At 49.5% G+C, this 1,052,890-nt stretch overlaps 54 protein-coding genes, 3 long non-coding RNA genes and 1 other non-coding gene across 120 annotated transcripts; 27 read left to right on the top strand and 31 right to left on the bottom strand.

The window, feature by feature from the left end:
- The first annotated feature begins 61,368 nt into the window (after positions 1–61,368).
- On the top strand, positions 61,369–190,125 carry TGFA (transforming growth factor alpha). 2 transcript variants are annotated; one of them, XM_030035941.1, is made up of 7 exons: positions 61,369–61,535; positions 74,252–74,406; positions 186,441–186,494; positions 188,519–188,642; positions 188,854–189,003; positions 189,127–189,236; positions 189,323–190,125. In XM_030035941.1, exons 1-7 carry the CDS (start codon positions 61,462–61,464, stop codon positions 189,328–189,330), a joined length of 675 nt encoding a protein of 224 aa, XP_029891801.1. In that variant the 5' UTR covers positions 61,369–61,461; the 3' UTR covers positions 189,331–190,125. The 2 variants fall into 2 exon arrangements, with proteins under 2 accessions (XP_029891801.1, XP_029891802.1); XM_030035942.2 differs by lacking the exons at positions 61,369–61,535; positions 74,252–74,406; positions 189,323–190,125 and adding an exon at positions 182,713–182,883 and having other exon boundaries at positions 189,127–189,314.
- A 2,333-nt stretch (positions 190,126–192,458) lies between these two features.
- Positions 192,459–196,150, top strand: FAM136A (family with sequence similarity 136 member A). 3 transcript variants are annotated; one of them, XM_041128350.1, is made up of 6 exons: positions 192,459–192,580; positions 193,360–193,500; positions 193,640–193,897; positions 194,996–195,092; positions 195,327–195,624; positions 195,952–196,150. In XM_041128350.1, exons 1-3 carry the CDS (start codon positions 192,494–192,496, stop codon positions 193,826–193,828), a joined length of 417 nt encoding a protein of 138 aa, XP_040984284.1. In that variant the 5' UTR covers positions 192,459–192,493; the 3' UTR covers positions 193,829–193,897; positions 194,996–195,092; positions 195,327–195,624; positions 195,952–196,150. The 3 variants fall into 3 exon arrangements, with proteins under 3 accessions (XP_040984284.1, XP_029890738.1, XP_029890737.1); XM_030034878.2 differs by having other exon boundaries at positions 195,500–195,624; XM_030034877.1 differs by lacking the exon at positions 195,952–196,150 and having other exon boundaries at positions 194,996–195,018; positions 195,500–195,613.
- SNRPG (small nuclear ribonucleoprotein polypeptide G) lies at positions 194,606–196,150 on the top strand. Its single transcript, XM_030034879.2, has 4 exons — positions 194,606–194,756; positions 194,996–195,018; positions 195,500–195,624; positions 195,952–196,150. The coding sequence occupies exons 1-4, from the start codon at positions 194,725–194,727 to the stop codon at positions 196,000–196,002; spliced, it is 231 nt and encodes a 76-aa protein (XP_029890739.1). The 5' UTR covers positions 194,606–194,724; the 3' UTR covers positions 196,003–196,150.
- Positions 196,151–197,130: 980 nt separating this feature from the next.
- PCYOX1 (prenylcysteine oxidase 1) lies at positions 197,131–201,166 on the bottom strand. Of its 2 annotated transcripts, XM_030034868.2 has the most exons (6): positions 201,023–201,166; positions 200,735–200,941; positions 200,057–200,231; positions 199,400–199,611; positions 198,949–199,101; positions 197,131–198,604 (listed from the first exon to the last, which is right to left on the bottom strand). In XM_030034868.2, exons 1-6 carry the CDS (start codon positions 201,111–201,113, stop codon positions 197,946–197,948), a joined length of 1,497 nt encoding a protein of 498 aa, XP_029890728.1. In that variant the 5' UTR covers positions 201,114–201,166; the 3' UTR covers positions 197,131–197,945. The 2 variants fall into 2 exon arrangements, with proteins under 2 accessions (XP_029890728.1, XP_029890729.1); XM_030034869.2 differs by lacking the exon at positions 200,735–200,941 and having other exon boundaries at positions 201,023–201,164.
- Positions 201,167–201,236: 70 nt separating this feature from the next.
- TRNAG-CCC lies at positions 201,237–201,307 on the top strand. Its single transcript has one exon. It is a non-coding gene; the product is annotated as a tRNA-Gly (tRNA).
- A 291-nt stretch (positions 201,308–201,598) lies between these two features.
- TIA1 (TIA1 cytotoxic granule associated RNA binding protein) lies at positions 201,599–216,960 on the top strand. Of its 6 annotated transcripts, XM_030034870.2 has the most exons (13): positions 201,606–201,810; positions 206,521–206,617; positions 207,076–207,174; positions 207,702–207,756; positions 207,929–207,961; positions 209,174–209,261; positions 212,844–212,919; positions 213,352–213,460; positions 213,963–214,058; positions 214,156–214,240; positions 214,867–214,990; positions 215,452–215,591; positions 215,841–216,960. In XM_030034870.2, the coding sequence occupies exons 1-13, from the start codon at positions 201,785–201,787 to the stop codon at positions 215,962–215,964; spliced, it is 1,152 nt and encodes a 383-aa protein (XP_029890730.1). In that variant the 5' UTR covers positions 201,606–201,784; the 3' UTR covers positions 215,965–216,960. The 6 variants fall into 6 exon arrangements, with proteins under 6 accessions (XP_029890736.1, XP_029890730.1, XP_029890731.1 ...); XM_030034871.2 differs by lacking the exon at positions 207,929–207,961 and having other exon boundaries at positions 201,607–201,810; XM_030034873.1 differs by lacking the exon at positions 201,606–201,810 and having other exon boundaries at positions 207,076–207,169.
- A 584-nt stretch (positions 216,961–217,544) lies between these two features.
- Positions 217,545–227,813, top strand: C13H2orf42 (chromosome 13 C2orf42 homolog). 4 transcript variants are annotated; one of them, XM_030035965.1, is made up of 9 exons: positions 217,545–217,645; positions 219,209–220,049; positions 220,788–220,898; positions 221,268–221,372; positions 222,893–222,997; positions 225,107–225,214; positions 226,126–226,226; positions 226,310–226,472; positions 227,492–227,813. In XM_030035965.1, the coding sequence occupies exons 2-9, from the start codon at positions 219,221–219,223 to the stop codon at positions 227,698–227,700; spliced, it is 1,731 nt and encodes a 576-aa protein (XP_029891825.1). In that variant the 5' UTR covers positions 217,545–217,645; positions 219,209–219,220; the 3' UTR covers positions 227,701–227,813. The 4 variants fall into 4 exon arrangements, with proteins under 4 accessions (XP_029891825.1, XP_029891827.1, XP_029891826.1 ...); XM_030035967.2 differs by lacking the exon at positions 217,545–217,645 and adding an exon at positions 217,757–217,943; XM_030035966.1 differs by lacking the exon at positions 217,545–217,645 and adding an exon at positions 218,103–218,358.
- Positions 227,814–232,834: 5,021 nt separating this feature from the next.
- Positions 232,835–234,895, top strand: LOC115349860 (28S ribosomal protein S24, mitochondrial-like). The gene is made up of 4 exons (XM_030034638.2): positions 232,835–232,878; positions 233,782–233,850; positions 233,924–234,035; positions 234,562–234,895. Exons 1-4 carry the CDS (start codon positions 232,846–232,848, stop codon positions 234,843–234,845), a joined length of 498 nt encoding a protein of 165 aa, XP_029890498.1. The 5' UTR covers positions 232,835–232,845; the 3' UTR covers positions 234,846–234,895.
- A 500-nt stretch (positions 234,896–235,395) lies between these two features.
- On the bottom strand, positions 235,396–245,684 carry LOC115349854 (NPC1-like intracellular cholesterol transporter 1). The gene is given in 20 exon segments (XM_030034628.2): positions 235,396–235,690; positions 235,791–235,953; positions 236,059–236,172; positions 236,422–236,653; positions 236,968–237,118; positions 237,206–237,261; positions 237,433–237,553; positions 238,416–238,543; positions 238,620–238,810; positions 239,339–239,428; positions 239,672–239,809; positions 240,447–240,574; positions 240,797–240,911; positions 241,309–241,491; positions 241,607–241,735; positions 241,812–241,984; positions 242,077–242,177; positions 242,961–243,743; positions 243,745–244,505; positions 244,756–245,684. Coding segments are annotated over 20 exon segments (3,969 nt in total). The 5' UTR covers positions 244,810–245,684; the 3' UTR covers positions 235,396–235,532.
- A 275-nt stretch (positions 245,685–245,959) lies between these two features.
- On the bottom strand, positions 245,960–251,411 carry DDX56 (DEAD-box helicase 56). Its single transcript, XM_030034633.2, has 14 exons — positions 251,207–251,411; positions 250,708–250,869; positions 250,077–250,237; positions 249,795–249,965; positions 249,104–249,194; positions 248,606–248,850; positions 248,041–248,163; positions 247,375–247,491; positions 247,182–247,276; positions 246,979–247,052; positions 246,791–246,880; positions 246,557–246,662; positions 246,281–246,378; positions 245,960–246,185 (listed from the first exon to the last, which is right to left on the bottom strand). The coding sequence occupies exons 1-14, from the start codon at positions 251,264–251,266 to the stop codon at positions 246,105–246,107; spliced, it is 1,674 nt and encodes a 557-aa protein (XP_029890493.1). The 5' UTR covers positions 251,267–251,411; the 3' UTR covers positions 245,960–246,104.
- A 116-nt stretch (positions 251,412–251,527) lies between these two features.
- TMED4 (transmembrane p24 trafficking protein 4) lies at positions 251,528–253,592 on the bottom strand (the record flags this gene model as incomplete). The annotated part of the gene is made up of 5 exons (XM_030034636.2): positions 251,528–251,866; positions 251,947–252,093; positions 252,235–252,360; positions 253,052–253,152; positions 253,391–253,592. Coding segments are annotated over 5 exons (726 nt in total), but the record flags the coding sequence as incomplete, so codon positions are not given.
- A 46-nt stretch (positions 253,593–253,638) lies between these two features.
- LOC115349857 (interleukin-36 receptor antagonist protein-like) lies at positions 253,639–255,703 on the top strand. Of its 2 annotated transcripts, XM_030034634.2 has the most exons (5): positions 253,639–254,107; positions 254,331–254,391; positions 254,512–254,600; positions 254,690–254,814; positions 255,285–255,703. In XM_030034634.2, the coding sequence occupies exons 1-5, from the start codon at positions 253,639–253,641 to the stop codon at positions 255,492–255,494; spliced, it is 954 nt and encodes a 317-aa protein (XP_029890494.1). In that variant the 3' UTR covers positions 255,495–255,703. The 2 variants fall into 2 exon arrangements, with proteins under 2 accessions (XP_029890494.1, XP_029890495.1); XM_030034635.2 differs by having other exon boundaries at positions 253,669–254,391.
- A 689-nt stretch (positions 255,704–256,392) lies between these two features.
- LOC115349859 lies at positions 256,393–258,858 on the top strand. Its single transcript, XM_030034637.2, has 5 exons — positions 256,393–256,565; positions 256,681–256,835; positions 257,364–257,519; positions 257,601–257,725; positions 258,667–258,858. Exons 1-5 carry the CDS (start codon positions 256,393–256,395, stop codon positions 258,679–258,681), a joined length of 624 nt encoding a protein of 207 aa, XP_029890497.1. The 3' UTR covers positions 258,682–258,858.
- Positions 258,859–259,472: 614 nt separating this feature from the next.
- On the top strand, positions 259,473–270,404 carry LOC115349855 (PH and SEC7 domain-containing protein 4-like). The gene is made up of 14 exons (XM_030034630.2): positions 259,473–259,744; positions 261,721–262,222; positions 262,317–263,765; positions 265,863–266,006; positions 266,104–266,184; positions 267,020–267,132; positions 267,367–267,425; positions 267,536–267,625; positions 267,735–267,778; positions 267,853–268,022; positions 268,469–268,739; positions 268,829–268,973; positions 269,056–269,199; positions 269,851–270,404. Exons 1-14 carry the CDS (start codon positions 259,483–259,485, stop codon positions 270,103–270,105), a joined length of 3,729 nt encoding a protein of 1,242 aa, XP_029890490.2. The 5' UTR covers positions 259,473–259,482; the 3' UTR covers positions 270,106–270,404.
- Positions 270,405–271,377: 973 nt separating this feature from the next.
- STARD7 (StAR related lipid transfer domain containing 7) lies at positions 271,378–284,075 on the bottom strand. The gene is made up of 10 exons (XM_030034459.2): positions 284,072–284,075; positions 283,365–283,499; positions 280,872–281,430; positions 276,144–276,349; positions 275,809–275,858; positions 275,245–275,355; positions 275,069–275,151; positions 274,875–274,974; positions 274,262–274,346; positions 271,378–272,658 (listed from the first exon to the last, which is right to left on the bottom strand). Exons 1-10 carry the CDS (start codon positions 284,073–284,075, stop codon positions 272,471–272,473), a joined length of 1,521 nt encoding a protein of 506 aa, XP_029890319.1. The 3' UTR covers positions 271,378–272,470.
- Positions 282,537–287,468, bottom strand: TMEM127 (transmembrane protein 127). The gene is made up of 3 exons (XM_030034960.1): positions 287,150–287,468; positions 285,551–285,715; positions 282,537–284,776 (listed from the first exon to the last, which is right to left on the bottom strand). The coding sequence occupies exons 1-3, from the start codon at positions 287,391–287,393 to the stop codon at positions 284,469–284,471; spliced, it is 717 nt and encodes a 238-aa protein (XP_029890820.1). The 5' UTR covers positions 287,394–287,468; the 3' UTR covers positions 282,537–284,468.
- A 49-nt stretch (positions 287,469–287,517) lies between these two features.
- CIAO1 (cytosolic iron-sulfur assembly component 1) lies at positions 287,518–289,968 on the top strand. The gene is made up of 7 exons (XM_030034959.2): positions 287,518–287,705; positions 288,139–288,287; positions 288,374–288,485; positions 288,651–288,739; positions 288,929–289,130; positions 289,252–289,339; positions 289,431–289,968. Exons 1-7 carry the CDS (start codon positions 287,567–287,569, stop codon positions 289,669–289,671), a joined length of 1,020 nt encoding a protein of 339 aa, XP_029890819.1. The 5' UTR covers positions 287,518–287,566; the 3' UTR covers positions 289,672–289,968.
- Positions 289,969–290,320: 352 nt separating this feature from the next.
- On the bottom strand, positions 290,321–313,297 carry SNRNP200 (small nuclear ribonucleoprotein U5 subunit 200). The gene is made up of 45 exons (XM_030034958.2): positions 313,142–313,297; positions 312,338–312,501; positions 311,739–311,910; positions 311,267–311,459; positions 309,730–309,785; positions 309,016–309,114; positions 308,557–308,709; positions 307,977–308,076; positions 307,651–307,787; positions 306,678–306,761; positions 306,275–306,448; positions 304,663–304,800; positions 304,364–304,519; positions 303,829–303,999; positions 303,370–303,563; positions 302,642–302,765; positions 302,102–302,251; positions 301,806–301,916; positions 301,103–301,234; positions 300,536–300,724; positions 299,802–299,999; positions 299,146–299,298; positions 298,939–299,019; positions 298,538–298,621; positions 297,673–297,779; positions 297,323–297,441; positions 296,900–297,054; positions 296,548–296,737; positions 296,156–296,329; positions 295,375–295,535; positions 294,871–295,098; positions 294,341–294,532; positions 294,081–294,259; positions 293,736–293,887; positions 293,325–293,433; positions 293,018–293,126; positions 292,635–292,824; positions 292,328–292,492; positions 291,960–292,081; positions 291,682–291,825; positions 291,413–291,589; positions 291,165–291,325; positions 290,988–291,069; positions 290,802–290,894; positions 290,321–290,684 (listed from the first exon to the last, which is right to left on the bottom strand). Exons 1-45 carry the CDS (start codon positions 313,184–313,186, stop codon positions 290,541–290,543), a joined length of 6,411 nt encoding a protein of 2,136 aa, XP_029890818.1. The 5' UTR covers positions 313,187–313,297; the 3' UTR covers positions 290,321–290,540.
- Positions 313,298–313,691: 394 nt separating this feature from the next.
- On the top strand, positions 313,692–317,961 carry FAM178B (family with sequence similarity 178 member B). The gene is made up of 16 exons (XM_041128246.1): positions 313,692–313,954; positions 314,529–314,569; positions 314,832–314,914; positions 315,034–315,095; positions 315,194–315,304; positions 315,392–315,541; positions 315,644–315,749; positions 315,824–315,893; positions 315,976–316,096; positions 316,174–316,264; positions 316,469–316,645; positions 316,739–316,836; positions 317,211–317,301; positions 317,397–317,498; positions 317,584–317,661; positions 317,758–317,961. The coding sequence occupies exons 1-16, from the start codon at positions 313,692–313,694 to the stop codon at positions 317,896–317,898; spliced, it is 1,785 nt and encodes a 594-aa protein (XP_040984180.1). The 3' UTR covers positions 317,899–317,961.
- A 280-nt stretch (positions 317,962–318,241) lies between these two features.
- On the top strand, positions 318,242–326,079 carry SEMA4C (semaphorin 4C). Of its 2 annotated transcripts, XM_030035126.2 has the most exons (15): positions 318,242–318,268; positions 320,286–320,426; positions 321,975–322,123; positions 322,212–322,274; positions 322,387–322,485; positions 323,068–323,164; positions 323,251–323,367; positions 323,465–323,616; positions 323,717–323,892; positions 323,973–324,117; positions 324,199–324,421; positions 324,513–324,628; positions 324,724–324,881; positions 324,964–325,034; positions 325,141–326,079. In XM_030035126.2, the coding sequence occupies exons 2-15, from the start codon at positions 320,315–320,317 to the stop codon at positions 325,965–325,967; spliced, it is 2,505 nt and encodes an 834-aa protein (XP_029890986.1). In that variant the 5' UTR covers positions 318,242–318,268; positions 320,286–320,314; the 3' UTR covers positions 325,968–326,079. The 2 variants fall into 2 exon arrangements, with proteins under 2 accessions (XP_029890986.1, XP_029890984.1); XM_030035124.2 differs by lacking the exon at positions 318,242–318,268 and having other exon boundaries at positions 318,604–320,426.
- Positions 326,080–326,989: 910 nt separating this feature from the next.
- On the top strand, positions 326,990–328,614 carry ANKRD39 (ankyrin repeat domain 39). Its single transcript, XM_030035131.2, is given in 5 exon segments — positions 326,990–327,686; positions 327,883–327,986; positions 328,088–328,291; positions 328,373–328,393; positions 328,395–328,614. Coding segments are annotated over 5 exon segments (546 nt in total). The 5' UTR covers positions 326,990–327,586; the 3' UTR covers positions 328,512–328,614.
- Positions 328,615–328,753: 139 nt separating this feature from the next.
- LOC115350042 lies at positions 328,754–330,925 on the bottom strand. Of its 3 annotated transcripts, XM_030035130.2 has the most exons (6): positions 330,426–330,924; positions 330,160–330,301; positions 329,599–329,932; positions 329,294–329,430; positions 329,063–329,158; positions 328,754–328,946 (listed from the first exon to the last, which is right to left on the bottom strand). In XM_030035130.2, exons 3-6 carry the CDS (start codon positions 329,884–329,886, stop codon positions 328,937–328,939), a joined length of 531 nt encoding a protein of 176 aa, XP_029890990.1. In that variant the 5' UTR covers positions 329,887–329,932; positions 330,160–330,301; positions 330,426–330,924; the 3' UTR covers positions 328,754–328,936. The 3 variants fall into 3 exon arrangements, with proteins under 3 accessions (XP_029890990.1, XP_029890989.1, XP_040984109.1); XM_030035129.2 differs by having other exon boundaries at positions 329,294–329,932; XM_041128175.1 differs by having other exon boundaries at positions 329,294–329,932; positions 330,160–330,925.
- A 314-nt stretch (positions 330,926–331,239) lies between these two features.
- Positions 331,240–341,186, bottom strand: CNNM4 (cyclin and CBS domain divalent metal cation transport mediator 4). Its single transcript, XM_030035127.1, has 7 exons — positions 339,718–341,186; positions 336,034–336,177; positions 335,813–335,950; positions 335,094–335,263; positions 334,840–334,939; positions 333,117–333,298; positions 331,240–333,014 (listed from the first exon to the last, which is right to left on the bottom strand). The coding sequence occupies exons 1-7, from the start codon at positions 341,168–341,170 to the stop codon at positions 332,805–332,807; spliced, it is 2,397 nt and encodes a 798-aa protein (XP_029890987.1). The 5' UTR covers positions 341,171–341,186; the 3' UTR covers positions 331,240–332,804.
- Positions 341,187–341,758: 572 nt separating this feature from the next.
- LMAN2L (lectin, mannose binding 2 like) lies at positions 341,759–350,867 on the top strand. Of its 2 annotated transcripts, XM_030035650.1 has the most exons (9): positions 341,759–341,963; positions 342,048–342,166; positions 343,805–343,922; positions 344,502–344,584; positions 346,220–346,252; positions 346,617–346,778; positions 346,851–346,965; positions 348,260–348,379; positions 349,039–350,867. In XM_030035650.1, the coding sequence occupies exons 1-9, from the start codon at positions 341,774–341,776 to the stop codon at positions 349,179–349,181; spliced, it is 1,083 nt and encodes a 360-aa protein (XP_029891510.1). In that variant the 5' UTR covers positions 341,759–341,773; the 3' UTR covers positions 349,182–350,867. The 2 variants fall into 2 exon arrangements, with proteins under 2 accessions (XP_029891510.1, XP_029891511.1); XM_030035651.1 differs by lacking the exon at positions 346,220–346,252.
- An 11-nt stretch (positions 350,868–350,878) lies between these two features.
- FER1L5 (fer-1 like family member 5) lies at positions 350,879–366,713 on the bottom strand. Its single transcript, XM_030034460.2, is given in 54 exon segments — positions 350,879–351,211; positions 351,301–351,448; positions 351,559–351,668; positions 351,760–351,962; positions 352,089–352,188; positions 352,282–352,423; positions 352,528–352,623; positions 352,710–352,798; positions 353,526–353,665; positions 353,747–353,895; positions 354,657–354,827; positions 355,269–355,360; positions 355,446–355,568; positions 355,570–355,602; positions 355,679–355,810; positions 356,326–356,442; positions 356,513–356,554; positions 356,656–356,681; positions 356,993–357,170; positions 357,260–357,409; positions 358,007–358,105; positions 358,182–358,340; positions 358,411–358,592; positions 358,669–358,746; positions 358,827–358,941; positions 359,247–359,423; positions 360,087–360,259; positions 360,346–360,448; positions 360,542–360,656; positions 360,747–360,910; positions 361,047–361,160; positions 361,716–361,868; positions 361,983–362,169; positions 362,977–363,068; positions 363,171–363,295; positions 363,384–363,561; positions 363,669–363,782; positions 363,876–363,964; positions 364,051–364,127; positions 364,233–364,276; positions 364,402–364,452; positions 364,454–364,471; positions 364,549–364,646; positions 364,733–364,844; positions 364,939–365,054; positions 365,138–365,168; positions 365,243–365,293; positions 365,377–365,439; positions 365,517–365,645; positions 365,724–365,876; positions 365,960–366,068; positions 366,154–366,245; positions 366,335–366,390; positions 366,629–366,713. Coding segments are annotated over 54 exon segments (6,033 nt in total). The 3' UTR covers positions 350,879–351,121.
- A 1,186-nt stretch (positions 366,714–367,899) lies between these two features.
- On the top strand, positions 367,900–394,335 carry KANSL3 (KAT8 regulatory NSL complex subunit 3). Of its 8 annotated transcripts, none has more exons than XM_030034962.2 (22): positions 367,900–368,183; positions 369,453–369,623; positions 370,402–370,492; positions 370,806–370,991; positions 371,153–371,284; positions 371,607–371,723; positions 372,317–372,418; positions 372,564–372,635; positions 374,035–374,109; positions 375,025–375,182; positions 376,106–376,169; positions 376,701–376,901; positions 377,156–377,312; positions 378,677–378,754; positions 382,003–382,194; positions 383,913–383,997; positions 384,894–385,048; positions 385,528–385,640; positions 386,268–386,487; positions 386,724–386,857; positions 391,186–391,348; positions 393,557–394,335. In XM_030034962.2, the coding sequence occupies exons 1-22, from the start codon at positions 367,945–367,947 to the stop codon at positions 394,156–394,158; spliced, it is 3,507 nt and encodes a 1,168-aa protein (XP_029890822.1). In that variant the 5' UTR covers positions 367,900–367,944; the 3' UTR covers positions 394,159–394,335. The 8 variants fall into 8 exon arrangements, with proteins under 8 accessions (XP_029890822.1, XP_029890823.1, XP_029890825.1 ...); XM_030034963.2 differs by having other exon boundaries at positions 393,578–394,335; XM_030034965.2 differs by lacking the exon at positions 382,003–382,194.
- A 2,403-nt stretch (positions 394,336–396,738) lies between these two features.
- ARID5A (AT-rich interaction domain 5A) lies at positions 396,739–403,054 on the bottom strand. Its single transcript, XM_030034970.1, is given in 8 exon segments — positions 396,739–398,370; positions 398,372–398,695; positions 398,973–399,120; positions 399,239–399,336; positions 399,442–399,494; positions 399,589–399,754; positions 400,530–400,624; positions 402,787–403,054. Coding segments are annotated over 7 exon segments (1,818 nt in total). The 5' UTR covers positions 400,590–400,624; positions 402,787–403,054; the 3' UTR covers positions 396,739–397,401.
- Positions 403,055–404,509: 1,455 nt separating this feature from the next.
- On the top strand, positions 404,510–413,939 carry LOC115349983 (serine/threonine-protein kinase 10-like). The gene is made up of 18 exons (XM_030034961.2): positions 404,510–405,843; positions 406,749–406,913; positions 407,045–407,093; positions 407,316–407,465; positions 407,576–407,648; positions 408,038–408,232; positions 408,558–408,639; positions 408,725–408,835; positions 408,931–410,796; positions 410,917–411,047; positions 411,631–411,754; positions 411,928–412,107; positions 412,212–412,341; positions 412,455–412,579; positions 412,665–412,850; positions 412,973–413,098; positions 413,202–413,315; positions 413,453–413,939. The coding sequence occupies exons 1-18, from the start codon at positions 405,697–405,699 to the stop codon at positions 413,558–413,560; spliced, it is 4,062 nt and encodes a 1,353-aa protein (XP_029890821.1). The 5' UTR covers positions 404,510–405,696; the 3' UTR covers positions 413,561–413,939.
- A 676-nt stretch (positions 413,940–414,615) lies between these two features.
- On the bottom strand, positions 414,616–424,175 carry NCAPH (non-SMC condensin I complex subunit H). 4 transcript variants are annotated; one of them, XM_030036008.1, is made up of 17 exons: positions 423,941–424,175; positions 423,739–423,832; positions 423,313–423,405; positions 422,130–422,268; positions 421,479–421,597; positions 420,953–421,142; positions 420,276–420,367; positions 419,914–420,119; positions 419,290–419,438; positions 418,639–418,742; positions 418,067–418,189; positions 417,637–417,744; positions 416,784–416,951; positions 416,343–416,459; positions 416,028–416,113; positions 415,631–415,706; positions 414,616–415,166 (listed from the first exon to the last, which is right to left on the bottom strand). In XM_030036008.1, the coding sequence occupies exons 1-17, from the start codon at positions 424,138–424,140 to the stop codon at positions 415,107–415,109; spliced, it is 2,124 nt and encodes a 707-aa protein (XP_029891868.1). In that variant the 5' UTR covers positions 424,141–424,175; the 3' UTR covers positions 414,616–415,106. The 4 variants fall into 4 exon arrangements, with proteins under 4 accessions (XP_029891868.1, XP_029891867.1, XP_029891866.1 ...); XM_030036007.2 differs by having other exon boundaries at positions 418,639–418,745; positions 421,479–421,594; positions 423,941–424,174; XM_030036006.1 differs by having other exon boundaries at positions 418,639–418,745; positions 423,941–424,174.
- Positions 424,176–424,348: 173 nt separating this feature from the next.
- Positions 424,349–521,820, top strand: LOC115350464 (tetraspanin-15-like). Of its 4 annotated transcripts, none has more exons than XM_030036134.2 (9): positions 424,349–424,586; positions 432,015–432,231; positions 484,466–484,651; positions 498,548–498,622; positions 501,264–501,359; positions 505,951–506,064; positions 510,919–510,972; positions 511,542–511,658; positions 521,298–521,820. In XM_030036134.2, the coding sequence occupies exons 2-9, from the start codon at positions 432,163–432,165 to the stop codon at positions 521,535–521,537; spliced, it is 951 nt and encodes a 316-aa protein (XP_029891994.1). In that variant the 5' UTR covers positions 424,349–424,586; positions 432,015–432,162; the 3' UTR covers positions 521,538–521,820. The 4 variants fall into 4 exon arrangements, with proteins under 4 accessions (XP_029891994.1, XP_029891996.1, XP_029891993.1 ...); XM_030036133.2 differs by lacking the exons at positions 424,349–424,586; positions 432,015–432,231 and adding an exon at positions 476,904–477,277 and having other exon boundaries at positions 521,298–521,541; positions 521,628–521,820; XM_030036136.2 differs by lacking the exons at positions 424,349–424,586; positions 432,015–432,231; positions 521,298–521,820 and adding exons at positions 476,902–477,277; positions 517,200–517,478.
- Positions 432,526–453,766, bottom strand: TACR1 (tachykinin receptor 1). Its single transcript, XM_030036128.2, has 5 exons — positions 452,207–453,766; positions 442,164–442,358; positions 438,055–438,205; positions 437,602–437,798; positions 432,526–437,202 (listed from the first exon to the last, which is right to left on the bottom strand). Exons 1-5 carry the CDS (start codon positions 452,605–452,607, stop codon positions 436,911–436,913), a joined length of 1,236 nt encoding a protein of 411 aa, XP_029891988.1. The 5' UTR covers positions 452,608–453,766; the 3' UTR covers positions 432,526–436,910.
- A 1,999-nt stretch (positions 521,821–523,819) lies between the features above and the next one.
- On the top strand, positions 523,820–552,479 carry SLC4A5 (solute carrier family 4 member 5). Of its 8 annotated transcripts, none has more exons than XM_030036125.2 (27): positions 523,820–524,881; positions 526,740–526,833; positions 527,038–527,229; positions 531,681–531,810; positions 534,334–534,494; positions 534,732–534,887; positions 536,477–536,572; positions 536,920–536,975; positions 538,919–539,076; positions 539,172–539,259; positions 539,436–539,590; positions 539,959–540,102; positions 540,264–540,438; positions 540,784–540,917; positions 541,033–541,304; positions 543,927–543,988; positions 544,427–544,627; positions 545,005–545,118; positions 545,773–545,934; positions 546,827–547,005; positions 547,110–547,182; positions 547,355–547,423; positions 547,681–547,854; positions 548,005–548,166; positions 548,685–548,766; positions 549,490–549,557; positions 550,091–550,202. In XM_030036125.2, exons 2-26 carry the CDS (start codon positions 526,761–526,763, stop codon positions 549,522–549,524), a joined length of 3,303 nt encoding a protein of 1,100 aa, XP_029891985.1. In that variant the 5' UTR covers positions 523,820–524,881; positions 526,740–526,760; the 3' UTR covers positions 549,525–549,557; positions 550,091–550,202. The 8 variants fall into 8 exon arrangements, with proteins under 8 accessions (XP_029891985.1, XP_029891981.1, XP_029891982.1 ...); XM_030036119.2 differs by lacking the exons at positions 545,005–545,118; positions 548,685–548,766 and adding exons at positions 525,290–525,409; positions 545,337–545,450 and having other exon boundaries at positions 523,823–524,881; positions 550,091–552,479; XM_030036121.2 differs by lacking the exon at positions 548,685–548,766 and having other exon boundaries at positions 523,821–524,881; positions 550,091–552,479.
- Positions 552,480–553,141: 662 nt separating this feature from the next.
- MTHFD2 (methylenetetrahydrofolate dehydrogenase (NADP+ dependent) 2, methenyltetrahydrofolate cyclohydrolase) lies at positions 553,142–561,616 on the bottom strand. Its single transcript, XM_030036132.2, has 8 exons — positions 561,472–561,616; positions 558,765–558,949; positions 557,737–557,859; positions 557,099–557,251; positions 556,904–557,011; positions 556,430–556,522; positions 554,839–554,964; positions 553,142–554,050 (listed from the first exon to the last, which is right to left on the bottom strand). The coding sequence occupies exons 1-8, from the start codon at positions 561,555–561,557 to the stop codon at positions 553,911–553,913; spliced, it is 1,014 nt and encodes a 337-aa protein (XP_029891992.1). The 5' UTR covers positions 561,558–561,616; the 3' UTR covers positions 553,142–553,910.
- On the top strand, positions 555,465–557,007 carry LOC121233783. The gene is made up of 2 exons (XR_005933893.1): positions 555,465–555,956; positions 556,622–557,007. It is a non-coding gene; the product is annotated as an uncharacterized LOC121233783 (long non-coding RNA).
- A 587-nt stretch (positions 561,617–562,203) lies between the features above and the next one.
- Positions 562,204–566,397, bottom strand: LOC115350467. The gene is made up of 3 exons (XR_003926449.1): positions 565,254–566,397; positions 562,845–562,959; positions 562,204–562,735 (listed from the first exon to the last, which is right to left on the bottom strand). It is a non-coding gene; the product is annotated as an uncharacterized LOC115350467 (long non-coding RNA).
- MOB1A (MOB kinase activator 1A) lies at positions 562,949–571,029 on the top strand. 2 transcript variants are annotated; one of them, XM_030036138.2, is made up of 6 exons: positions 562,949–562,974; positions 566,395–566,561; positions 567,576–567,669; positions 569,244–569,377; positions 569,499–569,662; positions 570,299–571,029. In XM_030036138.2, exons 1-6 carry the CDS (start codon positions 562,964–562,966, stop codon positions 570,374–570,376), a joined length of 648 nt encoding a protein of 215 aa, XP_029891998.1. In that variant the 5' UTR covers positions 562,949–562,963; the 3' UTR covers positions 570,377–571,029. The 2 variants fall into 2 exon arrangements, with proteins under 2 accessions (XP_029891998.1, XP_029891997.1); XM_030036137.1 differs by lacking the exon at positions 562,949–562,974 and adding an exon at positions 563,995–564,115.
- A 114-nt stretch (positions 571,030–571,143) lies between these two features.
- Positions 571,144–573,484, bottom strand: BOLA3 (bolA family member 3). Its single transcript, XM_030036139.2, has 4 exons — positions 573,390–573,484; positions 572,597–572,720; positions 572,297–572,385; positions 571,144–571,249 (listed from the first exon to the last, which is right to left on the bottom strand). Exons 1-4 carry the CDS (start codon positions 573,423–573,425, stop codon positions 571,184–571,186), a joined length of 315 nt encoding a protein of 104 aa, XP_029891999.1. The 5' UTR covers positions 573,426–573,484; the 3' UTR covers positions 571,144–571,183.
- A 597-nt stretch (positions 573,485–574,081) lies between these two features.
- On the bottom strand, positions 574,082–578,293 carry LOC121233755. Of its 5 annotated transcripts, none has more exons than XM_041128439.1 (7): positions 577,511–578,293; positions 577,183–577,474; positions 577,105–577,130; positions 576,949–577,052; positions 576,678–576,896; positions 576,247–576,339; positions 574,082–576,143 (listed from the first exon to the last, which is right to left on the bottom strand). In XM_041128439.1, exons 2-7 carry the CDS (start codon positions 577,425–577,427, stop codon positions 575,988–575,990), a joined length of 843 nt encoding a protein of 280 aa, XP_040984373.1. In that variant the 5' UTR covers positions 577,428–577,474; positions 577,511–578,293; the 3' UTR covers positions 574,082–575,987. The 5 variants fall into 5 exon arrangements, with proteins under 5 accessions (XP_040984373.1, XP_040984376.1, XP_040984375.1 ...); XM_041128442.1 differs by having other exon boundaries at positions 577,183–577,271; positions 577,389–578,293; XM_041128441.1 differs by having other exon boundaries at positions 577,183–577,310; positions 577,389–578,293.
- LOC121233754 (branchpoint-bridging protein-like) lies at positions 574,082–596,487 on the bottom strand. 3 transcript variants are annotated; one of them, XM_041128438.1, is made up of 4 exons: positions 596,482–596,487; positions 583,549–583,555; positions 575,771–575,960; positions 574,082–575,718 (listed from the first exon to the last, which is right to left on the bottom strand). In XM_041128438.1, exons 3-4 carry the CDS (start codon positions 575,944–575,946, stop codon positions 574,935–574,937), a joined length of 960 nt encoding a protein of 319 aa, XP_040984372.1. In that variant the 5' UTR covers positions 575,947–575,960; positions 583,549–583,555; positions 596,482–596,487; the 3' UTR covers positions 574,082–574,934. The 3 variants fall into 3 exon arrangements, with proteins under 3 accessions (XP_040984372.1, XP_040984371.1, XP_040984370.1); XM_041128437.1 differs by having other exon boundaries at positions 574,082–575,960; XM_041128436.1 differs by lacking the exons at positions 583,549–583,555; positions 596,482–596,487 and having other exon boundaries at positions 575,771–575,972.
- TET3 (tet methylcytosine dioxygenase 3) lies at positions 578,293–603,408 on the bottom strand. Its single transcript, XM_030035940.2, is given in 11 exon segments — positions 578,293–582,648; positions 583,015–583,351; positions 583,751–583,888; positions 584,009–584,098; positions 584,591–584,741; positions 584,873–585,081; positions 585,531–585,624; positions 587,042–587,132; positions 589,427–591,134; positions 591,136–591,651; positions 603,304–603,408. Coding segments are annotated over 10 exon segments (5,025 nt in total). The 5' UTR covers positions 591,607–591,651; positions 603,304–603,408; the 3' UTR covers positions 578,293–580,912.
- A 5,690-nt stretch (positions 603,409–609,098) lies between these two features.
- DGUOK (deoxyguanosine kinase) lies at positions 609,099–612,029 on the bottom strand. Of its 2 annotated transcripts, XM_030036091.1 has the most exons (7): positions 611,958–612,029; positions 611,499–611,611; positions 611,212–611,393; positions 610,594–610,741; positions 610,090–610,205; positions 609,866–609,965; positions 609,099–609,649 (listed from the first exon to the last, which is right to left on the bottom strand). In XM_030036091.1, exons 1-7 carry the CDS (start codon positions 612,004–612,006, stop codon positions 609,587–609,589), a joined length of 771 nt encoding a protein of 256 aa, XP_029891951.1. In that variant the 5' UTR covers positions 612,007–612,029; the 3' UTR covers positions 609,099–609,586. The 2 variants fall into 2 exon arrangements, with proteins under 2 accessions (XP_029891951.1, XP_029891952.1); XM_030036092.1 differs by lacking the exon at positions 611,499–611,611 and having other exon boundaries at positions 611,958–612,022.
- Positions 612,030–612,765: 736 nt separating this feature from the next.
- ACTG2 (actin gamma 2, smooth muscle) lies at positions 612,766–619,153 on the bottom strand. The gene is made up of 8 exons (XM_041128309.1): positions 615,143–619,153; positions 614,910–615,038; positions 614,714–614,824; positions 614,103–614,187; positions 613,843–614,004; positions 613,558–613,749; positions 613,148–613,329; positions 612,766–613,034 (listed from the first exon to the last, which is right to left on the bottom strand). Exons 1-8 carry the CDS (start codon positions 615,266–615,268, stop codon positions 612,891–612,893), a joined length of 1,131 nt encoding a protein of 376 aa, XP_040984243.1. The 5' UTR covers positions 615,269–619,153; the 3' UTR covers positions 612,766–612,890.
- A 212-nt stretch (positions 619,154–619,365) lies between these two features.
- LOC115349950 (STAM binding protein) lies at positions 619,366–634,397 on the bottom strand. Of its 3 annotated transcripts, none has more exons than XR_003926283.1 (10): positions 633,780–633,913; positions 631,604–631,844; positions 626,846–626,921; positions 626,086–626,181; positions 625,009–625,384; positions 624,175–624,299; positions 623,071–623,208; positions 621,765–621,948; positions 621,220–621,319; positions 619,366–620,772 (listed from the first exon to the last, which is right to left on the bottom strand). XR_003926283.1 is itself a non-coding variant. In XM_041128308.1 (10 exons), the coding sequence occupies exons 2-10, from the start codon at positions 631,816–631,818 to the stop codon at positions 620,716–620,718; spliced, it is 1,296 nt and encodes a 431-aa protein (XP_040984242.1). In that variant the 5' UTR covers positions 631,819–631,844; positions 634,290–634,397; the 3' UTR covers positions 619,366–620,715. The 3 variants fall into 3 exon arrangements, 2 of the variants coding, with proteins under 2 accessions (XP_040984242.1, XP_040984241.1); XM_041128308.1 differs by lacking the exon at positions 633,780–633,913 and adding an exon at positions 634,290–634,397 and having other exon boundaries at positions 621,765–621,877; XM_041128307.1 differs by having other exon boundaries at positions 621,765–621,877; positions 631,604–631,842; positions 633,780–633,904.
- On the bottom strand, positions 634,308–640,330 carry DUSP11 (dual specificity phosphatase 11). 3 transcript variants are annotated; one of them, XM_030034858.2, is made up of 10 exons: positions 640,214–640,330; positions 639,783–639,858; positions 638,146–638,277; positions 637,813–637,936; positions 637,207–637,267; positions 636,826–636,872; positions 636,266–636,341; positions 635,843–635,971; positions 635,378–635,422; positions 634,308–634,976 (listed from the first exon to the last, which is right to left on the bottom strand). In XM_030034858.2, exons 1-10 carry the CDS (start codon positions 640,246–640,248, stop codon positions 634,712–634,714), a joined length of 990 nt encoding a protein of 329 aa, XP_029890718.1. In that variant the 5' UTR covers positions 640,249–640,330; the 3' UTR covers positions 634,308–634,711. The 3 variants fall into 3 exon arrangements, with proteins under 3 accessions (XP_029890718.1, XP_029890719.1, XP_040984244.1); XM_030034859.2 differs by lacking the exon at positions 635,378–635,422; XM_041128310.1 differs by lacking the exons at positions 635,378–635,422; positions 635,843–635,971.
- A 2,050-nt stretch (positions 640,331–642,380) lies between these two features.
- Positions 642,381–649,070, top strand: PROM2 (prominin 2). Its single transcript, XM_030035359.1, has 23 exons — positions 642,381–642,621; positions 642,851–642,900; positions 643,016–643,218; positions 643,337–643,457; positions 643,656–643,719; positions 643,805–643,894; positions 644,001–644,200; positions 644,275–644,349; positions 644,436–644,499; positions 644,616–644,775; positions 644,903–645,055; positions 645,417–645,540; positions 646,076–646,167; positions 646,253–646,337; positions 646,462–646,608; positions 646,727–646,798; positions 646,873–646,965; positions 647,077–647,130; positions 647,541–647,621; positions 647,836–647,904; positions 648,060–648,149; positions 648,358–648,464; positions 648,578–649,070. The coding sequence occupies exons 1-23, from the start codon at positions 642,405–642,407 to the stop codon at positions 648,639–648,641; spliced, it is 2,475 nt and encodes an 824-aa protein (XP_029891219.1). The 5' UTR covers positions 642,381–642,404; the 3' UTR covers positions 648,642–649,070.
- Positions 649,071–649,928: 858 nt separating this feature from the next.
- LOC115350195 lies at positions 649,929–656,366 on the bottom strand. Its single transcript, XR_003926343.1, has 3 exons — positions 655,324–656,366; positions 653,894–654,078; positions 649,929–653,437 (listed from the first exon to the last, which is right to left on the bottom strand). It is a non-coding gene; the product is annotated as an uncharacterized LOC115350195 (long non-coding RNA).
- Positions 656,367–659,492: 3,126 nt separating this feature from the next.
- Positions 659,493–664,875, top strand: LOC115350194 (prion protein). The gene is made up of 2 exons (XM_030035559.1): positions 659,493–659,634; positions 662,656–664,875. The coding sequence occupies exon 2, from the start codon at positions 662,658–662,660 to the stop codon at positions 663,432–663,434; it is 777 nt and encodes a 258-aa protein (XP_029891419.1). The 5' UTR covers positions 659,493–659,634; positions 662,656–662,657; the 3' UTR covers positions 663,435–664,875.
- A 6,758-nt stretch (positions 664,876–671,633) lies between these two features.
- On the bottom strand, positions 671,634–684,175 carry RASSF2 (Ras association domain family member 2). Of its 5 annotated transcripts, none has more exons than XM_030035730.2 (12): positions 683,989–684,175; positions 682,469–682,674; positions 679,212–679,294; positions 677,978–678,053; positions 677,662–677,813; positions 676,414–676,502; positions 674,647–674,798; positions 674,446–674,547; positions 674,212–674,263; positions 673,985–674,106; positions 673,147–673,244; positions 671,634–672,926 (listed from the first exon to the last, which is right to left on the bottom strand). In XM_030035730.2, the coding sequence occupies exons 3-12, from the start codon at positions 679,268–679,270 to the stop codon at positions 672,857–672,859; spliced, it is 972 nt and encodes a 323-aa protein (XP_029891590.1). In that variant the 5' UTR covers positions 679,271–679,294; positions 682,469–682,674; positions 683,989–684,175; the 3' UTR covers positions 671,634–672,856. The 5 variants fall into 5 exon arrangements, with proteins under 5 accessions (XP_029891590.1, XP_029891589.1, XP_029891591.1 ...); XM_030035729.2 differs by lacking the exon at positions 683,989–684,175 and adding an exon at positions 683,213–683,301; XM_030035731.2 differs by lacking the exon at positions 683,989–684,175 and adding an exon at positions 683,213–683,301 and having other exon boundaries at positions 679,212–679,299.
- Positions 684,176–687,001: 2,826 nt separating this feature from the next.
- On the bottom strand, positions 687,002–744,918 carry SLC23A2 (solute carrier family 23 member 2). Of its 7 annotated transcripts, none has more exons than XM_030035459.2 (17): positions 744,806–744,917; positions 729,670–729,773; positions 719,859–720,138; positions 719,098–719,196; positions 713,534–713,650; positions 712,147–712,304; positions 707,491–707,579; positions 705,916–705,986; positions 704,581–704,762; positions 701,504–701,624; positions 700,637–700,793; positions 698,348–698,495; positions 697,659–697,764; positions 694,482–694,611; positions 694,204–694,341; positions 692,971–693,066; positions 687,002–692,419 (listed from the first exon to the last, which is right to left on the bottom strand). In XM_030035459.2, exons 3-17 carry the CDS (start codon positions 719,988–719,990, stop codon positions 692,187–692,189), a joined length of 1,977 nt encoding a protein of 658 aa, XP_029891319.1. In that variant the 5' UTR covers positions 719,991–720,138; positions 729,670–729,773; positions 744,806–744,917; the 3' UTR covers positions 687,002–692,186. The 7 variants fall into 7 exon arrangements, 6 of the variants coding, with proteins under 6 accessions (XP_029891319.1, XP_029891321.1, XP_040984439.1 ...); XR_005933861.1 differs by lacking the exon at positions 687,002–692,419 and adding an exon at positions 693,921–694,016 and having other exon boundaries at positions 692,979–693,066; positions 744,806–744,918; XM_030035461.2 differs by lacking the exon at positions 729,670–729,773 and having other exon boundaries at positions 744,806–744,914.
- A 13,257-nt stretch (positions 744,919–758,175) lies between these two features.
- Positions 758,176–763,791, bottom strand: TMEM230 (transmembrane protein 230). Of its 3 annotated transcripts, XM_030035469.2 has the most exons (5): positions 763,354–763,791; positions 762,673–762,747; positions 760,984–761,111; positions 760,382–760,504; positions 758,176–759,453 (listed from the first exon to the last, which is right to left on the bottom strand). In XM_030035469.2, the coding sequence occupies exons 3-5, from the start codon at positions 761,080–761,082 to the stop codon at positions 759,313–759,315; spliced, it is 363 nt and encodes a 120-aa protein (XP_029891329.1). In that variant the 5' UTR covers positions 761,083–761,111; positions 762,673–762,747; positions 763,354–763,791; the 3' UTR covers positions 758,176–759,312. The 3 variants fall into 3 exon arrangements, with proteins under 3 accessions (XP_029891329.1, XP_029891328.1, XP_029891330.1); XM_030035468.2 differs by lacking the exon at positions 762,673–762,747 and having other exon boundaries at positions 763,354–763,775; XM_030035470.2 differs by lacking the exons at positions 762,673–762,747; positions 763,354–763,791 and adding an exon at positions 762,470–762,492.
- Positions 763,792–765,957: 2,166 nt separating this feature from the next.
- Positions 765,958–768,845, bottom strand: PCNA (proliferating cell nuclear antigen). Its single transcript, XM_030035467.2, has 6 exons — positions 768,550–768,845; positions 767,924–768,021; positions 767,438–767,505; positions 767,060–767,254; positions 766,623–766,746; positions 765,958–766,495 (listed from the first exon to the last, which is right to left on the bottom strand). Exons 1-6 carry the CDS (start codon positions 768,768–768,770, stop codon positions 766,413–766,415), a joined length of 789 nt encoding a protein of 262 aa, XP_029891327.1. The 5' UTR covers positions 768,771–768,845; the 3' UTR covers positions 765,958–766,412.
- A 466-nt stretch (positions 768,846–769,311) lies between these two features.
- On the top strand, positions 769,312–795,513 carry CDS2 (CDP-diacylglycerol synthase 2). Of its 2 annotated transcripts, none has more exons than XM_030035465.1 (13): positions 769,312–769,722; positions 782,687–782,835; positions 783,841–783,937; positions 784,349–784,446; positions 785,184–785,323; positions 785,744–785,802; positions 786,566–786,648; positions 787,516–787,603; positions 787,938–788,006; positions 788,669–788,821; positions 789,123–789,242; positions 789,866–789,969; positions 790,665–795,513. In XM_030035465.1, the coding sequence occupies exons 1-13, from the start codon at positions 769,660–769,662 to the stop codon at positions 790,792–790,794; spliced, it is 1,353 nt and encodes a 450-aa protein (XP_029891325.1). In that variant the 5' UTR covers positions 769,312–769,659; the 3' UTR covers positions 790,795–795,513. The 2 variants fall into 2 exon arrangements, with proteins under 2 accessions (XP_029891325.1, XP_029891326.1); XM_030035466.2 differs by having other exon boundaries at positions 769,583–769,722; positions 782,693–782,835.
- Positions 795,514–798,441: 2,928 nt separating this feature from the next.
- ARHGAP25 (Rho GTPase activating protein 25) lies at positions 798,442–818,958 on the top strand. The gene is made up of 11 exons (XM_030035890.2): positions 798,442–798,879; positions 804,242–804,435; positions 806,650–806,737; positions 807,160–807,279; positions 809,932–810,139; positions 812,614–812,746; positions 813,746–813,819; positions 814,398–814,519; positions 815,268–815,467; positions 815,978–816,561; positions 817,154–818,958. Exons 1-11 carry the CDS (start codon positions 798,819–798,821, stop codon positions 817,362–817,364), a joined length of 1,995 nt encoding a protein of 664 aa, XP_029891750.1. The 5' UTR covers positions 798,442–798,818; the 3' UTR covers positions 817,365–818,958.
- Positions 818,959–831,070: 12,112 nt separating this feature from the next.
- Positions 831,071–837,658, bottom strand: BMP10 (bone morphogenetic protein 10). The gene is made up of 2 exons (XM_030035892.2): positions 837,285–837,658; positions 831,071–833,600 (listed from the first exon to the last, which is right to left on the bottom strand). Exons 1-2 carry the CDS (start codon positions 837,616–837,618, stop codon positions 832,657–832,659), a joined length of 1,278 nt encoding a protein of 425 aa, XP_029891752.1. The 5' UTR covers positions 837,619–837,658; the 3' UTR covers positions 831,071–832,656.
- A 16,069-nt stretch (positions 837,659–853,727) lies between these two features.
- Positions 853,728–857,485, bottom strand: GKN2 (gastrokine 2). Its single transcript, XM_030035874.1, has 6 exons — positions 857,433–857,485; positions 856,817–856,870; positions 856,141–856,272; positions 855,513–855,623; positions 854,548–854,701; positions 853,728–853,968 (listed from the first exon to the last, which is right to left on the bottom strand). The coding sequence occupies exons 1-6, from the start codon at positions 857,442–857,444 to the stop codon at positions 853,889–853,891; spliced, it is 543 nt and encodes a 180-aa protein (XP_029891734.1). The 5' UTR covers positions 857,445–857,485; the 3' UTR covers positions 853,728–853,888.
- An 8,526-nt stretch (positions 857,486–866,011) lies between these two features.
- GKN1 (gastrokine 1) lies at positions 866,012–873,154 on the top strand. Its single transcript, XM_030034461.1, has 6 exons — positions 866,012–866,074; positions 868,734–868,791; positions 869,185–869,306; positions 869,513–869,623; positions 871,626–871,764; positions 872,963–873,154. The coding sequence occupies exons 1-6, from the start codon at positions 866,012–866,014 to the stop codon at positions 873,055–873,057; spliced, it is 588 nt and encodes a 195-aa protein (XP_029890321.1). The 3' UTR covers positions 873,058–873,154.
- A 7,250-nt stretch (positions 873,155–880,404) lies between these two features.
- On the top strand, positions 880,405–993,717 carry ANTXR1 (ANTXR cell adhesion molecule 1). The gene is made up of 19 exons (XM_030035873.1): positions 880,405–880,905; positions 891,346–891,417; positions 892,132–892,203; positions 895,280–895,361; positions 896,575–896,608; positions 898,549–898,628; positions 900,390–900,458; positions 902,540–902,620; positions 909,830–909,890; positions 913,493–913,591; positions 924,243–924,312; positions 924,604–924,682; positions 942,026–942,125; positions 948,324–948,328; positions 952,452–952,484; positions 960,699–960,794; positions 961,303–961,470; positions 968,807–968,887; positions 989,346–993,717. The coding sequence occupies exons 1-19, from the start codon at positions 880,754–880,756 to the stop codon at positions 989,616–989,618; spliced, it is 1,707 nt and encodes a 568-aa protein (XP_029891733.1). The 5' UTR covers positions 880,405–880,753; the 3' UTR covers positions 989,619–993,717.
- An 18,899-nt stretch (positions 993,718–1,012,616) lies between these two features.
- On the bottom strand, positions 1,012,617–1,049,939 carry GFPT1 (glutamine--fructose-6-phosphate transaminase 1). The gene is given in 20 exon segments (XM_030036087.1): positions 1,012,617–1,016,938; positions 1,017,576–1,017,737; positions 1,018,058–1,018,207; positions 1,018,209–1,018,226; positions 1,018,947–1,019,074; positions 1,019,369–1,019,483; positions 1,021,416–1,021,573; positions 1,023,547–1,023,667; positions 1,024,824–1,024,921; positions 1,025,223–1,025,318; positions 1,025,911–1,026,074; positions 1,027,349–1,027,454; positions 1,031,249–1,031,328; positions 1,032,103–1,032,164; positions 1,033,126–1,033,260; positions 1,036,217–1,036,275; positions 1,037,087–1,037,212; positions 1,038,597–1,038,704; positions 1,039,117–1,039,224; positions 1,049,877–1,049,939. Coding segments are annotated over 20 exon segments (2,046 nt in total). The 5' UTR covers positions 1,049,884–1,049,939; the 3' UTR covers positions 1,012,617–1,016,893.
- Between the last annotated feature and the right edge of the window lie 2,951 nt (positions 1,049,940–1,052,890).

Raw genomic sequence — 1,052,890 nt, forward strand, 5'->3', positions numbered from 1 at the left:
AACAAACAAGAACAGCCAGGGAAATTGATTTCAATGCCGCACACACTTCCTAGGAACAGATGTTCTTCTGGGAGGAAAAGCCATGGAGAGAAAGTAATGATTAACTTGTTTGTAACTGTTCAGGAGGTTAGCCTGCTATATTGAACACAATCCCCAATCGTCCGAGTTATTTATATTTGTGTTCTGAAAATTATTTTGATTGTAATTTTGAACCCTTATTTCAAACAAACGTCTCGATACGTTGGCATTGTAGAAATTTGGTGAGAAACGGCCCTTGGCACAGGAACTGTATAATCAAAGTAGACAAAAGATAAGAAAGAATCACAGAAATATCATGTATGTTTTACAGAGAGGGGAGATCCAGAATATGGAATTAAATGTCTTGGAGGTGAAATCGGAAGTTGCTGGCAGATCGTGGTTGTAAACCAACAGGGGTGAAGGAAAGTTGAGCCCAAAGAGGTGAATTCCATTCCAAGAGCACGGATTGTAAATGTGAATACATGGTAGTGTGGTTTGCAGCTCTCTGCATGACAACAGTGTTGAAGAGCAGAATTAGGGGTGACAGTACTAAAGAAAAAAAAGGAAAGTAAATATTTTGACACAAAAAGGAAGATAGCAGGAAATTACTGCTTTCAAAGCCTCTGTTTTTACTAACAATTGATTTTGACTACGGGAAATGGGCAACCCTGTACAGGATGAAGTTTGCTCTGAATGAGGAAACCATTTGGAGTCTCTTTGTGTTCATCTCATTAATTCTCTTTCTGCCTGTTAACTTCTAAGCAACACTTTCTAGAGAGGGTGGAAGAGTCAGCAGAGGGGAAAAAAAGTAAAATTCAATAGACTCTGAAAGCCTGCGGGAAAAGAAATTAATTGTGTAGCAGCAAGAGGGATGTTTGAAGGCTTTTCTTCTAGCAGGTAGCAGCCAGCAGAGTTCTGGGCTGAAAGCCTCATCTGGCTTTTAATCCAGGAAATTAATGGCAAAACTCTTTGGCTTGAGATGAGAGAATGGAGTTCTGTAAGGGAAAATGCTCGAGATGGATTGCATGATCAAACAGACCGAATAAACTGTGCAGCTACTTCTTTCCTCCAAGATTCTTCTGGGTTATAAACCATGCTTTAAAGACCTTCCAGGTACGAATCCCTGGGATGTGTTAGGTAAACAAAAAAACCCAAAGACAGCAAGTGCTCTATGCTCTTCTTGAGTTAACTAGAATGGGATGCTCCTAGTTTACTCTCCTGGCAGATGGAGGTATGTGGCCCCGCATAACGGCGTGTTTTCCTGTTGTATTGCTCTTGGTCTGACTGTGGTTTGGGCTTAAAGGCTGTCTTGGCGGATAAGCTGTTGTAGTAGGAGCAGGTCAGTCGGTTGGAATAGTTGGTGCTGAAGCTCCTTTGGTGCATTGTACGTGACCCAGAGGAAGGTCACCTGAGATAGCATCTAGTCTGGTCTCTTGGGCCAAGCTCTTCACAACCAACAGGATTTGAGGTTTGCAGAGAGTGAAAAGAGTTTGGTACTTGCTGGAAGGTGTCTGGGCACTGCTTGTGAGCTAGCTTGGAAGGTCACAGCCCCATTAAGTGCTTCAAAGTCTTTGGAACAGAGTTTCTGGAGCTCAACTGGAAGAAAGATATTGTGCTCATGCCAACACCACTCTGTGGACTGAACCAACACGCTGTAAATGAAAACAATTCAGAATCGCTTCAAATCCATTCTGCTGCTCCAAACCAAACTGCTGGTGTTGATACAAGCAAAAGTGTTCTACAACTTAAGGAAAGCAAAGCTTGATTTGTTTGTCTGTTGGGGAGAGAGAAAGCTGTGGCATGCCCAGCCCATCCAGACTCGGAGGTGGAATCACGCCAGGGTTACGTGAATGGTTGTATTTCCCCTCTCGGGAGGCTACAATCTGAGCACCAGGACTTGACGGTGTGTCTGCCACATATTGAGGCTCAAGGCAGAGCCAGGTGGACATCAGTGCTGCGGTTTTCTGTCTGGTGTCAGGAAATGAGTAGGAGCAGCTTTCTATTTTAGAGAGGGGATTTTCAGGCTAACAGCCTCCCGGGCTATAAAGTACTAAAGTAATACTAATGATAGGAGTTGTGCAAGTACCTAGATAAACTCAGCTGTAGTTGGGCAGTGAATGAAAATTCCGTTTTTGATGTGGGTTGTGACACTTCAAAGACAGTGATAAGGAACAAGCACTTGAAAATGAGGTATGTGTTTATCTACAGCAGCTGCCTAACTAGGGGAATGGGAAAATTAAATTTGTCCCTTAATTATCTTTTGTACAAACAGGCAGTGTCCCTCCAGCCAGGCGGCTTCTAAAAAGCCTATAATTATTGCATATAATAACTAGAACATTAATCTTAGCTGTTGCTTGTACAAAAAAATTATAAATTACTGCACCAAATCCTATTACTGCACATATTAAAAGTTACTAGACGTTTATTTGAACCTTGTTTCTTTTCTTGTAACTTTGTGTTAATTTTCTCCATATTTCAAAACTCCAGCAATCGCTATAATAGAGGTTTGATGGCTTAAAAAATTCATTGTTCTGAGATTGGACTAATATGAAAAAAGAAAAGGTCTTGAAGCCAGCGAGGATTGTGAATATTACTCAGATTTGGCCAGCTCCAGGACTGTTCCTTCTTGCGCATAGGGTGTTTCCTAATAGTTGTTTGGTCTCGCTGCTATTAGCTGAATACTTGTAGTAGTGCATCTGAGCCCATAAACCATCCTATTCTTCCCTTTCAATAGAGCTCAATCCTGCAGGAGTACTGACTGCTCTCTGGGGAAGCATTTAAACCGGAGGGTAAATGCTCTTTAGAGCTTTGCTGGAGCTATACTGGAGCACTGAATGCTTGTGGGACTGGGAAGGAGAGAGAATTATGCTCATAGTTATTATTTGGTCTTACATATATGGATGTAATTTTCAAGGCTTTTATTCAAATACTGCTGGATCAAGGCTTAAATGAGCATTTATCACTTTTATTATTCTCAGATCCCGAGGTGCTTGTGAAGGCTTGAACTTTTTGAGATTCTTATGTGCAAGAGGACTCAGTTATTTCTTGAGGACCTTACAAGACCATCGTATGCATGCTCATAAATTGAAGCAGGCGTAGAGACAGGTCAGGTAGTAGTTGAACCAAAAATAGTATACATTGCACCCGTTTTCAGATCTTTGCCCAGAAACCAAGATACCTTTTTTCCTTTTGCTATTGTGCTGAAAACCAGGAGAAAAGTTTGGGTATCCAGTCACTTAAGTCATTAAGAATTTAAAATGTAAGATGATGTTCTTTTTTAGACTGTGCTGGTACAGAAATGGATATTTTTGAAAATTTTCTCTAAGGTATTTATAGTATTCTCTCTGTTCTCCGTAAATATAATCTTCTACTACCTTTTTTCCTGTCTAGTTCTCAATTTTTGAAGGCCTCTTTGGGCGGGTTTTTGATACTTCTTTTTTTTTTTTTTTTTTTTAAATCTAAGCTCAGGTTTTACCTGTTCTGATGTCTCTAATATGTCACACTCAATATAATGAGCCACCCATCTCCTGCACTCATGGTGGGACATGGATGGGAAACGCTTTAAAATGCTGCGGGACATTGATGGACAAGCAGATGCGCAAGGCACTTGAATGAAAGAAAAGTGAAAACAAAATAATTGTCTGTGATCAGTTCATGTGGAGTATAAGTTGCGACAGCTGTGCAGCAGCATCTTTTAAAATGGATTACCTTTGAATGTGTACAGAGTGAATGCAGCCCTGTATGTATGTATATCCAAGTGCTATTTACTGGGGTGGTATAGAACCAGAATATCGAATCATCTAACATCACTGCGAAGGGAACGGGAAGTGGTGGTATTGTCAGTTTTGCCCATACGCGTTTTCCCTCAGTCTCAAGGCTTTATGTTGCTTTGTACCATGGTCTCTGAGCATCTCCTGTGCATAAGCAATCACAGTAGCTAAATGACCTCTGCAGAGCTTCTGGTGCATTTCTGGTTTGGGGTGGGAACTCCGTGTTGGTTGGCGTTCTGGCTAAGTGCCATTCGCGTGATGGCACTTCTGCGAAGAGCGGCGGGTGACTTCTCGGTGAAGTTCAGGTCTCTGTGTCTGGGATCAGTCGTCTGTAGTACAAGTAATGCCACCGTTCCTTGCGTTTGCAATATATGTTTGTTTGGGGAACATGGATTCTCTCAAACGTTTTTATGCCTTGTTATGGAGGAAGGAGCCAAGACATGAAGCACTCAAGTAGCTGACTTGGGATCACGCGGCAGAGCTTGGGGACACAACTGTGGAGCCCTGACTCTTCTGGGACAGGGAATTCGTATCCCATAACAAGCATGCTCTTCTATATTCTTACTCCCACTTGCATTAGCTGCTGGTTGTTTTTGCAGCAGCTTTTTATAGCATTCGATCCAGTTTTGCCAATAGGGAGAGCATCAAGAGGGAATGTGTGCGTGTCTAAACGCATTGCCAGGCATGGAAATGTCTGCCTGTGCAGCAGACTCGGGGACAGGCTGCTGACAGGTTGCCTTGTCTGCTTCTTTGGCTTCAGGGAACCTTTTTCTCCCTGAAACCATGTTGCGAGAGTAAATGATTCAGAAATCTTTCAGAGCCAGTGGAAAGCCTGATTTTAAAACAGCAAGTGATGTTATTCCAGATGTCCCTATTTAGAACTCAGCAATAGCATCTTTCTATTCTGTGCAGCAACTTTTGTGTCCACACTGGTTTTCCTTTTAAAAAGAATGAGAATGGTTCAATTTAGAGATTTTTCCCTGGATTGTCAATCGTTAATTTATCACTGTATCAGTGCATAAGGAATTTCTGTCAGAACTGAATCCTGCTAACCATGTCACATCTTCTAAGATGTTATGACTAATTCTTTTCTTAAAATGGAGTCATTCAGGCTGCTTCAAAGGCACCATATATTTTCCTATATTTAATAATAATCATCTGCTTAAGGCAAACATTTTTTGCCACTCAAATTGGTTTTAAAGAAAATGTACTCTGTTCCACCCAACCCCAGATTCTGATCTTGCACAGCTGTACAGTTGATGGAACTGCTTATTTCGGTGTACTTAGCCCAGATCATCTGAAATAACAGCTGTCTGGCTAGTTATTCTGTAGTGCACAGCTCAGTGTGATTGCAGGCAGGATTCCCAAGTCCTGAAGACCTACAGAAATCATTAATGAAATAGTCACTGAACCAGTTAATGGGTATAACTGGAAGGGCAGTCATTTTGACAGGACAAGGGGGTATTTAATGTCCCTGAAAAACAGATACCCAGAGCTCTCTTAAGAAGGTGTTTTGTATTTAATTTTCTACATACTTTATTTTGTTGCATCACACTTTTCTGTGCTGTTGATGCAACCCAGAGAGATCAAGAGTCAAATTCATTCCTCTTTATTTGCATTATTTTCTAAAAAAGGATGACAATACTCCAGGGTATCTTAGACCCATGGCAGAGTTGCATCTTTTGTTTCCCCAGAGCAATATTCATCCATTAGAACAAAAAGCCACCATGCTGACTTGGTAGCATTTAGCACTCTTTTTGCTTTAACAGGAATTACTCCATAAAGTGCAGCAAAGAATGAGGGTCATAAGTTTAAACTTTATTCAGAGCTGTAACTCTTTTCCTGCAATCCTATATAACTTTACTGGTTAAAGATTAGTCCCTTCTCTGGATGTGGGAGCTGTATGCATCTGCACACTTCTCATTTCATTTTGCAGCCACTCTCCAGAATGCCGTGTCTCACAAAAAAATGTCCCTTTAACACACACCCCCACCCAGAATATCCAGGCTAGGATAAATTCCTTTCATCTCATGTATGCATTTCTGAGCAGCAGTAGGGGACAGGGAACTCTTGAGTTTATTAGCTTCAGGGCAGCAAGAGCTAAATGACTCAGGCTGACTAGGATCTCATTCATGTTTTATGGACTTGGTTTTGCCAGGCCACAGAGGGTGGAAGGTCGCAGTGTCCCATGAGATGCTGGCGGGGGCGGGGGGGGGCTTGTTCTCTTTTACTGTTGTAGCATCCTTTGGAAGGATAGGGTCTCACCCTTCCACATAAGCTCTCTTTTCCTTAACTGGTATGAACGGTGTGTTTCTCTCAAATTCAGTGATTCAATGGGGGGAAAAATCCCAACAATTATTTGTCACTGGATGAAGATCTGCACCTATTGCAATGGAAGCATGTCTAATACTGATCATGATTTATTCCTGGATAGCGTTTTGCCCATAGCTTCCTGCCTCCGAGTGTTTGGAGGGGGTGGATGGGAAGCTAGGAATAGTTCTGCCATCTAAGCAGAGACAGCAGTCTTATTCAGACCAAACTTAATCCTCTCTGAGTCAGACATAACTGTATTGACTTCAATGTGGTTGATATTTTTTTTTTTTTTTGCTGCCTCACACCTAGCATAGTTATTTAAGCCTGTGCAAAGTTAGTGCTAAGTGAATGTAAAATGCTGCCAAATCACAGTAATAGCTTTTCATCCACTTAGATGTTACTTTTCACACGCCTTACTATGCGTGGCTCTAAGTAGTGGAAAATTGGGCCCATTAGGGTTAGTAGGATATATTTCAAACTCTGGAAAGTTTAAAAAATTTTCAGTCGTAAGCACTTCAGTGAGGCTGAGGGCGTAGTCTGCATCCGGTTGTATATAGGGATACTTTTGGCTGCAGAAAAGGCAAGCTGAGCTTTATTTTCAGATGTGATATATACTTGCCTTTGAAATCATTCAGCAACTAAGTTGGGCTGGGTTTGAAACATACCTTTTGTGGGCATGTTGATCGGAAATAGGCCTATAACTCATCTGCCATCTTTAAAAATGCCATTTAATATTGAGGAGCATTCATTTTGCTCTTTGTGGAACTATCCTAGTCTCTGTACCTCTTATTCTTAAAGGTCATGTTATTGCACTCTTTTTTTTTTTTTTTTTTCCTCCTGTGTCGAGAATGGATTTTGAAAGTGGAGAGGAAAATGAATCTGGTTGTTAGCACCTTGTAAATATAGCAGGCCAGGCCTATAACTAGGTTGGAAGGGCACAGCTCGGTTGAAATGGGCAGAGTTCAGGTCAGCTAGAGATCCATGAACGATACACAGAATTGGATGAATAAAGGATCGTCGTTATTAGACAAACCTCTCTTGGTAGGAACGGGGGACTCCTTTTGAATTATTGTAGTAATATTTGCATTTCTGCAAAGCCTCAGGTACTGTCTTCTATGGAACTGGGAAATGCATTCAGATGGATTTAGAAAGGATTGTGGTATAAACCAAAGGCTGGCTGGAATACATTAAGTAACATCTTATCTAACCTCTTTAGCAATGATTTGGAAGAGAAATAGCTGTTTCTGAGCGGTCTGAATGTACAACCTTAATGCAAGACGCTGCACTGAGGATTTTGTTGTCACCTTGGATCTAACTTGTGGCCGGATTGAAGCAAAAGATCTATAGATAATTCTTACCCTGCAGCCAAACAAAGGAACTGTTTATTTTGTTAATGGCGGCAATTACACAGGGTAAGTATCATTTATAACTGCACCAGCGCTTGGGCCAATGGATCAATGTACCTACAACTAGGTAGACACGGTAGATTGGAAGCGGTTTCCTGAATTTTTAGGTACCAGCTGAAAAGACATGGCTTGTGTTTCATCTTGAGGTGGTATCATCCAGTCCTGTAGTTTTCCTCTGTTTTACTCCTCTCTGAAACTTTTAGAGGATGATGTATTTCACCGGTATTTCTCAGGTTTAGCAGCAAAATTTGAAGGAAATTATGAAAAGCTTTTGATGAAGTAGGGCAGGGCAATATGGATGTCAATCTTCAAAGAAATGAAAATGTTAATATTTAGAGGACTGGAAAAACTTTCTTCTTGCTCACCAATTAGTGTTTATAGTTACATTTTGTCAAAAACAGCCCCCACCCCAGGGAGGGAAGGGGGCATGCAGTCCCTACAATTACATCCCCAAATGCAGTTCCCACTCTGATCCCCCTTACCAAGAGTTCCTGTTGATTTCAGGTGTCATCAAGTGGCCACTGATTTTAAAATAATAATAATAATAATAATAATCTGTACTTAAGGCTTCTCCTGATCTTACTGATTTTCGTGGACTTTTTTGTCTTAATCCCAGCTTTCTTGTCCTGATTTGTTTCTGAGCTGACTGGTTGCAGTTCATCATAAATAGTCTTTCTGCTCCATAAACTCAATAGCCTGTCTACATTATCTTCCTGGAGCCCCAGTACCTTGTTAAAGACATTAATGTCTTTTAGAAGGCCTTCCAGTGGTTCCGTATGGAAACCACAAAGCAGTTGTTACCGTCTGACTGACTTAACTGCATCTGTCCTGCATTGATCTGCGATGTCTGTATGCTGTCAGGGATATTATTTAGTTTTGCTACCCTCCTGGCCACTGGAGCATGTGAGTGCATTAGGCAATGTGATTAACCTTTGTTACCCGTGGCCTCTTCCTCCTCGGTTGCTCTCCCCAGAGGCTGCGTACGGTGCGTTGGAGTTGTGTGTGTTGTTTAATTAAGTTATATGGGGACGGCTGACGTGGCAGTTTCTACCTTTGGTTGCCTAATAAAACCATCTGGTGAATATTTTCTCAATTAGTTAAAGTGAGGTCAGAATTAGTCTCTCCCTTTAATGTTATTTCAATCCTAACATTAGTACTATTTAGGTACAGGGGCATCTTTTTAGTGTCTTTTAAGTGGTATTTGCTTCAGCCTTTTAATTATCTGATGAAATTGCGGTGTCATCTCCAAGGCCAAATATTACATCATAAAGGTTCCTGCATAATATATCCAAATGCCTTCTTCAATGAGACCGAATCTGTCCTCATCTTAACTTCATTGACTTTGGTATAATTGTGCTCTTATTCCTGGTTTACGCTAGTGTGAATGAGGTCCCTGTTCTCCTCCGTCAGCTTCTCTGTCGCTTTGGTAATGAGTGATGCTGATGGTACCTGGGGGTTGGCAAAGAGTGTCGTTCTAACTCCTTAATAGTATGCTGGATGTCCTACATCTTTTTGCCCTGTTCTGTCAACCGAGGGGCTTTAATGGACCTTACGTTGTTGCAGCATAGTCCCCGAGGTGCTCTCAGATCTCTTCTGTACTCTGCCCTCGGACATTCCCTGCCTATTTCTGACTTATTGCTTCTTCACTGGTGCAGTGGCTAGAGTAGATGCAAAACTCTCTCACGCGCTTCAGGCTGGAGAGCAGGGGTCTTGCTCGATCCCCAGTCCTTTGGCATCTCCTCTCTCCGCTCTCCTACTTGTGGAAAAGGAATCAGTCCATTGCGGGAGCACGTTGCTGGCTGTTGCAACAATTAATCTGAGGCTTTTGATCTGAACCTTCCTGCCTTTTATCCCTTGAGCCATGTAGAAATAGGTTGAGGCAAAGCATTTTTCTTAGCTGGATCTGGCAGAACTGTGACACCTGGAAGAAAAAAATTAGTTATGCACATGGCATGGTTCCAGGAAAAGGGGACAGGACGATTAAAGGTTTGTACCCTTTGGGAGATTAGCTCCTCATTTTATTTAATATCAGCTTGTTCTACACTGCACAATGGCACACAGATTAATAGTTATAACAGGTATGTAGATACAGTTAATATCCTCTTGGTTTGTTAATCCGCTTAATACTTGAAGTAAATAAGAAAGTGGCTTGGAGTATACTGTGCTCTTAAGGTGGAACTGGGACCAGGGCAATTGTTATTACAAAGGAAGGGAGGAATATTTGAAACACGGGGATTTTTCATCCATTCTTTTTGCAGGAGCAGCCGTAAGGTGCTCTGGAGCGTTCAAAACCAAATATGTCTCTTCCAGGGTTGAATCAGAAGAGCGGGATCTCTGAAAAGCAGCGAAGGAAGCACCATTGCTGCGAGTGGTTTGGGTTTGGGGGTTTTTTTTGGATGGCGGTGTCATGTCTTTTGCAGCAAGCTTAGCTCTGGCTCCAGAATAGAGCCAAGCAGCCTCCTGGTAGCAGGTGCGAGTGATAAGTGAGCAGCACTGAACTACGCGTGATAAATGCCAACACCTTTCCGTGGTCTGCCCTTACACCCTTGTAGTCTGTAACGTGCAGCTGCATGTTGGTGTTTACAGATGACAATGAAGATAACTGATGCTATTTCTCTCTCTAGCTGGATGGCACATTTTTTCTCCTAAAGGTATCAGCTAATAAACAGACTCATAATTTTGTTGAGACTGCTGTTGCTGCAGAACCTGATAAACAAGGACGTGTTCCGATATTGGATTCTGTCGCTGTCATTTTTGGATATGTTTCCAATTCTATTATTGCCCTTAGGCTGGTCACTTGGACCAATAATATTCTTAGAGTCTTCAGCGTCTGCTTTTTGGATTCTCTTCCTAGCTAAGGGAGTGGAGGGAAATGTTGGGATACTGTTAGCTTCACGAAGTTTTCATAAGTTTCCAGTTAAAGTGGCTTGAGCATTTTCACAGTGTTATGAAACATTTTCTGATACTTCCTGGCTTTTAGTTAACCAAAATATGTTTAAGACCACCCAAATAAAGTCTGATTAGCTTGTCGTTAACATTTTATTTCAATTGTTAATTTCTAAATTCACCCTCAGAATTCTAAGTTAAAATATCTTAATTTTTTTTTTTTAAGGAAAATCAATGTTCCATTCCAGCTCTTGACAGGATCTGAAGCTGGCATAATTCAGCAACCTAAAGAACTGGACCTTGGGTAAAGAAATGTACTCCTAGCACTTATTTTGTATGCTAATTAATAACTATCTGCCAAGAATGTTACATTTAAGCAAACAGAAGAAGGGATGTGTTTTTATGCACCTTCATCCAGATGCACAAGTGTCTACTGAAAAATTAGCAGTACTTTGAGATGGGAGGATCATATATTTGGTTTTACATTGATGCTCGGGGTATTACATCTATTGACAATGTACCACTTGGAAAAAATTACTGTTGAGAGTTAGTCACTTTTATTTACTAGTGAGAAATTCCAACAGCATTCTACCTGTGGTTTGCAGGTAGTTTAGCATTAAGCATTGCATGGGAGTGCTTTACAGAAGAGTAAGGACACAGGCAGAGCAGCCTCTCAGCTATACATCATGCAATCATTCTTTTGAGCTTAGCAATTCCATCTAGCCACCGGGAGATCAGTGGCGTTTCCCAAAGCATGATTTAATGCCTTTCAAGCCCCTCCAAACAACAGGCAAGTTTTATGCTGTTAGATTTAAGCCAACATAACCAAATACCAAATTTTGCTTTTTTTATCCACTTTCAGCGATGTTGAATGCAGCTGACTCCTACTTATTCCACTGCTGAGATTACATTGTCTTCAGCCGAGTTATTTCAGATTTACACCACTGAGACAGGAGATCATAGCCAATGAATCTATATAAGACTACACTGTGGAGTAAAAATATGTGGTTAAGATAGTGGCTTGGGAAGCCTGGATTTAATTCTCTGTACTGCCATGCATTTCCTGTATGACTAGCTGTACAAAACTTCCACAGATTCCCCACATCTCATTTTAGGCACTAAAATTGCCCTATGGTGCATCTATGGCTGGCAGTGACAGGCAGTTCCTGAGACTGATTCATTGCACTGGAATTGAACGATCGTCTGGGGATGCCTATCTGGTTTCTCTCTACGAGTTTTCCAGACAGAATGTGGGACAACTGCATTTCTAACGAGGATGCCTCAGCTATGTGCCTGTGCTTAGGCTGGCTGAGTTTTACATTGGTCTCTGTTCTTGAGTTGGCTCTCTTGAAAAATGGCATAATAGCTATTCTTTATCTTACCGCAGGCACTTGTGAAGAAGTCTATTACGATTTTTAATTTTGCAGTGCACTTTCGGATTTACTTGTTTAAAAGAAAATAAAGTGACCAGAGAACTCATGAAATAGTTGGAATGTTAAAAATTTGCAGCCAAAACTGATGTTTAACAAGTACGTTACGACTGTTACATGAGGACTTCATCTTTTATATAGCACCTTGTTTTGAGGGATAATGTAGTGGTATCATCTGATTAGAGGTTGCATTCCCATTTTTCTTCTCCTGAAATGTGCTGCTCCATTTTCTCTAATAAAGGTGTTCTCCACTTAGACTACCCTAGCTTTCACATCGGCTGAAATGGTTTCCCCATCCCAAGGGAAAGAATGTAATTAAGCGTTTTGGTTATGTTAGGCTTCATATCAGGGCTGTGCTTTTGCAGGAAAATAATAAACAGATTAGTAACATTGCCAAGAAGAGACTTAGAGTTCTATCATCTCTGATTAAGCTTTTCAGAATCAGCCAGGCAACAATGGAGAGAGGTTAAAGCTGTAGAAAAGCACGGTGGAAAAAAATGACACAGTTAGTTTGGTTCAGCTTATTTGCTCGCAAAGCCATTGTTAAAGGCAGTGTTGCAGAAGAGGCTAAGGACAGGGGGTTAGGCCTTCTGGGGGTATATTCCTTGCTTTGTTACTGGGTTATGTAAACACTCTGCGAAATTTATTTCCCTCTTCTTCTGTCACCTATCTGAAAGTTTGAGGCGTACGGATAATCTTCTTAGTTGTTCTTTTTATAGCATCTCCTGTAAGAATCTCAGATGTCCTCTCTAGGCGATACTGTAATACTAATACATCTAGTAGAGCTTCCTGAATCCTACAGAGCAGTCTCAAGACTGTTACTCATTCTTGCTGACTTTGCTCCAGTTGTGCTTGAGGCCCTTCAGCATTCACATTAGGTCCGCTTCATCCCAAAGCAGAGATTGAGCGCTCAGTGTTACTTTAAGAAGAACTACGGCTGCAGTGAGGTTCGTTTCCTCTCTTGCACAAAACCGCTGTAAAACAAAGCAAAGCAGATTCCTTCTCGTGGGTTTGTGTTATTCTGCTTCAGCTAGTCTTCCTGTGAATGTTCTTCCCAACAGAGCAGGCTGTTACCTCCAGGCAGGATTACTGCAATGTGCTCCCCTCCAGGCTCTCTTTGAAGAAGACTTGGATGCTTTGGCTGGTGCCATGTGTGTTTTCCTGGCCACCTCCGAATTTCCCCCTTTTTGTTGGACTGAGGTGTGTCCTTGCTTCGTGTCACTGGGAAAGACTGTCTGGTACGCCGGTACCGGTTTTGTTGAGACTTCTTCCCTTCTATTCCAGGGACAGGAGCGGGTCGAGAGAATATTAGCCTGACAACTGCCCTGCCTGTCTCGTTGCCAAATAGCAGCAGAGTTCATGTCACCTATATGAGTACAGGACTTGCCAAATGATCTCGGGGAAGAAGTTGGGCCCATATGTGGGATGGTTTAGGTCTGTACAGACATCTTATATGGCTTGTCATCAGGTTTTACTAGCCTCTTCTATAAGATAAATTGCATTAAGTGCCGAATTCTTCCACTCCTGCTTAGGGAGATGCAACTTATCTGCAGGTCTTGTTTTGACTAGTTTGCCTAGTAGCAAATTTCATTCCAGTTCCCAGCATTTAAGCAAATCCAACAATGGTTTCTTTGATACTAATATTGCTGGAGGAAAAAGAAAAAAAAAAGAAGCCCTTAAAGAAATACTCTGGTCTCTTTCTCCCCTAGTTCCCTGCCCTCTCATCTCAAGGAATTTCTTGATTGTTCTTTCCAACACAGTTATAAACTTAGCTTAAAGGGAAGGGGAAAAGAGCTTTCTTTTTGCCTTTTTTTTTTTTTTTTTTTTCCTCTGCTCCCCTGAGTGCTTCTGTTTCGGTCGTTCAGCCTGATCTGTGTTGAGCAGGGCTTCTTGGATGCTGACCACAAAGAAGGGAAAGAAACGCTTTGAGTTGAAGTTACTCGCTAACTTTTTTTCCGTTGCCTCAGAAAATTTCTTAATGGTGGGGGAACGTCAGGAGTTCAAGGATGCATACATGCAGCTTTGACTGTTTCTCTAGGCTTTGAAATCTTGTTTGAAATCACACAGACTTATCCACGCAGACCTCCCAGTAATTCTAAACCATTTACTTCCAAAGGTGACCCCCCTCAGGGAAGACAGTAGCACCAAGCGTGTACTGCAGGGTAGCCGTAACAGACCTTTAAGTCTTTCCTCACTAACTTCAGGACATAGGAAGCAGCATTAGAGGTCAGCGGGCTCTGTTGTTTTCCGCAAATAGAGAAGCCGGTTTGTCACTCCACCGTGTTTGTGTATGGGGCTCCTCAGGCAGTGGATGTGGTAATCGTAGACGAAACCTATTCCTTCACCAAGTGTACTTTGGTGTGGACCTAGTATTGCATGGGGAATGGTGTGGCAGGGAAGAATCAAGTTAATCATATCGGTTTCTCAAGAAAATATACATTGTTGTCATCTTCCCCGCCCCCCCCCATCTCCGTTTCTTTTTTCAGGTCTCCTCACTTCCGCAATACTTTCACCTTGCCTTCCTCGTTCTCTTCTTTTTCCATTTTACAAAGCAACAGGGATAATGCAGCCAGGATCAAAATGTCAGACACAGTGCTTTGACTGGATTTAAAACCAAACAAAAAGAAATTTTTGAAATCTCGGTCCTCTCAAAAGATACAGATTAGGTGTCAGTGCCTTAAAGAGTATAAACTAATAAACCTGTATGGACTATATCAGTTTACTCCAGCTGAGAATCTAACCCTGAATTTGTGTATTCCCAGCCTTTAGAATTCATGACATCCTAACAGATTCAAGGTTTGATATTCTAGGGTGGAGTACAGGCAGAACTGAACGTTGGGTCAGTGCAATGCTCTAACCTGGTTTTTGGGGGGTTTTTTTATGTGATCCGTGCTTTAATGGAAGGAAGAAATGTGTGCATCTGTGAATAACAAAATAGCTTTGGAACATTTGAGATCACCTCAGCAGAGAATAACTTATAGGAAGACTAGATGAGATAATATACCAAACATACACTGCTGCTCCTATGACTATGTAATTGAAGATACATAGTCCATTTTTATGCGTGTGTACAGTTTGTCTTCTGTACAAGTTTATAAGCCAGACAGTAAGTAAATGCAAGACTTGTCTCCATATTTTCCAGCAGCCTGGGCCTATAAAGATGATTATTGTCAACTCCCCTCCTCCTACCTCAGATTTTACATCTGGCACAGCCCAGGCCAGATATCTGAAAAAGTTGACTTTTTCTCTGGCTTCTTGACAGATTCTGAGGTAAGGAGTGAGAAATTAGCAATGACTCAATGCTGCATTGTGCCCATTGTTATGTGTTTAGAATTTTAAGTCATGAGCTCGTAGAAAGTTTCAGATTAGGCCTCTGCAGATCAGTTAATCTAGCTTCCTCCTCAAACCAGAGCTCATCTGAAAGCTAGGTCGGCTTGTCAAAGGCCTCCTCTGGTTGTTTTGAAAATCTCGAAGGAGGCAGATGCAGTAACTTTGATGCAGAACCTGTTCTAGAGCTTACCATCTCTAAATGGTAAAGAAGTCTTTATGATTCAGGCTGCGTTACCCACATGCCCTGTGCGGGGTTGGATATATACACCTGGTTTCACAAGATCGTGCCCTGAGTAACAGCAATAAAATCCGTGGTTTTGCTATTTGCTTTTGGTTTGCACTGGTGTTGCTGAGATGGCAATCTGTCCTGACTATTACAGAGGATCAGATGATTGAAAACATTCTTTTCGTTCCTGTCTCTTCTTTATTTGCTTGCTAACATTGCCATTTGGCTTCTGTCTTGCTCAGGAATATTCTGGCATAAACCCCCTGTTTTTGTTGCTGGATTGGGGTCAGAAGGTGGTCTGAAGGAATGATTAACTGCAAAGGTGCAGAAGCAGATAAACCCTCATAAAAACCACTTGTAAGAATGAAGCCAAGAATATATATTTAGAAATCCATTTAGGTCTCACCATCTTGCTTAAAATGGAATTGGATAATAATACCTGGCTGGGCAATACAGTTAATGAAAAGCACCAAATGTAAAAGTTACCAAATGTAAAAGTTGAATCTTCTGTGTGAGCTTTGCTTTTCTAGTAAGCTTTTAAAACCCTATTCTCATTTTAAGCAATCTACTGATACATTTAACAAATGTCAAGATGAAATGCTTCAGCAGAGATCAAAAAGACCGAGGGTTTTATTGTACTACTCTTGCAGCACTGGTAGCCTGTATTGAACTTTCATGCTAAGGATCAATAGCTTTATTTGATCAAATATGGTGAACTATCAAAGACATCGGGCTCTACCTAAAGGACACTTCAGATTGAGCTGTCTCCCATGAGAGCACTGGGACTCTTGAATTAGTGCTTTGATATTTTCTCATGTTCCTGCTTATTTTGAAATTATTTTTTAATTTTCTTTTTTTTTTTTTAGACACTTGTATTATTGTATATTCATGAGTATTCTACATGCCTCGCCGTGGCGTGTGGAGATCAAAGCCGCTGCTCGCGATCGCAAGGCCAGTGCTGGTCCTAGGAAAGCGTTTGGGTTTATCTCAATGGCATATTTTAAGCTAATCTCTCGAAACCAAAACTCTGTGGCGTTAGAAGACTTACAATCACAAGAAGGGATGCAGAGGGGCTGGGAAGTTCAAACGGACCCATCCGTTGGGGGTGAGGAGGATGGCAGCCCAGGCTGGGCTCTTTGTGCCGATGGCTGCGGAGGAGGAGGAGGAGGAAAACAATGCTTCCCCTGAAGCTGTGAGCCAAATAATTTGCCCCGCAAACTCCTTTGCCTTCCCCTCCCTCCCACCTCTGCAGTAAATGGTTAAGAGCTCTCAGCTGGTGAACTTAGAATAAACATTTGGTTTTGTCAGCAGAGCTGCTGAAAGAGGAAAGCGGTGGGAGCGGGCTGGAGGTGGCTGGGGGAGAGGAGGAGAACGAGGACTGGAAGGATGCAGGGAAGGAGAACTAAAAAATACCGCAATTAAGCTTTTGACCATGTTTTAGACCAACTTGGCTAAAGCAGGATTTCAGTCTGAACAAAAGGAATGGCAAAAGCTGGAGGAAGCTGACTGGGGGTGGGGGGCTGTGGTGGCAGGTACTGGTAGGTGGAGAAGGGGCTTCCGAAAACCCCACGGAGCCATCTGTTTTCCTTTGACACCGTGCCCTAAATCACGTACCTTAAGACCTGCTTCTTGGGGCAAAAAAAGTGCTTTAACTTTTCTGCTAAGCCAGCTGGCATGCTAATAGTCTTGGGGGTCCAAGAGGCTGAAGATTTGAGGAAATACTTCAAAAGTGCATTAAGTTACACTGTGGTGAATGCAGTTTTATTTCACTCATTGCAGCAGAGCTAGTTCATTTTTGTACCAAACAGAAATTGGCAACCAAATCAATGGCCTGCTAGCCAGACCTTACCTAATGTGAAAATGTCTTGAATTTGAAGTAGATGCAATATAATGCGAGAAATGCAGCTGTTCTTGTGTTAATTGTGGAGCAGTGGTTTTGTCCAGCATTCCCCAAACACCGTCCCTCTACAGACATCATGAAGTGACTACCGTTCCGAATACCATTTTTAAGCCATTCCTGCAATACCGTGAATGAGATGTTAATGCAGATTTACAAACATGTGCAGAGCTAAATACTTCTGAGCTGTGGGTTCCAGCTGGGCTGGGCTCTTAGATCTGAGGAAGCCTGGGGAGCAGAGGTTAACCTCTTCGTCTGAGCCACAGACCAGCCTCTTCCTTCTCGTTAGGTGATTCATAGAAAGGACAAGGCAGAAGCCTGATGCAGGGAAGCATCTTGATTTTTTTTTTTCTTTTGTTTGTGAATGCTGATGATCCCAGTTATGATTTCTGGCTTGCTGCTTTCTTCACGCAGTTTTGTACTGAAACACAGAATGGGGGAATGCAACTGTGCTAACATTTCTTAATTTGGATAAGGATCAGTCTGCAGATCTGTGAATGTCTTTTCAGTGTTGCCCTTACCAGAAAGCAGCAAGATGAAAAGTTTTGTGCTTGCTTCTAGTGGAGGAAAAAAAATGCTGCCAAGTCTGTTGCCGAGGAACTGGCTGTTTAAATTAAAGGATAACTTAACCCTCCTGTTTCTGCCTCCCACTTTTACAACACAGCTGAGTGTGAAAGTTGGGAGGTTGGTCTGCAGTTCTAATGCCCCGGTCGTAAGGCTGTGCTGACCGCTTAAGGGGCCGATATGCTGGCAAATGCTGGCTACAGTCTCTTCGCTTTGTTCCCGTATCAATAAGACCTCACTTTATTGGGCAAGGTACTCGTCGTGTTGCATGAAGTGCGGGAAAGGGTATGAGAACGCTGCTAGATCCCTGAGACAAAGTCATCTCCTTCAAGGTGATGAGGGTATTGATTTCGGAGGACACTGCGTGAGGAGGGTGCTGTTTGTTACTGTATCATACTTGTAGGCCTACAAGTTGGAAGGAAAAAAGGCTCTAAATAACTGGATTCCTGGTTAGGGTGGAGAGAGAGCATAAGAAATGGATAGAGAAGTGCTTCCTGGTTATAGCTCAATGAAGCACTAGATTGCAAAAGTGAGTCTCTTATACACATCTGAATAAACTCCATATTTATGAACAGATACAGAAAATTGTAGAAAATCCTGTGAAGGGAGATGATTTCACAGGAAAAAAAAAAAAAAGCTGTTTAGTACTGGAACCCAGGGCTGCTATTCTCTCTTATGCTAGTTCTTTGGAATTAGGATGTGTGCGAACAGTAATCTTAAACTGTACAAAAAGTGAGTTTCATACGGATAATTCTTCCCTGCTGACAGTCTGTGAAGATGTACTCAGTGCAATAGAAATCCATGCTGGTTTAGCTCTATCAGTCAATATTTCCCAATGATAACTTTTTCTCCAATGTTTTCTGCTCTTCAGTGTTGATAGTTTTATCATGACAAAGTCCTGGGTGAAGTGATCCAGCGTGTTTCCATACAACCAGCTCTGGTTTTGTCGACCAAAAGGCTAAGAGGAATAGTGTAGTTAGAGCGCTTGATATGAGGGTCTGAAACTTGACCTCTGCCACACACTCCCTTGTAATTCTGGGCAAGTTATTCAGTCTTTCAACCACTTTTCTGCAAAATAGGGCCATGTCTCTCTCTGCCTGTCTTGGTTCGTTTGAGTGTATGCTATTCTGAATGGAGCTTATACCTGCTTTGTGCATGTGTATGATCTTGCACAACAGGATCTGGCTTTTGGGGGATGCTGCTGTGACTGCGGTAATGACTGGGCGTTGGAAGTGGCCTTTCTGTTGACTTGGTAGTATGTGTGTCTTTAGTCTCGAACACTGAATCCTCAGGTGGTTGAAAATATATTGAGTAAGACAGAAAAGCAAAGGATTGTTCTATGCCAGCTGCCTTGGGAACAGAAATAGTTATTTCCTTAAGCAGACTTACTAATTGTGTGAGGTTATTAAAGTGACTGAATAATGGCTGCTTGCTTTCTCCAGCCTCGATAAATTCTGGTCGGTACCTGCTGATGATCAGTTTTAGTGCTTTGCTTCACTTTTAGATGCAGCGTAATCTGTATACCTGCATTTGCAGACGCAAGTTGGTCTTATCTGATTATATCCACTGGAAGGGCAAACAATTCAGTAGGTTATTGTTTAAATCCACACTAAAATTAGAGACTGTTTAAGAGCATTCTCATTTTGTATTGAGAGACAACAGGAAACATGGTAACATGGAACGGAAAATAGCATAATAGAGCGCACAAAATGAAATTCACTGTCTTAAGTGTCATCGCATGGTCTAGGTACCATTTAAAGCCTCAAAATGGGATCTAAATTGCTTATAGGAGCTAGTCTTGTATCTCTTTATAGGGATAAATTTCATCTTACAGCAATGCCCTTACTGATTGAAATAAATTGCTTTGGGGAGTTGATGTGCCTGGAAGCAAACGTACTGGTTGGGGGATAAATAATATTACAGAAGATGTCTCTCCTGGTGTATATAGTTTCATTCATACACTCACAACTAGTACAGTAAAAATGTTCCTAGTTTGCATATTTAAGCACAGAAGTGCTGAGCAGTCAGAGCTGTGCTTGAAAGTGATGGAAAACCCTGATCCAAACATGTATTACTGTCTGTATCACATTCTAGGGCGCTGGAAATGAAACACCTGAAGTTAGTGGTCTCCCTTGACCATAAAGGCCCTCTTTCTCTCAGTTTGCTGTTTGTCATCTGGACATTATGTCTTTTATCTCTTAGAGGTGCTGTGAAAAATAAATTGTTTCTGAAAAACTCAAAAATAGAGTGCTGAGAGCGATAAAAAACCCAGTGAGGAGCTTAATTGTATCTTCAGGGAAGGTTTAGAGTAATATGCTGTAAATAAGGTATAGGACCTCTCACTGAACAATAAAGGACATGACAAAGTATCAAATAGATGTTGGTTAAGTGAGGAGAACCTGCTTTGTACATCACGGACCCTACGTCTGGTGAGGGTAAGGAAGAGAAGAAAGAAGGATATGATCATGAAGGATGGAACCGATCTGCGTTAGAGCAATGCAGCTATCTTCAGGATGTACTGGGCAACAGCAAAGCTAATATTTCCCAGTTTTCAGTTCTTTGTCTCCAAAATTGACTTTTTGGGAGCGTACTCCGTCACAACAACTGTAGGCTGCATGGCCAACGCAAAGGACTTGACTGCATCTGTTCCTTGGGCAAAGGTCTCCTTGAGTTTTTTGCTACAAAAGTTGTGAATCTTGCCCCTTCCAAACCATTAGGTGTAAAGGGGATCCATGGGTTGGCAGCAGCAGCAGGTCGTTATCCAGTAAGTCGAGCAGGCACTAGAGGGAGATACGGTACTCTTAGGGCTTGAAACTCAAAGCATGGGGTCCACGTGGACTGTGAGAACCTGCGCACTACTGCTTGCCATTAGCTGCTAAAGCCGCTCGGTGTACTTTGTTGTGTACAGTAAGAATGTAATCCAGCAAGAAATAAAGAGATAATGACGTAGACTACACTGTGTGGATAACTGGTTGTCGTGTGTTGCAAATGGAGGACGATGGCATTTCTTTGAGGAGTGTTGTGAAGAGGAGAAATAATGCTGGAAGGTCCAAATGTTGCATCCGTTTTAGAACAACTGTATTAAGGCATTTTCTCACAAAAGGCTTTCTGCTCTACAGCTGAATGTAGCGAAGTTATGCTCAAAGATAATAAATAGATTTTGACTAGTGAAGACTCTTTACTGCCTTTCCTGATTGATGTTATCGTCCCCATGTAAATAAGTGGGAATGTTTTAGTGGACTGCCAGTTGCAGTAACATTCTGAATTTCTTCTTTGGTCTCTGTTTTTCAGGAGCTGTGCAGCAAGATCATCAAAGCACTTTTAATGTTTGTGGCTTCTCAATTACCAGGAAGACACAGTGCTGCTAACTTGGGGAAATTATTAGAGGTTGCTTCACACTATGATACAGACTTTTCTTACACAAGCATAATTACCTCTATCTTGATAAGAAATGAGAAGATCACAGTTAAGAATTTCTGCCCACTTCTGTGTTCTCACTCGCTTTTGACCAAGCCTATGAAAAGGATCTGTCTTCCTGACTGATTTCGCCCTGTCACATCTTCATGCTCCTGACCAGTTCTGTTAAGCGATGGAAAATATAAGCCCTCAGTAGCCACGGAGATGTGTTTCAGTGTTGCCTGTTGTGGTACCTGCTCTGTTCCTAGTCAGTACTGTGACAAGCAGCTTGTAGAAGCAGCAGCCAGACAGATGCATGAAGGCCAGCTTGCAGATTTCCCTTCCCAGCAGATAAACCTGTTTGTTAGTTGGAAGATGTCTTTTCCCTATTTGTGAGGGGAAATGGCCACTATTGCACCAAACAGAAGGACAGACTGGAGCCCACAAGCATTATTTTCTTTAAATAGGACTAGAGTCAGTCTTCTGACACTGGGGCAGTCCAGGTGCCTCTGAAAATCTCCTTATTGTGCTCAGAGGGTGTTGAAGGCGGCAGGAGCATCGTTGCCTCAGCTGGAATGGAACCTTCGGAGCTGCTGCAGAGATACCATGAGGTTGCAACTAGCAAGAAGCCTTGCTGGCTATAATTAGCATTGCCTCCTCCATCAGACATCCAGCAGTTGCTCTGTAACGTCCTGTCCGTGTCCTGAATGGTTCTGGGCCAGCTGAACTTACAAGAAGCACAACTCATGCAGTAAGTGTATGGCTTTACATATGTTTGTGATTTTTTTTTTGTTGTTTTTTCATATGTGAAATGATGCCAGCGTGGATGTGTTGCTTTAAAGAGAGGAAAAAAAATACATAGTTAATGTTTAATGAATGAATGTCTGTACGTACTTTGAAGATTTAAAGTGTGATGGAAGTGCTCAGTGTTAATGTTTAGAGCCCCATACATCTTGATGTCAAGAAAGTCCTGTAATGATCTCAGTGCTGCCTATTTAACTCCCAATGTTTGCTTTCACTTAGCACATTTAAAGAGGCATTTAATGTGGACTGTTTAGCTTGTGTATGGAAACACCGTTCTCCTGTCCAATGCTTACTAAGATAAAATAGTAATATTTGGTGAAAAATGGAAGGTTTTAGCTGCTTGTCTGATCTTGTCCAGTCTCCATCATAACTGAATTACAGAATCACGGAATTGTTGAGATTGGAAGGGACCTCTCGAGATCACCTAGCTCAACCCCCCTGCTCAAGCAGGGTCAGCTAGAGCAGTTTGCCTAGGAATGTGTCCAGTCAATATGTCCGGGGATGGAGATTTCACAACCACTCTGGGCAACCTATTCCAATGTTCAACCACCCTCGCAGTAAAAAAGTGTTTTCTTATGCCGAGATGGATTTAATCATCATGTTTTGAGAGTGCAGAAGAGACCCTGGGCTCTGTGTTGAGAGGTGAGACCACAAACAGCTGAACTGTGCACTTGCAGTAGCTTAGACGAGAGTGACCTCTGCCTTTGGGAAAATTATTTTACCAGTTAATTCAGGGTAGATTTGATCTTCCGTCTTTAGCCACATCTCTCAAGTAGTGAGGACGTGGTGTGGACACTTAATTCTGTATAGATACTGCAGCTGGATGTGGGATTTCTCCCACAGAAGGTTTTCAGATACTTGTGCAGGGCCTGAAAACATAAAATGATAATGGATCGTCACCGTAGTAATGTTGTCCTGGTAAGAATGACAATGTGAGATGGAGGACAAAGTAAAGTTAAACTGTTTTATAGCTGTGATAAACTACTGGTCTGGCAGAGTAAAATTTAGTTGAATAACATAGGCATTTACTGTGACTTTGTGGTAGTGTTATGACTCTGGTAGTTTTGCTCTGTTTTTCTACTGTCCCGTGCATTTTCCTAAATTCAAATATACTTACGGTTTTGGAGACAACTGGACTGAACAAACTGGTCCCTTGAAGTGTCCCAGTCATTGCTGGTAGTCTTGATGTGTGTGACCCATTCTTTCTGCAAGTTGAAGACTCGCTGTTGGAAGGTTTGCTGATGGATTTTCAGTTATTTGGGTTCCTCGATCAAACCTTCAGAGAGGGGGGACAGCGATAGTAGCTGCTAATGGCGAGAGCATACAAACCTGAAGAGAATTAGATCATGTATTGGGGATGGAAGGTGTGCTAATGCAAAAATAAATACCAAAGCTGGGGTGTATAATCACAGATTGTGTGCACACATGTATGTTGTTGGTTGGTTGTCTTTTAAGGGAGTGTAAATCACAACTTTCTATGCCTTTATAGGTACTTTGTTGGTTTGAGAACACAAAAAAGTCATTTTCAAAATTTCATCTAGCTCCTACTTAAGAAGAATTTAATATCCTAAAGCCTGCTTGCTTGCTTTAGTCCCTGAAACTGTGGTGGCTCTACTGGTAATATTTTTCCCCCACTCAACAGGGCGGGAGGGCTGATTTCAGGATGTTTAATAAAAAGAAAATGGCATTTCAGTCTTTGATAATGTAACACTGCATAGAGTTATCACTTATCTGTTAACTGAAAACAACCTGGTATAAAACACACAGAATATAGAAACTGCAAATGGAAAATTCTTCTTGCTTCAACCGACTTCCTTTTGTTGCATCAGCAAGAGAAGTGTTTATATAGAAGATATAGCTCTTGCGGTGAGTGACAGATTACCATCTTTGCCCATGCATGTGACTCTTAATATATCTACAGATATATTCCATTGAGTATGTGGGTGTCAAAATAAAGCAAAATAATACGTAGTTCTTCCAAGCAGCTCTGCTTTCAGAAAGCTTATTGGTGTTGTCAGTTGTTACATGATGAGATGCACAAACTGCGTAGTGTGTATCCACTCTTCTTGGAACTAAAAGGGAACTGATATTCAATACTCAATGTGAGTTACAGTCGTGATTGTCAGATCAAAGTAACATACTGTCAGTTCTAATTTGCTGCTATTTTCCTGAAATTTTAAAGGGCTGAATCCTTCAACATTCCTATTCAGGTGTCAGGCTTGCATCATGATGAATTCAGCCTGTTACCTTTTGACATCCTGATAAATGTAGCCCAAGAATATGCATTATTAAATGTTATGGAACATACCTAATATATACCAGTAAAACTGGCAAATGGATATGATCATAACACCTAAAACTACTGAGCTGATTCTGCTCTTTGTTTGGCATCATTTTTGTGTTTCTGTCAGAATACAAGATAAATAAAAAGCCAAGCTTGAGGTTGACAGTCTCAGTTACTTTTAATTAGGTTTAAATCCTGCATGATCGAAGCCAGTAGTTGAAAATTGTCTTCATGCCTGTGGTAGACGGTCATGAATTTGATTACTGGAAGACAATCTTACTAAATACAAGCTAGGTTGCTGGTTGCTGTGAATTAGTAGGTCTCAACTGAAGTAAATGGAGTTGGCATATAGTCACTGGAGGTGATTCTTCTATTTTGAGTATTTGTGTGTGTTTATCTTTTTGCATGCATTGGTCCAAGCAGGTTAGCAATTTGGAAGCTGACAGCTGAAGAGTGCGTGTGTGGAAGTTCCAAAAACATGAAAAGCGTATTAGCTAAGAAATTGGGATAGCATTAATTTTGCCATTCTTGCATGTATTTAATATTAAAAATGAAATGCAAATAATTTAAACTTTTGAAAGTGAGTTCAAAACATCAGTGCGATGATAGAACTTTTTTATTTTTCTGGTCTCCACTATCAAGTCCTTATCCTGCCCATCTTTCCCAAAAAGTAACTTCTGCAATTCCCCTTTTAATGTGTGACCTCAACTAGCACAGAAATTGTCTATCAGTTGCCCACCTTGGGTCTCTTCTTGATCTCTGATGGGGAATTTCTCAGACCTAGGATGCTGCTTTCAACGAGATCCCATTAGCCTTTGGCAGTGGTCGGTATCTACTCATACGTAACAGCACCAGTTCTTGGGTTTGCTTCTCAGAACTGCAAAGCATCATATGCTGGCCCCACCAAAATCAATGGAAGTTCAGTGCTTGTTCGCCTACTTTTGCGTGTAAGTCCTGAAGTGTCGAAGGCTGTGGGAAATGTTTGTGGTTACAGTGGTTATGGCAGTTTGAGGTGTCCCAACCTCCTGAGGCTTGCGAAGACCCTGCAGCGGAATCAACAGCAGGAGTTGAGCGAGGGCGTGTTGTCTGCCTCAGGACATGGTTAGGCAACTTAAATAGATTTTTTTTTTTTTTTTTTTTTTTTTTCTTTTACCAATGGGTTAAAGTTAACTGGCTTCTCACTAAATTGTGTAAGTAGCACTTTGAGGACACTGCTGCTGTCACGGTGTGCAATGGTAATAAGCAGCAGGGGACAATAACAGCTTAAGCTGCTCCAGGAGTATTTTCAAGATGATCTCAAGGAACAACCTTGATGTAGGCACCGAAGTGCCATTGTATAGCTTCTGAAGTGGCCTGAATTAATATGGGCATGTATTTGTCTGCTTACGTTCCGTCCAATTTATTTCTTTGCAAGTTGCAAAACTACAGAACAAATGTTTCAGATTGAATACTAAGATCTGAAAAGAATAACAACATAAGCAGAAGGCACTGACTGATGCCAGTAAATTCTTCGTAGCTGTAACTTATTCATAAACATGAGCAGATAAGTATTCAAGGGGAAGAAAGGACTAATTTTTAAGTGATTGAGGCAAAATTTTTTCACACAAAATATCTTAAACAGCGCTCCTAGGCAAATCTAGTGATAAAGGTAAAGTGTTGTTCGAGAGAAGGAGTTGACACAAATTTAATGGAAATAGAGAGATCCCAAACACACAGCCAACATTTTTGTTATTTAAACAGAAAGGCATTTAGGCTGATCTGTCCATCATTTCCTAGGGTTAATAAAGGTAAGTCTCAGTGGCTCACAGACCTTCCTTCAGCTCTCAGCTAGATTTGTGTTTGTGTATAGGACAAGAATACAGCTCCAGAAACCAGCTTCAAGGGTCGCTCCCCCCACCTCCCACCTCAACGCGTCAAGAGGAGTAAGGCAAAAAAAGGCATGAGAAAGCAGAAAGGACGTCGGTGGCAGAAAACAGTAGTGGTTGTGGGCATTGATTTGAGATTATAACTAATGGGATCCATCCAAGTGTGAGGCCTGATGCTGCTTTAGGGTAGAATCACCGCAAATCAGTTAGCACGGTGATATTAGGTTAACTTCAGCCTGTTAAACTTGTATCAGAAGGATCCGGGTTTTTTACCTCCTGTTCTGAAGAGGATGTTGGAAGGCAGGATGTGCAGTAGTACATCGAGGAACCCAATCTCTGTTTGGGGAGCGCACAGAGGCACATATTTACCGTTAAAGCCCTTTTAACGTGGTGATTTGTGTGCCGTGAGGTCTGAGGCAGAGCAAATACAGGTCAGCGTCTTTGACGAAGAAGGGTTCTGCTTTGGGAAGCAGCCACTGCATCAAAGACCTCACCTCTAGAACGAGGTGGTTCCCATTTTTATGGAAGGGCAATATGGATTCACAGCGAGTGACTCGTCCAAGGTTTTGTCTGCTGTCTTTGGAAGAGCTGTGAGTTAGGAAAACTGGTTTCAAGTCCCACTCCAGTGTGTGAAACGAGAATGTTCTTCCTCGCTCCTAATCAGATAGCAATTACAAGAGTGGAGCAGGAAAAGGCAAACTGGAACAGCGTGCCAAACCTATGCATAGATTTGTTAGCAATTTCCTTTCTTATTTAACTGCATAAATAATCAAATGTGAATATTGGAAAAGCTGAGATATTTCCCTTGGGATCTAGACCTGCCTCGCATGTTTAAAATATTTATATATTTGAGCTGTCAATTTTTCTAACTCTATCAAGGCTGAAACAACATCTGCAGATGAAAGATGGTACTTGAAAAGGAAAAGAAAGCAGTGTGTTAGGCCCATTTAATTTAAATGTGCTGTATTAAATCTAAAGCACTGTCTCCACTGTGTCCATGCAGTTTGGCTCCTTATTAGTATTACTAAGAAAGAAAAGATATTTTAAAGCAGACATGGTTTGAGATTAAGGTAATTTAAGTTAGCACAGTGGTTTAGAATACCAAGGCACTTTTGTACTGATCTCATTGTACTCTAAGGCGAGGAAGGAGGCTGGATATGTGACAGCAGTGCTTTGAAATGATAGCTTAGCCAGTACGATTCCCGTATCTCCTGAGAATACGGGAAGAGGTGTTACCTGGTGGTGCAGGGAGGAAAGAACAATGAAGGGCAACACAGAATTTGCCCTGAGACTGTAATGTAAGTAGGTCAGCTAAGCACAGTCCTGCTCCTGATGTTTGTTCTGTGTGTTTTGATGGAGCGCTGCTGAGCTATACAAGTAGTGAACCTGGTTCTTGTCCGCACAAAAAGCCGACGAACTGCTGCGAGCCATCAAACCTGTCAGGTGCATACACACGTTGCAAAACAGCTTTGAAAAACTCTTCAGGGAAGAGAATCTTTTATTTATTGGTGCGGACCCAGCAGATAACAGGGTAAGATGCAATTGTGGGAAAGATTTTGAAGTCACCTCCTTTTGGTACAAACCAGCACCACTGTATTAACCCTGATAACAGAGGGTCCTTGTTAAAGGACCCTGGCCTTTGTTAAAGGCTAGGATAAAAAAAAAACAAAACAAACTGAGATTGCCTTCAGTTTTATTTCTTTAGGAGGTTTTTCTTTGTTTTTATGTTTGTGTACGACCTTTCATTATGGGGTACTGGCCTGTGATTGGAATTTCTATGTGACAGTTTAATAAAAGCAACAAGAGCTCATTTTGTGATTTAATAAAATCTCAGAGCCTTGGTATTATGAAGATGACAGTACAGAATAATCCATTGAGCTACTTATGATTGGGAGAGCCTTTCTGCTCTAGTTATACCAACCTTACCAGGATTTTATGGTGACTCCTGTACTTAATGTTTTCCTTAGGCAGAAGAAAGGGAGCCTAAACATGTGAATGTAACTGAATCTTTTAGATCTTTATGTATTCGATTACTGAGGGGAAAAAAAGTAGATTTGGGTAATGCAATGGTCCCACCCAGGAATCTTTGCTACTCCTACAGATGCTTGCTTGCTTGCTTTGTTTGTTTTGTTTCCTTTTCCATTTAAAACTTTTTCTGAACAGACTAATGAAAAGTTGCACGACAGCTGAGTAAGGATCTTGCTCACGTTTAGCTGGGCCTTGCTGTAGAAGCAATGTCACAGGAAAAACTGTATTTGCAGTAGCATTTCTATTTGGATTCTAAAATGGATGCTGAAAGAGCAGGAGCATTTGTTCTCCCCGTATTTGCAATCCCTGTAGAAAACCTCAGGGAGCTCAACAAGCTCTTTTTCTCTGCTGCTTGTCTTGTCTGTAGTCTGACTTGTACCAAGGGAAAGAGACTATGTAGAAGATTAATGTAATCAATGAAGCTTCCAGAGATAAATATTAGCAACACCACCATTCTTGATTAGTTATTATTTCTTCGGGTGCAAATATATCCAGCATTAGACAGTGCTCTTTCAATAATTGCCTATTACAGAGGTGTTTTAAGTTAATGAATAACTAGTTTGGGGTTAGTTTTCAGAAGGGTTTGGTTTTCTTTCTCTACTAGCATCTGAGTGCTGCCCATTAAATGCATCTACAGAGCACTTAATGACAAGAAAATTGTTTGATGGAACCATCCCGTGTAATGAGATAGTTGAGCAATTTATTCCGTACAATATGTTAGCACCAAAAATTAGAACTTTGGGCAGGCTTGTGGGCAGGTGTGAAAACCTGTCGAGTCTCCCTGTAGACAAAATCTATTTACCATGGAAAATTTTCCTTAAGGATATGTTTTTGTGACTGTGTGAAATGAAAGCAAAATGATGTACATTCAGAAAAGGTCATTTAAGTATAAGTTATTCAAGAAGATAAATTAAAATTTACCCTTACCCTGCCTGACATGAGCTAAAAACTGGAATTTGAGGTCTAGTAGGTTATTTTCATTTGGAGAAGAAATTGGTTTTGAGGTCAGATATCCTTCGGATTCAGTCCTTATTTGTTAGAGTATATACCTGAACTCCTGTTTCCCTCAGTACAGCAGGAATCAAGCAGCAGGAGATGGTTTCTTTGTTCCCTTCTCAAGCCCTTCTTTAGCCAGCAGTGTACCTCCAAACAGCCTCTCCTCCTCTTCTCCGCGGAAGGCAGCCTCTCCGAGTGATGCTGCCAGAGCTTTTCTAGGGCGATGGTTTTTCTTCCTGGTAGCCTAAAATGAATTCCATTGCTCACATACGCCTGATATTCCGTTTGGGATTGCGTTCCCTGTTGGTTTAACTGCCTAGAACAAAAGATGGGGCTTGGTCTTATCTCGTCTGAAGGGAAGACAGCCCTGAAACCTTCCCGGTCAGTGGAGTGTTTTCTCCGCTCCAGCCCAATAAAGGTGTATGCACTCCCATTCAGACAAAGAGAATATGGCAACTCTGTACATTGCTGCCATGCCCCTTGTGCTCAAGTCATAATGCTTAACTCAGATTTATTTTTTATTAATTTGTCTTTTCAATTCTTACCCTTTTTTCCCCTTCTCAGGTCATCTTTCTCACCTGGTCAGTCATGAAAAGCAGAAACTAAAAATTAAGTCTCTGCCTCAAATTTGTTCTGTATTCACATGAATCCAGCAGCTGGAGAATAAAGGCAGCAAGTCCCGCAGAACTTGCGGGCGCTGGCAGCACTGATTGCAGCTGCCTTTGTTCATTGCCTTTAAGCGTGGTACAGTCAAAGTGGTGGGAGGACAAGGTAAAACCAAACACAGGACTTTTCCAGGAATTAATAGGTACACTGGACTGCCTTGAAAGATGCCTAGCCACTATCCTTGAGAGAAGCTGTTAAAGAAATGTCCGTTGATACCTTGTTAATCCAACATGATGCAGAGCAAAAGCAAGTGTGCCTATTTCATAGAAAAGGCGGACTGAGAGACCGCCGAAGGCGTGCGGTTTTGAAGGACATGACACTTCAAGTTTCTTTATGCTTGTTGGACAAAAGAGGGCATAATTAGACTTCAGGCAGGCTCCTGTCCTAAAGAAATCAAGAGGGAGTTTCTTTATATGTCAGGTTAGCGACAGTGTCTCCTATAGCTATAAACCTACGCAAGTGTTTCCAAGACCTGGTTGGCAGATGAGCTTGCTGCGAGCTTTGTGTATCCACAGCTAGAGGCCTGCCGCTTGAATGGTACATCCATTTGCTGTTACTATTCCATTGTCATGTGTTTTTTGTCTATTATCGCTGCAGCCATGTTTTGAAATAAGTACTCCCCTCCCACGGATCTGTTGGTTCACTGTGTGCATTTGGAGATTGCTCGGGCTGCATATCAATGGGATTTAGGATGAAACAAGAGAAGTCCTGGGATTTTGGTAAGCCAATCCCATCATCTGTCTTTTGTGAGCTTGGAAAGTTGTCAGTCAGCACAGAAAAAAATATTGGCAAGCCCGGCTGTTCCCTTGCTGCTGAATGGGTTTCTGGAAGGACAACTGAAGTCATGCAATGAATCCTTAAACAAGTCAATAAAGGCAAACGCAGCGGAAAATGTTGCCATCAAGGGGACGCTCCTCCTAGATTTTTGTAGGACCAGCTTCATTTTGTGGGCTACTGTTTTGGGGACCATCCAGCTACAAAGGACAAGGCAGCAAAGGATGTCAAAACTCACGTCCTAGGAATCTGGGCAGCATTTTCACCAGGTTAATACCCTCAGCGCTCCTTGAAGACAGCGCAGAGAAGCATGTGGCTACCATCTTACGATCTCTGGCAGTTAAATAACCTGCGTAAATAAAGTTTAGCGAGGAAGAATTAATTTTAAGGTCAATTGTTACATACAAGTCCTCTGGTGAGGGAAAGACAGGTATTGCTATCAGAAGTTGGGCAGCATGCACTTCTGGATCTGAATGGCTGAAGGTTTTGAGCTGCTGTTGAGGCCATTAGTATGGTTTCTGTGTCTGGGGTATGAAAAATAGACTCATAACCAGCATTTGTAAGAACTACTGGTGAACTGTTCTGTTATAAGGTAGCGTGTCTAAATAGCAAGACAGCAGTAACATTGGTAATGCTACATGGGATCAGCGTGAACCTGTAGCAAGAGAAAGAAAAATGGTGCTTTCTGTTATGTGCTATGTTAATAAACTGTCTTCCAGAGAGGTCTGGGATATATCCTTCTTGATAAGAGCCCAGGACCTCACAAAAGCATGGCTGAGAGCTTGAAGCATAGCTGAGAATCTGCAGGAGCTTTACTGTGTTAAGTCGTTCTGCTCCTCCGTAAAACCACTTTCAAACGGTTTAATGTATTGAGAAACGGCACAATTTGTAAAATAGTCTGTTGAACTAATTGAAGTTAACTCACCACAAATTCTAGCTGCAGACAGGTCTTAGAAGGCAGATGTAATGCAGAGCTTTGTTCCTAACCTGACATAATGGCCACAGTGCTAATGATTTCATGGGTCTGTGTCCACAGGAGACTTGTTTGGAGAAGAACACTTGATCACTTCTACAATATGAACAAAATGTGTGTAGAAGAGGGGTTTCTTTTTTTTTTTTTGTCTGCTACTTTTGGGGATTATTTTTTCTTTGACGGGGAATTTTTAGACAGAAAGAAAGAAATCAATACTGACCAGAAAAATAAAATACCAAGGAGTGTGACTTGCAGCTGAATGAACAAATCTGACGCTGACAAAAAGTGCTGCTGTTCAGAAGTCACATAAATGTGAGGAAGATACGGCCACTCATTTAAAGACAGAAATCTCTTGTTGCTGGATACTAAGGAAAGCAAGCTGGAAAGCTCAGAGTGCACACAGAAGAGCGAGTGCAGCAGTGGGAATTTTTGAGCTCATTTTTTACTTCTTCACTGTTGGACTTTGTAGAAGCTGGTTTGGAGCATTCAAAGGCTTCTTCTGTAATCGTTTCTGCTGATTTTGAGATGGTTCATGCGAACCAGAATCTGGGCCAGCGCATTCCAGCAACGTCAGTATTGTCACTTTAATAAAGTAGCATTTCAAGCCTTTGCTGAAGTCAAAGCCCTACGCTAAATGAGGTGTTGCCAGCTCTTATCATTATATTGTCTTTTTCAGTCTCATCTGCTAAGATAAGCAGCCTTACACAAGGATTCCTGGTTTGACATATACTGTACTCTTTCCTGCAGTGTCTAGACCTGAGAGGGAGAAAAAGCCTGAAAAGCTTAAATGTTAGAAGGCAAATTTAAGAAAAAAAAAAAAAAAAAAAAAGTGTTTTGATGTTGGCTTGTGTTTTAAATTTATCCCTTGTTCAAGCTTTTCTAAGAGTTAGGGCTGGTAATAGCATAGGAGGCTAACCTTTCCTGGAAGGTCTTGCAAATGTGCAGGACGTAGAAATGAGGGAGCTGAACTGTCCTGGGTTAGAGTCTGGACTCTCCCTCCCCACTGCATCAGTGTTAAAATTTTTCAGGTTGTGGAGATCTGTGTGGGTCACAGGTTCATCAAAGTTCTTCCCTTCTCAGTCACATGCATTTCTGTCTACTACGTTTCAAACCTTGCTATATGTTTGGCCTGCCAGCTTGCAGTGATGATAGTGGGAGTGCAGGGAGCAAATCTTCCCTCCACCTCTTGTCGTGATAAGTTTTCTCTTCCTACAAGTCTGACTGTATAGCAAACATTTAGGGAGCGGTATGTGAACAGTGGCATTATTGCTTGGGCAATTGCCATGCATTTTTTATGTTAAAAAGTTTGACTTGCATCTTAAAGACAAGGGTAAAAGAGATTAGGTAATATATGTTAGATTAGGTAATGTATGTAACTTTGCTAATGTCAAAGAGGACCCGTGGAAGGGATGAAGTATGTCCGTAGAGGCACTACATCAAATATGTGTTAAAATACATTTTACAGGATCTTTGTCTTCAGTTTCCACAGTGGATTATTATAATTTTTTTCTTTCTGCTGAAGTATAATACGGGCCAAAACCCTAGCTGATGTTAAATGGTGTGGCTCCAGTAAATGCAGTGGAGCAACTGACCTCCTTGACTTGATTATTTTGGAGAATAAAGCAGTGATATTAATTGAAAAATAAGAAAAGGAGAGCGAGAGGAAGGAAAGGACTTTTTTTGCAATCTTTGAAGTAGGTTCAGTTGCAGCAGTGACAATTCAGTCCACTTGAACCAGTTCCTCTAAACTGCTTCTGTCCTGCTTACAGGATGGTATGGTATATGCTGATATTTTCCAGCGTGTTATCCTTTGCTTTTTGTTGAAAACATTCATATTGTTGTGTAGAATGTGAAATTTATCTCTGTGCAGCTGGACCAGGTTAAATTCTAGTCTAAATCCTTAAGTGCTACCTTGACTGATCACGTGGTATTTAAGTTATGTCAGCGTAAAGTAGTATCCACATTAAAAAAAAAAAAAAAAAAAAGTAGCTTTGCACCATGCCCCATTGTTTGAGGCATTGATTTCAGCAGTAACTAGTTCTACGGAGTGCCCATCTGAGACGCCTCTAAATGGGTGGGGTGTCTTCAACAACATGTTGATGCAAAAATTGGGCTCACGTAAAATATCGCGTTATGTATCAGAATTGCTAGTTCTGTCTGTCTTGTTGACCTCGGCTAGATGTTTATATTTGGTATCTGGCAAATGTTTTGGCCCAGTCAGCTTGAAATGTTTCAGTGATTCTCATTTGGAAATTTCCGCTATTGACTCCTTCCCTGAAAATTATGTCTTGTAAGAGGAACCAAAAAAATCCTACTCTCATACTATTCTTGATTTCATTATTATAATAGTTTTCTTCCAGTAAGATATTTGGCATGGAAAATTATTAACTTTTCAACTCCAAGATTTCTGAGAAATTTGAATCCCAGCCTTGTGTACTTTCTTATTTACCATGGATCACGGAGATGATTGATGAATTGCAAACACTGAATAGTTTATGTGCTTCGGGACTCATTAAAACTTGGGACCAATGTCCTGTTTTTATTTACCTTGTCTCCAAAATCGGCACTGCTTTCAATAAAATCTTGTGACAGGATTGCCAGCAACACTGAGCATTCTATCATCCCAAATGAATAGAAATTGCAATTGTTTTGTTATTTTCTATCTATCAAAAACTAGGTCCATGTCCTAAATGGAAGTTCATACTTGACGTACCTTTCTTTTTCTGTCCTCCTTCTCTGATGTTGTGCCTGTCGCATGTTAACTTTGCCAAGATATACTGAGTAGTTACAGCAGTTTGCAATCAGTCCACATTTTTCAAAGTCTTGTCAGACTTTTAGCTCATCAGTATTCATGTAGGTGTAATCGCACCTGCAAAATTTGAATTACCATGTTGATAAGTCTGTGACAGAAATGGACTGTGACTGAATCTGGTACAAAATTGATAAGCCCTTGCGGGGAAGAATTGAATAAAAGGGAGACACCTGCTAATACCTTCTCCATCATATCTCAGAAGCTGTGGCAGTCCGGTGAAGTTCCCACTGGCAGGAAAAGGGGAAACATAACCCCCGTTTTTAAAAAGGGAAAAAAGGAAGACCTGGGGAACTACAGGCCAGTCAGTCTCACCTCTGTGCCCGGCAAGATCATGGAGCAGATCCTCCTGGAAACTATGCTAAGGCACATGGGAACTAAGGTGGTGACTGGTGACAGCCAACATGGCTTCAGTAAGGGCAAATCATGCCTGACAAATCTGGTGGCCTTCTACGATGGGGTTACAGTGTTGGTGGACAAGGGAAGAGCAACAGATGTCATCTACCTGGGCTTGTGCAAAGCGTTTGACACTGTCCCACGCAACATCCTTGTCTCTAAACTGGAGAGACATGCATTTGATGGATGGACCACTTGGTGGTTAGGGAATTGGCTGGATGGTCACGCTCAAAGAGTTACAGTCAACGGCTCGATGTCCAGCCCAAACCAGTCTATGATTCTACGGTAGTACACACTTGTTTTGAGCTGGGCAGATAGAAAACATGTCTCCTTGACATCCTCATTCCTGAGTTATCATTCAGAGACCATTTACATCAAGAAGTGGAACCTCTGGGTGTCTTGTTACGGACTAAAGTGTTGAGCCACCACCCTGATGAGGTTTGGCCTCTGCCAAGAGATTTTTTGGAACTACTTAGGGGCTTCTGAGTGCAGGCAAGGACATCACTGGTTATGTGTGAAGATAGCTTGGATTTCCCCTTAGGAAACACTGCTAGATTTTCCTGCTTAAACTCCTGGTTTAAATAAATGAAGAGTCTCAGCAACCCTAAGAAACATGCAACCTCACTGATAAACTAAGTATAGGATTTTTTTCATGAGTTCATTAAAACCTATGCAAATACAGAGCCTTTCTGTTACTTCAAATGCGTACTAGTAAGTCTTACAGTTATAACTGCATCAGTTAAAAAAAAACCCTTCTGACCTAGGGGAGTTGTTTAAGGGCATAAAACATATGTAGCTCAGACCTAAACTGTTAGCTATTTGCAACAGGGATTATTTTTTCATTGTTGTGAGTGTTTAAAACTAAAAAAAATGAAAGATCAGTACAAATTATAGAAAAAGTTGTAATTTTTAATGCACTGATGTCTTCCAGCTCACAATGACGGGTGCAAATAGTGTTTTCCTGTTGCATCTCATATATAATGAACTGTGCACAAAGAACCCCCAGGTTTACTTATTGTTGCTAATTATATACTTTCTGTTTAATGAAAGGGTCCTGTCTCCTGTCAGAGGGTTTAATGAAATGTTAATTTTTGCTACTAATCAACTTGAAACATAATAGCAGCAGCTCACTAACAAATCAGTAAACTTTGTGTTTGCCCTGTGCTGTTTTGGAAGATTTCCAGGTTCTTTCTAGTACAATTCATCTCTCTTGCAGGCTACAGGAAAGTAGCAGCTCAGCAGAACACATATAAATCCATCACATTTCGAACAGTGTGTAACCAATTAAATACTTACCCTAGTTTCATTTTAGCCTTAGAAATGCATTTTATCATTGCAGGTTTTCTTTTAACCAGCCCTGCAAAGGTTACGATGTACTCTTGAATTCTCTCCTGATAAATAAAGATGACGAAACGCTCTGTCAAATGTAATAACTCACCTACCTAAATCCTGCTTCTCACAAGTCACACCATCTTTCTGAACAAAGCTTCATACTTGTGGGCCCCAAAATCTTCTGAGGTCTTTGAAAATATTAATGCAAAGTCTGTGTATTTCAGCAAGCTGCAATACCTTTTTAAGCCTGTATAAAAAACCCTTATGATGTACTGAACAAAAAATGTTTGCTTAAAACTAGAGTGGCGGTGTTCATGCATTTCGGTCTAATTCAGGCACGTTGCCTTCGAGATAATGCTTGTTTTCAGGATCCATTGAAACCACTTGAGTCGAGTCAGTGTTATTTGGGGAGGGAAGGGTGGGGGGAAGGAAAAGGACTGTTAGGTTCCTTTGGTTTCTTCTCCACAGCTTTGGATGTTACATTTTTTCAGATTGCTGAAGTAGCTTAGACGTGTTTTCTTGACTAAACATTTTGTAAGAATATCTAATTGAGGGTTTTCTGCATGTGTGTGTACCCAACTTGGAGCATCAGCCCATCGGTTTTTTTATCTTTCACAAGCTGTGTGGTTCAGGGTTTTCTAAAGATCTTGTATTCAGATGCTCACGGCTGTAGATACTGTGTGGAGCTCAAACTGTTTTAGCACCTCCATAGCCCCCCTATTGTATGTGCAAGAAGAGGCAGGCTTCAATTATACGTCGGTTTTACACCAAGAAAATGCAAAGTAACCCTATATCAGATTAATGCTTCTTTCTCAGCAGAGCTGCGTGTTGCTTTCTGCACCGTAGGCAAGAGTTCCCTGCTCCAAGGAACTTGTAGACCGACAGAGGTGTGACATAGTAGTTCACCAATGACAAATATGCAATAGCAAGCAGCTAGGCTGAGAATTATATGGTACCGGGCAAAAATTCTAGCATCATGTGATGTACATCATGTGAAATAATTGTTGATTATGGGAGAAAGCCAGATGTGTGTTGGAAGTACAGATAGACCAAAAGCCTGGAAATATTGATGATGTATGGCTTAATTATCTCGGATATCACTAAATAGCAGTCTCTTGCCATTGCTCTATCAGCCAATTACTCTTTGTTCCAACAGTGTGTTCCTTTTTAACATGTTTTTCATTGATCATACTTACTGCTTTTTAAAATCTGAATGGCTAAATGGAATTTTAACCAGGCAAACCTGGGTTGCCCTCTACTGACTGAAATTTCAACCAATCTCTGATGAAAAACTAAAATAAAAAGGTCAGCTTCTTGCTTGTGCAGCTCTTCAAAATGTAGTGAACGCACAAGGTGGTCAGATTTTCAAGCTTATCTTTCTGAACAATGCACGCATTTTGGTAATGTTGAGTTGCAAACTCTTTGCAGTGTTTTACTCGGTACCTTTTTTTCTGGAGTCAGAATCTCACCTGCTCTGGTTTAGTGGTTTTTTTCTTGTTTGAGTGAATGCTAAGATTTGTGTCCTTCTGGCAGCTGAGAGAAGCTTGAAAAATACAGTCCCCAATATCCCGAGAGCTCAGAGTGATTGCACTTAGGGACTTCTTCATAGCTGAAGTCTTTGGTGAGTATGTTTTCCAGGGGCTTTAAAAATTTGTCCATGCAGTCTCAAGGAGTCTTTTGTTTTGAAGGACTTTGAAGCTTGTAGGTGAGAGCTGAATTTGACCGAGTCCTACATTTGAAGCATGGTGGAATTTAAGACTTTATTTAAAGCTGTGGCATAGTCTCCTTTCCCTTTCCCCCCACTTCAAGTTTTTGAATCTAGTATTTCTATTTGTTTTGAAAGCAATTATTGCTTTTCATATTATTTTTTTTCCCTGGACCTTTAATAAGTCATTACACAGAAACAGGAAGCCCAGACGTACAGGTGAGATTTATTGAATCCAGTCTTTTGTGTGTGTGTTATCTGTGCCAACCAAGCATGCAGAGATAAAATAAAATCAGGAAGGTGACAATTGAAGCTATTGAGTAGCTGAAGTAGGTGAATTTAAGGCAAAGAGTAAGGAAGCAGGACTGAAAACTCAGGTTTTAAAATGGCAGAGTCTTGAAAGGAAAATTGAAGCCCTAGAGATAATGATTGATTGACCTGACATTATTTAACAAAGAGTACCAAAAACTGTAAGAAGTTGCAAAATTGAATTGATGACCTGGAAAATAAGCTCAGATTACGAAACATCACGATGATGAGGTTGCTGTAAGCCTGAAGATGAGTGGAGCTGAGGTGATTCTTGGTTTTTCCACCTGTCCTTTTTTCTGCTAGTGCATTATGAAAGAGTCTCAAGGTTGGATAATTCTGAACTCTCTGATGTGTGAACCTGCCTTCTATCTCTGTAGGAGGACGCGGGGTGATAAAGGAACATCACCATGAGTGCTGCTGGTGGCATGTGTGATTGAAAACAAAAATGGCTTTGTTTTGGTTTTTGTTTCCTAATTAGCATGTAAATACAAGACTATTGTCTATGGGGAAAATATGATTGTGCTATAGAAACCAGGCCTGTCCTTCAGTGTTAGGAAATTATGTTTATTCAGGCAAAACTGAAAAATAAATGCCAGACATCTGCTCCACAGTGTATTTCCTGGCTGTTTTTTTGCAAGGCTGGTGTCTTAGCTGGCATCACGTTTGGCCCAGTCTTCAGCTACTGTTCTAACACTTGTTTGGAAAGAGGGACTAGGAAACAAACACAGTTTTGAGACATCTTTGTGCTTCCCATAGTTCAAGGCCATAGCATTTTTTATGAACTCAGGCCTGAGAAGCCAACGGATGCACATACCATCCTTTGTAATAGTTTTCTCAACATGTCCTTGGTTTGCTCCTCACATCACCTTGAAAGTGGGAATGGTAACAAGAGGCAAGTGCTTACATTAGCTGTAGAGGTAACAGTCTCTGCAAAAAAGAAATTATTGGGGCCTATTTTTCTGTCATTTTAAGGCTGAGTGTTAGAGGGACATCTTGGTGTAAATGAAAAACAACCTCATTATCTGTTATCATCTCATCCTTTTCATACTATGTCCCCATCTAATTTTCCCTGGGTTCAAGTAATTGGACAAACAAGAATTTGCCCTCTCGATGTGAGCTTTGAGCTTTTGTCTTGTCCTCTTTTCTCTCTCTGGCTGCTTCAGTCATTTCATTTTAAAGTTTGGAGTGCAGTCGAGTGTTTGCAGGGGAAAATTGAAGCTTGACTCCTCAGTTCTTTATCATTTCTTCTGGGTCTCGCATTGATTCACTGAATGTCTTTGGGCATGTCACGGAGCCTGTTTTCCGTAATGCTCCTGTGACCATAAAAACTAGACCAGTCTTTCTGCCCCAGAAAGCAATTTAGAATGTAATTAACACTTGAGAGCCACACTGCTTCAGTGAAATTAACAGTAAGGTCTGTTAATTTCGGTAAGTAAGCGTCCTACATTTGCTACAGATTAAAACACAAATTTGATATTTAAAAAAAAAAAAAAAAAAAAAAAAGAAAGAAAGAAAAGAAAAGAAGGAATCCAGAGTTAAATTGATGACTAAACAGCCTTCCATATTCCTTGGGTCTCTTTTATAGTTAGCATTAAATGCAAATTGGTGGAGCCTCAGAAATAGAAATAGGTAATGAGAAATCGGATATATTTTCATCCCTCTCACCTAAAAATACCTGTGTGTAGGGAGGGTTTTCTGTGGAATGATTAAATGTGTTCATCAAGGTAATAATAGTTAAGGAAAGACAGGGAAAACAGCACTGGAATGAAACGGGTGTCTGCGTATTTGTGTGGCTTCTGTGTGAAAGCAGTATTTATTACTGGTTTTTTCCTTTTAAGTTTATTTGATTTTTAGAACTCCTTTAAAAAAATCACAACTGGATGCTTTCCGCTGATGTGCTGCTTTTGTTCAGAAGCTCTCTAGTTCCTGCTAGATAGATTTCACAGTGCCTAGTTTGCTTCTATGAAAGTTTTTTAGCTTTTTGGAAATCACACCCGCACCCACCTCCATACCCCCAAGGGAAGATGGATAGTGTGTGGTGTTCCAGAAGGGCTGTGCTATCACATAGTGACCAAGAGTGTGTCTTCAGCGCTAAGCTTTTAAAACATTTCGATTACAAACTTACACTAGTAATGGATTTGCTAAAATCAGTCCTCAAAACTTCCCACTGTGATATCTATGGTCACATTTTCAGATCGCTCGATGCTCGTTTGGTTGAGTTTCATTTTTGGTTTTAATTTGGCCATTTTAATGCCTAGCGGGGAATTGAGTTTTTTAATTACACATTATTCAAAATGTACAAGACATGCTATTACTAATTGTCTCATTTCTCCTGAATAACTTGCTTATCTTGTTCTGACCCAGTTCCGTTGTTGCTATATGACGCCAGGGTTGAAGCATTGGGAGAAGAAACTTTGCTGCCTTTCCCCTTTGGCACTTACGGCCATATCTGCACAGTATTTTCTCATTGGCCATAAATCAGGATGTGAACTTCCTATAAAGATTACTTTAAAAACAATCTGAAATATGACATATTTATGGGATCATGACCATATTACTCTGATATGAGAAGGAGTTAGTTTCCTTCATTTTTTTTCTTAGTAAATGAGAGTGGGTTCTCCTTTCAGTAAAGTATGCTCCATGATGTATGGAATAAAGCAGGCCAATAATTTAGTTAAGATGATTTATATGAGCCATACATATAACTATTTTTCCTCTTTGTCTTATGGTGTCGTGCCAGGAAGGCTGTAAACAAATCATTGACCTTTCTATGAGTGTGTAACCATTGACCTGAGGGCTCCTCTGTTTGATTGATCCTGTATTTCCTGGCAGTATGGAGGATGCCTTGAGAGGAGGGTGAGTGCTTTTGTGCTCCTACTGTCTCTGTGTATGTAGGGGCTGTTTACATTTTGTTCGTCCTCTTGGAGCCCTCTTCACTGTGTGTGAGACCTGCCTGTCCTTTTCGAGTGAATTGCTTGAGCTTTAATAAGGGCAAGTCAACTTCCAATTCAGAAAGAAAAGGTTTATTGCCTAAAAGAGGTGGTTACTGTCTCATTAATAATACTTTTTGTTTCATACGTGGCCTTGAAGCACTTTACAAAGTAATATGAATATCATAATTGCCAGATTACGTAAAGTGACTCGTCTACGGTGACCCAGCATATCAAATCATGGAACAAACCCGCCGTTCTGCCTCCAGAATCAGGGACTTAGTCATTCTCGCAGGCTGTCATCCACATCCAGTAGTGCAGCGAGTGGCCTGGACTGGAGCCGGTCGGTGACGTCAGCACGTAAAAGCAAAATGAAAATGTGTTTCGAGAGTGACCCTAAAATGAAAAGGTGGAGTGGTAACAAATACTGAGCCTCTGTTTTCAGAGGGACTTCAAGCACAGCCTAAACTTAATGGGAATTTCAAGTGCTCAGGAGTCATGAAAGTAACCCTGCTGTGCCTCAGAGATCCCATAAACATATTTGAGCACAAAATTGGAAAAGAATATTGGGAGGGGGTGCTTTTCTTCCTCTTTCTACACGCTTACTATCTCCTTAATTAAATCACCCGCAAGCAGAGCAGATTCACTCAGCCAAGGAGAGTAAAACAGACTATAGCTGGGAAGAGGTGTCTGCATTTGCCTCATTTTCTCTTAGAGTATGATCCTTTACGCTGCTCAGGCCTTGAAATTGGGCCACGTACCACTGCAGAGTCACGAACATAGTCCTGACTGTGGTGAAGAATCAAGGACTTCTAATCTTTTCCTTTTTTTTATGCTTACCCTGCTGCTAAGAAAGGGCAGTGAGAGAGCCACAGAGACCTAAGAATCTTCTGACAACTTATGTGTATATCACTTTTGTGGAGTCCATGCAGTCTATCCGCATCGTGTCCACAGCAAAGACGCTGTCACGTGTCTCTGTGTAACAGCACTGTGGCTATTTTGAAGGAATGAAACTTCTTCTGTGATGGTCACAAAAAATTGCTGGTTATATGAGAGGCTACAGAGAGAGACCAAGCAGTTCTAGAAGTGAAGAACAAATGCCAAGTGTGTTTTCTGCACCGAGAATGTTGTCACAGACAACCCTCTTTTCCTTAATTGGTAGCCTGTGATAAATTGATCCCCTCCATGATGCAAGTTCTTTTTGTCTCTGCTTGAATTTTTATGTATCATTCTTTCCTTCAACTCCATGTATTTCCTTTAGTGCCGTGACGTCAGTGCATATGTTACTTGCCTAATCCTGGTGCTGATATGCAAGGTCTAGATCGCACCGGGCATACGTTTAGCTAGGATTAATTAGCAAACCTCTGTTGAATGATAAAGCCATTGGTATAGTCCACCATCTTAAATTGGATACTACTACCTACCCCTGTGATAATCTGCCCCATCTCGTCTGCAAAATTGTTTGTATGTATTTACTTTTATTCTCCAAGTCAAAGCCTGTCTTACATGTGTTTCAAATGCTGGGAGAGTTGTAGACATTACCAGCTCATTTCAAAAACTTCATTGTAGCTTTGCACATAATTACTTGCACATAATTTAATACCTATACATTTTTTCCATAATTAAAGCGTGTAACATGAGTTATCTACTTTCACCAATTATTTATCTCTTTTATTCATAGCCATGCACAAAAGTCTTCCTCCTAGTCTAATTTCTCCTTCAGTCTTAAGGTTAACTGCAATTACGGATTAGTTTCCAACCCACCATATCAGGAAATTAATTATAAGACATATATCCTCATCCTAATAGACACTGACCACTCCAAGTTTATGGAATAAATTATTTTCTCCTGCTTTCTTTATTGTAAGTGATCTCTGTTTAGGAGTCAGGGTGAGGGGTGTGGAGGGCGAAGACACTGGTAAACACCCAAATCTTACTTCTCTGAATTGGGCAAAAGGCTGCAAGCTCCAAGGCTGATTCGGGAGCAATTTTGTGGTATTTGGCTGCCCAGCCATTGCCTCTCAGAACCCAAAGGGATGCAGGAAGCTTGTAGGAACCACCTCAGACTTTCCGTACCTCTGAAAATGGTTAACTTCTGAGTGATTAGTCAATTTTACTGGACAGGATTGACAGCAAGATTGCATGAGTCCCTCTCTATTAATAGACCAGTTTAAACAAATTAACTATTAAAGATGCTGATTGAGTATCCCATTGGCAGGAAAGGCTGGGCAGTGTGGGAGTTAAGGTAAGAAAAAGAGGGGAGGGCAGAATGCGTTCGTGAATGTTCTGCTGAGTCACGTCACTGTTTCAGGATACGCTGTTCGGTGACTACCCTTGCTGCTGGCTGCCTGTGTGAGCATCTGCAATTAAATTATGGTTTTTTAAGAATGTGGGACTTAAATATGTAGAGTCACTAAGAGTCTGTGAGTGTGTCCTACAGTGCTTCTGAAAATCTTTCTTGCAACATCCTCTAGATCCAGAAAATCAAAGTGCCCAGAATTTCAAAGGCATGTGTGATTCTATGCTATTTTGAAAATCTCGCCTCTTGCAGCATAATGATTCTTCACGCAGTGGTGAAGGCTAAATGTGTGAAAATCTGTCCTTAAAACTGCAAGCTAACTTTTTATTTACCTTTTCATTACAATGCTTCCTGGTTGGTTTTTTTTTTTTTCCTCGGAGACTGTTTTTGTTGTTTGTCTTGCATCAAGAAGCATGCATCGGAAAGAGCAATAAGGGCAAATGCAGTGTTGAAATCAGAAAAGGCCAAGGTACTGAAGAAGTTTCTGCATTGAAATCAGTGGAAGTAAATGTAGTCCTGTCAAGATAATTAGTATGATGAGTAAAAGTGACCTTTATAGTAGGGAACATAATTGCATTGTCATGGCCCATTATTTGACCTTCTATAAACCATCCTTCAATACTGCTAATGAGTACTTCTGTGTATGCATGTTGACAGCCAGGATGCTGTTGGGAAATAACTGGCACCTAGAAACCAAGCAAAATATTAAGTACACAGTATGCTTATTATTTATAAAAGATCCCTATTAATATAGTTCCTGCATGGTGTAGTAATTGGTGAGAGCTTTACGGAACTTGTTCCCCCGTCTCACTTAAAGAGCCCAAGGTTTCTTCTTTCTAACATCCTAAAGCCAGTTATTTTAGTATGTGCCACTGAGATCTAAAAAAAAAAAAAAAAAAAAAACCAAAACAAAAACAAAACCAAACAAACAAAAAAACCAAAACAAAAACCCCCAAACCCTTAGCCTACAAGTTTTTCAAATTAAAAGGAAATCAGTGAGACTTAGCCGCACACTGCTGCCTGAAGGATTGGCATTGTGATCTTATTTTTTCTAGCTTGCAAGTTAATGGTTTGTTCATGGACTTTGAGTAATGTTGTAATTTACCTCAAGACATGAATTTTGATGCCATCTTTTTCAAATTCATGAAAGAAGCCTCTTGTCTGAATTTTTTCTTCTGCAGCTTCTTATTCAGAGATACTCTGTTATTCAGACCAGGAGGAATAATTTTGATAATCAGCTTCTGCACCCCATGAAACAGGGGCTAGAAAACTTCCCTCCCAAACATTGGCCTCACACATACTTTATGTCTCCAAGAGCTCTCAAATATATTTTAGAAAGAAATAAAGCCTTGGTTTAGGACTCCAAGTGACAGAGAATTTGCCATCTTCTTAACTACACTATGTGAGTAGTTGATTGCTTTCAGAAACCATGTCTCTCTTGGCTAAATTTATGTAGCACAGTCTTCCAGACATTGGCTTTTGTTTTACTTAATTTGGGGGTCTCAGCTATTGTGGTAGATCTCTCATCAGAGATTCTACAACCTCAGAAGCAGCAGCTATTTCAGTGCCTTCTCAACTGGAGGAACTTTTCTTGTTCTCTAACTTGCGTATATTTTGGTATAAAATAAGCTCTATCTATGGGTCTGGAAAACATCTTTTGGGGGGCATAATTTTTTAATATTTACATAAGTACATGAAAATATTTATATTCATAGGCTTTGTATATATATTTGAAGGCCGTTTTGCTGCATCCCTTTGAACACAGCTGTGTTCAGCTTTTCCGTATGAATCATTTTCAGTACTTTCGATGATTCTTGTGGCCTATTCTGAATCTAATCAGTTGTCCCCTAACTTTTTCCAGCTGGTGCCAAAAGATTAATATGCTGCTCCCAAGTCTTACGAAAGCTGAGCAGATGCCTTCCTTTAAATAAGTCCTTATAAATGATGATGAGGTCACCAATTAGACTCTTCTTGAATAAAGAGATTTTGCTTCTCGGCCCTCCATAGGAAAATGGTTACATGATCAAGTTCTGAGCTTTCCATAGGCACAGCTGGCGGTGACTGCACTGATGTCAAAAATCATTCCTGATTCCAAATTTGGTGTCAAAAATGTGAAATTAGAAACAACCTTCTCCGTCTCCCATTTTAGGCACAACCATGTTAGGTGGCTTACATTTCATTATGAACTAAGAAGCAAAATAATACTGTCAGTGTAAGCACTTTCCAAATATTGTATTTGTCCTGTAAAGCATTAAAATTTAATGGCTGTTAGATCTATCTTGCCAGTGCAGTTATGGCTGTTGTATGTACCAGCCTTCTGTTCTAAAAACCTGCTAAATCCAATTATTGTCAGCAGTTGTCTTCTGTCTTGACTGTGTACCACAAGCACCGCTGTTTCTGTGTGGTCACTTGAAGGGCCAGGGAAGAGGAAGTCAGAGGAGTAATTAGAATACGTTGAACAGAGGTTGTTGAAATTCCTACCCATCTGTTGTGAGGTTGTCTTGGTTTTATTCAGGCAGTTTTCATAACTCTGACTCTTCTGGTTTACTTAATGTGTTTCAAAATTAGTTGATGACCATGCTGTTTCTGAAAAGGTCTGCGTAGCCTTTGTGGGTACGGTTGAAGCCACTGCTTACTCTCATTATAGAGGTTTACAAGACAAAAAATTTTGTGTAAGATGCACAACAGAAATTCAGGAGATACAACTTTGGTCCCTGACTCTGCTGCAAGGTCAATGGCTATATTGCCGAATTCATTTGTGCTTTATATAATCCCTGGAAGATCCAGATAAATGGTCCTCTCACCTACCGCTTGCCCCTCTTGTCTAGGATCAGTCGTAGACTGCAGTTGGCTTAGGTCTTTTCACATACAGAAAATCTGAACATCTTGATGCTGTTTCTAGTTATCCAACTCTTGATGACTGTAGGTAATCTTTTGAGATATGGCTAGTGGTAAGTGTGTAGATAAATCTGTCACTTTTGCTTTGAATTAATTTCCAACCGTTAACTGATTTTGTGTCTGTTGAGAGAGCCTCTTTTTTATTTTCCAGCATGCTCTTAGAGCAACCATTCCACCCCGTCATTGTTCTGATAAACATTTTAAGCATTTTAATTATGAAGTGTTTTCTTCCATATCCTCTTTTTTCTTCCCCTTAAGCAGTGAGAGTGTGTTTGATTTCATAACTTCGAGTTTTCCAGTATATTATATGGCTTTAGAGAACTTTGCATTTTTCCTAGCGACCACCATTGGGAAGAATTTTTTGTGCTCAGTACTTCAGCATTTACAGAACTTAAGCTGTGGTGTACATCACATAGGGGATACGAAAAATGCAAGTTATCCAAGTCTTTACACATGTTTTATAGCTGCTAAGATGGAGGAGTTGGAAGGGGGTATGTGAGATTGAGATCATCAATAGAAACTGAGCACATGCCTAATCTATTGCTTTTGGGTGCAGTGAGACCTTTAAGACATTTTGCACGTACAGAGCTTACGAAGCATGACTGAAGAGTACCTTCTGGAGTTTTCATCATCCTATATATCTGAAGCCATTCGATGATTCTGGTGTGGTGCTAAGCATTTTTGCAGAGCACAGAAGGCTGTTTCCACCAAGGAGGCAGATCCAGGAGGCTGGAGTAACTTTCCTTCAGGTCAGTGAGACTCGGGAGTCTTAAAATGGTCATAGATCTTGGGTTAGGTCATTTGCACAGGGGAGGAGTAAGGTAGTGCTCAATATTGACAATTTATTTCCTGTATTACATCTGTTTCTTGCATTGCAAACTCTTTATTGACTCCTTTTTACAGACTTTGCATACCAGACTAATTATGCCCTTCTTGTTGGCTGCATGCCCAAAGGAAAAGAAACTCTCTGCTTCTGCAGTGTCTACCAGTGCTCAGTCCTAAATGGAATGTCTGGATAGGACCGCAATATGAATGTTTACAGCTAATACTAACCGAAAAGTTGCGGTTTTCTAGTCCTACTCATTCATAGCAAGTCTGTTCCATCTGAAAAAGACAATAATATGGGTGTTGAAAACCCGTCTCTGTTCTTTTTATCAAGTGGCCTGGAAAAGTCATTAATTTTTTAGTGGTACCTGGGATTGTGTGGGTGGTGTACTGGGAATTTCAGTTTTCTCGCCTTGCATTGAAAGTGAAAGCTGGCATTTAAAATGTATTCTAACAGATTCAACAGTTTTCCCTGTGCAATCAAAGATATTAATTATTGAGCCTATTTTCAGAAAAGTGGTTTTTAATGGCAATTTATAGGGATGGTAAATGATTTTGATTTCATATCTGTAGAGGATGCCAAAAGATAGGTTGCTTAAGGCTTGAATATTCAGTGTAATGAGGCCCTGGGGGATAAATAGCAACAGCCTGAGCACCCCAGCTATGAATTGGAAAACATGCAGGACATGCCTGTCGAGAACAAGGCCAATTCTGATTTATTTGCTGTGTTGTGGCTACTCTGCTGACAGAGCAGTAGCAATATTCTGCATTGATCATAGGGAAGTTACTGAGAAACAGTCAGGAAAACTCACTCCTCGCACTCAGTGAACTCTAGCTGTCTTCCTAGCATTCGGACTTCTGTCAATCGCAGTATTGATGCTATTTTACTAACAAAGTTCTTGTAAAATGTGCTGCAGCTCTGACAGAGTGGAAGGGACTAGATCCTCTGTCATCACCAAAGTATTTAAAGTATATCCGGCATTTACAGTGACGTTTCCATACTGAGGATACAAACTAACATGAATGCACAATTGCTTATTTTTTATCTGTAGGTTGTTTGTTTGGTTTTTTTTTTTTATTTGTGTTAGGCAACTATTACTTTACAAGGCAAAGAATTAGAACAGGAAAAGCAATGTACATGCCTTTGCTGTAAGGTGCAAGCCAGCCAGTGTGTCTAGAGGAGAATACCATGGGCCAACAGCAACATTTGAACTGGTGCCCTTGGACAAAAAGACTCTCCTGTTCAGAAGGAGACTGCTCAGTCTGGAGACTGAACTGAAAAGACCCGTCCTGTATTACAGGAGAAAAATGTTATAGAAGAGGTGTAAGCCATATGGTTTCTCTGAACCACTGACATTAGCAGCTTGCAACTAGATAAATATTTTTAAATTGCCTAGCGAAAGAAACCTGAGATCTTCCCACAGTTAGCATTAATCTTGAGGGAAGAGAGGATGGATTCTTGCACCGGTTACTAGCTTGGGTATTGCTGAAAATCATATACCCTTAGACTGAAAGTTGTTTTGAAACAAGGAGTCTCTCTTGTTTCTAGACCTCTTAGCCCAGCAGGCCTCATAGGAGACTCTATTAATGCAATAATAATGCTAGTAATTCCTCATTTAGTTTGATATCTTTCTAGCGACGTAAAATTCCTACTGTGCTTTTTTTTCTTTTTACGTCTATATGCCTTTTCTTTCTGGATTAAAAATTTCCCAGATTTCTTGGCTCTACTCATGAGCCTGTATTGCTTAAGTGACTTGTGAATCAAGTGAGAATACAACCCAGTGCAGTCTGAGTGGTTCACCAAGTCAGCTAAAGGAAACAAAATGCTAAACCCAAGAAGGAGAAAAAAAAAAAAAAAAAAAAAAAAAAAAATCTAAAATGTCAAGTAGGACACGTCATGAGAAACTCACTCCTCCAAAGAGGGGGAGATAATGTTGAGGCAAAACTGAAAACTAGTCTAGGTAGAATGAGAAGTCTCTCTGATTCCAGTTATGTGCATATCATTAGCAGGTAGCAAACTTGAATTTGAATGTTATGATTTCTAGTAATTCCTATCCTCTTTCCAGTCGCAGTGATAGCAAGAGAGATTACTGCTGAGACTATGCAGAATCAGTCCACTGTCATTGGATAAACTGTGAATTAGCAGCTCTGGGATTAGCTGCTGTGTATGGATCAAAAAAACCCCAAACAAACCTTGGAGGTCTCTAGGCTGCATTCCATTATTAAAATGATTTAGGAGCCAGGATGACACCGAAAGTCAAGGAAATGTACATTTGTTGACACAAAAAAAAAAAAGGCACAAAGGCGACACATATCCCTAGCAAACTTTGCTTTTGAGGTCTGCGAGGAAAAACATTTTACGTCAGCATTTGGCGCTCTCCTTTGCACCACTGGCTTTTACACCTTTGGTGTTTCGGTAGGCACTGCAAATTCATTACTTTCTGTTGTTACCGGTGAGATGCTCCTGGTACTGCCACTTCAAAGGCATTTGAGGATTGTATGATAACTTTGGGAACTGAATTTATGGCATCTTGATCATATATAGAGAAGCCAGTATTTTGTAGAACAAAATTCCCCTGCTAACAAAATATTTGTTTGATTGGTTTTTTTACAGAGCAGCACATTTTTGAAAATCATCTTTTTCTACTGGCAGCTGTGGGTTTTGTGTTTCTCTCTTACTCCAGATAAAATGTGCAACACTAATAGTAACAGGTTTTCCTTTGTCATCAGCCTTCCATGATTGAAAGCAAAACAGGCTTTTATTCCTCAGGGATATCACTGTTTCTGAAGATCAGGTTGAGAGAAAAGGGGTGGAAATACCCCTTGCAACAAAAGTATTAAGGAGTTCAGTTTATTAAGTTAATCAAAATACTGCTAAAGGAAACCTGATCACAGTCTATCCCCACAGGGAGAAGTTAGGTGATTATGAAGGGTTTCTTATTCTGAGAGATAATGAAATAACAATTTTTGATAGCTGGAAGTTGTCTAGGAATAAAATCCCATCTCATGCTAGAAATCAGGTACAAACTCTTACAAGCGAGTATTTGGAGAAATTACTACAGTTGTGGTTTATCCATCACTTGAAAGATGCAACAAAACCCCATGCCTAGACTGTAGTCAATTTGTTTCATATTTGGCAAACAACTTCATGTAATGACCGGAGCAGAAGGACCCAAGAGATCCACGTGCTGTTGCTGTCTCTGTCACTAACCTGCTAAGTGACCTTCTGCCTTCACTCCTCTGCCTCAGTTTCCCCATTTTAAATTGACAGGAGAGGTACTTGCCTCCATTTGTAAGAGCGTTGTGTTCTGTTGATGTAAACCACTACGTGCAAGACTGTTGTTGTTATCATATCTAGGATCATTGACTTGTGTGCTTGCTTTCAAGCTGTGTTTTTGACAGTTTAACAGTGAGGTTCTGCTACCACATTTCCTCCTGGACTTATCAGGGATGCCTCATTAACATGAGTCTTGAACTCTCACCGCTGCTGAGTTTCACTACGTACATTGCCACCATGACCCACTTTCCTTTCTTAGATAAAAGCTGCCCACAAAGCATCATCGTTTTCATTCTCCTCTCCACTCCCACATATTCTCCTTCCAAAACACTTTATTCCTCTCGATAAATTCTTGTGTGTGATTGTTGCCATAAGTTACTGATCTGCTTAAAAAAATCTAAAAAGCCTTCGATTGAAATTTCAGAAGAATGAAAGTCGTAATGAGAAAAAAGAAACGATAAAGCAAAAGTTAATGGATGCAGACACACAGCCACAGGTCTCTCTGCAGGTTCTGGAACATTAACTAATGCAGAGATAAAGAGGCATGCTGTCGCTGTTTTCTTTTTTAAAGCTGCTGTTCGACTTAGTTTCACTTGGGAACCAGCCATGAACGGAAACCCAGACTGCCAGTCACTGAGAGGCAGACGGCATTTTTGAAATCCAGGAGCTCTATGTGGCTGAAGAACTTGCTTGAACTTTAGTGCCTGTCTCCTTTCCTAGCACGTTCATCTTTCAAACGCCGTGGTGAGAGGAGAGGGGAATGGAAGTGCAGTCCCCCACCTTCTCCTCCCCTTTCAGCGGGGCACAAAGAGCGCTTGTATGGCCCGACGCAAAATGGTATTACCGATCTCAGCAAACTGCTTTGTCTACACAGAGATACTAGCTTGAGTCCCAGAAGCAGCATCATTATGGTACTTTGCCTGGGATAATTATCTTCTTAACATGGGTAATTAGGCTGGTTGCCACGCTATGCTGACTCAGCTATGCCGTGCTTGCCTGTGGATCACGCTCGGCTCAGAGCTAACGTGAGCATCCGTGCTGCGCAGATACATGACAGGGTAAAGCCCAGCTCCGCGGAGGCTTTTGAGGGCTTGTATCAGAGCAGGCTGCTGAACTGGGTCAGCATTAGGAAATTCCATCTGGAGGACTCTTGCCGTGGAGGCAGCTTGTACAAGGATGTTGTCCTGTTGAGGTTGTCCCCAAGATCAGGATAATCTGGACTGACCTTATGGGTACTGAATTATTTTTCGTGTTTATAACATTAATTGCAGGTGGTCAGCTTTGTGGCTAAGGCGACGGACTCTGAACATCTGGGTCCATTTCTGATGCCTACCACGGATTTTGTAGCCTTGATAAATGTACCAGAATCTCTTTATCTCAGTCTCTCTTTCACTGATTCTGGAGAGAAATAGCTCTTCTCTTCCTTAGCTGTCTGCCTTGTTTGTATTTTTTTATTTTTTTTTTAATATGCTGTTGGAGACTGGGATTTTCCTGGTATCAGTTCATTGTATTTTTCTGAGAACGGTCCAGAGTCTGCAAAACTTTGCAGTTAGGGTTTTACTTGGCTTCGTGTCAAAAACCATACACTGATTTTACATGAAAAGATTCTAGTTAGGCAGGAGGTGATAAAGCAAATTGGAGTCTGGCAAGGATTCTGGGGCTGTTAAATGCCATCAGATCTCTTAATGATCACAAGTGCTCAGACGGCTAGTTTTGCACCCCATCCAAAACGAAATGGCAGTAGGGGTTGTCTGTGCAGATTGGAAGACATCTGGTACAGACTATTGGGATGTATTTTCTCAAGAGTCAATGAAAATCTTACTGCTACCTAAATGCACAAACACACACATTTCAGTCCCAACCCTTCTGTACATGCGGATGTCTCTAACTCTTTCTAAAGTAGTTCCTTCAAGCTTTGCAGTTCGCAGCCCGTGTCCAGTTAACTATTAAGCTGTGTTGGGGAGACAGCTGAGTAGCTGGTACTTCTGTATCTATTAACCTTTTTCCTTTCAAGGCTGAAAGTCCCCTTTCCTTACTGGTTTAGAACTTGTTCACGGTAAGAAACGCTTGTGCTCTGCAGAGGTGACCCAGTTCTACAGCTGCCATTAATAAGAACTCAGAGTTACCAGCTTTTGGCTGCACATGTTGGACGATGACAAGGAATTTATCGCAGCTAGAGGAAGTAGGCAGCTGGCACAATCAGCTGGTAAGGGAACATTTTCTGAGTGGTTCATTTAGATTTCACCTCTACACCTCACACTCAGGTTGGATTCTCAGCTGGTCTAAGTGAATTCAGGTTTGCTCATCTAAGGGGACCATTCAGGTTTGGTAAGCATCCAGCCCCCCATTACCGTCTCTCCACTGAAATGAGATCAGCATTCCAGCTAGATTCTTGTATCCGTTTCATCCTGATGTTTTTCCGTGCCTTACAGTAGGAAGAGCTCTGTTGGACTTCACAAAGTATCACCAAAGGGAAAGAATAACACAGTGAAATGAATCGGGACTCTCGATCCACTGGGATTGAGCAAGTGCAGCTTGCTCATGAGCTCAGCTCGCATCTCATGAACTAGCAGCTAAAGAAAACTGCCCTTCCTACTTGCAGTGTCTATCCACAAATAGCTGATCTCGTGAGATTTGAAGTGGCACCCTTTAATAAACCTGCTATTAGAAAGTCACCTCTTTGATAGCTCAATTAGTCAATGGGTTTATTTGTGTGGCACACGCAGGAAAGTGTGAATTTAAGTTGACCTGGTTTATCTCGACCAAAGTCAAATTACATTGAACTTCTGTGTTGACGCCCTAATTCATAATTAAGCAGTCTTAATTTGCTTCTGTAGTTGTTTTGACTTTCAAATGTTTTCGTACTGGTTGTAATTGCAATAATTCCTGAGCTTGCACAGAGACGCACACCCATACCCTTTAGCCTCAAAGTTCAGCTCCATCGGAGGTGAGGACCTGGAGAGAGCGCAGGGGCAGCCTGAACTGAGATTTACAGACTGCAGATAACTGCACGTACAGAAAGAGACTTGGTTTGGTCTTCAGGTTTGCTTGGGTGCAGTCAGTGCTACAATAAAGCAGGATCTTATTTTTATGGAGCAAATTCCCAGACTTTATGGAGAGTTTAAGCAAGCTTTTTCCCTCTTCTGCCTGCCTAAATCTTGCGAATAGGAGGAAACTGGAGGGATGGGGGGGCTCCCCCTTCATACCATTTCTGCCATTGATGCTGGAGTAATATTAACCACAAACTGCCAACTTGATTCTCCTCCGCTTTCACAAGGTTGTGCACCGGTTTTACACAAGTACATAAAACCTCTACCTGAGGTGAAAAGCGAGGAGAAATCAGATGCACAGCAGACCTCTGAAAGCTTGCTGTTCCTTAATCCTCTAACCTAATTTGCTGCTGCTTTTCATATAACCTCTGCATTGGCAGCCATGTGAGAGACACTGCGTACCAAAGGAAAAAAATCTCAGTTGTGAGTGTAAGGCTTTTCTAGATTTTCTGCTTTTGAAAACTCAATAGAAAAGCAAAGGGCTAAGAAGATTTCTTTATTGTAGGAGAGACTTTCCAACAGAATGACAAATAGGTCTCACTTCTCCCATTCTCTGCTACAAATCAGAAACAACTCCCCCAGAGCTAATGATGTACTAGCAGTATACCAGTATGAAAGGGGGATTTTGGCACTGGTTTTTAATTCATGCAAATGTTTTAGACTCTGGCAGGTTTTAACCCTCTCAGTTCAACTGTATTTGAGGTATGTCGTGGCACATTTGTGTGTGAAACCTGTACGCCTGAGAACTTGCTGGGATCACGGACCTGCCTTTTAAATACTAAGGACAAAATCTTGAACTGCTGTTAAACGGTGTCAGTCCTTTGATTTGGATGGGTGCTGATTTACACCAGATTCATCTCTGAGCTGGCAGTGAGAAATTATGGGCTCCGATTCTCATTTTCTGAAATAGCACCTTTATATTCCTTTGGCAAAATAGAGAGGTCTTTGCCTCTCATTTGTCTCCAGTTTGAGACAGCTGTAAAGTAACTTAGAAGAAATGAGATTCGGAAAGAGCCAGACACTTGCTTCCTCCTAATATAAAGTACCAACTTCTGCTTATTAATTTCATATTTGATTGTGGGGAGTGGCTGCCGATGCCATTTCCTGCCCAATTTTGTTAAATTGATTCATGACTAAATATTTGTTTAGATTGTGCCCCCCAAAGTCCAAACCTGGGAACACCCATGGGTGTTACCAAAGTCTCCAAAATCTGGGTTCCTCTTTATAGCCATCCCTCCTCAAACAGCTCCCTTCCCAGGTCTCATCCTAAAGAGAGGGGAGAGAGAAGATTCAGTCTGTTGTTGGCATTGGTTGGTGGCATCTGATTTAAAAGAAAGAACAAGAAACTAGTGGGTTTTTATGATGCTAGAAGCCACTATGAGCTGTTTGATTTCCTTAGTCAATAGATTAGACATAGGATACGTGGTGGTTTCTACCCCCTTTGAAAGACACCCAGTGTTAATGTTTTGTAACCTTCATCCTGTAACTCCAGATGTTCTCTATTCTGACTCATTTTTCTGAAATTAGTTGAGCTCTTGTTTTTCATGATACCTGAATATGATGTTGAAAGAAACTATTTTTGTCCTAATACTTTATTAAGGGGATGTATAGGAATTTTCATTCCATTTTCTCTAGGGTTTATTTCATCATACTTTTCCTCTGTTACTAGGTATTTTCCTCCTTTCTAAGATAAACAGTAGTGATCTTTCAATATCTGTAGCATTGGCATTAAAAAAAAAAGACTTTAAATCATCCTATAAAGTGTAATAGAAAATGTTGGCTGTGCTATATAATTCTGCTGGAGAGCTTCTAAAACCCTATGGAAAGGTTATCATTTTCTATAACAAATACAGACTTTTAATGCACTTCCTACAAAATCCTATTGGGCTTCATTCCTATTAAATTCTATAGGACTGAAGATGCCCCTAAGGATTATTCTGATAACAGCAAGAGACCATTTTGTTGGGTAATGTATCTTTAGCTGGGCTGTTTTCAAGCTTGCTTTTTTGCAATTATCTGGTAAAACTTTATCACCCGACTTTAATTTCTCAGCTGTCTTTCCCATTCTGAAAAATGCTGATGAGATCTCTCTTTCTGAATTTCAGATTATAAGGCTGTCAGAAGTGTAAATATTTCATAGGTGATGATTTGGCTTTCCAATAAATTAGCACATCTTGAAGTCCCCTAGAACCTTTTGGGCCAGGTTGATAAAATGTTGTCGGTTATTGTACCAGCGCGTTGCTTCTGCATTTGCTGCTCTGCCTTTCTGCTGCGGAAACATGCATGGCATCTAACGGCAATTTGCTCGATTTTGTGTCTCTGTGTGGCGGCCTGAAGGATCCCTTTCATGAGGGGTTTTCGTAGGCGGTGAAGGAAATTCTGTGTGTTGACACTTGCTATTTCTCCCTGCTGCTTCTCTGCTGCCGTGCAAGTGCTGGTTAGTCCCTTCTCTTTTGGTAGCAAAGGGCTTGGTGTACCCTTCTTCTCCAGCCCCAAAGTGCCCCAAGCTGTGGAAACGGGGGCAAGACCCATTTCAACTACTTTAGATCTATCCCAAACGCTCTGACTCGTTCCTTTAGCAGTATCACCTTCTTCCCCCATAAAGGGCGCTAAGGTTCGTTGCCCGAATCCACTGAGTTTCACCTGAATTAGATGCCTGAAGTATCCATGATGCGAAACCCTTCTCCAGCGATCACAGCTCGGAGGGAGTGGCAGTTCTGCCTAGGCTCACGCTGCACGACATCTTTTCAAATGAACCGAACATCAGGACATAATGGGCCTCGCTGGCAGTCCTCTGCGTGCCATATGTTGAGTGCAGCTGGTATGTGGCACCATCGCTGAAGCAGGTAATTTACTGCAGGAAGAAGAAACAGGCTGCATGTGCCAATTTATCAAGGTTAAAAACAGCGGCAATGAAGACACCATGGAAAGGGATGATGTAGAAAGATCTGGACGATTTCTTCTGAGAGGGAATAACTCTATAGCCATTCCCTCCATCGTTCTGTGGGGCCCTGATTTATTCCCCCAAGGAAGAAGGTGAGGACTGCACTAGACAAGCCTAGAGGATTCCAGTACATTTACTGGAGATGGGAACTCCTTCTGATGCTCCAGCATTGCTAGGTTTTTTTTCACAGGGACCTGTGCATAAAAGAGATGAGATATATCTCTATGTGTGAACTTGAAAGGGAGAAGGCAGATTTGGATCATAGTCTTACCTTGGGAAACAAAAGTGTGATGCACTGATAAGATGCAGCACTGCAAGGCTGGGAAGACTTGTGTTCCTTCTGTAATTCATGATGTTAACGTTTCCTTTATTTACTCAGTTGATTTAGCTTGTAGGTTAATTCAAGTGGGGACTGTCTCTTTCTGTGTGGGTGTGCTTGGCCTGGGGGGGATGGCCTTTCCTGCAATGTCTATGCTCCATTGAAAGGCAGATTTATTACAATTGCATGAAAAACATCCAGTTTCGTGAGGGTGCTCCTTATTGTCTTTCTGATTTCCACAGCAGTGAATCCTGCTTTGTATCCTCATGTCGCCTTGTTGAAGTAGAAAATCAGCAGTTGACCTGGATGTAAAATGTAAGAAACAGCAATATATTCCCTGAATGATCATGTCTAGCGGCTTCCAAAAGGTGTCTAGCACATGCTTACCTTTTATTCCCTGGGTAGGCTGAAATATGTCTGAACACCTCACATTGTTATTAAGGCACCAGCAATAACATTGAGCAACATGACATAATTAGAATAAATCTGAGTGGAGTGTGTTAGGAGAGAAGAATCATCATTTCTCAGAAACATCATTAAAAAAATCTTATTTCATGCAATATTCTCATCCAAAGTACCATGCTAGCTCATTTTGGCACGTTGGAAATGAATCATTGGCTCTGATTGTCTAGTCTAGGAATTCCCATATATCAACATCCTTCTAAGAAACTGCAAGAAATACAAGAAAGCAAAATTAACTTTCAGACACCCTTATTCAATCCTCTGTACCTAACTTAGATGAGATTAGGGATTTTTGTTTCCCTGGCCAGACCCTAGGATTTTTTCCTATTATTAAAGATAACCAAACAACAGCCTAACACAGTATATGTCAGGATCTTTCATAAAGCCTGATTTTATCTCGCAAGATAATCTTACTTCTTCATTAGGAGCTATATGGCTATTTTGGGCTGATGCCCAAAGGATGAACATTCACCACTGAAAAGAACAAACCTGCATGGTCTGAAACAGAAAATTTCTTAGTGGCTTATCTACATTGGTGGCAACAAAATTTTTTTTCAGACTCTCTTTCATCCCCCCCCACCCCCCCCCCCCCCCCTTTAAGTCTAAAGCCCAGAGCCCATGAGCTAATATCCTGAATTGATGTAAAATTGATTCCATAACCTTTAGGAAAAAGAAAAAAAAGACTTTCACAAAGATAAGAGGAAGCAACTTAACAAAAACAGATAGGCAATACCATGCCTTCCCTCCCCAAATATAGCTACTGGATTCCGTGGGTTCAATTTAATATGATTAACTTAATCTAGGAGAATGTGCATCATTTGACAACTAAGATGCAAGGCCCTGTAGTGGCTCTTCTAATCTTAAAACAAAGATGGAGCTCAAAGTTCAGGCTTCCAGCAGAGATTAGCTAGCAGAAGCATCAGGACAGAGCCCACAGCGAGTTATTTAATTCCCCTGCACACTCATCACCTTTATCCAAATGGTTTGAGCTTACTTCTAAAACAGCCATTTTGTTCCTTCCTTCAAGACAGTTTGGGTTCTTTTATTCCCCTTTTCTCCCCCACTAACTAAATCATATTGGACATTTCACGCTGAACACACTGATAGTCTCTAAAATATCAAATGCTTTATCCCTGGGAGCCCCCTAGGAGTTGCTTTTTTTAATGGATTAACTATGACAGGGACTGCACTCCCACAGTTTTTAAAATATACAATAAGTATATTACATACTTTTAAAGCTATAAATAAGATTTATACACAACCCATGGGGATTTTCCATTAAAACTTCATAAATCACATTGTACATTATCCTTTTTAATCCTCAGCCTTGCAGTGTTAGTCACCAGAAAATATATTTAACCCTGTATAAAAATCATGATAAGCACGTATAAAGAATGTTAATGAGAGCTTTTATGTGCTCTGTATTTTCTTACCCTAATGCATTTTTTTTCCTGGCAATTATTTGTAATAGTAGCAGTTATCTCTTGGCCCCGCTTTATTAACTGAAAACCCAGGTGCTCTGCCTAGAATAGGTCCAGTACAGACCAGCAGAAAAAGCTTTCCCTGCGTTGTCCTCTCTTTAGCTAGAGGGGTCCCTATTGTTTGGTGGTAGGAGAAGGTGACTTTCAGATTCCACATCTCATTCACTCTGACCCTACTGATTAAGCTCTTACTTCCTAGTGAATGGCATCAGAAGAGGAGCGCTGATCTAACTGCATCGTATAGAACTCCCTTCAGCTATTTGGCCTGCTTAATACATCACGGGATTCGGAATAGCAGAGACTGCCGTTGTCTCTGCCCCCTCGGCACTGGTGTTCCACAAGGGCTATTTAATTTATTTTTATGCCTTCTTAGTATTTTGGGAACAGAACAAAAATGAGGCTCTGTGTGGTAGGATCTTGGCACTTGAACCACCGAAGTGAGAAGCTCTGTTATCTCCATGTGCTCCTCTTCTTGGTTCCAGAGAAAGGAAGGTGTTCGAGCGTATGGAAGGGTGCTCCTAGCCCTAAAGCTTTCATTACGTTGCAGATTCTCCAAAGTTGTGTTGCCGATACCGAGAAAGCGTGTCTGTGTAAGAATCAAATCATACTTGGGATTTTCAGTTTATATAGGTGATTGTCAGCTTAAAGCTTTAAAGGGCTTAGTTAGATGAGGATTTATTAAGATGCGCTGTTAGTACATGGGGGGGTTAACTCACATATGTGGTTTTTCCTCTGTTGACTAGAAGCTGAATGAGATGTATTTATTCCCATCATAGATATGCATAATTTTAAAATCGAGGCAATTTTGCTAAGATAAAACTGGAATTGCCTGTGCCCTGGTGTCAGTTTCCTCAGACAAACTGAAAGCACTGGATCCTAATGAGGTGCTCCAAGAGGTCTGCTGGTATCTCTGCGATCAGGGAGACATCCAGTGAACCTGGTTTTTCTCTTTTCAACAGCTGAGCAGATGCATCTTGCCCTTACCGACCTAAAACGGTCAGAACAGAATGATCAGGCTTCCGCTCTGGACTGTGGATACCCTGCGGAGGGAACTGCTTGTCCTTATTTAAAAGGTCTTCACAGCTTGGTCCTGCTTGCGCTGTCACCTCTTATGCTCTGCCCAGTCATTCACCCACGCCCTTCCCAACCCACGTGCCGGCCTTTCTCAGCAGCCCAATTTCTCCATAAATGCTTTTGTCCTCTCTGCAAAGACCCCTTGCAGCGATCCAAAAACCCACGCCACCTTCTTCCTTCTGCTCTCTCCTGACAGCGCTGTGATGGTGCCTGGTTCAGCGTTCTCACGTCTGCAGTCCGCAGGTGGGTGAGGAAGACTTTGGCCCCACAGCGGTGAGCGTAGCTTGCGTAGGGCTGCCCGAGCTGGCTTTGAACTACCCAACCGGGATACCGATAGCCGCCCGTGCGCAGCAGCAGACCTCACACAGGAGACGAGGTCGTTATCCGAGCTCTTAGCTCCTCGTTGCCTACCACACTGGCTTTGAACAAGTCTGGGTGAGGTGCCGGTACGCTCTAGATGCAGCATAGCTGTGCTTGCTCAGCCAGAGGATGAGTAGCGGAATTAGAGCCCTTTGGGTTTCGCTGCTTAGCATCGGTGTGGTATTGCAATCCCTGACTCTCCTCACAAAACCCTAAAGCTTGGCCAGAATTGTGACATCTTTTTCTTCACACAGTCTATGGCTATTTTCCATGATGACAGGGTCAACAATTCTTCTACAGGTGGAACCGGGGGCTTCTGGGCCTTTTTCTGGGTTGACCTTTTCATGCATCAGTAAAGGGGATGAAGCTGTAGTGAGAATCTAAGTGCAAGTGATGACGAAGCAGCTGGCCGGCTCTGCCTGCTTGAAACACTGAAAATAATTGTTGTTACCTTGTTCTTCTCACCCCAACTGTCTGTTGATTGGTTTTAGCCCTTATCTCCTCTTTTCATGCATTTAGGCTGTAAGCTCTTTAAAACCAGGACCATCTCTTCCCACATGGAAGGGTGGAAGGGAAGGATGCGTGCAAAGTAGACACGATAACGCAGTCGTAGTCTTCCAGTGAAACCTGATCACCTGCGATGTGATATACAAGCAAATGTGTTGCTTCAGCGTGTTTAATGATGTTCGGGAGGATGCTATACAGAAAATAATGACAATGTTCTTGAACACCAGGATGCTTTTAAAACACTGGAACATGCAGTGCAGCTGCCTCCCCACCAGGAGCCACTGGCAATCTGACTTAATTAACAGATCCCTTCACGTTTTACAGCAGGGATGTTGTTTTGTAGAAAAGCAGCATCCTTAGTGCTAGGGAGAGTGGTGCCTCAGCACCACAGAGACAAGCAGCAATCTGGATTTTGCTTCGGAGGCTTTTAGAAACAAGCAGCTCTGATTAGCTTATTGCCGGCCCAGCCAAAATAATAATTCATCAGGCTTGGAAAGCTCTGTTAAGGAGGAAGACAGGAGGAGCTTCTCGTTTCACAGGTGTGCTGGAGGACGGGCAGTTATTTCATAACAGAGAATGGCAGCCTAGACGCCACGGTGATGGGTGGGGTAGATCCTGCCCTGATTTAGATGGCAAGGGTGGACTTACATGATTATCCTCAGCTGAGTGGCAGCTCCTGTTTTGACTGGTTCTGTCAGGAAAGCGTGCTCTATCTGATCATGTAAATGAGTTTTTTCTCACCAAATGCAAACAAGATCGAGATTATAGCAATAAAGTTCATTAAGAACTAAAGAGCAGAACCATGCTAGAGGGACTGTGCCAATACCTGTCCAAGACAACCCACAGTCTAAAGATGAGATGCAGTCTAGAGATGAAAGAAGCAGCAGAGTTGTGGAGCAATGGGGTTTTTTACTTGAAAGAGAGAAACTAAGGTAAGAATAGACCTGTTTGTGCCTGTGTTCAGGAAGGGACTCTTATGTACTGCTCTGCAGTGCTTGTTTAATCAATGTGACAGTAGTGTGGGAATGGGTAGCCAAAATTACAGCATGAGAAGTTCCTATGGGGGACTTGTTGAGTGTCTGGTTGCGCTCCCATCATAGGTGAGGGCTGGGATTCCAGTGCGATGGGGAAGACGGCAGAGAAAATGAAAAGGTGACACTGGAAGATGTTGAGCTACAGCACAGTACCTATTAACCCAGAAGACATCTATTTTTATTGAAGGAAAAAAATGACATATCTTCCTTAGCTTTACAGAGCTGTATGTCAATTCTTGCTCAAAGGTGAGAAGGTTGCCCAGAAGAATCATTGGCAGCTGGTAGCATAATGGGAAGGTAGCCAGTTGATATCACGCTGGGTGAACCACTTGAGAAGCCCTGGCATTTGTGCAATGGCATCTGCTTATGCAGCCCATCAAAAGGTACCAGATGCTGTCTGTGCAGTAATAGCTTCTCTGGTTTGGCATTTGTGTCCTACAATTTACAGCTCTGCCTCACAAATGTTGGGAGGGGACAATCCCACGCTGATGAGAAGAAACTCAGCTCAGCTAGGTGATCTCGGTGTGAAAGTGTTATGTCTTGATCCCAGGTAAACTCTCTCCCCATCTACGGAGCACCCGGAGATCTCTAGAGTTTCCTGACATCGCTTTCACGTCTTCAGGATTCTCATGACCTCAGCACGTTGGACCATTTAAGTTTGGGGGGAATTATCTTTTTTTTCGTAGATCTTGCACATAGGGAAGTGGACTGATTTACTGGACAGCTTGTGTGAACTCAGCCCTTGTCATCTACGTTTGCCTCCATCATCTTAAGTTTTAGTGGCAAATTTGAAGAGATAGTCTAATGCTAATTAAAGAGGGACAAACGTGGCAAGGCTGCGTAATGGTAGCCGACTTGAGGTTTTGGTTGCCTTTGTGAAGGGGGAGTCACTGATTTGCCCTCTCTTCTCTTTCCCACGGTCCAAGAGTAAATATACCTGAAAAATATAGACATGCATAAGATGAAAAAAAACCCAGATATATGTCAAGATGTTTCATTAACCAAGATCAGTATCTTTCACTCATTTTAAAGATCAGGAGGACAGGGGTATATCCATTGGGATAAAATAGGTTGTTCATCATGGATTTCTTTTTTGGTTTACCCTATGAAAAAGGGCATTTGCCATACATAAAATGTGTGGGTATTGTCTCTGCTTAAAAAGTGTAGGGCAAAACCATTTGGGTTTGTACACTGACATTCCAAAGGTTGGAAAATTCAGGAGTGAGTGTAATATTTGAGTGTACTGGTCAGATATTTGTGACTTACAGTGCAAGAGTAATATTTTCCCTTTGGGATCTGATGCAGGAAACTAATATGGCTAATGAAGGACTTAGAGGGCTAATAAGCCCTAAATCAGGCTTCCCAGCCTTTTAATTATGCTGCATAATTATTGGAGATTTGCCATCAGCTTTTTAATCTGGTTGATTAATAGGTATCTTAGCCAATCCACATAGCAACCTATTTACACTTCACTGATGATTGACTATCAGTTGAAAAATTACAGAGGCATTGGCTAAGCAGAAAAAAATATCAGTCGCTTGTTTGTATGAAGCACATTTATCATATGTGTCAAACCTCAGCAGAGGTTAAGTTTGGTTTCTTGCTTTTAAGAGGTCAGGAGTTGGTCTGTTTGTCAGCTCAAGCTCCTCGAAGAGAATCTAAGACATCCTAAGTCCCTACAGAAGGGGCAAGGTGTTAGAGAAAGAGGCAGTAGTTGTCCCGGGCAAGGGAAATAGAGCTACTGCTACCATTTACAAATGCAAGCCAAAGGCAGATGAACCCTGCTTGGGATGGGATGAGAGGAAGAGGGACAGGGCTGCCTTGCTACGTGACTGCGGCTGCACCACAGAATGTATTTGGTGGTGCTAAGGGAGGGACTCCTGGTCCTTTATCTTCTCTGTCTTCTCCCCACCTTTAAATTTCTGTCCGCTACTGACCCGTTGGAGACCCTACATTTCAGCCTTTTGCAGGACTGGCGTTTAACTGGCTTTTAGGCAAGTCATTTAGAGAGTGTGTGGGCTTGTCCATACTGCCAGGGTGGGTGAACTGGCTTTCTGTAAATGAGCCTCTGGAGAGCATCGTGCTGCTCTGGGTAGACGTCTCGAGTGTCCTCGTGGATCCCTCTGCTGCTCTTAGCCCACAGCATACGCACGACTTAAAAATGAACTGGAAATTATTTTTGCATGCTTTCCAATGACCATTTTTTCCTATTTTTTTAAATAAATGTATATGCAGTTTGGAAGAATTCAGAGCAGGTGTTGAATAAACCTGCTTTTTTATGATTCTGAGTGGTACAAGGAGGGAATGCTTTTGTTTTTATATGAGAGTTCAGATGTGTTATTAGATGCAAAGCCCATTTAAAATCCGTACCTTGCCAGCAGTAGAACTCACTACTGCTTGTGCCTGATCCCTAGCTAATAGATGCTTTGATACTGCTGCTGAACTCATTTGAGCTAGGCTGCTCCGAGTGCATCTGACCCACCTTTTTTAATGGTACTGCCTGATTTCTTATTTGTATATATATTGAATTCTACTTTGAAATCACATGTGTTTTAAATTGTTGTGTAAGCTGTTTAGGGATTGCGAGAGACTAGCACATTGTGATCAAAGAGATTAGGATTTTAATACCTTCTCCACCTGTATCCCTCTTTGAACAAAGTGTGCCAAGGTAATTACATCTTGGAAAATATTTTTGTGCTGAATAATTCACTTGAAGTGGAGCATATTCACTGTGCAATTTTCTGAGCTCTCTGCACTGCTTGGATCTTGGTGGGGCTGGAGTAACGCGTTTGGCCTTTGCATAGGGATGTAATTCAGCCTTACTACTGCTAGGAGCAGCTACGTTTCATGAGCACATTTCAGTTTTCTCTAGTGGATTAGTTATTTCCATCTTTCTTGTTCACTCTAGGAGCTGGAAGTCTGTGACACAAGCTCTGTCATTCATTCTGTGATAAGCCTGGTAAACCACTCAGCATTATTTTTGACTACTGATCATGCAAGCTGTTCTGGAGCAAAAACTTCAGTGTGGATATGTTTTAAAACATTGCCGCTATGCATATTCACATATGCCATTTTAAAATTCCCCTCCCCGAGACATTTTTGGCAGTGAAAAGCCAACCACCGAAATGTTTGTAGGAAGCAAACACAAGATGTGGGCATGCAGGCAGGACTGAAATGTATCTAGTTAACCATGGCGATGAGAAAGTACGAACAGTTCCTTTTGCATTTTCTCCTTAGAGCTGGCCATCTCTAGGCTCTCCCACTTGCTTCCGAGCTTTTATGTCATGTTTTCAGCTATGGCTGAACACCAGAAGTGTTTACTCTCCCAGAACAAGGCTTATGAACTGGTAATTCCCTATTTATGTAACATCCTGTATACACAGACTTAAACAGTTGTTGATCTTTATCAACAATAAGACCAAGAGCTTCACACAGAACATGGTCATTTTAACTACTTGTTCGGGATGTTTTCAGGGGTTGTTTGTATCTCATCATCTGCCATTTGCTGGGGTGCAGATCCTCCAATAATTGTGTGTTTGGTTAATGCCCTGTAGTTCAGCTCTGTGATGCTGGTAGAGCTGAGCCCTTAGTGAAGTGATGGACAGAGTAGCGGCAGTGTTGCCCTGATCTGCAGAGCTAACTACCAAGCAAGGCTTTTATTTTCTTTTTCAAGAGTGGTTTAGATTTGTGGTCCTGGTTCCTGCCTCTATCCCTAGTTTCAACAGCTCTTTGGATAACACAGGTGAGACTTGAGACTCCCTATTCAAATGGAACCAAAATTCCAAATAAATATAATTGGCCTCCATAATGAAAATGCCTGTCAAATGTCAGCCAGAAGTGATTTTTTTTTTTTTTTAATGTCTATATTATAAACCTTGGATATAAAAGGTTGTAGCAGAAGTGCTGACAGGCTCTTAACTGTAGTGGCACAAGAACAACAGTATAATATAGTGTGACAGAGAAATAGATTTTTCCATGTACAGGATGTGTATGTTGGTAGAATAGGTTGGACCAAAATTACCACACAAAATTGATTAGATCATCATGTAATGAGAATCATAATTTTAGCAGTGGCTTTTTGACATGATCTTGACAACATAATTAACCTGGGAGATGTTGAGGCAATGAAAATAGAAAAGAAACCTGTGTAATTATTGGCAATAAAATATAAAAAATGTTGCAGAATAATAAAAAGCTTAATCTTTTGCCTTCCTAGCATATTATCGTAATTGCACCTTTTAGACCATTGCCCCAAATCCCATTGCTGTCCTAAATTTGAAACCTTTTTTGAAGAATCATATTCTGTATATTGCTTTGCATGTTCAGAATTGCAGGCAGGCTAATCGGTGGATTTTTACCACGCCTAGTTAAATTACACAGCTGTTTGGAGAATTAAGTAATGTGTATTATTAAGGAAAAGGTGAAATTAGGTAAGCAATGCTCAGTGAAGAGGAAATTATATTACTCATAACTGATGGTCTTAATGGAAATGTGTCCGTAAAGTTGCAGTATGACTTGAATTACCACTTTCAGCAGCTGAAATATGTAGCTTTTAATTACTCTGATTTAAGTCAGATAATGGATTCACGTATATTATATTCTTATTATTGTTATTTATCTCTGCTCAACATTGTAATTTTATAGAGTATCTTCATAAACCTGCCTTCTGACTGAATAAATACCTATTAATGCTCTCTAAACATACTATGCATAGGGCATTTGTTGTACAGAAAGTTGAGCAAATAACTGCCCCAAATGTTTGTTTTCACCTTCCTTCCCTCCATGTGTGCATCTCCTCCTCTGGGACAGTTTTTAGCACTGAAGGGACTCCGAGGGCTGGGAGATACACCACTTCCACTTCTCTGATAGCCCTGCAATCTCTTCAGTCACTGACACCGATATCAAGAAGGGAATTTGCAATGTACTCCATCAGTTTTGCTCAGTTCTGGTGGAAAAGAATACAGAAGATACGGATCAGTAGGACAGGATTGTTGTGTGGTCCATGCAAACTTCTGGATTTGGATTCAGAGAGGTTTGGCATCAGGTTTTCAAAGGCTTTCCCAAGGTGCCTGACTTCTTCAGCGTTTTCAGCTCTCAGATGCTGAGTAAACTATAAGACCTCTGTTAAAGACAGCGTTGAGAGCTACCACATCTTATCCATGGATAAGCCCCATCTCTTTAGTCTGTAGAAAGGATGAATCGAATTTCAATCCTACAAATGCCTCCCTTTTTAGGGGACAGACCACGTTGTGCCGTGCTGACTCATCCTTAAAATCACAGCCCTCGTACTATTTAGGAATTTAACTGCGGATGTGAAGCTGTGCTTCCCTGTGACACCCCTGAAGTAAGGACAACGAAACCTCCTCCTTAGCTTAGCAGATCAAGGGAAAGCCTTTAACAGCGGGGAGGAGCTTGAATAATATGAGGCCGGATGGGTAAGGTAGATTCGTGATGGATCTACTTCTGATCTGTTCCAGTATATGACACAGATTAAAGAGGATCTTCCTCTCTTTCCTATCCCACCCCAGATACCTGGTGTTCTTGGTGGCCTTTGGGGAAGGAGGGAGGAAAATCTAATGCAGTTCTGCCTGTGATTTGATAAGAGTATAATTCTTAAGCTGTAAGAACAACCAGCTGTCAGCAGACCTCACTGTACATGAAGTTGTAATGCAAGCTTAATCAGCTTGAAAAGTGCTGCTAGCACAATATATGCCACCTCTTCAGCCTATAAATAATTGCGAATGACTAGGCTAGCTATTTTTTAATCACGAGCACAGGGTGAAGTTAACCCCTGCATGTTGAAGCCAGCATAAGGGTGAACTGCAAAATACGGTTTCCTAGGTTGTTTTTGCTCTGGTCCTTTGCCCAACATCAAGATGCTCTAAATACCCTTTTCACACCTCTCTCTGCCTTTTGTCTGGTGATCTCAAAGCACCGCGCAGTAGGAATCAATTAAGCCTTAGAACATCCCCAGGAGGTGGACAAGGGACATCAGTTCAGCTGCTGCTGAGTGGAAAAATCACAACTGCCCAGAACAAGTCTGTAGGCAGCGGTTAGAAGGGATGCTAACCCTGTCCGGGGACCAGGGATACTGCCTCAGGAGCGGTTTTGCTAACGAACTACTCTGTGCATTTGGTCTCGGCTGCAGCAATCGGGCAGGAGGATGCAGGGGCAAGTATGAATGGAGGTGTGAGTATGTGGATTTGTGGTGTTGAATTGGTGGAGGCCGTGATGCGAAGCAGGGATAAGCCCCTGGCTCTCTGTCAGGGCAATGCCAGCCAATGTCCCCTGTCCAGTAGCATCAAGAGTGTAATACACTTCAAGCTGAAAATAACTAAGTGGGTGGGGAAACCTGTGATTAGTGGTAATGACTGACTAAAATATTGTGTATATCTACTTTATGCATTTTTTAACCATCTCATTGCTTCCCACTCTCTACTACCTGCAAAAGGTGACGGTTTAGATTGAGAACATTTGGTGGAAAAGGCTGCCGTATGGCCAGACCTTTTTAGAGCCTCTCACACAATAGGACCCGACTTCTTACTACCATTGGGCTTATTTAATAAAAATGAGTGGGTGATGAGGCATTGTGTGATGCCATTAGCAGATGATGTGCTTTGTATATGAAAAATCAGGAATTGTTGGCTCTTAAAGAAATGGAATTGGGAAAAGAAAATGAAGCTGTTGTGAAACGTGCTCCTCTGTATGTCCTTCCATCTTCCTGTGAAGGATTTGGCCTTCCTCCTTTTCTTCCAGTGTTCATGCTATGAGTCCAGAAGGAAAAGCAGGTCTTTTCCTTTCAATTTTAAGGAAAGCAATGCCCCCGTGGTTCCATTAAATCTCTAGTCTCGTTCTAGCCCAGCGGGGAGAGGTAAGCTTGGTGAGGAGAGAGGACAAGAGAAGCAATCCCGCACCCTCACCAAAGAGATGGGATGAAGATCCAATTACTTGTTTTGCAAGTTTTGCCTGGTTTTGCAATCTTTTGACTCCAGTCTCTCGTGCTGGGATCCAGCCTCTCTGCCTTTGACAGCAGCAGCAGGAGAAAGAGGCACCTGGGGAGCTGGAAATAGAGCTTAAAGCTGAATATTATATGTGTTAGCAGGAATGATAAGGTGAGGGGGTGGAAGGAAGGCATCACAGAGCCTCTCATTATATGTTGACATGGTACCTGATCTTACCATCAAAAATGTGGTTAGGGAGAGAAGGTTTTAACATAAATATGTGAGATATATACACATATATGCATTTACACATGTGTATGAATATGTGCCTATCTTTTGGGTGGGTGAGCTGCATATATCATTATTAGGGGGAGCGATCTATAAATATGTTTTGTAGTCTGTCTGCATACATTTTGCAATCCGTAAATCAGATTTTCAGTGATGTGCAATACAGCTGAATATTTGAGATAAATGCAACTTTCAAGCAATGATTTCTAAATCAAAACGAAGCATTTAAAATTCAGTGGCAGCTTTTATAAATCAGTGACCCAAGATGTAAAACCCCAAGCACTGGGATGTGTGTATTTTTAATTTCACCTTGTAAATCACAGTGGTAGGAAGCGAGAGAGAGGGAGAAAGATTGCGTTTCTTAAATGTTTATTTGTGGACGTGCCCTGTGCAGAGAAACACAAGGAGAAAGGCCGCATCGTTCCTTCAGCTAAGCTTGGATTTAACTTGAAAAACTTTGCAACAAAGCTGTGATCCCTAAGCCTGCTGAACTTGCTTTATTTTTACTTTTTCTGTTCTGTTTCCAGCTTGCAAATACAGTTTGGTAGTGGTTCAACAAACCAGTGGTTTTGTGTTTGAAGAGGGAAGTGTTCACGAGATCCCAGGTCTGCTTTAGTTCAATGCAGCCACCTGTGGAGTCAAATGCAGCTTCAGCTCTGGACTTCTCCAATTAAGGCCGTGAAGACACAGCTTTCCCTGGAGTGTAGGAGCTCATGGGGCACGGGGAGCTGTTTTGTGAAAAAAGCAATCATTCATCCTTGTGTTTGGGCTTAGCACAACGTTTTAGACGTACGCCTAGAGTGCCTGTGTGCCACAGGAGGTCTTAAGACCAAAAAATGTGGAGTTTCTCTCTCATCCCAAAGATAAATGGCCCAGCTGGCATCATGCATGGGTTTTTCTGTGGCAAAACTTCATTGATTCCGCCAGTGTAAGTGGAAGCAGGATTAGGTACTTTTCAAACACACTCCAGCTTCTGCAAACAGTATTACAAATTAATGTTTAGCAGTTTAAACAGATGAGATGCACAAACGAAAGACAAATCAGTGTCACTATTAGTTAATTGCGCAAATAGATGCCATGATCAGCGTTGGAAAAACCGGGCCAAAATTCTTCTTGTGTAACCAATATTTAGTCATAGAATATGGAAACTCAAGCGTAAACTGAATCATAGCAAGACTTTGTTATAAAATAGTTACTATATATTTCTGAATAGCAGTCTAACTAGATGTATACTGAGATTGGCAGCTGCCTTCCTTGCATATGCTGGGGAAAATTCAAAAGGTTTGGAGGTTCATTTCAGATATTCAAGTTTGTCCTTGGCTTATTTGAAGTGTGAGAATTTTTTAGGTGTATAAAACTGAGCTGTAAATTTAACAGAAGACAGATTTTGTCAGAAGATGCTGCAGTTTCCACCTCTTCCCTCATTTGGAACTAATTGGCGCAAAGAAATGACCAAAGATGAAAAGAAGAAACTTTACACAAACACAAAGATAACATTCAAAGTCCGTTTCAGTTTTGGTTTGCCTTCTGAGCCTGGGAATGGATTCATTTAGCTTGGCCTCAATACTGAGCAACTCCACAGCATGTCACACTAGGGGAGCTAATAATTCCTTTTTGTCCTAAATTCTATTAGTTTAGCATGAGCCAGAGTCCAGCTGACTTTGGGCAGGGGCTTTTGTCTTGAAATATGTTAGGCTCAATTATCCTTGAATAACAGAGATGGGACATTACCAGCCTGTTACCTCACATTGGCCTCTAACTTTGTGTGGTGTCTTTATTTTAGCATGTCTGTCTCCACAGAGAAGTAGCCGGCAGACTTTCTTGGTTCAGGTTGCCTCCTGGAAATACGCAGATTTCCAGAACATTAGCAAAATTGTGAAAGCAAATGCTCTTTTATGCACGGGGGTCTTTAGAAGAGCTTCAGAGTGTCTGCTTATTAGGTGGGATATCTGAGAAGATAGGGCAATGGAGTCCTTGAGAGCCCTGTAGCTGGTGGCTAGGAGAGCGTACGTTTTGCTTCATGTGCGGTTTCTCGTACCGCTGTCCCAACGTGCCATGCTAAGACAGGGCTGGATGGACCCTTTGGACTCTTTGACCCGATATAGCCGTTGTAATGGTTCACTAAAGCGCTAAATTTAAAGTAACTGGGGCTGCCCTGAAGGAGGGTAGTAATGTTACCACTTGAACGTTGTCTATCCTAATTTTGCGCAAATCCACCCTGTGATGCGGGATATCCAGATGGTGTCTTTTACACCTCCTCTTCACCAGCTTGGGTGTATCTTAGCACATTCTCCCTTGTCGTCCTCTCTGGCTTTGACAAGACTCAAACCCTGTTTTTTCTGTGTTTAGGTCTTGCCAGTGAAGATGGGCGAGATGTGCTTTGAAAGGCCAGAAGATGGCAATTAGTGCTATTTCAAATTAATGACCATGGTGATTAAGTGGCGCAAAGGAGGCAACAGGAGAGGGGAAAATACCTGCTTCATAAATAATGAGGTTGGGTTTTAACCATCTCTGGTTAAAATACTTTTTTTAAATGTTGTCAAGAGGCAGATAAAGGTCAAGGTGGAATACAAAGGGACTTACTTATTGTGTTTCTGGTAGTTGGTAGTAGTCCGTATGCATTAGCGGCTACTAAAGGATACTGGAAAATTGGGAAATGAAATTTCTTGCTGGTTATGGGTCCTGGCATTACTGTGAAGACCGCTGAAGTTTAGGTTATGAAATCCTCATGGTTGTGTTTCCTGGTTTGTTTGCCATTAGCAATGAGCTCTGTTACTACTATTAGAGCTGTGATACCCTGGGAACAAGCACTGACCAAACCCTGTGTTGGAGGCAGTACTGATGAACTGGTGATGGGTAACTACTTGCATCTCTTGCACTAGTGAGAATATAGCATCTAGAAAGATTGTGTGCTCGCTTTCAAGTCATGAGAGGGTATCTGTGGAAGAAACGGAGATTCAATTTCTGTTTCCTAAGTTTTCTCAAGTTCTTTCTTTTACCCAAGACCATTTTGTCATCTTAAACATTCCTGCTGAGACCTTCTAGCCTCCCTTGTTTCAGGGTAGATTCAAATGAGGCTGAATTAGAGAAGGAAGAACTGGAAACCCCGGTCAACTCAAGCTCGTGAAGAGGAAGATATTCAACAAATATCAATCTCTCCGCCCAGGCTTATGTAACAAGGAGAGCTGCTAGCTGGCTCTGAAGAGCACAAAATAGTGCATTTTGTAATACATATGCTAGAGGAGGAGGTGTATATAAGAAGTTTGTGCAGCTAACTGGTGTTTGTGAGGCCAGAGGAATGTCCTGCAGGCAGATACCCGAACGGGGTAGATAAAATTGACAGAAGTCAGAGCCAGAGATTTTCAATTCCCTTACTGCATTCACATTAGTGCCGACTGACATAGACCTGAGGAAGACAAAATGCAAGCAATTCCAGAAGGCAGGGATCCTGTGTGTACCAGGTCCCCACGGCTCTGCAGGTGTTACGCAGCACGCTGGCTCCGTAGGCTGCTGTCTGCAGCAGGATGCGCAGACTGCTCCGCGGTGCCTGCAGATGCTCAAATAAATTTGGAAGGTGCTGCCTGGCCGGTCATTTCTCATGGGCTGTTTCTTGCCTCCGTGTGCGGCCTTTGGCCCCTGCTGAGTTCCCCGCAGGTGCAGATACGGCCAGTTGTTACTAAAATCTAGTAGGAATGTGTCAACCCTGTTAGCCAAAGCTGAAAAGCATCCAACAGCATTATCGGTTCTGAATACTCACTTATCTGGAATCGGGTGTGCTAAAACAGAAGGGAGCCAGGGGAGAGAAATGTCGATTTTGTCCTGGGTTTTGAGACTTGAAGGTAAACTTAAATTATGTTTTCAGCCTTTTCTCTGAAGACTTAGATGTTATCATTTATCTAAAAAGAAAAAGGAGGAGTGGGATCCTCAATAATGCTTTCTTAGGCACCAAAGCATGGCCATATTGAATCGGCAAGGCAGCTACTGAATTTTAGGAGATCTCGGGAGGCAATCAAGAATAGCATGGTGGCCTTTGCCCCCGGATAGTTCAGTACCTCTTCAGAATGTCTGCAACCAGGGCTGAAATTCTACAGCAACTGAGAAAGTTTCTCTCAGGGGTCCGTTTCTGATCCGTTTCCTTGTCCTTTGTCCTTTTCTAAAACCGCACCATTGAAGTTGCCTCTCTCCAACAAAGAAACGTCATACTAAGAAGAAAGGTTTGCAAAAAACAGTTAATCAAACTGAGGGTCAACTGTGAGGGTCACGCGCCCTTCCAGCAGGTAGGAGGGAGAGCCCTGCTGTAAGCACAGCTCCGCGAGCTTACAGCAGCAAACGCAGCGCTGTGTGCAACCGAAGCAGCCGAAAGTCACAGCGCGTTGCACGACGGTTCGTGGAGAAGGGCACGCAGAAGGGGACCGGGAACTCCGCCGAGGACAGCACCCGTGTGCTCAGCAACGGCGGTGACACCGGCGCAGTCTGGAGCAGCTATTCCTTGTCATCAGAGACCTCGGTGCAGAATGAGCTGCTGTGGGAGGACACAGCTGTGCAGGTCTTGGGCTGCGGGGAATGCCTGGTGTCCCGCGCTGAGGCTGGGATGGGGCAGGGATGATCTCCGTGCCCGCAGGAGCTGTGCGGTGGTGGAGGGTCTGTTTTGCCATGTAAAGGAGGTGCAGGAGGAAGTCGGCAGGCTGTGCTGTATCTGAGATGATGGGAAAGAGAGTGATGGGATCTTTGAGACCTTGCACTTCGAGACTTGCCCAAAGCCCCAGCTGTACTGAAGGAAGTGCAGGCAGAATCCATGCTTAGCCAGCTGGGAAACGGAGATTCCCGTCATGATGACAACTGGAAGTTTGTGACTTCTGGCAACAGAAACTTTGGGGTTTTTTACTGTGTGGGTGGTCAAATTCTGGAAGAGGTTGCCCAGAGAGCTTTCGTGGAGTCTCCATCCTTGGAGATATTCAAAGCCCAACCGGACAAGATCGTGAGCACCCTGCTGTAGCTGGCCCTGCTTCGAGCAAGGGGTTGGACTCAGACGATCTCCAATGGGGCCCTTCCAACCTCAACCGCTCTGTGTGATTCCCTGCGTGAAATTGTGAAGTTGGCCACCCTGTTACTGCAGGGTTCGGTGTTCTCAGCCAGTTAAAGATGGCTCACAACTCTTTTATGTATTATATTTAGGGGATTAGATTATCAGAGTCAGGTTGCCCCGCACCACTAAAAGAGTACAGGCATTGAGGGGAAGGGAAATGCTTTTTATCAGCTTAATTTCTCTAATAAATTTCCTGTGATTTTTTTTCTGGCTGCTAGGGCGGGGGCTTAGTTTGAAATAGAGGTTGGCTTTGAATTGTAAGTAATGCTAGTCTTTTGTGGATTTTGGTTTTTATACAGATTACAAAGAAGGAAGAAAGAAAGAAATGCATCTGGGCTTATATCCAATTGGATTACTGTCAACCACAGCCAGCTGAGAAGGGAACAGACAGATGTATTGATGGTCACTGAAATGAGATGGAACAAAAGACGACAACCTGAGCAGGGAAGAAAAGGTACTCTTTTAAAATGGTTGTGTTTTGATGGTACATTATTCTGGTCTTTCAGAGCTTCCTGCATACCCCTGTATGCCAAGTAATCCTCCCTCCTTTTTTTTTTTTTTTCCTTTTTGCCTCAAGTACTTTCATTATTAATATTTTTTTAATCAAAATTCAACCTGTACTCCTTTCTTCTCAGCTGTCCTTTGTCACAAGCAAAGTGGCACATTTTTAGACCTGTGTAACGCGCAAAAGCCTGCTGCTCTCCCCCTTTTTATGATCTACAAGAGGCAAAGCCTTCGAACCTAGGGTTTTTTGGTTACGTTGAAGAAAAGGCCTCTCAGTTACTTCCATTTGTCTGTTGCATTACATTCTCTGTATGTACTTTGTCTTCTGCATATTTTTTCTGCCATTGTGTGATCTGAGCTCATGCACTAGAGTGAAAACGTAGTTTTTCTTCTCCACAGTGTGCTCAATGACTCACCCACCACACAAAATTTTGACTGTTAGCTGAGATAACAGAGATAGATCCAGCTGGCAATGTGGTGCCTGGGGCACTTCATACAGCCCAAGCCTACCTGTATGACGTTTGGTTAAATCATTTCGGTCCAGAGCATCACAAGTATTTTGGTACCCAATTTCTATCATGATGGCAGGAACCAGTTGGCTAAACATCTTTAGGATCTGTCAGAAGTGCTTCCTTGTTTTGCTGGAAAGATCTTCCAAAATAGCATGCTTTCTGGAATGAGATACAGTCTTGATTCTTCCATCTATGCGTTCATATTTTTCTCTGTCTATCCGTGAAACAATAACCCATCCCAGTGCAACACCACCACGTCTCCAAAACACACAAACTCCAACTACATAGGTATAGGCTTAATTTTAGCTATAGCCTGATGTCCCTTTGATTCGAGTGGATCATGAGCACATATCAAAGTACTTCAGTCAATAAGGGTCTACGCAGAAATTTGTCTGCTGTGGTTTTAACTGTTGGCTGGTTATTAGTCTTTGCCTTGATTTACCTAATTTTGTGTAATGGAGAAATCGATGCCTTCCTTTCTGATTAAAGCTCCGTATTTTATTTATGGAAGTCTCTCGACTGAAAGGTGCTGTACAGAAGTGTAAACTATTATTATTATTTCTCTAAAGCATGTTGTCCATAACTCACAGCAAATACAGTTTATGAAACATGTTAGCTATGCAGTTTTCATTTTTCATCCTTATTTATTAATGCCTTTTCAGAGCACTTTAGATAAGTATTTGGAAACCTAGTTATAGGAAAGTCGTATTTTGCACATTTCACTTTTACTGGGAAGAACATTGTTTTCTGATTTTAATCATAAAAATGAAATGCTCCTAATAGAGCGGAGAAACCCAATTTCCTCAAGAAGCATTTGCAGGCTGATCTGGCTCAGATATTCCTGCGATCACAGGAGAGTAATATCTTGGGCATGAGAAAATGTTCTGCAGTATACCTGAAACAAATATAGCTGTACTGGACAATTATGCGTTTAGCATCATTGACTTTCAACTAGATGGCTAAGATACTCTTTACTGTCCATTGTCAATTATTAACCTTCACAGCTACAGTGCTTTTTAATTCTGGGTGCAGGGCATGCATCAGATGGAGCACAGCGAAAGAAGGCAGCTGAAAAACATGCCATGTAGAGCACTGTAGCACGCACAAGATGCCGTGACGGTTCTGCTGCGTTGATTCAGTATTGGCAACTTCTCCCTGCCTCCTCTTCCTCCTCCTGATTATTCCCCACGTGAGCGGTCCAGTGACTCAGAGGGGACAAACTGTGGAAGTGCTTTTGAGAGCCAGAGCTTAGCGAGGAACGCAGCCTGTAGCACTGTGACGGAGTCCTACCATTTCAGTCCTTTGCTAGGACCGCTGCTAAATATAAAACAAACACTGCTGGGTGCAGTGGAGTTATCAGTCTGGATTTACAATACAGCAGATCTGCTGAGGCCAGAATTTATTCTCCATCACTTTGGAACAATCAGCTGGTGGAGACAAGTAGTGCTCATAATGAAGAATACTGATTTCTCATTTTTCCCTGGATTGAATTCCTTTGTTCTGCTTAGCGTTTGTCATTCCTGGCCTCATATCACGATGTTTGTGCCAGACCCTCGGTTGGCATCGTCCCATACAAGTCAGTGTAGCTACGCCGATTTACACCAGCAGTCGTCTGGGCCCTTTGTATGTAAAAACATCCTGTGCATGGAAGGGATGTTGTTTAAGGAAGGGTTAGGCACAAGAGCATCAGCTTCTTGTGTGTTTCTTACGGGTTTAGAGTGAAATTCAATGATGCCATTCATTACCTTTCTTTGACCTATTCTCTGACCATTGTGTTTATACCTGTAATAAACTTGCCGCTGCATTAACTCAAAGTTAACCTTGTTTTACTAGATATTGCTGTGTGAGCCATAAATAGATACAAGGTATGGAGAAAGTACAAGAGCCCCTGCAGTGTTAAGCAGCAGGTGGTTCAGTTTATGGATTGTAGGCAACTGAGATTTTTTTCCTTTCTCTGCCCCCACCCCTTCTTCACAAATCTGAGCTAACATCACTTGATTTTTCAATATATATGCAAACAAATCACAGCAAGTGATTTCATGGTCAGTGCTAACAGAGTTCATTTGGAGTTGCACAGCAGCACATTTTGAGAGCAGGGGGATCAAACATAAAATTATATTGGCAACTTGTAGCCATAACTGCTAAAGGATTAGGAAGCTTGCGTGAGGGCTGAAAGTTGCATTATGGGATCAGAAGCAAACAGAAAGCACTTCAGGCAATGCTTGCAAAAATGTGTAAGTAATTTCAGGAGCCTTTGACTTTCAATTAGAGCTACGGAAGGTTGTCCACCTGTGATTTTTTTTCTGGCAAGGAATACAAGTTTGCAGGCACTGAGATACCTCTTGAATTCGTCTCAGCTTGACTGAATTTTTCTGGTTTGGTTGTTTTGAGGTGGATGTTTTATCTGGATAACTGCCTAATTTCTTGGGAAAACTTTCCACCTGTGTCCTTTTCAGTTGCCTAGAGTCATTCTTTTTTCTGTTTTCTCTTGTCCTGGGAAAGTCCAGTTCCTCCATATACACTGTGAGCACTTCTCTATTGAGGTTTATTACTAATAAATTTGCTGTGGTTTTGGATGCCTCAGGGTTCTCTTGGTGGACTTTATGATATTAAGCCCAGGAAGTCATGTCTCTTCCCAAATGTCTAGCTTTGAAAGCAGTAGCATTTTGTAAGTTGCCAGTGTTGTGGGGTTTTTATTCCTTTCCAGAAGTCTCACTGCAGGATACTGGGCAGGGTCCATCTGGCTCCAGTTTGGGACTTTTTTTTCCTATTTTTAGGTTCTACTTTTGGATCTGTCACCGATGTTTTCATACTTAGGTCATAAGCTCTTTAAGATGGGAATTGGCTACTGCTACCAGTTTGTTTGTATGCTACCTGCCATGAGGATTTCTTATTGATCAATCTTAGCACATTCTTCCAACAAAATTATTATTACCAATTATGATGATTAGATCTGTATGTGCCTGGGTATCTTTCATGAAAAAATGGATTATTTCAATCTATCATAAAGAACTCTGAGATTAAAATAAAACAGTGATTTGTCACTGCAGGCTATTAGTATTTCCATCTATATTGGCGTACATCTTTTGCAATATTCACGGAAATTGCATTCAATCTCTCTCCCATGCAAGTGTAAGTGCTAATGAAGCAAGCATATGTTCAAATATGGGATGGTATCTTGTTGGAGTACTACACTGAGAAGATGAAATTTGACTAAAAGTAGCACACAGCGTAGTCATTTTGTATGTGTTTAGGACAGTAAATATCCTCTGTTTTTAAAGGAGCAAAAGCCCAAAGAAAAGGAAGATGCACATCATCAATATGTGCTGGAGCGTGGTTTTGATGCTTGTTTTGGTTCCATCACGTGCTCTTCCCTCCTGCCTTTTGTAGCCTTACTTTACTTGTAAAATAGCCATTTTGTGTGACTTCAGTTATTGAATTCCGTATTGATGCTCCTTTTTCATACTGATATTTTTCCCTCAAGCCTTCCCAATCACACTTTGATTGCAGTTTGTGTTTGCATCATATGCGAGCTCCGGTCATATGCTTTCCCAGTGGTTTTTGGTTTTCTGTCTGAAATAATAGAAGAAGCAATGGTTCATTTTTTTAAATCCTTGCAGGGTGTTTGTCTTATTGGGTATGATTAAAAGAAAGCAGCATAATTGACTTGCTGAAGTAAACACTTGAATCTGCTAACGCCCTAGCTCTTTATAGACAACTCAAGTTACGTATGGAGGTCACAGCGAGTCGTCTTAAATTAAATCTGAATACTTAGGGTGCAACTTCAGCACTATATAAAATTAGGAGATTGATTTAAACCAGCTAATAGTTCCTTACCCTGAGGGCTGTGACTTTCTGGCACTTGCTGTCACAGGAGGTTGCAGAGGCAAAGAGTACTGGAGGTTCAAATGGGGATTACACAAATTCATAGACAGCGGGCACATAAATGAGTGCTAGAAGAGCTGTTTGATACAACAGTTCTGGATGCTCTGCAAATGTGAGGGGAACAGACCAATGAAGAGGCTTGATTTGGATGTTCTGCCTAAATAGCTTCTCTTATTGCCACTCAGAGGCAGAACCGGTCACTTCTACTGGACCAGGAATCAGAGCCTGTAGAGTGTTTTGTAAGCTTTTCTGTCTAGGTTATATCTCAGTATAAATAATTTGGTCAATCTCTACAAATGTGTTTTTAAAAAAGTGCGTGCATGAAAATGTTACAGAAAAATTGTCCTAGAAGCAAATAATCACTTGAATAAAATTGTATTGTTTTATTTGGGAGGGGGTGATTTGATTCTAAAGTGAAAATAATGAACCCATATCTCCCCAAAACAGCCATTTAAGGTATATGTTATGATACCTATTATGGTCTGTAAAGTCATTAAAATTATGACTTTCAGATTGTAAAAATTCTCATTGTAGTATATAGCATTAGACAGTAAAGACGACTGCGTAAGGCAGAATGCACACCACACAGGGAAGATGGGTTCCAGGAAAACAACAGAAGCGGGGCAGCACTGGGACCCTTAAAAAAGGCAGATGTTTAAAATGGCAGTCCCAGGGCGAAGAGAACGGACTAATGATCCTGTAATATTCCAGCCTAGGAATTATGGAAAATGCTGGGTTCGTTTCTCTTATCAGCTTGAAAAGACCCGAACTCCCAAATTCTGTGTCTGGGGCAGAACCAGGGTGAGGGAGCAGGAGGAACTGGGAGTAGTTTGTGTCGTGACCAGGACATCCTGCTCGGGAGGGACAATCCGTGGTTCCAGCACGTTCTTCAAATTATTTCTGCTTTCTGTCTCTTGACAGCTTACACAAAAGGCTGAGTCATGCTTCCTCTTGCAGCTTCTTTTCCCCTGACGGGATATAAAAAAAACCCAAACACATCACCATAAACTATTGGTGTGAACTGGTATGGCAATTCTTACGTATCCAACGCTGAGTAACGCATATTTTCTAGCTGAACGTCACAGAGTGCTAATGCATGTGAGATGGGGAATGCTAATTTGATATAATGATGACTTTTTAAAGATCTCATAGATATTGTTTAATACACAAGTTGGCCTTTGTTTGTGCCTTTGCCAGTGTTCAAAATAATAAAATGGGATAAGTTCTAGGTGTTTTACAGAAGGAATTATTTACTATACCATGGTGGCATGCATTAAATGTTAACAGACAATATCTTGCAAGATTTACTGTAGGAATCTCGCTGCTTCTCCATTTTGAGGTATTGAGTAAAAATGAGAATTATTGCTAGATATGATGAACAGCAACAGTATCTTGTGATAAGTTTAGCCATAACTCAACATTTACTGCAGGTCACCACTGCAATGATAATGCAAAGGAAATTAATCTCTGGCCCTGGTTAAATGAATGCAAGCATGAAAAGACTAGCACAAAGGTGCCTAGCACTCACATGAGGATCAGCCGTTAATAAACGTATTTTAAAAGAAATTCTACAGTCAATAATTGCTGCACGCATCATCTTTAGCTCAGATATGAGCAGAAGGTGCAGAACTTAACTCTTGCCTAAGACCTCAATAGTCTAATCCAAAAAAATTCACATGATCATGGAGAGGGTGGAGAAGACTCCACAGTCACATGAAGTCTTGGCTCTGCATGAAGTAAAGCCATGGAAATCTGCAGTAAATCCCTGCACCAAGAAATTGTCAACTTGGACAATGAGGTCAATGTGGCGGAAGAAGGGGTTATTACACTCATTAAGAGATGGGGAATTGCTCTTAGGCACTTGGTTTAGCAAGTTATTCTCCTGCTCCGAAGGGCATGTGTGTTTTTCCCGAATGTAAAGGAATCACAGGGGGCCTGGGTGGTTATTTGGCTGGCTGTGTCAGGCTTTTAAGGTTGAGTGGTATGAGCTGTCTGTTAAGTGATATGTCTGAGTTCCTAAGAAAATATGCCGGGTCCGGGTTCTGAGTCCAATTCTTGTGACTAACCGTCCAATAACTTCAGACCGTCCTCCTCCTCTGATGTGGTACCTTCGGACAGAATCAAGGAGATTCACTTACCTAAACGGGTATGACCAAGGCTTATCTAACACTTGTGAGATTCGTTTGCCACTCTAGTTTGGAAAACTTTGCTGCAACATCCTGGCCCTGTTTCAGGTTTTGCAGCACAGCCCGCTGAGCTGAAGTTGCTCTCATTCGGTGTTCCACCACGAGGCCAAATTCCTTTTCTGTCTATTCATGCCCACAGATAAGACGCAATTTAATGCTAGCCTCCTCTATATTCTCTGTCCATTTTTGTTTTTCATTCTTCTGTGTTTGTAATGTTTCTGAATGAGCAGAAAAATCAACCAGGGCATCATTTCATCTTTTTCTTTTTTTCTGAAATGGAAATTAGCATGCTTCTCCATAGTTTGCAGGCAGGCATTCCACCACTTGAAATTTGTTTTGAAAGAAATAGTTCTGGGGATCATGTCTAATAAGGTTCAAAAACATGCCTGACTTCTGCAAGCCAGCAAACCATGATACTGTGATTGGCATATAATCAGTTATCAACTATGCGGTTTTTATCAGCAAAGTGTGCATGAGGTGGTTCCTTAGGTGGAGATGTACTTGTTCAACTGAGACAGATTTTATGGACCATGAAAAATTTAAGTTAGATTTTTCAGGAGAGGGTGAAGGGGAGAAAGAGAAAGCAACCATCAGTAATTCTTTTCATAGTCTTTTTGTATAGCACTAAATACCAACTGTGAAATACCAAAAAGAGAACTTGGCCATATAATGAACTGTTGTTTGTGGAGAAGAATTTTTTTCCTGGCCCTTCATTGAAGCTCAGAAGTTGTTTAATTTCAGGCTTTGTCAGTGAGTAAATTCAGGACTGGGAGTAAATCTGTCTCTTTTGGCCTCATTGCTTCATCTAGACAACGCAAATCATGACGGGTTTGGGGGTGTTATGGGTATATAATTAAATGGCATGTTGTGTGGGGCAAGGACTGCCTCTTATTTCACAGATGACTCAGTTTAGAAAGCCAGTGGTAAGGGGGGGTCCTGATCCTGCTTGGAATGGGTAAACTTTGTGGAGGAGAAGTCTTTTAAGTGTGGATCTGAAGCACAGCTTTTTTTGAAGGCAGAGGATATGTTTAATACGTTAGAGAATCACCATCATACTTTTTTTTCCCCCTGGTAAATATCATAAATGGAAATAGTTAATCAAGACAAAAGAAATCTCAGATATCTGAGGAATTATCAAGTTTTCCCTATTCCCAATATTCTCTCTGAAACCTAGCTTATTTAAAGTCTTTGATAAATTTAGCAAGGAAGAACTGTGCCTAAAATGATGTTCTTTTTTTCCTTTACATCAAGAAGCACAAATATAACTGTAGCTGCTTATAGGCGATCAAATATAGTAATAATTAGCGTTTAAGTGCTAATTTACATTTATAGGCAGTCATTATGTAGGTCTGTTCCTGAAAGTGGGGAAGAAGTGTGGGAGGGAGTACAGCTGACGAAAGTCTAAGTAGCCTGATTGATTTCACAGGAGTTGCACAAGTTTACACTACCTGAAATGTGCCCCACAGAAGTAAGTGCTTATATTTTCAGAAATACCTGCCAGAGGGGTAAGGGCCAGATTTTGGTGAGTGCTGCGCACCGTGTAGCTGCCGCTGGGAGATGCTCTCAGCAGAGGCATGATTCCAAGTGCTGGTGCCAGGCTTTTGACCTTACTGGAGTTAAGAAATATTTGGAAACTTTTGTGATTCAGCCTAGAAGAAATTAAAATCATGATTCATCCGATGTAGCGTATTTCCTCTGAAGTTCAGGGTCCTTATTGATTGCTTCAAACAGGCGGTCCGGGCTGCTGAGCTGTTTTCAGAATGCAATTCTGCCTCTGGTTCCTCCCTACACCAACCTTTGGGGCTGGCCAGGTGCTAGGTGGTCAGCCCATGTTTCCATTTAAATGAAACGCTGTGAACTCACTCATTTGAGGTTTCTCTTCCTCAAGTAACTCTATTGTTTTACTTTACCTGTTCCGCTGGGTTTTCAGTGAATTGACTGACCGAGACCGGTGGGGGTCTGAGCTCTACCCTTGGCTCTGTCACACAGCTCACTGCAACTTCACCTGAGCCTCTCCATCCCCCTTTGAGTCCTATCAAGTGAGGAGAATCCTTTTTCACACTCTTTAGCTGTCTTATTTATTTAGCTTTTTGGAATAGGGACCATCTCTGAGTTTGTGCACTACCCCAGCTGAGATTTCGAACTCCAGTAATGCACTGACTGACAGGAAAAGCAGCCTGGAGTTTCCAAGTACTCAAAATGAAGCTATAAAAGCCATAAGATCCTGTCCCGTGGAAAACGACAGCACGGTGGGTGACCGAGACCATTGCTGTAATACAGTCTCTCGGCACTCGAGCAATTGGGGTGAGCGGCGTGAACGAGAACGGCGATGGCTTGTCTGACCAAGAGCAGAGAGCAAGTGGGGTCAGCACCAAAGCGAGACCGGTGGGGCTGATATTCCGGTGTTACAGCCAGCACAGCTTTCCTTGTAAAGGGCAAGCTGAGGTCAGCAGGGTTAGACTGCACTTTGAACAAATTGCCAGCCAGTAAAAGACTCTGAGATGGAAAGCTAGATTTCAGGCATGTTAGTACAGACAGACACTCATGTTCTCTTTAATGGGCTTCTCTAGACTACCCATCTCGTAAAGATCACCCGCGAAACATCTTCTTTAGCTTATTACTTTATTTTCTGCCAGTGGTACTCATTTTTTCTGGCACCGTGTCTTTCCTGAGAGTTATTATCTGAATTACTGTATGTTGCAGCTCTAAACCCAGCGCCTGTCTGGATGCTCTCACAGTAAAAGGGACCCAGTCCCACAAACCGGACCTCTGTCCTGCCGCTTCGCCGCAGGAGGGTTCACACCGCCGCAGATTGCTGTGGCCTCAAAAGTAATTAGCTGAGGACAGAGACGACTCAGCACATAATGAAGGAAAAATAGGAGTCGGGATGATTTTGCGGCTGCTAATGCAGGAAGCTCTCCTGACTGAGAGGAGATGTGTGTATCGGTGAGCTCAGCGGAGACCAAGCTCATCTCAGCTGTTGCAAAGGTACTCCCAGAGGGAGAAGTTCTAAAAAGTTTCTTAGTTTATTCCCTTTATATTTGTTTTCTGCATGCATGTTAAAAAGCAAAGGTGTTTGGGGGACCATCCGAAATTTGAGACACTCTTCGAGGCTTTTTTGCAGATTTCTTCTGTGATGTTGGGCAAGCCATGTAGTTCTTTTCTTACAAGCCCTAAAAGAGGGATGAAAATATTCCCCTTTTCACAGGAGGATTTGGGTCCTGTGGCTGTGATGACCAGAGGAGTGTCTTAAATTCTTATTTGTTTATTAGGAGCAACCCAGTTTAATTGCAACAAGTAGAGCTAACTGATGCAGATTTGTTACAGACAGCTGCAACGATACCATGTCCTTCCATTCCCCCCTCCATTTGAGGGGGACTATATGTAATGAATGCACAAGAAAATGAGAGGCAGTCTTGCACCAAAAACCAGAGGAACTGTTAATATATTTGAAACAAAATGGGTGGCCTCAATTAACAGATATGTAAAGGCTGCCTCAGAAATGCTTTACAGCATTGTATGAATACTTTAAGAGCTCTTCAGAGCATAGTCAGTGTGACAGGGCTTTCTGGAGATCTTTTCTTCGCAGACATTTGTCATGAACCTCGGAATAATGCATGATGCACTTGAAGAACAAAGGGAGTTATCCACTGAGTTTCAAAGGAGAGATTTTTACAATTACAGCTGCTCGTAGGGCAGTCTATAGGCAGATTACAGTGCCTGAGCGAACGGCTGATTGACTGTTCTCTCACAGGTTTCTTGTTCAAGAACCTGTTGAGAATAGAAGAGTTGTATATACATCTATGCTGAAACTCCAACAAGAAGTGAGATGAGCTAAGGTCCCCCCTTTTTTTTTCTGTGCACACTCTCCCAGTTTACAAAACTGCTTGCTTTTACTGTCTCGTCCTTGAATGAAAATTTCAGCAGCCTTGGGCAAGGAGGAGTAGCAGGGTATAAATATTACAAAGGGATCCTTTGAGCTCTTGTACATATTGTGATGCCCTGATGAAACAAGACTTGAGGATTCGTCCGGGAGACTCTTAAACGTGCAGCCTCACATTTTTTAAATTAAGTTTGTACAGTAGGGGTTAATGCATGCTTAGGCAGACGTTGCAGGCAATGTTACAGCAGAAGCAGAGACATAAATGGGGACTAATAACACCTTTGTAATATTTTAAAAGGAAATTGAGAGACTCGTGGTTCAATTATTTAAAAGCTTTTGTCCCGTGTTTATAGGTGGCTTGTGCCCATATGCAGATAGGTACTGGTAGTTCTTACAAGCCTGGAAACCCATTTTCCACTGATTTCACCATCTGCAGTCATGCAGGTGAACCTGTACTGAACATGAAATGGCTCCCAGCTGGATACCTGGTGCGCTCTGCCATTCATTTCAGCGCAGTTCGTCTGTACCCAAGCTGCGCAGGGCAACCGCAATCCAGCAGGAAAGCGAGAGCAGTATAGAAAGCTCGTGCCCTGAAACGTCGGTCTAGAGCCTCGGCTAGCAGGACTTGGCAGAGCCACCGTTGACTGTAGTCATCGTCCTTTGAAGCCTTGTTGAAATCACTGCAGCTAATACCAACCGGCGCAATCAAATATTTGGCCAGTCAAAGCAAACCTGTTTGCTTCGCAGTGAGCCAGCACACAGGCTGTGTCTGGAAAGCACTTGCACCATTTTCTGTAGTTTTGGAAGAGGGAATGGCATAAGTACTTAAAGGGGAAATCTATGACAGCTGAGGATCTTGGGAAAGGTACACTCAAGAGATTTTTTAATTTGTTTTGTTCTGCTAAGGGAAAATATTGAACTGATTTTTCTTGCAGATTCTTTTTTTAAATCATGTTTGTTTGTTTTCCATGTTCAACTGGCTACCAAAGAAGTTCTATTTCTCTTCCAAACTAGCAATAACCCTAGATATTATCCCTCTGACTTTCCCCATTTTACACCAATACAAACCATGTCATTATCTAAATACCTCTCCTCTCCCTTTTCCTATCTGTTCTGTTTGTATCTATACTTTGTTAAAGATTTTTTTTTTTCACGCTAATGGCTTTGCAGAGTCCTCTGGAGGTCAGCCTTCCGAGCTGTGCTCAGGAAGAGCAGTGGCTCTCCTTGCACTTGAGAAAAATTACCTCTGTAAAAGCCATTCATCTGGGAACAAAAAGTGGCAAATCTGGGAAACCATCTAGTCTCTTCTGTAGTGTTTTCCTTAGAGCACGGAGGGCATTTTAATTTGCTTGACACCGTTATCTTTGCACTGTGTGTCATGTCGTTTTAACTTAAATAAGGGGGGGGGGGGAAAGATAAAATGATCCAGAAATTCTAGTTCCGAACCTGGGGAGAGGCAGAAGGAGAGGAGATATTTCCAGAGGAATCTGTCGTCGAGGCGACTTGGAGGCAAGGCTTGCTCAGAGAGGGGATGCCCAGGTTCTCTCGCCCCCCCATCAGCATCCCGCTCTCTGGACTGTGTTAGCTCTTCAGTATTTGCAAGCTACGGCTCAGTCCGCCCGGTACTGGACCAGCGATGGGAATCACAGTCTCATTTTTCTAACAACCTTGCCTGTGTCTGCATAAAACTTAACAATGTGAAATAAACCAAACCAAGGCCCTTGATAGCCCCGGGAAGGCCATTTATTAACATCACACTATGTGTGCAATCCATGTATAGCATACACACTGTATGTAATTAAAAGTCTTAGAGCTGTAGCACTCCATGATTAATGCCTTAGGTAGGCACTTCGGCTCCTAATACTAATAGGAAGTGACTTGCTCTAAACCGCGAGTGGTGCTCGGGTACCTCAGGAGTAATAAAGGTTGCTCTAGGCATATTGCATGATTCCTTGACTCATTAATTACAGCTGCCCAAAGTGGAAAGTTTATAATTAAACATATAGTTTACTCTTCTACTTTTGGATGAAGTAAATTAAGGTAATTAGATTTCTTTTCGATTAAGCATATGGAGCCATTAACAAAGTGCACAGGTGCGTGGAACAAGGAGGTTACTGTGCAAGGGATTTTGTCTTGAGCTCATCTGAGATCCACCGTGGAATGATGCCATGTTTATAATCAAACTCATTCAGTTTAATTACCTTTATAGGCGGTTTTAGACTCTTAAAAAGGAGAGGTATAGAGTGAATAGGCAGCTTCACTTGTTTGGCAGGAACTTCCATCGGGATGAAGCCAGCCCCATTTCCTTTACTGATAAACTGAGTTGCAGGCAGGAGATTTTGAACTGAAAATATCAGAACACGCAATTAAAAAAAAAAAAAAAAAAAAAAAAAATCAGGTGTTCTGATGCAGGCATGTGTTTAGTTAAAAGAACAATGTTCATTAGTAGTATATGTTAAGCATATTTTATGTTACCTGTTCATAGCCACTACCATGATACCAGAATGTTCAGAATCTCTGCATATGGTAAGAAAGTATTAGCTCAGATTTGCAAGGAAACTGAGTCGCAATGAAACTGAGGCTCAAGGGCCCAAGTCACATCTAGCTCACACACTAAATTTTAGCAAGGAATTGATCCTGAATCCGAGGCTCGTGCCCTTAACTTCAGGCGTCTCTTTTTACCTGCTGAGATGAGCATTTGTTGATTTGAATAAAACAAGAATAGAGGGACTAACTGGAAATCCTGTGAATTGCAACCCCTCCTTTTCATTGTAGGTTTTCTGATTGCTTTGTAAGAGTGAATCTGCAGCAAACAAGACAGCATTACTGACAGCTTGGCTTGGTGGGTTTGTTTTGGAATTGATGTTATAAAATGAACACGCGCTTTGCGTTATTTTCCATTATCAGCATCGAGTCCCCCTTTCTTTCACGTGCGTTTAATTCAGCACAGACTTATACAGAGATATACATATGTTTATGCTTTTGTACACACGCACGCGTATGTATCTGAATACAAGCAAGTTCCCTCTGTGTGGAATTGTGTGGTTCAGCCTTCTGTGAATTGTCCTGAGTCGCAGAACGAAAGCACGGAGAACTATTTGCACAGGGTCACACAGCCAGTTGGTGAAAGACAGAAATAAATGACGGGGCCCTTGGTAGCTCGTATCTCGTTGTGAGTCTGGTCCGCTGTTCCATTGCCAAGAGCTTTTATTTGTGTATTGTCTGGAACTTCGAGGGCTGTAGCTCCAGTGTTTCTGATCTGGGTGCAATTGAGTCAATACAAGTCAGACTCATTAATCCTGGCCTGCGGCAAGTCTTCATGGCCGAGAACAGTACAAAATGTCTCCTAATGACTCAGGTAGGGATAGTATGGAAATGAAGGAGTCTGAGTACTTAGACTTCATGAACGTGTGCGGTGGTTTGTTTAGTGTCATCCCCTCCCATCGGTTTTTGTTCCCTGTTGTAGGCAGATATGAGGTGTGTATTGATTACCCAGAGAGCACGAATGGCATTCGTTTCTTTGCAGAATTAAACTTGACATAATACATAATAATGACTTTGCCAGGCTCTGCCTTTAATGAGCTCTTCCAGGCCCAATTTGCAACTCTGTGAGGGTCTTTTCTGCAGCTTATTTTTATGAAAACCAAAGATAAAGCACAGTAGGCAGGACTATTCGAGTGGTGCTTTAGTGCCTGCAGTGCTCCACACCCATCTCTGGAAGACACCCCAAGCGTAGGCAAGGGAAGCTGGTGCAGTCGTCTCCCACGGCTGTCAGGATTTAACTCTGCCCGTGCAAGCGATGGCTTCTCCCGTGCCGTCACAGCGCGCTGAGGTGCCTACGTTGGTGGCTGCCTCTCCGCCACTGGAAGGGTGACAGATTTCCCCCCCGTCTCTGTCAGCCCTTCGTTCCTCCGGTGCTCCCTGGCTTTGGCTAACACAAGCAGTCATCATCTACATTGTGAGAGCACGAAATGTGGAGAGAGCACATTTTGCTCTTCCTCCCCCTGCATCCACAACCGCCCTAAGCACCTTCTGGTAATTGGCTGTCTGGTACAGGAGGCCAGAGCCGAAAACATCGCAGTTAGGGAAGGCATTTGTCCTCGTGATAGTGCCAGCATCGCCCTACTGTTGCTATATAAAGGAGCAGGCACCGACATGGTCCGGAGTATCCATCAAAAGCTTTGTTCCAATACCTGTCCTCGCGGAGTGGAAATCAAAGGCACTCTCTTTATCTGAAGGTCTCTAAAAGGGATCTGAAACATCGATTTCTGTTTTCAAGTGAAGCAGGAGTGTCACTTTGGCTTTGTGCATGAACCTTATCTCAGTTTCCTCATTGAGCAGAAAAAAATAGCTCCCTATATTTTATTTTATTTCCTTGAGGCAAGGAAGGAGAGCAGTTTTGCTGCAGTTGGCTTGTCTCGGAGCATTGGAGCTAGGCAAGGAGTCCCTTATGTTGTTTTGCCCAATCTCGCTAGCACGGAGGCTTTTTTCATTTCATATCTGGGCACACACACTCCGCTGTCAGCCTCATCGTCCTGTCCCCCTGTCCTCTGCTCCTCTTTGCTGCACCAGCTCCCACCTCCCTCCATTACCTGTGAGCACGGGCATTTCGCTAATATCGGGGATTCTCTTGAACCAAGAGCTGGCATCAGTGTTTATTCTTTAACATCAGTACCTGGGCTGGGAATTGTGAATTTTGAACTACTCTCAACTTTCTCACCTCTAGGTCAGGCTATTTCATTGAAAACACTCAGAAACTGGCTATAGGTGCTAAAATAAGACCTGGTTCAACAAACACTGAATCTGCAAAAGGAGTCCCATTGCTTTCAATAAGATTTCTTTGCATGGCGTAAACAACATTGCTTCTCCGTGAGTTTCTATTTTGCTTCCCGATGCGATTCAAGACACTGTCTTTAATCTGTGAAGTCCTGTGTGCTGACAGTCTTGTAGATTTATTTATATTCTTCTGCTCAGTCCTGACTATGGTAAATCTCAGAATAATGTCTGTTGGAATCGGCTTTCAATCTGAGAGGTGTAATTAGCTTAGTTGATCTTGGTTCGTGTTGAAAGGTGCCAAGAAGGAAATGTGAAGATTTTCATAGCGGTGTATTAGCGCAGGCAAGTTAGGCAGTGACAAATACCTTATGAACTTGTTAAATATTTAAATGTGTCACACGCAGAAGGAGAATCGAAAGGAGCAGCGGGGGCCATTCAAGCCTTGTGCCTGTGGGAAGAAAGAAGCAGTTTTCAGATCACGTGCGGGAAGAGAACGGAGAAATCCCCTGGAACTGCCCGGTGCTCTGAGCAGCCGAAGCGCAGACCTTTGCTGCCTGCAAAGGCAAGGTCCCAATTTGCTGTGAAACCCACAGCAAACCTTTCGGCAAATATGTGACTGTCAGACGAGCTACGTGATCACGCTTCATCCTGTTACAGCAGAGAGATTATTAAACGGGTGTTTTTTAGCCTGGTTTTGAAGAGAAGCATTGTACAGCTGTCTGCTGTGTCAAGCTGCCACGTGAACTGCGGCTTTTGAAGGCGTCTGCACAAGAGCTGCCATCCACCCTGCAAAAAATGGAGGGGCATTGGGTTTTCATAACCGTGGCCTGTGCGGGGAAGCGACGGTCAAACGGTCCATTACTGCGTAGTCTGTAACGCTTTGGGTTTTCCTCCTGCAGCCTCTCTAACACGAGGTAGTTGTGCAGAACGAGGGAGCACGCGGCTGATGGCTGCATGTCAGTGGCACAGTGTGTTACAAAATTTAGGTACCAAACAAAAGCAAGGCTGCTTGCTTAGCCTAAGAAAAGAGGGACCGTAGTTGGCTATTTGCGTTAGTAATTCCTATCAGACTCTGTGTCTGCTAAAGCACCAAGTAGCTTCTTTATTTAAAGGACATCTGGAAGTGAAGCTGAAGTAGGACAGGATGAAAAATTTCTAAAATATGAATGGAAGGTCATCACATCAAGAGCTAAATGTCACATTTGTTGCTCAACTTAGTAGTATTACATCTGGAAAAATGTAGCCCTTCAGCTCTGCCACTGAAAATAAGCTGAAGTTAAACAGAAGTCATTGAGTGCAAACATACAGATTGGAATTAAATTTCCTTCTAACTCCTGGGTAATAGAGTTCTGTCAGAGCCAGGAGTCAATTAAGTGGATAAATACGCACATAGTTCACGAACACTTAGCATTTCAGTGGTATTTTGCTGAAGTAAGCACTTAATGTGATTATTGTGTTTCAGCCTGATTTAAGATGACAAGTTTTGCATTTCCTAAATATTAATTAGCTCTGGATTTCTATTTACTTAAACTCTGAGGCAGCAAGTGGGTAGTTGTGTGATTTACCTCTACCTCCTGGCACTTATCTCATCTGGGACATTTGAAACGCAATTCTAAACAATTAGCCTTCATGCTTGTCAGCATAAAGAATGAAGAATAGAGCTTGTTTTGTTTATTTGGGGGAATGATCATCCTACAAACTGCATCTACGAACAAGTGCAGGGATCTGCTTGTTTGGAGCTCGCTGCAGGATGAGGCTTTTTGATACCTAATCAGGGAAAAGCAATAGATTTTTAAATGGATTTTTCATTTGTTTGGTTCCCCTCTCCCAGGACTAGGCTGTTTCCTTAGGGCTGTCTTGTAGGGACAATACCAAAGGCACACAGTGCTGCGTCGCTGGTCTTGTGCTACTGGTGTAAAGCACTCAGGTGTCTGCCCAGCAGTAAATACCTTAGCTAAGTATGTTACCTGGAAGGCTTTTGAATAATATTGTAGGAATGGGAATGAGAGAGATGGATCTGCAGCAGTCCACTGCTTCTGGGCTGAGAGAGCACTGCCTTGCACGGCTGGCTTGCAGAAGAAATCAGTTTCCACAAGAGGAGGGTCCTCACTACAGAGAGAGGACATGTTCCACATCAGACCCCTTCAGAGCACCTTGGGGTTGTCTGAATTCCTTTGACATCTCTGAAATCTTCACCCTGTGGTATCTAAGAACTTACGGGCCGACTGTGAAAACGTGTCATTCAACTCACCGGTGGCACAGAGGAAAGATGGGTATTTAAAACTTCAAATGGGCTGAGATTAAAAGACTCTGAGCACCCAAAGCTCCTTTTGAATGTAATGGGAATTTGCGTGCTCAGCAGCAAAAATAGAGATATTTTTATAGAGCAGCACCGACTGGAGCATTGCGAATCTCCCCCCAGGACTCCTGCTCCATTTCTCCTGTCCAATTATGGCCCTTGTTGCACTCTCTTGGCTATCACTCTGTATGTAATGAGGTGATAGTTGAAGTATTTCAGCTGTAATGGACAAATGGCCACTAATTTGCCTTGAAACTTGCCTTTCCCTTTTAAATATTTCCTCTCTTGTAGACATTGAGATGCTGAAATACTTGTATTTCTGTGGAAGAAGTTGTTTGTAATCATAGCAAAAGTATGTCACCAAGTGGTCATCTGTCTTGCCGCAGTGCATTAAAAGCTTTGGATCATCTTCTGTTTTGGAGACTTATTTTTAGATCTGTACTTTTTGAATGTGTTATTGGCCACTAGTCAGAGAACAGCGGGGTTAATATAGTGCTTGGTGGAGCTCGCCCATCTGTTCCAGTTTCCATCCAACCATGGAGTTTTACGAGAGCTCTCTAGGAGGGGTTTGAGTTATCCAATTTGTAGTATTCTCTAATATAATCAGCTTGGTAGCACTTGAAGAGCTCACTGTGCCAAACAGGAGGGTATAAAATTTGCTAAGAGACAAAGGAGCTTGGAAATCTGAGATGTTTTTTACATTTTCAGGAATTATGTTTATTTCAATTCCTATTGAAATTAGAGACTGGAACAGATGGAGTGATTGTACAGTAAGATGAGATTAGCCGAGGCTTTGACACTCTATCTAATGAGGAATTAGAAGGCAGACACTACTGATTGGGTTTTTCTTTGGGGTCTATTTGTGTTTTATTTGCCCTGTTATTTACGTCAACGGTAACACGTCCATAAACAGTCTGACCCAGTCCCATGGACAAGATAGATCATCAAGACTTGTTGAATTGTATATATGCCATCTCCTGAAATTAACAGGCGAAGTGCACCGTCTATTTATGGAGCCGTGTAAGCGTTAGTAGAAAGCAGATATTTTACATCCATAGGATTTTGGAAGATGCGTTGGAGTGGGGGTTTGAAGTCAAGAATGAAAGGATGCCACAAGCTTTTTGGCTAAGCTTTTCCTTCGTCTGCAATCTAAGTTACCTTAACTGACATATGCATCAGGATACTCCTTTCTTCAGGGTTGTCTTTCTAACGGCGGGCTTGATCCGGCAGCGTTGTCGCTTATACAAATGTTTGCACTGATTAGATATGGACACAGATTTTGCATGTGGATGCAGCTGCAGCGAGAGGACGTGTGAACTGCTCTCACGGATGTTATACGTATTCTGTGGGCAGCGAGTTTCTGGTTTAGTTTATGATGTCAGTCTTTTCTTGGTTTCCATCACCATTAAGTCATAGAATTAAAGGAAATACAGTAATTGAGATCATTCCATGCTAATACATATGGGCAGCCATTTGGAAATTGAGATGTTATTACAGAAACATAATTAAATCATTGTTAGCCACTTGTCCCCCCCTTCCCCCCCCCAGTTATGAGATAACCATTAAGTGTGGTGACTTTTCTCCAAGCAGCCACCATGAAATCAGCACAAATTTTCCATCAAAAATGGACAACTGTGAAGATTAAACCAGAGAGCGCTGGAGGCATTAGGTCTGTGCTACCTAATTAAGTGCATTTTTCTTGTGGAGTGGGAGGGCTTTTTTTCCCCACTGTTAACTAGCACTGGGCCTGGACCTTAGACATCCTATGGAGAAAAAAAAAAACAGAAGGACTTTCTCTTCTCAATAAAGTTGTAGGCAGTTGCAGCCATTGAGGTATGGGCCTTTTCCTTCAAGAGGAGCAAAGCTGGTTTTGAAAAGTTTATGCATGCTTCCTTCCTAACACGTGCCTGTCAGAGGTCAGCTAACAAGAACCAGAGAGGTATAATAATTAGCTGGAAAGGGATACAATCACAGGTATAAATAAGAGAGAGAGAGATGAGGTCAGAAAGCTTCTGAGAAATGGCATCAAAGCCTTACGTGATTTCCTCTTCAGGCTTTCTGTAATTCCTGTCATGTGGGTATTCTTTGAAACAGAAGGCCCAGAGCAAACAACCCTCGTTCAAACTGTCTCAAGTGTTGCTGAGGTTTGAGGTAATTGTATTTGGTATGATTAATTATTGCCGAGGCTCCTTAGGCAAGGGCGATGAAGAACTGCTGCTTTGCAGAGCGCAGGGAGCGGGGCAGCCACCCGAGGGAGCAGAGGCTGTAAAGTTCTCGCACCCTGGCACGGCATTTGTAGCCCAGTGCTTTGTCCCAAGAGGGTTCCAGTGAGTGAACCCTTAACTAGCTCCAGGGCTTGAAGGTGCCTTAGCAAAATGTGCGGTTATGCTTCTCTGTGTATCTCTGCAGAAATTACCATCAAAGCCCTGAGCAAATGCCTGCTAACTAAGAGACATTTAAATACAAGTTCCATCTTGGGTAATTCTGAGGTTCCTATTTTCTGGTCTTAAAATTAAGAAAGTGCTTTTTAGTCAGTGGTATAAATGGGAATCACATCAACCCGAGGTTGTAGAAAGTGAATTTCCCAAGTTGCAGCTAGCTCATGCACTGCTGCCTCCTTGGCTTCCTTCCTCACTGCAGTGCCTTTTGGCTAAGTCCAGTCCTGGGTCTGGACTGCGTATTCCAAAGCCCCCTCTCAGAGCCGAAGGTTTCACAGTTGCAACATGGAAAACATTGAAGTTGCTTTACCTAAGAAGGTGTGGTACAACAGGAATCCTACTGCAATTAATGAATATACTGGTGGGACTGAATGAGTGAGACACATCGCAAAAGACTTAAAATGCACCTGAGCAGGTAGGGCTGTTATGGCAGCTTAGCAGTCTCCCCTGCCACCTCTAAAATCAGATTTTGTTTTATTTTGTGCACCTGCATTATATCATTTTCATTGTTTGCTTGCTTTTCTGCGATGTCTGTTGCTCCTCTGCAGGTTTTGTTAGGAACTATCAGTCCCTGACAGCTCTCCCCCAGGAACAGCTGATGCAGAGGAGAGATGGGTTGCGTTCCCTTCTTTGCATTCCTTTCTCTGTACCAAGCTTGTTTGCTGCTGGATGACTAACGTGACCAGACATCCAGTAACAGAGTGCTCTGTGTCCTGCCAAACGTTGCTGAAGAACTAGGATGTGCTGGTTTGCCCCTCTTTCCCCCTGTCCCCTTTCTCCCTTCCTCGCTGAGCAGTTTTCTACCTGGTAGAGGCTGATGGGCAAGGCTCTCAAAATTGCTCATTGGAGGGAAGAACCATCCTGGCATAATTGAAGGGAATGGAAAAGGATGGGTTTGTGTTTCTTTTCCTTCTAATTTACTGACAACTGTGGCAGCTAGGGCTGGTAGTTGAATCGCCTCTCTGAGACTCCATGTTTAAGTTATATTTTTATTATTTTCCATTCATGCTGTCCAAGACAAGGGAGGAGACTTTCAAAGTTTTACAAATGGAGTAAGACACCCAGGAGCCCTTGATTTTCAGTGGGAAATGAGCATTTCAATGGTCCTTTGTGCCTTTGAAAACCTTCTCTGCTAAGATTAGCTTCATGGTGGAAGAAGCCCTAGTGTGGTTTAGTCCCTGTTACCTTAATTTGAAGAAGAAAATCCTTCTAAAGGTAACTTGATCATGGTTTATCACTGTCCACGTAGGGAGGATGTTTCTGATCATAGCAGACTATTTAATCTGTCTGACAAAAGCATAGCAAAACCCAAGAGTGGGAACCTGAAAGCAGCCAAGTTCAGGCTAGACATGAAATTTATATTTTAAACAGTCTGAGTTGTTAACCCTGGAAATAACTTGACAGATTCTCTATCACTAAGCTATATTGATACCGTCTGATGCAAATTGCACAGGGATACCGGGTCTGGCCTCTGTGCTGCAAACAGCATTGCACTAATTATTCCAAACTGATGCTGGAGTGTGGTAGCTACTGGGCTTCTGGGACAGAAGCTGGATCTTCCACACAGATATGTGCTGTGCTTTTGGACATATCAGCTTCTTCAGAGCTAATTAAGCTGTGTCCGAGACACCACTTTATTGCTCTGTACAGCCCGGTTAAAGTTGAGGTCAAGAGCTGTAGATCAAAAAAGAAGTTGCAGGCGTGACTTGAGCGGTTCTTGCTGCGGTTCTGTGCTGGCTGTTATAAACCCTAGAAAAGGGGGTATTATGACCAGATGGGGTTTTTTACATTTTTATGTGCCTCTTGAAAACCCGTGCTCTTTTTTGATGCCCTAAAAAGCAGCTAAACTTTGTTGAAATCCCTCCCATGCTGAAGTCTCCAAGTAGCAGTTCAAATCCAACCGTGCTTGTTACTCTCTGCGCATTTAGAGTGTAGTGTCATCCTAATTTCTTCCCTCTGCCTGCGGCCTTTCTCCAGGGATATCTGTTCTGAAAAGTCACATTGTTTTGCTATGTATGATACTCAAAGCTTGTAACCACCGTGGCCGAATCAGTAGCACTGCGTTATTTCAAGGACGACAAGGAGCTGAAGGTAGCATCTTGACTTATTAAGACTCTTTGCTGGAATTTCACTGACATCCTTGTTCTTCAGTAGGAACTTATCACTGTGCAACTCAAGATTTTAACTGAATTCAGTTAAAGCAATAATAGTGACTGGCTCAGCCTGTCCCAGCATTGCCACTGAGGTTTTATTTATTTATTTTTATTTTCACAGCTACCAAAGCCTTAAATGCTGCTTATCTGATATTACTTCAGTGGGGAAGATCAAAGGGTCTTTTGAAAGAGAAACTAAAGTCAGGTACCCACAAGGAAACTCTTGCTAGTCACCTACTCAATGCCAGCCTCAGCAGAAAGCTGGGAACCTGGTAAGCAGAGTTCAAACAAAAGACATACAGAGCTTGATTCTGGCCTTGCTTCTAGCAGCAAATCAGAGTAGTCTTCCACACAGACTTCACCCAGATGGCAAAAGCTGCCATTAAAGTTCATGAAGCTACTCCGGAGTGTGCCATTTGAGTGCAGGCGGAGTTACCTGTTGGAGGTTTTGTAGATTCGGCTCCGCCAAGAACCTCAGAGAGGACAGCTACCGTATCAATCCCATGGTACACCGGGGAGAACCTGTTCTGCTAAAGCTGCTTATTCACTTCTATGCAAGGTGGAGAGTCGCAGTAGGGTTGCTCTCCTCTCTGCCTTCTGTCTCCCATACCCCTACTCATTATTCTATCCTCTTTCTTTTATTCCCATCAGTTCAAGGACAGGTGTGGCAGGGTTGAGCCCTTCTGCTCGCTGGAGGCAACAAAGTCATCCTCTCCTTCTGCAGCAGTTGGGGTGCTTTACTCAGCCACCTGAGGTTTCCCACTCCCTTTCAGTAATGCTGGCATCCCTGATGCTTCCAGAGTGGTGCCACCTCGGTACAGATGCTGCCAAAGATGCAGCTGAGAGGTGCTAGAGAGGTGGGAATAGGTGGAAGGGGTGATAATGAAAAAAAGAGGGGGCAAGGGACATTACAATCCTGAAAGTGAGCTCCTGACCTGTTCTGTGGAGTCATGAAAACAGAGTCCCTCACCGGCTGCACGTTCAGGAGCCTGAACGGAGGGGGTTGACTGTTGAAAACGCCAAGTGGTCATATCAAAACTGGATCTAGCTACTCCCTCTATCACCATTTATCACTGTAATGTTGGCAAGAGATCGTGGACGGTCTCTTAATTTCTAAGATCACAGTTCACACTAGCAGTTGGCTCCTGACCGCTGACATCCCTAAGGCCATTATCATTCTCCTTGAGTCCTTGAATGAAGTACTTGAGGATGCAGTTTGTTTTAACCACGTGAATACTCCTATTGAAATGACTGAGAACCATGTGCTCCATGTTAAGGGTCGTAAGCCAGAGCTCCTGCAGTTGTTTTTTTTTTCTTAATATTTCTTATTTTTCTCAAATATTCACCAAATTAAAAAAATTCTATTTCTTAAAGTGCAATGCTATAGGACACCCCTGAAAAGAAATAATGCTTGGCCCTTTTTCTGGTTTTCTTCAAGTATTATTTGCTTTAGATGTTTTTGTCGCTCTGGTTTTTTGGTGTAGCCGTATAAAATTGTCCGTGTCTATTAATACATTTTGCATGGCTGGCCTCAGGCCAGCAAATGTACAGGAACAAGGTTCTGGTCCCTCCCAGGTTCACTTCTTTAAATTTGCAAGGAGGAACAAATCCTCCAAGGAATAGTGCAGAATCAACACAAGGTCCTTGGGTGCAACAGATTGCCTTGGGCTGTTTACTGTAGCAAATATATTTGTACAAGCACATTCTGGCAGTTGGCTCTCTATGGACACTGGAGCAGCAAAAGGGGAAGAAGCCATTTACAAGTCCTCAAATATACACTGCTCAAGCACCTGGGTTTATTTTGAAAGACAAAGATGCACGATAGGTCATTGAGCTGCTGCAACTAAATAGAAGGCATTTTTTCCATTGATCAAGGCTACGTTTCAAATCTCCACCATCAAGACTGCCCACAGGCACCAGCTAGACAGGACAGTCCGGTCAGAAGCTGGATGTCGGTAGCCCTAATGCTTTGTGAATATTTGGAGGATCAGGGCCACCGTTTTGCTGTTTGTTGGGTTGCGTCAAAAAGGATGCAGAAAGAATTTCCTAAGGAGCGAGAAGCCCTGTGATCCTGAGCCATGAAATGTTCAAGTTTATCTTATCTTCATGTAGCTGAGCAGCTTCGTTTGGAAAGTCACCTTCAAGATCAAGACTGCGCGAGGGAAATGAAGGCAGGGATCGCAGGGAAGGGACAATTCTGCTGTCACACGCAGTACAGTACACGGTGTCAAGACGTGACATCTTTGCGGTGATATAGGCGTGGTGTGTCTGTCTTCCTTTCAGAACTCGGTCTCCCAGCTTGACCGTCTAAACCCCTTCAAACTCTGCTAGATTTTGTGGGCTGAGCAAGAAGCTGGTATTTCATGAAACCCATGTGAAACTTGGTGGGGTGCCAAGACAGAAAGCGAGACACATCATTAGTTGTGTTTGCCTGACAGAAGATTCTCGGTGGGCTTTTATTAATAATAATACTTTGTACAACTGATATCTTTCATCCAAGGATATGCAAATATTAATTGATTGAGAAATTCCCTGCACTCAACTTGATGGCATTTCTTTGTTTGTTTTTGTATAATGCAATAACTTCTGAATGTCACATCTCATCAGTACTAAACTTGGGGAAAATGTTCTACCCATCAATAAGCAAAGCCTTACTGGTTTGAAGAGAGAAACACCAGCCTGGAAATGCCGAAATGGAGAGGACAGAAGAGGAAAGGTAACGGAGCACCTAGGGTAACAGAGGTGAAGGAACAGTAACAAGGGTAGAGAGCAGCCAGAGGAAGCTATCATAGCGAGGAAGATGAAGGAATAGACAGGTCCTTTGGTATGTGTTGAGAACTGTGCTGGCAAAAGCAATGCGAGCAGGTAAACTGATAAAAAAAAAAAAAAATTGAAGATTTCATGGAAAGTCAGTGGCAGCATTGGGAACAGAACCAAGGCATTCTCAGCTAGGACCCCCATATTTTAAGTGCAAGAGCAACCTTTTAGGGCCAGTCAATCAGCTGGTATGAGCTGGCATTGTACGTGAAGCAATGTCTATTTATGGTAGCTGCAGATCTAGCCTTGGATATCTTGATTGGAATCTATGGTGGTAATTACTCACACTCACCATTTGTATTTTGGGACTAATTAACTATTCTAGGTTCCTATAAAGAATATTGTCAACTATTTAATGGCTCATTGAGTTTAGCAGGATTTCTAGCTTCTCTTTTACAACTTCAACAGAATAGTTATTGTGATTTGTGACTTCGAGTAACAGCTAGTGAGCTGTGAGCAGACCATGCGTATTATGATGTTAGTTCTACCCTTTGACAAATAGGTTTTAATTGGCTTTACATGGATTCTACTTGACGATACAAAGCATCCAAAGATAGGAGATGTGGTAGTAGAGTTTTTCTCAAAACATATCAAAGCAGTGCCTTCGTGCTAACACGTGTTCCACAGATGCTTTTCAACTTTAGGTGATGAGGATGAATATTTAAAATTAATTCTGGTATGTGTTAGTCCGTTGTCTTGCATCTGCCTTCATAAAGATGATCGAGCCAAGGTCTTCACCCTAATTTTGCACTAACAAAAGAACTTTAGATTTCTGACTAGCTCAGTGCATTGGCTGTTGAATACTTCCGCAAATGTCTGTTTGTCCAGTGAACAGTGTGTACTGTTCTGAACATGTAGTCCTAATTTTGGTTGCAAGGTTTTTAAAAACATGGCCTGGAGTACTCCTGAAATTACTAATTGTTTAAGTAAGTCTTTGTAACTCACTTCTCTGCGTTTTGGTAAGGAAATGCATTTGTTGCATTTCTCAAGGTAACAGGTTCCCGTGCTATGGCACCCTATCTGAAACTACTCTGTGTGAGGATCTGACAATGTGTGTCACAGAGATACTCCCGAAGTACTTAATTGCCACCTCTGTTTTAGTAGATGGAGAAGGCAGCTTGATCACAGACTGGCTGGGGCTTTTTAGATTGAACCTGTGCCCTTGCATTTCCTCAGAAAGAAAACGGGAGAGCGGTGAAGCTGAGAGAGCATTTTGATCTGATTACGTCCTTATCCTTACTCATGCTTTCGTGTAGTTTTGGTATGTGGATCACAATATGCTCATAGCTGAGGCTGACCGGGACAAGAGAAAGAAGGAACGAGTGACTGTTGGAGATTCATTCTGTTTACAGAAGGTTTTAGACTTTTTGCCCCTCCACGTAGTTAAGAGGACAAATTTTTACACCTTGCCAAAGGTGGAGTTCCATCCTCACAGTTGCTCCGTTACCGCTATTTCTTTGCCCATTTAGCTTAATCTTGTGCCTTGTGATATCCAAACCATGAAGGAGTGGGGGCAAAAGGACAACTCCTATTTACTTTTTGCGTGGGCATTGTTGTCCTGGGTTTTATCTGCCTGAAGAATGAGTTAGGAGGATCTCAAGTGTTTGTAAAATACTGGAGTTAAAACCAATTGAACCTTTAATTCAACTTTAATTTAGTATTTCAAGTCCCACTGAATAAAGATTGCAAGCTCCATTCGCGTGGAGCAGACATGGGATGGTGACCATTTTAGGTTGTTGTCAGGCTGAAAGGAATGAAGGCCAATTACCCACGGGCAAAGTTCTGTCTCAAATTCTCTGAATCATCCGCTCAATTGAACAAGGGGAGAAAACAGAGCCCTTTTGTTTGCTTTGTAGATAACCATATCAGCTATTATTATTGCAAAAGAAGTAAACACCAAAACACATGAGGACTTGAGCAGGAATAATATTGAGGACACCAGTCAGTGAATTGAGAACCTGCATGTCAGCAGATTGACAACGTTATCAGGGGACAGAAAAGGCTGGGCATCAGGTGTGTAAGAGGCAGAGAAGGACTGCCGAAAGGAATTTATATTAATTTCCTAATACATGGTTCCCGTAATATTTTCTAGTGCCTGTCTCATCACCATATATTGTGCATAAAGAAACTGCACCCAACTGAAGTAAATATTTTCTTTTGCTCTGCAAGATTTCATCTAAGATAGGTGTGTAGCATTAAATAATTCAGTGTCATCAGTGTCTGTGATGTGTGTTAACAGCATTCAAATGAGACTTTATGGAAGACAGACTCAATCAAAAAAAACAATCTCCCAAAGTAGTTTTTTGGCAATAGGTCTGCTAAATCTTTAACAACCTTCTCTCCTTCTAAATAGTGAAGCCAATTTGCAAATTCCTAAGTGACGGATTGCATGTGCAGGCTTGTAGGCCACAGCGGTATGACCCGGCTTGTAGGCAGTTTCCTTGTTGCACAATCTGCACCTGTCACCTATGAGATAATGAAGAAATCCTGGTGGAAAAAAAAACCGAATGGAAATCTTTTTATTGACATCTTGGCTTTGCTGAAGGAGAAGATCAGCGTACGTGGAGGTGGGCAGTTTCTTTGGCTGAAAAGGCAGGGAGAGATGCTCTTGATCACATTTTTTAGTTTGATATTCTGCACAGAGACTGGAGGCACTTGTGCACTGCTGAAACTGTAGAACCAAGACTTTGAATCAGGATTTACTTTCGGCTGTATGCTCTCTCTTATGCCCACAATAATGGCATCATTGTGTTTCACTAGCACCCTTAAACACTAGACGACTTAAAATAATAAAACAAGTAAGGACAAAAGCTTACAAACAAGAGATATAACTGATTATTCTGCTGATAAAGGGTTAACGTTTATCTTTCATATCTACAAAAAAAAAATGCCCAAATCCTCATGCGAAAAAATGTGTCTTATCCAATCTGTATTGCAGATCTCTTATCCAGGCTGCAGATTTACTGAGCGTCTTAAACTGGTGCCCATGTCTATTACACGCAGGGACCTCCTGGGCATAAGGAAAATCTCTCCCTCTCCTTGTTTTCAGTCTCTGCCAGGAATAGGCAGGTTTCAATTTTAGTTTCATTTATTTGTCCTGCTTTGTTTGTTTGGGGTTTTGTGGTTTTTTTCTTTCTTAATTTCACCCTCCTTCTCTGCTGCCCTTTGCTGGGAAAATATCAAGCCAGATCCTCAGCTGATATAAGTCGCTGCAGAGGCGTTGGCTCTGAGAGGAGCTGCACTGACATAGACCACTTGCTTTATGCTGGACCACTAGAGGATGGAGAAAGATAATAAAGACCGGTTTCCCCAGAATATTTAAAAGCCTCTTCACCCCAAAGGCACAGAGCCCTGTGGTGGGGACATTTCTGGATTAGGTGGGGGGCAGAACACCCCTTCCAGCTGGCCAGAGCTGACCCTGAATGTCTTGTCTTGATTTGTTTTCACTTGCTGCATTTGCTTTGCTTGCTTTCGGTGAGTGAGCGGGTATGGGTCCTGGTCTCAAACTGGCTCACCAGAAAGATCAATAATTTGGGTTGGGTGATGGCTTCTGTATAAACTAAGCTTTTCAGGTTTGGCATCATCAGTATGTCTCGGTGCATATATGCTTTAAAAGTTCCCCCAAATATTAACCACCATTATTAGATAATCACAGCTATCATACATGGAGATCATGTTCATTTCCTTCCCCTTGCCCCAGGTGTGCAGTTTGACTCTAATAATGTAGGAATCATGAGTTTTTAAAGCACAGTAATTTTTTTTTTGGTTGAATTCGATGGACATCACAGAGCCGAGAGAAGAAAATACAATCCATCTTCTGTGAAATGAACTCAGTCATCCTTCAGTTTATTGAGTGAGAGGGAATACAAAACAAATCCACAAATGCCAAAAGCAGTCTACAAGGGATCATTCCATTTCTTTTTCCATTTGTTTCCTTGATTAAAGTGATTTTTAACTGATTCCTCTCTTAATTTAATATGACAAAATATAATTCACTTGAATATCCTCCCGAAGCCCCTTCCAAAGTTTGTGCTTGGCCAAATTTGCTGGAAATAGGGTGGCGATGGGGAGGGACTTTGCTGAATCATGCTTGTGCACTTCAATAATCTCTTTACTGTAACTGTGGAAATGTGACGAGGAAAATTCTAGCCCCATTAAATTCACTGGCGGATTCCTACTGATTTGAAAGGGCTGGCAAAGTACCCTAGTGGTGATCGTCTGATTTCTTCCAAAATGAGAAAAGCAGATCTTTTAGCAATGTTTTTCTGCCTATGACCTTATTCTGCTGGCTGCAAATAGGCCTTTTGCAAGCGTTGGACTGGTAATTTCTGTGGTAAAATTTAATCCCAGAGATTGTTCACAGTAGACCTCACTCAGCGATCCTGCACGTTGAGTAATTCGCACGTCCCGACAGACCCCCCGCAGCCACGTTCTGCCTTCCCTGCCCGCGGCGGGAGCTCTCTGCCGTTCACGGGTCCTTCTGAAACTCCCGGTCCTGTACTCACGGTGTAAATAAGGTTGGTTGAACTGAAACATGTGATTAATTTTGGCATGGGTCAGACCAGCTACATAAGAACATAACGAACAAGACGAGCAATCCATCCAGCTCATCGTGCTGACTCTGGCAGTAGCACTGTAGGAACAGGGAAGTATGTGTAATTCCCCAGTCGCAAACCTTTTCGGTTAGATCACACAGTGTCTTTTCTGTTTCCTGATTGAATAAATATTTTTGTGTAGGAGGTAGAAGTATTTCCAGCATTCCACAAGGCTTATGAATGGATCCTCCTGGCAGTCACTCGGGGCTAGAAACTGTTATTCCACTCTCACAAGAAACCTGTGAAATGGCTTGTCTGGCATCATCCGGGGAGACTGGGACAGAAACAGGATTATAATCCCGATCACCCAACCCAGTTTTGTGCCTTATCCACAGCGAGGTCCTAATTCCCTAACAGCTTCTAAATGAGAGGATAGCTGAGGTCTTTCTGTATTTCTGAGTAGCTGTGGCTATTCTTTGAACTCTAGCGCATAATAGAAATGAGTAATGGAATCGAGCGTATAATGAAAACGAAGATCGTGAAGAGCTATCTTTCCGAAGCAGTACAAGATTATTTAGGAAAAAGTTTTTTCCTCTACTAAGGCCATTGTTGTTATATCAAATCTAATATCCTGAAATGAAAAGAAAGTCTTAAAAAGTTGAAATAGAGGAGTAATGAATTAAGAGCCACCAGACATTGTTAGTTTAATACTACATTTTGGAGCTGAATTTAAGTGAGAGATAATTTAACTAAGACACCATTAGTAATTTTTCTGATTTAATTTTAGAGCCAGAACTGAAATGGGAGTAAATTTGTGCATCTGCAGCGATTCATACAGGCGGAGGATCTGAGCGTTTGCGTTCAGATATGGAGCCAGATTAGCAGCCCCGGAGACTCCGTTCTCCCGCTGCCTGAGCAACCGGCCCCGGTAATGGAAGTGCCCCTTTCCCTTTGCTCTCTCCCTCTGCCCAGCCACCACCCGGACCCGGTGCTGGCAACGCTCTGGAGGATGCCACGGAATCCGTGGCAATTCCATGCAATCCCCAAAGCCAACATAGGAGGGTAAATTCATGCTTAATTAAAAGCTGACATAGGAAGGGAAATTAAATTAATGTCCTAATTAATGCTTCAAGTTTAGTCCAAATAGGAGACTTAATGATTCTCCTTTCCCTTTTACAGCACTACACTTACCTCTGAGCAGTGATGAATTTTGGCTCATTTGGCCCCAATCCTGGAAAACATCCTCATTAAAAAATGTATTGAAGCCCACCCTTAATTCTAGTCCTGCCATGCTTAATTGTTGGCCTGGATAGGCATGGAGTTAAGTATTTGATTAAATAAGGTGGAGCTATTGGGAAAATTTTGCATAACGGTCCCCAGCTTGCCAAGCTGGTTTGACTCTTAAAAAACTTCACTTAACATCCTCTATTAGAATGAATAGCATTAGTCAGTACTGCAGTGTTTCTTTTATTGCAGTAGTTTTAGCGGAGTTGGTATTTTTGTAAACGTCACTTCTTTATGATCAAGAAGAATCAAAAGTCTACTAGAGCAGCAAGTTTTTTGTGAAGGAAAATGAGAACAGAAGTATTTGAAGGATTGAGACAGCACATTGACCCTATCAAGGTTCATTTCCTTTAACAAATCTTGGTTTATTCATGACAAAGGCTTCCATTCGACAGCATGTGAAGTACAACAAAGTGTCAAACTATAAACGCTTAGATATTTAGGTTGCTCCGCTGGCTGGAAAATTAGCTTCATGGAATGGCTTTTGGATCCACCCTATAACTTCAGGAGCAAAGGCAGTCCCCCAGCTGTCTGCACAAATGCTGAGCTGCAGCGCTTTGGGGAGGATGGCGTACACCGCAGGGCAGGAGGGCGAGGTTCTGCACCTACCTGGAGGGAGAGGAGGAGACACAGCGGCAGACGCTGATAATGCACGTATAAGAGGTAGATGAATTGCTGAAAGGTGTATTTTTGGTATCGAGGGCTGTATTTTTCTTTATCAAGGGCTTGATAAAGAAAGCGGAGGATGAAACGCTCCGGCCTGTGCCACGCAGGTTGCATGAGGAGACCTGTAATATTGCCTTGTGACCTTACATTTTGGGAATTGATGGATTTGGCACAAGTGGCATGAGCACCAGTGTTGTAATACACACTTTATCAGTCATGTGAGTCAGTCCTGCAGAGAAGCAAGCAAAAATGTTTCCCTGGCTTCCTACTCTTAAAGCTCTTTTTTTTTTTTTTTTCTTTTTCTTTCTTCTTTCCTAGATTAGGAAAGCTGCAGGTTGAATTGCTTAAACCGTGCCGGTTTAGCGCATTGCGCACTCAGATAGAAAGTCACTGTCAGTAGGGAGGTATTAAACTTCCCCAGCACTATCGGGAGGTCAAACCAGAGACTAAGTTGCTGTAACTGTACAGAAACATTTGCAGTTTGAAGTGCTGAAAAAGCACCTGTCCTTGCCTTCCCCTCCAACCACTTATTTCTACCCAGCACGGCTCTTTGTGCAGCTGCCCAGTGAACTGTGCTAGCTGAAAAATAACCAAGTCAAAAAAAAAAAAAAAAAAAAAAAAAAAAAGGCTAAAGGACATGCCTAAGTACACATCAAACTGTGAGCCCCGTTTCCTGTAACGTATCAAACCAGTTTACCTCCGCTCTTTTTATGATGTGAGGTGCCACATGAGTCAAATTATTAGTTGCTGCTTACAGTAGAAAGAAGGAATGTTGTATTCCCGGTGCGTCTGGCATTGCAGTCGCCACACCTACCTGTTTAATATATCTGGATTCATATTGCATGCGTCATGGCAGGATTCAAAGTTGGGCAGAATTGCTCATGCGGTCATGGGAGGAAGAAAAAGAGGTGTGTATCCAAAAAACCAACATTATAGCTCACTCTTATATAGTTTGCCTTCTGGGCTGTGAGCCCTACTCAGAGTCCTCTGAGGATTTTCTCTGCAACCACGTGTGCTGGAAGGCAAACTTGCATAAGAAGCTGAGATGCTCACCTAGTCTCATGGGTCCTGTAGACCAGCTTTAAAAAAGTGAAAGATGTTTTAATAATTATTAAGAAAAAATGCCGTGAGTCTGAGAAATCATCACAATAGGTGGCACTGAGATTGAATGAGATTTTGACTTTGAATAAGATTCCTATTGAAATCAATGAGTGTTTTGCGAGTGGTACTGCTCAGCCATTATTGATTAGTGACTGATAGATGATTCTTGTGTTTTTCAGCAGCAGTATCTCCCTTTTTGTATATGCAGTTTTCTCTCTCCAGTCAGTTTCTCATCCTTGTAGCTTTAAAAGAAAATTGGTTCTGGAAGTTTAAGAGTATGAACTCGTTTTGTAAGAATCAGTCTGTGCGTTTCTTCAGTCTTGTTCAGATCCCAGTTTGAACGTTTAGGGAGAATAAAAACGGTGTGGTGATGTCCTTTTGTGGGTAGGGGTAAATTTCCCTCTCCAGAAACCCTCTCCGTCCTTTCCAACGTTCACGCCCACAAGAAGTTCCTATAAACTGGTTGAGGTCGTGCATCACATGGAATGTCTGTTAATGCGGAGGGCTGCGTACCCAGGGCAAATCCAGCTCCCCAGAAAATGAGCACGTTGGGAGCGTGCGTGTATAAAGCATCAGGGCAGGGGGGAAAAAGCCATCCGATTCTGAATCCAGCTCACGATGCCTGGATGTCTGCAACGTAGGAGCATTTCTCATCCAGATACTCTGGCTCTAAATGTTAAATGTTTTTTTTATTAGCAGCTCTTCTATTGTGTGCACTGAAAGATGAGTCACTGCCCTTCAGAGCAAAGCTAGGAATCAATAGACCTCTGTGAATTAGATAATGCGCTAAAATATGGATATCTACAAAGGCATGGGAATTGTGATGGTGACTAATGGGTTAGTGGAAATATACAGTGAAAACAGCCCAAGCAGACAGTAATCTTTCTGGAACCTTCTCTGAGACCCAATCCACTTGTGATGGTTGAGCACCTTGCGCACCGTGCTCACGTGGCAGATGAGAGGATGCGAAATTGAGCTCCCAGGCCCTGACGTACAGAAAATGAATCTTCTGCAAGACTTGCCTCTTAATGACAGAAACTGCCTCAGGATTGTTTGCTGGGGAAACCAGCTGCAGACACTGCACCCTGAAGCCTGATTAGAGAGACATAGGTGGGTGACAGATGATTATTCCCCTCTCCTCAGGGCTGGCGAGACTCATCCGGAGCACTGTGTTCGGTCCTGTGCTTCCCAGTATGACAGAGACATGGACATACTGGAGAAAACGCAGCGTAGGGCTACAGAGACGATTAAAGGACTGGAGCGGCTGACCCTGCTTTGGGCCGGGGGTCGGACTGAGGCGATCTCCAGAGGGTCCCGTCCAGCCTCAGCCCTTCTGTGTGATTCGGTGAAAATCCAGTCCCGTGCCAGCGCAATAACCCTTACAGAGCGCTCTCAGTAAAATCTGAAAATCTATTAAGTCAGAATAAATTCAAGCTTTGTGTTAGCTATCCAGGAATAGTCTCATGGTTGTCCGCAATGTTCTTTCCCCTCTCCAAATGTTGCATGAGCAGCCTCCAAATCTTTATTACAGTGGCCCATTTTATCTAATGAACCTTGCTAGCTTCTGAATTAGTCAATGAGCTCCCAAAAACCGTGTTAGTTGCAAGTAATGTGAGCTCCCAGAACGTGCTCATCTATACCAGTTAAGTTTGCATTGGGGATTTTTATTGTTGCTTCTCTAAACAGAGAGGATAGCCTCAGGCAGATCTGAAAATTGCATCTCTAGCCAGTTGGGGGAAGTGAAAGTCAGAAACAATCGTCAACGAAATAAATTTTTCCTCTTGGCACATGACACTCTGGACTTCTCAATGCCAGGTGCTAACTCCCTTTGCCCCCCAGACTCCCACTCTGGACTGGGAAGGGAAACAAGAGTCATAAAATACAGCTAGGCATGTTTCAAGATAAAAGGCCGTACTGAATCCCTCCTGTGACTCTACGGCAGAGAGAGGCAAAGCTAGAATACAAAGATTCATGGCTGTTGGTTGTACGCTAGTATAACCCAGTGGATCGTGCTCAAATCACTGAGCGGAACCAAAAAAAAAAAAAAAAAAAAATTTGACATAGGTATTTATGTAGCCATTATCTGACTTCAGACTTTTGCAGAGCACGTTGCTTCAGTGTGCTTTTCCTCCAGAAAACCATCTGACGTAGGCAAAAGTTTTTATCCCCATGCTAGAGATGAAAGAGGCTCTGCTGAAGGCAAATGACAGTTATACGTTTATGTATCATTTGAAGACTTGCCCAGATAGACAGGGGAAGTTCTTGGCATGGCACTAACCAAACCTGAACTCTTTCAAGTCCCAGGATCATATATTAATCATCAGGACATAGGTCTGAGACATTTCATGGGTAATATTGGTATAAATATGTAATAACACTAGATCTAGCCTACAGAAGAGACACTGAGCTTTATTGAGGTAATGGGAGAGTTACAGCCACACAGTACTATCTGGATATCAACTCCAGATTAACTCCAGATTATTTTATTTTGCAAGTGTTTTGAGAGGAGAGCTGGTCTTTGGTAGTTGGGTTGGGGGGTTTTGTTGGATTTTTTTTTTTTTTTTTTTTTTTAAAGGTAAAGTTTTGTCTGGATGGAGGGGAGATCTTAGGGACCAAGGCACGACTTTTAACATCTTCCCCATCTTTAACATCTGACAGGCCTTCAAAGTTCTGTGCATTTCAAAGATGATGAAGTTAATTTAGCATTTCTTTCACCAGCAAGGAAAATATGTTAGATGTGAGAGCAGAAGCAACTGGGAGGTGAATGACAGATCAGAAGGGAAAGATGCTTTATAGATTGGTGACAGTCCTGGTTGTCTCTTGCGGTCGATTGCGTTCAGTGGAACTGTTCCTGGCACGTCCCTTTCTGTGAGAATAAACTCAACCATGTGGAGAAGAAAAGGAAAGAGAGGAATTTTGCTTTCCTAATTAAGTGGTTATGGCAATGTTGAGCAAAAATAAATAAGTGACTTGACTATCTTTGTTATCAAAGGCCAGAAAAATACAGTAATTAATTATATTTTACTTATCCACTAGTTGCCTTGGGGGAATAAGAGGTAATTATCACGCAGGCTGTGATGTATGTCTGTATATATCTAGCTGACAGGTATACTTAATGCTTGAGGTCTTTGACCTAAAGCCAGCCGATATTGATTTAGATTTTCTGTAGATCAGATCTTCTTCCTGGAAAAATCTACAGGTTAAATAGTGACTTAAAAAATTACTCGAGGTTTATACAAGTGTAAATGCGAGAGAAGACTTCAGCCACAAAAGACCTGTCCTGTAACAGAGAGAAGAAAGCCCGTGATTTCTCTGTCTTTTGCTTAAAATGGGTCAGAAGCCCTGCTGTATTTTTATTTTTTAATTCCTGATGCTGCTATCGCTGAAATCAGTAGCATCTCATGCAGCTTGTTTCATGGAAACAGGGTCTGCACTGAGATGCTTCCCCCACCCTGTACCTTGTCTTCTAGGCAGAAATTTCTAGGGAGATGTCTATTTTCACATCAAATGTGAGTAGCGGTTTGTGCTGGGGAGTGCGTGTGGCTGGCTTGGCTGATTCCTCACTAGTATGCGGAGGGCAACAGCAACCTTGTGTAGAGGCCATCTTTTTCCCAGGAATGTTAAATTCCTCCATTCATCATCAAGGATCAGGGCAACTAAATCCAGATAAATCCAGAGCAACTGCACTGAAGTCTCTGGAGGCTTACAGTAACTGACGTGGGAGTAGAACTTGGTCCAGAAGAGTTATTTTTGCTTAGACAAAAACTGTCTTTGCCAGAGAGTAAGCTCAATATAAATGTTAGCTTTCTTCTGTAACAGAAACTTCATTTTATTTGGGAAAAAAAAAATGATGTATGCATATTCTGCTTTTAGCTGCTTTGGTGTAAACTGGGAGTAACTCATTGACTTTCAAATCCTTGCTCATTTAGAAATATTCTTAACCTTATTTCTGTGCATTAACCACAAGCTATTCTTTCCTCAGATGAAATGCAAATCCAGAATAAGACAGGGCTTTTTGCAGAAGCCTAAGGAAGTTAGGAACCCAAATCCCATTGACACCCAATAGAATTTAGCCATGTAAACTTTCTTTACTTCTGTGAAAATCCCAATCTATGATTTAAAAAAAAAAAAGTGCTGGCAGTTCCTTTAACTTACTGAACATCTTTTAGAGAGTGTTTTATATGATTGAGTGCTGAAGAGCTGTCATAAACCTTTTCATTTAGCAGCATCCCCAGATAGATAGCAAGAGGAGATTGCAGTAACAGAGAAGAACAAGAAACAGAGGATTTGCTATTCTGCCTCCAAACATTTCTCCCCAAATCCCATGTCCCACTCTCAGAAATGGAAAGTGTCTTAATTATTCAGGGGAAGAAGGATGCCCTCCTGTAACTTGTTGGATAATTATGCTGTGCCTACAGTACCCTTAAGGACTTCACTAGTTTCTGTGCCTTTGAGTCAGCCGAAATGTTCGAGTGCTTTTAGATCTGAGAGTCGTTTATGGGGAGGGCACGGGGACCTGCTGTTACAGAGAAGGAATATCAGGGCGCACGCAGCCAAAATGTCTCCTCGTGCCTCTAAATCTACCCAGGAAATCTATCACACAAGGCAGGGTTCTTATTGCAAACTTCAGCTGGTAAAAAGCTAGTGGCCAACTAACTCAGCTCAGATTAGATGTCTTTCTCTTGGAAGGAGGAACCCAGCCCCGGGGCTTCATTCTGGGAGCTCATAACCCTCCGCCTGCCTTTGGGAGCAGTTGCTTGGAAAGTGTAAAAGGATCCACTGTCTGGAAAGAGGGGAAGTTTGGGCTTTTCATGCGCACAGCATTGTCTAGCAAATCTCAAGTCGTCCTGGAAAACAACAGCCTCTAGCCCACAACGCACAGTGTTAACGCTGAGAAGAAGATGTCTGCAAACGCGTGTGTGTTGTTGAAGCTCACGTGGGCCGGCAAAGTTACTGATGCTCTAATGTGTTAAAAATACCCAAGTAAAAGGGATGCGATGCTTGGGTGTGACGGTAAGGGCCTGATCCTGCAAAGTGTCAAACACTACTTTCAGTCGCTCCTCTGGCCGCTGGAAGAGATGCTGGCCCAGCACCGGGCAGGATTGATCTGCGGAAGCTCCAGGCGCCGAGCAACAGCAAGCGGCATGTGAGAAGTCACACCACGAGAAGGCTGAAGTGCTTATGACGGATCTTTCCAACAGTGAAAACTGTCTTTTTCCCTGCTCCTGCATTTAGCTAGCACCTGTCAAAGAAGATTAGAAGAGGGAAGATGACATGGAATTAAGAAAAAGGTTTCTAGTGGCCAGAGACAGTGATAAAGCCCACTGTGCTACTGCCTGGTGTGTCAGGCTGCTTTCTGCATCAGAAACCTGCCTTATTAGTAAAGAAAAAAAAAAAAGCCTCAACAACAATCGTAAAATTGTATAGGTTCTGCTGCTGGGTACTGCAGGTATTTTCTTCCACAAAGAAAATGAGTATATTTCAAGTAAATTGATATCGAAAGTGACATGCCATTTTTTAGCTACCTAATTTAAGATGCTTTAAGACAACCTGGGATGTAGATGGTGAATGCTTATTGCTTCCTCGCAACCAGCCCCTTCTGCAGCATCTCCAATTCAGCATCCAGGATGACTCTCTGAAAACTTGGCCAAATCCTTCGCACCAGTGTTTATTATGTTGCAGATCAGCATAAGCAGAGCTAGCAAGAGTTGGTGCTGCATTGGAACATGTAAGATATTGGAGTAATATAGGTGCACGCACCTCTGGCAGTGCCGTCCTAAGCAATTCTTTTGTGATATCTCAAGTCAGGTCTGAAGTCTTTCAGACCATGATCTTGGAACAATTTGGGAAGTAGGAGTTACCATTTTTATCGCTACACATGCGAGTCCACAGATGAAGCTAGAAGACCTTCCAACGCAATTTGAGAGTCCTAGCTTAGTGGCATTGTCACGGATTTTTATGCTCTGGTGACCAGACAAAAAGGCGAAGACCTTTGTTAATGGGGTACGCTAACTTTGTCTGTGGCCCCTTAAATGAGAAGGGCTACAATTTAGGAGCCCTAGGTTTTAGTTTGGTATTTCTATTGCTGGGTGACACGGTTTTTCATTGTATGACTTTTGTCAGTAAGAGAAAATAACTCCATCCCTGCCTTTGAATAATTTGGGAGGTACAGGATGTGTTTTGAAATGCTTTATAAGAAGTCCAGGTCTCCTTTTAGAATTACTGTCATCCAAGTATAGATCATTTGTGCTTCTGGAGACATCTTTGATTTTTATTTTTTTAACTTCCTGGGAATGTCTTCCTTTGGAAACAGTTGAAACAGCCCTCTCTTTCTTAACTGTTTTGCCAGAGTGAAAAAAATATTTTCCAGGAACTCTCTTTTCCTTTTTTTTTTCTTTATTATTTAAGGTTTCATAGTTTTTATGCCAGTGAAACCATGCACTTCGAATTCTTATCCCAAGGTTTTGAGTTGATTTTCATGGCAGATACAAGCAGTGATGCCTGCACTGATCTCAGACATGGTTTATTTTTATTCTTATATATCAGCAGCTATTTGTCACGCTACCTTGCAATGTGGGACTCACATTTATATGGTTTGGGGAGATGTAACTCATTTTCTGTTTAATCCACTGTCTGTCAAAGGGAGAGATTTAAGATAGAATACTGTGGTCTTTCTGACATGGTTCACAATTTTTTTTTATATGTGTATTTATTTATTCTCGGTGCACACTCTGTCATTTGTTAGGTTGAGTGCAAAAGAAAGTTGGTTTTCCAATAGGTGTAATTTGAGAAAAACTCTCAATGTGGAATGGACTGTAGATGTGATTCTGCCAGGATTCTGGAATATGAAAAATGTCCTAGTGAGCAGATTGCACTGTCTCTCCAGTTCTGCTATGAGGAAAGTCTTAGCAAGTTACTCCCCTCTTGTTTGTTCTCCAGTTAAAAGAGGAAAAAACCAAAACCTGATGTTGATGCTGTCCTTGGTGAAGCACTTTGAGATCCACGGACCAGAAGTTCGGTTCTTGTGGAGAACCGGGTAGTTCTTGTCACGTGGTGTTAGCGAGAGCTAAGGCGCACACGGGTATGGAGAGGTGAGGTGACTTGCAGAACGGTGACAAGCGAGAACGACGGCTAAAATCCCGCATCCCGGGGCTGCGCGTGCTCCTCGGAAGAAGTAGAGGGTGCTGCTGGGTAGCGAAGTGGATCACACGACATCCTGAGCTGGAGGGGACCCACGAGGACCAGGGATCCCCGGGAACATTCCGGGTCAGGCTGGACGGGGCTCTGAGCAACCCGACCTGGTTGGAGATGTCCCTGCTCACGGCGGGGGGGTTGGAACTAGACGACCTTTAAAGGTCCCTTTCCAACCCAAACCGTCCTGTGAGTCTACGCTGTCAATCTTTTGTCCCGCGGAGCGGCAGCGAAAGCTAGCGTTCCGAAAGCGTGCTGCCACGTAGCACCCGTCAGCTCTGCATCTTCACCTCGTCGTGTCTGGCGCCCGCCGAGAGGGAGAAGCTCCTGTCCTGAAAAAAGCTCAGGCTAAACGCGGCAGGCAGACGAGAGGCAGGAGGAGGAAGGGAGCTGAAGAAGCTCGCTCGCAGTTGGCATCGGTACTCGGAGGGGGAGCTGAGAACAGGCCCTGGGCTCCAGGCTCGCGCTCTGGCTGGCACTCTCATTCACCCAAGCTGTCGCCATCCTGCACCGTGCCGGGGGAGGCACGTCAGCCCTGCTCGGATGACTCACACCCATCCGACGTGACAAAAAGGTAGGGACGGCATCCTGCCTAAAAAAGTTAAAAAAAAAAATTACTCTAGGCCTTTCTTAAAAAAACAATAACAGGCACGAGTGTAGGTGTAAATCTTCCATCGAAAGAAAAAGCCTTCAGGAGACAGTCGTGGGGTGCCAGCTGCAGAAGGACTAATCTCTACAGCCCAAACCATATTCCAGGAAGCTTTGCTATGACTGAGAACGTCCCGAGTGAGCTGGTGGTTATTTTAGGCAGTCTCCTTCCGTCTGGTGTGTCTCTAAATAGGACTTTTTGTCTTTCTGGAGTAAAGTTTGAAAAAAAAGTCATGCTTGCTTGGTATGATAACAGACTTGCAGTTTCTTGAAAGAGAATTTGGCTTGGGAAATAGTCCTTCCTAAGGACAGCTTGATATGACAAGGAGTGAAAACGCACCGTCTAGTGCAATCAGTGGGTTAGGCAAATGAGCACAGGTCTCATTTGCTGAGGATATGATGCAACGGGCATAATACACAGCGAGAGCGAAGGAGGAAACTGTCTTGGTCCCCGAGGGTTAAAATCAGAGGATGAAAATGAATCAGATGCAAAACTCATAGCATTGCTTAGGTCTGGCGTTGAGGGCAACAGTCGGGTCTCAGGCATCCTTTCTGGCCAGCATGGCTCAGCTGAGGGTGTTAAGCCGTGATAAATGAATCATGAACCTGAGTCCTTAAAGCTATCATGGATACTATGTGAGGTTAGTGCAGGAAAATAAATATCTTGGAATGAATGTTATGTTATTGCTTTTCCTTGAGAGTCTGGTTCCATATCACCTGATGGCAGCCTATAAATTTGAAGGCTCCAAACACCACAAAAGGCAACTTTCAGGCGAAAGAGTGTACAGAGCACTGATGAGATGACAGTAAACAAAAGAATTAGGTTGTATTACCAGGAAGATCTCAAAGAAGTGAGGTCTGAAATAGCCTCCCGTGAGATTTGGACCAGACAATGATATAAAGAATGCTCTTGAGAGCATTCTCTCATTGTCAGAAGGATAGACTATAGAAAGCCAGCTCTGAGAGATCTTCTCCATCATTTCTATGAGTCTGTATGGTTAAGTGCTGTCAAAAGTACGTCAGAGGAGCATTTCTTTTGGATTAGACACTTGTTATCGGTCTGGAGTACTGGGCAATTGATGATGTGAATTCATTGATGCACTGCACAAGGTACATGAAGGCTGAGAACATTTGTCAGTCCTGGATGAGCCTCTTCCCAGACAAAACTCCGGCACCCTTGTCGCTTTAAGGGAGTTTATTACTTCTTAGTGAAAAGCAAGGGAAGAAATATAACAGATGAAAGGAGACTTGTGAGGCATTGCAAACCCAGCTGCATAAACCAGGTAAAAATGGAGCAGATGAACTTCAAAAACTCTGGCTCGAAGTCATTTCTGCTGCGCACACATAGATGAATAGAAAACTCATGGGATTCTTAAATCGCTCCATGCCCTTACCAACCTCTCTCAGATTTCTGAAACTCCAGCGTGGCTGATCTGAAACTCTATCATAATTATTCAATATTATTTATTTACCTTTTGGTACTGTCTGGGGAACTAGTCACACATCAGCCCCTGGCAAAAGCAGTGTACAAAATCAACAAGGAGCAAGTTGCACAGATGGGCACAATGGTGGGGATAGGCAGCACAGCTGGCTTTAGGTCCAAATTTCACTTCGCTTTCCAGGTGGGGATTTTAATCAGAAGGCCTAGTTCTCTACAGCATAAACCTATGGTGGGATCTGGTAAAACTCAGGCCTCAGGTCTGCCTTTGAACTTCATCTCTGACTTCTCCAATCTAATCTGAGTAATGCATAATCTGGGATTGAACTTGGGAAAAGCTGGGGGGATTTAATTCTTTAGGTTTGGCTATGTATGACTGCTGATGACTTGCAGAAGCTGTTTGGTGTTTGACAAAGAAATGCTTGTGACAGTACATGTGGCCCTTTGGCTTTTGTGCCCTCTGTAATTAGTCCTCTGAATTCTTAACCTGAGACTAGTTGTTTTTGAAAATCAGGATCTGCCAGAGCATAACTGTCCAAGAGCGAGCAGTTCAGGAGGTTACTGCCATGCCTGCATGAATGAACCAGCCAAAGAGTAGATGGAATAGCAATGGGAAAACTCTAGCATTAAATAAATAAAGACCGAGAGCGATAATGACATAGCCTGAAAGATGAATAGGTGTAAGGAGGAAGAAAAATGGCTTTGTTGTTTAGGCATTAAAACGGGGTTTGGGGATCCGTGTCTTGGTTGCTCTACAGTCCTGCATGATGTTAAGATAATGCTGAATCTCCTGTCTCTGTCCCATCACTTACATAGAACACCATGCCTTTTTTCACTAGAGAGTATCGACTCTTTATTTGCACTCTTTACTACATTTTGTTACAACATCTGTGGGCAACACACCCAGAGGCTTGAGACCCCTAAATGCAGCTTCAGTATTTAGTGCAGACCTTAAGTGGTTTGCCAACCTTGCCTACGTCTTGGACGATACGTCCCAGAAGTAGGTAACTATTAGTGAGATTACCACCGACCGCTATAGTTGGTGTGTTAGAGCTAGGAGAATCACTTAAGAGCTCATGACCCCCAAAGCCTGCTCAATTGACTTCTCTCACTGACAACGTTTTTAGGTTTAGGCTGCGGCTTAAATGTCTAAACCACATTTAATGTTTAAGCTGACACATCTGATACTTGGAAAGGGCTAGGAGCGCACACACTGTCAGTGTCAGTGGCTCAGCTGTCAAGTGTTAACTCTTCACACTGCACTTAGTCACTTGTCATTATCTACTCATATTTTTGTCACTGTTTCCAAGTGAAAAAGAGACAAAAACCTGGATGGGAGTTTGGGTGGTCTTCTCAGAACCTGACTTAGAGAACTTGACTAGTGCCTTACTCGATCCTTTGAGCGATCTAAATGAGGCACCTACATTAGATGCTGGAAGTAGAAAGTCGTTAGGAGACGGGCCAGGAAAAAGTTCCTAATGCAGCCTGTGGGAAGCTCTGCAAGGCAGAGCAGCCTCTCGTCCTGAACCAAACCGCTCCTCGCTGCCAGGAGGAGCCGCCGTCACGGGAACGTAGCTCCTCTGGTTTGGGAAGGTGCCCTGCTGCAGACGCTGCGAAGGAACCAGCGGTGGGAAAGAAGGAAGACAACAGCTTGTCGGATTTGCAGAAAGGAGAACTTGAAGGAAGAGAAGCTGTGGGGGATTGCTTCTAGGTAAGCAGATCTCATGTTGGATTTCATAAGGAAAATCTAGCACAAGGATCACCATGTGTCGCTGTGAGGCTAGGGTAACGTACAAAGGTTTTGGGCGATGGGGAAGGTAAAGGAGAAGGGTCACCAGAGGGGAAGATACAAGAAACTGGTGTTGGAGATTGCCTGACCTTCAGTCCTGCGGTGCAGCAAGGAAGGGTTTCAAGGGAGGGATGGGATAATTCAGGGCTCCAGCTATAGGGCCAGGAGCTGGGACACCGAGCTCTAATCACAGCTTTTCCAGTGGCAGTCTACGCGGATGTGGACAAGACAGCTACGTCCTCACCCCCAAAAGTGCCTACATATCCCATGGGGCGATAGAAGGTAGGAATTAGAGCTTTGCTGCCTGGGCATTTTCTGCCTTTGAAAATGGGAATCGAAATGATACCTTCTTGCCTCATGCTGCTGTTATCAAACTTAATTCATGGATATTTGCGAAAGGCTTTGAAGGGAAGTACCAAGTCTTATGAAAAAACCCTCTCTTACCAGTGGATCCCTGCGCCTGCACTCTGTCCAGGACTAGCCCAAATAAATCTGATGATTCCACAGTTGGCTTTGGCTGCAGAGGCTGAGGATGAAAGTTACTCAAAGCTAAAACTGTGATTTTAGGCATGTATGAAGCTGGTGGAGTGTATTAATTCAGCTGTGAAATAGAGAAATAGGATAGAGATATCTCCAGACTTATGTAAGTGACATGCATCCCTTTTTGGCTGGTACAATAGGTTTTTTGATGTCATCTGTCATTAAAATTCATTCCTCTCTTGCCCCATGATCTTGATTGTTCTCTGTGATGGGAGTTTGGGATTAAAATTGTATATACCGCTCGCATCACATGAATTCTGTAATACACTAGTCCTGGCTTGGTTTCTTTCTTAACCTCGGAATAGTTTCACCATACCCCACTTCTTGGTGGATTTTGCCGTGGGCAGAGTGGAAGTACGCGGGTATTTTGGGAGGCTACGGGACTTGGGAGTTCAGCCGCTGAATACTAAACGCGGCAGGTGGGAAACAAAGCGCGCCTGTAAAATTGAAAAGGTACAAAGCAGGCCTGAACGGCAACTAATGGCTCAGAATGGGGCACAGGGAGGAAAGCCAATTGACCCTTTTAATCGCTTCATTCAGGTCTGCTAGAACAGAGGCAGTGAGGGTAAGAGAAACTACTGAACAGTGACACAACCTTCATCCTAGGGGTAATAAAGCTACATCATTTAGCTAAAATTTTACCTGAACTTATCGCTGGGAGGCCCTGGCCTCAGTTGTTTTATTTGACTGAACTTCCTGCTGTTCACTTAGAAAGAAGATCCAGGCTCCTTTTCATTGGAATGGTGTTAAAATTGCCAACTTCTAGAGTCAGGAGTGATTCAGAGGAGACTATGACGAGGTTTCAGTGTCACTAACACGCTGAATACATTTCAGTTTGGAACATATGGTTAGCATCTTCTTTGAGCCCCTGCTTCAGCAAGCAGCAGTGAGTCACTCTGATGGGGAAGGGCTTGGGCTTTTTTGGTTATCTTTTAACAAATGTTTCTTAGGATAAATTTAGGCTATTTGATAGGAATACCAGGGATGCTTGAAATCATGCTAGCCGGATAAACCAGCAGGTAGACCCAGGTGGGTCAGCCTCCTTTTTGCGTTTAGAAGGGTGTCAGAAATCGACAGGTGATCTCCGGCTACTTTCGATACCAAATGCCATCCACGTTGATTAAAAGTTTATTGTTGGTTGGGACTGCAATTTTGCATACTCCTTCCACGCCTGCTCACAAAACAGAAGCCTTGGTTTTGGAAATAAAAATTAATGTGCTACATCATCTGCTAAAGTGGTAGAATAATTTTGATATGCAGAAATATCAGACTCATTACGAGCGCCGTTAGTTAACCATAAAAATCTGAAATTGTGAAACCCAAAAGACATCTGCCTTGTGTCTAGATCTATCTTTTTATGTTCCATAGACAATACGCCCGTATCACAGACCTCCAGTCTGTCTCCGGTGCATGCTGTTACCCTCGCATAAATATACGACACAACATATATCTTCAAGGTTAGCTTTGACAAGACAAGATTGCGGTAATGGTCAAAGGCAAAAGCATTAATACGATAAATAACATTTCACATTTCAGTGCAGCAGCTCAAAGCTTTTAATTCACATCAGATCCTTGTGCAAGAGTATACAATAGGGGGAATGAAGCATTCAGAGGGAAAGCCAATTGCCCAAAATCTTTAGTGTAGTCAGTAACGCAGTCCTGAACTCCTGCCCTGCCCTTAATCACCAACAGACATTTTCTTTCCTTGTGGATTGAGTAGTCTGTATAAAATATTAATATTCTCTTGCTCCTTTGAATGTCTCATGTATGAATTCTTTAAAGCAAGGATTATCTCTTACCATGTTTTTAAGCAGCACAAAGTCACGCAGAAGAAATCATGGGTTGGAAAGGCTGACATAATAAATGTTTGTGACATTCTCAGACACTTCAGTAATACAAGTCCTCTAGCTGGAGAAATTTGTACGTTTTTTAAAGCAAGCACAAATTTACTTCTCAGATGTTTCTGTGCTTCTCTCGGTAATTTCAGGGCCCCCTCCGGACTGGGTGAAGCTCCAAGTGACTCACTGAGTGCGGTGCACGCATCTGTGCGCTGATGTCAGGCATAAACGCGTCTTTCCTCCTACTGCTATGGCAAGTTGTGATCCTGAATCTGAGGCCCGTACTTGAGATTATCCCTGAGAGGTAAGGGACGCAACAGCCTTGGCATAATATTTGGCTAGAACAATCTGTCATGGGGCTTTCCTTAGCATTTTGAAGTGCCCAGCATTAGCCTAGTGCTCCTCAGCTTGGCACAGCGGGCAGCGTGTGAAGTAAGAGAGCCTGGGACCAGAGCTCAGTCTCTGTTTCTATCCCTAGTTTATGTTCAGTGGGAACAAGACTCTGCGCCTCTTTGTGTCTCCATTTCCCCACCTGTGAAGTGATGCCCAAATCCATTGTAAAGCTTTAGCTAAAAGCCAAGCGTTTTGATCGTGAAATCCAGAACTAAGGACGAATTTGAGTGACGCCCAGCAGTGACGGTTTTACTTGGGGAGATGTGCATTATTTCAAGATTTGTGTCTTCCCCTACACAAGCTCTTCTCGATTTGCAGATCGTCAACGGTATGACCATGTCAGAGCTCAGGATATCTCTGGACGTATTTTAGTTTTTTCAGTCCCTGTTCTGAAGAGCTCTGATCCAAGTCAGTGAGAAATTATCTTCTGCCTTGCAAATTGAGGCATGGTATAATTAAGATATTTGCCAGATGTCCTCCAGTGTTCGCGACGGAGCCACGGACCGACCCCAAATCCCTTCTGCCCTCGCTTTCCCCACACCTCAGCTGCAAGACGATTCTTCTGCTCGTTTGTCTGCAGAGACGTTTATATAACATGAGTACTGAAGTGTGTCCTTTACGCAGGCTCCACTTTCATCCACAGCAACTACATTTAGTCCTATCTTAAATCAAGCCCAAAGGCCTTGAGAATTTTGCTAGCACATCATCTGTCAGAGGTCTTTCTACCCGAATAAATCTGTGTACACCCAGAGCACACCAAGGGAAGGATCAAACTAATTGACTTCTCCTTCTAACAAAACATTTTTCGGAATGGGACATCAAAATGATCATCTGACACAAATCATCTGTTTCCTTTCTCTTTTTCTGCCTCCCCACCCTTTTTATGGAAGGAAAAACAAAGGCATCCTTTAGGATGGTATTTACAGTGCCATTGTCTCCAGTGCAATCATGACATTTCATCACAGAGCAACACCTCCTGCCTTTCCAATTACATTAAATTTTCAAGATGTCTCAGAGTCAGCCCAGAGCAAACTAGATCAGATGGATGCCTGGCTGCAAATATTTCCAGGCCCCCCCTTAAAGAACTGTGAAAGATTTAGGTGTCTTTAGTCCAAACGGAGGTAGACAATACATTTATTCTTTTCTCTCTGTGCCAGTAAAGTCCCAAGGACCAGACTGGAACGGAGGAGAGGCAGATGGAAGTGAAGTGGTGATGAAATGCAGCCATCCATAGGTCAGCTATGGTGAAAACACTAAACATTTAATTACATGATAAAACCTCCCCCTTTCCCCTGAAAATAGGTTTGTAAAAGTCAGGATCAAGGATGTCTACCTTGGGTTTCTCTTCCCCCCTTATGTCTTCCAATTCTCCTGTTTGGCTTTTCAGTTTTGTGCAAACCGACACGGAAAACCATTTTCTCTGGCCATCTTTTGGGAGAATGGGCTGGGTAACACGGAGTCCTCTTGCGTGTCTGCTGGTGTGGGGAGCAGAGCGTACGGCCGGGCACCTCCAGTCCATAAGAGTGAGCATGTGGGGGAATTTCAGAGCAAAAGCATCGATCCTAAGTAGTCCTTTGGGGTGCTTGTCCCAATTCAAACTCCTGAGTCCATTTTCTGACTGATCCTGAGATGCACAGGGCAGGAGAGAGCAGGTGAAGAGCATCTCTGCAAGTCGCCTATGTTTTGACACTACGGGTAAGGTCTGCCACAAATCTCACTCCGGCAGCGTACGATGTTTCTGAGGCATTCGGCATGCCTCCTACCTTTGAATTTGAACTTCAAACCCTAGCTTAAACCTGCATTCAGCTTTCTTCCCAAACCGTTCCTGATCATGTTGTATTTAATGACTTTTATTAACAATGCAAGACTGGTAATGAGATTACTAAAAATGTTTATGGGACAAATTCATTTAGAAAGATAAACCTGCTTGAGGACTTGGGGGTCTCCTGGGCTAGACTCTCCTAGCTGTAATTATTATTACATAAACAGCAAGTGAGTGTGGATCTATTTCATTCTAATATTAAGCAATAGCTTTTCTTTTAATCTCTTAATGTTTTCCCTAGGCATTTTGGAGGTGGTAGGGAAGATCCTGAGTAATAAAGCATGAATCTAATGTGCTAGCAGGAATGGGAAGTATCTATGCGATGTCAGCATTGCTTTGTCTCAGATGTTTAACAATAATGAAACATATAAAAGCTTTCTTTCGACTAACAGTCTGCTGCTGCTCATTGAAGTGAGAGAACAGATGATCTGCTCTGGACTCTTATTCTATCCCCTGTGCTGCTCTGTGTGCACATGCCTCTGTGGTTCCCCCCACAAGCACCCTGCAAGACAGAAGTCGCCATAAAGTATGTGATTTTTTAATTTTTATTTTTTTATTCCTGGTGGTAAAACTGGCAGCTTTTAATATGGAGTTTATTTCTGCGTTTGGCCTTTAGGAGGGGCAAATTTTCTGAGTGCCTTTTAGAGTCTTCCCAATTATTATTAATTAAAATTGGCTTGCTGTAGCCAGCTGAACAAGCACGGGCACACTTGTGTCAGCCGGTCTTCACATCCAAAGCTGTTCACATCTGCCGATCAGAACTCCTGGGCTGTCCAACGCCGGGCTCCTGCAGCTCAGCTGCTGGGAGGCTGCGCTTCCCGTGCAAGCTCATGTCAGTGCTGTACATGCATATGGGGTTTCTGCTGAAGGATATCTGCTTTAGTGGGAAAACTGCTTCAAACTGTCTCGGACCTGTGGAAGCAGCTGGTTTGGTGTCCGTGCCCGTGAACGGCCGGGTAAATTAGGGACAGGGTCTCCTTGACTTGCTCAGGGGTTGTGCCATGACAGTACAGGCAGCTGTCAGCTCGCCAGAGCTATTTGCAGATGGATCTTCCGCTGTATGGCTCAGGTGCTGCGAACTGTGGACATCAGTGATTCAGAGCAACGCGGGGAAAGGACATGCTGGGAATCAAATCTGCCTGACAGGTGAATAGATTTGTATTTGCAGAGGCCAGCTCGGAGCAAAGCAAATGAGCAACTGTCCTTTCAGCTGCTCAGCCGTGGCCAAGGATAAGCCAGACCTCCTCTGGAACAGGGTGGACGATCCGGTGCGTGCATCCAAAATCTTAGTCCAGGCCTCCCCAGGTCAGCGTCTGGGATTAGGACTTGCAAAGCCGCTGGCCTCCAGTGGCGGTGGGGCCAGAGCTGAGAGAGATGCCCCGAAGTCTGGCCCTTGGCACTCGTTTCCAGTAGGAACTATTGCATTTTTCCAGTAAGAACTATTGCATTGCTCAGGGTGGGCTCTCTCATCTGTGTTCTGTTCGGTTGCGAGTTACGGCTTTCCGCACTGGTTGCGCTCTCTGCAGCAAAGGTGATTTCCACTCCCATAAGCTGATATTCCGTAGATGAGATGAGTAGCTCTCTTGTTTTTCCATGAATTTCCTTCAGAGGAAATAAGCCCTGTGTTGAAGCAGGGCAATGGCAGAAAGAAGAGGTACAATAGTATTAACTGAGGGGAGTCCACACTGCATGTTACTGCAGAGGTTTTCTTTGAGCTGATTGAACTTCCCTTAATAAAATCCACCTGGGGAAGTCGTAGAGGGTACAGGATTTTTAAAATGGGCCTGTCATCACCAGGAGCCCACTAGTTGCTGTTCCTCAGTGACCACGTCCATAAAGCAAGCAAGAAGAAACGAGCAGCGGGACTACAACTCAAATAAATATTTCAAGTTAAAGCAACTTTAAAAACGCGTCGTAAACAAGAGCGGAAATTTATCTCCAGACTCAGCGCTGCGGAGGGTTAGAAGCAACGCGCTCGAGAGCGGAAGGGTGGAATGAGTACTGTTGGCTCGCAAGCGCGCGTGCAGCCATCTGTCGTAGCGGCGCGATGACGGAGCAGGTCGGCGCCGGCGGCATCGCCTGGGTCGCGGCTGACGCGGGAGCAACCCGGGCTTCGCGAGCAGACGCAAACGCTTGCCTAAGTCCGGGTAGGATTGTAGCACAAGAGAGTCGTCGTCCTCCAAGGAAAGTCGAGGCCGTGCTGGGAGCCGGAGTATAGGTCTTGTCTCCGAAGGCACAACCCGCGTTGATCAGACGGGGTTAATGTGTGTTTTAGATGAACACTGTAGAGTTTTCTTCGCGCTCTTCTGAAACAAGATGACTTCTGGAACAGAGCGAAATAACTTTGCAGAGGGTGACTGAGAAAGAAAATCTCTGCTTTCCAAGAGCTGGCAAGGGGTTGTGTTGCTTCAGACCCAAGGGAAACGTGTTCCATCAGTGTTGAATGCTTTGCTCGAAAGAAATGTTTGCCTACCTGTTTCTTCCCTATTTCCACCTACCTGAGGAAAAGAAAAAAAAATCAAAACAAAAACCATGTCATGCAGAAACTGCTTTTCCCCAGAAGGGCAGAGCTATGGGAGTCTCTCAGATATCCTCTGAGGACTTAGTTGTTGTGGTTGATTTCGTGCAGAAAACATTCAAAAACCATAGCAATGAGGCAGTGTAAAACCCCAAGATAGATATTAATTGTTCCTGTGCAGGAATGTAATAGCAACCAGGTTTGGAGTTATTGATCCTCATGGAGTTTGACACAGTCAGAGGCAATTTGGGGTGGAAATTTGGGAAATGAATTAAACACAATTTTCTTTTAATAGGAATTTATAGGTCATTTAAGGCTTAATGATCTCTATCCAGAGCTATTGGCTTTGGAACCCTTAGGAGGAACACACAGGCAGGGAAACAGCCCAGCTTGCTGGCTGGGGAGAAGGAGCAATTTCCCTGAGGACGTCTGCTTAGAAGTCAGACCGTGGCTTCAGAAAAGCAAAGGATAAACAAGTGCTGGAGGAAGAGGATGCAACAGGAATTCAGCTCTGTTGGGTCCCAATGGGGAAAAAGCAACAGAGGCCGCTGAGGTTAAGTAGTGATGTAAGAGCAGAGAATTTGTGTTAATTTTGGAATACACACCTAGAAACTATAAGCAGCCTTGTGGGGCGGTGAGGTGGGAGGCATCTGTGTATAGTAGCACTGTCGAGCTGGAGGCAAGGAAGGAATACCGAGCGTAAAATCATGCCAAAGATTTCAGCTCCCAAGAAAGGGCTTTTTACACCTCCGGTCTCTGGGGAGAAAGGAAAGAGAAATGAGAAAGGAGGGAGGGGAATGCAGCAAAGACAGATTGATTTCAACTGCTCTCTTTCTTTGCTTTCCACCAGAGAAAATGGAGGTGGAACGATTCCAAAGGCAAAGCTCAGATGACTGTTGATGCTGCTAGCAGAGACCTTAAGCGCTAAGCACGTACAGGCAGGACGTCATGTCATATTAGAAGTTCTCCAAATATAAAGGGAGAGCGAGTTATATATTTTTCACGAGGAGGACCTGCATGTTGCAGAGGTTAAGCTGCAGCGGGATAAACGTGAGCACAGGTTTCTGAAGAGCTTCTCTCAAAAATAGTGTCAGGAATGGGAAGGGAATTGAAAGCAATCAGTGGTTTGTCAGCATTTTTAGACAAAAGTTAAAATCACTAGCGTTGATGCTTCGTTGAGGTATTTTATTGGTTTTGCTGCTTTGGTGGTAGTCTGCAAAACATGGTATTCTTGATGAAAAAATTCAAGACTTAAGGATCAGAAATCCAGAGCTAAAATCAAATGTTTTGTTTTCCATTGCTGGGGATAGTATGGTTGATTTGGCCTTTCTATTACTCTTCTTATTATTGCAGTTTGATGTTATATTTTTAATAGTTTTTTTACTTTGCTATATGCCGAAACATAGAAAGAAGACAAGCGGTACATCATAAAGCAACGGTCACAAAGGGAACTTTTTAATTGAGCTCTTAATAGCTGTACTACTGGCTTTGACCACTGCCATCTCCTTCCTAAATGGGAAAGGAAACCATAAAATGTCTCTTTCCAAAATCTTGCCTAGCACTATTATGAATATTATAATTAAAAGGGGTTATGGAGTACTACAGATGACTGACAGGGTGGAAGTGGAATAAAAGTTTGTAACTTCAACTTTCATGGGCATCCTTTAAAATTGTTAATTGGATGTCTTTTAATAATAGTCTGGACTTTTTCAGAAACAAACGCCTTAAGAGATGTAATATCCTGCTTGGTGTTCCTGACACGGTAGTCTAGTGCGTGTTGGTATTGGAAGGCTGTAAAATGATTTTCTTTGAGAGAAAGGTTCAATATTGTATTATTCTTATTATTTTTCGCTTCAGGCACTGTATCTCCCACAATGCAACGTGGATGACAAAAAGTGACCCCTTTCTTCCCCTTAGATTTATAATTTTTCCAAAGTCTGATGTTAACAATGAATTACCATTCCTGGAGCTCTGTATTTATCAGGAGTGGCAGAGGAGTTAATTGCATAGCCAGGGAGCTATGCATTAAACAACGCCTGGCGATTTGTTCGGAGGGTTGTTTATTGTTACTACTCTGATCAAACGCTGCTCTGCTTCCCTTCGTGGTGTTTCAGCTTCTCCTCCCCTTACTAAAAACAGTGGATAACAGACCAGTGAACAGTAGTGTCATGGTTTTCTTCCCCGCCCCCTCCCCCCCAAGAGCTAGTTTCTGTAAAGAAATATTGTTCTTAATTATCATTTATCCACTTCATTAGGTATTGTCAGCAATGGAATAAGAAATGGGGCTGCTAAGAAGATGCACATTTGTATTTATTTTCTTTCCTGGGGAGTTGGAGATCGTTTGAACAAGCAGAAGTGTTAGAAACACTAAAAGCCGAGTTTTCTGATGGGCAGAACACGGGCCGGGGCTCGGGGCAGCCCTGCTGTATTCCTGGGTTTGTCCAGCTGCTGCCACGTCACCAACTCAGCTCTCTAGAGCGATGTTCCAGCCCCCAACCCGGCAGTGAGGAATTCTCTGGAAAGAGCATTTCTCTTCCTTTTCCCACCTCTCGCTTCTTTGGACATCTCCTACTCCACGTATAGACAGAGCCCAGCAGAACGCAGCTTCGGTCTCTTTAGGGGTCTGTAGGTATTACTGCACCGCATACCGTAGTGAGGATAAAACTGATGTGGAAGTGACATCTCTAGCTTAAAACAGCTTGTCATCGGAAGGTGCTGGGCTCCCCCAGCTGTCACTGACTGTAAGAGGACATTTGCTCTGTAGCGAGGTGTGTTAAAAGGCTGGTCAGAGCCATATAGCTTTCTTTTCGTTAGCAATTACTTAATATCTGATTAAGAAGTGGTAGGAGCGAGCACACTGGAGGCATGAATAATGTGGAAAAGACATAGTCATGAGTATCCTCTTGAGTTACTGGGATACTGTAAAGATGGATTTGCCACGTTTTAACTCCTTATAATCTGTACATTTTCGATAGGTTATCTTACATTTCCTTTGGAATGAGCTCATTACCACTTTCTGAATAATATGGAAGAAAAAAGGTGGAAATAGGGAAATGAGCTAAGCGTTCGTTAGATTTCCTATAGCCTCTGGTAGAGATAAATGAGACACCTGCTCCAGTGGGTATCTTTGCTGCAGGATCTCAGGAATTAAGTGAAGCAGGAGGTGCTCAGCTCAGACGAGTTACTGCGTATGTTAGGGGAAAATTGGGACTGTATAAGGGCAGAAGCTGCAACGTGCCGGTTTCCTTCTCCGTGGGAATGATGAAATAACCAAGGACGAGGGAGAGACCTTTCACGTCTCTGTTTAGTGTGATACATCAAGGCAGTAGTGCGGGAATGGCCCAACAGGGAGGTTTATTTCTCCCGCTCAGGGTTTATCCTTTATAACCTCTGTAGCTCTCAACTGGGGGACTACAGTAAACTTCGTTTTAATCGGTTCACCAACTGATTCTCACCTCTGGCAGCCCAGGTATCTGCTTTGCTGACGGTGTACTGGTTGCTCAGACGCTGGACAGATGGGAAGCAGAGAGAGGCTGGCTCAGGGGCTTGGCCGGGGAGGAGGCAGAACAGGCAGCATCGGTCAGGACCTTGAATGCTTGCCCCAGTGGGGACTGCTGGCCCGTAAATCGCTGTCAATCAGCGATCTTCATCGCCCTCAGCGGGATCTTCATCTCCTTCAGACGGGCTGAACAGCTGCTCCTTCTCCCCTCTCCCTCCTTCTGCCTGTGGGCCATATCCAAGCTTGATTTCTTTATTCCCGCTTGCCGTGTTCATCTGGATCAAAGGTCTGACGGGCTGTGGGTGGAAAACTCCCCAGCAAGAGTCGCAGATAATCGTAGTGGCGATTCCGGTTCTTTGTGGGCTACTAATCACCTGTCAGATGCTAACGTGGGGCTGGTGCTGCTCTCCTAGCCCCAGCTGGCAGTCAGTCCAGTCCACAGTGGACCTTTTAATCTCTGCACTGACTTTTGTTGACCATAGCTCGTATTTGTATAGTCACCTCTCACCTTGTCTCAGTTAAATGAATAAACATCTCTTCTTGTTATTAATTCACCCCTTTTTTTATTTTCTGCTGCTGTCACTCTGTCAATCTCTTCTGTGGCAGAGGCAGACGTGAAATCCATTTGACTAAATAGAAATGCAAAGATAAGATGGCCCCAAGGACAAGCTCTGGGAAAACATGGGGAGAAGCGAAAGAAAATGAACCTCTAATGCAGAGAGTCCATTCAGTGATTTTTGTATTTCTTTAATGATTGTCTAGTTTCATAATGTTTCATGCAAATGAAAAGGGCATGGTACAAATGAAACATGGACTACCTTTTTATGCATTCATCAGCAGCAATTACTCTTTGCTCCATATATTCCAGACTTATATCTAATGACAATAGCTGAACACACTGAATTGATTATAATCAATTAGGAACCCTTTTTACCTAAATAGAGAATTCTTATTCATGATGGTTTTTTATAATCTCCAAAGTCCTCATTTAAAATTCAAAAACAAGAAACTTTGACCCAGAAGAACGTGGGATATATTTTTAAAAATGCAAAACCAGAAAACCCAGAAAGATGACTTAAAGCAAACCAAATAATCGAGCAATTTAATCATCATGCTGCCCATCAATCTTTGCTGTTATCCTTGCACTTTTCAGTTTTACGTGGAGGATGCATAGTTCAGGAAAAGACGTACATTTCTTCTGTTGAAAAGAAAGCAATGGTGACAGTGAAGCTCCTTGAAAAGCCCTTGGCAGAATCAGTCGTGTGGAAGAGGCAAGGGAAGAGTCAAGCACTTCCAGATTACATTCCCCATCCTGCTTGATGCTCTGACGGACCCTTACAGACCTGCTGGAGAACAAACACTGCTTTAGCGTTGCTTCAAACTGGGAGACGTGAAGTTACCACAGCCTGCTCTCCTCCATCGTTAGCCCCTGCCGTCACAAGTGCATCGCCACTGCGCTGCCAGGGACCCTCGCTCAGCACCGCACTCTGCTTTCTGTGCCGGCCAGTTGGGGTATCCCCAAAACCAAGGCTTTTCTGGCTGAGGGTGTTCCCTCTTGTCCTGTTGGATGGCTGGAGCCGGATCCTGGCTCCCCGCACAGCCTGGCAGACCCAATACCACCTAAGAAAAGGCAGCGTTAGTCACACAACCCAGAGGCTGGCAGGGCTGGAAGGCGAGGGCTGTACTTTCCTCTTGTTCCCACGGCTGCCTTCACTGAAAGTCTCTCCTCCTCCTCCTCACCCCTTTGCTTATTGAATTCCCTTTGCCTGTACGTGACTTCAGAGGACTCTCCCTGTAGCCTGCACCCACAGGTTCGAGATGTAGATCTTGGGAATGGCAATCTAGGTTCACCAACAGACCAGCCTTCAGAGCTCTCTCCGGTCAAAACCAGCGCGATGTAGACGTGCAGTTGCGTTTGAGTCCGCCTGGGAAGATTCTTTTGACGGATTGACACAGATGTTGGCCATATTTAAAAACTAACGTTAACCTGGATCTTCCCTGACACTGTTCCCATACCCTGAAGCACAGAAGAAGCAGCAGAGGTGACAAGCAAACCCTTTCAGAGACCGGCTTTGAAATGGACACCCAAAGGATTTAATTATTTCCCTGGGTCTGATGCCTGACAATTTCCAGTGCAACTCTGGCTGCTCACGTATTAGTTTCAGTTGAGATTGCTGGCATGCAGCTGGAGCGAGAAAGTATATGGATTAATTATAGGCCTGGCCACCTGCTTCACCTAGCACAAGCTCTCCGAGTTTGCAGCTAATTTCACATTGGCAGGCTCTATCCTTATGACGATGGAAATGGAAGCGGGTTTGTACAACGGTGCTTTCACCAGCGTAATAAATTCTGAATGCTCCACTCAATATTCTGCAAAATAGATTGGAAGCTCAAAAGTAGATTTTGCTCATTAAATCCGTGTACATTTCTGGAATGGAATAGGGAAGAAGTGATTAGATCCCACTCAGCCTCTTCTAGCTCCTTTTCCCTAGGGCTGTGATAACTTACGGAAGGAGAGCAGGATATTTTGGGGTAGGAGAACAGAGGCAGTAGGTGACTGCAGTTCAGGGGAATTTGCATTTTTTCAGGGCATTTCCAAATAAAGTGAGGCCAATGATCACTGGCAGTTTCTCTTACTGAGGTACTTTTTCTCACTGTCTGCTGCCTCCTCTGACTCTGCCTTCGTGTAGGTTAAAGGACGGAAATGGCACTTCGGGATGAAGCTTTGATTGCCTGATCTGTGTCTTCTCAAAGCTTTTTTGTCAGGACACTGAGTTCCTCTATGGCTTAGTTTCCCATTCTGCGGGGAAACGGGTATAATAGTTCTTATTCCTCCTTCTGTCCTTTGTCTTTTGTATAATTTAAGTCGTAAGCTCCATGGGGTAATGAAAGTTCTCACTGTGCCAGTATAGAGTGCTTACAAATGTGCTGCAATCTTGTCCTGGGCTTCTAAACCCTACTGCAATGGAAATAATACAGTGATGATGAAGAGTCTGGAAAGCACTTGGGATTCAGCGATGACCTCTAATACGTGCTCTCTGTATCACACCGCAGGGAACAAATCAATCAAAGAACAAGTAGTAAGGAAATCAGGAGACTCAACAAGTTCCCTCACTCACCTTAACCTCCGAGGAAAGAAAACGGCAAAAGAGACAATCCTCTTTTCCTCCTGAATACAGGGTAACACAATTGCTTTTCATGGCAAATTAAATAAGGTTCATTTTCCTTGCTATGTTTGTTTCCCTACCTCTGCTAACTATGTAAGGTGTCTCCAGCCACAGACAGTCTCTCTCAGGTAAATTAAGAGTCTGTCGGTGTTATCAGGGCTGGGTGACTGAACAGGCTCTGCCATGGGAGACAAGCCGTTCTCAGGAGAGTGGCTGCTCTCCACTACTTGGTCCTTCTTCTGTTACCGTTATCTGAGCTCTTTGACTTTTGTGCATGGATGATGTGCTAATAGTTGATTTATGGGAGCTGTTTTACTTGGGAGTACCACGCAGGAGCGGGTGTCAGAGAGACGATGCTGTGACAGTAGGGGTAGCGTGGATCCCTTAATGGACAGGTGGAGAATCCAGGCTGCTCTGGAGAAGGTTTGGTCCTTCTCCCACCTGCAAAGTGTCTACCCCGTTGTGACTTTTCTGATGTGGATCCTCTTTCTTACGGTCCTTAGTGGGGAAAGGGCAGCAGCTTGCAATGTTTGCTCACACGTTGGTTGTTGTGCAGCACACTCACGGGCTGAGCAGTGAGAAAATCGCTCCTGAACGCTTCAGTGTTTGGCTACCCATAGATTTTAAATTTCCCGTCCAGTCTTTGCTATTTACAGCTATCTAAAGTGGGGTTTAACAGAAGACAAATCACGTTTGTACAAACTCTGGGTTAAAAAGCGCAATTTCTCTGTTGTACAATGAATTGCAGTTGGTCATTTCTTCCTGTGCCCATGAATCAGAAGGGCTCTGCCCTATTTTTAAAGAGGGTAGAGGAGAAAGATGCTGGAGTCTGATGTCTGGAATGAAATTTAATTAAGCTTTCTGCTTCTTTATGGCAGCCTGGAGTTTGTTTAGCCTATCCTGGTATCTGAAAAATCATTATTAGACCAATAATTTCTGACGAACATGTTCTAGGAAATGGTGTCAATTATAACTGTGTAGGACTTTGTTATTTCAGTCTATTACCTGTAAATGAGTTATTCACGAACAAGAAGTTCAATTGATAAAAGGCAAAAAATCAATAGGTAAGATTGTTGAGATTAATTCTGAGTTAATAATGGATTTTCCCCCATTGAGGTTTCCAAAAGCTTTTGTAGACTATCTGTCTTAGACCTAAATTTAAGTTTCTTGGAGCCAAATTTGTGACTGAACTCACGTGAAACTTTTGTAAATCCTTATTTTTGCATTAAGTTTGTTAATAATTTCAAAATTACAGCCACTGGGGATGAGTGATGAGAGCTATAAAACCACACTGGACCTTCTTCAGCAGAAATTGCAGGAAGTTTTCTGGATGCAGTGAAAGAAGGGATAATTTAGTTTAATATTTATGTTATCGTGTGTGTCGAAGATTGGGATGCTATTGTGCAGGCTGCTGTACCAGCTCAAGAGGATCCATTCAATCGGAGAGATTCTCATCTAAATAGAGAAGAAAAAGAGAATATTATTCTCAGTTTCTGTCTGGGCATCAGGAGCCTAAATGCTTTGCCAAGGGGACTAAACATTTGAGCCTCCAGCATCCCAGCCAAGTGCCGGATAGCTGTCTGAGCAGGATTATTACTGTGCGTGTAAAGAGCAGGTACCGTGATTAGACTTCAGTTCTGACCTCGTACGTCAAGGCATCACTGCCTTAAAAGCAAATGGGCAAAAAGAGCTTTGTTGTACTGCTGGGTCGTTTTGATCTGACGTGGAGAGGACTAGAAAAAAATTGTTGCAGATGATGGGTTTTTGTAAGGTATGGAGGAAATGGTGAAAGATGGCAGGAGGTAATTCCTGTGTGCTGAGACTGAGACCCTGGCTCATTAGAGAGTTGGAGCGGTTACCTAACTGTAAGTAAATGTGAAGAATTTCTTTTAAAATCCATTTTCTACTAACGTGTGGAGTAAGATGGGCAGAGAAGCGTTTTCAGGCTTAGCCTTGGCTGTAAACTTGTCCCTCCTCTCCCACACCCTTGGCACTCCGAAACCCAGCACGCGTCTCGCCAGCCTTCCTCCTGTCACCCTCCCTTACTGACTCCTTGCTGAACAGTCTGTAAATTCTGGTAACCTGAGGACTGGAGAAGTGTTGAGCATCCTTGAAGAGTCCTTGTTCAGTCTTTTCGTATGACCAGAACAGGTCCCTCAGGATGTTTGGAAAAAGTGCTGCTGACTCTAGTCTTCTCCTGCCGGCGTTTGACACCAGTGACACCCAAGTTTCTCATTTCTTTTTTTTACCTTTTTCTGCTGAACCAGCGTTTCCTGGCTCTCCATCCACCCACCTTTCATTGTCGCTGGTCGGAAGCTTAGAGACATCATCTGCATCTCCAAGCCCATCAATTAGTTTCTGTTTTAATCAAGGAATCGTATCTTTCTCTTCGGGCCCATCAATCATCTCTGGCTCTTTGTGAAGCTGCAGTCATCCATCCTTCACCTGCCTCATTACTCAGAGGAAGGCTGCGCTGCCATGGTGGGCAGGGAGGTTGCCGTGCCAGCACTCCCCGCGGCACGGGGAGATTGCAGCTTGCAAAGCGTTCCTCTGCAGCGGGCAGGACCTCGGCGTTTCTTCCTTTCTTCCCCTCTTTCTTCAGGGCACTCGGACCACTCGGGATGAGTTTCTTTCTTCTGCAGCCGTAGCTCATTCCTGCGCAGGCTGGGCAGGGATCTCCATGAACGAGGGTGTTGCTCGACATCGTTTGGCATCAAATAGGCTTTGGCAGCGGCTCTGCCTCTGCAATGGGGAACGGCATATACGAGAAGCCCTCTCCAAACAGGCAATATCATCCGTCAGATCTCAAATGGGGTGTCTCTAATTAATTAAGCTTATAGTCGACCTAATGAAATGGGAGACAACGCCCAAAGTTAATGCCGTCTTTTCTGTCGCTTGTTAGTGTCGTGCTGCTGGTGGGGGGACGATGAAGTGTTACCGCAGAGTTTACATGCATGTAAATCCTTTTCTAGGGTTAAGGAGAATATGAGCAGATGCTGCCAAATGTCTTGTCCTCCTGGCTGGAAGTCCCAGTATCACGGCCTGCCCTGGGATTTATGAAGAAAACACTTCTCACTACAGAGAGGTGTCCCCACGCCCCGAGTCCCACGTGAGCCTCTCCTTTTGAGCAGGGCTCATGCTGCATTTGGAGCTTTCCCTCCCATACCCCGTGGCTGGCCGCCTGCGGTGCTGCAAAGCAGAAGCCGGGCTGCGACGCTGCTGGAGGAGAGGAGGGTTAACAAACAGACTCTCTGCCTTGCACGCAGGCATGCAAGCTAAGCGAAGAAGCAAATAAGACAAGTGTAGTGAGGCATATTTCTCATTAAATATAGCAACTGGAAACACAGCTACTGGAAAAGGGAGCTCATTTATCATATCTCATGGATGACACTGTGTTTTATTACTTCTGGGGCTGTAGGTAAACTTCTGTCTTACTGGGTAACACAAGGAATCAGAGCGTTGTAGTTGCTAGGGTTCCGGCTCCTGTTTTAATATTTCCCATCTGCTCCATTGCAGTTCTCGTTAATCGCGTGGTGCAATTTTGCGCACCGTCATCCGAGCCCGTTAGGACGAAGCCCTCGGTGTGCCCCCCGGTGCCGCTGCTCCCAGGCGCAGAGACCCCCGTTGCCTACACAGACTTAACGTTTGGATCCTGAAACTTTGCACCCTGGAATTGCTGCTCTCCCCACCTTGTCCGCTCTCTTGCGTTAAGCCCATCCCTACAGAAAGGGATTTTTCAGTGCTAGTACCAGGCCTTAGCTGACACGTGCGAGATACGTGATACAGCAGCTATTGTCAGTATTTACTTCTTTTACAGATAGCAGCAGCTACAAATTTAGGCCCTTTCAGTAAAGTTCCTGACAGTAATTGTCCTATTAAATTTGTGTGCAAATTTTATATCGAAAAGTTATCATTTGGTGACTAAACGTTCCACGAACACCTCATCTATACCAAGTGTTGGGGTATGCAAGCATTAGTATGCCTGCACGGTTGTGCAGCCTGTGAAAATGTGTGAAAACTGGCTGAACAGAATAAACTGCTGCTAAAACATCTAATCCTTTGTTTTAATTTTTGCTGCTGTTCACAGCTGGGCAGATGACAGCCCCGTGTGTCCTTCAGGTGTGGGAAGCTCTCGCGGCCAAACCCAGCAGGGTTTGCCACGTTCCTTTGCTGCAGAGACTCCAGCTGATCCGAAAGCACCTCTGCAGCCTGGAAGCGTGGGAGCCCTTTTGGGTTCAGCTCTAGTGTCTGTTCCATCATGTTATTTTATTTTGCTTGATAAGGGGACAAAGATACAGTAGTCGCAGTGACTACTCTATCACAAGGTGGTTTAGGGAAGCTAACGCCCGCGGGGGTTCCTGGTCGGCTTTTTACTGCCGGACAAGAGGTCGAACGCTGGGATCCCTGGTCCGATTTTGAGGCCAGCTTGAGGTCCACGATGGAGCATCGCTTCACTGTGGCTTTGCCGCACGTACCCAAGGGGTGCTGACGGGCGGGAGACTTGGTTCGCGAGCAACGGATGCGGAGGCGGCTTACGTGGCGAGACCTGCGTGTGCTGTAAGCGTTCCAGGAAAAGCTGAGCAGGGATCCCGACTGTGTCAGTGCCCTCCAGAGGGGACACCCAAATGTCATCCTGGCAGTACGTAAGACGTATAGCATATATTTTAAAGCTCGTATATGAATGTGTGTTTCGGTCTACGTGACGCACAGGGGCCAAGGGGAAAGCTTGCCAACGTCAAAGGCTGACAAAAGGCTGCCTTTTTGCATGTTAATGCCTAGAGGTGTATTAATTTGCTTGATATGTTTTCTAACCTTATGTGTTTATCAGTCTTCCCTGATTTGTATATCAAATGCATATCTTATATTTATGCCGTGCTTCGCTTCAGACATCTTACAGTGCTGATCTATTCTGGCAGATATGAAGCACCTGATTCCTTCCTTCCTAGTGTGCGGTAGGATTAATTGCTCCATTTTGCACATGCCTAGGATTAGCACGGGCAGGGAGCCGTTCCTCCTTCACGTTAGGCCTCGGGCTGGCCCGAGCGCTGTCCCGCTAATTGCTTCCTAAACATATACCGAAGAAATTGTGATCTAAATGATGGCCAAATCAAAGTGGTACCAGATAAGGATTACTCATCGTGAACCCACTTGAGCGTCACTTGCTGTTTCCTCTCTAAAGCCCAACCTTTATATAATGTTCAAGATGACAATTATCTAAAGAGTAACTCATGCCTGGTACTTTCCCCTCCATTTTGCAACCGTCGTGCTGCTGTGTAAGGGGTGGGTACCTCACGGCACCGGCCCTGCCGGGATGGGGGGTCGAGTGGCCGGAGAAACAGCGGCGATACTTCTCCGTGGCTCAGTTCATCTGTTTTTTCAGCTTCCTGATGAGGGTGAATTACCAAGGCAGAACAGATCTTCATGCATCAGCTGCAGCCCCCTCAGAATTGGAAAATTGTAGGTGATGATGATAAATCTTATGAGGAAAAATGTCAAACACTAGTGAGCTTTCTAGTTAAAACACTGCTACTCATAAGTGTCATGTGGAAGGGAATCGCTCTTTGTACGTGATATAAAAACTCATAGATATGAGAAAGCTACTCAAACCAGGCAGAAAAATCTATATTTGCATTCAGTGTGATTAAGCACAAGTCAGTTCTGCTGGTACGAAATGCCTGCCCAAAAGAGTTATGCCAGCCAGGTGATAATAGCTGTGGGAGAGGAATTTTAAAACACCGGGACATCATGTATGAATAGTGGGTGGACTATTCATTAAGCATAGTTTTATTGCAGGGACAGAACTTGTCCGTGTATTTGATAGGAGAAGAGAAAACATGGTGGAATGGATAACAGAGTAATTATCTGTATTGTTGCTTACCATTATTACAGCAGGTCACAAGGAGGACATAACAGGCTAGGTACCATAAAGGTCATATTTCTAATTTTAATGGCTTCAATTTGCTCTCTAGACTGAGGTCAAAGATGGCCGCTAATCTCTGTAAACAGTTTTGGTGTATAAACTAGTTTAATCTTCCTTTTTGTAAGGAAATGTGTACTCTAGCTTAGGTACAAAAATAAACAATTTTTTGTTCTTTATTATCACGTCTCTGCAGCAAATGCCTGAGTTATTGGTAGCAGTTACAAAAAGCTAGATTTCTTCCTTGACTGGCTCAGGCTATATTCAATGTTGAGACTCGAACAGAACTTATATAATTTAAAAATATTATATGAATAAAATGTGAAAGTGGCTTTCTCTCTAAGCTATCAGTTTGCCAGTCTCAGCTGGAGAGAGAGTAAATGATTTTTACAGATTATGTGCCTTTATAGTGTAACAAAAGATGTAGTGTAGAGTCTGAAGAAGAATTTTTTTGTCGTCTTTTTCTGCCCTTGAAGGTTTTGCTGAATCCACCCAGGAATAAAGAATTGGGTGTTAGCGTGGAGGGGGAACCTGGACGCCTAAAGGAACCTGAACTGCCGTTCTCAGAATCCCTTATCCACCACCTTGCCTTTCAGGTGGGGTTTTTTTTCAGTTCGCACCACTGTGCACAAGTCAAGATCATTTTCAGCCCTTCTACTCTAGCAGCTTGCTATAGAAAAAAGCCCCTTTCATTTTTCACTAAGTCTGTTGTTTGACTTGAAAGCTGCCTTCTCCCCAACCCCCCCCCTCAATTGGCTACAGGAAGCCCAGGAAACGCTTTTTGTTCTAGGAACGGTCTTTTAAATGGAAACTAAACCATATTACCAAAGGCAACTTGTGTACTAGTGTTTAAATAAACATAGGCAGGAAAAGCATATTTTCCCCTTGAGGAAACACTGAAAACACATGATGCTTCCCTTCATTTTTACTCTAATAGTCTCTCTCTCTGCAATAAATATGTTGTCTTTTCCCTACTACAGTTGCTTTGCTCAGCTTTGCCACACCTGACCCGGCTTCGTGGCCTCGTCCCGTTGCTCGATCTGTGTCTTCTTCCATGCAGCTTTCTCTGCCGGGGACTCCAGCGCCGCCCACCCTATTTCCCCCCGTTTAGCATTTCTGAAGGAGCCTGAAACCTCTTAGCGACTGACCTTTGCACGGAGCCGTGTAATGGAAACTGCTTGTGGTTGGTAGTCTTGTCGGCTAACGCATAGATCTGGGAGTCCACAGACATGTGCGTTGTTCTTCGTTTGACCCAGTGTGTGCCAGGAGACGGAAAAATTCCTCTGCCGTGGCCTCAAGTTTCCCCCTCTGGAAATCAGGAGTAATGATAATTTATCTCCACCGAGTACTCCAGGAGAAAATCAATGTTTAATGGCTGAGCCTCCGACCTTAGAAGCCCGTGAACCTCTGTGAACTGGGACTTGGGCATGGAAACGCACAACAGCCGGCACCATCCGTGTTCTCTAGATAGTCCAGGGATATTGCAGGGGTGTCTGCTGTGATTTACAAGCACCTTGCACACAGAGGGAAATATGTTGTCAGCGAGTTCCCTCTTAATTTGCATTCTTCCAATCTAATCAAACCTTTGTAAACACCAGCTCTCTGAAAATAATAATCAACAGCAAGAGACACATTGGCAGGCTAAGGGAAGGTGAATTAAGATGCTTTTCTTTCTCCTATGCTAATCTTTTTGCTAATTATGTTTTATTAATATTATGATGCAGATGCTCCCGTTCTTGTTTTCACTCATCTTGTCCGTAGTTAAAATCAAATTGCAAATGAATGAGCTATATATTTGACTTAATCACTTAAGCCTCTGACTTTCATCATTTTCATAAGCAACCCCTACAGTCATACCAAAATTGAGTACATTTCTTTTCTTTTTTTTTTTTTTTTTTTCTGTTTTTGAAGTATTCTTGCGTGATTATTCTATGGGTGACATTGACATTTTGTTATGATAAATTGGCTGAGTCATTATCATCAGGAGACGGTTGGGTTTTCTTATATTTATAATAAGGTGCTTTTCATTCCACAATGGGGGGAAAAAAAAAGCAACCCCTTTTTGTTTTAAACAGTCTAATATTGCAGCTTTTATGTCAGAATTGCCGTAGAATAATGTTATATTCTTCCCTTTTGATTCTTGAGGGATGCTTTGAAAGGCCTAATCAAAAAGAAATTGGAGTCTTGAGCTTGGTTGTTCTCTGTAGATGAGCAAGTCTTTGAAGTTGAACAGTTGGTAATCCAGCCTGTTCCAGACGTATGGAGCCCACAATACCTAGCGCAAGCCATTATTTTTATGGGAATGTATGGCAGGACCCCGCCTCTTCAGATACCATGCAGTATGGTATCCAAAAGCTATGGTATTTAGTGTATAAGCTATTGACTTGGTTTCGGGTGGGCTGAGTGATGACTGACTTTGCGGGGTACCGCTGCGGCTATAACAATATGTTTTGTTTTGTTTATATGTTGTTGTTCAGGTGCAGCAATGGAGTGAAAAAAAATTGTGAAAGAAATGTAAATGTATGTCACGCTGAATTTAGAAGCTTTTGCTCAAGATCTGTTTTGATAGAAGTGCCAAATTCTATCAGCTTAGTTTATTTCAGGTGGCTCTTGCAAATCCTCCCGCTGGCTTGTCCATCTGTTGATGCTGATGTTTTTTATTTTCTGGGTTTTTTTCATGGAGAAATCAGGATACCCTTCACCACTACGGACAATTTTTAAAATATTGCCGATGTTCTGTAGCTTATCAAAGAAACGTCAGCCCACGAGTTTGTTTCTTTCCCAGAAGAAACAAAATAATGCCTTGAGAAGAGAAAATATTTCTTGGTTGACAGAAACTATTTAAATACATAATTATCACTGGGAGGGAGTCATTAAGATGATACTTTTTTTTACTCTGATGAATGTATTGAATTATTAGTTGCATCAGAACCATTTATAGATCTAGCTTAAAGACATATGCAAATAAGATGTGGCGGCATACTCTCAAGTTAACGTACCCTCGCTGCAGTTGTATGATGATTAAAGGGCTTCATTCTGATCCCGCAGCTCCTAAAAACGGACGTAAATTCATCATTACCCAGACGGTTGTCCTGGATTTTCCCAGGTATTACTGAGATAAGTCGGTGGACCTCTGTTTATTAGGAGGTGAAATTCAGTTTTGCATGGAGGATCAGCTCAAGTCCTGTGCATGCTTAAACACCACTCGGCGCTTGAGAAGATGTGCAAGGTCTTTTGGAAAGCATAGTTTTAAGGGCTTAAGTGGAGCTGAACAGGCACAGAGGTCTTCTGCAACGGACTCTGTTTGCACCCTGATGGCAAGGAGGAGAGTACCTTCATTGCAGAGTGCTCCTCGGTGCTTTTTCATGCTCTACCTTCCACTCCACAAATCTGGCATTTGCTGAAGTGTCAAGGAGATGAGCAAGCTGCGAAGAATGGAGACACTCTAACGGGAAGATTTATTCACAGCTGAAGAGCAAATAGTCACATTAACGTAGGAAGAAAAGGCCTGATGTTAAGAAAATGCTGCAGTAGTAAATGCCGTGTTAAACTGAGGCATGTGGAACCTGTTTCTCATCTGGCACTGACATAGTCGTCAGCTTGCACGAGTTGACCCTGGAGTACTTTTGTGCAAACAAATTGTTTTATTCATCCTCTCTTGCTGCGCGTTTTTCTTTATCTTATCCAGATTTATTTCTTTTCTTTTAGATCCAGCTTTTATCTAATCACGGAGTGCTCTGTTTTCTATCGGCACTAAACTGTGGTCACAAAAAGATAGAGAATAGTCGCTAACAAAGTTAGAGAGGCAGGGACTCAAAGAAATATTTAATGGAATTGTACTCCAGAAAGAGCCCCAGAGAAGGTGTATATTGCAATAAATGGCCAACATTCTCGATTAAATTGCCTCCATTGATGGAATGAAGTGTGCATGTCTTGCCAGAAAACTTGATTTTTCTCCTGCTATGCACAATATATTTGCTTTCAAAGATGCAAATACTTCCAAGAGGAGCAATTGAATATGCAGCCTGTCATACCGATCTAGGGACATTCTCAGGCTGAACACTGTGATCTATAGCATAACATGTTGGAACTGGGAACCTGTTCCTGTTACTCATTAATCTTGAAGTGCTGAGAAGAGATGCCCTATGTAGTGTGACAAAGTGCATCAGACACGTACAGTTAAAAAGCAGTAATTAGAGTGGCTCCTGGCTCTCCAGCTATTCCCTCAGCACTTCCCTGCACACACCAGCTCTCCACGTACGTTTTCCCCATGGTCCCACAGCTGACAGACCAAGTGACCCGGTCATTTGGATCAGATACATCTCGGATAATTTCGTAAAACAAGCTGCACGTGCAGTTCCAGTTGGTTTCAGTAACAGCTAAGTGTGCGTAGGAAAAGATTTTCTTTAAGAAAAAAATAATCGAGGGGCCTGCGATGTGTATTTTTCAACCAAACTTTAAGTGGGCAGGTTTCAATATTGTCGTCACTCATCTTAATTGCAATTATTCTTAATTGTAGAATTCTTCTTTGGTTTATAGATAGTAAGAGTGAGTCACTCCTAGGCCAGAAATGACTACCGGCTGTAAAACAGTTGATGGATGTTCAGGGCCAGCATAAGATGATTTGGTCTCAGTCCAGTTCCCAGTAGACATGTATCCACATTACAAAAATAGGACATTATTAAATGGCCATTGAATTGATGGAGTCAGAACAAAGACTCAGCAGACCATTAATACCGAGCCGGGGTACTGGACGCCTCGGTGCGCAGGGCACAACCTCCCCGCTCGGAAGGCACGGTGCTATGGGCACCCGTTCGTGACCTTGACTGGGTCACTGGCTGGTTTCCCCGTCCGTGAAATGCAGATCGCTGCCCTTTCGGGAGAGCTGCGGAGATGATCGTCGGAAGGCTGTGATGTGTGCTGATCATAGAGGAAAATAGTTAGTACCTTATTTCTCGTTACCGCGATAGTTGGTGCTTTTGATCGCTAAACGGGCACACGTCCGTGTCTCTGGCCAGGTGGTTGTTTTAGCGTACGCTGTCGCGTCCTGCTGTAGAAACTCGAAGGAACATCTTCCTTGAGAGATACCAGGTACTTTCTTACTTTCTGGCTGTGCTTGAGAGTATTGGAGCCGGGCAGAAAAAGGTGGGTGTTGGCATTCTTTCTCCCAAATTCAAAATTTCATGCTTTAGGAAATACAGATGAGGACTAAAAGATTAGGCAGCTCTAGTGGTGGAGAGGAGATTTCACAGAAACCTTAATTGCCTGTTGCTCGGCATTGTCAGTTTGACACGCTGACATTTGGAGATACCGAGCACCTCTTCTTACAGCGCAGTGAAGCCCCAACAGTGACAATCAATTATGCCGGTAGTAGTCGTCTTCCACTATTGTAGCATGAACATCTACTCTGTAAATTAAAGAAGAAACTCTATTACTGAACAGCCAAAGAGGGCTCACATCTTCTGAAGACATGTGTTCTGCTCTGTACGCAGATTGCAGAAACATGGGGGCAACTGCCGTATTTTTGTCCATTTGGTTCCGGCTAACGCTGTGCGGTTCAGGGGTTGAAAGCCTGGTTGCTCACTATTACAGCTGAACAAGTTCTCCTTCATCTTTAGCAAAGCCTCAGAGGGAAAGCAGAGATAAAAATAAAAACCTGGTGAGAATAAAGGTCACCATGAGAGACACAGATTCAGGATGAAAAGCCTCAAGAGAAAACAATTGGTAACAGCTCTCCAGGTGTCAGGGAGGAGAGGAGGGAGGTTTGTGCCCACAGCCTCTGCTAATAAGCTGCCTGAAACGAAAAGCAGCAGTGCTGGTGAGGAGTGTTTGCTCTTTTGCTTTCGGATCAAAAGACAACCAGCAGCAGCAGAGTGGGCTGCTGTTCACGGGACAGCGTGACAGCAGTGGAGGATACGTGATGGAAACATCTGTTTGTGCAGAACCTGCTGGAAAAGTAATAAGATGCAGGAAAGGGGTAGAGAAGTGTGATGTTATTGATTTAATTTGATTACGCTGTTATTGATTTTCCATTGTATTGGGAAGTGCCAGATGGTTTTGCTTTTCATTTCCTTTTTATCTGATTTAGATAGTAACGAAAAGTCTTTGAAGGATGGCAGGAGTAAGAATTACCGGCCCAGATGATATTGGGGTCTTGTCTCTTGGGTTCTGGCCGCTGCCAGGTGTTGAAGAGGAAGGTGGGGTGGGAGAAGCTCAGCTAGTATGGGGTAAAGCAACCCCCTCGTGAAAGCTTCATCCGTGTTTCTTCATGGCAAGGGAGGACTTCGGGGCCTAAATAACGAGGTTTTGTATCCCACTGAGCTGAATTGAGGACGATTGTGGTACCCCAGGCCACCTTTATCTTCTCCCCACATGTCTAAGAACTGGAAACGTGTTTGGGTTTGGGGGTGGCAGTACGGACTTGTGTAGGAGAATGGAGGAGCTTTGCTTTGCAGTAGAGACGGCCTGATACACCCAACGAAAAACTTGCAATGCCCATGTATTAATCCTGAGGCAGAAACCCGAATCTAAAACCTCGGAGCTCAGTACAAGCGCGCGTGGTGGATGTATTTCTGTCTTCTGCGTCTACGGTGGGCTGAGCCCAAAACACGCATAGCTCCTTCGTGACACCTCTCACCCTCTCGACCGTGCGAAGCTCGGTCTGACTCTGATCGGGGCTGACAGGAGCCCTCGGTGGCCCCAGACAGGTCCCTGCTCGTGCAGGGCACGCGCCTTCCCACGGGAGCACGTCCCAGCTCGAGTCCTGCATCTCTGTCACCCAGGACCTGGATCCTCCCCCTGGATCTCGGGGCGATGGCTGCCAGCCTCTGTTTGTTGTCTGTTTACTCTTTTCTCGTCTCTTACATTCATGAATATTTATGCGAAGCTCCAAAATAGCCAAGAGCACTTTAATCAGAGGACTATCTGCAACCTAATCAGGGATAATACTAATCAGGAAGTTCAGAGCACGCTTTAACACTTACTGCAGGAGGGGAAAGTTTACTCCCAACTCCGAAACAGAGTTTGGCGATGCGTCTTTTGCATTTGCCCCAGTTACCGGAAGAGAAAACAAAGATTTACTGTTTACATCTGGTGTTTTAAAGCTTCACGGCAGGAGCAATGAATGCTGGATATGTCATAGGAGCTGGTGTTGTCATGAGGAAATTATGCAAATGGCACGATGCTAATTTAGATCCAACGTCTCTTGTGTTTCCAACCATAGGGATCTCACTTTTCAAGCCAATCTCTCAAAATCCCATCTTTTTTTTTTTTTTGTCACGTGGCTTGGGTTGGATACGTGCTCTAGCTTGCGGGAGGATGATTTTAATGCAGAAAAGCTGGTACGCTCCTTCTGTGTAAGTTTTTTTAAGTCATTGACTTTGCAATCTTGATAACTAGGATTTTCCGACAGACATTGTATTCAAAAGGGAGGAAAGAAAGCTCTGATATAAATAAAGGTAAAACTTTTTAAGGTTTAGCAAACTTAAAATTAGAGCTCATGAGGGTTTTAGACCTGCCAGGCAATATTGTACATCTGTTTAACATGATGCCCTTTCTGGAGTTGAGACTTTTTTTTTATTCTCACTCAGACACAGAGTTTTGCAGAAAATCCTTTTACATGATTCACATGAAAGTCTCTGCTTCCTGAAGTCTTCTCAGATATAAATGACAAAAGCTCACATTATCTGCCCCATTTTTCAATTGCAATTTTATGGGATAAGGAGCCACAATGCTACTGGATTATATCTTTAATGCAGATTTTCCACTAAGGTTTTATTTTTAAAGCATTCATCTTTAGAAATATGTGGATTTAAAAATAAATAAATCATCTCCTAGGTCACAAGCCTGCTTCAACTGAAGCCAAAGGAAGCAGCATTAGGCAATAATTTCTGTCTCGTTAGCGTGCGTCTCTGCTTGCTGGATGTCTGTCTTCCCTTTCCCTTGGATAATAAGCAGCCGTGGGCCCGATCCCCTGCGGTGCCAGTCACACGGATGGAGCTCAGAAGCAATGCGTGCCGTAGGATGCACAAACTGGGCACAAGCACGGAAACGACAGGACACTAACCCGTAGCGGGGGGGTGCTTTTCCCTTCTCCGCTCTTGGGAATGACCCTTCCCAAGCTGAAGGAGCAAAATAGGTACTTGTTTTACGACGAGTGAAACACGCTGTTGATGCCGAATGGTTAAGTTGGCTCTGGTTCAGTGCACGAATCCAGTTTGGTGTCAGCGTAAATGTAGTGCTGTCTACGGTCACGGCCGCTGTATTGTCGAGCTCGAGTGCCAGGTATCCCTTTGCCAGGGGAGGAAGGATTTTGCCCATGTTCTGCAGAGAGCAGAACTGAAGGCTTCTCAGTTACCGGCACCGGCTGCCCCGCAATAGATTTCTTCTCAAATTCAGCTGGTGACAAACTCAACGTATGGCAAAATAGCTCTCGCTAGGGACTGACCTAAATCAAACTACCCACACCTTTGTCTCTGGTGAAAACAGCCCATGAGACAGCTACCCTCCGTCCGCCACGAGCCGCGATTAATTTTACACCACAGCAAACCGTTAGGCTTGAATTTGCAAGAGGCAGGTGGGCCATATAAAAAAACCAAAAAAACCGAGCTGGCTACGAGTGCTGATCCTCTCGGATAATTATCCTGTCCTCTCGCTCTTGCTTTAGTGCTGCTGCATTTGTATGAACAAATTCAAAGTAGCAGTTGTGGTGGATTTAAAGCCGTTGCAGTCCTGATGAGCTGATAGTTTATAGCCCTACCACAAAGGGGTTTTTTTTCTGTTGTTTTAATCGCTAGCACAAAATAATTACATTCCTTTTTTTCCCTCCTGTGAAGCAACAAAATGACAAAACAGCAAAATAAAAATTTGTGTGATCTTCTTCACAGAGCAAGCAAAATTGGGTTTGCAAAATAAAATAAAGGAATCAATCACTTTCCATACACAAAGCCTAGTTTTAAGTAATTCTTGAAGCAGGAGATGTTTTAGGATCAGAGAAGTGGCTGTAATCAAAATGCTGGAAGAAAATGGGATTCGTTCAGAAAACTAAGTACCTCATTAAAAAACAATCCCTTTTCTGCTCATTCAAATGGTGTATTGATTATAATACTTTAGCAGATCTCTTTATAGTTACGTCTGCTCGAGAGCGGGGAAAAAAACCCATGTTGTGTCATATTTACTAAAGTATTTAGCCATCTATGGATGCAACCTAATACTCAGAAGATTTATGAAGGAAGTTAGGTACCTACCACAGTAGTTGCATGGGGAAGGTTGGTTGTACAAGGAGTTTATCTCCATTGCTCAGTTCCTAATTGTCACCCTGACCCTCTGTGATGAGTTCACGGCCACCTTGCGCTGCTTAGATCGCTCTTTCTTCAGCATCAGGGCTGTTCTCCCAGGAAAAAGTGATGTCCTTGGTGTTGCTACAGATTTGCAAGTGAAAACAGGGAAACAAGCAGATGAGGGGAAAAGGTTTATTATTCAAATTCCGTTTCCTGATTACCAGCATGCCAACTCTCTTAGTTTACAAGCAGGCAGCTCCCTTGAGTCTCCATGCTCATCAATTATTTTTCTTCTTTCACCTAGCAAAGCTAATCCAGCAGGTATGAGCAGAGGCTTCGGTGTTTGTTAGCACTATTGTGGTCCTCCTTTCCTTACTGAGGAAAAATCCTCAGAGTGTGACCTTAGTGCAATTCAAGATTATGGTATATATCAGCACCTGAGTTAGATTTTAAATTGTGCTTCTGAATATATAAAAGAGTGAGCCTAAATATGAATCTCTTCTAACCATCGGAATGGCGATCTCTCCTCCCGTACTGAATCCAGGCACGTTGGCATTTGCGACGCGAGCGATTGCTCTGCTGTTCTGCGCAGCAGACATGTTCTTTGCTTGCGTTTACCTGTTCAGTCATCAATAATTACAGCTGGTGGTACCTCCCAGTAACACTCAATTCTCTTGAAAACTCTCTTCTTATTTCCCTATCCACTGTCAACCGCTAGAGACTGGAAAATCCAACGGACCTGACAGCGCAATCAGCTATTGATCTGCATTCACCGATCTAATCTAGACTAATCTCAAACTTCCTTTAAGAGCCAGTAAATACGCTCTTGGGTTGCAGCTGCCTCACTGCGAACCGGACTGCCAAAGCTGCTCTCGTGTCGTTTGGGACCGGCAGCGCTGTCACTGCCCTGCGGAACGCCAGCCGGCTGCATAATCTGGAGCACGGTTTTGATACCAGGAAAAAATGCAAATGCGGCAGAGCTTCCCACCGCCCTGCTTGAGAAGCCATGGCAGGCTCTGATTTTTTATAAGACACAGGTGCTAATTATTGGGAAACGGTTTCCTGAGAGATACTAGTCCCCTAAGGGGAAGTGTTGGGGGAGGCATTATTTTCCATCTAATCTATTAAATTTAGAAGCTAGGATGGCTGCCACCTGGGAGACCCCTGTGATTATTGACTTATGCAAGCACACTAATTTCCACTGCTACCTTGTCTCCGCTCTCCTCCCACTGCATTTTCTCCATTTATATGTCAGCTGCACGTTACCAAAGTTGTAGACTTTTATTTAATACTCCAGGAGCACCCAGGAGCCCTGGCCAAGTTCAGGTTTTTGCTCTGATGAACTGCACTGAGAAGGACAAAGTCCATATCTACCCAAGACGTACGAGTAGGCAGCTGGGTAGGAAAGAGCAAGAACGAAAACAAGCCTAGTATCTCGGTCTCACAGCTCTGAAAATAAAGCCTGGTGTGCCTGGGTGTACGCAACGTAAGGTTGTGAGCTGCGCGGGGTAGGGATTTCTCTGTGGGTGGTGTGTAGTCGGCACGTAACGAAAAAGGACGCTTGATGTGGAATTTCGGTCACCGACCTGAGCCATCTCCAGGCTTCTCGATCTTGGTAGAAAAAAAAAATCGAACAATAAAAAAAAAAAGTGACTTTCTAGTTCTTCTTCCCAAACGTTACTCCCCATAAGATACAGAAGTTTTGTAAGGTTCTTGATTTTACTGTGTTGCAACGAGTACTTGAAAGAAACAATGGTGGATAAAACTTGCTACGAAGAAGCAAATGGATGTTAAGAACCTTATTTTAAGTCGGAGGTACCGTCAGGGTCGTGTTTGGTGGTGATCCAAGCTGCGTACCTCTACCACTCAAGTGCAGCCCCCCCCCCCCGAGAAGGGACGCAGCCGCTACGGAGGAGCTGGACCTTGGAGCTGCTGTTGAAGGAGCAGTAAGTACCCTTTTCAGTCACCCGCTGCTTCAGACGTGGCTCGGGGGACAATTCACCATCGCTGAGCCTCTGCGAAGCTCGCTCCGGGCTGCCGACGTCTTTGGGGAACCCTCCTAGCCACTGCGACATCGACCAGCTGCCGTCTTCTTTCTGCGCTAGACGTTGCTGCCTACACCTACCCGTATGCCTACCCAGCCCGAGACGTTTCTGCCCACGGCGGCCTATACACGTGCTTGGCGGCACCGTATAGCCCAAACAGACCTCTAATGGCTGAGTAATGGGCTTCAGCTCGGTATATCACTGTGCCATTGATTTCAACGGGCTTTGGATTGGACAGTAAGTCTTTACGATGTGTTTTACTTCTCACTTCCTAGCTCCTCACTTTTTGTGGTTTAATGCAGGCCTTTCCGCGTTACTTTAACAAAGTTTTATGTGTTCTAATTTTCTTTTATTACTTTGTAGCTGATTTCCAACTGCTTCACAAGACAAGTCAATGAGACAGAGCTCCTAATAAACCTGCATTCATCAATGCCTTGTTTTACGCTCTTTCATCTCTATCTACTACCCAATCACTTGGACATCTGATGCTTCTGAGCTTGCAATTAGACCCATGCTTTCTGCTTTTGATGAAGGAAGATTAATTAAATCAGTGCTTTTCAAGACTGGAACAAATGCAGGAACGTTTTTGGCAATTTTCTCCTTCCTTTAAACCTGTAGCCTATTAATTTAAGACACCTGGCATAGAACTAACATTTTGCCCTGATAGAAAACAATAAACTGAGATTTATACACTGGAGCCTTATGGAAAGGCTTCTTTTTCCTTCCCAAAATGCAAATTAGGGAATAAAACGACATGAGATCAGGGGAAAAGTTTATAACCTTCCATCCAAAGAATCAGACAGATTTCTACAATGAACCTTTCATTTTTTAACCACACCTGAGAGAGAGAGGATAACGCAGTGATATACCGATATCAGGATTTATCTCGTGGAGCATTCAGACTGCTCTATCATCTGAAACTCCCCCTTATGCCAGTGCTGGATGTGTCCATATGCACGTTTAAGAGCGTATTTCAGAGAGGCTACAGTCTAAATAAACAAGACAAAATGGATAAGAGAAAGAAATCGGTGTGATTTCTATTGTATAGAAAAAGAACTGAGTTGCAGCAAGATTTTAGATCTAGAGAATGGGAAACCTGGCTGAGAGGCAAAAAGTCAGAGGCGAATGAGTGCTGGTGTGCTGCAGAACAGGATCCCGGGACTCTCTATACCTTTAATTTCCCTTCATGAGGGCAATCGGCAACTTAGCATTGAACTGTAAGAGCTGCGTGCATCTCTTGAGAGAGCTGGTGTGCTGGCTCTTCTCCCAGGGTCTTAGCGAGAGCCGGAGTCACTCGTTGACTCCTGCGTTCAGACTTCGATGCAGATAAATGAATTGGAGTGCAATTCTGCCCAGGGCGACTTGCCCACCGTGGGCTCCGTCGCGGTCACTACAGGTAGTGCCGAACGCTTCCTTCTGTAACTCCCGGAGAAGACTTTTCCGGTTTGTTTTTGCTCTCGTGACAGTGGGGTTTAAGTAATTTGGGGGTGTTTGCAAGAGGGCAATTCCCCTTTGCTGAGACTGATAACAGCTCCTGCCTTTTTATGTATCATGCTTCCCTGCTTCTCTAGGACAGGGTTTTCTGGGGAGAAAAAGGAGATCAATTGATCTTTTTTACAGTCTATTTTTGTGAAGGAACATCAGAGATAACAAAAGACTAATTATTTTCCTACACTGGCAGTTGCTAAGAGGAAAATTCCAGACAGCGCAATTAGCTTGTGACAGGTATTCTCCATTTACTAATTACAATACATTTAAGACCTTTGTTCAGGGTTGGTCATCCATGTCCCAGCTGCTGGTATCACATGGACTTTGTTTCCTGTGGTCACTGTTGCAGGTTCAGTGAGTCTCTGCTAAAGCCAAAAAAGAAAAGCGCCACTTAAAAAATCCAGATGGGAGTCATCACATTGGGCAGAATTCACCCAAGCAGGGTTCAGTAGATTTTTCCTGTGTGTTGTTAAGTCGCCTTGACGTGAAAGGCCTAAATCCTCCTGTTCTCCTCACGTTGGCTCTTAACTGGTGCTTATGAACCATCCAGAGCCAGGTATTCAATGAGACAGTTTCGGCTATTGGGTTTGGGTGGCAAATTTGAACGGTGCTTTTAGGAGATATGTCTGTCTATACACCTCTGCATCAATCTGATAACCGTGGCTGAGTGGTTCCTCAGTAGATGTCACTGTCTTTTTAATGATCGTACATGCAAAAATATATTCCTAGTATCATCTCTTTAAGTTCCAGTGACTGGGCACCCGTACTGAAGTACAGATAAGGGGCTGGAGATAACTTTCATTGTTTTAAGTATCTTAATAACAACACAATAAGCTACAAATACTGCACAAACCCTTGCAAGATATTCCCTCTCTATTTCCTAAAAGCTAATGTGCATTACCACGCCCTTTCAGCACTAGCCACCTCTTCATTACCGATCTCTCGCTTGGCGTGGGTGCAGCTTGCACAATTCTGCGAGTTTATATCTGTTGCCACCGCCTGTACCCTTGCTGGTTGGTCAGTGTCGATATCAGCCAGGGTTGCGTTTCGGGAGCTCGGGAACAGCTTTGGGGTGCTGGTTAGCCAGTCTTAAAATGTGCAGAATCTCTATTGGTATCTGTTGTCCACCAATAACCAGCACGTTGCAAGAGTTGGCTCCAAACGCCGCTCGACGGTAGCCCGCGTGCCCTGTTTGCTGGCTGAGGCAGTCTTTGAGTAGCAGAGTTGGCATTAACGTCCTCTCCTTTTGGAGCGGGCGAGACAATAAGCGTATTTGTCGATGTCAGTTGTTGCATTTCAGAGACACAGATGGCGTGTGAATCCCTGCAATTTCAGAAGGTTTGTTGAAGCCTTCCCCACTTGTCCACAGTGCAGGAACAGTTTGCATAGGATTTAGGGCTCCTTTCTTCACAGAGAAAGCTACAAGAAGAAAAAAAAAAACGCAAGCCAAGGGGTGCGCTGCGTGTGTCGGTTCCAAGGCAACGTGCTATTTTATTACCGTCAGCAAATTTTCCCGGGGTCTGCGTTCCAGCTCCCTGCTACAGTCGGTGAGATCTGACAGCGCTGAACCTGAGGCAGAGCACAAAGATACCTGTGTTTTAAGCTGTGGTTTCTATTTACTTATTTATTTATTTGTACCCGTGTTTGAAGGCACGAAGAGTGTTGGTAAAGTACTACACGCCTCTATGTCCTTTACCTGGGATGCTTTGAGACGTTCAGGTTTCTCACAGCGACCTTTGATTAGCTTGAAGCAGAAGAGTTCCCCAGATCTTAGTTAATTGAAACACACATCAAGTAACTACATTCATAAATGAGTCATTTATAAATAAGACAGCAAGGAAAGGAGCTTGGCAGGAGTAACGGCAAGAATTGCTAATACGTACCCAGGCTCCTCCAAGTGTGCAACACACATGGACACGCATCAAAAATTCTCTGGCGCCATGAAAATAAGAGCAGTGGTAGCAGATGGGTAAACACAACTAATACGATGTAATCCAATTTTCAGTTTGGTGACAATCTTGGAAAATTTAGTAGCATATCAAGACTCAGCTAATTGATACCAGTCCGTCTGGCCCAGGCGTTGCCACCTGAAGGCACCTGGCTCGTGGGCTGTAGGCAAGAAGACCCTGCAGAGAGGAAGGCTTGAGTAGGATGCTGTCTGGTTTTGGTCATTTACGTCTCTGAGCGTTAAAAACTTAATTTCAATCTCTGATTCTTTGCCCCACCCATATAATTTAGAATCTCTCCAAGGTCTGAAAGTGCCTCTTACTCGGCGTACATGCAGTGTTTACTGTCAGAAGTCCTGCACCTTGAAGTCTGCTCTAGCATTGCTGCAGTATAAATATAGACACAACAAAGTGTGTCAGGGTTGTAAACCATCATTATCTGTACATAAAGTGTTTTCCAATCCACAGATGAAAGAGCTTTTCAGTGCAAAGCATTGCTATTACTGGGAGTTACTTCTTGTTGGGTTTTATTGGATTTTTAAAAATAATTTTGAATATCATCTCTGGTTTTCTGGCTAATGTTTCACATGGTATACCTAGACATACAGATAACAAACACACTAACTCTTGCCACAGTTTGTGATTTATAAAAGAGTAATACTATTCAATATTTTCCTTAAAAACCTTCTCTCTGGAGTCTTGCACTACTCATGCAAAATACTGAGTTTTCTTTTAAAACTACACCGGTGTTGCAGCTGAAAAAACCCCACAGGCTAACCAAAGATAAGTACCAGCCCTGTGTGTGGTTCTCAAGAGCTTTTCACGTGGGGAGGCTGAGGCATTAATGGGCCAAACGATCCGCTTATGAACGCTACCAATAGCGTATGCGACTAAATACTTTGGTTTTCCCTTCTTGGGAGCAGAAGTGTTGGCCCTGTTGGTTACGTCCTTGGTGCCTCCTCTTTTGCTTCCTACCGAAGGAGCCTTGTGCATCCCTAAGCTGGGAGCGGACCTCCCTAGCTGGTGTAAGAACAGGACTTCAGCATCGTATTGCCACCAGCAGCAGCCAAACGTTTGCGTGTGCCGTGTAGGGATGGGAATGAACGTCTGGGCACCATAATGGAAGCATGCCCAGTCTGTATCTATAAAAGTTAAGTCATATGTGCATGTTGAATAGGAAAGGAGGCTTTGTAATTGTAATAGGAACTGACAAGCGAGGTTGTCCATCTTCAGCAAAATTGCCAACGGGGTTGCTTTGATTTAAGTCCACCGTTTACTCGATATGGGGGGAATGGGAACAAAGGGACGTGTTGTTTCGCAGGGTCCGCCCCTGCTCGCGTTCGTTCGCTCCGTCCAGCCGAAGCCACCCTATGTCAAGTGAGCCCTTTGCAGCCGCTTCTGCTCACCGAGGTGGAGTTTATGAAAGCAGATAAAACAGATTTTCATTGGAGTCGGTCGAAGCTGGGTGTGATGAAACAAATCAGGCACTTGTGAGCGTTGCAACTGTGGTGAGCGAGGTCTCGCAGCCCACGGAATGGGGGGGTCTGCGCCCCCGTAAATGACCGTGCCACTCTGGTGTGCATAACCGCGGTTTTCCGTGCTGGCAGCGTTGCTGGTAATCCATAAACGTACCGACGTTGGAAAGGCTTTGACTCTGGCTGCCCTCGTTACGTCTCCTCCGTGGTCCGTAGGGAAGTTCAGGCTCCAGAACTGCCAGTCCACCATGAAATTCCCATTAAAACACGTGCAGTTCACAGCTCCGTGAGCCAGGGGGTATTAGCCCTATAATTGGGCAGGTTAGACTCACGCTAGAGTTTAATGGCAATTTAAATCTCTCGCGCGCTCTGATGCAGAAATATTAACACTTTGATCAAGGCCTTTCGGTCTTTCAGCTCCTCATCAAGCATGGTGCAGAGCCGATTCTCTCGTAATGAACCAGGGGACCCAAGCGTTTAAGACATCAAAACTAGGCAAATTTCCTTTTTTCTTTCATTTTAAACCCTCCAGTCTGCTGTTCAAACCTGCCTTTTTCATACTTCACAGTTCTTGTTATGAATGAATAAAGCAATTAGGGATATTGTGTTTGTAAGGCTAATAATAATTAATGCATTGATTAAAAATAAGAAATTATGCAATTGGAGCAGAGAAGAAACCCAAACCCTTTTCTACAGGAGACTGTTTCCTAGGAGGTTTCCTTCTGTTACAGAAATATTTACTTGCAATCAGAAAAACATTTCTTTCTAGTGGAAGAATAAAAAATCATTTTCTTCACAGCCTAATGAGCAGAGGCATATGTTTTTAATAAACATATAGAAGGATATTTTTTCTGTAGTCAGGAATTAGTATTCAGGAGCTTTACAATGCTTATAAATCTCCGTGCCTTTTCTTTCTTTTTATTTAATTAAGGCAATTTTCAGTCTGTGTCCTCTGAAGTCCTGGTAGTTTCACCGAGTCTTTCCATGATCATTTAGGCCGTGTGAATGTTTTCAGCATCTGAGCTTTAATTATAATGGGGTTCCCCTGCTCTGCTGAATTTCCCTCTTTCCCTGTTGTGGCAGGTTTTTCATTTGCAATTTTTTGGACGTGATCTTTGATGGAGGGAATCTCCTGTGATCTTTCAAACTGTTGTCTTCACGTGATGTCTTCACCTCCACTGTAGAGCCCCATCGTGCTAAGAGACCCCCACAGTTACATCCCTGGGATCCGGTTCTCATCCATGGTGTATGTGGTTTTCCAGAGGTGGGGAGGTTTTTTTAAGGGTCTGATCCTAGGTCAATGACTTTATAAAGAGGTTTGCACCAGTTTGATCAGTTGGATCATAAGGCACTAAGATAATATTTGCTTTACAGATGCAGAACAGAAGGATGGCTCTTGCCTTAAAGACTGAGCAGCCTGCCCATCTCCCGGCATCGTTCAACCTCCGACGGACTGAGGTGCCTGTTGGCAACCTCTGGCCAGGCGGTCCCCAGCTTGAGAAGAGCCTGGGATGGGTGAATGGGAGCCTGCTGTACCCTCCCCTCCTCGTTCCTTTTCATTGAGAGCACAGCATCGTTATTAGCAATGAAGTTTTTATACTTTACAGTGAGCCCAGCCAGGTCATGATGTGTTATAAATCTTAGACAAGTCAAGCACTACTTCTTGCTGGGTACAGTATATGCTTGCCCCATTAAGAATAATAGCATGAATAACCATAAGCCATTAATTTTGACGAGATCAGGCCCGTATCACCTTAAAAAGAGTGCACGGATACCATGGGAGACATTCGGCTATTTCCTCTGTTCACTCCCTTAATGAATAAAAATATGAAAGTAGCTGCAGTTTGCCTGACAGGCAAGCACCCAGAGCCCGTGAGAAAGTTCATCCTGTCAGCAGCATGTGCAGGGGGAAAGCACCGAGAAATTACTGCCGGTGCTCCAAGAAATTGCAGCCATGGAAAGAGGCACTAACCACATCCCGCACGGACCACCCCGGGGTCCGGGAAAGGCCTTTTGCAGGGTGAGCAGATTGATCTCCTGCAAATGCAATAATAAGGAATAAAAAGCCATGCTTTCTCATTTGAGACCAGCCAGAGATAAATCCATCGAGATTCCCAGGTTTTGGGGATCTTACTTTACGGGGAGCCAGCCAGAAGCCACTGTCAAACACCGAGCTGTTAGAAATACGTCCCTCGTACCACGTTCTCGTTAGCGCCTTGTTTTTACCTGCATGTGGGTTTGGGTGCTTGTAGCTATTTTCAGACTTCCCGTAGAGAAAAGATCCCTTTCGTATTTTTTCTCTGCCAAAAAGCAAGCTGGGACAGTTTGTTCCCTTGACTTTCAAATGTTCAGAGTGAAAAAAGAGGGGGGGGGGGAAAGGGGGGGAAACTAAAAGGTGGAAGGAGGGCAGGAGGAGAGTTGCTGTCAGAGTCCCACACGTAGACAGCGTTCTTTGTAAGGCTGCGGGTATCGTAGCTGCTGCTGTCATTTAAAGCAAGGCATTGTTTTGTTTAAAAGCAGCATCTTTCCTCGTTATTTTAAGTATCTCTGTGCACGGCTGTTGCATGTTCGCTGCATACACCGAGTTCCTCATCAAAGTAAACACCGTTGTGCCGGCACCGAGGGAAACGATGTGCAATTATGAGCTTTTCTCATCCTACCTCTTCTTGTTTCCAGTGCTCCTCTGGGATCCGCAGTGGAAATGAGGAGGGCAGGAATGGCAAAAATGTATATACTGTGTGATGGTGAGGGAGCCTTTGTGCTTGATTTAGAGGTTGAGGGATGCTATCGTAGCACGCCTGCGGATGCCTCTTTCTATTAGACGGGTAATCCCGGTGGGCTGAGGATGCGTGACCTCGTTCTGCCGGGTTCTGGGGCTTTTTGGAGGGGTCCTGCTTCTGTCTGTGTGCAAAGCAGCAGAAGCCCTCGGTACCTTCTTTTGGAGGGCCATATCCGCACGCAGCCTCCTTCAAACCAGCCAGTCCCGTGGTTGTTACAAAGGACCCGAGAATACATCAGCCCTTGATGTAAAAGCAAGCAGGAGGCACGCTAACCGGGCGCCTGCTTTTTCTCTTCTTGTTTTCGTTTCTGTGCAAGATAAAGGCATAAATGTCTAAATATTTGGGGTATGACTCACTCCTTGTATGTTTTCCCATGAACGGTGTTTCCCATGATTAAGGAGCTAGGCTTAGGGGAAAGGACAGAAAGGTTTTTACTTATGTAATTATTTCTGGGCTTTGGTATTCATTTGTTCCTGTTATTCTTGCGTACGAATTTGGCGGTGACGATGGTCTCAGGTGGACCCCTTTCCCTGACTGTCGCAGTGACCCACCACTTGCTTCTTAGGCTGGGCCAGAAATGTGTTGAGCTTCCAGGTAGTTTTCTATTCGAGTATTTGGCAGGCCACGAGCAGCCGATCTCCAATCAGACAAAAGTCGGCGCTTTCCCTCTGGCATGGCGGTCGTCCAAGCATTTCAATATGTAATTTCCGCTAATTTGCAGAACTGTACTGTTAATTACACGAAAGATTCACTTAGAGCTACCCCTTCCGTAATGTTCTTAATGCCTGCATTAACTACGTTGCTTCTCATTTGTAATTCTCGGTCACTCAATGAGGCTAAGATGATGTGGTCGATGCCCTCTGCTTGCTCAGAACATACCGTCCCGTGCAGAGCACGGCGTCTCCCAGCTGCGCTCAGAAACCGGGCACCATTTAAACACGGGACGGGCAGGTGGCTTGAGGCCGTCGAGCCCCTGTGAGTTGAGGTGAGATGCTCCAACAGCAAATCTCTTTTTGCTGGGATGCGAGGGCTCTGCAAACCCCCTCCTGCGGGTACCCTGCCTCGGTAGCCTCAATCTTCCCAATATCAGCCTTTCTTTTTTTTCATTCTCCTCTTCATTTACAAGAGGGCGAGGACAACGATAAGCAACTGCCCCTTATGCCCGCTTTTTTGGGAACTCTTGCTCCCATTCTTAATTTTTCCACCGAACCAATAACTCGGCTTTGATCAGAGCATCCTTACGGGACACGAATTACTGTATTCCACCTTGTGCATAATAGATCCCCCGCGGCCCTGTGCTGGCAAGCGCAGAAGAGCTGGGGCAGCGACAAGCGCAGCGTGGATGCTCTCTGTCGGACAGGCTTTCTCGGGGCTCCAGGAATTGGGACTGACAACTTACAGAAGGACTAAATCTTCCTCCCGCGTCTTATACTCAGCCCCAAAAAGCTGCAGCCGGTTTCCTCGCCAGCCCTCGGCAATGACCAACAGTTCCCCGTCCAGCGGGAAGACGCTGCGAGACAAACTCCCACCTCGCCGCCCGGCGTAACAGCCCTGGGAGGAGAGGGCAGGGGACCTGCCTGCCGGCACGGGCGACGGCACCCATCCCGCTCCTCTCTTTGGTGCCCACGGCAGGCAGTCTGTCACCGGTGCAATTTCACACTCAATTTCAGTAATTGCTTGGCATAATTTCCATCAGGTGAAGAGTAGGAAGATGGTTGTGCTTCATCAGAAGACCGGCTATTCATCATGAGAGCTATCTGACACCGGGACACAGTCTGATTTGTTCCCGTCTCCCATAGGGCACCTGCCAACACACTCCTCTCTAGGCAGCACGAGAGGGACAGCAGAAAAAAAGAAAGAAAATTCAATTACTTGGTAGTTTCCCAGCTAGGCGCTCCCTTTCAAAATGATTTATTTAAGGTTGCACCCACCGTGGGCGAGGTGCCAGGCCAAGACGTGGGAACTGCTCCAGGGAGCTCGTGGTCTGTGACAGGGCACGTCGGAGCAGACGGGGGAGAGACGTGGGACTAGAGAGACGGGGGCTTTGTCCCACTCGGACGCCCGGTATCCAGCGTACAGACCTGCTCCCGCTCTCTGCTCTGTTGTGCTTAGTCAAAGCTGCTAATCATGGCAAACGCACCCACCCGGCATGGTTTATCTCTGCAGAAAAACAGCAGGCAGATTGACCGAGACCAGGTTGTTTAGATGCGAATGCCTTGTTGTCAGGTTGTGTTACCGGTTAAAACGGAAAGGCACAACGCGGCCGGAGCCAGGCATATACAGGTGCCAAAAAAAGAAAGGGGGCGGGGGGGGAAGGTGAAAGCTGATCTGGACTCATCAATAACCTGATGCACATCCTTGCCTGTGCTCTGAGTTGAGAAAACACGGCAATGATCAGCACGCGGGTCAGGATTTCACTGAGCTGTCCAAGGAGAATTTACTCTAGCTTCTTCCTGACAAGAGACAGAGGTATAAAAAACAATACAGTGACTTCTGTTCAAGCAATAGCTGTGTAAAATATTGTTCATCAGAGCTATAAAGGTTACCTCAGTAGAGAAATAATGTCTGCGGCTTTTGGCTTGATATTCCTTTGGGCAATGCATTTGTGAGTTTGTCGAAGGCGAGGAGAAAGAGCTGGCGATGGGCAAGGACCCCCGTCACTCCCAGTCCTGAACTGAGCATCATCGTTTTTCATCGCCTTTGAGTTGCACCTGGTCGATACGGGTTTGTAAAACAGTTGGAAGCCCTCCAGCCTTGTGTTATAATATGTAGCGGGCACTAAATACCTTTGCGTGGCCATTATCGTGCCAAAAGCGCTTTCCCCCTCTATCGGGGTGCTGCACGGAAAAGCCCCGCAAGTCAGCGCGATGCCGTGCGCTAGACGAGCAAGCCGAAGGATGGAGAGGGGTTAAGCAACTATCACAAGTTCCGACAATCCTGTGTCTCACCCCCGGCTGTCACCAGCTGGTTAAGAGAAGGTCAAGCCTGAAATGGTTTGCTCTACAATAACCTGATGACAGGGAAAGTTTCCTAGTGCTGATTATGTCTCAGGCGTTCCTACAGAAGGCCAGGAAATCTTAACTAGGACCAGATCCCTGTGTGTATTCAAGCCATGCATCCTGTCTCGTATTTATAGGCTGCACAAATGGCTCAAAGCTCCAGGATTCGTAAGGGCACCCGATATTCTCTGTCAATCGCCCACTTCCACCTCTTCAAATAAATCAGTTCCATCCCCAAAATCCAAGCTAGTGCTGGGGAAGGAGACTGGTGAATAATTGACATAACAAACAAGATTTTTATTTCGTTTGGAGCTTGTTAGGTTACATTTGCATAGCTACAATGTCAGATTCATTATTCATGAGCATAAACTGCAATGACCCCCGCCTCCCCCACTTGCACAGGCGTTCGCAAACACCGGCTCCCAGAGTCCCAAGATTAGACATCTTTCTTGCTGCTTTAAGCAATTTCTCTTTAAAAGGAGCACGGCAGAGTGACAGCCTGATTTTTTATTCATGTGTGGGTCTTTTCAAGGCATAACATTTACCACAGTACATAAAAATCAGCCTTGCAGGTCGGGGAGGGGGGAGATGCGACTTAAGCAAATGGTGTTTAAGGGGAGTTTTTGGCAGTGGGTGTTGGCAGGGAACAGGTATGTCCGACCCGGGGCAGGTTATCTCCCATCACACAGCAGCTCCTCTCCCAGTGGGTGACACGGAAAAAGGCTCAGGGTCCCGAGGAGGGGCTGGGAACAGGCTACTGCCCCGAGCACCAGACTGATTTATTTGTGTTTGTGTCTCCTAAGCAGGGGGACTGGGGAGCCCGTCCCATGGCAGATGTCGCATGGGAGAAGGAGAAGCGTACAGCCCTTTGGAGGACAGCCCGACGATTCAAAAATATCCCGTTCACTGGGAAAACGGGCTGAAGTCGAGAGGATAAAGGCAGGTGGGTGCAGAAATACTAAACGGGGGAAATGTCTGGCTGTGCAGTGGTAGCACAGAAAGGGATTAGGGGGTAACAGCACAGCCCGCGGAACAAGCCAACACCGTGATGCTTGTGCACCACCGAAAAAAAAGTAGTAGAAAAACAAACGCAGAAGGGTATCGAGCAGCGCAACGTATGTAAGACATGGGGGGTCGCTATCCTGCTCGGCGCCGATGAGGGCTCGGGGTCACCACGTGTTTAGAAAGACGTCGGCAGATCGGGGAGCGCGCGGGAGGGAACGGGCAGAGCTGTGCCAGGTAGGGGAAAGGCAACGAGACCGCAGCTTGAAATATCCCCGTGTGTTGCAGAGCCGGCGATCAGCCGCGCTCCGTAGCCACTGAGGCAATGAGCGTCTTGGCTTAATTTGCAGTCAGGGGAGTCGCGTTACCGCTTTAGGAAAATCCTCCTGGGAAAAGATGCTGAGGCCCTTTCGTGGGACTCTTCGACAAACATCTCTCAGGATGGCCAGGGCTGAGTCTTCCTCGGCGCAGGAGGAACAGCAAAACGACCTTGGGGTCCAGCCATCAACACCAAGAGCAACGAGCGTCAGAACAGCTCCCTCTATCAGCGTGTGGCCTGCGGTAGAGGAATAGAAAAGATATTTTTGAAGGAGCCTTGCATTGTTGCAGGATACCATTAGCATTTTTAGCACCGGGAGGGGGGGGGATCAGAAGCTGTTCTGGGAAGCGCTGCCAATCAAACAGCGATTTGCTCTCGGTGTGAGGCACTCTCCTGCTCTCTTACCCAAAGAAAAAAATGGAACCAACAGGAATGATACTGAGAAAAGTAATTAAACACCTCAGAAATGCTAGAGATTGCATTTAGCACATGACAGGCACAAAAGAAAGATGCTGAAAGGGAGCGTTTCCAGTAGGCAAAAGCGAGACCGTGATAGGACGTTAATTGCCAGATATCTTGACCTTTTCTTGCTGTTCGGTGCTGAATAGAGACAGGGACGTGCCAGCCCCCTTTCTCCCTGCGCCGTGTCCCTTCACAGCTCACAACGGGGGGGCGAAAGGCAGCGGCAGAGCCTTGACGCTCTCCTCGCCGCCCCCACCTCGTGCCCAGGTCTCATCCACGGCGACTTCCCTCCCTGAGAAACTCCGCACGGCATCAGGGGAAAGCGAATTTAAACTAGAAAACAGCCCGGGCTTCGGGCTGAGTTATTTTACACGGGTCTGGCTCAGGTTTGCTCTGAATTTTGGCCGGTCGCGGCCACTCCGAGTTCCCCCGTCTCCGTGGGAGGTAATAACACTGTCACACGGGGGTAGAGGGAAAACACGGCGCTTTTGGTGCCTGATGGCCAAATTATCAACCCGAATGAAAACCTCTCTTCTATTATCACTTTAATCATAGGGAATATATTCTGGGGAGACGCGCGGTCACTTGTGATGACCAGAAACCTTCCTTAAAGCATCTTTCTGCTCCAGCAGCAGAAACTTAATTCCAGCATCGACCTCTCCCCTTGGCCAGGGCAGTGCCGGGGGGGTCTCACCCCCATCTAGGGCCAGGCTGTCCTCCCCTGACCCACCGCTTTCCTTCACCGCTCGCCTGGTGTGTACGTGCCATCTGGTGGCAAGAAAATATGTTTAAAATGATTTTTGCAAAGACAAGACTCTGTTACAGGAAAGGGGCTGGAGGATAGGTCATCTTAAATTTGGCCGCTTTGAGGAGAACGGGCTCCGCGCAAAACCTGAAACCCCACCACCACCACCACCTTGTTCCAGCCGCCATCGCAGGCACTAGTTCATTACAAGTCTGATTACCGGTAAATATTTTGCCAGGAGGTTGTTTTCTGATGGAAGTAGCAATTTGTCTCTGTAGAGGTATTCTGATTTCTTTTTGTAAGAGTTAAAAACCAGTCTGCCCCTTTTTCTTTGCTTTCAATTGCAATTTTTTCCCTGTTAACTGGGCTTTTTCCCCTTCTTTTCATACTTTTTCCCTTTGCCATCCCCACAGTGGATAAACAAACTAAAGAGAAAGAGGAGAAACAATCAAAACTGGAAATCAAAGTCAACAGCCAGAAAACATCCTTATATTTTCTGTCTCTGAATAGGTTTTTTTTTTTTTTGCTTTCTGATACAGGAACAAAGCAGGGAAATGGGTATTGGGATGCTTCTCTGTAAAATACATTTATCAAATATTGATTATAACGCTGTAATATTTAAGCGCGGAATGACGTGTGTAGATTTATGGGGGTATTTAGTGCACAGAGAAAGTTGGTTGCCAACACCCAAGTATGAACTGTCTTTCTGAAAATACGGCGACAGAAGAGAGAGAGATAAGTGCCATAGATTATTACCCACTTGGTATTGAATAGGATTACAAGGAGCAGGGACACGCTGAGACAAAGATTTCGTAAGGCTGTACTTCACCCCCATGTAAAGGAACAGTGCAAGGCCATGCATCACTTAAGCCTTATTTATAGGTATTAAATAAGACTTCACTAGAACATAGCTCTTGTGCTGACCCTCTGCAGATGGGTGAATTGCACCCTAAAGCAAATATAGGAAACTTGTATTATTCATCAGGCTCTGTTAATAGGGTTATTGCAGGCTGAGGTGTTGCCTGTCTTGACTGAAGAGCAGACGCTGGCCTCGGTGACTTATGTTTGCATAATTATACTGTAAATTCTGTCCCGCTGTGTCTGTCTAATTACATTTTTAAATAAGAAAAAATATTTATATACATGTAGGGCTTGTTTTCAAGGCCAGAGTTTCAAGTATTCAGGAGCAGGGTGGTTGCAAAACAACAGAAAAAGAAAGTTATGATTCACATTTGACTTGTTTGATAGCAGAAGGAAACCAGGCACTTCTCCTGCCTGTCTGGGAGGGCAAGCCTGGGTTTTTTAGGACATTCAGTCAGGATGAAACAGGCTCCTTTCCCTGCCTTTGTGATCTACCCGGTGCGCTTGATCCTGGTCCTGTAAGTATCCCTTGGGAAGGAGAAAGAGGTCGAGTCTCCCAGGCGGCATTTTCTGGGGACCGCTTGGCTGGGGGGCGTTGAGGGGTAAGCGATGCTGAAAAGAGGTTCTTGGGAGACCTTCAAAGCTAAGCTCTGCTTGGCTTTATACTTTTATTGATGACTTTAGGCACTGAAACTGTCATGAGGATCCAGATAAAGTGTTCTGATCATAAAAACAAAACTCGGGAGAAACCGTAAGCCCGGAGGAGCGGCCTTACAAACTTGAATATGGTAAAAAGGGATGAAAATGTAATAGCTCTGTATACAAGCTGGTTTTGCTGTGTACGTGCTCAGCAGCGGGGAAGGACTGAAAAGGAAAAGGCCTGCGTATGGATCGGAGGATAACGCGAGAACTACGCCAGCGGCTGCGTTGAGAGGGGGGAGCCGGGTGGGTGCAGCTCCGCAGAACGGGTGCTGAGAAATGGGACGACTGCTTTTTATAGGCATGGGGGGGCCCTGGGCACCCTGGAGGGAGGAAAACCATTGAACCTGGCACCACCACAACTGGGTATAAACTGGCCCTGGAAGGGAAAAAAAAAAAAAAAAAAAAAATGAAGGCTGGAAATTAGGAAAAGCCATCAGAGCAGACAAGTGTCTGGGATAGCGAGGGTCGGTCTCGCAGTCTTACGAGGTCCTTTCTAGACTGGTCTCCCTATTTTAACTCGATACCTCAAGTTTTTCTAGGTTTTCTCTTTTAATTAAATATAGAGCGTTACCCTTTAGCATAGTGGCCTTGCAATCAAAGCACTGCTGTCGACAGAGCCGGACTTTTCTCGGGGGTGTTCACTGAAAGGGCAAGAGGCAAGGGGCACAAATTGAAATGCAGGGATTCCATTTACACGCAGGAAAAAGCTTCCCCCCCGCTTAAACTTGAGAGCTGTCAAACACTGTGATGGGCTGTCCAGAGAGGCTGCGGTGTCTCTGTCCTCGGCGAAACTCAAAACCCAACAGGACACGGCCCTGAGCAAGCTGCTCTGAATGATCCTGCTTTGAGCGGAGGGCTCGGACTGGGGACAAACCTGAACTATTTTGTGATTTAGCAGCAGAACCTCCCATCTCTTGTTTCCCTCCCAGGTGTGAGCTACTACCTGCGCCGCTTCGCAACTGCCTGCATCTCAACACCCCGGTCTCCTCTTCCCGGGTAAGGAAAACCAAACCCTCACCCCTCTGCATCCTTCTTTTGTCTGCTTGTCTTCCAGGGCCCCAGAACAAGTGGCAGGAATGTCAGCATCCGCAGCTGCAAAAGCAGTTCTCTGCAGCCCTCTAGTGCTTATTAAATACATTAAAAAAAAAGCAGAGTTTGCAACAGCGATGGGGAAGAAGAGCAAGGACGGCTCAGGCTCAGTGTCCTGTACCTCCCGCAGCCGGAGCTCCCCAGCCCAGCGATGGTGGGTGCAGACCCCAGCCCCGGCAGAAGCTCACCCCGCAGCAGGGGCTGGGGATGGACCTCGAGCAGGCGGGAGCGCATCGGAGGTTTGGGTTTTGGGCTCTCAAAGCCTCTGCCCCAAGCAGGCAGGGCTGCCGGCAGCTGCCAGCCCGTACTGCGTTTCTATCCCTGCCTCTGCCGCTGGGTAACCTCGGCAAAACGTTTTTCCGCGCCTCCTTTCACCAGTGCCATAATCCTAATTGTTCTCCCATCCCTTGTCCCCGCGGCGCGGCTAAGAGACGATGCTGATCTCCTGGTGACTACAGCAGTTCAGCGAGAGCATTTTCCCCAGGAGTTCACCGTACCATTTGTATTGAAGTTATTTATTTTCCAGGGGAAGACAATGTAACTATTTAAACATTGTTCTTCCTTGCAACACTAATTTAAAATAGAGGCTTTTGTTTGCTAACAGGACAGAGTACCAGCTGGTATTTACCTAAACAGTTTTAATGTTTAGACAGGCTCCTGATCCACAGAATATATTCCCACCAGAGAAGCCGTGCTAGCGTACAAAAGAGCACGTTGGCCGCGCAAAGGGTAGATTGTTTTTGCAGCACCAACATCTGGTATGGAAATGATTTAATAACTTCATCCCATGGAGCATCGCTGAGGGGAGGGGGGGTCATTCTAAGTCCCTTCCCAATGGGCATCCCCTCTCCCCTTCTCCTGCCTGCCCTGTTCGGCTCCCTGGACCCTTTTTCCGTGCCTTCAGCCTTCCTCTCTTAGAGCACGTCCTGTAGTTCCCCACGTCCTACAGACTCAGGGATGAACACCACGCCCGGGAGGCCCCGTAAAGGCAGCGGGTTAGGAGAAGGGTACAAGTTATTAGTCCCTTTCCCGACAGCGCTTGCCTGTTCGTGTTAGGATCATGCTGTATCATCTCAGTGACAAAAATACACGTGAAGCCAAGTTGGGAAGCTTTTTCTGCATCTGTTTCACTTCTGTCAAAAACACTCCTCCGGTTTTCATTAAAAATCAACCCCTTTTGCCAAATAACAGCTACAAAAAATTAAAAGTTAATTAAATGAAATACAGTTGCTTTCCAGGCTCTTTCCGATAAAATCCTGAAAAGCTTCTTTACAACTGGATTTCTCCCACAAATCTCCACCTCAACAAAAGAAGGCGTCTGCATATAAAATACTTTGAACGATTAATTCTCTGGAGCTCCAGAGACAGATGTACTGATACCAACCACATAGAAACAGGTCAAGTGTGCCTTATAGCTATAGGATTAAGCTCTTCCCCGTCCCCATGCTGAGGTCCAGGTCCTCCCACGCGGTGCAGGCAGCATGGGCCCATTGCCATTTTTGCTTTTTCCCCAATCAAACTGAATAAGATTTCTTTAAAATGAGTCGCGTGTTCTTTGACTTCATGCTTTTGCCACTAAGGATCCAAAAAGCCGCGGTGCTAAGTTTTATCCCTGGGAAAGTTCAGAGGCTCAGCGAGGAAGGAGCTGCGTTTGCCTGCCGGAGCCAGGACTCCAGGATGCTCCAGCTCTGCCAGCGCTTGGGTCGGGACCTGACCTGTGCGTTGGTGGAACGAGCAGAAAAGGTCCGTGAACCACCGCCTCCCCCGTTACGGTGACAGCGACGGCTTTACAAGGGCCACGTCTTTGCAACGACTTAGAGACAGAAGTAAAACACAAGGTAAAAAGCAACTAGCAGGGGTATGCCCACAAAACTTAGGATTTGGTCCATGAATTGCGAAGCGCTTTGGGATTTAAGTAGAAGATGTTTGTAGAAATCCCCCTCAGCAGAAGAAGAACCTCAGCTACTCTCCCTCGCCACCTATCCAGGCTAAAGCTGCCTTTAAAGAAACAACCTGAATAACCTTGTCATTTCAATTTTTCACACATTTTTTTGTGCTGTGTGTTCTCAAGATCTGGGAAGTTTCATTTTCCCAGCACGACTGCCAGAGGCTACTAGTCCCTATCAGGGCTCGCTCAGCCACATCAAAGGGAACAGGACACATCAGAGGGGAGCAGAAGGGCCGCAGTCCCGTCCCGGGGGGCCGAGGGGATGCTGCAGGCTCGGAAGCGTCCCTCAGCTTCTGGAAGCGGGGTCGGATTAGCAAAGCGCGTTACCAGTGCTGTTGCGATTGCCCGAGCTGAAACAAGTGACATGCTGTTGTGTCTCCTAGGTTTTATCTGAGCAACACCAGCATACTGGAGAATCGCAGCGAGACCCTTGTCAAGGTGGTATAGGACGATGTTTTTCAAAAATCACTCCTCTTCCGAAAAGCAATAGGAAGACAACTAGGTGATGACAGCCTTTGCAAGCATTGCATGGTCATCATCACCACATCCCAGAAAATGGATGCAAGTAAAGAAGTCAGGAATGTTGAAAGGCTCCATTTTCCTGATTTTTCAGGAGTTGATCCCTAAGCTAGCTCAAACACGAAATGCAAACCCTGGCGTTGAAAACGAGCTTTCACTTGCCTCCATCGGAAGCCAAAACCTCGAGTTTGTCACCCCCCACCCAAACCTCACACAGGGAGTCCCCGGTACCAGGCTGGGTCCCGAAAGAGGATTGGCATTCACCTGAAGCCATCTCAACTGAAAGTAAATTAAGATGCAGACATTCAGAAGGGAGGGTTGTCAGAAACCCGGAGATTCAAGCCACCTAATGAAAGAGGGCTGGATGCCTCGGCAAAATTTGCATCGCTTTGTTGATCCCAGCTGTGTCTTTCCAGAGCCTAGTGCAGTCAGCAGCAGCATTTCCCTTTGGTTTAAAACAGGAGGGGGGCTTGCTTTGAAGACTTTGCTTGCATAGGAAATGAACTTCTTGATTCCTGTTGACATTTGCAGCAAGGTGTAGGTGGTGCTTGTAGCATTTTTCAAAGCTCCCTGGCTCTGTTTGTTCAGCTACTTCACACTCCTGTGAAATGTGATAATACTAAGCAGTGGGTGGAAGGAACAGCACAAATGTATCCCTTCAGGAGACAGTAGGTTTCAAAACTGCTCTGCATGTAAAGACAACTCCCTCCGTTACCAGCTTCCACACCACTGTCACCGGAGTCCCTGCGTACACGGAGCTTTTCGCTGGGGAAGCGGCAAGGAGCAGCAAGACGTGCCATTGTATTTCATTCCAACCCTGCAGCAGTCAAAGTGACTCCTGTGATGGTTTGTTTCTCTGGATTCCTAATAAAGGCAAAATAAGGCTTTGCCTTTCCAGTCTCACACAGTGAGGACTTCTCTGTTATGGCAATACAGGAATATTATCACTCTCTAGGCTAAAAAAAAAAAAACCCCAAGGTGGTAAAAACTGCACCATCAGGAGCAGGGCAGCGTTCATCAAGTCTATAGAAAAGTCAATTAGCGCTTACTTTCAGGATTAGGTCTTAGGGGTGTTACTATGCTTTACTTGTCAAGCACCAGCTCCTGGAGTCAGGTTAATAAGTGGAGATTCCGGCTGGCGCTTTCATCCTAACCTTGGTGTTTGGTGAGAAGGAGCTCACAGCTTGAAGATCACTGCTTTGTTTTAAGACAAGCCTACGGCCTTTCCAAGTGCTTAGGTTTGCCCAGACCTAGGTCCTATTACAGCCTTGGCCTTAAAGCTTACAGTGTCCTTCAGAAAGCACTCAGCATCCTGCAGGATTATGGCCCGTAGCATTAAGTTGGCTGCAAAACCAGGCAGCTGAAGAGCAGCCAATTTTTATTTTTGCAAGATGGCAGCGTTAGAAATTCAGTGTCTAGATGTCGCAATGCTCATTACAGTCGTGGATCTTTGATATTAATGCTGGCCACTTCTGACTCCTATCTTGTTTCACTGCATCTCTACATTCACCCCCCTTTTGTTCTTTGTATTGTAACCCACTTAGAGCTACCCTTCCCCCCTGCAAACACCTTCTTTTTCTTTTTTGCCTTCCAGGTGCCCGGGAAGCTCTGCTCATTAAACAAGGCAGCTCTCTGCAGCACTTGCCAAGACCAGGCTCTGAACGATCCAAGCCTGCATTTGCGATCCTTCTCACCACCGTGCAACTGGGCTAATGGGGGTCCCAGACCCCCTAAAAGCTGCACTGAAGGCAGGTGCTGGGTTTTGCTCTCTGCCTCCCAAAGCAAACCAACCTGCCCGAAATCCTCCCCAGCAGGGCCTGCCTGTCCTGCAGCTGAGAGCACACTGACATCTAATGGCATTCCCTGTTACTGCCAAGGGTTTCCAAGGAAAAGGGAACAGCCCCCCGCATCTCATCTAACAGCAAGTAATGCTACAGCATCACGCTGCTAGAGCAGAGAACTGGGAGGACTTTTAGCCCTAGAGAAGCTTCTGTCCTGACAACCCCTTTAAAAACATCTGCACAGGATTAATTGATTTCTTATATTCTTTTAAAAGCCTACCTGACATAACAGTGAGGTCTAATGACCAGAGCCCCAAAACACCAAAGTCATCCAAGTTCTTTCTTGTTGTGCCCCCCCCAGGACCTAAAGGCACAATGCCCAGACTCGTACCTCTTCTTCTACACCGGCAGAATAAAGCAGGGAAGCTAGCGGAGGTTTCATATAGGCTACATCATGATATTATGGACTTACCCCTCCCATAATTCATGGCCTAAATGGCGCATCTTGGTTAATAAGGGTGCCTCCTTATGCCGCTCATCCTGCCAAGCTGCAGGGAGGAGCACTGACCAGGCACCATCCCTTGAGCCCAGCTCCTTGCCTCTGGACTGGGCTGACCTGCCTGGGGGTGCTGAGCACCTGGGGGAGATGGATGAGAACCCAGAGAGGACCCCACTGCTGCAGATGAAGCTTTTTCCAGCAGCATACCATCCCCAGCACATGGCTGCAGCAGGACAGGAGATCTCCAGGGTCTACTCCAGCAAATGCAGGGAAAAACTCACTCACAGCACCCTGCAGGTGAGGGCAAGAGCCCTGAGCTTAAATACGGCTCCTGGGCTGTGGGTGGGAGGGTGGAGCGGGAGCTCAGGTGGGGCTGCTCAGGGCAGATCAGGTTTATTAATGCACCCAGGGGCTGGTGCTCACGTTTGGGAGATGCTCAGCTTGTGTATGGGGGGGTTGGTCTCAGAAAGTGGAAATGAAGCAGCTGGGCTTGTCCTATTGCCCCTCTTTGCTGCCAGCCCTGGTGTCTGCCAAGAGGTGTCCCGTGCTGTGTCGGGTTGGCGTTGAGGCCGTTGCTCTGTAAGTAGCACTGGGGTTGGTTTTTTTCTGTATAAGCTGTTTTTTTAAGTTTCTGAGTATGGCTATAGCTTTTCTTTAGTTGTTATAGCAAGAATTTAATTTGGATGTGGCAAGAAGGGAGGGTAATCAAATGTTTTTCCTGCTGTGTTGATTTTGCTTTTACTTTGGCTGAAGGTTATTGTTTGCTAGCAGTGATAGTGCTGGTGTTTGCTACCCTGTTTACAACCTGGGTCACATACGCAGATCTAATAAGGGGGAAATGATTTCATTCTTGAGATATAAATAGAACAGAAGCTCTGAATCTCTTTGAGGGATGAAACCTCTGGACTGAGTTTCTCTAGGCACTATAAAACAGTTTTTCCTAATATATGCAAGGCTTGTGTGAGCATTTCACTTCCTGCAAGTGCAGATATCCCACGTTCTGCTTTGTGCTTCCCTGACTCAGGAGTTGACTCGTGCAGCTCTGCGCCGGGGCTGGCCACCCTCCCTGGCCACCAGCATCAGTCTCCGAGATGCAAAATAAGTGGCAAAACTCTCCCGAACAATGTCGCTGTGGGGTGTATAGACACTTAAAACCTTTCTGCAAAGTGTGGTTAGATTTCCCCATTTAGCTATTGGGAAATGGAGGGAGCACTCTACCAACTTTAATAGAAAAGTGAATTCCTTCCCCATTTCCTTCAGCATCCCAACCTGCATGCTTCCAGCTGAGGTCCGCGCTTCGTTTCATCGCCCGATTTATTTGTCAGGCTAATTGCTCCCCGTGATTATTAGCGCTATACCTAGCTCTGGCACAAACATTTCCTAGCTAGCTGTCAGAAGCAAAGTGCTGGGCATCAGCCGGTCCTCAGGGGCTACGGAGGGATGCTGCTCGGGTTAGGCTGGACCCCTTTGTGGTTACACTGGGGTGACAAGGGGTGGCTGTCCTGGAGCAAATCTTCCTTCTCCTGCACTACTCTTGACTTTGCTGCTGCTCGGTGGAACAGGACCGGCTCTGCCCACGGCCGTTACCCTCTTGCTGCTTTGCGTCACGGTAACGGAGTTCCTTACCCACGGCTTGATTAATGTTTGCTATGCCAAATCGGGATATGCCCTTAGGGATGAAGATGATGATTTACTGTCCTGCGCTGCTGCTTAAGGCGCTGCTGAGCCCCGCAGGGGAGGGTTTGTGTGCTGCTGGGGCAGTCGAGACAGTTGGCAACAGACTTTGCCCGTCCCGTGGCCGGAGACACCTGCGGCTGAGCTGCCCTTCAGAGTAAATGTTGGTTTTTGGGGACCTCGTGCAGTATTTCGTAAGAGGGCTGTCGCAGGCAGGGTGAGCGCTCGGGGGGGGGGGGGTCCGAGCTCCTGCAAAGAGCTCTGTGCGTGTTAGTCCAAGCTGCTGTTGGCCCTATCCCCCCTCCAGAGCTCACTGAATTTTTGTTCTTTATCTTTTCGTTAGAAATGCCAAAGTCACCAGCATGTGAGTGTCAGAGGGACATGGAAACTTCTTTCTGCTGTGGCCAAGCAGGCTGTGGACCACGAGGAAAGAGAACTGATGGCAGAGGAGAGCTAACTGAGAAGCAGGAAAGCTGCCCGTGTGAATAAAGAGTGGATAACTCCTTCCGAACCGGGATAAGCATGGTGCAGATGTGCCGCTCTGTATTAGAACTGATTAAAAACAAATCAAAAGTTTATTGTGCCTGGATCTTTTGGGTTTATTAGTGGTTATTTGATGATGAGAATCGTACCCTGGGTCTGGGGGATGATTTGTAAGAATGGCAGAAAGCAATTAAACAAGAAAAGCTGAGGTGGTTATCAGGAAGCTTGTGTAGAGGTGAAAGCTAATCCTTTTGAAACTATAATGGAAATATTCCACGGAGCGTTTGTGCTGGCTGAAGTTGGGGTGGGGGGTATTTTCTGTGTCTACCCATGATGTACCTGCAAGTGAATTCGGTAGTTTCCCCTTTTTGCCCTGCATGTCTGCTGAAGAACTATGACAATCTGACCCATTCTGCCCCAAAAGTCGATGTATCTCTGCAGATTCATCGCACAGGATAACGTATCAGTCATTTGCAGCAGACCACTAAAGTGGCATTTAAAGAATGCCAGTAGATCTTGTTGTGACAGGAGAGGGAATTCTTGGTCGTCCCACAGAATGTGGCTGACACGGCAGAGGCGGGTCCCCCCACGGGTCAGTCCTTGCCGCGCTGGCCACTGCTCCTCCAGTAACTAGTCCAGAGGAAGAAATTGCTCAACAGTAGCCATGCTACACAGGCAATTTTCTCAATCTGATCTAAATAGGAAATGCTACAGTCTTGTGGATTCTTGCCAGCTTGTCTGAACTTTAAAGCAAGTTTGAGGAGCAAAGCAAAAAAAAAAAAAAAAAAAAGTTATTGCATTATTCATGCATAAAAACAATTCCTTACAAGTGCTCCCCAGGGGTCTATCCTACCTCTGAGCCCTCTTACATCCCTGGCAATTTATAGGTATTAGGAGAGCGCTAAGGGGACAGATTCTCATGCTGTTTTAAATCAGGGCAGAGATGAATCGCTTGGCTCTGTACTGTAATTATTCCCTTTCCACACAATGTACATTCCTCGAAAAAGGGACCAAAACTTTTAGCGAAGCTGGATTTAATTCAGCAAATCATCTTGGCCAAAGCGGGGGGAATACTTGCAAATGTCAAAACATTCCAATCTGACAATTAAAAATATGCATTTTGGAAATGCTCCAGTGTTTCAGGCAGAGATTTAGGAGTGGAGCACTTTGATTGTTTGAAAGCAGATTTTTCACTTGGAAACAGCCCTGAAGCAAAACTGGGGAAGTTGAGCAGAGGACAGAACCTGAGCGTGACATTCAATTCCAGCATAGTCTTTCCAGGCTGACCTGTAGCTCTGTGTGCTCCGTGTGGGTTTTTCCCTTCCCTGAAAACCCAAAAGCTGCCCGTTTTGTTTCAGCCTGAACTAAAAAGCTTGACCTTCCATAGCTTTTGTGCAGTTCAGCTACTGAACCGTGAATCCCCGTTACGTACATTGGTGAGGTTGTGCTTAAGGAAGATGAGGGTTTCTTCCCTGGCGGGGATGTGAATAGGAACGTATGGGAGGAGACGGTCTCGTTCTTGGTGTCACTTTGCTGTCTGCTTCAGAGATCTAGAAAACTTTAATTCCGGATTTCGGAGCCCGATCCCTGCGCTGCCCCTCTCCTCTCGCGTCTGCCGAAACCCGCCCGATTGCTGCTTGCTTGGAGTTAACGTTCAGCCGGGGTGGGATGAAATGCAGGGCACGGGTGGTCTCGGCTGGGCTCCGAGGCCAAGGTGGCAGGAGGGTCCCCGGGTCACAGCCGGGGATGTGCTACAGGTGCTGGTGGGCCACCTGCGCCGCTGCCCCGTGCCTCAGTTTCCCTGCCCGTACAGGAGGAGATCAGCCCCGGCCCTTGGCGGAGGATGAGCATCCTTGGTCCCTGCTGCTCCGAGGTGTGCCTGCGGGCTGGGAAAAGCCTGGTGATGCCAGGAGATGGCACCATCCTCTCAGCTGGGGCTGCCCGGCTCCGGGCGAGCCCTTGTTTGGGGTGTCCTGCTCCCTACGGACGGGCAAGGGCTGGCACAGCTCTTGGCCTGGCATTTCTGCGGTAGGTGTTGGCCATTAGCACCCCAGCAAGCCCTCCGAGCTGCCCCTCGGGATGGCCGCCCATGCAAAACCCTCCTGCACCCCGTAAAACCTCCTGCACCCCATAAAACCTCTTCCTCCCCACTAAACGGCACCCAGTCCTGCGCTGTTGCCCCAGGGACTTCTCCGAGCTTTGCGGGGTGAGGCCAGCAAGTTCAGAGCAGCCCGAGCGAGCCGGTCACCCTCAGCCGTGTCAAGAACCCGCTTCGGTAGCACTTGGTTCCCTTTTCAGTGAAACAGGAATTATAAGGCGCTGGGAAACAGCCTTGTGCCTTCTGCCACCCACCACGGCCGAGGGAGAGGTTTTTATTTCTGCTTTCTGGTGAGCAGCCCTGACCGGAGGTAGCCGGGCAGCCGGCCAGGTCCGATTCTGTCGTTTAATTTCTGGCATTCGGTCTTTAATGGTGTTTTGGGGAACGAACGTGAGAGAAAAAAGAGAATAGTGAAAGCTGGATTTGATGGAAGGTGATCTTTGTGCAACTCAGCCCCGATCGCCCTGCAAAGGAAGGCGTTGGATGCTCTTTGCTGTTCCCCACCCCTGTCTCACTGTCCCGGCATTCCGGTGTCCTCTCCGTGTTGGCATCGTGCAAAAGACCCACGTACCGGGGGAGCCCGGGAGGCAGAAGCCCCGTTCCGAGAGCATTTGGGCTTTACTGAGCTGGGATGTGACACACATCATCTCAACGTGTCTCATCTACACACATCTTTGGTGCCTTACTCGGAAGGAACTATATTTTTAATAGGAGATTGTTGTTTCTGGGTGCATGAGTGGTGCAACAGGTGCCTGTTGGGTGCAGGGCGAACCTTCAAAAATCACCGGACAAAGGAGCATACGGTCAAGTAGGGATTTTTCCTCCTTTCTTTTATTTTTCTCCAGTTCTGTCTGTAGAGCTGCCTGCTCACCTCCGGCCGGTACACGGCACGCCTGCCTTCAGCCCCGCATCGAGAGGCCGTGCCGTGCCGTGCCGTGCCGTGCCGTGCCGTGCCGTGCCCGCCTTGACCTCGCTGCCGTTCCCATCGCGGGCAGCCTGCCGGCACGCACCTGCAAAAAAAGCCGGAGCGTTTTGCCGGGACCCGGCCTCCCCGGCGAAGCAGCTTACCCCCCCACCACCAGCCCAGGACCGCCAACCACGCTGGGACGTCTCCCCGGCTTCCCGAGCCAGCCTGCAGATAGATTTTTCCGCTGGGCTCCTTGCAGGCGCTGGCTGGCAGCCTGCCGAGGAGTTTACCCGGCTGTTCAAAGGCTTTTCTTGTTCTGCGCCCGGGCTCCTGGAGAGCCCCGAAGAAGGGCTCCTTTCACAGCCCTGCCTTTCCTAGACAGAAATTGTCATTTTTCAAACACAGCTTCCCTTCTCTTGGCCTGGAGCCTTTTCGCCTCCCCGCACCCTGACGTCAGGCCGCCTTTGTGATGCTCGGGGCGGCATTTTGTGCTCCCATTTCTTTTCAGGGGTTGTAAATGACGGCCGGGCGAGGGGCAACCGGGGCGGCCACCGCGCGCGCTTCCAAAAGAGCCTGTTGAGTTTGCACCTTCATCCGAGCAGGGCTGTCAGCCCCGGGTGACCATCAGAGCCCCGATGGATGTGGCGAACTTTGTTATCGAGTTTCTTGATGGGATGGGAGAAAGAAAAGAATTTTAATTTTTTTTTTTTTTTCTGGTTTGTAATACTGCCTGGGCTTTTGAGGCTGCCTGCAAGGGAGTTTTGCAGCATGGTCATGCAAAGCACGGTGCATGCTGGAGGGATCGCGGCTCTGTGTCCCAGGAGAGCTCCAGACACTCCGGTCCGTCCCCCGAGGGGATGAAGGGCTCCCGGCACCTTTTCTAGGACAGGAAAACCACGACGAGGAGCCATCGCAACCCTCGCGGGGGCTGTGCGGAGGGGAAGCCGGAGCAGGCATTGCAAAGGGCGTTTTCCTGGGGCAGCTCTTGTGAAACACGGCGGGCGGGCGCGGATGCCGTCACCCGGCCGAGGCGCAACGTCACGGCCCAGGAAACCCTTGCAACACAGCCCCAAAATAGAAACCATCGCCAGAAAACCAATTCCCTTCTCCCTGCCCGAATTCCCCTTCTTGCATCAGCTGCGGCGGTGCGTCCTCAGCTCCCGGGTCTGTCGTAACGCACGACGGGCAGAGCCCGGAGCGCGGCCGCGGCAGCGTGCATCGTCCCGGGCCGCCGTCGTCGGTGACTCTCAACTTTGCCCGCGCCGCTCCTCGCGCTCGAAATTTTCCAGGCTTGGCGCGAGCCCAGCGGTGAAGTTTGTTTTGCAAACCGAGCAAAATCGGCTCAGTGTTGTCAAGCTTGGCGGCCGCGTGAGCAAAGTACGGGTCTCCCCGGCTCTTCCCGATGAAATGTTTGCCTTTCATCTGGCTTCCCGCTGCTGCCTTGGCACGGAGCCGCGGGCAGGTCTGCGCAGGGTCCGTGTCCCCCGGCGAGGTCCCCTTGGCCGCAGGGCTCCTGTCCCCGCGGGGGTTACGCCTGCTCCTTAAAATGGGTCTCGGCGGTCCCTCCGTAAGGGGATGGAGCAGGCTGGCACCGCGGCTCCTCGTCCCGTCCCGTCCCCGCTCCCCGCCTCATCCGTGGATGGGGACCCTCGTGGTGTCACCAGCCCGTCCTTGCGGTGTCACCTTCTGCTTGAGTGTCCCCGGGCGGGTGGCACAGCCCCGTCGCGGTCCCTGGCGGGGGCACCGGTTGAGGGGGGGGACACAGCAGAGCTTCCCCTGGCCGGCAGACGGGGAAGGCGAAGGCGAAAGCACCGCCGAGGATGGCTGCCGTCAGCTCTCGTCCTCCCCGTCTGTCGGAGGGTCACTGTGGTCTCTTCCCCGCTCCGTTAGGAGCCAAATTCAGAGCATTTCAGTGTTTTACGGTCCAACGCAGGGTGCAAAGGCGGCGTGGCGGCGGCCGTGCGGTGACTGTTTGTCGGGCTCGGGTGCAAATCTAAGCCTTCCCCTCCCAGGGTTTGTCTCGCTTGGGAAACGCAGGTGTGAGATGCTGCAAGATCTCGGAGGATCTCCCAGCGCTTGGGAACATCCGATCCCTCCAGGGTCTCTCTCTCCTTCCCGGAGGAGTTATGGCAGCAGAGAACGCCTGGACCTGTTATACCTGTGTGCGATTTCCCTGGGCAGGTACAAATTCCTGCCATTCCTGCCGGGCTGAGTCACGCGTGTCTCCTCCGGGCTCCCGCGCCGTCCCCGGAGCTCCCAGCTTCTGCGATCCTTCACCTCCATCTCCGCTTCCGAAGGTGGCGGGTGACTCATTCCCGTGGGAGGTAGGGTCACCTATCGCACTGGGGAGTCTCAGCCCGGGGCTGGGAGCGGGAGCGGGTGGGGGGAACGCATTTGCTTTCCCACGTTCCCGGGGAAAACCGGGTTTTCTTTGCAAGCTCCGGTGCAGCCGAGCGGTTGCGGGGGCTCCCGTTGCGCCGATGCTATCCCAAGCCTCCCGGCTCTGGGGAACCGGCTCGGCGGTGGGGCCGGTTGTCGGATGCCCGGGAGGTCGCTGCGTGGGGACACCGGGCTGCGGGCGCTGAGTCAGCGTTCCCGACGGCGTTGGACGGGCGCGGGGCGGCGAGCCTGCCAGGCAGGCACAATGCAAATGATAGATAAACAAGCAAGAACAAGGACAAAATACATCAAGCTCGGGCATGTGCCATGCATTGTGACCTGCCGCTGCGCCTTTTGTGACGGCCGGATTAATGGCCCGGAGACTGAGGGCCTCTGTTCGGCCGCCGGCTGCTTTCCGGCCGGACTCGGGCGCTTTTTCCCAGCCGGACATGGGTGCTTTTTCCCAGCCGGACACCGAGGTCCCTTCGCCTTGCTCCAGCGGCTCGAGGAGAAGGGAAGGGCACGGGGTGGCTTCCCAAGCCTGAATACCTTGGCTGGATGTCTTGGATATCCTGCCTGGTGGGTCCCACCTGCGTTGCAAGGGTATCCCGAGGCTCCCGACCCCTTCCCGGTGTGCCATTGGGGGGGGGGGGGGGCTGCCTCCCCCAAAAGCCGCCCCAACACCCTCCCGTCCTTCCCAGCTCCGTGCGTCCCACCCTGCTGCTGCTGCTGGCCCCGGGGTCCCGCCGCAAAACCCTCGGAGGGACCCGGAGGAGGAGGAAAACCGACGCGTGGCCTCGGGATTTTTAAGGGCACGGCCAGACGTGCAGCCGCTCGAGTGCTCGCTGGGTCGCTGGCCGCCGCGGCTGAATGCCCCTTGTGTCAGGCAACCCTCGGCGGCGTAAATGAACGTGGCTTCCCGCGACCGCGGCGGGTTACGGAGAGCCGGTAAACCCACGGCAGCCAAAACACCTGGCAGAGGAGGGACCTGAGAGCCAGCGCCGGGACCAGCTCCAGCCGCGGGGGCACCGGCCCCTCTGCCCTCTCCTGCGCTCCCAAGGAGAATTCCCGCTCGCTCTGAGCCACGCCGGACCATGCTTATCCCCCTTCTGCCACTGCTGGATAAAGATTAAAAAAAAATATATATATATATATATATAAAAAAAATATAATCTCGTGCTAACCGGTCTGCTATTGACATTAGCCCGAGAGGTGCCAGCCTGGAACCAGCTGCATTGCTGCAGCCAACAAAGCCCTTTTTAGTGGCCGGGCTTGAACTGGGGAGCCCGTAGGTCAAAAATCCTTTATTTATAGAGGCTTTCTGCAAAGAAGGGCCATAAACAGAAATGGGGGAGCTAAAGAAAATGTCTGGGAAGGAACAAAACCCCAAGAGGTTATTTAGGAAAAGAAAAAGAAAAACAAAACCCAAAAAACCTTGAATAAAATGTACATTCACAGGGGAAAATCCCGGCTATGAAAGAGCCTTTTAAGCTGGCAGAAAAACAGAACCGGTGGCTGCAAGATAAAGCCAGGAAAAAAAACTCCAATAAGGCCCCATTTTTAGCGGGCGGGCGGATTACGGGCCGGAGGAGACGTCAGAGGCGCTTCCCCTCCGGCAGCAGCCCCGGGACGGGTCGGACCCCCCCGGTCCCGGGTCCAAATTCGGGATGGGGGAGCCCCGGGGGTGCTGCAGGGATCCGAGCATCCCGGGGTCGGGACGTGCGAGCTCTGGGGCAGCAGCACTCGGTGCCTGACCTTGGGTGTAATATTTAATTTATCCTGAGCCCATACATTAAGAAAATAAACAGTGGGGGGGACTGAACACCACCACCCCCCCCCCCCGGCTGCCGCAGCCTGATTGATTTCTGCGTTCAACGGAGAAGCCAAAAACATCCCGGCGGCTACAATTTGGGTTTGTGTGAGCCATCGGGGAAGGGGCGGGGAGGGCGAAAGGCGATGTTTTCCCTTTGCCTAATTTTCACGTTCACAATCCAAAATAAACAGGCGGCCGGAGGCTTTTATGCCGGACAGCAGCACACAGCCCCCTTGTTACACGCTGCTTCGGGGCAGGATATAGATGGGGGGTTTGGGAGGGGTTGGGGTTTTTTTCCCCCCCTTTTTTTCGCCGCCACATCAGAATATTTTAAGCGGAGATTAAAGGGATCTCTGTCACGGGGAGGGACGAGCGGATAGGATGTCCTCGCCGAGCGATGACTGCGGATGGTGGCATTCGCCGGCAATATTCCCCATCCATCGCGGGGACTTGAGTCTCCTCCTTCCACCATGCACGGAGGGTGTTTTGCAGCGGGGAAATCTCCGAAAACAGCCACCGAATCTGTGCTCTGCCGTGCTTTGGGTTGGTTTTTCCCACCGGCCCTCCAGCCCCAATAACTGCCCGCAGGCAGGGAGATGGGGTGATGAAATGCAAAGGCAAGCTTCAAAAATAAATAAATACCGAACGCCTCCTCCCCGCTTGGTGAAAGGCGAGGGGGTTTATATGCCTTTTTCAGGGTTTTGCCCTAAATTAATCAATTTGCCAGAGCAGGATTCAGTTCGGTGCCTGCCCGGCTCTGCTGCGGCATTGAGCGAGGCGGGATCTGTCCCCCGGTTTCACTTAACTTGGGAGGAGGGAATAACCCCTTTAATCTCCAAACCCAGAATAAGCCACTGACAAAGAGCGATTCGAAAAGGGAAAAAAACAAACAAACAAAAACAACCCCGCAGAGGCTCCCGGCATTGTGCACCTTGCCAGCATCAGGGCGAAACAATTAAATAATTGTTTTTGTGGTTTTAGAACAGCAGGAAAAGCATGAAACCCTCGAGCCGGCACTGGAAGGGCAGCTGGAGCGGCGACGGGCACAGCGATGCTCTTGGCCGGTGCTTCCAAAGCAGCGCCCGGCCGGCGAACGGCCGGTGGGTGCCGGGGCTGCCGGGACGGAGCCGGCCTAAAGCCGGCGGGCAGAGAGCGAGGAGCACCGGGCAGCGACCTCGGCCAGCTCTCTGCAAGCTTCTTACCGGGTTTTCTCTGATCAAATACAAGATATTCCCTCCTGGGCTTGCTCCTGCTCTTCCAGGGCGACTGGTTACAAATAAAAAAGGAAAAAAAGAAAATCCGTAAGCTGGACTTTTTCCTTTTATCGAGAACAATCTCCATTCAATTACCCCCTTGCGTCACACGACCCCAAAGCCAGAGGGTTTTGCCCCGTTACACCATTGCTCTCTTGCAGCGCATCCTCACGCCGGGAGGAAAGAGCCGCCTTTTTTAGGTCAACTCGCCCGCGACTTCCCGGCCGGCTTTCTAGGTACTCGAGAGCATCCCCAAATTCCTTTGGGCTTACTGCTCTGCCTCGCTCCTGCCTGCAGCGCGCTCCTCCCTGCCAGCTCCGCCGGCCCTGCCACCATTCCAGTTCTCGCTGCGGCGGCAGCCGCTTCCACCGAGTGATTCACGCCGGGAGTGGGAGGACTATTGCAAAGGAGGAAGCCTCTATTTACAAATAAATATCCCAGTTATCAGCCGGGGGGGGGGGGGGGGGGCAAGAACGGAGGGAACAACACAACCTTGCCCGCGCCGGGGTCGTCTCCCAGGTTGTTTTTCCTTTGTTTGGCTGGAAAGTCAATGGCCGGGTGCCGGCAGAGGGTTGGGTGACCCTCGGCGGGGACGGTAGGAAGCCCTGCCCGTCGCCGCAGCCGCCCCGGTGGGTTCGTTCTTTCCCAGGGGCTGTATCTGCCTCGCGGTGCACGAGCGGCAGGGTGCGAGGGTTTGGGGGGTCGAGCTCCGAAGGGTGGGAGCGCCGCGGGGTGCTCCGGGAGCCGAGGGTGCGCAGCCTCCCGAGCCGCCTTCGGTCAAACCCCCCCCCTCGGTGGGATTTTGGGACGGTTGTTGAGCTGAAACGCTTGGGCTCTTGGGGTAAAAGTCCGTGCTGGGGATTTTGGGGATGGGCAGCGTTGGGAAGAGCCGGCTCCCAGCCCCTTCAAAGAGCCGCTTTCAAGTGCGGAGGTGAGATGGTATCACCTGGGAACGCCGGGAAGGCTCGGCTCCGCTCAAACCGCAGGGCTGGGAGCAGCTCCCGTGGGGCGGCGGGTGCTCCCTGCACCGGGGTGGGGGGGGGGGTTCGATGGGGTCCTCTGCCTGCCCCCCCGACCACGCTCCTCGCCTGCGAGGCCAAGCCCCATCTCGGGAGCCTTCCAAGGCTTCGCCGCGGCCGTCCCAGGCGAACGATCCTCCAAGGGCCGCGGGAGATGCGCTCGCCGCCGGCCGCTTTTTTGGCCACGACCGTCTTTTTTTCGGTGCCCATCGCCCCGTCGGGACGCGCTGCCCTCCGTCCCCGTGGGGGCTCGGCCCGATGGATTTAGGGATGCCCAAGGTTGGGATGAGCGAGGTGGGAGCCGCAGGGGCGTAGGCAGCAGATGAAGGAATGCGCTGGCGGTCGGTGAGGCAATCGGGGAGCCCGAGCCCGGCGATGCGCAGAGAGATTGGGGGGGCTGAGGGTGGGGGGGCTGCTCCTGCCTTCCTCCCGGCCCCCCATGTCCTGCTTAGGGACCGCAGCCCGGGTGGGAAAGCGGAGGGCTGGCGGTGGTGGGTTTTGTTGGGGAGGGGGTTTGGATGGGCTGCGGGGGGGGGGGGGGGGGGGGGGTGGCGGGTGGCGGTGTCCCAGTGGGTGCTGTGACTCGCCCCACGGGTGTCACCCCACCCGCCAGCAAAACCCGCTCACGGGGTCACCCCCAGCCCCAATTTCAGCCCCAGCAAGAACCACCTGGGTCCCAGGGCTGGTTCCCCCCATGGGGCAGCAGCTGGGGGGGGGGTGTCAGTGACCACCTTGGGGGGGTACTGGTTGGGGGGGGAGCCGTGACCACCCTGTGGGGTGCTGGGGGAGGGGGTCAGTGCCCACCTTGGGGAGGCTACTGGGGGGGTGCAGTGCCCACCCTGGGGGGGTACCGTGCCCACCCTGGGGGGGGTACCAGGGGGGGCAGTGACCAGCCAGGGGGGGTACTGGTTGGGAGGGAGCCATGACCACCCTGTGGGGTGCTAGGGGAGGGGGTCAGTGCCCACCTTGGGGAGGCTACTGCGGAGGTGCAGTGCCCACCCTGGGGGGGTACCAGGGGGGGCAGTGCCCAGCCAGGGGAGTCGGGGGGGGGGGGGGCAGTGCCCACCCTGGGGGGGGGTACTGGGTGGGAGGGAGCCGTGACCACCCTGTGGGGTGCTGGGGGAGGGGGTCAGTGCCCACCTGGGGGGTGCCGGGGGGGGCAGTGAGCACCCCGGGGGGGGGGGGGGGCAGTGCCCACGCCGGGGGGGTACGGTGCCGGGCCGGGGGACGGGTTTGCCGCCGCCGGGGGACGGCCGGGGGTGGCGGCGGCGGTGGGGGTCGGGGTCTGGGGGGGTGTGCGGCCCGGGGGGGGGCGGCGGGTCGGGGCTGGCCCCGCCCCGGGGCCGCAGTGGCTGGCGGCGAGTCCGCGCCCATTTCCGCCGGCGCGGAGCCCGGCCCCTCGCCCCGCCGCGCTGCTGGGCGCCCCGGCCCCGCCGGCCCTGCCGCTCCGCCGCCCGTCCCTCCGCCCGGCCCGCCGTCCGCCCGCCGGCCCTCCGGCCCTCCCGGCTCCCCCCGCCCCGGCCCCACCGGCAGCATGCCGGGCGAGGCGGCGGCCGCGCTGGCCATGGGTAGGTGCGGGACCGGGGCGGCGGGGGGGGGGGGGGGGAAGGCGGAGGGTGGGGGGCAAGGAGTCGATCCGGTACCTCCCCAGCGGGATCGGGGCGGGGGGGGGACCCGGGGACTTCGCTCCCCCAAACTTTCTCAGCAGTTGGGACGGAGCGCGGTTCCCCACCGAGCATCCAGCATCCCGAAATAGGGTCGGGTTTTTAAGGGGAAGGGGGGGGGGGGGGGGGGTTGGGGCTGGTGCGTCCCCGGGGTCGGGTTGTGAATCGGTCGCTTCTTGCTCCTTAAATCCTACAAAAGTATTTGGCTCCGGTCCCTCCCGGAGTCGGTCGCGTAACCGCTCCCCGTTGGTGGGAACGCGCCTTCGCCACCGACTCGTAAGTACGGCCTCGGCGGGAGAACGAGCCCTCCGGTCTCGTCCCTTAATTTTAGGGTAGAGTGAATTAACGAGAGCGTATCGCTGGGGTTGCCATTAGGAGGGGAACGTTACTCGTATGCCCCTTTCGCTGGGGTAAGGGGCGAGCGGGGGGTACGCGAGGCTGGACCTGGGTGATGCTGTGCACGGGACAGGACGGATCCGGACACGCTGCCCAGCCTGGAATTGCGATGACCGTAGAGGTGGGAGTGCACAGACCTGGGTGATGCTTCGGTACCAGGCAAGGTGACCCCCTCCCCGGGCCGGGGCTGCTGCAGGGGGAAGCACTTGCTGGACCTCAGTTGGGTTTTTTTTCCGGCGTCCCAAAGGAGAAGGGTTGGGCGTTCCATTCCCGGCCGGTGTCACCGACAGCACCGGGGCTCTGCTGCTCCTCGCCGCGGCTCCGTGGTCGAGCCGGGGCTTGGGTCGGGGTGGGGGGGACCGAGGCAGTGCCAGCCCGGCGGGAGAGAGGCTCTTTGCAGCACTCGGGTTCAGGAAAGTAGCCGGTCTTGGCCCCCCTCCAGCCCTCCTCGCCGGCGCTGACTCTTCAGCTGCCTCCTCGCTCCGTTCCTCTGGCACGGCTCCTCCACCGAGCATCCCTCGGGCGGGTGGGCGGCCGCCGTCGGGGGGGGGGTCGGTTACTCCAGCGGCCACGTCCCTCCTCGGCTCGCGGCTCGGTCTGGGGACACCCACGTCCCCTCTGCTCCCTCCTGCTTTGCTGCTCGTGTGGCTTTGGACCTCTCCGGCCCCCGTGGTCGCCCATCTCGGGGGGACTGAGCCGTGGGTTTCCCACCGGGACGGGCACCCCGCTTTCCCCAATCCCCCATCCAGGGGTGATGGCTGGTCCTGGCCTCCAGCCCGGGTTGGGTCCAAGCCTCCGCGGCACCCCGGATGCTGCGGGGGGAGAGGAGCCCCTTATAAACGGGATCGGACCGGCAGATTGGAGCATCCGCTTAAAATACCGGCGGAAAAGGGAACCTCCTCTGGCCCGACGTACGTGCACTTGACGGCTGCCAAGGGCTGATCCGCGAAGCCGAGGGGAAAATCTGAGCCAAGCGGATTAGGAGGGAAAACTTGGGGCAGGGAACAAACCCCAGCGATAACCGGGAGCTGCTCACGAAGAGCGTTAGGAGAGGCTGGGGGCGAGAGGAGTTGAGCCCTTTGCTGGTGGCTGGTGGTGGAGGAGAAGCGGAGGCTGGTAATTAATGTTGCGTTGGGGACGGAGTTGTTAAGCGCATGTTTCTCCATCGGCGAGGCTTGGGGGTCCATCAGCAAGTTGGGTGTCTCCTGCCGGGAGGCTGAGTTCAGGGGGGTCTTTGCTGGCTGGGGGTGATGGCAAGGAGACCTTCCCAAAGCGGGGGCCAGGGGGTGGATGGGGATGGGGTTGCGGGGGCGGCAGCAGCCTGGCTGGTGTGGCCGAGCGCCGGCTTTGAAATAAAACCGGAGACGGTGCGGGATATGGTCTTTCAGGTTCGGGGAGAGAAAAAAGCTGAGAACGGGTCTGGGACGGGATTGCCAAAAATCAAGCGAGAGCGGCTGCTCGGGACAGCTGATGGACACAGCCCTGCTCTCAGGGATCCCAGTTCGGCCGGTCAAACCAAGGGCACGGATACTCCGTGTCTCCGTAAGGTGCCCGGTGTCCCCACGCCGGCTCTCGGGGAGCTCACCGCAGCCCTCGGCCGGCGTCGGAGATGTAAAACCGCTGCCGAGGGGCGAGGGAGGTGGGGCAGTGGCCAGGGACGACGCGGTGGTGGCACGGGGAGAGCCGGGCTGCTTCCTCGGCCGGGCTCCTCCGGCCAAAGTGGCTTGAACGTGAGCGGGGGGTTATACCTGCCGGCGGAGAGAAGCGGGGAAGAGGCATCGCCGGAGCTGAGCGGGGTCCCGGCAGGAGGACGGACAAGCCGGAACGCTGGAGGGGATGATACGGCCGCCCTGTGACACAAGGATGAGCCATTTCTCAAATAACACGTGATTTCCTCAACGTGTGGAGGTGCGAGTATCGGCACGAGCAGGAGCGGGGCAGGAGGACGAAGCATCTTCCAGCAACGAGCCTGCCGGCAGCAGCAAAAAAAAACAACACCTGGGAGGAGACGGGATGCCTCAAATTCAGTTTATACGGGAAGAAAATCCCCGGGGGCTGGCCGGGTCTGTGGCGGCATGGGGAAAGGTGTGGCAAGGACCGACGGGGAGAAGCCGAAACGAGGGAATCTGCAGCGATAACTAAAGCCGCCGGTCGCTGGGTGGTTTGCCGGATGCAAACCCCAAGGGCTGGCGCGTGGTTTGGTCTCTCGCCCGTCGCCTTTCTGCATGATTTGATTAAACCCGTGGAGGAAATTGGGTCAAACCCAGCGAAGGGGCTGCTGGCCTCGTCTGGCTTCGCACCCCGGGGTCGATCGAGCTGCCCCGGGAAAGCCTCTTAGCTGGGGCGGGGGGGTTCCCCGGTCGATGCCACCCCCTGCGAAGGGATGGCTCGGAGGAGGTTGTTCTGAGCCTGCCCGGACCTGCAGCCCCCGGGGTTGCGCGGGTAGTTCTGCTGCACAGGGTGTTTCTGCCCGGACGGAGTATTTCTGCCTGCACGGAGCGCGCCGTGCCCGGGTGTTTTGCAGCGGGGAGCCCCGCTCGCACCGCGGGGGTGCAGCCTGCGGGTCCCCGGGGAGCAGCAGCAGCAGCAGCAGCAGCGCTTGCAGGTCGGGCAGCGTTTGCAGGCAGCGGGAGGCAGGGCGGGGGGGGGGGGGGGGGGGGGCTGGGGGGGGTTCGCTGCGGCACCCGAGCTTGCGTCGAGGCTGGATCCTGTCCCGCCGTGGGGACACGGGCAGGAGGAGCTGGCCGGGGGGACGCAGGTTGTGCTGCGCGGTGCGCGGAGGGGGGGCTGCACGGCTGGCACCCCCACCGGCACCCGCCTGGGCAGGGGATGCTGTCGGATGAGCGAGCACGTGCCTATCGTACATGCAAATAACGGGCCGGTTTCAGGCTCCTTCCTGGCTTTAAACACCATTGCATTTTCCTTTTAAAAAAAAAAAAAAACATAAATCTTTGAGTGATTTTTGGGTAAAACCCCCCCGAGCCGTCAGCCAGCCCTCCCGGCTCGGGGTGGGGGGCACACGACACGCGGTCCGGCTGACCCCCGTCTCTCTGGCCTCTCCGCAGGTGTGCTGCTCGCCGCGTGCCACGCGCTGGAGAACACCACGGCGGCCCGGAGCGGTGAGTTTGCCGACGGGGCAGAGCCGGCACGATCCCGGGGTGGTGGCTGAGGGGGGGTTGCGGGGCGGCCGCCTTGCCGAACTGCCCGGGAACAGGCAGCAAAGCGCAGGCACAGGTAAACCATCCTCGCCCCGAGTGTGCACCGGATCAGCCGGAGGGATGCTCCCGCATCCCATCCTCCACCCTGGGGGGATAAGGGGTCCCCAGGTGGGATCCTGACCCCGCAGGTGCTTTATCCCCCACGGGAAAACTGGGAAACAGGCCTCTGCGGTGGGTATTTCTCGTGCACCTTGGGTTTTTTTTGGCGGGGGGAGTGGGGGGGCTGAATCCTGGCACGCGGCCGCTCGGCGTGCGGGGAAGTCTGGTCTCGTTAACCGTGCCGCAGGTCCCGCGGGGAAGCTGCCGGTGCCTGACGCCGGCTCGCGGCGGCACCGAGTCGGTCGCGCCCAATAAATCGCCTCATTCATGAAAGCGGCACAATGGACTGCAACAGCCAAGAGCCCTTCGCGTCCCCCGGCACGGCGCGGCGCGGGGGCTTTGCCGACGGTGGAGATGTGCCGGCTGTGGGAAGGGCCATTTGCAGGCAGGGATGGAAAAAAAAAAAAAAAACCTCCTTTTGGGGCTGGAAAATGGGACGGTTCGATGGCATCGGTTGGGAAGCGTTAAACGAAACGGTGCTACCGCAGCGCCGGGAGGCTTCGGAGCAAAACCCGGCGGCGGGGCAAGCGTCGGCACCGCTGAGGATGCTGGCAGCCCCTTTCCCGATGGATGCGTGCCCAGCCCGGGGCGGGGGCTGGAGGAAAGGGTCCGCTCCGAGGGGCGCAGCGCCGGCTGGGGACACCTCGGGGACGGGGACGGGGTCCGTGCGGGCGGCAGGAGCGCGGGGCTGCGGGAGGATGAGACGGCTGCAATGTGGCCGGCAGCTGCGAGCGCGCCGAGGCTTAATGCAAGCCAGGACACCCCGGGAGCCAGCGCTGGATCCGGGGACGCGCTGCCGGCGGCGGGACGGGGAGCAAAGGGACACGCAGCCCCGTGCAGCCCTGCTGACGCCGTCGCTGCCGGTGCTGCAAAACCGGCGAATTCGGGGGAGCTCGGAGCCCGGGCTGCGGCAGCGTGGATGTGCAAAGCTGTGTTCGGGGCTCGGCTTTGCGGGTTAAAACTCCGAAAAGGGTTATTTTTGTGGGGATGTTCAGACCAGAGGCAGGAGTCGGGGGAGTCCGGGCTCTCCTGGGGTAAAGCCGTCCCCGGGGAGGGGGGTGTCGGGGTTTTCCTGGCGAGGGGCTGCGCCACGGCGCAGATTTCGGCAGCGATTCTCACCGCGAAGACCAAATCCCAGCTCCCGGCTCCCCAGGGATGCTGCCACCAGCTCCGACATCTCCAAACCGCCCACCGATGCCTCTCTCCCACCGCCGGAGACGAGGACATCGGACCACCGCGCCGGCACATCGCCGGCTGAGCCGGCCGCGCTCCGTCTTTCCTCGCTTCGCCTCCTCGAAGACCCGGAAGCATTCGGCAGACGTGGGTTTAATTACCCCGGCCTGCCATAAATTCACGGCAACAGGAACTTGAGGTGGCTTTGAAACGACAGCGATCGGATGTGCTTTATACCCGGGCTAATCCGAAAGCAGGATATTTGTTTTCCGTCTCTGCTGCGGAGGATAATTTAAACCAGCGCGGGATGTAATGGAAAACAGCATCCCCGGCAAAGCCACCGGTCCGGGGCTGCAGCCGGCTCTGCCGTTATTTAACTCTCTGCTCCTCCATTTTAAGCTTTAAGCTCTTTAGGAAATTCCTCTAGTGCCAGTGAGGCTTATTTTCAGTGCTGGTTTAAGTGGGACCCGTCTGGGCTCCTTTGGGTGGTCCTGGCCGGGACGCGGCTGCTGGACCGCGTCCCACCCGACAACCCCAAAATAAATGCATCCAGCCCTAAACCAGAGCTACCGACCCACCGTCGGCGACGCCCGGGTCGCTGCCGGGCCGGCAAACGCCCAAAAATGCCATTTTCTCCTTGTTTTTCCTCCCAGCTCCGGGCCCGCCGGTGGCGGCGGCGGTGAGGTCCCACTTCAACGACTGTCCCGACTCTCACAGCCAGTTCTGCTTCCACGGCACCTGCCGGTTCCTGGTCCAGGAGGACAAGCCGGCGTGCGTGTAAGTGTCGGGGAAAAATAAAAAAAAAAACAAAAACCTCTGGCAATTCAAATCCAAGCGGGTCCTTCGTCTCTCCCCTTGGCTCTCCCGGGGGGAATCCCCCCAAAAAGCGGGGTCGACCCTGGTTTTGCCGGGCTCCGAGCGGGTGCCCCGGTCCTGGGGCTGATGCCGATGCCTTTCCCGTGTGTGTGTCCCCCCCCCACCGGTGCAGGTGCCATTCGGGGTACGTGGGGACGCGGTGCGAGCACGCCGACCTGCTGGCCGTGGTGGCCGCGAACCAGAAGAAGCAGACGATCACCGCCTTGGTGGTGGTGTCGGTGGTGGCCTCGGTGCTGCTCATCGGCGTGTGCGTGCTCATACAGTAAGTACCGGGGCGGGGGGTTCGGCTCAGCCGATTTGGGGCAGGATGCGGGCCGAGGAGGGGGGGGGGGGGGGTGTCGAGACCCCCGCAGCCCCTGACCGTCCCCTCCCCGCTCCCTTGCAGCTGCTGTCGGCTGCGGAAGCGGTGCCGGTGGTGCCGGGCACCCGGCGGCGGCCCGGAGAAGCCGGGTGGGCTCCTGAAAGGCGGCACCTCCTGCTGCCACGCCGAGACGGGTAAGGGGGCCGGGGGGCACCGCGGCGGGCCGCCGGCCGCCGGCGTTCCCGGGGTGTAACCGCGCTCCCCGTCCCCTTCCCCGCAGGGGTCTGACGGAGCCGGGGGGGTCCCGCCGCCGCCCCTCACCCAGGAGACCCGCGCCGGGGACCAGCGCAGCATCTCTTCTCTGGTTTTGGTCTTTTTTTTAATTTTTTTTTTTGGTTTTCCCTTTTTTTTTTTTTTTTTTTTTTTTTTTAACTTTATTTCCCCCCCCTACACACACACGCAGAAGACGGCAGGCAAGCGCCCCGGCAGGAGACGCGCTCGGCAGCACCGTAAGCGTGCCGGCAGCGGCAAAGCGCTGGCAGAGCCGGGCATCGCCCCCGCCGCAGAGCCAAACCCCGGCCGGGCAACGTGGAGCTGGGGTTTGTCTTTGGATTTGGGTTTGGTTTTCCTTTTTCTCAGAATTATTTTTTTTTTTTATTTTAACCAGAACCCCCCACCCCTGCAGGATGGGGCTTTATTTTTCTATAGAGACAAAAGCTCCGCCTCAGCAGTCACACGGACCCTGCTCACTTTGGGGACAGATACGAGCTTTTTATTAATAATAAAATGAACCATAATCCTAGGAAACCTCCTCAGGCCGGTGCTCTAACCTCCCGGTGCAGCGTTAATCTTTTCCGTAGTCTTTATCATAACCAATCGGAAGCTTTTTTGTTTGGTTTTTTTGGTCTTTTTTTTTTTTTTTAAGTCATGGTTACTCTCATGTCTTCTGTATATGTTGCACTGAAAGTTAATATTTAATGTTTTAATTTATTTTGTGTGGTTAAATTAATTTTGATTTCTATAATATGTTATTGTGATCAGCTGTTCTTTTTTCCCCTAATACCTGGATTATAGTTATTTAAGTGATATAAAGGACACTTTTTCAGAAAACTCGTCTCTCGGGCCTTTTTTGACGGGGGGGGGGGGAATATTTGGAAAGGAGTTGCTGGGTCCCAGGGGCGGTTGCGGGGAGGGGGGAGCGTCCCCAGGGCGCAGAACTGATACCCCGGTGATGGGCTCAGCCCCGTCCCCCCACGTTTCCAGCCCAAAGCGTGAAGCGAGGGGGGAGGGAAGGATGGATATTGGGGTCGATTCCGTTCCCGCTGTGCGGGGAGCAGGGTCGGGGGGGGGGGGTCCAGCCTTGCACCGCGCTCAGGACCTCATAGCGGGGCGACACCAGCCCCAGCTGGGGCACATCCCAGCCCCCGCCTCAGCCAGCAGCAGCAATTTGGGGACAAACACTCCCATTTCACAGCAGGCTTTTAGTCCCTTTTTTTTAATATTTTTGCCATTAACAGCAGCGGCAGCCCTTGGGGGCTGTTGGGGGGGCTGCAACCCTCCGGGGGAGCAGCCGGTGGCACCTCCCTTGGTGCTGGTCCCCCCCCCCACCGCCTGCAAACAGACATCCCCGAGGAGCCGGGGGGGGGCCATGCGCGGGTGCTGTGCCTGGGTGCTGTGCGGAGGTGGGGGGGGGTCGCGTGTGTGCGCACACCCTTTCCTCTGCACACCCACCGCCGGCCCAGCTGGTGAGCAGGTGCCGGAGCGGATACGGCCTCGCCGGGGCTGGGGGGGGGCCAGGCAGGCAGCGCCGATGTTCCCCCACCCATGGAGTCACAGGCTTCATCCTGCCCTATGAGCCCCCCCAACATGGTGTCAGCCCCCCCCCCGTCCCCGACCCAACCTGGCCTCAGTGTGCCGGGCTGGGAAATGGGCTAAAAGGCGGGAGCAGGATAGTGCTGGGGTTGGGGGGGGGCCCGGATTAGTCCGGAGCAAAGCGCTGCTGCTGCAAAGCCTGGCCAGATCCTGCCCCGCTCAGGTTATGGGCACGGGGGCGGCCGTGGGGCTATTTTGGAAGTGGCCGCTGGCCCCCCCCCAGCCCTGTTAGTTATGAGCTGCCGGTTCTTCGCTGCGGGGTATAAATGGAGCAGTTTTTTTGGGGGAGGGGGTCGAGCCCAAACCCCGCGCGGGTCAGGGCCGGGGGGGCACGTCCCCAAACACCCCAGCAGTGCAGGGACGTGTTTGCAGGGAGGCAATGGGTGCCCTGCATGGGACCCGAAGCATTTTGGGGGGGGGGGGGCCTGGTGGGGGTTGCACTTGGTTGCCTGGCCTCTGTGGCTGGTCGGCCGTAGCCCGGGGCTCTCGCTCCCTCCTGCGGGTTCCAGATTTCCCCCCCCCCCCACGCCGCTGCCCAACCTGGATGTGCCCACCATGACGGTGCCCAGCTCCGGGGCAGGATGGGGCCGTGGGGGCTCGGCGCAGCCCCGGCCGGGAGTTAGCTGTGCTGCGGGGCTGGGGGGGGCCTGGGGGGGCTGGAAGGGCTCTGTAACGTCCCAGCCACGAATAACTGAGGTGGGGTAATGTCACTGGGGGCTTAGCCGGGGCCTGGCAGCGTGGCGTGGGCGCTGCGGGGCAGTTGGGGACGCTGCATGGCGGTGCAGCGGCACATCGCGGTGCGGGCATTGCATCATGGTGCGGGCATTGCATCATGGTGTGGGCACTGCATCATGGTGCAGGCACTGCATTGGGGTGCGGGCATTGCATCCTGGTGCTGCCATTGCATTGTGGTGCAAGCGTTGCAGGGCATCGCGGGCATTGCACCATAGTGGAGGCACTGCATCACGGTGCAGGCATTGCATTGGGGTGTGGGCACTGCACCGTGGTGCAAGCATTGCAGGGCAGCGCGGGCATCGCATCATAGTGTAGGCATCGCATCGCGGTGCGGGCATCGCATCATGGTGCGGGCACTGCATCATGGTGCGGGCATCGCATCATGGTGCAGGCATTGCATTGCGGTGCAAGCGTTGCAGGGCAGTGCAGGCACTGCACCGCGCGCGGTGCGGGCATTGCATCGTGGTGCAAGCGTTGCAGGGCAGTGCAGGCACTGCACCGCGCGCGGTGCGGGCATTGCATCGCGGTGCAAGCGTTGCAGGGCAGTGCAGGCACTGCACCGCGCGCGGTGCGGGCATTGCATCGTGGTGCAAGCGTTGCAGGGCAGCGCGGGCATTGCACGGCGGTGCGGGCATTGCACGGCGGTGCGGGCATTGCACGGCGGCGCGGGCATTGCAGGGCAGCGCGGGCATTGCACGGCGGTGCGGGCATTGCACGGCGGTGCGGGCGTCGCACCGCGTCTCGGTGCCGCCGCTGCCGCCCGGGCCGTCCGTCGCCGCGTGCCCCGTCCCCCCCCCCGCCCCGGTCCCGCCCCCCCCGCGGGGCGGGGCGGCGCGGGGCCGGGATGGCGGAGGCGGCGCAGACGCGGGTGCAGGCGGCGGTGGAGAGCGCCGTGCGGGGGCTGGAGCGGGAGCGCATCCGCGGCATGCAGGTACCGGGGGCGGCGGGGGGGGGGCACCGGGCAGGGCAGGGCCGGGCGGGCTCCGGGCCCCGCGGGGAAACCGCCGTTGCCGCCCGCCCCCCCCCCCCTTCCCCGCCCCACGCCGTGCGTGACCCACGTGTGTGCCCGGGGCAAGGCCTGCCCCCCCCCGGTATCCCTGTGTCCCCCCCCCCGTGCATGCCCCGTACCTGCTCATTCAACCCTGCACCCCCAGCCCCCCGCTCCCCCCAGCCCCCTGCGCGCCCCACACCGTCTCTGTGCGTGGCCCTTACCCCCCCCCCCAGCACGTGCCGTGTGCCCCCTACACATACCCTGTGCGCCGTAAAAATGCCCTGTGCCCCCCCCAGCGCGTCCCCTGTCCCCCTGCATGTGCCCTGTGCCCCAGCACACACCCTGTGCCCCCTAAATATGCCTTGTGCCCCCCCAGCACATGCCCTGTGCCCCTACACACACCCTGTGCCCCCTAAATATGCCTTGTGCCCCCCCAGCACATGCCCTGTGCCCCTACACACACCCTGTGCCCACTAAATATGCCCTGTGCCCCCTAAATATGCCTTGTGCCCCCCCCAGTACATGCCCTGTGCCCCCCAGCACATGCCCTGTGCCCCCCCCCACGCCCTGTGCCCCCCCACGCCCGGGCAAGCCGCACACAGCTGCGGGCTCAGGGCGCAGCCGGCTCCTCGCAGGGTGCTCCCGCAAAGCGGGTGGTGGGGATTTGGGGAGGGGGTCGTCCCCGCAGGCTGCACCCCGCTGACGCCGTGTCCCCTCAGGGCGCCATGTTCCGGTGCAGCGCCCGGTGCTGCGAGGACGACACGGCCTCCATGCAGCAGGTGCAGCGATGCATCGAGCGGTGCCACGCGCCCCTGGCCCAGGCCCAGGCCATCGTCACCGCCGAGCTGGAGCACTTCCAGGTGAGACTGGGGGGGGGGGGGTTGGACAGACGGACGGACGACCGAGGGGGTTGGGAGGGACGGACAACCGCTGACCCCACCGTGTGTGTGTCGTGTCCGTGTCCCCCCCCCCCCCGTCTTCCTCACCCCACCCGCGCAGGATCGCTTGAGCCGCTGCACGCTGCACTGCAACGACAAGGCGAAGGACGCGCTGGAGGCGGGCGGCACCGAGGCGCGGGTGCGAGGCCAGCTCGACGCCTGCCTGGTCGCCTGCGGGGACGACCACCTGCGCCTCGTCCCCGCCATGGCCAAGAAGATGAAGGACAGCCTGGCCGCCCTCCAGCAGTAGTGGGGCGCCGGGGGTTGGGGGGGGGGGGGGTCGTCTCCCCCCACCCCGCCTCGACGCGCTTTATTAAAGGCGAGGTGCCACGTTCTAACCGCCCGCGGGTGCTGCGGGGTTTGGGGGGGTGGGGGCAACATGGAGGTGTTGGGTGCTTGCAGCAGCACCCGTGCTGAGGGGTGAGCCCTGGGCTGGCATGGCGGGGGGGGGCTGGTGCCTGTGCAATTTGGGTGATGTTCGTGCGGGTGCAGGGTGATGTGTGTGTGTGTGCAAAGTGGGACACACACACACACACACACACGTCCCCTGCTCGTCTGCTATATATTGGGGGACGCTTGCGCACATGCCGGGGCGGGGGGGGGGGGTGACCCGTGTTACGCGCTGCCAGTTTGGGGATGCCTGAGCGTTGTGGGGGCGGCCCCCACGCGTGTGCAAGGCCCGGGCGGATCCCCAGCAGCCTGCATGGCGTGGGGCGGCCCCTGCAAGGCACCGAGTGACCCCTGTGCCCCCCCGCACGGCGTGGGGGGGTGAGCCCCGCGGGTGTGCAAGGCACGGGGTGACCCCCCCCACCGCCCGCCATGTGCGTGCACAGCGTGGGCCGCAGCGCTGGGCCGTAGCGCCCCGTGTAGCCCCGCCCCGCCCCTCCCCGCCGCGCTTTCCGGCCCCTCCCTCCTTGCTCCGCCGCGCCGCTACTCGGAGGAGTGCGGTAGGGTTCCCGCGGGCGTTGATTGGCCGCGGGAGGCGTCGGGAAAGGGGAGGGGGCGGGGAAGAGAAGGGCGAGGCGCGGTCGCTATTGGCTGGCGGAGGAAGGGGTGGGGTGGGGTGAAGCGACGCAGAGCGGCGCGGTGACGTCAGAGCGCGGCGCGAGCGGCAGCGTGAGGGGCCTGGTGGGCTGTGGAGACGCCATGAGCAAAGCGCACCCGCCCGAGCTGAAGAAGTGTGTCCGGGACCGGGGACCGGGATCGGGGACCGCGGGCCGGGGAGGCGAGAGGGAGGAGGGAAGGGAGAACACAGCCGCGGGGCCCGCCGTGATCCGCCGGTATCCCGGCGTGCCCCGCGGGCGCCCCGGTGTCATGGCGGCGGCGGGGGGCGGGTGGGGGTGGTGGTGTTGGTGGTGGGATGTTTTTCCATTTCTTCCCCCGCCGGTGCTGACCAGCCGCCGCCATCTCGTTGCAGGTTCATGGACAAGAAGCTGTCATGTGAGTGCCCGCCGCCCGGAGCTGCTCCCGGCCCTGAGTTCTCTTTGCCGCGTGTGTCTGCGCCGGGGCGTGGGGTAAAAGGGCTGCGCGGCCGTGGGGGAGCCCCCAGCCCTCCCCCCGTGTCCGTGTCCCCCCCTCCTCGACCCCCTCATTCCCCTCTGCACGGCGGTCTGTAGCGAGGGGGATACGCTGGCTGCCTGAGCTAGCGCTCCTGCCCGGGAAGGAGCGGGCCCAGAGTAGTTTCAGGCTTCAAAACCCGTTAATTTGGGGCCGATATTAATTTAAAATTCGCATTCCTAAACTCTCAGGGCGGTCGTTTCTTACCACGCTGGATGCGGCGCTCTGAATGCTTCCGATTAACACAAAGACCTTCCCTCCTCGCGGCCCCCCGCTCGTTTTCAGAGCTGCGGGTCCGGTGAGGAAAAACCCGAACGCTGGCGTTGAGCGGTCTCCTCCTTTAAACGGGCTCCGTTTCTTGTAGTGAAATTAAATGGCGGCCGACACGTCCAGGGGATACTGCGGGGCTTTGATCCCTTCATGAACCTCGTCATCGATGAGTGCGTGGAGATGGCGCCGGGGGGACAGCAGAACAATATTGGCATGGTGGTGAGTGCCGCTGCAACAAGTGGAGGGTGAAGGGTCCCGCACCAGCCCGCAGCTGTAGCTGGCGTGTCTGTAAAACGAGCTCAATTCTCAGAAGCGGACATGTTTGTTTACCGCAGTAGCGTGGAACAATCCACGGGGTTTTAGAGTTAAAATCGGTCGGCGTTCACCCTCACGGGGGAATTCACTGCAGTTTTTTTGGCGCGGCGTCAGCTTTGGAGGAAAATAAACTGGGGGGACGGGATGGGACGGGACGGAACGTGCGGTGCTGCAGAGCGGTGGGTAACGGCATGCTGCGTCTCACCAGCCGCTCTGAACTTTCGCTTTTAGGTAATACGAGGGAACAGCATCATTATGCTGGAAGCCTTGGAACGAGTATAGCGCCGGAGAAACCTGCGTCGTTACTGGCCGTGACAAGACCTAACCCACTTCTTTTGTTTACTCATTGAACCTGCCGCAGGGCATCCCTGAGCATAAACTTATATTTTTGTTTTGTTTTGTTAAATAAATTTTGTAATGGTTGACGTAACTTGTGTCAGTCGTACTTGCTTTTTTGGGTAATGGGGCAGCTGAAGCACGCTGGTTCTTCAGCGCAGTGGGGGCGGTTGTTAATTCTGCTCCCGATAGTTTTAAAGCTCTGGGAGGGCTTTCGGGAGGCTTAATTTATTTAAGTGGATGCTAAATCGGCGCCTCCTTTGGTGTCCTTCCCGTTAGCATCTTGGAAAGAACAAGCTACAAAGCTGTGTCGTGTTTGTTCAGTGGGTTATTGGATTTTAAGTGGGAGGAAAATGGTAAAATTCCCCTCTGTGAAGAGTGACGTAGAGTATTTGTGCCAAGCTGGGCTGCCTGAAAGTAGGAATTTATTATTATTAACTTTTTTAATAGTGATTTTTACTCTTACTTCTGCATCACGGAGTTGTGGTGCAGGAACCAAGGCCTGTGGGGGCTGAACTGGCCCGAAGAAGCCTTTGGATCTTTCCCCTAAAGGGGAGCCAGGCAGAAACTGGCCTTTTTGGTTTGCTTTTGTGAGCACATGAGCTTCCACTTACGGGTCCCTGTTGACAGAGATGGTCTTTTTTTGTCACTGCATCTTTAATACAGAGGTGCTAAGCGCTTTCTCAAGCACCACAAAGGTAGAAAGCGAGCTTTGGGCAGAGCTCAAAGGGTTTTTCTCAGAAAATTTGACAACCGCTACCTGGAGTGAGGGCTACAGCCCTGCCGTAGGTGCGTGCCACGACCGGGCGTCTGTCCGACACTACGAGTACAAACCCTCAGCTTGCTTTTCAGAGTTCCCTGACCTGTTGCAAGGAGTGCCCCGCAGCGGGAAGTCTGTTCCGCTGGGATGGAAAGCGTTTTGCGGGGGGATATTGTAAGTACAATAACATCTTTTTTAGCTTTTTATCGCTGCTGCGTCCACGGCGGCACAGCGAGGATGCGGCTGGACGACAAGATCCGTCGGGTGGCTGAGCACAGAACAGCCGTACGCTACCTCAAGGCAACAGCGCCAGCTTCCTTTCCAAACGGTGCGTTAGTTTTTATTTGTAACGGCAATATTCAGACACGGTTGAGGTATCGCAGCGCTATTAGATACAGTCAAGGGAGACAATGTTCTCACGAAAAGGTTTTTTACCTACTCAAACCTAGCGGTGCCCCCCTGCAGGGTCAGGTTGCCTAAATTATTAACTCTTTCAAACGTTGACAAAGCGAAGGACATTGGTGTTTTTGCTTGCTTACCGCTTGTTTCGGCAACTCATGCACTCCCAGCAGACCAGCTGCCCCCCGCCACCCCCCTGTAAGCTACAGTACTTGTTCTGGAGGCAAATTACGAATGCAGCCCCAACTTCCGCTGCGCTAGTCCCGCCCCAAGGAATAACTACTTGATACACCCTTCAGAAAATAGCTGAGGCAGAGAGGTTTACAGTCAAGAAGTTGATTTTCCCTGCCTGAAACAATGTCCAGAGAGGGAAAGCGACGTGCACGGGTTAATCACAGTGATGCGGATCCTGAGTTTGGCAGACTCCTTGCCGCGGAGGGCACTTTCGGGGTCAATATGGCATTTAAAACTTCTTTTTTGATCTCACTTAGGGATAGATGGAGGATTTTGTTTGAGGCAGGGTCAGCTCCCTTGGGAAAGCTTCCTCCGCCTTTTCACTGCTGTTCTAGTCTGTCTTGAGCTGGCTGGGTGCCTCCTTTTAGGGACTAAGCAAGGAGTTCCTCGTTCGTTAGCTTTAATCGTGGCTAAATGGTTACACTACGGGATCCCTATCTCCGAAGGCTGTAGTGTGGACGCTCCTGCAAGCACCCAGCCGTTGGCTCCCCGGGGCTCAAAGCTCCGTTTTCAGCTTCTCGTGCAAATCTTCCTGGTCAATCCTGTCGGTGTTCCCGTACCACTGGTGGTAAGCGAGCAGGGCGACATTTTTGGCTGCGATGGCGCTCATCTCCATGGCGCTCGCGGCCCGCTCGATGCCATTCAGGTAGTAGATTTTGTCGTGGAGGATGATGGGAGGGCATTTTTCCGGGGGGCTGTAGTGGGGGTACGCCAACCACTTCTTCACTTTGACGGAGTCGTAGGAGGAGAAAAGCAAGTTAAGCTGCTCTTTGGTGAGCACCTCCTTTGAAAACACCTTCCAGATGGCCGACTGCAAGGGCAGCTTTCCTTCGCCGCCCACGTCTTCCACAGGAGACACCACCCCCAGGCTATTGATGAACAATTTGGGATTCTCCGTAGTGAAGATGGCACTGAAATGAAAGGCGGATGGGTCCCGGTAACCAAAGAAGGAGGTGTTTAAGCGTCCGTGCACGAACGTCGTGACAGTCTGGTGGTAAGGATTTGGGAAGTCTGGGACAGGAGGGTCAAAGTTCTTGAAGGTGATGTTGGCCATTTTGCGGCTCAGTGGAGCAGCGATGACAACGATGTCATACGTATCCCCCGTTAGTCCCGACGTAGTGTTGTAAGTGACCTGGTAGAGCTTCACCGGGTCCCCTGGGGAGAAGAGCTCGGTTATCCCACTCCGTGGCTGGAGGGAATCCCCTTTGTTCCTCTGACAAACACATCAGGCTTTTAAAACGCCATCCCGTTTAGGCTGATGATGCCTTTTTGCGAGCTGAAGTAGCTTTATAAACTAGTCCCAGCTTAGCTGAGGGAGCGCTGTGAGCTGGGGCTTTGAGCAGAGCCCAGTTTTCATCTTAAAAGACCAAGGAAGACCCAATCTGTTGCTTCGGTCTGCCAAGGGCTGCAGCTGAGCAGCGACGGAGGCCAATGTCGGTCTCCAGCTGCTGGAGCTTGCCGTTCCCCTCCCCACCAAAGGGAAAGCAAACCCAACTCACCTGTGGGTCTGGGTCTGATTTTTGGCTCTATAGACAAAACTGTACCAGGGATAACTTCAGCTTTGGAGGCATAGATAAGGCCAGTGCAGACAAGTTTGTTCCCCCCTTTTACTGACCAAAGGCCTGACTCCACCCCTGCCAGAGAAACAGCACCTACAAGGAAACCACGTTCGTTAGAGCGGCTTGTTCGGCATCATTCTGTAGGGGAGCATTTGAAACAGAAAGTGGAAAATTAGGGGAAAAAAAACCATCCCTTTGGGGCGCAGAGCTTGCTGAAGGCCAGGGCTAAGCAGGTCGCGTTAGCCAGCACTTTGTCAGAGTAAGGCGGTAACCCAGCATGGGAGGTACTGCCGCACGGTACCAGCCCAGGGAGCAGGAATCCCAACACCCGTAAAGAGGACAAGGTCCATGGGACAGACGTGGTGGGGAGGTTAACCCACGAAACGCTCACCTACGAAACTGTTGATGTTGACACCTTGCCCGTAATTGACTCTCATGGCCGGACAAACCACCTCATTTATGAACTTATGGGAGAAGCCAGCTTTCTGCATGGCTTCGTCGATGGTTTGGTTCAGCATGCGGATGAAGTCGTTCCCTCCGAGGGCGTGAAGCAGGCGCTCATTACTGCTGAAGGCATAGTCATGCGTCTGGTAGCGATAGATCCTTTAACCAGAGATAAGAAATAGGTGTTCCGTTGCTGTTAATTCTCTTAGTTGCCCTCGGAAGCTGCGGAGGATCTCACAGTGCGGCTCCCGAGAGCTTCGCAGCCCTTTGCGGGAGCAGCAGGGCTTGTCCTTCGAGCCAAGCCCTAGCCTAAGCGGTACCTGCCTAAGTAGACCTGGACCTTCATTAATTATGCATTTACTGATCTTTCCTAACAAAAGCACTTTCTGCACGGTTATGAATTTAATTCTCTTATCGCTTATCTCGATCTTTTTCCTTAGAAAAATGATTGGCAACAGAGAGAGGGCAACTGGAGACTCCTTTCTCAATAGCGATGGGATGATTTCACTGATTTTTTTTTTTTTTTTTTTTAAACTCAGCAGCAGGTTTCGCGCCTTTTCCCAGAGCTGCTTTCCCACCTTTTTCCTCACAGGGCCCGACGTACCGCATGAACTTGTCCAGGATGTCCTCCACCCACATGTACATTCGCAGGGGATTGAGCCCGTAGTGCCAGAGGAGCTTGAGAAGGTTGACAATGTACCAGCTGCTCTCCTCAAACACGAACTCCTCTCCGTTATAAATGCCTGCGAGGCTGCCGTGTGCTGGGGCAACCGACAGGCCTTGAGGAAAGGGGTAAAAAAAAGGTAATTTAATGAAAGGTAGAGCTTGCGTCAAGCCAAACTATATTACGCCTCAATTTTAACTTCCCGAGACATCCCAGCTTTGCGTTGTTAAGGGTGAGCAATTGAAGATTGGATTCCCAAGACGTAGAAAGGGGAATTAGTTCTTGACCGGGAGCCAGGTAGTTATTTGCGGTGACTTTTGGACCTTTATGATGGGATTAATGCATCCCCTGGGCGGGGGGGGGGGGGTGTCTACCTTCCATCGGGATGTGGGTCTCCTTTTCCCGGGGCTGGGGTACCACAGGGGGATATTGGGGAGGGATATTGAGGGGGGGATATGGGGGGGATATCAGGGAAGGTAGGGGGGCAACCAAGGCTTGTTCTGTACAGGGATGTCCCCCCAGCAGAGCGGGAGAGCTGGACCCCGAGCATCCCTGGGGGGGGGGTGGTTTTGGGGTGGGGGGATGCCGGGGGGGGGCGTGGGGGTGGTTCCCACTCACCCAGCTCCTTGACGAAGTGCTTCATGTGCAGGTTGAGGGGGTGAAGGACGGACCCCCCCGCCTCGTAGCCGGCCCCCTCCACCTCCAGCGTGGCCAGCCGGCCGCCCACCGCCGCCTTCTCCAGCACCTCCAGCCGCACGCTCCTCCCGAACTTCTGCCGCAAGAAGTAGGCGGCCGCCGCGCCCCCGATCCCGCCGCCGACCACGGCTGGAAGAACCGGCACCGGCCGTCAGCGCTGCCCCCGCAGCACCCCACGCGCACCCACCCACCCCGCCGCCGCCGCCATACCGATCTTGCCGGGGGCATCGCGCTGCGGCCGGCGGCCCGGGACGGGCGGGCAGAGAGCGGCGAGGAGCAGGAGGAGGCGGAGAGCCGGCATGGCGCTGGCTCGGCGGGCGGGACCGCCCTGTCAGCTGGTTCCCGCCGCGGCGGACGGCGGACGGCGGGGGGGGGGGGGAGCCCAGCAGGGCCATGGGGGCGGGCGGGGAGCCGCCTGCCAGCCGCGCCGCTGGTGTAGTGGTATCATGCAAGATTCCCATTCTTGCGACCCGGGTTCGATTCCCGGGCGGCGCATGGCTTTTTTTTTTTTTTTTTTTTCCTTCCTAAACCCTGCTTTTAAATCCCTTGTTTTTATTTTTCCCGCCCCGCCGGGGTGAGGAAGCGGCAGGGCCGCACCCCGCTGTCACCGGGGTGGGGGGGGGGGAGCGTGATCGTTACCGGGAGGAAGGGATGTGTGTGCGTGTGGGGCCGCTGTCAGCGGCAGGGCGCATGCGCGGCAGCGGGCGGGAAGCCGCATCCGGAGGTGGCGCGTCTCCCCCCTCCCTCCTCCCTCCTCCCTCCCCGAGGCGCATGCGCGTTGCCGCCCTCTCTCGGCCGGCCGGGCCCCTTCGCCCGCCACCCGCCATCTTGCGAGGACCATTGGGGTTATTGTCCGCCGCTCGGGCTCGGCGGGGCCGGCGGCTCTCGGGCTGCCCAGGCGCTGACGGGGGCCGCGGGGCCGGCTCGGCGTGAAGAGCCGGGGCGGGGCGGGGGCGGTCCGGCGGCGGCGCCATGGAGGATGAAATGCCCAAGACCCTGTGAGTGGGGAGGGGGCGAGACCGCCTATTGTTCCCGGCTCCGCGGGGAGGGGCGGCCCGGGCTCCCCTCACGCACGGTCCCTCAGGCCCGGGCGACGCGATCGGGCCTCCGCGACGGGCAGCGGCGGTCGCCCCGGCTCTTCAGCCGCCTCCAGTGCCAAGGAGGCGGGGGGCCGGCCCCCGCCCGCCCGCCCTCAGCCCTGCGGGACACCGGGCCCCGGTTCCCCTCACGGCGGGCCGGCCCCGGGGGGAGAGCCTGGCCGGGGCCGGCCCCAGCCCCTCCGCCCGTGCCCCGCCATGCCTGTCCCCTGCGTTGCTTCCCAGTGGTGTTCACCGGCTTTTTGTCCGTCCCCCCCCCCCCCGCCGCCCCGGCGCGTTCTGCCGGGCCTCTCCGGCTCACATCTGGAGGGAAGGGGGCTAGGGAGATGTACACACACACCCCCCACCCCCCCGTACTTGCTCCGTGTACGTTTTCGCGAGGGTCTGGCTGAATTTTGCCATTTCTGGGTTGCGTTAGCACCGTCATCTCACTGCGGCGGGGGACGGGGGGGGTGAGGATGGGGCTGCCCTGGCCTAACAGCTGGAGCCCCGCTGCGATGTTCAACAGCTTGATGGAAATAAACGGGGGGGTGCCCGTGAAATCGGCGCTTGCCCCAAGTGTTTAAAGCGTGCTGCGAGCCTGTTATTTCCCGAGGAACTAATCGTAGCTGTAGGGCAGCTCCTCGCCTCGCTGAAATCATAAATGGGCTTCCTTTAATTACAAGCCGCTTTTCTGGCGGTGTTCAGGCAGCTGACACCCGCCGCTGTCAGGAGGGATTTGGACTTTGGCTCGGCTGTTGCTCCTGCAGCCAGCTGTGCGTGAAAGGTGCAGGACAGCTCCTGTCCACATCTTATTCATGCATTTCTCTCCTTTTCTCAGGCAGGTGTGATCTGGAGTGGTTTCCCTCGTTCAGCTCGGGGAAATCACAGACTCCAGTCTTCCACCTCTGCGTAAGCTTTGATCCCTGTTTCAGTGCAGGAGTTGAGAGGAGGACAGACAGGAGGGAGAGGGAATCTTTCCAAGGCGAGGGGAAAGTTTTGCCTGTGGACAGTGGCTGTACCTACCCCGAGGGTTGATAAATGACTTGGCTGAGTGACTGCAGGAAAACAAGACTCTTACGTGACTTACGCCAGCTCCTCGGGCCCAGGCTTTCCGGAGCGGTAAACACTCTGTCTGCCTCCCTGTGTGTACGATTCCGTTGTCTTTCTAGTGCGTGCATTTTTGGAACTATTCTTGGCGTCTGCAAACATGGGTCAGACCTATTGGCATATTTGCCTGTTTGTTTAGAAAAATATTTCCCCCCGCCCCTGCCCCAGTCCCAATTACATGGTTGTCTGGAGTCTAGTGGTCTTGGCCGTACACGGCATATGCTTAACGCAGTGAATTATCTGACCTTGAGCACGTGCAGCTTGTTGCACAAATACGGCCAGGCTTCTGAGCTACAGAACCGAGTGTTGAGCAACGTACCGAGAACGGTATTTCTCTGAATCGCTCCGAGTGACTTTCTCAAGTCATATGGAGGATTGTCACGAGCTGAATTTCACAGATTGGGTTTAGAACAAGCAGCTTGAAGGAAGAAAAAGCAGCTAAAAGTAATCTCTTTCCAGCTCGGGTCTGAAGTGCGTGTTAAATATTTGCTTGCAACGAGGATTTCTGTAGGTAGTGCTACAGAAACCCCATCTGGACGTGGGTTACGGGGCTCCCTCCTCGCTTCTGTTGTTTTGCTGCGTCGTGAGGGGCCGCCAAAGCGGTCTGCAAGCCGTGTGCCTTTTTCTTTAGTTCCTTTAGCACGTTTAAGTCGTTTTTCCGGAACAGATTCCAGACGTTGTTGGAAGTAACTGCTTGGTTTTGCCATTTCCACGTAACCTGTTTCTTTGAAGGGAGGTGTTAGAGCCTTGGCGTTTCGAAGCACATTCGGAGCTGTATCACTTATGTCAATGATTTCCTGGATAGGCAGCTCATTTTCACGTAGCCAGTGACCTTCCTTGAAAGCCACTCTTCAAAGACAGAGATTATAAATTTGAAGAGCGGTTCCAAGGCAGATGGTGGTTTTGAATTTACAAAGACCTCCTGTTTGTATTTTTCGTATAAGTGCGTAGGTGCTTGTGGAACATGTGTACTTCTAATTTACTTTGTGTGTCTAAAACGATGCAGAGGTGCTAACACCCAATAGTTGGTATTCCTTTTCAAGAAACCGTATACCGATCAATGTGCGGTGAGTAAATGGAGTTGTCTGCCTAGTTTGCCTTGTATAGTATAGTCCTTCCTCTGCAGAGAAATGTCGACCGACTCATTAATGAGAATCCAATTAGCAGGAAAGAGGGATGGGAAAGGTGCAGGAGATGACAGAACCGTCATGCAGGAGAGATCTCCTCCCGTATTAGCTGTCCCTACCTGGCCGGGTCACCTCGGCCCTGGGTTATTTCTTGTATAACTGGTCCGGGACAAGGTCCAGGTGTCCTGGACCTTGTCCGCGTGCCAGCTACACGGAAGCAGAGCTGCGGTGGAACTTCGTGGAAAGGTTCGGATGGTCCAACACCTTGAGTGTAGCACGGAGAGAGTACATCAGGGAAAATAACACGGGGATTGTTCCTCGGGGGGGAGGGGTGTTACAGCTCTGTGTTTTTCCCATCCGTCTTGGCACACGGTTGATAGTATCGCAGGACTTTGTTGTAGTTTGTCAGCTAGTGGATTGGAGAAACCCCTCCAGACTTGCTGGCTGCAGAGAGCAGGCAGCAGATGTACGCAGCTACGGGTAATGAGGTTACACTGACAAATAACGTGAGGAAAAACGCTGCTGAATTTGTACGACGTTAAGCTGTTTTTCTGAGTGACCGATGTGCTTTACGATTCCCCCTCCTTTTTTGAGTCTTTTGCAGAATGCTCGTGTTCTGTGTTACCGCTTGCGTGACCGTTAAGGGATGTCTTGACCATGTCTGTGCATGAGGAGCTCAGATTTGGTTTTACCTCTGCGTGAAAGCAAGTAGGTCAACATCTAGTATGCAATTACACATACCCTCTCTATGTGTGTCTGTACACATGTATCTTGCTGCAATTGATCCTCTGGGGATGCATTTTGAAAGGTCTGGCCACGGAGTTTCGTGGGGCCGTCAGAGATTGCTTACCTAAATCCTGCTTTTTCCAGCTAAATCCAGTCGTAAGGCAGGGAATACTTCAGGAGATGCCTGTCTGATTATCGGGGTGAAAATCCAGCGTGAGTGCAAAGGTCAGGGTGTAGGCACCCTGTCTAGGAAACCGTCGGTCACAAATAAACCATTAATAAACTTAGACCTAGAAGGTGACGTGCGAGTCTCATCGGTTTAGTGCCTCAGCTTATTTATTATCCAAATGGCGATAATATTTAAAAAAAGAGAGAGAGGGGGGAAAAAAAAGAAGTCTCGCCGGTTATGACTCTCAGTTGAACTTGATGCGGGGTGGAATGTCCCAGTGTTATTGAGCACAAAGTTAATTGCCTTAACAAAGTGCACTAAACCCTCCTCTGTTTAAGGAAACCTCCTCAGAAGCGCAGGAATTACTCGTTTTGTTGAGCGAGAGGATGCCTGTGATGACCTGGCTCTGGTGAAGCACGTGTTGGTTTTAAAAAGGAGTACGACTCTGACTCCTACCTAAAATAGTTGTTCAAATTATTAGTATATAGCTTGCCGGGTCATTTCTGACAGAAAAACAGAGGCTGTCTGTCTTGTTCCCCTGTTCTCTCCTCTGCTAAACCAAATATTGGGAGCGCGTCCATCTCTTCGGGAAGGCTGTTCACAGCCTTCTGTCAACAGAAGGAGCGCGAGAAGTCCCCGGTTTTGCCACCTTGTTGTTTTCTTACGACATCTTTGCAACTCTTGCACCGAGACGGGGAGGATTGCTGATTTATTGGCGTGGTTTCAGCGGCACAATTCCGTTGAGGTTCTCGTTGCAGAGGCCGCGGTTTGCCACATAACGTTCCTTTGCGGAAGGGTGCTGCCACACCTTTGGAGCTGAGGTTTCTCTGTGTGCTTTTTTTAAAAATCCCGTGACTTGGGCTTAACAGCAACAACAAAAAAACTCCACCTGTGGGTCAAGGATGATCTTTGTTGCTGAGAATGCCAAAATCCCAAATCAGAGCAGGGGTTCGGGTTCCGTTGGCGCTTGAGGAGGCTGATCCTTCCAAATGGAGGAGGATGGGGGAATGCCCACACTTGAGCACCTTTGCCCTCGGTTGTTTCAGGCAGATGAGTCCTCTTTTAAAAAGAACTGACTAAGTATCGTGTAATGTGCTTGCTAAACACCAGATCGAGCTACTCGGGCAGCTAGGGAAATGGCGCTTGGTGAAAGATGGCTGCGTATGGTTATCAGAACTGCCGTTTCTATACATGGAAATCCATTTGGTAGGTCGAGTTGTCCGTATCTGGCCTTCTGTTCAGCTTTGAACCGGGGCGCGATTTTAGAAACGCAGGCCTCGGGTGGGACTGAGGACAGGCGCTGTTACTGCCCGCCATCACCGGCCGATTTCTGCCCCGTTGCTGCACGAGTCGGGCTATAATCCTGCAGCACGCTTTGTTTCAACATCCTAACCTGGCGGGTTGGGTGTTGGGGGAACGACTCTGGGCCGCGTTTGCTCGGTTACCGACGAGCAGACTGGAGCGTCAGGATGGCTTCTGACTGTGTATTTGATCTTATAGGTACGTGGGGAACCTGTCCAGAGACGTGACTGAAGCTCTAATCCTCCAGCTGTTCAGCCAGATCGGACCATGCAAAAACTGCAAAATGATAATGGATGTAAGAGCCTTCACCTGATGATTTTCACGTTTCTCATAGCTCGTGGCTTTGGGTCGTGCTTGCGTGTTTCAGAATTCCACTGGAAACGTGGCGTGACCACGTTAAAGGGCCACAGTAAGGCTGGAGATGACAGTCGCATACTTTTGGCATCGTTTCTGCCTCGTACCTGACATTAAATTTAAGGCTGTGTGGATATTGTGAGAGGGAGCGAACAGGTTAATATATGTGGGTGTTGTAGATGAGATTTGGAAAGTTCTTTGCCAGGCTTTTACCTTTCTAAAGCAGAACTGAAACCTCCTGGGGCATTGTTAGCGCATTGACTGTGGTCTCTGTGTAGAGTAAAAAAGCCTATCAGTTTTGAGACCTTTAGATGTAATGAATAAGGAGCTCAGTAGAATAGCGAGAGTGTGGTTTGAAGAGGTTTGTATCGGTAATCCTTTGTTTGTTTCTTTCATCAGACAGCTGGAAACGACCCGTACTGTTTCGTGGAGTTCTATGAGCACCGGCACGCGGCTGCAGCGCTGGCTGCTATGAATGGCCGGAAGATAATGGGTAAGGTAAGCTGTCATGTCTACAGGGTGAGTTGGAGTTGAAAACAGGCTATCTCAGATGGCACGGGTGAAATATCACTTGAGATGAAATGGATATGCTGCAGATGTTAGACGCTTCGTTTGGACGGAGGTCTTAACGTGACGTGACTAAGAAGAAAAGCTGTTCAGGCTGTTATAGGAAGAATGCAGAGGGAGGGGGGGATGTAGAACTGGGAGGGCTCAGAGGCGGCAGGAGTAATGAGGATTTTAACTCTGCAGACCTTATCAGGACCATGTCCCTCTCTCCCAACCCCTGCAAAAAAACGTGCCCGAGCAAACCAAATCTCCAGACCAGATCTGGTTCCCATCTTTGCTCTTAAGCAGCAAAACACAGTTTGGAAGAATGAACCCTCTCCCAAGAAATGGGTCCTAAACTTGAGCTTTCACCCCAGACTCGCACGTCTGGTGCCCCTGTAGCGTCAGAATGAAGCGCTGGAGGCATTTGAGCTTAGCTGGGATTTGCGTGATCTAACACGAGCGACTGATGTTTGCAGGAGGTCAAAGTGAACTGGGCGACGACCCCCAGCAGCCAGAAGAAAGATACCAGCAGTAAGTGTCACTTAACGCTTTAAGTACGTGTTTAATTTGTATGAGTAGTTTTTAAACGTAAACAGTAAGCATCGTACAGTTATATGCAGTAATGTTTTGATCGTAATCCTAAGATATTATTTAATGTGTTTGTGTTAATAAACTTAAGAACAAATCTAATCTTTGTCATCAGGTAGTACCGTTGTCAACACACAGCGTTCACAAGGTAATTGTATCTTCTTAAACATAAAATGAAATCTCTCAAGGGTATTCACTAACCACCTGGAGCTATGTATGGGGTTTTTGTTAGTTATGAATTTATTTTTTGTGGAAAGACTTCCCTTTTGTTTCCCTATAGCATCAGAAAGTGATCTAGCGTCCACCGTTCAGTTCTGGTGCTAATCTCTGCTATCGAGGCAGAACGGTTGGCTCCCCGTGAGGCTGCAGTATGCGCTTCTGCAGGCAGGCTCCTTGGGAGTACCTAGACTTTTTCCAAAATTGGGCTCCACGGCTCACGGCAAGCCTGCGGATTGCTGCTTTTCTTGGCAAGCTTTGAATTTCCGTAGGCCGGTGGGGCTAAACTACATTGGCGTCCGAGTGGACTTGAGAGTCTCGTACCTGCTGTAGTACAAATAAGTCTGCATATTGCTAGGATGGTATGTGACGCATAGTTTGATTGTAGCAGAAAACTCCTTAGATACAGGACTTCTGTTTCTCTTTGGTGCCTGGTTTTTATGGCTCTGACATAAGTTGAAGGGATTACTGTTTCCATTCTGTTGCCTTCAGTCTTAGTTCACTTGCACGTGGATTCACGTACATTGAATTCACGTGGATTCACATGGTGTATTGGCTGGGCAACCAAAACTGTTGGCTTTTGAGAGCTCAAATGCTTTACCAGCAAACTGTTGCAATGCAAGGTATTTTTTTGATTTGTTCTTCACGACCTACGGTGTTAACCCGGACATTGTGGCTAGGTTCGAAATACGTCCCGCTCTAGAACGAGCGTTACTCTGCACTTCTTGAGACGGCTAGACGTTTCAGCTGATCGGATTTTGAATAGCTAGCGATCTGCCGTGTCAAAGCTTAACACGAGCGTACGGAGAGAAAGATTTTTGTGTAGCCTTGGCAGATTAAGTAAATAGTTTTAAGACTTTGTACGGTAAATGCCAACTGGTCTTAAAAGCGGTTTGTAAAATATAAAACGTAAATGCCATACGTCACTGTAGTAGCCTTAAAGTCACTGACTTCGTAGCGCTGCCAAGCAAAGGATCTCTTAGGAACGGCAGTAAATTCTGTTTTATAGTAAACGCTAGTCTTTGTGTAGTTTTTAATAATAGCTGGAGAGCCGTGCTCTGTGAGATCGCTACGCTCTGTGCGCGTGCGCGTTCAGGGGCCATCTTCAAACGTTAAAACCCTTTTTTCTCTTTTTCCCAAAAAGACCATTTCCATGTCTTTGTCGGAGACCTCAGTCCAGAAATTACAACTGAAGATATAAAAGCAGCTTTTGCGCCATTTGGAAGAATATCGTAAGTAATTTCTTAGGGCAAATAAACTAAAAGTTATCTCTCCTAAATGGAGGCAGCCTTATGTTTCAGTAAGTAAAAAATGAGAGTTGTCACAGTGCAGGAATACTCATTCATCTGTTCATGCAGCGACTTGAGTCTGAACGGCCGGGCATTAAGCGGGGATGTGTAACCCGAATTCCTTTATAGTAGTTTGTTCTGCTCTCCTAGAAAAGTTGCATCCAACTTGCTTTGGTTTTATACTCCTTGCCTCGTTTGGCAAAGCAACGCTGGAAAAAAATTGACTCCTAAAACGTGGGGTTTGCATTTCACTGGCCCTCTCGGCGATCAGATCACCATCACGCTGTACAGTTTGTGACCGCATCCGTTTGCACGTTCACGTCTTGAGAGGCTTTGGATTTTTTGTTAGCCGTGGTGTGCCGGCCACCGGTAGCCAACGTGTTTTTTGCCGTTAAATTCCCACGTCCCACAAAATGAACCTTTTTTAGCACAAGACTCGTTGGGGCAGCCAGAGGTTGCAGCTAGAGCGGCCTCAGAGCGTTGGGCACTGGGTCAGCGTAAGCCCTTGACCCAAAGGGCTCGGCCAAAACCGCGGGGCATCTCGGGTCAAGGAGTCACACTCATCCCATCGGTGCAGAGCGATGGTGTCACAAGCGAACGCGTTAGAAACGGGGAACGGTGCTGGCAGCTCTCCGCCCGCCAGTTTGTTGTATTCAGGGTGTAGCAGAGTAAGGAGTGGTTCGTTCATTCCATCCTCCAAATGTAAACCATTAATTTTCCTTGTAGTGTTGTCTGTACTGGACATTGAAGTTTCTTGATGGTGATGTAAGAGAACATAGAGTGCTTTGGAGTGTTGTGTAGTGAAGCATTTAATTGAAGTAAGTTTGTTTTTTGTTGTTTTTTTTTCCCCTCAGAGTCCAGTGTATTACTCTCTTAAATGCCAGTTTGATTTCCTCTTATGATAAGGTTTAAAAAAAAAAAAATGTGATCTGAATGTGACTCGCTTCAGACAACTCTAATGCTTGACTGCATCTTTTGTGTAATTGTCATCCAGGAAACGCAGAGGGTCGGACTCCTAAGGAGAGTCAATTTATCCTCTGGCCAAATGCGGTCTGGATGGAAGGGACGAGGGGCTCTAAAGCAGAGCTGAACCGGAATGAATGCGAAAGGGAGGCAGTAATAGACGGCCGCGTAGGTGGGACTGCGGTGGAGCTGTGAAAGAGAGTTTCCCCTAACTGAGTCAGCGCTGGGTTTCTGAGGCGACAGTTCAATGGACGGTCGCCCTTAACAAACGACCCCCCCCAAAACCACAAAACCCCTCCTGAGCCTGAAGCAAAAAGTAACGTCTGAAAGTCAGCCGGGGGAGCGTAAAATCACAGCGAACATCGGTCCACGGTCCGTATTTCTGGGGCCGTGCCCATTGTCCCATCTTTTCTAGAAGAGCTTTTTGGATGCAGAGCCTTTGCCGTGTGGTGGTGGTGACGGGGAAGGGGGAGCGATGCTCTTGCTTTTGGGGTACTCAGCGCACAGCTGTAGAGCTAACACACGGAAAACGCGCGGTTTGCCCTGGCTCAAACTTGACTGTCCAAAACAAAACTCGGTTCTTTTCCTTCCACGAAAGTAGTAGATTAAGAATGGTCCCCGTAATGACTCTTTTGAAGTCTAGCTCCGAAACCGAGGGGTTACATAAAGCCGAGGGGACCTCGATTTTCAACTTGTTGAAATTTGACCTGAAAAAACGTTGCTGCTGTCTCTTAAGTGGTCGAATGAAGTTACTTGACTTTACCTGTTCCTCGTCAGTGACTAGTTTCTGCAAATGTGGTGCTAATGGAATATTTCCTGATATTTTAATTTTTTTTTTTTTTAACGTTGTCTTTGTTGGTGCTAAACTGAGCTTGTTGTTAATGACACCGAGGTTGAACTACTGCATGATTAGCGCATAAGAAATTTTGGTAATTCTTTGCATCTGGATTTTTTAATCACTGTAAAAGCGCGCTTTCATTGTGGTTTCCTTTTATGCTTGCTGTACGCATGTTTTCACTTGTTCTCAAGTCTTTATTTTCAAAGTTTTCAGTTGAGGGTAAGTAGAGATGAGTTTTTCCCCCCCTCCCTCTATAGGCTCTTCAGAGCAAACCGATCAAGCTTACCAAAGCAGCTCTTCTCAGGCAATTTGTAACGTACGACCCGAATTCTGACCTAACCCGGGAGGGGGGAGATTAAAAAGGGGGAAGGGGCGGGTCTCACAAAGAGGAAAGAAATAACGTTTCCGCCATAGCTTTGGGAGAGGTGTTTTCCTCGGGCCTTCAGCGACAGCGTCAGCGCCGTGGGCTAACGTATGCCAGAATTAGGCTTACGGTGCAGCATTTGCAGTTACTGTAAAGGCTTAAAAAAAGCGAGCGTAACGAACCTTCTCTTCATTGTGACTCTTCTGGCCGGTCTTGGAATGCTAAATGTTGTGCACACATTAACGCTCGTTTCTCTGAACCCTGTTATTTTATACAGCCGTAAGTTACATTGCATGACCTTCTGACTGGTTTTATGTTGTCGTTTCTGTTCTTTTTAATGCCTGCGTGTGGGGGGCAAAGGAGGGGAGGAGAGGGTGGCCCGTACGCGAGAGCATCTCGCCCCTCGGCTAACTTGTACGCAAATTGCCTGAGAAACGCTGTAGAATGGCGTTCCACGAGTGGGGTTTAGCTCTTGTAGCTGGGTTCTCTTTTTTAACTCAATCTCAAATAATAGGGCTCTGGTTATTTTGCAGAGTGTCTCTGAAGAATGGACAGAATTGCCATGGCTAACTACAAGCTACAGTTCACAGTGGACAAACGTTGTAGTTTTCTTATTTACTTTTATAAATATTTTTTTTGCTTTTGCTTTTTTATATCTTGTAGTTTCCAATCAGTCCTGTATGATTGCTGTTGTACAAATGCAGTTTAAATGATGTGTAATATGTAGTTTAAGACGTGAATGTTTCGGTGTTTTCTTTTCTTCAATAATTTCTGAAAATGTCAATCTCTCAAAATTTACAGCTGCCCACAGTCCAAAAAGGGGGTAACGAATTGACCTGAGAAAATTAAAGAATTCAGTTAACAGGCGACGTATGCCTTTTAATTCCTATCTTTTTTTCATTTTTTCTATTTAATATTTTGAATGAGTAGGTAGAATGTGTTGGCAAATAGCGAGTTTAAAAATTGCATGGTTAAAGAGAGCCATTCAGCTAATGTTAGTCAGCTACGTGCCTTAAGTGATTCTTTTGAATAGCTGCTTTGACCATGCTTTGTGTCTTAACAGTCTGTAAAAGCATTTTGAAGCGGGAGCCGACTGTCGTAAAGTACATACGTTTGTTAGAGAAGCTATTGATTTGCATGTTTACACAATTAAGTTTAATTTTGCTACTACCTGGCAAAGCATTAGTAAAGTTCTGTTTAGAAGAGAAGCCTTTTGCTTTGACTGTGTTGCTGGTGCAATAAACAGTTGACGTTAGTCAAGGTGAAACATGAAAATAAGCTGTACGTGTGACTCGAGTTGTCGTTTTTAGTAAGGTCGTCTTTTGGCGGCGCTGAACTGGCTCTCGTTTCTGCTTTTTAGAGACGCGCGTGTGGTTAAGGACATGGCGACGGGAAAATCTAAAGGATACGGCTTCGTTTCCTTCTTCAATAAATGGGTAAGCTGCGGCACGGTCTCGAGCGCCCCTGAAAAGCGGACGGGGGGAAGGAATACCGTCGGTCCCGATCTCTGTCCGGCTTCGGTTTCCCTGCCTGCCGAGGGGGAGGCTTTTCTCTCTGTTCGTCGAGACGCTCTGCTGTCGCTTTAGCGTTTCTAAAGCACGTGGCAAGCGACGTCCGAATGAGCGATGTCCAGACATGATGGAGCGATGATACATCCGGCGTGTATCGAGAGGGTCTTGGGCGCGCTCGGGGAAGCCTGACGGCATCCTTCGTCCCGCCTAAATCCGCTTCTTTTGAAGCAGGATTTCTTTTGGCACGTGGCAAACGTTGGGCAGGGTGGGCGCGCGGCAATTTCATTCGTTTGGCTCTACGGCAAAAGGAGGAGATGCCGACGGTGGGGTTTTCTGCTCTCCCTCTCTCGTGGACAGGACGCAGAGAATGCGATTCAGCAGATGGGCGGTCAGTGGCTCGGTGGAAGGCAAATCAGAACGAACTGGGCGACAAGAAAACCTCCGGCTCCAAAGAGTACATACGAATGTAGGTTCTCGATCATTTGCGTCTTTGCAAACGTCCCGCCGCGCCCGTGAGAAGGAAGAGAAAAGGGCGAGCTTGGAGATTGCGGGAGGAGGGAAAGCGGGCGCTAAAGGCAGGCAAAGGCTCTCTCGAAGAATTTCACGCCTCCTGAATAAAGTGGCTTCCTTCGCTACGGCGACTGTATTACTGCTGCAGGGCGGCAGGGTGGGGGGGGATTCTGTCGGCTTCTGCACGCTCAGGTTGGAAGGTTGCTTTCTCTCTAGACAGCCAGGACGAGCTCTGGCTTTTTAACTTTGCTCCCTCACTTTTAAGGCTTTGCGCCATGATACAAAGCGGGACCGTGTCAAAGAAAGCATTTCCGTTGGAGAGATCTTAAATCGGGTATATCGGACCTACTTGATAGGCGTTCGCAGTTTGCGCTCGACATCTCGTGTGCCCGCCAGGATTAGAATTTCTACATAATGCGTGTCTGATCCACTGAAAAGCTCTGTAAAATCTCTTTAAGCAAACGCCAAACAACTGTCTTATGACGACGTGGTCAATCAGTCCAGCCCGAGCAACTGCACCGTGTACTGTGGAGGTGTTACTTCAGGACTGACAGGTATCGTGGCTTCCAGCTACCGTCACCTTGGACATTTCTGAATAACTCCGCAGTCGCCTCATTTTGCTGCTCTGTTTGTGTTTGCTTCCTGCTCCAGAACAGCTAATGCGCCAGACCTTTTCTCCCTTCGGGCAGATCATGGAAATTCGCGTCTTCCCGGATAAAGGCTACTCCTTCGTACGGTAGGCTGTTGTGTGGTTTGCGTGTCGATGGATTTAATGAAAATTGCGGGTTCGGACGCTTTTGGTGTCAGCGGAGCGTGGGTGGGCGTATGCCGAGCTGGAGGGTATGCTTTGCGGCAGCCCTCTCGGACCGCAGACTGATCTGAGGAGGGAGTTACGGCTTGTGGCGCTTTCGGCAGGAGTGGGCAAAAAACCTTAAACCCAGTCTAAAGCGGCGCAGTGCCCATCATCGTAAGAGGTCTCGGTCTGTTCCTCTTGCGTAATTTCACAGTGGTGTTACTGAGGCAGACGGTCGAGTTTTAGAGTCTTTTCCAGAAGCGTCCTTGTCTCTCTGGTGCGTGCAGCTCCGCATAATAGAAAGGAATTGTAAATTGACTTGCTCTCCTTGCTGCTGAATTTTCCCATTTGTTTAGGGAGAGTTAGGACACCGAGACGGGAAAAGTGACTGTAGCCTAGCGGTCCCTGCTGCCCGCTGTGGGGGTGACAGGAGGAAGTTTCTGCCGTTGGGCTGGTGTTCGCGCAGAGCCCAGATCCGTGCTGAGCTAGCGGGGACTCTCTCGGGGTCGCTTCTGGCCGCGGCTCGCCGAGTGAGTTGTTTATATTGGCACGACTTAACGTTTCGACAGGTTTAATTCTCACGAGAGCGCGGCGCATGCCATCGTTTCCGTCAACGGAACGACTATAGAAGGACACGTAGTGAAGTGCTACTGGGGCAAGGAGACGCCAGACATGATCAGTCCGGTCCAGCAGGTCAGAACTTCTCCTCTGCTAAAGACGATGGCTTTGCTAATGAGTCCTTGCTAGAAACCCGTTAAGCGCCTGTAACATCTGTGCGCGTGCCGGTTGGAGGCTTGGTGTCGCGCACCTCGCCTACCTCACGGCTTCTTTCATCAGAGCGTGCGTCTCTGAGGCGCAATCCAAGCTAAAAGCTTTCTCTGGCGCGAAGGCCGCCGGAGCTGCCGCTCCCGTTCCCTGGATCTCTGCCAACGGCCGCGTTGTTAACCGGGGTGGGGGCGGTGACGGGTCGCTCTGGTAATTAGAGGCTCGCCGACTCAAAAGGGGTGTCCGCATGGCCGTTTCGGCATCGTTTTAGCAAGCAGACTCGTAAGGCCCCCTCAAAGACAGACTCGGCTTGGGAGGGGGTCTCACGAGCTGAAGTAAGTCGCCGCTTCCTCGGGCGCCGCTTAACAGCCGGGTGTTTGCTCTTGCAGAACCAGATCGGCTACCCGCCGGCGTACGGGCAGTGGGGCCAGTGGTACGGCAATGCCCAGATCGGCCAGTACGTGCCCAACGGCTGGCAGGTCCCCGCCTACGGGATGTACGGGCAAGCGTGGAATCAGCAGGGCTTTAAGTGAGTATTTGGGCTTTTTGTGACCGTTTCCCCCCCGCCCCCGGGGGAGGCGACGATCCGAGTCGGTAGCGGCGTAAAAGCTGCCGAGACGTTCCGGTCCTTCGTTACTTGGAGGTTTGGGACGGGGAGCGTGCATACGCGTCCTGGACGGCGCTGTGCCGAGAGTGAACCCGTTAAGTTCTCCCTCGTTACCCGTGCGTTTGCCTAACGAACTGTTTTTTCCGCCCTCCCCCCCCGCCTCACCGACAGTCAGACTCAGTCTTCGGCGGCGTGGATGGGCGCCAACTACGGCGTGCAGCCGCCGCAGGGGCAGAACGGGAGCGTGATAACCAACCAAACGGGATACCGCGTGGCGGGCTTCGAAACGCCCTGAGGAGGAGAGGACTCTGCAAGCGGCGGGCTGGAGCCGTTGTCGACCGGCAAGATTTATCAGATCAAGCGTCGGATGCGATGTATTTATTTGAGAGGGAGAGAGAAACGAGGCGGGGAGGGGGGGGGAAGCATTTTTAATCATGAAATTGTCATCCGCATTGTTTAAAAAAAAAAAAAGAAAAAAAAAGAAACAACAAAAAAAAAAAACAAAACACAAAACAAAAATCACACGAAATGAGATGCTGGATGTCTGCCAACTTTTGCCTTCCTTTTCCTCCTTTATGTGTTTCTTAAGATCCACGTTTTTGAAACACAGCAAATGCAGGGACTACTGCCGCTGAAAAACGGGGGCAGCAAATTGCACAATGTCAAACCTTTTTTGTTTTTCTTTTCTTTCCTCGGAAGACGCGTGCCGTTCTAGTTTGCATTCCGAACGATTTAAAATGTATTATAAACCGTTGTACAAAAAAAAAAAAAAAAAAAAAGAAAAAAAAATAAGAAGCCAAAAGCGTGTGAATCCTGAAGCCGCCGCGTTTCAGCCTTTGCACCCTCTGTTTTAAAAGAGCCTCTTGTATAAAGCCTCCGTCTCCCCGCTTTTGTTACACCGGGTTTTTGCGACGATAAATTATTAGTTTACATCGGTTTTTTGTATCTCAGCGTGTTTTTCAGGATTGTCTTTGCCATATGACGGGGAAAGGGGGACGCCCGGCGGGACAGCGCCCGACCCTTCCCCCCCCCGCCTCGGGAGCGAGGATTTCCACCCTGGGACAGCGAAAATCCTGTTACTGACGTGTGACAAATTCCTACGAACCGGCCGGGTTGTTGTGTCTTTTTGGGGGTTTTTTTTTTTGGTTGGTTTTTTTTTTTTTTTACCGATTTCTACATTTACATGTACTGATTATGTAAAATATTTTAGCAAATTAATATTTTGCACAACCGTTAGCCGCCTTTGTACGTTTCCTTATTTAAAGGTGGGACGCCGAGTCCTTTGACACGAGTTATGCCTCAAATTGTCCTTTTTTTTTTTCCTTTCTTTCTTTTTTGCGTGTGGACATCAAATACCCGCTCTGGTCCTCTCGAAATGCGAAGCTCATCCTCTCTTGGGATTTAATAATTGTAGAAAAATTGCCCCCGTCTCCTGGGTCGTGCTGAGAGTCCGTTTCACCCGGCTAGCGGAAGGTGACCGGAGCTTTGCAAACCGGGTCTTTTGCAATGTTCAGAGGCCAAAACCGACCTTTTCTGTCCTACCTCTTGACCAGCCTTCAGAAAAAAAATGAAAGAAAAAAAAAAAGGGAAAAAAAAAACAAAATCGAAGCTCGTTTTGGGCTCTCTTTTCTTGTTCCGTGTCCCCGCGGCCGGCTCTCGCCCTCCCCGGACCGCGGCGGGCGGGAAGGGAGCGGCTGCTGGGGGAAATTTGGGGGGAAAAGGGCCCGAATCGAGCAAATCTTGGCCGCAAGCGCGCCGCGGGGGTCGCTGGGAGGTGTAGTCCGCGGAGGCGCCGCTGCGCGCAGGCGCGCAGCGGCGCCTCCGCGGACTACACCTCCCAGCGACCCCCGCGGCGTGCCACGTGACGTAGCCTGACCAATGCGAGCGAGCGAGCGGGCGCCATGGCGGAGGCGTGGGGCTGAAGCGCCCTCGCGGCGGTGCGGGAAGGAGCGGGGGGCGCGCGCGCCGCCGCCCAGGTAAGGGAAGGGGAGAGGCCGCGCCCGCGGGACAGGAAGTGACATCAAGGGGGCGGGGAGGATGCTGGGAAACGGCGCGGCGCGGCGGCGGGAGAGGGGGGGGCGCCGCCTTCCCGCCCCGTCGGCGGGGTGCGACGTCACGGCGACGGCGGTGACGTCAGCGCAGCGCCCGCCCGCGGGGCCGGGGGTGGGCGAGGCGTTGTCGTTGAAGACACCCCCCCCCCGCCCCAGACGAAGGGAATGGATGGTGGGGGGGTCCCGGGCCTACTGCTGAGGCGATCCGGGGCCTGGTCGTGAGGTGACCGGGGCTGAGGGGAGGCCCCGTTCCGGGTGACCGGCCCCGCGGGGTGTCCCGGTCCCGGTCCCGTTCCCTGTCCCGCCGCACCCGGGGGGGGGCCCGGCCCGGCCTTCGGTGCAGGGGTTGGGGTCTGTGCTGGTCCCCGCTGGGCAAGCTCTGGTCCTTCCTCTCCCCTCGGTGGGCTCCTCTGGCCCTTCCTCTCACCCCGGCGGCGGGGGGACGTCAGGGGAACCCCCGGTGAGCCGTGCCCTGGCGCAGACCCCCGGTTCTCTTTGTAGTTGGGCCAGGAGCTCGTCCCTCCCGGTGCTGGCAGGCTTGATCCCACGTAAATGACCGTTGAGATCCCGGGACCGGTGTAAATTGCCGCAGGAGCAGCTTTTCGGCATCCCCTGTGTCTCGTCGCGTCCACTTTGAGGTGCTGGGTGCTGAGACGTTGCAGCTCCGGCAGTGACAATAAACCTCCCTTTCGCCTCTCCCCGGGTGTCTCCCGTCTCTCGCCTGCTGCCCTCGCTGGGCACAAAGGCTGGCTCAAAGCCTCGGCTGCCGGCCTGCTGCCAAAAACCTGACACGGGTGGGTTGGGAGGGAATCGGCCTGTTTCTGTCCCGTTCGCGCGGGGGTTTCTCCCACTGTTGCTGCCTTAGACCGCTGTTTCCACTTCGGCGTTGCTCGGAGCGGCTCTGGCACGCTCGGCAGCTGGTCGGGGGCTCTGTGAGCCCCCTCACCCGCACATTCCCCCGCCCCGCTTTATTTACATCCCACATCCTTTATTTAATTTAATTTGCCCCCAGGGAGGGTGAACCCGTGGCTTGGGCCACGAGTGTGCACGTCCCAAAATCTCTCTTTTTAGCCTCGTTTTCCTCCTACGCGGCTGAGACTGGGATATAGCAGGGGGTGGGCGCCGGGGTGGAGGCGGCGGGGTCTGGCCCTTCCAGGGGTGGCACTTTGTCGCTCCGTGAAGGGAGTCACGCTGCCGTGGTGTGTCGTGTCACACCCGGGTGTCGCTTCGGCCCTCGGTGGCAAGGAAGGAGCTGAAGTAGCCAACATGGGACTGCAGCAGGGTGGCATGGTAGCCGGCAGGGACCCCTGCCTGTCCCGCGGGGAGCGGGCAGGCGGTCGCTTCCCCCCGCTCTCTCTCTTTCTCCCCTCTGTCTCTGCTGCTGCTGGGGACCGAGGACGGCTGCGTCCCCGCTGTCCCTCCCGTTCCGTCCGCCCCCCCCCCCCAGGGTGTTAACTCACCCCTTCCCACCGATCTCTGCCTTTCCAGGTTCCCTGGAGGATGGAGCCGGCATCGGTGAGGACGAAAGTCCCCTCCTTCCTGTCCGACCTGGGGAAGGCCACGCTCCGGGGTATCCGGAAATGTCCCCGCTGCGGCACTTACAACGGCACCCGAGGCCTGAGCTGCAAGAACAAGAACTGCGGGACTGTCTTCCGCTACGGCACACGCAAGCAGCCCGGCGTTGACGCCGTCAAGATCATCACCGGCTCCGACTTACAGGTTTATTCGGTGCGGCAGAGGGACCGGGGACCGGATTACCGGTGCTTTGTGGAGCTGGGGGTCTCGGAGACGGCCATCCAGACGGTAGACGGGACCATCATCACGCAGCTCAGCTCTGGCCGCTGCTATGTGCCTTCATGTCTGAAAGCGGCCACGCAAGGCGTGGTGGAGAACCAGTGCCAGCACGTCAAACTGGCCCTGAACTGCCAGACCGAGGCCACCCCCCTCACCCTGAAAAGCTCGGTGCTCAACTCCATGCAGGCTTCGCCCGAAACCAAACAAACCATATGGCAGCTGGCAACCGAGCCCACGGGACCGCTGGTGCAGCGGATCACCAAGAACGTCCTGGTGGTGAAGTGCAAGGCCAGCCAGAAGCACAGCCTCGGCTACCTGCACGCCTCCTTCGCCCAGAAAATGAGCGCCAAGACGCTGACGGACCACAGGTTCTCCTGCTCCTGCCAGGCTCTGAAGCCTGGCAAGGGCGGCCCGGCTGAGGAGGAGGCGCCGGCACCACCGCGCTGCATTCACTTCTTCGCCTGCATCTGCGCCTTCGCCAGCGACGAGAGCCTGGCGCAGGAGTTCGCCGACTTCCTCGCCTGCGACTCCGGCGGTAGGTGGGGGGTGACGTGCAGAGGATTTGGGCGGGGGGGGGGGGGGGGGGGGGGGGGGCGCTGTCAAGGAGCCGTGTCAGGCTGATGTCTCCCGCTCATGCCCTGCCAGCTGCTTTGCTTTGCCTGGGCTGCCCTTACACCTGCTCCCTATCGGTGCTTCGTTAGCTGGGGCTTTATTTCCTGCCCCCCTCCTTCTGCAAGCAGAGAGCTTTGTGGGGAGTGATTTTTCCCAGGCTGCAGCTTGCCTCCGGCTCCCAGAGTGGGCTTGGAGCTGGGTCTCCTCTTCCCTTTGGGCCGGAGCAGTGCTGGGGGAAGCCCAGCTCGTTGTGAACCCCCCTTCCGTGGCAGCAGCCACTAGGGTTCAGTCCCCCCAGGGGGGTTGTGCACCCCAGTAGGTGTGCCCAGATAATCCTGCCCTGTCTTTAGTCACCCAAAGGTGAAAATCTGCCCTGAGGAAAGCAACCTGGGTCACGTGAGTGAAATAAAATCATGGCTCATCTCAATGTTGTTGTTCCCCCCCCCCCCCCCCCCCCCCCCCCCCAAAAAAAGTGTTTGTCTGCGGGGCCGGCAGGGATTTGGGATTTCTCCAAGGACATTTGGGGCATGCCGGGAGGTCTCGAGGTGGGGGGGGGGCGTGACTGCTGGCATGGGGAGGGGGACACGAGACCCCCAAGTCCCCGCAGCGCTGCTGCATTTGGTTGAGATGCCTTTTAAGGACAGAGGCTTGTTTCTCCTAGGTCTGAAAGGGATGGTGGTCCCGCAGTTGGTGAGTGGCCCCGAATCCACGGTGCAGGCTGGGGAGGCGGCTGCTGCTAAGCCCAAGAAGAGGAAAAAGGACGCGACGCCTGGTGAGTGTCAGCTGCCGGCTCTGTGGGAGGGAGCGGACATGGTCTGAAGCCGAAAGCCGTTGGTTGCCCAGCTGGCACGACCGCAGGAGGGGCGGCCCCGCCACGACCTGCCGGACTCGTAGCCGGCCGTGTCCGGTGGGAGCTTTCGGAGAGGCTCTGGGTGCCGGGCGCACGCCTGCCCCGCATCTGAGTGGGTCTTTTAGTGGTCGGCAGCGGTGTTAAGGTGGAAAAAGCTGTGGTGACAGCCCGCCCTAAGGAGAGAGGTGACTTTTCCCTCCCACCCACCCTGCCTGTGGCAGGGGTGCTGGCATGGGGTGCCCGCAGACCTCCGGGACTCGTGCGCTGACGCTCTCTGAAACGATCCCTCAGGGACGCAAGCGACCAGCCCTCTCCTGGCTCAAGACCCAGCTCACAGCAACCCCAGGAGAAGCAGTGTGAAGAAGCCGGCCGTTGCCTCCTCGCTGAAAAGACAAGGTAAGCTTCGGCCGCGCGCATCACCGGCGGTCGGGAGTGCTCAGGGACCGGGCGGACGCCCGCGGCCATCCAGTTCGTGCCGCCGTAAACCCTGCGGAGGGGACGGCCGAGCCCTCTCCATCCGTCCCTGGCTCTAGGAGGCAAAATTGGGCTCGGTCACCCTCCCTGCTCCCTCGGTGTTACCGGTAGCTGTGTGTGTCTCGCGTAGCTTCGGGTGCTGGTGTAGGTCTGGCTGGCTGTAAGCGTGGTTGTCGGAGAGGGACGATGCCAGCACGCTCCCGGGGTGGCTCGCTCTTTGGCGGATTTCTTGGTGCGGCAACCTGAAAGAAGTTGGCTTGTGGTGGTGCCAGCGCGGTCGTGAGTGGGGCAGCCGTTGTTAAATTAATGTCTCCTGATGCAATTAAGTGCCCTCCTGGGTAAAACGGGTAGGCGAATCGGCTCAGGCGAAGTTGTGAGCTGGTTTCCATTGCTTTTTTGCCACTGCCGGTGTATGCAGTATCTCTTAATGATGTCCAGAGCTGCTGGGTGGAGGGGACATGCGGCCAGGGTAGCGGTGGTTTCTAGTGGCAGATTTTCGCCCAGAAGCACCATCCGGGGTCTGGCCGCGTGCGGGGAGCGTGCCAGCTGTGAAGGAGACGACGGCAACGCGGGTAACCCCGGCCACCTCAGGGAGATTGTTTTGGGCACATCATATGTAGTAACTAACTGTTGTCCCTGAGCAGACGGCTTTGTGTTCCTACGTGTTTATAGGTGGTGTCTGAAGAGGGAAGGATCAGTTCGATGCCATGAAAACCTGTGGGTTTTCCCAGCAACTTGGAGCCCTTTAGAGAAAGCTGCTCTTGCTGCTCGTAATGGTCTGTGCCAGGGTCGCAGCCTTTGTTTAGTACTTTTGTTTAGTGCTTTCATTCCTCTTTTAGCTTTCGTTTTGGCCTAGAAAGTGGTACAAATCTCTTCTTATTTTTCCCCTTTCCCCCTGAGACAGAGTGCATCCATCTCGCCCCACAGCCTCCAATGGCTCGGTTGGCTCCTGCAAACGCCTGCGGGAGCATGTCGGCGCTCACGGGGAGGGGAGGACGTGTCGGGTCCCGCTCCCGGGGATCGGAACTGCGAAGGCAGCTGCCCGGTGAGACGGCGTAATTGTACCACGGTGCTGAGGCGGCAGCTCTTGCCGAGAGCAGACAGGGGTTTTAAAAGAAGGAGATGGCCGCAGTTAAAGCAGTCCTGCGTTTCCAAGCCCTGGGAGCGAGGTGCCCGAGGCAGCAGCATCTAATTCATCGAGCTGGTGGAAAGACAGTTTTGTTATTTTTTTGTTGTCCTGCTGCCTTTCTGAGCTCTGTTTAACACAGGGAGTCATGTCTGTGCTGCCAGGGAAACTTGTGCAGGTAAAATGGGGAATACTGGACTGGAGCTGCGCCTGCGGGGCAGCTGCTCGGGCTCGGTTATTTCTCCTGCCCGTCTGGTTTGGCACTTAACTTTTGTATGCCGTGTGGATTTTGATTTCCCTTCCCTTTCTTTTGCAGGCTGTACCCAGCTGCTGGACGAGTCACAGGTGACCCTCTCCTTCCAGGACTGGCTGGCCAGCGTCACTGAACGCATCCATCAAACCATGCATTACCAGTTTGAGGGTAAGGCTTCGAGGACCAACTCGAAAGAGCCTTTGGGCATCTCTCCACTCCGCTCTGCGTGCTACCTCTGTCATTAAGCTCTTGGCAGCATTAAATAACTAACTAACTGTTAGCCCCGAGGGAGGCAAGTGCTTTTTGCCCAGCTTGGTGCAAATGTTTTTATTTTACCCTGGGAAGTTTCTGTTGCCTTTGATTTGTTTCTTGAACGTGGGCTTAATGCTTATCAGCAGCCTGGTGTTTGTGTTTGTGTTTGTGTTTGTGTTTGTGTTTGTGTTTGTGTTTGTGTTTATCGTGGGGAAGGGAGAAATTCCCATAGAGCTTATAGAGGCTTGAATTCAAACTGCGTGGGGCCGTGCAGAGGAGGTGAGGTAAAGTAAGGTGAGATGCCTCACGTGGCATTAGGTCTCAGAAATGCTGGTAATCCACTTTTCCTCCTGTGGCTGTCCAGAGCTCTCTGCTGTATCCCTCGCCCCCCCCCCCCCACATCTCAATGGCAGGGCTCTGGTGCCCCCCCCGCACATACGGCTACAGGCGATGGCTTGTGGCTGTAATACCTGGGGGGGGGAAATACTGTCAGTCACCTGCACTGCTCTGCTGCCCCAGCGAGTGAGCAGAACGGGACTTGTGTGGGCAGCAGGGCATGTCTTTGGCCTGTCCTCCAGCCCAAGGAAGCAGCTTGTGTTTGTTAGAGCTGTAAAAATCCATAATGGGGATGTACTTTGTAAGTAAGTAAGTAAAAGTCTGTCTCTTTCATGGCTGCTGGGAGAGGTGTGCCTGGCAGGCAGGCAGGCAGGCGCTGCAGGGCAGCTGGGCTCACTTGAAGAGAAGAAACCCCAAAAAATGCCTGAAGGGGAGCAGCTCTTTCCAAGCAACATAAGAGCACTGTGAGTTAGTTTGTCACATAGGACAAATAAACAAACACACACACGTCCTGCTATTCAGCAGCTGTCGCTGCAAGGTGTCATTAAGTGCAGGAAGCATGCAAGGATGCAGCCACTGGCAGCAACAGCTAAGAGCCACAGTCTGTTGTGTTCAGCTCATGGTTGGACTCACTGATCTTAAGGGTCTTTTCCAACCTAAATGAATCTGTGGTTCTTAAAGAAGACAGTTACGTTGTCACCACCCGGCCCCCTTCAGCAGCATCACCCTCACTTACTCACTTAGCAGAGTGACCCACAGGCTGCAGGGGCACAGCCCCACTGCCACGCTCCCCAGCATGAGGCAGACATGGACATGCTGGAACAGGTCCAGCACAGGATGGCAGAGCTAATAGAGGGACTGGGGTCTCTAGCAATGAGCCACGGCTGTCACCTGGAGCACAGACAGCATGAAGGGGGAGTCACTGCTCAGAAAGGTCATAGAATAGCTCGAGGCAGAAGGGACCTTGGCATGGTTTAACCCCAGTCAGCAACTGGCACCACAGAGCTGCTCACTCCCTCCTCCCGTCCCATGGGATGAGGAAGAGAATCTAAAGTGAGTAAGTAAACTCACAGGCTGAGATAAGAACAGTTTAATAATAAAGTATGATTGATAGTAATGAAGAGGAAGATAACAAAGAGAGTGAAATAAACATAACCCAAGAAAAGACAAGTGACACACAATGCAATTGCTCACCCCCTGCTGACTGATGCCTGAGCAGCCATCCCCCCCTCTTAGCCAATTCCCCCCAGTTTATATACTGAGAGCACAATGTTCTGTGGTATGGGATATCGCTTTGCCTAGTTCAGGGCAGCTGTTCTGGCCCTACTCCCTCCCAGCTTCTGCATCTGCTTGGTGGCAGAACATGGGAAACTGAAAAAATCCTTAACTTTGGGTAAGTGAAGTGCTGCTTAACAACTAAAAGGAGCTCCTCACAAGACTAGATGTTGCTGTACTGCTTGAGCTAGGGGGAGAGAGGATCTGGAGAAAGGTCACAAAATAAAGCAGCAAACTCAGAATTCAAGAAAATATTTTACTGTGGAGGGGCAGCAGATCCCACCGGTGCTTTTCGAGCCAGCTGTTGGAGGCAGCAGTAGTGAAGATACTGAAACCTTGAGGAGGATGGGGGGAGACTGTGCTTGAACACCACTACTGCCTCACCCCATGTCATCTTGTTCATGCCCACAACAGGCAAGCCCGAGCCGCTGGTGTTCCACATCCCTCAGGCTTTCTTTGACGCACTGCAGCAGAGGATCTCCAGCGGGAGCACAAAGAAGAGGCTGCCCAACTCCACTACAGGTAAGATACAAACACACTTACATGCAGACACCCCCCTTTGCCTACTGGTTAAGGCAGGCTGCTTTTGGAGGAAAAAAAACAGCAGCAGCAACAACAAGATTCCTTGCTCCCCCTTGGTTTCTAGCAGCTTTTCCCCTCCCTGCAGCTAAGTGGGAAATAGTTCAGCTGCGCCACCAAGCCCTGGGGCAGAGGACACAAGCTAAGCAGGAGACACAGCCTCTGCTACACAGGGCATTGCCATCAGCTCCCACCTAAGTCTAGCCTAAAGTCCCAGCCTGACCACAGCATTAGCATTTAGCAGGTCACAAGAGTAGCACAAGCCTGGGCTGCGAGAGTAAACCCCAGCCCCAGTGAGGCTTAAAGCTGAGACTTGACTCCCCACATCACCTCCACCACGCTCTGCCTCGGAGCCAAAATGCAGGTCACAGCCCTCAATGCTAGCAAGTATCGTTGCCGCTTTACACCCTCTCTACTACACAAGCATGGAGGATAAAGCCAGACTTCAGCACGCACTCAGGGCTCTCTACAAAGTTCTACATCACATCAGTGCTGTAAGAGCACAAGTCACTGCCTCTGCTGCAGCAAGGCCCCAGGACCACCAACACCAGCCCCATTTGTGCCCCCATCAGTACAAGCTGAGACAAAAGCACATCTCTGAAGCCCAACATCAGTTAAAATTCACTTTATTAGTAGGTATTAACAGAGCCCTGGGGAAGAGTCCACCAGCAAGGACAAAGCCAGGTACTCAGGAGCTGGAGCTGCTTCCCAGACAAGGCAGATAGGTCTTACTCCAGGCTTGTGGCTGAGGCCAAAGAAAAAGGGGGAGAAGAAAAGGGTGAAAACAAAGCACCCCAGGTTTCACAATGAGCCACAGCCCCCCCCACCCCTCACTGCCCTTTCCCTCCCCGCAGCTTTTGTCCGCAAGGACGCCCTTCCCCTGGGCACCTTCTCCAAGTACACATGGCACATCACCAACGTCCTGCAGGTCAAGCAGATCTTTGATACACCTGAGGTAAGGGGGGGAGGCAGCCCCCCAGCCCCACCGCTGCCCCTTAGCCCAGCCACTCACCTGGGTGCTCCCGTGCTTGCCGGCAGTTGCCACTGGAGATCACACGCAGCTTCATCCAGAACCGGGACGGGACCTACGAGCTCTTCAGGTGCCCCAAGGTGGAGGTGGAGAGCATCGCCGAGGCCTACGGGCACCTGGAAAAGCAGCCGGCCATCCGGCCCCTGGAGCTCAAGACCTTCCTCAAAGTGGGTAAGTGGGGCAAGCTCAGCTCCCAGCTTACCTTGGGGGGGAAACACCCCCCCCAGCCCAGCCAAGCAGCCCCAGGCTGGTCTTGGAGGGACACCAGTGGATCCTACCAGCCCCCCAAGAAGACTCTCCCCCCAGTATGGGAGCAACAGCCCCAGCCTCCTGCCAGAAGCCTGGAGCAGCAAGACACCTGCAGAGCCACAGGGGGGGCCCAGGCCCACCCCCCCTCCTCTGCTAGCAGTTCTTTTAAGTGCTGCATTCTTCCTCTCTGCCTGGGACTGGGGGGGGGTCCCAGCAAGAAGGGTGTCCCCCCACCCTGGCAGGCCAGCCCCCAGGAACAAGGTGGACCCCCCCTTGTTCCTACCCCCCACCCAGGGGGGCCCCGAAGCCCAAAGGGGCCCCCCCTCAGACCCCCACCCAGGGGGGCCCCGAAGCCCAAAGGGGCCCCCCCTCAGACCCCCACCCAGGGGGGCCCCGAAGCCCAAAGGGGCCCCCCCTCAGACCCCCACCCAGGGGGGCCCCAAAGCCCAAAGGGGCCCCCCCTCAGACCCCCACCCAGGGAAGGCCCCTCCCAGGAGGGGGTGCCCTCCCCCTGCGAGTGGCCCCTCCCCTGGGAGGAGCCCCCGGGGAGGGGTATCCCCAGGGGGCGGGGCCCTGCCCCCAGGGGGCGGGGCCCTGCCCCCAGGGGGCGGGGCCCTGCCCCCAGGGGGCGGGGCCCTGCCCCCAGGGGGCGGGGCCCTGCCCCCAGGGGGCGGGGCCCTGCCCCCAGGGGGCGGGGCCCTGCCCCCAGGGGGCGGGGCCCTGCCCCCAGCCGGCCGGCCAGCCAGCCGCACGTCAGCCCCCAGTGCCCGCCCTCCCACCAAAAAAAAAAAAATATTAAATCTCAAACACTTGAGATAGGTTTGGCGGAAAGGAGGGGCCCCCACCCACAAACCAAGCAAACAACAGCCCGGCAAAACACAAACAAACCCCAACACTTGAAGGGACAAGGAGCCTGAGCCCACTACTCTCTCCCCCCCCAGGAAACACCTCCCCCACGCAGAAGGAGCCCACCCCCTTCATCATCGAGTGGATCCCGAACATCCTCCCACAGTCCCGCATCGGCGAGCTCCGCATCAAGTTCCAGTACGGACACCACGGTGGCCCCCAGCCCAGCGCCGACCACCAGCCCCCCACCGCCGTCGAGCCAGCGCTGGAGCTCACCCCGCTCACCACCATCACCTTCCCCTGAGCCCCCGGGCGGGGGGGGCACAGCACCCACCGGAACAGAGACATCCCGAGCCGAGTCCACAGCTCTGCTCCAACACAGGCACCTGCAAAAAATAAAAGTTGACACATCCTGGGTGCCCTGAGCCTCCCTGCACCCACCACAGGGGTGGGGGGCAGAGCTGGGGGTCACACCAACAACAGCCCAGGCTTGAAGGGGGGCCACAGACCAGTGGGGCTCCAGCCACCCCAGCAAAAAAGGGGAGGGAAAGGGACAGAACACTCAACCCCCACCACCCCAAGGGGCTGAGGGTCCTTACCTGCATCTCCCATCCTTGCAGAGCCCAGCAGCATCCACTTCTCAGCTGCAGGAGCTGCACCAGGTCCTGGAAAAGAAAAAAAACACAGCACCCCCCCAAGGGAACACAAAGCCCCCCAGGGCACAGTCACCAACACCCCAACCACAACCAGAAGGAGCAAAGGCACTTACCCAGCACCCCAAGGCACAGAGGGTAGCCCCCCCCAGCAGCACAGCCAGACCTCACCCCTCACTCCTTCCATCCATCCTCCAGCAGAGCCAAGGACACACACCTGCAAGGCTGAAAGAGAAACACACAGGGCTGCTGCATGCTGGGGGGGCCATACAGGACCCCCACACACACACTTCAAATACAGGGACAAGCCCCCCCAGGCATCACCTGCTGCCTGGGGAAGAAGACAAAGGGCCCCCCAGACCCACAGCAGAGCAGCTCCACAGACTGACTCTGCCAGGGCAGAGCCCCCCTCCCCACACTCACCTCCCACACAGCCCCCCCCGTGCAGGAACCCCTGGGGTTCCCTCATCTGGGGCTGAGCCCGGCAGCCAAGGTCCTCGCTCCACCTGCAACAGAAGAGAGCACACAGGGACAAAGACATCAAACTCCAGCCCAGCAACCCCCCCACAAGCACCCCGCTCACCACCATCACCTTCCCCTCAGCCCCACAACAGACCCGGGGGGGGGGGGGCACAGCACCCACCTGCAGATAAACATCCTCAGGCAAGCCCCCAGCTCTGCTTCTCCACCAACACAAGCACCTGCAAAAATAAAAATTCACACATCCTGGGTACCCTGAGCCTCCCTGCACCCACCATGGGAGGGGGCAGAGCTGGGGGCTGCAACATCCTGGGAACCCCCCAGGCAGGGGGGGCTCACACCAAGGGCAGCCCAGGCTTGAAGGGGGGACTTCAACCAACAGCCAGGGCTGGGGGGGCACCCAGGGACAGGGAAAACCCCTGCTCACAGCAGGATGGGGACACAGCACCCACAAACCTACCTGGGGGCAAGGGCACCCACCAGTGCTGTGCCCCCCCAGCAGCTCTCCAAGCCAGCACCCACACAGGATGGGATGCCCTCAAAGGCAGCACCAGTCGCTTCGAATGCCTCCCAGTCGCTTCGAATGCCTCCCAGTCGCTTCGAATGCCTCCCAGTCGCTTCGAATGCCTCCCAGTCGCTTCGAATGCCTCCCAGTCGCTTCGAATGCCTCCCAGTCGCTTCGAATGCCTCCCAGTCGCTTCGAATGCCTCCCAGTCGCTTCGAATGCCTCCCAGTCGCTTCGAATGCCTCCCAGTCGCTTCGAATGCCTCCCAGTCGGCACCCAGGACCTCCCAGTCACTCCCAGCAGCCCCCACAGGGGTTTAAAAGGCCCCCGGATTGGGCCCTGCCCAGGCCCCCAATGGGACACAGCTGTGCTGAGATGGGGGCCAGCCCCCCAGCAGCTGGGGCTTATCACTTCGTTAGCACAGCTGGTCTCATTAGCACCTGGCCCTGCACCCAGGCACCCTTCCCGGGGGGTGTGTGGGGGGTGTGTGTGGATGCAGGGTGCGGGATGGAGGATGCAGGGTGCAAGGGGGGGGGGTCTCACCTTGCACAAGTGCATTTTTGCATGGGGGGGGATCTCACGTTGCACGTGGTGGGGGTATGGCTTTGCACGGGGGGGAGAATCGCACAAGGGGCAGGGTGCAGAGTGGGGGGCTTTGCACGGGGCGGGGGGCATCGCCTCACACAGGGACGCAGCCTGGCACAGGCACCTTGCACGGGGACGTCTTGCACGAGGGCAGCGTCTGGCACGAGGGCACCGTGTGTGTGTGTGTGTGTGTGTGTGTCTCCCCTTATCCTTGGGGTGGACCCCCACATCCCCGAGTGCCAGCACAGCGCACGCAGCTGGGGGCAGCCCCCCACCCTGCCCCAGCACCTGCCCGCCCCCCGTGCTCACCAGTACCCACCAGTGCCATCCCAGTGCCCCCTCAGCGACAACCCAGTCCCCCATGGGTCCCTGCCCCATGCCCACCAGTACACCTCAGGAACATCCAATATCCCCCTGTACCCCTACAGTATCCCCCGTTACCACCAGTGCTCCCCAGTACCTCTCAATACCCACCCAGTACCTCCTAATAACCCCCATTAACCCCAAGTACCCCCAATATCATCCACTACCCCCAGTACCTCCCAATAACCCCCCAGTAACCCCAAGTACCCCCAGTACCTCTCAATACCCACCCAGTACCTCCTAATAACCCCCCATTAGCCCCAAGTGCCCCCAATATCTTCCAATAACCCCAGTACCTCCCAATAACCCCCAAGTAACCCCAAGTACCCCCAGTACCTCTCAATACCCACCCAGTACCTCCTAATAACCCCCAAGTACCCCCAGTATCTTCCAGTACCCCCAGTACCTCCCAATAACCCCCCATTAACCCCAAGTACCCCCAGTATCTTCCAGTACCCCCAGTATCTCCCAATAACCCCCCATTAACCCCAAGTACCCCAGTACCTTCCAGTACCCCCAGTACCTCTCAATAACCCCCCATTAACCCCAAGTACCCCCAGTATCTTCCAGTACCCCCAGTACCTCCCAATAACCCCCCATTAACCCCAAGTACCCCCAGTATCTTCCAGTACCCCCAGTACCTCCCAATAACCCCCCAGTAACCCCAAGTACCCCCAGTATCTTCCAGTACCCCCAGTACCTCCCAATAACCCCCCAGTAACCCCAAGTACCCCCAGTATCTTCCACTACCCCCAGTGCTCCCAGTAGCCCCATATACCCCCAGTGCCCCTGTTACCCCCAGTAGCCCCCATTACTTCTACCAGTACTATCTGTCTGCACTTCAGCAAGGCTCACGGCACACTCCTTGAGAAGCTGGTGGCTCATGGCTTGGACAAGTGTCCTCTTCGCTGGGTGAAAAACTGGCTGGCTGGACGAGCCCAGAGGGTTGTGGTGAACGGAGCTCAATCCAGTTGGTGCCCAGTCACAAGTGGCGTTCCCCAGGGCTCAGTTTTGGGGCCAGTTCTCTCTAATATCTTTATCAATGATCTGGACGAGGGGATTCAGTGCACCCTGAGCAAGTTTGCAGATGACACCAAGTTGGGAGGGAGGGTCGATCCGCTCGAGGGTAGGAAGGCTCCACAGAGGGATCCGGACAGGCCGGATCGATGGGCCGAGGCCAACCGTATGAGGTTCAACAACGTCGAGTGCCGGGTCCTGCGCTTCGGTCACAACAACCCCACACAACACTACGGGCTTGGGGAGGAGCAGCTGGAAATCTGCCCGGCAGAAAAGGACCTGGGGGTGCCAGTAGGCAGCCGACTGAATATGAGCCAGCAGTGTGCCCAGGCGGCCAAGGCGGCCAACGGCATCCTGGCCTGTATCAGAAATAGTGTGGCCAGCAGGAGCAGGGAGGTGATCGTTCCCCTGTACTCGGCACTGGTGAGGCCGCACCTCGAGTACCGTGTTCAGTTTTGGGCCCCTCACTGCAGGAAAGACACTGAGGTGCTGGAGCGTGTCCAGAGAAGGGCAACCAAGCTGGTGAAGGGCCTGGAGCACAAGTCTTATGAGGAGCGGCTGAGGGGACTGGGGTTGTTTAGTCTGGAGAAGAGGAGGCTGAGGGGAGACCTTATCACTCCCTACAACTACCTGAAAGGACGTTGTAGTGATGTGGGTGCTGGTCTCTTCTACCAAGTAACTAGTGATAGGACAAGAGGAAATGGCCTCAAGTTGCACCAGGGGAGGTTTAGATCAGATATTAGGAAAAATTTCTTTACCGAAAGGGTCGTCAGGCATTGGAACAGGCTGCCCAGGGAAGTGGTGGAGTCACCATCCCTGGAGGCGTTCAAAAAATGCATAGACATGGCACTTCAGGACATGGTTTAGTGGGCATGGTTGACGGTTGGACTCGATGATCTTGAAGGTCTTTCCCAACCTAAACGATTCTATGATTACCCCCAGTACCTCCCCAGTATTCCCCCTTACCCCCCAGTACCCCCCCATTACCCCCTTTTACCAAAATCCGGAATAAAACTCCTTAACACCAACGTGAAGTTAAGAAGCGGGCACTTCGTTTATTGCAGCGCTGAGGACACGGGGGATCGCTCCTCCAGAGGCGTGTCCCACTTAGTATCAAAATCCATCAGTTTTTATAGACTTTTTCTGTCAGGTCCTTGTTACACAAGCTCTTTCTATAAAAATGCATACTATGCTCGTTCTTAAATTTAACCTTTCTAATGATTGGTCCTATGATTATGTAACCTTATCAATACTCTTATTTAAAAACACTCATTGGTCAGTTACACTTAGCTCTACAGATTGGAATCTTCGATACTCAAATCGAGATGGGAAGGGTAAGGGGGTTTCCAAGCAGCAAACTGGTGTCCACGACAGTTTCCTTCGTTTCTTGAAACAGAACACAGAAAGACCAGTAACTTCCTGGTGAGGTTTGTAGGGTTCGCTATTTCCAACTTTAACAATATTAAGGTTCTTATAGTCACACATAACACAGCTCCTCAAGTTTCTATGGCTACGTTTCAAACTTAACAATCTTATACGTTATGCTTCACAATTTTACTTCTTAATCAAACCCAACTCTTCTATGTGATTAAATTTTGATTTCTTTACCAAAATATTTACAACACCCCCACTACCCCCATTACACCCAGTATCCCCCCCATTACCCCCAGCACCCCTCCAGTACCCCCAGTACCCCCATTACCCCCGAGTGTCCCCCATTACCCCCCAGTACCCCCAGTACCCCCCAGTGCTCCCAGTCTCCCGCCCCAGTGCCCCCATTCCTCCCCCGCGGCCTCCCGCCGCCAGGGGGCGCCGCCGCCGCCTTCGCCCCGCCCCGCCGTCCAAGATGGCGGCGCCCGCGGCTGCCCGGGTGCTGCGGGTGAGGGACGGGACGGGACGGGACGGGGCTGTGGGGACACCGGGGGGGACACCGGGGGTGGGGGGCACCGGGGGCTCCAGGCCCGGGGGTATGGGCTGGGGGGGGCACCGGGGTCACTGGATATGGGGGACACGGGGCATAGGGGACACCAGGCCTGGGGGACACTGGGGACAGCGGCTGTGGGGGGCACCGGGGACACTGGATAAGGGGGACACGGGGTGTGGGGGGGCACTGGGGACACTGGGCATAGGGGACACCAGGCATGGGGGGTATGGGCTGGGGGGGGATGTGGGCATGGGGGGCTCTGGGGACACTGGATATGATGTGGGGGGACACTGGGTATGGGGGGGCACTGGGTGTGGGGGGGCACTGGGTGTGGGGGGCACCAGGGACACTGGATATGGGGGACACTGGGGACATAGGGCATAGGGGACACCAGGCATGGGGGTCACTGCGGACAGTGGCTGTGGGGGGCTCTGGGGACAGTGGATATGGGGGACACTGGGTGTGGGGGGACACTGGGCATAGGGGATGCCAGGCATGGGGGACACTGGGGACACCGGGTGTGGGGGGTACCAGGACACTGGATATGGGGAGACACCTGGTATGGGGGGGGCACTAGGGACATTGGGCATAGGCCTGGGGAATACTGGGTATGGGGGGACACCAGGTGTGGGGGGACACCAGGTGTGGGGGGCACTGGTCACAGGAGGCTGCAGGGACACCGTGTCAGGGGGACTCCAGCAATGGTGGCTCCACTCTGGGGACAGCGGGCAGGGGGTCACATGGGGACACTGGGGACACTGGCCCTTGGGGGCACAGGGGGCCGGGCAGGGCCAGACACCCCCCCCGCCCAGGCCGCTGTGGGGTGCCCGTTGTCCCTCACCCTTGTCACCGCACCAGGCAGTGCCCCGCATCCGCCCCATCCCCGAGGCCCCCCGGCACCTCCACACCACCCCCGCCTGCCTCAAGGTAAGCCCTGGGGGTGCCCCCTCCCCGCCTCCCCCGCCGGGTCCCCCCGCCTCTGACGCCGCCGTCCCCACAGACGCGGGCGGCGCGGGTGCGCGTGGGCAAAGGGGACAAGCCGGTGACCTACGAGCAGGCGCACGCCCCCCACTACATCGCCCACCGCAAGGGCTGGCTCTCCCTGCACACCGGTGGGTCACCCCACGTCCCACCCCCCCACACCCCGGGGATGGAGGGGACCGGGATGGGGCGGTGGGGATGGGGGCGTGTGGGGCACGGGGCGCCCGTGGGCATCGCGGGGATGGGGGGTGCGGGGATGGGGACATACGGGGCACAAGGGCATCGCGGGGATGGGGTGTTGTGGGGACAGGGACGTGGGGCACACGGGTATTGTGGAGGTAGGGATATGTGGGGCACACGGGCATCGCGGGGGGGGGGACAGGGGCACGTGGGGCACGAGGGCATTTGTGGGGATGGGCCACGGGATTGCGTGGGGACAGGGACGTGTGGGGCACGTGGGCATGGAGTGGGCAGGAGCACGTGGGGCACACGGGCATTGTGGGGATAGGACACACGGTCATCGTGGGGACGGGGACGTGTGGGGCACATGGCCGTGGCGGGGCCAGTGACATGTGGGGCGGGCACACGGTGACGGTGGGGCCATCGTGACCCGGCGAGGCGCGTCGGTGCCGGCGCCGACCCTCTCCGTGCCCGCAGGGAACCTGGCCGAGGAGCCGGGCGCGGCGGAGCGGGCGGTGGAGGACGCCTTCCTGCGCCGATTCTTCTACGGCACCTTCCCCGGCGTCCTGGCGGACGAGGTCGTGCTGAAGCGCCGCGCCAACCTGCTGGTGGTCTGCCTGGTGCTGGCGCGGGCCCTGCCGCCCGCCAAGCTCTACTTTCTGGTGGGCTACGCCGAGACCCTCCTCTCCCACTTCTACAAGTGCCCCGTGCGCCTGGAGCTGCAGACGGTGCCCGCCAAGGTGGTCTACAAGTACCTCTAGCGTCCGGCGGTGCCCCCCCGGGGCGGGAATAAAGTGGGGGTTTGTGCCCACCCTGCCTTGCCTGTGGGTCTCAGAGGGGTTGGGGGGGGCACCCAGTTGCTGTGGGGTGGGCCTGGCCCCGCGATGCCCCTGTGCCCCAAGTGGCCCCAGCCCTGCGGTGCCCATGTGCCCCCCATGTCCCTGTCCCCATAATGTCCACGTGCCCCCCGTGTCCCTGTCCCGATAGTGCCCATGTGCCCCACACGGCCCGGTGATGCCCTTGTGCCCCATGTGGCCCTGTCACTGTGGACCCCATCGCTGCCATGCCCACGTGCCCCACGTGTCCTTGTCCCCTGTGCCCCCCATGGCCCCAGCCTTGGGGTGCCCATGTGTCCCACATGTCCATGTCCCTGTGATGCCTATGTGCCCCACAGGGCTCCATCCCCACTGTCCCCTTGCGCCCCATATGTCCCCATCGCCCTGGTGCCCACGTCTCCCACATGTCCTGATCCCGTGTCCACGTCCCCGCGTCCCCGCACAGACCCCGTCACGCTTCAGAGCCAAGATGCAGTTTCTGTATAAGGTGCCCCTTCTTCCCCCCCCTTGGCTGTCCCAGTTAAACCCAATCGTGAATCTGAGAAAACCAGTTTAAATACGACAGCAGTAGAAAAAGCGGCGGCGGGAGGGGGCGGTGAGGGGCAGCAGGGCTCAGCCCTGCCTGGGGGCCGTGGCCTCATCCTTGTCCTTGTCCTCGTCCTTGAAGCCGGGGTTGCTGAGGGCCAGCCCCACACCCTGCTCGGCACCGGCCGCCGTGTCCCCCGCTGTGTCCCCCACTGTGTCCCCCACTGGCACCCGTGGGCTGGGTCCTGCGGGGACGATAGGGGACAGCGGGAGGCTGCCATCGTCCTCCCGGCGGGCACTTCGGGGACAGGGCACCGTCCCCGGGGGGGGACAGGGGGGTCTTACCAATGTAGCTGAGGAGGACGGGGAGGAAGATGAGGCCGTGGGCCAGCCCCACCAGGGTGATGATGAAGTTGAGGCGGAAGAAGAAGATCTGAATGAGCTGTGCCTTGGCGAAGGCCAGCACCACGATGCCGGGCAGGTTGGTCATGGCCACCCCGGCCACCACCTGCGCCCAGGACGGGGTCAGCAACGGCCGGGTCACCCTGTCCCTCCTGTCCCCGGGGAGGGGAGGGGGTTTGCGCAGCCGTCACCCCCCCCGTCCCGTGCCCACCTTGCTGCCCATGTTGACGGTGGCTTCGGCGGCTCGTTCCACCCGGTCGGGCTTGGTGCTGTGGGCGAAGGCGCAGGTGATGTGGGACACGAACTCCACCGAGATGCCCACGGCCTGCAGGGACGGGCTGTCACCCAGGGGCACCCGTGGGTGCTCCTCCGGGCTGCCACGGGGTGGGGGGGCCCCACGGCTGGGCATGGCTGGTGGGCGCCCGTCCCGTGCTCGCGCACCCTGCGTGTCCCAGTGCCCCGTGCCACCCTGCGCGCCCCAGGCTGCTCTGTCCCCACGTCACCCTGTGCATCCCATCTCCTTCTGCCGCCTCCTGTACCCCCACGTGCCCCAAATCCCCGCATCGTCCCGCACCGCAACGAGGTTGATGAGGGCCACGGCGTTGTAGGGGACATCCCAGAGGGTCATGGCTCCCACGGTGTCCAACAGGATCATGGCGATGGTGAGGAGGGTGGCAACGCTGGAGCGCAGGTCCATGCCCAGCAGCAGGAAGGAGACGACGAAGGTGGGCACCAGGCACAGCGCCAGTGTGATGACGCCCTCGGCCACCACCGTCAGATACTGCTCGTAGTAGACGTAGGTCACCCTGCCAGGGAGCGTCACCGTCACGCTGGCACCCCGAGACGGGCACCCGTGCCGACCCTGGCCGGGTACCGCTGACCGGGCGCCCACGCTGACGCCTAACTGGGACACCCACGCGGACCCCAGCCCCGAACCGGGCACCCGTGTTAATCCCCAGCAAGGCTGTGGGATGCCCACACTGACCCTGGCCGGGCACCCCTAAGCGGAGCACCCACTTCTGACCCCTAACAGGGCGCTGGGGCACCCCCAGCACCCCGTGCTGAGCACCCTTCCCCGTCCTCCCGCGGTCGAGCCCCCCGACCCGCGGCGGGTGCTTACGTGTAGGGGAAGACTCGGAAGTCGGGGGGGGTGCCGGGCACCCGGCGCAGGGTGGTGGTGATCTCCTCGGCCAGGTCGCGGGCAGCCCGCAGCGCCGCCGTGTACTCCTGCGAAGTGCGCAGGGGGCTCTGGTACGCCATGAAGCGGGAGGCTGTGGGAGATGGGGGGGGGGTGGGGGGGGGGGGGGTCAGCCGGGTACCCTAGGGTGCCCACGCCACGCCGCCCACCCTACACTCACCCAGGATGGTGCCGTTGGCGTCCATGCTCACCGCCGTGTCGTAGGCGCCCAGACCGCTGCGGGGGGGGGGGGGCAAGGGGTGAGGTGGGCACCCAGAGCGTGGGTGCCCATCTGCCCACACTGACGTCCGCGTGTACGTCTGTGCCCGCGTGCACGTGCGTGCCCCCCCGTGTACGTGTGTTGCCCCTTGTTGCCGGTGGCCCCCCCCCCCCCCAGGTGGCACCTACCCCTTGGCGCACTGCAGGGTGGGGTGGTCGTGGAGGAACCAGGGCAGGAACCGCTCGAACTCCTCCACCGTCGGGCGCCGCGTGGCGTTCAGGCACTGGCCCCCGAGGCAGCTGGGGTCACCTGCGGGCACGGCCACGGTCAGCACCACGGGGTGGTGACCAGCACCCAACGGGCACCACGGCAGGCACCCAGTGGACACCATGGCACACAACCAGTAGACCCCATGGCACCCCAGTAGGCACCCAACGCCCAGCCAATGGCATTCCATGGGCACCGTGGCGGGCAACCAGTTGGCGCCATGGCAAGCATCCAGTGGGCACCCAATGGGAATACAACAGGCACCCAATAGGATCCCAGTGGTCTCCGAATGGGACCCACGGTGGCCATCCAATGGGCACCATCACAGGCACCCAACGGACACCTAATGGGATCCCAATGGGCGTCACGATGTCCACCCAATGGGCGCCCAACATACAACCAATGACCTCCACAGCGGGGACCTCACATGCACCCGACGGCCACCATGGTGGGCACCCAATGTACACCATGACGGGCACCCAATGGCCACCATGGTGGGCACCAAATGTACGTCATGATGGGCAGCCAATGTACGTCATGATAGGCACCCAACAGCCACCATGGTGGGCACCCAATGTACACCATGATGGGCACCCAACGTACACCATGATGGGCACCCAACGGCCACCGTGGTGGGCTCCCAATGTACACCATGATGGGCACCCAATGGCCACCATGGTGGGCACCCAATGTACACCATGGTGGGCACCCAATGTACGCCATGATGGACAGCCAATGTACACCATGATGGACAGCCAACGGCCACCATGATGGGCACCCAACAGCCACCATGGTGGGCACCCAATGTACACCATGATGGGCACCCAACGGCCACCACGGTGTAGACCTCACGTGCCCCCAGCGGCCACCATGGCATCCCCCCAGGGCCCCGGTGCCCACTCACTGCTGGTGGAAGGACAGAACTCCCCGGTGAGGTTGCCGAACCGGTGGATGCGGCAGCAGCGGCTGGTGGGGTTGAGCCAGTCGAGGAAATCGTCCACCCAGGAGGTGGCGGGGATGGCGAGGTAGGACCTGGGCAGAGACAGGGCTGGCAAGAGGCTGGCGGGACCCTGCCCGCCCAGCCCCGTGCCCCCCGCGCCCCACTCACACGTTGGGGAAGCGCGTGGCGTACTGGATGGTGTGGGTGAGGGAGTCGGTGGCGCAGCCGGCGCTGGAGCAGATGCTGTTGATGCCGGCCGGGGAGGAGAAGTTGTAGCCGCCGGTGGTGACGAAGTAGGTGGGTACCCCCACCGCCAGGTACTGGTTCAGGGCGGCGAAGTACTCCAGCATGTAGGAGTCCTGGGGGGGGGCACCCACCCATAGTGTCCCGGTGGTCCCCAGACGGGGTCCCACCATCCCCACGTCCCTGTATAGGGCCGTGCCACCCCCCCCCCGCCTGATGTATCACCCCCGTGCGTTCCCGTACGGGGCCGTCAGCTCCACGGTGCTGTGCTGCGCCCGTATGGGGCCACGCCATCCCCGCGCTGGCCCCATAGAGGGCTGTGCTGGCCCCATAGGGGCCGCGCCATCCCCGGGCTGTGCCCATAAAGGGCCGTGCCATCCCTGCGGTGGCCCTATACGGGGCTATACTGTCCCGCGCCTCCCTGTTTGGGGCCGTGCCACCCCCGTGCATCCCCGTACGGGGCCGTGCCACCCTCACGCTGTGCCCATCATATGGGGCCACGCTGTCCCCGTGCATCCCTATAGGAGCCGTACCACCCCCGTGCATCCTCGTAGAGGACCACGCTGTCCCCGCGTGTCCCCAACCCCGGGCACCCGTCACCCCCTGCAGCCTGGGGTGGGGGTACCCCCAGAGCCAGCCCCCACCTTGGGCATGGCGAGCTCCTGGTCCAGCCCCACGGGCACCTGCAGCGTGAAGTAGAGCCCGGCGCAGGCGAGGAAGAGGAAGAGCAGCACCTGCCAGCCAGCGGCACCCCAATGAGGGGACCCCCCAAATCCCCTCGCGACACCTCTACGTCCCCCCAAACCTCCCACGCTCCTCCGGAGGGCCCCCAGGCCCCCCATGTCCCATTCCCCCTCCACCTCCCGAGACCACCCAGACACCCCCCCCACACACCCCCCACATCCCCCCCCGATCCCCAGGAACCTCGCCATCCCCATGGCCCCCCCAAGACCCCCCCCAGACCCCCCCCCCCTCACCACGACGGGTCGCGCCAGGCGGTGCAGCAGCAGCGGGGTGTAGTAGCGGTGCAGCAGCGGGCGCAGCAGGCGCGCACCCGGCCCCGCCGGACCCCCCTTGCCCATCCCGCAGCAGCAGCAGAGGTCGAAGCGGGCGGCCTGCGGGCAGCGACGGGATGGCACGGGTCCCGGCACGGCACCCCGGCTGCGGGGGGGGGGGGGGGGGTGCCCTCTGCCCACCCCGGCATCCATGGGCGGGCACCCCATGGCAATCCCAAAGACCCTTGGGCATACGGGCGCCCCGTGCTCGTTCAGGGCACCCTAAGGGCTTCGGGCGCCCCGTGCCCACCCTGTATCCACCTTGAGCCCCCCCCCGCCGTGTCCACCCCAGGTACCGAGATACCCCATGGGCACCCCACGCCCACCCTACGGACCCTAACGTCACCCCATGCCAACCCCTGAACACCCTCATACCCATGGGCACCCCACACCCATCCTGGGCATCCTCGCTCCCACGGGCACCCTGTGCCCACTGGTGGCACCCCATGCCCACCCCGTGCCCCCTCGTGCCCACGAGCACCCCATGCCCACCCCGTGCCCCCTCGTGCCCACGAGCACCCCGTTGCCCACCCCATGCCCACCCCGTGCCCCCTCGTGCCCACGGGCACCCCGTTGCCCGCCCCATGCCCATCATGGGACCACCCGTGCACCCTCCCACCCGGTGCCCACCCCGCGCCCACCCTCCCAGGCAGGGGCACCCCGTGCTCCCCGCCGTCCCCGTCCCCGCGCGCCGTACCTCCTGCCGCCGGGCATCGAGCGCCAACAGGGCGACGAACCCCGACATTTGGAGGAGAAAGTCGAAGGCGATGGCCACGGCGGCCGTGAGGGCGAAGGTCCGGACGGCGGGCATGGAGGAGAGGGCGCCTGCGGGTACCCGGCGTCAGCACCCCCGCAACGTACCCCCCCACACCCCAGCCCCACGCGCCCACATCCACTGCACCCACCGGGTGCACCGTGCCCGCGGGTGCACCGTGCCTGCCGGGTGTGCCACGTCCCTGTGCCCCCCCCCCCCCCCCACCCCGACCCCGTGCCCCTGCTGCGTCCCCCCATGTCCCTGTGCCCCCCCCCCGCCGTGCCCCCGCTCACCCAAAAAGAAGCAGATGACCTCGGAGAGGCTGCAGAGCAGCATGCTGGGTGCCACCCGCGCCAGCACTCGCCCGACGTGCTGCTCCCGCGTCTCGCCCGGCTCTCGCTGCGACTGCTGCTGGCCGGGGCGGTGAGGAGGGGGCACCCGCCGTGGGTGGCCCCCACTCCGGGGACCCCGCACAGGCACCCACCGCCCCAGCCTGGGGGTGCTTCCACGTGTACGGCGAGGGCCGCCGTGCCCCGTGGGGATCCCGGCGCCCGTGGGTGCCCCGTGCCCCTGCGCCCCACGGGGACGTCCCCACTCAGGGGTGCCCACCTGCCCCACAGGGAGACCCTTGCCCAAAAGTAAACCCCCCTCCCCCCCCCAAGGGCCACATTCCCCGTGGGAATCCCTGCACCCAAAGGTGCCCCTGTGCCCCACGGGGACCCCGTCCCCAGAGCATCCCCGTGCCCACCTGCCCCATGGGGACCCCTGTACCCGCCGGGTCCCCCCCCCCGCCGTGCCCACCGACCTGGTACTCCTGCACGAAGATGAAGATGTTGTCCGCGCCCACGGCGAGGACAAGGAAGGGCACGACCTCGAGGATGACGAGGGACGAAGGCAACCCCAGCAGCGCCAGGAACCCCATGGAGGCGAAAACGGCGCCCAGCACCACGGCGATGCCCCCCAGCGCCAACGTCACCTTCGACTCCACCTGCAACGGGGTTGGGGAGGGGGGGGGACGGGGACGACCACCCGCTCAGCACCCGGCGGGGGACCCTGGGGTGCTGGCATCACCCCGACACCCACCCTCCGCCCCCGGCGCGTACCAGGACGCGGCGCCAGGCCGTGTACTCGCCCAGCGCCAGGGCGATGTAGGCGAAGACCACGAGGTAGCTGATGGCGAAGACGGGGATGTCCTCCCCCGTGGTGCGGTTGATCTCATCCTCCAGCGAGCGCTGGCGGAAAAGAGACGGGTCAGGGGGTGCCCCCGTTCCACCACCCCCCCCAAAACCCAGCCAGCGGGTGCTTCACCTCGGCCATGAAGGCGACGGAGAGGTTGGGGCCGTGGGCGCGCTGGAAGTCGCCCACCACCTCGAGGAAGCGGCGCTCCCAGCTCAGCACCCACTCGTGGCGGGGATCGTCGCGGGGGAAGTTGTTGAGGGAGTAGGTGACGATCAACGCCTCCGCCTCCGTGTACTCCGAGCCTGCGGGGATCGGCGGGAGACGTGACGTGTCCCCCCCCCGGGTGACATCCCACCCGCCGTGCCCACCCGTCCCGGCGATGCCCAGCGCTTACCGGGGTAGCCGCCGAAGGCGATGTAGGGGAAGACGGGGCCGCCGTACTCGGCCATGCAGCTCAGCTCCAGCGCCGTGATGTCCTTGAAGGAGAGCGGGGAGCTGGTGGGGACACGGCGCCCGGTGAGCAGGCGGCTGCGCCCGCCCCGGTGCCCCCCCCGCCGGCGCCCACCCCGAGCCCGCCGCGGGGTTCGGCGCCGCGGGGTCACGCCGAGCCGCGCGAGCGGCACCCCGCGAGCAATGCGCCGTGCTGGGTGCCCCCGAGGTGGCAGCTGGGGTGCGGGCAGCACCCTGACCCCGCACCCCAGCACCCCACGGGCACCGTGCCGTGCTCAGCACCCCACGGGCATCACCCCGACCCCGCAGCCCAGCGCCCTGCGGGCACCGTGCCGTGCTGGGCATCCCGTATATATCACCCCGACCCCGCAGCTCGGCACCCCGCGGGCACTGCGCTGGGCCCAGCACCCTGTGGCCGTCACCCTGACCCCACGACAGCCCAGCACCCCGCGGGCACCGTCCTGTGCCTGGCACCCTGCGGGCATCACTCTGGCCCCGTGGGCACCGTGCCGTGCTGGGCACCCCACAGATAGCACCGCGGCCCCACAGCTCAGCACCCCATGGGCGCCGCACCTTGCTGGGCACCCCATAGATAGCACCCCAACCCCACGACCTAGCACCCCACAGGTACCGTGCCGTGCCCAGCACGCCATAGAGAGCACCCCAGTCCCACAGCCCAGCACCCTGAGGACACCGTCCCATGCCCAGCACCCTGCGGGCATCCCCCCGGCCCCACCGCCCAGCACCCCACACCCAGCACCCTACATCCATCCCCCCGACCCCACGGTCCCCCCCCCGCCGCCTCCATCCCCGGGGAGCGGCACCCACTTGACGCAGTAGATGAGATGATCGTGCCAGTCGACGGTGCCCGTCTTCTTGCCGTCGGTCTGGGTGGCCGTCATGGCCAGGCGGGTGCCGTTGTTCTGGAAGTACTGGGTGACGCTGTTGACGCAGCAGTCGGCCAGCCCGGGCTGCGTAGGGTTGAGGGGGGCGTAGCAGACGTCGCTCAGCGTCACCTCCCTGCCCGCCACCGGTGCCCACGCCGTGGTGGCCGCCAGCCGCTCCTGCAGCTCCAGCAGCGCCCGCAGCACCTCCTCCGACAGCACCCCGCTGAAGTTCTTGGCGCCCAACACCACCGACTCGTAGCCGGAGCTGGGCCGGCCCGGTGCCGTCACGATCACCTGGTTGGTGCGGAAGAAAGGACCGAAGTGTCGGTCGTAAAAGGCTTTTTCTTGCCGGGCACGGCTGCCCGGCGCCGACCACAGCTCCACCGGATCGGTGGTGAGACGTAGGGTAACCAAACCGGCCGATAAACCGCCCGCCAGCACGGCCACCACCGCCAGCACCGTCACGGGGTGCCCGGCCACCAGCGTGCCCCACCGGCGGAAAGCCCTCGCCAGGACGCGGTGGCTGGCGTCGCCCAGGCGCGCCGAGCAGCCGGCGGCAGGCGCCGGTGCCGGCTGCGGCGCGGTGCCCTTCTTCTTCTTGGCCCGCCAGCACTGGCACAGCAAGGAGACGACGAAGACGAGGGCGAGGTGGCCGAAGAGCAGCCCGCAGAGGACCAAGGCGCCGTTGGCGTTGCCCAGGAGAAAGTGGGGCTGCGGGGCCGGGGGGGGCGATCACCGGCGGGCAGGATTCGGCACAGTCCTGGCAAGAGCAAGGCTGCTCCTGGGCGCTGAGAGCCTGGTTGCAGCGCCAGGCCGTCCCGCCCAGCGGCACGACGGCATCGCCGGGCTGCGTGCCGTTGGGCACCAGCTGGAAGTCGATCTGCAGCGGCGCCAGGCCGTTGTTTTTATCCCCTTGGAAATCCAACCAGCGCTGGGTGGTGCAGAGCCGGGCGCCGTAACGCCCGCACATGGTATCGATGGCGTAACCGCCGGTAGCCGGTAACCGGACGCCCCGGCAGGAAGCGAAAGAGTCGTCGGCGAAATACTGCCGGTAAAAACACTGGTACTCCACGACAGCGAGCTGGGGCGTCCCCTGCGCCGTGGTGCGGTTGATGACGCGGGTGACGTTGGTGAAGAGGCTCTGGTCGGGGCTGCAGATGTTGTTGCAGTAAAGGTTGGCGAAATTCCTGGCACACGCCGGGCAGCGGGAAAGGACGGTGCCGGAAAGCGCCACGCTGAGCTGGAGGGCGCTCAGTTGCGCCAAGGAGCAGCAAACCCGCGTCGTCTCCGCGCTCCCCCGCGCCAGCTCGGGGCAGACGGTGCGGAGCAGCGCCAGCAGCGGGCCCGTGGCCACCCGCGCCGGCGTGTTGGAGAGGCACGGCACTTTGGAGGACACCAGCGAGATGTTCACCTCCGGGTTGCGACCGCATTCGCCGTAGAAGGCGCAGTAACCGGCGCGGTGGATGGGAGTGAACGTCGGCGCAGCCTGTGGCGGGGAGGCGGGGGGGGGATATCAGTGGGCAGCACCCCGTCCCGCGGGGCGCGACACCCCAGCCCCTCCAAACGGCTCCTGACGGGCAGCGTGCCGGCGTCCCCCCCCCCCCCCCCGGTTCTGCCATCCCCGGCCCCTCCGAGCCTCACCCCACGGGCACCGCCACGGCTTTGCCACCAGCGGTCACCGCGGCCCGGCCCCCGGCATCCCTCCGGCTCGGCCGTGCCAACCCCCGGGCACCTACCAGCGCCAGGAAGGCGCCGAGCACCGCGCCGGCCAGCGCGGCAGAGCCCGGCATCCTGGGCAAAAGGGTGCCGCCGGCTTCTCCCGGCTCCTATAAGACCCCGTATCCCCTGGGCGGTTGCCCGCCGCCGGTGAGGTCTTCTGGCCTGACGACGCCGAAGCCAATCAGCCCTCGCCGGAGCTGTAAAGCCCTTGTGATCATTAACCCTGATCGATAGCCGCCGCAACCAGCCGACACATCCCGGGGAGGTGCCCAGGGGCACCCCTGCCCGAGGAGGGGCCACCCCGCTTCCCCGGCAGAGCCTTGTTTTGAGGGGGAAAAGAGGGAAGTTTTGGAGCCGTGCCCACCCAGGATGCCCCGCGGGGTCGTGGGTTTCGCAGGGTGGAGAAGGAAGCGGAGAGGCCGTGCCGGCCTTGGTGCCAACCGTGGGAAACTCACCCCGCCAGCCTAGCGCCGGGGAGACGGGCGCCTCGGCGGTGCCGGCGGCGCGCGCCAGGCCACCGTCGGCGGGGGGCAAGAGAAACCGTCTCCCTCCCCACGCCGCGTGGGCAGCAAAACCTCCGCCGTTACCGAAGCTGTTACCGAAGCAGGGCTGCCGTGCCCGCGGGAGGGTGCCGCTGCCAGAGCCCTCTGCCCCAGTGCCAGGAACAGTTCAGGGCCAGCAGGCAGCCTTGGACCAGAGCGGTGGCCCCCGATAAGACGCCGTAACCCCGATAAGATGCCTTGGCGGGTGATTTCAGGCTCCCCGAGGGGTAACGCCTGCCTCGTATGCCACGGGGCAGGGCTGGGTGAACCTGGGCACCCCGGGAGGGACCCGGCCGGGGCGAGCGGGCAGCACGCAAGCCGCGTGCCGCCCAAGGCACGGTGCCGGCTCCGGGGAGAGACGTGCCAGGCTACCAGGCTCACGGCAACGTCGGCACAGGGGTGATGGGGCGCTTGGGGGGACCCGAGCCCCCCAAAGCTGGCGGTGCCATGCCCCCACTGCGTCCTTGCCCCGATTTATGGCCCTTGTACAGCCTTGGCCTCGATAAGGGGGGGGGGGGGCGATAACGCCCTGGCACCTTTGCCCAGCATCAACCAGAGACGCCGCTTCCCGCCCCTGCGTCACCAACCTTCCCCGTCACGTAGCCGGCGGGGGCACCGCACGCAGGCCGGCAAGAAGCAGCGCCCGGCAAGGCGACGGCACGACACAGCACACAGCTGGCACAGTCCGTTGGCACCTTTATTGGGCACGGCCGCCCCGCAGGGTACGGCACGGAGACACCCCGTTCCTTGGCTGGGCGGGCTGCGAGGCGGCCGCGGTGCCCCCTCCCCGGAGCAGGCAGAGTCCGTGGGGCACCGGGGGAAGCTCAGGAGGGCGGCGCGGCCGGGCGCTTGGCGCGGCGTCGGGCGTACTTGAAGCTCTGCAGCGGGTTGCCGGTGCCGCGGGACTGGAGGTGGGGGAGGAAAGAAAAGCAGCGTCGGACCCCCTGGCAGCGAGGGGGATGTGTGCGTGGGGGTCCCTCCCTGCCCGTTCCGCACTCACCGTCGAGCCGCCCCGACGGTTGGCACCGGCGTGGCGCAGCCGCAGACACTTGCGCTTCTTGAGGTGGGGTTTGGCGATGCCGCGGAGGCTGGGGGGCACTGCGGGCAGAGAGCAGCGGGTGAGAGGGTGCCGGTGGCCCCAGGGACGTCCCCGTCCCCCCACAACGTCACCCCCAGGCACCATTTTGCCTCTATGCCGCTCTCACCACCCAGGGTCCCAAATCCCACTCCTTTTCTCCCCCAAAACCAGCGCCGGCCGGCGGGCATGGGGACGTACCCAGGTACTCGGGCACGTTGCGGAGGTGAGGCTTGACGATGGCGGGGTGCAGGGGCTTGTCGTGGCGCAGGACGTGCAGGTCGCGGGGGTTGTCCTCGAAGTATGCCTGGGGGCGGAGAATCGGGGGGGCTGGCAGCGCCCGGTACCCACCCCAGGCTGCCCGCGGACCCCCAGGACGCTGTCGTCTGCCCCTCGGGCAGCCCCGAGCCCGCCGGGAACCGGAGCAGCGCTTACCTTGAGTTTCTCCGAGTTGAGCAGCTCATCCTTGATCTCCCGCAGCCGGGCCTCCTTCACCGCCTGCTTGGTGACGGAGCGCATGGCGTCCTGGGAGTGGGGGACACATGGGGTGTCAGGGCCTGGCACCCCCCCGCCAGCCAGTGCCACCGGCACCCCCTCCCCGGCGTTGCCCGCCGCCCACCTACCCGGCAGCGGTAGCGCAGTCCCTCGATCTCCTCCGTGGAGAACTTGTAGGGCTGCAGCATCGACTCGCCGTTCTCTGGGGACACACGGGGACGCGTGGGGTCACCCCCACCCTCACTCCTGACACCCCGCACCCCTCCGATGTCCCTTAGCACCCGCTGCCCCCCCCCCCCCCCTCCCCGAAGTGACACGGTGTCCCCCCGACCTCCGGCGAGCGTGTTCTCGATCTGGGCCAGGGCATCCTGCTCCTCGGGCAGCGCGAAGGTTAGCGCCGTGCCGGGGTTGTCGGCGCGGGCCGTCCTGCGGGCACGGAGGGGACGCGGCGGTGGGACGGCCACCCGAGGGGGCCGCCAGCCACCGCGGGCACCGCCGCGTCCCCTCCCCGCGTCCCCACGTACCTGCCCACGCGGTGGATGTAGGACTCGACCGTCGGCGGCACGTCGAAGTTGATGACAGCGGCCACATTTTGGAAGTCAATGCCCCGCGCGACGCCGTACTCCGGGTCCTTGCCCTTGCTTGGGGACACACACACACACACAAGGTGTTGGGGTGGCTTAGGGACCCCTATGGACACGGGGACATCCCGGGCAAGGGGATATTTGGGACACAGACACTCACATGGGCGCGGGGACACTGGGAAAGGGGATCCCTGTGGGTACGAGGACACGCTGGGTACCGACACCCACAGGGGCACAGGGACACCCTGGGCACGATGACCCCAGTGCCACGGGGACAGGGCAAGGAGACCCCTACAAAGAAGGGGACACGCTGGACACAAGGACTTCCCTTGGGCAGACACCCACACGGGCACAAGGCATAAACCCCCCCCCCAGACAAGAGAACTGCACCCCTGCCTTGGGGACATGGCGGGCACAGGGAACCCCCTGGAGAGAGGGACATCCCAGCGGGCACAGGGACCTCCTCTGGGCACAGGACCTTGGTGGGGACAGGGACACCCCAGGCAGAAGCACCCCGACAGCTCTGGGTGACTTTCCCTGGCCTGAGCCCTCCCTGGCCGCAGCGGGACATCACCGTGGTGACACAGCGGCACCCACGGGACTCACCTCTGGGCAGCACCCCTGCGCTTCTTGCGTGGGGGCTGCTCCGCGGGCACCGCCGGCGCCTCCTCGTCGGTGGCCACGATGTAGTCGTAGATGCCCCGGTTGAACTGGGTGATGACGTGACACCTGGGGACAAAGCGGGTGCCCGTCAGCGTCCCCACCACGGGCACCCCTCTCTGGTGTCTGCCCCCCTGCCCCAAACCCACAGGTACCCCTGCCCTTCTTCCACGGGCACCCTGCACCCTCCTGGGACCCCCCCAGGGCGTCCTTACCCCCATGGGCATTTCCCCTGGCACCCCAAGGGCACCCTATTTCCCCGGGCACCCCTTAGCTCACCCGAGATGCCCTCGGGCACCCCTTGTCCCCAGGCAGCACCCCGCTTTCCCTCGACCCAAGGCTGCCCCTCACCTTCTTCCACAAGCCCCCAGCAGTCACCCTGCTCCCCGGGGGCACCCCGTCACCCCCCTGGGCCCTTCGTGGACACCCCGCTTTCCCCTTTACCCTCCTCCGCACCACCCCAGGGGTACCCTCACCCAGCCGAGCACCCCACCGTCCCCTTGGGGGTTACCGGGAGCGGGCCGGCAGCTCGGAATTAAGGGCGCAGGCAGGGATGCCAAACTGCTCGAGGAAGAGCTTGAGGCGGTAGCAGCGAGCGAGGGTGCCCACGAAGAGCAGGGCCCGGCCCCGCAGCAGCCTCAGCTTCAGCAGGGCGCAGAGCAGCAGGAACTTGTCCTCCTCCGTGCCGCAGCGCACCACGAATTGCCGCAGTTGGGAGCTGCTGGGTAGCTGCGGCTCCGGCGGGCGCACCGTCACCTGCACCCACCGCGGCAGGGTTGGGGGGGACGTGGGCACGGGGCTGTCGTGCCCCCACCCCCCTCCACCCGCTGGTGCGCCCCGGTGTCCGCCGTACCCCGTATGTCCCCCAAAATGCGCCCCTGTGGGTGCTGTATTCGCAAGTCCCGCTGTCTTCCCATCTCTGCGCCCACTCTGCACCCCCCAAATCTCCCCTCATATCCCCCTTGGGCACCCTAAACCTCTCCCCGTGTCCCCCCAAGTGCCCACTCACCGGGTTGTGCAGCACCAGCTCCTTGAGGGCCTCCACGTCGGGGCTGAACGTGGCCGACATGAGCAGGGCCTGGTAGATCTTGGGGAGGTGGCTGGGGGGGGCGCAGGGCCGGGGGAGACTCAGCGCCAGCCCCCCAGAACCCTTGGCACCAGACCTGGCAACACGCGGTTTCCCCCTCTTGAGCCCCACTGCACCCCTCAGCCCTGGCAACGCACCCCAAATGTCCCCCAGCTCTGCAAGTGGCCCCCCATGTTGTCCTGCCCTGGCTGCGCCCACCGTGTCCTCCAGCCCCGCTGTGCCCCACAGCCCTGGCAGTGGCCCCAAACCCCTGGCTGTGCCCCCCGTGTTCTCTACTTCCAGCAGTGCCCCCCAAACCCTCAGTGTCCCCCAAACTTCTAGCTGTACTCCCCATGTCCTCCAACCCCAGCAGTGCCCCCCAGCCGTGGCACTGACCCCCAAAATCCTCAGCGTCCTCCCCAGCCCCAGCACTGTTCCCCTAAAACCTTGGCTGTACCCCCTATGTCCTCCAGCTGCAAAAGTCCCCCCCAAACCCTCAGTGCCCTCAAACCCCTGCTGTGCCCCCCCAAACCTTGAGTGTCCCCAAGCCCCTGGCTGTGCCCCCCGTATCCTCCAGCCCTGGCAGCGCCCCCCAGGTCCCCTGCAGCGCCCCCCACGCCGGGGTGCCCCTCACCACAGCAGGGACTTGATGTCCTCGCCGAAGCCGAAGGAGAGCAGCAGGTCGGCCTCATCCAGCACCAGCAGCTCCAGCGAGTGCCGCAGGCTCAGGCTGCGGGCGCTGAGGTGTGCCAGCACCCGCCCCGGCGTGCCCACCACCACGTCCGGCTTCTCCATCAGCACCGGCCTGGCGACACACGGCGTCACCCACCTCTGCCGTCAACCCCCCCACCGCTTGACGGGGGGGACCCAGGCGTCCGGGGCTGGTGGGTGGGGAGCGGTTTGGGGGTGAGCTTACCGCTGGGCGGCGAGGTCGGTCTGGGCGCAGAGGTCGGCCACCCGCACGTCGCGGGCGCAGAAAGCCGCCAGCTGCCGCAGGCTGCGCACCACTTGCTGCCCCAGCTCCTTGGAGGGCACCAGCACCAGCGCCCGCACCGCCTGCGCCACCGCCGAGGGTGCCTGCGCCCGCCCGCCGTCACCGCCGGCGCACGGGAGAGCTGCCCCGGCGCCCCACGGAGCCCGTCCCTGCCCACACGGCCCAGGGTGCCCCCGTGCCCCACAGCGTGTCCCCCCCCCCAGCTCAACACTCCACAGCACCCAGCTCTACCCCACGGTGCCCACCCGTGCCCAGGCACCCCACAGAGGCCGTGTACCCCACGGTGCCCACCCTTGCCTACGTACACCATGTGCCCCACAGTGCCCACTCCTGCCCACACATCCCAAATCCCACCTGCCCCACAGTGCCCACCCCTCCCTAGATACCCCACGGTGCCCCCCCCCTCATACCCAACACCCCACAGAGCCGGCGTACCTGCCGGTACCCACCCAAGCCCAACACCCCAGGGTGCCCCGGTGCCCCCGTGCCCCCCAGCACCCACCCCTGCTTGACACCCCACGTACCCCCCAGCACCTGATCCCCCCCCGCTCACCGCCTTGAGGCGCAGGAGGTGCTGGAGCAGGGGCAGCCCGTAGGCCCCCGTCTTCCCGGAGCCGGTCCTGGCCCGGGCCAGGAGATCGCGGCCTTCCAGCGCCAGGGGAATGGCCTCGGCCTGGATGGCCGTGGGGGCGGCCCAGCCCAGCTCCGCCACCGCCTGCGGGGTCCGTCACCTCGGGGGTCCCAGCTACCCGGGATCCCCAGTGCCCCCCCCACTCCCCCTATCACGGTGGGGGTGAACCAGGCCGGCGAAGCACCCCCACCTCAAGGCATCCCGGTGTCCCGGCCCCTCAGGGCCGCCCCCTCCCCACCGAGGAGCCCCGGCCCTTCATGGCCTCCCACTCCCCAAAAGGGACCCCGGTGTCCCGCCCCCCCCCCCCCCAGGCCTCTCCCCTCGCCCACCCCGACACCCCCCCCACCCCGACCGAGCCCATCCCCAGGACCCCACAGCCCACCCTGACCGTCTCACACCCCCCTTCCCCGCCCCGGCGCACCCGCAGCAGCCGCCCGTCCAAGCCCATGTGCTCGAAGCCCGGCGCTGTCGCAGCCGCCATGGTGGCCTCCTCGCCCGCCTACTGACACTTCCGCCGAGCGCCCAGAGAGACCGCGAGGAGAGCGGAGGAGCCGCCGCCGTCGCCCCCTACCGGTGGAGGACTGAACAGCACCGGTGGGGGTGAGCCCCCTCCCCGGTCCTTGGCGGGGGGGGGATCGGGACATGCACACCCGGGGGGGGCTTAAGGGACAACCTGAGCCCCCCACCCGGCTTGGTGCAGCACCCCAGGCTCCCCCCGCCCTCCCAAAAAGCACCAGCAAACTCCATCGGACCCCAAAAACCTTTATTTCCCCCCCCCCCAAACGCCACCGCGGGGGTCAGCCCCCACCCTCCCCGATGGCGGGCAGGGCCCCCCCGCACCCTTCACGTTTGCCCATCACCCCCGGGGTGCCGGCAGGCAGCAGGGGTTCCCCCTCTGGGGGCTGTGGGAGCCCCCCGGGGTGGGGTGGGGCTACACCAGCTTTTTGGCCTCAAAGAAGCTCTTGAGGTGCCTCATCTGCCAAATGCCGGTGAGGATGAGGATGATGGTTTGGGCGATGGACCACCACAGCACCCGCTGGTTGGTGCTCTCGCTCGTCATCCGGAAACGCTCCTCCCGGTACTGTCGGTCAAAGAAACAAAATTAAATTGGGGGGGGGAAGAAAAAGGGTTTTACCCCCGCCACCGGAGCCCCCTCCTCACCCGTTGGTAGTTTTGCTCCTTCTGGATCTGCTCGACCTGGTCGAGGAGCTGGCGGGCGCGGAGCTGCAGCTCCGTCAGTTTGTCCTTTGCGGCGATTTCGGGGTAGTTGTTGGTGTGTTCACCCACCTGGATGTCCAGGTGCACCCGCTGCGGGGCCAAGAAGTGGGACACGCTCACACACACACACACACACACACACACACACGTCAGTGGACCCCCGCTGCCGCTGACACCCCCTCCCCAGGCTTGGGGGGTGTCCCGTCCTGTCCCCCCCCACCCCGCAATTACCAGTTTGCCGCCGGCGAAGAGCGCCATGCGGGTGGAGTTGGAGTGGAGGCAGATCTGGTGCTCGCCCGGTGTGTGGGAGGTGAAGGTGAACCGTCCTTCGGAGCCGTACTGCCGCGACAGCACCACCTACGCCGGGACGCGGCCACCGTCACCCAGTGCCCACCCTGGGGCGGGGGGGGAACACCAGGACAGCCCCCGCGTCTCCCGTGGGCCCCCCAGTCCTGGCTGGTGAGTGCCCCGTGCACCCCAGGGAACCCCTGCCCTTGTTGGGGGGGTACACTGGGCACCCCAGGGACCCCACGCCCAGTCTGGTGGGCACCCAGGGACCCCCTGCCCCAGCTGGAGGGCAGCCCATATGCCCCAGAGACCCCACACCCAGGACAGCAGATACCCCATGCACCCCAGAGACCCCCTGCCTTGGCTGGAAGGCACCCCAAAAACTCCTCCAACCCAACTAGAAGGCACCCCAGGGACCCCCTACCCTCATTGGCAGGCACCCTGTGCACCCCAGGGACCCCGCACCCAGGCTGGCAGGCACCCCATGTGCTCCAGGGACCCCCCCCCCACCTGGCAGGCCACCCGTGCACCCCAGGGACCCCCCCCACCCCAGCGAGCAGGCACCCCAAGGACCCCAAAGACCCCCCCCACCATGCTGATGGGTGCCCCAGGCACCCCAGGAACGCCCTACCCCAGCTGCTGGGCACCCCACATGCCCCAGGGCGCCAACCCCCTGCCTGATGGGTACCCGACCCCCCCGGGGACCCCCACCCCGGAGTGCTCGAGCCTCCCCCCCCCCCCCCCTCCCCGGGACGCTCACCTTGCCGTCAGGGTCCTTCACTTCCACGTGCATGCCCAGCCCCGGGGTGGAGGGCAGGAATGACTCTGACTGTTTGTCCCACAGCTGCGTCCGGTAGTTCCCTGGGGGGGGGGGGGGCTGGGCACCGGGTCGGAGCGGGCCCAGAACCCCCCGGTACCGCCCACCCCCCCCTCCCGGTTCCTGCGAATCTCTCCTGCCCCTCCCCACCCCCGTCATTCCTGGGGGAGCTCCCGGTCCCCCCCGCTGGTCCCTCCCGTTACCCCTCCCGGTCCCCGGTGGCCTCCTGGCTCCTCCCTCCCCCCGCCTCAGCCCCCCGCCGGCCCCTCCCGCGCCCCGTACCGATGACCATGGTCTCATCCGGGATTTCTTCGATGAAGCAGCGCTTTTCGGTCTCGCCGATGTGGAAGTAGAGACCGTGGGCGCTCCAGGCCGCCAACACCACGGCGGCCAAAGCCGCCCGCAACGTCTCGCCGCCCGCCATGGCCCCTCTCCCTCCCCCGGCCCCGCCGGGGCGACACTGCGCATGCGCCCTTGCAGCGCGCTAGCACACCGCGCATGCGCCGCCGGCTCTCCCGAACTCACCGCGCATGCGCCGCTGCCCTATCCGCCCACACCGCGCATGCGCTACCCGCCGGCGGCCACTCACTGGTCCCCACGATACACCTACGGGTGCCCGCTGGGTTCCCGCTGCCGGCGGCCCGCGTTCGCTTCGCTGCGCATGCGCCGTCGCCGCAGCGACACAGGCGAGAGTGGAGCGCCCCGCCCGGTGGCGCAGCGGGGAGGGCGCCGCGCCCCTAGTGCTGAGGTTCTTGGTTCGAGTCCCGCTTGGGCTAGCTCCGAGGGGTCCCCGTCACCCCCGGCTGTGTCCCGGTGTGCCCCCCCCCGGAACGATCGGCCTCGGTTGTCGCCCCCGGCCGTGCCGAGTCCCCCGGCGGGGCGGAGCCAACCTCTCACACCCCGCCAGCGGTGTGGCAACACCACCACCAACCTCCTTCCTTCCTTCCTTCCTCCCAGCTGCTGCCCCAGGGCTTGGCCAGGGTTGGGGGGGTCCCATGGGTGAGCGGGTGATCGGGGGGACCCCCCCCCGGGGAAGGACCCGGCGAGGCGGGAGGGGAAGCGGAACCGCGGGGACGATTGCGCCACCGGCAGCCCCCCGCCTCCGCAGGCTGGAAATTTCGGGAGGGGTTATAAAGGCGAGGGGGGCGCGCGGGTGGCGGGGATCGGGGTGCCATGGCGTGCCAGCCCGCGCTCACCCTCGCCCTCCTCTTCCTCTGCGCAGAGGCCGAAGGCTTCGCCCTCTGCAACGCTCCCGCCCTGCAGACCAAAGTCTTCCAGTATCGGTAAGTCGGGTGGGGGGGGGGGAGCACCCGTGGGTGACACCTCGGTGCCCGGGGGGGGACACACGACACGGGACGTCAGGGTGCTGGGGTGGGCACCGCCGTCACCGCTGTCGCCGGCAGGATTTGGGACGTCAACCAGAAGTCACTTTACCTGCGCAATGACCAGCTGGTGGCTGGGCACCTGCAAGGGGCCAACGCCGCCCTCGAAGGTGAGATGGGGACACGGGGACACGGGGCAGGGACACTCACACACGTGTTGGGTACGTCCTGATGGCCCCGTGCGTCTGTGTGTCCCCAGAGAGGGTGTTTTGGGTGCCCAACCGCGCCTTCGAGCCCGCCCGGCTGCCCGTCATCCTGGGCATTCAGAATGGCACCCGCTGCTTGGCCAGCCCCCCCGCCAGCCAGCCCACCCTGCAGCTGCAGGTCAGGGGACACCGCGGGGACGGGGACGCCGCGGGGACACCAAAGGAATGGGGACACCAAAGGGATGGGGGTGCCGCGGGGAGGGGGACACTGTGGGGATGGGGATGCCATGGGGACAGGGACACCATGGGGATGGGGATGCCACAAGGATGGGGACACCAAAGGGATGGGGACGCCACAGGGATGGGGATGCCATGGGGACAGGGACACCATGGGGATGGGGATGTGAAAGGGATGGGGACACAATGGGGATGGGGACATGGTGGGGATGGGGATGTCACAGGGATGGGGACATGAAAGGGACGGGGACACCGTGGGGACAGGGCACATGGGGATCACCGGGCTGGGGCATCACAGGGATGGGGACAAGATGGGGAGGGGACACCTGGGGACAGGGACACCGCAGGTGGCGCGGTCACCCCATCTCCAGCCGGCCGCCGGTGACGTTCCGGCACCGGTCCCCACCGCAGGACGCCGACATCAGGGAGCTGCCCCGCGCCGGGGTGGCCTCGGCCGCCTTCACCTTCTTCCGCTCCTACAAGGACGGGCTGTGGCGCTTCGAGTCGGCCGCCAACCCCGGCTGGTTCCTCTGCACCTCGGCACGAGGCCACCAGCCGCTGGGGCTCTCCCGGCACCCCGATGCCACCCACCTCCTCGACTTCTACTTCCAGCTCTGCTGAACCCCCTCGTCCCCCGGGACGGTGACATCCCCCACTGGGGACGGTGACGTCCCACCGGGGACGGTGACGTCCTCACCCCACGGATGGTGACATCCCCCCCCCCCGGGATGGCGACATCCACCCGGGGACGGTGACGTCCTCCCCGTGGGGACGGTGACATCCCACCCCGGGGACGGTGACATCCCCTGGGAATAAAGATGTTTAGGACACCTTGGTCCCCGTGACGTGGGAGGAATGGGGGGGGACAGGGCAGGGCAGAGCGAGCGGTGGCCCCCGGTGCCGGCGTCACCGCGGCGGGATGGCCGGTGTTGCGCCACCGGCTCGTTAGGGATGGGGACGGGACATCCCCAAGAGGGGTGACGCAGCTGGCGGGGCTGCCCCATAGCCGGGTGCCTCCCAGATTCGGCCCCTTCCCGGATTTCGCCCGGCGCACCCCAACCGCCGCCGGCACGGCACGGCGTGGCACGGCACGGCGTGGCACGGCACGGCGGGGATGGGGCGCGCGGGACTGCAGGGGATGGGGCGGACGGGCACCGGGGGGACAAGGTACGTGGGACCACGGGGACCGGGCACCGTGGGGACGGGGCGCAGGGGCCGCCCCAGCCACGGTGACCACGGGCACGACGGGGGGGGGACACGGGGGACAGCAGGACCGGGTGGTGTTTCACCATCGCTCCGCGTCCCCGTCACCTGTCCTCCCGCCCAGCCCAGCTCACTCCCATACAATTACCTGGGCGGGATCTGCCCCCACCACCCCGCCCGGCCCTATAAGAGCCACTGTCACCCGGGGGGGGGGGGAATGACACACACGACCCAGAGGACACGGGACGGGATTTTGGAAGCTGACGGATTTGCAGGTATCGCTGGGGACGGGGACAAGCTGGGTCCTACGTGAGCGATGTTCTGGGGGCGTTCACTCTGGAGCCTACTGACAACTGGGAGCTTATTGGCAACCGGGAGACCAGGTGCATTAGTGGGGGATCCCCCACCCACATCACCCGTGTCTCCTACACACTACCCTTTCTCTCGCGCAGGCTTGGCCATGTCCCACGTGTCCAGACCTGCCTTCAGGTGAGCGGTGACAGGGTGGGGATGGGGCTGTCCCTCCCCTTATACCCGGGGCTTGAGTCACCTGGTGTGGAGCCTGCCCTCACCCCTCTCTCCCCATCTCCCTGCCGGGCTGCAGCGGGGCCAAGGGTCCCGAGGGACACCCGCAGCAGTCCCAGCCCCTTGGGCACCCGCTGGGTGTCGCGGCGGGGCTGAGCATGGGGACCGGGGACGCGGCGGAGTCTGTCATCGATCCTGACATGGTGGCCTTGTTCGAGGATTTCCTGGGGAAAGGTAGTGCCCGGTGGGCATGGGGGCCCTGTCCCCACGTGTCCCCCGTGCCTCCAGCTGCCCCCTCCGTGTTCCCGTCCCCGTGTCCCTGTGTCCTGTCCCCATGTCCCCCATCTGCACGCCCCCGTGATGCCCACACGTCCCCATGATGCCCGTGTTCCCCACCCATGTCCCCATGCGCCCATGTGCCTCTGTTCCCGGTCCCCACGTGCCCATCACACCCGTGTACCCCATCGCCGTGTCCCCATGTCCCTGTGTCCCCTAACCCCACATGCCTGTGACGCCTACATGTCCCCGTGTCCCCACGTGCCCATCACACCCGTGTCGCCCATCCCCACGTCCCCGTGTCCCCGTGATGCCCACATGTCCCCCATCCCCGTGTCCCCGTGATGCCCACATGTCCCCATGCACGTGTGCCACCCCCGTGCCCCCTCCCCGTGTCCCCCGTCCCCGCGTCCCCACGTCCCCCATCCCCACGTGCCCGTGACGCCCCGTGTGTCCCCTCCCCGTGTCCCCACTGTCCCCCGGCAGATGTCTCGGAGGAGGTGACGATGTCCTCGGCGGGGGCGCATCCCCTGGCAAAGCCCTACCACTACGTGGTGCGGGACACGGAGCAGAACGGGCTCTGCCTGCACAACGGGCGCCTGGTGGCCACCAGACTGCAGGGTGCCAACGCCGCCCAGGAAGGTGGGTGCCCTGGGTGGGGAGGGGGTGGCACCCCCACCCATGGGTGCTCCCACCCAACCCATCCGCCCCGTCTCCTCGTAGAACCCATCAGCGTGGTGCCCAACCAATACCTGGAGCGCCGGCGCTGTCCCCTCATCGTGGGCATCCGTGGTGGCACCCAGGCCCTCTCCTGCGGCACCGGCCCCGAGCCCCAGCTGAAGCTGGAGGTGAGCACGGGGCGGGCGTCATGATGGGGGGGGACCCAGGGTGGGGGGCACCCAGAGGTGGGTCAACCCTAGGTGGGTCAACTCAAGGTAGGCGACCCAAGGTGGGGGCACCCTGGGGTGGCGGGGACCCAAAGGTGGGTCAACTCAGGGTAGGCGACTCAAGGTGGGGGCACCCTGGGGTGGCGGGGACCCAAAGGTGGGTCAACCCAAGGTAGGCAACCCAAGGTGGGGGCACCCTGGGGTGGGTCAACCCAAGGTGGGGTTACCCTGGGGTGGTGGGGACCCAAAGGTGGGTCAACCCAAGGTAGGCGACCCAAGGTGGGGTCACCCTGGGGTGGCGGGGACCCAAAGGTGGGTCAACCCAAGGTAGGCAACCCAAGGTGGGGTCACCCTGGGGTGGCGGGGACCCAAAGGTGGGTCAACTCAGGGTAGGCGACTCAAGGTGGGGGCACCCAGAGGTGGGTCCACCCAAGGTAGGTGGACCCAAGGTGGGTCACCAGAGGTGGACTCCCCCCCCCCCAAGGTGGGTCAACCAAGTTAGGCAAACCCCAAGGTGGGGTCACCCTGGGGTGGCGGGGACCCAAAGGTGGGTCAACCCAAGGTAGGTGACCCAAGGTGGGGTCACCCAGAGGTGGACCATCCCAAGGTGGGTCAACCCAAGGTAGGCAACCCAAGGTGGGGTCACCCTGGGGTGGCGGGGACCCAAAGGTGGGTCAACCCAACGGTAGACGACCGAAGGTGGGGTCACCCAGAGGTGGGTCAACCCAAGGTGGGGGCACCCTGGGTTGGGGCATCCCAAGGTGGATCAACTCAAGGTGGGCAACCTAAGGTGGTGGCACCCTAAGATGGTGTCATCCCCAGATGGTGTCACCCTAAGGTGGTGACACCTGGAGGTGGGGGTTCCCCAGGGTGTTGTCGCCTCATGATGGCATCACCTGGAGGTGAGTGTTCCTTGAGATGGTGGCACCTGGAGATGGCGATGGACACCCGGGTGGTGTCCCAGCGGTGACCCCCCCTCCCATGACAGGAGGTGGAGCTGCTGGACCTGTTCTCGCGGGGGGCCGAGGCCACCCCCTACACCTTCTACAAGACCTTTGGTGGCTCCACGCACACCTTCGAGGCTGCCGCCTTCCCCGGGCACTTCCTCAGCACCACCAAGGGGCAGGGGGAGGCACTGTCCCTGGCCCCCCCCCCCGGCCGACACCTGCTTCTACCTCGTCCGCAAGTGACCGCGGCACCCGTGGGTGGGGGAGGCACCCATGGGTGGGGGTGTCCTCCCCACCATCAGTCCCCCCCAGGGTGGGGGAATAAAGTGATGGCGTTTGTCACAGCTTGTGGTGTGGGGTTTGGGGCCGGGGGGGGGGGGCAGGATCAGGCCCCGTGGGGCAGGATCGGACTCAGTGGGGCAGGATCGGGCCATGGGGGGGCAGGATCGGGCTATGGGGGGGCAGGATCGAGCTATGGGGAGAGCAGGATCGGGCCCCGAGGGGTAGGATCAGACTATGGGAGGGCAGGATTGGGCCATGGGGGGCCAGAATCGTGCCCCGTGGGGCGGGATCGGGCTATGGGGGGGCAGGATCAGGCTATGGGGGGGGCAGGATCGAGCCCCGTGGGGCAGGATCAGACTATGGGAGGGCAGGATCGGGCCCCGTGGGGCAGGATCAGGCTATGGGGGGGGGGGGGCAGGATCGGGCCCCGTGGGGCAGGATCAGACTATGGGAGGGCAGGATCGGGCCATGGGGGGGCAGGATCAGGCTATGGGGGGGCAGGATCGGGCCCCGTGGGGCAGGATCAGGCTATGGGGGGCAGGATCGGGCCATGAGGGGGTCAGGATCGGGCCCCGTGGGAGCAGGAGGAGGGGCCTGCCACGCCGAGGGGGCGTGGCCTCACCACGGGGCGTGACCGGGGGCGGGTTTGTGTGCTGCCTTGCCCCGCCCCCGCCGGGAGGGGAGGGGAGGGGCGGAGGAAGGGGGCGGGTCCGGCGGTGGACACGCCCCGCGCCGCGCGCCGGCAGTGCCGGTAAAGGGGAGGGGAGGGGAGCGGGGGGGGGCGGCCGGGGGGTCCCCACGGCCCGGGGGGGGACACGCGGGGTCCCCTTGGGGCCCCCCAATAGCTCTCAGTGCTCCCCAGGGCCGGACCCCCCCCGGCCCTGGAGGGTCCCCCGAGACTTGAGGGTCCCCCCAAAAACCCTTGGGACCCCCCCCAGCGGGGGCCCCCCCATAACTCTGGGGGTCCCCCGTGGCCCCTGAGGGTCCCCCGCGGCTCCTCTGGAACCCCCACAGGTCTCTGGGTGCGCCCCGTGGGGTCCCCCACACTCCGTTGGGGTCCCCCCCCCAACCTTTGGGGTCCCCACCCCCAGAGCCCCCCCATAACCCCTTGGGGTCCCCCATAGACCTTTGCCCCCCCCCCCCAGACTCCCCTTAGGAGCCTTTGGGGCCCCCACCCCTTGGGGTCCCCCCCGAGCCCCCTCATAACCCTTTGGGTACCCCCCCACCCCTTGGGGTCCTCCCTGCCCCGGTGGGGGGGGGGGGCATTTGGGGGGAGGGGGTGCAGGGTTTGGGGGGGGGTCCCACCAGGGTGTCCACCCCACAGTGCACAGGCAGCACCCACTTTGGGGCGCACCCCCCCCCCCGGCCTCAGCAGGGACACCCCACCCCCCAAAATACAGGCAGCACCCACTGCTGGGTGCAAGACCCCCCCCCCTCCTTGATCTGGGGACCCCCCCCAGTGCTGCAGGACGCCTCACCCTCGAGTGCTCCCCCCCCCACTCGGGACAGGGGTGCTGGCGTGGGGGAGGGGGACAAGGGTGGGCGAGCCGTGACCCCCCCACCATGACGGTGGTGGCTTCTCCGATGGCTGCTATGGGGTTGTGCTCCGCAGCGGCCTACGCGGGAGGGAGGTGTGGGGCGCGGCGTGGGGTGCAGCCCCCCCCCCCCCCGAGCTGGGGGGAGTCGTTCGGGTCCTCTTCCCCCCCTTCCCATCCCCCTTTCCTGCCCCGGCAGGGGCCGGAAGGCGGCGGCGGCGGCGGTGACGCGGGTGACGTGGGGGCCGTGACGTGGGGGCCGCGGGGTGACGCGGGGGACGGGGACGGGGTGCGGGGTGCTGGGGTGCGGGTGCTCGGCCCCCACCCCTGCCCGGAGGTGCCCACCCTGACCCCCTCCCTCCCCTGCCCCCCCCAAGTTCTCCTTCCTCCTCCTCCTCCTTCCTCCTTCCATCCCTCCTTCCTCCTCTGATCCCTCCCTCCTTCCTCCTCCGTCCCTTCCCTCCTTCCCTCTCCCCCGCCTCCCTCCCTTCCTCCTCCCTCCCTCCCTCCTTCCTTCATCCCTCCATCCTCCCTCCATCCCCGCTTCCTCCATCCTTCCCTCCCTTCCCTTCCTCCCTCCTTCCCTCCTCTCCCTCCCTTCCTCCTTCCTCCCTCCCTTCCTCCCTCCCCCCTCCTTTCTCCATTCTTCCCTCCCTCCCTTCCTCTCTCCTTCCTTCCTCATTCCTTCATCTCTCCCTTCCTCCCTCCTCCTTCCTTCCCTTCCTGCCTCCTTCCTCCATCCCTTCCCTCCTTCCTTCCCTTCCTTCCTCCATCCTCCCTCCTTCCTCCAACCTTCCCTCCTTCCTCCCTCCTTCCTCCCTCCTTCCTCCATCCTTCCCTCCTTCCTTCCCTCCTTCCTTCCTTTCCCTTCCCTGCCTCCTTCCTCCATCCTTCCTCCATCCTTCCCTCATTCCTTCCCTTCCTTCCCTCCTTCCTCCCTCCTTCCTCCCTCCTTCCCTCCTTCCTCCCTCCTTCCTCCTCCTTCCTCCATCCTTCCCTCCTTCCTTCCCTTCCTTCCCTCCATCCTCCCTCTTTCCTCCAACCTTCCCTCCTTCCTTCCCCTCCTTCCTCCATCCTTCCCTCCTTCCGTCATTCCCTTCCTCCCTCCTTCCCTTCCTTCCTCCCCTTCCTCCCCCCCCGCCGGTGCAGGGACCCCCCACCCACCCCCGTCTCCTCCTGCTCCCCCCCACAGGCCCTGACCCACGGCCATGGGGCCGGGCAGCGGGACGCCGGGCAGCACAGGCAGCTGCCCGTACGCGGCGGGCAGGCAGCCGTAGCGGCGGGCACCGTGCCATGGAGCCGGCGGGCACCACCACCGCCACCACCGCCGCCGCCGCCGCCACCACCGCCGCCACCACCGCCGCCCACCGCCGCCACCGCCGGGGTCCTGGCGGCGCAGGACGCCATCGTCTTCTCGGGGACGGGCGCCGAAGGGGTGACCCCCCCCGCCGCGGCACCCGCCGCGGCACCCGCCGGCACCGACGTCTTCTGGGCCAGCCTGGTGCGAGCCCAGCTCTGCGTCCGGGAGCTGCAGGGAGCCATCGAGGGGCGGCCGGACGGCGACGACCGCGACCGAACGTCCCGGGACGTCTGGCACCGCGGCCACGGGGCCGCCGCGGCGCCGAGCGTCTCGCGCCGGCGACGCGGTCCCGGCTCTACGGGGGAGAGCGTCTCGCACCAGCACGTGCCCGCGGACGGGAGCGCCTCGCCCGAGTTCGTGCCCGCGGACGGGAGCAGCTCGCGTGAGCGCCGAGGCCTCGGATCCACGTACGAGAACAACTTCTGCGCGTCCGCGGACGGGAGCGTCTCGCCCAAGTCCACCCCCGTGGATGAGAGCATCTCCCACAAGCGCCGAGGCCATGGATCCACACACGAGAGCATCTTCCGTGTGCCCACGGATGGGACCATCTCCCCCAAGTCCGTGCCCGTGGGTGGGAGCATCTTCCACGAGCACCAAGGCTGTGGAATCGCATACGAGAGCGTCTCGCACGTGTCCATGGGTGGGAGCGTCTCAGACGAGCACCGTGGCCGTGTGCCTACAGATGGGAACATCTCGCCCAGGTCCATGTCCGTGGATGGGAGCATCTCGCCCGTGTCCATGCCCACGGATGAGACCGGCTTGCAGGAGCATGTGCCGATAGATGGCACCAACTCGTCCAAGTCCACACTCATGGATGAGACCAACTCAACCAAGTCCGTGCGCACGGATGGGAGCATCTCGCATCAACGAGTGCCGAAGGATGGGAGCATCTCACCCAAGTCCGTGCCCACAGATGGGAGCATCTCGCATCAACGTGTGCCAAACGATGGGAGCATCTCACCCAAGTCTGTGCCCATGGATGGGATCATCTCACCCAAGTCCATGCCCATGGATTGGAGCATCTCACCCAAGTCCGTGCCCGTGGATGGGAGCATCTCACCCAAGTCTGTGCCCATGGATGGGATCATCTCACCCAAGTCCATGCCCATGGATTGGAGCATCTCACCCAAGTCCGTGCCCGTGGATGGGAGCATCTCACCCAAGTCCGTGCCCGTGGATTGGAGCATCTCACCCAAGTCTGTGCCCATGGATGGGAGCATCTCACCCAAGTCTGTGCCCATGGATGGGAGCATCTCACCCAAGTCCGTGCCCGTGGATGGGAGCATCTCGCAGGAGCACGTGCCCATGGATGGGAGCATCTTGCCTGAGTCCGTGCCCACGGATGGGACCATCTCGCCGGAGCACGTTCCCATGGGTGGGCGCATCTCGCCCAAGGCTCTGACCATGGATTGGACCACCTCGCCCAAGTCGGTGCCCACGGACGGGAGCATCTCGCCAGCGCACGTGCCCGTGGACGGGAGCATCTCGCCCGAGTTCGCACGCACGGGTGGGACCGCCTCGCCCAAGCGCTGGAACCCCCAATGCAGCGAAGAGGAAGAGGAGGAGGACGACGAAGAGGACGACGGCTGCTCTTCCCGGGAGGAAGACGCCGAGGAAGAGGAAGATCTGGAGGAGGAGGAGCCCCACTTCCACACCAACCCCCTCTTCCAGAGCCGGGTGCCGGCGCCCACGGGTGCCCGCCGCGTGCCCCTCTACCGGCCCCACGGTGCCGCCCTGCGGCCGCTGCTCATCGCCGAGGGGGACGACGGCACGGGGGGCACCGGGGGGGGACGGGGGTGTCCCCCCCCCCACCAGCACCCCCCCACCCCTTGGGTGCCGCCCGGCAGGAGGGGACGTCGGCAGCACCACGGAGCGGGGTGAGTGCGGGGACCCCCCAACCTTGGTTTTTTTTTTTTTTGGGGGGGGGCACTAATGCTGATGGGGACCCCCCCCCCCGGCTCTGTCTTCTCCCCCCCCAGGACCCCCCCCCGACCCCCAGGCCTGACGCTCTCCGACCCCCTGGATCTGCCCCTGGGATCTGGGGACCCCCCCAGATCCCTACGGCTGCAGCCAGAATGGGGGTACTGGGACCCCCCCGGACCCCTGGCCCCACTGGAGCTTACCCTACGGGGGGGTGACCAGGACCCCCCCAGCCCCGGTTACCCCCCAGGTGTGGCCCCAGGAGGGGGAGACCAGGATCTGCCCCTCCCCAGGCCCCTGACCCCCCCAAAGCCGCCCCTGGGAGGGGGGTACTGGACCCCCCCACCCCCTCCAGATTTGCCCCAAGGAGGGGGATACCAGAAACCCCCAACCCCCCCGTATCAGCCCATGGGAGGGGGGTACCAGCCCCCCCCCCCAGCCCCCCCAGCCCCCTCGATTTCCCCCAACCCCCCCCCAGCCCCCCATATCAGCCCATAGGAGGGGGGTACCAGCCCCCCCCCAGCCCCCCCAGCCCCCTCGATTTCCCCCAACCCCCCCCCCAGCCCCCCATATCAGCCCATAGGAGGGGGGTACCAGCCCCCCCCCAGCCCCCCCAGCCCCCTCGATTTCCCCCAGCCCCCCAGCCCCCCATATCAGCCCATAGGAGGGGGGTACCAGCCCCCCCCCAGTCCCCCAAACCCCCTCAATTTCCCCCAACCCCCCCCCAGCCCCCCATATCAGCCCATAGGAGGGGGGTACCAGCCCCCCCCCCAGTCCCCCAAACCCCCTCAATTTCCCCCAGCCCCCCCCCGGCCCCCGTATCAGCCATAGGAGGGGGGTACCAACCCCCCCCCAGCCTCCAGCCCCCCCCTAGATCACCCGCAGCCCCCCCCCAGCCCCCCGTATCGGCCCATGGGAGGGGGGTACCAGCCCCCCCCCAATCCCCTGCCCCCCCCCCGGACCACCCCCAGCCCCCCTCCCCACTCTCCTCCCTGCCACCGCGGGGTCCCCCAGGACCGGGGATTGTCAGGGGGGCCTGGGGGGGCACCCCCATGCCAGGCCACGGCTGTGCCTGGCTGTTGGCGTCCCCGGATGCTTCCTGCCCGGGGGGGGGAAGTGGTGCAGGGCCCCCCCCCTCCCCGCCACCCCATCACCGCACCCTGCCATGGAGGAGCTGCCCCCCGAGACGGGCGAGGAGCCCCCGCCGGACCCCCCCGCCAGCACCCATGGGTGAGGGACACCGGCACCGGCCACGTGGCCTCCCCAGCACCCTCAGTCCCACGTGGGCGTCCCCCCCCCCTTTCCTCTGTCCCCCCCCCGGTCCCATCCTAAAGCCCTCTCTGTCCCTCCCAGACCCCCCCCATCCATCTGCCCCCCCCAAACCCTCTCCCAGCCCCCCTGCATCCCCCCGCCAGACCCCTGTCTGTGCCCGCTGACCCCCCTCTGTCTGTCTGTCCCCCCCCCGCACCCACCGGTCCCCCAGACCCCTGTCTGTCCACCCCCGGACCCCCATCTGAGCCCCCATTCCCCATCCACCCCCCCCCAGAACCCTGTCTGCTCCCCCAAACCCCCACCCAGCCCCCAAATCCTGTCTGTCCGTCTGCCCCCCTGACTTCCATCTGTCTGTCCATCCCTCCCGGACCCCCCCCATTCCCCCCTGGCCCCCCTCCACCCCCCCATTCCCTCCCCCCAAGCCTCCCCATCCCCCCATTCCCCCCCTAAACCCCTCCATCCCCCCCCCCAAGCCCCCCCATCCCCTCCCAGAGCCGTACCAGCCAGCAGGGCAGAGTTAAGGGGATCCCCCCCAGCACTGGCTGACCCCCCCAAACCCCTGTCTGCTCTGTCCGTCTGTCCCCCAACCACCCCCCAGACCCCTGTCCACCCGCCCAAGACCCCTTCCCCCCCCCCAGACCCCCTCCATCCCCCCCCCGACCCCCCCCATTCCTTCCCCCCCACTCCCACAGCCATACCAGCCAGCGGGGCAGAGTTAAGGGGACACCCCCCCCCCCCAGCACTGTCTGACCCCCCCACCTCGTTGTTGTCCCCCCCCCCAGGTGCCCGCCGGGGGGGTCAGCGGTGACACCGGCGCTGGCAAACGGGGGACAGGGACGACGGGGGGAGGCACAGCGTTTGGCCGCCCGCCTCTTCCACCTCGACGACTTCAAGAAGTCCCAGGTGGCCGCGTTCCTCCGCAAGAAGTAAGGATGGGGGGGGACACACACGCCCCCCCACCCTTTGGGGGGCGTCCCCTGGGTTTGGGGACCCCCCCTCAAGCTCATGTCGTGTCCCCCCCAGCAATGATTTCAGCGGGATGGTGGCCCAGGAGTACCTGGACTTCTTCCAGTTTGGTGGCCAGACGCTGGACCAGGCGCTCAGGTAGTGATGGGAGGGGGCTTGGGTTTTGCGGGGGGGGGGGGGCAAAGGTACACCCCCCCCCCCAATCAATAGCGTGGCTGGGATCTGCTGGCGGGGGAGAGATGGGGCTCTTGGAGCTTTGGGGGACAAGAGATTTGGGGTGGTTTGGGGGCTGTTGGGGTCGGTGGGGGGCAGATTTGGGGTTTGCTGGGGTCCAGGAAGGCAGATTTAGGGTGTTTTGGGGCCGGGGGAGGCAAATTCAGGGTGTTTTGTGGCTGGGGGGGGAAATTTGGCATATTTTGGGGCCTGGAGGGGCAGATTTGGGGTGTTTTGGGGTCTGGGAGAAGATTTGGGGTCTCAGAGTCTGGGGGGGCTGCAGATTTGTGGGGTTTTGGGATCCAGATTTGGGGGCTCTCAGCCTCTCTTGGGGTCCAGGAGGGTAATTTTGGGGTCTGTCGGGGTCTACAGAGGCTGATGTGGGGGCTGTCTGCCTTGGGGGGGGGGGCAGATGTGGGGTCATTTGGGGTCCATCAGGGTGACGGGATGGGGGGAGGCACAACAGCAGGGTCCGTTGGAGCCTGGGGGGTCCCGGGTCTGGGGTCTGGGGGGTGGATTTGAGCTCTTTTGGGGTCCTGGGGGAGGGTCTGTAGGGTTGGGGGGGCAGATTTGGGGTCTATAGGATTGGGGGGGGCAGATTTGGGATCCACCAGGCTCTAGACGGGGGGGAGATTTGGGGTCTGCGGGGAGTGGATTATAGGGGCAGGGGGGCAGCCAGCGTCTGGGGAGGGGTTCCTGGTGGGGGTGGGATTAGGTGTTTTGGGGGGTCCCGCTGCCATCGGGGGGGGGGCCCCCCCAGGTCCTTCCTGCAGGCGCTGGTGCTGACGGGCGAGACGCAGGAGCGCGAGCGCATCCTCGGCCACTTCTCCCGGCGTTACCATCACTGCAACCCCGGTGCCTTCCCCTCCCCGGGTGAGACCCTGCGAGGGAGGGGGGAGCAGCCCTAGGGCCCCCCCCCCATACACCCCCAGATCCTCCCCCCCTGCCAACCCCAAACCATGCCTCAGTTTCCCCACCCATCACCCATCCCCTCCCAGTGCTTTGGGGCATCCCCAGCTGCACCCACTGGGGTTCACGGTGACGGGTGTCCTCACCTGGGGGGGGGGGAACACCCCCACCCTGACCCCCCCCACGCCCCCCCCCCAGATGCCGTGCACTCCCTGACGTGTGCCATCATGCTGCTGAACACCGACCTCCACGGGCAGGTAAGGAAAGGGGGAGGACCCCAAAAATCCACACCCTGCATTTTTGGGGTGCAAAATTATGGGGGGGGGGGTGTCGAGGGGGCACCCATACACCCACCCCGCTCCCACAGCGCCTCGGCCGTGCCATGACCAGCGCCGAATTTGTGGCCAACCTGAGCGGGATGATGGACGGGCAGGATTTCCCCAGGGAGCAGCTGAAGGTATTTTGGGGGGGGGGGGGGAGGTGCGGTTTGTAAGGCTGGAAAGGGCGGGGGGGGCACCCCCCCTAGACCCTCCCTGAACCCCACTTCCCCCCCCCCCTCCCCGCAGGCTCTATACGGCTCCATCCGCAGCGAGAAGCTGGCGTGGGCAGAGTGAGTATGGGGTTATGGGGGGGGGGGAAGGAATATGGGGTGGGGGGCACCCCGTGATGCTCAGCACCCCGTAGGGATGAGGAGGAAGAGGAGGAGGAAGAGACGGCAGGGGGGGCCAGCCTGGCCCCCCCTGGCTGTAAGAAGAGCAACCCTTTCCTGGACCTGCCGGGGGGGACCGGGGCTGTCACCTACCGCCGGGGCTGGCTGGCCAGGAAGGTGCTGGCCGAGGCTGACGGCAAGAAAAGTGAGTGGGGGGGGACTTGCGGGGGGGATTTGGGGTGTTTTGGGGCAGATTTGGGGGCTGCTGGGACTGGGGGGGGGGGCAGATGTGGGTTGGGGGCAGGTTTGGGGTTTCTCGGGGTCTGCGGAGGCAGATTTGGGGTCTGTTGGGATCCAAGGGGGCAGATTTGGGGTATTTTGGGGTTGGGGGGGCAGATCTGGGGGCTCTCAGCCTCTCTTGGGGCCCAGGAGGGTGATTTTGGGGTCTGTTGGGGTCTACGGAGGCAGATTCGGGGCTGCCCATCTCTGGGGGCAGACAGACGTGGGGCTATTTGGGGTCCATCGGGGTCCCGGGGAGGGGGGGGGTGCAATGCCAAGGCCTATTGGAGCTGAGGCGGGGGGGTGTCTCATTTTTGGGGAGGGTGTTTTTTGGGGTCCAACCACGCCGCCCAACTTCTCCCTCCCTTTCAGCGCCGTGGGGCAGACGAGGCTGGAAACCCTTCCAGGCTGTGCTAAAGGGGACGGTCCTCTACTTCCTCAAACCTGGGGGGCGAACGGGGGTCCCCCGCCGTCCCCCCGAGCCGGGACCCTTCCCGGCCCCCCAGGAGGAGGAAGGACCCGAGGCCGAAGAGCCCTTGGGGGTCCACCATGCCTTGGCCGAGCGCGCCAGCAAATACACCAAGCGCCCCAACGTCTTCCGACTGCAGACGGCCGACTGGCGCGTCTTCCTCTTCCAAGCCCCGTGAGTACCCCCCCTCTCCCCCCGCCGGGAGGGGATAGAGATGTCCCCAAGGGTGACGACATCACCCACGACCTCATCTGTCGCGGTAGGACGTCGGAGGAGATGTTCTCCTGGATCTCCCGCATCAACTTGGTGGCCGCCCTCTTCTCGTCTCCCCCCTTCCCCGCCGCCGTCGGTTCCCAACGCCGCTTCGTCCGCCCCATCCTCCCCGCCGCCCCCAGCCGCGTCCCCCCGGTGAGCCCCCGCTGCCGGGATGGGGTGGGTGTCACCCACGGGCGCCCACCGTCACCCACCCCAACCTTCTCCCCACGGGCAGGAGGAGCAGCACCGCTCCCACGAGGCGTGGATGGAGCGGGTGGCCCAGGAGCTCTTCGAGCATCAACGCAACCTCCCCGAAAAGCGGGGACGAGCCCGCGACCTGGACGAGTACCGCCTGAAGAAGGAGTATCTCCTCTACGAGGTGGGGCAGATCAATTCCTCATTAATTTCATTATATGGGACACCCGGGAACGTGGGGGACGTTGGGGATGTCCCCACGGTGGTGGCTCATCTCCATCCTCATCTTCCCGAGGGGAGAGGTGCCACTATGGGACATGGGGGACACTGAGGACATGGGGTCGTCCCCATGGTGGTGGCTCAACTCCATCCTTATCTTCCCCATGGGAGAGATGCCACTATGGGACATGGGGTACACTGGGGACATGGGGGACACCAGGGACATCCCCGTGGTGGCGGCTCATCCCCATCCTCATCTTCCCGATGGGAGAGGTGCCGCTATGGGACATGGGGACACTGAGGACATGGGGACGTCCCCATGGTGGTGGCTCATCTCCATCCTTATCTTCCCCATGGGAGAGATGCCACTATGGGACATGGGGGACATCCCCACGGTGGTGGCTCATCTCCATCCTCATCTTCCCGAGGGGAGAGGTGCCGCTATGGGACATGGGGGACACTGGGGACATGGGGGACACCAGGGACATCCCCGTGGTGGCGGCTCATCCCCATCCTCATCTTCCCGATGGGAGAGGTGCCGCTATGGGACATGGGGGACACCAGGGACGTCCCCGTGGTGGTTGCTCACCTCCATCCTTATCTTCCCCCCCGGCAGAGACGTCGCTATGAGACCTACGTGCAGGTGCTGGAGACGTGGATCAGCGCCGGCGCCCAGGACCTGGAAGGGTGGGAAGCCCAAGCGGGGCCGGTGGTGGCCCCCCCGGACCCCCCCACCCTGACCAAAGCCCACTCCAGCCCCTCGCTGGTCCCCGAGCCCCCCATCGCCCCCACCGTCCGCGTCAAGAGGAACATCTCCGAGCGCCGGACGGTGAGGAAGATCGTCCCCAAACGCAACAAGAACCTGCTGTGATGGACACCGGGGGGGGGACATGGGGATATCGGGGGGGGGCAAACCCCCCCCCACCACCACCCTGGTACGAGGTTCCTTCGGGCACCACCAGTATTGAGCCAACCTGGGGAGGGGGGGCTTGGGATTAAGAATAGGGAAACTCAGGGAGAACATCCCCCCCCCCCCCAAAAAGGGATGAGGGGGGGGTTGGGGGGGTCACAGCCCCCCCCCCAGCCTCCCCCCCAAAGCATCGCCGCTGCACCCCCTCCCTGCGTCCGCTGCCTGCTGCTCTCTGTCGTGCAATAAAGGTGTGTGTCCCACCGCTGCCACCCCCGTGTCCCCAAAACACCCGGGGGGGGCATAGGGTCGGGGGGGGGGGACATGGCGGTGGCCTCCGTCCCCATCTCGGTTGGGATGGAGAACGGCTGGTGGGGGGGGGGGGGGGGGTGGTTGGCGACCCTGGGAGGTGACAGTATATACGTTACCCGGCTGTGTCACCTATAGGGTGACACCCCCCCCCGGGGGTGCGGCCCCCCAGCACCCACGGGTGTGCACCCACCATCTGCAGGGACCAGCCCCCCCCACCAGCACCCACGGGCGCACAACCCCACGGCCACCAGCACACATCCGAAATCACCCAACACTGCCTGCAGCACCCGGGCGCTGCCTTCATTTGAAAGGGGGGGGGGTATGGAATCCAGCCATCAGCCCCCCCCCCCCCCGGCAGGGACCCCCCCCAACACCAGCAGCCCCCCCCCGCATTGCTGTGACATGGTGTAGGGGACAGGGACGACCCCCCCCCTCCTCTCCGGCCATTTGGGGTGGGCGGCAAAGGCTGGAGAGGGGTCCTGGGGGGGGGCAGAATGGACCCGGCCCTCAGTACCCCCCCCCCGTTGCATCCCAAATCCCAGCCTTGTGCGACTGGGACAGAGCGGGGCGAAGCCACCGACCCCATCCCACCCTGCTACCCCCCTGTCCCCAAATCCTCAGTGGGGACATTTTGACCCCCCCTGCGCCCCCCCCCAAAGGGATCCATTTCAGGGCCATAACCCCCCCCCGGGCTGATTTGTGCCAACGGCCACAGCACTGTCCCCCTCTGTCCCCCAAAATCCCACCAGAGCAGCATCTATGAACCCCAAAACAGCCAGGATGGGGACAAGGCACCCCCCCACACCCCCCCGAAAAGCCCCCACACCCTGGGGGGGGGCCCTTCCCTCACCCACCAGCAGCCAAAAGATACTGCCCAGGAGCAGCCGCACGTGCCGACCCGGAGCCACAGCACCAACAAACGCAAAACGGTGGGGAATCCCCCCCAAAAAATTCTTTATATGGGACAAGCGGGTCCTAGCCCCAGAGCTCACCTGTGTTAAAGGGCTAATTAACGCCACTAATAGGGGCTGCTGATTGGGGTGGGACGCCGAGTTTCCCAGCAGCGAATGCAGGATGCTGCAGGTATGAAGGGGGTGATAAATATATGATAAATTTATTGTAAGTTGGGAATTTATATTTAAGATAAAATTATTCTAAGGTGGGGATTAAAGGGGGTGCAAGAGGGACCCATCCGTCAGACCCCAGAGGGGTTCATTAATGTGGGATGCTAATTAGGATCCCAGGGGGTGCCACCACGGCTGTGGCTAGGACAGATAATTTATTAGTATTTTGCTGATCCTACAGCTTTCGCTGCACCCCCCACCTCGTGCCACAACCCGGCGGGATCAGCCCTGGTAACACAAATGACGGTGGAGGGGTCGCAGTGACCCAGGTTAGCACCGGCAGAAAGGTGCCCCCCGCCCCAATCCCACAAGCTCTACCCTCCCCTACAACAAACCAGCAGCTAAAAACCACCCCAAAAATAGCATTTTTCCCCTAGTTCCACCAGTTCAGGCCGCCCACCCCAGTAACAACCAACCCCTCCTTGCAGGCCGAGGAGGTTGAAGGGTCTTTTGGTGGGGAAAAAAAAACCCACCGTGAGACGGTGACGTGGAACATCCTCATCCAACTGCCGCCGTACAAAAGCAAGACCCAAAAATATTTGGGGTCGAGAGTCCGAAGAGGGATGAGAAAAGGAGGGGGTGGGCAGGGCAGGGGGAGGCTGTCCGTGCCGCGATAAAAGTTTTTTTTTTTTTAGGGTATTTTTTTCTGTCGGGGAGGGGAAATATTTACCGGTACAGAAAAATGATTACACGACATGAGATTTCATCAGCCTGGCCACGAACACACACGGCGTGGGGGGCAGGATCCCCATCCTGAAGAGGGAGCAGAGCTTTGGAGATGAGACGGGGAGGGAAAAAAACTGAACTAAGCTCCAGCGGCAGCGGCACGGCACAGGTCCCTCTCCGGAGCTTGGCTCCCCGTCCCGGGGCCGGAGGAGCGGAGGTTTGGCTTCTCAGGCATATTCCAGCTGGGCAGGGCTGCAGGTACCATCGCTCTTGTGCTCCGCTGCTGCCATACTCGCCTTCCCCTCGCTGCCGCCGCTCTCGATGGGCTTGGCAGACATATAGTCCCGCACTTCGATCTCCATTTTTTTGGCTTTCAGCGCTGCCGTGTGCAGCTTCTCCAGGAAATCCGGCATACCTGGCGGGAAGAAGCGGGAGATGGTGAGCGAAGCGGGAGAGAGATGGGCATCTGCTTGGCTCCAGAGATGCCGGAGGGAAGATCCTCCTGTCTTACGCCCTTCTCCTGCTCCATTCCCATCTCCCCTGATTTTTCTTTACCCTCCTGATTTTTCTTTTCCCTTCCAGTAACGCAGCTCTGTCGCTTTATGCAAGGGGGATCCCGCAGCCTCGCTGGCAGTAAGGGGTCTCTGCTGCTTCCCATCCCCCTGCTCAGTGATAACCTCGTGGTTGAGGTGCTTTGGAGTGGTTTGGGTTTTTTTTAATTAAAAAAATAAATCAACTCTTATTTGATTCAGAGAGATCTGTTCTGGAAGAGGGGTGCAAAGACCTCAGAGCCAGGCAGCCCCTCCTGTGAGCCCTGGGGACCCTCACCACCTCCTGGCTACCTTCTAAGTGAGCTGGGAGTGAGCCTGTGACACGTTAATTATTGTTTAAAATTATTGCCTCTGCCCCAGGAAGGGCTGCACCAGCTCCTCCCTGTCCCACCTGGAGATGCTGTTCTCCCACCACTCATTTTTATTCTAAAAAATGAACATTAAGTGCATGGAGGAGGCCCCTGCACCAGGCCGTTACCGTGGCACGGGGGTGCGTGGGTGATGCCAGCCCCCCCCGCCAGAGCTTTAGCCGCCTTTTTAGATGCATTAAAGAGCGCACTCCGGAAGAAAAGAGGTTTCAGTGGTTGGCGAAGCAGGGAGGTGCAAGAAAAAAAAAAGTTGGTCTGACGCTCGAGTGTGTTGAATGAACATATTTCAACTCTTTCTCGCCTCAGTCTCTACCACGAGCCACATGATGGCAGAGGGGCAAAAAAAAAAAAAAAAAAAAAAATCACCACAGGCAACACTTCTGATTTTATTCCCCTCCCCGATGAATAAAATGAGAGTTAAAGGTGGTGACAGCTCCTTTTTCTCCCAATTTCACAAGAAAACGGCGCTCTCCATCTTTCCCCTGCTTGGGGGGGTGCATTGAACCAGTGGGTATTGCAATGCCAAGCGCTCCTCGGGCTCTTCCAGGTTTATTTGGGGGCGGCTCTGCCCTTGGCTCAGCCAGATCCTTTAAATGCCGCTTTTTCTCCCCTGCCAGGTAAAGCTGAGCTGCTTTGTGGGAGTCTCGGCGCAGGCACTGTACCTCTAAACTAGGAGGAGTTTTCTCCCCTGTTCACTATAACGGGGAAGAACTCGATTGCAGAAATACTTCAGAGCCACCGCTGCTCTAAAGTAAGGAAAAAACAGCTCATTTTATTAAAAAAAATTTAAAAAAGGATCCTGCTGTTTTTTCCTTCTGCCTGGGGTAGACTGAAGAGAATGAATATCCTTGTGCACAGACCCCGTTCCTCCTCACAGCCAGGAGTGCAGGCAGGACTCCCCATGATAAAGGAAGAGCAGCCCAAGGCACCAGAAATACCCCCAAATCCTCCAGAACTCAGTTTTTAAGCTTCTCCGTCTATTTTCTGCCCCTCACAGGTGCAAGAAGGGGAAGGCAGGACCACCTGGGCTCGCTCCAGAGCAAAGAGCCAGAGGGATTTCTTACCAAGGGGTGAATTCTCACCACCAAAGCTCACTCACCGCTCGAGACCATCCAGCTGACGCAGTAACGGGGGAACACAGTCTGAGGGTTGTCGCTGTAGGTCAGCAAGTAGTCGAAACCGTTCTGGGAAAGGAGAAGGCGAGTGAGCCTGAGCTGGCAGAGAAACTCCGCTGGGTTTTGCATCCTCACCTAAATTCCCTTTAGGAAGGCTCTTTTGGAGAAGGAGGTGTCATTCCCCTAGTCCTTCACTGACCCAGCACGCTCTCTTGAGGCTCTGGATACCCTGCGAAGACCCAGCGATGCTTTTTCTGAGAGCATTAAGTGCTAGGAACGAGACTCACGAGGCTTAAGGCTTTTAAAAAAAGGAGCCTGGTGCTCCGAAGCGGCGTTTGGCTCTCCAGGAGCACCACGCTCCTGCAGGAAGTCTCAAGCTACTGGGATAGAGCTTCAAATCCTTCCAGAGCCAGACATGGGATGGGTTTCTCTTGCCTTTGGGAAAATAACTCATCCCTCTTTTCCGATTCTGGACTATTGACCCCAGCTTAGCGCTACGGACGATGGCCGGAGAAGGAACAGCTCCCCTCGGAGCAGCAGGAAGCTCTCTTGTGACAAGCTTTCTGCTCCGTTTCCCAGCCCACCCCCAAAACGTACCTCGTCAAAGGTTTTGTGGGGACGGATGACCATTTGGGATTCATAGGTTCTGACCCGAACGTACTCAGGGTCTTCAGGGACGCTTGGATGCTCCACTGCCCTGGAGGGAACAAGAAAAGGGAGCAGCTCTCAACTTCATTTTACAGATGGGAGACGGCAGAGAGCCGTCGGGAGGTCGGCCCAGCAATACCTACCGTGAGACTAGTACCATCAGGTTGTTCTCTTTGTCTACGCTGTACCGTCGAACGTATACGTAGTCTCGTGAGTACATAGGGTACTGGGGAAGAGAAAGAACAGGCATCAACCCCGCTGCTGGCCGTTTGCCTGGGGGAAGGAGGATCACCGGAGCAGGAAAAAAGGAACCACTCACCGGGAAATGAGTGACCCAGTGAATCACTTCTGATCCAGTGGCCAAGTCTCTCTCAATTACGTCCAATTTGATGACCAGTGAGTCCCACTTCTTCCTGTATTCAGTGTCCAGCTGGCAAGAAAGAGAGACTGAGTCACAACAAAGTCCAATAGTGCTGTTAAAGGAAGGTAACCGGCCCTTTTCCTCATCCTGTGGAAACAAGCTGCGTCATGGTCAGGCGTTTTACCCACCAGGAAATTATTAGAAACTCTTTGAAAGTCACCAGAGGAGGAAGTGCAGGAGCTGGCAGGGCAGGCAGAGAGCGAGCTAGGACCAGGAACCCCCTGAGCTCCTGCAGCTGATTGCAACCCACACGTGCTGATCCTTCATTTCCAGCAGGGACGGGCAGCAAAACCCGGTAAGGGTATGGGATAACTCGCCCTACTTCTGATCTATATTGGGATCGGCTCCAGATCATGTAAATGGTATAAAGAGAATATTCACCGTTTCTCTGTCCCACCCCTCTGGCAGAGGCTGTACTTTAGTTCTAACATGCCAAACAGCCCGGATTTCAAAGGTGCTCACCTGTACGTTGAAGAACTGCCTGGGAGTCACATCTGTGTACGACCCAAACACTGCGGTAAAGAGAAAGATTTTAGTCCCAAGGCATGAGCAAGTCGTTAACTCAGTGCAGCAAGATTAAAAGGAAAAGGCATTTTCTAAGGCAGGTGGCAGGGCTGGGACTCCTCCAAAGAACTAAGCGGGGGACAGGACTACAGAGAGGGACGCAAAGGACAACAATTCCCTTTTTTTCCGGTTTCCTATAAATACAGGCCAGGCAGGATGCAGGAGGGACACCCCTAACGAGGACTCGGCGCAAGAAAAACAAGCTACAGGCAGGGTACAGGGAGCACCGTTACCTCGGTACTGGTATAAGTGGGTACCCTCGATGGGCCGCCGCCAGAGCTTAAAGTGCTTCTTGTCCATGATCATCTCCCAGGGCTGCTCCCCCGGAGCTGCGATCGCCTCTCGTCCCAGTTTGGGATCCAGACGCTGATACTCGCCCGGACTGCCGCCCTGTAACAGGCTGGATATGTTCTCCATGTGCTTCATCTCCTGCGCAGACCTGGTGGAAGATGAAAACCAAAACACCGGTTAGTAACCAAAGCCTCGTTGGAGCCTTTCTGCTACAAACAGAGTCCCTCCAGACCAGCAAAAAACCTTCCCAGCACAGTCCAGGCTTCATCTAGAAGGTTCTTGGTGTGGGAAGAGCAGCCTGGGCTCTCCGCTCCTGCCTCGACATGGAAAACCGACCCCTGCAGCCTTTTTCTTTCAGCCTAAGGGTCTCGTGCTTATATATATTATACAGCATTGAAAAATCACGCCGTGGTGTGTTCAGTAGGGGCTTCCACATGTCCTCTTGCAGGGTAGAAACATAGTCTGGGGTTGAACACAGCTGCTGGGGAGTCCCTAAGCCAGGTGGCCCTTGCAGCACCACAAAATGTCACTGGCAGCACCATAAAATGTCACTGGCAGCACCAGGACGGGCTGCAGGGCTCGCTCTTCAAGGAGAAGGAGGAAAAAAACCCCTGCGGGATGGTAGCAGTGTTGTTGTGCTGGCTGTTTCTTAGGGGAAGCGTGCAGGGGCTTGTTCCTTGTAGAGACGAGAAGTGCTTCTCCCCCACCCTGGTGAGATCTGGCAGACAAACCGCCCTCCATCCTCAGCAAATATCAGCCTTTCCATGAAGGAAAAAAAACCCAACCCTGCAGCAGTCGCCGTAAGATGCTCGCAAACCAGGATTTGTTTTCCTGGCTGAATTGAATAGAAGCTGCAGAGGATGAAACAAAGTAAGATGGATTTACGGAAAAGAAGGATTTTTGGATTGAAGTCACCGAGGTATGAAGTTGTTTGCTGGATTGAGACTTGGGGTGCAAGAGGAGGCGGAGAAGGGGCTCCCCACCATTTCAGGGGGTGGGTTGGCTCGTGAGACCCTGTCTCGGTCTCCAAAGCAACAAGAGGCGAATCGCCGACGGCAGCCAGAGTTTGCAAGGCAGCAAATGGGAACAGCAGCCTCTCCTATGAGAGGGAAGGAGAGAGAAACAGCAGGGGCTTCCCACAAACCGGGCTCCACGGACCATCAACCCCCCAGTTTCAGCATCCTTCACCTACAGAAACTGGATTCAGATCTTGGGTCTCAAAAATATGGGGGAAGAGAAGAGGGCAGTAAAACCTCCCACTGCTGGGGTAAATCCCTCCGAGCCACAGCTTCAGCCCCCAAAATAACACATTGGAGAGGAACGGCTGGTTTATCTACACCTGGAGTCCTCAACCTCAAGGAAGGAGGATCACTCACTGTCTGCAGCGCTTTCAACCCTCCCAGCGGTACCTGAAGACACTAATTATATTAAAGTAATTAGCATAGCCAGAACTAAAGTACCAATTTGTAACCTGCAAGGCAGGTCTCACTGGTCTGCCTGAATTAATGTTCATGGTCCCTGGAAATCACCAAGCTCCCAGCCTCCCCTGGCCTGCTCTGAAAGCTTCGCAGGACAAATTTGATCCACAAACCCACCTTCCCCCAGGTTTGGGGGGCACGGCTCCAGTGTGACCCCCCCAAACGCTCCTCCGCCCCCCGACACAGCCCTACCATTACCTTCACCGAGCAGGGAGAGCCCCGCTCTCTCCATCCCACCTCTGGTTTATTTATTACAGCCTTCACTCTGCCCCACCGTGAGCCAGCTCCTCTCACTGATGCAGCAAAACCCAAACGGGCTGGGTTCGCAAACTGAGATGGGGGTGCAGAGGGCACGGAGCCCGCGGGAGTGGCGGCAAGCCGAGGAATCAGGACCAGGAGATATTTCCGAGAGGGATCATCTCCGTGACTGCAGCTGAGCTGCTCCACAGAGGGCAGCGGGATGGGATGGGATCAAACCAGGGCAGGGAGCAAAGCCTCTGTGCTCCTGCTTTGCCACCTCCATCCTCATCGGAGAAGAGCTAGAAGAATAACAGCCACAGGATTTATCTGCATCAAGGCACGAGGCTGCTACCAGCCTGGCCCTTCTCCCACTGCAAACAAGCGCCCATCTCATGGCGTAAGAAACAAAATCCATGATTCCCCTCTCTGTCAGGAAGGGGCACGGTATCGCAACACCCGAAAACCAAACCACCATCGCCAGCATTTGAACGGCGAGGGCTTGGCGGTGCCCGCAAGCCCAGCCCCACACCTTAAACCTGCACATTTTAACTTCTAAACGAAGCTAATGCTGGAGGAGTTGGCCCCCAGCCCGACAGCAAAGCTCTCACCTCGACAGGGCCTCCATCGCCCAGCGCAGCCTGCTCTGACTGGCCGTGCGGAGGACGAGGCGCCTTCGTTAGCCGGCAGCCGCCTGAGCCACTTCCCTGGCCGGCGTCCAGCCCTGGCCTCGCTTTACAGGGGGGGCTGCGTCGGTGTTTCTGCACCCGCTGCGGGCAGGATGCCACCGCAAGGGATGGCTGGGCAGGCTGGAGGTGACGCCGGCCAGGGGCAGAGCTCTCCCTTGCCATTTTTGAACCCCCCCGACGGCTACAAACCACCACGTCAGAAGGTGGGGATGGCACTGCCGGAGCAGGGATTTTGGTTTTAACAAAAAAAAAGAAAAGCCTCCCCCAAAGTTAAATGAGTGGGGGACAGAGGAGAAGGAGAGCCGGGAGGGGAAGAGAAAGACGATACCCAAGCAGCGAGCTATTTTAAACCCCGGGAGGAGACACAGCTCCCTGGCTGACACAAAGCCACGGGGGAGCAACCTGGGAGGGGAGAGCTAAGTGGGAAGAGTTTCACCACACGGTTTTATCCTATTTATTTATGTCCGCCATCATTTGGAGCCCGCATGTGGCGTACTCCCACCTGCCTTGTAAAAAATACATCGGCTGTTGAAGAGAGGAGAGCAAAGCTCTCCTGCTGACACCTCCTGCGACTCCCAACTCGTTGTAACAATGAGCAAAGACTTCGCTGAGGACTTTATCGCTCCCGCAACTAAACTGAAGCCTAGCGAGCCATGATGGAGAGTAAATGATTACAGGAATAAGGAAAAAGTAAATAATAAAGAGGAATAATAAAAGTGAACTCTCCCTTGCCTCATAAAGTGCACTGGAAGAGGATTGGGCTTGCGGAGTCCTTAATTTAAGGTGAGGAGGCTCAAGCCCGCACGAGGTAACCTTGAACAAGAGAAGACTGACTCTGCTTTTAATCCCAGGCCTAAGCCAAGCCCTGCTGAGCCCGCTGGAAAACATCAGGCAGGGTTTATCCTCGGCGCTGGGACCTGAAAGGCCGCACGATGCAGAGCGGCGGCTCTCTCTGTCGGGAAATAAAACCAGGATTTGGTCCTTTTTCCAGCGCTGGCTGCGCATAAAGGTTGGGGATCTCTCCAAAGTGTTCGAAGGTGTCATAAATCAGGGTGTAGAGGGTTGTTTCTCATTAGCTCTAAGATTTAATTAAGCCTTAGGTAAGCTACTTAAACAAATACCAGGTATTTAACGCCCACAGGATGGTCTGGACAAAGCACCCGGACGCAGAATTTAAGAGAGGGGAAAGCTGGCGATGCCCCATCGCACCCCGAGCTTCTTATTAAGTTGTAATTACCCTCTCCTGACTCACCCCTACTTTATCACATGCTACGCTGGGTAATTACACCTAAACGAAGCTGCGCACTTCCCCGGCCATCTCAAAAAGCAACTGGAAAGGTTGGAGGGTCCTGTTGTCATCCTGTCAGATTGGGGGGCACTGCCCCCCATCCCCCCCTTATGCCAGCGCTGTCCACAAGGTGTAAATACTCCATGTAGCAGCATGATGTGGGGGCACCCAGTATTGGGGGGGGGGCACCCCTTTCCATAGCACCCTCAGGGTGGGAGGGGGGGTAGGGAGCCACCCTGAAACTATCGCAGGGAGGGTTTGGGGGAGGCACCCTGTTGCTACAGGATTTGGGGGGTGGAGGGTGCACCCCCAGATCCTAAGGAGGGGAGGGAGCTCGGCAGGGGGGAACCAAGCAGAGAATTGGGGGGGTAGGGGGACACCCCAAGGCCTGAGTGAGTTTGTAGGGGCTACACCATGCAGGGACAGGACTTAGGGAATGAGGGATGGTGCACCCCCCCCCAGCACCCCACAAAAAGGGCTGGGGGACACCCTCCCAGGACAGCAGCCAGGGGAGGATTTGGGGGAGCATCCCAGTAGATTTAGGGTGGGCACTCTGTGGGGGAAAAGACTTGAGGGGTGCACCCCCAGGGCAACATACGGGGCAGAACATGCAGAGGGTGGCAACCCCAGGCCCGGGAAGGTTTGTGAGGGCACCCCCACAGGTTTGGGGGAGCACCCTCGAGCTTTAGAAAGCTGGGGTGCACCCCTAGTGATGGGGGGCTTGGAGGCGGGGCTTCTCCAAAGAGCTTGGTGTGGCACCCCAAGCCCTAGTGCATCTGGCACGGGGAGGGGGGGGCAGCCCTGAGGATTGGGGGGGCACCCCAGGCCCTAAGGAACGGCGAGTTTGGGGACCCCAACCGCCGGGTAGCCCGGGCCACCGAGGACCTGGGGGGGGGGGGGGTGGTTCCCGGACCACCGGGGATAGGGGTGTGTGTGGGGGGTGTCCCGGTCCCGGGGGGCCCCGCGGCGGACACCCACCGCTGCAGCTCCTCCTCCTCGATGCGCTGCCCGTCCCAGACGAAGACACCGGCCAGGGTCGCCATGAGGCGGCCGGTAGCGGCGAAGGCGGGGCGGCCTCGGAGCAGCCCCCGCCACCACCACCACCACCACCAACCCCCTCCTCCTCCTCCGCAGCCTCGCCTCGCCCGCTCCGCCGCCCCGTCCCCGCCGCTACCACCGCCTCGGTACCAGGCCCGCCGGGCCCGCCGCGCCCGCTGCCCCGTCACGCAGCTGCACTGCCGCGCCAGCAGGCCCAACAGGCCCCGCCGACCCGCGCCGCCCCCCGCCTGGCCACCGGCAGCGGGGGGGGGCCTCGGCGGGCCCGGGCGGGCGGGGGCCGAGGCGGGCGGTCCGGGCACAGCGGGCGACGAGGCCGACGAGCGGCCGCCGCGGCTGCAACATGCCGCCGCTCCCTCAGCGGGACGCCCCGCGTCGCAGCCCGACGCGTCATCGCGCCGCGCCGGCCACGCTATTGGCCGTCTCCTCGCCGCCCCGCTCCACTCATTGGGCGGCGGAGGGGAGCGCCCGCCCCTGCGCGCTGGGGGACGCGACGGGGGGGGAAGGAGGGCGGGCAAGGGCGCGCGGGGCGCGGAGGGCCCGGGGGGCGGAGCCTGCGGAGGGAGAGGCGGGGTTTGCCGCGGGAGGGGCGGCGCTTACCGTGGGGACACGCCCCCCAGCAGCAGAGTGCAGGGCAGTGGGTGCGGGCGGTGGGTGGTTACTGGGGGGCAGTGGGTGGTTACTGGGGGGCAAGACTGGTTATTGGGGGACGGGGTGGTTATTGGGGGCAGTGGGTGCAGGCAGGGGTGGTTATTGGGGGGCAGTAGGTGGTTACTGGGGGGCAGTGGGTGCAGGCAGGGGTGGTTATTGAGGTGCAGGGGTGGTTACTGGGGGCAAGGCTGGTTATTAGGGTGCAGTGGGTGCAGGCAGGGCTGGTTATTGGGGTGCAGGGGTGGTTATTGGGGGCAGTGGGTGCAGGCAGGGGTGGTTATTGGGGTGCAGGGGTGGTTACTGGGGGGCAAGAGTGGTTACTGGGGGGCAGTGGGTGCAGGCAGGGGTGGTTATTGAGGTGCAGGGGTGGTTACTGGGGGCAAGGCTGGTTATTAGGGTGCAGTGGGTGCAGGCAGGGGTGGTTATTGGGGTGCAGGGGTGGTTATTGGGGGCAGTGGGTGCAGGCAGGGGTGGTTATTGGGGTGCAGGGGTGTTATTGGGGGCAGTGGGTGCAGGCAGGGGTGGTTATTGGGGGGCAAGAGTGGTTACTGGGGGGCAGTGGGTGCAGGCAGGGGTGGTTATTGAGGTGCAGGGGTGGTTATTGGGGGCAAGGCTGGTTATTAGGGTGCAGTGGGTGCAGGCAGGGGTGGTTATTGGGGTGCAGGGGTGGTTATTGGCAGGCAAGGCTGGTTATTGGAGGACAGGAGTGGTTATTGGGGGCAGTGGGTGCAGGCAGGGGTGGTTATTGGGGTGCAGGGGTGGTTATTGGGGGGCAGTGGGTGCAGGTAGGGGTGGTTATTGGGGGGCAGTGGGTGCAGGCAGGGGTGGTTATTGGGGGGCAGGGGTGTGGGGGACAAGGCAGGGGTGTTTATTGGGGCGCAGCGCAATGAGGGGCAGCCCCCTTTCCGGAACAAAGCGCAAGCTCCCACACACGGCTCTTTGCACCCCCTTTATTTCCTCTAGAGAAGGGCAGGGGGGAGCCCCAAACCCCACGGCACCCGCGCCCCATCTAGATTCCATCGAGCTATGGGGATCAGCGGAGGGGAGGGAAATGACATCATTTGTCTCTTTCTGGTTGTTTTTTTTTACAGAAATACAGTATGTTTATGCACAGACTATTTACACTCAAGCCCCTCTTTTGCATATAAGTCACCGGCGGGGAAACCCAAACTGTTTTCCAGCCGGATTGCCACGCCAGCCCGATGCCGGGGAAGAGCCAGCGGGATGTTTTCTTTGGCCGAGGACCCGGAGGTGGGATGGAGGAGGAAGAGGAGCCGCCCCTGGGCTGCTAAACCCCCTGAACGCCACGCTGCCGGGTTCTCCCCACGCTCTGCGCCCTTCCATCAAAACCCTCGAGGGTTTTAAGGGGCTAATTTTCCTTCTTTGAGTCTTGCAGGGCACGGGCAGTGCTCTCCCCGGGCCGAGTTTTTCAGTTTCGTGCCACAGCCGGAGCCCCGGAGATTGGCCGAAGCTCTTGCATAGCCAGTGCTGCTGCGGGTGCAGGGCGGGGGGGAAAGGGATGAGCTGGGCAAGACAGACGGCAGCAAGAAAATAGGTAATAAAAGCATCAGAGGGACAGCTGAGAACCTACAACACGCGGTATTCCTGTCCTAAAACCTTCCCTAAACCACCGCACCCTCTGCAGAGTCAGCCTTGAGCTTTTCAGTGCTGCGGTGCTCGGGTCGATGCATCCTTGCGTGGTTTTTTCCTATCAGGTTTACTTTAAACAGCCTCCAAAAACCCCACTCTGTCCCTGCCAGCTACCTCCTCCGGGTTTGGCTGCAGGTCTGGACATGCCAGGATTGGCCTTCCCTCGGTTCTCTGGCACTGTCCGGGAAAGCGCTAGCTCCTCAAGGTCCGGTGTCTCTCGGGGCTTGCGGAAGGAAACAGGGTAATAAACTAAGAGCAGGACAGAAAAACACCGAGATTAAAAGTGGGGGCAAAAAGCAGGAGAGTCAGATTGGCGCGGAGGTCAGGAACTTGCATAAAAGCTACAGGCAGAGATGCCGGTTTTCCAGCGCAGGCTCAACCTGCTTCCCGGGAGCTGTCGCTGTACCAGAGTCTGGCTTTATCTTGGCTAAAAAAAACAACCCAAGATTTGCTCGGTGAGAAGACGAAAGCAGCTGGACGCTGCGGTGGTGGGGGACAGAACTCCCCCAAAACCACCGCCGGCGGCAAAAGAGCTTCTTTGAAAGCCCATGCTGTGCCGCCTGCTTGCAAACGGGTTTTTACAGCGGTGACAGTCCCCAGCAGCTGGCCCCGAAACTGTCACCGTCCTCCCCCGAGCCTGAAATAAAGTGCAAAATGCTCGCGTGGTCAGCGCCAGTCAGGAAAGAGGAACAGATAGAGCGGCGGGAGGGTTTGCTCTACCTTCCTCCTGCCGTACAGCCGCTATAAAGGGCCGTTCCTCTCCCACCAGCACGCCGTGGCGGGTGTTTCCCCTATATATATATATAAATATATACACGCACGCATGTGCCACACCTTTCTCTGGGTGCGTGCTGCGCCTCAGCAGAGGAGGAACTGAGTTCACTGCGCGCCGGGCTGGGAATCTGGCGCAATTTCCCCCTCCTTCCCGGTGCAGGGTGGGGACAAGATCTCCGATGGGGGAGAGCGGATCCCACCGCCCCTCGTGCTGGGGAGAAGCTGCGTGGGGGGTGACGCCATTGTTATTTCGGCCAGCCGAGCCGGTGCGGGGTTAAAAATCACACCATAGAGTTAATAAAATAAAAGACGGGAAGAAAACGCCGATCGTCTGACCCGTAAAGTTCTTTCCTCTGCACGGGAGAGATCAGAAGAGTGAAGGAGGTGCCGAGAAAATGAAGTTCGGGGGCGGGAGAAAGCGACGACTGCGTCCTGGTGCCGGCATCAGGGGGTGTACGCCGGCGGCGGCTGGAATTGATTGATCACTTCGTACTCGGCTGGGTAAGGTTCGTTCTCCTCCATCTCAGACAGGAGCTCCAGGGCTTGCTCCTCTTCCTCGGTGGGGTAGTGACGCAGCAGGTTGGCAGCAGTGGCGAGGATGGAGGCTCCCCCGGCGCCCGCCACCAGGTAGAAGCTGATGGCGAAGGTGACGTAGACTTGGGACCCGTGGTACTTTTTGTGCTGCTGTTGTTGGGCGAGGATCAGCTCCGAGGCCCAGTAGCAGAATCCAATGACCGTGGCACACTGCAGGACTGAGAGAGAGACCGGGAAAGACACGCTGAGCAGCCAGCAAAAAAAACTAAATCAACAAGCTTGTTTCACGGCTGATTTGGCAAAGGGACGCCGAGCCCGGCTTGACGGCGGTTTAAGCAGGCAGAGTGCAAAAGCCTGCAGTGAAAGGAAGCGGCAGATGCCTGAAATCCAGCCCCGGAGAGAGGAAAACGCGGTGGAGGACCAGAGGCTGAAAACAAACCTGGCCGAGCGGGGAGACCAGCAACACAAAGCAAAGCTGAACGGTTTGGAATGGGTTTTTGGTTTTGTTTTTGTTTTGGTTTTTTTGCGACCTAGCAGGAGCGGCAGGGACAAATCGGCGCTCAGCGTTTGGGGTGGGCTGACAGCTCAGGACTTTCCCTGAGCCACTCAGGTCTGACGTGGGTAATTCTGCCAGGGATAAAGGATATTAAAGCTCCTTCGACCTCAGGAGCCAAAAAAGATGACCTTCTTCCTCAGAAAGGTGCTACGGGATCTCTTGGAAAAATAAGACCCATTAGTAGACACTTAATGTTCGTCCTTGGCCTATTCCCCCCAAGATTTAACTCCAATTTTAGCTGTGTGAGGCTTCCATTGCCCTTCAGACCCGAAACGCCGTGAAGGGGAAGCTCTGCGGGTAGGATGGCCACTGCAGCTCCCAACTGAAGGCTGAAAAAAAAAACCCCAAGTTTGGGGGCTTTTTTTCATTCCCCTTGAGGGTCGGGGATGGAAAAAAAGAAAGGGAGAGCTTTCCTCCAGCGCCGGCAGGGATTTACCTGTGAGGATGTGAGCGAAAGCGTAGCGGCGAGTGATCTTTAACGCCGGGTGCTTGGGTCCGAAGACGTCCAGGAGGAAAGCCGAGAGGCTGCAGATGATTCCCAGGAAGCAGAAGGCAGCGATGACCCGGAGCAGCAGGACTGTCTGCGGGTTCATGCAGTAATCTGCGAGGGGAGGAAAAAAGGCAGGCACTGAGCACCAGAAAATTCCTCTTTTCCACCCAAACCACTCAGCAGACAGAGCAACCGGCATCACGACACCCCCTGCTCTGATCCCACCCAATGTTTTCCTTTGAGCTTTAAAAACGCAGCTCTTGACAGAAACCGGAGCACAGCGGGGCGCTTTTAATTAGCCTCTAGAAAACGAACCTCCGTTATACAATAACAGTTGGCCTGGTCACGTATTTCACTTTATAAACTATTATTACCATGGAAATTAAAGCTAAAGAAACACTCCTGACACACCAAAACAGCCGAGAGAACAAAGCGGGTTGCACGGGTTCCTTATTTAAAGCGAACCTGGGGGTGTTACTAGAAAGTCTTTTGACTAACGCCACGTCCCGCCGGCGAACAAGAGGAGGACGTGACCCCGAATTCAAGTGCGTGCAGGCTCTGCCTGTCCATAACCGGGTCCGCAGCTGGTGCTGGGGGTATCCGGAGGTTCAAAGTCATCCCCCTCGGCTTCCAGGAGGTCATGGGGGAAAGGAAGGAGGGGAAGGGGCTGCAATCGCCTCCCCCCCCCACAAGTCACGAGAGATTTTAACAAAGCAAGCCAAGCGCTCGTTTTAACGTCACATTAAAAAGCGCTAATAAACACGCTGGTGTGATACACGGCTGGAAACGAGGCGCAGGAGCGCGGTTCTAATTCTATCCCTGCTGGGAAAGTGGCGGGGGGGGAGCCGATGACTAAATGCTCTCCTGCAGGAGAGGGGGGGCTCTCCTCGTGCCACCGCGGCTGGCAGGCTGAAAGTAACCAAAAGCAGGAAAACAAAGGCGTAATGCAGCCGCCCACTGCGTTTTATCATCAGAATTGTGCATTCGAAGGCATTATCCGCATCCACTTCTTGTTTTAACTCATTGAAAAAAAACCCCGACGACGCACAAATCCCGCCATAGGGATGCAGTCGCATGTTAGCTCAGAAAATAGTTGGGAACAGCAGTTTTGTGCTTCTCTCCTTCCTGGCTGATTTAATCACGCCAGAGCTGCTCAGGCTGGGGACTAAGGCCCGTTTCACCGCCAGTAACGGCAAACACACGCGTTTATCGCCAATATTCAGAGGTGAATTCGTACAGCGGGGCGGCACGCGCCGAACCCCGAACAGATTCGACGCTAAAATGGGGAAAACCCACCTCGTTTGGGTGACACTGGAAGGCAGAAATCTTTATTAATAACCCTCAGGAAGAGGCACAGGGGGGTGGCTGAGGCTCAGCCCTGCCCCCGGGGCCCGGAGGGGTGTGGGGCAGCGGTGGGGATGGCGTGGCGGCCCAGGCGAGGCCCCACGCCCCCCCCCTGCCCACACCGGGCCCGGCGCCCCCAAGCAGCGGGGCCGAGGTGGGGACGGACGGAGACGGGGACGAACGCACCCGGCCCGGCCTCACCTCGCAGCAGCTCGGGGTCGACGTATCCCAAGACATCGGCGACTCCCAGCTCCTGACGGGCGCAGGTCCCGCCGTGGATACGGAGCCAGGCGGGTTCGGCCAACGCCGTGCAAAGCGCCGTGATGGAGAGAGCACCGGGCAGCGCCGAGGCCAGGCTGCGCTCCGGCTGTTTGGGCAGGCCGCTCCCCGCCGCTCCTCTCCGCCGACGACCGCCGGGCAGCCCCGGCCCGCCCGGGGTGTACATCCCGTCCCGCCGCCGAACCTCCGGGCCCCACCGACGGCCGCTCCGCCTCGGATCCCGGCCAAACCCCCCCCCCCCAACCCCGGCCTCCCCCTCCGCCACCGCCCCGCTTCCGGTTGCGCGGCGCTTCCGCTTCCGGCGCGCTGACGTCACGCCGCGCCGCCGGCAGCGTCGCCATGAAGGAAGCCTTGGAGCTGCTGTGCCGCGTACCGGCGCATCCCGACTCCCGTTGCTGGTTCCTGGCCTGGAGCCCCGGCGGAGGGCTGCTGGCCTCCTGCGGCGGCGACCGGCTCGTCCGGCTCTGGGGAAGGGAAGGTGGGCGGCGGCGGGCCGGGGGTGGGCGGGGTGAGGCCGGAGGGGCGGCGAGGGAGGGGCTGTGGTGAGGGGGCGGGGCTAGAAAGGAGGGGCTGTGAGGAGGGGGCGGGACCAGAGGGGAGGGGCTGTGATGAGGGGGTGGGGCTAGAGAGAGGATGTGGTGAGGGGGCGGGGCTAGAAGGGAGGGGCTGCGGTGAAGGGGCGGGGACAGAGGCTGTGGTGAGGGGCGTGGCTATAAGGGAGGGGCTGTAGTGAGGGGACAGGGTCAGAGGAGGGGCTGCGCTGAAGGGGCGTGGCTATAAGGGCTGTGAGGGAGGGGCTGTGGTGGGGGCGGGGCTAGAGGGCAGGTGTGGGAGGGGCAGCTTGCAGGCAGGGGCGGGGCTGGGGGCGGGGCCTGTCCCCCGCGGGTGGGCAGCAGGGTTGTCCCCCCCAGGGCCGGGCTGGTCCTGCCGGGCGGTGCTGGGCGAGGGGCACCAGCGCACGGTGCGCAGGGTGGCCTGGTCCCCCTGCGGCTCCTACCTGGCCTCCGCCAGCTTCGACGCCACCACCTGCATCTGGAAGAAGCAAGAGGATGGCTTTGAGGTGAGACCCCCCCACACACCCCGTCCAGCCCCTGACCCCCCCTCCCCGTACCCCCCCCACTCCTCCCCTCTCCTCTCCCTCCCCAGTGCGTCACCACCCTGGAGGGGCACGAGAACGAGGTGAAGTCGGTGGCCTGGGCTCCCTCCGGCACCCTGCTCGCCACCTGCAGCCGAGACAAGAGCGTCTGGGTCTGGGAAGGTGAGGGGAGAGCGGGGGGGACGAGGGGGAGCAGCCCTCCCCCCGGGCACCACAAGGGAGAAGGGGGGGGACAATGGAGGGGCCTGAGCCGGGACGCGGCTGAGCCAAGGCTGACCCCCAGCCCCAGCCTCCCCTCTTCTCACTGTAACAGTTTTCTCGCTGCAGTGGATGAGGAGGAGGAGTACGAGTGCGTCAGCGTCCTCAACTCCCACACGCAGGACGTCAAGCACGTGGTTTGGCACCCCAACCAGGAGGTAAGAACTGAGCCTGGCCGGGGCGACCCCAATTTCCACCCCAGACCCTACCCCAGTGCTGGGAACGGGCCTGGAAGGCGGCAACCTCTTCCCGTTCCGGCTCCATCAACCTCAAACCACGGGTGAAGGGCAGCTTCACGTGTGCAGGCAGCTGCCTGGCGCCTGGTTCATTCCTCTGCCCTCCCTCAGCTGTTGGCCTCGGCCAGCTACGACGACACGGTGAAGCTGTACCACGAAGAGGAGGACGACTGGGTGTGCTGCGCCACGCTGGAGGGCCACGAGTCGACGGTGTGGAGCGTAGCCTTCGACCGCAGCGGCGAGCGCTTGGCTTCCTGCAGCGATGACAAGACGGTGCGCATCTGGCGCCGGTACAAGCCGGGCAACGAGGAAGGTGAGGCTCCCAGCCCGTCTTACGTGCCGCAGTGCTCGGAGCTGTGCGTAACCGGCTGGGGAAGAGAAAGGGCGGGGGAAAAGAGCGGGCAGGGAGCCAAAGTTATTCTCTTGCTTTCCAGGGGTGGCTTGCAGCGGCACCGACCCCACGTGGAAGTGCGTCTGCAACCTCTCTGGCTACCACACGAGGACCATCTACGACGTAGCCTGGTGAGTGGAGGGAGGCGGTGGCAGAGCCGCCCGGCTCCGATTTCTCCCGGCAGCAGTGTGGGTAACCCACCTGGCGCTGCCTCCGCTCTAGGTGCCACCTCACCGGAGCGCTGGCGACGGCCTGCGGCGACGACGCCATCCGAGTCTTCGAGGAGAGCGCATCCTCCGACCCGCAGCAGCCCACCTTCGGCCTCGCCGCTCACGTTCCCCGGGCGCACTCGCAGGACGTTAACTGCGTGGCCTGGAACCCGAAGGAGCCGGGCTTGCTGGCCTCCTGCAGCGACGACGGCGAGATCGCCTTCTGGAAGTACCAGCGCCCCGAAGTTTGCTGAGACGTTCAATTCTCTTGCGTGTTGTCCCCCTACCCAGCGGCGGGACCCTTCGGTGCTGCCGCCGGCACCCGGCCCCATGCCGGTGCGGAAAGCAGGGCAGGGGAGAGGGTGACCGACCTCTTCTGCCTCACGGGCTGGACTTCTGCATGCCCAGGACGATGGGGGTCCCACCGGCCTCCCCAGGGATGCAAACGGGAGCGCGGCGCCTTTGCCGGGATCCGGCTGGCTTTCGGAGACAGGGCAGGACTTGCTCCCCCCTCCTTCTGCCCCATGCTCAATAAATCTGTGCTCTCCTGGCCAAAGCCTCCAGCTCTTCCTTTTGGTGCCGTCACTGGTGCAGCCGGCACCCTTGGGGTGTAGGTGCTCCCCCAGGAGCTGGACGAGGTGGCAGAGGAGGACAGGCCCGCCAGGGAGCTGGTTTTACACTTCATGGTGAAGCACAGCCCGAGGGGAAGCATTTAGGTCTGCTGGCACCGGCAGAGTGCTCCCAGAAGCGGCTACTAAGCTAACTCTGCCTTAATTAGTTCTGCTAATGAACTTTTTTGAGCCCCACAGTGAAGGCACAGAGCTACTCAGTGAGTAGCCTCAGGGTCGTGCCCGTTTCCTCCTCCCCTTCCCCCCCCCAGACCCAGCAAAGCAGAGGGCAAGATGGGTCTCAAGATTTATTCCAGCTGCCGCAGTTACGCTTCTGCGCGCAGCTCCTGTCTAAAAAACACTGTACAAAACATCACCACCTTAAAAAAACAAAACAGAACAAAACAGGAAAATACACAGAATCCACAAAAAGGGAGGTGACACAAAGTGCTACCGCGGCTGGGGTTTGGTGGCTGAACTACGGGGGGATCCTCACTGGGCCCTGCGGCCCCACGTTAGTCGGAGTCGCTGTCGCTTTCCGCCTCCTTCACGTCCACGCTGAACTTGTACTCCTGGTCGCAGCCCATGTAGGCGTCGCTCATGAAATACAGCGTGTAGTTGTGCGTCCCCGTAGCCGGGGCCACGAAATCCAGCTTCACCTACGCGGCGAGGAAGAGCAGGTGTTGGGGTGGCAGCAGGCAGACGGGGCACCCATCCGGCACGCTCAAACCATGTCCGTTTGGGTGCTGGCCACCCCTCTGCCCGGTCCCGCTCACCTTGGCTTTCTGCTGCAGCGTCAGCCGCTTGATGGAGATGAGGCTGTTGGATTTGGAGTCGCCGATCACCACCCACCAACCTTCCTCACGTTTCTGCCGGAGAGGTAACAGTTAATGGGCTGGGGGCAGTGGGGGACAATCCCCCCATACTTTTGCCACCCCAGTGTCACCAGGTTCGGCACGTACCTGTGGGAAAAGGGGAGCGATGACGGGCCCGGTGACCTCCTCTTCACGCTCCAGCTGCACCAGCACCACCACGGGCCCACCGCTGCGTGGAAAGAAGCGAGACCCGAGGGTCAGGGCGTCCCCCCCACTGGTGCCGGCACAGCAACGGGGGGACCGCGCCGCCCCTCCCCGCCTCACCTGCGGATGCTTTCCTTCTCCACCACCTCGTAGGAGAGCTCGATGTTGGGGTAACGGTTACAGAAGCGGGCGACGTCTGCGATCTGGGCGTCCGAGAGCTGCAGCAGGGCGTTCCGGTCCTCATCCTCCATCTCCATGATGTCGAAGACGCTCTCCACCCCCTGCAAGGAAAAAGTTTTCAGCCCTGCGCTTACCCCGGGCTCCTCAGTGGGCGAGGGCAGGACCACAGTGCTTCCCCCCGGCTTTACCTTGTCCGTGCAGCGCTTGATGTGCTCAGAGGTGAAGTGAGGCAGCTGCTTGAGGTAAGAATCCTTCGACCACATGGCCTGCGTCACCATCTGTGCCAGCTCCATGGCAGCCAGCGCGGGGCTGAGCCAGCCGTTGCTGGACAGCACGTCCACGCAGGCCTGGATCAGCCGGATCGCCTGGATGTGAGGGGACAGGGACAGGTCAGACCGCGGTGACACAACACGGTGACACAGGCAAGGCGGGCAGGTTCCCACCCGCCCCGTCGTACCTTGCTGAGGATTTCCTCGGTGTCCGACTGCAGCTCGGCGCTCAGCTGCATGCGCGACAAGTGAGCCTGCAGCAGGAGGTTGGTCTTGACGTGGGGATCGTTGAATTTGGGGTTGGTCAGCTTGTGGGGAACTTTTTGGGCCAGCTACGGGGAGAAATGATAAACCCTTCAGTGCTTCAGCCCTACAGAACCGAAAACATGGGCAGGTTCCTTCCCCCGACCCTGCAGGAACCCACGTCCGTCCCCTCCGACCCCAGATCTGATGCGCTGCTGCTCACCTGCCGCAGCAGGTTGTCCTCATGGTGCCTGATGGGGATGTTCTCGTACTCTGCAGCGTTGGAGATGATTTCAATCAGCCCTCGCACCTTTGTCTTGGCGTTGAGGGACATGCTGAAGAGCTCTGGGAAAGTCAGAGAGGTAGAGGGGTCAGGAGAAACGAGACAGCATTACGCCCCACGGTGCAAGAGACACCTTCAGGCAGACAACACGCAGCCTCGTGCTGAAGGACAGATTTTAAGCACCTGACCACGCACATGGCACCTTCTCTCCATCGCCTGTGGCACAGGGAGCGAGGCAGAGAGGGGACAGAGAGCAAGAGCGCCAGCGAGCGCTTGCATGTGGTATCTGCCCCTCGTGGAGCCCTTACCGATGGTGGTGTAGTTGATGTAGTAATAAGCGGCGATCATCCCCAGGTTCAGTGGAGCCACGTCCATCTCGTCCTCGATGCTGATGCACTTGGACTGCTCCAGGTCACTGAGGGTCTGTTCCACCAGCTCGGAGAGGTGATCCGAGAGATGCCTGTGGGACACACCTGCGGGTACAGCAGCATTGCGGTGGGGCTCAGAAACTCCCCAGGACGGAGAGAAGCTGCTCTTGTGAAAGCAGAGCCCACAGGCAGAGGATCCCCAATATCCTCCAACCCCGTATCCACCAGTGCAGACCCCTCTGCTCACCTTGCAGGTTGTAGTAGTTTGGATTCTGTGTCATCCTGCGATACAGGAACGTCCAAGTGAGGTAGTCCACTGCATCCTGCTTGTTTTCGATGGTCTTGGTGACAATCTCGGCATTGAAGTGATCGTGCATGCAGTGGTCCAAGTGCGACTCCACTGGCAGGGGCTCATAGAGGAATTTCTTGAAGAAATCCTACAGCGGGGCAGGAGTAGAGGGAAGGGGAAATAAACCCCAGCACCTCCAAAATCCGGGAGCACCTCCCAGTCAGCAGGGCTCCGAGTGAGGGTTATACATCCAGCCTGCCCAAAGCTGGGAGAAGAAATCCACTCCCCAAGCAGGAGACAGACATTCGCAGGCCAGAAACGGTGCCCTGCTCCTCACGCACCTTCTTGGATCCCTGGCACATGATGACACAACGGCCCTCGTCGTCCTGCAGCGGACGATTAGCGTGGCCCACCATCTGCAGCACATCATAGATGGGGTAATCCACGTACCTGGGACACGGAGAGAGAGTTAACGAAGCTCCAAGGAAAGCTACCACCACTCTCCCGCAATTCCCAGCTTCTGCCTGGACAGGGATGAAGCCCTTTGGGATTAGGGCCTCGTTCCTCCATGCTCAGCACAGCCTGAACTAGCAGGGTAGACATCGAGGGAAGCCATGGCCGATCTTGCCCACAGCGCAACACACTCACGCGTGGATCTTGCCGTTGTAGTACTGCGTGTCCATGATGATCACCAGGTGAGCGGCGATGTTCATACCCCAGCAGAGGCTGCGGGAGGCAACCATCACCTGAACCGCACCTGAAAGGTGCACAGGGAGAGCAGTCAGCCCGTGGGCAGAGCACGTCTCTGGGTCACAGAAATTCAGGGCGGGGAGAAAGATCTGGGGGTTCTGTGCTTGAGTAGATGGGTCTCAGCATACAGGGAGGTCCAGGAAAGATGTTGAAGTTTAAGATCGCAGCCTTTTTGGACCCGGGAGACACAGAAGTGACACGAGGCTTGGGCAAGCTGTTACCTCCAGTCCAAAGACTGTGGGCACCGCCAAGCTCCGGGGAAAACAGTTTACGGTTGGAAGTGGTGTGTTCCCATCCCACCCTGCTCACCGGAGCTGAAAAGCTGCTCCACCACTCGCCGTTCCATGGCGGTCAGCCCCTCGTGCAGGTAGCCCACCCCGTTCACGAGCGTCTCCTTCAGGGTGTTGTCGTTCAGCTTGTCCAGGTACGGTACCAGATCCTTCTCCGCACAGTGCAGGAACCTGCCCAAGAAAGGGAGTAAAGAGACCGCTGCCAGGCCCAACAAGCCTGTCCCTCCCTGATATCACAGCAGATGCTTGAGTGACACCTAACGAGACCATTTCCCATCACTAGTTCTCCCTCAGCCCAGCCAAACAGCCCAAAAACTTGCTCCTACCTCAGTCAGAGGAGGGACACAGGCCACAGCACGATTACCTTTGCCTCTGGACATCCGAAGCGCACGTGGTGAGGATGTTGATGGCCGTGAGCCGCGTCTGCTTGCGGGACGGGACGAAGACAATGACTGGCTTTTTGGGCGAGTGCTTCATGATGGCATGGTAGACAGGCTTGGCCATGGAAAGCAGGCGAGTCTGCGTGTGGCTGATGTTGAAGCCCTACAGAGGAAGAGGAGCAGGCAGTGACACTGTCTGGAGACCAGGCAGAAGGGAAAGGAGATGAGGTTGCCCAAACCCTACCTGAATGTGCAGCTCCAGGGGCACGGGGCGGACGTTGGGGTGGAAGTTGAAGGTGGAAGTGGCGCTGCAGCCCAGCCAGTGAGCCACGTCCTTGGCGTTGGACAGGGATGAGCTAAGGGCCACAATGCGGATGGGTCGCTCGATTTGGGAGGAGATGTAGCGCATGCGAGAGCAGATGACCTCCAGCACCGGCTGCAAGTGGGAGAGGGCAGGTTGTAGCAGGAACAGGAGGGGAACGCTGAGCTCTCCACACTGCGGCCGCCTCTCCTGGCTGAGCTCCAGCCACTTCAGCCCAAGCACTCTCACCCACGGAGACCCCGGGGGATACCACTCCTGAGCTTCCCCAAGGATATGGCCCTCCTATCCCAGCCCATCCTGCAGCCTGGGGAAACTCCCAGCAGGAGAAGCTGACCTCAGACCAGATATTAGGAGGGAGCAACCATCCACCCCACAGCAGCTCTACTACCAAGACCAACGCGATAACGAGCATCGCTCAAACGAGTAGCTGCCTCCTCCCCTCCCAGACGCACCCCATTTTCGCCTCCAATGAGATGCACTTCGTCCACAATGAAGAGGTTGACGTTCTGGACGTTCTTGCGCTGCTTCCAGCGTCGCGAAAGGATGTCCCATTTCTCAGGCGTGCTGATGATGATGTTCCCTTTGCCCAGCAGCTTCAGGTCGGTGCTGGTCTCCCCCGTCAGCAAGACCACCTTCTTATTGAGACGCTCCTGGAACTTTTCGTACCAGTCCAAGAAGACCTGCCAAAAATGCAATGGATGCTGTTGTTAGCCTCAAATTAGAACAAATCCTACCAAATCCCTAGAGACACACACATGCACACACCGACATCAGCAGGTCGGCAGTGGGGCGGTGTCTCTTTGCTCCCTCAGAGAGACCACAATTAATCAAAAGACTCTGGAGTCATCCTGAGGGACGTGACAGCAAAGAAGGGATGAGGAAAAGTGAAACAGGAGATGAGGAAGATAATCTAAGCTGGGGTAAGGCTCCAGTTCCCCACAGGATGCCGGGCTTACCTGCTCTGCCAGGGCCTCCATGGGGGTGATGTACACGCAGCGTCCCTCCGAGTTCTGGAGCAACATCCTCAGGATGGCAAATTCAGCACAAATGGTCTTTCCGCTTCCCGTGGGGGCACCCACAAACACATTGTCGTCACTGTTATAAACTGTGTTAAACACTGGGGACAGACAGACAACACAGAAGAGAGCAGTTTAAGGAAAATCTCCATGGATTTCTATCAAAGCTCTAGAAACAGGCAGGGAAAACACAGCCCAGACCCAGCCCACACAAGGTGGAGCTACAGGAAAGGCTGTTTAAGAGTTTTAGCCCAGGATCCACTGAGCAAAACAGGTTCTAGTCTGTCACAGTAGCTCGTAAGTGTGAATTCCCCACTCAGGCAGAAAAACATGGACAGGACAGCTTTGGTTTGCTCACAAGTCCACCCATACAAGCAACACAGATGCAGAAGTTTGGGGCCAGCCAGCTGTGTGAACCTGAGCCATGGTGTTAGCACAGACATGGCTTCCAGGAGCAAACCTGCTGCTCTCAGACAGCCCCGGACTAGCTGCTTGATGTAGTTGAGGAATATATCAAAGATACTCTGGCCCATGGAGAAAGACTTCAAGCCATCAAACCTCTAAGGCTCAAGAAGGTAGAGGGGATACACTATTTGCTACAAAAGTTCCTCAGATTATATGAATAAACCCCACAAAACCAAGGCTATGGGACTGTGAATACCAAAGGGGCCAGGACTCGGTGAGGGGCAGTTTGGAGGAGGTGAGCAGAGGCAATACCCACCCTGAGTCTGGATAGGGTTGAAGAAAGGGAACTTGTCCTGGTAGAGGCTCTCGAAGGCGCTGTTTCGCAGAGCTGACACAGGCAGCGGCTGCAGATCCAGCAGCTCAGTCGGAGGAGGGTACTTCTCAGGGAGGATCAGGTGGCGGAAGGAAACGGGCAGCTGGGTCTCACAGGCTGTCAGACACACGAAAAAACATTTTAATCTCCGAAAGCACTCCAACGGTTTCATCTCTGAGATCCCTCTGCCAACGGGATCCCCAGCCCTGCTGTTACTTGGATGTCAGAAGTCTTTCCCCCAGCACAGCACTAGGAGAGGGACCTAGGCACCCTCTGACACCCTAGGGAGAACCGCTGCTGTATAACCAAGGTGCTCCTGGAAGAACGAGACTTACAGAGCCAGCGGTCGGAGACCACTCGGATAAAGTACTGTGGGGGCAGTGGCTCAAACACGGGCACAAAGAAGGTGACAAGGTGCTCGTCCTGCGCATACTTGGCTTTCAGCAGGAAGTACTCGTGGTGCAGGATCACTTCGCTGTCCACATCCTCCACCAGGATCCAGAAAGCTTCGGATGAACCATGTACCTGAGCAAGGGCAGCTGTTACCTTTGTATCAGAGTCCAGATCCCCCCCCTTCCAGACCTCCAGGAGCTGAACACCAGCCCTCCCACAGAAATCCTGCCCCAGAAGTGCCCTCCTCCTCCCAGCATGGTATTTAGCCTGGTGCTATTTAGCTGCACAACTCACCTTTTCATCCCACTGGAAGTCAGGGGCAATGGTGAGCTCTACTTTCAGGGTGGAGCGGGTAATGGGCTGCAAGTGGACCGAGAGCTCCAGCTTTGGAAACAGATGAACGTATTTGTGGATTGTCTTGCCCATCTTGGGCATTCGGATCAGTTCCCCTGCAACAGGAAGGCACTGCCGTCAGGACAGACGGATAACAGGGTGACCAACAGCTCCCAAACTGAACAGTATTCGCTATCAGCAATCCAAGCAGCCAGAAGGTGCCAGGGCAAAGCCTCTGCCCTCCTCAGGCTGTACCAAGACCCTCAGCAGTCCTGCTCCTTCTATCAGATAGGAACAAGGCCCCCAGACTCTGGGTCAAAACACAGCAGAGGAGAACAAAGAGGCAGACACCTCTCCCTGCCACATTTGCCCGTGTCTGCGTACCTATTTCGTTATGGTTCAAGTCGTAGAGCCGTTCAAACGGGAAATTCTTCTTCTCGATTTTCTTCACCACTTCTTCAGGCAGTTTCTTGAACTGGCGCAAAGGGCACATGGACTGCCACCTGCCGAGGACACCGCAGGGTGAGACAAGCAAAGAAACAGAGACGAAGCCTTCAGAGCACCAGGCTCCCCGTGCTGCCGAAGACCAGCCCTCGGCCAGACACACGCGGCAGCTCCTTTACACCCCGACAGGCGCAAGCACGCTCCTTCCCAAATGCTGCAGACCTAGCCAGGCTATGCTGAAGGATCTCATCCAGCCTGCAATCAGAAAATACCTCCGGGATCTCACTTACATTCGTTTGTCAATCATCTTGCAGAGGTTAAGTGTCTTGTCAGTGAGCTGGGCCCAGCCACGGTTCAGGACGATCTCAAAGATGGCACGCATCAGCCGCCCAGCAGACTGGGGGAACAGAGAGCAGCTCTCAGAGCTCGGCTGCGATCATCACATTTAACTCTTCCTTCCTTTCTACCCATTTTGCTGCCCAGCCACAAGGTGATAGAATGGTTTGGGTTGGAAGGGATCTTCTAAAGATCATCTAGTCCAACACCCCTGCCATGTGCAGGGCCATCTTTCACTGGACCAGGTTGCTCTGAGCCAGATACAACCTGACTTTAAACACTTCCAGGGATGGGGCATCCACAGCTTCTCTGGGCAACCTGGCCCAGTGTCTCACCACTCTCATCGTAAAAAATTCTTCCGTATATCCAACCTAAATCTACCCTCTTTCAGTTTAAAACCATTATCCCTTGTCCCATCACTACAGATGCTGGTAAAAAGTCTTTCCCCATCTTTCTTATAAGTCCCCTTTCAGTATTGAATTATACTTAAAAGGTCCTTCATCCCAAACACCTACAGGTGGAGCAATTGCTCGATTCCCAGCCTTGGGAACTTGGCCTTTGTGGTAGAAGAATAAGGCTACACTGTAGTCCTCTAGCGCTGAATTATTTTGATTACCAATTGGAGACTCCAATGAAGATCTAATTCCCATCCCGATAGGAGTTAGACCTTCTCACCACTCACAGCTCTAGTTATTCTCAGTGATCTATGACCACAAACTACATTTCCAAGGCACAAATAGTTGTCTGAGACTGAGACATGGCTGGACTGCACACACCTAAATGGAAACAGAGAGGCCCCAGCCACGTTTCCTCACTCACCTGGGTAACGTACACCATGTCTGCCATGAGAGCAAATCCTTCCAGCTTCAGTTGGGAGATGAAGGCCTGGAGGAGCACGTTGATCTGGGGAAGCAGAACAGAGAGGCTCTCAGTGTCCTCTGCATCAGCACCTGACCCTGGTGGGCTTTGACGCATGGCAGGACAGAAGTGATCAACAGGGACTGACTGTTCTATGCCGCAGGACAGCAAGCTCAACCAGAGACAAGAAACACCTGCAGCTCTTTGAGGATCTCTGACACAGTCCAGGATGTCCCACAGAGGGAAGAGAAAAGAAATCCTCCCCAGAGGCGGAGGATTTACCACGACAGCTCTCCCACAACGATCCCTGCTCCCTGCAAGACAGGCAGAGAAGTCCCCTCGAGGGGGCAGGCAGGGCTCACCTTGGCACTGGGCTCCTCTATGCTCTCCTTCACCGGGATGGGAACTCGCTCCAGCAACTTTTGAAGCTCGAGCTTCTCCTCCTACAGAAAACCAAAGCAGGAGAGATGAGAACGGTCCCTCACAGCGCTAGCTCTGCATCTTCCCCTGCAGCATCAAGACCAATGCCTCAGGGCTGTCTCACTCGGGACGGGTGTCTGGCTCCATACCTCCCTCACGGTGATATTCCTGAACTCTGAGGACAGCGAGAAGACCCGAAACAGCTCGATTTCACTCAGGGTGGGTTTCAAGAGCTGATTGTAAGTTTGCATCGTCTCATTGGTGATGTAGTAGTGGCTGGCAATGCGGCCCAGCTCTGTCACCTGCCACAAGGACAACAGCCAGAGTGAAGCAGCAGAAAAGACACCTGACTGTTCATAGCACAGACAGAAGGTGCTGAACGGGAACTAGGTTGCAGCAGGGGAGATGTCTCCAGAGAAGCTAAGCATAAACCCTCAGGCTACAAATCAGCCAGGAAAGCTGCTTTTTACCTAGCACACAATTCCATACATCACAGCCTCCCCTTTCTCATCTTGCTGCCTCTGAAGCAATGAAAATGCAACGGGAATGTGAATTTGCTTAGGAGGCAGCAGCAAACACACAACAGTGACAGACTGAGGGTCAGATTTTACACCAGCACTCTCTGTGCCAGCAAACAGCTCCCTGGAATCACAGACATGCAGAACACCAGGTCTGAATGATGCGGCATCATTCCCTGGGATCTGTATTTAATCAGGGAGGTGCCTCTTGCACACTTTCTCTCAGCCAGAGGATGCTCCTGTCCAGCTCTGCTTGGTCACAGCACCTTTCCCAGGTCCCATCTCACCTGGAAGTTCCCCGTCTTCTTGTCGTACTTCACCAGGTTGTTCTTGTCCAACATGAGGGCTGCGGTGTGAACCAGATCCAGGCGGCGCTGGTCCAGCAGTGGATCCCCCTTCAGATCATCGTGGGATATCCCGTAGAGAGTGGGGGAGCGCAGCATTCGGATGTACAGGTAGGTATAGCCCAGCCAATTCACTGCATCCTGAGGAAACGCCAACACACCGTAAGAGCTGACGAACATGCCTCACGGCAAGCAAGGGCGACGCTCCAGCTCGGAGACCTATGCTATGCCCAGCACTGGCATAGGACACAGTAGGCTGAGCCCAGCTGAATCCAGACAGGTCAACATTAAACCAGAGCTTGGAAGCCCAGCAGTGCCTTCTCCACTACCAGAAAAAGATCTAAGGAATTAAAACCCAAAAAACCCCACCTCCACATGCAGACTTTTCCCCAGCATCCCTCCCCATGTGGAGAGCTCTGTCTGCTCTGAATTACAGAAGCATCTACCCACTCGCCTGACACACCAGCCAGCCTTACAGGAAGGTAGTTCTCATGGCTGCCCTTCTGAATCTTAAAAATTTGCTCCCTGGGCAGCAAAGGTTGCAAATTTCTTTGCTCCCGTACAACGATGGCATCTTTCCCCAACACTGATCATCCTTTGGCCCCTGCAATTCCCACGAGCTCTCTGGGTGCAACAAAGGACATGCGTACACGGGGAAAGCAAAGATTCACACTTGCCTTTGCGTTCTGGACATTGCCGAGCACAGTCTCTGCATTCAGCATGTCTGGGAGCTTCGACACCATCTGACTTTCAATGGGGAGCTGCTGGTTGAGCAGGGACAGGTAATACTGCAGCTCACCGTGGGATGTGATGAGGATCCCCTCTCCTTTGGTATCGTACTGAGGCCTCCCAGCACGCCCCAGCATCTAAGAAATGAGAAGGTGACGTCACCAAAATGTAAAAGCTTTTAGCTTGGCAATTTCTCCTTGCTGCCGTGTCCTGGGGCTTTACTGCCAGATTGCTCAATCTGCTGGTACTTCTAGCTGGCAGGAGACACGGAAATATCTCAGATGTGTCTGGGCAAGATACTGGGAGAGGAATCATTTGTCCTCTTCTCCTACTGATCTGCTTTCTCCTTTGCCCTCGCAGCAGGGCTGTTCCCAGAACAGCTGAGACAGTCTGACAGTAGAAAACAGGGAGTGACTACACTGAGAAAATACAAAAGCAGACGTTGAATGTGCCTCAGCGGGAAAGGAAAAATCCTGCCCTGGGTCCCGGCAGCATCTTTGTTACCAGAACTTCACCTGCAGGATGTCCAGAGCACCCAGCTCGGTCCAGCGCCCTTTCTCAGGGCTGTACACCTGCGTCCCCTTGATGATGACTGTGTGAGCAGGGAGGTTCACACCCCAGGCCAGTGTGGCTGTGGAGACCAGCACCTGCAGGAGCAAAACAGCAATCAAAACCAGGTAGAAGCATCTTCCTAGGGAAAAAAAAGGATCTAAAATGCTGGTCCTGACATTCGAGACACACACAAAAGGGACAAAGTCTGAGAACTGTGACTGCCTCGACAGCTCAGCAGAGGAAGCTCAGATAAACAGCAGGATCTTTGCCCATATTTCCCAGCTCACTGCATGACCCTGAGAAAATCCTCTGCCTTCCATTTATAATGCAGCCAGAAAATCGATTGGATGGGGTTTTTCCAAAATGGCAACTCTGGGGAAGATGGCCTGCTCTGGGACAGACCTCTAACTTTAAATGCTCAGCTAGGCCCAGGGGAGAAGTTCTTGCCCTCTCCGCTCCTGGCCGTGTGCTTTTAGTTTCTATTCTTTACACGAAAATCAAGACTGCCTTCATCAGGCACCAGCTTCAGTAGAGCAGGATGGGGGTTGGCTATGCTTGATCCTCTTGATTTTGCCCAAAGGGCTATTGGAAAACACGACTCAAATATTTCTTGTGAAGTACCTACCCCAAACAAATGTGCAACTCCTCCTGGGAAGTGAGGCTCACCTGAATGTGCTTGTCAGCAAACAGATCCTCCACCAGTGTCCGGTCCACTCGCGTCATCCCGGCATGGTGAATGGCAAAGCCGTAAGGAAGGAGGTCCTTCAACTCCAGGTTCTGCAGCAGAAAAACAACCAGCTCTAGGTTTTCCACCCGAGCCAAGTAACACCAGGGAGAAAAGAAGCAACAGAAGGTAGTGCATATCGCAGAGGAAAGACTGCGAAACCGCACAAAACTGGCAGCATCTTTGTAGCTGTGCTCCTGCTATCGCTGCGTCAGAACAGCCCTGGCCGGGCAGTTACCTTGCACTGCTCAGCTTCGGTCCTCAGGACCTCGGTGGAGGCTGAGCCCTCCCGCAAGAAGAGGCCCAGGGTATCTTTCTCCAGGCACATGTCCCTGATGGCCCGGGCAGTCTTCCCGGTCTCCTTCCTGGAGTGCACGAACACCAGCACCTGTTAAACAAGCAGACGGTACCATCGCTGAGAGACAAATCACCATGGTTGCAGCTAGCAAAGATGCTTGACCCAACCTGCTCCTGGTGTTCAGGGTGGGAAGAGATCTAGAATTAGTCCAGATGCCCTGTGAACCATGCACAGAGCTCCTGATTTAATAGGGTAGCATCACAAAACCTCCCTCATCCTAAAAGGACAGGTCATATGTTAATCGGACAGCTGGCACTGAAAGAAAACCTGTGTTCCTTCCTCTCTTGGCACCGACCACCCAAACCTACCCTCTTCTCCACTGCAGTGTTTCTGCAGCAACAGCAGCTCGAAAGAGTCTCACCAGCAACAGACAAGCACGCGGATTAAGTGTGTCAGGAACAATAAAATAAAGTATCAAACCTGGTTCTTTCCAGCATGCTCCATAATCTTCTCATAAACAATCTCATTCATTATCTGGAAGCGTTTGATTGCTTTCTTTTCTGTAATACCCACATAGGTCTGCTCTAGGGGCACTGGTCGGAAGCTATAAGGAAAAAAAAACCCAAGTCCATAAAAAAGCAGAAGAATGGAGAAACCCTGCTACAAAGGTCCTGTCAAAAGGCATCCTGTATTTACTGCTACCAAGTTCAATACACCTCCTTTGTGCCTCAATTTAGTCAGAGATTTGATGGCTCCAGTTCTGACCAGTTAGATTAAACAGTAGGGGACGGTAACATGTATTCCTGTTTCCTGGAATCCATTTGCTACGCACACACTCAGGGAGCAAAAATGGTGTTTCAGGAACTGCCATAATCCTATTTTAGGCTTCCTTCAAACAGCTTCCGCAGCACACAGGTACAGCAGAGTTTATCTGCCTTCTCTAAAGCATCTTCTTGCAAGTATGACATTGCAGGAAGCCTAGCACACATTCTGAGGCTGTATTTAACTGCTTCAGTCCTGAACCTGCATTTACCAGCACATCTAAGAGCAAACAAATGCTTGTTGAAAGTAGGCTGAAGGCCCGGTGAGACTCTGGCTCCATCTGACAGATAAACACTTAACTGCCTCCACAGGAAGCAGGTCTTTCCCAGCTCTCAACAGCTACCCACCATCTGACCGTAAAGATCTCTCCCGGCTTTCCATGGTACCTGTTATCAAAATAGAACAAGCCTTTGGCCGGGTCCACTCTCAGGAACGTAGCCACGTCCTCGTAGTTGGGGAGGGTGGCACTCAAGCCAACGAGCCTCACGTCCTCCTGAGTCATCTCAATGTTGCGGATGGCTCTGGCTACCAAAGACTCCAGGACAGGACCTCGGTCATCATGCAGTAGGTGTATCTCATCCTAAAGAGAGGAAACAGGAACAGAGTTATTCCCACTCCAAACCGGCTCTATTTACCCGGTTTTGTTTTGGTTTCTTAGCAGACCCGCTTGTGTGGACTGAAGCACACTCATCCCACAGCTCAAACGCCCAGTCTCTCCAAAACCAAGCACCAGAGACATCTTCAACCGCTAATGCACGTTCAGGAACCGCAACACCGAAAGACCCAGTGCCCATCATTGCCCCCCTCCTCCACACCAGGGCTTTGCGGGCACCGGTGGTGCTCACCAGGATGACCAGCCGCACCAGCTGGGTATAGGTGCGTTCTCCTCCCTTGCGGGTGATGATGTCCCACTTCTCCGGGGTACAGACGATGATCTGGGTAGCGCTGATTTCCTCCTTGCACAGCTGGTGATCCCCCGTCAACTCAGCCACGTTGATGCCGTAAGTCGCCAGGCGCTAGGAGGAAGCCCACAGGCAGTTAAGATGGATAAAGGCACATTCCCCGGGGCAGCATTAGAGCAGCAAAGCCCTGAGATGCTCGCAGACAGTTTCATACTTGTCCCACTACAGCGCTGGAAGAAATGCACAGATTTCACACCCCACACTGACATCCAAAGCCCGTATCGATACACACTCAGAGCCTAATGAATGCAGACTACACAAACAGAGATTAAAGGCACAACCCAAACTCATCGTCTCCCGACAAGCTTCTGCCAGAGCTTATATCTTTCTGTAAGCGTAATATAAGGAAGCCACCGCAATAAAGCTCGTCCTCCCCAACCTACAGTTCAAGCAGGGGCAGGACCAAACCTCTCCTTACCTTCCCAAAGCTGCCCACCATCTCCTGCACCAAGGACCTCATGGGCGCGATGTAGATAATCTTGAAATCATCCACGTTGATGGTTCCGTCGATATTAATGTGTTTCCCTATTTCTCGCAACATGCACATGAGGGCCACGTTTGTCTTCCCAGCACCCTAGAATGCAAGCAGAACCAGTCCCATCAAATTTGTGTCCTCTCCAGGGTAAAAGTTCAGCCACAGCAGCCAGCCTTTTCCACCCAAGCAGGTCATCCTTCTGGATTCCCCATCACAGAGGACCCGAACAACAGCATCCTTACCGTGGGAGCACACAGCAGCAAGTTCTCATCTGACTCCAGTGCAGCGCGGTACAGTTTGCTCTGAATACGGTTCAGTGTTTTAAATCCCTCGAATCCAGCCTGGGCGTATTTGGGCAACTTTTCCACAGAAACCAATTGCTGAAAAGTGAAAAAATCAAGCTCAATGCCTTTGTTTCAGTACCTCACAGGCTGCAGGGCATATGTGAGACCTCAGAGACACCCTGAGGAGTAGCAGGGTCATGTTGTCTCCAGATGGCCAGAAGAGAAGCCCCATGCCCAGGAATTGTGCAGCAGGTTAGGAAGAGATCAAAGGAGGCTCACTAGCTGGCCCACGCGCTCCAAGGAGTACAAGTTATAGCTGGCTACACCATCAGAAAAGCAAATCCCCGCTATGTTCTCATGATGGGACAGATCAGACCACATTTCCCTGCCAGCGCTGATCAAAAGAGGCAATTTATCACAAGGCATGTGATGAATCACTCAGATCTTTGGCCCACACTGCACATCACAGCAAGGAGGGAGCAAAAGCAGAGCCAGGGGCTCAGGAAAGCAGCTAAACGGGGCATGGGAGCCCTGAGACAGAAACCACCAACACTCAAGAAGTGAGAAACTAGAATTCAGGAACTCTCTTCAGACATGTGAAACCTCTTAGCTTAAAATAACGGTTCTTCAAGAAATCTGACAGGGCGTCACAGCCGCATCAAAGCCTCCTGAGTCCCAGGAAGTATATAAGTCACGATATAAGCAACGACTCACAGAATGGCAGAATAGTTTTGGTTGGAGAAAACCTTTAAAGGTCATCTAGTCCAACCCCTGCCATGAGCAGGGACATCTTCAACCAGATCAGGTTGCTCAGAGCCCCGTCCAGCCTGACCTGGAATGTTCCTGGGGATGGGGCAGCTACCACCTCTCTGGGCAACCTGTGCCACTGCTTCACCACCCTCACCGTAAGAAATTTCTTTCTTATATCGAGTCTGAATCTGCCCTCTTTTAGTTTAAAACCATTACCCCTTGCCCTATCACAACAGGCCCTGCTAAAAAGTCTGTCCCCATCTTTCTTATAAGACCCCTTTAAGTACTGGAAAGCCGCAATAGGGTCTCCCCGGAGCCGGTATTGATACTGGGAGTTGCTCTGCCCCAGGTGCAGGACCTTGCACTTGGCCTTGCTGAACATCCTGAGGTTCACATGGGCCCACTCCTTGAGCTTGTCCAGGTCCCTCGGGATGGCACCCCTTCTCTCTAGCAAATCAACCGCCCCACTCAGCTTGGTGTCATCTCCAAAATTCCTGAGGGTGCGCTCGATCCCAGTATGTCATGGATGAAGATATTAAACAGTACTGGCCCCAGTATGGACCCCCGAGGAACACCACCCCTCACCGATCTCCATCCAGACATTGAGCCATCAACCACTACTCTGTGGATGCGACCATCCAGCCAATTCCTCATCCACTGAACAGTCCATCCATCACATCCATCTCTCTCCAATTTAGAGAGAAGGATGTCGGGGGGGACCCTGTCAAAGGCCTAACAGAAGTCCAGATAGATGACATCAGTCATCTCATCACTCAACACACCTAATGCTAAATAAGGAGGAACAAAGCAGGTCACCTACCTCTTCGGAGCCAAAAGGCTTCGGCTTCAGGGCAGGCACGTGCACCTCCTCGTAGCCCTTGCGCTGTCTGCGGAAGGAGCCATCGGGGAGCTGGCATCGCTTGTTGGCCATGAAGTGACTACCTTGGGCAAACACCAGATCCTCCAAGTCCAGCACCTGCCGAGGAGCCAGTGCCTGGGAACACCAACAGGAAAGGGGCAAGGATTAGAGAACAACCCTCTCCTGCCATTTTCACTCTGGGACGAAAAGAAAAGCAACTGCATCCAACAGGCAAGTGCCTCTTTAGCACATTAGCGGCTTATTTGTGGTGTCTTCCTGTCCATGCCGCTTCAAGCGCTCTTTTTGCACTTACTGGGGATGCTTGTCAGAAGGGCTAGGAATAGATGACTTCAAAGAGTTTTACCTCTCCTCCTTGGTCCAGATCCATGGTCTCCAAGTCAGTATCCATCCGGGACTGACGAACACGTTCCCGGCGAGAGCGTTCCTCCTGTGGGAATAGATGAGAATTCAGCCCCAGGGAAAAGTTGCCGAGCCTCCTCTGTGGACTGCCAGGCTCTCCTGTCACGCATGGCTTAGCACCCTGCGAGTCTGTGCAACCAGAGCACCAGGAGCCGTGATTTCTTTCGAGCGCAGGCATTCATGTAACCAGAGACAATTTTTGGCAGTAGAAACCACTGCCCCCAAGGCCAGGACATAAACCTGCCTTCCAGGAGAGCAGATGAAAGGAAGCAGGGAGTGAAGACACATGAACCTGCAGTGCCTCAGCAAAAGTCCAGCCAGCTGCATGCCAGCAGCGCTCCTCAAACACAGAGACGCCAAACTGGCCCCTCACATCAACATAATCAGGGTTTTTTTCTAGCAACAAAGCAGGAATATGGCATTAATTCCCCAAAAAACAACCCCCAAATCAGTCATGGAACTGCTATCATCCAAAGGCCAAGCAGAGCTAATCCTGCATGCCAATAAACCTGTTGAGTGTCACATTCCAATCCCAGGTAATGAGGAGCTAATCAGAGGTGACCAGGGTGTTTTATTGTGGTGAGCCTCACATCAAGGAGGCCCGGAGGTGAAATGGTGCTGTTACAAGATAGTTAACACCAGTATTAAAATGCTAAACTTGCAAATATTGACATTTTCCTGGAAAAGCGGACATCTGAGCGACTCAAAAATAAGAAGTGGTAAATATATTGTCCTCTCAGCTGAGTATCAGCCGTCACGTAAGCAACATTTCCTATGGTTTCAAGATCCCAGCTGAGTCAGCAGACTCCTCTCTCACGAACAGCAAACAAAACATACAGCCCAATGATGACCACAGACGGCAGCAAGGTTCCCACAATTTCTCCTCTCGTCCTGCCCAAGGTTCCCTCTATCCTTACCCGGATAAGATCCTCCTTCTCTGTCTCATGCAGCTGATACAAGAACTTCGACAGCTCAGGATCTGCTTCCATCTTCCCCATTATCCTTTCTTTTTCAGCTTCACTTTGTGCACTGGCCAGCAAAGTGCAGTACAGGACTAATGAAAGAAAAATTAAAGGATACCAGGTGGGCCTAAGGGTTGAACCAAAAGAAGGGAGCAAAGAACAAGGGCCCAAGCTTCACAAAGCAACACCGATGGCAGTTAAAAAGCCTCGGGTTGTGCTAGAATCACGTCAGAACAGCAAGGAAACAACAAAGTAGGATGGTTAAAGCGAATGCCACTCACTCATCATCCGGTGCTGTCGCAGGACTTTAATGAAGTCAAAGGTGTTAAAGCCCAGGAGCAGAACAAGCTGGTTCTCACATTCCCGGTCATCGCTTGCAGTCTGGAAGAAGAAAGAAGGAATGACCGGTTACCTCTGCGTCCCACAGAACAAGAATCCCTGCTTCGCACTGAACTCAAGTGGAGCTAAACAGCAGCTACGTCCAAGACTAGGTACCCGATTCAGACTGCAGATAAAAATGCCATCCTCTCTGACTCCCCTTCTTCCCCAGCAAGTCGCGATGCCCAGAGCACATAAGCATCAGCACCAAAATTAGCAGGGAAACAGACCCGACTTACAATGATCTCCCATCAAATGCTGACAAAAACCCAACCATCTTCCCCTTAGAAGAAGGTTTCTGTGAATTAAGACTAAGCTCAGCCTAGTCCAGCACTTATCTATCTTCCTGGCAAACATGCCACATCCACAATTGCATTTCATTTGAAGAAGCATAGGTAATGAGTTGTTGGGGCAAATTCCTGTTTTCCAGACTGAGAGGTATGCTGAGACTGCTGCAATCCTGCAGATCAGGTGGCCACTGACCTTCAGGATCTCCAGCACTTCATCTGCCTTCTTTTGGGAAACAATGGCATCATCGTAGAAGCGGCTCAGCTGCCGCTGGAGCCAAAAGGCATCGATGTCTCGAGGATGCAGATCCTTCTTCTTCGAACTCATCAGCTCACCCGAAGCCACAAGCTGAAGAAAATCCCACAAAAACGTTATTTTCCTGTGAGAGGAAAGCAGGCACACAACCTTTGTGTTGTGGAGCAAGCATTTGGGGCCTCTCTCTACCCTGGCAGAGGAGCTGAGAACCAGCAGATGCAACTGTGCAGCTGCCAGACCTGTTAATTTTATTAACGTTCATTTTGGCCTCCATCAGACAACAGCTTCAAGGCTCCTCTCCACCCACAAACAACCTTAACTCCATCCATAGACCAACAGGATCCCTGAACCTCCTCCAGACGACCCCAAACCACGTTTCACGTGTTCCTCGTGACTCACGTTGGCCGAGAGGGTGCAACGGACAACGGCTTCATCTCCCTCCATGTCATCATCGGACGCCTCATCACGCACTTCGCCGTAAATGTCCTCATCACCTTCCTGTTGAAAGGAGAGTTCCAGTAAACGGCTTTTGCAAACATCAAAAGAGAAGCTTTTCCTCGACAGAAATTATTAATCTGGCAACTCATTCCTGAGGGGAAGCAGCCTGCCTTGTGCTTTTAACAGGAACATCATGCTGTTGTTCAGGTGAAGGACCATGTGATAAGATTATTTCTACTCTCTACAGAGAGGTCTTGCCAGCGACTCCTCCAACAATCTCGTATTTGTCTCTCTTATCATTCTCTCAGCCTCTTCCAAAAAACAATCTCAGGGAGTGTTTCTATGAAACACTTCCAACCAGCGCATTTGAATTTCTCTCTTCCTCCCGATCTGTCAAGTTTCCCCACGAGATCTAAATATCACCATCTGTTTTCCATCATACTGACTCATGATAAGCCTTGGATTAGCAGGATAATCAACAAATCCTCCCCAAGCCAGGAAGCGACATCTAAAATAATCCGGCTTCTCCTTCCTGGCAGAGACATCCCAGCCCAAGCTAATGCCCACTTCCCAACACGACTGAGTAAAACGGGACAAACGCGGTCCCTGCGATGCGGCTTGGAGCGAGGGGACAGCACAGAGACTCCACTGACACCCTGCAGCCTCATCTCGTACCTCCTCATCAGACTCGAACTGCACGTTCACCCCGTATGTCTCATCAATATTGTCATCTGCAAGGGAGAGCGGAGTTAGTTCATCTGAAAATCTGGGCACCACATGCAAGGTTCACAGATCCACACACCCGCCCACACCTCTGCTCATCCAAAAGATGAAAAGAACGTGGTTTGGGGGCTTGAAAACTGTCCAAACATTTTTCTGGCTTCTCTGTGTGCACGCTACCTACCCCAGAGTAAGGCTGGGTTTGGCACCACGTGGTGATGCATTTCTTCCCCCTCTCTGGGCTGATCTACGAACTCGGGAAGTCTCGCTAGGCCTTAGCATAAGTGTAACGAGCCAGGCGGTTAAGCGTCCTTGACCATACCAGGAAGTCTTGCATGGCTAAGACAGGGAGCTGCACTGACTGTCCCAAGGACTCCTGTCACCTAGCAGAGGTTGGGGACGGGAGTAAGAATAATTAGTCATTTCCTGACAACCTTGGGACATATCTCTGTCCTCTCCTGACAGCCCTGGAGCCTTCCTTATCTGAACTGTAACTCACGTGAAATGGTACCAGTGCTACTGGAAACCCAGTAATTTCCTGATGACTAAAGCCAATCATCTCCCGAATCTATAAGCAGCGGCACTAAGTGAGACCTTTTGGGCTCTCCTGGACCGCAGCAGGCTGTGACCAGCAGCTCCCTCTGAGCGGGACGCCTCTGGGAGCTCACAAACTTTCCGGTTTGTGAAAATCGGAGGTCTGTCGCCAAAAGTCGACACGACCTGGGCTGATTCTCTCCGCTCCTTGAGGCCCAACCCGTCGCGCGTTCAGAAAGACGCCAAAGCATTTAACATGAATATTTTCACTCAACTCAAGGGGAAATTTTTAACAGGTACACCTCTTTTACTTGCACATATGTATATCTCTTTGTGTCTTTGTGCATGTGTGGGCACTGACCGGAATATTCTATAGCAAGTATATTCAAATCTTGCTTTTCAGATCTATACATAAGTTACTGCTGTGAACTTTATTCAACTGTGAATGAATCTCAGGCTGCTATTATGCTCATAATCCCTTTAAATATAAACCATTGACCAAGTCTGGAACTAGGAATCGATCCAGCCGCACCTAGACTCTGACAGGAGTTCAGAAAGCAAGGGGGTCTTCTCTGAACCTCATGACTCAACAGGAGGGTCTCCCTTACCCTTTTTACATTCCCGATCTTTGTACCAATCATGATAAATCAATTCTAACCCCATTTTCCTTTGTATGTTTCTCTCTTAACCTTTTGCATTGTCAGTTTCATAGTTTTAGTTTGATTCTAACTTAATTTTCTTTTTTATGTTTCATCCATGTATTAAGTGTGTGAACCTTCCCATCAAATTCTGCGAAGTCGCGCTTTTATATACATTCCTGTTAAATCATTTTTGTTAATACTCTTGACAGCGATTCTTTAAGCTGTTCAAACCACTCCATTTTGTGACATACCAGTAACCCGCCTTTCTGCCAGCCCCGTCCCTGAAGCTGCAGCCCACGACAACGCCTTTCCCATACCCATGTTCTGGATTTCCTTGTCTCCACCGTAATCCGTGATCTTCTTCCCCAGGTTCACCAGCACATGGTAGCGTGTATCATCGGTCTGTCCCAGCAGCAGGTCGATCTCCTTCCGCCTCTCCTTATCGCGCAGCTTCTCGTTCTTCAGTACCGCCAGAACCTCGTCGGCGGCTCCGCAGAGGATGTCACGTGGCTGCGAAAGGAATAACGCATCACATGGAGCAGAAATTTGCTAGGTGAAGGGTACGGGGTTGGTCCCTCCTATTTCTGTACCCTTGTATAGGCACTGAAAGGCCAACCCCAAAACAAAGGCGTCATCGCAACATCCCCAAGCCCACAAGCCAGCACCAGCAGAGCAAATCCATCCCATGGGATTACCGGGAAGGATTAAAACATCCAAGGGCCGGATCTTACAGGCTTTGAATCCTTTGCTGGAGCAGGGACACCCGTCTTGAGGCCTCCCCGTCCTCACCTGGTCCCCAAGAGCTGCCTGAATAAAGCTCAGCAACACCTCGTAGGTCTCGCGGGTCTCCTTGGTCTTGGGTTTGTATATGATGCCCACCATCTCGTCGATGCCTTCGGAGAGCAGGGTGTAGCCCTTCATCTTGTTGATGTCGTGCCTGTCCTCGTCACGCTTCCTTCTCCTGGAAAGAGGGGCAGGGAGGAGAGCGCCTGGGTCAGCCCCGCGGCGGAGCCCTGCTCCTGCTATTTGAAGTATGGCTAGTCTCTTTTATTTGAAAAACAAAGGAGAAAAGTAGATGTATTTTAATTTTTCACTTCAATTTTAGTTTCTTGACACGGAACAAGCGTCTTCAAATGAAGAAAATAATGTCTCTGCATCTTCCAGGTTGGCGGTTTCGGTCTGCAGCCCTATGCTCACACCACCAAAACATTTTCCTCTAGAAAACATCCCCAACACCATTGAATTCTACCCCGTTTGTACACCTCAACCAAATCAAGGCTGCATTATTCAAAGACGGGAATGAAAAATTAACTGCCCTGAGTATTTTTCATGGAAATACAGTTCTCGGTCAGGGCTCTGCAGCCCCTCGGCTCTGAGCTTGCACTCACTTTGCTCGTCTCTCCTCCTGCATCTGGGGTTTGGTTCTCTGGGCCTTGTCCCCCATGCGGGTCCCCTCCAGTTTGCCCACCAAGGACAGGACCTCTCCCGTCGGCTCATCCCGCCGGGTCCGGTCGATCAGCGAGCGGTCGGCTTGGAGGACGAGGTTGGAATTCTGGGAGAAAACAAGAACAGGAGCTGATGGGGGCCAGGAAGGAGCTAACGTGCATCTCGCTGTCAGTCCATGCCGTGAGTCCCCTCTGCATCAGGGGCCAGTCCCATCCAGGACTCACGGCAGGTCTGGTAACCGCCACCCACGCACCGTTTCTTGTAACACAACACTCTCCGCGTTGCTCAAGGCACAAATAATTTGGGTTTAATTAACCGGGGTGTTATTTAACCCCGCCACACCACCACCACCACCACCACCAGGCGTGGGTTTAGACTATAAGCTGGGACTGAGCCACTTGGCCCCATCGGGGCCCATCACTCCTTGCCCGGGTGCTCTGTTACTCCTCGGTGCCCGGAAAATTCCGCTTTAAGGAGGAAAAGGTCCGGAAAAAAAAACTTAAAAGGGGGGTTTAGTCCCCAGAGAAGCCCCCCCCCCCCCCCGGTCCCGGTAAAGGACCGTTACACCGAGCTCTCCTCAGGCAAACCGCTCTCACGGGAAGAGCCGGGGCCGCCACGGACCCGGGGGTGGGTATAATGGCACCTCCTGGGTTAACGGCACCGGGGAAGGGGAGAGCACCGGAGAAATCCCGGTACCGGGCCGCTGAGGCGAAGGAGGCCCAAGGGCCTTCGGGGGCCACACTCACCGCCTTGTACTCGTACTGCAGGCTCCGAGCGGTCACGTCCGCCATGGCACCGCCGGGCTGGAGGCCGCACCGCCGCCGTGCACCGGATCAGGCCGCGGAACGGAACTTCCGGGGCAAGCGGAAGCGGGTCCCGGTCCCTGCCGCGAGGGCGCGACCCGGAAGCGCTTCCTCTCGGTGGGGTGCCCCTCCCACCATGCCCCGCCGGAGAGGCGGTGACGCTGCGCCGGCCTCCCATTCTGATTGGCTGACGGTGCCTCGCTTGGCTGCTCCCCGCCCCCTCGCCAAGAACTGGCCGTGATTGGTTCAGCCGCCCGGCTCCTCCCCTCCGCGCGCTCCGATTGGTCGCGGCCAGACAGTTGAGCCGTTGACGGTTGAAGCTTTGAAAGCGCCGGGGCGCCGCGGGTAGGAGTGGTCACCTCCGGGCCCGCCCGCCTCCTATTGGCTCTCCCCAGCGCAAGCCCCGCCTTTTTTTCACAGCCCCGCCCACGTCGCCATGGCGGGCGCTTCGCCGCCATTTCGGGGTCTCCCCTGAGGGGCGCCGGGCCTGGCCATGGCCCCCCACCCCGAGGGGCTGCGCTGGTACCAGATCCCCCTCTCCTCCGCCCGCATACCCCGCTCGGGGCTCTTCAGCTATGGCTTCCAGGCCAGCCTCCAGCGCTACCAGCAGCTCCGTGCCCTCAAGAACCTCCGGGTGGGCCGCCCCATCGCCCCGCCGCCCCCCGGCCTGTTGGGAGCCCTGGCCCCCAGGCCCCCCACCCGCCAACAGCCCTCCCCGGGTCTCCCACCGCCCACGGGGCGCCGGCAGGGCACGAGGTGAGCGTGGCCCTGTGCCAGGGACCGGTGTGAGGGGAGCCGTGACCCTCCTGTGGACCCCACGGTGCCCCAGGGGGGGCCCCGGTCACCCCCATGTTGTCCCCACAGACCCTATGCCTCAAGGGGGGGGTGGCCTGGTCACCCCTGTGTTGTCCCCACAGCCCTCCCTGTGCCCCAAGGGGGCCCCTGGTCACCCCCACATTGTCCCCACAGTTCCCTAGCACCCCAAGGAGGGCCCTGGTCACCCTGTGTTGCCCCCACAGCCCTCCCTGTGCCCCAAGGGAGCCCCCAGTCACCCCCACATTGTTCTCACAGCCCTCCCTGTGTCCCAAGGGGGCCCCTGGTCACCCCTGCATTGTCCCCACAGTCCCCTGGCACCCCAAGGCAGGGACCTGGTCACCCCTGGGTTGTCCCCACAGCCCCCATGCCCCAAGGAGGGGTGGGAGGCTTGGTCACCATTGTCCCCATGGCCCTCCCCCTGCCCCAAGGGGGCCCCCGGTCACCCCCACATTGTCCCCACGGCTCTCCCTGAGCTGCAAGGGGATCTGTGGTGACCCCTGTGCTGTCCCCACAGCTCCCCAGCGCCCCAAGAAGTCTCCTGGCACCAGGAAACGGGTGAGCAGAGGGCAGCAGCCTCCTGGCCCTGCTCAGCCCCATGCCAACCAGCAGGATGAGGCCAGCCAAGGCTCCCCACAATGCCAGGTGGCACCGGACAGTTCCGGGCATGTCCCAGTGCTGCCAGAGGCAGCTGTGAGGTCCCTGGGGGGTGAGGCCAACCATGGGCAGCGCCCTGCAGCTGGGACAGTGCCGCAGCAGGCAGGCAGGAGCTTTGGGGGGCACCTGCCGGGCACGACGGGGGGGACGGTGTCCCCCACAGACAGCGAGGACGATGACCTGATCCCACTGAAGGATATGCTGCTAGCAGGGGACGAGCCCCTGAGCTCTGCGGACCACCAGCGGGTAGGTCCCTGCCTGAGGGTGGGTGCCCAGGCATTGGGGGGTCCTTGGGGACTTCTCGGCGCCCACTGAGTGTTGTGGTACCTGCTGAAAACTCACCGTTCCCTTGCTCTGTTGCCCAGGTTGTGTGCCCACAGCCGGATCCGCTTGCCAACAGCCTGGATTCACTGATCCGGGAGAAGAGGTAAGGCTGGTACCCCACCCTGGGCACGGGAATGGGCATGGGGGCTGTGCTGGGCATCCTGGGGTGCTCTTGCCCTGCCCTAACCGCCCCCGCGCCAGGGAGCAGAGCCAGGCAGCCATGCTGCAGGCCGGCCTGGCCGGGGTGCACGTGGATGACGCCAGTGCCTCCGAGTCCCCAGACGAGGACACCCAGCTGCCCGAGGAGTACAGGTACCCCTGCCAGCTGTGCCCGGGTGGAGGGTTAGGGGGGTCCGCACGGTGCCCACTCCCCACCCGACGCCGTCCTCCCGCCCGCAGGGATCTCCTGGCCCACTTCACCACGAAACCCAGATTCATCCCCGCCGTCCACCCCGGGGAGCCCGTCTTCTGCGCCCACCCGGCACCGGCACCCACCCTGGACACCCAGGGGCTGCAGCCTCAGAGCGTGTTGGAGGGGTTCTTCCTGTGGTGAGCGCTGGGCAGGGGGTGGGCAGGACGTATCGGGGTGACGGTGGGGGGGACAGGGGATGCAGGCAGAGCCCTGCTCACCCCCCCCCGTCCCTCCCCCAGCAACTCGCCTGCCTGCCAGGCAGCTTTTGTCCGCAACGGGGGCCTCAGCCTGCTCTACCGCTGCGCGCCCACCTGCCCGCTGCCTGTCCTGCGCTGGCTCTTCCAGGTAAGCCACCGTCGCAAGAGGGTGCCCCCTCCTCCCGGGGTGACACCCCGGTCACCCCTTCTTTGTTTCGGCAGCTGATGACCCTCTGCCCGGACATGACCAACGCTTCCCAGGCGCTGTGGGAGATCTGGCTGAGCACCGGGGGTGAGCGCGGGGCGGGTGCGGGGCTGCCTCGCCAGGGTGCCCCCCAAACCCCTGCCCGCTCTCACCGTCCCCTTGCCCGCAGGCGAGCCCTGGTGCCCCACGGTGCAGGAGATCGGTTGGGCTTTCACCCGTCTTGGCGCTGACCTGAGTCCCCTGTACCGCCAGCGCCTGCTGCCCCCCGAGCTGTGCCCCACGGAGAGGAGGTGAGCCCCGGTACAGCGGGCAGGAGGGTGCTGCCCACCCTGCCAGCCCCCCTGCCAACCCTTTCTGCTCCTTCCAGGAACCTGGATCCATCCTGCTCCCCGAGACAGGCGAGCCCCGATGCCACCAGCACGCTGGCCCTGGTGACGCAGCTCGGTGACATCTGCAAGGTGGGAGCCAGCTGCCCGCGCCGGCAATGTTGCGCCTTCATTATCTCTGCCCTGCTAATTGGGTGGACAGTGCTGATGCCAGCTCCTGGAGGGGCACCCGCTGGGGCTGCCACCGGCCGTGCCAGCCTTGTCCCTGCCCCAGTGGGGACGTCCCCACGGTGGGTTTCGGGGGCTCCTCGGTGACACGCCACCTTCCCCCTCCAGTTCTTGGCGCTGTGCGTGGTCACCCAGCCGTGCCGCTACGCCGACAGCGCCCGCCTGGCTCTCATCACCCTCCTCTCCTTCCTCGGCCTCGACCGGGCGCTGCGCTGCCAGCCCCTGCCCGAACTGCAGCACCTCCTGCACTGCCTGCTGGAGGGCATCCGGGACTGGCAGGAGCAGGTACCCAGGGCAGGGGGGGATCCCTTCGCCCCGTGCCCACCCTCCGCACCCCTCCCCGAGGGCTCTGCCCGCAGCGTTTCCCTCTCTCCCCAGCTGCCTGCCCTCTGCCTGTCCCTCTGCCAGCTTTCTCGGCACCACCACAACCTGGTTGCCCTCCTGCGGCTGCTGCCGGACCTCACGAGCAGGGGCAGGTACGTCCCTGCCCGCAGCGCCGCAACCGGGTGGGATGCCAGGCAGAGCTGGCAGCGATGGCCCGCCAGGCGTCCCGTGCCACCCGCGCCCCGCGGATTGGTGACGGGGAGCCCGGCGGGAGCTGGCACGGCCCCGCGGCACCGTGCCAGGGCCGGGCGGGCTGGGATGCGTCTGCCTCTAATTCCTTTATTCCAGACGGTCGCACAGGCACAAAGCGGGCAGGATCCGGCTGCCGGCACCACCGCCCCTCGCCACGGGTGTCCGGAGGGCACCGGGGCCACGCCGGCGCTGCGCGGACGGCACCGGGCGATGGCGGTGACGGGCACGCGGGCACGTGCCGGACCCTCCCTCACACTCTTCCCCTTCTTCCCAGGGAGCTTCGCCGGCACCTGAGCCTTCATGCCATGGCCCGGCTGCTGAGGGAGCCGCCGGGCACCGTGCCGCCCCCCGAGGCGCACGCAGAGGTGGGTGCGCCGAGGTGGGACCGTGCCGGGGCTCCGGCGCCCACCGTGAGCTCTGGCACGGGGTGCGGGCGCCCTGACACCCGCTTTCCCCCAAGCTGCAGGCGCTGGGCCGGTTCCTGGTGCTGGCGCAGCCGGATACCCTGCGACGTCTGGTGCTCGCCGGGGGCCTGGAGGAGCCGGAGGACGCTGACCAGGAGGTGGGTGCTCCCCTCGATGGAAAACGGGCGCCGGGGTTGCCCCGCACCCCTTTCGGTGAGCCCCCGTGCCCGCTCCCACCCGCAGGCTTGCTACCTGAGCTACAGCCTCCTCCTCCTCGCCAGCAACGTGGTGGGCTCCGAGCACCCGCCGGCCGAGCAGCGGGTGAGCACCGGGCCCTGCGTGGGGGACCTATGGTGGGGTGGGGGGGGTCCACCGTGTCCCTGACACCCCCCCCCCCCTTGCTGCCTGTCCCCACAGGGTCACCTGGAGCAGCTCTGCGCCCAGCTGGACCGGCATTTTGGGAGGGGGCTGCGCGAGGGCAGCGGGCTCCTCTTCCGAACCCAGCTCAAGGGCCTGGCCGCCCTCCTCTACGTCAAGTGGCAGGAGATGCTGGCCTAGGGCTGGGGGGTCCCGGGGTCCCCCGGGGCACCCCCCTACCCAATAAACGCCCCCCAGCTCCTCCTGCGCCTGCCGGGCTGTTGGGGTGGGCGGCCCTGGTGGCCGTCGGCACCCCGAAAGGGCGTCGGGGGTTCGGAGCCCCCCCGTTAGCGTGGGCTGGGCGCGGACCGGCTCCGGGGGGGGGCCGGGTTGACCCGAGCGGACCCGAGCGGAGCCGAGCCGAGCCGAACCCGCTGGCCGCGGCCCGGCCGTGACGTCAGGGCCGGGGCGGGGCCGAGCGGAGCCGCGCGGCGCGCACCCGCCGCCGCCCCGACCCGCCGCCGCCGCCGCCTCCCGCCGCCCCGGCCGGGCCGCCCGCCCCGCGCCCGAGGTGAGTGCGGGCCTCACCCCCCCCCCCCCCACCGCCGCCCCCCCACGCACCCCCCCCCCGCCACCTCCGCCCCCGCCGGGCCCGGCCCGGCCCCCCCCCCCCCCGCCCCGCCCCGGTATTGTTGTGGCGGAGCCGCGGGGGCGGGGGGAGGAGGGGGAGGCGCTTTGTTCCTCCCGGTACCGGCGATCGGGACCGGCACCCCCCCGGCGGCATCGCGCCCCCACCCCCCTCCCCGCGCCGCTGTGGGGGACGGACCCCCCCCTCCGGTAACGGCGGGCCGCCCCGATCCGTCGCTGCACCGGTTCCCCCACCCCGCCCCGTCGGTACGGGCGGCCGGTGCCGGCCCCCACGCGCGGGGCAGCGGGGCGCGGCGGGGAGGTTGCCCCCACCCGCGGACGCCGGGTGGGCTCGTCCAGCGGGGATGTCCGTCGCCGCGGGGGTACCCCCCCCCCGCCCCGGCATGGCACCGCCGCGGGGCCGCGGCACCCCGGTCCCCCCACGGGACCCCCGGGCATCCGGCACCGAAAGCGGGGACCCCGGGGACCCCGTCCTGCCCCTGGCACCCCGGCCGTGCCCGGGGGACCCTGACGGTGCCTGTCCCCGCTTTTGGCACCCCGGCTGTGCCCGCGGCACCCCGGCCGTGACCGTGGCGCCCTGGCCATGGCCTGTGGCACCCTGGCCGTGCTTTTGTCCCCAGGGCCGTGACCGTGGCACCCCGGCTGTGACCATGGCACATCGGCTGTCCTCGTGGCACCCCGGCCATGCCCGTGGCACTCCGGCCATGCCCGTGACACCCCGGCCGTGCCCATGGCACATCGGCTGTCCTCGTGGCACCCCGACCATGCCTGTGGCACTCCGGCCGTGCCCGTGACACCCTGGCCGTGCCCGTGACACCCTGGCCGTGCCCGTGGCACCCCAGCTATGCCCACGGCAGCCTGGCCGTGACCACGACACCCCAACTGTGCCTGTGGCACCCCGGCTGTGCCCATGGCAGCCTGGCCATGCCTGTCGCACCCCAGCTGTGCCCGTGGCACCCCGACTGTGCCCGTGGCACACTGGCCATGACCATGGCACCCCGACTGTGCCCATGGCACCCTGGCCATGCCCGTGGCACCCTGACCGTGCCTGTGGCACCCCAGCTGCACCCGTGGCAGCCTGACCATGCCTGCGACACGCTGCCCGTGTGCATGGCACACCAGCTGTCCCCGTGGCACCCTGACCGTGCCCGTGGCACCGTGGCCGTGCCCGTGGCACCCTGACCGTGCCTGTGGCACCCCAGCTGCACCCGTGGCACCCTGACCATGCCTGCGACACGCTGCCCGTGTGCATGGCACACCAGCTGTCCCCGTGGCACCTCAACCGTGCCCGTGGCCCCCCGACCGTGCCTGTGGCACCCCAGCCATGCCCGTGGCACCGGCAGGCCCCTGCCTGCAGCCCCCCCACCCGCCACGGGCAGCCTTGCCGGGGCGTCCCCCATTCCCACGCCTGCGGGGGACCCGTTCCCGGCCCCCCACCCTCCCGGAAATCCTTCCCCAGCCGGCGCAGGGCCCCCCCCGGACCCCCCCCCCCGGCTTCCTGCTTCCCGCAGAGCAGGGCAGAACAATTCCCGGCCGCCCGCTCGCCCGGTCGCATCCTGCCCGGCTTGAGGGGGGGGGGAACGACAGCGGGGGGCACCCGCCCCAGGACACCGAGGGGTCCCAGGGCAGGACGCGGGTGAGGTGGTGGCCGCCCGGGTGGGGTGGGAAGCGGAAGGGCCCGTTTCCTTCTCCGTGGATCCCCCCCGGTGACTCGTCACGGCCGGAGGAGGGACCGTGGCGAGGCGGGGGGGGGCAGCAAATCAGGGACCCGCGAGTGTCCCCCCCCAGCTCCGCTGCGTGGGGTGCCCTCGGCCTCGTGACGCGCGGCCCTCAATGCCCGCCTTGTCCCCGCGCCGCCCGCGTGATGCCGTCTCCGCTGGCGTCGATGCCCCGTAACCCTAACGGGGGCCGGGCGTGTCCCTCCCCCCCCACCCCACCAGGCCGTGCGTCCCCCCCCCTCCCCGGCGCCATGGCCCCCCACCGGCTGCTGGCCCTCGCCTCGCTGCTGGCCCTCGCCACCGCTGCCGCCACCCCGGGGTCCTCGTGGAGCGCCGTGCCCCGAAAAACCGTCCCCTACGCGGGTGAGTACCGTGTGCCCCCCCCCCAGGGGTCCCCAGGGAGAGGGGCGCAGGTTGGGGAAACTGAGGCCCAGCAGGTGGGCGCGTCGATCCCGTCCCTCACCGACACTGGGGTGACGCGCTGGGGCTGTCGTCGTCCCCACCTCGGGCGGCTTTTGTCCCCCCACCAGCTTGTCAGCACTGTGGGGACTCTCCCCCCCCCCCCCGGGTCAGTGGCCCCAAAACCGGGGGTTCTGCGAGAGCAGAGGGGGGACACGCAGAGACGCTGCCCCGTGTCCCTGTGCTGTGCCAGCACCCAGGGTCTCCTGCCATCTCCGCCGTCCCCAGCCCTCTGCCGCGTCCCCTGTCCCCGTGCCCTGCCATCGCCGCCGTCCCCAGCCCTCTGCCGCGTCCCCTGTCCCCGTGCCCTGCCATCGCCGCCGTGCCCAGCCCTCTGCCGCGTCCCCTGTCCCCGTGCCCTGCCATCGCCGCCGTGCCCAGCCCTCTGCCATGTCCCCTGTCCCCGTGCCCTGCCATCGCCGCCGTGCCCAGCCCTCTGCCGCGTCCCCTGTCCCCGTGCCCTGCCATCGCCGCCGTGCCCAGCCCTCTGCCATGTCCCCTGTCCCCGTGCCCTGCCATCGCCGCCGTGCCCAGCCCTCTGCCATGTCCCCTGTCCCCGTGCCCTGCCATCGCCGCCGTGCCCAGCCCTCTGCCATGTCCCCTGTCCCCGTGCCCTGCCATCGCCGCCGTGCCCAGCCCTCTGCCGCGTCCCCTGTCCCCGTGCCCTGCCGTAACCCCTGTCCCCAGCCCTCTGCCGCGTCCCCTGTCCCCGTGCCCTGCCATCGCCCCCGTCCCCAGCCCTTTGCTGTGCCAGCGCCCTGAGATGCCATCCTTTAGCCGTGCCAGCACCCTCCGTGTCCCTGTCCTGTGCCAGCACCCTGTGTCCCCATCTGTGCCGTGCGCCGTGTCCCTATCCCTGTGCCGTGCCAGCACTGGCGTCCCTGTCCCTTTTGCCGTGCCCTGCGTCCCCGTCCCTTGCCCCATTCCCCCGTCCCTCTGCGGTGGCAGTGCCCCACGTCCTCTACCCCTGCACCGTGCCACCGTCCTCATGCCGTGTCCCCTGTCCCCATGCCGTGCCCGTGCCCGAGACCCCCATCCCTTGGCCGTGCCAGCGCCCCGCGTCCCCGTGCCGTCCCCGTGCCGTCCCCGTGCCGTCCCCATGCCGTGCCAGCCCCGCGTCCCCGTCCCTGCCCGGGGGCCCTGGCGTCTCCCCCGTCAATGGGGCCTTTCTGCGGGGCCTGGGGGCGGGCGGGGGGGCACGGGGGGGGGGGCGCGGGGTCTCTCCAAAGGCCGCTGTGTTCGTCCGGCGCTGCCAGCGCCTGCTTCGGTGACAAAGAGCCCTTTGTGCGGTGCCGGGGCCGGGGGGCTTCCGGCAGTGGGGTGCAGTTGGGGGGGGGGGCTGCGGGTGCCCTGGGGGTGCCCGCAGTGCCCACCCTGGGAGGGACCGATCGCGGGGCCGACGGTGGCCTCGCCCTGATGTCCCCCCCATGTCCCCCTCCCCAAACCCCGCAGAGCTGAAGGACGTGGCCAAGCGCTTCTCGCAGGGGGGGGTCTCGCACTACCTGACGCTGACGCTGGACGAGGCCGAGGCGCTGCTCTACGTGGGCGCCCGCGAGGCCGTCTTTGCCCTGGCCACCGGCACCGTGGAGCTCAAGGCGGCGGTGAGGTCCCAGGGGACCCCCAGAGGGGGAAATATTGGGGGGGGGGGGCAGTTGTTTCCAGCCCACTGACTCTTAATTCTGTCCCCAGATCTCCTGGGAAGCCCCCGTGGACAAGAAAGCCGAGTGCATCCAGAAGGGCAAGAATAACCAGGTGGGGGGCACGGGTGCCGTGGCCGCAGTGGGGGGGTTAAAGGGCACCCCGGTGTGTGTCCCCCCCCTCTGCTGCCACCCCCTTAACCGGCTGCTTTTCCCCCCCCCCCCAGACCGATTGCTTCAACTACGTGCGCTTCCTGCAGAGCTACAACAGCTCTCACCTCTACGCCTGCGGCACCTATGCCTTCCAGCCCAAGTGCACCTACATCGTGAGTGCGGTCCCCGGGGGGGACCCCCCCCCAAAACCTGTCAGGCCCTGGTTCACCCCCCCTGCCCCTGGGGATGAGGTCCAGGACAGCCCCCGGCCTCAGGAGCATCATCTAGGGGTGTCCCCGTCCCTAGGGGTGTCATTCAGGGGTGGCCTTGTTCCCATGAGGGTGGTCTGGGGGTGTCCCCTGTCCCCTTGGAGCATTGTTAGGGGTGTCCCTGTGCCCAGTGGGGTCATCTGGGGGGGTGTCTCTGTCCACAGGAGGGTCGTCCGGGGTGCCGCTGTGCCCAGGGGGGTCACTGGGGAGTGTCCCTGTGCCCAGGAGGGTGGTCCAGGGGTGTCCCTGTCCCTGGGAGCATCATTTAGGGGTGTCTTTGTCCCCATAAGGGGTCATCCAGGGCTGTCCCTGTCCCAGAAGGGTCATCTGGGGGGTGTCCCTGTGCCCAGGAGCATGATCCAGGGGTGTCCCTGTCCCCAGAAGGGTCATCTGGGGAGGTGTCCCTGTGCCTGGGGCTGGTCTGGGTGTGGGGGGACATGAACCGGGGAGGAGGTCGGGACCCCCACCCACTCCTGTGCTCCACAGGAACTGTCTGGCTTCACCCTGGACCAAGTGGCTTTTGAGGATGGCAAGGGGAAGTGTCCGTACGACCCCACCAAGGGACACACTGGCCTCATCGTGGGTAGGTGGCAGCGCCGGGCACCCGCTGGGGTTGGACGGGTGCCCGCTGCACCCCCCAGCCCCCCTCCCTAAACCCTTGTCTCACAGATGGGGAGCTGTACTCGGCCACATTCAACAACTTTCTGGGCACGGAGCCTGTCATCCTCCGCAACCTGGGCCCCCACTACTCCATGAAGACGGAGTATCTCACCTCCTGGCTGAACGGTAGGGGCGGGGGGATGTGGGGGGACACGACACGGGCACCACCGCCCCCCCCCCGGCACGGCGTTATCCTCCCCTTTCCGCCCCCCCTCCTCTGCAGAGCCCCACTTCGTGGCTTCGGCTTACGTGCAGGAGAGCGCGGCCAGCAGCACCGGGGATGACGACAAGGTTTACTTCTTCTTCAGCGAGCGGGCGGTGGAGTACGACTGCTACGCGGAGCAGGTGGTGGCCCGCGTGGCGCGGGTCTGCAAGGTACAGGGAGGGGACAATCCGTGCCGGGGACGCTGTCCCGGCGTGGCTTCGCTCCGCTGGTGAGCGCGGTGGCCCTGTCTTGATGTGGCTGGGTCCCCAGGGAGACGTCGGTGGTGCCCGCACGTTGCAGAAGAAGTGGACGACCTTCCTGAAGGCTCGCTTGGTGTGCTCAGCGCCCGAGCAGCAGCTCCACTTCAACCGCCTCCAGGCTGTCTTCACCCTGCCGGGGGCCGATTGGCAGGACACCACCTTTTTCGGGGTCTTCCAGGCCCGCTGGTGAGTGCACAGGGACATGGCAGCCCTGGGGTTCCCCGTGACCGGTGGCTCCCCCTAAAAACCTTCCCCGTCCCGTGCAGGGGGGACGTAGATGTCTCGGCTATTTGCCAGTACCACATCCTGGAGGTGAAGAAGGCGTTCGAGGGGCCCTACAAGGAATACCGGGAGCAGGCGCAGAAGTGGGGCCGGTACTCGGATGAGGTGCCGAGCCCCCGTCCCGGCGCGGTGAGTGCCGGCACCGGGGGTAGGAGGGTAGAAGAGGGCGCGGGATCTGGCCGCGCAGCTGACAGTGCCTTCCTTCCCCAGTGCATCACCGACTGGCACCGCCGGAACGGCTTCGCCAGCTCCCTCGAGCTGCCTGACAACACCCTCAACTTCGCCAAGAAGCACCCGCTGATGGATGAGCCCATCCTGCCCCACCGTGGGCGCCCGCTTCTCCTCAAGAAAGACGCCAACTTCACCCAGCTGGTGGTAGACCGAGTGCCCGGGCTGGACGGCACCGTCTACGAGGTGCTCTTCATCGGCACAGGTACCCGCCGGGGTTGGGGGGGAAGCTGGGGAGGGGAGCGCGGAGGGCTCCTGGCGTGGGGACGTCCCTCACCGCCTGCCGTGACCCGTAGGTGACGGCTGGGTGCACAAGGCGCTGAACCTGGGCGCTCGCGTCCATCTGGTCGAGGAGCTGCAGGTTTTCGAGCCGGCGCAGCCCGTGGAGAGCCTGGTCCTGGCCGGTCGGAAGGTGAGCGGTGCCACGGGGAAGGGGCTGGCGCCCCGGGTGTCACCTCCTGGTGTCACCTCGCCGTGTCACCTCGCCCGTTCTCCCTGCCCTCGCAGAAGCTGCTCTTCGCCGGCTCCCGTTTCCAGGTGGCCCAGTTGCCCCTGGCCGACTGCGGCCGCTACCAGTCGTGCACGGACTGCGTCCTCGCCCGGGATCCCTACTGCGCCTGGAGCCGCAACGCCAGCCTCTGCGTCCGCACCGACGGCCTCAACGGGTAAGGGGGTTTCCTGGGGAGGGGGGGGACACCCCGCCGCGGCACGGGGTCCCCCCCTCACCTCCGCCGCCTCCTTCCGCAGGTCCCAGCTGGTCCAGGACGTGCTGAGCTCCGACACCCGTGCCTGTACCCTGCCGCAGGTGGCCAAGCAAGGCAAGATCCCCCCCCCCCGGTGCTGCGTGGAGCCAGGAGAGGGGGGAGCCGTGCACCCCCCCCCCTCTTTACGCTTCCCGTCCTGACTCGGTCCCCTCTCCCGCAGGGCCCATCACCCCCAAAAACGTGACGGTGGTGGCGGGCACCGACCTGGTGCTGACGTGCCGTTTGGGCTCCAACCTGGCGCAGGCGCTGTGGACCTTCGAGGGCCGGGCGCTGGCGGCCGAGCAGGCGCTGGTGCTGCACGACGCCCGCCTGCGGGCTCTGGTGGTGCCGGGAGCCGGAGCGCAGCACAGCGGCACGTACCGTTGCTTTTCGGAGGAACAGGGCGCCCGTTTGGGCGGCGAGGTGTACCAAGTGGCGGTGTTGGCCGGCCCCGGGGTGCCGCTGGAGACGCGGGCGCCGCTGGAGAGCCTGGGGCTGGTGTGGGTGGTGGCGGTGTGCCTGGGCGCCCTGTGCCTGGTGCTGGTGCTGGTGGTGCTCTCGCTTTGGCGGCGGTTGCGGGAGGAGCTGGGCAAAGGCGCCAAAGCCATCGAGAGCACCCTGGTGTACCCCATCGAGCTGCCCAAGGAGCCCCCCAGTCCCCGCTTCGTGCCCAGCGCCGCCTCCGACTCGGACGAGAAGCTCTGGGACCCGGCCAGCTACTACTACTCGGACGGCTCGCTCAAAATCGTGCCGGGTCACGCCACCTGCCGCAACGGCGGCCCCCCCGGCGCCGCCTCGCCGCCCAACGCCATTCCCGGGCAGCCCCTCCACTCGCCCACCCGCATCCACCTGGGTCCCCTGCGTGGTTCCTCCTCCAACGGCTACATTCGCCTGGCGCTGGGTGCCGAAGAGCGGCCGCCCTGCGCCGATTTGGCCGAGGAGCTGCGGCGCAAGCTGCAGCAGCGCCAGCCCCTGCCCGACTCCAACCCCGAAGAGTCGTCGGTCTGAGCCGCCGGTGGGGCGGCTTCCCCGCCGCCGAGCAGCCGTACCTACCTCAGGGCCCGGCCCGGCACCCGCCGCGGGGACCCCGGTGCCGGCACCCACCGCGGGGGCCGCCGCCTCGGCGCCAGCACCCGACTTGGGGCTGCAGCGCGGGCGCCGGCACCCGTTGCGGGGATGCCGGTGCCGGCACCTGTCTTGGGGACGGGACTGCCGCCCCAGTGCCGGTACCCGTTTCGGGGACGGGACTGCCGCCCCAGTGCTGGTACCCGTTTCGGGGACTGCCGCCCCGGCACCCGCCTTGGGGCCGTGGCACCGGCACCGCGTCACACGTTTGGGGCGCCGGCACCCGCCTTGGGCACCGGAGCTGCTCTTGGTCACCGCGTCCGCCTTCGGTACCGTGTCCCGGGCAAGGGATCGACCTCGGGGACTGCCACCGGCCTTGGGGACCACTGAGCCCCCCCACCCGGGCACCACCGAGCCCCCCCACCCCACCCCGGGCACCGCGTCCTGCCCCGGGCAGCGGCCGCAGGATGTTTTTTTGGGACGATTTAAGAACCGATCGGGTTTTTCTTCCTGAGAACTTTTCTAATGCCCCCACCCCTCCCTTGGCCCCCCCAGGGCTTCGTACCCCCTCGGCCCTGGTTGTAAATACCCCCCCCCACCCGCCTGCCACCCCCCCTTGCACGCCGCCCGCCTGGGCCCCTTTTGTATAACACCCCCCCCCCCCCAGTGTAATTTATTTGTTACTGAAATATATTTATTTGCTGTAAATATGTGAGTATTTTTATATTAATAATAAAAAGGAGTAAAAAAAAAAAAATTCTATATTGAAAGCAAAGCCCGCGGGGGCTGTGTCCGGTGCTGGCTGGGGGGGTGCGGGGAGGGTGCTGGGGCCCCCCCCCGGCCGCTGAGCTCATGGAAAAAGGCCGCACTCGGGGCTATAAAAGGGCATCGCGGCGCCGTTCCCAGGGCAGTGGGGGGGGGAACCGGCCGCCCCCCCCCCCCGGGGCCTGAGGCCTGGCCCCATGCCCGTGCACCCCCCCGGATGCCGGGGGTCAGAGCGGGGCGGGTTGTGTGGGGGGGTGTGCGTGTCCCTGGGGAGGCCCTGCCGGGAAGCCGGTGGGGGGGGGGACCTGGGAGCGGGGCCAGGGGCTGCCCGGGGCGTGGGAAGCGGGGCTGGGGGGGGGGGGAACCCTGAGCCCCCCCTGGAGCTGGGGGGGGGGGGGGGGGCTGAGCCCTGGGCCCCTAATAGCTGGGGGGGGGGGGGGTTGAGGCTTGGGTACCCCACAGCCGGGGGCGGTGGGGAGGGAAGGCCCGGGCCTCCCATAAGTGTGTGTGGGTGATCCCCAGGGACCCCACAGCGGGGGGGGTGAGGCCTGGGCCCCCCCATAGCTGGGGGGGGGGGGAGCCCCGGCCCCCCCCGCTGGGAGGGGGGGGGGCGGGCACAGCCCGGGCAGCGCTCAGGCATAGCGGCGCCCCCTGGCGGCGGCGCGGCGGCCCTAGCGCTCGGAGAGCGGCGCCGTTCGGCTCCCTTCGTCGCCGTTCGGCTCCCTTCGGCTCCCCTCGGTTCCCTTCGGCCCTTCCCGTCTTCCCTCGGTCCCGCTCGGCCCATCCCGGCCCGGGCGATGGCGGCGGGTCGCCGTTCGCCGCCCGGTCCCTGCTGCCCGTCGCGGGTGGCGGTGCCCAGCGTGCACCAGAGCCTGCCCGAGATGGACTTCGAGCGGGGTCGGGGGGGGGAACAACACACGCGGGACCGGGGGCAGGGGTGTGGGTTACGGGCAGAGGCAGGGCACGGGGGTGCGTGAAGGGACCGGGGGGGCGATGGGCCGGACCGGGGGTACGGGCAGGACACGGGTGGCGGGGGGGGGGTGTCCTTCCCTGCTTAACGGCGTGTCCCCGTGTGTGTCCCCCCCCCCCGCAGGGATCTGGTCGGCGGCGCGGGATGGGGACGAGCCCCGGGTGCTGCAGCTGCTGGAGCGGCGGGGGGAGCCCAGCCAGCCCGACCTGGCGGGGTACACGGCCCTGGTACGGGGGTGGGTGCAGGTCGGGGGGGTACGGGGGAACAGATAGACACCCCCCCCCCGCACCCACACCCCTGCCTGCTCTGCTTCTGCTCCCCCCCCCAGCACTACGCCAGCCGCAACGGGCACCTGGGGGTCTGCCGGCTGCTGCTGCAGCGGGGCGCCCGCTGCGACGCCCGCACGCCCGGGGGTGCCACCCCCCTGCACCGCGCCAGCTACTGCGGCCACCTCGCCGTCGCCCGGCTCTTGCTGGACCACGGCGCAGACCCGGCTGCCACCGACGAGGACGGCCGTACCAGCCTGCACAAGGTGGGTGGCGGTAGGGGGGGGATGTCCCCTGTCCCCCCCCTCCGGCCGTGCCACCGGCGACGACGGATGTGTCACCCGCAGGCGGCTGAGCAAGGCCACCGGGGAGCTCTGCGCCCTCTTCCTGCGGCACAGCCCGGCGTTGGCCGGCATCCGCGACGCCAAGGGTCGGCAACCCCGCGACGTGGCCGACCCGGCGGTGCGGGACCTGTTGGATACCTGAGGGGGACACGGCGGAGCCTGGAGAGTCGGAGCCACCGCGCCGCGGGAGACACGGTGCCACCGGACCCGGTCGGCGATGGATAAACAAAGCTCCTGGCACCGAACGCCGACTCCGCCTCTCTGTCCCTTGCGGCAGGTGCCGGCGTGGGCCGGGGCTCACCCACCGGCGGGGGGGCCTGGCAGCAGCGGGGGGGCCACAGCACTATTTTTCTGCTGCCAGGAGGGAGGCACAGACACCCCACACTCTTGCGGTGGCTTTTATTTCCTCAAAAAACCACAAAAAATGGGGAAAATAGTGTTTTGTTGAACCAGGAAACGCTGCAGGGCTCATGCTGCGGCCACTGGCTCCCACCCCGGTGAGCAGCCGGGAACGCCGAAGAGGCAGAAGGGCTTCGGCCCTGGCTCTCCGCTTCCCCCCGGGATGCTTTAGTGTCGCCTGCGGCAGAGGAAACGGCAGCCGCTGAGCTCGCGGCGCCCGTGCCGGGGTGGCGGTTAGCCTCCGAGCCGGGGAAACGCGGCAAGACACACGCGAGAGAGAGATGTGTGACTTACGAGTGGGGAGGAGGGAGCCTCGCAGGGGGCACCCCAAATCGGGCATCCTGACAGCCGCTCTGCCCTGCCGTGCCATGGTCCAGCCTCATCTGCTCGCTGCCGAGAAGAACCGGAGATGGAGGTGGCCCCACCAGCACCCCAGAACCCCCCAGCATGCCCAGGGCATGGTTCCCAGTTGGGCACGGCTACTGGGGCAGCCATCACCATCCTGCTGCTGTGCTGGCTCCCTGCCTGGTGCGGTGTTCTGGTGGCTGAGGAACATGGGCTGGCTGCTGGGGACGATTTTTGGCTCGATGCTTTTGGGTGACTTGGCTGGATTCCGGGGCCCGGAGGCCACGAGGGCACTGAGATAACTGCGGCTGCATCACCTGAGCGGAGAGTGGGTCAGTGCCACGCAGCACAGCCACGGTCTGGCAGCAGGGTCGGGGATGGTAGGAGACTGCGGGCAGTTCGGCACAGGTCATGGTGCTCCCAAAAGCCGGGTGAGGCAGAGGCAGGCTCCCAGCAGGACCTTGAGGGACGGATCCAGCCCCTACCTTGGCCAGCTGCAGGTCAGTGAGCACCCGCACGCTGTAGCCGGGGCAGTACGAGGAGCAGCTGGCGTAGTTGGCACAGCCCAGCTGCTGATTCTGGATGCCGGGGACGGGTACATGGCGGATGGTGTCAGAGAGCCAGAACCTGCCAAAGAGCATCTCCCTTTGCACCCCAAAAAACAGCCAAGTGGGTCCGGCGCCGCCCCGGGACCGAGCTCCAGTGCTGCTGGCGGCTCTCACCTGCAGGTAGCAGTGCCAGTGCAGAGACGCCATAGCAGGTGAAGGCTCCATTTTCAAAATTCAGGCTCTCCTTCCCGATCTCCACCTCCATGCGGCCCTGCAGAGAGCAGGAAGCTTGGGGCAGGCAGAAGGGAGCGCTGCCTGTAGCCTGCGCAGCACGGGACAGCCTTCGGCACCGGCACAGCCGCCCCTCAACGTGCCCTGACAGGCGCAGAGAGCACCCAGTGCCGCGCAGACATCACGGCAGGACCCAGGAGAGGACACAGACGGGGCCGATCGGCCACGGCCGGGTCCCAGCGCAGCCGGTGGCGGGTGGTGCCATACCTGCAGGATGAGGATGAAGTAGCAGTGCTCCGGGGCGAAGCGTTGTTCTCCTCAAACTTCATCTCCTGAATGACACCGGGACGGCTCAGCAAGCGCAGCAGGGCCTTCTCGGAGATGCGGACCGGGCTGAAGAGCTCCAGCTCTATGGGGAGAGCGGCCAGCATCGGCCCGGGTGCCACCAAACAATCCGCCATCGCCGTGCCCGGGGAACCCTCCAAGCAGCCCAGCGGGCAGGGTGATGGCGGCCCGCTCCTGCCCGCACTCACCTCGCACCGGGAAGCGCTGCGCGGTCAGCGGGAGCTGTGTGGAGAGCTTCGCCGTGGCTGCACCGTCAGCCTTCCTCAGCGGGGAGATATCCTCCGTGCGGCTCGTCGAGCTTGGGGTGGGTGATAGGTGAAGGGGACGGGGCGGGGGGGGAGTGTGCGTGCGGTCCCCAAGGCTCCGAACGCCAGGTCACGGACGCGGAGCGCCTTTAGCAGGTTGGAGCATAGACGGGCAGCTGGGTCCGGTCGCTGCCGCAAGATGGCGGCCGCCGTGGTGGAGTCCAGCCGGTCTCCGGTAAGAAATGCTTCTCCAGAGGCCGCAGTACCGGGGCCGGTCACCGCGGTGATGGCGGCGCCCGGTGGCCTTCAAGCCTCCGGTAGGGCCTGTCCTGGGGGAGGTGAGGGGCGCCCGGTGCCGGTGCCCGGGCCCAGCGCAGCGCCCGGCCCGCCATAGCGTCCCGCCGCCGTTCCCCGCCCACCTCCACTCCGGGGGAACCAATCGGCGGCCGCCTCACCGCCTGTCGCTCCGCCTTCTCCGCAGCCGCCCCCATCCCGAAGCCAATCGCCGGCCGCTGCTCGCCCCGCCCCGCCGCCGTGCCTTCTCGCGGCCAATCGCCGGCCGCCCCACCTCACGCGGTGCAGCCAATCGCCGCCCGCTATCCCTTCTGGGGGCGGTACCTCACGGCCGCGCTGTAAACAACACCCCGGAAGGATTTAAAGGGGCCGCGTCCCGCAGCGGCGTCGCCGGGACCCCCCGGTAACCGGGACGTGCCCTCCGCGGCTCCCCCCCCGCCGCGAAACACGGAGGAGACCGACGTACAGATATAGATTTTTATTACCCAAAGGGCAACCCCCCCCCGCCCCCCAAAACCCCATCAAATAAAATTCTACAGTCGGTTTCGCAACCGGGAGGGGGCGGCGGGAGGAAGAGGAGGTGTGTGGGGGGGTCACAACCGGGAGGGGGAGGCCCGGCCCCCCCCGCACCCCCCCCGCCCCGGCCTCCCCCAAATATACAAATCAAACCTGATGCGAAAAATAAATACGAATTCCCGGGGGGGGGAAGAGAGAGAGGGGGGGTATTTGCATAGAGGAAGATTTAATTAAAAAAAAAGGGGCTTTTTTGTCTTGGTTTATTATTATTATTATTAATTATTATTATTATTATTATTTCTAGTATCTCCCCGCAGAAGGACCTAGGACCTGATCGTCGAGATGTGATTAACAAAAATAATTAACCTTCTCCCAATAACTTACAGAATTCATCCAGGGAACTTGTGCTTTTTTTTTGGGGGGGGGGGGGTGGTGGTGAGGGGATGTCTCACCCCCCCACACACCCCCCCGCCCCCAGGGCACGAAGCTCCAGGGACTGGGGGGGGTCCGGCCGGTGCTCACCGGGGGGGGTCCCATGTCCTGCCCCGAGGAGGTCACCGGAGGATTTTGGGGTCCCCCGGTGTCGGGGTGTGTGTGTTCATGGGGGGGGACACGGCGCTGGCCCCCTCCTGCCTGTACAACTTTGGTCACTAGCTTTGTGCCGCCCCAAAAAGCCGGATCCTGCACCCCTCCTCGCCTCACCGATCCCCGTCCCCCCCGGCACGGATACCCTGAGACGCCCCATGGCAGGGGGGAAGGCACCGAAACCGCCGGGGGTGTGTGTGTGTGTGTGGGGGGGGGACACACACACACCGTCCCTGCCGTCCTCAGCACGCTCGTGACACCGGTGAGTGGCAGAGGGGCCGGGGCGGGTCTCCTGGGATGGCGGAGGGTCTCGGTCGTGCCCGGCTTTGCACCGGAGACGCTGAGCCCATCCCCTCGGCTTCAGGCCTGCCGCCGAGCTCGCCGCCGCCGCCGCATCCCCCGGTGCCCCGGGCCAGCAGGAAAGGGGAACGGGCACGGAGAAGGGTCACGGCATCGATCGCCCCGGTTCATCCGGGAGAAGGACGAGACGCCGCCGTCACGCTGTACCCCGGGCGTCCCCGTCTACCGTTGTGCCCCCCGAAAACGCCGGAGAGGGGCCGGGATGCCCGTCCCAGGGGGGGCCGCGGCAGAGCCCCCCCCCCCCAGCCTCCCCAAAGCGGCGTACGAGACCTGAAGCTCCCTGAGCTGAACGAGCGCCGTCGGCGGGGCGGCCGGCGGAGAGTTGTGCCGTCTCGACCGCATTCCGTTTAAATTAATTAAAAATAAGCCAGTCTGGAAAGCAGCAGCAAATCCCGGCTCCGTTTCCTACCGCGCTGCCGCCACCTCCTCCAGCTCAACCGGGCTTCTCCGGCGACCGCGGCACGCGGCACGGCATCACCGAGGAGACGCCGAGCGTTTCCTACTGGGGCAAGGGTCCCTAAAACGGGCACACGAGGTCCCTCCCGGCGCGTGCCGGCGGGGCCGGGGTCAGATGGAGTTTTCCAGGGGGCTGTGGTTGCTCCGGCGGCTCAGGCAGTTCCTCTCGTTCAGGAGACTGGTGGTCTCGTCGGCAGTGGTGGAGGGTTCCGGTTTCTCCGGTAAACTGGCGTCTGGTTTGGGGGCGTTGCTGTCGGGGGATTGGGGACAACTGTCCATGCGGGAGGCCGTCAGACCGTTCTGGTATTCCTGCCGCGTGATCTGTGCCGGGGAAAAATAATAATGAGCGAGGTGGGGATGAGGAGCGGTGCCGGACCTCGCCGACGGCATCCCCGTCCCCGTGCCGGCGGGCTCCCGCCTCACCTTGACAAACTGGAGGTCGGTGAGGGCGCGGACGCTGAAGTCGGCCACGTACTGGGCGCCGGTGCCGGCGTTGAGCTGGTTGTTGCTGCCGCTGACCGGGGAGGAGACGGAGTCGGAGCGTTCGTGGTAGCTGAGGGAGGCCGAGCGGTTCAGGCTGCTGACGTGGGATGGGGAGCGGATCTCTGCGGGGACAGGAGGGACGGGGTTAGCCACACCGCGGACCCCCTACCCCGGGGAGGGTCTTACGCCACGCTGGGATGAGGCCTGGCAACTCTCTGCCTGCCGGTTACGGGGTGCCGAGCCCCCGGTGACGCCGGCCCCGGCTCCGGCGCGTGCTGTGCGAGGAGAGCCCCATCCCACAGGCTCTGGGGACACAGAGCCCAGCGGTGACAGGGAGCGACGGGATGCACGTCCACCCCAGCGCAGCCCTGTGCCCCCCGCGGTTGAGCGCTGCCGTCCCCCAGCTCTGCCGGGCAGCGCCGGATTTGATCCCTGCCCGTCACCTGCCGAATGGCCACCGACCACAGCCAGAGAGTCCGGAGCCCCCCCCGGTCCCCCTGCTCCAGGCCAGGCGCTGCCCAGGGGACAGGGGACCAGGGCACAGTCCCAGCCCAAGGACACTGTGACTCCCCGAACCGGTGGAGCAGTCACCCTGCGTGGGTTTAGGGCCGAGGTGGGGGTTACGGGGACAAGGAGGGCCTGGTGACGTGCTCGGAAAGCCGGGGTGACACAGGAACCACATGCAGCAGCAGGGAGAGTGGCACCTCCTCACCAGCCAGCCGTCGTGGGGACAGCCACCACACCGGGCTGCCCAGCCGGCGCTGTCCCCCTGCTCCTCCGCCGTAGCCACGGCAAAGGCAGCCGGGAGAAATCGGGACAGTTACGGGGCGTGCAGGACCCTAACACCACCGTGAGCGGGGCCGGGTGATGCCGGGCAGCGTCGTGCCCAGCTCCAGCCCCACGCTGCAGCCCGCACCGGGGCAGAAGCCGCCTCTTCTCCTCCAGAGGCACTCGGATGTGGCGGGGAGAAAGCCGGCGGTGCGGGGAGGCAACCGGGATGGCCTTGGGGCACACGGAGCCAAACAAGATGGCGAGCAGCCAGCCTGGTGCGGGGGGGACAAAATATCTGGTGCTGCATTAATGGGGGGGGACACGCCCACTACGGCGGGTTAATGCGGTCACAGCGGGGTTTGGCACGCCATGCAGCCGCACCGTTTACCTGTCAACCTGGCAAACAATGACCCTCGCTTTGTGGATGGGCGCCGGGGCTGGGCTGGGAGGGCTAGGGCAGAGAGACGGACAACACAACACACATGCAGAGGACAAGGTCAAGAGAAGCTGCTGGGGCAAAGGAGAGGGCGGCTGCGGGTATCTCGGCCCCTCATGGGGCCGGTGGACGGGCGCTGGTGACCCCACGACGCCAAGCCGAACCGCGAGGGTCGGTGTCTGGCCGCTCACAGAGCCTGGCAGCGATGGGAAGGCAGCCCGAACTCGGGGCAGAGGGTTTTCAGCCTCCGGCTCGGGCACGGACCCTCTGCCTGCTGCCAGACACGCTCAGATGTCTCCCTGGCCACAAGTCCTGGCCACACAGCCCCCCAAGACGGCTTGGGGGGCACCGGCAGGGGCTCGGAGCCTCCAGCATCTCCTATTCCCACTGGCAGCAATAAAACGGGGTGGGAGAGCTCTGCCTGCACTGGCACCCAGGCGATGGGGGGGTGCTTACCAGATACAGGAGAGGGGCTGAGGGCCATCACCCCGTAATAGGAGAAAGCTCCCGCTTCAAACTTCATGCATTCCTTGCCGGCCTCCACCTCCACCTTGCCCTGCAAGGGAGAGACGCCGTCAGACTCTGTGAGCCCCATCCCACAGCGCTGGGCTGGAGGAGACCCCCCCCCACAATCGCAGCCTTCCCGGGGTGACGGTTCACCCAAGGGACCCCACGTGCCTGGCTGGCAATGCCACCCCATGCCCGGGTACCTGCAGGATGAGGATGAAGTAGTCGGCTGCCTTGTTCTTGCAGTAGAGGAAGTGGCGCGGGGATTTCTTGTTCTCCTCGTCGAACTTCAGCTCCTGGATGACGTCGGAATATTTGAGGAGCCGCAGCAGGATCTTCTCCGAGATGAAGTTGGGGGTGAAGAGCGTCACCTCTGAGAACGTCAGGCGAAGAGGCATCAGAGCCGCAGCCCTTGTCCCTCTCCTGTCCCTCCAGATGAAGGTGCGTCCCCCGTCCCTCGGGGTGGTTCCCTGGATCAGGCTGGGCCCCATCGACACCTCCCTGGGGCAGAAGCCCATGGGTCCAGCCCCAACACCAGCTCCAGGTCCCCAGCAAGGCCAGCCCCAGACTTGGGGGGACCCATGCCAGGGAACAGGACCATCCTGGAGGGACAGGGACCTGCCGAGCATCAAGAGGCAGGGCTGGCATCCTTGCACCCTGTCCCTTCTCATTTTGGGGGAGACAGAGGGGAGGAAGAGTGGGACAAGATGCAAACGTCCCGTAATTTCTGAACGAGATGGTTGGAGCGACTGTTCCTTGGCGAGGGGATGGGATGGAGCCCACGTGGCTGCCAGGGACGCGGCAGCGCAATGAGCCCAACCGGGTCGGTGCCAGGGAGCCGTCGGTGCTGGTGCTCCATAGCCGGACTGAGCCCAGGGGTGCCTGGAGCCGTGAGGGGGCTTCCCCCCACCAAAAAACTTACCCGTGGAGAGGAAGCGGTGAGCGGCCAGCAGCAGCTGTGGAGAGACCTTCACCTTCAGCTCGTTGACAGGGTCCTTGAAGGCTGAGAAGTCCCTCTTGTTCTTCTGGTTGCCCACCCGCTTCTTGCTGCGGTTGTCGGCTGTGGGGAGCAGGCTGTCAGGGGGGGCAGGCGGGACCCCGGCACGCGATGAGGAAGGGACAGGGGCCGAGTCCAAAACCTACTGTACGTATCCGACTCGTCCAGGATCTCCGACTTGATGATCTCCTCGATGACGTCCTCCAGCGTCACCAGCCCCAGCACCTCGTAGAAGGGATCTCCCTCGCCCTCGTTGTTCACTTTCTGCACAATGGCCAGGTGGGACTTCCCTGCGGACAGACACATGGACGTTGGAAGGGAGACCACCCTGGGGCACCCTCAGCCCCACCGCTGGGTCCCCGCACCCAGGGATGTCACCGGGACCAGCCCTTCCCTCCCTGCCACCCTCCTGGACAGGAAACAATAAACCAGTTAAAATCTAAATGAGCCCCTGGGCTGGGCATTAATTCCCAGTGTAATGACAGTAATTAAGCCCATGACAGCGGCGCCTGCAAGGCTCAAGGCACCCCAGTGTCGTCATGGAGTGCGGGCTTGGCCAGGGGGTTCACGGGAGATGGGATGTGTCCTCGGAGGAGCCTGTGCCACATCACCGGCGTGCGGCACGATCTCGGCGGTGCCGGATGAGCGCCCGTGGGCTGAGGGCACCCCAGCACAGGGGGATTGCCGCCGCTGCCACAAATCCAGTTTCTGCCAGTGACCCCGACCTCTCCGAATTTCCTCGGTGGCTCTGCCAAGCTGACCCAGGGCTGTCCCATCCCGCAGGAAACACTGCGGACACCTGGTGCTGCAGCGGCCACCCGATCCCGGAGCCAAAACATCCGGGGGAAGAAAGCCAAGGGCAGGCAGCCACTGCCCAGCCGGCCCTGGCAACAAGCAGGCAGGCCCTTGCTGGCGGGAAGACCTCTCCAGCCCTGAATTAACAACTCTCCTCGCTTTTCCGGCCTCACCCCAAGCAGGCAGGACGCAGTTTGCCTTATTCTAGCTAAATCCAAACCGCCGGCTCGTGTCGAAGCTGGCGTCGCTCCTGCCCCAGCTGCCGGGCGCTGGCCAAGCCTCTCCGCGAACCAATGGTCCTCCTGCTTCATCCCAAAATCGTGCAGAGCCGCCAGGAAAAAGTCCTCGGATGAGAAACATCCACCTCCGCTCTGGGTAGAGGAGCCGAGTGGCCGTGTGGAAAACCGCAGCTCACCCAGGTCAGGCCAATGCACCCGCAGGACCGGTATCCTTAGCCTGGGGAAACTGAGGCACGGAGGAAGGCGACGTTCCCTCCCTCACTGCAGCGCAGCCCAAAATAAAGTCACTTCTACGTCCTCAAGCACCACACTTGCCCCCAGGCCAGCAGCAAGGTGTCCCACTCATTGTCCTGCTCCGGCTCCAGCATACATCTGCCTTTCCCAACACTATCTGCTATTTAATTTTAGAGCTGGCCACTGCAGGCCCCTTGTCACTCAGCAAAAAGCTAATTTTAGGGATGGGCACCATACAGCTCCCCTTTTTCTCCTTCTTCAGTCAAGCTCATGCAGCTCAGGCAACCCCGCTGCAAAAAGTCGATGCACAGAGGGGCAAAAAGGGCCGTGAAAACCCCTTACCCACCTGTCTAACCCCCTTCGGTGAGGCGCGGTGGCTCCTTTGCTGACTGTGTGCGAGGTGGGGAGAGGTGAAAGGATTGGGGCTGCGGGGCCAGCCCCGATGAATCAGGCAGCAGTTCCTCTCCGGGATGAGCAGCCAAGGCTGAGCTCGGCAGGGAGCGGCCGGTGGCAAAGCAAACACGCCACAGGGGAGCCCAAACCGCCAGAGCAAAGGGCATGGGGCCAGCTGCCGCAGCATCGCCAGCGGGGTGTGACGGACCCCGCACACCACCCCGGGACCCCCTTTGCCGCGATTAGTCCCCGTACGAGGTGGGAGAGCAACACCCCGAGCTCGGCAGGGAGGCTGGGAGCTCCCCGCAGGGTCATTCCCCACTCGAAGCTTCATGCCGAGTGTGTGCCGAGAGAAGATCGGGAAGAGGCGCTGAGCCGAGGGCCGATGTCGCTGCGGGAGCTGTCACCCCGCGGCCAGTGTCTGGGACACCTCTGTGGCACTGGAGGGGAGAGGTCTGGCTGCCGAGCGCCGCAATTAGGACAATCGGAAGCACGGCCTGTTGATTTTCTCCCTCTTTATCCTTTTCCTGGGTGCGTCTCCTGCTTCCAATCCGAGTCCCGATCAGAGGGATGAAGGCAGAGATTCACCGCGGTGCTGCATCCACGAGGAACGGGGTTCAGAGGGGTACCTCAGAAACAGCCCAGCCCCACAAATTACCCGCCTCTGACCCAGAGAGGCAGCGATGAAAAAATAACAATACAGGACATGGGCGGCTTTGTAACCGGAATGAGCGTGCTTTAAATCCTTTAATAAGGATTCGTCAGAGGGAAAGCCGGTGCCAGCAGCCAGGATAACTCCAGCTCCGGCAGCAAAAGGACTCCGCTTCTGTACTGCTGTTTTTTGGAAATGGGGTGGAGCGGGATGGCTGCGCGCGGTCCTACGGTGGTTCTTGAACCGGCATGAGATGAATTGAAGGAAAAGCATTTGCCAAGGAGGTTTTTCATGCATCAGGGCAACTCCAAGACGATGAGATCCCGTTGCCACAACCACAACCACAGGCAACGCTGCACCACAACCAAGGGGCGTTATTCCCATGCCGATATTTTTGTGTGCCAGGGAAGCACAGTCGCAAAGGGAGGCAAGAGCAGAGCTGCCCTCAAAGATCAGCCAGGCTTGAACCTATGAGCTCCCAAGCTCAAGCCAAGCTCTCGCTGTGGGAGGAATTATTAGATCGCCTAAATCTCGGCATGACCCGCGCCTCCCCCCCCCCGAAACATCCCTGACGGCGGCAGGACGCAGCAAACCACCCGGCTCTCGCGATGAGCCCAAACCTCCGCCGGGCGAGTGTAACGGGAGCCAGAGGAGAGAGCAGGGTCACGCACGGCTGAGGGCTGGCCTGGCATCACCCGGCACAGCTGCTCCACAGCCGGGCTCTTTATTTCATCCCAGCCTCAACGCAGGCAGCTGGTCCTGCACGAGCAAGAGCTGTGAGAAGCTGGGGAGGGCAGGATGGCTCTCTGCCCGGTCTGGCAAAGCCCCGAGTGAGGACCCCGGGCAGGTCAAATCCTGCGCAGAGCTAACACAGCCCTTCCCGCTCCCCATGGGCTCAGCCTCCGGTGAGCCCGGGTCCCGCTCCTCCTGCCAGCCCTCCGGCTGCTCTCGCTTTTAGGTGCCCCGATGCCAGGAGTAGGAAGCAGAGCGGGGATGGGGGCCGGCACTGAGCGGTGCTTCCCCGTGGCGGAGTACAGCCCAGAGGAGGGAGCCAAGCCCAAACCAGGAAGCCGAGCGATTTTCCAGCAGCTATTCAAGGGCCTCCAGGGCCGATAATTAAAAACAAGGAGCAAGTAAACACTCCCAAAGTGTTTCTCGAAGCTGGCGCTGAGCTCTGGTTGCTCCGCCACCAATAAAGCAGAGGCTCTCCCTCCCCGGTGCAGCGCCGTTACACACCAAACCCCGGAAGCCCGGGTGCTTGCAGGCAGCGAGCAGCTGCCCCCGGTTCGGTGCCGTGCTGCTCGTCCCCAGCATGGCAGCGGCGTGTCCCCAGGCACCTGGTTCCCTCCGGATCACGACCGCCCGAAGCGTGGGGACCCCAGGCAGCCCCAGCGTGGGCAGCTCCAGCCCCGGCGGGCAAAACGCCCCAAAGTTTTCCTTCCGGCATCTGCCGGCCTCCTCTGGGAGGAAGAACGTAGCACCCCGGGGAAGCAGCGGCACCCCCCTGGCCCCCTCACCCTTTTTGAACTCCTCCAGCATGGCATCCAGCTTGGTGTCGTGGAAGACGACGTGGACGGGGTGGTTGTAGAATTTGGTGATGGTTTTGAGGGGGGTGCAGTCGTCGGGATCGACGAAAGCCAGGTCCTTGACGTAGAGGATGTCCATGATGTTGGAACGCTCGTCCTCGTAGACGGGGATGCGGGTGTAGCCGCTCTCCATGATCTCCGACATGGTGTTGAAGTCCAGGATGGCGTCGCTGTTGATCATGAAGCAGTTCTGCAGCGGGGTCATCACGTCCTCCACCGTCTTGGTGCGGAGCTCCAGGGCCCCCTGGATCATGTTGAGCTCTTCCCTCACCAGGTCGTTGTAGGGTTCCGTCACCTTCAACATCTCCACCAGCTTCTCCCGGTTGTAGACGGTGCCGATCTCCTGGCCCAGGACGCAGTCGAGGAGCTTGCTGATGGGGTAGGAGAGGGGGAACGTCACCAGCATGAAGAACTTGGTGACCAGGATGGTGTTGGCGCCCACGGCCAAGCCGTGGCGGGAGCAGAGCGCCTGGGGCACGATCTCCCCGAAGATGACGATGCCGATGGTGGAAGCGACGACGGCGCCGATGCCGGAGCCGATGAGGTCGTCGAGGAGGATGGTGAGGGTGGTGTTAACCAGCACGTTACCCAGCAGCAGGGAACAGAGCAAATAGTTCCCCTTACGGCGGATGGGCTCGATCTTGCGGGCGTAACGCTTCTCCTTATCGGTGCCGCAGTTCTGCACGATGCGCAGCTCCATGGGGTCCAGCGCCATCAGGCCCAGGTTGAGCCCGCTGAACATCCCCGACAGCACCAGCAACCCGGCGATGAGGATCACCTGCAACCAAAGGGGCAGCAGCGATTTCTTCTCCTCCAGCACCACGATCCGGCCGTCGGGGCCTTGATGGGGCAGCCAGGGTTGGCCGGGTCGGCGTTGGGTGCAGAGGACGTAGGTTTTGGCCTGCTCGTCCTTGCGCAGGGGCTGGACGCGGACCCGCAGGAGGGCCGAGGTGTCGTGGGCCTCGGCCGGGCCGGGCTGCACCAGCAGGTCCTGGGAACGCTCGGGACAGGTGCCGTTGGGAACCGAAGCGTTGGCGGCCGGCCGTAATTCGGCGAAGGCCACCCGTTCGCCGGTGCGGGGGCCCAACCCCAGCCCGTAGAGGCGGAGCAGCACCTCGCTACCCTCCGTCACACGGATGGGCCCGCGGGCCGGCGACCCCGCCGCCGGCTTCGTGCTTTCCTCCAACCGCATCCCCAGGATCACGCTGTCCCCCGACGGCACCGCCCCGCCGGGCAGCGCCAGCAGCAACAACAGCGGCGGCAGCAACGGGGGAGACGACGACGACGACGAAAACGGGGAACCCCCGCCGATCCCGCCGGGGCCTCGGCCGAGGCCTCCCCCTCCGCCGCCGCCGCCGCGCCGCCGCCCGCCGCCCGGCGCCATGTTAGTGTCTCGCGGCCGCCGCGCTCGCGGCCGCGTCACACGCCCCGCCCCGCCCCGGGGACGGAGGGAGGGGCGCGGGGAGGGAGGAGGACGGCCCACGCCGCGCCCCGCCCCGCCGACCTCCCCCCCGCGGCTTAAGGGGGCGATGGCAGAGTGGTGCTGAAGGGGTGGGGACCGCCAAGGGTCTGGGGGTGAGAGAGAGGTCTCACTTGAAGGGGACGTGGGGGGGGGGAAGGTGGGACCGCAGAGGGGCGGTGTCACCTGGATGGGGGTGTCGGTTAGGTGAGGGGGTGTCCCCTGGGGAAGGTGGATGCGGGGGGGGGGGGGGGGGGGGGACAGAAGGACCTGGGGGTGGGGGGGGCACTAGGACCAGGGAGGGGCACTGGGGTCTTGGGGAGGGAGGGGAATCTAAGACCGGAGGGGGTGGCACTAGGACCTGGCGGGGCAGGACTCAGGCCGGGGGAGCAATAGGGCTGGTGGGCGCCGGGTGCCGGCGCGGACGCTTTAAGGCGGCCGGAACTACGTTACCCATCACCCGCCTCCCCGCCCCGCCTCTCGGTTGACAGACAGGCCGCGCGGCCAACCGTCCCGCGGCAAGGCGTGATGGGGACGGCCAATGGGCGGGCGAGGCGGGTCTGGAGCGCGGTCGGCGGAGGGAAGATGGCGGCGGCGGCGGGCCGGTGGCGGGCTGGGCTGGCGCTGCTGGCGGTGGCCTTGGGGTTGGGCGGGCCGCGGGCTGAGCAGACGGAGGAGCACCTGAAGCGGGAACATTCGCTCTCCAAGCCGTACCAGGGTGAGTAGGGCAGTGGGGGGGGGCGGAGCCGGTGGATGGTGCCCGGTACCGGCGCCCGGTACCCATCTTGTGTGTGGGCCGTAGGTGTGGGCTCGGCCAGCTCGGGGCTGTGGGACCTGCTGGGTAACGCCATGGTGATGACCCAATACATTCGCCTCACCCCCGACGTGCAGAGCAAGCAGGGAGCCGTTTGGAACCGAGTGGTGAGCCCGGGGGGGACCGGGGGGGGTGGAGGGGCCTGGACCGGGCTGGGAAACACCGGGATGGGGTGGGGGGGGCTGAGGGAGAGGGTCGGGACGCGGGGGAGGGGATAGAGGCGGGTGGGACACCAGAGGAGCCGGTTCAAGTCAGGTTTGGGGGGGATTTGGGGTGAATATGGGGGAACTGGGGGCCAGGGGGGGTTGGGGACTAAGTGTGTGTGTGTGGGGCTAAATAAGGTGACTTGGGGTGCGGATGTGTGGGCAGGACCCGGGGCTGGGGTCCTGGGGAAGGGGGTTTGAGCTGGGGGGAGGATCTTGGTGGGGGGGTGGTGGTGTCAGGGTGACTGGGCAAGCCTGGGCTAAATGAGGGAGGGTGGGGGTCCAGGCCAGCAGCTATGAGGGGTTTATGGGGGGTGGGGGTGGTCTGGGGGGTTGTGGGGATACAGGCGGGCGTTTGGGCTGGGGAGGTTTGAGGGTCCAGGCCAAGGTGGCGGTGGGGGGGATTGGGGTGGGCTGTGGGTGGCCGTAGGGACAAGGTGGTGGGAAGCTGGCTGGGGGTGTTGAGTGGGGCAGGGGAGGGCCGTAGGGGTTAGAGCTGGGGGGCTTTGCGGGCTGGGGGACTTTGGGCTGGGGGTAGCAGTGGCACTTCAGCTTCCAGCCTTTGGTGTGGTGATTCCTGCAAGGGTTGAGTCCCCTCCGTGTGAACTTGGGGTGTCTGTGCTGACCGGCTTGGGGTGTCTATTGGGACACCCACGGCTGGAGCGCGCCCATCACTCCCTTTGCCATGCCCACATCTCGGATCGGGGCTGGTAAAGCGGCGGTTTGACGTGGTGTACCAGTGCTGTGCTCTGTTAAGGTGTTTCGCTGTCCCCACAAGCCTTTTGCTCGGCAGACGGCAAGGCTCCCTTCAATACCTTGATAATTCCTGTTGAATTTCCATTTGGGGTTGAAATTGGTGGGGGTTTTGTGCCCAGGATCCAATGGTTTGGAAAATACCCTACAAGACCAGATGCGATCTGTCACGCGCAACTTTTATTGTTATAAAATATTGAGGAAGGGTTGGTTGTTTTTTTTTCTTGGGTTTACGGCTCCTGCGAAATGTTGTGGCTTCTGAGTGAAGCCACTGGCCGGCTTCACAACATCGCGTGAGCGAATCTGTTACAAGCTCTTTGTGTTGTGTGCCTGTTAGCGCAGGGAATTTGTTGGTAGCTCAAGAAATAGTTGGTTCGTCAGCAATTAGGAGCTGCTCCTCGGGCTTTTTGTGCTCTCCTTTTCCAGGATGTGAGTTACTGATTTTGCTGTTGCCTCAGAATAGTGTGAGATCAGAATCAGTCCCTTGGCTTTTTATAGCCTTGGGTAACGACCAATTCCCTCAGCTTAATGATATCCCTTGGGATTAATTATTCTTCCTCGCATCCAAAATATGGGACAGCACGGTCTGTTGGCAAGGGCAACGGGGAGCGGCAGTGCGCTTTCCGGTTTGACGGCGCGCGGAGCTGCTGGCTGTTGCGATGGGCAGAGGATGGCGCAGCTGGCTGCGGTGGTCCGTCCCCGCCAACCCGTCATCCTCGTGGGCAGGGAAGCGGCAGATGCTGGCACGAGGGACACCCCAATTTCACATCCTCACTCCTTCTCTTGCAGCCGTGTTACCTCCGAGACTGGGAGATGCAGGTGCATTTTAAAATCCACGGGCAAGGCAAGAAAAACCTGAATGGGGACGGCTTTGCCATCTGGTACACCAAAGATCGCATGCAGCCAGGTAAAGCGCCGGCAGTAGCTGCTGAGGTGGAGGCTGTGCCTTGAGGGGAAGGTGTCAAGTGGCACGTGCCACTTTCTTGAGGACACATGTTGGCCAGACTTGCCCTCCTGGTCTCTAGGCTCAGTCGGGGAAATCGCAGCAGCGAATTGCAGTGTTTTGGGGCCTTAGGGCTGTTTTTCTTTCACCCTGGCAGGCGAAGAGGGAGTAACGACTGTGCGTGAGGTTGCCTCTGAGCCTCGGCGCCCTGGGTTGGGGGTTTATGGGGGCCCTGGGAGGCTGGAGTCAGCTCGAGGGTAGGCGGCTTTGGGATGGTTTTGCCCTGATCTTGAGATAGGCCGTGTAACGGGAAGCGTGGGGCCTCACGTGCTGAGAGTCAGCTTCTTAAAAAACAGACTGCGGAGGAAGCTTGATCCTTGACCAGCAAAGGGGAGGGGATTTAATCTGGCCCTCTGACTTCCCTGCCTGGAGGGTCTGTGTACTTGATTAACTGCTCAAGGCCACACAAAGGGATGGTAACGAACCCTTTGCAATGCCTGCCTGGTCTTGCCACCCTTATTCAGAGCCTCTCCTTCCTTCTAGGACCTGTCTTTGGAAGCAAGGATAACTTCCTGGGCCTGGGAGTGTTTGTGGACACCTATCCGAATGAGGAGAAGCAGCAGGAGGTGAGCTAGGAAGGATAAACAGGACCGTGCTGCTTGCTGGCTGCCTGCAGAGTGTGGCACGGGCAGCGCCGAGGTTACGGCTCGTGTCGCCGCAAACACAGCTCTTCATCGGTGCGGTACGATCTTTTTTGAGCTCTTAAATCAGAGACCAGATATTACTCTGCTTCCTTTCCACTGCCTTTCCCCTGCTGTGCTCCACGTAGCTGGTTTTTCTTCCTAGTGAGGCAATAACTCTTCAGAGGCGTGAAAAGCTGAGCGGTAGTTTTGTGGTCAGCTTTACCCAGAGAAAAGGCTTTCAGGGCAGGAGAAAACTAGTTGGTGACGCCATCTCCGTGTTGTGAGCTCCTGTGCTTTCTCCAGGCTGCCAGCAAGTAGCGGTTGAAGTGAAGCTGTACCAAGTGCGTGGTCTTTGTAGACCTTGAGTAGAGCAGTACCCGAGCTGCCAGCCCAGGCCTGCCAGCACGATGGGGCTGTTTCATGGCAGCTAGCTGGCAGGAGGCTTTCCCTGCTCTCAAGGATGCAGTGTGACTGTGCTCTGCCTCTTTGTAAGATGCCCGCCTAGAGACCTTTGTGTTCTGATGCGTCTGTTGTTTCTTTGGGGTTTATTGGCGTCTGTTCCTGTGAAGAAGGGACTGTAGAGGCAGTTAGAATCAGGCCCTTCCCACCCTGATGCTGGAATCTGTTTCATCGCTCCAAAACTAAAGCTGGGCCCTTTCTTGATTCCAGTTTCCCCTAAAAAATAGGCACTATTTTACCCCAAGACCTTGGCGTTAACCCCACCGCCCCGCAGGACCCCCTTCATCCCATGGAGAGAGACAAAAGGGTACGGTTGGGATGTGCCCTGACCTCGGAGCTGCCGAGCAAATGTTGAGTAACTACCAGCTTTTGTTTGAACATCCAAAGAAGCCGGCTCTGGTGCAGGGGTGGACTTTGTGCTCGTAAAAGCCTTTCTGAGCCGCCTGGCGCTGTGTTACCGGCAGCGCACGGGGATTAGCATGGTGTTGGATGGATCCTGTGGATTTGTGGGGTGGCAGCTCTGCTTTTTTGGGGTAAATGGATGCACAACAGGTCTTATTTAAAAGAAATGATCGGTGGAACATTGGTGTCCGGCTTCCCAGCTCAGTCTGCAACTGGAGGGGGCTGCCCTCCTTCAGTCAAGCGCCAAGGAAGGGAAGAGATGGAGAAATGTTGATTGGCCAGTTGCTGTGATGGCGTGTGGGTTCATGGCTGTTTTCTCTCACCTTTAAAAGGATAAAAAGAAGTGTCTTATTCTTGACAGAAGAGGGGCAGGTTAGTTGTGGGTCCCTGGGGAGCTGTCATGGCTGATGTGTCCCCTGTTGGGGTGCTGGTTTTTGTGCAAGCGAGCTGCTGTGCAGCAAGGAGGAGAAATGCTGTATGTGGCAACACTCGATGTGGCTTTCGCCCACTGGCGCCATTTCCTTGCCGTGTGTCCCGGGATTCGACACCTGACACCTAACACCTAAAACCCCTCTCAGCTTTAGTCTCCACTAAGCCGACAATGCGCCGAGGTCTCTAGGGAGGAAGTTTCGAAGTTGCAGGTTAATACTAAACTCTGGTCTGTGACCGTCTTGCTTCTGTGCTCTTTCTTGCTTTGCGATAACCCTGGACTGGCAGGCTCAGAAGAGGAGGTACAGCCCGGGAAATCAGGTACTTGCTCTTGCTGACCTACCCGTTCCCAAGCTGTTGGGTTTCACCTTGGCTCACAGTTGAGGAGTTCCCTCCTCCGATCTCCAGAAATCCCTGTGTGAGAGACTGCATGGAAACTGGCTGTCCTCCATCCTGGGTACCTGGGAGCTGAGGCTGAGCCCCAGGAAGGCTGAGGGATGGAGTGGGATCGTGCTGTTGTCTTGTTGAGGCAGATTCTTGGGGGGTGAAGGAGTTTGGGGTCCGTAGGGCTGTCGTGGCTCTTGATCCTGGAGGTGTGCCAGGATTCACAAGCAGCTGGTAGAGCCAAGCCGTGGCCGGTGGGGCGAGAGCAGAAACTCATCCCAAGCCTTGCCCCTCCTCGCAGCGCGTCTTCCCCTACATCTCGGCCATGGTGAACAACGGCTCTCTCACCTACGACCACGACCGGGACGGGCGACCGACGGAGCTGGGGGGCTGCACGGCCATGGTGCGCAACCTCAACCACGACACCTTCTTGGTGATCCGTTACGTGAAGAGGAGACTGACGGTGAGTGCTGCCTGCCAGGGCAGAGTGGGCAGTGGGACCATGGGGGGGCTAAGGGAGCTTCTTCTTTCTCAGGTGTTGATCGATATCGACGGTAAGCACGAGTGGAGAGACTGCATCGACGTGCCGGGCGTGCGCTTGCCCCGTGGGTACTACTTTGGGACTTCTTCTGTCACTGGAGACCTGTCAGGTACTGCCCCGGGGCCCCCAGCCTCGTGTCCCAAGTGGCTCTGGCAGCTCCTGTGCAGCTTTGGGTGTCTGGAAGTGCAGCTCTGTACCTGGTGGGGCTTACAGAAGCACGTGAGGGCCTTTCCATGCTTTAAACACCCTTGAGCTGTGAGCGGGCACCTTGTTTTTTATCTTGCAGCAACTCCTGAGGAGCCAAAAGCCCGGTCTGGGCGCGTTACTCCCCTGAGAGCTTTGTCTAGGCAGCGCTTCCCACTTTCCGTGAGCTCCCTGTGGAGCCACAGCCTGACCTCAGCCAGCCTCTCTTAACGACATGGCAGTGAAGCGGCTGTACCAGCTCAGCCGGAGGGTCTGTCTCCAAAACGCGCACCTTGGGAGGAGTAAAAACAGGATGAGCACTGAAAAAAAAATCTGTACTCTCCTGCTGCAGCCCATGATGCCTGGGTTAGCCCTGAGGGCAGTGCTGGAAATAACTGCCTTTGCTGTAGATGCCCCAGGCGTTACAGCCAAGCTACGATGATGCTTGCTCCTGCTCCCTGACCCTGTCTCTGGGACATGCCTGGGAGTATTTCACTTTGGATTTCATAGCCTGAGAGCTATTGCCCGCCTGTTACTGAGGGAGGGACCAGCCAGGTGTGCCTGGAAACTGGTGCAATGTGGGCCGATGTAAATCAGGTTTTGCAGAGAGCTAAAGCCCTCCCCGTTCCTCAGCCTAATGCTTCTCTCCCAGTGCTGGTCGAGGTGCTGTGAGGCCTGATGTTATCCCGCTGTGCCTCTTTTGGCAGGTTTTAAGCCCGATTTGAGTTATGCCTCTACAAAAGTGCATTGATGGCTGGAGTCTGGGCCCATTGTTGACTCCAACAAAAGTTCCTTTTCTCTCTCAGATCTCTGCCCAGTGCCCGGGGAGCTGGCAGGCTGGTGTGGAGCGCTCGCCTTGTCCCACTAATAACTCCACCATCACGAGCAAAGGAAGTAGGGCCACATGAGGCCGATGCTAACACATTCCCTTCGGGTGGCCGAGAGGTTTTGAGTCAGATGATCTCCCAATCTGGGCTGTTGTTTTTCAGTTTAAGTAGCTTAAAGGTTCCTGTTGGCAGAGGGCCCTGTGCTGGGGCGCAGGTCTCAGCCCGACGTAGACCCTGCCCTGCGGAGGTGAGTTTTCCCCCCTTGGGAGGGAAGAGCCAGCGCCTTTTGCCCCAAGTGGTAACATCCCACGGTGCTGCCTGTGGCACTCGAATCCCTGGCTGGAGCCATACTTATTGGTGACGTCTCAGGATACGTTTCTGGTCTGCTTCCAGACAACCATGACATCATTTCGCTGAAGCTTTACCAGCTAACGGTGGAGCGGACACCGGAGGAGGAGAAGCGGGACAGAGAGGTGTATCTGCCAGTTGTGGACAACCTGAAGCTGCCGGGAAGTGAGTAGGAGCCGCTGGCCTCGTGCAGGGGAAGGTGGGACTGGCAGGGATTTGGAGGGACTTGTAGGGTTGTGGAGCTGTGGTGCTCACAGAGCAGAAACCACATCATCTCGCCAGCAAACCAGCCAAGTTCCAGCTGGAATCGGGAGGTCCGTGCCCTGTTCCTTCTGCCGATGGTTGTTCTTGCCTGCTGTGTGACACAACTGGTGTCACAGCCCGTCTCTGTTTGGAGTGGGTGTAGTGGGAAGCAGTGCTTGCCCTTGGAGAGGTGCTGCCTTCCTGGAGAACCCTGGCCTGCCGGGCTAAGCGTGTCCGCTCCACTTTGCTCATGCCGTGACCAAAATGGGGTGTGCTGGTCCACTGGAAGCTCACAGAGGTTTGAACCTCAATGGTGCCATCTCTCCTCCAGAAACTCCATTGCAGATGTATCCATGAGCCCCTTGTGTGTCCTGAGGTCTCGGGGCTGTAGCCCTTATGACGAGCTGGCCCCGAAAGCTTTGGGAAGCCAAACCCTGGGGTGGTCTGAGCCTGGCAGGGGTGTTACCGGTGTGTCAGTGTGGGGTGGGTAAACTCCCCCAGTACAGGCAAATCTCAGCTGGGTTTTGGGGTGCTGGGCTCTCTGGGGGCTCACGGGTTGTTTTTCTTCCTCTGTCATGCAGTGGAGGCACCGCTGGAGCCCATGAGCGGCCTGGCTCTCTTCTTAATCGTCTTCTTCTCCCTTGTTGCCATTGTTTTTGCCATCGTCATTGGAGTCATCGTCTACAACAAGTGGCAGGAGCAGAGCCGGAAACACTTCTATTGACTTGGGAACCCCCCCCGGGATGGCCCGTTGCTAGTCCTTGCTAGCCACGTCCTGACTCTCACCCGTCCCAGACTGGCCAGAACGTGATGGACTGACCCTCATGGCAGGGACCCTCATGTTCCCCCCCCCAAAAACCCCAGCGGGGACATCCGCCACTTCTTATCGAGCTCCAGAACTCCCATGCTGCTCCCAGTGGGAGCAGGGATCCTTGGCGTGGCGTGCAATGGACTGGGAGCTGAGCGCTGCGGGGATGGACCTGCTGTCCTATGGAGGAGCTTTGCTTTGTGAGTCGTTTAGGAGGATGGGCTGTACCGTGGGGTGCCGGTGGCGCCGAGCCATCTCTCTGCTGTACGGGGAGCCCAAATGCGGGCAGAAGTCACCACCTCGGCTGTGAAACCCCGGCTGAGAGGGATGCCAGCGAGCACCTGCTTTCCTCACCAGACTCCTACTAGTCCTTGCAGCGTTACCATAATCCTCGCAACCCCTCGTCTTGAGCAGTTTCATTTCCAGGAGGGATTTTCCAAGCTGTTCATCCCGCTCCAGCTGCTTTCCATCGCCTGCCCTTAGGCTGTCTTTGGAGACCAGACTGCTTTTCTTTATACTTTGAATTCCCCCGCCGCTGTGCAACCCCTCTCTGTCCCACTTGTCGCCGAGGTTTGGTGTTTTGGGGCAGGGAATGCTGATGGTTTTCCCCGGTGACAAGGTAGGTCGAGCTGGGAACCTGCCTGGCTGCTGGGCTCACCCCTTGGGGAGCAGCCGGTACCCTCCGTGAAGCCAACCTGGGGCAGCCCCTCGCTGCAGACCCCTCCTCGGTTTGGGCTGTAATGCTGGGTTCCCCATCATTCATAACCATTTGCTGCTACGTCTCGGGGCTCGGTCCCTCTCCCCGCTCCGTAGGGCCGCTGCTGAGCATGCCGCCGCCTCCGCACGCCTCCCGTCCCGGCGCGGCCTCCTGCACCGGTGCTGTTTGCATGTCGTGTCGTGGCTTTTGGCAGCTTTCCCCTCGGTGCTCGCTGCATCCCGGGGCCCCTCCGAGGAGGAGCTGAGCCTCGTGGGGCGATTCCCCTGCCTCTCGGAGCCGGAGCTCTCGCTGCCTTTCAGGGAGTCGTAGTTTATTCCTACCTCAGTGACTGCTTTGGTCAATGATTTCTCTGCGTTTCTCTTGCCGGTCATCGCAGCCACCTTCACCCCCCCGGGACCCCATCGATCGCTTGCGGGGTGATGGTACGGAGGCTGCAGGGTCCCCAGAGGGACCCAGGAGAGGGAGATATTAAGTCAGTTTGTCCCAGGGGAGTCTTAGTGGCTCTGGGGACATCAAGAGGGCAAATCTGCCGCTCCGCCAGCCCCATCATTAGCAGTGCCCTCCTCGCCGGTGTCCTGGGGAGCTGTGTCCTTGCCCCGCAGCTTTCCAGAACACTCACACCCAGGACGGATCCCTGTGGGGGTCCCACTGGTATCCGGGTGCGGGGGGGGGGGGGGGGGCACACGTGCCCAGCCTTTTTTGGCAGGATGCTGTTGCTGGGTTAGGTGGGAGGTTTTTTTCAAGTGCCCAATGGTGGTTGTGGCATGAAAGGAGAGTTTTTCTGGTCTTTTGCCTCTTTTTGCCTGATAACCAGGAGTGAAACACGCGCCTCTCCCTGGAGCTGTAACTGGTGTCTTGGAATAAACATTGGTGTGTGTGTGTGACGCAGCTGTGCTCCTGGTCATGGCCGAGTCCCCTGGATGCAGCATTTCCTCCCCAAACCGATGCTGTCAAGTGCCGTAGCGAGTCGGGGGCCACGTCCCAGTGCCATGGGGCTCCCCAAAATGGAGTAGCTCCTTTGTCAGTCCCCCCAGCCCATGGAGTTGGGGTCGATGCTTTGGCTGTTACTGGATGTGGCTTTATTAAAGGGGTGACGCAGATGGGTGGCATCCTCTCGGCGATCCCCGGGGGTGTCACATCAGGGCTTGCCCGCGCCGCCCGCGGGATGCTCGCCGCTGGCAAGCTGCAAGCTCTGGAGGGGGTTAACCAGCTTCATGGCCAAATAACCCTGCAAGGAGGAAGAAAGGGGAGCTCGGAGGGGGCTTCTCAGCTGGTGAGGGTGGGAATCGGGGGGGTGGCCGTGCCCCCCAGACTCACCGGGGCGGCGTAGATGAAGGTGAGGAGCAGGGCGAGGAGCAGCAGCAGTGCCAGCCCCAGGCTGATCCGGCAGCGGTGTTGCCGCCAGATGCCGTAGCGCAGGCTGCGCAGGGGTGCCTGCAGCCAGAGGAAGGACCACTCGGGACGCCTGTGGGGTGACACCCAGCTTAGTCACCCCATGTCCCCCTTCCCCTCCCCCCCCCCCGCACCCCGCACCCCGGGCTGGGGGGGGACGAGCCGCTCTCCTCCGGGACTCACACGGGTGCCAGGAGCGTTGGGTACATGTTTGGATCCTCCCGGCCTTTTCCCGCCGGCCGCTCTTCCGCCTCCTTTGCCGTCAGCAGCTCCAGGCTCAGCTCCAGCTTACCCTGGAGGGGGGTGATGGGTGGGAGGTGGGGTGCAGGATCTGTCCGTGTCCTCCGCCCATCATCGCTGTCCCGGTGTCCCCCCCCCGCCTACCGAGAGTCGCCGCTTGCCGCCCTCCTGCACTGTGCAGGGCCACCACCCCCTCACCCGTCTCTGCCGGAAAAGGGACAGCCGGGAGGGGGCCCGCACCCCCCGCCAGGGCCAGGGGCTTTGGGGGGTCCCCTGCCCCATCGGGGTGCAGTTCTGGGGGTGCTGGGCCGGCTGCGGCAGCCTGGTGAGCTCCAGCTCCAGGACGCCTGCGGGGAAAAAGCCAAGGCTCTCTGTCACCCATGGGTGCTCCCCATCACTTGTGGGTGTCCCCTGTCACTTGTGGGTGTCCCCCACCCTGTTGGGGGACACGGGGCAGGGAAATGGGGTCTCACCCAGAAAATCATCGGCCGAAAACTTATCGTTGTCCCACACTTGGAGGATGAGCTTGGGGGGCACCTTCAGCACCGTCTCATCCAGGCTCCAGAAATGCTCCTGCCATGGTGGGGAGGGGGAAAGAGAGGGGTGTCATCCTTGTCGCCTGTGTCCCCCCCACCCCAGCACCCCCCACCCCGGGGTCTCCCTCGCCTTCCTGGGCAGGACGCAGAGCTGCTCGGCTGCCAAATACTCGAAGGAGAAGACGAAACGCCAGTTGAAGCCCCCGTCCCCCTGCAGCGAGCGGTAATGCACGTCCGTCCTCTGCCGCTGCTCCTCCAGCCCGTCCAGCCACCTGCCGTGCCACCCGGAGCAAGGGGACGCTGCCGTCACCCTTGTCCCCAGCCCCGCTGTCACCTCCCCGGGGGGGGGGGACACGCAGCGGTGGCCTTGGCTCACCCGGTGACGTAGATATCGCTCATCCGCTGTCCCGCCAGGTTGGTGTCCCCCAGGTCCACGTCCCGCGTGTTCCAGACCACGCAGCGCAGCTCGTACCTTGAGGGGGGGGACCAAAAGGATTCGTCACCTTCTCCCCCGGGATGTCCCCGTCCCACCCCCCCAGGGCCTGGCCGGGCGCTCACCTCTGGGGCTTGCGGGGGGTGATGTCGACGGGGGGCCCGGGGGGCCCGAGGCTGGCGGGGAAGATGTCCACCCACATCTGCACCTTGCCCTGCACGGCACGCGGAGGGGGGACTGGGACCGGCACCCCTTGGTCCCTGTGTCAGCGTCCCCCCCGTCCCAGGGTGTCCCCATCAACCGCCCCTCCAGCATCCCTCCCTGTCCTGGGGTCCCCGTCACTGCAGGGTCCCCCATCATCCTTCCAGCATCCATCCTTGTCACCCCAGAGTCCCCAGCATCCCTCCCTGCCCTGGGGACCCCGTCACTGCAAGGTCCCCATCACCCCCTTGGCATCCCCCCTGCTCCAGGTCTACATCACGCCTTGGGTCCCCATCACCCCTGGGGTCACCGTCACTGCAAGGTCCCCATCACCCCCTCAGCATCCATCCCTGCCCCAGGGGTCCCTGTCACCCCTGGGGTCCCCAAGGCAAGCCCGAGCACCCCCAGGGTCCCCACCACCCCAGGATCCCTCCCTGGCTGTGTCCTCATCGTCCCACTGTCCCTGTCACACCAGGGTCCCTATTGAGTCTCCATCACGCTCCCCCCCCAGCATCCCTCCCTGCCCTGGAATCCCCATCACCCTCGGGTCCCCATCACCCACCCCTGCGTCCCTGTCACCCCAAGGTCACCGTCATCCCCCTGGCATCCCCACCTACCCCAAGGTCCCCATCACCCTGGGGTCCATCCCTGGACATGTCCTCGTCACCCCAGGGTCTCCATCACCCCCTCCCTGTCCCTGTCCCCCCCCTCCACCCGACCCCGGGGTGCCCCATCCCCACCTGCTCCAGCCCGGGCTGGGTGCTGCTGTAGAGGGTGCGGGTTTCGAGGTGCTCGGGGACGAGGTGACAGGCACGGAGTACGTGCAGGGCCAGGCGCTCGCGGGGCACCCCGAGATGCCGGTGCACGGGGGGGCCGCTCTCTGCAAGGCTGAACCGTCATACCCGCAGGACAGAATCTGGCTTACCCCCCCCCCCGTGCCCCCACCCAGACCCTCACCCACCGAAGTGGCTGAGGAGGAAGGTGTGATCCCCAAAAGTGACCGTGGTGCCTTCGGCGTTGAACTCGGGTGACGGCAGCCCTCGGGTGCGGGCAAAATGCTCCAGTGCCCGGCTGGGGGGGAGCTGGTCCCTCCAGCGCCCGGGGCCGGTGCTGTGGGGACCGTGGGTGGGCTGGGGGCTGCGGCGTCACCCCTCCTGGGTGTCCCCTCCCTGGCCATCGCCCCCATTTCCCTGTGCCCACCCCATTCCCCTGTGCCCATCCCTGTGCCAACGCCATCCTCCTCTTTTTGTGCCCACCCCATCTCCATCCCCCTGTGCCAACCTCATCCCCTTGTGCCCACCCCATCCCCGTCTCCTCCTGCCCACCCCATCCCCGTCTCCCTGTCCCCATCCCTGTGCCCACCCTCATGCACCCACCCTGTCCCCATCTCCTTGTGAGCATCCCTGTGCCACCCCGTTCCCCCGTGCCCACCCCACAACCGTCCCCCCGTGCCTATCCCCGTGCCAACCCCATCCTCACCTCGTGCCCACCTTGTCCCCAGCCCCGTGCCCACCCCCACGTACCCTCCCCATCCTTCTGTGCCTACGCCATCCTAATCTGCTCGTGCCCACCCTGTCCCCACCTCTGTGCCCACCCCACCTCCCCGCGCCCACCCCGTCCCCCTCCACTCCCTCACCATCTCCTTGTGCCCACCCCCATGTACCCACCCCATCCCAATCCCCCTGTGCCCACCCCATCCCCCTGTGCCCACCCTCTTCTCCTCTCCTTGTGCCCATCCCTGTCCCCATCCCTGTCCCCATCACCCTGCACCCGTCCCCGTGCCCACTCCTGGGCTCAGGACCGGGCACCCCGATGCTCCAAGCCCCTTGGTACCCCCCACTCCCCCACCCCCCCACCCCAAGGGCACCCACGTGCGATAGAGGGTGGGCAGCCCGCAGTGGGCACGGAAGCGGGAGAGCAGGCGGTTCTCCAGGTCGATGGTGGTGGTGCCGATCTCCTGGTCGGGTGGCAGCAGGTCGTAGTCCAGCAGCGAGACCCGCAGGTCCTTCTCCAGCGGGATGGTGCCCGTCACCTCGAACAGCCTGGCAGCGAGGGTGCCATCAGCCCCGGGGACACGCCGGCCTGGGGGCTGGCACCCCTTGGCACGGGGAGTGGGGACCCATAGGCACGGGGACCTGCTGGCACAAGGACCCACCAGCACGGGGAATGGGGCATCTTGGTGGCGTGGGGACCTGGGGAATGGGGCATCCAGTGGCACAGGGACCTGCTGTTGTGGGGAATGGGGACCTGGTGGCATGGGGATCCGGTGGCATGGGGACCTGGTGGCATGGGGATCCGGTGGCGTGGTGACCCAGTGGCATAGGGACCTGGTGGCACAGGGACGGGTTGGCACGGGGACATGCCGACATGGGGAACGCGGCCCCACCAGCCCTCCTTGGGCACCTCCTCTCAGTGCCAGGCCCCCCCCCAGCCTTGTCCCCCCCAGGGTGACCGTGCCACTGGACCAGCCACCCTGGCCATACCTGCCAAAAACGGGCTCCAGGGTGTTGGGCACGTACTGGTCCCGCTGGCCCAGCGTCTTCGCCCCCAGTGAGACGCGGACATAGGGGTCACACTAGAAGCAGGGAGGGGACCGTCAGGGTGGCAGGGGGGGGGGAGAGGACAGAGGACCCCTGCCCAGCACCCATGGGTGGCCTTACCAGCCCGTTCCTGTCGCGGGGGGGCAGGTCGAAGGCCCGGACGACGTAGACCCGCACCAGGCACTTTTGGGGTTGGCTGGGGGGCAGCTCCTGGAAGTGGCGCGGTGGCGGGGGCACCCCAGGGGTCCTCGGGCAGGGGGTAGATACGGAAAAGCCCCTGCGAGAGCCGCCCGGCCGTGCACCCCGGGGTGCCTCCGCCCCGGCTCCGGGGTCCCACGGGGGCTCTCACCCACCTTGAACTCGCCCACAGGCACGGGGTCCTCCCCCGCCACGGGGTGACCCCCCGACTGGTAGAGCGGGAAGGTCTGGCAGAAATCCTGCAGCCCCTCGAATTCGGGCACTGCCTCCAGCTCACAGCTGTAGATCTGGGGAGCGGTGTCTGTCCTCATCCTTGTCCCCATTCCCGTCCCTGTTCCTGTCCCCATCCCCATCTTGGTGCTTCTCCCCATCTTATCCCTATCCCCTTCTTCATCCTTGTCCCCATCCATCTTCACCCCTGTTCTTGTCCTCGTCTTGTCTTCAGCCCTGTCCTTGTGCCCCATCCCATCCCCTTCTTCATCACTGTCCCTGTCCCCAGCCTGTTCCCCTCCCAATCTCTATCCCTGACCTTATCATCATCCCGTTTCCATCCCTGTCCCCATTCCTGTCTTGTCCCAATCCCCACCTCATCTCCATCACTGCCCCTGTCCCCAGCCTGTTCCCACCCCTGACCTCATCTCTATCCCATCTTCATCCCTATCCCCACCTGTGTCCTCGTCCCCAACCATCCCTGTCCCAGTCCCCTCCTTCATTCTTGTCCCCATCCTATCCCATCTCCATCCCTGTTTCTGTCCCCATCCCCATCCTTGTCCCCTGCTCCAGGTCCCAGGCTCTGGCTGACCTTCAGTCTGTCCCTGTTGGTCCCCCGCCGGCTCTTCGCTTTGTCCCCCGTGGCCGCGTAGAATTTGCTCCACCAGTCATCCTCATCTTCATCTTCATCCTCCTCCTCCTCCGCAGCCTGGTGGGGAGCAGGATGAGTTGGGGACAGGCGGCCGCGGTGGCCGCGGTGGCCCCGTTCCCGTGCCCACCTTGTCTGCAGCGCCCTTCTCAGTGGTGATCCTGGGCAGTATCTGCAGGGAGCAAAGGGGATTACTCGGGGAAACTGAGGCACGGGGCCGGGGACCCCGGTGTCCAGCCGCGAGGCCGGGTGCCGAGGGCCTGGGGGACTCACCTGAGCTATCCTGCCCCAGGGAGCCGCTGTGGGGGGGGGAGAGGGGCAAATAAACCATCCTGGAGGTGGGCAGCGTGGGACAGGGATGGGCAGGGATGGGACGGGGGGGTACCAGGGATGGGGCAGGGATGGGGATGGGGAGTACCAGGGATGGGGCTGGGGAGTACCGGGGATGGGGCAGGGATGGGACAGGGGGTACCAAGGATGGGACAAGGATGGGCAGGGATGGGGCTGGGGAGTACCAGAGATGGGGCAGGGGATACCAGCGATGGGGCAGGGATGGGACAGGGGGTACCAAGGATGGGGCAGGGGGTACCAGTGCTGGGCAGGGCCGTACCGGAGCCAGGCGGGGGGGTTCCAGGGCCGGGGGGCTGCCCCTCGCCGTGGGGCTGGCAGCAGTACTGCCCCAGGCTCCGCACGCAAGCCTGCCCCACCTCGGGCCGGTACCCAAAATCCCGCGTGTCCGTCACCCGCAGCCGGATGGGGGGCACGTATTCCTCCTCCGCCGGCAGGTGCTGGGGCCGAGCCGTGCTGTCACCCCGGGGTGCCAGCGGCAGCACCCATGGGTGGGGTGGTCCCCCCCATCCATCCCCCCCATCCTCACCAGCATGAGCAGGAAGGCGTTGATGGGGAAATTGGGGTTGGCGGCGAGGTCGGTGATGGTGGGGGTCCGCAGGGTCCGGCCCCCGCACTGCACCTCCAGGCTGGGTGCCTGCACGCCACTGCGCAGCCCCCGCAGCCCCCATGCCAGCACCTGGGGGGGGGGCACCCAGCAGCCGTCACCCGCTCTGGGGTGCCCTGAGTGCTCCGGGGTCACCTCAAATGGGCTGGATGCCTGGTGGGATGCTGAAGGTGCCCGTCCCCATCCTCGTCCCTGTCCCCATCTCCGTCCCCATCCTGTCCTCCTCTTGTCTCCGTCCCTCTGTGCCTGTCCCCATCTTCATCCCTGTCCTTGTCCCTGTCCCGTCTCCATCCCCTTCTTCATCCCTGTCCCCATCCCTGACCTCATCCCCAGCCTGTCTTCATCCTCGTCCCCATCCCTGTCCTTGTTCCCATCCCATGCCCAGGACGTTCATCATTGTCCCCATCCCTGTCCCCAGCCTGGTTGCCTCCCAGTCTCCATCTTGGACCTCGTCCCCATCCCTGTCCCCATCCTGTTCCCATCCCATTCCCCATCCCAGACCTTGTCCGCCCTGTCTTCACCCCTGTTCCAATCCATGTCCTTGTCCCCAGCCACCCCTGTCCCCATCCCTCCCCCTGTCCTTGTCCCCATCCCATCCCCTTCTTCATCCCTGTCCCTGTCCCCAGCCTGTCCCCCTCCCCGTCCCCACCCGGGGTCCCCGGGTCTCACCTCCAGTGCCACCAGCCGCAGGAGGGGCCGGATGCCCAGGGGGACGCTGAAGACCCCCTGCCTCCACGGAGGGGTGCTGAGCTGTGCCAAGGACCCATCCTGCCGGGGACGACGATGACGATGGGACCCCATCACCTGGGTGCCCTCCGTGCCACCCTCCTCACCAGCCCCTCACCTCGGCGTCGTGCAGCAGCTCAAAGGCGGCCAGCAGCTCCCCGGCCGGCCCCCCCGGCCCCCCCAGGGAGTAACGCCGAAGCCGGGGGGGCCGCCGGCGTCCCACGTCCAGCCAAACATCTGGGGTGCACACACTCCTCCCCAGGAAACCACCGGCACCCTGCGAGGCATTGCTTGGGCACGGGGGCTGCCCCCCACCCACAGGTGCCCCCCACCCGTAGGTGCCGTACCCCTCCGTCCTGGTCGAAGACCTCCACCACCACAGCGGGGGGCTCATCCCGGACACCCCGGGGGTCCCCGTACAGCAGCACCCGGTGAAAAAGCAGCGTTTGGTCCCAGAGTGGGTCCAGGGTGCCGGGCAGCACCCGGGTGCTCTGGCTGACGTGCACGAAGGAGACGTGGGCGACGGGGTCTGGGTGACAGGGACGCCGTCAGCACCCCGGGGTGCCCACCGGGGTGGGGGCCGGGGGGCCGCGGGGGGGTCCCACCTGCGGTGGCCTTGGTGCCGTGGGGTGCCAGCTCCAGCGCCTGGAAGATGTAGCAGCGGAGCTGGAAGAAGTTGGGTCCTGCGGGAGAGGCAGGGGCTGGTTGGGGGGACCTGGCACCCCCCCCCCTCCAGCCTGTCCCCGTGTCCCCCGGGACTCACGCTGGAAGGTGCAGAGGATGAGGGGCACGGGCTGCTGCGGGGGGGTCCGGATCGAGCCCCGCGACTGCCGCTCTGCCGCAGCCGGCTTGTCCTCCTCGGCCGGGTCCTCCGTGCCCTGCGGTGGGATGGGATGTGGGGTGGTGGTGGGGGAGGTCCCCTTAACCCTGCTGTCCCCCGGCTCTGCGTCCTGCTGTCCCATGTCCTACTGCCCCAGCATCACTCCACCTCCACATCACTCCATCCATCCCTCCGTCCCTCCATCCCTCTCCATCCCTCCATCCCTCCATCCCTCTCCCTCCATCCCTCCGTCTTTGTCCCTCCACCCCTGTATCCCTCCCTCCCTCTGTCCCCCATCCCTCCACACCCCCCCTTACCCCCAGGACCCCCCCCAATCCTCCCCCCAGCTGCCCCCCTACCTACCAGGGAGCCCTCCAGGAGGAAGAGGGGTGCCACGGGCGAGGGCTGCGTGGGCACCATGTGCCGGTGCCAGCAACGCCGCCGGCACACGTCGCCCGCCCGGGGCTGGAGATGGAAGCGGCAGCCCCAGAGGGATCCGTACTCCCAGGCCTCGGCCCCCGCCGCCGCCTCGGGGCTGTGCTGCGGGGACACGGGGCACGCAGGGGACAGTGGGGCAGGGGGACAACGTGGCGTGGCGGGAGGGCATGGACAGGGCTGCTCACACCAGTGCACGGGTGGGCCAACGCCTTTCCCTGCCATCTCCATCCCTGTCACCCCCATCCCTGCCATCTCCATCCCGGCCACCCCTGTCCCTGTCACCTCCATCCCTGCCACTCCCGTCCCTGTCACCCCCCATCCCTGTCACCCCTCCATCCCTGTCACCCCCATCCCTGTCACCCCCATCCCTGCCACCTCCGTCCCTGCCACCCCCATCCCTGTCACCCCCCATCCCTGCCACCCCCATCCCTGTCACCCCCCATCCCTGCCACCTCTGTCCCTGTCACCCCCATCCCTGTCACGCCCCATCCCTGCCACCTCTGTCCCTGTCACCCCCATCCCTGCCACCCACATCCCTGTCACCCCCCCTGTCACCCCCCATCCCTGTCACCCCCATCCCTGCCACCTCCGTCCCTGTCACCCCATGCCTGTCATCTCCATCCCTGCCACCCCATCCCTGCCACCCATATCCCTGCCACCCACATCCCTGTCACCCCATGCCTGTCATCTCCATCCCTGCCACCCCCATCCCCGCCACCCCCATCCCTGCCACCCCCTTCCCCACCGCCCTCTCCCTGTCCCCACCGCCCCGACCAGCCGGAGGAAGGCGGCCACATCCTGCTCCCGTCCCTGGGCGCCGGGGTCCCTGCGGCGGGTGCGCAGCCAGCGCCGACGCCGGTGCGTGTGGTACGTCTTCTCGACGGCGTGCCACGCCGGCGGGGGGCTGCCGGGGGCCGCGCTCACCCCGTACTCCCAACCTGCGGCACACGGGTGTCCTCGCCGCCGCCACCACCCGACCACCTACCCACCCACCCCGGGGTGCCCGGAGGGGACACCCACTCACCGGCCTCATCCACGGCCCCCGTCACGTCCGCCCGCCAGCCGTCGGTGACGTGCCAACCTTGGGGACACGCCACCTCGTCCTTCGGCGGCACCGCCGCGCCGCTCTGCAAAGCCGGGCGAGAGCTGAGCCCTGACGCGCTCGTGTCATCCCACCGACGGCTTCCTCCCCGCCGCCCCCCACGCCACCGCCCGCTCACCGCGTCGGTGCTGGCCGCGGCGGCGGGTGCCCACTCCCCGCCGAGCCGCCGGCTCTCGTTCTCGTAGACCTCCTCCAGCACCTCGCCCACGTTGGTCTCCGTGTCCAGCAGCAACCTGGGGACGAGGGGACAACGCCGGCGTCACCCTCCCCGAGGTCCCCGAGGTGGCGGGGCGGGTGTCACCGACCCGTCCCACGGCACTCACCGCCGCTGGGGCTCCGCGGTCCAGGGTCCGTCCCAACGCCAGCCCTTGGGGGGACGGATCTTGTGGCGGGGGAGCCCCGCTTTGCCGGCGCTGTCGGAGAAGCCGGGGCGCCCCAGCAATCCCCGGGAACCCCACTTGCCCAACAGCTTGGTCTGGTTTTCATACTGGGGGAGGGACACACACACACACACACACACACGGGGTTGAGGGGGGCTGGTTGTGTATGTGTGCGTGTGTCATCGCTGCGATGAGTTGTGTCCGGTCTCAGCCCGCCGGTATCTCTCTGGCCCTAGGGCTCACCGTCTCGGCGTAGACGCGCAGGGTGCCCTCGAGGTGCCGTGGCAGGTCCCCGCTGTCGGCCACCCGTCCCAGCCACAGACGGAGCCGGAGCTGGGCACGGATGTCCCCAGAGCCCTGCGCCCCGCAGCGTGGGTGGGGGCACGGGGGGGGAACACAGAGGGGACATGGGGGGGGGACATGGAGCGGACATGCAGGTCTAGGAGGGACGTAGAGGGGACGTGGAGGGGACGGGGAGGGAATATAAAGGGGACTTGGGGGGACACAAGGGGGACATGGACGGGATGTGGGGGGATATGGAGGGGATATGGAAAGGATGTGGGGGGGACACAGAGGGGACATGGGGGGACATGGAGCAGACATGGAGGGGACACAGAGGGGACATGATGGGGGCATGGAGGAGTTACAGGAGGAACACAAAGGGGACATGGAGGGGACGTGGTGAAGTTACAGAGGGGACATAGAGCACACATGGAGGGGACACAGAGGGGATGTGGGGGGAACACGGAGGGGACACAGAGGGGATGTGGGGGGAACACGGAGGGGACACAGAGGGGATGTGGGGGGAACACGGAGGGGACACAGAGGGGATGCGGGGGGGCTGTGGATGGGACACAGGGAACACGGAGGGGCTGCAGAGGTGACATGGAGGGGACGTGGGGTGCCTACCACCAGGAAGAGGGTCTGGATCCGGCCGCAGAGCCTGCCGCAGGCGCCGGGGCCGCTCCGGGAGAACATGAGGTCGGTCGCGGGGACGCGGGCACAGGCCACCCGCCGCTCCCCCTGCAGCAGCCACAGCAGCACGTCGGGCACGCCGGCCTGTGGCTGCGGGGAGAGGGAGAGGGAGAGAGAGAGAGAGAGACCGGTGGGCTGAGACCGGCCAGAACTCATCACAGCGATGACCCCGCCCCGACACAGACAACCGGCCCCGGCCCCCACCTCGACAGCCGAGGCAACCACACGTCGCAGCCAGCCCTCGGCCACCGGCAGCAACGTGTCCCAGCCGGCTCTCGGTGGCACCGCCGCCGCCGCGGCCACGCGCCGGAGGAGGTGAAGACGGGCGGCCCGGAGGTGGGTGTCCAGCGGCGTGGGGGTGGGCTGCGCCTCCAGCTGGGGCAGTGCCCGCCTGCAAACAGCACCCCCCCAAAATGCCCCGTTTCCCCCCCTCCCCGGTTGACCTGTTTTCCCCAAAAAAGCTTTGCTCCCCCCCCAAATGCCCCGTTTCCCCCACAGTTCCCCCCCCCAAATGTCCCGTTGCCCCCCAAAATGTCCCATTCTCCCCAAATGCCCCATCTTCTCTGCAATTGTCCCGTTTTCCCCCCAGGTGTCCTGTTGTCCTCTGAAATTCCTCATTTCCCCCCCAGTTGTCCCATTTTCTGCCCAAATGCCCCATTCCCCCCCCCAATGCCCCACGTCCCCCCCAAATATCCTGTTTTCCCCTCAATTGCCCTGTTTTCCTCCCCCAATGCCCCCATTTCCCCTCCCAAATGGCCCTTTTTCCTCCAAAATACCCCGTTTGGCCCCCAACTGCCCCATTTTCCCCCAACTGTCTCTTTTTCCCCCGAAATGCCCCATCTCCCCCCAAATGCCCCATTTCCCTCCCAAATACCCCACTTTCCGCTCAGTTGACCCATTCCCCCCCCAAACGCCCCATTGTCCTCCAAAATTCCTCATTTTCCCCTGAAATGCCCCATTTCCCCCCAAATCCCCCATTTCCCTTCCAAAATCCTACCCCCCCAATTACCCCATTCCCCCCCCCCATGCCCCCATTTCCCCCAAATACCCCATTCCCCCCCCCCCAAATGCCCCATTCCCCCCCCCAACCACTGCTTGGCAGGCCCAGCTGTCCCCGTCCTCCCCCCCCCGGCAGCATCCCACCACCCCACTCCTTCGAGACACCCGAGACCCCCCACCCGAGGGACCACCGGCTCACCTGCAGTCCTGCGCCAGCTGACGCAGCAGCCTCCTGCCGATGTCCCCCCCGGCGTCCCCCCGGGCGTCCCGCAGCTCCGTCACGTTCCTCTCCTGCAAAGATGTCCCCAAACCATCCCGACCCGGAGTGGGGGGGCCGTGTGTGTGTGTGGGGGGGGGTCACATCCCACCCCGCCATCACCCATGGGTGCTCACCAACCGCCGGCACACGGCACGCAGGAGGTTTAGGGTATCCCAACGGTGACCGGCGTCCTCCCAGGAGGAGGTGACAGCCGCCACCGGCTTGTCACCGTACCACGGCAGGTAGCGATAGCGGTTGCCTGTATCCGGAGAGCACCGAGCATCCCATGGGATGCCGGCGGGGACCACCCTTGTGTGTGTCCCCCCCCAGCCCAGCATCCCGCTCACCATCGAAGAGGGGACAACCGTGCGGGGTGACGGAAGCGGCCGGCTTGCAGGTGACATCGCCCGTGTCCCCGTAATTGCCAAGACTGAGCTCAAAGCGCAGGAGCTCGGGGCCGGCTGGCACCATGGTGGCCGAATAGAAGACCCCGCACAACCCGAATCGGCGGCGGGGCAAGTGGCGCTGCGGCAAAAAAACAGGTTAAAATTTCCCCCCAAAATACTCAAATGGCACTTAAAAAAAAAAAAAGACCCCAAGGGTGACATCGCACCGTGTCCCCGTGTCCCCACCTGCACCCTGGCGATGTCCTCGGGGGCGATGGTGTCTCGCTGGCGCCCGTCCGGGGTCCCCATGTGGGTGCTGAGCTCCAGCAGCACCCGACCCCGATAAGCCACCCCGGTGTCCTGTAAAATTAGGGGTGGGGGGGGTTGGGGTGGCTAGGGGTGTCGTGTCCCCCCCCCAAAATGGGTGCTGTCCCCACTCTGGAACCCACTCACGGTGCTGGGTGTCCTGGCAGGATCCGGCCGGGGACCGTAGAAGGGGAGGAAGCTGGGTCCGAAGCAGGGTGAGAAGCCGGGGGTCCCCTCTGGGAGCGAAAGAGGGGGTTCAGTGGGTGAAAGGGGGGGGGTCTGGGTGCTGGGGACCCCCCACCCAAGGGTGGACCCTCCTCACCCTCAAGCTCGGCACCGGCGGAGGAGATTTGGGAGAGGTGGAGGGTGGCGGTGCCCAGGACTTTGCTGCTGCGGGACCTATGGGTGGACAGTGAAAGGGGTGGGGGTCCCCCCAAAACCGGCAGGAGTCCCCCAAAACCGGGGGGTGTCCCTCAAACCCGGAGGGGATGTCCCCCCACTTACCCGCTGAGGATGGCCAGCTGGATCTCATCACAGATGGGGGGCAGCTGTGGAGACAAAATTACAGGGGTGCATGGTGTTGAAAAGGGGGTGCACCCCCTTTTTTGGGGTAACCCTGCATTGGGGGGGGGTGCAGGATGCGTGCCGGGACTGGGAAGGGGGGTCACCTCACCCGCAGAGGGAAGAAGAAGACCTCGTTCCACGTTGGGTTGGCGTCGGGGGGGCATCACCCGGGTGCAGAGCTGCATCGGGCAGAGCCGTGAGCCCCCCCCAAGCAGGATCTGCCCCCCCCCCCCCCCGTCCCCTGCCCGGCACCCACCGTCCTGCCGGCGAAGGTGACCCGCACCGCCGCCGCCACGAAGCCCCTCTTGCCGCCAGCCGGTAGCACCGAGGGAAGGCATTGCCGAGCCGGTTCTGCTGCACCGGGCATGGGGAGAGGTGGGCGGGGGGGGGTCCCCCACATCCACACCCCCCCCGCCCCCAAAACCCACCCCGGTGCCCACCCTGCGGCAGGTCCTCGGCGCGGTAGACACGGAGCTGGAGCGTGGCGGCACACGGCGGTGGCCGCAGCAGGTTGGCTTCTACGTCCTCGTCCCGCGCCGGCTCCTCCTGCTCCTTACGGGGGGGATGGAAAAATGGGGACCAACCCCCCCCCCCGCCAGGGAATATTTTTTTGGGGGGTGGCTGGGGAAGGTGGCGGGGGGCTCACCGGCACCGGCTCGCCGGCGCGAAGGACGGCCAGGCTGACGCGGAGGTACCCCCGGGACCCGGCGTCGGGGCGGTTCGGATGCTGCAGGCTCAGCCACTTCCAGCTCAAGCTGCGTCCTGGCACGGTGGGAGACCCCCGGCGTCGTCACCCCGGTGTCAGCCCGGCGTCACCGCGGTGTCACCCCAACCCTCTCGCCTACCCGGTGCGCGGTAGACGGTGCCGACGTCCAGCTGCGGGGACAGCGGAGCGGGTGAGAGCGGCCGAACCGCGGCGTGACACCCCGTTCCCGAGCCACCGTCCTCACCTGGAAGACGCCGATGACGGCTTCGGCGCGGGTGGCCCGTGAGTCCAGCACCTGTGATTTGGGGGGGACACGCAGCCGTCGGTGGCCACCCCGCTGTCCCCGTCCCCACCAGTGCCACCGATCCCCTCCCCGACCTGGATGCGGATGGGTTCCGCCGCCAGCTGGGCGGGCGTCCGGTGGAAATTTTGGCAAAACACCTAGAAAATGGGCAAAAGGGGGTGAGGGCGGGGTGAGGGGACACCGGCGGGTCCCCATGTCCCCTCCCCGGCGTCACCTCGTTGTAGTAGGGATTGTTCCCCACTCGGATCCTGGTCCTGAAGCGGTGCTGGCCGATGAGGACCGTCACCACCGGCTTGATGTCATTGCCCTGGAGCTGGTGGCCTTCGATGATCCTCACCCGTACCTACGGGACAGGCGGTGACGTGGTGGCCGCCGGATGGGACATCCCCCCCGGGTCCCACCGTACCCATGGGTGCCATACCTGGAAATCCTCTTTCCTCCCTGCCGGGGGCTTGCCGGGGCGGTGGGCTGTCGCCGGTGACACCGCCGGCGGTGGCACCGGTCCTTGCAGGGGGACCGCGGCGTCCCCGGCCGTGCCACGGGGGACGTAGGAGCAGCGGAGGGTGACGGTGCACTGCGAATGGATGGGTGGCACCCCAGACCGTGTCCGGCGGCACCCTAGGGTGCTGCTGGGTGGGTGCGTGGGTGGGTGCTTACCCCCGTGGGCTGTCCCCGCGGGTCCAGCAGCGGGACGTGGCTGAGGGCCAGCGGCAGCCCGGGGTTGGCCACCAACCGGTCCAGTGACACCGTGGTGGCACCCAGGTCCCTGCGGGGACAGGGGGACACAGTGAGGGTGGCCACACTGCGGGGGGGGGGTCCCCCCAGGGTGCCCATCCACGGGTGCTACTCACCCCCGGGGTGCCGGCTGGCCCCAGTGCCGGAGGCGCAGGGTCAGGCTGGCCGTGGGGTGCAGGGGACGCGTGCCCAGTGGCCATGCCAGCGTCTTTTGGGGGGGGGGGAGAGGTGACAAGGGGTCAGTGGGGTGACCCAAGTGTCCCCATGCCACCGCAGGCCACCCTGGGGTCACCTCACCTCATTCCAAGTGGGGCTGCGCTCCTCCGGCACCACCCGGGTGCTCCTGGGGACGCCTGGGGGGGGGGACGGGAGGGAGGGCGGTGGCACGTCAGGGTGGGGACGTCGGGGTGCAAGGGGAAGGCTGGCACTGTCCCCACGCGTGGGGACGGCCAGCGCTGTCACCAAGCGTGGCCGGCACCATCCCGTCCCACGAGGATGCCGCCCCGGTACACCAGGATGGCCGATGCCATCCCATCACGCGGCGACGGCCGACGGTGTGTGCCCCCCCCCCTTCCTTGTACCCAGCGGTACCTCTGAAGCGGGCAGACACGTGCACACCGGGACCGGAGCCGGTGGCCCCGGGGATGTGGGCGCTGGCCACCAGCAGCCGCAGCATGGCCACATCCCTGAGCCACCGGGTGCTGTCACCGAGGCGCTGCCACCACGGCGCTGGGACGCGTTCCAGAATGGCACTGGTGGGGGGGGGGACACGACGACAGGGACAGGGATGCTGCTGTTGGCTTGGGTCGGTGGGCGTCACCGTGTCACCGCGTGCCCCTGTCACCGGGTACCTACGTCCCCGTGTCCCCATGTCACTGTGTGCCCATGTCTGTGAGCACCCGTGTCACTGTGTCCGCAGGTACCCGCGTTCACGTGCACCCGTGTCTGCGTGTCACGCTGTCCCTGTGTCCCCATGCCCATGTGTCCATGGGTCTGCTTGTACCTGTGGCACTGTGCTCACGGGTCCCCGTGTCACCGTGTCCCCACGTTGGTGTGTACCCATACCCATTTGTCTCAGTGTCCGTGTGTCCCCCTGGTCGCGTGTCCCCTTGTCCCCATGTCACTGTGTCCCCATGTCCACACGCCCCCATGTCCCACATCGCTTGTCCCCATGCCCATGTGTCCCCGTATCCCCACATCACTGTACCCCCGTATCTGTGTGTCCTTGCGTCCCCATGCCACTACGTCCCCATGTCCGTGCATCTCTATGTCCCCACGTCCATGTGTCCCCATGTCACTGTTTCTCCATGTCTGTGTGTCCCCGTGTCTCCATGTCACTATGTCCCCACGTCCACACGTCTGCATGTCCATGTGTCCCCGTGTCACTGCATCCCCACATCCACATGCTCCCGTGTCCACATGTCCCCATGTCACTCACTGCAACCCCATTTGCATGTGTCCCCATGTCCATATATCCCATGTCATCGCACCCCCATGTCCGTATATATTCCCATGTCACCGCATCCCCATATCCCTGCGTCCCTATGTCCCCATGTCCATATATCCCCGTGTCACCGCATCCCCATGTCCCTGTGTCCTGATGTCCCCATGTCCCCATGTCCATACATCCCCACGTCCCCGCACCCCCATGTCCCCGTGTCCCCGCGCGTCCCCCCCGCCAAGCCCACACACTCCGCTCCGCGTTCCGCTCTCCGCCCTTTGATCCCGCCCCGCTCCGCTCCTCTCCTCTCAAATCCAGCCTCCGCGGTTTACCCGCCGCCCCGCCGCGCCGCGCATGCGCCGGCCGCGCCCCCCCCCCCCGGGGGGGGGGCGCGGCCGGCGCATGCGCGGCGCGGCGGGGCGGCGGGCCGTGCGGGGCGGGATGCGCCGCGGGGAGCGGTAGGGCCATGTCGCAGCGCGGGGGGGACCGCGATCGCGACCGGGATCGCGACAGAGAACTGCAGTGGTCGGCGCGGAGGATGGGGACGTCGTTGCTTCTGCAGCTGTCGGTGCACGAACGGGAGCTGGACCTGGTCTGCCTGGACCACAGCTACGCCAAACCCTGGAGCGCCCACCCCGACGCCAGCGCCGCTCGTCCCACCCGCATGCTCTTCCTCACCCCGCGGCGGCAGCCCGGCACCGGCCTGTGAGCCCGGGGAGGGGGTTCTGGGGGGAGCGGGGGGCTGCGAGGCCTGCCTGGGGGCTGGGGGGGGGGGGAAGCTGTGGGGCTGAGGGGCCTTTGTGGGAGTGGGAGGGATCCTGTGGGGCGGGGAGGGGGTCTGTGAGGTGATACTGTGGGGCTGGGGGGTCTGTGAGGGAACGTGTGGGGCGGGGGGGGGTTCTGTGGGGCTGAGGGGTCTGTGTGGGGGCTGAGGGGGTTCCTGAGGGGCCTGTGGGGCAGGGGAGGGGGTCTGTGAGGTGATACTCTGGGGCTGGGGGGTCTGTGAGAGAGAGTGTGGGGCGGGGGGGGTTCTGTGGGGCTGAGGGGTCTGTGTGGGGGCTGAGGGGGTTCCTGAGGGGCCTGTGGGGCAGGGGAGGGGGTCTGTGAGGTGATACTGTGGGGCTGGGGGGTCTGTGAGGGGAGAGTGTGGGGCGGGGGGGGTTCTCTGGGGCTGAGGGGTCTGTGTGGGGGCTGGGGGGGGGATCCTGAGGGGCCTGTGGGGCAGGGGCTGTTAAGCAACAGTGTGGGGCTGGGGGGTCTGTGAGGGGAGAGTGGGGGGCCTGTGGGGTGTGTGGGGGTGTCCTGTGGGGCTGAGGGGCCTATGTGGGAGCTGGGAGAGGTCCTGGGGGGCCTGTGGGATGGGGGGGACACACCTGTTGGGTGAGGGGGCCTGTGTGAGGACTGGAGGGGGTCCTGAGGGGCCTGTGAGGGGAAAGTGGGGCGTCTGTAGAACTGCGGGAAGTCTTGGGGGGTTGGGGGGCCTGAGAGGGAAGAGTGGGGGGGCCTGTGGGGCAGGGGCCGTCCTGTGGGACTGGTGTGGTGGTGGTGGGAGGAGAGCGTGGGCTGGGGAGACTAGAGCAGGTTTCGGGATCTGTGGGGAGCAGTATGGGCTGTGGGAAGGTGTGGGGGCTGAGTCGGGGGTCTCAGCTCTGCAGCTTGGGGATGGGCTCGGGGCTGGTTTCACAGCCTTGGTGTCGTGGCAGGAAAGGGGGTTGTGGCTGGACCTCAACGGTTTATTTTAGGGTCAGGGTGTGGGGCTGGGCCAGAGGTCACGGCTGAGTTTGGGCTGAGAGATGGCACTGCGCTCAGGGTCACAGCTCAGGGGCTTGGTCTTGGGGTTCAGGGGGCTGCCTGGGCTCAGACTGGGAATAACAAGATACCTGGTTATGAAGCTCATTGGACTGTTTATTGTAAAGCATGGCAGACCCCCAAGGTGAGCGATCCCGTTCTCTAAAGTGTAATTATTCCTGACAGTGAAGCAGATATCCCCATCGATGTCGAGACGGTGACGCCCACGCCCGTGCCGCTCTATGATAACCAGAAGGCGCGCAGCGTGATGAACGAGTGCGAGCGCCACGTGATGTTTGCTCGCACGGATGCTGACGCCCCTCCGCCGCCGGACGACTGGGAGGAACATGTCAACAGGTAGCGCGGGGACAGCAGAGAAAAGAAATTCGGGCGCTAAACAGCCACCCGTTGCACGGTGTGGGGTTTTTTTTAGTGTGACTTGATACGCAGCAATGTTCCCGAACTGAATAATGTTCAAAGAAAATGAATTCTTGTGTCCCACATTCCTTGTCTGCCTGCTGTGAAAGCTGTGGGATTTAATGGTAGAGGCTGGCCCAGCTGTTGAACCTCTCCCGCACGCTTCATGTGAAGCCATCTCCTCTGTTTGGAGGAGGCTGGGACAGTGAGTTGTTAGGTTACACGTAGATCCTCAGTTCAGCCATGTTCCAGTGTCAAAAATTGAAAATGAGGATATGCGTAAATTCCACCCTATTAAAAACCCTCCCTGGAACTGTAGTCAAGCCAGTTTGCAGTCTTGATGTTACGAGAAATGTTTCTGGTTTTTTTTTTTCTGGACAGTTTGAGAAATGTGGTGATAACCTATGCTAAAAGGAGTGTTTATTTTGGTCTTGTTTATTGCTTCTGCTGTTGTTACTCTTGTCTTTCTGATGCTTGGATGTTTGCTGACATGCCCTAGTGACATTTAAAAACTAGTGGGTTTTATTGAGCCATCCTACTAATTAAATCCTCGGTAGTGGAACTCACTTTGTCCATAGCAGTAAGTCGGTTCTTGAGGCTGCGATCGCAGCTAATGCCCAGCTTTGCTGCCGACTGCTTTTGGGAACGGGCAGCAGCTTGCAGGACCTGGATGTCTGTGCAACAGCGACCTGCGTTACCTCTCTGGTTTTCTCAACAGGACGGGTTGGACGATGGCCCAGAACAAGCTGTTTAATAAGATTCACAAAGCGCTGCAGTCTGACAGGCTGGCTCGCTTGGCTAACGAAGGGGTAAGGTCTTTTACTATCCCCTGTTTCACTTCACAGCAGAGTCGCCGCCTTTGCGTTTTTTATCAGTCTTTCCTAGCAAAGCCCAATTGAGTCAGGATGAAAGTTTTGGCCTTTGGGTTGTGTAGTCTTAAGAAACAAGCAGATCTGGGCTTATTTGAGGCATGATTTTGTCCTCTCTGTGAGAATGTTCATCTTTGCTTGCTGCTAGAGGATTTTGTGTTGCCCAAGCCAATACTTCCCTGTGGTTTGGGATGCACGTGGCACGCTTGATTTTTCCCATAACTGTGTTTCTTTTTAATTTCCTGGTTTTTAGGCTTGCAACGAGCCAGTCCTGAGGAGGATAGCGGTGGACAAATGTGCTCGGAGGGTCCGCCAGGCTCTGGCTAGTGTCAACTGGGACACCAAACTGATCCAGTGGCTTCACACAACGCTGGTGGAAACGCTCAGTTTGCCAGTGCTGGCAGCTTACTTGGATGCTCTGCAAACGCTTAAAGGAAAGGTGATAAAAGCAGTGAAAGGCTTTGCTATCGCTTTTAATGTTCTCCTTTTGTAAAGCTCGTTAAAGGAAGCTGATAGGGTCTTTATCCTTTTTGTTTGGAGTGGCAGGGATGATGTTTAAAAGCCCCAGTTTTCTCAGTCCTTTCTGGCCTCTGGTTTCAGATCCCCACACTGATCGACAGGATGCTGCTCTCCTCTACCGCGAAGACGGGGGCCGCAGGTGCTGAGGCTCTGTCTCTGCTTCTGAAGAGACCTTGGGACCCAGCAGTGGGTGTCTTGTCACATAATAAACCAGTGAGTACCCCTTGGAGCTTGCAGGGAGCAAGAGACTGGTCTCACATCAGTTTTATTCTTCCCATCCTTCTGCTGTCCTTTTCCTTCTGCCTCTGTTCCCGGGCTCTTTTCCTCCTGCTTTAGACTTGTTCAGTGAGGGGGACTCCTTCTGTGGGACACATTCTCCCCGTACTATCCTGAGGTAGCTTTGACTGGGGAAAATGTGATCAGTTAATGCGCTATGCAAGATCCCTCCTGCTTCGTTGTGCAGGCCAGGCTGGGCAGCGAGGTCTTGGGCAGGGAAGTTGCTTTCCCTTATGTGTCTCTTTGTTGAACTTTGTAGAGCAAATTGCCTGGTTCCCCCCTCATCCTGATTGCTTCCTCTGGACCCTCCAACTCCATGTTCCCCACTTCTCGACGGCACCGATTCTGGCAGTCGCAGCTTTCCTGCTTGGGAAAGGTTCGTATGGTTGGTTTTGAAAGGAGGGAAGTTCAAACTAGCAGCTGTGCTAGGCTGCAGCTGCCGAGCTTGTTTTTATAAGCCTTTGGTGCACCAAAATACTTGCTTCTGCTGAAAGCAGAGGCTGGCTTCTGCCACCTGCAGTATTTAGCATTTGAGACACTGCGCAGGGAGCGAAGTTGTCCAAATCTGATGCGTTTGGGGTCTCTTGCCGACAAAAGCCATCCATCTTCAGCAGTTTAGATTGTATCATTACTGGTATTAAGGATTGATCAGTCTTCCAGTAGGAAGAGGTTGGAGGAGAGAGACTATAGGTCACCTTAGTTCTCTGCCTGGATACAGAGCTGCTCACACACCTCCTAATGTGGTAGGTATACTGGGTGTATAGGAGCGAGGTGAATAGCAGAGGTTGTCTCTGTGGGGGATTCTCCATTTGCTCTGTTTTTAGTAGTTGGAAGTGAATCCTGGGAGAAAGGAGAGAGAAAGCACAAGTTCATGCATAAACTGGGTTCCAGTCTATGCTAATTGTTGTCGGTACCTGTTGTCCCCAGTAATGCCTTTGTTATTTATTGATCATTCATTTCAAACTACAGGTGATTCCCATCGCCACCCACCTGTTGAACAATGGCAGCGGGGTGGGAGTGTTGCAGTGTCTTGAACACATGATTGGGGCGGTGAGGGGCAAAGTGGCAGAGGTAAGTAAGAGCGACGAGTGTATTGGGGAGGCTTTGCTGCTCCCTTTAAACTATTCGCCTTGCCTGTAGGTGCTGTGCCGCCCCAGTGCATCGTCCCATTGTCTGTCCCTCTTCTCCATCCATGTCTTTTTTTTTCTTCCCATAGATTCACAACCACTTCTCTCACAAGCCGATCATCCTGATAGGGTGGAACACGGGTGCCTTGGTGGCCTGTCACGTAAGTACCCAATTCCTTTGCATCCTCGCAGAACCCACTTAACACCTTCAGCTGAGAGTTAGATTTGAATTAGTGTTGCATTTAGACTCTGCTGGGGTTGTTTTTGTCCCTTTTCTCTTTCTAACAGCTGGCTTTGAGACAGACGTTCTCTCTGGTTGTGGGGGCATAAGCCATTTGAGTCATTGTGGTGGGTTGACCCTGGCTAGGTGCCAGGTGCCCACCAAAGCCGCTCTGTCACTCCCCCTCCTCAACTGGGCAGGGGAGAGAAAATAAAATGAAAGGCTTGTGAGTCGAGATAAGGACAGGGAGAGATCACTCACTAATTATCATCACGGGCAAAACAGACTCGACTTGGGGAAAATTAATTTATTGCCAATCAAACCGGAGTAGGGTAATGAGAAATAAAACCAAATCTTAAAACACCTTCCCCCCGTCCCTCCCTTCTTCCTGGGCACAGCTTCACTCCCGAATTCTCTACCTCCTCCCCGCCAGCAGCGCAGGGGGATGGGGAATGGGGGTTGCGGTCAGTTCATCACACGTTGTCTCTGCCGCTCCTTCCTCCTCAGGGGCAGGACTCCTCACACTCTTCCCCTGCTCTGGTGTGGGGTCCCTCCCACAGGAGACAGTTTTCCACAAACTTCTCCAGCATGAGTCCTTCCCACGGGCTCCCCCCACGGGGTCCCAAGTCCTGCCAGCAAACCTGCTCCAGCGTGGGCTCCTCTCCCCATGGATCCGCAGGTCCTGCCACGAGCCTGCTCCAGCACGGGCTTCCCACGGGGTCACAGCCTCCTTCGGGCATCCCCCTGCCCTGGCGTGGGGTCCTCCCCGGGCTGCAGGTGGAGATCTGTTCCACCGTGGACCTCCCTGGGCTGCAGGGGGACAGCCTGCCTCACCATGGTCTTCCCCACAGGCTGTAGGGGAATCTCTGCTCTGGCACCTGAAGCACCTCCTCCCCCTCCTTCTGCACTGACCTTGGTGTCTGCAGGGTTGTTTCTCTCACATATTCTCACTCCTCTCTCCAGCTGCAGTTTTCTGTGCTGCAGCAACTTTTTTTCCCTTCTTAAAGACATTATCCCAGAGGCGCTACTACCGTCACTGATGGGCTCGGCCTTGGCCAGCAGCGGGTCAGTCTTGGAGCTGGCTGGCTTTGCTCTGTCGGACACGGGGGAAGCTTCCAGCAGCTTCTCACAGAAGCCGCCCTCGTAGCCCCTCCTGCTACCAAAACCTTGTCATACAAACCCAATACAGTCCTTCAGTATTTTTTCCCCACTCTTTTAATCAACAAAGCAAGGTCTAAATATGGAAGATATTTCTGTGCCCGGCAGGAGCCTGGCAAAGTGCCTTTGCAGCCTCGATGCACTTGGCTGTTACGATGCTGACTGTTGCTTTTTCTATCCAGGTTTCAGTGATGGAGTATGTCACTGCAGTTGTGTGCCTTGGATTCCCACTTCTCACAGTGGATGGCCCCAGAGGGGTAAGGACCAAAGGGAGATGGAGCCATTTAATGAACTGTACTTTTTTTTTTATCTCCCTAGATTGTTTCATAGAATCGGGCTTGGAAGTCCAGTGATAATTGGAAGATTTTTTTTGAGAATGTCTGTGTGATTTTTATTTGGAGGTGTGCCCAGCAGGCAGGACTGTTGCATTCATAGTAGGATTCTTGATGCAATAGCAGGCGTGAGAATCCTCTGTTTGTTTTTCTCTGCTGTGACATGTTTTTGCAGCTCCTTCCTGGGTTCTTATGTGCAGGTCACTTGTTAACTGTGTCGTTTGGCACCAGAGAGGATAACTTGGGTTGATTTATATGGAGCCCCACTTCCTCCTTTATTAGCTGACCACAGTGTGCGACTGGGTTGGGAATGATTACGGTTTTGCTAATGAAATGGTTAATTCTGAGGGTAGTGGCAATCTGTATAAAAGGCATTTGCTGGAGCATGGTGCAGCTCTCGAGCAGAGTTTTCTTCAGGACTTGGTATGATCGTGTAAATCCCATCAGGGGCTCACCCCAGGAAGCTTCACTGTTGGTGCTTCTTCAGCCTTATCCTGGGTTTGTGTGGCAAAAGCTTGGAAGGAGGAAAATGCAGTGAAATAGGTTTTCTGAGGGGGCGGGCATCAGTCTCACCTGTTAATGAGTAACAGCACTATGTACTCATTCAGCTTTTGAGTCAGTCTTTCTCATGAGATGTTTAAACGAACTGCACAATTTATACTTCTCTCCTTTCAGGACGCAGTTGGTATGTACTGGCATTGCACGTGAAGTGCTGCCTGCTGCTGTGGCACGTGCCTTCCCTTTTTGGAAATCCTCATCTCATTCAGAAAGGTTTTTGCCTCCAAAGACTCTGCATCCTGGATCAGTCTTTCTGGATTACAGTTCCCCTTGCTCTTGCAGGATGTTGATGACCCCCTCCTGGAGATGAAGACCCCTGTCCTCTTTGTGATCGGTCAGAATTCCCTGCAGTGCAACATTGAAGCGATGGAGGATTTCCGGGAGAAAATACGAGCTGATAACAGCATGGTGGTGGTGGGAGGAGCAGATGACAATCTCAGGTAATGGTCTGCGAGATGGATACTCTCTTCCCAGGAATACTGGACAAGATGTGAGTGTGCTGTGTATATTAAAAAAAAAAAAAAAAAAAAAGAAAAAACCAAATGTGGTACTGAAACTAGATGGGAACTGCATAAAAATAGTCTATCAAGGTCAGCTTTGTTATTCAAAACCTGGTATGTTTGATAGAGGGTTGGTTTTCTGTGATAAATCTGCATTGTTTCTCCCAGTGGTAAGTTAAAGATCCAGGGTGTTGTGTTGTATGACACTAGAGCAAGTATTTGCTTTTTCATGCCACCCCTGGCTTTGGAATATGTAGCTCCAGTACCGCACAGAATTGCGGTAAAGGAGGGCTGTAAGAGCCTTGCAGGAAGCAAGAAGCTCTTAAGGTTTCAGTAAACTGTGGAGCTTGTTCTCCTGTCACACTTGTGCATGTTTAGAATAACTGGCATCAAAAACCTGAGCAAGTTGTGTATGAGAATAGGGTTGGCCTGATGCTGTTGCTGGGCGGGCCCAGCAGCACAGACAAGGTATTGGAGTATCATATAAGTCAGAAATCCATAGGAGGGATAATCAGTAAAGGAGAGGAAAGAAAGAAACATAAAACTCTGATACTGGGTCTGAAGGCAGAGCTCTGAAGGGAAAGAAACATCATACTTGCTTTGCAAAATCCTTTGGAATGCTGGGCCTTTTTCCTCGCCATCGAAGTTTGTCTCAGCATTTCTGAGGGATGAATGTCGTTTTTCCAGTAGACGGTGCTCTTGAGTTGAGAGCTGATGGAGCTGGCTCTTGCCTTACTCTGTGTCGAACTGGGTAAGGGAGCAAGCTTGCTCTCGCTTGAATCTTACTCTCAGGTAAAGAACGATGTTGTGGGTGTGAAAGTCGAAAACCAAAGGTGTTGACTTCCATCTGGTTTTTTTAATAGGATAAGCAAAGCCAAAAAGAAGTCAGAAGGCCTGACCCAGAGTATGGTGGACAGGTGCATCCAGGTAACCACAGAAATCTTCCTTTTACACCTTACATCTATTAAAAAAAAAAAAATCTCTGCTGAAATGTCTCAGTGACCACAAGTTATAACCTTGCTGCCAGGATTGGTTGGATTGAAGGTAATCTATCTCCTGAGTGGGATTTTGAAGTGGCTGTCTCCTTTCAGGAGAAGAGACGTGAGCTTCCTGGTAGCGCACCTTAAACAAAGAGCAGTTTTCTGAGTCTTCCTGTACATCTGCCTGGGGAAGGAAGCAGTACTTTTGGGAGCATTGGAGAAACCGTCGTGTTTCTCTCCCATGTGTCAGAAATCAGTGGAATATGAGCTTTAATGAGAAAGCCAAGGTCTGTCTGTAAGGTTTTAGGGTTTCTTTTTGCAGAATATTAAACCTAGAAAGCCTTACCTGTTTGTTCCTTTGGGAATCTTTAGTTCTTCTTTTGTTTCAAGATCAGTGATAGTGATCTTTTGTTTTGTAAAGATCAGTTGTTTAGACCTGCACACCACTTAGTCTAATTATTTGTTTCATTCTTGCTAGGATGAAATAGCTGACTTCTTGACTGGAGTCCTCACCCGAGCGGAGAGCCACTCGGGCTCCGATCCCCGTGACCTGGATGCTGAGAAGAAGAAGAAGCCACGCGACTCGACCAGGAGGGATCTGTCGTTTGACCTGCCGGAAAGAAGCAGCAGGCCTGCCTCACCTGCAGCCAAAGTGCCCGCCTCACCTTCGGGCTCGGAGGTGGGGGCTCTCTCTGGGATACTTTGTCGTGTAAAGAGATGGTTTTGTACTACTGAAATATGTGGTGGGAGATATGGTTAGTGTTGGAAAGGGAAGTGAGAGGATATGGAGGGACTAATGGCTTGTGGTGGGGCAAACGAACCTTCAGAAATATTTCTGCTCCAGCAAAAGGATGCCAGTGTGCTGCTACGCTCAGGGTTACAACTGCCTCTTAGGGAGACATGGGGTAAGAGGTGTTCCTTGTCTTCGAGCAGGACTTATCCAGTGTCTCCAGCAGCCCCACTTCAAGCCCCAAGACTAAAATGGCTGCCGTGTCCTCCATCCAGAAGCCCAGCCAGATCAGCACCACGCAGCTGCTGAAGAGGCAGGTGCAGAGGACGGACACTGTCCTGACACACAAGCAGGCACAAGGTAATGCCCTGCAGCTTTCCCTCTTAGCATCTGGATTTTTGGTCTTTATCTGTCCTGATGTGTATAGGTTTTTGTCTTCTGAGTCCTGTCTTGAATTCCAAGCTCTCCGTGGCAGCTTTCTCTACAGCTCGGTCCCCCGTCACTGTCATCTGAAGGCAGCAGCCTGTGGAGGGTTGAAGTTAGGTTGGAAATGGTGTTTCCGCAGCTTGTGGAGCCTTGCTGCTGTTCAAAGTGGGAAGGATTTTCACTTGCTCTGACTGACCAAATCGCCATGTAACCATACTCTAATTCATTTTTAAGTGTGAGCCCCTTGACTGGTGTCTCATATCCTTGAAGGCTGCTTGGGAGGGAGGCTGAAGGTACTCAGGAGATGATTGAGGCTATTGAATTGTGACAAACAGTGGGGCTTGGGTAATTACAGAGTCATCTTGCATCAAATGGCAGTGGAAAACCTGCTCTGAATAACTCACCAGCTTGAGCTGTGGGGTTTTTTTGTCCTGTTAGATGCTGATTAAAAACCTTATGGTGCAGCTTCGGTCTGATTGTGAATGCTGTGAATGTAGGTAATGGTTTTGTTGATGATGATACTTTCTGGCAAATATCAGTGAGCACTTGGGGAGATAGTTCTCCATCCTCCCTTGTCTCCTTATTTCTTTGCTCAAGACAGACCTGAACAGGCTTGCTGTTGTCTCCTGCAACAGTGTGACCCTCTATATTCTCTAAAGTCTTTCTCTAACTCAGGGGTAGGCTGCAGGGGGAAGTTGAAGCTTGGATTTCCCTTCTCAGACCACGGACTAAAGAAATCTATTCCTTTGCTGTTGTAGTTGTAGGAGGAAGTTTCTAGATAGCACGTGGGAGGCAGGAGGAGGGTCTGTGGAGTGGGTTGTATTGTGGCCGCCTTGTTTTGTCAGGACCGCTGCTGCAGCGTGGCTTCTGGCCTGCGTTTTGTGGCTGTAGCTGTTCAGGGATGTGCTGGCTGACGTCTCCCAGCTGCTCTCAGCTTCTCAGTGCAACTGCTTGGTCAAGCTAGCCGTGCCTCTCGCAGCCAAGCCTGCTCTCGTTCCCTGGGTGCCGGACCTTTTCCTGATGGCTGTGGGGCTGGAGAGGGCTCTTGCTGTTGGGATGTGCTCTCTGTGAAAGCTGGGATGATGCCCCTTCTAGTGTCGGATGTGCTTTGCTGCCGTCCAGAGAGGAGGTCGGTCTATCCCCGTTGTGCCCCGTGACTGGATGAGTCATGGCTGGAGCTCTCTGCCTGCCTGTCTGCTCCAAGGTCTCTGTCTGTGGGTCGCAGTAGTGTCCCTGGAGTTCCCTGTCCCCCTCCAGAGCCGGGCTGTGATACTGTAATTCTCTCTGATTCATTTCAGCTCAGTTTGCTGCTTTTCTGAAACAAAACGTGCTGGTGAGGAAAGCTCTTCCTCCTGGCACCTCTTCATGTCTCTTTGGTGAGTATCTCCTCACTTCTCGCTGTCTCTCTCTGTCTCCCTCCTTCTCTCTGTCTCTGCTACCTTCTTTCATCGTCTTCCTCTTCCCTTGCATTGGTTTGGGGATGTGGCCCCAACGTGTCCCCATGTCCCCCTGCTTTTTGCTTTCTCATTGCTGTATTTGAAGCTAAAGCAAATGGCCCACTTGCGAGCTGAGAGCATTAACTTTTCCTGAGCTCTTCCCCTTTCCCTGCTCAGGTGGGTAAATACTGCTCTTCGAGCCGTGTAGTCTGGCAGCCGGTTTGCTCTTATGGACTAAAACTTTGTGGACAATGTGGTGACTTTTTGTGATCGTGAGTTTAACCCTTTCCTGTGCTGGGGCTGCGAAGGCGATGTGGACACCAGCCTGGGAGACTGCGTGTGTTGGTGGAGCGTCCTGAACATGTGGAGCAGCAAAGGGGCTCTTGGTGGGAGCAGAAACAAGGTGCTGCCAAGTGATTTGGAAGGGGCAGATGTAGACATGTGGAGCAGCATTTCTTGGCCAGAGAGAGTTAGAGAAGAGCAGAGAGGTCAGGGAGAGGGATGGCTTTGGGAAGACAGTGATGCGCTGGGAGAGGGATGCTGTCTGGACCAGGAAACACGTGGAAGCGAGCAGTCTTTAGTCCTGTGATTTCTTGCCTTGGGTGCTGGAGGGCACGGAGAGGTGAACCTCAGTGTGTGCGGTGCTCTGAGGGTTAGGGATCGAGGGGTGAGATCCACAGCGTATCGAAAGGCATGTTTTGCTGTCTTGAATGGCAGTGACTGTGTGGATCTGGGATTAAGAGAGGAAGAAGAGTTGAAATCCAAGGCTTTGGGAGGCTGTGGTATTGTCACGTCAGCTGTCAGTGTCAGTTCTCCATTCGGGTGACCCCACGGTGCCGAGAGAGTTGACGTGGGTGAGAACTGCCTCTCTGCAACACCCCAAATGCCAGTGCTTTTACTTCAATGATGCAAGCGCTGGATGCAGGGAAGCTGGTGGTATTTTGGCATGCAGTGTAGAGACTACTAAGATACAGACTCCCTGCTTGTCCTGAACACACAAGATACAGTCTAAACTGCACGTATACAACCATGGTGACAAGCTCCTGGGGCAATTACTGGCCCGAGCTGGTTGTTTTAAAGGTTTCTTTCTCCCTTGAGCCTTGTTTTGTGCTCTCCCCTGTGCAATGAGGTTAGCCTGGGAGCACACATGGGGCCCTGCACTTATCCAGAGTCCTTCCACCCAGCGACTGCTGGGAAGAGAAACCACAGTGGATGTTACCCCGCTGGTAGGGAGATGTGGAGAGGCTGGCACCAGCCTGGGCTGCCTTTTGATATGATTAAAAGCCGATTAAGATATTTGGGCTCCTTACTGTGTTGGCTCGGCTGCCGCAGCTGCGAGGTAGGAAGCTAGGGTGTGTGCATTGGGAGCGTTCGCTGTTGTTTTGGGAGCGGGGTGCTCCTCCCGAACACACAGGCAGCCCATCGTGGCGGGGGTCTGCGTGCCCCTGCACGAGCAGAAGCAGGCTCCGCTCTCGTGCTGTGGGGACACAGAGGGACGTTGGGTCGCTGCTCGCCGATGCTTTGAGGGGCATCTAACGCCACTGCCTGTGCATGTGCCGTTTCACTGTCCTGCTTGGCTGGTGGCACTTGGTGGGGGGGCTTTGGTGCCTGCAGTCTGTGCACGCCTGATGAGGTCTCTCTGGACGGTGATTTGGACCACGCATGTTTGCAGGTGGGTGGGAGGCACGGGGGTGTTGCACGAGTGTCACAAGTTAACGCGCTCGAGACGCAAGTCTGGCCATCGATAGCAGCACAGCAAGCTTGGTGTTTGTCTTGGGGACCAGAGTGGCCCCGAAACACTTGGAGTTGCCTGATGTTTAGGGATTGGGCTGCAGTCTTTTCCTACACCCACAGTTCAGAGGTACGCAGGTAGTGTGATACACAGGGAGTGTATACATAACATACATATATATATACATGTGTACATCTATATTGATTTTATATAATATGTTCATATCTAGATACCTATAAATTAAAAGGTATGTACATCTTGGCCTCCAGGCTGTTGAATACACAGTCTAGATGCCCAGGACCATCTGTAAAGAGGGAGTTAGCTGGCTCAGCAGCGGTCTGCAGAAGCTCTCCGTGGAGAGGGATCTCTGTAGCTTTGAGCGAAGGCCTTTGCCCCTTGCTGCAGATCACGGCAGCGCTCGGGCATAGCAGTGACTGCATTTCTGAGTGCTGCCAGACTGCAAACACCACAGCAGGAGGCAGGTCTGCGCCCTCGTTTTGACCCAGTCCACCAGCATTTGAGGCTGGGGCCAGACAAGCGTACACCAGCGGTGGGAGACTCGTGGAGAACGGATGGGCAAGATGTGGCAGCACGTGACTGTGTTTGTTCCTGGGCTGCCCAGAGGTGCTTGTCGTGGGTCCTCTGTGCTTTTTCGGATAGCCCTTGGCAAGCTTGTGCTCTAGGCAGGACGAAATGGATGTGACGGGTCAAGGACATGGCAGCAAAATGAGTCGGTGGCGTAGAAGAGAAATCTCAGCTTGTGTTTTTTCTCCCCTAGTACCAAGCAGTGTAGGGTATGTGGGGGCTTGGCTTTGCTGCAGCACCTTTTGTGCTCATGGCTGTTTCGCTTAGTGCCTCTAAGAAACCTGTACGCTTCAGTCCAGCTCCTGGAGGGCCGGTTAGGAGCGCTGGAAGGGATGTGCCGAACGACAGGCATGCAAATACCTTTGCTGTTGTGTCGGAGGAGCAGGGGGCTGAGCTCTAATCCCAGTACTGGCAGCACGCCTGCACCAGCTCTGCAAGTCTCTGCGCCCTCATCCCCTCAACCTGGAAATTAGGGATGTTGGAGGGGCCTGATGCTGGGATTGATTATGCTGCGCTTATGAAATGAAAAGGGTTTATGTGGAGATGTAGTATCACTGTAGGCATCCGTTTTTCTTCGCTGCAGAGGCAAGACAAACTTCATATACTGTCCTGCTTTAGCCTGTGAGAGTAGCTGAAGCTAAGTCCTGGTGCTAAGACAGCACCTTAGGGCACACGGAAGTCAGTGTAGGTGGTGAAAAGGAGAAGCGTGGGTTCCTGGTGCATGGGAGATGGGCAAGGCTGGCATGGAGGGAGCTGTGGAAGTGTGCATGGGCATGTGTCCCTTCTCTGCACCTTGGTGTGCACAGTGGAGCAGCACTGACCTCGAGGGATCGGCCATCAGTTTTCAAAAAGCTACTTCTGTGTCCCCTAGTTCCAGTCTCCTCAGAGCACTCGGAAGGGGCTGAGAAAGATGATGTGCGTATGCAGCTGAAGAGGCATCAGACCCCCAGCCCGACCCAGTGCACCAAATCCTCCAAACGAGCCAAAATCAAGGTGACCATTGTCTCTCATGGAGATGCTGCTGGCGTGGGGAACGGAGCACCCCTCACCACCCAAGCAGAAAGTGAGTTGCGATTGCATAGCTGCTTTTTAACCAGAGAGTGGGGACGTGGCTCTGCCTAGACCTACTCCTCTGGGGCACGGTGTGGGGAGGGGAGGGGAGCTGTGATTTTTTTTTTTTTTTTTAAATTATTTTTGGAGGAGTTAGCTGCAGAAAACAGACAGAGGCTCAAGATGTGAGTGACTTGGGGATAGCCAGGAAAGCGTGGGGGCTGACAGCACGTAGGAGCTTGGCAGGAGCCTCTGTTTTCCGTAGCAGTTGGGATTCCACACTCCAGCGAAACACTCGACCGCAGCCTTGTGTGCTGCAAGGCAAATTTTACACCTTCCTCTGAGGCATTGAGCTGCTGCTGGAAGCAGGATGCCGGTCCTGGCGGACCCCTTGCTCCAAGTAGGTCGTGTGTGTCTCCAGTTCTGCTGCCTGCTCCTGCAGCACCTGCACGAAGCTCTCACCTGGAACGTGCTCCTGCTTTAGGGATTACGGCGATGTTCCTCCCTCTGGAAGACCTTCGTACATTCAGACTTCACGATTCAGCCAAGTGCCCCGCTCTGCTGATCCCCTTTGGGCCTGAAGTCTGCACAATACGCGCTTGATACACATGTAAACAAATTCCGGCTCCTCTCCTGCCCCTGTGGCTGGGAAAACCCACTGTGACATGCATTGCAGAGGTCCCCACAGTCCAAGAAGAGGTGATGTGCTCGGTCTTCTTCACCTTGAGCCTTTGCAAGGGAGGCCAAAAGCTTTGGCTACTGTCACCCTTGTACCTGACAGATGTTGCCTTGTTGCTGGCAGTGCTGGTGTATATGTCTTCCTCAAGTCAGAGTGCAGAGCACCAGAGATGTAAAGCAGTCACTTGTTATTAGCATTAGCTTGATGCAGTGCACGACTGAAAGGTCAGCGTCTCCATTCTGATAGGAAATCAGAGGTTTTCAAAGCTGAGAAATAATTCTGCTCCTTTGGAAGCATCTCTCAGTTAATTTAACAGTTGTTTTGAACTGTGAAAATGAACTAATAAATACACATCTTTTTAAGGTTACAGTTTATCTGCTGGCAGCTTTGAAAATCTCTGGTTTCTGGAATCTTTTTTTTAATTTTACAAACTTTACTTCTTTTCACAGAAAGGAAATGAATTGCAGAAGTAAACATGAACCAAAACAAGAATTCCCTCTTACCGTGTGTGAGCAGGAGGAATGCACAAGACAAACGCAGTTGTATCCCAAAACGCCGCAATAAACAAATATTGTGACTCGTCGCATCCCTGTGTATTTTGTAAAGTGTCTCTAAAGAATGCTTACAAAATTGCTCACTAGCGACTAGCCAGATCTGAATTAATCGGTTGAGGTGGTAGACTTGTGCCATGATGGACTAGGAGGAGGGGATTAGTGGAGATAACATTTAGGAGAGATTTGCATTTGGTGGTGAGGGCCTGAGATTTCACTGCTTACAGATTTTGAAGCTGATTCCTTCAATCTCATCTGTTGTAATGCTTCCACAACTGTTTTTATTCGCAAGTCTGCTCTGTTTGATACTCCCGATCTCCCGTAGCGCGGTGCCTGGAGTATATGTTTATGGCTATGGCGGAGGTTTCCTTGAGAAGATGCTTTGTGAGCAGGATAAGCCCGTGGCCCGCAGCGCTGTGTCTGTGGGTAGTTGTGTGAGAGAGGGAATCCCTAAAGACTTGTGGAGGAGAGTGAGTGAGGTTTCTTCTTTTTCTTTTGCAGTTGTCGCTGGAAAGCCGGTCCCCATGGCTGTTGGCCAGTCTGTGTCAGGCGCAAAGGAGCTGTCAGGACTGCTCACTGCCCCTAAGTGAGTGTGACTTTGTTTTTTATAAGCCGTGGGTATTTTTGACAGGCTGCTGATGGGAAGCACTGCAACAGAAGGTGATTTCTGCATGTGGAACTTTCTGGTATCTTGCTTATGACTGGAATTATCTGAAGTGCAGCAGACTCTTGGATTCCTGAAAACTATTGTCAACCGGCAGTTGAGTCTGAGAATGGCAGAAATGGGCAAAAGTAGAAGGTGGTGTGGCTGTTGGGCTATATTTCTATATGGCTTCCCAAATCCAAGTTTGCTTATCTCTGTCTTTTGAATGACTGTGGTGTCTTTGGCAGAAATTCAGTGTTGTCTTTAATCCTTCCCTTCATTCCCTCTGGCAGTCAAGCATTTTTGCCCAAAGATAGGGGAAAGAAGCCTCAATATTGGCTCATGAAATTGATTAACTGGCTGTAGGGATTTCTGTTGGGGAATCAATTTGACGTTGACATCTCGTATCACTGTTTTCCCTTTTAATTCAAACCAAGCTTTGGAGAGCCAGACTCTGACTGATCTGGGAGGGGAGAGGAAGAAGAGCTGTTTTAGAAAGTAGGTTTTAAATGGGAAATGTGTCACTGCAAGGTAGATTGCTTTTGTGTAGGGTGACGCAGCCTTTGCAGCACTTAGGTAGGCGCACACATGATAACAAGCTCACTTCCAATTGGGAAGTACATGGATTTTGCCATAGGTGCTCCTTGTTCTAGCTGCTGCAGTGGGCACAGGGAAACTTCTTTTGCTTTGGGTTTTTGTAGCTCATCAAGTCCCTGCCTTACACTTCCAGGAGTCCTGCTTGGTTGCGTTAGGCCAGTGACAGCTCGCTGTCAAAGCCATCTCATTGCCCCGTGCAGTTTATTGCTAACTGGAGTCTTTCTCTTCTGCTCGCTTTGTAGGCTGAGTTCAGCAGCAGAAACCTCCTCCACAAGTCCTGCTCCGTCTGCCGTGATCCCCAGCAGCACAGCACCCAGTGCTTTCCATGCCCTGCAGAGCAGGCTGGTGGCCAGCAGCACCCACTGCATGCAGGCCCAGCCAGCCAGTACCCTCCAAGGTACCTGCCTCTCTCCATGTCTCTGTTGTGAATGTAAAAGGTAAACCAGGTTCAAAATAATTTGGTGGATCCTCTTTCTTGCATTCCCTGGTTTCTTTGGGTTTGGCTGAGGCAGCATTTGTAGTGCCTTGCTATTGCAGATCCTACAGAGATCCAGTGGGATGCTACAAAGCAAGGCTGAAGGTGCAGTAGGTGACCTGTTAATTGTCATTTGTAGATAATGATGCCTTAAGATACCAAACCCGACCTCCTTCTGCCTCCTGGGTTTCACAGCTAACCTCGTTTGTAGCTGCAGCAATGAAATGTGTTGGACTGTTTGTGTAGAGCGGCTAGGAGGATCCCTGCCAACCTCGACGCAGGCTGCTTGGGACACTGCTTTTTAAAGAACAGTTTTGCAGACATCTGCTGTATGACAGACCTGGAATTTCATGGTGGTGAATTCTCTAAGCCTGATTTCTTTATTCCTTACTTTTTTTTAGGAGCAGCATCTGCCAGCAGCCTGCTGCAAGGGCTGAGCTTCAGCCTGCAGGACATTGGGACCAAGTCATCAGCCCTCCCTGCCAGCGTGGCTGCTGCTGGGCCGCCGGTACAGGTACGCAGCCTGCAAACATCAGAGATCCCTCTCTGGAGGGAAGCTGTATGGAGGATAAAGCAGTAGGAGTTGGAGGGAACCTAGACAGGCCCTGTTTGCTCCAGGATCAGAAGAGATGAGGGATGCTGGGTGTGAACTGCACCTGAAATGATGCATCCAAGCCTTGGCAGTGTGCTGGGTGCCAAGGGTTCCTGTAGGTGGCATGAGGTCTGGGAAGCGGGGCTGTGGGAAGTTGTTTCTAGGCAGCCACCTAGAAAATGCTGGGAAGAAGCTGGAGAATGGACAGAGGGGGGGATCAGCACTCTTTCTCCTTCTTGTTCTTCTGGGAAAATGCATGCCTGTGACCTCTCAGGCAACGCTCCTGATCCCTGCAGTCTGAGGCAACCTCTTTCAGAACGGGTCACTTCATTAGAAGCGGAGCCACAGTTTCTCCCAGTCAGGCTTTCAAGTTGAAATGAGTATGTGCAGACTGGAAGGGACAAGTGTACTTGCTTTTAGACCTGCTTGTGGCCACCAGAATGAAGTGTGGAAACACTGACCTCTAAAGGCCTCTAGCCTCTGCATGGGGGAGAGGCCATGCCATCCCCTTTCCTTCCAGGTACTCAGTGCTTCTGCTTCTCCTTCCAGACCTCAGCTGTGAAGACGCCCGCACCTATCCAGAACCTGAGTGCCATAACCACAGGCACCGGCACAATTGTCCGCACCATCCCGGTTGCCACCTCTTTGTCTCTGGGAGCTTCAGCGAGTGGGAAGCCCACGGCCATTCACCAGCTGCTGACAAACGGGGGACTGGCAAAGCTGGCCAGCAGTCTCCCTGGCTTGGCTCAGATCTCCAACCAGGCAGCAGGTGAGGGAGAAGGGGGACAGGCATGCGATGCAGGCACCTGGAGCACCCCATTATGCCGAGACTGGCATTTCCAAAGCTTATTTTGCCTTCGAGATGTAGCTATGGATGGCTGTGTGTGCTAGTAATTTCTGAGCAGCTGCCTCTAATGGGAAGAGGCTTCAGATGCACCCTCAGTTGGTGAACGTGGCCTCTGCAGTCCCTGTGTCTCAGGGACGTCTCGCTCACGTGTTTTCTAGGCTTGAAGGCCCCGACAACCATTACTGTGACGCTGCGTGGGCAACCCAGCCGCATGACCACACTTAGCCAGGCTGCAATGGGGACTGTCCAGCCCCAGCTCGAGGAACAGCCAATGCAGACGCAGGCACCTCAGGTAATTTTTGGCATCTTCTTTGTAGAGAAAGTGTTCGCTGATGCTCTTCTGAGCTTTTTCTGACCATCATAGTCAAGGGCAGATACAGCTGTCGTGGGGAAAGTGTTCTTGGTCACAATCTCTTGGGTGTGATGAGCTTTGTTGCTCTGCTGAGGCCACACAGAAAGGGGCCTCGCAAGGCAGTGGTTAAGAATACCCAGGTCATCTTTGTGTCTGTTAGTGGCAGGGTCAATTGTGCTCAATATCGCACTAGTACCGCGCCGAGGGAATCTCCGGCTAGACTTTGAAAGCTGACATCAGCATGGGAATTGTTACTGAAGCTCCAGGTTTTCTTGGCAGTAACAGGTTTTGGTGGGAGGAGGAAAGCTGCTTGTAGAGTGTCTATCCCCTGCCTCTTCAGGCAGGAGAGTGGGTTGACTGTGCTGTCTAGAGCTGTATTTCTCTTGAAAACACTGCTTCTGACTATTAGGTGCCCTGATGTGAGGCTGAGCCCTGTGGATGTTGGGGATACTGTACTACTTCCTTCTGCCGGTCCCCAACTCCTGCTCTTTCTCACTGCCATGCTGTTGAAACCACTTTATGAAGTGCTGACTGCGTGCTCCAAGGTTGTATCTGTTCGATACAGATCTGCTTTTGGAGGTGGATCACGGACAGTAGGAAAAGCTCTTACTATTCAGACTCTAAATGTGTGCCAGGTACTGTCTCAAGGATCGTGGCTGCCTTCCTGCTTCCTAGGTTAAGTCTTGGTGTGGTTGAGAAGAAAGCACAAGGTGCCAAGTCAGAGAGGGGTTGTTTGTTGTTGTGAACGTAGTGGTCTTGGGTACTGTAACGTGGACCTCTCAACCCCAAATCCTGGAGGTAGCAAAAGGGGTAAATTTACTGCAGGTGTATCCTTGGGCTCTGTCCCAAATCACTGTCAGTTTTGCGCTGGATCCATAAATGTGACAGCAGAAAGGTTGGTTGTGACTCCCTGCGCAGGATGTTTGGTCAGCAGTGGCTGTGATGTGCTATCAGCAAGGTTGACCTAAGCTCAGATGGCTTGCCCATGGTCCTGGCTCTGGTCCTGTACAACACTTGGGTCTCTTCTTGTAGATGCTTTCCTGGACATGGGGATGTAGGAGAAAACAGGCAGCCCAGGCCTGTGATCTGCCTCATGGGACTAAAGGGGGCATTGCAGGAAAAGGGCTGCAGGTTGCCTGAGTATATACTGAGGAGTATAACTGACTGTCCAACAGATGCTGAGTGTAATGATTTGAGGCAAGCATCTGCAGGGAGAAAGCAGTTCAAAGAGCAACAAGCTCCCAGAATGATAGATGCTGCAGCTTGGGCAGTCAGATGAGTGAGGAGCGTCCAGTGGGGATCAAGCTCCAGTTCCCAATGGGGATTAACAAGTTGGCACTGAAGGCTGAGGATGCCGAGATCACTCCAGATTGGCAGGGTTTGGTTTTTTTCTTTTTATTCCTGCATGTGATTTTTCCTACCGTTGATAGCACTAATGCAGGTCCCAGGCAGGTAATCTGGTGTAGGAGAGGCAGAGCAATCTTTGCTTTGTAGATGAAGCTCTGTAGTTTTGGTCCCTGTTGTTGGGGTAGCTCAAGTTGTGGGCAGCATTGTGGAAGCAGGGAGAGTGGTTCTGTTCCTTGCTGCTCTCTGCAGACGTTTGAGGTTGCCTGAAGCCCTGAGATATATTTAGGGAGGCATTATCTTAAGGGTGAAGCCTTTGGATGGAAGTTGGGTAGGTATTAACAGCAGTAGCCATAAACCATTAATTTGTCCTGCACTGCTTTAGAGCTGGCATTGCATCCACCATTGCCAGTAGTTTCTATGCAGAGTCCTGGTTTGGTGCTGGTTAAAGCTCAGATTCGGGGTCATCCGCGTCCTCCCTCCCTTGACTTTTCTGTGTTTCTTTCAGTCGCTTTGCTCACGCAACAGAGCCGGCGAGCATTGGCAGAGCTGAGCTTAAAGCCGGCTAAGGTAAAGCTCGGAAACACAGAGCTAGTGACACTCAGTGCAGTTCCCACCTAAGCAGCAGGTGAGTTGCTTTCTTAGGTCTGAAACTCTTCATCCATGTTGGAGGCAGTTTTTGTGCTCTTCAGAGGCCGTTTAATAAACCATCAGAACTGGCATGCTTTCCTTTACGTCTTTTGTTACCTTTGAGAGACCCTAAATATCCAGCAGAACAGTAACTCTGCAGCGTAATGAAACTTGGTACAGATCGACTCCAGGGTTAACAGGTTCATGTACGGGTTAATGTTTTAAGGTGGTGGCACTTACAACTGGATATTGGATCGCATGCTGTGACTTTTACCTACAATGCTGAGCTTGTGTGTTCAAGGTAGGGCTTAATTGTGTGGCCGGCTGCAAGAGTTGCTTCAAAAGCAAACTGAAAGCTGGCTTTTACAGGAAATGGAATGAGCTGTATGTTTTTGTAACTAATTATAGCCCTTGACATCAGCTGGTGTGTACCTTTAGCGCATAGGATTACGTAATCTAGCCTGGCTTCCTGTAAAAGAGCAAATTTACAGAAGGCTTTGGGGGATAACGCCTAGGGCTTAAACTCTTGTGTTTTCAGCAGTAGCCAAAGCTGTTGTCGGTTGGGTTCCCTTTGAAATTCCAGCTGACGGCTCCACTGTGCTTGTGCAGGAAGCGTGAAGCCCACGCATCGGCTGTGCGCTGTGATTTTTAAACTCTGGGGGCTGGGGCGATGCCTGCAGCAGCTGAGATGCAGTTTGAGTGGGTAACTCTTTTCCTTCCCCCGTGGGCATTAAATGGGAGACAGAAGACTGAGGAATCTCCCTGGGGAGTTTGGTGCTAATGCTTTCTGTGAGTAGCTGAGTAAGAAGAAGCAAGAGTGTTTGTGTGGCTTTAAAGTGAAAATACGAGCAGACTTCAGCTTCTCTTTTCAAGAAACTGTTCCGCGGTGGTTTGAACATGGCTTTTTGTATGGGTTCCCCCCTGCAGCGTGGTGAAATACTGATAGTAGCTCCATAAAGCATGGAGCGATGCTGATGCTGGATCGCACTTTTGTTTTCTGCTTAGTGGTGCGAAGATTTACGTAGCAATGACCAGAGCTGCAAACTGAGGTCGTGGTTTGAGCTTTGGGCAAGGATCTCAGATGGCACAAGGAGAGCTCTGACTCCAGCCCCTGCTGCTGCCCAGAGCTGGCTGCTGGTGGTGGATGGGCTGTAAGCAGGCAGTGAACACCTTTCTTTTCCTGAAGTCTGACCCTTTCGACTCCCAGGGGCAGAAATATTAGTTACAGTGAATGGAGCACCGTTAAATTGCTTCACAAGGCGTGGAAAAACAGGCTGTGACCTGCATGGCCATCAGGTAGGGGGGTCTCAGACTTGAGCTTAAGTGGTCAGTGGTGGAGGAAAGCGAGCAAGGTGGCTCAGAGAAGTCTGACCAAAGAGGTGGGTATCTGCTTTTATAGCTGGAAAAGCTGCTTTGGAGCTTGAATTGTGTCAGCTCAGGGCTGTGAGGGCTCCCACGGAGAGCACAGGAATGCATGCAGTTGGCTCTCTCCAGTATCAGATTGCAGATGCACCTGGACAGAGTTCAGGCAAGTGAAGCAGACCCAGAGACATTCGAAGAACCCCTCGAATGGGGGAATTTCCAGGTACTTCACTGAAGCTTGTTGGTGCTCTCCAGGGTGTGCTGCCATCTACCTTAGGATACAGATCCAAACTCCCCAGTTGTCCCAGTATTTAACGTTTGGTGGACACTGGTGCTGTGTAACCAGCTGGTTCTTGTCAGAGGGCTTGTACGTCTTTGTCAGGCAAGAGGGAAGCTATTCCGATGTAGAGGATGGTGTGTGCTGTTCCAGTTTTTGCTGGGCTTTTTCGCTGGTGCTGCTGGTAATAGCGGATCATTCTTGCAAGTGTGTCTGCATGATGTGGGAATCATTCCTGAGCTCCCAGCTCTTGCTTTACTATTGCTGCAGAGGAAATGAGAGCAGAACTGATTTCTCTGACAGCCAGAGATGGGGATAGAGCCATCCCATTCCGCTCCAGAAAAAGGCAATGAGTTTATGCCAGTCTCAGCCCAAACACTGGCAGTGGTGTTGGTGCTGCAAGTGACACCATCGTGCTTTTAAAATACAGATCTGTGGATTTTTCTCTCGGTACGCATTTTTCCTTGAGCTTGGTAATGAGTGGTCAGAGTGAGGGCAAGGCTAGAAGAAGCAGGGAGAGGGCGTGCTCTGATTTTATTTTTTTTTTAGGTGAGGGCTTGCGCAGGTCCCAAGGAATGGTTGCAGCCCCCCGCAGATGGTGTATCCTCAGCAGTGGGGCATTTCCAGTAGCTCTCCGTTACTTTAACCCTTCCAGGCTCCAGACGGTGCTGTTGGGAACCTGGCTGCCCCAGCTACCAGCGCCGCCTCTCCTGGCAAGCTGCTGTCTCAGATGGATCTCAGCAAAGCCCAGGCTGGCGCAGAGATGGCTCCCGCCGACCCCGCGGCACACCTGACCTCCGCCGCGGCAGCACCCGTAGGTGAGGCGCATGGCAGTCGTGGGACGCGGGCAGCCGGCCTGGGGACCAGAGTGGAGGCCGGATTGGAGCCATGCCACCGGATGACGTGTGCGGAGTCACTCTGGGGAATAGCTGCCTGAATGCTGCTTATTTTTAAGCCCCTCGCTTTGTTTGTGGTTTTTTGGTTTTTTTTTTTTTGTCCACCCCTTTAAGTTAGGTTCCCCCATGGTTCCTTTGCACAAGGAGTTGTGACTCAGTGCAGCCATTTTCGAGTGGCTGATGAAGAGCAGGGTGTTAAACTTGAGGCCAAACACAGAAGGGATTATCTGCCATTTGTGTTTAGGGCCGCTGTCACGTGCTTGTAGCACTAAGCACTCTCCCTGCTGCCCGCATTTATTTACCTTGCCTGGGGAGAGCGGACCCATCCAATTACAGCTAAATAAATATTGCAGAGCCACTACCCAGCCAGTAGCCTCAGACTTGGGGAAAAAAAAAATTGACACAAAGTGGTGATGCGATCTGTTGCATCCTCAAAGGCTTCTGTTCCAAAGAGCCCATTGCCAGCCAAGCCAGTGTTTTCGTTTTCCTCGGTCCAGCTGATTTCCAAGAAAGCGGCAGGGTGAGCAGGTAGTCAGCACTCAGGCCAAATCTGGTGGATGAAGTTCAGTGGGGCTGTGCCAGTTTCCCAAAGGGCAAAGCTCTGCAGCGTGTGTGGTTTACCTTGCAGGCGTTAAACCCAGCTAACTGACCCCTGCAGACCTTCAAACTCTGCTCGTCTCCCCCAGGACTCAATAGGGAGGTGCAGAAGCACTAGGCTTAAGTCGTCTTCTCTGTGTTTTGTTCCTTTTGTTATTTGTTGTAGCTAGTGGATGAAGTTAGATCTGTGGAGAGCTTTACCTGCTTTTGCTGGTTGGCTTTGCATCCAGTGGGGAGGACCAGTTCGTAGGAAAGCTGCTGGAGCAGCAGGGTGGACTAGGGTGTTAGTGCAAAAGATTTTCCAGACTTTTCAGTTCGTGGAGCGGTCGTTGCCACTGTCTAACAGCATCACTGTGTGTCTCTGCCGCTTCCCCAGCCTGCGTAGGAGAGGCTGGAGTCGCCTGTTCCTGCCGTGCTCCTGCCCTTCCAGCCTCCCTGATTCCCCCCAGGATGGTGGGGTCGGTGGTCCCATCCTGGTTAGGCAGTCAGTCGTCAGCCTTCGCTCCATGCCCTCCCTGCTTGAGGCACTTTATTTCGGAGAGGTCCACGCTGCGTTGGTGGTGTTCATGGCACGCTGTCACCGCTGAGGAGTGTGAGGGACGCTGCGGTGCGTCTTTGATGCCACTATATCAGAGAGACACAGTGTCGTGTGCCAGGTGACCCAGGGTGGCTGGGCACGTGCTGCTTTCCACTCCTCGGTGCGGGCTCCTGAGGGATGGAGCAAGTCACAGCCTTGGGCAACTGCAGGGGTAAATTATGGGCTGCTCGAGGTTGGGGTTTTCTGCCCAACGTTGTCTTTAACTGGCAGTGGGTCTCCAGGTTTTTTCCCATCCCTTGAGTGCGTCTAAACCCAGTGATGAGATTTCAGTGAAGTCTCTCTCCCGCCTGTTGCTCTCTGAGCTGTGGCCACCGTAGATGCAGCTGGGGAGCTGACTCGGATGGGGTAACCACCACGATACAACCCCTGCCGTTGCCTTAGAGCACAGAGGGCTTCATTTCACAAAGCCTAAAGTCTTTTAGCCATCTCCTGGGGTGGAGTGTGATGAGGGTCTGAGCACCCCCAGTGCTGCTGGTGGGACGGAGCTGGAGATGCCAGAGATGAGCAAGAGCTTGCCTTGAGCTGGGCTGCCGAGAGCAACGTGAGCTTGGTGTGGTCTGTGACAGCTTGACGGGTAGGATGGGGCAAGATGGAGCCTGGTTGCCTGAGGAGGAACCATGGCGTCCTGTCCCAATGGGACGGGACTTTTTCTGGGAGAAGATCAGACACTGAAGGAAGAGAGGGGCTTCCTTGGGGGATCTGAGCGGTCTAGGAGAGGAGCGGTGCTGATGGTGCATGTTTGGCTGTTGTGGTTTCCTTGCCCAGGCTGTGACAGCGCTGGGGTTTGTTTTGGGTTCTCGCTCTGGAGAGCGGACAGGGCCAGGTCTTCCCATTCAGTCTGAAAGCCTGCGACTCCGCCACTGCAGCTGGGGGCTGCAGCCCAGGGTGGGCACCACGTCCCACAGCCACTGACCGCGCTCTCCCCTTCTCCACAGTGACTCTCCCCTTCTCCGCAGTGACCACCACCAGCCCCATGAAGACGCTCTACGTCATGTCGGATGCCAAGCTGTCTGCACTTACCAAGTCTGTGATGGGTGAGGCTACCTCCGTCCCCCTCAAACTGCCAGGCATCCAGCCTTCCTCCTCTTCCTCCTCATCTGCCAGCTCTCCCACTGGTGCCGTCACCTTCGCCACCTCCCCCCTGGCCAGTGCCCCCAGCCCTCCCGGCAGCCTGGTACACTCGAAGGTTGGACCTGTCCTGCAAACTGCTTCCAAGACTGTCATCCTGACCTCCACGCTGGCCACGGTGAAGGGCGATGGACCCCTGGGACATATCGGGGAGAAGGTCAGCCTGACCAAGAGCGCCGCGGCCCTCGGCCATGCTCTGGGGGCAGTGGAGACCCTGGGGAGGGTTCCCTCCGTGGTGGATGACGGGAGCACCATCATCCACACCAGAGAGGCTCTGGCCAACAGACACTTGCTGCCCCAGGGTGTGCTGCCAGGAGGGGCCGGCACCACGCTCATAACGCTGGGCAGCAGCCTGGCCAGCTCCTCCATCATCGCCACGGCAGGGCCCACGCTCAGCCAGAAGCCGTAGGGACCCCCGGGACCCCTCGGCTGCGACCGGGCACTTCAGGAAGACTGAGCTCGGCTGCCTGGTGGGAGAGGAACAGCGCTGTGGGCATGGGGGGGCTGGTTCAGGCTGGAGGAAACTGGGGGGATGTTTTTCTGGTTTTGTTGCTGTTTAATAAAACTTTTTTTTGTTCTTTGCTGACTTCATTGCGCATGTCCCTTCCAAAAGCAGCTTTGGTTGCAGCCCAGCCCTTGACCACTTTCGTTGAGGGCCGATTTCTCTTACCGTGAAGGTGTGGAGGGACAAAGCAGCCTTGTGCAGGCAGGGAAGGGTTCATGCTGTGGGTCCTTGGACCAGGCTGGGCAGCAACCGGGGCAGCTCCTGCTGTCTGTGCTGTCTGCCGGTACATCCCTCCTCTGGGTAGAAGTTTCAACTGCTTCCTTCCTTTATACATGCTGAAAAAGGCTCAACTTTAATCTGCCCTGAGCCTTGACTTAACCTTTAGTTGCGTTTGCATCGGCAAGCAGGGGTAGCACCAGGCACCTGGGCAGCTTGTGTTTGAAATGAGGGAAGCAGCAGAAGGGGTGACACAAAGGGGCTGAGCCACAAAATGAGGGCCGAGATGACGCAGTGAGGCTGAGTTCGGCACCATCAAGGGTGGTTTGCCAGGGCTCGGGACAAGTGTTTCCCCACCCTGGGGCTGTCACTGGGCTCTGGGGCTTGCTTTCACAGGACAGAGCTTAGGGCTGCGATTTGGTGGGTCTTTTTGTGGTTATCGGGGATAATCCTGATGCTCTGTATGTATGTCTTCATCCCGCGCTGCGGCTCTGCTGAGCCCTTGACCCTCACTTCCCCGGAGGGACGCAGGGCGCGATGCAACGTTTGCCGGCTGAGACGCTTTCGGGGAGCGTGATTCTTGGCAGACGGAGACCCACAGTGCCGGGGCAGCCCCGTGCTCCCGCCAAGGGCAGGCACGTTTCGGAAATCTCTGCTCACTTCCTCATCCTGCCGGCTCGTGAGAAGATCCTGTTTTTGGCTCGGCTTGGCCAGGACGGCACACACCACGGCAGAAGCAGGGTGTTTGTTACAAGGAGCCTGAAAACAGCAGAGAATAACAGTTTTCCCCTTTGAAGGCTGTATTTGCTCGTCGTAAGAAGAGGGAGATGCTGTGAATCCCTTCCCACCTCTCCTGGGCTATACACACGCTGCTCCAGATGCTGTCCGGCTTTTTGGGCACCACCGTGCTTTGCTCTTCGCAGCCTCTCGCACGCCGGACTTCATGCCGGCACGATGGTGAGTAGCAGTCTTGAGGGTGCCGAGATTTGCCAGCACCCCAAACCCTGCTGAGCCCTGGGCTTTTCTTCCCTTTTCCCTGGAGTTCTGTGGGGGGAAAAAAAAATAAATAAAAAAAAAAAAAGCAAGATTTTACTTTGCCAGCAATCCGGGTTCAGCCCAGGCAAAGTTTCCTGCAGGAAGGGTCATGGGTGCGGGATGACCTTGAATCCCAAGGCTGAGCTAGCCCCTGGCATGGGGGGTTTGCCGATGGGATGCCACTAAATGTGGCACCTTCTCCCTGAGCGGACAGTGATGGGAAAACAACCAGGATGAACTTAGGCTTGGCTCTAGCATCCGCGGCACCCATGGACACAAGCATGTCTGGTAAAAACGAGGGTCTGCTGTCGACCTGCAGTGTTTTTAAGCAGCTCAACTTTCTTTTCCAGGCTTGAAGTCACAATTTCTCTGCTGCAGTAACAATAATAAGGCTGAGACACCCTTAGGGATGTGGCGCCTCCAGTGCTCTCACTCCCAGGTGCGAAGGCAGCTCTTTGTGGGAAGGCTTGATCTCCGTGGCCACGTCCTCGCTCCCAAACCGGGGTGAATGGTAGGTGTTTTGGCAGTGAAGCTCTTGGGGTAGAGTCGGGGTGGTCTGCAGCGCGTGTAATGCCTTTCCAATGCCCAGGCTGGAAGATCCAGGAGTGGTTGCGTCTGTGACGCTGCTCTTCTCAACGAGTCTAATGCTCTAAGCATCATGGAGTGACCAGTGCTGCCTGGGACTAATTCTTCTTTTCCAATTTCTATCCCAAAGCTTTTCCTTTCCGTGGATACAGCAGAAGTGGTCCTTAAAAGCTGACTTATGGCTCCTGCTCCACCTGAAGCAGTAACCCTCTCTGGGGATGAGCAAGTGCCACCGTCCCTCTGCCCTTTCCACTTTGATGGCTCGTGCTGAGGCGCCCAGGACGGCGGTGAGCGGATGCGCTTGTGGGGAGCAGCCGGCATGAGAAAAGCGAGTCCTGCGCTTCTGACAAAGCCTTTAGGCCATTTGCAACAGCTCAACAGGAGCTCCCAGAGGCAAAAAGGACCTGGAGATGTTGCTGGGCTGGTTCGCACTGGGGCGTGTGGCTGCTCCACAAAACGGCTGTGATTCCCCCAAAACGGATGCAGAAAAGCACCTCCTTCTCCATGGGATCGGGGCAGCCCCAGAGGTGGGTCTCAGCCCATCCCCACAGCATCACGAAATGCCTCTGGGGCTCCGTGCTTAGGGTGAGGATCCCCCCAAACCCTGCCCCGATCCCAGAAATGAAGGACACCCCAAACACCACCAGGTCGGGACCATCCAGCCAGTTTTATTTTGGGCGCTGCCCCTGCAACCAGCTCAGCCGCTGTGGCTGTTCGAGGTGCAGAGCAACAGCGAGCGGAGCGGCCGGAGTGCTTTGCGGGCAGACACCCAACGCAGCGGCCGCTCGCTGCAGTCCCAAACCCCTAAAAAAACCTCGGGAGCCCTGGACAGAGGCAACGGAATTAAAAACCAAAATTGCATCAGGTGGTGTGAGCCAGCCGGGGCTCTGGACCAGGGAGTCGCCGAGCATCCTGGCCACGGCGGGGTGGGAATAACCGTCGCCCAGCTCAGCCTCCTCGCCACATCATGCGAAACCGCGCCGGGGCACGGCATCTCTAGCAAAATAGAAACCTCTGCAACTCATTTTGCTCCCTTTTTTTTATGTGTGTATGTATATATATATATAATATATATATAACCCTGTGATATTGGTAGTTAAGTCACCGGCGGAACGATGTCAGATACAAACAGCTCTAAGATCAAGAGTAAAAATGACACAGTCCAGATTGTCTCCTCTTAGTCCCCTTGCCAGGCTCTGAAGCGGTGACCGGCTCCGGCACGCGCATCGCTTCCCGGCTCAGCTGCCGCGGCATCCTGGCCGGCTCCCTTCTCCGCAGGGAACGAGGCCGATCCGGAGCGGGATGGAAGCGCTACAGCTTGGCGTGGCGGTGAAAGGCCGGCGCGTGCGGGGAGGCATAGGTGGGTTGGCTGTGCCACGTTGCCGCCGGGTAGAGCCGGTGCTGCAGCGAGCTCTCGTAGGACGCCGGGTAGTGCCCGGGGCCGGTCGCCAGCGGCCGGCACAGGTCGGTGGGCTGCGTGGAGGCGGCTACCAAAGGGCTGGGGAAAGCGGGGATGACGAAGGGGTTGACGGAGAGGGACGGTGCCGCTGGCACCCCTTGGGTTTTGAGGTGCTCCAGCGGGTTGCCGAAGCTCACCGGGAAACGCAGCATCGCTCCCTTGTAAACGTCCGGGGCTTGCGGCAGCGGCGTGGCGTAGCCAGGGCTGGCCACTACCGCCTTGGGTTTGGCCAGCCCTTGCTGGCCCCCGGGCGAGCCGGCGCCCGGGTCCCTGCCGTCGGCCTCCTTCACGAAGGGAGAGATGGCACGTAACTTCGCGCTGGGGCCGAAAGCCGTCTCCTCCTCCCGACCGCGCTTGCCCCTCGGCGCGGTGGGGGCGAAGCCGGCCCCGGGGGGCACCCAGCAGGCTTTGACGGCGGCACAGGCGGCCGCTCGCCGGCTCTCCCTGCTCCACGGCTGCCCTCCTTTGCTCCGCAGGTCTTGGGGCTGCTCCGGCTCCTCGGGTCGCGACGGGAAGGCGGAAGGCGGCTCCAAAAAATCCTTCAAGCTGGAGAAATACCCCCAGAGGGGATGGCAGCCGACGGGCTTCAGCACCTCGTTGCGGTAGGCGTGGAAGCAGCCGGTGAAGACGGTGGGCGCCGGACACCCGTCCTCGGCCCGCGGGCAGGGTTGGCTGTCTCTCTCGCCGGGGGACGCGCTGGGGACGGGTCCCACCTCGCTCCCGACGCTCGGAGCTGTATCCCGAGCTCCGGACGGCTCCGGGCTCCTCCGCTCATCCAGGTGGGGGCCGGCGGCCAGCCGGGGGGGGCTCGGGTTTGGGGCCGGGGCCGGCGTCGCTCGCCGACCGCCGGCCCTCGGGGCAGTGGCGTTTGTGGCAGTGCAAGGACTCTGCCTTGCTCACTTGGGCCAGCAGCTTCTTCTTGGCCAGCGGAGACATGATGGGGTGGTTGCCTTTGGAGTAGAAGCTGGAGAAAAGGCGCTTGTAGGTTTCGGTGTGGGTCCTGCAGGTGCCGGGACACCCCCCCGAGGGGTTCGGGCACGGGACCCCCGGACCGGAGCATCCCTCCACCGCCCGGCCCCGCTCCGGCGCGTCCCTCGCCTCTTCTGTGCCGGCCGCTCCCTCCGGCTTCGCCTTATCCGGAGGCATCTGCGAGCAAAGGGCATTCGGGGGGTGGGTGCCGGGCTCTGCCGCATCCCTGTGCCGGGGTCCCGGCTGCCCCCCGGCCCCCTCCCCATCTTTGGCTGCCCTCAAGCCCTCCACTCTCCTCTTTTCCCAGCCAGCCGCATCCCTCTTGGCTCTTCCCTGGCCACCCCGATGGATTCCCCCCGGCGAGGGACAGACCCGGGGGTCGGTGCGGGGTTCCGGGGCTGTTCCCAAACCGGAGCCACATCAACCGGGGTCTGGGGAGGGGGGGGCCACGCACCTGCTCCCGGCCCTTCTCCTTCTTGGCCCTCTTGCTCTTCTCGCCCGTCTCGGTGCCCTTGGAGACCTTGTACTGCTTGCGGGGCTTGCTGGGGGGCAGAGGCTTGTCGTCCTCCCCCTTGAGATGCCGCACGTACGGGAGGACCAGCCTGCGGGGGGGGGTGTGTGGGATGTGGGGGAGCGGCAGTGAGAACCGGCGCCGGGAGGGGAAACCGAGGCACGGAGCGGGACCCCCCCACCCCACCCCGCCCCAGGCTCGTCCCCCACCTCTCGTAGTGCCGCCGGGTGCAGGTGGCCGCGCTGGTGCTGCCGGGGCTGCCCCCCAGTTCGTCGTAGACGTTCTTCCAGAGCCGTCGTCCCGTCACCTGCGGCGGGGAGGGATGGGTTAGCCGCCCCCCCCCCAGCCCCGGGCACCCAGGGGACATCCCGGCACCCAGGGGACGTCCCGGCACCCAGGGGACGTGGCTTACCAGCTCGTAGGCTCCCAGCTTCTCCACGGCTTTGTAGATCTTCCAGAGGTTAACTGGAAATAAAAAGAGGAGACGCCGAGGGTCAGGGGGACGCGGTGCTCGCCGACGCGGCCGCCGGCAACTCCGGCCGGTCCCCGAGGGACGTACTCTGCTTGAAGCCGAGGTGGGGGATCCTCTCGATGGGGGTGTGTCGGTCCTTCATGAACTTGTAGAGGCTGACGAGGAAGGCTTCCTCCTCCTCCTTCTCCCCGCCGGCTGTCGTTTCTTCCACCGGCTTCTCCCGCTCGGAGCCATCCTCCCGGACCGGAGCCTCCTGCGAGACACGGGGGGCGTGAGAAAGAGCCGAAGGGGAAACTGAGGCGGAGCAGAAGCACCCAACAACCTCCCCCCCCCCCCCCCAACCTCGGGGATGCTTTGCAACCCAAAGGCATTTAACAAGCTCTCGGTTCGTTAGCCGGCAGCCCGGGCCGCCCGCCAAGTTGGTCAAAGCGCTGGAACCGTGCGAGAACACGAGGAACGGCTTCCAGGAAAACAGACGGGCAGAAATTCATCCTCCACCCCCCCCCCCCGCCGCCGCCTTTCTCGGCTAAAAATGTTTCTCGTTTGTTTGTTCTACATTTTCCGGAGTTATAAAACTTGTTGCTATTTTTGGGCAAAGCAGCTGCTCGGCTCCCAAGTACTTGATTTTTTTTATTTATTTATTTTTTTAATTCTTCTTCTTCTTCTTTCTATTCTTTTAACCGCTTGTGACGGACGTGGTATTTTAACGGCTGAACTATTTTGAGGCTTTTTTTTTTTTTTAAAAATAAAAAGCCGCTGGGGGGGGGGGGCGCAAAACCTAACCACCCCCCTCCCCCTTCGTCAGGATAAAAAAATAATTAGAAGCCGCGTTGGGGTGGGGGGGAAAGCTCATTTCTGTCCCCAAAAATGCCCTGTTTTGGGTAAGTTTCCCCCCCCCAGTGCTGGGAAATTCACCCTCCTCTTCCACATCCTCGCTTTCACAGGCGGAAAAGCGATCTCGTGTGTGTGTTTCCCCCCAAAATATGGAGGGGTTCAGCATCCTCCCCCCCCCCCCCAAAAAAACTCACCACCGGTTTGGCAGCGGTGGGCTCTTGGGGGTCTTGTCCCTGTGCTTGGTTGTCCTCCATGGGGGGAAAAGTTGTCTTTGATTTTAGGAGGGGTCCTGCAAAGCAAAAACAAAAAAAATAGGGGGGGTGAGACACCCCAAATTGTTGCTGCTCCCCCCCCAAAAAAAAAATTAAGGGTAAATTGGGATGATTTGGGCCACGGTGTCGCCCGTCAGGCACTGAAATCGGCCGGCCGATTTCGGTGCCTGGCGGGCGACACCGTGGCCCCAGGCTGCCCCCCCCCCCCCCCAATTTAGGGCTCAATCCCCCCTTGACACCCCAAATCCCCCCTCCACCCGCCCCTACTTTTTTGGGTGAAAACTTTGGCAAAAAAGGGAAAAAAAAGCGGGAGGGCCAACCTGGGGAAACTGAGGAACGGGGTAAGTGGGGGGGGCGACGGCGACCCCCCCCACTCCCACGAGAGACCCTCTCCGGTGTGTCCCCCCCCCCGCCCCGCGATCGCGGTCCCGCTCACCCGCCGCCGCCGCGCCATGTGATTACCCGCCGCGCCCGCGGGGCGGCACCGCCACGCCCCCCTCTCCGCCTATTGGCTAGCGCTTCCACGCCCCCCTCTTCCTATTGGATAACCCAGCCGCTCGTTGTTGTTCCCCCTCCCCTAGCGAAGGGCATGCTGGGAGTTGTAGTCCTGCGGCTCACCGTGCGTGTGTCTGCGGGTTCCGCGCGTGTGTGTGTGTGTGTGTGTGCGCACACGCGTGTGCGTGGACATGTATATTGCTACGTGGGCGTGTAGCTGTGCGTGTGGGTTCATATATTTCGGGGAAAGTGGGTATTTGCAAGTGTGGGGGGGTGTGTGTGTGCAAGGGGGGCACACGCGTGGGTAAAAATGCGCGTGCCAGGGTGGGCACGCGTGTTCCTGGTGGGGTATACGAGTGCCAACACGCGTGTGCAGGTGAGTACAGGCACGTGTGGGCGTGTACATACACGTGGGCACCCGCGCATGCACACGCGTGTGCACGTGCACAGAGGTGAGCACACGCGTGGCGGGTACGCGCCTCTGCCTGGGGGTGCAGTGCTGGTGGGCACACGCGTGTACCTCTATGTGCCTGCAGGTACACGCGTGTGCGGCAGGTACGCGCGAAGTACACGCGTGTCCGTACGCATGCGGACCCCTGCGTGACCCAGCCGTGATTTCACCGGCTCGGATTTGATTCCCGGCACCGCGAGTGTGGCCGAGCCGCTGACGTGATTTCCTCCTTTTCTGGTATTGCTACGAAAACGCAGGAAACCGGGAGGGGTGGGGAGGGGCAGACAACAGGGGCTTTTGGGGTGAAAAGCGGCCGATTTGGGGCTGAACTGCTCAGGCTGGCGTGAACAAGCTGCGTTGCATCTAACCAGGCGGCGGGCGAGCTTTGTGCCGGTAAAATCTGGGGAGCTGAAGGTGACGGCTGGGCTGTAATTACGCATTTAACGCGATAATAATTAACGGCGTTTTTGTGGCGGGGGCGGCACTTTCCTGGCGCTGTCGAGAAACCGCAGCGTCGCTCCGCGAAAGCTGGGCCGGAGCGGGCTGAGACCGGCCAAACTCATCGCACGTACCGCCCCACCGCGCTTCTCGCCACCTGCGAACAGCCCTCGGCGCCCCGCGGGCCTCGTTCTCCTTATCGAAATCACCCCCCCCCCTTAACCTAAATTTTGACCGTTTAGGCCCAAATTCCCGGCGCGCGGCGTCCCGGCGTTGCCGGCCGGCCGCCGAGCGTGGCGGAGGTTGGGATCGAAGGGCCGAGCGTCACGGCTAGGAATAGCGCGGGAGCGGTGCCAAGCCATTACGGCGGGTGAGTAATGGGTTGAAGTCATCCTTTCCCCGTCCCGCGCCGCCGCCGGGAGTGAAAATAACCCCCTTACATCACCCGACGCCGGGCGAAGGGACCCGCCGGCCGCCGGGGCTGCGGGAGAAGGCTGGGGAAGGGGTTTGGGGCAGGCGGGGATGGTGGCGGGTGAGGGTGTCCCCGTGGGGTTGGGGTGGATTCCCCCCCCACCCCCCCCCGCCCCGCTTTCTCCCGTGGGTTTGGGATTCCCATCCAGCCGGACGGTTTTCCCCACGGACTTGCCGCCGTGGCATGCGCCGAGTTCGGCCGGTCTCGGCCGGGCGGCGGCGGGACGGGATGGAGACGGGGTGACGCGCGGCTCGTGGCGGCTGATGGGGGACCCCCCCCCCCCCCCCCCCCCCCCCCGGCCCCAGGGACCCCCCGGTACTCACGGGCTCAGGAGGCGAAGGCCGGGCGGCTCATCGGGCGGCCGGAGGAAGAGCTCTGTGGTTTGCTGGTGTTACGGTACTGGGGATGACGGGCTGGGGGATGAGTCATCCCCCACTCGGGGAAGTGGCGTGTGCCTGTGTGCGAGTGGGGGGGTTGCGTGTGCCATTGACTCTTTCGTTACCGGAACGGACGGGCTTTTTTTGGGGGTTCTCACCCAGGGGCAGCCCAGCACCGCGCTGAATGACTGTGCCGGACTTTCCAGCCCGACCCCCCCCCCACCACCGCTCCCCGACGCCCCAATCCAGAGCTGGCGATGCGGCCGTGGTGCCGGCCGGCCCCCGGGGGTCTGGGGACACGGATGGGTCCTGGGGGCCGGGATGCCTGTGGGGTCGTGGTCCTGGTCGCCCTCTGAGGGTGGATTTGCTGGGCACCATCCTGCGAACTGGGACAGAGCCACCGGTGTCCCCCGGTCTGGGCATCATCCTGCAAACTGGGACAGAGCCACCGGTGTCCCCTGGTCTGGGCACCATCCTGCAAACTGGGACCGAGCCACTGGCGTCCCCTGGGCTGGGCACCATCCTGCAAACTGGGACTGAGCTCCCAGCATCGCTCGGGCACTGGGTACCACTTTCCAGGGACAGTGTCCCTTGTCCCCAACTTGGGCATCCCAGTCCCATGGGAACAAAGCCATCCATAAGTGGGGGATGGCAGGGGCCGGACTGGGGGCTGCTGGAGAGCACCCATGGGTGCTCAACCCCATAGCAGCCCCCCAACAGTCGCCCCCCCGCCCCCCGGCCAGCTTGTGAAAGAGCCCCAAAAAAAAAAGAAAAATCCCCCGGTGACTCATTTTGGGCCAACAGCCGGAGAAAGCAGAAGCAGGGGGAGGTCAGGGGGGGCATCTGGCTCCTGTCCCCCCCCAGGGCTAGAAAAGGGGTGAAGGAATCTGAGGGTGACATTAACCCTTTTGTTCCAGGAACACATCCGCTTTCTACTTAATAATAACGTGATTTAATGAAAAAGAGCAAAAAAACAACAACAAAAACCCCCATTTGGGTTTCTATTCCTGGCTCCGGTTTCTATTTAAGCAGAATGGGGGGGTCTGGAGCTCTGTGTGTGTGTGTGTGTGTGTGTGCGCGCGCGTGTGTCCTGCCTCAGTTTCCCCTTGCACGTGGCGGCTGTGTGCACAGTCCAGCCTGCCTGGACTCGCCATCACCTCTGCTTGCCTGGCTGGGAATATATTGAATTTCAGGCTCTCGGTGGGGAGCTGAGCATCCATCCCTGGGTGGGATCTGGCCCCTGCAGGGCTCTGCTCCAACAGGAGCACGAGGGAAAGCTTCTGCCCCAGTTGGAGTTTATTTTTTGATCCCATGGAAGAGATGCTGGAGGAAAAGGGGAATTATTGAGGTTGAAAGATGTCACTGGGGTGATAGTGGCCATCAGTGCACTGAAAGGTGTCAGGGCTCAGCCAGTGTGCAAAGCCCAGTGCTGTCAGCTGCTGGAAAAGGAATAGAAGGAAAAGGAGAAGGAGACAGAAAAGGAGAAGGAAAAGGAGAAGGAAAAGGAGAAGGAAAAGGAGAAGGAAAAGGAGAAGGAGGAAACGGAGAAGGAGGAAACGGAGAAGGCAATGGAGGAAAAGGAAAAGAAGAAGTAGAAGAAAGAAAAGGAGAAGGAGAAAAAGGAAAAAGAGAAGGAAAAAAGGAAAAGGAGAAGGAAAAAAAGGAAAAGGAGAAGGAAAAAAAGAGCCAAAAAATGAAAGCCCAGCTGCTGGGGATGGCGCTGGATTCAGCAGTGCTGGCGGCACCTGCATCCCTTTGGGGCACAAACTGCGGCAACAGGGTTCATTATCTCATGAGGGTCTGGGGGGGCTTTGAGGTTGCCGGAATCGCCAGCACCCTCCTCCCGTGGGTTAATCCCATCGAGTGGTGGTATAGAAGTGTAGCTCTATTCTGAATCCTGACGCTATAAATTATGAATATAAAGCCGTGAAATAGCTCCTGGATTTAATTACCCCATGATTAAACGATGTAATCACTGGGAAAACAGCCTCCTCGAGGAGCACACGTGAGCTGAGCCCCCCCCCAGCACCGGGGAGATGCTGTGCCCACACTGGCACAGGGGGTTTATTATTCACGAGGCAAAAACCACCTTGATTTAGGGGAGCAGCTGGAGCCGGATGCTTTCGGGTGCTGCTGCAGCACCCTGGGTGCTGGGGGGGACACAAGCACACTTTGGGTGCCCCCCATCGAGAGGAGGCTGGCGGCTGCAAAAGGAGGTGCCAGCCACAGTGCCAACATTTTACACCCCAACCCTCTGCCAAAGCGGTGGCATGGCTGAACACCAACCTAACCACAAGGGTCTTTCCAGGGACAGTTAATTAGTGGGGCACTAATGAGGCTTAATGACCTCACCTGGGGTGTCCCAACACCCACGGGACCTATTTAAGCTCAGCCCAGCCATGGAGCCTGTTGCTGCTCATCCCAGCCAAGGCTGCACATGGATGTGCATGTGCAGGGATGCATAAATTCACGGGGATGCGCACCTAGACAAGCGCCTGTGACCGTAAAGGAGCGTATACCTGCAGAGGGATGCCCAGGGACCCCTATAGACCCACGCACGTGGCTTTGGCAGGGGTGCAAGGTGGGGCGGGGGGGGGGGGCAGGCAGCACCTTTGGGTGAGCACGAACCTTTTCTCCCACCCTGAAAATACCCGAGGGTGGGATGCGACCTGTACGGGGCGAAGCATCCCCTTTTCGGCACCTCCATCTCACGGCACATCCTGCGCGGGCCGGGGCAGCGCTCAGCCCCTTCCTGCCCGCGGGGGAGGAAGAGCGAGGGCTGCGAAGGCTGCGAAGGTGCTTGGTGGAGGAGCTTGAGCCCAGCCGTCCACCTTTTCTCTGCATGGAGGTGGCCCCATGGCTTTTCTCCGGCGCCTTTTTGGCTTTTCGGAAAAGAAGAAGCCGCCGAGGCAGTATGAGCACGTTAAACGGGATGTCGACCCCGAGGAGGCCTGGCAGGTGCTGGGCGAGCTGGGCGATGGCGCCTTCGGCAAGGTCTTTAAGGTAGGAGGGCACTTCAAAACGCTGCTGGTGCCCCAAGGGTTTTTGCAAATGCTTTTTTTTTTTTTTTTCTGGTGCTGCCTCGCATCGTGCAGTTTCCGGCACGCAAGAAGCTAAAAAACCTCTAAACAGCCCCAAATTTCTAGCAGAAGATGGCAGGTTCCTCGCCCGGTGCTGGCTCAGCCCATCCCCAACCTTCGGCACGGGGAGAGCCACCGGCTCCTGGAGTCGGCCCGTTTGCCGGCGGGTGTTTGCCTCTTTGCTTGGTGTGAGGGTGTTGAGACGGGGATGTTTTTCTCTGAAACCACGGTGCAGAGCCGGAGCGCGACAGGAAACCCAAATTCGCCGCTCATCAGACCCACGGCAGCAGCCGCCTTCCGGCACTGGGGCCGGTGGCGCGCAGCAGTGATGGTCCCCGGCCCTGGCTGGGCTTGTCCTGGCCAAACCCATCCCCTTTTCTCTCTTTTTGGTGTTTTCGGGGCAGGCGAATGCCTTGGCATTGCTCGCAGGATGGGACCACCAAAAAAGGTCCTTGGGGTGGGGTTTGCTGAGCCCCCACGTGCCGGTGCTCGCTGTGGCTGCGCCCACGGGAATTATATTGCATCCGTGGGAGGACGTAGCTTGCAGGAGGGTTTTGGGATACAGTGGGATTCTCCGAGACCCGCACACAGGGCGGCACGGCCACACTGGGACCACCTGCACGTCAGCCCCGTGCATGGGGTGGCCGCGCAGCCCTCTCCTTCCTGGCTCTGGTGACAGTGGGGTCCCCACGTCTGTCCCCAGCATTTGGCTTGGCAGCACCGAGCACCCGGAGAGGGATGTGATGGGTCCAAGCTTCCCCCTCTCTGAAAATTGTGGGGCTGCTCCTTTCGTACCCCACGAGCCCCCACGAAACCTCTCCCCCCCAGGCGCAGAACAAGGTGACGGGGGTGTTGGCGGCCGCCAAGGTGATCGACACCCCGAGTGAGGAGGAATTGGAGGACTACGTGGTGGAGATCGAGATCTTGGCTTGTTGTGACCACCCCAACATCACTAAGCTGCTGGATGCGCTCTACTGGAATGGGCGGCTCTGGGTGAGCTATGGAGGGTGCTGGTCCCCCCCCCCCACCTCCACCAACCAGGGTCCCACCAGCATCTTGGGGCTGGGGGACTCAGTCTGGAGGGGACATGTTTGCAGACCAGGGTGGGAAACATCTCCCTGCAGATCCTGGTGGAGTTTTGTCCCGGAGGGGCCGTGGATGCAGCAATTTTGGGTAAATAAATGTGGGGTTTTTTTCCAGCTGGCGTGCAGCCGTCGGAGGGTTTGGGATGGGATTGCCAAATTTCATGGCGTGGAAGGGAGTCCTGGGCTTGTGCAGCATGTCCAGGAGGGAGGATGGGTTGGGGTGCATCTTCCTCCGGGTCCCCCCCGGGTTTGCGGGGGTTGCTGGGCAAGAGGCATCATTAGCGGTGGGGTTCATTTGCGCTAACGGCAGAGCTGGAGAAAGGGTTGACGGAGGAGCAGATCCGAGTGGCTTGCAAGCAGCTGCTGCTGGCACTGCAGTACCTGCACGGCTGCAAGATCATCCACAGGGACGTGAAGGCTGGCAACGTCCTGCTCACCCTCGACGGGGACATCAAGCTGGGTGAGTCCCCGGGGCATCGGGGTGCCGCGGGGCAGAGGGAGGCCAGGAGTGAAGTCCCGGGGATGCTTTTCCCCAAGGATCCTCTCTCATGGCTGCTCTCTGCTCTACAGCCGATTTTGGTGTCTCGGCCAAAAACTCCAGCACCGTCCAGCGCCGGGTGTCCTTCATCGGTACCCCGTACTGGTAGGTGTGGGGCAGAAATCCCCGGGGGCTGGTGGGATTTGAGAGTGCAGGCAGGTGGGATGGGGGAGCCCAGATGTCCTGTTCCTCCTGTGGATGCTCACAACCAGCTCCTTGACACTAGGAGCATCTCGAGGAACTGGATTTTTCCTCCTCCAGCCAACACTGGCTCCAGGGTGGGCTTCCCAGTAGCGTGAGACTAGGTATGGAGAGGACACGTGGGGGGCTGGTGGGTGCAAGCCCTCCTGGGGTAGCGCTGGAAAAGCTGGGGTCGAATCTTGTGCCTGTAGGGTTGTCTCTGGAGGGGATGGCACCTGGGTTTGGTTTCAGGGGGAGATACCAGCCCCTGGCCCAGGGCAAGCTGGAGCTCTTCCCCTCTCTCCCATGCACAGGATGGCCCCAGAGGTGGTACAGTGTGAGACGTCCAAGGAGAGCCCCTACGGCTACAAGGCTGACATCTGGTCGCTGGGCATCACGCTGATCGAGATGGCCGAGATGGAGCCCCCCTACCACGAGCTGAACCCCCTCCGGGTGCTGCTGAAGATCGCCAAGTCCCAGCCGCCCACCTTGCGTCACCCCAAGAGGTGGTGAGTGCCCGTGTGGAGATGTCACCCCATGTCAGTGACGGTGGGAGAAGTTGTCCCATGGGGCAGCTCCTGCTCGAAGCCATGTCTGGGCGGCTGGCACGGGCTCTTAGACCATAAGTGATGCTGGTCGTGACTCCTTCAAGCCCAGCTCCAGAAGTGGCACCGCAGGTTTCCCATTGCACCGCCTTTGCCCACAGAAGGTGACACTGGTGGGCAGCACGGGGGTAGGGACCTCCTGCCAAGGTGCTAGCAGAGCCTGAGTGTCCCTAGCATCACCCCACGGTCTGTGGGGTCCACAGTGGGGGTGACAGGGACCATCCCACAGGTCTGAAGACTTCAAGGACTTCCTGAGGAAATCCTTGGAGAAGAGCCCCGAGGCGCGGTGGTCGGCCAGCCAGCTCCTGCAGGTGGGTAGCATCCATCGCCACCTGCTCAGGGTGGTGGGACCCATCCCTGCTGCTGGCCCCGCTCACCTCCCTTGCTCCCACCCAGCACCCCTTTGTGGCGGGCATCTCCGACAAGCGGCCGCTCCGGGAGCTGGTGGCTGAAGCCCGGGCTGACGTGCTGGAGGAAGAGGATGAGGAGGAAAGTCCAGTCCCCTTGGTGCGTGAGTAGCGGCTGGCTGGGGTGCAAGATCCCTCCAACCCTTTCCACAAGCTCGTTGAGCCTCACCTCTTCCCCCGTTGTCCACCCCACAGCCTGGGCAGCAGCATGGAGAGTCCTCCTGCCCCCCAACCCTGGGGGGTCCCCTGGATGATCGGCCCCCGGACTCTGCGGGGAGAGTCGGCGAGGAGCCAGGCATTCCATCCGACGTCCAGGTGGTGGCAGAGCCAAGGACCAAGAAAGCATCTGACTTCTTGAAGCAAAGGAGGAGGAGGTCCTTGCTCGAGCCCGTGGGCTCCATGAGGCTCCCTGCAAAGAGGCCGTCCGAGTTTCTGAAGCTGATGAGGCGCAGGTCGTTTTTTGGAGGGATGAAGTCCCAAGAAACACTTAAGGAGCAGCACAGGGCAGAGCTGAGTGGGTTGGAGATCATGGCGCTGGGTGCTCCTCAAGGGACATCAGTCCCAGCAGAGGCAGGAGGAGAAGTTCAAGGGTGTAAAGAGGAGACCAGCCCTCTGGGGACCCCCTGCAACGTGGCCGAGGTCCCCTCAGGGCCACAGCGGGCAGGAGACCTTGCTGAACCGCAAGAGCTGAAGGCAGAGCAGGTTGGACCCAAGGCGGAGCCCCAGGAGGAAAACCACCGTGCTGATGCATCACCGGTGGCTGAAACGCTCGCAGAGGGACGGCTTGCAGCCCAACCGAGCCCCGTTTCAACCCCCAAAAGCGATACAAAAAAGGAGTTAAGCAGAGACCCTACTTGGAACTCACTGGCCCTGCCTGCACCCGTGGACGGGGGCTGGCACAGAGGCTTGGCCGTGGGGCAGCTGGTGGCAGCCCTGGACCTGTGGACCAAAACCCAGATCTTCAACTCACTGGCAGAGCATCGGCACCAGGTTACTCGGTCATTGCTAGACCTGAAGGTTGAGGTTGGCTTCGCTGGGGCTGAAGATCGCCTTGGGAAGGATGGTGGCAGAGCAGGGAGGGCACCCATGGGACCTGAGGGTGCGGGAGATCCTGAGCAGACTGAGCTGGTGGAGGAGAGGGTGCCACGGGGTGAAGGATCGCTGACACCCAGTGTGACAGAGGAGGTAGTGGGGGGGTCAGATGTTCTCAAGGGGTGGCAGGAACCTCCAGCCGGTCTAGGAGAGGCCGGAGAGAGGAACAACGGGGAGAGAAACTCAGGCGTGTGCGAGCCCATCGCTGACCCCCTGGACCTGGTTGAGCAGGAGCTGGGGAGGAATGAGGAGGGAGCCACAGACAATGCTGAAACTGGGGTGGAAACTTCTCCCGAGGAAGCCCTGGTGGCAGCAGAATTGAAATTGGAAGAGGATGTTGTAGAAGGGTGTTTGATTGGAGACCATAACCCAGTGGGAGATGCAGCCGGCCTGGGGGAGGTGATGCCGGCAGGACAGGAACCGGAGGCAGCCTCTGCAGCATGTGCGGGAGAGGGACCTGCAAGTGAGGAGGCCCAAAATTCAGCAGAGGATTCACCCCCTGTGGAGATCCCGGGGCCTGGTGAAGAAGAAACAGAAGAGAAAGCGGAAAGCAGCCCCAGAGACAACCAGCCAGGAGCTGCTCATGGGAATGGCTGGAAAGGAGAAGATGGAAATGATGGAGAGCTTGGAGAAGATGGGGTGCAGGTTGTTCCAGCACCTGAAGGGCCATCAAGGGATGGAGCTGGAGAGGAGATGGGTGGCTTGGAGGGTCACAGAGCAGTGCCAGAGCCCCAGGAGGGCCTTGGTGGACATCCAAAGGCCACAAAGACCGTGAGCTTTGATGCTGCCCTTGTCCGCACCTCTTCCCAGGCACGGGCAGCTTGGGAAGCAGGGAACCCACCAGATCCACCTGTCACGTCAAAGCAAGGAGAGGAGCCATCCCCTGTGGAAAACCCTGCAGATGTACAAGGTCCAAGTACCCTCCCTGCAGCAGCACAGCCTTTCCCCTCTGCCGGGGAACGCCAGCAGGTAAGAAGCTTGCAGGTAACATGGCCACGTGAAGCTGCCCCCCTCCTTACATGGGCTCCCATGTCGGGTTTACGTAGTTTTGGGCCGTCTGAGCTCAAACCGTTGCTTCCTGTTGCACAGGAACCTGCCTCGCTCCAAAGGACCGTGAAGAAAACCCGTAGGTTTGTGGTAGACGGGGAGGAGGTGAGTGTGACGACCGCCAGGACCGTCCGCAAGGCTGAGGCGAGGGATGAGATGGTGCGCTCGGCTCGGTGAGTGATGCCGCTAGCGGAGGGGCCACCAGGCATCTTCCACCTGTTTCTGGCCGAGGAGGACCAGGAGCAAAGGGGAGGAGGTGTGGGATGGAGGATGGGTCTGGGTGTCTCTGTGCAAAGTACAAGTGCTTGACCTCCAGGCTTGGAAAACCCATCTGCCTCCCTGGCTGGGGTCTACTCCAGCAGGAAAGCATGAGCAAATCCTTCCCTGCATCCTCAGAGCTGTGCACTAGGGACACATGAGGAGCCAAAACATCGCCCAGCCCCATATCTGGTGTGTCCAGCAGCCAGCTTAAGGAAAGAGAGGAAGATCTTCTCCCATAAGCTCTCACGTCACCCAAGGAGAGTAGGAAAGGATGAAGGGGGAGATGGAGGGGCAGCGACTTCGGCTGAGCTTGGGACCGTGGCCACCGCGGACCCAACCAGCGTCCCATCTTCCTTCTTGCTGGAGAAAGTCTTCTCTGTGACGTTGCACCAGGGCTGAGCTTCTCCCTTCCTTTAGCCACCTAGAAGTCAGCCATCCTGAGAGCAAGAGGGGCCACCTTCAACCCCCTCTCACCCTGATTCCCCAAACCTTCAGGCGCCAGGAGCTCCGTGAACTGCGAGTGCTGCAGAAGGAAGAGCAGCGAGCTCAGAGCCAGCTGGAGCAGAAGTTTCACCAGCAGCGGGAGCAGATGTTTCGTCACATTGAGCAGGAGATGACGGTAACCGGACCATCATCCCTTGGTGCCGTGATATGTTTGGAGAGGGACACGTGCAAGGGGGTGCTGGGGTCCCGCTGGGGGAGATGCCAGTGTCTGGGGGGGGGGGGGGGGTTTGGTTTCTTTGGTGGCCACTTCTGGTCCCTGCAGCCCCGTTAACCATATCTGCATGGCAGAGCAAGAAGGACTTTTATGACCGGGAGATGGAGAGCTTGGAGCGGCGCTACCAGCAGCTGAAGGAGCGCCAGGAGCTCCAGTACACGGTGAGGCTGCAGGATGAGGCCAAGCGCCTCAAGTCCCTCCAGGAGAAGAACTGCAGGAGGAGGATGGAAGAGCTGAAGGGTGATGGGAGAGAGGTGAGGGTCTGGGGGCAGCGCTGGCTTCCCCGGCCATGCCACCAGGAGCCTGGGGACCATCTCCCCCGGGTGCTGGGACCAAGTCCCTCCATTGCTCACCGCAGGAGCAGCGGTTCCTGCAGCAGCAGCAGGAGGAACTCAATGCAGCCCTGCAGAAGGTCGTCCAGGAGCACAAGAAGAAGATGACATCCATCGACTGGGAGTGCATCAACAAGATCCACAGCCTCAGGAGAGGTGCACACCGGGCTGGGAGGAGGAAGAGGATGGAGGGTTCCTGGGGAGGGGAGCAGGGGGTCTGGCTGGGGGTTTTTTGGAGGTGGTCATCGTGCTGTGGTCTTGCCCGGCAGCCCGTGAGTCAGTGGTGTGGAACATGGAGCAAGGGCACCTGCAGGAGAAGTACCAGCTCTTTAGGCAGCAGGTGAAGGAGCAGCACGCGCTGCAGAGGCAGCAGCTCCGCAAACGCCACGAGAAGGTGAGGTGGGAAGCGCTGGCGATGCTCCCCCAGCCCTGCAGGCTCCCGACGGCTCTCCTGGCTCACCCTCCTGCCCCTTTCCCAGGAGACAGAGAGGATGAACCGCTTCCACCAGCTCTTGCTGGAGGACCTGAAGAGCCAGCAGGCGCAGGAGCAGGCTCAGCTGCTGAAAAGCCAGCGCTGCGATGCCAAAATCCGCCTGGCCCTCTTCAAGGACAACCTGAAGATCCAGGAGGCTAATGGGGCCAAGCAGAGGGAGAGAGCCAAGCAGGTACAAGGACCTGTCCAGGGCCGACGAGGTTCCCCAGCACAAAGTGTGGGGAAAGTCCCCGCAAACTGTAAGCCATGGCTTTTAGGGAAGGGGAGGGTGACGCGGGCTGTCCCCCACCGCAGTTCGTGCAGCAGGAGGAGAGGCGGCAGCGAGCGGAGGCGCAACAGCAGCAGGAGCAGCAGGCGCAGCAGCTGCAGCAGCTGCAGCAGCAGCAGGCCGAGAGCCTGGCAGAGCTGGAGCAGGTGCAGGTACCGGGGACCACTGCAAAACTGTCCACCCCCGGGGGCTTCCCACACCCCTGCTACCTCTCCTCGAGCACCTTCCTTCCCGTTTCCACCTCCCCTCTCCCAGAGCGAGAAGATGCACCTCTTGGCAGAGCAGGAGAGGAGGCAGCTGGGGCAGCTGGACCAGGAGCACGTCATGGAGCTCAGCGAGTGGAAGCAACGGCTGGCTGCCCGCAAGGAGGTGAGTGGTCCTGCAGCCTGAAGCATCCCCTCCCCATCTTGGCCCAGCTCACGGGATGCGACGGAGGGCTGCCCTCCCTGCTGCAAGCGCCCGCAACGCAGGGCACGGGACGTGGCAGCGCTGCTCCTCTCCTCCAGATGCTGGAAGAAGAACTGGGGAACTCGCTGCCGGTGCAGCGGCGAGGAGGGCTGCACGGTGCCCACAGCAGCAACAGGATCACCCGCTTCTTCCACCTCCCCTCCTGACACTATGCCACAGATTACTGGGGAGAGGCAGGCAGCTGCCTGGGGACCAGTCCCACAGCTCTTCTGGGAGAGGGGACTGAAGGATCTCAAAGGCAAGGTGAGGGGCAGCTGCCCTGGGGGCGACGAGCCCTGGGGCCGGGCAGGATGTGGTACGGATCCTGGGGGTGGCAGACGTGGGTGTGTTCAAGCCCACCCTCGCCGTGCTGGAGGGGCTGAGGTGAAGCAGGCGCTGCCACCTCAAATCGCCCCAGAAGTCCCTCGGGGAAGTCTCCCCCACTGGTCTCGAAGCTGTGGATACAAGGGGGCTGCTGGTGCTTCCCGTGCAGACCTCCCCTCAGCTGAATTGCAACTCAAGGAAATACATCCTTTCTTGAAGAAAGTCCCTGTTTGTGACTATTTTATTTAAAACCCCTCACCTTGTGCCCCACCAGCACGTCCTGTGCCCCCAACCTGCCCCCTCAGGCCAGCTCGCAGGGAGGGGGGGTCCTGTGCCCAGAGGTGCCCACAGGGGCACAGTTGGCAGCACAGGGACAGCACTGGAGCCAGCTCTAGGCTCCCCCACCCCGCACAGAGCTGTTCTCCACCCACCTCGTCAAGGGCCCTGAGGGCATTAATAAGCACCAATGGCCTTGACCAGCCTCACCAGGGGCCTTGACCCACACCATGGCCCAGGAGCTCCACCGAAGCTCAGCTCAAGGGCTTCAGTCCCTGCCTGAGCTGCATTAGGAGTGCTGCTCTCCCTGCCTCATCGCCTCAGACCCGATCCTGACCTGCAGACTGACTTCCTGGCTTGATCTTGGACCTGCCTCAGCACCACACACTTGCATGGTCATCTCAACTCTTGGTTGAACCTGGCCACCATCTCCAGGTTGGTCCTGCTCACATCGTTCAGGTACTGGAGGACTGGGTCCTGGATGGTGATGCTCTGGCCGTGCGATCCCCCGTAACTCCTGGTTTGCCTTTTTTTTAGGGAGCCACCCTGCTCTTGCTGCTCCCTGACCCTCATGTGTTGTTATTTTAACCTCTCTCCTGTTTTGGAGACTCCTCCTTCCTCATCTCAAAGGCCCATCAAAAAAAGCCTGTAGCAATTTATTACTTTAAGCTCAGTATAAAACGTCAATAATTTCAGGGGATGAACAGGACTACAGGAGGAACTGGAGACACGAGTAACAGTCAGTCCACGTACTGGGAATTACAGACAGACAGTGAGTGACACACAGAGGGGCTTTTGCTAGCAGGCACTGGCAGTTCACAGTGAGATGGAGGAACTCTGCTACCCAGACACAGGAAAGAGCTGATGGATCGAAGAGGGCAGGAGCCAGGCAGGCTGAGCTGCAACTGTCCATCTGTACAGGTCCTATGTTTAGGCAGGACATCCTTGATTTAGAAGTCTTTGTGAAGTGCAGAGACCAGTGGGATTTCTCAGCAACGGTGCTGGGATGAGAAAAATCTGCCACTGATGAGAGAGTCCAGAGCGAGCACTGGCCAGCTGGGAAGCTGAGCTCTGTCCTGTGGGTCATCCCCGGTGGTCTGCTCCGCACAGAGATCAGTTGCCTTGCTTCACTAGGACATCAGACAAGTCCTCCGTGCCCTCCAGCTTCAGATTCTGGGAATATAAAAGAAAAGCTGTTTGACAAAGCCAGACTCTTCCCCTCGGAGTCTGAAGGCCTGGCATAAAAAAAACACACACGATGACGGTTCGGAACAACCTCAGCCCCTTCTGTCACCAGTAGCGCACGCGAGACCAAGGCTTCCCATCGGCTGTTGCTTTGGAGTCTGGAACTCTCACAATGCTTAGAACAACACTGAGCAACAGGTGCTCACCCCTCTGCTGCCAGACCCAAGGACAAGGAAGGACAGGCAGCAGTTAGGCTGGAAATGCTACAAGTACTTAACAACGGGCTGTCATTCCCAGCACATTAGCCTGATTTATGTTCACTATAAGCATGAAACGGGGACTTAAGTTGAGAAGTCCTGATGTAGCAAGAAAATGGCCCTGCTCCTGGCACTTTTCACTGCGCGTTTCGCCCGCTGCTCCTACCACGTCTCCTGTGTGCACGCTACGCTTACCTTCTCATTTGCCAAATGCAAGAGGCAGGCAAAGGCTAAGGGGACAGACAGATTGTTAGCCATCGCAGAAGGCAGCCTACAAAAGAGAAAGGAGGAAGTTAGGATGGCCAGAGCCTACTGAAACTCAACAGATGGAGTGTGTCTGCAAGGACCAGGTCACCAAAGATTAGCTCTTCCCCAGGGATCTGTTTTTCTCTACCTTTCCCCTCCCACTAGCACAGAATTTGCCACCAAGCTGAATGCAACCCATAGCTCCCAGAGAGCAAAAGAAGAGATTTTTTTCCTCATCAGGGTTCAGTTAGCAGGTTGTAATAGACACAGAGGGGTCAGCATTTGCCCAAGCTCAGCTGAAGTCTGTCCCCCAGCTGCAGTCCAACCTTTTTTAGGGCCTCTCTACCTGTGAAGCAGTTCCTTTGTGATGCTGCTGAAGACCTTCTCTCCTGCTACCATGGATGTGTCCTCCTCTTTCTCTGCATCTTCCATCTATTTAGCAAAAAGACAGACACCGCTGAGATGGACTTTGCTCCCCCGTATTCAGCCTTGTGTTCACAGAAAAAACCACTGCAAGTTACACTCAGTCTGTCCTTATCAACCAGCCCATGGGAGCAAGTCTACTAGAAAGGAATTGCTGCTAAATCTGACCAAGACTGTCTCTGAAGGGGTTAAGCACAGTCCCGGGCCTATTGAGGTATCTGGCTCCCCCTGCACTCACCTCAGCCACTGTTTCTTTCTTCTCTCCATTAGTCAAGATGTCCCACATGTTTTTCTTTAACCGCTTCATGTCCATTTTCTTGGCTGTCTTTGCATACTGAATTGCTATCTTATTGACCTAAGGAAAAGAACTCCAGGGTTAGTTGAGAGCAGCTGAGCAGAAGCAGCAGCACTATCCTCACTCAGGGCCACAGGAACAATCAAAACATGGTTCTTGGGAACAATGGTAAATGCTATCTCACTACTAAACCTTTGATTTTTAATTCCCTCCTCTTACACAAGGGTTCATATGGGAATAAAGTGTCCAGTAGCAAACCCAGGAGAATCCTGCACCAGGGAAACTGCCATCTCAGGACTTCTAACCACCTGAGGTGTTGAGAGGCTTTGCTCCGGACCTGCCCAAGTGAGCAGTTCACAGCTTGGCGACAACACGAGTCCTTACCTTCTGGGGCTCAGCAATGAGGTTCAGCTCTCCATACGTTGTGACATCGACATTGCCGACAACCATGTGGAGCTCAGCGTCTTGACCCTCAGGGTGGCCAGTAAGGTTGAAGTCCCCTGTCTGGCCCATTAATTGAATGGGGTCATTATCATCATCGCTGTCTGCAGCCTGATCAAGAAGAGATATGGCAGTGAGGCTACCCAGAGACACCTTTGAGGAGCCAGAGTTGTCCTGCACCGAGATAACAAGAGCACCCGCCTCTCAAGAGGGTGGCGATACCCGCCCACCTTCCCCATGGAACATGTTCTTATTCAGCCTCTCCCCATAGCGCTTAGGCTGGGCTAAGGCTAAACTCAAGGGAGATCTAGAGCGCAGAGTATCAAAAGACTGTTCTACACAGAAAGGTAACAGAGATGAGGGCTCTCCTGCCAGTGTGGGACCAGACTTGTCACAAACACAGTCAGGAGGCAGTGCTGGCCTGGCAGAAAGCTGAAGCTTTAGAAGAAATCTACTTCAGTGGGAGCTCGAAACAGCTGGGAGCAAACTTCACTGTGTAGAGATGACGGAAGAGGTAAGCAATGGCATTTACTCCTGCTTTAGGGCACAGGTCTATGGAAAAGGCTGGAACGGAGTTTCTGCAGCAAACTGACTGGCAAACACCAAAGGCAGAGAGTTTAGTTGATGTCGTTAAGAGTGAGGGGACAGGGGTGTGCACAGAGGCTTGTACAGCTTTGTCATAATCTGCAGCTCGTATTCTTTTTCATTAGTAATTAATTCCAGACACAGATTCTTCCTAAATTACTCCCATCACATATCAAGTATAGGCAACAGAAAGAAATCTTGTTCCGGTTACCTGCAATGCAGGGCAGAAATTGGAGGTGTCATTGGGGTTGTTGTAATTGTACTCGCCGATCTCATCTTCGTGATCCAATGAGCTGTCCAGCTCAGACGTCCTGCAGAGCTACAGAGACAAGACCAGGGTTCAGGAAAGAAAAAACTCTAAATACTTCCCCAAGCAATGCCTGCGTCTTGTTCCTTCATCGCCTCCTTTTCCCAGCCTGCTAGCTCTTCCTCCTCCTTGCATGCCAGCCCTCTAGCAAGCCCCTTGTAAAGCACAACAGCTAAGCACAGCCGCTTCGGCATCCACAAGTGGGGCACTTCAGCGAGAGACATGCTGGCCCGTCTCCAGCCCTAAGGAGCATCCCGAAGCACTTCAAGCATTTGGTGAAGAGCGGTTTTGTTCATGGAATCATTGCCAACAGGCTTTTAGAGAAGACTCTTACCTTAACAGCTGGTTTGAGGAACAGCTGGAGAATGTTGTTAGGGTCATAGTTGAAGTCTGTGGGAAGTGTGGTACTCTTCACATTCTGGCTTTCCAGAATGGATTTGGCTAGAGTTACAGCTGCCTGAGAAAGGTAATAAATACCATTACCCATAAGCTATGCACTATTCGGAAGATTAATGCACAAGTGTTTTGAACACAGGTCTTCGTCTGAAAGGGGGCAAGTTCTGAGATGCCTCTGAAGAGGAGTTCCACACTGGTCCAGTCAGTGCAACCAGTGGCTTCTGTGCAGCACCCTGTGACACACAGCTGGAGCTGCAGGGTCTCTTTGACTGACCCGGTATAAGCCAGGAAGAATCCACCCTGATTCTCTACCCCAAGGTTGGTAAAACTCTCTATTTGTAACGTGATCTGGAGTCAGAACACCCTGCACCAAGGAACACCCGTGATGTTGGGTTTACAGAGCCAGTTTCACAGGAGCATGAGATGAACCATTTGCAGATAGATGACAGTTCCAAGACACACTGATATGGCAAAAGAGAGAGCAGAAAGAGGCAGAACCTCAGCACGTACCTTGGTCTTACGGAAATATGCCTCAAAGTCAATATCCTCATCAAAGTTGATTTCAAACGCTTTCTTTGAACTTCTTTTCTTGGTCTCTTTTTCAGAGTCAGCATCTGCTGCAGAAAGGAAGGAAACTGTCAGTGCTTTGTGACAGAGTAAGGACAACAAGCTCACTCCTAACTTGAGCATCTGCTCCACACAGAAAGGTCACCTACAAGGACTTTTCCCTTTGTTACAGGAAAGCAATAGCTGTTGTTTTAAGCTTCATGTTTTAAAGGGATCATTATCTTTTTATAGAAGCAGAAAGTGTAATTTAATCTTCAGGTTTTATGCAGAAGGTGGGAAACAACACCAGGAGCTATATTAGTGCTAGTATCTCTTATTGCTGCAATGAGAGACACCCCCTCAACTTTGAACATCATTAACAAACCCAAACAATAGAGAATATGTTAGACACCAAAGGATCCGCATGTGACTGAGAGCCTTCCTGGTGCCTGAACTCAGTGCTGTTTCCCATCTGGCTAGAAAAGAGCCATGCAGGCTCGTACCATTCTTTACTGTCCCTACTTTACAACTCAGGTTGCACCCATCTCCAAAGGTAAGCAGGACCTGGCAGTAGCTGCATCTGTAGCGTATGAGCCGCTGTCTCTAAATACGTACCTTTGTGCCGAGGTTTGAAACGCCAGTGCTCTGGGCCAGCCCACATTGACAGAGTTCGGGGACTGAAGTAGGAGTATTCCCCTGGTTTCATGGAGAGATGAAGGCACATGGTCCCGATGTCTCCTTCTCCAAAAGGAACCACATCAATTCTGGAAAGAGCACACATGCTGCTCAGTGAAATCATTCCTTTGGCACACACCAGGCCCGAGCGTACATTTAATAACCAGATCATCTCTGTACAGACATCACCCGCTCCCTCTGCCGGCATGTGTGCAGGACTCCGGCTCTTTAATGAGTGAACGGTACTGTGGGTGCTGCACTGTCTGGAGTCCATGAGGCTGCTGCAAACACAGATTTGGATTTGCCAAAGGGCAGGCTGGAAACTGGGCAGCAGAGTGAGCAGACAAGCAATCACTCTGGGGAAAGGTGACCATAGGAAAAGGTTCTCTTGGAGGGTAGAGGTACTACTGTAATGCACTCCTGGACATACCCAAAACTTGAGCAGAAAGCAAGCTATAGGCAGATGTGAAATGTCTACACAGTAAATTAAAAATTCCTCGGAGAGCTGCCAGAAGTTGTCGCTTGCTATCAAAGCAAAGCTATAGATTTTCAGTGACTACTTACTTCTTGCTCTGGCAGAGTGTCCCACAGGAGTTGAGGTTTTCTCTGAATTCCCCTATCTTGTCTGCTTCTGTACTCCTGGGGGAGTCAGAATTGAAGTTGTCATCTGGCAGGGTGGGAACAGAGTCTTCCACGTCGCTGTCTGTCTCTGTGTTGATATTGAACACTTGGTCGCTCGTCTTAAATTTTTCCAACAGGGCTGACACTGACTGTAGGAGAAGAAAGTGCTCAGGAAAAAAATTTGCAGGATATCAGCAGCCCTGCAGCGCAACATCCCACTGCCCCATGTATCTGGGAGATCGCTTTGGAGGTGAGCACAGAATATAGCTCAAGTATCCCACCTGGCACAGAGCTAACAAACATACCTCATCATGGGATTCAGCATCCCACTTTGTAAACTGGAAACCAGCCAGCGAAGAGCAGATGGGGCGTTTTTCAATGCACTGTGCTAGCAGGGCTAGAGACAAGGAGAGCAAGGGGGAGAGATTACATATAGGATGAAGCAACCAGCACCTAAAACAAGTGCCAGGCATTAAATCATTCTTAAAGCCACATATATAGGCAGCCCTTCTTCCATGTAGGGTGGTGCAGGGCTCACTGCAAAAGCAGTCAGGCTCATTTCTCAGCAGAAAGGGAGAGTTCACTTGCTACCCTAACTCAAGGGTGGGCATAACGCTGGGAATCTTATCAGAGCAGTGGGGTTGGGTAGTATGTACAGGCTCAAAACACTCTTAAGAAGGTCAGTCCTTAACCTGGAGCACACTAATCTCAACTGGTGCACGGCTCAGACCACGTATACCTGCTGCGTGACAGATCTGCCAGAGATTAAGTTACATGTAGTGATCTAAAACCTACAAAGGTCCTGTTTTTCCAGCAACCAGTCTCAATTTGATCAGGATCAGAGCAATGGAGCCACAGGGTAGCCAAGCAGTGAAGAAAAGCACAAGTCAAGCTGGGTGAGACTAAAATGAGCATGCTTGGGAGACGAAAAGGATTGAAAAGTCTGGATGGGCCCCTTTGCTTAGCAGTTACCAGCACTCACGCTTTAAATCCATCACTTTCACAGGATCAGAGTTTGGCAGCGTGAGCGTCTCTGAAGAAGAGAGAGGCACAATCTTCGAGTCAAAGAGGAGCTCACTGTGGCAGCTTTGGGTATGCAGCCCGGTGAGGAAAATGCCAGCTGTGCTGCATTCATCAAAAGATGCAGCTGTTTTCTGGAACATGGGATCAACCTACAGGTACGGAATGAAGCAGAGAATCAAGGAATGGAGTAGATGGAGGGGGTGAAGCAGGGCTCTGCAGGAGACTTTGAAGCACAGATCCGAAGCGACAATGACCCACGCGTCTTTTTCAGCGAGGAGAGAGCTCTCACAGCTGCCTCACACAGGAGGAATATACGTGACTAGGAACATTCTTGATATAATAGCAGAATTCACAGATGTGCATGTGAATGTTAGAGCCCAAGAGAGGAATGCACAATAAGGAAAACAATAGAAATGAAAAAGATGAGGCGACATCTCCTTTCCTCCACTAGAACGCAGCTGCTACAGCAGCCCCCCTCCACCCACCTCACATCTGCGATTAGCCTCCGACACATTGATGTTACTCAAGTTCTTCTCAATGGTTTTGAATGAGTGCTTTTTCTTTGTCTGAACTCTCTTGACAGCCTCAGGAACTGCACTGTCTTCTAAAAGGAAAAGAACAAGTTACACTTAGAAAACTTGCTAAAATACCCTATGGAGGGATAGCACAACTTTTACTTCAGTTTGTAGGACAAACGCACAAAAACCCAGTGGGCATGAAGTTACCCAATTAGGTATCTATTAGCATGAACCACCAATGTTTTATTGACAGGATGCTGCATTTCTTTTTATTGACTCTATTTTATCTTAACAGCACATTTTCGTTTCAAAGCAAAGGACAGCAAAGAGGACGGCACTTCGTTTTTAATGTTTCAGATTAAGCCACCTTTGGTTTGCATTCAAATCTGATGGGCCAAATCGTTGAATACAGGATTGAGCAACAGGTTCAGGTTCTCATCTCAACCCTCCCTGCTCAAGTACCCAGGCAAACTAATTCAGGATTTCCCAGCCCTTGAAAATGAAGTTAGCGGTACTCTCCTAGATGTACAAAGTGCTTCGAAATTCATGGGTTCTATGTAAGTACACTGACATCTCTCTTACGGGAAGAGCTTAACAGAAAATGAGAGAATGGCACACCTCCTTCTGGGCTGTCTGCATGTTTTGTAGGTGCCAAGTCCTTGCCTAAGCCTCCAAGAACTTTGTATGTATCTGCATGGACGACATCCACACGCACGGCGTAAATCTTCGCACTGGCATCAAGTGTGCCAGCTGCTATCTGACAGGAGGAACAAAGGATGCAATTTTTAGTTAGAAAGGAAAGAGTCTCATCTAGAAGATGCAAACACAGAAGGCAAGCTGCAGACCTGAATTTCTGAATGCTCTGTATTACAAGCAAAATTGTGAACAAATGGAAAAGGATTTATTCCAAAACCTACTGGAGACCTAGGTGCACAGCAGGGGTCAAGATGTGTCTTCCGAGGCAGAGCCTACAGTTTGCTTTGTCAGGTCTTTTGGAAGGGATCACACAGAAAAATACTTAAAAAATCGCCAAAATTAAGCAATGTGGCGAAGCAGAAAGGTGCAGATTTGCATCTCCCAAGAGACCTCTCTCCTCCACCTCTCCTTCATGCCTTCTTTTGGGTCATCCTCTTGGTATCATTCTATTTTCTCAAATTACGAAGTCAAAAGAGGTGAAGCGCAGGAGGTGCCAAGTGCCCTTTTTGATCACAGACCCCCCCCAGGAAGGCAAAGGACTACCCACTGAAAACCTGTGCAGTTTCCCATCCCTTCCTCAGTTTCATCAACCATGAGACAGCTAGCTCAGGAGTTCCTTGAGGATGCATTCAAAAGCCCTGCTATGTGTTCATTCACCCAAGAACTCAGTTCTCCCTCCTAGCATCAGTCAACTATTATAGTGAATAAGTCTTTGCCCTGGCACATTCTTATTCTGATCCATCCTGGATCAAAATTAGACCAGGAGTTAGCCACACTAACTTCCTTTCTCTTCCAGCCTTGTTTTGTCACTGGTTGTAACACCCATTATTTACCTCAGAAGCTTCACAAGTCTTACTTTTAAACAAGCTCTCCTTTTGAAGGACCATAGCTGAAAGAATTCAGCCTTTAATTTCTATGGTACAAAAGGATTCAACACCGTAAGCTTCTGCGAAAAGTGACTGTGCTGCCTCTACCAGGTATTTTTAGTGGAAGTAACAAGCTCAGTTACCTTCAGCGTTATTTGAGGTTTGTTATTGGCTAAACCTTAGGCTAAATGCCAGTTGGAGACAAAGCACCACCGTGACTAGGCAGCGATTCTTCTCACCTTGAAGTCGGTCAGTTCAGAGCCCTTCTGTTTCAGGATCTCGGTCATATAGTCTATCAGGTGTAAGCCAAAGGCATTCTTCGTGGTGATTTTCTGAAACAAAGCACAGCTCGGAACTGATCACGTGGCAAATGACACCTGTCCAAACTGTCTGAACCCTCATCTCATGGAGGTATTTACAGCAGGACCGAGGGGATACGGTCCGTGCCACGTCCTACTTTGTTACTGCAGGGAAGGCAGCAACAGAAGCCCAGATCTGGCCACAGCGTCGATCAGGGACGTGGCTCAGAGGGCTTGGAAGAAGAATAACCACGTAGCCAAGGCTCAAGGAGTTTTAAAATCCCTCCCGGCCTTGCAACCGCTGCCAGACAGAGGTGATGTGAGAGGGGCCGGGATCAGGAGCCCTCCCCGAGGTGTCCGACTCACGTTCTCGGTGGAGAGCTTGATGCAAGTGCTGTAGTGATCCGAGATCTGAGCGTTGGTCCACTGGGGGAGGGCCGGGAGCCATGCCTCCGTCTGCCTGGGGGAAAGACGGTGATTTGGGGACCCTCCTCCTCCGCGTACCTCCCTCCCCCCCTCCAACCCCCTCTCCCCCCCAAAAACCTCCTCAGACCGAGCCCGCCCGTACCTGGGCGCGGGTGAGGCTAGGCCCAGCGGCGAGTCGATGCTGCCGAGCTGGAAGTCGGTGGCCCTCGACCGCCGGCGTTGCCGCCTCTCCCGTTCATCGTCGTTACCGGGGCATTCGGCCAACACGGGGGTGCCGGTGCTGCCGAGGGACCGCGGGGCTGGGGAGGCGGCCGGGGCCTGCCGGGGTGTCGGGGCGCTCATCCTCACGGCGGGGACGGGGACGGGCCTCGCCGCCTCAGGCCCGCCACCCGCCCCCGCCCCGCCTACTCCTCGCCTTCTGGCCAATCGACGCGCGGCTCGGATGGCTGGCCACCAATCGGGCGCGTAGCTCTCCGCCCGTCGGGTTTGAATCGCCGCGCCAGCGCGCATGCGCCGGGCGCAACGGCTGCGGCGGGGGCGGGGCGCGGTGCTTCAGTGTGCCGGCGGACGCCGGCGGGGGAGGTCGCGCCGCCCGCGGCTCCTGTCAGGGCTCGGCTACCCGCGGGCCAGTCGATTTCCCCGGCTCGCCGGCCCAGGGTTGTGCTCTGAAGGGTGCTATCCGCCGGTGGTGGTGGCGCCCGGGCCCCTCTCGCAGCGGCGGAGCAGCGGTTAGCCGCGGGTAAAGCCCGTCTCGGAGGAAGGAGAGCCGCCAGAACCGACCTGCTTAGGTACTGACCGCCCCCCCCCCCAGCCGCTGTCTGGCTTTTTAGTGGTCCCCACCATCATTGGCTCCTCCGTGTCCCCCTCTTGTTACCCCCCCACCCCCCCCCCGGGAGGCCTCCGTTTGCTTCTCGTTGTCCCCCGGAGCCCCTATCTGTGTGGAAGTGCCCCCGGGGCTGTCTGCCTGACCCTTCAGTTTGCTCTCTAGGCCTCCCAGAGCACTCCAGGTGCCTTCTGGCAGTCCTTCAACCGCTCTGTGCGCTGTTTGGTGTTCTCCAGAGCCCCCCTGTGTTTGTTTCTGCCTGCCCCATGGCCCTCCAGGTGTTTTTTGGTGTGTCCTATAAGCCCTCGGTGTGCCCTGAAGCCCTCCCCAGCATTTTGTTGGTTTCTGGGTACATCAGGGGGTTGGCAGGGGGTCTTCAGGCTTTACAGTCTCAGGCTGGGCAGCATCCAGCAGCTCAGATGTCAGCCCCATATGGTGGGGGCTAGCAGATGGCTCAGGGCATCCCCCCTGGCTTCAGATCTGGAGTCCTCCGTCCTGCCCAATACAGCATCCTTCCTCCCAGTCTGGCCCGGGAAGGATGTTCCATGAGAGCAGGAGCAGGTCACAGCTCCTGCTTTCACTGCAGTGCTGGAGGCAGAGAGGCTGGTAAGTGAGGAGCCAGTAGCGCTTCCTAAAACCAATCCCTTCTGCTCTTGGTCTGACCCAAGGCAGCCTGCATTTGTGTGCAGGACCCCGTGAAGACAGGAAGGTTCCCTCACATCTCCACCTCAGCTTTTCACCTGTGTCCCTAGTTCTCAGAAGATGAAGCTAGGTTATCTGTAGTGCTTTGGTTTCCTTGCACTTAATAGCAGGAAAGGTTTGCTGGGGAAAGCTGTTGCTCCTCAAATTTCCTTTTCCCAGCAAAGCCATGGCCTGGTGCACCTGATTCCAGCAGTCCTGCCTGCGGGACAGTGCCTGGGCTGTGGGCAGAGGAGACAGGCTCCTTGGTTTAGTATGGAGAGCAGTCTGGTCTGAGGGCTGAGCTATGTGCCTGAGGCAAGGTTGCATGATGGGGGAATAAAGCTGCGTCTTTTATTTTTGTAGCATGTCCTGCGCTGTAGAAGTGTTAGCAGAAAGTTAGATGGCCTGGACCTGCACCTGCCTCCACCATCATCCTGACCCTATGGCTGATGGGAAGAGCAGCTTCTTCTCCAGTGCCACCACCTGGACGAGAAGCTTTTCCAGCCCTACCAGGCCAGCATTCCTAGCCATCATCCCCCTCAGGAGGGTGAAGCAGCAGCTGCCCCAATCCTTCTTGGGGGATTTAGGTACTGGGGACTGCGATGTTGCTGCAGTTTGATGTCTGAGTTCTTCCCGACTGCAAAGTGTTCTTCCAGCCTGAACCACTGGATGGAGCAGGAGGAAAAGGTGTGGGTTGATTTCAGCTACATTCCTCAAGATGCTGTGTTCCCTGCCGAGCCAAGCCTGGCAGCAGTCCCCCTGCTCCCCTCACAGAGCGGTCAATGGATCGCTGTGCCATCAGCTAGTTTCTGCACTGACTCCAGGCACCCCAAAAATGGTAAAAGAATAAACTTCTGGAGACTGGCATCTACTCGTACGCACAGCTCAAGGACCTTGGAGGCCCAGGGCACTTCTAAAAGCCACAAGGGACTAAGTGACTTGTTCGGGGGGGGGGGGGGGGGGGGGGGGGGGTGGTGGCGGTGGTGTGCAAAAACCCTGTAGGGCTTTTTTTGTCCACAGATAACTCAGGGTCTGAGCACAGAGGTCTGGCCCCTTCCCTCAGCTGCTCCGGTTGGGCCAGACTAAAATGGAGAAGCTGTAAAACCCAGGTGATGCTTTGTGATGTGTCTTCCTGTGAGCAAAAGCCTCATAACAAAGCCTTTAATGGATGTTGTAAACAAATCAATATCTCCAGCTATACATCCGAAATGAAGGAGGCTGAAGGAGCTATGAAGGTTTATAATGTCCAAATAAATTACTCCTGCTGTGGCAGTAGCAATGTGTGGAGCATTTGATTATTCCCAGCCATTAGTGATGCTGGCAAGGACAGAAATGTTCATGCTCTGTATTTAACTGGAAATTAAGAGAATGTATCATTTGGTGACACGAGCTTTTACAAATGGCTGCTCCCCCTTCGGTCAGCTCCCCAACTAATAAATCACTGGCAGGACTTTGGGAAACTTGATTTACAACTCAGACCTGCCAGTGGGTGTTTGCCGGAGGATGCGTTCCCGAAAATCCCCCGGCAGACGGAGGTGTGCTGGGATTCTCCTGCTCTTGGAGGGCATGCTGGAGGCTCATTTAAGGTTTGCTTTGGGAGCTGGGAAGAATGACTTACGATGGAAAGCCGGCTGTCCGCCCACCAGGCAGCAACTGCTGCCTGCTGCGCTCCTGGTACTTTTCCACCTGCCTGCCTGCGCCGTGCCAGGGCTGTGGGGAGTTTTGGGGTGACACTGAACACGGGGGATGTCTCAGCTGCAAGCAAGCGCTGGAGGGGAGTGGGAAGTTTGGGAGAAGAATAGGAAGGGGGGGAGCAGTCCTGCGTGACTGCCGCAGCTGCTGTGACCGACTTGAAACCTTGTCACTCACATCCACGGGACTGCCGAGCTGCTTGGCAGGTCCCGGGGGGGTGGGATGCGCTGACCACTCCGGACCCACAACATGTGTAGCGTAGCAACAGGGATCTTCCCCAGCTGCAAGGCTAAAAATAGAGGTGGGGACTGTCAAACTCTCAGCCTTCTGGGGTTACTGGGACTTCTGCACCCTGTCCCCCTGCGAGCATCAGACCTCGGCTTGAGTCGGTGGGCACTCGCCCGCTGCGATGGGGCTGCTGGAGGTTTGGTTTTTGTGTGGGTCTGGGGCACTTCTGCGTGTACCCACATCCCCAAGCGTCCGGGGACCCTACTGCAGTGGCTGAAACTGTTGATGCCACACAAGTGGGGTCTCTTCTTGTTGAAATGGTGCACTCCTCTATAAATGACCTGTAAACTAAAGATTATCTGGTAATTTCCATGTGCTGGAGCAGACGATACAGGAGCATTTATTAACCCACTGGTACTATTCTTATGCAAACAACTGTAGCTCATCTCAATAATAAAAGGCAATTTAATACCTGCTCAGCTGCTGACAGTGGCTAGGAGGGGGCTTGGTTTTGGTGTTCAGTGCAGATCCTTTTTGCAGACAGACACCCTAGGGTCAGCCTCTCCGTCTGATTTTTCCTTCCAGAGCGTGCTGTCTGCTTTCAGCCTTGCTTGTTATTGCTGCAGAGCTACTTTTGGTCATGCTTGTACCTCAGGGCACGAGGAAGAGGTTGAAACCTCAGAAGAGGTAAATGGTTTGATTTCCCTCAGGTCTTATTAGGAAGGCCCATTCCCGAGCAGCCTTCCCACACCCTGGCTCAGCGCTATGTCTGCAAAGGCTGTAACACAGATTGCACTAACACAGCTTGGATTTTTTTTTTTTTTTTTTCCTCTTAGCGTGGCTCTGAGCGGGGAGGCCCTGGAGGAGGCCGGCGTGCAAAGGACCATCCCACAGGGTTTCAGAGCTCAGGATGGCCCACTGACTTCTCCTTTTGCAGGTGCCTGGCTCATTTGCAATGAGCAGCAATGATCTGACCTTTTGTGCTGTCATTTCTTGTGTTTTATTGCCAGGTAAAGCACTTGGACTATAAAATCCAGGATTTCACAGACCCCGTAATGGCTGCAAACTCAAATATAAAATTAACTCCTCAAGTGCAGCAATGTATAAATCATTGGTAGCATGGTCACAGTGCGAGCTCGCACTTCCAGCCGAGGAAAAGTCCTCAAGGTCCCCGTGGAGCAATCAAGATAAGATTGCGGGGTTGAAAGCAGATGAAGGATGTGATGAGCTGTAAATCTTCTCAAGCTGTTGGGGCCGGCAGCAGCAAGACAAGGCTGTGCTTCTCCCCAGCTTTGGTCTGGCTGTGCCCACGCAATGTCTCACGTTGTTCTTGGCAACTTTCCCTTACAAGTGAAGGGATGAAAAATGGGCAGGCTGGTCCGGATGCAACCGCCAGGCTGCAGCCCCCGAGAATTACACCGGGACTTGTTTCTGACCGCATGAACTTGCTGCAGAGATGCTAGATGGACTGGCTGGGTCGGTGACTTGTTAATTCAGTTGAATTTATTTTGTAATTTAGGACTTTAAGCAGTTTGAAACCATCATTTCAAACTAGGTTGGTGTTTGTGAATGAGGGGCGTACAGCAGAGCCAAGCTCCCGTGGCTCTGTCTGCATGGGGGAGAGGAGAGTGGGACTGGTGGACACGCAGGACCTGAATCCAAGAGGGCAAACTCAGCGATTCCCCACATCCCAGGGGAAATCGGTGGGACCTTAGGCTTGGAGTCCTTGCACAGCTGCCAGCCGGACTGGTGTTTTCGGAGGTGCTGATGCCTTTGAGGGTGCTGCGGGTGCCCTGTGCGGGGAGGAAAGGAAGACAGTTTGTAAAGCAGGACAGCTTGCTTCACCACGCTTCACAGAACATGGGTGAAGTCCTTGGGGAGGATTTTGCTGACAGGTCTTGAGAAAGCATCTCACACGAGAGCTGCTCTGGAGGACATTGTCTCCATCCCTTGGGCATGCCAAGTGACTCAGAAGTCCCTGGAAATGTGCCCAGTGTGCCTCTGCCACCAGTTTTGTGGCCTTTTTTTTCGTGCTGCTGATCAAATCCCGGTGTGGGTAGTGTCTGCCACTGCTGTCTGGGTGTGGAACACCAGGGGGGGGTGTTTGTGGTGGGAGAGGTTGTAATGCTGACAGCGTTAGTGCTGCAAGACAAAAATCTTAACGCAAACCCAACTAATAGGGACTCCGCTCCCTGGAGGGTTATTGCTGCGGCACAGTTGGGGCATGGGTATCAATCACGTCTTTTGGAGATGCACATCTTGGCAAAGGGTGGCAGGACAGGCTTTGGGGGGTGCTTTGAAGTCACGCATGATTTTTGTCTTCCTCTGTGAAGGCTGTGAGATACCAGAAGTGTCACCCAAGGAGGCCTGCTGCTCTTTGGGGTATGGATTACTAAATTCCTCAATTTAAATGCAAATTCGCAGCCGTTTGATTATGCCATGCATCAGAGAAGCTTTTGGATGGTGAACAGCTTGTAATAATCAGCTACGCATCCCTCAATACAGATATTATCTGCTGTTGCGATACCACGGCTGCGTGCCTCTGCAGAAACCAGAGTGGTTCAGAACGACCCTCCTTTTCCCTCTTTCTTCTTTTGCCTCCGTTGAAAATTGTTCTCATTATCTCCCTGAAAACCTTTTTAATCAACCTGGACGGCACAATCTGCTTTGCAATAACAAGAATAATGTTTTTGGAGGTGCTTTGCATGGTAATGCTCTTCTGAGCCTGAAATGCTGCTATTCAGAATGACTGTGGCTTCAGGAAGGACTTGTATTTCTTCTTGACATCTTGGTCTTTTGTAACCAGAATATTCTTGTTGTGAGGCTTATAATTGCCTGACTTACAGCCCACAGGAAGCTCATCCTGGTTGGGATCTCTGTCCTGGGATATCTTCCAGGACGAAGCCTTGATCTTGTGTAGTGGGAGCACGGGTCACACCGGGATTTCCTAGACCCTTCTGTGACGCACTTCCCTGCCCGTCAAATTGCTCAAATTAATAATATTTGACTTTTAATCAAGCCCATTACAGTCGTGTCCACACTTGAGCATCCTGTTTAAGCAATCATCACTCTTACCCACTCCCTTTCCTTTCCTTAGGAGCTTCTCAGGTATTTGCATCTTGCCGATGCGAAGGAAAGTCCTGTTGACGTGGTTACTTGGCACCAAGAATACGAAAACTGCAGTTAATCCTCATTTCACGCTTGCAACTGGATTGGGTTGATTTTTGAATCGCCGTTGCGGGTTCTCAAATCTTTCATTAGCTACTGCTTGATTCATTTAGTTCAGTAATAAAAAGTAATTGCTCGTCTAAACAACCAGGTGACAGTGAAGCGCTGTCTGTAATTCTCCACCAAGTATCTGTTTGCGTTGGGGAAACCAAAATCTGCTGCAATTTGCGCAGAAATTGAAGTGGGGAGCTCGTGAAGTCGAATGAAGAACATGAAGAATCCACTTTCCTCTGTATGTTTTAAACTCAAGTTGTTTCTCTTTAAGCTCTAACTTTGTCATAATGATCTGACAGACCGTTTGGTGCTATGGAAACCCCAGTTTACACACGGGTGCATAGCTGCAAGCAATTAACTATCTTTAATTTTCATTTTCTGGGGATATTTTTGACTTGTGTATTAAGCAAACATTTATGCAAAACACTGTGGAAGCCATAAATGTTAATTAAGTTGAACTTGTGTCTTTGCCATAGCAGATAATCAGATTGATGGGTTCATTGAAGTCTGCAAAACTTGCCGTGATGGCTGAGAGCAGCTATTTAAAGACACAACGGCACAGGTGCTGAAAGGGCTTTGCTCTTTGGGTGTCACCTTTAGGGTTCTCCTGCTTGGTCCTGCTTTCGCCTGGTGTGTCTTGCCTTAACCAGATGCAGAACCGGGTTTCGCCCTGTGAGTGACACCGGTGGGTTTAGTGGGCACGGTAGCAACTCTGCGAATGTCTCTTGCTTGCTGTGTGAGGGTACAATGAATGCAATGAGTGGCAAAGGCCTCAGCTCGGGAAGGAGGGTGCTGCTAGTTAGAGAAGAGCGCCACAGTACTTCACCAGGCTGCAAATGCAGGTAATAATCCCTTTCTCTGTTCCTCTCCTCCTTTGTAAAACAACCACCTTAAATTCTCCCCAGAGCCTCAACCCTGACCCAAACCCACCACGTAGCTCTTGATTTTGGGTGTTTTCATATTGGATTACAGATGGAGGAAAAGTGCAAACCGGAATGAACCGGGGCATGAGGAATTTGGATTGCCCCGTACCATTTCTGCAGCAGATTGCTGTGGCTGATGAGTATTTTTTATAACCAATAAAGCACATTCTCATTGCTTTTATATAGTGTGTGTGTGCAGGTGCATTTAGGAACAGGTACGAACCCTTCTGGGAAAGATGATGCGTTGATGCTGATAAATAAAATGACCCCTTGTTTGGATCCGACATGCTGAATCCTGCTGTAAAGTGGGATCTGCTCTCTGGTTTCCACTGTGGGGAGGCTTGGCTGGAAGCAGATGCCTGCACGAAGCATGGCACTGCAGCGGTGTGTGACACTGTTTATTCCTTCTCTCCCTTTTGCATGATAAAATAACCCATGAAAATAAATAACAAGAGCTTAATAGGCACATGAGACAGGGCCTTTGGCAAGCCATGCCAATCAGCTGTGCCTCAGCAAAGCTCCTCTAATTAAAACCACAAATTACAGTGGGCTGGAGCTGATTGCAAGGGCTGGCTGGGTTGGGGGCTTTGCTTGGGAGGTGAAGCGTGGCTGGTTGCTCCTCACATTCACGCTTTCTCTCCCATCAGGGTGGTGAGGCCAAGGATTGTGCTGTCCCAGTGCCTGCCCCAGCAGAGCAGTGGGATTTGGTAAGTGCAAACCAGAAAGAGGAGCCAAGTGTGTTAGCTGCTTCATCAAGGGAATTGCTCTGCCTCGCAGCCAGCTGAATAGGTGGAAATGCCGGCGCTGATGCACGATCCTCGAGTCACACGTCTGCTTCAGCCCCGTGCAGAGAAGCGAGCAGTTGTAAGTCCTCCCTGCGTTCGAGGAGCGATTCGAGCCTTTCCCGTGCTTTGGGAATCGGTGATGTGTGGCTGTGTTGCTGAGTTTTGAGGGTTATCCTTTTTCTTGCTGTAGTGGTGAAATTTCAGAGAACCTACCTCTTACTGAAGGTTCCTCCAAACCCACCACCTGCCTTTCACCCCTCTTTTCATCTAGTTTTGCCTTTGCCGCCTTTTACCGCTTCTCTTCCCGCTCCCACCAAGCTACCAGTTGCCACCTCCCATCATTGCAGGCTAATTAACCGGTTGCAACACGGTCTCACAAAAGAAACATTTATTTATGAAAATCCATTTCGACAAACCCGATGATCAGAGAGAGACCATTTTGGGGAGGAGGGTTGGACTTTTTCTCTGTAGAGATGTTAGTATGGGAAGAACTTCACGCAAAGCTCCTATCAGCTGCCCCACACACCAAATACCAAACCCCAGACGTACGTTGCAGCCCATCTTGTCCCCTCACTTCCCTCCTGGCCCCGACTGTATCGTATTGCACAGAATCAGGAGCCTTTTATGTCTGGGATGGAAAGTTTAAGGGCAGAGACACCCGAGAGTCATCTCTCATCCTCAGCTGCTCTTGGGACTCACTGTCCCTTCTCCAGGGGGCTGCAACTGCTTACCATTATTTTATATGGTAAGCAAAAGCTAGGAGCTCTTGGGCTGGGCACTTTGGTTGTGTGATCTCACAGGAGGGCTCTGACTAGGACACAGTAAGCTGGGAAAAAACCCCAAAACACCCGTAAGCCCTATGGAAATACACAGCAAATAGCAGATACCCTGCTTCTGTCCCAGGTCACTACCCTTTGGCAGATGCGGTGTACTCGGCTGGGCCAAGCAGTGACTGCATCCCTCGAGGGACAGCAAAATAAAAATAATAATAAAGATAAGTGGTGGGCAGGCAGCTCTTTGCATGTCTATCGGCAAACCCATTGCAAGCACTACAAACAGCAGGGATTGGTACCGGCTGCTTTGCTTTGACTTCCACATTCGCAAAGCTGCCTGATTTTTCTGGCAAGCAGGCTCTTGCTTGGTTTCTGCTGTTTTTTGTTTTGAGCTGGTGGGAGATAAATGGTCACACATGAAACAGTGTGTAAATGTTGTATTTTGGAGCAATCGAGCAGACCTTGAGGTGTGTACGGAGACAGGGATTTGCTGTTCCGTGCTCCCACTGGGAGCTAGGTGGGAAGAGCAATTTCTGAGTGCCAGGAAGCAAACCTGAGCTTATAATCAATCCCTTGGGGGTAAGGAGGTGGCTGCGGGCTGGGATTTGGGTTTCAGAGCTCCCTTCTGCAATGGTTTTGGCTTGGAGTGTGTTGTAATTGGGCTTAGGCAGCTCCCCTTAACAATGATGGGAGTTATCTGTGTGCCTCCAAGGAGGAGATGGCAAAGGGATGTGTGCAGACCTGCTGAGTGATTCTCTCCAGATGCTATTATTTTGCATTTCAGAGAGCCAGGAAAGAGACAAAGAAACTGTCTCGCTTTGCAATTGAATTTCTAATCAGAGATCTGCAAGCGAACTAGGGAAGCAGGCTTAATAAACCAGAAAAAGCCTCTGTATTACAGCTGACCTGTTTGAAAGGAGAGCTGGAAATGGTGCAGAGGCTGGACCGACCATATGGTTAGATGTCCCATCCCCAAGCCTGGGCAGGGGTGTCTTGTTTTAGGCTTTTTAGTCTTCAAAAGAAGACTTCTCTGTGGCTTTTGCATGCACAGAGCATCCCAAGGTTGGTGAAACCAGCTGATGTTGCCTGATGCATGTCATGTGTGTGGACACAGACCTGACCCAAACAGCCCATCTTGCGGGTTGGCCTAGATCCTAAATGTGAAAGGAGCCTCGTCCCTGTTCCTGCCTCCACTGATAACATAACTTGGCACTTGGAGGGGAGAAAGGAAAACATGGGTCTGGGCGTGTTGTACCCATTTACACAGAACATTTTGGTTTTCCTGCATTGGTCTCCATCTGTTGAATGATCCCTTGACACATTCCCATCAGCTTGGGCGTCCCAGGCAGGCTCTGCTGCGGTCGTTGGCACTATTTATAATGAGTGGGAATTTTTGCCATTTTATTTCAAGAGATAGTTTTCTACAAGATGCACAAGAAGCTTTTTAGGCTGTAAACTGTCAGCTTGAACTGAAGTCTCTATGCACACCCTTGGGGTTATCCCACGTTTCAAGCTGAGCGTTGCTTGTGAGAAGACAGTTGTCGTTTCTCTGCACATCTCATGATCACAGCGTCCTTGGGGCATAAAACATGAAGGGCATAAAACATGGAGGACAAAAGGGCAGCATGGTTATATATATGTATATATACACACACACGTATTTTTTTCTTTTTTTTTTTTTTTTTTTTTTTTGCAAATGCTGACTTCTATAGGCTCACAACCTGACACAAACTCTTGTGCGTGGGGTGTATGGAGCAGATCTCTGCTTGTCTTGTTTGGCTCTCTGGACCATTTTGAGATATTTGGTTTCATTTTGATTTTGAATTTGGGTTGGCAGCTGGGAGTAAATCAGAATTTGGCTCTGGTTTGTAGCACCTTCTCATGTATTGGCAGCACAGCTCCTGTGGAGTTGGTGGGAGAAGTTTCCTAGTCCAACCCTTGCGTTAAAACCCTTGGCATTGCCCGTCCCTTCAATCACTGCTGCCTAGGGCTGGTGGTTTTTTGCGAAACCAAATCCCCAGGCAGGCTTGTGCCATTCCCCCTTCTCCACGCTGCAGGGTTGCGGGAGGCAGCGGCAAGGGAATATGTCTTAAGGCGACAACAATGGTGAGAACTGGAAGTTTAAGTGGGGAAAAAACAGCATATTCCAGTGTGTGCACGAAGCACGTGGCAGTTTGTAACGTCACACAGTCGCAGCAGTTGAGAAAAGCATGGAAGTGACTAGAAAAGCTGCTCCTCACTGATGTTGCTTGGCAGGATTTTGGGTAAAAATGGAGATGATCATTCTTGTCAATCCGGTTTTGCAGCCATTTTGTTGTTCTTGGATCCATCTGTTTGCCCATTCGCTTAATTTCCGCTGGAGTCATTGCTTAAATATGTGTATTTTTATCTCCAAGAACCATTGTGGCAGGGGATTTATTAATGACTGGATCTTCCAACAGCCAGTTTGGAGGCTGAAGAGTTGAAAAGCTCCAAAAGTAATCTCTGCTTTACTTCCAGAAATTGCTGTGTGCTCAGCAGGGTCTGATCTTCAGCTGCTTTAAAACGAATGAGCAGTTTCCTTGCCCTGTGTGAATATATCATGCACCTCTCCAGCGTTTCTATCTTGCAGTGAATCCATTTTAGGAATCTGGTTTCTACACCAAAAGTGAGAGAATGGACCAGCAGCAAGGAGCAGTTGATACATCTGCCCCCAAATTGCCCCCAAACTTGTGAGTTTGTTCCCAACAAGCCAATTTTGTCCACTTCTCATTTTATTTACTTTTTTTTCTCCTTTTGAGTGTATGTTCGTATATTTGCTGACCAAAGGAGCCCTTGGTATGAATAGCTCCAGTGAAAATTATCCATCGTAACAGGACTAAAATATTAGATATATCCATGTACACATCATAAACTTAATGTTTTATGCAAAAGACGGGGGATAAAAAGAAAAAAGTTTCCCTGGTTAAAACAAAATCCAGAAAGTGGAAGTGAATCATTTCAGCCCTCCTCCAAGTAAAAAATGTCTGCAAAATTCTTGTCTCCCTTCAAAGCTTGTATGCTGGGAAAAAGTTGTTTTACTGATGGAATCGTACCAGGCCCCTTTCTGTGCAGCTCTAGACATTTCCAGGTTATGAAAAACATTTCAGTATAGTCAGTCTCTTTTTCTCCAGACCTCCACAGGCGTCCAAAATCTATCCAAGAGACATCACCTTGGGTCTTTGAGGAAATCACAGTGATTGCTTTTGGCACATATGGTTGATTAACAGCGACCAAAGTCTGGCTCAGTTCAGAAATCCTTCTCAAGAGCCCTGTTTCGATGAGCTGTGGTGTGGAGTGGCAACAGAAGACCCATCGTGCAGAGGGATGCAGGTGCCGGAGATGAGTTGAGACAATGCAGAAATGCCTGGATCTGAGTTGAAGCATCGAGTGGCCAGTGGTGCCCCATGGATTTGTGGGCTCCTGAAGTCGAAAACAGCATTTTTTGCTGGATTTTTTAAATTGAATACCCCTCTGGATATTCAACCGAGAGTGACAGGGAGAATGAAATTTAAGGAGGAGGAAAGTGCAAGACTCGTTCATTTTCCTGTGGGGTGGGATGCACTGGGAGATCCCCGCTGCCTTGCAGAGAGCAGGGAAGCACCTGCCTATGTACTTACGGTTCAGGAGAAAACCCCAGCTCTGTCCCATTTCTGCATCCTATCCACCCGCCCGGCACATGTTGGGTTGGCCAGGCAGCGAGCAAGGTGGGGGCCAGCCAAACCTCCCTTGTGTTCGGACTCGAGCCACAGTGGAGCACATGAAACTAATCCAAAGCTTTTGCTCTCGGGCTCGCCCAAGGATGGTGAGTGAGCAGCACAGCAAGAGACAGTAAAACAGCACGGAAAAAAGCCGGCACATCAGAAACAAGGGCGATGACGCTGGGTGGATTGAGCGCCGGAGCATCCCAGTGAGGGAGAGGGGATGGTGGCACCCTTGTGAGCGGCGGACGGAGCCGGGGAGCCGCTTAGGTGAGCGTGTTGGAGTAGAAGCTGAAGCTTTCAGAGACCGTTTTGGAGTCACTGCGGGAGGAGCCGTTGGAGGTCATGTCTACGGAGAGACGCTTGGCCTTGCCGCTCTCCTCCAGCTCCTCTTCGGCCGCGCCAACTGCCGAGGACACGGTGGTCTCTATCCGGCTGACCTTGTACATGCTGCTCTGTGTCTGCAGGTACCTGGCTGACTTCATTTCCAGGCCCTCGTACTCACCGGCGCTGACGAACGGGCACCACCGAAAGGCGTGTTTGAACCCCACGCGAAACCTGGGGGGACAGAAGATGTGGGGAAAGGCGGGGGTGAGGGATGTGGAGATGGCAAAAGGACCTCGCTAGGAGTGGGAAGACAGAGCTAAGCACTGCTAAACAATAAAAATCCCTGCTGCTTTTCACTAAGGGGACGAAAAACCTCTGATGAATCCCAATTAGGAGTCGGGACTGTTTTGATACCCACCCTCAAATCCCACAGGGGCTTCAGGAGAGCCTTATTTAGGTGAGTATTATATCATCCCTGCATCTGCTGGAAGCAGCCCCTGGCAGAAGATGGGACAGAACCGTCCTGGGAAAATTCTCCATCCATACTCTCCTTCATCAGACCCCTTGGTATCTCCCCCTCCTCCGCTCCCTGTTGCACCAAGATGCTGCCGAAAGTCACTCGAAACCCACCTGTCATTGAGGCAGCAGTAGATGATGGGGTTGTACATGGTGGAGCTCATGGCCAGCCACATGATAGCCAGGTAGACCTGCTGGATGAACTTCTGCAGGTACCACTCGGGGTTGAAATACTGCAGGGTGAAGTAGATATGGTAGGGCAGCCAGCACAGCGCGAATGTGCATACCACGATGATCATCATCTTCACTACCTGTGAGGACAAGAGAGGACACGGAAGCTAAGTCATCCGTTGGACACCTGTGGACCTTAGAGACCTTGCCAACTGGGAACACATGGTCAACATCTTGGTTAAGCCATCCACGTTCATGGAGGACACACATCTGCTCCATTAGCAACAACCATGCAATAAGTCCTGACCTGTTTCCACCCCTAATGAAGTATTTTTGGCTGTGGTTAGTTGGGATCGGGCGTGAATTATGGCTCCTACCATGCTCAGAGCTCCTTACCTTCCGCTTAGCTGAGACCTGCTCATGGTAGCGGTCGGAGGAGTCGCCGGGTATCTCGCTTGCCCAGAGAGTGATACCAACCACAGTGTAGGCACATCCTATCACCAGAAGCGGCAAGAAGTAGATGAGGATGGTCATGCAGAAGTGATACCTAGAAAAAATTATGGTCATTGAGTGTTTCCTCTACCTGTTCAATCTTTTTCTTCCAAACTGAGCTTGAAGGCTAAGTGCTTTACAGGGGCAAAGAGAATTTGGCACAATTCCTGCAGACATGTTGCCTGCAGAGCTTGGGCTGGGAAGGACTCCCTACTTTCACCCCAATCTTTTCCAAGCCTCTGCTGCCAGCCTTTGGCATCCTAGCACCCTCCTGGCATGGGATGTAGAGGCCAGTGAAGAACTTGAGTTACCTTCATAAGGCAAGGATGTTTTAGCTGGAGTGGCTCTACTCTCACTTCTACTCTATTTACACCCCAGATTATCCTAGAGATGAATACTTGCTCTTATCACACCTTTTATCTGGCAGTCCTGCAGGAGCAAATGTGGTTTTTTTGACATATAAAGGATGGGAATATTAAGCTGAAGAAATAAAGGCTTTCCCTCCGGGCCAAACACTGGGTCTTGGATGCAGCTTGCCTAAATCGTGGTCCACCATCGGTTTAGCTGGGCTCAGGTGGCACAAGCATAACCCCAGTCCCCAAAAACACAGCCTAAACCCTTGTCATGGAGGTTTATTAAAACTTTTCTGTGAGTTCAGTGGCCGGGTCAGTTCTCTAGGCTTGTAGGAGGGGCAGGATCTTTGTGTTTGTTTATAATGGGTATAAATAAGTCCAAAATCAAATGAGAGAGTCTGGATCAAACTGATAGCTCAGGCTTGAGACTGTTTTGTCATGAAGTCGGTGGAGCCGTGGCAGGTTGCAATAGCCACTGGGATTGCAGTGGGTTCAGTGAAGGATTTGTGTTGAATAGTAGCTGGTGTAAAAAGGAAAAAAATAATGCTGTTTTTAACAAACGGGATGGGGACAGACCATCCTTGCAGGATTCCTTCCTACCATCAGAGCTTGCAAAAACCTCTCTCTCCTGCAGAAAGATGAGCAATAGTGGTATAGAAATGCAGCTGGCTTGCAGAGTGCTGGCTTGAAAAGCATTATGTGTGCCACCAGGTCCAGAGGTAATTTTCTTTCAACCGCTTTAGGGTCTTTGCATGCATTTTCGGGGTGTGTTCCCGGCTTGAATGCAAGGTGCTACATCTGTTCAAGGTGGTTCAGGCCATGTAGCCACACTCCGCTCTTGCACTCGCTCATCCTCCCAGGAGCTTTGGTTGAATAATACCTCCAACGTGTAACGAATGGGTCAGGCTCGTGCCTGGTGCAACTCCCGCAGGGAATGGGGTTGGCCCCAGACCTGTGCTGCCACGCCATCTCCTCCTTGTTCTGTACCTGCAATCTCATTTGGCCTCCTCTTCGCCCAGCGCTAATCACATTTGAGCTGGATTTTGTAGGGCTGTTTTCTATTTTGCTAATTAAAGAGGCGTCTCTGTGGCTCTGCGATGAAGATTTTGTTGCGGTTCCCATGTAATGCAGGGTCTTAAACCAGCTGCAAACAGCAGAGAGCGATGCAGAAATGCCCCAGAGGAGCTGTTAGATAATGTAAGCAAGATGGATCCTTATTTTCAGAGCCGCCTGCGCATGGTAGGGGCTGGGATTTCCAAAGAGCCCGGACACATTTTTGTTTTGGACCCTGGGCACTGAAAAATGGTCTCCATTTGAAACCATCCATATGTTATTCTGTCTACAAGAATTGCAGGATCAGAGCATTTAGTGAAGCCTGGGTTTTGTAATTTTAAGGTTTTTGGTGTGGGGATTTAGGGTCTTGTGTAGGATGGAGGAGCCTGTAGGAGTTATGGGGCAGTAGTGTTGGAGGAGGGGGCTGCCATTTCCTTTTGCCTTGCAAAGCCCAGACGTTCGCCGCGGGCTGTTATCTGCCAGAGAAGCTGGCGAGTGGAGCAGCTTTTCCCTTTCCCTTAAACCGAAATGGCAGCTAATGAAATTGGAATAGATCAGACATCTGTTTTGAAACCAAAAGCGGGAGAGGGAATCGGTGGTTAGAGGTGGTGAGCAGCCGCTGAATCGAATCGAGCTGAATTGCCAGCTCTTGTTGCAGAGCGTCTCGCCTGTGCCAAGGTCTTCGTCCGCTGCCCCCGGTACGAGCGGGCTGAGAAGGGGCACATTTTCCCGGTGAAAAAAAACTCACGTGCACATCCTGGTCTCTGATACCCTCTGCATGCCGGGATTGTGCTTTCTGGGCTCCATTTGCCAAGAGAAAGGACCCCCTGGTGTTGGGAGAAGTCCCTATTTTCACTATGAACTGACAAAATAATATTATTTTTCATCATGGCATTGCAAACAAGCCAGCTGCTGCCAGCGCCTTCCTTAAATAACTGCCCCAAGGCCGTGCGAGCAGGGGAGGGTGTTTGACAGTGGCCCAACCACCTGTCCCTGCAGAGTTATTTTGGGGCAGTAAAATAACAACTCAGGCTCTGCGCTGTGCAAGTGAGTTCACGCGGTTTGGAGAGACGCTGCTGAGCCGCAAGTTATTTTCAATCCCCACCAAATTATTTGGGTTTTGGGTATTTAAAAGCTTCTGCTTAGCATCTGCTTTCCTGGCTGCCCTCATCTGTCTCCAGAGCCCCTGGCTCACCGAAGAGCATGGGATGCTCAGGCTTTGAAGCGGCGCCCGGCGTCCAGCGGCAAATCATTCATAGGTTAATGGTGGCATTTTTCTCTTGAATTAGCTATTTGAAAAAGTGACGGCCCCGGTGTACAGCCGAACGGCAAACGATCTGCTGAAGTCAGGCCCTCAGCTCGCGCTGGTTGCTACTTCGGTCCGGGGGGGCTCAGCCCCATCCCGGCCACGTGGGCTGTCTAAGCCAGCAGCATTTCTTGGTGCTGACTGTATTTATCATGGTGGCCTGGGATAATTAAGGTTGCAAAACACCTCTGGAGATCAGCTGGGCCAGCCCCAGCTTGGTTCTTGCCATACCTGCCTTGCAATGCAAATAAATAAGATGATAATAAATGATACCGCCCAGCTCTCTGCAACCCGCCGCTCGCTGCTGACTGGCAAACTCATCTCATTTGTCTTGCAGAGAGACCTTTGCCAAGCTCAGGTTGGCTTTAAACACCTCCCCATGAGTGTGTCCCCCCTGCTTTTGCTCCAGCACAATTTCACAGCCCTAATTCATTGCTCCATGGGACTGGCGATCACAAATGCCTTTTTTTTTTTTTTTTTTTTTCCCCTCTTTTTTCCTTAACTCATGACATTTAACTTGCCACATGACTCGCGGACTTCAAAGAGCAAACTAGGGAGGACCGCTGTGCTGGCAGACCAGCGGGGTTGCCTGGACCCTTTGGAAATGCCAGATTTAATTAGCCGGCACCTTAACGGGAAGGAAAGAGATTCCTGCTGAGCCATCTTAGCCCAGCGTTTGCCTCCCAGCCTGAGCTGATGCTACAGAGCCTCTTTTTGTAGCTTGGTTTTTAAGCAGTTGAGTGAATTTTGGGGCATTTGGACTCAGTAAATTCCAAACCAGTTTCTTTTTTCTGTTACTGCCTGGCCAAGATACCCCCGGTAAAACCCTATTTACCTCTTACAGGAATAACTCTTGCCCCCGGAAGCCTTTAGAGATATGGATTACAGGAAAGGTGCTGCAAAAACCAAAGCCATACCTGCATATAGGAATAAGTCCCTGGGGGCAATGCAGACCCCATCCCCACAGCCAAAATACTGTGTCTTAGTTTTACATGAGTTTCCCTTAAGGATGAGCATCCAAGAAGGGCAGGGAGCATGGCACAGCATGAGGCAATATTTGGACCACGAGCAGTACTAAACTCACCTTAATTAACCTTAATATGCCCCAAGATGATATGGATGGAGATTTTGCTACTGTCAACTACATAGCACTGGCCCTTGCTAGAGTAAGGGGAGAATTTCCCCATCCCGAGGAGCTTTGAGCCATTCCCATCCTTCCTCGCTTCCTTTTTTTAGACTTTTTTTTTGGGCGTTTTTTCTGTACAGTGACTTGTCCCCACTGCCAGAAGAGTTCAACTCACGTTTTTCCGTACACGTTGGTGCTGTGCTCCGGCCACTCCACCAGACACACCAGCCGGCCCGGCAGTTCCTCCATCACCGAGTAGTAACCCTGGGGGAAAGCCAGCAGGAAAGCCAGGAGCCAGATGATGCCGATGACCACCTTGGTGGCGGTGGCCGAGAGCCGGGGTTGCAGCGGGTGGATGATAGCCATGTACCTGCAAGGTGGGAAAAGGAGAAATCAAGGCTGGAAAGCCCCGATGTTGCAGCTTTTGGGGCTGTTTTAGGTCTCCCTTGCATGGGGGTCGTACTTTTGACACCCCCTTAACGCATCCCGGTAGCCCCTCACTCCACACAATGTAAACAGCATCGAATAATTCCTTTATGGAGGACTCCCCAGCCAATGCTCTAATTCTCTTGCAGCATCTTACCCTTGAGATTTGAATCCCGTCTGAGACACTCATTGACTTTTAACTGAAAAACAGCTTTGCTAACGCAACCAGCAACCGGCTGCTTCTGCAAAGACCAATTTGTACAAAGCCAGCCGCGATGCTGCCGTCTGGCAGCAGCCGCTTTGGCAGCGCCCGGTAGTTTTGCACCCATGCAAAATCATATCTCTGTGGTAGATCACAGTGCCAAGTGTTACAGGAGGAGAACCAAAAATAAGAGTGCTGGACCAGCGTGGGATGGGTGATCTGAGATACCACCTATATCTGCCTGGCTCGTGGGCTCTGTCCCCAGAACATCAGTCATCATATGTGAGGAAAGCTCCAGTGGCGACAAGGCAGATTGAATTTATCCCTCCGCAAATCTAGTTTTGCAAACCTGGCAGCAGCCAGCAGCACTAGAAGGATTAAGTGAGAACGTCACAAATTTTTTATTTTATTTCCACCCCCTGCTCCACATCAAGCTTTGGAAAGAGGAGAAACATTGCATCGCTCTGCATGAGTTATCGCCCGAGGCATTTGCGGACTCCTCTATTTCTCCCTTCATCCCTTCTCCTTCCAGAGAATGAAAAGTTTTTCCTTTTAATTTTTTCCTAGATGGAAAATACTTCCTGTGTTGCATTTTTGGGTGGTCACTTGCAGGGGCAAAGACGCAGGGATGAATATAGAAATACGCAGGAGGTACTGCTGTCAGCTATTCCTCTGCTCCAGGGTACCAAACCTTATCGCCTTTGTGCAGCTGAAAATCCACCAAATCCACCTGATAATTATCCCTCGAAAATCTCCTCTGGCCGGTTGGTACCTGAAATTGAAGCTGGTTGAAAGAGCCAAGGCAATGGGTGTTAGTGATGCTCTGGCACAGCGGCTGGCGATGCACAGCGGTCTCCTGGCTTCTGCACCTGCATTTCTCATTTTCCCCTTGTTGGACTGCGATGGGCTTCCTGGGACCCTGCAAGGACTCGTCTCCTTCCTCTTCCTCATCCTTCAAGCACCTGGCGCTGGCTGAGCCCCTTGTTGGTGAGTTTGCTGAGCTGGACGAGGTTTGGGTGGGCTTTATCATGGGGTTCCAAGTGGGTTACCCTGGGTTTACACTCCCAATTCAACATGCCTGAGTTTGCTGCTGGTGCTCGACCTGACGGTTTAAGCTCAAGCATGCAAATGGTGGAAAACAAGAGATTTCCACAAAAGTTGAGCCATTTCTGTTTAAATACTTGCCTGGAGACAGATCTGAGGCTGACACCTCCAGAAAGCAAAGCCAGCGCTTGATTGCAAAGCCAGAAATTCTTTTACATCTCCAACCTTGTTTCTGCCAGTGCACTTTGGAGGACTTTCCTCATCGGTTTAAAGCACTTTGCATCCGCAGGAGCCCTCGTGGTTGATAAAACCTCCAAATAATTGCCATAACGATGAACTAAACCCTAACCACATCACCTAGAGACCCAGCTGCCATCGTCTTGTCTGCAACACTGTCTCGTGGTGGAAAGGAGACTGCAAAATTCATCTGATCACGCTGGCGTTGCAAGGATGGCATCAGGGAGGCAGGAGGGAGCAAGCTAGCGGTGCTTTGAGGAAAACTGGCCCCAAATCCTATTTTTCAGCAGTGATTCTCAATCCATCGCTCCGGAGAGACCTCTGAAATATTCCCTTGGGGATGCTCTGAGTTCAGCCACCCATCAGGCTTAAAAATGGGAATAATAACAGTTCTCCCAGACAGGGGCTCTGACGGGGAAGAAAAAAAATATAATAAAAAGGGTCTGGGCTGCTTGGAAGAGCTGGTATTACAGACCATAAAAATGCTGGAGATAGATGGAAATGTACAAACATCCTGAAAATAATTAGACCATTATTTCATATTACGATATCGTATAATTATATAATAATTGTATCACTAAGCAAAAAATTGTCCTAACATTTTAATAACTGCTTCCTTTTTTTATTTTCCCTTTTTTTTTTTTTTTGTCTTCCTTTGCTTGACAAGAACATTTGATGCAAAATCAAACCGGGGAGAGGGAGGGAGCAGAGAATATGGTTTCGTGGCCGCCTTAGCTTGGATGACAGCTGCCGTCTTGCTTGTATTAGGGTGGAAAAGCATCAGTACAGGGAGCAAAGCAGCTTCTTTTGCCTTCTTCCAGCGCTGGGTCTGTCGTGCTAAAATAACTCTCATTTCCTTGCAGACCGGTTGGACTTCCCATGTTTCTCTACCCAATAGGTTTGTGTGCATTGTTGTCTTTGAATTTTTGGTTTTGGGGTTTTTTTTTTAGGCACCACTGGATCTTTTTCTGCATCCAGAACACAGGTCCCAAAAAGCCAGTTTGCTTCCTTGCAATTCTGTTCAGTTTTGAGCCAAACCCTCTCCTGTTGTGTGTTTCTATGGCAGGGTTTTGGATAACCTAAAATAAAACCTTCCTTCTGAGCAAGCAAATGCAAAGCAGAAAAGCAACCCTGTGCTGCCGTGCCGTATTGCGGGTACCTTCAGGTTGTCTTCTCCCTTCCACGTCGGTTCGATTTCCCAGGCGAGGCTGCGGTAGCGGCTGCAGCCAAACCTCCATCAATCACTTCTTAGCAGGGAAGAAAAATGACACATCCATCACGACTTTGCCTTTCAGCAAAAAAAGCTTGCCCATCTATTTATTTTTTATTAATACCAACAAGTTTGCATTCAAATGGAAATGCAGAGCGCAGGCACGGAATGCGGCTGCAACGCCCCGGCGTGTCTGCAAGGTGCTGGCGGGCGTTTGGCCCCGTGCGTGGTTTTGCGGCGCTGGGCACAAAAGGCATCGATCAGAGCTTAAGTGCCGGGAAGCCGCTGCCCTCCTTGGCTTGGCCACGCAGGGCTTGGCCACGCCAGCAAGAAGCGGGCTCTCGAAAGCAAGGCTAATGAGTTTATTAGTTCATATTTCTCCTCGCAAAGTGCCTCTGTGGCCACACTCCTCCCATCTCCCTAAGATGCTGTATCCTATTAGAGAGATTTATTTTTTTTTCTCTGCCGTCCAAGAGGGCAGTTTTCCCGTCCATAAAAAATGGGGTGTTGCGGTTTGCTGGGGATGGTCGTTCCTGGGAGGTGAGGCAGAGGAGCACGTCCCCATGTGAGCATCCTGCCCTCGCTGCTGCGGTGGGTGACAAACCACCGTGGGGTCTTCAAGTCCTAATTTGTCACAGGGAGCTGGGTCTTGATTGAGAATTTAAGGACAGATTTCCTGCGTTAGGGAAAGGTTTTGTTCCCCGTGCAGGCGGTGCATGGGGGTAGTACCGGGAATGGGGCCATTTGCCTGCAGAAGATGTTGGGTTGGGAAGACTTACTGATACCCGTTCCTCAAAATAAAATGATCTGCAGTTGCCCTCCTTGCGGATGGTAGCGCCGCGTTTGAGTGCAAACCGTCGTTAAGGTTTGCAAGCTCAGGGCTGCTCAGCTCCTTGCAGGAGAGACCCGATGCCCGTGCAGTTGCATTTTCCTTGCACCTTTCCCACCATGTTTAATATTTTAAATCCACCATGTTTAATGGGCTTGGTACTAAAGTACACGACTTTATGCCAGACGCTATTTCATGATGCTGGTAATGCTGTTTGCTGCTGTTTAAATATTTTCTTGTGTTTTGGGGGGTGTTACCATGACAATACAATAGCATTTGAGTACAACTTTGTACCAGGGTAGCTCCAAGTGTATCGGTTATTAAATAGATACTGTATTTGAGGCAGCGTAGCCATCTATTAATTGCATCTGGAAATCTGGAGTCTGCCTGGATAACTAATATTACACAATTGTTTCCACCCTCATGGAGATGAGATTAATATAATAGCAAAAATTTGTGAAGCGTCTTTCATCCCAGAGTTTCCTTATCTGCTTCATTAAGTAATAAGGATACGACAGATAAGAGATGAGTAACCAAGAGGATGCAGAGTTTGTTCTGTGTGTTTTATTGCACAACAATTTCCTGTCCTGAGCAGAGAGGGGTTTAGTGCAGAGTCAGTCCCGGGAGAGTTTGCAACCAAGTCAGAGCAGATGCCCTGGATCCACATGGGTCAAATGCATCCACCATGGCTCCAGGTCCCTCCTACCCAAGAAATGAAAAGCTTCTCCGTAGAGAAAAACCTGCCTTTTTGCTTTCTGCGAGGATTGCGTCACAACAGCATGGATGCAAAAATACCATCCCTCGAGCAGGTTTGCATAGCAAAGCTTGGCCTTGTTGCGCTGGCCCCAAATACCTCATATCTGGATGATGGCCGAGGAGGCTAGCCGAGCCCTGCGTGCTTGAAACACGACGCTGGGGACGAAGGCGCTGCGAGCAGCTGTTTCCTCCTATTTATTGCTTTGACATAAAACAGCGATCATCCAAACCAAGGGACGGACAGCGCGCTCCTGCCCCGAGACCTGAGTGATGGTCAACGCTCGGCAAAGCACCTTCATCAAGCAGGAGGCTGCAGGTTTCTCACCGGCATTTCCCCACAGCACCGGTACGGCACAGCATCTTTCCTTTCTGAAAGCAGTGCGGTATTTCCTTCGAGCACAATCGAAAAGGACGCGTTACCCGCCGCCGAACAGTGATCTGAGTTACGCCAGCACCTTTGCAACCTCCCCTGCCTTCCTGCACAGCACCTCTTGCATTGCAAACCCCACGGGCACACTCGGTTTTAAAAGCCAAATTACAAGCGAAACAGGATCAAACCCCAGTTTGTTGCAGCAGGCTGTTAAGGAGGCGTAGAGCTCCCTCCCGCATTCATTGCGCTTGCCGACAGCGTCGGGGTGGAATGGGAGAGGAGGACCCAAAGCACAAGCCAGCCCCACTGAGAGACTGCAGACGCTGTTACTCGAGGCACCTATGTGACCTTATGAACCAGTTAGTCCTGGCACTGGTTTGTAGCTGGAGAGTGAAGAGGCAGAACATAAATTACATGAAATACGGGGCTGGTGACCCATGAGACCTGGCACACTTAGTGCATGAGTGGTTCCCACTGGGCCATTGAGGAATTAAGAATAAATTAAGCAAGCCATCAAATAAACCAATTATCTCACCAGATGCCCTCAAACTCCTACGGTGGCTTGTGCCAGCGCCCAGCTCGCAGATGAACACTGTAGTCACCCCAAAAGCATGTCTAAAACCTGAGCCTCCTGCATCTCCCAGCCACCAGACTGTTGCTAATTCATCTTAGTTCTATATTTATTGCCACAGGAATTTTAAGCCCTTTCTTCTTTCCAAAGGAGAGGGGGGGAAAAAAGATGTAACTTATTTTTTGACAGACTGAATTCATATCTACTGGGTATTGGGGGGGGATTCATTCCAGTTGATACCCATCAGATCAGAGACTACTGCTGGGAGCAGGGGCATAAACCAGCCTTGACGAGTGACCCCTTACTAAGGCGTTCCCTTGTCCATCCCCATCCCCCTGCTTTCTAACCCCAGCTGGGAAATCAATGCTTCGAGCCAGCTCCATGCTGGGTATCCAGCAGCTTTGTAGGGTTTTTGCTGTGTTCAGTGATGCTTCATTTTTCAGGAATGCAAAAAGCTGCTTCGGTTAGTGCTAGCTGGTGCGTAGGCAATGCTGGCCCTAAACCCCGGGGTCCTTTCGCTTCCCCCTTCCTCTTCCATCTTCCAAATTACATCCCAGCAGAGCAAGATTACACAGCACCAGGCACAGATCAAAGTCCTGCTCTGCAAACCCCAGAAGTCCATTAAGTCAAGAGTGAAAAAAAAAAACCCTCTTGCTATATTAGGGTGTAAATGACTAATTAATCTGTCTGTGCGCTGATGTAATTTGTCCTCTCCGGAGGGTTTCTTTCTGCAGTAATCACCTCTCGGGGAAGGCATGAGGTCGCTGAGCTGGCAGATATGTTCCTGATATTCAGCTGGTTCATCCAACCTGGGAGTTCAAACTTGCAAGCAGTAAATAATTTTCTGAGACGGTTTTTCTGCTGCAAATAGTATGGGGTTGGGGAGGTATTAACAGGTCTTAGCTGCAAACTAGCAATTTTAGGAGCTGCAGTGGTGAATGAAGGTTCGCAGATTTGATGTTTCTTCTGCAGCTCCTGCTAGCAAATTGATGGATCTTAAGACACCTAATATGATTTGATAACCCATTTGGAAATAAAAAAGGAAATATAAATAAGATCCCAGTTGGATTGCCCAGCCCTGCATGCTGGTCTGACAGCATTGGTGCTGGTGGAGGTCGGAGAGAAGGCTCTTTTAATGAGCAAAAGCAGCAAGTTGGTCTAGGAGTTGCAGGAGGTTAGTCCCACCTTGCAGGAGGTTACTCCCACCGTATGTCGGTTTTATAGCTGCTTTAGAGCAGAGGACACTTTGCAGAAAAAGGGAATTTGCTTTGTATTAAATAGCACAAGTGCTGCACAGTCTGTCTTCACCCTGAGTTCATGGCAGCTCTCTCACCCTTCTCATCAGGGTTTGTTCAGTCTGTGGTGTTTTCGGCTTGGCTCACTTAAAGTTTGGAGCTCAGAGATTATTTTTTTTGATTCTGTAAGTAATCTGGGATCTTCACCTTCAGTTGCATTCCCAGTTGTCCATCATCATGGAAACTCATTCCTCCATCAGAAGTTTGCTAATGGTGCGGACGAGTGGTGGTGCTCAGAGATTAATCTGGGTCCCAAGGGGAGAGAAAACAGCAACAGTGATGCTCCATCCCATGCACCATAGATATTGCAATTTAGGGATGTCCAGAGTTGTTTTTTTTTTCCCCTCTAAGTGTGGCTGCAAATTAGCTTGGACTCACCATGGGCACTGCTGGGCTCTCACTTTTCCTGGAAGATTGTTAAAAAGCAGGATTTTATTTGTATCTCTTTCAAGTGAATTAATTCACAGGGAGAGTTGGAAGCCAGAAAGAGATATGTGATGTGCTCTGGCACTGAAACGCCCGAAAACGAAGGACGTGGCAAATTTTATAGTGCCAAAGCGAGCTGTTTGGCCCCCACTTCTGCAGGATGCTGAGCAGACTTTACCAGCTGCCAGCCTTGACTCCTGAATTTCCTGCTATTGTTGCAGGGTTCAGAATAACACTCGCTAGAGGATTAACTTCTTTTTTTTTCAGAGCGGTTGTGCCCAGGCTGAAATAGGTCCTGGTGAAAGAGCAGATGGTCTAGCTTCAAGCAAAAGCCTTTTTTTTTCTTGCACAAACCCATGGCAGGTCCTGCAAAAAAAGCCATTGGGACAATCAAACCCACTTCCCCACTTGTTCTCTCAATGACTTTGTTACGGCTGTGCCGAGTCTTTCCGAGGCGGTTTCGTATCCTCCAGTGAGGATGTTCTGGAAATTGCTTGCAGAAAGCACAAGCAGAGATGATTTAGGGGAGCAATCTGCAGACTGACGCTCCTCCGAGCCTTCAGATTCCATATCCAACCGCTCTGCTAGATGGCTTAATACACTTTGGGAACACAAGGCACATTAAATTCTGCTTTCCTAGTTTTTGATGAAAATCAGAACTGCAGTCATGTTTGATTTCAGATATGTCCTGGCTGTGAATATAACCCATTTTGCTGAGCCTACCTGGCTCTGCTGCTCCAAATTCAGGTGCTTGCTTTGCTTGTTCCCACACAGCTTTTTGCTGCTTGCCAGGACAAATTCTTCCCTTTTGGTTCCTGGAACAAGTTCCTGCATTTCACGCATTTAAGTTACTATTGTCAGGTCTCAGACACAGGAAAGCAAGAAATTTTCCAGTGCTTGGAGATGTTGTTGCGTGCTGCTTGCCTGGAGGGGCAGGGGATGGGCTTTGCTGCCTTCACCTTCCTAATTTCCACCTCGCTGGAAATTTGGGGCCAAGAAATGCAGCAGGTAGCTCTGTACAGGAGGTGCTTGCACACCGAGGCGGCATTCTTTCAGGTCCTTCTTGGTGGGTGAGCCAAGCCTGCACGCATGGGTTTTGCAGCCCAGTCATGGGAAAACCAAGCCTCTGTTAAGGGTTTACAGATGCAAAAAGCAAGCTGGAAATGCCAATTCCCCCTCCAAAATTCAGCCCTAGGCTCCCAGACCTGCCTTTGTTAACCGTTTTACACATGCTCCTCCAGCTTCCCCTGGCAGATTTGCTTTTCTGGTTATTCCAGGGTGTGGACCGAAGGCAAAACCCCAAACTATTAAAAAAAGAAAATAAATCATCTTTCTAATTCACCCTAACCTGAAAGGGGCTTTGCTGGCTGATCCCCAACATCCTCGAAATGCAGATACTCCTGAAACAGAGTCAGCAACACCACCAGGTAGGAACAGAGCCACACTGGTAGTATTCCTCCTTTTATTTATTATTGCCTTAATTCTTCTCACATCTCCAGTATGAGAGTTTGGCTATGTCTGATTGATTTTGGGGAGAGGGTCTTGTAACTGCTCCAGAGGGAAACAAAACCTGAGCCTGTTTTTAACGACTAGAGAGCATGATCCATCTCAAGCTCTGTGTCCCGAGCTGTCAGTGCATGAGTTGTGGCAGCACTATAATTTCTCGTAGGGAAATATCCGTGCCAGTTTGCGCAGCACTTAGACATCAGCTCAAAATGTGCTGGCATACGGCAATGCAAATCTCCCCCCCCTTCGCCTGTATCCCCAGCCAAAATGTCTTTTACTCCCTGGGAAGAAGGACCAAAAAGAGGCGTTGCAGAGCCGAGCTGTCTTCGGGAAATATGTTGCGTTGGAAAAATCTGTTGCGCTTGAAACGCCGATACTCAAGAGAGAATTGCAAAGCTGTTTGAGAGCCTTGATTTATCTCTAGCACTGGTGTGAAAATGCCATCAAATAAAAGATTTCTCGGAGGGGGAGAGAAGAGAGGGGAGCTGCACACTGGAGGTGCTTGGTGCATAGCTGTTTTGTGTCCCTCGAGCCCTGGTGCATCCCTCTGGGGTGACAAAGGCAGCGTCCCCCGTGCCATCGCACCCTGCCGAGTGCTGTCTGAACTTTTGATCGCGGCAAAATGCAAGCGGGATCTCACTCTGCCGGCAGTCCCCAGTCATCGGGCAGCACCAGGCAGTGAAAAAACAAAAACCCAACTAAGCTGTGCTGGATTCAGCTGAACAAGAGAAATCCTTGGCATCTACCTCTCCCCCTTGACCCCCACTGGTAAAATCAAGGTGGGTTTGCTTGGGGTGACACACCAGAACACAACGCAACAACACACACCCGCCAAGTCTAGATGCCTTTCCCGAGCCTGAGCTTCTCTCTGAGGCTCCTGGGTTCCCAACCCAGATCAAGAGATGCGAAACAGCTTCTGCAGCACAGCCGAGGCACGTCCAACACAGGCGTGTATTTTATGTCATGAGGTGATGCCGTTTTGTGCTAAATATCAAGTTTGCTTTTAAATGAGGAGGTTGGGAAAAGAATGGATGGCTCTGCAGAGGAGCTGGGAAGGAATAGGACAGTGATGTTACAAATGCACACCCAAGACACGCTACCGACATGCACGGGGGTTACAAAGCCTTTTCTCGAGCTCCTTTTGCAGAGCTGACAAAGGATTCCCAAAGCCACCTGCAACCAGGGTGGGGAGAGGGATTATTTCTAACGTTCTTTTACCAAAACAAGCTTTATTTTAATTGCAATGTTCTCCCATGACTGAAGTTTAGATGGAGCTGAGCACAGCACCCAGGTGGAGGCAGACCTGGGTGCCAGGGAGGGTTTGGGGTTTGATGCTCAGAACTCACCTGTCCAGGGCGATGGCCGTCATGGAGTAGATGCTGGCGAAGACAGCGGCGATGGGGAAGAAGTTGTGAAATTTGCAGTAGAGCAGCCCGTAGTACCACTCATTGTGGATGGCATAGGTGAAGTTCACCACCGTGTTGAAGGCGGACATGGAGGCTTCGGCAAAAGCCAGGTTCACCAAGAAGTAGTTGGTGACGGTGCGCATCCTCTTGTGAGCCAGGATGATCCACATCACCACCACGTTCCCCACCACCGACACCACCACGATGAGGGCGTAGGCGACAGCCCACAGGGCCACTTGCCACGGGGGCTGCACAAACTGGTTTGTGAAGGACTCGTTCAGGGAGCCGTTGAACAGCCACTGGTGCTCCAGCTCCGATTCCAGCGGCAGAGCGTTATCCATCGTGCCACGATGCAGCCAGACCAGGCACACGGGTGCTTTGGGGCGCAGGTCCTTCCTCGTTTAGGGTGCAGCAGGATCAGGGTATGTGGATGCTTTTGGGGTACAGGTCCCTCCTGGTTAGGGCACAGCAGGATCAGGGTATGACAGATTTGGGGGACACAGCTAGTTTGGGGTGCAGCTCCCTCTTGATTCAGAGAGCAGCCATTTTGGGGTGCATGGCTGGTTGAGGGCATAGGTACCTCCCAGTTCAGGGGACAGCTGGTTTGGGGTGCACAGCTGGTTCAGGGCATAGGTCTCTCCTGCTTGAGGGTGCAGCCACTTTGGGGTATAGGACCCCTCTGGTTCAGGGTGCAGTTTGTTTGGGGTGCTTGGCTGGTTTGGGGTGCAGGTTCCTCCTCTCTCTGGGTGCAGCTGGAGCAGGGTGCCCGGCCATGTCAAGGCACACCACTGGTTTGGGGTGTGGGTCCCTCCCGGTTCAAGCACACCTGGACTGGGATGCACGGCTGGTTCAGGGCACGGGTCCCTCCAGGCTTGGCTGCAGCTGCACCAGGGTGCAGATTCCTCCTGGTTCAGGATCAGAGAGGGATGCGGGTCCTTCCCAGTTCACGACCGCAACAGGATGCGGGTTTCTCCCGGTTCAGGACTGGAACAGGATGAGGGTCCTTCCCGGTTTGGGGTGCAGCCAGTTTGGGATGCGGGTCCCTCCCTGTTTAGGACCAGAGCAGGATGCGGATTCCTCCTGGTTCAGGACTGGGGCAGGATGTGGGTCTCTCCCAGTTCAGGACTGGAACAGGATGCAGGTCCCTCCCAGTCCAGGGTGCAGACGGTTCAGGATGCAGATCCCTCCCCGTTCAGAACTAGAGTGGGATGCAGGTTCCTCCCGGTTGAGGACCGGAGCGGGATGCGGGTCCCTCCCCGTTCGGGACCGGAGCGGGATGAGGGATGCGGGATGCCAGTGCCTCCCGGTTCAGGACCGGAGCGGGCTGCGGGTTCCTCCCGGTCGAGGACCGGATCGGGATGCGGGTCCTTCTCGGTTCAGGAACGAAGCAGGATGCAGGTCCCTCCCCGTTCAGGACCGGAGCGGCATGAGGGATGCGGGTCCCTCTCGGTTGAGGACTGGAGCGGGCTACGGGCTGCGGGTTCCTCCCGGTTGAGGACCGGTTCGGGGTGCCGCCGGACCGGGATGCGGGTCCCTCCGGGCCCAGGACCGCGGAGGGCTCCGGGGCGCAGCCGGTACCGCGGAGCCGGCTGCGGCGGGCGAGGCGCGACCGGGGCTTTTCTAAGCGGCGCGGGCGGTGCCAGCGAGCGGTGGGCAGAGCCGGCCCGGAGAGCCCTCCCCCGGCCCCCCCCCGCTCCCCTCTGCCCTGCCCGGGGGGGGCTCTGCCGGGTCCCGGAGCTGCAGCCCCCCCCCCCCGGCCCTCCCCTTGCCGCTCCCCGCAGCGCAGAGATGCCCTTCCCAGCGGACAGGAGCCCCCGCGATTCCCCCCCTCCATTTTCCCACCTCCTCATCCCCTCTCCAACCTCTTTGCCCTCAAATTCTTCCTGTGCTTTGCATCCTTCTGGGGGGCTAACGGGCGTCTGGGCCAAATGTGCTCTAAAAAGTCACCGGGAGTTTAAAACATGCCCATAATTGTAAAGCTTCTATATATTATATATTATAAAGCTTTCCAATATAACAGCCATGGCATTTCTCCAACCGGCGTTACGTTGTGGTTGGCAAGTGCTTTGCATCCCTGACGAACAAAGCAAATGTTTGACTTCTCGAAGAAGGAAAAGGTCTTCCCGTTCTGATGCGACCGGCTTCCTACCACTGCAAACAGGACGTTTCATCTTAGTGCCTCTTTGCTCATAAACAAACACGGCTCCTGTTGGGCTGGCAAAACCTTCTCCACTGAAGAATCTTTTCTCCCATGAATAAGCTGTTGGAATCTAATTAAACTGCAAACAGAGATTTGCACCATCCCACAGTCCGGGTTTATAATATCCACCAGACAGAGGTGATTTTAACTTACTCCTCCAGTGCTGTGTTATTGCCAAGTGTGGGCAAAAAACTAACGACTATTGTTACCTGCCAGGAGAGCTGGTTTTGCCTTGGGATGCACCTTGGGATGCACCTTGGAAAGCTGAGCGCGTCCCTCCAGTTTGCTAAAGGATGCTCCTAAATCGCGTGCTCAGGACGCAGCCTCCCAAAGGGGTGGAAGAGGAGCACTGAGCTGGAGGAACCGCTCCCAGGTAAAGCTGTGGCTCCCTGAAAACTGGGAGAAAATCGGATTGGAATTGCACAGCTGTGCATCCTGGAGGGAGGATGCTCGGCTCTTACGCTGGAGCAAGCGCTTAGGGAAACGTGAGGGACTGAAAATCTTGAGTCCCCAGTGCCAGGTCAGTAGTTGAAGTGAGACTGAGATTTTTAACCCTAGGACAGATGAAGGAGGAGATATATTCAACCAGGGCCTCCGCGTTTCCAGCAGCCCTGGGAGCAGGAGCTGCCTGGGTGACCGCAGAGGGGTCCAGGCCGGTGGCTGAGCGCTCTTCCCACATCCGGATGCTCCCGGACCACTCGATGGCAGCATTGCCTAAAAATGCAGGAGGAGGAATGGGTGAACAGCCTGCCGGGGCTGGGGAAGGCTCCCTGGTCATGGTATTTCCACTTCCTCCCCCCTGCCAGGCTGTTTTGGGGCATTGCTATAAATTTGGTGAACGGTGAACCCCAAAGGAGGGGACGCTGTGGCAGGTGGGGACAATGTTAGCAGCCATCTCAGCCCACCCCAGCAAATCCTTTCCCATGCCAACAAACCCTTTCCTGCTCCCTCCATCCCCGAATTGCTTCAAGCTGGTAGCATCAGCCCAAGGACCACTGCAGGGCTGAGAGAGAGCACATCCCTGCTTCCTGCCTCAGTTTCCCCATTAGGAAAAAGGGGGCAATGCCTTTGCATGCTCATGTTGAAAAGAACCGGCTCTTTTTTTTTCCTGTGCTGCTGCCGTGCAAGGAATTGAAATGCAGCCTGAACTCTGGACCAAAGCAGGCTCCGGAAGGGACATGTGTGTATCGGCATGTTCAGGCTGCTGAGCGTTGTGTAGTCTGGGGCGGATTTCACCCAAAGGGTACGTTTTCTTTCTTTTGGAAGAGATTTCATTAAAAGGAAAAAATAAATAAATCAATTCTAGGACAGAAACCCGCATGAGGGAGAGCAGATGTATTTATTGCTCAGCAAAACCAAACAGATTAGTGCAAGCTTTTGACAACTAATTAATACTTGCAGGTCCCCATGAAGATGCCAGTGCTATTCTGGGCGTGAATGCACTGGGCTATTCCAACAAGCCCCTCCTTCCTTTCCCCGGGGATGCTTATATACCTTCATGTATATCATCAGCCCTTTCAGAGTACAGAGGAAGGCTTTGTAACTGGCAGCTGGAGAAAACCTTGCCTTTTCCTGTTGTGTTTTCCAGAAGGACAGGAACCTCTTATGCAGAATCCCCTGAGGCCAGTGTAACATCAAGCTCATACAAAGTGTGGTCGTCTGGGAGGAAAAACTGGCCTCATCCTTCAGGGAACCATCAGAGATAGTGTTTCTCCAGCTTCTGAGGTTTTGGCTCCTCCAGCCACCCCGGCCAGGGGGTTGGACCCCATCTCCCCATTGCAAACAGTCAGGTGCGAGCAACACCAGGAACAGGTTCAAGATTTGCCACCTCCCCAAAACATGTCTACAGGCCCTAAACAACAAATATCCCTTGCAAGCTGCCAGAAGAGGTGTTTGCATGGCTTTTTGCTTGGGTAGAACAAGTGCAGGTGGATCAAGCTGTGCTTTAAATCTGGGGTATGGCACCAGTGGGGGACAGCAGCTTGCACCCAGCAAGGCAATAATGTCTTTTCTTAAAACAGCTGGATCCAGAAAGGAACATCTGCCCTGGTGTATCCCTCAAGCAGAGTAGGGAAGCAGCTTGTCCTCGCGCCCCTGGGCACGCAGAAGGGACAGCAAGGAGCCATACAAGCTGTTTTCCACAGCACTGAGCAGCACTTGGATGCTTAGCTATCTACCAGCAGAAATAACTCACTTTGTCAAGTGGCTCCTCATGATTAATTTGGAAATCATATAGTCTAAAAGCCCCAGAAACAAGCTGCCTTCTGCAAGATGGGTTGCACAAGCATGTGTGCCAGTACACACTTCTTCAGGCTCCCCACCTTCCCCCATGCTGTTGCCTTGGCTTTAAATTGAGCACAGCTGAGCTCTGCTGTGGGGGTTATATTTTGCAGCTGGTTGGTGTTTTCCAGGTTGGGGTGGTTTGTTAATTAATGAGTGCTCTTCCTGCTCCCACGTAGCTTTGTGCTTTAGGTCCTTGTGCTTTGGAGACTCTAAAGCAGGGTGGATGGAGGTTGTGTGGCTCTAAACTGTGGTGTCTTTGCTAAATGTAAGTTTACTTTATGCTTCTTAGCAGGAGGTGGGTGAAGTCTCCTTGTCTGGAGCAGTATGAGATGGGGTTTATTTCCCTGGAGAGGAAGCCTGCCCTGTGCAAGGGGTGCTGGGTGTTGAAGATCCTCTGTTTAGGGCAGTGCTGCGGTGGTATGAAATCTTTGCAAAGCCCTTTAGAGCAGTTTGGTTTTTTGTGGTTTTTGTTTTTTTTTTTTTTTTAAATTTCCTGACCTTGCAGAAGGAGCATGTTAAATGGTTTCATTAGAAATGAGGTTTTTGAGGATGTTTTGGTTGATTGCATGCTCTGTAAGTCACCTCCTGCCCCAGCAAGAGCTGTGTTATGCGGTGGCAATCAGCAATGTAACTGTTAGACTGGTGAAGAAGGGAGTGCTGTGTGTTTGCTGTATGCTGGTGCAGACTTTTGTAGCTCCCTAGACTAAGGGATACTACTTAAGTATGGATTTAAGCCCATATGTGAGCTAAGAAGTGCCTAAAACTGTTGCATTGCAGCATCCCTGTTGCAATAAAGTCCTTGTGCTACTGCAGCAGCTCTGGGCTGTAGAAGCAAGACAAGAGGGAGGATAAACTGGGGGGGGTTTCTTGCAGCTCTGCATCACTGTGGAACCCTGAGGCTGTAGTTAATGATGGGCAAAACCCTGTGAATCATGCTAGGGATTTGTATAGCTGCCAAAATCACAGCCTTAATAGATGTAGGGACAGAGGAATGGCTAGCAGAGAGTTGTGAATCTGGGGAGATGTGGTTTGGTAAGAAAATGTACTGGGGAACCTGAGATCTACCCCAGGTTAAATGACTTGGGATGGAGTTTTAAAATCCTGCCTTATAATTAAGCCAACCCACTGATACTGCTGTGACTCCAAAGCTGCCTGCAGTGGCAATGAGCCATACAGTGCTGCTGGAGGAGTCCTCAGTTTTGGAGTGAGAGGAAAAAATAACTGGGATTATACAAAAAAAAAAAAAAAAAAAAAAAAAAAACCTACATTAGCAAAATAAAATACTTGGTTTGTTTGCTGCTACGCAATATGTGACACCAAGATAAGCAGGGGAAGGAAAATGCTGATCCAGGAGGGACTGATAGCAGGTTCCTGAACGAGCCATCCCAAACTTGTAGTGATGGGTTTGATTTAGCACCTGGCTGTGAATGCTGAAATATATTTTGCCTGGGCATGGGCTGCTGAGCAGCCCTCTCCTGGCTGTAGGCAATTATTTGCTGATTTAATCCAGCTTGTGTTAGTTTTGCTGTTTACTTTAAATGCAGGTTCTCACCAGCAACACTTGACTTGGCCCAGAGTGTTTCCTGCTGAAACTTCTTTTCGATTTAGCTTCTCACCTCCTGGAAAGATGCCTTGGGGTTCATTGCAGGGTTTATTCCTCTCCATCCCCTCATTTACTTTCTTTATTCTGCATGTCAGGTGGAAGAAGGCTCAAACCCAGGCTTAGCTTTAACTAATATTTTAGGCTTGGCACGCCCAGCCTAAGCAAATGCTTTGGATGCGTGGGTGAGTAACCCGTCTTTGTGAAAGTTTAAAAGCCCTTTCCCCTGCCCCAAGCAAAATGTCTCTTCTTTGAACTTCAGGGCTGGCAGCGCAGCAGTTTGGGGGTCTGCAGGGCTTTGTGGGCAGGATTTAGGGTGTAAAACACTTAGCCCATACCCAGGGGTAGCTGCTACTTGCCCTGCCTCAAAGGTCCTGGCTCGTTTTTTTAAGCTTAACTGCCCAACAGTCCTCACTAGGGTGGGGGATGAGTCTGGACCAGCCGTGATCTCTTGCAAGAAGGGCTGATGGAGGGGCAATTTGCTATGGAAATGGCAGTTTTGTCTCTTACTGGTGAGTTGCAGAGAGGAATCCAAAGGACCAGGAGAGGGAAGGGTTGCCCCTTGACTCTGTTAGCTGGTGACACTGCTTGACTGGGGGGGAGAAGGTTAATGGCATCAAAAATATCCTGTGCTGGTTTAAGGGGTGAAGACGGTGGAGCTGGTGTTGCTTTGGCAGATGCCCAAGCATGCAGGGACTGTCCGGCCTTCTCCTGGGTCTTTTGCCCCAAATAGAAAGAGCAATTCCCAATGGAAAGGAGCAGCGGAGCCGGTGTTTGCATTGCCCTGAGTGCCGGGGTCCTCCAGGCAGCTCGTACTTCACCCCGGCAGCTTGCTCCTTAATTTCTCACTCCTTTTTCAGAGACTCCTGCTGCTTTTTGACACATCTTCAGCCTGAAATCACTGAAGCCTGGTACAGGTGTCCTAGCAACGCTCCCGGCCTTGCAAGAAGTGGCTGGTGGTAAAGCAAAGCATGCAAAACCTGGCTGTGGGCACCCCAAAGCAGACCTGGCTTGGAGGTGTGTTTCAATCCTAGGGGAGATGTTTCCTCCTCTTTCTCCCCCCAGAAATCTTCTGGGAACTGATAGGTTTGGACTTATCCTGTCTCTGTGTTGTTCCACCTGAAATGTGGATTTGGCTTTGCCTCTCCAGCTGGGTGCACCCCTGGGAAATGGCCTGCAGTTATGGGCAAGACCCTCTTGGGTTGTAAACATGGGGGTTTTGGCTTTAGCCTTTGTCATAGGACTGACCAGCCACTGCAGCTGTGACATGGAGAGGTGAGGAGCCTTGGGTGACCGATGCAGTAGATGAAACCAGGCTTGGTGTCTTCTGACCATTCTGTCTCTGGGAGCTTCATGGTTGCCTTCCTCTTAGATGTTTTCCCATGGCATTGGATTCTGGTTGCTCTCAGTTTTGCATCCAAAAGCTGAGAACTGGAGGCCTTCTGGATGACTTAAAGCCATGTGTTTTCTCACCTCTTCCTCCCTTTCCACCCAGGTTTCCATGCTAAGGCCAACCTCAAATGCAGGACAGGGGTAGCTCCTCCAGGTTTGCTGCTTCAGAAGGATGTGTCACCTTTTCCACAGGAGAACAGCCTAAGGGGCCTTGAAGGACCCATTTGGATGTATGTCGTTAGATGGATGGGCTGAATGATGATGTGATTGATGGTGTCCAGCTCCAGGGAAGTTGTTTCCAGCTTTTCCTTGTGAGGATTGCAAACCGTTTGGGTGGGAAAGGCCCTGGAGGTCTCAAAGCTGGGCTGCTTAGATGAGCTTGCTCAGTTCCATGTCTCTGGGGCTTTGAGCATCTCCAAGGGTAGCAGTTCCCCACCACTCTGGGTCCCTGGTTGAGCACCCTCATGCTATTGGGGCTGGGAAAATTAACCATATCCCATTGGACTTTCCAACTTTGCAACTGAGCTACCTGCCAGCTCATTGTGACACCCAAGGGTTGCTTCTGGGCTGGGAAATTTGTGCAGCAGCCCTTTGCCAGCTGAAAGCACTGTGTTCTAGCAGGAAACCTGCCTGCAAAGCTTTGAAGCAGGTCATTGGGATGAAGGGCGCAGCTAGAGACTGGCAGTTTGCATAGGGAGAGGGAAGTTGGGGGGGGGAAAGGCTTTTTTTTTCCTAGCTGGAAGTGGTAACAGCAGCACCTAGCCCAATGCCAGGGAGCTGGGGTGGCACAAGGATGTCACTTGAGAGCAAATGCTTGCAAATGCTAAATAAAAATAGTTCAGTGCGGGTCTTGTGGCTCGCTAGTAGCTTGGCTGTGATGACTCTTGTAAACTGGGTGAATTTAACAGCAGGGTTGTAAAGTTTATTAATACTTCATGCCTGGGGGCTGGTGAGCCCTGGCAAACTTCATCCAGATGATGGTTGAACAGGAATTTGTTTTGCAAATGCCTCTTGCAGCTCCAGTTATTGCTTGCCATGTAAAAAAAGACAAAAGTGGTGCTAACTTCATGATATTTGTGGTTACAAATGATCATCTCCTCCAGTAAAATCCGCTTTGCTAGCTCTCCCTAGCTGTCAATGAATTAATGAGTTGGGCCCGAGACCAAGCAGTAGCTAATTAAACTATTTTCAATTCCCAGAACCTCTTAATTCATCCTCTTTGCAAGGATGCAATATTAAGTGAGATTCAGATCAGCTTTTGCCAGAGGACTCAAGAGAGAGATGCTTCCTCGCAGAAGGCTATTTCCATAAGAAACTTCAACCTTCTGACCCCAGGGGCCAGAGAGAGCGAGCTGTGCAAATAAAAGCAGCAAGAGATGCTTTTAGCTGTGGAATACAACTCTTTCTCATGGCCTTTTTGTATGCAAACCACTGACTTGTTTTAATGGCTTTTTTTTTTTTGTGGTTTAATTGGCTGGTATTGTTCTACCCCAAAAATAACTGCAAAAAGCCCTTCTTCCACAGATCCATTGCCCACATGTATTTTGTCTCCAGCTTGCTTGCCTGGCTGGGATTTCTTGCTGTTATTTCATGGTGGAAGTACTGAAGCTGCTCGGAAACAATCTCTCAGGAGATAAAGTGGGGTTTTTATGCTGAGCTGTTAGGAAAGGGATGTTTGCTATGTACATCCTCAGTTTGGAGGCAATAGGGGATCTGGGGATGTGCGTGGGAAGGATGCTGTCCTGAAACTAAGGCTAAACGTCCTCAAAAGAGATGCTGGGGCTCAAGGAAGACCAGAGCTTTGGGTGGGCTTGTGTTATGGAGCCTCTAACTGCAAAGATGATGGGGCTGGAGGTGTAGCCCTGTCCTATCACAAATTTGAAGTAGACCAGTAGCAAAAAGTACATACAGATTCGAAAGCTCTTCTCTCCAGCTGAGCTGTAAGTGGATAAATTGTAAAGAAATCTTGCCCAAAGTGTTGTAGCATGAGCTAAACTGCGTCTTGCTCTGTAGCTGCTTCCAAAAAAGTGGTTAATCTATTTTAGCTGTTGTTGTTTCCTTCTTTTCCCCCTCCCAAAATGCAATTTGTGCTGATGGCCATAAATAACTCCAGCCTGAAATTTGGTTGAGATTGTATAAGCAAAGCTAGGGATGTGTTGGTCAAATCGAGTGAGAGGTTTGAGTAAGAAAACTCTTGTGTTACAGCTCCAAAGTCAATAAAAGAGGGAAAGAGGAATAATTCTTGACAGCAGCTGATGGGGAGAGAGGAATTAGCGCTTGAACTGGTGATATGAAAAGGTGAGGAGCCACTGCAGGGCAGAAATGTGTCTCGAGGAGAAAAATCAAGTGGACTCTTGCTACTGGAAATTAAGTTGTGGGGGTTTTCTTTCTTTTTTTTTCCATTCTCTAAAATCACTTCTTGGAAGACGTAAGGGAATTGAGGTGATGTTCTGAAGGCAGAAGGGTCTGGTGCAGTAAATGAATTAATTAAGGAAAAAAGGCATTCAGCTTGTACCAACGTTTGCCGCTATTTAATTAAAGGTACAAAGCAGTGCTCGGGAGCTGGGGGGGGGGACAGGTCTGCTCCTGATGCTCTACAGCTGCTTGTTTCTGGCATCTAAAGCCACATGCACTGTTGTCTCAGTGTCGCCTGCCTCAATTATTTACTATTTTGTGCTGAGAGCTGTGAGGAGATGCTTTTGGAGTACAAAGTTTCATTCAATGGCCAAATAAGTGCATGATGTCTGCAGATGTGGGGGATTTGGGATGAAAAGGGTTGAGGGTTGCTCGGTGGCACAGGGTGCACGAGATGCTGCTGTTGGCATGTTCCTGCAGGCTTTGCTATTATTGCTGTTGCCTGCTGAGAATAGCTTTTTTTTTTGGAGGTTACAATATAGTGTGCTCCAAGTGCCAAACTTGCAGTGTTTTGGGGATTTAAAGCCTACTAAGCAGCCCAATGGCTTTTGTTGTGTTTGGCACCCGATTAAGCTGCGCTTAACCCAAGCGATCCCGGGCTGGGTATAAAGCAAGGCTGACCTTACCCTGTTGCGTTGAGCCGTCTGAAGCAACAAATCTGGTTAAAATGGGTTCGTTTGGGTACATGGGGATGCTGGGGTAAATTTTTTTGGCAAATTAGCCAGCCTCCTTGTCAGAAAGAGTTGGTAGAATTAAGGAAAGAATAAGAAATGCATGACATGATGATTTTTATTTATTTGTTGGCCCCTATTCCAGCTTCTCTGTAAAGCAGAGGAATCTCTGCAAGTCCTTTTTCTTTTCCCCCTGCTCCCCTCTTGCAAGCTGTGAGCACCTCTGAGATGGGAACTTTGGGGACCTGATCTCATCTTGGCAGTTATCTTGATGAATTCAACAATGTCTAGAGGGTTGGGCGGGGGGGGAAGCCCCTATTCCTGGAAGCAGCCTCTCAACCAAAGCTGCAAGATGCAGGAGCCCAAAGGTTCAGGTACTCTCTCTGGAGGTGGACGCAGGTGTTAAATCTCTGCTTCTTAGAAGCTTTTAATCTATTTTTTTCTTCTCATGAGGCACCTTTTGATAGGAAGGCGTCAGGTCCTTTTGAAAAGCTTGAAACGTCACTGGCCACAACCTCCATGCCGGTGTGCAGCAGCACCGGAGACCAAAGAGAAGATGAAAATTTCTTTTTTGTACTTAAAAAGAAATCTCAGGTCTTGTAGTCTTGGCAGCAAGAACTATAGCAATGCAGTCCCAGGCTGAAGATGGGTTTATTGATGTTTTCCCTGTTCCAAATGCACAAGGCATGTCAGAAAGCGTGTGGTGGGGAAGGTGATCTGCAGGATTTGGGGGAGATTGCTGCAGCTTTAGCAAAGCTGCTCTTAATTTCTAGGAAAAGTACTTCTGAGACTGCTCAGCAGCTGTTTTAACCCATCACTGAGGCAAAGGAGGTGCAACAGACCCAGATAAGACCCAGGGAGGAAAACTTACTGGGTGCAAAAGCAGGATATGGTGCAACCTCATCCTCTTTAATGATGGGATCTTTATCAGGAGGTCACTTTGTCTTGCAAGCTCCTGCCTTCAGCATTGACAGAAGGAGAAGCCTCTCTGGTTTGGCTTCAGCCCCTTCGGTGGTTGGCTTGCACCATGCAAAGAAAGAGCCACGCTCTTCCGCTGCTCTTCCCCTTGCTATAACCCTTCGTTACGGCGAGAGCGCCATGCGTTTCCAAGCGTTGGCCTTTTATTTATTAAATGACGGCTTTATTTCGACCCGGCAACGTCTGCCAAAAGTGGTCTAAATGAAGAGCAGAGATTATCTGTAACGCAAACAGCCCCGCTCTCTAGGCTGTGTGCAAATGAAATGAAGTCGGCTAAATTGGATGATTGCTCTAAGCAATTTAAACCCAAATACATCTTGCTGGGGTTGCCTCTCTTCTTTCCTCCTCTTGGTTTTTTGGGTGTTGACTTGTGTGTTTGCAAGCCTGTGTCCTAAGATATTGTTTGTTTCTGAGCAATTAAAAGCTCATTAGGGGATGTGCCTCACCTTGGCTCATTGCGGTGATGTTGGAGGGGTGGAGGGGAAAGCTGGTGGGAGGATGCGGGGTCTTCTGGCTTTGCTGCAAGGGAAATTTAGGGATAATTTTGGGGGGTGTGGCGGGGATTTGGCAGCTGGGCTCCACGCACATTTTCCCTGAACAGTTTGCAGCTTGATTTCTAGAAATCCAGCAATTGCACAACATGGTTTGAGTGTAGCAACCATCGCTTGGGATGGGTAGAAATGTTTTGGACATTAAGCCCAACAGAGTTTGCTCACTGCTGGCCGGCATCCTGCCTGGAGTGTGCCGGCCCTGAATTCCCATAGAAAACTCCTGGGTTAGTTACGGCTTCCTGCAGTGTGATTGTTTCAGGGCTTTTTTTGGGTATGCCAAAAAACCACCGGTTATAAATAGTTGACTGGTGCAACTGAAGCCTGGGATTCCCTCCTTAAAAGCATTTCCTAAGGGCGTTTGAGAAATTGCCAAATTTTAGACGTGCTGGGTGTTGTCAGACAAATGCTGTTATTTCCAGGCAGGTTGTGCTTTAATGTGCTTTGCTCTTAAAAGAGCAGGTACTTGGGTTTTTTCCAAAGGGAAGTAGTGCCGAGACGCTGTCCTTGGAGATCCTGGCTGCGGGATGTGGGACGGCAGGAATACCTGTAGGTGAACTTGCTTTTTCCATCTAGCTTCTTTTAGGGTTGTAACAAATCCAAGAACTGAGACTGTGTCTTAGGTGGAAGCTTGTGGCCGGCGTGTCTGCAGAAAAATAGCTTTAAGCCACAGATTTCCTGCTCTGGGGGGGTGGTGGTGGGGGAAGGTAAAACAAACCTTGTGCTCTGGGAATCTTTATGGCTTGCATGCGAATTTACACCCCATCGTTGCAAAATCTTGCAGAGGAAACGCAGCGGTGGCTTGTACGCCGCTGCGTCAGGGCAGGGTGACGGCAAAGGGGACCTGCCAGCACCTCCGTGCCACCCCGGGAGCGCGCAGGCTTTGCCTCCTCTCCCTCGGTGCACGCTGCCGGAGGAAGGGCTTGATTAGATAATTGTATCATGAGCAGCTCCAACAACTGTCAGGATGGATAAAGCTCCTGAAGGCAAGAGATAGAAAAGACCTTAATTATTTCCATGGTTTTTGAACCTAGGAAAAAGGCTACTGGGATGGGTAAGGATCGAAGGGAAGGCGGAAATGGCTGGAGGAGGGAGGCAGCGGGGGGGTTAGGGCTTGATTTGTAGGCAGATACAATCATCTTTTTATGTTTTTCCACTTAAAATTTGACTTCTGAGGAAGCGCTAGTGGCGGATATTGCATTGATGTTCAGATCCCTCGGTGCTGCGCGGGGCTTTTGGGCCAGCAGAGCTGCTCTGTCCTTGGCCAAACCTGCCTTTTGTTTCCTTTGCACGTGATTGGTTTTTTTTGTTGTTGTTGGTTTTTTTTTTTTAATTGGGTTCCTCCCTGTGGCTGCTGGTTTTCCTGCAACAGGTTGGTCATTTGTGCAATGAGTTCAAGCTGAGACTGGTGCTGGAAAAAATACATTTAGGGCAAAATATCGTTGTAAAGGGAACTGACCGCTGGCCCATCTGATCCAGCACCCATTCAGGATTAGCAGGGGTGCTAGAATTAATGCCAGTCCTTATTCTTCTTTTGGAAAAGAGGCTTTTGTCATGCCAGGCACCTCGTACACTGAGCTGCCCTCACAGCTGCACAGCGCTGAGCTCGGCGGCTGTGTTTTATCTGGCAAGGTTTGATTAGTGCTGACATAGACCACTTGCAGCTCTCATTTAGTAGCTGGAGTTTTGATCTGGCTGGTCATTAATGGCAATTAATACTCGCCCTGGGTACTGCATCTTTGATGGCAATCCCCCATAGATAAACCTCTGCTATTTAATGCTAAATAGTGGTTTTCTATCTAGAACCCATTTTTCTTCTTAGTGGGGATTTAGTCTCTGGCAATATGGCTAAACATATGTTTGGTGTGTTTGTCCAGAGGGTTATCAGGATTTGATGTCTCTTGGCTTATGCAAGAACTAGGGATTTATAAAGCCTTCAGTGTTTTTATTATTCAAAAGCCTGAATAGAGGTGGCAGCGCTTGGTATGGGCACTATCAATCTCTACTGGGTTGCAATGGGGAATGCTGGTGGAAAGGCTACTTGGGTGACTCATTTTGCATTTGGCATTTCTGCCTTGGATAGTAAATGTTTCTGAAGCTCTGTTTGCAAGTTATTTAGTCCGTATTTTCCCAGATGCTCTAAGCTCGGCTGCGTGAGGTCTGTACTTGCATCGATCAAGTGAGCATCGCCGACTGCTGCGGGGACACAGAGCAATGAAGCTATTGCTAAAGCAGCTGGTGCAATTGTTTTGTAGTGTAAGAGAAAAAAAAAAAGTCTTAAATGAAATGTAATTTAGTATTTTGAGGCTGAAATTCAGGTCTGGGTGATATTCCAGTGTTAAGGGGAGAAGTAAGGCTGCAGTACTTGGTCCCACCTGCTCCCTATCCTTTAGGCATGGAAGGTGCAAGGGTTTGGGGGCAGCAGGACTGGCATCAATAGGATAAATAGCGCTTTTTTTTTTTTTGTCTGATTTCCTTGCTCATGCTTTATCCTTTGGCACAGACTCTGCAGTCTGTGTGAGCCCACCCAACCACCTCTGCAGAAGGGGAACGGAGACAAGCGCTTCTCTCCTGCATGGACTTCAATCTGCAGTAGGAACCGGTGCCCTTTGGAGACCTGCTGCTAGCAAGCAGCTGAATTAAACGTATCAATGCTGCGTACAAAAATGGTTTTCAAATAGCAAACTGGTGCAAATGTTCCCTCCCTGGAGCCAGTGCAGGACAGAGGCTGCAGGAAGGTGACTTTCAAGGGAGTATGGCTATTTTTAGCAATAAGCTATTCAGTCTGAATTTCCTAATGCTTGGCCTGAAAATATCTTTGTAGCGTGACTGACGCATCTAAGGAAGCAGCAACCGAGGGATTAAAAATATTTTATGCATTTACTGTAGAGAAATTGGAGTTGGCTGTTAACCTACACTCAGTGCATGGATGCTGGGCATCTGTGGATTCATGTGCTTTCTGCTCTCCTGAGGACATGTGTGGTGGTAAAGCAATGTAGTTGTTTATCTGAGGCTTGGGTACACACAAATGTGCCTTTTGGTGTCCCCTCAGAGCTTCCCACTTATTTTTGGGACTCCAAAACTTTTGTGAGCAGTGCTAAATAGGAATTAAAAGGCACTGAAAAGTGAGATGACCCTTTATTGTGATTTTTTTTTTTTTTTCCTGCTCTGCTGTCTCTGAGCCTGTTTTGGTCTGTGACAGCCAGCGAAAGCAACATTTTAGAGGTGGAATAAATCTTATCCTTTTATTTGGCCAACAGAGATTCTCTTATTTCCCCTGATTTATTTTTCTTTCCACTCCCCCACACACAGATGTTATGACACACTTCTGGCTGTAAGTCCTTTCTCTCGCCAGGATATCAAATGAGTGGATCTTGCTGCTGTTTGGTGCAAAGAGGAGCTGTTGGGAGCTGGTATCGCCTGGCTTTGTGCTGGCTTTTAACAACGTGTATGGAAAGAAACAGCAACTTTGGCAGAACAGCATCACACCAAGATTATGATCTTGAGATGAGGTGGTGGCCAGTAATGCCTATAGGTCCGTGGCATACAGAGATTTTTGGGTCTGCAAGTAAAGTCTGGCTTATTTGATGTATAAGCATTTTACAGTTGCAACTTGTACCAAAATATATCTGTCCTACTTGTGGCTGGGTGTTGTGGTTTAACCCCAGCCAGCAACTAATCACCAGGCAGCCACTCACTCACTCCCCCCACCCCCCCCCCCCCCCCCCCCAGTGGGATGGGGGAGAGAATCAGGAAAAAAAAAAAAAAGTAAAACTTGTGGGTTGAGATAAGAACAGTTTAATAGGACAGAAAGGAAGAAAATAACAATGATAATAACAATAAAATGACAATAATAATAATAATAAAATATTGGAATATACAAAACAAGGGATGCACAATGCAATTGCTAACCACTCACCGACTGATGCCCAGTTAGTTCCCGAGCAGTGATCTGCATCCCCCAGGCAAACTCCCCCAGCTGATACACTGGACATGATATCACATGGTATGGAATACCCCTTTGGCCAGTTTGGGTCAGCTCTCCTGGCTGTGTCCCCTCCCAATTCCTTGTGCCCCTCCAGCCTTCTTGCTGGCTGGCCATGAGAAGTTGAAAAATCCTTGACTTGGTCTAAACTCTACTTAGCACCAACTGAAAACATCAGTGTGTTATCAGCATTATTCTCATACTGAACCCAAAACACAGCACTATACCAGCTACTGGAAAGAAAATTAACTCTATCCCAGCCCAAACCAGGACACCAGGATTGTTTTCTACTGTGAGATGATGGCTTTTCTCTCCCTGGTGTGGTTGAGCAGGGTGTTTAATGCTGCAGTTGCAGAGGGTTAAGGTTGCTTTCCATGCTGCTCAGACTGAAGTTTTGGCTTTTGGCTCTTTAGGACAACTTGGCAAAGGAACTGGCTTTTTCCCTGTTAGTCGTTCTTGCTTTCGGTGGCTTCGCGTGCTCCTCCAAGGTGTGTTAAAGGATGTAGTGCTGGCTGCAAGCGGGAGCTGAACCTGGGAGGATTCTGTAGTGGGATGTGATAAGTTTTTCTGCACTTGTGTCCTGTGAAGGCCTGAGGCATAAAAGCTTTTAAATACACCTAAGGAGGGTGTTTTTGGAGGAGAATAGTCAGCAATGGGTTTATTTCAGCCATTGAGTGGTTCTACTTTTGTTCTGAAGCTCCATAATGATTAATATCTGGTTCAGATCTGGTTTTCCCTGCTCTCCATCCTTATGGCTGAATTAACATCATCACCGTCGCATCCAAGACATGAGGCTCAGCTCCAGAACATGGAAAAGACCTAAAAAGACTCTTTTTAAGCTGTGGAAGGGGCATTTCTGCTTCCAGGTCTCAAGTGGCTAGGAAATGGCTAAGCCTGGGAGACTTTTAGGTAGAGGGAGTAATTGAAACAGAGCTGTGTTTATTACAGGAACGTAAACGAATTTACTCCATAATTATAGCCCACAGGGCTGTGCATCACCTCTGTCAAACATACTGCTTCCTTGAGACCCTATAGAGGAAAATCCAGCCCTGATGCCCTTGGTGTGCAGAAGACCATTAAATGGGCAAATCGCTGGGCTCTGCTTGACCCAACCTCCTGCTCCGGCATGTGGTTTTTTTCAAGAGGGAATAGGCCAATTTCCATATTTTTGTTTGAGGCGCTCAGCAAGCGAGGACAAGCTTTTCTGGGTGTGCACAGGTAGTGATTTTTTTTTTTTTTTTTTTTTTTTTTAATTTCTCCTATAGGTTCTTGCTCTCCCTATATAGCATCCTGTATCATCAATGGTGGCTTTGGACAGCAAGTCCTTATTGCTAATGCTGGGCACTAATACTGAGCTACCTGCATCCCTGATATGTTCAGGAGGGTATTTTTCAGGTCCCGAGTTTCTTGAAGGCCTGGGAAGGACAGCAGGATTGTATGGCTGGGCTGAGCAATGCTTTTACTTATCATCAGGGCTGTAAATCAGGCTTGTGTGGTAGCAGAAAAACCAGAAGCTGGTCTGAAGTTTGAGCCAGAGGCTCAAAATTGAGGGTTTTTATTGCATTAGATGCTTTGGTTTTCTCTATTGCTGTATGATGGAGTGCGTTGGTCCAGGGTTTGTCATGTGTTGGTGGGAAAGAGTTTGGAAAGAGCCTGTATGTCTCCTTACAAGCCACGGCCTCGGTGAATTTTCTCCAATTCCCAGGCTATACATTAGCAATTTAACCATGCATCGAGCATCTGAGTTGTAAAATCTCTCTGCCATATCTGCTGTGACTCACTGCAGAAAGATGCAGCTCCCTCGGCGATGCTGGTTGATGTTGGTCGGATCTATCCTACCCTATCATGACAGTGCAGTCAGATCCTGCCGCAGAGTTTTCGCTGGAAAAAGCTGAGCAAATCACGTGAGGAATGTTTGCTGGAGATAAAATTATGTTTAGCTGATTGCGGTGGCTCCCATTCTGGGCAAATTGTAACAAGCTTGGGGACTTCCAAGAAGTTTTTGATTTTAAAAAAGAAAATGCGCACAATTAAGGGGTAGGGGGGGGAATGAACAAAGAAAATATATGCTCAGAATAATTTGTGGATAATTAAACCCATCTGACTCCTCTTGAAAATGGAGGGGGAAGGTTGTTTTTTCCCCAAGCTGCTGGATAATTTCTGCAGCCCCATGGCTTTATTATTTAGCATATTTATCCAGGTATCTTGTGGCAATGGATTAAATATCCCTGGCAGAGACTAAATCTTAGTACAGGATTAAGAAATGGGTACAAGAGGGAAATTGCAGCACCTCCATCCACATTTCCCAGGCGGAGACATGGGTCTGGACCCCACGCAGGCCGCGGGGTCGAGGTCCAGAGGGGTTATTTTTAGTTTTTAGTTATTTTTAGTGTTGGGAATCCATGCAATGAGTTTGTTATTTGCTGTGGGTTAATTAGCGAGGCTTTTTAATGGAGAGTGCTGCAGTGACTCAGTGTTTTGGGAAGAGTCTTTGGGGCTGTGGCTTCCCAGTGGGTTTTACCAAGTGCCCCAGGGAGCATAGCTTGCATAGAAAATGGAATAAAATTCCTGTTTTCCTGAATTTTATGAAGTAATAAATAATCTTTTTTTGTTTAAAAAAAAAAAAAAAAAAAGACAAGAAAAAGCGAAGCTGCCAACTATGAGCTACAACTTCATCTTTGTTTTGCAATTACAACTTCTCTGCTGGCAAAACCTGATTTCTTGGGGCTATAAGCCCAGTGGTGTCTTTACCCTTTGGCATGTGCTAGCCCAAGTTATAAGTGATACTTTGCTGAAGCAGTATCTGTCAGATGTCCCACCATGTCTGTGTGGGTTGTTTGGTTTTTTTAACCCAACTGAGCTCTGCGAGTTTGCATCCACCTGCATGGCTCCAGCATTGAGGCTCAGCAGAGCAAGTGGCCAGCAAGGAGACACCAAGACAGTTAAAAAGTGGGGGAATGGGGGGAAAAAAAGAAGCGACCCCAGTGAATGGGACCTTGGGGAGCTGCAAGGAAGGAGACGGAAACTCTGGGCGCACATGAACCTTGCAAATACCCAGTGGAAGGTAATGCTGTCCCACCTTCTCTAATTAAATTGCAGGGCTTTGAGCTGCAGAGGCTGGAGTATCAGTCACTTCCCAAGAGGATAATAACGCAGGTTTGTGGAGGACCGCTCTGTCCCATGCTATTAGAAGTGATGCTCCACAGACCGATGGAAGATGCTCGAGTGCGATTAAACCGCAGGAGCGAGCGACTCCTCTTCTCCACGGCACTTTTGCCACCAGTGTGGGCACGGCAGCTGCAGCGCAATGCCGAGCCTGGCACCTCCGAGCCCCGCTCCTTATCCTCCTCATGGAATCAGAGTGTTCTACAAATCAGAAAATTGCACATTAATGCTTTGGTTTTATTCCTGCTCATCATCTTCCAGCATTGCTTGCTTATTATCTTAACTCCTTGGAGCAATTTCTCCTCCCACCCCCTTGCTGCTCACTTTGTTCTTTATAGCTGCCACGCTCACAGTCGTAGCAAACCAGCTGTGCCATGGTTTACAGTGCTACAGATTAACATTTTCCACTTTAATTGCTGCCTGCCTGGGAAAAAAAAAAAAAAAAAAAAAAAAAACAAAACAAAAATACAGGCCAAGCTGTCATTTGACTAAAGCAATTGCACTGCGGAAAGTCTTTTCATTTGTTGCTGTGGTTTTTAAACAAGTTGGCGCTTTCAGTTGCTGCAGGAGGGGGTAATGAAGCTGAGGGAAGTGCATAATGTGGGATCTGGTGCTTAAATATAGCTTGGACTTGGTGTGCAACACGTAGGGTTTAATTTGGAAACCAGCAACTCGGTTTATTCATGGCCCAATAAAGAGAAGCAACTCCTGCGCGTGGCTTGAGCATTGGATGTGAAAAGCATTTGGCTAATTTTTTTCCAGCAGGATAGGTGGAGAGTTGGAAAGCCCTGGGAGAAGGAGGAGCTGGGACTTGCTGTTGTCCATGAAGATGGAAAAAAAACTAGCCCCAACAATATATCCAGGGAGAAAAATCACAAGAAGATAAGCTCCTGTGCTTTTAAATAAGGAATTCTTACTAGTGTAGAGTTTTGCAACAACAGAAATGACAGCGCTGAAAGGCAGAGGCAAAAGTGGTCAAATAAAGCCTTAGAAATCCAACATCAAAGCTTGCAAATGGGGTTAAGATTAGCACAAGGATTTGCTAATGAAGTTGTAGGGACAAGTAAAACTTCTGCTTTCTGTGGCCCTGGTATGACAGGGAGTAAAACCAAACTCCGCATCAGCAAAAGGGGTGTAATGTGGTTTGGCAGCTGGGAGATGAGGAGGGAGTTTGCTGTTTAAACCCATTTTGCTGTTCAGCTGCAAAACTTTTTCTCATGTAGGATGTTCAGCGTGGCTTGCTTGCAAAGGGAGTGCAGATGAGAACTGCAGCAGCATTGCTTTTCATGCAATTAAATGTTAAATTAGTTGGCAGGAACCGTAATTTGGGTGCTCTCATGTCTGTCTGAAGAAGGCTGGAGTGGTGGCGTGCGGCTATTTCCCTGGCTCGGAGAGGATAGCATGGATCCTATCCCTGCAGCGTGCCCACGTGGGCAGCCTGGAGCCTGCCTGGACTGAAGTGCTAAACCCTAAATTAGCACTTTCCAGTCCTAACTCAGTTCTAGGGAATTGCAGAGGGATCCTATGAAAAGCCTCACTAATTAACACCAAGGGCATCATTAAGGCAAAGAACCAAGACACTGAAGCAGCAAATACTGGCTGTTCCCTTGGCACTTCCAGCTGCAAGCTGGCCATTCCCATCCCATTTAAATGAGTTTTGGGGCTTCAACGGAGTTTTTTGGCTGACCCAGTCCTAGGTACAGCTAAAGGACCCCTGGCTGCCCAGCGTGGGCCAAGGGTTGGAGCTGGGGCTGGGTAAGGAGCAGGCAGCGTGCAGCAGCCGCTTCCATCTAGCAGCTTAGCAAAATCACTGCGTGGATTTCCACCAGGCCCCACATCTAGTTTTTTGACCATAAAACCTATCCTAAAAGATCCCCAAGCCCCTTTTCACCCTCTGGCTGCTTACATGGGGCTCATATCTGCTTGTGTGTGGGACTCCCCTTGCACAGGGGCAGCTGGGTCCCCTCCTTACCCCAAAGCACCAACAAATCCTGCTTAACGTCCTCTCCACGCAGTTCCGTGGGGGGCAAAATTTCATTTGCAAAGGTAAAGCTGGCAAAGTTGAGTGGCAGTCAGGTGCCTGGGCTCGTCAAGCTTGCTGTGCCAATGATTTGCAATTAATATGCTGGGGAGCCCTGCTTGGGGGAAGAAGTAGCATCTTTATTGAAGGCGCTTGGTATGCCGGTTGCATGCAGAGCCAACCGAAGCAACACCGAGAGCACGTTAATAGCACGGCTTGGTCCTTCGGAGAGCTTTGCATGTTTTCCTGCAGCCTCGTTTTTTTGTTTTACTGGATTATTATAGGAAACTTTCTGCCTGTAAAGCCTGGGGTGATTTGTGGGGTGGGAAGGGGATCCCCATTCTCTGGGTATCGGAGGGGGACAGGGGTCTGCTGGTGGAAAATCTCCTTCCAGCAGCAATGTTGCCCCCTCAAATGGCTGCAAACCCCCAAATTTTGGCTGTTGGTTGACATCCAGTGGTTTGAATGGGCTCTGTTGGTTCTGAGCATTAAATGCTGGCTGAGTCATTTCTTCCTGCAGTTAATGATTGCCGGGGCCTAATGCTGCCAGAAGCAGTGTTGTGTTAATGATTAAAACCCCTAAATAAGGGCTTGCTTATTCCCCGTGTGCGAAGCTGCTCTACGACCTTCCCCCAACTCCAGCAGCATTGCCAGAGGAGGAAAAAAATATTCGGGAATAAACCCCACCCTATTCCCATTGCCCTTCCTGGTCCCTCCATACCCTGAGAGCATTGCACCAGAGTGACGTTAAATAGAGCAAAGTTTCAAGTCCTGTTTAAATTTGGACCGCGGAATTTATTCAATGCAATGTTAAGCTTTCTAAAAGCTACACCTGCCTCTCCCTGGTGTCCAGCGGGGCTTGTGCATTATCTATCCATTACGGTAATATTAGTATAAATAAATGGATGATTTAAGGTTCGCTCTTGTCTACTCATCTCTGAGTGCATCTCTACAGAGTCAAGCAGCAAAACATCTGTCCACATTTGTGCCACCAGAAGAGCGCTTATTCTTTATCATCTCTTGCAGAAAGGAAAGCACTCTATAAAATTTTATACGCTTGGGGAAAAAAAAAAAAAGTAAAATTTAAAGATCTCTGGATGTCTAATGAAGGGAATTTTCTCTTGCTAGGGGAAATACTGAATTCCTGCTGATGCACGCGAGGGTGGGAGCTGGGAGAGGGACCTGCTGCTGCTTTTGCAAATGTGCTTTCGTTCAAATTAAGGAATTTTTAAGGGGAATAAAAATAATTCCTGATTCACCTGTGGGACTGCTGTATCCCTGCACCAGCAATCCTCCCAGGCTGAGGCCTGAGTGACAGTGAAAATCAGTGCCATGGAAAGCAAATCTCTCCTTTCTTGAGTGCGTTAATGGTGTCATATGGAAGTAGGCAGAGAGTTTTATTGCTGTTCCCATCCCCGCAGGCACAAATCTATTTTTTTAGGAGTGAGTTGTATGGCATAATTAACTGCTTGCGGAATATTGGGTGTTAATTACTGGCTGATGGGGAAATGGTGCTGGGGAAGAGCCTGTGATGTGCTCGTGGTGTTCTGGCCTGATTTATGCTGCTGGAGGTTTGGGGTTTGCCTGTGATTCAGTGGAGAAGGGGAGAGAGCCTGCAATTACTGGTAAAACCTAGGGAGAACCAAAGTTTTACGGCGAATCATTCTCTTGAATGTAGCTTCAAATTACTGTGGAAATTTTAGGCACTGTTGGGCATTATCTATGGACCTGATGGTTTAATGATTTAAATACTGCTTCAGACATGCCTTAGCTGCGTCACAGCCTGGTTTTGTAGGGAAATATTATTTCTCCCTTGCTCTTTTGCACGCTAAGTTGACTTCTGAATTAAAGCAAAGAAAGCATATTACATAAATAGGTGAATGCACAGAGGGTTAGTCACCGAGTGCCAAGATTTCTCTGTGCAATGAGTTGAAAATAAGCCCTGCAATCCCTGTGCTGGTTCACAGTCAAACCTGATGGGAAGAAGTTAGAAAACCAAGAGAAAAGTTATGGGTGCAAGTGTTTTTGTTTTGTTTTGTTTTTTGTTTTAATTGACTGTTCTCCAGGCTGCAGCATCCTTCAAAAAGGAAAGAAAGGGTGGAGGAAATACATCATACATTTCCCCAAATGTCTCTTGCTCAATGCTGGGTGTTGGGATTTCTTATTCCAAGCAAAGGTTGGTAAAAAAAAATGCTCTGTGCTGGCGATGCTATTGCTGTTTTCTTCCTTTGCACGGGTGTTCACAGCGCCAGCTTCATTGGGTGTTAGCAAAATGGAAAGCACTGGTATAAACCAGGCTCCAACACACTAAAAGTTCGTTTTAGATTAGCTTTAAAAAAATGGGGAGAAAAGTTGACCGCTCTCTTTGCTCGTTCAGCCTGGTCACAGCCAGCCGTAGCTAAATCATGTCCAGAAATGTCATTTTTGGGATGTGTTTCACCCTGCTATCGTTTGCCAAAGTGTAATATCCTCAGCGTTTGGGATCTGCTGGCCATTGATAATCATATAACTCTCACCCCACCTCTGCTCTCACCCTTGCAGCTTATATGCTAAAAGGAAAGGGATACGATCTCTGCTGCGCTGAACTACTCAACATCTGCTACGAGCTGGGTAAATACAGCTCCCACGTCTTTGGGTGCAGCCCTGAGTCTCTGTTATTTCTTCAAACCTTGCTTTAAGTTCTGCCTTTGGCTACTCCAGAGAGAAGCAGCATCTTCCTCCCAAGAGCCGGGCTTTTTAAACATTTCCCAGGCCATGAGCCGCATCGCAGATGATGCCCCTTTTTCTTCCCATCTCTGATCTGCAACAAGTCAAGCTGCAGAAATGAAGGGTGCTCCTCTTCATCATCAGAGACCGACTGCAGACACAGCTTTTCCAAGCTCCTCTTTTGGCTCTTTTTATTAAACATCAGTTTTACGCTCTCTAGTACTATATTTGTACGGCTGTACAAATGCTTCCAGGAGCTGTGCGGTCTCCTGGTGCTGGTTTCTTCCTCCCCACACCTTTTCTTTCAAGCGTTAAACCTCACCAAGCCTGGCTGTGGTAACTTATCTTTCCTTCTTCCTACTCACGCAAGCGCCAGGCAGCCCAAGGTGGTGTTGAAAGGGAGGAGTTGCTCACAGCAGCAAGCTACAACAGGTAAATCTGGACATCGCTCTCCGGTCCTGGGCTCCGAGCGACCACCTGAGGGGCATCTGTCCCTGTTTTTGCTAGATTTTGGGCTGCCACTTCGCCCTTTGCTGCTGCAGGAGAGCTCCTGGGGTGGCTGCAGGATTGCAACGGGCTCTTTCAGCATGCCGGCAAGGGCAGGAGGCCCTGATTGCAACGCGTTTGCTGTTAAAAATTTGCTGGAGGTCCACCCGTGCACCCATTTTTGGATTAATTGTTGGAGTAAATCCACTGAAACGGAGCTTTGCTGTTGCTCTCGGCAGCAAAACCAAGCAACGAACTCAGTAAAGGGTTAACGCCGGCCGCTTGTGCCGCTGCTGCCTTTCCTCTAATTGCTGTCTGCTCCTGCCAGGCGGAAGTTGGAGCGAGCAGTTCAAGTTTGAGGCTTGCTCCTGTGCATGTGTTCGCTTTTTCGGCTCGGCGGCGGAGGGCGGGAGCCGGCCGGAGCAGAGAGGGTCCGGTGGGCAGCCAGCAAACCCCTCTCGCCGGAGCTACGAGGATGGCTCAAGCCTCCGAGTGCCGAAATTCCCACCTCTATTACTACAGCATCAAATTTGCTCTGTCCACCTACGCCACCCTCTTCTCGGTAGGTGCTCCGGTTGCTTTTCTGTCCTTCCTGGTGTTTCTCCCCACTGTACTACCCCCGTGGGTTGGATTTTACTTTTCAGTGTCCAGATTTCCCCTTCCGAGGTATCAAATCCTTGCGGTAAAACCTGGTGCTGCGAAGCCCCTCGAGCTTGGTGCTAGCTGGGTCCAAACTGGGCAATCTTGGGCGAAACCGTGGGTTTTGGTGGATTTAAGAGCACCTCCCCGGGAGTGCCCTTCCCCAGAGCCGTTCTTGCAAATCCCTCGTGGCAGTGAGTTGCGTTTCAAGGCATTTGGAGCATAAACACACGGAAATTTAATGTTTTCACCGCACAAGCACCCGTTGGGCCATGTTGCCGGCCAGATCCCCCCTGCCTGTCTCGGCTGTTGCCTTTACAGTGTTCAAGCGGGACAAGGCGTGAAAGCAGACATCGAGTGGCAGGTATTTTAGCCAGGTTGGTTATTCTAAGAGGAAAAAATAAAGCTTGTTTTTAAGCAGTTTTGAATCATTGAGGCAGTCACAGTCGGGGCGAGGCTTCCCTGGCACCTGGGAGGTGCCAGCACTTGTTGGAGCAGGGGAGGGGAAAGCAAGAAATTCCCCGTCCCTTTAGGGTGTGTGCATCCTCAGTTAATGCATGAGATACGAAGTTAGCACCCTCCTAGGGTTAATCTTGCATAATCCAGTCCATATTTACAGGTATTTTCTCCTGAGGTCTAATTAATACTCTTTGCCCTGTGCACAACTGCCTGCTGGGCATGTATTGTGGTATGCATATCTAATTGTACAGGTGTAATTGCAGAAATATCTGCGCAAGTTCCCAGGCAGGCTGTGAACGGTGAACAGGGTTACGAGCAGAGTTTGAAAATGCTTTTAATTTCCTTTTTTTTTTTTTTTTTTTTAAATGAATGAGCTCACTGGGAGGGCAGCGCTCACCCTTGCTAGCTGGGGACTGCAAAGCCCGTTGTCTCACTGCGCCGAATGACTTGTGCCCACCCCGGGGCATGAATGTGAATAAGAAAAAAGGAGGGGTTTTGTACAATATCTCACTGATTTCCTCGTGGCCTGCTGGGTAGGAAGACTCCCGAGGGGAGAGGAGACTCGAGTATCTCCCGCAGAGTGGCCAGGACTCTCGAGGGACTCCTGCTGCAGCCAGTGAGAGCAAAAAAATCCAGATTTCTTAACCCATTTGTGGCTGCAGTTTGAGTTTTTGGGTAAGGATAGTGCAATATTTTTGCTTGCAAAATTAATCTGTGGGAAAACCTAAATTGCTGAGTTTTGCTCGGTTTGAGGTTTCCCCAAATGCCTTGAAGCAGCTGTAGGGAGGGGGAGGAGGTGCAGGTTTTTTGCTCCCAATAAATCTGAACCCAGGTTGGGGCTGTGCTTTGCAAATGCAGATTAACAATGGGATGAACCAGCACAGTCTCGATGCTGCATGCTTATCAATTGCTGAGGCATTTTGGGGCGCTCAGTGGGGCATCCTGGTGAGTCTGCCAACAAGAAGATACTCAATAATTTCCCAGTGACTGGAAAATAACTGCAAAAAAAGTTGCTTTGAATCGCTCCAACCCAGCCTGCCTTCAACCCTGGAATGGTCCTTGAGTGGGGACGTTGCTCCATCAAATCCATACGGATCGTGTGGCTCCTGCGAGCTTTTCAGCCGCCTGACCTACTTCTGGCCTCATTTGCACATGTTGCCGTTGTATTAATTCAATGGCGCTACCGAGCCCTTCAAAGCCTCGTTAACTAGACGTGACCAGGGCAGGGTTTCACTCTGGCCAAACGCACTCGATAAAAAATGATTGTGTAGGAACTTCTCGCTTGCGTTGCATGAAGGCTTTGAAAATTTAACCCCCCTGAGTAAAAATTCAGTTAAATAAGACTTGAGTTAGTTCACCATGAAGGATCGAGGAGGTTTGGGGTGAGATGCATCATGGTTTTCTAGCATAGGGTTGTCCCAGCCTGCAGAAAGCTGGATCTGGTGCTGCTAGATCCTTTCCAGTCCTTTCCTGTAATGAAAGCACTTATTTATAGGTGGGAAAAATCAGTAAGGGAGTGTGGGACAAGCCGGAGAGTGGCTTTAAACCAAACATGGAGCAAAGGGCAGAGGGATTTGAGCATCACAGGTTGGACCAGCTGGTTTTATACAGGTAGATTTAATCCTTGTTGTTGAGGACTTGGTGGATCGTAGAATTGAAGTTTTCTTTTCAAAAATAAATGCTTCTTTCCTCTTCTTACTTTTCCCATAAAATTGAAAACTGTTATTTTAATTGACCCTTATAAAAGCATATTTTTTTCCCATTCCTACGTACCGTCAGCAGTTAAGCATTACACGATGTATTTAATCGCTGTATTATTAATCCCATGATTCTATCTTTTAATGACTAAAAGCATTCAGCACTTTCTATATCATGGTTTCTCTCTGCACATTACAATAAATCCTTCTGAGGAGGAGCAGGAGTGCCCCTTCTGCTAATTTGAAGACAGACGGATCTTCAAATGCTGGGAAGAACAATTCTGCTGTGAGCTGGGGATTTGAAAAACAAGAGTTTTGGCCTTAGTTTTGCATCTCTGGTCATCTTGGATGGAGAATGAAGTGATGCCCCATTCCCTCTTCTCCTCCCTGGACCAGTGCTCTGACTCACGTAATCTGGCTGCCGGGGTCTGCGTGGGCTTGAAGCCGCTGTCATTGTGACTTTTTGGTGTTCCCGAATAAGGAGAAATTACTGCCTCGCGTTAGCGCGGAGTTGACTCATCCAGTTAATGCCGTTCACCCTGGAACGAGCCACGTCTCTTGCTTGGCCCTTGGCAGGCTTCGAGGTTGCGCTGCTTCGGCCGTGTTAACGTCCCCTTGGATTCATGGTACCCGTTTGCTCTGCTTGTGGCTGAGAGTAACTCCTGTTACTCGGGTCTTTGGGGTCTCGGACAAGGGGAATGTGGCACCTCTTAGGGATTTAGTGGGATTTTTAGGACAGGGTAGGACCGTGCGTGTCTCTTGTTAGCACTGGTAGGACTATGCACGTCTCTCGTCAGCATCAGGTAGCTGCCTCTGTGCCAAAGCCAAGTCACGCAAGGATGGAGAAGCAATCACAAGCACCAGAGAGCCCGTAGCTCAAAGAGAGTTTTGCAAACTCCCTGTCTCACCTGTGGGTTAGCGGTGAGCTCCAGCCACCTGTTTGGCACTCCCCAAGCCCTGCCAGCATCATCAGAGCTGTGTATTATATTATTTTCTGTTTGTTAATTGCCTTTCATCCCACTTCTTGACCGCCAGGTCTCTAAATGACTCTGCGATCAGTGGGACAGTGATTTCCACCTTTAGCTCTTCTCCTTCCCGGGTCCCCAACTCCCTGCCCCAGCTCTTTTCTTGCCGTTAGATGGAGAAATGCCTGGAGAGGAAAACCAGCATCTCTGTTATCCCACTAAGAACACATGAGGTTGGAGTGAAACAGCTTTGGAAATAGGCTGCAAAGGTGGGTGGGGAAGGGGCTCAGGCAGATCTGCAGCTTCTCAGCAGAGAGAAACGCTCTTTAAATTGTCAGGTTTTGTAGCATCCCTCCAAGGATCAGACTTCCCTGGTTTGTGCTCTGTTGAGTTTTTGCTCTTGGTGTCAGAGCTGATTTGAGGGGGCTGCACAAAAGCCTTATCACAGCGTGGTGCGACATGTCAGGTCTTCCTGTCTCCGTCGGGAAACAGCCCTGCATTTAACTGTGGGTTTGGAGGCTGCTAAAATCCTGGCTGGAGGGAAGAGTTGGTCATAGCAACTCGTATTGGGCTGCAAAATTCAAGTTTGCAATTTTATCTACCCAGAAGTATGGGAGGGAGGGAGGAGAGCACGTCCCAGGGGTCTTTTTTGGGGTGGGAATGGTGGTTGGACGTCCCGGGGCGGCTGCTCGCTGCCCGCCATCCCCTGCCCACTCAGCTCCTACAAACTCCAAGATGCACTAAAATCAAGCAGGGCTGAAATTAAAACCGAAGGTGATTTCTTCCCAGCTTGTAAGAGGAGAATTGATGCAGGACACCTTCGTTGCAAGGTCTGGTGGAGTTGCAGCCACCCCCTTGGCTTTCCCCATGGTGGCGGTTCGATCGCGTGGTTATTATCATATAGAAATGGGGTAATCATCCTCTCATTAGAGGGTAAGCACAGATTTGCTTTTTCTCTTAGATGCATTGCAGAGCAGTTGTAATTACCAGCTGCTGTCTATCCTGGTGTTTGCACTGTTATTAAGGTGATCATCGGGCAATTAATAAGTAACTACAGAGGATTTACCAGCAAACTTCATTATGTGCCTTACCATGTCATCGAGTGTGGGTGGTAGAAAAGGGTTGTGATGCCAGGAATCAAAAATATCCATGCTGATTGAATTCATATGGCAAAAACAACCCCCCTCCAGAGAAACCCAGTGATGGAAACCAGGGCAGCCAGGCTTTGCAAGGGGTGATGCAAACTTTTCCTGCTGCTTTTGATGCTCATCTCCGGCCGAAGGCGGATGGGCTGATCAGGTTTTTGATGAAATACATGGTTATTCCCCTCGCAGTCTTTTACCCTGCTGCATAGGTCCTGGCAAAGACTTTGATGTTGCTGGTGTGTTCCAAATCCACCATTTTTTCACAGAAAAGCTGCTTTTCAGGGAACGCTGGTCTTTCTCCCCAGCTATTTTCCATCCAAATCCCTCCGCCACCCATCTTGCAACAGCATCACTCCCTGCTCATCCTTCCAAAACTCATTATATTCCAGCGAGCCTTCCTTTGCAATCTGCCTTTGCTGGGAGATGTGCCAGTATATCCATTCCCTTCCTCGAGGTGCGTGTTGCTTTGCCAGATGCTTTCTTGTGCTTTAAGCTGCTTTGAGTAGAATGAACTCATTTTTATTTTATTTTTTTTTTAATCAGAGGGTGCTTTTTAGCCAGCAGGGTGTGGAGATGGGTTGGGGTCCAGCCTGCAGCACTAACCCTTAGCGAAGCAGATTGCAAGGGGTTGGGTGACCTTTTAAACTAGGAGCTAAGCAAGGAGAGGGCCAAGAAATTCAGGTGGATCAGCTCAATATTGGCTTGTTAGTCCCAGGGACTACTTTGAGCTGCTTGGGCATAGATAGATAGCATGCAGCCTTTTCTAAGCCATGAAACCCCAAAAAAGCGATGCAGCATGGCTTAGGTTGCTGGCAGTATCTCCCCGTACCATGCAGCGCTTTTTTCCCCCATTGCACTTGCATTTCCCCATTGCATTTGCATGGCAAATAAGTGGTGCATGCCTCCCTCCAAAAAAGAGGGGTGTTATGCATGGCACTGGTGGTGGTTTTCCCTGCCAAAGGGATGGCCCCGGCGATGCTGGGAGGAAGGACCAGCACCGCTCTGCAGCAGCCTCATGCATGCCACGTGCTTTAAATTTTTCAAGGATACTTTTCAGCCCTGGAAAAGCTATTTTTAAGCAATGCACATGTCTGTCCTGAAAACCCTCCTCGGTTTCTCTCCCTTGCTAGCGGGTGAAGCCTGTCCCATGCACGCTGCTTCCTCAGCCCCTCAAGCATCCAGCCCTCAAACCTCCCCCCTCCCAGTTTGCTCTGTGCACTTTCCGTGATCTCTTCCCTCACTCGCTTTGCAGATGGATTAATTAAAGTGGAGAAAGTGGTTCTGATTGGCACGCGGGAGGAACGGCGGGGATTAGCGGGGGACGCATGGTGTGCATTAATGTCTACCCCCCGCCTTCAAAGCCAAATGTATTTCCTGGGACACCGTAGAAGAGATAAACATTAAATCAAACCTAATCCCAGCACACAGACCTGATGCTTAAAATAGAGTATAAAGATGAAACTGTGATTAAAAGCCTGTTATCAGAAAGAGGCCTGCCTGTTTAGTTTCAAACAACTAAAGTGTCTGTAAAATATCACAAGTCTAAATTTCACTTTCTGAGAGATTTCAATTCCTTTATAGATGAGATGGAGCCTGGAAGCGGACAGTGATTGATAGACATAAACTAGCTACAAAAACACACCAGAAATAGTGTCCAGGCAGAGTAGAGAAGATAAAAATCAACCCCCCCCAAAAAGCAAAGATTGCGCATGAAAATTAAGGATTGAATTGTCAGCGTGAATTAACAGGAAGAGTTTGAGCGAACTCATTAGGAGCAATGAAGCCTCTTGGAATGGTGAAAGCAATGGAAAAAGAGCAAAAAAAGGGGTTTTTTTCTCCTCTTTGGAGATGTAGGTTTTTGAGCATGGGTTTCTGTGGCCGGGGGCTTTCCCCCAGGAGCCTCCAGCTGTGATTTGGGATGGGGAGGGCTGCAAAAAGCAACGTGAAAAGGGCTCCGGATGCTCCTTGGTTTCTTCGAGGACCTTTTCACGTGTCAGCTTGGCACTGGCTGAGAAGCCGCTCGCCTCCGGCTGTGCCGCGGGGCCGACGGGCGCGATGCGAACGGCTCCTGACAGCACGAAACGCTTGGGATCGCGTTGCCGGCTTTGATGTTGAAGGAACTGAAGGGATGCAAACAGCCCTTTTTGGAGCCCTGCTTTATCCTGGCATCGTTAGGCTCTCTTTTTCAATTAAAGCTGCTTCATTGAAGGGGGAGAGAGGGGAGGAAGGTTGTCATAAATAATCCGTTGCTTTTCTTTATGGTACTTTTCATCCAGGGATCAAAAGCTCTTTGTAACGGCGCAGTGAGCTTTGTTTCTGATTGTTGGTGCTGGCGTGCGAAGAGAGGGTGAGCGGCTCGCCGTGGGTTTGGGTGCAAGTCGGTGCTCGAGCCAGGTGTAAAATCGATGGAGTGAAATGAGTCATTTTGGGGATTGTGCTGTCTAAGGGTGGAATTTGGGAGGGTGGGCTGTTGGTGTTAATGACTATCAGCCTTTGGGTCTGTCAAACCCAAGGCAAGGGCCAAGCTGAGCATCCAGACAGACCATAAAGATACAAGTAGGGAGGGGAGAGGAAAAACCTAGCAAAACCTAGCTTAAAGCTGTCCAGCTAGATTGATCATGCTGCAATTATATGTCCCCTTCCCAGCCAGAGTAAGAGCAGCCCAGCATTGAGCAAAGGGGATGTGCCGAGTACTGACAGCACCATTTGGGATTGGATCTTTAATGTCCCAGAGTTGGGTGGGTTTTCCTTGGCCATCTGGGACATCTTCCACCTCCTCCTCTCCCTCGAAGCCTCTGCTTTTTCCCCATCGGTGTCTGAATCCCATCCTGTACTTCCCTTGCAGATCCTTGGCCTCGTGATCCTGTGTGTTGGGATTTATGCCGAAGTGGAGAGGCAAAAGCACAAAACCTTGGAAGGGATCTTCCTGGCTCCGGCCATCATCCTCCTCCTGCTGGGCTTCACCATGTTTGGTGTCTCCTTCGTCGGCATGGTGGGGAGCCTCAGGGACAACCGGACGCTGCTGAAGATGGTAAGGCCGTTACCACGCTCTCCGTGCAGCCCTCGGAATGGTCTGGGTGATCTCAAGGAGGAAAATTAATGTATCCTAACAAGTCACCACCATGACTTACAGCAACGGTGTGCCCCTTCCTGGATTTAAATGCTTGTTTGATGTGACTGCTTGGTGTTTTCAGCTTAGCCGTGAAGTCAGCGGAGGGCTAATGGGGAGAGGATATATTTAAATTGCAGAGCTGGCACCCTGATTTCCCTGTTTTCCATGGCTGAATGCCTCCCACCATCTGTGGGAAGCACTGCTGCCTTCCTCCTGAGGTAACAAGGACGTTATTTTGGGGGCTGAGATCCCATCTCTGGTGGAGCAAAGTCTCCACTGTTAAGTTTATTTTAGCCGCGACGATGCCAATAGAAAACAGCTTTGTTTCCTTTTGCAAGGGTGCTCTTAGCAGAGGGAAAAATTACCTTTGAAGTCTGAACTGGAGGAGATCCAGGACACAAGGGCAAAGCTGTTCCCTCCTAACCTGCTTTCCAGGGGTTTTGTCGGTGCGTTGAGCATCCGACCGCCCGTCCTCCCTGCAGCTCATTGCCTGCCCTTGCTCTGGGGTAACACCTCTGCCTCCAGTGAGCAGCAGGAGGCTGCAGGGCTTTAGAAGCTGAATTATAAGCCATTCCCTCCATTCAGATAGGTGCGAAGCTCTTTCATCACCCTCAGCCAGGGCCAACGTCTGTCGATGAGTTCTGTGACAGCTCTGTCGGTTCTTCGGCTGCATCCGATGCTCCTTCGGTGAAGAAGTTGCTTTCGGATGAATAATCTGTGCTGGTCCATGGAGCCTTCCTGCCGGCGTGCGTGTGCCTTGCATGCTAACAGTTTGCATAACACCTTCATCTCCCATGGTTTGGGTTGATTGGTTTATTAAAATCAAACACTCTGGGTAGCTAGCACTCCCTTGTACTGGCTTGCAATATTGCTTTTGAAAATTGCTCAGCATTTGCATTTCCAATTAATACAGATGGGAGCCCAGATCAGAAAACCAATACTGTCTTTGCTTCTGCATGAGCAGATGAAATTATCATTGCTTTTCCATACGTCTGGTTTTGCCACCTGTAATAGGTGGTTGTCTGCGTTGCATTTGAAAAGATTGCAGGGATCAAAGCTGTGCAGTTTTACCTCTAACATATAACCCTCTTTTTCCTGTCCATCAAAGCAACTGGGAAAGCTCTGTATTTCTTTGCAATCAAAGCCCAGAAAATATTTTTCTGCCAAAGCTGAAGTTATGTTGCTTGTGGAGAACATTTCATCTTCTTTTTCATTTGTCTGCTTTTAAAGCTATATGGTATGGTGTTCATTCTACCTAGGCTTATTCCAAAGAAGGATAAGTACTTCAAATTTCTGATAATATTTTTCTTTCTGCGCTAATACTTATGAATCACGGTTAATACTCTGTTTCCACAACCCGGACTGAATTTGGAAGTGGAAAATTGACACATCAGAGGGTAGGAAATCTCATCCTTGGGGCGACCCAGGGCGACAGAAACCCAAGCTCATTAACTGTATTTCACAGGTTGTCGGCTGAATCAATTTTGCAACGGGCACAGCTGAGAAAAAGAAATAATCCTGCCCATTTGGGTTGGCTTTTTCTCTTTGTGGATATAAGCAGCTTCACGCCTGCCATGTGGAATAAATAAAGCAATACCCAATGTGCAAGACATCAAACACAATAACACTTGCATCCCTTTTGGCTAGGATATAAGAAAGGGGATGTTTGTCTCGTGTGTCAAAATACGTTGTATTTCTGAGTGGTGGGTTTTTAGGGTTACTCAAGGCTCCACGCCTGCCTTTAGTTGGCTGCAGAAGAGCACAATTGGCCCAATACTACGTTAATTATCTATTTTCTGGGAGCAGATAAATTAAGTGATATTTCATAGAACCATAGAATCATTTAAGTTGGAAAGGACCTTTAAGATCGTCAAGTCCAACCATTAATCGAACACTGCAAAGTCCACTACTAAACCATGGATCCACTTAATCACGATCCATTTCTGATAACGGATCCAGTCTCATTCCCACTCTCGGAGCTGCAACGCTGTTTCCCCCATGGATATGTTCAGCTTGATAGGCATTAGCATGAGGAGGAGAGCACGACAGCAGTGAAGCATTTTGGAAATGCTCTTGATGGCGAGATAAATGAGGGTGTTCCTTGTGCACGCACTGCACAGTCACACAAATATGGGAGGTATTGGTGGTCTGCATGGAGGTGAAAATCGTAATGCTGCCTCTTCTTGTAGGAAATAACATTGCAAGCTCATAGCGGGCAAAAAATGCACTTAAAGAGCATCTCTAAGAGCCTGGGCCACGAGCGTGGGTTTGTTTGCATGTCCACTTCTGGCTTGCTCTGCCACCTTAGATGAGCCATGGAAGACTTGCCCACTCAAAGGGGTTGCAGGTCTGTATGGAGGCAACCTTGGATTAGTGTTTTCCTGGTGGAGATGCAGCTTATCCCAGCAAAAGTGCTTTATCCTTCTATCTTAGAACAGTTCCGCAGTGAGACTGGGCTGCACTGGAAGACCATTGCTGCTGGCATGATTTTATGGCGCCGAGTTACTTAATGCTTTCTTGTGCTCTTACCTGCTTGTGGACATATTGGCAAAACTATGTGGTCAAGCCTGGACTTCTCCATTGTGTTTATATTCAAATTGTCTGTGAAATGCATTATTAGTCTTTCCATCCATCACTCAAAAGTGGGTGCTCATACCAGGAGTTCATAGAGGGTTTCACTGTGGGATGTCCTCTCTCGTGCAGCAGCCTCTCGAGGCATGGGAGACTGGGAGTTGCTTTCATTTGTAGAAGTGTTTCACACTGGTTTTCTGCTGAATTTTACCAGGAAAACTCTTGAAAAGACATTATTGGTTAATGGGTTTTGTACTCTGTTCACCTTGAGGGGGAATCGGGTGGTGTGGGGATGATGGAGAAGGGAGCTCTGCCCCGTGAGCCCCAAAACCAGACTCAGGACAGACCCTGGAGATTGTATCATGAGACAGCATAAAAATGCATATATTGATGCTGATGGATAATCAATGCATGGATCCCTTTGGGCTTTTAGGAGCTTGTGTGTGCAGATGTACTGCAGCTGCTCGAATGCCTGCACACACGTTTTCAGGGAACCCAAGCTAAGAAAGAGCACAAAACTGCCCCGAACTTCAAATCACTAATAAAAATTGACTCGTCTCTTCATCTAAAAATATGTCTTGTTAATCTGGAGAGCAAGCGATAAATTCCTCTCTATTTAGTAGAAAATACTTCAATGCCCTACAAAAATTCATCAGATAGCACTTGATGTTAATAACCTTTTTTTTTTACACAAAATGCGGTGGGTGTATGTGCAGGTGTGTATGTGCTTGTTAAATCCTCATTCATCTCAGTCGCTTACTGCTGACAGATGTATTTTTATTTTCCTTAGCCCCCTGGAAAAAAATCGACCAATGTTTCTCTTAGGCAAAACAGTTAGGAAAGCCACCCAGCTCCTAAATCTGCTACTTGATGTATTATTCCAATATCCCCCCTGCAAAGTACCACAAATTACATTTTGGTTTTAATCTTTTCCTTATCAATTTTACTCTCTCCAGTCATTACCTGTAATTATCATGCACAACCACACAACTCATAAGCCAGATTATCATGTCTTTAGTGTCTTCTCTAATAACCCAAGCAAAGACTGTTCAATAAAGCCACCGCCTGATTGCAATTCTCAGCTCAAGTTTATGAGACAAATAACAGGCAAGACCTGGGGATTTTAGCTGCTGGTGTATGTAATCGGTGTTATGAAGACTGGCATTTTATAGATGGGTTAAGAGTTTCCATTTGGAAATCAAGTTTCTTCTGTCACCATTAACATTTGCAAGGCTCGAAGAACTGCACATTGTCTGATGAAGATGGCTTGCCTTTGCTTTGAGGGAGTTCAGGGTGATTTAGCAAATAGACTGTAAAAATCAATATTTCTCTTGCTCAATTCGACAGCTGCGGGGAGCTGGGATGGCTTGGTTTAGGAACTAGAAATGCAATGGGACAGGCTGCTCTGGCAATTGGGTTTTGCGGTTGAATATGCCCAAATTGGCTCCTCTTCATGGGTTTCTTTTAGAACTGTTCTTGCAAGAAACGTATCATATCTTACTCAGCATCTCCTACCTGGGGGCTTGGGATCAGTGTCTTCATCCCATGGATATTTTAGCTTCCAAAAAGTCAGTAAAGCCCTGAATTTTCACAGGTGGTTTCAACAGACTTTCATTTATTTTATGCAGAATGAGAAAGAGATAAGGGTCCAGGCAGGCCAAGAAATCCAGCTTTCCCATTTTTCTTTTCCTTTTGGTGAGCTTCTTGAGTTCCTCCTTTCCTGCCTTAGGTTTGGCAAAATTTGTCACCCACAGCAGGATTTGACCTTGGGTTTGCGGCAGTGAGAGATCAGCTGCTGCCGCAGCTCTTTGGGCCTTTTGCCGGTGTTATATATCTATATATAAATATATAACCAGCATAAATATATATAAATACTCATATATAAAAAAATGTATATTTATATCTATACTGCTATTTCCAAATGTCAGCAGCAGCAAGATGTGAAAAGCAAACTCTGACAGCCACCACCAGCTTTGCCATTTATTTTATTCGCAATTTTGTATTTTTACTCTCAAGGTCGACCCACGATGCAACTTCCTGAGCTGGGCTTGAAATGTGCCTTCCCCTCCCTCTCCAGCCCCTGATTGCACGTGTAAATAGAGAGATTAAATGCTGGAAAATGGCAGATATGTCAGGTTTGAAGAGGGGAGCAAGTACGGCTGCGGGGAAATGGTTGGCAATCATAGAGCTATTGTGTGGATGGAGAATTGTCCTTCTCCTGGGAAGATTAATTCACCCTCGAAGAGAGTCAGCTACTACAGTGATTTCAAGCTTGGGGGCCCTGAATAAAAGCAATCAGAATAACGCACGTGTGAAGGAGCACTTTGAGGTCTGAACTGGTCCAAGCAGCTGGGTTTTTTTCCGATCGTGCGGAGAAAGGGGCAAAAATTAACACGGAAAACCTCTATTACAGTGATGCCATATAAAGCATGCCTCTGCTACATCTCCAGCGCTAATTCATTACCCCACAGCAGCCACTTAAAATCAATTTTAAGTCAGAGGAGGCGAAAATACCAGTAAGTAGCACCTTCCCCTTATTGATCTTCTGTGCTCAGAAGAATTGGGTGAAATAGTTTAAAAAAGAGTAAATGTTTTGTGGGTGCGTTGCTCGCACTTAAAACACTTGGATATTTGACTCGGGTGATTTCCTTGTGGTTTTGTGGTGCTGGAAAACCTCTTGGTTGAGAGCAGAGGATTTGCACGGGGTACCCAGCTCATCCATTTCCTCCAGGACATGTTTGCCTCTAGGCCAACAAAAAGAAATAATCCCTTGAATATTTGCAGTAGAGAGGCAAATTTCCAAGACCAGAGGGCTTGGCAAATGCTTTGGGATGAACCGAAAGGTTCAGCGTGATCCCCTGAGCATGGCAAGCTTGGTGGTTGGAGGAATTTGGGGTGAATTTGGGCTGGCCTGGGTTTGTGAGGTTTGCAGCTGATGGCTGGAGGTGGGTTTTTCTGTCCCTGCGTGAGGGAGAAGTGTGTGGTTTAGGACGCAGTGAAAAAAATGGGCTATTTATGGGCAATATGGAGATTCCCTTCCAGAAAAAATTAAAGCAATTGCCAGCTGAAATAGCATTTCACCAGCAGCTCCTTTAGGCTGTTTTTTGGCTATTTCTGCCCTCTTAGAGGATGAAGAAGGGGAAAGAGTTGCCCCTTCTGCTCTAGCCACAGCAAGAGACTCTGCCATGTGGTTTTTCCCATCGGCGAGATGCAGCTTTTGGAGAAGGGGTTGCAGGTTTTGGTTGCCAAAGATGCAGGTTTTGGAGGTCAGGTGCATCTGACCTCCACCAAAGCACGGCTTATTATAAACCAGGGCAGCATCGATCGCTGGGCTGGCAGCCCTCGGTGGCTCTGGCAGGGTGGTGCGATGAATATCACGCGTCGAGCGCAGTGGAAAACTTGATAAATAAAAGGCTTCTTCTGGTTATAGGTTTGCATGAGAAATGAAGCTGCATTTCTGTGTTTGAACTCATCTGGGGTTATAATTGCTGTTGTGAAGGAGGTCACGAGGCTTTTTTCCACTTGCTTTTGTCTGCTTGCGGGGAAATTTTAGGTTAATTTGAGGATGCTTTGTGCAAAGCATCACTACAAAACCCCATTTCTCTTTCTGCTTCCTGGGGACTAGGCTGGGGTCCAGAGTCCGCTGCCCCGGGGCAGGCTCAGCTCCCTGCATTGGCAATGAAGATTTTTCTCTGGATATTCCGATATCAGCAGGTTTCGATGGTGCCGCTTTAACTCTCCAAAAAACAAATTCCTGATAATTAGCACACAAATAGACCCTGCTGGAAAAAAGCAATTGAAGAAACTCCTTCCTGCAGAGGTTTGCTCGGGGATCTGCATATATTTCTTTTTTCTTCCTAAGCCTGCTGATTATATAGCGCGCTCTGATTACAGGGTCTCTAAACAAAAACACCACTTTCTTGATTTTTTTCTGCTTAGCCGCGCAGAGGGGTGGATAAATGAGGAAGGCCTAACATTTGCGCAGCAGCAAGCATTCGGGATTGCCGGGGGAACTGAAAGCATCCCAGACTTGGGAGCAAAGGCTCTGAGCGAAAAGAGGAGAGTCCCAGCTTTGTGCTAGGGACCAGATCCGATGCGAAAGGGCTTTGGAGCAGGAGGGTACCGATGCTTCCCTTGGGCAGCCTTTCGTGCTCCCTATTTGCGTAACAAGCATCCGCAGCCTTCTCCTGGGTGAGAAGGATCTGCAAACCCTCTAACACCCAAATCCCCCCAAAATACAGTGAGAAAAAGCCTTGCAGGGAGCCTCCAGCACTTTTTACCCAGCTCTCTGTGACTAATTTGTTCTCCTTTAAATCTGTGGTTTTAAAGCTTTTTTAATTGTTATTATTTCATTTGCTTGAGACAAAGTAGGAAACCCCAGGGCAGCAGAAGTGGCTTTGTGCAAGAAATTGTGGCCAATCTCCCCCGTTAAGTGTTGCTCACCTCTTGGCTGGGGCTTTTTAATCACCGCAACGTGCTTTAAATGGGGATTTGCTTGGCCCAGGTTTGGCTCTGAGGGAGAAGAGGGGGCTGCAGTCCTGGGAGAGTTAAGGAGTCTTTTGCCATGCTGATTATCAGCTTTTTCACACTGAATTTCTTGCAGTGTCCCCCATTCATCATCTTTCTAGGAGCAGTTTGGGAAGGTTTTGCGAGCAGCAGAAAACATACTTCATTCTTCCTGAGCCTCATATGTTGAGCATCGCCAGAAAACTCCCAGCATGTTGCACTTCTTTCCTTGGTGTTCACCCCTTTCTTTTTAATCTCATCACTAAATTAGCTGTTACAATAATAAAAGTCATCCTTGCAGTGCGTTAGTGGGGCTTCAGAGCTTCTGGAAAGCCCAATAAAGGGCTGACGTTACAAAATCCTTCCAAAAATCCCCCAAGTGTGGATTATTTATGGACATCTCTGGAGTTACTTATGTTCTCAATATGAATTTTTAATAGATAAAAGTTATATCTCATGCTGCATTTCTACTCTCTAGAGAGAACTGCTGGTGGTTCCCCAGCATTCCTCAAAGTCACTGCTACCCATTGCACGATGAAAGGGTGCTGGTGAGCACCCGAGTAAGACTAAGGAGAGGTTTTTGCAAAGTCTGAGATGATATTAATAGCATCCAAGTGGTTTAATCTGTATTAGAAGTTTCTAGTGAATTGCCTGGTGCTCATTAAAGGATTAAGCTGATTGCGCCATTGAAATATTTTTCCTGACTGGGGGGAAAAGCAACAGGTACAGAGGTCTTTGGAAAGAGGTGAAATTTGATTGCTTGGCCCTCAAACTCTGAAATAAATTAGATTTGAAAGGTGCCATTGCTCATGGAACTGGATGGAAGGGGGCTTCTAAGAGGTGACATCCATCCCGGTTCATAAAACCCCTCCTTTTCTTTGGGTTTTTGGGAACATGAGCATGTTCTAGCTGCAGCATCCATCCTGGTCTTGAGATGGGAGAGGAGGGTAGCAGGGCTATAGCTGAGGAAGGCTTAACAGCAGCCAAAAATGAAGCCAGCTGCAGGCTATAAAAGCCCAAAGCGGGAAAAAGGGGGAGTTCTAGCAGGTCTGGGGAGCAGATTTGGTCTTCAAAGGAGCAGAGCAGGCATCTGTGGGACTTGGTGGAGGTAGGGCTGGTACCTGGGGCGTGGAGGATGGACCACGCTGCGTGCCTGGGGCTCTCGGGGAGTCCTGGTTGATTATTTGCAAGGCTACTGGCTCTTTTGGGATTAAAACCAAGTTTCTTGTTTATTCAGTTTCTGAAACATAAAGGAAATGTGTATTTTTACTCGAGGCTTGGCAAATGTGTGCGTGAAACCCAGATAGGGGTAATGACCCCCAGCCTGAGTGGATGGGCAGGAGGGGCATAAATAAAATAACATGGTTTGTGTGAATAAAATAGTGTCCTGGGCAGAGAGGGTTATTGCTAAAAGAGAAGATGCTCTGCAAAGTCTCTTCATCTGGGCTTTGTTGTCCTTGTTTTATCTGTGTAGGAGACATTCCTGACAGATTTTTGTTGGGTTTTTTTTTTTTTTTTTTTTTTTTTGCTTGAAAGCAACTATGAAAGCTGTTTCTATGTGGGAATAAACAATTATTTCAGTTTTCAGAGGAAGGGCTGCATGCAACCGTCTTTCAGAAAAAAAGCAAACCCTTAGAAAGGGCCACTCTGCGTGGGAGAAAGCTCTAACATGTCATTAGGAAGAAATGGTTCTTTAAAAGCATTACTTAAAGTTTCAATCTAGGGACAAAAGCAACCGGAATCATGTTTCTGTGCTCACGTGAAACTGTAGACTCCTCGGTGGCTGGTCTCGAGGAAGGCAGAGGAGGTGGCAGGCGCTTGCCAAGGGGATGATTTAGTGGCCTCCCAGGTAGAGCGAGAGATTTATTTATCACACGCCTCTGCATCAGGTGCGTTTCACGTGGCTGCATGTTTGATCTGTTCCTGTTTATCAAGAAGGAACGACCAGTTCCTTTTCCAGATGCCCAAAAATACGGAGAAACCTGGGCACCGCCATCCTGTAAACTCCTGTGCATGCAAAACCAGGGGGATTCGTGCTTTATAGGAAGAGAAATTAAATTGCACGAGTTTCTTTTCATCTTGGGGATGGGAAGTCCAGATTTTCCATCCCTTGATGACCTGTCACCACTTTTATATTGATGGGTCCAAACCCTTTTCCTGCATTGGCTTCAGTGGGACTGACTTAGCTCCTGGAGAAGCAGCTATAGAAATGGATAAAATTAAAATGTTGGGGGGGTTATTGACATGAATGCAGAAAGTACCTCTTCCCACAGGGGTTTAATGGTGACTGCAGAGCCTGGAATGAGGATAAAATTATTTCCACCCTTCACAGAGGGGTTTCAAACCCCTCTGTTCCTCCTCCATTCGCTTCTCTAGGGTCTCGTTATATGGGGCTTGTAAGGCTTTTTCTTTTAAGTATGACCAGTACCTTTTTCTCAGCAAAAACCCCACTTGATTTCTTAAATTAGGCAGCGGTTTATGATCTGCCTGTACTGTTTTAATGTTAAGTTCATCAAGAGGGCAGAAGGATTCAAGAGCAGCATCTTCAGCCTCAGCTTTCCCAGTGTCCTGCTGCAAAGTACCCGGGAATCTATTTATAGGTTTATTTCTTTTCTTTTTGGCTTGTATCATGGGCTCTCTAGAAATTATCATCCTTGTTATCGCTGTTATTATCTTGTCCTTTCCTGTGACTGAGCTGAAGTAGGAAATGGATCATCAAGAAGCAAATATTTTCCCTTATCAGCCCCCGGGTGCCGCATGGGAAACTGTTGGCGCTGGGTAGAAAGGAAGGATTTTTGGAGATTGCCTTCTTTTTTACTTTTTTTTCTCTGCAGTTGTGGCAGCTGATCGCTCTCCATGGCCATGCTGTGAGATCGCAGCAGCGTTTTGCAGACGGAGGTGTCTCATATTAAATGAACATCACAGAATTCTCTGGTGCTTTTGCATTGCTCCAGGAGCTCTTCCATCCCACTGGCTGCATCTCCTCCTTTCCCTGCCTCATCCCTGGCAAACAGAGCATCCCTCTGCCATCCAAAATCCCGTTGGAGTCACACTCGGGCTTGGCATGTCTTGAACCTCCCATGGCCATAGGTGTCTCGAGTGCATCTGAGCTCAGGAGTGATGCTCAGCCTCTATCCATGGCTCAAGGATCCTTCCTTGGGCTGGCTCCTGAATAAATCCCTGCGTGGTTTGTTCATCCCTCAGCCTCGGTGCCTCCAACCCATCCCTGACGCGTGTTCTTCCCTTCTGCCTGGTGCGAACATGTTCAAGCTGGAAATTGGAGGAGGCTGCACGCTGCTCGTGGTCTGGAAATGAAGCAGCATCAGGTTTGCAACCCTCTATCAGCCAGACCCACGGCTGGAAGTGTTTACTCTGGACCAACTCCATATTTCAGGTGGTTTTTAAGCTTCTGGGAGATGAAACTGGATGACGAGACATCCTATCTGGCGTATGGAGGTGGCAGAAAACCAAACACCCAGAAGACATATGGGAAGGGATTGCTCTGGGCAACCGATATATTGCTTATGTAAAATGACCCTAATGAAGGGGATTATTCCCCAAATTGGAAGGAGACCTGTCTTCAAACCTGAGGCAGAGTGCGGGCCCTGGGCACTTTCCTTCCGTGCTCAGTTGGGCTTCAGGAGAGATTAATGATGAATAAAACGGCACTGGAGACTTGTTAGAGGAGAGAAGGAGCAGCTTGGAGCTCTGCTGGTCACGGGAACAGGGGCGGTTAATCTTTTTGTCAAGGGATTTGAGGGAATTAAGCAGTATAATTGTGAACTTTTGGATTGATGAGCTCTTTAAAGGGAGCTGGCTGTGGCGAGTGTTAATTTAATAAGAACTGAGCAACTTTTCCCCGATCCAGCTGTCTTGAGCAAGATGAAGTTTTTATTGGGGAGTTTCTCTCTGCGACAGCTGGGCTTCACTTTGTGATGGGCGAGATCCTTGGGCACCTTCCTGGTCCCTCCTTTGCAGCGTTTGCCTCTTCTTGGGGATGTGAGCGGTGAAGCCCAGCCAGAGGGTCATGCCACAGAGGCACGGCCACTCGCTCACGTGCCACCACTTCCAAGGAAAGGGTGAATTTTTGCAAAAATAGGGGGAAAAACCAGCTCCTTGTCATACTGCTTTGTGATTTTTTTTTTTTTTTTAAACTTGCTTTGTGATTTTGAGCTTGCTGCAAACTTGTGGCAGCTCAAGGCAGGATTAAATGCTGTTTAATATGGATTTTTGCTCTTTATTTTGCTGCTGGAGTCTTTTTAAGGAACAAAATGCTGATTTATTTGGTCTGGCAGACAGCAAGGGCTGCAATGCACTAGTTAAAAGAGATGATCAGGGATGCTGCCAGCAGTTTCGCTCCTAAACATGCATTACAATTACAACGGTTGCCGCAGTCCTCGTGAATGCAAAGAAAGTGCCGCTTTCTGCTGTATCGATGCAGCTGGTGAGGGTTTGCATGCTCCGTTCGGCCGTTATTTGGGGGAAGAAGAGCTGGTTTTCACTCAGGGTGCACAATTTTCAAGGCTTGTGCTGGAGACTCGGGTTTGTGGTTGCTTTTCTTGCAAATCCTCTATAAATTATAGGGGAAATTGTGGGCTTTCTGAAGGCAAGGTTACGTATTGCAGGGTGTCTGGGGGGAGCTGGGCATCACTGGTGTGACTTCCCAGGTTTGCAGTTTCTCTCTTGCGAGGAATTGCAATCAGCATCTGCTGTGTCTTTCTTCCCAATTAATGCTGGAACTTTTCCCCCATTTATAAAGACTGTGAGCTAAGCTCTTTTTTGGGCTTGCTCTCTTGGAAACAGTGGGTTTTGCTACCTGTGAACTTCATCTGATGGAGCATTTGAAAGCCCCATTCAGTCATCATTTTTCTAATAGCCGTGTACAGCCGGCATCCTATGGACTTCTGCACAACACGCCCGCGTTTGTTTATAAATCAGATATCAAACCTGGATATTAAATATTAGCCTTGACTTCAATATGCAAGGAGCAGGCTGAGTTGTATTGCATAAACCTTGCTTTTTATATCTTGACTTGACAAGCTGTACAGCAGAAATTGAGACTGAAAGGAGGAAATAGAGTGGGGGACAAAATCAGTGCATGGTGTGCAATGGCCAAAGCACCAGACAGAGCAGAAAAACCATCTAGCAACCTGCACAAGTGGTCTCTTGGGTTGAAATTCTTGATTTCTGGGAAGAGCTGCAGGGTTGGTGCTTTCAGAGGAGCCTCCCATCAGTTTGGCAAGAAGAAAGGCTCTGCGTGCTGAATCCTGCTGATTTTTAGGCATTTCTTGGTACACTGGTCTGACCATGAACACAGTGGTGGTCCCCACTTGGACTTTAAAGCCACGGTCTTTTGTCTCTGCTTATGGTGGGATTGGTAAGAATTTGCACTTTTTCCCAGTAAACAGAGGACAAAGCACTTTTTTTTTTTTTCCCTTGGGTTTTAACTAAGGTTGAAGAACAAAAATATTTCCAAAATTGTATTTCTTTTTCTTGCTGCTTGCTGCAGCATTGCAAGATCTAGACATGCCCAGCTTGGTAAAACCACGAACCGTGCCGCCTTGGGCTTCCTCCTGAAGCAACCCCATTTTTTATCAGTTTAGATGCGTGTGGCATTTTGCATATCATTTCTGCCTATGAGATAACAGGTGTGTGGTTAATTGTGTTCCTTAATTATGGGATTCCTTGCCTAATTACACCTGGCCCATTATGAGCTGATTTAACTGGTGATGAAAGCGGTGCTGCTCCTTCAGTGGAGCCACGCTAGGTGGCTCTTAGCAAATAAGCACGGTGCAAAACTCATTGGTGGGTGGCTAATTAAAAATCCCAACGGTTTGGGGCATGAAGTGGTGTTTTGCTGCAATGGTGCTTTGGTTTTGCTGAGCTTGGGAAATAATTTCTGGGCATGCAGCTCCCTGCGCTACCTGCCTGATGGTCAAAGTGAATAACACGGTAATAAATTACCTCTCCCCCCCGCCTTTTTTTTTAACTTGCTTTTGGATTTTTAGCTAGTTACCATGGTAACATTCCACCTTCCTTTTTCTGGTGAGTCTCCAAAGTCGCTGCTGGAGGTAGCCTTAGGGAGACAAGTGTGAGCTGAGCAGAGCTTTGCTGTCCATCCTCTGCAAAGTCGGATGCGATGCTCAATGGGACCTATCAGGTAGGGACCAAAGCATTAGGAGACTGATGGCTGTGGACTGCAAGAACATCAGACCTTCTAGTTTAAGTCATTTGCTCCATCAGGACATTGATTCCCAGCCTAAATTTGTTGCCACAATCAATTCTGGCAGAGGCGTGAGTTATTGCCCATACACTGGGGGATGGATGATCCTCCATTAGATGCCCAGGTTGAAAACAACAGTGTTCAACCAAGTGCCACCATCCCATCACGGAGGGATGCTGCACACTTATATCTACCCAGAGAGAACATTTGGCCCCACTGTATCCATTTTACCCATGCAGAATTTGGCCATTCAAATTGCATCTGGTTTCTTTTTCCAATCCATCCATCCTTCCTTCCTGCCACATTTTCTACTAGGGAGCAAACTGCTTTCCGTATTAGGACCGAGATCTTTGGAAGAGATTTGCAGCTCCCTGAGGAGCTTGTAATGAAATGATCTGATTTCTAAGTGTTTCAAAGCAGCTCTCGGTTTCCAGGTCTCCCTTGTTGCGGTTAACCACTGACAGACGACACAGCCTGGCTCGAAGCAGGGCTAATCCTTTCCTTTCTCTTTTCAGTTCTTCTGGGTCCTTCTGGTGATCTTCCTCACGGAGCTGCTGCTGATATTCATCGAAATCATCTTTGAAAACAAGGTGGGTGCAATCAGGAGGCCTTTGGATGCTGCACGGCAACAAACTGCAGCCTCGCATGTATTCGGGGAGGAAAATCCTCAGGTATCCAGTAGTGTCTTCCCTGAAAATGGAAGGGTTTCATTGCTCTTGCTCTTCTGGGGCTGCCCGTTGTGCTCCAGAGCTGCGATGGATCTCCAGCACCACCCAGAGCCCCCGCCGCAGCTCCCTGTGCAGACTCTTAGCCAAAAACCTGTGGGTTTTTGGTGGTTTTTTTTTTTTTTTTTTTTTTTTGAGGACTCATTAAGCTCCTCGCCTCAATTATGTTAACTGCTGGCTTGCATTTGCAAGGACAGGTTTGAGTTATAGCTGAGCCGACGAGATGGTAAATGCTTCCAACGGATGTCCTTTCTGGCCTCCTGCCTTCTGCTGAAGAAACCCTGCCATTTTCAATTTAATCTTACCCTTGCTATCGATCAAACAATTAAATAGTTAATCTCAATCTCTGCTGGCTCAATGAATGCACGAGGCAGGAGAACAACATCTGAAATACCTACTTATGGGCTATAAAAATCAATTCCTCTTTGCACAAACAGCTTGATGCTTTCAAACACATCAAGGTTGGGGTTGGGAGCTATGTGTTGGTGAGCCCCAAAGACAGGTTGGGGTTGGGAGTTATGTGTTTGCTGAGTCCCAAAGTTGAAGGGAGGCAATGGGGGAGAACGCTGCCTTTTGGATGCTGTAGCCAACTCCATCCAGCAGCTTCCCAGAGCTCTCCAAAACCCTCTGATCCCTGTAAAATGTGGTGCACCAGTGGAGAGATGTGCTTCTGAGAAAAATCAGATTGCTCGAGTCCTTCCCACGTACAGATAATCAATACGTGCTGCCATGTAGAGGCTGTATTTTTGTGAAATTCAGCATTAAATCCTCTGCTTTGTTCCACCTTTGAGCTTCAATGATGGTGCTCAGCACCATCCTGCACTGCAGGGATGCAAGGGGGAAACGCTGGTACCATCAGGAAGGGGGACTGCAGCCTCGTGATTAAACTCCTAGATTGAGTAGAAGCCATTAGTGCCTAAAGTGTCCCTTAATTTAAATTTAACGGGCAATATCAAAACCTAATTAAAATCAAACAATGAGGCAGAGAGAAAAGAGAGATCCAACAAGCGATGAATCCACTTGACCCAAAATTGTTCGGAGGCACAAATCTGCATTTGGAACAATGGTTGTTTATTAAACTTGTTAAAAACATATTTAATTGGATTTTTTTATTAAATCAGCAGGGACGAGGAACGAATTTAGTGGCCTCAAAGCTACTGAACATTGAAATGGGCTCTGTTGATATGCAAATGGGGTTTTGGAGATTATCAGAGATAGCGGGTTTGGCGTCCTTGAAGGGAAGGGAGTGGAGAGGTCTCATAACCAGAACTAATGATTTAACCTTGCAACATTTATCTCTCATGTTAAAATCAAGATTTAATTACAGAGGCTGCCTCTGGGCTGGCATCTTCTTGGAGGGCAATAGGATCGTGGGGTGAGCCTATCTGGGGGCAAAACAAGCAGAAAACAGTAAAACCTGGGCATTGCCAGTTGTGTTTGGTCTTAGCGGTGGGCAAACCGGGAATTAACATTTAATAAACTTCCACATGAGCGATTTCTTAAAGGTTTTTTCAGATCCCCTTGCCTGATCCCTCACTGTCGGCAGGCTTTGTTTGTCGCTCTGACGTGCCTTCATTTCTCTTTTTCTCATGTTCTTCTCCCCGTTCCCAGTTTGCCCAACCTCTAATTTTCATGTCAGAGTGAATTATGAAAAACATTTTCTTCCCCCCCTTTCCCCTGCTTCTAACTCAGAAAAAAGTTCCTTTTTCCTTCATTAATATTTCTGCTTGGCGGTTTGTCAGGAGTCAAACGGCAAACCTGCGCTGGGCTTTGCATAGGACGTTTCGAGCCTCCGCTCCCAGCTCACTAATAAGCTTCCCAGGCATCTGTAAAATACATTTTCGATTCAATTAGTGTTTAATGTGAAGTGCCTGATGTGTCAAAGTGTCCTCGGAGATACGGCTGAAGGAGGAGCAGGGAGACCCCCAGCCCCGCTGCACCATTCCCTTTCAGGGCATGATTGAATTGCTGAATGATTTGTTGGGATTAGGAGTGATTGAGGGCTCTGATGAGGTCTCTGCTCCTGCACGTAGCTCATCCCATGGATAAATCACTGTGCAGCCGGTGGTGTTGGCTCTCACAGCCCATTTCACCTCCTCCAGCCCCTCCTAATGCAGCAGAAACCCCCCTGGCAGTGGTTAAAATCATGTTAGTCAATGGGATTGGAGAGCTTGAGGGAGCTTTTGAAGAAGTCACCTTAATAATTCAATTTAATAGGAAAAATGGGGTGGGTAAAGGTGTGTGGGTCGGCTTGCAAGTGCAGGAAGCGGAGAGGTGCTATGGGATGCTGCTAACCCTGAGAACTCAGAAATGATGGTGCTAACCCTGAGAGCTCAAAAATGATGAATTTTACCCCAAGAAATAGGCTTGTGCCAGCATGCAGATTAGATTCTTACTCCGGTAACAGTTGGCAACGCGTGCTATGAAAACATTTTCATGTTTTGCAATATATTCCCAGTGCCTTTTCCATGTGTGAGCTGTGTTTTTGGTTTTTTTCTGTCCCCAGATGAATGCAGTTTTCCACTCCAACATCCAAGAGGGCATCAGACACTATTACGATGACCTTGACTTCAAGAACATCTTGGATTTTGTACAAGAAAAGGTTCGGTTTTGGAGGGGTGTGGGGGTGTGTGTGTGTGGCATCAGGGAGGTCTGCTTGTGAAGTTTTTCAAGCAGTAGTTAACTCTGTGCCTCGTTGAACCAGAAGCATTAGTTTTCCCTGTATTTTTAGAGTTTATTCCCATCTCTAGGGTGCCTTGCTTGATCCATCTTGAATAACTTGATCTTTCTTGGTTTGCACTGCTCTTTTTGCACATTTTTCCGTTGTGCTGCTCTCTAAGCCCACCCCGCTGGTGTTTTCAGTGAGTTATTCTGCTGTCTGTGCCCCCTGCGAAGAGCATTTTCTGCTCCACACCGTGACGTGGACCGTGCCAGGGTATTTATATTTCCCAGTCTTGATGGGAAACCAGTGCCTAATGCCTGAAAGCTTTTTGATAGCTACCCCAACCTTAATAGAGAGAGGTGGAGGAATAAAATAACATGTGCTAAAGCTGCTTCAGGGCTGCAATGACCCTTAGATAGGCCACCTTAGGTAAGTCGCTTTACCCAAGGTGTCATTGGTAGCTGGCCAAGCCCTTGACTCAACGGGAAAATTGCAGATAAGGTGTTTTCACGCAGTAGCTGGAAGGAGAGAAGAGCTCCAGCCTCTCCATAGGCAGCACTGGGAGCAAGCTTCTCCTGGGATGGCGAGAGCTATGTCCAGTCCAATATTGGGGCTTGGCATAGCCTACTTTAACTCTTCCAGGTGTGTGGTTGCATATTCTGTCTCAAATCTAATGCTTAGAGCCTGCCAGGAGTTGGCAGGATCCGTCCCCTATCCTCAAGTCAACCTGCAGTTTGATAAAATCATCCTCACAACTCTTGCGGTTTTTTTAACCAAACTTTTGACACACTGCTGCTCTTGCCTTCTATTTATGCACAACATAGTTTGTTTGAGGTACTAAATATTAAATTATTACATTAAAATGCCTTCCTAATGCCTGCCATTGAGCCCCAGCTAGATATGTTTCCCTTTTGTCTCTTGAAACCCAAAGTAGCCGTGCTTCAGCAAAGCAACAATGCATCCCCCACCAAATACACCAAAAGGCCAAGTAAAGTCAGGATTTGAAGTTATTATCCATGCCGTCAAGTGTCTAGCTGGTCTGGACAAGCTTGATTGGCTCTAACATATCATTTGGTTTTTCCAGTACTGGTGAGGAGCCATTCCTGGGAATTTGGGGGACGTAGGTTTGCTCATGTTTTGAGTGAGGGTATTTGGTTTACCTGTCATTTGTGTTATTGCGGGAGGGAAGCACTCAGCTCGAAGCATTTGGCGAATGAAGAAAAGTGGGGAAAAAACCAAAAACTTGAGATCTAGGAGAGAAATTGCAGTGATGTTACTTTTCCTGGGTTGGTTTTGGAGAGCAGAGCTAGGCTTTGCCAGCAAAGCTGCTTTCAAATGAGCTTTGTTCTCACCTTGGCCTGATTTCTCTCCTTTCATTATGGGTTGAAGCATCATAAATATGTGAATCTTATCTCCTCCTTTGAAGAAAAGGAGACTGTGAAACTCCTTCTTCTTTGATGTAGCTGGAATTTAAGGCCAGTGGTGCCCTCCATGCTCCCCTCTCTTGGCTTAAATACCTGCTTTTGACTCTTGGAGTCATCATTACTGAGCCGAGCGCATTAATAAGACTGAGAGCCCTCTGAAGGTCTCAAGACACGGCTGATTCTGAGAAAGATCTGAATCTTTTTCAAGTTTTACTCCAACCTCTCTAAGAGGATGCTGTAATTCAGACCTCTCTGTATGAATGATAAACAGATGCTGCCAGGAGCAGTCAGAAAGTCCATGTTGGAGCCATCCTCAATGAGACTTGGCAAGGAGGTTAGACCACAAATCTTCAGATAAAACAGATATATTTGTGGGAAGGTTTCTCTATCTCCAAACAAGCCAGGATCAGGCACTTATAATATAATCTCACCCTATTTTTAAAACATTTGTCCCCGTCTACTTCTTCACTTGACTTTCTATTAAAAGTTTTCAGGGGGAGAGCTTCATCTCAAAGTCTCTCTCTGTAGTAAAAGAAGTTGTGGCCACTTCCAGTGTTGCCGTTAAGTCTTTAACATCTGCGTGTTTTATCTTGTAGCAAGAGAAGGAGCTTTGCAAGACTGTACAGCTCATTGCTATGAGCTTTTCTATTAGTGTATGATTTCCAGACCAGGAACAGCAGCAATGTCAGCAATTGAAATGCAGTTGCTTCATCCTGAGTGTAGGACCGGGGAGAAGCAATGCAGAGGAAGAACTGCTTTTAAGAGAAGGGAAATTGGTTTTATGGGACCTGAGCAGGCCAGTTCACTTTGGGAGGATGAAAACTTGCAGTCAGTCTGGATGGATTGCACCCAGACCTGCTTTTTTGATAGAAGACAAGCTCAGAACAGCCTGTTATCATCATTTAGTGGTTATTCTTGCCATTTTCCCTGTTAAAAACCTTGTCTATGCATAGGTTAGCTGGCACACAGCTTATTTAGGTCAGGCAAAACCACACTACACTCCTTAGGATTTGAATTCTTCTTAAACCCTCTCTCAAGTGATGCTTTAAACTAGACCCAACTGCCTTCATACCCTTAGACCAGTATCATACAGTAAAAATAACAAGTAATTATGGTCCCAAGTGCCAGGCATTAATATTTTACATTAGCAGGATGATAGTGCAAATAATGCAGTTTTACTTGTTGACACTTACTCAGTCCGGCTGCCTGTAAGCAAGGAGATATGGAAATAAATTGCCCTAAAGAAAATAATACTTATATGTTTTTATAACTCATTTTTGCTGAACTACTGCCCTTTGCAGCCCTTGGACGTGAGGCTGGAGACCATGATGACTCAAAAGCCAGGTTTGCCCCGAGTCAGTAACTGCAGCTATCTGCAGCTCCTCGCTTTATCTTTTTTTAATGGCTTGCTGAGTACAGGTGGAAGAGGAGAGTTCAAACTGCTTTGCTGATCACAGGATTTGAATTTCAAAGAGCTGCCAGGGCTATGGTTCTTGCTCAAACCCGAGTGGCTCCAAACTCAAAGTAAGTCTCGGAGGGATGAGGGTGTTGCAGTTGCAAACCTCCTCCTTTCTTCTTGGGGAAGATTAAAGGCAGCTTTCACCAGCATGGCTCGTTGGAGTGTGTTGCTTCAAGGGCGATGGTTTTAGCCATAATGAGCCCGCATCTTGCGGGTGGCAGCGGTGGTCCTCGACACAGAGAGATCCTCGGATGCGACCTGCGAGACTCTTTCTGTGGGCTCTCTTTGGTTTTTCTGCTTGTTATGCTTCTCTGAGCTCCGGGAGCCTACATGAAAGTAAAACCCACAATGAAGTCTGTCTCAGTTTATGAGAAATAAATCCAGGCACAACAGTAGTTTGGGCTAAACCTCTCTTTGCAGAGAAGAAAACACCCTGGTGAGGCTTCCTGGCAGCTAGTAGCCCTCATTATAAGCATTTTCTACCTATTTTTGCACAGTTGTAAAAGCAAATGGAAAGAACTTCTTTGCAGCATGGGGATATCAAATGGGTAGCAATAGCCAGTATCCCTTTGGGTGTTTTTCTCCCCCTCTTCCTAGGCAACTTTTGCAAGCTGGTCTCCCTCACCAATACGGTTAGGATTGAAAGCAATAGAGAAATTAAAGGCAGGAAGTCAGAAAATAGTTGTAAATCTGTGGGTCGGCTGCTCCTGGCCATATCTGCGCATTTTGACATGGGAGGAGGCCAGGAGGACCCCAAGAGCTGGTGGCTTTTCCTACTCCCATTGGCCAAGTATTGCCACCAACCCATCAGCGGGAGGGGGAGCAGATGCTCACAGGGTTAAACCTCTCGCAAAAACTGCTCCTTGAACAGTGCAGTGTTTAAAGAAATGGGGAAAATGTGGTTTTGTTCTGTCTTGTAAGCACACACACCTCTCCTGCCTACTTCAGGCTTTTCTTTCCGGGGGAAAAATGTAAAGATTCAAGCTTGTTTACCAAGAGAAGAGATGACTCGGTATATAATAAACCCACTTTTATTCTGTGGAGAACAGAAAATGACTTTCATTAAACTTTTTTTTTTTCATTGTGTGAACAGAAGAAAAAAGAAGCTTTTTTCCTTTGTAGCTGTAGCATTTGATCTCTAATTTAACTTGACGGGAAGAGAAATCCCTGTTAGACTGCAGAGCCTTATTAGCATTTTGTCGAATGGCACCAACTAGCTGAGCTGCCTTCAAGAGCCAAGAAATACATTCATTCAAGGCGCTGAAAGAGCCATCTCTCTGGTGTGCCCTGGGAATAGGATGGATTAGTCACCTGTAATTAAATCAGTGAAGCATGAATGAGCCTGATCATTCCTGGGCTTGTGAAAGCAAGGATGCTTCCAATACATGGATGTACACATCTGTAACTGCTGCATGCCTCTAAAACGGGGCTAAAAGGAGTTAAACACCCACTTTTCTTTTTTTATATGGTGTCTTCAACTTCCTATTTAGGGTCCTGGAAAGCAGAAAATAATCAGGGCTCTCAATGCTGGCGTTGCAAAGCAGCATTGGAGATGCAGGGCAAGGCTGGAGGGGAGACGCGTTGATGGGATGGAGATGTCGAGGTTTGTTCGGCTGCGTCTCATCCTCTCTTTTTCTTCTTTTTGCAGTTTTCTTGCTGCGGCAGCGATGAGTACCGGGACTGGGAGGTTAACCAGTACCACTCCTGCAACGGCAGTGGGCCGCTGGCGTGCGGGGTGCCCTACACATGCTGTATCAGGAAGGTAAGGCAGCCGAGGCACCGAAAGTGCCTTTATTTCTGTCAATATTTCAGCAAAGCCCCCTCTTCCAACTGGTTATTACTGCATATTTCTGCACTGTAGGGTTTCTTGTAAGCTGCTTTGCCATCTTGCAAAGCGGTTTGTGATAGCATCAGCGTGAGACGCTAAAGAAACTAAAATATACATATATGGGCTACACTGTATTTTAGTAGACTCTGCTGTTTTAATGTAGAATAAATATGAAAGCACTGCGCTATTAATTGCATTTTTATCATGCCAAGGTGTTGTTAGAAATGCCAAGTTCCTGTTTTTCAACCTAATGTGTGATATAAAATGGTTTGGAGGATCGTCTTGCAAAGAAATAGCAGAATCTTAAAAGGACTTGGCTGCATCTCAGCATGGATCCGAGTGAGCTGTTGTCCTCTGCTTTCCTGTCCAAGAGGACACGTTTCTCAGCTGGCCGCTGCGGCGTTTAGTAGTATATGGGGATCATGTTTGCTGGTGTCTGCTCCTAATGAGGAGGTTTTTGAGGGTTTTGCTGAAAATGGGGCTGGGAGAGGTATTTGGATAAAGAGCCACTCTTGTGCAATGGAATAAGAAAAGTCTCGTGAGCAACTGCCCTTGCAAGGCTGCCTTTCTGACACGCTGCGAGTTGGGTCAAACGGAGATGGAGAGAGGGAGGAGTGGATTTGCAGAGCCATTAGGGTCTCCTGTGCTGATTTTCAGAGCTGGAAATCAAGACACCCCCCACCAAGCGGTGCTTTTCTGCTGAGACTAAGCTAAGTGCTCCGACACCATCTTGTTTAATATAACCGTCCACCTTGTTGCAATCAATCTAACACATGCTGTGGACAAAATGCCAGGAGCTGGGCCAAGGCAGGGGAAAAAAAGTGCAAATATCCCTGGTTGCTGTGGCCAGAAATGCTATAAATGTTGCGAAAAAGAATTTTCTAAGGGTAATCCTGGTAGCCAAACCTTCTTGAGGTTCAGAGCATCAGGAGTATCAGCATTGCCTCTGAACCCTGGCCGTGCCCCAGGCTTTACTAATTGCACAAGGAAAATAGATCATCAATCTTGTATTGTTGTTGGATTTTTAATGGAAAAAGGGAAATCTGAGGTGTTTTAATTATCAGTGGAAGTCTGACATGCAAATCAGCTGCAAAAATAATTGTCATCTCTAATCAGGGCATTGATTAAGAATCCTAAAGCTCCTGAAGATGGAATTAGAAATTCATGTGTTGTCCTTTTGTATTACGAGTGAGGATGTGTTAGAGAGAATCAAGTGCATTTTTCAGTATTTTTACACTCCCCACGGTTTTGGGTTGACAATTTGGCAAACAAAAGACCTCAGCGCAGCAGGCAGTATCGGAGAGAAAGAAATCACAGGTGATTAATATAGTAAGGTAAGAAATAAGGCAACTTTCTGGCTTCCCATTGCAATGAGCTGGGTCTGGAGGATGCTCTAGTGAAGGACTGGAGCAGCCAGCCCCTGGGAGGGAAAGTCCACAGTAAATCCTCTACATTTTTTTCAAGAATTAAAAGTCCATGAATGTGGTTCTGACAGCCAGAGCGGTTTTATGGGAAGCGAGACCTCACCAAATGCATCTAAATCTCCATGAGAAATGAAACCTGTTCCTGGGGAGAACAGTAACCAGGTAGATAGAAGTAGCCTTATTCTTCAGAGTTCTGATTTTTGGCTGCAGGGCACTTTTGGTTAAGAAATCAGCCCGACTCAATATTAATTATTAATTAAGAGAGCCAGCTCCCTTGGGAGTTTTCTGCTGTCTGCGACATAAAACAATCTAATAAAAATTCAGTTTAAACAACAGAGCGAATCCCCCCCAATAATTGCATTTACCATAAGGTCCAGCACGTCTGTTTGTAGCTATTTGCTGAAATTGCAAAGTCATCATGGGGTTTTTCCTTGCGGGCTGAGAAGGTGGGAGAAGGACCTCTGCACCTCAGGATGAAGAAGGTACCTGTGTGTGATACTCCGGACATACTTGCTTGGGTCTTAGCGACGTGCAAGCCCTGCTGAAAACCCTTTCCCCCAAAATATGTTACTTGAGGGCTGAAGAGAAGATCTTGCGTTGGCTCTGCAGCTGGAAGGATAAACAGGGACCACCTGGATACGTGTATGAATTCTTCTGCACTGAGTAGAGATGAACACGATGGTCTCTCCACTGTGAATAACCTTTTTATCAACCAGTTATCTATCCACTGGTTTGTAGGGCAAGGAATCCTTCTCTTCTTGTGTGCTTCTTCTCTATTTGTGCCTTCATGAATGAAGGATGGAGAGCAAAGCATCCTTTTGTCTTAGAGGACCTTTGAGATTTAAGAGGTACCAGAAAAGGTCATTTGGAAATGTAATGTGGAAAGAATGAAAGATGCTGTTAGAAGTGAGCTTGTCTAAAGGAAGCAACATGAAACATGGATTAGGGGGTTGATTGCAATGTGTTTTCAACTTGTCATTAAATACAGCCATAAAACCACCCTGTTTTCCAAGACAAGACTTTTTCTGTTACAAGACCCTCCAAGAGCTTTGTGTTGCATCCCTGGGGCATCTTCCAAGGCAGGCTGAGTTGCAGTAATGAGAGCAGACATCCTCCAAAAATGCTCTGGCTATTTTGAAGAGTCTCATCTCTGAGGCCATAAACCTTAAAGTCTTCCCAGGAAGAAGGAATGGGCAAATACATGCCTGCCTGAGGGTGTGAAACTGGATCCTCAACCCTAAGTGCTTTTCTAAATGGTTTTCCAAGGCACTTGTGCCTTCTCCTGGGAAGCCGGGAAGCTGCAGTGTAGCTGTGCCTCTGCCAAGCACAGTGTCTCCAAACCCTTTGTGAAGTGTCACCGCTGACATCTGGCACTGATTTGGGGGAGAAAAGCAGCTGGTTAAATAAAAAGTGCAAGGATTGCAGTCTTCTGCCATTGGTGGGTTTTATACAACTGTGTTGCTCTTTTGTGACCCCTGAAGGCATCAGAATGCATTCTGAAAGAATAAAGGCTTCTATCTGGTTTTATGTTAGAAATTTCAATTCAGCTCTGACCTTCTTTTCCATGCAAGACCTTGACAAAAGTCGATCAAGGCTAAAACCTCACTTTTCTACCTTCCACCCTTCTCCCAAATACAAGGTGTTGAGGGAATTATTCAAAGAGACGGGCAGGACTGGAGATGATTGAGAAACCCTTGGTTATTTAATGCAAGAAGGAATAAAAGTGGTGATGAATCTGTGCTGTAGCCAGATGTGTTCAAACGACGAGCCCAATAGAAAGCAACGGTGTTTCGCTGGCAAGGGTCCTGTGATGTCCACAAAGTGACTCTGAAAAGCAAGGACAACTGAAAGCTTTCAAGAAAAATGGTTCATTTTTTTAAATGTAAACCAAATAGATGGATCCTTGGTCACGTACAGGTTCCTTTATACCACTATAGGCGACAGCATTTACCTTAGGGGGAATTTGCAGTGCTCTTATGCTGAAGGTTTCCCATTTTATGGTCCCAACCCTGGATGAGATCTCTCTCTCAGCGATGCTGATGGGTGCTCTGCTGCTGATGTCCAGATTTCCCCGCAAGTCTTTCATATGCACAGGGGCTAATTAGTGTCCTTAACTGTGCCCAGTTTGTAAATAGTGTCTTGAAATGGTGAGAGATGGGATTTTTGATGGCACTGTGAGTAATGTGGTAGGTACAGAAGCTCTTGGTAGGATAGCGCTGGAATAATTTCCCTGCCAATTACAGAAGGTACAAGTTGCAGCTTTATGGATACAGTCTGTCTGGAGGTGCACATTTCTTTTATGCCGTGTCTTGCTGGAAAGCATAATTTACATCTAAATGTGCACATTTCTCTTTTTCATCTCTGGCCTCTGAAGCACGGGATGTTTTTGTTTTGCTGTCCAGGAGCTTTTACTGGTTTTCAAAGCTATCTTTCTGAAAGCATAATAATTTCAGCATGTTATTATTCTATGGGCACAAGGCCCCTTTAGAAACACACAGTGTTATGGAAGCTGCTGTTTGATCCATGAAACAAGCCCCCAAAAAACCCATCAGAAGATCAGTCCTGAGAGGTGCAAAGTACCCAACTAGCTCAGGATGTGCTGGAGCTACTCTCCAGCTTTGTTTTTTGGGGGATGAGCAAGAATCAGTTTTGTAACCCAAAATGTACCACTTTCCATCCTGGCAGAAGCAGAGGGATTAGATTTTATTTTATAAAGGTCCTGAATAGCAGCGTTTGGCCAGGATTTTGCTCATTAGCTGGAGCTCTTGAAACAATTTTGTTGACTAACAAAGATCTAAGCTTTGGGGATGTCTAAAATCCTTATATTTCTCCTCAGAGTGGTGGAAGACTTTGGGGAAATTCCCCCTTGATTTCTGAAGAGCCCAATACATTTAATCCCTGTGAAATTCCCTTTATTATGGAGAAACAGGACTGAAGGTGTTAGAAAAGGTGGCTGGAATTAAACAAGGAGAAAAATCAAGGGAACGTTTTGAAAGAGCTGCTTTGCTAAACGCTCATGTGATGTGGAGGTGGTCCCAGCTCAAATCACTGGAAAAGCACTGGGGGGACCTGAGCATGCTCCAAAACAGCGGAAACCAGAGAGAAGGGTAGTTTAAAAAAAAAAAAAAAAAAATCAAAAAATCCAACAACTTATTGCCAACGTGCATGGTTTCAGCACTGCATTTGGACAAAAAGGAGCCCGTGGTAGCAAAGCAAGGTTTGAGGGTAGCTGCTTGCCTTGTGCTATGCTGAATGGTCGAGGCAACTGGGTGAGCTCTTCTATTTCTTAATTTTTGTTCTTATTTCTTTTATTTCCCCTTTTGCTTCCTCTGAGCTAAGTCTGTTCCCAATTCTCTGTTCACAGGTCCCTGGAGAAGTCGTTAACACCCTGTGTGGATACAGGACGCTCGATAAAGAGGTAACACTGGCTTTTTCCTTTGTACATATGAGATGTGCTTCTCCTTCCCCAACCCCGCTAAAATGAGACAGTTATCTGCAGGTAAGCTCTTTCCCCACCAAGGATGGCTGTTACTGCAGCTGTGTACAAATTCATTTTTATCACTTTTCCCTGGCATCTCAGGGTGTTGCTCAGGCTCACAGAGCACGGGCAGGCTCGTGACATGTTTGGGTAGTCCCTGAAGGCTTTGGCGTGGTCCTTCTGGATCAGCCTCGGGAAATGCTGATCCTGAGTTGTGTTTTGAGGCTTGGTGGTAGGAGAGAAGCTGATTTTGAGGCCTTCAGGGGTGACTGTGGGAACGTATTGCAGCAGAGAGCTGCGGTATCTCCTTGCATATGGTCCGTAGCTCCCAGGGACAGTTTTTTGGCAAGAAAATCCCCAGGAGAGATGCAGTCCAAGAAATCAATTCCCAAACACTTCTCGTGCCACTCCTTTGGCTTGCAAGAAGGAGCAAATGCAAGAAATAACATCTCCCCCCAACCCCAACGTCTCAATGAAAACCGTGATGCTTCTCTCCACTCTTCTTCCAGCGCCTGGAGCTGCTCAACGTTATCCATGTGCGAGGCTGCATCCATGCCGTCGGGCTCTGGCTCAAAGACAACTTTGAGGCCACTTTGGGCATTGTTTGCTCCCTGCTGCTTCCACAGGTACATGGCAGATCCGGTCGGCATCTTCTCGGCTTCTTTCACTGTGCTGGAGGAGGAAAATAATTCATTTTTAGTTTGGTTTTTTTTCCCTCCGTTTACATCTGAGATTTGTGTCTTGGGCAGCAAACGTCACAGCACTTTCTAGAGCACCCTTAGCAAAATTAACGGTTTATGACTGCGGTGCTGGCCATCTTGTAACGCACTCCTGAAATCTAATTATTGATCAAGTAATAGCATCTAAAAGCAAGGCATGCATATGTGAGCACAGCAAATCCTTTTATATTTGTTTTTATGGCTCTCTTCAAATAGAGCATAAATATTAACCAAAATAAACCATAATCGTAAATTTAGCAGGGTTTGCCATGCCTCATGAAATCCAGTTCCCAGTAATGATGCCTGAGGATCCAAGCAACTTTCCAGCACAGGTAATTAAGCTCTTCATCACAGATGCTCGATATGGAGAGAAATCTTGTGTTGCAGCTGGGGCTGTCCCTTTGCAACACTGTTGGCACTGTGCTAGCAAGGAAGTGAATACCTCTCTTAAATCTTTCCAGAATTATTTCTGACAAAACTTTGATGATTTAGTGTTGATTTGATCCTTTTTTTGATTCCTTTTGAGGCTCACAAGCGAAAGCTTTCTTTTTATCTCATTGTATGAAATGTTGGGTTTGCCACTGGAGGTATTTGGTGATGCTTTCCAGATACGGGGTTTTATCTAAATGGGAATGAAATTATTTTATTTTTTTATGTGTTTCCACTTGCAGTGAAAGGTAGAATAGTGGCTAAATAAAGCAGAAGCTGTTGGGGAAATATGTGGTGCGTTGAGCTAATTTTTCAAAGGATGGACTTTCCTCTTGAGCTCTCAGATGGTCCAAATGAAAAACCGAGACAGGGGAGCAGTTTGTGCCCAATCCACATTTCTAAAGTGCTTTCTCCAAAGCATGCAAATGAGCAATGGACTTCTGCTGTGCTACCACTAGGAAATGCAGTGGGCACAGAAATGGGGTAAGAAAGTGCTGTAATAGAGGCGACCGCTTCCATCTGCCTTGCAGGATGTTGAGAGCACGTTACAGGAGCCGCCTGTTGCGTTACCCATTAACCTGCCAACGTGAAGCTCTTAATTGGGAAAGATGGGGAGAAAAAACAGAGATGGCAATAAGGATTGCTGAGCCTTGATGAATATCAAGTGCTTTTGAGCAAGCATTGTGATTTTTCTGTCGTGCCGTTAAATGCTCTTCAGATGAAGAACCTTGTTCTTCCCATCTGCTCACGATTTCAAGGTTTTAAATGTAAATCAGATTTGATTCTGTCAAGTTTTGGAGGGAATTAAGTTATAAATGGCCATCTGCGTTGCCAGGAGCTGTCAGCCCAGAAACAGCTTCATCCCCAGCAGCTGCCAGTAGAAAGCTGGGGTGAGAATATTGTCCTTGAATTGCCGATCCAAGGGGGAAAGTGTTGGCATTGTTGACGTGGGGAGTTGACAGTGCCCTGAGCTTTGGGAAGAGTGAACGTATTGACCTGTCCCATCTTTGCCTTTGGGTATTTGTCATGTCCTGCATGGGACACGTGCCTCTCCATGGAGCTGCAAACCACCTTGGTGGAAAACTTGCAGGATGCTGAGGAGAAGGTTGGGATGATGATCCATGTCCCAAGTCCAGCTTTGGGTTTTGCCCAATTTCCCTCAAAGTGTTGCTCTTCCTTAGGCTCAAACTTCAGCCTCATCTGTGATGGTGAGCAGCTCGAGGGCTCAAAGGTTGGGGATTTGAGCTCGGCTGATGTTCATCATCTGAGCGCCTGAGATTTGTGCTCGGATTTGGGGTAAGCAACCAGCTCTTCCTGTACAGAAAGAAGGACCCAAGAAAAGTTGGGCTGACTTAGAGTGCCCACGGAGAGTGGGCATTTATTGTTCTCAGTGTTGTCTTTCCATCATGCTCAGGTGTGGGAAACCATCAGATTTTGACTTTCCATCAAGTGGGAAGTTACTGAATTTTTAAGTTTTCTCTGCTTTTCCCCAAATATCTGTGAGAGGCCAAGGCCACAGGGCAGGCTGCTTGGCTTTGCTTTCTCAGGGGTGCGGGCATCTAATTGTGTTTGGGAAAAGCTGTAAATCTGCTGGGTGTTGAACTGATCGAACAAGTGAGGAGGCAGGGAAAAATCCTGCCCAGGTATGTCACTGCGCAGCAACCAGCCTCTCCCCTGGCTGGTGCAGGGCAGAGGGAGTTTGTAATTTTATGATCGCTCCTAAATCACGAATGTCTATGCCTTTTTTAAGTCAGTCATCAAGCAATGGCAAAATTTGAGGAGTTGGGAAGTGGTTGTGTTCATTTGTCTTACTTCATTCAGAGCGAAGCATAAACACACCAACTCAATTATTTTTCTGCCTTTGCAGAGTACCTTTAATTCTTTTTTTTCTTTTTCCTATGTTTCATTCTCCAGTAAAATCCCATCTCCTTGCCCTTCTTCTCAGCCAAGCTGCAGACCGAGGCCAAACTGTGATGCATTTCATATTGCTCTCAAAGAGACGTTTTAATTTAGTCTTTGGCAGTCAGTGGCAAATTCATGTTGTGGCCTCATACTAGTTGTGTTTAATTATGAAGCAACCCCAGATCTTTCAGCAGGTGTAGCAAAGCACATAAATTTCTGTTCTACTGACTGCATCCCTACCTTCCCTGCCTCTAGCAAGATTATCTGAGGACTTTACAGCGTGCGTAAATTGTGTTTTTAGTTAAAATAAGCCAAATAACCTCTTGCATTGCTCTTTCCCCTTTGCCATGCCCAGGTGCTCTTTTAGTAGCTTTTATACTGACCTCAGGAAAAGCATCTCCAACTTTTCCATTCCCATGTCTTTACAGGGGATGTTTTCTGACGGTATTTCATCCTCCTTAGCAAAGTGAAGATGTGGCCACTGTAATAAGGTAGAAACAAGTGCATAAAAAAGCTCTTCAACCCCTTTTTCTCCATCCTAAAGAAGCAGAAAATGGCACAAGTCCAATTAAAGAGGAGAAAAATCTCTGAAAGGTCACTGCCAAGGGTTAGTATTTATCGACTCAGCGGCTCTGCTGACTTGCGGTGAATTGTTGCTACCCTCCGTTTCACTTTGGTATTTCATCAATCTCCAAAGCTCTACGTTGGGAGCAGCTACAGAGTAACAGGGCATCAGTGTGGAGGTAGATGTTCCCTCCTAAGAGTATAAATCCAGAAGATCAACTATTTCACTCGTCAAAAATGCAGCATTAGACTTGCAACAGGCATTTTGCAGGTAGGCGTCTTCATCTCTTGGTGACAGTAATGTTAAATGTTTCCTTGTGTAAAGGGCTTTGTATTGCCAAAGTTCCCTTTTTCTTTGTGAGATTAATTTGTATTTTGTTTGCTTTTTAATATCTTAGTTGCTCCAGGGGCTGGAAGGCGGTATATTCTCAAGTGGCTGATGTGTGCTTAATGTAGTAGAAAAGGAGAATAAAAGGGATTTTTCCATCTGCAGTCCATGACCTCTACGAGAGCCTGGTCTATAAATATCAATTTATGGAAGGAAAAGCCAATAAAAGATAAATGCTTGCTTTTTACTTGATTAGCTCTAGGAAAGCTTGAAATGATTCAACTCTTCTGTTTAGCAGGATCCAGCTTTACAGCCGCCCAAATGGGCAAGAACCTCCAGAGCCAGGCACACGCCTGCACAGCAGCCGGTGATGTTTGCATGGAGAAGGGTTTTCTTGCAGAAAGTTTTGCTTGCAGAAGACACTTGTTGGGCTGATGGATTATTTTCTCCATGGTCAGAGTTGGTTTTGTCGGGACCATGATGCAGTGGAATGTGGTTAATCATGCTGTCACCCTGCAAGGGCTCTTGAGCATCATTTTGTTGCTATTTTCTATCCTTGATTTTTGCCCTTGTTAAGCAAAAGCCAAATTGAGCCTTGCATGTTTGATTGCCCAGGAAAATGTGACTGGAGGAGCTGAGATCCTTTCGAGTGCTCTGCAAGGGCCCAAAATGCAACCATTCCACCCCGAATCAAGCCACTGATCGCATGCACATGCTCACATGCATACGCATACCCCTAAGGGAAAACAGCTGTGGTTTTCCAGACCTTTTTCTTGTTGTATAATAATGTGAAAATGAGCATTTGAGCCCTTTCCTTCTCTGCTTCCAAAAATGGTTCTGACTCCAAACATGCTTTTTGCCAGACGTGGAAGAGATGAGCCATCAATCAATGAGCATTTCCCAGTGAGGAGGATATTGCAATTAGATCTTGGCCATATCAGCCCCATTGAGACCTATTCCTAATGCAAAACCGTTTAATCCAAAAGAACAAGTGGAGCCGCTACGAGACAGTGAGCAAAGCTGGGGCTTGGCAAGGCTGGAGCTGAGCACTGAAAAGCCTTGTAATAATCTTTCGGCACCTACGTGCGAGACAGAAATACATGGCTTATGTCTAGCAGAAGGCTCTGCACTGCACCAGAACCACAGAAATTGGAGTGTAGCCTCAAATACTTGTATATACTTCCTCAAGTGCTGGAAGAGAAGGAATAACCATTAGTTGTGTTAAAGTACCTCAAACTTCCATATTAACCTGATTTTGGTCTTGTGATGTTGGTAGGAAATTGGTAACTGGGACCGATGCTGTCTTGAAATGGTTTTAAATGGTTTGAAATGGTTTAAAAAAGTCTTTGTTGGCTGCTGTCAGCTCCAAGGGCAAAGAGGGCTTTGGTCTTTGAAGGAGAGAACAAGCGTTGATCCCAAGAAGTGCAATGTTAGGGTTTATCTGAGACAGATCGTGCTAGAGAACCAGGATGCTTCACTGCCACCACGAAAAAGAGTGGAGAACAGGCGCTGAAACCACCTGACCATGTATTTCCAATCTCTTCTGGATATCTCTTGTAATATAAAGATGATTCTTCATGCCTTGGAGTAATAGCAGTGGATGAAGTGAGGCATTTGCTATGTCGGAGGCAATAACAATTTCTGGGAACAGCAGCAGGATGGTGTCCTTGCTCAGCCAGACAGGCCAACACCCGTAGCTTAATCATGATACAGTACTCGGTTATAATTAGTGCTACTGTTCTAAGTTGGCTAGAAATAATTGCAAGTTCCCGAGCAAAATAACGGGGGTTTTAATTTGCTTTTTGAGCTTTTGCTGGTTTGCATAGAGAAAACTCAAGGGTCTTCCAGTAGCAGGGACTTGCAGACATCCATGGGAACCTTCTGCAATTAAATGAGCATTTATAATTGGGGCTTAAAACAGAAAAATAATCAGACTGCCCTTGCCTGGCTGCGTGTCCCCACATTGTTTTGGTGGGGCAGGGAGGTCACTTTCCCAGGGACTCATGGGGACAGGAGAAATACAAATGAGGGGTTTGATTAACCAGCGTGGGAGGATATGAAAAGCTGCAAGTGATGAATGGGTTTTATTTCCCCGTCCTCCCAGGTGGCTCAGAAGCATCGTACAGCCCCTGGGAGTCCGAGACAAAATCCCTGAGGATTGGTGCTTTGGAGCGTGGTTGGTTTTTTTTTTTTTTTCCTCTCTGATGGACATAAATTTCCTCTAGCTGCTTGGATGGGTTGGATGGGAGAATTTATGGCTGGCCCTCGCTAACAGCAGACATCCCACTCACCCTTTTGCTGGTTGAAAAGGAAGAAGCAGAAGTTCCTACCCTAAATTGGATGGGTTTGGGGCAGACTTCAGCTGTGGCTTGCCAGGGGAGTCCCAAAGCACTGCTGAGAGATGGAGATCAAGGTCTTCAGCTGCAAAATGCCAGTTTGGATCAGCTCGAGGCCACCAAGCTGCTACTGGGAGGAGCTGGAGAGGTGGGAAATGGCAGCAGACATCTGCCCCCCATTCTGTTTTGCTGTGCATTTAGATATTTAATTTTTTCTTTTAAAAAAAAAAAAAAAACAAAACCAACAAAGCAACAGAATGGTGCAATGTTTCGTGCTTAGTGTATTAAAATATAATAATCCAGGTATTTGTATGGCTACAGTGAATACCATTGCTTCTAACAGTTGATGCCTTGGTTTTGCAAAGTTTCCCTTCTTGATTTGTGCTCAAGGTGGCCGGGGAGCAGAGGGCGAGGTGGGCAGCGTGCCCCAGCAGGGAGGAAAACACGTGCGAAGGGAAGGATGCAGGAAGGATATGCATGTGAAAGCCTTTGCACACTCCCTCCTGCAGTGTCCGGATGGGAAGCAATGCAGTAATCCTCAAATAATGTCATCTGCAGGGTGGTTTTCTCCATACCTGTCACCACAGGGGATCCCCAACTTTGGATGCCACCAAATTACCAATAGCATTATCAATGCAAATTGCAATATATAGCTAGTGCAATTGCTATTGCAATATCCTTGCAAAAATTAATTATATATATATGTATAAAATCCTATTGTGACTTTCCAGTGAGTCTGCATGCTTTATTGATTCCCTTGATACGCAAAGGTCTTTGGATTTATTTTATGCATGCAACTGCTCTTGCACCCTGTAAGAGCAGGTACTCAATGATCTCATACCCCTGTGCAAACCCTGTGCATTTAAATCCCCCAGCAAAAAGCTCAGAAAGCGGCAGACTAGAGACTTCCCGAGGCAGCGGTGGTTTCTGTGCTTCGCTGAATGCCAGCCAGAAAGAAGAGGCAATTTTCTAACTTTAAATGACCTGCAAGCAGTAACTCCCAAGCAGTTCTACCCTCACTCGCTGGTGGTTACCATCACAGGGAGGGGAAGTCAGGGAGAAAAGCAGGTTTTTAATTTTTTTAGCCTCATATTTGATACATTTTGTTAACATGCTCCTCTGCAACAACGCCTTCCTTCATATTGCAATGCAGTAAATCAGCGCTCACGTTAGAAGTCTCTTTACTTCTGGAAAACATGGTGCCCTTGGTGCTGGGGATATTGAATGCATCTATATTCCTGACAGCTTTTTCTGTTTTCATTAAGTGAAACAGGATATTTAGAGGCAAGCTGGAAAGGAAGTTGGTTCATAACTCAGAGGAGAGTGAAGGCTGTGGGATGCAGTCTGTTGATTGAGGATTTGGGGTACTTTTATTCCATTCAAGAAATCCCCAGTTTAACTGGGATGCTGCATCCTGCGGTACCTCGGACATCGCATCGCCATCAGGAGTAGAGGAGCAGGACGGATGATGTCCCCAAATCTGCCTGGTTTTCCAGAATTGGATTCATTTGCATTAAATTTATTGTAAACACAAATCTTTCCTGAATTACTGTTTGGTTTAGGGAGGAAAAAATGACATGCTTGCCTTAAAATTTGTCATTTCAAAGGATTTTGCTTGCTTGGTCCTTTCACTGTATCAGCAGTGGGATTTTAATCTGCCCAGTGATGGCATGCTAATAGAAGTAAATAATGCTAAGGCTTAACATACATTTAAATAATATTTTAAAACTTCTTAAATCCTTAAAGGCTCTGCTGTTGAATATGGATTAGCACAATCTTATTATCTGGATCCGCATGGGAGCAGTTGCTCTGCGATCTCCCTACGGTTCATGGAGAGACGGAGCCATCTCCAAGCATCGTCCAACCAGCCTTGGCCTCCTGCATCCCTGCCTGGAGGATTCTCCAGCTTTTGGGGACAAAAGAGGGGACAGATGTGGGAGAGGAGAGCAGGAACCCGGTTGGCGTTTCCATGACAAAGTCTTTGGTTTTGTTATTTTTGCTTCGCTACCAAAAGCAAGCTCCAACCCAGGTGACCGCAAGGTTGCACAGCCCACTTTTGGTCCTGTGCACGTTCTGGGAGAGCGAATGCGTCTCGGACAGTTTGAGTCAGAGATGACTGCCGTCTCTCTATGCAGGCTGAAATAATTTCGTAGAGTATTTGGGAAGGAGTTGCCTGCTGAGACGGATATTTAATATGCAGCGCAGCAGTGAATATTTTGAGGGCAGTGGGGAGCTACGGAGATACATACACAGAAGTTACCTGGGCTGTAAGATAACCTGATTTCAGGTCGTTTGGATAACAAAAGGAGATGCTGAGATGTTTGCAGACTTCAGTTTTTCTTCCAGCATCTGCAGTCACCTTTCCCAGCAAAAACCCTAATGGCACAAATCCAGCATTTCTGCAATTCCCGCTATCGGGAAAGCCCTGCTAGCCGTAACCATGCAGCAGCCTCCGGCACCTCATCTGTTCTTTCAGTGATTAATCCTGTTATCAGTAATTAGGTGGAATGTCAAATAAGCAGAATGTTCTTTGAGAATTGGTGGGTGCAATCAGGAAGTGGGAATGGGGCAAGCTCCAACTGAGCACTTCAAGGAAGGACTCTCCGTGTTGGGAGAGCATCTCAAAGGATGCGGTCTTCCAACTTGTTGAAGGAAGAGTTGTTGATCCAGGGGGTCCCCTTGGATTCCACCTCCAGGTGAATTTGGGAAGGCAAAGTAAATATTGAGCCGTTTTGGGGCGGCTTATGTGCAAGCTGCAAGCTGCTCGTGCAGATGACAGGGTATTTCTCTGTTTTTGAAAGACAGATTAATAAACCCCAGTGATGTTTGTATTTGCCTGTTTGCTTTCAGCTCTCTGGGTGACACTTACCTGATTTGCTTTTTCCCTGTGAAGTTTTTGCCTACATTTTCTGCAGCCTCCTCTGGGTAAACACTTTTCCCTTTCCACTATGGGATAAAATGGTCCCTAATTTAAGATGCATTATAACGTTTTGCTCTTATCCCCATTTATCTTTCTCTTAATGTTCCCACTTTCCAGGCTATTTAACGACGACTCAATTAGGACCCAGAGAAATGATTAATAACATTTTTCAGCTCCAAACCCAACGTGCTGCAATAGCACAGGAGATTCCAGCTGATGGATGGTACAGGTGCAACTGGGTTATTTATTGACTCTTTGTTGCAAGGAATGGTTATGCAGAAAAAACTTGTTAACTACTAGCCTTGAAAATGAGAAGAAGAGCCCTGACGCTCAAGATGGTCTCATCCTTCTCCATCCCATCTCACTCATTGAAAATATCTATAAAACTGCAGTTTGTATCCTGGTGCTGACCCCAAAACATCTGGGACTTATAGAGAATAAACCTTATTTCTACAGATCAGTAGTCAAGGTGGGTAAAGGGTTAGTACAAAAGATGCAGTTTGTGCTGACAATCCTCTGATTGCCACTGTGCCACTCATCAGCATCTGGCCTGCAAATAGCTCCTCGCAAAGGCTTATTGCCTAATGTTCGTAGCCACCACAGTGTAGTACTGCAAAGGAAACATCAGGAGAAATCAAAGCAATGCACTTGAAATCTTGCGCTGATGAAAATGCTTTTTTTTCCCCTTGTCCTAAAGATTTAAAGTGTATTTTTTAATTCGCTGACAGCCAGCAGGGAAATGGGAAATAATCTGTGGCACCATGCTTGCAGCAATATCTTAATTTTAGCAAGAGCCCGGACCTCTGCCTCTCTCTTTGCAACGCTCGTGGTGACGTCCAACTAATCCGCATCCCTCTGTCAGGGCTGATGTGGGAAGCTGTGAGATGGACGTGGTCGTTAATGAGTTGGACAACGAGCCTGTTGCTTTGGCAGAAGCTTTTACTGGGAATTGTCCTCTCTTGTCTCATGGCCAGGTTTGAAAGTGCGGGTGACAGCATCCCTTGCAGGAGAAGACCTTCTGGAAGAGTTTGTATGACTATAGCAGTTTTAACACTCATATTTTGCAGGTGATCGGCCTCGTGATGGCTTGGCTGTATTGGCAAAAGCTCAACGAGATCTACTCCAAACTGGACACTGTTGACTTCAAGATCCTGGAGATGCGGGATTTCAGCTTTGGGGCGGTGGATCTGAGCGGCGCGGGCTGGTGCTGGTGTTTACCCAAGGAGGGAGGCTACATTCCTGTCGATGCTGAGGGTGAGGAAGACAAGGAGGAAGAGGAAGGCACCATCTGCCACAGCGAAGTGTGAGAAGGTGGAGGACTGAAAGGCAGCTTGGAGCAAAGCTCTTAGGGAGGCGGCGGGTATTGAATGTGGAAATAATGTGATTTATCTTCTCAGGTTCAGGAGATACTTTGGGAGAAACTGTAAAGTAAAGCTGGAGGGTTATAAAAACTGCAATGCACCATGCGGGCACGTGAGCTCCCCCGGGTCCTTTTGCTATCTTGGCGTTTTGAAGCATTTGTACATCTCCTTATTTGGTTTTTAGGGGTTTTTTTACACAATAAATGTGACTACTGTTGTGTTTTGCAAAGTCGCTTCCACTCGCTGCATGCCAGTCAGGCCATCGGGGAGGGAAGCGGCATCATCATTATTGCACTTTGTGGTATCTTTATAGTTATATTTAGCCTGATCTCCTGAAAAATAGTGGCTTTATGGTAGATCCCCAGATTTGCCCAGGGCCCAGAAAGACATAACTAAAGGAAAAAAAGGAGCAGCTTGCTCTGCAGAGCCTTTCCAAAGGGCTTTTCCAGGAATCAGATCCCCAGGGAGGCACAACTTCCACCTCCTGGAGCAAGATGAATGTTTGGGCAAGGCTTGCACAGGGGGAAAACACCCATTTCTGAAGGTTTCCAGCTCTTCCCCATGAACTACGGCTTTCAGTTTTTATCCCCAGGCAAGGAAAAGGAGAGCCTAGCAATTTTTAAAACAAAGACAGCTTTGTCGCGGCAACGTGCTGCCCCTGGAGATGGTGGTAACTCCCCTCTGCTGGAGACCAACCTCTAATGACCAGGTAAGGAATTACCTTTTATAGTATTTCACTTTTAGCACAATTTGGTGATCAAGGCAGCAATTCCCTCCCACATCACTCGGAATATAGGAATAAAATAGCCGACGTGTCTTGCATCCAACCCCAGACCGGTAAGTTGAGCCGCATTGGGAAATGGGCTCATAGAGGGAAACCTCAAGCAGATGAACTGCAAAAATACAAGTGTGTTTTTATTAAAAAAAAAACCCAAAACAAACCCAAACAGTGAAGCCCTCTGCAAAGGTCCCTGGGCTGCTCCGGTGCAGGCTCAGCAATAACCTACCGATGACAAAGCTTCCCCCAGCAGCCGTAAGTCAAATGCAGAGGAGGGAGCATAGATCAGGGACCTGTTTTCTCTCGCAACGTACCCAAATCCCACGGGTACCCTGGGGCGGCTGTAGCTGCCGCATCTATCAAGCAAGAGGAATCATCTCAAAAGCAAAAGGCAAAGAGAAAAAAGGTCTATTTTTCAGAAGAGCAATGTGTTTGCAGCACTGCTCAGCAAAGGAAACGTTGGGTTTATTAGTGGCGTTTTTTATTAATAAGGGTATTTTGGAAGCCAGAGGCTGGCTTCATTTAGTTGGATGCCCAAGCAGGGAAAAGTGGGTGAGCGCTGGGGTGTGACTGCTGGGCTCTGTCTCCCTCTTCTGACTGTTTCCAGGCTTTATTTTTTAACTAAACGAGAAGCAATCCTCAGCACAGGCCTGAAAAAACACTTTTGGAACTGTGGTTTTTTTCCGCAAATCACGTTGAAAACGGAGCTGGGAACCTCAAGAGCTGAGCAGTAGGGTTATTGAATTTTTTTAAAACAGTATGGCCAAAATTGGGGTTTTGTTTTTTTCAAGTGAGGAAGGTAAAACCTGCAGCCCAGGGAAATCAGGTGAGCGCGATTGTTTAAGGAATAACAGGGTTGCTGCCTTTACCCAGGCAGCTCGTGGGGTCTGGGGATTTTGCTTTTCTTCCTTCTTCCCCCTCCCTCCAGGAGGTGTTTAGTAAAACCTTAAGAAATACAAACTGATAAATTCAGCCTGCTCTTTGTATTTCCATGTATTTGGAGAAAGAAAGTTCATTTCTATTATTTTCTCTTTATTTACAGGACAAGCAGCCACCAACATCTTTATTCCATTTTCCTGGCTGGGCAGAGCCTGCTGATGCTGGATCCCGGCACAGACAGCCTTGAACAGGTCAGATGCAAGCAGGTTTTCATGCCCGGATTAATACTGGTTTTTGGCAGGTGGTGAGCGATGGGAGATGGGGAGAAGTCGATTTATGCATCAGCTTGGGCACTCGGCTCCCCTATTCCTACGGACAGTTGGTCTGCAAATGCCTGGAAAACAGGAAAGGTAGATTTAAGCAAGAGCATGAAATCATAAGTGCGCTTTGCAAAACCTTTTCTCCCTGCTTACAGACATGCCTCCTAAGTCTAAATAAACAGGATGCCGATAATATTCCCTAATTCACCCTAAATTTTGCATCTTGAAATCACGGCTGCCTTGCTCCAGAACTGACCCTGCTACACATGGAAGAGCAAATCTAATAAAACAGGAGTTGGGAAGAAAATGGGAGCAGGGATAAAGTATCAAACAGGTTTTGCTTTGCTTCTGCTGAGACTCTGGATCGTGCCATCGAATAATCTCCCCAGAGGCGAGAGAAAAGCCCCGATATCGGATGACCTTAAAGCACAAACTCTGATTTCCCAATCCTCGTTTTTTAGTTTAACCATGAGGCCAGTTGTGACGAAGTGCCGGGCATTGCTTTGATGTGGATTTATTGATACCCCTGTTAAAAGGCTAAGTGGAGGGGAGCAAGCCAGGCGTTAAATAGAAGCGGACAGCTTGGGAAGCAAAGCAGGCATACTCGTGTGACTGGGAGCTTGGTTTTCATGAAATGAAATTTACAGATGTTCAACACGTTAAAAGCAAAGCATGGAAACTGCAAAATAATTCATTGTGCAACCCTCATCAACACTTCCCCCTTCCCCAAACTGTATCTGATGGCCCAGGGGTTGATCCTATTGTCCCTAGGGGTTTTAGGAGCTTTCTCACTGATGTTGATGCTTCTCTGCACCTCCCTGACGAATTTTACTCCCATTCCTTAAGATCAGATGTACATGATATGGCACAGAGCAAAAAATTAAAAGCAGTTGCCCTCCCAAATCCCTAGCGATCAAGCCAAAACTGATGCAACCCCCGCCCCCCAACAACCCCAGAAGACACAGATCCTGCAAGTTGGGGTTGGACAACTTGAATTTTCCTACATCCCGGTGGTGTGATATCTAGAAACCATCACTGCGCAAGACCGGGTCTCTGGTGGCTTGAATGTCCCATCCTCTCCGGAGGTCTATTTGCATCCCGTGATGCCTTTCTGCTCCCAAAGTCAATCAGTGTCACCCAAAATACATTTTAACCTGGGAGCTACAAAGCGTTTGGCAGTAGGCGTCGATACGATGGTTGCAAGAGCAGCTTTATCTCAAGGCAATCTGGGCTCCCGCACCCACCAGCACCCGTGACTTTACTCTGCGGCCCCATCCATCCTCCGATTTCTGAGCATTTTGGGGGAGCTCAAGGTGAGTTTATTAACAGTAAAACTTGGTTTTGTGGAACTGAGAGCTGGTGGGGGTAGTGGGCATTTGAATTGACAAAGATAACAGCGCTCTCCTTTTCCTCCCCTTATTTCTAGTGCACTTACAGTCATGTTTTCCAACAGTTATAGTCTGCGTTGTACTTGTGTTTGTATGCAAGGGTTTTGGGGGGGGGGGGGGAGTTTTATATGTAAAAAATTAAAGGAAAAAATCCTAGTCTATATGACTCTCATAAATCAGCCATAATCAATCAGGACGTTTCATTTATCAGTCGATCTAACAAAACGTGGGTTTATCAGAAGATGGGTTATTTTTGCTGCCCAACAGAGCTGTGGTAGAGATCTCGCCAGCCAAGCTAGATTGCAAAAAAAGTCATATTTCTTCCCAATATAGACCCAGCTGAAGGATTGTGTATCCCTATCCATCATCTGGAGACCCCGACCTAGTGCTGAAGCTCGTGGGGAAATCTCTTTTGGGGGGCTTTGTGGCACTTCATCTGTTAGAAGATACCAGGTCATTTTAGAGTGAAAATATTTATGCCTGCAGCTGGGTGGTATTTCATGGTTTCTCCTGCCAGCACCAGCTTCCTAAAATCCTTAGAATTAGCCCCATAATGTTATTCCCAGGAAGGCCAAGGCTTGTGACTGATGTTATCTCTTAATACTCCCAGGTTTGGGGCTCTGTTGTCCCTCCAGAGGTGTTTGCCCCTAAAATAAATTGGTTCCTGCACCTGTGCAAAAAGTGTTGAGTTAATGTGGTCCAAAAAAATATCCCAAATCTGTTATATTAAGAGGTGTCTTCAAATAGCAACTGGGTTAAGGCTGGAGCCTGTATCGGGCTAAAGAAAGTCTTTGCCTTGTGGGAAAATGGGTCAATAATTGGGCAACCCAAGCAGAGCCAACCTGGCCAGCCCCAGACCTTTCCAGCTATTTAGGTGCACACCCCCTTCACTTTATATTTTTAACCTATTTGGCTTGAATTGAGATTTTTTTCTTCCCTAAAATAGATGGATAATGATATGATATTGCCATGGATGCAAGCAGCCGGAACGAGGGACGCGGAGAGGCTGGCTCTCTGACCGCTCTCAAAGTGACTTTGGGAGGCATCGACCGGGCTGCCATGAATAGTAACCATTCTCCCATCCAAGTCAAGTGTGAAAGGCAATCACTGGAGGTCAGATAATTAGGAGATTAATTAGCATCCCGTGGCAAAGTCCAAAGAAACTCATATGCGGAAAAAACCAGCAGGTTTGGAGGAAGATACCTGGAAGCGGCAGCGTGTGTGCGGTGTAAAATCTGTGCTTAGGAGATGGGGAAAAACGAACTCTGCTTCTGCAAAACCCCTTTTATCTGTGCAGGTGCCCCCTGAAAATTAAACGGGTGCTTATTGCCAGCAAGCAACCCCTGTTAACTGAACTCGTGTCCGTAATTGTATCAGCAAATCTCTGCAATAATCTCTTACGCTTCACTTACGCCTTCCTTTGAGCAGCAGAAATAAGAGACCAGAGACATAACCCCTGTGAAATTTATCCGGATTTTCTTCAATATGGGGAGAGCGGAGGTGGAGCGCAGGCAGGGCTGGCGCAGAGCGAGGCAGGGCTGAGAGCTTGCCGAGGCGAGACGCGGGCGCTTGCAGGAGGTGCCGGAGGGTCCCTGGTGAATCCGCAGGGAAGGTCCCGGCTCCCCGGTGCATCCTCACCCCGGCCGGGAAGGATTCCGTGATTTCACTGGGATCACAACGTGAAGGATTCCCGTAGTGGGTAGCACCCGCCGGGAGTGCAAAGAGCTGTTCCCCTGCCCAGCACCCTTTAAAATCTCTCTCCTTTCTCCTCCCCACGGCTCAGCTCTCTCCAAGCAGCGGGACCATGCTGGAGGATGAGGATGGGATGAGCGAGAGAGGGCTCAGCAGCTCGAGGAGGAGATATGAAGATGAGGAAGGTGAGCGAAACCTTGGGGATGCCCCAAATGGTAGCGGGGTCTTTCCTGCTGGCTGATGCATCAGATCTCCTGGCGCTCAGCTCGGCACATCCCATGTACAACATAGGAAAAGCTTCTGTGGGTGCTTTAAGCCTGGTGGGAAGAAGGCAAATATTTCCCTGGCTTTTTTTCTAAAGCGTATTCCCCCCCCCCCCCCCCGCCTAGATTACCACTCCATCTACATTGGGGTGCCGGTGCCGCGGGGCTACCGGAGGAAACGGCGCCGGCGAAGATCTGCCTCCAGCCGGGATAGGACCAGCGAGAGCGAGCGGCACTACGAGCGCCAGGATCGCTCCGACACCGATGATGGTGGCCACGGCTGCTACGAGAGCGGCAACGACAACGCCAGCAGGACCAGTGAGTCACCCTCGGGCTTCCCAAAAAAGCAGGAGGGCTTTTGCAGCGTCATTTAATCCGGGATTAAATCGCCCCCATGCACCTAGCCATGTTGCTTGGTCCGGTGTTTGCATTTGGCACTGCTTTTCATGATGCTTCGCAGGTTTATTTTTCCCTGTGGATGTCTCTGAGAGCCAGGCATGGGGTCTGAAATGGGATTTGAGGCTGCGTAGGTGATGGGTGGGCTAAAAAAGAGGTTGTCTTTGCCCTTGGGTGGTTGCTAACGAAGAAATCCGGGTACAGCGGGATCCCGGTGGTGCAGACGTCCTCTGGGCATCACACCTTGTTCCCGACAGGCTTTTGCCCAAGGCTTTGCCCAGTCTCGTTAAATCTCCTTAGTGAAGATTAACATTTTGCACAGCAAAGCAGCTGTCGATCTCTTGGGGTTGTTTGGGTTTTTTTTCAGCCCCCCTATGGAAATTTGCATTTGGTTTTATGTCAAGCAGACCACGTCGCGGCTCAGCAGAGTGGGCAGAGGCTCAGCTTTGCTTTTGCCTACAGAAGGAGAAGTTTTCCTTTTTTTTTTTTTTTTTTTTTTTTTATGGGGAGAGGTTTTTTATTTGCAACGGGCTTTACTTGCAGCTCCTTCATGCCTTCAGTGGCGGTGCGAGCGGGACCACGTCCCCTCCTTTCTGCAGGCGATGAATGCCACCGGGATCTAACACTGGGCTGGTTTGGGGGGGGTGCAAAGTCATTTTATGGAGGAAAAACACCCCAAAAAGCCTCAACTCTACAGCAGCCCCGCTTTCCCCCAGGAAATATCCCTCACTGGGGCGTTTTTTCCCAGAAAAATTCTCTGCCCTGAGCTTGGAGGGGGTTTTCCCACCTCGTTCCGGCTGAGAAACAGAAACCCTCCACAAAATAACTCCAAACCTTTGATTTCTGTCCTCCCACCTCTCCCTCCCTCCCCTTTCTCACTCACGCCATCCCGCTGCCACCCAAAGCGCTCACCTCTCCTACACGCATCCCGTTTGATTTGGTAACTTCCCGTCATGAGAGCCAAAGGGAAAGGAAAGTGCTTTATATTCTCTATAATCTGCTCCTTAAGCCTTGGGAGTTTAACAAGCCTGAGTGGATAAAGGAGGAAGTTTGGGGGTTTGGTTTTTTTTTTTTTTTTGTACTGTGCAGCGAAGGTTTGGTTTAGCCAGGAAGAAATGGGGGAAAAAATGGAAACAATTCCAGGTAAGTTATTTCCATCGCTCTTTGGCGTCCGTGGCGGGGGGAGCTGGAGGGGAAGAAAGGCTCCTTTTTTTTTTTGGCTTTGCTTCTCCCTTGTTAAAGCAACTTGGGAGCCTGCATGGGGTTGGGTTGAGAGCTCGCTCAGGGCTCCAAGCTCCAAAGCTCACCCCAAAAATATAAGGGGGGGGGGGAACTGTATCAGCTTCCACTGCTCCCCAGCAGCAAGGAAGCAGAAAAGATGATATTTGGAAGGAGAAAAGTCTCCCAGACCTGGGGGTTTCTTGAACAGGAATGGAGCATCTAATCCCATGGGATGTGCACCCCAGTTTCCTCTTTTTTGGGGAGGGAGGGGACCCTTCTGAGCCATGAAACCCTGGGGAAAGGCTGTCGCGTGTTCAGAAGGACCACGGCAGCGGATGGTTAACGAGCCAGAGCCTTCAATAAGGCTCAGTCCTGATGCCCAGCTGGACTGCAAAGCCCAGGCAGTACCGCATTCCCCCATCCCCCGTTTTATCATCTTTTTTAATTGTACCTGTGGCCAGAGTGGGATTTTTCGTTTGGGAAAGCATTGCTAGGCGAGGTTTTACTGCTCGATCAAAGTTGGGGTGTGAAGGGCTCTGTGCACCTCAAATTAAAGGGGGTATAAATCAGTGCGACTGGTCTGTCCTGTCCGATGACCCGCGGAAATGTAGGTTCTTGTGTACACAAAATTATCCTATATTATCACCAGCGTTACTGCTGAGCTAATTCTGCAGCTCTGGGCTTGATTCGGAACCCAGCATGGCTGAAATCACAGTGGAGGTTTGATGGGTGTAAAGCAGGAATTGCAGCTTTGAGTGTTTTCCCATCATAAAAGCTGGTTCGGGGAGGTACAGATCTGCTCTGGGCACCTGTTGAACTGTGTCTTGCAAGAAATAGATGCCAATTTTAGGGTGGCTTTGTGGGTTTTGGCCAGTGTCGCTGCAGCATTTTTACTCTTGCGTTTCCCAGAGGTGCCAAGCCCTGGACACCGCTATACAGTATATCCTCCTAAGCGAATACCTGCTGCTTCCTGGGATTAATTTAGGTGCTGGATCATATTTCCAGGAGGAAAAAAAAAATAAAAATCACCCAGAACTGGGTTGTAACCAGATGCCGGGCTGGGTGCTTTCCCGGGCACGAAAGGGTCCTCCAGGTGAATAAATCCCATGAATTTTGGCTGCGTAGCCAAGCCCCAGCATTGTTGGTTTAGCAACCGGCTCTTTGCTCGGGTCAGTGAGCGGCGGGGAGAGGCAGCTGCTGCCGGGAAGCACATGTTATGTGTTGAGAGATAGTTTTATTCCTTAAACTGGCGGACGATGGGGAAAAAAAGCTTAAAAATCCCCAAAAAGCTCTTTATGTGCAAGCTTTTCTTTATTTTTTGTGGTTTCTAGCGGTTAAAGAGTGTCACAGCCCCGACACCCCAAAACGAGTTGCTGGGGGGACCCTCCGGCAGGTCGAAGCAGGAGGGACCCGTTCTTAAGCACCCGAGGCGGGAATTCGGGCAGAGCTGGGAGCAGCAACCACCAAGTCGAGGATTTGCAAAGCTCTAACCCCTCCGCCACCACCTCCTGCAAAATTGCAAATTCTCCTTTTTTTACAAATGCATCCAGAGATCCCACCCGAGGTGGCTATTCCCAGCAAATTCCCTTTTTTTGTGGTCCAGCTTATTGCTTTTGCAGCGAGTTTGGGGTTTTGCAGGAAATTCAAGGTTTGGGCTGCAGAGCAAAGCAGACGGCGTGAGGCTGGGGGCGGGGGGTTACTGGTATTGCACCGATTTCATCCCCTCTTACGCGAACAGCACTTAGGCTTAAAGAGCCTGAAGCCCTCCAGGCATGTAGCCCAGCTCTAAAATTAACAGGAATATTAATAATCTTAATAATCATAATAATGAAGCTTATGGAAGTGGAAGGAGGACTTGACAACAGGGCTTTAGTCCTGCTGGTGAGGCTTAAAGGGCTTAAGCAGTTAAGCAGGCTCAGCCTAGAGCGCAAGGGACATCCTATTCTTTCACGGCCGCCGCGACTTGGGTTTCGTCTCCTTTGGTGAGGGGACAGGGCAATATTCCTGGTTTTTCCGCCGCTTGTGCACAGCAATTTAATTACCTGCTTTTTTGCGTACCGTATCACCCAACTTTCTTATTCCTGGGTTTGAGAACAGAAAGATTCTGCTAGCAAAGACATTTTCCGAGATGGATTAACTCCTGCTGTATTAGGAGAGGGCTAAGACCCAAGATTTTATTAAAAATACACCATTTCCACAGAGCCTGGAGTAGGGCTGATTTTAACCTCTTGTTTGAATAATGGTCCAACTGGGGAGCGGTCCCATCCATGCCACGTCCAGGTTCATACCCTGGTGTTTGATTCCTCCCTGCGACCAAAATTAGGAGGCTTTGCTAGAAAGACACAGGAAGATGGAGAAGGTTAAAAGAAAACCCAGCCCGGCTTTTTTTCAGGTGGAGAGGGCAGGTCCATCACCCTCCCGTGGCTGCAGGGAATGCACCAACGATGAAAACCCCTTTTCCCATCAGTCTGGAGGTTTGCAGGGGGGTGACATGTCACCGCTCCCCTTCCCGAAACACACTGTGGGGAGCAGGAGGCACTAAGTGCCCTCCCCAGCCTGGCTGGTTATTTGCAGCAAGAAGCTGGATTTTTCCTGCAGAAATGGTAAATTTGTATTATTCCCCTCAAATGATACACGTTCCCCTCGGGGATCCAGTGGGAAAATGTGTGCTGAGTACTCATGCATCCTGATGCGCAGTGTCAGAGACAGTAAGGATTTGGTTGCTGGTGGCAGGCAGCTCTAACCTGGCAAAAACAGGCTCTGTGGTAGGGAAAAGTGTGGGATACTCTATGGAAATGGGGCACATAATGCTCCTGGAAGGGGAATTGTATATAGGGGTGGCCACATTCCTCAATTCCCAGCCAGGACCTATATATTCCCTTCCTAGCTGCTATGCAGTCTCCACTCATCCTTTCCGCCAGCATTCCGTATCTCTTTGCACAGGCATTTTGGGACACAACTACTTAGAGTTTCCCCACTCCTCAATGTCTCTCACCTTTGTAATTTCCCTCAAAATCTCCTTTTTTGACCCCAGGATCCTAAATAGCCCTACAGATCCCTTTTTACCCCTCCGGAGCTTTCCATATGGGAATGGCACAGGATCATGTTGTCTCCAGCCGATGGTAAACCTCTTTTTTCCTTCCCCCCGGCAGTGTCACCAGCTGCCGAACGCCTTCGCTACATCTTGGGGGAAGACGATGAGCCTCCCAACCCCACGCTCTTCACGGAGATGGACACGCTGCAGCACGACGGCGAGGAGATGGAGTGGAAAGAGTCAGCCAGGTGAGGCTTTGAGTTGAAAAGATCCCCCCCCTAAATATCCCTGGGTGGAAACGGGGTCAGGGAATGAGCATCATTTTTAATGAGGTTAAAAAAGCCATGCTTGAATTAGGGAAATGGAGAAAACATGGTGTTTTGGGGGGCTTTGCATGGCCCGTGCGGCCTGCCGAGGAGGAGGAGGAGGAAGAAGGGAGGAAGATTTCCTATCTTGTCCAGCATCTCCCCAGGTTGGATCGACCCCAGAGCTGGGGTTTTTCCCATTCCCAGTTGTAGCATGAGAGCAAAGCCTTGCAGAAAGGGCTGGGAGGGTGAAAAAAACTGGCGTAACATGCTGGGAAACTGGAGAATTAGAGCAGAGAGCTGGGAAATGGGAATAGGGGACATAAAGAACATTTTCCCCAGTCTTCCCCCCCCCCAAATTTTGCTGATAAGGCCAAGAGTTAAACTTCTCCCACCCCTCAAGCAATAATAATAATAAAACCCCACCCACTACATATTTAATAAAAGTATTAGAGGAGTTGCAAGTGGTGTTCGCTTTATTGAATTAGGAGCTTATCCAAGGGAAAAATCTCAAATCCTAGTGGGTTTTTCTCTTCCTAGCCTCGGCTGTGTAAGGGCTAGTAGGGTTGGGGTTTTTGGGGGGACATTTGGGAAGGAAGTCAGGGATGCTCATGGCATCCCAAGCCCTTTCTTTTCAGTAGCACATGCGGGATTTCTGAGTCTGGGTGTGGAGGTTTGCCCGAGGAATGGGGAGTGAGCAGGATCAGGCCCTGAAGGTGCTCCTCCTATCTCTTGGCTGGTTATTTGCATCACCAAAAATTTAGAAAGTTCTTAAGCATCCTCCTGGTTGGTGTCCCTGCTAAAAACACAGCAGCCCAGGGAAGCTATTGCTAAAATCCTTTATTTTTCAACCCCCAATTTTGCATAGGTCTGTATCTACTCATCCCTCCCCACTCCCCAAAAAGCTTGGAAAGCGGAAAATCAGCACTTGTATTGGGATTTTCATCAGGGAGATGGAGGTTTCCAAATTCCCTCCGGGAGGACGGAGGTTTCTCAAGTCCCGGATTTCCGCTCTCTGGCGAGGAGCGGTTCAGCCTCTTTAGCCGCAGGAGAGCAGCTCCTCGGTGGGAGCAGTGCTACCTGCAGCTAAATCCGCAAGAAATGGAAAGAAATGGAAATAAAGCAGCTGAGCACGGCAGGGAGATGGGGTTTTGCTGTAGCCTTGGCGAAAGTATCGTGGGATGCTGGTCCTGGGGCAGAGGCGTTGCTGGAAACGTGCCTTGAGACCCGCACGCCACCCCAAGCTGTCACCCTGTCTGCACGCTAATAACCCACTTTCGGCAGGAAGACGGGGCAAAAAAGAAAGAAAAGCGACCTAATCGGCTTTGGGCGAGCACCAACGGGGCTTAGTGGGTGCTATGGCGGGAAGCTTGAATTTCCTCCCAGTAAAAGCAGTGTTGTTTAAAGGGCTGGAGAAGGGGTTTCTGCAAAAAAATCGGGGTGGAGAGCTTTGGGTTGATGGGCACTAGGGCCAAATTTTTTATTTTTGGATGTGCTGGGGTTTTGTCCCCAGCACAAGACCATTCCTGGCACTCCCAGACGATATTTTCGGGCTTTTTTAGTAGGGACACATGGCATTTTCTCTTTGCAGCAGCATCTTAATGCACCCCCAGCAGCCAATACAATCCCAGACTTTCCCCACCCTTCCCCTGCAGCATTCGGGAGCCATCAGCTATTTCCAAAAACCCTTCTCCTCCTACATCCTTTCCGTCTGTGCCCTCTGCGGCGGCAGGAGCCCAAATCCCAGTTGTACCAGTTAAAAGTTGTAAGGTTAAGCCCTGTGAAGGCTAATCCATAGAGCCTGCAAACCTCCTGTAAAGGAAAAGCAGCTTTCTTCCCCAAATTGACGTCTTGCTGGGAGCTCCCTGCCCTCCCCAGAGCCCGAGCCCCGTTCCCGGGGAGCTGGGAGAAATCAGTCAATGTTCCTGAATTTGCTCTGAAGTCTTTGGTTTGTAAAAATAAGGAATGGAGGTGGAAGGGCTGATTTCCAAGGGCTTGCAAACCCTCTCGTCTCCCACTGTGGGAATGAAGCACCCAGGCTGAAGTCTGAGCATTGCTAAGAAATTAAAAAGACATTTGCAGCGCCCTGGGTTTTTGCTTTCTTGCGTGCACGGCTGGTCCATGTGGGTGCGGATCCTGGCTAAGGCAAGGTCAGCTCCACGGGCAAACTGCCCAAATCTCGCAGGAGCAATTTGAGGAGGGTGAAATCTGCAGGGTTGAGTTCAGTGATGGAGCCGAGAGGTTTTGCTCCGCTCTGTAACCATGCAAGCAGCACTTCGTCTAATGACATTACTTGATTTCTCCATTCCCATCCTGAATAACAAGCAAAAACTTTGCAGGATAATTTAATTCAGGCTTCCAAAGCCGCCTGCAGAAGGGCAACTCCACAGGAAAAGCAATTCTCTTCTCTTCTCATACACCATCCCCACCCCGTGCCCATCCCCATGGTTGCTGCTGTCATTTCAGGTGGATAAAGTTTGAAGAAAAGGTGGAAGAAGGCGGTGAAAGGTGGAGCAAGCCCCATGTGTCCACGTTGTCTTTGCACAGCCTGTTTGAGCTGCGGACGTGTCTACAGACGGGAACGGTGCTCCTGGACTTAGATGGCTACTCTTTGCCCCAGATTATAGGTAGGAGCCAGTGGGTATCAGTGGTTTCGGATGGCTTTTTCTCCACGTCCTGAAGTGCTGGGAACGGATTTAGATGCATTTACTTGCTACATGCAACTATAAACCAACTTGCACAGGAATAAGCAAAGACAGGAGTTGAGAGTCATCAACTTGGTTCAATAAGTGTTGTTATCTTAAGCTTTCTGGGAGGGTTTGCAGTGGGGTAACCCATGCACCTCCCTTGTTTGGTGCTTGCAGACGATGTCATTGAGAAGCAGATTGAGGACGGTCTGCTCAAGCCGGAGCTGCGGGAGAAGATAAGCTACGTGCTCCTCAGGAAACACCGTCACCAAACCAAGAAGCCAATCCACCGGTCTTTGGCTGACATCGGCAAGTCCGTCTCCTCCAACACAAGTGAGTCCTTGGGGTCCAACCTGTGCCTAGTTGCATCCTTGAGACTTTGGTGAGCAAGCCCGCGGGGAGGAAGATCTCAGGAGAATGAAAAGGGGAAACCCAACCTTTTGGGGCACCCAACTATTTACTGCATTGAGAAAGACCCCAAAAGCTCTGCCACTGGTGGCTTTAAGGGTGGGGGGTCATTGGGAGCCAGAGGCCAAGGAGATGTCTGCTGAGATGGACAATGGCGTTGTGTGAGGGACAACGGCGTTGGCGGTCGCTTGGCCAAGGGGCTTTCTGGCAGAGCAGCCTACAGACAAATCCAGTCTGCTCCACTGTTGAACCTGCCTATTTTTGAGCCATTATAAAAGGGCATTTGTTTGTTTTCACGCTAGATTATTTACTTAGGTTTAAACAGAGGTCATTTGGTGGAGCCCGGGATTTGCCGGGCTTCGGCTGCTCCCCGGGTAGCCAGAAACAGCAGCACCCGAGCTCAGAGCACACATGGAAGAGGCCATCAATAAGCAATATTGCCACCCTGTGGGCATCCCCAGGTTTCAAGGCAGCCATCATCCACATTGGAGGACTAGATATTTGAGCTAACGTTTGCCCAGAAGCTCTCAAAATGGAACAGGACTTGGAAATGTGGTGGTTAGTCCCTGTAGATAGGGAAAATAGGGGCATCTTTTGTGTTTCTGATTCCTTGCTGAGACGATGGCATTGCTTTGAGTTTGCAAACAGGGACACCAAGGAAAAGATGGTCGTTGGCAGGAGCAGAGGGGTCCGTCACATTTCTTGTGCCAACGGCAACTCTGTGATATTGGAATAAATGGCACCGGCACATTGAAAATAGGGTCATGGCCAGTGGGAATTTCATAATTATTTTTAGCGGGTTTAACAAAACAAAACAAAAAAGATGATAGATGCTGTGGTTGCAGCTGCTGTCTCAGAGAGATGCAGAGCAGCTCAACAAAACTGGTCCAGATGGTTTTCCAAAAGGAAAACACAGGTTTTGGAATTCAGGAGGTTTTCTGAGAAAATGCTGGGCTTAACACAGAAAATGCATGGGGGGAAAGGGAAGTCTTTATAGTGAAGTAATTCAGTGTAAACATCTGAGGTGAAAAATGGGACTCATCACCAGTTTAGGGAGGAGAAACGTTAACGTGAAACTTGGTGGTGGCCAATGTAAATATTTTGAAGTGAGAAGTTCACAGCAAATTTCCAGTGTAGGTTTCTTTGGAGAATTATGAGATTAAAAAGCTGAAGTGTTGGGTATTCCCAGGTAACAGAAATTGCACTTCTGAACCTATTTATAGCCTCAAAGAGAGCATTGGTGGGCCGTGGGGTGGTGCAGGCTCCTTGCACGGAGCCTCTGCAGCGGGAAGACTTGGGTTAAGGCCATTTATCCTTTGCTAATGGGAAAATGACTATGGGTGGGATAAAAGCGCAAATGAGAGTGGGAGGGAAAGGCAAACTGCTGGCGTATCAGCACTGGAAGGTTCACGTCTGTGCTGGGCAGCTGCTTTTCAGCCCGGCCTCTTGCCTTCAGCATCACCCAACGGTTCCCCATGGCACCTGCATCTCTTCTAACGTCTCCTTTCCCGCAGCCCGCAGCCCCGTCCGGAGCCCGGCCGCCGGTGCCGCCTTCCACCGCTCCACCGAGGACCTGCGGATGCGGCAGAGCGCGAGCTACGGCCGCTTGCGTAAGCCGGGGAGGGTGGCGGGGAGGCAAAAACGGTCCTAAAAGAAGCAAGACAAAAAAAAAGATGAGGTTGCAATATGAGGGTGGGCGATTGCAATTACAAGGGGTCCCACCACAGCCATAAATGAGATGTGGTTGGTGTAACCACAGGGTGACTGATATCAGAAAAACTCATATTCTTGGGTTTTCATCTCATTGCACCTGGTTTGCAAAGCCAGCTATAATAAAAAATTTTTTTTTCCTTTGCGCTGAAGTCCTCCCACCACGTTTTCTCCTTGCACGTGGGGCTGAAATTTGGTTGCGTATCACGGGTCGGTTTTCTCACCTTCTCCCTCTTATCTCCATCAGGTCACGCGCAGAGTCGAAGCATGAACGACATCTCAGACACGCCGAGCACCGACCAGGTAATCACCCCCCAAAACTTTATTGCAATGCTGTGAGGAGCATCTCCGACGCAACCCACGATGGGGCGGGGGGCTCTGTGGTTGTTAAGGTCCATGTGAGCCTTGTGCAGCTTTGCTTGGTCAATAACCACACAGATTCCTAATTAGGGAAATTAATACATGTATTGATCCCTGCTAACTCATGGGGAAGCTGTCCCAGAAATAGTACCTGTGCTTGCAAATTGAACACAGAATGAGGGATATGCGAGGATGCTGATGTAGCTTGAGATCCTTAGGGTGGGGAAAAAAATTCCTTCAAATCTTTAGGTAGGAAAGGAAAGGTGCTTGGAAGAATGCAGGGATTCTAAAAGAGCCTTTGCTTGGCTGGGTAAGGGCAGGTTGCCGTGGGTAAATCCCAGCCAAGCACTTGGGTCCGCAAACGTGAATACAGCTCTCGAGATAACGGTCTGTAAATATAGAGGCAGGTTCCATTTTTCCCTCCGTTTGCAGCGTGATGGACGTGGGATTTCTTAATGCAAAGCTCAGCTGAGAGTCTGTCGGGGGCTTTTCCCCCCTGGTTTGCTTTGCATGGGAGAGCTGAGAAGGAGGTCAGGCTGCTCGGGCAGTTCGTGGGCAGATCTCTGCTTGGCGATGCGATGGATCAAGAGGCTTTTGTGCTGTTCTTTTGCTACATGTCCCGTCCCCATCCCAATATCAAGGCTATTCAGCTGGGAACTGTTGATGCATTATATGGGCTTTGCTTTTTTTCTATTTGTGCGTGATTTCAGCATAAACCTAAGGGAAAATTAAACGAAAGGTGGGTTTGTAGGGGACAGTACAGGATAACAGCTTGCTTTTCCCCAGGGATGTCCTTGCTGGGCTTACCTGGGGTGATGCAGTTTAGGGGAAAGCGAAGGATGGAAGTTCACGTGTTGCTGGGAGCCACGGGACGGGGCTGCCACAATATCAGGGAGGCAGAAGGTTTCGAGGGCACCTTCCTAAATTAGAGCTGCAATAAAGCAAGCCAACTGCCCACTAACGAACCCCAAATATCAGCCTCCAGCAGTGGGGTGCGGAGGGTTAATCCCAAAATATGCAAAGCATTTAGGTTTAATCGCCCTATTAGGCCCACTACAAAGGGACTTTTTAAGTGTTACATGAAGCTTAGTGGTCACTGTTAACTCCTGCTCTTGCTTATTCCAAGCTGCATTGGAGGAGTTGCTTTATTATTATTATTTTTTTTTCCATTTGGGTTTAAAAGATTAGAAAGGGGAGAGCTTGCTGCCCAGCTCACATGCCTCCCCTCATGCTGGCATATAGATTATAATAACACCCTGCCTGGGTTGGTATTGAACCCTTTTAGACTAGTAATGAAAGAGCTGCAGGGGAGAAGAGACCCGGGGAACAAATCCATGAACGAGGTTTCCTACTTCCATTATTTGTTCCTGCTCCAAGGATGAGATTGGGGGAAAATAAGCTACAAAAACATCCCCCGTGCACAGTTCCAAGCGGTGTTTCTGCATTATATAGGGTCTTGGGGGAGCCTGGGGCTGGAAACAGACTTGTAAAAATGCATGCTGGCTTGCTCCAGGATCCGTATTTTTTGGCTCAGATTTTCTGCAGGGGGATTGCACAGGGTTTTCCTGACGTAGACCCCAATGCTGCAAAGCACCTTTTGCAAACCACCCGGTTGCTCACTGTGTTACGGAGCACCAAGAGTGTGATTTCGAGTTAATCTCGGTCTTAGTGATGGTTGTGAATAATGAAGAAATTCAGCTTTATGAATTCTTGCTGGTTTATTCTTGGATACGGCTCTTGAATCCCCACCTCTGGGAGTCCTGCGACCATCACAGATCAAGAGGTTTGAGCCTGCGGCTTCAGCTTTTGCGTTCAGGGTGTGGAAAAGAGGGGGAAAAGCCAAATTTTGGCAATTGCTCCCTTTCCCACCCTTGTCTTTCCAACAGCTGAAGAACAAGTTCATCAAGAAGATCCCAAAGGATGCAGAGGCCTCCAACGTGCTGGTGGGAGAAGTGGAGTTCCTGGAGAAGCCCTTTGTGGCTTTCGTGCGGCTCCTCCAGGCGACGATGCTGGGAGGGGTGACGGAGGTGCCCGTCCCCACCAGGTGAGCGCAGTTCCTTCAGGTCCGAAGCACGAGTGGTCTCACAACGCGGGTGCCAGTGGTTTAAGGTTGCCAACTCTGTGCCTTTCCCTTCCCAGGTTCCTCTTTATTCTCCTTGGTCCCGCGGGAAAAGCCAAATCTTACAATGAGATCGGCAGAGCCATCGCAACCCTCATGGTGGATGATGTGAGTAGATGCAACACCCGGCCCTCGCTAGGAACCCCCTTGCTCAGAGCCAAGAAAAAAAAGCAATTTTCATCCTATTGCCCAAACGAATGAGCTTTAAGATCTTATAAAGACACGGGATGTGTGCGTGCTGGACGCTGTTCCTGGGCTGACACCTCTCCTCTCTTGACCCCCAGCTCTTCAGCGACGTTGCCTACAAAGCCCGGGATAGAGAAGACCTGATCGCCGGCATAGATGAGTTTCTGGATGAAGTCATCGTCCTGCCGCCCGGCGAGTGGGACCCCAACATTAGGATTGAGCCACCCAAAAAAGTGCCCTCAGCTGAGAAGAGGTAGGTGGGAGGCGTGGGGCCGGCCCCAGCCCTGTGGCCATCCCCATCTCTCCTGTTTTGGAGATACTGGAGGAGGAGAGCAGCTTTGCTTCCCTTCATCCCTAGAAAGAATCTGTGCAAATTTTCCAGAAATGCTGCTTTTTCAGCAGATTTTGCCCCCAGATCAGCTCAAAGCCGTTTCCACTGCAAAAATCTTCGTTAACCACCTAGGTTGAGCGAATCCAGCTCTTGATCTTTCCAAATTCACCCCAAAACCCAAGCTCTAGTGCAGATGGAGAGCTACACCATGGCCTTGCTCATGGTCCCTGCATCAGGACCGGCTTGGTAGGGCAGGTGCCGTGGCCGATGCCGATGGCTCTCTCCCACAGGAAATCAGTTTTCTCACTGAACGAAGTGGGGCAGATGAACGGCACGGCTGGTGGGGCGGGCGCCGGGGGTGGCGGAGGAGGCAGCGACGATGGGGAGATGCCTGAAGTTCATGAAATCGGGGAAGAGCTCGCGTGGACCGGCAGGTGAGCAGCACCCCAGCACCCATCAACATCTCCTGCTGGCTCACCCCGTGGTCTCCTGGGGCACGGAGGGGTGAAATCCTTTTGGGCGCAGGCTTTTGCGCAGCACCGTATCTATTTTGGTGGAAGGCACGTGCATCTGGTCCTTGGTGGTGTCTCTCCAGGTTTTGCGGTGGCCTCTATTTGGATATCAAGAGGAAGCTGCCCTGGTTCCCGAGCGACTTCTATGAAGGCTTTCATATCCAGTCCATCTCTGCTATCTTGTTCATCTACCTGGGCTGCATCACCAATGCCATCACGTTTGGGGGCTTGCTTGGGGATGCTACAGACAACTACCAGGTTGAGTCCAAGGAGAGGGGGTCACGTTGGCTTGGGGACAGCAAGTAGGGATGGGATGGGACAGGGTGGGATGGGACGGGTTGGGATGGGTTTTACTCTCCTTGTGCCATGCCAAGCTTTAATGCTGGGGATGGAAATTCATTGCCAAGTGGGACTGGGAGTCCTGAAATACCTGCAGGATGGGAAAACCCATCTCAATGGCAATGCCAGGAGCAAGGGGACACGGTCCCAACAATCCTATATGGGTCCAAGCAGAAGTCCTTAATTCCCGTCTCCATCAGGGGTATCCATGGGGATGTAACGTGGTACAGCATCACCATAACGCTGGATTTGATCCATCCTCAGGGCGTCATGGAGAGCTTCCTCGGCACGGCGATGGCAGGATCCATGTTTTGCCTCTTCGCTGGGCAGCCGCTCATCATCCTCAGCAGCACCGGCCCCATCCTCATCTTCGAGAAGCTGCTCTTTGACTTCAGCAAGTAGGTGCTGGGCAATGCTGGGGGGAACTGGGACCCATCCATACTGGGATGGGAGCTGTCCTCCAGCCCATGGCGTGCATTCAGGGGGCTGCTCTCGCCTTGTCCCCGCTTTCAGAGGCAACGGCATCGACTACATGGAGTTTCGCCTCTGGATTGGCTTGCACTCTGCCCTACAGTGCCTTATCCTGGTGGCCACTGACGCCAGCTTCATTATAAAGTACATCACCCGCTTCACAGAAGAAGGCTTCTCCACCCTCATCAGCTTCATCTTCATCTACGACGCCATCAAGAAGATGATCGGAGCCTTTAAGTACTATCCCATCAATTCGGACTTCAAGCCCGACTACGTGACCATGTACAAGTGCGAGTGCATTGCTCCTGACCCAGGTGAGTACACATCTTTTTCGGTGCCAGATGGGGAAGATGAAGGGGGGGGGGGGGTCCCGCTGTGGATAAATGCCGCTGGATCGTTGGCTGAGGACATGGAAGGAGGCAGCTACCCTGTCAGTGTGGGGTGGAGGGACCTCGTCCTCCTCCTCTGAAGGTGTTTTTGGGCAAGATGGAAGAAAAGCCTTGTCCCCCATGGATGAACACGTCAGTGCTTGCCAGGACATGGTGAACGGTGCCAGAGAGCTGGGGCCTCAGCCTGGAGCAGCCACACCTGGATGGATAAAAAGGAAATATGGAAAAAAAAAAAAAAAGACATTTTAGATCATTAATACCAGCCTGCTGCGAATGGAAACTTATTCTCCAGAAAATATGCTGGAGGGGTTTTGTCCTCCCTAGTGTCTGGGACGCCCCAGGATGTCCCAGCTGGGTGTGGAAACCTCCTTGGACTGTTTTTTCTCCTCTTTCTAACTCCTTTTCAAAAAGGAGAGGCCGTCGGGCTCTGAGCAGATGGTCTTTTGACGGCTCCACTGGTTTTGCTCTTGGATAGACATACTGGATGATCCCTGGTCCGAATCGTGCAGCTCAGATGCTCCCACGGCCACCTGGAAGGGAGCGGAGATCTTCGCTTTGGGCTAATTGCAGCCACTGCCTGCTCTCAGACGAGCTGAATTTACTTAAAAAGTCTAAATGCTAAGAATTTTGGGGAGTATCAGCTGCAGACAGAGGAGGAAGAGAGGTGTGATGGTGAAGCTCTCCCCAGAAATAAAAGCATCTAAGATCTGCCACACAATGTGTTCTCAATATATCTGTCATTGCAAGAAGAGTTCTTACCTACCACGATGGAAAAAACATTTTTTTGCTTTAATTTTGTTTTTTCCTCAATTTCTGTTTATCAACCACACACTGAGTGACCGGTTCCCATTGGATTTTGAAAGCCCCGCAAGCAGTGGGGGACACCTGGAGTCGACACAATCCTTTCCAAACCAAAACCCTCCCAAATTTGACCTGCAGGAAAGCGAAGCCCAGTGCCCAATGCAATCCCCGGGGGCTGAAATATCCCGAACGGGACCGTGACCACCTCCATCCACCTGTGTGTGCCGGCATCTGCCCGGCAGCACCCACCGCCGTGGCTTAATGCAGGAGGAAGACGAAGCCTTTAGCCTCCAGGGAGGTCTCCCCCTTTTCCAAGCCCCCATCCCAAGCAAACCCCGGGCAGCCGAGAGGCATTTGCACCCCAAAAACCTTAAACCTCTTTGCAACCCAGCCCCATTCCTTGCCCTCACTGCCCCGGGCACCCAAGGCAGCGGTGTCCGCATTGGATTTTCCATTCCTCTAGATATTGAGAAATTATGTTTATTCCCCCCTACATCCTTTTTTTTAAATCTTTTTTTTTTAATTCGTTCTGATTTTTGATTATTATAACTGATTTGTACCATATTTGTCTCTGCTGCACACATCAATTTGGGCTGATTTCAATCTCAAGTGAGTATCACCTTCTAAATATTAAAACTATTTTAATATTTGATACTCTTCCCCCATGTGGGGGTTTTGTTGTTATTTTTTTCCATGTATTTTACTTTTGTCTCTGCTCTGCTAAAAGGGTTTATGTAGAGCCCTTAGGTGTCCTCTTGTAAAATACCACCAGTGGTATGCTACCCTTTAAGTTATAGAAATCACAAATAAGGCTGGTTTCTGGAAAAATAAAAGGTTATGAGGAGAAAAAAAAAAAAAAAATGTTTTTAACGCTGGGTTTGCCAGCGCCATTTCCTGGAGCCCGGTTTCGGCAGCCCCGGGTTCTCTTCTTCTAACCCAGCAATCGCTTCTCCTTCATTAATTCTCGGCGCCGGGGATGGAGGCGGCAGGTCGGGGCAGCCGAAATTCCCACTTGGTGCAGGAAGAGGATGGACCGGAGGGAAGAGGGGGGGCAGAGCAGTCCCAGATCACGCTTAGGGGCACCCATAAAGAACATGGGTGCTCCTGAAGCCACGGAGCTGCGTCACCCGAAGAGCCGAGCGGAGCCACTTTTTGCACTGGAAGAGAAGGTGCCGGGGCTAGAAAGGATGGATTTTTTTGCAGTGAGACACCAAAACACCCCTAAAATATTTTAAAAAATAAAAAAAAAACAAATAAAAAATACAAATTGGGCATGATTGGGTGCCACCTCTCCAAAAATAACAGGCTACTTTTTCAGTCTTCTACCCTCCTCGTTTTAAGACGCGGGTGTTGGGATGCTCGACCCTGCTGCCGGCGGCTTCCCCAGGAAGCTCCTGAAAATTTTAGGAGCTGGGAAGCTCCTAGAAATACTTCCTCCCCTCCCCCGGCACTCGCCAGCCCTGGAGGGAGAAGCTGCCAAAGGAGAAGCCGTGTTCTCCGCTGGCGCATGGGATTAATCAGGGAGAAGTCGCTGCGGGGTTAGAAATTGGGGGTTTTCTCCCCAAATCCCAGTCCGCCCTCGGGATGCCGATCCCCGCGCGGCTCTCGGAGGACGTGCTCGACCCCCTGCGTTTGCTTTTATGCCAGCCGGGCTGAGCCATGCCGCTCTGGGCGAAGCCCGGCTGCTTTTAATACCGAAACCTCGGTATTAGCCAAAAACCTCAATAACAAACTCCTTTCCCGCAGCCAACGCGACCTTGTTTGATGCTTCAGCTCCAATGGCACCAAACACCACTAACGTTTCTCTGGTAAGCGGGTTTGCTCATCCCGACGGGAAATTTGGGATGAGGGCGGGCAAATCCCAGGGACTTCTACATCCGGGGAGCAACACGCACCAGCTCAGAATGAGGGAAACGTGGGATTTGCCTTGATTTGGGTTCACAGTTGGGCTCGGCAGCACCAAATCCTCACTTTTTTCCCCAAATTAATAGCAGCTCCGGGGTTTTCCTGTGGTTATGGGGCTCCCGGTGGCAGCAGCCCTGGGAAATAGCCCTTTCCTTGCATGCTGCAATTACTTAAAATACTAATCTGGGGGTTTTGGCCAGGAAATACCCCTTCCCTTGCATGCTGCAGTTGCTAAAAATGCTGATTTTGCTTTATTTGGCTGGGAAATACCCGTTTCCTTGCCTGCTACAAGTGCATAAAATGCTAATTTTGCTTTGGGGGGGGGGGGGGTTTCTCCCCAGTACAATGCTATTAACCTAACAGCTCTGGACTGGACTCAGCTGAGTAAGAAGGAATGTCTCAAATACGGTGGCAGCTTAGTGGGGAAGTCCTGTAAATTCGTGCCCGACCTGGCCCTTATGTCCTTCATCCTCTTCTTTGGGACCTACTCCATGACCTTGACCCTGAAAAAATTCAAATTCAGCCGCTATTTCCCCACCAAGGTAAGGAAAGTGCCGGGTTTTGCCCTTCTCTTTTCCAAAAGGTAGGAAAAATGGGAGCTGTTGGTCTCTTGCTAGATGCAAAATGCTCCAGAAAAATAAATCTATATTTCTAGGAGACATCGGTAGCAATTAGGGGAATCATCCTCGAGCTTTTAGCCGCTGATTTGGCTCTTGCATGCTGAATAACCCAACCCCTTGCGATGCAAAGGGGAAAAAATTTGCATTTTGTGGGTTATACCCGGGTTATTTGTGGGTGAGCGGAGCTCGAAAGCCCAGGGAAGGATGCTGAAGCAGAGGCAAACCTCTCCATCCCATTAATTAACCTCTCCATCCCATTAATTACCCTTTCCACCCCCATTTCCCCATCTTGCCTCTAGGTCAGGGCTTTCATTGCTGATTTTTCCAATGTCTTCTCCATCCTGCTCTTCTGCGGAGTGGATGCCTGTTTCGGACTGGACACCCCTAAGCTCCATATCCCCAGTATCATCAAGGTTCGGCCACACCGGCGGGGACCCCTCACCTCTCCGCCCATGCTCTCTTTCCAGCTCCTCTCCGGTTTTCGGGGAAAATCGCGGCTCCTGCGGTGTCCGGGCACCTTCTTATAAGCTACTTTGTCTTTTCTGGGGGAATATTCTAATGCTATGACTTTTCTTCCTTCCTTTTTTTGTTGTTTTTTTCCCCCCTCTTCTCTTTCTCTCACTCCTGGCAGCTGCGTAAACTTATTAGCGATTTCTCTATCTTTATGTCCATACTAATGTTTGTGGGGCTGGATGTGCTTTTTGGACTCAACACCCCAAAGCTCCAAGTGCCTACTGATTTTAAGGTAAAAAAAAAGCAATAAAATCCCTTTCCGGAAGCGTTGCCAAAAATTTCTCTTCCCCCCATCCAGGGTATCGCTGTTGGTGATGTGGGGACTCCTGATGAGCATCTGGGAAAATCTGGGGGTTGAGGCACGTGGATGCTGGGGGTGATTCGGGTACCGATGTGCGGTGGTGGCATTCAGGGATGGATACGGGATGGGATGATGCTCAGAGGTTCGGGGGTGATGTGGGGCTTCCCGAAACGTCAGCGCTTGGGTTTTTCCCCCTCTCTGACCCATGCCCGGGCTCGGCCGTGGTGTTCAAACCTCCTCTCTTCTTGCTCAGCCCACCCGCGTGGACCGAGGGTGGTTCGTGTTTCCCTTCGGGAAGAACCCGTGGTGGGTTTACCTGGCGAGCGCCCTGCCCGCCCTCCTTGTCACCATCCTCATCTTCATGGACCAGCAGATCACAGCCGTCATCGTCAACAGGAAGGAGCACAAGCTGCGGGTGAGCGGGGACTCGTCCCGTGCTCGGGGGCACAGCATCGCATCGGGTACCGCCTGCATTCCTGCGAGCACCCGCTTTTGGGGCTTTGCCCCGGCTTGGCATGCTGTGCAAAGCAAGGGCTTGCCCTTTCCTTTCCAAGCTGTATTTTTGGGGTGACAAAGCCTCCGGGGTGTGAAATTCACCCAATGCTGTAGGTAGCATGGTGATGTGGGGTGCGCTGCAGCAGTGCGGGGTGCACTACATGGGGATGCAGGGTGCAGCGTGGCAATGTGGGGTGCATCAGGGCGATGCAGTGCGTACGAGAGCAATGCAGTGTGCTTCAGGGGGATGTGGGGTGCATCAGCGCAATGTGGGGTGCACTGCAGCAATGATGGGTGATGCCGGGTGCACTGTGGGGGATGCAGGGTGCACCATGGTAAAGTGGGGTGCATCAGGGTGATGCGGGGTGCTTCAGGATGGTGTGGGGTGATGCAGGGTGCAGCGTGGCAATGCAGGGTGCATCAGGATGATGCAGGGTGCTGTGCCGTGATACAGGGTGCTTCAGGGTGATGCGGGGTGCACCATGGTGATGCAAGGTGCACTATGGCAATGTGGGGTACATCAGTGCAATGTGGGGTGCACCACAGCAATGATGGGTGTACCAGGGTGATGCAGGGTGCACTGTGGTGACGTGGGGTGCATCAGGGCGATGCAGGGTGCACCATAGCGATGTGGGGTGCATCAGGGTGACACAGGGTGCTTCAGGGTGATGCAGGGTGCACCGTGGCGATGCGGGATGTTTCAGGAGGTGCACTGGGGGGGAAACCCCACTTTGCTGGGCTCTGGGGTGAATATAGGAACAACTTCACGAGTCGTGTTGCCCACCCTGACCCTCCTGGGTGCTGTGTTGCAGAAAGCAGCAGGTTACCACCTGGACCTGTTCTGGGTGGGCATCCTCATGGCCGTCTGCTCCTTCATGGGGCTGCCCTGGTACGTGGCAGCCACCGTCATCTCCATCGCCCACATCGACAGCTTGAAGATGGAGACAGAGACCAGCGCCCCGGGGGAGCAGCCCCAGTTCCTGGGTGTCAGGTGAGGAAGGCTTGGCCGTGCTCTTCCTTGGGGTGGGGGGATAATCCAGACACAGCAGCGGGTCCAGCCAGCACGGCCTCATCCCGCTTCTCTCGCCGTTCCAGGGAGCAGAGAGTGACTGGCATCATCGTCTTTGTGTTGACGGGGATTTCTGTCTTCCTGGCCCCTATCCTGAAGGTAAAACATCCCTGTTCCCTCATCCCCATTCCCTCCCTGCAGATGTTTGGGGACCTGGGAAGAAAAAGCTGGATTCCCCCCCCCCCCCATAGCCCCCAGCATTGGTCCCCATCCTCGGGAATGAGCTGCCACCTTCCTTGGGGTAAGCGCCGTGTTTTTTCCATGTCCCCAGTACATCCCTATGCCAGTGCTTTACGGCGTCTTTCTGTACATGGGCGTTGCGTCGCTGAACGGCATCCAGGTAAGTGCTCCTCCTCCTCTTTCTCCTTAATGGCCATGAAGGGATCCTACACCGAAGCAAAAAGGGGGATTTTGACCCGAAAATCTGCATGCATCCAGTATTTCCAGCTGCATGGGACAGCAGACATCCAAAACCCTTCGAGAAACGTCGAAAAGCCCTAGATTCCCCATTTTGGGGATTAAAGAGGGTTTATCTGGGCAACCTGGGAGCCTGGGGAATGGGGCCAAGGGCTAATGCTGGCCTTCATCCCACCGCAGTTTTGGGACCGCTGCAAGCTCTTCCTCATGCCAGCCAAGCACCAACCCGACTACGTCTTCCTCCGGCACGTGCCGTTGCGTCGCATCCACCTCTTCACACTGGTGCAGATCGTCTGCCTGGCCATCCTCTGGATCCTCAAATCCACCGTGGCCGCCATCATCTTCCCCGTCATGGTAAGGCCATCCCCTGGGCTGCTCTCATTTAGAAGATTTTTTTGAGATTTAAGGAAATTTTGGCGAGCAGGGCTTGGTCCCGTGGTGGTCCCCAGGTCTTGGGATGAGAGATCTCTTGCAGATCCTGTTCTTGCATCTCTCCCCTCTTAGATTTTAGCCCTGATCCTGGTGAGGCGGCTGCTGGATTTTGTCTTCTCCCAACACGACCTGGCCTGGATTGACAACATCATCCCCGAGAAGGAGAAGAAGAAGGAGGATGACAAGAAGAAGAAGAAAAAAGGCAACAAAGGAGATAGCAGCAGCGATGAGGAGGTGGGTGCAGGGTGGGTGGGGTGCTCCCATGGACGGCGAGTGCATCCCGGACCAGCCAGGGTGGGAAAGGTCCCACCGAAACCTCCAGGTCGGTGGGTTTGGGATGAAGATCTTTGATTCATGGTGGTGTTTCACTGCATATATAGGAACAGCTGATTGAGGGGCTTTAAGTGATGCTTTAGGGGCTGGCCGGAGGCTCCAGGGGATGCTCAAACTGCCCTGACAGCTGGAAAATCATGGAAAAAAAGAAATCATTAGGGAGAAGAGCCAAAATCCCATGGCTGAGGGTACAGCACCCATCATACGATGGCAAAGCATCATTAGTCCATGCAACCCCCTGCTGCAGACCCTTCCATGGGCAGAAGGGCTGAGTGTTTATTTGGGAAGAGGAAGGCAAAGCCTCCTCTTCCTCCTCATGCACCCACCTCTGGAGGTTTTGGGTCTCTTTGGGTGCTCCAGGTGGGCTTGGAGCCCACCCAGGTGCTGCCTTCACCGAATTTCCCTGCTTTCTTCCCCAGTTCCCACCTTCCTCAGTCATTAAGATTCCCATGGAACCCCTGCCATCGCAGCCCCAAAACGGGGGGTCCCATTGCCTCAGCCGTAAGTAAAGAGCTCAGGACCCTCTCTCGCATTCCCTACCGCTTCCTAACCACCCCCTGCAATGGGATCCGCTCGGCCACTGATGGCACTAACCCCGCTAAAAGACGCAGCCTGGATCCGTCCCGCCGAAACGGGATTGAAAGCAGGTTTGAGAGGATGCAGCAGGCTTGGTGCTGCTAATAATTTTGTGTTCCAGGTGACTGGGAAGCCAGGACTCTCCTGGGTCTCCCCCCTGAGCCGATGCTGATGGGGATTTATAAAACATATATATATATATATATATATATATATATAATGTGGGGAGGTTTTGAGCCCCCAAAAGCAGGGGATGCAGAGCTTGCGGCGGCATTATCCCAGCTGTGAAAGAGCAGATGTGTTCAGTTTGGCTGAACCTTCTGCCTGAAACATCATACGTGAGCTGGTGCAAAGCCAGCCATGACCAAAAAAATTCAGAATAAATCTGGGTGTTTGTTCCAGCTCAGCACCAGGTTGCATCATGATGCCAGCAAGTTTTAACGCGATAATTCATTGACTCTGTCCTCAAGCTGCTGCTAGCAGGGGCTGGTGGGGCTTTTCTCGTTCTCTAATCACCCCACAAATCAGCATTTCTTGGAGATTTTCTCCTTCTCCCACTGTCCAAAGGATGCTGGATCTGGTGGCAGGTGGGGGGGGGGGGGGGCTCCTTCCTCACCCGGGAAGTGTTTCATCTCCGTGTCCCCCCAGGAAAGAGGTCCTCCACCTGGAGCTTTGCGTTCTGATTCCTCCCCGAACGGTTCAGACCTGGATCGCAGGTAAACAGCCCCAAATGGGCTCCCCCACCCGCTCCCCCATCCCTGAGGGACCAGCACCCGCCATGGGAGACATTTTCAGGGTCACCGACCGATGCTCCCGGCTCACTTGTTCGAGCCTGTTGCCATCATCCTCGGACATTTCTGAAATATCTGAATGCATTTTTGCCACATCCCTCTGTAGTTTGGGTGCTTTCGTTTGCTGGCCCCAGCTATCGGGTTGCTGGGAGCGGGGCTGCGTGGGACGGCGCATCCCGAGCCTGGCACGAGAGAGTTTAGAGCAATCAAAATGCCGCTGGGTAACAGCCACAGGGATTTTTAGGACTGGGATGTACATCTGAATCCTGAAAGCTTGGGATTATTCTCCACCTGCAGCTGTGAATTCTGCAGATCGTACATATTAAAGGCAAAATATCATATTTTAATGAATTTTTACTGGTGGTAGCATCATCCGGAGCCCTTTGCTGGGGGTGCTGGGGTGGTTTTGTGATGCAGGTACCCGTGCCTGGATGTTCAGTTCCCTGTCTCCTCCTCAGTATTACGCTTCACCTGAAGATTTCGTGCCCGTCGTCTCCTGCATTTAACTACTCCCGAAACCCCATCTGCGCCGTGCCCCAGGTGAAGATAGAGATGGAGTCGGACTACGAGGATACCGACACTGAAAAACCACCTCGGGACATGGGCAGTGAGACTACGCTATAGTCCCGCGCAGCGCTTCCTCTGCGATTTATATATATATATAGATATTTATATATTCATATATATATATAAAGCAAATTGGGCTTATTTTTCTATGTGAGGAGGAGGAGACCGGTGGACCCAGGGGTCCGTCGCTCCGGTAGTTTTTAGCATCAAGAGTTAAACGCGTTGTTGAATTTTCTCCCTTTCTGCCAGGCGAAGGCGTCGCCGCTGGTGGCGAAACGGGGCTGAAAAGGTGGAATTGGCGATTTTGGCCTCCGCTCGCCCTGGAGCCGTTGCTGGGCTGGAGAAGCTGAGAGTGATTGGGGCTGTGGGAGCAGCCGGGATGCAGATAGGGCTGACGGGGAAGGGGACTGTGCCGGGGTGATGTTTTCAAGGGGGATTTTTGGGGTGAGGAGGAGGTTTGCATGGCTGAGAAGGAAAGGGGAGCGTGCATCCCTGCTCCCCAATCCCTGAAATCGCAACGCGGCTCTGGGGGAGTCTCGTTTCGTGAAGGGGTCGGCGCGTCGGGCTTTGTGTCGGCAGGAGGACGCCGGTCCAAGCCCGCGGCGCCGGGGAGTCCCTTCTTGAGGCACAGCATCCCAGGCGTGGTGGTGGGGATGCCGGAGGGACCCGCCGGCCGTGGAGGGACCCCGGCTCTGCCCACCCCGGGCTGGATGTGTGGGAGGGTACGAGGAGGTACGGCAGGGCTGTAAAGGAGCCGGTGGCCCGGAGCTGTGCCCCAGGAAGGAGGAAAAGCGGATCAGGTTTAAGGTTGCTGCTGCTTGAGGGTAACAGCAGGCGGGCCACGGTGGGAGAGCGGAGCAGGGAACGGGGCTTCGGTTTCCGCAGGGAATGAGGAATGGTTTCTGCAGGCAGCGGGGCACGATTTCTGCTGGAAAACGGGATCGGTTGCTGCAGCGAAGCCGTTTGGTCTCCCATCCCCATGTCCTCACCCGCAGTTTTCCCAGGGCCACCCCTGGCCCCAGTAACAGCCGTATCTCTTCCTCCGGACGGGAGCGAGACGTGCCCGAGCCGTTCTCTCGCTGGAGGACCCTGCTCTGCCTGCCCGGCCCCTGCGCGAGGGGCTTTGCGCCCACTTTAGCTCCTCAGTCCTGGTTATTCGCACAGTGTTTAACAGCAAGCGGCTCGTAACTGGGAGGGGAGAGCAAGCGTGTCCCCCGCCATGTACCCACCTGTGCTTTCAGGCTCGCATCCAGCAGCTCCCCGCTTGGTCTCCGGTCGGCATTTCGGCTCCGCAAAGGGCTCTTCCCACCCGTCGCTGCCTTTGGGGTCTCTGGGAAAGGAAGGGAAGGGAGCAGGTTAGGAGTCAGCGTGGGCACTGAGCTCAGTTTGGCTCTGCCCGGCTCTCACCACCTCTTTTTTCCAGCAGCGCCAGGGCAGTGATGAGGCTTTTAAAGGTTTGGTTTTTTTTTTTTCCTTCCATGGGCTACACCCAGCTGTGGTTTAGAAACACTGGTCTGAAGCAATCCTCTCAAATCTGTTGCTTTTACTCATTTTTGCTAGATGCGTTCTTTATTTTTTCTCTGTTTCAAACCTCACAGAGCCCCAACCCTTCCCCCCAAGCCGAAACAGCCTACCTGATATTTATACCAGCCGTACAGGGGTCTCTGGGACATCAGTTAAATATTGCAACTGGTCTGAACCTTTGTGTGGGACAGATCCCAGTTCTCTGTAAATAGCTAAGTCCAACAAAGACTTGAAGGCGATTTCCTATTTATAGCAATTTTTTCTGGTTTAAGTACACCTCCTTGGGGAAACGTGGTGAGATAAATAACACAGTATTATTACACCCATCACCACTTAAGCGAGAGCCATGTAGCTTGACGTTAACATTAAGAACTATTTCAATTTGAACGCATTGTGTCTATTTTGTAGCATTTTGTACCAATCTCCTGTGTGGTAGCTGAAGCGCGGTACAGGTAGGCTTACGATTTTAATCAAACGGGTTCATTTGCTTTAGCCAGTACATCAGCTCTACTACCCCATGCCCCCAGAAAGGCTTTGTGGACTCTGGTAGATGTTTCATAGAGCTGAAGAGCCACTCTAGCATCCAGCTTGTTTTGACTAAATTTGTCCTTTTTGCAAGGTTCACACGTGGTTTCTACTTTTTGTATATGAAAACAGTGGAGCGTCTCAGATTTGCCACCTCCATTACAGTACCACTTTAGCCATTTTGTATTTATCAGTGATACAACCCAATAAACCTCATTTCAATGAGTCTCAGCTCTTAGTGTGTTTTTGGTGCAGAGTCCTTGAACCTCAGCTTTCCTTCCCACACAGTTAGCGTTTTTATAAGCCCCCTCCCCTCTAGGAGAGAACCATGAATGTGGGGTTAGTGCCAAGTCACCAGGTGCCTCCAGCAACAGCCCTTCAGCATCACAACAAACCTTTCCTGCTCCCAGAAAGGTGGGATCAGTCTTTCCAGGGAATACACGAAGAGGAAGGAGTCCAAGACACATACCTCGCTGCCCACAAACAATGCTGCATGTAAGTTTTTCCATCCTGCCCAAGGCATCGTGACCCCAGGTAAGGTTAATGTTCAATGGATAATTAGAGCTTGCAAAACAAACTTGTTAGAGAACTAAGTTTGTACTGTCATGTCAATGCAGTTAGGAAACGGAGTCAGGAAGCTGAACGGGTTTTGTTCAGGCATGAAAGCAAACAGACCTGCTTACTTCTAAGCTGAGTTGGTGATGCATGTAGCAGTTGTGTCTTAGTTAAACTTGGGGAGAAAGCCAGACCTAACCCTGCTCCGCAGTGACAAAAGGCAGCTTGCATCACAAGCGCTATAATAAATTATTGCTGGAGGCTGCTTTCCTTTTCTGGGAGAAGTGAAAAAACTTGCATAGTAATAATTCTAGGACACAAGTAGCATTTTTTTTGTCTTCTCATACTTTATTTAGAGTTAGCCTGCATTATTCACTAAGTACTTGCACGTTTTACAATACAGTCCAGGAAACCTCCTGTGTGCCCAATGTAGGCACCAACAGTCCCCACCCCATTGTTCTTTGGTTAGAAAAAAAGGCTTTTAAAAAAGTTACCATCCAAATAGCAAAAAAACCAGTTTAGCTGCACCCTAGAAGAACATGTTACAACAAATCTGCCACTGCCCAGGGCCCCGCACAGGCTGCGAACAGACATATGGCTTTTTCTTTTTCTTTTCAAGTAACTTCTTCTACAGAAGAGCGTAACTCTAACTAAACATCCAGCGTTGAATAAAGACTTCAGCATAAGTCAAACGTGAGCAGTCTGGGCAGACTGAGCATTTGTGAGAACAGAACCATGAAGATCATTGCTTTTGCACTGTGGAGCAGTGCTCTACCTCCCACGGGATTGCTAACGCCACACCGAGCTCCCGGGGGAGCTGCACGCCGAGGATCCCGACTGTCACCTAGTCCCTGCAAGAGCAGGGCAGGCTTCCTAGAAGAGCTAGCTTAAACATAAAGCAGCTTTGCTAGCATGAGTAGGCCAGAAGCGTAGATGCTTACACCTTAGTACGACTAATGTGCATATGCTTCAGCTTCCAGTAAATATCTATGACCTCAGAATAGGAAATTCCACTTCCAATACAATAAATAAAAATATTGCATTTTCTATCGGCCTGTTTGGGAGTCAGTTTGGAATGTTGTTTTCAGTGCTAAAGAGAATACCACATTAAGCAGTTAATGCTTTCAGCTCTTTGGGTTTCAACAGCTTCTTGGCAGCAATGATGGTGTTCTTCATCAGCATGGCAACCGTCATGGGCCCAACTCCCCCAGGGACCGGAGTGATGTAGCTGGCTTTCTTCTTCACCCCTGCAGGAAGGAAAGCTAGAGCTTCACATACAAGTCAAAGGCAGCAACACTTACCAAGCTGGCTGGCCAGTACAAAGCTGTAACCAGTCTAACATTGTTCAAATTCCTTCAAGATTACTAGCTAAGGAATAGCTGTTTCTCAAGGTGGACTTTTTCCCCCCTGTAATCCAGGGCAGGGGAGCGCACACCATAGTCTGTCCATCCCTGCCCTGGCTTAACTGCAAAGCCCAAGGTAGGGGAAAAGCAAAAAGCAAGGTCTAATAGCTGGATTTCTAGCACAGAAGTGTCAAGTCCAAGACTAGATGTGGGCTTCACACGTGCCCTTGAGGGCAGCCACAATAAAGTACTAACATTCCCCCTCTCTCTTTCTTCCAGGAGGAGGTTCCAGTGTCTCTCACCCAAAAGTGCAGGGCTCATCACCAACAGTCTGTCTGGGCACCATTGCAGCTAAGTGGTGAGCAAGGCCAGTGAGTAGCAAGCCAGAAGGTAAGTTCTGCATGTTTTTATTTAAAAGCAGGAGTATGAGTGATGAATTGGAGGAGAGACAAAGCAACCTGACTGCTTAGGTTCAGGATGAGTCTCCTCTGCCTTGCAGCATACAGCTTTCCCATGGCATATTTACAGGAAGCGCTGCACCCTTGCATATGGTACAATTTTGAATGCACCAACCAAGAGAACAGAAGCATGGCCTGTCTCTGCTCAGTCACATGAACCGGGACTTTCTCCTCCCCTTCTCAGCTCCCTAGATGTTTAACTCTCAAGGAACCAGATGCAGAGCCTTTCCATACCTTCAAAATCCACATCGCCAACCAGCCTCGACTTGGCAGTGACAGGATCCTGCACTCTCGTTATCCCCACATCAATAACTGCAGCTCCTTCTTTGATCATATCAGCTGTGATCAGGTTGGGTATGCCTGCAAGAAGAAAACAGAATCAAATGCTCATGGTGGTGCTAAACAGACCCCCTGCTCCCCTTCACCCCATCTTCATGTTATGTCTTGACCCACCTGGGCCTTACTGCCTCAGAAAAGAGTTGGACTCAATCTTAAGGGTCTTTTCCAACCTGAAGGACTCTACCATTCTACAAAATGCAAATCTACCCAGAGTTGCACAATCCAGCACTACCTCCTTAACGTTCAGCTCCATCAGGAATTTGAGCTGTTTACTTACAACCTCAGAGTGTAAAGAACTGGAATCCACCCCCAGAAAGAGGTCTGGCAAAGCAGCTGGAACCAAAGCATCCTCTCCAAGTTGAAACCTTATAGCTCGCATTTGAAGACTGCGGCTGTGTTTGTTCACGCAGCTCCAGCAACTTTTTTGCACCTGCACTAAGTCAGCAAGCTGGAGCAGCATCCGAGACCATCGCAACCCAGCTTGGCAGAGGCACTGGCTTTGCCCAGGGGCTGTAAAAACCCCCAGATGACAGGGGGAGAGGGGTGGGGAGCAGCAGCTTTCTGCTAAGCCGCCCTTTCAGGGTGGAGTGTGTTTGTCTGGTTCTGCCAGATACTGCTGGCTCAGAGGAACTCATTCCCACCCTCTGCTTAGTTACCTCTTTCATGTAAGCCTTCCCCTGGTCTGCTGACCACCTTTGGCAATTCACATGCCTTACCTACCAGCAGCACTTCTGACGTCATTACATGCACCAACACCTTCAACACCACTTCTAATCCTGCCAGCACCTTGTCTCTTTATACCCAGTTTCCAACCCACATTTTCTCTCCTCCCTCCCCACAGGCTCACACCCAGCTTCCACTGCCAAACAGACACCCCAAATCAGCTCAACTCCTCTGCTGATGAACTAACTCCATGCCAAGGGTACAGCCTGGAGAAGAGCACACCTCTGAGTGATTCCTTGTGCTCTGAAGATGGCACTGCAGCTGTCGCTCAGCATTTTGACTGTCTCTAGGTAAGCAGATGCTATCTTGGTATTTTTTTTTCCCTCCTCCTCACATAAATACAGAACTGTGTGCATGTATAACAGAGCCTGTCTGTAGCTGTTCCCTAGATCTGATCAGGTGCTTGCTGGCATACCAACCCCTCCGGCCAGATGTTATTTTACATTTCAAAGGCAGAGCTACAAACAGCTCTGCTACTAAGATCAAGTATGTGGCTCCTAGGTTTAATCACAGGATTAACTGGCTGGCTCAAACAGCCCTTCAGCTGCTTTCCTAGCCCTCGCCTACAGCAGCTGCAGCCAGCCATGAGAGCGCCAGACTCTCCTACACTGCCAGAGCTGCCTCAGATAGGGAGGCCCCAGGACATTCAATACTGACAGGATTGTCTCCTGCGAGCAAGGATTCCCATCAGAAACACCACACAAGCTGCAGTGCGGCACCCTCTGTGCGCCTTGCCTGCACTATTATTAGAGTTGGGTCTTACCTGCTGCCGCTACCACAATATCAGCACGGATAGTGTGTTGCTTCAGCTGCTCCTTGGGAGTGTAACGGTGGGATATTGTGACTGTGGCATCACCTGCAAGAGTGGTTACATGGAGCTTTTTAATTCATATACACTACTCAAACCCAGGCACTTCTCTAAATCTTCCCCTTCGACCACCTGCATATTTATCAGGAACATCAGAGCCTGATGAGAAACCCCAGGGAACAGCCTACAGAGTCAGAGGGAGGGATATGGTACGGAAGAGGACGAGGACTCACTGAAGAAGGCTCCAAAATGTTACAAGACTGAGTGTGTAGAGTTAACTCCTCAGCCTTGACCACAGCCCATGTGATGGGCCAGAGTCCCTAAGGTGCTCCTAGGACTGGTTTAGGAGCCTAGAGGCCAGCATGATGGGCAGAGGATTTCCTTCTATAGCTGCCTGGTGCACAGGCTCCAAGGCCACCAAGCTCTTACCTCCTGGGCGCTCGTGCCTCCCATCCGTATGCAGCAACATGGCGATGGGCATGCCCACATTCTTTGACCTGCCGGCCACCACCACATTTTTCCCCAGCGTTGGGATGCCTGCAGAGGACAAGATGGAGTCTTAAAACAACCACAAGCTGGAGTTATGCCAGGCAGCAGCCAAATACTGCAGCAGCAGCAGCTTACCAGTTCTCTTAATGATCTCCCACACCCCCCACGGGGTAGCCGGCAGCATGGAGTACTGGTCAAGGCACATGCGACCCACATTTATCACATGAAAGCCATCAACGTCTTTGTCTGGAGTCACAGCGTTGCAAATCTTGCGCTCATCAATATGTTCTGGAAGAGAAGAAAAAGCTTTAACCCTAGGGATCAGCCAAAAGCCTGCTCTTTGCAGTCAGCCAGAGCCCTGACCTCCTGCACCAGCCCCTTCAGAGTTCAAAAGCTTGAAGCTACTCAAGACTTCCAGCAAGCTCAAGGCTAACTGCTCCCAGCAGAAGGGAACTGGAAGCGCTTCAGGACTACAGCGTTGCTAATGCTGAGAGGGTATTTTTAGGCAGCCTCAGCATCACAACAGAGTTCAAGCTTCTGGCTCTGGAAGCTGATACTCCCTCCACAAGAATAGATTTCTGTGACCCCCAGCAACTTCACTCATGCAGGCAGCTGTGTGATCGAGTAGCTGCATCAACTTCTTTATGCTGCATCATGGCAGGGTGCCACCTCTCATGTCACTGGGTAGTCCCCGTGCTACTCCTCCTTCTGGCACATACAAACCCTTAAAAGCTTTATGTAAAAATGAAACAGATGGAAATCTAGCTACTCACCAGGTAAAGGAAGCTGTACTAAAAGGCCATCCACATTGGCATCATTATTGAGTTTGCTGATCAAATCCAGCAGCTCCTCTTCAGTAATAGAAGCCGGCCTGAGGATGGTTTCACTGCTGATTCCTGCACAGCCATTAAAAGCGTCGCATTAGAGAGCCACATGGGCACAAGAGCAAGAGCAGTTTTCTTAATCCATGCAGATTTAAGCTGCTCTGTTCATTGCTCTACTAAATCTGACAAGCACACACCAAGGATTGTATGCTTTGTGTAACAATGAGCACCTTCCAGGCCAGAGACCTTCACAAGGCTTGCAAGTTATGATTAAGGACCATTAGTGTCAGTCTAACGACCTGGGAAAGACTACTTGGAAGCAGAAACCCTCCAAATGCAGAGAGGGCTTGGAGAAACCTAACCAAAGCGTGCTACGATGGAGATGCAACCACACATCCTGTGGTCCCTCTTGACACAGTAAGAAGGGGATGTTAGCCTAGAAATCTCAGCTCCAAAGGTGGCTTTGGCAGGACAGAACCCAAGGAGAAATTAAACCCTTTATTGCCCCTAACCCCTTTCAGCACATTTTCTTCAGAAGCGTGCTTGGCTGAACACTGAGCAGGAGCTCAGCTTGCAAGATTGGAAGCAGTCACAGGGTAGCAAGGCTGCTGAATGATGACTGCATCTCAAGCACTTGAGGAAAGACAGCAAAGCAGAACCCTGTCTGTGTTTTATATGACCCTAGAAAGACTGCAAATCCAAACTACAGAGCTTGATGTTGCCCTAAGGGACTCAAATAGCACAATGCACACGTGAACTGTGTTTATTAACTACATCCTAGTACAACAATGAAGGCAGCCAAAAGAGTCATAGCAAATGCTGGGGCAAACATGGACTTCCACGCAGCCGAGGTGAAAAGCTGCCAGATGGATGGATCCCAAAAAGCTTCCCTCAGCCTCCAGCGGCAAGGACGCCCAACTACAGCAAGATAAAACAGTCACTTGCTCCACTTTTTTGGAACAGAGCGCAAGACGTACCAACATCAGCAGCCGCTTTGGTTTTGTTCAGTACATAGGAGTGACTCGCTGGATCTTCACCGACGAGAACAACGCTGAGGTGAGGTCTCTTGTTTCCAGCTGCTACCCACTGCTCAACCTCGTGACGGGCTTCCTGCCTGATCTGCCGGGCCAGCTTCCTTCCAGAAATCACAACAGCATCATTTCTGCAACAGATAAAGCATTACCAAAGCAGTCAGCATTGTTAGGACTTGTCATTAGGGCTCTGTGCAACACAGACCAGGAAAAGCTCTTTCTCTCGAGCCTTACTTTTACAAGCCTATTGCACCTTTATACCAAATCATCTTAAGCAGCATAGTTCAGTCTTAGTTTACAGCTTTGCTGCCCAAAGCCAGGATCAGCAAACAAAACTACCAGAGGGACCAACTTATCTGTGCAGCCTGAGAAAGCTTACACACTATTCTTCTCTGCAAGGTGTGCATCATTTGTCTGGTGCATGTTTCAAGCTAAGATACTGTTAGCTCCCATTTGTTGAAAGCCAGTCACCCATTCCTTGCAAAGGCATGACAGCTTTGCTACAAAGGACGTACATGAAGCAGAACTCACTCCACTTAAGTGGAGCTTCCACCACCAAAGAGGTCTATTGAGTAACTCCAGCTCATTGGATGCAGCACGGGAGGCACAGCGTGCCATGCTTCTGTACTGAGTGCTGTTCCCAGAGATCCTCATCCCCCACAGATTCCTCAGCGAGACCGTTGGCCCATCTAGCACAGCACGCACCTCGCGCAAGCCAGTCTCATGCCTTCCCCTGCTCAAGTAAGTGCTGCTACCGCTACAGTCGTGCCTTCAGGCTGTTAAAGCTGGGCTGGGGATACATGGTTTCACACCCTCTGACAGACTCCAACGTCTAGCTGGAATAGAAAGGACATTTGCCCGTTTGAACCAGGTCAAAACAACTCCTTGCACGTACATTTCTGGTCTAAACTGGTAACAGGAATATCCGGTCACCGCCAAATACATTCCAGGCAACTGGACACCCTGCAGTACATAGAAAGGCTGGCTTGACCTACAGCTAGCTGGGAGGCCACGGCTGCCAGTCCCCACTCACAACAGGCTGTCACAACACTGCTCACATTTGGTTTTTCTTCAGGTTATCACTACAACTCTTATTTGAACATCATTCTCATTCACTAATCCCTTTGGGAGAAGGTACACCTTCACAAGCTTCAGTTCTAGACTTCCCTACAGCATTGCCTCACGACGAGCACCTTACTTGCCCCATTATTCCTTCCTCTGAGCCAGAGCTGGCAAAGATGCTCCCACAGTGTTACTGTCATTTATGCTGCCTTCCCAAATCGCAAGGACCAGCTCATTTCTGAAGCAATATACATCAGAACTCCACAAGCTACTCAACATGCCACAGGAATCCAGGAAACGACTGACCCACAGGAGAAAGCACAACAGCACCGAGCGCAGTTTCCAACCCTCTCTGTACCATCCAACGGGAGCGAGCCGAACTGCTGCAGTTTATCCTCAAAAATCCATCAGCTGCCTGGCGTACAGACCTTCTCCTACCAGGATCCCACGTTAAGTCCAACGCTGCTGTTTTCTGACCTTCTCTAGGTACAATCCTGATCCTGGAGCGCTGGGGACAGCTGCCACCGGGGAAAGCCCCCACAAGAGCTGCTCCGGCCACATACCTGCATCCCTGACCTACTCAAATATGTAGTTTTCTCCCATTTACTGGGAATTAAATGCTGCTTCATCCCTAACACTAATCACCCCAGTCAAACTTATTTAACAATAACCAGCAAAAACCCATTCCAGACCAGCTCAGCCCACTGGCCCTCTAATTCTTATATTTTAGCTTCAGAGCTAAACCTGCGCTAAACTACTGTACGCCCGCTTAGACGTAAAAGGAGTTTTACATCTATGGAAATTACAAGTGCCTGGCAAGCTAGGGAAAGAAAAACTCATTAGATCAGAGACACCTCATGCCAAGAACCTACCCGAATCTTCCCCTTACGTAAGCCTGAAGTCTGGGTGCCCAGCCTGGGGTTCCAGGGGACAGGGAGAAGCATCAGCCCCCCTTGTGAGCTACAGGAAAGCCAAAATAAGAGCTCAGAGCCCTGTTTAGAGTAGGGAACGGGGGTGAAACCAAAGCACCCAAGCAGCAGCAGCTCCCTGAAGGGCTCTTTCGGTGCACGGGAGAAAAATCCACGGGAGGGTGGTGCAGAAGTGGAAGGAGAAAGTCTGTGGGTGCACAGCCTGAGCCACGGGTGGGATGCTCGGGGTAGGATGCTTCGGGGGGGGGGGGGGGTCTCTGGTCCCTCTCACACCGTTTTAATCTGGGTTCAGCCTGAGACCGGGCCCCGAGAGGCACCTCTGGGGGTGCGGGGAGAGCCCGGTAGACCCGGTGCCCCCCCCCCCCCCCCCCCCCGGAGTGAGGGGGAAGCCCAACACACACCATGCAAGGCGGGAGCGGGATTTCATCAGCCTGCACCGCTCGGGGTGACCGCTGGGGGTCCGCCTCAGTTATTCCCGGTGCCGGTAGCGACGAGCCGGGTCTCTACCCCAGCTCGGCGGGTGAGGCGAAGGAGAAGGTGGGGCGGGGGTGAGGGCCAGGCCGGGCCTCCCCCTCCTCACGCCGGCATTGGGCGGAGGAAAGGGACGATCGCCGCTTCCCCCACCACATAGATATATTTAAAAAGGCCGGATCGGGCCGTACCTGGGCGCGCTGAGGTGGAGGCGGCGATCGCGGGGCCGCAGCGCGGCGCGGCCCAGGGTGCGGAGCGGGCAGAGCGCGGTCGCCATGGCAGCGGCAGGCGCTGAGGGAGCGGCGGCGGGAAGCGGGAGTGAGGATCTCGGCCCCGCCCGACACCTTATATAGGAGGAGGGGCGGGGAAAGTGCCCGGCTCCTCCCCTCCTCGCCGCCTGCGACAGCCAATCGCGGAGGGGAGAGTTGAATGGAGGTGGAGAGGGAGGGGGCGGGACGGAGCGGGAGTTTCCAGGCGGCGATTGGGGTAGAGGGAGAGAGACGCTAGGGAGAGGGGGTGGGCGGGGCGGGCGGAGAAGGAGAGGGGCGTGATTGGTGGAGACGGGAGAGGCTTCTCCTCTCTAATTGGGCACGGCGGCGCTCATTGGCTGGGCCGGGGGGGCGGGGCAAGAGGGACTGAGGGTTACGTAGAACGCGGGGCGGGGCAGGGGGCGGGGTCAGGATTGGGTCTAGGGCTGCGCCTGGGGTCAGGCCAGGGGACAGGGTCGGGATTAGGGCTGCGATTTGGGTGGGGGTTAGGGCGGGATTAGGGCTGAGAGAGGGAATGGGATTGGGGCTGGGAGCAGGGCTGGGACTGGGGCTTGGATTGGGACTGGGGCTGGGATTGGGGTTAGGGCTGGGACTGGGGCTGGGACTGGGGTTAAGACTGGGACTGGGGCTGGGATTGGGGTTAAATCTGGGATTGGGGCTGGGATGGGGGTTAGGGCTGGGAATGGGGCTGGGATTGGATCTGGGGTTGGGGTTAGGGCTGGGATTGGATCTAGGTTTGGGGTTAGGGCTGGGATTGGGTCTGGGATTGACGTTAGGTCTAAATGTGGGATTGGGGTTAGGGCTGCGATTGGGATCTGGGCTAGGTTTCCATCTGGGATTGGAATGAGATTAAATACAGGACTGTGAGTATGTCTAAAACCAGACTGAGGTTAAGATTAGGATTAGGGTTATGTCTAGTTTAGGGACTAAGCGTACACACACCAGGACGGGCAGTTTAGCTGCTAAAAAACAGAGGAGATTTTTGCTGCGGGAGGTTGTGACGGGGCCTGGCAGCTGGTGTTGTCCCTCGTCAGGCATCACAAAACCTCAGCAAAACCTGGGGACGAGCCAGGCACTCCCAGCTCCCAGTGCTCCCAGTGCTCCCGGCTCCAGGCAATCCCAGCACAGAGGGGCTGGAAGCAGGATCCCACACCCAAGCAGGTACAGGGCGGCCATCCGTCAGCATCTATCGACAGCAAGAGGGAACTATTACTCACCGTTAGTATTTCTCTGCCGTTTCTGGCCACACTCTCTGCAGGTGGAAAAATTAAATGCTTTTGCGCAAAACTAAATACCATTAATTTAATTTTTAACGGATCCTGTGCAGCGTCTCCTGGCCCACGGCACCAGATCGGGTCAGGACGGGTGTGAATGGTGCTCCCTGGTATTGCAGACAAGGAAGCAAGAAACCTGCATGGAGAAGAGGTAAAAGGAAAGCCTGTAAGTGCTTGAGAACCCGTGCTGAGCGAGTTTAGCCATCTCCTGCGTGTTTATTTTCCTTAGTTTTGCCCTGCATACTCTGAGTTGTGAAAGCCGGCCTTGGAGGTTTATCGTGAGGTCATTGAGGTGCTCGGTAAAGTCTGGGAAGGTTTTTATGCCTCCCTGAGTATCCAATAAATACCGAGGATCACTAGCTGCCGTCCCCGTGACGTGCCCCAGCGGAGCCGGTTCCACACCGTGCTGCTTGTGAGAGCTGCGGGAGGCAGCCTGGCTGCGAGCTAAAATAACCTCAGCATGTTTATTTTAGTTTTTAACTTGTTTAGAGTGGCCACGGTCATGCCCTGGTTTTAAAAGTAATTGTTTAGGTCAGTAACAGCAGCTCTTTGCTAAGACAAGGGCTGGAGAGGTCACATAGCCACAAAAAAAGGGTGAAAACCGGCAGAAATCAGCCCTGGGAAAAGGGTTTGATAAACTTTAGGATGTTTTGGGGGAATTTCAGCCTGTGAAGTTGGTCTGGGGCGCTGGATGGGGCGTACGGGTCCAGCCTGGTGCGAGGCTGAAAAGGAGGGGCTGAAATAAGATGGTGGGGGTTGGGGGGGGGGGGGAAAGCATCTGTGAGTTGGGGGGGGACCTAGGGGGAGGAAGGTCCATGGGGGGGGGGGGGGGCCAGGCCCATGGGGGGGGTCTTTGGAGGTGCCCAGACTCACTGGGGGGGGGTCCCCAGGCTCATGAGGAGGGGGCTCTGGGGGTCCCCAGGCCCATGGGGGGTCCCCAGGCTCATGGGGGAGGGGGCTTTGTGGGTCCCCAGACCCATAGCGGGGGGGGCCGAGGCCGGCACAGACCCACGTGGACCTCGGCCCGGGGCCTGTTGCCGTGGTGATGGCGCCGTGCGAGGCCACGCCCCCTCCGCGAGACCACGCCCCTCCCCGCGACACCCCCCCCCGCCCCCTTCAGCAGGAAACCCCTCCTCCCCGTCCGTGAGCTCTCGCGAGAGTTGGCGGCGGGGCGGGCGCGGCCCGCAGCGAGCTGGGGCCGCGCGCGAGAGCCGCCGCCGGCGCCGCCGCCGTTTTCCCCTCAGCCCGGCCCGGCGCTTCGGCCCGGCTCCGCTCGCCATGAGCTTCCTCTTGTGAGTGTCCGAGCCCCCCGGGGGGGTGCTTTGGGGGAGATCCCGAGGCAGGAGGATGGCTGTGAGGGGCTTTGGGGGGGGAGGCTGCGTGAGAGATTTCGGTGGGGAAGGCCTCTGGGAAGGGGCCTTCTTGAGGAAGGTGTTGTGGGGAGGGTGTGAGGTGGGATCCTGAGGGAAGGGCCTCGAGGAAGGCTTTTGGGGGGGGATGGAGGCCTCAGCGGTGCTCAGGAGCTGAGGAAGGCCTTGTGGTGAGGCCCGGGAGGGCTCTAATGGGAAGTTTTAGGAGGAAGGCCTGGTGGGGGGCTTTGGGCAGAGGCTCTGGGGGCTCACGGGGGGCTTGAGGAGGATTTGGGGGGGGGCTGAGTATGTATGGAGGGGGAAAGGCTTTGAAAAGAGTCCCCGGGGGTGTACCAGGAGGGCTTGGGGAGGAGGCCCTGGCGGGACACGGGGAGGAGTGTAGTCCTGCGGAGGAAGCCCTGGGGCTCTAGTGGGTTTTTTTGTGAGGAAGCCTTGGAGGAAGGTGGGCTGAGAGAGGGTGCCTTGCAGGGGTAGGGTCCTAGGCTGGGATGTGGAGGGGGACTGGCAGCAGGAGCAGGGCGGCCTTGGAGAGCAGGCACCCTGGGGAGTGCCCATGTTGGGTGACAGCCATGGAGGGGAATGGGTGGCGGGGGGGCTTTGGGGGTGTATGAGGGGATGGGAAGCCTTTTGGGGGGGCAGTCTTAGGGGGAAGGCTCTGGGGAGGGGCTCTCTTGTGAGGGTCAATCCCTCCCAGATGGGGAGAATTTGAGGGGTTGGTCTTCCAGGGGAATTGGGGGAGGCCCTGAGGGGGTGGGGGTGTCTGCAGGCGTGCTCTGCCTTAGTGGGAGGCCCTGGGAGTTGGGAGGGGGCTTTAGGGTAAGGCCTTTGCCCTCTGAGGGTGGGGTTTGGGTGGGCCTTACCCTACATCTGTGGGCAAGCGGTGGTGCAGTGCAAAGGGTGTGGGCTCTTGGTGCTGGCTGGTGTTTGCGTGACAGGCTGCCCTCCTGTGAGGTGGGGCAGGCCTGACTGCAGGGGGAATGCTGTTAATGTGGTACACCTACAAGCATGTGGTGTACAAAATGCATCTTTAGCAAGCTGCAGGGGGTGTGTTGTTGCGTACCTGTTTTGTAGATGTGAAGGCTTGTAAAGTGAGAGAGGGCTTCTGGCTCTTAAGGCCTGGTAGGTGCTGTGGATGAGGACTGGAGGCATTCTGTGGTGTAAGAAGGGGCTGGGGACCCTCTTCCTAGGGCTGATGATGTTCTGGGTCTGCCTTTTGGGACCCTCTGCCTAGGGTTGGTGGCGTGCTGGGCCTGTGTTTCGGCTGTAGCAGGAGGCAGAGGCTTGGTTTAAGAGTGAGCTGGATCTAAAGGTCTTTCACTTCCGCACCGAGCGTTGCACGTAAACAGGGTGTGCAAAGCTGTAAGGTTGCACCAGGAAGCCGCCGTGAGGTGCGTGCCAGCCGAATGCGTCCGGTTGCGTGCAACGGGGGCAGGATGCCGGCGATGCCGAGCGGCATGCGCCGGAGAAGCCCGTTTCCCCCGAGCTTTGCTTTGGCCCTGCTCGTCCTATTGTTTGCTTCACCCTTGCTCAGAAGCAGAGAGTTGGTGGGGTCTGAAAGTTAAAGTTTTGTGGTTGAGAGGTATCAAAATTCATCCAGTTTTTGGCAGTGTTGGCTGTTTGGAGAGAGGCTGCGGTACCGCTGGCCCTGTTGGAGGAACCGGGGGGAGTTCAGTGAGGAGTTGTGCGATGGCTCAGCTGCTGAGCACAGCTGTCGGTACAACATGGAGAGGGAAGGTTACGATGACGATTTGCATTTCAGGGCTGGAGTCTATTAAGTTGCTATTTTTAGCAAGCTGTTTCCTACGGTGCGTTTGAGTGCTGAGTACCTAATATTTGCCGCTGTCAAACTGACCTAGTGGCAGTCAGCAGGTCGTTTCATTCCCCGGTGGAGTTACGTGGGCTTTTCTTTCCATGATTGCAAGCAACTGTTGCTTGATGAGTCTTTGGTCCTTTACGCAGAATGTTTGTGTTTTTTAAAAAGGGTAGACGAAAGAGGGAAGCGTGCAGGTGGCTTTTTTGCGATGCCATCAGAAATGCTTCGGCTTGCATGCAGCATCTGTTCACCCTGATGGCGGGGGAAAAGGGGAAGGGCCGGCGTCACCCTGGTTAAAAGTGCCGGATGGTAAGGGGTAATGTGGGAAATGTTTCTGGGAAGAGAATGCTGTTAAAGGACTAATTGGAAATGTTTTCTGTCTTGTCAGTGGGAGTCGATCTTCAAAAACATTCAAACCCAAGAAGAACATTCCTGAAGGCTCCCATCAGTATGAACTCTTGAAACATGCGGAAGCGACTCTGGGGAGCGGTAACCTTAGACAAGCGGTTATGTTGCCGGAGGGAGAGGACCTTAACGAGTGGATCGCAGTTAACAGTAAGCCCTATGAAAGAGGGATCTGCCCAAGCATGGAGGTGGAGTGGGAAAACCAAAAAACTCTGGGTTTTTTCCTTTAAAGAACCTAGAAATTCCCCAGATGAAATTCTTATTCCAGGCATGCTCTGTTTAAGTAACGGAGTTGGGATAAAAGGAACGGAAGCGGTGTGATGTGCCGATGGCAGATGGGTCCTCCGTCAAAGGGGTGTTGCGCTCTGGAAGTGTGCAAAAAGCGAGAAACAAACCTGCACCATTGTGGTTTTGGGGTGGGTTTTTTTGAGTTCAGACTTGCAAAGGCGATGAGGTTTGTGAATGGTTATTTTTGTACTGGGGAGTTAGCCTCAAGTATTGATATTTGGAGTTACAAAGTTAGCATTGTCGGCTGCAAAAATGGTGGCAGCGAATAGTCCAGGGAAGAAGTGGAACCGTATTGTCCACTGAACTCTAGGTTTGTGGAGCTTCTTTTTTGTTGTCTGTTTTCATTTTATTGTTGCTGCATGCATAGTTTAAAAAACCAAATACTACAAACCTATTTTGCTTTTAGCAGTCGCTCTCCCTGGCCTTGAACTATGTTTCTTTAGAGGTTAGAGGAAGAAGAAGCAGTTTTGAGCAATGGAAGACAGTAAGTCAGGCCACAAGTGTTTAACCTAAGGAAGGTCCCTCTTGTATTATCAAAATCAATCGGGGTTTTGAGGTACTGTCATTTTTTTAAAGGTGTCTGGAACCTAAAGCAGTCATTTCCAAGGTACAGAAGGCTAAGTGGAGCTTCATGCTGTACAAATCGGCTAGGGGCAGTAGCCTGACGGTGAAAAACTGACAGAGTGATTCAAATTCCTAGATGGCTGAAATGTCTCGAAGTCATCGGCCACATGACATCGTACGGAAGGGGGATGTTTGTTTTCACTGAGAGCTTTGTGGCACGTTCACCCCCGCGACAGCTGAATGAGAGCGAACCGGTGCTCCGGTCCACTTTGCGTTTGCATTTGGAGTAAACTTGATGTGTTTCCTTTCCAGCGGTGGATTTCTTCAACCAAATCAACATGCTGTACGGGACCATTACGGAGTTCTGCACGGAGGCGAGCTGTCCGGTCATGTCCGCAGGACCGAGGTAAGAATTTTACTGCAGTCTACAGCCACAATTGGAATGTGGGGAAGCAGACGGGGGCACGGGTTGCTCGAGTGTGTGTAGAAAGAAGCTATAAAGAGGGTGGGACGTGTCCAGATCGGGTCAAGGCGCACCATCGTGCTCCCTGGCGCTGTGTACCCATGTGCGAAGCTAAGCTGTCTGTTGGGCTGCGTGGCGTCGGTAGCTGTCGGTTTGTCTGGCGTGTTGACTACCTGTCCAGGGGAAGCGTGCGTGGGGATCTCTTTTCCCCCTGTCGATCCAGTCCCTATGTTGTTTGGAAACTGAAAAGATGTGTTGTTGAAATGGTTTGTTTTAAGGAAAATGAGATATCTAACTTGATTGGAAGCAGCTGGTCTTGCTGTCAAAGTCTTACAGTAACCTCTTGTGCTGTGCCACAGAGCCGATGCTCAGAGAGGCTGTAGCATGATTTTTTCAGAGCACAAGTGATTCTAAAGATGCTGCTGCCAGCACGGAGCAGGACACAAGGCAGGCGAACGCTCTGGTCGGGTTACTGTACGGTGTGTGCGATGGCTGTGCAGGGAGGAGAGGGCAGCCCGGCGCGGCTGTTGTGGAGAGTTAAAGCTGGGAAGGAAACCTTGTGCTCATAGAGACTGGTGCGTGCAGTAGGGAACGGCTAAGTGTCTTTTGGGTCCTGCCGATCCCTATGCCTGCCCTGTTGAATCAGCCTGGCCTCAAGTGTGCTTATCCTGGCACAGGCTGTGAAAGGGCACGAAGCGTGCGTTGTCCCAAGGCGGTTTTAGGGGCTGTTGTCCCTTGATTCGTGTGGGTGCCTGGGTGAGAAGCACGGGCAGTGGTTTTCAGGAGGCATGTTTACCTAGCTGACGTAGTGTAACCTTTTTGTCAGAGAAGGTTGGAATGTGGAAAGCAAATAGCGAAAGTGTATTTGGGGCACCCCATTGTTTTTAGGAGGTGTGAATACCCACGGGGAGAAGATGACATGTTGGTTCTGCACTTGTGTATTTTGTCGAGGTGAAGCTGCAGCAGGGTATCTTGTCTGTAAGGTTGCTCGAGGCATTTTGTTTTTCGGGATAGCAGCGTGGAGTCTGGCTGGTGGGCAGTATTTGTAGGGTGTCGTGTAACATCCTGCCCCGCTTTTCTACCCAGAATTATCTAGATTGCAAGTTCCTGTTTCTATATTTGGGGACATTTCCTGTAACGATTTCCTGTTGAAACAGCACTGGGTTTTTTCGCTTGTCGTGGGTCGAGAGGCGACAGTCAAAACATGGGGGGGTTTTCCCCCTGCTTTTGAAGGATTTTGCAAAAGATTGCAGAGAAAGCAGGTTCTGTTGTTGCATAGCATTACAGTCAATGTCTGCCCCAGTTTGGAGGAGCCGTAGGATAGATAAGCATGTGTGTCGATTTGCGGATGGCGGCTTCTAAAAGTCTTTGGCTGATGTGCGACCCCAGGGACGGTCTCCTGGGGATGTCAGCCATCTTGTGTGAGGAGAGAGGGCGTGCCAAAGTCCAGGAGGAGCCCGGAAAAGCCATTTTTCCTCTTGGAGCAAAGGATTTATTTTCCTTCCCTCTCCCCGCAGGTATGAGTACCACTGGGCGGACGGCACCAACATAAAGAAGCCGATCAAGTGTTCAGCTCCGAAGTACATCGATTACTTGATGACGTGGGTCCAGGACCAGCTGGATGATGAAACGCTCTTCCCTTCAAAGATCGGTAAGCGCAGCTGTGCGATGCAACGAGCCTCGCATACAGGACCGAGATGCTGCCGGAGCGTCTCGTTTTGGTACTTCCGACCAAACCAAAGGACTTAGCAGTGCGTGTTGGTGCGTTTCAGGTGTCCCTTTTCCCAAGAACTTCATGTCGGTGGCCAAGACGATCCTGAAGCGGCTGTTCCGCGTGTATGCTCACATCTACCACCAGCACTTCGATTCCGTCATGCGGCTGCAGGAGGAAGCCCACCTCAACACCTCCTTCAAGCACTTTATCTTCTTTGTGCAGGTGAGTTGCGAAACGGTGGCCAGTTGCCTGCCTCTGGGGTTTCTTGTTCCCTGCTTGCTTTTAAAGGGAGTTGGATTTTATGCACCTCCTTGCTCTTTGAAGACCTACAGCTGTGGCGTGCACTGGAAGATAGGCTCAGCTCCTGCCCTCTGTACCACGCAAACTGCAGCTGCGGCACTGTGGGTTTGTGGTGTTGGGTTTGGGTTTTTTTGCAGGAAGTGTGGCACAGTTGGCTTTCAATGCTTGAATGTCCCTCTGAGGTTTTAGCTATCAGCCTGCACCAAAAGAGACCACGCTCGGAGGAGAATTTGGGTGTTTTGTAGCTGAAGAATTGACTCAGAAATAGCAGCAGCACCTTTCCCCCTCACCCCCCCCCGACAGTTTCAACAGCCTGTCCTGTGACCGTGCATGCAACTCATCATGCAGCGCAGCATGGTATTTCTCAGCAACACAGCAGAAAAAGTTTTTTGTTGTCTTACCGCTTGAATTTCTCTACAGAGAAATGGGAGAGGTGGCTGCTGCAGCAATGCCTGTTTAGTGTTTCTATTGGGAGCTGGCACACACTGACACAGCAACTTCCCAGCAGCTCTTTGAGAGGTGCCTTTAGTTTTTGTGCTGTTTTTTTTCCCCTGCTAGGAATTCAACCTGATCGACAGGCGGGAGTTGGCTCCTCTGCAGGAACTGATTGAGAAGCTGGGCTCCAAGGACAGATAAACTCTCCCTGGGCGGACCCTTTTGGCCACTCCTTTCTGCTTTGTATGCCAGCCACTTCTACGCTTCGCCTTCAGCGATGCAAGCCCCGAGATGCCAGGCAGCGCTCCGAGAGGCATCAGTCTCAGAGGCCAAGCATCGCTTCTACAGTGCAGCAGCAGCCACCACCGCCTGTGTTGTTTTAAAAGTTGTTGGCTGCGCTGTGGTGACTTGCCCTGTGTAGTCCACTTGGTTTTCCAGGCTATGTGCTCTAGTCTGGCTGAGGATGGGACTTGCCTTGGACTCAGAGCAGGTTTCGTTTCCCCCAGGCATGGGGTGAAGTTCACATGCTGCAGAGCTACATTCTACTCCCAAAGTTTTCCTCTGGACCCCATGATGGACACAGCACTTGACCTATGAGCAGCCTGATCAGGGCTAAGCCCAGTGTGACAGCTTATTTTTGGAAGTGCTTTTTTTTTTTGGATAAGAGGTGCACTTGAGCCTTAAGCTCCCCTTTGGCAGCAGCAATGTTGTGGGGGAGGAAAAGAAGTGCCTGGCCCCTGCCTGGGCTCAAAGAGCAGCTCCCTGGTGTTCCCAGCATGGTTGTGGGGGGCTGAGGAAGGGACCTACTGTGTGGCAAGGCAATAATAAAGTTTCTCCTTCCTGCTGTCCTTTCAGAGGAAGAGTCTCTTCCTCCCTCCCCTTGCAGCCCCCCCGCCCTGCACAGGTACCTTAGGGGAAAATTTTTCTTGGTGGGGGCAGCTGCTCGCTCATCATCAGCACAGAGCACCTCCCAGTGACAGCATCTTTATTGACTGGGCAGCATCATCATCAAGGTTTGGGGGTGGAGGTGAAGATGCGCAGTCCATGCATGCTCTTGATCTCCTCACTCAGTGCCTGCAACAAACAGGGCAGCTCTGAGGGTCAGGTGCAACACCAAGAACAAAGTGGTGGCTGTGTAGTAGTCACTAAGCACTGTGTGCACACAGCTATGCCCTTACTAACGAGTATGCCCTTCTCATAGTATCACTGCAGGGTGCTGCCTGCATTCACAGCACCTACATGCTGCATACACTCACACTGCCCCAGTGCTACACCACGTTGGGCTATGATGTTCCTTTATTATGGGAGGGAAGGTTACACTATTAAAAGACACTTGCACATTCCCACAGAGTGCCCAACAAGGAAGGGCTGTGCACACAAAAAGCTGAGCACTAAGAAGTGCTACACACACAGGGCTACACTCTTATTACTGGCAAGGAAGGGATGTGCTACTGAGGCACAGCACTTAATCCTCTCCCCAGGCATGTGCATGTGGGCACTCTGCCTCTAACACTGCTCCACTGGGCACTGTGTGCATGCTCATACACAACCCAAACCACCCATAGTGGGGCACTCAGGCAACGTGCTGCACACAGAACAACACTATGGGAAGGAAGGAAAAAAGGGGCAGGCGATGCTATTTAGTACTGGGAAGGGGGGGGCTACACTGTAAGACACTAACACTGCATGCAGGTGCAGCAGTTGTTAGTCGTCTCCCTGAGGGTGTGTGCAGCACTTGGGCACTCAGCCTGCAGCAGCATCACCGTGTGTGTGTGCACACACACACACCATCCAACCACCCAACTAGAAGTGCTGTGCATGCACACACAGTGCTGTGCTACAGCCAGAGTGCTGCACACACCCCTACACTGGTCTTTATTGGAAGGAAGAACTACGCCACTCAAGACACTCACCCTGCGCGTGCAGCACTCGGAGCTGAGCCCACAGCACTTTATTTGTGCACACTGATTGCACGTGTGCACACACAGCACATGCTGAACTGAAGTGCTGTGCACGACTACAAAGTGCAGCGGGCGGCAGGCTCAGCTCTGAGCGCAGCACACACAGCACCAGCGTTAAGTGCTGCACACACTCACTCACGAACCCAGAGCCCCCCCTCACCTGGTTAACCATCTGGTGCTGCTGCACAGTCCGCTTCTCTTTGAAGTCCTCCGACTCGATGTGAATTTCGTACATGGCACCGCAGCCGCCTAGAAAAACAAAAGCAGCGGCAAAGGCTTGAGGAAAGACAAAAGTCCTTTGTGTCCCCACAGCAAGGTGGGGGGGGGGACAGGACAGCGAAGGGATAGACTCGACTCCTCCCTCGCAAAGCACGTGGATGGCTTGGGGGGGGGGGGGGGGGGCGCGAGGGGATAATGGTTTTTGGTGGGGGGTAGGAAAATACAAGAGCTTTTTCCATACCTGATATATCCACGACTTTGATGGCAGAAGCCCGGGGAAACTTCTCCCGCAGGACCCGGGTCACTCGGGCCTCCCCCTCCGTCTGCGAGGTGAAGCTTCGCCAGGTGCCGCGGCGCAGGAAGAGCTGGGGGCGGGGCAAAAACAACGCTGAGAAACCCTGCTGGGGGCAGTGACCCCCCCCCCCCCCCCGGGGGACGGAAAACCTTCCATTGTACACCCGGGCTGGGGGCTCAGCAGGCGGAGGGGAGCTGCCTTCACCGGCACCGGGGGGACAGGGAGGGCACCGGGGCGGGGGTTAGGCTGCCCTCACCGGCAATGGGGAAGGCTGCCGGCACGGCGGGGGGGGGGCGGCTGCCTTCACCGGTACCGGGGAGGGGGGGGGCGGCGGGAGGAAGGTCACCCTCACCAGCACCGGGGGGAGGGCACCGGGGGGGGGGTTGGCTGCCCTCACCGGCAAGGAGGAAGGCGGGGGAAGGCTGCTGGTACCGGGGGAGGGGGGGGGGACGGGACGGGGGGGGGGGGGGGGACGACACTTACCTCAAGGGAGGGAGAACACTTCCACCGTCAACCGGGATCACTTACCGTGAGGAAGCGCAGGCCGCACTTACCGTTACCGGAGAGGAGGGAACACAGAGGGAGACGCAGGGAACACAGAGGGAGACGCGGGGAAGACGGACCCCCCCTCCCAAAACAACTGGGAGGGGGGTGTCACGGACAAAGCGCCCCCTACCCCTGGACTGGGAGGGGGGCACAGACAGAGGGAAGGACGGACAAACAGAGAGAGGACACGCACCGGCCCACGGCACAGCAGCCCCGCCGCAGCGGCCATCCTGGGCGGCGCGCGCCCGCTGCCGGACGCTGAGGCCGCGCCGCGGGGTCACCCGTCGTCCGGCCAATCACCGCGCGTCTCGGGGCAGGGGGGCGGGGGCCGGCGCTGCGCCTTCTCCAGCGCTGCGACCCCTGTCGGCTCGGAGGACCTTGGCGGGGACTAGGGCCGATACCCACTCGCGGGGGGGGGGGGCGGGGGGGTCCGTCCTGATACCAACCCCCCCAAACAGGGCTCTGTCCTGCCTCACCCTGCACCCCCCCATCCAACACAGGGCCCCATCCTCCATCACCCCCATCCCATAGACAGGTCCCTATCCTGCCCCCCCCCCCCCCCATTTCCCATACCCAGGACCCCATCCCGACACCCCCCCCCGCCAAGAGGGCCCCATCCTGCCCCCCTTTCCCATACCCAGGGCCCCATCCCGCCCCCCAATTAAGCCCCATCCTGACCCCCCCCATTCCCATAAAGCAAGCCCCATCCTGCCCCCCCAACAGACAGAGCCCCATCCTGACCCCCCCTTCCTGTAGCCAGGGCCCCATCCTGCCCCCGCCCCCCAGCAATTGGGCCCCATCCTGCCCCCCCCATTCCCATACCCAGGGCCCCATTCTGCTCCCACCTCCCCCCCAGCAGGAAACAGAAAGCAGGTGGGCCACGTGTTGAGTGCAAAAAATAAATATAAAATTTATTAAAACACCCACAATATTTTAAAGATATCAGGAATAATACATTTCGCGGCCCGGCCGGCCGCGCGTAACTTAGAATAAAATACAAATTAAAAAAAAAAAAACAAAAACGAAAAAACAAAAAACAACAACAAAACAAAAAAACAAAACCAAAACCGGGGAAGGAAGGGGGAGGATCCAAACTTGCAATTTTTAGGCATCCTAAAAAATAAATTTACCAAAAACACTGAGGGGGGAAAGGGAAAAAGAAAAGGGTGTTAAGGGGAGGGGAAAAAAAAAAAAAACAACCAAACCAAAACAAACCACAAAGAGGGGAAAAAAGAAAAAGGGAAAATTATACAAAATAAAATTATCAGCATAAATTTACTGTCCTAGAAGTATCTACAGTTTAATACACATTAATCCTATTGCCTTGAGACATGGGAAAAAAATCTACCGGTCCTCGATCCGCCCCGGAAAAAAACTTCATTTCAAGTAACCACAGTCCCGAGCCGACCAAGAAATCTTCAAGTGTGAATTTTTCGGAGCCGCCGGGACACCCCCGCGGTGTCCCCCTCCTCCGCCTGCCGCCGTCCCACCTCCCCTCCTCAATTATCCCAAAAAAAAAAAAAAAAACCCAACAAAAACGCCAAAAATAAACCCCCCCCGCCTCCAATCAAATTCCCGAATCCGAGAAGAAACGGCGCTTTATTTTTCCAATTTTGAATTATTACCTCTTTTTTTTTTTTTTCCTTTTGGCGCCGCGGTGCAAAAACCCACTGGCCAAAAAAAAAAAAAAAAAAAACCGAAACCAAAATCTGCTCCTGGAATAAAACTGAGGCTGAAATTACGGCGGTTTGTAATCCCTGAAGGATGCGGAAAAATGAGGAAAAACCCAGGCGGAAAGGGATAAAGGAGGGGGGAAGAAAAAAAAAAAAAAATTAAGGAAGAAACACCGCTGCGAAAGGATCCCTGATTTTGGAAAGATTCGCCCCGGTTTCGCTCGCCTTCGCTGCTGCGGCGCTGCGGGGGGCTTGGGGGGGTGGGGGGGTTGAGGTATTTGCCTTGGTTTGGGGGGCGCGGGGGAGCTGCTGCCCCGGCGCTGACGGGAAGCCGAAGGGGAAGAAAGTAGCACCAATAAAACCCCAAAAAAATGGAAAAAAAAGGGGGGGGAAAGAAAGAGACGGGCAGAAGCGGGATGCCCGGCCGAGCCCTCGCCGTGGGGGAGACACCGGTGATTCGGGGAGGGGAGCGAGCCCGAGAGAGCTGGCGGGGAGCGCGGTGCCAAGCGCGGTGCTGAGCGCCGGCGGGCATGGGGCCCGGGCGCCGCGGCGGGGTACGGTGCCGGGAGGGCGGCCACGCAGCGGAGGCGTGCGGCGGGCACCGGCACCGCGGCCAAGCGCCGTGGCCAAGCGCCACGGGGGTGCCCGAGCGCCGCATCTGTGCCGGGGCAGCGTGGCCGAGCGCCGTGTCCGTGCGCGGTGGGCGAGCGCCGTGCCCGAGCGCCGTATCTGCGGAGCGCGCCCGAGCGCCGTGTCCGAGCACCGCATCCGTGCACCGTGCCCGAGCACCGCGTCCGTGCACCGTGCCCTTGCACCGTGCCCGAGCACCCTCTCCGTGCCCATGCGCCCCGTCCAAGCACCGCGTCCGAGCACCGTGGCCGTGCGCCGCGCCCAAACGCCGCGTCCGAGCACCGTGGTCGTGCGCGGTGCCGGAGCACCACGGCCGTGCGCGGTGCCCGAGCGCCGTATCCGCATGCCATGCCCTGGCACCGTGCCTGCGCACTGTGCGCGCGTACCGGTGCGTGCGCAACACCCCCATGCGCCAGGCTGAGCACCCTGACCGAGCACTGTGCCCATGCACCGCGTCCGAGGCCGAGCACCATGTCCAAGCACCACGTTCACGCACCCTGGCTGAGCACCGTGTCCACACGCCGTGTCCGAGCACCGCGGCCGAGCGCCACGTTCACGCATGGCAGCTGAGCACCATGTCCGCGCACAACGTCCGAGCACCGCATCCGAGCACCGCAGCTGAGCACCATGTTCACACACCCTGGCTGAGCATCATGTCACACACCGTGTCTAAGCACCATGTTCACGCATCACGGCTGAGCACCACGTCCATGCACCGTGTCCACGGTGCATGGCCAAGCACCGTGCCCGAGCACCATGTTCACACACCACGTCTGAGCACCGTGCCCGAGCACCACGTCCACGGTGCCTGGCCAAGCACCATGCCTGAGCACCATATCCATGCACCATGTCCAAGCACCACAGCAGAGCACCACGGCTGAGCACCACGTCCACGCACCATGTCTGAGCGCTGCGGTTGAGCACCATGGCCGAGCACCACGTTCACACACCTTAGCTGAGCACCGTGTCCACGCACCATGCCCGAGCACCAGGTCCATCATGCGTGGCCAAGCACTGTGCCCAAGCACCATGTCCAGGCGCCACGTCTGAGCACCGTGCCCAAGCACCAGGTCCGTGATGCGTGGCCGAGCACCGTGCCCAAGCACCATGTCCACGCAAGACGTCCGAGCACCGTGCCCGAGCACCAGGTCCATCATGCGTGGCCGAGCACCGTGCCCGAGCACCATGTCCACGCACCACGTCCGAGCACCGTGCCCGAGCACCAGGTCCGTGATGCGTGGCCGAGCACCGTGCCCGAGCACCATGTCTACGCACCACGTCCGAGCACCGTGCCCGAGCACCAGGTCCGTGATGCGTGGCTGAGCACCGTGCCCGAGCACCATGTCCACGCACCACGTCCGAGCACCGTGCCCGAGCATCAGGTCCGTGATGCGTGGCCGAGCACCGTGCCCGAGCACCATGTCTACGCACCACCTCCGAGCACCGTACCCGAGCACCAGGTCCGTGATGCGTGGCTGAGCACCGTGCCCGAGCACCATGTTCACGCACCACGTCCGAGCACCGTGCCCGAGCACCAGGTCCGTGATGCGTGGCCGAGCACCGTGCCCGAGCACCATGTCTACACACCACCTCCGAGCACCGTACCCGAGCACCAGGTCCGTGATGCGTGGCTGAGCACCGTGCCCGAGCACCATGTTCACGCACCACGTCCGAGCACCGTGCCCGAGCACCAGGTCCGTGATGCGTGGCCGAGCACCGTGCCCGAGCACCATGTCCACGCACCACGTCCGAGCACCGTGCCCGAGCACCAGGTCTGTGACGTGTGGCCGAGCACCGTGCCCGAGCACCATGTCCACGCACCACGTCCGAGCACCGTGCCCGAGCACCAGGTCTGTGACGTGTGGCCGAGCACCGTGCCCGAGCACCATGTCCACGCACCATGTCCAAGCACCGTGGCCAAGCACCATGTCCACGCACCATGTCCGAGCACCGCAGTCAAGCACCGTGGCCGAGCACCATGTCCGAGCACCGCAGTCAAGCACCGTGGCCGAGCACCACGTTCACACACCTTGGCCAAGCACCATGCCCACGCACCACGTCCACGACATGTGGCCGAGCACCGCAGCTGAACACCTCGTCCAAGCACCACACCCACGCACGGCTCTCCTGCCAGCACCCCGGCCTCGTACCAGAGGGGAACGGCTCCACCGCGAGCCCGGTCGGCGGAACGCCTCCGACGCGGCACCGCTTTCAGTTTGCATAAACCCAACCGGCTCCCGGCACGCTTCGAGCTGTCGCTCCGGAAAAGTAAACTTCCTTCTCAACGACATTGCTTTTTTTTTTTTTTTTTTCTCTTGGTTCCCTAGTTTCATATATACATTAGTAGCACCTCAGCGAGATGGAATCAGGCAGAAGCGTGATACAGTTTGTTAAAACACCATAGCACCGTTTTTATTAGAAGATTTCATTTAATAAAAATATGCCTTATAGAGCCCACAAAGCATACTCCAGTATTAAAAGGAAAAATCAGCAATTGAGGCACCTCAGGGATTCTGGTTTCCTTCTCCTTCCTGTGCCTCATCCCGAGAGCGTCGAGATCGGGGGGGGGGAACCCCGAAACGCGTCCCCCGTTCCCTGCTCGAGGCGAAGCATTGCGGCCGGAAAAACTGAAGCGGGATGGAAGGAGCCCATTGGGGCTCCCCACACCGAGCCCTCCCCAGGGTTTCTACCGCGGGCGTTGTTCTAGCACCATTGTGGCCGCGACCTGCTGCAAAATTAGGTCCCCATCCCACTCCAAAGCGATTAAAAACATTCCCCAACCCCCCCCCCCCCCCACAGCAAGGCCCCCTTAACACCGCGACCCCCCTGGCTTCGGCACGGGTGGGACAAGCGCGGCCGCCGGGACGGGTAAAGGAAAAGATTTTGCTTGAAAAACAGCCTCTCAGCAGCAAGGGGTAAAGAGCTGTGCATAGATTTCGAGTTTTCATAGAAGAAGTCTGAAGCGTGCTAATTTTTCATGACTGAGATTTGAGGTAGGTTAGACGTTATGTAGTGTAAAAACGTGAGACTGCAGCAGTTCTCGCTCCCCGACCCGCAGCGCCGGCATCTCCCCGCTTACCCGGGTTGAACCCGCCGGAGCCAACGCCGCGCCGGACCGAACCCCCTCCCTGCACCAAAAAAAACCTCCGAGGAAGCAGGACTTAGACAGGTTACACAGACCCTCGCCTTCTCCGAACGCACCCCTTTTCCTCCCGACTCTAAACCCATCCAGGCGAAGCTCGCAAGGCACCCCCGCCACGACAGTCAGACGAGACCCCGGGCAATGCGAACCGGGGCCGGCACCCGAATCCGGCCCCGCCGAATGCCGCTGGCGGGGATCAGCCAGGTCCCCTTTTCACCCTCCGAAACACATCGACACGTCGGGTCCCCGCGCTGGAACCGGCATCGCCCGCGGGCATCCCTAAAATCTGACTTGCCATCGACTCTTACAATCCTGATATGCTATTGGGTATTTATAAGAAAAGCGGTAATAGCTCGTTGAGTTTCCTTGTCAAATATACGCGACTTTACAGATTACGGTTAAAAAAAAAAAAAAAATTAATTATGAAGGACGGACAAAGCATGTTAAATATTCTGCCAGTATTTACAGTTCTCCCACAATAATCTTGTTTAAAACATACTGCTTTCAAGTTGTTGCGGGGGGGGGTAGGGGAGGAAAGAGGGGAGTTGTTTTTTACGTTTCGCTTTCATTTTTAAATCTAGGTGAAAGTGCTTTTAAAAAAATTCTTTCCCTATTTACAGGTTTAAAATCAGACCACGTAAATGTTCAGGCTGTTTTACCGAGATCCTGCTGATCTGTGCCAGTGCGCAAGGAAGGAGGGTGACAGTAAACACAAGGTGATTTCTGCACGGTGACGGCGTCGGCTCTGGCTCGCTGGCTCTCCAAAAGGCACCTGAAAGTGCAAAAGCAACGACCCCGGGGACACCGGCACCCGGATTCGGCCACGCCGCCCTCCCGGTGAGCCACTGGGGAGCTCGTCCGCCCGTCCATCCCGGCGCGGCTTCAGCATCGGTGACGGGAGGAAAGTCTCGACTGAGATTGTTCGAAAAGCACCACGCGGTTGTTGTCGTCGTTGGGTTATTTGTTGCGGTTTTTTTGCGGGAAGAACGGCGATCCGTAGGAAGGAGGGATGGCACCCAGGGAGAGAAAAAGCACCGAGCCCCAGCGGCGCTCGCCGCCGCACTGGCTCGCCGGCACCGGCGGGGAAGGCGGACCGGCGGGGTTTTGGCCAGCCAAGTCTTGGGATTCGCTCTTCCCAGAGCCGATCGCACGGAGAAAGTCCCCCGGAGACGGAAAGCACCAGACTTTAGCAACAGTGATGTACAGAGAGCAACACTAGCTATTCACAGTTTGGGGTTGGTTTGTGTTTTTTTCCTGTTTTTGTATTTTTTTTTTCTTTCTGTTTTTGTCCTGTCGGCTCCTTGAGAGATGCTGCCGCTGCCGCCGCCGCCGCTCTCCCCGGGGCTGTCAGCAAAGGACCCCCCAAGTCCGAGCCCGAGCGCGGCACCCCGGCAGCGGCAGTCCTCAGCCCGGACGTGTCCTGAGGTCTCCGGCGCCGGGAAAGACGCCGGCTCGCTCCGTCCCGGCGGAGCCGATCCCGCCGGCGGCGAGAAGCCGAGCGAAGACGCGCCGTCCCGGGACGTCCCGCTCACGAGCAGGTCTCCCATCACTGTAAGAAAGGACTCCTCAAGTTGCAAAATAGGTATTTTTAGGTCCTTGGGAAAAAAAATAATCGGATGTTCAGCCTGTCCGGCTGACGGTAAAGCACACAATCCTGCCAGGCCCCATGCGTTGGAGCTGGAGGGAGTCACCTCTTGCCTTTAAGCTGGTTTGGTGTTCCGGTTGTTTTTTCTTTATGTTTAGGGGTTTTTTTCGATGTTGGCTTCTTTTTCGAAGATCGGCTTCGTCGTTGTCATCGGAGTAAAAAATAAAATAAAATAAAATCCAATAAATAGGCATTTTTAAGTGGAATTAAAAACCTCTCCTTTGCGAAAGGACACTATAAACTTCTCCATCCGTTCGCACGGCGCACGAGGCTAGATTAAAAAAACGCGGAGATATAAATATGAGATTACCGAAAAGCGTCAAACAGCATCGTTCCTCTTTTGTTTTTAATTGAGTTTTGCTTTGTTTGCCAACTCCTCGCCAAGCGCAGCTCTCTGACGGCATGCGCCCGCGCCGGCTCCGCTGTTTCCGAGCGTGCGTGTTGGGTTCGCTTTCTGTGGGTTGGGTTTTTTTTTGTTGTTGTTGTGTTTTGCTTCGTTTTTCTCTGTTTTTTTGTGTTTTTTTTTCTTCTCCCCCACGCCCGAGGAGAAAGCACCACGAAGCAACGCCGGGCTCCGGCGCTGCCGAGGGTTGAGGTAAGATGGGGCTGCGGCGGTTGCCTCCGTCTCAGATCCAACGGCTGTAGGGGCCCGTCACCTTGGTGTAGGCGTAGGAGGACACAGTGATGGCGGAGTTGGTGGGGATGGCCACCGCCTGCCGCGTGGGGACCGAGTCCCTCCTCTCCTTGCTGGGCGCCTCGGTCGCCAACGCGCCGCCCCACTTGCGTTTCTTGGCGAAGGCTTTGGCGTCTGGCGGGAGACCCAGGCGCGCCGCCTCCTCTTGCCGGGCTCGAGCCCGCTCCGCCAACTGCTTCATCTTGGCCTCCCACAGCGCCAGGCCGTGGTTGGGCTGGTTCAAGTTCTTGTGTTGGTAGAAGACCAGGGAGATGCGGGTGGGGTGGCAGCGGTTGGGTTTCTTCAGCGGGGTGGTGGCGTGGAGCTCGCGGCGGGCGCACTCAATGAGGATGGAGCCGTGGGCGGGTGCCACGGCCACCCCGCCGATGTTCTCGTCCAGGAAGTTGTGCTCGCTGTCCGACCACTCCTCCTCCTCTTCCTCGTCCTCCTCCTCCTCCTCCTCTTCCTCCTCCTTCACCGCCTTCTCTGGCAGATCCTCCTCCAGGCCAAAGGGGTCCCACGGCTTCTCCCGGCGGGGCCCCGCCGCCCCCTTCTCGCCCACCGCCACCTCCCACGGCTTCTCCAGCAGCCCCGGACTCGGCGCCGGCGTCCTCCGCTCCTCCGCCTTCACCGAGCCCCACGGCTCCTCGGGGAAGCTGGGCAGCCCCGGCAGGGCCGAGCCGAAACCCAGCGGCCCCAGCAAGCTCGAGGCGCCCGTGCCAGCCAGCGCCGCTTCCCCCAGCTTGCAGGGGCTCCACGGTTTCGGCAGCAAGCCCGAGCCGCGCACCGCCGCCGCCGCCTCTCCCGCCAGGACGTTGGGCCATTGCTTCTCCGGCGGCGGCAAGCGCGCGGCAGCGTCGAAGGCGCTCAGCTTCTCCCGCCCGCCCAAACCCGGCGCCAGGGCGTTCCACGAGCCCTCTGCCGTGCTAGTCCTCTCAGGCGAAGACGTGCCCCGGGACGCTTTGAAGGGGCTCCACCGCGGCTCCGGCCCCCCGCCGCGCGCTGGGATGGCCGGCAGGGCTAAGCCGGTGCCCGGCACGGCCGCCGCGCCAGGAAGGGGCTCGATGGCGGGTGGAGGGTCCGGAGGCTCCTGCTTGATGGGCCGGCTGCCGAAACAGTTCTGTGCAAACGGCGGCACCTCCTCCGAGCCCGAGCTAGTCCTGTGCGCCCCGGCCGCCGCCGCCGCCGCTTTCTGCTGGCTGGCGTAGCGGTTAGCCCGCTCGTAGGTGCGCTGGTGATGGTTTTTGCTCCGGACGCTGTGCGGGATGGGCTCGGGGAAATCGGTGTTCCCATAGGCATGGTTGAGGTTCTCCTGCAACACCGGGACGTCAGGCTTCTTCTCGTAGCCATTGCTCACCCAGCTGCTTCCGCCCCTCTCGGGCGCCCCATAATTCAGAAACTGCGAGGGGAACACGTGGTTGCTGGAAAAGCCGTAATACCCGAAGGAGGGAAGCGCGAACTTGGAGTGAAACCCGTTCACGGAAGGCAGATTGGGCTGTGCATAGTAGGAATGGTAAGAGTAAACACTGTTCATGCTGTATGGGTCGGAGGGCCGGCAGCTCCCCAGCACCGAGTAGCTCTCCACCACTGCGTTACCGTTGTACTTGAAGGCGTTGTAATGGCTCTGCGGCTCCACCTTGATGGAAGGTTTCAGCGGCTGCGGGGGCAGCCCGCTTTTCAACGCCATACCTGCGGGCACAGCACACACACAGCCCCTGTGACCCGCCGGCCGAGGAAGCCACCAGTAGGGAGCGAGGACCCCAAAAACTTGGCCGGACTCCGAAAATCCCACGGTGATGGGCTCACCGGCCGAGCGCAGAGGTCAGCATCGCCCGGTGCGCTGGCACCGATTCACACCCACGCCCCGGGCTGCGGCGAGAGCTCCCCGCCGCACCGCAGCATGGGGAAAAACCCAGGCACCACAGAAATGCCATCCTGCACCTCAACACCACATGCTCAACGCCGCCAGCCCGAGAAAGCCCCCAATCATCCCCATCCCCTCGCGCGCTTTCCGGACGGCTTGGGGCGGCGAGACCTCAGCTCCACCCCCGTTACCTGCATTTTGCTGGAGCATGGGGAGCTCGAGCGCTTCCTGCTTGATCTTCTCCGGCGTCATCAGCTTCTCTTTCTGCAGCTTTTTCTTCTCCGCAGCGGCTTTCTTTGCTTCCAGCTGCCTCTGCCGGCAGGACTTGGCGGGCTCGGGCAGCTTGCGGACCTCGCGGGGAAAGGACGTGAGCACCTGGATGGCCCCGCTGCCCACCTTGGCGTTTTGGTTCTCCTCACTGCCGAACTCATCCGTGCTGGACATCTTGTAGAGGGGGAGGACATGCAGTTGCTCATCTTCGGGGATTTTCCCCACCACACGATTGTCTTCCTTTGTCAGCGTGCAGACCTGGGGGAGCACAGGGTGCCATCAGCAGGATGCTGCCAGATGCGGGACAGGGGCGAAATCTCCTCCTCATTCACCTCCATCGCTGTGAAGCCATGCCAGCCTGGCATCCCTCCCAGCCCACACCAGTTCCCAGCCGGCATTTGGAAACCTCCCGTGGGGTTTGGGTCAGATGAAAGCAAACGCATCGTCCCCTTTAGCACCGTGCTTTGGTCTAGCTGGGGTGGCTTCAGCACCCCACAGACCTGAAAGGTTTCATCTGAGGCGTGCAAACACTGAGGACCGGCCACTGGAGTCATGCAGGTATGACAACTGGGGACAGGGGGGACCGAGTGGCCCGAACAGGAGCAACCCAAAACAGGGGGAGAGCATCCCGAAAAGGCCCGCTGGCCACCTGCTTACCACCGTGCAGCCGTTGTAGAGGTTATGCTGATCTTTGTGAGCGTGAGCGCAGAAGTCCATGCACGCCGTCACTCCCGAGAACGGCCTCCCCTCCTTCAAGCCCAGCCGGCAGTCTATCGCTACATCCTCGTTGGTAACCTGGCAGAAGGAGGAGATGGCTCCGGTTATCCGAAATCTCCTATGCGCCGCCACCCCGCAGCCGCTTCTGCCTGCCACCGGGCCGATGCGTTTCAAAGGGGACAAGCGGGAGGCCGGTACCTGGTTTTGGTAGGCTTGTGGTGCCAGCCTCTTGTAAAGCGGAGCAACCTCGGTGGCCAAGTCCTGAAAGCTTTTCCGGAGCAGCTCTTCCTGCAGTAGCAAAAAGAAGAGGACATCACCCAGGGGTTTCGGCAGCGGGGATGGAATTGGGGGCAGAGCGCCCACACACCACGCGGCATCCAACCCTTCCCACGATGTCTGCCACAGCACAAAGCACACAGCTTAAATTCCTGGTGAGATTCTGGCCGTTCAACCTCCAGCCTCAGCATCTGTTGCGCTTTCGCTTGCTCGACCCGTGAGCCCTCTGGCATCTTCCCTGAGGTTTCTAGAGAGACCCCATTCGTGCCACCCCGTACTGGCACTTGCTGTCACACCAAAAGTCCTGGCTCTGGGACGTCAAGGCGAGCCTGCCCTCTGCTTTCACCAGGTTGGCTTTCTGTCCCCCAACTCCCTAATTCATCAAAAATCCCACAGGGAATCCTATTTTCAGGCTTCCCCCCGACAAAACTTGGAGCTGGGGGTAAAAGGAGGTCTGAACCCACAGCCCCGCCAGTGCTTCCCCACTCCGCCCATGTCACCCACCTCTTTGGGATTGTCCCCCACCAGCCTGAACTTGCGGGGAGTTTTGCTCCGGGCGTATTTGCAGCCATTAAAATACATGCTCCAAGAGCAGCCGAAGGAGAAGGAAGCGCCGCAGGTGTTGGGGTCTTTGCCTTGGCATGCGCAGGTCCGGCTGCGGGAGGGACACCGCAGAGGAGCATCAGCCGCTGGCGCGGTGATGGCAGCTCCGAAAACAGGGGGGACCCCCGCATCCCCTTCCCACCCCGTCTTCCCGAACTGGACCGGCGGCGCGGTGCGACTTACTCGTCGTTCAAGCCGCAGCGGCGGCTGGTGGGGTTGCCGTACTTGGTGAGGGTGTCGGTGAGCTCCTGGTACAGCGTGTCGCCCAGCGTGCGGGGGATACCCTCCCAGGCCAGGATCAGGATGATGATGACAGCGTTCTGGCAGTGGTGGCCGGCCCGGTGCCGCACCAGGCACAGCAGCTTCTCCTCTTGGTTGTGTCTCCGGATCACCTGGAAAACAGAACGGCCAAGTCAGACCACTCCAATGGCGAACACCTCCCGTGATGGGGAGGACCCCAAAAGCGGGTCCTGACTGCCTTCTGCAGCACCACGTGGGGATTTTGGGGGAGGGGGGCAGAGCTGTGGGGGCTCCCATGGTTGCATTCACCCCCATGGGCTTTGGGGTGCCGGGGCGGGGGGGATGTGCCCGGCCCAGGGGCTGCAGGCACGGACGTGCTGTTCAGCGGGTGCCGAGGGTGGGAAGCCCCGTGGAGTTTCCCTGGGGGCGGCCGCCGCTCTCGCTTCCTCCTTGCCAGCCGCAGATCGAGCATCCGCCCCTGCCCGCTGTGGCCACCGCCGGCCGGGGACCTCCTTGTCCCCAGGCAGGGAGGAGACAGGCAGGCACGTTACCTCGGGGAGGACTCCGACGGGGGGACGAGAGCCGGGGCGCAGGCACTCACCCACTTGGCGATGGGGCAGCCCCGGGAGCTCTTCCCCTCCTTCCCCGTGTAGATGACCTTCTCGATGCGGATGGCCTTGCCCTTCTCGCCATACCTGCCGGGGGATGGGCATCAGCCCTGCTCGCCCCCCACCATGCTCACGAGTCCCCCGCTCGCCCTCATGGGCCCCTCACGAGCCCCCACTGGCCTCACGGGACCCCACTCATCCTCCCTGGAATCCTCGTGAGCCCCCACTCACCCTCAGGAGCCCCCGCTCACCCTCGCAGGATGCCACTCGCCTCCACAGGACCCCACAGGACCCCACTCGCCCCTTTGAGCCTCCACTCATACTCACAGGACTCCATTTGCCCTCATGGGACCCCATCCACCTTCACAGGACCCCGCCTGCCTTCACAAGACCCCACGGGGGACCCCCACTCACCCTCACAAGCCCCCAGTTGCCCTCATGGGGCCCCGCTCGCCCTCGTGGGATCCCTCATAGACCCCCACTTGCCCTCACAGGACCCCTCACAAGGCCCAGTTCTCCCTCACAGGCTCCTGCTCACCCTCAGGGGCACCCTCATGGGCCCCCATTCACCATCACAGGACCCCACTCCCCCTCGCAAGCCCCCACTCAGCCTTACAGACCCCTCACGGGCCCCCACTCACTCTCACGAGCCCCCACTCACTCTCATGGAACCCTACTTGCCCTCATGGGCCCCCACTGACCCTCACAGGCTTCTGCTCACCCTCACGGGACCCCACGGGACCCTGCTTGCCCTCACGAGCCCCCCGCTCGCCTTCAGGGGACTTCACTCGCCCTCATGGGACTCCTCATGAGTCCTCACTCCTCCTCACAGCACCCACTCACCCTCATGGGCCCCCACCCACCCTCACAAGCCCCCGCTCGCCTTCACAGGACCCGACTCACCTTTATGGACCCCACTTGCCCTCATGGACCCCTCACAGGACCCCCTTTGCCCTCACAGGACCCCCTCGCCCTCACGGGATCCCTCATAGACCCCCACTTGCCCTCACAGGACCCCTCACAAAGCCCCAGTTCTCCCTCGTGGGCTCCCACTTGCTCTCACGAGACCCCACTCGCCCTTACAGGGCCCCCACTCACCCTCATGGGCCCCTACTCGCCCTCACGGAACCCTACTTACCCTCATGGAACCCTACTGGCCCTCACGGAACCCTACTGGCCCTCATGGAACCCCACTCACCCTCATGGGCCCCTACTTGCCCTCATGGGTCCCTACTTGCCCTCACGGAACCCTACTTGCCCTCATGGGCCCCTACTTGCCCTCATGGGCCCCTACTTGCCCTCACAGAACCCTACTTGCCCTCACAAGCCCCCACTGACCCTCACAGGACCCCACGGGACCCTGCTTGCCCTCACAAGCCCCCACTCACCTTCATGAGCCCCCACTCGCCCTCTCAGGGCCCCACAGGACCCCACTCACCCTCACAACCCCCCCGTCACCCTCACAGCCCCCCAGGATGGGATGGGATGGGATGATGGCCCTTACCGCTCCTCCATGAGCTCCCTGATGGATGCCACGGTGGGCCCCGAGCCCAGGTGGGTGTAATACGGCCCCTCGTCCTTCTCCACAATTTGCTCTGCAGAGGCAGGAGAAGGGGACAGAGATTTGGGGGTTTGCACCTCTGCCGGCTGCTCTAAAGGATGCCAAACCCCTAAATGCCCTCAAACCGAGCACTTCTGCACCAAAAATCAAGGGTTCCTCAATGGCGTCTCCCCGCTAAGAGCATTGGGGAAGGGAAGCCGCAATTAGGGGTTCGTTAAACAGCCTGGCGGCTCCTCTTCGTTTTCTGCTCTGGAAGACACTCCCAGCACTAAAATGCACTGGGGAACAAGGGGATGGGTGCTCAGACCCGCACCTGTCAGCACCCGTCCCCTTCGGGGACCCAAAAACCTCCCCGAGCGGCCGCAGCCCCTCCGAGCATCCCGGCAGCAACCGCGGCTCTATCCCGGCACAGGGGATTTGCGCCGGCCGCTCGAGCACGGTGCATTTTGATGAGGTCTGCTGAGAAGAAGCGATTAGCAGTGGCGGGCAATTTGGCATACAAACCCCCCCTTCCTTGTCCCCAGGCCTCCCTGCTCCCCGCCAGCTCCCACCCTGGGCACCCGTCTGGCCCCGCTCACCGAGACCAGCCCAGCTGGATGCTGCCAAAGCCATCACGGGATGATTTGGGGGCTGAAAACTACTGCTGCCTACTTTTAGGTTTGCCCAGAGAATTTGGGGATGCTCATGGGATGCCCCAAGGTGCCTGAACCCATGCAAGGAAGGAGCTGCTGCGTCGGGGGAGAGGCTGAAGGATGCTGGGGCTACGGAAGGATGCTCAAGATACAGCAGAAGGATGCTTGGGCTACGGGAGAAGGATGCTTGGGCTACAGCCCCGCAAGCAACACAACCCCCGCAGCAGCAAACCCCTCGGGGCTTTCAGAGCATGAAGGTGCCAGCGCAGGAAGCAAAGGATGCTCTGGGCAGCCACGACGGCGCAGGGGTCGATCCCCGGCGCACAGGGATGCTCAAACGCCGCCGGGTGGGACGCATCCGGAACGACGGCCAGGTCTGATCCGTCTTTCCATCCTTCTGCTCTCACCACCCTGATTTTCATTCCCGTCATGTCTAACTGGCTGGGCGCCAAGGCGAGGAGAAAGCCAGGCTCAGCTGGGCTGCAGCTGTCCAGACAGAGATCAATACGGGACACGCAGCGAAGGCTGATTTTATTACAGCGTCTAACAGCACAGGCACCTAATAAAGCACCGAGCCCCGACTCCTACTTAATTGCTTTCTCTCACAGCTTTTCCTTGAGAAAATGGAGAGAGGTGGCAGGGGGGGAATCCCCCCTCTCCCAGCCCCTAAACCATGCTGCAAAAGAAAAAGCAACACGAATCTTTTCGTGGCACCGCAGGGTGAAACTCCAAGATCAGTTCGAGCGGCTCCAGAAAAGCCTTTCATTCGCTCGGTGCCATTTGGGCTAATTACTGCTGCCATTTACAAGCAAATAAATAAATAATCATAAGCCCCGCTAATAAAGTGCAGCTTGTGCTTAGCCCGAGGCCACCTCTCCCAGCAGCACTGGGGCTCATTTTTCTGGCTGGATGCCCCAAATCCTCACCCTGCTCCTCCCAGGGGAGAGTGCAGCTCCGGTCTAAATTTTGGCGAGGGAAGATCCAGCTCCCCGCGCTCTGATGGAGCTGGACTGCAAGGACCAGGTGGGAAACCTCTAGCACTTGCTGCAAAGTCTAACAAATGCCAACACACACCAAAAAAGCCCACAAAAAAACCTCCAAATCCAAGAGTTTGGTGCTTTTTCAATGCATCCCAGTGGGATCGGCCACCGAACAACCCAGCATCCCGGCAGCAAATACGGCTCCAGGCATCCAGGCATAAGCTCACATGCTAAGTTAAGGTTTGGGTTGAGTTAACCCAAACCAGCTAATTTGGCTTAAAATAGCAAGAATAACCAGGCGAGCTGGGTTTTAGGCAGGTTTCGGCACTGGGGCAACCACTGGCCCCTCTATGGGATTTAGCTGAGCGGTTAAGTGGAGGCAAAACCCAACAGCCCTTTGGTATCGCTGCTCTTCCAACCCACACCAGCACAGCCAGGCCAGCGTCGGCACCACCCCCCTGGTGACGCGGCAGTCGTTCGGCGTTTGCCGTCCGACCGTAAAAATAAGAGAAGAGAAAGCAAAAGAAGGCTCCGCAGCATCGGGGTTTTGCCGCGTGAGCGCCGCATCCGCCCAAAAAGCGTGGGCTTTGCCGACGCCACGGCATCGCTCCGTTATTTATCCAGGACAATCCCACCCTGCAAAGCCACCTCCTTGAAATGCCACCCCCGGGGCTCGCCACCGTCCCCGTAATCCCCCGGCACGGCCGCTCGCTCACCGACACAGTCGCAGGTGGGGAACTCCGCTTGCGCCCGCTTGGCCGGGGTGTCCAGGAGGCTTTTGGTCGGCGTGTCCAGGTATTTCAGCGGCGACTCCAAAAAGCCGCTCAGGGTTGGCGTCAGCGGCACCTCGTCCTTGGTGGGCGTCCCGTCGGCGTCATCCGCGTCCGGGTTTTGGCTTTCCTCAGAGTAAAAGCACGTGGTTGACACCACGGTGATAGCACCAGAAGACTCGATTTTGATCTGTTTGGGGGACCGGGCGGTGAAGGATGGCTCCGAAAGTGGACCCTTCCCCGGCGAGAACGAAAAGCTTTTGGGTCCAGCTTGGGGAGCGCTGCTTGAAGCCGGGGCGGCGGCAGCGGTGGCGGGGGGCACTTGCGGGGCTGGTGCTGGCCCCCCCGGCAGCTCAGCAGCCCCGGGGGCGAGCGGGGCAGGCGTCTCGGGGGGCTGCAGGTTGAAATTCTCCCCGAATTCAGCTTCAAATTGCCGGATGAGCTCTTCCAGCTTGTCATCCACCACGATGGGGGTTGGGGCAGCCGGTGGGGGGGCGGCCGGCGCTTCCTCCGAGCTGGTCGAGCCCACCGGCACCGGGTGAATTTGGGGGCCCCCCGCGGGGGCACCCCTTTCCTGAGAGTCGGGAGCCGGGGGGCCGCCGTCGAGGGGGTTCGGCGGCGGGGGGCAAGCAGCGGGCAGGGGTAGTGCAAGAGGCTGGAGCGGGAAGGCAGGCGGCGGCGGCGGCGGTTCGGTTTGCATCTCTTCGGCGGGGGGTTCGGCGGGCGCCCGAAACCCTTCCAGGCTGATCTGCCAGAGGGGCGGGAAGAGCGGCTGCGAGTCCTTCTGCTTTGCCTTCTTGATCTGCACTTGCTTACGGAGCGGTTTGGCCGGGGGGGGCTTTTCGGGCGGTGTTTTCTTCTTCTTCTCTTTGGCCTGCTTTTCGAAGGGCTTGGGGGGCACGGCTGGGGCGCCGGGAGCCCACCAGCCGCTCGGCCGGTCTGGGGGTGCCGCCGCCGCTGCCAGGCTTTGCTCGAGGAAGAGGCTGCGTTTGTGGTGGAGATGCTGCTGCAGGACCAGCTGCGTCTTCTTGTGTAGGCTGGGCTCCGGCGGTGCCGGCGGCAAGCGGGGGCCACCCAGCGCTTCCTTGCCGGGTGCTCGTTCGGGGGGCTCCGTTTTAGGCGCCGTCACTTTGCCGGCCGTCACTTCGGGTCTCTTGAAAGCTGCCTTGATGTAGTCATCAGCGTTACCCAGCAGCTGCTCCAGCTCTGCCATGGGGTCTCCGGCCCCCGCCGCCCCCTCGGCCTCCAGCCCCCACGCCGCCGCGAAGCCGCCCCGGGGAGGTGCCGCGCCGAAAAATGGCTCCGGCGCTGCTCCCGGCTCCGGCGGATAACGGGGCTCGTCTCCTCGCTGCCATGCGGCCCCCGGCGGGGCAAGGGGGCCAGGGCCGAAGGGGGTGGCGGGGGGTGGCGGGGGCGGCGGCGGGGGGGGCTGGCCGTCACCGGCGGGCTGGGGGAGAGCGGCCGAGAGCTGCGTCAGGGCTTCGATGGCTATGGCGGTCTGCAGGCTGATATTCTTCTCCTTGGCGATGGTCAGTGCGCTTTGGGAAAAGGGGAGGCCGTCGGGCGGGCACGGCTCGGCGGTCTCAGGCACCGGCTGGGGGTCGATAGCACCTTCCTGGGGGGGGCGGCGGGGGGTTGGCGGTGGCGCAGGGCCGCGGTGATGCCGGCTCTTCGCCGAGAGCCATCTTGATCTTCTGCTCCAGCCATTCCAGGTAGTCGGGGCACTCGGGACCATCGCAGTTGCAGTTGGGGGGCTTCACGCCGTGCTTGGCCAAAGCCAGGGCAGCCTTGAGGGCATGCAGGTCCTCCCCTCGTGGCACGCCGTCTGCCGCGCTCAGCCCACCCCGGCTCATCTCCGAGTCGAACTTCTCGTACAGCAGCGACGGTGAACCCGGGGGTGGCAGCCGGTAGGAGGAAACGGCTTCGGCCACCGCCGAGAAGGCCACCAGGTTCCTGACGTCTTCCAGGTGGGCTTTACCGGCGGCAGGCGGCTGGCCCGGCGACCAGCCGCTCGGCTCCATCAGCGCAGTGCCCCCCGCCTCCGGCCGGCCCCCATTCGCCAGGCTGAGCCCGCTGCCCTCGTTCAGCCGCCTTTCTTCGACATAATTAATTGGCCCTTCTTCCATTTGGCTTCTGCTGGGTCCATCAACCAGGTCGCCCGCCGAACCTGTCTGTGAGGAGGGAGAGAGGAGAGACATGAGCATCCCCTGCCACGACCCACGTGCCATCATCCCCCGCCCTATCTTCTCCCTCTTTTTTTTTTTTATTCCCCCTTTCCCCATCTCTTTTTCTGACCCGGCTGATGAAGACGCGGATGAGCCACGCAAAAAAATAATCGCCGCCGGCAAAACCAGGTGGGTTTTGCCCGGCTGCGTAAGGAGCAGCTCGGCTCAAAAGGCGGCCGGTTTCCACTGCGCTGGCCCCGCGCCGCCCACGTCCCCACCCCGCCACCCGCTTTCGAAATTGCTCACAGGACGGTTCGGGATTTCCATCGCCCGCTGAGGGCGAGACCCACCGAGGTGGGACGGGGAGGGCGTCCCTGGCTCTAGCGACACAGTTTGCACCGGCGAAGGAAGCGGCACGGGGAGAAAAGGGGGGTTTTTTTGGACCCGTGCCCAAAGCAAACATCCTGGCCGGGAGCAGCCGTCCTTCGCCGGGGGCCGCGGCACGGCAGGAAGCCGCCGAGTTGGCTACGCCGGTGCCAGGGGCGGCGCGGGGATGCTTTCACCTCGAATAACCCGGCGTCTGTATCAACACGGCCGGCCAGGGCCCCCCGGCAACGCCGAGCTACAGCACCGGCGTCCAGAAAACCGGCCGCGTGCCAAGAAGAGACCAAAACCACTAGAGCCGTCCATGCCGACGCGAGGTGGCGGCACCCAGGGAGACCGTCACCCCGGCGTCTGGGCTCACGCGCCCCAGTTAAGACCCTCCAAGGGGTTTTGCCAGGGATAGGGGGGTCCTTCTGTGCTCTGCGGCTCTCTCCCCCCTCGGCGGCGGGGATTTTAGTGCTCCAGCAGCCGGGGGTGCAGGGCGCTGGCAGCGTAGTTAGCAGTTTGCTGACAACCGGGGGGAGCTTCCTGCAAGCTAAAAATACAGCAAAGTTCGCTGGAAAAAAATATGACAAAGCAAGCAAAGGCTGTGGTCAGAGCTTCCTGCCTCTGGACGGTGCCGGTACCGGCTGGTGGGAAGGATCCGCAGCCCGGACTCGCCAGGAGACCCCGAGTTACGGCTCCGTGTTCAAGCAAGCTGACGGTGCACGGCTGTTGGCGATGGAGCCGCGTTTAACCCTTCAGCCACCAGCCCACCGGCTTTGGCACGGGCGTCCTTTGGGGTGAGAGGGTGAGCGAAGCTGCACGCTTGAGCGCAGCTGGTTTCTACGCCGGAGATAAGCACACTGCTGACTGTGGCGAAACCCTGGCAAAACCGAGGAGGAACCACTCCCAGCACGATTATATCCCCAAAATCCCCCGCTCCCCGGGGTGGGGGGAAACTCCCAAGGGAACACAGCACCGGTACAAATCACCGTGGCCCCACTCCGGCACAGGGCTCACCCCGATGCTGCCGCAGCTTTATCGGGGGTCCGGCTTCGGCCCCTTCGCAGCATCCCCGGAGCCAAGCAATGGAGCTGCCAGCGATGGGACCGGTCCATCAGGTCTGGGGAGCGAGTGCTTCGCTGCCGGTTTGTGCCGTGGCGAAACGGCAGCCTGGGCAGGGTGGGGACAACACGCCGCCTCCGCTCTCCTTTGCAAACCGAGGAAGAAACAGCCTCGCCCGTCCTTCCTACGCCGTCATCTTCCTCCTCCTCCCCAGCCAAAAGGGTTTTTCCCAAGCGGCACATGGTGGCAGGCAGAAAAATGCCCCGAGCCCCCTCCAAGACCTTGGGGGGACGCACTCGTGCCCCGAAGGGTCCCCACCATCGCGGTGGTGACACCGGCCTGGAGAAACGATGACAAACCTGTTTTGCCTTGGGTGGGGAGCAGACGCTGGCCCCAAGGATCTACCCAGGGCAGGGAACCTGCTGGGTAATGGCAGGGGAAGCCCCAAAAAACAGCCGCCGGGCCAGGGTGGCACCTTGGGCTGCTCCATCCCATAAACCAGGTTATCGACCCAGGCTGGGAATGCAGGAAAATAGTTCACCCTGCAAACACAAGGCAGGAGTGAGCATCCCCCCAGCTCCTAAAGGGTTAATCCGAAAGCCACAACCTTCCCCAAATGTAAGGGGGGGATGGGGGGGAGGGTGGGAAAAATATTTATATATATAAAAAAAATAATTTTTTTTTTTCCTGGCTCTCTCATCCAGCTCCTTTTGTTCCTGGCCCCGCAGGCCGGGAGATGGAAAGACCTCGCGGCTTCTCCCCGAAAATCAATCCCCCTCCCCATCCCGACTCACTCCAGCAGCATCCACAGAAATCCCTCCATCGCTGCCGTGGGCACCTATTCCTCCACGCCTCGGCCCGTTTTCCCCGGAAAAAGCACTGCCTGCCCAAACCTCCTTCCATTTGCCCCGGAAAAGAATAAAAGCTGGGGAGGGGGGAGGGAAATAAATTAAAATAAAGAGAAAACCAAGCGCTTTGGTTCGGGTTAGCTTGGCTGCTCGGCTCCTGCACAGTCCCTTCTGCATCCTCCAGGTGCTATAAAAGGGGGAAAATCCCCCTGAGGATGAAAACATTTATTTTTTTAATCTGTTTTTCCTCTTCTTTTTTTTTTTTTTTTTTTTTTCCCCATTTTAAATGCCGTAAACAGAGGGAAGGAAGGGAAAAAAAAAAAATAACCACACACGCAGAGCCCGGCTTGGAGGGTTTCCAGCCTGGGCTGCGCTCCCTGGGAATAGTCCGGAGCCGTTTATAACCCGGCGAGTGCCGGGGGGGAGCCCCGGCGGGGGCACGGTGCCGGATTCGGGTACGGCTCTGGCCGGACGGCACGGCACTTACGTGTGCGGGGCGGGAGGTGAAGCCAGAGGCGATGGCGGGACCGTTCGGTGAGGAAAGACGAAACGAGTTGTTCAAGCCTCAGCCGCCCCGGCCCTCCCCGCCCCCTGCAAAACCAGCTGGAGGAGCCATTAGCCCCGGCGCTGCGCGCACGTAGGGACGGACGGACGGACGGCGGAGGGCCCCACGCTGGCCCCCACAGCTCGTGGGCGCTGGCCGGGCCCCGAAAGGCGCCTTGACACCCCGCAGGGGGACACGGGGGGGACCCCGGTCCCGCGAGCCGGCGGGGAAGGATGGCCGCGGCTCCGCGGCTGCGGCGGGGAACAGCAGCCCCCGCCGGCGGTGGCCCTATAGATCCCACTGCCCTACAGCTCCTGCTGCCCTATAGATACACTGACCCATATACCCGGCAACTTGCATGTTCAGCAATCTCACCCATCTAACAACCCTACATATCCAGCGATCCTACATAACCAGCAACCTATATGTCCAGCAATCTTATATATTCAACATATAGCCAGCAACCCTATATATCAAGCAGCCCTATATAATCAGCAACCTTACACATCCAGCAACCTTACATATCCAGCAGCCCTGTATAATCAGCAATCTTATACATCCAGCAACCCGCATATCCAGCAACCCTATATATCCAGCAACTCGTTATATCCAGCAACATATATATTCTGCAATCTCATATATCCAGCAGACCTATATATCCAGCAACCCTAAACACTCAGCAGCCCTAAATATCCAAATCCCATATACCCAGCAACCCTGTATATCCAGCAACCTATACATCCAACAACCCTATATGGCCAGCAGTCTATATATCCAGCAACTCTACACATCTAGCAGTCTATACATCCAGCAGCCCTACATAAGCAGCGATCTTATACATCCAGCAACCTGCATATCCAGTAACCCTATATATCCAGCAGCTTGTTGTATCCAGCAACTTATATATTCCTCAATCCCATATCTCTAGCAACCCTAAACACTCAGCAACCCTAAATACACAGTCCACTATATCCAGCAACCCTACATATCCAGTGACCTATACATCCAACAACCCTATAGAGCCAGCAGTCTATATATCCTATAGTCTATATCTCTATATTTCAAATTATTACTTTCGACCTCCCCGCTGGGCTGTACGAAAAACAAACTAAACCGACCCAAAGCCAACAGGGGAACAGGTTTTTAAATCCCTCGTCCTCCAAAAACACCCGCTCCCCCCCGCCGAGAGCCCCAAAATTGCCCCGTATACATATTTTGGGGTTTTATTAAATCCCTTGGCAGGAGCCAAACAGCTCAGCTGCAGAGAACAGAGCAACTCGGCGCACGCAAAGCGGCTTGGAAGACGCCACTTGGTGTCGTCCCGCTACAAAAAATGCTCAATTTTATTAAAAGTGCAGAATTTGGGAGCCGGAGGAGAGCGGAGGAAGGCTGGACCGTACCGGCGGGGATGCCGAGCCTTTCCTGGTGGCATCCGGGCGGCGGAGGGGGGACACGCAACGCCGTGCGCCGGGGCTGCGGCGAGGGCACGGCGGGGTGTTTGGGAGGTCAGCGGGTGCCGCTGCCAGCCAGCGGCACGGGCCGGCCAAGAGGCAGGAGGCAGCTTGGCTGCCGGCCCCGCACCGCGCCGGTGGAGCCCGGCCAGCCCCGGCACTCAGCTTGTGGTTTTCCTCCTCTGGCAACAGCCCCGGGGATCCTCCACTGGGACGGCGGGTTGGGGGGCACCGCGGGGGGGGGGGTAAGTACCGAGCATCCCCGAGTGCAGGAGACCCTACAATAACAAACCGCTCGGCCGGTGCCACCGAAGGGCTTTGCCGGGGAAGGAAAAGCTGCCGAAATCGCGCACACGTCCACCCGGGGATTGATGCTCCTGGGGGGCACCGCTTCGCCTCGCCGGACCCCGAGAGACGGAAAAAAACCCCTCCCGGTCCCAAACCACCGCCGCTGTCCCCAGGTACCGGCAGGGGTGATGCCAGAGAGGAGCCGAACGGCGCAGATGCCCTAAACCCAAGCTCAACGCCCCTGAAAACGGAAAATAAAGGAAAACCGGGAAACCCGAGCGCCGAGCCGGACTCACGATAGCCCCCAGCTCCCCTCCGGCTCCCCCCCGGCCGGGGTACCCACCACGCCGACTCGCGGTCCCACTGCCTCCCGGCACCGCGGGCGGCCGCGGCTGCCTCTCCCGCCTTGTTTTCCAAGCTGTTTCCATGGCCCCGGCTGACCCCGGCGCTGGGTCTGAGCTGCTCACTCCTGTCCTCATTTAGCCCGGAGAAAAGCCGGAATAGCGCCGATGCCGAGGGAGCTGAGCTGATTTACGCCACGGGAAGCCCGGCTCTGCTTTACACGAGCCCCGGGAGCACTTTCGGGGACCCCCGTAGCCATAACCCCTCTCCGGATAGCGCTAGGGCGATTATTTCACCCCCTTTTCCTTCTCACTGGAGTACAACGAGGCAGTTGAACGCGATATAGTCCCGCTCTCGGCTTCTGCACTGGCATCCCGCCAGCGCCGGGAGCTTCCGAGGGAGATGGGGGATTTTTTTCCAGGTGGAAAAAAATGTGTTCCCATCTCCATCCTCCTCGTTTCCTCCAGGAAAAGGGTTTTTCCCTTTTGGAGAGGCTGCAGCAGGGATGCTCTGGGCGGGAATGCTCCGGACTGGGATGCTCAGGGTACGGATACTCGGAGTGGGGATGCTCAGAGCAGGGATGCTCAGGGTAGGAATGCTTGGGGTGGGAATGCTTGGGATCAGGATGCTCGGGGCGGGAATGCTCAGGGAAGAGATGCTCGGAACAGGGATGCTCAGGATCGGGATGCTCCAGGCAGGAATGCTCAGGGAAGGGATGCTCCGGGTAGGGATGCTTGGGGTAGGGATGCTCAGAGCAGGGATGTTCAGAGCAGGGATGCTCGGCACTGGGGACAGGCGAGCGATGCCCCAGCGGATGCTCCCACTGGAGCAGCTTTTGGGAAGCAAGCTGCCGCAGCCAAGCCACAGCGTGCGTTCCCACTACGGCGTGCCTTCCCACCGCGGCGCGGAGCCGAGCTGGGAGACGCCAGTTGGCGCGGGCAGGGGGAAAGGCTTGGCACGGCACAGAGCCGCGTCAGGCTCCCGGCTCCGGCCGGGCAGGGAGGGAGCTGAGCTCTTGAAAGGGAAAAGGAGGAGGGAAAAAAAAAAAAAAAAACCCACGGCGTTATTTTTGTTTCTTGGAGCAGTTTTTTTCCTCAAACACAGCTGGCTCCTCTCGTGCCGGCGCTCGGCTACCAGATTGGCGCCGGAGCCGGCTGGGCAAAGCCAAATTGTCGGCTGGTGGGCAGCGGCGGCTCAGTGGGGAGCTGTGTCTGCTCTGTCCCTGGAGAAGGGGAAGGAAGGAGGGAATGGGGAGGAAGGGGAAAAGGAAGAAAGGGAAGAGGAAGAAGGGGAAGAGGAAGAGGAAGGGGAAGGGGAAGAAGGGGAAGGGGAAGAAGGGGAAGAAAGGGATGGGGAGAAAGGGGAAGAAGGGGAGAAAGGGGATGGGGAAGGAGGGGAAGAGGAGGAAGATGGGGAGGAAGGGAAACAAGGGGAAGAAGGGCAAGGGGGTGGGGAGGAAGGGGACAGGGTCAGGAAGAAGGACCCATCCGGGAGGGAAGAAGGAAGGGGGAAGCGCGTGGGCCGTAGGAGAAATGCCTGGGGCCTCGCCTCGCCTCTCACCCGGCCCAGCAGCGTTGGCCCAGCAGCGTTTGCCGTCCCACCCCAGCCGCCCCCACGGGGCTGGGCCAGATTTTGCAGCCGTGCTGCCGGCGTCCCCCGCGGGACCAGGCTCCGTCCCCTCCTGGCCCCTCCAGCCCCACCAACCCCCCCACCGGAGACATTTCCACCCCGCCAATTGCTTTGCATTGCAAATCAGGCGGAGAAAGCCAATTTGGGGGGAGCGAGGAGGAAAGCCACCTCGCACCCACGCACTAACCAAACTGCACCCCCATTTTCAAGGTCTTGCCCCCCCCCCGGTTTGAGCAGAGGGGAGTCCCTGCACCCTCTTGGCCCCCGGGTGCAAGTCAGAGATGTGCCACCCAGCACCCATGGGTGCTCGGCTCCCCTCCAGCCCATCCCCGTCCCATCATACCTGGGGGATGCTGCGGTGTCCCCCCCCTCCCCGGGACGTGGGGGCTCCTCACGCCGCCGCCGTGCCGCACAGCCCGACCTTTTGGAGGAGGAGGAGGAGGAGAACCGTGCGCGCCACCGCCCTCCTGCCCGACAAGCACGGACAAGTCGGCGGTGCGATGGCCGGCGGGCAGGAGCCGGGAGATGAGTGGGAGCCCAGCCCTGCCCCGTCTGGGAGCAGGGAAAACGCCAGCTCTGCCAAACCCAGAGCTGGTTTCACCGCCACGACCCGTCCCCGATGTGGAAAAGCATCTCACGGTGGGTGGGAAACGCGACCCCTCTGGATGAAATCCCTTTTCCAAAGCTGGAGGAAGACGCGCGGCGTGGAAAACATGTGCCGGTGGCACGGACACTGGCTCGGCACCAGCAAAACCATTTTGCAGCACGCTGTACAAAAACCCCTGCTTTTTCTTCACCAAAATTTAAAGCTCCCCCCATCCCGGCTGCCTCCCCGGGGGCCGGTGCCGCTGACTCAGCGCCGGCGCTGCTGAGTCACCGCAGCCACCTCAGCCCCGACGCCAACCGGCTCCGGCGATGAGCTCAGCCGCGGGGGCTTCGGCACATCCACGCTCACCGGCAGCCGTGGCACCGGCAGCACCGGGCCCTGGGGAGCCGCACGACGAGGCTTTTGCCAGCACCTCTGCCTACATTTTGGGGTCTTGCCGGCTTTTTCCCCCCTGAAACCTCACCCATCCCCAAAACCGCACCAATCAGCGTCGCCTTGAATCCAAGGCTACCGAAACGCAGTCGCCGGCTGGGCGAGGAAGCCGGCAGCGTTTCAACTCTCCCACCCGCCAACTGGTGCCACAGTCCTCTCCGAAAACACCCCATCATGGGCCACCCGCGAGCCAGGATGGCAGCCACGGTCGCCATCCGCATCCTCCCCATCTCGCTCGCCAAAAGAGGAATGGGAATGATAAAAAAAGGGGGAAAAAAAAAAAAATCTAATTTTGATTTTTTTTTTCCCCCGCTGGGGTCATCAGTGCTGAGGGGGATGTGCCGACGCCGCCTCCGGCTTCCCCGGCCCGGTGACGGGGTTGATGACTCACGGGGAAGGAGGGGGGGGAAGCGGCGCGTGCACGGGGCCGTCATGTTTGTAAACCTAAAAAAAGCCATGTGCGGGCAGGCAGCATGCTCCGGCCGGCAGCACCGGCTGCCAGCGGATGCAGGCGAGGAGCACGGGGACAGGCAAGGGACAAGCAGCAGCTGCCTTCATGGCACCATCCCGACCGGGGAAGGCTCGGCGAGGCGTCCGGCACAGGTGGGAGAAGTCGGCCCCGCTGCAAGGGCTTGTGTTGTGATGGCTTTAATTGGCGCGGCTTTACGTGCAAGGGCTTTAATTGCAAGGGCTTTAATTGCAATGGCTTTAATTGCAAGGGCTTTAAATGCAACGGTGTTAAGTGCAACGGCGTTAAGTGCAACAGCGCTAAATGCAATGGCATTAGATGCAATGGCGTTAAGTGCAACGGCTTTAATTGCAACACCAACGGGGGTTTCTAAGAGGCTCAAGGTCTCTAAAGCCCCTCACCCTGTTGCTGCTCATCCCCCTTCTGCACCCCATCGCCTTCCAGCACAGTGTTTGCAACGGGCCGCAGCTCCCGGGATGCTCCTCCATCCTTTTCCACCAGGCTGGGAAGCGGGGGGCTGTGGTGACAGGGGCCATGCCACCAGCAGCCACCAGCTCTGCGGTGACGAACCCTCCAGCTATTACACAGCATCCCCCGGCCTCCGCGCTGATGACTGCAGCAATTACAACTTGCTCCAATCCATTTTTTATACAGCATTTTCAGGGCTTGAGGTGGTTCAGGGTTTTTTTTTTTTCCCCTCATTTGGCTGCGATGGAAATTGCAGGCTCGGGAGCTCGTGGTCCCCAGCTCCCCCGTTTGACAGCAAAATCTCATTTAATCAAAAGATGCGGCGACTGGATGTGCAGAAGCACTTCTCTCTTTTTTTTTTTTTTTTTTCCCCTTAAGAACTGCCATTTTAGCTGTAGCAAACAAACACGCCGCATTGTCCCCGCGACACGACTCCCTCCGACAACCCGGCAGAACCCTGCCTGCAAAATCCCCGCCGCCCTGCACGCTGCCAGCCCCGTCCCGCCACCGCCAAGCATCCCGGCTCCCGGGGAAAGGAGGTTTCGGCCCTGGGAGAGAGGAGAAAATTGGGGTTGAGCTCGGTTTGCGGGGCTGGCAGCGGCGTGGCGGGCAGATGTGGAGCGGGGACGGAGCCGATCGCAGCTGTTTCACCTCCAGCCTCTTCCCATTTCATTTCATCTCCCCTTGGATGCCGGCCCGGGGAGGGGGGGGATAAAAAAAAAGCTCTTTCATCCTCAAAAATGGTCTGGCACCCTCTTGCACCGAGCTCAAAGCAGCAAGATTAAAGAGCTGGCAGAGGAGGGGAGAGTGGGGACCGGTCCCCAGGAGGGCTGGGTTTGGGGTACATCGGCTCTCATCCCAGCCCGCATCCCGAGCCGCGGTGGGGACAGCGAGGGGACAGGGACAGCGGGCTTCGGCGCTGGCCCCTTCGTTGTCATCCCACTCGAAAGGCTCCCTGCGCGCACGTGGAGCGAGGGACACGGCGGGGACCCCAGCATGCGCGGGCAGGGAATGGGAACCCCATTGCCATAGGAACGGGGCCCGGGGATGCTGGCACATGCAGGCAGGGGACCGAGGACCCCAATGTCATAGGGATGGGGACTAGGGACCCCGACACTGCAGAAACAAGGAGCAGGGACCCCACCATGCGCAGGCAGGGGACGAGGGACACCATTGCCATAGGGATGGGGACGCTGGCACACACACGCAGGGGACCAAGGACCCTGACGCAGTGGGGACGGGGACTGGGGAACTCCGGCACACGTAGGCAGCGGGTTGGGACCCCCGATGCTACGGGGACAGGGACACACAATGCCATAGGGCCTGGGGACCCCGGCACACACAGAGAGGGGACTGAGGACCCGATGCCACATGGATGGGGACCAGAGACCCCAGCACACACAGGCAGGGGACCAGGGACCCTGATGCTGCGGGGATGGGGACGGGGGACCCTGGCACATGCAGGCAGGAATCCGAATACCCCGATGCCATGGGGACAGGGACTGGGGACCCCAGCACATGCAGGCAGGGGACCCCAGTGCCGTGGGCACAGCTCACTCCCAGCACGCCGGCACTGGGGACACCCCGGGAAAGGCTTTTTGGGACGCAAACCTGCAGCACAACCGCACATCCCAGAGGCACCGCGCCACTGCTTCACCGACCCCGTCCCCAGTGGGACCAGCAAAACCCCACCAGGGAAGGCCAGAGCATGGGGGGGGACATTTTGCTTTCCCAAGGTCCCATCGGCTCCTCCTCCGAGCCACCTCTCCCCTTAATTACCTGCGATAAAGAGTCCAGGTCAGTAATCCGAAAAACAAACCTCATCACAGCTAATTAGGTGCCAAAGGCCAAGAGCGGGGCTCGTTTATGGGGCCACCGTAACAACCCGTGAGGACTCTGCTCCGGCGCTGCCCATCCCTCCCCAGCATGATGCAACCTCGGGGCCGCACTGGCGCTTGCCGCATCCCGGCACCCCGCGGTACCCGGCACCCCAGCACCTGTGACGGGGTCTTTTTTTTTTTTTTTTTTTTTTTTGGCAAAGCATCCGCGGATCTGGAGGCGGCTCCGGCGTCGGTGGGCAGGCGGGTGCACGCGCCGGCGCATCCCGGGTGCAAGATCTGAAGCATCCCCCCGTCCCTCGAAAACACGTGGTGCCGAAGCCGCTCACCGCGGACTCAAAACTTCGGGGCGGCCACGCGTTTCGGCACGCTCTCCCTGGCTTCGGGGACGTCCCCTGGTGCCACCAGCATCCGCAGCCAGTCGGATCGTACCCGCCGCCAAACCACGCCGCTCTTGGCACCGGGATAACCCAAACCGCTGCCTCGGCTGGCAAACGAGACCCCTCCAAAGAGGACAAACCGCTTTTTCTCCCCACCTCCATCCTACCCCCCGTTATTCCCGGCGTGACGAAAAGCGGGGGGGGGGCCGACCCCGCCGGACCCCCGCGTCCTCGTCACAACGAGGGATGACAGCTGCCAGCGGACGTGTTACGTCAGGGTGACGTCACGCCAGGGGAGCCTCATCGCCCTTGTTAGCATCACCCCGCCGTACCTCTGAGCTCAGCACATTTAGGGGATGGAGGGGAGAGGATTAATAAAAATAATAATTTTTTTTTAAAAAAAGCTGAAAGAGCAATGGGGTAATAAGGGGAGGGGGGGGCACGTTAGGACTTATCCCCCCCCCAACCTCCATCCACCCCCCCCCTCAGCTGCTGCAGAGAAAGAAAAGGGATAAAAGAAGGAAAATACTCAAAAATCACCCCAAAAGGGAGCAGGGCAGAGCCGGGGCCGGGCCGGGCGGTGCGTGTGTGTGTGTGTCCCGTGTCCCCGGCCCCCCCGTCCCCCCCCCCGTCCCCGCCGCTTTGTCCTCCCGGCCCCGCCGCGCCTCCGCGCCCGCCGCTGCTCATCCGCGCCCGCGGAGCCACAAAACACGCGCAAACACCGCGGGTGGGGGGGGTGGGGGGGCTTCACCCCCTTCCCCCCCCCCTCCACCTCCCCTCAGCCCGCACCCGGGGCTGCATGTCCATGGGGGGGGGGATATGCACGGGTGGGATGCAGGGGGGGGGATGCGGGGGGGGGGGGGAACGCACAAGTGGGGATGCAGAGGGGATATTTTTCTTTTTTTTTTTTTTGGGGGGGGGGGGTACTTACCTCGCCGCTCCCCCCGCCGCTGCCCCCCTCGCAGCCCCCGCCGGGCCCCGGCACGGATCCGGCCCTCAGGAGGAAGCCATCTTGTCTCCCTCTCCTCCGCGCTCCCTCACCGCCGCCCTGCTGCAGCCGGGGGGGGGGTTGACCGGCGCATCTCTTCTTCCCCCCCCCCTCTTCCTCCCCTCCTCCTCCTCCTCCTGCTCCTGCTCCTTCTCCTTCCCCTCCTCCGCGCAAGCTCCCCCCCCCACCGCAAACACCCCCCCCCCCCCCCACGCAGCGCGACACCGCCCCGCCCGCTCCCCCCGCCGGGGCCGCCGGTCGATCCCGGCCGCTGCGCAGGAGCCGGGGGGGGACACGGACACGGACACGGACACGGACACGGACACGGACACGCAGGGGAGGTGCCTCCTCCCCACGCCGCGACGCCTCGTCGTGTCGTGTGTCCCCCCCCAAAAAAAAAAAAAAAAAATTGGGGTAAGGGGACCCCCCAAACCCCGGTCGTGTGTGCGTGTGTGTCACCCCCCCCCGCCGGGAAACTGAGGCAGCAGCCCACACGGGGGAGTGGGAACAACAAGACGCAGCCCCAAAACCACGCTTTTGCCACCCAAAACCACGCTTTGCCTCCCCCCCCAGTATTTTCCTGCTGTTAAACCCCCGGCACCCTCGTTAATTTGGGAACGTCATTAATCGGGGGCCCTCATTCATTTGGGGATGTCGTTCATTTGGGGACATGGTTAATTTGGGGAAGTCGGAGCTTTGCAAGGCTTAAATCCCGCACAAGAACCCTCCCGCGTCGCCCGGCTGCCCCTTTCTCCCCAAAATCCAGGCCCCGGTGAGGAAAAAAAGGCGGGGGGGGGGGTGTTTTCCCATGGGAAAAGCAGTGGGAATGGGCCAGCGAAAGGGTTAAGGCAGGGCTGGAGTCCTTAAATCAGCCCTGATGGGATCAGCTCCAGCTTTTCCAACCCCTGCCCGGAGCTGGCAGGTCTCAGCTACGATGCACATGTGTATTTTGGGGGGGGGGCGGAGGGGGGGAGAAGGAAAAGGGGGAGCGGGAAAGCGAGTTCTCCCAAAGCCTTCCCCATCCAGGGCTTAGAGGTGATGCTCTGGGATGCTCCAGCCCACTATGGGTTTTCCAAGACTATTACCGGCTGAATCGCCGGCAAAACTTCTACAAACTCAAAGGTCCCAAAGGTTTCCCAGGAGCATCCCGGTGAAAACTGTTTTCCAAAGGGATTTGCAGCAGAAGGAGCGATCCAAGGAGCCTCAGGCCTGCGGAATGCCCAGTGGGATGGATAAACCAGATGCTGTGTCCCGGCAGAAAATGCAACCACGGACCCGACACCCCCGTCCCTGTGATATTGGCTCGAGCTCATCTTTTCCCAAAAAGGCCACGCGTGAGCCGAGAGCCCTATTGCAATGCCAAGCCGGAGCCCGCTGGGATCCGACCTTTGCTCCAAACAAAGCGACTCCCACGGGAATAAATAGGATAAACTCATGCCGGGAACTGGTTTTCCCCCAATTTCCAACCTTGCATGACAGCGCTGTGGGCTGCAAACCCCCTTTGCCCGGCCAAGCTCGGCACCGCCATGCAACAGGTCGCCGCAGAAAACACGGCGGGGATTTAATTAACGCAGACACCTCCTTCCTCCCATCCTCCTCCTCCTCCTCCAGCCGGACAGGGCAGCGCGTCCGCTGGCATCCACCCGGCAATTTGCTCCCGAGTCATTTTAGCTGTTAACATCACAGCTGAGATCTGAAATATTTTCAGCGGAGGCATGGTAACGGCGAGCATCGCTCCGGATTAATGGAGGACATCCCCCCGGCAGGCGGGTGACGGTCCTTCGGGTGACACCGGGATGCGCTGGCCAAAAATGAGACGAACCCCGGCAAATCCTTCATCCCATCCATCACGCTGATGCTTTTTTGGAGATGCCAGACCCGGTTTGGGGTGATTTCATGCCGGCGAAAAAAAAACCCCACCCCAACCCACCAGGGAAACCCCTCGAGATGGACAAATTTAGTAACTTTTTATTAGTAATGCTTTAAATGAGATTATCCCTAATCTCCAGCGTTTGGCACCAAGACAGCCTGCCAAATTCAGTTAGGGGCTTTCATTTCCCGACACCGGGGATGTGCCGGGGACACCTTGAGCTGCATCATGTCCCATCACCACCCGGCAAAGGGGTTTTGGGGTCCCAGTGTAACCGTTCCTGTCGGGAATGGAGTTTCCTGTGGGGTTTATTTAAGGTTTGGCCCCCCCAAGCTGGGGGAGATGGGTCAGAGCATCATCCCCTCCACCAGCCCCGATCTTTGCCGGGCAGTTTGGGTGGCTCTTGTTAGAAACCGGTGGCTCCCCGGCACTGAGCGAGGCTTTGCCGTATATTTTTCTGTGGCGGTAATGAGCGGGTTCTCAAGAAGTTGATTAGTTATGCAAATAGCAAAGGCATCGAGAGCCACCCGGGGAGGGTGGGAGAGGGTCCGTCGGCACCGCGGGACGGGGAGGGGAACAAAACCTCGACCTCCAGCATCTTCTCTCCTCCTCCTCTCCCAAAGCCCTCGTGGATGGGGATGCATCGCGCCCAGCGTGGAAATCAAACGCCAAGGGAGACGGCACGAGCGCGGCTCCAGCCACGGAGGTGCGAGGGGAGACGCCGGCTTTCCCGGGCCTGGCCGAGCTGGAGGAACGGGCAGAACCGGTGCTGGGGAAAGGGGCTGGCTCCCCGGCTCGCTTCGTCTGCCAAACCACCCCGGGAAAGGCGCCGGGACGTGGGAACCGCGGCGCACCCCTCCCTCGGCCGCCGGCACCACCAGGACCAGCCCGGGGCGGGCAGGGACCCACCGGCACTTGGGTTCCCGGGGGAATCCCACCGCTGCCGACCCCGGCTCCGGCAGCATCTTTATAATAGTCATCTTTTTTTTAGCACGCCCACCCCGGAAAAGTGCCAGGGCTCAAATCCCCACCGTCAGCCGTTTTCACCGGCGCTTTGCCAAGGGCAAAGTCCTTCCCCCTGCCCTGCCATGTGCCAAACGCCGGCCGAGCCGCCTGTCCCCACGTCCCCACCGCCCCGTCCCGTCGTCCCGCCAGCCATCCCAAGGGCAAAACCTGTCGGATACAACTCGGAGGCGCGAGGCGACCGCTCGTTCCCCATTCCCCCAAAAAAGCAAAAGCAGCAGCAGTTTTGGGGGGGTGCAAAGTCCTAAAAATAAACCCCAAGCAGGAGATGTTTCTCCCTCCCCACCTCTCCACTGCAGAGACCCCCCCCCCAGCCGGAGCAGCCCCCCCTCCCCGTCCCCCTGCCTGCTTGGGCACGACGGGCGCGATATTAGAAATCCTGGTTACAACCACCCTGGCCGGTAAAACCAGAAGCACCGAAGGAAGGCATTGTAATTTTTGGTGGAGAAAATGCCGTGACTTGTTAGCTTGGCGATGCTCCCCCCGGGCACGGCTCTGCCCTCCCCAAGTGCCCCCTCCCTCGCCACCCCCTTCTTTTTTGGGGGAGCCCCCCCGACGGCACCCAGGAGGGTTTTGCGCAGCTTTTTGCTCTTTTATACCAAGAAATTCAATTTAAAGGTGGATTTTGTCCCATGCGTCCTGCTGCCACCCACCCGGCGGCGGTGTTTTGGGGACGCCCCAGGGACGAGCTAAGATTTTGGGGGGGGGGGGTTAAGGCATCGAAGCGGTTTTTAAGGCAGCAGAAGGTCCCATTTCCACCAGAAATACCCTTAAAAAAATAAAGCCATCAACCAACCAAGAAAGGGCTTTCCCTGCCCACCCCAACGAGCCCCCCTACAAGTTACAGTGACGTTACAACCGCCACAAAGAAGCCACAAATCACCCCAAAAAGGCAAAGACATCCCAGGAAGGGGACACACACACACAGATGGGTTTGGGGGGCCAGAGAAGCACTCACCTCCCGGCGAAGCCCCTCGCACCTTTCCATCTCGCTCCCGGGGCGAACGTTAGATTTCGGGGCTCCCCCCCGCCGCGGGGGAGCGGGGGGAACCGGCGGCTGGACCGGGCTGGCAGACGAACCGGGTGCTCGGCGAGAGGGACATAACGCCGTCACCGTCCCCCCCGCCGTGGGGACGCCGGTGACTTCTGTGGGGACAGAGATGAAACCGAGTGAAGCACCCGGCTGACGTGAGTCGCCCCAACTTTTAATTTCCACGTTGTTTCCACCCCGGGGGCGGCTCCCGCTGACTCCCCACCCCTCCTTCCCCCAAACTCCTACCAAAACGGGGGGGGGGGGGGTGCTGCCCCCCCCCCCATTCCCACCCCCTTATTTTTTCCAACCCCGTTTTACTTCTTTCTTTTTCTTTTTCCCCTTAAAAACACGCAGCTTCGCACAACTTCACCCCGCCGCCGCGCAACTTCAGCCGCACACCGGCAACTTTCCACGCAACACCCCCCGCTTCACCACCACCGTCGTCATCCCCCCCCCCATTTAGATATAAAGAGCATTACCGGAAAAAAGGGGTACGGCACCCCCTTGGAAACGGGGGGCCGGGTGGGTTCGACCCGGAGCTAAGTGCATGCACGGCAGCGTGGGATGGGGGGGGGGGGGGTGGAAGGAAAAGTGGGGTTGAAATAAAGATGCAAATTGTCGTCCCCCCCCGACCCCGGGGGGTGTTGCAGTGGAGCTGCACGTTGTTGCTGCTGCTGCTGCTGCTGCTGCTCCTGCTGCTGCTTCCTTTGTTCTGCAGGCGCCCGCTCGGGGGGACCCGCCGGCCGGCCGGGGGGCTCAAGGCCAGCGCCTTGTGCCACCCCCCACAATGCTTTGCAGCAAGCAAGGGTCGTGGTTTTATTTTTTTGGGGGGGGGGGGGGGGGGGCAGAGGCAGCCAGACCCTCTGGGGTAATGGTGGGGAGGGTGGGAGGGCCTGGTGGTGGTGGAGGGTTTGGGGGGGAAGCGGGGTGGGGGGGGTCTGGGGGGGGTGTTGTGAGTTGGGGAGGGGGGTTTGTGGGGGTGTTTCGGGGAGGGCCGCCGGCCGTGGGGGTGCAGCGGGTGGTTATTGTAGGGTTGTCAGTTCTGAGCCCGTACCAGGTTGTTATTGCAGGGTCGGCGGCCGTGGGTCCGTGTCAGCGTCCCCGCTCTGTTGTTATTGCAGGGTCGTTAGTGGGGGTCCGTGCAGGTCCCGCTCTGTTGTTATTGTAGGGTCGCTGGAGAAAACCCCGGGGGTGGCAGCCCGGCTCCTGTACCCCCCCCCCCGCCCTATATCCTGCCCCACAGCCCCCCCCGCAAATCCCCCACCCCACAGCCCGCCGACCCCTGCCCCACATCCTGCCCCAAATCCCCCCCTTCCCGCCCCAAACCCTGCCCCACAGCCCCCCATCCCAGCACCACCACCCCCCCCCCCCCCCCCCCCCCCCCCCGCTGCCCCCCGGTACCTCCGGGGCAGGTGCCCCTCACATGTGCTCGCCCCGCCCCCTGCTGGCCCCGCCCCTGCTGGCCCCGCCCCCCGATGGCCCCGCCCCACCCGTGTTTATGTAGGGTCGCACACCCCACCACAGCCTCCCCTAAAGGCGCAGGGAGTCCTGGCTGCTATCCCCCCCCCCCGCAAAAGGGTACCGCTAAAGATCCAACCCCCCTCCCCAGCAAAAACCACCCAGCAGGTGCCAAATCCCCATGGTTTTCCCCCAAACCCAGGGGCACTGTCCCCCGTGTCCCCCTCCCTGGGGTCACCCCCGCTGCTCTGGCCACAAACACCCCAAAATTGGAGGAACAACATCCCCCCCGTGGAACAGCACCCACTGGAGCCCACCCCAACCCCCTGCCTGCAGTTCAAGTCACAGAAGAGCTCGATGTCGCTTTGTTTTTAATTTAAAGGAAAAAAATATAAATATATAAAATAATAAAATACGGGGGGTTGGTGTAACTTAAATATGAACCACGACGATTTTTCCGTTGGAATTTAACCAGTGCATTAAATCCACCTTACGGAGCATCCCCGGCTCCGGCGTCCCCGGCTGGGGATCCCTATAGATGGGGAGGGGGTCAAGGCGGCAACCTGGTCCCCCAAATGCATGGGGGGGAGCGCATCATGCTGCCCCGAAGCTCATCACACAGCTGTGCCTCTGATTATTCGCCTTAAACCATCCACTCCATGCTGTCAGCGCCTTAAAAACACCCCTTGCCCAAAATAAAAGGACCGAGGGGTCAGTCGGGGACCAGGACTCATCCCTTGTCCTTGGTGTCGGGATCTTCGGCCGGAGCTGGCGGCGGCGATGCCCCTTTCCTGGCTCTGCCGCTCGGCGCAGGTACCGGTGGGCAGGGATGCTGCCGCTGCTCAGAGAGGGTTGGGGCATGATGGCAAAGTTTGGGCTCGCAGCGCCGTCGCGAAAGCCTCCACCTGCAAGGAGAAGCCAATTCAGAGTGCCGGATGGCACCGGGATGGTGCCGGGATGGCTGAGGTTTAAAACAGCTTGGACCGAGGGTGTGGAAATTATTTTTTCCATGGAAAAACAAAGATGAGGCGGAGGCTCAGAGGTTGGCACGACTCCGACAGCTGTGCCGGCGCTCCCGGCAGCGGGATGCCACCGAGCCGTGCCACCTCGGCCGTGCCCACCTGTGCCATGAGGACGCCCTGCGCGGCCGCGTCGTGCTCGAAGTCCTTGTCCACATCCAGCACCAGGACGGGCGCGTGCTTCACGTCCGCAAAGTGGACCCTGAAGAAGGGAGGGAGAGATGGGCTTAAAACAAATAAACCCCCAAATCAGGGGGGTCACCCCAAAACCACAGCTGGTCCGCGTGCCGGGGAGGGGAGCGCGGTGGGGATGGATTTGGACTCACTCCGTGGTCTTCTCCACCAGCCAGCGCTCGTGCTGGCCGTGGAGCTGCTGCAGGTACCCCAGCTGGATGCCCCCCTCCTCGCTCCTCGCCCTCCGCCGCAGCCGCTCCAGGCACGTCTGCACCCGCACGGGAGACGGGAGGTTTCCAGGAGAGACGGGAGACGGGAGGTTAACGGGATGCAGGGAAGAAGGGAGGTTAACGGGAGAGACGGGAGGTTAATGGGACGCAGGCACCCGGCGAAGCAGCCCGAGGGGAGGGACCGTAGCCGGGCATCCCTGGAGGATGCAGCAGCACTCCCTCCCCAAAATCCCCTCTAGGATCCGTAGCAAAACTCCCACCGACATTCCCATGGGCACAGGAGCAGGGCCCGCTCCTCCAGGGCAGGGAGTTATGGTTAAAACCCAACACTTCGGTAATTCCAGGCACCCGCCGGGCTCCGAGCGAAGCCGAACGCCTGCCGCATCCCTCTCCCCGCTGAACACAGGGGCTCTCGCCGGCACCCACCCGCGGCATCGCCCGCAGGTAGAGGAAGCCGTGGAGGGCGGCGCGGGGCCCCAGCTGCCGCAGGAGGAAGCCGTGCCAGTCCTGGTAAATCGCCCATTCCAGCGGCTGCAGGTGCCCGGCCTCAAAGAGGTTCTTGGCAAAGACGTACCTGGGAAGAGACGGAGAGAAGGGAAAGGGCAGCCGGCACCGCCGGCATCAGGACCTCCACGCCATCCCCAGCCCAAGTGGCTTCACGGCCACTTTTTTCGCCTTTTTTGCACCAACTGAGAATGGCTGGTGTTTAATTAAGGCGGAAATCCTTAATTTGGGGCTGAGCGATGTTGGGGGACACACAGCCACCCGGTGTGGCCCACCACTACTGAGCCCATCCATCATCCGAGGGATTTCAAGCCACCGCCTGACAGGGGCGAAGGTTATTCCAAAAATTATTTGGGGGATAACGAAGCCCCAGATTATCTAACAAGCGCATTGCTGTAATTAAGCATCACTCCGGGCTTCGCTGGGGACGGTGGCTCTGCTCACCCCAGGGGACACAACCCAAGCGGCGCAGACGCTCGTTCTCCCATTTAATCCCTTCATCCCTCTTCTTTCGTATTTTAATTTGGGGGTGCCGGGTACCTGTCGCTGTAGATGGAGCGCTCGAAGACCCGCACAGGGTGGGGGGTCCCGGGGAACCGCTCAGGCGGCAGCTCCAGCATCGCCTTCAGCCGGCTGAGGCAGGAGAAGGTCTGGAAGGTGTAGGACCACCGCGCCGGCTCCTGGTACATCATCTGGAGAAGGTTGGCGGAGCCCACGGACGCCTACGAAGGAAGGAAGAGATGGGAGACGAGGTCGTCCCGCCGCGGCGGGGTTGCCAAACGGTGCCGAGACTCAACCGGTACCCGCCAACCGGTACCCGCCGTTACCTCCGCCGTGCCGCCGGCTGGCACCTTTTGCCACTGTGCCACGGGTTCGGTCACCAAGTGCCACTCGGGGAAGGTGGCACCCAGCAGCTTCAGGAATGTTGATTTCCCCACGGCTGCGGAGAGGGGGGGGGGGCAGGGTGAGCCTCTGTGTCCCCCTGCCCCGGCTCCTGCTGTGGGGTAACGTGGGTTTTTGGGGTGCCCCCCCCCCAAGTCGGGCAGCAATAATTAATTAATTACAGACATTAAATTGGACGCCGGGAGGCTTCAGGCTGCGCCCCCCGCAAGCACCCCAAATCCTCCCACCTCCATCGCACCCCAAATCCTCCTCCTGCCCCCCCCTCCTTCCCCAGGCAGCCCCCCCCGCACTCCAAATTGCCCCCCCCACCCCGAAAGCCACCGACCCTCCCCTTGGCACCCCGGGGACCCCCGTTATCCCGTGTGTGTCCCCCCGCCCAGTACCGATGTTTCCCTCCAGGGCCAGGCACAGGGCCGCCCCGCACCGCCCCATCCCGCCACCGCTTCCGCCTTCCCGCGTCATATGCTAATGACATGGTAATGAGCGGCGCGCGCTGCCTCCCCGTGACGTCAACGCGCGGGGGACGGGGGCGAGGGGAAACAGCCGCGGAAGCGGCGGCCGGAGGCGCGCGCGGCGCTGGGAGGGGGCGGTATGGTAATTTATGCAAATATAACTCCGCCCACGGCATGTCCCGACAGCGCTGGAGAGGGGACAGGGCGGGGCACCAGTGTGGGGTTGGGGTCACCAGTATGGGGTCGGGGGGGGGCAGGGGCACCAACGTGAGGTCAAGGGCATTGACACGGGGTCAAGGGCATCAGCGTGACATTGGGGACACGGGGGCGGGGGCACCTGTGTGGGGTCAAAGGCACCAGCATGGGCTTGGGGGGGCACCTGTGTGGGGGTTGAGGGCAGTGACTTGGGGTGGGAGGCCCCAAGAGAGGGTGAAGGGCATCAGCAAGAGGTCAAGGGCATCAGTGTGGGGTTGGGGACATCAACATGGGGTTGAGGACACCATCAGGAGGTCAAGGGCATTACCACAGGGTTGGAGGCATCAGCAGGAGGGCTTGAGGGCATCCATGTGACATTGGGGGCACCAACGCGGGGTCAAGGGCATTGACGTGGGGTCGGGGGCATCAACATGGGATCAGAGGCACCAACATGAGGTCAGGGCTCGCCCACCCCTCGCCCATTACCTTCAGCGCCACCCCCCCCAGTCCCTCCCACCCCCCAACACCCCAAAATCTCCCAGAAAAGGGGCAGAGCCTGGAGAAAAGGCTTTAATGCACAGTGGGCGGTGGGGAGGAGCAGCGGGGAGCGAGGAGGAGCGGGGCACCCCGGCCCGGGTCGGGGGGGCCGCCGCGGGGTGGGGAGGGGGCTTAAAAGCATTTTCGGTGGACGATGGAGGGTCCGGCCTCGTCGTACTCGGGTTTGCTGATCCACATCTGCTGGAAGGTGGAGAGGGACGCCAGGATGGAGCCGCCGATCCACACCGAGTACTTCCGCTCCGGTGGGGCGATGATCTGCCGAGACACGAGCCGTTAGGATGCACCCCTTGATCCAACTCCCCCAAACCTGCACCAGGAGAGGATTTGGGGTGTTGGTGGCCGTGGTTTGCCCACCTCCCCCCACCTACCTTGATCTTCATGGTGCTGGGAGCCAGCGCCGTGATTTCCTTCTGCATGCGGTCGGCGATGCCGGGGTACATGGTGGTGCCGCCGGACAACACGTTGTTGGCATAGAGGTCCTTGCGGATGTCGATGTCGCACTTCATGATGGAGTTGTAGGTCGTCTCATGGATGCCAGCTGACTCCATGCCTGGGGTGGAAGGGGGCTGTCAGCACCCTGACCCCCACCCGTGCCTCCTCAGGGCTCCCCAAAAGAGCCATGGGATCACCCATGGGTTTGTCCCCCCGCTTTGGGTTGCAAAGCACCCAGGGGAGCCCCAAAACACCTCTGCAGGGCACCCATGGGAGCTGGTTGCCCGGTGGTGGGGATGGGTGGCAACCGCCTAGGGAACAGCCAGGACCATGCGGGTGGGCTTACCGATGAAGGAGGGTTGGAAGAGGGTCTCAGGGCAGCGGAAACGCTCATTCCCGATGGTGATGACCTGCCCATCGGGGAGCTCGTAGCTCTTCTCCAGCGAGGAGGAGGAGGCAGCCGTGGCCATCTCGTTCTCAAAGTCGAGGGCCACGTAGCAGAGCTTCTCCTTGATGTCGCGCACAATTTCCCGCTCGGCTGCGGACAACAACGGCAAACAGGCTCAACCCGCTGCCATGGCAGCACCGCGGGGTCCCCCGTCACCCTGTACCCCCCTCCCCAGCCCCGTACCGGTGGTGACGAAGGAGTAGCCCCTCTCGGTGAGGATCTTCATGAGGTAGTCAGTGAGGTCACGGCCGGCCAAGTCGAGACGCATGATGGCATGGGGCAGAGCGTAGCCCTCATAGATGGGCACGTTGTGGGTGACGCCATCCCCGGAGTCGAGGACGATGCCTGGGAAGGGGGGGGGGAAGGTGAGGGAGGGGGCTCGAAGCCGGCTTGGTCCCTTCCCCATCACGGATGGTCCCCAGGATGCCACGCATCCTACTCACCGGTTGTGCGGCCGGAGGCGTAGAGGGAGAGGACAGCTTGGATGGCGACGTACATGGCGGGGACGTTAAAGGTTTCAAACATGATCTGGGAGGGAGGGTGAGAGCGGCAGTGGGTTAGGGGGGAGCATGGGGGTCCCCAGTGGTATCCTACCCCAACCCACGGGGGCCGTGCCTTCCTGGAGAGACTGGGTCAGTGCATTGCATGGAAAAACACACGGATCATTGCGTTACACGGAAGAATAGATGGATCATTGCATTGCACGGAAAAATAGGTGGATCATTGCATTACACAGACACGTGGGTCAACGCATCGCACAGAACAACAACATGGATCGCTGCGTTGCACTGAAAAACATGTGGGTCAGTGCGTTGCATGGAAAAAACGTGGGTGAGCGCATTGCGTGGCAAACCCCACAGGTCCACGCGCCGCAGAGAAACCTGTGGGTCCACGCAAGCGCATGAGTACGCTACCGAGAGCTCTGCCGTTATTAAAGCACCGAGCTTCAGCCCACCGCCTGCTCCTCCCGTCTTGCTAAACCCCCAAATCCCCCAGCCCTTCCTGCGGTTTTGGAGGGTCCGTCCCCATCCCCGGGGGCCCCGCAGCACCTTACCTGCGTCATCTTCTCCCGGTTGGCCTTGGGGTTGAGGGGTGCCTCGGTGAGCAGGGTCGGGTGCTCCTCGGGGGCCACGCGCAGCTCATTGTAGAAGGAGTGGTGCCAGATCTGGGGCGGGCAAAGGAGAATGGAGGTCTTACCCCAAACCGAAGCTGGGGCCAGCACCCACTCCCCATCCCAGCGGGGGTCTCACCTTCTCCATGTCATCCCAGTTGGTGATGATGCCGTGCTCAATGGGGTACTTGAGCGTGAGGATACCCCTCTTGCTCTGCGCCTCGTCGCCCACGTAGCTGTCTTTCTGCCCCATGCCTACCATGACACCCTAATGCCGGCGAGAGCGATGGCCTCATTAGCCTCATTTCGGTGATTAAGGCAAGGCAGGGGGTGGTTGGGGGCTGCCCCTCACCCCCCGCCTTGGGTACCCACCTGGTGCCGGGGCCGCCCCACGATGGAGGGGAAGACGGCGCGGGGAGCATCGTCGCCGGCAAAACCGGCTTTGCAGAGGCCGGAGCCGTTGTCGCAGACCAGGGCGGTGGTCTCCTCCTCGCACATGGTGGGGCCGGGAGCGGTTGGCGTTCAGGGGGACCTGGGGGAAAAGCTGGGGCGAAGGGGGAAAACAGCGTTAAAGGGTGGGGGAGAGGGTTACGCCGCGCCACCGCGTCCGGCTTTGGGTGTCGGAAGGGTTAGAGTCCTTGGGGATGCGCGGCCCCACAAAATCCTCTGTGGTCCGACCCTGGTGCAGCGATGCTGGCAGCGGGGTGATGCTCATCCCTCACGGGTGCTGCTCCACGCTGATGCTGCTTCTCCATCCTTCGCCAGCCGGTGCCCGAAATGGGTGCCAAAGCTTCCTGCCCGTGCTTGACTGGCAGCAGCGCTCCTCGGGGTGCTCCGGCTTTTTCATCCCTGGCCGGTGCCCGCCGAGCGGGCAGGGGGAAGGCAGGCAATGCCCTCTCATCCAGTCCTGTCTCGGCAGCCCCTCGCTGCTCTGCCCTTGCATCCTTTCCCAAAAATGGGAAAAAAATAGCCCTTCCCAGGGGGTACCCTCCACCTCTGCCGGCGGATGCGCTCCCAAATCCAGAGGGAAGCAGGCGAAAACCTCACAGGAGCCCAAAAAGAAAAAAACCAAAATCGCAAGGATTTCTGGAAGAGCACAACCCGCTTTGGCCACAGCCCAGCTCTCATCGCCTCCACAGAAGCCCCTGGCTGCAGGGTCGTGCCGGGGTTGGCATCCCCCCCCGTGCTGTGCAAACCGAGTTGGGGTCACCCCATAAATGCCAGGGCACCCCAAAGCCCCCCCGGGGTGTTTTTCCTTCCCGCTCTCCTGCAAGGAAAAGGGAAACCAGGGCTGGGCAGTACTCACCGCGGAGGCGAGAGCTCCTTTCCTCTGGGACCGAGTCCTGATGTGCCTTTGGTATAAATACCAGCGAGCCCGTGAAACCTCAGAGGCGGATCCTCTCTAAACAAAGACCCTAAATAGGCTAAGTGATGGTGTGTTAGCCATATGGCCATATAAGGTGTTTTGTTTCATTAAATTGACCTTGGACTGATGGTAGGACCCAGCATGGTTAATTATTGTAAGAAAAATGTATGCAGGGATGCTTCGGAGGCAACATCCCATTTGTGAGTCTGTTCCTTTTATGCTCCGCTCTGATAAACAAGTGAGACACAAGTCCTTATAAGTGACGGTCTCGGCAAAAAGGAGGTGGAAGCATCCCTGATTCCTGGGGAAAGTGTGGAGAAACCCCACCCGGGTGGAGGTGGGTGTCAGGGCTCTGCCATGGGGGACATCCCAGAGCCGGGATGGGAATTTGGCATCGCCAAGACACTGGAAATGCACTGGGTTGGTGCATTGCTTCCTCCCGGCCTCGGTTCCCCTGTGTCTCGCCGGCATCTGGCACCTTTGGGCTGTCTCACCCCGGGGTTTTTTCTTTCTGCCCCCATTTTTGGGCTTTTGGTGCCCCAAAGCCCCTCGTTCCCCAAATCCTCAGCTTGCCCAGGGCTGGGACTGGCAGGTCCGAAGCCCAGCTTTGTGTCACGGGGTGCACACAGCTCTCACCCTCTCCCCAGGAGGATTTTGGAGACAGGATGAGCCCAGACACCCCAAGGTGCAATGTGGGTGCTGTCCTCTGGCCCCCCTGCCCAAATGCAGCATGGGGAGGAGACCAGAGCCACCCCTGCGGATGCAGCCTTGGCATGCGGCGAGCGGAGCCGCAGCGGCCGACGGCCCTCGCAGAGGCCAACCAGCGGCTGCCAAACTCCCAGCTGCCTTTTTAAGGGCAACTGTCCCGCACCGGGGACTCTCCCCAAGCAGCTGGGGCAGGGGGGAGGCAGGAGAGATGCCCCCGAGCTAGGGGGGACTCAGGTTGCAGATGGGGAAACTGAGGCACGGGGTGCCTGGGCTACCTCCTGCTTTGCTTTGCAGGGTCCTGGGCTGTGCTCAGGGCAGGGATGTCAAGGCACCGGTGCAGCAATAAAGACCAAGAGCTGCAGGGTCCCACCACCACCAGAAGGGACCCGAGAGTCCCGATGTCCCCCCTGGCCCCAGAGAGGGGGAGCGGACTCTGGGCTGTCACCCCACGGGGCAGGACAGGGACATGGTGTCTCCCTGGCATGGCCAGCCCGCTCGTACCTCCAACATCCCCAGGCAGTGGCTCTGCCCCAGTTATCCCACTTCCTCCAGGGAAACCTCAGCACTCGGGGACTGGATTTGTCCCCTGGGTCCCCTGGCCGTACACTTGTCAGCGTCCCCACTGCACGCCCTGAGCCCCAGGGACCTGCCGCTGCCTCACATCCCAACCCGGTTCCCTTGGTTCACCGCCAAACATGAGGTCACCGAGGCAAAAGGTTGCCATATATGACATGCTGGGAAAAAAAAAAAAAAAAAAAAAAAAAAAAAAAAAAAAAAAAAAAATTAACCCCAAACCCAGCAGAGAGTGGGGCAGGGGGGGGAAATAGGGGGTTGGATTGAGGGAGTGGCCCATGCCAGCACTGGGAAAGCCCCACGTGGAGGGAGCACAGCTGTGCTGGGGGGCTGCACGGAGCCTGTGTCAGGACCCCGTCCCACCCACGGTGGGGCCCAAAGCCACGGAGACACCCCCAAACCCTGGACTGGTGCAAACGGCCGGGTATCGACCCGAGACCCCGCTCTGCTTTGCTATTCCACCCCTGGCATTTGCCTGGGAACGGGTAGGTCAACTCCAAGCTCCCCACTCCAGCAGGATTCCCCAAAACCACCCCGACCCATGGCACCACAGCCAGCCAGGACAGGATGCCTCGGCACAGCCAGTTTGAAGCTCGGACCGCGGCGGCAAAGCCCCGAGCCGGAGCAGGCACGCAGCCTAAAAAGGAAAGGTTCGGCCACCGCAGCCAATCCAGCTGCCGGCTCTGCCGGCACTTGGCGGCCGTGGGGAGGGTGGCCGGCGGCCCTGGGATGCTCGCAGGAACGCCAAGCATCCCACGGCATAGGCGAGGCTGGCCCGGGCTGGGATGAACACGGGACAAGGAAGGGGGTAATCCCTAGTTTGCCGTGGGATTTCAAAACTCCCGGCGCCCAGGCCAGCCCTTGGCACCTCCCTATAAGGGTAACGTTCACGCTTTAAACCTCTCGGGCTGCCGCTGAGGACGGACAAACCGGCGATGAGAGCTCAGGCAGGGATTTGGGTCTGTTCCCATCTCCAAGGCAGAGATAAGCATCGCTCCCTGCCTGCAGGAAACCCCCCAAAACATGCAACCCACGTTGTTGCGGAAAATAAATCATTTCTGCAAAGCGTGGTTTCTGGATAGCTTAGCTCCTACCAAATTCAACTCCCCGTTTTGAAGGATTTTTAAGGTACAACAGTCACATCTGGTGCAGCTGGACAGACAGGGTGGGTTAGTGGGACACAGGCAGTAGTGCCAGGGTATCAGCATTCATCCCAACGCACAAACTGATGACTCAGTGACTTTAAGTGAAAAAATGTGATTAAAAAGCCACCAGCTCGGAGAGCAGGGCTGGGTGCGAGGCAGCAGCTGGCCGCTGACGTAAAAAACGCAGCCCTTGCGTATGGCCGCACTGCGAGGTATTTAAAAAATTCTCCACGAGGGTTTATCGGTCACTGGGACGACTTACAAACAAAGCAGTGATTTGCCACTAGCTCCTCTCCCCGGCTGCTGCTCTCTGTTCAATGCTGGGGTCAGCTCAGACCTGAGACCTTCAGGGACAGGGAGTTGAGATAAATTCGTTGTGATATTCACCACAAATTTGAAGGAATCGCTGCTTTGCAGGACAGGCTTTTACACCTTGTGTCCCTGTGATGCTTTAGGAGAGCCATCAGGGTGAAGAGCAGATAGAGCTGTGGGATGAACATCCCTACACCGAGGCTGCAAAACCCACCCCTGAGCATGGTTTAAATAAATGAGGTCTGAAAGTTAGTTCCCACAGATGCCCTGAAGTCCCCTTGCTTCCCTCCCACTGCCGGGGGTAGCCTGTTTCCAAAACCAACTGCAAAAATGATGGCAGCAGTAGTTTGTCACGCAGGAGTCAAGGAGGTGGCTGTTGCAAATAAACACAACCCCTAAATAAATCGATTCCCTCCCCACTCTCAGCCACACCAGACCCCTCCAACCCACTGAATTAGCTCAAAGAAAATAAGTGGCAAAAGAAACCCAGCCAAGATAATACAATCCATCTGTGTTAAACTGTACACCAAAGAATTTTGTATGTGGAAGTACAAGGACTTGACATATAGAACATGTATGTATGCATGCCAGGTGGGAAGGCAACTCCAGCCTTCTTCCCCTCCCCGCACGGCCACATGCTGATCATTAGAGCATCCTGCCAGAGGATGTGGAGATGTTGTGGATCACGCTCAGCCCTTTGAGGCCAGATGCCTTCCACCTTTCAATACTGCTTCTTTGCTTTCAACGCTGGCAGAAGCGAGGGCGAAGGCTCAGCACGGATAGCGCAGGGAAGGAAAATTGCTGCTCAGCGTCCAACGAAAGTAATTCGGAAGAGGCCCCTGGCTGGTGTACCGCATAATGGCGACATCACAGAGTGCTTGTTTTTGGCAAGGACAGACTTCATACTGTTTTGAGAAGTGCAGAGGCAATCGGGCGCTGTGATCTTTGAGGACTGAAGCGGCAAAACCTGCTGGAGTCCTGTCTCAGAGAGGCGATGGCCTTACAGAGCCTTCACACGACCGCACTGCAGCCAAGAGACCGAGACCCTCCTCCACGGTAACACCAGCAGCAAGTCGAACCCAAGCCCTCGCTGGGCAGCCCAAGTGCCGGAGAAAATCTCCCATCCAGGAAAAGGAATAAAGTAACAAGACATCCCTCACATCTGCTGGAATGAAGCAGCTTGTGCAAAGCAGTGCCGCATCCAGGCACCTTCTCCCCTGAAACGCGGAAATGGGGGTCCCCAAAGGAGGTGGGGCCCCTTCTTACCTCACCAGGCAAAGACCTGAGTACCAGCAAGCAGAACTCACTCCAGCTCAGCGGCAATAAGCTCTTGCGTGGAGTGAGAGGGCTTAGGAAGGTTTAATCTTAAACTATAGCAAAGACTTGTCTACTCCAGCCAGCTGCACTGAGACCACAGCAACCCAGAGAGAGAGGCAAAACAAAGCATGGGTTAATTCGGGCAAGTCCCACTTTGGAAAGCACTTGAAGAGGTTTCCGCACCTCATGGTTGCAGCAAATCACAGGGAACCACCCCAAGCAGCTGTTTAAGCCATAGATTAGAGTATTAAACAATTGCTTCAGTGTTAGCTTCTGTCTTTGAATTTCCAGTTAGCTTTTCCCCACACCTTGAACCTCAGCACCACTTCACCAGCCTGACGCCAGGCACTGAGGTTTCACGTGCTCCCACTGAGGTCAGGGTACCGATTTCACCGTGATTATTAGGGGAGAAAGGGGAAGGGTCACTACACGGTAGAAATCATCTGCTACAGGAGGAAAAACAAAAATTCTCTAGGCCTAGAAGGAAGGTAGTTGGTTTTCTGTAAGTGGTTAAGGCAGGAGGCCTATCGGAGATCCATCAGGACCACGTCTCTCTCGACTACTGACACATGATTGCAGGTCTGAAAGAGAGGGGAAGAGAAAGAGGGGACAGGGGGTTATTCATATGTTCCCAGAGCTCAGATGAGTCTCCTCTACCTCCTGACACAACCTGCACCCAGCATCCTTCACAGAACAGCCCTCTCAGACCAGGAACTAGTGCCCTGCCCAGTGCCACACAGAGACCATAGCAGGACACAAATACAAATCTCTCTCTCTCTCAAATACATGCCTTTGCCGCTGCCTTGACCTGTTTCTGCAGAGAAGTGCTCCGCATCGCACCTCCAACACATGCTAACAAGTTAGAAAGCTTTTGCACCTCAACGCTAGGAAGAGACAAGCCCCTGCCAGGCTGACCCTCCTGTCCTGGGTCACAGCCTAGCACCTCACCACAGATATAAATTCAAGTGAATTGTCCAATATGCTGACTCGCGGTCCTACAGCCCCCACCGCCTTGTGGCGTGACTTACAGTGAAGAGAGGGGGGTCTCTGGAGTGCGGGTGGAATCCTTTCTGCCGGCAGGAAGAGATCTCCTCCAGACCATGCTCCGTCAGCTTGAAAAACCCTGTCCTAGAGTAAAAACACAAGCTCTGTGTAGCTCAAGCCTCTGCAAATAGAAACACCTCCTTCTGTGTTTCAAGGAGCATGCCTGAGTCTGCTCATCTCAAGCGAGAGCAGAGATGCGTGCTGCAGGACTCTCCTCTGCCCAGGACACTGCTCTCCCCAGCCCTATGGCTGCAGACTCATCTCCTTTCACGGGTGGACAACGACGGCCCACATCCCCCCAAAGCAGCTCAGAAGAGCTCTCAGATCACACATGCTCTTCCAGACTCTTTTGGTAAAGCTTTCATTGTGTGACTTGACATTTTATTCCCACACCAGGAATCTGATAGAGGAAGGGTTGTGGTAAATAAAGCTTCAATGACTTCTGGAGAAGCTAGACCTCCTGCCCAACCTTTTGGTTGGGCTGCACAGGCAGAGGGAAAGGCCTTCCCTACCCCACATCCATACTTACTCCTCGTATTTCGGAGAACACACAATAGCAATGGACTCTGGCAACATCATCTGGTAGGAGCAGTGCGTGTGCAGGTCGACGCTGGAGAGGAAGGCTGTCTGCGTGGGGTGAGTCTGAAACACAGGGCAGCATAAAAGAGGGGAAGTTCCAGCAGGGTTGCAGAACTAGTCCAAAGGAACTGCATCTGCCAAGAGAAGGTTGTAATAGAGAAGAGACACAGCTCCTCAGATGGCACACAGGACATGCTTGCACACTGAAAATGCTTCTGGATTGTCCCAAAACATCTGCTCCTCTTTTCTATTTAGAATAGGTACAGAAGCAGCTCTACATTTCTGGCCATGTCCCACGGAAAGTCAAACTTTAAGGCACAACGCTGTCCTTGCTTTCATGCATGTCTCCCTGCAGGGCACTTCACACGTTTCTGAAGTGCAGCTATGCCTAAGGCACAGCATCACCAGGAGTGTAACATACTGCCAAGGCACTTCAAGATATCACATTCCACCATGATGGCCAAGGGTTGTACGATCACAGACAGCTACCACCTTACCAAACTCCGTCTGACAGCTAGATTTCACAGCCTAACTCGTGCTGAAAGGTCTTTCCCCTTTTGCTGTTAAGTTTTTGTTGCCAAGACCAGCAGAAAGGTCAAAGGGATTCCTGAGGGTGCCTGGATGTCACAGGGCCGTCACTGAAGAGTTAACACCAAAAGCAGACACCCTGCACGTATCAGACACACGCAGCAGGCATTTATTTGTCAAAGCCTGCGAGGCAGCTGCTGCTTTCGAGAGATTACTCAGCAGCACCAAACATTTTGCTTGGCACCAATCCGACTGCCAAAGGCTCCGCGGGGACAGGCAGCAGGGCAGCGCTGAAGCCAGCGGAGGAATCTGGAACTGGCACATCCCGCAGCAGAGCAGCACACAGCTGTCTGTGAAAAGCAGCGCTACTACGGGGATGCATCACGGGAGAGGCCCTGCGCTGACAGCAGGAACTTAGGATGCCCCAACAGTGCCTCTGGAGTCAGCTTTTAGCTGGATAAAACATGAGCTTCATCTTCATGCCCAATATCCCAATTTCAAAGGGCCTGATGCTTTAGGAAGGGACCTAAACTTCAAACAGATCTGGATTTCTCCAGCAGTGTGAGTAGTGACTGAGACTGCTCCAGAGGGCGAAATCCAGAGGATGCTGCCTGCTTCATGGCATCTCCTGCAGTAAATTCTCTTCCATCACCCTGCTCCACGCACCCCTTTCCCTCCCAGCTGAATGCAAGGCCAGTCGGGAAGTGAAACAGGAACAAGAGACTCACATGGATCCAGCCTAGCGTAACAAGGCCATGCTGATCCTGGATCACGAAGAGCTCCTCCTCATTCTCCGTGTTGCAATAATCGGGGCCTCCGTACTGCTTGGGAACAATGACGTGGGTTATCGTGAACTCGTTCCTCATCTGCAAGGCAGCACAGGGAGGCTGTTACCCACCGGACACCCCAGAAGCAGGAAACACTGCTGCCGCCCACTGGTGCAAAGGTAATTTCCTAAGCTTTGGGAACGCGGTACTTCTGCATTCATCACTCAGGGGCCCAGCCAGGGGAACGGCAGCTCTGGAAACAAGCCCACGGATGCATCTACCGTCCATTTACAGGTCACAGAAATGGTAACTCCAAGTTACTGACAAACGGGTTGCAGGATTTTCTGAGTCTCAGCATGACCCACAGCTTTCTGTTTCATTTTCTCTGCCATGCAGAGCACCCGCAAGAGCTCAGAGAAGTCCTGGACACCCACGAAAGCGAATCTCTCTACTCACTCCAAGATGATGCCTCATAATTAAATGATCACCAAGTGTCTGGAAGCAGCTGGATTGCAGAAAGTTGCTACATCAAACAACTTCATTTCAAAGCAAACTTCTGCAAGCAAAGCAGCCCCAAGTGACACAGGGGAGATAGGCTGGAGGTGCCAACAGAAACCTGTACATGGAAACTTTTTTGGGGGAGGACTGTCTCCAGTCGGCGTTTGCGCAGCCTTGTCTGGGTGAGGGTCCTAGTTCATAGCTGGGACACCTCAGTCCTGCTGGTACCAAAAGGCCAAGTCACTGGAGCTGCCTACCACTGGCAACACGGGAGTGCTTGAAGCAGGTACCCAGCAGACAGCCTTCAACAGGAGAGGGGAAGCTGAATACCCACAGGGACTTGGTAGCCGGCACCTCATTCATTGTGCAGAAATCCTAACGTAAAAGGGAGGAAAAGGAGAGGCAGATCATCCCTAACGCTCACTTGAAAGCCTAGTCATCAGTGAAACTGCACAACAGCCTTCCGTAGCAATAGTCGGGTCCTCTAGCCATTTACAAAGCTATTGCACACCTTGACAAAAGGCCCCTCCACCACTTTCAGGATCTTAATTAGGATTACCACCTTACCAGCTTACCGCAGAGGATCCCACACGTCTCCACACCCCGGACTGTGTTGGCATCAGCTAGCTGGAGGAATTTCTGGCAGAGCTCCCTAGGGACAATGACCTGGCGAAGGACATCCATACTTGCATCTGTGGGGAGAATGGGAGCACAATGAGCAATGACAGTCAGGGATGCTGGAGAAATGGTCCCTCAGGTCAGTATCTGAAGGGACTAGACAGAAGAAAATCCAGCCTGGAAACATTAACTGCTCTAATGTCTACCCTTACAATGGCAGTTGCAGACATATGAAGTCACTGTGACGCTTCATAAAGCACAGTCGCTACCTCTTTCAAAACAGGGAAAGAGACACATAGAGAGAAAGAAACCTTCAGCAGCATGTAAAAACCTAGGATTTTGTTAACAAAAATGTAACCACAAACACTTACAAAATGTAATTTAAAGTAAAATGTGTCACTGGTCATTTGGAAATGTCCCAATCAGTATTTTGGAGCCATATTTGGCAGAAGAAGAGAATTCGGTCAGCCTAGCCAGTAACTAAACCCCAATCTCCAACACGTATTTGGATCTAGAAAAAACCAAACAGGTTGTAGAATCTAGATCAGCAGAGACTGGGCTGGAGAATGATGGGGGACCGATTCCCAAGAGGAGACAGTTCTCCCCAGCCCTGCAAACCTTTACTGGACAACGGGGAGAACATCCAGTGACTTGGAAGGCCAAACCCCCAGAAGGGATGGAGCCATGATCAGATACTTCCAAGAGCGTTCCAGACAAATCAGCTCCTTGGCCATGTTTGGCTCAGCCCCAGCAAGGGAGAAGGGTGCACCGAGATGTACTAACTGTTTTCCGTGCTCCCCAAAGCACTAGGTTTCAAAGATCTGTCCACAACGGGAGGTTTGGATGGGACAGTCCCTGCTGATGGACTTGCGGGGTCAACTGGAGAGACGGGAACCTTTGGGATTAAATCAGTTGGGGGCTTTTCCACGCCAGGGATGAGGGGTCCATCCAGAGACTCAGGACTTGGCTCTGGCTTTCCAAATTCCTGCACTATCCTTAGACGTTCCTTCTCCAGCTCCTGTCGTCGAATCATCTCCTCGAAGGCATGAAACTGCTCTTGCTCTGCCTGCTGCTGCTTCATCAGGGCTACCCGATTTCTCTCCTCTTCCAGCTGCTGCTGCAAAGCCAAGTTGCGTGCAAATTCCTCTTCCTCCTCCTTCTGCAAGGAGAAATACGCCAACATCAGCAAACAGGGGAATGCTAGCCCAAGGCAGAATACGAAGCCTATGCACTGCAGACCCTCAGCAATCCCAGACTACTTCTAAAGGGTCTGCAAAAGGTAACCAGCAAACAGCACTCCCGGCAAGGAAGCTTCAGCTTGCAAAACAGAGATCCGCATTTCCATCAGGACAGCCAGCTAGACCAGGGCAGTAAAACTGCTGCCTTACCCTCCCTCTTCCACAGAAATATAATTCCAGGTTAATTTCCCTCTATCCCATCTCAAAAATTGCACTTGTCTGCAGCAAAACTGACTGCAGAGTTTTCTGCTTAGCCCACAGAACCCCAGATCCTTGCCCATGCTGTTACCAACCGCCTGCTGAGTTTCTGGATTATAAGACCTAGACCTCATGTTGGGACAAAGAGAAAAAAAGAACCAAACAACAATCCCAGCTCAGACTGCCTCCAGGATGCACAATGAAGAGATGCAGGGAGGCCTGACAGATTCACCTGCATAATGGCAGCAGACATATTATTGGGACAGCCCTGTGCTGCAGGTGATGAGGCTGGACCCTGCAAGCTGGGGCTACCCAGACTTCATATTTCAAAGCATCCAGGGAGCCCTGGAGACCTGCCCTCCTCCAAACCTTGGTGGCTGAGGGTCTTCTGGGGAGCACAGGCCTCCTGTCTCCTCTCACTCACCTTCTGCTCCTTGTACTTAGCATAGTCCTTGGCGTACCTCTTTAATAGCTCCTCCTTGAGCTCTTCAGCTCTGGGGAAGGCTACTTCTTTCAGTTTCTGAAGGGAAGAAACACAGTCATAAGAGTACGATAGCCCCAAGGCAAGAAAAACAAGACCTGAACAGATGCAAGAATCAATGGACATGTAGCACCCAGAGATTATAAACCATCCACTCGCTCACGAGGCAGGAAGGGCCGAGCAGCTCCACCACCATGTGCAGACAGGCTGTCAGGCTGCAGACAGGCACGTTGTAGCTGGGTGGCACAGACAGCACTGCCGACAATACTGAGCAAGAGCTTAGGCAGCATTGTCCTTTGCTCTTCTGGTCAATTTTGAGCAGAGGAGCGGTAGTTTCTTGTGGCTGTGAGCAATCTCCAAGGATCCCCTGGCAAATCCCTTGAGGAGCACCACATGGAGCATCCAGCCACCATGCACAGAAAAGCCATGTGGTCTTTAAAAAGCAAGGAGTTTAACAGGAAAGAAAGGACACCCCAGTGCTCAACAGAAAGTAAACTGGACAACCACAGCCAGCCCAGCGCAAGTGTAACAGGGTAAGAATCCCCCAAACCATAACTCCCAAGGGGTCAGGACTGCCTGGTCAAGCCAAGGCTTCTCAGCGTTTGTGTGGATCGCTCATCCCAGAGCCATGAAAACCCAAAGTCGACGACCCCAAAACATTTCCGACAGCAGCCACTGAAGACTTGGCAATGCTACTACTTACTTTCACTGTCTCCCTCTTTTCAGGTATGACAGCAGTTTTGTAATCACGGTGCTGTGGCAGCTTCTCAATGAAGAGCCTGCAAACACAGGAGAGAAACTGCACTTCTGAATCACAGCAGAAAGGGACAAATACAAGATAGCAAGTGACATTTTGGCGGTACAGATCATTCCCTTCCAGCACTGTCCCCTTGCTCCGCCACCTCCTTGGCCTTGTGCTCCCCACAGTCAGGACAGTCATCTGCCTTTCTGCAGGAAACCCTCCATCATATAATGGCCTTCTGAGCTCTTCGAGACACTGGAGATCTCGCTCAGTCCCAGGGGAGCGCCTCACACAGGAGATTTTTCTTCCACCTGGACTTTGGAGATGATCCTCAGGGATAAATATATTTGTTTTGAACAAAAACATTAATAAGCCGGTCTAAAACACCAAGGACACTGACAGCGATTCAGGAAGGTCCTTGGGCACCTGCCTACACCTCTGCAAGCATCCAAGGGGATTACACACAAGTTCAAGGACTCGGCTGACTCAGTGCTCACACTGTCCTTCTGTACAGAGGAACAAACAGTTTGTGCAAGAGATCGGGAAATTAATTCAGACCTTGAAAAGAAAAAACTTGCAGGTAAGCTAAAAGCAAGTTCGCAACATCCCCAGCTGCTGCATCAGGAGTCTTTTGGCTCTGTGGCCCGACCACCCCAGAAGGTCAGGGCAATATTTCAGGCAGCAGGGCTATTTCTGTGCAGACTTCTGGGAGGGAAATCAAGACTGAGCTCAACATCATCCCGCTCCCAGAACAACTACGAACAGGTTAATCTTTGGCTTCTCTACAAACACGATAACTGTTCCCCCCTTCCAGGGAGCTGTGCAGGACACAGTGGTGAAGATGCAGAGAAAGAGTACTGCAAGCACTAGAACAAGGAATAAAGCCCGCAGACATGGCACAATTCATGCTGGCTCAGCTCTATGAGGCTCCCCAGGTTTGAGCCATCCCCGAGTTACCTCTGCAAACAAGTCCCCAGTGGCACACTTGCTGACTGCGTGCTCAGAGTGAGCTCACGGTGAGCTTAGCTGCAAGTCCTTGTCTCCTGCAAGTGGAGCTGTATGTGCTCCGAGTGTCCACAAAGCCTGTGGGCATAATGCAAAAAACCCTGCCCTCCTTCGTGGCTCTTTGCTACAGCACTTTAGCATCTGAAGGAGGATGCTCTCCAGCTCCTTTAGACAGAAGCCTCATGCCCAGGCACAAGTAATAACGGTAGTGAGGACTAGACCATGCCCCAGGGAGCAGCACAAACCAACCAAGCAGAGCCAAGCAGGAAAAACTCAGGGGGGACAGAGTGAGAACACTCTTCACGCTGAGAAGCCTCTGTGTGTGCAGTAAATAAACCCAGCTGCTTCAAAACCTTAGTCCTCTGGGAAAAGGAAGGACTTTTTGCAACCCCCAAAGGCTCCTGGTTGCCACGGAGAGCGTGAGGATGCTCTTGCCAGAGACCGCAGGATCAGCATAACCACGTCACAGCCCGGAGCCACGGAGAAGCTGTCACTCAATCCGAAACACCGAGAAAGGTCCCCGCTCCTGGCTGGTGGTTGTGAAGTAGGTCACTGTGTCGAGGAGACAAAACAAGGCTCTGATCATTGCCAACAGCTAGCAGATTAAAATGGAAGGGATTAATTAAGAAGGATTAAGAGCAGATGCTGGCCTGGGGAGGATGGAAAAACCAGCAGAGACAGCTGGGCTTCCACAAGTTGGGAAGGGGGGAAAAAGTGGGCAGCAGGATGAGACGAGGACTCAGGCAGCCAGAGAAAAACTTTGGGGCAAAACCAGGCAGCAGCAGGCTGGGGTTGGAGGCAGGCGAAGGGCAGGAACAGTTCACGTTTCCTATCGACAGCCCAGCTGAGGCTTGGCAAGACTGAAACGCCAGGAGTTTTGGGCTTGTTGAAACCTCCGCCTGCTCCCGAGTCCACTATGAGCAGCAGCTGTTTGGCACCGAGCAGCCACATCACAGGCTATTTTTAAGCGCTGCTACGGCATGCTTGCCAAGCCGGCATTTCTCGAGTCCCTTGCAACACCCCACGCAAACCCCTGGAGCCAATCCTAGCAGCTCACAGCCACGCAGGCAAACCAGGAGCCCAAACACCACAGAAAATTCCCATCTTATTTTTTTTTTTTCTTTCTTATTTGGCTCTAGCAAAATCAAACCTAGTGTGCCTGATGGCGATTCAAGGAAAACATCCACTCAGATCAACACAGAAGAAGCTGTTCAAGAAGACAAGCAAGCAGATGTCTTACAAGGTGACAAGACGCATGTGTTAAAAGTCCAGACTGGTTATTCTCAGAGATAGCCGTGCCACCCTCCTGCCCCCGCCACGAGGGCTGGGCAACAAGCTTTGTCTCCCCATGGGAAAGATCGTTGCTGTGCAGCCAAACGACCTGCACAAGATCAAGCAGGTGGCTGAAGGCCAAGCAGGGAAATGGCTGCCTCAATGGGAATCCCAGTGCAGATCCATCTTGAGATTAGCCCATGACTAGACAAGACTGTCTCAAAGCTGACGGCTGTCCAAATCAGGCACCAAGACACAAGTCTCATTGTGTAATTCAGGCCTTGAAGTCAGCCTTGGGGAGTGCTGTATAGGGAAGTAAAGAGAAAACTAGCTTCCTAAAGCTACACAGACCACACCTCGCTCCCAAGGACGATGCGCTCACTCCCACCAAACACACCATGCTAAAAACCTCTCACATACTTCTCAGGGCTGGAGTCCTCCCCTTCCCAAAGGCACAGCCTGATGCAGAAAGCACCCGCACTAGGCCATACACTCCAGCAGGGAGCTGGACTCTGAGAAAGGACAGCCACAGCACAAACTGCAGATGTGGGCTGAAGCACTGGGGGAAGAATTCCAGTCCCCTTCCTAGAAAGGGGAGAGCAGAGCAAGTCCCGTGAGAGGCTCCAATTACCAGTGCCCTGCTCTTGCCTTCTGGATCATGCCCCTTGGGGAAGGACATCTAGAAAACCATCCATCAAGTCTACCACTTGAGCTACCGCTTCAGATCTTCATTTAAAGAAATGAGACCGTGACGTTAAATCTGTATCTTTGGACAATCCAGGGCAACAGCTCATATTCATCAGCACTGGAGAAATCACACCAAGGGAAGGTTTTTTCACCTTCCTGGTAGCCCAGCAGCCAGGCTAACGTAAACACCATGAGCATTTGAAAGCTGCTGGAGAGAAAACATGCCAGCACCTATCATTGCTATAATGAAACAGCAAAGGTGCTTTTAGTTCATTTGTTTAGTTAAACAGTTTCTCCTTTGGCCCCAGCTATGTAACCAGCCTGGAAATCTTCCCGAGGGTTTTATACTTCCCAGCTCCCTGTGCAGCCTCCCAGGGCACTCACTACAATGCCCATAAAAGCTCAGGAAGTGCAAGGCAGGAAGAAAAGCTAATCAGAGAAAAATGCATTGGATTTAAGGGGCAGGAACTCTGCACATGGGGGCAGGGAGAGAAAATGCCCATGGAGATGCCAACCACATTCTGGATAAGCAGGTAGCGTGGGCACAGCAGAGACCATACCAGAGTGACACTGGGCGAAAGCGGGAGGGACAGGCTTTTGGTTAAAAAACCTACAGGAACAGGAATCTCCATGCCATTGGGATATTTTCTGAGGATCACAGTTTTCAGCCCTTTAAGCACCCACAGGCACAGCTACACAGAAGGGCACATGTTTGCTCCAGTCATACTCTGGGCTGCTGAGACACGATCCAGACTTGACACCACGTCACCGCGTTAGCACGGCATACGCTTTGGCTCGGCAGGCACGGCAGTGGGGTTTCAGACCCAAGATGGCTCATTTCTGGGCAGCTGCGGAGATGACAGCGATAATATGTGGCTCAGCACTTGTCTACACAGAATGTAGACCCTACAGCTGGAGACCTGGCAGCTGAAACACCAAACAGGGTGTTGGCTGGGTTTATATATGATCTGGGGCTTTCCAGAAGGGCACTCAGTACCCAAGAAACTCACCAGTTGATTGGGATCAGGTTCTTTCGACCCAGAACTCTTCCCCACATCCCTCCAAGGAATGGCTTGGGTGTATGAGTGTGTGTTTCGGGGAGGGATTATATTCTACCCGAGATGTAAAACTAAACCTACAACCGGTCCCTCCACCTGAAGAAGGAACTCACTGCCTGCTGTAAGAGGCTGTAGTAACTTAAGTGTAAAGCAGGCTTCCCCTCCAAAGGCAGTTTATTAGAGAAACCACCAACCAGCCTAGATCCTTTCCAGGTAGACACCCGATACCGAGATCCTCTACCACGGATCCTTGCTAATCCGTATGATGTCTCGGCCAACCTAGCGACAATCGAGGCCAATCTAGCCACTCTGCAGTGATAAAACACCAGGAAGCTTTGACATGCAGGGAGACAAAACCTCCCTCCTGCTGACAGGAGTCTCCACTAGCAGAGGGACAGAGGAATACAAGATCAGCCTGGTTTAAAAGGAAACTTCTACAACCCTCCTCCAAAGAGGTGAGCAGCATTTGTGGGTTTGTACCTCACACCTTTATGACATCTCCTCGTCAGTCTAACCAGTTGCATCCTCACCTCTGTGGGAATCGAAATTCAAAAGGAGCAGAGCTCTGGACAGAACCCAGTTCTTCCAGCTCAGCAAGGCCTCACAGTGTTTAGACATGCTCAAAACATGCAATACCAAACCCACAACCCCTTGTATCGACACAAGTTACTTGCAAACGAAGCAATGCTGCTCTTACGTGATGTATTTGTTGTACAAAATAAAGGCATGCTCGATATTGCCTTCCTCCGAGTAAACGGTCGCCATGCGGAGAATTTCCACTCCGGAGCGGTAGTAGCGTCGTGGTGGGATGTCCTCATTCACTTCCACAGCGCTTCCCACCTGGATCAGTCTTCGTACTCGCTCCTCCGGCGGGAGGCTGATGTCGGCGTGGTCAGGCATAATGACACACATCAAAGCTGCTGCAAGGCTGACAAACTCTGTGGTGGGAGTAAAGTCAAGTGCATCAAAACCAGCGTAAACCAGGTAACTCATCCAGTTTCCTCAGGACTGTCTTTCCTTGACAGAAATCACCTCCCCTCAGCAGAAAAGCGTTTAATACATGGGCCAAGCTAGGTCCTGAGGGAGGAAGCTGGGAGAAGTCCAGCTCTTTTTGGGCACAGTGCTTGGATATTTAGCTTTATTACCTGAAAGGCAGCCACAAATTCTAGTTCAGTCCTTGGTAACTGATTTCAAGCTAGGGTTTGACCCATCCACATCCTACCCAAAGCAGCACTTCCTTCCCAATTGTCTCTCCACACAACAGAACAAGTGCTGGTCACTAGTCTGGGCTGAGATGGCCAAAGTGTTTCAGTCAGACTCGAGCAGAAGCAGCTTTACACAGGGTTTCAACACTGCAGCGTTCACCACTTTGCTTACACAGCAGTGAGAAGAGGATGGAGCTGAAGGCCTACCTTCCAGCTCCTGCTGCTCAGCAGATCTGTCCTTACCCAACAAGCTCAATCCCAAACTGCTCTTGCCCGGGCACAGTTGCAATCCCTCTCTCCCCCATGCTGCAGGAGGCACGCCCGTCACCCCAGGAATGCACCTCGACCTGATCCATGCGTCTGCCTCCTGCTTGGCTCCGACAAACCCCTTCTCACCCACAGCCCCATGGCACAAGCCGATAAATTCGAAGCAGAGGAAGCGTCAAGACTGTTTGAGGGGCAGTGAGCCCAGAAATGCTCCACAATGCTCTTTCCCCCGCACCAAAAGCGGTTTTCCCTTGGAAAAGCCATCCCAGACCAGCGTAAGGGTTAAACTCTCTACGAAATCACAGCGCTGAATCCAGAGCACCTTACAAGCCTTCCAGCAATGTGACTGCCACATACACAACATCATGATTTACTGTGGCTCCTTCCTAAATGGAGGAAAGGTCCCAAGCTGAGCTAGGCACTGCCAGAGGATCCCGACTAGCAGAGAGGAGTTGCCTTTCTAGGGTTACCTTGGAGCAGAAGCCCCTTTTTTTAAGGCAGGCAAGCCCACATTTCTCAGCCCATATCCTGGAAGGGCCTCCACAGGCTTCTTGACCTAAATAAGGGCTGTGGGATTCGGTCCTGCCAGAGGCTGCCATGCCAAAGCGCTCACTTATGGGGTGCGACAGAACCACAGCTCAGAGTGGGCTTCAGCTTCTGCTCCTCACTGATGTTTCTACTGGGTGGGGTGGCTTCAGTTGCTCTCCCAAGCCAGAGCTCTGAGCCATCTCCCCAAACCAAAGCCCCACTGCCAAGTGCCACAGTCCTTCTCCCCCAGAAGAAAACAGACACCACTCACACACTGTAACTCCCGGAGCTCCCAACCCAGGGCTCCCCCTCTAATTCCCACAGCAGCCCTCAAGATAAAGAAAGCACCCAAACCACTCACCCCGAGCTGCTAGCCCCCAAACTACAGACACCCCCCCAGCCATTGCCCACCAAGAGAAAGACCCACTCCACTCTCCAAATCAGAGCTCTCCAGAACTCCCACAGCCTCTCTCCTGCAAAGGAGAGTAGAGGAGCCCCCCAGCACTGTCTGTCACTCCCAGAACAGCACCCCCCCCCCCCACGCCCTTCCCCTCTAAAAAAAGTAGATCCCCCAACCAAAGCCCCCACGGGCTCCCAGCTCCCCACAACAGAGCAAGGGGAGCCCCAAACCAGATCCTACTTCCTAAAGGGAAAGATACCCACAGCCAGAGCCCCCCTGGCTGGAGCCCAACGAAGGAAACCCCGATACGAGACGACCCCCCCCCGCTCCCCCAACCGGAGCCCGCCTCGCCCGGCCCACCAGGAGAGAAATGGCCCCCTCCCATCCCCAAAGACAGCCTTCCCTCCAGTCCCTGGCCGCTCAAGCGAGGAAGGGACCCCCCGCAGACCCCAGTGCCCGGGCCCAGCCCTGACCTGCCGCCGGGAAGGCGCCGTCAATCGCCGCCTCCCCTCAGCGCTTCCGGGTTGTTGCCGAAAGCCGACAGCGCCGCCCCGGCCCCCCCCCCCCCCCCGCTTTCAGCAACCAATCAAAAGGCGTCGCGACATCCGGGCACGACACAGCCACCTCCCGCTTCCGCCCGACCCAGGGGCCGCTTCCTTTCCCTTAGCGGAAAGCCCGGCGTCATGGCGTCAGAGGCCGGCCCTGACCCTTAAAGGGGCAGCTCCCTTCCCGTCTGCACCGCTCTCTTCTCTCCCCGAAAACACCCGTTCTCACCCCAAAACGGTCCGGTCGCGTGGCTAAAGGTCACCGCCCAACAACCCTCCGCTCGGGTGAGAGCCGAAGCGCATCCTGCAGGGCTTGTCAGGCCCATCCCGGGGGGGGAAAGAACTGCTCCACAACCAGGGCTCGAGGTTTACGCACTGCGGAAATTTACTTTAGCAAAAGCGGGTGAAAAGCAAAAAAAAAAAAAAAAAAAAATTCACCTAGTTTCAGGCCGAATCTTATTTCTTGTTATGTATTGAGGAAATCAAGGAAAAGCCCTTTTTGTTGAAGGTTAAAGGGACGCTCCGGAGGATGTTTCTTTAGGATTATTCCAGCTGCATTTGGGTCCACATTTATTCTCCGCATCCCTCAAGGAGCGGAGCTACGACTCCGCTATGACATAGGATTAAAAAATTTCTGTGAGGTTTGTAAAAGTATCAAGGATGGGGGGGGGGGGGGGGGGGGGGGAAAAAATTTTTTTAAAAAGAGCTGTGTTAAGGTTAAGAACATCTGCGTTTGCAGTTCCCAACTGCTGGTGGAAGTTACGGCAAAGCCGCTCGTTCAAGCGGCGAGAGACCCATCTTGGAGCTCCTCCAGGGTGAAGACGCAGCCCTGGACAGGCTTCTGTTGCATACAACATTCCCTACGCTGTCACAACAGTTTTCCTATGCCGGCGCCTGCGTCTCCTGGCCGCTCGCGTTTCCTGGGATGGGCAGAGGTGGGAGCTCTGGGCAGGAAAGGACAGTCCATTGTGCCGCTCCTTAGCGGGCAACGAAAGCCAACAGTTCCTCGCTGCCAAACTGCGTGGCTGCCTTTGCTCCGTCGCTCCATGCTCGCGTGCCAGCTCCTGGTGTCGTGCCTGCGCCTTGGTGCCTTGCCTGCGCTTCTTCTTGGCGCTGCTGGAGTTTCTGGAAGAAAAATTGAGAAGTCAGTACCAGGAGAAGTCATGGCCCCATTCAGTCTCTCTGTACACTGAACCCGAAAGGGCCGGTTGCGAATCCCCTCGGTCCCTCCACATTCACCCAGGCCCTTTTGCTACAGCCTGAACAGTGCGACACCCAGGAAGAACACCCAGCTAGCAGCTTATTTCCTACATGCTGATTTCTTACAGTAAGGGAACTTTTCAGCAGGAAACATGTTGCACGCCCCTGAAGAGCGGGGCTGAATGACCCAATGCTCCACCAGAAGCAGGCACTGGCTACCACGCATCTGCTCCCAAGATGGTTTCGGAGCTCCCCCAGAGCTGGGAGCTGCCAGAGGTCATCTCCCATCTAGGACGCACACCCCAGGTCAAGAGGAAGCTCTTTACCTGCATTCACTGTTCCCCTGCCATCCCTGCTGAGACAGGAGGAGCCTAGGAACAGAAAGAGAGTTACCGCTTCACTCTCAGGGAAGAGCTGCCTCGCTCGGCACCCAATTCAAAGTCCTCTTGGCCCTGAAACCTCTCACACAGCTTGAGAACCTTTCAGCCCCACTGGGAACTAGCGCCAACACTGTCAGTTACGTTACTCTGCATCTATAGGCACAAGTATGTTCTTCAGAGGCAAAGAGCTTTGCTGCTGCAGACACAAGGAACACTTCAACATAGGCTCTAGACAAGTTTCAGAAAGGTTTTTTCCCCCACAGCAGAGCTAGCAAGGCAACGGGTGCTCTCTTGTGTGAGTTGTGGCTTGTAAAAATCCAAGTTTAAGTTTCTTAAAAGTGAGAAAGCAGCTCTTTTTGTTCCGTCTGTTCAGCTGAACAGCATGCACAGAGGCAAGAAGCAAAAACCTACCTGGGTACCGCTAAGGGGGACTGGTTCGAACGATGCGGATGATGTTTGGCCATCTGCTTTTTAGTGTTTGGTGTAGCGCTGGCTTTTTCTTTGAAGGGGCCCGAACCCAAATTCTTTAGTCCGCAGTTCCTTAAGAAGAATTCTGTATGTCTTGACTGTGTCCACAAACCATTCACCAAGTAATCACAACAGCTCTTTTACACTTAAAAAACCCACCCCTTTGCATCACTGTTCCCTGAAAAAAGGGAAGGGCAGCAGGCCTGTGGAGATCTTTAAACCCAGGTCTTCCAAATGCCCACCTTCCTCCTTACCCACTGAGCCGTTCTACCTCCTTTCCTAGGAGCTAGTCACATTTAACATCTGTTGCTTGACAGCAGCTCTCCCTGGGCATATGCACTCGCTCATGCACACAAAAAGACTTACTTTTTTACAGATCTTTTCCGAAGATCTTGGATATAGTTGGTTCTCTCTATAGGATGCCCTCGAGCTCTGTTGAACACTGGAGAGAGACGGGTCTGAGTTACGACGACGCTCTGTACAAGTCATCTTTGGGGCTGCAGAGCACTTAAACCCTTTAGAAGGGTTTTAACCCCTTCAACCGATACTTCCAACACTCAGGTCACATAGGGTGATTCCACTCAGCATACCACTCTTTGCATGACAGCCTGTGACAAGGCAGACACGCAGGCAGAGCTGCAGCACAGCTCAAGCCAACCTGTGCTCAGTGCCCCCCCACGTTCACTCAACTCTGGTTAGCTCCACAGTCAGGCCATAAACTTAATTTCTTCTTTCCAATTACCTCAAAGAACCCCCAACACCTCCCCTCCTCCAGCTCCCATTCTACACGACAGGAAAACACATACACACACACACAGAGCTAAAACACAGTTACCTCCCTGGAGCTAGCCCAAACCTTTTGGCCATCTAAAACCGCAAGTCCACGATAAACATTTCACATCGAACAAGAACATACACATACGTACACTCTATTGCAGTATTTGGGTCCATTCCTTCAACATCAATCAGGTACCTGAACAGATCAGCAAGAAAGCTCTAATTACACAATTAACTATGGAAACATTGTCAGGTTAGCGATGATTCAAAAAGAAAGAGTAACTGGGAAGTTTTTAGAGCTTCTATTTACATGCCAGAATGAAGTATCAGCATTTGGTCTGCTGAAATCAGGGATAAAAAGTGCCCCCTAACAACCACCTTCCCGAAGCTGAAAAGCTTTAAATCCTTGCAAGTCTGGGACTACGCAGATCACTTGACTCTTGTTTTACTGGTGCAACACTATTTCCTCCTGGAGCAACAAGAAGCTGGCAATGCCACCACTTAACTCAGTCTGACTAAGGACGACTCACCTACAAACCAGGTAGCCAGTTCTGTTCAAGCCATGCGTGCAATGAACTCCAATGAGTTTATCTGTAATGCACAACAATCAGGTTATATTTAAGTGCTTTTTCTCCAAAATCCCACCAGAACAAGCCCATTTGCATTCGCCCTCCAACAGCGACACCAGTGTAAATCAACAGAAACGATCACACAGCATCACTATATTTATGTCTAATTAGCGCCACCAATTCAGCTCATTAACTCATTTAATTCTGTGACTCATCTGCATGGTCACACAGCTCACTGCAGGGAGGATGTATTTAAAAGCTCCACAAAAAGCTATCCCACATTTCCCAGGCACTAACAGCTTGCTGCTTACACCGCTACCAAAAAAGCAATCAGTATTTACAGCCAGTCTAGAGATGGAGTCTCAAACTCAATTAAAACTGGACTCGTTGCCAAATTATCAGAGAGCCAGCATGAATTCCTTTACCATAACAAACCAACCTTACTGCCTTGACATTCACATGCCAAGAGAAGGAAAAAAAATTCATGCTGTTCATTAAAACATCCCTGGCCTCCAAGTCTGCAGTGCCCCTCCCAACAACAGCAACATAAGGGAAATCCACACTTACCATTGTCTTTGTTGTCTCTCAAAAACTTTTTTACAACGCATTTGAATTGAAAAATGGTGTGCCTGTTTGGTATTTCATGTCCCATTGTCAAGATCTTTGAGTAGCAGAGTGTGGCTGGGAGCTCCTACAAGAAAGTAAGTCAATAATTTCCAGAAAAAGCATGAGGATTCTTATCAATTAGAGATTTCTTATCAATTAGAGATCCCCTGCCAGAGAATTCAAGTGCATCACACTCTTTAAAGTTATCTTCTTGCAAGAAACATCTTCTACTTTATCAGCAATATCAGGACTTACACAGGGCTTCACTCCCCCGACAGTAAGACCAAGACTGACCTCTGGCCCGTAGTAGCGAGTTGTGTACGTCAGGTCAATGATCAGGCCCAGCTCTTCTTTCTGCTCTTTGATTTTCTTAATGAGGTCACGAGGGGAAAATCTCTCCTCTGGATGAAGGTTCTGATCAAAGCTCTGAGGGGATATAACGTTTAAGAGCAGACATTAAATGCAGGTGCATTGCGACTGGTGGGAAGGGGTTCATGCTCCAGAAACTCCCAAAGATCATCCCTTCAAAGAGAAAGATGGAGGCAATGAGCAAAGGCAGATGCAGACTGACGCACAAGTTACACCAAGCCAAACCAGGATGTGCTCAGGCCCTCACTGTTTTGGGACTGTTCAGCTGAGGCTTTCCAGGACTGACTGAAGGTTTCATACTGTGGCGAAACACTGCAGCATGACAAATGTGCTATAAAATAGGCTTGCAGCTCAAACGGAGGTGAGCAAACAGCACTGCTCCCCATCACAAGCTCCGCAACCCCCACGGACATGACCCACAGTGTTTGTTTTAGGCATAACTGCTGCGCTCAAACCACTCTGGAGCAGAGCTCGCCCCAGTGTTATCAATTAATATATATAATATGATTGAAATAACCAGGGAGCTGCTAAAGTCCTGTGTAGAGCCCCCATCAGTTAATATTTAAAATAGGGAAACAATAACTAGACATGATTTAGGGTTTAGAAACTAACTACTAGACAATGGAGCTTTGTGTTTATGTCAGAAAAGGTAATGGATTGTGGTTTTGTCAATAAACCTTGAAGAACCGCTTGGAACTGCCAAGATTAGGGAAGAAGTAGGTAAAAGGTAATTCCTACAGCGGGAGATTGTGACCACCGACTCATTGACCACCTACTCAAAAGAAGACAATGAAGGAAGAAGACTGAGTCTGTGCACTAATTTACATGAGGGGGGAAGAAGAAAGAACCAATTGTTAAGGAAAATAACAATGAATATGTATTAATTAAGTATATAAATGCGAGGATTTTTAAGACAAAGGTGTACTGTCTTGAGACAGGCACCCATTCATGTGCTCAATGAAATTAGTTTGAAAATACCTCGACTCTGTGTGTTATTGGTTTGCACACTGGGTAAACGGACCCCACTTGCAGGACAACACCAGCACGCAGTGGCAGGGACCTCCAGGCACAGCCGGGTGGGCAGCGGTACTGCCACACTGACCCCTCACAGCCTCCACTCCCAAAATTCAGCTCTGGCACTGCATTCGTTGGGCTGCACAGCCCCTGGGCACCTGGCAGTGCCAGTGGGGGCTGCCCGCAGCACCCACCCTGCCCTAACAGAGCCGACCCGCACAGACGTCCTTGTATCCGGGGTGCCTGGGTGGTGCTGCTAGCACCCAGAAAGCTGCCAAAGACCCCCAGAAGCCATTCCTGATCACCCCCACAGCATGAATGCCACCGCCATCCTGTCACACGCTCTGACTGCTCAAACAGCAGCTACCACACTGTGCTCCTCTTTCCTGCAGGTTATGATCCAGTTACCAAAATTAAACAACAAAATGATCTAGTGATGCTCCTTCTCGTTTTTTGGAAGGAATTCGCTCATTGAGTCTCCACAAAGTGATGCTTTCCCATGGCCGCTTTCCACCTCAAACAGTCCCAGGGCATCAGCGGGCACTTACCTGCTTCAGGGGGACTTTGAAGGCAATGAAGCGGGTGCCCGGCATCCTCCTGCCCAGCGGGAGATAGTCGGTCCACCTAAAACCCGCAACACGGAGGCGTTAAACGGCTGAACCGGGGACCGGCCCCGCTACCCCCCCCGCCCGGGGACCCTCAAAACCCCCAGGCCCGGGGACCCTCACCCCCCCACCCCGAAGTCCCCCAAGCTGTAAGCTACGGCTCCCCGCTACCCGAGGGCTGCCATACGTTCAATGTAATGAGCCACGGAGCACCGCCGCTGTCAGGGCCCGGCCAGGCCCCGGCCAGGCCCCGCGGCTGCCGGCAGCACCGGGCCCCACGCCGCCGCAGCGAGCCGGGGCAGCTCCCGGGAGGTCCCTAGGCCTGGAGAAAGCCGCGGAGCTGCGTGAGGAGAAGACAGGGGAGACGCACTCACCGGTCCGGTACGCGGAATGCCCCTCTGCCCACCATGATGGCGATGGCGCCGGTCCCCCCGCTCGTCAAACGCCACTTCCGCTTCCGCCACCTTGACCCCGCGCGGCCACCGTCCACGCCGGCGAAACCGCACTGAGGCCCCGCACCCAGGGAACAGACCACGCCCCCATCCGCTGAGAGGCCACGCCCACCGCCCGGCAGCGCCTGATGCTGTTGCGCCCCCTAGCGGTTAGAAGTGGGCACAACAGCCCCGGAACCGGCACTGCCGGCACCGACCAGTACGGCCATCACCGCCCCAGTACCGCCCCAGTACGGCCATCACCGCCCCAGTACCGCCATCACCGGCCCAGTTCGGCCATCACCGCCCCAGTACCGCCATCACTGACCCAGTACCAGTATCACTGTGCTGGTACCAGCATCACTGTCCCAGTACCAGCACCAGCACCCTGGTTCACCCCAGCACCAACATCACAGCCCCAGGACTGGCATCCCCACCCTGTGCCAGCACTGGTACCAGCATCCCTGCCTTGGTACCAGCATCCCCACCCTGTGCTTGTACTGGTACTCCCAGTACCAGCATCCCCCATCCCACTAGGAGCAACCCCCACAAGTACCACCTGCGGACCCCCACAAAGGCTCACCCCCACGGGCTGCCCATCATGGCCACACAGTACCGGTACGGTTCCACCATAGGTGGGAGCAGCAGTTGCCCCTTGGGACAGAAAGGGGGAGGACAAAAACAACTCAAAAATACCCCAGACCCTTCCATCCCCGTCTCTGAGGCAGGACGGGGCAGCACACACATGTCGGCATCGCAGGGTCACCGGTGCCGGCCCCATCCCTTCCCCTCGGACACGAAAATCACCTCCCCCCAAAAATATCATTGTTGGGATGGGAAATTGTTGGCAGGGGGAACCATCGTAGGGATGGGAAATCATTGTGGGGATGGGATATCATCGTGGGGATGGGATATCATCACCAGCATCACCATAACCGCCCCAGTAGCAGTGTGAGCGGCCAGGGCTCCTTTGCCATATGCAGACACATATTCATATATATATATATATGTACCGTACACGTAATCGCTTTTCAGACTCCACGCTTTCCTGGCCCTGGGAGTTTTGTCCCGGGATGGGGACTCAGCCAAGCCAGGGCAGGATTTTCCAGTCCGTGGCATCTCATTCCCAAGAGGGTGGTGGGGAGCAGCACCCTGTGCCCAGCCTGGAAGGATGCTGCCAGCATCTCCAGCTGGGAGAAAAGCCCCTTTTCCAGAGGGAGGAAAACCACATGGATTAGCATCAACGCCAGGAGGACAGAGGCGTCAGCAGCTGGTGGTGGGGAAGGGCCGGCTTGACTCGCCCGGCTGAGCAGGGGGCCCAGCTCTCAGGGTGCCCCGCGGCTGTCTGGGCACACGGGGGCTGCTCCCCCCGCACCAGGGAAATCAGGTTGAACCTCCCTCGTTTCCAGCCAACCCTGTAATTAGTGCTCAGCCCATGCTGGCGAGCAGGATCCTGCTCTGGGAAGGAGCCGCAGCTGCCTCAGGGTGTGAGGCAGGGACCGGCTGAGCCCAGAAAACTCATCTCACACCTGGCCGACAAGCGGGCATTGCTAGCCAGGGCTTGTGTCCCCCCTGTTTTCCCTTCTTCCCAGCCCATTGCTACCCTGAGTCTCAGGATGCTTTTGCAAAGGGGGATCCTGCTCTGCATGGACCCTGTCTGCAGACGTGGATCCATCTGCAAGGGCTTTTCCACCCCCCAAGGGATGTCCAAATCCCAGATCCCTCCTTCCAAGGTGGCTGCGGTGGGGACAAGCACCCTCCAGCCCAAGAACAGGGGGTTCATCGCCACCTGGCCCTCTCCCCAAAATCCCGGAGGGGCTTTGCCACCCGTTTTGGGAACGGCCTTGACCGTGGGGATCCCGCAGCGGTGACTCAGGGATGCCAGGGGTTGCGAAACAGGCCTGGGATGATTTGGGAGACGCCTCCACGCAGCCCCGCCAAGCCCAGCCGCCCCAGGGAGCCCGTCGGGGGAACAAGCCACGGCAGCGTCTGGGCTTTGCACGGCGGCCGACCCGTCAGGCAGGTTTCCCGGAGCAGCGAGCCGAGTCGGAGAGAGCCATCCGGGGCCGGGCATGCCCCTCTGCCCGCTCGCCGGCTGACAGAGCCCCCCGGCTCTCTCCCCAGCACCGAAGCCATGCGGGCAGCTGGGTTGCTGCTGGCTTGGGTGCTGCTGCGTCCCGCCGGCACCCAGCAATGCCACCTTGCCAGCCCCGGCGGCGTCCTCCGCTTCACCGACAGGCATGCCGAGATTCGGGTGCCGGCGCTGCACCGGGTACCCAGCTCGCTTGATCCTCTCTACGGCCTCGTCCGGCGCTGCCTGGACCTCATCCAGCAAAACCCCCTGCCCACAGGTGAGCCCCAAGCTGGGGAGCCAGGACCCCAGTGCCACGGGTCCCAAGACCACCGGGGTTTTGCAATACCTGGAGCCGGCTGCAATCCCCATGTCCGGAGCTGCTCTGGGGGGGTCTGAGCCACTTCACGGAGGGGGGATGCTGACTCCATCCTGGCCTCGCTGCCTGGGGAGGGCTGGGCGTGCATCAAGTGGGACCTCTTTTAGCAGTGCCGCGGTTTCTTTTGCAGAGCTGCTCAGGGCGGCCCTGAACGACCCCGGCTCGGTGCAGACGTTGCAGGTGAGCCAGGACGTGGGGTGGGGAATCCCACGGGGATGGCATCCACCCGGGACGGGGCACATGCAGAACCCCAAGCTGGGTGCATCGGTGCCAACCGGGCTCTCCCATCACATAGGTGGTGCAGTATGAGCTGGGTTATGTCATCTGCGCCGCGGTGGCTCTGCTCTTCACCGTGGCTGTGCCAGTGGCCGGGATGTGCTTCTGCTACTGCCGGAGCCGCCGGCGGTGCGGGGGCCGCCTGCGTGCCCACCGGCGCTCGCTGGGCTGCCGTCGCCACTGCCTGCTGGCCTGCCTGTCCCTCACCTCCCTCGTCATCCTGTGAGTCCCCCAAAGCACCCCATGAACTGGCCCCCTCACCCCGGGGCAGGGAACCGTGTTCTGTGCGGCCGGGAGGCTCTGCCGGGCTGCCCCATCACCACCTGCTCGTCCCCGGCAGGACCAGCGTCGTCTGTGCCTTCGTCACCAGCCAGCGGGTGAAGGGGCAGATGGAGCCGGGGCTGGGGGCCGTGCCGGCCACCCTGCACACCCTGCGGCAGCACATCGCCAACGTCCCCCAGGTGGGTCCTCCAGCAGCTTCCCCCCGCCGTGGGGTGCAGCCCAGGGGTGGCCGCGTTTCCTTCATGGAGTAGTCTGGGAGGCGAGAGGAGGTGGCGCATTAAAATGCGCATTAAAAGTGTATTTTGAATGGCAACGTGGGGCTTCCTCCCCTCCCGGCGGCTGCTACCCCCGGCCAATCATCTCCTCTCTTCTGGCAGGGGGTGCAGATGGTGGTAGACCAGTTCGAGGTGCCTCGACAGCAGATAATCTCCGACCTGGGTGGTAAGCGGCACGTCGGGCACTGGTGGGCACCAACCTGAGCTTCCCACAGGGATGAAATGCTGACGGGGTGCCTGATGCCTTGCAGGGCTCAGCCGGAGCGTGGGGCTCTCCATCCATGCACAGCTGAAGGCGATGACCTACGCGGCACTGGCAGACCTGCAGGACAGGGCTGGAGGTACGGCCGAGCGCGGCTCTCCCCGGGGGCCAGTGCCAAAGCCTCGCCGGAGAGCCGGGGCGGCCGAGCGGAGCAGTGTGAACTAGCCCTGGGCTTTCTCTTTAAGACCTACAGACCTCGCTGCACCATTTACAGATTCTCGACAAGACAGTGCGGGCGCTGGCAGCAGCGCGGGCTGAGCTGGAGCCAGCGCTGCGGGAACGGCGTCGGCGCGTGGTCACGTTGCTGGACGACCCGCGCTGCACCTCCTGCGCCAGCGTCCTGGGCAGGGCACAGAGCCTGGAGCTGGGCGCCGACTACGGCAAGGTGGGACAGGGTGCTGGTCCCCCACCATCACCCCTCCGGCAGCCCCGAGGCTCATGGGTTACTTCTGCTCCAAGGTGCCATCGGTGGAGAAAGTTTTGAAGGCGCTGGCTGGTCTGCCCCGAAGCGACTTTGCGGAGATGATTCGCCAGGTTGGTGGGGTCAGGGTGAAGCAGGGGGGTCCGGCACCCACGGGCAGCCCCGGCCGAGCCGCTCAGCACCCCCTCTTTCCTCACAGGGCAATGGCACCTTCAACTCCATCCCGGAGCTGGCCGTGGAGAGGATGGCGCAAGTCATCCAGGGTGAGTGGGACGGCCAGACCGAGCAGGGACACCCTCCGTGGGGCGAATCCCAGTTTGGGGACATAGGGCGGGCCGTGGGGACCATCCACCCCTCCAGCATGACCTTGGCCCCGCAGATCTGCGGGACGAGATGGCCCGCGTGACAGAGAAGGTGCAGTCCATCGCCGATGCCTTCCCCCTCCCTGACTACACCCGGCCCGTCAGCGAAGCCCTGGTGAAGGCGGAGGACAGGAGCCAGCCGTACCTCCGGGAGGTGGAGCGCTTCGAGCGGTACAGGTGACACTGGGGAGCATGAAGGGGTGCGGGGGGTACAGCAGAGATGGGTGCTGAGCCCCCCCCCTGAGCCCTAGCTGGTGCATCAGCCCCATATCTCGAGGCTGTGCCCTGCTGCTCTTTCCTCCAGGTGGATCGCGGGCACAGTGCTGTGCTCCATCATCCTCCTCATCCTGGCCTGCAATGTGACAGGGATGGCCCTGGGGGCATATGGGCTCTCCAAGCGGGAGGACCCAAGCGACTACGAGTGCCGAGGAGAAGCCGGCGCCAAGTTTCTCCTGGTGTAAGCATCTTTCTGGGTGCTGGAGGGAGCTGTTGCCATCTCACAACCCCCCCCCCCAAAAAAAAACAGAGGGCCAAAGCCAAGGGAGGGACCCAGAGCCGGCCGAGTGGAAAGGCTTTTGAAGCCACCGCCTGCGCCGGCGGGTTTGGGAGAAGCTGCTCCTCCCTGGGAGCCGGCAGCTCCCGCGCCCCGGCCCCGCTGCCCGGCACACCCCGCTCCCGCGGGCCCTTCCCAGGCAGGCTGGCGTGTCCGGGCGCAGGAGGGAGCCGCAGGGCTGCAGCCGGCCGGGCACGTCCTCACAAGCCTTTCTGCCCGCTCGGGTCTGCAAAGCCGCCGCCAGCATCTCCTCTCCCTCTTTCAGCGGCGTGGGCCTGGCTTTCCTGTTCTCCTGGCTCCTCATCCTCCTGGTTTTCGCCACCTTCCTGGTTGGGGGCAACATCCAGACGCTGGTTTGCAGGAACTGGGTCAACCAGGAGATTTATAAGGTGGGTGGCCACACATCCACCCATTGCCCCATAAATCTCTCCTGGCGTGCACCAAAATGCCTCCAAACCCTCTGTGTCCTCCCCCTAAACCCATCCAGAAAAGCCCCATCCTAAACCAGAAGATTAAGTTTAGGATTAGGTCCTTGGATTTGCATCAGCAGCAGGGAGTTGCCCTTGTGCCATTAAATTGCGAGGTGACGATGCTCCTACCAACAGGACCCCTGTCCTCTGGTCGTTTGGGGATCCTTGGGGTGCATGCTGCAATGGGGCTGAGAGAGGGATCAGGATTGGGATCAGGGCTCGTCCCATGGCTGTGGACACACAGGCTGGTCCCTGCACAGGGCTGTCCACCGCTTTCCCTCCGAACGCCGCCTGACGAGGCTCTGCAACAGGGATTGTACAAATAAAGGCAAGATTAGCTCTGGCTGGTATAGGGTACCCCAGGACACACCTGCGAGCACAGAGGACCCCCAAAATCATTGCTGGGAATGCCTGCGCCTGACACCGACCCTGTTTTTCCTCCCATTTGGCCCAGTTCATCGACACCCCCGGGAACCTGCCTCCATCCATGAACCTCACCCGTCAACTCAACCTCAGGAGGGACTCCAACCTCAGTGCCACGTACCGGTGGGTGCTGCAGGAGCCCACCTCTGCCCCTATACATCAGAGGGCTAATTTGGGGTCACGCTGCCAACGTCCCTTTACCTTCCAGGGAGTGCAAGAGCGGCGCGGGGCTGTGGGAGGTGCTGCAGCTCGACAGGTCCTACGACCTGGATGAGCATCTAAAAACCCCCAAGGTGAGGGCTGGCGCCAGCCAGAGCTTCTGGTAACAGCATGGAGATGCATGAGCTTTAGTGGGGTTACTGGGATGGAGGTGCCTGGCCCCAACCCTGCAGCATCCCCCATGTCTTGCCCCTGCAGTACACGGCTGATTTCCAAAAACGCCTGGGCGACTTCACGGCACGCTTGGGTGATGTGCGGCTCCTCCGCAGCGAGGGCAGGCAGGACCTGGAGACCTTTGCCCGCAGCGGCATGGATGAAGTGGACTATGGGCGCTTCCAAGAGGAGGTGAGGGAATGCTCACGGGGAGCTGGACCTGCTGCAGCAGGCAGGATGTGGCCCAGCCACTCCAGAACCGGCTTCCAGGGTTGGATTTTGGGCAGCTGCCAACTCCACCTTTCCCCAGATGAAAAACCCCGTGGTGCAGACCAGCCTCCCTGGCTTGGCGAGGAGCCTCGAGGGGCTGCAGAAAATGCAGGTGAGCGGCGGGGCGGGCAGTAGGGGCTGCCTGCGTGCCCATGGGGACATCCTCACCCTGCTGTCCCCCTGCAGAGGAACAGCACGGTGGCAGGGCGGCTGGCCGCCGAGGCCCAGGCCCTGTGGCAGATGCAAAACTCCACAGTACAATCGCAGGAGGCTTTGGTGGTGAGTCCATGCTGGGCTGGTGGCTCGTGGTGCTGCCGGCATTTTCCTGGCGGTATCCCCATGAAAGGGGTGATGGGGCTTTTGCAGCCTTCTCACCTCCCTGTCCTGCAGGCAAAGCTGGGGGAAAGTGTCCAGTTCCTCTCCCGCTTGGCACCGCACCTCCAGGTAATTGCGCGGTTTCTTCCAGCTCCGAAAAATATGTGGTGCCCTATGGGTCCTGCCTGCCAGTGCCCCAAAAAGCCAGTTACGGGGTGATGGGAGAGCCAGGAAAAATGCCACTCGGGGAGGATTGGTGTCCTTTAGATTTGCTGCTGCAAATCGGAAATCCCCCTGCAGCACTCACAGCATTTCAGCATCCCTGGCAGAGCCGTCCCACAGTGTTTAATCTCACCTGCTCCCTACAAGGAGGTTTCTCTGCTCGGGGCAGGTGCCCTTTTCCCTGCTCTCCGGCAGTCAGACCCAATTGGAAGCTCGGCACATGCGTGCCACTGCACGCCCTGCTCCCAACGTCCTTAGGGCATCTGTCCTGCTGCTCGGTGCTCTAAGGATGCTCTGCCCTTCCCGTGGTTCCCCAGGAGCGGGTGAAGACGACACTGGCCACCACAGCCTCAGTGGAAGCCCGGCTGCCTGTGCAAGCCCAGCAGATCCTCCGGCAGGTAAACTGGGACTGGATTAGCCCTTGGGGGGGTACAAAATTCCCCACAGCCAGAAAGAAAGAGTGCAAAGGGGGTGCTGCAGAGTGGAAAGGGCACCCGAAGCCTCCAGCCCTCATTTCCAAGCCCGACATTAGCCCAGAGCTGGTTGGAGTGGGGCTGGAGCTGGACTGGGAAGCGCGGTGCCTGCCCTACTTGCTGCCTTCTCTCTGCCCAGGAGATTGGCTGCTTCACGAGAAAGGAGCTGCGGTACTTCGCACAGTACCTGAACTGGGTCGGGCAGACGGTAGGTGCTCGCCTTCACTGCGGGGGCTTCTTTGGGGCCGGGAGCCCCCACAGATGCTGCATGCAAACCCCTCGCCGAGCCAAGGCAGGAGGTAGAAAAATGCATCTCCCTGAGCCAGGAGTGGATTTACGCCTTGTCTCCGCTTCTTGTTCCAGCTGAGGGAGGATGTGGCTTCGTGCCAGCCACTTGCCACGGCCCTGGACAACGGGCGGGTGATCCTGTGTGACCGCATCGCTGACCCCTGGGTAAGGATCCTGTCCCTGTCCCTCCACGGAGGTCCGGTGGGGACCTGCACGGTGCTAATGAGCACGAGTTTGGGGCAGCCGGGGCCGACAGCAGCCCTAACACCCCACCACCACCAGAACCGGCCACCGCAAGGCTCCCCAAACCCCTCTAGAGCCTGGGGGCTGCCTGGTGCAGGTCAGTAGGGACCCCCGTGCTCTCTCCTTGCAGAATGCTTTCTGGTTCAGCCTGGGATGCTGCACCTTCTTCCTCATCCCCAACATCATCTTCGCCGTCAGGCTCACCAAACACTTTCGCCCCATCCGCAACCGGCTCATGTAAGTGGCAGGCGTGGCATGGGCCGGCGGGCTGCCTGGGGTGGGAGGACTTGGGGAGCGGAGATGTGGGCTGCTCCTTGACCTCCTGATGTTGTCTCCTTCTCCTTCTGCAGCTCTACAGGTTCAGAGGAGACCTGTCCCTTCCACATCCCCCGTGTCACGGCACTCAAGCTCTAGGACGGGGGTCTGCCGGGTGCAGCGGCGTACCCCGCACCCCACGAGCTCCCGCCAAACTCGTGCCCAAGCGCTGCAGAGCTCCGGGTCCCTCCGACGTCCGACAGGGCTCTGGGTCCCTCCGACGTCTCTTCCTCGGTGTCCCTCAGGGTCTGAGCATCCTTCCCAGGCGCAGGGCACTCGTCTACGTGCTCTGTGGGGCTGCGGGTCCCTCCGGCGTCTCTTCCTCAGCCATCTTCGGGGTCTGAGCGCCCGTCAGGGACGCTCCCACAGCCCGGCTGACCCAGGGCACGGGAGAAGGCTCCGCGCAGCGCTCGCTAACCGCCGGCATACCCCTCGCAGACCCCCCCGCAGGGAAGAACGCCCGCCTGCTGCCCCCTGATGCTTCCCCACACCCGGGACCTCCGGGCAGCGGGCACATTAAAGTGCTTCCCAGCCGAACCCGCCGTCGCCTGCTTTGTTTCACGCCCGCCATCATCTCCCCCAGACCTGCCCCGACCTGTCCTCATGGCCAGACCGGGCCGGGGACAAGGCCATGGGCCGAGGGGTCTCGGGGGGGGGCGGCTGAGGAGGCAGAGGGGAAGACCCCGGGGCGATGGCTGAGGGGCTTCGCCGGGGCCGGGAGGGCTCCGTGGCTGCTGGGGCTGAGGGGAAGCCATGGCGGGGGGAGCCCCAGGGCCTGGGGGAGCTCTGAGGCCAGGCCCCGAGGAGGCGGCCGGGCCTGGGTCTGGCTGCGGGGGTCCGGGGCCGCAGGACACCCATTTCCAGCCCCCCCCCACCGCGAGACCCAGCACACACAACCCCGCTCCCACCGCAGGGCTGGGGGACACCCCCCCCCAGCCCTCAGGGTGCTGCTAATTAGAGCTTAATTAGAGGGGGTGGGTGTCTCGGGGGCAAAGCTGCAGGTAGTTTCTGCCCCGCCCCCCCCCCCCCCCCCCCCCCAAGGAAGCCCAGTCAGGGCCCTTGACTCCCAGTTTATAGCATCGATGGCTTTACGGTGTGAAATGCTTGCTTTTCATTCATATCCTTCATTCCCTGATTTCAAAGCGCTTTGTCCAACCAGCAGATCATTTATAAAATCTCTATAGGAGTTAGCAGATCAGCCCCTTCCAAGCGAATGAGGATTTCCCAGTATTTCCCTCACCGAAATACTCTGTTTGCTAACCGACAGAGAAATGCCTCAATTTTCTGCATTATTAAAAGGCTATTGCTACCCACAGCCAGCAATAATGTGTAAAACACCTGCTTAATGCATTATTTAGGTTATTGCTGCCTAGAGACAGCTGGGTTTATGCAGTATTTGCCTGCAGAGGTCAGCATTGCAAAGGCTTTTTGCAAAAGAGATTTGGGGAGCTGAAGCCCAAAGGAGGATTTCTGCAGGAACCCCCATGCCCAGGGTTGTCCTCAGCCCATCTGGAAATGCTCCGGTGGTGTCATCTGCAAAAATCAGCTTTAAAATGGAGTGTTTTGTGGTCAGAGGAAGGTTGGTGGTGGGGAAAGGCAGGGGTGTGGAGAAGTCAGGTTGGTACCTGGGAGTCAATCAGAAAATACATCCACGACTCTTCTGCTCCCAGCCAGGTATATTTTGAAGGCTTACAGTCACAAAATTCTGAGATAATTACAAGGGAAAGGTCTGCCTCATTTTTATAACACGCTCTCAACAGTAGTACTACATTTTAAATGACATAATACCCACTATGTGGTGCAGAAGAGCAAAGGGATTATCTACTTAAATGGTAAGTGATATAAATGCAGTAATATTTGTTTAGCTGATCCATTGATTAAAAAATGATACAGGTTTGCAAACAAACGAGCTGGATTCAGCTGGCTCTTCTTCCTAAAGTTATTTCTTGTAGCTGGGTCGCAATAAATAGCAGCTAAGCACAGAGGTAAGTAATGAATAACAGAGGAATTCACCCCCAAATAGATATGTTTTATACACGCGCATCGTCACCGCTGCAATATCTCTGTTCCCTGCCTGGGAGGTAGGTGGATTAAAAATGTGAGCAGTTGCATCTCTGAGTTAGTAGTAAACCACCAACAAATAATCCTGAAAATTGTCCTAAACCAATTGAAGGGCACTTTATTTTTTAGGAAAAAAAAAACCAAACCAAAAACGAGGGCAAGCTGGATAATGATTCCTCACCCAAAGCAAGGTCATGGTTTATGATTATCTCCAATCCCTCCCCAAAGGGACCCCCTCTCATAGGCTGACACACCTTCCCCCTGCTTGATTACTTGTATTGATAAATTAAAGACTGAAATTAGCTCATTTCCAGCTCCTGGATGTGGTATTTTTTTTTTTTACGAAAAGTGGGTATCTCAATTTGTCTGGGATCCGTGTTCTGTGCACTTATAAGGACTTAACTAAACTGGTATTGATTAAACCACTTCCCTTCTCAAATCCTCCTCTCTTGAAATTCAACTCCTGCGACACCTGACCCGGCACACCTTCCTCGTGCTCTACCTACTGACCTCGAGAAGTGTCTATAATTAATACATACGAGATCAATAATTCAAAGGGCTGGAGGGCAGTGGAATTGTCGGCTCTCCCTTGCTGGGTTGGGTCTGTGGTGGAGAGCCAGGACCTCTGCTCAGCCCAGGTGCAGTTCTCCACCAATACCTATTTCAAGACATAAGTTGTTCTTCTCTATTCCCAGAACTAAGGAGAAATGCAGGAAAAGTATTAGCAGCCAATTCTGCCAGAATCAGCCTATTTCTGGACTTAAAATAGTATCCAGGTTTACTATTGTTATTTCATTTCCTTTCTTTTTTTCTCTCCCCATTTTTCAAGGGATGCCAACCCCCTTTTTTCTCCAGAAAAAGGATCTGCAACCTCCTCCATCTGCCTTTCTCATCATTCTCTGAAAACAACTCAGAAAGCTTAAATACAAAACAGCTGCCGTGAAGAGCAGTTCAAAACTTCATTCCCATCCCAGTCCCCAAAACGTTCATTTTAAAGCTATTTGTGCAGGAGAGCTCCAATGATTAGTGAGGGAGCAATAAGACACCAATTCTCAGCTTTATTTCATTTCATCTCAGCCAAGGAGTTGATGTAATTTTGTCAAACTTTCCTTTTTTTTTTTGAGCAACAGATTACCTAATGAATCCTTAGCAGAAGAACCCAAGCTCCCAAACAGGCTACACTTTGTGAGAAATCAAGTCCCAGAGGCTTTGCTCCAGCTTCCTCTATTTTTAACATGACAAGCTCCTTGGATTATTGATACCACAAAAATATTTTGGATGGCACAGATGTTTCAGGCCAGAATACGGACAATAAAACACCCTGGGAAAAATAAACTGTGTTGTAATATTAGTGCTCATTATTATTTGCTATTTAACAGCTGCAGATGGGGCTTTGCTTGCAGGAAGCCTCCTTGCACCGAGCCCGGTGTGAATGATTTGCCCGGTCCACTCCGGCTCAGGATAAACAGCGTGTCCTGACATGCCACTGCAAATGCAAAACTGATTTCCTCTGGTTTCTGTATTTTGATCATTATTCCCTCCCTAGAGCCTTGCTGAGAAATGCACTGAAAAACAAGCCCGGGGCCAAGGTCACTGGAGCTGCTGGGGAAAGGGCACGTTAGGGTTGTATAGTTTAATGAGCCGCAGCTTTAGGGGTAATTGTAGAGAGAAAAAAAAAATCTCTTTGCCTGTCACTGGAGCAAAACACCATTGCCCAAGCTGAGGTTTGTCCTCCGGTGCTGATCCCGCACGTGGGCTCATAGCAAGGTTTTATGTTCATCATCTTATGAACTATTAACCTCCATCCCCTCGAAGCATTGATAGATAAAATGCTTTGCAGCCTGTACTTGACACCTCTGTTTTTTTGCTCTTGGTAGCACGGAGATCGCGGCACCCCCAAGCCCTGAAAAGCCTGTGGGCTTCTTCCCTGTAATTCAAGCCCTCTGCACAGATTTACCATGACTTTTATTGTCCCAGCTTTCTCTATTCAGGCTGTGAGCCACAGTGTTTGCACTGTATTGGGAGTTGCTTTGGAAAAGTTAAGGAGATAAAATTAAGGAGAAATCCTTTAGGGGAGTTGTCGGCTCCGGCATCTCTGCTCAGTCCCTAACGCTAGGACACCTCAGTTCCAGACTGTATTAACTAGATGGTCCTATTGTGCATAATCTTCACTGTTGTTTACAAAAAAATTGTTAGCTGAGGGAAAAAACCTTATTTCAAAATGCTTCCTTCTCCACACCCTGCTGAAATATGAACTTCCTTATCTATACACAGCCCTCTTTTCTTAAGGTAGCCACTCCAATAGCATAATCTTGGGTCAGAAGCAGGAACATTATCTGGGTTTTTCAATCGCATTGGCTAAGGGCGAGTTAAAAAACCTGAGCCTCATCTAAGTACATCATGCACTTGTACCCCAGTGCATCCACTGTAGAAATACTTTAGGGGAGATGCTACAAATCTGTTTTTCATAAACAAACACATTTGCAATCTCAGCTGCCTTCAAGCTCCGGCTAAAAACCAGCCATCATCCCTGAAGATAAACCTCTTGGATGATCCCAAGCATTACTTATTTACACCAGCTGAGAGAGACCGTGCAGCATTTAAGCTAACAACGCCGTTCCTACACCGCTTGCATCCCCTCTGCTCAGTGCTGAGGTAGCCATGGAGATGACTACGGAGAGCATCGTGCCCATGACAACTCTGCATGAGCATCTTGAGCATCTTCAGAGCAGCCTTGTCTCTCCCAGGGCTTCTCCTCACACCAGACAGCGATTATTGGCTTGTTCTTGCTCCCACGCAGGCAATGGTAAAGCTTTCTCCCATCAGCAGCTCCCCTTCCGAGATAAAAGGGCAGAGAATGAAACGTATGGAGCAGATTTGGCATATAATGCCTGAATATTTGGTCTATAATGTCTCTTTGGTATATAACGTGAGCCTGATCCTCAGCACAAACTTCATAAAGAGCCTTTAATTTGTTGGTTTAGGGGAAAGAAAAGCTCTGGACTAAGCCACACCTGGTCTTGGGTTGACATCCCAGCTGGAAGATGCTCCAAAATGGATGGTAGGGTGCACATCATGTGGGAAACTGTTTCAATAGATTAAAAACCCTAATGGCTAAAAATCTGACCTGATTTCCCCTACGGGCACACATTTCCCAAGCCCATTTCATCTTTGCTTATTCTCATTTACGCCGGGAGAAAAAGGGGATGAAACCACATAAAGCCAGCCCCGGCCCTGGGAACCCTTTATATGGAGGGAGAGGGATAAAATCCGGATGGGAACGTACTCACCGGCTCAGCTAAGAGGATTTGCACGACCATTTTGTGATGAGTTGGGTTTAATCATCTCATCGTTGTGGAGCATGTGAGTTAGAAACCAGGTCATGGGGTGCAAAAGCTCGATTCATTCTCACGTGAATAAACAAGGTGAAGACCAGGAACATACATATATACATATATAAAAGAAAAATATATACCTGAGTGAAAAAAAGAACAGTTCTTTTAAATATTTCTCCATCTCCAACCTGGTCCTTGTTTCAGTCTATTGCTTGACTTTTATTTTAATTAAAAAACAAATAATTGGCTGTATTTCCTGGGGTTCAGCTTTCCCCATCTCACCCCGCAGCCCCTTTTCCCACTGGGAAAACTGGTTTCTCCTCCCCCTTTCCCAAGACAACCCAGCCAGGAATCCGCAGGGAGCCCCAAGGCCTGCAGTGTTACCCCTCCACCCATCACACCTCCAAAAGCAGCAGCTCCTGCCCGCAGCTCCACTTGGGGAATACAACATTTAAATACGTCAGCCGGGATTTCGGCACGCTCCTACAAGCTCTCGGCACGCAGCTGACGCATTCTGGCATAGGAGCAATTCTCCAAAGTGGGATCCGAGGCTGGCATGGGTGATTGATGTAAAAACAATGAAAATGGGAGCACCTTTGCCCATCCTGGGTGTGCCCCGGTTTATTTTTAAGAAGGTGACCTCAGCGCAGCCACGTTATGTCATGCAACGTGCTTACGCCGCTACTCTGATCTCGGAAAGTCTTCTGAGGGGATTGCAAGTTAAAAATAAATGAGGGAGAGGCAAAGGAAAGCCTCCCAGTGAGTCATATATTACAAGTCCTGCTGCGAGGAAAAAAAAATACAGATATTCAGCTTTTCCTGCGAAGGAGCCAGCTGGTGGGTACTGCACCGCTTGGGGAAGTTTATGGGAAGCTGGATTAGAGCATTGCTGGGAAGGTATTTGTTCCTGCACCTTTACGGAGGGGCATCGTGTTTTAAAAGAGCACAAATGCCAGGCTGTCCTCGTCTGTCTGAAAAACAAGAGATTTATTGATATCAAAGGACATAACGAGCCCTTTCTGCAAAGGGTTACAGCTCTTCCCGTCGCTCATTCTCTTGGACACAGCAGGGAATTGTTCAGCCCAGAGGCACAAACCCTCGTGTCCCACAGCGGCTGCTCCCAAGGCACAGGGGCAAGTTATTTTTAAACCAAATGCTGGGCTGAAACCAAATTGGACAGCAAATATCTTCCTCGAACAAGAGTGACTTACTTCTCCCATTTCCCATAAATTAATCCAGCTGGCAGCAGGGAGGCTCAAATACCCAAACTTGATTTGTTTTTTTCTCCCCTTCAAAGTACTTTTATTATCAGTGCTTATTCCAGGAAAAAAAGTATGTCCAAAAAAGGCATTTGGTTTTATTTTTAATAAAGGTTATTATTTTACCTTCTAGCACACCTGGGTGATGCCACCAACCCTGGGAGGGGTCAAAGGCACATTTTTGGGAGCTGTGTCCCATGCAGGTTATCTTCTAAAGACGCAGTGCCTCATTGGGAAGGCATCAGCCTGCGGTGAGGGAGGGTCCGGGTCCCTCCCATCCGTAAGGAGCTTACGTGTGTCCCTGCCTGGAATAGCAGCTAGCACATGAGCAAAGGTTATTACACTCCTAATCAGATTGTAGCAGCTGGATGAACATTTACAGCCTTTTTTAAGACAGTTGTCTAAGAGTAAAGAGAAGGAGGGTATGTACCACCTCCGATATTTTATATTTCAGTTGCTGCTTCGTGCAGAAGAGAAATAGATATTAAATTACTTTGGCTAATCTGCTTCCTCAAGGATCTAGCTTTGTCTTTGAAACACAGCAAGAAAAAGACTTGCCTTATTTGCTGCTTTCCCCCCCAAACCACCTTTCAATAGTCTCTCACTGGAGCCTCCCACCAGCAGGCAGGTACCGGCAGGATCCTGTTGCCTGTGAGTCACATCTGCCCATAGATCGCGTTGCAAAAAGACATCACTGGCGAGGAAAGCTGGTCAGCATGGTGGGGACAAACTCCTCCCCAGCATCATGGCTGCAATGAGTCTCATTTACTAAAGCAGTCATAAACTGACCTATTTTTTCCATGCTAGCTTTGCACTCCTTGGCTTTGCAACAGAGCTGCATCTGGCCAAAAAGAAAACCCCTCCTGGAAGCACCACGAGAGGTGGCATGGAAAGTTTGGGTTGCTTGCTTTTCCCCCCTCGATGGTTCCTCTCCTGGCATGTTGCTTGTGCCCTTACATGCCTCTGGGATTAGGAACTTGCTGGGATTTCCCCTCCCCACCATCGTGGGTTGCGTAACTGATGATACTCTGGAAGTGTGTGTATTTAATGTCCTGCTCCTGCCAGTTTTGCCTCCTGGCCTGTTTCTGTCTATGGCAAAAGGCTAAAAATTTATACAGACCTTTCATCTTATTGTCGGGGTTTAACCCCAGCCAGCAATTAAGCACCAGGCAGCCACTCACTCACTTCCCCCCATCCAGCGGGATGGGGAAGAGAAATGGGAGAAAAAAAAAGTAAAACCTGTGAGTTGACATAAGAACAGTTTAATAGGACAGAAAGGAAGAAAATAATAATTATAATAATAACAATAATAAAATGACAAGAATAATAATAAAAGAATTGGAATATACAAGACAAGTGATGCACAAGGCAATTGCTCACCACTTGCCGACCCATGCCCAGTTAGTTCCAGAGCAGCGATCCCCCCAGGCCAGCTCCCCCCAGTTTATATACTGGGCATGATGTCATATGGTATGGAATACCCCTTTGGCCAGTTTGGGTCAGCTCTCCTGGCTGTGTCCCCTCCCAATTCCTTGTGCCCCTCCAGCCTTCTTGCTGGCTGGCCATGAGAAGTTGAAAAATCCTTGACTTGGTCTAAACACTACTTAGCAACAACTGAAAACATCAGTGTGTTATCAGCATTATTCTCATACTGAACCCAAAACACAGCACTATACCAGCTACTGGAAAGAAAATTAACTCTATCCCAGCCAAAACCAGGACACTTATTTTTTTCTTTTTACAGGAAAACTTACAGTTATCAAGAGCAAAGGAGAAATGCCATCCGTGAGCTGCATGATCCTGCAGTTTAATACAGAATAATGGTGCAGATGTCTATGCAGCGCATGGAAAACCCCTTCTTCTACTAAAAATGGTCCAAAAAAGACATTTTTTTTGCCTCTCGGAGGGGTGCTGCCCTTCCTGGGGTCTGCAGGGCTGCACGCCCTGGCATAGCTTTACCCCATGCGTGCAATGAAGCCCTCGCCACCAAAGAAAATGCAAAATACCCTAATAAGGCTTCAATTTTTTAATTACACACTGGCATGGGAAAATAACAGCCTGACTGAGCAGCATCTTTCCTTTTGGCTGGGAAGCAAGCACCCCAGTGCTTTCCTTCCCTGCGCTGCCGTCACCCCGTTTATACCCCAAATTGCATTTTCTCTGTTCTCATCCAGGTAGGAACCAAATATTACCGAGGCATCTGGTTCCCAAGAAAAATCCAAGGTAGAGGAGTTCTACTTAAAAGAGACTATTCTGTGGTGAGACCAGAAAACAAACCAAGTTCTGCAAAATGCATTTCATGAACCTACCGAACGCAGCACTTATTTTCACTTATTTTTGCCTTTGGAGGCTTTAAAGAGGTTTCCTGATGAGCTAAGCATGATTTTAGATGGGGTGAGCTTGAGCCCAGAATTTTTGCCTGCTCCAGGGTGTGACATCAGGATAGGGACAGGCTGTGGGACTTCATCCCTACCTCCAAACCCAACCAAATTACCCCCAAACCCCAGTAAGTCTCCCACAAACTATTTTAATGCCTTACCCTGCCTTTGCAAGCTGTGGCTAATTCTCCAAGCAGCCCAGACTTATGTGAATAAAAGTGTTTTGCATGAATTAAAGAAAAAAAAAAAAAATCAATGAGAAGCAATGAAGCAGGGTCAGATGAACTCGGGTCCTTTGCCAGCTCATCATTAAACCAAAGTCAGCATTTTCCATTTGTTACAAGAAAAACCCATCCCATTAATGCTTTCTAACCTGGCATGAACCTCCATCACGCTTAACTCCCATTATTTCTCCGTCCCCTGTCATTGCCTGAGCTGCGGCTGAAGAGGGGCCAAACCTCCAGCGGAGATCAATGCAGCTCTTGGTTTGCTGCCGGGAGAAATTTTACTCTGAGATGCTAAAGAAACCATGTGGCACATGGCTCTGTTAAATAGATGCTGTGGATGTACTGGTTTGGGTGGTTTTAGCACTGCTAACTTCCACAATGAATGAAAAATTAATTAATAGCCAATAGGCTGCTCCTGCTCGATTTGCAGCTGGGATCTGACAGAGTTTCTATATTTCCCCAAACAAGACCAGAACTTCCTCTGAAATATATTATTATGGAAGAATCCTGATTTTTAGAAGCCATGGATGAATTCATCCCAACCATCCCATTCCCAGTGCTGTATTTCTTTCTTTTCCTGGCTTTGTTTAGCTAGCCCACTGAAGAGTATTTGAACCAAAGCCAAGGAATCAGGAGCCATCTGTGCATTCACAGGAGGAATAAATATGCCTGTGTATTGCAGGAGAGAGCTTCGACAGGCTCGCTGACCTTAATCCTGCCCCCATTATTTAATTTTCTCCTCCAGAAATTAATATGCATGTCTCCCCAGTGCAGCCAAAGCGCCCAGCACAACCCATTTCCCTGCCAGACAAAAATTTTTTTTTTTTTTTTTAACATAATCCAAGCAGATGGATAAACAAGCGTATGGAGCATCGGGGTGGAAATCCTCCTTATGGCCAGATGTGCTCTGTGGTCCAGGGGCAGAAGCATCACTGGGATGGCTGTACTTGGGCTGGCTATTTCAGGCAGCAAAACCTCAGGAGGGTTTTGGCTATATTGCGTGATTGTGCAAAACCAGTCTCAATGCAATTAGTTTCAAGCTTCATTTGCGTCTCCCAACCACCATGCAAGCATCCCGGGTTGCTCTGGCCTCAACCCATTTATTATAGCCCATCCTAACCCTAAAGGATGGGAATAACTCCCCATTCCGGTCTTTAGGTCTCTACAGCCACACATACCCTTACCCTCCAAAAAACAGTGCCGTAAAAGCCCCAGCTTGCCATGAGCATCCCATATAATTTTTAATTGCCTTCTGTGGCATTTCCTCCCATAAAATATCGGACTACCTCAACATAAAGCATGACCACTCTGTGCAGGAGTGAGTTTTACTCCTCTGGAGCAAGACAAACTCGGAACAGATTCATCCTTTTCCCTGTAGGTCTAAGTCTATTTTATTTTTCTGCCCATCAACGTGCAGAGCATCTATTTCACAGGATAATGGATTTGGAGCTGCAGATGGCAACTGCTAAAAGCATCTTTTCCTCTCCCAGAGCCCCAACCCCGAGATTTCCAGACGAGCCCCAAACCCTGCCGATCCCATTGATATTTCTTGAATAAACCATCCAAACGCTACAATCTTCCAGCCACCCGTTTGGTCACCGGCGTTGCCTTCCACGCCGGTATCTGCTGGGAGGGACGATGGGGGAGTCAACCCCAATTTTGCGGGGTGCCGGCTGCAGTATTCCCGAGGGAAAGAGGATGCATGCTGGCCAGGCTGTGCAGGGTTGGGCTGCGCAGAAGCCAGCTCCTCCCTCTCGCTATTTATTCCTCCCCGTAGCTCTGCGGCCGAGGCTGAATCACCCCGAACCGAGCAAGCAACGGGCTCCCAGCTGGTGAGTGTCGGGGAAATGGGACACGGGGGCTTCGGGTGGGATAAAGCCAGAGGCGAGGGGGCTTTTAACACCGAGCAGCATCACAGGGGATGAGGGGGCTGCCTCCTCTCCCCACCATCACCGCCTAAAAATAGACATTTCCAGCTCCGAAGGCGAGCGTCCTCCTTAAAAGACAGAGCTCTGCTTCTCGCCCAGCGCTTGTTTACTCAGGGCTGATTCAAAGCTATTGCTGGTGGGGAAATTTCTTCCCCCACCGCCCGCCCCAAGGAGCTACCTGGAGGGTTTTGTTCTTTCCCACAGCTCCCAGCTGCGCAGGACTGTGCTCCCCCATTATTTGGGGAGTTAAAAAAAATGGGGGGTGGGGGTGGGATTTCTAAAAACTAGGGGTGGCATTTTGAGAAAGCAAACTGCCAGCTGCATCTCCCCTTCCCCATAGCTCCAGCCCTGATTTTTCACCCCCCATGAGCCAGGACTTTCCCAGCATCCCCAGGAGGGTCCGGACACCCCCATTCCAGAGCATCTTCCCACCCTCCTCGCTACATCGCTCCTTCCCCTTCCCCACCTCCCTTCATTTCTTCTCTGCCCTCCGGCACCTTAACAAGGTTATTTCCGCAGTTATTTTGGCACCAGGGTGTTGGTTTTCCTCTCCAAACCGAAGCCGCCTTCTTGCCAGCCCTGCGCGCATAATTGCTGCTTGCGATTGCTCCTCACATCCTCCATTTTCCGCTTCCCCCTCTGCCCTGAAGGAGCGCAGGGTTTCCTCTGGTTCTCCAACACAAGGGCAGATATAAATTGCTCCGATATAAATCACCTGAATTAATTTCTCATTGCCTACGTTCACCTGCAGAGAGGGAAAATTGGGGAGGAAAGTTAAAAAGAGTCAGGAAAAAATACCTGTGAAACCATTCGATAATATAATTTAATAATAATATTACATGACACCGTAAATATTATTTCCAAGCAGAGGAAACCCAGCTCCAAACCCGAGGAAGCGGCTCCCTGGTCCCCATTGCACGCAGGGGGTTTGGGCCAGCGACTGCATTTATTCAGGGTGAAGCTCAGCTGCCTGAGGACCTGGGTAATTAGCAGCACAAACACAAATAAGCCTCTGCCCTGTTTATCGGAGCTCGTCTCTGCGAAGGCAATTAGAGGAACAGGTTGGTGCTGCCAGGCTGGAATACCCTCCGGGACTTTGCCATAACCTGGTTTCATCCAGGGGCTGATTCTTCCCCCTTTGCAACTCACTGTGGGGAGTCACACATCTTAAAAAAAATAATACTTGCCAATTTGCTGCTTTTTTCCCCTATTTCCTCTTTTTTTTGAGTGCCCAAAGAGCGTTCGCCCATCCGAGTTTTTGCTGTGTCTTTCAGCTATTTTTAACCCCCCTGATCTCATCCTCGCTCACTCCCAGCGGGTGGGGGCTGCGGGGCGAGGGAGGCAGCAAACCCGCTCGAAAGCGGGCGGCTTGCACCCAATTTTTTTACAAGACGGTGCCAAGCAGCCAACCTGAGCCTGGCTTTCCTCCCCATCACAAACAACAGGCTCTTGCATCTTCCCTGCTCTTTTAATTAAGCCCCTTTCTAACCATCCCAACCAAAACAGTGACATTAAAGGACCTTCACTCAAACATTTCCTGACATAAGACCAGATTTTGGGGGGAGGTGAAGGAAAGAAAGAGCATCAGTATCTGAAGCCAAGGAGAGATTAATTTGATTTTTATGGTCCATAAAACCACAGCTAACGTGCAACAGAAGAATTTCTGGCTTAAACAGCGGTTTGTTCTGCCTGTTTGTGCTGTTAAGGGCAGTACCTCATGAGAGACCATCATCTCTTTTCTGCATTGAACTTAATCTCTGGGCTGAGTGCCGACTGTTAAGGAAGCTGGTCCATTAGTTGCTGCAAAAAACCCCACTCCAGACCCATACCTTAATTGTTTCTTGCTGTAATGTGAGCCAGAAAGAGCATCCAAAGCATCCAAGGATGCTGTGAAATGCCTACCCACGCTTTGCTGGGAATGCTTCGCTCTCCCTCCCCCCAGCATCCTGGCATGCACGGAGGAATTTTGGGGATTGCTCAGCCACGGGCAGGTTAGAAAAAACCTTTGCTATTGCTGGGCTCACATATTAAACACGAGGGTAACAGTAATGCAACGCTCCTTGGCGTTGCGGGGAGGAATCTGAAGGGATTTTGCAGCTTGCGAGGTGTTTTCCAAAGGATTTGCAGACCTGATGTGTATCATACATGCTGGATTATACACAGGGTGAGAAACGGCTCATTAAAATGGGGTTGCATCCTTGCCAGCCCACCAGCTAACGTAGGAGATGCCTGGCATGCCCCTGGGATGCCAGCAGCAAAACACTGAGTAAGCAGTTATTTGCAAACACATTAAACTAGAAAAATGCTGTTCTTCAGTTAAGGCCTGTTGCACATCAACAGGGACTTGGGCAAAACACGCTGAATTTTATTCTCTGGGAAAAAAACAACCTCTGGGGCAAGACTAGGCACTGCCCTCCTTGCAGCCCTGGGTAACCAAAAGCTTTGAGACTGGGCTGAATCTGTTCATAGCCATCAATCCTTGCGCAGCAGAAATCTCATTTATATAATCTGATTGGATAGAGCAGGTTTGGTAAGTGGATTTTTACCTCCCAACCAAGTGAAGCGTTTTTCCGAAAAGCTTTTCTTCCACTACTTAAAATTGCCATTACTAGCAGAAGACCTGTTGGGGAGGTGGGGGATACATACATACATACATATATATATGCGTGTGTGTGTGTGTATTATTTTAAAATATTTTATATATTTTTTTTTATATATATAAAAATAAGGGGGATTGGGGAGGATAAATATGCATTTAAGTCCAAAGCTGTTTGTTCTGCAGCTGGATTAAGGGGGAGGATATGTGTTTTATATGATGCATAAGTAAGGGAGTCTAAAGCCTGTGATGCTCGCGGCAGCGCAGATGCAGGGGCTGTGGGGTCTCTGCCTCCTGCCCGTAACGCTGCCTGTCCTTGTGTCCCGCAGCCATGGCCAGGCTCCTCGTCACCTGCTGCCTGGTGGCCCTGTTCCTCGGCGCCTTCACCGACGTCGCCTTCTCGAAGAAGGGCAAAGGCAAACCCAGCGGAGGCGGCTGGGGAACGGGGAGCCACCGCCAGCCCAGCTACCCCCGCCAGCCTGGCTATCCCCAAAATCCTGGCTATCCCCATAATCCGGGCTACCCCCACAACCCCGGGTACCCCCACAACCCCGGGTACCCCCACAACCCGGGCTGGGGACAGGGTTACAACCCATCCAGCGGAGGAAGCTACCACAACCAAAAGCCATGGAAACCCCCCAAATCCAAGACCAACCTCAAGCACGTGGCTGGGGCGGCGGCGGCGGGCGCCGTGGTGGGAGGTTTGGGGGGCTACGCCATGGGACGCGTCATGTCGGGGATGCACTATCGCTTCGACAGCCCCGATGAGTACCGATGGTGGAACGAAAACTCGGCGCGTTACCCCAACCAGGTTTACTACCGGGATTACAGCAGCCCCGTCTCGCAGGACGTCTTCGTCGCCGACTGCTTTAACATCACGGTGACCGAATACAACATCGGACCCGCCGCCAAGAAGAACGCCTCGGAGGCTGGCTCGGCAGTGAACCAAACGGAGACAGAGCTGGAGACCAAGGTGGTGACGAAGGTGATCCGGGAGATGTGCATCCAGCAGTACCGCGAGTACCGCCTGGCCTCCGGCATCCGGCTGCATCTCGCCGATGCCTCCCTCGCCGCCCTCCTCCTCCTCACCCTCTTCGCCATGCACTGATGTGCCCCGGATCCCACGGCTTCGAAATGTCACCCGTGTCCCCGTGGGGACCCCCCCGAACCCCCCCTGTTCTTGCTTGCGGTCATCTTTGGTGAAGAGCCCTTGGGGCGCATGGGCACCGACGCTCCCCATCACCTCCCCGGAGGCTCCGGTTTAGGCGACCGGATTAAAATTTCATTCTCTGCCCCAAATGCATCCCCGGCGTGGCAGGACAGTGATGGAGCTAGATGCCCAAAAAAATGGCCTTCACCACTTCCTCCTCCTCGGGGCCACCCCGAGAGGGACCAGGCAGAGAGGAACTCAGCCGGTCCTTGGCATCCCTGCAAGAGCGTTTCCGAAAATCCTCTTTGCTAACAAGCAGGGTTTCACCTAATCCCCTTAGTCCCGCTGCCACCAAAAACTCTTTCCCCGGGGCACACCGCAGCGTTGCACCCGAGCACCTATATACCCCACAGGGGTTTTAGGAAGGTCAGATATGGGTTTTTCAAGCAACAAGCTGACAGGTTGCGATTTTAACCCTTTAATCCTAAAACCCACCCTGCCTCCTGTACATATGGACCTGCCCGCTCCGCACCTTGCATGCTGCAAATACCTCCTGCAGCAATCCACAAAAATAAAGTGATTTTTTTTTTTTCCCCTGCAGTGAGGCTGAAGCCCCGGCCGGGTTTTTGTTGACCCCCCGCGCCGCTTTGCTTTTGGTTGAGCCTCACTCTATCTTAGCCTATCTAAAGGCAAAAAGTGCTGCTGAATGCCCCAAAAAGCCCCAAAGTGGTAACGCTTGGTGTGTTACAGCCAGAGAAAAAGCTATTTTGGATGCGCTATAGGTGACAAGTCACGCTCACACTTCAGCACCATGATTTAGAGGACGTTAAAATACAGCAAAAAGGATGCTCGGGGCGGGGGGGGGGGGGGGGTGTCAAACACCTAGCAAGAGACTTAAATCAGCTAAATCGGATGGTTACGGCAAACAGCGTCAGGAAAACCAAGCCTGAGGGATAGGAGATGCTTAAAACAACATCTTTTGCAAGTAATTTGTGGAAGCGGTGGGTGAAACTCTTGCTCCTCGTGTTTGGGTCGATGCTGGGTTGTGTGTAACCTGTAGCATCTGTAAAGTTGCGCTTGTTGAACCGGTTGCCCCGAGTTATATTTAATATCTCTTGTGTATTTTTATTGCAAGGCACTGAATGACACAGTCCAAAATGATTTTTCGCATTGGTGTAAGCTAAATGAAGATATATATATATATATATATATGTATAAAAAAATATCAAGAAAAGAAATCTTTCAGGATATTCACCGGAAAAGCAGGGCTTTGCGGTAACTCGTACTTTGTGATACACGAATGTTTTGTAAATCTGTAACGGTGCATGCACAAAATTTGCCGTTCCGTTACTTTTCTAAGTGTTCGACGTCTGGTACAAATTAAAACAGATAAAGCCAAGATGCATGTCAGCCTTCTTCGTGCAAACAGCTCTCGCCCATCCCCGCGGCGCTGGAGACAGAAGTGGCATTTTTTGCCCTGTCTCTCCCTGCCTCCCCAGCCTGTGGGTGCCTTTGTTCCCTTTCAGCACTAAATTTGGCCTAAAACCCACAATTTCAGTTAACCTTTTCTCCTCCCCTGCTCCCGCTAATGGTATTGCTACCATCCAACAAGTACTGTCTAATAAAATCAATGCGCTGGTTAGGGCCTTAGAAAGTCTTTCCCCATAGAAAGTCAACACCCTTGTATTTACTCCATCTATTTTCTCTCTAATAAAAGAGTTTTTACGTTTGCTGTTTCAGTGGCATTAAGCCCAACGAACTTCATGTGAAGCCCTACTTAATGTTGCCAGAATTCCAAATCTCCCCGGTACCTAAACCAGCACCACTGTTAGATGACTCAGACTATAGCAAAGGTTAAAAATTACAATTAAAAAGATGGAAGAGTTGGACCCTTCAGCTGGACAGTGCTTTAATTTTAAGCTCAAGACCAAGCCTTGGACCTGTCTGGTTTGAGCCTATGTTGGATGCGATTTATTTCACTGCAAACCCCCTTGCCCACAAGGATGCTAAAGAACTTGGTCTTTAAGTGGTGCTCCAGGTAAATCCCAAATGTGACTCGTTTGCATACTTTTGGCAGAAAAATAAAGGAAAAAACTCTTCAGCACAAAATAGATGACTATGCCCGCATACAAGCAGCTTGCTTGCAAAGAGGAAACCCTAAGAGGTCCGTAACAGGGATCCAGAGCTCCCGTAGGTGCTTGGTAAGAGCAAAATAAAAGCTTTTTTTTTTTTGCTTGAAATTGGCTACTGGGCATCACCACGTTAGCCCTGAATATTGGTAAGAGGAGCAGCAAGTGGGGAGTGGGACAAAAATACAGATGGCAGGCAGGGTTTAGTACTGGGAGCTAGTTTCCAAAATGAGGAAAATAAATATAAAACGTAAGGATCCCACACTTCACATCTTCCCAGTGCAAAAGCAATTTAAAAAATTGTGATGGAAAGGAGGATTTGGGGAATAAAAAGCCCCCGTGAGGTTATTGGGTCTGTCCTAAGCATCCCTATGGCCACTGCTCATCCTAGGCCAGCTCAGCATCCAACTGATTCCCAAAAGCTCTCCAGCTCCAAACTTTACTGGGACATTTTCTTTAGGATGTTATTTTGCCCTAAATACTCATGACTGAATATCTCAGGCTTTTCCCGATGTCATTTAAAGGGGGGGACAAGTAAATGCAAGACCCCCAAAGCCCCCAGCTCTGTTGCCCTGCAAGGAAAAGTGTTCCACCCATCCCCAAGCTACAGCGGAGACTCCGCTGGTCAGGGCCATGGGGAGCTTTATACAACCCTTTTTATTAATTAAGATTTTTTTCAAGCTAAAACAAGAGCTATTTCAAACTTAAAATAAAAGCGAAAGAGGTAGCAATGAAGATATGGTCCTTCAGTGATGGGCTTGGAGGACCCATCCCCTGATAGACCTTGCACTGGTAAGCTGGAGCCCAGTGGTAGGAGGAAAAAAAAACCCAAAAGAAAGACCCCCCCACACAAAGGACAACCTCCCCTGCCAAAGAAGGAACCACACACACACACAAAGAAGGAGGAAAAAAAAAAAGCCCAACAAAGAAGGACACCCCCCAAAAGGAAAAAAAAAACCAAACCCACAGAAGGAAAAAAACCCCAACCCCAAAGAAAGAAAAAAAAAAACCATAAAGAAGTGGGGAAAAAAAAAAAAAAGGAAGGAAAAAAACCCCCCACAACTCCCCTCAAAAAAAAAAAAAAGAAGGAAAAAAAAAAAAAAAAAAAAAAACCAAAGAAGGAAAGCCCCCTGATTTCCAGAACAAGTGCTGGCAGCACCTGCACAGCAAACTCCCCTGGGGAGGGTCTGACCTCAGCAGGCAGCAATACAAAATGCTCATTTTTAGCCCCCAAACCCCCCATCTTCCCTGCACTTCACCCCAACACGGGGAAGCTGCTCCAGGGGGAAACACTGCCGTCAGCAATGCTCAGACGAGCTCAAAAAAACCCCAAACCCTTTCCCCCCCTGCCCTGTGTGCACAGCACCCCATTTCTTTTTTTTAACCAGCATGGGGTCCTGCGCGGGTAATTGGGTTTTGTGGTGATGATTGGAGCCGTTCGCTCGCTGCTACGGGGTCGGTGGGGAATAGTGGAGCTTTCCTGGCTCCAGCAGCACTCGAGCAGGACGTCGGGACACGGTCCTTAGGACACTTGGATCCAATAACCCTGGACCCCTCTTGGCCCCTACGAGTGCTCTGTTGAACCAGATAAATTAATTGCTCTGTATTAATTAGCTAAATACTCCAAATCCTGCAGCGTGGGCAGGAGCCTTGCTGCCAAGCGAGGACGGGAAGCATTTCTGCTTTACCAGGCTGATAATAAATACACCTCAAAGTACAAACGCAATAACATTTTGGGGGTTGTATTTTTTTATACTCTCCTCCAAATCGCCTCCCCCTGCCCCCGGCGCTTTGCATCCTTCATCTCCACAAATAAGCATCCCCCTTGCAGGCAGAGCAACTGAATATATTTTTCTTGCCTGAAAAAAACGGCAAAAAGAGGATTTTTGGTGCAGCACTGGACTGTTTGCAGAGAGCTGGAAGAAAAACAGTCTTTTTTAGAGGCATAACATGCAAAGCAACTGCCCAAACCTCATCGTGGGGGGTGATTTTATCCCTGCAGCTGATCCGGTGTTGGAGATCAGAGGCAATGTGTCGCTGAGCGAACAGCACCATCTCCCGTCTGAGCCCAGCCCCGGCTCCAAGGATCAGCCCTGGGGATGGTTTTGCAAGACTGGGTCTCCCCAGAAAACCCTCCAAAATTAGGCTGAGCTTTGCAGCCGGCTGCGCTGGAAACTGGTGCTGGCTCGGTTGCTGTTTCAGAACAAAAATGCACGAAAACGCCCTGACTTTGCCTGCAACTGCTCGCCTAGAAAAACAGATCTCGGCATCTGGGGTTGCTCACAAGCAGCCCCGCTCCCCTGTACGAACACGCAACCCCAAAACTCCCCAGCACAAGGTGATTAACGAGGACATTAATTGCTTTTAAGGCCTTTTCCTGCAGGACAGCCCTTTGCAAGGGCTGGAGATTAAACTGGGAAGGGAAGGGGATCAGAGCATGTCCCCATGTATTGCACGCTGGCGGGAGGGAAAAAGCAAGAAAAATTTGGGAATGCGATTTCGGAAGCGCGGGATCATCCCTGCAGTGTTTCTGAGCTCTGGCTGCAAGTTAGGGCTGTGAGCAAAGGATGCCCGTGACAGGGTCTGGATGTCAGAGCAGGTCTGGATGCAAAATTTATGTTGGAAAAATGTAAATTTGAGCTGTGGCTAGAGTTTTTGCTGGGTTTATTGTTTATTTGAAACAAGCACATTCAAAAAATAACCCCTGGGTGCATTATAGGAATAGTTGGATTTGTTCAACCTAAAAGCTGTCCCTAAGCCAGGGGACAGATCATGGTGATTTGGACAGCCGTAAGAGCATCGGCTTTGGGGGCATCCCCTGCTCGCCTGCTCCGAAAGGCTATTAAATCCCTCAGGAGTCAAATGACTTCTGTAAAATTTAATTAATTATTGTAAAAGAGGCCAGAAAATCAATGTACATCAGCCAGGGCTCCTTCCACCCCTCGATAGAGGCGAGACCCGACTCGACAGCTCTCCTGGGGAGATGATAAGGATATTCATACCACCAAAACCCACTAATTCCAGGGGGACATGACCCGCTCACAGACATCCAGGCTCAAAAATACTTCAGCGAAGGACTTACCTGCTGGAGGACGGTGACTGCAGCTGCCCACAGTTTTTTGGGGGGATCCCCAATATTTCACTTGGCGCCTCTTTATTTTCTTTGCTTACAGCAATGGTTTTGCTGCTGCAGCTAAACAAGGTTTTAGGGAAGGTTTAACCACCCAAGACAAGGACTAGCGAAGAAAAATGCAGATGCTGGAGGGGAAAGCATCCCTCACTGAAGCTCTCCCTCTATTCCCAGGGAGGATTTGGATCCTCTCTGCCAAACACGAAGCACCTGAGGGAGGGTCAGGCCCACAGCTGGGTGCGTTTTGGGATGGGGATGCTAAAGACTGGGACGTGTTTGATCATATCAAAGCCAGAGAGATGGGACGGGGCGGGGGGGTTTGTCCCCGAGCACCACGCTCACCCCCCACCGCAGCATCCCTTGAAGATGCGGCTCTTCCTGGGGTTGCGAGCGGTGCTAAACATGCGGGATTTGGTTAAAAAAAGGAGAGGATGTCTCAAGGCCAAACTTTATTGCAAGGCAGAGGGGGTCCGTTTTCAAGCCCCGCATCCCCCCTCCCCGAGTCCCAGTGCTCTTTTGGGGGGAAAGGAGCGTTTTTTGGTAAAGCTGTGCAACGGGAAACTAGAACCAAGCTCTGGCAGGGCTGATCCAGCATCTCTCCGGGTGCAAATATCCACACGTCCTTGCAGGGCTGGATTTGCTCACGTACGCGCTCTTGCAGCTGGGGGGTTGCAGGATCCGGCTGGCTCCCGGGTGGCCCCGCGAGCACGGGGATGGCTGCCCAGCTCCGGCTGCTGGCCCGGGGTCCCATCGCACCGGCGGGGGGGGAAAAAACCAAGGCGGTGGCGGAGCATCTCTTCCACCTCCCCAAGCCACGTCTAATCTCCCAGGAAAGTCATTCGCTAAGAAATCCCGGCGGGCTCGGCCGGCCGGGGGGTCACCCGGGGTCCCCTCCTCGTGCTCAGCGCTGCAGCCTGTGGCTGACGAAGCAGACGACGGGTGCCAGCAGCAGAGCGGGACCGATGCCACCACGCCGGTCCCCAGAGGCTCGGCTTGGGGGTCCCCGCTTGGCACCCATGTCCGGCCAACTCGGGGCGTGAAAGCCGCCCGCCGGCGGGGGCTGCCGGGCCGCCGGGACACCGTGACCCAGGCGGGATGGCCGCGGGCGCCCCAAAAGCCCCATGCCGTACCCCGCAGCGGCGCCGGCCGCGATGGCCCCTGCCACCTTCGAGCCACGGCCGGGGGTGCCACCGCCGCGGGAGACGGCCCGAAAGCCCCCACGCAGCCCCCCGCCGCCGCCGCCGCCGCCGCCTCCTCGCCCGCCGGTTCTCCCGCCGGCACCGCGGCGGCTGCCAGCGAAATCGCTGAAGAGGGCGAGCAGCAGCATCGCCACCCAGCACCAGGCGTCGCGGGGCCTCATCCTGCCCAACCTGCGAAAGGGGCACAAGGAGGGACGGTGAGCGTGGGGACGCCAGCTCCGCGTGGTTTGCCTTAGGCTCGGTCCAACCTACGTTTAATATAGTTAATAACTGAATGCGTTTGATGTACTACTGGGATTGCACCTTCATTTTTCCACCCCGCTGCAAAGCACAGGAGCATCACGATGTGATTCCCCCCCTCCCCGTCCCCCACCCTGCAACCCCTCTGGCCGGCGGCTGAGCAAACAGCCTCATTGTACCGAAGCTGCTGAGCCATCGCAGCCCCAAAATCGTCCCAAAAATAGCAGGAGCCGTGTTGACAAAAGCCTTTTGAAAAAGCAGAGCCCCCCTGGCCGGCCGCCCCGGCCGCAGCATCCCTGCGTCAGCGTTTCCCTCCCGCGGCCCCCGCTAGAAGGTGCCAGGCCTGACCCGCCCCCCGCTTCAAAACCCAGTGTTTTGGAAAAAAAAAAAAAAAAGAAAAAAAAAAAAGGGCTTGATTAATTTAATTTGCCTCATTTCGCTACCCTGCTTCTCCAACTAATATGGTTTATTTTAAGAAAAGCCCAGAGAAGCGCATGTCTCCCTTCCAGCTGTTTGCAGTTGCGCTGCCACCACTGGAAACTCCACAAACCCGGGCAGCAATCCCCACATAAAGTAAAGACGTGGATTTTTTCCCCTCCCTATTTTTTCCCCTCTTGATTTCCCCTACAGTATCCAGGCTTATGGATCACAATCCGGGGAAAAGCCCGGTGCCAAAGCGGCCGGTCAGGGTGCGGTGCCTCCCTGGTCTGCTCTCCCCATCCCAACCTCCAGCTCAGGTGTGTGCCAAAACCCTACACTTTCCACCTTGCTCTCTCCCCAATTCCTTCTCTTTTTATCCCTCGACTCCGTGTCGAGGATGCCGCCCTTACCCGTGCACCCGGTGCCGCGCCGGCGATGGCTCTTCCCGTCTGTGCCCGCCGGGCTGGACTCACATCGGACTTTTCCCAGCGGATAAAGCTTCGATAAGCGGAGCCAACGTCACTCGTATCCCCCTCCTGCGCGGGGAGGGATAAATGGGCTTCAATGGGCCGGATAATGCAGCGTCGGTGGCTTCGGGGAGAAAGCAAAGCGTGGCTGGGGATAACCTCGGGGATGCAGAGAGCTCGGTCTCGAGGAGGTGAAAAAACCTGAATATATCAGGTTTAAAAACACAATGGGTTTAAAACAAGGCTAAGCAATGCAGAGGTTTTCTTCTAGAGGTGAGTTTTACCTTCTGGAAGGGAAATATCCAGAGGATGGAGCCCACCAAGCATGGCGCATGGGGATAAATAGTCTCCAAGGGCTTGATAAACCCTACAACAGCCCCCAAAAGTCCTCCAGCAATTTAGTTGTGAGTCTCCAAAACTGCAGGGCAGGAGCATTTCTCCTTGGGAAACTTCTCCGCCAGGATTCAGGCAGGTTTTTCTCTTCTCCCTCGTCACTCCCAGCCTACGCGGAGCCCATTTCAGTAGCATTTCTATCCACAAAGTGCTTTATTTTGAACAAACCAGGCTCTAACTCGGGGGTTTTCATTCTGTATTAAGTTGCTACATATTTTGTTTTCTTGTTAATCAGTGAAGCAATGCCACAGTAATCCTTCAAATACATAAAAAGCTTTTCTCGCTGTACAATACTTTCCCTAACACATGTTAAAGGTGGAAAAGGTACCATTAAAATTAAAAAAAATTACAAAGACACATTGCAAAAACGCAAGGGAGGGAGAAAGTCAGAGTTTTAGTTCATGTCGAGGTATAAAATTGATATTGCTGGTTTAGCCTGGGAGGAAAGAGGTTTTTGCACGTGCGATGATGGTAACAGAGCCAATTCAGGTCCCGGTTTCACCGGGATGATGTGCCAGCACCACTGCAAAACCAATATGCAAAATAAAACCCTCTTTATTTCTGCCTCCCCCTCCTCTTGCCCCCATGCCCCACCACTTTCCATACAGCATCCCTTGAGAGATGCTCAGCACCGTCAACTATTCCTGCAAGCACTATTTGGCATGTTACAGCTACCAGAGAGGTTTGACATCGTGGTTTGTTTTTTTGTTTTAAAAATCCTTAAAATTAGTGCAAATTAGAAATGGGGGAAGGAGGGAGTTATGCGACCAGATGCAGGTTAAGGGAACACGCTGGAAAAATGCAATTTACTCTTTTGCTGTAAATCCAACCATCGGTCCCCAGGTTTGCTTTTGGCAGCAAAAGTGTTAAAAAAAACCCAATTCTCAGCTGACCCTTCCGATTTACAAAAGCTTCCCATCACCTGCGAATTATTGCAATAGAAATGTGCTTTTTTGTTGTTTTTTTTAAAAAGAGGAATTATTTGTGCTCTCTTGCCACCGAGCAGTGGGTCCTCCGCTGGGAGCCACGTGCGGGCACCGCTGAAGCGAGCATCTTCAAACTGAGCCCAAAATTCTTCCTCTGCAACGCTTGCAGCCCTCGCCCTGCTCATGGATTTCCTTTTTTTTTTTAACCTGTTATTTCCAGGGATTTGAGATTTTGGCTGAAGCTGCCACTGGCCAGAGCCTTGCTGGGAAAAACCCCATTTGCCGAGGAGGAATCCCCCGAGGATGCTGCGCAGATGAAGGTGCGGGAGGATGGGTTGGCTCAGAGCCGCAGCGATCCGGGCGGATACTGGGAGTGCTCCGGGAAAGACGGAGGTTTGGGATTCAGTACAGTACGTCCTGCGGGCAAAAGGCTCTTCGTGTGATGCAACTCGGAGCCGGGGCGCTGGCAAAGCGTTTCACATTGCCGTCGGACCTTCAGAAATCTCCTCCAGCCTTTGCTCGATCATCAGCCGGAGGATGGAGTATCTGGAGAGGTGGAGGACAAGGAAAAGACGATTTTTGCAGCATCGAGCTGGGTTTTTAACCCAAATTACCACAAAAACCCTGGAATAATGCAAAACCCAATGGCTTATGCATGCCTTAGAGATGCAAGGCTGTGCAAATGAATTTTTTGGCACTGAAATAACCCCCTGACAATGTCCTTAACTCTCAGCATCTCCCCTCGATGCCACCGAGCCTGGCGTACTTGCGCATTAGCTTCTTCACTTCGCGATCCTCCTCTTCCTCCAGCTTCTGGATGAAGCTCCTGAGGACGGGCATCTCGAATTTGATGTACTGAGCAACCTGGGTGGGAAAGAAATGCCAAGCCGGGTGATGAAGAAGGTGATGCACCGACCCCGCGAGGCTGAAGGTGACCTTGCAGCATCCTCTCCCCAGATTTAACTGGGGAAATCAAGGACCGCTCCACCTCCCCCCCGATTTTTGCAACAAACCCTAAAAGAAAACACGTTTCCTCTGCATGCCAGGAACTTCAGCTTGTGCTAATTATTGAAAAAAAAAAAATCCACCTAAGGTTTATTTTATTTTACCCACTGGCTGCAAGACTTGGCTGCTTCATATGGAGAAACCTGTGCATCCCCAACGTATCACTGAGTGCTGTTTAAGCCCAACTGTACCACAGAAGCACCTCATTTGTGCTCTGATTTAAGAGCAAAGCAGTGCTGGGGCGGGAGGGAACCTGCAGATGGCATAAACGAGCCATTTCTCACCCGCAGCCCTTTCTCCGGCTGGAAAAAAATATCAATTCCACCAACAGCTGCACAGCAATTGCTCTTCTGCGATCAGATTTGGGATGGCAAAATAGGGCTGGGGCCCTTTGCTCTCACTTGCAGTTTGAAGCTGCTCTTTAAACACAGAACAAGGTTTTTCCCATAAAATGGGGAGTTTTCACAGGGAGACATGGGAGAAAAGCAAAGCAATTCCTGCATCCCCAGCATGAAGACATCCCCCTGCCAGGTTTTCCACCCCTGGCTGCATCCTGAGCCCATCCAAAAGCGACGAACATCCCGTGCCGGCAAACTCACGTCGTAGGTGACTTCTTCCACCTGGTCCTTCTCCATGAGGAAGACCTTGGAGACCTGCTCACAGGGGCCTTGCAGGATGCGGGCGATCAGGGGGTAATCGCTGGCTCGCAGCTTCTGCTTCTCTGCAACGCCAAAAGCACCGGCGTTGGGCCCGGCGGATAACGGGGCTTTGCCGCGGCCGACCCACCGGCTGTGCCGGGGAGGATTTTTTTTTTTTGCAGACTCACCTCCGCTGGTGTGGACGATGTACAGCGCAAACTCCTCTGCCGAGTTTTCAATCTGAACGGAGACACAAATCACTATTAAAGGTCCACGTTTCTACCCTCGGCTTTCCCAGCAATTAAAAAAAAAAAAAAAAAAAATCCCATTATTTCGCTCCACCGTTCCATTTTATATCCACGGGATATAAATTCCTCGTGCAGAGCAACCCAGGAGCTTGTGGGGAGGGATATCTAACATACCTTGAATTTATTGAGCAGCAGTTTGAGGACCTGGGGGGTCGTCATCGTGCTGTTTATCCGGACGTTGGTGACGGAGCCGTACGCCGGCGTGAACACGGACGTCTACGGGGCGCAAAGTCCAATTAAACCTCCCCCCGGCCTGGATTTCCCCACCGATCTGTCGGGAGAGGTTTTGGGGAGCCGGCGAGGTTCGAGGCTCACCTTATGGTTGTAGAAGTGCCCGTTGATGGAGAAGCGGTGACGGCGGATGCGCCGCTGCTCGCTGGGGGTGCGGGCGCTGCCCCGGCGTCGTACGCCCACGTCGCTCCGTGTCCGCATCAGCTGCGGCGTCTCCTCCGGCTGCGATTTGGTGGCTGGAAAAAAAAAAAACGGTGGGAGGACAGGGCTGAGGACCGGGGGCAAGCGAGAATCCCCCCGGGTCCTACCCCAGCATCTCCCTGCTGCAAATTGGCTGCTGGGAGTCATCCTCCCCCCCCCCCAGCTGCAGAAGTCCCCATCCCAGAAATACAGCCCTACAAACTTCCCAGGACAGATTTAACCCACCATTTTAAACCACGGCAGCTACTTCTCTCCTAGCTCCTGAAGGAGGCTATTAATTCAGAATTAACTGCATAAATCCAGGCTGCTACCTTGATAAAGCCTCTTCTCCCGGGGACTCGAGCATCTTTACTCGCTTTTTTATAATTTAACTTTTTTTTTTTGTCCTCCTTTCCTTTAATGAGAACAGGCAAACGAGGCCAGCGCTTCAGATCTCTGCGTGAAAACTGGCCTGGGTCCAGATTATTATAAACTAGCTCTTCATCCATTTTTAATGAACCTCTCGGGCTCGAGCCTGGATGTTTTAATTCAAAGCATGTCTGCAGCAAGAAAAATCTCTGGTGCGCGCCGTTCCAGATGCACGCCACGGGCCACGGTGACTAAGCACTCACGAGGAGCCGTGCACGCACGTTATGGACTGATTTTTATAGGCTTTTGGAGAAAAATATAATAAAAGACTCTTTCTTATGCGCTGGCAGAGGATTAATGTCATATGGCTGGCTGAAATCGCTGCTGGGTTATTTCTACGGTACAATGCGTTGTGGATATCGCCCAGGCAAGCTTTAATTAGGGGGGGAAAAAATAAAGTGTCATGCGGAGGGAGATCAAAAAGCAAAAGGGGAAAAGCTGAAGGATCAAGGATGGGGCAAAGGGTTTCATGGATCAATGAGCTTTACAAGTGCTGAGCTCTTCCCCAAGCTGGGAAATGGATGAGCACCCCAAAGCCAAAAGGATTAGCTGGTTCTTCTCTGCCTTTGGGTTGTGTTTCCATAAAAACACTCTCAAAAAAAAAAAAAAAAACCAAAACCAGGAATATCTGAAAAATCCAATCAAATGAGAAAACCACTTAAAGCAGGTTTTTCCAGTGGGAATCGCTCGTGGGACAGGTTGTGTCCCATTCATCTCTGCCTCATGCTCAAAACAAGGGGTTAACGAAGCGCGGGGCGGACAAGCTCTTCCCCCTCTATACAGAAGAAAAACCAGGGAAGGAAAAAAAAAAACTTTGCACAAATGTTGACTTCCCCATGGTAACGGCACTTCCCAACGGCATCTATTCTTCTTCCCTAAAAGCGGAGCTGCCGGGAAAGGGAAGCACCGACATCCTTTTCCCTGTGATCCCACGAGGCTCTTTGCTCCGTCCCCCGTATTTCTTTCCAAGTTCCTCTTACCACATCCCAGCGCAGCCCTTTTCCCAAGCAAAAACCTTTTAGGAAGGGTTTTGGGCCGTCGGGGCTAAGATTTTCATGCTGCAATTAAATAAATTAACTAGAGGCGCTTTGGAAATGGCTTAAAGGAACCTGGAGCAAGATGGAGACACCACTTTCTAGAGAAAAAAATGCCTGGTTTATATTTTTCTGAAAGCAAACTGGAGCATAAGGCAGCTGCTCCCAACCGCCCGGCCAAATCCAACCGGATCTGAGCCCGGCTCACCTGCGCAGCTCCCGGGAGCCTCCGCGTTTGGCGTGGCCTCCGCATCCGTAACCTGGATGTCTGGCAAGGTGCTGGGCTTCAGCACGGACCTGGCAATAAAAAAATAAAATAAAATAAAATAAAAATAAATAAATAAATAAATAAATAAAAGATGGGTGCCCTGTTAGCCAGCAGCTGCAGAGGGAACAAGAACCAGGATGATTTCCCCTCCGAGCCCCCATGCTGCTATTTCCAGGATGGGATGCAGCCCATTCTCCCTGTGGTTTTGGCAGACAACCAGCCCTGCAGGGTCACAGCACAGGCTAGTTGCAATATAAATCTTGAATCCCATCTTGTCCCGCTCCCAAAAAACCCCTTTGGAGGGTCTTATCCCAGCTGCCCTCTTCCCAGGAAGGGATGCTGAAGCCTGCAACCGCCTTTTTGCAAGCTCCAGCACACCAATGCACAAGCAAAGCTGAACCTGCCTCCTTTTTTCCCCCTTTGCAGACAGCTAAAAAAAACATGCAAAAACCAGGCAGACCCCCGCCTCGGCCAGGACAACCCACGGCTTTGCTGCTCCCGGGCACTTGAGGATCCAGGGGGCTGGGAACCGGCTGTCCCAGGGGAATTACTTGAGCCCAGAGCAACATCCAGCATTAAACTTGGATTAAAGTTAAAGCCCAGGCTTGTTTTAGAAGGAACTTCTTGCAGGCAAAGGGCTGTTTTCAAAAGGGGGAGACTTTGCAAAAGGTGAGGGGTGTCTTTGCAAAAGGGGGAGTTTTGCAAAAAGGGGGGGCTTTGCAAATAAGAGGGGGTCTTTGCAAAAAGGGGAGGGAGTTGCAAAAGGGGAGGGTCTTTGCAAAAGGAGTGGATTGAAAAGGGAGTCTTTGGAAAAAAGGGGGGTCTGCAAAAGAGGGGGAGTTTTACAAAAGGGGGAGTTTTGCAAAAAGGGGGTTGCAAAAGGGGGGGTCTTTGCAAAAAAAGGGGGGTCTGCAAAAGAGGGGGAGTTTTACAAAAGGGGGGTTGCAAAAGGGGTCTTTGCAAAAGGGGAAGGGGTTGCAAAAAGGGGTCAAGTTTTGCAAAAGAGGGGGTCTTTTCAAAAGGGGGGGTCTTTGCAAAGCGAAACCAAGCTACTTTATTCAGACTCAGCTTCCTCAGGGTGTTGCATGTTGGAAAAAAAAGGACCCAGAGAAGGGAGCTGGGGTTGTAACCCAGCAAACCGTAGCTGGGACGGGGGGGTGTGGGGTGTATTCTTGTTCCTTTGCTCACCCGTGGGCTCCCAGATTGCAGCCGGAGTGCCAGGAGGAGGAGGAGGGTGGCGGACGGATGCGCTGGTTGTCATCCTGCATCTGCAGGCGGATGGGTCGCCGCAAGCCCCAGGAGATGTTCAGCAGCCCCTCCACGATGAGCTCGCCTTCCTCCTGCGCGAGAGACGGGCACCTCGATATCCGAAATACAAACTGCGATGATAATACTAAGAGGCGGGTTTTGTTTGGACCTCCCAAGTCTGAATCAAACCCAGTTTCCTTGGTTTTTTTCTCTGCTGCCAGAGATAAGTTGGGTGCCTGCCCTGGGGGTTTCTTACCTCCCGGTGCCGCAGCTGCAAATTTTGCCCTTCGTAGTAGATGTTGTACGTCTTCAAGTGTAAGAGCAGCTCATTTCTGGAAAAAAATGGGAAAGATGCTGAGCAGAGATGCGGAGGAGCGAGGGGGGACATTGCAGGACGTACCTGGCGTGGTACCCCCTGAGCCGGCCGGGGGGAAATTTGGGGGATCTGGAAGAAAGCAGGAATTGCTTCCCAGGGTCAGGCTGGGTGATGAACCTGCTACACTGCTGGCGGACCCAAACCAGCTTCATTTGGGGCAAATTTGGGTCTTTTGCTGCCTCTAGACCTCCCTTGTTGAGGATATCTGCTGCAAGTTCAACCAGGGGTTTGCCCTTTGCAACCACAATCAGGGGGACAAGCTCCCTGCAACCGTGCCCACCATAAACCTTGCAAAAAGATGTAAGAAAACCCATCAGGCATTGGTGGAGTTGGTCACAAGGCTGAAAAACAAGGAAATTTTCGGAGCACCCAAGCCCTTGGGTCACGGTGGAGTCACAAGTTATCATAGGCGAGTTTATCAAGTTGGCTCGTCACTCCAGACCCTGAGTTTGAGCTCAAATAAAAAGTCTGAGCCCTGCTCCAGTTGCAAATGAAAAATAAAAAAATAAAAATTAAAAATACAAATAATAAAAATAAACAAACACAGGCTGTCTGAGCACAGCTATAATCACAGGGAAGCAATGCCTCTGGCGTTAATTCATAAAGGTGCCATTAATTCAGCTGGGCTCGCTGATGGAGTTTAAGGATGCTCGGCACCATCAGACTAGTATAAAGAAGCACAAATCACAGGGACTTGGGGTTATGAGAGAGAAAAAGGGGAGGGAAATATCACATATATGCTTTATCTCCTCCAAAATCTTCCTTGAATCTTAAGAATCATTTTACTTCTTTACCAAAGCATGAAAGACCAACCACTGACAGGGACCTTTTTCAGCAAAACCTGTATTTCATGAAAGTTTATAGAGCATTTGGCCACTCTCCTAAGAAAAAAATTTCAAAATCCCATCAACAACCCCTTTTTTTTTAAAGGAAATTGCCTTTTCTTGCCCCAGAATGGCTTCTTCTTTCCAAATCCAACCATATCCGAGTTAAAACCCAGGGTCGCTTCCCTCCTCCCAGCTCAATGGCAAAAACCCCCTGGAATATTGCAAGTAACTCCCCAACTACCAGCACCGACTGTATTTCTGCATTACAGCCCTGCCGAGCATCTTACTTGGAGATGTGTTTGTCTTTTCCGCAGGGGACCAGGTACTCGCAGCCGCCGTAATCCATCCTCCCACTCTTCTTTCATGAGAGCTGAATTGCAAAGAGGGAGGAGAGAAAAGCATCGGCGTGAACCGCCCTGTTATCGCATCCCTGATAATCACCCCTGCATAATGGGGTAAAAATAAACTTGCTTGGATTTGGAAGAGATCTTGGGAAAAGGCTCCAGCGGATGCAGCCGCAGGCAAAGTTTGAAGCGACTCCTCCCGGAAAACCGATGGGGAGGGAGGAGAAATCAGATAAGGGGAGAAGTGTTGTAAACTCACTGAAAATTTAATACTGGCAGAGATACGCTTACGCTAACATTTGCATTTCGAGCATCCACGGACTGCCCTGGCGATGCCAGACCTGGAGGTGGCAGGGTTATAAACAGGATTTGCTCCTTTTCTCCATTTAGTTTGCTAGGGGTTTGTTACGAAGCTCCGGACACCGGGGGTCTGGATCCAGCTTGGTGCTTTCCTGTGCTGTCCCAAAACCAGGCAGTGGGCACGAGGGCTGACTTTCGCAAGCAGCGAGAGATGCTGGGCTGGTTCCTTTATCCTTTTTTTAACGACGCCGGTTGAATTTTTGTGCAATCCCTCCAGTGCCAAAACATTTCCATCGTTCTCATGCAAACACTTGGATACTCCCCCAAAAATCCCACCTTGGGAATGGGCCCAGCTTAGAGCATGAGCGTGATTTTTGGGTGCTATGAAGCAGAATTCAAGTGAGATTTAGGGTGAAGTCCTCAGGGTTGCTTGTGGGTTTGGAGCACTTTGAAAATCAGACCTCGAAACGCAACATCGGGGCGGTTTTAGGCGACAAGAAAGCACTTCTCAGGTCACACTTTTCCTTGGGTGTTTGTGCAAATCCTTCTACAGATGGGCTTTCATTTTTCCAGGGTCTCTCCCCTCCCTTCCCTTGTCCAGAAAGAGAAACCAAGGCAAGAAAAGAGCATTTAATCTGCAAACCCCTGTTTTCTTCCACTTCCTGCATCGCCATGTGCTTCCTCCCAATCCCCTGGGAAACAAACCCATTTTCCTGCCAAAAAACCCCCAAACCCCAGAAACAACATCCAGGCGGATAAATGACTCAACCAAGGCCATGTGGTAAAACCTGTGTCGGAGGAAGGACCTGCCCCTTTAAACCTTAGCACGGCAGCAATCCCCACTTCTTACCCTGTACATCGGGACATATTCTAGCAAATAATTTCTATACAACAGCAAAAACATTCTGTGTCATGCTTCAAACCACAGAAAAGGTTGCAAAAGCAAAGCTGGTGTTTAAGCAGGCAGAAACAGGCAGGGGAAGGGCAGGAAGCCGGCCCGGCCCCCGGGGCTCCAGCTCTGCCTGGAGAAAGCAGAAGAGAAACCCGTCACCGAAAAATCGCACGTCGGGGCGGAAAAGCTGACAAAGCTTCGGGTTTCCTGACGAGCCAAGGAGCCGTGTGAGCATCCTGGCAAAGCCCGACATCAACCCTCCTCCTGCAGCCGACAGCCGCCTCTCCTGCATCCATCTATCCTCCCACTGGGAATAAACCAAATAATAATCTTATTTATCCCTCAAAAATGATACCAGGTGGGGATTTTCCAGCCAGCTTTGTGGCTTTGGAATAAATGTCGGCACAGCTGCTGCATGGCACCTGCCCCGGTGGGGACCTGAATTTGGGGGTTACCAGCTGTGAGATACAGGAACAGTAGAAATAAGCATCTCGCTCGTGGGTGTCCCCTGAAAGCAGGTGAAAAAGCTCTGGGGAAGTCACCGTTAAGGCATTGCTGCACAGCAGGGGGATGAAACGACACAGCTGCTTGACCCATGCAAAAAAGTTGCCAAAAATACCAACGTAGCCGAACCACCCCCCATCCTCCCGCGGCGCAAACCGGGGTGCAGCCTTTGGTATCGCAGGGAGATTCACCCTGTGGCATCGTGGCGATACGAAGGGGTGAAGCCAAGGGCCCAGTTCCCTCGAAGGGAACATGGGGGGTGAACTCCAGCCAAAAAAAAAGACTCATCTAGGGATGGAAGGGGAGCCCTGAAAGGCAGGTTCATCCCCCTGCACTGAGGAGCCCGGTTTCCTGTTTACCGCCCCGGCGCTGCCACCTTCACCTCTGTCATCACATCCCCTTTTAAGCGTGCGAGGAAAGGGGCAAATTCTTCCTTTTTTGGATCTCGAGAGTGCCAGGCTGTGGGTGGAAGGGAGTGGTGGCCGCCCAGAGATCCCCAAACGGAGACCAGCTCCCCCCGCTCCGATTTTCTGCCACAGCTTTAGCAAACAGCTGGAAATGACCAAAACAAAAAGGCTGGCAACGTGCAAATTGCCCAATCGGTTGCTCAACCTCGGCAGCTCGGTGCCGTCCTCATGTCCTGGCACCCCCTGTGCCTCAGTTTCCCTACTCTGAGCCAATGTATTTCCTTCACACCCGGTGCAGGCTGAGGTTTCACTGCTGTCTTGCAAAGCGCTTTTAAAAAAATATCAGATCAAATCAATTCCCCCTGCACACGTGGCAGGAGGATTTCAGCCCTCTCTGCCTTCCAACATGAGCTGTTGGCTGCTCCTGCAGTCGCTTACAGGCCTGACAGACCCCAGACTTATTCCCTTCCTTAAAAAAAACCTTCTTAAGACCCTTCCTTGCATGCCTACAGCCCCATCTGCCCCGTGGTGCAGAGGGAGCCTTGCCATGCTCGCAGCCTCTCGCATGGAGCAGGGACGAGTGCTCGCTTTTGCCGAGCTCCCGGGGAGATCCACAGATCAAATACAACAACAAAAAATACAAAAAAAACAGAGAAAAACCCCAAAGGTCATGTTTTCAGCAGGAGAAGGGTGGTCTTCCCTGCTCCTGCAAAGAAAGGAGCATTTTGGGGGGGTTTTTTGCTTTCTCAGTCCCCTCCCACAGCATATGGATGCTTCAGCGGCAGCCCTGCCACCGCTTCGGCATCATCCCCGCTCAGGTGGGAGACACAATTTGGGCGCAGCTGAGGCTTCCCCCCTGGCCGAGCAAGGGATTGTGGGAATATCCCGCTCCCTGGGGAGGCCGCGATGCTCCCTCCTGCACAAACCCTGCCGCTTCCCTGCAGCCCAGGGCGGCTTTCAACCAGCCCAGCGGCGCATCGATCCCAATGCAATTAGTAGCAAAGCATCATCTGGAGGCGACAATTCCTCCTTCGTAGGCAGCAGGAGCCTCTCAAAGCTGCTTTGCTCAGCGGTGGGATACGACCGAGTGCTCTCACCCCGTCCTGGCAGATCCTTGACTTGACCGACGGTGCTCAATGGACGGCTCCCACGAGCCGGTGCAGCGGTGGCTCCGGCCCAGGCGCTATTTTGGAGCCGGGATTTCTTCCGAGTGTCCGTCTGGCGTCCCTAAGCGCGAAGGTGCGGCAGCTCCATTGTTTTCCAGTGCCGCTATTGTTCGCCAGTCCAATTCCTCAGCCCTGTCCTGCAAAGGGAAAAGGAGGGGAATGGTGAGCAATGGCAGAGCCACCGGCGGGCGATGCCATCAAGGTGCTGGCTCGCTTGGGGACAAGCGAGGGGAGCCATTGGCCGCACTCAGCAGGTCAGACCCCCCCTCGAGCAGAGCCGGTGGCCGTCAATGCCTTGTTGGGGGCTCTGGGAAAGGAGCTGGTGGGTCTCCACCCCAGGTGCGATGGGGGTCGCGGCGAAGGTGTCGCGACGGGGCTGGGGACCTGCGGGTGCTCGCGGGTCCCCTGGCCTGCGAGAGCAGCCGGCCCCAAAAGAGAGGGTGATGCCGAGGATGCTCGTTGGGTGCAGAGGGGTCACCCCCAGGGTGTGGGGGCCGGATCTCCCCCCCCCTCCCCTGCTCGCTGCGGCCGGGGCTCCGGGGTAGCTCCGGTTCAGCCCCGGGGCTGCTTCTCCGCCGCGCCCGGGGATGGATGGGGAGGGGGCTGGAGACCGGGATGCGGCTGAGGATGAGGATGGGGATGAGGATGGGGACAGCCCGTCCCGCCAGCACTCACCCGGTCCCGCTCCGCGCCGCTCCGCGCCGCAGCCGGCGCCCCCCGTAGGGCCGCCCCTCGGTGGGGCGTGGCGTGGGCGCGGCTTGGGCGTGGCTTGGGCGTGGCTGAGGCTACGCGCCGGGGTACCGGGGTTGGGATCCTGGGGGACACCCCTCTCCGGCACCCCGGATCACCCCGGCACCAGGATGCCAAGGGACAGCCCTTAGCGCCAGGACTGGGGATGCCGAAGGATGCCCTTCCTCAGGCACCCAGTTTGTGTGCGTGTCCCCCCTCCCCGGGACTGGGATCCCAAAGGATGCTCCATCTCAAAGTCCCGGTTCAGGCTCTGGGACTGGGTTCCCAAAGGACACCCTGTTTCTGGCACCCCGGTTGCACCCCGGGACCAGGATCCCAAAGGATGCCCCAACCCACGCACTCGGGTTGGAAATGCTCTTAGGATCGGCTCCAGCTCCGTGAGGGACTCCCGGAGGGAGCTTTGCAGGCTGCATCACTCAGGCTAAAGTGGCTATTTCTGCCTAAAAATGCCCCAAACCCTGTGCTATTCAGTGCCAGAGCCATACAGGCATCGCATGTCACCGTTCTGCCTTCAGGACGGTGCAACGGGTCCGTGCACTGGCAGCAAGCGGTTCCCAACCATAGCTGTGGTATCCCATCTGGATCCAAAACCGCCCCCGAGAAGGGCATTGAAGAGGAAACAAATTTAAAAAAAAACCAAAAAAACAAAAAAACCCCAAAACTGCCTGGAAGCAGATGTTGCAGTTTAGGGTCACGGTTACCTCCGAAACAGCACTCAGCCTCCAGCCTCCGCTCCCGGGCTGTGGGTCCCATCCTGCCCATCCACCCCACGCCGCTGCAGGAGAGTTTGGGGGAGCATGGAGGTATTAAGTATTCCAGAAGAGCAGTGGCATGCAGCCGCGTCCCTCCGCCTTTGTCTGCTCCTGACCTTTCCCAGTGCTTTGTGGCTTCTCCAGGCTTTTTTTCTTTTTAAGGAATTTGCCTAGAAACAGCCCACACGAAGGGGAAAAAAAAAACCCAAACCCAAACCAAAAACAAAGAAATAATCTGAACAGCTTGTTTAGCAAAACAAGCAAGTCTTTACAACCACGGATTGTAATCAGCCCTTTTTTTTGTTCCTATTTTTTTTTTGATTTGTATGTAAAACATGAGAAGTTCAGGAGGAGCCATCTGGCTTGGTGAAACACTGACTCGGCGAAAGCGAGCCGGGATGGGGGGTAGTATTTATATTCCAGCAGCATCTTCGAGGGCTGGCGGAGATGAGAGGCCCTTTGTCATGGGAAGAGCCCGGCCGTGCCGCACAATGGAGCAGAGACGGCCCTGGCTGCCCGTGCTGTGCAAACCCCAGCCCCAAAACCCAGGAATTTAGCCCCAAAGAGAGAGAAAGCTTCTACCATATCCCGCAGGCCATGGGGTGGATGCCATCGGAGCAAAAGGGGGGAAAAAAAATAGAATAAAATAGAGGGGTTTGCTGTAGGGACCTGCGTGAGCACAAGGAAGAACTTAGTTCAGGACTAGGGTTAAATCCTGATTTTGCAACATCCTGCTCATTGCCTTCAATGCACACACAGTGCATTGGGAAGGATCGAGCCTGGATGGAGACATTTATTTACCAAATAAAAGGAATTTAACCTACTCCTGCCATATAAGGACCCTGCAACCTGCGAGGCCAGGACAGGCTGCCAGCTCCTCCTTACCTGCCCAGCGGCTGTAAGCGCAAACCCAAGAGGAACGAAACTCACGTGGAAGGACAGCAAAAAAACTTCTGCCCGCCAGAGCCCGAGCATCCCTCCCCACTGCCGAAAATGTCCCAGGAAAAGGATGCTCCAAAGTCAGAGCCTGCATTTAGCCACACAGGGACGTTATGGCACCTGCTTTGCAGGTTAAATCAGCATTTCTGTGCTAAATGCAATGCAGGGAACATGGCTGATGCTGTCTAAACCACTGGCTTTGATGGATTTACTTCTGTTTCCGCTCCCATAGCTGAGCCTGGAATTCAGGGACCTCAGTCAGACCCAAGCATAAGGCACCAGCTCCAAAATTCTCCAAAATTCAAGTATTTCCTCCAAGACTGAGCAAGCATCCAAACTCCCTTCATTCACACCCTGGCAGCTTCCCATTATTTCAACTTTAAGACCCCCAAGCTAATTGTCAGTAAATACCACGCAATATTACGCATTTGGATACACGTTAGCTTAGGAGCATCTGTTAGCCGTTACGCAGCCTCCAGGAACCAGATGGGAAGAGACACGGCTTTTGAAAAGGCTTTGGCTCATACCTAATAACGCGTTTCTTTGAAACACGGTTGCTGTCCCTGTTTGAGGATGTTTCAGTCGTTCTGAAAATCCTCAGGTTTTGAGTTTCTGCCTGGGATAAAGCCTTTCTTACTGGGTTGATGTGGCTGTTGCTGAATTTTGATTTGGGCACGACACAAGGAGAAAACACAATTATTTCCAGAGCTCTGACCCAGAAGCACAAAGGATTAATCAGGATTAAGATCAGAGTGGTTTTCATCACAGACCCAAACCCAGCCCCGCTCAGGAACAATTAGAAATCCCTCGCTCTGGTCAAACAGCTGCTCCACTGGCTTTGATACCAGATCTACTTTCACCCTCTCTCGCTGCCGATTCAGGTGGCTTTTTGCCATTTTTCCTCCTATCCAAGTACACCGGTTTTGGACTAGTCGTGGTAGGCTATGCCTAAGTTAAGAAAGGCACTTGGGAATCTTAATTCCCCTTAAAATCAAGAGTAGCTACCTTGAAGGCTGACAGACGTCTAAGGGTGCTGTGTATCCTCAGCCAGACATTTCCAGGTCCTAATTCATTGCAGGCAGCTACCGCGCATCACTAGCGCTCCAGGCTAACATTAAGAATTTAATATTACAGCTCCAGATAAAACAAATGAGTTCATTAAATGGTTGGGGATGAGGCAAGGTGCTAGTCAGCTTCTTTCTTTTTAAATGCTGGTGACGAGGCAAGGCGATTGATACTCAGCTTGTTTATCTGTACACGCTGTCCAAGAGGAGGGACAGGACATCTCCAAATCCACCGTGCCCCATGGATCGCTTTGGGCACGCAGCAGCCCTGACAAGGGGCCCAGGAGACTTCACTTTGGCTACAGATTACCAAAGGCAGGGCAAGAATCTAGAGAAATCCCCAATCCTAAGGCTTTACCCTAAACCAGAGGGTTATTTCTCTGCTGGTAACTCTTGCTGCTCATATTCGTAACTGGACAGAGTAACTCAAAGCCTCTGCTCAGTGTACTATGAGAACGTGAAGGTTGTTTTTTCATTTTCATCAGGAAATTAGTCACTTAAGTTTTGCTGCATGGACATTGCTCAGAAACACATCAGTGCTGACCGTGCAAGTTGGTTTTACAGAGAGTTTTGCTGTTCCTTGGCTGCCCGAGAGGTTGGGAGCTGCGAGAAGAGAGGGGCATGGGGCGTGGAGGGGGGACAAGTCCCCAACGCTGCTGCCGGCAGCTCCTCGGGGGGACATCTCGGAGGTGCCTCAACCGAAAGCAGGGACAGACAGCAAATATGAGGTACGGACTGTAAGCAGTGCCTCTTCCAAATAAATCAAGGAATTTAACGCGTCTTCATGGTATGAGCTGTGGGCTGAGAGCTGGAAGGGTCAGGAAGATGGCTGGGGGTTGTATTTTTGGGTGGCACTTGCTACAAAGAGATGCTTGGTCTTCACATCACCTGAATTCCCAAACCGTCAATTTTGCTTCAAAGGGGATGTTTAAAAGGAAGTGTAATACCACGCTGCCAGGTTGCATCTATGCCCGCGTTTATTTATACTGAACAGCTTTAAAAATACAGAATAAAATAGCTTTATCTACTATTATTCACAACATCTGGTCCAAATATTACATTTTTAAATATTTAATTGTTTAATGAAGCAATGTTAGAAAAAAATATGAAATAAAAAAAACTCCATAAAAGAATTACACATCTCAGAACAAAAAAAAACCCCCAAGAAACAAAACAAAAAAACCTCTTGCTGTTTAACAAAAAAGTTTTACAGCCAAAGTCAGTCACAAAAAGTAATGGAAAAAAAAATACTTATCCCCACTGCCTAAGAACAGTCAATAGTTTGTTACGCCAAAGGTTGTTATAAACAGACAAAATACAATAATTTGGACTGGCAGCAAGATGATTTACCTGGAAAGATGTAGTAAATGCCAGATAGTACACAAGGCAATTCTAAATATATCTCTCATATCAATATGTACGGATGACAATGCACAGTCACAGTCAAATTAGAACTAGACAGGAATATTTTGGATGGCTCTGAACACGGATCCCCAATACTTAAAAGCAGCCCAGCACTAAGCTGTATAGACTCATGGGCAGAAGCAAAACACTGGCAAACTCGTGGCCTCCTCCAATACTGCAATGACCTATCGCAGCTAGATAAACATGAGAGCACAGAGTACCTGTCATCCCATGGCCACAAAGGCCATTCGCCTTAAGAAATACTAAGAAACATACACCAAGTGGGACATTTTCTGCAAAAATGAGTGACCCACCACTCCCCCACCCCACTTAAACAAAAAAGAAAAAGAAAAAAAAAAAGAAAAAAAATCGCTTTTGGTTTAAGAAGGCCACGTGAAAAGAAACACTGTAGATTGTGCTGGTCTGTCACACATGCATTTTCTACATTGATATACAAATTATGTTAAGCACAGGTTGTTTTAGATTGCGTGTAAGCATCCAACGGTTCATTCAAACCATTAGAAGCCGGCTATTTTAAACCACATGTGCCTAGAGTGCTGTTTACACCACAAATGAAGTGATTTTCAACACTTTTTATTAAGGATGCAATGCTATAAATGACTGGTCGCACTCACTGATGCTCCTTGTGGTATAAATAGTACTGAGGATTTCAGTTTGCAAGCGCCAATTCTGCATCGGGAGTACCAAGATCTCAGTAGGGAGATGAACAATAAAGAAACCCTTTAGTTTTTGGTAGGAACATAAACATGGGTAAATAAAGTATACACAACTACTATAGATTCGTCAATGAAGAAATTCTACCATCACATGACATTGTCATGACAATCATACCACTCCCTCCCAGGAAAACTGCAATCATTATCCTGAGTGGAAATGTTATTTTTAATATATGGAAATAAAATACTGCAATATTCATGTACAAACCAAGTTGCCATATTTAAAGTCAGTATTAAAAGGCATAAAGCAAATTCTGGGTTTAAAGTTTGAACTTTCTGAGCGAGGTACCTGATTAAGTTCCTCCGCCAACACACTCTAATATGACAACATTAATCAGTCATAGCTGTTAGCTATGAAACCTAAATTTCTATAGGTATAATTTGCACGTATTTGCTTTAGAAAATGTGTTTCAACATGTTAGCAAGAATTCTTAATTTAACCTAAAAAAAATACAATAGAATATCAATTACAAAAGTCCCAAGTCATTTTGTTTTGCATACATTGATACCATCTTTGATATGACAAAATGATATTTCTACCATGAATATTTGCCCTTCCGTCTTAAAGTTTGGTTGAACCATCTCATCGCCTCTTAACTCATCCCTCAGGTGTTGTCTTCCCTATGCGGTTTTGTTTAGTTTAGCTGTTTGAAAGGCAGGCAATAACATATAGGAAAAATACAGTATTGCATTTACAGTCAGATATCGATATCCAGCCACCCTTATGCATCAAAGCCTGGACGTAACCAGCAAACACGAAGTATTTAAATGATTTTCAAAACTGCAAGTTAGTCCTCTGCAACACATCTGCCAGCAGCTGCTGCACAGCAGCTCAGGCTGCGCACCGCGCTCCCCCCGGCCACAGCATTTCACAACTGCCACTAAAACGCCAGTGTAGAAAAGCAGACGTGGGAGAAGGATTTAAGGTCCACAAACGCCTGCCACAACTGCACAAAACCGGGGGCAACTCAGACTTATTTCCCTCACAAAGAAAAGCAATGCATCTTCTTCGACTGGCAGCGCAGGGATGGTTTCGGGTGCATCGGAAAGAGAAAGGGGAGCTTCTCTTTCCAAGGCACCTGTGCATCAGCTCCGTCCTTTGCTCACCTCTCAGCGCCGGGGAGACGCACGCTTTAGTAGCAATAGCCCGGGTGCATCAGCTGCATGCCCTGCACATTCGAGGTACTGCCAATGACTCCATCGCAACCCTTCGCTATACATTACGGGTGCTTCAGCAGATCTCTTTTGCAAAACTGAGGCTCATCTTTAACCATTCATGTTTGTAGTAAGATGGAGAGTGTTGTTACATATACAAATTTGGTTACAAAAATGACTGCTAACTACAACTACTTATTTTAGTGTTACCAAGGTAAGTGGCTAGAAAAGCAAACATGCTGGCTAAACGCTACTGCACTTTTCTCAGCCAGTCAACAGAATCAGCACGGTAGGACCCAAAGTCATGAAACGAATTAAATCCAACAGTTAAAGAGAGTAATTGGACTTCACCTATTCAGATAGTCTTTCCTACGTGGCAGGAAAGGAGTGGCGTTCTGCTCTGGGGAGAAGAAAAAGTATCCTTGGATTCGTTGCCCTGTAACTTGACTGAAGAGTCTCGGCAATTCTCAAGTAAAGGCAATACAGAACACGCACAGCTTTGCTTCAGCCAAAGGTGAGAGAAGACAAATGCTATTTCTCATCGCCTTGTCTCTTGATTGCATTAGCATTAAGTTATCAAAAGAATATTTGGGGGGGAGAAGTTAGAAAAGCCTCGGGACAGAGGTGTCACTGTTGTGCTCTGTGCCCAGCAGCTTTACTGGACTTGACATTTCAGTATTTCTGAGGTGGCACTGTTTTAAATAAAATCTTTTGCCTCCCTTTCTCAACATTTATAAGATAACCAACTTTGGCATTTTACATCATTACAACCACCGTATATAGGTGGCTTTTTTTTTTTTCCTTTTATATATATATATATTTATATATATTTAACTCCCCCATGTCTCCCACACATCTTTGGTTGCACATACAGTTGGGAAATTTGGAAGCTTCGTGCCACTGATCAGAGGTCTCCGCACTCAAAACTATCTGCAAGTGGATGTGGAAATCTAACACCTCACTACCTGAAGAGGAAAAATTTAAAAATCATAAAAATGACTTTGTTTCACAGGCAAACTAACCTTGTCTACTACACAAATAACTCTTCTGACGAGCTTTTGAGATAGTCCAATTGACACCGAGACTGCAAACTACTGAAAGTTCCCTGAAGCAGGAACAAAACACATGCTTTGTTATGGAAAAAGCGGTATAAAATAGTTTCTGGAAACAGCCATGGCATGCTGAGAACGATATCAATGGAATCATTCCGACTCTACACTACTCAGTACTGATCCGTTAAGCTCTTTCCTTACCCTCCCCACCCCAACCCTTCCATGCTTCAATAACCAATAACAAATTCACCTGGAAGTAGACTCAGAGAAAACAGAGTTCCTGCGCTCCTGTCCAGTAGTCAAACTTTGATAAATATATTAGTGAATTACAGGATCTACTGTTATGTTTTTTCCAGGAATACAAAACGCAAGCACCGTAGAGCATACTGGCCTTGAAATTACATTACACTACATTTCCCTGATGATCTCCACAGCTTAAAAATGCTTTTGGGGCCACACTGAAGTCTAAAACTAACTTGCAATAGTAAGAACATTAAACATGAATAAAACTTTTAATCATGAATGCATGATGAGCATGAACACCCACATAACATCAGAGCTGAGACTATTCCAGGAAAAAAAAAAAAAATCTGAATGGTGCCCTGACTGGACCCAATACCCGTTAAATCACCCAGTGGATGAGGACATCAAATGTAGTGTCTCTGCTGTTCAAGATCACTTCTGCATCAGTAACGAGCTTTTGCAGAAGCCCTGCCAAGAGAGAAGAAAAAGAGGCAATGCAATGCAAGCAGCTCGTCGGCAGCATCGTCTCTCAATATCCGATCAAGAAAATTCTGCACAGATCCAAACCAGCAATTGCCGGCAGCGTTTTGACTGCGTGGCTTTCCCTGCAGGGAAAGCTGCATGTATACAGATGTTAATTGCTTAGAACTGCTCAACAACAGCATTTTTGTCCAGGAAACATCTTGCTGGATACAGGCACTGCACTGTAAAAACTGTTATCAGGTCCTGTCTGGAAGTTAAAAGTTTCCCATCTCTGTAAAACTCAAGCTACATCTGTCCCTTTAAAGAAAATCTGCACCTGGACACTATAATTAGGTGGTTAAGTGCCAGGCAGAAAAAGCAAACGTTTAAAAATGTGAACTGACATGAAATAAGTGGTTCCTTCTACAGCACTAAGCTACGAGAAGTCGGTTGTAGTCTTCGTTGGCAAAGTTATTACAGAAACTTTCTGTCTTAACACTGGACATCTGACTGAACTATCAGTAATTCAAAAAAAATACTCTCATGATTTGCCAGTATCAACTGAGTCTGGTTTCCATGGGGCTGAAAACATGGAATGTGCAAATCAGTAAGTACAAAACAATATATATGGCATTTGACATGACTAGAAGTAAATTTTTTTCCTCCCCCCCCTGCCCCTTCTCACAGGATTCAAATTTTCTGGCGTAACTAACATTGCCAGCAATGAATGCGCCAAAAATGCCAGCATCAATGACTTAAATAAAATCACCCTAAAAAGTAATATTTTTCAATAGCACCTACATACTTCTGGAACCTAAGCCCCATTTAAAATAAACACTTAGGTGCGCAGGTATCTTTAGCTTTTGAAAATCAAACAGAGGAGCTTTTGCAAATTTGACCCAGAGACACTAGATCTGGCTACCACCACCCACAACAGGAAAGCTTTTTTTTTTTTTTTTTTAAATCCGTCTCAGCTCTGGTTCCAGAATTTAAATGCAGATATACAAAACATATATTTTAATGCTTCTTAATCAGCAAGAAACTGCAAATACATCTTTTACTACAACTAGGTTATATAATTTCAGCTAAGGCTATACTGTAGCTTCTGAGTCTTCATCTGAACTCCTGCAGTTACTGCTTTTCCTGAAGCCTTTCCATGTGTAACCCATGAAGGTAGGGCTGATGGGCAGGAAGCTGAAACACCTGTATTTTTTAATAAAGTTCATGCCAAAAGGCAAATCATATGTTTCCATGCCATCCAGTGACTTGCTTCCTTTACCAACCCCTTTCTTCCATTTCCGTATTCCCCTTTCTTCAGGGCTTCCTAGAAGTCAAAATAAAAGAAAAAGGGAAAAAAAACCAAACGTGAATGTCTTTATGTAAACACACACATATATAGTAGAGGTTAAGAACAGAAAGAAAACCCCAAGTCTCAGACACCATGTTCAGCAAAGCACTGGAAAGATCTTCTAGACTCCTCAAAGAGGCATGAAGAGGGGGAAAAAAAATTTATTGGAAATGGCTACTATCTGTTTTATTTTGTAGCTGGAAGTCAAGGCAACTTTTTGCTCTTAAATGAATGGAAGCAGGTTTGGATCTTAAAATATTTTTATTCTGTCTCCTGAAGATGACTATTCTGGTTTGATTTTTATCTGCTATTTTGTATGTTTAAAAAGATGGAGACCTTAACCTGAAAGATTCAAAGCTTTCTCAAGGAAACCAAGGCACGCAGGTGTTAAGCAGTCTGCTCCAGGTGTTAAAGAAGTCAACAACAAAAGCAGTAATCTCTTCCCCCTGCCTCCACGAAACACTGTGGTATCTTCATTCAGAAAGGCAGTTGTTACTTCAGATAAAACAACAAGTTCACACGCTGACCTGGAATGGTATTATCCAAAATAAATGCAACGCAGCCACCGACAAACATGGCTGTAGTGAGAAGGACGTTTAATACTTGATCAATGCCCGCTATTCCTAGAAGAACAGCAAAAAAGAAAGTATTTAGAATTTGAATTTTTATCATACATACACACATCCTACTGACTGACACGCAGCTCAACCAGGAAAACTTGCTACCGAGTTCACTGAGGAATTTGCTCAAATAGGACTCTTAAAACCACATGGGAATAGATGCAGAAGAACTTTCAACTAATGTAGTCCACCATGGGGATCCCTTCTTTCCCAAAACATAATGCCATGAACTTTCAGTTGCTTATAAAAATGTCATGAAATGCCATTTTAGTCTCTACTGCAGACACAACTGCTTAATTTAAACTAAATAGAAAACCACAAAATGGAAAAGGAGAAATGTTCATAATGTAATCATGTGGACCAAAATAATTGCTTTTATAAACCTTTACTTTTTAAATGGGCAAGACTTCATAGCACCAATTCACAGGAAGACATTGTACTAATATATCATCACCTAGCTCTGCCTGAATTATCTACTTTTCTGAACAACTTAAAGTAGGTTAGATATGCTCTTAAATCTGGTTCTGAAGCGATAGCTATAAAAAGTTAGTTAATCTTTCCTTAAAAAAAAAAAAAAAAAAAAAAAAAATCAAGTATTCCTGTAGAGAGTCTTCCTTTGATGACATACACTGTCATGACCACTATTGAGAAGGTAGTATTAAAATACAGAGCCTACTCTATGAATTCACCAAAACTATAATTTGGCTAACAGTCTGAAACTGAGTTCATTAGAATTCAGATTCAGAGCACATGTCCGCAGTGACAAAAAATTTCAACCCCCCCAAAATTCCTAGCTTCCAAGCTCTACCTTGGTATTTCCCCTTGTTCTTTTAACATCATTTACAACTCAGATTTACCCTGTTAGTCTTTCTTCCAGTCCAGCTGGCAATCACCTCCTTCCATTGCTCTACAATGGTACCCAGAGAAAGCAGGACAACTTCAAATGTATCCCACTGAAACATGCAATTCAGGTCTCAACATCTCAATTAATTCTCCTCTGAACATACCTGCCTTGCTATCTATAGCTTTTATTGTCTCCATAATACTTGTTTTACCCTTTACATTACTTTGTACTTGTATGTACTTTGCATATGAGTACAAGGTAAAGTATGGTTCATGTAAATGAGCAGAAACACATACCTGTGACCAGTGGATTTTGTTTGAGATAGCTTGGAAGGACAAGTCCAAAGAAAATGGAAAATCCAAGCACAAACAGGTTACGAGAAGAATTTAAATCTATGAACTGGAGGTTAGACAGACCCACAGCTGTAATCATCCCTAAATAAAAATAAAACAAGTCTCAGCTTGTATAGAGCCTTTTTCTTCAAAAACAGACAGCAACATACATATAAACAGCAGTAGAGTAAAAAGATATAGCCACACAGTACACAAAGAAGAGCAAAAAAACCATACGTTACCAAAGAGAGTGCAGAAGAGGGCACCAAGCACGGGGTCAGGCAGCGATGCAAAGAGAGCACTGAACTTGCCAACCATCCCAAGCAAGAGCATGAAGGCTGCCCCATACTGAATAACCCTGCGGCTTCCAACCTGCCAGAGAACAAAAAGGAAAGGACACCGGAAAAAGTCCATGCTTAGTCCAACTTCTCATCTTGCATTTTATTTTATTATTCTCTTTTGCATTTAAAACTTCTTTTCAAGCTTCCATGCATATTTTTTGTGGTGTTAACACACAGGCTGCAGAGCCTTTACAAATGTCTTGGAGGGCTCAGCTGTAACATGGCTGCACTCCAATTCTAACATAATTTTGTTTGATTTTGTTTTCATTAACATTAAGTCATCTTTAAAACCATCTGTAACTGCTACAGCCACAATAACCATGAAATGTGGTGCAGTCTCATCTACAATGAAGAAAACAAATAGACCCTAACTAGGAGAGATGGCAAATAGATCAACTGTAATGCAAACAGAAAAACAAAATAAAATCCATGTGTTGCTGCCCTTTTACACAAGAATATATGTATTAGTTACCTATCACGCAGTTCACTTGAAGGAGATGCAGACTTTCTAGACAGAGATTATCAACTGACTTTATAACATCCCTCTGAGATCAGAACTGAATTCACTTCATATGCAAATCATGGCCACACTAACACTGAAACCAAGTGCCTGCACTTCCCTCCCATTTTTATTTTAAGCATTCAAACTGTGGGCAGTTTTTCTCTGGCACTATATTGTAGTGGAAGTTGGTAAACCTGAGTGGTTGATATTTTAATAGTGTTACACGTGCAAAAGAGGTGCACCAGGGACAAACCTCCCCCCCTGCTACGCTGTTAAGGTGGTTTCTAGCAAAGCCCTTTGTAGGTCTCCTGTTAGAGGGTGTTAAGCTTCAAAGAGAAGTAGACACTAATTTCTTAACCATGTGTGACTGAGCTAAACGAGTGAAACGAGGAAAAAGAAGATACAGTAGGCATGTTTAGGGTAAAAGTACTTCTTTCCCCCACATTCTTCACTGCTTAACTGTCAGAGGAGATGTGTTCACCTACGAACAAGCTACACCAGTAAATTAGGGTGTTCACTAGAATAACAACTGACATTAGCTTGCATTTTTCTCTACTTTTTATAAAGATATTTATTTCCTTAGGGCCACCTGTATCTTGCTCTAAAATTATCTTCCTGCACGAAAACAGGCAGATTCTTTAAAAAATCCACACGATAGTGACATTTATTTATGCAAATGCTCAATCACTACAAGGCAAACAAATTAAGCTCCCTTTGAAAGCTACTAAAAGGATCCTGGTCAGCATTTAGCTCAAACCACGTATTTATTCCCAGGCACTCGTACACACACTTTATGTGATTACTCTGGAGTGTGTGATATGGTATCTAGTACCCTACTGCAGTATCCATTTAATCATCACCATTATGGCATAAGGTGCCTATACTTTTGCCCCAACTAATCAGATTTAATTGATTCTCCTCTCATCAAATAAAACTCGCTCACAGACTAGCTCAAAGACTTTGCAGTACTTATATCCAGTTGAAGTCTCAAATTCAAATTCTAAGCATAATCATATACTGATTTCAAGGGAGGTAAACGCCTTTTCAAATGTTGCACGGGTAAAACAGGATCACCAGGACTATGTAGTCTTTGCTCATAAGCACTAAAGATTTCCTCTCCCAAATCAACAGGGGAGTATCTACATGCCAAAAATATATTTTGATATAAATTGAAGTTGCAAAACTGTTAGTTTTTTAGGAATGAGTATGCAGACAGGAAAACAAGACAAAACACTGGAGCACAGCCATCCAGCTGTGCCATTCTGGATAAGGCATATTCACTCCTCCCCCATGCGCTCTGAACAGACCTAACTGTAGTTTACTCTGTTCTCTCTAACAGCTGCCAGTTTAACATCCCTTTTTCACTGTTTCAAAGCAAAACTCATTTTTGTAGACCATTAATAAAAAAAAATGCTGTTCATTCATATCAAGCTCTATGAAGTAACAACAGAAAGGCAGCATAACAGAATAAACCTTTCTTTAAGGATTTTTCTAACCAAAATTTCTTCTAGGAGATTTCCACCAGCAACTGAATGGAAGACTTGTACAGACAGCAGATGGTGCTATTAGTATTTATATTCCACCCTAAAACCGAACAGAATCATCCTTTGTGCAGGAAAAAAAATGGCTGAAGATAAAATTCATCATCTATATTGGATTAAGTCAGAGGGATGAGTTATTGTAAGTGGAAAGCATACATTTACTATCTTGTATGCATGAAGTAGATTTGTGGCTTCCAAGTGAAATATGCAACAAGATGTACGTATTTACAACATAAACTACTCTTACCAATTTTGTTGATATTTCTTAACAAGGTTAAATTAACAATATCAAACAAATCTATCTGCAGTCCAAGGTCTCCCAGTTAAGCAAGGCATTCAAGCACACATCCATTTCAGCATGTTAACAAAGGAATTCCTCAAGTGCTTAAATATTTTGCTGAGTAACACCCCCAAAAATATGTAATCCCTTAAGCATGCTCAGTGCCTTAGAAACCTATGACGGAAACAAATATTTAGGGTACATTTAACTTTGAAGTTACCTTGACTGCAGCTCCTGTTCTAGCTGTGTCAGCGTAATGTCCTAGTACAGACGTAGATAGGACCCAAGGACCTCAAGTTGCATTTCATGGTGTGTTCAAGTGAGACATTAAAAATAGTCAGTTCTCTACCGATGCTTTCAGAGCCAAGACATCCAAAAGAGTTATCAATTTCTATACAGTTTACAGTGCTTATGCCTCAACTCAAAACACCCTAGAGCCCTGGAATGCATTCTTGGTTTTCAAAGGGGTAGCTTATTTAGCATAATCTGCTTTATGTGGGTTTTCTAACTGCCCTTTACTCCGAAAAAAAATAAGATTTTTGAGGTCCTTATCTAGAGTGCATTTCCATTAGACAATGGCTGGTACAGACATGTTAGGTAAATTCAGAATGCTGTCTAAAGTTTGTCTGCACAAAGTACTAAGTAGTATAGTTTCTTGGAAGAGGATCATGCTGTGAAACGTGAAAATGGCGTAAGCCATCTACCAGAGGCGATAAAATACTCAAGGCACTGAGTAATCAAGGTAAAGCACATACCTTTGTGATGCCCAAGACACCAATGTTAGGGCTGGAAGAGGTGGATCCATTCCCTGTCCCAAATACTCCATCCAGAACACAGGAGAGACCCTCAATAAAAATCCCTCTGTAAAAAAAAAAAAAATAAAAATTCAAACTTTTACTAGCGTAGACTCACTTCAGGTGGTGCTTTATGACTGCATGCTACGTGCAGGCCTGTTAAGGCATCTGTCCCACATGAATTATTATTATTATAATTCACATTTCAAGCTCCAACACAACTGGAAAACCTACTTGAGTTCTGTTTTCTACGTCTTAGATACCCACGTTCTTAAACTGAGAAAATTACAAAATAATTCAAGTGAAACTTAGAGCTGCTCTTTATTTCTAAAACTGCATGTCAGGTGAATTTGACAAGCTACTCCAATTCTAGAACTGCTTAGAGTTCTGTCCCTACAGAAACCGTACTATTAACTTCCACAGACTCCAGCAAGAATAGGACTAGGTTTCCAATGCTACATTTGCAACAAAATAATTCAACATGACAGTTGCATCTTGTATTTCAGATCCTTGCCCCTTGTGTTTGACCAAATTGTAACATTTAATCTCAGAGCACATTCCTGTCTTATTCCAAGGAAAAAAAAAAAAAAAAAAGTAAAAAAACCCACGTAGCTTAAGACACTGAAAAATATTTCTCTTTTTTTACATACCTGTTTATTGCATGAATAGGTGGAGGAGGAGCACAAGACAACCTGGCACAGGCATAGTAATCTCCTATTGATTCAATAATGCTAGCAACAACCGCGCTAAGCATTCCTATTACTCCAGCGGCTGAAATTGTTGGCAGTCCCCACTGAACTGTGAAGAAAAGAAAAACGAGATCTCTTGTGCCACAGAAAGCAATTTAGATATCAAAACATACAGCAATTTCATAGAATCATAGAATCGTTTAGCTTGGAAAAGACCTTTAAGATCATCAAGTCCAACCGTTAACCTAGCACTGCCAAGCCTGCCACTAAACCACGTCCCTAAGCACCACATCTACACCTCCAGGGCCGGTGACTCTACCACTTCCCTGGGCAGCCTGTTCCAATGCCTGACAACCATTTTGGTGAAGAAATTTTTCCAAATATCCAATCTAAACCTCCCCTGGTGCAACTTGAGGCCATTTCCTCTCGTCCTATCCCTTGTTACTTGGGAAAAGAGACTGACCCCCACCTCGCTACAACCTCCTTTCAGGTAGCTGCAGAGAGCGATAAGGTCTCCCATGAGCCTTTTCTCCAGACTAAACAACCCCAGTTCCCTCAGCTGCTCCTCATAAGACTTGTGCTCCAGGCCCCTCACCAGCTTGGTTGCCCTTCTCTGGACATGCTCCAGCACCTCCATGTCTCTCCTGTAGTGAGGGGCCCAAAACTGAACACGGTACTCGAGGTGCGGCCTCACCAGTGCTGGTACAGGGGGACAATCACTACTCTAGTCCCACTGGCCACAGGATTTATTCATCTTTAATGGAATCAACGAACTCCCTTCGTGGTAACACAGTCTGGCAAGTTCAAGTAGATGAAAGGAGCAAAGGAAAAACTCCCTAACCAATTGCTTTGATCATGCTTGGAAAAAAACCCAAAAACCCCTAAACCCCACCAAAAAAATTCCTCCTGTTCAGAAGGAAGGAATTTGAACTACTGCTTGTGAAAAAACAATTCTGATCAGTCAGGCGAATGCCACTTAATTATTATTGCTCTAAAAACTCAGTCTTTGGTTACAAGTTTAGTCTACCGAAGAGAATGGCCAACAACCAGCTACGATCACTGCACAAACACCTTCTAATTCCAAATTTTTGTAGAAAAGAAAATAAGATTATTTTAAGCCTGTAGAATAGCTTGGCAGGTTTTCCACAGCAATTGCCTTGATGCTTTTATCTCTTTGAAATAGATGAGCCTCTTGCAACAAAAGGAACTTTAAGTCACACAAACGTGAATGAACAAGGCTTCACAAATAAGAGAGGTCTAATCAGGGTGCAGAAGTTTTCCTCCTCTTCTTTCCCAAAAGCTTCTATTATACATTTTGCAAGTACTGCTTTAGAAGTGGTTTCTTTTAAGAACTAATCAGAACCAAAGCATATGGAAAACCACAACGAAGCTGCCTCATTACAACGTAGTGGTAGTCCTAACAATTTCTATTATTCTATTCTAGTGGAATATTATCCTATTATTACCCAATAATTTCTGAGCAGCACAAGGGTGAACCAGTAGTGCAACTCCATCTCATGCCATAAGAAACAGCCTTTAACAGCTTTAAACTTAGAGGTGGCCAGCAAAAGAATACAAACAGCCAAGACGACGCAAAAGCGTTTCATGTTCTCTCGTAAATACTTTTTTGTCCTTTGATAAGCATTGACTGGCATTCTCTGACTTGCCCATCGGCCTGATTCCAATGCCGCTCCTGCAAGTCAGGACATTTTTGTGTAGTTGTTAATAGTTGTGCTAATTCAAGAACGGGTGCGTTTAGGGCAGGGAAGTGCATTAAGCTGGAAAAAACTCCACGTGCTACTGATTCTTTAGCCAATGACAATCAATGACTTCAGTTGCTCTACAGGAGTTGTAATAACCCATCCTTATTATTGTATAACATTAACAGCAGCTGACCACAGTATCAACAAGTACAGATAAATCAATTATTCCCTGAAAATCCATGTTATATATACAGTCACATTATGTTATTAGAAGTCAAGAGTTACCTAGATAAGCCCGGCAAGTGCCTTCTACTAATTCAAGTCTCAGAGACTCGGTCTTTCTTGGGTGAGTCCTTAAGGTATCAAATTAAAGAGGAAAACAAGAAGAAAACCATCATCCCCACCTACGATGTCTTTAGATCAGTGCATGTTGAAGTGCATCAGAATATAGTACCAAGAGAAAAATAGCAATGCTTCCGAAAACAACAGAAATTATACTCATGGGCACATTATTAGAAAAACAGCCCTTAAACCCAGACATACTTACAAGGATAAGGAACCTTGAACCACGGAGCTACCAACAGCACTCCTCGTCGGGCATCTGTGCGAGCGTAGAAGCCGTACTTCGAACTGTCAGGGGGAAAGACGTCTGTGACAGTGAAGATGAAGCAAAGCAACCATGACACCAAAATAGCTAAAATAATCTGTGAAAGAGGAGAAAAAAAAGCTGTTTAAAGTAAACTATCATTGGCACTGTTCATCAACAGCCAACAGTTCCTGCACAGAATATCTATTACACGCATACTTGAGTGTGACCTTAAGTGAAATTTTAAGTCTGAACAAGCAGTAAAGCCTGTAATAGATCTGTTAGGTGTTTCCCCCCAGCCCCTAACAAAGGTGCTGTTCCAAAATCTTTAGAATTAGAGCAAGCCTCTTCTCTACCCTAACAAAGGGGAAAGTCTCCAAATGGGCACTTAAACAAACTAGTGAATTAGTCTCAACTTTACCAGAGAAATAAAAGGAAGTCTTTCACATGGGGGAACGGAGTATTGCTTTCATAAAACTAGAAGATAATGATCTCGCCATCCCTTTTTGGAGAGCTCAGTTTAGGCTTTCACTGCATGCATAAACATACCTTCTTCTCTACCCCCTTCCCTCCCCTCCATGATCTTCATCGCTCCAATGACTCTTCATCAGAGATGGATGCCAGAATGGGATCTGGCAAAACTACAATATGAGACTATTTCCTGTGGCAAATAAGCCATTTAGTTAAGTTTCCCATAAGCCCATTTAAGCTTTTACCTCACCTTTCTGATCTACTGTATTATTAAGAAAGATCAAAACCAAGAAAAAAAACCCAAAACACAAATTAGGGGTTTTTTTTGCCAACTGAAGAACAAATTCAACTACTTACAGGGAACATCTTGAAAAGTTGCAGCCTGTATGCTGTCCATCCTTTCTTGGATTTGTAAATGGGTAAGGGAAATTTGACATTTCTGGCATACTGAGAAAACAACAACACTAGGAAAATAGTCCTGAGAAAAAAAGAGGAGGAGGGTGGGACAAGAGAGACATGTCATTAGCACCAATATGTTAAAAATCCTTCTCAGCAAAAACCTCTTCAGGCTCTTCAGACACAAAATATAAATGTACATTTTAAATTTAGCACACAATAAGGCATCATAAGAGAATATCTTTTAAATAAATTATTATTCCACAAAAGCCAAAGCAACATATTTGTATTCTAAAGTGCTGCAAAAAAAGCCAGCAGCAAACAGGTAAATGAAAACAGGAAAATGAATCAGACTAAAGAAAGATCTTCAGAGCTAAGCAGCCATTAGCAAAGAGCTATGCTGCGCTGCTTCTTTTTTGACTGAAATTCTCTCTCTGTGTCCAAGGTCTGCTCTGCATATGAAGCACAAAGGTCGCTGCTAGCAAATGGGAAGAAACAGGAAAACTGGAGGCCAGTATACAATAATTTCTACATTTCAAAATTTGCATAAAACTCCAAAGCACTTGAAAAATTTCTTTCAAGGGGAATTCTTTCTTCAATTCTTAAAAACCCCAATTTTTTTTCGGACATGCATCTTTCACTAAACAGCTCTAAATCAAGCAGAATAGAGCCCCAAACCCCAAGATTCCCTTCAACTGCAGTTCACCAGTAACCCAATTTATTACAGTTTTTAGATGCCTCAAATATTATGCATTTCCCCACCTTGTCAAAACTGCTAAGCTCCTCTATACATTAAAAATTAATTCAAGTCTACAGCTAAAGTAAGTATCCACTGCAATGAAAAATATAAAAAGCCAGGGCAGGCTGCTCAATTCTGAAATAGCCAGAACCAGTTTTGCTGTAAAAAGGCTACACAAAGAGTCAAGCTGTCTGAAGAAGCAAAGCTTTTCTGAAATTTGAGATTATGTTTTTATCAGCTGACTTAAAAAAAAAAAAAAAAAAAAAAAAAAAAAAAAGGCAGATTTTAAGCCTCCCTCCCTCTTCTGTCCAAGATCAGTTTCAGTCTGTAAGAAACAAAACAGAGCTTTATTGTCCCTCAACCTCCAGGAACAAAGAGCTCTGCACAAGAAGGGTGTCACTTATAGCCTTTACCCCTGACTAGAGCAGAATGATAAAGGCACCTTTTCCTTGCATTCAGGGAACATTTTGGCATCTCTCCCAAAGTCTATTATGGAAAGATGGGCTCCACTCCCTAAGAGCAGCTATCCTGCCACGCTAGCCCTGAGGACGGGTGGCTCTGTATTTTGATTTATTTAATAGAGTGTTGTAAATAATGTAACAATATTATATTATTGTAAATAATATTATATTGGCTACACAGCAGGGGAGCTTACTGCCATTCTGTAAATAATTCTGTAAAATATTACCAAATCTTTAAATGCCCAGAGAAACAATTTTGTTCACCAGATATACAGGGAAAGACTAATTCAGGAATAATTTCCCTTTTTACAGATCACGATGTGATGTGTTTTATGGATTAAATTATTTCAGCTTGGCAAACACAGAACAAGCAAGGTCAGAAAACTGTTTGGGAAACTGAAAATCTTGTCAAATAGCAACTGTAGCTAAGAGAGGATAATAGCTGTTACACAGGTATTATTCTGCTATGCTAGATAGCAACACAGTATTTTTATCTCATCAGAACAGTAAAGACAATTTCAAGTGCCACATCTTGTAGAGATCAAGTTACTTTTGAGTGGCTCTAGATGGCTATGGAGTTATTTTCAACAATCTAGTGCACATTTTTGAGTGGCAGAAGCCAGAAATACTTATTGACTGGGTAATATTTAAATCCCATTCCTAAATTGATTTATTTTTTCCATCTGCAAAACGTCAACTTCAATTACACATTTCCATGTCCAACTCGCCAACGGTCTGCTTGATTGATTTAACGTTAGTCCCAACTTGCATAGAATTTGTTTTACAGGAAAATAAAATGTTCCTTTGGGTCAGCTGCTTAACATAATAGAATTACAAAAATATTCATGATGCTAACATCCAAGATAAAAGAGAATTAAACAGCCCTTTAAATCATAAGCTGCACTTACGGAATACTTTACATGTTCAAAGTACTGTGCAAACAGATTAGTCAGATCAGAATCTGATCTCATCAAGTCATTCCTTCCGCTTCCAGAGCCAGCACAAAGTTGGTTGCTATACATTGAATATAGCAACTGCTTCAGCCAATTTCCTTCTCCCTAAAATGTGGTCTCCATCCTTATTTGGCTGGTTATCCACAGTATCTCACCGGAAGCTTTTGTCTTCATCTCATTTTTCTCAGTTATTCCCTTTCAAACCACTAATCTCAATTCTTTAATTTCCCTGGCATCTATACCTACAGAAGCACACACATCATGCCCTGAACTTCACTCTAAAGGCCTTTTTGTCTACTAAACAGGAATCTGCCTATTTATGTCTCATGGAAATGGCATTCATCTTATGGCATTCATGGAAATACACACGCTCTCTGTTGTCACACAAATTTCTCTTGGCTATAGGTAAGCAAACCAGTAATAATGACAAATGGACCACTACTACCAATGGTATTTGCTTGCTGTTGCAGAACAAGAAACATACACAATAGCATCATAAAAATAGAAATAAAAATTGTCCACTAATCTCTGTTTTGCTAAATGTTTTGCTAAATCATCTTTTCTATAGCACTGAATTAGACCCAGACAATGGCTCGCAGACCAACTACTGTTTTATAAAATCCTCTGTTCTCCACACCTCACTTTCAGCTGTTATCCTTTCCTGCCTCTTTGAGTTGCTGCTGTCCTTGTTCCCAAATTGCCAGCTGACCCAATCCAGACCCACTCGCATTCCTGCACACGGTATTTCTCCATGCTGGGAGCACTGCAATGCTACCGTTGGCAGCCGAGCAGACTCTGGCTTTTCCCAGGCACTCCAAAATTCCTGCATGATGACTTACCAACTGGGACCCCCGGCCTAAGCCAAGAACACCCAGGAGTACTTACAACATCGCGATACCCCAGTGTTTGCCTGCTCTTTCTCCAGCAGCTTGGAAACCGGAGAGGCCGATGAGAGCAACAGTTGGCGTGATGGTCAGAGGTCCAATGTATCGCAACAGGGCGCCAGGAAGGCCAAGCAAACCGATCACCACTTCTATCAAGGAGGACATGATAATAGCACCTTGGATCTGAACACACAAGAACGGGAAAGAGACAGTTCAGTCAAATCTTACAAGCAAACCCAAAACATTTCTTTTTCTGCTCTGGATTACAAACTGCAGTTAAAAGAATTCAGTGACACAGAAGAACTCAGCAAATTTTTCGTCATAAAACAGCTCATTATGTTTAAGTGACTTATTGCTTAAGCATAACACTTATGGTTTTCTCCACAAAACTATTACACAACAGACCAGTGGGCCAGTCTGGTAGTCGTGTGGATAGCACATCACACTGTCAGACAGGAGACCTGGGTTCCAGGCTAACCTTTAAGCTCTCAGATCGAACCGGCAAGGGTTGCTGGCGCCACGGAGGTGATGCTCCTAGCTCCTAGGGGCAGAGTGTATGCTGCATTGTTCACAAGTGCTCCTTAGAAGCTGGTATAGAGCAGCGTTGTGGTCTCAGGAGACTGTCAGCCCTCTTGGCTGCAGGGCTCTTGGCAGGATGTAGCTATGGTTTGAAGATGGGGAAGAGAGAGGGGTTGTTTTTAATTAAGAAAAAGTTTGCAGCCCAAAGCAACGGGATGGGAGATAAATTCCATGACACACGCCTTAATTTGGACTACGCTATCTACCACTCTAGTGTGATGCCTGGGCACAACCCTCATCCTGTGCTCTGCAGAGCATGATGAAGTTCAGACTGCAATGCTGCGAGTGGAGAAGGAGTTTGATATATTTCAGCAAGTCTCTTGGCAGAATCAATGTCTTATTAAAATAGTCTCCAACTTAAGACACCTAGGGATGAACCAGATTTGCTAACTGCGTTATTTACCTTCCACGGGACAGCCTACTGAACAGAGTGACAGCAGGCAAGTGGTCTGGTAGCAGCTGAACTGCTAGCAGTGGGCACAAATCGCAAAGTGTTATAAGAAGAGTATTCGTCTTGCTTGTGCATTTTAGTGCGCATCTTTTGGAATGTGGTAACTAACTCCTTGTATTTGCTGTCCAGCAATGAACAAGTTGAAAAGATGGAAGACTTCCATGAAATGAGTAAAGGGATATATTCAAATGAAAATTGCAGTGAAAGAAGAAATTACCAACTTAAAGACAAGAACACACAGATGGTTAGGTGAGAAACTTAACTGGAATTGGACAGATCAACAGCTAAAGGCTACTCCTACATTACCTCTCGTATTCTGGGATACCAGATGTGCTCAGTGTGAAGCAGTTCTGTTGTTCCGTTTGTAACTGTTATATCTTACAAAAGGAAGAAAAGAAAAAACACAGGTATTTATTCCTCAGCCATTTTAGCATTATTTAATAAAAAATAAATCTCTCCTCAAGCTGTGTCTGACAAATGAGCCTTGATTTACACAGAATAAAAGTTCTGCAATGCTACAAATCAAGTAATAGCATGCTTACGTTCCCCAAGAGCTAACCACTAATTCTATCCACTGTACCAAAGTGGGAAAAAAACATAACTTTCAGAAACAAAGGTCAATTAGGGATTCTCTTCCCACTCCAGTAAACGGATGAACGGAGAATTACTCAACTGCACCCTAGGAATCAAGTACTCCAACGTTTGTTGTTCACCAATTTAGGTCACTCGCTGAATGATGAATTGACCCGTGATAATAACCCCATCTGACCCTTTTTGAAGGTTAAAAGGTTCAAGAGCAAGATGCAGCAAAGTCTCTTTTTTCAAAAGCCAAAGTAGTGGAAAAAATTGCTTTGCCATCAAAGGTTATCAGACAGTATTTTCTTTCAGCAAGGTGTGTATTAGGATACCTGCATATTTTGGTGCACAGAAATATCCAACACAGTTAGCACTACTAAAGCACACCACAGTTTGCCTTTAAAACTTGGCCACTGAAACCCACGTGCTGTTTCTCAGGAGCTAAATCTGACTCCCCCAGTGAGAAAATGTGAATGCTCAAAACTAAGTTTTCTACAGAAAAAACATCAGGAAAACTAATTAGATGGTCATAAGTGAATCAAGAGAGATGTATAAACACATGAATAATATAAATATAAATTATTACAGAATCAAGGACCCCCCGGGAAGAACTTTAATTAGAAGCAAGCAGCCTGCTTCTCTATACTGCTGCCTTGCACTGCCCACAGCCTTATTACTGAATAACCACACACCATTAAAAAGAAAACTGCCAGAGCTGTTTCCACTTCAGTTTTCTAACCTAAGCAAAAGCCCCCTACCCAAGCAGTTTTACTGCACATTTTCACTCTAAATAAATTCAAAACCCTTCAGGATGATGGCGTTAGCAAAGAAAAAGTTAATATGAACAGCTAAATATTGTCAAAGCTTGCTCTGTAAAACCTCTCAGGTATCAATTAAACAGGTAAAAATACTGGTCTTGAGGTGATGCTGAACATTGCTCAAACTTCCTACTACTCAACTTAAAAGGGCTCGATTGGACTCCCTATTTCCAAATAATGGAAAGGAACATTTACGGAATCCTTCTGCCTTTCTCTACATTGTTAACAAAAGAATTGTTTTATGCTGCTGCTAAGATTTCTTTTGTCAACATTTTTTATATTTAAAAAAGTGCCAGAAACAGAATTCCACAAGGGCATTTTTAGGAATCTTTTTCCAAGGCACAAAGTTTTAACATTGTAAAAAGGAGAGAATTTTTCATATTCACTGCTCATTACTTCATTTCCATATCAAAAGGTTTGGCAGTTGCACTATACGTGATCTGGGTCATTTGTCACTTAAACTTGAACAAGCATAAACGACAATTACCTGTATTATTACATTTCCACTTCTCCAGGGAGAGTATTGCTCTAGCAGGTGCTAAGAATGCAAAAGCACTCGCTTGAAACAAGGGTAACCTGGTGGAAAGGGAAAGAAGAGATGCTGACATTTTTTGGTGTTACGGTACCGTGTCAGGATATCAACTGCAGTTAGGTGGTTACTCATCCTCAAAACCATCCTTTATTAGGGGTTATTAAAAATGTGAAATATGAGAATTTCTTATTAAAAAGAACAGCCATAGAAATACTAAGACTTCACAAACCAAAGACCTAACAGAAGACACTACATGCATGAAGTTATTAATACAACGCCTATAACAGATAATTACCAGACACCAACACACAGGTACCAAATATTGATTTACGGTTTTGACTCAGCAGCGCAACAGGGATACAGATGCACATTCTGATGTAAGTACCAGCCAGACTGCTGAACATGCAGCTTTTACCGTCCTGCCACATTAAAAAAGCTCTCTGATAGACCAGTATGCAGACTGCATACTCAGTACCCCCCCCCCAGCGTGACTTGAAGTACAGTCATTTATACATTCATCTTTAAGTGTATGTGTAAATAACTATTAGGTTGATAAGAGCTGATTAGATGTTCCAGGTGGTTACCAACAATAAACAGAAACGCTGCAAGAATTTCAAGATGACATTCTTAGCATTGGCGTTTACACTTCCCAAAAGGTTTAAGATCTAAAAAGCATCTACCAGCACCAACTACGTATTTACTGAATCAACCATAGCTTGCATAACACCACAAATATCCAAATGTTACTTAACTACAGCGAAGATGCACTTTGAACTATTCTATAAATACCATCATTAATGGATTGTAATAAGATTCTCTTTAATAGCAGATCTCAAACTGTAACACGTGGAACACTTAACTGCTCATGCGGCTCTAGTTACTGCACCGTGTTTATGGCTGTTTTACAGCTGCAATGAAGTGCCTTGATGCCAGTGCAAACACCAATAAAGGAAAAAGCACTAACTCTAGCAGATTCAGATGAAGATCAGAAAAGGCACAAAGATGGGAAAAAAGAAAAAAAAAATCTGTGGGGGAAAGAATCCTATACATGCTTAACACAAAAAAGATCAAACCAGAAGCATGTTACTAACAGTAGTTGTAAAGTTCACAGGCAGGAAGTTAGAACAGTTGAACTACCATTGGAAAGGAGTTTGGGCCATGAGCAATCTAAAAAACCGACCCACCTACCACAAACGTTGAAAACTACATTAGGAAGTCAAACTTCATAAAATACACCAGCCATCTGAGCACACCTGACTGGCATGCAATTCGCTTCTAAGTTTCTTCAAGCAAAAATCAAAGCTTTATCTTTGGTGAAGAAATGGTCAGTAGCTATGAGCAAATGATTCACCTTATTTTTCAAGGTTCATTAAGCACACTGAGCAAGCTGGTGCCCATGGCAAAATATGCAATACCTGTAACAAGCTGTTACTTCTCTATCCCACCTACACAGTACTCTGTCCCCCCGTAATGATTTTGTAAACATACATTGCAAACACATTCTCCAGTGATGAAGTCAGTTGTACTAAGACTCAGGCCCAGATTGTGAGTTTTGTATCACATAAAATACCCTGTGTACATATTGACTAATAACATCTTAGCAGGTCTCACTTAGCTATCCACTCAACCTTTACGTGAGACAGTTAACTTGGAATATTTACCAAAAGGGCCAGTAGGCTCAAAATATTGCCTTTTTTTCTTTCTAAGCAGAAATAAAAAGTCTTTTTTAAAAAATTTTAATTTAAAACTTCTTAGTCAAAATCAGTCAACCAAGACCAGTCTCTTTCTGAAGAGACAGCTGCAGTTTGGAACATGACTTACAAAATAGCTTTCCCATTGCTAAGCCAGGCATTCACTACTACCTGGGTAAAGTACCACCAGCTTATGATTGGGGTATCATTTTAATTTCACGTCTAAATTGTGAAGTTGCTCAATTTTGGCACCAGCCCTTGTGAAGACAGAGCTTTTTATGCAGTTTTAAGTCACCTGGAAATGTCTTCATTATCTTAACATGTCACACAGATGTAAGAATGCTTAGACAATGTAGCAATGGGCACGGTAACAAACCTAAAATGTTTAAGTATGTTAAAGCTGTATTTGATTGTCTCAGTCATACTAATTACTCTGAATCCTTGCCAAATCTTTTGGCATATTACATAATGTAATAAATAGCCTGAATTCCTAAAATTAGTATGGGTACCAAATTGACCACAACTCTGCCACATAATTGAGCTAAATCCATCTTTAAGGACCTTTAAACCATGGAATTTGACCTTTTGAAACCATAGCGGCTTTATCTGCTGAAATACTTTGCAGTTGACAAACTTGCCAATAAATACTTTAAAATCTCATTTAGAGAACATCGCTGCTATACCCCATTCCCACCCTTACATAAAACCAGAATCACATGTTAAATAGTTATAAAACATTCAACCACAGAAATTTTCTCCTTAAATACAAGATCACTTATTTTAAGACCCAAACACAATTGCCTCTTCAATATATAAACATGTACTTCACAGTGCAAGTGGAAGCCACCGAAAAGGGAAAAAAAACAACAAAACAAACCACCACGGAGAACAGAGGTGGGATTATACAGAAGGAACAGAGCATTGCAAACTGATGGGACCACACTGGTTTCTGCAAGAGCCCCAAATCACTCTATACTACGTAATAAAGAGAAAGAGCCCAAGATTAGTTAGGGGGAAAAAAGACAGATTATGACAAACTTTAGTTCTGCGAAGAGATGCAAGTCTCAGGAAGCATAAAAGCTTTTTCTGATAAATTTGAGACAGAAGAACAATGCTGGTAGAAGTACAGGAAAAGCAAGATCCCCTTTGAGTTCATCTCCATCCACAACTGCACTTCTTACAAAATTGAAAGATTTTAAAATTCAGTAAATCCAGGGCAGAGACACTCAAAGTCGAACAATAAAAGACCTTATCTTCCAGTTCCTGCCTAGGTCAATAATCCCTCGATTCCCTATATAAAGCACAAATAGAGGATGGGAAAAAAAATACATCACTCCCATTAAAAGAGAGGTTCAAAACACCAAAGGGCACAACTCTGCTCCTCTGCCTCCTTTCAGACGAGGTACTTGAAAATTTATGACTGCAGCTAAGGCAAGCTACCCTATGAGCACAAAGAGTCAATCAGGCAGAAAATATGATTATTAACTGCAGGTAGCCTTGACTAAAAGAAAATATATTGGGGAAAGAAAATTTTCTCTTTCAACAGTTTTCATTACGCTGTTTTTTCATCAGAATGAACTTTTCATCCAAAACAACAGAGCGATTTAAGAAGTTGAGTAAGACATAGTAAAAAAATAAAGGGAAGGTTTTTTTCAAAGGAAAAAAGACTAACTAAAGCTAACTAAAATAGCAACTAAAGATTACATTGGAAAACCTGAAATATTTGGAAAATTTTTAGATGAAAAGCTGATCTACAACTGCAAGTGATCCATCATAGGCTTGCCTTCTGCACCCTATTGAGATAACTTTTCCACCCAAAGATTCTGTTTCTTAGATAAATCTTTAAAAATGTGGGGGGTGTTTGTCCATTTTCTATTGGAATGCAAGATTTCAGCTCACATTGTTCTTAAATTGAACTAAATGACCCATGAATCATTCAAGTAACCACATGAGGGTATACTCTTAAAATACGCACTTTTATTCTGGTTTTACTTATCACTCTTGGTTTATTCAAGTTGAAGTAATAACTCTGCAGGTTTTAGCTATTCCCAGTTCCCACAGGCAGTGTCAACAAAAGTTTAAGTAAACATGTCAAACACCTCTCTGCAGTGTTTACTGTAGAACATACATTTTTAAAAAAAAATTATCTTCATGTTAATAAAACTTACAACATCCTGTTCATACCAACACCAGATTTTTACAAGTATTTGCTAACACTTGAATTGGTCTCTTGCATCCTGCTAAGGAGAGCAGACCAAAGGAGAGGTACGGGCATCCCAGTGAGGCTACACTAACATCTGTGTTTCTTCCCAGTTCAAGAAAAGATCATTACCTGCAACTCAGAGCAACTGACAAATAAAACCAAATTATTTGTTTGTATTGGAAGGTAACAAAGACAGTCAGTTCACTGAATAAAAAGTTACCCTCATAATTTTTCCCTACCTTTTAATTTGACAAGCCCTTTATGGGAACAAGCACACAATTTGCTGTAGGACTAATCACAATCACCTAAATATTGGCAAGAATATAATTCTTGATCATTATAGTATCATTCAAGAAGCTAATAAAAATATCAAAATTAGTTCCTCTTTACCCAGGTGTATGAGTTTTTCCTTTCCCCCAGAAACACTTCTACTTTCTCTGTCCTCATGGATTTCCCTCCTCCTTCCCTCTCCTTGTCCCTGCTGTATTTTCTTACCCTTGGAATGCCTTCTCTGATTTCAGATCCACCTTTTTTTGGGAGCAGCTTTCCAAAAGCTTTCCCTAACTGCCCTGTATGTGACCTGCTATCTTGCATTTCATGTTTATCCTTTGAAAGTAGACTACCTACCTCTTGGATCTTGGACTGCATTCTGGAAATCCCAACAGCTACCTAGGCTTATCACCATCTCAACAATTACAAACAAGTCCTGAATCTCACCTGCACCCAAAAGTTGTTTGTAACAATGTAGTGATGCCCACACAGAAGAAAATGGTCCCAATCAACTGGCTGGTAGCCCACTGGTCAAATCCAACACACATGGCATCAGCTAGCAAAAAGGGTACTGCTATAGTTCCACTGAAACATGTTAAGTAATGCTGTAAAGAGAAAAATGGTTTGTTAATACTGCAGCCAATACTAGTAAGTAAATAAATTTATGACCATCTTTTTTTTTCACCGGATATTTTTGCTTTTGAATTATCCACCAAGGCTCTCACTTCCCGGTCCTGAGCATTTCTTCAAATATTTCCCTTCTATGTCGAGCTACTACTAGTCTGCTGCTAATGATCGCTATTTCTGTAGGATAAAGTAGGTTATTTAAATAGCTACATGGCTACTGTTCTTGATGAGGAGGTATCTAGGAAACTGTGCTGAAAACAGCTTCTAACTCAGAAAAGCAGATAAATAACTGCATTCACTTTCAACCATGTGAAAAACCATTAGCTTACAAATGAACTTAGAGCACACAGAAACTAGGATGCAAATAAGCTCATTCCCAAGTACCAGAAACTAGGTACTCATTAATTCTTTTTCAATCCAAATACATTAAGCAAACAAACAAATAAGAGCCACCATATTCAACAATGCAAGTAAAAATATAATCCTACAGAACCGCCTGTCCTTGAGGAAAGGCAGAAACAAAAAGGATGCTCTGGAATGTATTTGTTTGGAGATCTCAGCATACTTTACAGATATTAACAAATTCTCAGCATTCCTGTGGGACAGATATTATTACCATTTGAGAAAGAAAGGAGATGAAATGAGCTGTTCAGCTTCACACAAATGAGTGGCTGAGCTGGTAGTAGGGTCCAGCTCACCACTAGATTCCTACTCATTGCAGGAAGCACACACTCTCACTCCAAAGAGTGCAGAATTTGCCTGCCCCACTTACTAGCGAGCCTACAGGTCCAGGATGAGGCTATCAAGCTTGCAGAATTGAAATGACTACAGTAGAAGCTTTAATATTCAGTATTTCAGGACGAAACCATTATCTCTCCCCATCTTTAATTTCAGAGGTGCCAGATGTCACTTTCTGAAACTTACCACTTAGCATTTGCTCACTTATTTGCTAACAGCAGCTTAGAAGACTAAATATTGAAGTGAATCTCACAAATGCATATGCCAGCCAACAGTAATATAGATCATTATCAACACAGTAATCTTTGTGATCAACTTCAGAAGAAACTATCTTAACACTTTATTCAAACATGTGAGAGCGTGGGAAGAATAAAATTATCACATACACAAATGCAATGAACTACACAGAAAATGCTAAACAAGCTTTAAAAGTTACACAGAAAAATATTATAGCTGTTTTGAAACATACCTGTAACCCCAAAAATATGCAGAGATACCAAGGAGGAACATCTTCGATAGTGTAAATCATGTCAGTTCTCTGTGCGTCCAAACTGCCACTACTGTCCAGTGTCTCTGCCAAAGAGCTCTATTTTGATGGGGGGGGGGGGGGGGGGGGGGGGGGGGGGGGGGTGGTGGAAAGGCGGGCAGGATAAAAAAAGTGGAGGAGGACACAAACAACAACAGTAGGTTACTGTTACATATGAATAAGCTGAATTTGAATTATCAGGCAATTCCCAGATACTCCAGGGCTGGTATAATACTCCCACGCAATGTTGATACGTTACATTTTTAAAGCCTTTTACCTCTGACGACAAGCTCATCTCCAGCTGTAGCTACTGAACTTCCCTGCTTATTTATACTAAGACAACAATTGTTCTTTTATGATATAACCGAACAGGCAGCCAAAAGGTGCCCAAAAAATGGGATTATCATGACAGAACTGTTTATTTAAAAAAAGAAAAAAGAAAAAACAAAGAAGAAAAAAAGGGAAGAATCAGAAGTAAGTGGAAGAGTCAACAATGGCTATTTTCAAAGCAGAATGGCTATCCTTGCATAAGAGACCAAAATCAGAGGCAAGAAAGTTCCTTATTAAGGTAATTGCTTCCCCGCTTAATTCTTACTCAATTTCAGTCTTGGTTAACCTTTTTTAGTCACAAGATTTATTATTTTTGCTTCCACCCCACATTCAAGCAGTCAAGAAAAATGGTAATCATTATAACTGAATACATCCACAGCCAATTTATATTAGTCAAGGGGACTTACTCCAAACCGACAGGAATTTAAGCAAGACCACATTCTGGCGTACCATGTGCCCTAATTTGCAGAGAGCTAACAGACAAATGACCACACATATACATGCATCAAAATCCCTGAAGATTTTCCATTAAAACACGGTTCAGCTCAATCATTTCTTCTTTACAACTAAGTGGAATTGTTTCGTTCAAACTGTCTGGTTTTGAAATTCCTGAGAACAAAAATACAAGGCTCCAAAGCCCAAATACCAACAACAAAAGCAGGAGGAAGTATCAGATTTTATCATTTCAGTTCAACTAACCAAAAAATACCTTATATAACTACTGTTCTGACCTAATCCACACTAGAACATAACAAACTCATGTGAAGTAGCCTTACACAAAGACCGGGAACTTTGCCAGACTCATGACTTTGCCTCAAATGGTCTTCTTCAAAAATCACAACACATCCACAGATTATGCTTAGATAATCTCCATTTGATTTATCATCTACAAGGTCAGGGAAGCCAAACTGATCCATGGTATTTCCCTCTTACCTCAGATTTCTGTTGGGAAAACAAATGCCACTGGGTTAATTCAAATTCAGGGAGTGTAAATGACCACATCACTATGGAAATGTCAAGGGTATTACAGTGGAAAAGCAAAATATAGAAACACTAATTCCAGAAAACTCTTTTAAACAACATTAAGCACCGAGCAATCTGCTCACCAGGGTTAGTTTAAATAAGGTCCGGGTCCTAAACAGAGGAATAAGGGAAGTTGTTCACTGTACAACTCATCTTGTCAATTTGCAGCACCGATGCAATTTTTTCATTGACTGAAAAACGGAAGACCGCTCTCCTGACCTGATTCTCTACAAAACAAATTAAAAAAATCAGGAACTTGAGTTTTAGAACTTCACTTCATACTGGAGGGAGAGCACTGAAGAGCAGTAAACCTGTACACATCTTGTCTTTAACTGGAACTTAGGGAAAAACGCGTACATCCTCATGTCAAGGCAATTACGTGCAGATCCAAAGTAAGGCACAAAGTGGCTGACCCACAAAGACAGGCAGAAGAAGGAAGACTCAACAGCCAACGTAGTTATGGACAAACAGCAGGAAATTTGTCAGCACTAGAGGCTTCTTTTAAGAACTTTCTCAGGAAAACAAAGATTTGCCCTGAGAAGCTCCGGTGATACTTTCTGTTGTCATAAAGCAGTTTTGTTAACCGTTCCCCAGAGCCTATACAAACACATACATATATATATATACCAAAAAATATATGTATGTGTATGATTGCCTCACCTCTCCTCTATTTCACTGCAACATATGCTCCACCTGAGAACTTTGCTCACCAGTGATACCGCCTGTTTATTCAACATTTTGACTAAGAGGTCATCATGCACTTTCAGAGAGGCAGAGGTCATGAAGGAAGAGTCAGAATGGTTACAACATCTGCTCCTGAGATAGGAACAGAGAGGTATCAGCAGAAATTAACTGTTTGCTTCATGAATCATGTCAGCGTTGGCTTGCTGAAGCCACCTAAATAGCAGCACAGATTTGAGAGAACAAACTGGATAGTTCCCCACCTGACTGCCGTTTGAAAAGATGAAACACCTACCACTGTGTACTGAGCAACCTGCATTACTCCTTCCAAGGACAGACAGAAATGGGATTTTCAAAGTTCATGATGTTCCCATGCAGGATACCAGGTTCTCTAAAAATCCAGTAAGTGATTTGTGCAGACTGGTGACCTGTTTTGGCCCCTGCCTTTTGGAAACCCACCTTTTGGCCTATTTTCTAACTTTGCCAGACCAACATCCAGTAGCTACCTAATTGTTCCATTTAGTGCCAAACACTAATTTTCCTAATAGGACTGATGAGGTTGCATCAAGTACATTCCTTAACTGTTCCACCTGTCATTCTATTCTATTCTATATATTCCCCCTCTTCTTTGGGCAGCAGAAATCATAAACAATGACCTATTTCTACCAGAAAGACCATGGCACATGCAGCAAGTTTGTTAGACCTTTCAGAGCTTTTCATTTGTGATTACATTTATGCCTACATTTCTCTGCAAAGAACAAAAAAAGATCAGCAGGCACCAGGCCTAGGAACAAGTCAACTCGTCCATGGCATGTAGAAAGCTCTCTTTGGGCACGGATCAACAACTGCTAACCAATTTAAGCTCTCCTTTAGAAAGTGAAGTTTATAGGTCTTCTGACGAAAGAATTTCAAACTTTAAGCCACAATTGTCATAGCAATGTCTGTCCTACACAGCAAAGTGGTTGGATAAAAAGAAAAAATCCAGGATACTCCTCATTCCTTCCAAAAGCCAGACTTACTCTGCTTTGGAAGAGGAAGCTTTCACCTTCATCAAACCTTTAGCAGATAATGGCTAAAGGGAACGAATGTAAAAGAGACCAAGACTGAACAATGAGGAATTTGAGAAGTAGGGTGAGGTCTGGCTATCCTGCTGATAAGTCACTGGGTAGTCACTGACCCTTTCATATCTTGAGCATGTGCCTGCTGGTTTAACATACTGACTATGTGCTGGTGCTTGTCAAGTATGCCATAGTACGCTGTAAGGAACTGCTGGGAATGAACTGCACCTTTTTGAATGAGATACCAATCAGAGACTAGGTTTTTTTTTAATTTATTTTTAATTGGCCAAAGGTAGGACAACACAAAAATGAAAAAAAGCAAAGAATAAGTATAAACTGGGGGGGGGGGGGGGGGCCGGAATGAGACAGAGGGAAAGGTGGAGCAAAAAACCCGAAACCAAACCAAACCACCAAACCCAAAATCCTAAGAAGCAAACACCAACAACAGTACAAGATGAAGGCTCTGTTATCAAGTACTAGTGGGCAGGACCAAAAGAAAACTGATTAACTGCAGGGAATAAGGCATTTAGAGAAATACCTTAAACAAAGAGCCGACAACATGTTCAAATTAATTCTATTAAGCAATAAGCAACATAGTATTGTTTATCTTATAGGGATGCAGCAATACAGTTATTTCTCATCTCTGCTAATAGTTTATTGTTTCAGCTAACAAATATTGCGAGACAAAGTAAGCACTGGGCATCCTCCAGCAATTAAGCACATTTCAGTCCTCTTTGTTAAAGGCTTTTTATTCAAGGTGTTTCATATGCTTTTTTTGGTGAATGATTTCTCAAGAGGAATGGAAAGCCAAGAACAAACATGCTTCATGCACACATTTATTTTAAGTGAAGAGCAGGAGGTTTGCCTAGATTACCAGAAATACTATCTTAATACATGAGGCTGTTAATTGCTACAGCTCCTCCTTTCACTGTTCCTTCTTTGTAAGCCACAGCAAAGCTTTAACTCAAGCAGATTTGGTTGATTAAAAGTTCATGGTCTCTTTAAGGTGAATTATCATCCATCATTTACAGTTCTGATCACACGGATCAAGCGGAAGGGAGAAAGATACACGTTTAGTAAAAAGCAGGCCATGAAGACATGCTTTAATGTCTAGAGATCGCTTATCCTAGTTGCGCAATTTAATCCCAACACCTTTTGCTCAAGGCTTTTATCAGATTGTCTCTTTCCACGCTAGTCTGAGCATGCTCCAAAAATCAACCATCACAGACATATGCATCTCAACAGTTGCCAAAATTTGTCCATTAAAACATCAGCATGATCAAGATGGTAGCAGAGATGTATTCAAGACATACAGGCACATCCTGGTATTCATAACATTCTTTTAAAATTTAACACTAAAAGACCTCCGTCAGAATCACCTGTTTAGGGTATATTTTAAGTCTAAAATTCAGAAGTGAATTTTGATGTCCAAGTCAGAAAACCTTAACTACACCCTTTGATATCACCCTTGCCCAGCAGAAGTTACAGCCTCAAAGAAATGAGCATCATGATGCTCTTAGTTGGAACCAGGAAGAGTTTTGTTCTTGTTTCCATTAGGACACTTGAAAAATTTGGTCAAATTGAGGCTTTTGGGAGATAAGGCTTAACCGCAAAGCCAATTAGACAAACATTTCAGAAAAAGGTGCTGTTCAGATTTACTGTAATCCTCTTCCTTATTTTAAACAAAAGCTCAGATTCACACCATCTCTGCCTGCAAGATTATTATTGAACAGGCTTGGGGAACAATAGAATTGAGAAAAAAGCTGGAAAAAATCACAACCAAACTGGTCTCCTTTGAGGCCTCAACTGGGTCTTCCTGAATAGCTAAGATACAATCATCATTATCCTAAGAAAAAAATATTCAAGGGTTTTTATGAATGACCTGAAATTCATTCATAAAGCTGTCACTCAATAATAATAATAATAATAATAAGCAGCCCCCTACTTGGAAAAATTACTAGAAAAATTAAGTTTATGAGGTTGGAGCTTGGAAGAAATTGGGAAAGAGTGGGAAAGATCCCACTTTTGAAGGTGCTCAACACCACCAGTTTACTTGACTAAATGCAGAAAAAGTTAAGAACTGAAGACCAGAACAGAAAGACCTTATCAGGGAAACCAGGCAAAAGGCCAATGGAAATGAAGAAATAAAAAAATTGCATATTACAAATTTTGGTGCCAGGTCAAAGTGCATTAACTGCTTCTAATATTTGCTGAGTCATTCCCCGCATTCTGCAACTAAAATGTGTGACCAGAAGAGTCATGAGGACAGAGCTCCCCCAAGCCTGATCTGAATCTGCAAGTCAGCATGTTTGATTAGAGAAAGAAAATCTCTCAGCCAAGTAAAATTAGTGTGGACAAATAATAGAACTGAAAAAGCAAGAATGAGTTCTCACCCAGAAGGAAACCACCACATACCTTTTCTGCTATGCCATTTTCTGTAGTATAGATGGCCATCAACTCTGTGTCTTCTGTATCCTGATCACCGCTGGATGTTGCTCCACCGTTTATCACGACCTTAAAAATAAAAGAAAAAAAGAAACACAAAGTCTTAAAATAAACATTTGCTCTACAATCACACTTCATGTCACTCAGTTTTCTCTCCTGGTACTTGACATCTGCCTTTCATATTTTGTCAGAAAACATTACAAGCATGGCAAGCGATCATTTCTATAATAGCATGCCTAGGAATATACGGAAACTTGAAAGACATCACATACGGCTCCTCAAAGCCTGGACAGTGTCAACTGAGGGTGGGGGGAAACCTGCAGCAGACTGGAAGAGTTCTTAAGAGGCAGACATGTACAACAGAACGATGCAACTGAAAATCTGAATAAGTAACAGAAGACAAGGAAATATTTCCTTGCTGTTGTCTGCTACTCTTAGTCAAGCAACTCTGGGCATATGGGGGGGCTGGTGCCTTCTGCAGTAGGACAGTTATTTGTTCTAACCATGAACTGTCAGGGGTATTGCACGTCCTGTGAACAGCACTGCTTTGGAGCACACACATGAAACAACTACATAATTGGCCATGTTTATATATAAACAGTAACAAGTGGCAAAAGAGGCTTTACTAACTACTTGTGGAAATAAAGGTTTTGTACAACATAATTAGAACACAGCATTATTGACTGATTCACACTGAGCTTGACTATGTAGTACCTGAATGTGTTACTTACAGGCAGGGTGAAAAAGGTGGGATGTTTAGATTCATCCTCATATTTGCCTTCTGTTGAGCCTCCTGCCTCCACTGATTTCGAAGTGGTATTCTTACCAATCCCCATCGTTTCCAGAATGTCAAGGACTTGCATACAGTACCCAAGCGGATGCTTCTGGGGGCCACGTACTAAGGACAATTTCTTATTTAAACAGCAGCACCTCCAGGAATCACAAAAATGCTCAGTAATCCAGCTGGGACATTAGAGTTGCTTTTTTAAGTACCGTTAGCATCAATGGCACCTAGAATTGAAGAGAGAAATTGATTTTTTTCTTGATTACCTAAGTTATATGTACAAACACACATGCCCAGCAGCCTTGGTACCCTTTCACACTCATGACCCACCAACTCTTAGCATTCCTTTTTGATTTGATAATTAGCAGATTACCATTTAAAGATAAAGCTGATGGTATTTTAAATTCTTTCAGGATGGGAATACTGTGTTTATTCTCTCATTCTTCTCTTGTGGTCTTCAACTATTAGTAGTATATTAAAACTCAGGTTTTGTTTCAATTTCACAGTCATTTCCACAGAACTTTTTGGGAACAAAGTATGCCTGTACTCCAGCTACGCAGCAATGTAGAACAGCTTGCTATTGAACATCCACTGCAAACAATACTTGTGCTTCTTCAAAGAGTGTAAATTTGTAGACCTACTCACAAGTTCACCGCTGTGTAACTAAATCCTTCCTTTTAAAACAACTTATTTTTAAATAAAAAGCATCCAAGAAGCTTAGACTAGATAGACAGTGAAGTATACCTGACTTTCAGTGAGCCTATTTCAGACAGACAGAAACAGCCCTTTCTGCCAAACACCCTTACCCGAAATTATCCCAGTTGCTCGAGGGACATTCCAAGTAATCTGCCTGATGATGTTGAAGCAACTGCTTCAGGATAAAACTGTGCATTTTAATTAGCATCACTACTATTTTGGCACAGGAACAGGAAAGATTGTACAGCTTACTGGTTCTCTTTTGTTTTCCCGGATGGGTCACTACAGTATAGTTTTCCCACATTCGCTCCTTAAATTAGACCTGCTAGTCCATGGTCATCCACGCTTTTGCCATTTCCAAGACTAAGGAACATGAATTAACAGATTTGAACCTAAACTTCCCACAGGACAGCACAGAAAATTCCACAGCAAACCAAGTTTTGCAACCTGTAGTTACTGAGCTTCAAAAAAAAGAAAGTGCGGCTGCAGACAGCTGCGGATAAAACAACCTAAGCTACAGATGAAAGTACATGATAGAACCTGAAAAAACGGCCTTTTCAAAATCCTATCAAGCGAAATTTTCTGCAAAGCCAGGAACACATTCAAGCAGCAAAACCCACTGCACACTGGCGTTACTTCAAAAGCAAGTTAATGACATTTTCAACTTAATTGCTAGAGGTGGAAATGCAGCTAATGGGACATTCAAAAAACACAGTTATGTATATACTAGAAAGTAAAAAAGTAGTGTTCGTGTTTTTTGTTAAGCCTCCCTTCCAAAACGCTGCTCTGGAAAATGCCAGCAGCTTGAATGTCTACTGTAATTGCAATAATAATGAAACTTGACAAAGACCCTTCTGCTAGGGGCAATTTAGGACTGTTTGAAAAATTACAGAGTACTAATATTTTAGAACCTCTTAATAGCTGTTAATTGCCCATTTGCTAGAAAATTCTGGTTACTTCAGGTGAAAGAGATATTAATCTTTCAAAGTGATGTAACTTTTCAAGGGAGAAAATATACGTACATAAGAAATACTACTTGGGCACTGAGATAGCCTTGAAGCAGTCCTAATTAAATCAAAATGAAATGGAATGTAGTGCCTTCAAATAAGGGTTTAATTAAGACTTGTTTCTTAAAGTAAATATTAAGTTAGCATAATTAATTATTTCTCACTTGAACTTAAGACTAAAGGAGAAGACTAGTTCCAGTACTCACCGTCATGCCGTTCTGAAAAAAAGGCATTCCCATTTTTACAATAACCACAGACTTCCCCTTCGAAAGTGCAAATCTCCACACGAACAGCCACTTTAAATTAGTTTGTCTGCTTCTGAGTTTGTGCACAGATAATTGGCAATGCCTTCTCAAATCTTTATAGGAATGTTCGTCTCAAAGCTGCCTATGCAGGTCTGAGAGGCAACGTGAACAGGTTAGAGAGGAGTATGAGATAGAAACTAGTTAAAGGTTTGGGGGCAGTGGGGATGTCAGGGGTGGGGTTTTTTTTGAGGGGTTTTGTTTGCTTTTACTGTAGAAGCACAAGGGATTTTTTTCAAGCACAAAAGAAAAAAAAGAAAACAATTTGCCTTTTTCTGTCAATGTAGACATATTTTATTCTCCAAGAAAATCAGTGATGGAGACAGGCGTGGTTTAATCTGGCAGCTTTATCATCTCAGATTGGAAAGGAAAAGGGAAAAGGCAGAATTACACCTCCCTAACAAATGCAGCCATGCCAATAAAACACCAGTGTAAGAGTTACACCAGCAGGAAACCTGCCATTCAGGAGATCTGGTTTAAGGTATTCTGGCACGATAAGCTTCTTAGTTAGCATTAACTAGCATCTCTACCAATACAAAAGAAAAGACCATATAATCCTATTTTACTTTGTACTGCAAAACAGTAAGACTGCTATCTTCTCAAAGAAGATGTGATCATTCCTGGGGAATTGTTCTTGAGAATTACATCAGGAGAGCAGGCAAATAAGCTGTGCCATATATTAATTCTTGAGAGCTGAAACACAATAGCTAGAACGATAGTGTTTGGATGAGGGTTCCCAGATGATGACAAACAAGTGACTCCAAATTAACAGGCAAAAATAGCCTCATCTGCTACTTTTCCTAGAGAGAGGGAGTGTTGTGTTTGTGTACAGAAACATATACATGCACACAAGCACTACACATAGCTGTGTCGGGGGGCGGGCAGTCCAAGGAAAATGAGGAGAACAAATTCCCAAACTCTTCTTGCTTCTACTCAGCAATTAAACTTGCACTTAATGGCACAGATGATAATTAGAGATTTTCAGAATACTTTGATTCTGCACTCAGAAGTGTCTAATTGAAACAGAAATCTCTAGGCAGCAGGAGACCAGGTCATCTGAAAGATATGACTCTTCTGTATCAGCCCTCTTATCCCACCAACTGAGCATAGCTAAACAAGATAACTCAGACATTTTATAGCCCTCCTGTAACACATCTAACTGATCAGAAGCTGAAACATCATGTAAAAAGAGATAAAACTCATTCAACGCCAGCTAGGTACACACAGTACACTGTATTATCTGCTGCCTTGGATCAAATGGAAAGGCTAGAAGTGAAATTTCCACTAGGACACTGATTAACATTCATCTCTTTCTATACCAAATTATCTTCAGTGCTCATACATGATTAACCCAGGAAGGCCAAAAGCTGACATGGGTTTACAATGCTTTAGATAAGATTAGTATCTAGACAAATAGCCTACTGCAGGGGATAGTCAGGTGCAAGTTCACAAGAGGAAAATCCTCCTAGCCGGGGAAAGGCCACTCTGCATCCTTGACACGCTTGCCTTTTCTCCAACACACAAATCTTCCAGATTTGGCACCACTGGAACAGGACACAAAGCTATGGGAATGTCTGGTTTGACACAACATGATAGTTCTTACACTTTGCATTTTCATGACTACTAATACCACATTCTCTATTTTACCAAGGGACCTCCTATTTTGCTTAAACAGGTTACAATGCATTTCAAAGTTCACAGGAAGAAAAAAAGATAAAAACCATCAGAGACAGAGATGTACAATGCAAGACTGTAATTAAATGTACTTTTCTTTTTCTTCCTGCAGTTTCTGCCTGCAAGTCATTACTCTGGAACCTCTACTGCAAATAAAAACATTCACTGAAGTATACAACAAAGGTCTTCCTACAGAGAAATCTGCCCATATACCAAGACAGGCTGCATGAAAAGCTTCCATTTCACAAGGGACCAAGCTGCATGAAAGTCTGTCTAAAAAAATAATTCGAAAACTCATCTCTTATTAGATTCAAGGGTTAACTTGGGCAGGACAGAAGATACAGATATACATAAAGAGCTTATTAACATGGAAAGGAAAAATGGACCATGAACCCCATTAAAGGAGTAGGCAATTGCAATATACACGTCTTTTCCCTTGCATGCATTGTTTTCTTTAAAAGCAGCATCATTTGATATAGTTTTTGGCTGGACCACACTAAAAATGTTCCCCACTTTTTTGTATTAGTCTGAGAACACCCACTAACCACTAAAGACAAATTAAAAAAAATAATTCAGATTTGCTGTGATGGCATTCATCTCTACAGTGCTATATTTGAGGGCCTTTAACATTTGAATCCAGAGTCTGGCAAAGCAAAGATTGGGGAAAACAAAACCAATCTGACCTCCAGACTGCAACATGCTTGGGGCAATAGGTTGTCGGGGCTTTTCTGTTTGTTTGGGGTTTTGGTTTTTGTTTTGTTTTGTTTGGTTTTTTGTTTGCTTGTTTATTTTAAACATCCATTAGAAGAGTGTCAACAATTTGTCAGGTGCTGTCAGACTGGCTGCACCAGAACTGGGAAGCAAAGCTGTGTTCAGGATATATCATCAATACAATAAAGCTCATCGCCCCACATTTGCATTAAGCAGACCCAGAGGTTAACCCTTTGGAAGAAGCTTAGCCTGGACCTCAGGTTCCCCCATGATTGTCACGATGACTTTCAACTCTGAAAATTACTGTTTTTCCAAAGTGTAAGAATGATGCAGGTTTTTTTCCCCAGAAGCTTTAAGAGGGAAGCAGCTCTATGTATTTCTTTATCTGCCAAATTCCAAACAAAAACTTCCTCAAACCATGAGGGTCTTTCTGAATTCCAACTGGATCTCAAATTTCTATCAACTGAGCCAGGCCCACCATACAAAGATGTTAGCCAAAATACTTTAGACTTTCCATATTGATTTGTGCAGCTGCTTTGAGAGGACAGGAGACAGCTGACCCAGCATAAAGCTGAGCAGATAAACATGAGCAATGGGCATGAAGTTTGAACACAACATAAGCGGCCTGATTTAGTGCTTTGCATGATGGGGCTGCAGCATTTTAGAGCTGGTACCAGGTCCCCTAAAGCCACAGCCACAAGCTGCTGGACAATCACAAATGTTTTACTGCTCTATAAAGTGGCAGAACCATCTACAAAGACAAATGGCAAATGGCTACCTTACAGTTGTGGTTTGCTGTATCGCTTTCCCTCAAACAGTAAGTTCTGCTGGAGGAGGTCTAGGACACAAGTAAACCAGCTGGTGAAAGAGTTAAAAGGAGAATCCTAGCTAGTCTGAAAGGTAAGTGTATTTCCTCCCAGCTCTTAGCATAGAAGTGTCAAACAGAATTAACTAGTTAATCAGTACCTGTGATCCTCTTGTCTCCATCTTGACTGTGGAAATATCAGGAACCGACCTGCATTCAGTGGCCTTACACTGCTGTGCAAAGGAAATATTTGTAAAGGAAGCACAACAGGCGTGGTTATAAAACAAGCTGGCGATGAAACAGCACATTCTTTAGAGCGTACTGATGGAAAAGCTCCCAGGAGCACTAATGTAGGTATGCCACCTGGTAAGCACATGTCACACCGCCCTGAGGAAGGAGCGATGTCAGATCCAACCCAAGACCTTTCTGGCTTTTACAGATGGCTGAAGAGCCAAGAGAGCTCAGTCTGTTGCACACACTAAGGAGATTAGAATCAAATTAAGGTGACAGCTTAATTACAATCTTCAATTTATAAGTTGTAATCAGCTGTCAGAATCATGTGAATAACAACAACTTTCTCCTGCAAGCAGAGATGACGCTCAGCCAGAAGTTGTCCAACCTTACATCAACCAAGGTTAGGTTCACCTAAATTTTAAATAAATTCAAAACACTTGAGGCAAATAACCTGAACTGCAGCAGTACATCTGGAGCTCCAGCACCTCCAATGGCAGTTTCAAGTGTTTGGCATCTCTAAAACTCAGGCACATGACATGTTTAAATACAAATCAAGGCATCCTCAACATCTGAGATTATAATTTTGGCAACAGACACACAACAGAGATGTGGAAAGGGACTTGGACTTCCTGCACATCAGGATATTTTATTGTTAAAATGAACCAAGTCTGAGCAGAAGACAGAACCAGTTTTAAAATTCACTTCACTTGCTCAGTACTCAGTACTGTGAGCACTGCAGAGCTGTTTCTGGAAAGGGCACGCTGTAGACCATGACTAAAGATAAAGTCTCAGTTCCTGTAGCGTCAGACAGCTATGAAGAATTTAAGCCAGTAACAAATGCACCACATTTACTTTGTTTAGTTTAAGAAAGTGCATTTAGGCCAAGCAGCTAATGCTACTCTACAGGACTAGGGACATATTAAAGAGAAACTGCATGCTGCAGGACAGAACTGCTTACAGTTTGGTTGCCAGCCGACATTCACCAAGAGACATGGAGAAGGGGGACAGGCAGACACACAGCTCGGATCAGCACGAGAGTATCCAGGGAGATGCAGATGGCTGCAGAAGGCAGCAGGATGGATGCCAAGAGATCAGGGAAGTTTTGAAAGAAACTCCTTCACCAAAACACTGTACCAAACTGATTAGGGAAACAGGAGTGCTTCTGTGCTTTCAAGACTGGCAATGCAGACAATTTAGGAATTTTGTGGAGGCTCCAATTAGACAAGTTTACTTAGAGGGTACAGCTACCCCTGGCCAGACACACAACTCAACACAAAAGCAAGGCAGTTCCCAGTTAATTATGGAACAGCAGCTTTCTCCAGATTGCTATTGGTTCTAGTTACGCCTGTTGCACAAAATTTCTGTACACATTTTCTGCCATTAAGGTATTAAAAACCAAAGACTTCTTCCTGTTATTAGACACACCTTGTCTTCTGTGCCTCAGATGCGAGCTACAGGCACTGTGGTTTGTATTTATACTTGTCCTCACTTCTACAAGTCCCAAGTTATGCTATTTTTAATACTAGAAGAACCTTAGAACAAGATTCCGCCTTTCACTCTCCAGCCTGCCTGCCATAGCCATTCACATCTGCTATTTAACAGCATAAAGTAAGCCTGCAAAACTTGTTTCTGAGAAATTGTTAAAAATGAAACAGTACATTATCAAGGGGTTTTAAAATATTATTGACCAAATTATAAGGGATCAAAAGAGTAGCAACTTTGCTACTCCAAGCTGTCCAAAAAGTTGCTTGATGTTTTCCTACAAAGCAAAAAGGTCCTCCCCATTTCAAAGAATTCATCAACAAGTATCTCATCGGTGAGGCTAATAAAGCCCAACAAGTACTTAACATGATGCAATCAAAGTACTGTCTGCAGGCCCGCAACCACAAGTTCAATTGCTTCACAGTGCTGGCCCCGAGTATTACATCTCCAGATTGGCACTTGGATACAGTGCCCGTGAGGTCCTCTACCCCACAAACTGTACCAGATATGTAGGTGTGCCTGAAGGGCATTTTTTCAACCTTCCAGGGGATTTTGACCATCTTACAGAAGTGAAAAAAGCTGCAGAGCACCCGCGCTTTATCTTCTGTTGCTACATGTAAAAAACATCTTCCTGCTTTAGTCTTAAGTAGAGCTCTTCCTCAGGCTATTTTGAAACTGAGCCTCTCTGGTTTGAAAAATACTCGTGATTTGTCTCTACCAGGTGCCTCTTGCACCCAGTTTCTTCCTGTGAAATGAAATTGCGCTGAAATGCTACCATATCCTTAAATGCCACAGAGATTTTCCCCCCTCCACTTGAGCAAACTACATCCACACTTGAAAAGTATGCTTCAAATTCCTAACGTAACACTACACAAAAAGACATCATTTCCCTTTACCTGCAGCAGAAGCAAACAAAGTACTGCTAAATATGGCCAAACTTCCTAACATCTCACAGAATCATTCAATGTCTTGGGTTGGAATGGACCTTAAAGATCATCTAGTTCCAACTGCCCTGCCATGGGCAGGGACACCTTCCACTAGACCAGGTTTTAAAAAACAGGAGTTGACAGGCACTTTAAGAAGTTTCGGTCCCGAGTTAGTTTCTCACTTCACTTCAAAGTACATCTTCAAAGCGCAAACATATTCCTTCTTTGTAGGCACTAATGAATTTTTAAGTAGTTGGTATTTTGACTGCCATCCAGAATAGTATGTCTTAACAACTGACCAACGTTATTAGGACATGTCTACACAAAGACGCACAGGAAAGTTATGCCGAGCTCAAACCTTCCGTTGATTTAAAGCACATTAGCTAAATCTCATTAACTTCCTGTGTGAATGAGCTTGTTGAGAAGAGGACTTAAATCTAACTGAATGAGACGTTTAACAAAGGATCTCACAGCTTTCAAGAACTACATGTTTGGTTAATCAAGTTATTAAAAAGAGCTTATTTAGGCTGTGGTTCTAAACGAAAATATCTGAAATATGAGTATTTCCAGTAAGTATAGGTCAACCTGAAGGTGCGTTTGGTCAAAAACAATATTGGCCAAGCTGTTCCTCGCTCATCTTTCACCCCATTACTCTCTCATTTTATTGTTCCAATAGGCAACAATTTTGCCAAATTTCTGTGCAATGTGTGCGCCACCCTCCATAGGAGTTCCCATCAACGCGTACGCAATGGTCTGCATTAACAGAGTCTTAACGAAAGACCAAGAAAGAAGTATACAAAAGAAGCTATAAGATTACATTTCAAAGAAGCACAAGCAAAATCTAGGAGATAACAACTTTACAGCCTGACATCAAGTGACTGCTATCAAATGACACCTGCAGTGTTCTCTAGATAGCAATGACGCTCAAGGTAAATAAAAATGAAATAGCGTATCACTGTTCTTTATAAAACACATCACTACTTTATAGTCTTACTTGCAGCACAGTACACTTCTCTCACTGTTTATGGTACACATTAACTTGATTTATAATAGTATGTAGTCCTTACAATCTCCCTGCGGAGCATTAATAATCTAAGAATTCAGATACCTCCACATTATTATGGATGTTAATACACAGTTCATTAAGCTCCTTCACAGCATTCAGAAAGAAACCTGAGCACACACTGGTTCTCTTCTCAGCTTGCTTTGTACTTCTACTTGGCACTTTGATGAAAGCTACTTTTTTTCCAAGACCATAATCACATTAAAACGAAGGTGAAGTTAGAAACTCATCTAGGAAAAATTCCATTTATTAAGCAAATCAGGGTAATGTGCCAACTTTTTCAACTCTGAATACGAAGCTCCTTTCCAAAGGCTTAGGCATTCCTACGTCTGCTTTTGAAACAGATACTCACTCCTTGCTGAAAGAGAACAATTTTAGTCCAGTAAGCAATATAAAACCAGTAACTGATTACACACTTGAAAAAGTTTACACTGAGTTGATCTATTAGGCTTGTCTTGAAACAATTTTTTCACTTCCATTTAACATAACTTAATAAAGAGATTTGGAAATCAAGAAACTTACAAAAACTAACCAAGATGCTGTACTTTTGGGGTCAGTCTTAAAATCTCTTTTTTTGCTACATAAACCTCATATAAATTTCTCCCATTTTAAAAATTAAAAGGAATCCAAAGTTTACAGGTACACAGGAAAGAGGGTAAATATTTTTGAGTCTCTCTTTACAGTAATAACAATTTTTAAATGAAAAATTAAGTCCTCAAATCTTTAAGATATTGAAACTTAGTTATTAAAAACCTGAGTTTGTCAGGTTTCAGTTTTCTTCCTTAATAATGCCCATACTGAAGCAGCTGAATTTTTGTAATCATCCCCATTAACATCTGAATTCAAAGCAGCTCTTACCTCCAGAAACCTGTACCAACTTCTAGAGACTGTCTCAGCCAACTCCTCCACTGCCTTTCTTCCAGCCTATGCTCAGTGCAACAGTTCGAGTTGCAAGCCGCAGCCTGAAAGGATGCAGACATACCAAAGGAGGATTTTTATAATCTGGTTGGGCTCACTACATTGTATAACTGTACTGTGTCCAATCACCACCGCTGCGCGTTACACAACGGCTGAAATGCAGGAAGACCCCACACGGTCATAAACTGTTACTACACGCCTCTGCCATAGTTACGAAAAGTAAGCGAACGGAGAGTCAGTCTCTCTGAGTAACAGCAGACAGAGTGCATACAGATCAACCCGAACAAGAAGGTTCAAGTGTTTTACATAACCTACTCTTCTACAGGGAGAAAACCCAGCCGGGGCCCTCAAAATTCAAGTTGCATAAATATTTAACATGCCTGACTCCAACAGCTGTAATCAGGATTGGGATTTTCTCCACCAAGTTAGCATTTCCGTGAGCCTCCGTTGTGCAACTTGCACAGAAGTATTTTTATTAGCAATTAGCCAGTTCTCAGGAGGTCCCAGATCTCAAAGCTCTGTTCCCTAAGACAAGGCTTAGCCATCCACAACCTCACCAAGAACTGAAAACACACAATATAACTTGTGCTGGGCTCATTCGCTTTCCTAATGGAAAATGCTGCATAAAAGCGATGTTCAGGGCCACAAAGCAAAGTGAGACGGAGAGGGAGGCAGGAATAGAAGCGAGAAACTTGAAACAACAACAAAACATTAATTAACATGCAGTCCTTCCACATGAATCTGTTGTTCTCTCTGTGACCCGCCTCTCTTTCTGCAGGACAGCACTGTCTTAAGGCTGCCCTTACACTTCCAAACATCCCTTTATAATTCGTCGCATCACAGCCCCTGCCTCGTTATTGCTTGCCATCAGGTCTGTACACCATCCCCTTCCCCTACAAGGGAAGCAATTATGCAGCAATCTCTCCAAATACATCATAAGCTCGCAGTATTAATGAGACACCACCACTTCTTCTACAACCGGTGCCATTAAGTGATAATTAAAATAGGCCACCAGAAAGCAGGCGCTTTCTGCCCACATATATACGCAGAGTCTCTGCCACTTGGGCCCAACTGAGAGCCAGCCAAGAGCACCACCTCGAAGGCAGAATAACAGCTCAACTTTACCTGAAACACACCTTTTGAACCCAAATTTGCAGAGGCAAAAGACAGGCCGATGGCGCCATCTAGCTCCCTTCGCTTTATGAGAAAAGAGAGCGTTACGCAAGTTTAAAGGCTTGCTTGCTTAATTGTCAAGACCTGAAAGCTGCAGATCATCAGCAGATCAGAAATCGGCATGTGCTTGTTCTTGCATCAAAGAACCAAGTACTGAATAGGGCGCATTTAATTGAAAGCTGACACTTATTATGTGCAATACTCTTTATTCATCATTTACTAAGAATGCGTGGAAGAAAGCCAATTATCTCCACTGATTATTTTATGCAATGCGTGCGTATATAAAACCGCATTATGTTCCAGCATTTAATCTCCACTGCAAAGAGATGTTGAAAGTCTCCTCCAGTTGCTCCTTTTCCAATTACTAGATTCCTTCCTTTGCTCTTTACTTCTGAATTCTAAATGTTTTCACAAACAGAAACATCTTCTAACTTTAATATGGAGAAAGCTTACAGCCCTTAACGGAAGCATCACCATATCTCACGTTTTAAGACTGTAAAATATAAACTGCTGTGCCAGAGGTCAACAGACTGCCTGCAAGATTACTCATCTACAATACTTTTGAGGAATATGCTGGAAATTATTTTAGATTCAAGGCACTTGATGTGCTCACAGAGAGCTAGAGGACTAAGTGATCAATGGCAAGAAAAAACTGTAAGGTTTTGAGAGAAATAAATCATTTGCTTTTTTACTCTAATGTCCAGTTTTTTGGTTTTTTTTTTAAATAGTTGCATTAAACAATGCCAGGGACTCAAACACTGCTTGCCCTGAATATCATAGTTCAAAGTATAATCAAGTTCAGTGCAAGTAACATTACTTAAGTATCCAATTGAGCAAGACTTTTCTATTTACCTTACAATTAAAACTAATTGCTCCAAAGTTCATCACTGGTGAGTGGAGAATTTAATCATTCAAAAGATTTATTTCTGATTACTTAGTATTTACACTCAATAACTTAGTTCAAATAAACCACCTACTAATCTGGATGCCTCCACTCAAAACCCAGCTTCCATGATCGACAGTCTGGACAGATCTAATGGCAGGTTGTTTGGTTAAAATCCCTTGCAGTGAATACGTACTTAATCGCTGCCACGTTTGAGATGAATGTTAATTCAAGATATAACTGTTGCGACTACTGTTTCAAGACAGTGGAATATTTTACAGTGCATCTTCAAACTCCATAATACTGTGAAAGACAGGCAGGAATAAACGGACGAGAAGCTCTAGGTATTGCTGCACTTTATTGATGGAAGTCAAATCACAGCAGACAATTTATCTTGCTCTACTTCAGTGCAGGAAGCATTGTTGTGATGATCCTCCATAGCTAGACTTCATTTTTATTACCTGCTTAATATCTGAAATTTAAACTGATGGAAGAATTTGTCTTGCTTGAGAATGTTAACTCTGAGGAGGAGTTCACTTCTGATTATTATGAGGAAACCCAATTTTTTGCCTTCTTCTCAGATGTACAGTGTTCAGTTTAAGGATGAAACAAATACTTCAGAGTGCCCTAGTCAAATTACAAATGTTTGCTGTTAGACAGACATTGGTAAACTAACTGACGATTTACAGGCAACGTTCTGAGTTTGAATATTTATTCTGAGGCCATCCTCCCTAGTTTTGCAGCACTCAGAGTCTGGACAAAATTCTTCTATGAAGTCACCGATTTCCACTGTACTGAAAACCATGTCTTGTGTATAGGGATGGCACACAATGGTTATCTCATATGATCAAAACTGGTAAAAGTATGACCCAGCGACCGCAAACACCTGGTAACTAAATCCCTCCTTTGAACCTTCATATATTGCCAGGTAATAACAAGAAAAACACACAACATAAAAAGGCAAGTCTGATGGCAGTCACCAAAAAACTGTTAAGAAGAGGTTCTCTGTTGTACAAGTTATATCAAAAAAAAAAAAAAAAAAAAAAAAAAAAAAAAAAAAAAGCCTGTTCCAGCATAGCAGATGCCTCACAAATCTTCAGCTGTCAGAAAAAGGCACATCTTCTTTGCAAGAACATCCTGTTTCATCAGGAGGGTGAGGTGTAGGATGCCTCATTTATGATGGCCAAACGAGTCTCCCGACTACATTTTTGTAGCAATCTCCTAATGTAAGTATTCTTCCTACCAATATGTAATCTTTTCCATCAGTGAAAAGATTCAATTTATACAGCAGACTTGCATGAACATCTTCCAGAATACACTTAACATAATACAGCAAACACAAGAAAATCGCATCACATACTAGTAGAATAAATAGATCCACCCACAACTTGGAACAGCAGAAAGACTAAGCCATTAAGTTTGATCTCATAGAGACATTTATAAATCCACTGAATTATAAATTCCTTGAAAAAGCACTTACCAGAAGATATGCTTTAATATGAAAACATCTACTGTTTTCTTCCCTAATGCTGTATCAAGTATACACAAAGAATTACTGAAATTGCTTTGAAAGCTTACCATTTAATTCAATGATCAATGCATGGTCCTGGGTACTACTTACACTTACCCTTTGTACGTGACTCAACCCATTAAAATGTACATCCCTCTCATCTAACAGAAAGGATACCTAGAGACAGTCCGTGTAAAGCGAATTCCACTTTTCTAGTTAAGAGAATGCAATGCTTTGTGCTCAACTTCCTTTCTTCTTAAATCCTGAATGCAGTTACAGCTTGTATGACAGTGTTTCTTAGAACTTTTCCCGCAACTGTGTATTTTGAAATACTTGTAAGAAAAATCTAGGGTCTGAGACGTACATCAAAGCAGACTGACGGTTATTCTACGTGAAGAAGTAATTACAAGATGGAAGTGCCTTTAAAAATACCTTTGGCTGATTTCTGGGCAAGAAATAAGAAATAATTTTCAAGGAAAAACAACAACAAGAGAGTAGTGAAGCCAAGCCATACACTCCACAGGCACAGATCAAAGTGCTTCAAAAATTAATGGAGAAGGAATGTGCTTTTTGTGACCTGCTATTGTATTCACCATGGCCATAAACTAAGTCAGACGCCTACATCTTTCCTGGACCTCCAGGTATGCTTGTAATTAAAGGCAATAGCTCAAATCATTTTTCTTCTGAGAACTGACAAAAGTAAAACCTGTTTATTGGTCAACATAGCATCATGCGAGGTTGCTGACCGCAACCCTTAAAGCATCATTACCTTCAAGTATTCCCAGATGCCCCAGGAAACGCTGTTAACTTCAACATACACTTAAAAGACCATAGTATACAGCCCAAACTCAAGTATGCAATAACTCAGCCAAAGGAACAACACACAACTGACCTAATAAGCCTGAGCATCTAATAACCCTACACCTAATAAGCTACAAACGGGAACTCTACAATTAGACTTCACATCTACAACTTCAATCTCTTCATTTCTCAAACACCAGACCACAGAAGCACATCCTAGGTGCAGTCACGGGTTCTAGCCACGAGCAAAAACCCATGATCAGCCCAACAGCTCTGACCTATTCAATGCCGCAGATCACAAAACAGAGTGGATATGCAAATTTATATACTAAGTCTAGACTTGAAACATCTGCTGGTGTTATCTGCTAAAGCTGCAATTTTGTAATTTTTTGGTATTACTTTGGCATTATTTTGCTGTTACTATTTAGTTAGCAGACTCATGTTTTACCTTTCTCTCTCTCTCTCTCTCTCTCTCTCTCTCTCTCTCTCTCTCTATCTTTGTGACTGCAAATAGTTTCAAAAGTGTGGGCTAAATCTCTGTACAGAAAAAAACAGCAGACTGATCATGCTACAGGCTGTGCAGAGAACATGGAAAGTTCTATCCTTTAGTTGAAGTGGCTGTTACTTTCATTTCCTAAAGGAAAAACTTGTTTATACAAAAAACGTTCATACAGTTTTGAACTCAATACACCATTTGCTCAGATGCCTAGAAATCTACCTGCACTAAATAGTGAGCAGCCAGGTTGAAAACTTTAGCTGCAAGACTAAATGTTTTAGAAAAGGGGGGGAAAGAGCAGACAGCCATACTTCTGTTCAGTGATCCTGGTACCTCATTCATGGTTCAGTAAGCAAACGGCAAATGCAGCTTCACAGCACTGCCCAACTGCACCAGCAGCCGCAACTCCTCCTCCCACCAATCCCAACCTCCTTCATCTGAAATGAAAAAAGCCCTTTTAATCTTCAAAGCATGGCCACAAGTCAATCTCAAACTTAGCACACTTTTTAATTTTCTTTTTAATTATCCAGTTGGGACAGTTATGCCCTCCTTGCTCAGTGACCTTTCACTCCTTCAAGATTATTTCAAGAAATCTTTCCTGGGAATAATCTGCAAATTTATACCACTTGTAGAGGAAATATTTCAAGGCTTCCAAGCCCTGAGGGGGAGAGACAGCATGATTCTTCGTGTGCTTTTGTGCAGGCAGCCTTTGCTGTGTTATACAGTACCCTCAGTTCTGCAGGCCAAGTATCTTCTGGCTTCAGACGCTGACTGCTGCGAGTGCAATCCCAACACATCTGCTCAAATACCTTCCCAAAAGTAAGTTGTCACCATGCTGAGTTTTAGAGCCCTTGAGACCTTACATGGAGCCAACCCCCAAAAGGGCAAGAGAATTTCCTTCTACTGGAACTGGCAAAAGGCAAGGCGCACAAGCAGATCATCTATTGGTGCCATACAGCAATAATAGATGCTAATATTAATTATATTAGCAATAATAGATGCCATTATTACTACTGATAACTGTTGACCAACTGTTTGTCCCATGAGTTTTGGTCATTAAGCATAGCTTGGTTTCCCATAGCCACAGGGAAAAATTAAGTCATTGCCATTAATGATTTTTAAGTTAAACCAGCACTACTCACTCTCTGCCCACACACTAAACAACTGTATGCAATCCTACATTTGATTCCCACACATTAAGCCAACCAATTACTAATTTATTAATTTCACAACGAGCCTGGAAGTGTTTTATAGAGACAGGCTTGTGTTTAACCAGACTTGCTAGTTAACTTCCCGTACTCATGTTTCAGACGGGCTTAGGTGAAAGTGTTTACATGCACACCAATCATCATCTACTTCCTTATAAACGTGCATTTGTACGTCTTGCTTGCGGCTTGAGAAGTTAATGTGATGCCACCGGTTCAGTCCTCTGACTCCACAGGGACAATTAGTAGAGACAGGAGGTAACTAGGACCTGTTGAAACCCAGCTAACATCCAACCTGTACGTCACATAACATGTTACCACGTAGAGATGCAAGATGTAATTTAGTCCAATAGCTTTGAAGATTTTTCTCCATACGTAAGCGGTTAATTAAGAATGCATTAAATACATATTAATGCATCAAATATCCCTACAAGCAACAAAACTGTTAAAGAAGGCTAAGTGAATTCTTCTCGAACTGAAGTGTCAGAAATGGAACAGTCCACTTAATACCAAACTGATTGCTCAAGAAAAGCACAAAAAACTGTAATATTTTGACAGAGTTCACATTACTTATAATAATATTGATGCCAATTATGGTTTACTGAAGGAAAGCTTTTTAGTAAGACATGCCTTTTGCAAAAAAGTATTTTGGCAACATTTAGTAAAATACTTCTTTGTGATTTTTGCCAGTAAAACGACCCTTTTTTAGCCAATACACTGTGGTTTCAATATTGTACCTTACTGATTTCCTTCATCTTCAGGCCTCTTTTGCAGATGTCTGTATAGCACTACTTTAAAAAAAAAAAAAAAATCACAATTATTCTTACTTAATTGGCATTGCTTAAAATGTGAGAATTCTTTGCTGATACTATTTGGAGTAATATCATTTAGGCATACATTTTGCCCTCAAACAAAATTTTCCATTTGAATAATTAAGAGGAGAAGAGACCAATACAGATAGAGTCTCCTTTGAAGGTACCCACATGCTGTGCTGTCTCCATAATAAATCTATTACCTGCCATTCAACAAAACATTATCTGTCACAACAGCCTCCAGAACAAAAACAGTAATTAGACTCGGATCTTAATACACTCGGTGCACTGTTCTGCGGTCTACAATTCAGCGGGTTTAGAAAGCAAGGAACAGTGCACCTAAGTGAGATTAAAAATTGAGCTAATACCGATCATAAAATCTTTACCAAAACTGAACAGCCAAGGAGGAGAGCTCAGATAACACTTTGGGTTTAGGCTCATTTATACTAAGAAACTTAATAGAAGGCTTAATTGACAGCTTTGCTTGATTCAATTTTGCCTTATTAGGCATCTTCATGAAAAGCATTAAATGTCTTTGATCCCTTCCAAAGAAGAGGAAGACTCATTAGCAATGGATGTTTACAAGTACCCAGAGCTCAAGATTACAGGAGTTCTTCCCCTTCTACAGAAGGGGCTTTTTAGATCTATGTTTTTACGAGAAGGATCACGTATCGTCTCCGAAACAGCTCAGGCTTCCATCCTTTGCTTTTTCGGATATTTGCAAACAAGACAGATGGACAATGAAAACGTCAGCCTGTTTGAAAGCCCGACTCGTAAGAGCCGACTCAGTTTAATAGACCTCTGTACGCAACTAGCAATCCAGGAAAATTCAAGCCGTAGGGCCAGTCAACACTAAAGATTATTATTTATACCAAGCCAGATTTTCTATGTTCTGAAATGAATACAGCACAAATTGAGCTGTTCCCATTCAATTTTCAGTTTCTGGCTAGAGCAAATAAATAGATACACTATCTTACTACAACAAAACCACAACACTTGGGTATTAAAAAAAAAAAGCCACCCCCTCTTCCACATAATTTTTTTGTTTGAGTTTTAAAAGCATCTACTAGTAAGTTGAAATAAACTAGAGGTAACCAACAAGCGTCTAACAGTCTCAATAAACAAGAACAGAGCCCTATAAAATTATATTGATAATAACTATTATGCTCAGCATAATCTCCCAAAATTCTGCACACGAAGTTAAATCGTACCCATGAAAATACATATTTCCAATATCAGCTAACGACTGTAACTGTTATTGTTCCCATATACAAAAGGACACAGAACAGTATGAGAATATCACAATTTTGTCTTGCAGTCTGATCCTACAGAATAGGGACCTGGAGCTCCAATTTCTTTCTGGTCAGTCTGAATCCCAATTATTTCTTTAGTTTGCCCTTCATACAATGAAATGCTCATCAGGAAACTGTACTCTTTAAGCTTTTATCAAAAATCCAATCTGTTAAAATACAACCAAGCAAATGCTTCTTGCATCAGGAACATCTAGCTCAACTTTAACAAACAATTCATTTTGTATAAAAAAAAAAAATGAAAAAGGAAAAAAAAAAGCTGCTATAACTTGTTAAACTGCTGGTGCTTTAGAGTACATTGTCTTCAAAAACAAGGATGTGCTTTAGAGTACATCGTCTGCAAAAACGAGGATGTGTTTTCTTTGCTCAGGTATGGTAAGGGTCTGAATACAGGATTCCCCACACAAAGGGCAAGTAATAAACACAGCAAAAATTGCAGAGTTTAAGAATTTATTTTCCTGCCATTAGGATTCAAAGACTCCATGGAAATTCAAACCTTATCACAGAACAGTCCATTAAGCACTATTAGCTCTGGGATGCTTTCATTTTATTCAGCCCACAAAATAAGAAAGAAGTTGCTAACTTTGCAGTGCAGCATTTTATTTCCATTCCAAGCTTCTAAATAAAAAGTGAAAGTCGTGACATGGAGTCACATGCCTGGTTTTGAGATATTCTATATGAACTTGAATAGTGATAAGAACATATACACACTTTTTTCTTTAAAAGCACAACAAAACCACAACACTGAGCTATATGCTTAAATACAAGACAATACAGGTAAGTGATAAAAGGAACAAGGCCAGAAAAAAAAGAAACCCTTCAGATCGCTACTTCTGGGCTAGAAAAGAAAGCCCGCTCTGTAAAGATGTGCTTAAGGGCAGGCCCCAGCGGTCAAAGATTTCCAGCATTTCTTTCCCATTGCTAACATCGGGTCAACAACGACATGCACAGCACTGAAAGACTGGGATAAATTCACTAACAGCACATTAACCGCCTCATCATATAAACACAGCTAAGAGCACACTTAGCAGATGGAGTGTTTAAGGTACCTTCCTATTAAAGCTTCCGAACCGCACTTTATTCTCCCAACTTTTACAATCTTACAAGTGTACCAATAGCCAGCATACCACTAAAATAGGCCTTATTGCCGTAGGCTGCAATTTCATGGCCAAGCAAAATAAGAATATATACAATTAAAACACGTTGCTACATTTAGAGTCCAAACTACTCAAAGCATCAACACACGAGGTTAATGCTCAGGAATCTAAGTGCATAAAACCCCCCTGAAGTCGCTTTTTACTTACTTTCCTGCTACGCCAGTGCTGCTGTCTACCATGCATTCTCAAAATGCTTCAGCCAACTGTTCAATGACACAAGCACTGCAATAGTTCGATTTAAAAATAAATTCAGACAACAAATTTGGGGGACACGCAGCCATTTGAAATCCATTCAGTGAGTCATTACATTTCAAAACAGTCAAAAACAAAATAATGGTGACTCAATCTCTCCTTCACCATTTATACTAATTTGAGCCCATACTTCAAGCAATTTTAATCTAAAGCAAGTGTAAAGGAAACGGGTACCGAATGAAAACAATCTCTTTTATCACAAAGGAGATAACAAGCAAATCCTGGTTAAATCCAAACACGCATAAAAAAGTTCAGTTATTGCTTTCATACCACACAGAGCCTGAAAGTTCAAAAATACTCACAGGTACCGTGCTGCTGAAACAGCTACTCAAACACAATTACAACTGGACTAATCTGCTCCCATCTGCTCCTAAAAATACAACTATCAGACAGAGCTTGTTTTCTCAGGCATTTTGCTGACGCAAGTACAAGATCAAAACATCTCTCATTCAGAGGAGAAAGATTTATCAGTCCCCATAATATGCAAGCTAAAATCCAGCTATACCATCATTCTAAGGTGCACATGACACACTCTTACCAATGCACATCAATTTTACTACGTGCTTAGTGACGTAGGTTTTGGGGGAAGAATAAAATAACCTGGCTGCCTGAACGTGGTGAGAAGAAATTCTGGAAATTCCCTTTCGCCTGAATAGGACAAAGTTTATTCTCTCCTGAAGCAGTTTTAAAAAAAAATAATTAAAAAAAAAAAAGTAAGACCAGACACTTGCATGGTAACTGCATTCCCCCTGGCCCTCCATAACCAGCACTTCCATCTTCTGGCCCGAGAACTGAGACACAAGGAGATTTAGATCATTGAATTTCTAATTATAAACCCGTTAAAAAGTAGTTTTACAATTACCTCAAGCCCAGCCATTCCTCTGCAAATGATAAAATGGAGTTGTTGGATAGGAACAAAGAGTATTTCAATATGTTCCCGCTGCGTAGGCTGGAGACAACCAAAACGCGTGCTTTGGGACTTCCTCGCAACAGCCTGGCAGGAACCTCGGCCGCCAATTTGTCCTTCTCAAAACCAACCCAGAGTTTTCAAACCCCAATCAGCCCAACTCTACTCTGGGGCCACGGCACAGCCAAGAAAAGAGTCACGGCTCTCTGCAGGCCCAAGGCAAATGATGATTCACTATTTACTAGACTGATGACAACATTCAGTACCAAAAAATAAGTCATGAAACCTCTGAGAGCACACTGGATTAGAAAACCATGGCAGACGCATGGTGCATCACTAGGCACACTGTATTTCTGATGCCATACACATTTTTATTGCTATGTTTGGCAACAGAATTGGCCAAGATTAATGTTGAGTGCAAGGAATAAAACTAGAGCAGGAGACTTCTTAACTAGAAGCCTAGTTCTCCCTCCTACTTCCTTTCCCCATCAAGTGCCAGCTATGTTTCAACACCCCAATTCCCTTTCCCAGGGAGGTAGTTCTACTCTTTTCATGGCCAAATTACCATGGCAAGAAATCCACATTTAGATTCATCTCTAACAGAAGAACATTCAAATAGCAGACATTTCCTTCCCATAACCTGAAAATGGCCAAATATCATCAGATTTCTTTTCTGCCTTCAAATAAACATTGTCATAAGATGGCTCATAACAACTAGAAATATTTAGCCATAAAGAAAATATGCTCCCCAGTACTGATAGAAGTGTTATGTGCAGTACCATGAAGTTAGCACAATGTCTTAATGCACTTCACCCCTGGGAATGGCTAGAGAACACGGCAAATAGCTTTCATTTTAAATGATTTATTTTATTCCTGCCTTACACTACATCATGATGCATCTCTTTTTACTCATCCTGACTGTCATTATTTTCTCCCTACAGCTTTTAAGTAAAATAAAACACACTGTAACTGCTGTCAGACCATTTAATGATGACCACTAAGGCTTCGTAAATAAGAACACTTGATACAAATAAATTTTTCAAGCAATACATGAACCATCATCTTCAGTGGAGGAAAAACTGTTCTGTGAAGCCATCTGCATTTTCTCTTGTAAGGAAAAATGCATAAAGAAGTGTTCAAAAGTAAAATAAATCTATTGAAGAAATGGGCCCACAGAATCTTTTCGGGCTTGAGTTTTCTTCCTATTTTTTTTTTCTTACATGGTTCACACAAAGACACTGACAGGAACAGCTACAGCAGAACAAGATCTTCCAAAAATCACCTTGCATGGGACGCTGGTTTGTAATCTGCTATGAACTGGAATAGCTCCCGAGGGCATGCCAGTTGACTTCCCCCTGTAAACACTAGGATCAGAAGAGGTTAACTGCTGCAGTGCAGATTAGGTCATTAGAGCAGCTTAACAGCCACTTCTGGAGGAATCCATACTGAAGATGGGTGAAGTTTCACCCATTTATTTTCCAACCGTCTCCAATCAACCTAAACAGCACAACAAAGCCACTTCATAGCACAATAAGAAAGTCCATTACACTGAGGAAGTTGACAGATTTGGCTATACCAAGAAGAAAAAAAAATAGAAACATAGTGACAGAATCAAAGAAAGAAAACTCAACTTGGTTTAACTTAAAAACCTTTGAAATAGTAACTGCATACAAATGCAGCATCTCCTACAGAGTCTTCTAAACAAATGCGGGGAAAATCCACGGTCATAAAGTTTTCTGTTGGAGGAAAAAAAAAAAAAAATCCTCAAACACCGCCATTATCTCAAGCTCCCCCTGAAGAGTCTCCAACCAACTAATACCAACAAAGACATGACCTTTTATTTCTCCACTGGAATTAAACTCGAGGTTAGCTTCAACTACAAAAGACAAAAATTCTCATATTAGCAGTCTTTAAAAAAAACCCATACGTATATACCACTCTGTACGGCTTTACGGATGCACACACAGTTCTACCCATGGCTCAGGGAGGGGAAGGAGCAGGTAAAAATTCTCCAAACAGATCTGGCTTCAATATAAAAGCAAGGCTTTTGTGGGGTAACCCAAAAAAGCTCCCTGACCTCACTGACTGAGCAGCCATCCATACAAGGGTACCAGCACCACCGAGGGGTCACTGCAAGGCTGGGAGTGCACAGCCAGTGATGGATGGGGGCTGCTTAAATTGGTGCTGTCACCAAAGGAAACATTCATCGACCTGCAGCCCAAATTATCCTACTATTTGAAAAGCTTTTTCTTCCTTCAGATTTGTTTCCGTACCGAAGACGCAGAATGAGCAAGAGGCCCGTACTCAGAGAACCTTATTTCCATCCAGCTCCTTACATCTACTCAATGTGAAAGCCAGGTGCCTTGAGAAAGCGGTTCACCGAATCTAAACCTAGCTAAGAGCAGGGCTTACAGACAAGTGACAGATTAGGGTGGATTTTAAACCATACGAACTCGGCCTGTTAAGGAGCAGCAGGAGCACAACCCACCCTTGAGAATAGCAGTCTTAACTCCTTCCCTTATCCCCAAGGGCTCTGACAAGACATTTTCAACTCCTATTTGCATCTTTACTAGAGCCAAAGGCTTGTTTAAATCCATGATAAAAATCTCAGGGCTTGTTTAACCTCATTGCTAGCCCAAGGTTGAATTTGTTTCAGTGCATCTCCATGTTAATGCTGCTCTAGTTTCAAGCTATCTGGATCATGACTCGAAGCTAGGAGCAGGATTGTAAATGCTCATCAACTACTAATCCAATTGCTCTACATATCGCAAGGATTATTTTCCAGTTTACTAACCTGAGCTACTTGTTGCAATGATCCTTTATCTATAGTGAAATCACTAGGCAGATCAAGGTGTGCAGCATTAAGTCTAGCTCTGGCAGTGTGCAGCACATCAGTAGCTAATCGCTCCAGTATTTGTTCTGCTTCTCCGCCTGGTTTTACAGCCTGCATCAAACTCCAGCTGCCAGTAAAACCACTACCCAAACCAGCTTTTTGCCCTTTTTTTTTTTTAAAGCTTAAACTGGGTAATTTAAAGCTTGCTCAAGTATGGCAACACTGCGCTGCAGTGAGGATACACAGACGTACTCAGCTCCCGGTGAAAACGGAGCATTTGGTATTTTTATTTCAGCTGGTCAAGTTCAACAGCAACAGGGAGCCCAGCATTTACCTGGCACTGAACTCACACTAAGAGAGTCAGCTGCATAGAGCAAATGATAAGATGGAAAAATTAACATGCGAGGTCTTTACCTTGTCTTAAATATATCTGGGGATTTCCCTTTCCTGCCAGAATCTTCTACTGGCTCTGCCTGCAGCTCCCTTTTGGGGTCAGCCCCTGCCTGCACTTACCTGGCCAGGTTAAGGGACAGGCTGCATGAGACCCAAACTGCGTTAAGTGTTTGTCTTCCCAGTCTACAAAATTACAATGACGGCTCCAAAATGAAAGGACAGGAATGAAACTGTACAAGCCTCTGCCTGCATTCCCATCTTTTACGAAAAAAGGCAAAACCCACTAACAACAGAAATGCACAGTATAGGTAGGTAGTCGTTATCCATTAAGTAAAGAAACCTAATCGAAGGCTTTCAACAAGCTTTGTTTGGGCATTTCTCTGCGCTACCTACATCACTTATTTCTACCCAAAACGTACCTTAAAACAAAAGAAAACCACGCATGATACCGAACGGGGCTCGCAAACCAAAAGCAGAAAACGGAAATATTTACTGTCTCGATCGGCACTGAAAAAAAAAAAAATCCAACCAAAAAAGCAAGCAAATAAATAAAAAGGAGAAAAAAAAAAAAACAACCCCAACCTCAAAGCGTATCACGAGAACGGGATCAGACAAGAAAGCGAGGCCACCCCTTCAGGACCAGGGGAGAATTTAACCTGCATTTCTCCATCCCATTTGCAAGCTTACGGCTCTGCCACCCATTTTGTTGCAGAGTAAAGAAAAAAAAATTAAAAAATAGACGTGATCTCAATGGAACAGAGACAATACCACCCCCCACACCCACGGATAAATCCCCATCCCTGTCTCTGCCTCGCAGGGCAGGTGATCCCGCCGCAGGTGCCCACCTCAGGCATCCCCCTGTCCCGCGGCCGCCCAGGCCATGCCCCGGGTAGGCGCCCCCTTCCCCTCCGCCCAGCACGGGCTGGAGGCGATGCCGAGCCAAAAAAATTGCCGGCACGGAGAACGTGGAAGGGTTTCAACACAGAAAATAAAAGGGAGAGGGGGGAGAGGTACGGACGGCGCAGGAGGGGCAGGAGCCGCGCGGCCAAGGTGAACGGCGGCCGGGCAACATGGTGGAGGCTGCCGGGGAGCCCCGACCCACCTCCCCGGGAAGGAGGAAGGGGCGAGCCCCGGCTGTCTGGGGATGGAAGGCGGCTCTCAGGCGCCGGCGGGGGGCCGGGATGGAGGTGACAGCGGGCGGGAGGCGAGAGCAACGACCGCGGCGGGCTGAGGGGAGAGTGCGGCGAGGGAGGCGCCGGCGAGGCTTCTCCCGCAGGGCGGGCGAGAGGCCGCGCCTTGCCCCCGGGAGGAGGAGGATGAGGAGGAGGAGGAGGACGGGCTCACCTGCCATAGTGGGCTAAAGGCGGCAATGGCGCTGGGGGCTGCAGCTCGGCTCCGCTCCCCTCGGTCGGCAGCGGCGAGTGCGGCGGGGCGGGGGGCCGCCCCGGCAGGCAGAGCACGGGGCGGGCCGGGCCCCGCTCCGCCCCCGACAAGATGGCGCCCGCCGCTAACCCAGCCGCCCGCTCTTTTCCCCTCAGGGCCCGGCCGCCATGGCGGCTCCCGGGGCGGTGGGTGGCCCAAGCGCCGGGCCGGGCCGGCGGGACGAGGAGGGCTCCCGACCCCTCAGCGGGGATCGGCCCCCCGTCTGGGGTGGGGGTGTCCTTCCCCAGCCCCCCAGGAAAATGGCGCTCGCCTGGTGTCACCACAGGCTGCCCTCAGCCCTGGCCCTTTCCGAGGTTTGGTTATTTTATTATTTTTTTTTTTTTTTTAGGAGAAATCCAGGTTTTATAATAGGAGAGTGAGCCTGGGGGGGGGCAAAAAAAAAAAAAGAGGAAGGCTAAGGAAGTTGAGCCCTGCAAAAGGTGACACCTCCACCACACGCACGTCCCTCTTGCTAAAAAAATCTCACTTTTCTGAGATTCTCACGGCTTTCGGGCTGGTGGGACAGAGCAAATCTGACATGACCCCCCACCAGCACATGGAGCTGGGTGTTCTCAAACACAGCAGATATCTGCTGCTTCGATAGCCCGTACCAAAGATGGGCACCACCTCTGTCAGGAAAGCCTGAAATTCCTAATGGGTTTTGATAACCTTAACTCGCTTTAATTTGGCTTCTGCCGTTTCCAGTACGTGCAGTTCTTGGACATGCCCAGAGCCAGCCGGCTCACGGAACCTTTTGCTGCTCAATGCTTTTCTGGGAAGCCGGGGCTGAGCCCTCAGAACCTCCTCCAGTAATTTCTACCTTTTCTCCCCACAATGAAACCGTGCTACAAACATCAGCCTGCTAATTTACAGTAGGTGTCCTTGAGATAATATTGACTGATGCTGAGCCTTCTCCCCCACCAGCCCCTTTCGTTATTTGATTAAGGTGCCTCATAGCTGTAAGTCGATAGGAAAGCCTGTGCTCCCCAGACCAGTGACACTAATTGTAATCCATTGCATCATTTTACCCAGACCTGCAATTCTTTGTTGATCTTTCAGGTCTTTGCCTTAATAGTTGCTGTTTGCGCAGAGTTTGGCTACCGGAAATGTTTACCCAGTACTTGTTTGCCAGCTGTCCGAGCCCTTCCATCCCACTGCCCCTAATAAAGAGGGTTTCATCAGATCCCATTAAAACCCAGGAGCTTAGTTTAAGACCATAGACCCTATGAGGCCTCTGCAGCATTTGTGCTTCTTATCCTCATGCATAATTTTTTCCACATTCACTGCAATACTCTCCTCGTTAAGCTTCTAAAAGGCTTTCAAATGAACCATATGGAGAACTAAACAGGACATGGATAAGTCACAACATACCTATTCTGCTGCTCTAGATTATGAATATTGATCCCTTAGCATTATTCAATACCTGGCCTTATCCCAAACGTATAGAGTTAGTGCAGCTTTTAAATGTTAATAGCCTTTGTTTGTTAGGGTAGAGGAGCATGGAGCCATGATATAAGGGACATTTTAGTAATGCAAGATTGATTGAGACTGCAGCAGTTCCACTGTTGACAGGACTTTGTACAGGAAGATGGATCATATGTATTCAGTGATGCAGTCTCCCTACAAGGACTTCCTGTGTTCAGGAATCATTGGCAGACACACAGTTCTATTTTTTTTTTTTTTTTAAGTGGTATAATTTTCTAACCTGCCCTCCCCCAGTGGAAGATGGCAGAGTGAAATACAGGTAATATGGCAAGAGATCTGCAAGTGGGAAGTTCAGATGCGTGCATCAGTCAGATTGAAATTTAACAGATAAAGAGACCTTGGGATTGTGATAATCCCAAGGACAAGCAGGGGAAAGATGATAAAGGTGGATTTAGTGCTCTGAGAATTGAATTTGACATAGCTAGACCCCCTGGAACCACGGGCTCAAACCCAGCAAAGCATTTTTCAGGCCTTTGTTCCTCTTAAATAGATAAATTACCTTCTAGGTGGCCTTCTGTGCTGTAAAGTTTCAGAAAATAACCCAGCATTTCACTCACTCAGGGAGCTGAAGCCCCTTTTATGCTGTCACACTGTCCTGCTGTAGAAGTAAAAATAATTTTACTGGCATTATTGGCATATATCATTTCTGTTACTAAAATGTAGTGAAGAACCATTAGGTATCTATAAAAACATTCAATCACTTTCTGCCTGAATGATTCACTGGACCATAAAAGAAGTTGGAAGAATCAGAGACACAGGATGTGCATGTGCTGTCCTTCACAGCAATGCTATGAAGAGAAATTAGCAGTCATTAATCATTTAGTGTGCAGACCTGTGAAGTTCTAAAGACAACACATTCCTTTTGCTATTTTCTTTTCTATGCTACACCTAATCTAGATTATCTGAGCTCCTCAAAGCTCACTCAGGGATTTACCTGAACAAGTAAGGTGTTGCTGGATCTAGGCAATTAGTCACAATAGAAGGCTTATGCCAGTCCTCCCCATTCAACCAGTGTAAAATACCTGTCCATCAAAAATATATAGCCTGAATTCCTCCTGTAATTGCCCTAACCGGCCTAAATTCCTGTAACACTGACTTTCTTTAGCTAAGACTACAGTCCTGGAGTCCCAGTTCCTCCCTCTGTTCTTTGTAATCATCAGTCATTATGCTGGCTTTCATGACGCAGGACAAATATTATAGTATTAATGTAATCACAGTAGTAACAACTAGAGAGTGCATGAGCAAATAGTGCTTTGTGATATTTGCCAGCCTGAATCACCACAACATCATGCAAGTAGGGACTTGATGTTGTGGTAAGGTTGTGCCCATGTGGAGCTAAAAGTCTCCATAAAGAGATAGTGTTGTGGGACAGCTGAGCCTTTAGCCTGGGCCCTGTGTCCTTCTCTGCAGCCAGAGAACACAATACTATTGCAATAATCTGAGGCAACCTTTAATGAGTAAGTTCCCCAAGCACACCAGCTTTATTTTGTTTGTTTCTTCATGGCTCTGTACAAATAAAATGGTAAGGACAGGACTACAGAAGGTCAGGGTTTTCTTGAGATGCAGCATGTACATTTTACTGGCATAAATTTAAATGCTGAAATGTTTTTGGCTGGCATCTCTTCTGTTTACTCAAAATTTCCATTTTAAACCAAAGTGTTGCCTCAACTGGGACATGAATCATTGATCTGAGTACAGGATCTCCAAAAGACCAGATCAAAACTTCACATCCTGTTATATCCAGGGATGATTGTATTGTTTTGGGCCTGGGATCCATAGCTCATTTCCAATTCCCCATCTTGTTTCCTTGGTGTGGGTTTTTTTGTTTGTTTGTTTGTTTTTTACAACATAAAACAAGGAAATAAAAAAAAAACCAAACAGTCTGCCTCACATCAGATTAACAAGATTTTCTGTGAAACCCACAGATGGAGTCCAGGAGTTAAGAACAACCCAGCACACACGTATATTGATAAGAGGAATATCTTTTACTGGATTACACAAAATAAAAATTAAACCCTTTGTATTTCAACAGCTGCCTAGGAGGTGAAAGAAAACTCCCCCAGAAAAGGCAAAAAAAGTTAACAGCTCACCAGGAGTGATGTTTCTGCTTCTTCCTCTGGAATATGAAGTAGTAACTGTAAGGGGCAAAGAATACTGAACTGGGCAGACCCCTGGGTTTCTATTCTATACGGTAAAGAGAGCAAGAGTGAACAACCCTTTTTAAAAAATGCTGTCTACCACCACCTAGTGGAAAACACCACCTCAGGTTCCTTGACCTACATAAATTTATAATTTATCTTGGGGGCAATCATGAGTTGATTGCTGTTCCCCCCCGCAATGTTATATGGAAATAGAAAGAAATAACTTTTTTGTTAACTCTAAGAACTATTTCTAAAACTGAACAACTTAGTTCCTGGTCTGTCGTCTGAGCTAAATCCTCAGTCCTGCAAAATGGAGGTAGGAAGACCCAGGAAGAATTCTATTAAATTTAATTAATGCAAAGTGCTCTTAATAGCAAATAGGGCTTTTGGTTCAAGGATCTCAGACTACTTTGGTCCAAGTACTCAAATTACTGAGGCTTCAGTCAGCAATCCAAGAGGCAGATGTACTGCTGTGCTTGCTATATAGAAAAATAAATAGCAGGGGTTGCAAAGTTACAGTTGCCTGAATTCATGTAATAAATCAATAAAGGAGCAGGAGAAAAAAAATCTGCATAGTTGCAGAATTGTTGGATCCCTGCTGTTTGTATCTTGATAGTTTTACCTCTGGTAGCTTTTAGAGAGAGGAGACCTTCCTTCACCTTTGTATATGCAAAATATTTTGTAAATGGAGACCAGATTCTGGCAGCCAGTACAGTACAAACAACCCAGAAGAGGTTCCTGTGCTTCTCACTATAGGGTTGCTCACTGGCCACACAGTATTCATCCAAACATTATCAGTGAATATAAGGAAGGAAGAGTAATGAACACTTACAGTAACACTAACTCAACTGGACAGCTCATGCTTTGGATGAGAAGCTAATTTTCTTGATGCTGTTATGTCTGGTACCTCAGGGGCTGTACCAAATAGATGAGATTTAACTTGCTGAGTCAGGAGGAAGGAGGAGATGGGCTTAGTCACCTTGCAGAGTTCATTCCCAGTCCTCTTTTCAAAAGCATAGCCCCTGAAATTAGCCAAGGGAGAGTCCTTACATCTTGGGAAGGGTGGGAGCAGGAGGAGGCCAGGAAGAAGGCATGCATTTATCCTCCCTCTTCTCTTTTTCTGCCAGGTTCTAGTTGCCAATACTGCTGAACTGCTGGAGCCACATCTCCTGACTCAGAGATGTTGTGCCAGCAGAAAAGGCACTGCAAGAGCCCATGGCTGACAGCTCCTGACATTTTTGCTTTACCAGTGCACATTCACACTGGCTTTTTGCTTGCAGCTACCCATCAGATGAAGCCTATGTCATTTGGAGAGATGGTCTCCAAGCCTGAGACAAGGTGGGTTTTGCCACCTTGCATCAAGTTCATGAGCAGCTGTTGTTCAAAGCTGCAGCAGTAAATGGCAGCTTCTGTTAACAGATGTGTATAGGCAGGACCAGAGCAACTTATTTCCCCTTCCAAAAGGGTGTGGACATGGTGCACAAAATCATTTTTAAGTCCATTAGAAGAATTTTGTAGCACAGAATAAGACAGGTTTTCTTAAGCCACCTCCACTGCAAGTTCAAATGAAAATCCTTTCCTTTGCAAGGAACAGGCAGCAGCACCCTTGTGGTTGCTTACTCATCTCAGCAGAGAAGTGATAGAGAAAATCCCTGGTTTAACCTTTCATTGCTTGAACCCACTTGCAAGCCATTCCGAAAGAACATCCACAATCTGTCCAGAGAGGAAGGATGGTCTTGGATGTTGTCATTCCTTTTATCCGCTATCTCCTCATGACTCATTTAATTCCTCCTGTGAGCATATAGTAACAAAACCACACAGTGATGTTGGGAATGATAGCAAAGCGATTGCTGTAGAATCAACCTCCTCTAGCAAGTGGCAAAAGACAAAATAAATGAGCATGGTGCTGAAGCATGAGTTAAAGATCCGAATAGGCAGCACCACAACAAGCCCTCTACAAAGCTGCTTCTGAAATTGAACTGTCCAAATCACACTGGGTAGATGCCGGGAATCATCATTCACACACGGCTAGAAAAAAGAACTCCCTGAGACAGGAGGGAGAACTGGGCCCAAACTGAAGCTCAACAGGCAACTTGAGAGCTGGAAACTGTCTGTGGCAATACTTTTCAGTTCCTTCTTTCCCTGACAGCTGAACTAACACTTGTCACAGGAGTGCAAACCAGGCAATTATAGCAAGCATGGATGCCACAGGGCTGGACAGGCTCACTATTTATAGTTCTCTACCCACAGAGCCTTCCCACTGTGCCGCTGCACTCAGGTTAAGGTACAGTCCATGCCTTGAAGGGCTCACCATCTAAATAAAAATAGGAAGAGGAAGGAGAGCCAAGACTCTGAGATAAAAGGATAAAAAGGAAATGCACAGCAGGGCCTGGAACAATGAACTCCAACTTCTCCCCTACAAATTGCCCTTTATTTTGTTAACTCCTTCCCTGCCTAAAGTGCCACCTCTCCACTACTCATAATCAGTGCCAAAGAGTCCGATACAGTGTCACTGAAGTGTTCTTGCAGGCTCTGGCCCACCTTGCCACCGTTAAATTATTTTCCCTACCTACAGCAGAGGTGGAAGAAGGGATGTCAGCCTGCCCTTAACTCTGAGTCCTGGGCCCATGCCCCATTGACAGGGTGGGAATAGTCAGACCAGGACAGCATCCTGGTGCACTGACCCTGCTAAAGGGATGATAAACTCCCAGGAGTGCAGCAGGCTGCCAGCTTCATGCATTCACTGTCTCAGCCGACTGCAGATGCAAGTCAAAGATAGCCTCCTTTGTTTCATGGGGAGGATTAAAACACAAGCCGTTTGTAAGTTGAACTTTGAAGTGTCATCTTAGCAATTTGAAATGCGGTCACCCAACAGAAAGAAATCTTTACAAATACATTTTTTGTATGTGAAGTTGGAGACCACCCACTGGCCTATTTTTAGGCATACATTTGAACTGGCCATGTTACAGTGCTGCCTCTGTTCTCATGCAATAAAAGGCAGAGAGGATTCACTTGACCTGCAGTATCAAATACAGAGAAAATAAGACATTTGTCTGGAAAAGAACCACCCAAAATAGCAGTGAAGAAGTCATGCTGTGACATGAACTGTTAGTGTTCAGAGACAAGAAAAATGAGTATTATAGGAGCTGGTAGACTTTTTCTCATGACATATTAATGAAAACAACTGCTAGAAAATTATATGGTGATGCTAATTAGTATTTGTAGGTTTAAGGACCTGAGATCTTTCCCTTTTGCACTAAATACACCACATGGGTAAGAGCAAGAAATAATCCTTGCTGAGGTGAGTTCTCAGCTTTCTTCAAGGATTCTTTCTAGATCTGCCTGACATTTCCTTTGCTAAACACGGCTTTTAGCTCAGAAACTAACGCTCTTGCATGAGCAAACCCTCCCCTGGCAGCTGGGTTTTGGTCGAATGGTTTGACCACTTGAGTTAAACATGATGCAACGCGGAATGACAAATGCAAGCAAACATCAGGATGGAGCGCAAAGGAAATGCTGCATCCTATCTGACAGTTCAGCAGGAGGGAGAGGAATTATTTGCCCTGGTAACAACACATGGAAAAGCACAGAGGCAGGGGGTAGGATGCATTTGCAAACACTCATGTTCCCTACATTTTTTACAGCCCCTCAATAGGCTTTGCAATATCCTAAAGTAGAAAATTATTACTATATTAATTTTCTGTCCTTCCCCTCCTTCAAGAGGCTGGGGAAAGAACCCAGAATACCTGACTGCAGATGTATTAACTTCCCACTACCACATCAGCAAGACCATATGTACCACGCATTTCCCACTGACAAGGAAAGAAAGGTTAAAACCTTGCATGACAGGTTAACAGCATGATTTACAGCAACAGCTTAAATAAATGGTTGCAGGCATGAAAGACTAACAGGCAGCTAATCCTTTAAAGACTTAAGAGCAGCTACTACTTCAGTCCAAGTAAATATTTCAAAATAAAATTAATTAGTGGTGACCAGTGGATTTTTCTTCTCTGTTTGAACAGCCCAGGCTGAAATGGTGATTCCTCCACAGAACTTAGCAGTTTTGGCACTGAAAGTCTATTTCACAGAAGCAGAAAGAATCCTCTCAAAGAAGATTCATTGCAATTTTGTTCCTTACTGTAATTGCAGCAGAAGTAGGAAAGCTCTATATGAATCTCATAGATGTCTTACTGTCAGAGAGGCAAGCTCCAAGTGCAGCCTTTTCACTGCTCCAGAAATGGAGGACAGCATCATGGCTCAGCATCCAACAGAAGTACAGTGTAGAGGAAGGAAATGTTCGCTTCCCGGTTCTTATCATTAGTAAGCTCTGTCCATGCAGGCCACAAAAAAGACCTCCTAATAACTGCCTTGCATCTAATTAAAAGAAGTTTCTTAACACCTTCCTAGACACAGGTGAAAGCACAGAAGGAAAGGCCTCAAGGTAGCAAGTACCTAACCAGCACAAACCAAAGTCTGCCTGAGCCTGGAGAAGCGAAACAGTCAAAGACATCATCTGGAAACAATAATTTCTAATCCACAATTAAGCTTTTTTCCCAATATTTTTTTTTTTCCTTGACCCTTGGCTCCATCTCAGAACAAAGCCAGTTCTCTTGGGAGGGAGGAATCTGTCATGGCCCACTGAATTGTCTGGACTATTTTTAGTTAAATCCAGCATTCCTAAAACCTCAAGCTGATTGTGTATCAAGGAAGGAGCAAGGAAACCCTGTGAACTTGCACATCCACATTTCACACAGGGAGCACAGAACGCAGCATGCCAGTTGCCTTGCAGCTTGAAAGCATAGCTGGGCTGAACGCAGAGCTCTAGGAAAAAGGCAAAGAACATCTCCTTTCACCAGGTGGAGAAGGCAGAAAACAAAGGCAGGATTGCTGACTTCCCTGAGCTGGAAGAGGCAAACTGAAGGTCTCTGCTAGCACTTAAAAGACCAGAGAAATCCAAGGGCCAGGCAATTTGCACTTACCCACTAAACTGATGAGCTGCAGCTCCAGACTACAGCAATGAGGACAGTGCCAAGTGGAAAGGCAGGATCAGCCAAGGAGTCCCAGAGGTGCTTGGCAGGTAGAGATCTTGCTGGGAAGAGCAGGACAGACACCCCAATGGAAGGGCCAGGAGAAAGCTCAAGGAGAGGCAGAAGATGTGAAGGGCAGTTGTATGAATGGGCTGATGCTTGGGACTTTTAAGGACTGGGCATGAGGGGGAGGAGTATGGAGAAGCTCGTTTAGACCACAGCATAAGTGGAGCATAGCACAAATCTGATTAGAAGGGACAGAACTGTTGTGCCGAGTCATTTCTTCCTGCCCTGCAGGGTTTTTACGTCATCTTTTATGCCAAGCAAAATCCATATTGCTGTAAGAGTAGCAGTATAGCACTGAGCCCCCCAGTAGCAAACGTTGCTGAATTTGGCTAATTGCAATTGACAGAAAGAAAGCAAACCACAACCACAGAGGCTGGTCTAAGTGTTCCTGCACAACGGGTACCAGAAAAGCACTAGCAATGCTGTTGCAGATTGTGCTGTTTGTTCAAACAAAGCATGTTTTATGGCTGTATTTATAGCACAGGGGTCATAGCCAGCGTGCTCCAAGTGAGTCATTACATTCTCTCTCCCCCAACTCCCCAGATGTTTCACACAACTTCTACTAAAATATTTTCAGGACTAAGATCAGTAACCTGCTGGCCAGCCCAGCCTCCTTACAACCACCACGCGCTGCAGACAGTCAAACAGTACAACATCCAGCCAGGCCTCAAGGATGAGGTTATCAAAAGAGTAAGAGGAAATACAAATCAGTGCTGAGAAAAAAATGAACAAGGAGTTAGAAACTCAAGTTTCCTCTTGCTACATCACCATAGGACCAGTGATGGGCGTTGCTCTTCTCCCCATCCCATGAACCTCCATCAGCACAAGCACATGGAGAATCTCAGAGAGAAGGATCAACAGTGATGCCAAAAAACCAAATATAGCATAAGTAAAGTTGCTGCCTGGAGTACTTACACCCCCTTTCCCAGGACCAGACTGCAGTGCCTGCAGCTGCTTCCCTGTAGAGGGAATGATGTCTCTTTACAAGTGTCTCTGTATGGACAGATGCAAAATCATGAGCCTGTAAGAATCACAACACCGCTGGCTGCACAAGCCCTAAACAGAAAAGAACTGAGAGACCAGGATAGGGTGATAAGCCCTTCAGGGCTGTGGCTTCACTTGGACTCAAAGCTCACACACAATCTCCAAGCTGGTGAAACAGCTCACCACTCCATCACTTCAAGCAACCTACAGAAGCACAATTTCTGCCTTTTCTTTCAAGGGTTTATGAGAACCATTTGCACAACACTTTGGATAATTCTGGCTTTTCCTATTGCTCCTTTCCACTGCTGAGTTCATCTCCATCCCTCCTAATTTTGCCATATGATAGAGATCCCTTTCAGGCCTGCATCCTTCTATATAATATCGCAACAGGGGCATTAGCCATGACCTTGGAGATGCAGCACTGGATGCGATGCTTGCAACAAACCCTTGCTGTCCCCAGCCTTATCCAGTGCCCAAGCTGGCAGAGACCACTGCATTGCTTTGAGCCATGTCTGAGTGTGAAGCCTCTCCTGGAAGCCCACTGAGGTCCCTCAGCCAGGGCATGGGCAGCAGGTTGACTCCTTAGCTCTACACTTGAATGTCACCACTTGCTACAACTCTGCTGCCTAACTTCCCTTCTGAAGGAAATCTGGCTGTGGGAAGCATTAGAAAAATGTTACACACAGCATCTTTGACCCAGGAGCCACTGGTCGCCATCTGTCTCAGCTGGTGGCATTTGCACCACCAACAGTGGTACGGAGCCTCCTGGAGAGGAGAGGAACAGGTCCCCTTCTGCCTTGGGCAGCACAATATGCTATTACCAATGACCCATTGCAAATGAGGAGCAGAGAAAGAGCCATTGTGGATCTAGCATCAGTTTCCAGGGCTTGTAGGTAATGTCTGCAGCTACCCAAGATTGTCTCCACTGCTACCTTGTTTGTTCCCCCCAGTTTATTCACCTGGATGTTTCAAACAGCTTGTTTACATAAGGGAAGTTTCCTCTGATGTGATGATGCTTGGGAACTTTCATTAGCTTTGTTCACTTGAGACAGTAAAAAAAAAAAAGTAAAATCAAGGTATTTACTTAAAATGAACCTTTGCTTTTATAAATAATACATTGGGGGAATTTCTTTGGCACTGCTGGTAGCTCAGACCAGAGGACTCTAGAATCACACTTCTAAACGTCTTTCCAGCAACTTTATGGTATTAAGTACACAAGCATATAAATATACTATACAACAGCAACAGAAGAACATTATTGATGATACATGAATTCAAGCACTCAAACTAGAGAAAAGCCTAAAATCTGGGTGCCTGTTTTTTCTCCAGAGCTTCTGTGCATAATAATTCCACATCAAGCTATACAAATGCTGACTTTTTTTATTCCTGAGTCAGCTGCCTTGCCGAGTGCCCAGAATGGATGATGCTCAATAAAGGAAATAGCTATTCAGTATTATCCTCATTCATCAGTGTTTGGCCAGTGCCTTATTTGTCATTCAAGCCCTGCTCTAGAACCAGAAACTTCTTCACAGGTATTTTCCTATTACCCTCGCCACTCTAGTGAGTCAGTCAGTTCTCCCCAAACCCACAACACCCATAATTTTACAGAAGGGGAACTGAGGAGCAGAGCCATTAACTGCGGGGTTTGGCAGCAGCATCTGGCACCCAGGGTCAAGGGAAGGATACAGCTACACAGCCAGGGAGTTCAGGCAAGGCAGCAAAGGAGCCAAGGCAGCAAAGGAGCCAAGCCAGCCATGCAAATCATGCATGCAGGTCCACAGTGTGGCAGGAGTGGGAGGAAAATTAAAAAGATCCTGTTGTAATGTATCAGCACAGAAGCACCGAAACACCAGCCCCACTTGGGAGGAAAGCTTCATTCTTATGTAATGCTTTAACAAATGTAAGAGCTGACTGCACTGATTACAATCAAATCTACACTAGAGGAGCATCACTGCTATGGTATGGACGAGGCTCAGAAACAAGATATTTGCAGTAAAGTTTTCCAATCTCTTGCAATAAATGTAAATACATGCTATTTTGCAAGAGAAAATTGAACCCTGGCTATTATCTACACTACAGCTAGACAATTAATAGACATTTGAACATCTAAGAGACTTATACTGTGGAGGAAAACCATGCTTAGACTGCAGTATGTCAACTCAAAGAATGAAGTCATCTGGATCTGCATTTTTCCAGCAGTCAACATACCTTTTTCTTTCCCAGATGTGTCTCCTTTTTTCCAGATTAGATATAAAACAATCCCTGTAGAGAGGAAAATTTCCCTGTAGCCATCCCTCACACAGACAGCCCTGCAACCACTAGGGCAGGGACTGCTCTTATTTATACACTGTGCTGCCTGAGGACTTTGCTTCTGTCAAATTAAAAAAAAAATTAATTTAATTGCCTTACCTTCAGAAATGTCAGCATGTTTTTCTCCTGTCCCCTACATGTACTTGTCCTTCTTAGTCAACCCAGGCTTCCCAATTTTCTGCATCTTATCAGCCCCACTTGAAAGCATCTTCTCCCTCCCCCTTTTCTTTTTCCATCTAAACTTCCCTTCCACTTCCTCTCCCCTTTCCCCCAAACCGAACAAATCTACATTCTTATCCCCTAATAGAGGCTGATTCATGTTTTTGCGTCAGCAGCCACTCTCCTGGCCAGACCTAGCTTTAATTGACACACTTCAGCTGCTGCCAAGCAGTACGTGACAACATCTGGGAAGCGGGGCTGCCATCGGCCCAGGGGCCAGCAGCGTCAGGAACGTAAGATGGGTGAGGGCTGGCGTGACACAGCACAGCAGGAAAGAACATGCATAGTTGTTGCCTTCAGAGATGGAAAGGGAGATCCTGAATTCAATCAGTTATTACTCAGAGTGCAACACTGGGGCACACACAAGCCAATTAAGTCAGACAAGGGAAGAGATGTAGGTTAAAAGAGATCTTGGCTCAGGCTTTGGGCTTAATCTAGAATATTGGAGGAGGAAAAAAAGGCAATTTTAAGAGTACTTCCAGAGCAAGGCATTCATCCAGCACTGTTCTCATCTCAACATCTCCACGGACCTGCTCTGCACCAACAGTGGTACCTGCCCCTCTTCCTTTCAAAAAATTTTCAGTCCACAAAGCACACCTGACAATTCTGGAGTATCAGTACCAGCCCACAAGCCATAATCAGACACTGCTCCTGTTACACTGCACAACAAAAGGAACTGGATATTTGGACCCTGAAACAAAGCAATTAGAAGTCTGGGGTCTTTACACATTTAATAAAGGCTGCATGGGAGGTTCAAAAAGCAAATCCTGACCTTCTGGAGAAGCACGTTTTCCTACCGCACCCAGGGCACTCTGGATTGCTGCACTAGGGAGGGTAATCCCAGCTCCCTAGCTCTGCCCCAAAGCCAGCCAAGGGTCCTGGAGAGCAGATGGAGCTGTTCCAAAGCTGCTGGCTCAGCAAAGCCTAATGCTGATTGGAGTGACTACATTAGCAATTAGAAGCAGTAGGCAACAGCAGATTCAGCTAAAGCCTTAATCTGGTTGCCCAGAACAGTTTTTAGTGCACACCGAGATCTGTGAATGTGAAAAAGACAAGGTTATGATTTGTACACAGAATATAGTGAAGTTTATTCATATTAAATACATCTACTTGCATCACTACTTGTCAACATACTTGTTCTCCAGGACACCGAGTTCATTCCCACTTCAAGAGACAGACTGGTTTTATTTTACACAAAATAGAGCTACCAATCTGTTTTCCCTGAATAACCTATCACTGAAGCTAGCAAAACAATACAAATGGGACTTAAGTACAAATTATACAGAGATTTCCTTTTTACTGGTCTAGGGAGTTATGCACAGCATATTATCTAGACAAGGACAAAATGATTCCAAATATACATACAGACAGATGGAATGCAAGTGTCTCCAAGATCCACATTAGTCAACACCAAGGTTTTTGGTATCTAGACACTTGAGTCCTGGTCCAAATTCCAATTCTCCCTGTATCCATTCAGTTTGTTTAAAATAATAAGCAAAAATCCAACAACAGTCCTTTTAAAGGATAAGTGGATTTTGCCAAAAGTAACAGCAGTATGGGAAAAAGCTTGCTTCTGAAGTATGTGTTTGCTGAGTAAAAAAGCTTGGTCATTCTGACAAGAGGAGTTGTGCAGCAAATGCACATATAAATTATTTCATGCAAGTGCAGTTTTCCCACTCTTGTACATATCTGACTTGTTACTCCAGACAAGCACAGGACAAGTAGATTGGAAGCATTTCTGATGGACAGAGAGCAAAAGGAGAATTTAACTATGCTGGTTTATCTGCAAAGATAAACCCAGTGATAACCACAATCTCACTGAAAACTAAAATAAACTCTATAAAACAGTTAGAAAAAACAAGTATCTTTGCTGCTGAAACTGGCTCATCTATTTTTGGATAATTGCTAGAATTGGCTTGCCCAAGAACTTCTTACAAGCAACCAGCATTATGTAACCAAAAGAGGAAAAATACAATAAGTCACATGTTCTTCCCACCTAATGTTGCAATCCTTTTGGTCAATTCTCTGTTCAAGCCCCCACCCCCCCCAAGTGAAAAACCTGCAATACTTCAAAACCAGGAACTGGCATCTTGTGACTGATATACTTCATCTACAATCTTACAAGGCCCCCTCTGATATCCAGGGTAACTAACAGCTTTTACCACCAACCTAATTATAATGCAATTAAATACATTGTTCAGTCATCAAAATCCGGGATATCGTCATAGGAATAGCCCCGGTAGCCTTTGGAAGCGTAGTATGCAATGCGGAGGTGGTAGAAGCCTGGGAGAAACACAAGGATCCCAATGATGAGCACAGGGATGGCACGGTCCGTTCCCTGCAGAAAAGAGACAGGCAAGTGCAGTAAGAGGAGATTTGTATGGGGGGATCTTCCCTTTTTCTTAAGTCCTGCCTCAACTATTCATTCCTAAGGCCTGGCTAGCTGACAAAAAGCAAAAATTCATCTTAAATCAGATATATCTCATTTTTCTTCAGGCTGCGCTCCAAGTCCTCTCCCTGGCATCTCCTTGCTACAGGAAACCCTCAACTGAACTTCTCCTTCGGGTAGGAGGGGTGCCTCCTCCTAACACTAACCACGTAACAAAACTGCCAGCCACATGCTGGGTGCTGAATGCCCGGCTGAGAGCAAGCTCTCCTATCTGTGCCTGGACTGCTTCCGATACAGCCAGAACACTACTGTTTCCACAATGATAAGCAGCAGCTGCCAACCGTAAAGCAATTCCATATGGCACAAGGTAAAAGAAGTGTGCCACAGAGGAGCACCAAGTCAGCCACAAACAACAGATCCCCTTTCAATGGATCATAAATACAGAGAGATGAGAAAAGTGCTGCTGCGTCCTATCTAGCAGTCTGGTATCTCCTACAGAAGTTACCAGATGATCTTCACTAGAAGAGTGATGATCCTTGCATGAAGTTTTTCCAGGACAGCAAGCTGACCTCTGCAGGGATGTAGCATTAAAATGAAACTGTACCCTAGGGAGGACAGAGAAACTTGGCCCTCCCTGGCAGATCTCCCATGCAGCTACGAACCTGCTCCAGACTTGCTAACTGAAGACATCACAGGGCTCTGCTGCCAGAGAAATAGGGCTGACAGCAAACACCAGTGAGGCAGCAGAGGGGATTATTTTCTTCCTTGCAGGCCTTTTGCTCTGAATTTCTACACTGAACATGATGGTTCATGGCAGACTTTGGGGAATGGGCAAGCAATGCAAAACTCGCAACAGAAACGTAATCAAACCACTTACGCCTTTGCTAATGTATCCTGCCAAGAGGAGGGCTCCTATGATAATGAGGAAGGTCCCGATCATGAAGAGCACAATAGCCAGTGCAATTGCCTTGTAGGGGATTTTTGGTGGGCTCTTCTTGAACTGGATCGAAAAAACCCAAATATTAAAAAGCTTAACTCAGCACAGTTCCCCTCCCACCATGGCAGAAATGTGCATCCCACAGCTAGCAGGGATAACACGGGACAAACCGTTGCAGCAGCTCTGCTGCAGGGCTCTGTAACGGCCCTTCTGCAAGGAATCCTGCCCATGGAGACTGCACTGTCTGAGCCAGCATTTACACCCATTGCTTCCAGATCTGCTCCAATTTTCACCCCCCTTCAAAGGAAAGCATCTGGCCCTATTAAACAAGCAATCTTTCCAGTTAAGCTCTACGGGCTTTCTGGAGAAGGGCTCAAGTGGTGGCTGACAGCTAGCTTTGTACCTTTCTGAGCTGAGGCTGCTCTACTGGAGACAAACAAAGAAGCAGTCTCCCAGGCACATGCAAAGCTATAGCAGCCTTTCCTAGTAGTTTACAGTCAGAGCAGCAGCAGCAGAAAGAGGTTTTCTTCCCCAATTTTTACCTGCAGGTCAATATATCCATCATCAGTGCTGGAGAGCTTGGAATATTTGACTTTGCTACTGGGAATCCCAGCAGTCAGATTTGTCCGTGATGGCATCATTACAAGGAAACCTGAGCATCAGCTAGAACCTGGAAAATGAAAAGAACAGCAAAAAAAAAAATCAGAGAAAATTGGACAATAGAATCTGAGAGACATGGATCAAGTTTCTTACTTGAAACAGTGTCAAGTCTGTACTAACAAAAAGGCATCTTTGTTCTTTTTCATAAATTCTTTTCAAACAAAGCTCTGTATTTAAGCCTAAAATACAAAGGCATGGATATAGCTGCAACAGGATTTGCCAATATTTGAAAGCAAAGTCAGACTAAGGTAGAACTTGCATTTAAAGTAAGATAGAAATTCCAGAATATACCATGTATAAATCAGCTCTCATTTCGCAAGATCACACTTCCAGCAGGGAGATGTCTGAGGTCCAGCTATTTCTGAACAGGGACACTAGCAAATAAACCCAAACCAGAACTAAACAAAGCAGCTTTTCAACCAGCCAGATATTTTGCAATAGATCCATTTAAAAAAAAAAAACAACACAAAAACAACCACTGGAAACTAGAATGAAATGGAGCTGTCATTCCCAAGACTGCTCAGGTCATGACTCAGAGGGAACATGACAAGGGGGACAGAGTGGTTAGTGGATGAGGTAACAAAAAAAACAGCAAGGAACTAAAAAGCATAGGTCACTTGTCTGCCTAGCTGCGAGGGAGGCAGCGTTCAGGGTAGAGCTTTATTTAGTTACGCCAGAGCCATACCCTGCAATTTCACCATGCCATGAAGCCAAGCCCTGCGGTTTTGCTGCCAGCAGTGACAGTCCTGGGGAGAAGGGCAGAGCCAGCTTGCTTCTGCACCTTGAAGCCCAACTTCTCAGGAGTTGAAGCCTGGATCTGGCCTGCCAACACATCCCTGAGACACTGCACAGCCATTTAACAGGGCCTGACAACTTCTCCCATGCGTTTGGTGGCTGCTGACCCACAGCCTTGAACCTGCACTGCAGCCCAGGGCTACAATTCCCAGAAGCGAGGCAGGCAATAGGCTTCCCTCACTTTCCAACTTCAATAGCTTTATTTTCTGAGAAAGTATGGAATAAAGAAAACAAAAGTGCATATCCCAACTGTTGCAACAGGAAGGGACAAAGACGCTTTCTCTATAACACTATTTGGCATATCCTCAAAATATTTAGTCTCCACTTGAACTGAAATCCTTTGTCTCCCTCTTGCTAATTGCTGGCACATTCCCCTGCCATCAGGTTTGTTCCTCCTGTAGTAAATTTGACTTTTATAAAAAACCCAACACCCTCTGATCTTAAACCCCCACAGCTGTACCTTTAACTTGGAGCTTGTTGCTTTTTTTTGTAGCAAAACCCAAGCACAGACAAAACATTTCTAGCCCCATCGATAATGGAAATACCACCCACCTACAGGGTGGTAACACTCACATCCTCAGCCACTTATACATCTGTGTTTTTCAGGTCACAGTACTCAAATACCCCCAAGGCGTCCCACATGCCCGGGGGTAGACATGCAGGAGGAGAAAAAGTCAAAAGAAATCAGCACTTCTGAAATGTGTCAGATTTCCTGACTCTACCCCATTTTACTCTCAAGTACCATGGGACTTCTTACCGACTGTCCCATTACTTACCAGGCTATTCCTAGTGGCTTCCTAGGAATTATTTCCAATCTACACTTGCGTAAGTTGTCCTGCCCTTCCCATCACCTGCTTATCAACGAGAAAGCGGCTATTAAAGACAAATGTAAAAAACCCAAACCACTCGGATCTCATGTTTAAGGGCCAGGTTCAAGTCCACTAAGCTTCACTATCCTTGTGCTCTATAGTGGTTCAAGATCACAAACGAGCTCAGTGCTGTGCCCTTTAAGAAGCAAATAAATGGTGAATCACACTTGTAATTGAAGTTTTCTAATATGATGCGCTACAGTCATGTTTTAAACGCAGTCAGAACCCGCACTGCCTGGGGGAACGCTCCCCGAGCAGAGCGCAGGCTCACCAGGCGAGCTTGCCAGTAAATGCAAACACGGCACTTCGAGCCAAAATCCTGTTTACCCCCTAAATAAGAGCAATATATTTTTCAACCCTCTGTGCCCAGGAATAAGGCAGTAAGGGGAATGTCACTTCTTGCCCTTTCAGGAGCTCAAACCTCACACGACAAACACAGCCGAGCCCTCTCCTCTAGACCCGAAATGGTTTCTCTGCTGCTGAACAGGAAGCTCCCAACATGTCTGGGAACTCCCCCAAAACTACGGGCTGCGCACCCTGCCTCACACAGCTTCAAAACATTAATAAAAAGCACACAAAGGCGGTTACCTGCTATTCGCGCTGCTGGTCAAGCCCATCTCTCCCGCTGCCGCCCCTCTTCCGCGCTGCGCCGGCCGCAGAACAACCCAGGAAGTTTATTCCTGACGACAGAAATTTCCTTCCAGGTTGTGGCAGCGGCTTCTCGCTGGCTCAGCGCCGCTGGGTTATTTTCGGCCTCGGACTCCAGATTAGCAGCTGGAATTAGTGTCCTTGGGCAGGGTGGCGTGGACCACGTCCTGGTCACCCAGGCCCGTGTCACACAAGACCCACCGGAGCTAATCTGTCATTTCGGGGCTGCATTCGTTTATGACACAGCATGTTCATGCACATCTCTCCTACACATGCTTTAAAGTCGATTTCCTACAGGAAGATCTGGGCATAATTGAACCATCAGACACAGCACTGCCCTTCATTAGGGCAAAATATGTGACACACAAGCTATAGCCAGAAGATTATTTCTAGCACCTGGAACAGTATTAACCCATCAGATGAAAGACAGCTGGGGATCTACTTCCTCCAACTGCTCCAGACAAGGAAACCACAGGAATTGCCGTGGTTCCAGTTCCTGTAAATTAATAAAGTACACACTGGATTTAGAGCCCAAAAAGCCTAATCTTAAGTTTCATAGATTTCTCCCTCCTTCCCCCTTTTTCTCCTTGCTAAGAAAGTCTAAATAAACTTCAAAAGCTTACTCTCTCAAACATGGAGAAACACACACAGCATTTACTAAGATTCCCCAGTTTTTTGTTTTTTTTTTAAAGGGAACATCTTAATTTTGATTATTTGGGTATGACAATGGCACAGTAAACATTCAGCTTCTTTAAGGACTTATCCAGAAAGGACACAGTACGCAAGTCAGAACACAATCACGTAGACACTACTGTTAAACGATGTTTCTCACGAGGCTACTCAATTCAGTCATTACAGCTGTAAAAATAAGCAACTAAACCATCTGGCTTATTTTTACAATATGTTTATGAGTAGAATAGCAAAAGAGTTTTGTAACCCCCACTACAGCAGGAGGTTGCACCAAAAAAATTTGCTTCAATCACTAGCCCAGCTTTACGCACATCATTGAAACCCAGAATCCTTCCCTATTTCAACATCATTAATCTTTGATTCTTTGCTGAAGCACGTGCTTGCTTGCTGTACTTGTAGGTACCACAATGGTGATCCAATCTGAGAAGCATCACATTTGGAGTGAAAAAAGCCTCCTGGTTATTTAAGACAGTACTAGTACTGTTCATGGCAGTAACTCAGCAATTGCTGAAAAACTTTAGGGCAGCTAAAGATCTTGCCTTTGAGGCGTTTTCTTAAAAGGTGCTGAATTAATCAGCAGGCTAAAAAAGTTCAAGAGAATAAATGGGGTATGCTCTGGAGACATAAGACAAAGCTCAATATGGGAGCTGAAAACCATGCAGGGAGCTATCTGCACCCATCACAGCAGAAGAAAACAAAAGTCTAAACCATCTCTACTAGTAAAGCAGTGCTACTACCAACAAAAAAAAAAAATCAACGGCAGGGGCATTAAGAAATCCTGTCCCTCAGCTTTGAGCAGGGACAAGTTTCTATCACAATGGTAGCTGCATCATTCTGACACAGCAGAATTTGTTTCTTAATCAGTACTGCCACCTTGTGAAATTCTTCTGCTAAATCGGTTGGGTTTTCCAAGTATCAAATTTTCAGGCAGTTTATGCTCTAGTCAGTCCTGTATTGCTGACTAGTGGGAAGCACGCAGCCTCCTAGAACAATAAGCATACCCACAGCACTTAAAGAGCCTCTAAGTACTACTTACCACACAGCACTGATCAAGCTAACTGAATTGCTTTTCAGTGTTTTGTCATTCGTGACAAAGTGGAGTCACTCAGGTTCCAGATGGAGGATAAGGATTTATGGCTAGCTGGTAGCAATACAGTAAGTGAAGAAAAAACCACAGTAGCTGCCTGAAACTGTTTTCAGATCTTATTTTTCATGATCATGTTTCACCCTGAAGGTTTGATGTAAGCCTTACTTTTAGATCTTCATCAAAAATACGAACATGACAAATATCCTCAATTAAGACAGGAATTGCTGGTAGCACGGTGAGCACACTACACATCAATAGAAGCATGCAAGGTGTGGGACAAAGGCACTCAATGAACACAACCTGTTGAGAAGTGGCTCAACATCAATGAGCCAGAAACAACAGAACCACACCCAGGAACAGTTCACACAAATCGCCACCAGACCAAGCGGTTTTCTGTCACAGCCACACTGGGGCATGTGCCTACACACTCTCAGACTTCACCAAGGGCCAGAGTGACAGCTACAGGAACAGTCCCTGCTAGAGGCAGCTCTGGCATCTGCTGAAGCTAGTGCATTTTAAGGAAAAGTTTCACAAACTTCCTCTGCTTAAAGGAAACAGCATCACAGACCAATTAGTTATTCAAACTGTAACCACATCCCTCAATTTCAACACATCTAAGGGATCAACACAGAAGCTGGTAACTCCAGTGCAAAAAAACCCCACAACCTTGCCTGGTGCAGTGCCTTTGAAAAAGGAGCGAGGGTACATTAGCATAGTTTGACAGAGCATTGATTCATCCATCTGCATTTAAAAAGGATAAAAACCCATGAAATTATATTCTTTATTTCCATTTTCCATGTTTCAATTAGAATACCAGCTTCAAAAATAAATGGATGAAATAGTCGAATAAACTCGCAGCATAACTGAACAGCAACTCTAGTCAACTACAGTTCCACAGGTGAAACTCTAGGAAACATCTTTACTCAAGTTAAAATATTGCACCCCTTCTCTAACACAAGTTGAAAGGAGTAAGATATTTCACCTCCAGACAGTATCTAGGAGATTATTGCAAGTACAGGAACAGACTAAAAATCTACTTCCAATGACACCAGTATAGCAAAATAGTAAGTTGAAAAATATGTACAAAAGATATCTATACAACATGCCTAACAGTGCTCATACAACGCTCCACTGCACTGAAATTGCTAACACCGCCATTTCCCTCTCAAAGTCAGTTGTCCTCTGAAGACCTGACCAGATCTCCCCCTCAGTCCTACTCCAATTAAGAGCCTTCTTGTTGGTCTTCGATCTTTGGAGCCAGGTAGTATTTCAAGTGTCCCATATCAGCAATCTTGTACTCCACAACTGGGAAAAAGAAAGAGAACAGTATTCAGAAGGTTCTTCAGAAAAGCCATTCAGTCAAGAGTTCTTAACGCAGCTCTAAGGTGGCAGCATTCTACAAGATTTTTCAAGGAGAGCTGCTTCTACTTACCAAGAGGAACATCTGCAGACATGCTGAGTGTTACTGTAGGTGACAGGGGAGTGGCTTTGGTAAAAAAGTTCAGGTACCTCAGAGCAAAGGTCAACTGGACTGGCTCATTCATCTCTATTGTGACCTAGAAAACCATCAGCCAGGTGAGACTTCAATAAATGCAAGCTGCAGCAAGTCCCCTCAAGTCTCTCAAGTAATTCAGACATCTCAAGCAAAGGCAGACAGTGCTACTCCCCACTCTGTTCTGCTGAGCACAGCTTGCTGGCCCTGGGGATAAGGACCTAAAGTTGGCAACGATCTGTTGCCTCCAATCTATAAACCAGAGAAATACACAATCCAATCAGCCAGCTTTAGCCCCCAGTAGGTCAGAGAATTAGTCATATTAGTAGAAACCTCAACACTGAAGACACCACAGTAACAGTGAACGCTTAACTTACAGCTTCTTCTTCTTTATCCACATTACTGGTCTGTGACAGCTTGATGTTTCCATTGCCCAGCTCTCCATTAGATGAAAATTTCACACCGTCTTTTGCGCAGGAGATGACAACTGCATCACCAATGTGGCTGAGATCTCTACAGATGCGTGCAAATTCAGCAGAAGGCATTTTCACTACACAGCTATATTCTTGTTCCTGCAAAGGAAGTGTCACAATTAAAGTTCTACCAAGAAGCTTGGTGTAGTCACTACACTTGAGTTTGTCTAGTCTTTCCAAACAAAGTTATATTACAAGCTCATACTTCACGTCTGATGTGAACATGGGGAAAACACCCATTTCTAAGAGGCAGTGTTGTCAGTCATTCGAGCCACTACTTACTGGAATTCCAAGCTGCTCCACATCCAGATCCATTAACTTCATCTCATAATCAGAAACCTTTTCCTGATCTAAAGAAAGAAAGCATAGTTTGACCAAGTGTTTCCAAAAAGCTATCATCCTGAATTTAATTTTTGCGCCCCCCTCCCTCCCCAACCATCCAAATTATGACAAGAAGATCTACCTTGTTTAATTAGAGGTAGAAATCTGAAAGTGACCCAAACAGGCTTTTGCAGGCTGTAAGAGGACAGCAACCCACCAAGAGCATCTGCAGGTGGCCTAAAGAAGAGTCTCTCTCTTACAAAGAAAGCATCGGTCAGGTTGATTAAGCTTACATCTCCAGACTGTTTCAAGAGTTTAAGTATCAGGTGACCCCTCCCATTTCTGAAATATTTACTGTCATTTCCTTCCCCTCCTGCATTTGCATGGTTTGTGAAGACCACCTAAAAATATCACAGTAGCAAATCAGTTTCCAAATCTAACACTCACTTGGTGCTTCAAACACTAGAGCCAACGTATCTGCATTGTCTTCTGCTCGGAGAGTTATGATGTCTTCGTTTCCAGCACACTTCAGTATTTTGGACATGCTGGGGCAGGGGAGTAAAAAAGGTAGGTGACTCACAAGATTACAGGCAGACAGAGCCTACTACAGAGCGCGAAAACAAGGCTAGCAAGGAGCAGCCGCCAGCCTCAGACGCAGCCTGCAGAGCTGTGCAGAAGGAGCAGAGATCGGGCTCGTTATGTCCCCCCTCCCCGGGCGGCAGGAGGCGAGACGCCATGGCGGGCCGCGCTCGGCCTCCCCCGCTCCCGAACAGGCTTTCCCGCCACGGCGCGCCGGCAGTGACGTCACCGCCGCCGGGCCCCGCCCCGCGAAAAACGGCGCGAGAGTTCTGAGGAGAATGGACGGGGGGCGGGAAGAAGGGCAGAGAAGGGGCTCCGAGGGGCCCCCGCCCGCCCCGGCACGGCGAAGGCAGAGGCGGCCCCTCGCCCTGCACCCTCCCCTCCCGCACCCCCTTTCCCCCCGGTCCCCGCTCCCCTCAGCGCCTCAGGTCCCGTCCCGGGCCCACTCCCGTCCCAGCGGCCGCAGAAGGCCCCCGCCGCTGCCCGCTCCCCACCTGTTGAGATTGACGCCCATGGCGATGTTGCGGTCGCAGCGGTAGGTATCGAAGCCCTCGGATCGCAGCGTGAGCTGCACCAGGGAGACGTGCGAGGAGTCCATGCTCTGCAGGCTGATGCCGCCCGAGCCCAGGTCCCAGCAGGCCTCGGTGATGAGGTCCTTGAGGGCCTCCAGCACCCGCTTGAGCACCGAGCCCTGCACCAGCCGCGCCTCGAACATCCTCACAGGAGCAGCGACCGCCGACAGAAAAACCACCGCGGAGCGCGACCGGCCGCCAACTGCCGCGCGCCGCCGAGCGCCCCTTTTATAGCCTTCCCGCGCCCCGCCCACCGCCGCGCCGCAGCCAATCGCCAGCGGCCCTGCCCTCCCCCCCGCGAAACTCTATCCACGCTCACATGACAGACGCCCCTCGCTCTCCGTCCAATCCCGCCGCCGCTCCTCCCCTTAATCCTGCCCCCTCGTCCGACGGGAACCAATCGCCACGCGGGTTACACACTTCCCCCCGCCCCGCCTCCCCGTCCCCGTGGCGCCAGCCCGCCTCCCGCCTCGCCGTACGGCCATGGCCGGCGGGGGCCTAGCGGGGACGGCGGTACCGGGAAGCCGCGCTCGCCCCGCGGCCCGGCTGAGGCGGCGTAGTGGGGGGCTCTCTGATCCTTGCAGCCCGTCCTCCGCCTGCGCCAGCGGGGACAGCTCGGCGCGCTTCTCCTCAGAGGCCAGTTCCTGACAGGAACTCCAGGCCTGAGTGAAAACCAAGCCGCAGTCTCTTCTTTCAGACAAATCCGCCACGCTTCTCCCAGCCCCCGTGAACTTCCCGCGCGCGGGGCTTTCCCGATCGCCAAGCGACACCCCCACCCCCCGCGACACCAGCGCACTTGCGCCCACCCAACATGGCGCCGGCGGGGTGGGGGTGGGGGCTCACATCCGGGTACACCTGGGCGGGGCCAGAGATGGGAGAAACCCCGCCCCCCGCGTCCCTCTCCGCGCCGTCGATTGGGCGGCGGTAGCGGCGGCGCTTCGCTCTCTGCCGTCCCCTGGTGGCCGCGGCTCGGGGTGGCTCAACGGCGTCGGCGTCGGAGCGGCGCGGAGCGGCCGCGGGCGCGGGGCCGGGATGACCGAGCTGCGGCAGCGGCTCGGCCGGGAGCCCGGCGGGACGCGGGAGCCCGAGGAGAAGGTGGGGATGCGGGCCGGGGAGCGGAGGGGACGAGGCCGGGGAGCGGGGCCTGCGGCGGGCTGGCTGGCTGCGCGGCCTGCAGACGGCGGCGGCAGTGGTGGGGGGGGGGGGACGGGACGGGACGGGACGGGACACACGGATGGGACCCTCCGCCTTCGCTTTCTCTCTCTGGGGCCGCTGCTCCCACCCCTGTCCTGCCCCGCTCCCTGCGCTTCTGCCCGTGCTCTTGCAGCGCCGGCGGGGCCCGTCGCTTGGTTTATTTCCCTCCCCCCGCCCCGGGCTAACCCCTTCGACAGCCCCAAAACCGGTCCCGAAGGAGCAAAGCCCGGCCCCGGGGTGAGCTTCTGTCCGTGGCTGGACAACCGGGTCCCCGATCCCGCCTTCAAGGAGCGCGGAGATCTGGGCAGACTGTTTTGAGGGGGGGTGGGGGGTACAGAACCCCGCAGGTTCCCATAGGGAAGCCTTTGGTATCTCCTAAGTCATCCCTAAGTTAATACCTTTCCCTGCAGTGGGGTGCGTGGTCTCCATCCATAGTTTAGCGAGGTTTAACAGTTGCATTTCTCCAAAGAGCTGTGAAAAGAGAACCCGACTCTCTTTTCCTGTAACGTCTCTTCTCTTTCAAACCCAAGCCCAGTTGGGTGCTCCCAGCTTGGCGGTCGCTCCGTGAGCCATGTCGTCACCCTTGTCATCTTTACCTCCCACGCCTCCCCAAAGAGGAGAGGACCAAGAGGAATAAGCAGTCAAGAAAAACTTTGTAAATGATATTTGCAGGGTCACAGAGAGGAAAAACTGGAGGGAAAAGCGGTTCTTTTCTGCGTTGGTGTTTAATGCGCCTGTCTTGGGAGCAACCCCGTACTTGTCTATTTGCCCTTAGTAGCATCATATTGATGTTTCCTCTGTTAATGCATGAAGTATGCAATTCAGAGGAGCGTGAAATCATCAGGCAAAACTGCCTTTTGTAATTTAAATGTCACATTTAATGCTGTTTTGAATGCCAGTTTGACACCTGCTAGGAGCTGTACAGTCAGGTTGAGGAAGCTTTATTGTTGTGATGTGATAGAAAGGGAACTGGGACAGAAAGCGCTCACCGTGTCGAGAGTGGGTTGCCTTGATCTGAAGTTTCTGCCTTTTTTGTAGCTTACATGAAGCTGTCTCACATCCAGATTTGCTGAGCTCTATTAAGAGAGCAATAAGATGGTTCCTATTCTGTTGTTGTTGTGCATAGGGCAAAGCTGTTTTTCTCTAGATAAATACGTTTGTCTCAGTTGGAATTTACTTTGCAGCAGAAAGTCTTCAGGGACTTTTATATTCCAGCACTTTTGTGGGAGTTGGAAGATGTCCCTTGGCAGCCTGGAAGGACTAGTACTGCTTAACTGGTATGCAAACAAACTCCCTCGGCCAAGCTGCAATCTTGCTTTAGCTACTTGTGATGCGTTCCTAAAGAAGGTCAGAGGGCCGCTATTTTGAGTGCAATCTTGTTATCTCCAGGCAAGTATGCTTTTTACTTATAATGAGCCTTCTGAAGGGCTCCTCTAATACTACCTTTGAGTCAATGACTTGAAGTATCCTTACTAGAGAGAGGCAACATTTATGTTGTACTGCTCATCCTAAAGCAGCTCAAATGAATTGCAAGAGAAAAAAAAAAGAAAAGATGTTTCCAAGCGGTGAAGAACAGCTCCTCTGAGGTGCTGAACGCGACATCTCTTAACAACAGAAAGCAGTTATGGGAGGCAGAGAATTTCCCAAAACTGTTAAAATCAAGCCTGGTAGGAGATTACCTGATAACAGTAACGCTGCCATTAGTAAAACCCTACAGCGTTGTGCTTTCCGTGGCAGCAAACTTCGGTGGCAGATTTTTTTCTTTCCTCCCCTGAGATCAAGCTGTTGTGTTTTTAGTGCTCGGGAAATGCCTGGCAGAGCCTGGGAATAACAGCAGTGTAAAGCCAACGCTGCAAAATTGCTCATGCGTGTCCAATTTATCGGTGGTCTTAGCCTGCCCAGTGCGTTGCCCGCAGGTATTTTTGTTGAGAGGGGAGATTCCCGATTCTGCTTTGTCATTCAGTTAGCCTTGCCAGTTTCTTTTGCCAAGAAAAATATTTTATTAATGCATATTGTATTCTACAGAAACCCTTGTGTCTTCTGAAAAAAGTTCTTGGCACGTTAAAAGAAACGAGTTAAAATGTGATGTAAACATCACGGCTGGATTTAAGATTAGACCCAGAAAGTTGTGTTTTGTACTTGTTCCCACTTTGTTGTTTTGATAATGGAAAGAGAGAGTCTGGTTTCACTTTCTGGTCCTCTAACCCTTGCACAGTGTTGCAGCTTTGATGTTTTCCTCCCCGCTGGCACAGGACAATGCTTATAGCTGAAACTGTGCTGCTTCAGTTGAGACCGTCATGCCAGAACATTTTAAAGTCGATTTTTGTTAAAACTCTTGTGCAACACACAATCTTCGTCTCAAAGGGAACAAGGCAACATCTGTTTACTCTGATCAGTGAACTCCCTCTGATCTCTCCAGTGAAAAAACAGGGAAACTTGCCCTGATGTTATTTGTGCTTGGTACCCATTTTCTTAGCCCAGAGGACTTAGATGCTGTTAACTGTTGCTGTTAGTGTATAGATATTTGAGTTTAAATGATTGAAACAAGTTCTAGTTTCTTGTTACCTTACAGATCCCATTCTCCCTTGGTCTTTGTAGACTCATTCATTATCTAAAACCAGAGGTTGATGCCTTCTCTCCTGTGTTGTGTGCATCCCATTAAATCACATTTTCTCTTCCAGCTTCCAAAGAGAACAGGAAAAGTGCAAAAGAAAATTGTTTCACGATGCATGCAGAGCTCCTGAACACTTCTGCTGGTTTAATGGGATTTTAAGATCGTTTCTCAGTAGCTGTTTGTACTTTGTGTCACTCAACAGTGAGGACGGAGGATTTTTTTCCTTTTCCGTCCTTTTGCTAGGAGGTTGCACTACTAGTTGTCCGAAATCAAGGGGTGATCTCGGACATCCCATGGCCTAGTCCCATGGAAGGGGAGGAAGGCAGCTCTATTTAGAGGCAGGCTTATCTGAGCTGCAGATCACACCCCTACATCACATGTGGCTTTGTCTACCGACCCCTTTGTCACTGGCAGTCAGTGTCTTGCTGGAAAATACTGTTCCTTTTAAGAGAGGTGGCAGCTGCAAGAGCAAATGGAAGCGGTCCCTGCAGCCGCTGTGCTGGCACGCATTTTTGTGCAGTGGCCTATGCGGGTGGATTCTTCCACCATGCAGCGTTCGGCACCTCGTTGCACCCATAGCAGCTGGGCCTGCTCATTTCTTATGGGAGAAGGGGCAATGGCGATTGCAAGAGCGTTGCTTCGCTGATACGAGGCCTTGAAGAGCAGGTGTGAAGTGTGCAGGGGTGAAATGTTTCCATACTTACGAAGGGCTCGATGATGAGGACTCTTGTTCTTTCCAGCCTGGTTTTGCAGTGGACTGACTGATGATGTGACTTTTTATCTGGCTACATCTTTATCGTGTGGTACAAAAGGACGAGAGGAAGTGGCCTCAAGTTGCAGCAAGGGAGATTTAGGTTAGATACTAGGAAAAATTTCTTTACTGAGAGGGTTGTCACACATTGGAATAGGCTGCCCAGGGAAGTGGTTGAGTCACCATCCTTGGAGGTATTCAAAAAGCGCGTAGACGGGGTACTCCATAACCTGGTTTAGTGGGCATGGATGATGGTTGGACTCGATGATCTTGAAGGTCTTTTCCAACCTAAATGATTCTATGATTCTATGAAAAACTGAAAGACTCTGGCTTCAAGCCTCATGATTTCTTGTGCTTCCAGGCATTTTGCAAGACTTCACTAGTGATCTAAAGTGCTTTGAAGATGCTAAGCTAAGTAAATGCTGGGTGTTTGAATGCTGTGCTGACAAGTAACTGTCCCTTAGGTCTGCTTGGGAGGGTGAAGGGTAGATGTGAACAGCTGCCTGGTGTGCGCTGGAAAGGATGCAGCAGCTCTGATTTTGGTGTTTGTCTTGGGAAAGGGTGCAGGGCGTAGAGAGATAACGGTGCAGGCGCTCTGAAGGTTTAGGCAATTTCAGATCCTGTTACTTCCCAAGTCACAGGAGAGCTCCTAGTAGTCGGGAGTTTGTGATAAGAAGATGAGGTTCTCGTAGGACCAAACCCGATAAATCACTACAGTGATGCCTCTCTTCAACTTCATCCACGATTAAGGGAGGCAGAAGTATGAGTCTGCTTCCAGACGCACCCCAAAGGTTTATTTTTTTAATAGCTCTTAATATTATCTTAGGCTTGATACCAAGCATCAGTTTGCTTGGCTTCTGCTGAAGCGTGAGCCTCATTTATTGTTGATAGATGCTAGCAATCTCAGGTCTGATGTGAGAATACATTTCAGCCTTCCTTGCTGTTTGATGCTCAGTTTTATGTGCGCCTGCCAACAGGAGTGCATTGTTGTCTGTTACTGTGAATTGTGGCAATGAGAAATTGGACTGATTGCATTTCTAATGGAGGTCATTATAACCAGCTGTCAAATTTAATACCTTCGTCAGCGTCTGGCCTGCCCTGGAGCTGACGAAGGAGCTGCAGACTGCTCATTTCCTTTGGATGGTGTTTGACTTGACTGCTACTCCTTTTTGCAAAATGCGCAGGCTCTCCATTGAACTGCCCGTTTCCTTGCTTATTTGTGGCCATGCCAGAGAAGTTTGATGCAAGGAAGATGTTGTCATTTTAAGGGTTGGATGACTCCGCCTTGGGCTGTGAGGGAGTCCTTTCCTTCCCAGTCTGCGCAGAGCTGCGTGCAGCACTGGTGCGTGATAGAGGGAGCACGGAGACTCTCAATGCTCAGGTTAAACCCCCAAAGTGCATATTGCTTTTCTGTTACTCAGCCCTGTGGACAGTTCAGAGCTGGCTTCTGTTTCCTATCCTTATTTAATGACTAGGTGATTTATTTCTGTCTGGTCTGGAGGGCTACACGAGAGAGTGTCTCTCTTGGCAGTATCTGAAAGTCGCTGTTACCTCCAGGCAGATGGCTGACCTGTTTTCTGAAGTGCTCCTGCTGCGTCTTAGTGGATCTGGGAGCTTCTTACCGAGTTCCCTCTTGCCGCTCCAGCGGTCTGTCCTTGCTCCCGATTGCGGCTTGTTATTGTGTACAAGAAGGTCAGTATAGCACAGGGTGATGGAGGGAGGCCGTGGCACACCCACAGCTCCCGACGGATATTTGTGCTGTCTTTGACCCCACCATTGCAGGTTGAGGTCAGGGCTCTTGCTCGGCGCTCAGACGAGCTGTTTTGTACACGAACGATGTCTCTGCTTGCGCTTCCAAAGCCGTGTGCTTGCAATGATGTGCTGGGGGTGATTCTTGCGAATGGAGGAATGTTTGGTGCTGAGAAGAGGGAAGTTGTGATGAGATGTTTGCGTTTCCCTTCCCAGCGGTGAGAAAAAACGAGGACTGATTTCACTGTCTGTCAACCACATACCACACATTAGGTAGCAAGAAAACCATTTTATCCTCCTGCCTGCTTTTAATGAGCAGTGATGTGCACCAGGGGTAGACTCCCCTTGGAGATAAAACCCTTAGGAAGTGATCTTGCATGAAGATGCAGCGTTTCCAAGCAAATCCATATTTCCTTTCTGAAAGAAAAGAATACTGCCACTTTTCTTTGTATTGGCCAGGACACATCTGCAGGAGTTTGGGGCAGAAAATTATTACTGTGCCTGTCAATAGCTCTATTGTTTTCCCCCCAAATGTGGTCTGTGTTAGCCTGTGTCCCTCCTGGTGATCTGCTTCACTTGAGTTTTCTCTGATTTCTGTTTTCCAGGACTATAAAGGACCATGAAGATTCATAGACTTCTCTTTAGAACAAGTAGTGTGATAGTCTGTAGGTTTATGATGATAGCTATGACTTCAGAAAACTACTCATATGGGTTCATCAGGATTACATCTAAACATACTGGTCCAAGTCCTACAGGTTTATGATGGTAGCTGTGACTTCAGAAAACTACTGATTTGGGTTCATCAGGATTATATCTAAACATAGCTGGTCCAAGTCCCACATGGCTCCTTTCCTTGATTAGTTCAAATAAAGCCAAGGGGATTGACTGGTAGAGAAATGTGAACACAATTGTGGTGTCACCTTATAGTCAGCAAATTAAATAGACTGGTAAGATTTTTTTTCCAATTAGGTTTTGGAAAAATATGTTTCACTCCAGAGGAATTGAGGGTCAGAAGCCATCAGCCTTGGCCTGATGCAAGCTCTCATTTCAAAGGACAGAAATAGACTTTCCCTGCCCTAACGTTCTGATGCGAATAGTGTACCCGATGCTGCAGAGCTGTTTGTTCTCCCTCTTGTTTCTCACAGATCTTCCAAAAAACAACAGGTTGAAATGTCTGTGCAGAATTGTGCAGATGCAGCTCCAAGCTGGGGCAGCCTCTTTCAGACACTGATTCCAAGAGGCACTTAGGAGCTTGGCTTTCTTGTTTCTCTACGTGTTTCTCCATCTCTGCAGGGACAACAAAGTCTGCCAGTTCGGTAAATGGCACAATAGCAGAGGGATGCCAGTTAGATCCAGGAGAACCCAGCACTGAAGCCTATCTCCAAAACATCTCCATCACGTCTTTCAGAGGGGGAGGCAGGTTCCTTTCTTAGCAGTAGGAAATTCTGGGGGAATGCCAGAACCAGCAACCTATTTTTGTGCTCTTTTGTATACAATAGCTTCTGGAAAGAACTTGGAGCCTGATGCATTTACCTTCTTGATTTCCTGGAATAAACAGACCCCGGAGTGGGTGCTGTGTTGGGGGCCAGGCAGAGGATTAACTTGTGCCGAGTGAGTCACAGGGATATGCGACTTCGCATGAATCATATTTGCTGACACTGAGATCAGGCTCTTGTATCAGACTGTTGTTCTGCTAAATGCAAACTGTGCATACCTCCAATCACATCCCACTGGCAAGCTGAGCTTGCTTGTGTTCAAAACAAAGCGGGCGGCTTTGGGAACATAAGATGCCAATGGGAGTTTTCTTAGTCATTTCAGCCACTATGCAAACATTTATGCTTTTTGTGATGTTAGCTGCTAATGGTCTCCATTTTTAGGCATGCCGTAATTTCTGTGTGTGCTTTCAACTGGAATGTTTTTTGGGGGATGGGGAAGGGAGTCCCATATCAACATAAATGAAACCTGAGCTTTGTTGATTTTTTTTTTGAGACAACAAATAAAGCAGTCACCACTAGATGCCAGCTTGGTGGGATATCTTGATGGAGGGACATGAGAAACTTGAATTTAACTGCCCTGCAGGTAACTTCACAGCCCAAGAAGTTCAAGCACTTTGCCCTAGACCAGCACCAGGACACAATCTACTTTGTGCCCACTTGCAAAAAGCCAGTGCTTTTCGGGGACCTTAGTACAAATCAAGCCTGGGCGCTTGTTTGCTTCTTCTTTCTAGTACTAATGGTCTCCAAACTTCTCTCTCGTTTCACCCTTCTGGCTTGTAAACCTCTAAAAGAGAATATCCTGTCATTAGGGAGTAACGGGAGGTTTTTTTGCCTTGATGTCACCATGAGGATGGAGGTCTTGGTGGATCTGTCTGAGGTGGGTTTGGCTGTGGCATGGCAGCCGCCAGAGATGGGCAGGTGCCGTGTAGGTAAAGCAGTGAAGAAGGGGAGAGGGGAACGGAGCAGACAGTTCTCCTGGATGTAGGAAGTAAAACCACTTTTGAAAAACATTGAGATTTTCATAACTGAGGCCGCTGGGTTTGTATCCATTAGACTAATTATATTGGCCTTGATCCTGCAAATGTGTTCAGAGGTGAGAATAGTAGAGGCTTTAGTACAGTTGGTCCCTGTTGTTCTAGCTGTCAATTTTATTGCCTGAAAAAGCAACTATATTTTTCTTTTTAACAGTGCATTAGCATTTTCCATCACAGCTTTTTGTTAAAATCTGGTGGGAAGTCTAAATAAAACAGCACCTTGCTTCAAGAAGGGTGCACAAATAGTGGGATTTCTTGAACTAATTTAATCTACCAGCATTGAATATTTAACTATATCTTTGTATTGGGCAGAAAATTTTTGGCAGGGAGGTAGCTGACTTGTTTCTATGACAACTGAGATCATGTCATGGATACTTGGGCAAAAAAACAGAGTGCTTACAGCTTCTGCTGCAAGAAAGCCATTTAAAATATGAGTACAAATTTCTTACCGCGTACTTGATGGAGTTAAGTGGTTTAAAGAAAGCTAAGACAACTCCTTTCTCCGTCTGCCTTTCTTTAGGTGATAAAATATTTGTTCACAAATGTTGCTTAGATCTGCTGATTTCACAGATATAATAAGGAAGTAGATATCTGGCTTTTTTCCTCTGTCTGCTCTGCTTCACCAGTCAGGAGAAACAGCCCTTGCAGAGATCTGTGGGTTTTACTCTTTCTTCTCATCATGGCTTGTGTAGCAATGAACAAGTTAGCATAAAATATATGTTGCTATCTTGATTTTATCCCTGCATTACTTATTCCCTTGATTCTTTAAGAAGCCTTCAATATTGAGATGATAAATTGAAGAAGGAGCGCTGGGCTTGCCTACAGTGCTGGACAGGCAGATTTGCACAGAAGAGCCCTTCAATTTAATAACTCCATGTTGATAACAAAAGCCAGTAAAAGCTACTGCATCTCATTGTGTTTTAACAGTAAAAGAAACAGAAAAATAAAGCTAGATTCCCAGGTAACTGGAGGGAAGGTTTCCTTTGCTCTTATTAAGGGTTTTTAATTGTTTCCTGGCTCTGCATCATGCACGTGGATTTCTAACATCTTGGCACACATTTGTACTGAGTGCTCTGCCTTCCTTCTGCCGGGGAGGAGAGAGGCAGAGGGAATATCAACAACTGAACCAGCAGGAAAAATTGGTGAGGGAGGGGTGTGGTAAGAGAATATGGAATAAATACAGCTGGAGACAGCTATGTCCCAGTGCAGAAGCACCAGTGGAAAGTGGTGGGATTGCTGAAAGGTGACAGGGCTGCTTTTTCATTTGTCTGGGCAGCATCTGGTTCAATGAGACCCTGGTGCAGGATTGAAGCTTTTAGGTACCTGTGTTGTGCTGTGTTAGTTGCTACCTCAAAGTCATAGTTGGTTCAGGCGTGATCAGACGTATGTGAGGGTCAGCCTGTGGCTAAATAGCTTCGATTTTAGGAAGAACCTAAACAACAACTAAAAAAAGGCAGAAAAAACGTCCGTGGAAGGGTAAAGGAGAGAGTACGGTCCAGTGGTTGGGAAAGGAGACAAGTCATCATTTCTGTGTTAACTTACTGCAAGTCTGAGTCTCTCCAGGCTTTTGTTTCAAGGGCAGAAATAGCAGAAAACAGCAGAGAAGAGGCGTCAGAAGCCTGGTGTTTCTTAGGGGAGCAGCAGAATTGGTGACAGAATACCATCTATTAGACCCAGCTTCCCTGAAACGCTGTTTGTACTGGCATTGCGGGACACTCTGCAGTCTGTGGCTTAACACAGCCCAAACCTGCGCCTTGCAGTCACAAGCTCATTGCAGAAGCACTCTGTAATGAGCTTAAATTTTCACCAGCGATAGCCCTCGGCAAGCATCACTCACTGTCGTCTGTGCCGGTTTGCACTCTTTGCGTGCTACTGCAAGCTGCTTTGTGGAAAGCATTGCTATCTGATGATTATCCTTTGGGGACGGGGATCTGTCTGGCTCGGTTGGAGGACTAGCCAGATAGCAGTGGAAATGTGCGGGAGGGTGTTACCAAGGCAATGCCACAGCTGGATTAAGTAGCCCAGACCAGGGTGCATCACGCTCAGGCTTAAACAAGTTATTTAGCACCCTGCTCAGCTGCTTAAACTGGTGATTTGTAGGCTGATGGTTGCAATTTGCATAAAAGGTATAAAAATAGTGTCAATTACTGAGTCCTCTCCATAGCCTCTATCTGGCACAATGTCCTATATAATCTCAACACTTCGTTTCAGAGAGAGGTCTAAGTAGGGAGAAGAGCTGATTCCCAACACTGCTCAGTTGTTTTCGAAGTGAAGATGTTAAAATGTATGCTAGCCCTCACTTTAAGTGGCAATTTCTTCCATAAGGGAAAATGTTTTCTTCCAGCTCCCATCAGGCTTAAATTGAGGAAGGAAGACATGTGGCAGGAATGAGTCCTCCATTTAATGTTGAATCCTAACAACATCCCTTTATCTTGACAAACCTCTTGATTGCCTTCATTGTACTCTCTGGAAATAACGTGGCAATGTTTGTTGGAGCTGTGGGTATTGCGTGTCTGTTGCACAACCTCTCCTGTTCCCACTGCTGAGGATGAAGTGGGGAAAAGCGGGACGCATGCACCGTTGGACTGATCCAGTGAGGCTTTGCTCCTGCTCTTGGAGACCAAAACACTTTGCAGCACAAGGTTTGGTTTGCGTTTGTGCTGAAATTGGTGGATCAGGTAACTGGTAATGTGGTTTACATCAATTCAGCTGCACCATCGGTGTCTTGCAATTAGTGCAAAAAATCATCGTCTGGGCTATGGCAGAGATCGGGACTGCCTATTCCAGCAGCTGTTAGATTAGCTCGGTTGCAACATCAAATTCCTCTGTTTCTTGAGCTATGCAGTTGCTTTCATCTTTCATGTTCTTGGCCAGGAGTGGAAGGGAGGAAGGCATCAGTGCTCTTTCCCTTTCTTTTGGTCTCTGAGGACTTTGCGAAACTTCTGATCCTCTGGGCCACAGGCAAGGAATAATTTGCCTGCTTTGCACTTAGCCTTGCAACGTTAGTGCTTTTGGGAATAAACTGCAGGGATGCTGGCTTGGATCTGCTTCCTTGTTTCAATGCCTAGTCCTTTTATTGCATGGCTGGCAAGCCTGGGACTTGCATGAGATGATGGATACTTGGACTACATTAGAAACCTGCTTGAGGTTTTTGATTTTAGCCTATACAGATGATGGTGGTTGCCCTAAGTACCTAAGCACTTCCTTGCCCATTTGATTTGAATCAGTCACATTAATTTTTCTTTTTTAGAAATGTGCAACAAGAGAGGAAAACCCCCCATTTCCTAAATGTAATCTAGAAGACCAGAAGGAGAAACTGAGTTTGGTCAGGCTGGAGCTGAAGCTTTTCTCTGTTATTTAGGTTGCTCACAGGGGAATTCTGCAGAGAATCCTTTTCTTGGAGAAAGCATAGAGAAAGCATCGAAATAGGAAACATAGACTGTAGCTAAATACAGTGCGCTGATTTCCCAAAACCTGCTCAGGAACAGGGCCCCTGACCTGTGCTGTGCTATAGGATGCCAAACTCATGGTCTGCGGGGAGTTTTATCGTTTCCAGTCCTTTTGCTTGCTGCCATTTGCAGCTGCCTTATGGACTCGATCTTTTGTGTGTTCCCAGCTAAATGGCACTAAATCTCTCTGAAATCTGAGGGACAAGTGGATTTTACAGGTCAGTTAAAAAACAGCTGAAAAAAAAGCCAAGTTGCATTTCTTTGCCAGCTCTTCAAACCCATGTGAGCGCTGGCAGAAGTATTTAGTTTTGCTTTCCTCTTGCTTCCCAGTCGATGGGAACGGAAAGCAGCAAGCGCGGAGCAAGGCGAGCAAGAGGCGACGCAGGGTGTGACTGGTGCGATGGCTGGTGCTTCGCTCGTCTGCGGAAGTTATCTCTGACAGCACTGTTGTATTTTTAGCTGCCTCCACCTGACTGTGTCTAGCTGTCCTTGTCTGTTTTAAGAACCTGGCCTGCAGCCATTGATATGTTACAGCTTGGGAAGTAATTATCTTTTCCTGCGTTAAATAAGGGAGCTACTCAAGTCTTACTGCTCTAGTGAACTACAAATACCCCTCGATTTGGTTACACCAAACCAGTTGCAGTGGATGCTTGTTTTGGTGGGGGTCCCCCCTCTCCGAGCGCAGGGCAGCACTGCCTGGGAGCCCAAAGGGATGAAGTCGCTTTGTTTGCAGAGCTCCCTGTGTTTGTCAGCTTGGCTCCCTCCTTGCTTTTCCTGCAAACATGCTTTCTTTTCTGGGAGCTTTAAAATAGCCCATGGTCTGAGGCCAAACGCATGGGCTCTGCCTTGCCTGATGCACGAGTGCTCCCCAGGGACTGGTGTTTTCCTTCCTTGCTTCAAGGACTGAGGAGCAGGATGAAGCTCTGCCACTGAAATGAGGAGCAAAATGTGGAAGTTTGGATTCGTCCCCTATTCAGGAGCTGGACTGGAGCCGAAACTGCCACTGGGGAGAGGGCATGGGACTGCCTGGGAGCCAGGAGGTCGTTCGTAATCCTTTGTCCACCACTGGCCTGTTGCAGAGCCTTCAGTAACCTCCTGTCTCGCCTGTATTTATTTACCCCCTAAATACAGGACTTTGCTCTTGAGCTAAGTGCTGGAGCAGTACAAGGGGCAGGGAAAGCACGTGTTCTTCTCCAGTACATCAGGTTTCTTCTGTGGTCAGAGAGGATGGTTGGGCCTGAGCGATAAGCCATGCTCTTCCTCTTAGGCTATTTGAGGATGGGCTTGGTGTTATTTTTAGTGCCCTCATGTAAAGTCAGTACTTGAAAAGTCTGTCTGAAAGCCTTGAGCCTGTCTACTTGGGGGCCTTTCTTTCTGTCTAATTTGGGCAACGTTGCATACTTGGAGATCTGCCTGGAGATTGGGAGACCTTGTAAAAATTCCTGCTAACAAGCTTGTGTCCCTTAAGCACTTGCTGTACTTGGAGATACTTATTAATCAACTGCGAGGCATCTTTAACTGTTCAGAGGGAACAGATCCTTTTCTATGGCTGCTGCTGAGACTGATGAAGAGTAAAACCCATCATGTATGTCACCTAAAACACTTGATGTCGTTTCTCATGGGTATAACCCTGTGTAATACCCAGAATATTTTCTTCTCTTTCTCTCACACAGAAGCAGAGTGGTGGTGAGTGTTACATGCAGTGGGCTGGTCTGAGTGTCTTCAAAGAGTGCCAGCACTGTGTGTAGTAAAGCTCTTTGTCTCTCTTTAACTTGCAGGAGTCCGAGTCTGAGAACAAGCTGGATGGAGAGACAGCATCAGACAGCGAAAGCAAATCTGAATTTGGAGGATCGCCCCCGGTGCCGACATCGGATGACACTCCAGAGGTCCTGAACAGAGCTCTCTCCAACCTGTCCTCAAGGTAGCACTCACTGAGCATCATTCCCCTCTGCTGCCAGGGCCCCTGCATCTTCACTGCACCTTTCCTAGCCCCAGCAGCATGGTGGTGGCTGCTGGAAGCTGAATGAGCAGCTCTCAGGAGCGCTGTGCTCTCCCTCCCTGGCATGCAAGCAGGAAGGTGCCCCCGCGGCCACAGGAGACAGAAGATGAGGGTGATGCTAGCGGGGAGAGCAGAGCGCAGCGCTCAGGGCTGCTGTGCGTGGGAGAGGACCGGTGGCAGAGGAGTGCTGCGGGAGGGCCACCTCGCTGCGTCCTTGGTCTTGGCAGGTGAAAAGAGGCCAGGGTGGGGCAGAAGACGTGTTTAGCTTTGACAGCACTCTCAGCAAAGACTTCAACTGCAGTGGTTTTTAACCACTAGTGTGACCTACTTCTGCAGGAATGCATGAGAAAAGCTTGCTGATAAGGACAAGATTTAAGAACAAACTGGGAATGTTCTCTACAGACTGCTTTGGGGGGGAAAGCATCTTACTTGTATCATGGGAGAAAGTATCTCTCCTGGGTGTGCTGTGAGGATGAGAGACGCTCAAGGCAGGATCTGTTGGAGAGTAGCAAGGGTTTGACACACCAGGGCCTGTGCCTGCTCTTGAAACGAGTGCAGAGAGGGGTAATGGTCCCCATTTTATTTGAACTTACCATGCAGCTTGTCCAAGGTGTGGGAAACCTGTAGCAGAGCAGGAGCAGACGCTCTCCTGTCCCATTTCAGTGCCCTTAGAGATGCTCTGCACCTGGCTAATGCTTTCTGCATTTAGTGACGTTCATAGCAGGGGAGACTGAGCTGAACTGTAGCCTTGCAGCTGCTGCAACCAGGCCTTCATCAGTGGATCAAGATCTCTCTGCAGTACTAAAAGGAAACTTGGGGTTTCCAGGGCTCAGTTTCCTTCCTGTGATGTACAGAGAGCAGAAGTGCTGTCCTGCTTCCTTGCTTTGTTTTGACTTTCTCTAATGTCTTTCCTTCTCTATGGCTTAGATGGAAGAATTGGTGGGTAAGAGGCATCCTCACGCTGGCAATGATTACCTTCTTTTTCATCATCATCTACTTGGGACCCATGGTCTTAATGACAATAGTAAGTGCTCCAAAGAGATGCCCTGATGTTCACAGCAACAGGGGGGAAGGTTCCTGGGACCATTGCTGGGGTGGGAAGCTCAGCACCTCATATTTTGGAGGTCCTTATTCAGCTTCCTGGATTTCTCTCTCCATGGAGGAAACCTGGAAGGAATCTGTGACCACCTGCCCTGGCAGTCAGCATTTGGCTTACAATTGAAACTAATACAAGGGGTTGTTAGAAACCTCCTGCAGAGGAAAAGGGAGGGAAAAACAACGTGGTGAGCTTCCCGTGTTGGATTAGGAGACTCCTGGCAGACTGATAGCAACCGCTTAAGGACCTTTTGCTCTGCACATGCATGTTTTTTATCTCCTGGAGGAAAGAAATGTTTAACCAACATGTATTACAGCTTCTGTATGTCTTTTTGTGTAGGTGATGTGTGTCCAGATCAAATGTTTCCACGAGATTATCACTATTGGCTATAATGTGTACCACTCGTATGACCTGCCCTGGTTCAGGACGCTCAGCTGGTGAGTAAGAGGGCTGCTCCCCTCCCCAGGCTTGTGTGCAGCAGTAACACTTCATCCCATTGCAGACAGGCAGCAAGGGGATCATCTGGCTACCTCCAAACTAGAGACTCTGGGATTGCTGTGTGTTGACCAGTGTCATGTGGTAGCAGCTCTTGTGAAGGAAAAGCTCCCACAAATCTTGATAGATCGATATCTTGAAAGAGCCCGTATTGATAAAGTTTGTCCTGTTGTTAATGAAGTGCAGAGTTTTGAATCCCATGATCTGTGCAAGGGACAGCATTGACAGGCATCACCACTTAGAGATGGACGTGATTGCTTGGGTGGGGTGGGACTTTTTAGGTGGTTGTGAAACAGGGCTGAACGTTGGGACATAAGGGCTGGGGAGGGGGCAGGAGCAACGCTTTCAGGAAGCACAGAGCGGGTGATTTAAGGATGCACAGACTCGCAGAGGCCTGTTGAGGAGTGCCACCTAAAGGCAGAAAGTCTTTGTGCATCAGGCGGCCAAACCCAAACCCCAGCGGTTTGATCCATGGCAAAGTGGAGCTGAGTGATGCAGCCACTAATTTGAATGAAGGTGACATTTCTAGACTGGGGGAAATAAAGTTCTGGCTGTCACTTGAAGAAAGCCTGTTTGCAGTGTACCAGAGCAATGTAAAGACCTTAGGGATCAGTCACTTTCTGTGTTTCTCCAGAAGCCTTTTAGGGTTCCTCCTAACGAGCATCTGCATCCTTCGCAGGTACTTCCTGCTCTGCGTAAACTACTTTTTCTATGGCGAGACTGTGACGGATTATTTCTTCACCTTGGTTCAGAGAGAGGAGCCCCTGCGAATTCTCAGCAAATACCACCGCTTCATTTCTTTCGCCCTGTACTTAACAGGTAGAGACCACATTTTCTGTTGCTTAATCTTGTCTGGGCTGGAGGGAAGAAATCTCCTTGCACCACTCTTGTTCTGAGTATTGTGTCCAATGCAGGATCCATAGCAAATTATCTCTGCTCTTCAGTGATGCTGGAACTTGGCTGCATGGTTAGAGTAGCGGTGGCAAATCTCTTCCATGAGGCTCTGTAGAAGAAAACTCCGTAATCCGGATGGGACAGCCAGGCTTGATTGTTCATCTGTCCAAGTGTTACCCGTAGGCAATGGTACTTTGTGACTTCCCAAGTAGTGTGTTTTCCCACTCCACATTGCTGCTTTACTCAAGTAAAATCCTAAGGAGCTGTGCAATGTCATGGTAAAAAAGTATCTCTTACTGTTGAAGATACATTCCCACCATTTACTTTTCTACTGTCTCTCAACAGGTTTCTGCATGTTTGTCTTGAGTCTGGTGAAGAAACACTATCGCCTCCAATTCTACATGGTAAGGTTAAATGCAGGGCCTGGCTGCCCCCAGTTGGAGGCAGAAGAAGGAATAATGTAGCCTGCTTGAAAACGTTGTGTAGAGGACTATGTGTCAGTAGATGCTTCTGTGCTGGTCGTGCATTGTAATGCTGCCTGGAAGAAAAGTTACTGTGAGCAGACTGTATTTTTAGGAAACTGGCTCTGACCAAATTTCCCTGCAAACATGTATTCTCTTCTCTCTGCACTTGTGGATGCTATTAAGAAACTTTCTGCAAGCTGAGAGAACTGCACAAGGCTACTTGACTCTTGTGCTGAGCATAGATCACCATCAGGGTTAATTGGCTATGTCCCCCTTTTCTCAAACATCAGTAAGGCATTGCTTGTATTCGACTGTTGACGTGGCTAGTTTTGCTTTCCAGTATATTCAGCACACAGGGATACGGCTTGGATATCTATCAGTCTTCTCCTCTTCTTATATAGTCAGAAGGCTGAGTGAGATGTGTGGAATAGGGGTGGGCTAAAGAGCATTTGGTCCAGCAGAAGTCTTCCCAATGAAGGTCACTTCTGGGCTTGAGCTGAGGAACATGCCCATAAATTACTATGGGTGACTGTTCACTGCTCTTCGTGACTCTTGGTGTTTGTCATGGTGAAGGTGCATGCTAGAAATGCACATGTGCATGAGCCGTTCTCTAAGAGGTAGCTAACAGCATCTGATTTCTGCCAGAGATGCGTATGGGCAGTGTCTCTAGGCAGGCTGGACTGCATGCTGTCTTCTCTTCCAGTTTGGATGGACCCATGTGACGTTGCTGATTGTTGTTACCCAGTCACACCTCATCATTCACAACCTGTTTGAAGGAATGATATGGTGAGTTGCTGTGCATTCTGAGTTGCTTTCATTTCTGCAGCCTGAAACGAATGACCGTGTTTTGAGTTAAAACTGTTCTTTTAAAAAACCAAATGGCCAAGGAGAAGGTACTTCCTGTGAGGGACCAACCTGTTCAGAATAGAAAAGCAAAAGATTGAGTGACACCTCAGCAGTTTAGGACTTGCTTTGTGCTACTTGAGCAGTATAGAGAGTTGTTGTAAAGAAGCATCTCAAAATTGCTGTGGGGTGCAGGGACCTTTCAGGCAGCATCAGGCCTGTGTAAGTGCTTTCTCTTTATACCCACATCTAGCAAATGGATGGGAAAGTGCTGCTTGGCACTTGATTTGGGGCAATGCTGTCAGCATCATGTTAAAAGCAGCACTTAGAAAGGAAGGAGATTGCAGCCTGCCACCTTACTCCAGCTGCTGTGCAGAGGAGAAGCCCCTTCGGTGGTCTTTCCAAAACCAGCAGGGCCGGAAACTAATTTTGGCCACTTTAAGATTGCATGTTCCTCTGCACGTCACAACCAGCCCAGAGTGCTTTGGGAGCTGCCTGCTTACAGCTAAAATACAGCCTCTCCGGGGGGAAAGGAGGCAACTGTCTAACAGCATGTCATGTGTGGCAAAAAACAATGTGCTTAAAACAGGCCATTCTGGGTATACAACCTGCTTTTTAGTCCAGAGCTCTAGAGTAGTCCCCCAGATTTCCCGAGGAGCTTCAAGTGGTTCCTCCTTGCATTGCTTTGGAGGGGGAGACGTTGATGTGATGGCACCGTAAAGCATCTTATGGAGCAACTGCTCCTTTAGTTAAGTCATGGAGTTGTCTGATCTTGGCACTTTCCAATGGTTTGATTCTTCTCCCATCTAGGTTCATCGTCCCAATTTCTTGTGTGATCTGCAATGACATCATGGCATACATGTTTGGGTTCTTCTTTGGCCGCACACCACTCATCAAGGTTTGTAACACTTTGGTGGACAAAACATGCATTTCGGCTTCTTTGGGTCTTAGTCCTGTGTTCTTTCATCTCCAGTTCTGTGGCTTGTCATGGGTCTGAAGCAAGCCTCCAAATTAAACTTGGTGTGCATCACAGTCTTTGAGGCTGTAAAGTTAAATGAACCATTTCAGACCGAGGTGTTAGTGTCAGCTTCTGACCAAACTCTTATTTGTTGGTTGTTGGCACCAGTTTGTACTTGCTTCAGCAGTTCACAAGTGAGGAAGGGCTGCATAGGTGTGAGGTGGTGTGTGGAGATGTACAGTTTGTAATTACCCCTTCTCTCTCTCCCTGGCAGCTCTCCCCAAAGAAGACCTGGGAGGGGTTTATTGGAGGATTTTTTGCCACCGTTTTGTTTGGATTACTGGTAAGTAGCAATCATAGTGCTTATTTCATTGGTCTTTTCCCTTCATAGGGTGACATTGTTTTGTCTAAACGCAGTCAAGTTTTAAGCTCTCTCAGCTCTTGTCCAAGACTTCACATTTTCCTTACTGACTAGGATTTGAACTTGTCCGTGGCTGTGTTCTGTGCTGTGTGCAGATGCTGCAGATGGAGCAGAGTACTGGAGGAAGTTTTCAGTCCCTGTTAGACCCTGTGACATGTTTATTACAATAATTATCCTTGAAATTTTCTCTCTGCTCCTGTTGGATGAATGCTGTGCATCATTTCAAGGGCTGTGCGGGGAATTCAGTGCTCTTGGAATACTCTTCTCTGTTTTTATGACAATCTCTGTGTCTTTTTGTTTCCGTCTTCTCAGCCAAACAGTGCAGCCTGTCTCAGCCTGTTCGTACAGGCCTCTGATCACTGCATGCTGAACTGATGCACTTACTGAACAAAAATGCTTACTCTGCCTTTAGCCAATTACTGCTTCTCAGGAGAGTAATCTTCTTAATGAAGCTGAGAGTGTGGCTCCCTCCTCGCCGTGTCTCCTTGAGTGGCCTTTTCCCTTAAGACCGTCTCTGTCACATTGCTCAGGAAAATATTAATCCTGCTTTTTCTTGCTGCGTCTCTTTTTCTCTCTCCTTGAAGCTGTCCTATGTGATGTCCGGGTACCGGTGCTTCACCTGTCCGGTGGAGTTCAACAATGATACCAACAGCTTCACAGTGGACTGTGAGCCATCCGAGCTGTTCCAGCTACAGGAGTACAACATCCCCTTGGTGCTGCAGTCCGTGGTGGGCTGGGTAGGACTCTCTGTTTATTGGATCTTATTTATTGGGATAGGAAAACTAAGAGATCAGGGCTTTATTTTGATGGTCTTTGAAGGAACATGACAAGGGATGATGGTACATCCAGAAAAAGGGGGAATTTGAGCAGTGCTCCATGCTGGTTGAAGGCCCAAAGGGGTTGTCCCAAGTCTGGTGGGACATTAACCCACTTGAAAACCAAGTAACCTAAAGCCTGGAGAGCAGAGAAAGAGGGGCAAGTGGTGGACAGTGCTATTCTCATTGAAAATCCTTCTCTGACATGTTTTTCTTTCTGCAGAAGACAGTCCGGATGTACCCCTTCCAAATCCACAGCATTGCACTGTCTACTTTTGCCTCCCTCATTGGGCCATTTGGAGGCTTCTTTGCTAGTGGATTTAAGAGGGCCTTCAAAATCAAGGTGAGGATGGTGAAGGTCATTTACATTTTAGAAGGGAAAGACTAAATGGTTGCTACCACTCTAAATAGTCCCTGTGCTCCGAGGAGTGGCAGGCTGGGCGCTTTGGGAAGGGAGGGGAGGTTTGTTCAGTCACAGATAAAATGCTGGAGCAGGATCTAGGTTGTTTGACTGAATGGAGAGAGACCTTGAAATTTCAACTGTGGTATTCTAAACGCCGCTTTGGTGCAGAACTTGAGGTAGAGGAAGAAAGACCCAGTCAGGAAATTTTGCAATTTGAGGCTTCCCTTGATGTCTTGCAGGCTGGTTTTACATATAAACAGTCCGTGTTCAGTTACGATGCCTTGAAAGGCAAGACAGGGTTGCAAGAGATAAACACTAGCCTTCCTTGACCTTTAAGTGACAGATCTGAGTCAAGCCTTGATGTCCCTCAGGCACTGGTAGTCTTCATAACGGAGCAACTTTTAAAACCAGGGAGAGATTAAACAAAACGTCGTCTTAGTCTGACTTTTGCCTTCTGGGAAGAATTAGAGCAAGGGTATAAGGGTCATGCATAGAGGTACATAGGCAAGTACATGTTATGGGCATTTGAAACTGCTAAATGCAATCCCTTCTGCTTGGCACAGGACTTTGCCAACACAATCCCAGGGCACGGAGGTATCATGGACCGCTTTGACTGTCAGTACCTGATGGCTACCTTTGTTAATGTGTACATCGCAAGCTTTATCAGGTATTTATTGCTTTGCAGTGAAGTTTGGGGCCCCTGTCAAACTCAAGTTATGTACAGGCTTGTAATAAGAGACAGTTGTTATCCCTGTTAGATTAACATCTAAAAATACGAGACAAAGAAAGAGAGGAAATGGAGGCTTGAAGAAAGGAAGCATCTTTTAGCAAGGTCATGCAGAGCTGAAAACACAACCCTCATTTCCCAGGGTCTGCTATTCCAATCTCTCTGAAATTCCTCCATGTCCCTTCTGCATTCCTGCGAATCTTGAGTAGGGTTTCCAGAGTTGAAATAGCAGAAAAAACTAATTTTGTAGCATTAACAAGTATTCTGTAGCCAAGCATAGAAGAAAGCCTGTAGGTGCATAAAAGATGTACTGAACGAGTTGAGGAACTGTTCTTATATGGCTGCTTTGATTTTTGAAGGGGAGCATCTGCTGATAAGGGAAGATGCGCAACCCTCTTGAAACAGATTGGATTTGGGTGGGCTTTTTTTTCTTTGTTTACTGTTCAGCATCCTGTGCCTTTTGCATCCATTTTCACATCTCAAATAGAGTTAAGCTCCCTGGGTAGAACTGGTGAAGGAATGGGCAACATGGCTATTATTTTAAGCCTATTATTTTGATGAAATTGCATTTGGGTTGCCAGATCATTTGAGATGTAGCAATGTGGCTCATTGATAATGATGCTTTTGTGTTTCAGAGGTCCGAACCCAAGCAAACTGATCCAGCAGTTCTTAACCTTGCGGCCAGACCAGCAGCTCCACATCTTCAACACGCTAAAAGCACACCTTGTTGACAAGGGTATGTTAGGTAGCTTGGAGGACGCATAGACAGCTGGGCAATTGGAACAGGACTGAAACAGACAAGCCTCCTTGAGGAAATTCCTGGCTTGCCTGATTTAAGACAATAACAAGGCCTCATTTCACTGTAACTTTTCTTCCTTTCTTGGTAAATGTTTGCATTTGTGGGTTTTTTTAATAACATATTTATATAGCTTTGGTTCAAATGAGCAAATCTTGGGTTTCTAGCTGAAAAGGAGTTAAGGCTTGGAAGGACTGTTGGGTGAAGTAGGAGGGTATGACTGTCCTCATGGTCTGTTCTTAACCTTCAATGCATGTGGGCAGAGCTGAACTTTTCCTGTGAGTGTGTTTATGCAGGGAATACACAAAGCGTTGTCCGTACAACCGCCTCTGCACGTGGGAGCCAGCAGGGAAGGTGAAGCCGTGCAGCTCCCCTGGCCATTGTGCCAGGCTGTGTTCATGATGGCAACTCTGGGGACCATCATTTTCTCCAGTGGTAACTGTGAATGCAACGTTAATTTTCCCAGAAAGCCATGTTTATGCCTGTGGGCAGTCTCCTTCTGGACTGCACGGTGAGCACAAGGCTCCGTTAATTGGAAGAGGATCTTTTACTAATCCAGCCATATTTCCTCTGCCCAGCCAGGCATGTGCATCTATTTTCACTTGCTGTTTTTTGCAGTGCCTCTCACGTTCCCCTCTTATGGATGATATTTTGGCAAATAAGATTTTTATAACCAATTAAACCAGAAATAGACTGGGGACAAGGAGTCAAGAAACTGCTAGTTGCTTATGGGAATGTGGGAGGTTCAAATTGCTTCAAAACTGAATCAAGTAAATAGGTGTTAAACAGCATTGAAGTTTCATTGAGTAATTCCTGCCAAGTAAGAACAACCCTTTAAATAACTTGGTTCATTTTTCCCCCATCAAATAACCTTTAAGAAACACTGAACCACACTTTCTCATTTCTCAATGGTTGGAAACCCTGCACTGGGATATTTTAAGTAATTTGAAGAGCAGTTTCCAACTCTTTTTTTTTTTTTTTTTTTTTTTTTCTTTTTTTTTTTTTTCTGAAGTTTGCTGGTTGGGGCTCCAGCATGCTGCTGGTGCTTTCAGCTGGGTATTTTGTTTTTCTTTCAGGGATCATGTCTATCACCTGTTTGTTACTTGAGTTCTAGATGTCGTGCTGCTGAGTTTATCATGGTCTATGTTGCATTTCAGTCTGGGTTCATTCACCTGCAGGCTTCTGTCCTGCTCTGCTTACTAAATCTTGTCATAAATAGTTTGTACTTAATAGTTGCAAGTTTTATCTAAGTACTTTCCTTTATTTTGTCATACTTTTTTATTATTTAAAAATGAGAGCCCTAAAGATTGTAAAGCTTCTCTTTTTTTTTTTTTTTTTTTTTTGTGATCAGATAGTGAAAATATCCCTGGTTTACACCTTATGCAATGTTCCCAAACACAAGGTGACTCTGATTTTACTTTCCATAGTTTGTGCATGGGAGAGAGAAAATTTACCTTATTTTAACCTGGGGAACGAGTGACAGGGAAAGATAATACAGAAGTACATTGCTGTTTTCAAACAGTTGCTGACATAAACCTTATACACAGACCCCCCCCATATGGAGACATGTACACGCTGCAAGCTAGCTAAGCATTGACAGAAAATAAAACACCTGAAAATACTTTGTAGTTCATACTCCATGTTCTGATTCTGCCATTGCTTTCATTTACCCTGAGTGAGCGAGAGAGTGCACGTGTGTGTGTAAATACATTAACAGATACCAACCTCTCTTACATTTCTATAGGACCCTTTCTGTGTGGTAAGCTCTGCTTCATCTCCCTAAACAGGAACCACAGGGCAGAAGTTTGTGCCCGTTGTACTGCAAATACAGGTATTTGATCGAAAGCACGGATTGTGGAGAAGAAGGGTCTGTTTCCACAAAGTATTTTCAGCATGGTGCTGGCAAAGGTGTTGGCTTCTGGCAGGAGTCAGGACTGCCATGACAGAGCCAGTTCAGGATTGCATTTGGTTAATGCTAGTGGTGTACACAAAGGCTTTCCTGAACTACTTGTGGAGACTATTCCCTTCCAGCTTGAATTAGGCAGGGATTTATTTTCTGTCAACTTAGAGGATATTGGTCCAAGCCCCTAATTTGAAAATTGGAGGGGAGAATTAAGGTGCTTCCATCTTGCATTGCCCGGGGAGAATATTTGGTCTGTGTTTCATGACAATTTGGCTGAGTTTAGCTAGGCAAAGTGAGGGCACCTGCAAGGAGTACCAGGGCTGGGAGTAGGTGTGGAAGTGATAGGGTTTTGTGTAGTCCCTGAAAAGTAGTTTGCCCTGTGGGGTCAGACAAGCTGGTGCTTTTCTGGATTCTCCCTGCCTGTTGCCAACATCTGCCAAAATCCCTTGTAGTGCACTGTTGGGTCGTAAGTCAGTCATCAGAAGAAGCTATAGTGTTGATAAATATTACAAAAGTGTACTGCTCTTTATATTAAGAAATTTTTCATATGGGTCTTTAGTGTCCTGCTCATCTTGCTTTAAACCTTTTGTACCTCTTTAGTTGTAATTAGTGGGGCAAAAATCGAACGCAAAGCTTTTCTGCATGCTTTTGATTTGAAGTAGCATTCAGGCCTTTTTGAAGGGGTGTAATGCTGAATGTGGACACTGGAGGGCAAAGCAGTTGCATTTGGTGGCTTCCTAGGGCTGGGAGAGAAGCAGCAGCAATAGTGCCTGTGGGTGGCTTTCCTGATGAGCTCGCAGCTTTATTCTTGCTTCCTTCCCAGCAGTGCAGTTAAAGTGTGGACTTCCAAGCCTGTTTTGATCCTGAAGGGTAAAGCTACGTGGAAAGGGTTTAGCATCCTGCAATGAAGTTTAGTAAACTGAATGGGAACAGTGCATCCATTTGAGAGATGAGGCGGAAGGAGGGAGATGGGTGTTGTTAAGATTATTTGGAAGCTGTACAGTTGAACTTGCTGAGAAATACTGGCGAGCACCATAGTGTGTCCTCCGTCAGGCTGAGAGCTGTGGCTGGCAAACCCACTTCTACACCACTGGTATGAATATATGTGATAGTACCACTCAGCGACAGCGTGCTGCCTGGGGGAGCATTTGGTGGGTTTTCCTCATCAGCCCAGCCTGTGAGTGGCTTTCGTTTGCTGTAGATACTTCAAGTTAGACTTGGAAAGTTAGACGAAATGAAAAGCTGATGTTAGTGGCTTTGGCTATCCCTAAAGGAGGTAACTGTGATGCCGAGGGACGTATAGCAAGACATGTTGCACCTCTCTTCATTGCATTAAGCCTTGCAGGACCGTGGTCATGCTGCAGCTCTCACAAGAATTTAGGTTCAGAGGGACACTGACGTAGCTAGCACTGCTGGAGAGGCCAAAGTGACACCAGGGATGTCTAGGTAAGGTGATGCGGGGATGCTCACGTGAAGTTTCTCCAGCTGCAGGGCTTGAGCTCAGCATTGCACAATAGTTTTTGTTCACAGTGGGCTCTGTAACCAGAGAAGTTCCTCCTGCTTGTGCCCAGCAAGAGGGAAATAACTGTGAGAGCAGACCAGCAAGGGGGGTGGTACTGTATCAGCCGGCGTGTATGCTTGGGTCAGAAGGAAGAGAAAAGTAGGATTTGGCCAATGTGAAGCTTACGAGGGTATGACTGCTGCCTGGCATGGGACAGGCTGGTTTGGAAACCACCTCTTCACGAGCAGTCACTGCTTTTCCAGTTGGAGCGGACAGAGAGGGACATGAGTGTGTTTAATGAGCAAAGGGATGGCATGTGGCTTAGAGAGCCGCTTTTGCATAGCGTGAGAAGCTGGCTGTCCTGGTGAGGTGACTCTAAACGTTCATGACGTTTGTTTGCTGGTGGGTGATTTAGCGATATGGGTCAGACACTGGTTTGATCCACAGTCTGAGCAGGCACAGCTGGGCTAGGTCTGTGTAGACAAGCACTTGGCATGCTCTGATAGGAATTTGCTTCTCCAAGTCTGGTTGTAGCCCAAATTAGTTTGCAGATGGGATGCCTGGCCAGACTGTGGCCTGCAGTGCTCAGTGAAACATCAAAACCCAGTTTCTGCATACAGTGTCATGTCCTGTGCTGATCAGCTTGTATTATTTAGATATTCTTCGGGGTGATGGGCTCAGAAGTCTGCTGACACTGATCCTGAAGGGGCAGCTGTTGCCTGGGGTTTATGGTACCCTGTGCGGCTCATGAAGCTGGAAATCCCGTAGCATCAGCTAATACTTGGCACCAGGTTGTGAAATGCCAGTATCTTACATTCCAGGGTATGTCTCCTGTTTCCGATGTGTGCAGTGAGTTCCTCTGAGCATGCTTGCAGTGGGATCCTGGCTTTTCTTCCTTCCGCTGCCTCTAACCAGCTCTGTGTGATAGGAGGAGGGCAAAGCTGTGTGGAAAGCATCCGTACAGCCCATCCAGACCCTCCTGGGGACAGGTGTTCGTCACAAAAAGCATCGCATGAAAGCTCCTGTGGTTCCTGCCCTCTGTAACCAGCCCTGGAGTTGCATTTTGTACTACTGTAATCTTTGTGTGCTCCTGTTCTCCAGACCTGATGTGTTTCTACCATCTGCTTCTTTCTCTGTGCATTGTTCTTTTGATTAATGTTTTAGCTACACAAGTAGAGTTGCCTTTCTTTGACTGAATGTCCGAATGTGATATATTGTATATTTTAAAGTATTTACCCTATTTATATACTATATGTTACTGTTAAATAAAAATAAGTTCCATTATCTGCAGTGGAGTTTTATTCAGCGCTGTTGGCAAGTGGGGGAGATGCTGAAAACCTCCTTGCTGTGCTCTGTAAAGCAGATGGGTCTGTTTTAAACTCAGATTCCCCCATTCCTTGCCCTGTAGCTCTCCTTCCTTGGGGATCTTCCTAAGAGCAGACCTGGTTGCGGCAAAGATACATGTGGAGGCTGTAGATGGGCTGAGCCCACAGGCAGGATTGGACCATCCATGTCCTGCATGAGGGACACAAACAGCTGCGTTTCCAGGGTGGTTTGTAGTGGAAGCTGTGATCGGGTCAGAGACCCATCTTGATTGAAGATGAGGGAGGTGTTGGCACCACCGCACCCTGCAAATCAGCTCATTTTGACCTAAAGATTTCATTGGGAATGTGAAAAACTGTTGGAATTCCACTTAGCATAAATTATTCGTTCATTTCAGCCATTTCTCCTGACTTGCGTGGGGTTGGGAGAGCAGAATCTTTTGTGTACCCAGCAGAGCACTATTTTTAGCTCTCGTGTTATTTTGATTGGTTTTGACTTAGCAGCTAAGCCAAACCAACCCATCAGCAGCTCTCTTTTTGCTTCCTGTCACACACACCGTGTGGGCATTTTCAGACAATCCTACAACAACAACAAAATATGATGTTCTCTCTTTCTCTATAGTAACCTTGCAAAATTACTCTAAAGCCCCAAATCTTGTGTTGCAGCACGTCGCCCTCAGGGGAGTCGGCCAGTTAAGCAGAAAATTGCTGAGCAGCACCATGCAATATTCAGCAGTCCTACGAAGCAATTAGATGCCATTACTGAGAGGTCTTGAAAGATCCCTCGGTGTTAAATCTTTTGGAAAATGGGCTATGAAGTCTCTCGGCAAGCAGCTGAGCCGGCTGGCAGCAGGGCAGTGTGTGTGTGTGTGTGTGTGCCCGTGCCTTGCAGTGAGTCAGACACATCATCTGACAGCCTCTGCGGCTGGCATATCTGCATCGCTGCTTGCATTTCAGCCATTCAGTTGAAGGTCCCTCATTTCTCCCCATCCTGTGCCTATTTAATTAATTCAAACATCAAAACCGGCAAATTCTCAGTGGAAATCCTGGTGCTAGCTGTGCTTCGTACCCAGAAAGACAGTAAGCCTCAAACCAAGGCTGCCTCTGTGTGAGCAGGTTTCAGGCAACCCTCTGCCCAGACACATTTTCCATGAGATCCTGATAGAAGAGGGATGTAAAAACAAACCAAACAACTTTATGGGCTGAGATTTGTCCTTTTTTAAGTTCCCCTGGGGCAGTCGGTTCAGGAACAGGCTGCCTGGCTTGATTGGTAGGAAAAAAAACCCAAACCACTCTTGTGATGTCCTTTCCAAAACCTGGAGGCAGCCAAAACAGCTCTCTGGGCTTTTGTGAAGGGCTCTTTTGGGGTTCTTTTGGGGTGCCAGAGAGGGCTGAGCTGTTGTGGTGTAGCCACACAGCATTGGGCTGAATTGCACGATTTTGGGCTAAAACACTTGCTGTTTCCTTTCTAGAGGAGGGGAAAGTGCTGCGTGACATCCTGTTTGCACAGGCAGGTGGGGAAAGGCAGCTGTTCAGAAGGTGCTGCCGGGCTTTCATAAAAAAAAAAAAGGGTTGAAGAGAAAAAAAGGATTAAAATGCATGACCCCCTAGAGCTCCTCTAGCTTTCTGCAGTTATTATTAAGACAAGGGAAAAAATGGTGCTTAATTCAGGGCTCATTCAGGGCCCTCTGCTCAGGGTACAGCAGAAATGGAGTTAATTCAGGCATTTTAGGTCCAAAGCAGGATATTGGGTTTAATCTAGTTCAGGCTTGGGTACATGCTGGGCAGCTCCTTTGCGATAGCACTGCTTTCCATGCCATCATGTTCTCTGGACTTTCAGCAGTGGAATATGTGAGCTGGGGATCTCTGAGCTGGCTCCAGTCACTGCTCAAAGCAACAAATTCATTTTTCAGCCGTGATTAACCCAAATTAGCCCACCAGGGTCCACCCTGGCTGTGCTGCGACCAAGCAGTCAATGCAGGCTCCAGCTCCTTCCCCAAGAGGCACATCCTCAATTTACACTATGGCACTAAAAAAAAAGCCTTTGCAAGTGGCTCGGTGCATCCCGGGCATGACGGCTGGGCTGCAGATCAGAACAGGAACCAGTGGCCTCGTCCTCTTTCAGCCTCCTGTGCTCCTCATGTCACTGTTTCTGCTTCTGTTCAGGGCAACTTCCCTCTCTGCAAGGCCTGGGCTCTCGCAGTATGGTGGGGGGGAATGGGGCCTGGAGCCCTCTGTTAGGCTTTTGGGGCACACTGCCATGTCCTGCAGCCGTCCTCGCTGCTTTTTGCTCCATTCGGGTGTTTATGAATGCAACAACCCTTCCTTGCATTTATCCTGTGTCTCAAGAGCTGCATCTCAGTTTAATTGCATTGCAGTCTGCTTTGCAGATGCACAGCCATTTCTTTTGTGGAAAAACAGCACTAAATGACATGAAACAGGATACACTCACTGTTGTGAGCAGGGAAAGGAGCTTTGCTTGATACGGTGGTCCTGATGGGGTCTGTGCCCACATCCCCTGGCCCTCACTGCTCTGATACCCACAGCCTTTCCTCCAAGAGCAGCCTCATTTCATCCCCATTTTGCTCATACCACTGTTACAAAGTGGGTGTAAAAACCTTACATCAGCTGTGGGGACTATATAGCAGTTGCAATAAGATAATGCAAAAAACACCCATGTCATCCCAGCTGTGCACACGGGGATGCATTAGGACATTCAGAGACGCCATCCTGTGGCATTTGGCTGTGGCCACCTGAGCCACAGCCTGCTCTGCTTTGCTGTTGAGCAAAACATTTCCCGAAACTCCGTGCTGGGCCATGTCCTTCAGCAAGCAATTTTCTAGCGCACCGACAGCACCAAGAAGGACACCCACTTCCTCAAATGCAACGAGCAGCACGCAGAGAGCAACCCTGGGCAGCCACGCTTTGGTGCAGGCTGGGGCCAGGCTGCGGCATCTCCGCACCAGCCAAAGGGGGTAGCAAAAAGGGGAGCAAAAAAGGCGGCATCACCTCAGCGTCGTTGGGGAAGCAAGACGAGAGCTTTGCAGGAAAGCAGGGCAGGAAAGTACTTTTATGGGGTTGTTCACAGCCGCTCTCAGAGGAGGGAGGAGGAAGTACATTGGCAAATCAACCCTTGCTGAGCCACCGCTCTTCGTGGGGGGGATCGCACCCCGGGCGCGGGATCCCCACAGGACTATCAGAGCTTCGTTTCAGCCTGTCTCCTAAGCAAGCCTCCCTCAGAACAAAAAAAGCCCCTCCTGACCCAAAATGTCCCTCAAGCTGCCACGGAACTGGGATTTCAACCTGAAAATGGATGCTGCAAAAATAGGTACTGTGACTGTTTCTTTATGCCCTTCTGTTTCTGCTTCAGCCTTTCGGGTGCAAGCCAGGGTCTGCCGGGGTGCCCGTGGCCAAGCCCAGCAGCAATTTTGGCTACAGCCCAGACCTGAACCCGCTTCTGGCCTCAGTGGGGGGACCTGGCCCCCCGCTACCGCTTTCAAGACGGCAGATGATTTGCAAATGATTTGCAAGAAGTGATTTGCAAAATTGTCACTGAGGGATGCTGTGGGAGCACGGCCAGGGCTGTGGCTCTGGGGCTGGAGCAGTGGCTGTCTCGGTAGGGTGGGGAACTGGGGGACCTGGCAGCGTGGGTCCACTGCCCACCCAAAATCCAAGTTTAGGGGGGATTTAAACCACATGGGCTCATTCTGCTGGCGCAAGCCTTGCAGGAGATGAAGTGCAGGCCAAGAAGCGGACGGAGCGGTGCAGGCTGGAGGAAGCAATCTCGCTCTTGCTCAGGTTTCTTCGCCCACCCCGACGTCATTGGTTTCCTCTCCCCGTGGTAAAGAGCCCTCTGACGCCCATGCTGGGCTCTGTGCCGCAGGACAGCTTCACTGTGTGATTTCCTGACTTATCTCCTGCCTCTGCCCAGGCTTTGCACGGAACTCCTCTGTCATGGGATCCATCTCCAGCATGAAACCACTTGAGAACGCCTTTGGGAAGGAGTGAGGGATCCCCACGGCAGGCTCTGTGGCCAAAATATCACGGCGGAGCCAATGCCTGCTTTTGAGTCAAGCAATCAGGGAGGGAATTTGGTCGTGAGGATGCTGCGATCGAGGAAGGGGTGCGTGAGCCCAGCCTTGTGCACACACTGAGGCAAGGGCCCTCTGTGGTCCTGGCCCTGGTGCCAAAACATGGTCAAGGCACACATCAGCAACTTGATTTCTCCCTGCAGCAGAGAGATTTGACCAAGCCGGCCTCTGCAGTGCTGAGCTCTTTCTCCCCACACCTTGTGTCAGCTTGCAAGGTCATCCTGGCTGGATTTTCTTGCAAAGGCAATTTGGACTTCTATCTGAAGCTGCTTTTGTTGGCATGGCCAAACCATTCGGTTCACACAAGGCCCCAAATGAAGCACCGCTGCTCCCCGGTGGCTGCTGCTGTGGCTAGGCTCAGCAATGCACAGCAATGCATAGAATGAGACCCTGGATGGTCCAGAAGCTTGCAGGCGGACAGAGGAAGCAGTACCATCACCTGCACTCATCAGCATGCAGGATAGCGGTGCAGAAATCCCCACATAGTTATCACAGAAGCATCCTGGATTTCTGCATTGCCCGTTCTTAGGATAATTAGTATTTTTCTGCACAAAGACTGCAGAGCAGTAGGTAAATTCAATCGGTAGCTCAGAAAAAAAGGCCAGGGGACACTGAGCCTGCTGGCTGCTGGGAAGCAGAGAGGGTGGAGATGGAACACAGGCTTGCACCTGTGTTGTTACCAGGGGTTGCTTTTTTTCAAGAAAATCTGCTTGTGATGAAATTCTGGGTGCTTCTTGCAGCTTGCAGCTGCTGTGAGCCCGTGAGATGAGGGTTGTGTGTGTGTGTGTGTGCAGAGACCTGAGTGCTGGGGTACAGCTCAGTGCATCGACTCTTCTCATGCTTCAGGGTTTGTGGCTGCAGGGACCAGCCGCTGCTGTCTTCAGAGGTGCAGCAGGGATGTGACTTGCTTGTGGAAAATAATTGCAAATTAGTCACCACCGCCCGTGCTGGCTCCTCCCGGCTTCAGGACGCTTCCCCCTCCTCATCTCCAGCCATGGCTGTGGCACAAGCAGCTTTTGTAAGCCCCAGGACAGTGCACTGGCTCCTCTGTGCTTCCTCACGCTGAGAAAAATGCAAAGCTATTTATTTCAATGAAGGAGAAAATTGTGTTTGCAATTTTCATTGCGAAACCTATTGTGGCACTTTTGCTTTTACTGGTTTTTATTGCAAGTACCCGACGTCCCTCCTGTGGGGCAGGAGCAAAGGGGATGGAAGGGAGAGCTCTTGCCCAAGACAAGGATTTGGGGCAGGAGCCAGCGTCGATGTGGATACCATGGTGGCACCCAATGCAATTTCTCCTGCAAGTCACATTTTGGCAGGGCTCCTCTTTTCTGGGAGCAGGCAGAACACAGGCACCCTGCTGTGGCCAGTCCACAGGGCTGGAGGAAGAGTGAGGATGTTTTGGAGGAAATATTCAACTTCAGAGGCGCTTACCGCAGGAAACACTTTGGGAGGCACCACATTTGCTCTTAGTGGCTCTTTCCTGCCCTGCGAGAGTGGCAAGGAGGAGCGGGGCCAAGTGTGGCAGGGATGTGTTGGTGAAGGCAATGATTGCAAGTGCTGGACCACCCTGGTGAGAGCCCTTGCCCCAAGTAAAATTTTCAGCTGGTCATCACATGTGAGCTGGGCATCGCACTGGCCACAAAAGATAGAAACTTGGAAAAGTTGTAAGGGAGGGAGCCACAGCCTTGATAGTTCTGGTCTTGTGAATGCAGAAAACTTTCCACTGGGCAAAAATAGCCTCGCTGTCTGCAAAGCCAAGCTCCCCACAGCAACTCCCTCCCCACACCTCCGCACAAGCCCTGAGGAGGGAACAGCAGTTGAGTAGTGCTCACATTGTGGGTAAGAAGGATCCTCCAAACTGCTATTTTGGCCTTAAATAAGCCCAAAGTACGGGGAGAGCTGTCTCATGCAGAGGGAAAATACATCTCCATGTTCACATTGGTGCATATGTATGTGCATGAACACAGCTAAGCCATGGCTAAGAACAGACCTCTGGTTGCACCTTGAGTCTGGCATTTCAGAAGGGCTGATGCTAAAGAAAGGGGACCCAAGCGTACTCCTCTGAATGCACATTCCTTATGCACCTAGGAAAGGCTGCAAGGAGGGAGAGAATAAATGTTATTTCCAGCAAGGACCGGGCAATTTAAGCTCAAGGCTGAGAGCAGGAGGAACCCCTGGGTAGCAGTGCCTGCTGGGTTAATTCCTTTCCATGGTGCAGAGCCCTGATGGACCCATGATGGGCTTAGAGGGAGATTAATATTTTCAATAAAAGGTAGTAAAACATTGCATTTTTCATAAAAGACACAACTTCTCCTTCCAAGTCTTGTGCCGCTGGAATATCAGTGCTGCTGGGCTGATCTGAGCTCTTTGGGGAAGGCTGAACACAGAGCTGATGGATGGAGACTCATCCCTGATTTCCACCCATTTGGGACCCTGCAAGCTGCATTGCAACAGCTTCACTTCAGATCAAGCCCTTGTGGTCATCGGTGCTTGGTACGGAGACCTCACTCTGCAAATGTTAGTGCTAATTAAACAGAGGGAGTATCAGCATCTCTGTTTCGAGGGGGAGATTAGGTCCTATGATCGGATAGGAGAACACACAGCAAAATTCGGGAAGGCATCAGAGTGCTGGCTCGTGGGAGTGCAGAAGGGGGCTAGTTTGGAGCCAGCCCACCCGGGGTTTTCTCTTTGGCAATGGGCTGTGGTTTCTGCAGAGCAAAGCATTTGTGGGAGGCAGGCAGCGCCCTGCACCCAGTAGCCTCCATGTTCCCAGGGGCTGCTCCACCCCTGCGGATCATTCCCCAAAAATCCTCACCCCCGAGGAGTTGACGGCAGCCGCAAGACATGAAGGAACATGATTTATGGAGAGGAGCGATGCTGCTCGTGAGCAGTTTGCTGAGAATCATATTAATATTTATGAGATTTGAGTAATGCAGATGTTTTGGCAAAGTGCAAAGAAACTGTCCCGAGCTTGAGGTGCAATTTGGAAACCCCATTTTGTTTTTTTTTTTGCATCAGGGTAACCCCCAGTACCAGTATTTTTCAGGGGAGCTGGCTGGCAAATCCCTTTCAAAAGTCCTTGCTTATAACCACATCCTCTGCAGGGGGCATCCAATATCAGCACACATTGAGGTATAAGCAGCATCCTCACTGCACTTTGAAGGCTGATATTTGGATTCACAATCCTTTTTGATTTTTTGGGAAGTGATTTGCAATCCTGTGACAAGTTTGTAGTGGAGGGGTGAACTCAGAGTGCCCTACCCAAGCCTGGCTCAGAAGGACAAAGGCAAATCGCAGAGGGGTTTCTTGCTCCAGGGGATTTCAGAAGGGGAAGCTGGGCACACTCTTGAACTGCAGCACCCCTGACCTCTGAAGCAACCGCTAACTGCTCGGCACTGAGTGCAAAATGTTTTGTAGGCTCAGGCTCCCTGTGGCTGTCTGTGCAATGGGAGCACCTGCTCAGGCGTGAGATGCCCCCACTCCCAAACATCACAAGGCAGTGATGGGTGATTTTTAATTTTCTGCTTTTTTAAGCTTGTCCTTTGCACTCAGGTCCACACCAGGATTCATCGACACTCATATCTAATGCAGCTTTTGCAGCTCTCCGCTCCGTTGACCAGCTTGGGGGAAAAGTGAGCATCTGGGGGCAGAGATATGGGGCTGCCGCAGCTTTCCCCATCCCACAGCACTACACAACACCTCCCTCACAGCCCTGGCTCAGCCTGAATGCCCTCTGCCAGCAAATGCTGCTGGGGTCAGGGGCCCAAATCCTGCACCATCCTCACCTGTAGGACCCAGCCAGGTGCCATCAGCTCCATTTTAGCAGGGGAGCTGTAGGACCTCAGGAAATCACCATGTGCAGGGACCAGTGAAGCTGAATTCCCCAGGAGTCATATAATTATTTTTTCCTTGAGACCATAAATGCTAACTCTACCCAGGTGGCTTGGCACTGGGGTCCTGCAGTGCCCGGTCCAGAGGCAAAAATCCCTTCTGGAAATGATCCCTCCCAAGGCATTTACTATCACAGATGCATTTAGAGATACCACAGGGCCATGCTGCCAGTCCCTGGCACAGGTCAGTGGCACCAATGGGACTCATCTGTGCGATGCAAAGAGGAGACAGGGGACACACTTCTGCCCAGCCGGTAAATCCATACTGGCACTTTTGCCCCCCTTGGAGACTTTCCTATCCCATTGTGTGAGAACTGCCCCATTGGAAACATCAGGCAATACTCTCCCAGAGCAAAACTGCAAGTTCCAAAGAGTTTTTTTCGAGCCAGGCTGGGTCATTCTGCTATCACTGCTGCAGGCTGTTTGGGGTGGCTATAAAAAAAACACACACTCCCATTAAAAAAAAAAAAGCTAATGATTTTCTTCTCACTTGCAAGACAATTACTCCCACGCAGGAAAAAGGAAGCACACACTGACAGATACTGCAGCCACTTCCTTTAAAAACTCTAGCCAGTTTGCTCAGCACAGGCAGAGGGGCAGAGAGCCGCTCTCGCTGTTGTAGCTTAAATCTGCCCTGGGGACGTGGGACTGCTGGCAGCTCGTCCCTGTGCGTCCCCGCCAGCCCACCCCTCTCTTTCCTTGGCAGCCCGCTCCAAGAGCGTGATGAGCGGCGAGCCAGTGGGCACCCGGCCGGCCTCCCCCAACCCACTAGAGCGGCCCCTGAAGATCGGCTGGCTGAAAAAGCAGCGCTCCATTGTCAAGAACTGGCAGCAGCGGTACTTTGTGCTTAAGGGCCAGCAGCTTTACTACTACAAGGATGAGGACGATGTCAAACCACAGGTAGGATGAGACTGCTGGGCTTTGCCGGTCCTCAGTCTTCCCCTTCTTGCAGCTTTACTCATCAGGAAATGGTTTGGGATGGGTCTGGAGTAGGGTATTAAAGGAGTTTTCTGCCTCTGGGCAGTAACAGAGATGAGATATCCTGATCAGGAGCCTCATCTATGCACTTAAATACTTAAAGTGCCTGCAAGCCCTGCTGGGGGCTTGGTCCCTCTGTGCCCAAGCAACGGGGTGCTGGAAAAAAAACCCCAGTTACCAACTAGAAAGTTGCTACCATTTTCCAAGACAACAGAAACAGGCTGGGAAGAAAAAGAGCTCAGTACACCACCATTTTTGTGATGGCAGGTGCAGCAATGGTTGGACAAGATGATGGGAGCTTTGAGAGAGGTTTCAGCCACGCACTTGGTGGGAAAGGCATCTTACAGGATGCTTTTAGGAAAAAATAAGCAGAAATTTCAGCATAGCCTGAGTGTGAGGATCTGCCCAGGACAGACCTCATGGCAGGGCTGTGGGCAGACGACAGCAACGGCCAGCTGCTTCCTTAGGACCTCTTGCCATACAAGAGAGCAGCTGGAGGGATAAGGAAAGGAAATCTCTCTCTCTCTGGCCTCCGGGTTTGTATGCCATCCCATCCCAGCCACATCCTTCACAGGAGGCTCAGAGGTGCAGATGCAGTTTGTGCTATTCGGCTGCCACCCCGGTCCACCCTGTGCGGCCAGAGGAAACCTGCCCAGCTGCCTTTTCCTCTAAGAGAAAAGGCTGGAAATCTGCTGAGCGCTTCAGTGCATGTCTGTTCTGATGCTTTTTGAGATCCTCAGGGGGAGCACAATGTGCACCCAACCCTTTGACAAAACAGGAGTGTGATCATCCACTTGGGCATGATCTGAACGTCTGCACCAGTGCCCGACATCCACAGCCCTCCAGCAGCATCCTCCCATCTTCAGCCCCTCCGGGTTGTAACAAGCCCTCTGTCTCACCCGTATAAACCATTTCCTAGGGTGTGCATTGTAGTACACTTGCCAGGAAGAAATCATGTTGTTTTCCCAATTTACGTGGATAACTTTTAGTTTTTCAACCATTTGCTCCATACTGTAGCTTACACCAGTAATATCCACCATCTTTTCCTTGTTTTGAGAAATTTCAGGGAAAGGTTCTCCCCTTTGCTGGAAAAGCCATTCTCTGTACAAATTGTTACTGGTAGCAAAACTACTCTCAAGATAGAAAATGCTCGTAAGGGGAAGGCAATCAGTAGATTCTTGGGGTGAAAGCACAGGGCTGAGCCTGGCGGGGTCCAGGTCCTATTTCTGCCTTTGCCCTGTTTCAGGGGTGACTGGGAGGAGCAGTCTCCCTGGTTGTAATTGGGATATAGAAGCAGAAAGTGCTGTAAAAAGCTTATTGCTGCTATTCATGGTGCGTTTGGCAGCTCTTGTGGTGACCCTGATGAACCGTCCTGGGTCATCTCAAGCCTCTCTGATCCCATCAATGACTCTGATACAGCTGCAATTCAGGCTTTTGGAGCGCTTGCTCGCAGGAGCCCAATGGCTTTCAGGAGGTTGAAATCGCTGAGAAACTTTATTTTTGTGGTGCTGCCTTATTTCCTGCCTTGGGAGGCCTCTGGTGCTGACTCACGTCTCCTTGGCCCCTATGTGCCTCGGCCGCTCCCCACCCATTCCCCCCAGCAAGGACTGAGCTGCCTGTGTTCACCACGACAGTTGGGGAAAGGAAGGTCCAAAAGAAACGGCTGTTTTCCACTTTACTTTTTTCTTTCCCGTTCCTTTTCTTCTTTTTCTCTACTCCTCTCCTGCAAACTTTAGGTTTGGGTTTTGGGTTTAAGTGATGCTGTGTTAAAGGAATAGTTTTCCTGCGCCGGTGCAACAGAAACAGGATGCTCTGGTATTTTGCTAGGTCCCTTCTCCTTTGAACTCTCTTCTTCCACTCCCAACACACATTAAAAAAACATGAGAAGGGAGGAAAAAAGGAAAGAGCAAAATAACCAGTTTTCTCATTCTGAGAATCACTTCATCAGAAAAACTGGCATTTAGGAAGTGTCCCTTAGTGTTTGAAAAGTAATTTTTAGCATATATATATATAGGGCACCGGCTCCTGCAATCTGTTCGAAAGAAGGACTTCGATCCTCAGTGCTGACATATGGTAATGTCAGCCTCACAGAGATGGGACACGGGTATCTGCAGCTCCTGCTCTGCTTTGTTCTAGGGCTGCCTGTCTCTCCAGGGAAGCACCATCAAGGAGGTGGCCAGCAACCCAGAGGAAGGAGGGAAATTTATCTTCGAAATCATCCCAGGTGAGGATGCTTCACTCCTCTTTGTTGCACACTTTTGGGCTGGACTGTTCACCCAACATCAATTAGGGAAGTCATTTTTCCAGTCCTTTTGCTCCCACTTCTTTTCAAGGTCTCCACAGCGCTGCATTGTACATGAAAACTAATGTCTTGCTTTCAATATTCACATGTCAGGGCTGGAGAAGGGCCCTGTGTCAGTGCCCATGTCTCATGGCCTTGGCAGGCTGCAATGTTAAGCAGTTTCTGTTCCTTTCTTGCAGACCTTCAGCAAGGGTGAGATATAAGAGCACTGCTTCATTTCACAGCCAAATAGACATTAATGGGGAAATTCAGAGCCAAAAGCATTTAGCAAAGAAAACAAGAAGAATGTGTCTTTTCTCCTCCAATCCTCTCTATAATTGATGCATAAATGGTTTTTTTTGCAGGGGTCTCTGGAGACCAGAACCGGGCAGGGCAGGACACCTGCGTGCTCATGGCTAATTCCCAGTCTGAGATGGAAGAATGGGTTAAATCCATCCGACGAGTGCTGGGGTCAGCGTCAGGAGGTAAAGGGGAGCAGGGACAGCTCTTGGAGAAGCAATTTCCTACCATCTCATGGTCTGCAGTACTTTTGTGCGAGGATTTCAAAGCTGGTCTCATAAACCCTTGAAACTGGAAAACAGACTGTAATGTGACTGTAACTTGTAATGCCTTAGAAACCTACTCCTAGACTGGACCCTGTGGTGTTGGGTCTGCTGCAAACATGGGCAGTGTTAAGGAAATGGCAGCCAAGCATGAATGAAGATTTCTGGGCTGGTTTCAACCTCTTTTGCAAACTTCCTCATTGACTTATTGACCCCATAAAACATTGTTCTTGAAAACAAATCTTATTCAGGGACAAAGCATTGAAAACTTTTGCTTTCACCTGCCAATTTCTTTGCTTTGCTTTTCTTCCAGCTTTTCTTGCTCAGCCCAGCCCTTCTGCCCCATTTTCTCTGCAGCCTGCCATGGCCACGCAATTGCCCTCCTCACGCACAGACAAGGCTTGCGGCAACAGGATCCTTGCTTCCAGTCCCCTCAGGCATGCATTTATGCCATTACAGAATTGTGGTCAGGGAAGTATAAAAGATGAATCGATCGGAAAGGAGCACACTGTAAATTTGCCACCACAGGCAAAGCCCACAAAGGAAGCAGCAAAGGTCACGCCAGCCACTTTTCCTATAAGGATGAACTATCCAGATTTTTCCTATAAGGATGAAGTCCTATAAGCAAGATTCACCAATGAAACAGGGCTGGGAGTCTCTTTAGTTCTCCTCCAAAAGAACACTAACCCAGACAGTCATCCTGAGCCTCTCCTCCCTCCCTCTGTGCTTTGCCCTGACTATTTATATAATTTTTTATAGCGTCCAAGCCCTTCAGCTGTGTAAGACAAGCATGATGGAGCTCTCATCTCCCATAGCTCCTGTGTTAATATAAATCACAGCAGTTCAGAGGCAAGTAGGTGCTGCCAATTTGAGTTCTTTCATTGTGACCCTGCCATAGGCACAGATAAGCTTCACCTAAACAACGACACAGCTGGTTTTCCTCTGCAATCCTGGTGTTTTCTGCCTCTAAACTGAAACATGCTGTGCCCTGGGGGAGGCAGCATTACTCATCTGAAATTAGGATTGCATGAGCCAGAAATTTTCAGGGCATTGCCCCACCTGGCTCTAGTATTTAATAACAACTCTGCATCTGATCCTTGCTTAAACTTAGGAGGTTGCCAGTTTCTTCCAGCTAGATAAAGTGACCTTATATGAGAGAAAATGTAAATTTATAGTAGTACAGAGAGCCCTGAGGATAGCAGAGAAGTCAGGTACCATGGAGCTGCATTTTATGTCAACACGCAGGTTGACAGACTCCCAAAACTTCATGCTTTAGGTTTTTTGCCTCAATGCAAGCTGAAGCAACACGTGCTTTTAAAGCAACCCACTGCATAGTGGAGGTTTTGGCAAGAGCCCACCTGGAAGCAGCCCCACGTGACCCAGCTAGTTGTGAGCTTGTTGCACGCCAAAAAGCAGAGCGGCTGCCAAGTGTGAAGCAACAGCAAAAGCATCTCCAAAATCTCGGAGGGGTTTTGCAGGCCTGGGTGCCACCCTACAATGACAGCCGCCTGCTGAGTGGGCTGGCATGGGCATTGCATTGGCCCCAGGGAGGTATTCCCAAATTAACAAATCTGCCAGCTTGCAGTTAAATAAGCAATTAATGCAGAGAGGTAAAAAAAAAAAAAAAAAAAAAAAAAAGCTATTTGCTTTTACTGTGCACAATGACAGGTTTATATTCATTATTTAAAAGTGTAAGCGAGTCATAAATGAAAAACCCCCATGATCAGGCAGGTGCCGACAAGCCTTGTGGTTCCAGATGAGAGTGTTTACTTGCATTTTCCTGGTCTGGAAGATGCACAGGAATTATTTCAGCCTTCAGAGCACAAGGTGAACACATCACCGGCACTGCTGGGGCAAAAATACGGTAGAGGACCATAGGACCCTTTGCCATTAATATCCCAGAGCCAGTTGGAGTTGGGAGTTGTCTGCTCTTACCATGCCCCAGGCTCTGAGGAGGAAAAGCTGGGATGCAGGCTGCTGCCTTCCCACCTTCGAGCTCTTCTTTTGCTGTGAGTTCAGGAGGAAAAGGCCATTGCTCCGAAGGAAAGGTACCACTCGCTGCAAAATACTGCTATTCTTTGCACTGGGGAGTTTCTGGAGGGTGAGAGGAGAGGGGAGGGGGAAGAAAAGCAACTAAATCAGTAAGACTTCCAGCTCCAAATCTCTTCAAGGCTGCTTTTCTTATTCCTTAGTGGTCTCCTGTGCTTTCTATATCCTTCAGCTTTGTGTGATGAGCTTGCCTTCTCTCCCTGTGCCCCACATCAGCCTTTTTGCTGTTCCCGTCTCCCTCTGTATCAGCATCCTGCTCCAAGGCAGGCAAGCAGCGTGGCAAAAAACAAGGCTCACTGCTTGGTTTTAATCATTTTGAGAACTGTTAATTATTTGTAGATGAACAAGGTTTCATTTTGCTATTAATTCTTTGGAAGAATTTCCCCCAGTTTGCAGACTTCTTGTAGCTCCTATGCTATCAGAAAAGCAGGTACTGCTATCACATTTGCACCTGATGTACTTTGGCAGGTAATATGCCTTTAGCAAAGCTTTCGGGCTCCTCTAACCTCTCTGTCCTTTCCCTAGTGGTGTTCGGCCAGCGCTTGGCAGAGACCATGACCTATGAACAGAAATTCGGGCAGCACCAGGTCCCCATCCTGGTGCAGAAGTGTGCCGAGTTCATCCGGGAGCACGGTGTGAGTGAAGAGGGCATCTTCCGCCTCCCTGGCCAAGACAACCTGGTGAAACAGCTCAGGGACGCGTTCGATGCTGGGGAAAGGCCATCATTTGACCGGTAATGCTAGATTCCCCCTCTCCTACTCAACTAGGTCTCATACACCCCAAAATCTGGGGGGAAAGCAGCCTGTCTAACCCCCCCAGAGAGCCCGGCAGTGCCCTGCAGGAAACTCAGACTCTCCAGAAGGGCTTGACAAGGAGAAAGGATTCAGCAGAAACCCCAAATGGAGGCAAAAGCAGAATCAGAGGGTGCTGAGATGAGATTCATGGAAATAAAGGAAAGCATTTAGGAAAGTCCTGGCCCCACACAGCATTTATCATTTGCAGGAGCAGCCAAAGAAGGAGGCAAAGGGAAGAGCCTACATAGCCCATTAGCTAAGGGCAGAGGTTTAGAGAAAGGAGAGCAAGCAGAGGATCACAAATAAGCTCAGAGAACACCCTAATGCACACAGTAGAAGTTATTTCTTTCCCTGCCAGCCCATAGCCATGATATTTTCCTCCTGTTGCTTTTCTCTACAACACCACATAGAGATGAGAGAGAGATTTTGGCTGCTCCAAGGCTGACGCCCTTCCTCTGCAGGGCTAAGAGGAAATAGCAAACTCCCTAGAGCTGAGGGAGCTGCCTATCCCTGCCCGTGTGTCTCAGAGAGGCTTTGGAGAGAGACATTTGCTACTTCTACCTCTGCCATGCCCTGTGCAAAATGGGAGAAGAAAGGTAAACTCCTGGTGCACCTCTTTATAAAGCCTTCCCTTGATAGCTTGCAGACCAGCTATCCCTGCAGGTGCCTCGGTATCTCTGAGATGGTTTCCCACCTGTCCCCTGCCCCAAGTCAGAGTTTAAGCCCTTGCTTTTGGGCCCCGTCAGATAAGCATCCCCTGCTCACTTGTGCAGGCTGCTCCAGGGCTTCACCTGCCGGTTTGCACTGGTGAAAGCAGTGACCCCTGTGCTGGGATAAAGGAAAAGTGGGTCCTGCCTTTCCACAGCACCTAAAGTGAGGCTTTTTGGTTTACTTCCTGCCCTGTCCTATCCACCATAACTAAGACAAAGAGTGCCCAGGCTGCTGCATGTCTATGAAGGTGTTTGATACTTGTTGTGGTGATGCCCCATCTATGCAGACCCAGGGAGCTGCTCCATATGGCATCACCTGAGCTCTGAGAGCTGCCGGCAAAATCTGGGGTGCTTGTGGGAGGGAAGCACCCAAACCCAGGAGTTTCCCTGGACTTTTGTGCAAAACAGTTTGCCTAAGCGGAGTGCAGGGCCTCATCTCTCTATCCGCAGGCCTGTCCCTAACCGCAAAACTTTTCCTGTTTTTACCCAGCTTTATGCAGCTTTGTTAGGAAAAACCACAGCACTTACCTAAATAATACCTGCTGTAGAGCCACAGCTGCTCCGGGAGCATAACCATCCTGGCCGTTGGTTTTGCAGTTGAATATTTCTTGCTTTCTGAGTGCCAGAGTCCTGCTGAGAGCTTTCCTGTTGTAACCTGTATGGGGGTCATAGGAAGGTGAAGCCTTTTTTTATTTTTTGCAGAACTGTGTTTTGCAGTGGGGCATGGCGAGGGAGTTTGGCCCTTTTCCCAGCACCCTGTGCCTCAGGGCTTGGTATGAGCATTGCTGCGGTGATCTCAGGGTGATGGCAGCCCCCATGCACTTCAACCAAAGCATTTTCTTAGCGAGGAGGAAGGCCAATAATGGGGTTTCCAGTGACCTCAATGCTGCAAGGTGCTGGCTTGACCTTCAGTGCCACCTTCGCAGCCCGTTTGGGTTTGCACAGGCACGCTTGCGCACACAAGCACAGCAGGATTGGGTGGGGAGCGCTAGAAAACCGTTGTTGCAGCCCAGGCATCCAGGATGCCTAATGGTGTGTATTGGTAGGCCCTACAAAAACACAGCTCTGAAAAAATTTCTCTATGGTTATGTGCATTTGTTAAAAATAATAGTATTTTAAAAACCCCAACCAATCCTAAAATAAATGAACTGGGGGATTTTTGCTAGAAGTTTATAACAGTTTAGCAACTTCAAGGTAGGTCAAATTAGAGGCTTATGATCTTGACAGTGTCCTTTTGACATAGTGTAAACTATATGGTATGCAAAGCTGCAAACATCTGTCCCGGCAGAACATCTTCAGTAATTGCTGGTAATCTTAAAAACCCCAGGCAAGCTTCGCCAGCTCCGCACAGAGCGGGGAGTGCCTGCCAAACATGTGAACACCAAGCAATATTTGCATGTAAACCCTCATGAGTCAAATGCAGTCTGGGAAGGCTCAGCCTGCATATGAACACTGGGGACCTGCCAGCCCCACGGTGGGGAAAATCTCCACCAAGCATTTATTTTCCTACCAGCTGGGGCCATTCCCTGGCTTGGGGTGCTCTATGGATTCCCCCCAGCTTGCTTTGGCTTCCCTATTTATATCTCTCTGTCTCCTGCATCTATACACAGAGCTTAAATATAATCTCATGCTCCTGGAGCAGGGTAGGGATTGCTCACCAGCTGGGTCTGAGTTTCACGTGAGTGGCTCTTTGCATGTTGCAGGGATACGGATGTGCACACCGTGGCCTCTCTGTTCAAACTCTACCTGCGGGAGCTCCCTGAGCCAGTTGTGCCCTGGATGCAGTACGAGGATTTCCTGCTGTGCGGTCAGGCGCTGGATGCAGATGAGACAAAGGTAGAGATGCATTCGTTTCTCTCCTTCTGGCCTTAAAATTAGCTGTGTTTCAGTGCCAGGGCTTTGTGAGCTGGAGACGCCGGGTGCATATTTAGCTGTGCATTTTAAGCTGTGTAATTACTGAGCTTCAAAATCTGGAAAAAAAAAAAAAAGGAAAAAAGAAAAAAAAAAAAAAAAGATAAAATCTCCCAAAGCCAGTGGGGTTTCCCCACTTGACAACATGTGTTTATCCATTTTAAAGCTTACACTTCTGGAGCAGATCTAAGAGCTGCTCAGCATCTCTTGTCGTTAAGCGCTTGCAGCAAATAGTAAGTGTGAAGAGCAAAAGAGGAAGGAAACACAACCTGCTGCAGTCTCCATCAGCCCGAGCCGAGAGCAGAGCTGGTGGAGGGCTCTGGGTGAGACCACAGAAGGAAGTGGGGATTTGGTAGAGGGAGAAGTGAGAAACAGATGGGAACTGTCTTTTCCTAACTATATATTTTGGTGGAAAAGAAGCCCCCTCCACTGCAAAAAACCCACTCATGGATGCTGTTCCTATACACAAAAAAAAATAAGGCAGCTATCCTTGGTAGCATGAGCTCTGTGAACTGCAGTGTTCAGCCCTGTATTTCAAGGGCAAATGTTTCATGTAGGTTGTTTCACTTCAGGATCTTTGGGGTTAAAAATGTCTTACATGTTTATATACAAGAAATGCAAGATTAGGTGTGATCAGCTCTTTCCGAAGAGCTCATCACACACGTGCTGGGCTGGAGGGGACCCTGCTCTTTCCTTTGCTGCTGTGGCAGCAGCAGTACTGGGCAATGGGCTGCCTCTTCTTGCTGAGCACTGTACAAAAACTTCTCCATGTCCATGCTTGGTCTGCTGGATAAATGTAATTTCCAAGGCAAGCAAATGCCAAGAGGTGAGACCATATAGGAATGGATGGAGTGACCAAGAGCCATTCTTGTGTCGATATATATCTGTGAATCTTTATAGAGCTACTTCTTAACTTGCATTTAGGGCCATCAGGAACTCCTGAAGCAACTGTCCCTCCTTCCCAGAGACAACTACAACCTCCTCAGCTATATCTGCAGGTCAGTCCTCTGCACAAGGTATAAACAGCTCAGATTTGGTGTTGGTGAGTAGAAATATCATCCCAAAGGCTGAGGCTGACTCCTCTAGAGAGAGCCCTCTTAAGCCATGTTTTGATTCCCCTCAGGGCACCAGATCCTGACTTTTGTAAAAGAAGAATTTCAGCCACGGGGATGAACACCCTGACAATGTCTGAGCATAAATGCCTACCCTAAAACTCACTTATGAATCCCTGAGAATTAAAATCAAATGTAGTTTTTCTAGACAAAGCCTTGTGCAACAAAACTGTCAGGTTTCCCGCAGCCTAGGTAGTTTTTCTCTGGTTAGAGATTAGATGGAGATTTTCCCTTCCTTTTTGATTTTTTTTTTTTAGGTGAGCAGCTCATCACATGGTGGTTTTTCTACTGATACCAATAAGACCCAGCTCCAGTTTGCAGTTATAAGGCAATTTCATGTTTCTGTCCTTGGGATTTAAAGGAAGAGCTGGATGGATTAATCAGGATTTTATACCAGTGGGTGTGTAAGGCTTTTTGCAGTCTTCCTTCTCTGACTTGAAATATTTGCCCTTGGATTCTGACAGGTTTCTACATGAAATACAGTTGAACTCTAGCGTCAACAAGATGAGTGTGGATAACCTGGCAACAGTGATTGGAGTGAACCTCATCAGACCCAAGATAGAGGATCCTGCAATTATTATGAGAGGTAAAAGGGACTCCTGGAATAATTGGCATAGGAGCACATGATATGCTGAAATACCCAGTTGCATCCACAATCTTGAAATTAAAAATTTTCTATGGTAGACCCATGATATAAGCCAGACATGTGCCTGGGCACAGTAAATACAGCAGGGTAGAGTAAAGCCATGTGTTACGCTATAAATGTTTATGGTGACGAAAACCACTTAGGAATTGCACGTGTGTTCCCTCCATAGATTTCAAACAATTCAGGAATTTTGTGAAGTCATCTTTCTTTTGCTTAGAGCAGGAAGGTATAAAATTCTTAGAGAAACAAAGGAAACTCAAATAAATTACTGTTTAGCTGAGCCAAACTGTAATCCCGTGGGCAAGGCCAGATGCAGCAGAACTAATAGAAGAAATATTTTAAGGCCAAAGACTGGTTTGCTCTACAGACATCACATGCAAATGGTCCAGACATTCATATGCCTATTCATATAACTGATACCTGTACTTTGCTTGTCTAAAGCCAAAGAAGCACAATTTGTGTCTTGGTGCAGCTGAGCAGACTCCCATCTTGGTTGCTCCATAGTCTACTCCTGATATTCTGGGGTGATATAAAAATCCCTCCCTTTACTTGGTTTTATGATCCTGTTCCTTGTCTTCACCTGCATTTCTATGTGCATCTCCATTTTGGATACCAGAAAATGCAAGTGTGGGTGGAAGAAAGCCCGTTGCATTGGGTTTGCTACTGACAGGTCTGTAATTTCTTCCAGGCACACCACAGATCCAGAAGGTGATGACTGTGATGATAAGTGACCATGCAGACCTCTTTCCCCCATCCAAGGATGTGCCACCCTCCCCACCTGCCCAAAAAAATGACAAGAAATCCCCCATCCCACGCAGCTCCGTGGGCTGGGATGCTGCAGAGGACCCTGCGGTGCCCAGGACAGAGAGCTTGATCCAAAGGCAAATGGTAAGGCTAGAACCTCAGAGAAATAATAAAACATAAATTTAATAGATGCGTGATTAATTATGATGGGATCTAACAGGTCAGCGAGCCACTAAGAGTACTTGCTATTAATAGGGTAAAGAGCTCTAACTGTCATCTCTGGAATATCTACATCAGGAAAACAATGTAGATAAACTTTCCACTTTCCTGTGGAAAATCTACTGTTCTGGGAAAAATGAAAACTCCTGAAGTTTTTTAGCTAAAAGGCAGAATAGATGAAGCCTTTTCAGTTCATGCTGGTGAAGTGAAAACACTGAGGATTAAAGGCTTTTCTCAGAAAGAATCTCTGCAAAAAGTTCTTTTTAATGGAAAACATTGTGCAACCCAAAATTTTTTATGGAAAACTTGTGGCCATTCCTGTTAGCATGTTAAAATGTGCCTTTCTTAAATATTGCAGTCACAGCAGTCCCTGCAACCTGTCCCTGCTCACAGAGCAGGATGAGGCTGTCCTAATGCCATGGGTCTATTTTACAGAGAGATGATCTGAATTCCAGCAGTGCCGCCAGACCAGCTGCGAGCTTAAGTGCACCCAGAGAAGATAATGGGTCCAAAGATACACTGGGAATGTGGAAAATGCAGTCAAGGAAAAGAACTCAGACTTTACCTAACAGGAAATCTTTCCTGACAGCTGCTTCTCCCGGGGAGAAAGGCAGCAATGACAAAAATGACATATTTGCCAGTGACTTTTGGAAAAGCTCCCCTGGGAGCAGCATGCGCTCCGTGGTCCCCGATGGACATAAGAGAACATTGTCTCATGATCTTTTTAAGCTGCTCGACCTTCACCGGGCTTCAACCTACGATAATGTTCCTACCTCCCAGGCAGAAAGTGGGGAAGGCAGTGGCTCCAGCCCCAGCCCTTCGAGCAGCAGCTCTGATAAGGAATTTCTGCCCTGCCCCAGTCCCAGCCATCAGCCAAAGGAAATAGCCAGTCCCACCAGCAGCCCTGCCGAGGTCTCCAAGCCTGATCAGGAGAGCAGGGAGTTCCTGCAAAACATGATCCTGAAGCTGAAAAAAGAGATGGAGGTACAGAAAAATGACTATGAGGAACAAATTAAAAGGTAACACACTGCAGAGTGCTGCTTTCTGGAGAGTATGAAGTTTTCAGCTCATGTTATTACAACACTAGTATTGCACAGATTAATTTACCAGTAATACTATACAGTATATAAGAGTAATGACTAATGATAAAATATAGTATTGTAGTAGGCTGTCTAAAAGTCAATGCTCATATGCTGTACTCTCATGACATAGTTACTAATGTTCTATTACTACAATATTAATATTCTATAGTTCTTACTACATCATTGTATGGCACTGTAATGTTTCTGCAATAATTACACTGTCATAATTCTTGTTATTACTACAATATTGTACCATTATACTATCCAGAATTCAGTAGTAGCATTATTACATTATTAGTTGTAACCATCAGTGTTATATAGCTTCACATATTGTTATTGTATTATTATATATCATGTGTATTGATTTATTGCATTGTGTTATGTGGCCATTGAGGATCAGGGGATCAGGACCGCACCTCTGGCTTATTTTATAGCTTAATGACACAGAGGGCAGACTCCTTAAGAGCCAAAAGATGACTTCCTGACACTCTTCCAATCCAATCCTTTCAAGTTCTGTTTCTCTTTGCAGTCTCGAGAAGGAAAACTATGAAGTCTGGGCCAGAGTGGTAAGGCTGAATCAGGACATTGAGAAGGAGAAGAAGAAGTCTGAGGAACTGGAGCTGAAGTTGATGAATGTGGAACGCTCACGGGAGGACATGGAGAAGAAAAACAAGATGCTTGAGGAGGAGATAAAAAACTTAGCTAAATCCACATGCAAAACTGATGCCAAAACCAACTAGGAGGAGACACCCAGCTGTGCACAGACATAAAATGCAGCTGCATGAATCCATAGGAATTGCCAAGCAGGTTCAGAGCCAGGGACTTGTATCATCTGGTGTTCTGCTACTGACCCTGGGCTGGTTCGGAGGAAGGAGCCCAGAAGTTAGAGGCTGGTTTCTGCTCTGAAACAGGAAAATTCAAAAATATTCTTTAGCTTTTTTGGTGTGTTTTTTTCAACTCCTCTTTCAGCTGCTCAAGTTACCTGTAGAACAGGCCAATACTTCTTGCTGCTCAATCAGAATATCTTGCACTCAAGAGTTCAGGTTAAGGACACTTTATGCCTTTACAAAAAAAAACCCAGCAAGCATCCCTCCTGCCAGCTGGCTGGCTCCTTGCTGGAGATACCCACAGTGCTTCTGAGTGGAACAAAAAGTCCGTAAATCCTAGATCTGGAGAGACAGAAAAGCCCCAAGGTCTGGGGTGGCACAGCTCGTCACACAGTGTGCCTGGATGGTGGGCTGCAAATGCTGTCAGCACCATGGCTGAGATGTTCACATTAACGCATACAGTTGGTTATGGCTCTTATAGAGCAAGAGTAGCCCAGAGAGCCTGTCAGGTCCACTGAGAAGAGGTCTCCTACAGCATCACTCGCTGTGCTGTGCCAGACTCATTGATATCAAGGCTCCAGTTATAAGATCACAATATCACAAAAACCTCTTCAGTTAAGTGGCTGTTCAGTTATTTTAAATCACTGTTCCTTATAGCCATGCATCTATAAATCCAGCACAGCTGCTGCTGAGGCTTTGGAGAGCACTTTCATGCATCCATACACAGAGCTCTTTGTGCAGAGGGAGTCCATCAGCAACTTTACCCGGTACAGAAAATGGGGCTTCTGCACTTTCCCTGATGGACAATTTTCAAAGAATAACAGATCTGGACTTACTTACTGCCTCTGCTTTTGTTTTTCATGATTTCATCAGTGCTGAACAGGATTTCCTTGGCTACCTTGGTGGACACCTGGGTTTGCACCCCAACGACGGTGCTGGGTCTCTCCCTGTCACTTGCTGCCATCAGCGTAAAGACTAACTGGACCCAAAGGTCTCGTGGTGCCAGTGTGGCTATTTGTAAGTGTGTCTGTTTGTTTTCCCACTGCCTGCCAGCAAGTCGCCCTTCCAGCAGTACCACAACGCTGCTGAAGCTTTTGGTGTAGGAAAGAAAATACAGGACTCTGCAAGAAAACCTTTCGCTCCTCATTTATGTTAAGAAGGGGGAACAACACCACACAGCTTCAGGCCAGCCTAGAGCCTTCATGGGAAGAGAAAAGGGAAAAACACAGAGATCTGCAGGAGTTTTCAAGCAAGATGTCTAGGACCAAACACATGCCTCTGTGCCAAGCACAGTGAAGTTATGCAACAACACTGGATTACTGCTTCTGAGGACTTGGCTTTGTTAATACAAAAGTTCAGATCAAGACAGGCTGCAGACCTGCTTGGCAGAGCCTGCAAAGAAAAACAAACTGGTGAGAGAAAGGGACACAGAGGAAACTATGTGAAGAAAGGGGAGATGGGAGTGGTAACATGTTAATAGAGAATAAAAGTCAATATTGGTTATATAGCACTTGCTGCTATCAGCCTTGCTGAGGGGGGACTTGTCTAGCCCTAAAACTGAGCCCAGACTCCTTAGTCTCAGATTCAGTTTGGTGTATTGAATCCACCTTTGCTTAGCTGTGGATATAAAGTACTGGTAAAGGAGAGGTTTGTGAAAGTTGAGCTGCATTTAAGAATCCAGCCCATAAATAGCTCACTCGACCTATGGACTCTGACTCCAAGTGGTTTTCCTCTCCATAGGATCCTCAGAGACTACACAGCTTCTCACTGTCCTGCCCACAAACCTTCACAGCAGGGAATTAAATTTTTCTGGAGGCCTGCATGGGGTTACTGCATGGGCTTACTGCATTGGCCTGCTGCAAAATCACAGTGCCTTCCAGAGGACCCACAGCCAAGCACCTCTGCCTTTGCAATGGTCAAATCTAATTAAAATGTTTCAAATCTGAAATTTGGTAATTTAATCTCTCAGTGAGGATCACAGTAGCCCTTTACACTGGACCAGTGGTGCTGGACCTGCTGGTGCAGAGCTCTGAAGTCCACAGCCTTGCAGAGGGATGGGCATCACAGAGAAGAGCCCCAAGGAGGACAGTGTGGCCTCCACTGGGCTTAGCCACTGTCAAAGCTGAGCTATCAAAACCTCACTTTCCCTATCACCTGCATGTCCCACATGCTACAGCATCCTGAGGTGACACATTTCTTGTCTCCCAAAGTCTCTTTCAAGCACCACTAACACCACTTGATCTTGACAGAGCTGCTTCAGTGTTTATTTAATTTTTTACCTTTACAAGGGACTCATTACTAATCTGGGCATGAGACTCGGGAGTCATTTAGGGAGAAACTTCTCCATCAGGTCTAGGAGGAACATCGTGAACATCTGGGCTGGAAATGCCACACACTCCTTTCTGCAAAGATCAAAAGTGTGAAGAGGCAAATAATTCCTTCACAGCACGCAGTAGACTGTAATGACGTGAAAAGGCTTGGCTGAGGCTCAGAAGTCTCCGTGACTAGGACAAGTGCACGTTATTTTAGTATAAACTGTGCATTCCTCCACTTCCGCTGCAGATAGGCAAAACAACCTCTATCAAACCATGACTGTTTCTGAAGATCAGAGTAATTTCTTTGAAGATATTCTGCCCATTAAAATTTGGAGTGTTTATAGTGGTCATATTTAAAAGATAGACTTTCCAATAGAGGTCAGGTGGACTGCAAATTCCTAAGTGCAAGGCGGGGAGCGAACAGCCTCAGAGAGAAACATGGGCATCTTATGAGTTGTTATTGCTGTTGGGTGCTGTAAGATAAGGAGGGTTTTCCTGTGGAAACTTTGCATCCTTTTCAGCCCTGAGGGTATATCCTCTCCGTTCAGCCACGCAAAGCCCAGTGCCACACCTGAATACTGGCAATGCGCAGATCCTACTCTGGATTTAATGCACTTTCAGATCTTCTGTTTGAGACACCACAATATGAGATCCCGAAAACTGACTGATGCACGACCTACATTTCCTTCCTCCCTCTCTTTTTGCAGCTACGCCATGAAGCTTCTTGGGGAAGGAGTAGCAGAGAAAGTCTTTCCTGTTCCTGAAGTAGGAGTTGCTATTCCTCTGTACTGCAAGGGGCATTATAAACTCACAGAGGGTTGTTTGGTGGCTGCTTTTCAGCTCAGCAGGCTTTAAGCATTCACTCTGGATATCCTAGAAAGTGTGGAACTACTACTATCATATAAAAGTAACACAGACTGTCTATCATAGAGAATAAAGAATAAAGCCTATAGAAAGACCCTTTTCAACCCTGCCCTGGGCACTATAGGCTTGGAAACTGCCAAAAAGGCAGTTTTTCACCCCCCTTAACCCTCACGCTGCACAGCCAGAGGACACAAGAGCATCCCCTTCAGGGCAATGGGAGTGTAGGATAACCCACAAAATATACTGAGGATTTTCCTCTCCCTTTAAATGTGATATGGCTTTCCAAATTAGAGCAATTAAAACCACAGATCTGAATGCATCTAAAACTGTTAAACCATGCATTATGGGGTAAAAATATGACATCTTTTAGGATATACTTTCAGTCCTGCTCTCACTGTCTAGCATTCTTTGTGTTAGAGCAAAAAAATCTGTTTTGCTCTTCTTAGGTATTTACTGCATTCATTTAGGAATTCCCTTCATTGTATCCAGGCATTTGGTAGGCGTGAGAGGCAAGAAAGTAAAATTATCCTTCCCACATTATTCTCTTTGGATCCCGAGCCAGTCACACTTATGCTGACTTACCCCCTCATATTTTATCGAAGTTGCATTTTTGGCATGATAGTAACTTCCCTTTTTTAGCTCGGCTACTGAATAAAATAGCAAGTTGCTGTGGGAGGCGAGACGGACGTGCGGGAAAAGTGTCCAGCCATTATGTAGGATGGCTTTTACAAATGAAAGAAAAGCAGTGAGAACATGTTGTTCTCCTCAGGAATTAGAGAGTAATGCAGTCCGTCCTTCCTTTACATGGGAGCTGAAAGACACTCCCAAAACAGGCTGCTTTTAAGATGAAAAGACTGCCAAATGGAGACCTCGTGCATGAATAACCATTCACCAAGGTGGGGAGAAAAAAATAGTCCCCAGACTTTCAGTCAAACCCTCCCTGGAAGCAGTTCCAGTGTCCCGCTTTCTCTGTGTTTTCCTGCCACCTTGCTGCAGCACAAGGATGTTACAAACCCAGACCATCAAACTGGCCTGAAGGAAAAATAACCTGGCAAAAAAGAAGCATCCTGATAAAGCAAGGGCCAACATGGAGGCAGGAAGAAGCCGCCAGGGTAGCAGGGACAGGAGTTGTCTGAATAAGCACTCCTTTGGAGAAAATGCTCATCTCTTATAGCACAAAAAAACTGCAAGTTTCGGAATTCCAAGTTGCTCAAGCGGATAAACACCCTGAGTGCTTACATGTTGAATATCGCACAGAGGCTCCACCTGGGACAGCTTCTTCCTTGGATAATTCACATTGCCAACAGCTCACTGCATGTGTGGTCTCCACCTAGAATAGTTTACCCTTCTAGCTGTTTTCCTGTATAGGAGTTTTCTCAGTCGGTAATTCCCATAAACAGAAGTGCTCAGCAGTTAATTGGGAACTTGCTTTCTTAAGAAATAAGGCTTATAACTTCAGCCAAATACAGCAACCAGGTGAGTGACCGGAATTCAGGTGCAACTAACTGTAAGGCTGTGAGGCAGAGCTGAGAGACCTTAGTGGTGCTGCCACTGCAAGACTCCAGGGTGTGCTCAACCTTTAGCAAACATCAAAGAATTTACCAAGCTGAAAAATCCAACAAGCAAAGAGCTCGGCGAGAAGGAAACATCCTGTTTACCGCTTGAGTCCTTCATGTAAGGAAGCTTCACAAAAAGTCATTCATTTTTCATACATAACCCTGTCCAAAAGGTCTCCCTGTACTCCCATGCCCAGCCAACCCTGGTGAGCCCTGTGTGGCAGAGGGGAACGACACTCCCAGTGCCGTCAGCAGCCACTGGTGTGGCTTGTGAAAATTTGCTTTATCACGCGTAAAAACACGATGTGATATTTTGGCCCTCTTAACACAATGTACTGATAACAGGAACTGGGAACAGGGGAATGTTCCTTTAATCTCATCAGCTGGCCAAAATGCTGTTTGCTGCATCCAGGGAGCTATTTCCAAATGAGTGCATTTTAAAAGCAGCCAGCGAGGCAGGGGCCAGGCGTTGACCTCTTATTAAAGAAATGAGGATAAGCATCAGCTTGGCATCTGCTTTCTGAGCATGTGAGAGGTAAATTTTTCCTTTCCCCGGCAGCGTTGCCTTGTTTCCTTCCTCGGCTCCCCGATAAGGGCCAGCACAGGCTGCCATCCAGCTGGAGACGCTCCCCTTGCATTCTGCATGCTCTGGATGAGGTCCACCCTTGATCTTTAGGGCCAGTGCAGGGTTTGAGTCTTTTCAGTGACACCTTTACCCTGTGTGTCCCTTCCTGGGGCTCAAAGGATGGATGTTCTAATGCTGCCAAGCGTTCCCTTTGCATGCATCCACATTTCCAATGCTACTAAAAATCCAGTGCTCAATTTAAGTGCTGAACTGTATGGAAATGCCAATCCAAAAGGAGTCAGGAAGTCAGCCAAGCACCCCAAGGACAGTTGTTCCCAACACAACAGCTACAGGCAGCGCCGATGAGTGAAAGGTCAAATGTCCCCTGGAAACCGGAGTGTTGTCACACCCTGGGAAGGGATGTTTCCACTGGGGGAGTGGGAACATCCTGCTCCCTCGCTACCTTCCTCCTATCCAGTGTAAAGAAGGCTGTGTAAAGAAGTCTAAAATGGGGATAAATCACATTACAGTTTGCAGAAGACCTGGGATACGTGTTTAGAAACTCATCAGCTCCATAAGACTGGATCTTTCCCCTAGCTGGCAGTGGAAGGGCATTGGCTTAGGGTCAAGGATAGCACGAGAAGTTGTGGAAAAGCAACAGCAGATTAAATTGCTGTCATCCACTCTGACCTGCTCCTGCTCACTCAAATATAAAGCCTCACTGATAATGGCAAGCAGGATGGTTTTTAAAAATAAAATTGTAGCAGAGTCTTTCTTCCATTTTGTAAGGCTGTTAAGAACTCACAAGCAGGAACACCAGCTGGGGCGAAGCACCCTAGCATCCCATCACAACGTGGAGATGGAACTTTAATGTGGTTTGCATCTGTAGTGGCTTTTTAGGACACTGGTGTAGGGCTTAGATGGTTAGACTGCTTTTTGCTTGACTTGCCCCTTGTCTTGGCTCCCTATCCTCTTTTAGCTTCAATACCAGCAAGCAAGGAGGCAAAGGAGTTTGTAGCAGAGTGCTCAGCACTCACCATTCAAGCCAAAGTAATGAGGTCTTCTGTCCTGATGAAAGTCAAGCCATGGAGGTCACAGATTTTTGCTCTCCAAAACTCAACACAAAAGTAATGAAGCCTTTGAAAATGTTTGCGGAGCACATATGAAGCAGAGCCAGACAAAGACTTGGGAGTCCTGAATCCCAATCTACACTATAAATATTTGCAATAATAACTAGATTGCTGGGCTTGCCAGATAACCCTTCCTTTTATTAATTTTAGGCTAGAGGTTTTAGGCCAGAAGTGTTGACAACATTGGTGTCAGTGGTGAAGACACTGGTTTCTTCCCTGAGAAGAATGATGCAAGAATGAGAGAATGATGCAGAAATGGGATGGTTATTGATAGAAGAACAGCTGAGAGCAGATATAGAAGTGCAATTCATTTGTTCACAGAGGTACTATTGTTTCCCAGTGGCTACCCAGTCCCTCGAGGGCTTCTGCGTTCCCGTGTGTGCAGACCACAGTGTGCAGCAGGGTCCAGCTTAGCCAACAGCTCTATCTTAAAAGTTACTCCTTTCTCTTGCAGTAAGTGCAGGGGTTAATGCAACTCTGGGGAGCTCACTGAGGCCCTTGTCTAAATTGTTTGCCTGTCCTGGAGCTCATTAGCATTGCATGCAGTGCCCTGAACAGTGTCAGGGAGGAACGTGTGTGGCAGCCCCCGTCAGGAAGGACGCGTGCCCCACAAAGCACGGCCTGCTCCCTCTGCCATTAGCTCACTGCTCAGGGCACATTGCTTATCTCTAATGCACTAATTAGGGTGGACAGAGGAAGCACAAGACGTGCAATCAATATTATTGGGCCAAATTTGCAGCTGGTGTAAGTTGTTGATTGGCAGAGGAGTGCAAAAGAACAAGAAACAATGTGTGCTAGAGAAATCCCAAGGGAAAAGGAGAGAGTTCAGCAAGGAAAGCAACTGTGGTAGAAAGCAACTTGCTCTCTCTGCAAGAGTGACTTCAAAATTGGTACAAATCTATAAGTGACATTTTGGATAGCAGGTTGTATTTGCATGTTGTCATGCTATTTTGTGTCTATCTCAGTGGCAACCAACTACTGTAAGCCAAAATCAAATCACTTAAACCGTTTCAACAGTTGGATCAGCCCATTAGTCTCCTAACTGTGTGGGTCTCAGTTTCCCATGGATCCCCACTCTAATTTTAACCCATGGGGGAATTCAGGTTGGGATTTCATAGTGCAGATCTGGTGAAGAGCAAGCACAGTAAGCAATAACCAGTGAACAGTTACGCCAGCTACCAGGACTTGTAGAAATGGTAAAAGGGCTCGTTTTTCCTACAATAGGGTATTTGCTTTGCTTACAGTTCAGCTGGCTTATGTTTCAGGCTGTAGGCTTCTCTGTATCAGTATCTTGAGCTGGGCATCTAAAATCTGGTAATGATAAAAGCAAATACAGCATGTTCAGTATTGTAGGATAACGGGTTTTGCTTTCCCACTCTCCCAAAGCTTTGCATTTCGACTTTGCCTGATTAGCCAGCGGTGACAGCTCAGGAAATGGTTTCCACCAAATCTCACAACAACTGATCTAAAATGCTCTAATCTCTGGGAAGATAAGGAGTTGCTACAGCAAAGCCAACATAAACCTGAGAGCTATGGAAGGCTGGACTGTTGTTTAGCCGCTGTTGCTAGTTAGCTACTGTACTTGATTTCAGAGACCACCCTGTATTTAAACCTTCTCACTTAACTTGACACATCTTTTCAACACCATCTGAAGCTCACATCCTGGATAGCCTCAGCTGCACAGAGGACATTGTTTGGGGAGCTCTGTTGCTGCAGTGAGCATCCCCTCACCCTAAAGTCACTGCAGATATGACAGGGAGAGGCTTCTGTGAAATATAGTTATGCTAATATTGAATTAATGGTACCGCAGCTGCCCATTTAAAATAAAATACAGCATATTGTCTTTGTTAGCCATATCTTGGGCCATCACAGAAAAGGTAGTATTTGGAGTTAGAAAAAAAAAACCCCTTCTTTTCAGGAAGCATTGCTCTGTGTCACAGAAATCCATTCCTCTCATATCATTTCCTTTATTGCAGCCATGTTGATTGCTTTTATCCCTCATATTTCCTTTGTTTACTTAAAAGATGCAATCAAAGGTCCTGCTAAGTTCTTGAAATGCTTAGCAGGAGGTTGATCAATTTGCGCTGTGAACAGAATCACATTGGGCATGTACCCAACAGTGTAAAACAAGTAAGCAAACTTCCCATTTCCAATGTAAGCTCATTTGCCCTGAGCTGGATATATTGCAGTATATATGTTAGCAAAACTCTTCTGTATTTTCTGGCATTATCTGTTCTAAAAAGTAACTTGGTTTGCTGGAATAATGCAGCCATATCCTAATGAATTTTGCCACCAATGCTGTGTTGTGAGATGGAGTTGGAAGCAGAAATTTTCACAGCTAATTGCTAGCTCAGATTCTGCTCTTACTGACATCTGAAGTGACTCGTTGAGAGGCAAGAGACTAAACTGCCATTTATTAGCATGCATCTGAAAGCAAATGCGCTCAGTTGCTGCAGGAGATGTTACCAAGACCTCAGCAGGGAGAGCTGGACTCCTTCCACTATTCATCTTCTTGACAAGGGTATCAAAAGGTGGATGTTTCCCTCCACTTTTATCCGGGAAAAGAAGCAGTAATTCTAACGGCTGCTCTTTCTACTGCTTTCAACAGCCTTGCATTTCCCCAGCAAGCTGCTCCTCTGTGAGAGGGGCAGACACGCTACGTGCCTTGAGTCCCGCTCCCCAGGGAATGGCTTGCAGAGACGTGGCCTGACAAAAAGCGTATCTTGCCTGAGCGAAAGTGGATGGAGAGTGATAGAGGGATGAAAGAGAGCAAGGCAGGGACGAAGGAGTGAAGAAGAGCGCGACAAGATGCCTGGCAGCCAGATTTGTTCCCAAAATGTGCCTAGGGTTCTGAGGTCATTTGAAAGCCTGCCCCTGTAGTGGGATGTGCAAATGAGATGATAACTCTGATAAACCTGCCTGCCCTTTTGAAATTACTGGCTTTATAGAAAGAGAGTATGGATTTGATTTTTTAATGGATGTCTCTATTTCAGTGGGCTTGTAGTGCAAAACTTAGCTTTTTCTTCTTACTGAGAAGATGCTTTTAAAGATGTTCATTGGCACAGCAGTAGGTTTGACAGTCTGTTTTCATTAGGAAATGTCCAGGGGTGCTAGGCCATAAACTCAGGTCCTCTTTGGATTACAGCTGTGCCAACTAAATATGCGACCAGACCTGGCAAGCTAAACCGGCTTAATAACAGGTTGTCACAAACCTGCCTCATTTTATCTGGAGGATGTTCAGGGTAGACAGATTTGGGGTAGCTTTCATCTGTTCTCATTTAGGCACCTAAACTCTAGAAATTCAAGTGCATACATGTTGTCCCTTTACTTGCAGGTAAGAGAAAGGGGTACTGCCCTGCACTGCCTCACCTTATCCCGTGTCAGTGCCAGAGACAGCTTCAGTGATTTCTATGCCATGTCAAGGCTTAGCCTCAAATGTGTCCCTTTTCACACCCAGGGAAATCACACCATTACCCTGTGTGGGTCAATACAGGAGAAAAACACATTATCTCTCCCTTGACTTCAAAGCAGGAGTTTAGAGTAAGACATGGGTCATGTTTTGAGGCTGGTTTCTGCTTTCTGCAATATAGGCACCTCCCTGACTGCTCTTCTCTCCTCATGTTGCCTGTGCTAGAAATACTCAGCTCTGGCCAAAATGCCTAGTCCCAGCACTAATATTCAACAATAATACACTCCATATAATAAACCTCTTCTTCCAAGGGGTGCTGATAAGAATTTCCATTTTTAGTCGAGGGCAAAGGAACCATTCAGCCTTTATTTGTTGCTGTTGCAATTGAAGAAGGAGCAGAAGCTAATTTTTTAACTTTTCCTGTAAATAGTGCATTAATGAAGACAGATGGGTCAGCAGTATAAACAAAAACTCTATCTCAAGCTAGTTTTGCTCTGGCTTTGTTTCCCAATATAGTAAGCAAACCACCACCACCCTGGTTCCCATCCTATTAACAGTGTTTGCACTCCAAATGTTGAACTGGGTTATAAGGAAGTTTAAATTAACACTGGGCTGTAGTTTTTCAAATGCTTGAAGCAGATGTTCAAGTGCCAGGAAACCTTCCTCTCTTTTTTTTTTCCTTAAAAAAATGATGGATTTTGCTGGGGCTTGGCTCATTGTGTTTCACAGAACATACTTAACTGAACCTCTCCCATTGTGCTGTAGGTAAGCCAGGCACCAAACTGCCCATGGCTGTTAAAAACCGCAGGATCCTTTGATATTTCTAGACTGCTGGAGGTTCTGGTTTGCTTTGCTCTCTGAGCAGTCTAACAAGGGCAGTGCAGTAGCTGTAGCTTGGGAGGAGAAGATGGGCATAGGTTTTGGCTGCTGCTTTGGATGATTTGGGAGATGATTTTTTTCTAAGTGACTTCAGTTTTGGGGAGGTTGATCCTCACACCTTTAGCTCCAGAGTTGCTGCTCACCTGGCAGGACCCACTGCCTTTGGAAAGAGGTATGTGTCCACAATATTCAGGAATACTTTTTTTTCCCCAAGACTGACATTTGGGCACCTCCAAATGGGAGCAGCATGAGCCAGCACCAGGCACTGCTAGGGATACGGGGTGCCCTGCTTTCTTGCCAGAACAGCGTGGGGCTCTGCCCTTTCTCCCCAGCCTCCACAGACTGCCCCAAACAGCCAATCTGCCCAGAGCAAGGGGGCTGGCAGGGCTGGGGCAGCGGTGGCAGAAAAAGCCATGCTGAGCTGTCAAGCTTTAATGCTCAAAAAGCTGGGAATCTGTATCTTCAATCAGCTACGCAGGGCACTGCAGAGTGAGCCTGGACTCCAGGGATCACACCCCCAAGAAAGGGATAATGCAAGAAAGCTTTGGGAAGGAATCTATTTCAGGAATTTTAGTCCACGTGCAGATTGCTAAGAGATATGGATCATTTAAGGGAACCTCAAACTTCCAGGTGCTTCGTGAAATCTGGCATTGGTGCTGACTGTTTGCACAGGAGACACAGCTATCATGATTTCTTCCAAGACCAAGAAATGAGTAAGATGTCCTGAAGTTCATGCTCGTCTGGAGGCATCATATGTGTTGATTTAAGAGCAGCAATCCAAGACCAAAACTCTTCCCCCAACCCCCTCGCTGATATGTTATCCAGGCTCTTCCTCTCTTTGTATCATTTGTTTCTGCTCCCACCCCTTTACCTGTCCTATTTAGACGGCAAGCGCTGCCTGGCATTTTATACAGCGTCCAGCAAAAAAGGGGCTTCATATCTGCTTACACTTTCTTATACATATTCAATTAGAAACAGATGAAAGCAAAAATCCAACTGATATTGGTGAGACAGCGTTGCTGCCTCCTTCAGTTGCATGCAATAATTCAGAGATGGATGGATGGATGGATGGCTAGAAAGATAGATACTTCCATACTGAAGCCATATTTTTTGAAACCTTTCTAAAATTGGTTTGCACTTTTAAGTCAAGCATCTGCTAGCATGTTGATATAAAATAGATCAGAAATGAAAGGAAAATCAATGCATACTGCTATTTAATGTGAAAAGAAATTCTTTTAGAAACAGAAGTCACAGTACTAATGCAGATGGTTGGAAGGAAGGAGGAAGAAAGGAGGATGGAAGGAAGGACTAAAGAAACAAAGAAAATGAAAACATGCAGTGGATTATTTTTTCAGGGACTTCTCACTGACATTACCAGCGCTTACAGCTTGGTAGCACAGGCTCTTGTCATGCACTCACCGTGTTATTTGTGAGTGTTTTACCTATATGGACAGGTGCATTTAAAGCCAAGCATTTCTGTGTTTGCAGAAGCAACCTTAATTTACTACTTAGGCAAAGCTCTTTATAAAATAACTGCCCCCATTTTTTTTGGTGTTATTTTGCCTGATCTCTGCCATCTAACTGCGTGAACATCCAGCAAATGTCTTTGCATAATTATATTCAAAGGGAAGGTAAAAGTAAGGTAAGTTTTTGCTCATAAAGCAGGCATGCAATTCTAACAGACACACAATAAATGAAATACAGTTCTCAATAGTTCTAATCTCAGGTTATGACCAGCACAGGTGCAGCTGAAGGATTCAAGAGATGCTCAGTTTTCTCCCAAAATAGCACAGTGAGATGCAGCTCATGCTTCACAGTTTTTCACCACAAACTCTGGCTTGCTGAAATCCTCTTCAATCAGCAGTACAGTCCGTGTTTCTTTATAAAGAAAAGTTACTAGTATCAGAAGACTGGCTGGCCCCTAATTCTAAAAAGCTACCATTGATATTTTTACTGATCTTGTAAAAATTCACACATGCAGGTTTACTAACTGATAAAATTACATGCCTACCCACGTTTGCATTGTACTGTAACACACTGTTTACTATCTACTCTATTACAACAAATCTCTGGCAATAAGAGAGTGCAAAGGCAGCCACTCTGCTTTGCTTCATGGTCACTTGAAAATTTATAGTGATTATGGGTGATTACAGTGGGTTACTTATTATTTTTAAGGCACAGGTCCTCCTACATGGTGTTCAGAAAGGTTGGTGCTGTTCAGGAAGTGTTGGTACTGCTCAGTTAAGGACAGTGGTGCAAAAAGCACACTGGTCAGATCACTGCCACAGGAACAGTCGCAGAAAAGAGATGATAAAAGCAAATGTCAGATTATCTCCCTAATGCTGGATTATCACTCCTAACAAGGTTAATGGTTTGTCTTGGCAAATGGCTTCATAAGAATTGTGGATAGTTTTGAAAGGATCTGTGTGGTCACACTTCAACCGTTGGCTGCTGCAGTTCATGTCAGCAGTGCAAAATATCACACCTCTTACGAATTCTTTTAATGTGCCATTAACCACAGACTAAGATTGCAGTGTAGCTCAGGGTAAAGGTCTGTGAGTGGTGTCAGTCACTCGCAGGGTGAGATCTGTAGCAGGCATAAAGCAACATAGCTCCATGGTGCAGCCCGCTATCTGGAAACACGCAGCACGAGTGGAGACTGCATAACTCCACAATAAAGTACACAGCTGACCACTTAAAGCAATGATGCCTCTGCAAGAGAGTTATACATTGAACAAGACCATACATGCTCCAGAATGCTACTTAAATCACTGCAGTGAGTGAACAGTTCTGTAAGCAAGGGAGGTAACTGTGGTATACGGTATTTACAAATATCTAGGGGAGAAAAAAAATCAGCAACCCCAATCTCTGTGCAGCACAACTCAACAGAGAGATTCCATGTAAAATAGGATTGGTACAAGGTTTTATCCAAGTGGGATTACACACAAGCACAAAAATAAAACATTCTGTATTCTACATTATATTACAAAGGCAAGCAGTCAATAAATAGGTCAATAAATTACGGAAAGCACAGAAGAATATGTGTGGAAATAGGTGAAACTGGTTTTAGGTGGTGCATGGCAACGTCTTTTGTGTTCATTCCCATGAAGTGTTAGAGTGGTTCTTTCAAAGACCCTTATCACTTCCAGGGAAGATAACTTTCCCTTAAAAGTGTAAAACAGATGCAGGGACAATACAGCAGGCTCTGGTACAGTCTAAGAGAGTCAACGTCACTTACACTTCCCCAAGAATCTGACAAATTTGCAGCTTAGTATAAATAAAGTGACGGGTCTATTGTTTCTCAGCTCTGACACCTTCTTATCACCACGATTTGTTGCAGAAGAGTGGCGGAAACATGGCATGTGACTCCATCATATATAGTTTAAGGGGGGGGGGGCAATATCTTTATGAATTGACAATTTCAGCACATACATAAAGGAAAGATCCTCTCTATCTAGCTGGCACAAAGGGGCTTCCTTTTCTGTCTAGCTCTATGCAGACTAAATGCAATACTACTTGGCCATTTGAATTGGATTACGTAGCTGTATTGTATGTAGTTTACTGGACTGGGTAGGGGGACTAGTTTCTTAAGCTGGTATAAACTGATAAAATTTCAAGGATTTAGGAAATTTGCTGCACTTATTTCTGCCACCTAAAGCTCTGACTCTTGAGAGACAACACACAGCTAAAGCAACAAAGCCAGCGCCGATTTACACAGGGTGCTTTTGTAATAAACATGCACAGGGGGAATTTCTTGCCATTGCACATCAAAGCACTGCACAAGCCTGGCACTGCTCCTGGGCTCATTGCTGTACTAAGAAAGATGGGAAAGGGAATGGCTCCCTTCTGCTCCAGATGCCAAATCACCCCTGCCAGTTACCTTTAACTGAGACAGGGAAAGATTAAAGAAAGGACTAAGAAAAAAGGAAAAACTCTAACACCTTGTCGTGCCTTAGTGATTTAGGAACTTGAGAATTATCGGGACTTAAGATCCACAGAGATAAATTAAAAAAAATAAATACATCTGAGCATGTAAAGATCTTTATAAAGATTTTACACAAAACTAAACAATCTAGGTGTGTATTGCCCATAGTTCACCTATCTTTAATAGCTCTGGAAATCCCTATAGATGCCAATTGACATTAATAAAGTAGAAAAATATGCCTTTATTTCTGTGAATTTGAATGTGCCCCTTTGGCACAAAGAACCCTCCCAAACAATCCAGTGATCTGCTCTAGGCCCTGACAGGAAAAGAGACTCGGTCATAATTTGAACAGCGAAGAACAGCAAGAAGCAAGCAATGGAACAAAATATACATTCCCTACGGTCGTACGACTTGCCCATTCCCCATAACAGGAAACATACAATTATCTGTACATGCCTCATTAAATAACCTTATTAAATAGGAAATCTGAAATGTACAAATTTACAGACTGAATCATTAAATACTTCCCCTGTGCACTCCCCTGTGCATGCGTTCCCTGCTACTATCTGCAACCACATTCTGATACCACCATGCCTTCATATTTGAACTTGTAGGTGACCACCCCTGCATCTAAGTAGAGAATAGAGATGGGATCAAGTTTGGTGGGCACACAGCAGGCCTTGGAGGCTTTCTGGGGATTCTTCAGGTGAACCAAAGTCTGGACAATGGCATGTTTTGTTGGTGTGACGTGCTCTGTTAAGGGGTAGGCGCATACTCCGTGGCACTCGTAAGCTTCATATCCTGCTGGGGCGATGATCCAGGAATCCCAGCCAATCTCCTTGAAATCTATGTACAGTGGAGTCTTTTTACAGTAGTTGCCTTTTGCATTCCTCCGGATTCGGGCAGTAGAGTCGTAAATGATGTTGGAGCGCATCTGGAGCAGCGCCTCCTCACCAGGCTGGCCATGGAAATTGCCGACTTCCAGGTTCTCCAAGTCCAGGAGCTGCTCATGGTCTATCATTTCGTTCAGTTCTTGCTTCTCCTCTTTTTTGTCATTGCTTTGGTCATCAGAGAACACAATCAACAGGGGCACATGCTTAGCCTCAGAGTTGATGTCAATATCGAGTTTCCCCTCTCCGTTCTGCTCCTCCCCTTCCCTGCTCTCTATATGAACTTCCAGCCGGTGCGTGGTCAGCCCCGCCCTTCGCCAACGCTTGATGGCTTCGGTGACCTCGAAGCTCTCCCACTCACTGCTTGTGCCATAGATCTGCCTGGATGCCAATGCCACGGTCTTTCTCTCTTCTCCTACCCCCATACGGTCATTTTCCAGCACTTCAAAAATGGTGACCTTCCGGTCAAGCCCATCGTAGAGCATTTGGTCCCTTTCCACTAAGGTGTAGAGCCTCAGCTCTGCCATGGTGATTTCTTCATGGTGAGGGATGGAAACATTGAATAGAAGAGGGTATTTCCGAATTCCTGTAATACCAATAGGGTGGGAAGCCAAGTCTGGAAATGACAAAGATCAAATATTTTAGAAGGATGAATACATCCAGCAACACATGCACTGAAGATCATCTAACATGTTTTGCATTGCTTGGTTTCAGACAGTTCCAGAAGAGTGTTCTTTCATCATTTCCCAAAACTGTTCTTGGAAAAAAGGACGACTTTATTTTAGATGTCTAAGGACAGCAAGGTCCCAGACATACTAAAGACCGTAAACCTGGATTTATAGATCCTCCTTCTCTCCCCATACCTTCCAGGGACTTCCTTATCACCTGGAAGGCTTACATATTAAATCATAATACTGAAATACAAATCACTTCCAGGTTGCTGCACAGTAACTATTTAACAAATGAGGAAAAACATTCATCGGTGTAGGAGAGAAAGGGAAGAAGGATATTTCACTGGACTAAACATGAGATGGGTGACATATAAGCTGCATATGCAAGAACAGCAGGCTGTATCTGTGTCTGCTTAGCTTTTCTGTGCTAGCAAGTATTCCCTTCTGCTGAAACATCCCTCAGAAACTGAAAAGGCCAAGCACTAAGGGAGGAAAAGTTTCTTTGGAAGATGTAAAGGCTCTTGGTTAGGAAGAGCAGGCGGTGAATGTCCAGTGTGAACCACCAGTCAAGAGAAATCCTGCCACAGACTCAATGGACTTCAAGTGAGCAGTCAAACAGCTGTACTCAGCCAGGCACTTTTGGCAGCTTTGGTCAATAAAACATATAAGAACATAATATCTGCTTGTCAGTCAGGCTGTCTGTCCTATCTGCGTTGTTTGTTTATACGTAGGCAATATGCATTTCTTTACACAATGCAGGAATCTTAGCTAATGATTGTGTATTTGTTGCTGAATTACTGTGCTGTATACTTGTAACTTGGAAGACAGATTAGGACATAGGGATTATGGGTAACATTTCTGCAAAGGCAAGCTACTTGTGACCTATTACTATCTTCATCTCTGACTTCTCCAATTTTGATGTTTGTAGAAAAATGACACTGATAAAGCTGCAAGTATTGGCCATGCTCCATCAGTGCACTTAAACAATCAGTTAACTTAAGCACATGACTTGTCCTACTTAATTTCAGTTTTGAGGTACCTGACTTTTTCTTTTTTTTTTTTTTTTTTCCATTTTGCACTTTCATCTGTTCATAAATTTAAAAAATGAGGGGTGATTCTGCTTGCATTTCCCTACCTGTCAATTGATAAAGGTGGGAGCTGAATATGCTCTGCACAGCATCAGGGTAGGAGCAGACTGTGAACTGAAAGACAATGCTATTCAAGCTTAGCTACAATCTCTACACTGGAAGTGATCTTCGGGATTTCCTAGACCTTGATATGCTAAAGCAAGTCTCCAGTGATTACATATAATGACAGCATGGAGAAATGCCACCTGACCATATAGAAGATGAGCACAAGTAATTCACCAGGAGGCAGGGGAAGGCCATGCCATATGTAAGAAGCTGGGTGAATGCTATCAGGGCATAAGAAGTGTTTATTTCTAAGTCAGGATGTGACTCTGTGCTTTAGCTAGAAAGTCTATAGGGTGAAATATGTCCTACTGTTACCAGTACACCCCTAGCAGGGTCAGGAAGGGAGATCTGGCGTCCACAGGAAAAGAAAAATTTCCCTTAAGACCTTTACTCAACTTTTAAAAACTGATTACAGTCCCATTTACAATGGAGATGTTACGGTCCATGGCTTAAAACAAAGAACTAATTCCAGCCATGCAGCATGTTGTATTTCTATAATGTTCTTATAACAATTTTAATAAAGGATTTAATGGATAATAATGAAACTACCATTACTGCCAATTTTCAGTAGGGAGGTGAACAAAAAAATTCCATGGTATGATCTGTTTCTGCTGTCCTGATCGTTGCAAGTAATTAATTTCTCTATCAAAAGAGCTTGTTAGCATGAAATGGATGGTTCTTAGTTATACAGACTTTCAAGACACATAACAAACATTAATTGCATAGCTCCTCTAACTGCATACGTTTATGAAGCTGTCTTAACATCAGTAGTCTCACTTCGCAGCTTGCTGGTTTGGACTGGAAGAGGCAAGAGAAATACAAAAATGACAAAAAGTTCAGCCAAGTTTACTCCAACTGGTGCAGAACTTCTGCAGTGATGAAGTAGGCATCGAATGTTGTGGTTACAGAAAGGCACAGAACTGCAAACCCTAATGTATTACTGGCAAAAGCTCGGTCTGTACCATTTGCAATGCTGCAAACCTGAAAGAACATCGGGTTTGCCAGTGGAATGACTTCAGATTTACGTCATTAAACCACACTGTATTTTATTCTTCAGCACACTGTACTTGGCAATTTTTATCCCATTTATTTTTTCCAAATAGTGCAAAAAGAGAAAAGAACAACACGCATTTCTGCATATGTCTTCACTCATGCTGATGAGCAGTGACGGGAACGGTGGTTCACATGAGTGACTGTTCACCAGTGGCTGTAACTGGTTTACCAACAACCCTTCAATAAATTTCTCCACACTGGAGGAAAGAATATGTAAAGAAGATTTAAACCACAGTGTAGTGGCTCTTCAAACCAGAAACATATTGCTGGTGAAGAGTGCCCGGGCCTGGCAGAAGGACAGAGCAGAACGGAGCTTTTGGATTCTCTGCTTGCATCTCACTCCACTGCAAAACTGAAGTGACTTGCACATAGCCTCTCCTTATAGTTCATAATTTCAAAAGTGAAAATGTTAGAGAAAAAGGAATAATGACTTTATACTTCATTAATTAGACAAACAAAGGATTATAGAAGCCCCACAGCAGTTTGAATAGTTGCATGTGCCCCTGAGTAATTAAAATGAATCGAAGCACTTGTGTTTGCCAAGAGGAGTTATCTGTATTTGGAATTGTTTAGTTGAAAAATGTTTTTAACATAAAACCTGTATTGGTGCAAATCGGTATTGACAAACTATTGAATGTTAGCACTGAAACATTATCTTGTCCTCACTGAACTGAGAGGAAATGCTGAAGCAGAAACGTATAGGGAAACTACCTAAGGTCACAATTAGGCTTCTTCAGGTTTTGGTTTTTATGTTTGTTTGTTTGTTTGTTTTCTTTGTTTTTTAATAGGAAATATTCTAGTCCTCTTAAGTAAAATCTAAGGGTTATCCAAAATTCTGTTTCACATATTTCAATGTATTTTTGCTGGACTGTGCTCAGATAGCAAAGGAAGTAAATGTTACAAATCCCATGAGCATCAAGAGTGAGAGGATATTAACAGAAAGCCATATTTGGTTAAGCTCATAATAGGAAAATATTGCACCTTTGAACAGTGTGTAAAAACATTTCTTGCGTTAGTTTCAAATATTACTTAAGGTATCCATTTGAAAAATCAATCAGGTAATTGCAAACGATGTGCGTCATTATGAGGATAATGAAAATGATGCACCTAAGTTATACTTGGTGCTGCCCAAACATTAAAGAAACATCTTCCTCCAAAACCTTACAGTCTCAAAAGCAAAGGACAAGAGATCTATCTCACAAGAAGTGGGATCTGGGTAACCCTGGTACATGTAGTGTTAGCTGCCTGTTTCCAATGCCATCCTCACTGAAAGGCCTTTTTTCCCTTAGTATGGTTCATGCTCCATGCCTGGTAAATACATTTCATGCTGACTATAAAGATGCTAATTTCTATTTACTTCTCCTAGAGATGCCCATATCTTACCTTCATTTTTGAAGCTCCTAATAATATTTGCGGATGGCATAGATGTCCTATCGGTGGCAAACCTGTTGTACAGCTCTAGCATGTACTCTGGCGGATCCACCTTGGCCGTTTCATGCAGGGGAATGTCAGAGAGGTTCAACGTCTTCAAAAACTCATTTTTCATATTCTGAAGCAGCGTGTTGAAATCAACACCATCCTGCTCGGAGAGAATCTCGTCGAAAAGAGGCACGTCTTCCTCCAAGGATGAGTGCTCTAAGCTCAGGATGGGACTGCAAGTGGCAAGGTGAATCAAGAGACAGAGGACAGCCCACAGCTGGAGGACTACAGAATCCATGACTTCGCTCAAGCTTCCAACTGCACTCAACAAACTCTAGCTCTCGTGTGGGCTAAGTGGCGGTTTTATCCCCTGGGTTGTACACGGCTTGTGTCACAGAGAGATGACAAGTTTGGAAGCTCTTGTCTTGAAACTTGTGATCCGTCCTGTCTGTCTCCCCCTTCCCCCTCCCCAAAACCAGGTCTCAGTAATTGGATATGGCTTGCTCTCTTCTATGGTCGCCTTGCCTCTCTTATCTTGTGTAGTGTAAGCTGTTCACCAGATTTGTTGCTATCTCGCAATCCCCTTTCCCTTAATGAGCGTTTTGTAAACATTCTGCGCTAGGACACTTGGAGATAGGACAAGTTTCTCCTCAGAGAGAAGCTGCCCTTTCTTTCTCCCTCCTGGTAGCTGACTTCTTTTGCCACGCGTGAACAACTTTCATCCATGCAGATTTCAAGCTAAAATGTAAATTCTACAGAGCCTGTATCCAAACATATCAATTTCACACCAACAGCAAACAAAAGCTCCCTCAAGGTAACAACTCTGCCCTTTTCAAAACTATTTTAGAGCTAAGTCTTTACATTACACTTACAAAGGAACTTCTTTGGGAAAAGTTCCATTCTTGTGTGCTTGTACAGCACACAGCATGGGAGAAGAGCTCTAGGTACTACCACGATACTGGAGTCACAAGGCCCTGAATGCAAAGGAGCAGATGAGCTCAAAATGAGTGAGGAGAATTTCTCACATTGCAACTATAAAGCTGTGCTTTGCAAGGGCTCTGCTGGAAAGAGCGCTTTGAAGAGAGATTGAATGCAAGCCAGAGCATGGCCCTCAATTTTTTTTATGCATGCACTATACACCTGCATTGGCTTCACATAGATGGTGAAAAAGGACTTTTTTTTTTCTGCAGTGCTTATTTTCACTATAAACCACTCTTTCCAGATCTAAACATTAACACTAGTTGAATGCTAGCACTCAGTGCTGCGTACCACATAAATGCTCAGAAACAGACAGGGGACTGAAATATTTGCAAATAGTTCAGAAACTTTTCCTTCCTTCTTTATGTTATATGTGACTTGGCAGGTTACAGTTATTCTTGATTTAGTCCCAGCACTGCCAAAGAGGCTGTCTAAAAACTACTGAAAACACACAAAGGCCAAGAGACTACTCTGACTTCACCTTTGCATCAATTCAAATAGCTCAGAGGCACAATGTGGGGAATGTGGAAATGATTTTGTCAGAACGATGTGCTAAAATTATTTACTGGCCCTTTTTGCTTTAGTGTGCAAATTTCAACAAAATGCGAGCATTGTGTATGCAAAAATTGGTCTAGTTCTTACAGAACATCGTCCCCCCAAATCTCCTCATTCTTCACAGACTTTTCAAAGTGCTCTTGTTTTGGCAACAGGGCCAGAGCTCAGCTTCTCTGCCCCAGTGGTCTAGCACTCAAGATAAAGGGGCATTTCTTCTCACGACTACTGCAGGTTTTGTCCTTGCAAGCACTAAGAACTTTACCCAAAGACTAACCACCACTGATCTGCTGAGTTTTCTGGGCTCTGCTTTTCCATTATGCTAAGCGCATCCATTGATTTGTTACCTCGCCTCTGTAACTTTCTTCCTTCTTCAATAGCCCAAATCTATCACTGGCACAAATGGCCACAACTCCAGCTAACTTAATGAGAACGATACTCAAGCCATGCCTGTTTTAAATTCATCCTCTATTTTTTTCTTAAATATCAATATCTTTGTGAAAATCATGTGCAGTATTGATGTAATGGGGCCAGACCTTGGCATGGCCTTTTAACCTCATTTTATTCAACTTTTCTTCTTCTAAACAGCAGAAACTTGATAATAGAAGCAAAGTACATTATCAAGGTCCCTGTTATTGCTATACTATGTTAGAAGTAGGTATTTGAGCTTAGGAAGATTAATTTAAACCTCATTGTGGAGTTCCTGGTTATCTCTGCAAGTTTATCTATAAATCCTCTGCAACCTTATCAAATGCTCATCTCTGAATATTGTGGCTTTCCAGAGCTAAGCACAGAAAACTTAGGGAAATTTTGGAGCTGAGTTCAGGCCACTTGTTAATTAACTTTAAAAGAAAAGCACCATCTTCTTTTTGTTGGTGATTCATCACCAGACTATGCTGAACTAAGGTCCTTACTGCCATAGGAAGTGACATTAACTTTAAAAACCATGAGAATAGACTTAGCCTTAACTCTTTCATGAAGCACAATACTAGCTACTGTAAAGGAAAGTCTTTCGGCTGGCTTGTCACAGCCAGCTGTACAGGTAGCGGATTTATCATGAAAGCAGTAATACCTACGGAAGTGGTTTCCTTTTTTAATGCTTAAATATTAATTTCAGAAATGCGCTGATTTCATATATATAAATGCAGATATTGTTAAATGAAAGAGATAAACATATTGTAAGAGCTGCTGCTTGCTGGAAGGCAGCAGGTGCTGAGCCTTCTCAGCACTTCACAGCATATGGCCTTATCGTCAGTTCTTGGTCATATCAGGTTTTCCTTCTCAGACAAGTATGAATAATGGCTTGACTGCACAGACAACAGCACACGCATATGCCTTGCAGAGTTTGTAAGCACCAGGATCTACAGTATTACATGACTCCTTTCTGAGGGTTTGGGGTTTTCTATGAGATTTAGAGCTGAAGGTTTTGAATTTAAAAGGATTTCTTCAGCATTTGTATGGCTCCGAGAATTTCAGCTGAGTCTCCTGTCTCCCTATGAATGCATTGGCTATTTTGAGGACTGCACCTGGTCCTTAATCAGACATGGAGTGAAATTCTTCTGTTACTCTGTTAATCCAGATGAACAATTCTAGAGCCAGAGGAGCTTTTCTAGGTTCACTCCACTTTCCTATGAATCAAAACTTAGCTTGCTGTGCAACTCTAGTTCGCTGGGTGACAAAACTGAACAGCATTACTTTAACTGCTCCATCAGTGACATAAGCAGCGCTGACGCTGCCTTGGAGCAGAGGCTGGGCTAGTGACCTCTCTAAGCCCTGCTAAGTCCAGACATATTTTCTATGAATCTCTAATTTCACACCCTGCAGATATAAATGCGTAAAGTAAAAATTAGCGTGCGCACAGTGATCAGACATAAATTTCCTAACCCACAAATATGTCATCGTGATTCAGTGGCTCATTAGGAACACAATTACTGCTCAGACATTCCAACTGTCTTTGCATTTCCGCTCTTGTTTCGATAACTCCTTGAACAATAGCATACTGAAGGGCAATGCAGCCTGCTGTGTTATATACAAACTGGCTTTTGCTGTGTTTCTTAACTTATTCAATTTAGACCCTGCTGGGGATTTGCCAGATGAGGAATACCCATAAAGTACATCTGATATAAAAGCAGCTTCCTGTTTCCTTAGGTTGCAGGCTGATGAATTTAAAACACATGCATTTTTTTTCTGAATTAAATTGTTTAACAGAAGGGCTTTATTTCATGTAACTGAAATGAAGAGGTTGGTCCTTTTTTCCACATGCACTGCAATTTATATGCACAATAAGTATCCTAGAAAGGAAATTGGTCTCAGAAGAAAAATCTATGCTAAATAGATTAACTGAGGTAGCTGGAGAGGGAACATTAATAAGCATCACTGTTTAATTATTATTAAATCTGTAGCATAAACAATGACCCTATTTCATTAGCAATAAATGGTGCATCAGGCAGGCAGAGTTACAGAGAGGTCTCTTGGCCCTTGCTCCTAGGAAAGTTTGTGTTTGTTCCCCCACCTAATTTGCAGTCATACATGAGAAAACATAGCTTATGAAACCTAAGCCTCTGCACTGAACCTGGCAGTGTTAGGGAACAACATTCAGCATGTATACAGCATTGTTTAATTAACATTTCACTGTTCCTGTTGGAGCTCGCTTCTGGTGGAGGTGGCACTATGGGTTGGACAATCTCCATTCTTATGCCACAGTAAGAACTGGAGGGGAAAATCAGCCTAGAGAGCAAAGAGAGGCCTTTCATACTCACAGCACTAAGCAGATCAAGCATGAACATGAGTGCAGTTGACACAGCAGTAGCCAAGGCTATGCAGCAACTCCTGGGAGCAGCTCACTTGTCGAAAGGGTCAGTCCTGAAGATTGTGGGGCTCCAAAATAGACTCTAATCTCAGGCACCCCACAACTTCCTCCAAGCTGATGCCTCCACGGCTTCTTCTGTCAAGAGGCAGCAGAAGAGCATGGGTTTGAGAAGGAATGCGTGAAGCAAGCTTGGTGCTGAAAGGCTAGAAAGTGAAGCAGGTCTTTACGAAGTGTCAAGGTCGACGATATACAAGATCGAAAGGGTGTGATGCTCCTCTGCGTATGGGGAAGAGAGTAAAAAGAAGCATCCTCACCGTTCCTTAGTCTGATTTTCGGAACGGAGGAACACCTGCTCTCACTAACACAGAGCAGATTGGGATGTGGAACCTTTCCCAGGAGAAAGTAATTAATGTTTGCTTATATGTCCTGGGCTTTCTGGACATGACCAGTTCCTCAGTGAATAAAAAGAAAGTTTGTCAGTTAGTTACGTTACATGCAATTTCTCCACATGTAAACTCAGGTGGATTTTGGTTCAGCAGTCCATACCTTAACAAATTTAATTAATATTTTAAAATGATTGTTATTACATATTAGGGGTTTTTTTTAAACATGAAAAAAATATTTCCTTTCTTCTAATTTTTTTTCCTTTTTTGTCTGATTGTTTTTAATGGATTCTCTTGAAAGAGTCTCTCAGAAAACACCACCAAGCAAACCCAAAGAGATTAAGGTTTCAGTAAGAGGAAAACAGAATTGTTCTTGGTTTAAATACAGAAGCATCACTGAAAATAAAGTATCCCTAAAGAGTTCCTTTTTTTTTTTTTTTAATATTTGAAGAGATATATTTGATGAAAAAATACTCAATTAAATAATCTATTGGAAGGGGAGAGGATATTAAAATTTTGCCTGCCCTACTTATATATGAATATAAATATCACAGGTAAAAGTGTGGCTGGAATGTGGAGGTAAGAGCATTTCCTTTCAGATTTCACAAGGGAAGGACTTGCACCCACTATGGGCTTTTGGGGACATTTCTTATAGATCTTCAAACTGCAATTTCAAATCCCCATATTTAGGACAGGTGAGACAGGAAAACTAATAAGCATCAAACATTTCAGTATCCTATGATTTCAAAGAGCATTACAATTTTCATTTAAGTTTTATGCTTATTTGTCAGCAGCACAAGCAGTTAGATGCTTGCATGTGCAACAGATAAGAAACAAATCCTGTCCCCAAGAACATACACTGTATGTAGAGACACACAGGGTAGCAAAGGGAAGCATCCCTGTTTCACAGAAGAAAATTTATCCAATGACTTGCCCAAGGTAGCAGAGGACATAGATAGCAGAGCCAACAATCATGCCTCAATTTCCAGAACTCAAAATGCGATGTCCTGCTTCACCACACAAAGATATCCTATCCCATCCTGCTCCTGCAAGGGACGTGCATAATATAGCACAAGGGAACCTTTGTTTCCGTGCTAAAACCTTAGAGAAAAAAATAATGTCAAGCCTGAGAGTCTTTTCTATATGATGCAGAGAGCTGTCACTCCCAGCTGCATGACTGCTTTTGCCCATAAGTAATACAGCATTCATAAAGAAGTAAGGGGTGTGTTTTAATGGAAGAACAGGAGTGCCTTTGGTGACAGTAATCAGCACTCAAAACCACAGAGATCAGTCTGAAAAAAACCCACATATTTTTCCACTGCACAGTGTGAGGAGGTATAAGACACATCTCTATCACAGCACTTGGATGAAATCTCAACATTCAGACTGAATCAACAGCAAGACATCTTATTGAGAAATTTTAAAAATTCATACTGGGCAAACCTGAAATCCTTTTCAAAAGCTGTGTAAATGCAGGGATTTCAGTTCAAGGCTGCTCTTAATCAGGACACTACAGACGTATATGCCATTTCAGGGAAGTAGGAGAGTGATGCAAGGCAATGCGCTCTAGCAACCATCACAGCATGTGATTTGAAGTTTTCCAAAATACAGGGATGAAATTATTACAAAAATGCCCCACAATGGTCTCTGTCAGGAGATAGCTGTGGCATGAGGTAACTGTTGGATGTGATATGGGAGATAAAGAAGAGTGTGACACTGACAGTGTGATGAGCTTGCAATGGAATAACTAAAATTAGTTTCCATTCCTGCATCTGCCTAAGTCCTTATTCCTGTATGCCTCGGTTCATGGCTACTCTGGATTTCCTTTCCATAAATGGGCTGTTCCCAGCAGCTCTCTATTCTGATTTCAGGTGTCACTGCAAAATGAAAAGATAGTATTTAATGAAAGAGTGGGGAGAGAGAAGCGTAGCTATGCATTACAACCAGCACAAATGAGAAAAAGAAAAGAAAACAGGGAGAAGAAGGAAAGTCACTGTGCAGCCACAAGGGCAGGGAACTACTTAAACTGTATAACACAACCTCCTTCTGACCCAGAGACAACACTGAAATGCGCATCAATAGCTTTATATGGGGTGCCAGCAGCACGTCGTCTTCGTCAGCTATTTCCAGGCAAGTGAAAAGGATGGGGGACATACTAATGAGCAGGGCACAAAAACTACCTGCACTACCACAGGCAATTCCCTTTCCTCTTTCCTTTTTTCCTGCTGAGGTGGCAAAAGCTCCAGGCTCTAGGAAAGGAGTCCATCAGTGTGCATTTGCACTAGCGCAACCTGGTCTCAGCTGCGGGTCATTGGCCATGAGGTAGTACAGATAAAGAACGATAAGCAGATATTTCCAAGCCAGTGCAAAGCCTGAGCAACTGAAACAGAAAGAAAAGAGCTGGAAATAGCTGGATATTGCCTTCCTGTCAGTGTCCTGTCAGTCACGTGAAGCAAATTCACTGCAATCTCATGGCTTCATTGTTACTGTGAGTCCCAGCTCCCTGCATGCTCATTCCCCAAGCAGTTATTTGGAAGACCTGCCATTTTCTAGTGTGATTGGGTTGGCTTTTTATTAATTGGGAAATTTCTAGCACCCACTCAAGTGTGTGCTAGTACGTAGCTCAGTCCTGCAGTCAGAGAATGATACATAGAAAATCCTTAGATCCTTACGTGAGAAAGGTAAAGCAGGCCCTTGCTTTTGCATCTGCTTCTGTACATTCCAGCATTTAACCTATCTTTTTTCCTGCTAGGCCTCAAAATGAACTAACACAGGCAATAAAAATGCTTACATTTAGCACAAGTATTTCTGAGAGCAGTTAAGCTGAATATTTGCTTATATCATTTATGGGATGGGAGATATCTCAAGAAATCTATTGATTTGTCTCCACTTCCATTATCTCAGTATATGCCTCCATGCAGATGGAGGCCCTAACTAATATTAAAAGGTCATTCAAAACTGAGTACCCTTAGAGGTCACACAATTTATTAATTCACTCTGACAATTCAAACCTGGTGAGACATGGTCAAAAATAAATCAATTACTATTTGAGATCTTCACATAGAAAGTGATTACACTGCAGTGCTAATGAACAGCAGAGTAGGCACGCTGTTTAATACCAGGAGTTTTGACTCTGCAGGCTTCTTATCGTACTTGTTTCAGTTTAACAGAAAAAGGTCAAGAGAAAGTTTTAATTTTACATTTTTGAAATTCCTTCTCTCATCATCTAGTTATTTTATGGAGCTTTGGTATTCATGCGGGTGTTAAACTTCAGGCAACTCTGAGCAGCTTCAGTGACACTGACAGAAGCAAGACTCCTGAACAAAACTTTACAGAAATCTCCAAAATTGTTCCTCTTTCTTTGTCAGCTATATGTCCAAGAGGGCTGTTTGAGGAATACCATTCTTTTCCTTAATGAGAACTCCATTTAAATACTCCCGCAGCCCTAAAAGAACAAAGTTCTTGGGAACAATTAGTAAATGTATCTTGTCTTTGGTTTTTAGAACTATGGATTCTTCATCTTGAACAATGGGGTTGGAAGAAAACAGGGTCTGTTCACCAGAAATTATTTTGTTGACAATTTTGATTAATAGCTTGAAATTATTTAATTGACAGCTTGAGTATTAAGCAGAAACAGAGTATTTTCTGGCAGTGTTAGTCAATGTCTCAGCACGAGATGGTAATTACAAAGCCAACAGCTTGTAATCCTATCAACAAAACATGAGGAAAAATTAGACAAGCATGTCTAATATTTGCTCTGTTTATTTGATGTTAGGGTTGGAATCAAAAAAGGAAAGCAAGTTGTACACAACGGTAGAAGAGATTGATTCAGCCATAAAAATTCAAAGATTAAAATGTATTACATTTCAGTTTCTGTAGCTTGATGATTGGAATTATACTGGATAAATTAGGGTTGTCAGCAGCCTATCTCATATGTTTGCCATGCAACTGAATATCAAATTTTGTCTTTTCTATCTTTATTTTTTTTAAGGGAAACTGTATAGAACTATAGAACTTCTCATTAATTTTGGCTCCGATTGCAGCAAAATTTCCAGATATGGCCTGGTCCTCTTAGTCTGGCTTCTGTAACTTTATTGTTCAGGATGTTCAGAATACTTATGTATTGTTTAGCATTACCAAGGAATTTGATCAAATGCTGTTAATAGCTCACTTCACAAGGCAACTGCTGAATTCTCACCTGAAAAAGTCTTACATATATCCAACACCAATAAACTGAAGGACTAATTGCTCTTCAAATTTAACTAGCATATCAAAAACATGATTTTATCTTGGCAGCTTTAAAAAAAAAAAAAATCACAACAGGCAGGGAAAATAAGAGTCCATAGGTAATAGCTCTATACAAATATCTTTACAGACGGGAAACTTACCTCACTGATACACAGATTGTTTTCTAATTAGCTGTCACATCAGTTTGAGACCATTTTAGTGGTAGCATACGCACACAGAGACTAGTCTCTCTCAGTTACTATTTACACTTGTGAGGCTCAGGATCGTGAAAATACATTTTAATTGGAGAATTTTTAATCAATCTCAAACTTTTAGACTCCAGTACTGCTAGCTCTATCATTCTTGTGTTGTAGTTCTCTCCTTCACAGCTGTTTAACACCTGTAAGCCATGCATAAATGCTCCCTTATCTGAAGGATGCCACCCCTCTGGTAGTGCATCACTTTTAATTAGCAAGACCCCCCCATTTTGGATCGTAGCTCAGGGGAGTCTGTAACGTGCTTTAAATCATGCTGCACATCTCCCACTTTTTCTCAGAGCAGCTTGACAGATAGGAGTGTCTTGTGAAGCGTGGATGGCAGCTTATCTCATTGAGAGCATGGAACAAGCCCCTCGCAGTCCCTGGTGTTAAAGGGCTCAACTTATCCGGAATGAGTGGCAGAGTGCCCTGGCTCAGCTCTCAGTATATTGCACCCAGGGACATTGCTTAATGTGCTGCTGTCAAACACCTCCCAGTGTGCTCAGGGCAAATTTCTGAATCGGGGAGCTTCTTTAGGTGAAAACAGCCTCTGCTTCTTGTCACAGGGTTATTGGCTACCACTGTTGGCTCAAGCCTTAACATCCTTATGTCTCAATTTAAACATATTTTTAAATGCTTAACAATCCTTACGTGACCATCTTTACAAAAGTGTCAGCAGGAGAAACAGGAAACCCCAGCAGCTGTCATCATGACTATTGTGGTATGTATGGGAACGGTGGATGTACTGTGTCCTACCTGGGAAGTGCCAGGCAGGATTTACAGCCTGCGAACAGATAAAGGCCTTAGGTACCTTTATAGTCTTGGCTGTCCTGGAAGCTAGCCGAGTTACAGAAACCTTCTCAGAAAAACTCATTGCACTGCTTTAGTCCTCTACCCTCCTTTATATCCCAACATCAGCTCTCATCCCAGTACCAGCAATTACAAAGTGATTTTTAAAGGATGCTTTCTCCACTCTGAGCATAGCCACAAAAGGTTCTACTTTATGCTACATCCACTTTTCTATCCAACAAGAAATGGCTGGAGCAACTCGAGGTGCCCATTCAATAGGTCTGAATCACCTTCTTCTCTTTATACACACCCTCAGAAAATTAAATTAAGTGGGAACTGCCAAGTCACATAAGTCTCGCTGCCTCTGAGCTGAGAGAAAGAGCAAAGAAAAGAACTTGCAGAATAGGAAAAGAGATGCTAAAACCAGCAAAGGATGTGGCCATAACAAGTGCTAAGAACAGCAGGACCTGCCTGCAAGGAACAAAGACCCAGCTACAAAACTCCAGCCAGACTTCCAGCCTCCTTTCTCCCCTGGTCCCCTCAAAATAAAAAAAACCCAAACCAAACAACGAGCCAAGAGCACATAATTCCTCTGTGGGTTATTCCTGAGGGAAGAGCCTGGCTGAGCACGATTGGGCAGGGGCAGAGACAGATGAAGCTGGTTAGATTTCACTTGGTGGCAATAGGGTTGCGATCAGGAGAGAGAGATATGAAGAATGCAGGAGTATTGGGGCTTCCCCCCTTACCTGTGCTCATGGTCAGTGTGTGATTGGCCTTTGTCAGATTTATCTTTCATCCATTGGTGCATCCCTTCTCTGAAAGAGAAAAGATTTCACTTGTTCATATGAGATCTTGTGAATCTTTGCTACTTATGTTTCTAGAACATTTCAAAATCTTTGATCAATAAACCTTGTGCAAATGCCTTATAGTTAGTGGAATATGTATACATATATTAAAGAGAAAAAATGACAGATATTAAGGGATCAAAAAAGAGTTCAGTCAGTCACCAAATGGGGCATAATTACATGTGAAAACAAATATCCCACTGGTTTGGAAATCTGAAAGAATTCTAATCCTCTGCATCCTGACTCAGCTATTACTTCCTGGGGAACAGGTCTTAGGTTGACAGGGATTCATTTTATTTTATTTTTGATTTATGCTTTGTTCCTAATCAGTATTTTTACTAGCTTAATGACAAAAAGATCTCACCCAACAACCCTGGATTCAGACTGCAGTAAGAAAAACATAACTGTTGAGGTTACTGTAACAATTTGCCATCTAGTGGTCAGTCGAAATCACACTCGGTTCCTAGTTCAAGCAGAAAGCAAGTGTGTACCACTAGGACTAGATTATATGCCTTGGAAAATCTGGTATGGCTCACTGGCCAAGACATTTACTTATTTTAAACAAATAACCATGCAAAACCCAGCTCACCTTCTCTCCGGACAATAATTTAAAATCTGAATATTTAAGATTAGGCATCTTGATTCAAACTGAGCATGTACTTTCCCTTTACTGGAATGCGTCCTCTTTTTTTCTTGCACATGGATCTTGCCATATTGTTCAGTGCTCGACCACAGCAATTTGCTCCTGAGTAGTTAGTGGGTATAGAGACACACTCAAGAGGAAAATTTTTGTCTTCTAAAATTAAGGGATGATTTTTTTTCCCTCACGACTATGCATTGTCAGTACAAAAAGGGGGGGAAGACCTAGCAAATGAGGACACTCGTTCACATCTTTGGCTTGTCAGCCCAGATGACACAATTTTTGTTTCAAATAGCAGGCTTGATTCTCCAGTCTGACTTTTATTTTTCTCTGCTAGTGGAAATTCTTCCCATAAGGGAAAACTTGCTAATGTTAATAGCTGTCCCTTTTCATTACTTGATGCAAACTGGAAAACTTGTTTTCACATATCAGACAAGATATATAAAAACCATCCACTCCTAATTTAAGCGGTCTCTTTCATTTAAATGGTATTTCTCACCAGGGTAAGGTTTTCCAGGTTAATCTCCGATTTCTAAAATGATCACAACTGGCAAAGGTGTCATACCTTGACCTTGGCAAATAGTGTTGCACACTGGGAAAGTTGGTGAGGTGGTGGTGGGGGAGGTTCTCAGTGGAATGGGTTCAGTGGTAAAAAGATCTTGTGCAGCACAGGTGACTAGATAAATTGGTGTCCTTGGCAGTGAGGGACCATAGAGGCTTCCTGCCCACTGATACGTCTAAGGATCAAGAAAGGTTAATTGCAGCAGAGTTGATGTGACTGGAATGTGTGCTAATTCTGCCCTCCCCAAATGCTTGACATATTTTAGCTGCCTGTCAGTGTGCATCCAATGATACCATTGCTTGGATTCCAGGCATGCCTTTAAACACCTTTCAGGCTTTTTAAAAAAGCTGGGAGCAAATAATCAGCATAATTCTGATATCCCAGCCTAGGATAAATATTGTTTTAAGTTGCAAAAGCTGCCAACGCACATACACACAGATACTCACTCAGGCACACCCAGACACACTCCCAGTGTGCTATCTTCCACAGAAAACAAACTCCCCACCTTTTATAGAACAAGCCTAGCTGAGAAGCTAGCTATATTTCCAAAACACACATATTGCTTTGATCGAGAGAAGCTCTTGGAAAGATCAGGTAGCTTTCAAGTTAGCAAGAGTCACATCCTGATGCTCTTCCTCTCTAGACTCTTTCAGGCAATATGTCTTTAGGATCTAAGCTTGTGCACTGGCTCCTTTCTTCATTTTTGCGATAGATCTGGGTTCCAGTCCTGGTAGGATCGCCACAGCCCTGCCTCTCTCCTGATGCAGATATACCAGTTGTCTGTGCTATTTTCAAGGTGTTAATCTTACGCTTAAGGCTAATAAACCTCATTTTATCCACTCTGCACATTAACTGTAGGCAGTTATTAGGATAAGCACTCTGCTTTGTTGACTGCGAACACAACTCTCTCTCCCATTGTTTCTGAGAACCGTTGCTGGCTGCTCTCCACTTATGAAATGGCTACAGTCCTCTGTTGGTCCCTCCCGTGGAGATCAGTGGGAATTTTCCAACCATTCCAGGGGACAATCTCATGGATCACAATGTAAAAAGATCCTTACAAACAGATGACCAATAAAGCTACTGATACGTAATGAGGTCTATGACAACAGATGCTTCGTATTGTATAGAACACATATCTAAGTTAAGTGATAAATAAGATGAAAGCTATGTATTTCCTTCAGATCGTGAACATTCAGCCCAGACCCTTTGCTGACAGGCTGCAGATTTAAAGATTGAAAACATTTTCAGACTACAGTAATTTAAGGCAACAGATAGACCGTATCTTCAGGGATACTTTACCTGTTGTTGCTGCTGGTTTTTACTTCCTTGGTCTTTCCCTGTAGTCCAGTAATAACATCCATTACCTCGCAAGATAAGAAAAATAGATTAATTATAGTCTAAGACAGGTATGTAAAACATATGGTAAACAGCGGCATAGTCAGCAAAGAATGAAATAGCAGGAAATAGCACTGACAAACTACAGTATCAAATAGATAAAATATCAAAATTCTTTCTCCTCCATAGGTCCTTTTCTCTACTTTTGTTCAGAGGTGGGTGTACATTCTTGTTTGTTTTGTTGTTAGTTACTAAATTCAGAATAAATTTCTTTTTCTCTGCAGCCACTTCTAGCATGATCTTTGAAATCAGTGATATGTTGGTGATATCAACAGGCCTAGGCTCAAGGTGTGTAAATTCAGAGCTGTAACACATGCCCACCCATGTGCTCATGTGAAAACAGACCATCCTCTGAAAAGCAGGGGGAAGGAGAACATGGGCATACAGGTCATGTGGTATATGATTCTTCTTGTGCTTCTTTTTCTCTTTGTTGTGAGCTGTACCCCAAAAAGGTACAGCAACGTCACAACAGATCTGCCTCCAGCGTGCTTCATCCAGAACGGTTTCCTGTAAGCTGTGCACCTTGGCATTGGAGGTGCTGTGAGAATACATGGATAGCTGCAGCATTATTTATCAAACAATAAACACAGCCAATATATTTGCTTTTTTACTACTAACAGGCCTGACTGATACAGTACGATTGCAAAATAAAATAAAAGCTAGAAACAATCTTCTTCCATGTTTGAGTACATGAAGGGCAGAAACACTACCTCCCTAGCTCAAACAAAATTAAATGGCAGATAACAAGGTATTGAGGCTTGTTTCAGAGTTCTTTGTAGAACTATTTGCTCTAGTGTTGAGTGCAAATCTACTGAGCTTGTATCACTGCCTTCAAAAGTAGTAGGCAGTAAACACTAAAAGCTTATTGGTAAGCTTTTAGATGTATATGCAATACTTTCTAAACAAAAAAAAAATGTAAGACCTCAAATATGCTTGTAATTTAGATTAAATTCAGTCAAACTACAGAAGGGCACTTTAAGCCATCGGTGAAGATTGAAGAGCTGGACTGAGTCCCTGCCTCGGTCACTGATAATTTCCATGATAGCAGTCAAACCATACAGAGTAGTTTCTGCTTCCGTTTCCCATTGATAGTATCAAGGCAGCAATGCATCCCTTATTTTGTCCATTCAGAATAGTCCTCATGATCTGTAAGCAACTATGCAAGAGACTAGGACTCTCTTCACAGGAGTAAGGCTCTATCCCTAGGTCAATGGAAGAGTTTAGCCCTGCATCTTTTATAACCATGCATAACCACTCAGTTGTTTTATTCATGTCTCACTCACATGTCTCAGAACACTGTTCCCCTAAAAAATGAATGTGGTACGCAGAGGGTTGCTTTAAAGTGAGTAATTCTGATTAAACTAGTAGGAACAGGATGAGAATCTCAAAGGACCATTATTACACTGGACACACAGTAAAGGTTCCAATTCAGCTATACTGCAATTAGACAGAAAAGCAGATTGCATTGACTAATTATTTTAAATAAATTTGAATTAAATAATACCCTTAGAATAAGACTCAGCTCTGTTCATACATCTAGCCTGCCTCTCTGGTCTACCGGTTTGTTCCTTTGGGATCTACTTCAGTCTGTGGTCTTCAAACTTCCACTGGATAGTCGATGTCAAGTCAGCATCTCTAAAGAAATAATCCAAAGATATATAAAGCCTGACATAGTTATGGCAGTTATTTTCTATATTTTGAAGAGCTTGGCTGACTTGGGGCAGGGGCTTGTCCTGACTTCCATGCCCTTTAAGAGAAGTATTCACGAGGAAAGGGTTGAAACATGACATTTGTCACTTGGAACCTAGATTAGGGCTTTCAACTGAGTTTTGAAGGTCTTGAAAAAACAGCCTCTCTGGATACTGCAACCACAAAAGCTTTGAAAGTCACAACCCACATGAATACTCTTGCCAAGCAGTGCTCTCAAAGAGTGCTTTGAGGTGTTTCCCATCCCCCATACCTCAGCCAAGAACATCACAACTACAATACTTAGTTTCACTTCCCATCAGTGAGCTCCACTTCAAAATACAACTAAACAGGCTATCCTGTAACTTGCAGACACACACAAGTATTCCTGGATTTAATTACCAAAGTTTGACTCTCCAGAAACATTCTGTGGATCACCAAGAATCTGCAGCCTGTTGTAAATACAATTAATCTAAAAGAACAGTTTCAGCATATGATAAAATGCTCTTTTAATAAATAGCAGGTGGTTTGACCAGGAGTCAGATTTGAAAATAACAAATTGCAGCCCTGGGATCAGTTTCCTGGACTCCAAAGGAATGCCTTGCCCTCTGGCAGCCATTCAAGGTTCCAATAAACAGTAAACATTTAGTCTTCAGCCCCAAAATATACAGTACTTCCAAGCACAGATGGAAAAGATGTGTGAATTCAACCATTCACCAAGATCTACCAGGAGAGCAGGCAGGCAGCACCAATGCTGCCTCATCTTTTATTTTAATCAGCTCCTGACACAAACTACTCTCCAACATATGCGGGGCACTCAGCACGCGGTCACAGCTCTTTTTACACTGGCATTGTGTGAAAAGATAATTTTATTCTGGGTTACAAACTTTTTAGGACTGGGACAGTCTCTATCCTGGTTTGAAAAATGCCCGCAACAAAAGGCGCTCTGACCCATTGCACCTATTGAAATTGCTACAAATTTTCCCTGGCCCTGCAGAATTCAAGCTTCTTTGCAAATGTTGGTAATGTAGTACATAAGGTGAGTCAGCACCTAAAGAGGCTCAGTGCTGATGCCAAAGGCAAGTTCTCCACTGGAAAAAACTATTCTGTTACTGTTTCTTCATTGGCGTCAAGCCTATACCAATGCCTAGGTCATGTTGCAGCCTGAGCACAGGAATGCACCAAAGTGAAAGGTATCTATTCTGTAGGAAATTAGCAAGGCCCACTTTATTTCTGTTCTGCTTTTGGATGAAGAAAAAAAGACAAAGCATTTTAATTACTGCATTATCTTTATTTGTATATCATGGGTTTGTTGCACTCAAAGCTTAGGATAGGCAAGTTGAGTCTAACACCGAGTTTTGTTCCAGTTGGAGACCATGGCGACCATCACAAAAGCATGCACAGAAACAAGCCATTTCCATGCAGCAGAATTGTCAATATCCAGCCTAATTGAATTTTTCACAGATTTTAATGCCCAAAACGCTTGGAATTCCTGCATTGGCACAGCCATGAGTATTCAGTGGTGCTAAAAAAACCAAACAACAAGAAGATATTATCAGTGACAAGATCCCTGTATCCAGCAAGGAAAAGTCTGCTAAATACACAAATTTCAATCCCCAGTTATGGTCCTATTAGAGGCTCCTGCTGATCTCAGTGGATACTGTGTAAAACTTTTATGGTGCAACTCAAAGGGAGGAAATGTCTGTACAGCTTTAAATGACCTTTGTGCTCCTCCTTTCCCATAACCCACATACAGCAGGGAGCATACTGGCATACTGGTAGATGCCTTGTAGGACCATTATATCATCAGGGCATAAGCTGGGTACAGCTGCTACACAGTGGCTTCCTGTGACACCAGGCAAACCACTTTGGAACAGCTGTTCCAGATATTTAGATGCCTAATGATGAAAAACAGTGCTTTATCAGATTTTTCCAAAGCTTCCCTGAGCCTTACCCTTTCAATCCTGTTAGGTAGTTTACTCCTCCTCTCTAAAACAGGGCAATGTGTTCCTGCCTCAAAGGTGCCACGTGGACTTAGGTTTAAAGGATAGAATGGTGCTTATGCACTGTAACAGAAGCATAATGTTCTGATCTCATAACTTACGTTGAGTCTTTACAAGCTTGTAGAGAGGCAGACCTGAGCAGAGTTGTTCAATGCGTTTACCGTAGAGAAGCCAGTCTTTGATATTCCCAAACACAGAATGGCCAGATTGAAACTGTACCCACACATTATTTGGAGAGTATATTTTCTTCATAGTCTAAAAAGAAAATGTTAGACATCATCAGTAATGTAGCTTTGGCTTCATTCTACTAGGACACCCTTTGAGAAAATCCCAAAATCTAAAATCACCTTCCTTTGCCTCACACAAACCATTAGCTACAGAAGCTACATGCTTTGAAAAAACTTATTTTTCTTTAAATCTATTCAGGAGCAAAGTTCACTAGATACTAATTCTGCCAACATAGCAAAATTGAGCTGTATTACTATCATAATAAGTTATGTTAATTGGCAGATAAGGTTTGCTCTAAATGCGCTACTGTTAGGCTGTCATAAAATGGGCCAGAACTCAAGTTTATCTCCAGGCAATACTTCCAGCCACCTTCATGAAATCTTTGCCTGAATAGTCAAGTCAAAGTCTGGTCAAAGTAAATTGATTTCTAAATTCTATTCTGCAAACAAAATTATTTCAAGTTATGTCAAGCTCAAACTATCAGCATGACAATGAAAAAAAGAAAGGAAAAGCCTGTCTGAACTCATATTGTGATCACCTCAAAATAGTCAAATTACACTGTTTCCAAGGACAAGGGATCTTACAGTTCTAGTCACAACGACAATCCACTATAAAACCGCAGCGGGGGCCATGATTGTTCATTATCTTAAAAGAATGTTCTATATGATATTCCCTTGAAGTTCTGTCTTGTCAGATCTGCTTCATCATTGCTAATGCAGTAAAAGACATTCCTAAGAAGAGCCGTTCTTAAAGGCTGAACAGAGGGCTCCCATCACACCACACAACTCTTATCCAGTAGCCTTTCTTGTATGCAGTACAGGTTTCGATACAAAGTCACCTGTCTTTCAAAAGCCAGGCGTCCAATTTCTTCCAGCTCTGGAATGTATTCCTTGTTTATTTTCAAGATAAAGCAGGCACTTCGTGAAAATAACCTTGTTGCAATATACCCCTGTGATTTAAAAAAAAAATTATAGTTAATTAAAAATGGCTACCACTAATATTAGTTGATTCCCTCTACTCCTTAGGACAGTCTAGAAGAAACATGAAGTGGCTACCCAGACTGCTATTGTGGAATGACTCTGCATTTACATTGTCACCTTTGGGGAATAGAAGCAACCTGCCCACACTAGCATCTGTCCGTAAGACTCAAAATTTATCTTTTCCGACAGACTTTTGCTGCGCTTGCTATACATGAGTGACGGCAGCCCATTCTCAACTCTGACCTCTCTGAGGTCAGTGACATTCTTCTCACTTTCATGACCTGCCACCACAGGTTTCATGACAAGTCTTTTAAACTACACCATCATATGGGTGAAACAGAAATGGCCTAAGAGAAGGAACGGTGATGGGAGTCTTCAAAGAAACAGTGTTTCAGGACAACTTATGGCAAGAATACACTAAAATAATTTCTGAGTTTAATAACTTCCTCAGAGATTAAGTCTAGGCAGATTCTTAGATTTACTTACATGTGAGTAGTCAAAAATAGTATCGGAGGAGTACAGGCCAGAACGGACATCGACTTCAACGATGTGGTTCTCATTGTAGATAGTCATAGTTCCAGTGACATAGTCATTGCCAGGTTCTTGCAGTACAAAGGTCTTTGGTAAAAAACACAAAATCATTGTTCATCATCTGGCTTACACCTTTAAAAGGTGCAATCTAAACAAATGGTTTCTCTCAAACAAACAAGTCTGATTGCTTTACATAAATACTAAATCCCTTAACAACTCACTAGCAGTCTCAGGTAGCTCTTGAGGTAGAGAATAATTATCCAAGAGTGGATCAGGGTGAGAAAGGAAGGGACAAGCCCTCACTGCAGGCTGAAGAAAAACAACATGGGGCATCCCAGTCATCATGTGTGGCAGCAGGGACTGGCAGGAGACAACAACAGTCTCCAGATTTTAGCTTGAGCTAAGGGAACCTATGCCTCCCCAGATTTCTTGTTACTGTGCACCTGTGCAGAACCGCCTCCTTGGCTTATATGATTGTCACCTTTGGCAAATGCTATTTTTCTCTACACTTGGCAATAAGCAACTTGTTAGTGTCTTCTGTGCTTTTCTTCCTATTACATTTGCCCCCTGCCCAGGGATCCAATACATTTTAAATGAGTACACACACTGGAACGCTTATCAGTCTACTTACGTCCAATGCAGAAGTCTGAGTCCAGAAGACTCCCAGCAAAACAAGAACTGCAGCCTGTAAAAGGAATAAGCGTTCTCACTCAACAGAAACACCAGGCAGTGCCATAAAAAACCCCCCCACAAAACTGTTCATGAATTGAGGGAAGCAGCTGTAGCGTCTGTTTGAAAAGTTACCCACTTAACACATGTATTAGTTGAAAACAATTACAATTCTTCATTGTAAAATTCTTGCTATTAGGCTCTCTGCTCTCTTTTGCCTGTAACTGAAAAAGCAGAACGATAACTTAATCATTACATTCTTTGTATTTTTCAAAAGTCCCTCCTTGATGCCATGTTACTTCTTGATTTGCCTCTACAACTGTAATTATTAAATCATAACTAAATCCCCTTTCTCGATTGTAATCAAGTTCTGCACTCTTTGCTCAAATGTTGATTCCACTGACTCTAAGGGGATTACTCTACACCCAAGAAATGCACGTTTCCCACTGAACAACCCAGAGAAACAGCACACAGATCACGTTAGTCCCAGTACAATACCACATGAGCATCTTCTAAAAGTTTCTTATTTGTAAAAAACCAAAAGGATAGAGAAGTTCAATAAAAATGGATATACTCACAAATCCGTTCATTTTTCTTTCAGATAAGAACAAGAGGCTGCAGAAAGTAAGAATGCAGGAAAGTCCCAGAGACCTTCAACTTTTATATCTTGCTGGAGGTGTGGGAAACACTTGACAGAACTTTCCTTCATGACTCAAACAAGTCCATATCTACGTGCCACACTGTGGTAAGCCTCATATCTGAATTTTGGGTTGGCACAGATAACCTGACACCGATATTTTATGAGCACTCAGTTAAGTCAGCTTTTGTAAAATCAATCACGCTACAAATGGCTATTATTTACTGGTTTAAACTTTAGAGGAGTTCCCACTCTTGCTGGTTCCATTTTTTAAGTATTTAACAGGATATTGTCCAGAATTAAATAGCATCAGGAATAACTCTGCTATTCATTCATACAAAGTGCATTTTGTCTTCTGAAATATAATCCCTAACAGCCTGATAGTCTGCAGACAAATCCTGAAAAGAAATACCTATGTCATGGTGGCCTACACACCAGCCACCAAACAGATGAATTCTTCAGCCATTTCTTCCATCTAAATATATGCACAAACTCTTAACAAGAAGTGCTGCTTATTTTTGAACAGTTACCATGATGTATACAACACATGCATTGAAATTAGTGACATAATTAGGAGTAACAACTGTGCTTCACAAGACAATCTGGGTAACATCTAACCTCCTCAGCATACAAAGGAGTGACATGACACTTCAGAGGATGTGTGGTTCACACAAGGTCACAAAACAAAAGGAGCAGGATGGGGATTCCTCCTTTAAAGCTACCACTGTTTTCTGTATTTTATGAAGATGTCGATGCCACACTATGCTGCCATGAGAAGTGTTATCTATCCTATGGCTACGAACTCACCTGGACGACTCATCTGTGATTCCACGTCAGCCAGTGCTGGAACCTCGACAAATCACACTCTTTATACTAGAATGTCATAATCAAGGCCTATCCCCTTCTAATAAAACGAGAACTCAACCTAATAGCCAACACATTTCTGTCATCTCAGTCATCAGGGAAAAAAGGTGAAAGATTGTATGGAAATCTCTCTCAGCAAACAAGACTCAATGAAAAAAACAAAATTGCATGCATGTGCTTTATTCCACCTAAGTCCGCATGGAAAATGTTATCTCAAGTGAAACAAAGCTGTGCTGCTAAGCAATATATCAGAATACATATAAACAGATATCAAATTGTGACAAGCCCGGTTAGATTAGACTAATTAGATTAGATTAATGTTACCCTCCTCTGAAAAGCTGGCTCTGTCCCTTCTTCTCAAAGGATTCTTTGTTTCTAAGATTACAGATATGTCAGAAATACTCAGAGTAGATTTCGGCAGTCAAATAAGCCTTTCATAGCAGGAATCTAACAGGGTTCAGGCACCGCAAGCTAAAACAAAAAGCTTTAGTAAGTTTTAAATGCTCTTAAACTAAAGCTTAAATTAACTTTCCATTAGTCATTATGTCTTCAGATGCTAATTTCTTTTGAAAAACACCCAAGAAACATGAGCTTCTGCTTTCTTAAGCATCGATATGCTTAGGCACAGATAAGAGCAGAGCAACACATGAAATCAACAGTTATTTAGCGAAGGAGAATTACAACAATAGCTACGATCTCATGATTTTCACCTTACATTGGACTGACTGAATTGTGCTGATCTGATCAGACAAGGCCAAAAATTAAAAATTAATCCCTAAAAAGCATTTGACTAATTAACACTATTGCAAGAGAGAACAAACATACTCCTAGTTGTCTCAGGCAAAGCCTAGATATACTATAGATATAGGAAAGCCTTGCTTTTTGGAGACCTTTTCCCCCACAGTTAATCACACATCTCCCATTAATACCCAAAATTAGCACACAGGCACTCGGAGGCAAGACTACCCATGACTACTCCAGAGTCCTTTAAGCACCCTTCTATAATAAGTAACTGAAGCAAAGAGCTGCATAAGAAGGGCTATAACCTGCTCTAATTGCACTTTCACCAGTCCTCAGCCAGAGTGAGGTTTAGCTTGGGAAGCCATGAGTCAGAACCCCTTAGTGAACATGAAATTTCACAATGATGCCCACATTCTCAAAGTAGTCTTCTTGCTTTCGATACTTTTAATCTAAGTGAAGACTCTCAAACTTTTCCCCAAATAAAATCACTTTTTCTTCAACTATTACACTTGCAGTCAGGTTGGTTATAACAGGGAGGCCAGCAGAAAATGGAATTTGAGTAACATTCAGAACAAGTAATATGTTGTTACAACACAGCAACATTTATTGTCACAGGAAACTTAATTTCTCTGTTATTTTCATAAGGCCGAGTATTTTCAAATACATTATAATTTACATGATGAAACATGATTAAAGTACAGAATTACTCTTAATCTACATATGTAAAATTGCCAGAAGAATTTGACCCATTATTTGGCACTATCATCCACTAAAAATAATTTAAACAAAAGAACCTTGAACACCAAGTGAAAAGAATAATTGTACAATTTCAGTTCAAGTCTGATTACCAAACAGGAATTTTAACACTAAGGGAGATGTATTCAATCAAGTTAAGGGGAGATTATACTATCAATAAAACTCTCCCAGTGACTCATAGGTTTTTTTCCCCAGGTACTTTTCATAAATAGATACTTTATCAGGGAGTGAGCAGGTAGTGGGAGAAAAGTAAAGAATGAAGCAACACCTCAAAAAATCAACAAAATTCTCTATGCTTCCATTTGCATTCAGCTGGGCATGCACACACTAGATAAAGACAGGGTGACGCAGTCTAGAAAAATCTGTGTGGCACAAGGTCAGGTCAAGCAGAATTAAACACATGCCATAGTTAAAGAAATAAATCCAGCTTCAAAGATGAAACCAGAAGTAATTTCAGCAGTTTTATTCTTGCTAGAGAGTAAGGCGTAGAAAAACACATGAAAATCTAAGTGTGTGCATAAAAGGAAATGCTAATTTGAGAAAAGGGTTAAAACTGGAACAGCGCTCAGCCTTGGGAGTTTGCTGCACAGTGGTACAAGAATTTAGTATAGAAACAGAATAAGTTGAGCAGAACTTTAAAAATGAGGCACAGACAAACTTGTACTGGAAAAAGAACAGGGTCTTACACAGTAAAAGCACCCCTCCCTGCCCTTTTTCCTGGCTTTACTATTGTAATTAGTTTTGTAAGCTATTCTTAATGTCAAATGCTCTAGCTGCGTGTGTTTGCCATACAAACTACTCAAGCAATCAGAAGTTGATGGAAGATTTGGAGATTCAGGCTTCCAAGTGTGACACATTACTGTAATGGCCAAATTGGCTACAGTTGTTGGAAGAAATGGACAAAACTGCTTTCCAACTCATTGCTAATGACACTGCAGGGATTAGCATTATACAGTTCAGTTTCTCAATGCCTTTCTTAAAAAAGAGTCAATTAATTAAATTTCCAGAGACATGAGAGCATTTTGTGACACAAAAAATAAGACTTTTATGTGCATCTTGGAGGCTAAGGACATACCTGTCTCCATTTGGCATCCACAAATCAGTCCTATTAGAAGAACTGTAAGTCTTTTCCCTTAGTAGTTTATTACTTTCATTCACCATATTTTACACCTCATGCAAATTGCAAAGTGGGTGCGAAATAGATGAAAACCAGCTCTCCACTCAGTGCTGGCAGACTGCTACACCTCCTCTGCACTCACATAGTCCGAGCAAGGCATCAGTTCGTAGCAGAACGACAGTGTGGCCCTGACCGGTGTAAATGAGAATTGGACCTCATCTTCTCGACTAAAGTTAGATTCCCTGGCTTTTCCAATAACAGCTGCAGCAATGATCCTCAGCAACTGATGACAGCGGAGAACTTTGTTCAGAGACATTAGTTTATAATGACGCTGAGTCCCTATTATGCCATTCTGGCAACAAAAAGCAAACTTAAATGCACAAACCCATACTGAATTGCACAATTAGTATACAGAGGGACTAATAGAGCTGCTATTAAATAAGAAGTGCTTTTGGAGTAGGTAAATGAACACCTCTCAATGTGCTTCTTCTGTAACAGGCACAGCTAAGAAACAAATCCAAATTGCCTGAGGCTCTCTCTATATATCTTAGTTTATTAAACAGCAATGGACAATATTCCTGGGCAAAGAGACTTGGACATTTGTACTGGACCATTAAAAAAAAAAACAAACAACAAAACATTTTGCCAAGTTTCTGCAACAAACAAGGCAAATAAGGTCCCAAGCTGTGGCTCTGTATATAATTATCAAATTCAGAAGACTTTAAAAATCTACTTTCTAAATAATAGTTGACATAAAATGCCTGTTGTTTCTGCTCCTCCCTTACTCATTTTTTGTTATCTCCAGTTTATGGTCCCTTTCTAGAATTAGCCCTTAGTCCATAATAAGGTACCACTTTTGTGAAGAGGCTCTGTGAAGATGCATAGGCCATGCCTGAAGACTGGAAAGCAGATCCTAACTGAGTGAGCTCAGAAAGGAAGGTTAACAAAAGACGTCAGTAATTTCTGTTATTTAGAACCAGCCTCATGATTTCTGGGGACTGACTTAACATTTTTAACATAGCAAGATTACTACCTCCATCGATTTAAAAGATGGTATCAGCTATGGGTAAAATATTAGGCTGAGTCCTTTGCCACATAGGCACAAAGAGTCACTACAAATTTTATTAGACATCTATTCTTTGGTTCTGATTTTTTTTTTTTTTTTCATTTAAAAGTTACTATAAAATACATTGAACTTAACATGACAAGTTTTCTTTCATCTTCCTGTATGTAATAGATTCAGTCAGGCTGGTATCAAAGCCTCCTCTTATCAGAGCACTTCCCCAGGAAACCTGCCACGATTCTGTGAACACAGGGCACGTGCCAATAAGGTAAACCCATTTTAAGACTTAACTGTGGGATACTACTGTATAAAAAGTAAGAGTACACATCAATTACCAGCAGATCTTGCTTTGCCTACCATCAAAATGAAGTTCACTGTGAGTATATGTATCAATTTCTCATAAAACTGTTAAGGCTCGACAGTTTTAAAATTACTTTGAGTCCTTCTTGGTGCCTAGCAAACTATTACTATTACTGATTTATGTAGGGATTACAGAGTAAAAATGCCAAATGGGTCAGGACTGCACGGGTGAAATTTCACTTTTGGCAGTGACTTCACTCCATATGCCTACTCAAACGTGAAAGAGAGAAGTGCTCTGTTACAAGGGTGAGGCGCACATGTAAAATGTTGAAGGGGCAATATTCTCTCATTCACAACTCAAATGCAAGTCAACAGTCTCATCAAGTTATATAAAGTTACGGCACAGCTGTCTGATGAGAGCATAGGAGAAGAACCATTAGACATGAGAGACTCCAAGTGCATGACTGGGAAGCAGGGGTATTTACAGCAGCCTGAAATTATTGCAGGATAAATTCCAAAATGTTAGTGCTAAATACTCTGAGTCACACTTGGATCTTTTTCACAAAAATCCTCCTTTGAAGTAGATGAAATTTGTGACCGGTTCAATATTAGGAGGGATTATCTCCAAGAGAATAATTGTTCACAATAATTATTATTACAAAAGAATTTATCATCACAACAATATTAAATCTCAAAAACATATCAGCAGTAGTTTTGACAAATCTGAGCAACAACAAGCATGTGAGTCACTGAAACTGTATAATTTTATAAAGGGGTAACAAAGTGTTTAACATTACATTCTTCTGTACAAATATGATTGTGCCTACCCTTATACGAATAGCCCTGTATTCAGTGGCATGAGATCTACTATGAGGAAGCTCAGGTCCCATTTCTGCTGTGTTCCAAGTACAAAGCTGTACTGTGCACCCATATTCCAACTCTTTACAATAGGCACACATGCACATGGATGTTACATGCATCTGCTCCATGTCTGAAACAAAAAGCTTAGGGTGAAGGATTCACTTTTTTAAACAAAATATTTCCAACCACCTTTTTCCAAGGAGTTTACTGAACTGGGGCTGGACATATTCTAAAACCCACTGTGTTTAAATTATCTTCTTACCTGTACAAAGTATACTGCTGAGGTTAAGAGTGTAAACAAATTCCCTCTTACCTTGCTTAGCCAGCTCCTGGTGAGTACACTAGTAACAGTGTTTTGTATACCAAATTAAAGATTAACAACCTTACCAATAAGGATGAAAATGAAATCTTTCAGTGAAGATGAACAAGTTAATTATTGAAGTGAGGTGGTTTTCTATGACTTTTTATAAATCAGTAAGTGTGTACCTAAGGAAAAGCAGCAGGTCTGTCACTCTTCTGCATACAACCTGGAGATCAGGCTTTTTCAGGAAGGTTTTGGGGTCTAGCCGTTGACAGAAGTCTGAATTTTTTTAGGCAACTTCATGCATGTACAATCTGTACATGTACCTAGATACCGTGGGTCCTGTCACAGCATGACTTTGAGATTCAAAACCCAATTTGTAGCTTAGATTTGTCCAAAAAGATCGCACTAACAGTTGCCTGTAGTATAAGTTTAGAAAAATGCAGCTTAATTTTAAAGTGACATTTCCTGCTACATATCCAACGTTAAGTTGGAAAAATTTTAGCTACATTGTTCTCTTATTTTCTCAGTCCAAATTTAATCAGTTTTTCCTTTTCTTTCAGGATCAGACTTTTTAAAGCAAGATAGTTCATGCTTGAAAGTTAAGATTAAGGAACTGCCTATCACTGTGATTAATTATTCCTGACGAAGTTTTGAGGAAGAAGATTCATAGAACTGTGTACCCATGAACAAGATTTTTCTCCTTGATAATCTTTCTTCATCACATTTTCAATCTTTTATCTGTCTCTTCTTCTGCTCTGAGGGGGTGTCTCAGTAAAATTTATCATCAACTTACATTGGCCTGCACTGTGCTTTTACAAATCCTTTAAAAAAGTGGAAGCAATTCCAAAGAGAAGTTGCTAAACTAGTGTTCTTGTAAAATCCCAGTTTTGGCATTTAAACTTCATCCTGTACAATTTCCAAGTGAGACTTCACATGCTGTCTTAAGCAATTATTCGTCACTACTAAGAGCAAATGGTGCTATAGCTACCACATTAGCCATATTTAAGATAATACAGTCTGAAGTCCAGATTTATAGAAATAAAATAAAAATAACTCAGATATGCTTAACTTCTTAACATACTAAGTATTACAATGTTTTACTTTAAAAATAAGCATTGCAATGCAATATGGCCAATTACAAAGAGGCAGATGCACTATTGCTCTGATGAACCCAGAAATCAAGCCGCAAATAACAGAATTAAGTATATTAAATGCAGTTTAGAGTTGAATACAGATGTTACTTAATGTTTTATAAATGTTTAACACAGGAAGCAAAAAAGCATACCCTAACCAATTAAAAAGTTGAAAATTTGAAAGAGTAAAATTGTAGTTAGGCCAAAACTAAGGCAAAATGGCTGGGACTAGTTTCTTAATCTAAAACGATCACTTCAGTAACTCAGTCTGTCTGGAAAATACCAAATCTTCACCTTCTCTCCTTGCTCAGGGACCTTTCTATTGGAGTTTGAAAGGAGTTACTCTAAGAGACACTTTACCCATTCAGGAACAGTCAAGGGTTACTGTAAATAAAGGATGCAGCAGCCTGTTCTGTTCAGGAAAAAGTTTCTGACATCTTTAATAGTTAACTGACATTAAAACCAAAGCAAAACTGCACCCAAATATATTCTAGCACCTCCAAAGAAAAGCAACCACATGGTTGCAGTATTTAAACAAAGTTCCTGTCCAACTTGCCTGGGGCTTCTGGAAAGAATCTCCTCTCCTTTTCCAACTTTACACTGCATTTTCCCCGAGATAAAACAGGCACAGCCCTCTTCACTTATCCTATCACATGTCACTGGGAAATGTCTTTCTGGGGCCTTTGAGCCCTTGAAGGCTATGGGCCAGACTCTGTAACAGATGATGACTTAAAGTCCCCCGAGGTAGCAGGGATCTCACCTGAGCAGGGTCTATGGTGCACCACAACATCACACAGCCCCAGCTGTCGCAGCCCTGCATGTAAATAGGGCAGCAGCCTTGCAGGGAAATAGGGATACCCTCTGCTGGGCTCAAATCAGAGAGTCCGTAGTCCCCTTGGCAGGGAATACCACGGCATGGATGCTTCCATCAAGGGACAATGCCTGTTCCAATACCATCTTGTTTAAGGCCAAAATTTCAACAAGAGGGCACAAAACATTTGCAGCAACGTCCAGCTTCTCACAAAACTACTTTAACTTCATGCATATAGATTCCTGTTTTTACTACAATATTGCACATTGTGATGCTTAATACATGTCCAAGCTTTTTCTATTCCATGAGAAGCTTAAATGAACCATGTGTCCTACAGTAACATTTCAAACTTTACAGAAAACACAGAACTACTACTGAACCAATGAAGCAAAGCATTTGCTTTTCCCACACTCAAGGAATTTAATGACAATATTACATTCTGGCAGGTTTCTTGCTCTAATTGGGATGTCATTACATTTCACAAAAGTGCATTATTCAAATTTAAGTTGATTCAGGTTTAGACTGATAGGGAAGAGAACAAGACTCAAAAAGAGACTGCTAACTAGAGACATGACAGCAAGGACTCCAGTGAACCTGAAGAGTCGTCAACACTGTGACTCTCAAAATGTGCATGTAAGCACAGAGATACATAGATATTCTTAATAGTGCAGAAAGTTGGAGTTGCTTACCTTACAAGAAAAGATCTTTCTCAACAAGGATGAGGCCTGAGCTTTATCACTAGATACAATTTCCATGATCTACAACAATCACTTCAGTAACTTGGGCTGTCTGGAAAATACTAGATCTTCACCTTCCCTAATTTAATTGAAATTGTAATTTAAATTCTGAGGGCAACCCATCAGCACGTCACATCAGCATTACAAAGTGACAGGATTTTATCCTAAGTCCTACTGCTCTGTTTTTCTCTCATTCCACAGCAGGCAGAATATAAAGATTCAACTGCATTTACATTTAAAAACACACCTGAAAAACTGCATTGACAGAAAAAAGTTCAAAAGAGTGACTCAAGTATAATTAAAACAGTATAATATAATCTAATAAATAGATTTGAATACCTTCATGTATTTTAAGACAAATTCAGGATGCTGAGAGTACCCAATTCGTGAGGGATTTTTTTTTTTTTTTTTTTTTTTTTAACACAAAAATAGATGTTCTCATTCGAGACACTGACAGCAGGTCTAACACCAATCTTTCAGGAAGAAATACTTCCAACAACTGTAAATTAATAAAGCTGGAATGGCATAAATGTGCCAGGGCTCCTTCCCCTCAAGGTCGCTGAGGCACAGCAGCCCCGGCCCTCGCCGCCACCGCCTCAGCAGGCTTTTCCCGCCGTTTTTCCCAACCGTTATTCTGCTCGCTGTCACGCGCCCACCGGCGCCTCAGAGCTCTCCCGCCCGACGCCGGCTCAGCTCTGCTCTTCTGCCCTCCGCCTCGGTTCTCCCGCACCTCAGCAAATGCAAGCTCTTTTGTTCCTTCAGCAAAGGGTTAATTCTGAATTCTGTCGGGCTGCGAAGGGAGTTTTCTCCATGTTTCTCTTCGGGGGGGGGGGGGGGGTGTGTGCGTGGTGGTTTTGTTTGTTTGTTTGTTTGTTTGTTGGGGGGGGTGTGTGTTTGTTTGTTTGTTTTTTCTCCTCCTCTCCCCGGCGGCGCCACAAGCGGGCGACGGTGAGTGGGGTCTGCCCTCAGAGCCCGCGCACAAACCTACGTTTTTTCACACAAAGCCAGGCAAGCGCTGCTGCTTGTAAAGAAGCAATAATATAACCACCATTTGGTGTAACGGTATGTATCAAAAGTGTCACTTTGGACTTGCAGGCTAGACTCGGTGAAACTGAGACCAGAATTTAGTTTAATATTGCACTTGCAGCACTGGTTAGAAGTTATTTTTATCTATTAAAAGCCCCCCTTTTTTAAGTAACATGCTGGATTCCAGTTGAAAAGTAATTTTGCAATCTTTACAGTGATTCCCTGCCACAGACTCAGGTTGCACACAAAATGAAACTGAGCAGCTTGACACAAAACCCAAGTATTCAGAAACCTCCCTAACTGAATGATCACCTCATTCAATAAGTACTTGCATCACCACAGAAAATAAGCTGAGGCAAGGTGAAAAAAATTATTGTTGCCACCTAAAATAACAGAAACATCCACAGACTTGCACATATATGTAATATTTCAGTTTGAACTGCCTATTGTAAAACAATTTTCAGTGGCAATGTTCTATTTGGGTTATTTGTTTTGGTGGACCCTATGGTTACATGGTAACATACAGTACATTTTGGAAGGTAGGAAGGCTCTTACTTTGTCTACTACAAGGCTTTTTTGAAAAACAAAACAAACCAACCTTAGGCTATCTCTGGTCTTAAGTTCGATGTGAATTTTCAAGAGTAATTGGTACATGTCAGAAAGTTACTATAAAACATATTTAATTTTTCACTGCAAATGGATTCTTATCTGATAATTATCGGACTCTGGTAGGTCAAAATTTGCAGCAGGAAGTAATTTTCAGTGATATGCAGACAGGTATACAAATTACAAAATAATTTTATTTCAACATTAAATCATTCCACACCTAATTCTGAAAACATATATAAGGTGGACAGTTCACATCATTCATTCTACCTGCACTGGCATCAGCTCTGCAGTCAAGATGAAATTTACTGTGAGTTTGCATGCTGTTTTTTCTCCTTATAAACTAAAACTTAGATGCAAAACCATTGCCTTTATCTCTTAGCAGTGTGTATGTCTGTCTATAGCAAAAAGGTATTCTCTGGGGAGATTTTTCTCTTCCAGAGTGAGGAACTCAGACCCTATTAACCTACTCAGATGAAGAGGTATGGATTTTTTTAAAGGTTTAACTACACGTCATTCAACCTACAGGAAGCCTAGTCTGTGTCCATTTTTGTCAATGCTTTTGCAAAACTGGAGCAATGCATTCTAATGGATCAACTACTTTCTTGTAATGCCTAAACAGAAGAAATTTAAATTCCTTCTCCTCATCCTTGTAAAATATCCGTGTATGACTATACAGGTCTCAGAAGCACCTTCAGATTCAGTTCCTTAAAAAGCAACCTACTATGTGTCTAGTTTGCATTATTCTAGGGTAAAGCAAGGATGACTCCCTTTAGGTGATTCTTATAATTCCAGTATGAAAGCAAAAAAGGATCCAAGGAGTACACTTAAACACCAGATTAGGAAAAAGGCACTAGGATTCCCACAACCACATTTGTCAGCCAGACCTGCAGTTACACTTTTGGTTTTGTTTTTCATTTCAGATTGTAACTTCCCTCCTTCTTGGACTCTTGCTGACTCCAGCCCTTGCTACTTCTGTGAGTATAGTGACCAAGTTACACATATACTGCTCCTGTTTCTATATTCCCTTCTTGAGTTTTCCTTGCTTCTTTCCCCATCCCTTTGGAGGAGAAGATTCTAAAACTTCTTTCACATATAAAACTCTAAACATACCAGATGACAGTTATAAGATACAGAAATTATTCATTGAATCTACTAAAAGAATTCTTACAGCTGCTCAAGAATGCTACAGCCTTAATTCTTTGTCATTTTGAAAATATTGTGGTCACTACAGGCACTCCCTGTGGGCCAGCATTTATTCTATTATAGCAGTGATTTTTCTAAAGCTTTGGCGAGATAACCGACTTGAAAGTCTAAAAGTGTTGTTTAATTTTGTTTTCTAGTTTCACGATATGCAAGCAGGCCAGCAAGCAGGCCAGCAAGCAATCATTGGTGGAGACTTCCAAATTCTGACCATCAATAAGGAATGGCACGTGGCAACTATCGAGAAAAAGAGCACCCATGGGTCATGGAAAACCATTTGGCACTATGATACAGTAAGTGGCAAGGAACATGCTTTTTCAGAAAATGTACAAGCCGATGAAGCTGCTATAAAGCGGACTGAAATACAGGACTTGTTTCTTTATTCTTAACACTTTTAGTCCAAGTGTTGGGGCAAAAGCTATCTGCATTTATTACTTTTAAAATATAGACTTTATTCCAATCTTAATGAATGAAAAACAGAATTCCTAGTATTTTACAGGGCTTTATTGCAACCAGAGTGCTGCCAGAGAAAGTTTGCTTCGTTTCCATAATGAAGATAAAGGAGATGCCTAGCTTTGATGCACTTCCTGCACTGGCTGAAGAGAGCAGGGTAAGATTAAAAAGGAGTAGTTACTTGTAAAGTTGTACAGTCTACTTTGCATTACTGATGTCAGAGACAGTGCTGCTTTCAGAAGCTTTTAAACCAACAGTTACTTTAAAAGCCATTTAGATCACACCTTTGATTATCAAGTTGTATCAATTTCAATGACAGTTTACATTAATATAATTTGAAACCTTTGAAAAGTTAGAATACCCTGTTTCAGATGCTTGCAGTGGAGGGTTTTCATGTTTTTTTCAGTGTTGTAGGTCACTTCGATTATTTTTATAATGTTTTAAAAGACTATTTGGATTGACTGCTTTTTAATACTGTTTAGAGATTTTAGATTTTTGGCATGGTACTCTTCATAACCTCACATTCTTTGCAGGTTAAAAAAAAAATCATTTTTTTTAAGGCAGCTCTAGTTGAGGAAGAGCAAATAATCCAGTAATGAGGAAAAAAGTTTAAATAAGATTTCAAGCTTTCAAAACTTTTTCAAAAGAACCAAGCACCATATTAGCATGAGTTCAGCCCACAGAATTAGCACAGACATTTAAAAAATTATCTCAGCATTCAGCATACTAACCTTTTGTAGACACTGGCTTCCCTTGAAGTCTGAGAACTGAGGCCTTATAAAAATCCTGGCTTTAAAGGGCAAGCAGGCATGGTGGGGAAGAAAAAGGGGAGAGTTATGCAAGTACAGGCTTGAGCAAAAACATTCACCTCTAGCTAGTTCTAGGCTTGCTTGTACTAAGGTCTCTGTGCCTCCTGAAGCTTATCTCAACTCCTTGCTTACCAGCAAGAAGGAAGCATACTGGAGTAGGCTTTCAGGAACTCTGATAAAATTCCATCATGATTTTGAAAGCCTATGTCAATGCCAGTCATCCCTGCTAAGTGTGTGTTTACCCTGAAGTTCATCAAGCTGTTTCTTAACTGTACTCTTTCTTTCTTGAGGGGATGAGATTTTCACAAGTGGCAGGATTTCGGTTTTCTGAAAAGTAACGTGGCTTGGGAATTTGCCATGGGGATGGTTTTTTCAAAAGAAAAAGATTAGGTGAATCATTCCCCCCCACTTCCTCCCCAGCTAAGTTTTCTCTGAGGAAATTTAGGTCTGCAGGTTGCTAAGAGACAGTTTATATTAGGAAACCTTCAATGGCATTAATTATTTTTGGATGGCAATATCTAGAAATAGTTCTGAGTCATTTCAGTACAAAATTGCATTTTTCATTTTGGAACATTGCTTTGCAGATGCTATTGTTTAGATCTCCATTTTCCTTTAGGGCGTAAGAGAGTATCTCTATATTCAACAGCTTTTCCTCCATATTAATTGTATGAGCCAGAACAGGAATCCTGTGGCTGTAGCTGAATAATGAGATACAAACCAGCAGGAAGCCTAGGTCATAAGAGAAAATACAGGCATCCAGACACTTGGTCCAGACAACAGAGCACTCAAGTAGGAAAATATATTTGAAATTCACTTGAAACAAAGCACTCTGGAGCAGTTCAGAAAAAAGCTGTCCCACTAAAACACTCAGCATTCTCAAAGAGGTCATAAGGACTACTTGCAAATAATTTTAGTGTAAATGTATCTGCCAAGCATTGCTACTGCCCTCTTTGGCTCCCCATTTTAGAAGGCTGAAAGAATAGACTTCTCCTTCCATGCTTCCAAGTTGCCACCTGAGCACATCTAGGGTGAGAGGTTAGTGACTGAGGAAATACTTTTCTAGGAGGTCTGTGTTAACATACTGACTGCACTACTCTTCTTGTTCAGCTGTTTGAGTTTCCAGTTCTCTTCAGCCTCCTTCCACCGTAACTCCTTTAGAAAGATCTGCCATAGCAGCTGTTTTCAATGCTTGCTAATGGTCCCATAGTCACAGAGTGGATTAAAAGACTGTACTAAATACAGTTTTGAGTAAAACACCAAGCGCTGAGGCACCATTCCAGAAATAGGAATATGCATAGCGTTAATGGATCAAGGCACTGATTTTACCAAATGATGTTATTTGATGTTTAGCAAATGAAACGTCAGGGACGACCTGCAAAGGAGATCACATTCATCATCAGGACACCTGTCCGTGACCTCATGTCTTATGGACCAGACATCTTTGCTATGTGTAACGGACTCAAAACCTATGTGGCTTATGAAGTTCACGGTGAGTGCAAGCAAACGAATTATGCCTGTACCTAACCAGACTTTTTTTTTTTCCTTGGGGAATAATACACAAATGCTGCTGTTCCAACTAGAGATGGACACAAATCAAGAACCTCAGAAGTTGCAGAAAGGGTTCAGTACCTCTGCAGATCAGGATTGGAACAGTGTTGAGTCACAACCTCCATAAATGATCTGATACAAACCCTTACTACTCCTTTTAGTGAAGTTTAAGGTGGTTTAAGTTTTGGCCCAGAATTTTGCAGATTGGCCTCATCTGTAATGCCAAGGTAAAGAAAAAGGGTAGTCCTGAGAACCACTCTCCTTCAGTTCAGAGATTGCTGGTAAGTTTACTGAGGAATCCCAAACAACACTTAGTTAGTGTTTCACAATACTAAGCCAAGTTGTTTCATCCCCTGTAGGTTTTTCAGAGGTGGAATGATCACATTACCTAGGAGTTTAATAACCCACACTTCACAGGATTCTCTGATAATGTCAAAGCCTGACAGCGCCTATTAACTAGCACTAGCATAACCGTATATATACTAACAGTATAGAGTGTAATAGTGCCCATCTGAATTGGAAAACCAAAAGAATATTAAATAGCATGTCTTTATGATCATTCCTTTCTGAGTTAAAGATCCAGTTGTGTTTGGTGACTACAAAAGAATCTTTCACTCGTGCATGCAAAATATTTCTATTGCAGCAGTTATTCAAAACATTGCTCAGTCAGAGCAATAAGAATACACTGTTGTAGAATGGCAGCTATTGCTATGGAGACTAGTATAAATAAACTGTCTTGCTGTGGGTGCCATAATCATATTTTGATCACTTGCAATAGAATTTCTTGTATTGTGGAGATAAAAGAAATTCTTTTTAAATATATATAAAGGAACAGATTTAATCCTGAAGCACCAGCAATGTACTCTGAGCCTTACTGCAAGCTGATTGTCTCCAAACCCTGTCATGAGAAAGATGCTCTACAGATCAGGCACAGGATGTTGGATTCTGTCATAGCAGCATTTCCACCTACTCACTGCTTGCTTTGATAATTGCTTTGGTACTTGAGATGGCTCAATTTGATTAAAAATGCAAGTGCTATGTGCCAGGTGTTAAGGACTGCCAATGAATGCACAAATCACTTAACACCAATGTAGGTATTACCTCATGGTATTTTTTTTTTTCTTTTCTTGTTTTTAAAGAACCCCAAGATACATACAGTCAAGGATCATGCATTAGACTTGATGTCCTGCATCTTTTGGGCCTTAACTACTGTCGTGACAATACCACAGCATGAAAATCTTATCTTTCTTGAACCAAGTACAGATGCTCGATAGCTGCTGCACGAAGCAACCCCAATGCTGTTCTTCCCTGGCATCACCTCTTTCGAGAGTTTTGTTCTTGATGGTTCAGATACTGAAACAGATAAATTGATGACCATATCTTTCAATTAAAGGCCTCTAGCATGGATTAACTCTGGCTAGTTTCTCATTACTATATCCTTTATCATCTATGAACACATCCAGAAAATTCTTTTGATGGCTTCTCTGCCACCCCTTTTGATCCCTTTGAATGCTCTTTTAAAAGCCTGCTCTTAACATAGGGCACACCCATGAAGGTGGGCAAGCATCAGAGTATGTATATTACAAATAAGCCATACAGAATTAAGACCTTCCTTTCCCTTCTCAGGGAAAGATGCCTCACACTGAAAATCTTGATTCATGTGGCATGAAAGCTAGAAAGGAGAAAGCAATGTATTTGCCTTTTTTAGGGGTAGAGGAAGCTAATTTGTAGGATTTAGAGTTGTTCTGTTCCTAAAATAGTCCATTTCTTCCAGTGCATAGTGAGGACTGGCTAGAGGCATCACATTGATCACTCAGGTGGATGAAGCTTTGCTTCAAAGATGCATGCACAATATAAACACAATTATTGATCCACATAAGACAGTGCAATATTCCCAGCTGTCTCCTCCCAAACTCCTCTTACTCAGCCTTGAAGATGCAAAAAACCCAGGCTTAGTTTTCCTTAATGCTGCAATGGCACTGTAAAGGGAGATGAAAGATTTATTCCATTTATGCTGCCAGGGACATGTAGAAAGAGCCTTTGCACTTTCCTGGTAGCTAGTCCCAGATTCTCTGTATGTCCCATCTTCCAGTAGCATAAATTTGACATGAATCAACCTAGGAATACAGTAATGTTTCTGCTGAATTAACAAGGGCATTTGATGATGTGTTTATGCTAGATTTGTCAGCTCTAGCCTAAGACAAACAATCCCCTATCTACTTTGACCCAGCACAAAGCTTGCTGTTACAAAGTTAACCTTTTTTTTTTTTTTTAAAAAAAAAGGCAGGGACTGGAAGTATGCATTTATCTTGGAGTGTTGTCACCTAACAACAATTTTCCCCTCCCCAATCCTGCAGTGGACACCTGAACTCAAATTTCTTATATGGTCAAGCCACTGTCATAGAAAAAATTCAAAACCTTAGAAAGTAAGAAGCCAATCCTAAATATTTGGAAGTAGATAAGTTCAGACGGGAATTAAAGAACAATTTTTAAAAAAAGAGTAGGGCCATTAAACATTAAAGCTTCAGTAAGGCAAGGTCCCTATTGCTCACAACTTTAAAATCAAGATTATTTCCTCTGTTCTAACAAAAACAGCAGGATGCCCTGGGTCATCCAGCTGACTACAAGTCTGTATTTAAGAAGAATACCAGCCATGCAACATTCCTCAGTTTCTATGACCCTCTCACTGATCCCCAGAGGCTTTATTCTGTAGCAGTTTGAAAGGATATAGAGTTCACTTAGGCACATATCATGCAAAAGCATCTGAATTGTCTAGATCAGCACACATCAGTCCCAGCAGAGGAGAGACACAGACAGTAGTTTGTTGCTGCTATTCTCCTTCCTTTTTGGTATTAGACACATTCTTTTAATTCCCTCACACACCATCAGTTCTCATTTTGCTCAGGCTGAGGCTAAGTATGACAGGAGGAGGCAAGAATCAAAGTTTTAGGAGGGATTTTCACTTATTTTTAGTCATTATACAGTATCCTAACAAAATCTTTCCGCTCTTGTCATGCCCTACTTCACCTTCTTACTGGCATTTCCCTATTTCACTCTCTTTCCAGTAGGGACTGGAAAGAAACTTTTTAGTACTAATATGTCTGTTTTAATGCCAAACATACATGAGTGAAAGAAAAGGAAACTTCAGCCACCTAACAAACCAAAGAAACTCCTCAGCAGCAATCAAAATACACCTGTGATGCTTAAAGCAAAACTGGAGTACAAGCGACCTGAAGAAACAGAGTTAAGACAAGGCCTCAACAGAAATTTTATTGCTTGTTATCAAGTGGAGCTGTTCTATGTCTTGTTAACCCAGCCCAGAGTCTGGGCCTGCCAGAACACCCCCACAGCATATGTAGACACTTGTTTCACACTGCTGGGATGAGAGTTCTAAAGAACAAATACAGCAAGAACAGCCTCACTATAAATCTTCCAGCCATACCATCCTCCAGCACTGCAGGAGATTACTGTAGTCCAGCAGGTGACATTTAACAGCCGAGAGCAGTTCATGGCAGATGTCCACAAAGCCATTTCCCAGGCGCTGCTATGCAATGATTTGGGATTTTAAAAAGCCACAGTTGCACCCTGCATGTACTCAGCTGCATTTTGTCCCGTAAAATCTAAAGCATGCACTGATAAGTGCAGTACTAAAGACAGTAGACAATGCTCAGTCAAACAAAATCTCTAAGCATGATTAGGAGAAGGATAATTTAACACAGCACAGGCTGAAGAGGGAAAATTTTTCCATTTTTCACTCCAGTCCGAACTCCAGTTTGGAGCACATGTCAGTATAATTAACCTCTTCCAAAGCAAGTCTTCAAGGAAGAACAGGATCAGTTAAGATACAAGGACTTGCCTCATAGATAAATGGTCACATTCTCCATGTTTACAGCACTTTGAAAAGGATGAGTCAGACACTGGAAATCCAACAGTGCGGTAGGATTTATTTTTAAATCCACCAGATTATGTGAAATGTAGTCAGTAAATATGAATCTTTCATTCTGCGCAGCTCTGCTCCCTCCTGCTGGGCATGTGTGCTTATCCTTTCCCCTTAAAACCAGTGGAAACCAAACCACAGAAAATTCTAATACTCATTTAAACAAACAGCGCTTCATCAGTGCTGTTTGCATATTCACTTGCTCAAAGTTAGATGCATGTTTCTAGATAATCATTGTTACCTTAGACTTAGTTGCTTAAGACCCTATTTATGTTCAGGCCTTGATTTCTCCAAGGGGTTAATTACTGCTGTCTAAATATCTAATCAAATTGAACAGACTCCTAAGGAGAATACTGAGTTTGCATTCTTGTGAGTCACAGGGGACTGAGAATCCAGACACCTCAGCTGTGGTTTGGACTTGGTCATTAGAGCATTCAGAGTTTTAAGCTCAGATTCTTAGAAAATACTTTTCACTAAGTGCTTTCATTTAAGAAGGGAGGTCAAATTCAGCCACCCCATTTTCAGAAGTGCTAAAAACTGGAAGCCCCTAATGATTTCCTCAAAATTTGCTCCAAACTTAGGATCAGAGGGAACCAGGCTGATCATCTTTGTCTAAATTCAATCAGAGAGAAAGATACCACTAATGATAGATGCCCCTTTGAGTAGACCAGGCTGAATTTTGTCCAGCTGTAAGCAAATGAAAAAAAAACCAACAAAAAACCAAACACTTGTAGGGGTGCTGCAAGGATGCTCTGGCCCTGGCAATGTGCTTGGAAATGGTTAAAGGCAAACAAAAGCAATATATGTGCAACACTGAGTAGAATAGGGAAGCTGTTGAGAAGTGCATAGCCTTATGACATAACCCTATTTCCTACAGCACTAACCAAAGGGGACAACAGCTTGACTGCACCCCCTGCTCCTGGGCAGGTTTAGATAGGAATTAGTCTCTTAAAAAACAAGACTTGGAAAGCAATGGCATGGCCTTCTTAGATTATAGCAGAATTATTCCCTACACCATATTGTCTCCTATTTTATTGAATACATTACAAACCATATATTTTCATCTCTATACTTGGCGTAATAGTCTTCTTCAGGAAGAGGTTACGTACATATGCAGAGTTAGCAGCCCTTGTTAAAAAAGCTAGTGGAACAAACTCTAATCACCAGAAAAATAATGCAATACAACCTTATATGTTGCAGCAGAGGCAAATAAAAATCAAAGCAGGGCAAAGTCAGATAAAAGCAAGAGACAAGGAAGGGAGTTACTGTTCCCTTGAAAAATTGAAGCAATCCAGGGAAGAAAAAGGCCTTCTTGGCCACTAGGCGTCAGCCTTGAGTTATATGTTGTACAGTTGAAATGTAAAGGCACACAAGTCGTATCCGCGGAAGCCTGTTGTCCTACACAACATAAGACACTGTAGCTCTGCTGATACTAACAGAGCCGTGCTGAATGACACCATTTGAAGATACGGCCAGTGAATTTAAAGACATGTCTACATTGACGACAAGGAAATAATTCCTGTACAGTGATAATATATTTGTGGTAGTAACATTGGTCAGCATAGCCAATTTGTTACATCTTGATTATCCATGCAGTGCTATAACAGCTTCCTGAAGTGCTGTGAAAACTAGGGAACATGATTTGGAGATCTTGACAGAAACCATTATCCACCATACGGGTCAGACATTTGTGAGCCAAAGGGAACCACCCCCAAAGACAGCCAAGTGAATGCTCACAAAACCCACATGATGCTGTCATGTGCGAGGTCTCACCTATCAGCAACACCACTGTTACCGCAGTCTGACAGAACGGCTTCTTCCAAGCTGCAAGTTTCAGAAGAGGGCCCACAGATACATATAAGGGAGTAGATAAGAAAACCTGCCGATACCACTTCCCCCATCATTTACATATGCAAATTCTATTCACACATCACGGGCATCAGCAGGAGCTTAATTAACCATTGAACTGCTGTGCAACTAAACCACCTTATTTCTTGTCTCTTTCACGAAAAAAAATACAACACACCCAGTCTCTCCAAGAACTGTGAGGTATTTCACACAAAAGCTATAGTCTTCATAATGTCTTTGTTTCTAGCATTTTTAGTGAGGGAGGGACAGACAGAAATTCCAACGCCCCCTCCTGTGTCTCACATGAGCTTCCCACTATGGAGCTGCTTTTCTTAGAGTGTTGATGGTGCTATTACCAGATCATAAACAAAAAGACACATTCTTAAGATAAGCATATGAAGAGGACTAGCCCTGAAGAAAATCAGAGTTACAACACAAAGCATGATGTTTCATTTTGTCAGCAGCTCCCTCCATCTCAGAGTGCTCTAAGCTTCATCTGATGCCTCATTCCTTGGCTTTTCCCCAAGCTTTCCCAGGCGTTCTGTCAGCCTGAATCCACAGCTACACAGAGAATCTGATCTCCTCCTCCATTCCCCCTGCTAGCTTCAGGCCAAAGTTATTTTCCTGAGGTACAGGGGGTTTTTTTGTTTGTTTGTTTTTTTTCTTCTTTTTAATCTCTATATATTTGTTCATCTCGGGGCCAGTCAGAAACAAATGAAAGAGACTATTAGTCTGCTTTTAATCTTTAGGCAGACACAGGTCATAAGCTAGAGACAAGAAGATACTTTATCCAGCTGTGGCAGGAGCCCTAGCTGTACCTCAGATCACAACCTGGCCCTAAGTACTTTTCCAAAATTTCTCAAAAACAGCACATCAGTCCCTAGAGAGGAAGCTTTTCTTCTACCCTTCCTATTTTTACATCCTCCATTCAGCTCATTTTCTTTTAAAATACCAAAAAAGAATCCATGGACTAGTCTCATTCCCTTCCCCAGGGCAGTACAACCTTTGAAGACACACACAAAACTCTCTATGCATAACCTCATTGCTTGTGCAATTCAAGCTTCATAACTATAAACAGATTTGTTCCAGAGCATCCACGTGAAACTTTAAAATCCCCAAATACTACCTACTTACCTAGCACACCTATACTGGCTACAGGAGCTACAGCTCTACACTTTATAATATCTCCCAGCAGCCTCCTGTCACAGGATGTAAGCAACCACATCACTCAGATATGCAAATCAGCAGGTGGCAGCTCCGCCTCTTTTTCACAACTACCCAAAAAGGAGCACCTGCCCTCACATTTTGCCTGCCCAAACCTAGTGCAGGTGCTAACCCTCAGTTTGGGCAGCACCACAGCTACCTCAGCAAAAAGCTCTCATATACGTTTCTGACATTGTGCTTTATTTCTGTTCCTTGTAGAAAGCCTGATATAGACCTTTTGCCTATTTGGTAATGAGCTGTGTTACTACTCTCCTTTCAGACTGAGAGATAAATTACAAGACTCATACCCACACTCCCAACTCCCCTTGAGTTTAGGTATGGAAGCCCCAAATATCCACCTACAAAACACCTGGTTCTGCTCCTGTCTAGCCCTAGAGAAGCTTTGACTTCTAAGGGATCTCCACTTCTTTCAGGTCTGATCAGGATTTGACAGCAGGACTGAGGAGGTACCATTTGCCCATGTCTCTGTATTATCCACATTAGAGGTGATGGAGCTGGTGTATTTGCTGAGCATAGCCAGGTGTGGGAGGGTGAACACTGCCAAAGTTTTAATCATCACTCTAGCAAGGTGCCTGACTAATTTGTAATCCAGGTGTTTCCACTTTGGTCACAAGTCTGTTATCATGCTGCTTGTCATTTTGCCTTGAAACCTATCCTGCTACATTTCCTGGTCTTTCCTCAGATTGTTTGCTTTTGCTAAGAATTTTTTAAAGACAAATTTAACTCTTTAAGCGATGAAGAACAGCTTGAAAGCCTGACTCAAGTGCACTTGCATCTCCTGTCAGAAACCTGACCTGGTCCCCCTGCACTTGATGCAACACCTGAAACTGCTCTACTAACCAGCAGTTAGTACTGGGAGAACAGGTGTGTTGCTATAGCCTGAGAGGATTTGAGAGGGAAGGCTAGGAGTCCCTGCTCCTGGGATCCTTAGTTTAGCTTTTGTTGGGGGGGGGGGGCTGCTCTGACTTGGGAATGCTCTTGCTTTTGAGCTGTTTTGCTTAGGTTTTGGAGCTTTTGGTGCTGTTTGGGGAAGGAGACAGAAAATGCAAGTGTAGCTGAAGTTACGTTTTCCAGCAAGTTTTCTTGGAAGAGGGAGGGTTTAGGCTCTAGTGGCTGAAATGAGTTTGCTAAGGGTGGTAAGAGGGGGAAGTCTGTTTGACAGGCACAGATATTGCTTGATATTTCTCAGGGCTGAGAAAACACAAGGGATGAAACCTGGTGTGGCTTGTCACTTTAACTTTTGTGAAGCTACTCCAGGTCTTTAAAGGTCTTTAAACTCAGATGTTGCCTATGTGGGAAACAAAGATGTCTTTGCACAGTACTGTGTGACTGCTGTAAGCAAACGGCTTCTATGTTCGTAGCTAAAGCTGCTGTGGTATGTATGTGCTGTGTGCTCGGTGCATGAATGAGATGCTTGAGACTAGAGACTCCAGTCAGCTTGAGTTTTGACCACAAGGTGGCATTCTCTGAGCTTTTTTTGCTAAGGGAAAATAAAACTTACCATCCTTAATAATAACAATAATAATTGGGGGGGGGGGGGGGGGGGGGGACGGACCTCAAACCCTCCCTGTGTTTTCTGAAGTCTGTGACAAAGCAAGACTTGTTAGGAGGCTGCTCCTTCTCTTGCAAAACAATGGTGCTGCTTTCAGAGAGCTGCAAGTGAGACTGAGGGTCAAGTCCCTTTAAAAAAAAAAAAGTGAAATACAGTATTGTGCATCTTGAAATCTGAAACCAAGAAACAGAAGTGCAAGGGAAACAAGGGGGAAAGTCTTGCAATTCCTGAGGACAACTGTTACAAGTGGAGTTTTAAGGAATAAAATACACATATATATTTAAAGGTCATTGAATGGCTTTTGTGGAGAAACCTGTGAAATAAAGGAGCCTTGGAAGAAGAGATTTCTTTTTCTCCTCTCTGGATATAATGGCCATTGCAAAGCAAAGCATCTTGAGATTTGGCTTCAAATGTCTCTTCCTAGCAACTTTTATGCTAGCCTGTGATGGACAAGGTGGAAAGAGAGAGAATGGTGGTCCTGCCTGTTACGGAGGATTTGATTTGTATTTCATTCTAGACAAGTAAGTCAATTCTACTCTGTTCTTTTTTGAAAGAAATCTTTCCCTAGGCATGAACTGGAATGGCATATACTGATACCGAGGAGGTTTTCTTTGGTTTTTGGTTTTGTAGAAGTCACTGTGTCCCCAAGGGACCTGAGAAACTCCTTACTACTCTAGCTTTTTTTTTGTTGTGGTAACTTTTTTGGTAGGTCTAGTATATAATCCCATTGTGCTTTGTAAATTAAATTGTTATAAATTTTGCTGTGGCTGATATAGAAGCTTTATTGTGTACTTGACCCTGTAGTTTCTTAAAAGAGTGGTTGGGAGGAGGGCAGCACCCTGGTCACCTCTAGTTTCCCTATGAACCATGAAGGTTGAGGGACTCATGAAAGTAGGGGCTGGAGAGTTATTATTGCAGGCATTAATTCTGTAGCTGAAAACGTGGAGGAAATGCTTGCCTGCCTGGAGGTCTGCTTCTGTACTGCTTGCTCCTTAGCTCTGAACGTTCTAGAGCAGCAACTTGCAGGTAAAGACTGGGCTCTGAGAGGTGGCTGCTCTCTTTGAAAGGGTCCGATTTTGGCTGTTGTGATGGAAAACAGCTAGAATGCCTTATTTAAAGAGAGCTTTATTTTCCCTACGCTGAGTCACATTTTCTTTTTTTCCTGCTAATCAAATGCATATTTTGACTGCTTAACTGTTTATACTGAAGATAACTTCTACCTCACTTTTTTTATCACTAATTGTGATAGTGTCATCATCTTGGCACTGGTAAGTTTGCCTCTTTACGGGCCTTTAGATTGTAGATGGAGCAGTGTGAAATAGGTATGTGCTGAGTTTTGGAAAGCTTCGTATTGAAGTAATTAAAAAATTTACAAAAAAGTATAAAAAATTACTAGCTAAAATGATTCTCCTAATTTTCTTGATTAAGAGTAGTTGTTTTGAGCCAAAGGTTTGGAAATACTGGGGAATATGCATGCCAGAGCCATGGTACTGACATTATTAACCATAAATTTCAGAGACAGGAAAGTATTTGCAAGTTGCCAAAAGTGCTCACAGACAAAGCTTTCTGACTGATCCTCTTGAGTGTTTTGCAGTAGCTCCCACATTCCGTTAGTATAAATGACTTGGAATTACATAACACTTTATTACAAAATACTGGGTAAAATGTAAGACTGAGACACTGGATATTTTAGTATGTCAGTTGTTCTAATGCTTCAGGGGGAAGAATTTTTTTTTTTTTTTTACTTTATTCAGTGGAAATATCTACCTGTCTAATGCATTTTGTTGCTTTGGCTGTTTAGTTATTAGTTGGAATACTTTTATTGCTACTTATGAAAAAAAAAGAAAAAAACAGAGCATGATTTGTACTGCAGATGGCTTTGCAAACTGCATTTCCCTGAAAGTTGAAGCAGAATTGAAGGTTTTCTCAAATCTGATGGTTGTGCTGTGTTACACCTCAGAGCTAATGTAATTTTAACAGCCACTTATTTCAAGTTCTGTGCTGTCCTCTTGCTAAAAGGCATGACTTTCTAGGCTTGCTGAAGGGATTATGAATTTGGGTGGAAATATGAGGCTAGGCACAAACTTTAAAGTATGCAGGTTTACCTCAGTGTATGTATCCAGGTATCCAACAAAAAATCCTGCTTTGACAGTTGCAAGATTTCTATTTCTGGGATTTTCCTGGGGCAGAAATGTACACAGTCTGATGTAAAAATGTCCTTGGTCTCCAGTGGAATTTGGAGGAGGGTTTATGGTGTTTAAGCTACTAGTGTGTACAATATGGTATGGACCTAATTGTTTAGCCTTTGAGGAGGCTGATGAAAGACTTACTGTGGTGGAGTAGATTATCCCATATCCTTTATGTTTAAAACTTTCTTTCATTCTGCAGAGGCTAAGCTGAAGTTCTAAAAAAATTGAGTCTTATTTAGCCTGGATTCTTCTACTTTCTAATTGTCTAGACAATGTTTTCAAAAATGCTGCTGAAGTCCTGAATGCAGAGAGAGGTGGTGCCTGTAGAGGCCTTCAGGCAAACTATGAAATAATAGTTCAGGGCTCACTGCTTTTCTTTGAAATAGCTCTAAAAATTATTAAAAACTATTAACAGTCATAAAGGATACTGAAGCAGAAGAGATTTAGATTCTTAAACATGAAATGTTAGTTTCAATGGTGGAAGAAAGCCATTAAAATATTAAGCAACCTACTTTCTGGGATCAAAGGAGTAATATAAAAACAATAAACACAGCCCTGGAAGGCACCACTGCTAGAGCCCTCTACTGACCCTTTTGCCTCAGTGCCTGATTGGATTTAGTGACTACTCAGTCCGTTTAGCACCCTGTATCTGTGCTGCTCATAGGATGTGTTCCAGCTGCTGCACTGTATGCAGTCCTTGTCACAGTGCTGGCTCTTGAAGCATACTTCTGGCCACAAGAAGCCCCATCAAAGTGAACACCTAACCCACTGGGGAAGGGACATGTTATAGGCTGTTCTCATGAAGTGATGCTCTAGTTCCCTGCAGCATTCTCGGACTCCTGCAGACTTGCTGTGTGAACTGTTGAATGGAAACCAGGTTTCCTCTGGCTGTTGACAGACGGCTGGACACACGACTCCCTGCAGATGGCATGCTTAGAGGACCTGAAGCAAATCTCCTGTTTCTCATGGGCATGAAGTAGAAGAAAATCCAGTATTCAGCCATTCAGAAATAATCCTGTTATGCTACACAGCCTTGATGTACATGTACCAAACAGAACAAAAACTTGAACGATACCAGACGTGCTTGCTAGGTTACAATAGCATCCTTAATCTCTGTGCATGCATTTGCATGTCCTTTATCGCTTCCAAGAGTTCTCACAGAGCTTAGGTAGCAATAGAGAAGGCCTTTCATGCTGTGACTGTTGGACCTCAGGCTAGCAGAGTTATGTTCCAAAAGTGATGCAAAGATACCCCAGAGGACTGCAGTTCGAGTTGGGCAAACTCCTTGCTGAATGAAACTGATGTTGTAACGCTGTTGTTGGTGCAATGCTCCAACTTTGGAGAAAACTATGGTTTGCCAGCTCTGTTGAGAATCACTGCTTGACATGCAGCAAACTTAAAAGGACAAAAATAGCGTTACACACAGAAACACCTAACCTGAAATTCTGAGCTGCCTGACAGCAGTTTTAGTGAAGGAATTGTCTTCACATGAATTAAGACTGGATTAAAACATTTCTCTCATGCTCTGATTGCGGGGGGAAAAAAAAGGTGGAGAGGGCTACAACTCAAGCTGTATGCTATTTAGAGTACAGTTGTATATGCAGGATCAGAATCATTAAGTTCGGAAAAGACCTCTAAGATCATCACGTCCAACCATCAACGCAACACCACCATGCCCACTAAACCATGTCCTGAAGTGCCATGTCTATGCATTTTTTGAACGCCTCCAGGGATGGTGACTCCACCACTTCCCTGGGCAGCCTGTTCCAATGCCTGACAACCCTTTCGGTAAAGAAATTTTTCCTAATATCTGATCTAAACCTCCCCTGGTGCAACTTGAGGCCATTTCCTCTTGTCCTATCACTAGTTACTTGGTAGAAGAGACCAGCACCCACATCACTACAACCTCCTTTCAGGTAGTTGTAGGGAGTGATAAGGTCTCCCCTCAGCCTCCTCTTCTCCAGACTAAACAACCCCAGTCCCCTCAGCCGCTCCTCATAAGACTTGTGCTCCAGGCCCTTCACCAGCTTCATTACTCTTCTCTGGACACGATCCAGCACCTCAAGGTCTTTCCTGTAGCGAGGGGCCCAAAACTGAACACGGTACTCGAGGTGCGGCCTCACCAGTGCCGAGTACAGGGGAACGATCACCTCCCTGCTCCTGCTGGCCACACTATTTCTGATACAGGCCAGGATGCCGTTGGCCGCCTTGGCCGCCTGGGCACACTGCTGGCTCATATTCAGTCGGCTGCCTACTGGCACCCCCAGGTCCTTTTCTGCCGGGCAGATTTCCAGCTGCTCCTCCCCAAGCCCGTAGTGTTGTGTGGGGTTGTTGTGACCGAAGCGCAGGACCCGGCACTCGACGTTGTTGAACCTCATACGGTTGGCCTCGGCCCATCGATCCGGCCTGTCCGGATCCCTCTGTGGAGCCTTCCTACCCTCGAGCGGATCGACCCTCCCTCCCAACTTGGTGTCATCTGCAAACTTGCTCAGGGTGCACTGAATCCCCTCGTCCAGATCATTGATAAAGATATTAAAGAGAACTGGCCCCAAAACTGAGCCCTGGGGAACGCCACTTGTGACTGGGCACCAACTGGATTGAGCTCCGTTCACCACAACCCTCTGGGCTCATCCAGCCAGCCAGTTTTTCACCCAGCGAAGAGGACACTTGTCCAAGCCATGAGCCACCAGCTTCTCAAGGAGTGTGCTGTGAGAGACAGTGTCAAAGGCCTTACTAAAGTGCAGGTAGACAACATCCACAACCTTTCTCTCATTCACTAGGTGGGTCACCTGGTCATAGAAGGAGATCAGGTTGGTCAAGCACAGACCTACCTTTCATGAATCCTTGCTGGCTGGGCCTGATCCCCTGGTTGTCCGGGATCTAGTCATACAGGGTGCTGAGCATCTCAAAGTGGAGGTCATACCAAGACGAGCCCAGTGTTGTGGAAGGTAAGGCTGGCTTGTCTTGGGAGAATTGTTGGGAGAGCTGGTCCTAGATGGCATGTTCTTTTGTGTTACTGTGGTGCTGAGGGGTTTCATGGATTGAGGCTCCCATAGACTGAATGGTAGCAAAACATATGGCAGAAGATGGTGCCAAAGAACTTACACTGATGTGAACAGGGCCTTCATTAAGAAGGATGAATGAGGAAGCAGTGAGATGTTGGTAAAAAAGCAAACATTTGGTTTTGCTGATGTCGTCCAGTTATTCTAAAAATATCATCCATGTGACTAATTAATGAAGACTATGACCCATCTCCTAATTGACATGGTATCTAGTGCTGTAGAAAACACCCTCCACAAGCACAGTTGGAACATTTAGAGGCAGCTCCCTGATTAATTTATTTGCAGGTAGGGAGGAAGGAATAACAATGAGTAAGTGTCTCTAATCTTTTGCTATATCCTCTGTATGTCAAAGGTGTTGTTTCCTATGGTCTTGCCTGTTGTGTGCAAATAGTAGGCATTATAAAACCATGTGCAGAAAACACGCAAGGAGCTGTACATGTGTGAAAGAAAACTTGGCTCTAAAAGATCCTTGGCAAAATGAAGCCAGTAATCCAAGCTGTTTTCTGTGATCCCTTCGTTATTCAGCCAGACAGCTGATCTATTTTTAACCAGTTGTATTGAAGTGAAACTCCTGCTCTAGAGAGGCTAATGATTGTTTCTCTGAATCTAGCTTTAGTAGCTGCAGTTACCATGACTTAAGCAGGACTAAGTACAGATTTACACTCAGAGTGTAGAAGCATATAGGGGCCACAGTGGGATGGAAAGCAGACAGACGCTCTGCATCACCAGGCAGGGAGACTGACCTGATGAACCGCTTCTCGTAGTAGCGACTCTTCCCCTGGGAAACGTAAGCCCTCCAACAGAGCTAACCACAGGACCCTTACAGAGCTGAATAATATTCTAGCTGCTGTAATGTGAAGAAATACAAATCTTTAGTAGGTAATGGTAAAATTGAACATCTGCAGAAATAGATTAACAAAATCATCTCTGATCTTCATTGACCTAGTCAGTGATTCCTTGACTGCTTTTCTGGAATCACAGGCCTGAATCCAGAGCAATGTATGCATTTTGTTTGGATGGCAGGGGGTTGCAAGTATATGGAGGCATAGTTTTTCTTTGTTTTAGCATGGGGTTTGAGGGATGTTAGCAAGGTAGGGTGGAGAAATTTGCACATTCTTGTGATTTTTTGCTTGTTGCCTGAAGGAATGTAATTAACTCCTAAGTCTGCTGTAGGCATGCAATTGCAATGAGCTATGTTAATATTGTAAATCATTGCCCGTCAAGACCTGTGTACATGTTTTTTACCCAGTGGTGAATCTAGGTTAACTATTCCTTAGTAAAAGGGATGGGTTGGAGCTACCTTACATTCAGGATTAAGCGTGTGCCTGCAGCACTCCGCACTTTATCTACTGCTTGATATAAATTCAGTCCATGGTTACTTGTTTATTAGTTGTTTTTTTACATATCCCCTGCCAATCAGGAAGAGAAGAATGTTCTTGGACTGCGATTGGGCTTAGAGGCTGATCCTGCTCTAAACTGGACTTCTATAGACCCTGTTTCTCAAATGTTTGACAGTATCTCTGGTGACCTGTCTCATGTGAAGTGTGGCACAAGATAGTAGTGTTTCCTCAAAGATGCATCACGTCTCTAACATCTTTGTGTTATGTAGTGTTTTCAGAATTGCTCCTGAAGTATTTGGAAAGACAAAGGACACTTTTTGGCTGATTTGTATATTTTTTAAAGAGCTCAGTAAAAAGATGCTGCAAAACTTCCTGGGTCAATGCCACCTCTGACAGCTATGAGACTTCCTGAAGTTAGTCCAAAAATGTGCAAGTTTAAGGAGAATTTGGGTCAACATCAGTCTCTGAATCAGGTGTGTTTATGTACTTCTGTCAGCTGCAGTGCATGTAACTGGTGTGAAGCCTTTGTGTAAGAGTTTGTGGGCTTGATTCTGTTTTCTTCTAGCTTGTGAGTTAAATAAAACCATGGGTATTCTGAGAAGGTACAATGCCAAAAATGGAAATACAGAGTCTAAACAATGCAAGAAAGACAAACTGTAAGGAGGTTTGGGTTGCTGCAGCTTTGGGTTACGGTGCATCTTGTCACCGTGAGTAGAAGAAAAGCACCTGCTGGAGGGCAGGGTTTAGCCAGCATGTGGCTCTCTGTGTCTGGAACCACAGAGCCACATGGAGTGTGTCTCTCACCCTTGCATTTAGTCCACATGTACAAAATGCCAGCACAGTTGACCACAGAATGTATCATTCTCTTGTTAAAGGCATAATGGTTTACTTAGTCTTAATTTCCATTTATTGGGCTTTTCTCCAGCAAGAGAATTTGGCATCCTCGCAATGAGCCTTTTCTTAAATTCCAAGTTTACAGCATCAACCATTCAGCTGCAAAGTGTTGGCTTGCTGATCAACTTGTTTCTCTTTGGGAATATGAAGAGATAACGATTTTAAATTTGGCTTTTATTGTCTTACAGTTAGGCTTTAGAAATACTTGTCCTACTCAGAGTTCTTGGCCTGCCTTATGAGAGGCTTTACAAGTGACAAGTGTCTTTCACTGCAGGGCTTCTGAATAACACAGCTGAAAGCTGTGGAGGTGAACACAGTAAGCTCATGCTGGTTTTGTAAACTTTCTGTTGATTGCAGAAAGGTTAGTTTTATTGCTTTTGTCCATTTTATGCCAAGTGAAGACTGTAAGCAGTCTGAAGTGTGTTTCAGAAGATATATTTTATGTGTTAGAGGAGTACTTTTTTCTAAATGCAGACCTGGGCATTTATAGCCACTCACACCTGGGCTTGACTAGATGGAGAAATTAGCTGCAAGTAGACTGCTAGCTGTCTAGCTACAGATGGAAAACTTGCTGTGCTAGGAGGAATGATGTATGGTCAGCAAAAGTATGAGTCTTTGTTTTGGGACCCTTTTATAGCTTGCTCTGGTAGAGTGGAAGAATAAATGGATTGTAGACTATTCCAATTGCCCCACTTCAGTGACTTTGGAACTGAAAGCAGAAACCATCCTCCTTTTGTGGAGTAGAGTAGGTTTGTTTTTACGATTATAGCAATGGTAAGAAATTTCCTTAAAATAGGTGTTTAACATTCTGCTGCTCTTGAACTTCAGGTTGTTCCTTTTGTGCATTAATAGATGTGTGGGAAGGTTTCATGGAAAAAGAGCTATAACTTCAGATGCTTGGAGTTTTGTTCCAGAGGGCATAAAGATGGGACTGTTGGTGGGAGAACAGAGTGAGGATGATGAAGGAGGAGGTGCAGCAGGAGCTGAAGCCATACTTGTGTGAAGAATTAAAAAGCACTGCTTACCTGAAAAGGCAAACACTTAAAGAGGATGTGCTATTGACTTATTGACAGGCACATCATTGAACAGAGCTATTGGTTTGTAAGCTTTATTCTGGCAAATGTTCTTTTCAAAAAATGCATGACTTCTCAGAGCCGTGGAAAATGACAGGAGTTTTATATGGCGAGCTACATACCTTATGTGCACTGTGGCTGGATCTCATTCCTTGCAGCTGCCTTGCTGCATTAGTACATTTAAGTGATGATCAACTTTTGTTCAGAGGTGAAGAAATAATCATACTTTTTAAGGCTAATGTACCTTCTAGGGCAGCGTCCTGTTGCAAGCAGGGGCTGGCTAGAGCTTCTGTATTGGCAGAGGCTGAGAGCTAAGTTTTCCCTTAACATGAAGTGTAGTATGGCCATCTTATCTGATGGCTAGGAGAAGGTTGGTAAGGGTATGCTTGTGAAAGGGTCCTAGCTTCATATGTCTGCTACCAGATGGCTCAGAAGACATGTGAAACTCTGATGAAGTGTACTTTTTTTGAGAGGTGGATATATGGTCTAAGGGCAACATACATTTCACTGAAGGAGGTAGTAGTTGTTTTATGGTTAACAAAGCCTTGGCTTTATGTGTCTTCTGGAGACTGATGTAACTATTGTTATAAAGTCAAGTATTTCTTTTATGCCTCACCATATAAAGACAATAAATACTTATTTTCCAGACTGGTTCTCAGAAATTATTTGGGCTATTTGGCATTGATGGAACTGGAGTGCCTGTTACATTCAAGGTCTCAGAGTTATTCCACTTGCACCTGCTGTTGAGCTTTGTGTGTGTCTCCTATCAGTCTGCAGTTTGGATGCAGCAGGGGTTAAGTTTCTTGTTTGAGAGTAAGTTGTGATGTACATTGCCCTTCATCTGCGATAAGACACCAATTTTCCCGCTGTGTGGCTTAATTAGTTTATTAAGACCCTTACTGTTGGTGTTTCTTTGGTCCTGTCTGATACACATTTGCATGGAGAGCAAGTAATGATTTCAAGTCCTGGTCTGATGAAAGTAAAGAGAGCCAAGAAGTAATCTAGTACTATTAGCATTTGCTTATGAACAAGTCTCCTCCGCAATCTGTCCCTTACAATCATGGAAAAAACCAGAGGTGCCTGTAAGGTTATCTTTAAAGAGGTGCATTTGGTATCGGGTCCTTTGTGCAACGAGAGCTGGAGAGTTCACTGTTTTCCCAGATGGACCATATGCTCTTGTACCTGTGCAAGAGTCTTCACTGCATATCGTCTAAGGTTGCCTTAGGACATATCGGGGTCATACACAGAAAGAATGGCTTAAGGTATCATGGAGCAAGTGGGTAAGGCCAAGGTTTTTACTGAATGGCTGTAAATTAAAACCAGGTGTGGGGAGGGTAGGGAAGGAAATTTGTATGACCTGCACAATGTGATTTGCATGCTTGCTGTGCTGCTAGGAAGTGAAGTAATGCTCTCTGCAGCCAGGCTGGGGTTGGCTGTACCAGGTGTGCAGTACTTGGGTGAATCTATTCATGGCTATTCCTTTGCATTCTCAGATCTAAGGTAGAACAGAGTCAGGTCAGATGCCTTTTCTTTCTGTGAAGTGAAAAAACATCTTCTCAAACTTTCATCTTTCCTTCCTTAGGCTGCAGATCAATGAAGTTTCTATTAAAGCTAGAATGGTTATTTCCCCTAGAAATAGTTTTAATTGTAGTCAATGAATTAAGTAAGTGATGACACATTTATTTTCCAACTTTAGGAAGGAATTTTTTCCCAATATTAATATTCCAGTGTTCATAGAAGTGTTTATGCCAGAAGGGGCATTTAGTGCTGAAAGATTCTGATTAACCTAATTTTTTCCTGGTTCTTGCAACATAAAGAAGAATAATCCAATCCCATTATAGTCTATGGTTTATTTTTCTGAGCAGCAAAATTAGTTTGTTTTGCCTTTAATTGAGGTGTGAAAGAATTAGCCAGAACAATTGAGATGTGGACCTAAGGTGTTTTGCTTTTCATAGTCTCTAGCACAGTGGAAATCCTAGAGAAGTTTAATAATTTGTTCCTCCAACTGCATTTTATTCTCAAAATACACTTGAGCTAAAAGCTCTGCATAATGGTATGGCAAGTGAGTTGGTGGAGTTAGTCTAACATACTGTGCAGAGACACAGGTCTTCACTCAGGGTTTACTTGTTTAAGGCTGTGCTAAAGGTCTAGCGTAACTGCCATATGTTATTGCCAAGTGTAGCTTCAAACACTTGCATGAGGTATAAATTGTTCTTGCTTTTCAAAGTTAAGTAGGAAATGTCATTTACAGTTTAATATATCTTTAAAGGAAGAATATGGATAGTAAGTGTTAAAGAAAATAAAAAGAAATGACTAGCTGAGCAATGTATAAGAAACATTAGGCTGGGAAAACTACAATAGCAGCAATTAAACTAATAACTCCTGTAATCATTGTTTCCCTAGATCAGGAAGTGTCCTGCACCATTGGAATGAAATATATCATTTTGTGGAACATTTGGCCCGCAAATTCATAAGGTAAGAAGTGCACCTTTGCAGATAACTGAATGAGGAGGTGTGTGTGTGCCAGCAGCTGGGAGATGAGCTCTCAGTTGCAGAGAAGTAGCACATGCTGGTGCCAGTCCCCTGGTGGAGAGAGAGTTCTTAATGCTTTTCTCAGATCATCCCATTGATTGCTTTTCCCCAGATTTCTGTCATGCAGGAAAAAGGAGTAGATAAGCTAATTGTTCCCTTTTTTCCTGCCTGACTTCTATGGATCAAATCATATTTCTGTGGGGAAGGAATCCTCTTGTTTGAGATGGCTGTCTACTGCTTGAGGTACAGAAGTCCGGGTCTGAAGGGAGAGGCCTGAGGCTGTACCTTTCAGGCACAGAATGCCTTGAGACTGGATGAAAAATCCCCCAGGCCAGTGGGTGGAATGTGTTATGATAAACATTATTAGCCTTCCTTCATCTCCATGGTGACACCAGGATGCATTTAAGCTTTTCTTTCTTTAGCAATCCTAAGGTCATGATGCAAATGCTATTTACATCTTTTAGAAGGATTCCTCGTGGTTTGCCTTGACTAGGAAGGCCCAGGACAAAACACCTTTTGCTGCTCAGTTTTGTCTTTCATCCTGTTGAGTTAAAATCTAGATAGCAATCAGAGCGCCCTGTGTGTTTGCTGTTATGCGTACAGTAAGCTTTGGTCTGGACCACCAAAATAATTTACTTTTTTTCTCCCCTTCTCCAGCCCTCAGCTGAGGATGTCCTTCATTGTTTTTTCAACTAGGGGGACAATTCTAATGAGGTTAACAGAAGACAGGTAAGAAGAGATTTAAAGGTGCACAGCAGCTTTTGTGTCCTTGTTGTAGCTTCCTTCACCTTCCTTGCTCAATGATTTCCAGTCCACTGTGAGCAGTGTTGTGACACCTTTGTGCTTCTCAATTTAATTGTTTGAATCACCTGCCCATTTTCATGTATGACACTCATTCTGCTAGAATGCATTAAGGCCTCTTAAGGCAGAGGTTGCCTTCTTAATTTTAACTTCTAAATGTCTGTCTTTCAGCAATTAGGGTTTTAACTCAAACTGCTTTCATTGAGGGAGTCTGCCTGCCACGGATTTCCAGACTGTTGTCAGAGAACAAGAGCCTTGTTGCCTTTGAAACATCCTTAGGGAGTTTCTTCTGCAAACAAAAAGGTGAAACTCCCTTCCAATAAAAACAAACTTGAAAGCTGTAGGTGATACCCATACTCTTGAGGTAGAGGTGAACATGATTTCTTTGGAGGTCTGAAGGTATGTTATAGGCAAAGTGTCTAGGATGGATTGCAAGGGTGTATGTTTTTTGGCAATGACAATTTGATTGCCATGTTTCTGAAGCATGATCCTGTCATCCCCTTGTAGATCCCCAAGTTAATCCTAGTAAAATCTATGGGATGGATTTTTTTTTTTCACTCTGAGTTCAAGGAGAGCTGGATGAGGTCCTTTAATCGCTCTTGCTTCCTCTGTTAACTTCATTGCCACGTGGAGCAAAAATATATGTAACACATGTGAAGACTGTATAAGTCAGCATGTGTTTTACATATTGGATGTCTGTGAAATTGCATACCAGAGCAGCTACTATAGAGGAATGAATAGGAAACTGGCCGCTTTCCGAAAGAGCAGTCCACATACATACCGACCTTGAAAAATGTCATTAACCCCAGCCAGCCTAAGCATCTCTTGTCACTTATTGCAACTATAAGTATAAAGAGAGTGAACCGTATCTAACTTGGTGCCAGAGGAAAACCTGTTCCCTGCCTCTGTCTTTCTCCCACCCTGTGAGCACGCCCCATTGCAAAGATCTCTAGTCCGTTAAGGCTCTAAGCTATGAGACTTCAGTGTTTCCCATGTGGAAATGTATTTCATATTTATCCAGCTGTCCTAGAAATGTTGACTGGGAACAGGATATTGATATGGTATTAGTCTAAAAGCCAGCTGACTGGAGAGCTGCTGGTTTTTATTGGAGGACTGATGAACAAGGTGTGGGCTTTGTGCAGGTCCTTTAGTTAACACTGGCCTTTCTTAATCTGGAAGCTGAGTAGTGGCAAAACCTCTTCTACCTTGCCCGTGCCTCTGTGTGGTGTATCAGCACCTGAATGTGAAAATTGAAGGTGCTTAGCATCCCTTTTGGAAAAACTCTGTGCATCTAATGGGACTGGATTGACATATTAAAGACTTTTGCTGTCTATTTTAAAATTTCAGTGTTCACGTTTGAAAAATAGTTCTGATTGCAGGAAATGCTCTTGATTTTTATATATAGCTTTGGCTTGGTATGTGCATGGGTAGCTGAATGGAGGAAATATCTGCCCCTAGCCCACCTGTGATACACAGTTCAGTGTCTAACTAGTTTGGGATATTGCAGGTACAGAAAGAGTTCTTGAAAGTTTGATAATTCAACCTACTGCAAAAGCAGATACTCTTTTCTCCCTGTGGGAGTTTCTGCTCTGTAGACTGAATAATGTTAATGCACTGCTGCAATCAGCCTCACAAATGTCAGATAGAGTATGTGATGGTCACACAAACTGGATTTTCTGAAGGAGTTGAAAAATGCAGGGAAAAAACTGACTTCTGGCATTCAGTCTTGCAATGTCAGTGTGGTCCTGCATGCAGTGACTTAATCTGCTTCCCATGAAGATTGTATAGTTTGCTCAGAGAGACACCCCACATATTGCAGGGTTTTATCTTGGTATTAAAGACTTCTGGCCTGTACTTGGCTTCCAGAGTTTGGTGTCTGCAACTCAGTGAAATGACAAATGGGTCCCCATCCCATTTAGCCTGCAGTTGATCTGTCAGTGTGGCTGGGATTTCTAGAAAAATTAAGATACCCTGAATCATAACAAGCTATTGGGAAAAGTTTTAATCTTCAAGTCAGTTTGAACAGGAACTGAAGGTGTAATGTCCAAATAAACTGGAGTTGCCAGGATGGGCTCCTCTCTCCATGGGTCTGCAGGTCCCAGCAGGAGCCTGCTCCAGCACAGGCTTTCCACAGGGTCACAGCCTCCTTCAGGCATCCCTCTGCTCTGGCGTGGGGTCCTCCCCGGGCTGCAGGTGGATATCTGTTCCACCATGGACCTCCCTGGGCTGCAGGGGGACAGCCTGCCTCACCATGGTCTTCCCCACGGGCTGCAGGGGAATCTCTGCTCCGGCGCCTGAAGCACCTCCTCCCCCTCCTTCTTCACTGACCTTGGTGTCTGCAGGGTTGTTTCTCTCACATACTCTCACTCCTCTCTCCAGCTGCAGTTTCTGTTGCACAGCAACTTTTTCTCCTTCTTAAATCTGTTATCCCAGGGGCACTACCACCATCGCTGATGGGCTCGGCCTTGGCCAGTGGCGGGTCTGTCTTGGAGCCAGCTGGCATTGACTCTGTCGGGCAAAGGGGAAGCTTCTAGCAGCTTCTCACAGAAGCCATCCCTGTAGCCCCCCTGCTACCAAAACCTTGCCACGCAAACCCAATACAGTCATTTTTTGTGGCTGTTTGATTACGTTTGTATAGTCAAGTCAGCAAGCATAAGTAAGGAAAGTGAGCCAGGTGCAAGTCAGCTGCTCTGCTTCTGCATCAGAGGTTTGACCAGGGTTACACAGGGAATATTTATTTAGAAAGAAATGTATGGATATTGACCTAGGAGATGATGTTGTTGTGATGCTTTCCCCAGGCTGCGGGAACCATGGGAGCGCATCTGCTCTATTTTCCACATCCTTAGAAAGATATCTACCCAGACATTACCTTAGCCTAAATAAACATTGGGTTAACTCTTTTTTTCCCCTCTCTGTATCTGGTTCTGCCATGCCTGTTTTCACCTGGATATCAGCTCCCGATAGATTTGATCTTGGATCTAACAATGATCTGCATTAATTTCAGGGAACAGATACGCCAGGGTCTAGAAGAGCTGCAGAAAGTCCTTCCAGGAGGTGACACATACATGCATGAAGGATTTGAAAGGGTAACTAGATGCATGTTATAGTGCCTCTAAACTGTGTTTGGGTGCTCCTCAGGAAATGTTAAACAGAGGAATATGGTTAATAATTCTTTGGTAGGTAAGTGGGGCTATTTCTCTTTTATGCAATAAGTACACTGAAGTGTACACATTCAGTGTAGGAGCTGGTACAAGGGAGCTGCGAACCCTGCTACTTATCTTTCTTTTTGCCTTCAGCTTTTATGGGGGGAGCTGCCTTTTCAGCTTGGGACAAGGCAGAAGGCTTTGGCATTGTAATCCCACATGGGACCATGTTCACGAAGGGTGGAAAGCTATAGTACGGATGCTATAGTAGGCTTGTCAGAGTTGGGTGGAGGTTGAGGCCATGGCTCTAACCTGTTGTCGCTAGTGGACAAATAATGCTGTGTAGAGGTTATTGCCTGCTCTGATCTTCTCCTTCTGTATATTTTACAAGCTCAGGAGTTTCTCTAAACCTGAACTCCTGACCCCCCTCCCTCTTCTGTACTACGCATGCATTTGGGAGGATTGTGGAACTGTGTGCCTATTGAAAATGCATGTAAACACACAACAAAAATTCAGGTGACCTGACAGAGATGCTGGCTCTTAACTAGGAGTCCAGAATCAAATCCCAGAGTTTGGTGACTTCAGAGACTTTGCAGAAGAAGTCCAAAAAAAACCAAATTTAAATTCAGAACTGAAATTGAATTCGTAAGCCAAATATGTTCAGGGTGGCCTACTTTTAATTTTTAATGCTTACTGAAGCATTTGCCCTTCTACCTTGCAATATATGCTTGTCCATAGATCAAGTGGGAGGTAGAAGCACAAGAATATCTCTCTGCAGTTGGTTTATTTGCAATTAGAATAGTTGATCTACAGGTGCTGGGGAATATTTATCAATGGACCTAGGATGTTTCTCAAGGAGGAAGGTGAATGTGATTTTTCAGATAACAGAATAGTGGGAGACTACATTATTGTTGGCCAATGGCCTTAGGATTGGTTTGACTGAATTATGCTTTAGATAAGACCTTGAAGTAATGGAATCAAAACCATACGCAGGAAACTTGTTCTGTGAAGCAGGTATCTCTGAAAGCAGAGATTATGTGCGGACTACAATCATGACATCATCTTTGCCATCTTCTCTTTCTTTCTGGTGCATGTGTAGATGCCCACAAAGTATTATTATTCTTTTATTGCTAATAATCTTCTGATTTAATTTCAGGCAAGTGAACAGATTTACTATGAAAATGTTCACGGTGAGAGACTTTCTTGATCCATTGAATTTTTTTTTTCTCTTTCTTTTTGACTGATAACTTTAATAGATTTGAAATGCAGCTTCACTGTGGGAAAGGTGGGGGGTGGCTCCTATTCTTACAGGAATGCAATGCTCTTCAGGGTAGTTGTTTCTGAAAAGAAAAAAGAACAGGTGGAGCTTTAAGGATCCGGAGCTGGACTGAATGCATTTCAGGCCAAAAGCGAGAAGCTGGGCTGACTGAAGGTGCCTACTCTTACCAAAACTCTCTGGTACCTTATTTTGTTCTTTTTGTTTTGAGGACTCAAGTAACCATTTCTTCTTCATTCTGAAACATGATTATGCAGAGGTGCTGTTAGGTAAAAGGTCTTTTTTCAATAAGCAATTATTAAATCCAGTAGTAAGTGCAGACAATTGCAAAAATGTTTGTCCTTTGCTTCCTTGTAATTAATGTAAAAAATTCCTGCACTGCAAAGCCTGAAGTACAACTATAAACATTGCTTGTTGAAAACCAAAGGACAGGTGACCAGATGTTTGAGTACAAAGCCAGTCCTAATAGTTTTGCGGCGCCACTCATGAATAAAATGTAGTGACTAAGTCTGCACAGCTTTGGGACTCATCTGTAAAATATGACTGCAGCAGAATGGAATAGATAGCTAGAACAATTCGATTTGGGATTGATAATGCTTTTACATGCTGGCATACATATGGCAAGTAAACAGGTTGCCACCATATGCAAGAAGCAGTGGGCAACTGGGTCCTCAAGTCTGAATGTTGACCTGTGTATTTTGTCTTTATTAGTTCTGTGTGTTTGTCCTTGCTGCACTAAAAGGAGTGTTTATACCATCTGCAGCAGGTCCAAAGGCTCCTGCAGTAGTCAATGGAGGGAGAAGGGCATCTCTGGAGGTCCTTTGGGCTCCTAAGTTTGTACAAGTGCTCACTTTTCTCCATTTCCTACAGAAAGAGGCTAGGTACTTGAGTTAGTCATCTGCAACATGAATGACTGTGCATATTGCTTATTGTTTCTCAAGCACTCGACTTTCTTGTTGCATCATTACCACATTATTTAGCACCGGCGATTTCTAAGTGACACCAAGAAAATTAGGTATCGGATCTCTGTTCTGCAGTAATTGAAGAAGTTGCTTGTTTGGATTTTTGTTTCTTCAGCAACAGCTTGTTAAAGGCACAGCTCCCTGTAATGACAAGAAAATGCCCTAGAAGGTTGAAGAAATTTAAAGGTTGATAATTTACACGCCTTGACGTACTTAACTTTTATCTTTCCATAACAGTGTTTGTGCAAGATGTACCTACAGAGCTCCTTCAGATCTGTAGCAGGTCTCTTGTCAGAAATATGAATTAATTCTATTTGGCCACTCCTGAAAACTAATACAAAGCTGTAAAACCCAAGCTATAATCAAGACAAGGAGAAGACTGCAAGGTTTAACTATGTTGCTGAAATATGTTACATAGGAAGGTTGAAAATTTTAGGCCATTTTCCTACCATATCTATTGAAATCCCATGAGCTTTTTATCACAAGCTGAAAAAAATCTCTGGATTTCTTGAACTGACAGCATTAATAAAATCAGGAAAAAAAACGAGGAACAGTTTGCATTGTTTTTTTTTGATGGCTGCTGTCTTATCTACTCATCTGAAATATTGAAATAGTTATGAGGAGCTGACAATTAAAAATCATTGGCACATCAAAGGAGTGTGGTATAAAACTGGTATTGAAGGCAGGTGCCTGAGTGGAAAAAGTGTGCAGAAGACATGGAAAATTCATGTCTTCTGAAAACTGGTTGGATGAAAGGAGGTAAGGACATGGGCTTGCTGTCCACTATTTCTGGTCCTTTAAGTGTGCTAACAGGTCGCTAGCAGGATGTTTTCTAGGCTAGTTTAGCAAAAACAACTCAAAAACAAGGGACTAAATAAGTTTGTGTATTTAGGTTACAGAACTGCAAGTGTCATCATTGCATTGACAGATGGAGAACTCCATGAAGACCTGTTTTTCTACTCTGAAAGGGAGGTAAGTGTCTTACACATTTTTTTTAGCCACGGAGACAGTGCAATGTCTGGGCTTGCTGCTTTGAAGGCAAAAGATAGGGAAAACCTTCTTCCCTAGTAACAAAGCTTCACTTTGGTGCTCTTTAGACATGAATCTTAAGGATAAACATTAACAGCAGCAATGCTTCTGACTCATCAAAACTGAGACCTTTCATGGGAAAGGATGAAGGTTTAAATTTCCAGTTAAAAAAACCCCAAACGAATGAGGAGGAAGGAATAGCTCACAGCTGAAAACTTTCAGTATTTACTGGATTGTTCTGGGAAATACCTGAATCTTCTCACTTTGACATTTCTTCTTTCACAAAAAGTAAAGACTGCAGACAAAGGATGACTGTTGTTCCTATAATCTTATGTCACATCAGAAAGCCTTTCAGATGATGAAATCCAAAATTTCCACAAGTGTTTCCAAGATTCAAGTGTGTATTCTCAACACCCTCATTAAATCAGCGTATTATGCAAAATGTTAGATAAACAGTAGGTTGAGCACTTGAAAGCTATGCTGTATAGTGTTCCTACTGATGTCCTTTTGATAGTCATCTCTGAAGAGATGAACCAATTTGCACTTGTCAGTCAAACAAATTAAGATGACCTAAACTTGGAAGATGTTATTGTTATGTGAATTTGCTATGGACAGAATTTTTCCTCTCAATCTGTCCAAAGTGCAGCTTTAAATCCGATAACAACAAAAAGAATGGTTTTGTAGAATAAAACTAATATTGCTACAGCACAAACAAATGTCATGAATCTAGAGTTCCTCTCCTTACTGTTCATCTCCTTTTCTTCCCTTCTGAAATAAAAAAAGCACAAGAAAAACAAGTTTATTTTTAGAGGTGAATGAACAAATTGAGAGGTCAGAAGTGTTATATTAGTTTTGGTTTGGGGAGGTACAGTTAGTGAGCTAGTAGAACAGAGATCCTGAGCTCAGCTCTTACACTGTGAGTTGCTTCAGTTGTTTGGGTTTAAGCTTCTCAGTGTAAAACTGGAATGACGCTTTTCTTGTAAAGCGCTTGGCTATCTAACAATTTGAACTACTACAGTCTTCTGATATAATCTGATTTTCTACCATCTTTTCTGGGAATGGGTTTTTGGTCAGGTGTTCCTGTTCTAATGAAATATGATTAAATGACTTAATACTTATGCAGGCAAGAGCATTTAGAACAGTTGCTTTTTGAATAGTAAATGCAAATTCATCTGCATGTCAAAGAAATAGCTTGGAAAAATCAAACCTGTGGATGTTCTGCCTTTATTAGTTCGAGATGCTGTGTAAATAGTGGGAGTGATATAGTTTTGTAGCAGATGGAATGAAATGTCTCTTCACCTATGGATATCATGAGTCCAGGCACACATGTCTGAAATAGCAAACACTGTAACAGTTAGGTTACTATTTTACTGGGATGTGCCCTAAATGATGAAAAGAAAATGGATTTAGTCTGTCTTACATCTGGTGGACAGAGAAATGTTAGGAAGTTGGAATAGCTAGGAAGGTGAGCTAACTGGGTTTAAAAACCCCACCAAATACTTTGGGTTTTGCTTTACTAAACAAGTAGTAGCAGATAAAACCTGTTTTTGCAGAATCAGGGAGGAAAGCTTTTAAAAGCTTTCCCTGCTCAAGCCCCCCCATTGCTCGTTTTACAGAGGAAGACTAAATTTATGATTAAGACCTTTCAGAAACCTGCATCCCATCACATTTGCATCCATGTCATCCTATCTTTCCTCGTTCCAGGCTAATCGGTCACGTGACCTGGGAGCAACAGTATATTGTGTTGGTGTGAAAGACTTCAATGAGACCCAGGTAAACGAGGCACTAGTGTTTACTGAGATACTTGGCAAAGGTACATGTTGAACAGAGGCACATGCTCCCAAATCACTTTCTCAAGTGGTCTTCCTCTCCTTCTGTTGATTGTTTGACAATCTGAAGTGTCGTGGTCTGGGTGTTGGGTTTAAGCCCCTTTCTATCTTAATCTCCATATGTGGAGAACTCTCCCTCTCTCTGCATGCCACAATGACTCTTGCTAATGGTGGAGAAAAGCAGAGAAAAGACACATGGAGAATATCAAATCAGTCTGGCGTAAGCTGTAAGCAGAAGGAGGTTGTGGGTACTTCCGCCCCCCCCCGCTAAAATTGAGGTATTGTCATATAACACTTCAATTTCAGTCCAGCTTTTCTTTCACAGGAACACAATTCTGTAAAAAGCAACCAGCTTCATTAGCAACACTAATATTTTACAGCATTTTCCCATTTGATAGTCTGACTTCTAAATTTATCATATGAATGTTAGTACGTCCATGAATTCTGTTTCACACCAAGTGTAACAGTTGACATTGTATTTTTCTAACATTAGTGAAACACTGGTACGGCTCCTAAGTGGAGTGCTGAAATACTTATTGAATAGAGCTATTCCAGGTTTTCAGCTTTGTAACAAAGCTTCAAACACTGATGCAAAAAGGAGTCAAAACAAAATTGGTTAAGAACAATCTCCTTTGAATCAAAACCAGAGACTAATGTAACCTGGAGTTAGTCATAGAAAAAGCAAGGAGGGAATAAAAATGGCAAAGAGACTAGATCTAAAGTAGCAGACCTTAAAGACAGCTGCTACTTGATGTCATTTAGATGCTGAAGAAATTAACTGGAATTAGATGACTGTGTCTGAAGAGTCCCAGAATGCACTAGGAGGATGACTACGGGGAATGAGTTGAGGAAACTGTAAACATCCTGGTTTACAGAAGGTGCTGTATCTTGGCCAACAAGCCGTAAGCAGCTTTACTACCCTTCTCAGAGCAGGCAGAGGAAAGTTGCTTGGAGTATTTCTCTGGATGCAAACTAGGAGGCTGGCAGTTTGGTGTTCTGCTTGAGAAGTAGGAGTTCTGAGTGGCATGAGCTGGAAAGGTAGAGCCAGTGGGGTTTAGGGAAGAATGTGTGGCTAGTCTGCTGCCTCCAATTTGCAATGCTACAGGAAACGCCAAAGAGGCCTGCTGGGTTGATGCTACCTCTGCCATGGGAAAGAATTACTATAACAAACGGCCTTGCAGCAGTAAAACTTGATTCTGCTCCAGCAGATGCATGGAGAGCTCATTACTTGTGAATTGGGCTTATATTTTTGTCTTAACCTTAACCCTTAGCGTGCTATTGACAAGTGAACCTGCATGTAGCTCTTTACAGGTGATGTCCTGGTTCCCCTTATCTTACCAGCACCTCATGAATGGCCCTTTCTTCTTATCATGTAGGCCTCCAAATACTCTTCTGCTCCCTTTTTCCCCCCACTCAGAAAATATATCCTGTTATAGCTCCCTGCTTTCTTCTTGGCTCTCTAATGGTTGAGCCTAGGACAAACAGTCAAATCTCTGTCCTGACAGGAAAGGTGAATCAGGCCTATATCTCCAGATGGGCTGTAGTTTTCATTAGTCTTCACCATGTGTGAAAATACTGAATCATTTTGATTAGTTCCCTGGTTTAAATTATGTATGTGCTGAAGTGTTTTGCTGCATTAATGGCCTGTCCTGTTGATGCTGTGGCCTATTTTGGTTAGGGAGTTACTGTGCTAGGTGATTTACAATCATGTGGGAGACAGTTTTTGCGATGAAGATCATTAGGCTCTGGGCATCAGTGAAAGCCACATTCTGTCTTGTCTTCAAAGTTAAGGGAAGCCTTTTCTGATTCCCAAAATAGAGCCTTCTAAAATCAATCAGGCTAAAGAGATAAACTTTTCAATGCTTGGCAAATTATAATGCACCAGCAATCCATACAGAGTACTTGGAGTATTTGGGTTTTTTACTTGTAAGTGGATGAGTCTGGAGAAGTCTGAACTTGCTGCCTGGTGGCTAATTTATCTCATTCTTTGCATTTCTGTTTTATTTACTTTTACTGCTTGGTCAGCTGGCTAGAATTGCCGACAGCAAAGATCATGTCTTTCCAGTGAATGATGGTTTTGAAGCCCTTCAGGGGATCATAGACTCTGTAAGTATTTTTAATCATGTGTTTGCATGTGTGCATGTTAGTTTGTGTTAGCTTGCACAGTTGAAGGTTTAGTTTTCCTGTGTTCACTAGGACCTGCTGACTGCTAATAAATCACTTAAACATTTGGTCCAAAGAAACTGACCTTTTTTGTACTAATATTGCTACTTCAAGGTAGTGTTTATCAACAGGTCACAATACTGGAAGCCTTCAGCCCAAATATTATCTTTGTATGTCTCCCTCCTTGATGGGAAGTAACTGACTGAATGGACTAGGCATATGGTGACAGTTAATAATTAATGGCTGCCACACACTGGGACAGCAGAGATGTGTTAGAGCACATTCTGTATGAAGGATTAGGGCACTCTTTGATCTCCATCCTTCTGCTTGACTAGCATCTTTTCTGTCCCGATGGATGTGCTGCACTGCTTACCTGTTTAGAATGGGGGAAGGGATCCTGCTATGTGTGCCACAATCCCAAAAACTTGGCTTTCTACATTCAGCCTCCTAACAAATGGGCTTTTTTTTTTTTTTTCTTTTTTCCCCTCCAGACCTAGGTTTCCCAATTCAGATTGATCAATTCCTGGCATTTCCTCTAAGGGTTGGGTGCAGCATATAAGAGCTGGGCTGTTCCTGAGTGGCTGGGATAAGAGCTAGCAGTTCAGCTGACAGAGGGAGGGACATAGATAGCTTCCTTTCCTATGGCTTGTGTCCAAGTCATGCAAATGGTTCCATGGTCTTTACCGGCAAATAAGGATAAGGCATCCCTATTTCTAGCTCTAAAACTTTGAGCGGCCTAATACTGTCTCACCTAGAACCAACGCTTCCCTTGACTGAGCAGGAAAGGCATTATATGAGAGGGTGTGTGTGCCATTTTCATTATAAGTGTAAAATGTGCCAAGCGTTCACTAGGAAAACAGTATGTTTTCAGGTAGCTTTCAGTATTTTTCTGTTCCTTTTGCTCAGTCGTATCCCATAACTGTTCTAATTAGATTGCTTCCCATGGCTGCAGAGAAGGATGGGAAATCCTTTTAAGGACACGTGTACTGTTCATTTTGGTATAGGATTTTTAGTCAATAAAACACAGATGAAATATACAACTTGAAGCTAGGGAGGGTAGGTTCACCAGGGGGGTCTCAGATTTCTGTGTTTACAGTGGTTACGCACTATTCTGACCATGTAGTACCAAGCAAAACTGTTCCCTCAGCACAGGCTCAATTTTCACTATTGCTCTTGCATGTATATGGAATACAATCCCTTGCTTATTGGTTTTCCTGGCACTGTCCAAGTGTGGGGCTACTGCCTCAATTCTCTTGGACAATCAGGTGTTGCATGTCATTTAAGAAAGCAACAAAACAACAAAAACCCCTAGTTTGCTTCCCAGTCCTGCATTCCCTTTGCAGCTGTTTTTAATGAATTCCAGCAGCAGTTCTGACTCCCTTTCCAGTTATACTGAACAGAACGGGAAGACTTCAGCCTCCAGGAACCTAGTCAAGAACTGCTTCAGCTGACTGGTGCAAGATTTACCACCCCTGAGAAGGAGGCTCACAAGGAGGTGTAACTGTACAGTAATGAATCTGTGACCTGGTCACTTGCATTTGAGTGGAGTGATTGCAATCAATTGGGTAGAAAGAAAGTGTGTAAAAGGAATGGCAAGAAGGACATTAATTGCTTTGTACAATAACGAAGAATCTGTAGATTCCTGTTCTAGCCTGAAAATAAGCTCCCTCATTCCTTCTTTTCTTGTCCTTGAAAGCACCTCTGTCTTTGAGAAAATGAACAAGGCATTTGTGTTCACTTGAAAGCATTTTAATATTGAAAGGGCCATGAGATTTGGAAGTTTCTTTCAATTCCTGTGTAACAGTATAATGAGGATGCTCATCCATGTGTAGAGGGGATTGGTTAGGCTACCAGCTGCTGGTTCATATAGCAGGGGAAGGAAAGAGAAAATGATGAGTCTGCAGGAGATTAGTGCTTGAAAACACTCTAGAGATGTGAAGACCCGGGTTTGTTCTGGTCTGCAGCGATTTGGTATGAACTGCCTTGTATTCCTACTGAGGCAACCTGACTCTTCCCTCTTCCCCTTGTCTTGAGGAGCAGATCTTTTTCAACCCTCTGCCTGTGCAGGGGCAGTGGACTTAGAAGTTCCTCTGGAGTGAGGAAGAGGGTGGGATCTGGGAGTGGTGGAGCTTGAGGCTGGCCTCTGCTGGGCCTCTACATCTGCTGAGCAAAGATGTTCAAGGTGGTGGGTCTGAAAATATTTCAGTACACCTGCCCTTCCTTTTCTGTGGGAGCCAGCATGTTTTGAGTTAGCAGCTGCAGGGAGATCTGCTCGGTGCTTTCTGAGGAGGACTGTCTCCCACTCAGCACCACCAAGCTATTCAGGCTGTGCCCTGGAGGCTGTACTTAAATGAGCTGAAAATACAGTTCTATGCTGAAGTTGTGCTTAAAAACATGATTCTTAGTGGGAGCTGAAGGTATTTAGTGCACTATAGGTTTTGGTCCTTTCTCTCCTGTGAGTTCCAGTGTGACTTTTTTATTAATCAAACCAATTGCTTTTTCTCCCTCATAGTGAAAAAGCCACTGCTAAAACTTCAGCTTCTGCCATGTTTAATGGGAATTTTGATTTTGTTAGGAGGGAAGTATCCAGTAGAGAAGCAGACATCTGATTGCTATAAGCTGGGAAACAAATGGAAGGAACTGAAATAATTCATTAAATTTTTTTCTTTGCTGTGAAAAATTTCTGCAGATCATAACCTGTCAATTTAAAGCAAATGGAGCAAGTCTTAGAAGGAAAACCTGAAACTCAACTTCATCTACTGCTCTGTATGTCTTTGGTAGGAGTGCTGGAGGCAATGGAACGTGAAGCAACATGAAAGTCAGGATAGGATCCTGTCATTGCTTTGCTTTGAGCCTTTAACAGAAACTGACTGCAAGAGCAGTCACTTGGGACAAGAATACTCCCTGATCCTTGCCATGTGTTAAACAGTGGCACTAGCTCAGAGCTTATCTCAAATAGAGATGTAATCGTGGGTCCCTTAGAAAGGATTCTCTGAGCAAGCTGCAGAAAGCCTCATGAAGCAGTTGTGATGTATAAGAAATGAAGTAGTATGAACTATTTTGTGGGAATGTCTCCAATCTGTGTAAATTGTGCAAATCATTCATCCTTTTAAGTTTAATTTCCTGTGTAGTCCTTTCCGATCATCTTGCAACGGTGTCCGCCTACCCTCAGTATTTTTTAGGTCTTGCCTCAGATCTTAGAGTTGATATGGCAGTTCAATGGACTCCTTCACCCCAAGAAATTTTAGCTTGGAAATATGCTGTCTCTGAATACTTCTGTTACACAAACCACAGTGCTTGGTATGTTTAGCGTGGTAACTTTTGTGAGATCTTGATGTGAGCATCTGGTAGATGAAGTATGAGAAACGTGGTGATGCTTTTACGTACTCATCCTGAGCTAGCTGTTCAAACTTCACTTGCAAATAGATAAACTGTATATTTCCTGGTGCAGGGAGAGGGGCTGAGACTCCATGAATGGGGGAGAGAGGTGAGAGAAAATTACTTCCTTTGCAAGACACTTCCTGTATGTTCAAACTCTGTAATGTACACAAAATGTCTGTCAGCTGTCTGCCTTGCTGCTAAATTGTAGTCTGAGCTGTACATGTACACTGCCCAGGCTCAGCAAGCTGAGCTCTTTAAGCTCCTGCAGCCAGTAAAGAAGGGTGGGATCTCCAGAGGGCAATTCGGAGCAGAAGCTTCACGTAGAAATTTTGAATCTGTCCTCTGTCAGAGCCAGGCTTTCTACATAGGCCAAGGAGAAAGTCAACAACTCAAGCATCTTGGCTTGGGTAGCTAGCTTACCCATCTAAAGTAGAGGATGTGAACCCCCAGTCTCAACTGTATAGTGTTTCTCGTTACTTTTAGTGGTATATGATCACGCTTTCTACTTCTTTCTTCCCCCAAATGCATCTTTAAAAAGGACTTAAATATATTTTTTTTTACTTAGCTCATGCAGATATTATTGGCCAGGAAACACTTCATAAATAAATTACTGTTTTGTAATTGGCAACAGACTTTGTTATTTAGTAATTCAACAGAGCTTGATAATGAGTACCTAGCCCCAGACTGTAGGTCATTCACACTAGCACTGATTAGGCAGTAACCTTCTATTAAACTTCAGCATCCTGTTTGCTAATTAGAATTCCCAAATTTGGTGAAAAAAAAATTTATAAGAAATATGCAGCTGCTGTGGTGAAGTAATCTGTCTGCATGCTTGTGGACCAGAATACCAATGAAAGCTTCCAGCAGCTGCAGAATTTCACTCTCCTTCTTCCCTTTGTTTCTAAAAGGGCCCCGATGACCTGCAGGGCCCCTCCTGGTTCTCGGCCTTTAATGTGTTGCCTAGCAGAAAGCTAAACTAGTCACAGGTAGTGCTCAATCCAATTCTGTCCTGATAGAGATAACTGTGACAAATAAAGCCATGCTTTCCCTAGGATGTGTTGCATTTTTTATTTGGCATGTCAACAAATATTAACAAGTGATCCTCCCACGAGCCTGTGTGAAGCTGGAGCATAATTAGAGCCCCACAGAGTACAACAGGAGACTGATTTGGGAATCTGAGCTTGGTCATTAAGCGTGTGCTGCTAAAGACAATGGGATGCTTCCTCACCAAGAGTGAGCACGTGCTTCAAATACTTTTCTGCATGGATGCCAAGGCAAGCTGCCTCGAGGCCTGCAGTTAGTTACCAAGTAAACCAGAACTGTTATAGTTCTCCCTATGAAAATGATGATGGGGAGTCAGTTCTCCCATGTACGCTGTTGGAGCGGTTTGTAGGCACTGAGCTGGGAGATTGCATCACCACTCTTGCATGTTATTTTGCTTTCCTGGGGAGCCAGCCCGCAGTGAATGAGGTGCACCTACAGCCCACACAAGGCTGTGCAATCCTCAGGAAATGAGAGAACAGAAGATTTGATGAAATCTTCTACGATGAATATGTTGAAGTCCTTTCTGAATGTATTTTTATAATAAGGAAGAGACATAAAGGAATTCTTTTGCAAGTTACTGCTGCCCGATTTTCACTTTAACTTAGGGTGGGTGCTTGGAGCATTGAAAACTTATTATTATTCTAAATCAAAATAAATGTTGCAGTTGGCACTGTAAAAAGCTGTTGAGGCCAGCTTTTTATAGTCATGTAAATGGATTGGACTGGAAGGGAGCTCTGCATCATCTAATTGAGACACCTGCTATTCCACCCCCCTGTCTGAGTTGGCTTACAGCATGAATGTTTGCAAATGACTGAATAGAAGTCATGAATTTCAAACTTAATCATGTGAGGTTTTACTTGATTTTTTTAGAAAATGAAAGCATTGATTGTATTTTTCATGCATTTGTTCTCCAACTCATTTGTCTACTTCTTTCACTTCATTGCTGAAAGGCAATGAAGAGAAGAAATATATATTAAAACATTTGGGGATGCTGAGGGAGAGTGGAACAGAATCTAAGGAGGAATTTGGAAAAATGTGAAAAGATTCTCTTCTTAAAGGAGTCATTTTTGAGTGGAGAGGAAAAATACTTGGAAAAACATCAACTCTTAGTTCTGCTCATTAGCCCTGGCAGTCACTATGGGAGAAAAATGCTGTATCTTCAGAGAAGCAGAAGCTGGAATGAGTAAGGGGCAGGTAGTAGAGGACTGACAGGAGATGGTTGGATGGATAGCTACAGACGGATACTTCGGAAGAGTGTTCTTACAGTCTTCTCTATTTTTTGTGTATTTTCCTTATTCTGCTTTTCAAATTGTTTTAGTGCTTTTCAGTTCTGTTCTCAACTGTTGACTTTCTCTTTCTTTCTGCTTAACAGTTCCCGTATAACCTTGCTCCTGCAAATCTTCTTTCTCCTCACTTGTCAGGCTGCCAGCAGCTCAGATCATCCTGGTTCCTTCAGTCCCTTGGTACTCCTTCAGTCTCTACCAGCCCTGCTTCTGAGTAACTCAAACTTTTGTTTAAAAGTTTTAAAAAATAACTCATGGTTGTCTGTACCTTTTGCAATTAGGTATTTGAGGCAGAGCACTGTGATTGTGGAGAAAAAATAGATTATCTTTTTCTTGCAGAATTTATTGTATTGGTTGCTGTTCTTTCCTTACAGATGTTTCAATTTAAAGTTGGGAAAATAGTTTTCATGTTGGATTTGAGTCATGATGCTTGGCTGACATTTACTTGCCTCTTGGAGCTGACCTAAATTTTGATCAGTATTACCTCGTCTAGGGGCTGCTTAGCCCAGTGCTGAACACCCACAGCTCTCAGACACTGCTGCTGTTCTCACAGGAGCTTATGGACACTGTCACAAGTTTGCTGACTGCATGCAGTGAAGAATTTGAGTTGGTCTTTAGAGCAGGGGAAAGGCTGCTGCATGCAAATAACGGCTTGAGCAGTTTTAGCACTGTATGGGAATAAACAGTATCCAACTCCAGCATGCTCCTTGTGCCTTGCAAGCAGTCTGCCAAGCCTGATGCTGAAGTATTTGTGTAAATCACTGTCTACACGTAAAGTGGTTAAAGGCAGTGCCAACTCTTATGAAGACATACTGCTTAATTTAAGTTTGGTTTAAGTAAAGAATAACTGTCCATACATCTTGATTTTAAATAACAGTGCAACTTTGAGGATGCACTCAGGTACACTCATTGATCAGATTAAAAACGTAAGAAGTTTGAACCCCTATGCTGAGACTTGAGAAGTGGCTATGTAGATATTCCTAGGATGTTTCAATGCAAAGGTAAACAGCATAGCTTAAACTTGTGATGTTTTATTTGGAGTTTTGGGCTCCAGAATAATTTTGGAGAGGGAGGTGTGACTGCAAAGGGAGGGCGATGACGTTGCCTCGCTAACCGTTCAGAGTGCACCTTAGTTGTTATGGATCATAGTCTGCATAATAACTTGTACCACGGACAAAGGCAAGCTTGTGCTGAGATACTGGAGAGCGTTGGCATCTGCTGCCTTCCTCCATAGCAATAGGTTGCTGTGGAAGAGCAATGACACCAGTGTGGTTGGTTTAAAGTGAAAAGCTAAGGTGGCATAATTGTGATATGAATGCAAAGTGCAATGTGGAGTTAAGCATTTATGTGAAGAACAAGTGCACCTTCTCTCTCACACTTTCAGATTTGTGTTTCTATAGAAACAAATCTGAGATACTTCATGACATTTTTTTCTGTCTTTTAGATTTTGAAGAAATCCTGTATAGAAATTCTGGCGGCAGAGCCTTCCAGTATATGTGCAGGGGGTAAGTATAAATCGAGGCCCTAGTTGTTCATGTTGACATCTTTCTGTCCATCTCTAATTGCTGGAGAGTACAAAAGGAACTGATTAACTGGAGTTAAATCTTTTGCTTTTTTTGTGACTTTCTTTTTCATCTTACAGTAGCTTGCACATTTCCCATTTCTGCCAAATGACGTCAAATAGGTTTTTCCTTACAGAAAAGGCTTGAATTTCACAGTTTTGCCTAACTTTTTTTTCAGTCAAACCAGTCTGTCTTACTCGGACTGTGCCAAACTTGAAGTAGATATGCTGCAAAATTACAAACCAAATCAGAAAATAAGACTTTGATTAGGTTTAGAGTTTTGCAAATTCATCATCTCAGAGGATTGTTGGGGAAGTGCTTCTTAAGAAACTAGCAAGAAAGTCAAATGAGTATACTTTGATCTAAAGGCTTCTAATATTCTTTGAACGTTTCTTAGGCTTTTAGGGTTGATACAGTGACTGAGGACTAGAATTTAAACATAATTCAGCTGACTTGTGTGAATGGTACTGCCCACTCTCTGTGTGCTTGTTTGAATATGATTGTGCTATGTACATAGTGGCTTTAAAGTTCTGGCAAGCATTTTTGCATTCAGGAGAACCCAGCCTTTTTCAAAGAAAGCTTGAGAACCATTTTAGCCTCTTCCGTGTGCTTCCTGTGAATTCTTCACATTTTATGAAGTGTATCCTAACTGTTTGTTGAATGTGTAGCAACTCATTAAATAGAGAGGTTGTGAGCAGAGGTGAGGTTTGTAGAGAAGGACGAGTCCCTGACAAATTCTGCATCTTCCTTTTTCTTAAATCAGTAGTCCAAATAAGAAAGCCAGTTATCATTCCTTCTTTGTTTTCACTTCCAAAACAGCTGCTTTAATCATCCTTCCTGCATCTCCTGTTCCTGAAGCAACTGCCTATATACTTAAACATATATAGGTAGTCATATTTTCCTAGCAGATGCAAGACACCAGGCTAAATGCCCAGTAAGTACCAGGCATCAGTTTTGCATTCCATGCGTGCCACTACAGTAGTTTTGTTTTTTGAAGCCAGGATGGCAAAATTGACATGAATTATAGTACTTAGTCATCTGTTTCTCATTTTGGCTGGCCAATTAAATAGTTCCTGTATTAATGTACTCCTGTAAGGTTCCAAAACAGGGCTCTGTCTACCTGAGCATGGTAGATGATTGTTGCCATGACAGTCTCTGATACAGTGCAGTGATGTTCCATAAATGCTTGGGAAAGGAAATGAAATTGTGTGAAGATTCAGATCCACTTTATGCTTATAGTTTTGGGTTTTTTTTTTAAATATGTTTACGTACTTATACAAGCGATAAACAATGGGGCTTGTGTAATGTCATAAGCCAGAAGATGACTTATAACGATCATTTATAACCATCTTGAACGTTTTCTAATATGCTTGTCAGTTGCTTATACATCTTATCACTCCCATTCATTGTGTCCTAATGAGAATGTAGGGGTAATGTACAGCTGTATCCAGCAGAGCCAGCTGAGAAGAAATGTAGAGGGGTTTTATATAAACCGTTCACATTAGAATTTGGCCAGTACTTCAAAAGAGGAGCAATGTTAACTTTGAAAAATGCCAACAACTATTTAGATGCTCAATTCAAGGCCTAATCTCTGAGTTTGGGCAAATACTCCATTGCTCTCAAACTGCAGGTAGTTTAATCATTTAAGACTTTGAGACTAATGAAAGTGCCATTGAATATGGAAGTAATGTGCATTAGTGTCTTTTTTTTTTTAAATAAATTTTTGCTGATAGAGCTCTGATACCTTGTGTTTTCATGTTTCTGTGCACATCCTTGAAGGGTGGTGGCAGTTTGGGGGTTTGGGTTTGTTTGTTTGTTTGTTTGTTTGTTTGGAAGGAGAAGACATGAGGGCTCCATGTTACCTGAGGCCAGTCTTGCACTGCAGACTGGTCCCAGACACTTGAGTAATGAGTTTCAGCAGCAACATATCATTCTGAAAATGTAGTTTCTTGATAATTTGGTTTTGCATCAGTAGAGACATGTAGGGTGCATACTGTATCTGTTCATTTCAGTCTCAAGCAGAGACAGGATGCCCGTGGTTAATCTGACATCATTGATATGCTGTTCTTTGACTGTACTTGAACTCTCATTCCCCAGCGTTTGAGACTTCTGTGATTTCTCCTAAGTATTCATCAGCCCCCGCACTCCAGAACAGAGCTCCTCTCCCCCGTTCTTCCCAAATGCTCTTGGACAACACATAATGGGCCTGCGAGGCAGCTTCGCTGGCTAGATGTGGCGGGATGATTTGCAACTTGGCTGTAAACGAGTGGGACCTGGAAGAGAGCCCAGATTCCAGAGCAAATCTGCTTTTTTTGACAAGTACAGTGTGTGAGTCCTTAAGGGAGATGAAAGAAGATGGGGACTGTAAAGTGCAAGGCAAAAACTTTGAATCTGCAAAAACTAGGTTCCTTGTTGCTCCTGGGAATTTTAAAACCAGGGTGGTGTTTCTGATGCACCTGTGATTACTTCTGCATTGTCTTGGATGGGGAAATATTTTGCATTCAAACCACATCCACCAGCAAAACATTGCTGAGCATTATCTGAGTGCCTCTCCTAGATAGTAACAGGAATTGTGGGGGCTGTTTCCTTCGCCATGGGGAACTGTGGAGTTTGAGTTTCTATGTCTGCTGCCAGAACTTTTCTGTAACTGTGGCACTGTTTCAAAATCTGGAAGTCTGAAAACGGTGCTTTCCTTGCAAGGCAGTCTTAATGCTGGTGGCTGCAGGAAGTTTGTAAACCTTTCCCAGTACTAGGTTCAAGTAGCTGGAATAACAAGGGATGGTAGAGAGTGGTCTGAAAGACTTGTGAGGATATGATCTCATTCCTAAGTCCTGCTTGTTCCAAAAAGAACCGCTCAGTTCAGTGCTCAGGTGTTGGTGACTCCTTGATGTTTTCTGCTTGCGCCGCAGCTTGCAGTGACCTTGTAGAGTTGATCTGGAAGAATAGCAAAGAGGAAGACTTGGAGAAATGCCCACAGACTCTGAGATCATAGCCTTTGTCCAGAGACTAGAAAGCTGGTCAGTTGATGAAATCCCCAGTCATTGTATGGAAATGAGTCCAGCCAGGGACTCATGGTCATTGTACAGGTTAGTAGGGCAGGATGTGACAAAACCCATGGCAACTGATAAAATTTTGCAGTTAGCTAGGAAAGTAGCACTTGAACTTCTCCAAGTTGTCTGTCACTAGAAGATTTTTTTCTTTCCATGGACAGATACTTTTGCCTTTCTTCACCCAAAACTTTCTGCCATTTAAAATGGCAACCTGGGGAAGGGAAAGCTCAGTGTCTCTGAAGCTTAATGTTTTCACTGCAGGTCAGTGAAAATTTTTATGTTGTGTATTATTTCCTGTTTCTAAAAGCTCAAGTTGAAATTGGGTAGGGAGAGAGTGGAAGTTCAATTTTTAACAATTTTTAAATTTAAAAATTGTTAAACTGCAAATTTTAGCTCAGGAGATCTCAAGTGAAAACTTTTGACATACGTGCCTTGTCTAAATGACCATTCTTTGCCTCACTATATATCAATAATCTACTGTCTCTTTTGCCACAGAGTCGTTTCAGGTTGTCGTGAGAGGAAACGGATTTCGACATGCCCGTAATGTTGACAGAGTGCTCTGCAGTTTCAGGATCAATGACACGGTTACTCTCAGTAAGCTGTTTTGATTTTTTTATTTTTTCTGACCCTGCACTGGCAGGCATTTGCTTGGAAAACATTTTGGATCTCCAAATACATTGACTGTGAAGGTAATAATTATGGGACTATGAGCTATTAAATTTGCAGAATACAGAAGAGATTCTTTTTTTTTTTTTTTTTTTAAGAGGAAAATTGCTGGTGATATTGTATGCTGCGACTCTGACAGCAAGTATGTGAATAGATAAGCTTGGGCAGTGGAGGGGACAACATACAGAAGACAAGAAACTTGCCTGTAATGAGTATCTATATGTTTCTTGCTGGGTTAAGTATATAGTGAGATCAGGTCTGTTTTTCTCCTTCCCTATATTTTGTGGTACTTAGCAGGCCTGGTCATGCAGCTTAAATAAACACTACTGTTGGAAGCTGTATTGGAGCAGGGCACTGCTGTCATTCTGTGGATGCAGCTTGGAAAGATGTTTCCTCTACAGAGTTCACCAAGCAGAAGAACCAAAGTAAGAGAAGCAAATTAGACCCTGAGTGTCTGGTCTTTTTGTGAAGTTTACTGAAAGCCATTTAGCTGGAAGAACTAATGATCCTATTGTTCTCACCTGTCATGCCTGCAAACCCACCTAGGAAACCAGAAAGCATAACTCATGGTTAATTCTATCAGTGACAGTAGAATTCATCTTTTCTAGCATGGAATCTGTTCAGAAGCTGATTGTTTTGGAGGTGGTCCTGACCATTTTGAGTATAAAATAAATGCATGAATTAGTCTATTATGAATTAGACATGTGAAAGTCTAATGGCTCAACATTGGACTTGCTCGTGCTTTGAGCATCTGTGTAATTTGCTCTTCGGAGCAGGGGAACAGTTTGCTAAGGCTGTTTGTCCTGTGAGGAATGTCACTGAGCATTCAGGGCAGATATGTTTATAGGACAGTGAGTGTATGTAATTTGTCCTGAATGGCTTTATGCTGGCCCCCTCTGTAGTAGGCAGGTTCTGGAATTGCCAACTCTTGTGTCACTAAGCAGAAAGCTTGGCTGGCTGTGGTTCATGTTTGCTTAATTCGGATATGGTGAGTATTGAGGACATGAAGAGCAGAAACTGGAGGGCTAAGTGTCCACAGAGGAGCCGGTGGCACTGGAGGGTGGGAATAGGGAAGGAGAAGGCCCTGAGTAAAAGCACTGGGGTGGGGGGAATATGGTGAATTAACTGGTTTGGAGGCGTTTCCATGCAGCCTGGAGATAAGTCCTGGACATGTGTGAAGAAGTGAGAGGTGACTTTCAAAAAAGAACAGCAGAGGCAGCCACAGATTCATGCTTTTCCTTTTAAGCTCTGTAAATTTGACCCAAACCTGACATGTGGCCAGAAATACTTAAATCCGCATCATGGCTGCATTTAGGTGTTGAACCATGTCTGGTTTCTCCCCAGAGTTAAGATCCAAAGTTTCATTTGGATCATACGTGTTACAAAGTCTCCTGTAGTTCTCTAGAGCTGGGCAGGAAACCTTCCCTTCTCTCCACCTGGAAGGTTCCAATGGAAATTAAATTGCTGTTCAAATATTTAAAAGTTTTCTTTTCATGAAAAGTCTGAAGCCATGTGGTGCAAACCCAACAGCCTTTGGGTTCAGTTGCTGGAGGCTGACAGTTTGTAGCATTCTTAGTTTGCACGTCTGCTGTCTTTTTTTCAATTAAAATGTGAATATTCCATATTAAACACATAATTTGGGTGAAAACTTCCACTTTGTGGAGGAGCTACTTTAAGTTCAAGAGAGAAGTTAGGGGAGGATTTTTCAAGCAGTTGTATTTTATAATAAGAAATGTGTGGACATGTATAATGGAAGTTATAGGAGTTACAAGACCACCACTCAGCATGACAGAAGCCCCTGAAGCTGCAAGATTTAGGAGTACCCACATCACCCTGCTGTAGCTTGGACTGGCCTTGTTTTAAGTCCTGAACATTCCTCAGACCAGATATCCCTTCGAGAGACTTGTGCTGTTGGCGGTTTCTGAAGCAAGACTGATTGGGTCAATGTGTGCAGTGTTTCAGTTTTAGGACCACCAGGGGCCAGATTTGCAACCTGTGTGGGAGGGGATAAGAGCTAGGTTTGGTCCCTCCTTAGTGGAAGGACATAATTACTCTATTTCCCCAAATTGCTTTTCATTTCTTCTATAAATTGCTTTCAAGAGCTGTAGCACAAAGGTCTTTGAGCGTGAGTTCAGAAGGCCTGAAGAACTTGGATCTTGGGCTTAATTTGAACTTTTTATTAGGAGCTTTAAAATAGATCTGTATCTTGAAGAGAAAAAGCATTGGAAGCTATATATGAAATGAGTAAACTCTACTACCCCTGGTTTACAGACGGGGAAACTGAAGTTACAGTACTGAAGGTAGCTGCTCCAAGTGAGGTAATAGCAGACAAGCATGCGGATGTCCTGACTCCCAGCCTAGTACTCTTCCTACTGGTTTATGGGGCCTCTTCAGAAGCTAGAGATTTGGTGCATGCCTCCTTTCTTGATTGCCTGTTCTTCGTGCATTTCTGCCTCCATATCCATCCAACAATTGTCCTCCTTATGGCCCCCTTTGCATTGTGAGTGCAGGACAGGACTCTGAGCCTGAATGGAAGGTAAAAGTAGCTACTGTCCCTGCCAGCTTTGTGAGGTAAGGAAGTGAGATTAAAGCTATCCTCCTTTTCTCTCCGATGTAAAGTCTTTTCATCACTTGATTTGCTGTTCCACTTTTTCGTCCAGAGAAGACTACTTGCTTCCTTGTCATTAGCTTGAAAGTCACCTCTGTTACCTGAGGCTATGCTAGCTGTGACCTGCTGTTGCATCCCAGTTGCTTCTCAGCTCAGCTTCCTCAGAGCTGGCTGGCTCTGGAGCAAGGCATTCATTCCTGGAAACATCCTAAAGTCTTCACAGAGCTAAGAATGTCACCCATCAGCTTTCCACTATTCAGTGTGTCCTGTCTACGGAGACACAAAACCATCCAGTATTGCCAATGGGAGGAGCTGTTTGCGAGGGTTACCTCACTCCCAAACGCTGTGACCTGGTGTCTGTGGGGGTGAGGAGGAAGACTCCTTCCTCTCTTTTTGTGTGCTGACTGCTTGTCTAGCTGAGTAATTTATTACGGTGCCTGTCATCATAATTTCATAGCAGCTTTCAGGCAAGATCAGCTTATTTTAGTGTAACCCGTGGGCTTTTCTTATTTGAAGCTGTCTTCCTGTGTCCACAAAATGACTGTGGAAAATGAGGATAAGGGCCAAACGTGTTTCCTGCCCTCTGACCTGATGCATTCATTGTGTCCTGAATCAATGCATAGGTGAAAAGTGAGCTTGTTCTCCTTGGCGCTGCACCAAGACTTCTCTGTTTTGCACAGCCCTAGATTGTTTGATGCAGTGACCTGGAAGCAAGAGACCACCAACTCAGTTTCTGAGTTCAAACAGTTCCCTGATTGAGGGAACTCAACAGTTGCTCATCAATGTTCTCAAACCCAAGTCTCTCCGAGTGGGAACTGCCACAGCTCTGTTGAGTTTAAGTTGCTCTGTGTGAGAATGTACTTCAGTGTTTCGCTTTACTGGAGCCTGCAGCTCCAGCCTGTGTTCTCAGTGTGCCTTTGTGGCACTTAGAGGCACACAGCTTAACGTAAGAGTTAACCGAATGAGCATTTTATGGAAACCTTATGGAGATTGACTAGCTCAGCTGTTTTTGTTTGCTTGAAACCTCTCAACGTCTGATTGTATCAGGGAGGGAGGTATTTTTAAAGATAACACTAAGCCAACAGTTCCTGAAACCTTAAATTATCCCAGATGAGATGTAGACCAGCACAGCTAGGACTTGCTGAGGTTAAGGGTATGAGCTAATAGATTTTTACTGGGATTATTGGCACAGAAAAGTGGCAGGTGAAGAGAGCATCGGCTCATAATGTTCATAGCTATGGGATAAAAAAAAGGAACATCTGTTGAAATCATGAAGAATATTTGGCTGAGCAGAACTGTAATCAGATGCATGTTCGACAGCAGGGTGTTTTCTGCCAGCAGCAGGACCTAGGAGAATTAGTTTCAGACTGCACAGAGTTAAAAGTAATTATCCAGTGCAGTGACTTATGACTACTTTGTGGTGCTAAAATGTCTTTGTCTGCCCAGGCTGTGCAGGATCCAGCAAAGATAGTTCTGGGCATAGAGGCGAGCTCTGTCCTAGGCGATTTAAAACTGAAAAGAGAGACGAAAGGTTGGTGAGGAAACAGCATGCACCACAGCAGAGGTGGGGCTAGATCTTTTGCATTCTAGTGGATGCTCTGGACACTTGGCCAAAACCGATCCTTTGCACAAACTAGCCTGACTTTTTTTCTCCCCAGCACCGAGTACCAGAACCAAGGGAAAATGAGGCAAATATGGTGGGAGCAGGGCTTTGCCAGGTATCAGTGGAGAGTGAACCATATAGGGAACTGTATTCCAAAACTGCCCAAAAAATGCCTTCTAAAAATTGTTTTCTGTTTTCAAAGCCTAAGAGGTTGCTCCATTTTCCCCATCTTTCCTTTTTCCTGGCAGCACAGTACTTCTCTTGCGATATCATCTTTACTTTCTCACACCCTGGTCACTCTTAGCACTGGAACGTTTTGCTTTGCAGTTCCACTCTCCAATCCCTGATTCCCCCCCGTTGATCATGTCACTTCAACCCTCCACTGAATCTTTTCCTTTTACTTTATTATAGTAGCTTTTCCCTCTTTCTACTGTGGTACTAGAGAATGTCGATCGCTGTGTACAAATTCCATCAGATGTTTTTGGAAGTGTGACCTTTAAGAAGGACACAACCTATGCCTCTAATTTTTCCTATGTGACAACATACACCAAGGTGAGCTTGGCATCCTGTTTTTAAGGGTGGCTCACATCATTTCTTGACGAAGAATATGAAAACAGAAGAAATGGTTACACTTCTCTCAAATGCTCTCCTAGTCTCCAACAAATTGCAGTTTAGGAGACTTTAAAACAGGATTCCTGTGTGTTTACCTCCAGCAGACTTCTCTGCGGCTGTCCAGGCCGAGTGTGGAGGAACAAGCACAGAGCAGTCAGGAAACTTGGGCTGAGTGAGGAGGAGAATCGCTGTGCAATGTGGAGTGCTTTACCAAGCTCGCTTATTTATACTGTATGCTGCTGGGGGATCAAGATGGTCTTTCACTGTGACATTAATGTATCTGTGCAAATAAGCATGACGGGGCTTACGGTAACAGCTCTGAGATCGGAGTGGAGCTGTTGCAGTGCTGGACAAAGACTACTGCCTGGGAGTGACCCTGTTGTACTGCAGCATGGGCTGCTCTCCTGAGCTGCCAGCTGTGAGTGTAGGCAAATTAATATCGTGGTGCTTTGCCAAGTTCCATTAGTAGCCTTGAAGCTGTGTGTTTGTTGAACAGAATTGTATGCACAGCAGATGAACCCATCAGAGAAAAAGCGATTCCCTTCCAGATCCCTTCTCTCCATCTAGAGATTGTTATGAATATGATATCATTGTTCTGGGCTTATCTGTCTCTTCCCCCCATCCCCTAACTGCTCTGAGTGGCTTTGGTATTCAAAGCTCATGTGTCCCTACACAAAGCAGAGCAATTATAGCATGATCTCAAATGTGGTTTTCATTACAGCATTAACAAAACATTTCTTATTTATGGGTCTTTCTTGTAGGCAGTTTCTCTAGCTCAGAGAGTGTTCCAGTGTCTTTCTACATTCCTATTTCCCCACAGAATGGGTTTGAAAAATAAACCTTTGCTTGCAGAGTTGTCACAAGGAGTGGCATAAGAGGAGGAGTCAGCCAGGATGAACAGAGATTGTGCTTTGGTAGGCGGTACAGAAAATTATGGAGGTATTTTGTCTCATCTGAGGTGATAAAGGGACAGTGGAAGTGCTCAGGGCTACCAGTCTCCAGTGGGCTGAGGTACAGAGAACAGCCTTCCTAGCACAGATGGTCCTGAGGGAGTTTTATGTGAGAGCAGCCAGACTCCCACCCCCAATTTGGCTGTACTAGTCTAATGAACCAGACTCTTCTCTCCTGCAGAAACTGAAGACTACGTCAAAGCATTTTCTGAGATGTACTTTAGTTGAACACAAATCATAAATACAGGGATAACAGAAGGAAATTGCTAGTCTGTGATATATGGGAAGTTTGGCAAACAGCTTTTGCAGCCTTTTCTGGACTAAAATATTGTTGATATTGTGAGTCCAACAATCAGCACTTGCGATGTTTGGTGGCAATTTGAAAATGTGCTTTCTCAAACTCTTCTGTAAGGGATCTTTGCAGTCAGTTTTCAGTATGACAGTTGGTTCTTGGATGAACCATTAACCAAAGAAAAGGCTGTTAATTTTAGCTTGGTTATATGACTAAAAGAAAGTACTCCTATCTGTCTTGGTCACCTTCTTTGGGTTTTTGTACCTCTCTCTTATTGAGGTTTGCTTTTTTGTGTTAAAACATCATGCATATATTGAGGCTTTTATTATTATGGTTGGGAAGTACTCCAAGTCCTGGCTTGCCAAAAGGTTACACCCTGCTAATGGCGAAAGAAACTATTCACTAATGCTGGGACTAATAGATTTTACAGGCTACAGATAGTTGTTAAAAGGTATAGGAATGCTGGGTACCAAATTACAGGAATATGAGCCGTAGAAAGTACCATGTTGAAAGGGCATCCACAGAAAACAAATGTATTTGTGTGAGATGTTTGACCCTTCTCCATTTCTGCACACTGCTCTGAATGGCTTATGCCTCAAGACTGACTAGTTTTAGTTGCCTGTATGTGCTGTGTCCTGTGGGGGTTTTTGATACAGTGAGGACCTTATTTTGCTTGATGGAGTGATTAGAGGTGCACAGGTAAGGGGCAAGTTGTGCCCATTACTGTGGGCAGACTTTCTCAAAAGTGAGGCATTGCAATACTTCCTGAAGATGTCCAACCTCTTCCCTTGATTAGTGTCTGAGATGCAATCAAGGCTTGTGCATCCTTTCTATAAAATTGGCAAAGGAGGCAAAGCAATTTCTTCATGGTTACACAGCCAGCTAGCAGCTGAGCCGAGAACCGAAATCACTTCCTGGGCAGCAAAGTCAGCGACATAGAGTCGAGTGCTCCGCCCCCCACCTTCCACAGCTCTTCCACTAGTATAGTCAGCTGAGAGGAGTCCAAACCACAAAATTCAGATTTTGGCACGAGATCTAGAGTTTGGGAGCATTCAGGCCCATCTCTTGCTGCACAGGAATACGGCAAGTTTTTTCTGTAGCTGACAAGAAAAGCAGCGTTCTTTAAAATGCATCCTGCAGATAGAGATGCAATAGCAGATGAGAAGCGTTGTTTTGTTTGGTTTCCCTATGTAAGTTTTCCAGGAAGGAGTCAGATGGCCAGAGTTATGCAAACCAAATGGATCTTCTTTTGTTTAGAGCAAAGGAAAATAGTCACTCATTTTTGTGGTGAAACACAAACATTCTCCAAACAAAATAATCTCTCCCTGTAGCCAGCCTGGCCAGCCATGAGTTCCCTCTTGGGACTCTGAGTCTGATAAACTTTCTAGAGGCATAGACTTTAGTGCAAGTTGGGGGTGGGAAGGGAGAGAAAGAGAAACAAAAAGCTAATGAGATCTAAGTAAAAGGCCTGGCAAAATTTAAGCCAGCTTTTGTTTTAGTGAATGCTGGCATGGAGAAGTCTTTGGCCTTTGCTGCCAGTGTTAGCAAAGGAGAAAACAAGACATTGGTCTTCATTCTTGTGGCATGTGTGCACTGAGAGAATGTCATAAATTTATGGGAGTTAATGATATCTTCATAAATCAGGGTGACAACAGAACTGTAGGGCCAGATTCACCACCACTGTGCATCTGCTTTGCTTGTGCAAAGTGGGAAATGCTGCTGGTTTGATTTGGTAACTCCATTGCAAAACTGAGTGCCTGTATATGATGCAAGCTCATCATAAATCTAGTGCCTGTGCTGTAGGCAATAAGAAGTGAGGGATGTGAATTGTATCACTACAGTGCATGCTTGAAATGCCTATTGTCTGTCTGCCTCTCTTTTAATGACGAAGTAATCTTCTAGTTAGTATGGGGCTAGCAAAGGAATACCCTGTGCTAAAAACATCTGCTCCTAATGTTTAGCATAGTGCAAATGTTTGTTATGTATTCTTGCACTGAGGCTGTGGGAAAACAGCAGTAATATGGTACTTTCCAGGCCAGCAGCATAAGCAGGGATCTAGAGGGATCACAGAAGCTTGAAGTAGGTGAGCCATGATGCAGAAGCAAAGCCTGCCTGTGAAAACCCTACGGCTGGCTAAAACGTTTCACTTTCAGCTGTTTGCCTGTGTCAAACAGTCCTTACCAAAATAACTGCTGTGGGTAACCCAAAAATTCCAGTGTGTATATGTAGGCATGGGATCTGCTGGAAGCTGGAAACATAAGGAAAACTTCAGGGAAGGTTACAACTTCTCATTACCATTTCATTTTTTTTAATGGAGTGTAAAAAATAAACATTTCCTAACCTGCCTGAGGAAATAATCTTTTATACTGCTGCCAAAGCAAAGAAATACACCAGTATGAAATAGGGATTACAATGTGTGATACGAATTACTAGAGCAATATTACTGCTTTCTAAAATTTTGTATTCAGTGGAAACCTCTCTTTTAGGATTGTCTGGGAAAGAATGCTTGACTTGGTGAGTTCTGCTTCTGCATGAGGGGACAAACTCTTGCAGTCTGTATCTTATCTTTATGCCTCACCCACTGCAGTAAAATATGCTGCGTGACTCTGCTTCCGAGTGAACCCTGCTGAGCTAACCACTGAGAATGGGGCCAAGATCAATAGTGCTCTTTTGCTGTTGCCCTAATCATTATTAGACACCATCCATGTGAACAAATTTATCTCGACAGCCAAGTGAAGAATGAACAAGGCTCATAGCTGATGCAGAAATTACTTCAGAGAAGGTTGCCACATTCTCTTTGGCTTGTGTCTCTTCATGGCTTTTCCTCTTTCTACTGGCACCTTAAATGGAATTGTAACTTGCACAAGTTTCCTCAAAAACAAAAGACCAGACAGTCAGAATAGTTCAGCTCTTCATTAGATTGCTAAACGATTTGGTTAAAATTTTATCCTTGCTCCTTTCCATTCCCTGTTGCTGTCAGTGGTGACCTGAACACTGTAACCTTGCTTCCATGTTGCCAGTGCCATGTCCACCCTGGGAAGTAAATTGTGTGCTATGCAGTTGTGAAGAGACTTTAGATGGTTAGAGGCTCCAGGTTTGCTGTCTGTATTTCAAATAGCAAAGCAAGGTGGTGATGAATTGCACTCCTGTTTCAACATGGCCCCATAGAATGAAGGTCTTTTCCACCCTGTAGTATATAGAGATAAGACTGATGATTTGGATTGAAGATGAGATTTGAAACCTATGGGTTTGAGCTGAAGCAGAAGGAATCTGTCAGGAGAGGAAGGGCTTTCAAACAAAATGAAAATTTTAACTGGAAAATTTTAGGAAGCTGGTAATACTTCGTAACAGCTCATTTCAGGTCTATAAGCATCTCTATAGAAGGCCCTAGAGGTGGTTATAAGTACAGCTGGTAGAAAGCTTTCTAATGCAGTGACGTGCTTCTGGAAAATGCTGATTCAGCAGAATCAACTCCCTTTGTGGGAATGTGTGGTTTCCAGTCCTAAAAACAAAAACCACCCAGCCTGTCTGCCTGATTTTCTGCCAATCTGCCCAATCTCTAGTCAGCTGGCAAATGGGCTGAGAACTTCCTTGGGATCCCCATCTGCCTGGTCACCAGAGTGATGCTGTAAAGTTCTGATTTAAGTCTACAAGAGTATTAGCTAATGTTCCTGTTTCCCAGGCAATTGCCTATTGATAATTTTTCTCGCTCCGCTTTTAAAAACTTAGTATAATTCAGGTTGGAAGGTTTAATTTAGGTTCAGACAAGTCTGCCTTGAAGTGCAAAATTTCCCATAATATACAATTTTCTTAACTCAGCTCTTTCCAATTACATGTAATCTGTTGCAACCCCATCTGGTCTCCTGTATAGAGTGGCTGTGATAATTTACCCTGACCATTCAAAAAGCTTTGTATCTTCAGTTTTGTTGTGGCTCAGATGTGTAGCATGATAGATTTCAACAGCACTGAGCAGCTGTAGGAATGATGAAGGTTCTGCATACAAGATGTGGGTGACAGGCAGTGCAGGGCTTCTGATTGCCCTGAGGTGTTCAGCTCTGCAGGGGCGGGTAGTCCTCAGCCTTTTCGTAGGAGTGGTAGCACGAAGGGCTTTGTGGAATGATATTTCACAGTGAGAATGACAGAGAGCTCTGTGGCAGCTTGAAAACAAGACAGTTTTCATGAGGGCTCTGCAAAGAAATGAGGAAGGAGGGTCAGCAGCTGCATTTTCCCCATCTTTCTCGGGGGTGGGGGGAGTAAATGCAAGGTGTTGATTTTTTTTTTTTTTTCCTGAGATGCAGGGTCTATGCCATTATCTTGTGTTTACGCTGTAAATCCATGAGCTAAAAGCATGCCTACAGTTACCTCAGAGCAACTGCTGTGCAGTAGCTTTTTATCCCTCAAACAGTGTTTGATCTTGTTTGTGTATCAAGAGCGAGGAAAATCATTATTTAAGCTTGGCCTTTAAGGCCTGTATTACTGATCTGGTAATAAATCCCAATATTTCTTTTTTCCAGATGAGAAGCCTTTTGTAGTGGAAGATACCTACTTACTCTGCCCAGCACCTGTGCTACGAGAAGTTGGCATGTATGTGTTTTCTAAATACTCAAGTATTTACTTTGCCTGTGGGAAAATGAGTTTGTGTCATCTCACTATATTCTGTTGTTCTTATATGCATTTAATTCTGACATTGTCTTTTGTGCTTGTTGGGTTAATTGGCAGTTGTGCATTGGAGCACTGGGAAGAGAGCACCATCAATGTGAATTAACCTGTACAAAAGGCTTTTCTGTGCATCAGGAGCCCAGGTTTCAGAGGATATTATCTAGTAGAGGATTATGGACTAGCTGGCCTGACTTGTTTCTTGTGGGTTTTTTTCAGGGAAGCAGCTCTTCAAGTCAGTATGAACGATGGTCTGAGCTTCATCTCTAGCTCCGTCATCATCTCCAGCACACACTGTGTAAGTTTTGATTTGTGTGCCTAAAATGATTCAGTAGGGTGGTGGTACTTAATCACAGATGTTTGTTATACTGGTATTAGGGCTTCCAAGCTGAGTAAGCCTGGTGTGCAAAGGATCTGTTTCCCTCTTTTAAAGGTGAGCTTGTGAGTGTGGTAACATGACATTTTGTGTATCATGTGTGCCATAATGTGGCAAAGCTCTTGAGTCTTCAGTAAACACCTTGGACTCTGTATCTGCTGTAGGATGCAGACCAGAATAGGACTAGCAGCCAGTGGTCTGGAGCTGTCTGTGCCTGCTTGTCCACCACACAGTGAACAAGAAGCAGGTCTGCTGGCTTCGTTAGCTAGCCTGTTTCCTCCACAGCAGTGGTGCTGCTAGTTGTGAAAGGCATGTAGCTGTTGTGCTCACACCCTTTGTCTGAAACCAGTATGGTTGCCAAAAAAATGTGGGAGATTCTCCACTGAAGTAGCTGGCTTTCAGCTGGCATCCTTCATTGCCAGTAGTGAGTTGCTGCACTCAGTCTCTGGTGGAATCAGGCAAACGACAATGAAGCCATTTATAATTCATGGTATTGCTGAAGATGCTGCTTCTGCTAAGTCATGGTTGTTGGGAATAGAGCATGAAATGACTTGCACTGAAGGAGGTAGTGGAGGAATTCACTCTGAGTTCAGAGCAGTTCTTCATCCTTCAGTGTATTCAGCTGTATTCATCTATGGGAAGACCTATCTTCTGTACAGGGAATGGTTGAGGTGCTGCTTTACTTTTCCCGTGTACTGACTTAGTAAACTATTTTTTGGGGAAGCCAAAATCTTTCCGGTAGTCTCATGAGAAAGACTTGAAAATCTGTCCATGGCCTGCTTTTCTCCCTATCTAGTAAAGGTACATCATGTTCCCGTACAGAGTAAGTGAAAGGCGAAGTTGTATAACATCGGATTACCAGCAGTCTTCTGTGGTCCACAAAGGCTGATGCACACGATGAGAAGTCTTTTGTGTCACTTGATCTTGATACTTGTTCAACAAGGACAGGATTGTATGGAGAGACAGTTTTCGGAGCTTACATGAGAGGTTATATTTCAAAACTTACAATGACTTCCTTATGCTTTAAAAGAAGGGAATTTATTTTATTAGTTAATTTTTTGGTTCAAGTTCTCTTTGCTCACTGGCAAAAATGTATTTGCATGTTGTCAGCAAATTACAAGCATATTTTCCTATGTTTTGTTCATGGGAGGCAAGACCTGGGAAAGAATTCTTAGAGAAAAATTATTCCTTCCTGATATGCTTTCTTCTGGTGATAGAATTATTATTTCTAGGTTATAAGAGATGAAATACCTGTTCCTTTTCTTTTGTTTTAATAGCTGTAAGGAAACTTTCAAAAATACTTACGCTTCACGGCAGCGCCTACTACTCTGATGCCTCCAGACTGGGAAAATGGATTTGCAGTGCAGCTAAGCAGCCAGAATTCAAACCCAGATCCTACATCCAAACCTAGATGCAGTGACATTCAGTGGCTGCTTTGAAAATTATATTGCAGGCTTCACTAATTGAAGAAGTTACTTCTGGGTAAACAGGCATTTTTTCTTTGTAGTAGTGGGGTTTGTTTTTCCAAGTTCTTTTTAAAGATGAAACTGTTTACCGAGACTACGGTCCCCTCTTTAATTAAGGTTACAAGGGCTCCAGTCCTGGAAATAGCCCTATACAAAATGTGCACCAAATGATTTGTTTAATTGACTTCAGACCTGAAAGTTAGGTCCGTTTGAAGATCTGCAGCCAAAGTGAGACAGTCAGAAAGCTGTGGAATGAAGTGATGGTAACAAGCAGGGAAAAAAAATAAGGTTTTCTTCCCTATGTGCAAACTAGGAATCAGTGCTTTGGGTTTCCTCTCTGTGCTATATTTCAGAAATGATCAGGTTTGGAAAGAGGTCTGGAGTGCCATCTTCAAAAAGCTTCCCCGATGGCAATCGGCAATGACTTAACATGGCAGCCCCACAACTTGCTTTGATGCGAGTGCCTTGAACACCAAACTCATTGCTCTCCAGAAATGGCTATTTAATGGGAGAAGGAATAAAGCAAGGGGCTTGACAGCCTGATAAGCTTTACCATTTCTTTATTTTCTTATGTAGCTCCATAACAAAACCTTCCTATGCAACATGTAAATAATCCGCAAATATCCCGTTTTCCCTATAAACAATGCCTGTCCTGTTCTATGAACTATCCATTTTCAAGGACAATCTGGAGGTAGTCCAGGGAGGAAAATTCAATTAAGAGCATAGCTGAAGCAGACAGCTACATACCCAGCAAGAAAAGGCCAAAAATGAACAGTCAGAAAAGTCAGTCAGACTTTGACTCCTCAGTTATGAATGTAGGTATTTGAAGATCAGGACAGATAGAGCCTAGACATTGAACTATCTAATAAGCTTTTTTTATCACCCTAGCTAGCAAAAATTTTACTGTAGGTTTTCATGCTAAGGATACTCATCCGGTTTCTCATAGGTTAATAGAGCAAAGCTATTTTCTACTAGCGTAGGTCCCAAGCTTTATTTAATATCTAAAGGCTCCTAGGAATGAGGCAGCTAAATACACATCAATTTTATTGAGCAGTGAAAACTCTAGAAGAAAGAAAACACTTTTCATCTTAAATAGGTCACTTTTTGGGAAGAAACAAGGGATCAAAACCTTTGCCTTTTCTAGAAGTGCATCACAGCTTCAGTGCTGTAGCTCAGCAAGACTTGACTCCTGCGACTGCCAGAAGCAGGGAGGGAAGAGCACTTAGTACTCCTGTGCTCACATTGTGTTTTCTAACACTGAGTGCCAGCTGCTGAAAATGGGATACTGGGATTTTTTGTCTTGCCCAGTGCTGTAATTTTTGTGAGGTTGCCAGTTAAAAGTGCTTTTCGCAGACTATGCTGCCTTCATATTCAAATACTGAATGCGTGGCAGAAAGTGTTCTGTGCGCCTGTCCCCTTTAGGAAATGTCACTGTTTTGTGTCTCTGAATGCCATAATGCATATGTCTCTGGTATAAACTTACTCCCTCTGGGAATAGACAGAGCTTTTTGCTTGAGCCCATATTGCTTGAGCCCATATTGCTTAACTGAGGTAATTATACTCATTTTTTCCCCTTGAGGTGTAAAATCTGCTACAGCATTTCAAAGGGGCGAAAATGAGGGAAGGTTAGAAATGAAGACATACGTAATGGCTGATTTCATCTCGTCCTTAGTCTGAGACACACTTAAATACATACATCTCACTTTCCAGCATTAAGTGATACTACTTGACAAATCTATCAACACCAAATTAGACCTCACTGTTTGAACGATGGCTGGGGTTTTGGGGTTTTTGTTTTGTTTAAAGGTGTCCTGGTTTCACCTGGGATAGAGTTAACTGTCTTCCTAGTAGCTGGTACAGTGCTATGTTTTGAGTTCAGTATGCGAAGAATGTTGATAACACTGATGTTTTCAGTTGTTGCTAAGTAGTGTTTAGACTAAAGTCAAGGAGTTTTCAGCTTCTCATGCCCAGCCATCGAGAAAGCTGGAGGGGCACAAGAAGTTGGCACAGGACACAGCCAGGGCACCTGACCCAAAGTGGCCAATGGGGTATTCCATACCATGGGACGTCCCATTTAGTATAGGAACTGGGAAGTGAGGCAGGGAATCGCCGCTCGGGGACTAGCTGGGTGTCGATCGGCGGGTGGTGAGCAGTTGCACTGCGCATCATTTGTACATTCCAATCCTTTCATTATTGCTGTTGTCATTTTATTAGTGTTATCATTATCATTATTAGTTTCTTCTTTTCTGTTCTATTAAACCGTTCTTATCTCAACCCACGGGTTTTGCTGCTTTTCCCGATTTTCTCCCCCATCCCACTGGGTGGGGGGGAGTGAGTGAGCAGCTGCGCGGTGTTTAGTTGCTGGCTGGGGTTAAACCACAACAAAAGGAGTCACATGTACAGCTAAAACAGCCTCAGAGCTTCTACCTATGCTTTGAAAACTGGGCACTTTGGAATCCACTTCCTGGACTGCAGGTGGTCTGCTGTGCTTTGAGGGACTTCTGTTTTCCCTAGCTTTCAGCTTCCTGAAAGGTGGCAGGCTTCAAGGTTTGCAGCCCCAGAAAAAGTGCAAGGGGTCTCAGAAATTAAACTGCATGGGTTCTGTTGTATTCTGCCTTTTGCTCAATTGTTTGTGCTTTCCAATATCAGAGTACAGGTGTGACTGTATATGCTCTTATACCTCCTTTTCCATGGGACTCAAGGAATTGCTGGTTTAGGTTCCCAAAGTAAAATTGCCAGAAGTGCTTAAATTTTGTTTTTTAAAGTGAGTCTCCAGGCTTTCCTGGTACTTACTGCAATTCTTTCCTCTCTATCAAAAGGTAATTGATTTTTTCATTTAACAAAAGAAAACAGAAGAATGTGTGGGAGAGACTTGTAAAGATGCTTTTGTTGCAGGGGATCTTTCAGCTTTTCCATTTTAAAGCACATTTTGGGAAGGCTTGCAGTCACATAAAAGTGATCTTGGCTGGATCAGGTGGAGCAAAATCTCCATTTAAAAAAGAATCAAAATTCTAGGTTGGCGCAGTTCTTTTCAAGCCTGAGGTATGAAACAGTCCAGGGGAGGTCTTTGGGGATTTTATTTTGTTTTTCTTCCTTGGGATTTTCAATATGAGTTTTTAGAGGCAAGAGAGTCAATTACACACAGGAGGCCCTTTTAAATCCCTTGTGGTAAGTATCAGTCTGGAATTTGCCCAGGCATGTTAGCCAACAAATGAAAGTCCAAATGCAAGGTCCATCTTCTATCTGATGCATAAGGAAGTATCAGTCAGAACAAAGCTCGATTCCTCAATCCCATGCAGAGGCCTTTAGTTAAAGGTGGAGTTGTCATTTTCTGGAGATGGTAAAAAGCATTGACTGGAATTGCATGGGACCGCTCAGTTTTCAGAGTGCAGTCTTTACCTCAAAGAAGAGTGAAAGAAATAAAAAATAGAGAACCAGGTTAGGAGAGGAGAATTTTTTTGTTTGTTTTGGTGAATGCAACTCCCACCCTCTTGTTAGTTTCTCAGGAATAGTGCTTTCGTTGTGGTTTGCTACCATCTTGGCTTTTCTGCTGGTTTGGTGGCTCTAAAGACTAATGGGAAACCTAGCTGGACAGTGCCAGATGCCCTCAAGATGATAAAAGTGTCAGAGCATATATCTGTCTGTCAGGGGTGGAAAATAACAGCATGCTGGAGAGAGACCAGGGGTATTGCACCCACTGCCTTGAGACCATAAAGCCAAGCCTACCCCATTTAATCATGTCTCCACAGGTGATTAGGGGCTGCAGCACACATTCTCACAGATCCCCAGGTGGTGCAGGGCAAGAGATAGTATGTACTTCAGCGGGGACGAAACTGGGAAGGCTGTGTCGTGCTCACCCTCGCAGGGTGCCTGCAGCAGCCTTGGGGAGCTGGGCTCAGTAGGCAGGGGCCCATATGTCAATAAGGAGCAATGTGGACAAAAAGGAGTTTTGCTTGTTGGAAGAATACAGTGATTTCCATTTATCCGTCAAAAATGGGCCAGACACAGGAGGAGTTTGGTTGGGCAAAGCATTTGTTTTATTAAATTATGGAATGCAGATGAGACCCTCTAGCTTAGGGCAGAATGATACTGCATGTAAATATCAAGCTTGCTTGTGCCCTCTCTGTGGATGGCTAATACTATTTTTTATTCAAAGGTTTTGCTGACTGCACGCCCCAGACTGAGGATTAGTGGCTGGCTTCTGGTAAAGCTGCTAACAGTGGCTGGGTTTATTTCAGAAGCAAGACGGTAACACTGTGTAAATCAGGGGCTGCAGACAGAAGTTTAATCCTGCTCCCCACTAATTTATGTATTACCCAGTTAAACTAAGACAGGGCTGTCCTGAGTGTAATTTAGGGTGTTATGTGGCCTGGGCTATGTGACCACTGGCAGCTACCCCGACAGAACAGGGGAATGGCTGGAATGAGTGCTCTTAAGGTTTGGAGACAGCATGCTGTTTATATGCTTAGCTGGGGGATAAGGTGCCAGCATCTCCAGTATGACAAAGCTCAGCTGGCTGGAAGTATTTGATGAATTTGTCTCTTGGCTTGCTTGTCTTGGAGAGTTACTAATTTATTTCTCTGAAGTTGGCTTTTCAATATCTGTACCTTTTAAATAATGTTTTTCTTTCATTTGAATATTCCCCTGTGGGGGGAAGGAATCTCCCCTTCCATACAGAGGGCACTGAGGCTGTGTTGTTACTGCATTACCTAAGAAAAAGAGAGCAAAACCATGCAGGGACATCCAGGTGAACTCCGCTGCTGCAGAAGGTGCTAAATGGCAGTCCTGAATATTGAAGCCTGCAAAGGCCAGGCACACCTAGGGGCAGGGCATTGCTTCTAAAGGAATGTTCTTAAGGCTGTGGCATCACACTGGCCCCGAGAGAAGCTGGGCTTGTTCCTCTGTGTTCTTTTGGACAAGGTAATCTCTCCTCTATAGAATCCAATGTGGATTTAAAACCCTTCTTCCTTCCAGCCCTTGGAATCAGCTGTGACTGCTTGGACTTGAGATTTCAGGAGGAGGCTACTCTTGAAAGCATTCTTTAGGAGGCTAAAGACGTGGATGTGTCCTGGGCAGCTGTTTAGCAACTGGGTCCTCCAGTTCTGAGTGTCACGGAGGTATTCTGGTTATAAATAATGTTTAGTTATCAGAACTTGTCACTATCTGTCTCTTTGCCTGACTCAAATTAGACAAAGGCCCCTTCTGGGGACAAGACACATACACCCCCACTTTCTGCTGATGTTCTTTCTTGCTTGGCCTTTGTACTGTAGTCACAATTACGGACTGACTTGCTCTAGGTGCTGTGTAACCACAGAACACAAAGGCATATCCTACCCCCAAATTGCTTCTGTCTAACTCCTTGCAGCAAGGCTATTCACTTAAATTGTTACAATGCTCTTGCTGTCACTCAAGCGCTCTGAGCTTTCCAGTGCCTCAGAAAGATGTGATCTCTCAGGGTGGGCTGGGCTGTCTGCTCTGCAGGTAAATGAGGTGCCTTTGTTCTCCATTGCAGAGGTCTCTGTGCAGTATGCTAGCAGAGGCCAAAAGTACGCAGTAACTGAATAAAGCTGTCAGTGATTACAATAAGGACTTCAAAAACAATTGGACACATTTAGGTGTGACTTTACAGTAAGTGAACAGTATGTTTTAACATAGCATGAAAGACTAAATTCTTGTTGCCGTGATCGGTTTCCTCTTTTTAGCTTTTGATACCAGAATTTTTTAATGTGCCTCCATTTATAAAAGAGACATTAAGGCAGAAAATAAAGATTAATGTATCTCCAGTCCCTATCTGGAAGCTTACAACTTACGTTGCTACAGGTGTTATCGTGTGGTCGCACCCTTTCTACTTTTTATCTGACTGACCAGAATATCTTAATTGGGTGGCAGATAATTAATGATGAGAGTTTAAAAGTAGTTTCATTCTACTGTTGACATCAGTGGATCTTTAGCAGTTGGAGGCACCAAGAACTATAGTTTACTCTCTGCTAAATATAAAAACCTCATCTTGTAACACCAATAATATAGGGCATAGGACCACAAATGCAATGGGAACTGAGCATCCTCAGCTTCCACTACTGCTAATACTAAAAAAAAAAGAAAAAAAGAAAAAATTAAATTATTTCTTCTTCAGCTATTAGTCTCGGCATACCACCAATTTCCTATGTGAAGTTGTCCCACATCAGGCTTTAGTGGTATGAAAGCAGTGTGCATAGCTTTCATTTGCACCTGTTAATGCCTGGGGAGTGTATGCTGCAGTGGTTTTCCCACTGCTTGAAGAAGAATTAGCAAGTAATGGCTGGTGGAGTTGGGAAGCTCTTAAAAAGGGATTTACTCCTGTTCCCATGTTAGGACTTTGAAGAACTGAAAGAAGGAGAAAGTATTAAATGCTGCTTTATGAACGTGTACGCATGCAGATGTGCACAGAGCAGGTTGCGCACCGAGCATTGTCAGGAAAGGGAATATACAATAGAGGAAATAATTTACAAGGCAGAGTTTAGAGGCAGGAAGTCAGTCCTACTCTGTTGACTGGAGGGCTGCTGCCAAGTTCTTCAGTGCAAAAAGAGTATCTCGGAGGGAAGCCAGGATGGGAATTAAAATAAGTCTTTGTTCGTTTTCTAAAATGCTCCCAGAAGAGGAAAAAACACTAATGACCTCTTGCACTAGTAACTCTCAGTCTCAAAACAGGAAGGGAGGTGAAAACTGCAGGGCTGCAGTGACAGTATAAAACAGGTCTTCCTGGGCAGCTCTTGACTGGAAGAGCAAGGAGCATCACTAGCTGATATTCCTATACTCCTTATATCGCCTAGCGAGAAACATGTGATGCTTCTTTTGCAAGAAGGCAAGACAATGGAGGTACCCACACATGGCCTGGGAGAACATTTCTGTGGCAGGGTGTTAGACTTGCCTTAGATTAGCATTGATTGAAACTCATTTTTATTTGCCATGTGTATCTAGTTCGTAATGGATGTCTTCCCGCGTTACACCCTGTTCCTTCAGGGCTAGGGAAGTTATGCTTGTAAAAAGCAGTGTCTTTCAGCTGAAAGGGGACATGTTGGTTCAGGGCAGTTTGGGGAAGCAACTGCATTTGGGAGGCATATGCAGCGCCTAAACCAGGCTTACCCTTGTAAGCTAAGGTCCTATCCAGTGCTGGTAGATACCAGGCCCTCCTTACCTGAGATGCTGGTGCTCCAAACCCACTCTTGGCTGGGAAGATCTCAAGGTGGTTAAGCACACTGCCAGGCAGTTAGCCATTCCAGATTTTGGAAACCAGAGGAGAGCTGCTGGCCAGCAGTTGGGCCAAGCCAGTCCTTGGCTGTGGAAAGGGGCTTCTTGAAATGGTAAATGTGGAAGTGAATGGATGCAATGGCTTATTGCACCTGACAGCAACTTGGAGCAAGAGAAAGTCTTGCACAGGCAGATCAGAGAACTGGTTATCTTGTAATGAAGCAGTTATCTTGCTGGCAACCATTGATAAATGGCATGGGATGATCGGTGAGGTGACAGGTGGGGAACAGGCCTACCATTCTGGAAAGAAATGGTCCCTCTGGTCTCACATTTCTGGTTGCAAGGGTGCAGGAGCCATTGAAGTCAGCTAAAAAGGAGAAATTGGCCTCTTAACCTCGACAGGCTTTGCATTTGACAAAAGGATGTGGCTACTGGCACAGCTTTACTGCATCTAGGTATCCTGGTTTTCTTCCTGTGGCTGTTTGAAAGACTGAAGGAATTTGTACCTTTGAGTTAAACAACAGTGGGTGGATTTGCTCTTTAAATATGGAGAAATAAAAAGTTAGAAAATCAAGAAAGCACTACAAGTTTGTAGTAAAAACTAATGATGCCCTTCACTGAAGGTTTTTTTTTATTTAAAGGGAATGTAATTCACTGCTAAAGGAGGGTTTTTTCAATTGCAACTTTGTTCTGGGCTGCACAATTAAGGCTCTGCTAGTTATCAGTGTTTCTAAGTCTGCAGGCAATTAAAGTGTATTCACTATTGTATCAATAGAGGCTTTATGAAACTGCAGAGTAAATTTAATGAGCACTCTTCTAGGCCCTTGACCTGTATATTATTAGTTGAGGTATTGCTCTGTGGGAACTCCAGGGCATATGATTTCAGGTTTTTTTCTAAAAGTAATTGCTCTTAAATGCTTTATGCTGCAAGTATAATAGGCAGTGAATGTTTTTGCTAACACAGGTCACCCTTAGAGTTAAATGTGCAGAGATTATTTCACTCTAATATTGCTACATGGGCTGTTTTATAATACCCTTAAGCATGGTAGGCATATTACAAACAACATGTTCCTATGGTTTGGAAAGTAGGGATTCACAAAAGAGACCAATAAATTGGAGGTGGGGGCAGAATCACAGAATGGAAGTTTTGAAAAGTTTTAATTTGGGAACATCAAAATAACTTGTGGCTATGCGGACTTTTTTCCTGTGACAGTGCTGAAATTAACTAGAAAATATGTGCTATAATCTCTGCACGCATGTACACCTCTAATAGTGAAATCCCATTTAACATTAAGTTGAAACAGTGCATTTGAAACAAAATGTTTTGTTTTATTGAAATGTTTTTCCATTGAAAATGTGATTTCAATTTAAACCAAGTTTCAGAAGGAAACTTATCCCAAACATGTCTTGTTGTGTGGGTTCAGGTCATGCTGGCATGCTGTAATGGCCTGTGAGGAAATTCTCCTGTTCAGCTTGTGGGAGATACATGAGTGTTAGCTCAAGGAAGGTGCTCCTGAGATTTTTTTTTTTTTTTTTAAATGCTGCTTAAATGCTACAAATCTCATAGACATGAACAGAGGCAAGACATTCCAGAGCTGTAGCATGCCATTTTCCTTCCTTTGCTCCCTCGCAAAGAAGTAAACTCAAGTCAAACCATAAATGGTTGCTGTTATGACAAAGTCTAATTCCACAGAATTTTGTCTGCTATTATTCCAGTTGCTATTCACCTCCTGAAATGGATTTAAGATACTTCTTGTTAAGGACTGCCTTCAGGCACAAATGGAAACCAAAATAACTGCTTGGGTTTCACCTCAAAGGTTTTGTTGTTTAGCTACAAGTGTTGGCGGACAAGAGATGGCTGTTTCAGAATAGGAGCTCCTTGTACTTCCTCGATCAAAACAGAAACATCGACAACCAAACATGTACTGTCAGGGGGGAGCACTTAAGCTGCTGGCATTATTTCAGTGCAAGTGTGTGTGCAGATTGAACCTAAAAAGAGTGCTCAAGAGGCCTCTGCCTTTGTGCTCGCTGATTTCAGGCCTGTGATGTCCCAGCCACAAAGCCAAGGGTCACACATTCACCTCCAGGACAAAACCTGAGGCCTGACAAGATGCTATGACCTCTGCCTGTAGCTGTAGGGTGTGATTATTAAGATGCTTATCTGTAGTTAGTGTGCTTGAAGGCTTGCAGCTAAGAGGCCCTGCTCCCTTTGATCTGTGCTGCCTTCTGCAGTGAGGCTGTTAAAATTGTGACACCTGAAGTTTGATGATTGACAGGTAGTGGCATGATTAGTGAGAGACCTGAGCAGGTGTTCAATGGCATGAAGTCTTACCACTCTTTTTAGCCTTTGGTTCAGAATAGGTCTCTTCGCAGTGAAATTCAGGGGTCAGGTGCTTTGTATCAGAAACAGTAACAGAATTTGGAGCATTTTACCAAAACCGATGGGATATCTGAGGGAGCTAGAAAACCAAAGAGGTGGGTAAAGGCCTTTGGAGCTCAACACCTCTGAATGGGGAGGCGCCTGTCATCTGAAGACTACTGAATCCCAATACTGATGTAGAGTATATGCAACTGAAGAGGGAAAGCTCATCAGACTGTAGGGTTTTGTCATGTGTTTCTTCATAAACTATCCCACCAGACAGTACTGTATTTAATGCAGGATCCCAGATGCAATGCCTTATGGGTGAGGCACTAGCCTGGGACTGGACAAACTTGAATTCTACCATCAGTTCTGCCATATCTGCCTTTCGGAAGTCTTGCGAACACTTCTGTTTAGCTGGAAACTTTTAAGTATTTCTTCTGAAGGAAAAGTACAGCTTGTTTTTGTAAGCATAAACACAGCAATCAAGGATTAGAGAGTTGTTTTCCCTGACCAAAGATTTTTTCCTTGTAACAGAAGGAGTAATGATTACTCCTTCCTTCCATGTGTTTGCCTGCTCTGTTTGGAGTGTGAACTCTTCAGGACAAGGGTTGTCTCTTGCTCTGGGTTTATACACCATATGGTGGAGTGAAGCTTCGCTGGTGTTTATGCTGGCCTGTAAAGCAAATAACATAGGATGCTGGAAAAGTCTTTTGTAAGCAGGCTCTCATCTCCTTTCAGCACTGGAAGGAGAGTAGGGAAACAGATCATTGCCAGAGGGGCGTCTCATTTCACAGCACAGTAAACTTGGAAAAAAGGAGCTGAGAACACCTCTACTGGGTGACCTAGAACAGGTGTTCCTTGCTCGAATCCCCTGCTGAACTTGGCTCCCACTCAAGCAGCCTCACATAGATGCAGATCAGAGACTAGTATTGCAGAACAGTGCATTCAGTGAGTTTTCATTTCCTTTTAGAAATTAGGCCAGATCGTTTCTGTTATATTAAAAAAAGTTCCTGTGTGTGATAAAATAAATGATAGACATCAGTTTCTGTTGCTGTGATGGGAGAGTCCTCAGGAGAGTTGGGCAGAAATAGAGAGTGTTTCCTTCACAATAAAAGCTGCCTGAGTCTCTCTGGTGTGAAAAGGCAGGGTCATCCTTTGTCTTCCCCTCCCATATTGACTAAAGGGCATTAAAACTGTTTCTCCTTTCTCTCCAGGGAAAAAACCTCTGTCTGATTTTTGGATGCTTATTCAAACCTGTACTCAAGAATTTCATAAAGCTTTTTAAAAGCACTTCATTCTTTTTACTAACATCTCTGAAGTCTTTCAGCATGTTATTGCTCTTCCTGCTTGGCAAATGTAAGAAAGGACTGGGATACAGGAGCCATTCACATCTTCCCTGTCTCTGGAATGACATTAACCATGTTTCTCCTTTTTGTAAAGCACCTAAGGTTTAGCAGTGATAAGTGTTATTTAAGTTGTTATTACTGTAGAGTCACTCTGAAGTGAGACGTGGTTATATGGCTGTCTTCACACTGCTGTTCCCAGTTCTTGGTAACAGTGCAGATGGTTCTGCACTCCTAGCCCTGATGCAGTAATGTCAGCAGCTTTCCAGCCTGCTGTGGAGGTGACATCATGGGGCTGCATGCCAGCCTTAGGCCCTCTGCTGCAGTTAACAGCTGGAAAGTCTCCCACAAGCTCTTCTGCACAGCACAGGGGACTGATAGACTACCAGTAGTCCTGAGAGCAGCTAGCTGATAGGGTGCATCGCTTTCATTTGCTGGAGTAGTGAGTGCAGAACCACATTAAACAGAGTATTTAGGCTTCTTACTTTACAGTGAAGTCTGTAGGAGCTCGAACTAAATCCTTTTACTGAGCCCGGCCTTCAAGGCCTACTAAAGCCAAGCGCTTAATGCATGTATTTAACAGAAGTCCATCCCTCTTAGGCACAGCATGAAGTCAGCACATTTAAACACATGCTTAAAGTTAAATCCATTTACTGCTGTGGTAACAAGCATGCATGCTACCTACCTCCCTCTCCCTATAAATCAACAGTGCATTAATTCGTCAGCCACAGTACATGAGTGCGTTTATTAGATGCACCTAGTACTTCATTCATCATTCCTGAATGTCAGTAGTCAAAGCTTTTGAGGGTCCGTGCACTTTGGGGTTGTTATTCCAGGTTACCTTTCTGGAAGAGCTAATGTATGCTGCAAATGCCAGTGCAGTAAAGTGAGAAACTAGGAAATAAAATCTTGAACAAAAATAAGAAGATTGGAAAAAACAAACCAAACCAAAACCAAACACAACAAAAAATGCCCATCTGGTGCATAGTAGCATTTTTTTTGGAAAACCCTCAGAAATAAGCCATCGTTACATTGAAATGCCAATGAACTGATTTATGTTTCTTTATGAATCAATTTATGTTTGTTTCTGTTAGAAGCCTCGAGGATGCCTAAGACAAAATAGGGAGCTTAAAATCACAGATTCTGTCTTGGCTTTGTCGCTCTGCATGATTGTGTACATGCTTCCCAGAGCAAAATTCTAGGAACTTGGTCTTAGGCAGCAATCTCAGTAGGCAATAGCAAAAGAACTCTGGAGGATGAGTCATTTCCTCTGTGGCATGACCATCACTGGAGTGGTCATCCCTGTTCCCTGACTGTTAAAGGAATGTGCCTGCACCTGGTTTACACTAACCTTTTTGTTAGATAGGATCTTCCCAGGGATTGCATGCATGCCTTAGAGGAGTGTGGTCCTTTGTAGGACAGTACGTATCTGAATGTTTCTGGGTTTTAAGGAAATAGCCCATGCTGTTTACTGGATCAGACTCTGCCATCCCTCCCCTCTTCTCTCTAGGAGTATCTACAGTCCAAGAGGTTTCTGTTTTGTGACAAGAGGATTCCCTCAGTCTCTCTCTCTCTCTCTCTCTCTCTCTCTCCCCCCCCCCCCCTCTCTCTCCCCCCCCCCCCCTCCACACCCCTATGTATGAGGACATGCCTCTAATCTGTCCTGTCCTGTTTCACATTTCTTGATATCTTTATATTTTACAGTAGCTTCCAGAGGTTGTTTTCCATTCCAGTACTTCAACTGCCAGCAATACTTGTATATTTTCTTGGCCTTGTTGGACTCTGGCAGGGAAAAGGAGGCTTCAAGGCACAGCTGCCTTGCTTTCTCTACCAGCTTATTTGTTTCAAAGTCTACATGGTAGAGTTTTAACATGTCGAATGTGTAGCACCTTGAAAGGTCATTTAAAGACCCTGCTCTTTTTCATATGACTGTTTCTTGATGTGAGAGCAAGGCATTTCAAAACAATGACTCCAGGCATAGTCTAGGTCTTCAACAGTTGTCAAGAAGCAAGTTGCCAATGTTTTACACTTAGCATTTGACAGAAGCTCTGACGAGTACCTTAGCTGTCTGGCTTTTTTCAGTCATTCAGGTGTAGTGGTGTTTTAGGCTGTTGATCTCACTATGGATACAAGCACCACAGTTTTATTTCAGTGTAAGTAGTCAAGATGAATCCCTATGGGAAAGTAGTACTGATTTCAGATGACTGTGTGTATTTAGGGGCTAGCCACCCTTTGTCTCCATGGATATTTTTAATGGAAAATTCACTAGTTTGGTGTTAAAATTCTCCTTTTTTTTGTCTTTAAAATGAATGTTGGTTTTTTGGTTTCAATTGATAGCCTTTATTCAGTAAGTGTTAAACACAGCTCATTGAATTATTCCATGGTTCAGTGTTTCCATGAGCATTTGTATTGTTCTTCCAAATTTTGATTAAAAAAAATAATGGAATGAAAACAGATATTTCAAATGCTTCAGCCCTTTTTAACCAGCTCTAAGACTGGCAGGAAGATTTCAAAATGTCAGTGGAACTTTTGCAAACTATTTCAGCAGGCATATTTTCCTTCTTGTTTATTATTCAGCTTGGATAAGTAGCAGTTTCTATCTAAGCATAGTTCTAGCTGTATAAAACTGTAGATATTGCATAGAATGTTAGCTAAATTCTAGCAGAAACTGACAAAATAAAGATAAAACCAAAACCAGACTTCAGGCCACTTTGGGTGATTATAGTAGGATTTATTGTGTATATATTCTTTGTCCTGGTCTGACTTGCTAGGGTTTCTTCAAAACCTCGTTTACAGCAGTGACAGCACAGACAGAGTAGATGAAGATAGGATTTGTGGTTCCTGATTAAGGGTCTCAGTTTGACACTTTGTAGCTATGGCTGAGCCCAGAAAATTCAGTTCATATTTGTCTGGAATTTTTTGATGTTTGTTAAAATATAAGAAAATGAATTAATCTAGCAAGAATTTGGGGGGGAGGGGGACACGGGATGGGACGGGGTGTCTGGTTTTGATATCTGAAGAGGGCTTATTCCTGCAGACTTGCTAGGCAATGCTGGCTTTAGTGAGAGGCATTACCTGAGTGAGAAATGTAAGATTTGGCAAATCAAACCCTTCTACGTCCTCCGGACTGTTTTGCTGCTGTGATACACAGAATACCAGCTGGCCACATCAGCTGCCTTGCAGAGAAACAGATGTGTTAGGGTAATGTAAATTGTTCTTTACAGATTGTCTGGGGGGGGGGGGGGGGGGGGTAAAAATAAATTCTGTTTTTAAAAACAAACAAACAAAAAATCCCCAGAACAAAACAGTTAAAAGGCCACCTTAATTTGTTTCATATTTTTGCAAATTGATTTTAGAATATTCTTAATGACGAAATATTTGTTACAATATAGGGGCAAAAGGGGCAGACAACAATTAGACATAAAAAGCCCTATTTCTTCTACAATTTCATGACAGCAGAGAGTCAGGATCACATTTTCTAAAGCATTGAATATCAGCAGGTTCCATTTTGCAGATTATGGATGTGACTATATGCTGTCTGTCTAGAGGAACAGCACCAAACGTACAGCTCTGTCTTCTCAAATGAGCTTTTATTTTGTGTTGGGGTCCAAGGTCCATTTCCAGAGATGTCCTGGGTGAATTCTTCTCCTGTGTGGACTACCTCTCTTTTGTTTACAAGTGTCAAAGATCAGGTTGTCTTGATCCAAGTTCTCCAGAAATTCCTTCTACACCAGAAGAGAGTTTGGAAACTGTTCTCAACCTGATTGTTTTTTCCATTACTCTTCCCATTATGGTATGATGGGAGATCATACAGCCATTGAATTACAGTGACTTAAGCAGGCACCCAGTTTTCCTATCCTACAGGTCAGTCTGCTCTTGAATGTGTCATTAATCTGGCATTGTGATCTTGACACTTGGGTGGGGTTTTTAAAATGTCTGGCTTTTACATCAAGAACATCTCAAACAAGCTTAAATCAGGACTGCTTGCTTATCTCGGAATAGGATGATATTGGAGAGAGGAGTGGTATAGGGAAGTTGGCATGCCTCAGGAAGCCAAGAACATCTGGTCTGGGTTAAATCTAAGCGACAAGAAATAATGCACATTTGGTTTTGATTGCTATATTGACCTGGTTTGTGCAGCAGTTTGCATTGTTAATTGATATCAGAGAATTGCAAATTCCTTTTTAAATGGGGGAAGTATCCCAGTTAGAGAGCAAAGGGTCTTCTAAAGTTAATGACTTCTGATGTAGAAAAACCCTGTATATTGTTGTGATGGTGTGTATATTCAAATCTCCTTGAAAAGCTCATGGCAGAACTACCCTGGCTCAGCACTGCTAAGAAGAGCAGGATGATCTCAGTTGTGGGCCCATGGAAATCTTGCTTCAAGTTTTCTGTTTGGAGTAAACTTTAATTCTAACATTTCTTTCAAGTTTATACTGCAAGAGGGGAAGAGAGTTGCAAAGAAAGGACAATGGTTAAACTGCAATGAAACATTGTGTTGTGAGCTCTTTTTAAAATCTTTTTTTCAGTCTTCACAATACTCTGAGGAATATTACATTAGTTTTGATCTGAAGTGAAACAAGTGTTTTACATAATTGTGAGGTTCAGAAAATTGAGGCAAAACCTATAACTCTCTGGGAAGTGAACTAGAGGTCTCAGCTTCTTTGCAAGGAAGTGGGAAGGGTGGGTGCCACATTTGCGTGTATGAGGAGGGAGGAAAACTGCATTTTGTCTGAAAAGTAAATGGAGTATGGCAATGGCCTTTGGGACATGTACTTGCCTGGAAGCAGGATGCACAGGCAAGGTACCATGGAGAGGGGAGTTTTGTGTTAGTAGCGCTCACTCACTCTCTGTGTTTCTCTTCCAGTCAGATGGGACCATCCTGGCTATTGCTTTGTTGATCCTCTTCCTCTTGCTGGCATTGGTTCTTCTCTGGTGGTTCTGGCCTCTTTGCTGCACAGTGGTAAGTGACAGAAATCATTAGCACAAAACAGCAATTCGGTGTTGCCTGAATGTAAGAAATGAATGGGAAGGAGGCAAAGTTTTCCAGTAAGAAAGAGCGTAGGACTGGTCACTGAACAAGATGGCATTTCTTCCATTGCTAGCACTGTTTTGTGCTTCTATTTCATCTGCCTGACCTTTGGATTATACCCATGAAATAGCAACGTTGCTAACATATGGACCTTGTCAGGAGCCTTTTAGTCTTATTCATTGTTCACAATATGGAAGTGGTTTGCAGAAATGTATTAGTTGCCATGCCTTTTTAGGAAGGAATGGCTTTTCTGGATTTTCCAATTCCTGTGTCAGTGTCCCACTGCTGGAGGGCTCCTGTAGAAGGGCAGTCATTCTGAACCCTGGCTGGAGTCCTTGTTCTGCCTCAGGTACAAGGAAAAGACATTTCTAAGTGTGCAAATTTTTGCAAGACTAACTTTTTTTCCTGGCTCACCATGTCTGAAAAGCACTTTGAAATATCCAAATGACAGTTTCAGTAGAAGTATGACTATGCTTCACTGAGCAATATCTTTCCTCCATGCTTTTTCACAAAATGTTCTATGGAGTTAAAATGCACAGTCACAGAGTTAATAATCAAAAAAGGCAGACAGAAATGAGGAGAAAATGGAAGAGAAGGAAGAGGTCAAGGCAGGCAAGAATGAAATCACAGGACTTGAGACAAGCTTTTCTCTCACACATGGCCCTGCTCTTTGTCTGCAAGGACCTGTCATACCCCTGTACATCTCTGCTCATCATCCCCTAGGGCTGCCTTTTCCCAGTGAAGATCAGGGCAAAGGCTGGTTATTGTGGAACGTACAATACAGTGAAGCTCTGCTCTTCCTTTGGGCCTTGTTTGTGCTGCAAATATAGAGCAAGAATTAGGGATGTATAAATGTCAGCAAAATTGGAGTCTGGTTTTGGTGACTGGCTGTATGTAATGTTTCAGATGCTTCTTTTAAGACTGGCCAAACTGGCTGCAGTTTCTGGGTCACTATTGTTATTCCTGATTTTAAATCACTTACTTGTAAATTTGCACCATGTTGTACCAAACCTACGATCCGGTGCCGAGAACTTTGGAGCCACAAACTGCAGGAGCAGTCACATTTGAGGATGAGTCTTTGTGGTGAGATGTATTTCTCTATCCAGAACAAGGATGGAAATCTCGCAGGAAAAATCTTAGTTGTCTATTTCTATTTCTGGCTGGAAATGGTAGGGGGTAAAACACTGCTTTTCACAGTAGTTTCGCACCTCTGTCCTGACATGAAAACCAGAAAGGGAAAAATATTTATTTGGACTTTTCAGAACAATAAAAAAAAATCAGTTCTAGAAGTGGACAAAGGATTAGCAGCGTGGTAGGCTGCTCAGAGTTATTTGTCTAAACTAGATGGCACGTTCCCAGAGAAGCTGGGCCAACTTCTTTGTTGGCGCATCTGCGTAGAAGTCAATGGAGATGTGCCATGTACAGATGTTTACACTGGGATTTGGTGGAGAATTGAGGTGATAGAGAGGAAAGGCCCTAAGTGATGCTGCCATTTTAAGGTTCTGTTACAGGAGAAGGATGAAGCTGATAGGAAAAAGGTATAAATAAAAGCAGCAGGGCATGGACTAAGGAGAATATGGAGCTATGCCTTGAGAGGGTAGTATGGTACTGCTCCAGTGGAATGATATGAGGATAGTGGTCGTATAACAGTGTTCTTGAAGTGTAAGAAATACAGTCCAGATAAGCAAGGCGAGTGCAACAGAGATAGGGAGTCTCTTGTCCACATGAAACTTTATAATCTTAATATTTTCCAGATTTAAATTCTGTACTTAAAAAATTTGTTGTAGATAAAAACTTTTCCTCACCCTTTCTCCTCCTTTACCTCCCACATTCCCTCTTAGCAAGGTCTCCGAGTGGGGACTATCTCACTGATACTTTCCAAATGTAAGTAAGTCAAACACATCTCTCTACTTGCTGGAAAGATTTTAATTCAAGAGCCTGTATGAAACCTCTTCCATCTCTCTGGGAGGGCAGTCCAGAATGTTTGGCAGTAGATCAGCAGCTAAGATACCTCACTGTGTATTGCTTACCTAAAGATTCTGTAAAATTAAAGATAAATCCACAGAGGAGTACCCAGCTTGTTTGACTTAGGGTAGGGAGAAAGAGAGCAGAGCAGTGCTTATTTACTAGTTTGGTAATGGCACGTTAAGGAATGCAGTGTTGTCAGAAGCAACAGAGTGAATTAAGGGCAGAGGAACTGGCTTGCACAACAGACAAGAGAGGCAGGGAAGCAATAACCTCTAATAATCAAACCGCAGACCCAGAGATACTGCTGTGGATTCAAGCCCAGGGACATTTCAGAGATAATTGTGTATGTGTCCGGGGGGGGGGAAAGAAAAAACACAACAAACTTTTTTCTTAGCAAGTATAAATTTGTTTGAGTGACAAGCACATTTCTAAACCCTGAAATTCCTCTTGGCATGCTTTTTAATTAAATTGGAATCATTATTATCCAGCAGTTCTTCAGGAAAGACACCAAGCCAGCTTCATCCCTGGAGTAAATGGACTGAAGTCAATAGACTTACTCTGGAGATTTATCTGGAACCCAGTATCTCCTTGGCATGCACCCATCAAGAAATGCTGTTTCCAAGTGTATCCAAGTTTATTGGTCTCAGAAGTATTCTGGGATGAAGTCTGGAATTTACCACTTGGTTTACAGTAGATGCAATTGTTGCTTAGTGGATCAGAACAATAGTTAGGTCTTTGCTGTGCCTGATACTAGCACAGGCAAAATTTCCCTTGATATCTGTGGAGGGAATATTACAAAAGCATGGGAGCCAGGTGCTAACCTTTCAGAAGGTTTCACGGATGTTTATTCAACAACAGAAAACAAAGAAGAGCAATTCTGCTAAGCTGACAACCCCAACACTGTACACGTTAGAAGAATGATGACAAATACCAAGACATCTATAACAGGATGACCCCACTGTTCCTCTGTTGAGCATATCAGCAAAACAGCAGATGCCAGATCCTGGCCTTGTTGATGTTAGTGGGCACTCTGCTGTTGTCTTCCCATTCCTCCTCTTTCCTGAACACAGCATAACCTGAAGGATTCCGAGCGATTATAGTAGTAACTGTGTGTGCAAGAGGCTAGTTAGGTGTCCAAGGGTGAAATTGTTCCAGGTAGGAGGCCAACATAAGGCTTACTATTAATGTTGATGTAAACCAAATACATTTTAATATAGATGTAAGCCAAATAGATAACAAGCCTCCAAAACCATCTTAAGGAGGATTTTGCAGGCACGTTGTTAAATTGACTTGGAAATGGAACTGGTTGAAGTGCTTTGGATGTGTAGTGAAGGCATAATTAATACAATAGTCAGGAGGCTCATCTGTGCTGGGACAGTTTTCCTGTGCCAATATGCAGCACCACACTGAGCAAGTGTCTCCCATAGACACTTAAAATTGTCAGGCTGAGTGAGTTGTGTTTGGGCCATGCTTTGCACCTGAAGAGGATCTGCATGAAAGATGGCATAGCTGAAGTGGTGGCTACAATCAGCCTGCCCCGAGCCTGGGGCTGAATCTTAGCTAGGGCAGTCCAGGAGATAAAATGCGGAGGATATGAGTGGGAATATCTCCCTGGTGCAGCTGAGACTGAGACTCAAAGCATTTCCCCACATGCTCATACATCACATCTCCTTACAGTTTTATGAGGTAAACATGAGTCTTTGCCTCCCTTATGCATCCATACAGTGTGGCCTGAGGCAGAAGGGCAGGAGAAGCTGGTCTGTGTTAATTGCCCACTTAGAATATGTACACCATCTTACTCATTTTTATGCTGCAGCTTTTTTAAATACAGAGGTGTGGCTGGCATATAAATGAGGTGTTGGTATTTAAGTATCTAACACCAGTTTTAACTTTAAAGCTGTTTTCTGGAAGGAAGCATGGAAGAACCCAGCAATTTGTTTGGCTCTCAGTCTGTACTGCAGCTGACCAGAAGTTTTGGAAACAAAAAGCTGGATAGAGAAAATACAGAAAATATATATTAAAACCACATGAAAATCATGGCTAAACTGGATGAAGAGGAGGAGAGGAAATGCATAGACTCTACAGCAACCCTGAAGAGTCATAAAATTACATGGTGCAGGTTGGCTTGATGGAGATTACTTGCAAGGGTCCACGTATTCTAATTCCCACCTGCTCCCAGGTGTACGAGGCACAGTTTTTCTGCAGTTATGATGATTTGGGGAGAAGGGAGCACAGGATCATGAATCATCTGAAACATTATTGAGGCAAACCAAGAGAAAGAGGCACAAACGTGCAGGCAGAATTTCCTTGTGGACCGCACAGTTCCCGCCTTTGGTTCAAGTCTGAGCTATTGAGGCAAGCGCTCACATAGTATAATGTGGTAGTTTCACTGAATTTATTGGAGCTTAATGTCGTGTGTCACATTCAAGCCCTGAATTCATGCATGCTGCCACAAATGAGTTTATTTATAGCACAGTCAATCCAAAGCATTTGGAGGTAGTACTGTTATTGTAGGTTTAAAGTAGTGTAAATAATAGAACCTGACTTTGCAATGGCTGTGCACAAATGGGAGCAGGAGGATAAAGACAGTCTTATTAATCATCCAGAGTACCCACAGCAGTTCACTGCTCCTCTCAGCTTCCTGTCAGTCAGATCAGAATGGTTTAGATATGGATATAATGCTCTATAACTGGCCATCTTTAAACAGGCTAGCATGGATCCTGAAAATAGCATAGCAGAGGCATTTTGCCTGGGCTAATACCATCAGCTCTACAGCAGCCCAGGTAGAGAAATGGGCTGGTAGAATAGTGTGTGCGCCAGACACTGAACTAGGGTGCTTTGATGTGCTGCTGTGATGTGTCATTACCAAAAAGTTAAAGCCAAATTCTCTAAAGTGTCCATCAGTTCTGGGGTGTCCAAACTGAAAGATCTTCATGGAGTTCACTTTTTGGAAAGTGCTAAGCATTGCCCTCTGAAAATTAGGAAGGTAGCCGTTTGCCTTTAGATGATATGCCTAGACTTCAGATTCCCAAACCGTTTTACTTGCTCATGCATTTCCTTAAGGCCAGATCCAATGGCGAATTATATTACTCTTGACCAGACTACAACAGATACTTAATGCAAAGGAGGCACTGTTGTTCTTTGCCCCAGTCCTTCATGGGAAATAATTAACTCAATAAAAGTGACTTCTTCCTTTGTTTTTTTTCCCTGGCCACCTCTCACCTCTTCCAAAGAAAGTTGGCTCAGCCCAGCTAAGGAGAAATAGATCTTTAGGACATAGTCTTACTTAACCAGAAAATTCACTAGCAATCAGCGAGTGAGGGCAAGGGCTTCTGCATATAGCTGAAAGTAGCTATGATGTTTTTCTTTAGTCCAGAAAATAAATTTAATTTATATAGTTTTTTCAAAGAAAGTGCGTCAGACACTTAGAGCAAACCCCACTGATTCTGGCCTTGTTTATCTGTGTAAATGAAATAGCCTAGGAAAAGGAATGACCTTTGCAGATGCTGCATTTTTTTCCATGCATTCCCTGGAGAACTACAGGTCCGCCCCATTCAGTTGCAAACTGTACAAGGGTTACTTAAACGGAGGGCTTTTTTTTCCTCCGTGGTGTCATGTCTTTCATAAGTGTATGACTTTGACATGTGCTATGATCTGTATTGAATGTGGTTTGTGCACATCAACTTGAAGTCTTAGGTGTGAAACAGCCTTGTCTTCTAGTTTTAGTGAGTTAAAATTGAGATTCCTGGATCTGCTTCTAGGATGACAAGAGAGGTTATCTTAAAAGGATGAGTTAGCTTTCCTATTGAACTTCATTTACCTTTTACTAGTATGTCTAGGAAGAAGAATGTATTGTATTGCAGATGAAGAAATAGGGACAGGCTCCTGCTTGTATTAGGAACTTTGAAGTGTAGACCAAATCTCCAAGGATTTAATGGGTACTTAGAAGACACAGCAGATATGAAACAAATAAAAAGGAACTGTTCCTTTACCCAACTCATAACTAAACTATGAAACTCTGTCACAGGACTTAAGAGGAGGTCAAAACGATAAATATGTAAGGGGAAAAAATAAACATTAGTCAGATGGGTCATAATTAATGCTATAACCCCCACCCCTGCTTATTAGGATAGCAAAAATACATACTTTGTATTTTCCAGAAGAGTGAAGGTAAATAAGGACAAAAAAAATCTACTCGGTTAACTGCATGCTCCCTTTCCAAATTATAGTCCTGATTAGAGGCAAAGTCCTTTATTTCTCATTTCGTACTGTTTTCTCGTGTAGCCTTCATTTTAAATGATGCTCTGTTCCATCTTAAAGAAGATATACTTCACTGACAAGAAACATATTACCCCTATTTATCATATAAAACTCCAGGGACAGTTACTGAGTATGTGCTTGCTCTCACACTGTAAACTGGTGGAGTTTTCTGGTCTCCCAAGATGGAAAACATCCTAGACACATTCCTGAAATATGCAAAATTTGGGTTCAACACGTGCTCTCTTATGCCTGAATGGCTACAGAAATTTCAGGGCAACAGAAAACCAGTCCTCTCCGATGCTTTTAAACTTGTAGGAGGTGGCTAATAGCATTCTTCTGCTTTTACGCTGGATTATTCATCAGAAACAGCTGCTTCTCCATGCATCTGTGACATCAGGGTGGGTCAGCTAACAGAGACCTCTGTCAATCACATGCATGTTGAAGATCTGTGAGGAAAGGTGATAGAAAGGCAAAGAATTACTTTACTGTCCTGAATTTTCACAGCTAAGTGTGTAGAAAAGCTGACAACTACCCTCGAAGTTCCTTCCTCTGCCAAGAAAAGCCAATAGCCACCTCTCCATCCCACAGGCCTTTACTACTTCAAAACAAAAGACCTCATTGTAAGGTTTTTATAGCATGGCAATGATATAGAAACCCTCAGGTATTCCTCACCTAGCGAGCAAATATGGTTGCTGAACTGTCATATTTTTCTTCTTTGAAACACAGGGACAGGAGATACAGTTGCAGCAACAATCACAGAAATGGCTTGGGGTTATCAAAACAATTGCAGCACACATGAACAAACACTTCAGCCTTGCCAAGCTAAACTAGCCTAAGCATTTTGCTTGGCCAAGCATGCTCCCAGCTGATTGCATTCAGCAGGTCCATGTGTGTCATCTGGAGAGGCAGAGGGAAGGCGAGAGGTGCAGCCCAGAAGAAAACGTGGTGGCCAGTGTGGGCTGTATCCTCACTGGGTTCCCTGTAATGGCATTTTCTTTCTGGTACTTGAGTAATTGTTTCTATTTGTGCAAAATGAGCAGGTGTAAGGCACTGCCTTTCGGCTCTGGGACCTTGTTATTCCCACTTGACGCTTGCTTTGCTCACTTGTGTGAGATGGCACATTTGCTTCACTGCCTTTGGTACCCCAGAATAAGGGTCTCATGCATATACAGCTGTAATCGTAAGAATTCAAAAGGGAGAAAGAAAAGATTTGTACTGTTTGTAGACCAAAAGCCTTTCCAGACTTGGGTGGCAAGACAGAAAATAGATTTTTTTAAGGCTTGAACTTTGAAAGTTCCTACAGGCTCAAAGGCAGAGAAGACGAAACTCTCCCCATCTCTGGACTTGTCCAAACTAATCAATCTATGCTGCCAATTTATGGGGTGTCCAGTTGCTCTTAGAAGTACATAGCACTTAAAAATGGAAGGAATCTTCCCCCCCTGCCCCCCCCACCTTGGACTGTGATAGAAAAAACTTGATCTGTTTATAGAAATCACTTTGCGTGTATGTGTATGCATATGTTAGGAGAAAGAATGCGAATGTATGAAAAACAGCCATCTCTTCATTTCCAAGTCTGCAATCTCAAGAGTTTCTAATGATACTGGCTGAGAAGTTGTGTTTGAATGCTTAGCTGGACCAAATATGTTGGACAGATTATCCTGATGTTTCATGCCAATGCAAATGAGAGAAACTCCACTGAAACCTATGATGTTCCACCGGAATAATGTTAGAGGAGGGAATGAGGCCACTTCCAGTAGGTATATTTTGGATCAGACATCTGAAGTTTCTCAGCATCCAATGGGTTTGGATTAAGGGGGTTGGTTCAAAAGGAGGTCTGTTGACAAGTGCCATCCCTCACACTGACCAAAACGTATCTGAAAACGTGGCTAGAAAAGTCTTCTGTGTATTTTGGTGCTTTGTACACGCTGTGTCAGTATTGTGTCAAGAGACATATAAGAGATTATGCTGTCTCCTTCTTAAACCAAGGAGCAGCACTTTGAGTAAACCATGCTGATACCCAGTATTTCCTTTCCACGGAATAGTACTCTGATGCAGACAACTCTTCGTCTGTTTTTCATCATTTGCTTTCCATTGGGGAAAGAGCTGGTATCCCCCAGAGCTGCAAGAACAAGCTAGGAATCGCAGGGTAGAGAGAGAGAGACGGATGCTGTATGAGATGCTCACCAGCTCTGCTAGTCAGCCTGAGCTCTTCTGGGGCATCACCCCTCCTTTCTCCCTAACATGGTCAGTGGCTCTATGGCCACAGCCTGATGCACAGTTCTGCTGTGATGTTGTGAGCAGGGCAGTGGGTGCACCTGCCATGCTCCTCAAATGTCATTTCATGCTTCCACATGTGCTTTGTGCTTCTGTGCATATAAACGAAGATTCAGTGTTGATTCCTAAAGCATGAAGATTCTTTAGCAGGCATTCCCTGAGGGCGTACTGTAAGCCACCAAAAAAAAGCCCTGCTGCCCAGGAACAGGTAGTGGCAGAGCTCTACAACCATTATTGGTCTGGGCTGAGATACAAACAAAGGACTGATCCAGCCCAAGATCTCTTCTCTAGCCAGAGGCACATGCTCTTCATTAATGGCCACATTGCATGACTCGGGGTTTGCAGAGGAAAATAAAAACAGTGAGCTCATCAGAGAAGGAAAAACACGAGTGAGAAGAATTGTTGTAAATATTTATATCTTCAGGGCCTTTAATGTGATTGTCGTTTTCCCTTTCTGCATTTAAACAGCCAAAATGTTATTGTTTGGGACTGTGATTTTTTTTTTTTTCTTTTGAAGGGTAATTTTTAAGCCTACACATCTGTACCCCATGTCTAGGCAGCCTGTACACTTAGTACACGCAGTCATAAGAGGAGCTGAGGATACTTGGAGCTATCTCCACAGGCACTCAGCACCCTGACAGCATCTGACTCATGGCCTGGTGTGTAAAGAAAGAGCTGCCTCATCCAGATGGACTTAAAACTACTGTAGAAAATCAATCCCTGCAGCAATTGCATTGACATGACTGGCTGGATTCAATCTGTTGACTGCAATGGCTGTTGTGCAGCCATTGTGTGTAAGGGAGAGATATTTGACGTGCCTGTATGCAACTGCTTTCCCTTTGGAAGGCTCTCTGTTGCTCTTGGAGTGGAGGGCTGTGGTAATAGCCAACTGCCTGCTGAGCCCTAGATGCAAACTTTTTGCATGAAATAATAGCCTCACACCCACATAAACTTAAATTGTTTCTATGGAGAATATCCTGGATCAGTCTAAAACCTCACCCTGCTTGCTTTTTTAGAAACCCAGGGAGAGCCTCAAATGTGTGTGTGTGTATATATATATATATATAATTTTTTTTTTTTTTTAAGCTTATGAGAGTGAACTATATTAGCCTGATAACGTGAAAAGCATTTTTCATGAGAGCATGAGGTGGCACAGCCTTCTGGAATGAAGTACAGGCCTGGGAGACAAAGGCTGGGGATTTATTACTGCTTTGCAACGTCTCCAGGGCATTTTAGTTCACCTTGGTTTCGCTTTCCAGTCTTTGTTCAGACTGTAAATTATTTAAGGCAGGATTTGTACACATGTGCAGTGGCCAGTAGAAGGAGACGCTGATTTTAGCATGGTTGTTCAGGTGAAACAGTGATTGCTATCTGTTGCTTAGAGCCAGCACTGACTATGGCTCCTACTGGGATTAGGAAGCTGGAGAATCAAGGATATATGACTTTGAATTTGCTGTCACCTCACATAGGGCAGGGGTCACCTAATGAGCAATATGAGTTTGGAGCTGTAATTAGGAAATGTCTATGTGGCAGGGCTTTGGGACGCCTCCTGTTTTCCCTCTTACTCTCAATGACTGTGACACCAGCAGCACACATAGCCACCCTGTAATCATACAGTATTGTAAGTTCAGAGATGTTCACAGTGGCATATCCTGTTGTTTACTCATTTGGGTTTTTTTAATTGACATTTGAATTGCGCTAAAGAACAAAGTATGAATTTACTATTCTGTTTCTCTTTGATCCTTCTAGATCATCAAAGAGCCCCCCCCCACCTCCTGCAGAAGACAGTGAGGTGAGTAACACTGGCAACCCGATTTCCTCAATGTTTCGAACAAGATTTTGTTCAGTCTTCTCACAAGAGGTTGTGATTCTGCTGCGTGGCGGAGTATGGACCATTGAAAACTTTGTGCTCAGCTCTGTAGCCTTAAAGTCAATAGTGGTTTAGCTAAACTAGGGGCTTTTTAGCTGATGTCTGCCATGTGTGTTTAACTCTGCTCACTTTGCTTTCTACAGAGGTAGACATGTGGTGTTAATTTACTTAAGAGTGAGTGTAGATCTATGTATACAGTACCTCCATGGAGCAGGTAGGAAAGGAGGACAGAGGCAGACAATACTTCCACTTTGTCGGAACAGCACTACAGAGTTAGGCTGTGATTCACAAAAAGGACAACCCTTAAGTGTATGTTTAACTTTTAAGTTAATGGAACCTAAACATACGCTTAACTGCCTTCCTGGAATGGTGTGGTAATAATTTTGATGGTTTAGCATATATAACTGCTCTTGGTAGCTGAGCGGTGACTCATGATGCTAATCCCTTGGACTACAGTTGCTGTGAGTAAAGGCAGCCCACGGTCTTTGCAATGTGTCTGAAGACAGTGGCCCAGATTCTGAGCAGATGTAAAACCCCAGTAAAATTGTCTTGACATCAGAAGAGCTGCACTAGCCAGGGAAGTTCTAATGGAGAGAAATGGTAAAGCAACATTAAACCCTTCCTCTTAATTCTGCTTATGCTTTTTAGATGAACCTAGTACAAATGGTTTAAAGCTATGTCACTATCACTTAATTTGTAGACTCTGCCCAAAAACATGCTGAGTTTTTCATCTGCCTCTTTCTATGTCCTTCTGCTTTCAGCATGCAATGAGTCTCTTCTTTGCTTTCACTGTTTTGCACATGGGATTTCATTGAAAAGTCACTGGGCTGTGTTCAGGGTGTATTGATGTCAATGGGAGTTTTTCCATTGACTTCACTGGGGTTTGGATCAGTTCCTCTTAGCTGTGCAAGCAAAAGAAGACTTAGATCTATGCTCAGAGTGATTTGGTTGGTTAGTTTGCCTTGCTTTTTGCATCTGCAAATTCATTGCCTGCTTCAGCTTGCAAGTGGAAAAGCTTGCTGAAACGATCCTCTCTGTGCTCTCCATAAAGTCTGGCCCAGTGAGTGTGCTCTGTGCCAAGGCAGACAGGCACCCTTAAAAGCTCAGTCCTCTGCAACACTACGGAGGTGGAATCCAGCCTAGCTTCTGCCTGCACTGAGCACAGAGAAATAGTTCAGGGCTGCTGGAGCCAAGGCCAGTACTAGAACCTCCATCTTGGTGGCACTTGTCCCCTTCAAAACAGGCCTGAAACAAAACTCTAAATCTGAATGTTCCTGGACCCAAGGGAGATCTACATTTGGACCCAGTGCTCCCCATGCCTCTATATGCGGGCATCTGGCCTATTTTCCGAAGTAGACGTTTCTGTTTGGGCTGTATGTAAATCCACTAGCTTTGTTAGCTTCTATCCTCTGAATTAAAAGGAAAATATTAATCTAAAATTGCACATGCTCTGTTCTGCATCACACATGCCTCCAAGCCAAGGGATTCAATTGCTGAAATTAATTAAAATACATCATTCTGGAATGCTGGCTCACTGGCCAAGGACTGGTAGGGGAAATTACATCTCTGCTAAGACAAAAGGAAGGCATGCTTCATGTATAAGGAAGCCTTTTATCAAACCAGTAAGTGCTGCAAAAGCAGACCAGTTGCTGCAAAATAAACTAATTGCAGCAGACCAGTTATGTTTGCCTCAGGTTACGTTTAGTTAAGCTGGTAAAGATATTTCTGGACATGTTATATTTTCTCTCAGCCATGATTCTGACAGAGAGGAGCAGTCTGTGCAGCTTTTGGATGAAACAGTCCTCAATTCATCTGTCTTTCACAGCTTTCCTATAGCAATGTATTTGCCACTGGCTTTTTATTTTAAATGAACCTGGTCTTGTACTGTGGAGAACATGGGGCAAATCTTCTTTGTATAGAAGCAGAATGTTGCTCTGCTTGCTCTTGGGCTTGCTCCCCAGAGGTGACTGCTTTAAATGCAGACTTGTCCAGGCTTTGGTTGCACCTAGAGTAGGGCACTGCACAAGGCCTGAAAAATTGCATCAACTCATACCTGTAACCTGCTTCCTGCTCAATACCTGTAACCTGCATACCTGGTTACCTGCTTCCTCGTTAATACATGAGGAGAGCTGTATGATCTTTTGGCCATTATTCTTACCACTTGGGGACCCTGGGATGGGGGGCTTTGGTTACAACAGTGTGCCAACATTGTAGGGACTAGTCTCATGGTATAATTTCACACGTACTTTCCACCAGAGCACATCCCCTAAGCAAAATACTCAGTTATCCTATAGCCATCTTATACAATTAGCAGCCAAATGTTTCTTAGAAAGGAAAATGTAGTTTATACTGTTTTAGAAACTGTATAGCATCAGAGCAGTGCTCAAAAATTAGTAAGGCTTGAAGCTGTGGCTTGTACTATGCATTTTTTCCCAGACAGAAGAGCTTCCTGCTAGTAGAAAAATAGCAGAAGCTCTGAAAAGATGCATTTCATTGGTCCCATTTACTCTTATAGAGCCTGGTCCACAGAACAGGATTGGCAGTAGTATGCTGCTTTCACAGAAGGCTGCATACTCAAGATTTTCTACTTTGCTCAAAACAAATAGAAGATGGAGTTGATTTTCTACAATCCAGTTTTTCTTACGTGTTGCAGATAGCTTTCTTCCTTGCAGAAAACCTAGCAACTGCTTGTCTCCAGCATGAAAGAGTGCTAATCCCTTAAGCAGCAGTGTTACAGTTACAGTAAGATTATTATTTTTTTTTCTTCTCCCAAAAATCTTGGCAAAAAAAAGACAAGAGGAATTCTTGCATCAGCAGATTTGGGAGCTGAGGCCCATATGTCTTTGCACTGCAAGGAGAATGCATTATACTGTAACAATGAAGAGAAAGTAGCATTGCTGTCAGACCCGCCAAAGGTTTTATTGAACTCTACTTTAAAGGCCTTTTGAGACATATTGGAGACACACTCACTGTTGGTGAAGGAAATCATTATTGGCTAGAAACTTCCAATTAATTCATTCAGAAATCGCAAATGTCGTCAACTTACTGCTGTGCTCCTCAGACAATGCACGATACAGGAGGAGGTTAAGCCCAGATGAAGGACAGATGGTTTTACTTACAGCCAGGAAAGATTGAGTTAATGCCAATCGGAAGAGGTGAATGCCTCGAGGAGCCAGCGAGCACCTTTCTGGCCTGTGATTAGTCATTGATGGTGGATCAAAACCACATTCTTCTACCTCCAGTGAATAGGAAGGCTTTTTCTAGCCCTCTTGGAGGAAGACACAGCTGCTTTTATTCATGTGTCCCATCACCTTCAGGCTGGGCTTATTGGAACAACTCTTACTCAACTCAGACCAGAAGCTTACCATGAGGCTGAAGCTGGTTCTCACTATAGCAACTCATCTTCTACATCAAAAAAACCCGACCTGCAGGGCTTAACAACTTCCAGCAATTTCCTATTCACTACCTGACCCATGCCAGAGGTCTGCAGCTAGTCAGTCCCACAGAAGGACAGTCTCTGAGTGCAGTCAGAGGGTGCGTAAACTGGAGCCCTCCAAAGTATCCCCAGGAGGCACGCTCTCTTCTCATTGCTTCCTTGCTCTGTAAACAGAGACCAGGCAATGTTAAAATACACTGCTGGATCTTAATTTTCTGTCATGGCAGTGCTTTCTTCCACAGTAGGGATTTAGGGACACAAAGTTCCCTGAAATCTGGCAAAACCAGGCAGGAGATCTACCAGATAACCAGAGCATGCCCTTTCCTCATCACTCAGACCTGTTTTTAACATGCTGCTCTATCACCCAAGCTCCACAGTCACTCGTAGCATGGCACCAGAGCCAAGCCACCAACCAGCCTGTAACTGGATAATTCTTATGTCTGTTGTCATCTTACCCACATACACCAAAGGAAACACACACAAGAAAGTCCTGGAGGGAAAGGACCATTCAGCAGCACAGTCATGAGATGCTGAAGGCGATTATCACTGTCATGGGAGGCCAGCATGAAAAGGAGGAATTTACCTCATTGCATGGCAGCTATTGTTAAGTCAACAGATGAAAACACCTATTCAGCTTGAATCACTTTGATCTTTGTGAACTAACTTCTTTCTCCTGCAACAGAACATTTATAAGGCCAGAGAATGGCTAAAGGGATTCATCTGCTTGGGGAGCTGCTTGCACCCTCACTTATTGGTGTTTATTAATCTTTTCCAAATTGTTTTCCTCTTCCTGAAAAGCCTTGCTGGGGAGACAGCAAAATAAGCTCCAGAGAAAGGATCTGATAGGAATTTTTTGTAGACACCAAGGCAGGAAATGTATTCTATTATTCCTGAAATAAAGCCAGGTCACAGTGGTATGCCAGCTCTTTTCCTTCCCTTTTACTCCCCTTTTACAGTGAGTTGGGAAATATGGGAGGAGGAGAAAAGGAACCTTTCAAGAGACAGTCATTTAAAAGAAAAAGAGTTGGGACGTTATTGTTAACAGATGAGGTATATGTATTACACCATGAAGGTGTGGAGTTTTATAGCCAAATTTCATGTGAAATATCTAGGCAGGCCCAGCACAGCAAACTCAGTGTAGAGGCTGTGAAAAGTTGGGTTTAATCACATCACAGTTGCAATGGGAGAGCCAGTGTTAATTCCCTTGACCTTATAAGATCTAAGATCTTATTTCATCTTCCTGTGGCTCAGTGTCTGAGCTATAGAGCAGGAATAACTCAACATCCTTTCTTCTTTAACAAAACAGGGGTTTCTCTCTTAACTGTGTGCATGCAGCGCTTTGCACTTGGAGGATATAACTTCAGGCAGGATCTTTAAGAATCTGTACCATAGATAAACTAGGAGTTTCTGTGATCAGTAAGACCAACAAAGGCTGGTTTTCTAAGCATTTGTGTCTCAAGGATAAGCTTATATATGGATTTTTGGTGCTTCATGAGATCTGAGGTCTTTCTTCAGCCTGCTCCTTAGAGCACCAGTAGAACATTTTGTTTTAGATGCTTTTGTGACCCGTGAGTGCTTTCTGATGATAGTTTGCAGGCTTGGGCCAGTGACAGGCAAAGATACGAGAAAAACCAAAGTGATGAGTTTATGCAGTTGCGATTTACATGCCTGGCAGAGTATAATGTAACAAGCAAAACCTTCCACAGCAGGGAGGAAAAGTTTCTTGAGAACTGAGCAAGGTGCCCTCAAAGTGTAACAATGCCTTTGCGTCTGAGAGGTGGCCATGCAATTTGGAAATCAGTCTGGCTTTGGGAGAAAAAGCAAGCAGTAAGGACCCAGAAGCCTTGAGGACAGTGGATTCACCTCCATGTTTCCTCAGCTGTAAAATTAGATGATAACATCTCTTACTCAGCGGAATGATTGTCCTGCCATGTCTTACAGCACTTTGTGCAGGCAAAGCTCTCTATAAATGCTAAATTCTGACAAGATTCAGGCATTGCAGAGACAACTGTGAAAATAATTATAAGGGTGGGGAGAGGGATAAGTTGTCCAAACTTTTTTTATATCTGGCCAAATTGAGTTTGAATTCTTACCCTGAGTGGTTCAGATGTCCCTAGTGGAGCCTGAGTTATCCTTGTGTTACCCAGAGATGAGGTTCCCTCAGGTCAGGGTCAAAGTGTACAGAGCCCGGCATGGACTCTGAGATAAACACAGATCTTTGTCTTCTGAAATCCAGCAGTTATGAATCTGGACCTCTGACTGTGAAATGTAGCTCTGTCCTCCTGCTTCTTATTTTTTAAAAGAAACTCTAGCTCCATCTAAAGCAGATTTTGGGAGTGGAAAGATGCCAAGTTCTGTACAGCCAATTTCCAGCATCCTTAAATGCACTTGAATTTTCCGGGGCTGTTTTTTATACTGCTGCTGGGTCAGAGCTGAAGTTGCTTATGCAGTTCTTCTTCAGGCAAAACCCCCATTGTAGCTAAGCGTAGAAAAATACGGGCAAAACTCAGCCAGGATGAGAGAATTCAGCCCTGTTTTGTTGGCTTACATCTTGTGAATGGGGCAATGAGCTAGGATGCTGGACATGGGGATTGTATGCCTCTTCCTTCTTGTTTTCCTGCTGTCTCCCTGCCCTGACCCCCAAGTTTCCCATTGCTTTCCTTTAGCTACACATGTGTGTTGTGAGCATATTTGCCAAGTGTGTAGGACGTCACTGGTGGGTTTGGGATTTTTTTGCTTGTATTGCAAAACCTCCTATGCCCTTCAAAACATGTAAACAGACTCATCCTGGAGAAAGCTTGTGACTCTTTTGTTTTTCAAGTGTCCACTGTTGTGTTTTTGTGCGTGTGCTGTTTCTGTTGTTGTTCTGGCAGAAACACTCCTATCTTAGATTGAAGTGACTTGCAGGGTTTTTAAGGGCTTGTGGGGAAGATTTCCTAAACCTTGGTATTTCCTGTTGTGAGAAGTCCAGTCTGTGCTAAACTGAAGAGAGAGAAAGAGAATTGCTGAAGGAAAATATTTAGATGGCTTTGATTCCAATTTTTTAAAAAAGTCCTTATGGAAAACTTCATGCAGAGATATTAAGTTCTTAGGTTGCAGCAAAGAGCCTCAGCATCTCTAACCAGAGCGAGAGAAAGAGGTCAGCTATGAAGGAGAGGAACCTTGCATTTATGACTCAATTGTTCACTCTTCCTTTAGATCAGAACAAATTTTGCAGCTGAACTTATGTGTATTTTGAAAAACAGAAATGCTTTTGTTTGACATGAAAAGCATAGTTTGTCTTGGATTTTTTTCCCCTAGTTTTTCATTTTTCCTACTAGGGGGTTCAATTTCAAAGTATTTTTGGCTTTTCCAGTTTTGGAAAACTCCTAAGTTTTGGAGTTTTGCCAAATCCCTGTGAAAAATTAAAGAAAGAAAAAAAAAAAGAGAGGGACTATTTTTCATTTCTCTCCACATTTTTCACAGGAAATACTTCACGTTTTTGATGAACTCTGCTTTTCTGCTTTGCCAGTTCACAGGCTGAACTGCAGAAATTAAAGGGACAGGCACTATGTAGGTCAGAACATATGTGGAGTTGTTATATAGTGCAACAAAGAATATAGAATATATAGAATACACTTGCTAGAACTTTATTTAGACTCATTTTAAATAAACTTAAGGATACTTTCTTGATTTGTTAATTTGGCCATATCTGAACGTCATCATGAAGGCCAGGGTCCTGAACATGTTTAACTTCATGTATGGTGATGTACTGTAGGTTTCTGCTTGCAGTATGTAGGGGTAGAACACATTCAAATCAGTACAGAAATTGTCTTATTTTTCACAAAGAACCTGAATTTTTGCTGGCATAAGCCCATGAAAATCACTGAAGAGACATGGACTTCCATGGGCAGCCTCCCTAGCGGAGGCAGAAGTTCATTATAAGAGCTAATGCCATTCTTGTAACTTTTCCATTAGACTTTTCCGTCCTATTACACTTGGCCAGCTCATTTCAAAAAAACCTCATCTCCATGTTGGGCATTCACGTATTCATGCTGGGGTTGTTTCCTAATTTGCCTTCACTCAGGAGCAAATTTGACTTGCTTGCTTTCAAGCTTTTCCCCCCATTCTGTCAAATCTGAACTACAGTACAATGATTTATCTGGGCCCTGAAGGGTTCCTCCAGCATGGGGAGCCATGAGTCAGGAAACACTCCTCAGAGCAGCAGCTGTTCCCCCCCTAATTGCAGGCATAAGTGAAGGGATGGCAAAGAGCTAAGTCCCTGCTACCATCACTCGTGGCTAGCATATCAACCAGACTTGCAGCCAAAGGACCCCAGCTCTTGAGCTATGCTGAGTGCTGTTTTGGTGGCTGCTTCAATGATTTTGCAACTTGGAAACAATTTACTTCCCTGAATTTAAAGATGATGAAAGACAGATCCTCCTTTAATTAAAAAAAAAAAAAAAAAAAAAAAAAAAAAAAGGCAAAAATCACATTCTTGCTGGAGCAGGTCTGTACCTGTCAAGTGGTGGTGGTGTTTATATCATGAAACATTTTCTTTTCATGAGTGTACATCCTCTGGAAAATAACCAGTGAGAGACCAGAACCTTGACCACACTGGCTCTAGCAGGCTTAAAGGGCCACATAGCCTGCGACTGTTTATTCCTTTCCATCTCTAGTCATGCTTCCTAACAGTGCAACCCCTTCCTTCTGTTTTGTAGGAGGAAGATGATGATGGCCTTCCAAAGAAGAAATGGCCAACAGTAGATGCCTCTTATTATGGCGGACGAGGAGTTGGCGGCATCAAACGAATGGAGGTAATTAGATACCAGTTCATGTATCACAAGATCTTATTTGTGAACCGACCTGTGATATCCCCCTGCAATTTACCCAGAAACTCAGGAGATGGGCACAAACTTCTTTAAGCTTTTTTTGTACATCTGAGCCCAGGTCATTTTTATATAGGAATATTTGAGGGCCAAACATAGATTCCTGAAGTTTAGGACCATCTTCTTCCTCTAGCACAGTAAGATCCTGGCCTGTGCCTGGAATACAGGAGCAGTGTTGCCATGCAAATTGCAAGGAAATATTTTTAGTTTTTCTGAAGACCTTCCCCACTCTCACATTTCTCATAAATCACAAAGAAGAAGTTCAAAATTTGGGCTCTACTCTAGAAACAAGCTTCACAGCCTGTGCCAATATCTATTGTTCTTCACCTTGGATTTGGACACTGGGAAAATATGGACAAGGATCTAGTTATTACACCAGGGATGTAACTCTCTGCAGAAGCTACTATTATAATACGCCCTGATGCCATCTTTTCAGGTGCGCTGGGGAGAAAAGGGCTCCACAGAAGAAGGCGCTAAGTTAGAGAAAGCCAAGAATGCCAGGGTCAAGATGCCAGAACAGGAATATGTGTTCCCTGAACCCAGGAACCTTGCAAACAACATGCGCAGACCTTCCTCTCCTAGGAAGTGGTACTCTCCAATCAAGGTAAGTCCAGTCTGGCGTTGTACTGCATAGGATTTTTCCAGGAGATCTGTATTAAGTGTTTTCACATCCAAGGCTAAGATGTAGAACTGTCCACAAACCTGTGATCTCAAAATGCTGCTAGAGTAGTTGCGCATGAGGGAGTCCCCTGAACATGTGTCTAGGGAGGTGCTGTGGGGCAATGGGAATTTCCCACCACGTTGATCAGGTTTTGGGGTTCCATTGCTTGCTTAGACCAGAATAGGGACCTGATCTCTTCTGGTGGCATAGCTAGCTTCTGTAAAGTGCTTACAGACTCGACGGCACTTCCAAGGGCAGGCCCTTTAGTCCACGCTGCATATTGCCTAAGATGTAGGGAATAAATAGCATCCTCTTTCCTTAGAAAGAGGGGAGAAAATAGGAAGAAAATTGCTACTAAGTGTCATCAGGGAGGGTTGTCTTCAGCAGATCAAGGATTGCAGTGCGGCATATGGATGTCTGCCAGCAGATGTGGGTCACAGGGCCAGGCTTGCTGCGGGGCAGCGTGCTCGGCTTACGAGGAGAGAATGCCCTGCAAGAAGCGTTTGGCTGAATTAGAGTGCCTCATATGTGGAAGGTCAAATTCACACTGATATCGGGTCACAAGCAATGCAGAGCTGCACAACAGTCGCCCACAGGAACTGGGAAGACTCTTGTTCTCTGCCATCTGTCCCAAGGGCCGGCAGCTGTTCTTCAGTTTGTCTTCACTAGTACAAATGGTTGCAAGTGTACAAAACAGAAACAAGCAAGCAACTGAATAGTTCACTGAAGCAAAACTCTTCATTGCACATGTGAATGCTTCTTGTGGATTAAGAGAAACAAACCACACAAAACAGATACTAGCTGCATCATCCAGGGCGTGGTACGAGGGCACTCCAATGTCAGAAAGCTAATCTTTTGCTTTCAGGACAAATTGAGCTGTCCTCAGGAAAGGAGGACAGCTTAACTACTGTATAACTACTCTAATGAAAAGAAAAAGAAAATAATTCCATGCTCCCATTCTCAGGTTTAACTCTTTTGGGAATGGTAATAGTCTTCTCGTCTCTCTTCAGTCTGGAGCAGCAGACTGTAATTGTAGCATACATATACGTATTTGTAGCAGCACTGTAGTTATCAGTCTCAGAAAAGACTGAAAATGCCCAATTCATATCCAAGTGCAAATCTTGCACCACTGGAGCTTGGATCTCGTTTTGAAGAGTAGAGGTGCTGGTTAGGATCTTAGAAACCCTCTACAGGCAATTTATCTGCAAGTAGTCTGCAAAAAGGGTGTGTGTAACATATGTAGTAAACCTTTTGGTGTATAGAGCTCACCTTAAACTTTATGCTGGGGAATGAGGAAGGGAATTTCCTCACTGCTGGAAAATAGAGAGTTTATTCTCCTGTTTTCTTCCTCCCCGGTAGCAGTCAATCTAGTCAGACATATTCTATTAGCTAAGTTATTGCAATGCAGTTATACTACACTGCAGTACACCCAGGTTTCCCTGCATTGTATCTTGTTACTGATCAGCTCCAAGCAGTGCCCATAGGAATTTGGGCAAGTCACGTGTTTTGGCTTTCCTCAGTCATTGATCTTGCAGCTGGTTCACATCCAGTGATGGGAATGGCAAGGATGCACAAGGGAGTAAGAGTGGTTTCCGGAGGATACGGAAATGTGAGCCTCTTTGAAAATTTAGTCCAATGCCTTCTCTCTTTTCCCCCTTAAAGATTATCATCTAATAAACATAACCTACCAACAAGTCATTTTCAATTGTGTTATAATGACTTCAACATGTGTTCATGAAGGTTATTCATTCCCACAGTGGGACAGGTTAGAGAGTCAACTGTTTCAGTTCAGAGTGGGGAATGCAGTAAGCACCATCCCATATAGCTGCTCCTTTGTTCCGAAATGCATTGCATTGTCATTTTGCATCAGTGCAAAGCATTTGTAAAACACAGTCATCCCATCTGAGAGATTTTCACTCTACTGTGTGCTCATGGAAACTACCTCATCTAGCTGAGACACAGCTCAGTTGCTTTTTGCATGCTGCAATCAGAAGGGTGCACAGCACACAAAGCTATACTCTAACCACTGAGGAGCTGACAGAAACACTGATTTTTAGCACAAAGAGCCCTGAATACATGCTCAGGCAGCTGGAATCCATGTGGGTACAACTACCCAAGATCATTAGTTGAGAGCTGGGTCCTTTCCCATAGACGATACTGCTGAGTTTCTCCCCTCCTCCTTCACCAGTTCACACTGTTGGATTACAGCCTCAGGAGCCTTTCAGTTAATTTTCAGAGTTTATTCTGCACAGTAGGAAATCAGTTCTGAACAGAGGAGTCAAGTTTGTTGCAGATCTGTGTCCCAGCTGGAAATTCTCCAAAGTTCAAGAGAGGCTTGGAGAAAAGATTCAATGTATGTAGGGTTCAAGTTCAGTTCTGACTAGGAACAGCTTTCGCTTCATAACAGCAAGAATTCAGTTATAAGGGGGCCTACAAATATTAGGAGTATCTTATGGGTGATGTATATTCTTATTTCCTTTAAAAATATCCGTCTTATCTACCGTTCAAATTGTATACAGTATAAGGGCAGTTCCAATCCAAGACCCCATATCCAAATGCTCCCAGAACTTTGGGGTGTTCCACATCTGGATAGCATTTAGCAGCCTGAGTCTGTCTGTAGACAAGTATTTACCTAATTATTAATTGCCACCACACATCTTACTGAACTGCACCCAAAAAGACAGTGTATGCAGATGGGATAACTGCATCCAACACTTTCCCCACGTACAGTCATGAGCACTCATCAGATACAGGGGAGATCATTTCTATGAAGCAGGGGTCCTGCTATTACTCTTCCTGTGCAGTAAGGAATTAGCAAAATTGGCAAAATTCATCAGCACTCTTGGCAGAAGCTCTTGTCCTGAAGATGTGAGCTTATGAAGACAAGTTTGCATTGTGTTATGCAGGGAAGCTATCACAGAGTCATAACAGGCAGAGGGAGGCAAGGAGGGGTAGCCTATTAGGTCATTGGGTCTGTACTCTCAGCCAAAGCAGGACTGCTAATTCGAATCTATCCTTCACTGCTTTTTCCAGTCTGGTTTTTAAAATAACATAGAGGCTTCCACCACTTTTCAGGGGGGAATATTTCACAGTCTACCAGACCTCACCCATAGGAAATGTCTCCTGATACTCAGCTTAAATTTTCCCTCATCCTCATGGTCCAAGTGCACTCAGCTCTTTTGGTTAAAGCAGATGTTAAATTTCCACCCGTTCCACTGGACTTGTTGAAACGCCTCTTCGGAAGGTAGATAAAATGCATGTAACAAGCTACTTTTTTAAAGTCATTGGTAAAGGAGGAGGGCAAGGAATTAAATCTCAGGAACAGGGAACCAAGGTAGCTTGAATCTGACAAAGAGCCAGGAAATTCACATTTTAGGGCCAGTCATCTTGCTGGCCAACAAGCCTCCCTTTCTCCATGCAGCACAAGTGCCAGGCTTTCTACTTGGAGTGTTCTGCCTTTTTGCCAGTTTATCTGACCGAGTTTTTCTTCCATCTCTTTGTTACTCTTCCCAGAGTAATGTTTATAAGGTAGGTAGACAGCTGAGAGTGGATAGATTGCTTTTTGAAATGCTCCAGAGATTTATTTGCTGCCAGTGTGGCTACTGACACTTCACAGATGATGATGATGATGATGATGATTATTATTATTATTATTATTATTTGCTGCTGTTACTTCTTAGCATAGTACCAACTGGATTATCCTGCTTTTAAAGTATCATTTCAACAGTTTGAAAAGTCAGTGCAAATAATCCAGCGAGAATGACAAGTCTGAAAACTTCTTAAGAACTTGCCAAATCCTCAGCTCATCTGACAGAGGAAAGGGGTGCACAGATCATAGATGCAAGTGAAGGATTGTAAAGGACCATGCGTTTAGTTTTAATCTGGTTCGGGGCATGCTCCCTGCTACAGTTAGCCACACAGCTCTGTATGCTTAGTTTTGGTTAGCAGCTTTCTTCCTATCTCTATTTCTACCTCTACTTTTATCCACCTGTCTACCTAGCTACCTCTCCTTTCTTCCTTCTCAGAGCATTTATAGTACTTGTTTGACTTCAAAAGGACCACTATCAGTCTCTAAAAAACAAAGCAGAAGGGACCACAAGGAAAAGCTAAACTCACTGTTCATCCACAAAAACTCACATACAGGACCTGCCTCAAGGCTGAGGTTGAAGCAACAACTGGTGCTCTCAGGAAAGAAACCTCAGGTGAATCCTAAGTGGAGGCTACTGAAGCATTTACTAAGCCATGTGTTCCTGGCATATTTTCTAGCCTTTGTCCCTCCTGTCTTTATTTACAAAGCTGACATGGCACAGCTTCCTTGCTAGAAGAGGCCCAAGGGCAGCTTGGATTTATAGGCAGCTTACAAAACTGCCTCTAACTGACACCACCAGATACCAGGTCTCAGGAGCACTCTAGGTGTCAGGTCAGTCACTAGACCAGGGTCGATACAGTGCTGAATTAACCATCAATCCAGGAAGAGAATGCATTCATGTTAAAGCAATGGCTGAAACTATGCCCTCCTTCATTTGTCATCTGCCCTTATTGTTTCTCCTTTCTGAACTTCATATCTAGTAGAACTCAAAGCTTTATTTGCCTCCAGACCTTTTTTTCCTCCAAGCGACCTTGTGCTTCAGTTGCAAAGGAGTTCCCAAATACAGAGACACGGCCTACCCACGTTTATATTTCCAAGTGAATGCATTGCCATTTTCATTTCTTCAACCAACATCATCCTTTCCATGATCCACTCTCCCTCTCTTCCACCCAAATGTCTCAGGCAGACCCTGAAGCTCCACTGAGACTCTCAAAGATGGAGCTCTTGGCTTTTCCCAAGAAATCTTGGTAGGCTCTTGGAAATTAGGACTGCAGAGTAAAAAAGACTTTTTTGTTCCATGGAAAGTTGTAATTTTCCCTCTGTTTTCCTAAAGGAGAAATGGAAGAAAAAGCTACTTATTTCTTAAGTTGTCAGAGGGGACAGGAGATCAAGAGCTTCAACCAGCTCAGATGTAGGGGGAAAGATGGATTGGGATAGACAGGGATGGCTTTCCTCAGGTCTAAGAGGTTGTGCTGTCCAAATGCCAAAGAGCCTGACAGAGGAATTTCTTGCTTCTTCCTTTGAGAATTACAGGCTTTCCTGGCTCTCACCATAGGAAGTCTTTTCCCCAGTATCCTATGGAAACAAGATCTATGCAGTCATTCTGTGTGTCTGTCTGTCTCGACCCATGTGTCCCTCCAACTCCCAGATAAGCTTTGAACCATCAGCTCAACACAGCGGTTGAGGAATATAAGTCTCAAAGAGGATTATGACCCTAATGTTTTCTTGAAAAGGGAAGAGAAAGCCTCTGTGTCCCCCTGAAAGGAAGAGTATACATTGAGTGCTTTGCGTCTTTAATTAGATAGCAGAGAACCAGGTGATAGAAAGACCTTACAAATACCCTGGCTGTCAGGAAGGCCTCACCTTCACAGATGCTGAAGTTTACTATCAGCCACGAGAACCAAGCTCTCAGAAAAGCAAGCTTCCTTACTGTTAATGAAGCTACTTGCTCTTTTCCCACCATCACTGCAATATTCAGCTTACACTTCCATTTGCTTAATTTTGTCCCATTATAGTTATATGAGACAATTCTGCTATTATAAATTTTTTGTGGTCTTTATTTCCAGGAAAGAGGTAGCAATCATACATGAGCTTCTGAGTCCAGCCAGGGGTAGCTAGGTCTTTGGGTTTGATCCTCTCAACTCCAGGAAATCATTTTGTACCAAGGGACAGCTTTGTACATTCTTAGTAGCTTGTCTCCATCTCTGCAGATACAATAAAGTTTACTGTTACTGGTAGGAGTTTCACTCATGGTGCCTGCTCTAATATCATAGCATTTGTAGCATTCAGAACAATACTAATGGAAAGCTTAATAAATACTGTCTGTTGTTAACCTTCTCAAGAAACTTTTACACATCTCTGGGTATCGTGCACTTAACAGACCAAGGGTCAAATGAAGTTAAAGTGAAGAGAGTTTGATAAATTTATCTTCAGCTTGTAATACATCTGTAGCCTTCCGCTGAGGCAGCCAACATGCTGCACTCATGTAAACCCTTCTGCACATCTCCCAGAAGCTGAATCCATTTTGAAAGTGAAACCCTGGCCAAATAGAATGGGGATATAGCAGGGAATCCTTCAGCAGCAGATGTATGTTTCAGAGCAGATGATTCAGTGGATATTTCTATATTGCAGAGCCCTGTGCTGCTCCTTCTGTCCTTGTTCAGCTCATTTGGAAAATAACCACAGGCTTGGGATTTTGTGTCACTGCTGAATTTCAATCAGGAATGAACGCTTTGTTGTGTTGCAGAGAAGCATTGCGGGAATGGCAAGGAGGGCCCAACCCCACATCTCAACCAAAATTTCTGTCAACAAGAGATTTCAACACGTTGGGTTTTCAGCAAAACCCTTCTGGCTCTGTGCACATGCATGTGTGTGCATTTGGGTACAGGCTGTTGGGTATGAGACCACACAGTGAGGCGAACATCTTGTCAAAACAAGTGCAATGTGTCGAGAGTGGCATCTGTAGGGCAGCTGACACTGTGCTCATAGGAATGGAGGACTCTGAAAGATGTGTGTTATTACCTGGAAAAGGTGCAACTATTAACTGACATATAGGGGTGGGACTGGGGAGCTTGTGTGAGACCCAGTAACCTGATGCTCTCTTGCTAACATGTAGCTGACATGAAAGATTAAGTGGGTCGTTACACAGCAACTAGCTGTGGCTCAGCTCTCTTGGCTATGTGGAGAGGCAGGTTTTTTATTTCTGGTATGTCACAGTGGTCACCCAGAACTAGAGGCAAGCCACTCAACCAGCCAAAGGAGGAGGCTGAATAGTTAGGAAATGCATCATATAAAGTCACCTGACTGCTTTCTGCATTGATTTAGCATTTTGCTAGCAATGATGTCAGGAGCTGAGTAGGTATTAGACTCTCTCTCAGCCCGGGAGGTCTCTAAGTCACCTATTACCTTTGGAGATTTTTCAGAAGAATATGTAAAGGCTAGACACATGAATACTGTTGGCTGTGAGACACACCTGCTTATTGCTCATCCGAAAGCCTCTTCCTTTGCACTTGCAGAAAGTTCGGAGTGAGTTTCTGTGAGAGAAAATGTTGCTTTCCAGCATCTTGTACAAGCACAGGAAATGATTAAGTAAAAAATGTGTAGGTCTAAGCTGCATTGTCCCTGCACTGCACTTTGCACAGTGCACTTATTCTTGCACAGAAGATAACACTGTGTTTCTTTTGATTGCAGGGGAAATTGGATGCTCTCTGGGTCTTGCTGCGGAAAGGTTATGACCGTGTATCTGTGATGCGCCCACAGCCAGGAGACAAGGTACTGTGCCTCAAAACAAAACTTTTTTTTTTTTTTTTTTTTTTTTTTTTTACAGCTAGGGAAAAATAAAATCCCTCTAAAGTTTCTGACTGCCTTTACCTACAGGACTGAAGGCAGATACTCACGACAGCTTAGAAACAAAAATTCAGTCATGTCCATCAGCTTTGCAACTGCAATTCCTGCAGTTTGACTGATACAGTTTCAAGTATGAAAACTGTCCAGGTGCAGTGACAGAAATACCTATTGAAGAGCCCTTCATTAAAATCTTACATTCTGGAATAACACTCTGAACATACACATAAATATATATATACACTTTGCTACATAAATTTAAACTTCATGAGCACTTTCACGAGCACTTTCACAAAGCAAATTTTGCAGAATGAGGTTTGGACTGTTGTGTGAGAGGGAGAAGTATTCCCATATATTTCTAGTAAAAACTGGGTTCATGCAAATTTCTGTTACTGTGTGCTTATGGGTGGAAACAGAAGCCGTTGAAGTGAATGGACTAATGTCACTTTACAGGAATGATACTATCTATGACAGCAGGATACTATAGAGCTACCGCTCATCTCCAAGGTTCTAATCTCCTCCTCCTCAGTGGAATTAAATGTCTAGGTGCTGCCTAAATAATTTCAGAAGAGTTATCCCTGAGTATCTCTAGAGATACCTAGCTGAGCTGTGAAGGGGCCAACACACACTCGTATGTTGTGTTCAGCTCTAAGCACCCACCAGACACGCAGGGACTTGCAGCTGGGAAGGGAGAGTGAGAGGTGCACCTGAGCTTTGCCAATTTAGTCTGTGATCAAGGTACACAATATGGGTGAATTGAAATCCCTGTGGTAGCCACAAGACATCCCCTAACTCCTTGCAATTTAGATAGTTACACCCAGTTGCCCAGGGTTGTTCCCAATCCAAGGATGGAGATTTAACATCTCTCTGAGTTCCTGTCCATATTCACCTCGTGGTGAAAAATGTCAGTTATATTAATGTCTTATGTGGTCAGTTTATGCATCCCTGACATAAATCAACAAAGGAGCTTGGAGTTGCTTCAGGAATATATTTGGCCCAAAGTGTAAGTAATTGTGTAGCACTGTGAAGGCTTCAAGAAACTCAACTGCACATGAAACAAAATGTAATTTTTTGGTGGAGAATCATAGTTCTGTAAAATTTGGCTCCCTGTAAGGTTTTCCATTGAATGCAGGACCAATGAAGTTTTGTGAATAAAAAGGTATAATATTTTATTCCTTTAGGGGGAAGATTTGCTAAAATATCTTCACTGAGTGTGACATTGATTTCTGGGAGAAAAGTTCGTAACATACGGATTGCTAATGCCTGGCAATTTTCCCACAGAAATCAGGGTTTGAAGAATGCCTATTCTATGAATAATTTTTTTGACTTGACAAGCTAAGATTATTTACATGAAAGATGTCACACCTATTTATGCTAGGGAAAATCCAGAGCAGTTTAACTGAAGCTGATATGGTTAACAGCAATTTATATTAGTGCAACTGACAGCAGGCTCCATCCCTTTTTGGTGATGTATCTCTTAGACATGCAGTTCTGTGTCCTGTCAGCATAAGCAATAGTAGAATTAGCCCATACAGGTGTTCTATGATCCAGCCTCGAAGTAAATAAAGCTCTTTATGATTCTGCTGTGCTATAAAGGATCTCTGACTTGGGTGCAAGTATAATTTAGTGTGAAAGAGAAGCTGGCTGAAAACACACTGAGGCTTATAGCTGCTAAAATACCTGTTTCTCTTCAGCTGATTCCTGGAAGACTTGCAAATGTTTGGGCACTTTCCTGTGTAGATATGAAGTGCTTCTTGGACTTTCTGCGATGGTAGACTGCTCTTAGAATGTTAGTTTTCCTTCATGTAACCAAAACTATGAGCCTGAGCGTTTGTCACCTGTGAATGACGTGTGACCCTCTTGATGTTTTTAATCACTTTCAGACTTAAGTGAGCAGTTTATGTTTATTCCTTTGCAGTAGTGACATAACTACCAGGTGATGTCACTCCCAACAGTACAGGCAAAACCAATATGAGAACTCACTGTAAAACACTGAAATGACATTCATTAGTTTACACAGCTGAAATGGCAGAATTAGGCAGGGTTCTCCCCTCCCCTGTTCAGCAAAAATGTGGGGCTTGTTTTCCTACACCAGATTTAAAGTAGGGAGAAGAATCTAGCTTTCAAGCACTGGCTTCAGCTTTGAGATTTCTGAGTCATGTCCCATCTTGCTCTAGACATTCCCCATGATTTGGATGCTGGTTTTAGTCTGTCATACCTCACTTTCTCCTTTGTAGATATAGAAAGTGATTTTACCAGAGCTGGGCATTAGGAAGATTGGCTTTACAAAATTTAGAGGCTTCTGTGAAAGGGGCTGGGAGGGAATGAGGCAATATTGCTGTTAACTGAACTACCACAACCTACAACTGTGCCTTGGGAGACAAACTAGTCAGAAAGAAAAGCAAAAGATTGCAAAAATAGTTGAAAAATTTGCACCTCCCAAAACAAGGAAACTCTAAGCCCTATTTGATCCCTGCCAACCTCCCTCTATTCTTCTCTGTGGCACTGTTCTTCTAAGAGAAATTTAAATGCATGTCCAAACCTCAGGATACAAATGCTGCATGATTCAGGTTACCTTAAGGCTAGTGGCTTCTCCTAGGTCAGCAAACATCAAATATTATCTCATAAAACACGTTAGTGTGTTGGTGTGATTGGAAATCCAGTGGGAAGGTCAGTGCTAAATTGATGGGGACAGCAGCATGGAAACATCTGCCAGTGTTGACTGCAGCTGTCAGTGCCTTCAATGCAGATAGTCCTGAGTCAGTGTGAACAGTTTGCTTTCCTTGCAAGAAAAAATATCGAGGAAAAGGAGCAATTCCACTGAAAATATTTTGTGAAACGAAACCTGTGTCTGTAGGACAGTGTTGCAAAAGAAAAGCGTTGGATGTGTTGCACTGAAATGATGGGAAATTTCTACCCATGAAAACAACTGTGTGGCCAGAATCCCCTGCCAGGGAAGTCCAGGCTGGTTTTTATGAGGTTGGATCCAATCCCTGCCATTAGCTTGGAGACTTTTCACCAGTATCACAATGAGAGGGCCTCTGGATTACTTATAAACACAGCCCTTCCTCTGAAGTGGATGTTTGATAATGTAAGTTTAATAATCTGTTCATCATTTCCTTCATCCAACCTGGGACATAGTTCTTGGCATCTCTCCAGCTTGCAACAACACTCACAGCAACAGCATCTCAACCCTTTGCTGTCCAAAGACAGGACCGCTTTTGTGATGGATGCATGGCTTGTGCACTGGGTCACTTAGCAGGCACATTTATACACCAAGCACACCTGCACTTGGTGCACATACACACCAAGCATATGGTATGTCTGATGGCTGACAGCTAGTGTGAGGAAGGTGTCTTTTGACACAGTGCTCTGAGATATGGCACGTCACCTCCTTGACCTGGCATGCAGACTGAGGCCAACTGGCTGTATCCAACAGGTTTAGATCTTCCTAATGCAGGACATGCTGAAGAACAGCACTGTGGAGAACATTAACACTCGGGCAGCCCTGCACATTCACACCCCCCCCCCCAGATGCTCTTTCAGCCACGTGTTTCTGGTGTGGGGTTTGCCAGCACTAAAGATTAGCCAGCAGGGTAGAGCTGTAAGAGTTGTTTTGGCAGTGGTGAGCTCAGCTATAAATTCCTGTGGCCTCTCCTTGTGATTCCGAATAGCTCTTTTGGACCAGGCAATGTGGACCAGGGGCAGAGCAAGGACAGACTTGGTCCTCACCAGGTTGCAAAACCTTCAGTGGCAGGTCTGCGGGCTTTCATAGCTGTCCACTGGCAAATCTGGATTTGATTCTGTTCTACTGGGAAGCATAGTTAAAGGAGTGCTCTACCGAGCTTGTCAGCAAAGGGGGCCCAACAGAGCTGGTATTGACAACTCCAAGCCAGTCATGTGGTTTTAAAGTGGAGGCACAGCTGGTTTGAAACTCCAGCCCTGATGCACTGGTGTAAACCCAGCCTTGCCAATTGCAGAAGATAGGAAGCTTCAGGCAGTCAGATGCAGGGCTTTGAGGTATTGCTGCACAAGGCAGGGCACCTTCAGCTTTCCAGCTTTTTCCTGACTGCCTAACTTCATCCCAATGCCATCCTTTCACAGGGTGCTGCAGTGCATGCTGTCTGCTGCGCCGTAGGGGACCAGGCCACCCATCACTCTTATCCCAGGTCCTCTGCAGGAATGCTAGGCAGTGGAGGCTGGGCTGGGCACTCTGGCTTGTCTATCTGGCAGTCGCCCAGAGGAGTTTCAGACTAACTAGCTCAGTTTCAATCGTACCGTGCAGTCACTCGGTGCAGACTTCACAACGCAAGCTGAATAAATACTCCAGAGTGGCTTAGCAGCAAACTAGCATGCCCATGCTGCCAGCTACGTACAAACTGCCAGCCATAGCAGTCTTTATAGGATGGACATGCCCTGGGAATGAGAGAACCAGTGATTAGCAAAGCATCCTACAGTAACCAGCAGCCTCAAATGGAGCCACCAGATTAAAAACCCACCACATGATGCATTCTCAGGCTAGATAAATATTCAAACCCTTGCAGGTAAAATTTTTGGCTAGTAAAGAGTAGCCTGAAATTTGCAGATGGGAGCCTTTGACCGTATGATGTTCCTAAAAACTACAAGGAGGAGCTGTTTTGAAAGCAATTTGTACCTCTTTCCGTCTCTTTCCTGAAGAAAAGGAAGAAGCAGCTTTCAGACTCTTGGTGGTGTCAAATGGGCACCTTAATTCACCCACTGGTCCAACATAAAAAAGCAAAGCCAGATGAAAAATAACTGAAAGTCATATCTGTTTGCTTTGGAGCCTGAAAAGGAATTGGACTTAATCCCAGGGTTACATCATTTTCATATATAAGCAATCCCTTGCTATAATCAGTTACTTTATCCACTGCCAGCACATTAGCTGAGCTGTTCAAAGAGATCACTTGCGTAGAATGAAACATGGATTCAGCTTCAAACCCTGTGTTGACTAATTGTTACTGTTTATTTGCTGTAGCCCACACAGCTTCCTAGGTACCATACAAATTGTCAAGGAAGACATCCCCTGCCCTGAAGTTCACATTAGTCTGTAACAAGACATTGGTTCGAGGGTAGTGACTAATAAATTTGCAATTTATATACATTGCAGTGGATAACGTGGGGACTGAGGCTTAGATTCCAGTCCTCCTCCTCTGTGTGACCTCATACCATCCCTTGTCTTCGCCTATTGTCTGTTCATGCACTGAACCCTCTAATCAAGGTTGAGATGCCTTGTACTAGGACTGTGTCTTCACTGCAAAAGATACAGTTACAGAAATAACTGACTAGTAAGTGCTGGATACAGAGTTAGATGTTTCTGGACAACAGAGGGCTGAGACCTCTTCAAGGAGGAATGCCAGAAAAGATGCCAGCCCATAGCGTGGCAGCAGTCTGAGCCAGAGTCTTACCTGAATTTGACCACTATAGCTCTGTGAAAGCTATGGCTTTCAATATCAGCAACAGGTCCTGATCAGCATGTTGTTGTATCTGCAACAACTGGCTGCATTTGCCAGAGCAAACCATGAAGTAAACTTTGGTCTGGTTTGCAGAAGGCTTTTAAAAATGCATCATTTGTTCCAAAGCAAAAGGAAAAGAGAGGGGTGTTCAGGACCTGTTTTGAAGTGCACCCAGAGAGGCTGAGATGCACAAAAAGGTTGTGAAATTCTTTTTTTGGAGTCAAACCTGGAAATGGTCTGAAGTTACCAACAGACACAGATGTTTCCAATAAGGCAAGGAAGTCAGAGTCACATGGGATTCCTGTGGTCTTCTCACATTTTCGAGAGACTAGGTTTGCATTCTTGTCAGCATTAATGAGGTTATTTTTACATTCAAAACATCATCAGATAGGGGTGATGTAAAAATATATATATTTTTTAGAAAACTTTATCGCTTTTACCGTGAAGTCATGGAATGCTTATTTGTGCACATTGCTCACTAAGCACAGGATCCAAGTAATTAGTGTCTCTTCAAAGTGTCAGTTGCATTTCCTTGATAAACATTGTTCTGTCAGGAATTTATGAGGAGATTATTAAAATGTGTTTCAAGTTCAGACTTGGCCAGGAACATCTCAATCTAGGAGGAAATTATACTTTAAATTTTTATTGCATTGCATTAATTGCACTTTTGTTTTGTGTTTGTATAGGTAAATATAGATATAGCTGGGTATAATTATGGAGAAAAAGTATAACAAACCCATGTGTAATTATGTGTAAAGATGTATCCTACCTAAATTAACAAAGATGCAGGGAGAGGAGCTTTTTCCAGAACTAATATAGTTTTGCAAGTTTACTGGTGAAATCACATAAGGTCATATCTTGTTAGATCTCAGTGATATGGTTCTGGTACAAATTGTGGTTAGTTATGACGAGAGAACGAGGCTATGAAATACTTTAAAATATCCCCATTAAAGTAATCACAATTGTTCTTTTTACTATGAAAGGAAGAATGCGTGTGTGTGTGTGCATGTGCTGACATTAAAAAAATTGATCTTAATATAAACAGAACAGTCGGAGTATGAAATAAGATGAGTTTACAGCCAAATTGCATGAATCTTCACTACAGAAAAGCACCGTTTTTCAACAAAAGCTTACAAAACTCCCTCTGCCCTACTATCACACTAATGGTTTTATATTACAGTGAAATGCCAAAACCTCAAATTAACTTGATTTCAGGCTTCGCTGTGAATGTTTTGTGCAGCCTAAGGAGTTCAGATGACCACTCTGGATTATATCAGCCATTCATCCCAAATGACCATTTTTTGTGAAGGGCCCAATTCTGCAAAGCAAGAACTTGCTCCTGCGTGTGAAGTCCCACTATGTTTCTGGAGAATCACTGGAGCATGCGCTCCAGTGCTGATGACCGCGGGCCTACCTCTACACAACTGTGCAACAGGGGACAGCAAACAGCTGTCCAACCCCAGCCAACAATGGTCTGGAAGTCTTAAGCCTAGAGGTAGATAGCTCTTTTAATTTGCATCCTGCTATTATAATTCTAGATCTAAGATGTCCAACTGAGCTGGAGATTTGTGGGCTACTCTCATATGGCAGCAGAGAGATCTGAGGTTTGGGCACTAGACTGGGAGTTGAAGCCTAGAGTCACTACAGTCTCTGCCACGGGCAGACAGAGTGACCTTGACCAAGCCACTTAATCACCTTCCATTTCTCAGAAGCTTTTCCTGTCCTCTAAATGAGGCTAATCCAATGTATTTTCTTTCCCAAAGCATTTGTGAAAATGAAGGCTGAAACTCGGTAATAAAATTTAAAGGATTTTAAAGCAATAGTCATGGCTGTGGGCAGGGATAGCTGTATTTGCAGGTATGTGTATAGTTTTGCACAGTGGCCTGTGGGTTCATGTGGTTACAACATGATGTTAATGGTACAGAGATTCAGGGTTTGGAGGTTCAGGTCTGTACATTTTAGACCTGTATGATGCTCAGATAGTCTGAAGTAGAAGTCTGGCAGTGTTTCTTACATGGTTCATTTTTCTTTTGCAAGCTGAGGTGTTACAAGAAGAAACTCAGTGGGAACTGGGAGCTAGCGTTGCCAAGTCTGTCCACATGCCGTCTTTGGCACCTGTGTCAGGAGTTGACCTGTTTCAGCAGACCATGATTCTCACTCAGTTCATGGGACAGCCCTCCTGAGCATTCCTAGCTGAGTGAACAATGATCATTGTGTCTAAAAAAAATGCAGAGGAGGAAAAAAGCAGCCTGAATCATTATGACATTACAGTAAAATTTCCTTCTTCTCTGTCTCTTCTTATGCTTTGGAAAACCTGGAAAACCTTTAATCTGCTGCATTCAATTGCGTATTTCACAGAAGAGATTAGCATTGGCTGCTGTGCCATTTGAGGAACGTGAATGTCTTTTTGTTTCTGGCAAATTCAAACTCTCAGAAAACAAAGTCTCCTTTCCGTGACTTCCCCTGTCTTGTGGAGAAAGCTGTGTACTTGCAAAGACCTATCTGGGAAATAACTAATTGTCTTTCACTCCCACACAGTGCTGAAATGGAAGGAAATTAAATCTGAACTAAAAAGAGAGGGACAGTGCTGCCACATAGCCTGGGGCCTTGCTCCTTGTCTGTCATAGCGGTGTATTTATGTGCTCCAGGCATCAGCTTAAATCAAACCCATTGTGCCAGGTCCTGTACAGGTGTAAAATAAAAGTGGAATCTCAGCCTTGTTTGAGGTAAGGGGCAAGAGCAAGTATAGACAGATACAATGAGAAACACTGAGACAATGTGGCAGTACTAATTTATTTGAATGCTAAACAGTGGATCTACACCACCAGCTGGAATCATCTGTTAATGTAATTTAAATCTTCATTTAACCACAAGGAACAACTTTTCTTGCTAGTTCATTCTCCCTCAGCACATGTCCCATGCAGCTTGCAAAGAAGGAGCAGTGCAGAGTTCCAGGCAAAACTGAATATATATGTGCATGCATGCATGCGCATGTGTTAGAGCCTGGAGCAGGCACTGCCTCTGGAGATGGGGCCGTAGGAGGGGGAGAGTGCAAAACTCTTGCTGGGTCAGAGCAATACCCTTCTGGACTAGTGGGACAGGGAATTAGACTGTCAGGTGTGTCTGACTGTGCAAAACTTGCAGAATATATTTTTGTTTGCCAGAGGACAGATGTCTAGGTAAAAGCACTTAGATGGTGATGTGGGTTTCTCCACCTACCTCAGTACCACTTCCCCTCTTGATACAAAGGCAGGTGCTTGTGTTTCCACTCTGGTTCCTCTTCCCCTCGCATCCTCCCTAGCCCCAAGCATAAAACTGCGTTTTGCTGCTCTGAGAAACTGTATGAAACAGGGTTTGTCCAGATTTTAGTACAGCACTGAAACCGTCACAAGTGCTGAGCTTTACTGTAAAGAATGATTTGAATTGAGGCAAGAAATTAGCCTACTTAAATGTTGACTTGAGATTTTCAGAGCAGTGAGGGACTGGGCAGGCTCTCTGCTTGGAGGATATTCCTGTGTGGGGCTCATGGAAAGGGCAGCCTTCAGTACAATGAGCTGAGAAACAAAAGGGGTTCCTAGTCTGCTTTAAAGAGCAGAAGGCAAAACAAGCCAATGGAACACCATAGTGCAAACTTTTCTCTGCATGGAGTGAGTAGTTCTGCAGCTGTGGGGCAAATGAAATAACTACTGGAGTAAAACCCTTACTGGAGCAGTGCAATGCTAATAATGCTATGCTATGGGGGTAGAATTGCAGAACCCAGGAGACCAGATGCAGAAAATTGTCTAGGTATGTAAATTCTCACAGAAAAAATTGCAAATTTCTTCAGTAGGTGTTTAGGTTCTTAGAAATCAGTAAAAACATAGGAAGTGAAACTCCTATAACAGAAATAATAGGATTTTGATGCAGAGAGAATCACCTCGTGCCAGATGTCTAGAAAACCCATCTCTCCCGTGCATGTTTCTTGCTGAGTGAATGTTGATGTTGCATTTGTGTTGTGTTTCCCCCATGCAGCTTCCAGCAGTGGGCTGGACTTACTCTTCTTATGGGAAAGCAAGGTGGTTGTTTCCTGTGGGATTGCAATAATTTCCTAAAAATAAGCAGCAGCCCCAGCTGAAAAATTTGGACTGTTTCTGGGTCCACCTGCACTGAGAACTTGTGAGGGGAACCCTAGGTCTTACATCAGCGATCAGAGGGCCTTCAGAGACTTGCTAGGCACGCAAAGCCACCCAGAAACAAAAGGACCCACAGCAGATGCTTCACCTGTAGTCCAACACACAGAAAGGGATGACTTAAACTACAGCTTAATTCAATCCTTGTCTTTCCCTGGTCAGGCCCCCATCCTGGATGTGAAAGCATGTGGTACCTGCAGGACCCTGGGCAAATATCCTGCACAAAGTGCAAAAAGAGCAAACAGTGTCAGACTGAAGAGTTAGGATGGAAGTTGTGAAGACAAAGGCACAGTGAATCTAGGAATGGGACAGTCGGTAGAGTGGCTCATACCGTATCAGTGTGTCACACAATAGACAGGTTGAAGCATAACATTGGCAGTGTTAGAGCCACACCTCTCTGGTCAGCCGTCCCTGGCATTCTACATGTGTAAGTTCTAATAACTGCAAAGCCCTGCTTCCTGACCTGTTTTTGTTAATACACATACAAATTCCAAACACGTAAGAGGTATTTCAGAGGAGCCATAGAGAGACGTGGTGGTCCATGGCAGGGCAGCAACCACCCTGGGTGGGTGGCTAGTGTAACTCCAGCTGGCCTTGTGCTGTTCTATGTAACACTGTTCTGCTGCCAGGGCTTCAGCTCTCCTTCCTACCTCTGCTGTAACTGGTGTCCCACTGAAGCCTGCAGGTACTGTGCCGTGTGTGCCACCCCTTGCCCAAGGCAAGTGGATGTGCAAAGCCCTGTCTCTTTCAAAGAGGAGTGCAGGACTCTACCAGTAATGAAGAACCCCTTCCTGTATGTCCTACAAGCAGTAGGCACCTATACTTGGTAAATCATGGCCACCTCGTACCACCAGTGACTTACAGACCACGGGGAGCTCAAAGACAATTTATTTCAGCGTTAGCACCAATGATTGGTTGTCAGACGTTAGCAGGTTCATGAGGAACTGTAAAGCCCGTTAAGTATTGCTGGCACACAGGAATACTGTTTTTAACTTAAGGCTGTGTTATTAGAGCTATATCAAAAAAACCGAAGGAATGTAGCAGTTAGCCTGGGCCTTTGCTTAGAGTGCACAAATCCAATGAAAACATACCCAAAGCCGTAATTATTTGTTCATAATTGGATACTGAGGAGCAACTTCTGCCGCACAAACCTCCAGTGAGTTCACTGAAAGTCATGAAATCTGTTTCATTATAGAGTAGCCAAGATGAATGGTAATATGGGGAAGGCTAGGTACTACTAATTAACTATGAACATCACAAAGCACATGAGCAAAATCTATCATTCTGGAAGGTCCCCTGGGTCCTCTCATTTTGAATTAGGAGTCTATTTTAGAGATGAGGAAATTCAGATTTAAGGTAATTGTCTGATTTCATACCATGCTGTTTCAGTGTCATGAATAGAAACCTCCTCCTGAAACAAAGAACAGAAACCAGGAGATATGATTTCAAATTCCCCTGTTTTAAACACTAGATCACGTTCCCTTTTCAGACCTGAGAGTAAAACTAGCTGTGCGGACTCCCAAGTCACCCCCCGCACGCCTGTACGTTGCTATGTAGGCACTTGCTTAATGATTCTTCTTTCTGCAGACTCAAAAATGCACAGGCGCTAATAAGGAGCTATTGTTTAACCCATCATTAAGTCTAAGCTAGCAGAGTTCTATTGATAGGTTGCAGAGCTTGAGAACAAAATTGTAACCTTTTTGCACATGCTATTGCTGTGTGGTTTTCCATTAATAGCCATGGAAAAGTTAACCTAAACATTAGCTCTTTTTCCTGGAACTAACAGCTCCAAAGCCAAAAGCCCGGTGATATGCTCATCAGCTTGCAGGACTACTGCAAAGCAGACTGCTCATTACTGTAAAAGCAAAGCACAGAGCTGGCTCTTGAACTGCTGGACCTCTGTTTCTGAAGCAGGGAGTAGCCAGCACATAAAGGGGAGCATCCCAGTCATATCTCAATCCAGGGCAAAATTTCCCCTAGACAGAATTACAAGGTTATGCCTTTAATATTGACAGTCAGAGATCTGCCTCAGAAGCCAAGGCAAATATAGCAAACAGGGATGGCAGGGATGGGAATTATTTCTCACTAAACACCGGTAGGACAATATTCAGTGGACAGTAATTCCTGTTTCCTCGAGCCATTATCACTGCCCTGCACAGGGTAATTTTCCCGAGTCATGTAACATGAAAACAGCCATTGAGTTGTGTTCTTGTCATGCTTACATTGTGGAAGATCCTGTCCTGAACCATGCTCTGTCTTCTTTGCCCAAAGACAAATTGCACCCAGAGAGATCCTCCCCAGTTCGTTGATTTCTGCAGGCTGCAAGATCCTGCAGGCTTGCTTTTCCTCTCCAGAGGGATGTTTACCACTGCCCTTGATTAGTTGTTCCAGTTATCACTGCCAAAAGAATGTGTTTCATTTTTCGTTTGAATTTTTCTCTTTTCCTCATACCTAGTAGGCTTTGTTATTCAACATCCAGATGAAAGATTACAGTCCTGTGTGAGGCAGTGTCTTTGATGTGTCACTCAGCATTTCTCCAAGACTAGCTACCTCTTTCCAGAAAGACAATGGGAAGAATGACCAGATCTTCCTGGAAATGACACCCATCCCACAGTGTAAATAAGCCAAAACTAGCTCCTGCAAAAGTAATCAAGCCTGTTTGCTGACATACAAATGCCCACTCATCACTGAAAGAGCCACACTCCCGAACTCTGGCATGAGCCAAAGATTGAGGCTATTAAGCTCATTCCCACGCTCGAATTTGGCAAGGTAAAAGCCTGTATCATCTTGTTTCACTTTTTGGAGGAGTTTGCTCTGAATGTTTTCTTTTCAGTAGGTTCACCAGCTGGTTCAGTCCTGCATAATGTAGCTACAGATATCAAGAACTAGAGGCTGGCAGAGCAATGCGTATTATCTGAGTTGTGGTAGTTCTGAAGAGCCAGGCACAGACGAGAAGTTATGAGTAAGCTTATGAGTAAGATTTCAACTGGAGGTTGAATTGGCAGAACCACTCTTTGTACTGTGGGGCCCTCAGATGCACAGTGCTATATACATAGGTATATGCAAGCTTTAGTCATAAGCCAACATGACTGAGCTGATATTCTAAATAAGCTCTTATTTCAAATTCTGTGAAAGATCCGTGAAAGTTGCAATACTTCATGGTGTTTGAAGTAGTTTATTCTTCAATGTATGCTGCTTTGGGGTTGCTTGAACAGAACAGGATCATATAAATACAAATACAAACCATCGCTTTAACATCTGAATAGACCAAACCATATCAAGGCATCAAAGAAAGTTAGGTAGTTTTTTTCTGCTTCTTTTTTCCTTCTGAATTTAGACAGGATGCTTGTCTGCAGTGTAGGAAACTGCCTCTGATATAACTGGAGTTCAGTGGCCATGTGTAAGATTACTCGTCACTAGTTTCAATAATGTGTTTATCATTCTCATTTGGGGTAAATCCCATCTCCTTACTGGCTTCAGAAGGAAATGCCATTTTGTACCACTATTCCTGTGAGTTAGAAAGTCAAATATAGTATGGCATGTAGTACTGAGAGCCCACAGAAAACTCTGGATCTTGCTCCAAATTTTATCACTCTGCAGTACTTTTCACAAGTTCTTTTAAGGTAAACCATAACAGTCCATAGTTTTCAGCGCTGCCTCTGCAATAAGAGACCAGGTTATTAGAACCCTGTTGGAGCAATGATCTTATCAATGGAAGTCTTCCTCTTAATTTTGGGATAAAATAGGTCAAGCGTCCAATTTATTCTCTATTGAGTGGCCAAGGTGGCGGGAATTGTAGGTTTTATGAGCAACGCTGAGTTCTAGGCTCTGTATTTAGTAATGAGACACAGATGGGAATGGTTTTCTTGCGGTGATGTTTTATCACGAAATGAGACAGTTTTAATAGTTGTTTGGTGACTAACAGATACAGAGGTAGCCATATAATTAGTGTGCTTGCTGCAGGAGGCAGTGTTTCCTGGCATTACCAAGCATACTCAACACAGACTGATCTCACTAAGAGAGGCTGGCTAACAAAGCCTAGAAGCTAGTTAACAGTTTCCTAAAACTGTCTCCAGACACCCTTGTGTGATTTAAAAGGCAGCACACTGCCAGCTCAGGTCATGCAAGCAGGGATATTTCATGCTCACAGAATCCTACCACGTAGCAGAAGCCACCTGGGATTTTGGGAGTTATCTTGATGGGGGTTTGGAGCAGCAAAACCCCCTGGGGGCCCAAGAGTTCCCCAACCAATGCTGTTCCCAAATGACAAAATGCTGTTGGGAAGCAGATATTGATTATTCTCACCCTGGTCTTTTCCCAGTATCATCTTTGTCCAGGCACAAAGGGATGCATTTCTGGACAGAGGTTTAGTGAAGTACCCAATGCAAAGACCACTTTCAAAAGAGGGGATCCGCACCATGTTGGCTATAGGCAATTTCTCTCTGTAGCCACAGGAGAGGCAGCATGAGCTGTCTGTGCCATTTGGCTCTTGCAGGCTGCGGACAGGCAAACTGCCAGTTTACCGCCTTCCTCTCTCCGTGGAGCTCAGAGCTGCTATCAGATCCACTGTGACTCTCCACTCTATTCCTCCTTCTCTGCCTACTCATCACCCTCACAGATGTTTGTAGAAGTTTCATGCCTGGACTGGGTTCAAATCAAGCACCCGGGATCCTTGGTAGGGTGGGTTTGGCTTGGAGAATTTAGCATTAGTTTCTCACATCCGTGTATGTGCTTTGCTTTTAAAGTAGCTACAGTTTCCCAAGTCATCTCTTTACAGACACTAGTGGTAACTCTCACATTTATTTAATATATTTAATGTTTGCCTGTTATTAATTTAGTCAGTATCTCCTACAAGTTTTTGTGCATGCTTGATTCAGAATCACGTATCAAATCACAGGTTTTTACATTTCTTTCTTTTTTTTTTTTTCCCCTCTCTCTACCTTTCTTTTTATTTTTCTCTTCCCCTTTCTCTTCTCTTTATTTCTGTATTTCTTTTTATTTCTTTCTCCTCTTTGTCTTAACAACAAGGTAAACCAGGATATTGTTTATGGAAAGTCTGAATTACTAACGACCCATACAAAACAACATTAAGGATTATATCTTTTCCAGTGCCTCTTTTTAAAACCAGGAGCTCAGAAGCCAGTCCTAGTGTTTTATGATCTTAAAATGTTGATATTTTTCCAGGTATTAATTCCAGTTTGATAGGAAACCAAGAGAAACAGAAACATTTTTCATCTTCACTGCAGAAAAATGTGCTCCGTCTTCCTCTGTTAAAGAGGTATCTTTCCAGTACCATGGAGGGCATGCCACTGCTCTGGGACCAACTTCCCTTTCCTAAATTACCTTTCCACTGTGCCATGTGTGAGCCTCACCCTGAACAGCTGGAACCACAGAGAGCAGGGCTGAAATGAAACAAAGAAAAAAAGCTTCCTCCTAGTTTAAGTCCTGCTGTGATGGGGGCCGGAGAGCTAGCTGGTTAGAGAAAAAAGAAATACTGCAGTGTCCCAAGAGAAAGGTCCATCCTCCCCACAGCTGGATTCAACATGCTGAATCCCAATCAATGACTCTGTGCAGGTAGAGGTCTGGGCAGGTCATTGTGCACTGTGCTCTAAGTGACAGTCCATCTCCCAGTTAGTTTCCAGACTCAGATAAAGGCAGAAGGAGAGGCAGGAGGAGGTGGGAAGTGGCTTGGACAAGGCTCTGGAGTTCCTAGGAAATGCCACAGCTTAGCTGAAGCATCTGCTGCTCTTTGCACCTCTGCTTGCCAGATCCATGTCCAAGACATAAAAGCTCCAGCTTGCTCTCTTGAACGCTTAGCAACCACCACCCTGTGCTACAACCTCAGTAGCCTAATGTCCCCCTTACCCCACATCCCACCCTTCTCTTTCAACCCTGGCAGCACTCCTCAGTCAACCAGATGTGAAGAACAAAAGGAAAAGCTTGTATCAAGTGTGCAACCCTACGGCACTCCACATGCAAAGAGCTCGCAGGGTGAGGCCCGTGGTCAGAGGAGACGAGCCTCCCACGGCTGAGTGCTTTGTTGTCCTAAAGGCAGTGCTGCCTGCCTTCATCCCTAAGACAATTAGCTGTTGAAGGTGAAAGAGCAAGGCCACTCCAAGCAGAATTCATTATGCATATGCCTGCGAGCAGTACTCTCTAGAAAAACAACATAAAATGCAAGAGTGGATTGCCCGCACTGATTTTGCTGATTCCACTAAATTTCAGAACTAATAATGTCTCCATGTTGCTTCAATTGTCTCTTCTGAGGCACAGCTGTGACTCTCCCTCCTGAAGCATTGTGGCTGCAGAAAGGGAAATAAAACCTAGCCAAGGCATTCAACACAGCAGACTTTTAATATACAGCCTGTTCTCTATGTTCATACATTCTGTATCTCCAACTACTCTCTCCCCGATAAAAAGACTAATAGAATTGGCTCCTCTTATTCTCAAAGCTGTGGTATAATCTGGTTAAGGAGTTTCTTCTCCTGGGATCAAAGGTGACTTCCATTTAAGGATGCAAAGTAGCATTAGTGGAAATGGGTTCATTTCCTGCCTCCTGGATGTTCTGCCACCATCTTCCACATCCACCCCATCTAAATTTGGACATCTAAATGAGGTGATAAACCTCGGTGGATAGCCAAGAGGGGCTCCTAACTGGTGGCCACTGAGACCCTCCTAAAATCACAGTCATGTGAAGGTCCTTATGTTTCCACTGATTGTAGAGAGATCCTGCACTTCTCTTACCTGTAGTATGTCAGACACTCACTCTGGTTTTGCATTCAGATGCCAAGGCTGAACAAGGCATTTGGGCCCATTTATTTAGGGGGTCTGTTACTGCTCACGTCAACTTCTGTTATCTGTGGGATGAAGTGAACTGTGCTGGCAATGGAGAGCCCTGTAGAAGTTTGAATGGATGGGTGATTAGCCAGCCAACTTGATCTTCATCCAGACAGTTTTCCAGATAAAACAGCACTGAACCATGGAGTAGGTCGACGATGCTGATGTTTTATTTTTCTATTGCAATTGCATGGTATAGAGGCCAGCTGTGAATCAGGGCCCCCTTCTGGTAAGTGCAGGTGGGAAAACACATCTCTTGCCACGCATTTCAGAGAAAGCTGGGTCTTCCAGACCTCTAGGATTACTTGTTTGTGGTCACACTCTGGCTAGCACAACCTCTGCTCTTTTGTGTCTGTTATCAGATACAAGATGAGAGCCCTGTCTAACATCCAGCTTTTTGGTTAAAGTAGCTCTCTTCCTCCCGGGTCTGCTTTCCATTTGTACCCAGGGCATTAGTAAAATGGTTTCTGCCTCTCATGTGCAATGGCATAGTAATTTGTTTCCTGGATATCTCCTTGTCATTCTATCTGACAATTCTTCTCCCCTAGGAGATGTTGGCTTCTCTGTCTCCTCTGAGGCAGTGTAGCTGCCAAAGTCCATCTCAGTCCATCTGGACTGAAAACTCCTATCTGGCATTCTCCTCCCCCATCTGCATGGGTGAGAGAAATGTCAAGCAATGAAACACAAGAACTCCCTTGGTCTGTCAGTTCACATGAAAGGAGGAGAAAGCCTGAACTGTGTATCTACCCTTCACACATGTTGGATGCCCTGCAGAATTACCCGTTGCACAGTAGTAGAAAGTGTTGCCAAACAGGTCACTGTCAATTTGCTGCAGAGCAGCTGACCCAGGCAGCAAAGGAAATAGGAAGAGATAGGGAACGGTATGCTTGAGCTGAAAAAAAGGCACACTCTATCTTGTTTTAAAGGGAAGAAGGTTTGAACTCTGAAGTTAGACCAGCGTAATGCACAAGGGAATGGGGAAGAGGTATCTGATGAGTACAGTTACATGCTATGCTAGCTCTGGGTCAAGTCTGGCTCTCATGTCTGCACTCCCATGCTGTCTGTTCTCTGGTCTGCATCTGAGCAGCTTATGCTCAGACTCCAGTCCAACTACTTGTTCAGACCAGACAGCATGTCCAAGAAGCCCGTGTTAAAGCATAGTTATCAAGGACTGTGGAGACTCAATCACGTTTGAAAAAAGAGCGCTCTAATTTCAAAGCAACCCTATTACTCAAGAAAAAGAGTTATCATTAGTCATGGATATAAGCAGTAGTTCATGAACACAGGCTCACTAGGTCGTAGCTGATTACAAAAATAGTGCAAACACAGTGCAGCTATACATTGGTATGAATTGCTAGCACCTTTTTTATGATAATGGCACTGCTGATCTATCCAAGCCAGTTTTCATCAATAAGAAGTCAAATCTTTGCCAGTACAGAGGATGCACAGGATGTGCTCTCTTACCCTTTTGGACTGCGCCTTGGGCATTGCTATGAGTATTAGATGGCTTTTAGTCCTCAAGCCCTGCCCCAGCCCCAACCCCAAAGATTTCTGAGCTTCACTGCACCCTCTTGAATGCTCTTAGGGTGGTGCTCAGTTCCATTTGGATCAGCAGCACCATAACCTCACCCCTGGAGCATCCAGACAGAGTATCTCTCCACACAAAAACAATTGCAACTTTTTGTTCTCTGGCTGGGATTCCTGGACTGCTGCTTTTTGTTCAGGTTTATTTTATTCTCAACATAAATAGAGAAAACAAAACTAATGCAAGTAATAGTCTGAAACTACTAAAGTCACATTGCAGGACATATGGAACTAGAACAAGGAAAACATTCTCGTGGGGGTGGGGTTCTGAGTAGAATTGGTTAATTTGGGGTTCAGACTTTCAGTCACTCAGCAGGCCTGCCCCACAATATTTACATAAAATCACAGCAAAGTGCATTAAAACAACATTAAAGCAGAGACACCAGCCCACAAAGAGCAAATAGAACCAGGGACGCTCCGAGATGAGACAGCGGTGTGCTTATTTCAGGCTTTCTTTTGCCTGTGGGATGGTGCCCCCTTTTTGGTCAGCACCAGAGATGCTGAGATGCTGCAGAGGGAGTGCAGTGTTTCTGGTCAGGGGCATTGCCCACTCTGGCACTTCATTTTGTATTGGCATTTTGTCCTGTGCAAGGGATGGAGAACTTGTCCCCACCGCACAGACGCTAATGGTAGCACAGAGTTCACAGCAGCTGTCAACACTCTCCTCCTTTCTCCCCTCTATGTTGTCATGCTGTAAGGACAAGCCTTAACTGAGAGAGCATTAATCCTCAAGGAGGGGCATTACCATGGGTGTATTCATGACCTTTACATGGGTCTCTGCTCTGCCCCAGAGCCTGATTCCTCGAGGACAGCCTGAGTTGAAGCCAGAGGTTCTTCCTGCTGCCAGAAGGCCAGGGCCAAGCTATGCAGAGAGGGTTCAACTGCCACTGCACTCAGAGCAGCCCTGAGGTGATGCTCTCATCTTGAACTTGATGCAGTTCAAGGCGCTGTGAAATCTTTGTTTTCCTTAAATGACCTTTGCTTGCACAAGACAGCCTGCATTCAGCTGTGGGCTGCTCTGCATACTTCATCGCTTCAGCAAGGAATTCACTTTCTTCTGCTGAATGGCTAAGGCTCAGACAGATGTTTCTTCATATCCACAGAGCATGATGATATAATTGGCAGAGCTCTTGGAGAGGAGCTGTCTGTATCTCTTTATGTGTCAGCCCCTTCTGCGCCAGCTCCTCTCATCCCTGTCAAATCCTTCTCCAGCACCATTCTGCCTTTCTACCAGCATCTTCCTTACTTCACTTTGGGTCCCTCTTCTGCAGAGCATTTGCCCTTAGGCTGGGTACAGCAGGGAGAAGACACAAAGCTGTGCAGAGGATTAAAATGGCTGATGTTATTACCCCAACAGATCTACTCCAGGCTGCATGGGCTCAATGTTCCCTTTGGCATTTTTTCACCAGGAAAAACATTTACTTTGGGAGAGGAAAGAGGAAAACAGAAGATAAGCTCACACTCACAAATCCAAAAACAAAGTATGAACTCAGAAATCCTCTAGTGCCTTTTTGGATGATTTCATATCTAAAAGAATGAATCCATGATACAATAGTGCTGATTCTGACATTTGAGTATTTACTGTGGGATCTTTCACAGGTGGAAATTAGGAAAAAAAAAAAAGAACAGCTTGGAGGGCAAAGGTTTTATTTAAAAATATACAACAAACTGTAGCTTAGCACCAAAGAGTGAGAAAAGCAGTTTATTGGCTTCTCATGAGCACTAGAATATCAAGACGTCCTAATGAAGAATGGATTTATTTCAGGAAAAATTCTGAGCAAGAAACTGTCTTAGTTAAACAAATCTTCCCTTTTGCATTGTTGGTAAATGTTTAGAAATAGGACACAAAACCCAGGTATTTGAAGGAGAGGTTCCAAAGGTGCGAAGTCCAGATTTCATGCTCTTGGAAGTTTAAGACTGAGGTCTGGGAAGAGGCATCTGTAGAGGCAGGGACCACGGGGTCGTGCACTGATTCAGGCACCAGCTCTGAAGAACAGGAACGGCTCTTGCCAGTTCTTGCAGCTTCAGTATGACTTGAAGTACATGATGCTCTGTTTAAAGATCCTGAAGTCAGAAAACAGTATGAGAGGATTTCATCCTCCTTCACTACAAAAGCTGTCGTTAGGGTTTAACCTCTTGGTTGCTCAGCACAGGACTTGCTCTTATAACATCTGTCTCTGAGAAAGAGAGGGAACAAAGCAGTGTGCCCAGGAATACTTAAACTGACATCAGATTTGCACACAGCCAGGAAGGTATCTCAGCTGTGATGCCATTGCCTCTATCAGTAACTGTGCTTTTCCACTGTGTTCTCTTTTGTTTTAGGGCCGTTGCATCAATTTCACCAGAGTGAAGAACACAGAGGCCCCACCCAAATACCCACTCAACAACGCATATCCTCCATCATCTCCACCTCCAGCACCCATCTACAACCCCCCGCCCCCAGCTCCAATCTATACCCCACCTCCACCAAACTCATCCACACCCCACACCCCATCCCCATCCTCCACGCTCCCACCACTCCCCCCACCACCCCAAGCCCCACCACCCAACCGGGCCCCCCCTCCATCTCGGCCCCCACCTCGCCCAACAGTCTAGGGGGTCGGCCTTGCTCCCGTCTCTTCCACAAGCATTTGAGAGGCTTTTTCAGCAGTACTGTATCACATCCATCTTCCTGGGGGGGTTGGGGGGGCTAGAGGAAGCCGGACCGTTTTTGAAATGGGTGACAACAGAATGAACGACTTTGTAGTCGTCTTTCTCCTGTAGTTTTCTTTTATTTTTAAAATCCCTTGTGCATCAGTGCCACCAAACTATCGAAGCAAGAAAAGCCAAGAGACTGCAAGAACAAGGCAAATAACCTGAGTTCCATTTCAGCAAGGCTCTCCCCCCTGTTTGTTCCGGACACTTCCCTGTGACTTACCATGGTGATTCCAGGAGACGTTGAAAAAAAAAGAATGAATAACTAGAGTAAGCTCTCCAGAAAGGCAATTTCCCCAGGGAAGGACTGCAAAAGACTCTTCCAAGTGCAGACATCCCAGCTAGCTACCTGGAGACAACTGCACAAACTTCACGGTACAAGACTCAAGGTATGACAGAAAGCTGATCACATCTCGCTCGCATGCCAGCTGCCAAGCAAATAATGACAACAGCAGGTCTGCAAGTACAGAAACCCTTGTAAATCTGAAAAGAATTGATGACAGGCAGCTGTTCCCATGGACCATGAATTGGAGAAGGGAAGGTATTGTCATCTTGGAGGGTCTGGAAAGGAGAACGGGTAGGTCTCTGGTGTCTGGATTTGCGTATGTTCGTGTGTGGAAGTGCAGGTGAATGAAAATGGAGTGCCACTAGGAAAAAAAATTACATGGAAAAATAAACCAGTCGGTATGTCACAAGGCTTTGACCCCATCCCCTGAGGACAAGGAATAACTGACGACAGGTTAGTCTTCAGCGCTCCCAGTGGGACAGAGGAGTTCATAAAAATTGAGCAAAGGAATCTGGGAAAGGTATGGTTGACAGAAGAGTCTTTGCATTCAGTTTAGACTAATTATGTCCATGTAGTTAATAGCTCTGCAGTTCAGCAGTGTAATTTAATGCTGGTTTCCATTTTAAAAGGAAAGATTCTGAATATAAACAAGAGGTTAGGTATCGATTTCTCTAAATCCAGTCTGCTTGGGCTCCTTGTTATTGTCAGTTTGAAATGGTTACCACTGATGCGTTTCTGTTTTTTCTGTAAATTGCATTCTTTCGCCCTAGAAATGTTTCCACATGGATTTTTATTTTTTGTTTTCCTTTCCTGAATAAGTAGCAGATGCCTTCCAAACTTGTAGTGAAGAAGAGCCAGTGTGCTTACTCACTCTTGTCAACTCTCAACAACATCACTTCTATTAGCAGTTGTTGACTAAGGCAAAAACCAACACACCGGACATGCAAGATGGGAATCAGTCTTCCAAGAAATGCACTGGCTGCATTTCTCCATGTTTTCTCCTTGCCTTCATGGGACCCCCACCATCTTCCACAATATTGCGTACTCACATCTTTTATCCTACAGCAAACCTTCTGAGCACCTGCCTTTGCAACACAGTGCTAGAAATAGGTGAGATCACTCAGCACCTCAGTCAAACCTCTGGCTCTCTAATTTACTGTCCGGATCAGTTCTCATGAAATAACTCTGGAAATTGCGAAGTCATAGGAGGTAAACTGTCTTTGTAGCTGCAGTTCTATAAATACCTAAGGGTTCTCATAATCATATCATTTTTTACCAGATAAAGAAATGCTTTGCCAAGTACTTACTTCAGTGCTGTTGGAAATATTAATTCTAGCTTTTCTAGCAAAAAAGAAAAAAGGAAAAAGAAAAAAAATGCTCAAGGAGGAAAGGGACAAAAAAGACTCAGTGGAGACTTGACCTGGGACACTTTTGGTAAGGACATTTGTGAATGAACCCTTACCATGAAACTCAGAGTCAGTCTAGTTGTCATTCACCAGCCTTACTCACTGCTAGGTCAGTATGTCATCTATAAGATGAGATAAATACATCAGTCACGATGGATCTGAAGACTTGATCTACAGCCAAGGCTGGCTGTTCTGCAAAAAGGCTGATTAATTCACCCACAACACTGTTTTGTCTGCAGGCAGCACAGAGCAGTCCCCAATTAGGAGCAAAACCAACACTTTTGCTACTCGCTATGTCAGATTGTATCAGCTACAGGCCATGGTTAGTTCAACAAGATGACTTTGTGATTGGCAGGTGGGAGTGGGAAGCTTTTAACACCCTGACACAAGTTTAGTTAGACTCCCTCTTGTGATGGATGGGATCTAGTTAAATAGCTGTTTGATATGGTTTCATGATGAACAGTGTAAAAACTGGGAGTAGTGTAATACAGGATCAATAGATATTTCTCTTAACAGATCCTCAGTATTTTGAAAAAGTTTGGAAAGGAAATTGATTTTCAACAATACAGCATTGAGAATTTTTTTTTTAAGTGTCAATTAACCAATAAATCTAAACCTACTGCTGGGGGAGGGGGGGGAAGCAGTGTATACTCCATGACTAAAGCTAACTTCTTGCAGTTGTATATAGAAATTTTCATTCTCCCTGAACTAAAGGAAAAAATCCCCTACGGTATTAAAGAAGCAAAATAAAACCTAGATCAGGCTAGAAAAATCATAATTTTAAAATAGCCCCTATGTAATCATCCAGTTTATGAATAAAAGACAAACTCCAAATTTTTTGTTGTACATATTGTTACTGCATGCTTACCATATGTTAGATGGAAGCATTTCCTATCCATTGTGGATAAAAGAACATTTTTCAAGTTGTAGTAAATTATTATAAAGCCAATGACATTTCATGGCATGTTATCGTATCAAGCTGTGCTTGTTGTATTTTTTTCTTTATGGTTGTATTGCTTTTTTATAAATGTACAAATATTTCTTGTAGTGACGAATACCTATTTTACATAGCATTAATTGAAGCACTAGAGCTCCAGGCTATACGCTGCCTCGATCCATTGGCAAAGAGTTTTGCACATCAACCCAGGGTGGGATATGGCCAGAGCGTAGAGGGTAGAGACAACAAAATGGGTGTGGGGTAACTGGATGCTGAAGCAGAGCACCCATGCTGCTTCCAGTGAATTGGTTTTGGTGGACCTTTGCTAAAGTTCTCAGAAAAATTAGAGCACAGTTGGTGGCAGTCTTTGTACCTGGTCTTGTGTTTAGGATCGACCTAATTGTGGCTGCTAAAATGGCTTCCCAAAAGTACTGCACATGCTTTTAAAAATCATACTCCTTTTATGCTGGTCCCTAAAGATTAACTTAAGAACCTACCATAAGGCAATCAAGAGTGAAAATTTGGTCCTGAATTTAAATCAGCTTCCACTGACAATTAATGCTATGTAAATGAGGTTGAATTAGCTGGTGTACCATATACTGATATATGGTACCCTATGTATTCTCTGTCTATAAAACTTTCCTAGAAACACATTACACAGGCTATCAATCCACACTAGCCAATTTTTAAGTAAACGTTCATTATAGATCAAAAGGAGTTGAGTGGCACTACATCTGCTCTGCAATTTCAAAAGACTTCAGCAGGTCTCACTGTTTACTAGTTGCACATGCTCCTATATAGGCTGGTCTAAACAGCAATAAACAGATGTCTGATGGCATTAAATAAACAGTTTTTCATTTGCTCTAAATAGGTCACTTTGATTACTCCCGTTATTTTTCATTCATGTAAAACATTCTGTCAGTGTGTCTTGCAGCCTCAAAGGACTAAGCAGCTGCATTTTACAAAGATTCAGATTTTTTTTTAATTGCTAAAATGTTAAAAATTGTTACTGGCTGTATTTTGAAGCATTCACCCACATGAACTTAGCGGTCATCCAAATTCTCTCTCTACTCCTTAGTGTGTGAAGGCATCTTCTGTCACTGTTTATTTTGGGGAAGGGGGGGGACGTCTGGCTTCTGAGAGCTCTGGCAACATTTGAGGGTAACCAGTCGGTAACATTGCCTTATATGCAGTGCTGATGCAGCAAAGGAAAAGAAACAAGCCTTCTGTTTTGATATTGAATTACATTTTGTCAGTTCAGCCAGTGCTGTGCAATGATGTTTTACTCCCTCTGTTTGTTGCATGTGTCATTTGTTAAATACAGTCATTACTCTTGCTGACCTTGATGTTGTTATTAAAGAACTACACAAATTTGTGTTGAGCTCCATAAGATTCATTGACTCGGAAAGTGAACAAAGCAGGAGGCAGGAGAACCCTGGTCAACAAGTTTTCTCATAAAACTGGCTTTCTGTCATCCTGGAGAACTCAGACTTGGTGATTTTCTTCCCAACAGCACAGACCACTTCTGCCTGACACAAAAGCTATTTTCATTTGGATGAGACACAGCCTAAACTGTCTGCTCCTCTGCTGATACCCAGAGCCTCGCCTTCCAAATGCAGGATAACTTCTCATTTCATGCAGCTAACTTGGCAACCTTTAACAAAGACATCCTTTAACAAAGCATAACAACTACTAGAAATAACTAAGCATGTTTCCGCTCACATTTGCTAATAGTCCTTTCTTCCTCTCTGCTTAACTATCACTAACTCATCTGGATTTTGATATGGTTGGAATATTTTATTCCATAAAGAAGATTAACAGAGCATGAAGAAGTTCAGCCTCAACACCCTGCCCTCTTTCAGCAAAGCACGCAAGCCCAGTCTTTTTAGCTTCCTCTGAAAATGTGAGCTAGCAGTTTCCTCAGCACATCAAACCTTGCAAGCCTAGGCTCAGCCTGGATTTTTCTTGCTGCGTTTTATTTAAACCCAACTTGTATCTAGTAAATGCAAAGAGGGAAGCCACAGTACTCAACAGGTCCTGCTCTCTTGCTCAGACAAAAGGGGCTTTTTAAATGGAGACTATCAAAGAAAATCGTAGTTGCTCTTCTCAGAAGATGACAGGTGAAAAAAAACACGAGGAAAGTTAAACCTCAGCATAGCGCAAACTCAGAAGATATGATGCAAACCTGCCAAGCCTTGATGGTAGCTCTGGGTCTTTCAGGGCATGCATTTACACAGAAGTGGCTGCACAACTAGACTCTGCATAAAGTCCCATCACTACATTGAGGAAAAAACTGAGAAAACACTGTAGTGACACCCAGTCAGGCTTGTTTGTCCATTGAGTCAGCTGCTAGCCCCACTGCCTCAGGAAACTCTCAGCTCCCTGAGAGTGTTCCCTGCTCAGGGAGCTGCATTGTGCTACCATCATGGCAGACTTCATCATCACCATGCACGCACGCACGCACCCCCACCCCACCCAGGACGACACTTTCCCAGACAGAAGGGGGGGGGGGCTGTTGAGCAAAACTGCTCCAAAGCAAGGACATGTAGAGGCAAGGCTGCTAAGTAGCCCTGAGCATGTGGCTACCCCAAATCTTGGGCTGGTGCTAATTAGCCACCTGTCTCCCTCAACAAGCCTCACCTGTGAGCAGGTCTGGGCTCCAGAGCCTGGGCTGCTGAGGGAGGGAATGGGTGGCTTTGTGGCTGCATGAGGTGATCTTGGAGTGGTTGGTGACAGAGTGCCTTGGGAGCGAGCTTGTCTACAGAGTGGGGAAGTAAAGGAGGCCAGGATGGCACCTGCAGCAGCTGGAAGAAGCCGAAATGGTGAGTCCTAGCTGGGCCGTTTCCAGCAATTTCTTTTATTTTCTGTTGAGGCTGTAAGGAAGAGAGACTGCTTTCTCCTGGGCTTTGCAGCTCTGGCTAGAGGCTGTGCCGGGATAGATGGTGGTCAGCAATACATGCCTTAGCACACAGGTACACGAGTGGGGTGCAGGGAGCAGCCCCTTTCCTGAACAGTGGTTGTGTTTGTGCGGGGGGTCTGCTCACAGGGCTCTCCTTGCAGATGAACCCTGCTTGTTCCTCCAAAGGCTCACCTGGCTTTGGGCAGCTGAGGAGTTCCTCGCTTGGCAGGGAAAGGAATTACTGTTTTTTCCAATTGTGGCAGAGAAAGTCCCTTCTGAATCATAGATAAGGCTTTTGTATGGGCGCTGATGGAAACACCAGTGAGACTCAAAGCGTAGTAGGATCCTCTTTTTGTTTTTAGTGTTGCTGGAGAGTGTAATGCACTTTTCTGAAGAAACAGCTATAAAATAACTTGGAAAAGTAACATGAGCTACAGAATAAATCACGTCAGACACATACAGTGGCTGAAAGTCTGTAGCACATTGCCAGAACAAACTTCTTAAGATTATTTAAATATCTTTTTAATATTTAAATGCTTTCAAAGGTCCTTTTTGCTAGCAGGGGAAGGCAAAGTATCTTTGAAAGGTCCAGAGCACCAGGGAAGGTGTTTTCTCATGTCACTAGGTCAGTGTAGATGTTGCCCAAAGTAATGTGTCCCTGATAGCGAAGGACTGTCCCCTCCACTGAGGGAATTTCCCGGCTCATGCTGGCTGTGACCTGGAGCTGTAACCTGTGCTGTGCTGCTTTCAGCTGCGATCTCATATGATCTCACGAGCTAACCATGCTGCAGCCCAAACAAGAATTTTTCTAGTTCTTCACAGATGTTAAATCGTGGGGCCTTTTCCAGAGCTGGAGGAATTAATAGGGATGGAGAAACTATAGCATGCAAAAATACCACAGAGAGTGGAAAACTGAACCTAGCAGATGAGGTAACTTTTACTTGCAAGAAAGCTGAGGATTTCTATATTCCACTTTCCATTCCCATTTAAAATCCTTCCTGGCATATCCTTGAGGCCTGCTGCTGCGTGCCTCTGGGTGTGTATGTCTTTAGCTGCTTCTAGAAGATGCTTAGTGCTTATTTTTTCTTGCATATGAGATCTTGTCTCTGTACATCCAGGGCTCACTAGTAGACGACTGGGAATGGGGGTGTCAGGATCCTTTTTCTAAGTATTTCTTACTCAACGGAAAGTCTCTGTGAAAGTAAAAGCCAGGCAGAAATAGAGTATGTCTGCATTCCTTAAATCTGTTTTTGGTCATGGGTGATGTGAAATGTGAGCATCTTTGGCCTTAGAAAGGTTTGTCTGCCTGTCAGCATTGCCATGTAATATCCTATCTTGCCGTTGCTGTGACCTGTGTAGGCAAACCTTGAACTGTTTTAAAGAAAAGCTGGGAAAAATCCTCTGGGAAAGTGAGATTTTTTTTTTTTTTTTTTTTTTTTTTTTTTTTTTTTTTGACTCATCTTGGCTCTGCAGTACCTGAGTTCAGATAAACTCAAAATTTCTGTACATTGCAAATGCTCCAGACTGGACTGAAGTGGTATGGCTGAAGAGAATGCTGGTTTTGTTTCCCAGGCTTTAGTTAAGGTAGGGCTCACAAGCACCCTGATGGGCTGCGATATTATAATTTTCAAATGAAAATCAGAAATCAATGTTCCTTCCACTCAGCTGCTTGCATCCTAGTTTGGCCCCAATGTTCAAATGTTTACCCATGCTGTTGGCATGGTGTGGGGATCAGAGCTGTGGGGCAGAGCTGGGGAGTCACCGGCAGCAGGGTCAGGGATCAAGCTATGCATCAGGAAAGGGGTATTTCTTGGGGACAGCGAAGGGGCAGCAGCTGCTGGTTTGGGAAGAGCCCCTGCAGCTAATGGAGCCTGATTCCACGTTTGCCTCTGCTCCTGGGAAACCATAGCAAATCCTGCCTGCGCTCAGAGGAGCTGCTGGAAGTGTTTCACAGGGTGCGTTTAATAGAGAGATTGTGCTTCTGGATGGTTCCTTCACCATTCATGGCTGTGCAGAGTGCCTCACTCTCCCTGTTCAGAATGGCATGGCAGGCTCTCTGGTAACTACAGCAACGGCAGCTGTGGAAAAAATACTAGGAATGGATCGAAGGTATTTTTAGCTGTCTCTAATGCAGTGCAGCAGCAGGAAGCCAAGGCAGTCAGCATGGGATATATGGGCAGCATTTCCATTGACTGCCAGAAAAGAGCCCATAGGGCAGAACTTGGGAATTTCTTTTTTGATGTGATACGGTGTGAATTTGATGGTAGTTACTTTTGGGGGGGGTAAGACTAGTGTCTTTCTGTGTGTTTGTGAGATACACCGTTGGCTTAAAGTAATAGTGATTACAGATGCCTATTTCACAGGCTGTCATGGAAACTGGAGAGATTTGCAGTTGCTAAAAATGTATTGAAATAACAGTAGTAGCATCAGACAGTTTTTGGTTTGTTTTTTTAACAGTCCAGCTCAGAAGGTCAGATTCTGAAGTCATTCTCCCTTGTCTGTCTCTGACTCTGTTCCTGTCTGGGTAGGGATGTGAATGGCTTAGTCCAGACTGCTCCCCCAGCCTGCTTGAGATAATCTGGTGAAAATAATTGGCTCAGAGTGGCTTGCAAAATAAAATAAAGATTGGGGGTTTTGTTAGAGAAGGATATGGATGTAAATAACCCGTCAAGGATGAAAGAGGTAGTTGCTGGCAGAGCTATTACTTGCATCCTAGGTGCTTAGATTCCTGTGACAACAGCCTGTCCTTAAAACATGACAGCAAACTATTGTTTTCTTCTTTTCAGTTGTAGGAGATTTTATAAGCTGCTTTTTTAGGACACTGAGTCATTTGCATTGACCCAAATAATGCAGTGTGTTAGAAATGCGGTTTTAATTCTTGACTGTGACACTGGGTGAACTGAGAGTACACATGGCACTGTCAGTCTTCAGAGGCAACAAAACCAGACAAAGTCCTCAATATTTTTTTCCCAGTCCCTCTGGCTTTACAGAGCAATAGGGCTTCCCTGACTGAGGTCAGTGATGTTATAAAATCGGGTTCATGTGCAGTTTCCTTCCCTGTGTGCAAACCAGTCTGGAGGTGCGTCTGCAGCAAGAGAAACCATTTCTATCCAATGAGTGGTGAAGCCACCTGTTTCCTGGACAGCAGCAATCTGTGTGACGCCAAGGGGCAGCCCCGCATGGATAGGAGCATCCCCTGGTTTTGGGAAGAGCCAGATTTAGAGGATATAGGGAGGAAGGTCGTGGATCAGAGTTATTGGTGGTACTCGTTGCTCCAGAAATAAAAGTGGAGCTCAGGTGATGGGAATAATGGCTTACAATGAAAGCCTTGGTTTTTTTAATAGTTAAAACCTGGCCATTTGCTACCTCACAAGCTGTTTCCAGCTGGTGCGCACATTCCTTCAGCATTTACGGTTAATGACTCAAACCAGGTGTTGCACATGTACACTCAAGTCATTTGTGCTTCTGACCCCAGGTCTGGTGCTGGCTTTGTGAAAGAGCCTGGTCATCCCTCATGGTGCCCATGTCCTTCAGCCTTGCAGTAGTGCTATCCCCTATAGCTTGATCTCAGTTCCGTTGCTGTTCTGTTAGGGCCAGCACAACTGCATAGTTTTGGGGGCTTTTTGAAAAAGAAACCCAGGATTAGTTCCTGTTAACAGATAGCTGGTTCTTTAAATATCCAAACATTCTCTGTAGCAGGCAGGGGAAAGTTTAGGTAATGCTGCAAGTATGGAGGTAACTCTATCCACTTATCTGATGCCAAATTGGCAAGGTTTTAAAGAGTGCCCATTAGAAATGGAAGGCATCAGAGATAGTGACTAAGAAAGCCCTGCTCTGGCTGCTAATCGTGACTGGATGCTATCAGTACCCCATCCCGTCTTGCTTCCATGCAAAGGCCAAGCAGACAAAGGAGTTCCCTGTGTGGGGCTGTTCTGTCTGACATGTGGGAATAAATGAAAGGCAAATGTTAAAGGGGAGCAAGGGCTTGGGTTTTATTCCCAAAGCCAAAAGCTTTTCAGACATTCCTGAGAAGCATCTCGAAAATGGGAGGACTAGCACCACTAACTGTATCCTATGATCTGAAGGTCCTCTGCAAACCATGAAAACTCCCCAAACTTATTGTTAGTCTGGAACACAGTGTGAAGTGATGGAACAAACATATCTTGATGCATGCGCATGTAATGTATCTAATTGAGTCTTATTTCACTGTACCCCATTGCAGTCCACGGGCATGCTGTTTCCTGTGGCAGTGCAGGTAGGAGAGGCCACAGCAGCACTCGGAGCTTTGTAGAGGTGCTGTTTGTCCTCCAGGTAGCATAGATGTATGTTTGGGAGGTTGGTACGGTAGGACTTGGGCCAAGACAAGCACTCCAGGATTTAGACCTTGATCTATAGGATGCTTTAGAAGGGAATCTGGCTCCCCTTGCAAAACTACTTTTGATTTTTTCTCTTGGCAAGAGCTTCCCTTTGTCTCCAGATATATTGATCTCATGCCTGTTCCAGCTGTGACTCCATAGCCATGCTTAGAGCCTTCCAAGCCTGGCCTTCAATAACAAACTTCCTCATAAAACAGAAGGGCCTCATGTGTCATATATACCAGACAGCTGAGAGAAGCATGCGCGTGAATGCCAGAGAAATGCCACGTTTGCTTTGTGCCGTCCATCTTTTACAAAGGAGCTGCTACAAGCAGGTTATAAGCACCAACAGTGCAATTTTGTGCCTAGTGTTTCTCTCCTATGCTTGCAGCAATGGGTGGCTGTTGACCTCTGGAGTGAGAGGGTTTTCTCCACGCTGTTTAGACAGTCAAAATACACCAGGGAAATACAGAGGGGCTCCACCTGGCCTGTGCTATCACCCTGTTGGGAGATGTATTTGCAGATCCCTCCTATCTGTTGTGGTGCAGCAGAATACAGTATCATCACACATATGTTCCTGTAGCCTATGGTATCAGAGCTAAGTACCCCTCGGTAGTTGGGTGGCATAAATCAGAGGGATCCTGTGTCATTGTCTGTGCCTTTCTCTAGCACAGATTTTCCCGTTTCCTTTGTTTGTGCATCCCCACCTCTAGTTACGTGACTCCTGACTGTGGACGTAGTTTGTCCCATGCTGACACAGGTGTCTGTGTTGCAGTGAGCTGGAGAAGGGTCTTGTGTCTGGAGAAGGCTGCCGATGCCGTAAGTGCTGGGGCATCCTGCCCCTCACTGGTCTGCAGGGATTTTTGCCTGAATAAGGACTGTAGGATTTGGCATTTGCTTTATACCTCTTCAAAATGATTTCTTACTGAAACAATTTGGCCGAAACAGACACCAGCTGAGGCCAAGTGCTGGACCACCCAGGCCACTGGCCTAATCCACTGTGGCACATTTTTACATTCCCACAACATAAAATTAAATAAATAAGAAACAGACCAGAATGTGAGAAGCAAAAAAGAAGGCACGAACTGCTGGAAACTTGCCAGAGAATCTATTGATTCAGTAGGATAAATGCAGATCTTGATTGGAACAGTAGGTAGGGATCCCATTAGCTTATGGGGTCCTTTAATACTTCGGTGTTAGCAGGCGAAGGTCATGAGAACATAATAATCTAGATTTAGAGAAAGAACCGTAGTGTTGCAAATGCTGATGCCTCTGAGCACCAGCAGCAGAACAGCTCTGAAAGCAGGAAGAGGGGAAATCAGTTAAAACAAATTGCTGCGTAGGATTGCCAAGGAGGAAGCAAAACTTCCCTGTGGCTCCAAAGGTCAGCGGTGAGCTGGGGACCGCGCTCCCGGAGCAGAGCACGCGTGGGAGACGGGGCAGCAATTCTGCGGGGCACAAGGGCGTGACGTGGAGCTGCAAAACCCACTGGCAGCGACCACGGATATTTTGCAGGGTAGAGCCGTCTGCACAGAGGCAGGATTTTTTTCCTTGAAGATCTTCTTTACTTGTCTGTGTTTACTGCAGTATTGAGGGGGGAGGGGAGTGCTGATGAAAAGCCCAAGGGAAATGTTTTCATTTCCCTAAAAAGTAATTAAGATTTGGGCTTTAACAAGCAAGCTTTATTTGTTTTATTTGTTTAAAAACAACAAAACCAAATTATTTATCTGAAAAAGAGTATTTACCGAAAACTGTGGTGTGGCCAAAAATGAAAAAGAAACCATTTTTCCCCCCCCTTTTTTTTTTTCTCCCCCTCTTTTTACTAGAGGCCTTTTTAAGGTTGAATGTATTTTTAACCTGACAAATGTTACTGTAGGCTCTAATGCACGTCTAAAACATGTCAGACTTGGCAGAGCCAAGTAATTTTCATGCAGCCTGATCGATCCCTTCTCTAGAAGGCTCATCTGATGGGTGCTTGTGGCTGGCGGCTGTGGGATAGTTTCTCTGAGTGGTTCCCCCCCACACCAGTTAGGCCAGTGACAACTGGGGACAACTGTGTCACACAATGGTGTGCTCCTCCTTCAATGGAGATGGGAACTTTGCTGCCACCACGCATGGTCCTGGTCCTTGAGTCATCCCTGCCTGCAAATAAAATCAGTTCAGGAACTAAGTAAACTTAGTGCAATCCTCTTAAATAATTCTGAGCTAAAACAAACACAGAATTGTTTTTAAGTTCATTTGGATTGTTTTAATCGCAGGAAGCGTGTTCATGTGCAGAAGACCTTGCCTGTAAGAGGAAAGGCTATAGTGAATTATGCGAGGAGGTTCCTTTTCCTGCACTCAGCCTTGTTCCGAGGAACATGCACATGCCTGCAGAAATGCGATGTGGATTCAAGTAATGCCAACTCCTTCCGGGCTTGCAGCTCAGCTGAGCTTGCACAGACCTCGGTGAGAGAGGGATTTCACCACCATCAGGAGAGGAGTCTGTGGCAATGGGGGACGGCGGCCCCCAGCTCCCAGCAGGTACCTGCCCCTGTGGCAATAAAGTCCTACCCCAGACTGCTGTAGAAGGCAGAAGCTAGGCACCAGAGAGCAGTAAATAGGTCACATCTTTCACGCTTGATATGCCAACCCTGTTTAATCCTTTCCCCACCTCTTCCCACATATTTCCTGTCCAAAAATTCCTGACTTCTTTTTTCTTCCCTTTCTGCCGTTGTTGGAATAAGATTTAATCACAGCTAACTCCACTGGGGAGACAGTTAGGCAGGACTCATTTGCAATGGTGATGTACGTCTGTCTGTTAGCAGCCAACTCAGTGATAAATCACTTCACTGGATGCTCAGGATGTTGGTTTGGTTTTGGGGTTGGTTTTTTTTTTCCCCCTCCCCCTCCCTTTCTGTAGAAGAAAAGACGTGAAAGAGATGAGCTGCGTTGAAAGCCATTTCCACACTCACCCCCGCTCCTCTGAAGGGTTTGCAGCTGGGGGTGGGATACTCTTGTGTGCTGGTGAGTTCAAAATGCTGCAGTTTGCTAATGCATAAATACTGCAGGATTTCACAGTTGCTTTCCATGCTCCAGGGAAGACGGGAACATATTCAGGCTGTTAGAGGCGTTCAGAGGATCTTTAGGCCATGAAAGAGAGGGGATGTTGTCTCAAGTAGCAATTTCTTGCACAGCTGCACAGGTTTGCAGCAGGAGTGGATCTGCTGGTTATGCTGTTCAGTGGCAGACGAAATGGAGCGGGAGGGATTCAAGCAGCCTTTGGACACACTTCTGCACAGTTGGTTCTTAAGTTTTGTGGGGAAGCATTGAGTTTTTTTCCGGCTTTGCCTTGTCAGTCTAATTTAGGCTGGAAACATTTTTGCTCTATACTAATTTTTTTAAATGTATTTCAATCAGAGGAGCAGATTTGTGCTAGATTTGGCCCGTGGTGTCTGTGAACATCTTGTGCAACAGTGACCGATGCAAGTACGCAGAGTGCAGTTCAGCTTGGTTATTTAGGCCTGTGTGCGAGGCTTTTGAAAACAGTGCAAGGAGGAGAGGACAAATTTGCTTTCACATACACACAACTGTCCTTTGTTATTCTAAAATGTGGTTCTGGCAAACAGCAGCCACGGTCTCGTTCAGATGGCAGGAAAAGCGAGGATGTTCCAGGGCTGACGTGGAACACTGCCCAAGCAGGAGCATACTGTCCTGGTTTAGGAGTAAGCGTTTGACTTGAGGGTGGGATTAGGTGTCATGGTGACATTGGGCTTAGAGGCATGAGATCTCTTCCAGTCCTGCATCCCCCCTGCACAGCCTGATCCAAAGCTTGCTGAAGCAACTGGAAAGATTTCCCCCTTACTGCAGTGTCTTGCATCAGACCCTAAGCATCTGTGCTGCCACTGGGTGCCTGTGCAAATTAGCGTTATGAGTCAGGCAGAAAACTCATCCACTGTCTTCAGTAGATTTACCTCTGCAATGCTGCTGTAATTAATATTTCCTCCTGTTTGCAACTGGCTGCCCTCTGCTAAAGAATGAGCTTTGTCTGCATGTCTTTTATCATGTGCCCTTGATCTGGAGGCACAACTGCCTGTGCAGTTTCCTAGCCCAGGCCAGCTGAAATGGTTTGGGTTAGCTACAGCATTAGAAGTTGTATTTTTGGGTGTTCATTTGTTGTATTTTAGGTGTTTTTTTTTTCCCCCACATTCTAGGTCATAGTGACTGAATTGGGATAAGGACTGATTTATAACTTAAACAGCCCATGTGCCAGGGGTTTTCCATACTCTCCAGAGCACTGGTGTTGCTGGACTTCACATAGCTGAGCGTGATGGGGGACTGATAGGCAGGCTGTGCACTCTGTGCTTTGGTGCCCCAAGGAAAATGGGGACCCTGGTAAACCTGCTGTCAACAGATTGCAAGTGCTTTGGGGGTGGTGGCAGGTCCTGTGTAGGTGTGTGGACAGCCTTGGGCTCAACCGTGCTACCCACCTCTCTCTCATGCCATTATCGCAGGTCTGTTAAAGCTTTGGTGCCTAGAGGTGTGTGACTGAGCATCTTGGGTTGTGTTTAAAAATAGCAAAGCTTGATCTTTCACTCCAAAAAGCTGCGAGCAGAGGGAGGCAAATGAAGGCTCCCAAACTTACTGCCTTCAAAATCTTGTAGTTGTATAAGCCAGCCTTAACTATTGCCTTGTATCACACCAGCCTCCTTCACTTCCTTGCCAAGATCTGTGTTATCAAAGCTCAAAGCACTTTGCAAGAGAGTATCAGTCCTGAACAGCACCCGTGTGAACACTGCATGTGCAAAATGCTGGTAATTGTCACAGCTAAATAGTCTGGGTGAATCCTGGTTGTTTCTGGGATAGTAACTACCAGATAGTGATGATCTCTGACCTGTGACCAGGGACCAAGTGGGATCTGGGTTTATTCAGACTGGCTTGGTCCTTGATATCTTCAGGAATTCATAATCCGCTGGGTTTATAGCAGTGGGAGCTGTATGCCTCTGCAAGTCAGACCCCTCACCTCTTCCTAGCTGTGTCCTCAGCCTGTCTGTGACGACGGTCACTGTAAGCAATGTTCCCCACTGGGCCAAGAGGCATTTCTCGACATCCCAGCCCCACAGTGTTAACACCAAGCTACCACTCCTCTGCGTTTCATACTGGTTTTGTAGTTTTCTAATCTAATCATATGGAAGGCGATGTTTTTTCTCCACTCCTGGGAGCTTGCCATAGACATTTCAGCAGGTTTTTGGGTCAGGGTTTTTTTTGGCTAGCTGTTCCCATCTGCATGGGACTGGTGGGTTAAACATACAAAGCGAGGTGCAGGACTGTCCAGCCAGGCTCTTGACAAAACCATCACAAGGACTAAAGGTCCAACCTTCACGTGCTATCTGTATAAGATGCATCGTCACCATGCTAGCATGCAGGCTAGAAATTCAAGTCAAAGCAACGCAGGCTTAAGCCATCAAAACTGTCACTGAACAAGGAAAGAAAGGGGAGCAGGGGGGAGTCATGAACTTGGTGTTGTTTCTTGGGCTGCAGAAGCCAAGAAGGGAAGAAACCATCCAAGAAAAGACAAACTGGCATCTCTAAAGCAGAACGCTCTGATTTTGGCATTTGCTTTAAAAATCAAGACCTCTTTGGAGACTTTTATTGTTTAAAACCTAAAAACAAGGCAAGAACTGCAGTGCAAAATGCAACCAGCAAGTAATCTGTGACTGTCTGTCACTTATCTAGGGTTTTTTTTTATGCCTTAATCAGTGCAAAACACTCAAATCTGGGGCTGCCAGCCTGTGCTGCGCAGAGCAGATGGGACCTGACTGATGCTCATTGCTGCCACGGAGGGCCCTCAGGTGTGGGCAGAGAAGGTGGCACGTTGTTTTGGCTGCCGGCAGCTCACCCCTCTCGCTCCTTCTCCTCGAGGCTCTCGGACAGCTGCATGGAAGGCGAGTTGCTCACACAGCGGCGAAGCGGCAATGGCGTTCAATCTCTGGAGGCGGCAATGCGGTCCACCTGCAAAAAGGACAGGCAGCCATAAAAAGAACAGCCCTTTGAGCAGGGAGGTGCGGCCGTGCTTTGACACCAGCTGTGGTAAGGAGTGCTGATCTGGCACCCAGAAACGGGGGCACTGCTGTGGACAGCCGGTGGCTCTGCCCAGTGAACCACAGGAAAAGTAGCATAGGGTTTGAAAAACCCTGGAGATAAGGGTATCTGCTTTCTGCGGTGTTAATTCTGGGCTTAAACAAAGGAGGACTTTGTGCGTGCAGGATAACAATCCAGACAATGGGATTACTCACTGTAACTGAGATACTACAGGAAAAACTCAGCATGATGGGGGCTTAATCCTTGCTCTCCAGGGACATGTGATGTAGCGTAGCTCCGCTGCTTTTTCTTGCCTATCTGTTAACGACTATGGAGACTAGTGCTACCTCCTCTGCACCTTTGGGACCATGGTGGGAGCTTGCAAATAGCTGTGCAGCCCTAGGGGGGAGTCAGGTGTTTGTGAATTGGAGATTGTATTTTGGGACACTGAGATACAGTTACTGTTGAAACAGGCTGGGCAGGCTGGAAATCCGGTCATTTGCTACAAGTCCAGCACTGAAACTGGCCTGGTCGTGGCTGCTGTTTCTCTGAGAAACAACCTTGCAGTGCGCCTCTGGTAAAGCTGTGGCTCTGAAGGGACCAAGAGTCTGGGGCATGAACTCCCAAACTCATTTTGGGGAACACAGATGTTGACAGCGTAATTAGCAGTGTCAGCTACAGGCTCTGTGCCAGGTTGGGTGCTGCTTTGAAACTACCTGTGGGTCACACTGGACCCCTCGCTTTGGGCTTTTCTACCTGTTTCCATTCTGGGAAGCAGCATCCACCCAGGCTACGTGGTCTTAGGAGCAGCTGTAGTTCTTCCTCTATTTTTTCCAGCTATAGAATAATGGCAGATATTTCCCTTTGGAACAGGACTTTATATAGTGCTTTCCATAGTCACTGAAACAAGCAGAAAATGTCAAAAAACACAGCATTCCCAGGCTGGTGAGCCCTTGTCCCAGCTGAATGTTTCCCTGCTTGTTCCTACTGATGAGAAAAGTGTTTCCTAGCTGAAGTTTCCACGGTGTTAAAGCCCACGTCTTGCTGCAGTTCTCTTTTTTTCCTATGCTAATAGCAACCACCCACATCTACTCAAGACAGTTTTTCTCGGAGCTGTTACCAGTGTACCTCCAGTTATCCACAACCCCCTGGCTGCTGGCCTGCTACAAACCAGCTGGTTGCATCCAGCTGGTGCATTAAATTGAAGACAGCTACAAATAAATTACTTGCTTTATTGCTTTTCCATGTAGGCATTGGCCGCAATGCCACTTGGACACGTAGTAACCCAAATGGGAGGGGTAAAGTGTTGAGATACAGAACGCCTCTTAGAGAGATGTGACAGATTTTAAGCTGCAATGGATTTAGGAGCAGGTTTGAGCTCTTGCTTTGTCTCGCCTCCTGACCAGGAGCTGTGCCTTCCTTTCAGTGGCACCTTACACTGCACAAAGTGGCATCTAGTGACTGAACAACCACCTTCAAATCTAGATTAGGAGGGGAAAGGACAGGTGTCCTTTTCTGGATCCAGCAGTGCTGGGAGGAGAGATGATTGCCCCCAGGCCTCTGCCTCCTTCCCCCTTCAGGGGGTACAGTCCTCCAGTTTCAACAAGGTGAGACGCAGCCTGCAGGCACTCCCTAAACCCGTTCCTGCCCTCTCTCAGCTAGGCAAGCAAAGCCCAGGATGAAGCTTGGGACTGTGACAAGCCCTTGTTCCTGGCTGGCAGCATCTGGAGGGGGATGAGGGGCAGATGGCTTCAGTCCCTGCTGATCCCTACCCCAACTCTCATGTCTGGCAGCAAAAATTCCTTCCTAATCCCAGCTGCTCTGCTTGCAAGCAGGTGCCTTTCTGGGTTAGCTCATGTCGGCCTCAAGACCCACTTGGCCCCTGACTTACTTGGATGTGGTCCTGCAGGGACAGTCCTCGAGGCAATTAATTCATCCTACATTTTAAGCCCTGTCATGAGCCCTTCCTGAAGGCCATCTGCCAGTTATGCTAAGGGAGGTGATGTGGCTGTTCTGTAGGCTCCAGCCTGACCTGTAGAGAGGAAGGGGATAAGGACTACTGTTTTCCTTTAGCAACAGGATCAGCAAGGGTGTAATACACATTCACCAGGTCACAGAAACCTGTGACTCCTCATGGTGTGGGCTCTGTGGGAGTTTTTCCTGTGTGCGTAATTCCCAGCTTTGTGCAACTCTGAAATGCCCCCTAAATTCCAACTGGCAATGGCTGGCAGCACAGGCTGGATGTTACATTACCAGGGAGGTTGCCCTCTGAATATTAATGTCCTGTCTTGGCATGGCGCACGTGTGTCTTGAGTTTTCCCAAGGAGGACCAGTTGGGACTGTTTGGTTAGAAGAGAATTTTAATTTTCAGCAGTGTTTCTGGCTGGGCTTGGAAAAGCATGTCTTCCAGAGGATAGGAGATGATGCAAAAAATACAAGAAGGAATGTAAGTCCCTGCCAGTTTACAGCAGAGCGGTCCAGCTGGTGACTACAGGGGCCATTCGGTCTGTTCTGGTAGCGCTCTTGCACTGGTCTTGTGGTGGGGCTGCAGGTGCTGGAGAGGATGTTTTGTAGCTTAAGCTGGGTTTTCCCAGTGCAGGTGTGCCAGTAGCCATATGCTGATAGCCCCGAAGGGTGGTTTTGGTTATGAAACCAACTTCCAGGCACATCCTCAGGGTTTGCCAATGCGACGTGAGTCATCCTGTGCAGGCAGGCAGTGTCTTGCCCAGTATTGGGTGCTAGAAGGCACCTGCTTATGAGCTTGAGGAAGGCTTGTTCAAGTGGCAACCGGCATCAGAAGGGAGGAGAGGCAGTGTCTCCTTCCTAGCGATGACTCACTGGTGCATGTGGTACCACCAAAGTGGAGAGGCTGCTGGCGCATGCCATCCTCTGCAGCACTCTTGTGTCCCATGCCCTGCTTTGCTGGGGATGCAGAGATCTGTCGAGGTAGAGCTGGCACATCTGCTGCCAGCCTGCACCAGCCGGGAGGTTCCCACACATCCCCTGCCCCTGGACACGCACTCTCATCTAGCGCAGATTAATTCTGGGCAGAGACAGAAATGAGAGGAGCAGGGAGGTTTTGCCTGCGTCCCGTGCATGTTTGCTGATTTGTTCTGCCTAGCAGGAGCTAAGCATCACTTCGGTATAGCCAAGGTGCGGGGTTTGTCTGTGCAGGGTAATTTGCTGCTTAATAAGGTCTTTGGGTGCCCTCCTACTGCTCAGACTGAGCTGGCCGGGCCCGCCATACTGCTGCCTGTCCTGCACATGGTCCGAATGTATCTCCCGATGCACAGGAGCCCTTGGGAGCCTAATTGGCTCTTAGCTCTGAGCTGTGGTGGTATTGTGATCGTCTCCAGTGCCTCTGGGCTCACCGCCGCTTTTAGGATCCTGTGTTAAAGTAATGCTGCTACTCGCTGTCCAGACACAGGCTAGCAGCTTGTTTGTTTAAACTTGTTTCCATAGGAATTTGTAAGGACCATGGGAACATATTTTATTTGACCTAAACAATAAAGAATGAGACTGAGGAGGGGGGAAGGAGTCCCATCATGTCTGATTTGTGGGTCTGATTTTCCTCTTAGGCTGGGTAACCTCTTCAGCACTGAATGGACCATCTTGGCAAGTCGGCTTGCTTTTTTTCTTCTCCTTTGTTTTTTCAAATGCCTGCAAAGTATTCCAATCAGCTGATAAATGCATAGAAATAGGCCAGAAATAGCCTCTTTTTAAGCACACAGGCAGCTTTTGGGTCAGCTTGCAGTAGTTCAGAAACACTGCTTTCATGTCTGAGCTGGCGCTGAAGAAGCCAGATTGTCCAAGTGTGAGCATGGCCTGTGCCTCCGATAGTAGTGAATGATCTCGGCCCTCTGCAGTCTCTCTCTCTATGCGTTTGACTGTGCCACTAAAGCAGTACCTAAGGATTTGCTTTCTCGCTGCTTTGGAAAAGGACAGTGATAGTCTCCTATCTGATAAATGAAATGCATACGGCCGCGCAGAGCAACTTGGGCTCCTGGGGTGCTGTTAGTCCTCTGACAGGAAGGTTCAGGCGGCCTCAGGGGCAGCGTGGGCAGAGACTGCACAGGGAGTTGTAGCAGAGATGGGAGATGAAGCCAAGTTGTTGCAGCGTGTGGCTTGTTGGACCTTCCAAGCTGTAGGAGCTGGAAACGTGGCGAGCCACAAATAGCAGCAAGGAGATGCTGGAAGAGCAGCCCAGCAAAGAGGGTGTGTGAGCAAGGGGGAAGGCAGCTACTCAACAGTGGAACTGGCCAGGATGCTCCCCTGAGATGAATTTCCATCCCCATACAGAGTTTTTTAACGTTTCCCAGGAAGTCCTGTCAGCTGTGACTAAAGCTGAGGCCCTTAAATCCTCCTCGTTAGTGCTCTGAATGCCAAGGAGTGCTGCTATGGCACTGCAGGGTGATGCTGTGGGGCTGGCGAAACCACCAGGAGCTCAGGACCCACAAGCTCAACAGTTCGGGCTATCCACTTGGTAACAGTGTGCTGCCCTGAATGCTTTGTGCTCTTCTGCTGCTGGTCTGTGTACAAAGCAGGGGTAGTTCATTCACTCTATCTTCACGCCATTGTGATGAGTGTGGCTGTCTTCTAATCTTTTCCCCCTAAGAAGCAAATAGCTTTTACTTCTTTCTGAGCTGGTGTATGGAATGGTCGCTTTTCTCAAACTAAGAAGTGCAGTCTGTGAACACCCGCCTGCCCTGGGCAGCGGATCAGGCTAATGCGTAAGAAAGGCTCCGCTGCTAGTCAGTGTTTCTGTGAAATAGCACCCTGGTAACTGGGAGTCAATTTTACGGGCAAAACACCCCCTCCTCGTTCTGCCTACATCCAGCAAAAATGTTGCTGTGTACCATTTTCTTTCCAAACTTGTTAAGTGTCTAAAGAGGGTCTGAGGCAGGAATTCCTCATAGCATACCTATGGACTGCTGCTTCCCTATTGAGCATCTTACAGTGAACTGAGAACTGGCTTTTTTTGTGGGGGCAGGTGGCATCTCTCTGATCCCAGGTGCCACACGGGTGTTTTCTGTGCAAGCAGTTATTGTACAGGTCTACAGGTGTGCTCTGCAGTGGTGAAAAACAGTTTAACAGAGAGCAAGAGAAAAATAAGGTGTTGAATAAACACTGTTCCCAGGGTCTTGGCTACACACAGTACTCCTGCAAGTAAGAGTGAGCAGTGTTTTAGAGCAGAATAGGTAAATATAGGTAAATTAAAGAAATTTGCATGAATGCATATAGTCACCAGCTTGAGGCTCAGCACTGAAGCTGTCCTGAAGGCCAACATGCTGTGGGAGCTTGTGAAGGGTAAGTGTCAGGAAGCAGGTTGCCCTAGAGAGGCCTAGGAGCGCTTTGGAGCAGGCAATCTATTATAATTTATTCAAACCAAATGCTTATGCCCTTCTGTAAATCTCACTTAGCTTCTGGGAGCTTATTTATCTTCAAATACCATATTGTATAAAATGAACTCTATGTGGTATTGAAGAGTTCCTGTGCAAAGGGCCTGCAGGTCCTTTGCCCATTGTCTTACTGCTTTCAGCTACATCAGGATTTAAGGAAATGGCTTTCTTGCAACCAGAGCTCAGGACCGACTTGCTAAGGACACTGGATGTGTCCCTTTGCATGTCTTCTCACTGCCATTTTTATTAGCTTCAATTAAATGTGCTGTATAATGTGTGTGCTTAGACGGCCCGGATGGAGAAATGAGCACCCTGTCTTGTAGTTGCCTGTTAAGGATACAGCTCCCTTGCTCTTCAGAGTATAGTACTTGGAATGTATTAAAAGAAATGGGGGTGCCCTGTGCCCTCCCCGGTGTGACCGGAAATGCAGCCAGCCCTGGACAGCAGCTGATGAGAATCTCAACTCTCTGCTTTGCGGTGCATAGCCTGAGAACGAGTGCCTTGTGCTAAATGAGGGACCAAGGGTGGTGCAGCAGCCCTGGAGTCACTTTGGGAAGATTCTGCACACAGCCAACTTTCCATGCAATATTCCCTGCTCCTTTAGTGTCCTGAGCAGATGCGACCTACAGCTATGACAATGAAAGCCTAAAGCTTTGAGCTGTTTGACCTGTTTTTGTTTATCACTGTAATACAAGCTAAATCTGCTGTTTATTTTTGCAGATCAGAGCAAGCAAAAGTGGACAGTCTTGCTCCCAACATCTGCATAGGCACCGACTTTTATTGTGATACTAAGGACATATGTGCATTGTTTCAAGGCAATAAGCCTTAAAAGTAGCCTTTTAATACTTTGGTATTAAATAGTGGTACTTGTATAGGAGAGGTATTTGTCAGAACAGCAGCTCCAAGCTGCTCATGTTATCTAGGAAAATAAATGATCGTGTTTGATGTGCTTCCCCTGGAGAGGTGAAGGTCCCTGAGGAAATTAATCCATGAATGGCTCTGACTGGAGGAGGGGTGGAATTTCAGACAGTCTTTTGTCATTGTGGGTTTTGCTTCTAGAGTTATCCAGGCATTTTTTAGACATGAACAATCTCTTAAGCCCCCAGCTGTTGTTTTACAAGAATGTGCACTTAATTGTACTATCTCAGTATCTGTGTCGTAGTCCTCCACTGCTGGCTTTGCAAAACAGCCTGTCTGTACGTTACCCAAACGGGTTTCTTAAAAAAGAAAGTGTAACTAATATTCACTAAGCATGGGTTGTGTATGGGCGACGCTGACTGTGATAGAAAAGGAGTAGTTAAATGAAAATTAAGGTACAGAAGGTAATACTGACTGTTCTGCCTTAGGGGTATTTTATGGGCTTTCTTCTTTGTTCACAGCAAGATCGTGGTTAGGAAAGGGCAGTTAGAATATATTCTATCATCTCAGACATAAAAAAAAGCCTGGCCGGTTAGGAGAGAGGCGAGTTAAGCCCTGTGTTTTTCTGCTTTGTACGTATTGCCCTTAACTTTCATAGGGGTTACCTATTCTTAAATGGATTTAACTGAAGACCAGTAATTCCGTTTGTTTAATGTAGGGCACTTGATTTTATTCAAAGGGTGAGATACAAAAAAATAAGCAAAAAGACAAAACCCAAATTATAAAACACTACAGACAGAAGTAAGACATCTTCTGCGTACAGCACACAACAGGAAACAAGATACAGACTGGTCCCCACAAACCAAGCCAGCTGGATATGTACAAGCAGAGGCAAATAGATCTAGAAGGGAAGAAATGGTGGTATTTGCCACTTCAAATGTCTATTTACATAAACTGAATTGAAGGCAAATAAAATAGTTTTCTTTCCTTTTATTCAAACCAAATACTTCTTTGTTTCTTCTTCTTCCTGTTTCTGATGTAGAGGAGGGACTCCATGCTTTGAGGCAAGTTTGGTACATTCAGGTAGGATCTAAAATTAGCCACAGCTAAACACTGACATGCTACTTCAAGTGCTGAACTTCAGTCCCTCCCTCCATCCGACATGCTGCTGCCAGCCACCTACTTGTGACGTCAAGGACTACTAGTGACGGCTAGAGAGGAGAAAAGCCTAATTTTGCACTAATGCGTTGGTCTTCTTTATGCCTTTACACGTTTCAATCTGCAGCTTAACCAAACCTAGCGTGTCTAGGCTAGTCTTAAGGCTCCTAACTGAGCATGATTACCTGTCCTGTCATGTCTATGAGCTCTCTCCCACTTGACTTGGAAATGGTCTGTGTGAAGCCTTCAGCTCTTTCAGTACAGAGGGGTTGAGACTTCACAAATACGGGTGTCAAGGTAGCTTTCTGGCTCGAAGGGCGTCCCCACATCAATGGTACGCAGTTACCTTCCAGTCAGTAAGACCACGCTAAAAAGGAGATGGCATCTGCCGTGTCATTGTTGCACCTTATGCGCGGACACGGCTACCCAAATACTGGTTTGGGCTCTTTATAAGAATATGCACGCAGACAGTACTTACTCATCTGACAAATTCAGGAATGAACTGTCTATAGCCTTTCTTCAGTAGAGCTAGGAGGGAAAACCTTTCTGACAGAAGTATATTCCAAGTACAACTTGACTTCCTATTGTGTGTGGAATAACCTTATAGCGGTGTGGAATTTGTCTGAGTTCTGTTGGGCAGAAACATGTGCTGAGCCTGAAGTTCTCCGGTCTTTGGTCATTAAAAAACCCTAAGACCTATGGGCGTGCGCTTCCCTTTAAGCCTCTGTAGACATAGATGAGGAAAACATTACTGAAACCAAAATAAATTCTGACAAAAGTACGCAGTATTAGGAAGCTGCTATTCCAAATGGCAAAGGCCTTTATCTGCATTTACCTGTGGCTCAATTTTAGTGACAGGGCTACTGAATTTTTAAACACCTCAATTAGGAAGGAGGGAATTTTACTGGCTCAGTAAGCAAAACATTCATTTTGGAGAGCAGAAGACTGACTGGCTGTTAATAAATATCACAAGACATTCTAAAAGTTTTCTAAGGAAAAGAGAAACATCATCTGTTCATCAAAATGCAACACATCTAGACAAAATGAGGTAAGGAAAGCTAAGAAGAGTCCTTTATACATTCTCACTTCACACAGGCATGGCAATTAACAATAATGAGATGCTTAACAGATTCCCTACCATGCTCATCAGAGAAATTCTTCATAGCAAGTGTGCTCCACAGCATTCTTTGATATTAAGCATTACAACATCCGACAGCCTAGTTGCAAGTAGCGACTAAACCTCTGTTTTGGCAGGCAGAGTTTTGTACACTTCAGGCAGTTTGCTGGCAACTTGCAGAATGCAGGGGGTGAATACTACCTTTACTTCTGACAATGAAGAATCTGTCATGAGTTTTAATGCCTTAAATCACAAAGAACACGTATTCGTCTATCACAGCATAAAACCAAATAGCTCAGCAATATCTGTACAGTTACACCCAACATTAGAGTGTCAGACTTACATTTCTAACTTAGACTCCTGTTCTTTGGTCCTCTTTGTATACAAACTTACTTTCATAAATATTTAACAGCCTGCATTATCGAACTTTTACTGAATAGCAACTTGTATTTTAAGAAGGATGTCTACCATCGTGTTTGCTAGGAGACTCAGTAAGCTAGCGGACAATCATCTGTACAAGGCTAGATAAAAGCAATGCGTGCTGCTTCTGAGCGGAATAGGAGAAAAAGATCTTAAAATAATTCTCTGGCAGGGTTCTTTCACATGAGATCCCATGCTAAGGAGAACACAGGATGTGATACTGCAAGTCCTTATGTTGTTGTGCTGGGGGGGGCGGGACACGGGGGGAACCCTGCCTTGGTTCAAGCCCTCCATGTGAAAGGTTTGCTCAGTTTCTCTTCTCTTAAGCAAGCTGAGTGGGAGGAAGAGGAAAAGAAACTGTCTTCAAATTGTGCATTGAACACGCGTTGTTTTTTCCTTAAGGACAAGTATCATCTTCAAATGAAGCAGGGAAGTCTACTGGTCATGTTTAGGCAGAGGCACATAACTGTTATGAGTTAGTGCCTCATAAGCAAATGCTGTATAAATAAAATGCAGTATTTACTACTTTGTTCTTAAACAGACACTGGCAGCACAATGTGTTCCTAAATTAATAGTCTGAATACTATGTATTAATAAATGTACATATATTGGTTTTGAGAAGCTGTTTCCAAGCAGGCAGCATTTCCTTCTCATAATAAAACTAAGCCTTGAGCTGATAGTGAATTGAAGTTAAATAGTTACTGCGGCTTTATATAAAGTAGAATTGCTACAGACATAGCCTTTGGAAACACCTCGGTTTGAGCAGTCATCTTCCATTGTACGAGTCAGCCTGGATTGCCGCTGCTTAGCAATAGTCATCCTGTGCAAGGAGAACTAGGTTTTAAAGGGCAGTGGACAGTGCCCAAGCACTGCATTTGCTAAAGCAATTCTTTGAGGGCAGTAAGTGACCTGGAATATTTGCCAGCACTTGGCAAGCATTGCGTTACGCCTTGTAGCGGGTTTTTCTTTTTATGGTGTGTGTGTAAAGCTAATTTAAAACCCATCAAGCTGGTAGGAAATTCACCTTTTTGCATTTGGAAATACATAGCTAACTGCCCTTTAATGACTTTGAGGAAGTCAGTGTTAAGTCTTGAAGGCGTATTTTCTGTGTAATTTCTGATTCTCTGCAAGCTTGTTATAAAACTATTACCAAGGTATGTATTTCTGTCGTGTCTATTAAGCCTTTTTTTATCCCCTCCAATTTTAAACCAGCTGAATTTGACACAAGTCACATACGAACGGCTCCTAAATAAACCAGGGACTTTGGCTAACGTAGTAAGCCTCAGGAAGGGAGCTTTAGTGCCATCTCTGCCAGAGAGATAAAAGGTAGAAACATTCTTCTACGCATTCAGACTAGTAAGTGACCTGCATAAAGCTGGTTCCTTAAGATGTGTTTATAGTGCCTCAGTGCTCAGTTCAAGGGGAAAAATCCTCACCACAGAAGACTTCTACTCGTTTAAAAAAACCCAAACCAACAGCAACAACAACACCAACACAAACTGAGCACTGTTCATATTCCTCTTTTCCCTCACTTTGGTAAGCATCTGTACTGAGTCAGCCACTGCTTCCATTTACACTTGAAGGCGTGAGTTCCACTGTCTTCATGGGCACAACTACAGGTATATGCTGGTGTTACACAGTGCGTTGTGGCCCACCGAGTCTACAAGATTGTCACTTGCTAGGTATTTGGCATAGATAAAATCCTTCTGAAGCAACGTTATTCACCTAGAACATTTACCATGTGCCTAAAATTTAGGAGGTTGTGACAGGTCAGTTGAATTCCCTTTTGTACATGAGGCAGAAATTGACCCCAGATGCTTGTTTACAGTTTCGTTCACTGTTAAAATATCTGCACAAGCATGACCAGTAACAGCTCTTGTTCCAGTTGTATATTCTGGTATCCTGCTTCGCTGCCTCAGACCATGACAGGTAATTCATTCAATGGTTTCTCATCAACAATTGGAATGAGCCACACTGGATAAGAAACAATGACATTATCTTAAAGTGGAGGGCCCCTTACCTAGAAGACTCAGTAATCTTTAAAGAAAACCATTTAAACATCTTTCATGGAAGTCTATTGTTCAAAAAAACCCAAAGCTATTGACATAGCATGTGGAATCAATTTGACAATCACTAATGTAATGGAATTACGGTGATCTTATACACAAACAGTGATTTACCAAAATAAGATTTACCTAGGGGACTTTAAAATCAAGTTATTTTGGTACCAAAAAAAGTCTTTCATTTAATTCCCCTTTGCCCCTATGATTCAGATGATCTTTCACTCTACTGTTACGGACTTGGCCAGATTTCTTGGAAAATCAACCTGCAGAGAGGGAGGAGAAAGAACATGCTTGTGAGTATTTACACACTTTCTTTGTTTGTGTATAACTTTGTCATGTGTGGAACGTTTGTTCTGCGTTTAAAATTGAAAACGATTGAACATATTTTCTTGTTAATTTAGGACTATCTGTGCAAAAAAAGTCCATAAACCTCAATTGTTACAACTCCACTGTCAGGAACTAAGGAGTTAGTCCCTTTAGTCTATGTTGTTACAGTGCTCAAATGATAAAAGGTCACTGTGATAAAAGGTAGAGGCCAGTGTCTGTATTAAGATCAAATACCTAACACAAACAGACTCCATTTGTCACATATCCTTCTGTGGATTGTTACCTTCCTTTTATCTTCCTACCAGCCCTCCGGAAACTGTACGCTCGTACCAGAAAACAGACACATGTCCAAACTCAAACTGCACAAGACTCAGCCAAGTGTACTAGACTGCCTTCAGGTTTTGTTCACGACAAGCTTCTGTAATTGCCAGGTTTACCATTTAACCTGGTCATTCCAGTAGCTCAAGCAATTATACAGACAATCCCCGCAGGCTTCCAACATCCCCCAAAGCATCTTTTCCAGATCTGCAGATAGCAAACACGAGTGCAGAAGGGAAGGAGTACTGTACTTACATCGTATCCTCTGAGAACTGCAAGATGGAAAGCCAGAAGCTGAAGGGGGATAACGCTCAGGATCCCCTGCAGACAGTCCACTGAATGGGGAACTTTGATTGTTCTCTTATTGTTCTTAATTGTCTCAATGTCTTCCTTATCACAAATCACAACAGGTCGCCCCTGCAACAAAGGGAAATGTTGAAGAAAAACAGGTCTGGAAGGTTCTTTTCTCACTTCTGTTCAGAGCACCAGTGGCAAGAACTTTTTACTTAATCTAGAACAAAACAGCTTAACCCCCTATAGGCATCCCTGTAGCATATTTTAAGGGGTAGACAAACTACACTTGGCTTCTGCAAAACTGCTCTTGAGATGCCCAGAATACCTACTAAATTCACGTTTTAGGCAGTAACACTAAAGCAAATAGTTTGCGTGCCCCGTAAACTGCTTTTGTATTAAACCCAAACATTTCTGATGCACTGTGAACTTTTGCAGGTACTTACCTGCCGCGCAATGACCTGCTGGAGAGCATTCTGGCACTTGGCATATGTATGGTCTCTCATGATGATCATGATGACAGGCATGAGTTTGTCCACCAGCGCGAGAGGGCCGTGCTTCAGCTCACCTGCCAATATCCCTTCAGAGTGCATGTAGGGTAATTTCTTTGATTTTCTAGATGGGGAAAAAAATCATCCGTAGAGCTTTGGGCAAACTTGTAATTTTTCTTAACCACCTCCACTTTATTTGTAACTTTGTAAAAACACATTCTGGCTCTCCTCAGATCCAATATGTTGACAAGCCAGCCTGAAAACCTAGATCAAAGTAGTGCATCTGGGCTGAGCTGCTTGCAGGCCATCAACACTTACAGTTCTAACACCAAACCTACCACAGGCCTTATGATTTACCATCAGCCAACATATCTATCATCACAGTCTTGAACTGGGCAGGCAAACGCAAAGAGGATGTGTTTGCATGTCAGTGGGTGACAGCACTTACAACAACAGGAATCTCCTCAAACGTAAAAACTGCAATATATGGTTCTAGAAAGTACATGCTCAGTTTTGGATGCTGAGCATTCATGGAAATGCCACACCAACAGTTCAAAGAACTGATTTATTAGGGTGCCCAGTCTGTCACAGTAAAGCATTCCCAGTGTGAACGTGGAAAATACACCCTTTCAACCCACTGTAACCTGTGACTTGGGTATCTTTAAGTGGCGGTCTCAGCAGTGTTAGGGTGAGTTTTAGCTATTTGAGCCAGTACGTCAGCCAACACACCATAGCTGTTAGCTGCTTTTAAAACAACTTGTAGCCATGTGTCGTTTCCTGTGCAGAAATCTGAAGTCCATAGCTAAGTGTGTTTGAACCAGCTTTAAATAAAGAAATCTCTTACCAAAGCTCCCTCAAGACATGTAGCGTAATGGTAGCCACGTCCCATGATGAGAACAGACTTCTGATGGTATAGCTCTGTGGCTAGCTTCTGGATCTCATCATCCATACTCAGCACTTCTTTAATTAAGTCTAGAAGGAAAGAGAAGAATTCAAGTTATGTGTGCTTATATGCTTGTGCCTCTCCAACTATACGTACTGTTTATACTTCATATACACAGATAGCAGTAACTTGCATAAAAATTGGGACTCAATGTTTTAATAGTCCAATTTAGTGGTCTGAAGACATTAGAGAGAATGTGGTTGCAAAAGTTATTGCTAATAGCCACGTTGCATGTATCTGATCCCCTCGGTCTTTCAAAGCAAAGTTCATCTGTGCTATTGAGTTTCGCTTGGTGAGATGCAATAAATGCAGCAGTTTCCTACCTGGCAGTCCCTTTAGACCACGCATGATTTCCTTGCGCCTTTCCTGCATAGAAATTCTGTCGTCACACATCATCAGAGCAAACATCACCAGAGAGACAAACTGGCTCGTATAGGCCTAATAAGGTGGGGAGAGAGGGAGAGAGAGAAAAAACACATCATTACAACAGTAGCCAAACGGTTGTCACCTACTACATAAAATCCTTAGACTAGTTGTTGACTTTATTCGTAACATGATACTGAATGGCAGCTTTCATTCCAATTAAGTAGCAAAGATGAACATGAAATTCACAGGGCAAATCTCATTTGAGCAAATCTCAAATGGAGGCATACAATGGCACGATCTCCTTATACTCCAAGAGATTAAGATACAACAAGCAAAATGGAATATTTCTAAGATTCCATGGCGACTATTAAATCCTGTTTTGTGACCATACCTGTGTCCTTCTTTACTGCAAGTAAATGCTGAAAACACTGAAGACATGCAGATCTGTTAACTGGAGCTGCACCACTAACATCTGGCCATCACAACAGGTCAGCTAGCTGAAATTTTTCTGGACCACATTCAAGGAACACAAAGGCAGCTGAAAAGGTAAGTGATTTCCCACTCCCCTTCTTTAAGAACAGAGTCTGAACTCTTCACCTTGGTAAGGTTCCATATTGTCTAAAAGACCATAGTGACTTCTATCACTGACTTTGCAGAAGAACAACTGCACAGGCAAGTGAAATTAGTGCTCAAGTCAGGGCAATTCTATTCACAAAAACATTTGAGGCACAGTATCAAGCAGCTATTGCAAAGTCTAGCCTCTGAAGTCCTTTTAAGACAAACGTTATGAAATGGTCTGTGGTGCCAGCCTGGGATTGAAATTGCTTAGAAATAAGATTAAGGTTCATAGTATTTCTGTCCCTCCCTAAACAATGATCAAACAAACTTTCATGTTGTCATACTGGAGGAGATTTATATAGGTCTGAAGGAATCTAGAAAAGCTTCAGTTATGCTGGCTAGCAGAGTTTGATATGGAATGTGATCTACTTTGTTTTGGTGCAGTTGACGGTTATGGAAGTAGAGAGCACTAAGCAGTTGTGCTAACAATGCTTGGGTTCTTTATATTATGTTCTCAAAATGAAGTTCTGGGCAACCTTAGGGCAGAATCTTTTCAAGTTTGTATTTCATATACGCAAAACTTTGGTAACTCCCCACATCACCAGAGAGAAAATGCCATTTTCAGTTATCTCCAAACTGTAATGTTGGCTATGTGAAAACAACCCAGGGACAAACAACTCGTTCAAGAGTTTCTTGTAAGAGACTCATGAATTTTCCATGATCAAATTCCCCAGTGAACTATTAAACTCAAATGTGGTTTTTGGCTGAATTTATGTAACAGATTGACATCATCTCGCCTCTAAATATAACTAAATCAAAGCAGATTTCACCATGCAGAAGCACTTCATCAAAATGAAGTGCAGCAAAGCAAGTCATTTTATACTGTATCACACGTAGCCAGATGCATCAGCCACGAATAATTCTGTTAGGTGGGCATAAATACTGGTTTTCTGTAAAAGACCATTCCCCCACTTGCTGAAAGTATAGTTTTAATATCACACTTTCTTTAGTAAAGCAGTCCATTAAGGGCAGTTACATGTGGTCAAAGTTTCCATAATCTTGTCTTTGAATTTTATCTTTAGACCTTAGTTTCAGCTGAGTCTGCCCCTCAAGACAAATGAAGGCAAAGAGGAGAGAATTCTTGTCTCTTGCGGAGTTCTTTCCTCTGAGACCCCTTTGCTTTCAATGTCTAATATTGCTTCCTTAATAATATTTTGTTTACAAAAAAAAAGAGAAAAAAAAAAGCCCTTTGCACAATACCAGAAAAAGAAAATGAAGAGTGTTGCTGGGCACATGGTCATTAACTACACAATTGTCAATAGCAACTGGTAAAAAGGGAACAGGAAAGCATTTAACAGAGGACCCATGATATAGCCAACACCTTCAGGAGGAATTTCAGTAACAATAATCATCATCATCAGTGAGGTCTATAAATTTATGACTTACCTTGGTACTGGCAACCCCAATCTCTGGTCCTGCATTGATATGGACTCCACAATCTGTCTCTCGTGATATAGAGCTGCCAACTGTGTTAGTTATTCCTACGGTTAAGGCTCCTCTCTCTTTGCAGTACCGAAGACCCATCAAAGTATCTGCCGTCTCACCTGAAAAAACAGGTATTGACAATGCTGCAGTTCAGTATCAGTTACTGCTGTCGCTGCAGATGTAGAATTGCAGCGATTTCCCAAATAGAATCTCAAGAGGTTTGTATTTGCCTGCAAGTCAAAGGAGTTAGTAGTTATTCCATCCCTGGCATGCTGTGGTTTAACCCTAGAACGAAGACTGTGAAATCCAGAAAACACAAAACCTAACAACAGTATTTGGTGTGAGGCAAAGTCAGTATTCTGCTATGGTTTAAAAAAAGGCAGTTCAAGTGTGTCGTCTTTAACACCAACAACTTTCTTTCTTCTCCTGGTTAATAAAAATTCACCTGGGGCAGAGCAGGGTGGGGGGAAAACATGTATTGGGGATATCTGGACATAACCCAGCTGAAGCATACAGTGGATGCAATGGCATTAAGTTACAGCTAGCCTTTGGAGTCCTCCCACCACCTTACTGCCACCGAAACTCACGGAATTGTTTGGCTGATGGTGCTTACCAACAACACGTGAGCTTGCAAAATCTGTTATCGAAGAGGTTATGTCTAAAACTAATTATCCCTGTTCAAAGTTGTTTGCTCTATGCAAACACAAGCTGGCTTAGATCAGACTTCACTTAATGTTAAAAAACACTAGATGTAAAGGAAGCAGAAAAAGTTGGTTTAAATGAATATGGTGGCGGGGGGCAGGGAGAAAACCTTGCACTTGAGGATCCCAGCAGTGCTGCTTGCCAGCTGATCTGCAGAGATGGGACTAGAAATAGAAGCTACTGTGTATTCCATCTAGTGTTACCAGTTTGCTTTTGTCCTAAAAGGACACACCTCTTTTGAGTACTCCTGCACGTGTAAGGTGACAAGAGAGTACAAAAACTCCCAAGGTTAGTTCGGTACACCTCTCCTTCAGTACACCAATGCATAAAAACTGCTCTGCATACTGCACTGCTTAAGGCAAGTTGTATAGGGTGGGAATCTAAGGCTGGAAAAACAGATTTATGGGTGGGGGGAACTGGGGTTATTTGAGCTCAGTATTTACTTTGGTTTTGTATTGCCTGATAACCAAGCTCAGGTTCCAGGGAAATCTTTGTTAGCTTGCCACATCCAACATTTCAGGGGAAAGATGCATCCCCTAGTGTGTCCTCAGTCATATTCCCTGTTAGATTGGGGCAGGAAAGTTTCTAAGGGGAAGAAGCAGCATCTGCATGTGTATTCAGAAAACCCAGGGAAAATCTGAACATGAGCCCCCTACAAAGAGAGGATATTCTGAATTACTTGATACTGAGAAGAAAAAATTGCTACCAAAAGAGTATTTTAACCTATGGAGAAAAAGTAATGAGTAGTTTTGGTATCAAAGCTGAAGATAAATTACAAAAACCTACAGTGGTAAATGCAACTAAGAGGAAAAAAAATACTGTAGTTTCGCACTGCAGTTGTCCTTGAAAATAATATGAATGCGATATACATCACTGCTTTTTTTTTTTTTTTTTTTTTTTTTTTATGCTTAAGTGTGTCTTTTATCTGGTATTCCATTCCCAGATTGTTATATTTTTTGATACTTGTGTGTAATAGTTTCAATTCTTTTATAGATCCAATCTACCGTAGAGCTCAGTATTTGGTAGTGCTTTAACTAGAGACCTAAAACTATTCAAAAGAAACTATCGAGTTGCCTTTACCCAGAGCTCAGTAGCGTTTTTTTAGTCTGTTGATTGATGGAGTATTTCCTCACAGAGAAAGGAAACAAAACTACTGTTACCATATGTAAGACTCAGCTGAACAAAATCCTGCCCCAGCACGCAGATGGACAGGAGGAGAGCCACTCTATTTTTTCCCCATTTCTAGTATGCGTATGCCAATTTCTTCTCTCACGCGTACCACATGCAATCCTACAGGCAGGCACAAAAATTTGGCCCTGCTGCCTTTTTCCTCCCAAGCTAACATTTACAGGAAAGAAGGGAGTGAGTGGGTGGTAAAGCGAGACCATACCTGACTGGCTGAGGAAAAAGCAAACATCATCTCTGAAGACAGGGGTGTTTCTGTCCAAGAAGTCACTGGCTAGTTCAACCATAACCGGTAATTCAGTCAGTTCTTCCAGAACCTGACGGGTCTGGTAACAGCAGATGTCAGAAAGTTAACATGTTACATCATGTTTAAAAACCCCAGTGTTTGGAGTACGAAAAAAACCTTCCAACTGCCATACACTGGAAAATATTACTATCAAAATACCATTTGAAAATTACTGCTGGATTATATTTTAATTACTCAGTATACCCACTCTCAAGTCACACAACTACCCCTGTGAGAAGCGACCCTGCTTTTGGCACCACAAAAAGCCTGAGGCCAACTCCTCCCTCACACACAGATTGTTCTTAAATAAGTCTCACTTATTACATAATACTACATAGATATTATATAATACAGGGTGTCCTCCTATCATACCGTAACTTGTATTACTGAAGAACTCAGAAAACACCACCTGTATCCAGGCCAAGCCAGAAACTTGTTTTGGCTAGTCAATGGATTACTGTTAACATTATTTTACAGAGCTGGCCAAGATGGACAAAAATTTTCTTTTCTGGTCCTTGTAAATCAGTGAACATAGCTGTGTTTTGCAGCATTTCTGAGAGAAGCTAAAGGATTCCACTGTGAAGTTGCGGAGTACTTTTAATTGCAACATTATGGGCTGCCAAGCTACCATCTAGAAAGGCTTCATCTACAGCCATCGCTTTTTAACCGACGATTACGTCAGGCCTTGATGAAACAAAATCACACACTGGCTGTACACACAGCTGATACTTCCGTAAGGAACAAAGTGAAACCTCTTCACTGTACTGGGCAAGCAAGAGATGTCTCTAAGCAGGTGCCATCGCTGTCTGCGTACATAGCAAAGGAGGAAATCCTGTCTGGCTCACGGCAGTCCCTACCTTGCTGCAGCATTTGCATTCTGCTCTTGCGTTGTCTCTTCCCCTGCCAACTGTCCTTTATGACAGAGCAGGTTTTGTTTTTTAAAGCCTTCCGTAGCAATGACAGTCACAGGCAACATTTTCCTAAGTATTCAAGTTCTTCAGTTTTTATTTCCTACTGCTGTTGCTGGTGAATTGAAAGTCTGGTGTACGCAGCTGTCAGAAGGGTCTTCATTCATCAGTGTGCACTTGCTCAATCTTAACCTTAAATCAATCCTTAACCTGCTTGACACACGCAGTACTGTGCCCACTGTTCAGTTCAAGCTACAGTTCGCAAACAGACCAAGACTGACCACTTACCGCAACTCCAGCATGGTAACTTGTCCCACAAGCAATAAGGATTAAACGACGACACCTCTGAATCTCCTTAATGTGATCCTTCAACCCACCAAGATTTACTGTAAGCAAGATTCAGAGAAAAAAATTAGGCTGGCCAGGTAGCAGAAATTCTCAAGACTACTGGTGCTAGCACACATGTTACAGTCTCCATCAACCACTTTGCAAAAACAAAAAATCACAAAAAGTAATCTTGCCACCAGCGCATGTAATTTTGGAAGCACTCCCTGTGAGACACACACATCGTCTTACAGCAGCATGTTTTAATCTCCCATGTCATCACCTACTTCCTCCTCTATAACTACTGTGAATAACTACTAGATATTGAGCTGTCAAAAATAAAGGAGGCTTAATCTCAATTACCAGTGTAGTCATCAAAGTTGACCCTTCCTCTCATCGTATTAACGACAGATTCTGGCTGCTCAAAAATTTCCTTCTGCATGAATGAGCTGAAGTTACCTACAAAAGAAAGGAATAAACAAAAAAAATGAGAACACTTTAAATTACCTCCTGGTAATTTACATTTTTCCTATGTATATAGGGAAAAGCTTGGACCAGAGTCACTAACAGGCCAGTTACCAGTCAGAAATTATTCTTTTTCTGCCAAAGCATCAGCTCATCATGTGAGCTCCATTCAAGTTACTAGAACGTGTCAAGGAAAGGTCAGATCTGGAATAGCAAGCCTGCTAGGGATCAATCTTGGGCAAAACAGATGCCCCCAAGCAGGAGGCAAAATCCTCAGCCCCACAGTTCTCCTCATTATGGTGTTAGCAGCTAGAGGGAAAGTCCCATTAGATAGATGTAAGGACTTTTTTCACCATGAGGGCAGTAAAGCACTGAAACAGGTGCTCAGACAGGCTGTGGGATTTCTGGCCTTGGAGATACTCCAAACTCAACTAAACAAGGCCCGTTAACACTCTGATCTACTCGGCCCTGCTCTTAACATGGGGATGGGACTAGATGATCTCCAGAGGTCTTTTTCAACCTGACTTATTCTGTGAGTCCGGGGAGGACCCGTGCATCTACACAGGTGACATTCAGAAGATTTTACCCTTCATAATTTGCTGAAGCTCCATCTGCAGAGTTTGGACAGCACGTCCGGGGTGATCGCCTGCTGTGCGTTTAATCCGGTGGATGGAAAGACGGCCATCAACCACAGCTGCTACATCATCATCTTCAAGGAAAATCACTCTGTTGGTATGCTCAATGACAGCACTATAAAAGAATACACCATTTGCCATAAGACGTTATTCTTCAGAGGAAGATGAGGGCAAGAGCCCTGTTTATAATCCGACATACAGCTTTTGATTCAAGAAAGTTACTCATTTCATTGGAATTTCTTTTAAAATAAGAGGAGCACTGTAAAGTACATTTCCACACTGCCAATATAACTGGATTTTTTCCACCTACCTCATTATTAATTTCAGTGCCTGCTTTAAGAAGAAACTATGAATTCCTCAAAGCTGCATGTGCAGCAATGTGTTCTAACCATTAGGAGCTAGAGAGTGAAAGTCAGGAAGACAGTAATTTGCCCTAGCACACAGGGTGCTCAACTACAGGTGCAGATTCCTTTCTTGGTTTTTCCAGCGATAAGCCACTGCCCCTCCCTGCATCTCATTTTCCCCATCTGTAAAACTGGGGACAGCCTGGCCACCTGTTAAAGTACTCTGAGATCTGTTTAGAAGCACTCCAAGAATTAGGTACTATTGAATACCTTCCCTGCCTGCAGTTTACTTGGGGAATGTCAGTATCAGAATTACCAGTGGGGTTTAAAATCTTTGGCCAGGTTTTTAGTCTGTACTCTCTCTTAGTTGAACAAGGCAAGCTGTACTGAAATACATCAGCTCCCTATTTTAGTAGCTTTTGTTCTGACCTTGGGCAACTCACTGAAAAGCTCTCTAAAATCAGAACATATCGGGGTGTCCTAAGACTCTCCAAAATGCTCTGATGAGAAGAGCTGCAGAAGTCAACCGTAGCAGTTTTTTTATGTTTCTGGAACAAGCATTCATTTCCCTAATACAGAGAAAACCAATAGCTCTGGTAAGGCTGCTGTCAAGTTAGTCTTTCCTCCCTCCACTGGGATTACAGTAAGCCACCTTTGATGATAACGGAATTGCACGTGTGCAGAGATCCCTGGAGAATCAACACAATCCTCCTGATAATTAGCATCTGTCCTGTTAATTTAGGTCAGTACTCTCTCAGGTTTTCTACCACTCACCTCAGAAATCTTATCAACAGATGTGCTTGAAGAAGGATAACACCGCTATTCCAAAGCAAGTGTTCATTTCTTTAACAGGAACTCTCACCTAATCCACCTCCCTCTCTTTCAGAGCTACATATGGTAACTAGTTAATGTTTGTAAAGTAATGGCCACATAGACATAATTTACTTTATTCATAAAGAAACCACAGCCTCCCCACCTCTTGTTCAAGGTCTCAGCTTTAAACAGTGTATTTTTATATACACTAGAAGATACTGAAAAACATTACCTAGCGTCAGAAGCAAAGTAGTACTCCACAGCTTTCTCCTCAACGGGGAAAAGGCAGGTGGTACTGTCAACACGAGACAGGTTGCAACTTCCCTTCTTGTCTTTACCTGGAAGACACGAGGATTAGGTACCGCACATACTGACAAATCTGGAACGCAGCTGCAATGTCAGTCTCCACCAGAAGTCCCAAGACACAGTACCAACATGAAGCACTATTTTCATCACTGACGGTGGTCACAGTAAATTGAGCAGCAACAATGGAAGAGGGCGGCATACTAGCACCCGTATTTTTGTGCCCTGTCTCAGTTTGCTTGCAAGGTTTTTTACGTGCTTTCAAATTAAGTCCGCAAGCGTAATGTAGCGCAGTTTTAAGTTTAGAGGAAAATACCAGTAAAAATTCAAATGAAAATCTATGTGTGGCTCCACTAGGAGAAGCGAATTCAAGCTGCTTTATGAGCAGTCACATTTACCCACATTTTCCCAGTTGAATCTGCCCTGTTTACCATTTTAAGTTTCTCCCATGCTCCTGTTTCACTAACTTTCCTGAGGCTTAGAGATATCAAGCAGGATTGCTCTTTCTTTGTCAGTTATTATCAGCACTGGGGAAATTCTTTCAGAGCTGCCACCTGCGCAACCACACTGTTCCACTGAGCACTGGCAGATGTAACCCAAACCTATTTTTGTCTGGCTGAGCTCATGTGTTCAGGCACAGGGCAGGAAATCCATGATTAAGTACTCAACGTTGTTCCTGAGCTATCAAATACAACTACCTCATTCTGATCCAAAAATTGTACAGCTGGTAAACTGCTGCAAGTCTTACGCTATTGCCAGGGAAGTATCTAGGTGTACTAAAGGACATAGAACTAAGAGTCAACTTCTGAAAAACTTGTACTAAGCCTTTAAAAAAGTTCAGTGTTTCACCAGGGATCCTTTCGGAGGTACTCTGGCAATTCCCAATACTCTCTAATCCTCCGCCTCCTCTTTAACTGTAGAAAATACTTCTCAGTTGCGAAGCACATCAGGAATGCAGATGAGGACCAAAACACCTACTGCTCAGCACTGACCTCGAACAAAATGATTTGCCAGTCATTGTGCACAGTATGGTAAGGGGTGGGGGAGGATTTACCAGCTTATCTAGCAAAATGTGACTATTGCTGAAGAATAACAACATTGAAGTTACTCTTAAATATTTATTCCATAAGCTCTAATGTTGTTTCACCTACTGGATACTGATCTGATTCAGTGATTTAAGTAGAGCTCATGATGTTTAGATTTATACTTCTGCAGATGAAAACATAAAGAAAAAATACTGCTTTCATGTTGATACTCAGTAAGAAGGTTCCACTCAGGCAACAATTTAGAGCCCTCTGCTTCAGTTAAGTCAGTAAATGAGGAAAACAACTCCTTTGTTGTTGAGACAGGACAGACTGATTTGTTTTTCAGAAAGGACAGAGCAAAGGTGTTAGTGGCCGTTCTCCAACAGAAACACCCATACTTGATCAAAACATGCAAATTTTGTTTCTCAAAATAGAACACTTCCCTGCATTGACTTTATTATGTTGCATTGCTTTCCTGTGGTACAGATTCTACACTGAGCTTATAACCAGAACGTGGTCTTATTATGCACACACACTTGCACTGTACGTATATCTTACCAAGGAGTGGTTGGAAAGTTACTGTGAGTATTATCAGCCAACGATGGCTGTTACGTTATCTATGGATTTGCCCATAGATTGTCCATTTATCTATAAAAAACCTGGATTCTTGCTCTACAGCACCCACCTCCCATTAACTAGAATTTAGAAGCAACACAGAAGTAATCTTTTAATCTCTTCCCTTCTAAATCAAAGAATGGAGACACCACAGAGAATTAACACAGGTACAGTAAAATGGGTGGGGGGCTGTCAGTTTTTCAGAAAAGCCCTAGTGCCTCTGACAGCTGAGGGACTTTGGTTCTTAAAGGTTAACCTTTAAGGAATTAAGGTTAACCCGACTTCAAAATTATACTCTAAACACTTTACAATGACTTGAGAGAAACATTTGGTAAAAAAAGCAAAACCTCACCTAATGTGTGGATTCAGGTAAACCAGCTCCTGACAGAGAACAAACATAGTTCACCTTTTGACAAACTGAGGTTTGTTTCTCCTCCAGCAGCACCGATTTCACCCACTGAGCTGTCAGTGCCCGAGGCCACTGTCTGCTGAGGGTGGAATCACATTTATTTTACAGTAGCTCAGAATCAGATCCTTTCCTCTTAGAGAAAAGTGCTCTCCTGCTTCAGATGTGAACTTAGTTCATCACATGTGATGGGTTAGCCTTCAAAAAAATTAAGTACTTAATGTGAATTAAAAATGGTTTACCCTGATAAACGAGCAAAGGGAAGTTAAGTTCCAGCCTCAGGGTCAACCTTACTGCTTCTACCAGAAGCTGCAATTCAGATTCACACTATGATCAGGAGGGAGGATGTAGCTCTTTGACAATCTGAACTCCAGAAGGAATTTTGGAGAATGCTTGCATTAGGATTATTAGCAACCTCCTAACAGGGTTTCACTCTTGTTTTGTTTTGGTTTTTTTAAGGTAATTTACTGTTTCCTTCTGTAATCAGAGCTGCAGGGAGCACTCTCCACAACCTGCACTAAGTCATCAATTTTGCAGATACACTGAGCATTATGTCAGAATATTTGAAATGGGATGGGTGCACTGATGGGTGGATTTTTCTGTGTGTTGCTCATGGTGTTTCTACCAAGAAGGAATTCTGATTATCCCACTTGTTTCACTACACTACACAGAAAGCAATAACCACATATTAAAGAGACAACACGTATTTGTCTTATTCATGATTCCTTTCCTAAGGAACTGGAGGATTTGTCTGAAATTTCAAGTATTAGATTTTCACTGGTAGGCACCTTCCTCCATTTTTATGGATATTCCATCAAAAGAATGATCCATAGATTGTACAGCTGAAAGTGTAATTGGGAAAAAAAAAAAACAAACCAAACTTCAGATAATCGGGGGGGGGGGGGGGGGGGGGGGGGGGGGAGAGCATCACATACATACATTCAGGATTACTGCTAATTACCCAACATCAACCAAGAGTAAACACAGACAAAACTTACTGGGACTGATTCTTCACGTTACATTGCAGCAAGCTATTGTTAGCAACACCATTAGGAAGTAGTATGACATACTGTGACAGTAAGTCCTTTTGATCACTGCAGTGCTTAGAGAACTAGTCCAGTGCCCAGTAACTGAATGGGTTCAGACTCCTCTGACAATGCTAAATTACGGGATAATTCTTAACCACTTTTCATTTTCAAGGGTGCAACTATGTGTCTACGGTGGTAAAACACAGGTGTGAGAGAAAGATGGACAGACAACATAAATATAGATTACCACACAAAGGCTAACAGCATTCTGCTTTTGAAAAATTACGTTGAGGGGGTGGGGGAAAGGTTGTGATAGTGAAGCACCTATAGCCTTCAACACACAGTCAGTTTTGTTCTTGAAAGCAATCAAGTCCACGAATGCCAACACGCCACACAGAAACTTAAGTAGCTAAGTTCAACTATACTGTTAACTTTACTACACTAAACTGTTCTGTTCTATTCTATTTTATTTTATTCCACTACATTAAGATGTGTTTTCCTTGCAACCTCTGGACATTAAAGCTTTGATTATAAAACTAGAGACTAACTTGAGGTATATGATGGTATAGCATGTGGTTAAAAACTTACTTTAAAAAAATCTCTTTTTTGTAACGACTGAATCTATAGATGAAAGTTTAAAAGTGTCATATGTATTCCAAAGCACGCAACTGTTTGTGAAACTCTTATGCTTTGGTACATTGGTCTGAGTGTGACTGGACCGTGGTTCCTCTGGGGAAGGGGCTGCTCACACTTACCCGTCCGGTAGAGTATCGGGATGTGGTCGGTGGAGAGCTTGTGCTCGCTGCGTACTCCTATTAGCAGGGGGCTGCCTCGCCTGCAAGAAGACATCGAGTTACAGCCCTCAGCACCTGAAGATTCACCACCTTGACACCCGACCTGAAGGGACTGTTATTCTCCAGCACAGCAACCGAACTGAACTAAAACAGAGCGAGCTCCTCCCAGATCAGTTGTTGGTGCTGCAAACATGGGAGGCCACAAGACAGAGCGAAAGAATCTCCAAATAAACACAATGCAAGGACACGAGGAATCTGTCTCAAATTTAGCCACAACTCTGCAAGAGTACTGCAATCCCACGGACACTAGAACCAGGAACACGCTCGCTATTGCTCACTGTACGTATCTGCAAACGGCACTGAAATTCAAAACCTGTGCTAGGCACGTGTATGGTTAAACCAACCCGACCAATGCTGATGTTTAGAAATGGAGTAGAAAACCTGAACACCAGGCTGGCCCAACTTCAAGTCAAACAGAGGACTTGGCCAAATACTGCCACAACGGCAAACACAAAGTTAAAACCATCTCCTTTCAAATCTCTCACAACCAGAGTCTACAAAAAAAAAAAAAAGCTGTTCCAGATGAGTTGTGAAACAGGTGGTCACTAAGACATTTTCAAATAATTTTGGGGAATTTTCTGTTATGACAAACAGAAAACAAGAGAAAGGAAATGAGAAACAACAGCTAGCCTCACCCCAGCATATACAGTGTGACGAGAACAACAGCTACCCCGTTGTCTCCTAACCTGGGGGGGGACCAAAACAAGTGACATATAGGGTGCAACAAGAATGTTCTTTCCCACAGCAATACTCACCGGGTACCGACCGCTTGACCAGGATAATGAACACTTTTGAACACAAGGGCAAAAGCACCTTCCTGGAACAAGAGAAATACAAACTGTTTAACCCTTCATTTGCGGCGGCCTGGGCCACCATTTCAGGACCGTGTTTCTCTGAACAAGAGATACTGAACAGAAGGCTTCACAGCTGTCTCCAGAACCACTAGAAGCTCCAGGCACCACATTCTGGGATGGAGTCCCTCCCCTGAGCCTGGGTAGCTCCTCTTCAACCACTTAATAAGTATTCTGAACTCCCTGACAGACACTGCACTTGGACATCACCGGCTACCCGTGCAAGTGCCCCTCAGAGTGCAGTGAGGGGACGTGCAAAGGCAAAAACCTGGTAAAAGAAGTGCCAAAGCTTTAGGGCATTTGCTCAGGTGTGGTGGTGCCACCAAACGTACAGGTGCGCCACCACAGCCTGCCAGCAAAACGTGTTCTTGGTCTGTTGCTACTACAGCTCCTGCCAGGGAAAATCACTGAAAAACCGTCTCCTAAACAAGGCGCTCTGGGATGAGAGGCAAGTTGCCAGTGGATCCTGTTCCTGCACACAACTCGGCAAGAACCGACACGAGGAAGCGCAGGCTGTGCACTGACGTTCCCACAAGGGGTCAGCATCTCTTCCACACGGAGGGTTCAGGCAAGATTGGAACAAGGGACTTGTTTGCACTGTCCCGCACCAGCTCCCGCCCCTGCCGCGCTCGCCACCCAACACAGCAGGGACTATCTGCCTCTAGATGCTGTCGCACCCCAAACCTAGCCATTTTTCACCGGTATACTGACTAATATTAAACAAATGTATGACCGAGACGAACGGTCAGAGGTAGGAAAGACAAAACCACTCCTCAACACGTGCCGCAGAACGTCTGGGGGCACACCCTGGCACAGGCACAGTGCTGCGCTGGCCACGCTACCCTGCGCAATACTGGAGTACAGCTGTCGGGTTTTTTGTGCGTGTGTGTGCGTCCCTCCCTGTCCCCACGCTGCTCCCAGCATTACCAGCTGCTGGATGACCCTCTCCACCAGGGTGGTGAAGCTGATGTCATCGCTGTCCCGGTTGTCGTACATGTACTTGACCAGTTTGGCGATGCTCTCCGTGTCCGTCTCCGACTCGAAGTCGTAGCCCTTGCTCTCCTGCAGCAACAGCACACGTTGGGCAACGGGCCCTCTGCCTTCCCTTCCCACCTTGCTTTTCCTTCCTTTCTCCTGCCTTTTCCTTCTTTCTTTTCCTTTTACTCCTCCCTTTCCTTTTTCCTGCCTTCAACTTTTCCTTCCCTCTTTTTCTCATGCCTTTCCTTTTCTTTGCTCCTGCCTTCCTCCCCACCTTCCATTTTCATCCTTCTCCTTGCCTTTTTGTTTCCTGCCTTTCCTTGCTTTTATCCCTCCATACTGCGTTTCTTTTTTCTTTTTCCATCATTCCCTCCTCCTTTTTCCTTTCTTCATTCCTGCCTTTCCTTTTCCTTCCCTTTTTCCTCTTCCTTCTTCCCTTTTCCTCTCCCCTGACTTGCCCTCTTCTGCTTTCCTTCCTTGTTCCGTTTTTCCTTCCCTCTTTCCTGACCTTCCTTTTTCCTCACCCATCCCTTCTTTGCTTCCTTTCCTCCTTCATTTTTGCTTTTCCTGCATTTCCTCTCCTTTCTTCCTTCTTTGCCGCCTTTTCCTTTCTCTTCTTTTTTCCTTCCTTCCTTCCCTTTCCCTTGGGCTTCTTTTCCTTCCTCCCATTTCCTTTTCCTTCCTTTCCTTCCCTTTTCTTGCCTCCCATTTCCTTCCTTCTTCCCTTCCCTTTTTCTTCCATCTTTCTCCTCCATCCGGATGTACCTCCTTTTCCCTCTCCTTCCCTCCTGCCTTTCCACTCCGTTAGCGCGAGGGAGGGGGAGAGGGTGTGAGAGGGCAAGTACAAGGTGAGTGTGAGCGACTGGGAGTGAGGATTGGCACGTGTGAGTAGAAGAGCAAGTGTGAACGGAGGAGTGAGAGTGCGTGTGAGTGCACACACAGTGGTGCACGGGGGGAGAGTGTGTGAGCGAGAGCGAAGTGAATGCGAGTGGGGACTGCGTGCAGAGAGTGCGAGGATGAGTATGAGTGCAGGTGGAGCACGGAGGGTAAGACGCAGGGTGCAAGAATGTGCAAGTGGAAAGTGAGCGTGACGTGCAAGAATGTGAGTGTGACTGGGGAAGTCAGTTTAAGTGTGAGTGAGGGAGTGTGCATGCAAGTGCTCCTCTGAGTGTGAGCTGGGGTGCGCAAGGGACTGCGAATGGGGGGACTGAGTGTGAGTGGGGGTGAGTGTGACTGGAAGAGTGTCAGTGCGAGTGTGGGGGGGGAGTGAGTGGGGGGAAGAGCGCAGGAGGGGAACAAGCGGCAGCGAGTGGGTGAGGGAGAGGGCAGGAGTGGGAGAATGGGGGAGTGTGAGTGGAGGGAGAGTATGAGCAAGGAAGGCGGGAGGTGGGAGTGTGGAGGAGTGTATAAAGGAGTGCGAGGAGACAGTGTGAGGAACGTGAGGGGCGGCACGTGAAAGAGTGGGGGGATTGTGAGAATAAGAATGGGAGTGAAGGGGAGTGAGGAGTGGAAGGGTGAGTGGGGGAATCAGGAGCGAGTGTGAGGTGAGAAGGGAGTGTGAGTCGGGGGTGTAAGTGGGAGAGCGAGTGTGAGAATGTGAGTGGGAATGAGCAGGGCAAGTCAAAGTGGGGGGAGGAGTGGGAGTGAGTGAGAATGAGCAGGTTGCGTGTGAGCGGAAGGTAAGTGGGGGAGTGAGTGTAAGAATATGAATGGGTGAGGGGGAAGTGAGAGAGTGGAGTGCAAGAGGAGCGTGAGGTGAGGGGGGAGTGAGACTGAGGGGAATGAGGAGGGTGAGTCAGAGCGAGTGAGGGAGTGTGAGCAAGAGGAGTGGGGGGTGAGTGGGAGAGCGTGAATGGGGGAGTGAGTAGGGAGTGAGGAGTGTTAGTGGGATGGTGACTGGGAAGTGAGAGTGGGGGGTGGGAGGGAGAGGGGTGGCATTTGAGTGGGGGAGTGCGAGTAGTGAATCGAGTGTGAGAATGTGAGTGGGGGAGTACGAGTGGGAGTGAGGAGGAGTGGGAAGGCAAGTTAGGGTGAGTGGGGAAGTGTGAGAATACGAGTGACGTGGAGTGGGAGAGGAAGACCGAGTGGGCAATGGGGCAAGTGAGTGGGGAGTGAGGAAGAATGTAAGTGGGAGGGTGAGTGTGGTTGGTTGGGAATGAGTAGAGGATTGTGGTCAGGAGGGAGTGTGGGAAGGTGAGCGAGTGGGAGAATGTGAGTGGAGGAGAGTAATGAATGTGAGGTGAGTGGGGAGCAAGTGTGAGAACAGGAGCAGGGGTGGACTATGAGCGGGGGAATGAGGAGCAAGGGGGGGGGCGAGAGGTGGGTGTGAGTGCAAGAGCATGAGTGGAGAGGAGTGGGAGAGAGGGAGGGAGTGGGCGAGAGCGCGCGTGGGGGGGAGAGCGAGTGGATGAGTGCAATAATGAAGGGTGTGCAAGTGGGGGGTGTGAATAGAGTGTGAACATGAGTGGGGAAGGAGTGGAGGGTGTAAGTGGGAGAGAGAGTGGGGGTGAGGAGGAGAGCAGGAGTAAGGGAGTTTAAGTGGGCGAGTGTGAGTGGGGGAGCATGAGTGGGAGTAAGAGTAGGGGAGGGTGAACGGAGGAGAGTGAGCGTGAGGAGGGGTGTGAGGGGATCAAGGGAGCGTAGCTTGGGGTGCGTGAGTAGGGAGCAAGTGTGAACGTGAGAATATGAGGGGGAACGTGGTGAGTGTGAGTGGGGGAGTGAGGAAGAATGTGGGTGTGAGTGACCAGGGGAGTGTGAGTGAAGTAGGGAGGGGGATGGGGGACAATGTACTCACAGAGTAGGAGAGCTAGTGCAAGCAAGAGTGTAAGGGAAGGATTGTGAGTGTAAACATGAGTGGGAGTGTGAGTGGAAATATGAGTGGGGGAACACGAAGGGAGGAGAGCCAATGTGAGTGGGGGAGTGGGCGTGAGGCGCGGGGGGGAGTGGAGGAATGCGAGTGGGGGAGTGAGTGGGGAAGCGCGTGAGAGCAGAAGTGAGTGGGAGAGCGGGAGTGAGTGTCACTCACACGCGGGTCACTCACCAGGAACTTCCGCAGGTCCTTGTAGTTGGTGATGATGCCATTGTGGATGACGATGAACTCTGGAGACAGAGGAAAGGCCCCACTCAGCCCCAGCACCAGCCCCCGGCCTGGCAGTGGGCGCCCGCGGCCGCGTAACACAGACAGCAGAGACCACAAAGCTTTATTGTGTGAGAAGCCGCACTTGGCAGAACTAAGAGAAGAGCTTCACCTCCTGGTGTGATGTCCTCGCTCTGCCCCAGCGGGCATGGCTGGTATGGCACAAGATAATCACGACCTGGGTGGGACTCGGGCTACCGAGATCCTGCAAAGTTTCTGGAGGCACTTAAGCGCTTGGCAGTTTCCAGCCTGCTGGAAGCAATTAACCGCCGCGCTCCTCCTGCCAGTCTGTGGGTGCTGCTCCTCCGGCAGCTGCACTGAACACTAACCAAGCTGCCGGCTGCAGCGGCATGGAGCAGAGCAAGCCCCTTCCGTACAGTGGCGATTATGAAAGAAACATAAATAAATAGGAAAAAAAAAGTACACAAAATTCCATTCCAAAGAACAGCCACGAAAATTCTTACCATCTGGGTTTCATTCCGTGTTTACCTCCTCCTTGCACTGTGCCCATGCACTCACCGAACCTCCAGGCACTAATTCCAATCCTTCCTGAGATCATTCATGGCGGCGAACACACCCCGTGCCCAGAAATCAAGTCCAAACCCCTCCGGCTTCACAGTAACTGGGCTCGGCATCGTGGCCCGCAATAAACCCACTGCCCTGGGTCCAGCCACCCCTCCCGTGACGCGCCAGGCATCGCAGACGGCAGCAAGCTTTTCCAGATGCTCTGAGACCTGCCGAGGAGCGCACAGTTCCTCAAGCAAACGCACTTACCGTTGTTTTTATCTGAGCGTTGCGGGTGGCTGTTGATCGGACTGGGCTCGCCGTGGGTAGCCCAGCGCGTGTGGGCGATTCCAAGGTGTACATCAAACTCGATGTCGAGGTCCATGTCCTGTTGCTCTGCAGCAGAAGTAGGAGAAGTTTTTAGTACTGAGGGGCTGTCCCTACCCCAAAGTCAATGTGGGAGTATCACCAGGCCTCCAGCATCCACGAGACAGCAATACTGACAGGGAAACAGGATCAGCAAATCCAAAAAAATATCAAGCGTCTTTTCAGGGGATTCAGAATGCAGATGCACACAAGCGACCTCCCTGCATCCCTCACCCCGCCAAAATAAAAAACAACTTTTAAGATAGAATTCAACCTTGATTTTATCTCTCAGGGTGCACCCTGCCATCCTGTCACCTGCCATATGCTGGACCGAACCAGCCCAATTCACGGTTACATACCACTGTGGTTAGAATATTCATCACTAACCCTTGTCTCTAGAAAGCATACCATTAGCATTAATATTTCTCTGGAAAAAAACACTCCTTTTATTCCACAAGTGTATCCACAATCTCTTTGAAACTGTATATCCTGCAATTTTCTTGAGCAGGTAAACATTTCTTCAGAAATATTTTGTCTATCTTCTATTTCCGTAATGCACATACCTCCTTGCCCGGCCTTTTCAGTTCCTGGTTTCCTCTACACTAAGATTAGATCTACCCGCCTTCCTTTAGGATGAACAGCACTCTGCACCCTCAGGTTAACACTAGCATGGGTTAAAAACAGTTAAGTTACAACAACACAGTAGCTCTTGAACGCAAACTAGAGATCTTGACTCCTCTGAAAAGCATCTTCCCGTTCTCACACAGCTTACCCGTATTCCACACCCAACAACGTTGTGTTTCTTTGCATCGTGCTTGGATTTAATGAACCTAATGTTTAAATCAAGGGAACACAAAGAGGCAGAAACAGATGCAGAAGACCTCACTCTCTGTGTCCTGATCAACTTGACAGTCACACACATACACTAGTGCCTTCCTGAAGCCAATTGCTCAGCCCATCACTACTTGGATGGACAGCTTTAGTTGGGACAAGCATTACACAGGAAAATTTAAAATTCAACCGGTGAAGTTATTAGAGCATTTATCTTTTTTGCCCAAGCTCTAAGTCTCTGATAATTATCTCCCAGTAATTCCCCTTTCCCCAATTTAAGGAGTTTTATTGTTTGGGGGTTTTTTTTGGCCTTGTTTTCTAAAATGTATGCCAGGTCTATTTTGCTCTAACAGGATGCGATTTATTTGTCTTAAGAAATCAGGACTTCTCTGTAACTTCATGACAACATCCCTAGGATCACTGGGTTCTTCACAGCAAATGCATGAGTGTTTACAACTCTGGCACACAAGTTATTTGGAAATAGTGTGTTTCTGGGTAAAACAGATGATATTCAAAATGCAAATGAGATGACAGGACATTTCAGGGAAAGAGAGCAGGCAAAGAGCAAAAGGGAAATACGTACTGTGAACCTCTTCATCCAGAGCTTTCACTTTCCCCTTCTGTTTGATAAGCTGGATTTTGCAAGCATTAGCTTCCCAGTCTTTGTCATTTCCGCCATCAACTCCCACACCTGAGCACCACCACGGAACATGAAGAAAGAGTGTCAAGTGCAGAAAGTACAGGATTTTATGTAAACAAATACTGCCAATTTTTTTTTTTTTTTCTTTTTACAGTGCCCTTTCTCCCCACAGCTTACCCTCCAAATAAAGGCAAGAAAACCTTTAGATTAGAAGTGAGTTTTCCCTTGTCATCTTGAAGGTATTTTTAAAGCCTTAGGTAACAGGCATCAAGAATGTTTATAGAGATCTGTATACCGAAAGTTAATCCAAACTTCTGACCACATGATCACAGGCACATCCAATTTGTGTTTCAGCTTTCTTCAAAAGCAGATGACAGTCGAAACATTTTACCAGCACACCACAAAAATCATCATTTACAAGTGAAAATTTAAACAAGAACCACTGTTGCTCAGAGAGCGCTACCTGCAGAATCATAGCCTCTGTACTCCAGCCGCTGGAGCCCTTTGATAAGGGTCTCCAGGATCTCCCGTCTTGTCCGGGGAACATGGTAGTTCAGGTAAGCAAAGATGCCTGTATGGAGGAAAAGAGCATAATTTTAGAACAAAATCACAGCTCAGGAAACTCTGTATGTGCCATCCACTTAGTATGCACACTAAGTTAAAACTCAGACAGGCCTTCGTACCAAGAACCCCCTGCAGGAAGGCACCACCGTGTTTGCAGCTTTTCCTTACCCTGCCTGAGGTCCAACGGAGAAGATGTCACTAACACTGAAGAGATCAAAACTAACCACAAAATGCCAGCATCCTTCTCACAACACTGAAGGCAACTAACAGGACAAGCCTGGGCATGATGGGAGAAAGAATTTCCCCGTGAGCTGGACCTACACAACAGAATGAGCTGTCAGGAGACGATGCAGGGGACAGGAAACTCATCACTCCAGATGAAAAATTCAAGGTTTGCTAACCCTGAGCTTCACATGCTGAAGAACCACCTTCAAAAGGAATTCTTCCTTGAACAGCTTTCTCTAAGTTCCTCCCACAGACTCACTAAGAAAAAAATCATTTAACTCGTGCAAACTAACACCCTCAAACTAATGGAGCTATTTTTTCTGTAGGTTGCAAAGGAAGATAAATTGTTGCTTCTATTTTTAAGCAGTGATGGGGACACACAAATTCCTAGATCTCTGATGCTAACTATGGCTCTATTTCAGAAAGATTTCCTTTGGTGTCACCATGAAGCAGTAGCATGAGAAGACATTTACTGGATGCTAGAAATATCTGTACTTGAAATCTACCATTTCACCCTAACATTTTAAAAGAGAAAAACATGCCTGTGGAAAAAAAGCAAGACAGGTTTCACACAAACAGCCATATATGTGAGTGACTGGTTATTCAAGGTTTGTAATTTGAGAAACTTTATCAAAACCTTTTGAGGAGAACAGAGTTGTCGTGCACACACAAAAACAAAGTCCTTTTAAAGGCATCCCAAATCTTTGATTTTTTCCTGATAGTACTGCCATACAGCCTTGCCTCACAGTTCCCGAACTTTTATTCACGTGAAAAATTTTACTCCCAAGATGATTTTTGGAACATGTATCTTTGTGTTTACCCACAGATTATTTTAAAGAACATTTGGAAAACTGCATTCCCAAGATGTTTGTGTTTTGGAATTAAACTAAACAATTCAAAGCCTTTTGATGTCTGAATCTATTTTATAAGTAGAAATACAGGCTACTCAGAGTTGATGGACACACTGAATACCACATAGCAAAGTGCTGAAACATTGACAAGGGACTTCTTGGCCTGAGCAGGGACAACAAGGTCGTACGCAGCCATGTACCATTCTGACGCTCTCCTATTCCTTCTCCCTCTTCCACAGACTTCGGCTACAGGTCTCGGGACAAGTCTGTCATAAGCTTCACCTGCCCACCATAAGCACCAGCACTAGAAGTTACATTTCCCTGCAGTTCTGCTGCAAAAAGAGCATACCACATCTCACTTATTTTCTTTCATAGTGCTAGAAAAAATTAGATGCATGTTCTATTGTTCCTCTTTCTTAAACCACCTAGTCAGATGAAGCAGGGGGAGGAAAGGAGATTTTTTTGGTTTCTTTAGCTTCTACCTTCATTTCCCCAAAACCCAATAACCACTTGCAAGACTATCAGGACCAAGTTTATAAAAATTTGTGGTTTCACTTCCATTGCTCCTGACATCCCAAACCAATCACGCACACAGGCTGCTGCTGCCGTCTCCTGATGGCATTTGTTCAACTTGAATGTTGGTTCCAGTAACTACACAGACAGGGTGAGGTTCCCCTCCACCACCTCGCAATTCACAGCTAAAATCTCAACAGATAAAATGCTGACAGCAGTTAACAATCTCTGCTGTATTCCAAAAAGCTTCCTCTGAAGGATACTTCCCCCACACTCTCAATCTCCAAACCTTCCTCCCCACCCTTCTGGCAAAAAAAAAAGCTTTCCAATTTGAGATACTTAGTTCACTCTGTTTCTAAAAACTGCATTCTTCAGGCAAACAGCAACCTCCCTGTTTACAAGTGAATTGACTCCAAATAGCTGTCATCCAGGCTGAAGGATGGCACATTTCAGCTACATCCTGGATGCCTAAAATCCTTTACATGACTTCCAGGTCTTACAACAGGAGTACAAAGCAGACTGCTTTATTAGCAGGCAGCTGGAAAAGCCCCTCTCTCCCTATTTACCAGAAACCTCCCAAACAGATGCCCAATGCAGCAGTAGCATTACACATAAAATAACAAGCGTATACCATAAAGCAAAGAAAACAAGCACACGAGACGTCTTTAAAAAGGCAGGCTGGGTTCCAGCAGTTCCTGACATTTCCCTTTACACCAAAGCCACCCACCATGGCATCCAAAGTAAAGCTACTTCAGAAGGCATAATTATAACCAGCACGAATAATTATGGAAACATGAACACTGCTTACATTTTTCCAAATTAGCTAACTAATTTCAGAGCTGAAACCTCTCTCCATGTTTTATGTTTATGCACCTTGGAACCATACGCTAAGGGTCCCATTCTGACCCAAACCCTGGAGCCTTAGACCTCTTTTTGATGGCGCCAGGCAGCTCCTCGCTCTGGCGTTAGCTGGGACCATCAAACCACTCTCCAGAAGCACCTACAACCTCTGCGTCCCCCTCGGTGGCGTTTCAGCTATCTCGCTATGGCATAACCAGCCCCACTCAGGCATAGAGCTTCCTAGGAAGTTATTCCACTACCACGGCACAACACCAAAGGCCACTCAAGTGGGATACGCTCTTTTGAGCAAACAGGGACCGATGACAAGCGTTAAGGTGCTCTGGAGTTTGAACGACAGGCTGGCCGCAGCGAGACAGTTCCTGGAAGTCCTTTCCAGCAAACAGCAGCAGTGCGAGAGGCACAAGAGCCTCAGTGACGGGAGCATAGAGGAGGCCTTCTTCACTGGCAGGGCATCACGCTGGGTGACTGGGGGGCAAAAATGGAACAGGCTGTCGAGCTGGCATGCAAAGGGTGAAACAGAGCCACTGGGGAAGGAACTGCGTGCAAAAGGGACGATAGGTATGGGCACCTGCCAAGAAGGAAGAAGAAAAGAGGACTGTCGGAAAGATGGAGGGGAAGTAGTGTAGAACAGGACAGTAAGCTGATCGCAGGTAGTCTGCTCTGCCACCTTACATCCCATCACAGCTGCCCACCAGCACCTCCAGGCCTCTCCAAACAACAGCGTGCCAGAGGTGTGTGAAGGTAGTCATCCCCCCCACCCCGCGCCAAAGGAACAGCAGGCATCACCCATGTAACGCTACCAGGCACCCAGCTACAAAAAAACAAACTTGTTTCCAGGCCACGACATTGCATTTTTAATGAGGGTATTTTCCACTGAAGCAGACTGGGGGGGCCCAATGCAGTCATCTCAGTGGCCCTGCAGAAAGCACAGACCGTGCGTCCCCTCCTAAACACCACACATCTGGAACTGAAAACAGACACAGCCCCAAGGGGCGGGGGGGGCTACCAAGGAAACACTACGGCATCTCGCTCAGAGCCCCAGTGAAGATCACTTTGCACAGCGCTTTCCACACAGACGCTTGGTGCCCCAGCAAAGCCACTAAAATGAAGTCCTCCGTGTGAAAAAAGAGTCTAACTCAATAGATGGACACAATTATTAGGCAGAAACTCAGTTTCCTTTCATAAAATATTTTTGTAAATGTGCATTGATCATTTTAGTCTCCATCCTGCTTCTGGCACAAGGATCGCAACTTATTCTGAACCAGAAAAAATGGCTCAAAACCAGAACGATTTCCCTCTAGGCAGGGCTGACTTTGGACATCTTTGTTAAATCTGAATCTAAATCAGACAGTGGCTTCAATAGTTATTTTCTCTGCCCATTTCAACAAGTTCAGTCACACCTCAACTGAAAAAAAAAAAAAAACAAACCAAAAAAACAACAACCCAAAACTTGATTCCTTGTCACAGATCACAACTGCTAGCTGTGTACAACAAAACGCCATGTACTGAATATGGGCACAAGGTAGAAACCGACTTCCTCCAGGAAGGGATGGATCATCTGGAATGAGACTGAAAAACAGTAGTGTTTATTTCTACTTGTACTGTAAACAAACAGAAAACATCTATCTAGAAAGGAGCCAACTTGGCATTTGTCTCAGGCATTGGAAAAAATCTATTAATTACAGCACAATTATATTATGATTATTCATGAGGACTGTGAAAAAAATCTGAATCTAAGACTAAGAATGCCACAAAAAAAACCCCCAAACCCAAGGAATTCAGTGCTTCTTATCAGAAAACACAGACTATGAAAACCAAGCCAAGTAAAAGAAATGCAAATACAGTACTGACGCTGCAAAACATGCGGACACACTCTTCAAAAAAGATGACCATGTAAAGATTGGGAGATTCAGTTTTGATTCAGTTCAGCTTTTAGATCTTGACAGGAAAAGAGCTGGAGTGATAATGGAGACATCACTATGAAAACAAAATGCTAAGAACTCACCTGTGATCGACACATTTTACAAATGAGAAGGCAAGTAAGACAAGCAGGTTTAAAACTCATCTTAGAGAAAACACGAAAAAAAGGAAATAAAAATAAATAGAATAGTATGTAAAAATGATGCACAATTAAAGTAAAAAATGGGACAATAAGGCTGCCAAAAATGAATACGAGTCTTCCTAAATGCATGACTTAACTAATCTGCAAGCTAAAAATCAAATATTTGAAGGCTTATCACCCATTTATGACACTTGATCATGATGAATTACGTGTAACAACAGTTTCATTTACTGGAAATATTTTCAAATGCATTTCATCTTCCCCTTTTCAAACATCCCATAACGACGTGATTCTTCATAGCTTGAGAAAGTTTCAATCCACATTTAGAAATCAGCATTTTTACTGGCTCTACCCTAACTATTGGGTTATTCAGGAATATATGAGCAATCACACCCTGTAATCACTTCCATTTTTAAGTACAATTCCACTGCCCTCGACATAAACACTGATGAGAAAAAAAAGACCCAAAGCATTAAATGCTTGTTATGCTTCACTGATCTAAGTGTATTTTTGAAAAAGGTTTATTTCTTCCAGCAGCCACCAATAGGGCTCTACAGATAAAAATTTTGCTCTGGAGTTAGACCTCAAGCCTTTGGTCCCATCTGTGTAAAAGTACAGCAAGGAAGGCGGCTGTGCTGAGTCAAAGGGCATTCAGGTGATACTCATGTCCCAGCATGATGCAAAGCCCTGGCTGTTCAAGAAAAGAACCTCTTTTTACTCAAAAGCTGAACGAAGGATCACTTCATCCAGCTACAAAATGTAGCCTTCTCTTGAGGTGGAACGTGGCACACAACAACTCTTAACCTTGCAGTTTATACTATAAAAGACCTTTCTACCACACACCAGAGACCTTTTTTTCTCCAAATCACAATGCCTTGTTAAAGCCTTACTCTATCCCTCCCTGTGCTTATATTCAAATCAATCTAGACAATTCAAAAGATGAAAAGATATCAACTGCACAGATCTTTACAGCTGCTTGAAGGCTTCCGTGAGGAGCGCTCTGTCACAAAGCGCCAATTTTTCTGTCAAAGTGACAATTCATTTAAATCACAACAGTCAATGGAAACATGTTGGTTTTGATAAAATTCCAACGCAAATCGAGCAAATTTCCATCAGGGTCCCATCTAGTGCACCACCAGCTTATCCCCCTTGCCAGCCTAGATGCCAGGTGCTGAAACTGTAGAAATCTTGGAAGTCCAAGCAGAACGTTCCTGAAACCAAGCCACCGTGAATTTCAGGTCCCTAGCAGACTTGAAAAGAGGAGTTTCAATTTCAGCTCAACTTACGCATTTAGACACTATTTAACACAAGTGTGTTTCACTAATAACGCCGCATCTGCCCTCTCTAACTCGCGCTCTGGAACAAGCCAGAAAGAGGAAGTATTACAGAAAACCATTGAATGACATTTAATTACACTACCTTGACAAGCCTGGAGTTGGCATTGTTCAAGGTGAAATACACGCTATGCGACAAAAAAACCAGCACCACCCTGTGAACTTCATCCTAGTCCAGCATTGTTTATAATTGTGAATTCCCAGCTACAATAAGACAGCGGCAAGCATACTACAGGAATTTAGATCTGACAGGCTCAGAAAACACAATACCCCTGGTCTGGAATACACTAATATACTTCAGGACTTGACACTAATATAATTCAGGATTAGAACAGCAGTCACGCTTTACAACATAATAAAACATTTAAACTAGTAACTTGACACAGGACTTTGTACACACGGACTGAAAAGACTTGTTCAAAGCATGTCAGCTTATCATACAATTCTTGAATCACACTAAGACCTGCCATAGTAAGAAGCCCTGTATGTATTTCTCCTAAGTGAAGTATCTTGAACAATATAATTTAGAACATAAAACACTTCCTTTCTTGCAAGTTTGTCTTAAAAACCTTACCTGGTGAACCACCAGCAGAACAGGTATTCAGCTGCTTGTGAAACTCAACTCTCTTCGAACCAATTTTTAATGTTCAAGCACAAAACCTAGGCCTTCTTAATGACAGCTACACAAAGAATTCCCTATAACAGGTGACAGATTTTTAACAGAATAGCATGTTTACCACACAGATGTTCATTATTTCTATTGTTGACACTCACTGAAATACTTTTTCCGAGACCTTCATTTTCCCATGACCTTTTTGGGGCTCATGTTCCTTTATTTCTTGGCAAGTTCACAGGCAAATGAAATTAATCACTGCTTCCAGGTAAGAATAAATGATCTCCTCTAGTGTCTTGAATACGTGAAGTTACTCAGGAATAGCTTCTCCTAATCCTTTTCCCACAAAAGCCTTCAGGCTAGGTTTACTGTCGGAATTACAAATTCCTTTATACCATACCATATACTGTTTAAAACCATTTCAACAGATGATGTTATCAGTACATCCACTTGGCAATTCCAAAGAATCCTTTATCCTGGCGATGATTATTAGGCCTCAAGTCTTCAACAAATTAGATGCAGGCTACTAAATATCACTGACTTAATATACATTACAGACCGGGAAAACCGATAGAAGTATTTTTCTTCAAACTACAGCAGGGGAGACACCAGGCAGTAACAGGAAGTTCTAACACAGATATTAATCGTAGCACAGAACAAAGTCCCCAAACTGATGCTCAAAACCTGCTGGAGCGGGCTCCTATTATTTGCTGTGGGCTCCTATTACTTGCTGCCTGGCGGTTCAGTGAGGTAGAATGCTGTGCCAACCCCTGCATACCAAAACGATGCTAATTCTGCACAGTTTGAATGAGCGCAAGGTCAGAAAAAAGCAGGCTATCGTCATTACGTCTGCTAGCTGTATATGGGAGAGTTCACATTCAAATTATCGAGTCTGTGCTGGGAAAAAAGCAAAGCAGAAAAACATCCACTCCGTGGAGGACCACATTTGTCCACTGGATGCTTCTTTTACCACCCACACGCACGCCGCTCCAGCTAAAAAGGGCAGGATTTCTCCTGTCTAGAGTGAACAACCAGCACATCAATTCTAAGGACTCATTCTGGCCAAGAGCTGCTACTCTATGCTTCACAGGAAGGCATACACCTAGGTGTACAAATGGTACTTGGGCAGGCGGGAGGGCAGTCCCCACTGACGTACCTGCAAACCCTAAAACCTGAAACTCAAGTCTGTCTTAAGCCCGTTTTTGTCTTCAGTAATCGCTAGTAACACAAGACCTAAGTTCTACAGTCCCCTTTTGTCCTTAAAAACAGTCACGGCATACAACAGGTTTACTTATTTACAGAACAGTCAATGGAGCCTGACTACCTTGAAAAACCTGTTTTCCAAATTATTTCATAGATGCCATCGAACTGGTTTGGTGCATTCAGACGAAAGCACACCAAATTTATACCTGGCTAGGTCTTCAAAGTGCAAGTTTGTAATACCCACCAAGAACAAAACCTACTTTTCACTAACGCTATTAAAAACGAAAACCCAGCACATCTAAACAGCAGGCCTGTCGTTTGTGCCAGGCATCAAGGAACTGAACTTTGAGGCTACTTTCCTTTACCTGTCAAGCGGTACGAGCACATCAGTTCACATGACTTCATAAGGGCACGCACATGTAAACCTGAACATCGGATTATCAGCATGTTGAAAACATTGTGTTGGTAATTCCAGCCTTGAAGCTGTCATAGGGAGAACTCAGATAACAACAGCAGCATTGCCAACTTTTAAAAAAAAAATTTGTCTTGATAACTACCTTCCCATCTGAGATGAATTGGATAAAAATCTGAACATGGACCGTGTAGCCACCAGGCAGCGTGGCAAGACAAAGCAATGTATATCCTGACTTACAATTCTATTACAGAAATGTTGTCTGAGGCTTGCACAGCTGTCACGACACTGCGTGACACAGCTACTCAGACCTTGCGGAGGCCACAGCATGAGAAATCAGAGCCCTCTACTCCAAGACGTAGACTCCCGTGACTTGAGTTAGGAGACACAATTAAGTCTTGTTAACGTAAGCGCTCAGGCTACCTACAAGCCAGCTCTGCCTACTTATGACGCTTGCAGGACCATCCGAGAGTGCAATGCCTCAATTTCTTCACCTTGTTCCTTTGCTGTAGTCTACTGCTACTGTACGGAAAAAAGCCCAAACTGCCACTGCAATTCACGTTTCCTAACGTGAGCGGAGACCACCAGCAATTTTGTCTTGCGCTCACCAGCCGGACCACAAACGGCAGCAGCAGAGACTGTATTCCTTAGTTTCTGCGCTTAACCACAAGTCACAAGAGTTCATGTGGTAGCACCCTCAGACTCCAAACAGTTCTCCTGTTCCCTACAAAAACCTTAACTGTCTTCAGCCGCGCACTTCCTGCATTCAGAAGCTCCACAATTTCCAAGGCTTATTTTTCTGTATTAACGTGCTCAGTTAATGCTCTCCTCTTCTCGTTTTTCACTATAGGATATATCTCTGGCTCCGAGAGCAAGACTCAACAACAGAGCCAATAATCCTTAATGCTTTTCTTACTGCTCCATAAAATGTTTCAATATCCAAGAAGAACTTTGCTTATATTGAAAAGGGGAGAAACACATTAAATCTTGAAAGCAACTAAGTAACTACCCACAGCATTTTCAGGGCTTATTACCCTTAAAAAGACAAAGAGCAGAATGTTAACATTGCACATTTCAAAGGCTGGACCTCAAATAAGGCAAGCACAAGGCACCAAAACCATCCCTATTCTTGCAGCAAGCTATTTATAATTATCCTTTCTATTCTTAGCTTTGCTCCACTTTGTACTTTTAACGCAAATTAACAGCGTGTTAAATGTAAGCTGAAGTATGAATTCCCGATTGCCTCTTCGTAGCGATCCACAGACTTGACAGTTTGAAGGCGATACCGGTTCAATCTCACAAAAACAATGAAAGAAATGGCAACTTGCATGTTAAGTATAAAACCCATAGTCTTACTTGGAGCATCATTTTAATTTTGCATATAAAAATACAGAAAAAAACCCCAAAGAAGGAAATGTGGAAAGACAAATAAGAAGAGCCCGCAGGTCACTGCTGCTTAAACTTCCATGGAAAAACACAAAGCTGACGTGATAGAAAAAAAGAGGAAGAGAAAGGATAAATTATATTCCTGTGTCCAAAAGATGAGGTAGAGCAATTGCACTAATATGGCAAACAGGAGTGGAAAGTACCTAAGTGATTTTGGAGACCAAGCCTCACTAGCTCATGCTCCAGTTCGCTTAAGGCATGTGTTCAACACAGGGAAGCTCCGCCGGGCCGTGAACAGACTGGGATGAGCTGGTGCACAACCCTGCAATGGACACTCCTAAGACACGGTTAAACCCATTTACCTGTCTGCCTCACAACCTACGCCGAGTAAACTTGAAGCAATGTATGAGTATCCACATCAGAAGTTGTAACGCCTAAAAAAATAACAATAAACACCACTTTTCACCTAAAAGTGGGAGTGGTTATTCTGATACGACCAGAGCAGCGTTTAGAAATGCTACCAGTGAAACCCGTCTCCCTTTCCAATAACGTAGATGCTACTGACGTTCACTGGGGCTTCGGCTCCTAAGTCGCTTCGTTGCTTTTTGAGAACTACAACCTATAACCCACCCGACGCGGCACGGGAGCGTCAAACCCCACCAACATCCCCGAGTGCCCTGAAGGCTTCTGCATCGAGAAAAACTGCGTATTTTTAGTACTGTCGGGTCTCAGGCGGACCGAGGGCGCTGGCCTTCCGTACGCTCCGGCCACATTTGCAATTTCGGGAGAATTTGCCCTTTCAAGTTATGAACACGTTGGAAGACGCCTCCCCCGGAGAAGCGTACGCGGAGGGCGGACGAGGCGATGACATTTTCAGATAACGGAGACGGGGCGGGGGAGACCCTTCTCGCTATAACCGAGGCAACGCAGAAGCGGCCCGGCTTCTTTTTTTTTTTTTTTTTCCGCCCAAATTACCGGGGGGGCGGGGGAGTGCGTGCCCCCGGGGGTCGGGCTGTTCCACCGCCGCACGCTTTCACCTCGGCACCGGCCGGCCTAGCGCTGCTCCTCCGGCGGCGGGGGAAGCGGAGCAAGGACCCTGCCCACGCCGACCGGGACACCCCCCCCCCCCCCGCCTCCAGCTCCCGCAGCAGGCGCTACCCGACCCCCCCCCCCCCGCCCCGGCCCTGCCCTCCCCTTACCGCACATGGTGCGCTCCCCTCCGCGGCCGCGCTGCCTCTGCGCGCCGGGGCCGCGCCGCCCGCCCCCCGCGGCGGGGAGGGGAGCGCAGGGCGCAGGCTCGCCGCCCGCCCCGCCATTGGGGCCCCGCCGAACGCCCCGCCCGGTCCGGCCCCCCCCCGGGACGTGGCAGCCGGATCCGCGTCCGGCGGCGGGGCGGTGCCCACGGCCCCGCACCGGGACCGGGACTGGGCGGGGGTGGGGGGGACACGGACAAAAGGCTTGCCGCCCCCCGGCCCTCCTCCGTTCCTTGTACCGTGCGGGAGGGCCGGCACCGGGCGCTCGGGGAGGACCGAGTCCGGAAAGCTGAACATCCCCCCCCCGGGGCTTTTCCGAGCTCCGGCGGTGAAGAGGCGGCAGCGCCAGGCTCCGCTCCCCCCGCCGCGACACGGGGGGCATCCTCCCCCCCACGTCCACGTGGCCCATCTTCTCCCTTCCCACGGTCACCGCCCCATGATGGCACCTGGGCAGAAGCAAAGGGAACCGAACCACTAAGAGGAATCTGCAAAGCAAACCGGGACCGGCGCGACCATCCGTTCATACAGCCGGGTGGCCCGTCAACACCTAACTACCGCCATCAAATAATGTTTGGATAACTTATTAAAAGCCTGAGGCTACAAAAAGATAGCACAATCCCTTCTCAAGAACAACACTGCTGATCTCGACACTGAAAAGTCAATAAAGAAATATTTCCTTGAAAAGCCTACAAAACAACCAAGAACGTTAGCATACATAAAAAAAACCAGGACCGGGGTGGATTTTGCATTTGGTTCTAGAAGAACCTGGCTGAACAAACACCAGCTGGAAGGTCACCGATCAAAGAAACACGGAAAGTTCGCAGCCAGTGCACCCGGCCACAACGCTGCTTTTGCTCAGCGGAGAGGCCGTCACAGGACCAAGCCAGGGCAGTTCGTCCCAGTTCCTACCGCTGGCTGGTGCAGAGCGGCCACCTGGAACCAAGCCACTCGGTGCTTCATTTCCCCTTTGTCAGTTGTGAAAGTGGAAGAGGGCTGACTTCAAACTCTGCTTTCCCACCACCACCTTTAATTAGGAAGCTGAACGCCTCGTGGCAGTGGAAGTTGATTTCCCAGAGGAGAAGGGGACTACAAACCCACCGTAATAGCACAAACCAAAAGGTGACCAACAGAAATACTGTTCGAACCCATCTCCTAGGCACGCCCGATTCATCTGCTGGTTTATTTCTGTATCATGGGTTTCTTTGCTGCCCTGCAGTAGCTCCCAGTTCATGACTTCTTACCGCTCGTGGAATTTCTTAAGGTATTTGCTACAAACCTAAAGTAATTGATTGCCTTGTCTGAAGACAAATGAAAAGATCTGACCCTACTTATAACGAGGGATGCCCCAGACCTGAAGCAGCATGGACAGGCCTTCCAAACACTCCCAAAATACATAGTTCACGTCAGCAGCACACCAAATACCAAACTTTACAACTTAAACCTATACCATACTTGATGTTATAAAAATGCATCCCTCAGACTGAGGCTAACTCATCCAGCCGTATGTACTAATCGGGTGCAAATTGCTCAGAATTTTATGCATACAGAAATATAGCCCCATGTGTTTGGCCATTTAACCCCCCCCGAAGCCAGTATTTATCCCCTACATAACCTGCTACTTATTCTGAGGCTTGCTCTACATACGGCACATGGGTTTACTACCATGTATAGTTAGTGCGGACATGGATGTGCAACTTACTACCAAACAGAGAAACGTGAAAGCAGTTGCCCAAACTGAGCCTTTTATAAAATTAACAGAAAGGGGTCACAGCTAGGAAAACAATAACCGCTTCCTTCTCCTCTAAGCAAAACACACTTCACTTGAAATAGAAGTTTTGGCTGAAGTCCTGCCTTTTAGATAAACTGCAAACTATCACCCCCTGGAAAAGACCATGTTTTGTGTTCCCTGATATAATGCATTTTGAATATTAACATCATGTAATGGGAGCTATTTCCTCCTGCTACTACATTGAAAGTACCTGCTCCAAAAATGCTGTCAGTGAACACTGTGGCTGTCAATTGCTTCGCACCATACGCTACAGTGCTGTCGGAAGACTGCCTTATAGACAAACAGGCTAATTTCTCCTAGAAGCATGGAATGAGTCACATCCTGACAAAAAGCACATGTCCACCTGTGAACAGTTTCAAGATGAGAAGAGTTTAGATAGCTGTAATCAACTTTTCCTGTAAAAGAGTCCTAGAACAGTGCTTAGGAAACATGAATGGATTAGACTGTATGTTTTCTCTATCCAACACGGGTGAAAACAAAAATGGCTGAATGGCAGACTGTAACTTTGCACTTATCTATGGTACAGCAAAAATAACAAAGTACTTTTCTTCTTTAAAAAATACCAGAATAATTTCAAGCAGTCATTACTATTTTAAAAGGAATGACTAACTGCAATTTATAGAAAAACCTCACAGTCAAAAAAACCTTGCTGACCTGAGCATTACGGTTCAGCCCAACTTCCCACCCCCTAACTGAAGAGCCCTCTTTAAAAAAAGAGCTGCAAGAACATCACATTACATACCACACTGCCACAGAGGACGCTGGCCACCTCATCAACTCCCAAGCTAAACATTGAACAGTCATTACTATATTCCCCTGTTTGCCTCAGTGTCCGTGAACAGGAAAGGTTTTTTGGGTGAGTGGAAGAGACGGGACACCTCTCACTAACAGGGATTCTTTCCATGAACTAAGCTGTTCCAGACAGACCTTGGAAGGTTCACGCAGAAACTCCCAATTATTTTGGCTGACGATTTTACCACATTGGGCTATCATAGTATTAGAGTTTATGGTTATTGTCAATGCTGCAAAAACAGTTGGGTTTTGTTTTGTTCCCCAAGTGAGAACTGGCACTAAACCCCCTCCCTCTGCTTTTGTTTATCCAGAGCTGGAGAGCACCCCCCCCCCCCCCCCCCCCCATTGCCTTATGCTGTAGAAAGGCAACCACTGCCCT

The sequence above is a fragment of the Aquila chrysaetos genome, chromosome 13 (genome assembly GCF_900496995.4).
Source record: "Aquila chrysaetos chrysaetos chromosome 13, bAquChr1.4, whole genome shotgun sequence".
Lineage (NCBI taxonomy): Eukaryota > Metazoa > Chordata > Aves > Accipitriformes > Accipitridae > Aquila > Aquila chrysaetos.

Coding starts and splice junctions, on each gene's coding strand:
- TGFA (XM_030035941.1), top strand. CDS start 61,462: ATGCAGTCTAGAGATGAAAGAAGCAGCAGAGTTGTGGAGCAATGGGGT. Junction 74,407..186,440: donor ACCTGAGCAGGGAAGAAAAG/GTACTCTTTTAA, acceptor GCCTCTCCGCAG/GTGTGCTGCTCGCCGCGTGC. Junction 188,643..188,853: donor GAGGACAAGCCGGCGTGCGT/GTAAGTGTCGGG, acceptor CCACCGGTGCAG/GTGCCATTCGGGGTACGTGG.
- FAM136A (XM_041128350.1), top strand. CDS start 192,494: ATGGCGGAGGCGGCGCAGACGCGGGTGCAGGCGGCGGTGGAGAGCGCC. Junction 192,581..193,359: donor AGCGCATCCGCGGCATGCAG/GTACCGGGGGCG, acceptor GTGTCCCCTCAG/GGCGCCATGTTCCGGTGCAG. Junction 193,501..193,639: donor CCGAGCTGGAGCACTTCCAG/GTGAGACTGGGG, acceptor CCACCCGCGCAG/GATCGCTTGAGCCGCTGCAC.
- SNRPG (XM_030034879.2), top strand. CDS start 194,725: ATGAGCAAAGCGCACCCGCCCGAGCTGAAGAA. Junction 195,019..195,499: donor CATGGACAAGAAGCTGTCAT/GTGAGTGCCCGC, acceptor CGTTTCTTGTAG/TGAAATTAAATGGCGGCCGA. Junction 195,625..195,951: donor AGAACAATATTGGCATGGTG/GTGAGTGCCGCT, acceptor TTTCGCTTTTAG/GTAATACGAGGGAACAGCAT.
- PCYOX1 (XM_030034868.2), bottom strand. CDS start 201,113: ATGCCGGCTCTCCGCCTCCTCCTGCTCCTCGCCGCTCTCTGCCCGCCC. Junction 199,612..200,056: donor ATCCTGGACAAGTTCATGCG/GTACGTCGGGCC, acceptor CTCTGGTTAAAG/GATCTATCGCTACCAGACGC. Junction 198,605..198,948: donor AATCAGACCCAGACCCACAG/GTGAGTTGGGTT, acceptor TCTTCTCCCCAG/GGGACCCGGTGAAGCTCTAC.
- TIA1 (XM_030034870.2), top strand. CDS start 201,785: ATGGAGGATGAAATGCCCAAGACCCT. Junction 209,262..212,843: donor GCGCCATTTGGAAGAATATC/GTAAGTAATTTC, acceptor TCTGCTTTTTAG/AGACGCGCGTGTGGTTAAGG. Junction 215,592..215,840: donor TGGAATCAGCAGGGCTTTAA/GTGAGTATTTGG, acceptor CCTCACCGACAG/TCAGACTCAGTCTTCGGCGG.
- C13H2orf42 (XM_030035965.1), top strand. CDS start 219,221: ATGGAGCCGGCATCGGTGAGGACGAAAGTCCCCTCCTTCCTGTCCGAC. Junction 220,899..221,267: donor GAAAAAGGACGCGACGCCTG/GTGAGTGTCAGC, acceptor ACGATCCCTCAG/GGACGCAAGCGACCAGCCCT. Junction 225,215..226,125: donor GCTGCCCAACTCCACTACAG/GTAAGATACAAA, acceptor CCCTCCCCGCAG/CTTTTGTCCGCAAGGACGCC.
- LOC115349860 (XM_030034638.2), top strand. CDS start 232,846: ATGGCGGCGCCCGCGGCTGCCCGGGTGCTGCGG. Junction 232,879..233,781: donor CGGCTGCCCGGGTGCTGCGG/GTGAGGGACGGG, acceptor TCACCGCACCAG/GCAGTGCCCCGCATCCGCCC. Junction 233,851..233,923: donor CCACCCCCGCCTGCCTCAAG/GTAAGCCCTGGG, acceptor CCGTCCCCACAG/ACGCGGGCGGCGCGGGTGCG.
- DDX56 (XM_030034633.2), bottom strand. CDS start 251,266: ATGGCGGCTGCGACAGCGCCGGGCTTCGAGCACATGGGCTTGGACGGG. Junction 249,966..250,076: donor ACCGACCTCGCCGCCCAGCG/GTAAGCTCACCC, acceptor GTGTGTCGCCAG/GCCGGTGCTGATGGAGAAGC. Junction 246,186..246,280: donor ACCGTCGGGGCGGCTCGACG/GTGAGTGCGGAA, acceptor CCCCACCTCCAG/TCCCGCGGCACCGGCAACCC.
- LOC115349857 (XM_030034634.2), top strand. CDS start 253,639: ATGCGCCGCTGCCCTATCCGCCCACACCGCGCATGCGCTACCCGCCGG. Junction 254,392..254,511: donor ACCAAAGTCTTCCAGTATCG/GTAAGTCGGGTG, acceptor TGTCGCCGGCAG/GATTTGGGACGTCAACCAGA. Junction 254,601..254,689: donor GGCCAACGCCGCCCTCGAAG/GTGAGATGGGGA, acceptor GTGTGTCCCCAG/AGAGGGTGTTTTGGGTGCCC.
- LOC115349859 (XM_030034637.2), top strand. CDS start 256,393: ATGTTCTGGGGGCGTTCACTCTGGAGCCTACTGACAACTGGGAGCTTA. Junction 256,566..256,680: donor GTGTCCAGACCTGCCTTCAG/GTGAGCGGTGAC, acceptor GCCGGGCTGCAG/CGGGGCCAAGGGTCCCGAGG. Junction 257,520..257,600: donor TGCCAACGCCGCCCAGGAAG/GTGGGTGCCCTG, acceptor GTCTCCTCGTAG/AACCCATCAGCGTGGTGCCC.
- LOC115349855 (XM_030034630.2), top strand. CDS start 259,483: ATGGGGGGGCAGGATCGGGCCCCGTGGGGCAGGATCAGGCTATGGGGG. Junction 268,740..268,828: donor GTCTTCCTCTTCCAAGCCCC/GTGAGTACCCCC, acceptor CTGTCGCGGTAG/GACGTCGGAGGAGATGTTCT. Junction 268,974..269,055: donor CCCCCAGCCGCGTCCCCCCG/GTGAGCCCCCGC, acceptor CCCCACGGGCAG/GAGGAGCAGCACCGCTCCCA.
- STARD7 (XM_030034459.2), bottom strand. Junction 275,152..275,244: donor ACTGGGTCACTCATTTCCCG/GTGAGTGGTTCC, acceptor TCTCTTCCCCAG/TACCCTATGTACTCACGAGA. Junction 272,659..274,261: donor CAGCTGGATGGTCTCGAGCG/GTGAGTGAGCTT, acceptor TCTTCCCGCCAG/GTATGCCGGATTTCCTGGAG.
- TMEM127 (XM_030034960.1), bottom strand. CDS start 287,393: ATGTACACCCCGGGCGGGCCGGGGCTGCCCGGCGGTCGTCGGCGGAGA. Junction 285,716..287,149: donor CGACCCCGAGCTGCTGCGAG/GTGAGGCCGGGC, acceptor CTCCCCTCGCAG/ATTACTGCATGAACCCGCAG. Junction 284,777..285,550: donor TTTCGCTCACATCCTCACAG/GTAAATCCCTGC, acceptor TCTCTCTCTCAG/TCCTGCAGTGTGCCACGGTC.
- CIAO1 (XM_030034959.2), top strand. CDS start 287,567: ATGAAGGAAGCCTTGGAGCTGCTGTGCCGCGTACCGGCGCATCCCGAC. Junction 288,288..288,373: donor AGCAAGAGGATGGCTTTGAG/GTGAGACCCCCC, acceptor CTCCCTCCCCAG/TGCGTCACCACCCTGGAGGG. Junction 289,340..289,430: donor ACCATCTACGACGTAGCCTG/GTGAGTGGAGGG, acceptor CCTCCGCTCTAG/GTGCCACCTCACCGGAGCGC.
- SNRNP200 (XM_030034958.2), bottom strand. CDS start 313,186: ATGGCGGACGTGACCGCTCGGAGCCTGCAGTACGAGTACAAGGCG. Junction 308,077..308,556: donor AAGTGCTGGAGATCCTGAAG/GTCAGTGGCCAC, acceptor TTCTTCTTCCAG/ACTGCAAGCGATGACCGGGA. Junction 302,766..303,369: donor TTGTTCTATTTTGATAACAG/GTACCATGGAAA, acceptor TTTTCCTTATAG/CTTCCGACCAGTGCCCCTAG.
- FAM178B (XM_041128246.1), top strand. CDS start 313,692: ATGGCCCCCCACCCCGAGGGGCTGCGCTGGTACCAGATCCCCCTCTCC. Junction 316,265..316,468: donor AGCTCGGTGACATCTGCAAG/GTGGGAGCCAGC, acceptor TTCCCCCTCCAG/TTCTTGGCGCTGTGCGTGGT. Junction 317,302..317,396: donor CCCCCGAGGCGCACGCAGAG/GTGGGTGCGCCG, acceptor CTTTCCCCCAAG/CTGCAGGCGCTGGGCCGGTT.
- SEMA4C (XM_030035124.2), top strand. CDS start 319,670: ATGCCCGTGGCACCGGCAGGCCCCTGCCTGCAGCCCCCCCACCCGCCA. Junction 324,629..324,723: donor TGGTCCTGGCCGGTCGGAAG/GTGAGCGGTGCC, acceptor CTGCCCTCGCAG/AAGCTGCTCTTCGCCGGCTC. Junction 324,882..324,963: donor CGCACCGACGGCCTCAACGG/GTAAGGGGGTTT, acceptor CTCCTTCCGCAG/GTCCCAGCTGGTCCAGGACG.
- LOC115350042 (XM_041128175.1), bottom strand. CDS start 329,886: ATGGAGCCTTCACCTGCTATGGCGTCTCTGCACTGGCACTGCTACCTG. Junction 329,159..329,293: donor CCACCAGAACACCGCACCAG/GCAGGGAGCCAG, acceptor TCTTCTCGGCAG/CGAGCAGATGAGGCTGGACC.
- CNNM4 (XM_030035127.1), bottom strand. CDS start 341,170: ATGGCGCCGGGCGGCGGGCGGCGGCGCGGCGGCGGCGGCGGAGGGGGA. Junction 336,178..339,717: donor GCTGGAGGAGTTCAAAAAGG/GTGAGGGGGCCA, acceptor GTCTGTCCGCAG/GGAAGTCCCACCTGGCCATT. Junction 335,951..336,033: donor GGACGAGTCGGATACGTACA/GTAGGTTTTGGA, acceptor TGCTCCCCACAG/CCGACAACCGCAGCAAGAAG.
- LMAN2L (XM_030035650.1), top strand. CDS start 341,774: ATGGGGACGGCCAATGGGCGGGCGAGGCGGGTCTGGAGCGCGGTCGGC. Junction 346,253..346,616: donor GGTACAGCCCGGGAAATCAG/GTACTTGCTCTT, acceptor CCCTCCTCGCAG/CGCGTCTTCCCCTACATCTC. Junction 348,380..349,038: donor CAACCTGAAGCTGCCGGGAA/GTGAGTAGGAGC, acceptor TCTGTCATGCAG/TGGAGGCACCGCTGGAGCCC.
- KANSL3 (XM_030034962.2), top strand. CDS start 367,945: ATGTCGCAGCGCGGGGGGGACCGCGATCGCGACCGGGATCGCGACAGA. Junction 372,636..374,034: donor GTGCCTTGGTGGCCTGTCAC/GTAAGTACCCAA, acceptor TTTTCTATCCAG/GTTTCAGTGATGGAGTATGT. Junction 385,049..385,527: donor GCCAGCCAGTACCCTCCAAG/GTACCTGCCTCT, acceptor ACTTTTTTTTAG/GAGCAGCATCTGCCAGCAGC.
- LOC115349983 (XM_030034961.2), top strand. CDS start 405,697: ATGGCTTTTCTCCGGCGCCTTTTTGGCTTTTCGGAAAAGAAGAAGCCG. Junction 411,755..411,927: donor ACATTGAGCAGGAGATGACG/GTAACCGGACCA, acceptor TCTGCATGGCAG/AGCAAGAAGGACTTTTATGA. Junction 413,099..413,201: donor CAGAGCTGGAGCAGGTGCAG/GTACCGGGGACC, acceptor CCCCTCTCCCAG/AGCGAGAAGATGCACCTCTT.
- NCAPH (XM_030036006.1), bottom strand. CDS start 424,140: ATGAGCGCCCCGACACCCCGGCAGGCCCCGGCCGCCTCCCCAGCCCCG. Junction 420,368..420,952: donor GAAAGTGATGGATTTAAAGC/GTGAGTGCTGGT, acceptor CCTTGTCTCTAG/CCCTGCTAGCACAGTGCATT. Junction 416,460..416,783: donor TCATTGCTGAGCCCCAGAAG/GTAAGGACTCGT, acceptor TCTTTTCCTTAG/GTCAATAAGATAGCAATTCA.
- TACR1 (XM_030036128.2), bottom strand. CDS start 452,607: ATGGATAACGCTCTGCCGCTGGAATCGGAGCTGGAGCACCAGTGGCTG. Junction 438,206..442,163: donor ACCAACGTGTACGGAAAAAC/GTGAGTTGAACT, acceptor AATTTTTTCTAG/GTATCACTTCTGCATGACCA. Junction 437,799..438,054: donor AGGTCTCAGCTAAGCGGAAG/GTAAGGAGCTCT, acceptor TTGTCCTCACAG/GTAGTGAAGATGATGATCAT.
- LOC115350464 (XM_030036133.2), top strand. CDS start 477,191: ATGGCTCAAGCCTCCGAGTGCCGAAATTCCCACCTCTATTACTACAGC. Junction 506,065..510,918: donor ACACATGCTGTATCAGGAAG/GTAAGGCAGCCG, acceptor CTCTGTTCACAG/GTCCCTGGAGAAGTCGTTAA. Junction 510,973..511,541: donor ACAGGACGCTCGATAAAGAG/GTAACACTGGCT, acceptor CTCTTCTTCCAG/CGCCTGGAGCTGCTCAACGT.
- SLC4A5 (XM_030036121.2), top strand. CDS start 526,761: ATGCTGGAGGATGAGGATGGGATGAGCGAGAGAGGGCTCAGCAGCTCG. Junction 534,495..534,731: donor CTCTTTGCCCCAGATTATAG/GTAGGAGCCAGT, acceptor TGGTGCTTGCAG/ACGATGTCATTGAGAAGCAG. Junction 539,591..539,958: donor GTGCCCTCAGCTGAGAAGAG/GTAGGTGGGAGG, acceptor TCTCTCCCACAG/GAAATCAGTTTTCTCACTGA.
- MTHFD2 (XM_030036132.2), bottom strand. CDS start 561,557: ATGGCGACCGCGCTCTGCCCGCTCCGCACCCTGGGCCGCGCCGCGCTG. Junction 558,950..561,471: donor CTCCACCTCAGCGCGCCCAG/GTACGGCCCGAT, acceptor TATCTGTTGCAG/AAATGATGCTGTTGTGATTT. Junction 556,523..556,903: donor GAGGCACGAGCGCCCAGGAG/GTAAGAGCTTGG, acceptor CCACTCTTGCAG/GTGATGCCACAGTCACAATA.
- MOB1A (XM_030036137.1), top strand. Junction 567,670..569,243: donor GTCATGTCCGCAGGACCGAG/GTAAGAATTTTA, acceptor CTCTCCCCGCAG/GTATGAGTACCACTGGGCGG. Junction 569,378..569,498: donor GCTCTTCCCTTCAAAGATCG/GTAAGCGCAGCT, acceptor GGTGCGTTTCAG/GTGTCCCTTTTCCCAAGAAC.
- BOLA3 (XM_030036139.2), bottom strand. CDS start 573,425: ATGGCCGCTGCGGCGGGGCTGCTGTGCCGTGGGCCG. Junction 572,386..572,596: donor CAAAGTCGTGGATATATCAG/GTATGGAAAAAG, acceptor TTGTTTTTCTAG/GCGGCTGCGGTGCCATGTAC. Junction 571,250..572,296: donor AGCACCAGATGGTTAACCAG/GTGAGGGGGGGC, acceptor TGTTTGTTGCAG/GCACTGAGTGAGGAGATCAA.
- LOC121233754 (XM_041128436.1), bottom strand. CDS start 575,972: ATGGTGCTCGGCCTCGGACGCGGTGCATGGGCACAGTGCTCGGTCAGG. Junction 575,719..575,770: donor ACGACCACGGTGCTCGGACG/CGGCGTTTGGGC, acceptor GGTGCTTGGACG/GGGCGCATGGGCACGGAGAG.
- LOC121233755 (XM_041128439.1), bottom strand. CDS start 577,427: ATGGTGCTTGGCCACGGTGCTTGGACATGGTGCGTGGACATGGTGCTC. Junction 577,131..577,182: donor ATCACGGACCTGGTGCTCGG/GCACGGTGCTCG, acceptor CACGGTGCTCAG/CCACGCATCACGGACCTGGT. Junction 576,897..576,948: donor ATCACGGACCTGGTGCTCGG/GTACGGTGCTCG, acceptor CACGGTGCTCGG/CCACGCATCACGGACCTGAT.
- DGUOK (XM_030036091.1), bottom strand. CDS start 612,006: ATGGGGCGGTGCGGGGCGGCCCTGTGCCTGGCCCTGGAGGGAAACATC. Junction 610,742..611,211: donor CGCTCCATCTACAGCGACAG/GTACCCGGCACC, acceptor GTCTCTTCCCAG/GTACGTCTTTGCCAAGAACC. Junction 609,650..609,865: donor AGGGCGTCCTCATGGCACAG/GTGGGCACGGCC, acceptor TTCTCCTTGCAG/GTGGAGGCTTTCGCGACGGC.
- ACTG2 (XM_041128309.1), bottom strand. CDS start 615,268: ATGTGCGAGGAGGAGACCACCGCCCTGGTCTGCGACAACGGCTCCGGC. Junction 615,039..615,142: donor TGGGGCGGCCCCGGCACCAG/GTGGGTACCCAA, acceptor CGCCGGCATTAG/GGTGTCATGGTAGGCATGGG. Junction 614,005..614,102: donor CGCCTCCGGCCGCACAACCG/GTGAGTAGGATG, acceptor CCCCCTTCCCAG/GCATCGTCCTCGACTCCGGG.
- LOC115349950 (XM_041128308.1), bottom strand. CDS start 631,818: ATGTGTGTCATTATGCCTGACCACGCCGACATCAGCCTCCCGCCGGAG. Junction 626,182..626,845: donor AAAAGAGGGAGACAGTGAAA/GTAAGTAGTAGC, acceptor TCTTCCCTTCAG/AAACTGAAAGAAGTAGCCTT. Junction 621,878..623,070: donor TTACGCTAGGCTGGATCCAT/GTGAGTCTCTTG, acceptor CCTGTGTTTCAG/ACTCACCCCACGCAGACAGC.
- DUSP11 (XM_030034858.2), bottom strand. CDS start 640,248: ATGGTGGGCAGAGGGGCATTCCGCGTACCGGACCG. Junction 638,278..639,782: donor TCAAAGTCCCCCTGAAGCAG/GTAAGTGCCCGC, acceptor ATATCCCCTCAG/AGCTTTGATCAGAACCTTCA. Junction 635,972..636,265: donor CGGAAAAGATCTGTAAAAAA/GTAAGTCTTTTT, acceptor ATTCTTCTTAAG/GAACTGCGGACTAAAGAATT.
- PROM2 (XM_030035359.1), top strand. CDS start 642,405: ATGCGGGCAGCTGGGTTGCTGCTGGCTTGGGTGCTGCTGCGTCCCGCC. Junction 642,622..642,850: donor GCAAAACCCCCTGCCCACAG/GTGAGCCCCAAG, acceptor TTTCTTTTGCAG/AGCTGCTCAGGGCGGCCCTG. Junction 646,966..647,076: donor AATCGCAGGAGGCTTTGGTG/GTGAGTCCATGC, acceptor CCTGTCCTGCAG/GCAAAGCTGGGGGAAAGTGT.
- LOC115350194 (XM_030035559.1), top strand. CDS start 662,658: ATGGCCAGGCTCCTCGTCACCTGCTGCCTGGTGGCCCTGTTCCTCGGC.
- RASSF2 (XM_030035730.2), bottom strand. CDS start 679,270: ATGGATTACGGCGGCTGCGAGTACCTGGTCCCCTGCGGAAAAGACAAA. Junction 676,503..677,661: donor TGCAATCTGGGAGCCCACGG/GTGAGCAAAGGA, acceptor TTTTATTGCCAG/GTCCGTGCTGAAGCCCAGCA. Junction 673,245..673,984: donor TGGAAGAAGTCACCTACGAC/GTGAGTTTGCCG, acceptor TTTCCCACCCAG/GTTGCTCAGTACATCAAATT.
- SLC23A2 (XM_030035459.2), bottom strand. CDS start 719,990: ATGCAAGTCCTTGACATTCTGGAAACGATGGGGATTGGTAAGAATACC. Junction 701,625..704,580: donor CACTGGGGTATCGCGATGTT/GTAAGTACTCCT, acceptor TTTTTTTCTCAG/GACTATTTTCCTAGTGTTGT. Junction 700,794..701,503: donor AACTTTTCAAGATGTTCCCT/GTAAGTAGTTGA, acceptor CCTCTTTCACAG/ATTATTTTAGCTATTTTGGT.
- TMEM230 (XM_030035469.2), bottom strand. CDS start 761,082: ATGATGCCATCACGGACAAATCTGACTGCTGGGATTCCCAGTAGCAAA. Junction 760,505..760,983: donor ATGGATATATTGACCTGCAG/GTAAAAATTGGG, acceptor TTTTCGATCCAG/TTCAAGAAGAGCCCACCAAA. Junction 759,454..760,381: donor CAGGATACATTAGCAAAGGC/GTAAGTGGTTTG, acceptor TCTTTTCTGCAG/GGAACGGACCGTGCCATCCC.
- PCNA (XM_030035467.2), bottom strand. CDS start 768,770: ATGTTCGAGGCGCGGCTGGTGCAGGGCTCGGTGCTCAAGCGGGTGCTG. Junction 767,506..767,923: donor TCTAGTGTTTGAAGCACCAA/GTGAGTGTTAGA, acceptor TTCTTTCTTTAG/ATCAGGAAAAGGTTTCTGAT. Junction 767,255..767,437: donor TGGAGCAGCTTGGAATTCCA/GTAAGTAGTGGC, acceptor CTTCCTTTGCAG/GAACAAGAATATAGCTGTGT.
- CDS2 (XM_030035465.1), top strand. CDS start 769,660: ATGACCGAGCTGCGGCAGCGGCTCGGCCGGGAGCCCGGCGGGACGCGG. Junction 785,324..785,743: donor TTTCGCCCTGTACTTAACAG/GTAGAGACCACA, acceptor GTCTCTCAACAG/GTTTCTGCATGTTTGTCTTG. Junction 787,604..787,937: donor GCCGCACACCACTCATCAAG/GTTTGTAACACT, acceptor TCTCCCTGGCAG/CTCTCCCCAAAGAAGACCTG.
- ARHGAP25 (XM_030035890.2), top strand. CDS start 798,819: ATGTCCCTCAAGCTGCCACGGAACTGGGATTTCAACCTGAAAATGGAT. Junction 807,280..809,931: donor GCTGGGGTCAGCGTCAGGAG/GTAAAGGGGAGC, acceptor TCCTTTCCCTAG/TGGTGTTCGGCCAGCGCTTG. Junction 814,520..815,267: donor TCCTGCAATTATTATGAGAG/GTAAAAGGGACT, acceptor AATTTCTTCCAG/GCACACCACAGATCCAGAAG.
- BMP10 (XM_030035892.2), bottom strand. CDS start 837,618: ATGGATTCTGTAGTCCTCCAGCTGTGGGCTGTCCTCTGTCTCTTGATT. Junction 833,601..837,284: donor TAGGAGCTTCAAAAATGAAG/GTAAGATATGGG, acceptor TGTCATTTCCAG/ACTTGGCTTCCCACCCTATT.
- GKN2 (XM_030035874.1), bottom strand. Junction 854,702..855,512: donor GCCTGGCTTTTGAAAGACAG/GTGACTTTGTAT, acceptor TTTTCTTTTTAG/ACTATGAAGAAAATATACTC. Junction 853,969..854,547: donor CAAGCTTGTAAAGACTCAAC/GTAAGTTATGAG, acceptor TGGTTTTTTTAG/CACCACTGAATACTCATGGC.
- GKN1 (XM_030034461.1), top strand. CDS start 866,012: ATGACAGCAAGGACTCCAGTGAACCTGAAGAGTCGTCAACACTGTGAC. Junction 868,792..869,184: donor AGCCCTTGCTACTTCTGTGA/GTATAGTGACCA, acceptor GCCAGCAAGCAG/GCCAGCAAGCAATCATTGGT. Junction 871,765..872,962: donor TGTGGCTTATGAAGTTCACG/GTGAGTGCAAGC, acceptor TTGTTTTTAAAG/AACCCCAAGATACATACAGT.
- ANTXR1 (XM_030035873.1), top strand. CDS start 880,754: ATGGCCATTGCAAAGCAAAGCATCTTGAGATTTGGCTTCAAATGTCTC. Junction 896,609..898,548: donor TTACTATGAAAATGTTCACG/GTGAGAGACTTT, acceptor TTGTGTATTTAG/GTTACAGAACTGCAAGTGTC. Junction 960,795..961,302: donor GCGGCATCAAACGAATGGAG/GTAATTAGATAC, acceptor CCATCTTTTCAG/GTGCGCTGGGGAGAAAAGGG.